This window comes from Mastigoproctus giganteus, chromosome 3 (assembly GCF_048544385.1).
Source record: "Mastigoproctus giganteus isolate SK-2022 chromosome 3, ASM4854438v1, whole genome shotgun sequence".
Classification (NCBI taxonomy): domain Eukaryota; kingdom Metazoa; phylum Arthropoda; class Arachnida; order Uropygi; family Thelyphonidae; genus Mastigoproctus; species Mastigoproctus giganteus.
In genome coordinates, this window is record NC_143577.1 from 119748960 (window position 1) to 120873379 (window position 1124420).

At 38.8% G+C, this 1124420-nt stretch overlaps 2 protein-coding genes and 1 non-coding gene across 3 annotated transcripts; 2 read left to right on the forward strand and 1 right to left on the reverse strand.

The window, feature by feature from the left end:
- Positions 1-16205: 16205 nt before the first annotated feature.
- On the reverse strand, positions 16206-546163 carry Ocrl (Oculocerebrorenal syndrome of Lowe). Its single transcript, XM_090369405.1, has 26 exons — positions 546067-546163; positions 535302-535467; positions 519658-519757; positions 506048-506127; positions 481623-481723; positions 441557-441580; positions 441185-441298; positions 432216-432368; positions 396045-396138; positions 384555-384701; positions 372633-372849; positions 367547-367663; positions 339607-339785; positions 339357-339468; positions 285356-285465; positions 274251-274386; positions 250894-251004; positions 233471-233539; positions 182749-182845; positions 146024-146148; positions 121239-121349; positions 114140-114247; positions 96646-96730; positions 54430-54557; positions 38103-38214; positions 16206-16597 (listed from the first exon to the last, which is right to left on the reverse strand). Exons 3-26 carry the CDS (start codon positions 519718-519720, stop codon positions 16449-16451), a joined length of 2742 nt encoding a protein of 913 aa, XP_090225531.1. The 5' UTR covers positions 519721-519757; positions 535302-535467; positions 546067-546163; the 3' UTR covers positions 16206-16448.
- Positions 435145-435308, forward strand: LOC150088250 (U1 spliceosomal RNA). The gene has a single exon (XR_016546836.1). It is a non-coding gene; the product is annotated as a U1 spliceosomal RNA (small nuclear RNA).
- Positions 546164-546312: 149 nt separating the features above from the next.
- On the forward strand, positions 546313-663707 carry BckdhB (Branched chain keto acid dehydrogenase E1 subunit beta). Its single transcript, XM_090370082.1, has 10 exons — positions 546313-546478; positions 551227-551304; positions 578697-578765; positions 596313-596387; positions 601898-602031; positions 626974-627129; positions 632473-632644; positions 641919-642064; positions 647843-647929; positions 663484-663707. The coding sequence occupies exons 1-10, from the start codon at positions 546313-546315 to the stop codon at positions 663622-663624; spliced, it is 1224 nt and encodes a 407-aa protein (XP_090226208.1). The 3' UTR covers positions 663625-663707.
- The last annotated feature ends 460713 nt before the right edge of the window (positions 663708-1124420 follow it).

Here is a 1124420-nt window from a genome sequence, read left to right on the forward strand (position 1 = left end):
TGGTTTATGTTACCCATCTATGGACACATTCAAAGTTTAGTGAGCCTCATCAAGCAGTTTCTCTTGACATTTCAAAGGCTTTTGATTGTGTTTAGCATAAATGTCTTCTAGATAAGCTTCCAGCTTATGGTTTGACAACTGTGTTTTGTAACTGGGTATCCAGTTTTCTCTCTGACGGCTAAGTGTAGTTGATGGGAGATGGCTCTCTGTCTTCTGCTTTCTCCATTAATGCTGGTGTTCCCCAAGGCTCTGTTCTTTCTCCCATTCTTTTCCTCTTGTATATTAAATGACCTTCTTCTACTGACCAAAAATTGTATCCATAGTTTTGCTGATGATAGCAGCACATTGCATTCCAGGCTGAGAAACCTTGCCTGCATGAACAGCTTCAAGTTCTTAAATAGCCACTACCAATTCTTTAAATGCTGATCGCTAGGTAATTCTCCAGTGGAGCAAAGATAACTTAGTTAATTTCAATCCCTCTAAAACTCAGTTCTGTCTTATATCTCACAAAAGGATTCTTCTGCTCTTAAGTTTATATTCAATGACACTCAGATTTCTAGACAAGATCACATATCTCTATTAGGGATTACCCTAACTTGTTCTCCTTCTTCTCTCTCTCTCTCACTCTCTCCCTCTAAGCACATCACAAATATTGCTTCCTCTGCATCTAAAAAACTGGGTTTTTTCTTTTGCTCCCAGCATTACTTTTCTTCCAATCAGCTGCTCACTCTGTCTCAGATATTCTGGGGACATGCCTTTTTTATAGATACTTCCATGGGGACTGTTCTTCTGAATTGACTTCTATAATTTCTGCTCTCTCTCTCTCTTCCAAAACAGTCCAGACACATGCCCCGCAACTAGTCAGCATCCTTTTAGTGTCCAGCTTCAAATTCACAGAACAGCAAACTTTACTTCTTCCTCAATTATTCTTTCCACTTCCATTTTCTGGAACAATCTCCATGTGCACTTCCTGAAAATTACAACCTACAGAAATTGAAGTCTAATGTCAACAAGTATCTTTTTTTAGCTTCTCAACCTTAAATCCATGTACAGTACAGTACACTACAGGTTCTAATACCTCTTGTGCTTGGAGTTTTCATAAAAAAATGCAAAGCTGGATTAATAGACAAGGAAAATTTTGGGATCCTCTTTTTCAACATTTTTAGACAGAACAATCCAGCGATTGAAAATCAGGTTTGAGTTGATCATAGAGTATAAGTTCAATTCCAATATGGATTTAGAAATTCTGTGTTAGATGGTGATCAGATCTCCATTTTCAGTTATTCTCACTGAATATTTCACAATCCATTTGTTAAAACAATTTGATGGAATCATTGGGAATTCTTTCCATGTTACTGAGAATTGTGTAATGCTAACAGTATCAATGGCCAGTGCTGAAGGATGTTTTTTCAAAGATAAAGAATCAAAACCCACCTGCATTTTATTATGACACAAGATCAGTTGAATGAAATGGCAACAAAATAACCCCAGAGGCTCACATCTGGTGAGTATGGGCTTGGCACACCCAGGGTCCTGAGCTGGATATCATCATTCTTCTCTTTCTTGGTGATTCCCTTCTACTTCTGACTCTTGTTTTCTCTCTCACTTGGGGTAATTCAGAAATTTTGGTATTTCAGAAATATGGTGCAGCATAAGCCTCAGGCTTCCTTGCACCATATGGCTAATAATAATAATAATAATAATTACACATGTCATTGACAAGAATTTACCCATGAATTAAATGAACCCAATATTTATAGCTGTCAAGGCCCAAAAAGTTCATTTTTGAAGCAGAAAATTTAAAGAATATGTAATAATTAATTTAACTTATATTAATTTAAAATTTAAAAAACTAATATTAAATTTAAATTAATAAATTATAGTTTTATTTCAAGACCTTATTAAAAAATGAACTCAATGTAATAAATAATAAAATTATCAAAAAGTTTATATCTTATTTTTGAATTGCAAATCCATTTCCAGCTTATGAATGGGATTGAGGCATGGGTGCAAAACCAAAGTTGATTTGGGACACTACATCCTTTGAGTCAGCACTGATTGCAAGCTTTACAACTCAGTTATTGACAGCCCTGAAATCTTTATTATTATCAGTTGGTAAATCCCCTTGCCAATCTAATAAATTTAACTAGCTTTGACTTCAACAGATTAAAGCACACTGTTCTTCATTTCCCATGTAACAGAGGCCATTAAATGAAAATGATAATCAATGTCAACTTTATTATTTCTTGATTACTGCAATTTCCTTTCAATCTGCATCATTAACTGTTTTGTCAATGAAGATATTTGGCTGCAGTAAACAAATAAATAACATTTTTATTAAACACAACATATGCAATCATTAAAAACATGAATTTAAAATTAGAGTGATCTTTCTCTCAATTCTGACAATGTAGTATATCACATACTTTAGGAGCAGCTTGAATAGGTAATGTGCACCAGCTTACATAAACATTTTGATATTCTCAGTAGTGCAAGTCTTAGAAATGCATATTAATACCCTTAGCAGTAAATTACATCACACTCAAAGAAGGGAGGTGAGTTTGAACATGAATAAATGAACATACTCCAATTAAAAAAAATATTTAAAAATATACATTTTCAATATAAAACAAAATGAATTGTTCCATAGGTGGGTTTAAAAGTGAACAATTTTGAATTATTTCTTGCCAGATAAAGATTTTTAAAAAGTAGTACCTTGGGTAAAACACATTCCCCACTGCAATGGGGGGTGGCTGCACCCATTGGAGGGTTAACTTTGATCCAACCATATTTAATAACAATAAAAAAATACTCATGAGGGTAACAAATGATACCTTTTCTAATAAAATGCAAACAGTGACCCAAATAATTTATCTTAAGTGACTCTTATTTTATGTGTTGCAAATTTAAAATTTTTTGCTTTTTGACATAATGTACTTTAAACTGCTTCTATACAATTTTTGTCCATTCATTATCTTGTTAACTCTTCTAGATTATCATTTAAATTATTACTTAACCCTTATTGTTGTTTATGATTGTATCAGGGCAGTTCTTAACAGTTCTTCAGTCAAGTATCATCTGATAGATGACACCAGCTTCACTTTCCTTTCTGTTACTTTTTTAAATTTGGTGATGAAAGCATATGTAGCTTTTTCTACCAATTTTCTCTAAATGACAACACAGTATTTTCTGTTTTCAATGTCATGTACTTCATTAAAAATTTCTGCTTCACAACCTTGTACCAATTGCCATTGATCTCAAGTAACAAGTTAACTGTTCATTTGGCATCTAACAGACACCATCTAAGTGGCTCTGACTGTCTTTTTTTGGAATTAGCTGGAATGTAAACGCACCTCTCATTCAATAACCACCCCACTCTTTAAAATTGGGTAGTACAACTTATGACTGGAGGATGAATTACAGGCACCAACAGCATTATCTAATTTGACTAAATGTAAATGTCATTTATATTTTTCTGAATACTGTTTTTTTTTTTTTTTAAATGGAGGAGGGGAAGGATATTAATTACTACTTACATAATTCATTACTTAAATTATGTAAGTAATAATTATTAAAGTACTGTTTTAATTAAAGAAGAAAGCTTTAAGTTGTTATTGATTTTTATAACAAAACAAAATCTAACAGATATTACATGTGTGAATCCCAATGAGTGAATTTTAAGATTTGTTGCGCACTTGCTTGAACTTTTTTGCCTTTAGCTAGCGGGTAGTTGGTTGGTGGAACAGACTTCCATCCCTTGTTGTGGAAGTTGATAGCCTAAATAAATTTAAGGCTCAGCTGGACAGGTATTTTGAATGAACGGAGGGGTGAAATGGGAGTGGTTTTTTTTTTTTTTTTTGGCTGATGCTGCATAAGCTTGCTTTCTTGCATCATATGCCTCTACTAATGCTAATGCTAATACTGTACTTGATACTGGCAACAAATGAATACTGATTGACTAATGATTACTCAGTGCCTTGAGTGTATAGAAATCAGCAGATACTTTTATCTGATATTTTCTTCTACAAAAATCTTTCTTAGCACAATGAAAGTGGATTTATTATCCACTTTCATTGTGCTAAGAAGTGGAAAGTAGAATGGATGTGGCAGTAGCGTAGCTACCCTTTTTCGGGCCCAGAGGCAAAGAACATGTTCAGGCCCCTACTTAATTAATGAAAATTGCAAAAACAGGAGACAGCCAAAGACGCCAGGCCCCTAAATGGCCCGGACCTGGAGGCAATTGCCTTGCCTGCTTACATGGTAGCTGCACCACTGGGATGTGGCAAGTTACATAAAGACCACTAACTGGTTGGAAATCTTTTCTCACTGCACTGAACTTCTGCTGCACATTCTTGAAGCAATCACCACTGGCCTCATCCAATAAGTAAATGCAATTTCCAACTAGTTATTCAGCTATTTTTCACATGACCCATTATTTTTTTTCCATGATCCAGTTCTTTAACTACCTGCTTTCACTGTGCCAGCATAGCTCTACAAGAAATTCAAATCAACTTCACTACTTTTTTTTTTCTGCATTTAGATGTATTCCAGTATTCTAAGCAGAGCTTTTTTTGGGACGGTATGCAATGGTATGGCATACCGGCACCTTTACTGACAGTGACGTGTGACATTTGGATGCACTTCAAAATTTGTAATATTCAGTAAATTTTTTTCACATGTTTACCTACTATTCAAATAAACTTAAAATTATTTAACTAAATTTGCATTTTTCACTGTCAATTGTTAAGATATTTTCTACATAAAACTGTATAACCATTTTTATAATTCTAAATTATTTAGTCGGACCTCTGTTTAATGATGCCCTTTTATAGTGAATTATTTTGAATTCCCTTGGAAGTTACATTTAAAATACTTTTCACTGAGTAAAGAAAATTTTCATATAGTGAACAGAGAATTAACTTGGTATGTACTGTTCGCATTTCTGGTCTTCAGGCAATTTGTGCTGCTGTGTGAATTAAGAGAGCTAAAGGGATTACCATTCTACAACTCAGTGGTACCTGGTAAAACCTATCAGACCACCTGTCCCACATACGGAGAAGTTGCACTGGTCAACAGTGAGCAGATCAAGGGGTATTCCCAATAGGCTCTGGTCCACCTTCTACTGGTGCCTCCGTAGCCAGGAGCAACAGTGCGTAGCACACGCTTCTTGATTAGACGGAGGTTCAAGCTCGTGACCACCAAATACGAAGGATGTGGAAAGGTCAGGGAATGACCACTGCATATACTCGGAGCAATATGGCCTTAGTTGCTAATGCTTCTAAAAACCAAAATAACAACACCTTCTACTGCAGTGGTGTCCAAACTTTTCCCGTACAGGGACCATATTAAAAAAAAAAAAAAATTCAAAGTTAGATTTCTTTATGCTGTTTTAGTTGACTTTCCAGGCGGGCCATAGGTTGGACACCGCTGTGAATCAACTGTAAGTGCCCTGTTTGAGAATTAGGAGAGTGTGATTTTCTTTTACCCCGAAAAATAATCATCCGTTCTTTCACGGAAGTGTGTTATCGACAATTTTCCATAAATTTTCCCTATCTCTGTTTACACGGTCACAGTACCTGAATATCCGAATGACACTGACATTTTGGACAGTTTCAAAAAAAAAAAAAAAAAAAGAGAAAAAATTCAAATTTAAGACCTAATGACATCGATGACGAGAGAAGGAAAACGAGGACAACGAAGGTATTAAACCGTCTAAACGTGAAATGATGGTTTTTGGTGAAAATGAAGTTAGAAAATTGTCAATTACAATTGGATTTCGGGAATACCTAATTGAAAAGATGGTTTCGGAAGAACTGAAGCATTTGATGGACGCTCTGAGTATGATACCAATTTCATCGAGTTAATGTGAATGAGGATTTTCACAAATGAATCTGATCGCCAGCCCAACAAGAGCTTCGTTGATGACAAAAACAGTTTCTTCACTACTGTTTCATAAAATTGTAGGCCGTCGCTGACCCGCTTCGATCCAGCAAATATGTCGATTCGTGGCTGCTTCGGACAACCGACACACAAAGAGGAAGAAAAGAAGTCGGCATAGGGTGTCGGATGAGAACTTAATAAAAATTTGAATATTCTACAAAAAAACTTTATTATGGAATTATTTTTAGAGTAGTCCTCCGTAGTCTAACGAAGGACCCTTATAATGTCACTCGGTTGTCTGTCTGTCTGTCCGTCCATTCATCACAGCATTGCATCTCTGGAACCACTCAACCTACTGACTCGAAATTTTGCATGGGTTTGTACATCATGTGGGCCAACATAACGCCATATTGATCGTTGCTGACAAAAATTTGTCTGAGAAATGAAGGGGTAAAATGTGGGGGGGGACAAAAATGTCAACAACCTAAAGCTTATTATACACTGTTAGAAAGAGCTCAACGAGTAGGTTTAAAACATAATTTTAAAATAATTTTAAAATTAAAAATGGCGGAACCAGACAGGAAAATGTGACCAATTTTCGTGTCCCCCCCTATTTCCGTCACTAATGGAGATAAAAATTTAAAAATCAGATTAGTTATGCATTATTTGATGCTTATCAAGGAAAAACTATTCTGAAATCTATCATTTACTTTTTTTGTTAAAAAAAAAAAAATTATTGCACTTCGATAGCATGCTTCGTTGTACTAAGTAATTCTCCTTTTCGTGACAAAAGGTTGCTAAATAGTTAGTTAATAAATGGCCTCTGAAGCCGAGTGGTCAAGAGTGGGAGTAGCATATGCTCCTTGAGTAGACTGGGGTTCAAGCCCCTGACTGCTAAATACGGTCGATCTGCCAACCAGCGTGGCGGATTATGGTCCACTTCCCTCAACATGAATTGTTCAGGAGGTTTCCATCCTACAGTGCTTTGATAACGGCTGCAGTTTTTTTTAGTTAATAAATGACCTTTATAGGTCATTTATAAATTTTGCAATGAGAAGTATTTTTTAAAAATTTCAGAAGCTAAGTCCCAGCAAGGAAGTACTCAGAGAACTAGTGTTGAGGCGACGGTGGTGGGTAGGCACCTGCGCGGAGCCTTGCACGGCCCTCACCTGTCAGTCGCTTCTCTCCCAAGAGTTTATCGCTTCTCAAGGAAGTCGGAGTCGCTTCTCCCACCCTTGTCATTCACAACAACGGGAAAGACTCAAATAGACAACGTTTTCGTTAGTTCCTCAGTTTCAGGTCAAGCCGGGATACCAGAAACTTTTTTCAGTTACCATAAAGCTCTCTATTTGAGATATTACACTAATGACCATTAGTGACTATGGACCCTTCATCCTGACTGCCCGGAACTCAGTAGTTGACCAATTTATTTACTTATTTTACTCACATTTTACTTATTTTTTATATACTTGAATAATAAATTTATGCTTAATAAACTGTTAATATACTAAATTTGTTGTTCTTAATCCAAATTACCACTAAAGTAACAATATCAGGAAAAAAAAAAAAAAAATTAGAGTACTTTTAATATACTTTTAATTTTCAGTTTTTCCTGATAGCAAACAATGAGTACCGGCACCTATTCTTTTACAAAAAAATCACTGATTCTAAGTAAAAGGCAGTATCTTTTCAAAGGAGAGGAAGTATTTTTGTAATTCAGTAAAGTTTTCTCTTTAGAAAATTTTTAAGAAATCATTTTGAGGAGAGGCTGTTGTTTGTTGTTTATTTGGTTTTTAGGAGCATTAGCAACTAAGGCCATATTACTTCGGGAATATGCGGTGGTCATTCCCTGACCTTTCTGCATCCTACGTATTTGGTGGTGATGGGCTCAATCTCCGGTCTAATCAAGAAGTGTGTGCTACGCACTGCTGCTCCTTCCCACCTGGCTACGGAGGCGCCTTGAGGAGAGGCAACTGATATGATCTGTGAATTTAATTAATAAAGATTGGTATCATGACAATTCGAAAATTGTAGATCTCTTAAAGTACCATTTATAATTGACACAATATAACAGCGTAGCTTAATTTAAATTATTATGATACTCACCTTTTTATAATCTGCATTGATGTTGGAATAAATTGGATGATAATTTTAAATTCAAGTTAGCATGAATAAGTTAGGATTTAAAAACAGAATTAAAATGTGCGCAAGGAAGTAGAAGTGCACGTCTTCATCCTTGGTTGTCAATGTTGAAATATGAAACGATTTTAGTTATACGGTTGGAGACAGAAGGCCAATAGCCATAACAAGTGGCTTTCGTTTTACAAATCTTCAGTTGGCAATGATAGAATGAGAGTAAACGCGTGTATTTAAGAAGACTAGGTTCCCGTGATGCTCTTGGATACACGTGGGAATCTCAGGTGCATGAGATTCCAGACCGGTGCTATGTTATAGGGTAGTTTGGAATTTAATACTTGAAGAGTGGAATGGTGGTGAAACCATTCTATAACTAGGGCTTCATATTGGAAAATTTTAAAACTGGATTTTAATTTGATAATAGGAATGGCTGAATCTACTAAGGGGGTGTGGTTGTGGGATTGAACATGTGTTGCTAATTCGGTATTGGACTGTCCTGTCCTAAAGCTATTGTAGGGTAGTAAGCACGTGTGTTTGATGTTTTGGTAGAACCATATTTTGTGGTGGTGCTACCAATGTAGCAAGCGTTACAGTTATCTTGACATTTTATTAAGTAGATGATATTATTCATGTCACTAATGTGGTAATTTTGTGTATCTTTATATGAGTTGAATAATGAACCTAGTTTATTGTAAGATGAGAATGTAAGGGTGATATCAGTACTTTTGAATAAACGGCGGAATTGGTTGGCAAAATTACTATGGTAAGGGAGGATAATACGTGGATTATTACTGGACATGCGTTTGGGTGGACTGTTGATATTATTTTGAACTGTGATAATAGTTTGTTTGATTAATTGAATAGGATATTTCCTAGATATGAATTTACTTGTAAGATATTGTAGTTCATTATTAAGGTCACATAATGTGTGGAACTATATTTTATAGTATTGTAAATTGGATTATAAAGGACTGCTTTTTTTGTGTTGAGGGGGTGATGTGATTCAAAGTGTAAGTATTTGCCCGTGTGAGTATTTTTTTAAATTTTTTTTTTTCTGAAAATTCTTGTTCCTAGTTTTGTATCACTTCTGTATATAGTGAGGTTTAGGAAATTAATTTGTCCCTTTTCTTCCAATTCCAGGGTATATTTTAATCTATTATGCATGGAATTAAATTTAATGAAAAGATCATTTATTGTGGATTTGTGCCCTATTAAGAGGATATCGTCAGCGTATCGTATTTTCTACGGAGGCTAGGTAAATTTCAGATAGGGGGGGCTGAGATTCCTAATCCCATAGGTAGGCTGTAGGTTTGCTGGTAAATTAATAAAATAAATTAAATTAAGCTACACTATTATATCGTGTAAAGATTGGTATCTAAGAGAATCAAAGTAAAAGGCTCATTCTTGGAATTATTTTCTAAAAAACTCAGGATTTCAAAGGGTAAATGAAAAGAAAACAAAATTACAAAATCTTAATACATGTGTAAAAACTACATCACTACATATGTATTAGGTATTCATAAGTGAAACTGTCAGAGAAGGATTTATGCTTTATGTTATCATATCTGTAATGACAGCAATTACTTAAATATAGAGCAAAATTTTTTTACTGGATTATCAGTTAACTCAGTGGTCAAAAAATAATTTTCCAGACTGCAGGTTAAAAAAAAAGTTTCAGTAGATTTTCTGGACTGGACAGAATTCCAGTAAGGCTCTTTAATCCAGCACTTAATAAGCATTTAGCATAGTGATTTTAATATGGATTTAATATCAAAAACCTCATAAGCGTCTTTTTAGGTAGCTCACCACTGTGCATTTAACATCATTCTGAGGTGAGTTAATTAAAAATAAGCTCTTGCTACTTTTAATACTAAATCAGTAAGACACAGTAATTAACAGCTATTAAGATAAAATTATAATTAGTATTTAATATATATTTTGATATGCATTTAATCTTGTACATAACTGTGTGCTGCATGTAACTCCAAGATACTTTAATAATTTGATGTGATGTTAACCATTTTAAAATGGATATCTATTGCTTATTCCTTTGTTACTTAGCACAACGATTCTGCATTGAAGTGCACCAAGAATGTTTGACTGTAATTCACATAGGTTATTAATGTTTGGCTGTAATTCAAATTGGCCAAATATACAAGGTGTTTCAAAATCACATGGAATAAAAGCATCTTCCATAGCTAAAAAAAAAAAAAAAAAAAAAGGTCTTTATTTCAAAGATATTAAATATTAATTATAAACTACTTACAAAACATTTTTAAGTTCAAATTTATGTCATAAAAAATATAACTGTAAAATGGGCTTTAAACTTTTTTTTTTTTTTTTTGATTTGGTAGTTGTTGGCGCATCGGCTTCTGTGGCCATATTGCACCTCCCAAGGTTTTTGCAGTACTTTGATCCAAGCCCGAGGCGGGAATCAAACCCGCGACCTTTGGGTTGCCGGGCAGGTACTTTACCCACTCGGCTAGCCCGGTCGGTGGGCTTTAAACGATACAAAACTCAGAAATTGCATGAATCATATTCTTTACTTAGTTATAGGTAAACGGTTTGACAGAATACATATTAATACTGTTACACTGTTTACTTACAACTGAGTAAATAGAACGACAGGCACAATATGGCCTTAGCAGCCCTTGTGCAATTTAACAACATACCAACAACAATAACAAATAGAATGACAGAATACATATTAACAGAATCAATGTGTCTGTAACTTTCAGGTTCCACATAACTAACTGCCTTTGTTCACAGAATAGCATTCGTTAATGATATTGTGATATTATGGAAGACACAACAAACCTGTTCATGTTGCTGAGATAATTGATGTGGTTTTAATTTATGGCAAGAATTCTACAGCTGATGTTTACATATACACTGAAAAATTTCCGACTCAACAAGTACCAAATCAGAAAACATTTGCTATCCACGGAGACACAACTCAGAGAAACAAGTACAGTACGCTGAAACCATTAAGTAAATGCTGATAGGGGAAAATTCAATGAACAGCATATGTTGAAAAGCCAACACTTCATGCTGTACTAGTTATCTCTTACCACAAGTACCAGAAGGCTGTTAGGTCAAGAGATGTTTCATCTACAAGCATACAGAGGACATTTATAACAGCAACTGTATAAATTTCATAGAATAACAAGTTTATTAGAAATTTTTATAACTGTATCCATTTCAGAGTAGGGCTGTACAAAGTACTAAATTTATTCATATTCTGTTGCCACAAGCTATGAAAAATGTAGAAACTTTATCAGTGGCTCATTCTGCAATGCATACATTTTGCAATGAATAACAACCTCAATTTCTCAGCAACATTCTAGTGATGGACAGTTCTTTGTATTTCATAAAAATTGGAATACTCAACTCTTTAAACACTCTTATCTGGCTGAAGAAAATCAATGTACAATTGTCAGTACTCATTATCAACATACCTTTTCCTTTAATGTTTGTGATCAATTTTACTGGTCCTTTATTTTCACAAGAAAGGCTTTCAGGAATAGTACATACCTACATTTTCTGCAGAAAATAGTACATACCTAAATTTTCTGCAGAAAATAGTACATACCTAAATTTTCTGCAGGAATAGTACATACCTAAATTTTCTGCAGCCCACTTTTCCCATGATGTGCAAGACTGGTCAGACCTCCCCCATACTATGGCCACCACAATCACCCAACTTCACACTCTTAGTGTGTGGGGATCAATGTGATATGCATGGTCTGGTATGGTTTACTTATGCATATTACACACAACATGGACTGAGCTGAGAAATCACATTTTGGAAGCTGCTGAAGCCATTAAGAATGGTTCTGAAACAATAAGACATGCCAGGGTATTGTGAATTTATCACACTTAATACTGCATTGAACAAGACAGGGAGTCACTTTGATAAGCTTCTTTAGATGATTAGCTTTTAGAGGTTTATTTCAGTTTCTTTTTATGTTTTGTAATTTATGATTAATATTTAATATCTTGGAACTAAAGACTTTTGAGACATATTAAGGAATTTATTTCCTTATTTTTAGATGTAGAATATGTTTTGCTTTGCCATTTATTCTGTGCAATTTTGATATGACGTTTTGTATATTATTCCAATAAAATGTACAATAAGTGGAGAAAAATCATTGGTATCCGGAATAGCTAACTGCAGGTAGTAGGAATTTGAGTAATTCTTTCTTTATGACTTTCTGATGAAAGAAACTACATAGCCCCAGGGTCCTGAGCTGGATATCATCATTCTTCTCTTCCTTGGTGATTCCCTTCTATTTCTGACTTTTGTTCTCTCTCTCTCTCTCTCTCTCTCTCTCTCTCTGGGTAACTCAGAAATTTTTTTTTTTTTTTTTTTTTTTTTTTGGCTGGTGCAGCAAAAGCCTCAAGCTTTCTTGCACCATATGGCTAATAATAATAATAATAATAATAATAATAATAATCAATATAAAAAATAAAAGAAAATTAAAAAGCAAAGGCTAAGTAAAAATTCACAATTACGAGGTGTTAAAACTTTTGAAGTAAAGAATGTCACTTTATAAAACTATTAAAAAATATGGCATTCATTTGTTACATGATAAAGCAAATTTCAACTGAGCTGGTATTGTATAAACTGATACTCTTAAATCTGATTCCATTTTAATGAGATTAATAACTGGGAAAGTATAGTAAAATGTACAGTATATAAAAAATAATCTAAGCATTCCATTTATATAGAATATTTACAGAATTTTAACTTATCGAATAGTTTGATGTGCTCACCAAGCACATCAAACTATTCGATAGTGAAAAATTTTGTGAAAAATTTTTCACTATTGAAAAAAGCAAATAGATTAAGTCAAGTGCTCTTCATAATAAAAATGCTATTAGAAAGAAACTGAGCAATGATAAAAAACTATCTTATACACTAAAACACATAATAATTTAAAATTAGGTAACTATTATATGCAAATGAAAAAAAGGAAACTAGCCTTTTTTTTACCTACTCAAATGACATTAGTAAAATAATAAGAGGAGTTTACCTCAATATAGTGCGTAGAACACTTCCTTATGATACCCTCCAGAAATTAAAACGGAAAAAACGAAAAAAAAATCGACAACTTACCGGTACATTAGAGTAAAATATAAATAATTAAATAAACAATTTAACACAATTCAAATCAATTTAAAATCAAATTAACATAATTAAAAGAATTAACGAAAATATTCAAAACGATTTTCCTTCCTGAAGCTGAATTTTCATTCCTGTGATCACGACATACGGTCGAAAAGCGTTGTCAGCTTCAGGAAGGAAAATAATATTTTCGTTAATTCTTTTAATTACGTTAATTTGATTTTAAATTGATTTGAATTGTGTTAAATCGTTTATTTAATTATTTATATTTTACTCTAATGTACCGGTAAGTTGTCGATTTTTTCATTTTTTCCCTTTTAATTTCTGGAGGGTATCATACGGAAGTGTTCTACGCACTATATTGAGGTAAACTCCTCTTATTATTTTACTAATATTATTATCAACGTAGAACATATTGAGTAGTACAGCTCTGATTCATACTATCTACTCAAATTACATAACAGATCCTATGAACCAGCAACTTTCACAGAGGGTGTTAAAGGAGAAACTGGATCTTAAAATATAAACAGAAACTGTTAAGTTAGGAACGCAGTACCTGATATACTAGGCAATTTGAAGAAATCTTGAGCAATATCTGATGATCACAAAGACTACAATGAAAGACCACTTCATCCTGTGTATATTTTTATTAAATATGAAATCTTATGAAATGTATTATAAAGAAGTGTACATAATTAACTGAGCACCAGATGATTTCTCTCTTTCAAAATCTCATTTACTTAGATTTGAAAAGAGACTACAAATTTATTGAATAATAAAAATATGACAACTGATTTATGTAGATAAAAGAGGTAGAGGATAATATTTATTTTTAGTTTGATTTTATATTTAATTTTATTTTTCTTAACAATGAACTGCATATCAGGAGATATGTAAATAATGGATGAAATTTCATGGCACATCCTATTAATAAATACAACAAACAAAATAACTTAAAAACAGTAAATTTTTAAATACCATTAATCTGGATTTATATTTTTAGTGGGGGGGGAAAAAGAGAGAGAGAGAGAGAGAGAGAGAGAGAGAGAGAGAGAGAGAGAGAGAGAGAGAAGAGAGAGAGAGAGAGAGAGAGAGAGAGAGAGAGAGAGAGAGAGAGAGAGAGAGGAGAGGAAGAGAGAGAGAGAGAGAGAGAAGAGAGAGAGAGAGAGAGAGATTCAAAATATGCATTCTACGTTAAAAATTAGCAAAAAAAACCCCTAACACCACAAAGAAAACAAATGTAGAGCAGCAAAGCAATAGCATGAAAATTAACAGTTCAGTTTGGAATACTTCCTACTAGACTCCAAATTTAAACACCTTCTGTGGCATCATTTCAAGAGGAAATTGATAATTATTAAGGTTTATTTTAATGTTTATTTGTAATTCTTATTGATATTTTTCATTCAAATTGCAGATTTTAAATCAATCTACATCTGATTATGTTTTGATTTTATTTTTAATGAGTTGTTCTCATTATCTGTTGTAATGGTATACTGCCACCCCGACATGACATGACAATTTTGAACAGGAAGAAACTTACCTCCTGTCTTAAAAAAATAAAAGGATGAGCTAGAAGTATATGAAAGATATAAATTTATGTAAAAGGTAGAGTTTCTCTTTCTCTTTTTATTATTCTTCCTGTGAGAAAAAAAAGAAGCAGTATTTTTTACACAATTTTAATTTTCTCACAAGTAGCATGTGGCAGCTCATCACTAACTGAAAGTTAGCGACAAACTACCATATCCCGAGCTACTCACAAATAAAGTACACTCCTCAAAGAGGAGTAAACTGCTATTTATTTAAAAAGAGTCACTTCTCAGATGACTATTTTATTGGCACATCACATAATCAAATAACAAAACACTGTTAGTTCAACATTGGCAAAATAGCTGATAACAGATGTAGCCTTATGGGATATGCCACACTCAAAATTCATTATTATAAAAATAAATCTGTTTATAAATAGGGTCAGGCAAGAGGTATTGATTTATATAGACTAGTGGAACTGTTCCACTCCTCTGACAACAGCACTCCCTTGCTTGGAATGTGGCTTATTTGAAAGAAACTTTTATACTACAATTGTGATAATTGTGAGACGAATTCTCAGAAAACTAAAAAAAAAAAGAAGCTTTTTTAAAATATATATATATAACCTTTTCAAGCTTGGATTAGTAAATGGAATGGAACAGTTCTACTATTTTACATAATTCCCTAAGCTTCTGGTCTTCAGGACAGTATAAATTTAAGTGAGTTGAATTAAAAACAGGATTAATACTATTTTTAAGCTATTCAGTTCTTCACATGGAATTTTCCATAAGCACATAATACATTAAATAAAATTATTAAGAATGTCCTGTTTTTAATTCACTGGAGCATAAAGCACATTAACATTTTATTAATTGAATGAGTTAATATTACTTAAGTGCATTTGTGATCCTAGGAAGTTTAAACTAGGAAACAAATTAAATCAGAACAAATTTCTAAAATATGAAAAACACACCTTTTATTCATGAAAAGAAGAATAAGGTACTTGAAAATATTTATAATGAATGCTGATGCATTAATACCTAACATCTTCACTCTTGCAGTGACTGATAAGTACTATTAGTTGTTTACTATACAAAGTATAAAAATTTGTGAATAAGTTATTAAAAACTTGTATTTTAAATATGAATTTCTGGAATGTAATGATACTTTCATGTTTATAATGAATATTTTGCTAAACATATGACAAGTTCACCCAACCTTACAATGTAACAAATTTCTTTTAGGACTAAGTATGAAAATTTTTTTCTATAACATTGATCACACAGATAAATTTAACTGTACAGACCATGCCCTTATTCTGAGGCATATAACAATTATGGAACATATTTTGTATTCCTCAAATCTATTCAACACATCCATTTGTGAATCAGAAAATTACAATACTGTTTTCTTTGTATACTTTAATCCTAAGGTGTTAATACCTACAGTTCTATCTCATAAAGCTGTTTAAAATATATAACAAATATTTATTTACTTTCATTTATATGTCATTTCAACATGACATAGTGGAGGGAGTTATATTCCATACATGGATATATATATGTATATATGTGCTAGCATTATGCACATTTAACTAATGTGTGTGAGAGGGTTTCAAACTTACATTTTATACTCCATTGCTATATTTCTCAGAGTCCTATACTGTTTCTACATCATTCATAATAATCACTGATCAAGAAAAGAATGTTATTTTTCTGTGAATTTTTCTAGTTTTTTTATATCACTGAATGTGTTGTCAATAAGTGATATAAAATTATTATTCGTAATATTCATTCATCAAGAAATGATAAATGAAAACTGCTTTTTTTCTCTCTGTTGCCTGATGATCAACACTTCGGTAGGAGGAATGAGATTCTGACAAAGTTGTATGTGATGCTCGCAATAATATACTTCCAAAGATGGTAGCTAAAATAAATAATTTTAAAAATTAATTTTAAAAATTTTTTTCACATGATCATGAATAACAAAAGGATAATGATTCACAGATAAGTAATACCAAAACCATATATGAAGAAAGACTAAATTGAAATTGAATGTTTAAAATAACAAGTTCCAATGATGCTATTTCATCACAAGAATTTTATGTTCAAAAGGCAGAGATAACTGATTCCTCAAAATGAGTTCTCTCTCATTCTTGGGTGTACATGCAAAATGTATGATTGTCTAGAACATGAATGGGGAAACTTTTCATTCATTGGAATGCTAAATGTTAATCCAAGGAGTCCCCATCAGGCCAAAAATTATATATATTATATATATTTCTTGTAATGCAGGTACAGGATTAATGCAAAACAAATTAGTTAATGCAGATGGTGCATTACATTTTGAGGCATGTTAGCAAATAGCAATAATTCATAATTTATAACAAAAAACATTAGTAAAGGGAACAATTTTTATGTATGAATCGAGAAAATTTCTGTATATCTGCCACATTGCCCATTCATGCCTCCTATAAGTGGCTAGCAACAAACATAATATCTAATATTTTAGCTACAATATAGGGTATATGTAAAATCTTTGTAATATGTTTTAAAAAAAAAAAAAATCCAATCTATATATATATATAAAATGCTTATGTATGCTGCCCAAATTTTCCAACTGCTAATTGTTGCCAGCATCTGTTCACGCAGATCATCTCGCATGACCACCCGGGCATTCTTTATTAATTTTTGTACTAATGTTTTTCGACTGAAGAAAGGCAACCTATGCCTGAAAGCTTTCAATGTATGTTTATTTTATCTATCTTCAATTTTAAGAGACAATATAATGCACCTACATCCAAAACGGAGGTTGCTGCAATATTTGTTGGAGAAGATGGGGAACCACCTGCAAATAGAGACATAAGCATATATCCCACAGGTAACTGTTGTATAATTATATCACCACTAAACAAGAATGGTGAAAGACTGAAGGATCTAGATTAACCTATTTACGCTATAATCAGAAAGATGGCGTATGTTATGCCGGATATATCTAGTTTTAATGAAAATTTCAGGTGGCATGACAAATCTTTTTAAAAGAGAGTCAAGTTATTACATGCAGATGGGCGGACAAAGAAATGGAAATTTTTAATTTATAGATTTTCGAAAAGCAAGTTGTTGGGCTTTAAAATAAATTCACCTAACTTTAATGAAATTTGGGATGGTTCAATAAATCTTGCTAAAAGAACTAAATCCAAAATTTTGTGACAATCCATCCACTAGGAGTCAAGTTATTACATGTGCATGGAGAGATATGGTGAAGGCAACAGACACTTTACAAATATATGCTAACATCACAGTTCAAGATATATTTTTTTTCTCAGTAAGCAGAATGAGTATCACTTTGTATGCTTACCTCACACCCTTGCACAGCTGGTCATCATACAAAATTAATTAATTGTTATTACATGATTATGATTAAAATTATAACCACATAATATAAGTAAAAATTTATAACCATTATCTATTGGTTATAAATATATTTTACAAATATGAAATTAGTACTTTTAAACCATTCTTGATTGTTTTAACAAATTTTATAAACTACAGAGTAAACATTTGGAAAATAATCCTTGAATCACATAATAAATAGCAATTATGCAAAAGTATTCAAATTGAAACTATCCCTCGAAGATCTGATGAATAAAAAATTTAACTATACTTTTTTTGAAAAGCAAGTCGTTGGGCTTTAAAATAAAATTAATGAAGATTATTGACCTATAACTATAATTATTGAAATTTTTAATAAAATACAGTACTAAGGAAAAATATACATAAGAATCTTTTCTTCTATCCATCTGATGAAATTTTCACTGGTTTCATTTTATTTTATTTTGTTAATGACAGTAGAAGGAATCACATTGGCCCACTTGATGTGAATGGTTTAACTGTTGACGATCCTGCTCAGGTTGCTGACAGGCTGAACACATATTTTGCATCTACATTCACACATGAGAAATTCTTTATGGAGGGGGATGCCAGAAGTTTAAACTATAACAAGGAGCTGAATGATTTTGTGACAACTGAGAAGAAACTGGAAGAAAAACTTCCGAAGTTAAACATAAAAAAAGGAACCTGAGGTGCATGGGCTCTATCCAATTAGATTAAGGGAGGAATCAAAGGCCATATGCAAACCTTTAGCCATAATTATGAGAGCAACTTTGGATTCAAGAGAGGTTCCTGTGTGCTGGAGATATGCAAATGTATCCTCAATTCACAAAGGGGAAACAAAGGGCAACATTAGTAATTACAGACCTGTTAGCTTAACTTCTGTTCCAGGAAAAATAATGGAATCACTGGTTAAAAAAGTAATGCATGACCATTTAGACAAGTACACAATTATGCTGAAGCCACAGCATGGATTTGTTAAAAGGGGGGGGGAGGGTTCTTGTCTGACAAATTTGATTAGATGCTATGATGCAGTGACAAAGGAACTGGATGTAAAAAATAATTTTGATACCACATACATGGATTTCAGGAAAGCTTTTGATACTGGTGCACATAAAAGATTGCTGTACAAACTGAAGCAATGTGGCATTAAGGGCAAGTTGCTGCTAGGGAATTGTTATCAATGGGCACTGCTCTTCATGGACTAGCATTAGTAGAGGCATATGATGCAAGAAAGCAAGCTTATATATATAGCATCAGCCAAAAAAAATATATATAAAATAAAATAAAACCCTTCCCATTTCACCCATCCATTCACTCCAAATGTTGGTCTAGTTCTACCTTGAACTTATTTAAGTTTCTGACCTCCACTACAGCAGATGGAATTTTGTTCCAACTACCAACCACCCGCTGGCTAAAGGCAAATTTCCACACATCTATTCTACACCTGTCTTTCCTCAATTTGAATTTATGTCCTATCAGGTGAGAAATCTGAGCAAGAGGAAGAAACCCATTAGCATTGAACTTGTGTAAGTGTGTGTAAGTGTAGTTGTTATTTGGAGCATTAGCAACTAAAGCCATATTGCTCCGGGGATATGCAGTGGTTATTCCCTGACCTTTCCGCATCCTCCGTATTTTGTGGGCACGGGCTCGAACCCCAGTCTAATCAAGAAGCGTGTGCTATGCACTGCTGCTCCTGCCCACCTGGCTACGGAGGCACCCTATTGAACTTGTTCAATCCACTCAAGGCCTTATACACTTCAATTAGATCACCTCGAAGGTGCCTAGTCTCTAGATGCTGCAATTTGCAGACCACAAGTCTTTCTTGGTAACATCAACTCTTTGTCCCACTCACCAATCTCGTTGCCCTTCTCTGTACCTGTTCCAGAAACTTTACATCTTTCCTAAAATGAGGCCACCAAACCTGTAAAGAGTACTCAAGGTGTGGCCGGACCACTGCCTTATACAAGGGGATAAGCACCCCCTTATCCCTGCTAGCAAAATTCCTGCATATCACTGACAGGACACTATGAGCTACTCTTGTAGTCTTTTTGCACTGCTCAGAAAACTTCATATCTGACTGAACAATTACCCCAGGTCCCTTTCATTCTCCACTACACCGAGTGTAGTACCACTCCAGTTGATATGTTACTCTGGGGTTACTGCTACTCATACTACCCATGCAGTACTTTACATTTGTCAATGTTAAACTTCAGTTGCCACTACTCAGCCCATCTGCTCAATTTTTCCAGATTCTGTTGCAGTAGTGTACTATCATTGCTGTCATTAACAACCCTGCCAACTTTCATATCGTCTGCAAAAATTAGACATTAACCGTGAAATAACACCTTCGTCAATATCATTGATAAATACCAAAAACAACAATGGGCCTAACACCAAACACTGGGGGACTCCACTAATAACATAGTCCATGAAGAGCAGTGTCCATTTATAACCACTCTCTGTCTCCTCCAATTTTATCATTTTATCCATTGTAGCAACTTGCCATTAATGCCATACTGCTCTAATTTGTACAGTAGTTTTCCAGGTACCACAGTATAAAAAGCTTTCCTAAAATCCAAGTATATGATATCAAAATTATTCTTTGTATACAGTTTCTTTGTGACCACATCATTGTATCCAATCAAATTTGTCAGACAAAACTTCCCCGTAACAAACCCATGCTGTGTCTGAACTATAACTGCAGACTTGTCTAAATGATCCTGCCTTGCTTCCTTAACCAGTGACTCCATCATTTTCCCTGGAACAGAAGTTAGACTAACAGGTCTGTAATTACCCATTACCCTTCAAACCCCCTTTGTGAATTGGGGACACATTTGCACATCTCTTATCCATAGGGACCTCTCCTGAGTCCAATGAAGCTCTCATAATTATGGCTAAGGGTTTGCTTACTTTCTTTGCTGCTTCCTTTAATATAACTGGATAGATTCCATCCACCCCAGAAGCCTTTCTTATGTTCAATTTCAACAAGTTCTCCTCCACTTTGCTCTCATTTATTACAAAATCACTTAACTCCTTGCCAGAGTTTGATAAGCTTCTGGCCTCCACTTCCCTACAGACCACCTCATTTTTTATTTTTTTTTGGTTTTTTTTTTTAGGAGCATTAGCAACTAAGGCCATATTGCTCCGGGAATATGCGGTGGTCATTCCCTGACCTTTCCGCATCCTCCGTATTTGGTGGTGACGGGCTCGAACCCCGGTCTAATCAAGAAGCATGTGCTACACACTGCTGCTCCTTCCCACCTGGCTACGGAGGAGCCCAGACCACCTCATGTGTGAATGTAGAGGCAAAATACTCATTCAGTTTGTCAGTTACCTGAGCATCAACAACTGAACTGCCAATGTAAAGTAGACCAATCTGATTCACCCCCTTTCTTCTAGAGTTTACATAAGTAAAGAAGTCTTTACTGTTTTTTTTTGCACTGTGCACCAGGATTTCTCGTAATCTGCCTTTACTTGCCTAATGTCATTTGTGACTTGATTACATAGTATCTTATATCTGCCATAGGCATCTGTGTCTCCTGATAATTTATATGTGATACTAATGGCCTCGCACAGATTGTTCATTTACCTACCATAATACCGGACAATCCAACCATACAGCCAACATGCTTGATCTTTATCTCACAAATAACCCTTCTAAGTGCACAGTTGAAGTGAGTGCTCCTTTAGGCACCTTAGATCACAACTTGGTTATTGTCTCTTCTCCAATGCTGCCTTTATCTCAAGGCTATTCCCAACCTCATTACAAGAATACAAAATGGGATGACCTGCGTGATTTATTTTATTCTTTTCATTGGTCGGATTACTTTCAAAACTTTGGATGTCAACATTTGCTCAGATCGTGTCAGTGATATATCCTCTTAGAACGGAATCCTTTACTCCACATTCCACTTTAAATTCTCATACTTTACATGAAACCAGCCAATTACGTTGCATATCGTAATTGGCTGGTTTCCAATTCTTCAGTTTCATTTTCTGCCTACACTAAAGCTCACAATAATTGTAAAGCAGTTATTAATCAGTCCAAACTAGATTTTGAACAGGCTAAGAGTAGAAAACTTGCTTCTTGCTCTAATGGTAGCCGAGCATTCTGGTTTCTTGTCAAAGCTATTGGCCGCAACTTTTGCCCATTGCCCATTTTTGCCCATTCTGCTCCCACCAAAGGTGGTAACAGAATGGGCAAAACCAGATGGTTCTGTTGGCACTTCAGCCAAGGATAAAGCTGACCTGCTAGCATTCCATTTTACTTCCAACTCATGTATTAATGATCTTGGTAAAACACCTCCCACCATTCCCAACACACTCCATTCAATGCCTCTTGTGGTTTTCTGTCAAAAGGATGTCAGAAGGATTTTCATGAATCTGATGGCATTTCTCCACTTGTTCTCAAAACCTGTGCTCCTGAACTTACTCCTGTTATTTGCTGCCTTTTTTCACTTTCTTATTCCAATGGTGTTTTTCCTTCTGCTTGGAAATTTGCTCATATCCAGCCAGTTCCTAAAAAGGGTGACAAATCCCTCCCATCCAATTATCGTCCCATTGCAATTACTTTTATTCTTTCTAAAGTAATGGAGAAATCAATTAACCGCCAACTCTTAAACTACCTAGAAACCTTCCATCTGATTAACGTTTGCCAGTATGGATTCCATCAGTGTCGATCCACTGGTGATATTCTGGCTTATATTACCCATTTATGGACAAATTCAAGGGAAAAATTTGGTGAAACACAAGCAGTTGCTCTTGACATCTCAAAGGCTATCAATCGTGTTTGGCATAAAGGTCTTCTAAATGAGCTTCCATCTTATGGTTTGCCAACTGTTTTTAGTAATTGGTTATCCAGTTTTCTCTCTGATCGCTCACTGAGGGTGATAGTAGATGGCTCTCTGTCTTCTAACTTCTCCATTAATGCTGGTTTCCCCCAAGGTTCAGTTCTTTCCCCCCCCCTTTTCCTCTTGTATATTAACGAACTTCTTACATTGACTGTAAATCCTATCCATAGTTTTGCTGATGATAGCACACTGCATTCCACTTTCCATTTTGAGAAAACTTACCCTGCTCAACAGCTTCAACTTCTCGAATATCCGCTACCAATTCCTTAAATGCCGATCTCCAGGTAATCCTCCAGTGGGGGAAAGACAACTTAGTTGATTTCAATTCTTCTAAAACTCAGTCTAGTCTTATATCTCACAAAAAGGATTCTTCTGCTCCTATGCTTATCTTTGGTGACATGCCGGTTTCTAGGCAAAATGATATATCTCTTTTGGGGATTACCCTGACTTCTAATCTCTCTTGGCACAAGCACATTACAAATATTGCTTCCTCTGCATCTAAAAAACTTGGTTTTCTCTTTCGCTCTCGGCATTACTTTTCTTCCAAACAGCCGTTCACTCTGTACAAATCACAAATCCGCCCTACCATGGATTATTGTTCCCACATCTGGGGTGGTGCCCCCAAAACCTCTCTCAGACTTCTTGATTCCATTCAGAAGAGGTCAATTAGGTTAATTAATGACTCATCTCTAACAGAGGCTCTCCACTCTCTGTCTCATAGACATACTCTTTCTGCTGCATCCCTTTTCTACAGATACTTCCATGGGCACTGTTCTTCTGAATTGGCTTCTATAATTCCCACTCTCCCTTTCAAAGCACTCCGAACACATGCCACCACCAACCAATATCCATTTTCTGTGCAACTTCAAACTCACAGAACCAACTTTTCATCTTCCTTGTTTATTCATTCGACTGCCGTTTTTCTGGAACAACCTTCCTTCATATGTATTTTCTGAAAATTAGTCTACAGAAAGTTCAAGTCAACAAATATCTTTTTTCGTCTTTTGAACTTCCAACCCAAGCATGGTACTAAGTACTATAGGTTCTAATACCTCTCGTGTTTTGGGTTTTCATAAAAATAAAAAAATAATAAAAAAATGTTGGGTCAACAAAGACTTCTTCTTAGGCAGATAGGTATGCAGACCACATTCTGAAAGAGGTCTTTGGATAGTTCGTGCACTTGGTTCAACACCAGCCATCTCAAAGTTCAGTTTTAGATCAGGAGCACTAGCATGGTGATTACATAGGCATAGCCATTTCAAATATCGATCTTGGGATGCCGTAGTAACTCTTTCACGACCTGATCCAGGTCTTCTCTTCACTTAACTGGTTTCATGCTTTAATTTCAGCATCCGAGATACTGTTGACGAGTGGTAGCCTATTTTATCAGCGATAGCATGCGTAGAAAACCCTTTCCTGGACAGAGTAACAGCTACACTTTTTTTTCTTGGTTTCAATTGAACATATATAGCCATGCTTAGACCTCTGCAAAACAGGATACTAATATACCCTTCCAATGGCGTATTTATAGAAATGGCTGATGCAATACCTTGCAATTATTGTCTGATGCAACAGAAGCGTTATCTGACACAATACCTTTGCTTTGTGACAAACAAAATTGCTGTAATCAAACAATATCTTATACGTTTCACTAGAACTGTTAATTTTTTTAAAGGTGATGCAGTTTTTTTGTCTGCCACTGTAGGTTTGTCATGTTTGTCATGAAAAATTTGACATGTGGTTAACAAATTTTCTTGTGCTCAATATAAATTAATTCTAAATATACAATCTTTTGTTAATGTTCCACACACACATATATATATATATATATATTTTTTTTTTTTTTAATAATTTCTCTTATTAGAAACATCTGATACCAGCATTCCCTGTTTGGCCTAAAACCTGACTGTTTTTCCCCATAAATTCAATAATACTTCTAACCTTTTTCTTTAAAAGATACTTGCATAGATTTTAACTGGTACACTAAGAAGATATTTTACTGAAACAGCCACATTCAGCTCCATTTCCTTTTTGCATGTTTTTGCAATTAATTCCATGCTCGAACTTTTGGAATTTGTCTTTCAGAAAAAAACCTAAGTATAATACAATGTTGTTGTTGTTATTTGGTTTTTAGGAGCATTAGCAACTAAGGCTATATTGCTCTGGGGATATGCGGTGGTCATTCCTTGACCTTTCCGCATCCTCCGTATTTGGTGGTCATGGGCTCGAACCCCGGTCTAATCAAGAAGTGTGTGCTACATACTGCTGCTCCTGCCCACCTGGCTATTGAGACACCCTAAAATACAATGTAACCTCCATGACTATTTTATTCCTAGCTCTACGTATTTCATATAAATCATTTGATCTAGGTCTATCCTTACAATACTTGATATTTTCCATGACCTTGGCTACTCAAAAACAGATAATATCCATAATTTGTCCCATTTAAATCTTTTTCTCTCCTTCAGTGATGTCTTCGGCAATCTGATTTAGGAATTCAAAGTATTTATTCTATAAATACTTTGAATATAAAATATAAGACTGTTCTGCTTTAACCTTGCCATATTTTTGATTGCCTTACAACAAGGGTGGCCAACTTAATTTGTAATGTGATCTACTTTTTTTTCTTCAAAATGTGCCACGATCTACCATCTCAAAAATTTAACTGCACAAGGTTAAAAAAGTTAATCAACACATATTGAAAATTGTTGTTTATAAATTTTAAAATTAAATACAATTCAGAATTCTTATTTTAAATTAACATATATTTAAATTTTTAATTTATGCGAAGTTTGTGTCTTCATGTCATCTGTCAAGCTTTCAAAATCAGGGATTTACAGTGATAAGGCCAACTGTAAAGAATCTTCTGTATGCAAGTCCATAAGAGCACAGTGATTCTTTGTCTTTGTTTGTTTCAAATACGAAAAGGCCAATTCACACAGATATATGAAACCAAAACAGGAATTTAAAAGTTCACTGCATTTTTTTTACATTTGGGTACTTTTCTCGGCAAACATATTTCCAAAACTCTTTTTCTGATGATCTGGTTTTTAGAAAGATATTGTTTCGCAATGTAATAATTTCATTTTCAAGTAATATTTTCTCCATGTGAAAAATCACAGCGATTTTTTCTGCAAGTTGTTTCGTATCTAAGTCGACATTAAATGGATAAGAAATATATTGAACAATGTCTTCAATTGTTTTAAAATCGCCGAATCTGGTTTCAAAATCGTCCACAACATTCTCAATTTCAGAAACCTATTTCTCACTATTAAATTCAAAAACAGCATATTTTTGCAAATGATCTTGCAATTTGCAAAATGGTCGAATTTTTTTTCTTTGAGATCCTTATCCATTGCCAAAAATTGATATTTATATGCAGAAATACTACTAATCATGTCACCCACATTTTTATTTTTTGCTTGAAATTCCAAATTCAGATCACTTAATTTACTGGTAAAATCTGCCAAAAAAGCTAGATCACACAACCACTCTGCTGATAATCATCTCCACTTTGATCAACAAATTTCTAAATCTCTGTAGAAACTTACTCCGACTCAGCCACCTCACATCTGTGTGTAATATCAAGTCTGGTTCTTTTTCATTGAGTTGCATTTTGAAAAATCTCCTTTGAAGAGATTGTCCTCTGATGGAATTCACGATTTTGAAAGCGATGTCCATAACACTTTTAGTATTTAATCTTTTGCTGGCTAACACTTGTTGGTGGATGATACAGTGGTAACTCAAAAAATCTGGGAATTTATCATCCTTTTGGCACAATGCGATGAATCTGTTAAGATGCCCCGTCATTGCTTTAGCTCCATCTGTTGTTACTGATACGAGCTTAAATTAAATAAGTAATAGTGGTACTTTAATTTAAATTTTTCAATAAAATGTTTGAATGAGTTAAAGATATCAAGACCACTAGTTCTGGCCATGTCGCCGTGATGAGAATTATTGTTTCTAGTACCTGTACTGTACTTAGCAGCAATAAAAGAAGTTTATATATTCTTTCTTTTAACGAAACTATACCCAGCAGTTCTTCTCTAGTGGCAGAATCATCAAAAACGAATAAAAACGATCAACTGAGCTGTATCACTGATGTCTGTAGATTCATCCAGTTGTAAAGAAAAGGACACACAATTAGCAATATGAGCATGCAATTGTTCGCTCAAATTTTTTTGATGTGTCACATCATAGTATTTCGAGACAATTGCAGATCTTGAAGGACACTTTTAATTTCATTTTTGTTCTTAAAATTTTCAAATAGAGAATCTGTTATTTCTAAAAACGCATCTTTGATGCATTTTTAGAAAATGACCATCAGAAAATGATTTGCATTGTTTTGCAAGAAGATGACTCACTTTAAATGATGCTACAGTTACTGCTTTAGATTGTAAATTAGGTGTCATGAAGAAATTTTGTTGCGTGAATAATCTGGATTTAAGTTCTTCTAATTTATTTTTTCTAAGGTCACTATTAGGCGGAAAATCCGATTGGCATTTACCATGGAGTGCACTGAAGTGCCTTTCTAAATTTCCTCTTTTGGGTATAGCCACGGAAGCATTGCAAATCAAACAGCAACATTTTTCTTTTACCATTACAAAAAAGTATTCTATTTCCTACTCTTGATGAAAATGATACGTTTTACTCTTTTTCGTAATATTCATTTTAAATCAAAAGGTATTAAATTAACATATAAGTACTGTCCAGTTATTAAATCAGCAAAAGTAATGCTTACCGATTAAAACACTTTAAGTTGCGCGAACTGGAAAAATATTCTGTCTGAACAGCTAACGTAGAATAATTGATGAAGAGGATTCTCAAATGAGGAAGTTGTTTCCAAAATAACCGGACAAACACCACCGTTTATTGCTCTGTTTAGTTATGTCGTTATAAAAATCAGTTTTGAATGCCTTTGTGATATTTCTCTAAAGCTATTTCTGGAGGTCACAACCATAAAACAATAAAAAACAATTTGCACTTTCCGGTTTATTGGGCTTTTCTGTTAGTGCAATCTAATTTATAAATGGGTGGTAAACTCAATCTTATTGCATTTGCAATAATACCGACAGCTGAGCTGGAATTCTGTGGGATTTTACGTTGTTATGGTGAAATGTGTTTCTCCTTCAATGAAAACTTCAATCATGCAAAAAAAAAAAACAAAAGTAAAATTTCAAAATCTACTCTTCATTCCTATTTTTAAAACTTCGTAAAAAAAAATAAATAAAATAACACGCAGGTAGTGAAACCCGCTGCGCAATATAAAATTTTGGTAGTATACCTGACCGTGCAAATCGAGGATGACTATATTTAAAATTCATCGTGATTGACCGAAATTAAAGCCGCGATCGACTCATTGGCCACCCCTGCCTTACAGTTTTTCTAAATGTTCTAAAATGTTTAGCTAAAAGTCAAAATATTTTTGGACTTTCCCAATACTGACGAGGCTAGCAGGGGCCAGACGTGTTCAAAGCCGCTAAGTGGATTTTTCTTATTTATTGATTTGAAATTATTGTTTTTCTAAAACTTTGATTTAAATTTAGTAGTATAGCATTATTTTGTGATTTTCTGATTAATTTGGTGTATTTATTCTTTACTCGGCCTTGCAATTGCATAAAAGTATCGGTAAGGGTATCCACGTGTTCCAAGTCGCAACTCCGCTGAACGAGAAGTTTTTTAGCCATATTTAGCCGCTTATTGAATATTTTTTACATCAAATTATTTTTTGTAAGTAGCTTATAGACCTAGTAAGGATCGTTGGTTTATTCTGAATTGAGACAGCGAGATTTGAAAGTTAATTAATACTTAAGTGTCCATAGATTACCGTTCGTAACTTCCCCCCTTTGTCCTTGTCATACGATCGTTATATATCGAACCTAGATAGCGTTAGTATAGTATAGGTTATAATATTTTCGGTGATCAGTAAAATCTATTAAACTTGTTGAACTTCGTTGCCATTTAAACTGTACTTTTAACTAAATACATATACCGACTTAGATTACAAATGTAACATAATTAATTAATACATAACTGATACGGAAGTTATATAAAGGGAACTCGGAGATAATTAATACTTGACACTAAAAAATATATATCCCGTTACAACTGTGTTGGGAGATAAGTTAGCGTTATAAACTGAAATTGAAATTTTATTTAAATTAAAAGAAATCATGACTCAGACCAGAGCAGCAAAACAAAAGGCTCAAGCTAATGGAAGTGCTGTGGCTCAGAGGAGAACTGAGGGGGGCAGTTGCCTTCTGAATCACAGCCTTCTAAAATGCACAGCTTGCATGATGTTTGTGGAGCATTCAGGTACGGGACATGATATTGCCATGGGGGATGTCTTTGTGTGTGCGCGATGCAAGGAGTGTATCGAATTCAGGCAACAACTCAGTGTTCTTATGGGCCTATATAAGAGCTTGAAGGACAGGGTGGATGCCCTCGAAGGAACTAAATTGAGGGGCCCATCAAGCTCTCAGCTGCCCATATCAACGCCAGAGCTTGCACTTGGTCGTTGCGCAACACAGCGGCAACCCCCAAGGCAGAATGCGCTGGTCCCAAAGGAACTAGTAGTTGTTGGTGACTCTATTGTCAGGGAAACGGGGAACTTGCTTTGTAAAAAGGATAGGTGGAACAGGACCAGGGTATGTCTGCCAGGGGCAAAGGTTGATGACGTTGTAGAGCAGATATCATCTTTTAAGGGCACAAAAGGTGATATAGTTGTACGTTGGCACTAATGATATCAAGAGAAGGAGACCGGCAGAATTGCTTAACAAGTACAGGTCACTGTTGAAAAAAGCCGTGAAATAGGGTTGAATTTGAAAGTGTCTGCAATTCTGCCCAGACACGATAGGAGGGAGTATATGATGAGAGCCTTGTCGATCAATTAGCATTAGCATTAGCATTAGCATTAGTAGAGGCATTTGATGCAAGAAAGCAAACTTATGCAGCATCAGCCAAAAAAAAAAAAAACCCACTTCCACTTCACCCCTCTGTTCGTCCAAAATACCTGTCCAGCTGAGCCTTAAACTTCTTTAGGCTATCAACCTCCACCACAAGGGATGGCAGCCTGTTCCACCAACCAACCACCCGCTGGCTAAAGGCAAATTTCCGCACGTCTATCCTACATCTGTCTTTCCTCAATTTGAATTTATGCCCTCTCAGGTGATTATTCTGAGCGAGCGGAAGAATCCCATCAGCATTGAGCATGCTCAAACCATTCAAGGCTTTATACACCTCTATCAGATCACCTCGCTGGTGCCTCGTCTCCAGACACTGTAATTTGCAAAACTTAAGCCTTTCTTCGTAAGAGAACCCCTTTATTCCATTCACTAATCTTGTTGCCCTTCTCTGTACTCGTTCCAGCAGTTCTATATCCTTCTTGAAATGAGGCCTCCAGACCTGTATACAGTACTCTAGGTGTGGCCTGACCATTGCCTTATACAATGGAATAATCACCTCCTTATCCCTGCTGGAAAAATTCCTGTATATCATTGACAATACTCCATGAGCTACTCTTGCAGCCCGTCTGCACTGCTCAGAGAACTTCATATCTGCCTGCACAATCACCCCCAAGTCCCTTTCATTCTCTACCACTGTCAGTGTAGTACCACAGAGTTGATACGTTGCTCTGGGGTTGCTGTTTCCCATGTGTAGTACTTTACATTTGTCAATGTTAAACTTCATTTGCCACTTCTCAGCCCATCTGCTCAACCTTTCCAGATCCTGTTGCAGCAGCATAGTGTCAGTAGTGTCCTTGACAACCCTGCCAACCTTTGTATCATCTGCAAACTTGGACATTAAGCTTGATATACCATCATCAATATCATTTATAAATACAGAAAACAATATGGACCCAACACTGAGCCCTGAGGGACTCCACTAATAACATTAGTCCACGATGAGCAGTGTCCATTGATTACCACTCTCTGTCTTCTCCCCCTCAACCACCCCTTTATCCATAGCAGCAATTTGCCTCCAATGTCACACTGCTCCAATTTGTGTAGCAGTCTTCCATGTGCAACAGTATCAAAAGCCTTTCTAAGATCCAAGTATATAATATCAAAGTTATTCCCTGCATCCAGTTCTTTTGTGACTGCATCATAGTATCCAATCAAGTTGGTCAGGCAAGACTTCCCCTTAACAAAACCATGCTGTGTCTGAGCTATAACTGAAGTCTTGTCTAAATGATCCTGCAGTGCTTCTTTAACCAGTGCCTCCATTAATTTTCCTGGAACAGAAGTTAAGCTCACAGGTCTATAGTTACTTGTGTCAGCCTTTGATCCTCCTTTGTGAATTGGGGTCACATTTGCACATTTCCAGTCTATGGGTACCTCCCCTGAGTCCAAGGAAGCTCTCATAATTATGGCTAAGGGTTTGCTTACTTCCTTTGCTGCCTCCTTTAATATAACTGGATAGATCCCATCCACCCCAGGTGCCTTTCTTGTGTTTATCTTCAACAGTTTCTCCTCCACTACTCCCAGTTATTTCAAGATTCTGTAGCTTACTGCTAGAGTTGAATACACCTCTGGCATTCCCCTTGCTGAATAACTCCTCATGTGTGAATGTCGATGCAAAATATTCATTTAGTTTGTTAGCTACCTGAGCAGGATCATCAACAGTTGACCCATCAATATCAAGTGGACCAATCTGATTCATCCCCTTCCTTCTAGAGTTTACATAAGTAAAGAACTCTTTGCTGTTTTTCTTTGCATCCCTTGCCAAGGATTTCTCGTAATCTGTCTTCGCCTGCCTAACCTCCTTTGTAACTTGGTTGCATATCAACTTGTATCTATCATAGGCTTCTGTGTCATGTGTTAATTTATAAGTATCCCATGCATTTTTCTTCTCTGCCATATGCCTCATTAGTTCATCTGACATCCATTTTGGCCTAAACCTTGAACAATATTTCTTAGTTGGTATGTAAAGCCTAGTAGCTTCCAAGATAAGTTCTTTGAATGCTTCCCATTTTGCATTTGCTGTTGGTAACATCATCAGTTGGTCCCACTGTATAGAATTTAAATACTGTCTCAGTCCATCGTAGTCACCTTTACGAAAGCAATAACCCTTCCCTTTACCCCTAATGGTAGTTACCTCTTTGAGTAAATCCCACTTCAGCACACTGTGATCACTGCCACCTAGTGGTTCATTTATCTGCAGATTCTTAATGCATGAAGAATCACTGCTGATAATCAAATCAAGAGTATTACTCCCTCTAGTTGCCTCCTGAACATGCTGATGTAGAAAACAATCATCCAATAAATCCACAAAAGCCCTGCTAGTGTGTGAGTAACCAGCCCCCAAATTCCAGTCAATATCTGGGAAATTAAAATCTCCCATTATAAGACTCTCTGATATACTGGCCCACTCTATTTCCCTGTACAGTTCCTTATTATACTCATCAGAGTCATTAGGCCTATAGCACACTCCTACTCTCAATTTTGATCTCCCAATGCTTATGTCACACCAAACTGACTCAACACTGCACTGTCCAGCAATGTCGACTGGCTTCACTTCCTTGGTTTTTATGTGTTTCTTAACTAATAGCATAACCCCTCCCCCCCTCCTATCCTGTCTATCCTTTCTGTAGACGTTGTACTCCCCAAATTGCAGTTCTGCATCCCTTATATCTGTGTGACACCACGTCTCTGATATCCCAACAATATCTCCCTTTGATGTTTTGAGCAATACCTCAAATTCATCAAATTTATTTACTAAACTCCTAGCATTGGTGTACACGCAAGTATACCTGCACCTGTTTCTATTCTTAGCTACCCTAACACAACCCATGTGTTTATTTGTACCACAATGGCTCCCAGCAGTCTCTGAAATACCATGCATCTTGTTTTTCAGGCTTCTGCTCATTCTAATAGAAGCAGTGCAAGAATCTCTTTCACCTCTGCCAGTGGCTACTGTCAATCTATTGGTCTTTGTCTCCCCCCAAGCTAGCAGTTTTCCGACCCACCTAACACTGCCTCGATAGCATCAGCAAATATTCTTGCACCCTTTCTATTTAAGTGTATCCCATCCCTGTAGAAGCAATCTCTCCTGTTAACAAGTACAGTCCAGGCTGAAAAAAATTCTACCCCTTGAGCCTTGCACAATCTTTCCAGGGCCGAATTGATCGACAAGGCTCTCATCATATACTCCCTCCTATCGTGTCTGGGCAGAATTGCAGACACTTTCAAATTCAGGATTGCAGAATTGCAGACACTTTCAATTCGGCCCTGGAAAGATGGTTATGCTATTAGTTAAGAAATACATAAAATTCAAGGAACTGAAGCCAGTGGACATCGCTGGACAGTGCAGTGTCGAGTCAGTTTGGTGTGACATAAGTATTGGGAGATCAAAATTGAGAGTAGGACTGTGCTATATGCCTAATGACTCTGATGAGTACAATAAGAAACTGTACAGGGAAATAGAGTGGGCCAGTAAATCAGAGAGTCTTACAATGGGAGATTTTAATTTCCCAGATATTGACTGGAATTTGGGGGCTGGTCACTCACACACTAGCAAGGCTTTTGTGGATTTATTAGATAATTGTTTTCTACATCAGCATGTTCGGGAGGCAACTAGAGGGAGGAATACTCTTGATTTGATTATCAGCAGTGATTCTTCATGCATTAAGAATCTGCAGATAAATGAACCACTAGGTGGCAGTGATCACAGTGTGCTGAAGTGGGATTTACTCAAAGAGGTAACTACCATTAGGGGTAAAGGGAAGGGTTATTGCTTTCGTAAAGGTGACTACGATGGACTGAGACAGTATTTAAATTCTATACAGTGGGACCAACTGATGATGTTACCAACAGCAAATGCAAAATGGGAAGCATTCAAAGAACTTATCTTGGAAGCTACTAGGCTTTACATACCAACTAAGAAATATTGTTCAAGGTTTAGGCCTAAATGGATGTCAGATGAACTGATGAGGCATATGGCAGAGAAGAAACATGCATGGGATACATACAAATTAACACATGACACAGAAGCCTATGATAGATACAAGTTGATCTGTAACCAAGTTACAAAGGAGGTTAGGCAGGCGAAGGCAGATTACGAGAAATTTTGGCAAGGGATGCAAAGAAAAACAGCAAACAGTTCTTTACTTATGTAAACTCTAGAAGGAAGGGCATGAATCAGATTGGTCCACTTGATATCGATGGGTCAACTGTTGATGATCCTGCTCAGATAGCTAACAAACTAAATGAATATTTTGCATCGACATTCACACATGAGGAGTTATTTAGTGAGGGGAAAGCCAGATGTGTATTCAACTCTAGCAGTAAGCTAGAGAATCTTGCAATAACTGAGAGTAAAGTGGAGGAGAAATTGTTGAAGATAAACACAAGAAAGGCACCCGGGGTGGATGGGGTCTATCCAGTTATATTAAAGGAGGCAGCAGAGGAAGTAAGCAAACCCTTAGCCATAATTATGAGAGCTTCCTTGGACTCAGGGGAGGTACCCACAGACTGGAGATGTGCAAATGTGACCCCAATTCACAAAGGAGGATCAAAGGCTGACACAAGTAATTACAGACCTGTGAGTTTAACTTCTGTTCCAGGAAAATTAATGGAGGCACTACTTAAAGAAGCACTGCAGGATCATTTAGACAAGACTTCAGTTATAGCTCGGACACAGCATGGTTTTGTTAAGGGGAAGTGTTGCCTGACCAATTTGATTGGATACTATGATGCAGTCACAAAGGAACTGGATGCAGGGAATAACTTTGATATTAGATATTTGGATCTTAGAAAGGCTTTTGATACTGTTGCACATGGAAGACTGCTGCACAAATTGGAGCAGTGTGACATTGGAGGCAAATTGCTGCTGTGGATAAAGGGGTGGCTGAGGGGGAGAAGACAGAGAGTGGTAATCAATGGACACTGCTCGTCGTGGACTAATGTTATTAGTGGAGTCCCTCAGGGCTCAGTGTTGGGTCCATTATTGTTTTCTGTATTCATAAATGATATTGATGATGGTATATCAAGCTTAATGTCCCAGTTTGCAGACGATACAAAGGTAGGCAGGGTTGTCAAGGACACTACTGACACTATGCTGCTGCAACAGGATCTGGAAAGGTTGAGCAGATGGGCTGAGAGGTGGCAAATGAAGTTTAACATTGACAAATGTAAAGTACTACACATGGGAAACAGCAACCCCAGAGCAACGTATCAACTCTGTGGTACTACACTGACAGTGGTAGAGAATGAAAGGGACCTGGGGTGGTTGTGCAGGCAGATATGAAGTTCTCTGAGCAGTGCAGATGGGCTGCAAGAGTAGCTCATGGTGTATTGTCAATGATATATAGGAATTTTTCTAGCAGGGATAAGGAGGTGATTATTCCCTTTGTATAAGGCAATGGTCAGGCCACACCTAGAGTACTGTATACAGGTCTGGAGGCCTCATTTCAAGAAGGATGTAGAGCTGCTGGAACGAGTACAGAGAAGGGCAACAAGATCAGTGAATGGAACAAAGGGGTGCTCTTACAAAGAAAGGCTTAAGTTTTGCAAATTACAGTGTCTGGAGACTAGGCACCAGCGAGGTGATCTGATAGAGGTGTATAAAGCCTTGAATGGTTTGAGCATGCTCAATGCTGATGGGATTCTTCCGCTCGCTCAGAATAATCACCTGAGAGGGCATAAATTCAAATTGAGGAAAGACAGATGTAGGATAGACATGCGGAAATTTGCCTTTAGCCAGCGGGTGGTTGGTTGGTGGAACAGACGTCCATCCCTTGTCGTGGAAGTTGATAGCCTAAATAAGTTTAAGGCTCAGCTGCACAGGTATTTTGAACAAACAGAGGGGTGAAGTAGTGGGTTTTTTTTTTTTTTTTTTGGCTGATGCTGCATAAGCTTGCTTTCTTGCATCAAATGCCTATGCTAATGCTAATACTTTTTTCCTTACCCAAAATTTTCCCAAGACTTTTTTTAATCTTTCAAAGATATCTTAGACAGATCTCTTACATATATATATATATTTTTTTTTATTATTATTTTTTTTTCCAGTGAAGATTTATTAATTTTGTTTACTAAAATTTCTTATACAGCATTTTTCTTTTTTCTAACTGTCTTTAACTCCTTGCATCTACCATGCATAGATACACTTTGAGGGACATTAGCAATTTTGAGAACAAAACAGAGCTATCTGGAAACTCCTTGATTAAATCTTTGAATGATACCAAAAGTAATCATTCGTTATCTGGTAAGCTACAGGGTTCCCTTAATTGATTAAGCGGATTCTTTTAATCAATTAAATCTAATGATGGAATAGGAGTAACAGAGATCACATTAACTTTTAATACTAGCATTCATAATAAGCTTCCTCTCAATAGAGGTGATGAGAAAGCTGTTGAGAATAAAAATTATTTTTCCTCTTTTGAAAAACTAGAGGGAATGTTAAAAACCAGACAAATAAAAACTGCACCAAACTTCAGAAAATTTATTTTAACAAGAATCGCTCCAGAAATGTAAGTCAAAGATAAAGAGAAACATTTTAAGACATATACACATCTAAATATTAAAAAGCTAAATTAATATCTAGATTTTCTGATGTATATTCAACTTTCTTATAAGTCTCAAGGATGATGATAAAAAAACCTTCTTAAACCCCCCTTTTTTTTTCCAGAAGGATCTGCAATTTATCTTCTTTCCTATGGTAATCACAGATTAAAGAATGTCAAGAAAAAAGAGATAACCATATCTTAACAATCAATAACAATATGCATTATGAATTGCCACAATGCATATTCAACTAGTTCTTATAACAAAGACACATTATCCTGTTACTACCAGAATGCCAGAAGTATTATAAGTAAACTTGTAGAGTCCAGATTACTGGACTTTGATATTTTCTTAATTACAGAGACATGGCTGTCTCTGTAATCAGAGACAAAATCAAAATAAATGATCCTGAGATTGTCCCTTCAGTACACTGCATACTGAGAAAAGACGGGTTAAACAAAAATGGTGGAGGAGTAGCTATAATATGAAAAGAAGCATGCTCAATAAACATAGTGCTCTCGACATAATAATAATAATGCTTACAAAAGAAAAGTTTGTCTAATGCTTATAGAAGAAAACCTTGCCTTAATGCTAATAGAAAATGATGTACAAACTTTTTTTTGCTATGAAAAAGTGAATTTAATTTTTTTAAAATTTAGTTAACAGGGTACCACTGTTTCTTCTTTTTTAAATTAGTTAGTTAGTTATTTGGTTTTTAGGAGCATTAGTAACTAAGGCCATATTACTCTGGGGATATGCAGTGGTCATGGGCTCGAACCCCGGTCTAATCAAGAAGTGTGTGCTACACACTGATGCTCCTGCCCACCTGGCTACGGAGGTGCCCTTCTTTTTTTAAATGGATGGCAGTATGTACTGTATGTGATTTTTTAAAATTTTTAATAAAAAAAAATTCAATATTTAAAAAGTTCTGTGTTTTTTATACACATTATTGTTAGAAGATAAAAAATACTACTTTAGAAAATGAAAAAGCAAAGTTAGAGCCATAAAACATAAAAATGAAACTAACTGTCACTTCCATTTTCCAGCTCAGAGAAACATTAAGAACACAGTTCAAAACTTACTATTATATACATATTAATTTTTTTAAACTTTGATAAAAGCTGACAAAAATTAATATGCATATAACAGTGAAATACAAATAAAGGATAAAGAAATAAACAGATTAATAATAATAATAATTGATGAAAGAAATCATGTTATGCCAGTAATAAATCAAGAAAAAAAAAAACAAATTTTGTATAACAATTAATTGGATAACAATATTCACATTTTCTTAAGCTTCAATGGCAATCATTCAGTGCACAACTGAATGTCTGATAAAATAAACAATTTTTCACTTACAATAAAACTTTTTCATATATTTAGGAAAAGCATAACAAAAAATAAAGATTTTTAATCATTAATTAAAATTAATGCACAACAGATACTTTCAAATGGCACCTGTCAGATCCTGTGCATCAACCGCCATGTTAAAAGAGAATGGGAAAGTTCTACTTTATGAAATGTTGACTAGGTCAAAAAAAAGCATCAACTATTTTATACTTTCTAAATAATAATGAACCATATTTAGCTGAATATGAATATATTATATATCTACAAATAATTAGTTAAGTATCAAAGGCAATCAAGATGATTAAAAAGGACAAAATGTTTTAAATTTCCTTACCAAGTATCTTTGCATCCATTTTGTTATATGAGGCATGGCTAAGCAATTCTCGAAGGAAAGCAATTATGTACAGAAAAACATTCTTATGAACTTTTGGAAGTTCACTAATGACCTAGTTGAATTAAAGAATTAATGGAAAATTTTTATAACTACATTCAAAATAACAATTTTTAAAAAAATAAGTACAGGATGGTTATAATTAAAGAATAAAACTATGGAAACCAGTTAGTTGATGGAAAATAGTTAACTGCACAAAACTGAAATATAGTAAGACCGGTCATCCCGTTCGACCTATAGTCTCTTCTAAAAACTTGGCATTCGCATCCTTGGCCACACATCTATATCACACAATAAAACCTTTTAGACAGGTACTGAAGTTCAGTATAAAAAACTACGACACTTTATTTACTAACCTAAAAAATTGTAAGATGGGGAATAGAGACAAGCTGTTTTCTTTGGATGTCTCCTCATTATATAGTAATTGTAATATAGAATTTGCACAAGATATGATTTGGAATTTTTTCAATGATAACACCATTGGTATTAACCATACCAAGATTCCGAAAAAAGAAATTTTTAACTCAGTCAAACTTTTAATTGAAGCAAATTACATTTCCTTTCAAAAAAAAAATTTATAAACAAATTTCTGGTTTACCAATGGGGCTTAGTTTTAGTTGCCAAATCGCTGAACTTTATTTAAACAAAATTGAACAGATACACTTAACACCATTTCTCCTTCGGATTACATATTATGGAAGGTACATAGATGATATTTTCATCATTACGGATGAAAACACTACAAATAACGTTTTACAAACTTTTAATAATATACATACAAGGTTAAAATTTACATTGGAAAATGAGGATGACCAGAGCTATTAATTTCTTAAATTTCAAGCTCACAAGAGAGGAAGAAAGAATACAATTTAAGATTTATCGTAAACCAACAAATACAGGAATGTTCCTCCACCAAAACAGTTACCATCCGTTTGCATATAAGAGAGCCATTATATTTAATCAGTTCATTAATGCCTACAAATATTTTACTACTTAGCCCACATTACGAACAGAAATTGAGGAACTGACAAGTAGATTTTTAAATAGGGGATACCCACTTATCAATCAATCGAATAAGATTACAGGCTAAAGATAGGATGAACAACACCAGACATAACAACAGAAGTGGGCGAGAAGTTTTGTTTGGCTCCAGTGAAATGAAGGGTGGAATCTGCAGAATTCCAGCTGCAAGACAACTATTCTTTTTTTTTTTCTGTTCTACTGTTTTAATTTGATTGGTCCTTCACAAGGGTCAATTAAATCAAAACAGTATTACATACAACCCAGAGGAGTGGCATCATTTCATAGAAATAAAAGGATGAAATCTGTGTAGTAGTGTTAATATACACATGGAAATATACACCCACTGATTCCTGTTGCACACTGTTCATATTAAACAAGATTATAGAAATATGAAGCATGTTAGAGAAAATCAAACAGTTTTAACAGCCATCACAGAGTAAATGGAATGTCTGTTGGGACTCCAAGATACTGATGGTTCCTTCTGGTTTTGCAAAGTGATTTCACTTATGTTTTCTTAATTTCTCTGTCTCTGGAACAGCAGAGCAGAAGAAAACAAGGAAAGAAACAGACCATTCATCTCCCAAGAGAAGAGAATATTTGCCAGAATTCAGTTGCAGCCTGGCACACAAAAGGTAAAAAACAATCCTTAGGTTCCAGGGAACAATCTTGCTTCCACCACTCCATATCAAGCTGGGGCTGGCTAAACAATTTGATTATAGCATTGGATCCTTAAGATGACACCTTCAAGCATATACAATTTATGTTTCCAAGATTGTCTGATACAAAAGTGAAAGGTGGTGTATATTTATTAATCCAAAAGTAAAGCAGATATTGAATTCATAAGGAATGGACAACAAAATGGCTGATGCTAAGTGAAATGCCAGGCAGCCACTTCACCTTGTAATGAATGGCTTTCTTGGTAACAAGCATGAAAATCGCAAAGAACTAGTTTGACAAGTTGTTGAAAATAATGGAAAAATGGGATGCAGAATACCAATCAAATTCCATGAAATGCATTCTCACCTGGATTTTTTGGACCAAATCCGTGTGATGTTAGTAAAAAGCATGGTGAGAGATTTCATGACAGATAAAAGAAGAGGTATCAAGGAAGATGGTATTAAACTATGACGAGCAACTATATCTGGTTCTTGGTTCAGGATGATGACACTGATACAAAAGAGACATTTAAATGTTCATTTTTAAGCAATTTTTTTTTTGTTTAAAAGGAGGGTTTCTAATTTTTAATTTGTGATTTTTTAGCTTGTTTTTTACTTGACGCAAAGGTTTCTATTCTGTAGAAAGCCAGGCACTGTTAACAAACATGATAGTGTTATTGAAGGAGACTACAAAAATGTGATGCACGTGTTAGAAAAGATCTGGCATAACCACAATAAATGGAATGTCTGTCAGGACTTCCAAGATACTTGGGCTCCTTCTGGGTTTGAAAAATGGTTTGATTAAGTTCTCTTGCTTTCTCTGCCTCTGGGACAGCAAAAATATCCAATTCTTCCACGAGTTTCCATGCGGAATTTTTTCTATATGGAAAATTTTATTACAGACAGGAAATTTAAAGATAATGTTTCCATTAATAAGGAATAAAGAAAAAAAAAACAAGGTAATTAACTTACACTATTGCAGTAAACGCGCATTTGTTTTCCGAAATAAAGTTGCTTGCCAAACAATGGAGATCATGACTATTACATGTGAACAGCAGAAGCGCATTTGTTTTCCGAAATAAAGTTGCTTGCCAAACAATGGAGATCATGACTGCTACATGTGAACAGCAGAAGTGCATTTGTTTTCCAAAATAAAGTTGCTTGCCAAACAATGGAGATGACTATTACATGTGAACAGCAGAGAGCTCATCATGAGAGCATCACTACATGTACCGAATTTAGTTCATAGAGAAGAAATAGGGGAAGGAATCTTTGACAGAGATAGCTTAGGTTAATAAAGTTAAAAAAAAAACATCACTAACAAAACTGATAGTCGGGCTTAAAGGATACTTGTTGAGAGACTGATAGGTTACACAGAAGATTATCATCAACATTGATAATTCCTCTGGGTTTCAATATTAATAAAAAATTTAAACTATAACATTGTTTAACAAAATTCAGAGGTACAAAGAAAGTTAATTTTAACAGACCTGATATAGCCATGTGTCAAGCCTACATGACTGCTAAATACAGTTAACAATTATATTCATTGTCAAAATGATTAATTGTAAATATGAGAGAGTACAAACAGAATACTTTTCAATCTTTTTTATTTTATTTTTTTTATTTTATTCATTTAGATGATTGAATGACCATTATACAGTTAAGTTGGTATGCTGATATTTCCAAATCATGATGGTGCAGCATAAAGAAATATAATTTTAAATTAGAAATCTCCAAGAAAGGCTTTTTAACATGTTCATCTAAGTTTGATGAGAAACCAGATTTCAGAATGGATTTCAAAGTCCTTTTTTTTGCCAAAGACACAGATTTGTTGTACCCAAATTAAAGGCTCAAATATTTAAATATAAAATATTTGACTGAAATATGTTAAGGGCTTTAGCCTCAGGCTGCGAGAGAGACAACATACAAGTTAGTGCAAATGCATCATATTAGTATGCAGCTAAACTCTGAATTAGCAAAAATATGCAAAAGTGGCATCGTTTAAGTTATATCTCATACTGTGAATACCTTCACAATGAGTTGCCATGATATTCGAAGTAGTGCAATATACTGCACTACTTCGTCGTGTTGGCACCTCCGTAGCCAGGTGGGAAGGAGCACCAGTGTGTAGCACATGCTTCTTGATTAGACCGGGGGTTCGAGCCCGTCACCACCAAATACGGAGGATGCGGAAAGGTCAAGGAATAACCACCGCACATCCCTGGAGCAATATGGCCTTAGTTGCTAATGCTCCTAAAAACCAAATAACAACAACAACAACAACTTCGTCGTGCAACATATTGCACAACGAAGCAACTCGTTGTGAAGGTATTCACAACGAGTTGCCATGATATTCAAAGTACTGCAATATCATGGCAACTCGTTGTGAAGGTATTCACAATATGAGATATAACTTAAACAGTGCCGCTTTTGCATATTTTTGCTAATTCAGAGTTTAGCTGCATACTAATATGATGCGTTTGCACTAACTTGTACGTTATATAAAATATTTATAAAAATAAATATTTATTTAATGTGCCTTGTGTCATTCATTAATCTATGCTAAGAAACAAGGAAAACACACAGACACTTGAGTATAATACTGATTCTTGATTGCTAGAAATTCCTAAGTTCAGCAGCTATCTACCTGTGGCATTATAAATTTAAAGTGTGGAACTTCAATGGGATATTGTGGGCTACTTTGACACAACTATGACACTTAGCTAAAGAGGAATACATTGCATATTTACTTTTCTTTCATTTCCATGAAACCCACTAAAGCAATTCAAAACTAAGATAATAATCAAATTCATAGAGAAACAGAAAAAAATCCATATAAACAGAAATTATTTTTTTTTTGAAAATGTATTATATTATGTAGCAAAGTGGTCAGGAGTGGGAATGCAGTAGCACACACTCCTTGAGTAGACAAGGGTTCAAGCGCCTGACTGCTAAATATGGTCATTCTGGCAACCTGCACTGGACCAGCGTGGCAGATTATGGTCCATTTCCCTCAACATGAATTGTTGAGGAGGCTTCCATCCTACAGTGGGTTAATAATGACTGCAGTTTAACTTTTTTTTTTACTATATGATGTAATTTAACTGACAGTTTTATGTTTATTAACTCAATATCAGATTGATGAAACCAGGCAACATTGATGAAACCACAGAATTTTATGATGAATTACAACAGATCATAGACCAAACTAACAAAAACGACTATCTCATACTAGCAGGAGATTTTAATGCAAGGGTTGGTGCTCAATAAGTAGACAAATGTATAGGATCAGAAGGCGAACCCATGGTCAACAATAATGGAAGATGCCAGATAGACTTCTGCATTTATAATAAACTTAAAATTACAAATACTTTTTTCAGACACAAGAATATCCATAAATTCACATGGGAAGCAAGAAACACAAAGTCTATAATAGATTATATTATCATTAATGAAAATTTAAATGACAAAATTAGAGACACTAGAGTATTCAGAGGCAGTGAAATTGACAGTGATCACTACCTAGTAGAAAGCACTTTCAAAATAAAAAGAAATTATCTTAATAAAAAGAAGAAAATACCAACAAAAACTACTAAGAAATTAAAAATACATTTGTTGGAAGATGAAAGCACTAAATTCCTGTATGAAAGTTGATTGAAAGATAAACTCAAATCAGATGAAAGTGATAATGATGAAGGTGAGGAAATCTGGTCAAACATGAAAATCTCAATTCTGGGAGCTGCTGAAGAAAGTCTTGGATATAAACCTATAAAAAATAAAAACGGGCTAAGAACTTAGAATGAAGAATTGAAACAAACAGTCAATGAGAAAAAAAAAGACCTACATATACACATAAAATATTAAAAGCTTAGAACAGAAGTCAGAAAACTAACCAGAAGAATCTGACGAGATAAACTGGGATAAATTTGTTAAATCTTTAGAATGTGATATCACAGGCCCACAGAGAAGAGGTTTTAAAATTTTTAAGAAATTACAACTAGACACAAATGATCAAATAAAAACCAACTCCATCTCACAAGCAGAATGGAAGCAACACTATTCCAAACTATGGTATAACCCAGGCACTAGGGAATTGGAAGATGAATCTGTGGTAACCAAAGATGAAGAAAATATAACAATGGAAGAACTAGAGTTAATATTACAAAAATCAAAAAACCGAAAAAGCCTGGGCACAGACAATTTGAATGTAGAACTATTTAAATATGGGGGCACCTTACTAAAATTATTTAATATCATATGGCATCATACAGCAAAAGATACCCAAAGATTGGGAAACAGGAATAGTAATCAATTTACACAAAAAAGGTTCCAGAAATAACCCTAACAACTACAGAGGGATAACATTGCTGTCAACTGCTGCAAAGCTATACTCTAATATACTAAAGAATAAACTTAATAAATACAGTGAAAAATTCTTAGAAGAAGAACAATGTGGGTTCAGAAATGGGAGAAGCAAAATAGATGCCATTTTCTCACTACAACAAATTTTGGAGAAAAGAAGAGAATTCAATCTACCAACATTTCTGCTCTTTATTGATTATGAAAAAGCATATGACAATGTAAACCGGGAAAAACTTTGGCAGATTCTACGTGAAGAAAATAACCCAACCTAACTCCAGAAAGCGATCTAAAGCCTATATAAAAACTCAAAAGTCTGTATAAAATATTCTAATGGCCAACTATCAGACCAATTAACACCAATAAAGGAGTGAAACTATCACCAAATTTATTTAATATCTACATCAATAAAATTCTTAAAGAATGGAAACAAACAATTAACAACAGAATACAGTTGAACAACAGGAATAAAATCCAAACTATATTATATGCTGATGGTCAAGTAATAATTGCAAAATCTGAAGATGAATTACAGATAGCAGCAAATGAACTTAATAAAATAGGTAAAAAGTATGAGATGAAAATCTCCACCTCAAAAACAACATAAATGGGATTATTGTGGAAAAAACATACAAAGAGTCAAAATTGTTATTGATGATAAAATAAGAGAACAAATATCTGACCTCAGCTATCTGGGAAATTTAATATCAAATGAAGGAAAAGGCATCCACACTAAACTACAAAAATATAATAAAATTAATGGAATGATTAAACACCACTTCAGAAAACAAATGACAACAAACAAAATTACAACTGCACAACATCACTTCAAAACCAGGCCTCTTCTACAGCTGTGAGACTTGGATCATAAATAAGAAAGATGCACACAAACTAGAAGCAGCACAAATGAGATTTCTAAGACCATTATTAGGCTTTACAAGACTAGACCACCAAAGAAATTTAGATATCCGCAAGAAATTAAGAGTAGCTAACATAGTAAATGACATAAAACGGTATCAGGAAAAATGGTTCAGCCACATAGAAAGAATGAACCCAGACCGGATCCCAAAATTAACCATTAACTACAAACCTACAGGCAAGAGAGATGTTGGTCAACCAAGACAATGATGGTGAGATCAAGAATGACCTCCAAGAGCTACAACAGAACAGGTCTTAAAAGACCTAAGCCGGACCAAGTTCATGATGAACTCAATATCATTATTCTCCAGTGCCATTCTAGTTCTTTATGAACTATTCCAGGGCAGGCAAAATAACTTACTTGTTTATCTTTTTCTAACAATAAAGCAAAAGCTAAAAACATCAAACTTTTTTCTGCTTCCAATTTTTCCTTGAAAAAAATCACCTATTTTTGGAAAAATAAAACAAACTATAACATTAGCATTAGAGGCACATGATGCAAGAAAGCAAGATTATAATACAGCATCAGTCACAAAAAAAAAAAAAACACCCTTCCCATTTCAATGAGCCATTTGTTCCAAATGTTTGTTTAGTTCTACCTTGAATTTATTTAAGCTATCAACTTCCAACACAACAGATGGAAGTTTGATCCAGCAATCAACCACCCGCTGGCTAAAGGAAAACTTCTGCACATCTATTCTAGAACTGCCTTTACTCGGTTTGAATCTACGCCCCCTCAGGTTTATAATCTGAGCAAGAGGAAGAATCCCATCGGCATTGAGCCTGCTCAATCCATCCAAGGCCTTATACACCTCAATCAGATTTCTTCGCAAGTACCTAGTCTCCAGAAGATGCAATTTGCAGAACTTAAGCCTTTCTACATAAGAGCCCTTTGTTCCCTTCACCAGTCTTGTTGTCTTTCTCTGTACTCGTTCTGGCAACTCTACATCCTTCCTAAAATGAGGCCTCCAGACCCATATACAGTACTCAAGGTGTGGCCTGACCACTGCCTTATACAAGGGGATAATCACCTCTTTATCCCTGCTAGAAAAATTCCTGTATATCATTGACAAGACACCATGAACTACTCTTGTATAAGGCACTGCTCAGAAAACTTCATATCTGACTGCACGATTACCCCTAGGTCTCTTTCATTCTACATACTCTGAGTGTAACACCACCCACATTTCTTTGGGGTTACTGCTACCCATATGCAGTACTTTGCATTTGTCAATGTTAAACTTCAGTTGCTACTTCTCAGCCCATCTGCCAAACTTTTCCAGATCCTGTTGCAACAGCATACTGTCATTACTGTTATTAGCAATCCTGTCAACCTTTGTATCATCTGCAAATTTGACATTAAGCTTGATAAACCTTCATCAATATTATTGATAAATATAGAAAACAACAATGGGCCCACACTGAACTCTGAGGGACACCACTAATAACATTAGTCCATGTAGAGCAGTATCCATTGATTACCACTTTCAGTCTTCTCCCACTCAACCATCCATTGTAGCAACTTGCTGTTAATGCCATACTGCTCAAATTTGTACAGTAGTCTTCCATGTGCAACAGCATCAAAAGCTTTCTTGAAATCCAAGTACAGCTAGGTCATGATTAGTGCGACTAATGAATTCCATGAAGTAGTTGCATTATTCGAATTTGCACTATTCAAAGTTATAATTATGTGTGAAATATGGTAATTGGTTCCCGCTCAACCGAAATAAGTAATGAAAAATTTTAAACATATGTTTTATATGTTTATTAATGAAATATTACAGTAACAGATAAAAAGAATATACTTATAAAATTTAAATTTATTATTAACAAAGTCATAGAGTACATACTGTAATTATAGAAAGCAAAAAAAAAAAAAATTTTTTTTTAAAATATCATTCCTAAAGCTTACACCGATGAAAACATCTTTATTGTCTTTTGAAATATTTTAGCAGCATAGACTGAACTGTTTTCAAAAGAGTGCTTTATCCACATCTCAGTGAATTTGCATGCTTTGATTGAGGTTACGGTCAGCATCCATAATTTTTGCTTCACGACTTCCACAGCTCAAAAGATATTTTCAAATTCCTTGAGAGTGAACTCCTTCACTTGAACATTATCTCGTTCTTTGGCATCATTGTCGGCTTCTTCAAATGCTCTTTGTTGATCTAAAAGTAGAAAATCACCATCAGTCAATTCTTCCGAGTGTGAATTGAGCAGTTCCCGAACGTTGTTATTTCCTAGTTCATCAAATCCAAGTTCTCTTCCAATATTTGTTATTTCTTCTATAACAGTTTTTCTTCGAAACCACTATGATTTTTAAATCGATCAAACCAACCAACACTTGCAATTCATGTTTCTTCTACTTCATTATTTTTTTTCTTTCACACTCTTAAACAAATTTAAAGCTTCTGTCTGAATGGCTGCTCTGCTAAGGGAAATGCATTTTTGATTGCAATCCTCAATGCATACAGTTAAAAGACACTCTATTTCTATCATAGTAATACTACTATTCCTTGTAGATGTTCCCAAACCACAAAAAGCTGATGCAACTTTACATTTTTCTTTTATTTCCCCTGTGTGTTTTATAATATTCCATACTGTATATTCAGGCATTCTGACATCACGTCCTATTTTAAAGTTACTATGACCGCATTCATGTCATTCAATCACATCAATTTTTTGCTCTTATCTAATAACAAGCCTCTTCTTTTTTTCGCTCGTAGTGTTTTCATCTGAAGAAATCTCCTTTTGTTCACTTTGTTAAGGGCACTTTTTAAAACAATTAAAATAAATCATGAAAACTAATGTATATTATGAGAGGCAGTAGCACGTGCACACAAGAAGATAAACAAGAGTCTAATTGTCTAATGCGAGACTAATCGAGGCTAATTGGCCAATGCGAGGCAAGTTGTGCTAGTCTCGCATTGACTGAATTGTGGTTTGCAATAAACGCAACCTGGTATCGCTATAAAATTCGCACTAAATCGAATATCACATTAATCGAGACCTAGCTGTATATGATAAAAAAAATTATGTTTTGCATCCAGTTCCTTTGTGACCACGTCATAGTATCCATTCAAATTGGACACACAAGACTTCCCCTTAACAAACCCATGCTGTGTCTGAATTATTACTGGTGTGTTGTCTAGATGATCCTGCAATGCTTCTTTAACCAGTGACTCCATTATTTTTCCTGGAACAGAAGTCAAACTAACAAGTCTGTCATTACTCGTGTCACCCTTTGTGAATTGGAGATACATTTGCACATCCCCAGTCCGTGGGGACATCCCCGAGTCCAAGGATGCTCTCATAATTATAGCTAAGGGTTTGCTTACTTCCTTTGCCACCTCCTTTAATATAACTAGATAGATCCCATCTACCCCAGGTGCCTTTCCTATGTTTAACTTCAACAATTTCTCTTCCACTTTGCTCTCAGTTATTACAAAATCATTTAACTCTCTGTTAGAGTTTGATAAACATCTGGCCCTTTCTTCCTTGAATAACTCAGCATGTGTGAATGTAGATGCAAAATACTCATTTAGTTCGGCAGCTATCTGAGAATGACCATCTATAGTCAAACCATCAACACGAAGTGGATCAATCTGATTTATCCCCTTCCTTTTAGAGTTGATATAAGCAAAGATGTCTCTGCTGTTTTTCTTTGCATCCTTTTTCAAAGAATTTTAATAATTTGCCTTTGCTTGCCTAACCTTCTTTGTGATGACTTGATTACAGACTAGCTTGTATCTACAATGTGCTTCTGTGTTGCCTGACAATTTATGTGCAACCCATGCATTTTTCTTTTCTGCCACGAGTCTCATTAGTTAATCTGACATCCATTTGGACCTAAACCTAGAGCAGTATTTCTTAGTTGCAACAAAAAGCCTAGTAGCTTACAAAATTACTTCCTTGAATGCTTCCCATTTAGAATTTGCTGTTGGTAACATCAGTTGGTCACAATGTAGTTGTCTTTACGAAAGTAGAAACCCTTCCCTTTACCCTGATGGTAGTTACATTAGCATTAGCATTAGTAGAGGCATTTGATGCAAGAAAGCAAGCTTATGCAGCATCAGCCAAAAAAAAATTAATAAATAAAAAATAACCACTTCCACTTCACCCCTCTGTTCATTCGAAATACCTGTCCAGCTGAGCATTAAACTTATTTAGGCTATCAACTTCCACGACAAGGGATGGAAGTCTGTTCCACCAACCAACCACCCTGGCTAAAGGCAAATTTCCTCACGTCTATCCTACATCCGTCTTTCCTCAATTTGAATTTATGCCCTCTCAGGTGATTATTCTGAGCAAGAGGAAGAATCCCATCAGCACTGAGCATGCTCAAACCATTCAAGGCTTTATACACCTCTATCAGATCACCTCGCTGGTGCCTAGTCTCCAGACACTGTAATTTGCAAAACTTAAGCCTTTCTTCGTAAGAGCACCCCTTTGTTCCATTCACTAATCTTGTTGCCCTTCTCTGTACTCGTTCCAGCATCTCTACATCCTTCTTGAAATGAGGCCTCCAGACCTGTATACAGTACTCTAGGTGTGGCCTGACCATTGCCTTATACAAGGGAATAATCACCTCCTTATCCCTGCTAGAAAAATTCCTATATATCATCGACAATACATCATGAGCTACTCTTGCAGCCCATCTGCACTGCTCAGAAAACTTCATATCTGCCTGCACAACCACCCCAGGTCCCTTTCATTCTCTACCACTGTCAGTGTAGTACCGCAGAGTTGATACGTTGCTCTGGGGTTGCTGTTTCCATATGTAGTACTTCACCTTTGTCAATCATTACATCTTTTAGTAAATACCACATCAGTACACTGTGATCACTGCCTCCTTTTTTTTTTTTTTTTGTTAGTTGTTGGCGCATCGGCTTCTGTGGCCATAATGCACTTCCCAAGGTTTTTGCACTACTGCCACCTAGAGGTTCGTTTATCTGTGAATTCTTAATGCATGAATAATCACTGCTGATAATCAGATCAAGAGTGTTACTCCCTCTTGCTGTCCCTCTAACATGCTGCTGTAGAAAACAATCATCCAATAAAACCACAAAAGCCTGCTAGCGTGCGAGTGACCAACCCACAAGTTCCAGTCAATATCTGAAAAGTTAAAATCCCCATTATAAGACACTCTGATTTACTGGCCCACTCTATTTCTCTGTATAACTGTTCACTGTACTCATTACAATCATTATGCCTATAACAAACTCATATCCCCATTTTTGCTTTCACAGTGCTTATGTCACACCAAACTGACTCAACATTTCACTGTCCATCTATGTCAACTGGATGCACTTCCTTAGATTTTATGCATTTCTTAACTAACACCATAACGCCTCCTCCCTTCATACCCTGTCTATCCTTTCTGTACACATTACTCCCCAAATTCCGGTTCTGCATTCCTTATATCTGTGTGACACCACGTCTCTGAAATCCCAACAATATCTGCCTTTGATGTTTTGACTAACACCTCAAATTCATCAAATTTATTTATTTTACTTCTAGCATTGGTGTACAATCAAGTATACATGTTATTACTCTTAGTTACTCTACCACAGCCCAAGTATTTACTTGTTTCATGACTCTTAGAAGTTCCTGAAAGGTCCTTAGCTGGATATCATCATTCTGCTCTTTCTTGGTGATTCCCTTCAGCTTTTGACTCTCTCTCTCTCTCTCTCTCTCTCTCTCTCTCTCTCTCTCTCTCTCTCTCTCTCACAGGGTTACTTGGGAACTTTTTTTTTTCCTTGGTGCAGCATAAGCCTCAGGCTTCCTTGCATCATATGAATGATAATAATAATAATAATCCCCAGCAACTTGATTTCTGAGCTGCTGCTCATTCAAATAGAAGCAGTGCAAGAATCATTTTCACCTGTCTGCGGCTACTGGTAATCTTTTAGTCTGTGAATTCCCCTAAGCTAGCAATTTTCCGACACACCTATAATTGCCTCGATAGCATCAACAAATATTCTCGAACCCTTTCTATTTAAATGGATCGCATCCCCGTAGAAGCAATCTCTCCTGTTAACAAGTACAGACCGCTCTGAAAAAATTCTACTCCATAAGCCTTGCACAATCTCTCCAAGGCTGAATTGATTGAAGGCTCTCATCATATACTCCCTGCTATCGTGTCTCGGCAGAATTGCAGACACTTTCAAATTTAACCCTAACTCACGACTTTTTTTTTTCAACACTGACCTGTACTAGTGAAGTAAATCTACAGATCTCTTACTCTTAAGATCATTAGTGCCAACGTGTACAACAATATCACCTTTTGTGCCCTAAAAAGATGATATCTGCTCTACAAATACCATCAACTTTTTTCCCTGGCAGACATACCCCGGTCCTATTCCACCTATCCTTTTTGCACAATATATTTCCCATTTCCCTGACAACTGAGTCACCAACAATAACTAGCTCCTGTGGGACCAGCACATTCTACCTTGAAGGTTGCTGCTGTGTTGCCTGGTGCATAAGAGTGAGCTCTGGCTTTGAGTTGGACAGCTGAGAGCTTGATGGGGGCCCCATTTTAATTGCTTCCAGGGTATCTACTTGACTCTTCAAGCTCTCATAGATGCCCATCAGAACGCTGAGTTGCCACCTAATTTCTTCACATTCTCTGCACCTAGCACACACAAAGACATCCTCCATGGATAGATCATGTCCTATTCAAGAGAGAGATCCGCAAACATGTTTCATTTTGCACATTATTTTACACTGTGATGCGTTGGAGAATCGCCGCCTCCTGTGAACCATAGCACTTTTGCTACTTTGCACACGTTGTTTTGCTGCTCTAGTCTGGGGAATAATTTCCATTTAAATACAATTTAATTAACAATAAAAATTTAAAAAGATTTATAAATTTAACTGATTGCCAATACTATACTACACTAACAGATTCTTACTACAGTGCTACGTATTACACTATCTAGTTTTACGTTATATCTTACACTATCTAGTTCAAGATATGTAATGCTTTTACATATCGATATTACACAATGTCGGCAAGTTTCGAATGGTACAAGTTTTATCGATACTAAGTAATAACCCACAAAATCTTCATCACAGTTCAAAATAAACTAAGTATTGTAACTAAGAGTATAAAGCTACCTCCAGAAAATAAAGTAATATGCCAATTAAGTTAATAAAATGGTAAAAATTTAAGAAAAACTTCACTATTAGCTGGAGCCATAAAAACTTCACCCACACCAAGCTAATCTTGTTCCCAGTCTCCAATTTATTTGTAACATAAAGTAGAAGGAGAAAAATGTTACTGCATATGTCATAATCTTTTACATAATTCCAATCCCAATGACATAAATCATCACTAATTAGATTATTAAACCATCCCTAATGTGCATAAGACAGTACACAACAGCATCATATCTGTATTAGGGATTACCCTGACTTCTAATCTCTCTTAGCACAAGCACATCACAAATACTGCTTGGTCAGCAACCAAAAAATTTGGTCTTGAACAGTCAGCATCCTTTTACTGTCCAACTTCAAACTCACAGAACCAACTTTTCTTCTTCCTTGTTTATTCCTTCAACTTCTGTTTTCTGGAACAACCTCCCTTCACAAGTATTTCTGGAAAATTACGATCAACAGAAATTCAAGTGTAATGTCAACAAATATCTTCTTTCATCTTTTCAACCTTCAACACACAACACTAAGTAGTATAGTTCCTATTACCTTTCATGTTTGGGATTTTCATTAAAAAAAAAAAAAAAAATCACCACAGGGCAAATAGTGTGTATTCATATTCTGCTTTGTTGTGACTTTCTTTGTACAATATTTAGTGGAATACACACTATTATGAACTATCCTAGGCTGTCGTCTGCATAATCTGGTCAAAGCCATAACAAACAACAAGCTTAGGCATTTGATATAATAGCCATTTTCCACTCAAAAGAAACCACCTGGCGTATCCATTAAACATATGATTCTTAAAAAAATTACAGAATTAGAATTTAGAATGTTAGATACATATATGGCGAAGGTAAAGAAAGTCAACACGAGAATGACGAGAAACGTCGGATAACTTACACGGAAAATTAGTTTCCCGATATGGCATCTAGCACTGCTCGCTCAGTAAACAGACGGTATGTGTTATCGGTCTGGAGCAAACTTGAGAATAATATATTGATTGACAAGTAGGCATGGCAAATGATGTGCTGATTGGTGCGTGAACACAACACATGATAACATCGAGTTGGTATCAATTTAGTAGCACTCAAAAGCACTAATGGTAGCTTTCCCTAATGAAAGCTTTCCATAATGGTGAAAAAAAGTCAAGTTACCTCCACTTGAATCCCATGGGAGTTGAATCCCTCCCGAAGTGGAGGGGGGTAACCTAACCTTTTTTCTTTAGAATCATGTGGACTTGCACATAAATTGTTTATTAACAAAATATTATTTTTTTATTACTGTACTTTTATTTTTAAAGACACTCGGTGCAGATACACATGTATCATAACGTCAATCAACACCTCAACAGCTATTCACTATATATATATATATATAATCTTTCTTTCTTTTCTTATATTATTTCCTAACCTAACGTTTAAGGTCAGGTTACAAAATATAACGAAAAATAAAGAAACCTTTTCCTTTTTTCATAACCAAACCTAAATCAACAGTATAGTAAAAACACTCATGAATTCCAAAAATCTGCTTTTAATAATGAGAAAAAAACATAATGAAGAACATAAAAATGAACAGAATGAAACTTTTATTAATTTAGTTTTCATCAAAAAATCAACCAACGTTTTATTTTCCTTACAAATTTCTTCCATCTTAAAAAGATTCATTGCTACCATTACCTGTTCACCGTTCATCACAAAACTATTATGCACTGTTCTTTACTCATAAATACCTGTTATAATGCCAACCAATGACTACACACTTGTCGTCTGTCGCGCCCACCACCAATTATTTCATCATTTGCCATGCCTACCTGTCAATCAATATAGCCTCGATTTCGGCTCCAGACCGATAACACCTACTGTCTGCTTACCGAGTGAGCAGTGCTAGAGTCCGGTGTCGGGAACATTTTCCGCGTAAGTCATCTAATGTTTCTCGTCGTTCTCGTGTTGGCTTTCTTTACCTCGGCCACATATATTTCTATGCTACAACTGGGGTGTAACTGAATTAATATTTCAACTATCAGAAAATATAATGGTATATTGTATACATATTATACAATGCATACAAGTTATAAAGAATCAAAGTAACAAAGATTTAAGTTAATTCAATGGATAATTTTACCACTGCAATAATGTAACCAACTTGCCTACCTGTTTGCTAATCATAAAATTATGAGAACAATCAACACATTTTTGATAACATGCATAGGGAATAACAGGTTCAACTAAAGCTTCTAAAAATATCAAAAATGCTTCTGCTACCGAATGTATGCTGCAATCTGTATATGCATTAAGGATTAACTAAATGGCATTTGATTTTAAAAGACTGCTTTATGAATTATCCAGAAAAAGTAATACAGCCATTCCCCGGCTAACATAATACTATACTTATGGAAATTCAACTTTACATAAGTTTTTGCTGGCCGATGCAAACTAATAAGATTATGGAAGCATATTTCGCATCCCGTGGGAATAAATGGAGCTATTGTGAAAATAGCTCCATATTTTTTTGCTCCAAAAAAAAAGCAGTTTTTTTTTTTTTTTTTTTTTGATAATTTGTACCAGACCTTGGAAGTTGAAATTTTCGCTATATAACTAAACTATTTATCTCTCTAAAAGGTAATTTTTATAATGGATATTGCCCTACATGTTCATCATTATCATATGTTCTGTTATAAGAATCAATTTTAAAAGCCTTTGTGATATTTTTCTAAAACCCATTTCTGGAGGTTACTACCATAAAACAATAAAAACAATTAGCAGTTTCCAGTTTATTGGGCTTTTCTGTTAGCACAATCTATTATAAACAGGTAGTAAACTCGATCTTATTGCATTTGCGATAATACTGATAACTGGAATTACGTGGGTTTTTACATTCGATATTATGGTGAAATGAGTTCCCCTTCACTGAACTCTTCATTCACATAAAAAACATAAAGAAATTTTCAAAATCTTCTCTTCATAACTATTTATTTATTATAATGGTGAAGGGAAAAGGACCAACAGAAAGTGCAAGTGCTGGCAGTGCTAGGAAACGAAACAAAATTGATTTAGAAATTATTATTATTAGCCATATGGTGCAAGGAAACCTGAGGCTTATGCTGCACCAGATAAAAAAAATTCCGGAGTTACCCTGAGAGAGAGAGAGAGAGAGAGAGAGAGAGAGAGAGAGAGAGAGAGAGAGAGAGAGAGAAAAAGAGAGAAGTATGAATTTGATAGTATGAACCAGAGCTGTAATGCTCAATACATTCTATGTTGATATTAATATTTGTAAAATAATAAGAGAAGTTTAACTCAATATAATAATACGTAGAACACTTCTGTACGATACTCTCCAGCAATTAAAATGAAAAAATCAAAAATCTTACATTACAGTAAAAATTAATTAAAAATCAATCTAACACAATTAATTTATTTAATTTTTAATTGCATTAGATTGACTTTTAATTGTGTTCAATTGATTTTTAATTATTTTTTACTGTAATGTAAGATTTTCAATTTTTTCAGTTTAATTGCTGGAGAGTATCATATGGAAGTGCTCGAAGTATTATATTGAGGTAAACTTCTCTTATTATTTCCCAAAACATTAAAGTATGCAGTGAAGTCACCAGTGCCGATTCTGCAGCTGCAGAGAAATTTTGTGATGTGTTGGGAAAAAACCCCTTCTAAACCTTCACAGTCCTCAACTTCCGCAGTGGCATACTTATCAGCTGGAGAGTTAATTCTGGCAATGAGGCTCGAAAGGTAAAACTTGCTGACATTATGCCTGTTGCCTCTCTCTTTTTGTAATTTTATACACTTTGTACTTTTTCCTGCGCATGAGATAAAATGATAATAATAAAATTAATAAATAATTCTATTTACACGTTTGTTGAACATTTCTTTTTTGCTTCAATCAAATTTGCGAGTGTTGCATAAGCATTTAGGGAAATTCCGACTTATGTAGAGTTCCGCAGAAAGCAACCCTTACGTAAATCGGAGAGTGGCTGTATTGTGGCATATTCTACATCCATTCATAATAATGAAATCATATGGTTATTCTAATTCTAAAACTCAAGTTCTCTCATGCTTTTAATCACAATTTAATTATGTAAAAGGAAGATAAAAAATTGTGAATGAAATTTATTAAAAAAGAGTTACCTATTATTCTACTTACAAAGAACACTTAAAATTTAATTGTTTAAATTGTTAATAACTGCATTGAAAGGAAAAAAATGAAAATTAAATATGTGTTATAGAAATGAAAGTTCATTCTTATTTTATGCATATAACACCATAATGAAATAATCATTATTTTATGGTTATCACAGGATAATGGTTGAAATAAATGAAATAAAAAGAATACCAATGAGATACTTATTTTGCATTGCATTAGCAGAGGCATATGATGCAAGAAAGCAAGCTTGTACAGCATCAGCCAAAAAAAAAAAAAAAAAATCCTATTTCACACATCCATTTGCTCTAGAAGTCTGTACAGTTCTTCCTTGAATTTATTTACGCTATCAACTTCCACAACAGCAGATAGAAATTTGTTCCAGCAATCAACTACCCACTGGTTAAAGGCAAATTTACACACATCTATTCTACAACTATCATTCCTCAATTTGAATTTATGTCCCCTCAGGTTTATAATCCGAGCAAGAGGAAGAATCTCATCAGCATTGAGAGCCTGGTCAAACCATTTAAGGCCTTAAACACCTCAATCAGATCACCTCGCAGGTGCCTAGCCTCAAGATGCTGCAATTTGCAGAACTTTAGCAATCCTCTTATCAAGAATGATAAGAGGATTGCTTCGTTCTCCTCACCAATCTTGTTGCCCTTCTCTGTACTCATTCTAGCAACTCTACATCCTTCCTAAAATGAGGACTCCACACCTGTATGCAGTATTGAAGGCACAGCCTGACCATTGCCTTATACAAAGGGATAATCACCTCCTTATCGCTACTAGCAAAATTTCTGTATATCATTGACAGATCCTATGGCCTGCTCTGGCAGCCTGTGTGCACTGTTCAGAAAACTTCATATCTGACTGCACAATTACCCCCAGGTCTTTTTCATTCTCTACTACCCCGAGTGTAGTATTGCACAGTTAGTACGTTTCTCTGGGATTACTTCTACCCATATGCAGTACTTTACATTTATCAATGTGAAACTTCAGTTGCCACTACTCAGCCCATCTGCCCAGCTTTTCTAGATCATGTTGCTATAGCATACTGTCATTAAATTACTAAAATCAGAATGAATTTAGTGATTCATAGACTAAAATCAGAATGAATATTTGAAAATCTTTTACAAAAGTGTACAAAACCTGCTCAGATGTCCTTGTTTCCCTTGAAGCTGACACTCTGTACTGGTGCAAAACTGTGTTTTGTGCCAGCCTTGCCTGAAGCTGACATTCTAGTTCATCCCAAAAGTGTTCAATGAGCCAAAGTTGGGGGCTCTAGGCAGGATAACGAAGCTTCTGAATGCTCTTTGAATGTTGAATCTTCAAACCAAATCACTATGGGCTATGCACCATGACCCACGACTTGGTGCACTGTCATGCTATAAAGCCCTCCCTATACTGCAGCCACAATGTAGTAAGAGCAAAATTGTCTCAAATGTCAATAAACAGACTGCAAAACCTGGCATATAGAGAGAGAGAGAGAGAGAGAGATAATCTTTATTACCCTTCACGGCCATAAAGCCAGGGGCTTACAGTTTCCCAAACTTCCGGGAAAATTGAACAATTATTTACAAAAAGGTAATTTTACAAAGAAAACATATAATACAAAGGAGAGAACTTCTTACGAGAGTTAAATCTGATTGAGCTGGCTTAACATCGAGATAAGAGCACCAGCTCAATCAGACAGGAACAGATGCAAGGTATACATCAGTCATTGCTGATTAGTCCTACTCGTCATAATTTTTTTCCGGTAAGTCCGGTCAGCAGCGAATTTGTTCAGGTCGGCGTCCAGTGCCTGGGTTTGCTTGAGCATCTGCTGAGGAAGGAACCTGTCTGAGAGATGGAGTCGTGCTGAATGCGAGTGGAGCTCGGGATTGGCCCTAAGGGCAGCAGGGGGGATCCTCCAGCCACAGGTATCCCAGAATGAAGGTGTTGCCATTATGCCTGTTATCATTTTGACTGTTGCTAGGAGGTGTTGGTCGTCAACTAAGGTGGGAAGCCGTGGAATTCCGAGAGAGTTGGCAAGCTGTGTGGTACGAATCAGAGCTGGAAGGTTGTGCTTCCTGTTGGCCCACTTTAGGAGCCAGAATTCTGTGGCAAAGAGTGGTTTCTTTATTGACGGTGCCGCTGACGCCCAAATTTCAGCAGCATAGAGTAAAGGTGGAAAGATAACTGTTCTTATGTACCTCACGGTTATCTTTTTATCTGTGATATGAAGGAGATGTTGTTTTGCTATCCACCGGAGTCTTGAAGCACGTGTGAGGAGCATATCCATGTGGGCGCTGAATCGAAGTTTTGGGTCGAATACAGCGCCCAGATCACGATGGCTGGACACTGGATTCTGTATACCTAGAGAATGTTATTTACCTGGTAAATAATCTTCTCCAGGTATCTTCCAGCACCCCAAATACAGCCATTAGTTAGTAAAACTGTGCATCTTGATTCGTAATCCATATCACAATTCTTGGACAGTTCAGGAAGCAATTACAATGGGTTGTGCATGGGGAAAGTCAACATTGTGCATTTCATGCCATGATGTTCAGCCTGTGCATTGCAGCTCTTCCATAAAATCCAATACTATACAATTCTTACATATCAGCCTTGAACTAATATCAGTTCTCGTTGTTTCCCTCAACTTCTGGTTGAGAGTATTCAATGAACACTAAGGAGATCTATATATCAAACTTAATACCACTTCCCCGAGTGGACCCCATCTCCTTCCATTAATTTCTGCAGCTTTCCCAAATGCTTCTGGGCTGTGGTAGCACCAGGACATTTCGATTATGTGATTGTGTCAGCCAACATCAATCTAGACTGTAGTAGGTTTTGAAATGGAACAAACATTGATTGATAATATAGTATCCTATGATGACTTCCTGTTAGAAGTGGCTAAGCTCAGCCCATTCACTATATTTCTTTCATCTGTTTACTTCTAGATGAATGCAGTTCTAGATGAATAAGTTGTTTTTATACTTATTCCTGAAAAGAGAATATAATTAATTTTTCCTAATTTTCAGTCTGAAACTTTGGGCAACACAGTATGGGTTTTATATAATTAAACAGTTCATTTAACTTTTATTTATGATCATTTTTTATATATAACATTACTGTTGCCACTACAGTACAGGTATACCTCGATTAACGAATAGGATGCGTTCCACGAAATTACTTCGTTAAGCGAAACTTCGTTTTCAGAGGTAAAAATACTATGGCCAGAATAGGGATACGTTCCTACGTAAAGAAAATGAAAATCTTTTTTTCGAACAAAGAAAAGTTTTATTAAATAAACAGTCAACTTACATACAAAGTGAAATCACATTTTAAAATATGAGGTTAAAGTTGATTGTTTATGCTTTTTTTCTCTTTCATTTAACAATTGCCTATACGGAGTTATTGCATTTAACACTGATCGCTTAACTATAACACTTCTTCCTAAATCGGGATCATTTTCACTAAAAAAATTTAAAACGTTTTCAATGTCATTTAAGCACCTTTTTAAATCTTTGGTTGTTAACACTTTTTCGGCAGGAACTTCTTTAACTTCGCCTTCATTATCTTTGTCTTCGTTGCTAACAAGGTTTTCTAAATCTTCCACTGAAAAACCATCATCTTCTGCATTCAATAAATTTCTAACATCCTCTTCATCGACATTTTCGAAACCTATTGATTGAGCCATCTGGATAACTTCATTTCTAATTTCTTGGATGTTATTTTCTTCTTCTAGTACAACTTCTGGCCATATTTTGCGCCAAACTCCATTTAAGCATTTCTTAGTGACTTCTTTCCAAGAACTATCAATGTTTTCAATTGCGTTTTTAATGGTGTAGTTTTTCCAAAAAGTTTTAACTGTCATTTCCACTTTATCCTCTAGTTCAGTTAAATTGCTTAAAGTTCGACGCAGATAATAAGCTTTAAATGATGCTATTACTCCCTGATCCAATGGTTGAATCAGGGAAGTTGTGTTTGCTGGAAGAAACACAACTTTGACAGGAATGCATGTGTCCAACGTGTTAAGATCAGTAGGATGTCCCGGAGCATTGTCTAACAACAAAAGAGCTTTTTCTTCAAAGTTGTTTTTTTGACAATACCGTTTTACTCCAGGACAAAAGTGGTTAACAAACCAATCAGTAAATAACTCCTTGGTAACCCACGCTTTTCTATTTGCTTTCCATATTACAGGTAAATTCATTTTTATGTTACCTTTTAACACCCTCGGATTTTCTGAATGGTAAACTAATAGCAATTTTAATTTATAATCACCAGAGGCATTTGATCCAAAGAGTAACGTTAAACGGTCTTTGGCTGCTTTAAACCCAGCAGCTGATTTTTCTTCAATAGAAATGAAGCTTTTTGTTGGTAGCCGTTTCCAGAACAAACCGCTTTCGTCAACATTGAACACCAAATTTGGTGGAAAATTTTCACGTTCAATTATTTCCTTTAGTTTTTCTGGAAACTTATTTGCAGCTTCAACATCTGCACTTGCAGCTTCTCCTGTTAATTTTACACTATGAATCCTGGCCCGTTTTTTTAAATTTCTCGAACCAACCACGAGAAGCCCCAAAGGTTTCCGTAATTTCTTCAGTTTGTTTAGATTTCAGGTGATTAAACAAAAATAATGCTTTTTCTTGAATCACCATTTGACTTAAAGGCATATGACGTTGTGACATATCATCTATCCACAAACTTAACATTTTCTCCATTTTTTCTAAAATTGGATTCCTTAAGCGAGTTAATTTTGCCGCTGTAACATCTGTACAATTCTGAGCAGACTGTTTTATTTTTTCTGATTGACTTAGTATGGTTGTTAAAGTTGATTGCGCTAATCCTAAAGAATGTCCACATCGGATTTTCTTTCACCGCTTTTAACACGTCGTACGATATTTAGTTTAGTTTCCAAAGAAATTGCTTTTCTTTTCTTTGATTCTGACATTTTAATTAACTAAAACAAATAAAATTTACAAAATCTACGTTATGTAATGCTATAAAGAACCTACGTCGATTATTGCAATGCGCCACACTGAAACAACGTCAATCATGTAAACAACAACTAAATTACGCGATTGACGCGCAAAACTGTTATAACAGACATGCCCGCAGCTCGAGAGCACTCGGGAATACGTAACGAGTCGCCGTCAGTCACCAATCGGATGATTGTCGGGCGTTGGCCTTAAATTGGAATATTTTTTTATGTTAAATGGGGCTTGAAATTGCGGACTTCGTTATATCGAGGCTTCGTTATCAGAGGTAACGTTAACCGAGGTATGCCTGTATTTTCATTTTCTTCTTAATCTAGCAGAGAAAATGCTTATTGGGTATTCTGATATAGTATAGTAATCATTACAAATAGGAAAAAAAGCAGGTTCTGAAATCTTGTGACTTGATATGGTTAAAAAGGCCTATGCGCTCCGGATTCATATTGGTAAAATAAAATTACGGCTTTCTCAGAGCGAATTGTAACAGGTTTAAAAATATATATATATACAAACATATAAACATACAAAGCTTTCGGTTCGTTAGACAACCTTCTTCAGTTGAAACTGAAGAAGGTTGTCTAACCAACCGAAAGCTTTGTATGTTTATATGTTTCTATATATTTTTTTTAAACCTGTTACAATTCGCTCTGAGAAAGCCATAATTTTATTTTACCTTGTGACTTGATGCCAAACCACTGTGTGAGTGGTTTGGCATCAAGTATAAAACAAACAAAAAAAAAAATCAAAATGGAAAAAAAAAAAAAAATATATATATATATATATATATATATATATATATATATATATATATATATACGTAAAAAAAAAAAAAGTTTTTATATGTGCAGCACATAACTTGATACATCACATCAAACCACTGTAAGATTGAAAAATGAAACGAATAGAGAAAAAAAAAAAAAAAAAAACATATATAAAAACAAAAAGTTGTATTTATGTTGTCATGTACCATGCATGGGTTGAAGGCCGATAATTCCCAAGAATACCTATTGGTATTAGACTTGAATTTCTGTTGATTGCAATTTTTGGGAAATATATATGAAGGAAGGGTGTTCCAGAAAACAAAAGTAGAAGGGATAAACGAGGAACAGCTTTTGGCACGTGTTCAGGCTGGTTTGGAAGAGAACCGAGGAAACATAGACTGCAATTCAAAAGAACAGTGCCCATGGAAGTATCTATAGAAAAGACATGTAGCAGAAACAGAATGTCTACGAGACAGAGTGGAGAGACTGTAAGAGATGGATGATTAATTAACCTGCCTATACTCTTTTGAACAAAGTTTTAAAAAGCTTGGGACAGATTTTGGGGACACCACCCTAGATGTGGAAATATCGTCACAATAGGACAAATTTGAGATTTGTACAGAATGAGTAGTAATTCAGAGGCAAAGTAATCCAAGAGAAAAAAAGAAAACTGAGTGTTTTTGATGAAGAAGAAGCAATATTTGTATTGTGTTTATGCCAAGAGTGATTACACATCAAGCTGGTATCCCCAGTAGAGATATGTGACCTTGTCTAGATGTTGTCGAAGTAAGAATAGGAGAAGCAGACCACTTTTTGCAATGTATATGGCAGGATGGAGTTTTAGATGGATTTAAATTATTAACTACATTTGCACTATCCCATCAGAGAATTATCTGGAGATCAGCAATTAAGATTGGTGGTGGATATTTGAGAAGTTGAGGCTGCACTGAGCAGGATATCTCAAACTGGAAGATGGAAAGCAGTGTGCATCATCAGCAAAAATATGGATAGGATTTTCACTCAATGGAAAAAGATCATTAATATCTATAAGAGGAAAAGAATAAGAAATGAAGGGACCATTACAGAACATGAGGATTGGTGGAGATGTTGCAAAAAAAAATTTCCATTCAATAAGATGAAAGCTTGTTTATAACAAGCTTTCAATAAGATGAAAGCTTGTTTATAACAAGCTTTCACTAAGATGAAAGCTTGTTTACCTTTATGCCAAATGTTATAAAATACCAGAGACATGCCAAGAGCAACTGCTTCAGTTTCACCAAATGTTTTAATTGAATTTGACAAGAGATGAGTAACATAAACTAATATATTACCAGAAGATCAACATTGATCTTCTGGTAATTGCCAGAATCCATACTGACAATCATTAATTAAATGGAAGGTTTTGAGACAGTTTAAGTTGGCAGTCGACTAATTTCTCCATTACTTTGGAAGAAGCAGAGATCAGAGCAGTGAGGAAATAATCATATAGGAGAGGTTTGTCACCCTTTTTTTAGAGACTGGCTGGATACAATAAAATTTCCAAGCAGAAGGAAAAACGTCAGTGGAATAAGAAAGTGTAAAAAGATGAACAGAACAGGAGCAAGCTCAAGAGCACAGGTTTTGAGAATGTGTGGAGAAATGCCAGTATGACTGGGAGCTTTCTTGGCTATAGGTCCTGATAGCAAGACTTGGTGGACAGAATTCTTATAACATTCTTAAATCAGAAGACAATGAGTATCATTAAACAGGGTGTATTGGAGGAAGCCAAAATCATTAATTCAACAGTTGGAAGATAACAGGATGCCAGTAAGCAGGCTTTGTCTTTAGCTGAGGGTACAAAAGAATGACTGACTTTTTTTTTTTTCCCCTTCTTTTGTTAGTTGTTGGCACATCAGCTTCTGTGGCCATAATGCACCTCCCACAGTTTTTGCATTTTACTGTGATCCAAGGGGGGGATTCAAACCTGCGACCTTATGCACTTTACCCACCTGGCTAGCCCAGTCGGCATGACTGATGTGTGGAGTATTGATGCACAGAAGTTGCTATGAATAGCTTTCAAAGAAACCAGAATGCTTGACTACTATTTGGACAAGCAAGTTTTCATTTAACCTGTTCAAAATTCAGTTGGACTGATTAATAACTGTTTTATAATTTTTGTAAACTTTAGTGTAAGCAGAAAATGAAGCAAGAGATTTAAATGAATTTCTTATTTTCCTAAAAATTAAAAAAAAGAAATGGGGGGAAAAATAATAAAAAATAACTGCTAGATTTCTATTGGTTTAATTTTAATGAAATTTGGAATGGCTTGACAAATATTTTTAAAATACTAAAATATACAACTTCATGATAATCCATCTACTGAAAGTTGAGTTGTTACATGCAGGTGGATGAACACAGTGAAGACAATAGGTGTGCGTGCAGGCACACAACGCGATTGCACCTAAAAACTGTCATATTAACTGTGTTTTCCAGTTAGTCTGCTGTTTTACTGTATGAAAAAAACTGAGTTTCTGGAATAGTACCTTGCTATACTTGCATGAAACCAACTAACTCAGTGATGGAGTGAAAAAATCCCATAAAAGTTGCCTGTGCTACCCACAAAGACCTTCCGAACTACAGTTGAGTTTTTACTTGTAGCAGTCTTTCAAGTGATTTTTATGGTTTTTGCAGAGTAAGTGCATGTAAAAATATGGCAAATGAGGCACTATTTTTGCAATTGTTTTTCCCAAGTTCGATAAATATTTATAAAGGGAGTACTGTAAGTAGCTAGAGAGCATTTTTTATTGTCATCTGTTATTATTTTTGAATAATAAACACAAAATTCACTATCCACTCTTGATATGTAGAAACCACCAATTTTTTTGTGATTGACAGCATGTCAAATTTGAAAATAGAAGTAACTAAAGTAAGTAACATATCAGTAAGAGAACAGACATGTTCATTTCCACAATCTAAGGTTATACAATTTAAAAAGACATTTATCTGTGGTTTATTCCATAATACTCCTTCCAGGAAGTAAATCACAGGTAAAGTTCTTTTTAAACTGTACTATATATATATATATATATATCTATACATTAAAAATGTTTTCCTCCTAGTTTTATTTATTCCATCCAGAGAGAAGAGGGCAGGGCAATTACATCAGTTATTCGAGCTAATGAGAGAAGAGGGTGGGGCAATTACATCACTACCAATGTGCAGGTAAATTATGTTGTTGTCTTCCATTGAAAGACTACTGCCTCCATAACATTCACCAACCTTGTGGATGTGCTTCACTGTCTAATCTTGACCACGCCTAGCATCATTTGATGTTCCATTGTAATGTGCGACATAAGCATTGGGAAAGGGAAAATGAGAGTAGGAGCGTGTAACAGGCCTAATGACTCTGATGAGTAGAATGAACAATCGTGCAGAGAAATAGAGTGGGCCAGTAAATCAGAATGTCTTGTAATGGAGGATTTTAACTTTCCAGATATTGACTGGAACTAGGGGTTTGGTCACTCGCACACTAGCAAGACTTTTGTGGATTTATTGGAGGATAGTTTTTATGGCAACAAGTTCGAGGGGCAACCAGAGGGGGTAATACTCTTGATCTGATTATCAGCAATGATTATTCATGCATTAAGAATTTACAGATAAAGGAACCACTAGGTGGCAGTGATCACAGTGTGCTCAAGTGGGATTTACTCAAAGAGGTAACTACCATCAAGGGTAAAGGAAAGGGTTTTTCCTTTTGTAAAGGTGACTACAGTGGTCGCAGACAGTTTTTAAATTCTATACAGCGGGATCAACTGATGATGTCACCAATGGTAAATTCTACATGGGAAGCCTTCGAGAATCTTGGAAGCTATTAGGCTTTTCGTACCAACTAAGAAATACCCTTCAAGATTTAGACCTAAATGGATGTCAGATGAATTAATGAGGCTCGTGGCAGAGAATAAAAATGCATGGGATGGATATAAATTATCAGGCGACGCAGAAGCCACAGATATAAGCTAGTCTCTAATGAAGTCACAAAGGAGGTTAGGCAGGAGAAGGCAAATTAAGAGAAACTCTTGGCAAAGGATGCAAATAAAAACAGCAAAGAGTTCTTTACTTATGTAAACTCTAGAAGGAAGGGGATGAATCAGATTGGTAAACTTGATGTTGGTGATTCGACTGTTGATAGTCCTGCTCAAAGAGCTGACAAACTGAGAGAGTATTTTGCATCTACATTCACACATGAGGAATCTGTAAGGAAGAGGAGGACAGAAGTTTACTAAACTCTAGCAGGGAGCTAAATAATTTTCCAATAATGGAGAGCAAAGTGGGGGTTGAAATTGTTGAAATTAAACATAAAAAGGGCACTTGGGGCAGATGGAATCTATCCAGTTATATTGAAGGAGGCAGCAAGGGAAGTAAGCAAAGCCTTAGCCATAATTATGAGAGCATCCTTAGATTCAGGGAAGGTCCCCATGGACTGGAGATGTGCAAATGTATCTTCAATTCACAAAGGGTGACACAAATATTTATAGACCTGCTAGTTTAACTTCTGTTCCGGAGGAAAATAATGGAGTCACTGGTTAAAGAAGGGATGCAGAATCACCTAGACAAGACTGCAGTAATAGTTCAGACGCAGCATGGGTTTGTTAAGGGGAAGTCTTGTCTGACAAATTTGATTGGATACTACAATGTGGTTACAAAGGAACTGGATTGAAAAAATAATTCTGATATCATATACTTGGAATTCAGGAAAGCTTTTGATACTGTTGCACATGGAAGACTACTGTACAAGTTGGAGTGGTATGGCATTAAGGGCAAGTTGCTGCAATGGATAAAGGGATGGATGGTTGAGTGGGAGAGGGCAGAGAGTGATAATAAAAAGTCACTGCTCTATGTGGACTAATGTTATTAGTGAAGTCCCCCAGTGTTTGGTGCTGGTTCCATTTTTGTTTTGTGTATTTATCAATGATATCAATGAAAGTATATCAAGCTTAATGTCCAAGTTTGCAGATGATACAAAGGTCGGCAGGGTTGTTAATGACAAAGTAAAGACAGTATGCTACTACAATAGAATCTAGAAAAGTTAGGCAGATGGGCTGAGAAGGGGCAATTGAAGTTTAACACTGACAAATGCAAAGTACTGTGGCGCATCCGTAGCCAGGTGGGAAGGAGCAGCAGTGCGTAGCACACGCTTCTCGATTATACCAGGGTTCGAGCCCGTCACCACCAAATACAGAGGATGCGGAAAGGTCAGGGAATGACCACCGCATATCCCGGAGCAATATGGCCTTAGTTGCTAATGCTCCTAAAAACCAAAAACAACAAAAAACAACAACAGCAAAGTACTGCATATGGGTAGCAGTAACCCCAGAGAAATGTACCAACTTTGAATGGTGCACTTGCGCAAGCTAGTGTAGTTACCTGATTTTAGTGCTCTTTGTTTTTAGGTACTTCTATTAAGCTTTTCTGTAAAGTTTAAGTGATAATTTAGTATGGTTGGATTAATCATTGTGAGCTGATCAAGAGGATACATCACTCAAATACTGAATTTACACAGGTAATATATTATTTGTATTTTAAAATGAAAATACGGAGTTCTATGAGCTGAGTGCATTAGTTACCAACAAGAACTTTCAGGATATATCACTGTTGAGATTTAACCTTCGTGCCTATTCCAATCTCTGATTATAATCATATCATAGAAACAACATGTCTTGCACAGTGGAAAGAGCTATGGCACACCCAAACCAATAATAAACTTTATCAGTTGAAACAGGATCCACAGCTTTGGTGCTCTAGTACCAAAACAGTACGAAGAGAAGTAGTAGTGCTTCCACGAGCATGGATAGGACATACATACCTGACTCACCTTCATTTACTTACAGGAAAGGAACCTCATCAACATCCACACTGTTCTTCACATTTAATAGTCAAACACATTCTCATTGACTGCCCTCACTATCATCAGGGCAGAACATCCATCCTCCTTTCCCTAACAAATCTTCGAGAACCAAAGGCACTAAAACATATTATTGGTGATGATGCAAACGTCAATGAATTTTTTTCTTTTTTGAAAAAAATTGGAATCTATCATAAATTTTAAAAGATCTCTCTAATAAAAAATTGCTATGAATAGGTAGCTATAGCCTCAGCAGCTCGTGCACCATTAAATCCCCATAATGCGCGCACACACATGCACACACACACTGTTGGGATTCACCATGTGTGGTGAATCCCAATGTGTGGTGATGAGCACTTGAAATAATCTTAAGACAATGCCGCAAGCAATAATGGTCAAACAATGTACCACCCCACAGTTGGCAAAATAATCCCTTAATCACACAGACCACTCTAAGCAATGGAAAGTTTAAAAGTGCACTAAAGTGGAAGAGGAATTTCAGAATTATACAGAATCACATACCAAGTCCACATTATGGATCACCACCCCCCGGGGGACTCACATCAGGGGAGTATGGGCTTGGCAAACCCAGGCTCCTGAGCTTGATCTTGGTGATTCCTTTCTACTTTTGTCTCTCTCTCTCTTTCTCTCTCTCTCTCTCTCTCTCAGGGTATCTCCGTAATTTTTTTTGGCTGGTGCAGCATAAGCCTCGGGCTTCCTTGCATCATGTGGCTAATAATAATAAGAAATCATGCTGGGTCAATTAAAATTTAAAATATTTGGAGATAATGAAGAAACGATTATTAAATGCATTAAATGCCTCGGGCTAATCTGCAATGCTTGTGCCAAAATAAAACTTACTAAACTGCCCAAAGCTAAAAGACGGCTTTCTATTTTAGCATTAGCATTAGTAGAGACATAGGATGCAAGAGAGAAAGCTCCTGCAGCATCAGCCAGGAAAAAAAAAAAAAAAAAAAAAAAAACACTCCCATTTCACCCGTCCATTCAATCCAAATACCTGTCCAGCTCAGCCTTAAATTTACTTAGGCTATCAACTTCCACAACAAGGGATAGAAGTTTGTTTCACCAATCAACTACCCACTGCCTAAAGGCAAACTTCCGCACATCTATCCTGACAAGACACCATGAGCTACTCTTGCAGACCGTCTGTACTGCTCAGAAAACTTCATATCTGCATGCTCAATTATCCCCCAGGTCCTTTTCATTCTCTACCACTGTCAGTGTAGTACCACAGAGTTGATACGTTACTCTGGGGTTACTGCTTCCCATATGTAGTACTTTACATTTGTCAATGTTAAACTACATTTGCCACCTCTCATCCCATTTGCTCAACTTTTTTAGATCCTGTTGCAGCAGCATACTGCCATTAGTGTCCTTAACAACCCTGCCAACCTTCATATTGCCTACAAACTTGCACATTAAGCCTGATATATACAATCATCAATATCATTTATAAATACAGAAAACAACAATGGACACAACACTGAACCCTGAGGAACTCCACTAATAACATTAGTCCAGGACGACCAGTGTCCATCAATTACCACTCTCTCCCACTCAACCATCCCTTTATCCATAGCAGCAATTTCCCTCCAATGCCACACTGCTCCGATATGTGCAGCAGTCTTCCATGTGCAACAGTATCAAAGGCTGTTCTAAGATCGAAATATATGATATCAAAGTTATTTCCTGTATCCAGTTCCTTTGTGACCACATCATAGTATCCAATCAAATTGGTCAGACAAGACTTCCCCTTAACAAAACCATGCTGTGTCAGAGCTATAACTGAAGTTTTGTCTAGATGATGCAGTGCTTCTTTAGCCAGTGCCTCCATTAATTTCACTGAAACAGAAGTTAAACTAACAGGTCTATAATTACTTGTGTCGCCCTTTAATCCTCCATTGTGAATTTGGGTCACATTTGCACATCTCCAGTCAATGGGTACCTACCCTGAGTCCAAGGAAGCTGTCATAATTATGGCTAAGGGTTTGTTTACTTCCTTTGCTGCCTCCTTTAATATAACTGGATAGATCCCATCCACCCCGGGTGCCTTTCTTATGTTTATCTTTAGCATTAGCATTAGCATTAGTAGAGGCATTTGATGCAAGAAAGCAAGCTTATGCAGCATCAGCCAAAAAAAAAAAAAACCCACTTCCACTTCACCCCTCTGTTCGTTCAAAATAGCTGTCCAGCTGAGCCTTAAATTTATTTAGGCTATCGACCTCCACTACAAGGGATGGAAGTCTGTTCCACCAACCAACCACCCGCTGGCTAAAGGCAAATTTCCGCACGTCTATCCTACATCTGTCTTTCCTCAATTTGAATTTATGCCCTCTTAGGTGATTCTTCTGAGCTAGAGGAAGAATCCCATCAGCATTGAGCATGCTCAAACCATTCAAGGCTTTATACACCTCTATCAGATCACCTCGCTGGTGCCTAGTCTCCAGACACTGTAATTTGCAAAACTTAAGCCTTTCTTCGTAAGAGCACCCCTTTGTTCCATTCACTAATCTTGTTGCCCTTCTCTGTACTCGTTCCAGCAGCTCTACATCCTTCTTGAAATGAGGCCTCCAGACCTGTATACAGTACTCTAGGTGTGGCCTGACCATTGCCTTATACAAGGGAATAATCACATCCTTATCCCTGCTGGAAAAATTCCTGTATATCATTGACAATACTCCATGAGCTACAATTGCGGCCCGTCTGCACTGCTCAGAGAACTTCATATCTGCCTGCACAACCACCCCCAAGTCCCTTTCATTCTCTACCACTGTCAGTGTAGTACCACAGAGTTGATACGTTGCTCTGGGGTTGCTGTTTCCCATGTGTAGCACTTTACATTTGTCAATGTTAAACTTCATTTGCCACCTCTCAGTCCATCTGCTCAACCTTTCCAGATTCTGTTGCAGTAGCATAGTGTCAGTAGTGTCCTTGACAACCCTGCCAACCTTTGTATCATCTGCAAACTTGGACATTAAGCTTGATATACCATCATCAATATCATTTATAAATACAGAAAACAATAATGGACCCAACACTGAGCCCTGAGGGACTCCACTAACAACATTAGTCCGCGATGAGCAGTGTCCATTGATTACCACTCTGTCTTCTCCCCCTCAACCACCCCTTTATCCATAGCAGAAATTTGCCTCCAATGTCACACTGCTCCAATTTGTGTAGCAGTCTTCCATGTGCAACAGTATCAAAAGCCTTTCTAAGGTCCAAGTATATAATATCAAAGCTATTCCCTGCATCCAGTTCTTTTGGGACTGCTTCATAGTATCCAATCAAATTGGTCAGGCAAGACTTCCCCTTAACAAAACCATGCTGTGTCCGAGCTATAACTGAAGTCTTGTCTAAATGATCCTGCAGTGCTTCTTTAACTAGTTCCTCCATTAATTTTCCTGGAACAGAAGTTAAGCTCACAGGTCTATAATTACTTGGGTCAGCCTTTGATCCTCCTTTATGAATCTTCAACAATTTCTCCTCCATTTTCCACTCAGTCATTACAAAATCATTAGCATTAGCATTAGTAGAGGCATTTGATGCAAGAAAGCAAGCTTATGCAGCATCAGCCAAAAAAAAAAAAAAAAAAAACCCCCACTTCCACTTCACCCCTCTGTTCGTTCAAAATACCTGTCCAGCTGAGCCTTAAACTTATTTAGGCTATCAACCTCCACCACAAGGGATGGAAGTCTGTTCCACCAACCAACCACCCGCTGGCTAAAGGCAAATTTCCGCACGTCTATCCTACATCTGTCTTTCCTCAATTTGAATTTATGCCCTCTCAGGTGATTTTTCTGAGCTAGAGGAAGAATCCCATTAGCATTGAGCATGCTTAAACCATTCAAGGCTTTATACACCTCTATCAGATCACCTCGCTGGTGCCTAGTCTCCAGACACTGTAATTTGCAAAACTTAAGCCTTTCTTCGTAAGAGCACCCCTTTGTTCCATTCACTAATCTTGTTGCCCTTCTCTGTACTCGTTCCAGCAGCTCTACATCCTTCTTGAAATGAGGCCTCCAGACCTGTATACAGTACTCTAGGTGTGGCCTGACCATCGCCTTATACAATGGAATAATAACCTCCTTATCCCTGCTGGAAAAATTCCTGTATATCATTGACAATACTCCATGAGCTACTCTTGCAGCCCGTCTGCACTGCTCAGAGAACTTCATATCTGCCTGCACAACCACCCCCAAGTCACTTTCATTCTCTACCACTGTCAGTGTAGTACCACAGAGTTGATACGTTGCTCTGGGGTTGCTGTTTCCCATGTGTAGTACTTTACATTTATCAATGTTAAACTTCATTTGCCACCTCTCAGCCCATCTGCTCAACCTTTCCAGATCCTGTTGCAGCAGCATAGTGTCAGTAGTGTCCTTGACAACCCTGCCAACCTTTGTATCGTCTGCAAACTTGGACATTAAGCCCGATATACCATCATCAATATCATTTATAAATACAGAAAACAATAATGAACCCAACACAGAGCCCTGAGGGACTCCACTAATAACATCAGTCCACGATGAGCAGTGTCCATTGATTACCACTCTCTGTCTTCTCCCCCTCAACCACCCCTTTATCCATAGCAGCAATTTGCCTCCAATGTCACACTGCTCCAATTTCTGTAGCAGTCTTCCATGTGCAACAGTATCAAAAGCCTTTCTAAGATCCAAGTATATAATATCAAAGTTATTCCCTGCATCCAGTTCTTTTGTGACTGCATCATAGTATCCAATCAAGTTGGTCAGGCAAGACTTCCCCTTAACAAAACCATGCTGTGTCTGAGCTATAACTGAAGTCTTGTCTAAATGATCCTGCAGTGCTTCTTTAACCAGTGCCTCCATTAATTTTCCTGGAACAGAAGTTAAGCTCACAGGTCTATAATTACTTGTGTCAGCCTTTGATCCTCCTTTGTGAATTGGGGTCACATTTGCACATTTCCAGTCTATGGGTACCTCCCCTGAGTCCAAGGAAGCTCTCATAATTATGGCTAAGGGTTTGCTTACTTCCTCTGCTGCCTCCTTTAATATAACTGGATAGATCCCATCCACCCCGGGTGCCTTTCTTGTGTTTATCTTCAACAGTTTCTCCTCCACTTTACTCCCAGTTATTTCAAGATTCTGTAGCTTACTGCTAGAGTTGAATACACCTCTAGCATTCCCCTCGCTGAATAACTCCTCATGTGTGAATGTCGATGCAAAATATTCATTTAGTTTGTTAGCTACCTGAGCAGGATCATCAACAGTTGACCCATCAATATCAAGTGGACCAATCTGATTCATCCCCTTCCTTCTAGAGTTTACATAAGTAAAGAACTCTTTGCTGTTTTTCTTTGCATCCCTTGCCAAGGATTTCTCGTAATCTGCCTTCGCCTGCCTAACCTCCTTTGTAACTTGGTTGCATATCAACTTGTATCTATCATAGGCTTCTGTGTCATGTGTTAATTTGTATGTATCCCATGCATTTTTCTTCTCTGCCATATGCCTCATTAGTTCATCTGACATCCATTTTGGCCTAAACCTTGAACAATATTTCTTAGTTGGTATGTAAAGCCTAGTAGCTTCCAAGATAAGTTCTTTGAATGCTTCCCATTTTGAATTTGCTGTTGGTAACATCATCAGTTGGTCCTACTGTATAGAATTTAAATACTGTCTCAGTCCATCGTAGTCGCCTTTACGGAAGCAATAACCCTTCCCTTTACCCCTAATGGTAGTTACCTCTTTGAGTAAATCCCACTTCAGCACACTGTGATCACTGCCACCTAGTGGTTCATTTATCTGCAGATTCTTAATGCATGAAGAATCACTGCTGATAATCAAATCAAGAGTATTACTCCCTCTAGTTGCCTCCCGAACATGCTGATGTAGAAAACAATCATCCAATAAATCCACAAAAGTCCTGCTAGTGTGTGAGTAACCAGCCCCCAAATTCCAGTCAATATCTGGGAAATTAAAATCTCCCATTATAAGACACTCTGATTTACTGGCCCACTCTATTTCCCTGTACAGTTCCGTATTATACTCATCAGAGTCATTAGGCCTATAGCACACTCCTACTCTCAATTTTGATCTCCCAATGTTTATGTCACACCAAACTGACTCCACACTGCACTGTCCAGCGATGTCGACTGGCTTCACTTCCTTGGTTTTTATGTGTTTCTTAACTAATAACATAACCCCTCCTCCCTTCCTATCCTGTCTATCCTTTCTGTAGACGTTGTACTCCCCAAATTGCAGTTCTGCATCCCTTATATCTGTGTGACACCACGTCTCTGATATCCCAACAATATCTGCCTTCGATGTTTTGAGCAATACCTCAAATTCATCAAATTTATTTACTAAACTCCTAGCATTGGTGTACACGCAAGTATACCTGCACCTGTTTCTATTCTTAGCTACCCTAACACAACCCATGTGTTTACTTGTACCGCAATGGCTCCCAGCAGTCTCTGAAATACCATGCATCTTGTTTTTCAGGCTTCTGCTCATTCTAATAGAAGCAGTGCAAGAATCTCTTTCACCTCTGCCAGTGGCTACTGTCAATCTATTGGTCTTTGTCTCCCCCCAAGCTAGCAGTTTTCCGACCCACCTAACACTGCCTCGATAGCATCAGCAAATATTCTTGCACCCTTTCTATTTAAGTGTATCCCATCCCTATAGAAGCAATCTCTCCTGTTAACAAGTACAGTCCAGGCTGAAAAAAATTCTACCCCTTGAGCCTTGCACAATCTTTCCAGGGCCGAATTGATCGACAAGGCTCTCAACTCTGCCAACCTTTGTATCATCTGTAAACTTGGACATTAAGCTTGATATACCATCATCAATATCATTTATAAATACAGAAAACAATAATGGACCCAACACTGAGCCCTGAGGGACTCCACTAACAACATTAGTCCGCGATGAGCAGTGTCCATTGATTACCACTCTCTGTCTTCTCCCCCTCAACCACCCCTTTATCCATAGCAGAAATTTGCCTCCAATGTCACACTGCTCCAATTTGTGTAGCAGTCTTCCATGTGCAACAGTATCAAAAGCCTTTCTAAGGTCCAAGTATATAATATCAAAGCTATTCCCTGCATCCAGTTCTTTTGTGACTGCATCATAGTATCCAATCAAATTGGTCAGGCAAGACTTCCCCTTAACAAAACCATGCTGTGTCCGAGCTATAACTGAAGTCTTGTCTAAATGATCCTGCAGTGCTTCTTTAACTAGTGCCTCCATTAATTTTCCTGGAACAGAAGTTAAGCTCATAGGTCTATAATTACTTGGGTCAGCCTTTGATCCTCCTTTGTGAATCTTCAACAATTTCTCCTCCATTTTCCACTCAGTCATTACAAAATCATCTAGCTCACTGCCAGAGTTTAATTCACCTCTGGCCCCCTCCCTCAATAACTCCTCATGTGTGAATGTATATTCAAAATACTCATTTAGTTTGTTAGCCACCTGAGCAGGATCATCAACAGTTGAACCATCGATATCAAGTGGACCAATCTGATTCATCCCTTTCCTTCTAGAGTTTACATAGGTAAAGAACTCTTTTTTGCTGTTTTTCTTTGCATCCTTTGCCAAAGGTTTCTCATAATCTACCTTTGCCTGCCTAATCTCCTTTGTGACTTGGTTACAGACCAGATTATATCTATCGTGGCCGACCGGGCTAGCCGAGTGGGTAAAGTACCTGCCCGGCAACCCAAAGGTCGCGGGTTCGATTCCCGCCTTGGGCTTGGATCAAAGTACTGCAAAAACCTTGGGAGGTGCAATATGGCCACAGAAGCCGATGCGCCAACAACTACCAAATCAAAAAAAAAATATATATATATCTATCGTAGGCTTCCATGTCATCCATTAATTTATATGTATCCCATGCATTTTTCTTCTCTGCCACATGTCTCATTAGTTCACGTGACATCCATTTAGGCCTAAACCTTGAACAATATTTCTTTGTTGGTATGTAAATCCTAGTAGCTTCCAAGCTCAATTCTTTGAATGCTTCCTATTTTGAATTTGCTGTTGGTAACATCATCATTAGTTGGTCCCACTGTATAGAATTTAAATACTGTCTCAGTCCATCGTAGTCGCCTTTACGAAAGCAATAACCCTTCCCTTTACCTCTAATGGTAGTTACCTCTTTGAGTAAATCCCACTTGAGCACACTGTGATCACTGCCACCTAGTGGTTCCTTTACCTGCAGATTCTTAATTCATGAAGAATCACTACTGATAATCAGATCAAGAGTATTACTCCCTCTAGTTGCCTCCCAATCATGCTGATGTAGAAAACAATTATCCAATGTTGTTGTTGTTGTTATTTGGTTTTTAGGAGCATTAGCAACTAAGGCCATATTTCTCCGGGGATATGCGGTGGTTATTACCTGACCTTTCCGCATCCTCCGTATTTGGTGGTCACGGGCTTGAACCCCGGTCTAATCAAGAAGCGTGTGTTATGCACTGCTGCTCCTGCCCACCTGGCTAAAGAGGTGCCGAATCATCCAATAAATCCACAAAAGTCTTGCTAGTGTGTGAGTGACCAACTCATAAATTCCAGTCAATATCCGGGAAATCAACATGCCCCATTATAAGACTCACCGATTTACTGGCCCACTCTATTTCTCTGTACAGTTTTTTTATTATACTCATCAGAGTCATTAGGCCTATAACACACTCCTACTCTCAATTTTGATCTCCAAGTGCTTATGTCACACCAAACTGACTCGACACTGCACTGTCCAGCGATGTCGACTGGCTGCACTTCCTTGGATTTTATGTGTTTCTTAACTAATAGCATAATCCCTCTTCCCTTCCGAACCTGTCTATCCTTCCTGTACACATTGTACTTCCCAAATTCCAGTTCTGCATTTCTTATATCTGTGACACTATGTCTCTGATATCCCAACAATATCTGCCTTTGATGTTTTGACCAACACCTCAAATTTATTTACCAAACTCCTCGCACTGGTGTACACGCAAGTATACATGCACCTGTTCCTATTCTTAGAGTGCAATATGGCCTAAGTAGCCATTGCACTTAAAACCCCATCAACAACAATGACAACAACCTATTCTTAGCTACCCTAATACAACCCATGTGTTTACTTGTACCGCAATGACTCCCATCAGTCTCTGAAATCCCCTGCATCTTGTTTTTCAGGCAGTTGATCATTCCAATAAAAGCAGTGCAAGAATCACTTTAACCTATGCCAGCGGCTACTGTAAATCTATTAGTCCTTGTAGTATCCAAGCTAGCAGTTTTCTGACCCACCTAACACTGCCTCATTATTTGTGATCAGTATAAAGAAAATACGAAACAAATAACTTCCTGTAACGTATCAGATGAAGCTCACATTCAAGAACCACAAAATAAACACCCTGAAAGTCTAACGGATATTGATGCTGATACCCTTTAGAGTGAGCACACATTAGAAATAGCTTCAAAAATAAATGAAGAAATTAATGAATTGCTGGATAATAATAATAATAATTTTACACAATTTCTTCTAAGCATTCAAAATTACTTAGACCTAGGGTTATATCTGGCCTCTGACAATCAGGAATCAGTACACATTCTCTGAATAAAAGCATGCAAACTGAAAGTTTAAGGAATGCGGGGAGTAGTCATACACTGCTAATAGCAAGTACGGAATTCCCGAACACAAGAGAAGCCCCTGAACAACTCTCAACAGCAATAGAAAATATTGCTTTGAATCTGAAGAATGTTCAAGAAAATCTAGCAGTTTTGATTGATGAAAATCAAATACTTAGAGCTCAAAATACAGAAATCTCTCAAGAGCTATTCACTCTCCAGCAATTCATCATGAATCTTCATTTATCAGGACATGCACTGAGACCTGAAAGTACTGCATATGGCAAGTACAAACAACGGAATAAATATCACGTTTCAGACGTGATCCCAACAGAAACCCAACAACTTGTCTCTGATGGCAGTGTCGCACTTGAACCAGAGATAATCCCAGTATCTACGTGTATCAAACATTTCTCAGTGATGATCTCATCGACAAGTGGACACATACAGCAAGCTGAAGAAAGTTTTGCCACCCTCGAGAATGAAAAAATCTCTAGGCATTCACATAAAGTTAAGGCAACATATGAAAAAATAACTGCTGCCACATCTAATGAGGTCTGAAAGCCTGTCTATAGGGCTGCCGCCACAGTGAGTAAACCTGCTTCTGATTGCCAGTCTCAAATGTCACACCAAAGATCAAAACAGAAAAACACCTTCAGAAAAACTAAAGCCACTACATCTCAAGCTTCCAGCCAAAATTCATCAAACACAGAACATAACTAATGCAGATAAATCACAGTTACTCAAATAAAAATACAATATCACAATTATTTCCACTAAAGACCGAATTTTTGTTTCTAGGCTTGGACCCGCCACTAAATCTGAAGATCTTATCAACTTAATTAAGGAAGAATATGGTTTCAGTGTGGACGTTCGTTCTCTGAAGACATGATGCCCCATCTACTCATCTTTTATAATAACATGCCTTCCATCGCAAACAGAAAAAGTGCTGAATCTAAGCTCCCGCTTATCAGGGGCTCTAGTAAAACACTTCATGGACAGACTGCCAAGGAAGTCCAAAATCTCTTCTCGAAATGCATAGCAATCAGTGGCCCTGCTATCTGCATATACAATGCTCTCCTCTCGTCACAGAATCCCCAGATCTCAGCTGTTTGGTGTTTACCTTCAGAATTGAAGGAGTATAATTAGTAACCTAAACCATTTTAGAGCAATCCAAGGCATATTTATGAAATTTGCTTGCTCACTGAAACCTGGCTCTGCATAGATTGATGACCAGGAGATTATAGATGGGCAATAAATAATCCATAGAAAAGACAGAGTGGCTATTATACATTCTAACCATATACTCTGTGAAATTGCATCAAATTTTGCAAATACTGAATCACTATATTGCCCGCTCCATTTTGGGAAGTTAAAAGTTTTATTAATATTAATTTATTTTGCAACTTGCAACTCCCTTAACTAATATTGACCTTCAGTACTTGCTGGAAAACTAGCTGGAATCTATCTTCCTGCTAATTCAATCTGTTAACATAGCAATGGTTTTGGGTGATTTTAACTGTCAACTGGCCAATTTAGGATCTTGTTCTTCAACACTGCAGACCAGGTCTCTCTTTAATGTACTTCACAGTTATGGTCTTGAACAAGTTTGCAATTTTCCAACCAGAGAAAATGCCTACCTTGACCTAATATTCTCCTTTACTCATGTAGAGGTTCGCAAAGACAATCCTATATTCCACTCGGATCATTTGCCAATCACTTTTTACATCACTGTGAGTTCTCATAACTTCCAATACAGCTCCCGTTCTCCACGATTCAATTTCAGAATGGCTGACTGGCCTCTGCTCAACCTAGATCTAAGCAATATGGACAAGCAGCTCTTTGATGCTGTTGATGGCATCAATGTGCTCGCCAATAACCTGATTAACTGTGTTGACTCAGTTATGTTTGACATTGTTCCTCAATCCCATCTGGTGCCTCCGTAGCCAGGTGGGCAGGAGTGGCAGTGCGTAGCACACGCTTCTTGATTAGACCGGGGTTCGAGCCCGTGACCACCAAATACGGAGGATGCGGAAAGGTCAGGGAATGACCACCGCATATCCCCGGAGCAATATGGCCTTAGTTGCTAATGCTCCTAAAAACCAAATAACAAACAAACAAACAATCCCATCTGATGGTACACTCTACCTACCCACACTGGTACAACAGTGAACTAATACATAAAATTAAATCCAAAGAATTCTACAGAAACGAGTGTAAGCAATCAGGTGACAGTCAATACTACAAAACATTCGGCCAACTCTGCAAAGAAGTGAAAACACTCATATTAAAATATTACAATAAGTATACAGAGTCAATTCAGGATAGTCTACTTACTCACAGAAATATTAAACCATTCTTAAATTTCATGAAGCACCAGTAGAAAGTTACAACTCCATAATGCATATGGAATTCTCTTATCAGAGGAATTCAGTATTGCTCAAGAGTTTGCCAAACATTTTTCTAGAATCCAAACAAATGATACATTGAGACCTGCCTCATTTCCTGACTTCACACCTGTTAAAGATGATATCCTCATCAACCTCTTTATCAGATGAAGACTTAAAGTCAACATTAAAAAGCATAAAAAATGACTATACTAGAGGTCCAGATGACATTTCTGGCTTATTTTGAAAAATGGCTGTCACTACCTTAAAACACCTCATACTTCTGATCTTTAACTTGTCTTTCAGACTGGGGAAGTATCCTAAGCATTTTAAGCAGGTTAATATAGTTCCAATTTTCAAAAACGGTGATAAAAATGATGTAACTGATTACAGACCCACATCTTTGCAAAACAGCCTGGCTAAACTCTTCGACACAGTAGTACACAAACATCTTTCGAATCCTTCAGGCCTTTCATTGATCAGAATCAACATGGTTTCTGCAGTGGCAAGTCAGTAGTCACAATTTGCTTCCTTTCTGGCAATACACGTCCAAAGTTCTTGATTACAACCTTCAAGTTGATGCAGTCTACAGAGATATATCTAAGGCATTTGATAAAGTGCTGCACGAACAGCTTCTGTAAAAACTTAAGCTATATGGTATCTGCTATGGAGCTATATTACGCATCATTCCTTGAGCGTTATCGTCAATCAAGTGAACTCGGACCACTGTATACCACTAAGTGGAGTACTTCAAGGCTTCCCCCCCCCCCAGGTCCTCTACTTTTCATTATTTTCACAAATGATCTTCCTTATTTCATCTGAACCTCCAATATTCAAGTTGCCTATGCAGATGATCTTAAGGTCTACTCAGCAGTGAAGGAAACTACTGATTCTCAAGAGCTTCAATGCACCCTCAATAAATTCTCTCTCTGTGGCTAGCTCTGATTGGCTTGTCTGCTAACTCCTTGAAGTGCAAAGAGATTTCCATATGCAGATCTCCATAACTAATAAGTATGGAGTACACTTGTGATCATCGAACGTTAGCAACTTTTGATGATCACAAAGAGAGTCCCCCAAGTTGCTAACTTGGTCAACTTTCGTGACCAAGTTAGCAACTTGGGGGACTCTCTTCTCCAACAATGCTTAATTTGATGCCCATGTCCTTAAAATCACCAGCAAAGCATTCAAAACACTGGGATTTATCAAATGGAACACTTACAAATTCAAAAACTACAGATATGCTGTTATCCTTTATAAAACTATTGTTCTGCCAATCCTTGAATTTGGCTCACCCATCTGGAACCCTCACACAAAGACTTTGATTAACAAAATTGAAGCAGTCCGAAAAATTTTTTGCAGATAACACCTTACGTTCTGCAATCCTCTATTTTATCACACAGAGTACTATGAATCGTTGTGCAATTACTTTCATCTGAGGCCTCTGTGCACTAGTAGAGTTATTGCCGACCAAAGTAATCACTGAAGCATCTGATATCCTTAGCAAAATCAACTTAAATGCTCCTTGTAGACGAGTCAGGAACCCTACACTGTTTCGCCTTGACTCTGCGACCACAGACTTTATGAAGTCTGTGGTCCCAGAGTCATTGATTCTGTTCAGTGGACTGAACAGAATCAGCAAATGACTCTCTCATTTACTTTTTTGACAACTCCCAATCACTGAAGAACTCCATCCACAAGTTTACCTCTTCTCCTGAACTACAAAATGACTAGTTCTCATCTAATTATTGTAGTTTATTATTATTATTTGTTTTTCTATTCTCCAATTAATTAATTAATTTATTATTTGTTTTACCAGTAACTTAATGCATACCTCTTCTGTACATATGATTTTAATGTCTGAATCTATATCAATGTTTATCTTATTGCTGGATTCCTTATTATTGTTATCAACTCTGTTCACTGTTCTGCTCTCACATACACTGTTAATGGTTACCTGTTGTGTATCTTGTTATTAATAAAAATAAAAACTTTGTGGTTCTAAACTGGGGAGGTGGAGAATGAAAAAGACATGGGAGTGCAGCCAGATAAGAAGTTCTCTGAGTAGCGCAGATGGGTTGCCAGAGCAGGTCATGGAGTTTTGTCAATGATATATAGGAATTTTGCTAGCAGAGAGAATGAAGTGATTATCCCTTTGTACACGGCAATAGTCAGGCCACACCTTGAGTACTGCATACAGGTCTGGAGGCCTCATTCTAGGAAGAATGTAGAGTTGCTAGAATGAGTACAGAGAAGGGCAAAAAGATTGGTGAGAGGAACAAAGGGGTGCTCTTACGAAGAAAGGCTTAAGTTCTGCAGGTTGCAGCACCTGCAAGTGATCTGGTTGAAGTGTATAAGGTCTTGAATGATTTGAGCAGGCTCAATGCTGACAGGATACTTCTGCTTGCTCTGATTAAGAACATGAGGGGGCATAGATTCAAACTGAGAAAAGACAGTTGTAGGAGAAATGTGTGGACGATTGCCTTCAGCCAGGGGGTGGCTGATTGTTGGAACAGACTTTCATCTATTGTTGCAGAAGTTGATAGCTTAAATAAATTTAAGGCTGAACTAGACAAATTCTTGGAGTGGCCAGATGGGTGAATGTTTTTTTTTTTTTTTTTTTGGCTGATGCTATATAAGCTTGCTTTCTTGCATTATATGCCTCAACTAATGTGAATGCTAATACTAAAAGTGCATGCCATGGTATAATTACATCAAAATATAGTATTGGAAAAAAAAAAAAAAAAAAGTCAAAGTATAATTAAAGCTATTAGTGGGGGGGGATATATAGACAGCCAGCATGTAATTTGAGATTGACATGACAGAGACCCTGAAAATAATTACATGAAACTAAAGCTAAAACAAAAATGAACAAAATAAATAAAACGAATAACAAAACTAAAACTAGAACAAAGCCCACTGTTGAGAGCAGACAAAGGCTAATGGTGGAAACGTATATAAATTTAATATTATACAGTTTATAGGACAAAGTATAGCATTTAGCTAATCAAAAGTGAAAATAGGTAGGTAATTAGGATAGCTATGGATATTCCTGCCCTTGTATTGCATCAATAGCCCAGAGTGTGGAAAAAATATAGTTTAAGGAAAGTGAAAAGTATTTGACTGAAGAATATAAAGTTCTGGCTCGGGTTATCCGGGAGCGTGATTCCCGTGTGTGCTAGTAACAGTCCTGGACATCCCATGGTCAGGTAAACATGGAGAACAATCTTGAAATTATGCATTCTTCAAATTCTTCTTCCAATAATTCAAACAAATGACAGCTGTGTTTATTGTGGCACCATCTTTTTTGGAAGCATGCATTGTTAATTTCATCACTGTTTAGCAGGCTGAAACACTCAGAATTAATAGTTTTGGCAAAAAATACTGGACCAATAATAGGCCTTTTTGAAACCCCAACCAAATGATAACTTTGTCTGAGTGTAAAGATACTAGAATTATGTGTGGATTTCCTGAACACCACAGGTATATGTTTTGTGTGTTGACATGGCTTCAGAGGTGAAACCAAGCTTTCATTGATAGAATGTCACATCCAAAATATCCTCTTCATTTTGAGCAATAAAATTAGTAAGCCACTCAGTGTAATTTAACCTCTTTTTAATAATGAAACTTTCAGTTCTTGTATGGCTGACACATTATAAGGAAACAACTTCAGTTCCTTCATAACAGCTTTCTAAGCCGAATTGCAGCTCTGTCTCCAGGACTATGATTTAGTATTAGTATTAGACATATAGTGCAATGAGGCCACAGGCCAAATTTTGCACTTCCCTCCTCATGTGTTTAACTATCCAGTTGATCTTCGAATTTCATTTCCTCAACTACTAGCAGAGGCAACAGGATTTTGACAACTCACTCACTAGGAGAAAATTTTCTACAATCTAATTTTAAAGACCCTCCCCTGCAATTTGAATTTATGGCCCCTAGTTCTGTAATTTTTTATAACAGTGAAAATTTTATCTTTATTCATTTTACTAATCCTTCTCAGAGCTTAATAAACCAAAATCAGGTCCCCTCTAAGGAGCCTGATTGCGAAACTTGGTAGCCCACATAATCAGTCTTTCCTCATCTGGTCTTCACTTTCATTTTGGTGATCTCAGCATACACGTTGCCCATCTTTGGAACCTTGAAAGAAGCTCAATATCTTTTATTTTAGATGAGGGCTCAATATTCGGAGTATTCTAAGTGTGTTGTCTTACATTTGTCTTATACCATGGGATTGTGACCTCTTTATCTCTACAGGACATTGTCAGTAGTTGGATCCCTAATTAATGAAAGTTGCAAAAACAGGAGACAGCCAAAGAAGCTGGGGCCCTAAAGGGCTAGGGCACGGAGGCAACTGCCTTGCCTGCCTACATGGTAGCTACACCACTGGCTATTGTCCAATAAACCATGGGGGGCTTCCTATTTACACCGTCCAGAGAACTTCATATCCACCTATATCATAACTCCCAGATCCCTTTCTTCCTCTACAGTTTTTAATAATTTAACCCCACCAAGTGTTTAAGTTATTTTTGGGTTGCTATTCCCCAAGTGAATTATTAGACATGTGTGTGATAAGTGAACTAATTGTAATAAGTGAACTAATTAGACATGTGACAGAGAAGAAAAATGCATGGCATACATAAAAATTAACATGTGACACAGAAGCCTATGATAGATATAAGCTGATCCATAACCAAGTTACAAAAGAGGTAAGGCAGGCGAAGGCAGATTATGAGAAATCTTTGGCAAAGGATGCAAAGAAAAACAGCAAAGAGTTCTTTACTTATGTAAACTCTAGAAGGAAGGGGATGAATCAGTTTGATCCACTTGATATCGATGGCTCAACTGTTGATGATCCTGCTCAGGTAGCTAACAAACTAAATGAGTATGTTGCATCTACATTCACACACGAGGAGTTATTCTTGGAGGGGAATGTCGGAGGTGTATTCAACTCTGGCAGTAAGCTAGATAATCTTGTAATAACTGAGAGTAAAGTGGGGGAGAAATTATTGAAGATAAACATAAGAAAGGCATCTGGGGTGGATGGAATCTATCCAGTTATAATAAAGGAGGCAGCAAAGGAAGTAAGCAAACCCTTAGCCATAATTATGAGAGCTTCTCTGGACTCAGGGGAGGTACCCATGGACTGGAGATGTGAAATTGTGACCCCAATCCACAAAGGAGGATCAAAGGGAGACAGGTAATTACAGACCTGTTAGTTTAACTTCTGTTCCAGAGAAATTAATGGAGGCATTAGTTAAAGAGGTTAAAGAAACATTGCAGGATCATCAAGACAAGACTTCAGTTATAGCTTGGACACAGCATGGGTTTGTTAAGGGGAAGTCGTTTGACTAATTTGATTGGATACTATGATGTAGTCACAAAGGAACTGGATGCAAAGAATATCTTTGATATCATATATTTGGATCTTAGAAAGGCCTTTGATACTGTTGCACATGGAAGACTGCTGCACAAATTGGAGCAGTGTGGCATTGGAGGCAAATTGCTGCTATGGATAAAGGGATGTTTAAGTGGGAGAAGACAGAGAGTGGTAATCAATGGACACTGCTCATCGTGGACTAATGTTATTAGTGGAGTCCCTCAGGGTTTAGTGTTGGGTCCATTATTGTTTTCTGTATTTATAAATGATATTGATGATGATAAATCAGGCTTAATGTCCAAGCCTGTGGACGATACGAAGGGTGTTAGGGTTGCTAATGACACTAATGACAGTACACTGCTGCAACAGGATCTAGAAAAGTTGAGCAGATGGGCTGAGAGGTGGCAAATGAAGTTTAACGTTGACAAATGTAAAGTACTACATATGGGAAGCAGTAATCCCAGAGTAACGTATCAACTCTGTGGTACTACACTGACAGTGGTAGAGAATGAAAAAAACCTGGGGGTAATTGTGCAGGCAGATATGAAGTTTTTTGAGCAGTGCAGACAGTCTGTAAGAGTAGCTCATGGTGTCTTGTCAATGATATACAGGAATTTTTCTAGCAGGGATAACGAGGTGATTATTCCCTTGTATAAGGCAATGGTCAGGCCACACCTTTAGCTGTATACAGGTCTGGTGGCCTCATTTTAAGAAAGATGTAGAGCTGTTGGAACGAGTACAGAGAAGGGCAACAAGATCAGTGAATGGAACAAAGGGTTGCTCTTACGAAGAAAGGCTTAAGGTTTGGAAATTACAGTGTCTGGAGACTAGGCACCTGCGAGGTGATCTGATTGAGGTGTATAAAGCCTAGAATAGTTTTAGCATGCTCAGTGCTAATGGGATTCTTCCTCTTGCTCAGAATAATCACCTGAGAGGGCATAAATTGAAATTGAGGAAAGACGGTTGTAGGATAGTTGTGTGGAAGTTTGCCTTTAGCCAGCGGATGGTTGATTGCTGGAACAAACTTCCATCTGTCATTATAGAAGTTGATAGCTTAAATAGATTCAAGGCAGAACTTGACAAACATTTGGAGCCAGGGGATGGGTGAAATAAGGGATTTTTTTTTTTTTTTGGCTGATTCTATATAAGCTTGCTTTCTTGCATCATGCACCCTTGCTAATGTTAATGCTAAAATGTAAGATCTTTCATTTTCTGCATTAAAACATACCTACCACATTTCTGACCATTCCTGAAACCTGTTCAAATTATCCTAAAGGACTGTTGCTTGGCATTATCACTGACAACTCTCCCAATCTTTATCATCATCATTATTCCAAGGGCCAAGCCTGTCGCCATAGAGATCTTTTTTCTCCACTCAACCCTCATTTGGGCTTTTTGTTTTGCAGTTCATTCTTGTGAATCAGAGCAGGTCATCAAGTGGTGTGATTCTTGGTAGTGCTCTGCTTTTTTTCCCCCTCAAGCTGTCTTAGTATGTCATTTGATCATTATGCCTCAAGAGATATCCTAGGAACTGCATCTTCCTCTTTATTATGATTTCTTGATTGTTCTTTGCTCCTCAGCTACTCTGAGAACCTCTTTATTCATCTTTTTGTCTCTCCAGTTGATTTTCATCAAGGCTCCCCAGAAAAACATCTCAAATGCTTCAATTCACTTCCAGTCTGTTGCTGTTATTGGCCACATTTCACATCCATACAGCAATATACTCCATACATATGTTTTCACAAACCTCTTCCTCTTTTCTTTGTTTATCCTGCTTACAATAAATGTTTTTTCACTATTGTAATTCTTCTTTTTATTTTATTACTACTAGCCATGTAGTGCAAGGAAGCCTGAGGCTTATGCTGCACCAGCTAAAAAAAATTTTGAGTTACCCTGAGTGTGTGTGTGTGTGAGAGAGAGAGAGAGAGAGAGAGAGAGAGAGAGAGAGAGAGAGAGAGAGAGGGGTGTGAGTCACTGGGGTTAGACTTGGTTATCGGGAGTGTTTCAGGAGTACACACTGCGATCACTGCTACCTAGTGGTTCTTTTATCTGCAAATTCTTGATGCATGAATAATCACTACTGATAATTCGGATCAAGAATATTTCTTTCTCTTTTTGCTCTCTTACATGCAGCTGTAGAAAACAGTCATCTAATAAATCAACAAAAGTCTTGCAAGTCTGAGAGTGACAACCCACAAGTTTCAGTCAGTATCTGTAAATTTAAAATCCTCTATTATAAGACATTTTGATTTACTGGCTCACTCTATTTTTTTATACAGATGATCACTGTACTTCTCAGAGTCATTAGGCCTATAACACACTCTTACTCTTGTTCTTGCTTTTTTGTTCTTGATCTCAATCTGCAAAATAAACTTTTATTAGTTACCTGCATAGACTTGAGCTGTGTGATACAAATTGGGGGTCACAAAATGGCTTATTGTTTGTTACAGCTTTAATGAGTTCATATTTCAACCAGTGTTTGAGCATGGGCTCTTATTTCATTATTCTGGATAAAGTACCACAGCTGGTAGTTCCCAGATTTTGGCTGGATATGATGAGCAATCAAGCAGCAAAGTCAACAAATAGGGAATGGCCTTTGTTACTGGCTCAGAGTGCGACTGCCATATCAAAAAAATAACAAAGCAGAATGGCAAGTAAAATTTGCAATAAAAATTTACCAACAATTACTAAAGGCAACCTTTAGGCATAGATACATAACACCAGTGGCTGGCTGTAGAATGTAAAGCACATAATAATAAAAAAAAAAAAAAAAAAAAAAAAACACAGCATAAACTTGATATTAATCATCAGTATTCATTTTTCTGGAAGTTTAAAACTGACAAAAAAAAAAGAAAACTCGGGGTAACTGTCAAGTCAGATATGAAGTTCTTTGAGCAATACAGATAGGTTGCTATGACAGCCCCTGGGGATTTGTCAATGATACAGGGGAATTTAGCCAGAGATAAGGCAGTAATTATTCAATTATATAAGGTAATGGTAAGTCCACATCTTGAGTACTCTGCATACAGGTCTTGAAGCCTCTTTTTAAGGAGGATGTGGATCTGTTGAAATGGGTGCAGAAAAGAACATGAAATTAGTGGGGAGAACAAAAAACATGGGTATGCTTACTAAGAAAGACTTCAGTTCTGAAAATTGCAGTGTAGCAAAACTAGGCACCTGCAAAGAGATTTGATTGAAGTGTTTATGGCTTTGCATGGACTTAGTAAGCTAAATGATGATGGTATTTACTTTCAGCCAGAGGATAGTTGATTGTTGAAACAAACTTCATCCAGGGCTGTGGAAGAGGGTAGTCTGAATAAATTTAAGAAGGAATTCGACAAATTATTAGATGATGTTTGGAAAGTTGATGTGGGAAGTGATTTTTTTCATCATCATCATTCTACTCTTCTGTTTGGCATGTGTTGAGTCCCTATTTAGATCTCGTCCTCCATTGTTGTCGATTTCTTGAATCTTGCATCATTTGTTGATAACTCTGAAAGCCTGTGTTTTCCTTTAAGCATTTGAACCAGCCTCTTTTGGGTCTTTCTGGTGGTCTCATCTCCAATTCTTCCTGTCAGTACTACATTAGGCAGCCTGTGTTATTTCATCTGGTTCACATGTCCAAACCACTGAAGTTGTTTTTTGTAGATCTGCTCTATTATTCTGTGTTCAAAATTTAGATCTCTCCTTACTTGTTCATTACTTTTATGTTCTCTCCAATTTGTTTTATTGATTTTCCTTAGACATCTCATTTCAAATGACATTATTTTTTGCCTTTCTTTCTTATTTATTCTCCAATTCTCTGATCCATAAGTTGCTGTGGGTATGATGACAGTTTCATATAGTTTAATTTTTAGACTATTTGATATTTTATTGCTCTTCCATATGTTTTTGAGTTTGTTCATGTTTGTCCATCCGATGTTCAGTCTGTGATTAATTTGGTCAATATTACTTAGGCTTCTAGATATTAAAGAGCCCAGGTATACAAATTTTTGTACTTGTTCTATTTGTTGATTTTGAATGTTTATTTTTATGTCTTCTATGTTTTTTCCTATTTGCATTACTTTGGTTTTATTTATATTAATATTAATCCCATAATTGTTGCTTGCTTTTTCGATGTTTGTTAATATTTCCTTTAATTGTTCTTTGGTTTCTGTTAAAATCACAATATCATCTACATATTTTATGTGGTTTATATTTTTTTCCATTTATTACTGTGCCTCTTTTTTCTTCAATTGATTTCATTAGTTCTTCTAGGTAGATATTAAATATATAGAAGATAAAGGGCATCCCTGCATGACTCCTTCCTCTATTTCAAATTTCTCTGTTTTAAGGTTGTTGAATTTTACTATTGCTCTTGTATTTTTGTAGAAATTATTTACAAACATGATGATTATTTCATGATCAAGTGGGATTTTATGTAGTTGCTTCATTAAATTTTCTCTGTTTACAGAATCAAATGCCTGCCTGAAATCGATGAAGCACAGATAAAGAGGTTTCTTCTTATTCCAATATTTTTCTGCAATGATGTTTAGTGTGAATATCTGGTGTATTGTTGATCTGCCTTTTCTAAATCCTGCTTGTTCTTCCCCTATTGTTTTAGGGGATATATTTTAAGTATCCTATTTTGTAAGATCCTTATAAATATTTTATATATATATGGTTTAAAGGGGTAATGGGTCTATAATTCAGACAATTTTCTTTATCTCCTTTTTTGTGTATAGGTACTATTATTCCACTTTTCCAGTCTTCTGATATATCACCTGTAAATAAAATTAGATTAAACAATTGTGTGAGGTGTTTTAACATTGCATCGCCTTTGAATTTCCATAGTTCTGCTTGGATACCATCATTTCTGGGTGCCTTGTCATTCTTCATTTGGCTAATTGCTTTCTGAACTTCTTCCTTTGTTATCTAAGGGGCTTTATCTCTTCTATTATCTAAGAGTGTTTTTTCTTTCCCCTTCGAACAGGGTTTGGTAATATTCTTTCCATATTTTTTTAATTTCTTGCGTGCCTGTTTTTATATTTCATTGTCAGTATTTTCGGGATGTATGTTTCAGGGAGTTCATTTATAATCGAGTAAGTTGTTTTAGAGTCACGACGTTTATTTGCCTCTTCACACTATTTTGCTTTGTCTTCCAACCATTTCCTTTTAGCAGCTTTACATAGGTTCTCTATTTTGTTTTTTAGGGCTTTATATTTTTCCCTTTTGTCTTTACTATTTTCTTTGTTTAGGAGGTTTTTCGTTTGTCTTTTTTCCGTCCATACATCTAAAATATCTGCTGTAATCCAAGGATTATTTGGTTTTGGTTTTGTTCCCAAAGTTTCTAGGGCTGCATCGTTAGTCAATTGTTTGGTTTTCTCCCATATATTTTCCACAGATAATGAATAGTTTATATCTTTAAATTTTTCTTGTAGTGTTTTCCAATAAATTTCCTTTTATTTTATCAATAAATTTCCAATATTTTATGTTTTCCAATAAATTTCCAATATTTTATGTTTTCCAATAAATTTCCAATATTTTATCTTCTTCAAATTGTGATATATTTAATGTTGCTCTATCGTTCTTTGGCTTCGTATTTTTAAATTTCCATTTAATTGTTGCTGCTAGCAGTTCATGGTTGGTGTCAAAATATGTACATCTAAGAGTTTAAACATTTTGAATAGATGATTTCCAGTTATTTATTAAAATGCAGTCGATACAGTTTTTTTGTATTTCCATCTGGTGATGTCTATGTATACTTATGTTGAGATCTGTGGTAGAACAGTGTGTTGGTGATGAGTAGTTTATTTTCTTTCCAGAAGTTCAAGAGTTCTTCTCCTCGCTCATTTCTATTTCCTATCCGGAACTTTCCTAATATGTCACTAAAATCTGTCGAAAAGCCTCCAACTTTTGCGTTAAAGTCTCCTATTATTATTAAAATATCTTTTTGGTTTGTATTATCTATGGTTTCTTGTAAGTCTGAATACAATGCAGCTGTCTCTGTATCATCATGTAGTTGTAGTAGTAGTAGTAGTAGTAGTAGTGGCATTTGATGCAAGAAAGCAAGTGTATGAGCTTATGCAGCATCAGCCAAAAAAAAAAAAAAAAAATCACACCATTCTCTCCAAATGCTTGTCCAGTTCCTCCTTAAATTTATTTAACCTATCAACTTCCACAACGACAGATGGAAGTTTGTTCCAGCAATTAACAACTTGCTGGCTAAAGGCAAATTTCCACACATCTATTCTACATCTGTCTTTTCTTAATTTGAATTTATGCCCCCTTAGGTTCGTAATCTGAACAAGTGGAAGGATCCCATCAGAATTCAGCGTGCTCAACCCATTCAAGGCCTTATACACCTCAATCAGCTCACCGTGCAGGTGCCTAGTCTTCAGCCACTGCAATTTGCAGAACTTAAGCCTCTCCTGGTAAGAGGATCCCTTCATTCCCCTCACCAATCTTGTTGCCCTTCTCTGTACACGCTCAGGCAAATCTACATCCTTCCTAAAACGAGGCCTCCAGACCAGTACGCAGTACTCAATGGTCAGCGACCATTGCCTTATACAGAGGGACAATCATCTCCTTTTCCCTGCTAGCAAACTTCCTATATATCATTGACAAAACCCCATGGCCTGCCCTGGCAGCCTGTCTGCATTACTCAGAAAACTTCATATCTGACTGTACAATTACTCCCAGGTCTTTTTCATTTTCTACCACCTTAAGTGTAGTACTACACAGTTGGTATGTTTCTCTGGGGTTACTTATTATTATTAATAGCCATATGGTGCAAAGAAGCCTGAGGCTTATGCTGCACCGGCATAAAAAAAAAAAAAAAAAAATTCCCTATTACCCTGAGAGAGAGAGAGAGAGAGAGAGAGAGAGAGAGAGAGAGAGAGAGAGAGAGAGAGAAGTAGAAAGAAATCACCAAGAAAGAGAAGAATGATGATATCCAGTTCAAGACCCTTGGTGTGCCAAGCCCATACTCCCCAGATGTGAGCCCCTTATGCAGTACTTTGCATTTGCCAAGGTTAAACTTCAGTTGCCACTTCTTAGCCCAACTGCCCAAATTATCTAGATTCTGTTGCAGTAGCACACTGCCATTACTTCATTAACAACCCTGCCAAACTTTGTATCATCTGCGAACTTCGACACTAAGCCTGATATACCTTCATCAATATCATTGATAAATACACAAAACGACAGAGGACCCAACACCGAACCCTGTGGGACTCCACTAATAACATTAGTCCACGAAGAGCAGCACCCATTAATTACCACCCTCTGTCTTCTCCCACTCAACCATCCTTTTATCCATTGTAGCAACTTACCCTTAATCCCATTCTGCTCCAATTTGTACAATAGTCCTCCATGTGCAACAGTGTCAAAAGCTTTCCTGAAATCCAAATATATGATATCAAAATTATTTTTTGCATCCAGTTCCTTTGTAACCACATCATAATATCCTATCAAATTTGTCAGACAAGACTTTCCCTTAACAAACTCACGCAGTGTCTGAATTATTGCTGCAGTCTTGTCTAGATGATTCAGTAATGCATCTTTAACCAGTGACTCCATTATTTTACCTGGAACAGAAGTTAAACTAACTGGTCTGTAATTACTCGTGTCACCCTTCGATCCCTCTTTGTGAACTGGTGATACATTTGAACACCTATGGTCCATGGGGGACCTCCCCTGAGTCCAAGGAAACTCTCACGATTATGTCTAAGGGTTTGCTTACTTCCTTTGCTGCCTCCTTTAATATAATTGGATAGATCCCATCCACCCCAGGTGCTTTTCTTATGTTTAACTTCAACAATTTCTCCTCCACTTTGGTCTCAGTTATTACAAAATCATTTAACTCTCTGTTAGAGTTTGATAAACATCTGGCCCTTTCTTCCTTGAATAACTCCTCATGTGTGAATGTAGATGCAAAATACTCAATTCAGTTTGTTTGCTATCTGAGCAGGATCATCAACAGTCGAACCATCGATATCAAGTGGATCAATCAGATTCATCCCCTTCCTTTTAGAGTTTATATAAGTAAAGAAATCCTTGCTGTTTTTCTTAGCAACTTTTTCCAAAGATTTCTCGTAATTTGCCTTTGCCTGCCTAACCTCCTTTGTGACCTGATTACAGACTAGCTTATATCTGCCATAGCTTCTGAGTCGCTTGATAATTTATATGCATCCCATGCATTTTCTTCTCTGTCACGAGTCTCATTAGTTCATTTGATAACCATTTAGGCCTAAACCTTGAACAATATTTCTTAATAGGTATGAAACTTTTAGTAGCATCCACGATTAATTCCTTGAATGCTTCCCACTTAAAATTTACTGTTGGTAACATCGTCAGTTGTTCCCACTGTACTCAATGTGAGGAGTCTGGGGCATATAACTAGATTATTTTTATAAAGATTCCTTTTTCTTTACCTTTTATTCTTAAAATTATCATTCTTGAGCTGTGTGGGTGAATTTCTATTATCGAATTTAATAATATTAAATTTTTTTGTTTCATATTGACATGTATAGTATCTTATGTAGGACGGCACCTGAACGAAAGTTCAACTCCGTCTTCGTACACTGTGATGGTTACAGAAAGCACTGTAACAGGCCAGAAATGTGTGTAACGTTATGTTCGTGCAGTGTGTGTGTTGTTGTGTTGTTTAGTTGTTTCTGGCCGTTTTGTCACCAGGCAGGCGATCACCTGGAAAGCCTGCCCAGTGTCCGTCTACACCACGGGGAGGTAGGCCACAACTGCGCAAGAACCATGGCCAACCTCAACAGTCATGTACTGAATGTCCAAAGAGGATTTGGAGCCATTCAAAAGAACCCCGCGCCAGCAAGCCGGCAACAGCGCGCGCGCGCGCGCACACACACACACACACACACTCCCAGGAGAAAGGACAGCAGAAGACGAAGAAATAAGGATGAGAATAGCATAAAGTAAAAAAAAAATAAAAATAAAATAAAATCTTTATCCATTTCTTGCCCACATCTGTATGCAGTGCTGCCCAAAGTGGTCCACAAAGAGAAAAGGTGTATTGTCAAACAGAAGTTGTAATGTCATTCAATCATGATCGGCAGGAACAAGTTCTAGATATAATTCTGAATTCTGTTAATCTGGAGTGGTGTCAGAAGTCTCTGGTAGATGACGGTATCACTGAGCAGAGGTTTAGTTGAAGAGAGTCTTGATAAAGGATGAGTCAGAGAAGTGCAGCATCTGTCAAAATCTTTGTGTGTTCTTGAAAGCCACAACAATTTTGTATATGACGTCATCAGGACGACGAGGCAGCGCACAGTTGTATTATGATTTATGATGCATTTTCAGTTTCATTTCTTGAATTAACATTGAGGTTGAGAGCCTTCCTGCGATTAAAAGCAGCATTGCAGAAGGTTTGAAGGGCCTGGAAATTGTTGACAGAAATGAGTATCTTCTCACCTCCGGGACACAAGTTTGGTACTGTTGCCTTAAGAGCCGATCTTAGATCATCGTAAATGGAGCATTCAAAAAGTACGTGAGGAGAGTCTTCCGGTAGCCCACATCGACAGGAGACTGTATTGGAAAGTCTGAATTGGTAGAGTTTTGCGTTAAGCGAACCATGCCCAGTTAGTATGTAGGAGGTAAACAGTGAGGGTGAAAACCATTTTCTGGTGGATGATGCAAGTAGTGCAGTTACGTCGGGAACGAAGTTTTTGGTGATAGCTCCTTTTTCGGTAGAATTCCATCTATTCTGCCAGGTATTCACTAACAAATTCCAGCATCTGGTTCGCTCAGTTTTGGGATCAGTCTGAGGGTTAACAATGATTCCCTGAAATTCCACGGAAATGCCTTTGCGGATGTAAAAGCAAAGCCCTCTAAACACAACATGCAAGTCAAGTGGTATGGTGCCTGCAAGAGTCTGTAAAGCTGGAGTTGATACTGTTCGGCAAACGTGAAGTAGGCTGAGGAGAAAGCAACGTTGAATAGTGGATAACTTGGTTTGTACTGTTTTGAGTGCAGTACGTCTAAACCAAAGGCTGGCAGCGTAGGTTGTAATTGGGATTATGGCAGCATTGTAAAATAGATGTAGGGTTTTAGTGTTCAGTCCCCAGTCATGTCTGGTAATTTGGAGCAGCATCGCGGTAAAACTCTTAACTTTGACAGACAGATGTTGAATATGCTCAGTAAAGGAAAAGCGGTCGTCGATGATGACTCCTAAAAATTTGGTGCTTCGGACAAGTGGAAGTGATTTCTTGTCAAGTTTTACAACTGGTGGTCTGCGATAGTCTAATTTGTGTTTAAAAATCATGATCTTCGATTTTGTTGGGGATAATTTTAATTTGTTCTTAGAGGACCAGGACGATAGTTCAAAGAGTACTTTATTGGCATAGAGTTCTAATTCAGATCTTGAGTTTCCATTCACTAAAATGATAATGTCATCTGCATACGCAAGTTGTCGCACATTTTGAAATTCAGGAGTCCTAAGCAGCCAATCATCGAGAACTAGGTTCCAAATCAAGGGACCTAAAATAGATCCTTGGGGGCAACCACGGGAGACAGATCTGTTAATCTTCGTGCTTTTAGTGATGACGGTGACGGTGCGATCAGCAAAATAGTTTCTGACAAGTTTATAAAGCTGAAGAGAGCAGTGATTGGAACGGAGTCTGCTGAGGGCACTTTCCCACCATAAATTATCAAAAGCGCCCTCAAAATCGATAAAGATTGCCATAACGTACTTGGAAGTGGAGCAGTCAATGAGGTGGTGGAGTTCTAATAAGGCGTCTTCGCATCCAAGCCCTTGCCTAAATCCGTATTGAAGAGAGGATGTGGAGCTTGTGGCTCCCTGCAGTGTGGTTATTTTATTGGCAATTAATCTCTCTAACACTTTTCCCAGGTGAGAGAGCAAGGCTATGGGGCGGTAGGATCTCGCATTATCTAGTGGCTTACCAGGTTTATGTAAAATCTTAAGAATGGCGTGTTTCCACGGTTTGGGAAACGTTCCAGGTTAATTTTATTTCTTTAGTTTTCTTTTTTTTTTTTTTTTTTTTTGGCTGATGCTGTATAAGCATGCTTCCTTACATCTCTTGCCAATATTAATATTAGCACTAAAAAAATAATAAAAACAAGAAACTAGACCAAAAAAATAAGCAAGAATTTTAAACACACATAAAATGATAATTGTCAAATGCCACTGCACTGCATTCTTACTTGTTTAAATTTAGGCATATATATTTATTTTTATCATAAAGGATACATTCAAGATCTGAACAACCACTATCTAATCTTTCTCTGATTTGCTGAACCTCAGAATGTAAGCCATGCTGTTCAAACAGATCTTCCTAATGAAACACAAATAAAGCATTATTGCATTTTAAAATATATGAAAGCACAAACAAGTTCATACATACATAGCCAAAGAGATATCTGAAAACACTTGAATTTCAAATTAAGGTTTTTTTTTTTTTTTTTCATAAAAATAGTCTAAGGATTGTTTTAAATTTTCAGAGCACAAAATGGCTTATTTTTGATGTTTTTAAAATAAACAATGCAAGTACTAACCAAGATAACCTTTCAAATTTCCCAATCTGAAAATTTTATATTCCTCCCCACCCAAAGGAACAGATTTAATATTTTTCTACCAACTAGCACTAAATTAAGATTTCCTCAATGTTTCCATATAAGAATTAGCATATTCTTCATTCTTATACAATAAACTCTCAATAACTCATGGTTGAAGGAAGAATAAATACATTTTGAGTTATTAAAAATTTGGCTCATTCAATTTAATATTAGCATTAGAAGAGACATTTGAGGCAAGAAAGCAAACATATATATATATATATTTTTTTTTTATGTAAACCCCAAACACGAGAGGTATTAGAATCTATACTACTTAGTACCGTTCTTGGGTTGGAGGTTGAGAAGACAAAAGAAGATATTTGTTGACGAACTTCTGTACACTGTAATTTTCAGGAAATACGTATGAAGGAAGGTTGTTCCAGAAAATGGCAGTTGAATGAATAAATGAGGAAGATGAAAAGTCGGTTCTGTGAGTTTGAAGATGGACAGTAAATGGATGTTGGCTGGTGGCTGCAAGTGTTTGGACTGTTTTGAAAGAGAGAGAGCAGGAATTATAGAAGCCAATTCAGAAGAACAGTGCCCATGGAAGTATATGGCTGCTGTTCAGTGTGCACGTGCCAATTAATGCTCTGTTAATTTCAGTATAAATTAGTGATTTTAACTTGTGCTACAGCTTCGATTTTCTGCATAACAAGGTTCTTAAGGCCGAAGAACAATATGGCGAGGTTTGTTTCTTGATATTATGGATACATTCGTGTGTGTAAACGCGTTAATTATTCAACGTCAGCGATAATGTGTCTGCTCAATACGGCCGTAACGGAGGAAGACGGTATGGCCACCGTACAGTGAGGACGTTTGTATCATCGCTCGTACATTTTGGATTAAATATGTGTCTTAAGTTTAGTTTAGTGTCCAAATTGAGTTCTCCCGTGAAGATAAACAACAGTGGATACCAATGGTGAGAAACTTTTAGCATTCTACTGAGTATTTAGTTAGATCTCAGCGTTATTTATCTGTTTCCTTTGTTGCCAGACCACACTGGTCATCATGTGGCTGACAGAAGGGAAATAGAGAGCTAGCCAATATAATGTGGCTGGCACGCTGATATCTGGCCCCTGACTGGGTTGGAAACCTTCCCCTTGTGTGACAATATATTGCCTGCAACAACAATTGCGAATGATTTACGAGAAAATTATGCTCAAAAATGTATATTAACGTATGCATCTGATTTCCCCCCCCCCACCTTCTTCCACGAACTGACCATGGATAAGTGTAAACTCTCGACCAGTGTGATCTGTGCCAAAACAGACTTCGGAATCGTGATTGGCACCTCTGCAAACCCCCAAAGAAAGTAGTCCCGTCTCTATACCTGCTTTTTTTTTTTTTTTTTAACTTTTGTTCTCCCCCCAACACACGTGACAGGAGGGAATCCCCAAAATTTTGCTGGTCCACTGAGAGCCGTCTAATCTAGCTACGGACTTGTAGTAGGCGACATTCAACTGCCGTTCACGAACCTCTTCACGTGAAACAACGAAATTCTGGATAATCCGAATCGGCCTGCTGATTCGGAACTCACTAGACGTGGAAGGAAAAGCTGACAAAACTAAAGAAATCATGCAGCAGAGTCAAAACAACAATCCCATCATCACTGAACAGAAAGAAGAAGTGGATGATCCCTGTTCTGGGGCCCCCCAGACAGGGAAAAGGAAAAACAGGAAGACAATGCCTAAGTTTGAGAGGGGGGATGCGCTCCCAGACTGAACCAAAGGAAACACAAGAAAACCCTACAAGTCAAAAGGAGGCCAGCGAAGATAAGCAACAAGAGCCACCCCTGGATCCCACCTTGCCAGAGGGCACAGTATACGAAAAATCACTGTTCCTTAAAACTGCCCTGGAAACCCTGTTCAAGGAACAAACCAACAGGGTAATCACTGGGGTTAGAGCACAAATAGCGAACCTATGAAACAAGTTGGACACACTCTTGATAGAGACATACGTCGAGAGCGAGAGAGTAAACGCAAGGCTCCAGGCATACTTTGACTGTGGGGCAAACCAAATGCCACAGCGTGCACCCACCTACACCCAAACGCTGAGGAACAACCTGGCACAACCACCAGTGCAACTACCAACAAAAGGGCCCCAGGCAAGGAGGAAGCCCTTACTCAAGACGCCGAACTTGGTGGTCCTTCGACCGACCAAAATGGACAGCACCCAAACAAGCGAAGAGCTCAAGACCATGGTGATGAGGGAACTAAAGGAGGACCTCAAAATCGCCAAAATCAAGTTGATAAGAAAGACCCGCAATGTCGGGCTCATAACAGAGACCGACTCAATGGAAGATGTCCAAGCAATAATCACAAATCCAAAAATTGCCACCCTTGGACTCTCAGCTGAACCGCCAAGGAGGAAGGGACCTTCCATCACAATATACGATGTGGACAAAGAAATATCACCCAGCCAACTGACCACGGAAATAATTACTAGAAACCTCAGAGATATTCCTCCAGAACTGCAGAACCAAAACCTAGTGCAACCCAGGTACTTGACAAACTCAAGAACAGGGACGAAAAAGAACTGGGTCGTTGAGCTGGCCCCAGCAACATGGCAGGTGTTGAAAAACCACACAAGGTTATATATTGAATGGAGTTCCCACCGGTTCAGGGAGCACGTAGCCGTTCCAAAATGTTTCAGGTGTTGCAAATTTGGACACACCACACATACGTGCAACCAGATGGCACCCACCTGTGGCCACTGCTCTGGAAAAGGCCACGAATTCAAAAATTGCCCCAACAAAGATCAGGACCCAACACGCAAACTGCAAGTCCTTAAAACTGGAACATTCCCACTCCATCAGGGACCCCAAGTGCCCAACATACTTAAAGGCCAAGAGTTCATGCCAAAACAGAATCGACTATGGAGAGGCACAATAAAAGATATAACACCTCCAAGATTACTATCATACAGAAAAACGCGCAAAGGGCCAGAACAACTTCGAATTAAAGCAGACGAGATTGGTGCAGATATCTTAATACTACAGGAGCCATATACCCATACAAAACGGGTGCGCGGCTACCCAATGACCTTTAAAATAGTCCAGACTGAGGAAGACACACCGTGGGCTGCAGTTGCAGTGCGCAATCCCAATTACACCATCACCAAGATCAGCCAAATATGCACGACTTGGGCTGCATGTGCCCACATTCTAACTCCATTGGGCCCCCTCTACGTGGTGGCGCTCTACTGCAGACCAGGGGAAGACATTTCCTTTGCCACCAGGTACCTGCAGATGCTACTAGACACACTTCCGAACCAGAGGATTATTGTTGGAGCGGATGTAAACTGCCGTTCTCCGGCCTGGCGTAGTCTGATCCCAAACAGATGAGGAGCTGGAAATGGGCAGCTCCTGGAAGACTACCTGACAAATTTATCGTTTGTGGTTCTAAACCAACCCCACCACCTTCCTACATTTTGTAACACTCTGTGGGAGGCCACAATTGATGTCACTGTGGCCACTGGAAACATTGTCAGATACATCACAGACTGGAAGGTCCAAGACTCTTGGACAACGTCCGACCACAGAGTGATAACCTATGAAATACGACGATCACTAGACAGGACATCAGTGCCCAAGCAGATGCTAAACCACTTCGCGGTTTGAAAAGCCAACTGGGATCTCTTTGGGGAGCTGCTTGCACCTGCTGTGGCCGAGCACCTCGCCAATATGAACCCGCAATCTGACTCGAATGACACCCAAATGAGAGTCACCAAGATCTAAACCAGCATTAGCGAAGCTGCAATGAAACGAAAAAATCCAACACCAGGTGCGGTTCCTTGGTGGACCGCAGATATCCAAAACCTAAGGCGCGAGGTGATTAAAAAAAGAAAACAGTTTCAGAGAGCGAGGAGCTCATGGCCGGCCGCAGAAATTGCAATTTTGAGGGAAAGCTATAAAGACGCAAGAAACAGGTACACAAACCTAATAACCAAAAGCAAGCATAAGGCCTGGAAGATGTTTGGGCACAACCGGAAACACTCAACCCTGGGGAGTGGTGTACAAGATAGCGACAAACAAGCTCCCCAGAGGGGAAGTCATCATGACAACAAGGACACCGCAGGGCACCCCGACTACCACATGGCACCAATCAATAAACAATATACTGGACACTATCTTCCCGGAACCAGCCATTCCGGCCTTACCAGAACAACTGCAAATCTGTGCTGAGAACAATGAATATACTACAAACTGATGTGAACCACCATTTACCCTGGAGGAACTCCGACAGGCTTCAACCCTCATATGAAACAATAAATGTCCTGGCCCAGAATTACTGGAGCCGGAAATTATTAAAAAGGTAACGGAAATTGCACCGGAACTACAGCTCAATCTGTATAACCGCTGCCTTGAATCTGGCACCTTCCCAACACAATGGAAGCAAGCGAATGTAAAACTAGTCTTGAAAAATCCGGCGAAGTCACCCGACTCGCCGAAATCGTATCGACCGATCGCACTGCTACCAGTTATAAGTAAACTATTTGAGAGATTACTATATACAAGAATTAGCCAACACTACCAAACAGCTGGACTTGACATGGCAACCCAATTTGGCTTTAAACCACAATCATCTACTGTGGAAGCCCTAAGAAATCTACTAAGCTCCGCAACCTCATGTGGCAGCAAATACTTTCTTGTCATATCAATCGATTTTGCTGGGGCATTCAACACCATTTGGTGGCCGAGCGTCCTGGCGAGACTACGGCGGGCCCACGTGCCAGAAAACCTCTACAAGACTATCAAATCATATCTTTCACAGAGGATAATAAGCGTCATCGCACCTTATGGAAAACTAGATCGACCTTTTCACATGGGCTGCCCCCAGGGCTCTGTTCTTGGCCCGCTCCTATGGAACATGATTCTTGATGAGTTCCTGGCCATGGACCTGGGCGAAGTCCACTCCCAGGCCTTCGCAGATGACTTAATCTTGATGGCCGCTGCAGACAGCAGGGCCCAACTGGAGTACAAGGCGAACCAGGCCCCGAGGATACTTCAGGAGTGGACACAGACTCATCTACTGAAGATATCACCGACCAAAACTTCCTCGATTTTGCTCAAAGGAACACTAGACCTACGCAGGCCACCACAAATCAAAGTGGAAAATAAGACTATCAAACTAGTGGACCAACTAAAACACCTCGACCTTATACTTGACTCTAAACTATCATTCCAGCACCATCTGACATACATCAGAGCAAAGATTAAGAAATACTCTGCACTTGTGGCCATAATCACAAGACGAGATTCGGGGCTCAACAAACACACCCTGTCACTGTATTATAAGACAACCTTCCTACCAGCAATAACCTACGCCTCTCCAGCCTGGTTTCAAAAAGCCGTAACCGCCGTAAATCGACGGACACTGGACGCCACTCAACGGACAGTACTGCTAACAATCACCTGTGCCTGCTGTACCACCAGCACTCACGCCCTACAGGTATTAACGGGGGCCCTTCATCTGGACTTAGAGGCTATTCGCTGCGGCATCACTCAGAGCATTGCAAAAGGACAACTTGGCTTTACAGTAAACACAGCTGCGAATAAGAAAGAAGAAAAAATCAGACTACAAAGGCACTTACAGCAGGTATGGCAGGATCGGTGGACTGCCACAACCAAAGGCGAAATTACAAAGAAATTTCTGCCCACCATAGACAGGGTGTACCCCAAGCCCCCACCCTGGTTTCAACCCGGTCTCTTCACAACCTATTTGCTGACAGGCCACGGAGCGTTCAAAGCGAAATTAGCATCTTTCAGAATCCTAGAGGACCCACGTTGCTCCTGTGGGGAGCCAGAAACCTGGACACACATAATGTATGAATGTACCAACTACGAAGACCTACGCTGCAGACTTATGACAGCAACCACATACTTCCCAAGACACGAGTCGCACCTACTAGATTCATGCGAACAGTACAAGGCACTAGCCAAATTCACGCAGGAGTTGTTCACCCGGTGCAAAACACGAATTGCTGTTCACAGGGAACCACAATAATAAGGAGAAACTTGTGCAAGAGCTGCTTACCCCTCCAGCACAAAACACAACTTCAATATAAGAAACTTCAATAAGGAGGGACCTCGCGGACTCTTAGCACAACGACCTATCTGATAGAGACGCGGAAATATGAATGACGAGTGTGAGGATACCCACTCATGCATCACCTGCAAAAAATGGATATACAGTACTACTACTAGACAGGTCGGGACTGTCCCAGGAATGACGAACTTTCACGGCTTGGACACTTCAACTACTGGGACTACACGCAGCTTTGCTGCCGACGCCACAAGGCGATCCTACACCTGTGCTTACTTGCACAGGGCTTTTACTCCAATTCCTGGGCGGGGGAGAGAGGAGATGGCTCTGCTGTTTTTCTCTCCCCCTTGCCCACCCCTCTTTTCCTCCTGGTGGAGCATGGGCATGCCCCACTGACCTCTGGGGCGGTCTTCCCTATTGACCCCATATTTCTGACTTTCCCCCCCGGTCTTCAGTCTCCTCCCCACTCTGACTAAATATCATAGCGTATGCCCCACACTACCAAAATTTTAATTGTTCAAATCAAGACACGCATGCCCTTTTGGCCTCTAATAATCTCTTAGCGTCTTACCCTGAAAATCGCCACGTGTTGCATTACAATTTTTTTTTTTTTTACATAGGTCCTAGCCACTGAAATCTCAGGAAACTAGGTGGCAGGGCCTGCCAGAGTAAAGCTCCATACTACTGTGTACCTGGTCTGCCTCCACGGGGCCAAGTGTGGGCAACGTTGGGCCTCAGTAGGGGTCCAGCGGCTAAATGGCCAGATGAACAACGATACATAACATTACACTTATACAAAATCCATACACTTTTAAATTTCTGGCCTTCCCAGTGAACTGGTACACCTACAATGAAAGCAACACAAAGATGGGGGAACCCCTGGTGCCGTTAGACATCAATACACTTTACACTTTACTTTACACTATCTGTAGAAGAGGCATGTAGCAGAAACAGTATGTCTATGAGACAGCGAGTGGAAAGACTCTGTTAGAGATGAATCATTAATTAACCTAACTGCCCTCTTCTGAATGGAATCAAGAAGCCTGAGAGAGGTTTTGGGGGCACCACCCCAGATGTGGGAACAATATACCATGGTAGGGCAGATTTGCAATTTATACAGAGTGAGCAGCTGTTTGGAAGAAAAGTAACGCCGAGAGCGAAAGAGAAAACAAAGTTTTTTAGATGCAGAGGAATCAATATTTGTAATGTGCTTGTGCCAAGAGAGATTATAAGTCAGGGTAATCCCCAAAAGAGATATATCATTTTGCCTTTTTAGAAATGCATTTTTAGAAATAAGATGCATTTTTAGAAATAAGATGCATTTTTAGAAATAACAGATTTTCTTTTTGAAAATTTTAAGAACAAAAAAGAAATTAAAAGTGCTCTTCAAGGTCTGCAATTATCTCGAAATACTGAGATGCATTGCATCGAAAAAATGAGTAAAAATGTGAGCGAACAATTGCGCGCTCATACTGCTAATTGTGTGTCCCTTTCTTTACAACGAGATGAATCTACAGACATCAGTGACACTGCTCAATTGCTCGTTTTTGTTTGTTTGGTTTTCGATGATTCTGCCACTAGAGAAGAACTGCTTGGTATGGTTTCGTTAAAAGAAAGAACTAGAGGTCTTGATATATTTAACGCATTCAAAAATTTAATTGGAAAAAATTAAGTTACCACTATTTAAGCTCGTATCAATAACAGATGGAGCTAAAGCAATGACGGGGCATCTTAACGGATTCATCACATTGTGCCAAAAGCATGATGAATTCCTAGATTTTTTGAGTTACCACTGTATCATCCACTAATAAGTGTTAGCCAGCAAAAGATTAAATACTAAAAGTGTTATGGACATAGCTTTCAAAATAGTGAATTCCATTAGAGGACAATCTCTTCAAAGGAGTCTTTTCAAAATGTAACTTGATGAAAATGAACCAGATCTGATATTACACACAGATGTGAGATGGCTGAGTCGGAGTAAGTTTCTACAGAGATTTTGAAATTTGCTGAATGAAATTAAAAAAATTTGTTGATCAAAGGGGAGATGATTATCAACAGCTAAAAGATACGGAGTGGTTGTGTGATCTGGCTTTTTTGGCAGATTTTATCAGCAAATTAAGTGATCTGAATTTGGAATTACAAGCAAAAAATAAAAATGTGGGTGACACGATTAGTAGTATTTTGGCATATAAATATCAATTTTTGGCAATAGCTAAGGATCTCAAAGAAAAAAAATTCGACCATTTTGCAAATTGCAAGATCATTTGCAAAAATATGCTGTTTTTGAATTTAATAGTGAGAAATAGGTTTCTGAAATTGAAAAAGTTGTGGATGATTCTGAAACCAGATTCAGTGATTTTAAAACAATTCAAGATATTTCTCTTTATATTTCTTATCCATTTAATGTCTACTTAGATACGAAAAAAAATTGAAGAAAAAAATCAGTCGCTGAGATTTTTCACATGGAGTAAATATTACTTGAAAATGAAATTATTACATTGCTAAACGATATCTTTCTAAAAGCCAGATCATCAGAAAAAGACTTTTGGAAATATGTTTGCCAAGAAAAGTACACAAATGTAAAAAAATGAAGTGAACTTTTAAATTCCTGTTGTGGTTCCACATATCTATGTGATCAGCCTTTTCTTATTTGAAACAAATATGAAAAATTGCTGTACTCTTACAGACTTGCATAAAGAAGATTCTTTACAGTTGGCCTTACCACGGTATATCCCCGATTTTGAAAGGAAATGAAGACACAAACTTCATATAAATAAAAAATTTAAATACGTATGAATTAGAAATAAGAATTCTGAATTTCATTTAATTTTAAAATTTATAAACAACATTTTTCAATATATGTTAATTGACTTTTTTTAACCATGTGCAATAAAATTTTTGAGATGGTAGATTGAGGCACATTTTGAAGAAAAAAAAGTAGATCGCATCACAAATTAAGTTGACCACCCCTGGTTTAGGTACTCTCCATTCACACTGACTCCTTTCTGTGACCAGTCTAATCACCTGAAAGCTTCCTTAAGGGCAGCAGTAAACAACTTCGGAGATATTGTGTCTCCTTGTCGAACTCCTTTCTCAATTTAAAATTTTTTACTGTCCTTGTCTAGTCAAATAAAGGAGGTACCATTCTGATATATTTTCTTCAAAATCATTGGTGTCACATAGACATAAGCAGTGCAGAATTAGAATTTGGAGAGTACAATGTGCACAGAAAGGATAGACAGGTCAGGACGGGAGAATGGGTTATGCTGATAGCTAAGAAACACATAAAATCTAAGGAAGTGCATCCAATTGATGTTGGTGGATAATGCAATGTTGAGTCTGTTTGGTGTGACATAAGTGCTGGGAAAGGTAAAATGAGAGTAGGTGTGTGTGTTATAGGCCTAATGAATTTGATGAGTATAATGAGCAATTGTGCAGAGAAATAAAGTGGGCCAGTAAATCAGAATGTATTGTAATGGGGGGATTTTAACTTTCCAGATACTTACTGGAACTTGTGGGATGATCACTCGCACACTAGCAAGACTTTTGTGGATTTATTGGATGACTGTTTTCTACAGCAACATGTTCGATAGGCAAACAGAGGGAGCAACCCTCTTGATCTGATAATCAGTAATGATTAATCATGCATTAAGAATTTGCTCATAAAGGAACCACTGGGTGACATGATCACAATGTACTGATGTGGAAATTACTTAAAGATGTAACTACCATCAAGGCTAAAGGGAAGGGCTTTTGCTTTCGTAAAGGTGACTACAGGGGTCTCAGACAGTTTTTAAATTCTGTCCAGTGGGATCAACTGATGATGTTACCAATGTTGAATTCTGAATGAGAAGCTGTCAGGCTTTTCATTCCAACTAAGAAATACTGTTCAAAGTTCAGGTGTAAATGGATGTCAGATGAATATTAATGAGGCTCGTGGCAGAGAGTAAAAATGTATGGGATGCATATAAAGTATCAGGTGACGCAGAAGTGGCAGATATAAACTAGTCTGTAATCAAGTCACAAAGGAGATTATGCAGATGATGGCAGTTCATGAGAAAACTTTGGCAAAGGATGCAAAGAAAAACAACAAAGAGTTCTTTACTTATGTAAACTCTACAAGGAAAGGGATGAATCAGATTGAACAACTTAACATAGACGGGTAGACTATTGATGATCATGCTCAGGTAGCTGATAAACTGAATAAGCATTTTGTATCTACATTCACACGAGGAGTTATTCAATGAGGGCAGTGCCAGACATTTATCAAACGCTAATAGAGAGCTAAGTAATTTTGTAATAACTGATAGTAAAGTGGAGGAGAAATTGTTGAAGATAAACATAAAAAAGGCACTTCGGGTGGACAGGATCTATCCAGTTATATTAAAGGATGCAGCAATGGAAGTAAGCAAACCCTTAGCCATAATTATGACCATTCTTAGAGTCGGAAAAGGTCACCATGGAATGGAGATGTGCAAATGTATACCCAATTCACAAAGGGGGCACAAAGGGTGACACAAAATAGGGGAGGTCCCCATGGACTGGAGGTGCACAAATGTAGAACCAATTCACAGAAGGGATTCAAAGTAACTATAGACGTGTTAGTTTAACTTGTATTCCAGGGAAAATAATGGAATCACTGGTTAAAGAAGCATTGCAGGATCATCTAGACAAGACTGCAGTAATAGTTAGGACACAGCATGGGTTTGTTAAAGGGAGGTCCAAGTCTGAACAATTTGATTGGATACTATTATGTGGTCACAAAAGAACTGAATGATTTTGATATCATATACTTGGAATTCAGAAAAGCTTTTGATACTGTTGTACATTAGCATTAGTAGAGGCATATGATGCAAGAAAGCAAGCTTATGCAGCATCAGGCAAAAAAAAAACCCACTTCCATTTCATCCCTCCATTTGTTCAAAATACCTGTCCAGCTGAGCCTTAAATTTATTTAGATCAACTTCCACAACAAGGGATGGAAGTCTGTTCCACCAACCAACTACCTGCTGGCTAAAGGCATATTTCCGCCCATCTATCCTACATCTGTCTTTCCTCAATCTGAATTTATGCCCTCTCAGATGATTATTCTGAGCAAGAGGAAGAATCCCATCGGCATTCAGCATGCTCAAACCATTCAAGGCTTTATACACCTCTATCAGATCACCTCGCTGGTACCTAGTCTACAGACACTGTTATTTGCAAAACCTTAGTCTTTCTTCGTAAGAGCAACCCTTTGTTCCATTCACTAATCTTCCCTTCTTTGTAATCGTTCCAGCAGCTCTACATCCTTCTTGAAATGAGGCCTCCAGACCTGTATACAGTACTCATGGTTTGGCCTGACCATTACCTTATACAAGGGAATAATCACCTCCTTATCCCTGCTAGAAAAATTCCTGTATATCATTGACAAGACACCGTGAGCTACTCTTGCAACCCGTCTGCACTGCTCAGAGAATTTCAAATCTGCCTGCACAATTACCACCAGGTCCTTTTGATTCTCTACAACTGTCAGGGTAGTAATCAACCCTTCCAGATCCTGTTGCAGCAGCATAGTGTCAGTAGAGTCCTTAAAAACCCTGCCAACCTTTGTATCATCTGCAATCTTGGACATTAAGCTTGATATACAATCATCAATATCATTTATAACTACAGAAAACAACAATGGACCCAACACTGAACCCTGAGGAACTCCACTAATAACATTAGTCCACGTTGAGCAGTGTCCATTGATTATCACTCTCTGTCTTCTCCACCTCAACCATCCCTTTATCCATAGCAGCAATTTGCCTCCAATGCCACACTGCTCCAATTTGTGCAGAAGTCTTCCATGTGCAATATCAAAAGCCTTTCTAAGATCCAAATCAATAATATCAAAATTATTCCCTGCATCCAGTTCTTTTGTGACTGCATCATAGTATCCCATCAAATTGGTCAGGGAAGACTTTCCCTTAACAAAACCATGCTGTGTCCGAGCTATAACTGAAGTCTTGTCTAGATGATCCTGCAGTGCTTCTTTAACCAGTGTCCCTATTAATTTTCCTGGAACAGAAGTTAAGCTCACAGGTCTATAATTACTTGTGTCAGCCTTTGATCCTCCTTTGTGAATTGGGGTCACATTTGCACATCTCCAGTGTATGGGTACCTCCCCTGAGTCCAAAAAGCTCTCATAATTATGGCTAAGGGTTTGCCTACTTCTTTTGCTGCCTCCTCTAATATAACTGGATAGATCCCATCCACCCCAAGTGCCTTTTTTATGTTTATCCTCAACAATTTCTCCTCCACTTTCCTTTCAGTTATTACAAAAACATCTAGCTCACTGCCAGAGTTTACTTCACCTCTGGCATTCCCCTTCCTGAATAACTCCTCATGTGTGAATGTCGATGCAAAATACTCATTTAGTTTGTTAGCCATCTGAGCCGGATCCTCAACTGTTGAACCATCAATATCTAGTGGACCAATCTGATTCATCCCTTTCCTTCTAGAGTTTACATAGGTAAAGAACTCTTTTCTGTTTTTTTTGCATCCTTTACCAAAGATTTCTCATAATCTGCCTTTGCATGCCTAATCTCATTTCTGACTTGGTTACAGACCAGCTTATATCTATCATATTTTGATGTCACCCATTAATTTATATGTATTCCATGCATTTTGCTTCTCTGCCATTGTCTTATTAGTTCATCGACATCGATTTAGGCCTAAACCTTGAACAATATTTCTTAGTTGGTATGTAAAGCCTAGTAGCTTCCAAGATAAGTTCATTGAATGCTTCCCATTTTGAATTTGCTGTTGGTAACATCATCAGTTGGTCCCACTGTAAAGAATTTAAATACTGTCAAAGACCATCGTAGTCACCATTATGAAAGAAAAAGCCCTTCCTTTACCCCTGATAGTAGTTACCTCTTTGAGTAAATCCCACTTCAGCACACTGTGATCACTACCACCTAGTGGTTCCTTTATCTGCAGATTCTTAATGCATGAAGAATCACTACTGATAATGAGATCAAGAGTATTACTCCCTCTAGTTGTCTACCGAATATGCCGATGTAGAAAACAATCATCCAATAAATCCACAAAAGCCTTGCTAGTGTGTGAGTGACCAACCCACAAATTCCAGTCAATATCTGGGAAATTAAAATCCTCCATTATACGACTCTCTGATTTACTGGCCCACTGTATTTCCCTGTACAGTTTCTTATTATACTCATCAGAGTCATTAGGCTGATAGCACACTCCTACTCTCAATTTCGATCTCCCAATGCTTATGAAACATCAAACTGACTCGACACTGCACTGTCCAACAATGTCAACTGGCTTCACTTCCTTGGATTTTATGTGTTTCTTAACTAATACCATAACCCCTCCTCCCTTCCTATCCTGTTTGTCCTTTCTGTACACATGGTACTCCCCAAATTCCAGTTCTGCATTCCTTATATCTATATGACACCAAGTCTCTGATATCCAAACAATATCTGCCTTTGATGTTTTGAGCAATACCTCAAATTCATCAAATTTATTTACCAAACTCCTAGCATTGGTGTACACGCAAGTATACATGCACCTGTTCCTATTCTTAGCTGACCTAAAACAACCCATGTGTTTACTTGTACCGCAATGACTCCCAGCAGTCTCTGAAATACCCTACATCTTGCTTTCCAGGCTGCTGCTCATTCCAATAGAAGCAGTGCAAGAATCACTTTCACCTCTGCCTGTGGCTACTGTTAATCCATTAGTCCTTGTATCCCACCAAGCTAGCAGTTTTCTGACCCACCTAACACTGCCTCAATAGCATCAGCAAATATTCTTGCACCCTTTCTATTTAAGTGTATCCCATCCCTGTAGAAGCAGTCTCTCCTGTTAATAAGTACAGACCAGGCTGAAAAAAATTCTACCCCTTGAGCCTTGCACAATCTTTCCAGGGCCGAATTGATCGAAAAGGCTCTCATCATATACTCCCTCCTATCGTGTCTGGGCAGAATTGCAGAAACTTTCAAATTCAATCCTAATTCACGGATTTTTTTCAACAGTGACCTGTACTTGTTAAGTAATTCTGCCGGTCTCCTACTCTTATTCTGAGCAAGAGGAAGAATCTCATCTGCACTGAGCAACCTCAACTATTCAAGGCTTTATACAGCTCAATCAGATCACCTCGCAGGTGCCTAGTTTTCAGACATAGTAATTTGCAAACTTAAGCCTTTCTTTGTAAAAGCAACCCTTTGTTCCATTCACTAATCTTCTTGTTACCCTTCTCTTACTCATTCCAACAGCTCTACATCCTTCTTTAAATGAGGCCTCTAGACCTGTATGCAGTACTCAAGGTGTGGCCTGACCATTGCCTTATACAAGCGGATAATCACCTCATCATATCTGCTAGAAAAAGTCCTGTATATCATTGACAAGACACCATGAGCTACTCTTCACTGCTCAGAATACTTAATATCTGCCTGCACAGTTACCCATAGGCCTTTTTCACTTTCTACTACTGTCAGTGTAGTACCATACAGTTGATACGTTACTCTCGGGTTACTACTTTTCATATGCTGTTCTTTACATTCGTCAATGTTAAACTTCAGTTGCCACCTCTCAACCCACCTGCTCCCCTTTTCTAGATCCTGTTGCAGCAGCAGCATACTGTCATTAGTGTCATTAAAAACTGTGCTGACCTTCGTATTTCTGCAAACCTGGACATTATGCCTGATATACCATCATCAATAACATTAATAAATGCAGAAAACAATAATGGACCCAACACTGAAATTACCACTCTTTGTCTTCTCTCACTCAACCATCCCTTTATCGATAACAGCAATTTTCCTCCAATGCCACACTGCTCGAATTTGTGCAGCAGTCTTGCATGTGCAACAGTACCAAAAGCCTTTCTAAGATCCAAATATATGATATCAAAATTATGATTTTCATCCAGTTCCTTTCTGACCACATCATAGTATCCAATCAAATGGTCAGATAAGTGTTACCCTTAATAAAACCATGCTGTGTCCGAGCTATAACTGAAGTCTTGTCTAGATGATCCTGCAATGCTTCATTAACCAGTGCCTCCATTAATTTCCCTGGAACAGAAGTTAAACTAACAGGTCTGTAATTACCTGTGTGTCCCTTTGATCCAACATTGTGAATTGGGGTCACATTTGCACATCTCCAGTCCATGAGTACCTCCCGTGAGTCCAAGGAAGCTCTCATAATTATGGCTAAGGGTTTGCTTACTTCCTTTGCTGCCTCCTTTAATATAACTGGATAGATTACATCCCCCCCCCCAGGTGCCTTTCTTATGTTTATCTTCAACAATTTCTCCTCCACTTTACTCTCAGTTATTAAAAGATTATCTAGTTTACTGCCAGAGTTTAATACACCTCTGGCATTCCCCTCCCTGAATAACTCATGTGTGAATGTAGATGCAAAATAATCATTCAGTTTATCAGCTACTTGAGTAGGATCATCAATAGTCGAACCATCTATGTTAAATGGACTAATCTGATTCATCCCCTTGTTTTTAGAGTTTACATAAGTAAAGAACTCTTTGCTGTTTTTCTTTGCATCCTTTGCCAAAGATTTCTCGGAATCTGCCTTCATCTGCTTAACCTTCTTTGTGACTTGATTACAGACTAGCTTATATCTGCCGTAGGCTTCTGTGTCACCTGATAATTTATATGCATACCATGCATTTTTTTTCCTGCCAAAAGCCTCATTAATTCATTCGACATCCATTTAGGCCTAAACCTTGAACAGTATTTCTTAGCTGGTTTGAAAAGCCTAGTAGCCTCTAAGTTCGCAGGAGCTGCAAAACTCTTGGTCAACGTTTTAATAACCTCAACAAAACTCAAAAATGCACAAAAATTTCAAGAATGGTACACAAGCAGTGGTTTTAATCTGTATCTGCAAGTAAGAGCGTGGAGCTATCTTTTGAAGTCTTGAAACCTGGCATTGTATTTTCATCTTTAGCAATGTATGTTCGATCCAGCATTTTTTTTCCATACAGAGCAGTCTCGTCGACATTAAAAATTTGCGGCCTTCTTCAATAGTTTTTTCCAACAGAACAGAAAATTTCTCTGCAGCTGCAGAATCAGCACTAGCGACTTCACCGCACACTTTAACCTTGTGGAAACCAGCACGATGCTTGAACCTATTATACCACCCGTTGCTTGCCACGAACTTGGGTTGTGTTCGCCATACTTATCTTTAATATCTTTATAAATGCTTGTTGCTTTTGCTCGAATGGTCATTAGACTCAGGGGCACTTGCTTCTGAATCTGATTTTCCATCCATATCATTTACAACTGTTCCATCTTTGATATAGCACCTGAATGCTGTTTTGTGGTCACTGTTTATCATAAGTGCATTGATTCTTTGATATGTTCTTTTATACGTGCACTGTCCTTAACAATAGTATTCGCTGTTGAAGCAGTGAGACCAAATTCCCTTGCAATAGATGACAAACTTTGTACTGCTTCGTATTTCTCAATCATTTTCATCTTCATTTCTAAATCAATTTTGTTCCATTTCCTAGCACTGCCATCACTTGCACTTTCCGTTGGTTGCTTTCCCTTCATCATTATATTATATAAATAGGAATGAAGAGAAGTTTCTGAAAATTTGTTTTTTACATGATTGAAGATTTCAGTGAAAGGACACATTTTACCATAAAATCCCACACAATTGCAGTTATCGGTATTATTATCACAACTGCAATAAGATCCAGTTTACTACCCATTTATAATTAGATGCACTAACAGAGGAGCCCAATAAACTGGAAAGTGCAAATTGTTTTTACAGTTTTATGGTTGTGACCTCCAGAATCCTTTACGTTTCCACGATTTTTTTAAGTTTACACTGGCAGGCAAAAACTTACGTAAAGTCGAATTTCCATAAGATGAGTATTATGTAAGTTGGGGAGTTCCTGTATGAGGTAGAGGTCATAATGCTTTGACAGGACAGTGTATATAACAATACTGCAGAGAATCCACAAATGAAAAAAAAAAAAAAAAATGAATACACATGTACATATTGCTGAATTGGTTAAACATTAATAATAACAAATTAAATAGAGAGTATAGTATAAGTAATGAATACCTGAGTAAGTCCAAATTTAAATAAGTGATTGACAAGAATCCAGACTTCCTTTGGTATTTCAAATAATGGTTGATTACAGATATCTGAAGGCTCAGTGGAATTCTTTTCCTAATAAACACAGGTAAAAATATCTTTTTAAGTAGAGGAAATTTAAGATGCTGAATAATAATTTCTCTCAACAGATAATTTAAAAAGGCATCCCACTGGATGTTCATTCATATGATAAAATGAAAGGAAGAAAACACTATTCTCAATTGTGAGTATGAATGACCAATTAATATGTTTATTAGTAACAGATTAAATCTGACTGACTGTTAAATTGTTAATTTTCAGTCCTGTAGTTATAAATTGTAACATAAAACCTCACAAAATCAACTGAATGACTGGAAAAAAATAAAAGAAAATTAATCATGTCATAAATACACCAATGAGCCAAAACAGCTTGTATCTGGTGAAGCATGGACGCTACAAGATTTCTAAAATGTCTTGTGGTATCTGGTACCAGCTAGTAACCAGCAGATCCTTTAACTCCTGTAAGGTCTGTGGTTGAGACACCGCAGATCGGAGTTGCTGTTCCAACACAAACCACAGATTCTCGATGAGATCGATGTCTGGGGAATTTGGAGGCCAGGGCAATACCCGGAAGTCTTCCTCATGTTCCATAACTACAGTGTAAATGGTCAATTGCTCATCTGCTTCCAACCTTTCTGCTGCTCATCCATGATGTTCTAGCTCTCCATGTGGTCTGATATCTTCTTAGTTATGCAGCTAGTCAGGGTCTTGTACACTGATGGGAGACAGGTGATTGGTCTGTACTTTGCTGAGTTGTGGTGTCTGTGCTTAACTTCATGTAGTTGATTCCTTGAGTCAGGGTTCTTTATTATTTGGGTGAACTGCTCTGCTCTGTGTGTGTGTGTGTGTGTGTGTGTGTGCGTGCGCGCACACGCAGTGGAGCTTTTTGTATTAGTAATTGTGGATGTTATCTAATCCTTGAGGTGGGACTACTTGATAGACTGTTGTACTTCTTTCTCCCATATCTCCCATCTCATGTTTGTTCTTGGTTTTCCTCCTTTCTAATTCTATCCAGGGTGCACAGTAGCTATCATTAACTTTGCTGCTCCACAGGTTGTCCCAAAACTCCTCGAGTGCCTTCTGGAAAAAAGTAGAAAGAAAATTAATCTTATGTTATAAATACATCAATGAACCAAAACAATGTGTAGTCCAATGCCTTCCTTCTAGTGTGCTTTTCCTATAGAAGGCACTCTGGTTTTCTTTAAATATCTTGTCTGTTTTCCTCTAGGCACTCTCTCTGTAATGGAGAGGTGTTTTGCTCAGCGCCAGGGGTTTCTTTTTGAGGGTGTCAAGTTATCCTTCGATCCTTTGATTATAAGTCTAGTGTTTGCTGTGAATGTTGTATTTCTTGAGGATGGCTTTCACTTTTCTCATTAGCTCTTATTTCTGTTACCCCATTGGTACTCTTTCAGTTGGCCTATCTTCAATCTTAGTTCATCTATCTTCTGCTGTAGCCTTCTTTTCCAGGCTCGGGTTCTCTGTCTTTGCATTTTGTGTTAGTTTGCATTCTGATGGTGTCTAGCGTTACCTTGTTGTTTTTGAGGTAATCTGGTATTATTTGCATACCGTGTTGGCCTATGTCTTACCACTCTGATGTTGGTCACTATGAGCTCTATCACTCAACTTCTATAAGGCTTTCTCCCACTCTTCTTATATTCTGGGTATTGCAACCTTGTCTGTTTCCTCTTTGGCTGCTCTGAGTTGTAGTACTTTTATTGCACCTCATCCTCCAATTCTGGTTACATTGTGTCCATTAGCATTAGTAGAGGCATACGATGCAAGAAAACAAGCTTATGCAGCATCATCCAAAAAAACCCCTCCCATTTCATCCCTCCATTCGTTTCAAATGCCTGTTCAGCTCAGCCTTAAATTTATTTAGGGTATTAGCTTTCACAACAAAAGATGGAAGCCTGTTCCACCAATCAACTACCCGATGGCTAAAGGCAAATTCCCGCACATCTATTCTACAACTATCTTTCGTCAATTTGAAACTGTGCCCCCTCACGTTCTTAATCTGAGCAAGACGAAGAATCCCATCAACATTCAGCTTGCTCAACCCATTCAAGGCTTTATACACCTCAATCAGATCACCTCACAGGCACCTCCTCTCCAGGCACTGCAATTTGCAGAACTTAAGCCTTTCTTGGTAAGAGCACCCCTTTGTTCCACTCACCAATCTTGTTGCTCTTCTTTGTACTTGTTCTAGCAACTCTACATCCTTCCTAAAATGAGGCCTGACCATTGCCTTGTATAACGTGATTATCAACTCCCTGTGCCTGCTAGCAAAATTCCCACATATCACTGACAAAACTCCATGATTTGCACTGGCAGCCCGTCTTCACTGCTCAGCAAACTTCATATTTGGCTGCACAATTACCCCAGGTCTTTTTCACTTTCCACTTCCCTAAGTGTAGTATCACACAGTTGGTATGTTTCTCTTCGGTTATTGCTACCCATATGCAGTACTTTCCATTTGTCAATGTTAAACTCCAGTTGCCACTTCTCCGCCCATTTTCCCAACTTATCTAGGTCCAGTTGGAGTAGCATACTGTCATTACTGTCATTAACAACACTGCCAACCTTTGTATCACTGCAAATTTGGACATTAAACCTGATATACCTTCATCAATATCATTGATAAATATAGAAAACAACAATGGGTCCAAAACTGAGCCCTGGGGAACTCCACTAATAATATTAGTCCACAAAGAGCAGTGTCCATTGATTACCACTCTCTGTCGTCTCCCACTCAACTGTCCTTTATCCATTGTAGCAACTTACCCTTAATTCCATACCTCTCCAATTTGTACAGCAGTCTTCCATGTGCAACAGTATCAAAAGCTTTCCTGAAATCCAAGTATATGATATCAAAATTATTTTTGGCATTCAGTTCCTTAGTGACCACATCATAGGAAGCAATCAAACTGGTCAGATAAGACCTCTCTTTGACAAACTCATGCTGTTGTTGTTGTTTTGTTATTTGGTTTTTAGGAGCATTAGCAACTAAGGCCATATTGCTCCGGGACATGCGGTGGTCATTCCCTTGACCTTTCCGCATCCTCCGTATTTGGTGGTGACGGGCTCGAACCCCGGTCTAATCGAGAAGCGTGTGCTACGCACTGCTGCTCCTTCCCACCTGCAAAAAACTCATGCTGTGTCTTAACTATTACTGCACTCTTGTCTAGATGATTCTGCAATGCTTCTTTAACCAGTGATTCCATTATTTTCCCCAGAACACAAGTTAAACTAACAGGTCTGTAGTTACTTGTGTCACCTTTTGAACCTCCTTTGTGAATTGGTGATACATTTCCACACCTCTAGTCTATGGGGACCTCCCCTGAGTCCAAGGAAGTGCTCATAATTATGGCTAAGGGTTTGCTTACTTCCTTTGCTGCCTCCTTTAATATAACTGGATAGATCCATCCACCCCAGGTGCCTTCCTTATGTTATCTTCAACAATTTCTCCTCCACTTCGCTCTCAGTTATTACAAAATCACTCAGCTCTCTGTTAGCATTTGATAAACTTCTGGCACCCTCATTGAATAACTCCTCATGTATGAATGTATATGCAAAATACTCATTCAGTTTATCAGCTACCTGAGCATGATCATCAAGAGTCAACCCATCTATGTTAAGTGGTCCAATCAGATTCATCACTTTCCTTTTAGAGGTTACATAAGTAAAGAACTCCTTGCTGTTTTTCTTTGCATCCTTTGCTAAAGATTTCTCAAAATCTGCCTTTGCCTGCCTAACCTCCTTTATGACTTGATTACCGATTAGTTTATACCTGCCATATGCTTCTGTGTCGCCTGTACTTTATATGCATCCCATACGTTCTTCTTCTCTGCCATTAATTCATCTAGCCTTTTTAATTCATCTGACATCGATTTAAGCCTAAACCTTGAACAGTATTTCTTAGTTGGAATGAAAAGCCTAGTAGCCTCCAAAATTAAGTCCCTGAAGGCTTCCCATTTAGAATTCACTGTTGGTAACATCATCAGTTGATCCCACTGTACAGAATTTAAAAACTGTCTGAGACTTCTGTAGTCACCTTTAAGAAAGCAAAACACCTTCCCTTTAGCCATGATGGTAGTTACATCTTTAAATAATTCCCACATCAATACATTGTGATCACTGTCGCCCAGTGGTTCCTTTATCTGCAGATTCTTAATGCATAAAGAATCACTACTGATAATTAGATCAAGAGTATTACTCCCTCTGGTTGCCTCTCGGACATGTTGCTGTAGAAAACAGTCATCCAATAAATCAACAAAAGTCTTGCTAGTGTGTGTGTGTGTGTGTGTGTGTGTGTGTGTGTGTGTGTGTGTGTGTGTGTGTGTGTGTGTGTGTGTGTGTGTGTGTGTGTGTGTGCGCGAGTGATCAACCTACAAATTCCAGTTATTATCTGGAAAGTTAAAATCTCCCATTAAAAGACATTCTGATTTACTGGCCCACTCTATTTCTCTGCACCACTGCTCATCAGATTCATTAGGCCTATAACACACAGTGCTTCCTTTCCCAGTGCTTATTTCACACCAAACAGACCAACACAATTGGTTGCATTTCCTTAGATTTTATTTGTTTCTTAACTAACAGCATAACCCTTCCTCCCTGGATTCCTATCCTGTCTATCCTTCCAATACACATTGTACTCCCCAAATTCCAACTGTGCACTGCCTATATCTGTGTGACACCATGTCTCTGATATCCCAACAATATCTGCCTACGATGTCGTCACTAGCACTTCAAGCTCATGAAATTTATTAACTATAATCCTAGCATTGGTGTACATGTAAGTATACATGCACCTGTTCCTGCTCCTAGCCATCCTAACACAGCCCATGTATTTACTTGTTCCACTATGACTCCCAGCAGTCCTGGAAATCTCCATTACCTTGCTTTCCAGTCTGCTGCCCGTTCTAATAGAAGCAATTCAAGAATCACTTTGCCTCTGCCTGCAGCCAGGCAGAGGCAAAGTGCTAACCTTTTAGTCTGTGTATCCCCCACCTATTATTAGTGGGGGGGATATGCAGAACATATTAGCATTAGTAAAGGCACACGATGCAAGAAAACAAGCTTATATAGCATCAGCCAAAAAAAAAAAAAAAAACCCTTATTTCACCCTTCCCCTCGCTCCAAATGTTTGTCAAGTTCTGCCTTGAATCTACTTAAGCTATCAACTTCTACAACAGATGAAAGTTTGTTCCAGCAATCAACCACCTGCTGGCTAAAGGAAAGCTTCCGCACATCTATCCTACAACCGTCTTTCCTCAATTTGAATTTATTGTTGTTGTTGTTATTTGGTTTTTAGGAGCATTAGCAACTAAGGCCATATTGCTCCAGGGATATGCAGTGGTCATTCCCTGACCTTTCCGCATACTTCGTATTTGGTGGTCACGGGTTCGAACCTGGGATCATCAAGAAGTGTGTGCTATGCATTGCTGCTCCTGCCCACCTGGCACCCAATTTGAATTTATGACCTCTCAGGCTATTATTCTGAGCAAGAGGAAGAATTCCATCAGCATTGAGCATGCTGAAACCATTCAAGCCTTTATACACCTCAATCAGATCACCTCGCAGGTGCCTAGTGTCCAGACACTGTAATTTGCAAAACTTAAGCCTTTCTTCGTAAGAGCAACCCTTTGTTCCATTCACTAATCTTGTTGCCCTTCTCTGTACTTGTTCCAACAGCTCTACAACCTTCTTAAAATGAGGCCTCTAGACTTGTATACAGTACTCAAGGTGTGGTATGACCATTGCCTTATACAATATTAGTTGTTCTTTGTAGTTGGTCACTGACATCCTGCTTGTTTTTAAGACTGCAGGTGCAACGAGGTTCTTCCTGATGATGGTCCATCTCTGGTCTGTTATTCACTGCTCAGTGACCTCAATAGTCAGGACCCATTCCAATCACTTGGTAATTTCATCCTCTACACTGCCATGTATGTCTCTAGCTTTGTTACTTTGTAGTATGCTTGCAAATTTTCATTTTGATGTTTCCCTTCATAGATTGGTTTCTTCCTTCATGAGTGGTCATTAGCACAGTTGCACAAGAAGCACTTCCAGTTGGTTGGGTTGGATGGTTTTATCCTTCAGTTGTGCTGGCCATATGGGGGACAGTACCACTCGCTCCACTACTGCCAAAGGGAGGATGTTTCTTACTTTTCAAACTTGCCACTCTGACTAATGCCTGAATTCGAGTGACTTGATCCTGCACTACATTCGATGCAGTATGTTCAATATTTCTACTTCTCACCTTCATGCAGCTTGGAGTTGGACCTGTTTAGCTTTGGCTTTTGCATTCAGTGGTGGGTGGTAGTTATGGGAGCAACATTAGATTGCACCACCCTCTGCCTGAGCTGTTGCTTTAACCTTGGGGGAGGTAAGTCCAATGAAGTGATTTTTGCAATTTTTTTTCTTCCCAGAGATTTGTTTTCTTTCTTTCTTTGTAGTGGAATTCAAAACTTGGTCCATGATATTGGTGGTCCAGCATTGTAACCATTATTATTTCCCAAGCTTAACATTCCTTTGAAATGACAATAAATTATTCAGAACACAACAGCAGAACTATTTCATTAACTTACGATACTGAGGAGGAGGAAATCCATGACTACCAACAGCTGGTCTTGAACCCCACCCACTCCACTCAGCCTTGCGCTCTTGCTAGTTTGGCTACCGGGACCCCAATCAATAGGTGATTTAATTACAACTGATTAAAATGCCTTTTTTTTTTTAAAGGATATTACTGGAGACTGTAGGGCAGAAAAGATTTAATTAAGGAATATTAGTTAGAGAATTACATTAGTTCTAATTTAGAACATTAGTTCTAATTAGAGAACATTAAAGCAACCTTGTCAATCATACTTCCAGGTTTTATCACCTTCAAGTTGTTTTATGTAGCCATTTTATAATATGATTTGTATATTTCATACCAGTGAATGAAATTGTTATTCTCTGCCAGAGAATAACACCTTTTGTAGCATCAAATATTTAAAAATGAAAGTAATAATTATTTTTTAGAACTTACCAGTTTAACAAGTTGGGAAAGAGGCACTTCTTTAAATGGTATAGGAATACATACAAGAGTTTCAAGAGAAGAACCAAATGAACTGGGTTGATAACCACCAGTCACTGTTATTTGCAGAGTATTAAGGAAGCATAAAATTTTACTGATTACATTAAAAACAAATAAATAAAATTACTGATAATAACTTGAGAATTATGGTTTACATATCTAAGTTGTTCTATAGTTGTATAAGTATCATAATATGTATCTATAGTAGTTCCCTTCTACAGTTCAATTCACCCAGCACTTTTTTACAATAGCACCCTGTATTTTTTGATACCCTTTTCCAGAATAGAACTATTTTCTCAATACGACCAGGGAGGAGTTACCCATTAGCAGGTGTTTGGATTTCTTGAGAAACTCCATAAAACAATAATAAATAATGCTCTTCAATTTGATTTTATAATCAACTGCAATTCACAGTATACTAGCCTTCAAATGGGTTTAATTTAAATTTACCTTTAACTGATTCTAAAATTAACAAGAAAATAGCCGAAGTTCTGCAATTCAATTTATGAAGGATAACTTTTCACAACTGTCTGTTTATTGCTTCAAAAGTTATTTTTCATGCCCATGATCAGTAATTTACATTACTAATTGTCTGTAGCTGTTTGTATTGGAAGTTTCCTGTGCACCTGGCTGTAAAACGCTATATATTTTTTTTTTTATGTAAACCCCAAACACGAGAGGTATTAGAACCTATAGTACTTGGTACCATGCTTGGGTTGGAGGTTGAGAAGACAAAACAAGATATTTGTTGACATTGGACTTGAACTTCTGTAGACTAATTTTCAGGAAATATGTATGAAGGAAGGTTGTTCCAAAAAACGGCAGTTGAATGAATAAACGAGGAGGATGAAAAGTTGGTTCTGCGAGTTTGAAGTTGGACAGTAAATGGATGTTGGCTGGTGGTGGGACGTGTTCGGACTGTTTTGAAAGAGAGAGAGACCGAGAATTATAGAAGCCAATTCAGATGAACAGTGCCCATGGAAGTATCTGTAGAAGAGGCATGCAGCAGAAACAAAACAGTACATCTATGAGACAGCGAGTGGAGAAACTCTGTTAGAGATGAATCATTAATTAACCTAACTACCCTCTTCTGAATGGAATCAAGAAGCCTGAAAGAGGTTTTGGGGGCACCACCCCAGATGTGGGAACAATATTCCATGGCAAGGCGGATTTGCGATTTATACAGAGTGAGCAGCTGTTTGGAAGAAAAGTAACGTTGAGAGCGAAAGAGAAAAACAATTTTTTTAGATACAAAGGAAGCAATATTTGTAATGTGCTTGTGCCAAGAGAGATTAGAAGTCAGGGTAATCCCCAAAAGAGATATATATCATTTTGATAGAGAAATATAACAAAAGAGATATATCAGAAATCGGAGTGTCACTAAAGATAAGTATAGGAGCAGAAGAATCCTTTTTGTGAGATATAAGACAAGACTGAGTTTTAGAAGGGTTGAAATCAACTAAGATGGCTTTGCCCCACTGGAGAATTACCTGAAGATCGGCATTTAAGGAATTGGTAGCAGATTTTCGAGAAGTTGAAGGTGATTAAACAGGGCAAGGTTTCTCAAAATGGAAAGTGGAATGCAATGTGCTATCATTGGCAAAACTATGGATAGGATTTCCAGTCAATGGAAGAAGGTCATTAATATACAAGAGGAAAAGAGTGGAGGAAAGAACTGACTCTTGGGGGACACCGACATTAGTGGAGAAGTTAGAAGACAGAGAGCCAGCTACCATCACCCTCAGTGAGCAATCAGAGAGGAAACTGGGTAACAAATTACTAAAAACAGTTGGCAACCCATAAGATGGAAGCTTGTTTAGAAGATCTTTATACCAAACATGATCGAAAGCCTTTGAGATGTCAAGAGCAAGTACTTGTTTTTCACCGAACCTTTCCATTTAATTAGTCCATAAATAGGTAACATAAGCCAAAACATCACTAGTGGATCGACACTGATGGAATCCATACGGGCGATCATTCATCAGATGTAAGGTTTCTAGGTAGATTAAGAGTTGGTGGTTAACTGATTTCTCCATTACTTTAGAAAGAGTAGAAGTAATTGCAATGGGACGATAATTGGATGGGAGGGATTTGTCACCCTTTTTAGGAACTGGCTGGATATGAGCAAATTTCCAAGAAGAAGAAAAAACACCTTTGGAATAAGAAAGTGAAAAAAGCGGCAAAGAATAGGAGTAAGTTCAGGAGCACAGATTTTGAGAACAAGTGGAGAAATACCATCGGGACCTGGAGCTTTCTTAGCATCAAGATTCGTCAAAATCCTTCTGACATCCTTTTGACGGAAGACCACCGGAGGCATTGAATGGAGCATGTTGGGAATGGTGGGAATTGTTTTACCAAGATTATTAATACATGAGTTGGAAGAAAAATGGGATGCTAGCAGGTCAACTTCATCCTTGGCTGAACCATCTGGTTTGGACAGAGGTGGGAGCAGAGATGGGCAAAAGTTGCGGCCAATAGCTTTGGCAAGGGACCAGAATTCTTGGCTACGATTAGGGGAAAAAGTAAGTTTTCTACTCTTAACCTGTTCAAACTCTAGTTTGGGCTGATTAATAACTGCTTTACAATTGTTGCGAGCTTTGGTGTAGGCAGAAAATGAAACTGAAAAATTAGAAACAAGCAATTACTATATGCAACATTATTCTCTTGAACAGCCTTAGCACATTTATTGGAAAACCAAGGTTTAGATAAAGGACGAGATTTTAAAGTGGAGTGTGGGATAAAGGATTCCGTTCCTGCAAGAATAATTTCACTGACACGATCTGAGCAAACATTGACATCAGAAGCTTTGAAAAGGTAATCCGACCAAGGAAAAGAAATCTCGCAGGTCATCCCATTTTGCATTCTTGTAGTGTCAAACAACACGAGGTTGGGAATAGCCAGGAGATAAAAGCTCCATTGGAGAAGAGACAATCACCAAGTTGTGATTTGAAGTGCCTAAAGGACTTCTCGCTTCGACCATGTACTTAGAAGGGTTGTTTGTGAGAAAAAGATCAAGTGTGTTGGCTGTATGATTAGGATTGTCCGGTATTCTTCTAGGTAACTGAACAATCTGTGCAAGATCATTAGTAATTGCAAAAGCCTCAGCATCTCGACCAGCTGGGTCAGTGTCACTAGAAAACGGAAGCCAGCTGGAGTTGTGAACATTAAAATCACCAAGGAAAATTACCTCACTGTTAGGAAAGTTGGACTGGAGAAAGTCAAGTTGCAAATAGAGGAAGCAAAGAGCTCCAAGTGATTAGTGGAGTTGGGAGAACGGTAGAGACAACAGATGAATTTTACACAATGAGGTAGAGAGATTTTAAGCCAGAGAAGATCAAAGAGAGGAGATTCCAAATTGCCAAGTCTCTGACAGGGAATATTAGAACAGACATATGCACAAGTACCACCTTTGAGGTGAAAGGAATCATACATTGAATAATTTGGGAATCTGAAATGAGCAGTAGTTGAATCAACTGATAACTGAGATTCTGTCAGAAAAAGTACATGGGGTTTGGCAGACTGCAAGTGGAAATGGACATCATTAAGATTAGAATTGAGACCACGTATATTTGTGAAATGAATTAGGAAGTGCTTGGAAGGTTTAGATCTTTTTGCAGATAAGCTTGATCTATTAGTTTGACAATTCTTGATGTATTCAATAGTAAGAAAATACCGGTGGGTCATGCTGTATGAAGTAATGAAATTTTTGAATATGGCATACACATGGTAAGAATATATCGAGATCTTTGACATAACGTGGCCTCGACAATGCTCCCCACGTACACACTACTCGGACTCCCTCCAGTCACTATCTGGCAGAGTAGAGGTAGCAAGATTATACCCTATCTGATCCGGAAGCCTCCTAGAGAGTTACCAATAGGTTCGGTCCGGTGTACTAACTAGTGGCCGGCCTGCGAACACCGTTTTAGAGCTGTACCGTGAAATGTAAGGGATATTGGATCTCACCACGACGTTCATCATAACCTCAAAAGTCATCAATCATACTGCATGATGGAAGAGATAGGGAAGGGTTGACCGGAACTTAGCTCTAGGGCCTAAACCTGGGTTCCACCACTTCAAGCCTCCAATAAGCAAAGTGGTGGTATTTCACGGGTTGATGAGAGTCATCTACCACCTAGTAACATAGAGGGTAACATAGAGGGTGGTAACATAGAGGGGCTGCATTCCTTCATGTGGTGTGGTTGACACACTTCGACCCCTGCTTACATTGGTTCACACCTAACAGTTCCACCATCATGAAGGTGCAAGCATAGGATTTGGATGTCACAGACTGTCCGGACTTCGGCGAAATTGAGTTTACTTGATTTGAGTGTCACCCGAATATCAGTTCCATCAGCGTTTTAGACTCCCAGGTAGCAAGTGCAGCTTGTCTGGCATATCTGAGAGAATGTCTGTGACAACCTCAAGGACCAATGGTCACATACATCATTCTTGCAAATTACAAAAAGTAATTTGCAAGAATGATGCATGTGACCATTGCATTTTACAGTTTGCCAAAATCAAATCTACTTTATGTATTGTTTTTGTGCATTTTGTGTCTGTGTGACTGATTTTAATTTACTACATAGGTATAATTTCAACTTCGATTTAAATAGTGGCAATAACACAAAGAAAGTAAAAATCTATCAGAAAAACTTGTCATTAAAAACTAAATTGGCCATTCTAAAAAGACTGGATTTCAGTAAGCTATTATTGTAAATAATGAAAGTACAATGCACATATAAGGTTCCATAATTTTAAAGTGTTTTCTTACATTTTCTTAAACACACATATTGTGTTTAAGAATATTTAATGGTTCTGCTACATTTAATATTGTCATAAAGTGATATGGTGTCAAAATCATTATTATTATTATTAGCTATATGGTGCAAGGAAGTCTGAGGCTTATGCTGCACCAGACAAAAAAAAAATACCCATATAACCCTGAGAGAGAGAGTTTGTTTGTTATTTGGTTTTTAGGAGCATTAGCAACTAAGGCCATATTTCTCCGTGAATATGCGGTGGTCATTCCTGGCCTTTCCGCGTCCTTCGTATTTGGTGGTGACGGGCTCGAACCCCGGTCTAATCTAGAAGCGTGTGCTACGCACTGCTGCTCCTTCCCACCTGGCTACGGAGGCGCCGAGAGAGAGAGAGAGAGAGAGAGAGAGAGAGAGAGAGAAGTAGAAGGGAATCACCAAGAAAGCAAGAAAGAGAAGAATGGTGAGCTCCTGGGATAATCAGCCCGAAACACTGGTCATTCCAACCAGTTAAAAATTATTTACATTATTTCCTAGAATCAATCTCCCCTCTTTAATGAGAATTCACTTACCATTCTGATTCCATGGCGCTAATTAAGAATGCTAAAATGCTGAGGGTTTAGTGGCACCAGGAGTCTTCTCCCAACTCTGTGTTCATGTCACTGTGAAGATATACAGACTCTGTAAAGGCCAGAGATGTAAAAGTGTTATGTGTGAGTTTGCACAGTGTAATATGATATGTTGGAGTGTTGTTCCTCTGGCTATTTAGCTGTGAAGCCCCCTAGTGGGACCCCCTGTTGCCTATCCATCACCCCATGGAGGCAGGCTAGGCAACAGAGGCAGGGACATATACTCTGGCAGGTACTGTCACCGAGTGACCAGAACTATCAGTAACAGGACCTAAAAAAAGTTAAGTTAGATTTCTGTGCCTGTTGTAAAGTTGTTGTGCAAAGGAGGTGAAGTGTTTGCAGTTGTCTTGATCCTGAATTAGAATTTGTTCCTAGCGTTTTTGGGAGATTTACGATTCTTGTGATTAATATTGATCTCAGGTCTTCATATTTTGTGCAGTCGTACACAATAGGCTACCAGGTTTTGTTGAGACCACAGTGGCAGAACGGGGTGTCAGTAATACCTAAGGATGTTAGTTTCTCTTGGATCAACCCATGCCCTGTGAGGACGTATGTTACATGCAGGCCTGAAGAAATCTAGCTCAGAGCTTTTTGGGAAGGCAAATGGGATAATTTCCTGGTAATTGTTCCTTTGGTGGATGTTTGCCATCTGTCTCTGCTGCAGGTGAGCTAGGAAGCATTTTTTCTTTGCTTTGTGTGGTTATTAGTTGTATTGGTAGAAAAGCCAATGGTGATAGTAGAGGCTCCTTTGAATAAGTGGTACAGAACACCACATCTGATAATATCTAGGTCAAGGGGGAGGACTCCAGCAAGGCCCCCGAGAGCAGGAGTGCTCACCATACAGAAGGCTCTGGTGACAGTGAATAGGATGGCCCTTTGAATGGTTGCCAGTTTCCGTTGGTTAGTTACAATGATTATACGATGGTAACAGACCCCTGCAGCATAAGAAATGGCTGGTAAGAAGACTGATTTATAAAACAAGGCCAGGGTGCGGCGGTTTAGGCCCCAGTCCCGGCAAGTAACTCTTGCGACAAGTGCTGTGTAATTTCTATTCATTGTCTGGATATATTGGAGGTACGGAAGTAAAGAAAGTCCGGAGTACAGAATGAATCCCAGGTGTTTCATTTGAGTCAGGAGTTTGATGGTGATTCCATTTATCTTGATTTCAGTGGTCTGGGTGGGCTAAGGTGTCCTTTTAGTAGGATGCTGCTGGTTTTGTTGGCCATGATCATCAGGTTATGGCAGGCAGCCCAGTCCAGAAGGTGCCAGAGTGCCAATTTGCTGATGCTTGAGCTCTTGAGTCTGCAGTCATGGACAGAATCAAGTTGTCAGTGTAAGCTTGGGATTTCAATGATCCAAGGTCCTGGTTGAGGAACTCGTCCAGGACCATGCTCCATAGCATCGGCCTGAGAACCGAGCCCTATGGAGAGCCCTATAGATTTCCTATCAACCCTGGAGTATGAGTCACCACAAACAGACCTTTCACTGAGGTAGCTTGGATGCAGGAGAAAAAGTTGTGGGGTATCTATGCTTCTCTAAGCCAGTTAAGCCTTAAGAATGCTAATTTGGTATTTGGTATATTGAGGGTCTATATACCAAATACTGTTCCTGGGATTTCTCCCATCTCCGTTTATGTTCTCTGTATCGGTCGAGCCAGAGTTTTAAAAGTGTGTGGGATATGTACTGTGTAGTATGTTGTGCCAGTTGTTCATCTGGCCTGTTAGCTGCCAGGCCCATAGTGGGGCCAACATTACCAATACCAGCCACAAGGACAGCAGCTGGGTGTTACCAGTGAGTGAATCAGTACTCTGGCAGGTCCTGCCACCTACTTTCCTGGGATTTCAGTGGCTAGGACCAAAATAAATAAAATAAAAATTATAAAAATAAATAATTGCGAGGATGTCTTATGAACCTGTACAACTGCCTGCAGAGTTATCTCACAGAGAGAAGAGGGATGATTCATGCATCTTACTCTAGAGTTGAAAGACAGAACTACAGAGAATGCTTGCAGACTCGGTGCTCGGTCTGCTCCTTTGGAACTATATATTGGATGAATTCCTCTCCATGGACCTTGGGGGCATTCAGGCACTGGCTTTTACAGATGACCTAACCCTGATCTTGGAAGCTGACTCAAGGGCTCAAATGGAACCCTATCTATCCTTCAGGAATGGACCAGAAAGCACCCCTTGCAAATCTCTCCAGCCAAGACTCAATCCATTCTCCTCAAAGGATACCCAACACCCACAAGGCTGCACAAATTAAAACTAACAACAAAACCATAAAACTGGTCTTGGAACTAAAGCACCTGGGAAATAAACATCAGTAAACTCAACAGAACTAAAGCACCTGGGAATCATTCTCAACAGTAAACTATCTTTTCTACTACATCCAAACAAAGATTAAGAAATATGCAGCAATGGTGGCAAGAATCGTCTGCTGGGACTGGGACCTAAAGAGGTGCACTCTCGCCCTGCTCTACAAAACATATGCCAGCTACATATGCCTCAGGTGTGGTTTAACAAGGTGACAAAAGTGGCAAATAGCAGGAAACTCAATACTATTCACCGAAGAGTTCTTCTTACCATGATCGGGGCTTGCAACACAGTCTCCACCCATGCCCTGAGGGTGATCACGGGGGCCTTGCCTCTTGACCTGGAGGTGATACGCACAGGCATGCTGTACCAGCTTGGACAAGGAAAGAGCACGACATACCGGGACCACATCAAGGACCCCCGCTGGAAATCGATCTGCAGAAAAGAAATGACTGCAAAACTACCTCCAATCTGCATGGCAACAACATTGGATGGAGTCCACAAAAGGGGAGATAACTTGCAAATTCATTCCAGACATACAAACAATGTATCCAAAATCACCTTCATGATTCTCCCAGGGACTCTATTACTTATTAACAGTACACAGTGCCATACTCAGCAAGCTAACAACACTGGGAATAGCCAACAATCCATTTTGCACATGTGGTTCACAGGAGACCTGGAACCGTCTGATGTATGACTGCCAAATCCATGAAGACCTCCAGGGTCTATTCATCACCGAGCCAAAGTTTATCCCTGAAGACATTTCCATTCCATTTTCCATTTATTTGTACACACAATTATTACATATATATACAATACTTACAAGGAGATATATATACAATTTTACATACATTAACATTTATATTTGACCTTCTGGCGCATTGCGTACACGTATCCCAGAATCAAGGGTAACTCCTAGGCAAAAGCCCATCTCCACCTAGTTCATCTATTTTGGTGTAGAACCTCTACAAAGCTAATCTAAAAACAAGTGTGAGGTATTATACCACCGCCAATACAAGGCGGCTGCTGTCCCTCTCTAGGCTCGGGTTTACGTTATCTGTTTGCACCGAATGCATAAGTCAGGCACCCACTGGATGCAGTGCAATACCAGTGGGTGCTGACAAGTGAATTACTAGTGGAGAACTTCCACAAATTATCCTCACTACCACTGAGAAACAGTAATTATTATATTAAACAGATATATACAACACTTGTTTTAAATATGCTCAGAGTCTCTGAATTCCTGAGAACCAGGAAAACAATATATAATTAAATTACATACAATGGACAATTAACAACACTGTCTAGTCCGTCTGCTAGAACTTTCAAACCTTCAGACAAGCACAATGAGATAGCTACTAAATGTTTCACAGAAACCAATCTTTACAATAACAACTGACATAAATCTTGTCAATAACAATTGACATAAATCAATGCAACATTAATTAACATAAATCAACACAATAACAATCCACATAAATCTTCTGTTTACACATAAACCTTTTGTCTTTTGTGAAGTCAATCCCAGGAGAAGCTGAGTCCTCAATATGAAAACTGTTCTTGAGAAGGTTTGCAGAGCAGTAAATTATGTACATTGTACGCTCTAGTTGAGAGTACAATGGACAGTTCAGAAGTACATGAATCCCCATTTCATATTCCCCACATGTGCAGTATGGATCAGGCTCCAGACCACGCTCAAATAACTTAGCCCGGAGGGACCCCATGCCGTGTTAGCAGATAAAAAAGTTGTCATAGAAGGTCTAAACCACGAAATAACTCCAGGGATTGTTGAGAATTCCACTTGTGCAATATACTTTCTTGTTACAAGCCCAAATTTGCTCTCGTCCCATCTTTTTTGAAAGACAACAGTAAATTCCTTCCAAAGCCTTTTCTTCTCCCTTTCAAAGTCGCTGGCTGGGTCAGTCGTAATTCCAAGCAATGTCTTAGACTTCCCTTTTTTAGGTAGTAAATCAAACCCCAGAAAGCAATATATAAATCTACAGGAATCATAACACCAAGTATTTGGAGTGCATTGTTTGAAACAGTTCTTGGAATATTATTGATTGCCTATTATATTACACATGATATAATAGGCAAAAATATGGTTTTATAGTAAAGGTTCAAGGTTTTTTTTGATAATCACCACTCTTTCCTGGAGACACTGAAAACCGAGGCTGTGAAAAACCGGATTTTATTCATGAGTTTTGACACATGAGGCAGAAAGCTGAGTTTATCATCTAAGGTGATACCCAAATACTTAGTTTGGGATACATATGGGATTTTGGTATTATTAGTCAGATTCTGGGCAGTCTATTGTGGCTAAAATGGTTCTTAAAAGTCATAAAACTGGTTTTACTGGGGAATATTTTCTGTTTGTTTACTGTAGCCCATACCATCAAATCATCCAAGATAGGCTGTATTTTCTCTTCAGTTATTCTCCTTGTGCTTCCATCAGCAACAGTTACCAAGTCATCCATATAGGCTATGTTACTGATACCACTGTGTTCCCTCATTAACCACTGATCCAGCACAGCATTCCAGAGTAGAGTTCCAACATTGATTCTTGGGGGCATCGCCTTGAAACCTGAGCCCAGTACATGTAAGCTGTTTTGCCACCACCTTAATATGTCTGTCGCTAAAGTACGATCACATAACACTAGAGATATACACATCACACTCTGCGGATCTCGAGCTCCTGAGGGCACTTTTCCACCTAAAGTGTCAAACGCATCCTGAAAGTCCACAAACGCAGCGAGTACGTATTTAACAGGTGAGTTGGACACATAGTTGGTCAGAAGATTTATAGCATGTTATCAGTTGACCGTCCTTTCTTGAAGCCGTATTGTGCTTCTGAACATAACTCATGATCTTCTAGCATTTTTTTGGATTCTTGGGGCTAACATTTGCTCAAACAATTTCATCAGGTTAGTTAAAACAAAATAGTTCTGTAGGCCCATGGATCTGATATTAATTTCTCAAGATTGTGCAGTATCTTTAGTAGAGCTATTTTCCATTGAAGTGGAAATATTCCTTCTAGTAAACACTTATTCATCAAATTTAAAAGAATATGTGGAAAAATTTCAAAAAATTTAACTATGACTGTATTCTCAATCAGGTCAATACCGAAGCGTTTCTTACCATTGAGCTTTGCCACTGCAGAGCCCAAATCCAGGAGTGTAAAGGGTTCAATGTCCGATGGTCCTTCATCCTTTTCATTATCATGGCGTATCTGCATATGTTCAGGTGAATCTAGATCCAATATATCTTTGGGGAATAGGTTAACTATGGAATCCACCGCAGACATCCAGTCTTGAGTCTCTTGACCATCTACTTTAACTGTGTTATAAACATCTCCACAAGCCATTTTTTCCCTTGATATCTGGTAAACCAAGCCCAATGGGTCTTTATTTCTGATATCTGTTATGAAATTTTTCCAACACCTTTCTTTTGAATTGGCCAATTGCCTTTTGAAAGTTTTTCCTTAGGGTACTGTAAGCTTCCATGTAAGTCTGAACATCCTCGGCAGAAAGGTGTCTATGTCACTGGAATTCTTTTCTAGCCTGTTGAACTTGCTTTTGCAGGTTACTTAAGTCTGAAGACCACCAAGGAACAGAAGTTCTTTTGGTCTGCTTCCTTTTGGCTGAGTATTCCATTGGTGGTCTGGACGAAATTTGTAAATTCCATTGCCGTCATAACGTTTAAACTGTCTACAACATCTGCAGAGAAAATGGTGAGAAGGTAATCTTTGGATTTATTTCATTTAATGGTAGTCATTGAGAAATGTCTAAGATCTTGTGGCTGTGTCTCATTATATTGCTGTTGAGGCTTCAAACCAAATACAATAGCATGGTGGTCGCTATTCACAAGGCTTGGAATAACATCCCAGTCAGTTAAAATTTCATCTATTTTAACCGTGGTAAGAGGACAACTATGTTTGATTCACCATTCTCATTAGAGAATGTGAACAGCATGTCAGGCAAGTTTTGCACATTTAAGTTGTAGGATACAATTAAATCCTCGGGAGCTAATCCACTAGGGTCGATAAAACAGGTGTGCGAGAAGTTGGATTTGGCATTTAGATCCACTGTTATTATAAGATTTTTAGAAGCGAAATTAGTACATATATTGTCCATATGATGGAGAGTCAATTGTAAGTCTTCAGTTGGCAGACAGTAAACAGACGCAATGTAAAAACTTATAAAAGGTGTAAAAATCATTAAACAAGTCACAGTGTCCGTGCACAGACCTGTAATGTTAGTAACAGCCAGATCATTATTTAAAACAACTATGGCACTTTCTGGAAGTTTGTCAAGCAAATGAATAATTCTTCCCGAGGTGGGAAAACCCATAACTTCGTGGGCCCTACCTGCAAAGAATGAAAGGGTTCCTGTATGCAAATAATATCAAAATTATTTTCAAATGCCATTATTCCAATCTCATCCATTGCCACTCTGCAGCACTGACCATTTATCTGAAGAACTTTTATCCCCTCATATATAATATTACCTAAAATTGGATCCTTATCAGCCAACTTTGTTGCTGAATTTGAACCATTATCACTCATATTTGGTTCTGCTGTCCGTAAGATGTTCTGCTTTTAAGTATTCTGGACACTTGGCATCCCTTACAGAATGATTGTAATCTCTACTACATTTCTTGCAGTTGATACATTTTGGAAAGTCTTCTTTATGGGAACAATCTCTGTAGACATGACCACCCTGTGCACAGTGTCCACAAGGAACTGTCTTATGTGAACAAAATTGTTCTGAGTGGCCATACCCCAAACAATGGAAACACTTGCTTACAATCGTACCTACCTACGGAACCTGTGTGATGTAAATCCTAGATAGATTCTATTGCTATCCAAAATATACCTCATCATACGAGGACTAAACCCAACCACCCAATTAACCATCTTTGCACCCAATCCAGAATTAAATCTGAAAGTTACCTCATCTTTAACTTCATCCTGCAAGAAACCATAGTCTTTTAAGTTTTTAATGAAGAGATCATCAAGTATTTCCTCCTTAGCATATTCACGAGGGACACCATATATTAACACTGTTGGATCAGATAACTAAGGTTTCTCCATTATAAGATCTATCTCTTTCAAAGCAGATGCAGAATAGATCCTATTAGCACCCACCGAATTTGTGGTCTTCACAACAATCCCCCTATTTCTAAGGAGAAAATTCCTTTAACTTTCATCTCCTTGTGGTCACGCTTAATGACTTGAGTCGCCTTTTGCTTTATATCCTGACACAAACTCAAGGAAGACTCCTCAGTAGGCCTAAAAATAATCAGATTCTGAGGATCAGGCACAACTCTATGAACTGATAAGGATCTATCTCGACTTGCACTGTCAGCCCTTTTGGATCTTGGTTTATTCTGGATGACAACAGGCTCAACTAACTTGAGATCTTATGACTACTTATGAAGTTCAATCTGGCAATCTAACATTTGTTTTACCTGAGAAGCACTCTCCTCCAGATTCCTGGCTCGTACCTTGAGGCACTCATTGTCCACAACCAAAACTGTGGTCACCGCCTCCACGTCAGCCCAGCGACCATAAATTCTATTAGACTCTGGTTTTGTTATTTCACTTGACTTTTTAGACATTATTTCTCCTAAAGCCCTTCTTATCTTAGCCCATGTCACATACACCTCCGAGGCATGTAATGATCCTCCGAGGTTCAAACCATCTATAAAAGAAATCCCTTGGTCTTCCCTACTACAAACATTAACTATTTTATCCCCTGTAGCACTTGGGGAATCAAGAACTCCATAACCCTCACCGTTCTCGGCTGTGCTAGCTTGAACTTCTTTAATGAGAGACTGGTGATTCTTATCTTCTTCGTCATTGAAAGTCTTATTTTTATCCAATTTTGTTTTATCAAGTTTAGTTTTGTCTTTTTCCCCTTTTATAACAGTTTTAGAGGTCTTTGATTTCCTTTTACCTTTATGCCTTACTGGTGTCTGAAAAGATTTTTGTTAGGAGATGCCTGTTTTGTTGCAAAATGAACAGAAGCAGACGATGAGTATGCTTCAAATTCCTGAGACCAAGTGATAACTCAATCTTCTTCTGACATTATGTTAATTAGACAAGCAATTTAGACAACAATAACCGATTGATTAAATTTCAACAGTTTAATAATATATGTCTATACAGACACTTTACTCCACTTGGGATGAAATCTTCATAAGAGTTGAAGAATTCAACAAGGTTGGTTTACGGGTCTCAGCCAGTAACGCAACAGGGGACACCACAAAATTATTTACAAAATGAGTAATTTCAAGGAGATTCTTTTCCTCCAAACTTCAAAATTAAGAGAGTTATCGCCACTTTAAGTTTCTTTAAAAGTAGCCCAAAACTAGCCCCATGTTAACCTATGGGACTTTTCTGAAATGTAAATGTGAAATCTAAGTAATAAAGACTGATATATGCACAGTATATAATGACATATATTTAATGGCTTCTCCCTAAAGAGAGCTACCCCAGAGCAAGTAAATTTCCAATGCAATAAGATAACACGTCTCCATTTTGCATAATGTTATCTCAAAGGGACAATGTGAAGTTCATGGGAATTTTCACAAGGGAAAATCTTATATGTTAAGCCTATGAGGCTATGGTCTATGTGTGTTGCTATTAGAGTTCGAAGACAAAATTTCCAAACATTGATATCTTGTGTGTCGCTTGAATACCTGCAATAAAATTTTATCCCATGACTCACCGAAGTTATCTTTATCCATGTCATATATTTTATAAATGTAACTACTCTTTAAACCATGCTTACACATAAAAAAAAAAAAAGAGCACAATTACAATTCCATAGGCACTTAACACAACCATCACTACACCAACTACTATCTCTAAAGACAGAGAGCACTACATCCTAGAGAATGACATCACCTACAACGCATTCTCCAAATATGCCCAGTCTCTTCACAAGAAGACTGACCTACCTGAATAGACAGAAACCCGCTACTATGAAAACTACAGTGCAACAAACACAAGCAACAATGGCTTGTTGCCTAGACGGAGGCATCTGACCACAGTAGGATAGGATGATGCTCTCACAAAAATCAGAGCAAACCATATTAAGACATACCCATCCCTGGATGTGATTCAAAATTGGAGGTGACTGATCACAGAAAACAACAAAGCCCGGAGTGAACTCCACTTCCCTGACAAGTCATCATGAAATGTGACTAACTGAATGACCAACAGACCCGGCCAATAAACTCCACTTCCTGGACAAGAGTGATGAAAACGCAACAAACACTGGAGCTGACTACCACTTGCAAGGACTTTACTTAAGACAGCACGAACGGGACCTGAGTCTCATGAATGGCAACTGCCTGATTGGACCTGTGCGGAGGGTAGACAGTCACCACCGGACTTGACGGTGCAGTTCTGCTGCAAAGCGCCTTATTGCCGATCTAAATCGAGCTCCCTGTCTTGATTTACTTTATACCCTCCTCCCAGGGTGGGGGGAGACTATTCTCCATCTCTTCCCCTCCCTGCCTCTGGTTGGGCCTGGACAGGCCCCACTGACCACTGGAGTCATCTTCTCTTGGTCACCTTCTTCTGTCTTTTCCCCCAGTCTTCAGTCTCCCTCTCCCACTCTACCTATACACCAGAGTACGCCCCACACATCAAAACTGAACCTCGCACAGCGACTTTTGGCTATCAAATTCTAGTGTTTTCCCCTTTTTTTTAATTTAATTTAATTTTTTTTTATTATTATTTTTTTTAAGGTCCTAGCCACTGAAATCTCAGGAAACTAGGTGGCAGGACCTGCCAAAGTAAATAATAATTTAACTACCTGGTCTACCTCCATGGGGCTGAGTGCGGACAATGTTGGGTCTCAGCAGGGATCCAACGGCTAAATAGCCAGAGGAACAATGATACACAACACTGTTGTTGTTATTCGGCTTTTATGCGGTGGTCTTTCCCTGACCTTTCCGCATCCTCCGTATTTGGTGGTCATGGGCTCGAACCCCGGTCTAATCAAGAAGTGTGCGCTATGCAGTGCCACTCCAGCCTACCTGGCTACGGAGGTGCCATACACAACACTATACTTACAAGATCCACACACTTTTAAATCTCTGGCCTTCCCAGTGAACTGGTACACCCACAATGAAAGCAATATGGAGATGGGAGGAAACCCCTGGTGCTGTTTGACACTAAACACACTTTACACTGTACCCCGCACCTCCGTAGCCAGGTGGGCAGGAGCAGCAGTGCGTAGCACACGCTTCTTGATTAGACCGGGGTTCGAGCCCGTGATCGTCAAATACGGAAGATGCGGAAAGGTCAGGGAATGACCACCACATATCCCCGGAGCAATATGGCCTTAGTTGCTAATGCTCCTAAAAACCAAATAAACAACAACACTCTACTCCCTAAAGGGTTTGGAGTGCTTTGTTTGCTTGCTTTTCCAGGTTTGCTCTTGAGTCTGCTGCTGTGGATAAAATCAAATCATCAGCAAATGCCTGTGCCTCCACATCGCCCAGGTCCTTGCAGAGAAAGTCATCTAAAACAATGTTCCACAGGAACAGTCCCAGGACCAATCCCTGGGGGCAGCTAATGCAGACAAGACAGGTGAGGCTAGCATAAGGTGTGAGGATCTGCACTTCCCTGTTCATGAGATAGGAATTTAGGCAGTCAAAGATTTTGAGGCAAAGAAACAGCAGAGCCTTGGCAGGATGCTCGACCACCATAGGGTATTGAACGCCACAGCAAAGTCCACTGCAATCACTACAAAATTCTTGCTAATAATAATTTACTAGTTAAGTAAATAATAACTTAACTACCTGGTCTGCCTCAATGGGGCTGAGTGCGGGCAATGTTGGGTCTCAGCAGGGGTCCAACAGCTAAATAGCCAGAGGAACAATGATACACAACACTGTTGTTGTTATTTAGTTTTTAGGAGCATTGGCAACTAAGGCTATATTGCTCCCGGGATATGCGGTGGTCATTGGCTCGAACCCCGGTCTAATCGAGAAGTGTGCGCTATGCACTGCCGCTCTTGCCCACGGAGGCATCATATACAACACTATACTTACAAGATCCACGCACTTTTAAATCTCGCCTTCCCAGTGAACTGGTACACCCACAATGAAAGCAATATGGAGATGGGAGTAAACCTCTGGTGCTGTTTGACACTAAACACACTTTACACTCTACCCCCTAAAGAGTTTGGAGTGCTTTGTTTGATTGCTTTTCCAGGTTTGCTCTTGAGTCTGCTGCTGTGGATAAGATGAAATCATCAGCAAATGCCTGTGCCTCCACATCGCCCAGGTCCTTGCAGAGAAAGTCATCTAAAACAATGTTCCACAGGAACAGTACCAGGACCAATCCCTGGGGGCAGCCCCTGCAGACAAGACAGGTGAGGCTAGCATAAGGCATGACGATCTGCACTTCCCTGTTAATGAGATAGGAATTTAGGCAGTCAAAGATTTTGAGGCAAAGAAACAGCAGAGCCTTGGCAGGATGCTCGGCCACCATAGGGTGTTGAACACCCCAGCAAAGTCCACTGCAATCACTAGAAAATACTTGCTGGTGCATTGTGTGGCTTTGTTGAGAAGATCCAGAATCGTATCTGTGTTTGAAGAACCCTGTTTACCCCGGGGGCTCACATATGGTGAGTATGGGCTTAGCATACCAGTGTCCTGAGCTGAATATCATCATTCTTCTTTGTCTTGGTGATTCCTTTTTATTCCTGACTCTCTCTCAGGGTAACGTAGGGTTTTTTTTTTTTTTTTTTTTTGGCTGGTGCAGCATAAGCTTCAGGCTTCCTTTCACCATATGGCTAATAATAATAATAAAGCCGTATTGTTTTGGAGTGCTGAGATTTGCTTCTGTGTAGTAGTGTTTGATTCTCTTGTGCAATAGCCTTTCGTAAATCTTGCTAACTATCGATAGCAGACCTATCAGTCTATATGATGTTGGTAACTCCAGTGGTTTTGTTAGGCTTTTTGGTATCAATTTTAGTATAGCTGTTTTCCACTGAGTTGGGAAGTGGCCGTGTGCCAAGCAGCAATTATAGAGTCGCAGAAGGAGTTGGGGAACATATTCTGCTGTCTTTTTAATCATTTCTGGTTCGATTAGATCTAAATCTGGACATCGCTTGTTTTTTGTTCTGCTCGTTGCCTCTTGTATCTCTTCCAGGGTGAATGGTGGTTCTCTTTGGGTGTTTGCATATTGCACATTTGTTTGGCATATTTCTGTCTGCTCCAATGTCATCTCTGTTGGCAGTTCCTGAATGATTGTTGCAAGAATATTTGTTACTGAGTCTTTCCATGTTGTGGTCATTGTGCCTTGTGGCATTTTGGTTGCCATTGTCACTGTTTAAAACATAAAGCAGTTGAACGATCCAGACAAACGAAAGAAAATGTGCGCAACAAAAAACTATATTCGAGGGCTAACTAAAAAAATATTCGAATCCAGTTTTAGAAGCTCGGTTTCAACAACTCAATATGAAAACCGGATTTAACCGGTTTATAAAACCAGTTTTTAAGTCCTAGTCACCACCAAATACGGAGAATGTGGAAAGGTCAGGGAATGACCACCGCATATCCCGGAGCAATATGGCTTTAGTTGCTAATGCTGCTAAAAACCAAATAACAAACAAAACAAACTTCTCTTTGCAGTGTTTTTGGGTTTTCCACCTCAGGAGCCAGATTAGACGTCTGTGCATTTCCATGTAGAGTTGCTCCTGGTTATGAAGATTCTCTTTAAATATGTCCCAGTTAGCTTTTTGAACGTTGAATCTACTCTGCATCTGCCTTATTATTGGTGTTCTTTGTAGGTTTCTTTTTATGGAGTATGTAATTTCCCTATGATCAGAGGTTGACCAATCACCCTGGACTGTCCAGTCTGATAATAGTTCTCTATATTTCTTGTTACCATACTGACATCTGTGGTTGCCTCCCAAAGTGTGTTGCAAAATGTTGGGAGACAGAAGGGTTGGTTAATAACAGTGAATATCGAGTTTGTTAGGAAGTCTTCCAGATTCTGTCCATTAGCCATTCCTCTGCGGTCAGGGGTGTGAGGCTATGCCACAGTGGTTATCTGCAGTTCACATCTGCCCCAAAAATTATCTTGTGTCTGGCTAAGACTGATTGTATGTTCTCTAAGTATGCTGTGGCAAAGTCAATTTCTATGGCAGGTCTATAGTTGTAAGGAATACAGTTATATCTGTATTCCTTACAATTATTGACGCCCAAGGTGTATCCTCTGTGCAGTGCACAATTTTGTAGGGTATGGAGTATCCTTTCACCTGTTTTTGGTGGGTGTATGGTTCCTGTACAATTATGAGGTCAGTGTTTTCCTCATCTGCCTTCTTTTTGATCTGCTCTACCACTGCTCGAGCACGTTGCGAATTAAGCTGTTGTATTTGGAATCCCAGTGTTAAAGGTTTGTTTAGGGAGCAAACCCTAAACAAACCTTCAACACCTAAACAAACCTTTAAACATAATCAATCCTGGATTGGTATAACCCCTTGGTTCTGATGTATGTTATACATTTCGGGTCTCTTAAGGAGTGCGTGCATGCTCTAACTTAAGGCTTTTATAGTTGGTGCAGGCAGGTTCGCTAGCTTTATTTGGGCAGTTTCTAAACTTGTGCCGTTTTTTGGAGCAGTGGCCGCAGGTCAGTTCCTTCTGGGAGCAGGTGTGTGTCATGCATACACCTGCTTACAGGTGAAAAACTTACAGCAGTGAAAGCACTTTGGAATGGCCATGTGCTTACTGTAGTGCAGACAGCTCCACTCAATGAAGATTCTTGATTGTGCATTGATCACTTTCCAGGCAACTGGGGCCAGCTCTACTGTCCAGTTGCTGTCAATTCCATTTCTTGCTTTTGTTTTAAATTTTAGTATTATAAGATTTTTGGCCTCTTAGTCTGGGATCTCATGTTTTAGATTCTTTTTGTAGATCTCTTGTACTAGCTGTTCAGCTGTCAACGTCAAACATGGCTATGGAAGGACCCTTTTTCTTCGGGATTTCTGCCCTTAACCCAAGCGTTGTTATTTTGGTATTTATTAAGATCTGTTTGGCTTCTTCATTACTTGCAATTTCTATTAATATCCTCGGGTGTCTGGTTTTTCTTATTGACTTAATCCTTGTGTTTTCAAAATTTCTCTTCATATTGTCTTTTATTACCTTTTGCTTAATTTGTTCACTGGCATTGTTTTCATCCTCCGTGGGACATAGGATTACTAGGTTTGGTGTTTGTAATAGCGTTTTCCTTTTTCTGAGTCTAGAATTGTCATATTTTCTACCTCTGGCAGTGTGTACCTCATTGGCATAGGATGGGGCATGCTGTTGCATTTGAATGCCTCCATCAATGTTGTATATTTCAAGAGCTGTAATAGCTTTCTGATGTTCTACATTGGTTTGCAGTAGAACTCTCGAGCTTTGTCCATTGTAGAACAATTTTAGCTCTAATCTCAGAGAAAATTCTACTGCTGTCTCTCATTATGGTTTCTAGTGCCACTCCGAGTACCAGCATTTGATCGAGTACTGTTCCCTGCAGGAGGGTGGGTGTCAAGGGGGACCCTTTCTCCCCTTGTTTTTGCTCTTCTGCTCCTTTGCTAGGTTCCTGGGCACCCTTGGCCTTGCTGGTGCTTCTTGTTTCTCGGTCTGATTTAGCTGATATAAGTTTTGGTTTTATTCTTTTGCCCATTGTCCTTTGTTTTGATTCTTCTGGGTTTTCTGCCCTCTCATTAATATCTATGCCTTGATCCGTGTCTTGGGTTGTCAGTAAGGTATCTGATTGGGTTTGATTGTTGTTGCTCATTATTTCTGTGTCTTCTGCTTCCATTTCATATATATTTCGGATTATCGAGTTATCTGATTTAGCGAGTGCGAGTAAATTTGGAGAAGTAAATTTGGTAAATTTGTAGGATGTGAAAATGCTCCTATAGAGACAGGAGTACTGAAATGGTGCAGTTTGGCCAAGCTGGGGTGATGCCGATCGCAGAAATTATAGTTTTTTAAGTGTGGGAGCAACAGAAGAAAAGTTGCAACTCGCCCATGTAATGACTATTGGTGGGGGGGGAGAACTCGAAGCCATTTACTTCACTATATTGTTTACAAGGTCAGAGAGTTGAGGGAGCACAATCCTATGCTGTAGTAGAACACGGGGGGGGGGGTGGACTAATCCTCAGTCTATAAGTGTGATTCAGGCGTGGTGACCGTATGTTGTCACTTGGTCACTCTCTCCAATTCTAAGACAATGGCACTTTTAATGGCAGACCCATTGTCATTAGCGTTGGATAAAGAACACAAAAAGAATCTCGCTTCTACCCAAAGAAAGTTCAAACAAAACTCACCAAAGTGTTTCAGTTCCTTAATGGCTTTGATCCAACACAAATCCAGAGTTTGGCACTAACTTTAAACTAGTAAACCAGGTCATAATTTAGGGAGTGTTACACACACGTGCATGCTGGAAAGCACGCTAATAAGTGTAAAGTGTAAAGTGTGTTTGGTGTCAAGCGGCACCAGGGGTTTCCCCCATCTCCGCATTGCTTGCATTGTGATGGGTGTGCCAGTTTATTGGAAATGCCAGAGATTCAAAAGTGTATGGATATTGTACATGTGTAGTGTCATGTACCGTTGTTCATCTGGTCATTTAGCCGCTGGACCCCTACTGAGGCCCAACGTTGCCCCACTTTAGCCCAGTGGAGGCAGACCAGGAAACACCGGTCGACTAAGATTTACTCTGGCAGGTCTGCCACCTAATTTCCTGAGATTTCAGTGGCTAGGACCTTAAAAAAAAAAATTAATTAATTAATTAATTAAAAAAAAAAAAAAAAAAAAATATACATATATATATACATAAATACATACATATATAATACACACAGGTGTATATATATATATACATATACATGCCACACACACAAACATATATACACATATACACACCCTCTATGCGCTTGCGTGGCAGGGAGGCGCTACGAATGAGAGGCCGAAAGTAGTGGGCGAAGGTGATTCTAGATTGTGTGGGGCACTGCGTGCAGGTAGAGTGGGGGAGTAGATTGAAGACTGGGGGGGAAAAGGCAGAGACATGGAGCCAATAGAGAAAACAGCTCCAGGTTTACAGTGGGGCAAGCCCATGCCCCACCAGAGAGTAAGAATGGGGGTGGCATGTGGGGGGGATACAGTGGAACCGTCACCTCCCCCACCCGCTGGGGTGGGGTTGAATAGTTGAGCCAGGCAAGGGAGCTGGCTCAGGTCGCCAATACGGCATGCATGCAGAGACTGCGATTTGTTCATGTGGCATTTGGTATAGACTAGTAGGATTGAGCCGCTTTTAGGATTTAACTCCTCTTCTCTGATGTCTGTGTGAGCCAAGTTTGGTCGCCTATTTGGAGGTCGCTCTTTGGAAATGGGACCCGTCCAGTTAAATCAGATTTTAGCATCCATAGGATAATGCGTAGAGGGCGGCTCACCGCTTTTGGTGTATACTCCGTCTGTAGGTCAAGATTGAGTATTCAAGAAGCAAATCCTGGTCCATTTGATGCTGGAGATGTAGGTTCAATAAGTCTGTCAATTCAGTGCAGTTAATGCAGCATTTGTTGAGTAGTCGCTCAAGGGACCCATGTCCTGTCCATGGATATTTGGAAGAGTAGGATTTATTGTCCATTAGGGTGGATTCTGTTGTTGTTTGGGAGAATGGATCTGTCAACCAGAATGCAAGTCCGGGTCGTATATTGTGCACGGAGGCTGTGCTTGCTCTTTTGTTTGGAGGTTGCCCTTGGGAGCCATGTCCCGTCGGTGAGTCAATTTGCAGAGTAAAGGAAGTGAGTATGGTTGAGGTGAGTTTCAGTTCTGCCATGATGTCCAGCGTTATCCACTGGGGTAGAATTGGGAGGTTCTCCCCCCATACTCCTCCTGTGACACGTGTTCCGTTTGGTTATAGTTGGTGATGAGTTGGGATATTTAATGGTCCTACCCCAGTAATCTGGTATGGATGGAATTATAAAAGTTTCCACTTGATCATGGAGCTTTCAGATTTGGAGTGCGTGGAGTACTACATTTGTCCTTGTTGTTCGTGATTTGGAGGCAGTGGAAGGGTTAGTCGTCTAGTGTATAGGCTCTGAGCAAATTCAGTTAAGGCTTTGTAGGTTGTCCCATCCTCCAGCAGGTGGTGCTCCTGGTCTTTAGGGTTGAAGCGCACTTGTGTGATCAGCTGGGCACGTAGATCATCATACAGTTCACACTCATGCATCTGGTGATCCCAGGTCGGGGGAGCCACAGGCACATGCAGGACTGTTTGCGATTCCAAGGAGATGAAGCTTGTGACGGATTGCTCCGTGTCCTGTAAGGAGGTAGGTGACATGCAGTCCGGGGCAAAACCATGTCGTAAATATAGGGTACACTTGCTCCAGATTTGGAAGGAACTTTCGCGTGACTTCTCCCTTATCAGAGTCTGTCCAGCGCTGTTGCCAGATTGATCGGAGGTAGATTTGAAGCTTGTTCTTCTCGGCTTTCCAATTGCTTGTCGGATCTGTTGTATGGTCCAGATATGTTGTAACCTTTCCCCGTCCAAGCTGCTGCAGCATGCCTGTTTGGGTAGCCTTGAGGTCGAGGGGCAGAGCCCCTGTAATCACTTGCAGTGCGTGGGTCGACACTGTTTTGCATGCACGGGTGAGGGTCAATAAGATCGGTCTATGTATAATTTCAAGCCGTCGGCGATTTACCACGGTTGAGGCCTTGTGGTACCATGCGCCAGAGGCATATGTGATTGCCGGGATGATTGCTGCTTTATAGAGGGTCGCCAGAGTACGCCTTTTCAGCCCCCAGTCTCGGCGTGTAACTCTGGCGAGCATGGCTGCATAATTTTTTATCTTATTCTGCACATACTTTAGGTGTGGAGTGAATGACCGGTTCCTATCCAGGATAACTCCCAAGTATTTCAGTTCAGTAACTAGCTTGATAGTTCTGTCTTGTATTCTAATCTGTGGTGGTCTGTTTGGGGTTAGGTAACCCTTCAGTAGGATGGATTGAGTTTTGGTGGGTGAGATTGTGAGACGGTGCCTTTCCGTCCATTCTCGGAGTTTGGTTAGCGCTGTGTTTGCAAGAGCCCAAATTTCCATTTGGGCTCTTGAGTCTGCGGCTAGCACCAGGGAAAGGTCATCGGCATACGGCAGTGCTTGTACGTCCCCTAGGTCGACGTACGCTAAGTGGGGAATGCCTGTATTTTTGCTTTTAATAAACTTTCAATGCACATTTTTATCTCATATACTGAAAATACTTAAAACAGATATAGCCACTATGAATTCTGTAAAGAAAAATTAAAAACATATATCACATTAGAGTTGTCTCAACAAGCGACGTGTACATTCTTAAATGATTCCAAAACGCATTTCTTTCTATTTCAATACAGAACAGCATTATGTGAGTTGATGGATTATCTTGTTAAAATTATTGAACACAATTTTGAGTCAGAACTCTTTAAATGTATTTATGTCTTACTGAAACTAAAGTCTCTTGCCGTAAACCTTAATTGACTTTGAATTATTTGGTGTTATTAGATCACAAGGCATAAAAAATTCACCTTAGCTAATGAACCTGAGGTTGACATAGAAAATACCTTTGAGTCGGAGAACTCATTGTTCACAGATGTCATTCAGAGATGTCTCATTTGTGTAACCTTCCCACAAATGGCAAGATACTGACATATTTTACTAGTGTGCTCTATTTGTTTTCAAATTGGAGACAACGTCTAGTATTTAATGAAAATACACATCACAGTTTCATTTCACAGAAATTAACTAACCAGTGAAATTAAACTAACCCAATTAGTACCTTGTTTATCTCAAATGTTACACTGTTCTCAGTACATGGTAATTTTCCATGAAAAAAGTTCAAAAGGGGGAGAGTAATTGAGATGGAAACATGATAACATTTATGAAAAATAACTGTGTCAGGACTTAGATTCATATTTAAACTTTAAATGAAAACTGTACATGCCGATAACACAAAGTCCAAAAATATATAAATAAATATATTTTTAAGGATATAAAAATATCTTTTCCTCCATCCAGATGTAAAACTAATATATCATATATAGTATCTAAGGCAGTATTTAGCTTAGATGCTGTTTTCTTATCGACATACACTTCTAATTCCACATCACACTTCTCACCTGTTAAAAGAAACAAGGTAATAATCATTCAAAGTAATTAATTTATATTAATATTACAATACAGGTAAACCTCGATATATGCGTTTTCAATCAATGCTAGTTTCAGTTAATACGGTCAGCAACATTTATACCATCCCTCTATACATATATGTCCCCTAAAATTTTGAATAGTGCAGCCGAATTTGGCGGGAAAAATAAAAAGTCATGGGTCACAAAAGCATTGTTTGAAGACTGGTTTAAGAGTTATTTTTGTCTAGCAGTTGAAAACTATTGCAAGCAAAATAATCTTACATTTCAAGCCTCTTAGCTCTTGACAATGCCCCTGGTCATCCTACTGCACTGAATGATCTGGTGAAAATGTAAAAGTAGTATTTTTACATCCGAACACTACGTCTTTGCTACAGCCAATGGACCAGGGCATAATTTCAACTTTCAAAGCCTATGAAGAACCTTTGCCCAAGTAGTGCCTATTATCTATGAAGAACCTTTGCCCAAGTAGTGCAAGCTATGATGGGGGAAGGCGCAATTTCATTAATTGAATTTTGGAAGAATTTTAACATTAGGCAAGCTATCAAAAATGTAAGTCATGGCAAGAATTTACGGCTAGTACAATAAGGGCTGTGTGGAAATATCTTCTGCCTTACTATGCAAATGACTTTTGTGGCTTCCAAAATTGAGTTGACGCTGTTATTGAAGAAATTAGTGTCATTGGAAAGCATCTCGGCATTGAAGATGTTGATTCCTCTAATGTCAGAGAAGGCCTAGATTTGCATTCACAGTCACTCACTGACACGGATCTTATAGAATTGGAGCAACAGTGTATGTACGACAAGAAAGAAGAAATTGCGACTGAAGGAGAGGAGTGTATCTCTAAGGAAATTTCATTAAAGGAACTCGAGCAGATGTTTCAAAATTTGGAAACTGTTAAACAACAAATTCAAACACACACAAATCCAAACGTGAAAAGAAGCACGCTAGTTTGTCGAACACTAGAAAATGGAATTAGCTGCTATCATAAATTTTATGAAGAGAAAAAGAAGGCTACAACTATTCAAACGACGCTTGAAATATATTTTTCTAGAAAGTAGCATATCCATTTTTCACTTATTTCTTTAATAAACATTTTTTAGCTTACTTGCTTTTCATTATTCTTTATATTTCTCTCTATATACATAGTTAAAATGTATTTTAAAGGCCTAAATTAAGTCTTCTGATGAATATTCTAAAACATCATGGATGTTGTTGTTATTTTGGTTTTTAGGAGCATTAGCAACTAAGGCCACATTGCTCCGGGATATGCGGTGGTCATTCCCCGACCTTTCCGCATCCTCCGTATTTGGTGGTGACGGGCTCGAACCCCGGTCTAATCAAGAAGCGTGTGCTATGCACTGCTGCTGCTTCCCACCTGGCTATGGAGGCGCCTTAAACGTCATGGATGAATTAGAATTTTTCCCATTGGTTTTTCAATTCAATATATGCGATTTTGAGATATACAGTACACTTGCACGATTAACCACATATACAGAGGTTTACCTGTATATTCATCATATTTAGTACTACATATGGTATACTAAGTACTATAGGTTCGTATACCATTCATGTTTAGTGTTTTCATAAAAAAATATATTCATATTTAGCAATTATCACGTAACCTGATTAACCTGAATTCTTTTCTGGTTTGCAAGAAAAGAAAATATGGAAGAAGCTACCAGTACTGCTTAGGTTCATGTAATTTATTCTGATTCATCTAACTAAAAAATGAAAAAAGTGTTAAAAATTATTAGTAGTAGTGACAAATGATGCAAGAAAGCAAGCTTATATAGCATCAGTTCTTCCTTGAATTTATTCAAACAATCCATTTCGACAATAACAGGTGGAAGCCTGCTCCAACAATCAACCACCTGCTGGTTGAAGGAAAACCTCCACACATCTATCCTGCAACCATCCTACCTCAATTTGAATTTATATCAGCTGAAGTGCATAATCTGAGTAAGAGGAGGAAGCCCATCAACACTGAGTTTTCTCAAACCATTGAAAGCCATAAACACCCCAATCAGATCACCTCATGAGTGCACAGTCTCCAGATGCTGAAATTTGCAGAACTGAAGCCTTTCTTGGTAAAAGAAACCCTACTTCTTTCCCCTCGCCAATCTCGTTGTTCCACCAGCTCTACATCCTTCCTAAAATGAGGCCTCTAGACCTGTATGCAGTACTGTAGATGTAGCCTGACCACTGCCTTATACAATGGAATATCACCTTCTTATCCCTGCTAGAAAAATTCTGTTTATCAGAGACAAAATCCAATAAGCTATTCTGGCAGCATGTCTGCACTACTCAAAAAAGTTAATACCTGACTGCAAAATAACCCCCCCCCCCACAGGTCTTTTTCATTTTCCACTACCCTGAGTGTAGTACCACACAGTTGATAAGTTACTCTTGGAATTACTGCAACCCATATGCAGTACCTTGCATTTGTCAATGTTAAACTTGAACTGCCATTTCTCAGCCCAATGATCCAATTTTTCCTAGACATTGCTCAAGTTTAAACAGCAGCCTTTTATGTACAACAGTATCAAAAGGCTTCTTGAAATCCAAGTATATGACATCAAAATTATTCTTTTGCATCCAGTTGTATGGTCCATCACAGTAACCTATCATATTGGTTAGACAAGACTGCCTCTTAAAGGCACAATTTGGCCTTAGTTGCCCTTGTGCCAATAAATTCCCATTAAAACCATTAAACCAACCTGTCACTTAATAAATCCATGCTGTGACTGCATATGACATCATTGCAGTATAATTGCATTCCTCTCCAGATGGTCCTGCAATACTTCTTTAACCAGCAACTCCATTATTTTCCTTGGAACAGATGCTAAAGTAACAGGTCTGTAATCATTCATGTCACCTTTTGATCCACATTTACAAATTGGGGATACATTCGCACATCTCCAGTCCATAGAGACCTTCTCTGCATCAAAGGATGTTCTCATAATTATGGCTAGGGGTTTGCTCAACTCCTTTGCTGCTTCCTTTAATATGTTTGGATAGATTCCATCTACCCCAGGTGCTTTTTTTTTATGTTCAGCTTCAACAATTTCCCTTCCACTTTCCTTTCCATTATCACAAAGTCATTTAGCTCCCCACTGGAGACTGATAAACTTCTGACATCATCTCCAGTAAAGAATTCCTCATGTGCAAAAATAGATGCAAAATATCTATTCAATTTGTCGGCAACCCGAGCAGGTTCATCAATAGTTAACCTATCAACTGGTCCAATGTGATTCAACCCCTTCCTTCTACCTTTAATACATGCATGGAAGTCATTGCTTTTTTTCTTTCATTCTTCACCAGAGATTTCTAATCTGTCTTAGCTTGCCTAACCTCCTTTGTGACTTGATTACAGACTAATTTATATCTACCATAGGTTTAGGTTTCTGTATCACCTGATAATTTATATATGTTCAATGCACTTTCCTTTTCTGCCATGTGTCTCAATAGTTCACCTGAGATCTATTTAGGTCTAAGCCCTGAATAGTATTTCTTCGATAGTATGAAAAGCAGCCTAGTAGTGCCTTTGATTACTTCCCCGAATGCTTGCCATTTAGAATTTGTAGTTAGTATCATCGTCAGTTGATCCCACTGCATAAAATTTAAAAACTGTCTAAGACACTGTAATCACCCTTATGAAAGCAAAAGACTATCCCTTCGCCCTTTTCAGTAGTTATGTCTTTAATTAAATTCCACATTAATACACTGTGATCACTGCCACCCAATGGCTCTTTTATCGGCAGATTCTTAATGGATTTAGAATCACTACTGATAACCAAATCAAGAGTATTGCTTCCTCTTGTTGCCTCTCTAACATGCTTCTCTGGAAAACAGTCATCCAAGAAATCCACAAATGTTTTGCCAGTGAGTGTGAGTGATCAATCCCCCATTATCAGACATTCTGATTTAATGGCCTACTCTATTTCTCTGTATAGCTGTTTGGTATACTCATCACAGTCATTAAGTCTATAACACATCCCTACCCTCATTTTTGTTTTCCCAGGTGCTATTATTATATTTTTATTGTTTTCCCAATATATCACACCAATCTGGTGTGATATACTCATAACCCTTCCACCCCTCCTATCCTGTCTGTGTACATTGTACTCCCCAAATTCAGCATCACTTAAGTGTGAATGACACCAGGTCTCCACTGTCCATATATTGTCTGCATTTGCTGACTTAATTGGTACTTCAAATACATCAAATTTATTTACAATGCTGATAGCATTAGTAGTAGTAATGGCACGTGATGCAAAAAAGCAAGCATATGAGTTTATGCAGCATCAGCCAAAAAAAAAAAAAAAAAAAAAAAATTACAAAACAATCCCCTCTAAATATTTGTCCAGTTCTTCTTTAAATTCATTTAACCTATCAACATCCACAATGACAGATGGTAGTTTGTTCCAGCAATTAACCACCCACTTGCTAAAGGCAAATTTCTGCACATTTATTCTACATCTGTCCTTCCTCAATTTAAATTTATGCCACCTTAGGTTCATAATCTGAATAAGTGGAAGAAACTCATAAGAATTCAGCATGCTCAACCCATTCAAGGCCTTATACACACCAATCAGGTCACCTCGCAGGTACCTAGTCTCCAGCTGCTGCAATTTGCAGAATTTAAGCCTCTCTTGGTAAGAGGATCCCTTCATTACGCTCACCAATCTTTTTGCCTTTCTCTGTACACATTCAAGCAAATCTACATCCTTCGAAAAATGAAGCCTCCAGACCTGCACGCAGTACTCAAGGCGTGGCCTGACCATTGCCTTATACAGAGGGACAATTACCTCCTTTTCCTTGCTAACAAAATTCCTGTATATCATTGACAGCACCCAATGACCTGCCCTGGCAGCCTGTCTGCATTGCTCAGAAAACTTCATCTGACTGCACAATTACTCCCAGGATTTTTTTTCATTTTCTACCTCCTTAAGTGTAATACCACACAGTTGGTACATTTCTCTGGGGTTACTTCTATCCATATGCAGTACTTTGCATTTTTCAATGTTAAACTTCAGTTGCCACTTCTCAGCCCATCTGCCTAAATTTTCTAGATCCTATTGCAGTATACTCATGACTCTCATCAACTGGTGAAATACCACCACTTTGCTTATTGGAGGCTTGAAGTGGTGTAATGCATGTTTAGTCTCTAGAGCTAAGTTCCCCTCAACCCTTCCCTATCTCTTCCATCATGCAGTATGATTGATGACGTTTGAGGTTATGATGAACGTCGTGGTGAGATCCAATATTCCTTATATTTCGAGGGTACAGCTCTAAAATGGTGTTCGCAGGCCAGCCGCTAGTTAGTACGCCGGACCGAACCTATTGGTAACTCTCTAGGAGGCTTCCGGATCAGCTAGTGTATAATCTTGCTACCTCTACTCTGCCAGATAGTGACTGGAGGGAGTCTGAGTAGTGTGTATGCGGGGAGCATTGTCGAGGCCATGTTATGTCAAGGATCTGGGTATATTCTTACCATGTGTACGCCATATCCAAAAATTTCATTACTTCATACGGCATGTCCCACCCACTTTTCCTTACTATTGAATACACCACGAATTGTCAAACTAATAGAGCAAGCTTATCTGCGAAAAGATCTAAACCTCCCAAGCACTTCCTAATTCATTTCACAAATATACGTGGTCGCAATTCTAATCTCAACGTTGTCCATTTCCACTTGCCGTCTGCCAAACCCCATGTACTTTTTTTGACAGAATTTCAGTTATCGGTTGATTCAACTACTGCTCATCTCAAATGCCCAAATTATTCGCTGTATGATTCCTTTCGCCTCAAAGGTGGTACTTGTGCATATGTCCGTTCTGATATTCCCTGTCAGAGACTTGGCAATTTGGAATCTCCTCTCTTTGATCTTCTCTGGCTTAAAATCTCTCTACCTCATTGTGTAAAAATTCATCTGTTGTCTCTACTGTTCTTCCAACTCCACTAATCACTTGGAGCTCTTTGACTTCCTCTCTTTGCAACTTGACTTTCTCCGGCCCAACTTTCCTAATGGTGAGGTAATTTTCCTTGGTGATTTTAATGTTCACAACTCCAGCTGGCTTCCGTTTTCTAGTCACACTGACCCAGCAGGTCGAGATGCTGAGGCTTTTGCAATTACTAATGACCTAGCACAGATTGTTCATTTACCTACAAGAATACTGAACAATCCTAATCATACAGCCAATACGCTTGCTCTTTATCTCACAAACAACCCTTCTAAGTACACGGTCGAAGTGAGAGGTCCTTTAAGCACAACTTGGTGATTGTCTCTTCTCCAATGGAACCTTTATCTCATGGCTATTCCCAACCTCGTGTTGTTTGGCATTACAAGAATACAAAATGGGATGACGTGCGAGACTTCTTTTCCTTGGTCAGATTACTGTTTCAAAAGTTCTGATGTCAACGTTTGCTCAGATCGTGTCAGTGAAATTATTCTTGCGGGAATGGAATCCTTTATCCCACACTCCACTTTAAAATCTCGTCCTTTATCTAAACCTTGGTTTTCCAATAAATGTGCTAAGGCTGTTCAAGAAAAGAATGTTGCATATCATAATTGGCTTGTTTCTAATTCTTCAGTTTCATTTTCTGCCTACACCAAAGTTCGCAACAATTGTAAAGCAGTTATTAATCAGTCCAAACTAAAGTTTGAACAGGCTAAAAGTAGAAAACTTGGTTCTTGCCTTAATGGTAGCTGAGCATTCTGGTCTCTTGCCAAAGCTATTGGCTGCAACTTTTGCCCATCTCTGCTCCCACCTCTGTCCAAACCAGATGGTTCCGTTGTCACTTCAGCCAAGGATAAAGCTGACCTGCTAGCATCCCATTTTTCTTCCAGCTCATGTATTAACAATCTTGGTAAAACACCTCCCACCATTCCCAACACACTCCATTCAATGCTTCCTGTGATCTTCCGTCAAAAGGATATCAGAAGGATTTTGATGAATCTTGATGCTAAGAAAGCTCCAGATCCTGATGGTATTTCTCCACTTGTTCTCAAAATCTGTGCTTCTGAGCTTATTCCTATTCTTTGCCGACTTTTTTCACTTTCTTATTCCAAAGGTGTTTTTCCTTCTGCTTGGAAATTTGCTCATATCCAGCCAGTTCCTAAAAAGGGTGACAAATCCCTCCCATCCAATTATCGTCCCATTGCAATTACTTCTACTCTTTCTCAAGTAATGGAGAAATCAATTAACCACCAACTCTTAAACTACCTAGAAACCTTCCGTCTGATCAATGATTGCCAATATGGATTCCGCCAGTGTTGATCCACTGGTGATATTCTGGCTTATGTTACCCATTTATGGACTAATTCAATGGAAAGGTTCGGTGAAACACAAGTAGTTGCTCTTGACATCTCAAAGGCTTTTGATCGTGTTTGGCATAAAGGTCTTCTAAACAAGCTTCCATCTTATGGTTTGCCAACTGTTTTTAGTAATTGGTTATCCAGTTTTCTCTCTGATCGCTCACTGAGGGTGATGGTAGATGGCTCTCTGTCTTCTATCTTCTCCACTAATGCCGGTGTGCCCCAAGGTTCAGTTCTTTCCTCCACTCTTTCATCTTGTATATTAATGACCTTCTTCCATTGACTGGAAATCCTATCCATAGTTTTGCCGATGATAGCACATTGCATTCCACTTTCCATTTTGAGAAATCTTGCCCTACTCGATCTGCTTCAATTTCTCGAATATCGGCCACCAATTCCTTAAATGCCAATCACCAGTGGGGCAAAGACAACTTAGTTGATTTCAACCCTTCTAAAACTCAGTCTTGTCTTACATCTCGCAAAAAGGATTCTTCTGCTCCTGTGCTTATCTTTAGTGACACTCCGATTTCTAGGCAAAATGATATATCACTTTTGGGGATTACCCTGACTTCTAATCTCTCTCTCTCTTGGCACAAGCACATTACAAATATTGCTTCCTCTGCATCTAAAAAACTTGGTTTTTCTCTTTCTCTCTCTCTCGGCATTACTTTTCTTCCAAACAGCTGCTCACTCTGTATAAATCGCAAATCCGCCCAGCCATGGAATATTGTTCCCATATCTGGGGTGGTGCCCCCAAAACCTCTCTCAGGCTTCTTGATTCCATTCAGAAGAGGGCAGTTAGGTTAATTAATGATTCATCTCTAACAGAGTCTCTCCACTCGCTGTCTCATAGACGTACTGTTTCTGCTGCATGCCTCTTCTACAGATACTTCCATGGGCACTGTTCTTCTGAATTGGCTTCTATAATTCCCGCTCTCTCTTTCAAAACAGTCTGAACACGTGCCGCCACCAGCAAACATCCATTTACTGTGCAACTTCAAACACACAGAATCAACTTTTCATCTTCCTCATTTATTCATTCAACTGCCGTTTTCTGCAACAACCTCCCTTCATACGTATTTCCTGAGAATTACAGTCTACAGAAGTTCAAGTCCAATGTCAACAAATATCTTCTTTCGTCTTCTCAACCTCCAACCCAAGCACGGTACTAAGTACTATAGGTTCTAATACCTCTCGTGTTTGGGGGTTCACATAAAAAAAAAAAAAAAGTAACACACTGCTATTACTGTCATTAACAACCCTGCCAACCTTTGTATCATCTGCAAACTGATACTAAGCCTGATATACCTTCATCAATATCATTGATAAATATACAAAACAACAATGGACCCAACACCGAACCCTTTGGGACTCCATTAATAACATTAGTCCAAGAAGGGCAGCACCCATTCATTACCACCCTCTGTTTCTCCCACTCAACCATCCTTTTATCCATTGTAGCAACTTACCCTTAATACCATTCTGCTCCAATTTGTACAGTAGTCTTCCATGCTCAACAGTGTCAAAAGCTTTCCTGAAATACAAGTTTATGATATCAAAATTATTTTTTGCATCCAGTTCCTTTGTAACCACATCATAATATCCTATCAAATTTGTCAGACAAGACTTTCCCTTAACAAACCCATGCTGTGTCTGAATTATTGCTTCAGTCTTGTCTAGACGATCCTGCAATGCATCTTTAACCAGTGACTCCATTATTTTACCCGGAACAGAAGTTAAACTATCTGGTCTGTAATTACTCGTGTCACCCTTCGATCCCCCTTTGTGAATTGGGGACACATTTGTACATCTCCAGTCCATGGGGACCTCTCCTAGGTCCAAGGATGCTCTCATAATTATGGCTAAGTGTTTGCTTACTTCCTTTGCTGCCTCCTTTAATATAACTGGATAGATCCCATCCACCCCAGGTGCTTTTCTTATGTTTAACTTCAACGATTTCTCCTTCACTTTGTTCTCAGTTATTACAAAATCATTAAGCAACCTGTTACAATTTGATAACCTTGTCGCATTTTCAAACTTTAATAACTCCTCATGTTTGAATGCAGATGCAAAATACTCATTCAGTTTGTTTGTTATCTGAGCAGGATCATCAACAGTCGAACCATCGATATGAAGTGGACCAATCAGATTTATCTCCTTCCTTTTAGAGTTTATATAAGTAAAGAAATCCTTGCTGTTTTTCTTAGCATCCTTCGCCAAAGATTTCTCGTAATCTGCCTTCGCCTGCCTAACCTCCTTTGTGACTTGATTACAGACTAGCTTATATATATCATAGGCTTCTGTGTTGCCTGATAATTTATATGCATCCCATGCATTTTTCTTCTCTGCCACGAGTCTCATTAGTTCATTTGACAACCATTCAGGCCAAAACCTTGAACACTATTTCTTAATAGGTATGAAATGTTTAGTAGTTTCCACTATTAATTCCTTGAATGCTTCCCACTTAGAATTTCCTTTTGCTAACATCATCAGTTGGTTCCACTGTACAGAATTTAATAACTGTCTGAGATATGCATATGTTCTTACTCTAGGTCACCCTTACACTGCCCAAGAATTCACGTGTTCATGATGACCCACAGCAGGGTCTGAAATCCACTACATCTTACTTTCCAGGTTGATTTTCCAACAGAAGTGCAAGAATCACCTTGGCCTCTACCTGCAGATCTAGTTAATCTATTAGTTGTCTGTGTATCCCCCAAGCTAGCAGTTTTTTGACCAGCTTATCACTGCCTCAATAGCATCAGCAAATATTTTTGCACCCCTCCTATTTAAATGTATCCCATCTCTGTAAAAACATTCTCTCCTGTTAACAAGCACAGCTCATTCTGGGAATAATTCTACCCCATGAACCTTGTACATTCTCTCCATGGCCGAATCAATTCACAAGGCTCTCAATCGAACATTTCAATTTCATTTAGTGTATATGCTGATATATTAATAAACTTTATTTGAACCACTTTTATACAAACAAGTACAGAGAGACAAATATACAAGTTCGTTACCAAAGTACAGCAAAGAACAGTGGAGTCACATTCCGCATAAATTCAAAATGAAACTAACATTTAATAATTAAATATGTAAGTATGCATATATACAAGTATCCAAACAAAAAAGAAATTTGATTATCCAATATTGTTGGTATATGAACCATTTCAGATAACTGGTATCTCCGATCGATGGATGTCTTGAGTTGTATAATAAGCAAAACAAATCTTTAAACAAGATAAAGCATAAATAAATGTTATTGAAAAAATCATGGAAATTTCTTTATTTACAAAAACAGCTTCATAAGAAGTATGATCATACAGGGCACAAATTTTATAGGATGATATGACTTAAAAATGCACTGCAGGTGTGCTACAAACACCAATTTCTTGCTGGTTCCCTTGACCTGGTCCTTGAGGCTGTCACAGACATTCTCTCAGATATGCCAGACAAGCTGTACTTGCTACCTGTGAGTCTAAAACGCTGATGGAACTGATATTCAGGTGACACTCAAGTCAAAGTGGACCCAATTTCGGCGAAGCCCGGACGGTCTATGACAGCCAAATCCTCTGCTTGCACCTTCACGATGGTGGGACTGTTAGTAATCCTGGGTATAACCTTCATGCACAAGTACATGGTGGGTGACCACCCAGGTGTGAACCAACGTAAGCAGGGGTCGAGGTGTAGCGCCCACACCACATGGAGGAACGCCGCCCCTCTATGTTACCAGGCAATACTAGGTGGTAGATGACTCTCATCAACCGGTGAAATACCACCACTTTGCTTATTGGAGGCTTGAAGTGGTGGAACCCATGTTTAGTCTCTAGAGCTAAGTTCCGGCCAACCCTTCCCTATCTCTTCCATCATGCAGTATGATTGATGATTTTTGAGGTTATGATGAATGTCGTGGCGAGATCCAATATTCCTTACATTTCGAGGGTACAGCTCTAAAACGGTGTTCGCAGGCCGGCCGCTAGTTAGTACACCGGACTGAACCTATTGGTAACTCTCTAGGAAGCTTCCGGATCAGCTAGTGTATAATCTTGCTACCTCTACTCTGCCAGATAGTGACTGGAGGGAGTCCGAGTAGTGTGTATGCGGGGAGCATTGTCGAGGCCACGTTATGTCAAGGATCTGGGTATATTCTTACCACATGTACGCCATATCCAAAAATTTCATTACTTCATACAGCATGTCCCACCCACTTTTTCTTACTATTGAATACACCATGAATTGTCAAAATAATAGAGCAAGCTTATCTGCGAAAAGATCTAAACCTCCCAAGGACTTCCTAATTAATTTCACAAATATACGTGGTCTCAATTCTAATCTCAACGATGTCCATTTCCACTTGCAGTCTTCCAAACCCCATGTACTTTTTCTGACTGAATCTCAGTTATCAGTTGATTCAACTACTGCTCATCTCAGATGTCCAAATTATTTGCTGTATGATTCCTTTCGCCTCAAAGGTGGTACTTGTGCATATGTCCGTTCTGATATTCCCTGTCAGAGACTTGGCAATTTGGAATCTCCTCTCTTTGATCTTCTCTGGCTTAAAATCTCTCTACCTCATTGTGTAAAATTCATCTGTTGTCTCTACCGTTCTCCCAACTCCACTAATCACTTGGAGCTCTTTGACTTCCTCTCTTTGCAACTTGACTTTCTCCAGTCCAACTTTCCTAACAGTGAGGTAATTTTCCTTGGTGATTTTAACGTTCACAACTCCAGCTGGCTTCCGTTTTCTAGTCACACCGACCCAGCAGGTCGAGATGCTGAGGCTTTTGCAATTACTAATGACCTAGCACAGATTGTTCATTTACCTACAAGAATACCGGACAATACTAATCATACAGCCAATACGCTTGATCTTTTTCTCACAAACAACCCTTCTAAGTACAAGGTTGAAGTGAGAGGTCCTTTAGGCACTTCAGATCACAACTTGGTGATTGCCTCTTCTCCAATGGAACCTTTATCTCATGGCTATTCCCAACCTCGTATTGTTTGGCATTACAAGAATGCAAAATTGGATGACCTGCGAGACTTCTTTTCTTCTTTTCCTTGGTCTGATTACTGTTTCAAAACTTCTGATGTCAACGTTTGCTCAGATCGTGTCAGTTAAATTATTCTTGCAGGAATGGAATCCTTTATCCCACACTCCACTTTAAAATCTCGTCCTTTATCTAAACCTTGGTTTTCCAATAAATGTGCTAAGGCTGTCCAAGAGAAGAACGTTGCATATCGTAATTGGCTTGTTTCTAATTCTTCAGTTTCATTTTCTGCCTACACCAAAGCTCGCAACAATTGTAAAGCAGTTATTAATCAGTCCAAACTAGAGTTTGAACAGGCTAAGAGTAGAAAACTTGCTTCTTGCCCTAATGGTAGCCGAGCATTCTGGTCTCTTGCCAAAGCTATTGGCCGCAACTTTTGCCCATCTCTGCTCCCACCTCTGTCCAAACCAGATGGTTCTGTTGTCACTTCAGTCAAGGATAAAGCTGACCTGCTAGCATCCCATTTTTCTTTGAGCTCATGTATTAATGATCTTGGTAAAACACCTCCCACCATTCCTAACACGCTCCATTCAATGCCTCCTGTGGTCTTCCGTCAAAAGGATATCAGAAGGATTTTGATGAATCTTGATGCTAAGAAAGCTCCAGGTCCTGATGGTATTTCTCCACTTGTTCTCAAAACCTGTGCTCCTGAACTTACTCCTATTCTTTGCCGCCTTTTTTCACTTTCTTATTCCAAAGGTGTTTTTCCTTCTGCTTGGAAATTTGCTCATATCCAGCCAGTTCCTAAAAAGGGTGACAAATCCCTCCCATCCAATTATCGTCCCATTGCAATTACTTCTACTCTTTCTAAAGTAATGGAGAAATCAATTAACCGCCAACTCTTAAACTACCTAGAAACTTTCCGTCTGATCAACGATCGCCAGTATGGATTCCGTCAGTGTCGATCCACTGGTGATATTCTGGCTTATTTACCCATTTATGGACTAATTCAATGGAAAGGTTCGGTGAAACACAAGTAGTTGCTCTTGACATCTCAAAGGCTTTTGATCGTGTTTGGCATAAAGGTCTTCTAAACAAGCTTCCATCTTATGGTTTGCCAACTGTTTTTAGTAATTGGTTATCCAGTTTTCTCTCTGATCGCTCACTGAGGGTGATGGTAGATGGCTCTCTGTCTTCTAACTTCTCCACTAATGCCGGTGTCCCCCAAGGTTCAGTTCTTTCCCCCACTCTTTTCCTCTTGTATATCAATGACCTTCTTCCATTGACTGGAAATCCTATCCATAGTTTTGCCGATGATAGCACATTGCATTCAACTTTCCATTTTGAGAAACCTTGTCCAGCTCAATCAGCTTTAAGTTCTCGAAAATCTGTTGCCAATTCCTTAAATGCCGATCTTCAGGTAATTCTCCAGTGGGGCAAAGACAACTTAGTTGATTTCAACCCTTCTAAAACTCAATCTTGTCTTATATCTCGCAAAAAGGATTCTTCTGCTCCTATGCTTATCTTTAGTGACACTCCGATTTCTAGGCAAAATGATATATCTCTTTTGGGGATTACCCTGACTTCTAATCTCTCTTGGCACAAGCACATTACAAATATTGCTTCCTCTGCATCTAAAAAACTTGGTTTTCTCTTTCGCTCTCGGCGTTACTTTTCTCCCAAACAGCTGCTCACTCTGTATAAATCGCAAATCCGCCCTGCCATGGAATATTGTTCCCACATCTGGGGTGGTGCCCCCAAAACCTCTCTCAGGCTTCTTGATTCCATTCAGAAGAGGGCAGTTCGGTTAATTAATGATTCATCTCTAACAGAGTCTCTCCACTCGCTGTCTCATAGACGCACTGTTTCTGCTGCATGCCTCTTCTACAGATACTTCCATGGGCACTGTTCTTCTGAATTGGCTTCTATAATTCCCGCTCTCTCTTTCAAAACATTCCGAACACGTGCCGCCACCAGCCAACATCCATTTACTGTCCAACTTCAAACCCACAGAACCAACTTTTCATCTTCCTCATTTATTCATTCAACTGCCGTTTTCTGGAACAACCTTCCTTCATACGTATTTCCTGAAAATTACAATCTACAGAAGTTCAAGTCCAATATCAACAAATATCTTCTTTCGTCTTCTCAACCTCCAACCCAAGCACGGTACTAAGTACTATAGGTTTAATACCTCTCGTGTTTGGGGTTCTCATAAAAAAAAAAAAAAAAAAAACCATATGTCACAGATTCTGTGTATTTGCAACATATAAAATCATTCATTTTGTGAGACTAATAGTTTGTTAAATAGGTGCTCAAGTTGTATTTCCTTGTCTGGATATTGTTTCACTGGCATAAGGTATGTAAGTCATATTGAATTATTTGGTGTGGTTCTTTGGCCACATGATAAGAGGTGCGACAAACTGTCTCTTAATTGTGGCAATGATGTGGTCGAGGTCTGTGAAAAATCTAGGGTGTTCAATCAGTAGAAGTATCTGCTTGACCTCTCTAAATTATTCTTTTCTCTGGCAAATCCACAGTGTCCTCAAGGTTAAACTTTTTCACTACAGCTGCTTTTATGCTAGGGGATGACTTCATCTGAAATGCAACAGGCTATCCACATTATCGGGTTTGTGGCAGACTATTGTAACATCAGTATGATGGACTGTGATAAAGTCTTACATCCAAGAACACAAGAAAGCCATTGTTTTAAATTTCTAGCTCAAATTTAGTATCTTAGTGTTAGTTGTTCATGGGTGAACAGATATTCTGACTTCCCCAAGCCTCCCAGATCAATACACTGTCTAATCTGAGTCTGACCCACAGCATGAAGGGGGGAGGGGAATCTCTAAAGTTCTTTAAAGTATGGGGGATGGTTTGGGTGGAACTATACTAGAAAAATGGAGACCAATATAATAAAATATTGGTCTTCATTATATAAACAATCCTTGTTTACCCTGATAATTTCTAACACTTAGAATAGGTCTAATGTGACAGGACAACTATGTTTGGAAATCTTGACAATGCTTAGTAATAAGATCTTTGGAGTTGCCGGGGTTGAGTTTGTTGAATAAAATCTTTGTTTTTGTTGAGACATGAGGTACTAGAGTTTGCTTCTGATAAGCTTCTCAAAGTCTTTGTCAATTTTTTCACACATAGCTTGGTTATTCAGAAATAAAAAGCCTCCTGTCCGAGAAAGACAGGAGGTGCATAATTTGAAGGTATTGGTGGATTTGAGCATCCACCATCATGTCCCTTAAGATGAGGTGAATCATTTGAGGGAATTGATGGATTTGATCAATTTTATATCTTTTTCCTATGTGTGGGTCAGTTTTCACTGCATTTGTTTGTTAGATTTACATTACTATATACTTTCAAATGCAGATACAACCTGAAGTGGGAGTAGCTCTAACCATCAGATCACAAATTTTCGAAGCAGTAATCTCTATCTGTGCTAGGAATTCTACCAAGAGAAAAGTAATTGGGGAGTAAAAATCAAGACTTTTTTTTTTCTTCAAGAAGTTGGTGTTCAACTTTGCACTCTACTGGACTTTGGAAAACAACACAGATCTGAGTTATTATTATTATTATTATTAGCTATATGGTACAAGGAAGCCTGAGGCTTATGCTGCACCAGCCAAAAAAAAAAAAAAAAAAAATGCCCAATTTATCCTGAGAGTGAGAGAGAGAGAGAGAGAGAGAGAGAAAGAAGTAAAAGGGAATCACCAAGAAAGGGAAGAATGATGATACCCAGTTCAGGATCCTGGGTTTGCCAAGCCCATACTCACCAGATGTGAGCCCTTGGGGTTTGAGTCAACACTTTGATATATATACTAAACTTTGATCAGAACTACAGAAGATAAAGGAAACAAGAACACAATAAATAGCTCCATGCTAAACATCTCCACAGCTCTGAAATAACTAATCATTATCATTGGACAAGAGGCACACAGCTTCAAACTTTAAGAACCCCATATACTCTCTGCAGATGGGTTTAAAAACCAGAAAGGGTATAAGGAATCTTTTTTTTTTTTTATACAACCCTACTTCACTTGGTAGTAACATCAGATATGTTTTATATTGATCGGTCCACAACAGAAATCATGGACCCATTAACATAACCAAGTTTATAAAAAATCAGATAACTAAGAAGATTTCACACAAAGTCAAAACCATTTTCTTCATATATTTGTTCCTGGTGGGAGTTAGCTCAATGCTGATAAGCCAGGCGTTCCCACACCAGAAAGAACAATACAGCAGTAGTTACTTAAAAAAAAAAAAAAAAAAAAACAGAACAGGAACTAACAGTCATTACAATCTTGTTTCAACAGGCTCCCAATATCCCTTCAAAATAGACAGACAGATGGGTCATCCCACAGCCACTCAAATTTTATCAGATTGACAACAAGAGGACGGACATTTCCTTTGCAGCCATGAGTGGCTTCAGATGTTTGTTCCCATCAATAAAAGGCTATGCCATAACAGCTGAAAATTTATAGTAAATATACAATTTTTATGGAATCTGCTTTACTTATTTTAACAATGGCTAACTTTGTTGAATTTCAATGTACAAACTGGGCAAAAGAGAATAAAAATAGTGTAAGTTGTATTAAAAAAATATATACCAATGCAGTGTTTCCTTAAAATAACTCAAGTGTTTTTTACCTGCATCAATGTCAAATAAATCATACCAGTAACTATGGATGCAATATTGTCTGCCTTATGAAGCCACAAGTAACAAAGAAACAGAGGTTAATGGCCAATTTGGATTTCTCATCAAATTCAGATTATTCCAACTCGTTTTCAAAGCCTAAGAATAAGGTACGTGATGAGGAACAGGAGATTTAGGGCTATCATTTAGCACATGGAAGTCATATTCCTCAAGTAAGTAATTAAATCCTCTAGATTTAAATGATTTTATCTTAACTGCAAATACACTGAGTTACTTGGAAACATTAGAAATATCCTGAACATTGAAAATTAAAAATTTTTTTTTCCCATATGCATAAGTTGAGAATTAATAGTCTTAAAGTAAACAAAGATGAGCATTTTCAATAAATGGATGAATTTCAGCTACAGGTTAGCTCTACAGATGCTGGTATTATAGAGATACAAAAGGCATGGTGTCACCATGATACAGGTGAATGAAGAGTTTCGTTTTGGAAAATCCAACATATATAGGAATGGCAGGGAGGATGGAAGGCATGATGTGTTTTTTATAAAAGTATGCCTGAATGTGATAAACTGGTACCATTATTCAAAACAATTTCAAGAGAGCATACAGTATGGTTTGTGACATTTTTAAAGGAAAGTTGAGAGTGGGGGTATGCATGATAGCAATGTGTATCATAAGAGTCTGAGGGTAGGCATGATAGAGATGCATATGATAAGAGTCTGTATATACCACTTTAGCATTAGCATTAGTACAGGCATTTGATGCAAGAAAGCAAGCTTATGCAGCATCAGCCAAAAAAAAAAAAAAAACACACTTCCACTTCACCCCTCTGTTCGTTCAAAATACCTGTCCAGCTGAGCCTTAAACTTATTTAGGCTATCAACCGCCACGACAAGGGTTGGAAGTCTGTTCCACCAACCAACCACCCGCTGGCTAAAGGCAAATTTCCGCACGTCTATCCTACATCTGTCTTTCCTCAATTTGAATTTATGCCTTCTCAGGTGATTATTCTGAGCTAGAGGAAGAATCCCATCAGCATTGAGCATGCTCAACCCATTCAAGGCTTTATACACCTCTATCAGATCACCTCGCTGGTGCCTAGTCTCCAGACACTGTAATTTGCAAAACTTAAGCCTTTCTTCGTAAGAGCACCCCTTTGTTCCATTCACTAATCTTGTTGCCCTTCTCTGTACTCATTCCAGCAGCTCTACATCCTTCTTGAAATGAGGCCTCCAGACCTGTATACAGTACTCTAGGTGTGGCCTGACCATTGCCTTATACAAGGGAATAATCACCTCCTTATCCCTGCTGGAAAAATTCCTGTATATCATTGACAATACTCCATGAGCTACTCTTGCAGCCCGTCTGCACTGTTCAGAGAACTTCATATCTGCCTGCACAACCACCCCCAAGTCCCTTTCATTCTTTACCACTGTCAGTGTAGTGCCACAGAGTTGATACGTTGCTCTGGGGTTGCTGTTTCCCATGTGTAGTACTTTACATTTGTCAATGTTAAACTTCATTTGCCACCTCTCAGCCCATCTGCTCAAACTTTCGAGATACTGTTGCAGCAGCATAGTGTCAGTAGTGTCCTTGACAACCCTGCCAACCTTTGTATCGTCTGCAAACTTGGACATTAAGCTTGATATACCATCATCAATATCATTTATAAATACAGAAAACAATAATGGAACCAACACTGAGCCCTGAGGGACTCCACTAATAACATTAGTCCACGATGAGCAGTGTCCATTGATTACCACTCTCTGTCTTCTCCCCCTCAACCACCCCATAACAGCAATTTGCCTTCAATGTCACACTGCTCCAATTTGTGTAGCAGTCTTCCATGTGCAACAGTATCAAAAGCCTTTCTAAGATCCAAGTATATAATATCAAAGCTATTCCCTGCATCATAGTATCCAATCAAATTGGTCAGGCAAGACTTCCCCCTTAACAAAACCATGCTGTGTCCGAGCTATAACTGAAGTCTTGTCTAAATGATCCTGCAGTGCTTCTTTAACCAGTGCCTCCATTAATTTTCCTGGACAGAAGTTAAGCTCACAGGTCTATAATTACTTGTGTCAGCCTTTGATCCTCCTTTGTGAATTGGGGTCACATTTGCACATTTCCAGTCTATGGGTACCTCCCCTGAGTCCAAGGAAGCTCTCATAATTATGGCTAAGGGTTTAGTTACTTCCTTTGCTGCCTCCTTTAATATAACTGGATAGATCCCATCCACCCCGGGTGCCTTTCTTGTGTTTATCTTCTACAATTTCTCCTCCACTTTACGCCCAGTTATTTCAAGGTTCTGTAGCTTACTGCTAGAGTTGAATACACCTCTGGCATTCCCCTCGCTGAATAACTCCTCATGTGTGAATGTCGATGCAAAATATTCATTTAGTTTGTTAGCTACCTCAGCAGGATCATCAACAGTTGACCCATCAATATCAAGTGGACCAATCTGATTCATCCCCTTCCTTCTACAGTTTACATAAGTAAAGAACTCTTTGCTGTTTTTCTTTGCATCCCTTGCCAAGGATTTCTCGTAATCTGCCTTCGCCTGCCTAACCTCCTTTGTAACTTGGTTGCATATCAACTTGTATCTATCATAGGCTCATGTGCTAATTTGTAAGTATCCCATGCATTTTTCTTCTCTGCCATATGCCTCATTAGTTCATCTGACATCCATTTTGGTATAAACCTTGAACAATAGTTCTTAGTTGGTATGTAAACCTAGTAGCTTCCAAGATAAGTTCTGTGAATGCTTCCCATTTTGAATTTGCTGTTGGTAACATCATCAGTTGGTCCCACTGTATAGAATTTAAATACTGTCTCAGTCCATCGTAGTCGCCTTTACGGAAGCAATAACCCTTCCCTTTACCCCTAATGGTAGTTACCTCTTTGAGTAAATCCCACTTCAGCACACTGTGATCACTGCCACCTAGTGGTTCATTTATCTGCAGATTCTTAATGCATGAAGAATCACTGCTGATAATCAAATCAAGAGTATTACTCCCTCTAGTTGCCTCCCGAACATGCTGATGTAGATCAGCATGTTCGGGAGTAGTTACCCACTTGATGGGTAACTAAATCAGAATGCCTTGTATGGACAATTTCAGCTTGCCACTCAGTGACCGGAAATTATGGACAGGCAGTTTGATGCAATGGATAGTGCAAGGGTCACCACCCATAGCCTGAATAATAATATGACAGCTAGAGTTTCTAAATTCCCAACATTTTTTAATCTTCGGGAACCGGGAAGAGAAAACTGTAGTTCCTGAGAATTTTGAAGAATTCCCAAAAATTTTATTTTATTGATTAAATATTTGCTACTTCTCTGTGATAACAATTTTTTCCATATACTAGTCATAAAACACTATAATAATGAACTGTACATTGTGGTGTATAAGTAAAAGACTAAAATTTAATGAGAATTGCATATTAAAAAATACAACTCATATTTTGATGAATGAAAAAGAAAATTTTATTACATTGGTATGGCATACAGATAGGCAACATTATTCTATACATTTATTTGAAAACACAAAGTTTGAGATTAATAGAGAAGAAACCTAAGTAAACACTTAATATTCAAACAAAACAAATAATAAAGAAAACTAATAATAGCGTTTAACATTTACAATTATTGTTCAAATGAAATTCTAAAAAACACAGTTCATTAATTGCTTGGTCAGAAAGCCTGGATATTTGCTTAGTTACAAATAAGCCTGAAGTAGAAAAATTTATTTCATTTCATATGAAGTAGGTCTCATTGTTAGCAGTGCACCTAATAAAATTTTTAGCATTAGAAGAGACATGTGATGAAAAAAAGCAATCTTAAACAGCATCTGCCAAAAAAAAAATCCATTTCATCTCCAAATTCATTCAAAAAGTCTGTCAGTTCTTCCACGAATTTATTTAAACTATCATCTTTTACAATGACAGATGGAAGGTTGTTCCTGCAATTAACCACCCACTGGCTAAAGGCAAATATCTGCACATCAATTCTACAACTCTCTTTCCTCGATTTGAATTTATGCCCACTCAGGTGCGTAATCTGAAAAAGAGGAAGAATAAGCACTGGTGCTTATTCTCCAGATGCTGCAATTAGCAGAACTTAAGCCTTTCTTTGTAAGAGAACCCCTTTGTCCTTTCACCAACATTAAAAAGGCACCTGGGATGGATGGGATCAATCCAGTTATATTAAAGCAGACAGCAAAGGAAGTAAGCAAACCTTTAGCCATAATTTTGAGAGCTTCCTCAGATGCAGGGGAGGTCCCCATGGACTGGAAGTGTGCAATGTATTCCCAATTCATAAAGTGGGGTTCAAAAGGTGACACAAGTAACTATAGACCTGTTAGTTTAACTTGTGTTCCAGGAAAAAAAAAATAATGGATTCACTGGTTAAAGAAGCATTGCAGGATCATCTAGACAAGACTACAGTAGTAGATAAGACACAGCATGGATTTGTTAAAGGGATGTCTGGTCTGACCAATTTGATTGGATGTGGTCAGAAAGGAACTGGATGCAAAAAATAATTTTGATATATACTTCGATTTCAGGAAAGCTTTTGATACTGTTGCACATGGAAAACAGCTGTACAAATTGGAGGGGTATGGCATTAAGGGCAAGTTGCTACAATGGATAAAGAGATGGTTGAATGGGAGACAACAGACAGTAGTAATAAATGGACACCGCTCTTCGTGGACTAATGTCACTAGTGGAATTCCCCAACATTCAGTGAGCGGCATATTGTTGTTTTTGTGGATTCATCAACGATATTTATGAGAGTATATCAGGCTTAATGTCAAAGTTTACAGTTGATAAAAAGGAATGACAGTAAAGACAGTATGCTTCTGTAAATGGATCTAGATAACTTGTACAAATGGGCAGAGGAGTGGCAACTGAAGTTTACATTGACAAATGCAAAATACTGCATATGGGTATCAATAATCCAAGAGAAACATACCAACTGTGTGGTACAACACTCAGGGAAGTAGAGAGTGAAAAAGATTTGGGGAGTAATTGTGCAGTCAGATATGAAGTTTGCTGAGCAGTGCAGACAGATGGCCAGGGTAGGTCATGGAGTATTGTCAATAATATATAGGAATTTTGCTAGCAGGGACAAGGAGGTGATTATCTCGTTGTACAAGGCAATGGTTAGGCCTTGTACAACCAGACCTGTACACTTTGAATATTGTGTACAGGTCTGGAGACCTCTTAGGTAGGATATAGAGTTGCTAGAAGGAGTAAAATGAGGGCAACAATAGGATGCTCTTACCAAGATTGGCTTAAGTTCTGCAAATTGCAGCAGCTAGCGACTAGGCAGATGCGAGCTGATCTGATTGAGGTGTATACCTTGAATGGATTGAGCAAGCTCAGTGCTGATGGAATTCTTCCTTCTGCTCAGATTAAAAACCTGAGGGGGTATATATTCAAGAAAAGGAAAGACAGTTGTAGAATAGATGTGCAGAAATTTGACTTTAGCCAGCGGATAGTTGATTGCTGGAACAGACTTCCATCTCTTGTTGTGGAAGTTGATAGCTTAAATAAATTTAAGGCTGAGCTGGACAAGCATTTGGAGTGAATAATGAGTGAAATGGGAGGATTTTTTTTGGCTGATGCAGCATAAGCTTGATTTCTTGCATTTTATGCCTCTGATAATGCTAATGGTATATTACTTTTATTTATTTTTTATGTTATGTTATTTTGTTTATTATTAATCTTTTGTAATCATCTCGCAGGTGCCTAGTCTCCGGATGCTGCAATTAGCAGAACTCAAGCCTTTCTTTGTAAGATTACCCCTTTCTCCCTTCAACAACATTAGAAAGGCACCTGGGGTGGATGAGATCTATCCAATTATATTAAAGTAGGCAGCATAGGAAGTAAGCAAACATTTAGCCATAATTATGAGAGAATTTCGTTAGATTCAGGGAAGATACCCAGAGGCCTCCGTAGCTGAGTGGTCAGGTGTGGGAGTGCAGTAGCACACGCTCTTTTAGTAGACCGGGGGTTTAAGCCCCTGACTGCTGAATACAGTCGATCTGCCTACCCGCACTGGACCAGCATGGCAGATTATGGTCCATTTCCCTCGGCATGAATTGTTGAGGAGGCTTCCATCCTGCAGTGGGTTGATAATTGCTGCACTTTACCTTTTTTTTTACCCATGGACTGGAGATGTGCAAATGTTACTTCATTTAACAAAGGGGATCAAAGGTTGCAGGAGTAATTACAGATCTATTACTTTAACTTCTTTCCGGAGAAAGTAATGGAGTCACTGGTTAAAGAAGCATTGCAGAATCATTTAGAGAAGACTGCAGTAATAATTCAGACACAGCATGGGTTTGTTAAGGGGAAGTCTTGTCTGACCAATTTCAATGGAAACTATGATGTGGTCACAGAGGAACTGGATGCAAAAAATAATTTTGATATCATATAATTGGATTTCACGAAAGCTTTTGATACTGTTGCACATGGAACACTACTGTACAAACTGGGGTAGTATGCCATTAAGGGAAGGTTGTAACAATGGATAAAGGGATGGTTGAGTGGGAGAAGACAGAGAATGGTAATTAATGGGCACTGCTCTTCGTGGGCTAATGTTATTAGTGGAGTCCCCCAAGGTTCAGTGTTCAGCCCATTGTTGTTTTGTATATTTATCAATGATATTCATGAAGGTATATCAGGCATAATGTAAAGTTTGCAGTTCTCATTACTGTCATCAACAACCCTGCCAATACAAAGGTTGGCAGGGTTGTTAATGACAGTAATGAGAATATGCTACTGCAGCAGGATCCAGAAAAATTGGGCAGATGGGCTGAGAAGTGGCAACTGAAGTTTAACATTAACAAATGCAAAGTACTGCATATGGGTAGCAGTAACCCAGAGAAATATACCAACTGTGTGGCACTACACTCAGGCTAGTGGAGAATGAAAAATACCTGGGGGTAATTGTGAAGTCAGTTAAATTTTCTGAGCAATGCAGGCGGGCTGCCAGAGCAGGTCATTGAGTGTGGTCAATAATATACAGGAACTTTAATTTGCAAAACTTAAGCCTTTCTTCATAAGAGCAACCCTTTGTTTCATTCACTAATCTTGTTGCCCTTCTCTGTACTTGTTCTAACAGCTCTACATCCTTCTTCAAATGAGGCCTCTAGACCTGTATACAGTACTCAAGGTGTGGCGTGGCCTGACCATTGCCTTAAACAAGGGGATAATCTCCTCCTTATCCCTACTAGAAAAAATTCCTGTATATCTTTGACAAGACACCATGAGCTACTCTTGCAGCCCATCTGCACTGCTCAGAGAACTTCATATCTGCCTGCACAATTACCCCCAAGTCCTTTTCATTCTCTACCACTGTCAGTGTAGTACCACAGAGTTGATACGTTGCTCTGGGGTTACTGCTTCCCATATGTAGTACTTTACATTTTTCAATGTTAAACTTCATTTGCCATCTCTCAGCCCATCTGCTCAACCTTTCCAGATCCTGTTGCAACAGCATAGCGTCAGTAGTGTCCTTAACAACCCTGCCAACTTTTGCATCGTCTGCAAACTTGGAAATTAAGCTTGATATACCATCATCAATATTATTTATAAATACAGAAAACAATAATGGACCCAACACTGAACCCTGAGGGACTCCACTAATAACATTAGTACACGATGAGCAGTGTCCATTGATTACCACTCTCTCTCTTCTCCCCCTCAACCACCCCTTTATCCATAGGAGCAATTTGCCTCCAATGCTACACTGCTCCAATTTGTGCAGCATTCTTTCATGTGCAACAGTATCAAAAGACTTTCTAAGATCCAAATATATGATATCAAAGTTATTCCCTGCATCCAGTTCCTTTGTGAACACATCATAGTATCCAATCAAATTCGTCAGACAAGAGTACCCCTTAACAAAGTCATGCTGTGTCCAAGCTATAACTGAAGTCTTGTCTAGATAAGTTATTATTGTTATTTGATTTTTTTTTTTAGGAGCATTAGCAACTAAGGCCATGTTGCTCCGGGATCATGCGGTGGTCATTCCCTGACCTTACCGCATCCTCCATATTTGGTGGTCACTGGCTCGAACCCAGGTCTAATCAAGAAGTGTGTGTGCTATGCACTGCTGCTCTTGCCCGCCTGGCTACGGAGGCACCTCTAGATAAGTCTTGTAAAGGCTTAAGTCCTGCAAATTGCAGCGACTGGAGACTAGGCACTTGCGAGGTGATTTGATTGAGGTGTATAGGGCTTTGAATGGGTTGAGCACACCGAATTCTGACGGGATTCTTCCGCTTGCTCAGATACCACACCTGAGGGAGCATAAATTCAAATTGAGGAAAGAGTGTTATAGAATAGATTGTGTGGAAATTTGCCTTTAGCCAGCAGGTAGTTAATTATTGGTACAAACTAGCATGCGTCCTTGTGGAAGTTGATAGTTTAAATAAATTCAAGGAGGAACTGGACAAAGTTTTAGAGGGAATGGATGTGTGAAATAGCTTTTTTTGTTTTTTGGCTGATGCTACTTTTGCTTTCTTGCATCACATGCATATGCATATACTCAGTGGTGAGCTGTGAATATTTTAACAATGGGCTCGCAGTTTTTCCAACTTTTTACCAGGTAAATTTGATCAGTCATGGAAGTGACGTCCGATTAGAGTGTGATTAGAGCATGTGACGCATTTTAATTTGCTTCACTTATTCACCGCACGTGACGTGCAATGTCTAACTAAATGTGTAAAACGTTCCTAGGTCTACATATAAAAAAAAAAAAAAAAAAAAAGACTTAAAAACCTGGTCTTCATACTTTGCCTTACAATGATAACTGGATACGACAGTGTCTGGAGTTCTAACTTCTTAGAAATTTTGAATAGTATGACATCACAATCATGCTTCCTGAAGTTACTACTGTAGTAAGTATGATTGCAACAATACAAATATTTGTCAACAATTTCTTTTTTTGCCTCGCATTTTCATTACATTCCATTGCTAAAAGATTGGTACATCAATCAGTGCTGTTTTACAGAGATATTTCGATATGTTGCACTCGCAAGTATACATCTCTTACTTTAGTTATCATAAATCCATTGTATCTTGTCTTCCAGAAATTATGAAAATCTGTGAATGATCAATAAAATATTTACAATAAAAAAGTTCTTTTATTTCGTAATTGATATACAGGGTGTCTCAAAAATACACGGCATAACTTCAGGAACGAGTTCCTTATATGTAGACAATAAAAATATTTTATATCAACATAGTTCCGGAAATGTTTGGTTTTCAAGTTTTGAAGGTCTGTCTATGACACTTAACTGTTCACATCACCTTATAGTAATTGTTCAAAATGTCCGCCTTCTGCCTGAATACAGGCCTAACATCGACGTCTCATGGACTCACAAAGACGATGCCAAATTCCTGGCATGTTTTGTATTGTCTCACAACCTGCCACAATTCGATTGCGGAGAGTTTCCACATCAGCTACCGGAGTTGAATACACCAATGACTTTAACTGGCCCCACAAGAAGAAATCTAGTGGGTTTAAATCAGTTGAGCATGGAGGCCAGGCAGTTAGTCCACTTCTACCTATCCACCGACCAGGAAACCTTCGATTCAGGTAATTGCGGGCTAGGTGGCTGAAACGTGTGGGAGCGCCATCGTGAATGAAGTGTGCTTATCACCTGCGGGAGATAAAACATTCCGGTTAATAACTTGGGAACCAAGCATTTCTGGAACTATGTTAATATAAAATATTTTTATTGTCTACATATGAGGAACTCATTCCTGAAGTTATGCCGTGTATTTTTGAGACACCCTGTATACAAATCAAAATGCCTAAAAGAAATGCGAAGGGTGTTTTGCATAAACCATCTACCGCACGGCATACGTGCAACTTTTTTTTTTATTCATCTTTTTTTTAACAACTGGGGAAATATAATGGATATATTTTTTTCATGATAAAATTTTAATATTGCAAATTAAAAATAACATGAAATATTTCCCATATCACAAATAACATGAAATATTTCCCATATCACAAATAACATAAAAACTATCACAAAACATTCCACAATATAAAAACAAATATGACATACAAAATAAACTTTCTAGAAAAAGTACACAAAAAAAATCACAGATTACGTGAAAAAAAATTATTTCACAAATATTCAAGAAAAATTTATTCTAAAAATTGCCATATACAATTTACTTCTTTATTAATTTTTGTTGTCGATCTTCTGCTTTGCTCAACAGCTGAGGGACGATTACAGAGGAATGATCTGACATAATGATCCGGATCAAATTGAAGCAATGGTTTTCCATTTAGATGTATGGTCATCATAATCTGCAATGTGCTTAATTGTCACAATATTATTCATTATGATGAAAGCTGAACTCAGCTTCAGCACTGCTAATTGCAATGGTTTCAAAGATATTTTCTGGCTTTCTTAATTGAAAAGGTAATTTCACTCGATTTTAAAGATAAACTGTCTTAGACAAAATCTCTAAAATCATTAATTTTTATTTAATATTTTATCAGAAAACTTAAAATTTCTTATTCGGTTTTCACTATCTTTCCACCGAGACAAAAGTTCTTTCACATTCCAGGATTTCAGGTAGCATATGTTTGAAATGTCTTTCAATGGTATCGTTATTTTCTTTATTTAATTTAAAATCATCCTGTTACATTAATAACTTATCCTTTAAGGATAAAATAATGCATTTAATAACTTGTCACGAGGTAATTTTTTTACTTTCGATTTTGATTCCTTCAAATTCTTTCCACTTCAACGTGCTCTCAATTTTAGCTTCATAATTTTTCAAATTAGCAATAGCATTGATAGTTCGAATAATTAATTTATATGCTTTTACCATTGTGATTCTGCAAAGCTTCTGAAAGGTAAGAGAGCTCCTGCAAGATGTCAATCATTAGTGCTAAATGGTTAAGATATTCCAAATTTAAAAGTCGATATAATAATCCGGAATATTTAACTTCTGATTCAAAATGTTTGCACAAAGCGGGATAATTCCTCCAACCCACAATTGCCGTCTGCAAGCTACATGCTGCTCATCGTGACCCAAACACATGACCGATCGTTACAGTTTCCACATCAAGTTCTTTAGCAATCATTCTAAATTCGCTCTAGTTTTTTGGAGATTGGCAATACAGTTTTTTTATTTAATTATTGCCTGTATGCCATTATATTTTAGAACATTTTCTACACAGTGAAAGGCTAGACAAAGTTTCAAAATCTGCCAACATTTCATCTTCGTTAAGTTTATATAATATCTTAGTTGCCTCACTCCCCCCTCCCTCTCTACATTGGCTACTCTCACTAGTTCTTTGAATACAATGAAAAATGTCGGAATCACACAGATATTCAGCCACAGACAGGGAAAATTTACTGGAAGGCATGGATCACTCACTTCTCTGAAAAACATATGCCTGTTTGTCGGAGTAAAGGGGAACCACAACACAGGTTGACCACAGGCTATAATCCGTGTCGAGAATTTTCTTAATCCTCTGACTGGCTATGGAAAGCATACTGACCAGTGCTACTTCTCTGTATGTGACTGCATAGGTTTTACAGATACCACTAACATTGTGAAACAGTAATCCCTTTCACCCTTAATTTGCACTTTCTAATTACCTAAATTGTCTAAACAATGCACACAAAGTTGTCTCTAGTAATACGTTCATTACATGGAAATTTTATTTGTTCAATGGAAACTATTTTAAATGTAATTACCAAGCGGATTCAAAAAATTTCGCTATAAAGAAGTTCATTAAACAGAGGTCCGACTGTAATTAAATCAAAAATGAAACAATTTTAAAATACATAACTGATCGATTGCGCCATTAAAATGCTGGGAATGGGGCCCAGCTTGCCCCACCATAGTTTCGGCTGTGGATACTCAATAATTGCATTCAGGATTTCATTTGTAAAATAAATGATCGTCTCAACAATGGGCTTACAAATTTAAAAAAAATAATAACAATGGGATCTCGCAAGCCCACTACAGCTTACCACTGCGTACACTACTACCGACTGGGCTAGCCGGGTGAGTAAAGTGCCTGCCTGGAAACCCAAAGGTCATGGGTTCAAATCCCGCCTCGGGCTTGAATCAGAGTAGTGCAAAAACCTTGGGAGGCGCATTATGGCCACAGAAGCTGATGTGCCAACAACTAACAAAAAAAAACAAAAAAACTTACCACTGCTACTACTATTACTACTAATTCTGTTTTTATATCCACTTCTAATTCCCTGGGTTCCAAATTTTCCATTCCTTTGTTCGTATTATTTTCTGTTTCAGACTCTTCTATTGAAATACACTTTTCTTTGAAATTTTGTTCCATTATCGATTTTTCAGTTTGCAAAATTTCATTTTTATTTGCCTTAGCAAAAAAAAAATATATTATGAACTTCATTTAACTTATTTGGATTGCTTAAATATCTAATAAGGGACAATCAGACTTTACCTCTACATTTAAAAAGCTGTTGTTTAATTTCCTTTAAAAGCGTATTACTTAAAATAGAACTTTGTTTTTCCAAATTATGAAAGAGGATCTAAAAATTCCTTCACTTGTTAGTAGATTTGCATTATGATTACTTTAATGCTTCAACTGTGAGTCGAGCAGGTTTTGAGCAGTTTAATATATCTTCGGCGATTTTTGGATAACCGTCGTTTGTTGTTTTGTTTGTTATTTAGTTTTTAGGAGCATTAGCAACTAAGGCCATATTGCTCCGGGATATGCGGTGGTCATTCCCTGACCTTTCCGCATCCTCCGTATTTGGTGGTGACGGGCTCGAACCCCAGTCTAATCAAGAAGCGTGTGCTACGCGCTGCTCCTTCCCACCTGGCTTGGATAACCGTCCTTCCACAGATAAGATAATTTTAGCTCTCTTATCTATGGAAGGATACTTTACTTAATGTAAAGCAATTTATTCACAGTTAACACTTAACTGTGACTTCATGCTGTGCATGCATTGACATACATAGAAGGGACAGGAATTATGACAGACTTAGATAATACACAATTATTTTACCCTGGAACTATTGCTGTTCTTGTGGCAAAAGTGTGGTATTTTTTGATTGGACAAGAATATAGAACACAAAAATAGATAAAGAAAATTAAATAGTTATTTGCAACTATATTTAAAAAAATATATTAATATTTTAAAATAAAATGTCACAGTTTGTATATTACAAAAACAAAAATATCTCAATTTCTCGGGAAATATTTTTGCTTTTCCTGGGAATCGAGAATTTTAAAGTTACGATTTTTTCCCCAAGAATTCTTGGGAAGAAACCCTAATGACAGTACAGCAATCATGAGAAGCAAGATCATAGTATACTGAATCGATCCATTATCAAAGAGATTTTAGCAGTCAAGGGTAAGAGCAAAAATTTTAATTTAAAAAAAAAGGGGATCACGATGAACTAAGACAGTTCTTCGACTCAATTAATTGGGCCAATACATACATAAAATGGGAATGCCGTTGGGTAACTGCCAACTAAATCATTTGTCTAATTGAAGCACTGATCATTGAAATCACAGGTGCATTCGTTTCATTAAGGAGGTAACACACATGAAAGATGCAAACATGATCTAACAACTTGAGCAGAACAGAAAAGGAATTGTGGCATAATTAGAGAATGATGAGCAGCTCAGATTCAAATAGTAGGTTGGGGGGGAGAGAGAGAGAGAGAGAGAGAGAGAGAGAGAGAGAGAGAGAGAGAGAGAGAGAGAGAGAGAGAGAGAGAGAGAGAGAGAGAGAGAGAGAGAGAGCTTCTTTTACTGTATACTTTCAGCAACTTGATGGTTACCCATTGTGGCCATAAAGCCAGGTGCTCACAGCCTCTGACACTAGAGGATTAATAACAAAATAATAAAAGTAATATAGCATCAGCATTAGTAGAGGCATACAATGCAAAAAATCAAACTTATGCTGCATCAGCGAAAAAAATCCCTTCCCATTTCTCTCATCTATTCACTCCAAATGCTTATCCAGCTCGACCTTAAATTTATTTAAGCTATCAACTTCCACAACAAGAGATGGAAGTCTGTTTCAGCAATCAACTACCCGCTTAAAGGCAAATTTCTGCACATTTAATCTACAACTGCAGAACATGATGGGGCATATATTGAATATATGCCCCATCATGTTCTTAATCTGAGCAGAAAAAAGAATTCCGTCAGCATTGAGCTTGCTCAACCCATTCAAGGCCATATACACCTCAATCAGATCACCTCGCATGTGCCTAGTCACTAGGCACTGCAATTTGCAGAAATTAAGCCAATCTTGGTAAGAGCACCCCTGTGTTCCCTTCATCAATCTTGTTGTCCTCATTGTACTAATTCTAGTAACTCTATAGCTTCCTAAAATGAGGTCTCCAAACCTGTACACCGTATTCGAGGTGTGGCCTAACCAATGCCTTGTACAACAGGATAATCACCTCCTTGTCCCTGCTAGCAAAATTCCTATATATTATTGACAAGACTCCATGACCTGCTCTGGCAGCCCGTCTGTGCTGCTCAGCAAACTTCATATCTGACTGCACAATTATCCCTAAATCTTTTTCACTCTCCACTTCCCTGAGTGTACATAACTCGATACGGAACTTATATAAACGGAACTCGTAGATAATACTCGATACTGAAAAATATATATAGCATTATAACTGTGTTGGGATACAAGTTTAGGGTTATAATTTTTATTGAAATTGAAATTTTATTGAAATTGAATCGAAATCATGACTCAGACCAGAGCAGCAAAGCAAAAAGGCTCAAGGTAATGGGAGTGCTGTGGCACAGGGGAGAACTGAGGGGGGCAGTTGCCCTCTGAATCACAACCTTTTAAAATGCACTGCTTGCATGATGTTTGTGGAGCAATTGGGTACGGAACATGATAGTGCCATGGGGGATGTCTTTGTGTGTGCGCGGGATGCAAGCAGTGTAACGAAATCAGGTGACAACTCAGCGTTGTTATGAGCCTATATGAGAGCTTGAAGGTCAGGGTGGATACCCTCGAAGGATCTACATTGAGGGGCCCATCAAGCTCTCAGCTGCCCACATCGCCAGAGCATGCACTTGGTCATCATGCAACACAGTGGCAACCCCCAAAGCAGAATGCGCTGGTCCCACAGAAACTAGTAGTTGTTGGTGACTCTATTGACAGGGAAACGGGGAACGTGCTTTGTAAAAAGGATAGGTGGAACAGGACCAGGGTGTCTGCCAGGGGCAAAGGATGATAACGTTGTAGAGCAGATATCATCTTTTAAGGGCACAAAAGGTGATATAGTTGTACATGTTGGCACTAATGATATTAAGAGTAGGAGACCGGCAGAATTACTTAAAAAGTACAGGTCACTGTTGAAAAAAACCGAAAATTAGGGTTGAATTTGAAATTGTCTGCAATTCTGCCCAGACACGATAGGAGGGAGTATATGATAAGAGGCTTGTCGATCAATTCGGCCCTGGAAAGATTGTGCAAGGCTCAGGGGGTAGAATTTTTTTCAGCCTGGTCTGTACTTGTTAACAGACCAGGCTGAAAAACTGCTTCTACAGGGATAAGATATACTTAAATAGAAAGGGTGCAAGAATATTTGCTGATGCTATCGAGGCAGTGTTAAGTGGGTCGGAAAACTGCTAGCTTGGGGGGGAATAGAAGGACTAATAGATTAACAGTAGCCACTGGCAGAGGTGAAAGTGATTCCTGCACTGCTTCTATTGGAATGAAAAGCAGCCTTGAAAACAAGATGCAGGATATTTCAGAGACTGCTGGGAGTAATTGCGGTAAAAGTAAACACATGGGTTGTGTTAGGGTAGCTAAGAATAGGAACAGGTGCATGTACATTTGCGTGTACACCAATGCTACGAGTTTGGTAAATAAATTTGATGAATTTGATGTATTGCTCAAAACATCAAAGGCAGATATTGTTGGGATATCAGAGACGTGGTGTCACACAGATATAAGGAATGCAGAACTGGAATTTGGGGAATACAATGTGTACAGAAAGGATAGACAAGATAAGATGGGAGGAGGGGTTATGGTATTAGTTAAGAAATACATAAAATCTAAGGAAGTGAAGCCAGTTGATATCGCTGGACAGTGCAGTGTTGAGTCAGTTTGGTGTGACATAAGCATTGGGAGATCAAAATTGAGAGTAGGAGTGTGCTATAGGCCTGATGAGAATAATAAGAAATTGTACAGCGAAATAGAGTGGGCCAGTAAATCAGAGAGTTTTATAAGGGGAATTTTAATTTCCCAGATACTGACTGGAATTTGTGGGTTCATCACTCACACACTAACAAGGCTTTTGTGGATTTATTGGATGATTGTTTTCTACATCAGCATGTTCAGGAGGCAACTAGAGCGAGCAATACTCTTGATTTGATTATCAGTAGTGATTCTTCATGCATTAAGAATCTGCTAATAAAGGAACCACTAGGTGGCAATAATCACAGTGTGCTGAAGTGGGATTTACTCAAAGAGGTAACTACCATCAGGGGTAAAGGGAAGGGTTTTTGCTTTCGTAAAGGAGACTACGATGGTCTGAGACAGTATTTAAATTCTATACAGTGGGACCAACTGATGATGTTACCAACAGCAAATTCAAAATGGGAAGCATTCAAAGAACTTATCTTGGAAGCTACTAGGCTTTACATACCAACTAAGAAATATTGTTCAAGGTTTAGGCCTAAATGGACGTCAGATGAACTAATGAGACATATGGCAGAGAAGAGAAATGCATGGGATACATAGAAGGAAGGGGATGAATCAGATTGGTCCACTTGATATTGATGGGTCAAGTGTTGATGATCCTGCTCAGGTAGTTAACAAACTAAATGAGCATTTTGCATCTACATTCACACATGAGGAGTTATTCAGGGAGGGGAATGCCAGAGGTGAAGTAAACTCTGGCAGTGAGCTAGATGATTTTATAATAACCGAGAGGAAAGTGGTGGAGAAATTGTGGAAGATGAAGATAAAAAAGGAACCCAGGATGGATGGGATCTATTCAGTTATATTAAAGGAGGCAGAAAAGGAAGTAAGAAAACCCTTAGCCATAATTATGAGAGCTTCTTCGGATTCAGTGGAGGTACCCAAGGACTGGAGATGTGCAAATGTGACCCCAAATCACAAAATCGAATCAAAGGGCGACACAAGTAATTATAGACCTGTTAGTTTAACTTCGGTTCCAGGAAAAATAATGGAGGCACTGGTTAAAGAAGCACTGCAGGATCATCTAGACAAGACTTCAGTTATAGCTCAGACACAGCATGGTTTTGTTAAGGGAAAGTCTTGCCTGACCAATTTGATTGAATACTATGATGTGGTCACAAAGGAACTGGATGCAGGGAATAACTTTGATAACATATATTTGGACCTTAGAAAGGCTATTGGTACTGTTGCACATCGAAGACTGCTGAACAAATTGGAGCAGTGTGGCATTGGATGTAAATTGCTATTATGGATAAAGAGGTGGTTGAGTGGCAGTAGACAGAGTGGTAATCAATGGACCCTGCTCATCGTGGACTAATGTTATTAGTGGAGTCCCTAAGGGTTCAGTGTTGGGTCCATTGTTGTTTTCTGTATTTATAAATGTTATTAATGATGATATATCAAACTTAATGTCCAGGTTTCCAGATGATACGATGGTTGGTAGGGTTGTTAAGGACACTAATGACAGTACACTGCTGCAACAGGATCTAGAAAAGTTGAGCAAATGGGCTGAGAGGTGGCAAATAAAGTTTAACATTGACATGTGTAAAGTACTACATATGGGAAGCAGTAACCCCTGAGTAATGTATCAACTCTGTGGTACTACACTGACAGCGGTAGAGAATGAAAATGACCTGTGGGTAATTGTGCAGGCAGATATGAAGTTTTCTGAGCAGTGCAGACAGTCTGCAAGAGTAGCTCATGGTGTCTTTTCAATAATATACAGCAATTTTTCTAGCAGGGATAAGGAGGTGATTATCCCCTTGTATAAGGCAATGGTCAGGCCACACCTTGAGTACTGTATACAGGTCTGGAGATCTCATTTTAAGAAGAATATAAAGTTGCTGGGACGAGTACAGAGAAAGGCAACAAGATTGGTGAATGGAACAAAGGGTTGCGAAGAAAGGCTTAAGTTTTGCAAATTATAGTGTCTGGAGACTAGACACCTGCGAGGTGGTCTGACAAACCTTGAAGGTTTGAGCATGCTGACAGCTGATGGGATTATTCCTCTTGCTCAGAATAATCAGCTGAGAGGGCATAAATTCAAATTGAGACAGTTGTTAAATAGATGTGGGGTAGTTTGCCTTTAGTCAGCAGGTGGTTGATTGATGGAACAAACTTCCATCTGTCGTTGTAGAAGTTGATAGATTAATAGATTCAAGGCAGAACAAGACAAACAATTTGAGCGAGTGGATGGGTGAAATGTGTTTTTTTTTTTTTTTTTTGGCTGATGCTATATAAGCTTGCTTTCTTGCATCATATGCCTTTTTTTTTTTTTTTTTTTTTGTTTGGTAGTTGTTTGCGCATCAGCTTCTGTGGCCATAATGCACCTCCCAAGGTTTTTGCAGTTCTTTGATCCAAGCCTGAGGCAGGATTCGAACCCGCGACCTTTAGGTTGGCAGGCAGGCACTTTACCCACGCGGCTAGCCCGGTCGGCATCATATGCCTTTGCTAATTCTAATGCTAATATGTGATAATATGATTGAAATATATATAGCATGTCCATGACACAAATTCCCATATCACCAGCCTTTATCCATTCTTCATAATTTTTTTCCATTCTATTTGACATATTGATTAAAAATGTAAGAGAGAATAATTCAATATGAAGAATAGCAATACCGAACTATCAACCTAATACAGTTACCCGAAATTTCCTAAGGTGCAGATGTAAAATTACACAAATGTAATTTAGTTTTTTTCTTTTCTGTTTAATTATGTAAATGATAAGCATGAAAAATGTGAAAATTTATAGGGATAACATTTATAATACATCTCTATACTTTAATTACCCCTGTGAGTAATTTAAGTTTTTCCATGTCATACACTACAAGTATTTATTAATAATCATTTTTTTAATCAATTAAAAAATGATCATTAATAAATACCAGTAGTGTATTACATGGAAATGTACCCCTCAACCATTTTTTCTACTCTAGTTATTATGTGAAAACCATGAAAATTGCATAACAATTTTTAAATTATGATAACATCATTATATATCATCTGTACAAATTAAAAAATCGTAGCTGAAAAACATGTATTAGCCTACTGCAAAGCCTGATGACTGTAAGAAAAGATTTCCAGTCCAAACACCAGATATATTCTAACCATTGATCACTTATATTCTATCTATATTAAATATATTCTAACTTTTGAATAGATAGTATATACAATTAAAATGCATCAGAGAGTATTATGTTCTAAGTTGGCTTTGCATTATTTATATACATTAAACAGAACCCAAATAAAAATATACAAGTGGGAGAATAAATACATAAGCACACATATATTAAACAGAAAAAAATTTTGTTGTTTAAATGCAAAAATAACTTACTCTTACTATTTTTAGTTTCATTATATGCTTACCTGGTTTTATAAAAGATGTGAATGGTTTTATATTAAGCCACTCTTTGCAATAACTAGTGTCATTCAGCTTCTTGATAAATTCAAATCTCACAGGAACCTTAAGGTATGCAAAAAATTACTATGGAGTTCAATAATTAAAAGTGCTATATATATATATATATGTATATATATATATATATATATATGGTGTTAGTGTAAATTACATTAGGTTCTAAATTGTTTTAGATTTACTCATGAAGTTAAAATGAAATAAAGTTTAATTTCCAATTAATATTAAACTTTAAATTTTAGTATACTGTATACTAATTTTTGTTGGCCAAACAAAGAACCAAATAAATATGAAACATGGAAGTGAACTTGCTATGTCCAAGGAAAATCAATGTGCTGCTTGTAGCAGCTAACAAAATAGACAAAATTGAAACCAAGAAAATATAAAAACTTGTATAAAAAAAGTAGAAAGTAGTGAACTCTGTGCTGGATATGGTAAAAATATGTGATAATATGATTGAAAATAGCAAAATATGTGATAATATGATTGAAAATAGCAAAATATGTAATACATTAAGGTCAAGCAAAATGAAATTAAGTGACAGAATAGTGATAGAATAAGTGTTGTAATAGAAAAGAGAGAAAGAAATTGAACTCTACAAATGCAAAATAATACTAGTTTATCAGGAATAGGCACCTCCATAGCCAGGTGGGTAGGAGCGGCAGTGTGTAGCACACTCTTCTTGATTAGACTGCGGTTCGAGCCTGTGACCACCAAATACGGAGGATGCGGAAATGTCAGGGAATGACCACCGCATATCCCCGGAGCAATATGGCCTTAGTTGCTAATGCTTCTAAAAACCAAATAACAACATAACACATCATGAACAGCAACCCCAATAATTTCAGAGAAATAAAAAGAATTCAGCAGTCAAAAGTAATAGCCAAGATACATAAATATATGCTCAGGTAAGATGGGGTCATATCTCATTCCTATATAAAGGACCCCAAAGTGAACATGCAAGTCCACAACAGGTGATCTTAAAGGTACAGAGTAAAATCTGGTTATAGTGGCATAACTGAAGGAATAAGATATTCTTGATAATTTAACAGTTAACCCTAGCATTTTATGCTTCTATTAATGAGGATATGTTTCGGTTCATAAGAAGGCTTATAATGGTGTTGTTCTGTTCTTAAAAAAGAAAAACATGACAGGGAAATAGCTACAAAGTCAACTGAAGGAAATTGCTGAATTAACAACCAACTTGCCAGAACTCAAGAGCCCCAGTGTACCAAGGGATGAAAGAACTCAAGAGCATGACAAACTATTAACATCATTGGAGAATCTGCCAAAACAAACTGGAATTACCAATCAGCTAACAGAATAATGCATGATGATTTCCTAAAATCAGCGATATGTAAAAATAGTTCATGCCCACTGTTTTCATAATGATGATGATTTATCTATGCTACCATGAGTGACAATGCATCATTTATGATCTCAGTTCTGTACAGTACACTTTAAATACTTTTGTACCTTGGGTCATCATAAAAAAATACAGTATCTGAGCCACACTATACAGTAGATTATTATTCACTATTCAAAATACATCACCAACAGACATTGAATGAATATTTTATGCATTATAAAATGTATATTTTGGTCAGTTCACTGGAAAGTTTGACATTATGGCAAAAGTATTCAATTTTGAAATTTTAGATGTTATAACAGAGTAAGATAGCATAACTTTTTATCTGATTTAATAGTGACTACCGCCAAGTTTTCATAATTTTGAAGATTGCCATAATCAAGTTTGGATGTACTGTACATCTGATCAACACATATATGAATGTAAAAATATGTAATTAAGAAAGTATTTTAAACAGAATCACTATAAATTTTTAAAAATGCATAGCATGAAAATAAGGAATATAATGGGAATTTACTATATATATAATATAATAAAATATAACATATATAAGGAATGCAGAACTGGAATTTGGGGAATACAATGTGTACAGAAAGGATAGACAAGATAGTATAAATATAATATTAGTATAAATAGTATAAATATAATATTTATATTAATTTTGAATAAAATTCACATACAATGCAATACAATACAACAATGTATCAGAGTCCAATGTGCCAGTCTTGTATAGTGAGAGCAATTTATACAGTGAGTACACCATGCTCTCTCGTTGCCACAATGAGAGATTATGGTGTTTGCATATATTTTATTCTTATTCAAGTTAGCTAGAAAACTTTGCTATGAGGTCAGAACTAAGTGTCTAGCATTTTGAAGAAATAAGGCAAAATTAAGTAAAGATTTTAGAATAGAAATTTTTAGCTAAATTCTAGGGTAACCTAACAACTAGACTACTGAAATAAATAGTACAGAAAGCTAAAATGATATAAATTAAGAATATAACTGTGAATTCAAAATTTCTGGAGCATAAATTCCCATTATGCTATTGATATCTACAAAAACTATAGATGAGTAAGTAGCATTAGCATTAGCATTAGTATTAGCATTAGTAGAGGCATTTGATGCAAGAAAGCAAGCTTATGCAGCATCAGCCAAAAAAAAAAAAAAAAACCCACTTCCACTTCACCCCTCTGTTTGTTCAAAATACCTGTCCAGCTGAGCCTTAAACTTATTTAGGCTATCAACCTCCACCACAAGGGATGGAAATCTGTTCCACCAACCAACCACCCGCTGGCTAAAGGCAAATTTCCGCACGTCTATCCTACATCTGTCTTTCCTCAATTTGAATTTATGCCCTCTCAGGTGATTTTTCTGAGCTAGAGGAAGAATCCCATTGGCATTGAGCATGTTCAAACCATTCAAAGCCTTATACACCTCTATCAGATCACCTCGCTGGTGCCTAGTCTCCAGACACTGTAATTTGCAAAACTTAAGCCTTTCTTCGTAAGAGCACCCAAGTATAAAAGAAACGGGTTTTATGTGGAGAAAGAAGCTTAAATAATTATGGTGGGAATGAACTGTTTAAGTAAATGCAAAAAACAGTTAAGTAAATGCAAAAAACAGTTGGGAATGCAAACTACTTGCTAAGTGCAAACAAAAAATAGTAGTATTTAATATGGATTTAGAAATTAACACTCATAAGTTGGATGGAGAGATTGTGCAAGGCTCATGGGGTAGAATTTTACTACGAATGGTCTATGCTTGTTAACAGGAAAGACTGCTTCCACAGGGATGGGATAAAATTAAAAAGAATGGGTGCAAGAATATTTGTTGATGCTACTGAGGCAGCGTTAGGTGGGTTGAAAAACTTCACTGCTTGTATTGGAATTAGCAGCAGCCCGGAAAGCAAGGTGCTGAGGATATCAAGAACTGCTGGCAGTCATCATGGAACGAGTAAATACATGGGCTGTGTTAGTGTAACTAAGAGTAAGAACAGGTGTATGTATACTTGCATGTACACCAATGCTAGGAGTATAGTAAATAAATTTGATAAATTTGAAGTGCTGGTCAAGACATTGAAGGTGGAAATTGTTTGAATATCAGAGATGTGGTGTCATAGATAAAAGGAATACACAAATGAAAATTGGGGAGTACAGTGGGTATAGAAAGGATAGAAAGGGAAGAGGGTAGGAGTGTGTTATAGGCCTAACGACTTTGATGAGTACATTGAACAACTGTACAGAGATATATAGAGTGGGCCAGCAAATCAGAATGTCTTATTATGGGGAATTTTAACTTCCCGGATATTGACTGGAACTTGTGGGTTGGTCACTCGCATACGAGCAAGATTTTCTGGATTTACTGGATGATTGTTTTCTACAGCAGCAGCAGCATGTTCAAGAGGTGACCAGAGGGAGTAATACTCTTGATCAGATTATCAGCAGTGATTATTCACGAATTAAGAATCTGCAGATAAAGGAACCACTAGATGGCAGTGATAAGAGTGTATTGATGTGGGATTACTCAAAGATGTAATTACCATCTGGGATAAAGGGAAGAGATTTTGCTTTCGTAAAGGTGTAATTAACTCTAGAAGGAAGAATTTGAATTGGATTAGTCCATTTGATATTGACTGTTCCACTTGAATATATTTTATTCAAGTTTATTCCACTGTTGATGATCCTGCTCAGGTAGCTGAAAAATTGAATACGGATTTTGCATCAATATTCACACATGAGAAATTCTCTAGGGAAGTGGATGCCAGAAGCTTATCAAACTCTAACAGAAGATAAATGATTTTGTAATAACTAAGAACAAAGTGGAGGAGAACTGTTGAAGTTTAAACATAAGGCTACTGGGGTGGACGGGATTTATCCAGTTATATTAAACGAGACAGCAAAGGAAGTAAGCAAACCCTTAGCTCTAATTATGGGAGCTTCCTTGGACTCAGGGGTGGTCCCCACAGACTGGAGATATGCAAATGTATCCCCAATTCACAAAGGAGAATCAAAGGGTGAAACGAGTAATTACAGACCTATTAGTTTAACTTCTGTTCTGTGGAAAATACTGGAGTCACTGGTTAAAAAAGCACTGAAGGTTCATGAAGACAAGACTGCAATTACAGTTCAGACACAGCATGTGTTTATTAAGGGGAAGCCTTGTCTGACCAATTTGATTGGATACTAAGATGTGATCAAAAAGGGAATGAATGCAAAAAAATAATTCTGATATGATATACTTGTCGGATGAACTAATTAGACACGTGACAGAGAAGAAAAATGCATGGGATACATATAAATTAACATGTAACACAGAAGCCTATGATAGATATAAGTTTGGTCTGTAACCAAGTTACAAAGGAGGTTAGGCAGGCGAAGACAGATTACGAGAAATCTTTGGCAAAGGATGCAAAGAAAAACAGCAAAGAATTTTTTACTTATGTAAACTCTAGAAGGAAGGGGATGAATCAGATTGGTCCACTTGATATCGATGGTTCAACTGTTGATGATCCTGCTGAGGTAGCTAACAAACTAAATGAATATTTTGCATCGACATTAACACATGAGGAGTACACACACACACACACACACACAATGGCGCCTCCGTAGCCAGGTGGGAAGGAGCAGCAGTGCGTAGGACACGCTTCTTGATTAGACCGGGGTTCGAGCCCGTCACCACCAAATACAGAGGATGCGGAAAGGTCAAGGAATGACCACCGCATTTCCCTGAGCAATATGGCCTTAGTTGCTAATGCTCCTAAAAACCAAAACAAAAACACACACACACACATTCACACATGAGGGAATGCCAGCAGTGTATTCAACTCTGGCAGTAAGCTAGATAATCTTGTAATAACTGAGAGTAAAGTGGAGTAGAAATTGTTGAAGATAAACACAAGAAAGGCACCTGGGGTGGATGGAATCTATCCAGTTATATTAAAGGAGGAAGCAAAGGAAGTAAGCAAACCCTAAGCCATAATTATGAGAGCTTCCCTGGACTCAAGATGTGCAAATGTGACCCCAATCCACAAAGGGGGATCAAAGGGAGACACAGGTAATTACAGACCTGTTAGTTTAACTTCTGTTCCAGCAAAATTAATGGAGATTAAACTGGTTAAAGAAGCATTGCAGGATCATCTACACAAGACTTCAGTTATAGCTCGGACATAGCATGGGTTTTTTAAAGTTAGTATCCAATAAGTTTGTTAGTATCCAATCAAATTAGTCTTGTCTGACTAATTTGATTGGATACTATGATGTAGTCATAAAGGAACTGGATGCAAAGAATAACTTTGATATCATATATTTGGATCTTAGAAAAGCCTTTGATACTGTTGCACATGGAAGACTGCTGCACAAATTGGAGCAGTGTGGCACTGGAGGCAAATTGCTGCTATGGATAAAGGGATGGTTGAGTGGGAGAAGACAGATAGTGGTAATCAATGGACACTGCTTATCGTGGACTAATGTTATTAGTGGAGTCCCTAAGGCGTTGGGTCCACTGTTGTTTTCTGTATTTATAAATGATATTCATGATAGTATATCAGGCCGAATGTCCAAGTTTGCAGATGATATGAAGGTTGGCAGGGTTGTTAAGGACACTAATGACAGTACGCTGCTGTCATTAGGTGTCTAGATCCTGTTGCATGGCTGCAACAGGATCTAGAAAAGTTGAGCAGATGGGCTGAGAGGTGGCAAATGAAGTTTAACATTGGGAAATGTAAAGTACTACATATGGGAAGCAGTAACCCCTGAGTAATGTATCAACTCTGTGGTACTACACTGACAGCGGTAGAGAACGAAAAGGACCTGGGGGTAATTGTGCAGGCAGATATGAAGTTTTCTGAGCAGTGCAGACAGTCTGCAAGAGTAGCTCATGGTGTCTTGTCAATAATATACAGCAATTTTTCTAGCAGGGATAAGGAGGGGATTATCCCCTTGTATAAGGCAATGGAGGTAAGCAAACCCTTAGCCATAATTATGAGAGCTTCCCTGTACTCAGGGGAGGTACCCATGGACTCAACATGTGCAAATGTGACCATTTTAAGAAGGATATAGAGCTGTTGTAACGAGTGCAGAGAAGGGCAACAAGATTAGTGAATGGAACAAAGGGTTGCTCTTACGAAGAAAGTCTTAAGTTTTGCAAATTACAGTGTCTGGAGACTAGGCACCTGCGAGGTGATCTGATTGAGGTGTATAAAGCCTTGAATGGTTTGAGTGTGACCAATGCTGATGGGATTCTTCCTCTTGCTCAGAATAATAGCCTGAGAGGGCATTAATTCAAATTGAGGAAAGTCGATTGTAGGATAGATGTGGGCGAGTTTGCCTTTAGTCAGCAGGTGGTTGATTGATGGAAGAAACTTCCATCTGTTGTTGTAGAAGTTGATAGCTTAAATAGATTCAAGGCAGAACTTAACAAACATTTGGAGCAAGTGGATGGGTGAAATAAGGGTTTTTTTTTTTTTTTTTTTGGCTGATGCTATATAAGCTTGCTTTCTTGCATCATGTGCCTTTGCTAATGCTACTTAGCTTTCAGGAAAGCTGTTAATACCATTGCACACGAATAACCGTTGACTGCTAGAGAAATAAAATATTGCATTAAGGGCAAACTGCTGCAATGGATAAAGGGATAGTTGAGTGGGCAAAGACAGAGAGTGGTAATCAATGGAGAATGCTCTTTGTGGACTAATGTTATCAGTGGAGTCCCTAGGGCTCTGTGTCGTGCCCACTGTTGTTTTCTGTATTTATAAATGATATTCATGATAGTATATCAGGCCGAATGTCCAAGTTTTCAGATGATATAAAGGTTGGCAGGGTTGTTAATGACAGTAATGACAGTATGCTACTGCAAAAGGATCTAGAAAAGTTGGGCAGGGTGAGAGGTGGCAACTGAAGTTTAACATTGACAAATGCAAAGTACTGCATCTGGGTAGCAGTAATCGTAGGGTTATGTACCAACTGTGTGATATTACACTCAGGGTAGTGGAGAAGGAAAAAGACTTGGGGCAATTATGCAGTCAGATAGGAAGTATTCTGAGCAGTGCAGAAAGCATGCTAGAGCAGCTCATGGGACCTGTGCCGTAGCCTAGTGGTCAGGCGCGCTGGTGCATAAGTACGCGTGCCTTGAGTGACCGGGGTTCAAGCCCGTGACTACTGAATACGGTGCTGTTTCTTGTATTCTGTCTATCTTGTGAACTCCTCTGACCGTTTGGTCGTCCCGGAGTATAAACAGAAAATTTACTATTTATTTATATACAGGAATTTCGCTAGCAGGGATAAGGAAGTGATTATGCCCTTGTATAAGGCAATGGTCAGGCCACACCTTGAATACTGTATACAGGTATGGAGGTCTTATTTTAGGATGTAGAGATACTGGAATGAGTACAGAGAATGGGAGCACCTCCGTAGCTAGGTGGGCAGGAGTGGCAGTGCGTGGCACACGCTTCTTGATTAGACCGGAGTTTGAGCCTGTGACCAGAAAATACGGAGGATGCGGAAAGGTCAGGGAATGACCACCGCATATCCCCGGAGCAATATGGCTTTAGTTGTTAATGCTCCTAAAAAACCAAATAACAACAACAACAGAGAATGGCAATGAGATTGGTGAGTGGAACAAAGGTTTTCTCTAACCAAGAAAGGCTTAAGTTCTTGAAATTGCAGTGTCTGGAGATTAAGCACCTGTGAGATGATCTGATTGAGGTGTATAAGGCCTTGAATGGCTTGAGCAAGCTCAATGCTGATGGAATTCTTCCTCTTGCTCAGATTATGCACCTGAGGGGGCATAAATTCAAACTGAGAAAAGAAAGTTGTAGATGTGCGGAAATTTGCCTTTAGCAAGTGGGTGGTTGACTGCTGGAACAAACTTCTTTCATTGTAGAAGTTGATAGTTTAAATAAATTCATGAAAGAATTGGACAAACAGCTAAGGTAAAGAAAGCCAACACGAGAAAGACGAGAAACATCAGATAACTTAAGTGGAAAATTAGTTTCCCGACACCGGATTCTTGCGCTACTCGCTCGGTAAACAGACGGTAGGTGTTATCATTCTGGAACTGAAATCGAGAAGGATATACTGATTGACAGGTAAGTGTGGCAAATGATGAAATGATTGGTGGTGGGCGCTACAGTGACAAGCTACTGTGTAGTCCAGTGGTTTTCAACCTTTTTTTTTAATAATGGCACCCCTAAGTAATTTATTTTATTTTGCGGCACCCCTACTCAATTTTCTCAATATATATAATATTAAAAAATATATATGTTATATGATATTTATTACAATAATATAATTATAAAAATTACATTTCATAATAAAAATTATATATATATATACACATTATTATTTTATTCTTTATATAGAGGTACTAAGTAAACAGCAATTATAGATCACCACAAAATTGAAAAGATTCTGTACACATTTTTATAATGAAATAAACATAATTAAAAAATAATAAGTTTATTATTATTTATTATTAAAAAATAATAAGTAACTTAAACTCAAATTACATGGCACCTCTGGAATGTTGTTGCGGCATCCCGGTTGAAAACTACTGGTGTAGTCATTGGTTGGCATTATAATGTGTATTTAAGAGTAAAGAATGGTGCATAATAGTTTTGTGATGAACAGTAAATAGGTAATAGTAGCGATGAATCCTTTGTTGTTGTTGTTGTTTTTTTGGTTTTTAGGAGCATTAGCAACTAAGGCCACATTGCTCCGGGGATATGCGGTGGTCATTCCCTGACCTTTCCGCATCCTCCATATATGGTGGGCACGGGCTCGAACCCCAGTCTAATCAAGAAGAATGTGCTACGCCCTGGTGCTCCTGCCCACCTGGCTACGGAGGAGCCAATGAATCCTTTAAAGATGGAAGAAATTTGTAAGGAAAATAAAACATTGGTTGATGAAAACTAAATTAAAAGTTTCATTCTGTTCATTTTTATGTTCTTCATTATGTTTTTATCTCATTATCAAAAGCAGATTTTTGGAGTTCATGAGTGTTTTTACTATATTGTCGATTTAGGTTTGATTACGAAAAAAGGAAAAGGTTTCTCTATTTTTCGTTATATTTCGTAACCTGACCTTAAATGGTAGGTTAGGAAATAATAGAAAAGGTTTCCTTAAATTTCGTGACCTAACCTTAAATATTAGGTTAGGAAAAAAAAGAAAGATTCTTTTTATATACAGTATATATAAATATATATATAGTAAATAGCTATTGAGGTGTTGATCGACGTTATGATGCGTGTGTACCTGCACGAATGTCTTAAAAAAAAAAGTACAGTAATAAAAAATTAATATTTTGTTAATAAACAGTTTCTGCGATAGTCCACCCATCATTCTAAGGAAAAAATGTTAGGTTACCCCCTCCACTTCGGGAGGGGGGGGTTCAAGCTCCCATGGGATTCAAGTGGAACTAACCTGACCTTTTTTCACGATTATGGAAAGCGGTGATTAGGGAAAGTTACCATTAGTGCTTCTGAGTTATAGGATCCTGTAACCTTTAGTATCCTATAACTCAGAAGCACTAATGGTCATGATGATGATGATAACCATTAGTGCTTCTGAGTTACAGGATACTAAACCAATGTTATCGTGTGTTGTGTTTTTGTTGTTGTGGTGGGGGTTTTCTGGCGCATAAGCTGCTTTGGCTATAATGCGCCTATTCCTTTATTGTAATGATATATGAGAATTTCTTGTCACGTCAGAAGAGGCAAAAATCAGAAATGACTAAAAACTCCAATTTTCTTCAGAAAGTTAAAAAATTCAGGAATATTTGCATTGTCACCAATGACATTCTCTAGAGTTATTGGTTTCCTAAGGTTAACCAAAGATAGCAGGGTTGTATTTCTGTCTTGTTTATAGTGTGGGCATTCGATGAGAATGTGTTTCACAGTAAAATTTAGAGAACAATGTGGACACTGTGGTGGATCATCTCCTGTGAGCAAATGAAGGTGAGTCAAATGTGTATGGACTATTCTTGATCTTGAAAGGAGTACTTCTTCTCGTCTTGATGAACGGACACTGGAACACCAAATTCTAGGATCCTGTTTAAATTGAAAAAGTTTGTTATTTGTTTGAGAGTGCCAGAGTGCTGTCCATTCTGTTAGGCATGCATCACGAATGATTTGTGGATAGTCTGATGCTGGAACAGGGATATTGGTTAAATCTAAGGTAGATGGATTTTTTGCCACTTTATCGGCCAGTTCATTACCAGAAATTCCAGAATGTGCTGGAATCCAGCAGAAGGTGATCATTTGGTGGCGCTCTTCAATCTGCAGTAATAATCTTCTAATTTTATTTAGAAAAGGGTGAACTTTATCTGTGGAGTTAGATAATGCCATAATTGAGTGAGGGAGTCAGTGTAAATAACAAATTTTAATGAGCAGTCAGAAGAGAGATTTTCTAAGGCTAGTTTAATTGCATATAATTCTGCTGAGAAGATACTGAATTCAAGCGGAAAGGATGCTGAAATAGTGGTATTTAGGAACACTGCTGCTGCTCCAACGTTTGAGTTAGATTTAGAGCCAGCTGTATAAATTGGAGAAAAGTCAAAATATCTGTGAGTGTGAATTGCATGAAGTTGTTTCACATCTGATGCTTGAAGAATATTTTTTCCCCACTGGCAAAGGTAAGTGTCACAGGTGGATAGAGGAGTACGAGTCCATGGTGGTTGAGCACGTTACTACTTCTTGTACAGAATGAATGTCAACATTCCAAACCTGCATCAGTTCAAGAAGGCGAAGACTAGCTGGTTTTACTATGCTAGGCTTAATTCTGTAGAGGTTTTCTAATGGTGGATTGAATAAGTATGACTGAATTGGATGCGAGGCACAACTTTGTATTTTAACAGCATACTTCAGTAGCAGTGTTTTCCTATGTAGAGTTAAAAGGGGCTCATGTGCTTCGATGTAGAAGCTATGTGCTGGTGATGTTCTGAAAGCCCCAAGTGCAGTCCTCAAGGCGCTGTGCTGAACTGGATCAAGCCAGTGAAAAGCACTTGCTTTGGCAGAATCATAGACAGGCGCACCATAATCGAGACGGGATCGGATTAATGCCCTGTATAACCGAAGTAAGGAGGTGCGATCTGCACCCCATGTTAGGGCGGATAAAGTTCTGAGTATATTTAACTTTTTTAAACAGGAAGTACGTACATTTTTAATATGGTCTAAGAAATTTAATTTGTTGTCAAGGATTAATCTAGAAATCTGATGTTAGTAGTGAATGGGATGGAGACGGAAATTTGAAGTTCAGGATCCAGATGGAGTTTGCGTTGTTTACAAAAATGGATAGCAACTGTTTTCTGTTGTGAGAGCCGATAGCCATTAAGGTTGGTCCATTGTTGTATTTTATTCAGTGATATCTGAAGCTGCCTTTCAATAGATCTCATGCTTTGGGAATGACAGGAAATGGAAAGGTCATCTGCGTAAAGATATGATTCAACTGTGTTTGGAAGCTGTTTAGTGAGGGAATCGATTCTAAGAGCAAAGAGAGTGGCACTCAGTACAGATCCCTGAGGAACACCTTCTTCCTGAATGAAAGTTGTAGAGAGGTCGTTTTGGTATTTTACTTGAAACGATCTAGTGTATAAAAAGTTCTGAACAAATATGGGAAGATTGCCCCCATAGACCGAGAGAATAAAGATCACTAAGTATGCCATGTCGCCAGGTGCTGTCAAAAGCCTTCTGTATATCTATAGAAACCAATACCAGATGCTCGTGTTTAACAAAAGCATTGCGAATGGCAAATTCAGCCTTGATTATGAGATCTAAGCATGATCTGTTTTGTCAAAAGCCATGCTGACTATTGCTCGTTAGATGTTGTGACTCTATGATCCAGACGAGTCTACTGTGGACAATTTTTTCAAGGATTTTGCTGAGGCAGCTGGACAGAGATATTGGTCTATAGTTATGGGGATTGGTTGGATCTTTTCCAGGCTTCAGGAACGCCAAAACAATAGAGTGATGCCAAGAAGCTGGATAAATTTTTTCTAAAAAAAATACGGTTGCAAAAGACCAGGAGGAGGTGCAAAGCTTTGTCATCAAGATGTTGCAGCATGACATAATAGATGCCATCTGGTCCCGCAGCACCATTACGAGCTGTTTTAATGGCATGCAATAGTTCAGAATATTGTAGAGGTTTGTTATATGGTGGAATGAGGGCAGTTTGGAAGTTAATAGAATACTGTTCTCGACTGTTTTTAATTCATTGGAAAGATGTAGTATAAGCTGATGTCGCTGAGATCTCAGCAAAAGTATTGCCCAAAGCATTAGCTATATCCGAGGAACTAGATAAATCTCGCCCATTCCAGGAGAGGACTGGAGAAGGTATGGTTGGAAACTTACCAGAAAGCTGTCTAATTTTTTTCCAAATTAATTTGCTGTCAATGTTTCTGTTAATTGTTGATGCAAAACGGGTCCAGGATTCTTTTTTGGCTTGCCTCTGTATGAAACGTGCTTTTGCCCTTTCTTTCTTATAATTTATCAGATTGGCTGTGATTGGATATTGCCGAAACAAATTCCACGCTTTATTTTTTGCCTTTTTCGCTTTGGTGCATTCCTCATTCCACCAATAATTATAGTGCTTACGGCCCGGTGGATTTGATAATGGTATTGTATCTTTAGCCACGTTTAAGAGATGCGACGTGATGTAATCTGTCACATCATCAATACGCTGGAGATGGATTTTTTCCTCATCGAAAGAGATTGATGACTGAAATTTTGCCCAGTTTGCTCTTGTAAATTTCCATTTCCTGCAGGGTTTAGTTAAAGGAGTCTGTGCTATCAATACCTTGCATATGATTGGGAAGTGATCATTGCCCATAGGATCGTTTATAACATACCACTCTATGGTCGGGACCAGTACTGGAAAACAAATGGAAAGATTTATTGCTGAGGTATGTCCAGTTGGGAGCTGAATGTGAGTGTGCATGCCAGTATTCAGTATGGCTAGGTTTAGTGCCTCTAAAAGGCTTTCAATGAGTCGACCTCGTCTATCTCATTTAGTGGGTGGTGACCATTAAAGTCCCCTAAAATACAGAAAGGTGGCAGTATCTGCATGATGAGGTCTTCAAGTTCTTTTAAACAGTATGTATGGTTTGGCTGCAAGTAGATTGACACAAGTGTTAATGAAATATGGAGCATTATACGAACAGCAACAGCTTCTATTTCAGTTTGAAGTGGGATATGCTTTGTTGGGATCTTTGAATTTATCAGGATTGCAACACCACCATGGGCAGCATTTGCTGTATTACGATCTCTTCGATAAAGGCAATGGTTCTTTATCGAAGGAGAAATTTGTGAAGTTAAATAAGTTTCTTGGAGACAAAGAGCAACCGGCGAATACCGATTAATCAGATCATGGATATCGTCTGTGTTGCAACGAAAGCCTCTGCAGTTCCATTGTAAAATACAAGGCATTATTTGTGTTTAACTGATGGAGCTGTATCTGACTGCTTTTTGAAGATGACTGGCTTATGACATTCTAATTTTGATTTATCTTTTTTGGAGAAAACTGGCCAACCAGTGTCCATTTCTTCTTCTTCAGCATGAATTTCTAAAATTGGATCTCCCTGTATAGATGTGCTATCTGTATCCATGGTTGTGTCCTGGGTATTTTTCATTGCATTTGAGTTTGTAATATTGGATGTAGTAGTACTCATTGGAGGAGGAGATGCTGCTGGTATTGTCAGAGGAGTATTGTTTGCCTGGTCTGAGACTTTGGGTTGTTGTTTACGTACACTTGGTTGTTTCTCAGAGAGGGCAGTTCTAGCCCAATCAGAAATTGATTTATTAGTGGAAATGGTGACATCTGTTTGAGTGGAGACTGTTTCATATTTTTTTACTGCATTGGCATAGGTTAAATTTTTGTTTATAGTAGGTGTGACTTGTTTTCTTGCTTCTTGGTAGCTGACTTTATTCTGTCAGCTTTGTCAAAGTCAGCCTTGTATTTTACTATTTTTTTCTCTGTTTTCCATTTTTCACAAGTTTTGGAATATGCAGGGTGGTCACCTTTGCAGTTAGCGCACGTCATTTTTGTAGCCGAACACTCACTTTGATTGTGTTCTGAGGACCCACAATTGGGGCAGACTGGAACTCCTCTGCATATAGTTTGCGAATGGCCATACTTTTGGCATTTGTGACATCGTAAAGGATTGGGAATATATGGGCGAATGCAGCATAGTAAATAACCTGCTTTTACAGAGGTGGGTAAGTCAGGGGTATTGAACGTGAGAATAATGTTTCTGGTAGGTGTAAGTTGATTGTCTTTTTTAGTCATTATGCGCTTTGCTTCAATGACATTTTGTCCCTGCAACTCTTGGGTTATTTCTTCCTCGCTGACGTTTAGAAGATCCCAACTGGATATCACGCCCTTAGATGAATTTAGGGTTGCGTGAGGAGATATTTTTACTGGGATACCAGCAAAATGATTAAGTTGTAAAAGTTTCTCTGAATGTCTGTGGTTATTAGTTTCCATTAATAGGTCTCCTGATTGCAGTCTCTTAACAGTCTTAGGAGATCCTACAATACCTTCCATATGTTTTTGAATCACAAAAGGAGACAGTTTATTCATAGGTTGACTAGAGAGGGAGTGGAAAATTAGAAACGATGGGCAGGGTTGCTCCATCCTGTCAGTTTTCAGTCTTTTGGTGTTATTATCTAAATCGAGATTTGTGTCATGGTCATTGTAATTTTCTGTCCTGGAGCTCGAAGGCTCTAATGGTGGATAAGTATTTTTATCCATGTTGGCTCCTTTTGGCCCTAGGGGTTTTTCTTTACCTCCCAGGTTACCGGCCCCGCCACAGGGAGGCAGGAGCAGTGCCACGAGGTGACCAAGCGGCTGTTAGTTGAGTTAGTACTAAAGGAAAAAGAAACAGAAAGGTGTCTTTCCTTTCTGGATCTTTGTCTACTACTTGTAGAACGAAAGAGCTACTGAAATATAAAATGAAATGAAGAAAACGCTATTCAGAAATAAACAGAATATGTATTGGCAAAAGCTCTTTAGATAGTTCACTTGTATAAACGCACTGAAATCACTTGGCCACGGAACGCTTGGCACCCAGGGCCATGTGTTGTGTTCGCACACCAATCAGCACGCTTACCTGTCAATCAATACATCGTTCTCGACTTTGCTACAGATCGATAACACTTACCGTCTGTTTATCGAGCGAGCAGCGCTAGAGTACCATATTGGGAAACTAATTTTCCGCGTAAGTTATCCGACGTTTCTCGTCGTTCTCATGTTGGCTTTCTTTACCTTCGCCGGACAAACTTTTGGAGTGAATGGGAAGGTGTTTTTATTTAATTTTTTTTTTGGTGATGCCGTATACGCTTGCTTTCTTGCATCACATTCCTCTAGTAATGCTAATCATCAGTGCTTTTTTTGTAAAAAACAAAAAGGTGCCAGTACTCATTCTTTGCTATCAGGAAAAATTTAAAATTAAAAGGATATGAAAAGTACTGTAAAACTTTTTTTGTCCTGATATTGTTACTTTAGTAGTAATGTTTTTAGAATAAGAACAAATTAAGTACATTAACACAGTTTATTAAGCATAAATTTATTATTCAAATAAATAATAAAAATAAATAAACTGTGAGTAAAATAAGTAAAAAATATTAACATAAGTAAAAATAATTTCATAATGTTTTTGTAGAATATTCCAAATTTTTATTAAGTTCTCATCTGACACCCTACACTAAGAGACAGCAACCTTTGAGTGAAGAGCCATTTTTTATGTAATTAAAAAAAGAGAGAGAATCTGAAGAGCCGCACCTCAGCTCAAGCTGGGAGGAGGGGTGAAGGCAAGAGATCTTTAAGAAATGGAATAGAGTGGGAAGGTGTTTATTAAAAAATATATATATTTTGAAATATTATTTGTTAATACTGAAAAAGCGTAACAAACATCCAATTAGGTACAAATTAATGTGACTTTTGCTGATGAACTTCTTGAACGAGTCTCTCAACATCATGTAAGTATGTTGTAATTAAACATGCTCGCAATGTTCAGACGACAGTTTCTTGATTTATTTTTAATATAGTTCACATTCAAAAATATTTGCTCACAGAAATACGTCGAACCAAAAACTGAGAGAAGTCCAAACGCTAATATTTTAAAATTTATATATGGGTCCGGTAAGCTACTTCACACATCAAACACAATTTGGTCTGCATTTCAAACTCATCTATCGCTGTCCATTTGTGTAGAATTGCAAGGGCAACCTTTTGCCTCTCCAAATCCTCAATTTCAGTTTTAAGGCATTTTAGTCTTGCATTCCACATGTCCTTGATTTTTAAGTCCTCTGACTCCATTTCAAATTGTGCTTCAAGTGAGCTGTAAAGTTAAAGAGCCGCATTTACACGTTAAAAGAGCTGCAGGTTGCCAACTTCTTTTCTTCCTCTTTGCGTGTCGGTTGTTGAATGACGTTTCTGAAGCAACCACAAATCGATATATTTTGCTGGATCGAAGCGGGTCAGTGGTGGGCCTACAATTTTAAGAAATAGTAGTGAAGAAACTGTTTTTATCATCAACGAAGCGCTGGTTGGACTGGCGATCAGATTCATTTGTGAAAATTCTCGTTCACATTCACTCGATGAAATTGGTATCATACTCAGAGCATTCATCAAATTCTTCAATTCTTCCAAATCCTTCTTATTAATTAGGTATCCCAAAAATCCACGAATTGCATCTCTTTCATTTAACTGTAACTTAATTGACAATTTTCTAACTTCACTTTCACCAAATGCCGAGGACACCTTCGTTGTCCTCGTTTTCCATCTCTTGTCATTAGTATTGTCACTAGTTCTTAAATTTGAATTTCTTTTCTTTTTTTTGAAACTGTCCAAAATGTCGGTATCATTCGGATATTCATGTACTGTGACCATGTAAACAGAGATAGGAAAAATTTACAGAAAAATGTGGATAATGTACTTCCGCAAAACAACAGATTATTTGTCGGGGTAAAAGAAAATCACTTTTCTAATTCTCAAATTGGACGCTTACAGATGATTCACAAAGGTGTCCAACTTACAGCCCACGATTAAAGTGAACTAAAACAGCATTTTACATTCTGTTAATTATCAAAAAAATTCTCATTAAATATTTTGTTCAGTAAATGTAATTGTGTATTGTACTTAATAAAATTTTCGAATATTTTCAGTTTTACTTTTACGTGCAACAAGATATGGAAAATGTAACACACTAAAGAAATCTAACTTTGAATTTTTTTGAATATGGTCCCTGTACAGGAAAAAGGTTGGATACCACTGCAGTAGAAGGTGGGCCAGAGCCCATTGGGAATACACCTTGATCTGCTCACTCTTGACTAGCATGACTCCTCCGTATGTGGGACAGGTGGTTGGATAGGTTTTTAGCCAGGTACCACTAAGTTGTAGAATGCTTTAGCTCTCTTAATTCGTGCAGCAGCACTAATTGCCTAAATTCCAGAAATGCAAACAGTGCGTACTGAGTTAATTCTCTCCTAATCCGTTCGCTACATGAAAATATTCTTCGCTCAACGGAAACTATTTTAAATGTAACTTCCAAGGGGAATTCAAAATAATTCACTATAAAAGGACTTTGCTAAACAGAGGTCCGACTGAGTTTAGCAAGTTATAAAATTATAAAAATGGTTATATACAGTTTTATACAGAAAATATCTTAACAATAGATAGTAAAAAATGCAAATTTAGTTAAATAGTTTTAAGCTTATTTGAATAGTAGGTAAACAGATGAAAAAAAAATTATGGAATATTACAAATTTCGAAGTTCACTGCATCCAAATGTCACACGTCAAAGTTAATAAAGGTTCCGGTATGCCGTACCATTGTGTAGCGTCCCAAAAAAAGCACTGCTAATCGTAGTGTTTGATTCTACTCTAATCACGAGGCATATTAAGAATATAAGGTAAAATGAGTAAAAAGAACATAAGCGAAATAGTTAACAGTATTATTTGTGGCTTTCACATAATGTAGGAAAAGGTCCCGAAACTATCCATAGGTTGGGGAATATTCGAATGTACATTAATTATAGTATATATTAATAATATTTATTATTAATAGTCTATATTAATAATAATTTCCCATATATCAACCAATTACCACATACAACTATCATTAAGGCCTGACATAGCCAAGTAGTCAGGAGCGTGAGTACAGTAGCACGAACTCTTTGAGTGGACCAGGGTTCCAGCCTGTGACTGCTAAATTCGATTAATATTAATATTTGTATTGATGATTTATTGTAAACTCCACTGACCCGATGTTCGTGCTGGAGTATAAACAAAAACATTACTACACTATGTGAGAAAAAAAATTGTTTCATATTTAACTCTTTCTTATATACAAGGCACAAACATAAAGCTTCCAGACTGGTCACATGGAGTGCTAATCTTTATTTATTTATTTATTTTTTTAGTTAGTTGTTGGTGCATCAACTTCTATGGCCATAATGCACCTCCCAAGATTTTTGCAATACTCTGATCCAAGCCCGAGGCGGGATTTGAACCTGCGACCTTTGGGTTGCCAGGTAGGTACTTTACCCACCCGGCCGTGCTAATCATAGGCAGTATTGCAGTGCACTGTTAGATACCGCTGAACTAGTTCATTGTGAGTTAATGTGTGGAAAGTTTTGTACCAATGGGGCATAGTGCTTTTGTGCACTTGGTGTTTAAGTCTATTCTGTGGAATGTACCTTGCAACTTTTGTAGCCGAGTAAAATGGTAGCCATTAAGGAGCAGCTAATTTGCATCAAATTCTCATAATTTTGGGAAAACTGCTTTGGAGATTTATGAAATGCTTAAACAGACATTTGGTGATGATGCTATTGGGTAAAACACAAAATTTTCATTGGTATTCACGTTTTAAATGCAGCCAAACTTTCATTGTATACTGTGATCACTGCCTCCTAGTTGTTCCTTTTTGAGGATTTTGAGCGCTCAGGTTGCCCATCATTAATAGACTGGTGAAAATATTGAAATCAGTGCATCAAGTCATCCATGTGAGGAGAGAAGGGGTACAATTAATGATATCTCAAACATTCTAGGCCTATCATATGGCACATGCCGACACATTTTAACTAAATATTTAAACATGAGGTGGACTTCTGAAAAATGTGTGCCCCATTTGCTGAGTGATGAAAAACAGAACTAGCTTTCTGTGTGCAGGGACCTCAAAGCACAGTCCAGAAAGACAGAAATGTTTCCTTTCCAAGGTTATAACAGATGACAGCTGGGTTTATGATTATGGCATAGAAACAAAGCAGTGGTCCTCCCAATGGAAAAGTCAATCGTTTGTTTGTTTGTTATTTGGTTTTTAGGAGCATTAGCAACTAAGGTCATATTGCTCCGGGATATGCGGTGGTCATTCCCTGCATGACCTTTCTGCATCCTCCGTATTTGGTGGTGACGGGCTCGAACCCCGGTCTAATCAAGAAGCGTGTGCTACGCACTGCTGCTCCTTCCCACCTGGCTACGGAGGCGCCTGAAAAGTCAATCATCTCAATGTCCAATAAAGGAGGTGGTGCTGCGGTTGTGCCGACCGGGCTAGCCGAGTGGGTAAAGTACCTGCCCGGCAACCCAAAGGTCGCGGGTTCGATTCCCGCCTCGGGCTTGGATCAAAGTACTGCAAAAACCTTGGGAGGTGCAATATGGCCACAGAAGCCGATGCGCCAACAACTACCAAATCAAATCAATCAAGCTGCGGTTGTAGAGTGGAACAGACATGAATGCACAGAGCTCCACCTAATAAGTAAACGGCAGGAAGATATCAGTAGTAACATTGTCGAATTTTGGATTGCTACAGGACTTTACAACAGATTTTTTTGATTTTAAGGTATCTACAGATGGCGGTAAGTGATTTGCTACAGGTTTGTTGTGATTTTAGCTTGTTTTTATGTGCTTCAGAGTGTTTTTGTGCAGCGGAATCACTATAGCATAGCGATCTCACTATTACAGTCAAGCACACAGGAATTCTGAGTATATTAGAAATAAAATTAGTCACATTAAGTATATATTGGCTGGTGAATTCATCTGTAACAATAGTTATATTGTTTTATTGAAATTCGAGTTAGATTTCTTTGTTCTGAGCTGTTTTTTCCTGCAACTGGAAAATTGTGATACTTGGGTTTAAAACATATAAATCAAAAAGAGAAACATTAAAATACTCCCCCCAATATAAGGAACAAATGAAAATGGAAAAAATAGTGAAGATAAAAGAAAAAATCCAGAAATAACGACATTAACACAGACAAACCCTAACTTAGAAACAAGAGTTCTAAGGGAAAGGAGTCGTAATAATGGAGATGAAACTAATAATGATGACTTAGATGCATGTTCTCCTGGGCCCCTGAGTATGAAAAGGGCCAAAAAAAGTGAAGAATAAAACTAAAAGTAAGCATAGTAAAGAGTAGGAGCATAATTAACAAACCGACAATAAAACAGAACAGGAAAAAAGGGGTTCCAAACAATAAATGAGATTAAACAAATAAAGAAGTTAAAATTGTACTTGGAAGCTGTTCTCTATAACCAGACAACTCAAATAACATCTGCAGATTGTAAATTGCTAGACTATCCTAAAACAAAGGGTCATAGAACTCAATACAGAGAATAGAGTATGTATTGGAGGATTGTTTTCAACAGCAACACGTTCGAGGGGCAACCAGAGGGAGTAATACTCTTGATCTGATTATCAGCAGTGATTATTCATGCATTAAGAATTTGCAGATAAAGGAACCATTGGTGACAGTGATCACAGTGTACTGATGAGGGGTTTACTTAAAGATGTAACTACCATCAAGAGTAAAGGGAAGGGTTTTTGTTTTCATAAAGGTGACTACAGTGGTCTCAGACAGTTTATAGTAAAGAGTTCTTATGTAATTTCTAGAAGGAAGGGATGAATCATATTGGTGCACTTAACACAGATGGTTCAACTATTGATGATCCAGCTCAAATAGCTGATAAACTGAATGAGTATTTTGCATCTACATTAACACACGAGGAGTTATTCAAGGAGGGGAATGTCAGAAGTTTATCAAACTCTAACAGGGAGCTAAGTGATTTATAATAACTGACAGCAAAGTCGAGGAGAAATTGTTTGAAGTTAAACATAAAAAAGGCACCCGGGGCAGATGGAATCTATCAAGTTATGTTGAAGGAGGCAGCAAGGGAAGTAAGCAAACCCTTAGACATAATTATGAGCATCCTTAGATGGAGACCTTGGGTGAGGTACACACGGACTGGAGATGTGCAAATGGATCCCCAATTCACAAAGGGGGTGCAAAGGGTGACACAAATAATTATGGACTTGTTAGTTTAACTTCTGTTCCAGGAAAAATAATGGAGTCACTGGTTAAATAGGTGATACAGGATCACCTAGACAAGACTGCAGTAATAGTTCAGACACAGCATGGGTTTGTTAAAGGGAAGTCTTGTCTGACCAATTTGATTGGATAGTACGATGTGGTCACAAAGGAACTGGATGCAAAAAATAATTTTGATTAATTAATCTTGGATTTCAGAAAAGCTTTTGATATCTTGCATATGGAAGACTGCTGTACAAATAGGAGTGGTATGACATTAAGGGCATTGTGACATTAAGTTGCTGTAACGGATAAAAGGATGGTTGAGTGGGAGACAGCAAACAGTGGTAATAAATGGATACTGCTCTACATGGAATATTGTTATTAGTGGTGTCCCCCAGGGTTCAGTGTTGGGCCCATTGTTGTCTTGTGTATATCAGGCTTAATGTCCACATTTCCACATGATACAAAGGTTGGCAGGGTTGTTAATGACAGTAAAGACAGTATACTACTACAATTGAATCTAGAAAAGTTAGGCAGATGGGCTGAGAAGTGGCAACTAAAGTTTAACATTGACAAATGTAAAGTACTACATATGGGTAGAGGTAACCCAAGAGAGAAATACCAACTGTGTGGTACTTCACTCAGGAAAGTGGGGAGTGAAAACGATTTTGGGGTAATTGAGCAGTCAGATATGAAGTTTGCTGAGCAGTGCAGACGGGCTGCCAACAGTTATGGAGTCTTGACAATAATATACAGAAATTTTGCTAGCAGGGACAAGGAGGTGATTATCCATTTGTATAAAGCAATGGTCAGACCACACCTTGAGTACTGCATACAGGTCTGGAGGCCTCATTTTAGAAAGGATGCAGAGTTGCTAGAATGAGTACAGAGAAGGGCAACAAGATTGGTGAGAGGAACAGAGTGCACGTACAAAGAGAGGCTTACGTTTTGCAGGTTGCAGGATCTAGGTACCTGCAAGGTGATCTGATCACGGTGTATAAGGCCTTGAATGGTTTCAGCATGCGCAATGCTGACGGGATATTTCCACTTGCTCAGATTAAGAACCTGAGGGGGGCTTAGATTCAAATTGAGGAAAGACAGTTGTAGAATAGATGTGCAGAAGTTTCCCTTTAGCCTGCAGATAGTTGATTGCTGGAACAGACTTCCATCTGTTGTTGTGGAAGTTGATAGTTTGTCTAGTTCAGCCTTAAATAAATTTAAGGACTGAACTAGACAAGCATTTGAAGTAACAGGATGGGTGAAATGGAAAGTTTTTTTTTTTTTTTTGGCTGATGCTGTATAAGCTTTTCTTGCATCACATGCCTCAACTGATGCTAAATCAAAAATAGAAAATGTAACTGAGAAGAGAATTAACTATAAGGAAAGGAACACTCTTAGCTATGCCCAAGTGGCAAGGGTAAGTGAAACAGGATATTCCCGACATAAGCAACCTAATAAAAAAACCAAGGAAGAACCTAGAACTAAAGCCACCAATATAATAATAATAAAAGCAAAGCAAAACCAGAATCAGACTATAAATCTAATAATGCAGTCTGGGAAGCTGTGGTGACCCAATTGAAGCCCACTTAAAAGAGATTAAAATAAACAGTATGAGAAAAGTGAGAGAATATGGTGTGCTATTGGAATTAGCAAAGAAGATTTTTAAAAAAGTACAAGTAAATCCTGAAATCCTCAAACTTGGTTTAAAACCTGAAAAACCAAAAGGGAAAAATCCACTTACTGTTATTTGATGTTGGGGGGGGGGGGGATACAAGGACTAATACTTGCGTGTACACCAATGCTAGGAGTTTGGTAAATAACTTTGATGAATTTCAGGTATTGTTCAAAACATCAAAGGCAGATATTGTTGGGATAACAGAAACGTGGTGTATATAAGGAATGCTGAACTGGAATTTGGGGAGTACAATGTGTACAGAAAGGATAGACAGGATAGGAAGGGAGGAGGGGTTATGCTATTAGTTAAGAAACACATAAAATCCAAGGAAGTGAAGCCAGTAGACATCGCTGGACAGTGGAGTGTCGAGTCAGTTTCGTGTGACATAAGCATTGGGAGATCAAAATTGAGAGTAGGAGTGTGCTATAGGCCTAATGACTCTGATGAGTATAATAAGATGTACAGGCAAATGGAGCGAGCCAGTAAATCAGAGAGTCTTATAATGGAGGATTTTAATTTCTCAGATACTGACTGGAATTTGTGGGTTGGTCATACAATAGCAAGGCTTTTGTGGATTTATTGGATGATTGTTTTCTACATCAGCATGTTCTGGAGGGAATTAGAGGGAGTAATACTCTTGACCTGATTATCAGTAGTGATTCTTCATGCATTAAGAATCTGCAAATAAGAATCTTCAGCACACTGTGGGCTGAAGTGGGATTTACTCAAAGAGGTAACTACCATCAGAGGTAAAGGGAAGGGTTTTTGCTTTCATAAAGGTGACTACGATGGTTGGTTGGTGGAACAGACTTCCATCCCTTGTCGTGGAGGTTGATAGCCTAAATAAGTTTAAGGCTCAGCTGGACAGGTATTTTGAACGAACAGAGGGGTGAAGTGGAAGTGGGGTTTTTTTTTTTTTTTTTTTTTTTGGCTGATGCTGCATAAGCTTGCTTTCTTGCATCAAATGCCTGTACTAATGCTAACAGTATTTAAATTCTATACAGTGGGACCAACTGATGATGTTACCAGCAGCAAATTCAAAATGGGAAGCATTCAAAGAACTTATCTTGGAAGCTACTAGCCTTTACATACCAACTAAGGAATATTGTTCAAGGTTTAGGCCTAAATGGATGTCAGATGAACTAATAAGACATATGGCAGAGAAGAAAAATGCATGGGATACATATAAATTAATGGGTGACATGGAAGTCTATAATAGATATAAGCTGGTCTGTAACCAAGTCACAAAGGAGATTAGGCAATCAAAGGCAGATTATGAGAAATCCTCGGCAAAGGATGCAAAGAAAAACAGAAAAGAGTTCTTTACCTATGTAAACTCTAGAAGGAAAGGGATGAATCAGATTGGTTCACTGGATATTGATGGTTCAACAGTTGAGGATCCTGCTCAGATGGCTAACAAACTAAACGAGTATTTTGCATCTACACTCACATATGAGGAGTTATTCAGGAAGAGGAATTCCAGAGGTGAAGTAAACTCCGGCAGTGAGCTAGATAATTTTGTAATAACTGAGAGGAAAGTGGAGGAAAAATTGTTGAGGATATACACAAAAAAGGCACCCGGGGTGGATGGGATCTATCCAGTTATATTAAAGGAGGCAGCAAAGGAAGTAAGCGAACCCTTAGCCATAATTATGAGAGCTTCTTTGGACTCAGGGGAGGTTCCCATAGACTGGAGATGTGCAAATGTGACCTCAATTCACAAAAGAGGATCAAAGGCTGACACAAGTAATTATAGACCTGTGAGTTTAACTTCTCTTCCAGGAAAAATAATGGAGGCACTGGTTAAAGAAACACTGCAGGATCATCTAGACAAGACTTCAGTTATAGCTCAGACACAGCATGGTTTTGTTAAGGGAAAATCTTGCCTGACCAATTTGACTGAATACTATGATGTAGTCACAAAGGAACTGGATGCAGGGAATAACTTTGATATCATATATTTGGATCTTAGAAAGGCTTTTGATACTGTTGCACATGGAAGACTGCTGAACAAATTGGAGCAGTGTGGCATTGGATGCAAATTGCTATTATGGATAAAGGGGTGGTTGAGTGGGAGAAGACAGAGAGCTGTAATCAATGGACACTGCTCATCGTTGACTAATGTTATTAGTGGAGTCCCTAAGGGTTCAGTGTTGGGTCCATTGTTGTTTTCTGTATTTATAAATGTTATTAATGATGATATATCAGGCTTAATGTCCAAGTTTGGAGACAATACAAAGGTTGGCAGGGTTGTTAAGGACACTACTGATGCTATGCTGCTGCAACAGGATCTGGAAAGTTTGAGCAGATGGGCTGCAAGAGTAGCTCATGGTGTCTTGTCAATGATACACAGGAATTTTTTTAGCAGGCATAAGGAGGTGATTATTTTCTTGTATAAGGCAATGGTCAGCCACACCTTGACTACTATATACAGGTCGGGAGGCCTCATTTCAAGAAGGATGTGAGCTGCTGGAATGAATACAGAGAAGGGCAACAAGATTAGTGAATCGAATAAAGGGTTGCTCTTACGAAGAAAGGCCTAAGTTTTTGTGTCTGGTGACTAGGCACCTGCGAGGTGATCTGATAGAGGTGTATAAAGCCTTGAATGGTTTCAGCATTCTCAATGCCGATAGGAGCCTTCCTCTTGCTCAGAATAATCACCTGAGAGGGCATAAATTCAAATTGAGGAAAGACAGATGTAGGATAGATGTGCGGAAATTTGCCTTTAGCCAGTGGGTAGTTGGTTGGTGGAAGAGACTTCCATCGCTTGTTGTGGAAGTTGATAGCCTAAATAAATTTCAGGCTCAGCTGGACAGGTATTTCGAATTAATGGGGGGGGAAGGGAGTGTTTTTTTTTTTTTACTAATGCTAATGCTAAAATGTTGCACAATTTATACCTGAGAAAGTATTAATGAGAACCATATATTCTAAAAATTTCCAAGAAATAATGACCATAGATGAGTTTGCTGACCAGTTTCAAATGAAAAGAGCTACAAAAAGCCAGAAAAATTGGCAGGTAAATGTCATAGTGGAGATTTCCCCCAAGGTCTAGAGGCACCAAGGACAAGAAAGCATCTATGCTGGCTGGACCAGCCATAGATTTAGTTAGCACTTCCCTATAACATGATGCTATAATTGCCATAAATATGGATGTGTCTGCCAGACTCTGCAGTCAGAATCTGTCTGTGGTCACTGTGTGGTGCCTGGGCATGACTACAAATCTCTTTAAATAAAATTCAGCAGTCAAAATGTGCTACCTGTAATGGCTGATTGACATTGTATAAGCCTTCTACCCTTCTTTCCTCAAGTTGAAGCAGTACAAATCTTCACTGGAACAATTTCTTGGAAAAATTCTGGAAAGCCTGAAAATCTTCCTCAGATTTAATTAACTGAACATCATCACTGTCAGTCAGGTGAGCAAGATTTGGACAAGCAAATAAAAATTAGTTTCTGAGATCCAAGTACTCATGACAATAATATAAAACATGACTCCATGTCTCCAGAGTTGTGCAGTGATACTGCGACCTTTCTGAAACACCCAGCTGATTCAGCTTTGCTAAAAATGAGCCATGACTGGTTAATAAAAACATAGTTTGTAGATTAGGCACAAAACATTTTTCTGATGGAACATCAACAACAGAGGGAAAGAACCTACGAGTTATTTCACCTTTATTTGAGTTAGCCCATCTATGATTCCAAAGAGTCATTAAGATAGCTAAGATTTGATTGGCCTCATTCTTAGGATCATTAGCCAAATCCAACTCAAGATCACGAATAATAAAAGGAGTTCCACTCCGAATGTTGAAAGTCATTACTCTGTAAATTGGAAAGAGGTCAATTGGCATTTTCCTTGTGACAATCTGTAGTGCATCAGTGGAGACAGTTCTATAAACTAGAGCCATCTTCAGAAGCATCATCCTCTGAAGGGAATGCAGTTTTTTTATATATTTTTTTAAAATTAACACAATCTATCCAAGCTGAGATATTATGAAACAATAGGAAGGAAAACACATTCATAAAGAACAGATAGTGCCCTACATCTAATACTCCAATCCTTCCTAGTAATTCTTGCTATCATGTTAACAAATTTTGCAATGTTTTCAGACAGAAAATTAATATGGGTGTTAAATCTAAGACTGTCAATGAAGACTCTAAGATATTTAATTTTCTTAACAGGTTTTAAACTTTCACAACCAATCGACATATGAGGTTCTCTACGAATACACATTTTGGTTTTTGACCTGGATATTGTTAATTTATGGAAGTCACACAAAGCATTCAGATCTTTTATTATTTCATTAGATCATTATTCAACTTGTAGCCATGAAGAGCCTTCAACTAATATTACCAGGTCATCTGCACATGCAATCATATGAACATTACTATATTCCTTTCTTAACTAATCCTCTAATACCAATTTCCAACTAGAATTAACTGTAAAAGATCTCTCCTGAAAATAATTCACTATGACACTATAAAGCTGATGTGAGCATTTTGCGAGGCGAAGCAACAATAACACACAATGTCACAAGAGATATTATTAAAAGCCCCTTTAAAATCAATGAAAATACCGAGAACATAGTTTGCATTTGAATCTCTAACCAATTTAACCAAAGATTTTAAAGCATCCTCTGTACCATGACCATGAATAAAGCCATATTGCTTATTTGAGAATCCTAAATTTTCTTGCATATACTGCAACAGTCGCTGTGAAAGCATGCGTTCACAGACCTTGCCCAAACCTAGAAGAAGTGCAATTGGATGATATGAAGAGGGATCAGTTTTAGGTTTTTCAGCTGACTTCAAAATGATCTTAAGTAGAGCATTCTTCCAAGGTGAGGGAAAAATTCCTTGAAGCAGGCATTTATTGAAAACAAGAAGATGCTCAGGAAGCAGTTTGAAGAAATGTTTAATAACTTCCCCTTCAATGAAGTCTATACCAGGACACCTGTTATTATGAATTTTGTTGTGTTTACAGCCGAATTAAGATCTTTATTTGAAAATGGTTCCTCTTGAATCTCACTAACAACCACAATCTAACCGATCAGTACTGTCAGAATGCTTCACCTCATCCATATGATGAAGAGATCCATTGACAAGGTGATCAAGCATAACATTAATAATGCCGAGCCAATCTACAGTTTCAGTCTCCACAACGCATGGAACTTATCATATCCCCAGGTAGTCTTAATTTGTGTAAACACACTTATAAACAATACTCCGTGGATCCTCATTACCAGCTTTTTGCACTAAGTTTTTCCATGCATCAAATTTCCTTTTACCTATTAAATGGGTATATTTTATTTTGATCAATTGATAGAACATAATTGCCATTATTGCCTCAACGAATGGTCTCCTATGCTATGCCGATGACCTCAAACTGCTGACTCAAATTAACCCTGGCGACAATCCCGTTCAGCTCAGCAACAGGATCAATTCCCAACTTAAGGATCTAGAATTGTACCTCGCAAACTTCAATCTAAAAATCAACCCACTGAAGTCTGCTCAGGTTATATTCTCCCTTAAATCCATGCCGACAGTACTCAACGTTTCACTCGCAGGGGTACGAATACCAAACGTACCCTCACATACAGACCTTGGCGTTCTGTTTGACCAAAAGATGTCCTTTGTCAACCAGACTGACAAAATCAGTACCAGATTTTCTCGTCTACGGTGGATCTCAAAGCAGCAGCTGCTACATGTCCGACATCCTGTCACTGTTAAAAGGTTCATCACCTCCACCGTCTACCCCGCCATTCTGTATGGTGCAGAAATATGGGCCTCTGCTGCACCTACAAACCTCAAGCGGGTGTACACCGCTGAACACTGGCTACTGAAATGGGCCAATAATAAGCTTCGGCTACCTCCTGCTACCACAACCACCATGATGGCACAAGCACTCGACATCCCGAGGTTGAAGTTCCTGATCGTGGAAAAGAGGCTGGTCTTCACAGCCAAACTCATCACAGGCCAGATATCATCTCCAAATATTTGGAACGCTTGCTCTTGGAGGATTCCACAGCCAAGCCTAAGGTCAGTACCAGCACTCGTGGCTCACCACAACAGGCTTGTACTCACTGACAGATTTCTTCCCAAGCAGATGCTCCCCGTACTCAACCGTGTGGACGCCGACATCGACAGCATAATAAGGAACAAGAAGGACAGACACAACTTTATCAAAGCCCTTGAACCTTGATATTTATTTATTTGTATTTCTTATGTATTTACTTCTGTATTTGTGTCTAGCTCTGTGTTTTCATGCTGTATTTGTATTTCTGTTGCATTTGTGATCGGTATTTTATAGCCTTTCGTATTTTTATGCCGTACTTATCTTATCTAGATGTGAACCCCTGGCGCTCGTTGCCGTGATGGGATATTGTGCTGTAACTCTACTTCACAATAAAGATTTATTTATTTATTTACAAGAGGAGGATTAGGATATAAAGAAGTCAAACTACTTAAACATTTAAAACAGAATACTATAGCAGTAGGAGTAGATCAAAAGGAAAGAGCTAGTGGAGGGACAGCAATATTAATAGATCGGAAATGGAAAACCAAAATACAGAGCTACATTTATAAATAATAGAATAATAACAGTAAGATTTAAATTACAGAGGTTATTTATGTATAATTGGAATTTATGCTCCAGAAGATGGAAAAGTGGAATAAACAGATAAATTTTATTTAGAGTCACAAAAAGAACTAGATAAGAAAGTAAAAAAGAACCATGTAGTTATTTTGGAGATTATAATGCTCGGGTAGGGAATAAGCCAATAAAAAATATTATGGGATGTTATGGAGAAAATAAAGTGAATGGAAATGGATATAAATTAAGTGATTTTGAAACATTTAATAATTTAAAGATAACAGATACATTTTTTAGAAAATGTGATATACATAAATATACATGGTCAGCAAGAGGTACACAATTAATAATAGACTACGTAATAGTAAATCAAAAATTAGCAAAACAATGTCGAGATACCAGGGTGTGTAGAGGATATGATATTAATTCAGATCACTTTTTTAGTGGCTTCAAAAATAGAGTTATGGGCTAAATGGAAGAAGAGAAAAGCTATTAAACAGGGGAAGGAGGAGTTGGGTTATAAAGTATATCTACTTCAAGAAGAAAGTATACAACATTTATATGAAAAAAGGATTAAAGATAAAATAAGTAAAACATCGGAGAGAGAACAAATAGAAGAAGAATGGAATAATATACGAAATATAATTCAAAGGATAGCAAAAGAGACACTAGGACAATTCAGGAAAATCTATAAGAGGGGGGTAAAGATATGGAATGAAGAAATAGCTAAAATAGTACAAGATAAATATCTTAAATATATACAAAACAGGACAAGTGGGAATGAAGAAATATATAAACAAGAACACAATAAAACTAAAGGTATATTATCTTATTTTAAAATATAAAAAAGGTAATATTACCTTATTACTAAATGTATATTACCTTTAGCCTTATTATAATAAGGCTAAAGCAGAGTCAGGGGATAGATTTATAAGCACAATAGAACATGATGTTCATGGAAGACAAAATTTGGCATATAAAATGATGAAACACTTGAATGCACAGAGAAAGACACTTCAAGAATAAATATAATAAAGGAAGAACAATGGAAAAAACATTATGAAGAATTGTGGAAAGATCCAAAATATTGTTGTTATTTGGTTTTTAGGAGCATTAGCAACTAAGGCCATATTGCTCCGGTGCAGTGGTCATTCCCTGACCTTTCCGCATGCTCCGTATTTGGTGATGACGGGCTCGAACACCGGTCTAATCAAGAAGCGTGTACTACGCACTGCTGCTCCTTCCCACCTGGCTACGGTGGCGCCTATCCAACATATCAAATAGAAGAGATACAGTTAGACCCAGTTAGTGATATAGATCTGATAATGAAGGAAAAATTGGCAAAGGCATTGAAAGCTACAAAAAAAATAAAGCAGTGGGAATGGATGGCATAAATGCAGAACTGATCAAGTATGGAGGAAGTTTTTTAAAAGACAGGATACTAAATTTATTTAATAAATGTTGGGAACAATATAAAATACCAGAAGAATGGAAGATAGCAAAAATTATTTCAATATTTAAAAAAGGAAATAGAAATGATACAAAGAATTATAGAACAGAAGGATTAACATACTAAATACAGTATATAAAATGTATAGCACTCTGTAGCTGAGTGGTCAGGAGTAGGAGTGCACGCTCCTTGAATAGACTGGGGTTCAAGCCCCTGACTGCTGAATACAGTTGATCTGCCAACCCGCACTGGACCAGCGTGGCAGATTATGGTCCATTTCCCTCAGCATGAATTGTTGAGGAGGCTTCCATCCTGCAGTGGGTTGATAATGGCTGCACTTTACTTTTTATAGCAAAATAATAAATAATAGAATTAAAATTATCTCTGATGAAATATTAATAGAAGAACAGGCAGGATTCAGAAAAGGAAGATCATGTACAGATAATATATTTGTATTAAAACAAATAATAGAAAAATGAAAAGAGTTTAATTTAGAAACACATTTAGCATTTATAGATTATGAAAAAGTATTTGATCGAGTAAACAGATGAAAACTATGGGACATATTGAGTAATAAAGGATACCCAAAGCATCTTACAAAAATAATACAGAGTTTATATCAAGGAATAAAAATAGTAATAGATACATGTAATAAATTAACAGAAGAAAGTATAATAAATCAAGGAGTTAGACAAGGATGTAGCTTGTCACCAACGCTGTTTAACATATATATCGAGGGTATGATATGTAAATGGAATGAAGAAATTAATACAGTTATATACTTAAATACAATAGCCCTTGAACGAATAAATCTAACAAACAAAAACAACAACTTAAACACAAAGAATAGGATTAATACACTGTTATTTGCAGATGATCAAGTAATTATTCAAGATAGTGAAGATAATTTACAAAGAGCAGTATTTAAATTAAACCAAATAACAGAAGAATATAAAGTTAAAATATCAACGATGAAAACTAGAACAATGGCTTTTAAAGGGTAAAATACGGTGAGAACAAAAATGGTTATAGACAATAAAATATTTGTACAAGTAAAACATTTTAAATATCTAGGATGTGATATAACATATGATGTCGAAGAAGATATGAATCAGAAATTGGCAAAATTTCAAAATATATGTGGAGCAATATAAAGAACTCTGGCTACGAAAACAAACACAATTGAAATTTTACAAAGTAATGGAAATACTTTGTAAAATATTTTTTTATGGTTCTGAAACATGGATACTGAAACAAAAAGACATTAATAGAATACAAGCTGCAGAAACAAAATTTTTAAGATATGTTAAAGGATGTACAAAATTAGATAAAATACCAAACGTAAATATCAGAAAAGAATTAAAGATTTACTCAATTAATGAAAAAATTATAGAATATAGACAAATATGGAAAGAACATGTAGAAAGAATGGAAGACAATAGATTCCCTAAATTAGCTTACACATATAGAGCAAAAGGAAAAAGAGACAGAGAAAGACCGAAGAAAAGATGGGCAGACCTCTTCGAGATCGGGACAGGCGGATCGCCTAATCCGTGAAGGAAGATAAGATAAGATCAATTGATATTCAATTTTCAACCTAGCAGTAGATTCTTTATTATTCTACCAATTTCTGATGTTGCAACTTCTTACGTGCCCTGTTGACCTCCCTCCGGAGCACATTTACTTTGCTTTAATTTCATTGACTCCCTCGAGGTATCAAATAACTTCTGTTGTAATAGTTGAACCAAATCAAACGCATTAATCCTATCCACATCAGCTAACGACATTTCACCAAAAATTGTCCTAACAAATCTGTCAAACTTATCCCAGTCAGCATGCTTAATTGCAAATCTTCGAAGTTGTAACAAATGAGGCTCAATAAATCTAGCACAGCCTAAGTTGAAAGTAATCGCTCTGTTAATCGCTCTGTTCCTGTTAATCCAATCTGATTTAACTTGCCAATTAGATATGAAATTGAAGGCCATACTATTGGCTAACGTTACATCTATGTTAGACTCACCATTAATAGTCCAAAACGTAGGTTCATTACCAAGCTTATTAATGATCTCAAGTTTAGATGAGGATATCAGCTCTTCCAATAATCTGCCTCTGGCATCCGTAAACGAGAATGCCATAAAAGATTTTTAGCATTTGAGTCCAGACAGATAATCATTTTTCTGCCTTTCAATCTGAATAATGTTTGTTCCAAATAGCTAAGAGAGCAATGAAGGTCCACATCAGGCTGACAGTACATAGATATAATGAAAAATTGTCCCCACTAGCTTCAATACCAACACAGACGGCATGCGATGTACATATGGAATCAATTTGGGTCACAACCAGATCAGAGCTGAAAACTAGTATAGCAGCTCTGATCTGGTTAGTTTGTCACACTTCTTTGAGACAATTCTAATAGAGTTGGGATATCCACTTAGCTGACCCTTATAAACATAGGGTTCCACAACAAAAACCATATCAATACTTTCACGTTCACAAACTAATCTTAGTTCATTTGCTACAGATCTTGCACGCTGTGCATTAACCTGGAACACCTTGAGTTGGCCATACATATTATTTCTATAGGTAAGAGTGCTGTTGCTCATTACCATAAAGCACAGAATACATTCTTTCCTTAGTAACTTTCAGTGCAAATATATATTCAGGACACTTCTTATCTCTAACCGAATGAGCAGGAGACCTATTTTTCGCACTACAAGTGGAACAACACTGAGATTTGTTTTTATTTTTACAGAATTTAAAATTATTATCCGTCACACCACAATGACTGCAAACTGGCCTATCACTTTTACATGTCTTAGAAGTGTGCCCGTACCTCTGACAATTATAACACATGGTAACCAAATGAAATTCCTTAAACATGTAGCACATCAATCCAATAAAGATTCGTGTTTGTTTATCAAGGAAGTTTTTAATTCTACAGGATATTTCCAAGATCCAGTTAAATCCGTTTTTGTTTTCATTAGAAAACGTATTTTCACCTCATCACTGACGTCATCTCTGCATAGACCCATATGTATTAGGTTTCTTTCATATAACTCATTAAGTAGATTCCTTGATTACATCATACAATATTATTTTTTAACTAGGTTTCTTAGGCTTGGTGATATTCAATCTCAATTTCTGTATGAGGTCATTTGTCCTAATATCCTCAAGCTCTTTGTTAGACTCAGTCTCGATCGCAATACCCTTGTCAGGTTGTCTTCGCATTCTCCTAATTCACCTTTTTAAACGAATGTTCCATGATTTTAGAGACCACCTTTTATACATCCATGCTAGACTTATGTATTCAGTTAGCGATCCCTCTAAACATCTATTTCTTTCTTTCAAGAGTTCATTATCTATTCCCAATTTCAAGGCCAAACTTTCCAGATAACCACATCTAGTCAATATTTGAGAGATAGCATCATTATTGATTCCATGTCCTTTAGCAAATAAAAATTCCTGTAACTTTCTTCTCATACATGTTATGAGGACATTGATTGGTTCATTATGGAAATCGTTAAGTGCTTGTTTCTGCTTATTTTGGTAATTCAGTCCATCTCTATCAAACAACTGTGAATCTATTAAATCTGATTCATAATCCAGTTCATTTTCCACTAAATCCTGTGACTGATATCCAGAAGTGTGTGAGGCATACTGATGTTTGTCAGTGCCAATGTTGACAAAATTACTAAAATTGTCAATATCCACAACTGTATTCATATATTTACTGTCAACGTTTAAGTCCATTTCTATATTCTTGTTGACTTGCCTCATTTCTTCATCATTATCCTTAAATAACTCTAATTCATTTAATACATTAGTCAGATTTTTCTTATGAAGGAGAAGCAATAAGCTTCTCTTCAAAACAGATTTACTCTTAACTGAAGGAGTGCCCACAGAACTCTCACTTTCGTCACGATAAACACGTCTACCATTTCTAGTCATAATATAATTTTCAGGGGTTCTGATTCTTGATGAAGCAGAGCTGTTGACATCCAAGTCACATTCCAGGGCCCTGCCAGAAACAGCCATAGCCCAATCAACATTAGAAAAAAGAATCCTGAAGGCATTTGGTGGAAACTATTGGGAAAAAAATGACCCTTGGGGTGTTGTCTACAGGATAGTGACCAACAAGCAGTCAAGAGGAGATGTTATAGAAACTACTGTCAAATCAGATGAAACCCCAACTTGTGTTCGGCAGAATCAGTTAATGTGCATGTATCTTAGACAGTAGGCGCCTCCGTAGCCAGGTGGGAAGGAGCAGCAGTGCGTAGCACATGCTTCTTGATTAGACCGGGGTTCGAGCCCGTCACCACCAAATACGGAGGATGTGGAAAGGTCAGGGAATGACCACTGCATATCACCGGAGCAATATGGCCTTAGTTGCTAATGCTCCTAAAAACCAAATAACAACATAACAACATCTTAGACAGTATTATCCAGATTGAGGCTGAGGACTACTCCCCTGCCAGATTGATATCATGAAAGAAAGTACTGATTATGACAATACCATGCTACAGAAGAACTAGAAATAGCATTAGCTAAAACTAAAAATATAATAAATGTCACTGTTTTGACCTCCTAGAGGTTGAAACCATTAAAAAAATTAGAAGAAATAGCACTAAACAAACTAATAGTCCTATATAATAACTGCATGACAACAGGTATATTCCCCAAAATTTGGAAAAAAAGATTTATTAAGACTGATTTTCAAAAACCCTGACCCCCCCCCCAACTGATTCTAAATCATATCAACCAATAACCTTACTCCCTGCATTAGGCAAAATATATGACAGATTAATATATACCAGATTATCTAAATACAACACAAAAGCAAGCTCGAACTCTAACATTTAGTATGGTTATAAGCAGGGCAACTCTACAGAGAATGCCACAAACCACCTACTGACAACAATTAAAAATGCAGAGGAGAAATATATGCTGGTAAATATATGAACAGATTAATATACACCAGATTATCTCAATATAACATGAAAGCAGGCTTGAATTCTATCAGTATGGTTATAAGCAGGACAATTCTACGGAGGATGCCACAAACCACCTACTGACAACAGTTAAAAATACAGAGGAGAAATATATGTTGGCAATTTCTATTGATATTGCTGGGGCATTTGATTCACTCTGGTAGCCTAGTGTGCTTAGGAGACTAGGTAAATGCAAGATAAATGCCCCACGAAACCACTTTATGGCCATAAACAGCTACCTTAAATAAAGAAGTGTCTCAGTAAGCACAAGTTCCTATGATTGACACAACTTGTGAATAAATGTTTCCAGCAGTGTTAAATCCTTGGTCCTTTCTTCTGGAACATTGTTCTCGATGAATTTTTGGCTTTGGATCTTGGCATGGTGGAAAGCCTAGCCTAAGCGGATGACGTAATTCTCCTTGTAAATGGTAACACATGAGTGGTTGCAGAGCAAAGATCAAATGCTGCCCTCCTACAGCTGCAGGAGTGAGCAGAAATGAACATGCTCAAAATATTGCCAGAAAAAACCAAACAAATAAATCTAAAAGGCAATCTAGACATAACAAGACCTCCATAAATTAAACTAAACAGAACTACTAACAAAATATTTGCAAAAACATTTGCAGATGATATCGAGGCATTGTTAGTGGGAGGGAAAACTGCTAGCTGGGGGAAGATTCACAGACTAACAGATTAACAGTAGCCAGAGGTAGAAGTAAAAGTGATTTTTGCATTGCTTCTATTGGAATGAGCAGCCTTGGAATAAGTCTTCAATTAACTTTGATTTAATAACAGATTTAAAGGGAATAATATTTTGATCCCGAAACAAAATGAGTGCAAAAAAGAAAGAGCTATTCCATCGAGTACAAGAAAGGAATCATGTAGGACTCCCGGGGTAAGAATCTTACAGCTTTCTGCAAAGAGAAGAAGTTGGATCTCCGAATGGTCCGAAAATGGCGATCAGAGTATGATCTCAGTCAACAGGTGGACAGGGGAAATGCTAAGAAGTATAAGTGTGGATCAGGTCGGCAACCATTATTTCCTGATTTGGAAGACATCACCTGTAAATGGATTGCTGACAGAACAGCAAAGGTTTTGGTTGTTCGCAGGGCTGATATTCAAGCATTTGCCCTTGCAATGGCACCACAGTTAGACATATCTCCAGAAGAATTCAAAGCATCACAACACTGGATGGATGGCTTCCTTCAGCGATATGAACTGTCTCTAAGAAGATCGACAACACTGTTAAAGCTGGAAGATACGGAAGTTATTAAACGTGCACTTGCATTCAAGTCTTTTGTTGATGGCATCGACTTTTCTAAATACCAACTCTCCAACATGATTGCTATGGATGAAACTGCATTGTTTATGGGTCAAGGATCTCAAATGACAATTGATCAGAGGGGTGCCTCGTTAATCTACATTACCTCCACTGGTTACGAAAGTGCACGTGTTATCTGTATTTTGGCAATTCATCTGGATGGAAAGAAAGCCCTGCCTCTAATCATCACTAAGGGCAAGAAAGATAAGATTGAACGTGTTTCAGGCATTTATGTTCTTGAAAACAAAAAAGCCTGGTGCACACAAGCAGCTATAAGGAAGTGGGTCGATTTAATGCTACCACTTGATTTTGGAGGTGGCCAACTTCCTTGCAGAAAGTAGAATAAATCAAATAATGATTCAGACTCTTGATATTGCAATAAACAAGCCATTCAAGGACCATTTGCGCATGGAAATCAGTGACTACATTGAAAATAGAATGGACAGAAATCAGCGTGGAAACTTTGTGAAGCCTAGCCTGCAAGAGGTCGTGACTTGAGGGAAGAATTCATGGGATAAAATCACTGACAGCTGTGTTGTCAATGCACTACGAGTGGGCTACATGGACAAGAAGTGCTCATTTAAGGAGAGCTCTATTGCTAGACATGAGAGATTAGGGCCAATGGTTCTACATGAAATGGAGTCGCAAGAAATTCAGGCTGGAATTCGGGGTTTGGAGCTTTATGACGATGTTCCAGAAGAAGATTCCAGACAAGACTGTACTTGAATAAATGTAAATTTTTGTACATGAATATATAAATAAATGTAGATTCTTGTACATGAATATGTGAATAAATGTAAATTGTTGTGCATGAAAAAATAAGACATCCCCTGAAAATAAACCATAATGCGACTTTTGGAGCAAAAATTAATATATGAACTGGTCTTATTTTCGGGGAAATACGGTAGTGTTTTTGTGATTGCTATATAAACAGGTAATCGTGAATATTGTGATTTATAATTTAAATAAAACAATAAAGGCCAAATTAATTTTAGACATGCCACAAAAGAAAAAAAGTGGACATCAATACCACGTAGAAAGACTGCATAAAGAGGAAATTAGAAAAAAAACATTCCGCTAGTTTACAAAACTGGCTTATAATAAACCACTCCAAACCTGAAAGTGACAAAGAAAATGAACATGATTCAAATGATGATGCCACTGAAATGGAAATCCAAGGAAAAGCTCAAACAGTTAAAGTTCTTTTAAAAGAATTAGAAAGTATGGAGAATCATAAACAACAGTTGGCAGAAGAAAATGATGGCAGCAATAATATTAACATGGAACATGTAAGTCTGAATTTTAATGATCCAACCACATGGAACTTAAATGCCCACAAAAACAGATCTTTTATGGTATAACAAGGTCCCGAACATATAGTCTTAAATACGTATCCTATCACTAATGGCAGATGTTTCAATAATTCATGGAAATACAAAAATGAAGGTATTGAAAAAAAAAGAGAGGAAAGGTTATTTTATTGTAAAAACAAAGATGCAATATATTGTTTTCTGTGCCTCTTATTTGTATCTGGCACAAATAATGTTCCATTTTGCAGTTCAGATGGTTTTAAGGATTGGAAACATCTAAATCTAAATGTTCTTTTTCATGAGAATTCATTACAACACATAAACAATTTCACAAAATGGAAATTATTAGAAAAGGGTCTTCAAAAAGGATCGACTAAATGACAACGCTGCAGAAACAGCAGTAAGAAGCGAAATTTCGAAATGGCGTCATATATTGAAATGTATATTGTTCTGTGCTGAAAATAATTTGGCATCTCGTGGACATGCTAGTAATATTGATACAGAAGAAAAAAATTGTGGCGTGTTTTTAAACTTGATAAAATTTGTCAGCCAATTTGATGTTGGTATGAAAAATGCTCTGGAATCACATATTAAACACCACACTAATTATTTATCTCCAGAAATTCAAAATGAATTTATTAATTGTTAGCAACAGAAGTACGAAGTGAAATAATTTAAAATAACTAAATGCAACAAGGCATAACATGCCTTGTTGCATTTAGACGGCACCATGTCAAAGCTTGTTTTCATGCCCAGATGGCACCATGTCAAAGCTTGTTTGTATATGTGGGGGATAATAACTCTACTATCCACTTGTCCCTATTAGACTTAGAAAAGCAAAAAGTAGAGGGAAAGTTATAGTAGGAGTGGAAGAAGAAAAGAAATGGCGTAGAAGAATGAAAGGGACAGTAACTCCTTCTACTCACACCACTCAAAAACTCCTCGAATAGGCAATGCTTCCCCAGTAGAGAAGACTGATGTTACCTATTCTCGGAAACTCCGTGAATACCAGGCTCCCCTGGTGACCGTTTCAAGGCTTGTTGGCCTTTCATCGTGGGTGGGCAGGTACCCTGGTATTGCAGACATGACAACCCAGGTATGAAGATAATTACACAATATGAGAGATGCCAAAAGGTTTGTATAGTAATATTTAAAATAACTAAATACAACAAGGCATAAGAGTAAGAGTTTTATATCTATATAATATAGGTGTGAATACACCATAGATAATTCTTAAGAAAAAACTACGATAGTAGTTTGGAAGGCATCATTTCCTCTGTATCTCATATTGTGCTCGATGATAGGCCAATAGCTTTGAAATGGTGCCTTTCACTTCCACGAAACAACAGATGACCACTTGTCGGGATAAAGGAAAACCACTCTCTTCTAAATCTCTAACAGGGTGCTTACAACAGAAGGTTGACCAGAGCCTATTGCCCGAATGTTTAATACACCTTGGTCTGCCCACTGGCTATGGATACACAGAAAGTAGTTGACCAGCTCGACTTCTCGGTATGTGGGACAGGTAGTCGGATAGGTTTTATGGATCCCACTGAGTTGCAGGTGGTAATCTCTTTATCTTTTAATTCGGGTGTAACAACAGCACTATTGATTGCTTGAAGGTCATGGATGCGAATGATGTGTACCCAGTTAAGTTTCGTAATGCAGTCGTTATATGGAAAATATTTGTTTCCATAAAACGAAGAAATAAAAAATTAGGTAAAGAATAAAATTCTATTTAGCGAATTCTAAAAAAATTCGGTAAAAAGAAAACATTTATCTCTAAATAGAAAAATTCACTATAAAGAAGTTTGTTAAACAGAGGTCCAGCTTAACTTATTATTTATTATGATTTTACCAATTATCGAAAAAAAGGCACGTAGCCACGAATTTGCCAGGGGCACCAAAAACCTAGCTACGCCTTTGCTGCCACATCTCATCAGTTCTTCTGATGAGATGTGGCAGACAAGAAACCTAATGGCCGAACAGCAGAAAGGATGCAAGGAGCAATTAATCATAGATGCCGCGAACATGGAGCAAGCCTACAAGAAGCGGTGCAATGTGTAAACAGCCTACATTGATTACCGCAAGGCCTTCGACTCGGTGCCTCATAGCTGGCTAATAGAGGCGCTGAACATCTACAAAGTCAATCTGATAGTGACAAACTTCCTAAGAGAAATGATGGAAAAATGGTCTACCACCATTAAGGCCGAAAACAATACAACCAGGCCATTCCCAATCAGGAGAGGAACCTTTCAGGGAGATGCCCTGAGCCCATTGTGGTTCTGACTAGCACTTAACCCCCTATCCACCATGCTCAACAGTAGTAAGTATGGATATAACCTCAAAGATGGAAGGAAGAACCTGTACACCCTTACCCACCTGATGTACATGAATGACATCGAGCTCCACGCGGGAACTGAGAAGCACCTCCAGCAGCTACTCCAGATCACCGAAGAATTCAGCAATGATATTAGGATAGAATTTGGTCTAGACAAATGCAAGACCCACGGATTGCACCAGGGAAAATTAGTCAACCGAAACTACCAGCTGCAGACTGGTAAAGAGATCGAAGCCACGGCAGAGGTAGAGGTCTACAAATACTTGGGGATGATGCAGGCCCAGCAGTTAATTAAGGCCTGCCTGACCGAAAAATACCATCAGAGACTCAGAAGCCTGCCGAAGAAAGCAAAGTTAAATGGAGGGAACACAGTTAAAGCCATAAATACCTATGCAGTCCCAGTGCTAACATACTCCTTTCGGTTCATAGACTGGACTAACACCGAGCTGGAGGATATCATGAGAAAGAAAAGGACAATAATGACCAAGAGCCACCAACACCGCCCAAAATCTGCCGTGGAGAGACTGACAACTGCCCGGGAAGAAGGAGCCTGATAGACCTCACTGAGCAACAGAAGACAGCGATAGTTAACCTGAAGGATTACTTCCAAAAACACACAGCAGCACTCCACCAGGCCATAAGGAAGATAGAAAAGCGGTATATCCCACCCAACCTAAGCGAGGAGTCCCCCCCTCCCAAACCAGAGGGTACAAACAAACAAAGCTAGAAAGATGGGCAGAGAAGACACTCCGTGGCAGACACTAAAATGATCTCCATCAAGATCACATAGATAAAACTGCTTATAATGCACGGTTCACGATCGAGACGCTCTTCCCCGAGACTGAGGATTCATGCTCGCCAACCAAGACTAGGTAATCAACACCAGAAATTATAGAAAATACATCATCAAGGAGCCTGGAGCGTCTGATGACATGTGTCGACGATGCCACCTGGCCTCAGAAACGATCCAACACATTACCGCGAGGTGCAAGGTGATCACCCAGACTGAGTACACTCATAGACACGACCAGGTAGCCATGATAATACATCAGAAGCTAGCAAGGAAATACCAGCTGATTGAAGAAAGTGTACCGTACTACAAGTACAAACCCCAGGCACTACTAGAGACCCCAACCCACAAGACATACTGGGACCGTGCCATAATAATGGATAAGACAATGCTGCACAACAGACCGGCCATAACCCTTGTGGACAAGAAGGAAAAGGCTACCTATCTGATCGACATAGCGGTACCCAACACTCGCAACCTGCAGAAAACCCATGGGAAAAAAATCAGGAAGTACACGGACCTAAGACAGGAGATCAAAAAGATGTGGCATATGCAACAAGTAACGACCATCCCGATCATCATGTAACCATAGGTATGGTGCCAAAGACCCTACATAACAGCCCAGCAGCAATAGGTCTCCCAGCAAACACCTACAAGGAACTCCAGAAAGTCGCAATTCTGAACACCTCTAGGATAGTCAGAGAGTTCCTCGACCAACAGTAACACCAGACAACAACCACCCTGTATACTTGGTAGCAATACCTGTCACGAGGTGGAACCCCCAATCAGGTAGAAATAATATAAGAGCAATAATAATAATAATTTTTCTTGTCTGCCACATCTCATCAGTTCATCTGACCAAACATTTTTTGTCTCAAATTATGAACAATATTAAAAAGCTTAATATTATTCTATTATTACCTCCCTGAATGCTTCCCATTTACAATTTGCAGTTGGTATCACCATCGGTTACTCCCAATGAAAAGACCACAGTAGTCACTTTTATGAAAGCAAACTCCCTTCCCTTTATCCACGACAGTAGTTTTAAATTTAAGTTGATCCCACTATGTTATTGATATATTATGATCTCTCTCGCCTAGTGCTTCCTTTATCTAATTTTCTTAATGCACGAGGAGTCACTGCTCATAATCATATCAAGAGTATTGCTTTCTCCCACTGCCTCTTTTCACTGGTATAATAAACAGCCAATTCAAATACCGTTTAATAAAAATAACAAGCAGTTATTCTCATTACACTGAGCACAACAGACAATGATGTTCATATATAAGTTTTAGGGGAATTTTGTTTTTAATTAACCTCAGGTTACTCAAAAAAAAAAAAAAAAAAAAAAAAAAAACAACCTTCATTTTTTTAATGTGTTGCTTATTTGTAGTAGAGATGTTAATACTCTTTTACGTGCAGACATTGCTAATAAATCTTATACAATTTACTGCATATTTACTTTTCATTAATTTTTGGGCAAACTGATATGTAAAACTAAGAATTAATGTTTAGAACCAACATACTCAAATTCATAGAGAAACACCAAGAAATGCAGATAAATAGAACTCTTTTGAAAATTTCTTAGTGTTATTCATTCCCAACCAAGTTATTGAGCATTATTTTCTTTATCTACATATGATTATAAATATATAGATAATTTTTTTATCTGCAGATGTGTAGTTTTTAGGGTCATTACTAGAAAAGATGGGAAGTTACTTTCAAGAAAAATTGATATTACTCCTAGGAAAGCTATAAAAACTATGAAATAATGTGGAAGAAACAAACAGTGAATTCACTGAAATTATCAACATACAATTTTCATTATTTTTTTTTATGAAACTCACATAGACAAAAGGTATTAGAAGCTATAGTACTTAGTAAAATGGGTGGTTTGAAGGGTGAGAAGATGAAAGAAGATACTTAATGACATTAGAACTGAATTTCTGTAGATTGTAATTTTCAGGAAATGTGTGAAAGGAGACTGTTCAAGAAACCAGAAGTTGAAATTACAGAAGCAAGTTCGTAAGAATAGTGCCCATGTAAGAAACAACAGAAAAGGATGTAGCAGAAACAGAACATTTATGAGACAGAAAGTAGAGAGATTCTGTAAGACATGGGTCAATAATTAACCTGACTGGCCCTTTTCAGATATGGAGGCACTGACCTGATGCAGCAACAATATTCCATGGTAGGGCAGATTTCAGATTTGTACAGAGTGGGTAGATGTACAGAAGAAAAGTAAAAGAGAAAACCCAGTTTTTAGATGCAGAGGAAGCAATATATACAATGCACTTATACCAAGAGAAATTAGAATTCAGGGTAATCCCTCCCTAATAGAGATATGTGATCTTATCCAGAAATTGAGATATAATAATGAATTGAGTTTTAGAAAGATTTAAATTAACTAAGTTATCTTTGCTCCATTGGAGAATTACTTGGAGATCAGCATTTAGAGAAATTGTAGTGGATATTCGAGAAGTTGCATTCCATTTTGAGAAACTTTGCCCTGCACAAACAGTTCCAACGTTTTGAATATACATCCAATTCTTTATCATCAGCAAAACTATGCATAGGATTTACAGTAAATGGAAGAAGATCATTAATATACAACACAAAAACAGGAGAAAGAACTGAAGCTTCAGGAAACACCAGCAATACTGGAGAAGTCAGAAGACAGAGAACCATCTACCATCACTTACAGCATCACCATCAGAGAAAATACTGGATATCCAATTGCAAAAAACAATTGGAAATCCATAAGATGGAAGCTTACGTAGAAGACCTTTATACCAAACATGATCAAAAGCCTAAGGAAGGTCACGGGCAACTGCACAAGTTTCATCAAACTTTTCCATTGAATTTGCCCAATAGATGGGCAACACAAGCCAATTTATCACCAGTGGATCCACACTGATGGAATCCATATTAGAGATCATTGATAAGATGGAAGATTGCTTAGAATGTAGCCGTTAATGGATTTCTGCATTAGTTTAGAATAGGGTGACCAGATTTATAAAACAGAAAAAAAAAAAACGGGACACTCATGGCGAGTTGACATGATTTGACTGTCATACTAGTTACAATGAACCTCTTGTACTCATTTCCTGTCAACTAGCCATAACTGTTCAGCTTGATTAAAATTAATATAAGTTACTTACATATTTATTGCTGTCTTAATCTCACATTAACATTGTTAAATTACACAAATCTTTATTGAGCAGATGGTCCAGGATATACACTATTAATATTTTTGTAATATATTTTGTAGATGACTGAATTTTTTCCAAAAGTTTTGGCTGTTTACAAGAAATGTCTTTAAAATGTGTTATTGTTATTAATATTGATTGTACAGTTTCGACGAACAACTGGTTCCTTTCATCAGTCCAAAATGCGTTCATTAAAGAAAACACCCTCTCTAATGATGCATTTGTGTGCTCGGTATTTCTAACACAAAACTCACAATGTGTATTATGTTCCCAAATCTAATGTCTTCACTTTTCATTGTCTGAATTGTCTCAGTCCACTTGTGCTATACATCACAACACATTTCTTTCACTGATCAAGCTTAGATTCACATATATTCTTCGCATGATTCACTTCATTGAATATTTCGTCTTCATCTATTACTTTTATTACTTTTATTTAGTTTATGTCAATTTTGGATATGTTTTGGACAAACCATTGAACAACACATCAAGATGGAGGAATATTAAACAAAACCCATTTAAAGTAACATAGTTCTGCAAAAGGCTTGGCCCAGTTTTCCCCATATTCCAGGAAAGTATCATAGAAATTGGTGACAGTCTCAGCAAATTCAACATCTCTGATGACACCATCCTCTATCAGTTGGATTTTGAGGTCCAGGACAGCAGATGTAAAAAAAAACGTTGCTCCTTTCTATTGAGCATTTGTTCTGACAGGACAATTGGTTCTTGTGCGACTTCACTGCCACAAATGTCCTCTCGTTCAATCTTTTTGATAGCGTTATTACACATTATAAGTTGGCTGTGAATGAATTTGAACCAGAGAAGGGACTGTTGATTATTAAAAAATCCCTCAAGAGTTTGGGGCTTTTCTCTTGTGATAGAAATATGACTTGAGACCATCAAACGTTTCGATTATTCTTTACACTGCAGGTAGCAAGAAAGCCATTGCATCTTCACACTTCCTAAAAGTTGCTTGTATTCCATTTCAACAAAAGTGCAGAAGGATTTCAATGCCTCAGGCCCATTCTCTTTTACTTTGTTAATGGCGCCTCCGTAGCCAGGTAGGCAGGACCAGCAGCACGTAGCACATGCTTCTTGATTAGACCAGGGTTCGAGCCCGTGACCACCAAATACGGAGGATGCAGAGAGGTCAGAGAATGACCACCGCATATCCCGGGAGAAATATAGCATTAGTTGCTAATGCTCCTAAAAATCAAAATAACAACAAACTTTGTTAATAACTGATTTCACATCAATTGGCGATAGATCAGCACTTGTTTACAAAGCATTATACATGATATGTGCAGCACAGCCTACTCCCAAGATGTTCATTTTCATGTTCTTGCTTAACTTATGAAAGACATTATTTTTGTCTTTTCTCACAATGCCTCCACAGTTGGTGTTGCAGTTGTCACCACAAAATGCTATCTTGTTGGTTAACTTATATTTCTCCAATACGGACAGAATGTTATCCACTAATATCTCAGACGATTTCTCCTACGAGATTTTGGAATTCCTTTCGTGGGTATAAAATACCTCACCAAAACCGGGACCACTTCAGGCTGGAGTGATTTGATGAATCTACCATAACAGATACACATTTTGCCTCATGTAAGTCACTCATCACTTCACGAAATATAAATGTAGCCAGTACATTCACAACTATACTTTCACATTTTGTTCTTGCACATGTGAAACGTTTCGAGAATAAGTTTTGTATGATGGTAAATGTGCAATCCACTGATCTAAACGAATCGTTATGCTTGATACTATGGAAAGCTAGCAATCCTTCTTGTGTAGCAAGACATTTCCGTTCACCATTTACATCTTGTTGTTTTGTCATGAAAGAGGTTGTTTATGGCTTGCACTTTTTGCTGCAACTGCTTCTTTGTACTTTTTTTTATCAGTGTGCTGTGTAATATCTGAACGACCACCAGGTCCAACAGAAAATTCAGCTGTACAAACAGTGCATAAAACTTTACCGTTAACATTATGACTTTTAGTTAGGAAAGGGCATTCTTGTTTTAATGTGTCCACGAAACTACACTTTCGCTTGGGCATCTCATGACCTATTGTCAACAAACTGAATTTATAATTAATTACTAGACCTTTCAAGTAATGTTACTGAGTTTACATCACCACCAACACATTAATTCTTTGAAAAAGACCAGAGAAAATACCAGAATTCATTTGCACATGTCTATCACAACGGCCATGCTACGAACAAAAGTTGACGGTCATATTCTCGACTGTCTTGTGAATTATAATTCCACTTGTGGAAACTGTGAAAGCCATCTGAATCATATCTTACTGGATTATAGTGCCCATCTATTGGAAATAGGGTAAGCCTCTTTACTAATTAGCAAAAAAATTGCATAGTTAGGTTAGAGTTTGCAAAAAAGAGAAAAAAATAAGAGAAATGAGAAGTGTTTTTTTAAAAAAATGGGACATTTGGTATCCCCCTTTACATTTTCTCGGGACAATAGGTTCAATGGCTGGAAAAGGGGACAATCCCATTAAAAATGGGATGTCTGGTCACCCTAGTTCAGCAAGTTTAGAGGTAAGTGCAATGGGATGATAACTGGATGATAGTGATTTCTCACCCTTTTTAAGAATTGGCTGGATGTGAACAAATTTATAAGCAGAAGGAAAAACACCAGTGAAATAAGAAAGGGTAAAAAGGTAAAAAAAAAACAGGAGTAAACTCAGGAACACAGGTTTTGAGAACAAGTGAAGAAATACCATCAGAACCTGTAAAATGGGCAAAAGTTGTAGGCAATAGTTTTGGCAAGAGACCAGAAAGCTCAACTACCATTTGAACAAGAAGCAAGTTTTCTACTATTAGCCTGTTCAAAATTTAGTTTGGACTGATTAATGACTGTTTTACAATTGTTGCAAGCTTTGGTGAATGCAGAAAATGAATGTGGAGATTTGGATCAATCCAATTGCAATGTGCAACATTTTCATCTTGAACTGCTATATTATATTTATTGGAAAACCAAGGTTTACATAGAGGACAAGATTTTAAAGTGGAGTGTGGAATAAAGGATTTCATCCCTACAAGAATAATTTCACTGACTTGATCTGTGCAAACATAGACATCAAAATACTTAAAACAGATCCAACCAAGGAAAATAAAAATAGTATTCTCACAGCTCTATTTTGTATTTTTGTAATGCCAAACAACATGAAGCTGAGAATGGTCACAAGAGAAAGGCTCCATTAAAGAAGAGACCATCAACAAGTTGTGACCTGAGGTGCCTATAGGAATACTCACCTCTAACATATACTCTGAATGGTTGTTTGTGAGAAAAAGATCATGATCAGCGTGAGGTCATTAGTAATTGCAAAGGTTGCAACATTTCGACCAGCTGGGCCCATGTGACTAGAAAATGGAAGTCAGCTGGAGTTGTGAACCCTAATCACAAAAGAACATTACTTCACTGTCAGGAAAGTTGGACTGGAGAAAGTTGAGTTTCAAAGAAAGGAAGTCAAAGAATTCTAAGTGATTAGCAGAAATAAGAGATCGAAAAAGGCAACAGATAAATATGACAGAACAGGACAGAGAGATTTTAAGTCAGAGAATATCAAAAAGAGGAGATTCCAAATTACTAAGTCTCTGACAGGGTATATCAGAGTGGATACATGCACAAGTACCAGCTTCTGAGATGCACAGTGTTTGAAGCAACTGATAACTGGGATCCTTTCAAAAAAAAGAAGTAGTGGGACTTGGCAGACTGTAAGTGAAAATGAACATTGTTAAGATTGGAACTGGGACCACATATATTTTTGAAATGAAAAAGGAATTATTTGAGAGGTTTAGATCTTTTCACAAATAGGTTTGTTCTATTAGTTTGACTATTCAAGATGTATTCAGTAGTAAAGAAAAGGTGGGGAGGGTCATGTTGTGTGAAGTAATGAAAATTTTGGTTATGGTATACAAACAACAAGAATATACCCAGCTCCATGGAATAACATGACCTCAACAATACCTCCCCCACATACACACTACTCGGACACCCTTTAGTTACTATCTGGCATAGTAGAGGCATCAAGATTATACACTAGCTGATCCAGATGCCTCCTAGAGAGTTACCAACAAGTTTGGTCTGTTGGACTATCTAGCAGCTGGCCTGTGAACACCGTCTCTTAGAGTAATAGCCTCAAAATATAAGGAAGATTGGATCTCACTACAATACCCATCATAACCTCAAACGACATCAATCATACTGCAAGATGAGAGAGAGATGATGGTTGCTAGTATTTTTTTCTAGAGACTAAACACGGGTTTCTATTCCACTACTTTATTCCAAGACTTAAGGCTCAAATGCTCCAAATGTCTGATTTTATCACATTCCATTAGGACACCACATAATTGAGGATGGCATAAAGTCAGCTGAAAAACATATTCAAGCAATACTGAACTCAGGACTTTCTAAGCCGACCGGGCTAGCCGAGTGGGTAAAGTACCTGCCCGGCAACCCAAAGGTCGCGGGTTCGATTCCCGCCTCGGGCTTGGATCAAAATACCGAAAAAACCTTGGGAGGTGCAATATGGCCACAGAAGCCGATGCGCCAACAACTACCAAATCAAAAAAAAAGGACTTTCTAAGAATATTAAAAAGGTGAAAAGCTTCTTAGAAAGCAAACATTTTACTTTTGATAAAAGTTTCCATTAAGTCAATAATATCAGAGCTTTATTTATATCTAATAATGTTTCATGGTACTAGAAACCTTAAATTTCTACAAAATACCAATTTTTTTTTTTCTTTTTAAAATTATGAAAAGTAGAACCTTTTCATCCTTTTTTTTTTTTTTCTATCAGGATTTTTTTTTTTTACTGACAAGTAAATGTAATGTTTGTAATCTTCAGAACAAACTATGCCTTACCATGAAATGCACATGAATTAAATTACTTTTAAAAAATGGCATCACCAAAAGGATAACCTGTCATTTATTTAAAAGGTAAGATACCACTATTACAACATTTTTCAGGTCTTATTGGTCCCTTAGAAGATAGTGCATATTTCAATTTCATGATAAAACAGTATTAACATAGTTATCTGATGTGAACTGTCATGCAACAGATGAAGTTAGAAATTATAAAACAGAATAAAATATTTTGGCCTTTTCAAAATTAAGATAATTATGTTCTCTGATAAAGGATTATCAAATCCAAAAATAGGCTGTCATTGCAGTGTGTCATATTTTAACTAAAGAGCAGATTTACACTTTGGCAATGCTATTTGTTGGAGAGCAGATAACACTACAACAACTCATGGTGAAGACAAATTTTGTTCAATTACCTATATGTAAAAATCAAAATAAAGTGATTATTAAGCTTACTTGTCCTGTATTTGCAATGGTAAGAACACGGGTCTTGGACTCTATAAATGCCACTTTACCAAATTGGACCTGTATAAAACAACAGCATAAATTTATGATTATCATTCATAAAATGTAATGCAGAAAATGTTTAATGTTAATCATTCAACATTTTAAGTTTAAAAGTTTAATTTATTGACAATGATCATACTGTTGAGGCTAATATCAGCTTGTATTGCTTTTTGAAAGGTGATAAGTGGAGCTTTATTTATTACTTAAAATTTAAGCCAGGGGCCTACATAACAGCTTGAAGAATAGGGTAGTTGCCCTAGAAGGATATAAAATGAGGGGCCCATGAAGCTCTCGGTTGCCAACACCAACGCCAGAACTTGCACTTGAACATCAAGCAAAACAGGTGCAATCTCCAAGGCAGAATGCACTGGTCCCACAGGAACTAGTTGTTGTTGGTGATTCTATTGTCAGGGAAACGGGGAATATATTGGGCAAAAAGGATAGGTGGAACAGGACCAAGATATGTCTGCCAGGGGCAAAGGTAGATGATGTTGTAAAGTAGATATCATCTTTTAAGGGCCGAAAGGTGATACTGTTGTACAGCTCAGCACTAATGAACAGGAGACTGGAGGAATTACTTAACAAGTACAGGTCAATGTTGAAAAAATGCCGTCAGCTAGGGATGAATTTGAAAGTGTCTGCAATTTTGCAAAGACACAATAGGAGGGAGTATATGATGACAACATTGTCAAACAATTCGGCACTGGAACGATTGTACAAGGCTCGTGGGGTAGAATTTTTCTCGGTCTGGCCTGTGCTTCTTAACATGAGAGAGTGCTTCTACAGGGATGGGATGCACTTAAATAGAAAGGGTGAAAGAATATTTGCTGATGCTATTGAGGCAGTATTAGGTGGGTCGGAAAACTGCTAGCTTGGGGGGGGGGAGGGATACACGGAATAATAGATTAACAGTAGCAGCTGGCAGAGATGAAAGTGATTCTTGCACTGCTTCTATTGGAATGAACAGGAGCCTGGAAAACAAGATGCAGGGTATTTCACAGACTGCTGGGAGTCATTGCGGTACAAGTAAACACATGGGTTGTGTTAGGCTAACTAAGAATAGGAACAGGTGCATGTATACTTGCATGATTTGATTATCAGTAGTGATTCTTCATGCATTAAGAATCTGCAGATAAATGAACCACTAGGTGGCAATGATCACTGTGCTGAACTGTGATTTACTCAAAGAGGTAACTACCATTAGGGGTACAGGGAAGGGTTATTGCTTTCGTAAAGGCGACTACGATGGACTGAGACAGTACTTAAATTCTATACAGTGGGACCAACTGATGGTGTTACCAACAGCAAATTCAAAATGGGAAGCATTCAAAGAACTTATCTTGGAAGCTACTAGGCTTTACATACCAACTAAGAAATATTGTTCTAGGTTTAGGCCTAAGTGGATGTCAGATGAACTAATGAGACATATGGCAGAGAAGAAAAATGCATGTGATACATACAAATTAACACATGACACAGAAGCCTATGATAGATACAAGTTGATCTGTAACCAAGTTACAAAGGAGGTCAGGCAGGCGAAGGCAGAGTACGAGAAACCTTTGGCAAGAGAAGCAAAGAAAAACAGCAAAGAGTTCTTTACTTATGGAAACTCTAGAAGGAAGGGGATGAATCAGATTGGTCCACTTGATATCGATGGGTCAACTGGTTGCTAACAAACTAAATGAATATTTTGCATCGATATTCACACATGAGGAGTTATTCAGCGAGGGAAATGCCAGAGGTGTATTCAACTCTGGCAGTAAGCTAGAGAATCTTGTAATAACTGAGAGTAAAGGGGAGGATAAATTGTTGAAGATAATGACAAGAAAGACACCTGCGGTGGATGGGATCTATCCAGTTATATTAAAGGAGGCAGAAAAGGAAGTAAGCAAACCCTTAGCCATAATTATGAGAGCTTCCTTGGACTCAGGGGTGGTACCCATGGACTGGAGATGTGCAAATGTGACCCCAATCCACAAAGGAGGATCAAAGGGAGACACAAGTAATTATAGACTTGTGAGTTTAACTTCTGTTCCCGGAAAATTAATGGAGGCACTGGTTAAAGAAGCATTGCAGGATCATCTAGACAAGACTTCAGTTATAGCTCGGACACAGCATGGTTTTGTTAAGGAGAAGTCTTGCCTGACCAATTTGATTGGATACTGTGATGCAGTCACAAAAGAACTGGATGCAGGGAATAACTTTGATATTATATACTTGGATCTTAGAAAGGCTTTTGATACTGTTGCACATGGAAGACTGCTGCACAAATTGGAGCAGTGTGGCATTGGAAGCAAATTGCTGCTGTGGATAAAGGTGTGGTTGAGGGGGAGAAGACAGAGTGGTAATCAATGGACACTGCTCATTGTGGACTAATGTTATTAGTGGAGTCCATCAGGATTCAGTATTGGGTCCATTATTGTTTTCTGTATTTATAAATGATATTGATGATTGTATATCAAGCTTAATGTCCACGTTTGCTGATGATATGAAGGTTGGCAGGGTTGTCAAGGACACTACTGACACTATGCTACTGCAACAGGATCTGGAAAGGTTGAGCAGATGGGCTTCGAGGTGGCAAATGAAGTTTAACATTGACAAATGTAAAGTACTACATATGGGAAACAGCAACCCCAGAGCAACGTATCAACTCTGTGGTACTACACTGACAGTGGTAGAGAATGAATGGGACCTGTTGGTGGTTGTGCAGGCAGATATGAAGTTTTCTGAGCAGTGCAGATGGGCTGCAAGAGTAGCTCATGGTGTATTGTCAATGATATATAGGAATTTTTCTATCAGGGATAAGGAGGTGATTATTCTCTTGTATAAGGCAATGGTCAGGCCACACCTAAAGTACTGTATACAGGTCTGGAGGCCTCATTTCAAGAAGGATGTAGAGCTGCTGGAACGAGTACAGAGAAGGGCAACAAGATTAGTGAATGGAACAATGGGGCGCTCTTACGAAGAAAGGCTTCAGTTTTGCAAATTACAGTGTCTGGAGACTAGGCACCAGCGAAGTGACCTAACAGAGGTGTATAAAGCCTTGAATGGTTTGAGCATGCTCAATGCTGATGGGATTCTTCCTCTTGCTCAGAATAATCACCTGAGAGTGCATAAATTCAAATTGAGGAAAGACAGATGTGGGATAGACGTGCTAATGCTAATCTATTCTACATCTCTTCTTTCTTAATTTGAATTTATGCCCACTTGGTTTCGTAATCTGAACAAGTGGAAGGATCCATCAGAATTCAGCGTGCTCAATCCATTCAAGGCCTTATATATCTCAATCAGATCACCTTGCAGGTGCCCAGTCTCCAGCCACTGCAATTTGCAGAAATTAACCTCGCTTGGTAAGAGGATCGCTTCATTCTCCTCACCAATCTTGTTGCCCTTCTCTGTACACATTCAAACAAATCTACATCCTTTCTAAAATGAGGCTTCCAGACCTGTATGCAGTACTCAAGGCGTGGCCTGACCACTGCCTTATACAGAGGGACAATCACCTCCTTTTCCCCGCTAGCAAAATTCCTATATATCGTTGACAAAACCCCATGACCTGCCCTGGCAGCCTGTCTGCATTGCTCAGAAAACTTCATATCTGACTGCACAATTACTCTCAGGTCTTTTTCATTTTCTATCACCTTAAGTGTAGTACCACACAGTTGGTACTTTTCTCTCAGGTTACTTCTACCCATATGCAGTACTTTGCATTTGTCAAGGTTAAACTTCAGTTGCCACTTCTTAACCCATCTGCCCAAATTATCTAGATCCTGTTACAGTAGCACACTGCCAATACTGTCATTAACAACCCTGCCAACCTTTGTATCATCTGCAAACCTCGACACTAAGCCTGATATACCTTCATCAACATCATTGATAAATATACAAAACAACAGTGCACCCAAAACCGAACCCTGTGGGACTCCACTAATAACAGTCCACGAAGAGCAGCACACATTAATTACCACCACTGTCTTCTCCCATTCAACCATGCTTTTATCAAAAGCCTTACCTTTTATAAGGGTAAGGCTTTATAAATTACAATGGCCTTACCCTTATAAAGGGTAAGGCCATATTGCAACTTACCCTTAATACCATTCTGCTCCAATTTGTACAATAGTCTTCCATGCGCAACGGTGTCAAAAGCTTTCCTGAAATCCAAATATATGATATCAAAAGTATTTTTTGCATCCAATTCCTTTGTAACCACATCATAATATCCTATCAAATTTGTCAGACAAGACTTTCCCATAACCAACCCATGCTGTGTCTGAATTATTGTTGCAGTCTTATCTAGATGATCCTGCAATGCATCTTTAACCAATGACTCCAATATTTTACCCGGAACAGAAGTTAAACTAACTGGTCTGTAATTACTCGTGTCACCCTTCTATCCCCCTTTATGAATTGGGGATACATTTGCATATCTCCAGTCCGCAGGTCTGAGTCTAAGGATGCTCTCATAATTATGGCTAAGGGTTTACTTAGTTGCTTTGCCACCTCCTTTAATATAACTGGATAGATCCCAACCACCCCAGGTGCCTTTCCTATGTTTAAGTTCAACAATTTCTCCTCCACTTTGTTCTCAGTTATTACAAAATCATTAAGCACCCTGTTACAATTTGATAACCTACTGCCATTTTCAAACCTCAATAACTCCTCATGTGTGAATGTAGATGCAAAATACTCATCTTAAGCAAACTTGTTCTTTGTTTGATTTTCTATCCAAACAGATGGCAGCCGTTCCATCTCTTCCAATTCTCTGTCTTGATCTAATGGATTTTATTACACTTTGAGTTGTTCCTGCTATGAAAGTCGTTTTTATTTTCTCTGCATTCTTTCTAATTCTGGGCGTTGCCTCATTTAGGCCTGTAGCATGTTTTTTTTTTTTTTTTTTTTTTTTTTTCAGGAGCATAAGCAACTAAGGCCATATTGCTCCGGGAATATATGGTGGTCATTCCCTGACCTTTCCGCATCCTCTGTATTTGGTGGTGACAGGCTCGAACCCCAGTCTAATCAAGAAGTGTGTGCTACGCACTGCTGCTCCTTCCCATCTGGCTACGGAGGCGCCCCTGTAGCCTGTGCAATATCATATGTTTTTTCATTTCACTCAAAGTGTTTCACAATTTCATATTTTTTCTCTAACAGAGGCAGACTGGCCATAAGCCTTACCGGAGAAATCTCAGTAAACCGGAGGCCAGAAGTGTGATTTTGGCCATAAACGCTAGCATGAGGCCACTACAAATTTTCCCGGGTAACAATTTTTGACCCAGTCCGCTTCTGTCTATCGATATTGCTTTTCTTTTTCTCTCTGAATCTGTATTATCTTTACCAGGATGCTTCCTTTTCATACCTTTTAAGTATTTTACTCATTTTTAGGGAATAAAGCACAATTACAAAATGAGGAGGCACGCTTGATACACATAAACAAAGCTGCACAACTGAATAAACAACACCGTAAAGGCGGAGACGCATTAACACCTCACTAGTTCACATTTTACTAAAGCACATTTCTGGAGATCACTACCATAAAACAATAAAAACAATTTCCAGTTGCGTTTCTGCTAGTGGAATCTGTTATAAACTGGTAGTAAACTTGATCTAATTGCATTTGTGATAATACCGATAGCTGGAATTGTGTGGGTTTTTACATTATTATGGTGAAATGTTCCCCCCTTCACTGATATAAAAAACAAAATACTTTTTCAGAATCTTCTCTTCATTGCTATCGTGTTGCATCTGGTTGGGGTGATTCTGCGTTCGACTGCCATTTCTCGTAAACACAAAGGCTAATACATGCATAAGCGAATTCGGTTCGTGTTATATACGATATCGTTCCCCTATTTATTAATTGTGTATGATCGAATTCGTGTAGTATAAACACTTGTTATACGAGGACTGACTGTATATTCTTTTTATCCTTTACTATTATATTTCATTAATAAACATAAAACCTTATGTTTAAAATTTTTCATTACCTATTTCTGTCGAGCGAGAACCAATTACATATTTTATACATAATTATAATTTTGAATAGTGCAAATTCGAATAATGTGACTACTTCGTGGGATTCATTAGTCACAATAATCACGACCTAACTGTAGTTTACTATGCATTTGCGCTTGCCACTGAAGAGTCGAACTTTACATATACTTTGTATATTCATTTTATAATCTGTGAACGATACTAGGGAATTCATTGGGGCTGAGCTGGATGGATGTTTGGCAGCATCATCCACAATTTAATTTCCTGGTATTCCAGTATGGCCTGGGATCCAGCAGAATACAACATTTTGCTGATGCTCTCTGAGAAGTAACAACTCTGTTCTGATGAGCTTTAATAATGAGTGAGTAGGTGGGGAATTATTTTGCATGGCTAATAAGGAACTTTGCCAGTCTGTGTATATTATGCTCTTTTAGCATTAGCATTAGTAGAGGCATTTGATGCAAGAAAGCAAGCTTATGCAGTATCAGCCAAAAAAAAAATAAATAAATAATAAAGTAAAATAAATAAATAAAAAATAACCACTTCCACTTCACCCCTCTGTTCATTCGAAATACCTGTCCAGCTGAGCCTTAAACTTATTTAGGCTATCAACTTCCACGACAAGGGATGGAAGTCTGTTCCACCTACCAACCACCCGCTGGCTAAAAGCAAATTTCTGCACATCTCTCCAATATCTGTCTTTCCTCAATTTGAACTTATGCCCTCTCAGGTGATTATTCTGAGCAAGAGGAAGAATCCCATCAGCATTGAGCATGCTCAAACCATTCAAGGCTTTGTACACCTCTATCAGATCACCTCGCTGGTGCCTAGTTTCCAGACACTGTAATTCGCAAAACTTAAGCCTTTCTTCGTAAGAGCACCCCTTTGTTCCATTCACTAATCTTGTTGCTCTTCTCTGTACTCGTTCCAGCAGCTCTACATCCTTCTTTAAATGAGGCCTCCAGGCCTGTATACAGTACTCTAGGTGTGGCCTGACCATTACCTTATACAAGGGAATAATCACCTCCTTATCCCTGCTAGAAAAATTCCTATATATCATTGACAATACACCATGAGCTACTCTTGCAGCCCGTTTGTACTGCTCAGAGAACTTCATATCTGCCTGCACAACAACCCCCAAGTCCTTTTCATTCTCTACCACTGTCAGTGTAGTACCACAGAGTTGATACGTTGCTCTGGGATTGCTGTTTCCCATATGTAGTACTTTACATTTGTCAATGTTAAACTTCATTTGCCACCTCTCAGCCCATCTGCTCAACCTTTCCAGATCCTGTTGCAGCAGCATAGTGTCAGTAGTGGCCTTGACAACCCTGCCAACCTTTGTATCGTCTGCAAACTTGGACATCAAGCTTGATATACCATCGTCAATATATCATTTATAAATACAGAAAACAATAATGGATCCAACACTGAACCCTGAGGGACTCCACTAATAACATTAGTTCACGATGAGCAGTGTCCATTGATTACCACTCTCTGTCTTCTCCCCCTTAACCACCCCTTTATCCATAGCACCAATTTGCCTCCAATGCCACACTGCTCCAATTTGTGCAGCAGTCTTCCATGTGCAACAGTATCAAAAGCCTTTCTAAGATCCAAGTATATAATATCAAAGTTATTCCCTGCATCCAGTTCTTTTGTGACTGCATCATAGTATCCAATCAGACTAGTCAGACAAGACTTCCCCTTAACAAAACCATGCTGTGTCCGAGCTATAACTGAAGTCTTGTCTAAATGATCCTGCAGTGCTTCTTTAACCAGTGCCTCCATTAATTTTCCTGGAACAGAAGTTAAGCTCACAGGTCTATAATTACTTGTGTCAGCCTTTGATCCTCCTTTGTGAATTGGGGTCACATTTGCACATTTCCAGTCTATGGGTACCTCCCCTGAGTCCAAGGAAGCTCTCATAATTATGGCTAAGAGTTTGCTTACTTCCTTTGCTGCCTCCTTTAATATAACTGGATAGATCCCATCCACCCCGGGTGCCTTTCTTGTGTTTATCTTCAACAGATTCTCCTCCACTTTACTCCCAGTTATTTCAAGATTCTGTAGCCTACTGCTAGAGTTGAATACACCTCTGGCATTCCCCTCGCTGAATAACTCCTCATGTGTGAATGTCGATGCAAAATATTCATTTAGTTTGTTAGCTACCTGAGCAGGGTCATCAACAGTTGACCCATCGATATCAAGTGGACCAATCTGATTCATCCCCTTCCTTCTAGAGTTTACATAAGTAAAGAACTCTTTGCTGTTTTTCTTCGCATCCCTTGCCAAGGATCTCTGCCTTCGCCTGCCTAACCTCCTTTGTAACTTGGTTACAAATCAACTTGTATCTATCATAGGCTTCTGTGTCACATGTTAATTTGTATGTATTCCATGCATTTTTCTTCCCTGCCATATGCCTCATTAGTTCATCTGACATCCATTTAGGCCTAAACCTTGAACAATATTTCTTAGTTGGTATGTAAAGCCTAGTAGCTCGCAAGATAAGTTCTTTGAATGCTTCCCATTTTGAATTTGCTGTTGGTAACATGATCAGTTGATCCCACTGTATAGAATTTAAATACTGTCTCAGTCCATCGTAGTCGCCTTTACGAAAGCAATACCCCTTCCCTTTACCCCTAATGGTAGTTACCTCTTTGAGTAACTCCCACTTCAGAACACTGTGATCACTGCCACCTAGTGGGGTTCATTTTTCTGCAGTTCTTAATGCATGAAGAATCACTACTGATAATCAAATCAAGAGTATTACTCCCTCTAATTGCCTCCCGAACATGCTGATGTAGAAAACAATCATCCAATAAATCCACAAAAGCCTTGCTAGTGTGTGAGTGACCAGCCCCCAAATTCCAGTCAATATCTGGGAAATTAAAATCCGCCATTATAAGACTCTCTGATTTACCGGCCCACTCTATTTCTCTGTACAGTTTCTTATTATACTCATCAGAGTCATTAGGCCTATAGCACACTCCTACTCTCAATTTTGATCTCCCAATGCTTATGTCACACGAAACTGACTCGACACTGCACTGTCCAGTGATGTCGACTGGCTTCACTTCCTTGGATTTTATGTGTTTCTTAACTAATAGCATAACTCCTCCTCCCTTCCTATCCTGTCTATCCTTTCTGTAGACATTGTACTCCCCAAATTCCAGTTCTGCATTCCTTATATCTGTGTGACACCACGTCTCTGAAATCCCAACAGTATCTGCCTTTGATGTTTTGAGCAATAACTCAAATTCATCAAATTTATTTACTAAACTCCTAGCATTGGTGTACACGCAGGTATACATGCACCTGCTCTTCCTCTTAGCCACCCTAACACAACCCATGTGTTTACTTGTACCCCCATGATTCCCAGCAGTCTCTGTAATATCCTGCATCTTATTTTCCAGGCTGCTGCTCATTCCAATAGAAGCAGTGCAAGAATCACTTTCACCTCTGCCAGTGGCTACTGTTAATCTATTAGTCCTTGTATCCCCCCAATCTAGCAGTTTTCCGACCCATCTAACACTGCCTCGATAGCATCAGTAAACATTCTTGCACCCTTTCTATTTAAGTCTATCCCATCCCTGTAGGAGCAGTCTCTCCTGTTAACAAGTACAGACCAGGCTGAAAAAAATTCTACCCCTTGAGCCCTGCACAATCTTTCCAAGGCCGAATTGATTGACAGGGCTCTCATCATATACTCCCTCCTATCGTGTCTGGGCAGAATTGCAGACACTTTCAAATTCAACCCTAATTCACGGCTTTTTTTCATCAGTGACCTGTACTTGTTAAGTAATTCCGCCGGTCTCCTACTCTTAATATCATTAGTGCCAACGTGTACAACTATATCACCTTTTGTGCCCTTAAAAGATGATATCCGCTCTACAACGTCATCAACCTTTGCCCCTGGCAGACATACCCTGGTCCTGTTCCACCTATCCTTTTTACAAAGCATGTTTCCCATTTCCCTGACAATAGAGTCACCAACAACTACTAGTTCCTTTGGGACCAGCGCATTCTGCCTTTTCGATTGACATAGGGAAAATAATTTCTAAAGCAAGTTTTATGACATATAATTCAGCCTTTTAACTACTAAACTCTGTTAGAAGAGATAGAGAAATGGTAGTATCAGGGAGTACTACTGCTGCACCCGATCCACTCTCAGACTTTGATTCATCTGTATATATTTTAGCAAAGTCAGGATAATGTTGAGTATGTGCAATGTGTAGCTGTTGGACGTTATAATGTCTGACAGAGAGTGTTTTCCCTGCTGGTGGAAATAGTTGTCACAAGATGGCATGATGATAGACCATGGAGGGTCAGGATTCATAGAATCTTTCAAGATTTTATTGAAGTGTATATTCCGATCTTCTGCTAGTTGCTTTGACAGTCTAGCAAGCCAGACTGTCTGTGGTTTATTTCTATTAAAGGTCATAAACTGCAGATCATAAAGAATTGACAAATTAGGATGGGTCACTTGGCTTTGGATCTTGGTTGCATAGTTCAACAGCAACATCTTTCTCCTGATATTTAGAGGAGGTTTGTGGGCTTCAAACATACAAACTTTGCACTGGAAATGTTCTGAACATACCTAGAGCTGTTCTAAGAGCTGAATGTTGAATAAGGTTGAGGCAAGATAAAGCACTCTCCCTAGAATCAAAGACAGGTGCGCTGTAGTCCAGGCGTGATCTGATTACGGATCTATATAAATGAAGCAGGCTGTAACGAACTGCTCCCCAGGTTGTGGCTGATAAGACTCTAAGTATGTTCAGTTTTTTTTCACAAGCAGTCCGGAGATGTTCAATGTGCTTTTAGAAGTTTAACTTACTGTCAAAAAATAATTCTAGTAGATGAATGCTATTAGCTATGGGAAGAGGATGGTTATTCAAATGGATCTCGGGTTCAGGATGCATATTCCGTCTGGTACAGAAATAAACGGTAGACGATTTCTGGTTGGATAGTCTATAACCATTTTGTATCACCCATGGCAGGATGCAATTCACTGATATTTGTAGTTGGCGTTCAATGTAATGCATGTTTTGAGAATGATAGGAATTGTGAGATCGTCGGCAAAAAGGTATGAATTTAGTTTTTGGAATGACTTCAATATTAAGAAATACTGATCAAGGAATTAATCACGGAAGCTACTAGGGTTTTCATACTGATTAAAAAATACTGTTCAAGGTTGAGGCCTAAATGGATGTCAGATGAAATAATGAGATTCGTGGCAGAGAATAAAAATGCATATAAATTATCAGGTGACACAAAAGCCTATGGTAGATATAAGCTAATCTGTAATCACAAAGAAGGTTAGACAAGCGAAGACAGATTACAAGTTTGCAGATAATACAAAGGTTGGCAGGATTGTTAATGAAAGTGTGCTACTGCAACAGGTTCTAGATAAGTTGAGCAGATGGGCTGAGGGTGGTTGTTGTTGTTATTTGGTTTTTAGGAGCATTAGCAACTAAGGCCATATTGCTCCGGGAATATGCAGTGGTCATTCCCTGACCTTTCCACATCCTCCGAATTTGGTGGTGACGGGCTTGAACCCTGGTCTAATCAAGAAGCGTGTACTACGCACTGCTGCTCCTTCCCACCTGGCTACAGAGGCGCCTGGCTGAGGATAGAAACTGAAGTTTAGCATTGACAAATGTAAAGTGCTGCATATAGGTAGAAGTAACCTCAAGGAAACATACCAACTGTGTAGTACTACATTTAGGGTGGTAGAAAATGAAAAAGATCTGGGAGTAATTGTGCAGTCATATATGAAGTTTTTTAAGCAATGCAGACAAGCTGCCAGAGCAGGGGTATTTGTCAATGATATAGAGGAATTTTGCTAGTAGGGAAAAGGAGGTGATTATCCCTTTGTATAAGGCAATGGTCAGGCCATGCCTTGAGTACTGCATAAAGGTCTGGAGGCCTCATTTTTGGAAGGATGTAGAGCTTGAGCAAGTACAGAGAAGGGCAATAAGATTGTTGAGGTGAACGAAGGGCTCCTCTTACCAAGAACCTTACCACAGCAGCAACCTCCAAGGCAGAATGCGCTGGTCCCACAGGAACTAGTAGTTGTTGGCGACTCTATTGTCAGGGAAACGGGGAACATGCTTTGTAAAAAAGGATAGGTGAAACAGGACCAGGGTGTGTCTGCCAGGGACAAAGGCTGATGACATTGTAGAGCGGATATCATCTTTTAAGGCCACAAAAGGTGATATTGGTGTACAAGTTGGCACTAATGATATCAAGAGTAGGAGACCGGCAGAATTACTTAACAAGTACAGGTCACTGTTGAAAAAAAGCCGTGAATTAGGGTTGAATTTGAAAGTGTCTGCAATTCTGACCAGACATGATAGGAGGGAGTATATGATGAGAGCCTTATCGATCAATTCGGCCCTGGAAAGATTGTGCAAGGCTCAAGGGATAGAATTTTTTTCAGCCTGGACTGCACTTGTTAACAGGAGAGACTGCTTCTACAGGGATGGGATACACTTAAATATAAAGGTTGAAGGATATTTGCTGATGCTATCGAGGCGGTGTTAGGTGGGTTGGAAAACTGCTAGCTTGGGGGGGATACAAGGACTAATAGATTAACAGTAGCCACTGGCAGAGGTGAAAGTGATCCTTGCATTGCTTCTATTGGAATGAGCAGAATCCTGAAAAACAAGATGTATTATATTTCAGGGACTGCTGGGAATCATTGGGGTACAAGTAAACACATGGGTTGTGTTAGGGTAGCTAAGAATAGAAACAGGTGCATGTATACTTGCGTGTACACCAATTCTAGGAGTTTGGTAAATAAATTTGATGAATTTCAGGTATTGCTCAAAGCATCAAAGGTGGATATTGTTGGGATATCAGAGATGTGGCGTCACACAGATATAACGAATGCAGAACTGGAATTTGGGGAGTACAATGTCTACAGAAAGGATAGACAGGATAGGAAGGGAGGAGGGTTATGCTATTAGTTAAGAAACACATAAAATCCAAGGAAGTGAATCTAGTCGACATCGCTGGACAGTGCAGTATCGAGTCAATTTGGTGTGACATAAGCACTGGGAGATCAAAATTGAGAGCAGGAGTGTGCTATAGGCCTAATGACTCTGATGAGTATAATACGAAACTGTACAGGGAAATAGAGTGGGCCAGTACATCTGAGAGTCTTATAATGGGGGATTTTAATTTCACAGATATTGACTGGAATTTGTGGGTTGGTCAAGCTTTTGTGGATTTATTGGATGATTGTTTTCTACATAAGCATGTTCGGGAGGTAGCTAGAGGGAGTAATACTCTTGATTTGATTATCAGTAGTGATTCTTCATGCATTAAGAATCTGCAGATAAAGGAACAACTAGGTGGCAGTGATGACAGTGTGGGATCACAGATAAAGGGAAGTGTTATTGCTTTCGTAAAGGCGACTACGATGGTCTGAGACAGTATTTAAATTCTATACAGTGGGACCAACTGAAGATGTTAGCAACAGCAAATTCAAAATGGGAAGCATTCAAAGAACTTCTCTTGGAAGCTATTAGGCTTTACATACCAACTAAGAAATACTGTTCAAGGTTTAGGCCTAAATGGATGTCAGATGAACTAATGAGACATATGACAGAGAAGAAAAATGCATGGGATACATATAAATTAACACATGACACAGAAGCCTATGATAGATACAAGTTGATCTGTAACCAAGTTACAAAGGAGGTTAGGCAGATTATGAGAAATCTTTGGCAAGGGATGCAAAGAAACACAGTGAAGAGTTCTTTACTTATATAAACTCTAGAAGGAAGAGGATAAATCAGATTGGTCAAATTGATATCAAATTTATGATGATCCTGAGCAGGATCATCAACTGTTGATGATCCTGCTCAGGTAGCTAACAAACTAAATGAATATTTTGCATCGACATTCACACATGAGGAGTTATTCAGCGAGGGGAATGCCAGAGGTGTATTCAACTCTGGCAGTAAGCTAGAGAATCTTGTAATAACTGAGAGTAAAGTGGAGGAGAAATTGTTAAAGATAAACACAAGAAAAGCACCTGGGGTGGATGGGATCAATCCAGTTATATTAAAGGAGGCAGCAAGGGAAGTAAGCAAATCCTTAGCCATAATTATGAGAGCTTCCTTGGACTCAGGGGAGGTACCCACATAATGGAGATGTGCAAATATGACCCCAATCCACAAAGGAGGATCAAAGGGAGACACAGGTAATTACAGACCTGATAGTTTAACTTCTGTTCTAGGAAAAATAATGGAGGCACTGGTTAAAGAAGCAATACAAGATCATCCAGACAAGACTTCAGTTACAGCTCCGACACAGCATGGGTTTGTTAAGGGGAAGTCTTGTCTGACTAATCTGATTGGATACTATGATGCAGTCACAAAAGAACTGGATGCAGGGATTAACTTTGATATTATATACTTGGATCTTAGAAAGGCTTTTGATACTGTTGCACATGGAAAACTGCTGCACAAATTGGAGCAGTGTGGCATTGGAGGCAAATTGGTGCTATGGATAAAGGGGTGGTTAAGGGGGAGAAGACAGAGAGTGGTAATCAATGGACACTGCTCATCGTGAACTAATGTTATTAGTGGAGTCCCTCAGGGTTCAGTGTTGGATCCATTATTGTTTTCTGTATTTATAAATGATATATTGACGATGGTATATCAAGCTTGATGTCCAAGTTTGCAGACGATACAAAGGTTGGCAGGGTTGTCAAGGCCACTACTGACACTATGCTGCTGCAACAGGATCTGGAAAGGTTGAGCAGATGGGCTGAGAGGTGGCAAATGAAGTTTAACATTGACAAATATAAAGTACTACATATGGGAAACAGCAATCCCAGAGCAACGTATCAACTCTGTGGTACTACACTGACAGTGGTAGAGAATGAAAAGGACTTGGGGGTTGTTGTGCAGGCAGATATGAAGTTCTCTGAGCAGTGCAGATGGGCTGCAAGAGTAGCTCATGGTGTCTTGTCACTGATATACAGGAATTTTTCTAGCAGGGATAAGGAGGTGATTATTCCTTGTATAAGGCAATGGTCAGGCCACACCTTGAGTACTGTATACAGGTCTGGAGGCCTCATTTCAAGAAGAATGTAGAGCTGCTGGAACGAGTACAAAGAAGGGAAGCAAGATTTGTGAATGGAACAAAGGGGTACTCTTACGAAGAAAGGCTTAAGTTTTGCAAATTACAGTGTCTGGAGACTAGGCACCAGCGAGGTGATCTGATAGAGGTGTATAAAGCCTTGAATGGTTTGAGCATGCTCAATGCTGATGGGATCCTTCCTCTTGCTCAGAATAATCACCTGAGAGGGCATAAATTCAAATTGAGGAAAGAGAGATGTAGGACAGACGTGCGTAAATTTGCCTTTAGCCAGCGGGTAGTTGGTTGGTGGAACAGACTTCCATCCCTTTTCCTGGAAGTTGATAACCTAAATAAATTTAAGGCTCAGCTGGACAGGTATTTCGAATGAACAGAGGGGTGAAGTGGAAGTGGTTTTTTTTTTTTTTTTTGGCTGATGCTGCATAAGCTTGCTTTCTTGCCTCATATGCCTTTACTAATGCTAATGCTAATGTTAAGAAAGACTTAAGTTCTGTAAATAGAAGCATCTATTTACAGAACTTAAGTAGCATCTGTTATTGTCGAAGTTAGCTTAAATAAATTGAGGTAGGTACAGGACAAATTTTTAGAGGGAATGGATGTGTGATTTTTTTTTTTTTTTTTTTTGGCTGATATGCTTGCATCACATGCCTCTACTACTACTATTGCATTTTTTTTAGTTTAAAATTTTAAGCGTAGGAATTATTTTTTTGGTTTCTCTGTAATACTTTACACACATGCAAAAAACTGAAAAATTCCACTTTCTTCACATTCTTTGGCTATAATAATTTTAGGAGCTACCTGAGGACCTGGCCGAACGTCTGGGATTACTTCGGCCAAAAAGGACCACTGTCATAAGTAATCATCTTGATTTTGATATTAATATTTTTGAAATTAAATAATTATTTCAAAAGCTAGAACCTGAATAAATAAACGTTTTATTTTACCCTAATCAATTAAAACAAACCAGAAGTTTAATATTAGAATTTGAGAAAACTATGCCTTAGAGAAGTACTACCACTCACTGGTTAACAGTGGATGTGTGATGTTTGAAGTGATCTGTACAGCTGTTTGCAATATATCAAACTATATAAGGCTCTGAAAGAAGCTCAATTTACCCATTTGGAACCAAATCTAGCATATTGCAGATTTTATATTAAAATTCAGCTATAAGACTTTATTTGTACAGCATACTTATAAACATTAGCTTACCTAACATTTTTGTCTGGGGATTTCTGTTTGGTTGTTCTATTAGACATCAAGAAAGATCCTGTCAAAGGTTTTGCCTCTTTAGAAACTGAGTCCAAGTTTTTTTCATTACATGGCCCTACTATCTAGGCTTGGTTGCCAGGAGCATTTCCATAGCTTTACCAGAAAGAGAAGTCTGAATTCGTTATTGTTTTTCTAACCTGGATGAAAATTCTCTCACACTCAGCATTACTATGAGGAATTAAAATACTAAGCATAAGGTGCAATAATTTGGTACAATTCAAGCTTCCTTGTCACTGTTTCTCCAACCAAGGACCACCGTATATCAATACAATTCTTTCTTCTGTTGTAAAAGGCTTGGTTAGGGTTCCACACTGAACCAATGCAGAAAAATATCTATTGCTTCATCTATTTCTTTATCTTCAAAGACACTTAATGTCACTAAAATGTGCTGAAAACTTGTCAATAAAAAATTTGGTGTTATAAGTAAAAATTTGGAAAAGAGTCTTAAATGCATCATTAATTGAATTGAAGTTAAATTACTCATTTTATCTTCAAAACATTTATTGTGCAGCCTGATAAGTGGAATAATTCCAAATACATTCCTTTTCCAGAGCTACAGATGGTAAATGCATCTGTAGCTCTGAAAACATGACAACAGAAAGGGCATATATGACTGATAAGCAACAAGGGCACATAATTGTATTACAATACATGGAACCAGTCTGCTTCTAAAATACTATCCTAAGAACAAATTAACTGTATTGATTTAAAATAAATAACTTTTTCTAGTTTATTTTACTTTTATCATTATTAAATTTACATATTTATCATCTTTTATTTGTCTATGGTTTCCACTGATTCAAGTTTTCCTACATAACCATTAAAGCATATACCATTTTAGTCATATTTCTTGAGTTCAGCTAAAGCAGCATCTCATTAATATTAAATTAATACCATGCCTAGTTCAAAAGATGTTTCTGCTAATAAAAATAATGAATCATAGTAAAGAATTAATGATATTATCCAATATGGTTAACAAATATGTTGCATAAAATTTCTCTCACCTCCATTTTGTCCACAGTGACTTGAGGTAAAAATTCATTCTCTAGTTTGTCCAGTTTTTTCATTACTTCTTCATATATTTTTCGATATCTAACAATATCAATTACTTTAACCTAAAAGAAATTAACACAAAAAAAAAATAAATAAATAAATTCACAACTGATTTACAATAAAAAAATTAATGATTTTTAATAATTCAACAGTACGTGCCATAAAAAAATTATATAGATTAAGTAAAGAATAATATCAAGAATTTCAAAAAAAAAAAAAAATCTATATATATATATATATATATATAGATTTATATATATATATATATATATATAGATCCATCTATATATATATATATATAGTCACATTATTATGGCCACCTACCTAGTATCCAGAATATGCACCTTTCACAACATGCACCGCAGCCAGCCGCCATGGGAGGAACTCAATAAGTCTGTGGAAGGTTGCTACAGGTATCTGTGACCATGCAGACTGCAGTGCACCACAGAGTTCCTGTAGGTTCCTTGGTGGAGGATCCATCTGTCTGATATGTCGATTGAGGTGGTCCCATAGATTTTCAATTGGGTTAAGATCCGAGGAATTCGGTGGCCAAGGGAGTAGCTTGAAGTCTTCATCATGCTCATGGACAATTCTGACAACATGGTGTGACGTCTTGCTGATAGATACCATCGCCCCCAGGGAACACAGTCAACATGTATGGGTGTACCTGATCGGCAACAATCAATAGGTAACAATTTGCGTTCAGGGTGCCTTCCAGAGGTATCAGTGGACCCAAGCCATGCCATGAAAACATTCCCCAGACCATAACACTATCCCCACCAGCCTGCCTTCTGCCAAATCGTGTCTGGGTGTCTGTTCTCGGAGGTTTCATGCCTAATACACCACCGTCCATCTATTTGGTAGAGCAGAAACCGTGACTCATCGGAAAAGGCCACCCGTTACCACTTGGCAGGGGCCCAGTGTCAGTATTGCTGTACAAACCGACAGTGTTGTTTGCGATGAATGGCCATCAGCACGGGTGCTGTCAACAAACGTCTGCTCCAGAGCCCAATGTGCAACAGGGTTCGCTGCACTGTTGTGTTGGAGATCTTTCTGGTGTCCCCACAGTTTATTTGGACAGCCAGTGGTTGTTTGGTTTTTAGGAGCATTAGCAACTAAGGCCATATTGTTCCGGGATATGCAGTGGTCATTCCCTGACCTTCCTGCATCCTCCGTATTTGGTGGTGACGGGCTCGAACCCTGGTCTAATCAAGAAGCGTGTGCTACGCACGCTCCTTCCCACCTGGCCACGGAGACGCCTGACAGCCAGTGGGCAACGGTAGTACGCCGATTGGTCCTGACCAACCGTTTCAGCTGATGTTCACCTCTGAGGTCAATGGCACATGGGATCCACAATTGGCATGTCAGGTAGTGAAAACTGTCCCACTGTCTTGATACACTTTCCCCAGTGCAGCACGTGAGCATTTCACAAAGTCAGCTGTTTTGGAAATGCTGGCACCCCCGGCCCATGATCATACCTTTTTCCAGGTCTGATAGGTCATGTGCTTTGCCCATGACAGAGGCTGTTACTGTGTTCATGGATGCCGAACATCAAGCCTTATATGCTTGTGGTGTGTGAACTTGACAAGTGCGCTGTATGATTCGCCAGGCGTGTGTGATGTCTGCATTGGGGGCTGGTCATAATATTGTGTCTGGACTCTGTATATATCCCCCCCCCTACAGATTCCACAAATTAAGATGTGTAGTTAGAGGTTGTGCAGTTTACTCTGAATTGTAATCATTACAGTAATTAAAACAAATAGAAAACAAAACACCCAATTTAATTTTTTATCTGGCCTAAGTAGATAATTACACAAAACAGAACATTTAGCCTGTTGTAGCAGGTGCTCCCTTCCCCCCACTGTGTTATATGCAGAGTAACTACTGAACCATTTTGATTACCTATTTTTTGTAAGAATTTTTCAATCTTCTTCCAAGTGTTCTAATATTTCAGCTAAAAAGATTACTACAGAAACAAAACTTGTTCAAGTTGAAAACCAAGGTCTAAAAAACTCCTGAATGGTTTGAGCAGGCTCAATGCTGATGGGATTCTTCCTCTTGCTCAGAATAATCACCTGAGAGGGCATAAATTCAAATTGAGGAAAGACAGTTGTAGGATAGATGTGTGGAAGTTTGCCTTTAGCCAGCGGGTGGTTGATTGCTAGAACCACCTTCCATCTGTCATTGTAGAAGTGGATAGCTTAAACAGATTCAAAGCAGAACTAGACAAACATTTGGAGTGAGTGGATGAGTAAAATGAGAAGGGTGTGTGTGTGGGTGTTTTTTTTTTTTTTTTTTGGCTGATGCTATATAAGCTTGCTTTCTTGCATCACGTGCCCTTGCTAATGCTAACATGCTGTATAAGCTTGTTTTCTTGTATCATATGCCTCAACTAATGCTAAAACTCATTTTGCTCAATATTAGGTGAGATTATAAGTCAAGGAAACAAACAATACCAAAATTTCAAAGAAAATATATTTATTTTTTTTAAAAACACAGGTGTCCTCAAATGGGGATGTTAGGCAGACAAGTGGTATTTTTCAAAGCAACCTTGTTTGTTCAATACACATTGTTTTCTGACAATTGTTAAGTGACCACCTAGCTTTCATATGACAAAGAGAACATTTTAATTGTCTATCAAAGTTTTCTGAGAGTGATGGTCTTCGCTAATTTTCACACACTTTTCACTTCTTATTGCTTCTTGTTGATGCAGCATCTTTCAAATAACTTCATATGATGTTACGACGAAAATCTAATTGATTCATTTTTATCTCTGGTGTCATTTGGTGCAGGCGAGATCCAATATTCCTTACATTTCGAGGGTACAGCTCTAAAACGGTTTTCGAAGGCCGGCCGCTAGTTAGCACACCGGACCGAACCTATTGGCAACTCTGTAGGAGGCTTCCGGATCAGCTAGTGTATAATCTTGCTACCTCTACTCTGCCAGATAGTGACTGGAGGGAGTCCGAGTAGTGTGTATGCGGGGAGCATTGTCGAGGCCACGTTATGTCAAGGATCTGGGTATATTCTTACCACATGTACGCCATATCCAAAAATTTCATTACTTCATACAGCATGTCCCACCCACTTTTTCTTACTATTGAATACACCATGAATTGTCAAACTAATAGAACAAGCTTATCTGCGAAAAGATCTAAACCTCCCAAGGACTTCCTAATTCATTTCATAAATATACGTGGTCTCAATTCCAATCTCACCGATGTCCATTTCCACTTGCAGTCTGCCAAACCCCATGTACTTTTTCTGACAGAATCTCAGTTATCGGTTGATTCAACTACTGCTCATCTCAGATGCCCAAATTATTCGCTGTATGATTCCTTTCGCCTCAAAGGTGGTACTTGTGCATATGTCCGTTCTGATATTCCCTGTCAGAGACTTGGCAATTTGGAATCTCCTCTCTTTGATCTTCTCTGGTTAAAATCTCTCTACCTCATTGTGTCAAATTCATCTGTTGTCTCTACCGTTCTCCCAACTCCACTAATCACTTGGAGCTCTTTGACTTCCTCTCGTTGCAACTTGACTTTCTCCAGTCCAACTTTCCTAACAGTGAGGTAATTTTCCTTGGTGATTTTAATGTTCACAACTCCAGCTGGCTTCCGTTTTCTAGTCACACCGACCCAGCAGGTCGAGATGCTGAGGCTTTTGCAATTACTAATGACCTAGCACAGATTGTTCATTTACCTACAAGAATACCGGACAATCCGAATCATACAGCCAATACGCTTGATCTTTTTCTCACAAACAACCCTTCTAAGTACACGGTCGAAGTGAGAGGTCCTTTAGGCACTTCAGATCACAACTTGGTGATTGTCTCTTCCCCAATGGAACTGTTATCTCATGGCTATTCCCAACCTCCTGTTGTTTGGCATTACAAGAATGCAAAATGGGATGACCTGCGAGACTTCTTTTCTTCTTTTTCTTGGTCGGATTGCTGTTTCAAAACTCCTGATGTCAACGTTTGCTCAGATCGTGTCAGCGAAATTATTCTTGCAGGAATGGAATCCTTTATCCCACACTCCACTTTAAAATCTCGTCCTTTATCTAAACCTTGGTTTTCCAATAAATGTGCTAAGGCTGTTCAAGAGAAGAATGTTGCATATCGTAATTGGCTTGTTTCTAATTCTTCAGTTTCATTTTCTGCCTACACCAAAGCTCGTAACAATTGTAAAGCAGTTATTAATCAGTCCAAACTAGAGTTTGAACAGGCTAAGAGTAGAAAACTTGCTTCTTGCCCTAATGGTAGCCGAGCATTCTGGTCTCTTGCCAAAGCTATTGGCCGCAACTTTTGCCCATCTCTGCTTCCACCTCTGTCCAAACCAGATGGTTCTGTTGTCACTTCAGCCAAGGATAAAGCTGACCTGCTAGCATCCCATTTTTCTTCCAGCTCATGTATTAATGAACTTGGTAAAACACCTCCACCATTCCCAACACGGTCCATTCAATGCCTCCTGTGGTCTTCCGTCAAAAGGATATCAGAAGGATTTTGATGAATCTTGATGCTAAGAAAGCTCCAGTTCCTGATGGTATTTCTCCACTTGTTCTCAAAATCTGTGCTCCCGAACTCACTCCTATTCTTTGCCGCCTTTTTTCACTTTCTTATTCCAAAGGTGTTTTTCCTTCTGCTTGGAAATTTGCTCATATCCAGCCAGTTCCTAAAAAGGGTGACAAATCCCTCCCATCCAATTATCGTCCCATTGCAATTACTTCTACGCTTTCTAAAGTAATGGAGAAATCAATTAACCGCCAACTCTTAAACTACCTAGAAACCTTCCGTCTGATCAATGATCGCCAGTATGGATTCCGTCAGTGTCGATCCACTGGTGATATTCTGGCTTATGTTACCCATTTATGGACTACTTCAATGGAAAGGTTCGGTGAAACACAAGTAGTTGCTCTTGACATCTCAAAGGCTTTCGATCGTGTTTGGCATAAAGGTCTTCTAAACAAGCTTCCATCTTATGGTTTGCCAACTGTTTTTAGTAATTGGTTATCCAGTTTTCTCTCTGATCGCTCACTGAGGGTGATGGTAGATGGCTCTCTGTCTTCTAACTTCTCCACTAATGCCGGTGTCCCCCAAGGTTCAGTTCTTTCCCCCACTCTTTTCCTCTTGTATATCAATGACCTTCTTCCATTGACTGGAAATCCTATCCATAGTTTTGCCGATGATAGCACATTGCATTTAACTTTCCATTTTGAGAAACCTTGCCCTGCTCAATCAGCTTCAACTTCTCAAAAATCTGCTACCAATTCCTTAAATGCCGATCTTCAGGTAATTCTCCAGTGGGGCAAAGACAACTTAGTTGATTTCAACCCTTCTAAAACTCAGTCTTGTCTTATATCTCGGAAAAAGGATTCTTCTGCTCCTATGGTTATCTTTAGTGACCCTCCAATTTCTAGGCAAAAGGATATATCTCTTTTGGGGGATTACCCTGACTTCTAATCTCTCTTGGCACAAGCACATTACAAATATTGCTTCCTCTGCATCTAAAAAACTTGGTTTTCTCTTTCGCTCTCGGCGTTACTTTTCTTCCAAACAGCTGCTCACTCTCTATAAATCGCAAATCCGCCCTGCCATGGAATATTGTTCCCACATTTGGGGTGGTGCCCCCAAAACCTCTCTCAGGCTTCTTGATTCCATTCAGAAGAGGGCAGTTAGGTTAATTAATGATTCATCTCTAACAGAGTCTATCCACTCGCTTTCTCATAGACGTGCTGTTTCTGCTGCATGCCTCTTCTACAGATATTTCCATGGGCACTGTTCTTCTGAATTGGCTTCTATAATTCCTGCTCTCTCTTTCAAAACAGTCCGAACACGTGCCGCCACCAGCCAACATCCATTTACTGTCCAACTTCAAACCCACAGAACCAACTTTTCATCTTCCTCATTTATTCATTCAACTGCTGTTTTCTGGAACAACCTTCCTTCATACGTATTTCCTGAAAATTACAATCTACAGAAGTTCAAGTGCAATGTCAACAAATATCTTCTTTCGTCTTCTCAACCTCCAACCCAAGCACGGTACTAAGTACTATAGGTTCTAATACCTCTCGTGTTTGGGGTTCACATAAAAAAAAAAAAAAAAAAAAGCTTCCACACATTAGTGATGGTCATATCTAACTTGTATGTAAACAGGACCCACCACCATTTCTTGCTTCTGATTGCTATCCTGTACAAAGATATACATTAGTCATGGGTATCTACGCTACCCATTCCACTACTTTACAATATAAATGATGCAAGTTGTTCTACAATGACCTTAGCTTTTGCAGTTTTTGACCAAAGTTGTACATACTATAATGGTTCAACAAAATCATAATTGGTAAAAATAGAACATATGTTGTTATCTTTCCATTTTATGCATAACATGCAGTTGATACATCAAACCTATATTTCATTTCTTTAAACGCCATAAAAGGACAGTGTTGAACTCGATTATCCGTCTTATTTTCTTCTTTTTCAAAAATACCATCATCGAGTACGTTGTAAAATAATTGTCGAAGAAAATTACGTGGTTTGACTGATCCAGCACATGTTCCAATAAATCCATTGAAGTCTGCTGACGAGGCTACTATTGACGGTCGTGTTCCAAGCCGCTAAGTGGATTTTTCTTATTTATTGATTTGAAATTATTGTTTTTCTAAAACTTTTGATTTAAATTTAGTAGTATAACATTATTTTGTGATTTTTTGATTAATTTGGTGTATTTATTCTTTACTCGGCCTTGTAAAAGTATCGGTAAGGGTTTCCATGTGTTCGTAACTACCGCTACCGTTATTAACTTTCCCGCCATTGTGATACCGTACTAGATATACCGTACTAGGTAGCGTTAGTTGAACTTCATTAGCAGTTAAATTGTAGGTTTAAATAAATACATATAACGACTTAGATTACAAACGTAATATAATTAATAACATAACATAATTAATTAATAAATTAATAGAATCATGACTCAGACCAGAGCAGCAAAGCAAAAGGCTCAAGCTAATGGAAGTGCTGTGGCTCAGAGCAGAACTGAGGGGAGCAGTTGTCCTCTGACTCACAGCCTTATAAAATGCACTGTTTGCTTGATGTTTGCAGAGCAATCGGGTACGGGACATGATACTGCCAAGGGGGATGTCTTTGTGTGTGCGCGATGCAAGGAGTGTATCGATATCAGGCAACAACTCGGCGTTCTTCTGGGCCTATATGAGAGCTTGAAGGACAGGGTGGATGCCCTCGAAGAAACTAAATTGAGGGGCCCATCAGGCTCTCAGCTGCCCACATCAACGCCAGAGCTTGCACTTGGGCATCGCGTGACACAGAGACAACCCCCAAGGCAGAATGCGCTGGTCCCGAAGGAACTAGTAGTTGTTGGTGACTCTATTGTCAGGGAAACGGGGAACATGCTTTGTAAAAAAGATAGGTGGAACAGGACCAGGGGCAAAGGTTGATGACGTTGTAGAGCGAATATCATCTTTTAAGGGCACAAAAGGTGATATAGTTGTACACGTTGGCACTAATAATATCAAGAGTAGGAGACCGGCAGAATTACTTAACAAGTACAGGTCACTGTTGAACAAAAGCCGAGAATTAGGGTTGAATTTGAAAGTGTCTGCAATTCTGCCCAGACACGATAGGAGGGAGTATATGATGAGAGCCTTGTCGATCAATTCGGCCCTGGAAAGATTGTGCAAGGCTCAAGGGGTAGAATTTTTTTCAGCCTGGACTGTACTTGGTAACAGGAGAGATTGCTTCTACAGGGATGGGATACACTTAAATAGAAAGGGTGCAAGAATATTTGCTGATGCTATCGAGGCAGTGTTAGGTGGGTCGGAAAACTGCTAGCTTGGGGGGAGACAAAGACCAATAGATTGACAGTAGCCACTGGCAGAGGTGAAAGAGATTCTTGCACTGCTTCTATTAGAATGAGCAGAAGCCTGAAAAACAAGATGCATGGTATTTCAGAGACTGCTGGGAGCCATTGCGGTACAAGTAAACACATGGGTTGTGTTAGGGTAGCTAAGAATAGAAACAGGTGCAGGTATACTTGCGTGTACACCAATGCTAGGAGTTTAGTAAATAAATTTGATGAATTTGAGGTATTGCTCAAAACATCGAAGGCAGATATTGTTGGGATATCAGAGACGTGGTGTCACACAGATATCAGGGATGCGGAACTGCAATTTGGGGAGTACAACGTCTACAGAAAGGATAGACAGGATAGGAAGGGGGGAGGTGTTATGCTATTAGTTAAGAAACACATAAAAACCAAGGAAGTGAAGCCAGTCGACATCGCTGGACAGTGCAGTGTGGAGTCAGTTTGGTGTGACATAAACATTGGGAGATCAAAATTGAGAGTAGGAGTGTGCTATAGGCCTAATGACTCTGATGAGTATAATAAGGAACTGTACAGGGAAATAGAGTGGGCCAGTAAATCAGAGTGTCTTATAATGGGAGATTTTAATTTCCCAGATATTGACTGGAATTTGGGGGCTGGATACTCACACACTAGCAGGGCTTTTGTTGATTTACTGGATGATTGTTTTCTACATCAGCATGTTCGGGAGGCAACTAGAGGGTGTAATACTCTTGATTTGATTATCAGCAGTGATTCTTCATGCATTAAGAATCTGCAGATAAATGAACCACTAGGTGGCAGTGATCACAGTGTGCTGAAGTAGGATTTACTCAAAGAGGTAACTACCATTAGGTGTAAAGGGAAGGGTTATTGCTTCCGTAAAGGCGACTACGATGGACTGAGACAGTATTTAAATTCTATACAGTGGGACCAACTGATGATGTTACCAACAGCAAATTCAAAATGGGAAGCATTCAAAGAACTTATCTTGGAAGCTACTAGGCTTTACATACCAACTAAGAAATATTGTTCAAGGTTTAGGCCAAAATGGATGTCAGATGAACTTTTTTTTTTTTGTTTGTTTGTTTGTTAGGAGCATTAGCAACTAAGGCCATATTGCTCCGGGATATGCGGTGGTCATTCCCTGACCTTTCCGCATCCTCCATATTTGGTGGTGACGGGCTCGAACCCCGGTCTAATCAAGAAGCGTGTGCTACGCACTGCTGCTCCTTCCCACCTGGCTACGGAGGCGCCTCAGATGAACTAATGAGGCATATGGCAGAGAAGAAAAATGCATGGGATACTTACAAATTAACACATGACACAGAAGCCTATGATAGATACAAGTTGATATGCAACCAAGTTACAAAGGAGGTTAGGCAGGCGAAGGCAGATTACGAGAAATCCTTGGCAAGGGATGCAAAGAAAAACAGCAAAGAGTTCTTTACTTATGTAAACTCTAGAAGGAAAGGGATGAATCAGATTGGTCCACTTGATATTGATGGGTCAAGTGTTGATGATCCTGCTCAGGTAGCTAACAAACTAAATGAATATTTTGCATCGACATTCACACATGAGGAGTTATTCAGCGAGGGGAATGCCAGAGGTGTATTCAACTCTAGCAGTAAGCTACAGAATCTTGAAATAACTGGGAGTAAAGTGGAGGAGAAACTGTTGAAGATAAACACAAGAAAGGCACCCGGGGTGGATGGGATCTATCCAGTTATATTAAAGGAGGCAGCAAAGGAAGTAAGCAAACTCTTAGCCATAATTATGAGAGCTTCCTTGGACTCAGGGGAGGTACCCATAGACTGGAAATGTGCAAATGTGACCCCAATTCACAAAGGAGGATCAAAGGCTGACACAAGTAATTATAGACCTGTGAGCTTAACTTCTGTTCCAGGAAAATTAATGGAGGCACTGGTTAAAGAAGCACTGCAGGATCATTTAGACAAGACTTCAGTTATAGCTCAGACACAGCATGGTTTTGTTAAGGGGAAGTCTTGCCTGACCAACTTGATTGGATACTATGATGCAGTCACAAAAGAACTGGATGCAGGGAATAACTTTGATATTATATACTTGGATCTTAGAAAGGCTTTTGATACTGTTGCACATGGAAGACTGCTACACAAATTGGAGCAGTGTGACATTGGAGGCAAATTGCTGCTATGGATAAAGGGGTGGTTGAGGGGGAGAAGACAGAGAGTGGTAATCAATGGACACTGCTCATCGTGGACTAATGTTATTAGTGGAGTCCCTCAGGGCTCAGTGTTGGGTCCATTATTGTTTTCTGTATTTATAAATGATATTGATGATGGTATATCGGGATTAATGTCCAAGTTTGCAGACGATACAAAGGTTGGCAGGGTTGTCAAGGACACTACTGACACTATGCTGCTGCAACAGGATCTGGAAAGGTTGAGCAGATGGGCTGAGAGGTGGCAAATGAAGTTTAACATTGACAAATGTAAAGTACTACACATCGGAAACAGCAACCCCAGAGCAACGTATCAACTCTGTGGTACAACACTGACAGTGGTAGAGAATGAAAGGGACTTGGGGGTGGTTGTGCAGGCAGATATGAAGTTCTCTGAGCAGTGCAGACGGGCTGCAAGAGTAGCTCATGGAGTATTGTCAATGATATACAGGAATTTTTCCAGCAGGGATAAGGAGGTGATTATTCCATTGTATAAGGCGATGGTCAGGCCACACCTAGAGTACTGTATACAGGTCTGGAGGCCTTATTTCAAGAAGGATGTAGAGCTGCTGGAACGAGTACAGAGAAGGGCAACAAGATTAGTGAATGGAACAAAGGGGTGCTCTTACGAAGAAAGGCTTAAGTTTTGCAAATTACAGTGTCTGGAGACTAGGCACCAGCGAGGTGATCTGATAGAGGTGTATAAAGCCTTGAATGGTTTAAGCATGCTCAATGCTGATGGGATTCTTCCTCTAGCTCAGAATAATCACCTGAGAGGGCATAAATTCAAATTGAGGAAAGACAGATGTAGGATAGACGTGCGGAAATTTGCCTTTAGCCAGCGGGTGGTTGGTTGGTGGAACAGACTTCCATCCCTTGTGGTGGAGGTTGATAGCCTAAATAAGTTTAAGGCTCAGCTGGACAGGTATTTTGAACGAACAGAGGGGTGAAGTGGAAGTGGTTTTTTTTTTTTTTTTTTGGCTGATGCTGCATAAGCTTGCTTTCTTGCATCAAATGCCTCTACTAATGCTAATGCTAATGCTAAAAAATCAATAATCAATCTTGCACCTACAGGTATACACTTCAAATTTTTGGTTTCTTTAGCTGATTTTCCACAATAGACGTCAAAAGTGTAACAATACCCAGAGCCATATTTACCATCCAAATTTTGTAACCAAACCACACTGGTTTCCCCTTGGTAAATTGTTTGGCTGGATTATGTCCAAAATACTTCACCATAGACAGATCCTTGTGAAAAAAAACCCACTTCAATCTTGATAAGTTCCAATTTCATTATTATTGGCCATATGTACAAATATGTTTATACTAGATATTTTTTTTTAGATATCGATCTCTTGACATGGCATTATAAATGCGTGAGTCACCCAAGTCCTCGTCCAGGGACCAATACATTCTTTCTTGAGGGTGGTTGTGATATCCTGTCAAAAGGAATACTGCAATAAAACTTCTCTCTTTGTTTCAATAGTAAATTCATGATTTTTTTTTTTTTTTTGTTGAGCATATATTACCGTTTGTTAGCATATATAGTCTATGATTTCATCACTAAAAAGTTTTTCAAATATTTTAAGTAATTTTTCACGGCATCTAACTCACTTGTAAAACAAAGTTCATTTGTTCCGAAAGGTGCATATACTGGCTGTCTCATCAGCCATTTTACTTTTTTGAAATTAAGATATACCGTTGAATCACTACCACTTTTATCTTCCGGAACATCATCTTCTTCCGGGGGTAAAATATCTCTTTTGTTGATATTTTCAAATGAAATTTCCATAGAACCAGGAAATGAAAATGAATTAAGGAATTTGGAAATTAATTAAGGTCCTGTAAAACGCCTTCATCGAACTCTTCAAAATCTGTCACTTGTCCAAATTTGGAAGTAACATGCAAATTTCAAAAACCTCATTATTATTAGATTCTTGATTTGCAACGTCTTCAATAGCTTCCTCAAGCCTGGTATATTTCTTCTTCGGTACCATTATCGCCCAGTTTATTATTCACTATAAACAAAAATAAAACTTATATTCAGTAATGCCTAACGTCCCCATTTGAGGATGGTAAAATATAAACAAAAAAATAACTAGAAATAATGTAATAAATGAAATTTTGTTCACACATACAGCATATATTGTGTCTCTAAATTTGATTGTAAAACAAAGACAATTAAAAAACACTCTGTATTAAAAAAAAAATTTGATGATAACTTCCGTGAGTCACTAGAAAAATGTGGTGCCTCCGTAGACAGGTGCGCAGGAGCAGCAGTGCATAGCACACGCTTCTTGATTAGACTGGGGTTCGAGCCCGTGACCACCAACTACGGAGGATGCGGAAAGGTCGGGGAATGACCACCGCATATCCCCGGAGCAATATGGCCTTAGTTGATAACGCTCCTAAAAACCAAATAACAACGACAATAACTAGAAAAATAAATTGGCCCTTTACACCGGTTACAAGATTGGTACTGAAGATATCTGGCACTGATGGCAGTATATGAATCATTTCCTGATATTTATAGATAAACAATGTACAGAAATTTTTCACAGAATTGCAACAGTTTCAAAATAACATTTTGAATTAGCGTTCCCATATGAGTACGCTAGGCGCTAATGGGTTAAGTAAGACAGCTAAGGAAATAGGCAAACTATTAGCCATAATTATGAGAGCATCTTTAGATTCAGGGGGAGTCCCTGCGAAAGCCTTTGTTACTGTCACACATAATAAACTGCTGTACAAATTGGAGCAGTGTGGCATTAAGCACAAGTTGCTGATATGGATAAAGGGATGGTTGAGTGGGAGAAGACAAAGGGTTGCTATTAATAGACACTGCTCATCATGAACTAATGCCGATACAGAAATATGGAAAATAGCAATGGGTCCAGCACCAAATCCTGGGGTTCAGTGCTGGGCCCACTGTTGTTTTCTGTATTTATTAATGATATTGATGAAAGTATATTAGGCTGTCACTTTCTAAGTTTGCAGATGACACAAAGGTTGGCAGGGTGGTTAATGACAGTATTATGGTATGTTACTGTAACAAAATCTTTAAAATTAGGCAGTTTGGCAGAGAAATGGCAATCGATGTTTAACATTGACAAATGCAAGTAGTGTATATGGGTAGCAGTAATTCCTGAATAACATACCGTGTGACAATACACTCAGAGTAGTGGAAAATGAAAAAGATCACAGGGAAATTGTGCAGTTAGATATGACGTTCTCCGAGCAGTGCACACAGGCAGCCAAGAAAGTACATCGGGTTTTTGTCTATAATATACAGAATTTTGCTATCAGGGATAAGGATGTGATTATTCCATTGTACAAGGCAGTGGTCAGGCCACATCTTGAATATTTTATACAGGTCTGGAGGCCTCATTTTAGGAAGGATGTAGAGCTACTGGAGCAGGTACAGAGAAGGGCAATGATATTGGTGAGGAGAATAACTAGGCACCTGTCGAATGATCTGACTGAGGTATTTAAGGCTTTAAATGGATTGAGCAAGTTCAATACCGATAGGATTCTTCCTATGTTCAGACTACATACACGAGGGTAGCATAAATTCAAACTGAAGAAGGATGGTTGCAGAATAGATGTGCAGAGGTTTGCCTTTAGCTAACAGGTGGTTGACTGCTTAAAAAATAAAATAAAATAAAATAAATAACCACCTTTACCATTTCACCTATCCATTCCTTCCACCAGTTTGTCTAGTTATTGCTTGAATTTATTCAGGCTATCCACTTCCACATCAGATGGAAGTTGTGGAAGTGGATAGCCTGAATAAATTCAAGCAATAACTAGACAAACTGGTGGAAGGAATGGATAGGTGAAATGGTAAAGGTGGTTATTTATTTTATTTTATTTTATTTTTTATGTTAAAACATCTATGACACCTACTACATTTTCGGACTTGGTAACGAAATTTCTTAAGGAAATGACGCAAATGACTTAACTTCCTACTCAGTCACTAACTTTGATTCAGTAGAGTAAGTAGCGGGCGTGAAAATAAAACATAAACGTTATATTCTTCAAACTAAAATACAAAAATGACAGAAATTATGCAAATTACATCTTCCTAAATGACACTAATGACGCTAACTCAGTCACTAATGTTGATTCAGTAGAGTAAGCAGCAGGTAGTAATATTATACAAAAATAAAAGCTTCAGAGCCACCGAAGAAGCTTCTCATGTCGACAAAAGAACAAGTTCAAAACACAGGGAACGAAAAAAAATGCAGAATTTAATGAAATCTGCTTCTCAAGATTTTGATCAACATCAGTCTTCTAAGTAGTGTAAATAAGTAGCAGGCATGAGCATAAAATGTTATATCGTTTATAACTTCAGTTTAGCTGTTAGATTTTAATAGCTATTCAATTAAACAGTTTAAAAATTTAAACGGTTCTGATTTAAGAACGCAGCAATAAAACAATCACTTCAACAAACAACAATCACTTCTTGCAGTAGTTTTTTGTTATGAAGTCATACTATTCTACAAACAGATTTCGCTAACTACTGAATTATAAAAATACCAAATCTAATTTCAGTTAACAACCTATAAGAGTATTTCGAAAATGGCTAAAACTCCAGCTAAACGAAATCGAGAAAATTATGCAAGAATAAAAGCTTTAGAAAACCACTGAAGAAGCCTCCCATGTTGAAAAAAGAACAAGTTAAAAAACAGAGAACGAAAAAAAAAAAAAAAAAAATGCAGAGTTTAATAAAATCTGCTTCTCAAAATTTTTATCAACATCAACCTTCTACGTCGACTTCTCATCAAGAAGCTGGACCATCAACATCACAAAATTATATTCAAGAACTTCGTGAAGATTTGATTTAAAATCAATTACCTGAGGATTTTCAATTGATTCCTGAATCAGCTGGACACAGTATAGTGCAACAACCTGCATTGAGTGCATCATCCAGAAAGAAAGAAAATAATATTTCAGCTCAATCACCTGTCATAGACCCTCCACAAGTTTCAACAGTAGTCAAGCATGAAATCATTTACAAGAACGTTGAACATGACCGTAACTCCTATAAAAGAATTTGAATGACAATTTCTGAAAAATACATTTGGAGCTGTTTGTGATAACTGTAATCGATTATGGTATGAAAATGATGTAAAATTGGGCACTCCAGGAATTTATCCGTTGCTTCTCTTGGAATTACCAACTGCAGATGTAATGACTATGAAAGCTCATAATACTCGTCGAGATCTCTCAAAAAATGATTCCATTTCAACATTTTCGAAGAGCAACGGTTTCGTTTATCGTGTTATTTCACCTCATCTGCCTTGATTGAATTTAGTGACCAGGTGGTTCATGAAATGAGCCACTTGGCCACTAAGACATGGTTTCGGCCAATACGGAATTTTAGGCCAAATTATAAATGTTTCTGCAAATGTCAATTCAGTGATCGATCGTTTGCCTCAGAGTCCAAATGATTATTGTGTTAATGTTCATATCGAACATAAGAAAACTCACAAATCGAGTTATTTAATGGCTTTGGTTCGTAAGCAAGATGTAAGAATTTGGTTACAGTATCTACTTATGACTCCTTTATATTGTCTGTACGATATGGAGAAGCTATACCTATTGAAGAAAGTTTAGTTACTCAACAACAAACTCTTTTGTTGAGTGATGGCAAAAATTTACGAATGGTTCCTGGTAAACAAAATGTTCCACAAAGTTTACTTTTTGACGAAGATGCCAAAGAATTGTCCTTTCTTAGCATTTACCATGGTCGCTATCGAGAGTTTACAGGTAATTTAAAAGTTACACTGTTTATAATGGCATCAAATGAACTTCGTCATTCAGATCAGAGCGGAGTGATGGCTTATCATTTTCTTTATATGGACATGGAAATAATGAGACTAAGAACTTGAGATTCGTTAACAGTTGCTTTTAAATATGTCCGAAAAAACACTAAGCTCACCAAAGAACCAATCCAATCTCGAGAATACGTCAATAACTGCACTGAAAAGATTTAGCGTTTTTGAAATCAATTCATAATTCAATTTATTACTGGACACAACGAAAAAGAGATCTGTTAGTGATGATCAGACAATTGGGTAAACCTAAGTTCTTCTTAACGTTAAGTTCAAATGAAATTGGATGGCTGAAATTGCTAAAAAATTTTATACAAATTAAAACATGACGGTTTGAATATCCCTGACAGGTAAGCAGAGGCTCTTTACATTATGGAAAAGGTGACATTAGTTAATGAAGTTGCCGTAACATGTGCGATTCATTTTAATAAACTTGTGGATTGTACTTTACTGCAGTCTAAGCATTTCAGTCCATTTCAACAATATTACATATTGTCAACTACTTTAAATGGATCAAATTTCAACATATGGCAGTCCACATGTTCACATTCTTTTGTAGCTTAATAATGCTCCTAAAGAACCTATGGGAAGCGGTACAAACACAACAATAGCTATGATAAATCAGCTTGTGTCTGTTTCTACTGCAAAAGCCTCTGGTAATATCAAACTCCAATCTCCACTCTTTGCAATCTCAAACTTAGCTATCAAACCCATTGTAAGTAAATTACCTATTGAACATGTATTTGAACCTCAAATTAATGAAACAGCTGGAAAAAAAAAGTAAATCCTTTAAAATGTAAAACATGTTTAGATTCTTTTCATTCTTAAAATCCTTTAATATCAACCAAGCCAAGGATGTTTTCACACAAAACAAAACATCTTTTGTGCATTCAGGGTACACACGGTGCTTTTTTTCTTTTTTTTTTTTTTTTTTTTTTTTTTGGCCGATGCTATATAAGCTTGCTTTCCTGCATCATTTGCCACTAATACTAAAAGTATGTATACCATGAGTCGTGTACATCTGTTAGTAAAGGTAAGGGGAAAATGGGAGAGAGTATTATCTGATTAAGAAAGAAACAGAAGGAGCAATAAGGGACTTCTTCTCTTCTCTGTGTACCATCTCCTAACAAAGGCCAGCGACCACCATGGCAAATGTTCTCTGTTCCTGGTACCTCTGAACAGCTGCTCGGTGTTCAGTCCTGTTCAATTCTTAATGTTATCAAGCCATGATGTAAGCCTTCCTTCCATCCTCCTCGCAATAATCAGCCGTGGAATTGCATATTTATTGTTCCTCACCAAGTGTCCAAGATATGCCGTTTTTCTTTTCTTTATGACCTTCAACAATTTCTGGGTTTTCTCAATTCTCTGCAGGACACTCTCATCGGTCACTCCTGCTGTCCATAGTATCTTTAGCATTCTTCTGTATGTCCACAGTTCAAATGCTTCTAGTTTTTTCAAGGTGTTAAGTTTTCAGTGTCCATGTCTCAGCCCCATACAACAAAACTGACCAAATGTAACATCTCATCATCCGGATTTTAAGCATTAGCAAAGGCACATGATGATGCAAGAAAGCAACCTTTTATATAGCCTTTTATATAAGTAAAAAAAAAAAAAAAAAAACACCCACACACACACCTACCCTTCTCATTTTACTCATCCACACACTCCAATTGTTTGTCTAGTTCTGCCTTGAATCTACTTAAGCTATCAACTTCTACAACAACAGATGGAAGTTTGTTCCATCAATCAACCACCTGCTGACTAAAGGCAAGCGTCTGCACATCTATCCTACAAATGTCTTTCCTCAATTTGAAATTATGCCCTCTCAGGTGATTATTCTGAGCAAGAGGAAGAATCCCATCAGCTTTGAGCATGCTCAAACCTTCAAGGCTTTATACACCTCAATCAGATCACCTCGCGGGTGTCTAGTCTCCAGACACTGAAATTTGAAAAACTTAAGCCTTTCTTCGTAAGAGCAACCCTTTGTTCCATTCACCAATCTTGTTACACTTCTCTGTACTCATTACAGCAAGTCTATATTCTTCTTAAAATGAGGCCTCCAGATCTGTATACAATACTCAAGGTGTGGACTGACCATTGCCTTATACAAGGGGATAATCACCTCCTTATCACTGCTGGAAAAATTCCTGTATATCATTGACAAGACACCATGAGCTACTCTTGCAGACCATCTGCACCACTCAGAAAACTTCATATCTGCCTGCACAATTACCCCCAAGTCCTTTTCATTCTCTACCACTGTCAGTGTAGTACCATACCACTGTCATAGAAGAGCAAAATTATAAAGCTTTTACATCTTTCACACAGAAAGTTTTCGAAATGCGCAGAGCAATGCAAAGAATGGCAATTCAGCCCCCCAGCAATTAAACAATAATCAATAGTAAAATTGCCCAAGTTTCCCACCACGCCCAGACGATGACTTAAAAACTGTTAGGATAGCAGTATTCTGCACCCTGACAGGAACCTGACATAACAAAACTCCCCATGACTACCATGCCATGTGTAGGAACCTGGGGCCCCAAACCAATGTAGGGGAGGGGGATGGGAATGCATGCAGAGAAAGTGAATGGGAATGAGCAGAAGAGCAAATGTAATTGGCCGAAAGAATACAAAGTTAAAAATAACTTACATTACTTTATATATACTGTACCAACAAACATTTACAAACCACATAAACACTATCACTGCATTCTCCCCTGGCCTGCAAAAAAAAAAACAAAAAAAAAAAAAAAACTTTGCAGCTAGGCCTGCACCACAACTGAAGAATAACAGTAAGTTGCGGTGCCCAGAGAGTGCAGTGCAGAAAGAAAGAGTCGAATAAATGAGATGAGAGCTAGAAGAATGAATAAAAGTGTAAGCGTGAGAGAAAAGAACACAAACCACAAATGCTAAGTTAAGTACACACTAACCCTAGTTTTAATTAGTATTTAAATTTACGCTACCCATCATTGCATCCCCTCTTGGTGTGTGAGAAAAAGATGAATGAGTTGAGAGAAATAATAAAAATAAAAAAAAATAAATAAAATAAAAATATATATATAAAAAAAAATAAAAAAATAAAATTGTAAAATAAGAAAAAAGTATTAAAAAAAAAAAATAAATAAGAAAAAAGTATAAAATTAAAAAAAAAAAAAAAATAAGAAAAAAATATAAAAAAATAAAATAAAATAAGAAAAAGTATAAAAAAAAATAAATAAATAAATAAAAATAAAAGAAAAAAAGAATGCAAGTAGAGTGAGAATGCACATTACAAATGAAGTAAATGTGCATGTTCCCCCCCCCTCACCTGGTAGGTTCCCCACTGCCAGCTAACATATCCCACCCCCAGAGCGGGATGGGCAGCTGGATCTTTATACCGGATTTGACACTCCTTGGACATGACACCGACGAAGACATTCTGCGGCTTTGCTGCCAACACGCCACTGGCGATCCGAACTGGGTACTCTAACCTGGTTCCCTTTAAAACCCCATTCCCAGGCAGGGAATGGAGGAGACGGATCTCTGTCTCCTCTCCTCCCTGCCTACCCCCCATATTTCGCCTGGTGGGCTCATCTCCACTGACCTCTTTGGGGATGCCTACTCTATCCATCCCTATTCTTCTATCTGTTTCCTCCCCAGTCTTCAATCTCCCCCTCCTCTCTCTCTCACTAAATCGACCAAGTATACCCCTTAACAATGCCGCCAAATTATAACCAACGTCTAAACTCTACCGGTTTTGTGCAAATCTCTAAGATATCTAACACTATCAGCTTTTATCTAGCGTTACATGTCTAAATTTAATAACATCAAAATTTTGCCCGACCTATTTGGCCTTTAACACATCTCTTTAGTGTTCAACCCTAACCAGCGATTTCCTAACAGCAATCCCATTAAGCATTAATGTCAAATGCATAAACTTTTTTTTTTTTTTTTTAATAGGCCCTAGCCACTGAAATCCCAGGAAACTAGGTGGCAGGACCTGCCAGAGCAAATTGTTGTGATACTGGATACACCCGGCTAGCCTCCACGTGGCAGGTAATGGGCAACGTCGGGCCCCACTAGGGGCCTGGCGGCCAATAAGCCGGATAAACAATGGGTACAACATATCACACTGCACAGACATGACCCACACACTTTCAAGTCTCTGGCTTGACAGTGTACTGTCCTCGATACAGCGAAACACACGCGGAGATGGGAGAAATCCCAGGTGCCGTCTGACACGAACATACCTTGTCAGTGTAGTACCACACAGTTGATACGTTACTCAGGGGTTACAGCTACCCATATGTAGTACTTTACGTTTGTCAATGTTAAACTTCAGTTTCCACCTCTCAGCTCATCTGCTCAACTTTTCTAGATCCTGTTGCAGCAGGGTACGGTCATTATTGTCATTAACAACCCTGCTGACCTTTGTATTATCTGCAAACTTGCAGATGACACAAAATCATCAATATCATTAATAAATACAGAAAACAACAATGGACCCAACATTGAGCCCTGGGGGAGGGAGACCACTAATAACATTAGTCCATGAAGAACAGTGTCCATTGATTATCACCCTCTGTCTTCTCCCACTCAACCATCCCTGTATCCATAGCAGCAATTTGCCTCCAATGCCACACTGCTCCGATTTGTGCAGCAGTCTTCCATGTGCAACAGTATCAAAAGCCTTTCTAAGATCGAAATATATGATATCGAAATTATTCTTTGCATCCAGTTCCTCTGTGATCACATCATAGTATCCAATCAAACTGGCCAGACAAGACTTCCCCTTAACAAACCCATGTTGTGTCCGAGTTTTAACTGAAGTCTTGTCTAGATGATCCTGCAGTGCTTCTTTAACCAGTTTCCATCAATTTCCCTGGAACGCAAGTTAAACTAACATGTCTGTAATTACTTGTATCACCTTTTGATCCTCCTTTGTGAATTGGGGTCACATTTGCACATCTCCAGTCCATGGGTAACTCCCCTGAGCCCAAGGAAGCTCTCATAATTGTAGCTAAGGGTTTGCCTGCTTCCTTTGCTGCCTCCTTTAATATAACTAGATAGATCCCATCCATCCCAGGTGCCTTTCTTATATTTATCTTCAACAATTTTTCGTCCACTTTGCTCTCAGTTATTACAAAATCATCTAGCTCATGGCTGGAATTTAATTCACCTCTGTGGCATTCCCCTCCCTGAATAATTCTGCCCCTAAGGTGGAGATACAGGTTTCCATTGCACAATGCTGGTCACATTTTAAGAAAATACTGCCTAGCCATTTCAATCCTTGCCTTTAATTTCCATATCTGGTTCATTATTGTCATTGATCCAATAGCCTAGATATTTGAATTTGTCATCTATCTCTGTTAACCTTCTGTTTAACATGAGGGGAGGGAGGTGTTGGCATTGTCCCATTAAGGACCATGACTTAGTTTTGTTGATATTAATCCCAAAACTGATTATTTCTTCACTCAATTGATTGAGGAGTATCTGTTAGTCCTGCATTTTAGTTGCACAATGTACAGTGTTATCTGTATAGTTAAGGTTGTTAATCACTCTACCATTGACAGATATTCCTTCATTTCTTCCATCTAATGCTCTCTTGGAGATGACATCCAAGTAAATGTTAAACAGGAGGTAGGGGGTGGGTACACATCCTTGCCTCACTCCACATTCAATGTTGATGTTTTCTGTTTTTCTGCCAGGTGTTTGATTATTCGGATGTCCTTTTCATCAAGGCCAGACTCCTCAAGGACCTTGATGAGCTTGGTGTATTGGACTTGATCAAAGGCCTTTTCAAAGTCAATAAAACAAATATGGCATTAATCTGTTATTCTCTGCACATTTGCATCATGACCTGGGCACAAAATAGTGCTTCTCTTGTACCCAGTCCTTCTCTAAATCCAAACTATGCATTGTCCATCAACTCCTCACAATAATTCAAAATCCAATTTTGAATTATTTTTAGGAACATTTTGAGGACCTGGCTCATCAGCTGATTACTCTGTAGTCTCCACAAGTCCTGGTGTTTAGTTTTTTGGAAAGAGTGATGAATGTTGATGTCAGCCAGTCCCGAGGTATGTTGCCTGTGTCGTAAATTGGGTTAAATAATTCAATAAGAATGTAGCTGTTTTTGTAGACAAGCAATTTGACTATTTCCGCTATGATTTCATCAGGTCCTTTGGCTTTTCCCTTCTTCGTTGATTTAATCAATGAAGGGTAAAGGGGAAAATAATTGTAAATAATGAGGGGTTAATGGTTAGATGAGAAAAATGGTAATTGTGGAGGAGGGGTTTGCATGTACTAGTGATTCAATTTTGGAACTGGTGCTGCAGCTTCCAACAACTAGCAGATTTTAAAATTTCCTGTATAAGATTTTATATGCAATCATTTGGCAGAGAGTCATGTCCTTTCCACTACTAATGCACAGCTATTGCTAACTGGGTAAAGTTTGTGTCTGAATAGCATTACGATAATCTTTTAAGTGGCCCTCCATACTGGAAAACAGCATCACTGATGTAGCTTACATACATTACAGCCTTTCAAGTATATGGTAAAAGACAACAGTCCTTTTCACTGATGCCATGGCTGGTTTTTACCCATTTTTGGTTGGGGGGGGGTGAGGTACAATTTGCAACTGTCTTCTAAATACCTGCATTCTACAAATGCTGTGGCTAAACATGGGGGAGAGGGTGGGGTATATATCCCATTTGTGTATTTTCAAACCAGAAATGCTACCACTACTCTAGGACTTGCTAAGAAAAACTCTTGAACACACAAATTTTAATCAAAAGAGAAAGATCAGATTAACTAATGATCCATCTCTTACAAAGTCACTGCACCCTGTGTTACACGATATACAGATTTTGCTATATGGGTTTTCTACAGATATGAATAATTCACACTACTCTGTACATAAAAAGAAAAATCAGGATTACAGGATACTGAACATTTGATTATTTCTCACATGAGCTTAGAGTAAGAATCAACTTTTGAATCTAATATTTTATTTCTAGAGATACTTCCATGATTTACTGATTCTAACTTAGCACTTGTAATTCAACATCAATTTCACAAACCAGTCTGAATGTCTGCATCATGTAGTCAACATCCACTCACAATTCAACTACAAACTCACTTGACCTTTCTATTCCTTCTTCTTCATCTAGTTAACATTTACACACAGTTTAAAATAAAGGCTTCTTTTCTTTTCCTTTTTTCCTTCTTATGCAAACTTCAACTTGCTAGCGCATTTAAAGCAGGATGAAAGTCCTGTTTGTGGATGTTAATCCTCCCATACATAAAAAAAAATTATCTAAGTAATTCTTTACTAAAATTACAGTAGAATCCTATAAGTAGCATTGAAAATTACTGCAATAAAACCAGATCAGTGATGTAAACAGAAAATAGCTAACACAAATTAAATTTACCCGTGAATCAAACAGTGAAGTAACAGGCTTGTGATCACTAATCATTAAGGATTGATGGCTACGATATGAGACTTGTTGTATATGCCTTCCTTTCCACAGAATACGATCACACCATGCTGGTGGCCTGCTTTTCTCACTGAAAACAATTGGCATTCATTGTTAATATCTACTGGAATGAGAAATAAAATGCATATATATTATAAAAACATATGATTAAATTAATTATACAGCTACAAAGTACTTTATAGTGGCATGAGTAATTACAGACCTATTAGCTTAACTTCTGTTCCAGGTAACCTAACGGAGTCACTGGTTAAAGAAGATTCCAGGACCACCTAAACAGGAATGCAGTTATACAGTCACAGCATGGGTTTGTCAAGGGGTGATTTGTCTGGCAATATGATGCAACAACAAAGGAACTGGATGTAAAAATTAATTCTGATATAATATACTTGGATTTCAGAAAATCTTTTTGATATTGTAGCACATAATAGACTGCTCTAAATTTTTTTTTTTTTTTTTTTTATGAGAATCCAAAACAAGAGAGGTATTAGAACCTATAGTACTTAGTACCATGCTTGGGTTGGAGGTTGAGAAGATGAAAGAAGATATTTGTTGATGTTAGACTTGAACTTCTGTGGACTGCAATTTTTGAGGAAATATGTATGAAGGAAGGTTGTTCCAGAAAACAGCAGTTGAATGAATAAACGAGGAAGATGAAAAGTTGGTTCTGTGAGTTTGAAGTTGGACAGTAAATGCGAATTGGCTGGTGGCGGCCCGTGTTTGGAGTGTTTTGAAAGAGAGAGCAGGAATTATAGAAGCCAATTCAGAAGAACAGTGCCCACTGAAGTATCTGTAGAAAAGGCATGCAACAGAAACAGTACGTCTATGAGACAGTGCGTGGAGAGAATCTATTAGAAATGAGTAATAAATTAACCTACCTGCCCTCTCTGAATGTAAACTAGAAGCTGAGAGGTTTTGGGAACACTGCCCCAGATGTGGGAACAATACTCCATAGTAGGGCATTTTTTGCGATTTGTACAGAGTGAACAGCTGTTGGAAAGAAAAGTAAAAGCGAGAGCGAAAGAGAAAACCAAGTTTCTTAGATGCAGAGGAAGCAATATTTGTAATGTGCTTGTGCCAAGAGAGATTAGAAGTGAGGTTAATCCCCAAAAGAGATTATCATCTTGCCTAGAAATCGGAGTGTCACCAAAGATGAGTACAGGAGCAGAAGAATCCTTTTTGCGAGATATAAGACAAGACTGAGTTTTAGAAGGAATGAAATCAACTAAGTTGTCTTTGCCCCACTGGAGAATTACATGGAGATTGGCATTTAAGGAACTGGTAGTAGATATTCAAGAAGTTGAAGCTGGTTGAGCAGGGCAAGATTTCTCGAATTGGAAAGTGGAATGCAATGTGCAATCATTGGCAAAATTAGGATAGGATTTCCAGTCAATGGAAGGAGATCATTAATAAACAAGAGGAAAAGAGTGGGGGAAAGAACTGAACCTTGGGAGACACGAGCATTAGTGGAGAAGTTAGAAGACAGAGAGCCATCTACCATCACCCTCAGAGAGCGATCAGAGAGAAAACTGGATAACCAATTATTAGCTTAACTTCTGTTCCAGGTAACATAATGAAGTCACTGGTTAAAGAAGGTTCCAGGACCACCTAGACAGGAATGCAGTTATACAGTCACAGCATGGGTTTGTCAAGGGGTGATTTGTCTGACCAATATGATGCAACAACAAAGGAACTGGATGCAAAAATTAATTTTGATATAATATACTTGGATTTCAGAAAATCTTTTTGATATTGTAGCCCATAATAAGACTGTTCTAAATTTTTTTTTTTTTTTTTTATAGATAACCAATTATTAGCTTAACTTCTGTTCTAGGTAACATAACGGAGTCACTGGTTAAAGATGGCCAAACACAATCGAAAGCCTCTGAGATGTCAAGAGCAAATGCTTGTGTTTCACCAAACTTTTCCACTTAATTTGTCCATAAATGGGTAACATAAGCCAGAATATCACCAGTGGATCGACACTGATGGAATCCATACAGGCAATCATTGATCAGACGGAAGATTTCAAGGTAGTTTAAGAGTTGGCAGTTAATTAATTTCTCCATTACTTCAGAAAGAGTAGAAGTAATTGCAATGGGACAATAATGGATGGGAGGGATATGTCACCCTTTTTTAGGGACCGGTTGGATATGAGCAAATTTCCAAGCAGAATGAAAACCACCCTTGGAACAAGAAAGTGAAAAAAGGTGGCAAAGAACAGAGTAAGTTCAGGAGCACAGGTTTTGAGAACAAGTGGAGGAATACCAAAATAACCTGGAGCTTTCTTAACATCAGATTCGTCAGAATCCTTCAGATATCCTTTTGACGGAAGACCACAGGAGGCATTGAATGGAGCATGTTAGGAATGGTGGGAAGTGTTTTACCAAGATCATTAATACATGAGTTGTAAGAAAAATGAAATGATAGCAGGTCAGCTTTATCCTCGGCTGAAATGACAACAGAATCATCTGGTTTTGACAGAGGTGCGAGCAGAGATGGGCAAAAGTTTCAGCCAATAAATTAAGCAAGAGATCAGAATGCTCAGCTACCATTAGAACAAGAAGCGAGTTTTCTGCTCTTAGCCTGTTCAAACTCTAGTTTGGACTGATTAATAACTGTTTACAATTGTTGCAAGCTTTGGTGTAGGCAGAAAATGAAACTGAAGAATTAGAAACAAGCCAATTACGATATGCAACATTCTTCTCTTGAACAGCCTTAGCACATTTATTGGAAAACCAAGGTTTAGATAAAGGATGAGATTTTAAAGTGGAGTGTGGAATACAGGATTCCATTCCTACAAGAATAATTTCACTGTCACAATCTGAGCAAACATTGACGTCAGAAGTTTTGGAACAGTAATCCGACAAAATAAAAGAAGAAAAGAAATCTTGCAGGTTTTACCATTTTGCATTCTTTTAATGCCAAATGACACGAGGTTGGGAATAGCCATGAGATAAAGGCTCCATTGAAGAGGAGACAATCACCAAGTTGTGATCTGAGGTGCTTAAAGGACCACTCACTCCGACCATGTACTTAGAAGTGTTGTTCGTGACATAAAGATCAAGCATGTTGGCTGTATGGTTAGGATTGTCCAGTATTCTGATAGGTAAATGAACAATCTGGGCGAGGTCATTAGTAACTGCAAAAACCTCAGCATCTCGACCACCTGGGGTCAGTGTGGCTAGAAAACAAAAGCCAGCTGAAGTTGTTTTTGGTATTTGGGTTTTAGAAGCATTAGCAACTAAGGCCATATTGCTCCAGGAGATATGCGATGGTCATTCCGACCTTTCCGCATCCTCCGTATTTGGTGGTCATGGGCTCAAACTCCGGTCTAATCAAGAAGCGTGTGCTACACACTGCTGCTTCTGCACGCCTGGCTACGGAGGCACCAGCTGGAGTTATGAACATTAAAATCACCAAGGAAAATTACCTCACTGTTAGGAGAGTTGGACTGGAGAAAGTCAAGTTGCAAAAAGAGAGAGAGAGAGAGAGGAAGTCAAAGAGCTCCAAGTGATTAGTGGAGTTGCGAGAATGGAAAAGACAACAGATGAATTTCACACAATGAGGTAGAGATATTTTAAGCCAGAGAAGATCAAAAAGAGGAGATTCCAAATTACCAAGTCTCCGACAGGGAATATCAGAATGGACATATGCACAAGTACCACCATTGAGGCAAAAGGAATCATACAGTGAATAATTTGGGCAACTGAGATGAGCAGTAGTTGAATCAACCACTAACTGAGATTCTGTCAGAAAAAGTACATGGGGTTTGGCTGACTGCAAGTGGAAATGATCATTGTTGAGATTAGAACTGAGACCATGTATATATTTGTGAAATGAACTAAGAAGTGTTTCGGAGGTTTAGATCTTTTCACAGATAATCTTACTCTATTAGTTGGACAATTCATGGTGTATTCAATAGTGAGAAAAAGTATGGGGTACATGCTGTATGAAGTAATGTAATTTTTGGATATTGTGTACACTTGGTAAGTCGTAGCCTGGTGGGAAGGAGCAGCAGTGCGTAGCACACGCTTCTTGATTAGACCGGGGTTCGAGCCCGTCACCACCAAATACGGAGGATGTGGAAAGGTCTAAGTGATGACCACCGCATATTCACGGAGCAATATGGCCTTAGTTGCTAATGCTCCTAAAAACCAAAAAAAAAAAAAAAAAAAAAAAACACTTGGTAAGAATATACCCAGATCCTTGACATTAACGTGACTTGGCAATGCCACCCCCCCCCCCAACGTACACACTACTTGGACTCCCTCCAGTCACTATCTGGCAGAGTAGAGGTAGCAAGATTATACACTAGCTGATCTGGAGGCCTACTAGAGGGTTACTAATAGGTTTGGTCTGGTGTACTACTGGCCAGCCTGCGAACACCATTTTATAGCCGTACCCTCGAAATTATAAGGAAGATTGGATCTCGCCATTATGTCCATCATAACCTCAAAAGTCATCAATCATACTGCATGATGGAAGAGATGGGGACCGGAACTTTTCTTTAGAGACTAAAAATGGGTTCACCACTTCAAGCCTCCAATAAGCAAAGTGGTGATATTGCACCGGTTGATGAGAGTCATCTATCACCTAGTATCGCCTGGTAATACAGAGGAGCAGCATTCCTCTAAGTGGTGTGGGCGCCACACCTCAACCCCTGTACACGTTGATTCACACCTGGGTGGTCACCTACAGTGTACTTGCGCACGGGGGGGGGGGTTATACCCAGTATTACTAACAGTCCCACCATTATGAAGCTGCAAGCAGAGGATTTGGCTGTGACAGACCGTCCTGACTTCACCGAAATTGGGTCCACTTGACTTGAGTGTCACCCGAATATCAGTTCCATCAGCGTTCTAGGTAGCAAGTAAAGCTTGTCTGGCATATCTCAGAAAATGTCTGTGGCAACCTCAAGAGCAGTGTGGACTAATGTTATCAGTGGAGTTGTATTTATTAATGATATTGATGAAGATTAAAAAAGAAAAAAGAGAAACTGCAGCCATGATCAATCCACTGCAGGATGGAGGCCTCCTCAACGATTCACACTGAGGGAATGGGCCATAATCTGCCACACTAGTTCAGTGTGGGTTGACAGATCTACTGTATTTAGATGTCAGGGCTTGAACCCCGGCCTACTACACTCCCACTCCTGACCACTTGGCTACGGAGGCCTTGATGAAGGTATATCAGGCTTAATGTCTAAGTTTGCAGATGATATGAAGGTTGGCAGAGTGGTTAATGACAGTATTGAAGATATGCTACTACAACGAGTTCTAAAAAAATTAGGCAGTTGGGCTAGGAAATGGCAACTGAGGTTGAATATTGACAAATGCAAAGTATTGCATATGGGTAGCAATAATCGTGGATTAACGTACCAACTGTGTGGTACATTAATCCCAGATTAATGTACCACATTGGTACATTAATCCTAAGGCCAAGGGGTAATAGTGTAGTCAGATATGAAGTTCTTTGAGCAGTGCAAACAGGCAGCCAAGGCAGCATGTAGGGTTTTGTCTAAGATATACAGCAAGTCCCCGACTTACGTAAACCAGAGTTATAAATAAGCAACCAATAACGACGAACACAGCACACACAAATTGCACAAGTGAGATACCAAGTGAGTAACAAGTTTATGAAGCTTAAAAAATAGGAATGAATAGAAGATTCTGAAACTTTTATTTATATTTTTTCTCTTTATATGACTGAAGATTTCAGTGAAAGGGGACACACATTCACCATAACAATGTAAAAAACCCACAGAATTCTAGCCATCAGTATTATTGAAAATGCAATAAGATCTGAGTTTACTACCCATTTATAACAGATTGCACTGACAGAAAAGCTCAATAAACCAGAAACTGCAAATTTTTTTTTATTGTTTTATGGTAGTGACCTCCATAAATATGCTTTAGAAAAATATCACAAAGGCATTCAAAAATTGATTCTTATAACCAAACACAGCAATAAAAAGTGTTAGAGTTGTTGGAGTGGGGTTTTTTAGGAGCATCAGCGACTAAGGCCATATTGCTCCATTTATAATGTCTGTAAATTGCACGTGTTTTGTAGTTCCTTTTTTGTTTCTTGGACGAAAAACCCGAGTTACCAGGATAATAAACAGTGAAAGTGTAGTGCCATTTTAATGGTTTGGATTGGTTTTTTGAAATTTGATTCTATAAGGTGGCTGATTCTAGTGATCATGTTAACCTGCTCCCAGGGGTGAGCTGTGAATATTTTAACAATGGGCTTGCAGTTTTTCGGACTTTCTACCGAGTAAATTTGATCGGTCATGGAAGTGACGCCATCCACGGCTTCCACTAGAGGTGCTTCCCACGCTCGCACTACCAGTTGTGTGATTAGAGCATGTGATGCATTTTTTGTGATCAGTATGATATCTCGAGTGAGGAGCTGATTTCGGGGGGGGGGTGTAGACAATGCGGCTTATTACTCCCTTAACCATGCGTATAAGGGAATGTGTAAAATGTTCCTAGGTCTATCTAAAAAAAACGATTATATAAACTATGTTGAAGTTAAAAAGATCACAAATGGGTGCACATACATCTACTTATACACTAATGCAAAGAACACTTGTATATGTATCTGAGTTACATTAGTTCCTAAGGATTCCCTCAAACTTGCCTTGGGTCTCTGCTTTCAGCATCTCTACAAAGCCAGTCATGTATGTTGTGTTGATTTGTGTGCTTAGTGACACGGTTTGTATAACCAGCCTGCAAAAGTCACCTGGAAATCTGCTGGCTGGCTCCTGTCCTTGCCATGTTCAGAATGTTCAGACCTTCTGAGCAATATTAAAACATGGACCTCTTACCTAAGACCTGGGGTCGCAGTGGGAAGCATACAATAAAGGAAAGGAGGTGGAGAAGAGAGGGAGGGTAAACTAATAAAAAAATGCATCAGGTGAAAAATTAAAGGAAGGACTTAGAAAAAGCATTTAATGCTATTAGTGGAGGTGGGGGGGATAGTGTTAATGGATAATATAAGGGATATCTCTTATCAGGGAAGGATTGCAGGGTAAGCACTAAAGCAGGCATTGTACTCCATGGGTGCTGTTTAACAGCATCACACGGCCTGTTTAACAGTCTGCAATGCAGATAGCAGTAGTGTAATACTGCTTGCTGTATGCCATTTGAATGACTAGGATTCTCAACTATACCACTTTTTTTTTTTTTTTGGTAGTTGTTGGTGCATCAGCTTCTGTGGCCATAATGCACCTCCCAAGGTTTTTGCAGTACTTTGATCCAAGCCCGAGGGGGGGGGGGATTCGAACCCGCGACCTTTGGGTTGCCAGGCAGGCACTTTACCCACCCGGCAAGCCCGGTCGGCAACTATACCACTGGGAATATCTTATGATAGTATTAGTAATGACCATATGGTGCAAGGAAGCCAAAGGCTTATGATGCAACAGCCAAAAAAAAAAAAAAAGTAAAATAATAATAATACAGTAGAGCATTAAAAATCTGAATGAGCCAACATTTATTTTTTGTGTTCGTGCCATAAAATAATTATAATAAGAGCTGATTATTGTGATCATGTTTGGAAATTGAATTTTGATGCTATTACATGACAATTCTAATAAGCGAAAATCAGAGGAACATTATCCACACACTATAAAAATGAAGATATAAAGCATAAATTTATACCTTTTTTTTCCCAATTAACAAAATTAAATGATATGTGAAAATCGGAAGAATATTATCTACAGGTTAGAAAAATAAAAATAAATGTGCGCTTATATATATACCTTAATTAATATCATCCAGTGCTAACTAAACAAAATTTCGTAATCTGTTATTCAACACACTTTGTAATCTGATATCTGTCTACAGACATTTTTTTGGGGGGGGGGGTGTTGTAAAATCTAAAACAGTAAAAAAAAAGAGAACGCTGCACACAGAAATTGCAACCAACACAACACGATGTGCACAAGTGAGAAACCAAGTAAAAAGATTCTGAACAGAGTTTTTACAGAATTTTATTTTACCATACTGTAGTTTTCTTCATCTTTTAAAAGGAAGCAGAAATTTTTAACAAATGAATCGAAGATTGAGATTTTAATTTTTCAAGGTTGAAAAGTCAATCATAACAGACATTAAAAACAACAAGGAAAAAATTTTAATGTTCACATTGAAACTTGATTCAAATGGTGCAAAAAAAAACCATGAGAATAGCTAATGACCCCCTTGAAGATGCTGTTTATTACAGAGCTCAATGTCTTATTTTTAGGAGCAGTCTCCATACTTGAACACAGTATTCCATGTGTGGTCTAACAATAGCCTTACACAGTGGGATTATGATGTTCTTATCTCTACTAGAAAATGTTCGAAAAAATCAATAGGACACCATGGGCCTTGTAACCAGTCTAAAATACTAGGAGAACCTCACGTCTGACCATAGCTCTCAAGTTCCTTTCCTTCACTACTGCCTTTAGTTTAACTCCACCAAGCGTATAAGTTATTTTTGGGTTGCTGTTCTCCAGGGGGGGGGGGAGAGAGAGAGAGAGAGAGAGAGAGAGAGAGAGAGAGAGAGAGAGAGAGAGAGAGAGAGAGAGAGAGAGAGAGAGAGAGAGAGAGAGAGAAGAATGATGATATCCAGAAATCACCAAGAAAGAGAAGAATGATGATATCCAGCTCAGGACCCTGGGTGTACCACAGGAAGAACTAACTTTACTTGCTGAGAAACTTGCATTTTGCTGAATTAAAGCATAGCTGCCACTTTTCTGACCATCCCTGAAATCTATCTAGGTCACTCTGAAGAAGTTCTGCTTGGTGGTGATCATTAACTACTCTACGAATCTTTACATCATCTGCAAATTTAGGCATTGTGCCATCTATCCCTTCATCGATGTCAATGTTCAAGAAAAGCAGCAAGTAACCGTGTGACCACAGCTTAGAAAAGGCATATGTTCTGCCAACCACAACCATAGTGGGGGAGATAGCCAGGTCTGGTCTGATATTATTATTTATTATTATTATTATTAGCTATATGGTGCAAGGAAGCCTGAGGCTTATGCTGCACCAGCCAAAAAAAAAAAAAAAAAAAAAAAAAATTTCTGAATTTTCTGATGAGAGAGAGAGAACAAGAGTCAGAAGTAGAAGGGGATCACCAAGAAAGAGAAGAATCATGATATCCAGCTCAGGACCTTGGGTGTGCCACAGAAAAAACTAACTTTACTTCATGGGAAACTTAGTTCACTTTAGTTGGGGTTTCCCCCCCCCCCCCCTAATTCAAGTGATAGCATGCATAGGAGAGGAGAGGGACTGATTATTTCTGCATAAAAAAGTTAATATATGTTAATAGTTCAGAGTATTTTGGTTAGTTAGTATGAAACTAGAATAACTTAAGGAGAAACATTGACTAACCTGGCTGATATTTTACTTCACTTGCCCATGCCAGCCCTGACAAATTAAGTTGCATCCAAGGCAAATCAAAAGAGCTGTGATGGAACTAACATGTAAGTAGGCACGACAGTGCCCAATGCACTATGGAAGCAAGAGGTGCACATGAGTATCAGTAAGAACATCATCCAAGTGCACATAAGCTGAGCGCAGATATTGTCAGTCATCCTAAAAGCAAATCCAGAAAGGTGACCATCAGGAGAGGAGGTGGAGAGTAGCACCACAGGACAAAATTCAAAATGGCTATGCATATATTCTTTGTTGGTAAATTCCTTCACTCCACATGGTGCAGAACCATTATGGAAGGAAGGGAATTGACTAGAGAAAAGAAGAGTTAAAACATGGGGGAATCAGTCATGACAAGGAACAGCAAGATCTTAAAAAAATAATAATAAAAAAAAATATTGGCAGTAAACTGTGTAAGTGGTTACTGCCAAAATGAGTAAAGATACAAGTTGCATCAGTTGGATGTTGTGGTGGCAGTGGCACCAGTATTATTTTCATTATTCTGACAAGCATTTGAAACACACACACTGAATATATATTTTTTTTTTCAATAAATTTTTCTTCCTGGTCAGTAGCAGCAAATATACCAGTTGAATTTTTAGTTGTTACATGTATACTGCATATGGGGAGAGGGGCAGGCGTACAGAACATGAGACCAAGTCTCAAGTTCCTTTCAGTGATGTCACTGATGCCTACATCAGTCAATTTTGCTTTGAAGGAAGCACAGCTTCTCAACAAGAATGTGACATAAGTACAATACTGGAACAACTTCCTGATACTGGGATTTACATTGGGAAAATTAGTTTTGAAAAATTACAAAAAAGTGAATGCAAAAATTTCACAATTTTTTATTCTTTTTTTTTTTTTAATTTATTTTGCAAAACTAGTAAAATTTTGCAAAAAATACATAATCTGTGTAATCCCAGCATTAATCTCCTTCTGACTTCATATTTTAATCTTAATTAGATTTTAAAAAAATTTAAGAATTACAGAATATTATAATAGAATAAAAAAAAAAAATTATTTATTTTTGAACGATATAATTAAATACCATTTTAAGAACCAATACCGCAACATAGGTAAAAAGGCCTACATGCTCTAGATTCATTATTCTATATTGTTTGTTATGTAGCACAGAGTGGAGCGGAAAGTAAAATAAAATGAAGTTGTAGTTAAAAAAAATTAAGAAAAGAAAGAAAGAAAAATAGATAATCAGTAAACCTAGTTTAATCATTAACATTAAACCTATTTTAAATACAACTCTTTATTTTATTTCACTTTCTGTTCTGCTCTGTGCTACATAATAGAGAATACAGCAAGTATTCTCAGATTTAGTAAAATTCTGTAAAGGTAATTAACAGAACTACTGTACATGAAATAATCAGATGTATGAATTTGTATTTGGAAGAATTCTAGAAACTACAAAATTCACGTAAATGAAATTTGCATTTGTTTCTGGGCCTTTGTTCAATTATCCCTCAATGAATGGTTGACTCTTGTAGTTGCACCAAATAAAACAATCACATGATTCTGCATATGAAAAATAGTGTTTAAAAAAAAAAAATCTATTTAAAACTATTGTCAACAGACTTTTAATTAACATACAGTTTAAAGGCTCACCTTGAATCCCAATTATTGGTCCCAGGGTCATACTTGTATGTTGGCAAGAAATTAACTGATCCCTCAGTAAACCCAACAAAGACTTTTTTTGCATTACGTTGCAAAGTTAGCTATAAAAGAAACAGAGATTTTTCATATCTAATGTAAAATCACCTTGACATTTTTCTTTACTGTGGAACAAGATTTATATAAATTAAATCAATTAAGAAGGGTTGGAACCACAGCAATGGGTGGATTTACTAATTTATTAACAGGTGAGGGAATCTATTTTCACTTGTATTCCTTGACTCTATTAGCAATACAAGCAAAGATTTGAAAATACAATTTATTTTCTTTGAAAATAAATTGCGAATTATATTAATTTTAAATAAACTTTATATAACTTTATTAATTTTTAATGTATTTCATGCAATGCAATGGAAATGAAAAACTGAAGAATAAAGTTGTTTTCTTTTCCCCCTAACTGAATAATTACAACAAACTATTTTATTAACTCTCCCACAAAATTAAGAAAAATTATAATTTTAATGCACTTATTTTTTGTGAAAATAAAAAAGATGGGAAAAATTGAGTGTGCTTCAAAAAAAAAAAAAAAAAAGAGAGAAACCCTACAATACTGAATTTAGTATGATAGCAAGACAGTGAAAAGTGCGAAATCTAAAAGATAGATTCTCCTTCCTAAATCTCTAAAGTTGGCAGCTGTGTATTTGGATGCAAAGCTTGAAAATACTACATGCACGCATTAGCATTAGTAGAGGCATATGATGCATGAAAGCAAGCTTATACAGCATCAGCAAAAAAAAAAAAAAAAAAAAAACCATACAATTCACTCCAAATGTTTGTCTAGTTCTGGCTTGAATTTATTTAAGCTATCAACTTCTACAATGACAGATGGCAGTTTGTTCCAGCAATCAACCACAGGCTGGCTAAAAGTAAATTTCTGTACATCTATTCTACAACTGTCTTTCCTCAATTTGAATTTATGTCTCTTCAAACTATCAATCTGGGCAAGAGGAAGAATCCCATCAACATTGAGGGTCCTCAAATCCTACAAGGCCATATACACCTCAATCAGATCACCTCACAGGTGCATAGTCTCCAGACACTGTAATTTGCAGAACTTGAGCCTTTCTTAAGAGTAACCCTTTGTTCCATTCACTAATCTTGTTACCCTTCTCTGTACTCGTTTCAGCAGCTCTACATCCTTCTTAAAATGAGGCCTCCAGACCTGTATACAGTACTCAAGGTGTGGCCTGACCACTGCATTATACAAGGGAATAATCACCTCCTTATCCCTGCTAATAAAATTCCTGTATATCATTGACAAGACACCACGAGCTACTCTTGCAGACCATCTGCACTGCTCAGAAAATTTCATACCTGACTGCAAAATTACCCCCAGGTTCTTTTCATTCTCTACCTCCCTGAGCGTAGTACAACACAGTTGATATGTTATTCTGGGGGTTACTTTTACCCATATGCAGTACTTTACAATTGTCAATGTTAAACTTCAGTTGCCACCTCTCAGCTCATCTGCTCAGCTTTTCTAGATCCTGTTGCAGTAACATACTATCATTAACACCCTGCCAACCTTCGTATTGTCTGCAAATTTAGACATCAAGCCCAATATACCTTCATCAATATCATTATTAAATATGGAAAACAACAATAGACCCAACACTAAACCCTGAGGGACTCCACTAATAACATTAGTCCAGGAAGAGCAGTGTCATTGATTACCACTCTCTGTCTTCTTCCGCTCAACCATCCTTTTATCCATTGTAGCAACTAGCCCGTAATGACATACTGCTCGAACTTGCACAATAGTCTTATAGGTGCTTGTTTGTTTGTTTTGTTATTTGGAGCATTAGCAACTAAGGCCACATTGCTCCGGGATATGCGGTGGTCATTCCCTGACCTTTCCGCATCCTCCGTGTTTGGTGGTGACGGGCTCGAACCCCGGTCTAATCAAGAAGCGTGTGCTACGCACTGCTACTCCTTCCCACCTGGCTACAGAGGCGCCTTCTTATAGGTGCAACAGTATCAAAAACTTTCCTAAAATCCAAGTATATGATATCAAAATTATATTTTGCATCCAGTTCCTTTGTGACCAAATCATAGTATCCAATCAAATTGATTAGACAAGGCTTCTCCTTAACAAATCTATGCTGTGTCTGAACTATAATTCATGTCTTGTCTAGATAATCCTGCAGTGCTTCTTTAACCAGTGCCTCCATTAATTTCCCCGGAACAGAAGTTAAACAAACAGGTTTGTTTTTATTTCCCTTTGTGAATTGGGGTCACATTTGCACATCTCCAGTCCATGGGTACCTCCCGAGTCCAGGGAAGCTCTCATAATTATGGCTAAGGGTTTGCTTACTTCCTTTGCCGCCTCCTTTAATATTACCGGATAGATTCCATCCACTCCGGGTGCTTTCTTATGTTTATCTTCAACAATTTCTCCTCCAATTTCCTCTCAGTTATTACAAAATCATCTAGCTCACTGCCAGAGTTTAGTTCACATCTGGCGTTCCCCTCCCTGAATAACTCATGTGTCAACGTAGATGAAAAATATTCATTTAGTTTGTTAGTTACATGAGCAGGATCATCAACAGTTGTACCATCAATATCAAGTGAACCAATCTGATTCATCCCCTTCCTTCTAAAGTTTACATAAATAAAGAACTCTTTGCTGTTTTTCTTTGCATCCTTTGCCAAAGATTTCTCGTAATCTGCCTTTGCCTGCCTAACCTCCTTTGTAACTTGGTTACAGACCAGCTTATATCTATCATAGGCATCTGTGTCACATGTTAATTTATATATTGACGTAAACTTCTCTTATTATTTTACAAATATGTATCCCATTTATTTTTTTCTTTGCCATGCATCTCATTAGTTCATCTAACATCCATTTAGGCATAAACATTGAACAATATTTCTTTGTGAGCATGAAAAGCTTAGTAGCTTTCAAGATTAATTCAGTGAATGCTGTTTCCCATTTAGAATTTGCTGTTGATAACATCATCAGTTGGTTCCACTGCATAGAATTTAAAAACTGTCGCAGACCACTGTAGTCACTTTTATGAAAGCAAAAACCCTTCTCTTTACCCCTAATGGTAGTTACCTCTTTGAGTAAATCCCACATCAGCCCACTCTGATCATTGCCACCTAGTGGTTCCCTTATCTGTATATTCTTAATATAACTATAATCTAAGGGCAATAAAGGCCCAATATATCCTATGTTTTAATCAAATTTAAAAATTACAAAAGTGTTACCAGTTGTTCGTCATACTCATCAGAGTCATTAAGTCTATAGCACACTCCTACTCTCAATTTTGCTTTCCTAGTGCTTATGTCACACCATATATATATATAAATAACTATGCACATACTAATAAATAACTATAACTAAGTTATGTTATAAATAATATCATCTTCAATTTCTTCACTACAAACTCCATGAGAGTATTTCAATAAATTGATCTGTGTCAACAAGATCTCGCAATAATTTAAATGACAAGAGCTGCTGTCTTCTCATCTAAAAAACTACCTGTCTAAATTTTATAAAAGCTTTATAATTTGTAATACTCTGAACAAGCAACTGAAACTCCCATTTGCTGGATTGTCCGATTTGGTTCATTAACTCATTTCTCACATCATCAGATAATATATGATGAAGTATAATATAATGGTTACTCAAAAAGCTTCTACTCGTTAAAAAAGAAACAAGCTTAATTGATTTGTGTTTTTTTTTTACCTCAATATTTAACCTGTTCAGTTCAATACACATCTACTTTGAAGGCAGAGAGGATAAACCTGAAAAAAATACAATATTCTGGTTTCTGAAAAAGTCATTTACAGCTTCTGAATTCGTAATCACTTAAAAATCAATGCACGTGCAAATGTTTCTTCAGATTTTTGAAAAGACTCACTGGAGGTCAGATCTAGACTGTAGAGCAGGTGATTATTTCTTGCAATTTGAGTAGTAATTGCTTAAAGTGACTAGTGTATTGAGGAGTGGGCATTGTTATGAAGCAAGACACCTCATATCAATTTTTCCCTCTTCTCTATTCCATCCTGATAGGTGGAACAGGACCAGGGTATGTCTGCCAGGGGCAAAGGTTGATGACGTTGTAGAGCGGATATCATCTTTTAAGGGCACAAAAGGTGATATAGTTGTACACGTTGGCACTAATGATATTAAGAGTAGGAGACCGGCGGAATAACTTAACAAGTACAGGTCACTGTTGAAAAAAGTCGTGAATTTGAAAGTGTCTGCAATTCTGCCCAGACACGATAGGAGGGAGTATATGATGACAGCCTTGTTGATCAATTTGGCCCTGGAGAGACTGTGCAAGGCTCAAGGGGTAGAATTTTTCTCTGGTCTGTGCTTGTTAACAGGAGACTGCTTCTACAGGGATGGGATACACTTAAATAGAAAGGGTAAAAGAATATTTGATGATGCTATCGAGGCAGTGTTAGGTGAATCGGAAAACTGCTAGATTGGGGCGATACATGGACTAATAGATTAACAGTAGCCACTGGCAGAGGTGAAAGTGATTCTTGCACTGCTTCTATTGGAATGAGCAGAAGCCTGAAAAACAAGATGCAGGATATTTCAGAGACTGCTGGGAGTCATTGCGGTACAAGTAAACACATAAGTTGTGTTAGAGTAGCTAAGATAGGAACAGGTGCATGTACACTTGTGTGTACACCAATGCTAGGAGTTTGGTAAATAAATTTGATGAATTTGTGGTGTTGGTCAAAACATCAAAGGCAGATATTGTTTGGATATGAGAGACGTGGTGTCACACAGATATAAGAATTGCAGAATGGAAATTTGGGGAGTACAATGTTTAAAGGAAGGACAGACAGGATAGAAAGGGAGGAGGGGTTATACTTTTAGTTAAGAAACATAAAACCCAAGGAGGTACAGCAAGTCGACATCGCTGGACAGTGCAGTGTCAAGTCACTTTGGTGTGACATAAGCACTGGGAAATCAAAATTGAAAGTAGGAGTATGTTATAGACCTAATGACTCTGATGAGTATAATAAAATACTGTACAGGGAAATAGAGTGGGCCAGTAAATCAGAGAGTCTTATAATGGGGGATTTTAATTTTCCGGACATTGATTGGAATTTGTGGGTTGGTCACTCATACACTAGTAAGGCTTTTGTGGATTTATTAGATGATTGTTTTCTACATCAGCATGTTTTGGGTTGTTTGGTTTTTAGGAGCATTAGCAAATTAAGGCCACATTGCTCCGGGGATATGCAGTGGTCATTCCCTAACCTTTCCGCATCCTCCGTATTTGGTGGTCATGGGCTTGAACCCCGGTCTTAATCAAGAAGCGTGTGCTACGCACTGCTGCTCCTGCCCACCTGGCTATGGAGGCAACCAGCATGTTTGGGAGGCAACTAGAAGGAGTAATACTCTTGATCTGATTATCAGTAGTAATTTTTCATACATTAAGAATCTGCAGATAAAGGAACCACTAGGTGGCACTGATCACAGTGTGCTTAAGAGAGATTTACTCAAAGAGGTAACTACCATCAAGGGTAAAGGGAAGGATTTTTGCTTTCGTAAAGGCGACTACGGAGGTCAGAGACAGTATTTAAATTCTATACAGTGGGACCAACTGATGATGTTACCAACAGTAAATTCAAAATGGGAAGCAATCAAAGAATTAATCTTGGAAGCTACAAGGCTTTACATAATGAGACATGACAGAGAACAAAAATACATGGGATACATATAAATTAATGGGTAACATTATTATTATTATTATTAGCAGCCATATGGTGCAAGGAAGCCTGAGGCCTATGCTGCACCAGCCTAAAAAAATTCCCAAGTCACCCTCAGAGGGAGAGAGAAGTAGAAAGGAATCACCAAGAAAGAGAAGAATGGTGATATCCAGCTCAGGACCCTGGTGTGCCAAGCCCATACTCACCAGATATGAGCTCCTGGGGTAAATGGAAGCCCATGATAGATATAAGCTGTTCTGTAAACAAGTCACAAAGGAGGCTAGGCAGGCAAAGGCAGATTATGAGAAATCTTTGGCAAAGGATGCAAAGAAAAACAGCAAAGAGTTCTTTACTTATGTAAACTATAGAAGGAAGAGGATGAATCAGATTGGTGCACTGGATATTGATAGTTCAACTGTTGATGATCTTGTCAGGTGGCTAACAAACTAAATGAGTATTTTGACTCTACATTCACACATGAGGAGTTATTCAGGGAGGTGAAGGCAAGAGGTGAACTAAACACTGGCAGTGATCTAGATGATTTTGTAATAACTGAGTGGAAAGTGGGGGGAAAAATTGTTGAAGATAAACATAAGAAAGGCACCTGGGGTAGATGAGATCTATCCAATTATATTAAAGGAGGCAGCAAAGCAAGTAAGCAAATCCATGTGTGGACAGGTTTTGCAGCTCCCGCAAACAAAAATTTTTTAATTATACTTAGCCGGTTTATTGACTTAATTATTAGATTAAATTATTTTCTATAAGTAGCTTATAGACCTAGTCAAGCTCCGTGGATTATTTTGAATTTAGATAGCGCAATTTGGAAAGTAAATAATACCTCGTGACCTTAGATTAACCGATCGTAACTTGCTGCCATTGCAATTAGATACAACGTGTGCTAGCGTACGGTTTAACGGAAAACTAGATATCGAGTACAGTAGTATTAATTAATCTTTAAAATTTATTAATCTTACTAAATTTCATTGTCAATTGAATTGTACTTTTTTAACTAAATAAATATAGCAACCTAGTTATTACAAACGTAACATCAAAAATTAATACATATAAGTTGACAGGGGATAAGAAAGTCATATAACGTAACTCGCAGATAATATTCGATACTGAAATACATATATATATACATATATATTAGTATATATATACTAATAGAGCAAGCTTATCTGCGAAAAGATCTAAACCTCCCAAGGACTTCCTAATTCATTTCACAAACATATGTGGTCTCAATTCTAATCTCAACGATGTCCATTTCCACTTGCAGTCTGCCAAACCTCATGTACTTTTTCTGACAGAATCTCAGTTATCGGTTGATTCAACTACTGCTCATCTCAGATGCCCAAATTATTCGCTGTATGATTCCTTTCACCACAAAGGTGGTACTTGTGCATATGTGAGTTCTGATATTCCCTGTCAGAGACTTGGCAATTTGGAATCTCCTCTCTTTGATCTTCTCTGGCTTAAAATCTCTCTACCTCATTGTGTCAAATTCATCTGTTGTCTCTACCGTTCTCCCAACTCAACTAATCACTTGGAGCTCTTTGACTTCCTCTCGTTGCAACTTGACTTTCTCCAGTCCAACTCTCCTAACAGTGAGGTAATTTTCCTTGGTGATTTTAATGTTCACAACCCCAGCTGGCTTCCGTTTTCTAGTCAAACCGACCCAGCAGGTCGAGATGCTGAGGCTTTTGCAATTACTAATGACCTAGCACAGATTGTTCATTTACCTACAAGAATACCGGACAATCCTAATCATACAGCCAATACACTTGATCTTTTTCTCACACACAACCCTTCTAAGTACACGGTCGAAGTGAGAGCTCCTTTAGGCACTTCAGATCACAACATGGTGATTGTCTCTTCTCCAATGGAACCTTTATCTCAAGGCTATTCCCAACCTCGTGTTGTTTGGCATTACAAGAATGCAAAATGGGATGACCTGCGAGACTTCTTTTCTTCTTTTCCTTGGTCGGATTACTGTTTCAAAAGTTCTGATGTCAAAGTTTGCTCAGATTGTGTCAGTGAAATTATTCTTGCAGGAATGGAATCCTTTATCCCACACTCCACTTTAAAATCTTGTCCTTTATCTAAACCTTGGTTTTCCAATAAATGTGCTAAGGCTGTCCAAGAGGAGAATGTTGCATATCGTAATTGGCTTGTTTCTAATTCTTCAGTTTAATTTTCTGCCTACGCCAAAGCTCGCAACAATTGTAAAGCAGTTATTAATCAGTCCAAACTAGAGTTTGAACTGGCTAAGAGTAGAAAACTTGCTTCTTGCCCTAATGGTAGCCGGGCATTCTGGCCTCTTGCCAAAGCTATTGGCCGCAACTTTTGCCCATCTCTGCTCCCACCTCTGTCCAAACCAGATGGTTCTGTTGTCACTTCAGCAAAGGATAAAGCTGACCAGCTAGCATCCCATTTTTCTTCCAGCTCAAGTATTAATGATCTTGATAAAACACCTCCCACCATTCCCAACACACTCCATTCAATGGCTCCTGTGGTCTTCCGTCAAAAGGATATCAGAAGGATTTTGATGAATCTCGATGCTAAGAAAGCTCCAGGTCCTGATTGTATTTCTCCACTTGTTCTCAAAACCTGTGCTCCTGAACTTACTCCTATTCTTTGCCGCCTTTTTTACTTTCTTATTCTAAAGGTGTTTTTCCTTCTGCTTGGAAATTTGCTCATATCCAGCCAGTTCCTAAAAAGGGTGACAAATCCCTCCCATCCAATTATTGTCCCATTGCAATTACTTCTACTCTTTCTAAAGTAATGGAGAAATCAATTAACCGCCAACTCTTAAACTACCTAGAAACCTTCCGTCTGATCAACGATCACCAGTATGGATTCCGTCAGTGTCGATCCACTGGTGATATTCTGGCTTATGTTAACCATTTATGGACTAATTCAATGGAAAGGTTCGGTGAAACACAAGTAGTTGCTCTTGACATCTCAAAGGCTTTTGATCGTGTTTGGCATAAAGGTCTTCTAAACAAGCTTCCATCTTATGGTTTGCCAACTGTTTTTAGTAATTGGTTATCCAGTTTTCTCTCTGATCGCTCACTGAGGGTGATGGTTGATGGCTCTCTGTCTTCTGACTTCTCCACTAATGCCGGTGTCCCCCAAGGTTCAGTTCTTTCCCCCACTCTTTTCCTCTTGTATATCAATGACCTTCTTCCATTGACTGGAAATCCTATCCATAGTTTTGCCGATGATAGCACATTGCATTCAACTTTCCATTTTGAGAAACCTTGTTCTGCTCAATCAGCTTCAAGTTCTCGAAAATCTGCTACCAATTCCTTAAATGCCGATCTTCAGGTAATTGTCCAGTGGGGCAAAGACAACTTAGTTGATTTCAATCCTTCTAAAACTCAGTCTTGTCTTATATCTCGCAAAAAGGATTCTTCTGCTCCTATGCTTATCTTTAGTGACACTCCAATTTCTAGGCAAAAGGATATATCTCTTTTGGGGATTACCCTGACTTCTAATCTCTCTTTGCACAAGCACATTACAAATATTGCTTCCTCTGCATCTAAAAAACTTGGTTTTCTCTTTCGCTCTCGGCGATACTTTTCTTCCAAACAGCTGCTCACTCTGTATAAATCGCAAATCCGCCCTGCCATGGAATATTGTTCCCACATCTGGGGTGGTGCCCCCAAAACCTCTCTCAGGCTTCTTGATTCCATTCAGAAGAGGGCAGTTAGGTTAATTAATGATTCATCTCTAACAGAGTCTCTCCACTCGCTGTCTCATAGACGCACTGTTTCTGCTGCATGCCTCTTCTACAGATACTTCCATGGGCACTGTTCTTCTGAATTAGCATTAGCATTAGCATTAGTAGAGGCATTTGATGCAAGAAAGCAAGCTTATGCAGCATCAGCCAAAAAAAAAAAAAAAAAAAAGTAACATAAATAAATAAAAATAACCACTTCCACTTCACCCCTCTGTTCGTTCGAAATACCTGTCCAGCTGAGCCTTAAACTTATTTAGGCTATCAACTTCCACGACAAGGGATGGAAGTCTGTTCCACCCACCAACCACCCGCTGGCTAAAGGCAAATTTCCGCACATCTATCCTACATCTTTCTTTCCTCAATTTGAATTTATGCCCTCTCAGGTGATTTTTCTGAGCTAGAGGAAGAATCCCATCAGCATTGAGCATGCTCAAACCATTCAAGGCTTTGTACACCTCTATCAGATCACCCCGCTGGTGCCTAGTTTCCAGACACTGTAATTTGCAAAACTTAAGCCTTTCTTCGTAAGAGAACCCCTTTGTCCCATTCACCAATCTAGTTGCCCTTCTCTGTACTCGTTCCAGCAGCTCTACATCCTTCCTGAAATGAGGCCTCCAGGCCTGTATACAGTACTCTAGGTGTGGCCTGACCATTGCCTTATACAAGGGAATAATCACCTCCTTATCCCTGCTAGAAAAATTCCTATATATCATTGACAATACACCATGAGCTACTCTTGCAGCTCGTCTGCACTGCTCAGAGAACTTCATATCTGCCTGCACCACCAACCCCAGGTCCCTTTCATTCTCTACCACTGTCAGTGTAGTACCACAGAGTTGATACGTTGCTCTGGGGTTGCTGTTTCCCATATGTAGTACTTTACATTTGTCAATGTTAAACTTCATTTGCCACCTCGAAGCCCATCTGCTCAACCTTTCCAAATCCTGTTGCAGCAGCATAGTGTCAGTAGTGTCCTTGACAACCCTGCCAACCTTCGTATCGTCTGCAAACTTGGACATTAAGCCTGATATACCATCATCAATATCATTTATAAATACAGAAAACAATAAAGGCCCCAATACTGAACCCTGAGGGACTCCACTAATAACATTAGTCCACGATGAGCAGTGTCCATTGATTACCACTCTCTGTCTTCTCCCCCTCAACCACCCCTTTATCCATAGCAGCAACTTGCCTCCAATGCCACACTGCTCCAATTTGTGCAGCAGTCTTCCATGTGCAACAGTATCAAAAGCCTTTCTAAGATCCAAGTATATAATATCAAAGTTATTCCCAGCATCCAGTTCTTTTGTGACTGCATCATAGTATCCAATCAAATTGGTCAGGCAAGACTTCCCCTTAACAAAACCATGCTGTGTCCTAGCTATAACTGAAGTCTTGTCTAGATGATCCTGCAGTGCTTCTTTCACCAGTGCCTCCATTAATTTTCCGGGAACAGAAGTTAAACTCACAGGTCTATAATTACTTGTGTCAGCCTTTGATCCCCCTTTGTGAATTGGGGTCACATTTGCACATCTCCAGTCAATGGGTACCTCCCCTGAGTCCAAGGAAGCTCTCATAATTATGGCTAAGGGTTTGCTTACCTCCTTTGCTGCCTCCTTTAATATAACTGGATAGATCCCATCCACCCCAGGTGCCTTTCTTGTGTTTATCTTCAACAATTTCTCCTCCACTTTGCTCTCAGTTATTACAAGATTCTCTAGCTTACTGCTAGAGTTGAATACACCTCTGGCATTCCCCTCGCTGAATAACTCCTCATGTGTGAATGTCGATGCAAAATATTCATTTAGTTTGTTAGCTACCCGAGCAGGGTCATCAACAGTTGACCCATCGATCTCAAGTGGACCAATCTGATTCATCCCCTTCCTTCTAGAGTTTACATAAGTAAAGAACTCTTTGCTGTTTTTCTTCGCATCCCTTGCCAAGGATCTCTCGTAATCTGCCTTCGCCTGCCTAACCTCCTTTGTAACTTGGTTACAGATCAACTTGTATCTATCATAGGCATCCGTGTCACGTGTTAATTTGTATGTATCCCATGCATTTTTCTTCTCTGCCATATGCCTCATTAGTTCATCTGACAACCATTTAGGCCTAAACCTTAGCTTCTATAATTAGCTTCTATAATTCCCGCTCTCTCTTTCAAAACAGTCCGAACACATGCCGCCACCAGCCAACATCCATTTACTGTCCAACTTCAAACCCACAGAACCAACTTTTCATCTTCCTCATTTATTCATTCAACTGCCGTTTTCTGGAACAACCTTCCTTCATACATATTTCCTGAAAATTACAATCTACAGAAGTTCAAGTCCAATGTCAACAAATATCTTCTTTCGTCTTCTCAATCTCCAACCCAAGCACGGTACTAAGTACTATAGGTTCTAATACCTCTCGTGTTTGGGGTTCACATAAAAAAAAAAAAAAATATATATATATAGTGTTATAACTGCATTGGGATATATATAGGTTTAGGGTTATATTTTGTATTGGAAATTTCTTGAACTTGAATAGAAATCATGACTCAGACCAGAGCAACAAAGTAAAAGGCTCAAACTAGTAGAAGTGCTGTGGCTCGGGGGAGAACTGAGGGGGGGGCTGTCCTCTGAATCACAGTCTATTGAAATGCCCTGCTTGTTTGATCAGGAGCAATCAGGAACGGGACATGATACTGCCAAGGGGAATGTCTTTGTGTATGCACGATGTAAGGAGTGTGAGGAAATCAGGTACCACCTCAGCATTGTTATGGGCTTATATGAGAGCTTGAAGGGCAGGGTGGATACCCTCGAAGGATTTAAATTGAGGGCCCATCAAGGTCTCAGCTGTCCACATCAGTGCCAGAGCTTGCACTTGAACATCACGCAATACAGCGACAGAAACCAAGGCAGAATGCGCTAGTTCCAAAGGAACTAGTTGTTGAGGTGACTCTATTGTCAGGGAAACGGGGAATATATTGTGCAAAAAGGATAGATGGAACAGGACCAGGGTATGTCTGCCAGGGCAAAGGTTGATGACGCAGGGCAGATATCATCCTTTAAGGACACAAAGGGTGATATTCTTGTACACGTTGGCACTAATGATATTAAGAGTAGGAGACCAGCAGAATTACTTAACAAGTACAGGTCACTGTTGAAAAGAACCGTACAAGACAATGCTGAAAAAAAGCCGTGAGTTAGGGTTGAATTTGAAAGTGTCTGCAATTCTGCCCAGCCACGATAGGAGGAAGTATATGATGAGAGTCTTGTTAATCAATTGGGCCCTGAAGAGATTGTGCAAGGCTCAAGGGATAGAATTTTTCTCAGCCTGGTCTGTGCTTGTTAACAGGAGAGACTGCTTCTACAGCGATGGGATACACTTAAATACAAAGGGTGCAAGGATATTTGCTGATGTTAATGAGGCAGAGTTAGGTTGGTTGGAAAACTGCTAGCTTGGGGCAATACATGGACTAATAGATTAACAGTAGCCGCTGGCAGAGGTAAAAGTGATCCTTGCACTACTACTATTGAAATGCAATTGAGGAGCAGCCTGGAAAGCAAGGCAATGGGAATTTCCAGGACTGCTGGGAGTTATAGTGGAACAAGTAAATACATGGGCTGTGTTAGAGTAACTAAGAGTAGAAACAGGTGCACATATACTTGCATATACACCAATGCTAGGAATATAGTTAATAAATTTGATGAGCTTGAAATGCTAGTGAAGACATCAATGTTGGGATATCAGAGACATGGTGTCACACAGCCATAAGCAGTGCAGAACTGGAATTTTGGGAGTACAATGTGTACAGAAAGGATAGACAGGACAGGACAGGACGGAAAGAGGGGTTATGCTGTTATTTAAGAAACACATAAAATCTAAGGAAGTGCATCCAATTGATGTAGTAAAATGAATGAGGACAAAATTTTCAAGATTATAAATGATGCTAGAACTAGGGGACATAAATTCAAGTTACGGGGGGGGAAATGTTTAGATTGGACTGCAGGAAGTTTTATTTTAGCCAGCGAGTTATAAATTACTGGAATAAGTTGCCTTCATGGGTGGTAGAAGCCGACAGTTTGGGGAAATTCAAAGGTCATCTGGATAGTACTTTCGGGTAAGGGAAGCGCATAGGATGATAGGTTTAATTTCCTTTTTATTTATTAATTATTATTATTTAGTTATTTATTTTATTTATTTATTTTTATCATTGTTTTGTTCGGATTTTTTTTTTTTTTTTTTTTTTTGGCTGGTGCAGCATAAGCCATAGGCTTTCTTGCACCATGCGGCCGTTACTAATACTAATGCTAGGAATATAGTTAATAAATTTGATGAGCTTGAAGTGCTAGTGAAGACATCAAAGGCAGATACTGTTGGGATATCAGAGACATGGTGTCACGCAGCCATAAGCAGTGCAGAACTGGAATTTGGGGAGTACAATGTGTACAGAAAGGATAGACAGGACAGGACAGGACGGAAGGAGGGGTTATGCTGTTATTTAAGAAACACATAAAATCTAAGGAAGTGCATCCAATTGATGTGGGTGGACAATGCAATGTTGAGTGGGTTTGGTGTGACATAAGCACTGGGAAAGGAAAAATGACAGTAGGTGTGTGTTATAGGCTTTATGAATCTGATGAGTATAATGAGCAATTATGCAGAGAAATAGACTGGACCAGTAAATTACAGTGTCTTATAATGGAGGATTTTAATTTCCCGGATATTGACTGGAATTTGAAGGTTGGTCACTCACACACTAGCAAGGCTTTTGTGGATTTATTGGATGATTCTTTTCTACAGCAGCATGTTCGGGTGGGAACTAGAGGGCGTAATACTCATGATCTGATTATTAGTAGTGATTCTTCATGCATCAAGAATCTGCAGAAAAAGGCACAAATAGGTGGCAGTGATCACAGTGTGCAGAAGTGGGATTTGCTCAAACAGGTAACTACCATCACGGGTAAAGGGAAGGGTTTTTATTTTCGTAAACATGACTATGGTGGTCTGAGACAGTATTTAAATTCTATACGGTGAAACCAATTGATGATGTTACCTACAGCAAATTTAAAATGGGAAGCATTCAAAGAATTAATCTAGGAAGCTACTAGGCTTTTCATACCAACAAAGAAATGTTGTTCAAGATTTAGGCTTAAATTGATGTCAGATGAATTAATTAGACATGTGACAGAGAAGAAAAATGCATGGGATATATATAAATTAACATGTGACACAGAAGCCTATGATAAATATAAGTGGATCTGTAACCAAGTTACAAAGGAGGTTAGGCAGGCGAAGGCAGATTATGAGAAATCTTTGGTAAAGGATGCAAAGAAAAACAGCAAAGAGTTCTTAACTTTTGTAAACTCTTGAAGGAAGGGGATGAATCAGATTGGTCCACTTCATATCGATGGTTCAACTGTTGATGATCCTGCTCAGGTAGCTAACAAACTAAATGAATATTTTGCATAGACATTTACACATGAGGTATTATTCAGGGAGGGGAATGCCAGAGCTTTCCTGGACTCAGGGGAGGTACCCGTGGACTGGAAATGTGCAAATGTGACCCCAATCCACAAAGGAGGATCAAAGGGAGGCACAGGTAATTACAGACCTGATAGTTTAACTTCTGTTCTAGGGAAATTAATGGAGGCACTGGTTAAAGAAGCAATGCAAGATCATCTAGACAAGACTTCAATTACAGCTCCGACACAGCATGGGTTTGTTAAGGAGAAGTCTATGATATGGTCACAGAGGAACTGGATGCGAAGAATAACTTTGATATCATATATTTCGATCACAGAAAAGTCTTTGATATGGTTGCACATGGAAGACTGCTGCACAAATTGGAACAGCGCAGCACTGGAGGCAAATTGCTCCTATAGATACAGGGATGGTTGAGTGCGAGAAGACAGAGTGGTAATCAATGGACACTGCTCTTCGTGGACTAATGTTATTAATGGACCTCAGGGTTCAGTGTTCGGTCCATTATTGTTTTCTGTATTTATAAATGATACTGATGATGGTATATCAAGCTTAATGTCCAAGTTTGCAGATGATACGAAGGTTGGCAGGGTTGGTAATGACACTAATGACAGTACACTGCTGCAACAGGATCTAGAAAAGTTGAGCAGATGGGCTGAGAGGTGGCAAATGAAGTTTAACATTGACAAATGTAAAGTACTACATATGGGAAGCAGTAATCCCAGAGTAACATATCAACACTGCGGTACTGCACTGACAGTGGTAGAGATTGAAAAGGTCCTGGGGGTAATTGTGCAGGCAGATATGAAGTTTTCTGAGCAGTGCAGACAGTCTGGAAGAGTAGCTCATGGTGTCTTGTCAATGATATACAGGAATTTTTCTAGCAGGGATAAGGAGGTGATTATCCCCTTGTATAAGGCAATGGTCAGGAAACACCTTGAGTGCTGTACACAGGTCTGGAGGCCTCATTTTAAGAAGCATGTAGAACTGTTGGAATGATACAGAGAAGAGCAATAAGATTAGTGAATGGAACAAAGGGTTGCTCTTATGAAGCAAGGCTTAAGTTTTGCAAATCCCACCTGCATTGAGCATGCTCAATGCAGGTGGGATTTTTCCTCTTGCTCGGAATAATCGCCTGAGAGGGTATAAATTCAAATTGAGGAAAGACGGTTGTAAAATAGATATGCACAAGTTTGCCTTTAGCCATTGGGTGGTTGATTGCTGGAACAAACGTACATCTGTCATTGTAGAAGTTTATAGCTTAAATAGATTCAAGGAAGAACTTGACAAATATTTGGAGTGAGTGGATGGGTGAAATAAGGGTTTTTTTTTTTTTTTTTGGATGATGCTATATAAGCTTGCTTTCTTGCATCATGTGCCTTTATTAATGCTAAAACCCTTAGCCATAATTATGAGAGCTTCCTTGGACTCAGGGAGGTACCCATAGACTTGAGATGTGCAAATGTGACTCCAATTCACAAAGGAGGATCAAAGGGCGACACAAGTAATTATAGACCTGTTAGTTTAACTTCTGTTCCAGGGAAATTAATGGAGGCACTGGTTAAAGAAGCAGTGCAGGATGATCTTGACAAGACTTCAGTTATAGCTCAGACACAGCATGGGTTTGTTAAGGGGAAGTCATGTCTGACAAATTTGATTGATTACTATGATGTGGTCTCAAAGCAACTGGATGCAGGGAATGACTTTGATATCATATATTTGGATCTTAGAAAGGTTTTTGATACTGTTGCACATGGAAGACTGCTGCACAAATTGGAGCAGCTCAGCACTGGAGGCAAATTGCTGCTATGGATACAAGGATGGTTGATTGGGAGAAGACAGAGTGGTAATGAATGGACACTGCGCTTCATGGACTAATGTTATTAGTAGAGTCCCCTAGGGTTCAGTGTTGGGTCCATTGTTTTCTATATTTATAAATGATATTTATGATGGTATATCAGGCATAATGACCAAGTTTGCAGATAATACGAAGGTCGGCAGGGTTGTTAATGACACTGACAGTATGCTGCTGCAAGGATCTAGAAAAGTTGAGCAGATGGGCTGAGAAATGGCAAAATGAAGTTTAACATTGACAAATGTAAAATACTACATATGGGAAGCAGTAATCCCAGAGTAACGTATCAACTCTGCAGTACTGCTCTGATAGTGGTAGAGAATGAAAAGGACATGGGGATAATTGTGCAGGCAGATATGAAGTTTTCTGAGCAGTGCAGACGGTCTGTAAGAGTAGCTCATGGTGTCTTGTCAATGATATACAGGAATTTTTCTAGCAGCGATAAGGAGGTGATTATCCTCTTGTATCAAACAATGGTCATACCACCTTGAGTACTGTATAGAAGTCTGGACGCCTCATTTTAAGAAGGATATAGAGCTGTTGGAACGAGTACAGAGAGAGAAAGGCAACAAGATAAGTGAATGGAACAATGGTTGCTGTTATGAAGAAAGGCTTAAGTTTTGCAAATTACAGTGTCTGGAGACTAGACACCTGCAAGGTGATCTGATTGAGGTGTATAAAGCCTTGAATGGTTTGAGCATGCTCAAAGCTGATGGGTTTCTTCCTCTTGTTCAGAATAATCACCTGAGAGGACATAAATTCAGGAAAGACAGTTGTAGGAGAGATGTGTTGAAGTTTGCCTTTAGCCAGCAGGTAGTTGATTGGTAGAATAGCCTTGCATCTTTGTTGTGGAAGTTGATAGGCTAAATAAATTTAAGGCTGAGCAGGAGAGTATTGGGAATGAACAGTGGGGTGAAATCGGAACGTGTTTTTTTTTGGCTGATGCTGTATAAGCTTGCTTTCTTGCATCGTATGTCTCTACTAATGCTAATTATGGTCCTCTTAAATTCTGCAGATCAGCAGCATCTGAAGTGATTGTTTTCTTATGTGATATGTAGTCTATTGAAACAATTTGTTCCATATCCCAAATTATAGTGGTCGTGTACTTTTCCAGCAGAGTTGAGCCCTGAATTTTTCAGCAGTAGTGACCCACTGTGTTACCATTGCATGAACTTCTGTTTCGTTTCTAGATCTCAGTGAAAAATTCACATTTCACTGACAGTTAAAAATCTTGAACGAAATCCTTGTGTATCATGCACACATATATTTTCCTCACAAATTTGATCCCAGCACTTTTTCTGAAAAGGTGTAAGCATTCTTGTGCCTAGAAAGAATTGACCTATTAAGTTCAGCAAATATGTAAAAATTGTTGGTCACCATGGATCTAGAGCTTGCCTGATATTCGGGTGGATGTACAGTTAGTTTGAACTCAGGAGATAGAAGAATTGGAAATGCTGGCATTCTTTGACGTTATTTCTTTGTTCACCTGTATACACGTGAAACGGGTATACAGGTGAATCAATCTATAGAATGAACCATTCTAAACCGTTTTAGAATGGTTCATGCCCAAGCCACTTCTGGTTCCAACGTACGGGACGTTAATACTAGTGACGGTCGTGTTCAAAGCCGCTAAGTGGATTTTTCTTATTTATTGATTTGAAATTATTGTTTTTCTAAAACTTTTGATTTAAATTTAGTAGTATAACATTATTTTGTGATTTTTTGATTAATTTGGTGTATTTATTCTTTACTCGGCCTTGTAAAAGTATCGGTAAGGGTTTCCACGTGTTCGTAACTACCGTTCGTAACTACCGCTACCGTTAGTAACTTTCCCGCCATTGTGATACCGTACTAGATATACCGTAGGTTATATACCGTTAGATGAACTTCGTTAGCAGTTAAATTGTACGTTTAAATAAATACATATAACGACTTAGATTACAAATGTAATATAATTAATAACATAATATAATTAATTAATAAATTAATAGAATCATGACTCAGACCAGAGCAGCAAAGCAAAAGGCTCAAGCTAATGGAAGTGCTGTGGCTCAGAGCAGAACTGAGGGGGGCAGTTGTCCTCTGACTCACAGCCTTATAAAATGCACTGTTTGCTTGATGTTTGCAGAGCAATCGGGTACGGGACATGATACTGCCAAGGGGGATGTCTTTGTGTGTGCGCGATGCAAGGAGTGTATCGATATCAGGCAACAACTCGGCGTTCTTGTGGGCCTATATGAGAGCTTGAAGGACAGGGTGGATGCCCTCGAAGAAACTAAATTGAGGGGCCCATCAAGCTCTCAGCTGCCCACATCAACGCCAGAGCTTGCACTTGGGCATCGCGTGACACAGAGACAACCCCTAAGGCAGAATGCGCTGGTCCCGAAGGAACTAGTAGTTGTTGGTGACTCTATTGTCAGGGAAACGGGGAACATGCTTTGTAAAAAAGATAGGTGGAACAGGACCAGGGGCAAAGGTTGATGACGTTGTAGAGCGAATATCATCTTTTAAGGGCACAAAAGGTGATATAGTTGTACATGTTGGCACTAATAATATTAAGAGTAGGAGACCGGCAGAATTACTTAACAAGTACAGGTCACTGTTGAACAAAAGCCGAGAATTAGGGTTGAATTTGAAAGTGTCTGCAATTCTGCCCAGACACGATAGGAGGGAATATATGATGAGAGCCTTGTCGATCAATTCGGCCCTGGAAAGATTGTGCAAGGCTCAAGGGGTAGAATTTTTTTCAGCCTGGACTGTACTTGTTAACAGGAGAGATTGCTTCTACAGGGATGGGATACACTTAAACAGAAAGGGTGCAAGATTATTTGCTGATGCTATCGAGGCAGTGTTAGGTGGGTCGGAAAACTGCTAGCTTGGGGGGAGACAAAGACCATTAGATTGACAGTAGCCACTGGCAGAGGTGAAAGAGATTCTTGCACTGCTTCTATTAGAATGAGCAGAAGCCTGAAAAACAAGATGCATGGTATTTCAGAGACTGCTGGGAGCCATTGCGGTACAAGTAAACACATGGGTTGTGTTAGGGTAGCTAAGAATAGAAACAGGTGCAGGTATACTTGCGTGTACACCAATGCTAGGAGTTTAGTAAATAAATTTGATGAATTTGAGGTATTGCTCAAAACATCGAAGGTAGATATTGTTGGGATATCAGAGACGTGGTGTCACACAGATATAAGGGATGCAGAACTGCAATTTGGGGAGTACAACGTCTACAGAAAGGATAGACAGGATAGGAAGGGGGAGGGGTTATGCTATTAGTTAAGAAACACATAAAAACCAAGGAAGTGAAGCCAGTCGACATCGCTGGACAGTGCAGTGTGGAGTCAGTTTGGTGTGACATAAACATTGGGAGATAAAAATTGAGAGTAGGAGTGTGCTATAGGCCTAATGACTCTGATGAGTATAATAAGGAACTGTACAGGGAAATAGAGTGGGCCAGTAAATCAGAGTGTCTTATAATGGGAGATTTTAATTTCCCAGATATTGACTGGAATTTGGGGGCTGGTTACTCACACACTAGCAGGGTTTTTGTGGATTTATTGGATGATTGTTTTCTACATCAGCATGTTCGGGAGGCAACTATGGTGGGACCAACTGATGATGTTACCAACAGCAAATTCAAAATGGGAAGCATTCAAAGAACTTATCTTGGAAGCTACTAGGCTTTACATACCAACTAAGAAATATTGTTCAAGGTTTAGGCCAAAATGGATGTCAGATGAACTAATGAGGCATATGGCAGAGAAGAAAAATTAACTTCACAACTGGGTCGTCATGTCTGCATTACCAGGGTACCTGCCCACCCACTGATGATCGGCCAATAGCCGTGAAACAGTGCTGTCTGGGTGGTGGTACTCAACTGAGAATAAGTAACAATAGTCTTCTCTATTAGTGAAGAGTTACTTATTCGAAGTAGTGCAATATCATGGCAACTCGTCATGAAGGCAGAGCACAATATGAGAAACAACAAACGATGCCTACAACAACTACTTTGTAGTTTATTAAGAGTTATCTATGGTGTATCTAAACACCGATATTATATAGATACAAATTAACACATGACACAGAACCCTATGATAGATACAAGTTGATATGCAACCAAGTTACAAAGGAGGTTAGGCAGGCGAAGGCAGATTACGAGAAATCCTTGGCAAGGGATGCAAAGAAAAACAGCAAAGAGTTCTTTACTTATGTAAACTCTAGAAGGAAGGGGATGAATCAGATTGGTCCATTTGATATTGATGGGTCAAGTGTTGATGATCCTGCTCAGGTAGCTAACAAACTAAATGAATATTTTGCATCGACATTCACACATGAGGAGTTATTCAGCGAGGGGAATGCCAGAGGTGTATTCAACTCTAGCAGTAAGCTACAGAATCTTGAAATAACTGGGCGTAAAGTGGAGGAGAAACTGTTGAAGATAAACACAAGAAAGGCACCCGGGGTGGATGGGATCTATCCAGTTATATTAAAGGAGGCAGCAAAGGAAGTAAGCAAACCCTTAGCCATAATTATGAGAGCTTCCTTGGACTCAGGGGAGGTACCCATAGACTGGAAATGTGCAAATGTGACCCCAATTCACAAAGGAGGATCAAAGGCTGACACAAGTAATTATAGACCTGTGAGCTTAACTTCTGTTCCAGGAAAATTAATGGAGGCACTGGTTAAAGAAGCACTGCAGGATCATTTAGACAAGACTTCAGTTATAGCTCGGACACAGCATGGTTTTGTTAAGGGGAAGTCTTGCCTGACCAACTTGATTGGATACTATGATGCAGTCACAAAAGAACTGGATGCAGGGAATAACTTTGATATTATATACTCGGATCTTAGAAAGGCTTTTGATACTGTTGCACATGGAAGACTGCTACACAAATTGGAGCAGTGTGACATTGGAGGCAAATTGCTGCTATGGATAAAGGGGTGGTTGAGGGGGAGAAGACAGAGAGTGGTAAACAATGGACACTGCTCATCGTGGACTGATGTTATTAGTGGAGTCCCTCAGGGCTCAGTGTTGGGTCCATTATTGTTTTCTGTATTTATAAATGATTTTGATGATGGTATATCGGGCTTAATGTCCAAGTTTGCAGACGATACAAAGGTTGGCAGGGTTGTCAAGGACACTACTGACACTATGCTGCTGCAACAGGATCTGGAAAGGTTGAGCAGATGGGCTGAGAGGTGGCAAATGAAGTTCAACATTGACAAATGTAAAGTACTACACATGGGAAACAGCAACCCCAGAGCAACGTATCAACTCTGTGGTACTACACTGACAGTGGTAGAGAATGAAAGGGACTTGGGGGTGGTTGTGCAGGCAGATATGAAGTTCTCTGAGCAGTGCAGACGGGCTGCAAGAGTAGCTCATGGAGTATTGTCAATGATATACAGGAATTTTTCCAGCAGGGATAAGGAGGTGATTATTCCATTGTATAAGGCGATGGTCAGGCCACACCTAGAGTACTGTATACAGGTCTGGAGGCCTCATTTCAAGAAGGATGTAGAGCTGCTGGAACGAGTACAGAGAAGGGCAACAAGATTAGTGAATGGAACAAAGGGGTGCTCTTACGAAGAAAGGCTTAAGTTTTGCAAATTATAGTGTCTGGAGACTAGGCACCAGCGAGGTGATCTGATAGAGGTGTATAAAGCCTTGAATGGTTTAAGCTTGCTCAATGCTGATGGGATTCTTCCTCTAGCTCAGAAAAATCACCTGAGAGGGCATAAATTCAAATTGAGGAAAGACAGATGTAGGATAGACGTGCGGAAATTTGCCTTTAGCCAGCGGGTGGTTGGTTGGTGGAACAGACTTCCATCCCTTGTGGTGGAGGTTGATAGCCTAAATAAGTTTAAGGCTCAGCTGGACAGGTATTTTGAACGAACAGAGGGGTAAAGTGGAAGTGGGTTTTTTTTTTTTTTTGGCTGATGCTGCATAAGCTTGCTTTCTTGCATCAAATGCCTCTACTAATGCTAATGCTAATGCTAACATTAAATACTGATTATGTGCTGTGAGGAGGCATCGTGGACTTGCTGGGAGGTATATACAGGGTGTTTCAGTTAAACGTTTCAGAACTTCTAAGAGTGGTAGGGTACATCCTGACAACTCGAAATCATATAGCAATGTGGGGTCGGAAATGCTTTCCTGAAGCGGTGTTGTACACAGAAGCACCATAAAAAGAAAAGAGACCGTAAGTGAGAAATCGTTTTAATAATACATGAAAAGAAGCAAAAGGTACATGGATTAAAGTAAGTGTTCGAAGTTTCTTCAACCTCGTATTGCTTTCGCACAGTGGTACCTTGGAAAATGTGCTACAAATCCCCTTTTTCCTGCTGAAGTGTTGTTTTCCGATGAGGGATCCTTCACAAGGGAAGGAATTTTCAACACGCATAACGACCATATCTGGGCGGTCGAGAACCCGCATGCAATACGACGTCGTGCAGCACAGATTCGATTTTCGGTCAATGTATGGGCCGGTATTATGGGAGATCACCTCATCGGACCTTACCTGTTACCGTGTCGTCTAACCGGACCTATCTACTTGATCTTTCTGCAGCAAGTATTGCCACAACTTTTGAGAGATGAACAGATTTCTGCATCGACGCAACAGACAATGTGGTTCCAACACGATGGAGCCCCTGCCTATTATAGTGGAGATGTTCGTAACTACCTGGATGTCACATTTGGTCAACAGTGGATCGGACGTGGTGGTCCCGTGCGTTGGCCTGCTCGGTCACCCGACCTATCATGTCTTGATTTTTATTTCTGGGGTCATATGAAATCGCTAGTTTATGACACCCCTGTTGACAATGCTGAGGAGCTGGTTGCAAGAATCGCAGTAGCTGCCGAAGAAATTCGAAATTCGCCTGGAGTATTCCAGAATGTTCGGATGTCCATGCGTCGGAGATGTGAGGCGTGCATTGTAGCCCGTGGAAGAAACTTCGAACACTTACTTTAATCCATGTACCTTTTGCTTCTTTTCATGTATTATTAAAACGATTTCTCACTTACGGTCTCTTTTCTTTTTATGGTGCTTCTGTGTACAACACCGCTTCAGGAAAGCATTTCCGACCCCACATTGCTATATGATTTCGAGTTGTCAGGATGTACCTTACCCCTCTTAGAAGTTCTGAAACGTTTAACGTTTCACACCCTGTATAATGTTTGGATAAACTGTAAACATTCAGCTGATGAAAGCAGCTGCTGCTGCCAAAAGCTATTGCTGTATAGCGGTTTTAGTGATTTTAATCTTTTTAGCGCTTTTAATTACACTTTTATTTTATTGTATTTTATTTTAACCTCAGTTTATATTTTATTTTACAGATTTATTTTATATTAAAGTTTTGTTTTATTTTGTCTGAGTCAGTGTTTGGTGCATTAGGACTTGATTATATGCCAGGATATATCAACCATAGGCTTCTGCGTCACCAGATGATTTATATGCATCCCATGCATTTTTCTTCTCTGCTACGAGTCCCATTAATTCATCTGAGATTTATTTAGTCCTAAATAGAACAGTATTTCTTAGGTGGGAGAAAAAGCTACCTTGAATGCTTCTGATTTAGAATTTGCTGTTGGTAATCAGTTGGTTCACTATATAAAGATTTAAAAACTGTCTTAGACCATTGTAGTCACCTTTAAAAAAGCAAAAACCCTTCCCCTTATGGTAGAGTTACATCTTTGAGTAAATCCCACATCACACACTTTGTTCACTGCCTCCTAGTGGTTACTTTATCTGCAGATTCTTAATAAAGGAAGAATCACTACTGATAATTGGATCAAGAGTATTACTCCCCCTGGTTGCCTTTTGAATATGCTGCTATAGAAAACAATCTACCAATAGATGCAAAAAAGTCTTGCTAGTGTGTGAGTGACCAACCCACAAGTTACAGTCAATATCTGGGAAGATAAAATCCCCCATTATAAGACAATCAGAATTACTGGCCTACTCTATTCCTCTGTACAGTTTTTCATTATACTCATCAGAGTCATTAGGCCTATAACACACAACTACTCTCATTTTCACTTTCCCAGTGCTTGTCACACCAAATTGATTCAACATCTATGTCAACTGGATGCACTTCTCTAGATTTTATGTGTTTCTTAACTAACAGCAAAACCACTCTTCCCATCCTACCCTGTCTTTCCTTCCTGTACACACTGCACTCCCAAAATTCCAATTCTACATTCCTTATATCAGTGTGGCACACCGTCTCTGATATTCCAATAATATCTGCCTTTGATGTTTTGACCAGCACCTCAAATTCATCACATTTATTTACTAAATTCCTAGAATTTGTGTACACACAAGTATACATGCACCTATGCTTATTCTTAGCTACCCTAACACAGCCCATGTATTTACTTGTTCTGCAATGACTCCCAGCAGTCTCTGAAATCCCCAGAAATTTGTTTTCCAGGCTACTGCTCATTCCAATAGAAGCAGTGCAAGAATCACTTTCACCTCTCCCAGGAGCCAACTGTTAACCTGTCTGTCCATGTATCCTACCATGCAAGCAGTTTTCCGACCAACTTAACACTACCTTGATAGCAACAGCAATATTCTTGCACCCTTTCTATTTAAGTGTATCCCATCCCTGTAGAAGCAGTCTCAACAAGCACAGTCCACGCTGAGAAGAATTCTACCCCATGAGCTTAACACAACCTCTCCAGGGCCAAACTGATTGACAAGGCTCTCATCATATACACCATCCTATTGTGTCTGGGCAGGATTGCAGACACTTTGAAATTCAACTCTAACTTGTGGTTTTTTTTCAACACTTAATGTCATTACTGCCAACATATACAAAAATATCACCTTTTGCACCCTTAAAAGATGATATCTGCTCTACAACATCATCAATTTTTGCCCCTGGCAGACACAGCCTGATCTTGTTCCACCTATCCTTTTTCCCCATATATATTATCTCCGTTCCCAACAAAAGAGCCACTGACAACAACTCGTTCCTGTGGGACCAGCACATTCTACCTTGGGGATTGCTGCTGTGCTGCCTAATGATCAAGAGCAAGCTCTGGCATTGAGGTGGGTAGCTGAGAGATTGATGGGTTTACATCCCCCAAGTGCAGAGTGTGAACAAAAGGCAGAATCCCATCAGCATTGAGAAAGCTCAAACCATTCAAGACCTTATACACCTCAATACGATCATCTCGCTGGTGCCTAGTCTCCAGATGCTGTAATTTGCAAAGCTTAAGCCTATCTTGCTAACTGCAAGATAGGCTTAAGTTCCACACACTAATCTCGTTGCCCTTCTCTGTACTCATTCTAGTAGCTCAACATCTTTCCCAAAATGAGGCCTCTAGACATGTATGCAGTACTCAAGGTGTGGCCTGATCACTGTCAGTCATAAATCTTGAAAGAAACACTGGTATATCATGCAAACATATATTTAACTCACAAATCAAATTTTATCCCTCCACTCTTTCTGAAAAGGTGTATGCATTCTTGTGCTTAGCAAGATCTGTTACATTTGGCAAGTACGTGAAAACTATTGGACACCATGGATCTACAGTAGTTGCCCAATGTTTGGGATAATCACCTCTCCTTGCTAGCAAAATTCCTATACAAGGTGTTTCAAAAGTGATGGTCAATAATTTAAAGATGAACTGTACAGACTACAATATGCAAAAAATCCTAGCAAACATGAGTCCTTAAGTGAAGCGTTTCCGAGATATTGCATGTTTCTAGTTGGGATCTACCACTGACTTGTTTGTGTAGGTTAGGTTATGCTAATTCTCTCCCTTTCCCCTCTCTCAATGCTCTGAGACATAGGAGGAAAACGAGTACTTGTCAAAGGACAGTCAACATGGAAAGAGGTTACAGCAACGAAGAGTATGCGGACATGCACTTCATGTATGGTAAAGCCAATGGCAGTGTACTTGAGGCTGCATGTTTGTACCAAGAAGCATTTCCCTGCCGAAAGCAGCCCAACAGGCACACATTCATCAGGGTACATCAATGCCTTAGAGAACATGAGCGCTTCACACATGAAGTATGAGCAGGTAGGCCCAGAAACATAACACCTGATGTTGAGGAAAGGGTATTAGAAAGAATAGAACAAAATCCAGGAATTTCGACAAGGAGGGTTGCTCTGCAAGGATGTGTACTGAGTCATAGCAGTGTAAGGCGAATTTTACATTGCCAATTACTGGGCCCCTACCATATCCAGCGTGTACAAGGTCTCAGCAATACAGACTACCCTCCCAGAGTGAACTTCTCCCAGTGGATGCAACAACAGTGTGTCCTGAACCCCCAATTTTTAAACAACATTTTGTTCACTGATGAAGCTGGGTTTACTCGTGATGGTATTTTTAATTTTCATAACTGTCATGTTTAGTCCAAAGAAAATCCTAATGCAATTCACGAGTCAAGACATCAGCAACGTTTCTCACTGAATGCTAGGCAGGACTATAGGAGACTGTCTAATTGGACCACACTTCCTTCCAAACAGGCTAATAGCAGAGCTGTACCTTCAGTTCCTGTAGAATGTTCTTCCGACCTCCTTGATGATGATAATGTTCCACTTCAGCAACGCCAGAACATGTGGTTTATGCATGATTGTGCACCAGCACATTTTGTTCAAGTTGTGACTCGGTATCTAACTAGAAGGTATGGTCAACGGTGAATAGGTAGAGGTGGGGCTGTAATGTTGCCTCCCAGATCACCAGACTTAAATCCTATGGATTTTTGTATCTTGGATCATGTAAAAAGCTTGGCCTGCACCTCTGATGTTAAGACAGTCAAGGAATTGCAGCATCGGGTTGAAGGAGCCTTTCAGCAAATCAGAAATGACCCAGGAATGCCTGAAAAGGATTTGCAACTCAATGCAGAGAAGACTACAAAGCTGCGTATGGATGCAAGGACAGCATTTTTAACACTTTTTGTAACATCCTGTAACATGAAACATCTGTAAAATCCTGTGGTGTTGAAACCAAAAATTAAAAATGTATTATCTTATGTTTAATAAAACCAACCTTAGCAAAGGATTCACAGCTTTTTGTTAAACTAGTGCTCCCATAGTCAGTGGCGGACCTTAACAGATAATGTTAAGATCCGATTATTATCTCGAAAACGTTTCATTTGCAGCCCAATGTTCACTGGGACTTTTTTGCTTATTTTAGTTTGCACTTTTCACCTTTAAATTACTGACCATTATTTTTGAAACACCCTGTGTATCACTGACAAGACCCCGTGAGCTACTCTTGCAGCCTGTCTGCACTGCTAAGAAAACTTCATATCTGACTACACAATTACTCCCATGTGGTTTTCATTCTCGACTACCCTGAGTGTAGTACCACACAGTTGGTATATTATTATGGGATTACTGCTACCCATATGCAGTACTTTGCGTTTATCAATGTTAAACTTCAGTTTCCGTCTCTCAGCCCATCTGTTCAAATTTTCTAGACACTGTTGCAGAAGTGTATGATCCTTACTGTCATTAACAACCTTACCAAACTTCGTATCATCTGCAAAACTTGGACATTAAGCCTAATATACCTTCATCAATATCATTGACAAACACAGAAAACAACATTCAGCCCAAAACAGACTGCTGGCAAACTCCAATAATAATATTAGTCCATGAAGAGCAGTGTCCATTGATTACTACTCTTTGTCTGCTCCCCCTCAATAATCCTTTTATCCATTGTAACAACTTGCCCTTAATGCCATACTGCTCCAACTTGTACAGTAGTTTTCCATGTGCAACAGTATCAAAAGATTTCCTAAAATCCCAGTTTATGATATCAAAATTATTTTTTGCATCAAGTTCCTTTGTGACCACATCATAGTATCCAGTCAAATTGGTCAGACAAGATTAGAAAACAGGACTTGAGCTGGTGCTGGTGGTCAGACAAGACGTCTCCTTAACAAACACATGCTGTGCCTGAACTATAACTGCACTCTTGTCTAGATGATCCTGCAATACTTCTTAAACCAGTGACTCCATTTTTTTCTCCAGAACAGAAGTTAAATTAACAGGTCTGTAATTATGCATGTCAACTTTCGATCGTACTTTGTGAATTGGGGATACATTTGCACCTCCCCAGTCCATGGGAACGTCCTCTGAATCCAAGGATGCCCTCATAATCATGGTTAAGGGCCTGTTTACTTTCTTTGCTGCCTCTTTTAATATAACTTGATAGATACCATTTGCCCCAGGTGCCTTCCTTATGTTTAATATCAGCAATTTCCTTAATTTAATCAAATTCCCTGTTAGAATTTGATAAGCTTCTGGTCTCCACTTCCATACAGAATTCCGGATGTGTGAATGTAGATGCAAAATATGCATTTAGTTTGCCAGTTACCTGAGCAGAATCTTCAACAATCGAACCATCGATATCGAGGGGACTAATCTGATTCATTCCCTTCCTTCTAGAACCTACATTAGTAAAGAAGACTTTACTGTTTTTCTTTGCATCATTTGGCAAAGATTTCTCATAATCTCCCTTTGCTTGCCTAATGTCCTTTGTGCCTTGATTACAGACTATCTTATATGTACAGTAGGTATCTGTGACTCCTGATTATTTACATACGGCCCATGCAATTTTCTTCTCTGCCATGAGTCTCATTAGTTCATCTGACATCCATTTAGGCCTAAACCTTGAATAGTATTTGTTAGTTGGTATGAAAAGCCTAGTAGGATCCAAGATTAATTCTTTGAATGCTTCCCATTTAGAAATTGCAGTTGATAACATCATCAGTTGGTCCCACTGTATAGAATATAAAAAAATCTCTGAGACCAATGCAGTCAACTTTGTAAAAGGAAAAAACCCTTCACTTTACCCCTGATGATAGTTACAGCTTTGAGTAAATCACACATCAGTAAACTGTGATCAATGCCACCTAGTAATTTCTTTATTTGCAGATTCTTAATGGATGCATAATCACTGCTAATAATCAGATCAAGTGTCTTACTCTCTCTCTCGTTGCCTCATGAACATGCTGCTGTAGCAAACAATTATCCAATAAATATACAAAAGTCTTGCTAGTGTGTAAATTGGGGATAAAATTCTTCAAACTCCCATAAAAGCAACACTAGTTCCAGTCTATATTTGGGAAGTTAAAATCCCCCATTATAAGACAATCTGATTTACTGGCCCAAATTATTTGTCTGTACAGTTGTTCATTATACTCATCAGAGTTATTTTGTCTATAACGCACTCCTACTCTCAATTTTTCTCTCCCAGTGCTTATGTCATACCACATCAGTTTGGTGTGACATAAGCACTGGGAGAGCAAAATAATGCGATGTCCAGCCATGTCAACTGGACACTTCCTTAGATTTTATGTGTTTCTTAACTAACTGCATCACCCCTCCTCCCCTTCTATCCTGTGTACCCTTTCTGCACACATTGTATTCCCCAAATTCCACTTCTGCATTCCTTATCTCAGAGTGACACCACATCTCTGATATCCCAACGTCAGCCTTTGATATCTTCACCAGCACTTCAAATTCGTAAAATTTATTTACTATACTCTTGGCATTGGTGTACAGGCTAGTATACATGCACCTGTTCTTACTCTTAGTTACCCTAACAAAATCCATATATTTACTTATTCCATGAGGACTCCTAGCAGTCCTTCACTTTCCAACCTGCTGCTCATTCCAATAGAAGCAGTACAAGAATCACTTTTACCTCTGCCCGTGGCTGCTGTTAATCTATTAGTCTGTGAATCCCCCCAAGCTAGCAGTTTTCCGACACACCTAACACTGTCTTGATAGTATCAGCAAATATTCTTGCACCCTTTCTATTTAAGTATATCCCATCCCTGTAGAAGCAGTCTCTCCTGTTAACAAGCACAGACCAGACTGAGAAAAATTCTACCCCATGAGCCTTGCACAATCTCTCCAGGGCCGAATCAATTGACAAGGCTATCATTATATACTCCCTCCTATCATTTCTGGGCAGAATTGCAGACAGTTTCAAATTTAACCCTAACTCACTCCTGTGTTTCAACATTGACATGTAGTTGTTAAGTAAGTCTGCAGATCTCCTTCTCTTAATGTCATTAGTCGCAACGTGTACAACAATATCACCCTTTGTGCTCTTAAAAGATGATATCTGCTCTACAACATCATCAACTTTTGCCCCTGGCAGACATACCCTGGTCCTATTCCACCTATTCTTTTTGCACAATATATTTCTTGAGTCACTGACAATAACTAGCTCCTGTGGGACCAGTGCATTCTGCCCTGAAAGTTGCCACTGTTTATTGCCCGATGCACAAGAGTGAACTCTGGCATTGATTTGGGCAGCTGAGAGTTTGCAATTCAATTCCTTCGACGGCATCTACCCTACTCTTCAAACTTTTATAGACAGGCCCTCAGTTAAAAGAAGACAATTATGCTAAAAAATAAACATAATTACAATACAGGCAGGCCTGTCTTATAATTATGTTTATTTTCCTATGCTTCATAATATTGTTTTACCTATAAAGATGATGTCATGGGTACTTCTGAAATAGAACGGTTTAGCAGTTTCCAGATAATTTAAAATGCTGGTTAGATTTCAGTAGTTATAATGGGATTTTGTGTTTATTTTTGTGATGTTTTGAGATTCAGCATTATTCTTAAAAGATTGAATATGATCACCATTTTTTTTGTTATGTGCTTTGGATTATGGCAAATATTTTGTTTTCAGGTGTAGCTCCTAATAATTGAAAATCCATCATTTTTCTCTTTGTCCTCTCTATATACAGCTATCTCTTTGTAATTATTGTTCTTTTCAATCAATGAAAGTGTCATCAATTTAACTGGCAAAAGTGTCAACATTTTTTCATCACACATTTTTTCATTACACTCATTTATAGTTAATACATTTTCTATAAAAGGGTAAAAGAGCAGACATCGATGTTTTCAATTATTTATTAATAACAGATGGGATACTTGAAAAATCTTTGCATTAATTAGTGCACAAATTAGGAATAGTCAGTTACTGTGCATCTTAACTCTGTTTCCAAATTACCATCCAAGAATCAGAGTTCTTACAGCTGTTGAAATGAGAATGAGAAATCATGAACTTGTTCCTACATCACTAGTTAGTGCTATTGCAAATCTGAAGTGTGGATGTTGGAAGCATTTATCAGAACTTACAAAACATAAACTTGTCACATATGAAAGAGGAAAGAGGTGTAAGTTCTAATGTTTTTTTAAATAATTATTGAGAAAAATGTTATACTTTAAATTTGAAGTCAGTATTACGTGGGTATGAGCATTTGAAAGGAAATAACGTTAAGCCAGTCAGATAAAAGTGATCCAGCACCTTATGTGTATAAATAGACATATCCAGAATAGCAATTATTTTCATCCTTTTTTTGTTAATCCTTCTGGCATGTCTGCCTAAGGGTATCGCACGTTGCATTACAGATGTTGTAATGATCATGTCAGAGAAGATGAGAGAGTCGTCTGAAACTGACTGCCATCCTACCAGGGCTATTTAATGTTCATCATATTGAAAAAGAAGAAGAAATTTTGCTGTTTCTAGCAGTGATATCACTGGGCCAAGGAGGAACATTGTGGGAGATGTTAGCAATTTTTGCATCTGTAGATGGTTTAGTTGGTCAGGTTAACTGTGTTAATTTTGCTAGAACAGCATGTTGGTGTTATGTTGATTTTGAGGACCTGTTGCCTGGACCTGTTGGTGTTAGGCAGAGCCTTAAAGAAGAACAGCTCTAAATAGCCTCCTCAGCCTGTGTCAGCCTTGTGTGTTGTCATATCATCCACAGTTCCAACACTGTCCACTTTTAACTGAATGATAGGCTGATTAAAGGGGTTTGCTTTACAGAATTGCACATCAATTTTGTAGCTGTAGATTTCTTAGAATAACATCTATTGCTCTGTCCTGTATTAAATGCCTTCACAAATTCCACATAATTCAATACATGGGATGTTTTATTTTTTCCTTTTTTTGGTGGAAGTTGTGCAGGAAGGTTCCCACCAAAACATGTAAACTCAACAGAGATTACAAAGCCATTGCACATACCTGGTAGCTGTAATCTACAATGGATAAAGGGATGGTTGAGTGGGAGACGGCAGAGAGTGGTAATACATGGACTAATGTTATTAGTGGAGTTCCCCCGGGGTCCGGTGCTGGGCCTACTGTTGTTTTGTGTATTTATCAATGATATCGATGAGGATATATCAGGCTTAATGTCCAAGTTTGCAGATGATACAAAGGAACAACAGGATCTAAAAAAGTTAGGCAGATGGGCTGAGAAGTGGCAACTGAAGTTTAACATTCACATACAGTACTTTGTATTTGTCAATGTTAAACTTCAGTGGCAACTGAAGTTTAACATTGACAAATGCAAAGTACTGTATGTGGTTAGCAGTAACCCAAGAGAGATATACCACACCGGGTGGGAAAGGCCCGGGTTCTAGTCCCGTTGATGACACAAGGAAGTTTAATGGGTAGTTTTTACTCTGTGGCTGAGTTAGTCAGTCTTAGGTGTAGATAGCAAGGTTTTTTTTAACCCTAGGGACTCACATCTCTGGATATCATCATTCTTCTCTTTCTTGGTGACAGTAAATTCCCTTCTACTTCTGACTCTTGTTTTCTCTCTCTCTCTCTCTTTCTCTTTCTCTCTCTCTCTCTCTCTCTCTCTCTCAGGGTAACTCAGAATTTTTTTTTTATTTTAGTATTAAATCAGCTCACACCAACCATAAGAATAAGTATTTACTGTAACTAAAATATTTATTTACATATTAAAATAAAATAAATATTTACAAAAAAAAAAAAAAAAAAACTGCTATTATATTAAATATACATGTAAAAACATTAAAACTGTGATAAAATCCTTGAGATAAAATACACTAAAATAAACCGGATTAAAAGCGATAAAAATCTCTGGAGCTTTCGGAAGCTTGCGCTCCCTTCCTCAGCAGTAACAAAACTTCCTGCAGCACGTCCATATATATAACAGGCTCACGGTACCTATACACGTGGTGCAGTCGGCGCATGGTCTGAACTGGAAGCGGAAATAGCTCGGGAACATGTTAAGCAAAACCGTTCATCCGTACTTAGGATAATAGTTTCAAACAGAGGATGCATACGCATACCTCTGTCCCTATTCATAATATTGTGGTCGGATGAACAGATTCGTAGGCTCTCGAGCCATTTACGGTTCCAGAACCCATGCGCTCGATCCATGATAACCGCATCCTCTGGGGAAATTTGATGCTGCTTCTCCCAAAAATGTTCGGCCACAGCAGACTTATTGTAATCAGCGGTTTTTATAGCATTTGCATGCTCCCCCAGACGATCCTTGAGCCGTCGTTTTGTCTCGCCCACATAACACTCCCCACAATACGGGCATTTTATCCTGTATACTACTCCACTACTCAGGTCCTTTGCTATTGGGTCTTTTACCTGAGACAACACTGTGTGCAACCTCCGCCCGGGAAGCTGCACACAGCGTGTTTTATAGCCCCGCAAAATTCTAGCGAGATGCTCAGTAACGCCCGGATAGTAAGGAATGTATGCGGTAGCGACAGGAACAAACGGTTCCTGACGGTTAGACTCTATTCCTCTACTAAATCTGTCTATGATCCTCTGGGGGTATCCTCATTTTCTAAGGTCTGCTGTGACCCGTCTAATTTCACATTCTTTGTCCTCAGAGGTGGTGCAGTGTGACCCTGCTCTATCTAGTAGAGCTTTCACTACACTATTCTTATGCTGCCCAGCTTGTGCTGAACTATAATGGGTGTACTGGCCTCTGCACATAGGTTTTTTAAACACAGAAGTTTTTAGCCTAGGGCCTACCCTAGAGACCAGTACATCCAAGAAAGGAAGGGTACCTCCTGTTTCCACCTCTGAGGTAAATTGTATAAACTGGGAGAAGCTATTAAGCCAATGGAGTGCATCATCCTCTCTCCCCTTCTGGACCACGGTAAAGGTATCATCAACATACCTTTTCCATTTCTTTATGGGAAACTGACATCCACTAAAAACCCTGTCCTCTAACTCCTCCATGGCCAGATTGGCCACGATGGCGCTAATAGGAGATCCCATGGCTGTACCGTGAACCTGTTTGTACATAACACCTTGGTACACCATAGTGGTGCTGGCCAGACAAAGTTCCACACCCGAACAAATATCCTCTACGTTTAAAGGCGATCTACTACCCAAAGAGACATCATTACTCAAAGATCTTCTAACACAATATATTCCATGTTTAATTGGAATGCATGTGAATAGTGACACCACATCAAAAGAAATCATGCTGTCGTTTTCATTTACAGTCAAATCTTTTACAAAATTCACAAATTCTTTACTGTCTTTTATGACATAGTTGGACTGGCCCACTATAGGCGAAATCAATTTAGCCAAATACCCTGACAAAGCATATGTGGGGCTTCCTATAAATGATACAATAGGTCTGAGTGGGACTTCTGTCTTATGAGTTTTTGGAAGTCCATAAAACCTTGGGAGTTGACTCGGGAGTTATGTGGGCGAGACAAAACGACGGCTCAAGGATCGTCTGGGGGAGCATGCAAATGCTATAAAAACCGCTGATTACAATAAGTCTGCTGTGGCCGAACATTTTTGGGAGAAGCAGCATCAAATTTCCCCAGAGGATGCGGTTATCATGGATCGAGCGCATGGGTTCTGGAACCGTAAATGGCTCGAGAGCCTACGAATCTGTTCATTCGACCACAATATTATGAATAGGGACAGAGGTATGCGTATGCATCCTCTGTTTGAAACTATTATCCTAAGTACGGATGAACGGTTTTGCTTAACACGTTCCCGAGCTATTTCCGCTTCCAGTTCAGACCATGCACCGACTGCACCACGTGTATAGGTACCGTGAGCCTGTTATATATATGGACGTGCTGCAGGAAGTTTTGTTACTGCTGAGGAAGGGAGCGCAAGCTTCCGAAAGCTCCAGAGATTTTTATCGTTTTTATCACTTTTAATCCGGTTTATTTTAGTGTATTTTATCTCAAGGATTTTATCACAGTTTTAATGTTTTTACATGTATATTTAATATAATAGCAGTTTTTTTTTTTTTTTTTGTAAATATTTATTTTATTTTAATATGTAAATAAATATTTTAGTTACAGTAAATACTTATTCTTATGGTTGGTGTGAGCTGATTTAATACTAAAATATGAATTTTCCCAACCTCAGAGGCCTTTTTCAGGATATTTTTTTTTTTGACTGGTTTAGCAAAAGCCTCAGGTTCCTTGCACCATATAGCTAATAATAATAATAATAATTTGTGATCTATATTTTGATTTTATAAGTCACTGTCAAAAAAGCTGATTCGCAGAGCCATGTGGATCCAAATATCGAAAACAGTTTTGAAATAATTAAATTTGTAACTGTGAACTTGTGTCTATTCAAATTCTCAAACCATATCTCCACAATCAAATCATCTTTTAACTAATGAGTGTTTTGAAGCATTATTATACCAGTCTCTAAAAGAGCCCTGTTGTAATCTAATTGACTTGCCAGTTATTGAGAGAGTTTTTAATCATGGATGTCGAAATTAAATGGATCAAGCATGAGTTGAAAAACAATTCTGTAATTTTCAAAATCATAAAATTGTTGACACAATTTCTGGAGTTATTTTTGAAACTATTCCACATAATGCTGTTGTAAAAATTAGTCTTTTCTACAAATTGTTGCACATTGTTGGAAAATTCATAGAAAATTCATTTAAATTTCATATACACAAAATTTCCAATTTTGATATAAATTATCATACATACTGTGCAATCACAAATTAGTTTGGTTTTCCCCCTGAAGTTTCAGGTTCAAATCATTCAAATGGGTGGTAATGGCAATGCGCCTTGCAGCAAAATATGCAAGTCACATTGCTATTCATCATGCTTCAACACTAAAACAGTTATGTATTTATTTTTCTTTTCTAACAATGAAGTCTCAGATTGGTGTTACAAAGCGCTGAATCATTGCAAGAATTTTCCACGACTTAACCAATGTACATTTGCAAAATATACTGCATTGTTAAATCCAGCATTATCCATTTCATCGAGTAATTCTAAAAATTGTCCATGGTTCAGAGTGCTACCTCAAATATAATTCACTATTTTGATATCAGTGTCCATCACAACTTTCAATGCACCATCCTCCGTCATTTGAGCACAAATATTGTCTTGATGTAAAATGCAGTGGAATGAGACCAAAGCATCACCATTAAAGCAATAGTCTTTTAAAACCCTGGTTCAGGAAGTGAATAAAACCACACTTATGCCCAATCAACACTGGTGCACAATCCATTACCAAAAATCAATTTCTTTGAATCTAATTTAAACTGTTTAGCAACATTACAAAATACTTCAAGCATATCGGTGCCACTCGTGCTGTCTTTAAGCCACGAACTTCTAGAAATTCACAAAGAACTTCTTTGTGAATTTCTAGGTTTACTGACAAACAAAATCCAAAAAACCAACTACACAGTCTTTGATATCAGGTGACTCACTGAAAGCTACCAAAAAACATAAGCAGTTTAGTAATTGGGCCTTGTAACTGGTAACTTTTGTAACTGGTCTTTTAGGTTGTCACATACATTCCTCAGATATGCAAGACAAGCTGTGCTTGCTACCTGGGAGTCTAAAACACTGATGGAATTGATATTTGGGTGACACTCAAGTCAAGTGGACCCAATTTCGGCAAAGTCCGGATGGTCTGTGACAGCCAAATCCACTGCTTGCACCTTCACGATGGTGAGACTGTTAGTAATTCTGGGTATAACCTCCATGCACAAGTACATAGTGAGTGACCACCCAGGTGTGAACCAACGTAAGCAGGGGTCGAGGTGTGGCGCCCACACCACATGGAGGAATGCCACCCCTCTATATTACCAGGCAGTACTAGGTGGTAGGTGACTCTCATCAACCGGTACAATACCACCACTTTGCTTATTGGAGGCTTGAAGTGGTGGAACCCATGTTTAGTCCCTAGAGCTAAGTTCCGGTCAACCCTTCCCTATCTCTTCCATCATGCAGTATGATTGATGACTTTTAAGGTTATGATGAACATCGTGGCGAGATCCAATATTCCTCACATTTCGAGGGTACAGCTCTAAAACGGTGTTCGCAGGCTGGCCGCTAGTTAGTACACCGGACCGAATCTATTGGTAACTCTCTAGGTGGCTTCCGAATCAGCTAGTGTATAATCTTGCTACCTCTACTCTGCCAGATAGTGACTGGAGGGAGTCCGAGTAGTGTGTATGCGGGGAGCATTATCGAGGCCACATTATGCCAAAGATCTGGGTATATTCTTACCATGTGTACGCCATATCCAAAAATTTCATTACTTCATACAGCATGTCCCACCCACTTTTTCTTACTATTGAATACACCATGAATTGCCAAACTAATAGAACAAGCTTATCTGCGAAAAGATTTAAACCTCCCAAGCACTTCCTAATTCATTTCACATATATACGTGGTCTCAATTCGAATCTCAACGATGTCCATTTCCACTTGCAGTCTGCCAAACCCCATGTACGTTTTCTGACAGAATCTCAGTTATCGGTTGATTCAACTACTGCTCATCTCAGATGCCCAAATTATTAGCTGTATGATTCCTTTAGCCTCGAAGGGGTACTTGGGAATATATGTCCGTTCTGATATTCCCTGTCAGAGACTTGGCAATTTGGAATCTCCTCTCTTTGATCTTCTCTGGCTTAAAATCTCTCTACCTCATTGTATCGAATTCATCTATTGTCTCTACCGTTCTCCCAACTCCACTAATCACTAGGAGCTCTATGACTTCCTGTTGTTGTTGTTATTTGGTTTTTAGGAGAATCAGCATGTAAGGCCATATTGTTCTGGGGATATGCAGTGTCGTTTCCTGACCTTTCCACATCCTCCGTATTTGGTGGTCATGGGCTCGAACCCCGGTCTAATCCAGAACCATGTGCTACGCACTACCGCTCCTGCCTACCTGGCTTCTGAGGCGCCTTTGACTTCTCTTTGCAACTTAACTTTCTCCAGTGCAACTTTCCTAACAGTGAGGTAATGTTAATGCTCACAACTCCAGCTGGCTTCCATTTTCTAGTCACAACGACCCAGCTGGTCGAGATGCTGAGGCATTTGCAATTACTAATGACCTTGCACAGATTGTTCATTTACCTACAAGAATACAGCCAATACGCTTGATCTTTTTCTCACAAACAACCCTTCTAAGTACACAGTCGAAGTGAGAGGTCCTTTAGGCACTTCAGATCACAACTTGGTGATTGTCTCTTCTCCAATGGAGCCTTTATCTCATGGCTATTCACAACCTCTTGCTGTTTGGCATTACAATAATGCAAAATGGGATCACTGTGATGACATTGTCATCCAGCCTGTTTTCTGCAAAATTAATATTAATAAGCTACTTAATTTATATTATATTATATTAATTTCTATTTTATTATATTATTTTATTTTAATACCTATCTTACGGGTCCATATGGACTTCTTTCGGTCCTAATTATACAGACAGATGACAACAGATACTGATGGCTCTGCCAGCCATGGGTTTTGTATTTTGTAGGGGTTTAGCCCTCAACAAAGTCCCTTGCAAAGTATCTTTTCCCATGGACGGCTAATTATGTATATTTTTTATTGATTTTAATATTTATGTTTAACCTTTGTTGCCTAGGGTCCGGTTTGTTCTTGGATTTCTTTGGGTATTTTAAAGTCCGGACGGTCTATGACAGCCAAATCCTCTGCTTGCACCTTCACGATGGTGGGACTGTTAGATGGAGGCCACGTTATGTCAAGGATCTAGGTATATTCTTACCACATGTACGCCATATCCAAAAATTTCATTACTTCATACAGCATGTCCCACCCACTTTTTCTTACTATTGAATACACCACGAATTGTCAAACTAATAGAGCAAGCTTATCTGCGAAAAGATCTAAACCTCCCAAAGACTTCCTAATTCATTTCACAAATATACGTGGTCTCAATTCCAATCTCAACGATGTCCATTTCCACTTGCAGTCTTCCAAACCACATGTACTTTTTCTGACTGAATCTCAGTTATCAGTTGATTCAACTACTGCTCATCTCAGATGTCCAAATTATTTGCTGTATGATTCCTGTCGCCTCAAAGGTGGTACTTGTGCATATGTCCATTCTGATATTCCCTGTCAGAGACTTGGCAATTTGGAATCTCCTCTCTTTGATCTTCTCTGGCTTAAAATCTCTCTACCTCATTGTGTCAAATTCATCTGTTGTCTCTACCGTTCTCCCAACTCCACTAATCACTTGGAGCTCTTTGACTTCCTCTCTTTGCAACTTGACTTTCTCCAGTCCAACTTTCCTAACAGTGAGGTAATTTTCCTTGGTGATTTTAACGTTCACAACTCCAGCTGGCTTCCGTTTTCTAGTTACACCGACCCAGCAGGTCGAGATGCTGAGGCTTTTGCAATTACTAATGACCTAACACAGATCGTTCATTTACCTACAAGAATACCGGACAATCCTAATCATACAGCCAATACGCTTGATCTTTTTCTCACAAACAACCCTTCTAAATACAAGGTCGAAGTGAGAGGTCCTTTAGGCACTTCAGATCACAACTTGGTGATTGTCTCTTCTCCAATGGAACCTTTATCTCATGGCTATTCCCAACCTTGTATTGTATGGCATTACAAGAATGCAAAATGGGATGACTTGCAAGACTTCTTTTCTTTGGTCTGTTTACTGTTTCAAAACTTCTGATGTCAACGTTTGCTCAGATCGTGTCAGTGAAATTATTCTTGCAGGAATGGAATCCTTTATCCCACACTCCACTTTAAAATCTCGTCCTTTATCTAAACCTTGGTTCTCCAACAAATGTGCTAAGGCTGTCCAAGAGAAGAATGTTGCATATCGTAACTGGCTTGTTTCTAATTCTTCAGTTTCATTTTCTGCCTACACCAAAGCTTGCAACATTTGTAAAGCAGTTATTAATCAGTCCAAACTAGAGTTTGAACAGGCTAAGAGTAGAAAACTTGCTTCTTGCCCTAATGGTAGCCGAGCATTCTGGTCTCTTGCCAAAGCTATTGGCCGAAACTTTTGCCCATCTCTGCTCCCACCTCTGTCCAAACCAGATGGTTCTGTTGTCACTTCAGCCAAGGATAAAGCTGACCTGCTAGCATCCCATTTTTCTTCCAGCTTATGTATTAATGATCTTGGTAAAACACCTCCCACCATTCCTAACACGCTCCATTCAATGCCTTCTGTGGTCTTCCGTCAAAAGGATATCAGAAGGATTTTGATGAATCTTGATGCTAAGAAAGCTCCAGGTCCTGATGGTATTTCTCCACTTGTTCTCAAAACCTGTGCTCCTGAACTTACTCCTATTCTTTGCCGCCTTTTTTCACTTTCTTATTCAAAAGGTGTTTTTCCTTCTGCTTGGAAATTTGCTCATATCCAGCCAGTTCCTAAAAAGGGTGACAAATCCCTCCCATCCAATTATCGTCCCATTGCAATTACTTCTACTCTTTCTAAAGTAATGGAGAAATCAATTAACCGCCAACTCTTAAACTACCTAGAAACCTTCCGTCTGATCAACGATCGCCAGTATGGATTCCGTCAGCGTTGATCCACTGGTGATATTCTGGCTTATGTTACCCATTTATGGACTAATTCAATGGAAAGGTTCGGTGAAACACAAGTAGTTGCTCTTGACATCTCAAAGGCTTTTGATCGTGTTTGGCATAAAGGTCTTCTAAACAAGCTTCCATCTTATGGTTTGCCAACTGTTTTTAGTAATTGGTTATCCAGTTTCCTCTCTGATCGCTCACTGAGGGTGATGGTAGATGGCTCTCTGTCTTCTAACTTCTCCACTAATTCCGGTGTCTCCCAAGGTTCAGTTCTTTCCCCCACTCTTTTCCTCTTGTATATCAATGACCTTCTTCCACTGACTGGAAATCCTATCCATAGTTTTGCCGATGATAGCACATTGCATTCAACTTTCCATTTTGAGAAACCTTGTCCTGCTCAATCAGCTTCAACTTGTCGAAAATCTGCTACCAATTCCTTAAATGCCGATCTTCAGGTAATTCTCTAGTGGGGCAAAGACAACTTAGTTGATTTCAACCCTTCTAAAACTCAGTCTTGTCTTATATCTCGCAAAAAGGATTCTTCTGCTCCTATGCTTATCTTTAGTGACACTCCGATTTCTAGGCAAAATGATATATCTCTTTTGGGGATTACCCTGACTTCTAACCTCTCTTGGCACAAGCACATTACAAATATTGCTTCCTCTGCATCTAAAAAACTTGGTTTTCTCTTTCGCTCTCGGCGTTACTTTTCTTCCAAACAGCTGCTCACTCTGTATAAATCACAAATCCGCCCTGCCATGGAATATTGTTCCCACATCTGGGGTGGTGCCCCCAAAACCTCTCTCAGGCTTCTTGATTCCATTCAGAAGAGGGCAGTTAGGTTAATTAATGATTCATCTCTAACAGAGTCTCTCCACTTGCTTTCTCATAGATGTACTGTTTCTGCTGCATGCCTCTTCTACAGATACTTCCATGGGCACTGTTCTTCTGAATTGGCTTCTATAATTCCCACTCTCTCTTTCAAAACAGTCCGAACACGTGCCGCCACCAGCCAACATCCATTTACTGTCCAGCTTCAAACCCACAGAACCAACTTTTCATCTTCCTCATTTATTCATTCAACTGCCGTTTTCTGGAACAACCTTCCTTCATACGTATTTCCTGAAAATTACAATCTACAGAAGTTCAAGTCCAATGTCAACAAATATCTTTCGTCTTTTCAACCTCCAACCCAAGCACGGTACTAAGTACTATAGGTTCTAATACCTCTCGTGTTTGGGGTTCTCATAAAAAAAAAAAAAAAAAATCCGTCTGTATATAACAATATTTTAGTTAATTATAATACCAACTAGATAAATTGGACAAAAGTATTAGGGGTGAAAACTATACTCATTAGCTCAAAGTACCAAGTTTAATAAACCCAGTTGGACTTCTTTGTTGTACCCTATAAATAAACACATATAATAAAATAAAATAAAAATAATAATAATATAGCTAATTATAGATATATGGTTACATCGAATGGAACGTTAACAAGGGCTAGCTCCACTCAATAAATCCCATTAATAATTAGCTGAAGCTATCTATTTCTGTTTGCCATTTGCCAGTTTTTCTATGTTCAAATATATTGAGAATTTACTGTGAATATATAATCAAATTGACTTAATTACTTTAACATACCATAAATTTAGCAAAAAACTGGCAGAATAACTGCTAGCCCTACAAATAGCAGTGAAAATTAATAATAATGGAAGTAAAAAATGAATAATATATATGAATAATATATATGAATGAATAATAATATTATTATTATTTATTATATGTGTTTATTTATAGGGTACAACAAAGAAGTCCAACTTGGGTTTATTAAACTTGACACTTTGAACTAATTAATATAGTTTTAACCCCTAATACTTTGGCCCAATTTATATATTTATATATATAAAAATAAATATACAGATTATGCATATTTATGAATGCTATAATAAGAGAATATGAGAAACAGAATAGGAAACAAAATTTATTATTTAACATCTAAATACTAACAGTCAGTTCACAAAAAAACCACATTACTGACAATAATCACAGTTTAATAATATGAAAATCACTGATTAAAATTGGCAAAAAAAAAAAAAATTATACAAATTATAATCAAACATGCAAGTACTGTATTGTAATAATCTTATTCTTCTTTGCATGTGTATCAATCACTTCATTTATTAATTTTTCTGATAACTCATTCCGGCCCTCTAAACGTATCATTATGCAATCTTTCAATATTACAGTACAGATGCATATCAGTGGCGGCTTGTGATTCTGATGTATGATGTTGCAGCTTCTTAAAGTTACATTAAATTGCCTTGGTTATAAGACATGTAGACATATATAGTAATAATAATAATAAGCAAGCTAAAAATACTACAAAACATTAACCGGACACTTACCATTAACGGAATTGGGTAATCTCAAAATTTTATTTAAAAATAAAATCCATTTTGCACTTTTTATTTGTTGAAAATAGATTAGTAACTTTTTAATTCAAGTTTGGTTCACTGTTCAAATTGGCACTGCTCGCTCCACAGTTCCTTTGACTCATTTTATCACCACTAAATTTACATATTGGGAACCTGCCAACTAAGCAATGACTCAACCACTCGGGCCTAAATGTGAACTGCATAGTGCACAGTTCCACCTACAGTTAAACTTCAAAGTTGAAAATGATCTCGTGTTTTTATTCATTTATTATTGAAATGATTATTGGAAATAGAGAATGAGTGTATACTGTATGCGGGGACCTGTTAATAAAAATATTCATTGCGTTGCATTGTTCTTCACAAAATTTCATATAACTCTGTTGACTGTATATATTTAAAAAGCTGGGGTTGCTGCAGTTCCTACGAGCCGGCCCCCTGATGCATATATAATAAAAAGGATATAAAATGTATTGTTTATAGGCTGTGACCAAACTGTCTTGTTTGTGGCATACAAACAAGACAGTTTAGCCAAAAGTAGACCCTTGTAGTGAAAAAACCAAATAAAGGGAATGTGAAAACCATAAAGTGAAACTGCTGATGATTGAGTTAATGGCTGCAGACTCCCCTGAAAGCCACGGGAGACTTTATAATTACAATTACAAAGCATCTGTCAGGAACAAATTCAGGTGAACCTATTCATGGCCTGCAATCTTGTTTGCGATATACAAACAAAGAATTAGTCATGAGTAGACCGTTTGTGTGAAACACTATCAAGAGATGGTTCGTGTGAAAATAAAGGGAACCTGAAAACCATAAAACGAAAATGCAGACCCTTTTAACAGTTACAATTTGTGCAGCCAGAAATATTGCCCATTTAATCATTTTGAAAATTTCATGTCTTGAATTTTAGTGATTTATTTTTGACATTTACCACCTAACAAGTACCACATTAGTTGATTTGATTTTTCGTGTTATGATTATTTCACATAAATTTATTGAATTCCTGTTTTATAAAATAAAAATAACTATTTTTTTCATGGGGTGGAGGGATTTTATTCCACAGGGGTTAACCCCCCCAGTCACCCCCCCTGGATTCAACACTGACTCAGATGATGTTAGAAATTGTTCAATTTTGACTTGAGGTGACTCAAATTTTAACTGACAGAAAACTTTCCTGTCAGTTAAAATTTGCCACTGGCAGGGTTGTTAATGATAGTAAAGACAGTATCCTATTACAACAGGATCTAGAAAAGTTAGGCACATGGGCTGAGAAGTGGCAACTGAATTTTAATATTGAAAAATGCAAAGTACTGCTTATGGGTAGCAGGAACCCAAGAGGTTGTGTGCACGCGCGTGTGTGTGAGTGCGTTATGGATGTTTAATGCCGTATAAGCTACACTGGCTAAAGTCCACCTCCTACTAGGGTTGTTATTGTTGTTGTTGTTATTTTGTTTTTAGGAGCATTAGCAACTAAGGCCATATTGCTCTGGGGATATGCGGTGGTCATTCCCTGACCTTTCCGCATCCTCCGTATTTGATGGTCACGGGCTCGAACCCCAGTCATCAAGAAGCGTGTGCTATGCACTGCTGCTCCTGCCCACCTGGTCCTACTAGGGAGGTGGAGAATGAAAAAGACCTGGGAGTAATTGTGTAGTTGGATATGAATTACTCTGAGCAGTGCAGATGGGCTGCCAGAGCAGATGGAGTTTTGTTAATGATATATAGAAATTTTGATAGCAGAGACAAAGAGATGATTATACACCGAAGAGTCAAAAGATTATGACCAGCGAGTCGTTATGCAAATCGAAGCAACTGCATGTGAACTACAGCGTATGCACAGGTCGGGACACAGTATAATTAACACCTGATACTGAACTCTGTTAATCAGTGTTACTCTTGTTCTTCAGATGGGAAAGGCAGCGGACTTAAGTGAGTTTCACAAAGGTCAAATTGCAATGGCCAGACGACTGGGTCAGAGCATATCAGAAACGACATGGCTGGTGGGATGCTCACGATCAGCTGTGGTTAGTACCTACCGAAAGTGGTCTGAGGAGGGGAAACACACGAACTGCCAGTGAAGTGTTGGATGACCATGGCGCATCGACGCTCAAGGTGAGCGAAGGCGCTCCCAGGCTTCGCTCACCTTGAAAATGGGGCGCGTAGCTGCAGGCCACTCCAAGTGCCCATGCTAACCACAGTTCACCGGTGACAGAGCGTACAATGGCCATGCGAGCATTGAAACTGGACCTTAAGTGTTTGAAAGAAGGTCGTCTGGTCCTATGCATCACGTTTCTTGTTACACCATGTGGACGGCCAGGTACGTGTGCGTCGTTTACCTGGGGAAGTGATGGCACCTGGATACACTGTGGGACGAAAACAAGCCAGCGGCGGCAGTTAATGCTTTGGGCGATGTTCTGCTGGGATACCATGGGTCCAGTCATCCATGTGCCGGGCATTCTGATGTCTACCACCTACCTAAACATCATTGCTGACCAAGTTGTTGTCTATTATTAGGTTTTTAGGAGCATTAGAAACTAAGGCCATATTGATCCAGGGATATGCTATGGTCATTCCCTGACCTTTCTGCATCCTCCATATTTGGTGGTCATGGGTTCAAACCACGGTCTAATCAAGAAGCATGTGTTAAGGACTGCTGCTCCTGCCCACCTGGCTACGTAGGTGCCGCTGACCAGGTAAACCCTTTCATGGCAATGGTCTTCCCATCTGGCAGTGCCGTCTTTCAGCAGGATAATGCACCATGCCACACTGCCCAGATTGTTTGAGACTGGTTCGCGGAACATAAGGAAGACTTCCAGGTATTTCTCTGGCCTCCAAATTCCCCAGACATCAATCATCTGTGGTTTGTGTTGGACAGCAACTCCGATCTGCGGCGTCTCAACCACAGACTTTAGATGTTGTTGTTGTTGTTTGGTTTTTAGGAGCATTAGCAACTAAGGCCATATTGCTCCAGTAATATGCGGTGGTCATTCCCTTGACCTTTCCGCATCCTCCGTATTTGGTGGTGACGGGCTCGAACCCTGGTCTAATCAAGAAGCGTGTGCTACACACTGCTGCTCCTTCCCACCTGGCTACGGAGGTGCCTACAGACCTTAGAAGAGTTAAAGGATCTGCTGGTTGTTGGACCAGATACCATAAGACACATTTGGAAATCTTGTAGCATCCATGCCTCACCAGGTACGAGCTGTTTTGGCTGCATGTGAAGGACCAACATCATATTAGGTAGGCAGTCATAATGTTTTGGCTCATGGGTATACCTTTGTATAAGGCAATGGACAGGCCACACCTTCAGTGCACTGCATACAGGTCTGGAGGCCTCATTTTAGGAAGGATGTAGAGTTGCTAGAATGAGTACAGAGAAGGGAAATAAGATTCGTGAGAGGAACAAAAGGGTTCTCTTACCAAGAGAGGCTTAAATTCTGCAAGCTGCAGCATCTGGAGTAGGCACCTGCGAGGTGATCTGATTAAGGTGTACAAGGCCTTGAATGGTTTGAGCAGGCTCAATGTTGATGGGATACTTCCGCTTGCTCAGATTAAGAACCGGGGAGCATAGATTGAAAGTGAGGAAAGATAGTTGTAGAATAGATTGTGCGGAAGTTTGCCTTTAGCCAGTGGGTAGTTGATTGCTGGAACAGAATTCCATCTGTTGTTCTGGAAGTTTATAGCTTAAATAAATTTAAAGCTCTACTAGACAAACATTTGGAGTGACCAGACGGGTGAAATGGGAAGAGTTTTTTTGGCTGATGCTCTATAAGCTTGCTTTCTTGCATCCTGTGCCTCAACTAATGCTAATATGTTGAAAGCCTTGCCAATCAATTCAACCCTAGAGAGACTGTGCAAGACTTGTAGACTAGAATATTTCTCATTGGGGTCTGTGCTTGTTAACTGGAGAGACTGTTTTTACAGGAATGGGCTTCACTTAAACAGAAGTGGTACAAAGAATATTTTCTAATGCTATCAGAGCAGTGTTAAATGGGTCAGAAAACTTCCAGCTTGTGGAGATACACAGACTAATACATTAACTAAAGCCACAGGCAGAGGTGCAAGTGATTCCTGAACTGATTCTATTGGAGTCAGTCTGATTCTGAGGCTTTCGAAATTACTAATGACCTCGAACAGACTGTTCATTTACCTAACAGAATACCAGACAATCCAAACCACACACACACACTGAACAAATTTGACCTTTTTCTTATGAACAACCCTTCAAATTAGTGAGTGGTTCTCTAAGCACCTCGTGTCACATCTTGGTGATTGTCTCTTCTGTAATGGATCTTTTCTCTCATGGCCATTCTCAGCCACATGTTTAGCATTACAAGAATGTGAAAAGGAATAATCTGTGAGATTTCTATTTTTAGCATTAGCATTAGTAGAGGCATTTGATGCAAGAAAGCAAGCTTATGCAGCATCAGCCAAAAAAAAAAAAAAAAAAAAACCCACTTCCACTTCACCCCTCTGTTCGTTCAAAATACCTGTCCAGCTGAGCCTTAAACTTATTTAGGCTATCAACCTCCACCACAAGGGATGGAAGTCTGTTCCCAACCGACCACCCGCTGGCTAAAGGCAAATTTCCGCACGTCTATCCTACATCTGTCTTTCCTCAATTGGAATTTATGCCCTCTCAGGTGATTTTTCTGAGCTAGAGGAAGAATCCCATCAGCATTGAGCATGCTTAAACCATTCAAGGCTTTATACACCTCTATCAGATCACCTCGCTGGTGCCTAGTCTCCAGACACTGTAATTTGCAAAACTTAAGCCTTTCTTCGCAAGAGCACCCCTTTGTTCCATTCACCAATCTTGTTGCCCTTCTCTGTACACGTTCCAGCAGCTCTACATCCTTCTTGAAATGAGTCCTCCAGACCTGTATACAGTACTCTAGGTGTGGCCTGACCATTGCCTTATACAATGGAATAATCACCTCCTTATCCCTGCTGGAAAAATTCCTGTATATCATTGACAATACTCCATGAGCTACTCTTGCAGCCCGTCTGCACTGCTCAGAGAACTTCATATCTGCCTGCACAACCACCCCCAAGTCCCTTTCATTCTCTACCACTGTCAGTGTAGTACCACAGAGTTGATACGTTGCTCTGGGGTTGCTGTTTCCCATGTGTAGTACTTTACATTTGTCAATGTTAAACTTCATTTGCCACCTCTCAGCCCATCTGCTCAACCTTTCCAGATCCTGTTGCAGCAGCATAGTGTCAGTAGTGTCCTTGACAACCCTGCCAACCTTTGTATCGTCGGCAAACTTGGACATTAAGCTTGATATACCATCACCAATATCATTTATAAATACAGAAAACAATAATGGACCCAACACTGATTCCTGAGGGACTCCACTAATAACATTAGTCCATAATGAGCAGTGTCCATTGATTACCACTCTCTGTCTTCTCCCCCTCAACCACCCCTTTATCCATAGCAGCAATTTGCCTCCAATGTCACACTGCTCCAATTTGTGTAGCAGTCTTCCATGTGCAACAGTATCAAAAGCCTTTCTAAGATCCAAGTATATAATATCAAAGTTATTCCCTGCATCCAGTTCTTTTGTGACTGCATCATAGTATCCAATCAAGTTGGTCAGGCAAGACTTCCCCTTAACAAAACCATGCTGTGTCTGAGCTATAACTGAAGTCTTGTCTAAATGATCCTGCAGTGCTTCTTTAACCAGTGCCTCCATTAATTTTCCTGGAACAGAAGTTAAGCTCACAGGTCTATAATTACTTGTGTCAGCCTTTGATCCTCCTTTGTGAATTGGGGTCACATTTGCACATTTCCAGTCTGTGGGTACCTCCCCTGAGTCCAAGGAAGTTCTCATAATTATGGCTAAGGGTTCGCTTACTTCCTTTGCTGCCTCCTTTAATATAACTGGATAGATCCCATCCACCCCGGGTGCCTTTCTTGCGTTTATCTTCAACAGTTTCTCCTCCACTTTACTCCCAGTTATTTCAAGATTCTGTAGCTTACTGCTAGAGTTGAATACACCTCTGGCATTCCCCTTGCTGAATAACTCCTCATGTGTGAATGTCGATGCAAAATATTCATTTAGTTTGTTAGCTACCTGAGCAGGATCATCAACAGTTGACCCATCAATATCAAGTGGACCAATCTGATTCATCCCCTTCCTTCTAGAGTTTACATAAGTAAAGAACTCTTTGCTGTTTTTCTTTGCATCCCTTGCCAAGGATTTCTCGTAATCTGCCTTCGCCTGCCTAACCTCCTTTGTAACTTGGTTGCATATCAACTTGTTTCTATCATAGGCTTCTGTGTCATGTGTTAATTTGTAAGTATCCCATGCATTTTTCTTCTCTGCCATGTGCCTCATTAGTTCATCTGACATCCATTTTGGCCTAAACCTTGAACAATATTTCTTAGTTGGTATGTAAAGCCTAGTAGCTTCCAAGATAAGTTCTTTGAATGCTTCCCATTTTGAATTTGCTGTTGGTAACATCATCAGTTGGTCCCACTGTATAGAACTTAAATACTGTCTCAGTCCATCGTAGTCACCTTTACGGAAGCAATAACCCTTCCCTTTACCCCTAATGGTAGTTACCTCTTTGAGTAAATCCCACTTCAGCACACTGTGATCACTGCCACCTAGTGGTTCATTTATCTGCAGATTCTTAATGCATGAAGAATCACTGCTGATAATCAAATCAAGAGTATTACTCCCTCTAGTTGCCTCCCGAACATGCTGATGTAGAAAACAATCATCCAATAAATCCACAAAAGCCCTGCTAGTGTGTGAGTAACCAGCCCCCAAATTCCAGTCAATATCTGGGAAATTAAAATCTCCCATTATAAGACTCTCTGATTTACTGGCCCACTCTATTTCCCTGTACAGTTCCTTATTATACTCATCAGAGTCATTAGGCCTATAGCACACTCCTACTCTCAATTTTGATCTCCCAATGCTTATGTCACACCAAACTGACTCAACACTGCACTGTCCGGCGATGTCGACTGGCTTCACTTCCTTGGTTTTTATGTGTTTCTTAACTAATAGCATAACCCCTCCCCCCTTCCTATCCTGTCTATCCTTTCTGTAGACGTTGTACTCCCCAAATTGCAGTTCTGCATCCCTTATATCTGTGTGACACCACGTCTCTGATATCCCAACAATATCTGCCTTTGATGTTTTGAGCAATACCTCAAATTCATCAAATTTATTTACTAAACTCCTAGCATTGGTGTACACGCAAGTATACCTGCACCTATTTCTATTCTTAGCTACCCTAACACAACCCATGTGTTTACTTGTACCGCAATGGCTCCCAGCAGTCTCTGAAATACCATGCATCTTGTTTTTCAGGCTTCTGCTCATTCTAATAGAAGCAGTGCAAGAATCTCTTTCACCTCTGCCAGTGGCTACTGTCAATCTATTGGTCTTTGTCTCCCCCCAAGCTAGCAGTTTTCCGACCCACCTAACACTGCCTCGATAGCATCAGCAAATATTCTTGCACCCTTTCTATTTAAGTGTATCCCATCCCTGTAGAAGCAATCTCTCCTGTTAACAAGTACAGTCCAGGCTGAAAAAAATTCTACCCCTATTTGTTTTCCTTGCTTTTATTACTGTTTTAAATCTCCTGATATCAATGTTTACTCAGATTGTGTAAGTAAAATTATTCTTGTAGGGATGGCATCCTTTATTCCACATTCCACCTTAAAATCTCTTTCTTTATCTAAACCTTGTTTTTCCAATAAATGCTAAGGATGCTTAAGATAAGGAGTATGCTTATCACAAATGGAACCTGGATATCCAAAACTCCACATTCATATTCTACCTACACTAAAGCTTGTGACAATTGTAAAGCAGTTATTAATCAATCCAGGCTAGTTTTTAAAAAGCAAAAGTTCAAAACTTGCTTTCTGTTCAAATGGTACTTGAACATTCTGGTTTCTTGCCAAAATTATTGGCCATAGCTTTTTTCACATCTATAATCCCAACTCTGATAAAGCAGTTATTAATCAATCCAAACAAGACTTTTAACAGTTAAGAGTTGAAAACTTTCTTCTTGCCCAAAGGTACTGAAACATTCTGGTTTCCATCTGATAAAACCTGATGGTTTCAATGCCTCCTCAGCTAAAGATAAAGCTAAGTTATTAGCATTCTACTTTTTTTTTTTTCTAACTCTTGTATTGACAATCTTGGTACACCACCTGCTACCAATCCCTGTACACTCCACTCAATGCCTCCTCTAGTCTTCCTTCAAAAGGATATTAGAAGAATTTTGAAACTTCTTGATGCCAAGGAAGCTACAGGTGGCACCTCCGTAGCCAGGCGGGAAGGAGCAACAGCGCATAGCATATGCTTCTTGATTAGACCGGGGTTTGAGCCCGTCACCACCAAATACGGAGGATGCGGAAAGGTCAGGGAATGACCACCGTATATGCCTGGAGCAATATGGCCTTAGTTGCTAATGCTCCTAAAAACCAAACAACAATAACAACAGTAACAACAATAACAACAGGTCCTGATGTTATTTTTCTATTTATTCTCAAAGCCTATACTACTCTTCTGTGTTGTGTTGCCTTTTTACAATTTGTTATTCAAGTGGTGTTTTTCCTTCTGTTTGGATTTTGCAGACTGTTTTTGGAACTGTTTTTTGCAACTGGATATCCAGTTTTTTCTCTGACTACAGCTATGGGTTTGGTAGATGGCCCTCTGCCTGGACAACCTCTCCACTAATGCTGGTGTTCAACAAAGTTTAGTTCTTTCTTCCACTCTTTTTCTCTTGAATATTAATGACCTCCTTCTACCGACTAGACATCTTATCCATAGTTTTGCTGATGACAGCACACTACATTTCATCTTCCAGTTTAAGAAACCTTGTCCTGCACAAACAGCTTCAACATATTGAATATTCACTACTAATCCATGCTGACCTTCAGGTAATTCTCCAACGGAGCAATGATAACTCAGTTTATTTGAATCCTTTTAAAACGCTATACCCTGCAAAAAAGTCTACTGCTTCTATGCTTACCTTCAATGATACTTGGATTTCTAGATAAGATCATTTATCTCTTAATAGGGATTACCCTGACTTCTAATCTCTCTCTCTCTCTCTCTCTCTCTCTCTCTCTCTCTCTCTCTCTCTCTCTGCATAAGCATATCACAATTTATTGCTTCCTATGCATCTAAAACATTCAGTTTTCTCTTTTGTTTTTGGCATTACTTTTCTTCTAAACAACTATTCACTCTGTGCAAATCTCAAATCTGCCCAACCATGGAATATTCTTCTCACGTCTGGAATGGTGTCACTAAAACCTCTAAATCTCTCTTAGGCTTCTTGGCTCCATTGAAAAGAGGGAAGTCAGGTTAATTAATGACTTATCTCTTACAAAGTCTCTTCGTTCTCTTTCTCATAGACTTCTGTTTCTGCTGCATGCCTTTTCTGTATACTTCCCTGGGCACTCTTCTTCTGAATTAGTTTCTAATAATTCCCCACCCTCTCTATCTCTTTCTCTCTCTCTCTTTTCCAAACAAGTCCAAACTGTGCCACAACCAGTCAGCATCCATTTACTCTCCAACTTCAAACTCACAGAATCAATTTTTCTTCTTCTTCATTTATCCCTTACTTCCATTTCCTGAAAATTACAATCTACAGAAATTCAAGACTAATGTCAACATGTATCTTCTGTCTTCTAAAGTGCACAAAACTAAGTACTATAATTCTGATACCTTTCATGTTTGGGATTTTTCTTAAAAAAAAAATCAAAAGGTCTATTGTGCAGTACTATATGTTACAGATATGATATGCAGGGTTGGCTTTAGGGTAAGGCTGAGTACACACTAGCCTAGGGGCACCAACCACCTAAACCTTGTCAAAAATTGGTAAAATTAAACATCTTAAAAAATTAAAATCTTTGCATTGGCAGGAGGGGGAAACAACATACATCAGTGTGGCCTGGAGGGCACATATACCCTTAAGCCAACCCTGATGACATGTCTCATATCTCAGCATATTTCTGCTGTTAAAGCAACAATTTATTGCAAATGGAGCACTGATCTTGTAAGCAAAATACTTAATTGAAAAGTGTGGATTATTAATTGAATTTGGTACCAGGGCCACAGCATATATAAAATCCTTTAAGAGTAAATAGTTTTTTTGAAGATGAAACTTACCACTTACCTGATCATGTTCTAAAACCACATGATGAAACTGCCCTTCAATGAGAGCTTTCACCTGCTCCGTGTCCAGGTCATTAATACGGTAATTCATATCACCAAACCAATAGACCTGTCTAAAATAAAATTTAAAAAAAATAATAAATAATAAAATTAAATTAAAAAATAAATTCACTTTTACTATTCAAAATACGCTAAAAAAAATGATGAATGATTGCATAAACATAAAAAATTTAAAATTCCTTGGTACTTACTCATGATCTTTGATAGATTTTGGAGGTTTGAAACTGCTGAAAGTCAAACGGGCACATATGTCATTGTAGTCTTGATTACGCCTCTCATATTCATCTACATGTGCTGCTAAATGACAGTTCACAAAACATATTGAAGTACTGTGAAAATCAAATCGTATAGCAACTCCCCCTTTATTCCCCTATAAAAAAAAGGGAAAAAAATAATAATTGTAATATTTGAACTCTCATTATAATTCTTGATATATATATATATATTTTTTTTTATGTAAACCCCAAACACATGAGGTGTTAGAACCTATAGTACTTAGTACCATGCTTGGGTTGGAGGTTGAGAAGACGAAAGAAGATATTTGTTGACATTGGACTTGAACTTCTGTAGACTGTAATTTTCAGGAAATACGTATGAAGGAAGGTTGTTCCAGAATGGTAGTTGATTGAATAAACGACGAAGATGAAAAGTTGGTTCTGTGAGTTTGAAGTTCAACAGTAAATGGATGTTGGCTGGTGGCGGCACGTGTTCGGACTGTTTTGAAAGAGAGAGCAGGAATTATAGAAGCTAATTCAGAAGAACAGTGCCCTCTTCTATCTGTAGAAGAGGCATGCAGCAGAAACAGTACGTCTATGAGACAGCGAGTGCAGAGACTCTGTTAGAGATGACTCATTAATTAACCTAACTGCCCTCTTCTGAATGGAATCAAGAAGCCTGAGAGAGGTTTTTGGGGCACCACCCTAGATATGAGAACAATATTCCATGGCAGGGAGGATTTGCGATTTATACAGAGTGAGCAGCTGTTTGGAAGAAAAGTAACGCCGAGAGCGAAAGAGAAAACCAAGTTTTTTAGATTCAGAGGAAGCAATATTTGTAATGTGCTTGTGCTAAGAGAGATTAGAAGTCAGGGTAACCTCCAAAAGAGATATATCATTTTGCCTAGAAATCAGAGTGTCACAAAAGATAAGCATAGGAGCAGAAGAATCCTTTTTGCGAGATATAAGACAAGACTGAGTTTAAGAAGGGTTGAAATCAACTAAGTTGTCTTTGCCCCACTGGAGAATTACCTGAAGATCGGCATTTAAGGAATTGGTAGCAGATTTTCGACAAGTTGAAGCTGATTGAGCAGGACATGCTTTCTCAAAATGGAAAGTGGAATGCAATGTGCTATCATCGGCAAAACTATGGATAGGATTTCCAGTCAATGGAAGAAGGTCATTAATATACAAGAGGAAAAGAGTGGGGGAAAGAACAACCTTGGGGGACACCGGCATTAGTGGAGAAGTTAGAAGACAGAGAGCCATCTACCATCACCCTCATTGAGCGATCAGAGAGAAAACTGGATAACCAATTACTAAAAACAGTTGGCAAACCATAAGATGGAAGCTTGTTTAGAAGACCTTTATGCCAAACACGATCAAAAGCCTTTGAGATGTCAAGAACAACTACTTGTGTTTCACTGAACCTTTCCATTGAATTAGTCCATAAATGGGTAACACAAGCCAGAATATCACCAGTGGATCGACACTGACAGAATCCATACTGCCGATCATCGATCAGATGGAAGGTTTCTAGGTGGTTTAAGAGTTGGCGGTTAATTGATTTCTCCATTACTTTAGAAAGAGTAGAAGTAATTGCAATGGGACGATAATTGGATGGGAGGGATTTGTCACCCTTTTTAGGAACTGGCTGGATATGAGCAAATTTCCAAGCAGAAGAAAAAACACCTTTGGAATAAGAAAGTGAAAAAAGGCGGCAAAGAATAGGAGTAAGTTCAGGAGCACAGGTTTTGAGAACAAGTGGAGAAATACCATCAGGACCTGGAGCTTTCTTACCATCAAGATTTGTCAAAATCCTTCTGACATCCTTTTGACGGAAGACCACAGGAGGCACTGAATGGAGCGTGTTGGGAATAGTGGAAGGTGTTTTACCAAGATCATTAATACATGAGTTGAAAGAAAAATGGGATGCTAGCAGGTCAGCTTTATCTTTGGCTGAAGTGACAACAGAACCATCTGGTTTGGACAGAGGTGGGAGCAGAGATGGGCAAAAGTTGCAGCCAATAGCTTTGGCAAGAGACCAGAATGCTCGGCTACCATTAGGGCAAGAAGCAAGTTTTCTACTCTTAGCCTGTTCAAACTCTAGTTTGGACTGGTTAATAACTGCTTTACAATTGTTGTGAGCTTTGGTGTAGGCAGAAAATGAAACTGAAGAATTAGAAACAAGCCAATTACGATATGCAACATTCTTCTCTTGAACAGCCTTAGCACATTTATTGGAAAACCAAGGTTTAGATAAAGGACGAGATTTTAAAGTGGAGTGTGGGATAAAGGATTCCATTCCTGCAAGAATAATTTCACTGACACGATCTGAGCAAACGTTGACATCAGAACTTTTGAAACAGTAATCTGACCAAGGTAAAGAAGACTCGCAGGTCATCCCATTTTGCATTATTGTAATGCCAAACAATACGAGGTTGGGAATAGCCATGAGATAAAGGCTCCATTGGAGAAGAGACAATCACGAAGTTGTGATCTGAGGTGCCTAAAGGACCTCTCACTTCGACCATGTACTTAGAAGGGTTGTTTGTGGGAAAAAGATCAAGTGTGTTGGCTGTATGGGTAGGATAAGGTCCGGTATTCTTATAAGTAAATGAACAATCTGTGCAAGGTCATTAATAATTGCAAAAGCCTTAGCATCTCGACCAGCTGGGTCAGTGTGACTTCAATGGAAGCCAGCTGGAGTTGTGAACATTCAAATCACCAAGGAAAATTACCTCACTGTTAGAAAAGTTGGACTGGAGAAAGTCAAGCTGCAAAGAGAGGAAGTCAAAGAGCTCCAAGTGATTAGTGGAGTTGGGAGAACAGTAGAGACAACAGATGAATTTGACACAATGAGGTAGAGAGATTTTAAGCCAGAGAAGATCGAAAAGAAGAGATTCCAAATTACCAAGTCTCTGACAGGGAATTCGGAACGGACATATGCACAAGTACCACCTTTGAGGTGAAAGGAATCATACTGATATGAGCAGTAGTTGAATCAACTGATAACTGAGATTCTGTCAGAAAAAGTAATGGGGTTTGGCAGAATATAATAATGTTGGCATTTGGTGAGAGAAGTTAGAAAATTGTCAATTAGGCATCAGTTAAATGAAATTTGCACATTTCGGGAATATCTAATCGAAAAGACGTTTTTCGGAAAAATTGAAGAACATTTGATGAATGCTCTGAGTACGATACCAATTTCATCAAGTGAATGTGAACGAGGATTTTCACAAATGAATCTGATCGTCAGTCCAACAAGAGCTTCGTTGGCACACATTTTACTTATTTTTTTTTATATATACTTAATTAATCTGTGTTATACTCAATTTGTTTTCCTTATTTCAAAAGCATTACTACTAAAGTAACAATATCCAGAAATAATTTTTTTGAGTACTGTACTTTTCTTCATGTTCTTTTAATTATCAATTTTTCCTGATAGCAAAGAATGAGTACTGTCAACTATTTTTTTACAAAAAAAGCAGTGGGTATTAGTAATATAGGTACAGTCATCCCCCAATTTGTGCAAGGGTTACATTCCAAGAAAACACTGCACTATATGACATCATTATGTCATATAGTTTATATGACATAATGATGGTTCTGTACCCGTACAAAAAAAAAAAAAAGTGAAAAAAAATTTAATTGAAAAAAAAAAAAAAAGTCTTCAACAAAACTTAGAAAATGTCCATGAAATTAATCTTAATCTTGCTAATTATTATTATTATTATTATTATTACTAGCCATGTAGTGCAAGGAAGCCTGAGGTTTATGCTGCACCAGCTAAAAAAAAAATTTCCAAGTTACCCTGAAAGAGAGAGAGAGAGAGAGAGAGTCAGAAATAGAAGGGAATCATCAAGAAAGAGAAGAATGATGATATCCAGTTCAGGACCCTGGGTACGCCAAGCCCATACTCACCAGATGTGAGCCCCTATACTTGCCTCTAGATTTTTAATCTAAATTCATTGCTTCTTCATTGCTGTTTTCCTGTGATAAATTTGTGACAGTATCCGGCACTTTTTGAAAAAAATTTGTTAAAACTGTTTGCTTAAGAAGAATGCTGTCCTTCTCTATAAATTTCTTCATAAGGAACTAAAGCTAATGTTTTGCTTGATTTCCAATGAACTAGTAAGGAGCTTTTTGATATTCCTTTAAAAGCACGAGGATTTTTCTGACGAGTTTACACTTAAAGTCATCCTCTGCACTGCCACATAACAAAAGGGTTAACCTATCTTTTGCAGCTTTGAAACCTCAGGTGGTTTTCTCTTCCTTTGAAATGAATGTTCGGCTTGGTATATGCTTCCAAAATAAGCCGGTCTCATCAGCATTAAACACATGACTTGCTAGATAGCCCTCAGTCGTAATAACATCCTTTAAAGTTTTCAGATACAAAGAAGCAGCTTCCGTATCTGCACTGGCTGTTTGCCTGTTAATTTTAGATTGTGGAGACTTTTTTTTTTGACATTTTTTAAACCAACCCTTACTTGTCTGAAAGATGCCTGCATTGGATGAGCAACTTCTTCTTGTAAGCAATTAAAAATTTGCAGAGCTTTGGCGGGAATAACATCTGAACTAAGAGTCATTCTCTTTTAATTAAGATCTATCCAGAAAGAAGTAATTTTTCAATTTTCACTATTAATGGATTTCTCACTTTTGTAGTGCTTTTGCAGCCAATGATGTGGAATAGATAACTGAACTTTTAATTTTCTCAGCATTTTCCCCTAATTCGTCGAATGTTAGATTCATTTATGCTGTATTTCTTGGCCAGTGTCACAACATTTTCGACATTTTCTTACTAGCTTAACGATTTTTAATTTTTCCTCTAAATTTAATTTTTTTTTTGTTGTAGCTTTCTTCATTTTAGGCACTAATTAAACACACACTTTATACAGACAAGTAATATTAAATCAGTAAAAGCAATTAAAGCTCGCCGATTAAAACACTTTAAGTTGCATGAACCAGAAAATGATTCTGTCTGAATAGCTAACATAGGATAACTGATGAAGGGGGTCCCAAATGAGGAAGTTGTCCAAGAACCACCGCCTTGAAGAGGGGATGAATGCAGATTCCTCTGTCTCTATTAATGGTATTGCTCTCAGAGGAGCAAATCCACAAGCTCTCGAGCCATTTGCTTCCCACAATCTATGTGCCCGGTCGATGATAACAGCTTCATCTGGGGAGATTTGATGGTGCTCCTACCAAAAATGCTCTGCCACAGCAGACTTTCCATAATCCACGGTCTTTATCGCGATGATATGCTCCCCCAGACGATCTTTAAACCAACATTTTGTTTCAACAACATAATATTCCCCACAATCTAGGCACCTTATCTCATACACGACCCCACTTGTACATTCTCTTGGTATGGGGTCCTTGACCTGTGACACAACTGTGTGCAACCTCTGTCCTAGCAGCTGCACACAGCATGTCTGGCAATCGCACAATACCCAAGCTATACACTCGGTTAGGCCTGGATAATAGGGATGTATGCGGTGGCAACTGGTGTAAATGGTTCTCTTCGTCTGTGCTCTGCTTCTGGGATATATTTTTCTATGATCCTCTTGGGGGTAGCTGCATTTTCTGATATCCGCTGTGATGCATTTAGTTTCTTCTTTTCTATTGTCGGAGGTGCTGCAATGGGACCCAGCCCTATCCAACAATGCCCTAATAACACTGTGCTTATGATGGTTGGTTTGTGCCGTATTGTAATGCGTATATTGGCACATGGGTTTCGTATATACACTGGTTTTCACCCTGGGGGGGTCCCTCCCTACGTACCAACACATAAACAGAGAGAAGCTATTAAGGAAACCAAGCACCTCATCCACTCTCCCCCTCCAAATAATTGTAAACGTATCGTTTCCATGTGCGCATGGGGAGAACCGACCCATCAAAAATCCTTCGAGCTCCTTCATAGCTAAATTTGCTATGACAGCACTAATAGTGAAACCCATTGCTACGCCATGAACCTGCTGGTACATTGTGGTTTGAAACACCATGGTGGTACTTGAGAGACATAGCTCCACCCCACTACAAACATCCTCCATGCTTAATGGAGTCCTATTGCTTAGGGTGTCATCCTTCTCCAATGCCTTATGTGCTCGTTGCACCCCATAGTCAATAGGAATGCACGTGAACAAGGATATCAGATTGAATGATACCATGGCCTTGCCCTCTTCTATAGCCTTTTATTTTATTTATTTCGTATGGCAAAAATGAGGATACATTTGTAACAAACGTCAAAAAATAAATAAATAAATTACAATAAGCCTAAAAACAATATTTACAGAAAAAAATTATAGTAACATTTGATGAATTAAAATGTAATGTCCAGTTTATTCAGCTAGTTAATAGCATCATCAGTAACACTATGTAGAACTTGGATGGAGCCATCAAATCTCCTCTTTGGGCACTCCGAGATGACATGCTGGATGGTCTGGGGCACGTTGTCACAGTCGCAGAATGGGTTTTCAGTTTTTCCCCACTTATGCAGCCAAAACTTGCATCTTCCGTGATTTTTTCGGATTCTGTTCAGGGATGTCCATTCTTTTCTTGGTAAGTTGAAACCTGGAACAGCTCTGCATGGATCACTGACTAAGCCCAGGTGGTCGGGATTTGAAGTAGTCCAGTCTTCGCGCCAGGTCTGATCAGCATTAAAATGTGACTTGATAAGTTTCTCGCCTAGCTTCCATGAGGGGTTCCTAGACTTCAATCTCTCCGGATTCTGGGGTTTGCAATCCTGATGTATGGGCAATTGAGGATTTCTTTGACATTTCTGCCATTCTTTCAGCAAGGCTATTTCTCTTCTTATATGAGGGGGAGATGTTAGCCATTTTAAAGGTGTCGATTTAATGGTGCCTGATATTGTCCTCATTGTGTCATTCAGTTGGGTATCAACTTTTACAGTGTGCACTATTAAGCCATACGGGGCAACAATATTCTGCAACTGAGTAGACTAGGGCAAGGGATGATGTTCGTAGCACCGTTGCGTTTGTTCCCCAGCCTGTTCCACTGAGTTTATGCAAGATGTTATTCCTAGTTTTTATCTTTGCTGCAATATTACAAAGGTGTTGTTTATACGTCAGTGTTCGGTCCATTATAATTCCCAGATATTTTGGGCAAGGGTTGTGTTTCAGTCGTTGACCTTTATATTCCACTTGTGGCATATAGTTAGCCCTATGATTATCCAGATGAAAACAGCTAACTTCGGTTTTATTTAAATTAGGTTTAAGTCGCCATGTGTGAAAATATTTATTCAGGTTATGAAGATCCTTTGTAAGTACAATTTCGGCTGCATTGAAGTCAGTAAGACTGGGCAGTCAGGGCTACGTCATCTGCGTACACGAATTTCCTAGAAGCAGTTGCTGGAAGATCTGCAGTATAGATATTAAATAATAATGGGGCTAGAACTGATCCTTGTGGTAAACCATCATAGCCTGATCCCTCATGAATCGCACAAAGTCTCCACTATCCCTGATGGTAAAATCGGAATGTCCAAAAATAGGAGAAATTAGCCTGGCTAAGAACCTGGACAAAGCATGTGTAAGACTGTCTATAAATTACATAATCGGCCTAAGCGGAACCCCCCCCACCTTACGAATCTTTGGAAGGCTGTAGAACGAACCATGCATCCTGTTGCATGCAATGTCCAATAAACATCTTTAAAAATCTTTTCAGCTTTCAACCAACCTTGTAGAGTCTTGTTTACCTGTCTTTCCAAACCCACCAATGGATTCCTATGAGTAACCCTGTATGTTGCTCTATCATTCAAAAGTTCCAAGGCTTTGCTACAATATTCTTCTTTGTCAAGGATCATCATTGACCTACCTTTATCTGTGGGCGAGACCACGATACTAACATCCTGTCTAAGCTCCTTAAGCGCTTTCCTCTGGCTAATGCCTCCTCCAGGTTAATGGAGGAGGCCACGGCCAAATGTAGTATTAGAAGTGGTAATGCGACCAGTAACTTTATATGCAATTTGAGAGGCAAACAATTAACTACGGAACAAGAGGGGTTGTTAAACTTAGGTACGAAGTTTGCAGTGATCCCTCCTAATCCACTAATTGCGGAAGTGGCTATGGACATCGAAAGAGCTGTGAGTAAGTTACCTGTGGTCATAGCCAATGAAATCCGTACAAGAACCTAAGCCATTTGAGTCAGGCTCGGGCAGCTCCCTCCTACCTCAGCATTAGTCAGAGGAAAGTGCTTAAGGAGCTTAGACAAGATGGTAGTATTGTGGGCAAGATTTGCTTTATCTGTGGGAAAGATCATGGTCTTGCCTGCAGATAAAGGTAGGTCAACGGTGATCCTTGACAAAGAAGAATATTGTAGAAAAGCCTTGGAACTTTTGTGTGACAGAGCGACATACAGGGTTACTTGTAGGAATCCATTGGTGGGTTTGGAACGGCAGGTTGTTGTTGTTATTTCGTTTTTATGAGAATTAGCAACTTAGGTCATATTGCTCAGGGGATATGCGGTGGTCATTCCCTGACCTTTCCACATCCTCTGTATTTGGTGGCTCACGGGCTCAAACCCTGGTCTAATCAAGAAGCACATGCTACGCACTGCTGCTCCTGCTCACCTGGCTACGGAGGCACCAAGGAACGGCAGGTAAACAAGACTCTATCAAGGTTGGTTGAAGACTGAAAAGATTTCTAATGGTGTTTATTGAACATTGCATGCAACAGGATGCCAATTACCAAGGTTCTACAGCCTTCCAAAGATTCGTGAGGTGGTTGTCCCGCTTAGGCCGATTGTGTCATTTATAGGCAGTCCATTGTCACATGCTTTGTCCAGGTTCTTAGACAGACTAATTCTTCCTATTGTTTGACATTCCTATTTTATCGTTGGGGATAGTGGAGACCATGCGATTCATAAGGGATCAGGCTATAGAAGAGGACGAGACCATGGTATCATTCAATGTGATATCCTTGTTCACGTGCATTCCTATTGACCATGGGGGTGCAATGTGCACGTATAGCATTGGAGAAGGATTACACCCTAAGCAATAGGACTCCATTAAGCATAGAGAACATTTGTAGTGGGGTTGAGCTATGTCTCTCAAGTACCACCATGGTGTTTAAAACCACAATGTACAAGCAGATTCATGGCACAGCAATGGGTTCTCCTATTAGTGCTGTCATAGCAAATTTAGCTATGGAGGAGCTCGAAGCCAGGATTTTTGATGAGTCAGTTCTCCTCATGCATGCATGCATGGAAACGATATACATCAACGATACATTTACAATTATTCGGAGGGGGAGAGAGGATGAGGCACTTGGTTTCCTCAATAGCTTCTCCCTGTTTATTCAGTTTACCTCAGAGGTAGAAGTAGAGGGTACCCTCCCTTCCCTTGATGTGTTGGTACATAAGGAGTGCCCTAGGGTGAAAACCAGTGTATATAGGAAACCCATGTGCTGGGGCCAATATACACATTACAATACGGCACAAACAAACCATCATAAGAACAGTGTTATTAGGGCATTATTGGATAGGGCTGGGTCCCATTGCAGCACCTCCGAGGATAGAAAAGAAGAAATTAAATGTGTCACAGCAGATCTCAGAAAATGCAGCTACCCCTAAAAGGATATATAAATATATCCGAGATAAATTTATCGGACATAGATAAATATATCCGAGAAGCGGAGCATGGACAAAGAGAACCGTTTACACCAGTTGCCACCACATACATTCCCTACTATCCGGGCCTAAATGAGCATATAGCTCAGGTATTGTGTGATTGCCAGATACACTGTGTGCAGCTGCTAGGGCGGAGGTTGCACACAGTTGTGTCACAGGTCAAGGACCCCCATACAAGTGGTGTTGTGTATGAGATAAGGTGCTCGGATTGTGGAGAATGTTATGTTGGTGAAACGAAACGTCAGTTTAAAGATCGTCTGGGGGAAGCATATGAATGCAATAAAGACTGCGGATTATGGGAAGTCTGCTGTGACAGAGCATTTTTGGGAGGAGCACCATCAAATCTCCCCAGATGAAGCTGTTATCGTCGATGGGGAACAGAATTTTGGACCGCAAATGGCTCGAGAGCTTGTGGACTTGCTCCTCTGAGAGCAATACCATTACTAGAGACAGGGAAATCTGCATTCATCCCCTCTTCGAGGTGGTGGTTCTTGGATGGAATGAGCAGTTCTGCCTGGCACACTGCCGAGCCATTTCTAGTTCCAGTGCACATGGGGAGAATACTGCCCATGCTCCTGTAGAAACACGTGCTGAGAACTGTGAGCCCGCTGATATTTAAGGATATGCTGTACGATAAACCTCACTGTTGAAAAAGGATGCAGATGCCTCTGAAAACTACAGTGTTTTAGTTCTTTTATCGGTTTTATTATCCTATGTTTTATCTACACTGTTTATTGTAATTCATTCATTGCAGTTTAAAATTTCGTATTTTATTGCACAGACAGTTACCTTTTTATCAGTTTTATCCAGTGGAATTATATCATTCAATTTATTTCGTTTATTTGCATCATTATTATTTTTATATAACACAATGCTATTCATTTATTTTATTTAATAACAGTTGGTGTAGGATTGTGCAGTTATTATGAGCCTGTTTAAAATGTAGTTTGGATTGATTAATGAACCTGGAGAAATTTGGATGCAAGCCAATTGTGATATGCAATATTCTTATCTTGAACAGCCATAGCACACTTATTGGAAAACCAAGGTTAAAATAAAGGATGATTTATATATCTATAAATAAAAGACTGTGTAAAAGTGGTAAGGAACAGTGTACATAGTGTTTGGGGATGGAGTGGAACCAGTGGTTTCCCACAACTGCACCATAAGTACTCTTGTGAAGTATACATTACTCTGTAAAAGCCAGACAAAAGTATTGTATGTGGTATGTGAGAAGTATTATGCTGGATTCTGTTGTTGTGGTCTGGCTTTTGGCTGCAAGATCCCTAATGGGACATGTTGCCTGTACACATTGCTAGGTGGTAAGCCAGGCTGCCCATTATTCTCTGGCAGGTCCTGCCACCTAATTGCCTGAGCCTTCAGTGACAGAACCTATATATAAAAAAAAAAAAAAAACACAGGTAGAGATTGGGGAATATTAAAGTCAAGAGAGGATGAAATAGCAAGAAATACTGAGACGTAGAGCAAGGCATCCTCAAAATTATTAGGTGGAGTTAACTCCACTAGGCGAATGAAGCAAGGTAATGGGAGTTAAAAGATACTAGACAAAAGAGCTTGGTATTGATCACCACTTGGTTCACATGTCATGGTCGAGAGGCAAGGTCCTTTTCAGTGGTTTAGTCATGTTCAAGTGGTCGAGAGGAAAAGTCCTTTTCTGTGGTTTAGTCATGTTTAAGTAACTGTCACAACTGAAGATGTGCAGGTCACAGTTGGGAGAACAAATCCCCTCAGCTGCTTAGTAATGTCCACGTATTTGTCACAAATGGAGGTTCTCAGTCTGTCTTGTTTAGAGGTTTTAGCCACATCAAGATATTTAATCACATCTAGATGTTTATCCAATTAGTTAGTCTCGATATCAGCAGTTGAATTCATATTATTCACTATTCAGTGATTGCTCTTTAGTATGCATGTTCTTAGGATGGATGTTAGATTGTTTCTTCATCTTGCAAAGAGCTCCTGAGAAAAATTTGCAAATGCCATATATTCCTGTATCTATCAACAGTCCAGTATGTTGGATTCCTGATTTCTGGGTAAGTTCATGATTTTGGTGATTAATATAGAACGAAGGTCCTCGTACTGGAAACAATCATACATAAGATGGTGCCAGCTTTCCAGCTGCCCACAAGCACAGGATGAATCTTCAATGATGCCCAGTGATGTTAGCTTGGCTTTAATGGATCCATGGCCAGTAAGTAGGTAAGTTGTGTAAAAACCGGGTGAGAACCATGGCAGAGGTCTAGGAAAGATAATGTTTACATTCGGCAAGAATTTCTGAGTGATTTCACCCTTTTTAGAGTTAATCCACCTGCTCTGCCACTCCTGCTGCAGGTGGTGAAGCAGGTGTTGCTTTTCTTTCTTACATCTATTAGTCGGTTTGGTTGTGTAGTTGAGGATGGCATGTGAAACTCCTTTTGAGAGCTAGTATAGCAATCCCCCCTTCTGACCACCTCTAAATCAAGGGGCAGAGCACCTGCCAGAATCTGGAAGGCATGGGTGCTAACCGTACAGCAGGCACAGATAGTAACAAGCAGAATGGACCACTGAATGGTATCTAGTATTTTCCTGTTAGAGGCCATACCAGCTTTTGTGAGCCAGACAAACCCGGTGAGAACCATGACAGAGGTCTGGGGAAAGATCATGTTTACATTCGGCAAGAATTTCTGGGTGATTTCATCTTTTTTAGAGTTTGTCCACCTGCTCTGCCACTCTTGCTGCAGGTGGTGAAGCAGGTGTTGCTTTTCTTCCTTACATCTATTAGTCAGGTTGGTTGTGTAGTTGAGGATGGTATGTGAGCTGGTATAGCAATCCCCCTTCTGACCACCTCTAAATCAAGGGGCAGAGCACTTGCCAGAATCTGTAAGGCATGGGTTTTTTTTTTTTTTTTTTGGTAGTTGTTGGCGCATAGGCTTTTGTGGCCATAATGCACCTCCCAAGGTTTTTGCAGTACTTTGATCCAAGCCCGAGGCGGGAATCGAACCTGCGACCTTTGGGTTGCCAGGCAGGCACTTTACCCACCTGGCTAGCCCGGTCGGCGTAAGGCATGGGTGCTGACCGTACAACAGCCACAGGTATAACAAGCAGAATGGACCACTGAATGGTACCTAGTATTTTCCTGTTGGAGGCCATAACAGCTTTTGAGAGCCAGATTCCTGAAGCATACGTGATGATAGGAATAAAAACAGCTTTACAGAATAATAAGAGATTTCTTCATTTAAGACCCCCTGTCTCGGCGTGAGACCCTGGAAAAAACGAGCAGCACAGTTTCGGATTTTGGTTCAGAGGTATTTCAGATATGACTGGAATGAGAGGTTAGTATCAAGCATTACTCCAAGGTACTTCATTTGCACTAACAATTTAATGGTCTTTCCATCTATTTTTATTCGGGGGTGGTCTTTCAGTATTTAGTTTGCCTTTCAAGAGTATAGAGTTAGTTTTGATTATAGATATTTGGAGATTATTCTCTTTTGACCAGTTCTGGAGAATGCAAAGGGCATGATTAGCAAGGATCTCAAGCCCGCGCCTGCAGCCACAGTGATGGTAAGATCCTCAGCATATGCTTGAGATTTGCCCGCTCCCAGATCAACGTTGAGGAAGTCATCCAAAACAATATTCCATAATAAAAGTCTCAGGACCGAACCCTGTGGGCAGCCAAGGAAAATGTTACTGGAGGCTTTGTGATATGGAGCATTAACTATGACGGTTCTGTTGGAGAGATATGACTGGATGGTCTCATAAAGATGTTTAGGGATGGAAGCTCTGCAGAGTCTGCCAAGGAAGTTTGGCCACTAAAGTGAGTTGAATGCCCAAGCGAAGTCGATGGTAATAATCAAGGAGTACTTCTTGTCTGTGTCAGCAGCTGCTAGAGAAGATTCTGTAAGGCATCAACTGCAGAGGAACCAGGCCTAAATCCATATTGCTTTGGTGAAGGAAAGTTGGCACTTTTGTAGTGCTGTAAAATTCCTTTGTGGAGTAATCTTTCAAATAGTTTACTAAGGAGTGGAAGAAGAGCGATTGGGCAGTAGGATTCTAGTTTTGTGGGGTTCTTAAGGATGACTATTTTCCGATCACTTGGGAAGATTCTAGCTTGCAAATAGCAGTTGAGGAGATTTAAAATGATCTCAGGGGTGTACTCAGTGGTCTTTTTGATTATTTCAGGCTCCAACAGGTCTGGTCCTGGTCACTTTCTATCCTTGATCAGAGCAGTTGCAGTGTGGAGCTCATCAATACTAAATGGGGCTCCAGGTTATACATATCATAGTGGCCATTCTCATGGCCAGTAGGAGCTGGCAGCCTTTGGAATGTCACATCCAGGATGTTTTCAATAGATTGTTCCCAGGAAGTAGTCATCGTGTCCTGTGGGGTCCTAGTAGAAGTAACAGTCTCTCCCCTAGGGAGATCAGTATTTGCTGTGGCAGATACCAGTGCCTCCCAGGATTGCTGCTTACACTTCCTTATTTTTGCTGTGTATATGTTCCTGGCTTCCCTGAAGCTGAAGCCTGAGGACCAACTTCAGGGGTGGATCAAGATTGTCGCGGCCACTGGAAGGCCTTTCGCCTTTAGTTTACCTCCCTGGTAAGTCATTGAAGGTCCTGGCACCACCAGGGAACGGCACCAGGAGCAGGGTTCTTCTTTCTTATTGCCTTGTCACATGCACTAGTAATTATCCTTATCATTTTACACTGGCTGTTGCTGTTGGTTTTGCTATATTGTAATCTGCCTTGTGGAGGTCGTCAGCGAGGTCTTGAAGAGCTCCCAATTGGCTTTGCTTATTGCATATCTGTTACGATTTTGCTTAGGAGATCTGACAAGGGTTCTGGATTGCAGGTATTTAATGACCCTGTGGTCTGAAGTGATCCACAAGTCCTGAACTGTCCATCCGGTAACACTGCCCGCAATACTTCTAGTGGCAAAGGTGATGTCAATGATCACCTCCTACATCGTGTTGCAGAAGGTTGGTAGAGTGTTCAGTTGATTTAACACTGTGAAGGGACAGTTTGACAGGAACACCTCAAGACACTGACCATTTCTTGTAACCTGTCTGTCTGGAGTGGTGCTATGCCATACTAGTAACCTGCAGTTGATATCAGAACTAACAATAATCTTCCCATTTTGGAAGAGTTTCCAAGACGTTCTCAAGGAACCTAGTGGCAAAGGTAACGTCCTCTCCTGGCCTGCAGTACAAAGATATAACACAGAAAGTTCCCATTGAGCTAATAATGTGGGATACACTGCCCAGGCTTTGCATAAGTGGGAGATTTTGAGTTTTAACAGTGATTTTGAGGTTTCCTACTGCAATTAGCATTAGCATTAGTAGAGGCATTTGATGCAAGAAAGCAAGCTTATGCAGCATCAGCCAGAAAAAAAATAAAGTAAAAAAAATAAATAAAAATAACCACTTCCACTTCGCCCCTCTGTTCGTTCGAAATACCTGTCCAGCTGAGCCTTAAACTTATTTAGGCTATCAACTTCCACGACAAGGGGTGGAAGTCTGTTCCACCTACCAACCACCCACTGGCTAAAGGCAAAATTCTGCACATCTATCCTACATCTGTCTTTCCTCAATTTGAACTTATGCCCTCTCAGGTGATTATTCTGAGAAAGAGGAAGAATCCCATCAGCATTGAGCATGCTTCAATTGCTTCTATCCTCCTCTGATTGAATTATTTTATAGGTTAGAGGTACTATCTGACCACTCTCATGTGAGTATATGGTTCTTGGAGGATTATTATACCTGAATTTTCTTCATCTGCTTTTATTTGGAATTGGTCGACCACTGCTCTTGCCCGCTGTCCATTAATTTGGAAGAATTTGGTCATTGAAGTATTATATCTTTTAGGGCGTGTTGCCATAGTCGAGCTTTGATTGGTGTTAACTCTTGGCCTTTAGGTACATAGGGCATTTGTTATCCCGGATGGAGTGTGCATGATCCATTTTTAGGGATCTAAAAATGGATCAAACTGTCAAGTTTGCACAGACAGGCTCCTGGATTTTGTGTGGGCATGACTTAAAATCATGCCCCTTTTCTGAGCAGTGATCACAGGTCGCAACAGCCTGGGAATAGATATGCGACACGTGGCCAAATTTACAACACTTGTAGCACTTGGGCACAGCCACATGCTCGTGGTTGTTGTTGTTGTTGTTGTTGTATTGGGGTTTTTTGGCACAAGGGCCTCTTGGGCCATATTGTGCCTGTTCATGATTTGTTTGTCACTTTGATCACAGTCTATCATACAGATTTATGTGCTTCAAATAATTAAACAGTTCCTCGAAATTTGCTTCATTGCCAAGAATATGAAATAAGGTTAATGGTTGCTTTAAGTTGGACAGGGAGCTAAAGCTTGATTTTCTGACTGTTGAAAGTTGGGGACATTTAATGAGGATGTGTTTTATTGTTAGCTGTGACTGACAAAAGAAACACTGAGGAGGATTCTCTCCCATAAGCAAAAACAGGTGAGTTGGATGCAAATGGCCGATGCGGAGCATTGCTAGAATCACTTCTTGTCGCCTGCTTCTCCTGGAACTTGATGTACACAGTTGTGGCTCTTTTTTTATCTGTAGTAGTTTATTATTGGTTTGAGTTTTCCAAACGAGAGACCACTGTTTCCTGCATGTTGTTTTAATGAAAGATTTGTGATCGGTGTAGGGAACTTTTATTTGTCTGGAAGATCCAGAGTCAGGATGCTTTGCAGCAGCATCCGCATGTTCATTGCATGAGATGCCAACATGACCAGGGATCCAGCAGAAGGTAACCTTCTGATTGACTGTTTTATAGTGAAGTAACTTAGATCGAATCTCTTTAAGAATGGGGTGAGAGGGAGAAAAAGTAGATTGAATGGCAGTGATTGTGCTTAAGGAGTCTGTATATATCAAGGATTCCTTGATATGGTACTTGTTTATATTATCTAGAGTCAGTTTTATTGCAAATAATTCTGCAGTATAGATACTGCATTCAGTGGAAAGAGACACAGCTACTGAGAAGTTGGAAGAAACTGCTGCAGCACCTACAGCTGTATCTGTTTTGGAGCCATCAATATAGATATGTACTTTTCCTGAGTTTTCCAAGGAATGCGATTTATGGAGCTGTAGAAAATTTGTATTAGCCAGGGATGTCTTCCCCCATCTTAAAAAGAAATTGTCACAGAGAGGTACGAATTCAGTCCAGGGAGGTTCAGGAGTACCAAGGTCTTGGAAGACATCCTGAAAATTAATGTTCCAACTGATCATGAGCTCTTGCAGTCGAAGCCCTGCAGGGCGATTCTCATTAGGTTTATTTTGATATAGCATGGTGTATTTAGGGTCGAACAAGTGCTGCCAGCTAGGATGTGATGGAATACTCTTAATCTTTAGTGCATAGTTACATAATAAGGATTTTCTCCTTAGGTGCAGTATGGTGTTCAGATGTAATAGGGAACTGTTCCTAGCGGAGTCATAGACAGGTGATCCATAATCTAAGTGTGATCTTATTAAAGCTCTATAGAGATGAAGAAGAGAGCTTCTGTCAGCACCCCAGGACATGGCGGTAACGGCTCTTAGGAGGTTCAGTTTTTTAGGACAGGTGGTTCGAAGGTAAGATACATGGGAAGCAAAATTAAGTTTATTATCTAAATGTAGCCCCAATAGACGAAAATTGTTAGTGACAGGTATCAGGCTGTTTTTTAAAAATATTTCTGGATCCGGGTGGAGTTTTCGTTTTTTACAAAAGTGAATTGCAGTGGATTTTTTTTCGGCAAAAGAATAACCATTCCGCAGTGCCCATATTTTATTTTAGCTATAGAAATTTGAAGTTGTCTTTCAATGATGTTCATAGTTTGGGATTGACAGGAGATAATGAGGTCATTGGCAAACATGTACGATTCTACTGTATTTGGTACTTCCCATGTCATGTTTGTAATTCTTACTGCAAATAATGTTGGACTTAGAATAGAACCCTGCGGTACACCCTCCTCTTATTCAAATGATTTGGATAAATTGTTCATATACCTTACCCAAAATGTTCTGTTGCATAGAAAATTTTGTATGAATTGAGGTAACTGACCTCTCAAGCCGAAAGAATGGAGTTCTTTTAGTACACCATATTGCCAGGTGGTATCGAAGGCTTTCTCAATATCGAGATTAATCATGACTAGATGTTCTCTCCTTATAAAGGCATTTCGGATGTTTGCCTCAGCTTTTATCATCACATCTAGCGTGGACCGGTTCTTTCGAAATCCATACTGGCTGCTGTTTAGTAAGCTGTTTGCTTCCAGGAACCACGTTAGCCACCTGTGAACCATTTTTTCAAGGACTTTTCCTAGACAACTAGTCAGTGAAATTGGCCTGTAGTTATGCGGAAAGGTACGATCCTTTCCTGGCTTTGGGAAGGCTAGAACAATTGAGTGACGCCAGGAGAGTGGGTAGGTATTTTCTAAGAAAATACGGTTGTAATATTTTAACAATGTTGTTTTTGCTCTGTTGTCAAGTTGCTTTAACATTATATAATAGACCCATCTGGACCAGCAGCACTATTGGGTGTTTTATTGAGTGCCCCTAGTAATTCTGCTAATGTGAATGGATGGTTGTATGGATGTGAAACTGCCGTAGAAAAATTAATCTTACGCTTTTCTGCTTTAATTGTTTAATTAAAGAATTTCTTTAATTCTTTGAAAGGTTGGGTTAAAGGTGGATATTGCTGATATGCTGGCAAATGATTCCGCTAAGGCATCTGCTATATCTGCTGGTGATGACAACTCCTTCCCTTCCCAATTTAGTTGGGGACTGGACATATTTGCCATTGAGCATTTGAATTTTCCTCCAAATGATTCTACTATCTGTGTCCTTATTTATACTTGAGGAGAAGCTGATCCAGGCTTCTTTCTTTGCATTTTTTCTTATTTTGCAGAACTTGGCTCTCAGTCTTTTGAAGTTAATTAGGTTACTAGTTGTGGGGAATTTACGAAATAAATTCCAAGATCTATTTTTTTCCCGTTTCGCATGCATACAATCTTGGTTCCACCAATAGGTACTGTGTTTCCGTTTCCCCGGTAAAGATTTTGGTATTGCAATGGTGGCAGCTAGTAATATTTGAGTAGTAATGTGTTCCGTGACATTTTCTATGGTCTCAGATTGTATTATTTTATCATCTAACTGAACATGAGAGGCATATTCACTCCAGTGTGCCCTACGGAATTTCCAAATGGAGCGACATGGGGAAGGGGAGTTTGCAGAGAACTGGCAGGTGATCACTGTTCAGTGGATTGTCAAGAACAGACCACTCCATAATAGTATATAAGGAGGGAGAACAGATCGACAGATCTATTGAACTCATGGATCCAGTCGAAAAATGAATGTAGGTTGGCTCGCCAGTATTTAAAATGGTGAGTTGATAAGTATCAAGAAAGGATTCTATTAGCTTACCCCCCTTGTCAATTGTTGGAGATCCCCACAGCGAGTGATGTGCATTGAAGTCTCCGAGCAAGCAGAACGGAGATGGTAGCTGGTCTATTAGATTTTCTAGGTCATCTGAAGTGAATAAGAAATTAGGAGGGATATATATTGACGCTATTGTAAGAGTGATGCCAATTACAATACGCACTGCCACTGCTTCAAAAGGGGTCTGAAGAGCAATATGTTTCGATGGAACGTTGTTTCTAACAAGAATTGCCACTCCTCCACGGGCTGGCGAGTCTATTCTCCTATCTCATCTGAAGATGGTGTAATTTTTAATGGTGGGACACACTCGTGCATTTAAGTAGGTTTCCTGTAGGGATATGCCTGCTAGATCATACCGGTTGATGAGGTCATATAAATCGTCTTTTGTATTGCGAAAGCCTCTACAATTCCATTGGAGGAATCTTTCCATTAAGTGGTTTTGTTGTTTATTTTTGTTTCTGGCTGCTTTTTTAGTTGAAAGTTGCTTGCCTCGATCCGATTTCGCTTTCTCTTTCTTTGGAAAGTAGGGACGTGTGACGTCCATCTCATCAGTCGCATGAAGTTCTAATATGCCATTATCTGTTTCACTGTGTTGGTCAACATCCATGCCCGTTGAAACTGGTGGGTTCAGTACTTTAGTTTCTGCCACTTTTGGTTTTGCTGTTTGAGGCACGTTCGGTTGGAATGGTAATTAGGGTGTTACTGGCTTGTTCAGTTTTTTGTTGAGAAGGACACTGTTTGGAAGCAGAGAGCAAAGAACGTGCTCAATCAGCGATGGATAGATTTGGAGGAACTGTAACATCTGTTTGAATACCTACTGACTGAAATTGTTTAGCAGCAGTGGCATATGTACGCTTTGGTTCTGTTTTGAGTATTTCTCTTCTTGCCTCTGAGTATGTGACTTTATTCTCGACTTTATATTTTTGGATTTTTTTCCCTTGTTTCCATAATTTGCATATTTTCGAAAAAGCCGGGTGATTACCTTTACAGTTTGGGCATTGAGAAGTAGCAGTGCATTCAGATTGATTATGATCCTTTGATCCACAATTTGGACATATTGCCATACCTCTACATGCAGTTTGGGAGTGTCCGTATTTTTGGCACTTATAGCACCTGATTGGATTCGGGATATAAGGACGCACACGGCAATGAAGATAGCCAGCTTTAACAGATGTTGGTAGGATAGGAGAACTAAAAGTGAGGATTATACTCCTTGTGGGAACAAGGATACCATCTTTCCGAGTCAGAATTCTCCTTGCTTGGATTACTTTTTGTTCTTGAAGTTCTTGGACTATTTCCTCTTCTCATACATTTAACAAGTCCCATTCTGCAATTACCCCCTTCGAGGAGTTTAGGGTGCCATGGGGAGTGACTTTTATTGATTGTCCACCAAAAGTAGTCAACTTTAATAATTTTGCAGAATTTTGAGATTTACTAGTCTCTACAAGAATATCCCCGGACTGAAGTCGCCTTACCGTTTTCAGTGAACCTGCAGCAGACCCAATACATTTTTGTATAAGGAATGGCGATAACTTACTCAGAGGCTGCTCTAAGAGAGTGTAGAATGAGGAATGATGGTATCTCCTCCTGAGGGGTTGTTCTCAGCCTCTTGGGTTGAGAGAAGTCATTATCATTGTCATTTATGTTGTCTCGTCTTGAGCTCAATGGCTCTAAAGGTGGATACACATTTTTATCCATCTTTGCTCCTTTCAGCCCTGGGAGAGTGGATTTCTTCTCCCAGGTTACCGGCCCCGCCATGGGGAGGCAGGAGCAGTGCCGCTAGAGTGACCAAGCGGTATAAAAGTTAGTACGTTAATTTAAGGAAAAAAGAAGAAAGGTGTTTTTCCTTTCTTAAACTTGCTTACGATTTGTAAGACTAAGTTGCGTAATAATAGAAAAGTAAGAAAACTTTTATAACTGAAAGAAAACTATATCTTTGAGAAAATGCTTTAGAAATCACTCAGGAAATTGCTCGATCACTATAACGCTTGGCACCCGGGGCCACATGCTCATGGAAGCGGTGGCTGCCCCAATTCACATAGATCCTTGTTTGTGAATGTAGTACTTGCCATGCAGTTGGTGCCAACTCGACAATCCAATTTGTGCTGCTGCCAGTTTTTGACTTTGTCGAGTACTTTGGGTAGACTAATTTTTGTTCGTTCTGGTCTGGGAGAGATCCTTGGAAATTATGCTGATATTTCATCTACAAGCTGGTCAGGGGTATAATCCTTATCCAAATCAAATAAAATTATTGAGGGGTGCCTTCTTTTTGGGGCTACAGACAGGTCCAGAGTGGGGATTTTTCGATTTGTCTTGATGTTGTCAGCTTCTTCCTTTGTCTCGGTTTCTATTACTACACCTACATTATCCATCTTGTGAATAGCTTTAATCCTTGTTGTTTTAAAGTCTTCTTGCAGGTTTGTCACGATTCATTTTTTTTATTTCCTAGCTTGATTGTTGAGCATATTCATTCAGCAAGCAAAGGACAATGAGGTGCAGCTGTTTGTTCACCTCTGCGATTACAAAGGTCTTATCAGTTTTTAAATTCTGTACAGTGGGATCAACTGATGATGTTACCAACAGTGAATTCTAAATGGGAAGCCTTCAGGGACTTAATTTTGGAGGCTACTAGGCTTTTTCATTCCAACTAAGAAATACTGTTCAAGGTTTAGTACTAAATGGATGTCAGATGAATTAATGAGCCTATGAATGAGGCTATAGATGAATTAGTGGCAGAGAAGAAGAATGTATGGGATGCATATAAAGTATCAGGCGATACAGAAGCCTATGGCAGACTAGTTTATACCTGCCATAGGCTTCTGTATGGCAGAAGCCTATGGCAGGTATAAACTAGTCTGTAATCAAGTCACAAAGGCGGTTAGACAGGCTAAGGCAGATTATGAGAATCTTTGGCAAAGGATGCAAAGAAAAACAGCAAGGAGTGCTTTACTTATGTAAACTCTAGAAGGAAAGGGATGAATCAGATTGGACCACTTAATATAGATGGGTTGACTATTGATGATCATACTCAGGTAGCTGATAAACTCAATGAGTATTTTGCATCTACATTCACACATGAGGAGTTAGTCAATGAGGGGAGTGCCAGAAGTTTATCAAATGCTAACATGGAGCTAAGTGATTTTGTAATAACTGAGAGCAAAGTGGAGGAGAATTGTTGAAGTTAAACATAAGGAAGGCACCTGGGGTGGACAGGATCTATCCAGTTATATTAAAGGAGGCAGCAAAAGAAAAGGAAGTAAGCAAGCCCTTAGCCATAATTATGAGAGCTTCCTTGGACTCAGGGGAGGTCCCCATGGACTGGAGGCTTGCAAATGTATCACCAATTCACAAATGGGGTTCACAAAAAGGTGACACAAGTAACTACAGATTTGTTAGTTTAACTTGTGTTCTGGGAAAAATAATGGAATCACTGGTTAAAGAAGCATTGCAGGATCATCTAGACAAGGCTGCAGTAATAGTTAAGACACAGCATGGGTTTGTCAGAGGAAGTCTTGTCTGACCAATTTGGTTGGATACTATGTTGTGGTCATAAAGGAACTGAATGCCAAAAATAATTTTGATATCATATACTTGGATTTTAGGGGAGCTTTTGATACTGTTGCACATGGAAGACTGCTGTACAAATCGGAGAGGTATGGGATCAAGGGTAAGCTGCTACAATGTATAAAGGGATGGTTGAGTGGGAGACAACAGAGAGTGGTAATCAATGGTCACTGCTCTTCGTGGACAAATGTTATTAGTGGAGTTCCCCAGGGTTCGGTGTTGGGCCCACTGTTGTTTTGTATATTTATCAATGATATTGATGAAGGTATATCAGGTTTAATGTCCAAGTTTGCAGATGATACAAAAGTTGGCAGAGTTGTTAACGACAGTAATGACAGTATGCTACTCCAACTGGATCTAGATAAGTTGGGAAATTGGGCTGAGAAGTGGCAACTGGAGTTTAACATTAACAAATGCAAAGAACTGAATATATATATAAAAAAAAAAAAAAAAAAAAGGTAAAGTGCAGCCATTATCAACCCACTGCAGGATGGAAGCCTCCTCAACGATTCATGCTGAGGGAAATGAACCATAATCTGCCATGCTGGTCCAGTGCGGGTTGGCAGATCGACCATATTCAGCAGTAAGGGGCTTGAACCCCGGTCTACTCAAAGAGCATGTGCTACTGCACTCCCGCTCCTGACACTCGACTATGGAAGCCACTGCATATGGGTAGCAATAATCCAAGAGAAATGTACCAACTTGGTGGAAATACACTCAGGGAAGTGGAAAGTGAAAAAGACCTGGGGGTAATTGTGCAGCCAAATATGAAGTTTGCTGAGCAGTGCAGATGGGGTGCCAGAGCAGGTCATGGAGTGTTGTCAATGATATATAGGAATTTTGCTAGCAGGGATAGGGAGGTGATAATCACGTTATACAGGGCAATGGTCAGGCCACACCTAGAGCACTGTGTACAGGTTTGGAGGCCTCATGTTAGGAAGGATGTAGAGTTGCTAGAATGAGTACAAAGAAGGGCAACAAGATTGGTGAGGGGAACAAAGGGGTGCTCTTACCAAGAAAGGCTTAAGTTCTGCAAATTGTAGTGCCTGGAGAGTAGGTACCTGCGAGGTGATCTGATTGAGGTGTATAAGGCCTCGAATGGGTTGAGCAGTTGTTGTTATTGTTATTTGGTTTTCAAGAGCATTAGCAACTAAGGCCATATTGGTCCGGGGATATGTGGTGGTCATTCCTTGACCTTTCCGCATCCTCCGTATTTGGTGGTCACAGGCTCAAACCCCAGTCTAATCAAGAAGCATGTGCTACACACTGCTGCTCCTCCCACCTGGCTATGGAGGCGCCTGGGTTGAGCAAGCTGAATGCTGATGGGATTCTTCGTCTTGCTCAGATTAAGAACCTGAGGGGGCACAGTTTCAAATCGAGGAAAGATAGTTGTAGAATAGATGTGTGGAAATTTGCCTTTAGCCAGCGGGTAGTTGATTGGTGGAACAGGCTTCCATCTTTTGTTGTGGAAGCTAATAGCCTAAATAAATTTAAGGCTGAGCTGAACAGGCATTTGGAACGAATGGAGGGATGAAATGGGAGGGATTTCTTTTTTTTTGGCTGATGCTGCATAAGCTTGCTTTCTTGCATCGTATGCCTCTACTAATGCTAATGCTAATTTTCTTCCTAGGCTGAGCTTCTTTGCTGGTCATCATACTCTGTTTAGTTATCCTCAGCATAGGAATGGGTGCACTGCAGCATTTGATTTTCCCATTCCTCATGAATGGCTTCCAATTTTGGCATCGCTTTTTCATTATCAACATAAGTTTTAAAGAGACTGTATTCCATCGTGCTCCGTATTTGCATTATATCTCCCCGAAGGGCAGTGGAAATGTGGTTACTAGATTCTGCCATCACCTGCTCCAGATCCGACCGCAGACCCTGGACTTGCGGCATTACAAAGCCCTCGGGAACTACTGTTTGATCCAGAATAGGTACTAGTTCAGGAAGCTGTGCAGCTTGGGTCATCATTTCATTACTTTGGGTTGTTAAATCGCTGGACTGTGGTGACACTTCATTTACATGGGCTGTCATGTCATATTTGTGGACATTAGGATTAAATTTCATGTTTTTGCTCCTAATTCTCTTTGAAGAAGACGACAAAATATTGGTTTCAGTGTCATTTCCTGTCTCAATTTTAACTGAAGAAATTTTATTTTCCTCAATCAAATCCATATCCCTCTGAACATTTCTCTTAATTCCTTATTCGAAACATCCTCATGAGTATTGATTTTAACTTTTCTCCTATTGCTTCTTCTTAAAACAGGAGCCCTACTGCACAATGAACACAGTGATCCAACTGAGCTTTCTTCACCACCACATCATTTCCGCCTTTGATGGCGTGTTTTGATGGGATATTCAGACAATCTATGTGGTGTCAAATAGCAGTGCCCTCATCATCCCTATCATTCTCGCTATCCAATTCTGCCAACATGACAGCATTACCCAAGAGAACCTCTTCTCATCCCATCATTTTCTCACTTGCACTTCAGAAGACAAAAGCCACAGAAAGATTCTCTGCTTACATCCTTTGACAATTTTCCTTGTGATATATTTTGATCCTGAAATTACAGTTTATGCAAAGAATTCCAATTCTTCCTCAATTTGTGTGTGAAATTTGCTGATTTAAAGGTCTCTCTACCAACATTAGACTCCTTTTTTAAAAAAAATTCGTAAAATCTGAAACATCCTTCAGTTCCACAGCACAATTTTCATCACATGTGAGACTACCCCTGTGTGAACCTGACTCCATTCAAGAAACTTTTTTTTTTTTTTTTTTTTTTATATAACAATGGCTGTATAGGCCTTTACTAATTAAAACTGAAAGTCTTTAAAAATCTATACCTTTTCTGATAAGATGATATTTTGTCCCAAAATTAGATACAACTACAGTAATCAATGTGACAAACCCCTCCACCTAATTAAAGTTCCCTGTATCCATAGCATGCAGAATTTAAAAGGAGCTCTTCAAACTTTCAAATACCAACTATGCTAAAGCATAGGCAGCTGGAATTGACAGTTAGAACAAAGACTGCTCTAACTGCCAAAACGACAGACTTATCGTAAATATTACCTTTCCTTAATTATAAATAGTCAAACCTGATGAACCTTATTACACTATATTCAAGTTTCAAAAAAGAATTTAAAATAAACACTTTAAAACCATATTTATAAACTATTTAGCAAGAGCACATATAGAAGCAATCATCACAGCTAATCGGCATTGTTGCAGTCGTGGCAAGGAACAAGTAAATCTACCACACACGCGCGCGCACGCCAATGTACAATGTGTACAATGAATTAGTACAATGTGTTGATATTGTCTTTGTTATACTGTTGTATAACAAGCAACTTCTGTTTCATTATCAAGAGCCAACCACCAAACATGCAAATATACAACGACATGAAGGCCTCTGTTTCTGACATAACTGTTATGAAAGTAAACAATAATTAGAATTTAGCAAGTAAGGAAGATTAGACACTAATGAAAGAAAATACTACTGAAAACAAGCATACAGTTTTCAATTGATCCAACAGAATGATCAAATAGAATAAATAAAAATTAACGAAAATAATAAAAAGAAGTCACTGCTTCCAAAGTTAAACACACATCTGAAAACATGGAGAAATTATTAGCACCCACATTAAGGAGAATGTAATGACCTCAGGTGGAAAAAATAAGAGGAATTAGTAAAATTTAGAAGGAAACAGAAATAAGTGTGTTTATTATTATTATTATTATTATTAGCTATATGGTGCAGCATAAGCCTGAGGCTTCTGCTGCACCAGCCAAAAAAAAAAAAATCCTGTGTTATCCTGAGAGAGAGAGAGAGAGTGAGTGATGATATCCAGCTCGGAACCCTGGCTGTGCCAAGCCCATACTCACCAGATGTGAGCCCCCAGTGTTTAATTAAACTCATGATAATTACAGCCCAGTACAGAAAATGAAATAAACAATGAACAAAGTAGCAAAATAAAGGATGCTAAACTTTGCTTCCAGAAACCTACCAGGAATGCATCCAGAAGTTGCAGAAGCACTGGAATTGGTGAATACAGTGTCGATTAGCTTACTTCAAAGAAGATTAAAATAGCTAGTAAGCATCATTATTTATAAAATATTAGTTCAGGCTCCAAAATTTTTGATCAAAGAATTCACTGAATTGTATTCACCAGTTGTCTTTCACCAAATTGTTACATACAACAAAATGTCATCCACCAAAGTGTCTCACACTAAACTGTCATGCACTGAGTTGTTGCATACATCAAACTGTCATGCACCAAATTGTTGCATATAGCAAACTGGCACACACTGAACTGCTGTACAAACTGTATTGCAGCAAAATGATGTGATTCCACTTCCAACACTCATTGTAACCATAAATACAGCACACTTACTACAACATAAGAATAACTACTTCCATTCTAACCTATACCCCACTACTTCTAACAGGTCCACAGGGCCTTTTTGCTTACCCTATATACCATGCATACATACAGGGTGAGTGAAATATACATACTATATTGTAATGATGAAAATAATGCTTGAATTAGTACAATGTGTACTAATTCAAGACTTAAGCAAGTCTTTGACTTGCTTAAGTAGCACTGCAAAGGGTAAGTTTATTATGTTGCTTTTGTGTTTACTCAAAAATACTATTGCAAATGTTTATAAATATTGCATATTACTTTACAAATTATATTATTAGCATTAAAATGTATCATAATTAATGCTTCAATAAATTTTAAATCAAAATATCAAATTTTTAGTTTTATAAGTTATTTGCAACATCAAGTTCCATCTGTAACATCAGCAACCTTTGACCAGGACCAATATATGCAAGACCTGGTGGCCAATGGCCAATTCCCACCCCACCTTATCATCAACAAGATGGGACTTGAATTAACGGTATTTGAAGGCAAAGTGGCCTTAGAAACATCAGTAATACCCTCCCACTTAACATGTCAGCCTTACTTAATTTTAACTTATTTTTACCTCATTCAACTTTAACTTGCTTAAAACTTGTAAAAATCTGATAATAATACTTTTACTATTTTTAATTTATTCATTATTTTAAAAGTAATCAGGCTTAGCTTCATAAGTGAACAATACTCCAAAAAACTATATCTCAAACTAGAAATGATAAATTCGCACTGTTGACAAGTCTTGTTATAATACATTACTAATGATTTACAATCACAAAAACAACAGAATAATCAACTTAATAACTTTAATAATATCTCATGCTTTGATAAATGACTTCTGATAAAGGTTACTCACCAATTTTCCCATAATTCCTGTCCCAACTGTTTCTGCAGAAACATCTTGTATGTCATTTGCATGCTGTTTCTGAACAAATACTACTAGCATCATGCCAATTAATCTAACAAGTTTTACCTATTGGAAAGTAAATTCGGTATAAATCAAAATACAATGTAAATTATAAATTTTTAAAACTGTAATTTAGAGATTATTTATAAGCATTTTAGATATGAATGTCTTTTCTTGCTACAAATAAACACTGTGTAGTTTGACCTTACTCGGCATTCTTAAATGGTGTAATAAAAATAGACACTGTGGGTAATTCTTGCCAATAAACAATGTAAATATTGCATATTATTTTATAAATTATATTATTAGTGTTAAAATGTATCATAATTAATGCTTCAATAAATTTGAAACCAAAATATCAAATTTTTAGTTTATAAGTTATTATCTCTAGCTGATTTTGAAGTGCAATATGACTGTATAACAATGTTAAATATAACATCTAGGTTTAAATCTTTAAACTGTTAGCTACCATATAAAATTCTGTGATTTCAACAAATGCATAGGGAACATACCAGGTATATTTCCCACTGAATATTCTAACCACACTACCAAACTAAGAATTATATACACTTGCTAATGCTTTTTTTTTTTTTTCTTGTTAGTTGTTGGCGCATCAGCTTCTATGGCCATAATGCACGTCCCAAAGTTTTTGCATTTTACTGTGATCCAAGCCCAAGGTGGGAATCGAACCCGCGACCTTTGGGTTGCCAAGCATGCACTTTACCTACCTGGCTAGCACGGTCAGCGATAATACTTAAATGATATTCAATTAATAAGTGAGAACATAAATGTACAAGCAAACGCATGCACATGCACGTGCATACACAATGTATATGGTTACATCAGAATGCTTATAGGTTTTAAGTTAAACCTGAATGGAGTTTAAAATAAGATTAGATTAAAATAAGATTTTAAAAGATTAGCTCCCCCCCTCCCCACAACTTGACAGCATTACTTATTTTTAAGTTATTTTTTATGTCATTCAAGACATTTTATCTTCAAAATATGATTCATAATGGTTATTCAGTCTAAAAAACTGCTTTCAATTTTCAAGCATTGAATTCAGAAAAGATGGATTGGGCAATTGAGGTATTATTTTTGTGTGATCAAATACTGCAGAAATACAATGTAATGAAAATGAAAATGTAAAAAAAAAAAAAAAAAAAATTTTATCATGTTAATAACAGCAATAGTTATTTATTTAACAAAAACTACTGTTAGCTAACTCGTCAATTTTACTTGCTCAATGGAGTGATTTGTATACCCAATACATATGCTTACAGTTACTATAAGCTACAGTTACTAAAAGAAAAAACATTTTTTTTTTTTATAAAATCAAGTCTAGTGCAGAATGATATTTACTAAAAAAACATGCCCATGTGTTAACAGTGATGACAAATTTTCAGTACACATTCATGCTGGGAATCTGGAAGCTTCCCAAAATTTTAAAGTTATAGCATAGCAGAATTAGTGAATATTTTAAAGTTTTACTTGAGAAATAATTATAGAAACAATGCAATCCAAAAATAATTATATTTATACCTGAAATAAGTACATAATACATAAAAAAAAACCTTGCATACTTAGATGATTTTTGCATATTAAAATAATATGTAATATATTATATAAATAAACAAATAAATAAATAAAAATAAAATAAATAAATTACATATAAAAATTAAATAAACTGTTCAAAATAGTATATAATAGGTTAACATACCTACTAATTGCATTTTGGTTAAATATAATGTATGTATTATTAACAATTCAGAGAAAAAATTGCTTAAGGATGCATTCTGATAAGTTTCACAAGTTATGAGATGGGAGACAAATCCAAATTTTCATCAAGAAAAACTGTATGTATCACCAACCAAATGTTATTTTTATTAAATGGCCTATAAACACCATATAATAGTCATTTATATGGGACAACTATACAGGACTCCTTTGGCCTATAACACAGGCTATACAAGAGTGATCTGGCCTATAATACACTCCTATTCTCATTTTTGTTCCCTAGTGCATATGTCAAAGCAATGAAAGCACAATAAGCCACAAAGTACAGAGTTGTTGCCAGCATGATAAAGGGAAAAAAATATAATAATAATAATAAAAAAATTTTAAAATGCACGCAACTGTTTCTTGGCATAAAAAACATGAACGAAAGAATTGCAACGGATTGTTTTTGAAAAACGAAAAGATCGTACTTCCTTTCTTCAATGTGTACTGCATCTACTAACACAAAATCGAGGAAATTCATCCATTGGAAACCACACTGGAAACGGGAAAAACTGGTGCAAAACTGATAACACTGAAATGAAATGCACTTTTGATAAAAAAAAAAAAGGTTTGCTTTATTGTAATTGTTTTTTTTCTAGCAAAATTTCAAGAAAATATTTCTATTGATAGTTGCATTATACAAACTTTTAAAATTGGTGTCTTCACATAAGCATTCGTAAAATCAAACAACACTAATCCTTTATCGCACGAAAAGTACTCCATTCCAGTGTGGGTAGTGGAAAATGTTTTCTGCTTCAAAAGGATGGAAAGTAATACCTGAGGGGATGCAGATTCAAATTGAGGAAAGACAGTTGTAGAATAGATGTGCCGAAATTTGCCTTTATCCAGCAGGTAATTGATGTGGCGGAACAGACTTCCATCTTTTGTTGGGGTGAAATGGGTGGTTTTTTTTTTTTTTTTTTTGGCTGATGATGCATAAGCTTGCTTTCTTGCATTGTATGCCTCTACTAATGCTAATGCTAAGTACTAATCAATATTCCCTCTGGAAATAATGTTGGGTAGTGGAAAGACAGAAACATAGGTGTTTTATTCTGAGAAGTCCTGTGCGATAAAATCAAACAGGAAGTTACCCTTCATGTTACCGAAAATAATTCAAATACAAATACCTTAATCTCCGAATAAGAACAGCGGGTAGAAATAAAATAATTTTACAAACAAAGAAAACAACATTTCAGAAATATTTCAATTAGTGGGAGCTGGCCTGTCGGTACAGCACATAAAGCATAAATGTAAACATCGGAATTCATTTCTGCATCATATCAAATTTTGCATTTTTTTCCACTAATTAACAATAGAAGTTCATCAAAACTCTGTATTAGCATTCTGTAAAATAAAAAAATATATATATAAAAATTTTCGGAAGACTTCCTGTGTGTTTCAAACATAATATAAAACTTTTTTTTTTTTAACTAATTTGAATTTGCAGGATGAATCCACCATCATTGGTTTCTCTTTTTTTTTTTTTTTTTTTTTTGGTAGTTGTTGGCGCATCGGCTTCTGTGGCCATAGTGCACCTCCCAAGGTTTTTGCAGTACTTTGATCCAAGCCCGAGGCGGGATTCGAACCCGCGACCTTTGGGTTGCCAGGTAGGCACTTTACCCACCTGGCTAGCCCGGTCGGCCATTGGTTTCTCTTTCTACTCACAATCAACACTACATAAATATGCAATACATCCAACTTGAACAACATCCATCTTGAAACTGAGAATAGAAAAAGTGATTCGGTGGTGACATCCAATGAAATGTTAGAAGTGCCCCGTCTAGTTTGAAACTATCTGATGTTAGGAGCACTACGTGTAGTTTGCTGTTTTGGAGGCGTTCATGATGCCAGCTTAAGCATGTGCTTCAAGTGCTCATTTAGTATAACCCTAAGGTTTATGCAGCAACAGCCAAAAAAAAAAAAAAAAAGTAAAATAACAATAAAAATAAAATTAAATAAAATAAATAATTAATAATAATAAAATAAAAGGAAATAGACAACCTGTGCAACCTATGCACTTGTAGGGAAATGCACATCCAGCTGACCTTGAATTTCCCCAAACTCTCGGCCTCAACAACCCATACGTAGATAACTTATTACAGTAATTTATAATTTTCTGGCTAAAATAAATCTCTCTGCAATCCAGTCTAAATATCTCCCCCTTAACTTGAATTTATGGACCCTATTCTAGAATCTTTTATAATTGTGAAAATTTCAACCTCATTCATTTTACTTTTGCCTCTCAGAGCCTTAAACACTTCAATTAAGTCTCCTCTAAGGTGCCTAGTTTCCAAGCTGAGCAACCCACATATTCACAGTCTTTCCTCATATGGACGCCCTTTTGCCAATCTCACCAGATGAGTTACCTATCTTTGGACCATTTCAAGAAACCCAATGTCATTTTTTAGGTGTGGTCTATCAATAGCCTTACACAGTGGGATAATGACATTCTTATCTCTACTAGCAAATGTTTGATAAATCATCAATAGGACACCATGGGCCTTACTTGCAACCTGTCTACAATGGCAGGAGACCTTCATGTCTGACCATAACTCCCAAGTCCCTTTCTTCCACTACCAATTTTAGTTCAACTCTACCGAGTGTATAAGTTATTCTGGGGTTGCTGTTCCCCAGGTGTAAGGACCTTGCAATTTGCTGAATTAAAGCATAGCTGCCACTTTTCTGATCATCCCTGAAGTCTATCTAGGATATGAAGAAGCTCTGCTTGGAGGTGATCATTAACTACTCTACCGATCTTTACATCATCTTTAGACATCATGCCCTATATCCCTTCATCGACGTCATAGAAAATCAAAGAGAAGGGATAGTTGTAGGTCAGATATGTAGAAATGTGTATCCAGTCAGAGAGTAATTGGTTGCTGTAAAAAACTTCCATTTGGAATTGTGGAAGTTGAGAGTTTAAATAAATTTAAGGAAGGATTAGGAAAATTATTGGAGGATATGGGTATGATGTGAATTTGGGGGAGGGGTATTGCTATGGAAAGTTGCTTTCTGCATCATTTACCTCTACTAATACTAATACTGTGTTACTTATGATAGTTGAAATATTATTGGTAGCCAAAATATCTACAAGGTAAAGACAATGCTCCATAATACTTATTTTATTTCATAGGCAATATAAATTTTGTTATAAAATATTCTAAGTCTTATAATTCTTCATTACTTATGTCAATATTACAGACACTTTTAAATGCTATTAAACAAATATAACCATGTAATTACACAGCATACATACTTTAATAAATTTGGCTTTTGAATGAAGGCCATTACAAACAGCAGATAACCATTCTTCTTCACGTGGTGTATCATTAAAAAGAAAAGCTTCTTTACTAAGATCTAGCTCTTGAAATCCAACTGCATAGATGTCCGGTGGTTCTGGATCTGAAGCTAGCCATTCACTGACTGAAATTGGTGGAATCTGGCCATTGACATTCCAAGTGCCTATAAATATTCTACGTAGAAAGCAAATTACAAAATCAATTACAAGCAGAAAGCAAATTACAAAATCAAGCAAAAAAACTAAACACAACAAAACTATTATCTAAAAGACACTTTTATATGGCAACATTCCTTAGTAAATTTCTCATCATTTCAAAATGCACATGTCAATATACAGGAATATATAAATCAGCTTCCTAAAACTTACCTTGCATTTTATTTTAACAATTGTCAATGTTAAATCTCAATCACTTCTCAGAAAAGTCATTTTATATATAAAAAATTTATTATTTTTTTTTAAAATTAAATAAATATATATATATATATATATATATATATATAACCATACAAATAAATTAGAATGAGAGTTAAAAATAAAAAATAAAATAATGCCAGCAGTATGGCAAGACAAGAGCGAAAATAGTAGAAATTAAACTTAAGAATCAAAACAAACAGGGAGGGAAGAGAGGGGTAACAAGAGTAAAATTATTGCAGCAGAAAATCTCTAAGATAATTTAGAACATCTAATTATAAGAATAATAAATAATAATTCATTCAATTTTGAAAGCCAATTAAAACAGAAATTTAATGGCACCCCCTCTGACGGGCACCAGGTCCAAATTTATGTGAAATATCACCAACAGAAATCTAGACCACTACAGTAAAATAAAACAAAATAAACCAAAAATAGACTGATCATTATGCCTCATCTCAACAGAGGACCACAAAGCCAATAATGTTCAGGGAATCGCTGCATTTTGATCACTAGACAAATCGCTGCAAAGGCAAATCGATCAAAAGATCAGTCTTTTGCTCTCTGAATGGTTTATTTTTATTTTACTGTAGTGGTGTAGTGGCTGTAATCATCGTAATTGCAAAAATAAGTAATTTCACATTGCAAATTTCATATTTTCTTTACAGGTACTTTCTTGCGATTTTACTATCGATTCAACAGATGTATTTCCATACATCTAATAGTTCTTTAGACTACACTTAATCCATACCAATAGGCTCTATATATATATATATATCTTTTATTTTATGTACACGTTGTAGTAGTAGGTAACTGTATAGCTGTTTAGCTGATGGGAGGTGAAATTAGGAAAGTAATTAGGATAGAAATGCACTCCTGCCCTCATATTGCACTAATAGCCCGGATTGTGAAAAATATTTAGTTGTGGGAAGTAAATAGCATATGATTGAAAAATATAAAGCTGGTGCTCGGGTTATCCGGGAACACTATCACCCATCCGTGTTAGCATGCCCTGGACATATTTATGTTTTTTACTCATTTATGTCTATATACTATATTTTAGTATATAGACATAAATACTATATTTATATACCTCCCAAATATAGTATTTACATAAATACTATATTTGGGAGGTATAGTATTTATATACATAAATACTATACCTCCCAAATACTATATTTTGATGTAATTCTAATTTGCCATGGCATGTATAGTTTATGTTAGAAACAGAGGACACTATTTTCGCATCAGCATTAGCAGAGGCATATGATGCAAGAAAGCAGTTTATATAGAAGAAAAAAAAACCTTCCCATTTCATCCATCCATTCGCTCCAAACGTTTTTCCACTTCTTCCTTGAATTTATTTAAACTGTCAACTTCGACAATGACAGATGGAAGTTTGTTCTAGCAATCTACTACCCACTGGCTAAAAATTGTTATATGATTTACTTAAATACTGCATAAGATCAACATACAACCATAACATACCGGTTGAAGCATACCACATGTGGTTATTTACAATGCTTAATATCATATCTAGCAAATATAATCAATTGAAATTCATACAGGATAATCTATATAATACCAAATTAATAAATAGGCAGCTCAAAGATATACATGAACATTTTGTAATTACAGTGAAACTTCTCCTAATGGACACCTCTCGCTAACGGACATTTTCAAATTCCCCAACTCACCTCCATTGGTTTTAACGTGTTTGCAGCTTCTGTCTAGCGGACATTCTCTGTAACGGATGCGGACAGGCAATCTGCACTGTTTCGTTTAGATTAGCACTTAATTTGATCTCCCCATAACGGACAGCGGGCAAGCTCACGGCCCTTTTTCTAGGAACTTTTCTTCCACGTATTGCCTCAATCGTGTGTTTATTTTCTATTTCCGATTCTCTGAATTTTATCAAGGTTTACGTCGCGGTTCTAAACCCTTTTTCAAGAATTTTAAGGCACGTGTAAAACTTCTGATGAATTCGGTGTGTGCGGGGGGGAATATGGTCGGCCTTTCGTCTTTTCAGTTTCAGTTTTGTTCAGTGTCGTGTGAAGTGCACAATGCCTTCTCTTAAACATTTAACTTTAAAAGATAAAGTCGAACTCATTAATGCGTATGATCGGCAAAAAAATTGTGTTCGCACTCTCGCTGCAAAATTCAAAATCGGGAAGACGCAGGTAAGCGACATCCTAAAGAAAAAAAATGAACTGCTCAAACAATTTTGGCAACACGGAAATGATCAGGTTCAAAAATCATTCCCGAAAACTGTTGGACTTCAAATTGACAATGTTACGTATGAGTGGTTTTGTCGCGAACGTGCTAAAAAAATTCTCATTAATGGGCCTATTATTAGGGAAAAGGCTTTGAAGGTTGCGAAATCTATGGGAGTAAATGAGTTCAAAGCTTATGTGGGATGGCTAGACAAGTTCAAAACTCGGCATAAAATTTCTTGGAAAACCGTAAGTGGTGAAGGTGGATCTGTTGATACTGGGGTTGTAACAGAGTGGACCATTAAATTGGAAGATTTATGTCATGATTTTGAAGCTAAGGATATTTACAACTTGACGAAACAGGGTTGTTTTTTAAAGCTCTTCCTGAAAAAACAATGGGTCTAAAAAACGAAAAGTGCCAGGGCGGAAAAATTTCTAACGAACGCTTGACTGTACTCATCATCATCAGCCATTTTCAATCCACTGCAGGATGAAGGCCTCTCCAGCAACTTTCCAGTTCCTTCTGTTTTGGCCATCCATTTACTACCCACAAACTCATGAATTTCATCTATCCATCTCCGCCTTTGTCTTCCAGGTTTTCTTCTAGATCCTCTTGGATACCATTCTGTTATTTTCTTAGTCCATTTGTCATCATGTCTTCGAGCTATGTGTCCTGCTCGAGACCATTTTAGTTCTTTAGTTTTGATAAGAATGTCCTTTACTTGACTGTACTATTGTGTACAAATATGCTGGGAGACTTTGAACAACCTCTTGTTATAGGAAAACCACAAAATCCTCGTTGTTTCAAGGGCATAAAGTTGAATCTTTTGAATGTTGACTGGAAGTCTAATAAAAAAGCGTGGATGACACGAGATATCATGAGCGAATGGATATGTCACTTTAACCAAAACATGATTCGTCAAAACAGAAAAATTATTCTTTTCATGGATAATGCTGCATCTCACCCACACATTGAATTGTCCAACATTCAAATCATTTTTCTGCCACCAAACACATCTGCAGAGTGTCAGCCCTTTGGATCAAGGGATAACAAAAAATGTTAAACTTCACTACAGAAAACGTGTTTTAAGACATCTCATTGCAAACATGAACGATGTAACATGTGCAAGTGACCTTGCAAAAAAAATCAGCATCCTAGATGCGATTCAATGGATTTCCTCTTCAGTAAACGCAATTAGAAAACAAACTGTCGTGAACTGTTTTGTAAAGTCTGGCTTCTCAAACGCAAAAATTGAAGTTGTGAACAGCAAAGTGGAGCACCAAGAAGAACAAGAACTTCATCTATTGATAATGTACGATACTTCAGCTACAAGTGACCCTTGCTACAAAGATATAGACTCGAACCTCACTACAGAAGATGGTGCTCTAGATATCAACGACATTATCATCGATATTTTTTTAAGAAGTTCCTCATGAGGATGAAGAAATGGAAAGAGGTCATTCTGTCGAAGAACATATTAACGACGAACCACCGATGAAAATAGAAGCGCACATACAAATCAATCGTTTAAAAATGTTTTTTGCCGCTGAAGAAGATACTGAAGGACTTTCGATGGTTTCTTCACTCCAAACAAATGTTGAAAACAAAATTATCAGCCGGAAGAAGGTGCAGAAGAAAATAAGTGATTACTGTATGTATTTTTCATAAGATAAAGTCATAATATGCATAGCACAATTGTATGTATATTATTTACAAAAATATTGTGCAAAATCTGTATATATTTTAATTTAATTTTATATTAAACGTTTAACGATTTTTCTTTCTTTCTTTTTTTTTTTCTCCCTCAGACTTCTTGTTAGCGGACACTTCTCTCTATCGGACACATTTTCGTTCCCCATGGCTGTCCGTTAAAGGGAAGTTTCACTGTACTCCCGTTGACAAAGCTGCTTGCAATTATGCAATCATATGTAAATCATATTATATAGAAATTTTAAAAAAAGAACTACAGTCTAGCCATACATATAAACAGATAACATCTTCCTCTAATATAATAATCAAAAAATTAATTGCACTGCATAAAAAATTAAAGTTAAAGTATAATAACCTAAGGAGAAGACTAATGTTACTTATTCTCAGATGGATTATTCAAATACAAACAATTGACTTTAACAGTCTATTTACGAGCATTAATCTTGATAACCTAAAAGTTGTCCTCCAGAAACTATATTTAGAAAATAAAAATGCTATAAAGGTTGATTTAACCTATTGGGATTCTCTAATAAAATTATGCATCTTTAATAATTATGTATATGATGTATATAATTATGTATATGTATATGATCATCATTATACCTACAAGTGACTGGCACCCCTATGGGAAGTCCAGCATCAAGCATAATCGTAACATTAGAATAAGTAACATTAGTCTTCTCCTTAGGTGAAGCGTTACTTATTCGAAGTAGTGCAATATCATGGCAACTCGTTGTGAAGGTATTCACAATATGAGATATAACTTAAAACGATGCCGTTTTATTAATAATCTGATTTATTCAGATACAGCTATGTATTCCTGATGCATTTGCACTATATTTATACATAGTCTAGACTCCTTCATAGCTTGAGGCTTATGCCCTAAACGCTTGAGTATAATAACCTAAAATATCCATTTATATATGGCATACCCAAATTTCATAAAACACCGATTGCTTTTAGATTCATAACATCATGTAGTGATAGTTATGCTAAATTTCCCGGAAAAACGTTAGAAAAGTTACTTAAAATTATATTAAATAACTTAAATAAAACTATTATAATAAATAATAACTTACCTATTATAAATGCTCTAAAAAATAACAATATTTATCAAATACAAACAATTGACTTTAACAGTCTATTTACGAGCATTAATCTTGATAACCTAAAAGTTGTCCTCCAGAAACTATATTTAGAAAATAAAAATGCTATAAAGGTTGATTTAACCTATTGGGATTCTCTAATAAAATTATGCATCTTTAATAATTATGTATATGATGTATATAATTATGTATATGTATATGATCATCATTATACCTATAAGTGACTGGCACCCCTATGGGAAGTCCAGCATCAAGCATAATCGTAAACCTTTATCTACATTATACAGAAAGAGAATTCCAAGATAACCTACTTATATATAGATATGTAGATGATATATGTGTGTTTTTAATTGTCCACATTTTGTCCAGGATAACAGTAAATTATATCCAGTAGAACTTGTATTGGAAAAAACTAATAGTTCCGATACTATAGCAAATTATCTGTATCTTCATATAGAAATATTCCATAATAATAATATAGACGTAAACATATATAATAAAAGAGATGCATTTAATTTTAACGTAGTCAGCCTTACAAACTGGAGATCTAATATATCAAAATCAGTGCATGCTAATATAATTTTATCGCAATGTCTAAGGATTGCTTATATCTGCAATAGTAATAAAAATTGTTCAGCGGGCTTAACAGCGTTGTACGGCAGGTTGATCAATAATAATTTCCCTATCGCTTACCTGAAATATCATTTCAGGAAAGCGATAAACATAATTAATTTCAAAAATTTGTTCTGAACCTATTGTTTTAATATAATTTTCAATATAATCATTATATTTAGTGCCATGTAAATAGGATACACTTTGCATTTTTGGTGTCTTACGGCGTAGAAAACTTGTACCCACCGGCTTGCAAATTACAGTGTATCATTTTTTTTTTTTTTTTTTTTTTTTTAATATATAGTTAAATTCATTTCAATTTACTTAAGTTCATGCTGAGATAACATGCAAATTCAGCTCAGGGTCCTACTATAGGAATGGGTTTGCGATCCCGGGCATACCCGAGCCACAACTTATATCTTGTAATGTCTTTAAACTGTCCTACACTCTTTATTTTTATTTCTCCGAAATTATTAGGACAATCTGAGGACGTAGGAGAAACTATTTCTTATCTATACCACTATTCAGGTTCTATTATTCCTACTCCTTTAGTTTTTCTTCTTACTATCTGCATGTTTCTCTATGCGTTAATGTAATTATTTATTTTTATTGTATCCATCACTAGATACGGTCAATATGTAGTATGTATTATATATTTAATCTTATTTTAATCATTAAATTACGTTCTCTGTCGGGGCAACGTTGTTTAATATATGCTTACATTTACATTTTACTTATATTTCTCACCTTTGATTCTAATATTTCCAAATTTTCTTAACTTTTATTATCATCTTTCGATTTATTTATATTCGATTTACATTCGGCCTATACTGGTTTATATTTGGTTTAGATTTAAATTACTTAGCATATATTGATCATCACAGAAACAGAGAACCTCTTGTCGTTTTTTGTCTTCATTCTGGGTGGTTGAAGTCATCTAGATTGTCGGTAAAAAGCGATAATAATTTTTTTTTTTTTTTTTTTTGCGTTTTCTTAGGTCCCTGATGGTATTATTATTGGATTGATTTGCTTATTCTAATGGTTCTTTATATTATCCTTAATATTATATATATATATAAGCCCGTCACCACCAAATATGGAGAATGTGGAAAGGTCAGGGAATGACCACCGTATATCCCGGAGCAATATGGCCTTAGTTGCTAATGCTCCTAAAAACCAAATAACAAACAAAACAAACAATATATATATATTATTTGTTTTTCCTACCCTTCTTTTCTTTTCTTTCTTCTTTCACACTTATTACTTACTTCTCTTACCTCTACTACTTTTATTTACTTACTTCTCTTATCTCGACTACTTTTATTTTACTTATGTATTATACCATTATGGTTGTTAGTCCATTTCTGACTATCAATTACCTTTGTCCATAATAAATTTCAATTTTCTTTTTTTATACTTCTTTTAATTTTTAAAAAATATATATATATATATACACACATATGCTTTTTATGATTTTTTTCCACATGCAGGATTTATTCTTATTACTTTTTTTTTCTTAGTTAACTGAATAATCAGATAAAACAGAGGTGCCCATTCAAACAACTGTAACTTGATACTCTATATTAGCATTAGCATGTTAGCAATCAGATCTCCCCACAGGGAGATCTGATTTTGGTGTTAAAGGTCTAAAGGTATTGAGTAAGCTAAATGCTGATCATTCTTCCTTTTTCTCATGAAGGGGCATAAACTGAAGTTTTTTTTTTTTTTTTTTTTTGGTAGTTGTTGGCGCATAGACTTCTGTGGCCATAATGCATCTCCCAAGGTTTTTTTTGCAGTACTTTGATCCAAGCCCGAGGTGGGAATCGAACCCGCGACCTTTGGGTTGCCAGGCAGGCACTTTACCCACCCAGCTAGCCCGGTCGGCATAAACTGAAGTTGAAAAGGATGTTTGCAGGATAGATGTGCAAAAGTTTTCCTTTAGAAAGTGAGTGATTAATTGTTGGAACAGGCCCCCATTCATTATTGTGGAAGTGAGTGGTTTGAATAAATTCAAGGAAGAGCCAGACAAAGCCTTGGAGGGTATGGATGGGTGAAGCGTGTTTTTTTTTTTTTTTTTTGCTGATGCTATATAGTATCGACAAAGAAGAAAAAAAAAAAAAGAAAAAAAAACTTGCTTCGCTCAGCACCACTTCTTGAATACCGCATAAGAGTTTGGAACCTTTGTTTTAGGAAGGACATAGATCTGCTGGAAAGAGTGTAGAAAACAACAGGATTGGGAAGTAGCACAAAAGGATTCTCATTGAGAACAACTTAAGTTCTACAAATTGCAATGTCTGGAAGCCAAACACAGAGATTCAATTGAGGTATTTAAGGTTTTAAAATAGTTTAATATACAAAATGCTAATAAATATTTATTCTTTCTAAGAAGATAACACACACAACAAACATACATTTAAATCAAGAAAAGATGGTTGCAGGACAGATATGCAGAAAATTTCCTTCAGTTAGAGAGCAACTGACTGTTGAAATAAACTTCTCCTTAGTGTTGTAAAGGTAGGAAGTTTAAATAAATTTTGAAGTTTTGACAAATTATTTCACCTAGGATTGCTGTTTGTTCATTATTTTCCTTGTGGTATGTTATTCTTGTTCAAGTTTGATGCTAGTTTCCAGAATATAATGCAGTTCTGCAGTATCAAAAATATATGCATTAGGTATAAATATAGACGGTTTTCATCAATAATCATTCTTAATTTTATCTTTTGGTAAAATCTGTCTCAATCTTTTTTCATTACCCCTCATTCATATAAGTCAAGATTAGTAGGTTTATCATATATAATTACACATATTTTGCACATATTTACATTAGTAAATATGTGCAAAGTGGCTAATGCCATCAGCATGTCCATTCTCCACATATAACTCAGCTCTTTGTGGATGGATTTCCATAAAATTTTACAGCTGGATCTTTTAGAATGATTTTTTGAGCCTTCCAAATTTCATTAAAATCAGACCGATAGAAACCCAGAAATTATTGTTTTTTTTTTTTTTTTTTTTTTTCATATATATTACATATGCTATCACAGATGAAGCACTGGATGTCTGTTACCATGCACTGACTGGAGAATGGTCAATAAGGTCTGAAAGATGTGCAGAAATGACATGTTCTCAGTTCATCATAAAATCAGTTTTTTGCTTTTCTTTTTTATTATAAATCGTGAATTATTACTCTTTGTTAGTATGCCTGAAATGTAACACAGTGCATAGATTAACTAAATTTTTAATAGACAGCAAAATGTCTAGACGGCACACAATTTTAAAAAATTTAAGAAATTATCATGTTGACATTTACACACATAAACCTACATGCAACTATTGCAATAAGTCAACTATACTGAATCTGATATCTTAAGTGTTATTTCAATGACTACAAAATATGTCCAACATTAAATAATTATATTTATCTAAAGAGGAAGAAGCCCACATATCTTCTTGAATATTGTGTCTTGAAAACGAAAAAAGAAAAAAATTACCACTCATCATAATAATTTAACGAGTTCCAAAGCCTGCAAAAGAGATGGCCTGATTTATGTTTGGAAGCACAAATCATATAGGAAAAAAATTTAAAGAATATCCATTTGCTTTATGTTTATGTTAGAATTTAGGGCTATGATACAAAAAGAAAATAATAAATCTATTTTGCCTAATTGTATAGGCATGAACTGGGTGTGCAGTCATGCCATATTTTTTATACTCAATTTACAGTGGTTCCTATATTTACAAATGATTAAACACTGCATGGAACAGGAGCAGGGTATGTTTGCCTGGGGCAAAAGTTGATGACGTTACATTGCAGATATCATCTTTAAAATTTATAATTTTTAAAAAAATTATAAATTATGCATATAATTTATTAGCCATGAAAAGCAGTCCAATTTATTATTTTTTGGAAAAGACAATAAAAGTAAATATGCTTCTACAGATTCTGAAAGTGTAATTGAGAAAATTAATGTTCATAGTAAAGTTATTTCATCTAATAATTCTACAAATACAAAAGTTTATAATGGCGATATTATAAATGATCAACGTGTTAGTTATGAAGTGGAATAGCAATTTCTCGATTGTTCGAATGAGAAATAAGCAAATTTTTAAAAAACCCAGTACAAATTGCTATGCATCAAAAATGGAAAATTAGGTTGTTCTGTTTGTGCTAAATATAAAACTTGGGTGTTGAATATGAAAAACATTGTCATGGTTGGTTCAAAACAATGGATGGAAATTAATGTAGAGCCAAAAGGAAAAAGTAGATACAGTTACAAAAAGTACAAAAGGAGATACAGTTACAAAAAGTACAAAAGGAGATACAGTTGTAATACTCAATAAAACTGATTATATAAATAAGTTAGATTCAATTATATCAGATACTTCCACTTATCTTGAAGTAGACCCAGCACTATTTACCAATTTGGTGAATCAGTACAATAAAATTTTAACCACATATTGAAAAAATGAATACGTTACTATGTCACAATTAAAGGAATTGAAGGCCAGAACATACAACATTCCTGCACTTTTCGGTCAGGTAAACTTGAATAAGACTGGATTTAATATTCGGCCCATTGTTTCTCACAGAAACTCGGCATTTTCATCCTTAGCCACACATACATATATACAGGGTGATTCACTACCAGTGCGACAAACTTGCAGGAGGTGTAGGGGGCACAAAGACGAATCGGAATCACATAGCATTGCAGGGTCCGAAATGCCTTCGTCATGCAGTAGAGGACGTTGAACGGGAGGTCACGTGAACAGCGATTGCGCTGGAAGTCAGCATTTGCGAACCGTTTCTGTTGAAGAAACCAAGCAGCAAAAGTATTCCGGAGTGGATAATCCGCAGGCTCCAATGGTTGGACGCATTGCAGATGGTATGACCTCATTTGGTTTGTTGACAGTATCCTCCATACAGTGGATTGGGAAATACCCAATCGTTGGTCTATCGCCCAAGTACTCGTACTCGGATTGCTTTCTGCAAGACGTAGGACATTCTCCTCATTGTCTGGCGTCCTCGCCGTTTGCTCTCGATTCATGGTACCTCTCGTGAAACAACCAGTCTCACATAACCTTCTGTGCACACATGCGAAAATCGTATGATGAGGAGCACGCCTGTGCGTGAAATGTTCCTGGTACAAGCACAGAGTGGCGCGCCCGTTACAGTCCGCAGCTCCATACGCGAGGTGCGTGTCGGCCAGTTCAATGTTTGAATATTCGTCCATCCTACTGCCTCGGAAAATACATAAACAAATGTATATATATTTCATCCAATGAGAATCGTCCTTCATTATATATGAATGTAAATGTTGAATACACATTACATATTCTTTGGGATATGTTAAATAATAATTCTATACCAATTAATTATATGAAGCTTACTATTAAAGAAATTTTTCACTTAATTAAACTCTTAGTTGAAGCCCACTGTTGTTTTAGTATCTTCTTTCAAATGTGTTACTAAAGTGAATGAGTTTTTTTCTTGTTAAAAACCACTATGAATTCAGAAAAAAATAAATTTAGCTGTTAAGTTGATAATGATTTCTAGAACTTGTGTTCACAAGAACCAGCAAACAGTTAAGGCTATGTACATTGCTGTGGTGGATTATTAGTTATAAAAGAAATCTGAGCTAAACAGGCTTGTTGAACTGTTAACAATAAATTATACTAAATTAAATAAAAGAATATCCATTTAGTAAGAACAAGGGGAACTCATATTCTCAGTAACTGTGAGACAAACCCAAAAATCAACTTAGGTTTCAGCCCAAGTGTAAAACTGGCTCTCTCATATTATTCATATCATAACATTCAGAGATACCTGAAAGTCTTTAAATCTGTATAATCATCTTCACGCATAGTCATCTGCAATTTAACAACGCTTTCTCGAGCTGCTAGTGGTGTTGCACCCATAGCAATGCTGTCACGAGGCAAATTTCCAAAGTCCGGAGATGGCAACCCGTCACTTCTAATCATATGAAAAAAAAAAATAATAAAGTTTTTAAATTATATAAAGGTGTAAGTAATATTAAATATATAAATATTAAAATATAAATGCAAATATTAAAAATATCTAAAAATATAAATATTCAAATATAAATATTCAAAAATATAAAATTCAGCAGGGCTGTCATATAAAGAAAACCACTGAACCAAGTCCTATAACATTAGAGGCAAGATTAACTGCAAAATATTGTTGTCACATAGAAATTGCTCAAATGAGAAACATTGTTCCATTAAATACTTTTAAATTCAACTAAGTTGTGGTTGTTATTGACATTTCTTTTGTTTCAAAAAATTGCTCAGCTATATGATCCCCACTAGGCCATGACATGTCAGGCCAAAAGCCAGATAGGCCACACAGCAAAAAAAGTTGGGAAACACTGAACTATATGTATTATCATTAGCAAAGAGTACTGGATAACTGATCATCATCAGCCATTTTCAATCCACTGCAGGATGAAGGCCTCTCCAGCAACTTTCCAGTTCCTTCTGTTTTGAGCACTGGCCATCCATTTACTACCCAAAAACTCATGAATTTCATCTATCCATCTCCGCCTTTGTCTTCCAGGTTTTCTTCTAGCTCCTCTTGGGTACCATTCTGTTATTTTCTTAGTCCATCTGTCATGTCTTCGAGCTATGTGTCCTGCTCGAGACCATTTTAGTTCTTTAGTTTTGATAAGAATGTCCTTGACTTGAGTTTGATGCCTAATCCATGTGTTTCTCTTCTTATCTAACAGTCTGATTCCCAATATAATTCATTCCATTCTTCGCTGTGTAGTTCTCAGCTTCTCTTCCATTCTTTTGGTGAGTGCCCAAGTTTCACTTCCATAAGTCATGGTGGGGAATATACATTGATTCATTATTTTACGTTTCAGACAAACTGGGATATTGTTCTTCAGTATGTGACTATATTTCCTGAATGCTATCCATCCAAAATTTATTCTTCTCTTGACTTCCAGCCATTTATCATTATTACAGCTAATAACTTGTCCCAGATAAGTATATGACTCCACCTTTTCAATTACTGCTCGTTCAATCATTATTTCCCTTTCCGTGGCATACTTGTTCATCATTACTTTTGTTTTAGCCATATTCATCTTTAGTCCAAAATCCTTACTAACTGTGCATAAATGATTAAGATTTTCCTCTAATTCTTGGGGATCGTGGCTTATGACCACAATGTCATCTGCAAATCGTAAATGGTTTAGGTACTCTCCGTTCACACTGACTCCTTTCTGCGACCAGTCTAATCTTCTGAAAGCTTCCTCAAGGGCAGCAGTAAACAGCTTCGGAGATATTGTGTCTCCTTGTCGAACTCCTTTCTCGATTTTAAATTTCCTACTGTCTTTGTCTAGTCTAATAAAGGAGGTAGCACTCTCATATATTTTCTTCAAAATCATAATATATGGGGTATCTATGCCTTGTCTTTCCAGTGCCCGAAACATTCCGTTATGCTGTATGGAGTCAAATGCCAGGCATAATGGTGTTTTATATTCATTTGCTTTCTCCATTAGCTGTGATATTACGTGAAGGTGATCCATAGTTGAGAATCCTGTCCTAAAGCCAGCTTGCTCTTTCGGTTGATTCTCATCAAGTATTCTTTCTAATCTGTTAGTAATGACCCTTGTGAACAACTTGTAGATGTGGGATAACAAGCTAATTGGTCTATAATTTCCAATTTCTGATTTATCTCCTTTCTTATGCAGCAAAACTATGATTGCATTATTCCACTGCTTAGGCATCACACCTTTTTTAATGCACTTTGTGAAGAGCCTTGCCAGTTTTTGTGTTATGTCTCTTCCTCCCAATTTTAACACCTCTACAGTAACTTCATCTTCCCCCGGGGCTTTCCGATTCTTCATTTTCTTCAATGCATGTTGTACCTCATCAGGGAGAATATCGGGTATGTCGTATGTGTTGCTACTTTGCAATCCATCTTCCCCACTGCTGGTATCATTCCCTCGCTCCTTGTATAATTCTCTATAGTAGTCTTCTGCTATTTGAATTATGCCTTCTCTGCTGTTTATATGTACACCATCGCTATTCTTCAGTTTCAGTATAATTTGTCTTTCTGTATTACTGCTCATGGCTGCTGATTTAAATCCTTTGTTTTCCCTTAATGCTTGTTCTACTTTTCTTGTGTTAAATCTTCTTATGTCCTCTCTGAGTCTCTTTCTAATGGCTTTGCATAACTCAGTATACTCAATTTTCTCCCTGTCAGTGTTTTTCTTGCTCTTCATTTGTCGTCTTCGGTTCATCATGACAAGTGTTTCTTGACTAATTTTTTCTTCTTTGGATTTCTGTTTCCCTATAGGTTTCTTGGGCTTTATCACTTTCAGAAAGTTGTAATATTCCTCGTCGATATCTTGGTCCTGAGCAGCCTGCAGAAGCTCAAACTTGTTCTTAAGTTCCAGTACATACTGCTTTTTCTCCTCCTCTGTTATCTCAAAGACCTTTGTATTATTTACTCGAGTCAGTTTTTTCTGCTAGATGGATAACTGATAGACATAATTAATTAAATAAATGATGTATATGTAGATAAATTGATATTAGAGATTGTCAAAAATATATACCAGATAATATACAAAATGCAGATTGTTGCATACATGCAATTTGGATAATTTTTCAGAAGTCAACCACCAAGGCTGAAAGGAAAAACAGTGATAAGGGATTATTTTTGTTTCTGTGATAATCAATATGCCATATGGCATTACCAATATATTAATCAGACCTAAAGATTATGTACCACTACAAAGTTTTAATAACATAATTTTTTTAATATATTATAAAATGTATGTATAGTGGACACTGGTTATCACTGATCCAATAGAGAGAGAGAGCTTTTTGCTTCCAAAGCTAAAAATCAGAAGCTATGAGTTGACTTATCATGTTTGAGCTAAAAACCCTGTGTGAACATCACTATACATAAACAAAATGAATTGAAAGAGAGAGTTGATCTAGTTTAAACAACCTCCAGACATAAAATGCATATTACTGGAGCAAATATAGCCCAATATGTAGTAGTAGAGGCATGTGATGCAAGAAAGCAAGCTTATGTAGTAGTAGAGGCATGTGATGCAAGAAAGCAAGCTTATGTAGCATCAGCCAAAATAAAAAAAAAAAGTAACATATTTCACACATCCATTCCCTCTAAAAGTTTGTCCAGTTCCTCCTTGAAGCTGTCAACTTCCACGAAGACAGATGGAAGTTTGTTCCAGCAATTAACCACCCACTGGCTAGACAAATTTCTGCACATCTATTCTACAACTGTCTTTCCTCAATTTGAATTTATGCCCCCTAAGGTTCGTAATCTGAGCAAGTGGAAGAATCCCATCAGAATTCAGCATGCTCAACCCATTCAAAGCCTTATACACCACAATCAGATCACCTCGCAGGTGCCTAGTCTCCAGCTGTTGCAATTTGCAGAACTTAAGCCTTTCTTGGTAAGAGGACCCCCCTTGTTCCCCACACCAATATTGTAGCTCTTCTCTGTACTCGCTCAAGCAAATCTATATCCTTTCTAAAATAAAATGAGGCCTCCAGACCTATATGCAGTACTCAAGTTACGGCCTGACCATTGCCTTATACAAAGGAATAATCACCTCCTTTTCCCTACTAGCAAAATTCCTGTATATCATTTGATAACACCCTTTGATCTGCTCTGGCAGCCTGTCTGCACTGCTCAGAAAACTTCATATCTAACTACACAATTACTCCCAGGTCTTTTTCATTTTCTACGACTCTAAGTGTAGTACCATACAGTTGGTACGTTTATCTGGGGTTACTTTTACCCATATGCAGTACTTTGCATTTGTCAATGTTAAACTTCAGTTTCCACTTCTCAGCCCATCTGCCCAACTTTCACAGATCCTGATCATGGGAAATATTAAGTTCAGGCATTATGAAACTTAGTGATAGCAATGTGGTGAAAATGGCTGATTGAAACAGGAAGGAAAGAAAGAACCTGAACCCCAAAGATCTAAGAGTAAAGATACAGTGGTATGTTTCAAGATAGTTTCTCCTCCAGCCTCAATAAATCTAATAATTTTGGAGAAATAAAAATGAAGGGTATAATGAAATTGCTTTCCCTTTAGATTTCAAATAAGTAATGCTTCTCAATTAGAGAAGTCTGCTATTACTTATTTCAATTGACTACTACTATTACTACTACTACCATCACCTCCACCACCACCCAGATGGCACCATTTTAAAGCTATTTGGCTTCTCATCAGTGGTGGCAGGTAAGAGAAGTTTATTTACCCAGAAGTATTTATTTACATCTTATGTGAGATGCCAAAAGATGTACTTATAGACTAATAAAATTTCAGAACAAAAAGCTTCAAACTATGTAAAATTCAAACTATAACACTATTTAGTGCAATTGCATCATTTTACAGCTGAATTTTAAGAAAAACCAAAGTTAATATGTTATGCATCATTATTGTAACACCTCATATTGTGAAATCCATCATGTCACCTTCCCCGTATACTTCAAATAAGTTACACTTCTCCATTATGGTATTAGTGCATACATGCCCAGGGGGCTCACATCTGGTGAGTATGGGCTTGGCAAACCTAGGGTCCCGAGCTAGATATCATCATTCTTCTCTTTCTTGCTTTCTCGGTGATTCCCTTCTACTTCTGACTCTCTCTCATGGTAACACGGTGGTTTTTTTTTTTTTTTTTTGTTGGCTGGCGCAGCATAAGCCTCAGGCTTCCTTGCACCATATGGCTGCTAATAATAATAATAATAATAATAATATTGTTATGGCAATGGCACTAACTCATAAATCTGTATAATAAATTTATTAACTATCACCATACTATCTATACCTATATAATACATTATATATTATATAGGAAGGGCAACAAGATTGGTGAGAGGAATGAAGGGATCCTCTTACCAAGAGAGGCTTAAATTCTGCAAATTGCAGCAGCTGGAGACTAGGCACCTGTGAGGTGATCTGATTGTGGTGTATAAGGCTTCGAATGGGTTGAGCATGCTGAATTAAAATCTATTAATCTTGATAAACTTTATTGTCAATTAAATTGTACTTTTAACTCTATATATATAACGACTTAATCTAACAAATAATTAATACATAACTATAGTGGTACACGTGATACGGAAGTTGTATAAAGGGAACTCGTAGAAAACACTAGATACCGAAAAAAATATATATATAACATAACTGTTTTGGGATATAACTTAAGGATTTAATTTTTGTTTTGAATTTTATTGAATTAAATCGGAATCATGACTCTGACCAGAGCAGCAAAGCAAAAGGCTCAAGCTAATGGGAGTGCTGTGGTTCAGGGGAGAACTGAGGGGGGCAGTTGCCCTCTGAATCACAGTCTATTAAAATGCACTGTTTGCTTGATGTTTGCGGAGCAGTCGGGTACGGGATATGATACTGCCAAGGGGGTTGTCTTTGTGTGTGCACGATGTAAGGAGTGCAAGGAAATCAGGCGACAACTCAGCGTTGTTATGGGCCTTTATGAGAGCTTGAAGGACAGGGTGGATGCCCTCGAAGGAAATAAATTGAGGGGCCCATCAAGCTCTCAGCTGCCCACATCAACGCCAGAGCTTGCACTTGGTCATCAGGCAACACAGAAGCAGCCCCCTAGGCAGAATGCGCTGGTTCCACAGGAACTAGTAGTTGTTGGTGACTCTATTGTCAGGGAAACGGGGAACATCCTTTGTAAAAAGGATAGGTGGAATAGGACCAGGGTATGTCTGCCAGGGGCAAAGGTTGATGACGTTGTAGAGCGGATATCATCTTTTAAGGGCACAAAAGGTGATATAGTTGTACACGTTGGCACTAATGATATTAAGAGTAGGAGACCGGCGGAATTACTTAGCAAGTACAGGTCACTGTTGAAAAAAAGCCGTGAATTAGGGTTGAACTTGAAAGTGTCTGCAATTCTGCCCAGACACGATAGGAGGGAGTATATGATGAGAGCCTTGTCGATCAATTCGGCCCTGGAGGGATTGTGCAAGGCTCAAGGGGTAGAATTTTTTTCAGCCTGGACTGTACTTGTTAACAGGAGAGATTGCTTCTACAGGGATGGGATACACTTAAATAGAAAGGGTGCAAGAATTTTTGCTGATGCTGTCGAGGCAGTGTTAGGTGGGTCGGAAAACTGCTAGTTGGGGGGGATACAAGGACTAATAGATTAACAGTAGCCAGTGGCAGAGGTGGAAGTGATTCTTGCACTGCTTCTATTGAAATGAGCAGAAGTCTGAAAAACAAAATGCAGGATATTTCAGAGACTGCTGGTAGTCATTGCGCTACAGGTAAACACATGGGTTGTGTTAGGGTAGCTAAGAATAGAAAGAGGTGCATGTATACCTGCGTGTACACCAATGCTAGGAGTTTGGTAAATAAATTTGATGAATTTGAGGTATTGCTCAAAACATCAAAGGCAGATATTGTTGGGATATCAGAGACGTGGTGTCACACAGATATAAGTAATGCGGAACTGGAATTTGGGGAATACAATGTGTATAGAAAGGATAGACAGGACAGGAGGGGAGGAGGGGTTATGCTATTAATTAAGAAACACATAAAGTCCAAGGAAGTGAAGCCAGTCGACATCGATGGACAGGGCAGCGTCGAGTCAGTTTGGTGTGACATAAGCATAGGGAAATCAAAATTGAGAGTAGGAGTGTGCTATAGGCCTAATGACTCTGATGAGTATAATAAGATTTTGTACAGGGAAATAGAGTGGGCCAGTAAATCAGAGAGTCTTATAATGGGGGACTTTAATTTCCCAGATATTGACTGGAATTTGTGGGTTGGTCACTCGCACACTAGCAAGGCTTTTGTGGATTTATTGGATGATTGTTTTCTACATCAGCATGTTCGTGAGGCAACAAGAGGGAGCAATACTCTTGATCTGATTATCAGTAGTGATTCTTCATGCATTAAGAACCTGCAGATAAATGAACCACTAGGTGGCAGTGATCACAGTGTGTTGAAGTGGGATTTACTCAAGGAGGTAACTACCATCAGAGGTAAAGGGAAGGGTTTTTGTTTTCGTAAAGGCGACTATGATGGTCTGAGACAGTATTTAAATTCTATACAGTGGGACCAACTGATGATGTTACCAACAGCAAACTCAAAATGGGAAGCATTCAAGGAACTAATCTTCGAGGCTACCAGGCTTTACATACCAACTAAGAAATATTGTTCAAGGTTTAGGCCTAAATGGTTGTCAGATGAACTAATGAGACATGTGGCAGAGAAGAAAAATGCATGGGATACATACAAATTAATGGGTGACATGGAAGCCTATGATAGATATAAGTTGGTCTGTAACCAAGTCACAAAGGAGATTAGGCAGGCAAAGGCAGACTATGAAATATCCTTGGCAAAGGATGCAAAGAAAAACAGAAAAGAGTTCTTTACATACTTGAACTCGAAAAGGAAAGGGATGAATCAGATTGGTCCACTGGATATTGATGGTTCAACAGTTGAGGATCCTGCTCAGGTGGCTAACAATCTAAACGAATATTTTGCAACTACATTCACGCATGAGGAGTTATTCAGGAAGGAGAATGATGTAGGTAAAGTAAACATTGTCAGTGAGCTGGATGATTTTGTAATAACTGAGAGGAAAGTGGAGGAGAGATTGTTGAGGATAAACATAAAAAAGGCACCTGGGGTGGATGGGATCTATCCAGTTATATTAAAGGAGGCAGCAAAGGAAGTATGCAAACCCCTAGCCATAATTATGAGAGCTTCTTTGGACTCAGGGGAGGTACCCATAGACTGGAGATGTGCAAATGTAACCCCAATTCACAAAGGAGGATCAAAGGCTGACACAAGTAATTATAGACCTGTTAGTTTAACTTCTGTTCCAGGTAAATTAATGGAGGCACTGGTTAAAGAAGCACTGCAGGATCATCTAGACAAGAATTCAGTTATAGCTCAGACGCAGCATGGTTTTGTTAAGGGCAGGTCTTGCCTGACCAATTTGATTGGATACTATGATGTAGTCACAAAAGAACTGGATGCAGGGAATAACTTTGATATTATATATTTGGATCTTAGAAAGGCTTTTGATACTGTTGCACATGGAAGACTGCTGCACAAATTGGAGCAGTGTGGCATTGGAGGCAAATTGCTGCTATGGATAAGGGGATGGTTGAGTGGCAGAAGACAGAGAGTGGTAATCAATGGACACTGCTCAACGTGGACTAATGTTATTAGTGGAGTTCCTCAAGGTTCAGTGTTGGGTCCGTTGTTGTTTTCGGTGTTTATGAATGATATTGATGATGGGATATCAAGTTTAATGTCCAAGTTTGCAGATGATACAAAGGTTGGCAGGGTCGTTAAGGACAATACTGACGCTATGCTGCTGCAACAGGATCTGGAAAGGTTGAACAGATGGGCTGAGAGGTGGCAAATGAGGTTTAACATCGACAAATGTAAAGTGCTGCATATGGGAAACAGTAACCCCAGAGCAACGTATCAACTCTGCGGTACTACACTGACAGTGGTGGAGAATGAAAAGGACCTGGGGGTAATTGTGCAGGCAGATATGAAGTTCTCTGAGCAGTGCAGACGAGCTGCAAGAGTAGCTCATGGTGTCTTGTCAATGATATACAGGAATTTTTCTAGCAGGGATAAGGAGGTGATTATTCCCTTGTATAAGGCAATGGTAAGGCCACATCTTGAGTACTGTATACAGGTCTGGAGGCCTCATTTCAAGAAGGATGTAGAGCTGCTTGAACGGGTACAGAGAAGGGCAACAAGATTAGTAAATGGAACAAAGGGTTGCTCTTACGAAGAAAGGCTTAAGTTTTGCAAATTACAGAGTCCGGAGACTAGGCACCGGCGAGGTGATCTGATAGAGGTGTATAAGGCTTTGAATGGTTTGAGCATGCTCAATGCCAATGGGATTCTTCATCTTTCTCAGAATAATCACCTCAGAGGGCATAAATTCAAATTGAGGAAGGACGGATGTCGGATAGATGTGCGGAAATTTGCCTTTGGCCAGCGGGTGGTTGGTTGGTGGAACCGACTTCCATCACTTGTTGTTGAAGTTGATAGCCTAAACAAATTTAAAGCTCAACTGGACAGGTATTTCGAACGAACGGAGGGGTGAAATGGGAGCGGTTTTTTTTTTTTTTTTTTTTGGCTAATGCTGAATAAGCTTGCTTTCTTGCATCATATGCCTCTGCTAATGCTAATGCTAATTCTGATGGGATTCTTCCACTTACTCCGATTACGAACCTTAGGGGGCATATCAAATTGAGGAAAGGCAGTTGTAGAATAGATGTGTGGAAATTTGTCTTTAGCCAGCGGGTGGTTAATTGCTGGAACAAACTTCCATCTGTCTTCGTGGAAGTTGACAGCTTAAATAAATTCAAGGAGGAACTGGACAAACTTTTAGAGGGAATGGTTACGTGAATTTTTTTTTTTTTTTTTTTGTCTTATGCTGCATAAGCTCATATGCTTGCTTTCTTGCATGACATGCCTCTATTACTATTATTATTCCTATTTGCAACACCCAGGAACTGCCATCAGACTGGTAGAGTGTGAACCTTGACTTGTCTGTCCACAGGACTGTTTTCCACTGCTCTACAGTCCAGAATTTGCGCTCCTTACACCATGCTAATCGGCGTCTAGCATTTGTTGAGGTGATCAATGGTTTGTGAACGGCTTCACAACCATTGTAACCCATATCATGGAGTATCCTTCATATTGTACTAGTGTTGACATTAGTCCCAATACTCTCATAGAGGATTTGTGTCACTTGAGATAATGGCAAATTACAATTTGTGCGCACAGTTCATCACAGAATTCTCTTGTCCTGTTCTGTTCTGTTAGTTTTTGGGGTTTACCAAGCCGATTTTTGGCAGATTCAGTCCCATTCCTCTTCCATTTGCATATGATGTCACTAACCATTGACCTAGGGATCTCCAGAGTGACTGCGATGAATGCTTGCTTATATAGCATCCTACATCATTCCACATTGGAAGTCAGTTAATTCTGTTGAACATGTCATCTTGCATGCCCACTTTTTAAATTTTTTGTTTGAAGCCCAGTGTGCATATTTATAGCAGGTTCTGTGACGTGTTGCATGCATAGGACCTGTTTCCCCATCCATGTAGGGGTTTCTGGATATTAAAGCAGTGTATGTATATATAGGGTGTCTCAATTGTTGTTGTTGTCTTTTTTTGGTTTTTAGGAGCATTAGCAACTAAGGCTATATTGCTCCGGGATATGCGGTGGTCATTCCCTGACCTTTCCACATCCTCCGTATTTGGTGGTGACAGGCTCGAACCCCGGTCTAATCAAGAAGCGTGTGCTACGCACTGTTGCTCCTTCCCACCTGGCTACGGAGGCGCCCAGGTGTCTCAATTAAAATTCACCAAGATCTCTCTTGTTTATTTTTATATTTAAGCCATTTGTTGTCTGAACTTTTTTTGTCATATCTGAGTTGAAATTTTTCAATTTAATATTAAAATTGGGCTAAGTATTAGGATTTATATTTTACGATTTCTAAATTTAAATTTTGCCTTATCAACTTTTTTTTTTTTCCCCTGAATGGGAAAGTTGTTCCCCACCATCAGAAAAAAGCGCAACATATACTTTTGCATTTCTTTCTATGCAATGCACATGGTCATTATACTTATTTGTTTGTTAACGTCTGATTACATCATATTTCCCACCATAAGACACAGCATGTACATACAGTATACAAGGAAAAAGCATTACCTTTTTCTTATTTTACAGTATAAGGAAAATTTTGCATGTATATCTTCTTGAATTTTACATAATTTGTTAGCATCTTACTGGAAGAGATTGTTAATCAGTTTTGCACTACAGAAGTACTATGAGAAATGACTGCACGCAACCAAATACAGTGACATTACTCCATGTTTATATTTTGCAAAGCTGGCTAATACAGCATTCTTGAAAGCCAATCTGTTAATAAAAATAAGCAAAAATTCCACCAAATTTAATGTAGATTTATTATTACTTTTTTTTTTTTTTTTTTTTTTTAAAGAAAAGATGGAGAAAAACAAGATTTTGCAATGAGAAAGAGAAATGTTTTGTCACCAAAAATTTTATGACAATGACTGCTGCCAGGTTAAAAATGTAACAAGAAAAAGTATACACTAAGCATTAACATGAATTAATTGGAATACTTATGTCAGATTAAGTACATGACAATTTCATTTCAATTTGTTTGTATAATATGCATTCCACTAAAGTTTGTTATCAGATCTGAACTGTAAAATTATACAACTGCTAACAGTCACAACATACTAAGGTTGAAAAATTGAACACACCTTGACAAATCTGAATTACTATGAGCATTCAGCATAGTAGATTTTTCTGGTTCAGCAACATGAGGATCACAAAGACCATCTTCTAAACTATGCCCTTAAAAAAAATATAGATTATACACAATGGCAGTGGCAACTTATAGACTAGTTCATTCATATATCCCTCCCAGTATTCAAAAGAATCCCTTTTGCTAGATATATGCTAGATAGACCTGACTTATTGCTAGATAAGAATAAAATTAATACCTTGCATATGCGCCATATTTTAAAGGAATTTTCAACTTATAATTGTGGTACTAACTTTTAACATTCAGTAACAAACATCCTAAAATATCTCAGAATAAATCGAACTTTTCAAGAATATTTTATTATCAAATTAAAAACATGATTATTTATTACAGATTAATAAAATAAAATGAATAGTAATTTAAAAAATTATAATAGCAACGCCTCTGGATATAATTCCTGAATTTTAGTTTAGTTTAATTATTAGCAACACCCTTTCTTGCTAATAATTTAATTTTGTTGTTTATCAAGAAGTTATAAAATTATTTTATAAATCTTTGTAAACATATTTTCAGTGCAGACTCTTGATTGGAGTTTTGATTCTACCTTTCATGTCTTATCTTCAATCCAATACCATTTCTTGAAGTTTCTTTAAAAATTCAACAAAACGTTGACTACTGGTAAACACTAAGTTTTGGGTAACTATAATCTAGCTTTATCAAATGATTAGTCCCATATCTGCTAATCTTTCATTGCAAGCACTAAACAAATTTCATAGGTAGTGCAGTGGATATTGTGGCTGCTTTTTTTTGCATTGAACTGAAATGGTTTTAGATGGGTTCAGTTTTTCATTATTGACAAAAGTTGAAGGATACCTCCCATTATGGATGACAGGAACCATTATTAGGTATTTTCACTCTGTGGCTAAGGACTCATGGCTGCTAATAAAACTTATTATTTTTTTTTTTTTGAGTTGTCTGTTGTGCAAATGGACTATGCACTCTGCAGTGCAAATGGACTATCAGAATAGCACATGTTTATTGTATAAAAAAATTTTGCTAGTCTTAGAAACAATCAGGTTATTATTGCATTATATAATGCAGTCATTAGGCTACATTTAAAGTACAGCAGAAGTATTCAACCTTTGTTTTATCATGCCCTTGAAGCATTTCTGAAAGGCTGCATTCCTTCTAATAAAGGGAACATAATTTTTGTTATTTGGTGATATCTATCTCTCAAAATACTTGTTTAAAAGAGGTAAAATTCTGAAATATTACTATATTAGGCATGCACTAAAAATAACCAATGTTTGATTGCATAGTCTGAGTTAGTGCCACCAAGTACAGAATGACTTATTTAATTAATTAATAAATTTATACATGCAGAGGTGAAATGCTAAAGCTATACTATGATAATATAAATGTATGCATAATCTTAGTTGTGGCCCATGACCCAACAAAGCAGTGAGCTAAGTGACAGAGAAATTTTAGGCTACAGGTTACACATGCAAGACAACATAAAAATATTATGCTGGCTTGAATAACGTATGCAGAGATGCAATGCTGAAGCTGCACAATAAGGATATAAATGTACACATACCTTTAGTTGGGACCCACATTCCAGTAAAGCAGTGAACTAATTGATAAGTAAATTTTAGGCCAAAGTAGAGAATTAACTTGTACCAGTTTATAGAAACTGTTTCTGAAATCTTTTCTACAGTAGAGGAGCAAAAGACAAAACTCCGAATTATCAAATGTCTAATGCACATGTTGCTTTACGTCAATTTCAGGTGGCTACTTCTAGGAATGGAGGACTTTCATAAAATACTAGGCATGTTTTTCCATAAAAAATCTCCTAGTTTAAAGTTGTTCAAGCAGTTGACTATTTGTCTTGACTTTGTATTACAATTTCTTACCAACTGGAATAGGATAAGGAATGGCTCAAGAACATCCTGGATGAAACACATTTCACTCTGTTAAGTAGTGTAAACAAATAAAATTGTCATTTGGTCAGATCAACAACTTTCCACTCCACTGGACCATTAGTATTTATTCATATATCATCACAACAGTGCAACACTACAGGTTATTATCTATCCAGGTCCTACTCACTCTGCCAGAGTGAAGAGCACTATTAAAGAATACTTTGTGCAAATTGATGCTCCAGCACATATTGATCAACAAGTCAAGGACCTTAATGAGCAGGCAGGGCTAAATTCCTGTCACTTTCTGTGAATGCGGCCTCCATTTCATACAGGCAATTTCACTGTCTTTACTGTCCACAAGCACAAAGATGGTTATTATTATTAATATCAACCATATGGTGCAAGGAAGCCTGAGGCTTATGCTGCACCGGCCAAAAAAAAAATCCAAGTTATCCTGAGAGAGAGAGAGAGAGAGAGAGAGAGAGAGAGAGAGAAGAAGAAGAAAGAAATCATCAAGAATGATGATATCTAGCTCAGGACCTTAGGTGTGCCAAGCCCATACTCACCAGATGTGAGCCCCTGGACTGAAAGCATGCCTGTGTGGTAAGGTGTTTGAAAGTGATATGGAACTCATTTCTGACATCTTCCAGGATGATAATGAACCATGGCATCAGGCCCCCATTCTGCAGACTGGTTCGAGGAATAGAGTGAACATATCACCCTGGTTGAATGATAATTAATTCACACAATAAAATGACCTGAGAACAGTCAATAACCCAATCCAATTGAAAATTGTTGGAACAAAATGGATGTTTCAGTAATGCAAAAGAAACCAAAAACACTTAGAGATCTGCAGGAGACATTAACCCGTGTTTGGTACTATGAGATTTCCCGGGAATACATTCAGAATCCTATCCAGTCGATACCACAACAACATGCAGTAATCATCAAAGCCAGTGAGCCAAACAAAATATTTTTATGCATTTTGTTGTGTTTTTTTGGTTATACAGCTGCTGTCATCCTGCCCAATGCCATACCTACAAAGTAATGAAAAAAAAAATCACTGCTTTCATAGAATTTTTATTATTATATGAACCATATGTAACATGCTGTTATTTTGGAGGAAAAAAAATTATTTCATTGTATATTTCCCATAAAGCATTAAAGTAAATTTTTCTGCAATTAAAAGGGTTTAGGGCTGAAAGCCTAAAGAAATTTACTAGATGAACAAGTTTGTGCAAAGCATCAATTCATTTCATAGTAAATTTCCCACAGACTGAGGCCTTCAGTTCTAAACCCATTTTTTGGCCTTTAATAACACTATCTGACATCTCTCTTATTGGGAATTAGCATTACCATTAGTAGGGCATATGATGCAAGAAAGCAAGCTTATATATCAGCAGACAAAAAAAAAAAAAAAAAAAAAAACACCCTTCCCATTTCACCCATCCATTCACTCCAAATGTTTGTCTAGTTCTGCCTTGAACTTATTTAAGTTGCTGACCTCCACTACAACAGATGGAAGTTTGTTCCAACTATCAACCACCTGCTGGCTAGAGGCAAATTTCTGTACATCTATTCTACAATTGTCTTTCCTCAAAGAGTCCAAGGAAGCTTTCATAATTATGGCTAAGGGTTTGCTTACTTCCTTTGCTGGGTCCTTTCTTATGTTTAACCTTCCTTATGTTTAACTTCAACAATTTCTCCTCCACTTTGATCTCAGTTATTACAAAATCACTTAGCTCCCTGTCAGAGTTTGATAAACTTCTGGTATTCCCCTCTTTGAATAACTCTTCATGTGTGAATGCAGATGCAAAATACTCATTCAGTTTATCAGCTACCTGAGCATGTTCATCAATAATCAAACCGTCTATGTTAAGTGGACCAATCTGATTCATCCCTTTCCTTTTAGAGTTTACATAAGTAAAGAACTCTTTGCTGTTTTTCTTTGCATCCTTTGTCAAAGATTTCTCGTAACCTGCCTTCACCTGCCTAACCTCCTTGTGACTTGATTACACAGTGGCTTATATCTGCCATAGGCTTCCGTGTCGTGTGATAATTTTTATGCATACCCATGAATTTTTCTTCTCTGCCACAAGCCACATTAATTCATCTGATATCTATTTAGACTTAAACCTTGGACAGTACTTCTTAGTTGGTATTAAAAGTCTAGTACCCTCTAAGATTAAGAGTTAAACTTCATAACTGGGTTGTCACTCATTGTGTCACTGATGTATCACATTGTATACTTACCCGCCCACTGATAAGAAGTCAACAAGCTTTAAAGCAGTACCATCTGGGTGGTGGTAACTGCCAAGAATAAGTAGCATTAGTCTTCTCTACTGGGGAAGTGTTGCTTATTCAAGGTAGTGCAATAACAGGCAATTGATTGTGAAGGTGTTCACAACATGAAATATAACAAAAACAATGTGATACCTACTTTGGTGATTTACTATGAATTTAAAATGATGCTTTGCATTAACTTGTTTGTCTAGTTTTATATGTGTATTGTTATTACTTATTTATGTTCTTTCAGCTATTTCTAAAAGACTGGCTACAGTGTAAGGACAAACAACCTAAAAAAGGAGGCACTGCAATTTTTTTGAGCGCTACTGTAACCTGCCACTGTGTTTCTATAATGAAGCACCTCTGCAAAGCCAGTCACATACACTGATCAACAAACTTACTGGATCACCACATAATCTATTGAAGAATCTACCATATCAATATTCAGTACCCACTGTGACCACATGAAAACACACATTCATGTAATGATGTGCAGGTGCAAATTACGAAGTTCTTCAACAAATACAAGCTGAGAATCTGCAGACTGATGCATGCAACCATTTTGTTAAATATCTGACTATAGTAAAGGTGAAGTATGTGAAAATGTCATCACATATAAATTTTCCTGAATCTACCACCTGAACAGTCACTGGAAACTAGGGGCAGGACAGTCACAATACCAAGTTGAGGCATGGCTTGGTGTGTCACAAAGTGTTCTTAACAGGTTACCAAACTGGATCCAAGAAATTCAGACTGTTTACAATTGTTCATGTCAGAGCAACAGAACAAAACACTGTCAGGGCCATTGTGCTCGCTCTCTCTCTCAATCATCACAGACATGAATTTTATGATGTTATTGCTGGGATTTTAGGTGCATTAGCAACTTGGACCATACTGCATCACTGTAAATTATAACCATACCACATGAACAGTTATCGGAGACTAAAAGCCCATGAACACTGTCTGTTCACAGGCCAATTAGCAAATTGTACAGGATGAAAAATCCAGAATAACTCACAGGGGAAACTTCTACCCCATTTGTCTTAGATTAGCCACTACAACCACTCTTGATGCTAATGCATCACTGCATTGACATCAAGGGCTTGAATTTAATAAGTGCTGTAAGAAGAGTAGAGGTGGCAGTTGAAGATATTTATTTTCTCAGTTACACATATGAAATAGGAGAAGGAATATACAGACTAAGAGATTAATAGCAGCCACAGGCAGGAGTGTAAGTAATTCTTGCATTTCTTCTTGGAGCATGCAGCAGCCTGGAAAGCAAGGTGTTGGGGATTACGAACATGGAACAAACAAATACATGTCTGTGTTAAGGTTAATAACAGTAAAAAATCTTTCTATTTTAGATGATTTAGGAGAAGTCCAGTTGGACTGCTTCCTAAAATTAACTCATCCACACCTCATTGGTAAGCCCTGTTACATCACTTTGATATCAACGAAAGTGTAGAGTGGTTCCTCTTCAAGATGCGAGGTCAGCCTTTGAAGAAGAAAAGGCCAAACTCTCCAGCACTTTATTAAATATGACAACAAGACAAAATAAATGACCTTCAGTCCCGAGTAGCTTTCACTCTCCCTCTTACAGCACCAAGAGGATCAGAGTGAAAGTAGAGGGTGCAAAGAATCTCTGGGTATGACCAGACTGCCATGCATGGAAACTGAACTTGGCCTGTTACAATGTAAGATCGATCATCAGTGAAAATGGGATATTAGAGCTGGAAAAGGAATTAGAAGATGTGAATTGTAATATCAGCAATTTGGCTGAAAGAAAAAGAAATGAATCACTTACAAATTTATTGTGGAAATCTGCTGTACACCAATGTTTGTTTGTTGTTTGGTTTTTAGGAGCATTAGCAACTAAGGCCATATTGCTCTGGGATATGCGGTGGTCATTCCCTGACCTTTCCGCATCCTCCGTATTTGGTGGTGACGGGTCTAATCAAGAAGTGTGTGCTACGCACTGCTGCTCCTTCCCACCTGGTTACGGAGGCACCTGTACACCAATGGAAACAGTGAAAAGAGTGAAGGTGAAGTTGGCTTTCTGGTCGATAAAGATATTAAAAACAACATTTTGGAATTAAAAAGTATATCACCAAGGGTGTCAAGACTGCTACTCAGAATTTCTAAGAGGTACAAACTAAAGGTCATAATGATATATGCACCAACATCGAGCCATGATGATGAAAAGGTGGAAGAAATGTACATCGAAATTGAGAGATTTATAGATGAACAGAAAACTCACTACACCATCATTATGGGGGACTTCAATGCTTAGGTTGGAAAGAGACAAAACAGCACAGAAATGGAAACTATAGGAAATTTTGAAATTAATGAAAGAAATGATGACTTGTGCAATTTACAGAATCTCAAGGAATGTCAGTAATACAAATATTTTTCAAGAAAAGGGTGAACAGAAAATGGACATGAAAGAGCCCAAATGGATTAACAACTAATGAAATTGACTTCATCCTCAATAACAGAAGATATATTGTGAACAATGTTACTGTCCTGAATAAGGTAAATGTTGGATGTCATCCCACAGATTGGTAAGATGCACACTTGTATAGATGTATGAAAAGAAAGAAAAAAAAAACTGACTTGAGTAAATAATACAAAGGTCGCTGAGATAACAGAAGATGAGAAAAAGCAGTATGTATTGGAACTTAGGAACAAGTTTGAGCTAACGCAGACCTTTCAGGACCAAGATATCGACGAGAATACAACTTGATACAAAGTGATAAAGCCCAAGTAATCTACAGGTAAAAAGAAATCCACAGAAGAAAAAATTAAACACTTGTCATGATGAACCGAAGAAGAAAAATGAAGAGAAAGATAAACACTGACACAGACAAAATTGAGTATATTGAGTTGTGCAAAGTCATTAGAAAGAAACTCAGAGAGGACATAAGAAGATTTAGCATTAGCTTTGTTTTGATTGTTTGCTTAAGAGTTTTATGGCACATTAGCATCTGTGGCTATAATTGGCCAAGTAAAGTTACCATTATTATTATTATCATTAGCCATATGACGAAAGGAAACTTGAGGCTTATGCTCCACCAGCCAAAAAAATTTTGAGTACCCTGAGAGAGAGAGAGAAGTAGGAGGGAACCACCAAAAAAGAGAAGAATGATGATATACAGCTCAGGACCCTGGGTGTGCCAAGACCATACTCAAAAATGTGAGCCCCTGGGGTTCAATGATGCAAGAAAGCAAGCTTCTGTAGCATTAGCAAAAACATTCCCATTTCACCCATCCATTCAATCCAAATGTTTATCTAGTTCTGCTTTGAACTTATTTAAGTTGTTGACCTCCAGTACAACGAATGAAAGTTTGTTCCAACAATCAACCACCTGCTGGCTAAAGGCAAATTTCCACACATCTATTGTACAACTGTCATTCCTCAATTTGAATTTATGTCTCCTCACATGATTAATCTGAGCAAGAGGAATAATCCAATCAGCATTGAGCTTTCTCAAAACATTTAAGGTCTTATACACCTCAATCAGATCACCTCGCAGGTGCCTAGTCTCCAGATGCTGCAATTTGCTCAACTTAAGCCTTTCTTAGTAACAGCAAAACTTTGTTCCATTCACCAATCTCTTTGCCCTTCTCTGTACTTGTTCCAGGAGCTCTACAGAAGAGATCCTTCCTAAAATGAGGCATTAGCATTAGTAGAGGCATGTGATGCAAGAAAGCAAACTTATGCAGCATCAGCCAAAAAAAACTTCCACTTCATCCCTCCGTTCATTCGAAATGTCCAGCTGAGCCTTAAATTTATTTAGGCTATCAACTTCCACAACAAGAGATGGAAGTCTGTTCCATCAACCAACTACCTGCTGGCTAAAGGCAAATTTCCACACATCATCTATCCTGCATCTGTCTTTCCTCAATTTGAATTTATGCCCTCTCAGGTGATTATTCTGAGCAACTAGTCTCCAGACACTGTAATTTGCAAAACTTAAGCCTTTCTTCATAAGAGCAACCCTTTGTTCCACTCACTAATCTTGTGGCCCTTCTCTGTACTCGTTCCAGCAGCTCTACATCCTTCTCGAAATGTGGCCTCCAGACCTGTAGACAGTACTCAAGGTGTGGCCTAACCATTGCCTTATACAAGGGAATAATCACCACCTTATCCCTGCTAGAAAAATTCCTCTATATCATTGACAAGATACCATGAGCTACTCTTGCAACCTGTCTGTACTGCCGGCACAATTAGCCCCAGGTCCTTTTCATTCTCTCCCACTGTCAGTGTAGTACCACAGTGTTGATACATTGCTCTGGGGTTGCTGTTTCCCATAGTACTTTACATTTGTCAATGTTAAACTTCATTTGCCACCTCTCAACCTTTCCAGATCCTGTTGCAGCAGCATAGCATCAGTAGTGTCCTTAACAACCCTGCCAACCTTTGTATAGTCTGCAAACTTGGACATTAAGCTTGATATACTATCATCAATATTATTTATAAATACAGAAAACAATAATGGACCCAACACTGAACCCTGAGGGACACCACTAATAACATTAGTCCACGATGAGCAGTGTCCATTGATTACCACTCTATGTCTTCTCCCCCTCCAGACCTGTAGCAGTCTGGAGGGGGAGACTACACCTCACCATTGCCTTATACAAGGGGACATTCAACTCCTTTTCCCTGCTGGGAAAATTCCTGCATATTATTGACAAGACACCATGAGCTACTCTTGCAGCCTGTCTCCACTGCTCAAAAACATCATGCCTGACTGCACAATTGCACCCCGGTCTTTTTTAATTCTCCGCTGCCCTTAGTTGGTATGTTACTTTCGGGTTACTGCTAACCCTATGCAGTACTTTACATTTGTCAATGTTAAACTTCAGTTGCCGCCTCCCAGCCCATCTGCTCAACTTTTCTAGATGCTGTTGCAGTAGTGTGCATTAACAACCCTGCCAATCTTCGTATCATCTGTAAACTTGGACATTAACCCTGATATACCTTGCACACTATCATTGATAAATATAGAAAATAACAATGGACCCAACACCAAACACTGGGGAATTCCACTAATAACATTAGCCATGAAGAGAAGTCCATTTAACACAAGAAATGTAGAACAACCATTCTACATTTATTCAGCAGCCATGAGCAGTAATACAGAAAGACAAGTGATACTGAATCTAAAGAACAGTGATGGTGTACTTATAAATAGAAGAGAAGGCATAATTCAAATAGCAGAAGAATATTATAAAGTTATAATATTATATAGTAGGGGTGAGGAAATGATGCCAGCAGTGGGGAAGTTGGATCACAAATTAGCAACACATACGTCATACCTGATATCCTTCCTGATACGGTAGAACGTGCACCGAAGAAAATGAAGAAGCAAAAAGACCCAGGTGAAGATGACGTTAATGTAGAGTTATTAAAATTGGGAGGAAGAGACATGACACAGAAACTGGCAAGACTCTTCACAAAGTGCATTAAAAAAGGCGTGATGCCTAAAGAATGGAATAATGAAATCATAATTTTGCTGCATAAGAAAGGAGATAAATCAGTAATTTTAAATTATACATCAATCAGCTTGTTGTCCCATATCTATAAGTTGTTCACAAGGATCATTACTAACAGATTAGAAAGAATACATGATGAGAATCAAATGAAAGAGCTAGTTGGCTTTAGGTTGATTCTCAACTATAGATCACCTTCACATTATAACGCAGCTAATAGAGAAAGCAAATGAATATAAAATGCCATTAGGGCTGGCATTTGTGGATTATGAAAAGGCATTTTGCTGCATTCAACATAAGGCAATGTTTTGGGCACTGGAAATACTAGCCATAGACATCCATTATGATCAATATACATTATGATTTTGAAGAAAATATAAGAGAATGCTACTGCCTCTATTAAACTAGACAAAAATAGTAGAAAATTTCAAATTGAGAAAGGAGCTCAATAAGGAGATGCAATATCTCCAAGTTGTTTACTGCTGTCCTTCAAGAAGCTTTCAGAAGATTGCACTGGTTGCAGAAAGGAGTCAAGGTGGACAGAGAGTACCTAACCCATTTACAATTTTCAGATGACATGGTGATCAAAAGCCATGATCCTAAAAAATTAGAGGAAATCTTAATCAGTTATACAGAGTTAGAAAGGATTTTGGACTACAGTTGAATATGGCTAAAACAAAGTATGCCACAGAGAGCGATATAATCATAGAAGAAGCAGAAATTGAAAACGTGAATTCATATACTTATCTTGTACAAGTCATTAGTTGTAATAATGATAAATGGCTGTAAGGCAAGAGAAGAATAAATTTCGGATGGATAGCATTCAGGAAATATAATCACATACCGAGGGGCAATATCCCAATTTGTGTAACACGTAAAATAATGAACCAATGTATATTCCCCCTCATGATTTTTTTTTTTTTATGAAAACCCAAAAACACGAGAGGTATTAGAACCTATAGTACTAGTACCATGCTTGGGTTGGAGGTTGAGAAGACAAAAGAAAATATTTGTTAACTTAAGACTTGAACTTCTGTAGACTGTAATTTTCAGGAAATACATATGAAGGAAGGTTGTTCCAGAAAACGGCCGCTGAATGAATAAATGAGGAAGATGAAAAGTTGGTTCTGTGAGTTTGAATTTGGACAGTAAATGGACGTTGGCAGGTGGCGGCATGTGTTCAGACTGTTTTGAAGGAGAGAGCAGAAATTACAGAAGCCAATTCAGAAGAACAGTGCCCATGGAAGTATCTGTAGAAAAGGCATGCAGCAGAAACAGTATGTCTATGAGAAAGAGAGTGGAGAGACACTGTTAGAGAGGAGTCATTAATTAACCTAACTGCCCTCTTCTAAATGGAATCTAGAAGCCTAAGAGAGGTTTTAGGGGCACCACTCCAGATGTGGGAACAATATTCCATAGTATGGAAGATTTGCGTTTTATACAGAGTTAACAGATGTCTGGACGAAGAATAACGCCGAGAGCGAAAGAGAAAACCAAGTTTTCTTAGTTTTTGAAAGAGAAAACCAAGAGGAAGCAATATTTGTAATCTGCTTGTGTCAAGAGAGATTAGAAGTCAGGGTAAACCCCAAAAGAGATATATCATTTTGCCTAGAAATCGGAGTGTCACCAAAGATAAGCATAGGAGCAGAAGAATCCTTTTTGCAAGGTATAAGACAAGACTGAGTTTTAGAAGGACTGAAATCAACTAAGTTGTCTTTTCCCCACTGGAGAATTACCTGGAGATCGGTATTTAAGGAATTGGTAGCGGATATTCAAGAAGTTGAAGCTGATTCAACTGGGCAAGGTTTTTCAACATGGAAAGTGGAATGCAATGTGCTATCATTGGCAAAGCTATGGACAGGATTTCCAGTCAATGGGAGAAGGTCATTAATATACAAGAGGAAAAGAGTGGGAGAAAGAACTGAACATTGGGGGACATCAGTATTAGTGGAGAAGTTAGAAGACAGAGAGCCATCTACCATCAACCTCAGTGATCGATCAGAGAGAAAGCTGAATAACAATTACAAAAAATTGGTCCTTGAGGGTGTCACAGACATTCTCTCAGATTTGCCAGACAAGCTGCACTTGCTACCTGGGAGTCTGAAACGCTGACGGAACTGATATTCGGGTGACACTCAAGTCAAGTGGACCCAATTTCGGCGAAGTCCGGACAGTCCGTGACAGCCAAATCCATTGCTTGCACCATCATGATGGTGGGACTGTTAGTAATCCAGGATATAACCTCCATGCACAAGTAAATGGTGAGTGACCACCCGGGTGTGAACCAACGTAAGCAGGGGTTGAGGTGTGGCACCCACACCACATGAAGGAATGCCGCCCCTCTATGTTACCAGGCAGTACTAGGTGGTAGATGACTCTCATCAACCGGTGCAATACCAGTACTTTGCTTATTGGAGACTTGAAGTGGTGGAACCCATGTTTAGTCTCTAGAGCTAACTTCCGGTCAACCATTCCCTATCTCTTCCATCATGCAGTATGACTGATGACTTTTTAGGTTATGATGAACATTGTAGCGAGATCCAATATTCCTTACATTTCGAGGGTACAGATCTAAAACGGTGTTCGCAAGCCAGCCGGTAGTTGGTACACCGGACCGAACCTATTGGTAACTCTCTAGGAGGCTTCCAGATCAGCTAGTGTATAATCTTGTTACCTCTACTCTGCCAGGTAGTGACTAGAGGGAGTCCGAGTAGTGTGTATGCAGGGAGCATTGTCTAGGCCATGTTATGTCAAGGATCTGGGTATATTTTTACCCTATGTACGCCATATCCAAAAATTCCATTACTTCATACAGCATGTCCCACACACTTTTTCTTACTATTGAATACCCCATGAATTGGCAAACTAATACAGCAAGCTTATCTGCGAAAAGATCTAAACCTCTCAAGCACTTCCTAATTCATTTCACAAATATACATGGTCTCAATTCTAATCTCAACGATGTCCATTTCCACTTGCAGTCTGCCAAACCCCATGTACTTTTTCTGACAGAATCTCGGTTGATTCAATTACTGCTCATCTCAGATGCCCAAATTATTCGCTATATGATTGCTTTCGCCTCAAAGGTGTACTTGTGCATATGTCCGTTCTGATATTCATTGTCAGAGACTTGGCAATTTGGAATCTTCTCTCTTTGATCTTCTCTGGCATAGCATTAGCATTAGTAGAGGCATTTGATGCAAGAAAGCAAGCTTATGCAGCATCAGACTGAAAATAAAAAAAAAACCCACTTCCACTTCACCCCTCTGTTCATCCAAAATACCTGTCCTGCTCAGCCTTAAACTTATTTAGGCTATCAACTTCCACGACAAGGGATGGAAGTCTGTTCCACCAACCAACCACCCGCTGGCTAAAGGCAATTTTCCGCACGTCTATCCTACATCTGTCTTTCCTCAATTTGAATTTATGCCCTCTCAGGGGATTATTCTGAGCAAGAGAAAGAATCCCATTAGCACTGAGCATGCTCAAACCATTCAAGGCTTTATACACCTCTATCAGGTCACCTCGCTGGTGTCTAGTCTAGAGACACTGTAATTTACAAAACTTAAGCCTTTCTTCGTAAGAGCACCACTTTGTTCCATTCACTAATCTTGTTGCCCTTCTCTGTACTCGTTCCAGCAGCTCTACATCCTCCTTGAAATGAGGGCTCCAGACTTGTATACAGTACTCTAGGTGTGGCCTGACCATTGCCTTATACAAGGGAATAATCACCTCCATATTCCTTCTAGAAAAATTCCTATATATCATTGACAATACACGATGAGCTACTCTTGCAGCCCATCTGTACTGCTCAGAGAACTTCATATCTGCCTGCACAACCACCCCCAGGTCCCTTTCATTCTCTACCACTGTCAGTGTAGTACCACAGAGTTGACGGCGCCTCCGTAGCCAGGTGGGAAGGAGCAGCAGTGCGTAGCATGCGCTTCTTGATCAGACCGGGGTTCGAGCCCGTCACCACCAAATAGGGAGGATGTGGAAAGGTCAGGGAATGACCACTGCATATCCCGGAGCAATATGGCCTTAGTTGCTAATGCTCCTAAAAACCAAATAACAACAACAACGACAGAGTTGATATGTTGCTCTGGGGTTGCTGTTTCCCATATGTAGTACTTTACATTTGTCAATGTTAAACTTCATTTGCCACCTCTCAGCCCATCTGCTCAACCTTTCCACATCCTGTTGCAGCAGCAGCAGCATAGTGTCAGTGGTGTCCTTGACAACCCTGCCACCTTCGTATCATCTCCAAACTTGGACATTAAGCTTGACATACCATATCAATATCATTTATAAATACAGAAAACAATAATGGACCCAATACTGAACCCTGAGGGACTCCACTGATAACATTAGTCCACGATGAGCAGTGTCCATTGATTACCACTCTCTGTCTTCTCTCACTCAACCACCCCTTTACCTTGCAGCAATTTGCCTCCCATGCCGCATTGCTCCACTTTGTGCAGCAGTCTTCCATGTGCAACAGTATCAAAATCCTTTCTAAGATCCAAGTATATAATATCAAAGTTCCCTGCATTCCCTGCATCCAGTTCTTTTGTGAATGTATCATAGTATCCAATCAAATTGGTCAGGCAAGACTTCCCCTTAACAAAACCATGCTGTGTCCGAGCTATAACTGAAGTCTTGTCTAGATGATCCCATTAAAGAAGCGCTGCAGAGCGCTTCTTTAACCAGTGCCTCCATTAATTTTACTGGAACAGAAGTTAAATTCACAGGTCTATAATTACTTGTTTCAGCCTTTGATCCTCCTTTGTGAATTGGGGTCACATTTGCACATCTCCATTCTATGGGTACCTCCCCTGAGTCCTAGGAAGCTCTCATAATTATGGCTAAGGGTTTGCTTACTTCCTTTGCTGCCTCCTTTAATATAACTGGATAGATCCCATCCACCCCAGGTGCCTTTCTTGTTTTATCTTCAACAATTTCTCCTCCACTTTGCTCTCAGTTATTACAAAATCATTAAGCACCCTGATACGATTTGATACCCTTCTGCCATTTTCAAACCTTAATAACTCCTCATGGGAGAATGTCGATGTACAATATTCATTTAATTTGTTAGCTAAGTGAGCAGGATCATCAACAACAGTGGACCCATTGATATCAAGTGTACCAATCTGATTCATCGCCTTCTTCTAGAGTTTACATAAGTAAAGAACTCTTTGCATTTTTTCTTTGCATTCCTTGCCAAAGATATCTCCAGACCTGTATACAGTACTCTAGGTGTGGCCTGACCATTGCCTTATACAAGGGAATAATCATCTCCTTATTCCTTCCAGAAAAATTCCTATATATCATTGACAATACACAATGAGCTGCCTGCCTTCGTAATCTGCCTTCGCCTGCCTGACCGCCTTTGTAACTTGGTTATAGATCAACTTGTATCTATCATAGGCTTCTGTATTATGTGTTAATTTGTATGTATCCCATGCATTTTTTTTCTCTGCCATATGTCTCATTAGTTCATCTGACAGCCATTTAGGCCTAAACCTTGAACAATATTTCTTAGTTGATAAGTAAAGCCTAGTAGTTTCCAAGATAAGTTCTTTGAATGCTTCCCATTTTGAATTTCCTGTTGGTAACATCATCAGTTGGTCACACTGTATAGAATTTAAATACTGACTCAGTCCATCGTAGTCGCCTTTACGAAAGCAATAACCCTACCCTTTACCCCTAATGGTAGTTACCTCTTTGAGTAAATCCCAGTTCAGCACACTGTGATCACTGCCACCTAGTGGTTCATTTATCTGCAGATTCTTAATGCATGAAGAATCACTACTGATAATCAAATCAAGAGTATTACTCCCTCTAGTTGCCTCCCGAACATGCTGATGTAGAAAACAATCATCCAATAAATCCACAAAAGTCTTGCTAGTGTGTGAGTGACCAGCCCCCAAATTCCAGTCAATATCTGGGAAATTAAAATCCCCCATTATAAGACTCTCTGATTTACTGGCCCACTCTATTTCCCTGTACAGTTTCTTATTATACTCATCAGAGTCTTTAGGCCTATAGCACACTCCTACTCTCAATTTTGATCTCCCAATGCTTATGTCACACCAAACTGACTCGACACTGCACTGTCCAGCGATGTCGACTGGCTTCACTTCCTTGGATTTTATGTTTCTTAACTAATAGCAAAACCCCACCTCCCTTCCTATCCTGTCTATTCTTTCTGTAGAAGTTTTACTCCCCAAATTCCAGTTCTGCATTCCTTATATCTGTGTGACACCACGTCTCCGATATCCCAAAAATATCTGCCTTTGATGTTTTGAGCAATGCCTCAAATTCAAAAAATGTATTTACTAACTCCTAGCATTGGTGTACACGCAAGTATACATGCACCTGTTTCTATTCTTAGTTACCCTAACACAATCCATGTGTTCACTTGTACCGCAATGACTCCCAGCAGTCTCTGAAATATCCTGCATCTTGTTTTTCAGGCTTCTGTTCATTCCAATAGAAGCAGTGCAAGAATCTCTTCACCAGTGGCTACTGTTAATCTATTAGTCTTTGTCTCCCCACAAGCTAGCAGTTTTCCGACCCACCTAACACTGCCTCGATAGCATCAGCAAGCAAATATTCTTGCACCCTTTCTATTTAAGTGTATCCCGTCCCTGTAGAAGTAGACTCTCCTGTTAGCAAGTACAGTCCAGGCTGAAAAAAAGTCTACCCCTTGAAAAAAAGTCTACCCCTTGAGCCAACTTTTCAACTTCCTCGTTTATTCATTCAACTGCCGTTTTCTGGAACAATCTTCCTTCATACATATTTCCTGAAAATTACAGTCTACAGAAGTTCAAGTCCAATGTCAACAAATATCTTCTTTCGTCTTCTCAACCTCCAACCCAAGCACGATACTAAGTACTATAAGTTCTGATACCCCTCGTGTTTGGGGTTTACATAAAAAAAAAAAAAAAAAAAACAGTTGGCAAACCATAAGATGGAAGCTTGTTTAGAAGACCTTTATGCAAAACACAATCGAAAGCCTTTGAGATGTCAAGAGCAACTACTTGTGTTTCACCGAACCTTTCCATTGAATTAGTCCATAAATGGGTAACATAAGCCAGAATATCACCAGTGGATCTTCACTGACAGAATCCATACTGGTGATCGCTGATCAGACGGAAGGTTTCTAGGTAGTTTAAGAGTTGACGGTTAATTGATTTCTCCATTACTTTAGAAAGAGTAGAAGTAATTGCAATGGGATGTTAACTGGATGGGAGGGTCTTGTCACCCTTTTTAGGAACTGGCTGGATATGAGCAAATTTCCAAGCAGAAGGAAAAACATCTTTTGGGAAAAAAAAGTGAAAAAAGGTGGCAAAGAACAGGAGTAAGTTCAGGAGCAGAGGTTTTGAAAACAAGTGGAGAAATACCATCAGGACCTAGAGCTTTCTTAGCATCAAGATTCGTTAAAATCCTTGTGACATAAGACCACAGCAGGCATTGAATGGAGCGTGTTGGGAATGGTGGGAGGTGTTTTACCAAGATCATTAATACATGAGTTGGAGGAGAAATGAGATGCTAGCAGGTCAGCTTTATCCTTGGCTGAAGTTCCAACAGAACCATCTGGTTTTGACAGAGGTGGGAGCAGAGATGGGCAAAAGTTGCATCCAATAGCTTTGGCAAGAGGATTCTATTTCTGCAAGAATAATTTCACTGACACGATGTGAGCAAACGTTGACATCAGAAGTTTTGAAACAATAATCTGACCAAGGAAAAGAAGAAAAGAAATCTTGCAGGTCATCCCATTTTAGCATTCTTGTAATGCCAAACAATATGAGGTTCGGAATAGCCATGAGATAAACGCTCGTTTGGAGAAGAGACAATCACCAAGTTGTGATCTGAGGTGCCTAAAGGACCACTCACTTTGACCGTATACTTAGAAGGGTTGTTTGTGAGAAAAAGATCAAACGTGTTGGCTGTATGGTTAGGATTGTCCGGTATTCTTGTAGGTAAATGAACAATCTGTGCTAAGTCATTATAAATTCCAAAAGACTTAGCATCTCGACCAGCTGGGTCGGTGTGACTACAAAATGGAAGCCAGCTGGAGTTGTGAACTTTAAAATCAAGGAAAACTTATAGAAGTAAAACTTAAAAAACTTAGCCACTCACCAAAAGAATGGAAGAGAAGCTGAAAACTATACAACAAAGAATGGAATGAATTATATTTGGAATCAAACCATTGAATAAAAAGAAAAACATATGGACTAGGCAGAAAACTCAAGTAAAGGACATTCTTATCAAAACTAAAAAACTGAAATGGACTCAGGCAGGACACATAGCAAGAAGATATAATGACAGATGGTCTAAGAAAATAACAGGATGGTACCCAAGAAGAGCTAAAAGAAAACATGGAAGACAACAACAGATGTCAACATATGAAATTAGAGTTTGTAGGCAGGCAGCATATGGATGACCACTGAATAAAACAGAAGGAACTGGAAATTGCTGGAGAGTCCTTCATCCTGCAGTGGATTAGAAATGGATGATGATAATGGTGAATTAACTGCAACCACTCGAAATGTTTTGGAGAAAAATGTCACTCAGACAAAAGAATTGTAGAATTTGAATATAGAGCATACAATAAGTAGAAAGGACGGACAAGCCAGCATGAAAGAAGGGAGGGAGTGAAATAAGGAGGGAAGGATTTATGCTCTTAGTTAAAAATCACATAAAATCTAAGGCAGTACATTGAGATCATATGGGTGAGCAGTGCAATGATGAGTAAGATTGGTATTTTTTTTTTTTTAATGAAAACCGCAAACACAAGAGGTATTAGAAACTATAGTACTTAGTACCGTGCTTGGGTTGAGAAGACAAAAGAAGATATTTGTTGACATTACACTTGAACTTCTGTAGACTGCAATTTTCTGGAGCAATATGGCCTTAGTTGCTAATGCTCCTAAAAACCTAATAACAAAACAACAAAACAAACTAATTTTCAGGAAATACATATGAAGGAAGGTTGTTCCAGAAAATGGCACTTGAATGAATAAACTAGGAAGATGAAAAGTTGATTCTGTGAATTTGAAGTTGAACATTAAATGGATGTTGGCTGGTGGTGGCATGTGTTTGCACTGTTTTGAAAGAGAGAGCGGGAATTATAGAAGCCAATTCAGAAGAACAGTGCCAATGGAAGTATCTGTAGAAAAGGCAGAAACAGAATATCTATGAGACAGCGAGTGGAGAGATAATGTTAGGGAGGAGTCATTAATTAATCTAACAGCCCTCTTCTCAATGGAATCTAGAAGCATGAGAGAGGTTTTCGTGGCACCGCCCCAGATGTGCTGTTTGGAAGAAAAGTGAAGCCTAGAGCGAAAGAGAAAACCAAGTTTTTTAGATGCAGAGGAAGCAATATTTGTAATGTGCTTGTGCCAGAAGAGATTAGAAGTCAGGGTAATCCCCAAAAGAGATATATCATTTTGTCTAGAAATCGGAATTTCACCAAAGATAAGCACAGGATCAGAAGAATCCTTTTTGCAAGATATAAGACAAGACTGAGTTTTAGGAGGACTGAAATCAACTATTGTCTTTGCTCCACTGGAGATTGGCATTTAAGGAATTGGTAGCAGATATTCAAGAATTAAAGCTGATTGAGCAGGGCAAGGTTTCTCAAAATGGAAAGTGGAATGCAATGTGCTATCATCGGCAAAACTATGGACACGATTTCCAGTCAATGGAAGAAGACCATACAAGAGGAAAAGACTGGGGGGGGGGGGAATAACTGAACTTTGGGGAACACCAGCATTAGTAAAGAAGTTAGAAGACAGAGACCCATCTACCATCACCCTCAGTGAGCAATCAGAGAGAAAACTGTATAACCATTTACTAAAAACAGTTGGCAAACCATAAAATGGAAGCTTGTTTAGAAGACCTTCATGCCAAACACGATCGAAAGCATTTGAGGTATCCAGAGCAACTGCTTGTGTTTCACCGAAATTTTCCATTGAATTTGTCCATAAATGGGTAACATAAGCCAGAATATCACTGGTGGAACAACACTGACGGAATTCATACTAGCGATCGTTGATCAGACGGAAGGTTTCTAGGTAGTTTAAGAGTTGGCAGTTAATTAATTTCGACATTCCTTTAAAAAGAGAAGAAGTAATTGCAATGGGACGATAATTGGATGGGAGGGATTTGTCACCATTTTTAGAAAATGGCTGGATATGAGCAAATTTCCAAGCAGAAGGAAAAACACTGTTAGAATAAGAAAGTGAAAAAAGGTGGCAAAGAACAGTAACAAAGGTTTTGAGAACAAGTGGAGAAATACCATCAGGACCTGGGGTTTCTTAGCATCACGATTCATCTAAATCCTTCTGACATCCTTTTGATGCAAGACCACAGGATTCATTGAATGGAGCGTGTTGGTATATTGGGAGGTGTTTCACCAAGATCATTAATACATGAGTTGGAAGAAAAATGGGATGCTAGCAGGTCAGTTTTATCCTTGGCTGAAGTGACAACAGAACCATCTGGTTTTGACAGAGGTGGGAGCAGAGATGGGCAAAAGTTGCGGCCAATAACTTTGGCAGGAGACCAAAATGCTCGGCTACCATTAGGGAAAGAAGCAAGTTTTCTACTCTTAGCCTGTTCAAAATCTAATTTGGACCGATTAATAACTGCTTTACAATTGTTGCGAGCTTTGGTGTAGGCAGAAAATGAAACTGAAGGATTGGAAACAAGCCAATTACGATATGCAACATTCTTCTCTTAAACAGCCTCAGCACATTTATTAGAAAACCAAGGTTTAGATAAAGGACAAGATTTTAAAGTGCAGTGTGGGATAAAGGATTCCGTTCCTACAAGAATAATATCACTGACACAATCTGAGCAAACGTTGACTTCAGAAGTTTTGAAACAGTAATCTAACCAAGGAAAAGAAATCTCGCAGGTCATCCCATTTTGCATTCTTGTAATGCCAAACAATATGAGGTTGGGAATAGCCATGCAATAAAGGCTCCATTGGAGAAGAGACAATCACCAAGTTGTGATTTGAGGTGACTAAAGGACCACTCACTTCAACTGTGTACTTAGAAGGGTTGTTTGTGAGAAAAAGATCAAGCATGTTGGCTGTATGGTTAGGATTGTCCGATATATTTGTAGGTAAATGAACAATCTGTGCAAGGTCATTAGTAATTGCAAAAGCCTCAGCATCTCGACCACCTGGGTCGGCGTGACTAGAAAACGGAAGCCAGCTGGAGTTGTGAACATTAAAATCACCAAGGAAAATTACCTCACTGTTAGGAAAGTTGGACTCAAGAAAGTTTTTTTTATTTTCAGGCTGATGCTGCATAAGCTTGCTTTCTTGCATCAAATGCCTCCACTAATGCTAATGCTAAGCCAGAGAAGATCAAAGAGAGAAGATTCCAAATTGCCAAGTCTCTGACAGGGAATATCAGAAAGGACATATGCACAAGTACACCTTTGAGGCGAAAGCAATCATATAGCGAATAATTTGGGCATCTGAGATGAGCAGTAATTGAATCAACCGATAACTGAGATTCTGTCAGAAAAAGTACATGGGGTTTGGCAGACTGTAAGTGGAAATGGACACGTTGAGATTAGAACTGAGACCATGTATATTTGTGAAATGAACTAGGAAGTATTTGGGAGGTTTAGATCTTTTCGCATATACGCTTACTCTATTAATTTGACAATTCATGGTGTATTCAACAGTAAGAAAAATTGGTGTGGAACATGCTGTAAGAAGTAATTAAATTTTTGGATAGGGCATACACATGGTAAGAACATACCCAGATCCTTGACATAACGTGGCCTCGACAATGCCCTCCACATGCACACTACTCAGACTCCCTCCTGTCACTATCTGGCAGAGTATAGGTAGCAAGATTATACACTAGCTAATCTGGAAGCCTCCTAAAGAGTTACCAATAGAGTCAGTCTGGTGTACTAACTAGCGGCCGGCCTGCAAACACTGTTTTACAGTGTGACATAAGCACTAGGAAAGCAAAAATGAGAGTAGGAGTGTTTTTAATGCCTTATGACTATGATGAGTACAATGAATAACTGTACTGAGAAACAGAGTGGGCCAGTAAATTAGAATGTCTTATAATATGGGATTTTAACTTTCCAGATATTGATTGGATCTTGTGGACTGGTCACACACGCAGCAACAAGTCCTTTGCTCATGGGGCTTTGCAGATTTATTGGATGACTGTTTCATACAGCATCATTTTAGAGAGGCATTAAAAGAATCAGTACTTTAGATCCAATTTTCAGCAGTGACTCTTCATTACATTAAGAATCTCACTAAGTTGGCAGTGCTTACTTTGTACTGACATAGGATTTTGCTTTCATAAAAGTGACTATAGTGATCTCACACAGATTTTATATCCTATGCAGTGGGACCAGCTGATGATGTTACCAACATCAAATTCTAAATAGGAAGCATTCAGGTAAGTAATCATAGAAGCTACTAAACTTTTCACACCAACTAAGAAATACTGTTGAAGGCTTCGACCTAAATGAATGTCAGAAGAACTGATGTGATTTGTACAGAAAAGAAAAATACATGGGATGCATCTAGAGCATTAGTTGATACAGATGCCTACAGTACATATATTTGTAATGTGCTTGTGTGAAGAGAGATTAGAAGTCAGGGTAATCCCCAAAAGAGATATATAATTTTTCCTAGAAATCTGAGTGTCACTAGTTTCCCTAGAAATCGGGTGTACAATCAAAAGGAACTAACATAGTGAGGGACATTACGTGGTTGTTTTCCATGAAGATTAATTACTATATTTAATGACCACTCTTATACCATGTGAAATTAATAATATAGTTTATTAAGCTTATAGCCCAAACCATGATCCCCATCATCAGACGATATAGTCTAATGATGAGTATTGGTAAGCCAGAAACGTCACCTTAAATGTATAGTGGTTTGGTACTATAAGTTTAATAAACTATATTATTAATGTAACATGGTATAAGTGTGATTATTAAATATAGTAATTAGTCTTCATGATAACCAGGAAGTTAAGCAAACTAAGGCAGAGAAGTCACTAGCAAAGAATACAAAGAAAAGCAGCAAAGCCGTCTTTGCTGCTGTCAAACTGTTTGTTTGTTTGTTTGTTATTTGGTTTTTAGGAGCATTAGCAACTAAGGCCATATTGCTCCGGGATATGCGGTGGTCATTCCCTGACCTTTCGACATCCTCCATATTTGGTGGTGACGGGCTCGAACCCCGGTCTAATCAAGAAGAATATGCTACGCACTGCTGCTCCTTCCCACCTGGCTACGGAGGCGCCTGCTGTCAAACTGAACAGAGATTTTGCACCTATTATAAGACATCAAGAAATTTCAGGATGGCAATGCCAGAAATGTATCAAATTCCAACAGTGAGATAAATGACTTTTTGTTAACTAGAAAGAAAGTGGAAGAGAAATTGTTGAAGCAAAACACAATTCAGGCACATGGGGTGGATGGGATCTCTCCAATTACTTTAAAGAAGTTAGCAAAGGAAGTATACAAACCTTTAGCCATAATTATGAGAGCATCCTTGGATTTAGAGTTCTCTGTGGGCTTAAGATGTGCAACTGTATCCCCAATTCACAAAAAAAGGTAGATCAAAGAGTGATCATAGACCTGTTAACCTTGACTTCTGTTCCAGGGAAAATAAAGGTGTCACTTGTTAAAGACATAATGCAGGACTATTAGGAGAGAAACAGCATGTATCTGTTAAAGGCTTATCTTCTCTGACCAATCTGATTCGATACTACTTCTGTTCCAAGGAAACTAATGGTGTCACTTGTTAAAGACATAATGCAGGACTATTAGAAGGGAAATGCTGTGACTGCAGTCACAGCATTTCCCTCAAGGATCTGTGAAAAGGCCGATCTTCTCTGACCAATCTGTTTGGATACTATGAAGCAGTAAGAAAGAAACTGGTTGCAAAAAATTATTTTGACATCATATACTTCTATTTCAGAAAAGCTTTTGATACTGTTCTACATAAAAATTTCTGTACAAATTGGAGCAGTGTGTGGCATTAGGAGTAAGATACGGCAATGGATAAATGGATAGTTGAGTGGGAGAAGACAAAGAGTGATTATCAATGGGCACTGCTCTTGTTGGACTTCTGTTATTAGTGGAGTTCCCCATGGTTTGGTGCTGGGCCCATTGTTGTTATCAATACCATATCAGGCAAATGTTAATGTATGCATTTGTTAAATGTAACACTGCATATCATTTACATTTGCAGAGCAGTTAATAACAATAAATAGTTTATGCTACAGCAATGTGATCAAGAAAAATTAAGCAGATGGGCTGAAAAATGGCAAATGAAGTTGAACATTGACAAATGCAGTGTACTGCATATGGGTAGCAGTAATCCCTTGAAGCTCATGAGGCTTTGTCAATGATATACATGAATTCTGAAAGTATTCATGTATATGAAAGCAGTGATAAGGAAATGATTACAACATTGTATAAGACAATGGTTATGCCACACCTTGAGTACACATTTAGGTCTGGAAACCTCATTTTAGGAAGGATGTGGATCTCTCAGATCCACATCCTTCCAAAAATGCAGAGAAAGGCAACAAGATTAGTAAAGGGAGTAAAGGGAACAAAAGGTTATTCTTTACCAAGAAAGGCTTTATTTCTACAAACTGCAGCATCTGGAAAGACACCTGCAAAGAAATCTGATTGGAATGTTTAAGAGTTTGAATGGACTGAGTAACTAAATGATGATGGCATCCTTCCTCCTGCTCAGAAAACAGATATCACAGGACATGCATTTAAACTAAAGATTGATGACCAATGCTTTCAGGACAGATACACAGAAATTTGCCTTCAGCTATTGGGTAGTTGATTGTTGCAAGAAACTTTGACCCTGCATTGTGGAACTGGGTAGTATGAACTAAACAAATTATCAGAAGGGATGAACAGGTGGATGTAGGAAGTGTTGTTTGGTTTCCTCCCCCCCCCCCTTTGGCTTATGCTGTAAAATCTTGCTTTATTGCATCAACTGCCAGTACTAATAGTAATATACTCAGTGCTAAGATATTACACCCAAGTTTTTATATATACTCACTTATTTAAAATGATTGTTCAAGTTCAGCACTACAAGTAAACATAACAAATGTTAAATGTACTTTAAGAAAAGTGAATTCACTGGCACATTTAAAGGAGTCTACATTAAAGATATCAGTTGACTTCATGCTTGTTAAAGCTTAATAAAAAATAATTCTAATGATATTATTCATTCAGAAAGTTAATATTATTTGTTGTAGACAAGATTTGGATTAGTATTTAAGTTAGACAAGTCAATAACAGAAATGTGTTTAAGGTATTTGTCAGCATTATCAAGTTGTAAGAACGATTTGACAGAGTTTTTTTTTTTTTCTTTTTGATGTTAAAAATGTTTTTACCGGCGTTATTTAGAAAAAAGCATTGCATTACCTAGAAATCATCACGAAACTCAATGCACATGCGTTGTACTTGTTGCATGCAGTGACGCAACAAGTACAACTGAGCAGTGACACGCTACGTTATACTGTTATATGAGCATAATTATTAATACACAAGTGACTGTGCCAAAATCTACATCTCAGCATTTGAAGGAATATCATGAAAGAAAGGGAAAATTCATAAAATGTCAGAGACTGAAACTGCAGGACTTCCATAGATTCTACCATTATTGAAAGGTTGTTGTTGTTATTTGGTTTTTAGGAGCATTAGCAACTAAGGCCATACTTCTCCGGCGATATGTGGTGGTCATTCCCTGACCTTTACGCATCCTCCGTATTTGGTGGTCACGGGCTCGAACCCCAGTCTAATCAAGAAGTGTGTGCTACGCACTGCTGCTCCTGCCCACCTGGCTACGGAGGCACCTCCCCTTATTGAAAGGGAAACCATACATGATTACTACAAATGGTGCAATTGGTACTTTAGTATATTTTGAATTTGAGGACGACGAAACAATTAAACAAGTATGGATGAAATTTCCTGAGTCAAAAATAGGACATAACTTTCAATCTCGTTATAAACAATATGTGAAAGTTAAACATTTACCTAGTCAATCCATACCTATTATAAAATGATCAACTGCGATTCCATTCAAGAACAATAGGAAATGAACATGTAGATGTACGCAATTTCCTTTAGTATCTGCTTGTGCTTTAACTATACATAAATCTCAAGGAGGGGCCTTCAACAAAGTTGTATATAATTATGAGAAAGATCATCAACAGCAACTTGTATACGTTGCTGTTGATGATCTCGAGTGACCCTCTCATTTCAAGGTTTATATATTACAAATCCCCACGATGATTTCACATTTCACCACAGAAAAGCTACTAGTAATATAGAACTTTGTGCTGAACTAGATCACTTGAAAAATAATAAGCAACCGTCTCTACAGGATGAACTGCAAGATTTCATACAAAGTGGTATATCTATATCATCAATGAAAATGCAAAGTTTACGGGCGATGTTCAAGATATCAAAACGAACACAATCTTACAGCAATCCAAAATATTGATATTAAGTGAAATGTGGTTGGATAATGATGAACATATATTACTTAAACCATTCCAATGTGTGACTCAATTTATAAGGTCGGATGTTCGTAGTGGTGGTGTTGCGATATATCAACGAGAAGGTTCAACTATCATCAGTACACCACATATTTTTCCATAACATAATGGCAGCAATGTGACAGCAGTATCAGATGAAATTAGACATTCGTGGATCTTTATGCAAATTCAATAGTGAATATATTTTCATCGTTGCCATAAACATCACTCCAGGGATGTTGTTAGATATAATTCAAAAATTCATAAACAAGAATTTGATGCCGTATTCCATTGAAGGTGCAAAATTATTGGAAGAGTCACTGGATCGTATACCTATAGTTCTCGTTGGTGATTTCAATCTAGAATTAAATTCTGAGGCTGGAAAGAAGTTTTGTAAAATTATGAAAGGTGTCTTCAATTTAGATATTAAGTCAAATACTTTAGTAAATACTACACATAACGGAAGACAATCAATGGAGTATTCACTCGGGAATTAAAATCATTTGAGTGTCAAAATTATATATCTTATTTCAGTTACCATAGACCAATAACTTTAGTGTTATTATAATATATTTTATACGGATTATTTCATTGTACACTAGCACAAGGAAAAATTCCATTCATTGTACTGAAATTACTTTTCAATAAAAATAATGCAGCAATACTTTTTTTTTATTTATTTTACTGTACCAGTTTCATAATGAGTTCCTGCAGTAAAGACATTTTTAACATCTGCCACTGTGACATTATCAGTGACACTATCAGTCTCAGAGTAGAGCGACAGCAACTCATTATGCACCTGGTACATAATTTTTTTTTTTAATTTGAGTTTCAAGTTAATGAGTTTGTTTATATATTATACAACACAGAAAAGTATTGTATTTTTACAACAATAATTCAGCACGAGACTAACAGAATCTGATGGGGAGAGTAGTATTATTCCTGCCAACTTTTTCATGATCTTGATACAACTAAGTTCAAAGCATAGGGAACTGTTATAAGGAAATATGTCATAGAGGTCATATTAACAAGCGCCCTTACTGACAGAACGTCATATTATATTTGGAGTTATCCAATTCACTGATTTTTTTATGCTGCTTTTATCATACACAGCAAGAAGTCATGTTTGCAAACTTTTGCTGTTTTCTTATTTACCTTTCATCTTATCTGGGAGTGAGGTAGATTTACTACAGTAGTAAATCACATCCATCTTAGCCACATGATTTAGCTCACAAATTGTTGGTAGTGGGGGTCACATTTAATAAAATTTTAGTGGTAATGAGGTCAGAAGTAACTGACATAAATTACTAGATAATACTTGGTATGAACAGCACCAAACTTGGATCACTTCCAATATTCAATTATACTGTATGCATGTATAGCATATAAAAAATATACAAATGTTGAAAGAATTTTATTCTCGTTTATTTACCCTTCAAAAGATCATATGTTAAGGTGTTGCTAAAGTTGAGCAAAGTTCAAAAGATGAAGTTTTCATTTTTTAAATCAAATTCTGGATATCAGAAATTCTAGTTCATACGATCAAAATTCATAAATCTAGAATTTAATAAATCAAATAATTATATGAGGATGTGATTTAGCATTAGCATTAGCAGTGGCAAATTATGCAAGAAAGTAAGTTTATACAGCATCAGACAGAAAAAAAAAAAAAAAAAAACCCCAACACTTTCCATTTCACCTATTCATTCTTTCCAATAATTTGTCTAGTTCTTCCTTGAATTTATTTAAGCTATCAACTTGAACAGCAACAGATGAAAGTTTGTTCCTGCAATCAACCACCCGCTGAATAAAGCAGACTTACGCAAATCTATTTTGCAACCCTCCTTCCTCAATTTAAATCTGTGCCACCTCATGTGTAGTCTGAGTAAGAAGAAGAATCACATGAGCATTGAGTTTGTTCAATTCATTCCACTCTCATACAACTCTGGTTAAACTGGTTAAAGAAGCACTATGAGATCAACCAGACAAGCCTGCAGTTATACTTTAGACACAGCATGGGTTTCTTAAGGGAAAAGCTTGTCTGACCAATTTCACTGGATACTACGATGAGATCACAAAGGAACTGGATGCAAAAAATAATTTTCATATGATATACCTCGATTTTAGGAAAGCTTTTAATACTGTTGCACATGGAAGACTACTACAAGTTGGAGCAGTATGGCATTAAGGGTAAGATGCTGCTATGGACAAAGGGAAGGTTGAGTGAGAGAAGACAGAGAGTGGTAATCAATTGACACTGCTCTTCGTGGACTAATGTTATTAGTGGAGTGTCCCCCTAGGGATCTGTGTTGGACCCATGGTTGTTTTCTGTATTTATCAATGATATAGATTAAGTTATATCAGGCATAATGTCCAAGTTTGCAGATGATACGAGGGTTACTAGGGTTGTTAATGACAGTAAGGACAGTATGCTACTACAACAGAATCTGGAAAAGTTGAGCAGATAATCTTGGGCTGAGAGGTGGCAACTGAAGTTTAACATTGACAAATGCAAAGTGATGCAAATAGGTAGCAGTAACCCCAGAGTAATGTACCAACTGTGTAGTACTATACTCAGGGCAGCGGAGAATTAAAAAAGACTTGGGGTAATTGTGCAGTCAGATATGAAGTTTTCTGAGCAGTACAGGCAGGCTGCAAGAGTACCTCATGGGGTCTTGTCAATGATATATAGGAATTTGGCTAACAGGGATAAGGGGGTGATTATCCCCTTGTATAAGGCAATGGTCAAGCCACACCTTGAGTACTGCAAACAGGTTTGGAGGCCTCATTTTAGAAAAGATGTAGGAACTGATGTAACAAGAACAGATAAGGGAAACGAGATTAGTGAGTGGAACAAAGAGTTGCTGTTACAAAGAAAGGCTTAAGTTCTGGAAATTGCAATGTCTGGAGACTAGGCACCTGCATGGTGATCTGATTGAAGTGTATAAGGCCTTGAATGGTTTGAGCAAGCTCAATAGTGATGGGATTTTTCTTCTTGCTCATGTCACACAAATTCAAATTGAGCAAAGACAGTTGTAGAATAGATGTGCGAAAATTTGCCTTTATCAAGCAGGTGGTTGATTGCTAGATCAAACATTCATCTGTCGTTTTGGAAGTTGAGAGTTAAATAAATTCAAAGCTGAAGTAGACAAACTTTTGGAGACAATGTATGGGAGAAACAGGAATTTTTTTTTTTTTTTTTGGCTGATGCTATATAAGCTTGCTTTCTTGCATCATATGCCTCTACTAATGATAATGCTAACTCAATCAGATCACCTCACAGATGATCTGATTATTCCCGATTATCCCTGTGCAATTTGCAGAACTGAAGTCCTTTTTGGAAATAGCACGAATCTGTTCCCCTCTTGTTGCCCTTCTCTACAGAAGCATGTACAGAAGGGCCATATCATTCTTTATTTTAAGAACGATGTATAGCGCTTCTATTCAGAAGCTCTACATCAATATTTTTTTGTTTTTATTATTTTCTGTATTTATCAATGATATTGATAAATACAGTATATCAGGCTTAACATCCAAGTTTCCAGATGATACAAAGGTTGGCAGGGTTGTTAATGACAGTAAAGACAGTATGCTACTGCAACAGGATCAAGAAAATTTACGCAGATGGGCTGAGAAGTGGCAACTAAAGTTTAACATTGACAAATGCAGAGTACTGCATATGGGTAGCAGTAACCCAAGAGAAATGTACCAACTGTGTGGTACTACTGAGGGAGGTGGAGAATGAAAAAGACCTCGAGGTAATTGTGCAATCAGATATGAAGTTTTTTGAGCAGTGCAGATGGTCTGCAAGAGTAGCTTGTGGTGTCTTGTCAATGATATATAGAAATTTTGCTAGCAGAAACAGGAGATGATTATCCCCTTGTATAAGGCAATGGTCAGGTGACACCTTGAGTACTGAGGACAGATCTCGAGGTCTCATTTTAGAAAGGATGTAGAGTTGCTAGAACGAGTACAGAGAAGGGTGTACAAAACGAGTACAAAAAGATTGGTGAGAGGAAAAATAGGGGTGCTCTTGCCAAGAAAGGCTTAAGAACTGCAAGTTGCAGCATCTGGAGACTAGGCACCTGTGAGGTGATCTGATTGAGGTGTCTTACGCCTTGAATGGTTTGAGCAGGCTCAATGCTGATGGGATACTTCTGCTTGCTCATATTAAGAAACTGAGGGGCATAGATTCAAATTGAGGAAAGACAGCTGTAGAATTAAAAACTTCCACAGCTGTGGAAGTTTTTAATGACTTTAGCCAGTGGGTAGTTGATTGCTGGAATAGACTTCCATTTGATGTCGAATTTAAGGCTGAACTAGATAAACATTTGGAGGGACCGGAAGGGTGAAATGGGAAGGATTTTTTTTTTTTTTGGCTGATGATATTTTTTTTTTTTTTATGAAAACCCGAAACAGAAAGGTATCAAAACCTATAGTACTTAGTACCGTGCATGGGTTGAAGGAGAAGTATGGGGGGAGGGGGGGATGCCGGAAACTTTGCTCTAGAGACTAAACATGGGTTTCACCACTTCAAGCCTCCAATAAGCAATATATATGATATATAGCTTGCTTTCTTGCATCATATGCCTCAATTAATGCTAACGCTAATATTAAAATAAGGCCACTAGAGCAGTATACAGTATTCAAGATGCAGCCTGACCATTGACTTATACAATGAGATAATTGCCTCCTTATCCCTGCAACCAAAATTCTTGTATATCAATGGCAAAACTCCATGAGCTGTCCTGGTAGCCTGTATGCACTGTTCCAAAACCTTAATATCGAACTGAACAATTACCCCCAAGGTCATTTTCATTTTCCACTATCCTGGGTGTAATAACACAGTTGGTACATTACTCTGGGGTTACTGCTACCCATATGCAGTAGTTTGCATTTGTTAATATTAACTTCAATTGTTATTTCTCAGCCCATCTGTTTAATGTTGCTATGTCCTATTACAGAAGCATACCCTCATTCCTGTCATTAACCACTCTGCCAATATTTGTAAAATCTACAAACTTGAACATTAAGCCTAATATTCCTTCATCAATATCATTGATAAACATATAAAACAACAATGGGCCCAACATCAAACTATGGGAGACTTCAGTAATCACATTACTCCAAAAAGAGCAGTGTCCGCTAATTACCACTCTGTTTTCTGCCACCCAACTATCCCTTTATCCATGTCAACAAATTGCCCTTAAAGCCACACAGTTCCAATTTGTACAGCAGTATTTTATGTGAAACAATATCAAAAGTTTTCCTGATATCCAAGTATATGATAACGACTTAATTTTTGCATCAAGTTTCTTTATGACCAAATCACAGTATCCAATGAAATCGACCAGAATATTTCCCATCCTGTTTCTGATGTTTACAAGTGCTGACTTGTTTAGATGATCCTGCATTACTTCTTTCATGAGTGACCATCATTCTTCCCAGAACAAAAGTTAAACTAACAAGTTTGTAATTACTCGTGTCACTCACTGCTTCTACTTTGTGAATTGGGGATAGATTTGCACATATCCCATCTGCAGGGTCCTCTCCTGAACTCATGAATGCTCTCATAATTAAGGCTAATTTTTGCTTACTTCCTTCACTGCTTATAATTGAATAGATCCCATCCACCTCAGGTGCCTTTCTCATGTTTAACTTCAATAATTTCTCTTCCACTTTCCTACCAGTTATTACAAAATCATTTAGCTCTCTGTTAGAGTTGGATAAACTCCTGGCATCCATTTCCTAAAGAAACCCTCATGTATGAATGTACATGCAAAATATTCATTGAGTTTGTCAGCAACCTGAGCAGGATTGTCAACAGTCGAACCATCGATATCAAGTGGATCAATTTGATTTATCCACTTCCTTCTAGTGTTCACATAAATAAAGAAGTCTTTGCTGTTTTCCTTTGCCAAAGGTTTTTCATAATCTGCCTTTGCTTGCCTAACCTCCTTTGTGACTTTATTACAAACTAGTTTATATCTACCACAGGTTTCTGTGTCACATGATAATTTAAATGCATACATACATGAATTTTTTCTCTGCCATTAGCCTCATTAGTTCATCTGACATTCATTTAGGTCTATACTTTTAAGAGTATTTCTTAGTTGGTATAAAAACCCTAATATGATAATTTATATGCATACATACATGAATTTTTTCTCTGCCATGAGCCTCATTATTAGTTCATCTGACATTCATTTAGGTCTATACTTTTAAGAATATTTCTTAGTTGGTATAAAAAGCCTAATAGCTTCTAATATTAATTCTTTGAATGCTTCCAAATAGAATATTCTGATGATAACATCATCAGTTTGTCCCACTGTATAGAATTTAAAAACTGTGTGAGCCCATTGTAGTTCTTCACAAAAGCAAAAACCCTCACCTTTACCCTTGATGGTAGTTACATCTTTAAGTAAATCCAAAATCAAAACACTGTGTTCACTGCCACCTAGTGGTTCTTTTGTCTGCAGATTCTTAATGCATGAATAATCACTGCTGTTAATCAGATCAAGAGTATTACTTCCTCTTGTTGGCTCTCTGACATGCTGCTGTAGAGAAGCAGTCATCCCATAAATCCACAAAAGTTTTGCTAGCATGTGAGTGACCAACTCACAAGTTCCCGACAATATCTAGAAAGTTAAAATCCCCCATTACAAGACATTCTGATTTACTGACCCCACTCTATTTCTCTGTACAGCTGTTTGACATACTCATCAGAGTCATTAGGCCTATAACACACACCTTCTCTCATGTTTGCTTTCCCAGTGCTAATGTCACACCAAACTGACTCAACAATGCACTGACTAACCATATCATTTGGATGTACAGCCATAGACTTTACGTGCTTCTTAATTAAGAGCATAACACTTCCCCCCCTCCCTCCTATCCTGTAGGTCCTTTCTGTATACACTGTACTCCTCATTATCAAATTCTGCATTCCTTATATCTGAGCCACACCACATCTCTGATATCCCAACAATGTCTGCATTTGATGTCTTGACCAGCACTTTGAATTCATCAAATTTATTTGCTATGCTCCTAGCACTAATGTACATGCAAGTATACCTGTTCTTACTCTTAGTTACCCTAACACAGCCCATGTGTTTATTTGTTCCATGATGACTCCCAGCAGCTCTTGAAGTGCCCAGCAACTTGCTTTCTAGGCTCCTGCTCGTTACAATAGAAGCAGTGCAAGAACCTCTGCCTGTGGCTCCTGTTAATCTTTTAGTCTGTGAATCACCCCAAGCTTGCAGTTTACCGACCCACCTAACACTGCCACCGATAGCATCAGCAAATATTCTTGCACCCTTTCTATTTAAGTGTATCACATCCCTAAAGAAGCAGTCTCTCTCTCTCTCTCTCTCTCTCTCTCTTAGGTGCCTCCGTAGCCAGGTGGGAAGGAGCAGCAGTGCGTAGCACACGCTTCTTGATTAGACCGGGGTTCGAGCCCATCACCACTAAATACAGAGGATGCGGAAAGGTCAGGGAATGACCACCACATATCTTGGAGCAATATGGCCTTAGTTGATAATGCTCCTAAAAATCCAAATAACAAACAAACAAACTCTCTCTCTCTCCTGTTAACAAGCATAGATGACCCTGAGAAAAATTCTACTCCATGAGTCTTGCATAATCTCTCCATGACCAAATTGATTGACAAGGCTCTCATCATATACTCCATCCTATTGTGTCTGGGAAGAATTGCAGACACTTCCAAATTTAACCCTAATTCCTAACTTTTTTTTTTAACATTGCTTGTTCTTGCTAAGTAAGTGTGCAGACGTCCTACTCTTAATGTCATTGGTGTCAACATGTACAACAATATCACCTTTTATGCCCTTAAGAAAGATGATATTTGCTCTATAATGTCATCAGTTTTGTCCCTGAAAAACATACTCTGGTCATATTCCACCTATTCTTTTTGCACAATATATTTCCCATTTCCCTATCAACAACTAACTCCTGTGGGACCAGCACATTCTCCCCTCAGGATTGCTGCTATGTTGCCTGATGATCCAGTGCAAGCTGTGGCATTGATGTGAGTAGCTGAGAGCTCATTGTGCTGCCCAATTTAAATCCTTTGAAGGCATCCACCCTTTTCTTCAAACTGTCATAAAAGTCCACAACAATGCTGAGTTGCACTTGATGATCAGTTTAGAAGATTAAGAATTGCTGTCTTAATTAATTAATGAATTAATGATTTGCTGTTATTTGGTTTTTTAGGAGCATTAGCAACTAAGACCATATTGCTCTGGGGATATGCGGTGGCCATTCCCTGACCTTTCCGCATCTTCCGTATTTGATGGTGACGGGCTCGAACCCCGGTCTAATCAAGAAGCGTGTGCTACGCACTGCTGCTCCTTCCCACCAGGCTACGGAGGCGGCTTAATGATTTGCTTCAGAGTATAAGATGTAGGCTGATTTTCTGTGAAGAATCTAATTAGTCATTATAGACAACATTCTTCGATTCAGGGAAAGTCCCCATGGACTAGAGATGCATGAATGTATTCCCAATTCACAAAGGGCAATCAAAGGGTACCATAAGTAATTACAGTCCTGTTAGTATAACTTCTGTTCCAAGGGGAAAATAAAGGAGTCACTGGTTAAAGAAGTAATGCAAGACCATCTAGACAGGAGTGCCGTTATACTTCAGTCATAGCATGGATCTGTTAAGGACATAAAAGACTGCTGTGCAAATTACAGCAGTGTGGCATTAAAGGCAAGAGACAGTGGTTATCAATGGACACTGCTGTTCATGGACTAATGTTTTTTGTTTGTTATTTAGTTTTTAGGGGCATTAGCAACTAAGGCGATATTGCTCCAGGGATATGCGGTGGTCATTCCCTGATCTTTCTGCATCCTCCGTATTTGGTGGGCACGAGCTCGAATCCCAGTCTAATCAAGAAGCGTGTGCTACGCACTGCTGCTCCTGCCCATCTAGCTACGGAGGCACCAATGTTATTTGTGGAGTCTCTCAGGGTTCAGTGTTGGGCCCACTGTTGTTTTCTGTATTTATTAGTGATACTGATGAAGGTGTGTCAGGCTTAATGTCTAAGCTTGCAGATGATACAAAAGTTGGCAGGGTGATTAATGACAATAACAAAGATATGCTACAGCAGAAAGATTTACAAAAATTAGGTAGGTGAGCTGAGAAATGACAACTGAAGCTTAACATTGTCAAATGCAAAGTGCTGCCTATGGATAGTAGTAATCTGAGCAACGTATGAACTGTGTAATACTATGCTCTGGTTAGTGGAAAATGAAAAAGATCTGGTGGTAATTGTGTAGTCAGATATGAAGTTCTCTGAGCAGTGCAGTCAGGTTGCCTGAACAGCTCATGGAGTTTTGTTAATGATATGAAGGAATTTTTTCAGCAGGAACAAGGTGGTGATTTGATTGAGAGGGCAAAAGGCTTTGAATGGATTGCATAAGATCAATGCTGATGGAATTCTTCCTCTTACTCAGATTATACAGACACACATGAAGGGGCATAAATTCAAATGAAGGAAGGGTAATTGCAGAACAGATATGCAGAAGTTTGCCTTTAGCCAATGGGTGGGTGGTTGATTGCTGGAACAAACTTCCATATGTTGTTATGGAAGTGGACTGCTTGAATAAATTCAAGGAAGAACTAGACAAACTATAGGAAGAGATGTATAAGTGAAATGAAAAGGTTTATTTTTTAAATTTTTTGGCTGATGCTGCATAAGCTTGTTTCTTGCATCTTTTTGTACACAGAAAAATGATGCATTTTTCACTTCTATAACAGTTACATATCCTTCATAGATTGAAGCATTTTAGCTATGGACTTACATAGACTAATTAACAGCCAATTTATTTTATCTCTGAATTATCATAATGAAGAGGGAAGCATACCTGACTTCAGAGACTGAGAATCCACACTTGGGATAGGTTGTAGATCATTTTCAAATACATCTAAAAACTGTGTGCACAAGCCACAATTATCTATTGTTATATATCTCTGTATCCATCTAAATTCAAGCGGTGGTCCAATTCTCAAAGAATAAGCTAGAAAATTAAATTTAAAAAATGAATTTATTTATTTTAAACAAATATAAATATTTAAGCAATTTAATTCAGTTTATTCTAAAATAAAAATATTTAAGCAATTTAATTCAGTTTATTCTGGAATAAAAAAACAATTAGCACACACACGAAAATCATGACCACAGTAGTTAATAGTCTAAAAAAACCAATATATGCATAAAATAATACACGCTTCTATGCACTTGTGCAGATTACATGTTATAAAAGATAATCAATTAATACAATAAATTAATATTTTTAATCTGATTTAAAAACCATGATTTCATTTTACAATGGATAAAATATATATATGCTGCACTGTAATGGTCAAAATATACAGGGTGAGTCGTGAAAAAGTAGCCTTCCACTCCATGCTTGGAAGAACCAGCAGCCAATCAACATGCGATTAGCCACCTGCTCAAACAAATCTCCCCCTCAGATTAGTAGAATGCGTCACCCTCAAGGTCAATCTTGTTGGAAGACAGTGTTTTGCTGGATATAATCCTGTTTGTGTCTCATGTACGATTGTGTGTGTAAGAGTTTTCTGCATTGTGCCTTATTCAGTTCCAGAAAGAGTTGTGCAATTGTTGAGGCATATGTGCGTACGAGTTCATTTAATGAAATGTTTGCAGAACAGTTTCCCCATTGCAGGGATACCAGCAAAACGCTGTATACGGCAACTGATGAAGAAGTAGTGCGAAAGAGGAAGTGTCCTCAATGTGAAAAAGAATAGAGCCCCATCTATTCATACACCAACTGTAGTGCACGATATTTGTGAGAGAATGAAATTAAGCCCCAGGAAGAGTATCTGGAAATTAGCCCAGAAAGTCAGTATAAGTCAGACAACATGTGCTGCACTCTCTAAATTTGAAGCAGTTTCGTATAATGTGCGTGCAAGAATTAAAAGAGACAGATAAAGTGAAACGTGTAAATTATTGCAGGTGACTCCTCAACAGCGTCGTTGATGGGATGTTCGATCAAACTCAATATTTTATGTCAGATGAAGCCTGATTTCATTTATCCGGATGCATAAATTCTCAAAACACAAGGTACTGGGCAACTGAAAATCCACACCAACTCCACGAACCACGAAGAACTGCTTCATGACGAAAAAATTAGAATATAGTGTGCCATATTCCAATTTTTCATAAGGCAGATCATAGGGCCCATCTTCTTTGAGACAACTGTTAACACAGACGTGTACCTTGCAATATTTGAAAGCTTCTACGCACAATTAACCCCTGAAGAGCAGGAGTAGTACACATTTCAACAAGATGGGGCCACTTGCCATACATCGCTGGCCCGAATTCATGAAGCCTTTCCAGACAGAAGAACTGTCAGCAAAGATTTATGGCCCCCATGTTCTGTCAGCAAAGATTTATGACCAACCAACTTCTGCACCATCTTTGGGGCTACCTTAAGGGGAAAGTTTATGAGACGAACCCACACATTCTTCAGGAATTACAGGAAAAAGGAAAACATTTGTACTGATATCGCAGGCATCGATGGTACAATGTTGCAGAGAGTTTGCCAAAACATGCTGACACAGGCTCAGCACTGTCTTGCAGCCGAAGGACGTCATTTTCAAAATCTCCTTTAATGGTAGGTAATGTACTATACATTTACCCACTTGTGCATGCATCGTATTGTAGTTTCATTGATGGGGCTACTTTTCTGGCGCCTCCGTAGCCAGGTGGGCAGGAGCAGCAGTGCGTAGCATACGCTTCTTGATTAGACCGGAGTTCAAGCCCGTGAGCCACCAAATACGGAGGATGCGGAAAGGTCAGGGAATGACCACCGCATATCCTCGGAGCAATATGGCCTTAGTTGCTAATGCTCCTAAAAAAAAAACCAAATAACAAATAAATAACAGCTACTTTTTCGTGACTCACCCTGTACATACAATGGTCATTAACATGCTGCACTTCAAGGAAAATACAATACTTTTTCAAGCACATATAAATTATGCAGCTTCACTAAATATTTCTACGTTCAAAAACATGGCTGAAGTAGGTAATTATTTTTAAATGTGTTTTAAATCTGGCTTTCTGTTATATAACTCAACAATTTAAAATAAATTTAAACCAAGATAGATTTGATTAGCAGTGACCCCAAGTATTTTTATTGCACTAACAGGATCTTATATTGGCATATTTTTATTCCAATTATAAGCCTTGATATCAGTATATTATTTTCTGCCCACCTTTACAACCAACCAACTTCTGCACAATCTTTTAATGCAGATTGGCCTTATCAGCCAGAACAAGGCAGATTAATATTAATAATATAATAGAAGTGGAAATTAAAATTAATAATAATAAATTAAATTAATTGTTTAAAAACAGCTCACCTCTTTATTCTGCATATTTAAATTTTCATGTGATAAATCTATATATTAATACGGAAGCCGTTTTCTGGACACGGCCATTGTGAACGATAGGCCTAACCGATCAGGCTGAAAGTGGTCTCAAATTGAAGATATTTCTTCCTAGGTGTGCAGAAAAATGGGAAAATATAAAAATTCTGAATAGTTTTATTTTACGGAAAGGGCCAGAAACTCTCCATAAAATATGATAATTTTGCAATAATTAATCATTCTCTTTTAAAGATCGGATTGCAACTATAATTTAAATATTAAAAACATTGCACTAGTGGTGAATAGAAAGAAAAAAAAATAAATGCCCTATATTATATGCAGACACCATTTTCGTTAGCCACATAGCAGCAATAGTCGTGCTCACTAGGGTGAGTGAGTAGCATACTTACCTGGTGCTGAGAAGGCCATCATCAGTAAGGCAGCTCCTTAAGGGAGAGGCTTTCCCATTGCACTACGGGTTAGCTGACTCCTTCCACTTTCCCAAACTGGGATAGATGGTGCATGGAATTTTTGTTAGTAATGGGTTGCGTTTGTGCTCTCCCTTTTTAAATAATCAAAAATTAGGCTGCTGTTGGGGAGGTGCCGTGCAAGGGGAGAAGACAGAAAACAGACAAACGTCTAAGAACCTTAGGGTCTACAGGCACTGGGGGTCTTCCACAATGCAGCATTTACGTCATTTGGTGTTTTACAGACTCTGTAAAGGCCAGATGTGAAAAATGGACAATTATCTATATATCAATACAGAAGCCGTTTTCTTCAGACTGCCATTGTGAATAATAGGCCTAACTAATCGGGCTGAAAGTGGTCTCAAATTGAAAACATAATTGAAGAAAACATACACTGATTTACATACTCACGACAAAACATGGACTACATTTCTTTAAGTCAGCTAGAGAAAAACTCTGCTACCAACTGCAAAATGGGTACAGCTAGTAGTTAGATTAAAAGAAAGAAGACTAATAAAATAAGTTATGTTGTTGTTGTTATTTGGCTTTTAGGAGCATTAGCAACTAAGGCCATATTGCTCCGGGGATATGCGGTGGTCATTAATAAAATAAGTTAACACCATTAAATGCTACCTCTTTGAAGTGCACTTCATTAAGTGTGTCAAAACTTGCCAACTGTTAGCAAATCATAACACCAAATATGGTGACTTTTGAATAAACATAGAGTAAAAAAGAGAACTAAGAAGTATAAAGTAAATTGTCTTAGTGTATAATGTGTGCATTGAAGGTAGGAGTTAAACAGGAAAAATTTTTACAAATGGAGAGTTTGTTTCTAATTGTCAGTAGAGAGTTTAACTTTCTCGAGATAAGATTTGCCTAATATTTAAAATCCCTATGTTACATGTGTGCATTACATAATATGGCAATTGACAATATGGCAAAAAGATTAGTTCTCGTCTTGCCATTACATTTATTAAGAGTCACTGTATGCAGTTTTATGTGTTGTTGCCAGCCTGCAAGTTTCAACAGATTCAATGAAGTACACTTCAAGGATGCAGCATTTTAATTTATTAGCCTTCTTTCTTTTAATTTAGCCATTTACTGCATGAAAATTTAAATATGCATAATAAAAAATAATAAGTTGGTTCTGAAAATGTTTCTAAACAATTACTATTGACATTTGACAACTAGAAGCACTTGAGCTATAATTTTTCACATTAATAATGAATTAATTAATGTGTGCAGCATAGTACAAAAAAAAATCTCTGAGATACCATTAGGAATTACATAAGCAGTATGTCAAAGCTATTTGTTTCATTTATATCAGTATCAGTTCATTGACTATAATAAGAATACAGAGCAGTTAATGATAATAATCAAGGTAACCTACTATATATTATAGAATAAAACAGTTTAATTCCACATCATCTGGTTCAGATTACCCATAGACTAGGCACCAATTTTTGAACTCTGCTAAGTAGACATTTTATTACATAAAATTACTGCTTTTTTGTTATATTTTTGTTTAAAACTAGTTGTGCAGTTGTTATTTGTGTTAATTTTATAAAATAGGGGAAATATTTCCTTACTTAGCCTCTGAAATTGCTGAAAAACAAGTATCAGATTAAGAGGAAATTCTGCCGCTATTGTTGGTATTAATCATATCGAGATTTCATATTCCTTTTTATATTGGTACTTCATATTCTCTCTGTAATTTCAAAGGAGTTGCAATGACTATTGGAAGTGTTCTTAATAAAGCTAATTTATAATATTATGAACATAATTATATAGTGCAATATATATAAAGTAAACTTGGTAGAAAAATATGTAATGTTGCTAATAACCTATGAATAGAGTAGCATTATAATTCCATTGAGGTATCTCTCAGTTTAGTGTAGTATTCTCAAATTAAATAGAATCTAAATGGAAATCATGCCTCAGACTACAGCAGCAAAGTAAAGAGCTCAAAATACAGGGAGTATTGTGGATATGAGGAGAGCTGTAGCGGGAGACAGTTAGCCTGTAGGAGAACTGAACAGTTCTCCAATGAATCACAACCCTACAAAATGTGCTATTTGTTTGATGTTTGCAGATCTGTCTGGAATAGAACATGATATGTCTTAGTGTATTCAGTGTAAAGATATTAAGCACAAACTCAGCATCCTGACACCCTTAAAGGAATTAAAATGGAGCCCTTCAAGCTCTCTGCTGCCACCTCAACATTAGACTTTACAATTGCACATCAGACAAAACAGAGAAAATTCAAAGGCAGAATGCAATAACTTACATGAGAAAGTTATTGAGCAGTCAGATTAGAAGTTCTCTGAGTAGTGTAGACAGACTGCCAGAACAGCTCATGGTGTTTTGCAATTATATACATGGATTTTGATAGCAGGGATAAGGAGGTGATTATCCCCTTGTATAAGGCAATGGTCAGGCCACATCTTGAGTACCGAATACAAGTCTGGAGGACTCATTGTAGGAAGGATGTAGAACTGCTGGAACTAGTACAGATAAAGGGCAATGATACAGGTGACTGGAACAAATGGGTGCTCTTACCAAGAAAGGTTCTGCAAATTGCAGCATCTGAAGACTAGGCACCTGAGAGGGGATCTGAATGAGGTGAATAAGGCTTTGAATGGTTTAAGCAAGCTCAATGCTGATGAGATTCTTCCTCTTGCTCAGATTATGCACTTGAGGGGGCATAAATTCAAATTGAGAAAAGACGGTTGCAGAATAGATATATGGAAATTTGCCTTTAGTCACTAAGTGGTTTACTGCTGGAACAAATCTGTCATTATGGAAGTTGATAATTTAAATAAATCCAGGGAAGAACTAGACAAACTTTTGGAGGGAATGGATAGATGAAATGGGAAATGTTTTTTTTAATTTTATTTTTATTTGTTTGGCTGATGCCATATAAGCTTGCTTTCTTGCATCATACACCACTACTAATGATAATACTAACATTGTCAGTGGCTCTAATGTTAGGAAAACAGGATAGGTGAAATAGGACCAAGGTATGTCTTCCAGAGGCAAAAACTGATGATGTTGTAGAGCAGATATCTTCTTTTAAGAGCCTGAAAGGTAATGCTGTACACATTGCCAGTAATGATGTTAAGGCCGAGGGTTGAGAGAATTTAGTTAACAAGAATAGCACGATGTTGAGAAAAGTTGCAACATTGATTAAATTTAAAAGTTTCTTCAATTCTGCCCAGACATAATAGGAAGGTGTACATGATGCAAGTCTTGTTAATAAATTCACCCTTGGAGTGACTCTGTGAGGATCATGGGGTAGAATTCTACTCAGTGTCGTCTGTGCTTGTTAACAAAAGAGACTTTTTTTAAATTAATGGAATACGTATAAAAGAAAGGTGTGCAAGAAAATTTGCTGATGCTATCAAGGTAGGCGCCTCCATAGCCAGGCAGGCAGGAGCAGCAGTGCGTAGCACACGCTTCTTGATTAGACCGGGGTTCGAGTCCGTGACCACCAAATACGGAGGATGCGGAAAGGTCAGGGAATGACCACCGCATATCCCCGGAGCAATATGGCCTTTGTTGCTAATGCTCCTAAAAACCAAATAACAAACAAACAACAACAAACAGCTATCAAGATAGTGTCGGGTGGATCGGGAAACTGCTAGCTTAGGGGGGGGGGAATAAACAAACTAATAGATTATCAATAGCCACAAGCAGAGGCATAGGTGGCTACTTTTTGCACTGCTTCTACTACAACATGCAGCTGCCTAGAAAGCAAGATGTCAGGAATTTCAAGGCCTGCCAGATGTTCTTATGGAAAAAGCAAATATGTGGGCTGCATTCAACTAACTAAGAATAAAAACAGGGCAAGTATACATGCCGATTAATATACATGTGCTCCTGCCCACATGTATACTAATATTACAAGCCTATGGGCAGCAGTAATCCCAGATTAATTTACCAACTGTGTGGTAACTTAGGATTTTATAAAATAAAAAAGACCTGGGGGGGGGTAATTATGCAGTTAGATATGAAAATCTCTGAGCAATGCAGAGAGGCTGCCAGTAAAGCACATGACGTTTTGTTGATGACAAGGATGTGATTATTCCATTGTACAAGGCGATGGTCAGGCCACATCTTGAATACTGCATACAGATCTGGAAGCCTCATTTTAGAAAGGATGTAGAGCTGTTGGAGTAGGTACAGAGAAGGGCAACAAGATTGGTGAGGGGAACAAAGGGTGCCCTTACCAAGAAAGCTTTAGTTCTGTAAATTACACCATCTGGAGACTAGGCACCTGTGATGTGATCTCACTGAGGTGTTTAAAGTTTTCAATGGATTGAGGAAGCTCAGTGCTGATAGGATTCTTCCTCCTGCTCATAGGCAAAGAAGGGGGCATAAATTCAAACTGAGGATGTTTGCTTGCATAATAGATTTACAGACATTTCCCTTTAGCCAATGGGTGGTTGATTGCTAGAAAAAACATCTATCTGATGTTGGAGAAGTGGATAGCTTGAATAAAGGAAGAACTAGACAAACTAATGGAAGGGATGGATAGATGAAATGGTTTTTTTTTTTTTTTTTTTTAGCTGATGCTATATAATCTTGCTTTCTTGCACCATTTGCTACAATTAATACTAATAAACTACCCACTGGCTGAAGGCACATTCTGCACATCTGTCCTGTAAAGATTCTTTCTCAATTGAAATTTAGGTCCCCTTATGTGTGTATCTGAGCAAGAGGAAAGATGCTATCTGCATTTCACTTACTCAATCCATTCAAAGCCTTAAACAACCAAATCAGATCTCCTCACAGGTTCCTAGTCTCCAGATGTTGCAATTTGCAGAAATGAAACCTTTCTTGGTAAGAGTACCCTTTTGTTCTCCTCAGTAATCTTTTGTTGCCCTTGTCTGCTCCCATCCTATCAGAAGAAGATCCTTCCTACAATGAAGTTTCCAGACCTGTATGAAGTACTCAAGATGTCACCCTAACCATTTCCTTACAAAATTGGATAATCACCTCCTTGTTCCAGCTGGAAAAATTCTTGCTTATCATTGACAAAACTTGCATGAAGATGTAATGATGTTAAAACCGAGGGTTGAGAGAATTTAGTTAACAAGAATAGCACAATGTTGAGAAAAGTTGCAACATTGATCAAATTGATTAACCTCATTGTCCTAGCAGCTGATCTCCACTGCTCAGAGAACCTCATATCTGACTGCACAATTACTCACAGGTCTTTTTTTTTTTTTTTTTTTTCATTTCATGCTACCCTTGGTCTTATACCACATATTTGGTAAAGTGTGTTTAGGGACTAACGGTACCAGGGGTTTCCCTCATTTCTGCGTAGTATACATTGTTGTGTGTTACAGTACGCTGTAAAGGCTAGAGATTTAAACATGTATGGATATTGTGGGGTGTAGTGTTGTGTACCATTGTTCATCTGGTCATTTATCCACTGGACCCCTGATGAGGCCAAATGTTGCCCACACTCGGCCCAGTGGTGGCAGACCAGGTACACCAGTATTTTAAATTAGTACTCTGGCAGGTCCTGCCACCTAATTTCCTGAGATTTCAGTGGCTAGGACCTATGAAGAAAAAAAAAAAAAAAAAAAAATTGCAATTTTCGGGGTTAGGACATTAATGAGGTTAGGAGTCCAAAAGAGTGATGCACGGCTAAGCAGTTAAATTTTAAATTTAAATTTTGATTGTGTGGGGCATACGTTGTGGTGTTTAGAAGGAGTGGGGGAGTTCGAAGAGGATGGATCACAATCATTGGCCTAAAAATCACCACCCAAACACCTTCTTTGCCACAGATCAACTGTAAAGAATCCCTCTCTCTCACTTCAGAATCTCAATTTTGCCTCACCAGCATCACTCAAGTTTAACATCAGTTGACTCAAGTTTAACTCAAGTTTAAAATAAAACCATATGCAATAAATATAAAGTAAACATGCCATTTTTATAAGCACAAAATCAAAAATTTTGCTACTTACCTTCTGAAGCTTTTGATACTAGAGTTACAAAAGCAGTAGATTTTGGATTAAATGGTAGTTCAAATAGAAGCTTAAGTTTCTTGTATGACACTTTAACATACACATCTGCTCCAGCTAAAAAAAAAAAATTACACGGCAGCTCAAAACTTGATTTAATAAGCCAACATAATAAACTGTTTTGCAAGTGTTATAGTTATAAAATTTGTAGAGAAAAATGAATAGATATTTCTTAGCAAAAACAATAAGTGCAATAAGATGATCCATGCAGTGTTATCAAGTAGTTGTAGTAACTTCACAACATGCACACAAAGCAAAACATTGCCTTCCACCATAAAATATACTAAGACCCTCAGTTGTTAAGCACTCACTTACCTAAAAGATCTATTCCTGATGTATCTGAAAGAAAATGTTAGTAGATTGAACACACTGTTTTATTTTTAATGAGGAAAACAAGATTATTATAATGTTTAAAAAGCAAAACATTAGTAAAATTATTACCATTTCAGTGTTAAGGCAGGATTAATTTCATGCAAGGGAGTTCTCAAAAGTAATACTTAGCTACAGAATGCTGCATTATACAACAATAAAAGTCATTTCTAATTACAAAAGAGCCATGTTTCTATATGCTTAAATAAAATAAAAAAAATTTGAATTTAATTTTTTTAAAGGATTTGGGGAAATGTTTTCCTAAATTAATTATTTTTCAGTGAAGAAAATGCATCAGAAATAACACCTACAGAAAATAAAATAATATTTCTTCCATCTTAATGAAGAAATCTAAATGCAGTGTAAACATGTAGTAAGTGAATATGTTAACTTATAATATATTAATCTTTGTGTTTATTAACAGAGGGAGGGGGCTATATTTAATGAGATGGGATACACTTGAATGTTACCATTTGATGGTGCTATCATGGCAATATTAAGTGGTTTGATAAACTGATAGTTAGGGAGTACAAACCAAACTAGGTGTAATGATAAGCATAAGTAGAAAAGTAGAAATGATTCTTGCAATCACTTCTACTGGGACATGCAGTGGACTAGAAAGGGGTGGACTGCAAGACCAACTGACAGTTCACATGAGCCCATCAATTATTTGAAATTATGCACTGCTAGCTGAAGAAATTTATGCTACCTCAGCTTTTTTGTGTTAACTCATCATTTTTTAATGGCAACTTGTGCACCATGTAGTCAAATGGGGCTTGTTTTAGACTCTCCACAACCTTGATAATAGAAATGCTTAAACCAGAATCAACCTTCTAGTTTAGTCCATGGTAACCAATTTCCAAAACTGAAATGGAAGATTTGAAAAATGTTGGTAAAATAAATTTACACATTACATTCTTCAACGTATCTAAGAGTAAATACATCAGTATTTGGATATGAAGTATGCTGGATTGAAGAGCTGTGTTTCGATTTTCAAATGTTGACATAACATTAAAAGAAAGAAGAAAATTAGGCGAAGGTAAAGAAAGCCAACATGAGAACGACAAGAAACGTCGGATAATTACGCGGAAAATTAGTTTCCCAATACGGCACTCTAGTGCTTCTCGCTCGGTAAACAGACGGTAGGTGTTATCGGTCTGGAGCAAAGTTGAGAACGATATATTGATTGACAGGTAGGCGTGGCAAATGATGCGCTGATTGGTATGCGAACACAACACACGATAACATCGGGTTAGTATCATTTTAGTAGCACTAATGGTAACTTGCCCTAATGAACGCTTTCCATAATGGTGAAAAAAGGTCAGGTTACCTCCACTTCAATCCCTCCCGAAGTGGAGGAGGTAACATAACCTTTTTTCTTTAAAAATACAGTCATAAAAAATAAATTTTTATTTTTATTTTCTTGTTCAATAATATGCCCTAATGGTGAAAAAAGGTCAGGTTACTTCCACTTGAATCCCATGGGAGCTTGAACCCCTCCCTAAATGGAGGGGGTAACCTAACTTTTTTCTTTAGAATCATGTGGACTAGCGCATAAATTGTTTATTAACAAAATATTATTTTTTTATTACTGTACTTTTATTTTTAAAGACACTCATGCGGATACACACATATCATAGCGTCAATCAACACCTCAACAGCTATTCATTATATATATAGAATCTTTCTTTATTTTCTTCCCTAACGTTTAAGGTGAGGTCACTAAATATAAGGAAACTGTTTCTATTATTTCCTAACCTACCACTTAAGGTCAGGTTATGAAATATAATGAAAAATAAAGAAACCGTTTCCTTTTTTCATAACCAAACCTAGTAAAAACACTCATGAACTCCAAAAATCTGCTTTTAATAATGAGAAAAAAACATAGTGAAGAACATAAAAATGAACAGAACGAAACTTTTATTAATTTAGTTTTCATCAAAAAATCAAGCAACGTTTTATTTTTCTTACAAATTTCTTCCATCTTTAAAAGATTCACCGCTACTGTTTACCGTTCATTACAAAACAATTATGCACCGTTCTTTGCTCATAAATACACATTATAATGCCAACCAATGACTACACAGTAGCTTGTCCTCTGTCGTGCCCACCACCAATCATTTCATCATTTGCCACACCTACCTGTCAATCAATATAACCTTATCGATTTCGGCTCCAGACCGATAACACCTACCGTCTTTTACCGAGCGAGCAGCACTAGAGTCCGGTGTCGGGAAACTAATTTTCCGTGTAAGTTTTCCGATGTTTCTCGTCGTTCTCGTGTTGGCTTTCTTTACCTTAGCCGAAAATTGTTTTACTCAACCCAGAAAAGAGAAACAAACAGGCTTTCTGCATAAGTGAATATAACTTGTCTAGAAATATCAGCTTGTTTGATTTGTCCCACTCCGGGTGGTATAGACCTCAGTTTGTACCTCATCAATAACACAAGCAATTTTAATGAGCTTTTTTTCACAATATGGCCGAGTTAGTTCTTGGGTGACAGTAACATGGTTTCTTCTCTGGAAGACTTTGGCTATTCTCCAAACAAACATGCAAATTGACCACACAATACACGCTATTTACATACATAATATATATGGTGGAAGATGAGCTAAGTCCCCAGAAACTTGCTGGGGATTTCAAGAACTGCTGGGACTCACCATGGAACAAGTAAATACATGGGCTGTGTTAGGGTAACTAGGAGTAAGAACAGGTTCATGTATACTTGCACGTACACCAATGCTAGGAATATAGTATATAAATTTAATGGATTTAAAGTTCTTGTCAACATATCAAAGGCATTGGGATATTGTTGGGATATCAGAGATGTGGTATCACACAGATATAAGGAATGCAGAATTGGAATTTGGGGAGTACAATGAGTACAGAAAAGAGAGACAGAATAGAAAGGGAAGAGGTATTATGTTGTTAGTTAAAAAACATAAAAGGTAAGGAAGTGCATCTAGCTGACATGGGTAGACAGAGCAATGTTGAATCAGTTTGGTGTGACATAAGCACTGGGAAAGCAAAATTGAGAGTAGGAGTGCATTATAAGCCTAATGACTCTGATGAGTACAATGAACAACTATACAGAGAAATAGAGCAGACCAGTAAATCAGAATGTGTTATAATGGGAGATTTTAACTTCCCAGATATTGACTGGAATGTCTGCGTTGGTCACTTGCACACTAGCAAGGCTTTTGTGGATATATTGTTTGTTTATATGATTGTTTACTACAGCAGCATGTTCAAGAGACAACCAGTTGGGGTAATACTCTTGATCTGATTATCAGCAGTGATTATTCAGGCATTAAGAATCTACAGATAGAGGAACAACTTGGTGGCAGTGATCACACTGTATTGATGTGGGATTTAATTAAAGGTATAGCAATCATCAGGGGTAAAGGGAAGGGTTTTTGCTTTTGTAAAGGTGACTACAGTGGCCTAAGACAGTTTGTAAATTCTACACAGGGGAACCAAATGATGATGTTACCAACAGCAAATTCTAAATGGAAAGCATTCAAGAAGTTAATCTTGGAAGCTGCTATGCTTTTCATACTAACTAAGAAATACTGTTCAAGGTTTAGAACTAAATGAATGTCAGATGAACTAATGAGACTCGTGGCAGAGTAAAAAAAGCATGGGATGCATATTAATTATCAGATGACACAGAAGCCTATGATAGATATAAGCTAGTCTATAATAACAGCACTAAGAAAAGTTAGGCAACTGAAGGCAGATTACGATAAATCTTTGGCAAAAAATGCAAAGAAAAAAGCAAAGACTTATGTAAACTCTAGAAATAGAGGGATCAATCAGATTGGTCCACTTGATATTGGTGGTTCAACTATTGATAATCCTGCTCAAGTAGCCTACAAACTGAATGAATATTTTGCATCTACATTCACACATGAGGAGTTCTGTGTGGAAGTGGAGGACAGAAGTTTATCAAACTCTAACAGGGAGCTAAATGATTTTGAAATAACTGAGAGCAAAGCGGAGGAGAAACTGTTGAAGTTAAACAGAAGAAAGGCACTTGGGATGGATGGGAACTATGCAGTTATGTTAAAGGAGGTAGCGTAGCCATAACTATAAGAGCATCCATGGTTTCAGGGGAGGTTGCCACAGATTGCAAAAGTGCAAATGTATCCTCAATTCACAAAGGAGGGTTCAAAGGGTGTCACAAGTAATTACAGACCTATCAGTTTAACTTCTGTTCTGGGGAAAATAATGGAGTCACTGGTTAAAGAAGCACTGGTAGGATTATCTAGAAAAGACTGCAGTTATAGTTCAGACACAGCATGGTTTGTTAAGGGAAAGTCTTGTATGACCAATTGTTTTCTATGACGTGGTCCCAAAGGAACTGGATGCAAAAAATAATTCTGATATCATATACTTGGATTTCAGGAAAGCTTTTCATACTGTTGCACGTGGAAAACTGCTGTACAAATTGGATCAGTATGGATCAGTAAGGGCAAGTTGCTTCTATGGATAAAGGGATAGTTAAGTGGGAGAGTGGTAATCAAAGGACACTGCTGTAAATGGACTAATGTTATTAAAGGAGTTTCCCAGGGTTTGGTGTTGGGCCCATTGTTGTTTTCTATATTTATCAATGATATTGGTGAACGTATATATCAGGCTTAATGTTGAAATTTGCAGATGATATGAAGATCGGCAGGGTTGTTAATGACAGTAATGTGTGTGTGTGTGTGTGTGTGTGTGTGTGTGTGTGTGTGTGTGTGTGTGTGTGTGTGTGTGTGTGTGTGTGTGTGTGTTATGTGGTTTAAAAGTGCACAAGCTGCTGTGGCTATAATGCATCTAATGACAGTACAGTACTGTAACAGTTTCTAGAAAAGTTTTGCAGATGAACTGAGAGGTGGCAGCTGAAGTTTAACATTGACAAATGCAAAATACTGCATATGGTTAGCTGTAACCCCAGATTAATGTATCAACTGTGCAGTACTACACTCAGGGTAGTGGAGAACGGAAAAGATCTGGGGGTAATTGTGCAATCATATGAAGTTTTCTGAGCAGTGTAGGCAGGCTGCTAGAGCAGCTGAGAGGGGTTGTCAATGATATACAGGAATTTTGCTATCAGGGATAAGGAGGTGATTATCTCCTTGTATAAGGTGATAGTAAGGTCACGCCTTGTGTACTGCATACAAGTCTGGAGTAGGGTTTCTTCCTGAGAATTCCCAGGAAAAATTCACAACTTTAAAAATACCAATTTGCGAGTAAAGCAAAAACATTTTCCCAAAAAAACTGAGATTTTTTTTTCATGTTTGTTTTTGCAATATATAGACTGCCACGTAGTTTATTTCAAAATGCTTAATTTTTATTTAAATATAGTTGCACATAACCATTTCAATTTCTTTATCTAATTTTACAATCTATATTCTCATCCAATCAGAAAAATACCGTGCTTTCATCAGAACGGCACTAGAGTTTCTGGATAAATTAATTGTGTATTCCCTGAGTTTGTCATAATTCACTCCCCTCTCTTACAGTGTATGCGCAGTGTAAGACACAGTCTTACAAATACTTATTTCTCTGAATAAGAATAGTGGGCAGAAATAAAACTATTTACTAACAAGGAAAACAACAATTCAGAAATATTTCAGTTAGAGGGAGTGGGCCTGTCGGAACAATAGAAAAAAAGCAAAGTAGTAATGGAGAAAGACAGTAGATTTAAAGGATGCTCAGGGAGATAGTCAACATTAATTTAATCCCTCTATCATATCACCAATTGAGGACTCACTTAGTCATTTTTGGGAAGGGCTTTGCTTGGTGTAGTTCTAAAGCATAATCAGTAGTGGGTCTAACAGTAGAAGATGAAAGGTTTCCATGATAAGTGAAAACAAATCTGTGTGTTAGTAATGTATAAGAAAAATTGTTAAACTGTTTAAACATTCTCTGGTAAGAAATACTATTTTACAAAAAGAAATAATAAAAAGAGAAAAAAAAAATAGAGTTTCAAGTCATTTTAGACTGCAAAACACGTTGGAATACATTAGAAATTGAGAGATTTTTAAGGATTTTAACACCGATAAAAATTGCTTTACATGAATTAAAGCTCTCTTATCTATGGAAGGACAGATATCCAAAAATCACCAAAGATACATTAAACTACTTAAAACCTGTGCAACTTGCAGTAGAAGCATTAAGTAACAATAATACAAATCTATTAACAAGTGAAGGAATTCTTAGATTTCTCTTTCATAATTTGGAAAAAGAAAATTCTATTTTATGTAATAAGCTTTTAAAGGAGATTAAACAGCAGCTTTTTAAATGTAGAGATAAAGTCGTAGTGTCCCTTATTAGATATTTAACCAATCCAAATAGTTTAAATGAGGTTAATAATGAATTTTTTTGCTACGGCAAATAAAAACGAAATTATGCATTCTGCGAAATCAATAATGGGATGAATTGTCAAAGAATGGCATACTTCAACAGAAGAGTCTGAAACAGAAATAATAGGAGCAAAGAAAAAAATATCAGAACCCAGAGAATTAGAAGTGGATCTAAAAACAGAGTTAATGAGAGATATATATATTCATTTCAATGGCAAAAGCAGAGCCAATTCAATCAAATAAAGTATTTTCATCGTTAAGAAGTGAGATGAATTTATTTGAAGCAACATGTACACTGATACCAAATCTAAAAATTTTATTACATGCACTGCTAACAATTATACCTACTTCAACCCAAAATGAAAGAAATTTTTCTACTTCAGGCTTATTTATAACTAAGTAAAGATCCAGGCTTTCTGACCAAGAAATTAATGCACTGTGTTCTTTAAAATTTCATTTTAACAATAATTGTAAATGTTAAATGTTAATATTAGTTATCCTCATTATTTATTTTGTTTTAGTATTAGTGTTTACTTAGGATTTCTTTTATGTTAATCTCACACTTAGTGTTTTCGAATAAATGTATAGAATAATGTTGCTTATCTGTATGCTGTACCAATATAATAAAATTTTCTCTTTACATTCATTGAACTACGAGTTGTATTTTTTAATATCTAATTCTCCTTAAATTTTAGTTTTTTTACTTATACATCACAATGAATAGTTCATTATTATAGTGTCTTATGACTATAGAATAGGATAAAATTTCTTATCAGAGAGATATTTAATCAATATTTAATCAGAGAGTCTTATAATAGGGGATTTTAATTTCTCAGCTATTGACTGGAATTTGTGGGTTGGTCACTCACACACTAGCCAGGCTTTTGTGGATTTATTGGATGATTGTTTTCTACATCAGGATGTTCGTGAGGCAACAAGAGGGAGCAATACTCTTGATCTGATTATCAGTAGTGATTCTTAATGCATTAAGAATCTGCAGATAAATGAACCACTACGTGGCAGTGATCACAGTGTGTTGAAGTGGGATTTATTCAAGGAGGTAACTACTATCAGAGGTAAAGGGAAGGGTTTTTGTTTTTGTAAAGGCGACTATGATAGTCTGAGACAGTATTTAAATTCTATACAGTGGGACCAACTGATGATGTTACCAACAGCAAACTCAAAATGGGAAGCATTCAAGGAACTAATCTTGGAAGCTACCAGGCTTTACATAGCAACTAAGAAATATTGTTCAAGGTTTAGGCCTAAATGGTTGTCAGATGAACTAATGAGACATGTGGCAGAGAAGAAAAATGCATGGAATACATACAAATTAATGGGCGACATGGAAGCCTATGATAGATATAAGTTGGTCTGTAACCAAGTCACAAAGGAGATTAGGCAGGCAAAGGCAGACTATGAAAAATCTTTGGCAAAGGATGCAAAGAAAAACAGAAAAGAGTTCTTTACCTATTTAAACTTAAGAAGGAAAGGGATGAATCAGATTGGTCCACTGGATATTGATGGTTCAACAGTTGAGGATCCTGCTCAGGTGGCTAACAATCTAAACAAGTATTTTGCATCTACATTCACGCATGAGGAATTATTCAGGAAGAAGAATGACGTAGGTAAAGTAGACATTGGCAGTGAGCTAGATGATTTTGTAATAACTGAGAGGAAAGTGGAGGAGAGATTGTTGAGGATAAACATAAAAAAGGCACCTGGGGTGGATGGGATCTATCCAGTTATATTAAAGGAGGCAGCAAAGGAAGTAAGCAAACCCCTAGCCATAATTATGAGAGCTTCTTCGGACTTAGGGGAGGTACCCATAGACTGGAGATGTGCAAATGTAACCCCAATTCACAAAGGAAGAGCAAAGGCTGACACAAGTAATTATAGACCTGTTAGTTTAACTTCTGTTCCAGGAAAATTAATGGAGGCACTGGTTAAAGAAGCACTGCAGGATCATCTAGACAAGTATTCAGTTATAGCTCAGACGCAGCATGGTTTTGTTAAGGGCAGGTCTTGCCTGACCAATTTGATTGGATACAATGATGTAGTCACAAAAGAACTGGATGCAGGGAATAACTTTGATATTATATATTTGGATCTTAGAAAGGCTTTTGATACTGTTGCACATGGAAGACTGCTGCACAAATTGGAGCAGTGTGGCATTGGAGGCAAATTGCTGCTATGGATAAGGGGATGGTTGAGTGGCAGAAGACAGAGACTGGTAATCAATGCACACTGCTCAACGTGGACTAATGTTATTAGTGGAGTTCCTCAGGGTTCAGTGTTGAGTCCGTTGTTGTTTTCGGTGTTTATGAATGATATTGATGATGGTATATCAAGTTTAATGTCAAGTTTGCAGATGATACAAAGGTTGGCAGGGTTGTTAAGGACACTACTGACGCTATGCTGCTGCAACAGGATCCGGAAAGGTTGAACAGATGGGCTGAGAGGTGGCAAATGAAGTTTAACATTGACAAATGTAAAGTACTTCATATGGGAAACAGTAACCCCAGAGCAACGTATCAACTCTGCGGTACTACACTGATAGTGGTGGAGAATAAAAAGGACCTGGGGGTAATTGTGCAGGCAGATATGAAGTTCTCTGAGCAGTGCAGACGAGCTGCAAGAGTAGCTCATGGTGTCTTGTCAATGATATACAGGAATTTTTCTAGCAGGGATAAGGAGGTGATTATTCCCTTGTATAAGGCAATGGTTAGGCCACATCTTTAGTACTGTATACCGGTCTGAAAGCCTCATTTCAAGAAGGATGTAGAGCTGCTGGAACGGGTACAGAGAAGGGCAACAAGATTAGTGAATGGAACAAAGGGTTGCTCTTACGAAGAAAGAGCTTAAGTTTTGCAAATTACAGAGTCTGGAGACTAGGCACCGGCGAGGTGATCTGATAGAGGTGTATAAGGCTTTGAATGGTTTGAACATGCTCAATGCCAATGGGATTCTTCCTCTTGCTCAGAATAATCACCTCAGAGGGCATAAATTCAAATTGAGGAAGGGCGGATGTCGGATAGATGTGCGGAAATTTGCCTTTGGCCAGCGGGTGGTTGGTTGGTGGAACCGACTTCCATCATTTGTTGTTGAAGTTGATAGCCTAAACAAATTTAAGGCTCAACTGGACAGATATTTCGGACGAACGGAGGGGTGAAATGGGAGTGGTGTGTTTTTTTTTTTTTTTTTGGCTGATGCTGAATAAGCTTGCTTTCTTGCATCATATGCCTCTACTAATGCTAATGCTAATGCTAATATAAAATATTTAATCAATAAAATAAAATTTTCAGAATTCTCAAGAATTCTCGGAAACTGCAATTACCCATTCCCGAAGATTAAAAAATGTCAGGAATTTAGAAACCGTGGTCTGGAAGCCTCATTTTAGGAAGGATGTAAAGCTGCTGGAATTAGTACAGAGAAAGGCAATGAGATTGGTGAGGGGAATAAAGGGTTGCTCTTACCAAGAAAGGCTTCAGTTCTGCAAATTGCTGCATCTAGAGACTAGACACCTACAAGATGATCTGAGTGAGGTGTATAAAGCACCGAATGGTTTGAGCAAGCTCAATGCTGATAGGATTCTTCCTCTTGCTCAGATTATGCACTTGATCGGGGGCATAAATTCAAATTGAGATATAATCTGGCTATGGAGAAATTAGAGAATAGGGTTTTTGTGAGATTGGAGTTCCCTATGCATAAGTGGAAATCATATGTTGATGACATTCACTATTGTAAAGAAGGGGAGAGAGGAAGATGTGGTCTCGTTTCTCAATGGTTTCTCTCCCCTTTATAAAATTCACCTCGGAGGTAGAAATAGATGGCACCCTCCCATTTCTGTACATAATGGTATATAGGGAAGGTCCCAGACTTAGAACCAAGGTTTATAGGAAACCAATGTGTAGGGGCCAGTATATACATTATAAGACAGCACAGACTGCCCAACATAAAAATAGTGTGGCCAGAGCACTTTTGGGTAGGGTGAGGACACATTACAGCACCTCTGAGGAGGGGGAAAAGGAAATTAGAGGAAATTAGGCAAATTACAACGGATCTTATGAGGTGCGGTTTCCCCCAGAGGGTCATTGATAAATACAATAGAGAGGAAAAGCCCAATCGGGTAGTTCCGCCTGTACCGCTTACCACAGTGTATGTTCCCTACTATCCGGGACTGTCAGATCGCATTGCAAGGATGCTCCGCGACTTTCAGACATGCTGTGTGCAGCTCCGGGGCCGGAGGTTGCACACAGTAGTGTCACAGGTCAAAGACCCCATTACTAGGGATTCTAGTAGTGGGGTCGTATATGAGATCACATACCTGGATTGTGAGCAATATTACATGGGGGGAAACAGGATGGCATCTCAAGGACCGTCTGGGGGGAACATTCAAAAGTGATATGTACCGCAGAGCTCAATAAATCCACCACTGCCGAGCACTATTGGGGAAAAATAACACCAGATCTCCTCCGACAATGCTGTCATCCTTGACTGGGCGCATAGATTCTGGGAAGGCAAGTGGCTGTCCCAGAATCTATGAGCAAGTGGCTCGAAAGTCTGTGGATTGGATCCTCTGGCAACAATAGCATCACGATAGGAGGGAGTATATGATGAGAGCCCTGTCAATCAATTCGGCCCTGGAAAGATTGTGCAGGGCTCAAGGGGTAGAATTTTTTTCAGCCTGGTCTGTACTTGTTAACAGGAGAGACTGCTTCTACAGGGATGGGATACACTTAAATAGAAAGGGTGCAAGAATGTTTACTGATGCTATCGAGGCAATGTTAGGTGGGTCGGAAAACTGCTAGATTGGGGGGATACAAGGACTAATAGATTAACAGTAGCCACTGGCAGAGGTGAAAGTGATTCTTGCACTGCTTCTATTGGAATGAGCCGCAGCCTGGAAAATAAGATGCAGGATATTTCAGAGACTGCTGGGAATCATTGGGGTACAAGTAAACACATGGGTTGTGTTAGGGTAGCTAAGAAAAAGAACAGGTGCATGTATACTTGTGTGTACACCAATGCTAGGAGTTTAGTAAATAAATTTGATGAATTTGAGGTATTGCTCAAAACATCAAAGGCAGATATTGTGGGGATTTCAGAGACGTGGTGTCACACAGATATAAGAAATGCAGAACTAGAATTTGGGGAGTACAATGTCTACAGAAAGGATAGACAGGATAGGAAGGGAGGAGGGGTTATGCTATTAGTTAAAAAACACATAAAATCCAAGGAAGTGAAGCCAGTCGACATCGCTGGACAGTGCAGTGTCGAGTCAGTTTGGTGTGACATAAGCATTGGGAGATCAAAATTGAGAGTAGGAGTGTGCTATAGGCCTAATGACTCTGATGAGTATAATAAGAAACTGTTCGGAGAAATAGAGTGGGCCAGTAAATCAGACAGTCTTATAATGGGGGATTTTAATTTCCCAGATATTGACTGGAATTTGGGGGCTGGTCACTCACACAGTAGCAAGGCTTTTGTGGATTTATTGGATGATTGTTTTCTACATCAGCATGTTCGGGAGGCAACTAGAGGGAGTAATACTCTTGATTTGATTATCAGTAGTGATTCTTCATGCATTAAGAATCTGCAGATAAATGAACCACTTGGTGGCAGTGATCACAGTGTGCTGAAGTGGGAGTTACTCAAAGAGGTAACTACCATTAGGGGTAAAGGGAAGGGGTATTGCTTTCGTAAAGGCGACTACAATGGACTGAGACAGTATTTAAATTCTATACAGTGGGATCAACTGATGATATTGCCAACAGCAAATTCAAAATGGGAAGCATTCAAAGAACTTATCGTGGAAGCTACTAGGCTTTACATACCAACTAAGAAATATTGTTCAAGGTTTAGGCCTAAATGGTTGTCAGATGAACTAATGAGGCATATGGCAGAGAAGAAAAATGCATGGGATACATACAAATTAACACCTGACACGGACGCCTATGATAGATACAAGTTGATCTGTAACCAAGTTACAAAGGAGGTTAGGCAGGCGAAGGCAGATTACGAGAGATCCTTGGCAAGGGATGCGAAGAAAAACAGCAAAGAGTTCTTTACTTATGTAAACTCTAGAAGGAAGGGGATGAATCAGATTGGTCCACTTGAGATCGATGGGTCAACTGTTGATGACCCTGCTCGGGTAGCTAACAAACTAAATGAATATTTTGCATCGACATTCACACATGAGGAGTTATTCAGCGAGGGGAATGCCAGAGGTGTATTCAACTCTAGCAGTAAGCTAGAGAATCTTGTAATAACTGAGAGCAAAGTGGAGGAGAAATTGTTGAAGATAAACACAAGAAAGGCACCCGGGGTGGATGGGATCTATCCAGTTATATTAAAGGAGGCAGCAAAGGAGGTAAGCAAACCCTTAGCCATAATTATGAGAGCTTCCTTGGACTCAGGGGAGGTACCCATTGACTGGAGATGTGCAAATGTGACCCCAATTCACAAAGGGGGATCAAAGGCTGACACAAGTAATTATAGACCTGTGAGTTTAACTTCTGTTCCCGGAAAATTAATGGAGGCACTGGTGAAAGAAGCACTGCAGGATCATCTAGACAAGACTTCAGTTATAGCTAGGACACAGCATGGTTTTGTTAAGGGGAAGTCTTGCCTGACCAATTTGATTGGATACTATGATGCAGTCACAAAAGAACTGGATGCAGGGAATAACTTTGATATTATATACTTGGATTTTAGAAAGGCTTTTGATACTGTTGCACATGGAAGACTGCTGCACAAATTGGAGCAGTGTGGCATTGGAGGCAAGTTGCTGCTATGGATAAAGGGGTGGTTGAGGGGGAGAAGACAGAGAGTGGTAATCAATGGACACTGCTCATCGTGGACTAATGTTATTAGTGGAGTCCCTCAGGGTTCAGTATTGGGGCCTTTATTGTTTTCTGTATTTATAAATGATATTGATGATGGTATATCAGGCTTAATGTCCAAGTTTGCAGATGATACGAAGGTTGGCAGGGTTGTCAAGGACACTACTGACACTATGCTGCTGCAACAGGATTTGGAAAGGTTTAGCAGATTGGCTTCGAGGTGGCAAATGAAGTTTAACATTGACAAATGTAAAGTACTACATATGGGAAACAGCAACCCCAGAGCAACGTATCAACTCTGTGGTACTACACTGACAGTGGTAGAGAATGAAAGGGACCTGGGGGTGGTGGTGCAGACAGATATGAAGTTCTCTGAGCAGTGCAGACGAGCTGCAAGAGTAGCTCATGGTGTATTGTCAATGATATATAGGAATTTTTCTAGCAGGGATAAGGAGGTGATTATTCCCTTGTATAAGGCAATGGTCAGGCCACACCTAGAGTACTGTATACAGGCCTGGAGGCCTCATTTCAGGAAGGATGTAGAGCTGCTGGAACGAGTACAGAGAAGGGCAACTAGATTGGTGAATGGGACAAAGGGGTTCTCTTACGAAGAAAGGCTTAAGTTTTGCAAATTACAGTGTCTGGAAACTAGGCACCAGCGGGGTGATCTGATAGAGGTGTACAAAGCCTTGAATGGTTTGAGCATGCTCAATGCTGATGGGATTCTTCCTCTAGCTCAGAAAAATCACCTGAGAGGGCATAAATTCAAATTGAGGAAAGACAGATGTAGGATAGATGTGCGGAAATTTGCCTTTAGCCAGCGGGTGGTTGGTGGGTGGAACAGACTTCCATCCCTTGTCGTGGAAGTTGATAGCCTAAATAAGTTTAAGGCTCAGCTGGACAGGTATTTCGAACGAACAGAGGGGTGAAGTGGAAGTGGTTATTTTTATTTATTTATGTTACTTTTTTTTTTTTTTTTTTTTTGGCTGATGCTGCATAAGCTTGCTTTCTTGCATCAAATGCCTCTACTAATGCTAATGCTAACAGAGACAGGGGAGTTAGGCTTCACCCCCATTTCTTTTTGAGGCGGTGGTTTTTGCCAGAGATAAACGTTTTAGTTTTCCACGTCCCCAAACCACTTCCGGTTCTGGTACAAGTGAAAGGAATACCGAGTATGCGCCTGGTCATCCACGTGTGCCGTGAACCTGGTATTTAAGGATGTGTCGCTTAAATTTCATTATTGCTGAGGAAGGAAGCAGACACCTCCGAAAGCTTCAATAGTGTTTTTATCGCTTTTAAATTTATATTTTAATGCATTTTAACTTATTTAATTATTTTATTTTATTTTATTTTTGTTATAATCTAGTTTTTTGTAAATAATAAAATTTTTCTAAATATTATTTTACAGTCTTTTGTACCATTTTATTTTATTTTATTTTACTATTAAATCAGATTTAAACGGTTGGTGTATCTGTTTAAATTTGTGGAATACAAGCCTTTATACACCTCAATCAGATCACCTCGCAGGTGCCTAGTCTCCAAGCACTGTAATCTGAAAAACTTCAGCCTTTTTCCATAAGAGTAACCCTTTGTTGCATTCACTAATCTTGTTGCCCTTCTCTGTACTGGTTACAACAGCTCTACATCCTTCTTAAAATAGGGCCTCCAGACCTGTATACAGAACTCAAGGTGTGGCCTGACCATCACCTTATATAAGGGGATAATCACCTCCATATCCCTGCTAGAAAAAATCCTGTATCATTGACAAAATACGATGAGCTACTCTTGCAGACCATCTGCACTGCTCAGAAAACTTCATATCTGCCTGCACAATTACCCCCAGGTCCTTTTCATTCTCTACCACTGTCAGAGTAGTACCACAGAATTGATACATTACTCTGAGGTTACTGCTTTCCATATGTAGTACTTTACATTTGTCAATGTTAAACTTCATTTGTCACCTCTCAGCCCATCTGCTCAACTTTTCTAGATCCTATTGCAGCAGCTTACTGTCATTAGTGTCATTTTTTTTTTTTATTTTGGCTGATGCTGCATATGCTCATACACTTGCTTTGTTGCATCACATGCCACTACTACTACTATTAACAATTCTGCCAACATTCATATCTTCTACAAACTTGGACAATAAGCCTGATATACCATCATCAATATCATTTATAAATACAGAAAACAACAATGGACCCAACACTGAACCCTGAGGAACTCCACTAATAACATTAGTCCATGAAGAGCAGTGTCCATTGATTACCACTCTCTGTCTTCTCCACTCAACCATCCCTTTATGCATAGCAGCAATTTGCCTCCAATGCCGCACTGCTCCGATTTGTGCAGCAGTCCTCCATGTGCAACAGTATCAAAAGCCTTTCTAAGATTCAAATATATGATATCAAAGTTATTCCCTGCATTCTGTTGATTTCTGACCACATCATAGTATCCAATCAAATTGGTCAGACAAGACTTGCCCTTAACAAAAACATGCCATGTCCGAGCTATAACTGAAGTCATGTCTAGATGAACCTGCAGTGTTTCTTTAACCAGTGCCTCCATTAATTTCTCTGTAACAGAAGTTAAACTAACAGGTCTATAATTACTTGTGTCGCCCTCTGATCCTCCATGGTCAACTGGGGTCATATTTGAACATCTCCAGTCCATGGTTACCTACCCTGAGTACAAAGAATCTCTCATAATTATTGCTAAGGGCCTCCTTTGCTAGGCTCCTCCATAGCAGTGCATAGCACACACTTCTCGATTAGACCGGGGTTTGAGCCCATGACCACCAAATACGGAGGATGCGGAAAGGTCAGGGAATGACCACCGCATATCGCTGGAGCAACATGGCCCTAGTTGTTAATGCTCCCTAAAATAAAAATAACAACAACTTTCTTTGCTGCCTCCTTTAATAGAACTGGATAGATCCCATCCACCCCAGGTGCCTTTCTTATGTTTATCTTCAACCATTTCGCCTCCAATTTCCTCTCAGTTATTACAAAATCATCTAGCTCACTGCCAGAGTTTAGTTCACATCTGGCTTTCCCCTCCTTGAATAACTCCTCATGTGTGAATGTAGATGCAAAATACTTATTTAGTTTGTTACCCACCTGAACCATCGATATCCAGTGGACCAATCTAATTCATCCCCTTCCTTCTATAGTTTACACAGGTAAAGAACTCTTTGCTGTTTTCCTTTATATCCTTTGCCAAAGATTTCTCATAATCTGCCCTTGCCTGCCTAACCTCCTTTGTGACTTGGTTACAGACCAGCTTATATTTATCATAGGCTTCCATGTCATCCATTAATTTATATGTATCCCATGCATTTTTCTTCTCTGCCACATGTCTCATTAGTTCATCTGACATCCATTTAGGCCTAAACCTTGAACAATATTTCTTAGTTGGTATGTAAATACTAGTAGCTTCCAAGATTAATTCTTTGAATGATTCCCATTTTGAATTTGCTGTTGGTAACATCATCAGTTGATGAAAAAGACCATTCACCACTTGTGTTTGTTACAGGCATTGTGAGAAATATTTTCAGATTTGTTTCGACATTCGGAAATGTTGATCTAAATCCATCATTAATAATATTAGCATTAGCATTAACATTAGTAGAGGCATACAATGCAAGTATGCCTCTATGTATAGAATTTAAATACTGTCTCAGACCACCGTAGTCACCTTTACGAAAGCAAAAACCCTTCCCTTTACCCCTGATGGTAGTTATCTCTTTGAGTAAATCCCACTTCAGCACACTGTGATCACTACCACCTAGTGGTTCCTTTCTCTGCAGATTCTTAATGCATGAAGAATCACTACTGATAATCAGATCAAGAGTATTACTCCCTCTAGTTGCCTCCTGAACATGCTGATGTAGAAAACAATCATCCAATAAATCAACAAAAGCTTTGCTAGTGTGTGAGTGACCAACCCACAAATTACAGTCAATATGGACAGGTATTTTGATCGAACAGAAGGGTGAAGTGGAAGTGGATTTTTTTTTTTTTTTTTGGATGATGCTGCATAAGTTTGCTTTCTTGCATCAAATGCCTCTACTAATGCTAATGCTAATATCAGGGAAGTTAAAATCCCTCATTATAAAACTTTGATTTACTGGCCCACTCTATTTCCCTGTACAGTTTTTTAATTATACTTACCAGAGTCATTAGGCCTATAGCACACTCCTACTCTCAATCTTGATTTCGCAGTGCTATGTCACAACAAACTGACTTAACACTGCACTGTCCAGCAATGTCGACTGGCTGTACCTCCTTAGATTTTATGTGTTTCTTAATTAATAGCATAATCCTGCAGCCCCCAAGGCAGAATGCAGAATGCAAAGGAACTAGTAGTTGTTGATGACTCTATTGTCAGGGAAACAGAAAACATGCTTTGTAAAAAGGATAGGTGGAACAGGACCACGGTATGTCTGCCAGGGGCAAAGGTTGATGACATTGTAGAGCGGATATCATCTTTTAAGGGCACAAAAGGTGATATAGTTGTACACGTTGGCACTAATGATATTAAGAGTAGGAGACCGGCGGAATTACTTAACAAGTACAGGTCACTGTTGAAAAAAAGCCGTGAATTAGGGTTGAATTTGAAAGTGTCTGCAATACTGCCCAGGCACGATAGGAGGGCGTATATGATGAGAGCCCTGTCGATCAATTCAGCCCTAGAAAGATTGTGCAAGGCTCAAGGGGTAGAATTTTTTTCAGCGTGGTCTGTACTTGTTAACAGGAGAGACTGCTTCTACAGGGATGGGATACACTTAAATAGAAAGAGTGCAAGAATGTTTGCTGATGCTATCGAGGCAGTGTTATGTGGGTCGGAAAACTGCTAGATTGGGAGGATACAAGGACTAATAGATTAACAGTAGCCACTGGCAGAGGTGAAAGTGATTCTTGCACTGCTTCTATTGGAATGAGCAGCAGCTTGGAAAATAAGATGCAGGATATTTCAGAGACTGCTGGGAGTCATTGGGGTACAAGTAAACACATGGGTTCTGTTAGGGCAGCTAAAAAAAAACAACAGGTGCATGTGTACACCAGTGCTAGGAGTTTGATAAATAAAGTTGATGAATTTGAGGTATTGCTCAAAGCATCAAAGGCGGATATTGTTGGGATGTGGAGACGTGGAGTCAGACAGATATAAGTAATGAAGAACTGAAATTTGGGGAGTACAACGTCTACAGAAAGGATAGACAGGATAGGAAGGGAGGAAGGGTTATGCTATTAGTTAAGAAACACATAAAATCCAAGGAAGTGAAGCCAGTCGACATCACTGGACAGTGCAGTGTCGAGTCAGTTTGGTGTGACATAAGCATTGGGGGATCAAAATTGAGAGTAGGAGTGTGCTGTAGGCCTAATGACTCTGATGAGTATAATAAGAAACTGTACAGGGAAATAGAGTGGGCCGCCAGTAAATCAGAGAGTCTTATAATCGGGAATTTTAATTTCCCAGATATTGACTGGAATTTGTGGGTTGGTCACTCACACACTAGCAAAGCTTTTGTGGATTTATTGGATGATTGTTTTCTAAATCAGCATGTTCGGGAGGCAACTAGAGGGAGCAATACTCTTGATTTGATTATCAGTAGTGATTCTTCATGCATTAAAAATCTGCAGATACAGGAACCACTAGGTGGCAGTGATCACAGTGTGCTGAAGTGGGATTTACTCAAGAAGGTAACTACCATTAGGGGTAAAGGGAAGGGTTATTGCTTTCGTAAAATATTTCTTACCAACTAAGAAATATTGTTCAAGGTTCAGGCCAAAATGGATGTCAGATGAACTAATGAGGCATATGACAGAGAATAAAAATGCATGGGATACATATAAATTAACATGTGACAGAAGCCTATGATAGATATAAGTTGATCTGTAACCAAGTTACAAAGGAGGTTAGACAGGCAAAGGCAGATTACGAGAAATCTTTGGCAAGGGATGCAAAGAAAAACAGCAAGGAGTTCTTTACTTATGTAAACTCTAGAAGGAAGGGGATGAATCAGATTGGTCCACTTGATATCGATGGTTCAACTGTTCATGATGCTGCTCAGGTAGCTAACAAACTAAATCAATATTTTGCATCTACATTCACACATGAGGAGTTATTCAGGAAGGGGAATACCATAGATGAAGTAAACACTGGCAGTGAGCTAGATGATCTTGTAATAATTGAGAGTAAAGTGGAGGAGAAATTGTGGAAGATAAACATAAGAAAGGCACCTGGGGTGGATGGGATCTATCCAGTTATATTAAAGGAGGCAGCAAAGGAAGTAAGCAATCCGTTAGACCTAATTATGAGAGCTTCCTTGGATTCAGGAGAGGTACCCACAGACTGGAGATGTGCAAATGTAACCCAAATTCACAAAGGAGAATCAAAGGCTGACACAAGTAATTATAGACCTGTGAGTTTAACTTCTGTTCCAGGAAAATTAATGGAAGCACAAGTTAAAGAAGCACTGCAGGATCATCTTGACAAGAATTCAGTTATAGCTCAGACACAGCATGGTTTTGTTAAGGGAAGGTCTTGCCTGACCAATCTGATTGGATACTATGATGAAGTCACAAAAGAATTGGATGCAGGGAATAACTTTAATATTATATATTTGGATCTTAGAAAGGCTTTTGATACTGTTGCACATGGAAGACTGCTGCACAAATTGGAGCAGTGTGGCATTGGTGACAAATTGTTGCTATGGATAAAGGGTTGGTTGAGTGGCAGAAGACAGAGAGTGGAAATTAATGGACACAGCTCATCGTGGACTAACGTTAACTCTCAGGTTTCAGTGTTGGGTCCATTCTTGTTTTCTGTATTTATAAATAATATTGATGATGGTATATCAAGCTTAATGTCCAAGTTTGCAGATGATACAAAGGTTGGCAGGGTTGTTAAGGACGTTACTGACACTATGCTGCTGCTGCAACAGGATCTGGAAAGGTTGAGCAGATGGGCTTCGAGGTGGCAAATGAAGTTTAACATTGACAAATGTTAAGTACTACATATGGGAAACAGCAACCCCACAGCAACGTATCAACTCAGTGGTACTACACTGACAGTGGTGGAGAATGAAAAGGACCTCGGGGTAATTGTGCAGGCAGATGTGAAGTTCTCTGAGCAGTGCAGACGGGCTGCAAGAGTAACTCATGGTGTCTTATCAATGATATACAGGAATTTTTCTAGCAGGGATAGGGAGGTGATAATGGTCAGGCTGCCCTTTGAGTACTGTATACAGGTCTGGAGGCCTCATTTCAAGAAGGATGTAGAGCTGCTAGAATGAGTACAGAGAAGGGCAACAAGGTTAGTGAATGGAACAAAGGGTTACTCTTATGAAGAAAGGCTGAGTTTTGCAAATTACAGTGTCTGGAGACTAGGCTCCGGCGAGGTGATCTGATAGAGGTGTACAAAGCCTTGAATGGTTTGACATGGTCAATGCTGAGGGGTACTGCCTCTTGCTCAGAATAATCACCTGAGAGGGCATAAATTCAAATTGAGGAAAGACAGATGTAGGATAGATGTGCGGAAATTTGCCTTTAGCCAGCGGGTAGTTGGTTGGTAGAACAGACTTCCATCCCTTGTTGTGGAAGTTGATAGCCTAAATAAATTTAAGGCTCAGCTGGACAGGTATTTTGAACGAATGGAGGGGTGAAGTGGAAGTGGATTTTTTTTTTGGCTGATGCTGTATAAGCTTGCTTTCTTGCATCATATGCCTCTAGTAATGCTAATGCTAATCCCTTCTCTCTTCCTATCCTGTCTATCTTTCCTGTAGGCATTACACTCCTCAAAATTCAGTTCTGCATTCCTTATATCTGTGTGACACGACGTATCTGATATCCCCACAATATCTCTTTGGTGTTTTTACCAACACCTCAAATTCATCAAATTTATTTACCAAACTCCTAGCTTCAAATTTATTTATGAAACTCCTAGCACACAAGTATACATGCAGTTGTTCCTATTCTTAGTTACCCTAACACAACCCATGCGTTTATTTGTACCGCAATGACTCCCAGCAGTCTCTGAAATACCCTGCATCTTGTTTTACAGGCTGCTGCTCATTCCAATAGAAGCAGTTCAAGAATCACTTTCACCTGTGCCAGCGGCTACTGTTAATCTATTAATCTGTGTATCCCCTCCCTAATCTTGCAGTTTTCCAACTCACCTAACACTGCCTCGATAGCATGCAAATATTCTTGCACCCTTTCTATTTAAGTGTATCCAATTCCTGTAGAAGCAGTTTCTCCTGTTAACAAACACAGACCGGGCTGAGAAAAAGTCTACCCCTTGAGCCTTGCACAATCTCTCCAAGGCCGAATTGATCGATAAGACTCTCATTATATACTTCCTCCTATCGTGTCTGGGCAGAATTGATTGCAGACACTTTTAAATTCAATCCTAATTCACAGCTGTTTTTCAACAGTGACCTGTACTTGCTAAGTAATTCTGCTGGTCCCCTACTCTTAATATCATTAGTGCCAACGTGTACAATATCACCTTTTGGCCCTTAAAAGATGATATCTGCTCTACAACATCATCAACCTTTGCCCCTGGCAGACATACCCTGGTCCTGTTCCACCTTTCCTTTTTACACAATATGTTTCCCGTTTCCCTGACAATAGAATCACGGAGAACTACTAGTTCTGGGGGACCAGAACATTCTGCCTTGTGGGTTTCCGATGTGTTGTGTGATGTTCAAGTGCAAGCTCTGTCGTACATATTGTACATATACTCAATATTTGAAAAATTTTCTTCTTTGGCACTGTTGCTGCTATTATGATTTAAAAAAAAAAAAAAAGCTTTTTTAAATATTAATATATCATTGTTTTAATTACTGCTTCATGTAATTCGTTGCTTATTGACAATTTCAGATTTTTAATAACATAGCTTAAGAGGAATATAAATGATAATGATATTGATTCAATATAAAAAATTAACACTTGAATCAATTCATTTAAGAGCCAGAAAACAAAAAGCTTTCAATAAAGGAAACGTATGTCACAGTCACAATAGATAACGAAACATTACACATATATGATATTTAAATTTTCTGTTACAACAGAATCAAAATTTATTAAACTACAACACCCATTTCAGAGAGACAGATACATACTTATATTTACTTAAATGTGTGCATTCCTGTGTATCACACTTTAACTTTGCACATCAACAATTAAACTAATGTTATAGTTTTCAGGTTCAGCTTATATATATTCTCAAATCCATGGGTGGTCCAATTGAAATAGTTTCTGTAGAACAAATAAAATTTCTATATAACGAAAGGATTTCAAGAGACCTGGGTATGCATTGTTCGCACCTCTGGGCTTTGGGCAATAGAGCTGCTGTAGGCAGCATGAATTAAGAGCTAAAAGGTTTCACATTCCCCAATTTAGTGGTGTTCGTAACACATTTACAACTGCCTCTTCCACATACTGTACCAAGAAGTTGCGCTGTTCAACTGCTTTCTTGTGTTCATAGCCAGTGGAAAGATTAAGGCATAATCCTGGCGTGGATAATACACCATGGTCAACCTGTTCTGCTGTTTGTTTGTTTTTTTGTTATTGGCACATTAGCAACTAAGGCGCCAAACTCAGGTGATATTTAAATTTTCATTGACCTAATTACTTAGGTTACCATGTCAGTATATAAAATAACAAAGGTATAAAATGTAGAAAAAATAAATCAATAAAGAAATAATAATAACATGTAAATATTAAATACAAGTAAAAACCTTTATTGATTTAAAATAACTAAAAATAGCAGACACATTGTCATTGTCAGATAAAATCTGACTGAGTGTATACGGCTCAGCCAGATGATTAAAAGCGGTAAAACGGATATTGCTAAAATCTGGACAGTCAATTAAAAGGTGTTAATTGATAAAATTGTGCCACAAGACTCACACATAGGAGGGTCATCAGCCTTCAGCAAAAAAGAATGTCTCAAATGACTATGTCCTATGCGGGTCCAGGCAAGAACAACTTCCTCCTTACGATTCCTGCGCAGACTAGACTGCCACGGTTCAATTACAAGCTTTATTTGATATAATTTATTCGCAGTCGAATCCTACCAGTGGGAATGTATCTTTTGGAGTATTACTTGCCTGTAGTCTGTATAGGGAACTGACAGGCAGCGGTTATTATTGGGAATTGCTGATTTGGCTGCGGCGTCAGCCAAATCATTTCCCCTAATCCCAATATGGCTGGGAATCCAGCAGAAGCGGATATCATATTCACTTCCACGGAGGAAGTGAATCTTCTGCTGAATACTAGACAGAACTGGATGAGGATTATATCTCACAGATATTAAAGCCTGTAACATGCTGAGAGAGTCGGAATATAGAATGAACCGTTGGTATTGGCATTCACTAATGTGATCCAAGGCTAACTCTATAGCGTGCAGCTCTGCAGTAAATATGCTGCATTCAGAGGGAATCTGCTCCGATATAGAGCTGTCTATAAAGACAGCAGCAGATCCCACATATGAGTCCAACTTCGAACCGTCTGTGTAGACTGGCATGAAGTCGGAATATTCAGTTCGGTGTGCTGAATGAAGCTGCAGGTAGACAGATGATGGAGTGTCCGACTTTCCCCAATTTCTAAGAGATAAGTCACATGCCTGGACATAAGGATGCCAGCGTGGAAAGGGTTGGTTTGGTGTTTGGGCAACCTTGTCTACCTTGATATTAAGTTCTTTGAGTAGCTCTTGGAGACAAATACCAAAAGGACGATTGGCAGTCTTACGGGTATTGTATAAATTTTCCCATCATGGCTCAAAAACGAATGGCCACGTAGGATGGTCTGGCAGGGATTTCAGTTTTAAAGCGTACTTTAAAGACAACTGCTTACGTCAAAGCGATAACGGTGGTTCGTTTGCTTCGACGAATAATCTCTGGACAGGAGATGTGCGATATGCTCCAGTAGCAATACGTTGGGCCTGATGATGGACGGGGTCCAGCACATCGCAGGACACTGTCTCTGGCTGAGGAATATACCTGGGACCCATACTCTACTTTGGATCGCACAAGTGCAAGGTAAAGCCGAAGAAGGATATATCGGTCTGCTCCCCTAGATGTAGAGGAGAGCGAGCGGAGAATATTAAGCCCAGTTTTTTATCGAATATGAGTCCCAAGAATTTTACTTTCGCTGCTACTGGAATAGCATATTGTCCGAGCCTTAATTCGGGTTCAGGATGAAGATTAAACTTACGACAAAAGTGTACGCAAACAGTCTTCTCCGGCGAGAACCTGAAGCCATTAGCAAGTGCCCAGGAATTCAGACTATCAATGGCTTTCTGCAGTTGTCTTTCAATAAACCTCATGCTGCACGACTGACAAAAAATGCTAAAGTCATCAACATGGAGGGCACTGTTTACAGTTGGAGGAAGTGGTTCTGTGATTGAATTTATTTTGATGGCGAAAAGAGTGACACTTAATACTGATCCTTGTGGTACACCCTCCTCTTGGCTGAAGGAGTGAGAGAGTGAGGATCCCACACGAACTTGGAAAGATCGATTGGCTAAAAAGTTTTGAATAAAAAAGGGGAGACGCCTTCTAAGTCCTGGGCTATGTAAATCTTTTAAAATGCTAAATCTCCAAGTTGTGTCATACGCTTTCTCCATGTCAAAGAACACTGATACCAAGTGTTCGCGTTTTAGGAAAGCATCCCGGATGGATGTTTCCAGTCTAATAAGATGGTCCAAAGTGGACCGATTCCTTCGGAAGTCGCACTGGATGTTGGAGAGAAGGTCATTTGATTCTAAGTACCATATTAAACGGGAATTAACCATTCTCTCCAGGATTTTGCACAGACAGCTAGTCAGAGCAATAGGACGATAATTGGTAGTGACTTTAGGATCCTTTCCTGGCTTAGCAAAGGCAAGAACGATAGCCTTGCGCCAAGAATCCGGAAACTGCCCTTCAATAAAGATTCTGTTATATAGAGATAATCCATAGATTTTGGTGAAAGTTGCTTAATCATTTCATGATGGATGCCATCTGGCCAACAGCACTTGCTTTGGAAAGAGTGAGGGCTCTTTTCAGTTCCTGAATAGTGAAATCCCCGTTGTAGGGATAAATGCTCTTAGATTTAAAGTTAAGTGCCTGTTTTTCGATTTTATATTTCAGGACCAGGAACTCTGGGGAATACGAAGATGTTGCAGAGATATTGGAGAATATTTCCCCAAGACAATTGGCTATTGCAGTTGGATCTGCAATAGCGCATCCATTATAATCTAGGATTGAAGAAGGGTGGGATGTATATTTTCCCTTCATTTTCTGGATTTTATCCCAGACTACCTTAGAGTTGGTAGACTGGTTAATAGATGATGTAAAACGGATCCACGATTCCTTTTGACTCTGATGACGGATGTAGCGTGCTTTGGCTCGTGCACGTTTGAAGGCTATAAGGTTGTTCATGGTAGGATATCGGCGGAATATCCCCCCACGCTTTGTTTTGAGCCTTTTTTGCTGCTGTGCATTGTGAATTCCACCAAGGTTTGGGAAATGGTGGAAACCGGGCAGATGTTTTTGGGACAGCATTCGCAGCTGCTTGGACAATGATTTCTGTAATGTACTTTACTGCATCATTGATAGGCTCCCGACTGTCGGTACTGAGGTCAAAATTTGCCTGATGTTGGAAGGCATTCCAGTCACCCTGATCAAACTTCCACCGTGGTAACCTGAAGGGAAGACATGGTCTGCCACTGTGTAACGAGGTTATCACAGGGAAGTGATCACTTTCGTATGGATTCTCCTCCACTTCCCAAGTGAGTGAAGGGAGTAGAGTAGGGGAGCAGATAGAGAGATCAATGGCAGAAAAAGTATGGGTAGGTATGTGGAAGAAGGTGTTTGTTCCAGTATTTAGAAGGGAGAGGTCATTGTCATTGAGCATACGCTCTATAACTCGTCCCCTTCCGTTGATGTTAGCACTACCCCACAGGGTCTTATGTCCATTAAATCCCCAAAAAGTAAGAAAGGGGGAGGCAACTGCGTTACAAGATCATCAAGGTCTTCCTGTGAGATGTCAGTCCCAGGTGGCAAATAAATAGAGCAGACCATTAATAAAAATCCCACTGTAAGTCGAATTGCAACAGCTTCTATGCTAGTTGTAATTAGCAAGGGCTGAACTGGGGTCTGGTTTCCCACAAGGATAGCCACTCCTCCATGAGCAGAGCCATCCGCAATTCTATCCTTTCGAAAAATTGTGATGTTGTGCATGGTGGGATCGTCATTTGCCTTTAGATATGTCTCCTGCAAGCAAAAGCAAACTGGCTCGTGCTTTTGCAGGAGGGCCTTGATGTCATCAATATTTCGCCGGAATCCACGACAATTCCATTGTAGGAATTTAGCCATTATTTTGGCTTGGTGGGTCCATCAGGCGGCTTCCGAGGTGCTGAGGGCTTACTTTTATCAGTCTTGGGTTTATCTTTTTTGGGGAAGAATGGATGCTGTCCCGTGTCCATTTCTTCCTCCGCAAAGAGTTCCAAGACTGAATCTTCGGGTACCTCCTTCTGCTCGACATCCATGTTTACTTGGGTAGTAGGGGAGACTTCCCCTTTCTTATTCTTTTCTTTCGTAATTACCTTTGTTGCTTGTGGAGCATTAGGAGGTACCGATATAGGAGTGGCAGCTGATTGGTCCTTCTGTGCAGGTTTTTGAGAACTTAAGAGATAATGCGCGATGGGAGTGAAAGACACCTTTGGAGGAATGGTCATGCCCGTCTGAGTTCCGACAGAATATCTCCCTGCTACCTTTTGGGCATATGTAGGTCTGTCGATATTCAGAGGTTTCACCGATTTCCTTGCCTCCTGGTATGATATGTTTAGCTCTGCCTTCAGCCGTTGAATTTCTTTTTCTTCTTTTCACCTCTGGCATGCTCGTGAGTAGGCCGGGTGTTCGCCTTCACAGTTAATACAGGTGGGTTTTGCGGCTGAACATGCTGTTGTTTCGTGGTCCTTTGCACCGCATCAAGCGCATGCAAGGACTCCACGGCAGGCCATTTGAGAATGTCCATACTTTTGGCATTTAAAACACCGTAAAGGGTTCGGAACATATGGACGCACTGAACAATTGATGTATCCAGCTTTAATCTCATCAGGAGGTTTAGGAGAGTTAAAAGTCAGGATAACGCTCCTGGTTTTAACAATTTTTCCATCCCTTCGCGCAGTAATTCTCTTGACGGCAATATCTCCCTGTGGTTTTAATTCGGAGCAGATTTCCTCCTCGGTTACATCGAGAAGGTCCCACTCTGAAATGACACCTCTCGATGAATTGAGTGTTCTGTGTGGTGTCACTGTTATAGGTATTCCTCTGATTGATGTTACTCAGAGGAGATGTTCAGATTGCCTGTCATTTTTAGTTTCAATTAAAAGGTCTCCAGAACAAAGCCTCTTAACTGATTTGGGTGAACCTGCTAACCCATTTTGAATAAAAAAAGGCTACATTTTACCAATCGGTGTTTCATTGGTAGAATGCATGATTAAGAACCTTGGGACAGGCCCTAATGGTAATTCGGTTCGCTGCCTCTTTTTAGTAATAATGCTATCTGCCTCTCTCTAAATTTTCAGATAGGGACCGGGTTGGGGCCCCTGAAGGAGTAAGTTTATCAGGATTCATATAGTTTTTAAGTTGTTCAGTGCCCGGGCTCCCCACCCACCACGGACCCCAAAGGGACGCCTACCACCCGGCATGCAATAAATGCACTTGGGAGTGGAAGCCAGGGCTACCCAGACACTATACCCGCACCGCCAGCCTGAATCCTGTCCCTCGGACCATGAGGGTAGGGGCGTGGCATTGACACGGTTGACCCTCGCAGGCGAGTCTACTAGCCGATTGATCCTAGCCGGGTCTTCCGGGACCACCCATCTTGTCGAAGCAGGGGCCAAAGTGGTGTATTGAAGCTGGGTCCCCTCAACCACCAGGATCCCCCTTTCTGAATTTCCACGGGTCGCAGCGCACGGCAAACATGCCAGATTCCATTGATGTAAGCCTGGAAGCTGGGCTGTGGGCGTTGGATCCCAGTGATGCTAGTCTGGAAGTCCAGCAGCGTCACTGGGAGGTCCCCTCACCGCGTACAGGTGCCCACGTCGAGGGGGTTCTGCTGTTACACCCTATTAGAGAATTAGGAGAGAGTGATTTTCTTTTATCTGGAAATTAATCTGTTCTTTCACAGAAATGAGTCATTCAAACTTTCAGTATATTTCACCTGTCTGTTTACATGGTAGGTACAAGTGAGCCGTAGTTTAGATAGGTGCAATATGGCCTAAGTAGCCCTTGTGCCAGAAACTCCCACAACAACAACTAGTTTAGATCAGGGTGTTAAAAAATGAAATTGCTTTAAAAATTTGAGATAACAGAGGCCTCGTGAGGCTCAACGCTACTGCCCATGCACCTGTTTATAAGTATGGCCCTGCATGAGGGAAACAAGTAGGTTGTTTATTTTCTTTTTTATTTATATTATTAATTTTTGCTGTTTAATTTTATTTTTTTTGGCAGTGCAAGGAAAAGTCAATTGTTACCTTGCACTGTAAGATAAATACTAAGCACAAATCTCATGAATATCCCCTTTGTTGTAGATTTTTTATGAATGAACAAATACATTTTTCTGGTACACACTGATATTAATGACACTAAGCACAGACAAACTTGGTCTTTACTCCAAAGGTAGGAAGTAATTTGGAGAAAAATTCACAAGTTAGGGCTGAATTTGAAATTTACCTGGAAATTTGCCAAACATGATAGTAGGGAATTCACAAGTCAGCCTTGAAAAGATTATGCAAGGCACAAGGCATATAAACTTTTTTTGCAGCAAGGCCAGTGTTTACTAATGCAAAGGGCAAATTTTATAGAAAAGGAGTCACTTAAATATATATCTGCAAAGTGAATAGGGGTGCATTCTTGCACACCCATTTCACTGATGCCACTGAAGCAACATTAGGTGGTTTGGAAAGCTGCTAGTTTGGGAGAAACAAACAATGGCAGCCAGAACTAGAGTTCTGGCTGCCATTGTTTTACTTCATTGTGGATTGTTTTACTGCTTCTATTTGGATATGCAGCGAAGTGAGAAGCAATGGTAATTAAAACCCATGCTATGGAGATCTATATGGGACTTCTAATTATATGAGCTGTTTTAGGTCACTAAAAACACGAACAGGCACACATTTAAAAATATTTCTTGACTAAATGTCTAAGGGTATGAAAGAGTTAGTTTATGCATAGTTACTGCATGTACACCATTTCTAATACCCAGGTAGTATGAATGCATATTTTAATTATATCTCATATTGTGACAAAACGAGTGGCCAAGGTATTGCACTGCTTTGAATAAGTAACTGTTCAACAGTGGAGAAGACTAATGTTACTTATTCTCTGCAAATACCACCACACAGACAGCACTATTTCGAAGCTTTAGCATTAGGCATTAGTAGAGGCATATAATGCAAGAAAGCAAGCTTATGCAGCATCAGCCAAAAAAAACTAAAAAACTGCTCTCATTTCAGCCCACCATTCGTTCCCAATACCTGTCCAGCTAAATTTATTTAGGCTATCAACTTCCACAACAAAAGATGGCAGTCTATTCCACCAATCAACTACCCGCTGGCTAAAGGCAAACTTCCACACATTTATCCTACAACTGTCTTTCCTCAATTTGAATTTATGACCTCTCAGGTGATTATTCTTAGCAAGAGAAAGAATCCCATCAGCATTGAGCATGCTCAAACCATTCAAGGCTTTATACACATCAATCAGATCACCTCGCAGGTGGGCGCCTCCGTAGCCAGGTGGGCGGGAGCAGCAGTGTGTCGCACACGCTTCTTGATTAGACCGGGGTTCGAGCCCGTGCCCACCAAATATGGAGGATGCGGAAAAGTCAGGGAATGACCACCATATATCCTTGGAGCAATATGACCTTAGTTGCTAATGCTCCTAAAAACCAAATAACAAACAAACAAACAACAACCTCACAGGCGCCTAGTCTCCAGACACTGTAATCTGCAAAACTTAAGCCTTTCTTCATAAGAGCAACCCTTCGTTCTATTCACTAATCTTGATGCCCTTCTCTGTACTCGTTCGAACAGCTCTACATCCTTCTTAAAATGAGGCCTCCAGACCTGTATACAGTACTCAAGGTGTGGTCTGACCATTGCCTTATACAAGGGGATAATCACCTCCTTATTCCTGCTAGAAAAATTCCTGTATAACATTCACAAGACACAATGAGCTACTCTTGCAGACCATCTGCACTGCTCAGAAAACTTCATATCTGCCTGCACAGTTAACCCCAGGTCCTTTTCATTCTCTACCACTGTCAGTGTAGTACCACACAGTTGATATGTTACTCTGGGGTTACTGCTTCCCATATGCAGTACTTTTCATTTGTCAATGTTAAACTTCAGTTGCCACCTCTCAGCCCACCTGAGAGAACAATAATATGATGAGATTTCAAGCATTGAGTCAAGATAAATAATCAAATGCATGATGACTAAAATAATAGAATATTAAAAATATGGTACCAGTATGATACTGGGGATGAAATTTGAATATGCAGAGTACAATGTACACAGAATGGACAGACATAACAGGAGGAAGGGAAGGTTATGTTTTTGTTGAAGAAGTACATGGAGTCTGGTGAATTACAATTATATAAAAACTCTGATGTTGTTGTTATTTGGTTTTTAGGAGCATTAGCAACTAAGGCCAAATTGCTCTGGGGATATGCAATGGACATTCCCTGACCTTTCCGCATCCTCCGTATTTGGTGGTCACGGGTTCTCGAATCCCAGTCTAATCAAGAAGCGCATGCTACGCACTGCTGCTCCTGTCACCTGGCTAAGGAGGCGCTATAAACACTGAGAAAACAGAACAGAGAGTAAGAGTATGTTATGTTTCAAATGCCTGTAATGAGTAGAATGAATAACTATAATGACAAAAGAGTATGCTAGGAACTAAGAATTTCTTAATCGATATTTTAACTTTTTGGATATTGATTGGAACTCATGGAATGGAACTCTTGGCAACTCACTCAGTAACAGAACATGTGTCAGAAAAAGATGAATGAGCGAGTAAAAAAAAAAAAAAAATGTAAATATATATATATAAAACGGGGAAAAAAAATATATATATAAGAAAAAAGTATAAAATTAGAATGCCAGTAGAGTGAGAATGCAGATTATAAATGAAGTAAATGCATGTCTCTCCCACCCCTTTGCCTGGTGGGTTCCCCACTGCCAGGTAACACGTCCCACCCCTAGAGTGGGATGGGCAGTTTGACCTTCCTACCAGATTTGACACTACATGGACATGACAACCATCACTGACGAAGGCATACTGTGGCTTTGTTGTCAGCACGCCATTTGGCAATCTGAACTGGGTACTTTAATCCGGTTCCCTTTAAAACCCAATCCCAGGACAGGGGAGGGAGGAGACAGATCTCTGTCTCCTCCCTCCCCTGTCTCCCCCATACTTTGCCTGGTGGGGCTTGTCTCCACTGATCTCTTTGGGAATGCCTACTCTATCGTTCTCATTCTTCTACCTGTTTAGCCCCCAGTCTTCAGTCTCCCCCTTCTCTCACTAAACTGACTGAGTACACTTCTAACAATGCTGCCAAATTCTAATCAACGTCTAAATTCGACTGCTTTCTTGTAAATCTTTTTTGGCCATCTAGTGTTTGCCTCCCCCCCCCCACCTTTTTTTTAGACCTTGCCACTGAAATTCTTGAAAATTAGGTGGTGGAGCCTGCCATAGTACTTAAATAATCTACTGGGTGCCTGACCTGCCTCCACGTGGCAAAGTGTGGGCAATGGTGGGCCCCAACAGCTAAATGGTCAGAGAAACAACAGAACATAACGCTACACAACAGACTACTCCCCCACACACTTTTTAAATATCCTAAATCTTCTGAAATAGAAAGATGTTGGATCCATCAGTGTTTTTGTTTGCAAGTGACACAGAGTTCTGTGTCACTTACAAAGAATACAATGCGGAGATGGGGGAAACCCCTGGTGCCGTCAGACAACTAACACACTTTACACTTTAAAAAAGTAACAGAACATTTTTTGTGTCTGCTAGACTGACTGCTTTCTATACAAAAATGTTGAAGAAGAAACAAAAGGAAGCAATATCCTTGATCTAGTTATTAGCAATGATTCATTGTGTATTAAGAATCTCCAGGGGCTCACATCTGGTGAGTATGGGCTTGGCACGCCCAGGGTCCTGAGCTGGATATCATCATTCTTCTCTTTCTTGGTGATTTCCTTCTATTTCTGACTATCTCTCTCTGTCAGGGGTAACTCAGAAATTTTTTTTTTGGCTGGTGCAGCAAAAGCTTCAGGCTTCCTTGCACAATACAGTTAATTATAACAACAATTACAACAACCACAAGGTGGCCACCATCATGGCATAATGTGTAATTTAATCAGAGAAATAACTACTGTCAAGGTTAAAGGAATGGATTATTTTCATAATTGATTGATTGATTTGGGTTTTATTGGCGCACTAGCAACTAAGGCTATAATGCGCCAAGACCACTTATTATTTTCATAAAGATGAGTATAATAGGCTCAGCCATTTTTTAACTATTTTTTATCCTTTTTTTTTTAACATCTATTAATGGGACTAACTGATGTTAAAAAGTGTAAATGCCAAATGGGAAGGCAACCATAGAGCCTACTAAGCTTTGAATGCCAACTAAGAAATACTATGGCGCCTCCGTAGCCAGGTGGGAAGGAGCAGCAGTGCGTAGCACACGCTTCTTAATTAGACCGGGGTTCGAGCCCGTCACCACCAAATACGGAGGATGCGGAAAGGTCAGGGAATGACCACCGCATATCATGGGGTGATATGGCCTTAGTTGCTAATGCTCCTGAAAACCAAATAACAACAACAAGAAATACTATTAAAGGTTTAGACTAAAATGGATGTCAGATCAACTGATGGTTTTAGTGGAAAAGAAGAAAAATGCAAGGGAAAGTAATGGAATAAATAATTAATGAAATATAAGGGGGCATAGAGGGGGAACAGGCATTTTCTGTGTTATCAGACAGTGATAACACTGATGGATCCAACATCTTTCTATTTCAGAAAATTTAGGAGATGTCCGGTTGACCTGCCTCCTTAAATTCCACTCATGCACACCTTCTCGATGGTAAGCCCTGTTACATCACTTAGGTGGCAACAAATGTGTAGAGTGGTTCTCACCAAGATGCCTGGTCAGCGTGAAGAGGAAAAGACCAAACCTTCCAGCACATTACAGCACGACGAAACAAATGGCTCTCAGTCCCCAGCAGCTTTCACTCACCCTCTTACAGCAGCAAGAGGATCAAAGTGGAAGCAGAGGGTGCTAAGAATCTCTGGGTACGACCAGGCTGCCGTGCACGGAAACTGAACTTGGCCTATTACAATGTAAGATTGCTCATCGGTGAAGATAAGATATTAGGAAATTATTAAAAAATGAATTACTTATAAGTTTATCAAGTGGAAATATGCAGTATACCAATGCAGTGTTCTACCTAGGACCAACTGAATGGGCGCACCACCCAGTGAATTTAACTGACCGCCCAGCTAAATTTAAAGTGATTCTTGCAGTACCGTATAGTACTGCTCACTGATTTCGATAAATATTAATTAGAGCATACTAAGCGATCGAGTTCAATGCGACAGGAGCATGTAATAAATTATTCTGCAATTAATTTTTGCTCTGTATCGATTAGGTCACGTTTGTAAATAACAGAAAATTTTATAACATTGTGAAGTATTACACTTCCCACCCGGCTGGGAAAACTTTCTGGGGGAGAACGCTGCCAATGAAACAGTGAAAAGAGCGAAGGTGGAGTTGCTTTTCCAGTCCATAAAGATACAAAAGACGAATTCAAAAGTACATCACCAAGGGTGTCCAGACTACTTCTCAGGATTACTAAGAGGTACAAACTTCATCTTTTTTTTTTTTTTTTTTTGGTAGTTGTTGGCGCATAGGCTTCTGTGGCCATAATGCACTTCACAAGGTTTTTGCAGTACTTTGATCCAAGCCCGAGGCGGGATTCGAACCCGCGACCTTTGGGTTGCCAGGCAGGCACTTTACCCACCCAGCTAGCCCGGTCGGCACAAACTTCATCATCAAGCCATGATGATGAAGAGGCTGAAGAAATGCACATCGAAATTGAGCTTTCTAGATGAGCAGAAAACCCACTACACTATCATTATAGGGAACTTCAATGCTAAGGTTTGAAAAAGACAAAACAGCAGAAAGGAGAACTATAGGAAATTTTGGAATTAGTGAAAGAGGCAAAAGACTTGTGGAATTTGCAGAATCTCGAGGAATGTCTGTAATGAACACTTTTTTCAAGAAAAGGGTGAACAGAAAGTGAACATGGAAGAGCCCAATTCGATTAACAACCAATGAAATTGACTTCATTCTCACTCACAGAACATATATCGTGAATGATGTTACTGTCATGAACAAGGTAAATGTTGGAAGTGATCACAAAATGGTAAGATGCACACTTGATATAGATATAAGAAAAGAAAGAAAAAAATTGACTTGAGTAAATAATACGAAAGTCTTTCAGATAACAGAAGAGAAGAAAAAGCAGTACGTACTGCAGACTGTTCAGGACCAAGATATTGACAAGGAATATTACAACTTTCTGAAAGCAATAAAGCCCAAGAAACTTATAGGTAAAAAGAAATTGTCCCTGAGGTTGTCACAGACAATCTCTCAGATATGCCAGACAAGCTGTACTTGCTATCTGGGAGTCTAAAACGCTGATGGAACTGATATTCGGGTGACACTCAAGTCAAGTGGACCCAATTTCGGTGAAGCCCGGACAGTCTGCGGCAGCCAAATCCTCTGCTTGCACCTTCACGATGGTGGGACTGTTAGTTATCCTGGGTATAACCTCCATGCACAATCACAGGGTGGGTGACCAGCCAGGTGTGAACTAATGTAAGCAGGGGTCAAGGTCTGGTGCCCACACAACATGGAGCAATGTCGCCCCTCTGTGTTATCAGGCAGTACTAGGTGGTAGATGACTCATATCAACCGGTGCAATACCACCACTTTGCTTATTGGAGGCTTGAAGTGGTGGAACCCATGTTTAGTCTCCAGAGCTAAGTTCTGGTCAACTCTTCCCCATCTCTTTCATCATGCAGTATGATTGATGACTTTTGAGGTTATGATGAACATCGTGGCGAGATCCAATCTACCTTACATTTCGAGGGTACAGATCTAAAACGGTGTTCGCAGGCCTGCCGCTAGTTAGTACACCGGACCGATCCTATTGGTAACTCTCTAGGAGGCTTCCAGATCAGCTAGTGTATAATATTGCTACCTCTACTCTGCCAGATAGTGACAGGGAGAGTTCGAGTAGTGTGTATGCGGGGAGCATTGTCGAGGCCACGTTATGTCAAGGATCTGGGTATATTCTTACCATGTGTACACCGTATCCAAAAATTTCATTACTTCATACAGCATGTCCCACCCACTTTTTCTTACCATTGAATACACTATGAATTTTCAAACTAATAGAGTAAGCTTATCTGCGAAAAGATCAAACCTCCCAAACACTTCCTAATTCATTTCACAAATATACGTGGTCTCAATTCTAATCTCAACAATGTCCATTTCCACTTGCAGTCTGCCAAACCCCATGTACTTTTTCTGACAGAATCTCAGTTATCAGTTGCTTGAACTACTGCTCATCTCAGTTGCCTAAATTATTCGCTGTATGATTCCTTTCGCCTCAAAGGTGGTACTTGTGCATATGACCGTACCGATGTTCCCAGTCACAGACTTGGTAATTTTGTATCTCCTCTTTTTGATCTCCTCTGGCTTAAAATCTCTCTACCTCATTGTGTCGAATTCATCTGTTACCTCTACCGTTCACCAAATTCCACTAAACACTTGGAGTACTTTGACTTCCTGTCTTTGCAACTTGACTTTCTCCAGTCCAACTTTGTTAATAGTGAGGTAATTCTCCTTGGTGATTTTAATGTTCGCAACTCCAGCTGGCTTCCGTTTTCTAGTCAAACGGACCCAGCTGGTCGAGATGCCGAGGCTTTTGCAGTTACTAATGATCTTGCATAGATTGTTCATTTACCTACAAGGATACTGGACAATCCTAACCATACAGTCAACACGCTTGATCTTTTTCTCACAAACAACCCTTCTAAGTACACGGTTGAAGTGAGAGGTCCTTTAGGCACCTCAGATCACAACTTGGTGATTGTCTCTTCTCCAATGGAGCCTTTATCTCATGGCTATTCCCAAACCTCATATTGTTTGGCATTACAAGAATGCAAAATGGGATGACCTCTGAGATTTCTTTTCTTACTTTCCTTGGTTGGATTACTGTTTCAAAACTTCTGATGTTGCTCAGATCGTGTCAGTGAAATTATTCTTGCAGGAATAGAATCCTTTATCCCACACTCCACTTTAAAATCTCAACCTTTATCTAAACTTTGGTTTTCCAATAAATTTGCTAAGGCTGTTCATGAGAAAAACGTTGCACACCGTAATTGGCTTGTTTCTAATTCTTCAATTTCATTTTCTGCCTACACCAAAGCTCGCAACAACTGTAAAGCAGTTATTAATGAGTACAAACTAGAGTTTGAACAGGCTAAGAATAGAAAACTTGCTTCTTGCCCTAATGCTGCCGAGCATTCTGGTCTCTTGCTCATCTCTGCTCCCACCTCGGTCCAAACCAGATGGTTCTGTTGTCACTTCAGCCAAGGATAAAGCTGACCTGCTAGTATCCCATTTTTCTTCCAACTCACGTATTAATGATCTTGGTAAAACACCTCCCAGCATGGTAAAACACCTCCCACATGCTCCATTCAATGTCTCCTGTGGTCTTCTGTCAAAAGGATGTCAGAAGGATTTTGACGTATCTTGATGCTAAGAAAGCTCCAGGTCCTGATGATATTTCTCCAATTGTTCTCAAAACCTGTGCTCCTGAACTTACTCCTGTTCATTGCCCCCTCTTTTCACTTTATTATTCCAAAGGTGTTTTTCCTTCTGCTTGGAAATTGCTCATATCCAGCCAGTTCCTAAAAAGGGTGACAAATCCCTCCCATCAAATTATCGTCCCATTGCAATTACTTCTACTCTTTTTAAAGTAACGAAGATATCAATTAACCGCCAACTCTTAAACTAGCTAAAAACCTTCCGAATGATCAACGATCACCAGTATGGATTCCGTCAGTGTCGATCCACTAGTGATATTCTGGCTTATGTTACCAATTTATGGACTAATTCAATGGAAAAGTTTGGTGAAACACAAGCAGTTGCTCTTGACATCTCAAAGGTTTTCGATCGTGTTTGGCATAAAGGTCTACTAAACAAGCTTCCATCTTATGGTTTGCCAACTGTTTTTTGTAATTGATTATCCAGTTTTCTCTCTGATTGCTCATTGAGACTGGGTAGATGGCTCTCTGTCTTCTAACTTCTCCACTAATGCCAGTGTCCCCCAAGGTTCAGTTCTTTTCCCCACTCTTTTCCTCTTGTATATTAATGACCTTCTTCCATTGACTAGAAATCCTATCCATAGTTTCGCCAATGATAGCACATTGTATTCCACTTTCCATTTTAAGAAACCTTGTTCTGTTCAATCAGCTTCAACTTCTCGAAAATCTGCTACCAATTCCTTAAATGGTGATCACCAGGTAATTCTCAAGTGGGGCAAAGACAACTTAGTTGATTTCAATCCTTCTAAAACTCAGTCTTGTCTTATATCTCGCAAAAAGGATTCTTCTGCTCCTATGCTTATCTTTGGTGACACTCCGATTTCTAGGGAAAATGATATATCTCTTTTGGGGATTACCCTGACTTCTAATCTCTCTTGGCACAAGCACATTACAAATATTGCTTCCTCTGCATCTAAAAAACAGGGTTTTCTCTTTTGCTCTCAGTGTTACTTTTCTTCGAAACAGCTGTTCACTCTGTATAAATCGCAAATCCGCCCTTCCATGGAATATTGTTCCCACATCTGGGGTGGTGCCCCCAAAACCTCTCTCAGGCTTCTTGATTCCATTCAGAAGACGGCAGATAGGTTAATTAATGATTCATCTCTAACAGAGTCTCTCCACTCGCTGTCTGATAGATGTACTGTTTCTGCTGCATGCCTCTTCTACAGATACTTCCATGGACACTGTTCTTCTGAATTGGCTTCTATGATTCCCACTCTCTCCTTCAAAACAGTCCGAACATGTGCAGCCACCAGCCAACATCCATTTAATGTCCAACTTCAAACTCACAGAACCAACTTTTCATCTTCCTCGTTTATTCATTCAACTGCCGTTTTCTGGAACAACCTTCCTTTGTATATATTTCCTGAAATTACAATCTACAGAAATTCAAGTTTAATGTCAACAAATATCTCCTTTCGTCTTCTCAACCTCCAACCCAAGCGCGGTACTAAGTACTATAGGTTCCAATACCTCTCATGTTTGGGGTTTACATAAAAAAAAAAAAAAAAAAAAGATCCAAAGTAAAAAAATTAGTCAAGGAACACTTGTCATGATGAACAGAAGATGACAAATGAATGTCACAAGTGATTTTTTTGAAAATGTCACAAATAATTTGAAGAAAAAAATAATTGTGACATCATACACTTGTATTTCAGTAAAGTTCTTTTACTGTTTCACGTGAATGACTCTATAAACTGGGGCGATATAGCTTTACTAAGATAAAGGGAAGGTTAAGTTGTAAAAGACAAAAAGCAGACAGTAGTTATAAATGGCCAACGCTCTTCATGAACTTTGTAATGAGTGGGGTCCACAGAGGTTTGCCTTGGAACCTTTACAGTTTTTAATATTTATTAATGATACTGAAGTAGGAATTTCATGTGGACAGAGTGATTAATAACAATAACTGGCATATTCTACTTCAACAAGCCCTGGACAAATCAGGAATTGAAACTGTAAAATGAGAATTGAGGTTTAACAGTGATAAATTCAAAGCACTAGCCAGCTATGATCCAGTGGTTAGTATTCATGGCCATCAGTAAGGAGGTTATGGATACAGGCCCATACACCACCACAAAAAGTGCACAGCCTGTTAATTTGGCACCAAAAATCTGGCTACCCTTAATAATTAATTCAATATGTATGCAGTTACAACAAATATATAAACTCTTCTGGCCTTAGCTATGTCAAGTATTTATTTATTTATTTAATATATTTGTATATCTGTAATCCAGAATAAACATACTATTTGGGTAGCACCAAACTGAAGATAGTTGATCAGAAAAAAGATGTAGGGGTAACTACAGTCCAACTTAAGTTCTCTAAGCAGTGTAGAGAGGCTGCCAGAATAGCTCATGGAGTTCCGTCAATGATATACAGAAACTTTGCTTACAGAGATTAAGAATACTGAGTACAGGTTTGGAAACTTCATTTTAAATCTGTTAGAAAGGCTGCAGAGAACAACAACAAGATTAACTGGAAAGAAAAAAGAATACTCTTACCAAAAAAGACTGGGGTGCTATATATTGTCAATTTATTTAGATGCAAACAAGGCATCTAAATAAATTTTGGTTTGAAAAATTATCAAAAGAAGCCAGCAATTAAGTGTGTGTGTGTGTGTGTGTGTGTGTGTGTGTGTGCGCGCGCGCACACACATGCATGCGAGAGCTTTTTGGACTGTGTTGTAAAGTTTGCTACCTTGCATCTTTTTATTAATATTAATATTAAAGTTACTTATCTTTGATTCAAACTATTCATCTAAATAAATATTGCAACGAAATGAAATAAAAATACTATTTATCTGTAATTTAATTTATTGCCAATAAATAAAAATATGAATAACTCACCAATTTCGCACTTAAAGTCATCATTAATGGGAAATGCTTTCTCAACAGAAAGGTCAGAACTGCTTGTTACACTTGGTTTGGAAGAAACAAATATAAAAAACCTAAAAGAATAAACCAAGTTGTTAATAATATAAAATCCATTATGTTACCAAATTTTAAACTCTAATGTTTAATAGTAATGTTAATGACATTGACAAATCGATAGAAGGCATGATGTCAAAATTTGCAGATGATGTAACGATTGACAGAGTCGTTAATGATCACTACCAAGCAGCGCTCCTTAAGGATGACTTCAACTGACTTCAGAGATGGTTAGAGAAGTGGCAGTTATGGTTTAATGCTGCTAAATGCAAGGTCTTACACGTTACGGAATAGCAACGCAAAAATAAATTACATACTTGGTGGGGTTGAATTAAAAAACAAATGAGGAAAGGAAAAGGGATCTGGGAGTTACAATATGGGCAGATATGAAGTTTGCTAACGTGTAAACAGGCAGTCAGGAAAGCCCATGGTGTCCTATCGATGATTTATCAAACGTTATCTTGTAGAGATAGGGAGGTCATAATCCCACTGTATAAAGCAATTGTAAGACCACATTTGGAACAGTGTGTTCAAGTATGGAGATATCATCAGAAAAAATACACTGAGCTTCTTGAAAGGGTCCAAAGATGAGCAATTCGAATGGTGAGATCAGCAGGACTACCGTATGAGGAAAGGCTCTAATTATGTGGGCTACAAAGCTTGTCAAACAGGCACCTTAGAGGTGACCTGATTGAAGTTTATAAGGCTCTTAATTGGGGATTAGTAAAATGAATGAAAGCAGAATTTTCACTGTTATAGAGAATTCCACAAATCTGGGTCATAAATTCAAATTATAGAGGAAGAGGTTTAGATTAGATTGTAAGAAGTTTTCTTTTAGCCAGAGAGGCACTGATTGCTGGAACAGGTTACCTTCACAGGTAGTTAAGGCTGACAGTTCGAATAAATTCAAAGGTCAACTGGATAGTTAACTATGTGAGGAGGGAAGCAAATAATTTTTGTTTTCTTATCTACTCTTTTTTTTTTCTGGTCAGTGCAGCAAAAGCCAATGGCTTCGTTGCACTGTATGGTTATTACTATTGTTATGGTATCACTTGTGAAAGGATACACATATATATGTGGGTGTGTCTATATATATATATATGTACAGAGTGTCTCAAAAATACACGGCATAACTTCAGGAATGAGTTCCTCGTATGTAGACAATAAAAATATTTTATATCAACATAGTTCCAGAAATGCTAGGTTCCCGAGTTATTAACCGGAATGTACGCCTGCCCTGTGAGTTTGTTTGGAAGTACATGGGGCCCAAATAACTTATCACCAAAAACACCCGCCCAGATGTTGAGGCTGAACTGCTGTTGGTGATGTGATAGAAGAATTGCATGTGGGTTTTCCTCAGCCCATACATGGTGATTGTGAAAGTTTTGGATTCTGTCTCGTGTGAACTGTGCTTCATCTGTGAATATTATTAAGGCAGGAAAGTGAGGAGCTGTACCACACTGCTGCAAGAACCACTGGCAGAACATTACTCGCGCAGGGTAATCTGCTGGTGACAAGGCCTGTACCAGTTGCAGATGGTAAGGATATGGTTGGTGTTCTCGCAACACTCTCCAAATAGTCGAACGTTGAACAGCCAGTTGCATTGCTATTCTGCGTGTGCTGATTCCATGAAGATTCCATGTTCACAAAGGTGGCAATGGATACCTTCAAATGTTTTCTTGTCTGGACATCTTCGTTCTGGGAACCTTTCGTGGTACAAACAACGAGCCTCCAGAGCATTGCTGTCCACCAAACCATACATAAAGTGCATATCCGCTTGCTCCTGATTTAAGTTCATGGTCGGAATGGAAAACCAACAGATTCTGTCAGTACCATGTGATGAAGGAAATCACCTGTGGAAGATAAGACATTCCGGTTAATAACTCGGGAACCAAGCATTTCCGGAACTATGTTGATATAAAATATTTTTATTGTTTACATACGAGGAACTCATTCCTGATGTTATACCATGTATTTTTGAGATACTGTGTGTGTATATATATATATATATATATATATATATATAGAGAGAGAGAGAGAGAAGAGACTTAAAAGAAGAAAAAAAAAAAAGATGTTAAGAGGAAAGTAATAATTATTATACAGTTGTAATTTAACTGAATTACTACGTTTAGAGAATGTAAATATATAAAATTTTATTAAGTGTTCTAATCTTAGGTATAATCTTCATAATTGATGAACAAGGAGATAATTACATTTACTTTTCACTTCTATTAATGACAGATAAAAAAAAAAAAAATTATTTAATTTAAGAAAAAAAAATCGAACACGCCTGAAATATAACTCACACGTGTACATTAAATAACTTCTTTTTTTTTTGTAAAGCTAATTCTGAATAAGTCGGACTTTATTGCATCAATTTGCTTTTATTAATACTAGTACTAAAAGGTTTCCTTGCATTTAATTGATTTGGTCAAGCAGGACTTCACTCATGAATCTATGCTGTGATCCCCTTTAAGATTCTATTCTTATCAAGACAGCCCTGTACTATTTGCTCAAACACAGCTTTCTAATCCTTCCCAGCGGAAACAGAAATCAAACTCACTAGTCTATAATTGCGCATCCCCTTCTACAGCATCCCCCATATGATCTGGGGGTGATGTTAGCACTTCCCTAATCCAAGCATATCACAGTGGAATCTAGTGATGTTCTCATTTAATATTCCTACAACAGATAATTAAGATAAAGTTTTAAAATAACACAGAATGAATTACACAAAAGTTTCATTTTCTTATGCTTCCTATAAAGAGAGTGGTAAACAGAACAAGCAACTGCATGTCTGAACAAGGCATGCTTTCTATAAAGTGACTGGCAAACAGATTGGCTGACCTTGAGTTTGTGTAGTGAGATGATCAGTAAAGAAAAATACAGTTAATAATTGTATTTAGGGTCAAAATGATTAATTGTAAACTCCTATGACCGAGTTGTGTCCGGTGCTGTAGCAAGGAGGTTGCAACGTGTGCACCATACACACATAGGTAGTATGAAATACAAAGGGGGCATTACACCTTCATCATACGAATAGTGATAATTTATTTGGTTTCAGTATGCTTACGTCACGTTAAGGTGACTGCACAACCAATTATATGTATTGTGCAAATATAATTTGCAGCAAGAATTCACTGAAAATGAATCCTTGTTGCAAAGTGCTTAATACAGCTGAAAAAAGTTGCGAACCAAACGAACAGTTCTATAATTTTTGAATGCATGGGAATGGCTAACATTTCTTAGTACTGAATTTTTGAAGTGATTGAATTCATTTGGGATTGATTTATTGGTGCGGTGCCAACACATTTTGGCACATTTGCACACTTGCTAAAAGCTACAGCTAGATTACAGATCAGATACAGATGTGTGGGTCAAACATTAAAATACTTGGTAATGTCTACCAAATTAAGTAGATATTTGGTACATGTTAAATGACTTGAATGATGAATTTGATTGGATGTTTAGAGGGGTAGGAAGGGCAGACAAATGTATTTTTTGTAAATTTAAAAATAAATGAAATTCATTTTAGAAATGAGTAAAAAGAGAGAGAGGAAATCATCAATATTACCAGAGTAAATGTTGTCTTATTTTTATTTTAGATGATTTATCGAAATTATATTGTTCTTGTTGCTTCCTCTCTATTGCAATGGCTATCAAAGCTTTATTATAACAGTGTGTATTCTCTAATTTTTGAATTATAAAAGCTATTTTATTAATCATTTTCTTATCACCACTATTACCTAGCACATAAAAAAAAAAAAAAATTCAAATGAAAGTTGTTAAGATTTAGGAATTAATAAGAAATCCCTAAATAGATGTCAACTGGACAAATTAAAAAAGAGCTGTCAAGTTTTCAAAATAGACAATTTACAGCTACATGTCCCCCCCCCAAAGTCGATGGACTTTGGGGGGGGGCAATTTGAATTAATGCGACTTTGAATATCAAACTTCTGATACCTTTCCAAATAACATGATTTCTTTATGAATTATTTTAATTCTTCCTTCCATGGAGGTCACTTTTTTAATTTAAAATTAATAAAAAAATCATTTTTAATCTGGTGTCTCAGAAAAGGTCATTAACTTTAGTAACAATATGCACAGAAAATGAAATATGCAATGATGTTAACCCGAACACGATTATTTGATCATTTTCATTAGGTGAAGTCAGAAAAGTGATCAGTATCTGACTGTATGTATATATACATATACATACAGTCAGACCTCTATATAACAAAATCGATCGTTCCCTATTGAAAAAATTTGTTATACAGAAATATAACAAAAAATACTGTAAATTCAGAACCAAATGGGAATGAATAAATTTTCTAACATTTTAAAACAAATAATTTATTAATACATGCACATTAAGAAATAACTACTTGCATTATGCGCACAATGTATTAGTACATTTTTAAGAATTATATCGTAAAATATTTGGTTATTTTTTGTTGTACACTAGATTTTACTGTATATCATCCATAAAAGTGTTTGCATTTGGTTTTGTATATTTATGAGAAAATATTTACTCAAATATATTTTCTGTTACATTTTCTTTGCACTGAAGGCCTCAATGCAAAGTTTCAAATGCTGCCAACATTTCTTGTTTGTATGGTTTAATATTGCCCTCATTTTTATCCAACTAATAGTCAATATTGTCACTAGTTCTTTAAATATGCTCCAAAATGTTGGAATCATTCAGATATTCAGCTACTATAACATCATTATCAACTCCTAAAAATTCGTCAAGAACAATTTCTCCACTGATCAAACCTCGCTTGGAACTCTTCCCAAGATTGCTCAATACCTTGTAGTAGTTCATCCCACTCATCATTGTTAATTAGTATTTTAGCAAAACCTGCTTTTTGTGAAACAATTCGTAATCATTGTTTCCATCACATCTTGACTCCACACTTTTGCCAACGCTGATATGCACATCAGCACATCTATAACAGAATCTATAGGGTGGTTGGTTTCTAGTCTCAGTATAATTTTTCTCAGTATGCACCTTTGGTAGTGCATTTTCAAATCCTTGGCCCATTGGCTGCAATTTAGACGAGGTATTTGGAGGGAAGAAACAAGCTTCACACTTGTAAGTTTTGAAATTACCGAGTAAAGGTGGGCAGGGCAGTAGTCGACAATCAACGAGATTTTTCTGTTTTCTTTCTCTAACTTTCTATTAAAATTTAAAATCCACTGCTCAAAAATTTCACTTCAAGATTGTTTGTTGTAGTTGTAGTCCAACTCTAATGACTTTACTCCTTTGAAACATTGGGATTGTTTACTTTTGCCTATTACCAAAAGCTTGAGTTTTTCATTACCAGCCATATTTGCATCAACCAAGACTAATTCTTTCCTTACTATTTTTACCACTTAAACATTTATATCTTAAAAAGTCGGTGTCTTGTTTGGCAAACATTTAAAAAATAGACGTGTATATAAAGTGCTTAGCATCATAATACACAGCCATTTCTGAATAAACAGAAAATTTTTAAGGTGGCATCGTTTTAGGTTATATCTCATATTGTGAATGCCTTCACAAAGAGTTGCCATGATATTGCACTACTTCGAATAAGTAACGCTTCACCTAAGGAGAAGACTAGTGTTACTTATTCTCAGATAGGTACCACCACCCAGACAGCACTGTTTCAGGGCTATTTGGCCCTTCGTCAGTGAGTGGGTAGGTACCCAAGTGATGCAATGATGGCAAAAACAGTTATGAAGTATAACTCCACAATATGAGAGATGCCTGATGGTGTATGATGTATTTAGACTAAGGCGCATTTAGGGCTAGAGCCTCAAGCTGCGAACAAATTTAGACTATGTATATAAAGTCATTAGCATCATAATACACAGCCATTTCTGAATAAACAGAAAATTTTTAAGGTGGCATCGTTTTAGGTTATATCTCATATTGTGAATGCCTTCACAACGAGTTGCCATGATATTGCACTACTTCGAATAAGTAACGCTTCACCTAAGGAGAAGACTAGTGTTACTTATTCTCAGATAGGTACCACCACCCAGACAGCACTGTTTCAGGGCTATTTGGCCCTTCGTCAGTGAGTGGGTAGGTACCCAAGTGATGCAATGATGGCAAAAACAGTTATGAAGTATAACTCCACAATATGAGAGATGCCTGATGGTGTATGATGTATTTAGACTAAGGCGCATTTAGGGCTAGAGCCTCAAGCTGCGAACAAATTTAGACTATGTATATAAAGTGCTTAGCATCATAATACACAGCCATTTCTGAATAAACAGAAAATTTTTAAGGTGGCATCGTTTTAGGTTATATCTCATATTGTGAATGCCTTCACAACGAGTTGCCATGATATTGCACTACTTCGAATAAGTAACGCTTCACCTAAGGAGAAGACTAGTGTTACTTATTCTCAGATAGGTACCACCACCCAGACAGCACTGTTTCAGGGCTATTTGGCCCTTCGTCAGTGAGTGGGTAGGTACCCAAGTGATGCAATGATGGCAAAAACAGTTATGAAGTATAAATCCACAATATGAGAGATGCCTGATGGTGTATGATGTATTTAGACTAAGGCGCATTTAGGGCTAGAGCCTCAAGCTGCGAACAAATTTAGACTATGTATATAAAGTGCTTAGCATCATAATACACATACCTAAATACATCATACACCATCAGGCATCTCTCATATTGTGGAGTTATACTTCATAACTGTTTTTGCCATCATTGCATCACTTGGGTACCTACCCACTCACTGACGAAGGGCCAAATAGCCCTGAAACAGTGCTGTCTGGGTGGTGGTACCTATCTGAGAATAAGTAACACTAGTCTTCTCCTTAGGTGAAGCGTTACTTATTCGAAGTAGTGCAATATCATGGCAACTCGTTGTGAAGGCATTCACAATATGAGATATAACCTAAAACGATGCCACCTTAAAAATTTTCTGTTTATTCAGAAATGGCTGTGTATTATGATGCTAAGCACTTTATATACATAGTCTAAATTTGTTCGCAGCTTGAGGCTCTAGCCCTAAATGCGCCTTAGTCTAAATACATCATACACCATCAGGCATCTCTCATATTGTGGAGTTATACTTCATAACTGTTTTTGCCATCATTGCATCACTTGGGTACCTACCCACTCACTGACGAAGGGCCAAATAGCCCTGAAACAGTGCTGTCTGGGTGGTGGTACCTATCTGAGAATAAGTAACACTAGTCTTCTCCTTAGGTGAAGCGTTACTTATTCGAAGTAGTGCAATATCATGGCAACTCGTTGTGAAGGCATTCACAATATGAGATATAACCTAAAACGATGCCACCTTAAAAATTTTCTGTTTATTCAGAAATGGCTGTGTATTATGATGCTAAGCACTTTATATACATAGTCTAAATTTGTTCGCAGCTTGAGGCTCTAGCCCTAAATGCGCCTTTGTCAAAATAGACGTGTTTAATGTCGAATGTCTTTGGGCTGGTAATCCTACATAATGTCTTTCTAACCTATTTCTTTCCATGAAACATCATTACATTAACTGGAGAAAACACTTAGGTAACTTAAGAACAGAAGAAGGTGATCAAAAACATTCTTCAGAATGGACTAAAGAGCAATTGAAGTCCCTCAGGGAAAAATAACTGGGCCTCTTGTTTTAATCTTCCTTCACGACACTAATGAGAGAGAGAGAGAGAGAGAGAGAGAGAGAGAGAGAGAGAGAGAGAGAGAGAGAGAGAGAGAGAGAGAAAAGAGAGTACAGGGGAAAATGTTAACTGTGCTGATAATTTGAAGGCACAAATCAGGATCAGGATCACACTATTTTATTCAAAATGACTTGGATTAGTTGCGGATATGGTCTGAAAAATAATTATATAGTCTTCTAATACTTCTAATAGTCTAATATAGTCTAATAACACTGATTACTCCTCTCCATTATATTGTTTTTTTCATTCTTCTCATTATTTTTATTTTCATTCCATTAGTGAATTTAGAAAATTTAATGCAATTTTCAAGTCTGAGTGATGAAATACAGTATTAGAATTGGCAAATGATGCAAGAAAGCAAGCTTACACACCATCAACTAAAAAAAAAAAAACTTCCTACACACCTGTCTATCCCTCCTCTCTACTAATTTGTATAATTCTTCCTTAAATTTGTTCAAACTACCCTCTTCCACACACCAGATGAAAGTTCCCACATCTATCCTGCAACCATCCTTCCTGGATTTAAATTTGTTCTCTTATATGTGTTGTCGGCACAAGAGTAAGTGGTAGTAGTAGTGGCATGTGATGCAGCTACTACTACTACAATGCAGGCAGCCTGTCTGCACTGCTCAGAAAACTTCATATCTGACTGCACAATTACTCCCAGGTCTTTTTCATTTTCTACCACCTTAAGTGTAGTACCACACAGTTGGTAAGTTTCTCTGGGGTTACTTCTAACCAAATGCAGTACTTTGCATTTGTCAACGTTAAATTTTCTACCCAAATTTTCTAAATCCTGTTGCAGTAGCACACTGCCATTAACAACTCTGCCAACCTTTGTATTATCTGCAAACTTTGACACTAAGCCGGATATACCTTCATCAATATCATTGATAAATATACAAAACAACAGTGGACCCAACACCGAATCCTGTGGGACTCCACTAATAACATATCAAGTGGACCAATCAGATTCATCCCCCTTCCTTTTAGAGTTTATATAAGTAAAGAAATACTTGATGTTTTTCTTAGCATCTTTTGCCAAAGATTTCTCGTAATTTGCCTTTGCCTGACTAACCTTTTTTGTGACTTGATTACAGACTAGCTCATATCTGCCATAGGCTTCTGTGTCACCTGATAATTTATATGCATCCCATGTATTTTTATTCTCTGCCACGAGTCTCATTAGTTCATTTGACAACCATTTAGGCCTAATACTTGAACAATATTTCTTAATAGGTATGAAACTTTTAGTAGCTTCCACACGATTAATTCCTTGAATGCTTCCCACTTAGAATTTGCTGTTGGTAACATCATCAGTTGATCCCACTGTACAGAATTTAAAAACTGTCTGAGACCACTGTAGTCACCTTTATGGAAGCAAAAACTATCTCCTTTACCTCAGATTGTAATTATATCTTTAAGTATATCCCACATCAGTAGACTATGATCACTGCCACCTAGTGGTTCCTTTATCTGCAAATTCTTAATGCACAAATGATCACTGCTGATTACCAGATCAAGAGTATTACCCTCTCTGGTTGCCTCTGGAACATGCTGCTGCAGAAAACAATCATTCAATAAATCCACAAAAGTTTTACTAATGTGCAAGTGACCAACCATCAACACTTAGCTTACTCAATCCATTAAAAGCATTAAACACCATAATCAACTCTCCTCACATATGCCTAGTTTTCAGGCACTTCAACACACTGCAACTTGCAGAAATATTGCTTTCTTGATAAGAGTACACTTCTATCCTCCTTTCTAATCGCATTGCTCTTCTCTGCACCCATTCCAACAGATCCATATCCTTCCTAAAATGGGGCTTCCAGAATGGCCTAACAACTGCCTTATATAGTGGAATAAATACTTCTTATCCCTGCTGGCAAAAGTTTCCTATACATCATACACAAAACTCCATGAGCTGCCCATCTGCACTTCTCAGAGAACCTCATATCTGTTGTTGTTGTTGTTGATTTAGATTTTATTGGCGCATTAGCATCTAAGGCTATAATGCGCCAAGACCAAGTAATATATAAAAATTTATTCTCTCAGTGACCTAAGTAGTTAGGCCACCACGTCCAGATATATAATAAAAGAAATAACAATTACGTAAAAATTTTAAATACGAGTAAAAACCTTTATTGATTTAAAAAAGCTAAAAACAGCAGACACATTGTCATTGTCAGATAAAATCTGACTGAGTGTATACGGCTCAGTCAGTTGGTTAAAAGCGATAAAACGGATATTGCTATAATCTGGACAGTCAATTAAAAGGTGTGTAATCGTTAAAATTGTGCCACAGGACACACACATAGGAGGGTCATCAGCCCTCAGCAAAAACGAATGAGTTAAATGACTGTGTCCTATGCGAGTCCGGGCAAGAACAACTTCCTCCTTACGATTCCTGCGCAGACTAGACTGCCACGGTTCAATTACAGGCTTTATACGATATAATTTATTCGCAGTCTGTCTATTCCACGAATCCTGCCATTGGGAGTATATCTTTTGGTGTATTATTTGCCTGTAGTCTGTATAGGGAACTGACAGGCAGCGGTTATTACTGGGAATTGCTGATTTGGCTGCGGCGTCAGCCAAATCATTTCCCCTAATCCCAATGTGGCTGGGAATCCAGCAGAAGCAGATATCATATTCACGTCCAAGGAGGAAGTGAATCTTCTGCTGAATACTAGACAGAACTGGATGAGGAATCTCACAGATATTAACGCCTGTAACACGCTGAGAGAATCGGAATATAAAATGAACCGTTGGTATTGGCATTCACTAATGTGATCCAAGGCTAACTCTATAGCATGCAGCTCTGCAGTAAATATACTGCATTCAGAGGGAATCTGCTCCGATGTAGTGCTGTCTGTAAAGACAGCAGCAGATTCGACATATAATTCCGACTTTGAACCGTCTGTGTAAACTGGCGCGAAGTCAGAATGTTCAGCTTGGTGTGCTGAATAAAGCTGCAGGTAGACAGACGGAGTGTCCGACTTTCCCCAATTTCTAAGGGACAAGTCACATGTTGGAACATGAGCATGCCAGGGTGGAAGGGGTTGCTTTGGTGTTTGGCCAACCTTGTCTACCTTAATATTAAGTTCTTTGAGTAGCTCTTGGAGACAAATACCAAAAGGACGATTGGCAGTCTTACGGGTGTTGTACAAATTTTCCCATCGTGGCTCAAAAACAAATGGCCACGTAGGATGGTCTGGCAGGGATTTCAGTCTTAAGGCGTACTTTAGAGACAACTGCTTACGTCGAAGTGATAACGGTGGTTCATTTGCTTAGACATATAAGCTCTGGACAGGAGATGTTCGAAATGCTCCAATAGCGATACGGAGAGCCTGATGATGGACAGGATCCAGCCATCGAAGTACACTATCTCTGGCCGAATTGTATACCAGGGACCCGTAATCTTGTCTGGATCGTACAAGTGCACGATAGATGCGTAGTAGGGAGCATCGATCCGCACCCCAAGATGTTGAGGAAAGAGAACGCAGAATATTCAGCCCTCTTGTACACTTTGTGCGGAGTTGACGGATGTGATCCAGAAAGGTCAGCTTTTTATCGAATATGAGTCCCAAGAATTTTGTGTCCGCTGCTACTGGAATTGCATTTTGTCCGAGCTTTAATTCAGGTTCAGGATGAAGATTACGCTTACGACAAAAGTGTATGCAAACGGTCTTCTCTGGCGAGAACCTGAAGCCATTAGCAAGAGGCCAGGAGTTGAGGCGATCAATAGCTTTTTGCAGTAGTCTTTCAATAACCCTCATGTTGCATGACTGACAAAATATGCTAAAGTCATCAACATAGAGGGCACTGTTTACAGTTGGAGGAAGTTGTTCTGTGATGGAATTTACTTTGATGGCAAAAAGCGTGACACTTAATACTGATCCTTGTGGTACTCCCTCCTCTTGGCTGAAGAAACGAGAGAGTGAGGATCCCACACGAACTTGGAAAGATCGATTGGCTAAAAAGTTTTTAATAAAAATGGGGAGTTGAGCCCTAAGACCAAGGCTATGCAGATCTTTTAAGATGCCAAATCTCCATGTCAAAGAACACCCACACCAAGTGTTCGCGTTTTAGGAAAGCATCCCGGATGGATGTTTCCAGTCTAATAAGATGGTCTAAAGTGGACCGGTTCCTTCGGATGCTGCACTGGATGTTGGAGAGCAGGTCATTTGATTCAAGATACCATATTAAACGAGAATTAACCATTCTCTCCAGGATTTTGCACAGACAGCTAGTCAGAGCAATAGGACGATAATTGGTAGGGACTTTTGGATTATTTCCTGGCTTAGGAAACACAAGAATGATTGCCTTTCACCAGGAGTCCGAAAACTGCCCTTCAATAAAGATTCTGTTGTACAGAAGGAGCAGACCATCCATAGATTTTGGTGAAAGATGTTTAATCATTTCATAATGGACGCCATCTGGTCCAACAGCACTTGCTTTGGAAAGAGTGAGGGCTCTTTTCAGTTCCTGAATAGTGAAATCCCCGTTGTAGGGATAAATGCAATTAGATTTAAAGTTAAGTGCCCGTTTTTCGATTTTATATTTCAGGACCAGGAACTCTGGGGAATACGAAGAGGTTGCAGAGATGTTAGAGAATGTTTCCCCAGGAGAATTGGCTATTGCAGTTGGATCTGCAATAGTGCATCCATTATAATCTAGGATTGAAGAAGCGTGGGATGTATATTTTCCCTTCATTTTCCGGATTTTATCCCAGACTACCTTAGAGTTGGTAGACTGGTTAATAGATGATGTAAAACGGATCCACGATTCCTTTTGACTCTGATGACGGATGTAGCGTGCTTTGGCTCGTGCACGTTTGAAGGCTATAAGGTTGTTCATGGTAGGATATCGGAGAAATATCCCCCACGCTTTGTTTTGAGCCTTTTTTGCTGCTGTGCATTGTGAATTCCACCAAGGTTTGGGAAATGGTGGAAACCTTGCAGATGTTTTTGGAACAGCGTTTGCAGCTGCTTGGACGATGATTTCTGTGATGTACTTTACTGCATCATTGATCGGCTCCCGACTGACTGTACTGAGGTCAAAATTTGCCTGATGTTGGAAGGCATTCCAGTCACCCTGATCAAACTTCCACCGTGGTAACCTAAAAGGAAGACATGGTCTCCCACTGTGTGACAAGGTTATCACGGGGAAGTGATCACTTCTGTATGGATTCTCCTCCACTTCCCAAGTGAGTGAAGGGAGTAGAGTAGGGGAGCAGATAGAGAGATCAATGGCAGAAAAAGTACGGGTAGGCATGTGGAAGGTGTTTGTTCCAGTATTTAGAAGGGAAAGGTCATTGTCATTGAGCATACGCTCTATGACTCGTCCCCTTCCGCTGATGTTAGCACTACCCCACAGGGTGTTATGTCCATTCATATCCCCGAGAAGTAAGTAAGGGGGAGGCAACTGCGTTACAAGATCATCAAGGTCTTCCTGGGGGATGTCAGTCCCAGGTGGCAAATAAAGAGAGCAAACTGTTAATATAAATCCCACCGAAAGGTGAATTGCAACAGCTTCCATGCTAGTTGTAATTAGCAAGGGCTGAACTGGGGTCTGATTGCCGACGAGGATAGCCACTCCTCCATGAGCAGAGCCATCCACAATTCTATCCTTTCGAAAAATTGTGATGTTGTGCATGGTGGGATCGTCATTTGCCTTTAGATATGTCTCATGCAAGCAAAAGCAAACTGGCTAGTGCTTTTGCAGGAGGGCCTTGATGTCATCAATATTTCGCCGGAATCCACGGCAATTCCATTGTAGGAATTTAGCCATTATTTTGGCTTGGTGGGTCCACCAGGCGGCTTCCGAGGTGCTGAGAGCTTACTTTTATCAGCCTTGGATTTATCTTTTTTGGGGAAGAATGGACGCTGTCCTGTGTCCATTTCTTCCTCCGCAAAGAGTTCCAAGACTGAATCTTCGGGTACCTCCTTCTGCTCGACATCCATCTTTTCTTGGGTACTAGGGGGGGACTTCCCCTTTCTTATTCTTTTTCTTTCATAATTACCTTTGTTACTTGTGGAGCATTAGGAGGTACCGATATAGGAGTGGCAGCTGATTGGTCATTCTGTGCAGGTTTTTGAGAACTTAAGAGATAATGCGCGATGGGAGTGAAAGACTCCTTTGGAGGAATGGCCATGTCTGTTTGAGTTCCGACGGAACATCTCCTGGCTACCTTCTGGGCGTAGGTAGGTCTGTTGATATTCAGGGGTTTCACCGATTTCCTTGCCTCCTGGTATGATATGTTTAGCTCTGCCTTCAGCCGATGAATCTCTTTTTCTGCTTTCTACCTCTGACATGCTCGTGAGTAGGCCGGGTGTTCTCCCTCACAGTTAATACAGGTGGGTTTTGCGGCTGAACATGCTGTTGTTTCGTGGTCCTTTGCACCGCATCAAGCGCATGCAAGGACTCCACGGCAGGCCATTTGAGAATGTCCATACTTCTGGCATTTAAAACACCGTAAAGGGTTCGGAACGTATGGACGTACTGAACAATTGATGTATCCAGCTTTAATCTCGTCAGGAGGTTTAGGAGAGTTAAAAGTCAGGATAACGCTCCTGGTTTTAACAATTTTTCCATCCCTTCGCGCAGTAATTCTCTTGACGGCAATAACTCCCTGTGGTTTTAATTCGGAGCAGATTTCCTCCTCGGTTACATCGAGAAGGTCCCACTCCGAAATGACACCTCTCGATGAATTGAGTGTTCTGTGTGGTGTCACTGTTATAGGTATTCCTCCGATTGATGTTACTCAGAGGAGATGTTCAGATTGCCTGTCATTTTTAGTTTCAATTAAAAGGTCTCCAGAACGAAGCCTCTTAACCAATTTGGGTGAACCTGCTAACCCATCTAACCCTTTTTGAATAAAAAAGGGCGACATTTTACCAATCGGTGTTTCATTGGTAGAATGCATGATTAAGAACCTTGGGACAGGCCCTGATGGTAATTTGGTTCGCTGCCTCTTTTTAGCAATAATGCTATCTGCCTCTCTGTCTAAATTTTCAGATAGGGACCAGGTTGGGGCCCCTGAAGGAGTAAGTTTATCAGGATTCATATAGTTTTTAAGTTGTTCAGTGCCCGGGCTCCCCACCCACCACGGAGCCCAAAGGGACACCTACCACACGGCATGCAATAAATGCACTCGGGAGTGGAAGCCAGGGCTACCCAGACACTATACCCGCACCGCCAGCCTGAATCCTGTCCTTCGGACCATGAGGGTAGGGGCGTGGCATTGACACGGTTGACCCTCGCAGGCGAGCCTACTAGCCGATTGATCCTAGCCGGGTCTTCCAGGACCACCCGTCTTGTCGAAGCAGGGGCCAAAGTGGTGTATTGAAGCTGGGCCCCTCAACCACAAGGATCCCCCCTTTCCGAATTTCCATGGGTCGCAGCGCACGGCAAACACGCCGGATTCCATTGATGTAAGCCTGGAAGCTGGGCTGTGGGCATTGGATCCCAGTGATGCTAGTCTGGAAGTCCAGCAGCGTCACTGGGAGGTCCCCTCACCACGTACAGGTGCCCACGTCGAGGGGAACTTCATATCTGACTACACAATTGCCCCATGGGTATTCTGTCATTCTCTACTACGTCGACAGTGTGGTACCACACTTTGTGTCATTCTGGAATTATTACAACCCATATGCAGTACAGGGGGTCCTCGTTATCCAAGAATAATTAACTCCAGAAAATTCTACTTAAAATGGAACCAAATTTTCATAACGAGCAGCATTATGTACTTGTGCATAGCAAAAAATGGACTGAAGGAACTGAAAAATGAGACAATTATTTTATTAGACATTTTTTATTATAATATGTTGCACAATGTAAGGTTAATGTTTAACCTTAACCTTACATAACCTTATTTTAAGGTTTAAGGTTAAGGTAAGGTTTATTGAAGTTACACTACTTTTCAGTTTTATGAATGCATAGTTTGGTTTTTTTTGCCGTATTTTTTCAGATAAAATTGTGTCGTAGCATTTAGTTATGCCTTTAACTTCACACTTAACTTTTGCTGCATGATCATGAAGAGGGTCATTCTCACAAAAATATTCATGTGCTAGATCACTTTTCTCAAGGACGTCCTTTAATTCTTTAATTTTCAAAGCCTCGTAACAGCGGGGACCAAGTAGTAAATACTTGGATACTGGGGATCTCCCCCCCATACCCTGTATTTGTCGATATTAAACTTGAATTGCCACTTCTAACAGCCTGTCTGCCTAATTTTTATAGATCTTGTTGCAGTAGCATACTTACAGTCATTAACCAAACTTTCCATGCCAACCTTTGCATCATCTGCAAACTTAAGTTTTTAGAGAATTAATTTATTAATGATATTGATGATGCTTAATATGCCTCCATCAGTATTATTAATAAATACTGAAAATAACAGTGGGCCCAGCAGTGAACCCTGTGGAGTGTGCCCAATGATAATCAAAATTTATCTTCTCTCACACAACCATTCCTTTATTCACAACAGTAATTTGTCCCTATGCTACACTGCACTGATTTGTATAGCAGTCTTTTATGTGGAATAATATTAAAAGCTTTTCTGAAATCTAAGTATCTGATGTCAAAATTATTTTTTTTCATCCAGTTCCTTCATTATTGCATTATAGTATCTAATGAGATTGTTCAGACAAGATCACCCTTTAATCTATATCAATAATATAATGGTACATTAAGGGATATTAAACCTTAATAAACATTTACTGTTATTTAAATGTAAGTTCAAATTAAAGAATAATTAAAAGGTGAAAAGCAAAGTATCAATAATATTAACCAAATGTTGGATGATAAGATGAAGAACAATAATTTTTTTAAATATTAACCCCCCCCCCCAATATTGCTAATATGGCATCTATCAGATGCTACTTTTTTATATTTTCTGTTTTTTTTTTTTATTTGAAATAAAGAAAGTCCTCTGCACCTTTTCCCACCAATAATCTCTGAATATTTTCTTTTTATTTTGATATACTATGAATTACAAGAAATTATTTTTTTGTCTGGCTTTCAACAGATGCCAGACAGGCAATAACATCTATGTTTCTTGTACTCAATACCAGCAAATGCTATCTTATCTTTCCAAAGGGCTTTGTTTTCAGCAGCTTCACAGAAACTAAACACAGACACTCAGAAAAACAGAAATGCTCATCTGCTACCTGGCAGACACATGAGCATTTGCATTTCAATTCAGGGAACAGTGACTAGAAAATTCTAAGAAATATGATAAAAACAATCTTTATTATTATTAATGTTTTCTCTCTTTTATTTTGATTCAATACCTTGTAACTGAGTTTAGCAAATCGTAAATAATAGAATACTGTATTGTCTTCAGTCTCTACTATCTTGAGAGTGTGGTACCACACAGTTAGCATGTTATTCTGAGATTACTAAACCCATACGCAGTACCTTGCATTTATCAATTTATTTTTGTTTGATATTTTGTAAATGTGTTTAGAAAATTACAATTAATAGAATATTGTTTTCAATTCTGTAAAAAAAGCTAAAAATTAAATTTTTTTTTTATAATTAAAACAAAAATGGTGTCTGACAGATGCCACATAAGCATATTTGTTCCATTCAGGGAGGAAGTAGTGGTGATCAACAAATCAATAAAGAATTATTCGGTGACACAGAGCTAATTTAGAATTCTAACAAGCTAATTATTAAATTCTTTTTTTTTTTTTTTTATTTGCTTTGCTTTAAATATTATTCAGTGTAGTTTAGTAAACCACAAAAAAAACAAAAACAAAAAAAAAAAAAAAAAATATATATATATATATATATATATATATATATATATATATATATATACAGTTGTGCCCCCGTATCCGCTGATTTGGTATCCACTGATTCAGTTAACCACAGAAAAAAAACAAAAAAACTTAACATGTACTACTCGCATGTCCAATATGATGCTTCCCTTTATTTTTAACAATGTCACGTATGGTTTGATCACCAACATTATAATGGTTTTTTAGACATTTAATTAACAGATTTAATTAGGAGTTTTCAAACTTTTGAATAATTTCACGTCTTTGTTTAATTTGAAGGCACAATTCTTGCGTTTGTCCATCATTTTCACGATTTCTAAACAAAAAAATAAAATAATAAAATTCCGACATCCCTGACATAAATAATGAAACAAAATTTGTCCTTTTGGGTTCGACGGAACACAGCAATCGATGCGACGCACTAAATCAAACTAAACATTTGTGTCTTTTTTTTTGTTTCGAGTGGTAAGTATGAAGACAGTGAGGGTTGCAAGATAATAGGTACACTAATCTCCCAATGACGACTTATAACGTCGGTTCTTGTCGCTAATTTATGACTTGCAAAATATCTGTTTATACCTATTCTAGTTATTATTTGAATTTTATGATTTCTAGTTGATTTTTTTAATTTTTTTTTATTTGGAGTCTTGAAGTGTCCCGGTTAATCCAATCCCAGTAAGTCAAGAGTCTGCTGTACTTTATTATTACCGCATTTAATGTTGGTAATGTCTTACTGTATGCTTAATTTATCAATTAAACTTTATTATACGCATGTATGTACAAGAAAATCACGTTATATATGGGGTCAGCAGGTGTTCGCTTATATCCGCAGTTTCAGCCATCCACGGTAGGTCTTGGAACGTATCCCCTGCGGATATGGGGGGTCTTATTGTATACATATACACAGTGTGCCAATTAAATAACGAGACTGATGCAACTATAAAAAAAAAGAATAACACTAGAGGCAAAGTAGAGCTATATATTTTCGAAGTAATCACCTCCGATGTGACTCCTCTTCTGGTACCGCTTTCATCTGGTTGGTCACTGCAGCCTGGATGTCCTCTATCATACCGTATCGCATTCCTTTCATGGTTGTTTTGATTCTGGGGAACAAAAAGTAATCTGCAGGAGCCAAATCCGGTAAATATGGGGGTGTTTGATGACTGGAATTGATTTTTTTGCCAAAAATTGCTTTATGTTGACAGCAGAATTGTGCGGATGCTTTGTCGTGCAACAACAACCAATTTTTAGAGTTCAACATTTCTTGTCTCACCTGACGAATTCAATCCTACAACCTCTTAAACACTCCCTCATAGAACGTTTTTGTGACTGTTGTCCCTTGAAGCACAAATTCTCAATGGAAAATGCCTTTGATATTGAAGAAGACGACAATGAACATGGTTTTCACTCACAATTTTTCTAACCACACTTTTTCTGATGGGGAGAGGAGGGCGAATGTCATTCTGAAATGTGACATTTTGTCTCGGGATCATATCGAGATACCCAACTCTCATCAGCAGTAACAATTCTACTCAAAAATGTTGGGTCATTGTCAACACATCATCAAATCGATGCAGCGCTCGACTCTCTTTTCTTGTTACTCAAAACTCAACGAATGCAGTACAAAACAGGAACAATTTTTTCTCTTACCCAAAACTTCTTTTAGAATTTCTAGTACAGATTCCTTATTACTACTGATCATCTCAGCAAGCAACCTCGTTGAAATTAATCTGTCTTCAGTCACAATTTTTCTACCCTTTGCGACAATCTCCGGTGTTCGAACAGAGATCGGTCGGCCAGTTTGGGGATCGTCCTCCTCTACCAACTCACGTCCTTTACGAAAACGAGAAATCATTCAAACACTTGGTCGAGACAAACATTCATCAGCATAAACTTTTTTTAAATCGTCAAAAGTTTCCATAGTTTTCCCAATTTACAATAAAATTTGATAACTGCTCTTTGCTCCATTTTCAATTTTCTGATGACATGCACAAAACTACTGTTACTCTTTCTGTCATAAATCATGAACTACCGACCGACAAGTTTCAACTTGCACTTGTTGGAAAGAGCACACTCTAGTGGATCTAATCATGGCCTCTTATTAATACCACAGAGTATAAGATGCAGAGGGTCCACTTGCTGAATTATTCCCAGCACCACCAGTTTTGGACCTATAAACTAACACGGCCATCAAAATCCATAGAGTACTAATGCACATGCCCATTGCTAATAAAGTTGTTACTCTCTTTGAAAAGATTAATATTCGTTGAGCGTAGCGAGTTCATTTTTCTTTGCATTTTGGTTACTATTATTTGTGTATTAACATTAGTGTAATGTAGTGTATTATTATTATTATTAGCATAGCAAGTTAATTTTTCCTTGCATTTTGGCTACTATTATTATAATTATTTGTGTATTATTATTAGCATAGCGAGTTAATTTTTCATTGCATTTTGGTTACTATTATTATAATTATTTGTGTATTATTATTATCATTCTTTTTTTTTTGTATTTGTCTGCTGACATTATGAACAAGAAGAAGTGCTTCTCAGGTAATAAATCTGGAGTTTGATTACACGAATTCAAATTTCCGAAGGAACATTTAAGGTAATTTACCATAATTGATAGAACCAGGAAATATTTAACGAAATGTTAAAAAAAAAAAAAAAAAAAAGGTACTGAATAGCTAATTATTAACTAATTCCAAACTTATTATATTAATTAATATGAATAAGAGGTAAGCAGCAGCCATTATCAATCCACTGTAGGATGGAAGCCTCCTCAAACAATTCATGTTGAGGGAAATGGACCATAATCTGCCACGCTGGTCCAGTGCGCGTTGGCAGATCGACTGTATTTAGCAGTCAGGGGCTTGAACCCCAGTATACTCAAAGAATATGTGCTACTGCGCACTCCCACTCCTGACCACTCGGTTACAGAGGCCATGGCCATTAATATGAATAGTGTATTGATATTAATCGAAATAATAGTTTATCAAATAATCAAATAATTTAAATATATAGATGTAGAGACATGCTTGAGTTGGGGAGTTTACTCTTCCCTGCTAAAATGTGCAGTTCTATATATATGCCATTCCTGCTCATATTAATCTTTTTTTTTTTTTTAATTATCATCCTTGGTTTTGACTTGATTATGCATAATTATTATATAGTATGAATCAGAGCTGTAATACTCAATATGTTCTACGTTGATAATAATATTAGAAAATTAATAAGAGGAGTTTACCTCAATATAGTACGTAGAACACTTCCGTATGATACCCTCCAGAAATTAAAACGGAAAAAACGAAAAAATCGACAACTTACCGGTACATTAAAGTAAAATATAAATAATTAAATAATCAATTTAACACAATTCAAAATCAATTTAAAACAATTAAAATTCAAATTAACGCAATTAAAAGAATCTAACGAAAATATTCAAAACGATTTTTTCAAAATGATTCAAAACGAAGGAAGGAAAATCGTTTAGAATATTTTCGTTAGATTCTTTTAATTGTGTTAATTTGAATTTTAATTGTTTTAAATTGATTTTGAATTGTGTTAAATTGATTATTTAATTATTTATATTTTACTTTAATGTACCGGTAAGTTGTTGATTTTTTCGTTTTTTCCATTTTAATTTCTGGAGGGTATCATACGGAAGTGTTCTACGTACTATATTGAGGTAAACTCCTCTTATTAATTTACTAGTATAATTATTATAGAATAATGCTAGACTGTGTGGATCTCATTTTTATGATTGGTGTTTTAACAAGCACTGAAAGAGAAAACCTTATCAAATTTGCTCAGCCGAATACTGAGTTTCTCATTCAACTTACTGTGAGGCTTTCGGTCCATGTTTTTCACCCATGCCTGCCACTGAAACAACTATGCTGGGTGATACTGTGCATGAAGTACCTGGGTGAAATGCAGAGAATGAGCCAACACCCAAAATACAAAAAAAAAAAAAAAAACAATGATGAGATCAGTTACATCCAGGCTTAAAAAGAAAGTTATGGAATTTCAGCAAAATAAAAATTTATTGCTCAACAGGATTGAGGATAGCCTTACTGCAGCACAATATGCATTCCTTTTACCCCAAATTCTGTCATCTGCATGCAGCTCGAAAGGTAGAAGGTGGACAGCCATAGACAAGGCTTTTGCTCTTAATGTTTACTTTCAAAGCCCAAGTACTTATAAGTTATTGAGATGGAAGCTCAATTTACAAAGCAGAAAAACTCTGAAGCATTTAAAGTTGAACATTGATAAGCCAGGATTTTGCCCTGTTTTGCTGAATTGTTTTAAGGAAGCAAATAACAGCTAATGCAGGAAAAAGACAATCTGTGCATACAATGAATAAACAAAGTGCATTATCTAATTGTGAAGATGATGCTGCTGCTGTTCTTCTTCTTCTTGGCCTCTCAAACCATACTAATACTTTGCTTGAATTGGTTCACAACGGTACTATTAAGCCAGTAAGTGTCACTGACAAAGTGAAAGAGTTAGAATCAACCAGGTATAGTGAGGATATGGATATTTATGATGAAAATGTACTGGCATATGTCTCAGGTTACCTAGCCAGAAATATTTTAAAGAGCAACAATTGTGAAATATGTAAAGATTTACTATTAGGCCCAAAAGATCTTGATATTGATAAATTGGTTTTTTTTTTTGGTTTTTAGGAGCATTAGTAACTAAGGCCATATTGCTCTGGGGATATGCGGTGGTCATTCCCTGACCTTTCAGCATCCTCAGTATTTGGTGGTCACAGGCTCAAACCTCGGTCTAATCAAGAAGCATGTGCTACGCACTGCTGCTCCTGCCCACCTCGCTACGGAGGCGCCACAAACTGTTGTTGTATTTTAAAGATTTTAATGTGAGTGAGTATGGATTGAAATGGCCATCAAAGGAATTTTTGAATATAATGATATGTGTATCAAATATCTTCTTTTCTGAAGTTGATTTGGAATTTCATAACGAAAATTTTGTAAAATATTTTGTGATAAAACATGTTTTATTGACCTTGAGTGAATTGGGAACCACAAGCATAAAGATGACATGCAAAAAGTGCTTATTCAGTTTTCTTCAAAATTATATTAAAGCAAAAAGTGAAAAATGTGAACTTGGCTTACCTGTCTAGTCAAGCATTAAAATCCCTTCAAAAAAACTTTAAATATGTTAAACACATATAACTGGGAAATGTTAAACATGTGCTGTGAAAGCTAGAGGGGAAAATTGTTTCGTGATTTTTTTTATTAGAGATCAGTTGTATCAAAGCAATATTAACTGATTAACTGACCATTCTGAACTACATAAAACATACAACTCCATAATTTGGATGGAATTCTATTGTCTGGTAAACTCCAAATGAAGTGTCTTCTTCTGGTTGTCAGAGACATTCTAAAGTAATCTTCAGAATGTCTCTGAAAGCCAGAGAGCTGAAGATTATTGTAAATATGAAAAATACCTGTTTCCTTTTTATAAAAAAAAAATAGTTCAGAATTGGAATCATAGTTTAAAAAAAAAGGTTCTGATATTTCTTGAAGATGACAGCTCCCGCTTGTTTTAGCCTAGTAAACTGTCCACAAGAAAGTCTTAAGTATGTTTCAGAGTCTTTATCTGTGTCAGTATCTTTCTTACAACTCCAGTATTAAAATTATCTGAATTTTGATGCTGGAGGTTGTAAGAAAGATACTGATATTTGTATTTGCAAAGGAAGCAAAGCTTATCTCTCAGTAACAATATGTCATAGAATCTTTACAGTTTACGAAATCAAGGATTGCATTGAAGAATGTGACACAGTGCTTTATTATTATTAATTTATTTATTTATGTTGCTTGTACTGGGCATATAAGTCTTTAGTCATCCTTTAAATTTATGACTTAAATCAATATGCCTTTTTTCATGTGATGATATTACTATTTCAATTTACAGAAGACTAGATATATATTCAAATCTGTCATCATGTAATGAGAAACTTCATAAATTAAAGGAATTTAAATTATAAAGTGTGAAGTTTGTCCTTTTTTTGTAAAGCTAACTCAAATAAATAGCGATCTAAATGAAAGAATGCTAAATTCCTTTTGTTAAAGAAAATAACTAACTCAGCAATAAAACAGTCAAAATTTAGTCACAGATAATTGTCTTCCAAATTTTTCATTAATTCCAGATTCTTTGTATTTTTGTGTAGTATACAAAAAAAAAAAAAAAATTATTAGTGGCTATGGTTAGCAGCTAAATGATGCAGTGCTCATTTCATCAGATGCCATGCCAAAAGTAAATAAATAATTAAAGGAAAAGAATTAAATTAAAAATGTGAAAACATAAGTAAATTAATTACCATATGTATACTTGGGAAATGAATTTAAATTATAAGGGAGAAGAGGGGGGAAGAAAATGGTAGGGGAAAAAACAGAGGGGTTTGAACTGAGGAAGGAGAAAACTACTTCATCTAACATTACCACACGGCTATCATAATCATTAATTTAACTTGCCAGTATCTTTACTTATTTTTATATTATGTTATTCTTCCATCTTTTATAGTGTCTTTTTTTTTATTGGAACAATAATATAATTAATTGTGAATATTTCATACTAATAATCGGTGAATCGATATATTGTCCATCACAATTACAAAAGTGTAGAAAATTCTCCACAAACTATTCACAATGTTCCAGCCTGTTTCTTAGGTCCGAAACTGGTGGCTCCACTTTCTACACATTTTATCATGTAACCAGAATTAATATCATCACTAAACGCAGAACGCACGCAGTCTTGTTATTTAATTGGCACACTGTGTATATATAATGTTAATTAAATTTGAAATCTAATCTAAATAATGTGACACTGACAAAACAAGCTGATTTCTTACCCGTGCTCTCCACAATGCTCAACAAGAACAAGTATTCTTGTAGTTTTTACCCAATCTTGTACTAAACCGGCTTCAATATACTAATTTTCCATTAAGGAAAAATATCAAATAATAAATATGCCTAAAACCATTATTGAAATTTGTAAATAAATCAAATCTCCATTAGAAATCTTTACCACTAATACATAAACAGGTAAAAAACATTGCAATACCACCAATCAAAGTCACAAGGACAAGAATTAACAGTGCAAGTGAGAGAAAATATGTAAAAGGGAATTAATATAAATGTTAACGTAAATATATTACAGTAATATTAAAATGACTATGAGAACATGTATTGTTTGTTATTATTTGGTTTTTAGGAGCATTAGCAACTACGGCCATACTGCTCCGGGATATGCGGTGGTCATTCCCTGACCTTTCAGCATCCTCCGTATTTGGTGGTGACGGGCTCAAACTCCAGTCTAATCAAGAAGCGTGTGCTACGCACTGCTGCTCCTTCTCACCTGGCTACGGAGGCGCCTAGAACATGTATTGCAAGCTAACTAAATTAACAAGTAGTTACATATTGATGAAAACAAGAATTGCATTATATTGTATTTTGGAACAAGTGCAAAATACAAACTTCAACCAGTTCTAATACATCTTGAAAACGATTGCTTGTTTCAATCATATAATCATTGAGAAATTTCTACATCCAGTTGTCTAGGAAAAATGATATTCATGATCTTCTTCAACTTGAGATAGATTTGAAGTAGCTGATGATTACTGCCACAATCTACACCAGAAAGTGACTTTGCTGTGATAACACCGGAACACCATCTTTGCTGAATAAGATGTAATCAATTTGATTCCTTGTTTTATGATCAGGAGATTTCCATGAGTAGAGTCTCTCAGGTATTGCTGAAAGCTGGTGTTACATATGACAAGACTGTTCGCATGAAGATAGTGCAGGTTAGTGAGTATTTGTGTTGGTCTGTTGTTCATTCGGCCTCTTAGCCTAGTGGCCTGTGAAGCACCACTGACCATTAGTTACCATTCTTCACTGCGGGGAGGCAGACCTGTTCAGTCTCTGGCGGGGCAAACCCTGGTGTTGACTAAAAAAGGAAAGGAGATAATATGAGTATGGGGCAAAAGAGAGAGAGGAGAAAGAGTTGGGAAGCAGCTGAGATGCGCACCTAAGTCTTCTTCGTTATTTATTCATTCAAGTTCCATTTTCAACAGCCTTCCTTAATACGTATTTCCTGAAAATTACAAAATGTAAAAGTTAGTATTAGTATTAGTAATGGCCACATGGGCCTCCGTAGCTGAGTGGTCAGGAGCGGGAGTGCAGTAGCACATGCTCTTTGAGTAGACTGGGGGTTCAATCCCCTGACTGCTGAATACGGTCGATCTGCCAACCCGCAATGGACCAGCGTGGCAGATTATGGTCCGTTTCCCTCAGCATGAATTGTTGAGGAGGCTTACATCCTGCAGTGGGTTGATAATGGCTGCACTTTACTTTTACATAGTGCAAGAAAGCCTATGGCTTATGCTGCACCAGCCAAAAAAAAAAAAAATAATAATAATAATAATAATAGAAAAGGAAATTAAACCTATTATCCTATGCGCTTCCCTCACCCGAAGGTACTAACCAGATGACCTTTGAATTTCCCCAAACCATCAGCCTCTACCACCCACGTAGGCAACTTATTCCAGTAATTTATAACTCGCTGGCTAAAATAAAACTTCCTGCAGTCCAATCTAAACATTTCCCCCCATAACTTGAATTTATGTCCCCTAGTTGTAGCATCATTTATAATCTTGAAATTTTCGTTCTCATTCATTTTATTGATGCCTCTCAGAGCCTTAAGCACCTCAATCAAATCTCCTCTAAGGTGTCTAGTTTCCAAACTCTGCAACCCACATATTCAAAGTCTTTCTTCATAAGGACGCCCTTTTGCCAATCTCACCAGGCGAGTTACTCGTCTTTGCACCCTTTCAAGAAGCTCAATGTCTTTCTTTAGGTGCGGTCTCCATACTTGAACACAGTATTCCAAGTGTGGTCTAACAAAAGCCACGTGAAAATAGGGATGTGATAATCCCATTATCACGTCCCTATCTCTACTTGCAAAAGTTCAACAGATCATCAATAGGACACCATGGGCCTTTCTTGCAGCCTGTTTAAAATGTCAGAGAATTTCATGTCTGACCGTATCATAACACCCAAGTCCCTTTCCTCCAGTACTGTGTTTAGTTGAACTCCACCAAGTGAATTAAGTTATTTTGGGATTACTGTTTCCAGGAGTAATACCTTACACTTTGTTGGATAGCTGTTGCATAGCTGCCATTTCTCTGACCATTCCTGAAGTCTATCTAGATCTCTCTGAAGAAGCTTAGCTTGACAGTGATCATTAACTACTCTATCAATCTTAACATCATCTGCAAATTTAGACATCACGCCCTCTATCCCCTCACCGATGTCGTTTATGAAAATTAAAAACAACAGTGGTCCTAATACTGATCCTTGGGGAACCCCACTTATTACATCAACCTAATCTGAGGAATAGCCATTTATCACAACCCTCTGCCTCCTGCCCTGAAGCCATCCTGCTATCCATATAAAGATTTTCCCAGTGATTCCAACCTGTTCCAGCTTATAAAGCAATCGCTCATGTGGGACTGAGTCAAAAGCTTTGCTGAAATCTAAATAAACAATGTGAAAATTATTCCCTAAATCCAGCTCTTGAATGACCCTTTCAAAATAGTGAACCAGATTTTTTAAACATGATTTTCCCTTTACAAAACCATGCTGAGTATCCTTGAGAATTTCAATTCTATCCAAATGATCCTGAATTCCATCCTTGATCATTGCCTCTGATTTTCCCTACCACTGAAGTCAGACCGACAGGTCGATAATTTCCCACTTCACCCTTAGAGCCACCCTTATGTATAGGAGATACATTGGCACTTTTCCAATCCAACGGAATCTCCCCAGAGTCTAGTGATGTTCGCATAATTAGCCTCAATGGTTCAATGCACTCACTTGCCACCTCCCTTAAGATTATAGGTATATTCCATCACCTCCAGGAGCCTTACTGGCCTGTAAGCTCAAAATTTTTTCGTTAAATAATCTTGCAAAATTTCAATATCATTAATTACATATTTTTCAACATTGCTCCCACAATTTCCCATTGCCACAAAAGGTTTTTCATTTGTAAATATCGATGCAAAATAACTGTTGAGTTCATCTGCAACGGCAGCTGGTGTATGTAATACTATCCCCCTTCCCTTACGTAACGGTCCGATCTGGTTTGTCCTGCTCTTCTTGGCATTTATATATGTGAAGAATTCCTTATTCCCCCTCTTTGCTCTGTTTGCTAGTGATTTCTCATAAACTGCCTTTGCCTGTCGAACCTTTTCTGTGGTTCTATCACAGATCATCTTGTAACTGTTATAGGCTTCAGTACTTTTTATTGCTCTGTAACCTTTCCATGCCACCTTTGTCTGCTCAAGTAATGTGGCAACTTCACTATTCATCCAACTTGGAACCCTCCTCGTGGCGTATTTTTTTAATGGTAAATACACATTCAAGGCATCTGTGATTAATGTTTTAAAAGCATTAGCATTAGCATTAGTAGAAGCATTTGATGCAAGAAAGCAAGCTTATGCAGCATCAGCCAAAAAAAAAAAAAAAAAAAAAAAACCCACTCCCACTTCACCCCTCTGTTCGTTCAAAATACCTGTCCAGCTGAGCTTTAAACTTATTTAGGCTATCAACTTCCACGACAAGGGATGGAAGTCTGTTCCACCAACCAACCACTCGCTGGCTAAAGACAAATTTCCGCACGTCTATCCTACATCTGTCTTTCCTCAATTTGAATTTATGCCCTCTCAGGTGATTATTCTAAGCGAGAGGAAGAATCCCATCAGCATTCAGCATGCTCAAACCATTCAATGCTTTATACACCTCTATCAGATCACCTCGCTGGTGCCTAGTCTCCAGACACTGTAATTTGCAAATCTTAAGCCTTTCTTCGTAAGAGCAACCCTTTGTTCCATTCACTAATCTTGTTGCCCTTCTCTGTACTCGTTCCAGCAGCTCTACATCCTTCTTGAAATGAGGCCTCCAGGCCTGTATACAGTACTCTAGGTGTGGCCTGACCATTGCCTTATACAAGGGAATAATCACCTCCTTATCCCTGCTAGAAAAATTCCTATATATCATTGACAATACACCATGAGCTACTCTTGCAGCCCGTCTGCACTGCTCAGAGAACTTCATATCTGCCTGCACAACCACCCCCAGGTCCCTTTCATTCTCTACCACTGTCAGTGCAATACCACAGAGTTGATACGTTGCTCTGGGGTTGCTGTTTCCCATGTGTAGTACTTTACATTTGTCAATGTTAAACTTCATTTGCCACCTCTCAGCCCATCTGCTCAACCTTTCCAGATCCTGTTGCAGCAGCATAGTGTCAGTAGTGTCCTTGACAACCCTGCCTACCTTTGTATCGTCTGCAAACTTCGACATTAAGCTTGATATACATACCATCATCAATATCATTTATGAATACAGAAAACAATAATGGACCCAACACTGAGCCCTGAGGGACTCCACTAATAACATTAGTCCACGACGAGCAGTGTCCATTGATTACCACTCTCTGTCTTCTCCCCCTTAGCCACCCCTTTACCCACAGCAGCAATTTGCCTCCAATGTTACACTGCTCCAATTTGTGCAGCAGTCTTCCATGTGCAACAGTATCAAAAGCCTTTCTAAGATCCAAGTATATAATATCAAAGTTATTCCCTGCATCCAGTTCCTTTGTGACTGCATCATAGTATCCAATCAAATTGGTCAGGCAAGACTTCCCCTTAACAAAACCATGCTGTGTCTGAGCTATAACTGAAGTCTTGTCTAAATGATCCTGCAGTGCTTCTTTAACTAGTGCCTCCATTAATTTTCCTGGAACAGAAGTTAAACTCACAGGTCTATAATTGCTTGTGTCAGCTTTTGATCCTCCTTTGTGAATTGGGGTCACATTTCCACATCTCCAGTCTATGGGTACCTCCCCTGAGTCCAAAGAAGCTCTCATAATTATGTCTAAGGGTTTGCTTACTTCCTTTGCTGCCTCCTTTAATATAACTGGATAGATCCCATCCACCCCAGGTGCCTTTCTTGTGTTTATCTTCAACAATTTCTCCTCCACTTTACTCTCAGTTATTACAAGATTCTCTAGCTTACTGCTAGAGTTGAAGACACCTCTGGCTTTCCCCTCGCTAAATAACTCCTCATGTGTGAATGTCGATGCAAAATATTCATTTAGTTTGTTAGCTACCTGAGCAGGATCATCAACAGTTGACCCATCGATATCAAGTGGACCAATCTGATTCATCCCCTTCCTTCTAGAGTTTACATAAGTAAAGAACTCTTTGCTGTTTTTCTTTGCATCCCTTGCCAAAGATTTCTCGTAATCTGCCTTCGCCTGCCTAACCTCCTTTGTAACTTGGTTACAGATCAACTTGTATCTATCATAGGCTTCGTGTCATGTGTTAATTTGTATGTATCCCATGCATGTTTCTTCTCTGCCATATGCCTCATCAGTTCATCTGACATCCATTTAAGCCTAAACCTTGAACAATATTTCTTAGTTGGTACGTAAAGTCTAGTAGCTTCCAAGATAAGTTCTTTGAATGCTTCCCATTTTGCATTTACTGTTGGTAACATCATCAGTTGGTCCCACTGTATAGAATTTAAATACTGTCTCAGTCCACCGTAGTCACCTTTACGAAAGCAAAAACCCTTCCCTTTACCCCTGATGGTAGTTACCTCTTTGATTAAATCCCACTTCAGCACACTGTGATCACTGCCACCTAGTGGTTCCTTTATCTGCAGATTCTTAATGCATGAAGAATCACTACTGATAATCAAATCAAGAGTATTACTCCCTCTAGTTGCCTCCCGAACATGCTGATGTAGAAAAAAATCATCGAATAAATCCACAAAAGCCTTGCTAATGTGTGAGTGACCAACCCACAAATTCCAGTCAATATCTGGGAAATTAAATTCTCCCATTATAAGACTCTCTGATGTACTGGCCGACTCTATTTCCCTGTACAATTTCTTATTATCTCATCAGAGTCATTAGGCCTATAGCACACTCCTACTCTCAATTTTGATCTCCCAATGCTTATGTCACACCAAACTGACTCGACACTGCACTCTCCAGCGATGTCGACTGGCTTCACTTCCTTGTATTTTATGTGTTTCTTAACTAATAGCATAACCCCTCCTCCCTTCCTATCCTGTCTATTCTTTCTGTAGATGTTGTACTCCCCAAATTCCAGTTCTGCATTCCTTATATCTGTGTGACACCACGTCTCTGATATCCCAACAATATCCGTCTTTGATGCTTTGAGCAATACCTCAAATTCATCAAATTTATTTACCAAACTCCTAGCATTGGTGTACACGCAAGTATACATGCACCTGTGTCTATTCTTAGCTACCCTAACACAACCTATGTGTTTACTTGTACCGCAATGACTCCCAGCAGACTCTGAAATATCCTGCATCTTGTTTTTCAGGCTTCTGCTCATTCCAATAGAAGCCGTGCAAGAATCACTTTCGCCTCTGCCAGTGGCTACTGTTAATCTATTAGTCCTTGTATCCCCCCAATCTAGCAGTTTTCCGACCCACCTAACACTGCCTCGATAGCATCAGCAAATATTCTTGCACCCTTTCTATTTAAGTGTATTCCATCCCTATAGAAGCAGTCTCTCCTGTTAACAAGTACAGTCCAGGCTAAAAAAATTCTACCCCTTGAGCCTTGCACAATCTTTCCAGGGCCGAACTGATCAACAAGGCTCTCATCATATACTCCCTCCTATTGTGTCTGGGCAGAATTGCAGACACTTTCAAATTCAACCCTAATTCACGGCTTTTTTTCAACAGTGACCTGTACTTGTTAATAATTCTGCCGGTCTCCTACTCTTGATATCATTAGTGCCAACGTGTACAACTATATCACCTTTTGTGCCCTTAAAAGATGATATCCGTTCTACAACGTCATCAACCTTTGCCCCTAGTCCTGCTCCACCTATCCTTTTTACAAAGCATGTTCCACATTTCCCTGACAACAGAGCCACCAACAACTACTAGTTCCTGTGGGACCAGCGCATTCTGCCTTGGGTGTTGCCGCTGTGTTGCGTGATGAACAAGTGCAAGCTCTGGTGTTTATGTGGGCAGCTGAGAGCTTGATGGGCCTGTCAATTTAGTTCCTTCGAGGGCATCCACCCTGTCCTTCAAGCTCTCATATAGGCAATGATTCTGGAGATCATACTACCATATGATTCTGGAGATCATGGCTGCATAGTTTCTTACTATATTAGTGAAGTATGTGAGATGAAGGTAGAATGATAGCTTGCTATCAAATACTATCCCTAGGTATTTTAGTTATTCTACCAGTTTAATTGTGGTATTATTGACTTTGATTTGAGGTCTCCTGTATTTAATATACTTTTGAGCAATAAGGATGTTATCTTCTCTGAAGAGACTGTGAGTTGGTGGGTTTCTGACCATTTCTGAAGATTCTGTAATGCTTGATTTGCCTGAAGTTCTAGATTTGTTCTGGAATTTGCTTTGACTACCATGACTAAATCGTCGGCAAAGGCTATTGTTTCAATTTGTACAGAAAGGACAGACAGGATAGGAAGGGACAAGAGATTATGCTGTTAGTTAAGAAACACATCAAATCTAAGGTGGCACATCCAGTTGACAAGAAAGGCCAGTGCAATGTTCAGTCAGTAAGGCAGAATATAAGAAATCTTTGGTCAATGATGCAAAGAAAAACAGCAAAGACTTCTTTACTTACGTAAACTCTAGAAGGAAGGGGATGAATCAGATTAGCCCACTGTTGATGATTCTGCTCAGGTGGCTGATAAAATTGAATGAGAATTTTGCATCTACATTCACAAATGAGGAATTCTCTAGAGAAATGAAGGCCAGAAGTTTTGTTGAAGTTAACATAAGAAGGGCACCTGGGGTAGGTGGGATCTATCCAATTATATTAAGGGAGGTAGCAAAGGAAGTAAGCATACAATTAGCATTAATTATGAAAACATCGTTGGATTCAGGGTAGGTCACCACAGAGTGAAGAAGTGTGGCTATATCTCTAATTCACGAAGGGGATCAAATGATGATACCTCTAATTACAGGACTGTTAGTTTAGCTTCTGTTCCAGATAAATTAATGCAGTCACTTGTTAAACAAGTATTACAGAATCATTTAGACAAGACTCCAGTCACAGTTCAGACACAACATGAGTTTGTTAAAAGGAAATCTTGTCCGATCAATTTTATTGGATACTATGATGTGGTCACAAAGGAACTAGATGCAAAAAATAATTTTAATATCATGTACCTAGGTTACAGAAAGTTTTTGATTCTGTTGCACATAAAAGACTGCTGTACAAACTGGAGCAGTGTGAAACTGATATACAGAAATTTTGCTAGCAGTGATAAAGAGATGATTATGTTCTTGTTTATACTCCGGCATGACCCCCAGTTCAGTGGAGTTTACAATAAATCAATCAATACAAATGTTAATCATATTTAGCAGTCACAGGCTTGAACCCTGGTCCACTCAAAGAGCATGTGCTACTGCACTTATGCAACTGACTACTCAGCTACGTCAGGCCTATCTCTTTGTATAAGGCATTGGTAAGGAAACACCTTGAGTACTACATACAGGTCTGGAGACCTCATTTTAGCAAGGATGTAGAGCTGCTGGGATGAGCACTGAAAATGGTAACGAGATTGGTGAGTGGAACAAAGGGGGTGTTCTGTTCTTACCAAGAAAATCTCAGTTCTGCAAATTGTAGCATCTGGAGACTAGGCACCTGTGAGGTGATCTGAATGAGGTATTTAAGGGTTTGAATGGTTGAAAAAGCTCAATGTTGATGGGATTATTCGTATTGCTCAGATTACAAATAAATTCAAACTGAGAAAAGGCAGTTGCAGAATAGATGTATGGAAATTTGCTATAGTATGTGAGTCGTTGGTTGCTGGAAAAAAACTTCCATCTGTCATTGCAGATGATGACAGCTTAACTAAATTCAGGGAATAAAAACTATCAAAATTTTGGACAAAATCAACAGGTGAAATTGGAATTTTTTTTTTTGGCCGATGCTGAATAAGCTTGCTCTTTTGCATCACATGCCACTACTAATTCTAATGCTAAAATGCTAATTAAGCCTGATATGCCTTCATCAATATGATTGATAAATACAGAAAACAATGAGTCCAACACCGAATTCTGGGGAACTTCAGTAATAACATTAGTCCAGGGAGAGTAATGCCCATTGATTACCACTCTCTGCCTTCTCCCACTCAGCCATCTCTTTATTCAAAGCAGCAGCTTGACTGTAATGTCACACTGCTCCAATTTGTGTAGAAGTCTTTTAAGTGTGACAGATTCAAAAGCTTTCCTGAAATTGAAGTATATGATATCAAAATTATTTTTGCATCCTGTTCATTTGTGACATATCGTGGTAACCAATCTAATTGGGAAAACAAGATTTCTCCTTAACAAACCCATACCGTGTTTGAAGTATAATTGCAGCCTTGTCTAAATAATCCTGCATTACTTCTTTTACCATTGACTCCATTATTTTTCCCTAGAACACGTTAAGCTAACAGGTGTAATTACTCGTGTCACTCTTTGATCCCCCTCTGTGAATTGGAGATACATTCACACATCTCCAGTCCGTGGGGACCACCCACCCCTAAACCCACAGATACTCTCATCATTATGGTTAAAGGTTTGCTTACTTCCTTTGCTGCTTCCGTTAATATAACTGGATAGATTATCGCATCCACCCCAGGTGCCTTTCTTATGTTAAACTTCAACAATTTCTCTTCCACTTTCCTCTCAGTTATTACAAAATCATTTAGCTCCCTGTTAGAGCTTGATAAACTTCTGGTATCCCCTTTCCTGAAGAATTCCTCATGTGTGAATGTAGAAGAAATATGCTGATTCAGTTTCTCAGCAACCTCAGCAGGATCATCAACAGTTAAACCATCAATATCGAGTGGATCAATCTGATTTAACCCCTTCCTTCTAGTGTTTACATAACTAAAGAAGTCTCTGCTCTTTTTCTTTACATTCTTCGCCAAAGATTTCTCATAATCTGTCAATGCTAGGCTTCTGTGTCGATGGGTAATTTATATGCATCCAATGCACTTTTCTCCTCTGCCATGAGTTTCATCTGACGTCCATTTAGGCCTATAACTTGAAGGCTATTTCTTAGTTGGTATGAAAAATCTAGCAGCTGCTATAATTAATTTCTTGAACACTTCTCATTTAGAATTTTCTGAGGGAAAATCATCAGTTGGTCCCACTGTATAGAATTTAAAAGCTGTCTGTGACCACTGTAGTAGTCACCTTTATGAAAGCAAAACCTACCCTTTACCCTTGATGGTAGTTACATCTTTAAGTAAATGCCAAATCAATACTATGTCATCAATGCCATCAAGTGGTTCTTTTATCTGAAGATTCCTAATGCATGAATAATCACTGCTGATAATCAGATCACGAGTATAACTCCCTCTCATTGCCTCTCTAATCTGCTGCTGTAGAAAACATTAGCATGTTAGAGAGGCTGCTGCTGTAAAAAGCATCCTTATATCTGAGTCATGTCACATCTCTTAAATTTCAACAATGCATTTAATTTTTTGACAAGCACTTGAAATTCATCAAATTTATTTACTATACTCCTAGCATTGGTGTAAATGCAACTGTTGCTGCTCTTGTTTACCATAGCAAAGCCCGTGTATTTACTAGTTTCATATGACTCCTAGCAGTTCTTGAAATCTCCAGCACCGTATTTTCAAGGCAACTGCTCATTCCAATAAAAGCAGTGCAAAAATCGCTTTCACCTCTGCCTGCTACTATTCTTCATCTATTTGTCTGTGTATCCCCTAAGCTAGCAGTTTTCTGACCCACCTAACACTGCCTCAATAAAATTAGCAAATATTCTTGCACCCTTTCTATTTATTTGTTTCCCATCCCTGTAAAAGCAGTTTCTCCTGTTAGCTAAAACAGACCATGCTGACAAAAATTCTATCCCATGAGCCTTGCACTACCTCTCCAGAGCCGAATTCATTGACAAGGCTCTCATCATATGCTCCCTCCTATTGTGTCTGGGCAGAATTGCAGACACTTTCTAATTTGACCCTACCCAAAGTCTTCTTTTTTAACATTGCCCTGTACTTGTTAAGTAAGTCTGCAGATCTCCTACTCTTAATGTCATTAGTGCCAACAGATACAACAATTCACCTTTTGTTTCCTTAAAAGATATCTGCTCTATGTCATCAACTTTTGTCCCTGGCAGATACTGGACCTATTCTACCCATCCTTTTTTGCACAATATATTTCCCATTTCTCTAACAGTAGAGATACCAACAACAACTAGCTACTGTAATACCAGCACATTGTGGTTGCCACAATGTGCTGGTATAACAGTAGCCTTGGTGGTTGCCGCTGTATTGCCTAATGATCGAGTGCTAGTTCTGACATCGATGCATGTAACTGAGAGCTCGATAGGCACCCGATTGAATTCCTTCTAAAGCATGGCATCCTATCCACCCTGTTCTTCATGCTATCATAAAGGCCCATAACAATGCTGAGTTGGTGCCTAATTTGCATGATTTATGCTTCTGATGAGGCCAGTGGTCTTGCTCTCTTGGCCACTACATTCAATAAACATTAAGTCATTAGACTTTTTTTTTGTCGAGAGCATGGCTTACTGAACACTACTGCTAGCATCAAATTTTGAAGACAGGAATTATCAAAACTGAGATTGATCAGTGTGTTACATGCAACTAGAACATGCACGTAGTGTATTTTTAACATATCCAAAATTTTATAAGTTTCTTTAAACAATTTCCTTTTTTTTTTTTTTTTTTTAACTTCAGCTGCTATTTTATACATTTAATAGTTACAAAGCTAACTTTTTCAGACAACTTTTATTTTTTCTATATAACCTCAATTTTAATCTCATAATTATCATATTTTCTCAAATAATCCACACCCTTTAAAAATATGTGCAGCACATTCTTTAAGACATGAAAAAAAAAAAATAAATAAATCATGTGAATTTATTTTCTACCAGGGGCACAATTTCCATTTTTTCCTACATCTTGAATTATTTTAAGTTTTTCACTCAACAGTGAAAGATCGTAACTATATGCCTTTAGCATTCGTGTTTAGCAGAATGTATACACATCTTACAGATTATATTCAACAGTAAAGAGTAGCAAACTTATAAATAATCTTGAACTGTATGAGAACTGTCTGTTTGTTTGTTATTTGGTTTTTAGGAGCATTAGCAACTAAGGCCATATTGCTCCAAGGATATGCGATGGTCATTCCCTGACCTTTCCACATCCTCCATATTTGGTGGTCATGGGCTCGAACCACGATCTAATCAAGAAGCATGTGCTACGCACTACTGCTCCTGCCTACCTGGCTAGGAGACACCATGAGAACTGGGCTAGACAATTTCTGTTGTGGAGTAAGGGAAGGTGACAAATCAACATATCCCCTCTACCTTTCATTTCCATTGTGTAGTAAAAAACACTGGTGTTGTTATCTAGCTGTTTCAGTTCCATCAAAAATCATACAATCCTAATATCTGAATCAATCACATGCATGCTAGGAAACAAGGATGTTCACTTCGAAAAGAGAAAATCAAACTTTTTTTTACAGAGCACAACATTCCAAATCATGTTTTAAATAAATGCCCATAATGAACAAAATAATCTTTTCTTTTTTTTTGGGGGGGCTATAGCCCAAAATAAAGTCCAACTGAATAAAACTGTTGAAATTAATAAAAATGCAGCATTTTTATTCATTCATCTGGTCATAGGAAAAATTTCAAGCTTTGGATTAAATTCACAAATAAGTTATGCATGCAAATTTTGAGGTCTGTTTTTTCAGAAAAAATTCTAGAAAATAGTATTTAGACTAGTGCTTTCCTGTTTTTCTTTTGGCAAAGAATCCTTTTGTAAATCTTCTGCAGAGCCCTAAAATCTTTAAAAACTAATACTTAACAATAAATGAATGATAGTAATACATGGTACAAATGAAATGTAAAAAAAATGAATGGCACATTTGCAGACCCTCTGAGATCCCCTTGTGGAACTCATGATTCTGTGGAACAGACTTGACACTTCTGGATCTTGTATATTTGTTAATTCGTATTAAAATATTGTACGTATCTTAAAAGCCCTCGTCATAGACTTCTTCCTATGTTTTTTGTCCCTTTTTCAATAAAAAACAAAAATGCATAACAGAGTAGAAAACTATCTTTCCAAAAATCCCATAGAAGATATGATTTGGACTATATCACAGCACAATTATTCAAACTGTATGTTGTACACTGACCACAGGTTTGCTGAACTTCCAATTGGCTATTTTCAAAAACTGGTATAACAACAGAAGTAGGAAAAACTTTACTGCTTCTTAACATAAATAAACTTTCTGTTAGTTGATTTTATTACAAAAATTAACTTTTTATATGAAAATTGAAAAATCTCTTTTAGTATTCTAACATACAAAAGGATACTGTAATACATTTGTCTCCAGGAGAAAGAAAGGACTGAATAGCCACTACAACTTGTTGCTCCATTCTGACTGATAATAGTGAAGTTTCAATCTAATGCTTTCTTTGAAAATGGAAATTAAAATTGAAATTAGACATGAACTTCAAACAAGTAACATAATCAATAATTCAGCACTTTATTTAGGAATTCATAACATCATCAGTAATTTTATGACGAAAGTAGCATCACAAATTAAGGGAACCCCTTGGGTTCCCTTAGTCATAAAATTTATCATAGTTCTTTTTTTAATTCTGCTTTGAGTATAAAATTTTAAAAAAAAATTAAATTATATTAAACTCTTCCGTGAGTTAAAATGTTTCTCATTTATTATAATTGGCACAATTATCAATTATAATATTAATTAAATGGCACCATGTCATAAATGAAAGAAGGCAACATAAACTTTACTTTGCCAACTTACAAAGGTCAGTAAAAATAAGCTTTAAATTAATTTGCTTAGAAATTTTGTGATATTAATTAACACCAACATTATAAATTAATTAATTAAATTATACAAATGATGTACAGGGGATCCTCATTATCCAAGGATAATTGGTTCCAGAAAATTACACTTAAAACAGGGACCAAATGTTTGTAATGTTTATTATTTAAATAAATAAAACTAGGTATAATCTATATATATATATTTTTTTTTTATGAAAACCCCAAACACGAAAGGTATCAAAACCTATAGTACTTAGTACCATGCATGGGCTGAAGGAGAAGTATGGGGAGAGGGGGGGATGCCGGAAACTTTGCTCTAGAGACTAAACATGGGTTTCACCACTTCAAGCCTCCATATTTTAAGAGTTTAAGATTCTATATCTATATATCGGTGTAGATACACCAAAGACACTCTTAAAGAAAAACTAAGATTGTAGAGTGAAAGGCATCACTGATGAGCACTGTATCTCATAGTGCTCATCCTTCACAGTGAGTTGCCCACATATTGCACTACCTCGAATAAGTAACGCTTCACTAATAGAGAACACTGTTTTTACTTATTCTTGGTGGGCACCCAGACAGCAAGCTTCAAAGCTAGCTGGCTTTTCATTGGTGGGTGGGCAGGCACCCTGGTATTGCAAGTGAAGCGTTACTTATTCGAGATAGTGCAATACATGGGCAACTCATTGTGAAGGTTATTGTTATTGTTATTTGGTTTTTTTTAGGAGCATTAGCAACTAAGGCCATATTGCTCCAAGGATATGCGGTGGTCATTCCCTGACCTTTCCACATTCTCCGTATTTGGTGGGCACGAGCTCGAACCCCGGTCTAATCAAGAAGCGTGTGCTATGCACTGCTGCTCCTGCCCACCTGGCTAGGAGGCGCCGCATTGTGAAGGATGAGTCACAATATGAATAGTAATATTTATTATGCACTTGTACATAGTAAAAATGGATGAAGGAACTGAAAAATGAGAAAATTATTTTATTAGACATTTTTTATTATAATATGTTGCACAACGTAAGGTTAAGTAAAGTTTATTGGAAGTTAAACTATTTTTCAGTTGTACGAATAAAGAATGAATCCAGAGTTGTTCATGTTTTTTTTTTTGCCAGATTTTTTCAGATAAAATTGTGTTGTGGCATTTGGTTATGTCTTTAACTTGGAGCTTAACATTTGTTGCACGATCATGAAGAAGATCATTCTTACAAAAAATATTCAAGTGCTTGGTCAATTTTCTCACGGAAAAAAACTTTAATTCTTTAATTTTCAAATCTTTGTAACTGCGGGGACTCGGATAATGAATACTCGGATGCTGGGGACCTCCTGTATATGCCGAGATGGCACTTTGGCAAAGCCAACAAATCATCCTCACACCAAAATATGTTGCAGTCATTAATACAAAGTGCTTCCTGAACTGCACGGTACTCTGAAAAATTGCATGTCATGACACTGTGTCACATACCCACAGAATTGTACAATTCTCTCCAACTACCAGACATGCCTTTCCATAAACTGAAGCTGATTACTGATGTTCCAATCACATTTCATAGGAATCTAGACCCACCAGCACTCTGCACTAGAACACGAGTGGCTATCAATAAGTCATATCACGTCACAGGAGCTATGATTACCATACAGCAGCTCAGAATATATTCATTCATTACACTGCTTGTTTGTTTGTTTGTTTGTTATTTGGTTTTTAGGAGCATTAGCAACTAAGGCCATATTGCTCTGAATATATGCGGTGGTCATTCCCTGACCACCGCGTATTTGGTGGTGACGGGCTCGAACCCCCAGTCTAATCAAGAAGCGTGTGCTACACACTGCTGCTGCTACTTCCCACCTGGCTGTGGAGGCACCCCCCCATACACTGCATCATCTTTCTCTGATTTGGCATTTCAATTTAAATGGCTCCAGTTCTCTGTAATTTTTGCTGTATCAACATGAGAAAAACACAATATTGACAAATTCAGAGTACTCTCTCTCGTACCTTAGAAAGATTCAGAGTTTCTTCCCTCAATCTGCAAAAACCATGTTTTTCTCATGGTGAGCTCTGCATCAAATTCATAGAGGGAGTCATACCTGTGATCCGGAACTGTTTGAAGATAAAATAAGGTAATTACTATAAGCCTGTATACAATTCAATTTTGTCCACTGCAACCTATTATTAAACAAATAAAATAAAAAATGCATGCTCAAAAGTAAATATATCTATACACAAGATTATCATTTAGAAAGCATCTTTTATTTCTAAGAATTACATATCACAAATATAGCTTATTGTTAATTTCCATATTTCATGTGAATTTTTTTTTTTTTTTGCTTTTATTTTTAATTTTTCATCTTTATATAAAAATTTAACTTTAATGCAATTTAAAATGTGCAAATACAGACTATGCTAAAGTTAAATATAATTATTAATTCTAGTGTGTGTGTGTGTGTGTGTGTGTGTGTGTGTGTGTGTGTGTGTGTGTGTGTGTGTGTGTGTGTGTGTGTTTGTCAAAAAACTGGGGAATGTAGTAGTAGTAGTAGTAGTAGTAGTGGCATGTAATGCAAGAAAGCAAGTGTATGAGCTTATGCAGCATCAGCCAAAAAAAAAAAAAAAATCGTACCATTCCCTCAAAATGCCTGTCCAGTTCCTCCTTAAATTTATTTAACCTATCAACTTCCACAACGACAGATGGAAGTTTTTCCAGCAATTAACCACCCGCTGGCTGAAGGCAAATTTCTTTACATCTGTCTTTTCTTAATTTGAATTTATGCTCCCTTAGGTTCGTAATCTGAACAAGTGGAAGGATCCCATCATAATTCAGTGTGCTCAATCCATTCAAGTCCTTATACATCTCAATCAGATCACCGCGCAGGTGCCTAGTCTCCAGCTGCTGCAATTTGCAGAACTTAAGCCTCTCTTGGTAAGATGACCCCCTTCATTCCTCTCACCAATCTTGTTGCCCTTCTCTGTACACGCTCCAGCAAATCTACATCCTTCCTAAAATGAGGCCTCCAGACCTGTACGCAGTACTCAAGGCGTGGCCTGACCATTGCCTTATACAGAGAGACAATCAACTCCTTTTCACTGCTAGCAAAATTCATATATATCACTGACAAAACCCCATGACCTGCCCTAACAGCCTGTCTACATTGCTCAAAAAACTTCATATCTGACTGTACAATTACACCCAGGTCTTTTTCATTTTCTATCACCTGAAGTGTAGTACCACACAGTTGGTACGTTTCTCTGGGGTTACTTCTACCCATATGCAGTACTTTGCATTTGTCAAGGTTAAATTTCAGTTGCCACTTCTTAGCCCATCTACCCAAATTATCTAGATCCTGTTGCAGTAGCACACTGCCAATACTGTCATTAACAACCCTGCCAACCTTTGTATCATCTGCAAACTTCAACACTAAGCCTGGTATACCTTCATTAATACCACTGATAAATATACAAAACAACAGAGGACCCAACACCGAACCCTGTGGGCCTCCACTAATAACATTAGTCCACAAGGAGCAACACCCATTAATTACCACCCTCTGTCTTCTCCCACTCAACCATCCTTTTATCCATTGTAGCAACTTACCCTTAATACCATTCTGCTCCAATGTGTACAATATGTCTTCCATGTGCAACAGTATCAAAAGCTTTCCTGAAATCCAAACATATGATATCAAAATTATTTTTTGCATCCAGTTCCTTTGTAACCAACATCATAATATCCTATAAAATTTGTCAGACAAGACTTTCCCTTAACAAATCCATGCTGTGTCTGAATTATTGCTGCAGTCTTGTCTAGATGATCCTGCAATGCATCTTTAACTAGTGACTCCATTATTTTACCCAGAACAGAAGTTAAACTAACTGGTCTGTAATTACTCGTGTCACCCTTTTATCCTCCTTTGTGAATTGGGGATATATTTACACATCTCCAGTCCGTGGGGACCTCCTCTGAGTCCAAGGATGCTCTCATAATTATGGCTAAGGGTTAGCTTAGTTGCTTTGCCACCTCCTTTAATATAACTGGATAGATCCCATCCACGCCAGGTGCCTTTCTTGTGTTTAACTTCAACAATTTCTCCTCCACTTTGCTCTCAGTTATTACAAAATCATTAAGCACCCTGCTACAATTTGATAACCTTCTGCCATTTTCAAACATTAATAACTCTCATGTGCGAATATAGATGCAAAATACTCATTCAGTTTGTTTGCTATCTGAGCAGGATCATCAACAGTCGAACCATCGATATCAAGTGGACCAATCAGATTCATTCCCTTCCTTTTAGAGTTTATATAAGTAAAGAAATCCTTGCTGTTTTTCTTAGCATCTTTTGCCAAAGATTTCTCGTAATCTACCTTTGCCTGCCCTGATTACAGACTAGGTTATATCTGCCATAGGCTTCTGAGTCGCTTGATAATTTATATGCATCCCATGCATTTTTCTTCTCTGTCACGAGCCTCATTAGTTCATTTGATAACCATTTAGGCCTAAACTTTGAACAATATTTCTTAATAGGTATGAAACTTTTAGTAGCATCCACGATTAATTCCTTGAATGCTTCCCACTTAGAATTTACTGTTGGTAACATCGTCAGTTGATCCCACTGTACAGAATTTAAAAACCATCTGAGACCACTGTACTCACCTCTACGGAAGCAAAAACCCTTTCCTTTACCCCTTCCAAAGATGCTTCCAAACTGCTCTCATATTGCTGGCTGTCACTTCTCCTGCTGCATGAATGTTTTCAATGGCCAGTTGTATGTTATATTTTTTCTAAAATTCCGGTACAGAAATTGCATTGTTTCCTGTTGTAGCTTCAAGTGCCTGTGCAAATATTCTGTGAAGATTGGGTTGCAATAACGAAGTCGTATTCACCGGTAAAAAATACAACTTTCACATTTTCATTTAAGGAACCAAGTGCAGAAGATGTCCAGGTGCATTATCTAAAAGCAACAGAACTTTAAAAGTAAGCTTATTTTTCTTGCAATAGGCTTCAACTGGTGAACAGAAATAAGACATAAACCAGTCTTCAAATAGGGCTTTGGTCATCCATGCTTTTTTATTTGAATGCAAAATGACTGGTAGAGTTTGATGGCTGTATCCTTTTAAAGCCCTAAGATTTTGTGTACAATACACAAGCACAGGCTTCAATTTAAAATAGTCTTCAGCATTACCTCTAATAAAAACGTTAGTCGATCTTTTTAGACTTTATACCCAGGTTGTGATGCTTCATTTGCAACCAAATAACTTTTAGTTGGCATCCATTTCCAAAATAGGCCCGATATTTTCAAAAATATTCTACATTAAATATTTGCCGATCATCGTATTCACCATCCTGAATTATTTTTTGCAATTCTGCAGGAAATTTGGCTGCAGCATCTTCATCAGCACTAGCAGCTTCGCCTGTTACTTTTACATTATGCAGTCCTGCTCGATTCTTGAAACATACAAACCACCCTGAACTAGCAACAAACGTTTCAGTCTCCCCCTTGATATTCTGTTTCTTTGAGCTTAGCAAAAATGTTAATAGCTTTGCTCTGAATGTTGTCCTTAGATAATGAATTTTTTTTTTTTTATTGCAATTTTCTATCCAAATTGATAAAAGACTTTCCATTTCAATCATTATTGGAGTTCTGTTTCTAGTATTTTGTAAAACAAAAGAAGTTGATGAAACTTTACCTTTCTCTTTATATTCGTCCTTACAGCTCAAGTTAGTTCGTACAGTAGACTCGTATCCTAGATCTCTTACAATTTTCACATGGTTTGCACCACTTTCATGTTTTTTAATAACTTCAAGTTTTTCTGCTAACGTAATAACTTTTCATTTTTTTTTATTGCAGTCATGTTGTTTTTCACTCGTTCTTTTATCCACAATTAACAGAGATAGAAAATTAGAATTTTTAAATACACTTCCACTTGACTTTATTAGTGGGAGACAAACAAGTAACACATCTGCTTCTGATGGAACACACTGAGGTTGGCAGCGGGCAAACACTTGTTTATTGGCCATCAGATGCTTAGCATGCGATTCAAATCCTTTTCAACTATCACATAAAAAAGATCGCGTTAACTGGAAATTTGCATCATGTAAAGTAAAAAGTAGTATAATTTTTCAAATAGCTTTACTGGAAAACGTATTAACTGAACTTGATTTACGTGAGGGCTGGCTGTACTTGGATTTCAGGAAAGCTTTTGATACTGTTGCACATGGAACAGTACTGTACAAGTTGGAGCAGTATGGCATTAAAGGCAAGTTTCTGCTATGGATAAAGGGATGGTTGAGTGGGATAAGACAGAGAGTAGTAATCAAAGGACACTGCTCTTCATGGATTAATGTTATTAGTTGTGTCTCCTAGGGGTCTGTGTCGGGCCTATTGTTGTTTTCTGAATTTATCAATGATATTGACGAATATATCAGGCTTAATGTCCCAGTTTGCAGACGATACAAAGGTTGGCAGGTTTGTTAATGACACTAATCACAGTACGCTACTGCAACAGGATCTAGAAAAGTTTAGCAGATGGGCTGAGAGGTGGCAACTGAACTTTAACATTGACAAATGTAAAGTAGGTAGCAGTAATCTCAGAGTAATTGTGTGGTATGACACTCAGGAGGGTAGAGAATGATAAAGAACTGGGGGTAATTGTGCAGTCAGATATGAAGTTTTTTGAGCAGTGCAGACAGTGTGCAAGAGTAGTTCATGGTGTCATGTCAATGATATACAGGAATTTTTCTGGAAGGGATAAGGTGATTATTGCCTTGTATAAGGCAATGGTCAGGCCGCACCTTGAGTACTATATACAGGTCTGGAGGCCTCATTACAGAAAGGATGTAGAGTTGCTCGAATGAGTACAGAAAAGGGCAACAAGATTGGTGAATGGAACAAAGGGTTGCTCTTACAAAGAAAGACTTAAGTTCTACAAACTGCAGTGTCTGGAGACTGGGCACCTGTGAGATGATCTGATTGAGGTGTATTAGGCCTTGAATGGTAGGAGCAAGCTGAATGCTGATGAGATTCTTCCTCTTGCCCAGATTAGTCACCTCAGGGGACATAAATTCAAACTGAGGAAAGACAATTGTAAAATATATGTACAGAAAATGTCTTTAGCCAGTGAGTGGTTAATTGCTGGAACAAACTTCCATCTGCCATTGTCGAAGTTGACAGCTTAAATAAATTCAAGGCCGAACTAGACAAATGTTTGGAGTTAATGGATGGGTGAAATGGGAAGGTTTTTTTTTTTTTTTTTGGCTGATAAGCTTTCTTTCTTGCATCATATGCTTCTACTAATGCTAATGCTATTACAGCAGACCTGTATATCCATCCTGAAGTGGGAATTTCAAATCTGTATACAATACTCAAAATGTGTGTGCTAACCAAGGATTAAATGGAATAATTATCTCTTTGTTCCAGCTTATCTACAATGTTGAGAGAAATTCACATCAGATTATACGATTATTCCTAAGTATTTTTCATTGTCAATTGCCTTAAGTCACTAACTAATCTCGGATTGCTATTAAGCAAATCCAGAACCATAAAGTTTCAAATATTTTCCTTTAACTGATTAAAATAGTTATTTAGGTCTTCTTGAAGTGGCATACCCTAGTTTCTCTCATTTCACCACCTGTGGTGAAAACTTTACATCATCAAAAAGTTTGACATAAAACCTGTTATACCTTCAACAAATATCTCAAACAATTGATCAAGTACAGTCAGTTCTGCTATAACACAGTACATGTGTTCCTAAAAATCTCCACATTATGGGAAAAATAGGGATGAGGCAGGGCACTCAAAAAAAAAGTTCAGTCTGGTAAGTAAAACACTAAAAAAAAGTTAGAAACCCAATAAAATTGCTAACACAGGTTTAAACATCTTAAATTTTTAATAAATAAATAAATATTACAATAAGTATGGCACTTTACCTTGACAAGATATGAAGTTTGCTTGATTGATATTTCTGTTCACTGACATTTTCTTTTTTTTTTTTTTTGAATTGTAAAATTTAAAACAGTAAAAAAGATAAGCAATTAATAACGATGAACACGGGATGCACAAATTGCACAAGTGAGACAAGTTTACAAACTTCAAAAATAGGAACGAAAAGATGATTGAAACTTCATGGAAGGGGAAACACATTTCACAATAATAACATAAAAACCCACAGAATTCCAGCTATCGGTATTATCGCAAATGCAGCAAGCTCGAGTTTACTACACATTTATAGTTAGACTGCACTAACTGAAAAGCCCAATACACCAGGAATTGGGTACCTCCGTAGCCAGGTGGGCACATGAAGAATAGATGTGTGGAAATTTGCCTTTAGCCAGAGGGTGGTTAATTGCTGGAACAAACTTCCATCTGTCGTTGTGGAAGTTGATAGGTTAAATAAATTTAAGGAGGAACTGGACAGGATTTGGTGGGAATGGCTTGATTTTTTTTTTTTTTTTTGGCTGATGCTGCATAAGCTCATACACTTGCTTTCTTGCATCACATGCCACTACTACTACTACATACATTACATTGTCTTGCACGTTGTTGACTCTGAGTCAGACAGATGTTATTGCTTATAGCGCTTCATTTGCATACTTCCTTATACGTATACATCCTCATAAGTTAACATATTTGATATAATTATGGGTTCTTAAATAGTATGAATCAGAGCTGTACTACTCAATATGTTCTACGTTGATAATAATATTAATAAAATAATAAGAGGAGTTTACCTCAATATAGTGTGTAGAACCCTTCCGTATGATACCCTCCAGAAATTAAAACGGAAAAAACGAAAAAATCGACAACTTACCGGTATATTAGAGTAAAATATAAATAATTAAATAATCAATTTAACACCGTTTTGAATATTTTCGTTAGATTCTTTTAATTGCGTTAATTTGATTTTTAACTGTTTTTAAATTGATTTGTATTGTGTTAAATTGATTATTTAATTATTTATATTTTACTCTAATGTACCGGTAAGTTGTCGATTTTTTCGTTTTTTCTGTTTCAATTTCTGGAGGGTATCATACGGAAGGGTTCTACGCACTATATTGAGGTAAACTCCTCTTATTATTTTACTAAAATTATGGGTTCTAAAGAATTGAAAAGTGTAATAAATATAAAACGCATTACTTTAACTATCATTAACAAGCTCAAAGTAGAGTTTTATTATTATTATTATTAGCCATATGGTGCAAGGAAGCCTGAGGCTTATGCTGCACCAGCCAAAAAAAATTTCTTGAAAATGGTGTTCCTAGAAAAAAAAATTACTGAAGAATTTGGTATTGGCCAACAGACTGTGCGATATTAAAAAACAAAATGAATCTATAAAGGCATTTGCATTAAAATTTGATGTGGGAAGTGATAAAAGCAGTGTATCAATTAGACAGACATTAAAAAAACCAAAAGAAGTGTTGCTGAAAAAATCTGATTTAAGTAGTATTCACAGCAATGATTAAGTTCCGTTGATGTGCGATGCCAGCACCACCTGATGAATGTATAAAAAGACAATACATTTATCCATCGATAAATGTATTGTCTTTTATAGTTTTTAATAAAGGCTCTACAGTGATATTTTTGTTATGTATTTTAATCAGCACTACCTATATTTTATTTATTAAATTTTCCATTTATTTGTGTTCTAAGTTTTTATTCTTTTAAGGCTATCTTTTGCTTCACTAATCTGGATTATGCGATATCCGGATTATGCGATATCCGGATTATCCGGATGGCCTCTCCCCCGAATTAATCCAGATAGTGAGGGTTTATGTATGTGAAATGCACGTATTCTCAAAAATTCAATAAAAATTTTTCACAAAGTTTCTGAGAGTTTTATAAGTTATCACAAATGGGTAAATCTAAGTTTTTCCTAATGAAAATGTCGATGTATATTATTATTATTATTATAAATTATAATATACACTGAAAGGACAGAATTCATGGGATATGATACTTGGTTCCTGAGCAATGCAACTTTTTTACTTTACTAGAAGGAAGGTTATTTGGTTATTTGGTTTTTTTTAGGAACATTAGCAACTAAGGCCATATTGCTCCGGGAATATGCGGTGGTCATTTCCTGACCTTTCCGCATCCTCCGTATTTGGTAGAAGGAAGGTAACGAATCAGATTGGTCCACTTGATGGCTATGGTTTGACTGTTGATGATCTGCTCAGCTTGATGACAAAATAAATAAGTATTTTGCATCTATATTCACACAAATTCTTTACAGAAGGGAATGTCAGAAGTTTATAAAACTCTAATGGGGGCTAAATGATTTTGTAATAACTGAGAGGAAAGTAGAGAAGAAATTGTTGAAGTTAAACATAAGAAAGGCACCCAGAGTGGATGATACCTATCAATATATATTAAGGGGGGGGAGGCAGTGTAGGAAGTAAGGAAATTCCTAGCCATAATTATGAGGGCATCCTTGGTTTCAGGGGAGATCCTCATGGACTGGAGATGAATGTATCCCCAATTCACAAAGGGGGGAATCAAAGGATGATATGAGTAATTTCAGACCTTTTAGTTTAACTTGTGTTCCATCACTCCTTAAAGAAGCAATGCAGGATCATCTAGATGAGGCTGCAGTTATACTTCAAACACAGCATGGATTTGTTAAGGGGAAATCTTTTTTGACCAATTTGATTGGATACCATATTTGGTCAGAAAGGAACTGTATGCAAATAATAATTTTGATATCACATACTTTGATTTCAGCATATAAGAGATTGCTGTACAAATTGGCGCAGTGTGCATTAAGGGCATGTTGCTGCTATGGATAAAGGTATGATTGAATGGGAGAAGACAGAGAGTGGTAATCAATGGACATGGCTCTTTGTGGCATAAAATTATTTGTGGAGTCCCCCAGGGTTCACCAATGGGCCCATTGTTGTTTTCTGTATTTATCAATGATATTGATGAAGGCATATCAGGCTTAATTTTGAAGTGTACAGATGATACAAAGGTTTGTAGGGTGGTTAATGACATTAATGACACTGCAAGAGGATCTAGAAAAGGAAGGTTGGTTTAGCAATGGCAATTGAAGTTTAACATTGATAAATGCAAAGTACTGCATATGGATAGTGGAAAATGAGGAAGACCTCGGATAATTGTGTAGTCATATGTGAAGTTCTCTGAGCAGTGCAGACAGGCTCCCAGGACAGCTCCTGCTTATCATGTCAATGATAAATAGGAATTTTGCTAGCAGGAATAAGGAGGTGATTATCCCATTGTATAAGACAATGGTCAGGCCACATCTTGCATACAGTATGGAGGCCTCATTTTAGGAAGGGTGTGGAGCTATTGGAACGAGTACAGATTACAGAGAAAGGCAATGAGATTGGTAAGGGAAACAAAGTGGTACTCTTACCAAGAAAATCTTTAGTTCTTCAAATTGCAGAGTATGAAGACTGGGCACTTGCAAGGTGGTGTAATTGAGGGTTTGGATGGATTGGCTGCTCAGTGCTGATGGGATTCTTCCTTTTGCTCAGACCACACACGAGGCACACATTAAAATTGAGGAAAAGGACGGTTGTAGAACACATTTCCGGAAGTTTGTCTTTATTCAGCGGTTGGTTTATTGCTATGAAGATTTTTTTTTGGCTGATGTTGCACAAGTTTGCTTTCTTGCATCATTTTCCTCTGCTAATGCTAATGCAGACCTTGGTTTTCCAATAAATGTGCTTAGTTTGTTCAAGATAAGAATATATCATATTGCAATTGTATCCAAACCTCCAGGTTCGTTTTTTGTTTACTCTAAAGTTTGTAACAATTGTTAAATAGTTATTAATCAATCCAAAGTTGATTTTTAACAGAACAAAATTTACCCAATTTATCAAGCCTTTTGCATAAATTAGAACAAAGAAAGTGCCATTGGCAGAAAGGTACTATGATGGATAAATGGGTGGTTGAGTAATAGGAGGCAAAGGATGGTTATAAATGGCCGTTGCTCTGACTATCTGAAGCCCTCGAGTGATGTTCCGCAGGGTTTAGTACAGTCAGTTCTGGTATCACGTGCATTTTCGCACCGCAAATTTGCTCCAAAACAAACTGATATATTAGGGAACGATGCGAGTATAATGCAATTTTCACACTGGCTCATGTGTGTTATTTCATCTACAAGTAACACCAGATGAACACAAAAAGTGGCACCAAGCTGAACATAGCGACCTGCCTAGCAATACAAACAAGTTTACGAAGCTTAAGAAATGTCAGACATCAAATGTGTGACAGCTATATTTCCCATTTAGTGTAGTTGTATTAGTCGGACACACACACTATTGTCATTCGCTGTATTCACAAGGTAACACGTGATATTGTAGCCCCACTCATGTTTTAAGGAGCTCACATTTTTCTGTTCAAACAGAAATTTCGTGAGGCATGATAGTGTGAGCAGAGGAGCACATGTCTGGAGGTCACTGGCATAAAACAATAAGAACAATTTGCAATTCCTGGTGGTTTGTTATGGTTTTTTTTTTTTTTTCAGGAGCATTAGCAACTAAGGCCATATTGCTCTGGGGATGTGCGGTGGTCATTCCCTGACCTTTCCGCACCCTCAGTATTTGGTTGTCACAGGCTCGAACCCAAGATTTTATGTTTTTCTTAATTAACAGCATAACACCTCCTCCCTTCCTATCCTTTCTGTACACATTGTACTCCCCAAATTCCAGTTCTGCATTCCTTATATCTGTGTGACACCACGTCTCTGCGTTCCCAACAATATCTGTCTTTGATGTCTTGACCAACACTTCAAATTTATTTACTATACTTCTAACATTGGTATACATGCAAGTATACCAATGCTAGAAGTACCTATGTTCCATCTCTCATTGCACACAGTCTCTTTAGCATTAGCATTAGTAGAGGCATTTGATGCAAGAAAGCAAGCTTATGCAGCATCAGCCAAAAAAATAAATAAATAAATAAATAAATAAAAAATAACCACTTCCACTTCAAACCTCTGTTCGTTCGAAATACCTGTCCAGCTGAGCCTTAAACTTATTTAGGCTATCGACTTCCACGACAAGGGATGGAAGTTTATTCCACCAACCAACCACCCGCTGGCTAAAGGCAAATTTCCTCACGTCTATCCTACATCTGTCTTTTCTCAATTTGAATTTATGCCCTCTCAGGTGATTATTCTGAGCAAGAGGAAGAATCCCATCAGCATTGAGCATGCTCAAACCATTCAAGGCTTTATACACCTCTATCAGATCACCTCGCCGGTGCCTAGTCTCCAGACACTGTAATTTGCAAAACTTAAGCCTTTCTTCGTAAGAGCACCCCTTTGTTCCATTCACTAATCTTGTTGCCCTTCTCTGTACTCATTCCAGCATCTCTACATCCTTCTTGAAATGAGGCCTCTAGACCTGTATACAGTACTCTAGGTGTGGTCTAACCATTGCCTTATACAATGGAATAATCACCTCCGTATCCCTGCTAGAAAAATTCCTATATATCATCGACAATACACCATGAGCTACTCTTGCAGCCCGTCTGCATTGCTCAGAAAACTTCATATCTGCTTGCACAACCACCCCCAGGTCCCTTTCATTCTCTAGCACTGTCAGTGTTAGATACGTTGATACGTTGCTCTGGGGTTGCTGTTTCCCATATGTAGTACTTTACATTTGTCAATGTTAAACTTCATTTGCCACCTCGAAGCCCATCTGCTCAACCTTTCCAGATCCTGTTGCAGTAGCATAGTGTTAGTAGTGTCCTTGACAACCCTGCCAACCTGTCTATCCTTTCTGTAGACATTGTACTCCCCAAATTCCAGTTCTGCATTCCTTATATCTGTGTGACACCACGTCTCTGATATCCCAACAATATCCGTCTTTGATGCTTTGAGCAATACCTCAAATTCATCAAATTTATTTATTAAACTCCTAGCATTGGTGTACACGCAAGTATACATGCACCTGTTCTTTTTCTTAGCTACCCTAACACAACCTATGGTTTATTTATACCCCAATAATTCCCAGCAGTCTCTGAACTATCCTGCATCTTATTTTCCAGGCTGCGGCTCATTCCAATAGAAGCAGTGGAAGAATCACTTTCACCTCTGCCAGTGGCTACTGTTAATCTATTAGTCCTTTTATCCCCCAATCTAGCAGTTTTCCGACCCACCTAACACTGCCTCGATAGCATCACCAAACATTCTTGCACCCTTTCTATTTAAGTGTATCCCATCCCTGTAGAAGCAGTCTCTCTCTCTCTCTCTCTCTCTCTCTCTCTCTCTCTCTCTCTCTCTCTCTCTCTCTCCTGTTAACATGTAAACAGGAGTCTCAGTGACATCTGCCTTCTTAATCCCATGTGTCTTTCAAAGTACTCAACTGTAAACAGAATTTTTCCTATTTCTACTGGATTATCCGATATACGGATTAACTGTAACCGGATTAGCAAGGGTTTACTGATGTAATCAATCGTTACTATAACCTATTATAAGCTGTTGGCATGTTTTTGGCTTTTGATCCTGTACAGCATTTTGAGGCTTTGGTGTTTTGGGGTAGTCAGTATTTTGAACTGTCAGCCTTTTTATACTGCTGGCATATATTAATTACTGACAATTTAATATGCTTCTGTCATATTGAATTTTTGGTATTTTAAAGTGTCAGTGTTTTGAACTACTAGCATTTCAAATATTGGATTTTGATACACTTGGTATTTTTACTGTCAGCATATTGAATTCTGGCATTTTGATTGTCAGTAATGTGAACTAAACCCATTATAGATACTTTTTTCTGACCATATGCTATGCACTGACTGCTTGTTTCCTCAGCTATAAGCAATTGCTGTTATGCTTCAACAAGGTTGTCTTTAAGGTTTGCAGGAATGGGCAGAAAATCATTGTACAGAACTAGCAATTAATATTTGAAGAAACCTTTTTTTTTTAATTAAATAAAATAAAAATATATGCTATAACAAACACATGGCACTGGTACATAATACATTCTTATATGGAAGAAATGTCATAATAAATTATTTGCAATGTGCTGTAAATGATTTGTAACCATACTTAAGTAATACTGCTGAAAAAAAAAAAAAAATGCAAATATTAACCAGAGAAAGTGTTTAATAAAATTACAAATATTAACAAGAGGAAGCTTTTAATACAGCCAAATGAGAAATCATGAGTTGTATAAAAAAAAAAAATTACAAATGTAGTTACCTTGCTGTGGTTGGTACATACTGTATGCCACAGTTCAGCATTCATGGAGGTAAGCAGTCTACATATAGTAAAGCAATAACCTGTGTCTCTAAAAAATGTGGTAGTGGAACTAAAATGCTATGAAGGCCAATATCGTTGATATCAATATCAGCTGACCAAAACAGTTCTAGAAACCAGAAAAAAATTATGTTCATGAGTTTTACTGTGCATTGTGATATGCCTAAAAAGTAAATGATATAAACAAAACAAAACTCATAAAAACAGAATTCAAAATTCTCAAATCCTCAAAAAATTTTAAACAATTTGAATACTTTTCATTTATTAAAAAAAAAAAAAAAAAAAATGGGGCATTGCTGCATTGGCTACTGTTAATTATATACAACCACAGGAACTCAGAAATAGTACAGGGCAATGTAAAAGACACTTGAAATCCATAGTATATTTTCAGCTTTATTTCAATTATTATTAAAAATACAATTACAAAAGAGGGTACAATAGTTTTGTTTTTATTATACACTTCATATTAGCATTAGTTAAGGCATATGATGCAAGAAAGCAAGCTTAGAGAGGGTCAGTCAAAAAAAAAAAAAAAACTTCCCATTTCACCCATCCTGTCACTCCAAATGTTTGTCTAGTTCAGCCTTAAATTTCCTCAAATTGAATCTATGTCCCCTCAAGTTCTTAATCTGAGCAAGTGGAAGTATTCCATCAGCAATGAGCCTGCTCAAACCATTCAAAGCCTTGTACTTGAATTACATCATCTTCATCATCATGAACTTGGTCCGGCTTAGGTCTTTTAAGACCTGCTCCGTTGTAGCTCTTGGAGGTGTTCTTGATCTCACCATCATTGTCTTGGTCGACCAACATCTCTCTTGCCTGTAGGTTTGTAGTTTAAGGCTAATTTTGGGATCCATTTTCTATGTGGTTGATCCATTTTTCCTGATACCATTTTATGTCATTTACTACGTTATCTACTTTTAATTTCTCATAGATATCTAAATTTCTTTGGTGTTCTAGTCTCGTAAAGCCTAATAATGGTCTTAAAAATCTCATTTGGGCTGCTTCTAGTTTGTGTGCATCTTTCTTATTTATGACCCAAGTCTCACAGCTGTAGAAGAGGGCTGGTTTAGAAGTGATGTTGAGCAGTCAAAATTTTGTTTCGGTTGTCATTTGTTTTCCGAAGTGGCGTTTAATCGTTCCATTCATTTTATTATATTTTTGTAGTTTAGTGTGGATGTCTTTCCCTTCATTTTATATTAAATTTCCCAAATAGGTGAAGTCAAATATTTGTTCTATTATTTTATCATCAATAACAATTTTGACTCTTTGTATGTTTTTTCCGCATAATCCCATTGATTTTGTTTTTAGAGTGGAGATTTTCATCTCGCACTTTTTACCTATTTTATTAAGTTCATTTTCTGCTACCTGTAGCTCATCTTCGGATTCCGCAATCATAACTTGACCACCAGCATATAATATAGTTTGGATTTTATTCCTGTTGTTCAACTGTATTCCATTGTTAACTGTTTGTTTCCATTCTTTAAGAATTTTATTGATGTAGATATTAAATAAATTTGGTAATAGTACACAGCCTTGTTTGACTCCTTTATTGGTGTTAATTGGGTCTGATAGCTGGCCATTAGAATATTTTATACAGACTTTTGAGTTTTTATATAGGCTTTGGATTGCTTTCCAGAGCTGGGTTGGGATATTTTCTTCATGTAGAATCACCAAAGTTTTTCCCGGTTTATAATGTCATATGCTTTTTAGCATTAGTAGAGGCATATGATGCAAGAAACCAAGCTTATGCAGCATCAGCCATAAAAAAAAATTAAAGAAAAACACGCTCCCATTTCACCCCTCCGTTCATTCAAAGTACCTGTCCAGCTCAGCCTTAAATTTATTTAGGCTATAAACTTCCACAACAAAGAATGGAAGTCTGTTCCGCCAACCAACCACCCACTGGCTAAAGGCAAACTTCCGCACATCTCTCCTACATCTGTCTTTCCCCAATTTGAATTTATGCCCTCTCAAATGATTATTCTGAGCAAAAGGAAGAATTTCATCAGCATTGAGCATGCTAAAACCATTCAAGGCTTTATACACCTCTATCAGATCACCTCGCAGGTGCCTAGTCTCCAGACACTGTAATTTACAAAATTTAAGCCTTTCTTCGTAAGAGTAACCCTTTGTTCCATTCCCTAATCTTGTTGCGCTTCTCTGTACTCTTTCCAACAGCTCTACAACCTTCTTAAAATGAGGCCTCCAGACTTGTATACAGTACTCAAGGTGTGGCCTGACCATTGCCTTATATAAGGGGATAATCACCTCCTTATCCCTGATATAAAAATTCCTCTGTATCATTGACAACACACTATGAGCTACTGTTGCAGACCATCTGCACTGCTCAGAAAACTTCATATCTGCCTGCACAATTACCACCAGGTCCTTTTCGTTCTCTACCACTGTCAGTGTAGTACCACAGAGTTGATACGTCACTCTGGGGTTGCTGCTTCCCATATGTAGTACTTTACATTTGTCAATTTTAAACTTCATTTGCGACCTCTCAGCCCATCTGCTCAACTTTTCTAGATCCTGTTGCAGTAGCGTACTGTCATTAGTGTCCTTAACAAACCTGCCAACCTTCATATCATCTGCAAACTTGGACATTAAGCATGATATACCATCATCAATATCATTTATAAATACAGAAAACAACAATGGACCCAATACTCAACCCTGAGGGACTCCACTAATAACATTAGTCCACGATGAGCAGTTTCCATTAATTACCACTCTCTTTCTTCTCCCACTGAACCATCCCTTTATCCATAACAGCAATTTTCCTCCAATGCCACACTGCTCCAATTTGTGCAGCAGCCTTCCATGTGCAACAGTATAAAAAGCCTTTCTAAGATCCAAATATATGATATCAAAGTTATTCCCTGCATCCAGTTGCTTTGTGACCATATCATAGTATCCAATCAAACTGACCATGCAAGACTTTCCTTTAACAAAACCATGCTGTGTCCAAGCTATAACTGAAGTCTTGTCTAGATGATCCTGCAGTGCTTCTTTAACTAGTACCTCCATTAATTTTCCTGGAACAGAAGTTAAACTAACAGGTCTATAATTACTTGTGCTGCCCTTTGATCCTCTTTTGTGAATTGGGGTCACATTTGCACATCTCCAGTCCATGGGTACTTCCCTTGAGTCCAAAGAAGCTCCCATAATTATGGCTAAGGGTTTGCTTACTTCCTTTGCTGCCTCCTTTAATATAACTGGATAGATCCCGTCCACCCGGGGTGCCTTTTTTATGTTTATCTTCAACAATTTCTCCTCCACTTTCCTCTCAGTTATTACAAAATCATCCAGCTCACTGCCAGAGTTTAAGTCACCTCTGGCATTCCCCTCCCTGAACAACTCCTCATGGGTCAATGTAGATGCAAAATACTCATTTAGTTTGTTAGCCACCTGAGCAGGATCATGAACAGTTGAACCATCAATATCCAGTGGACCAATCTGATTCATCCCTTTCCTTCTAGATTTTACATAGGTAAAGAACTGTTTGTTTTTCTTTGCATCCTTTGCCAAGGATTTCTCATAATCTTCCTTTGCCTGTCTGCAGATGATACAAAGGTTGGCAGAGTTGTTAAGGTTGCTACTGACGCTATGCTGCTGCAACAGGATCTGGAAAGGTTGAGCAGATGGGCTAAGAGGTGGCAAATGAAGTTTAACATTGACAAATGTAAAGTACTACATATGGGAAACAGCAACCCCGGAGCAACGTATCAACTCTGTGGTACTACACTGACAGTGGTAGAGAATGAAAAGGGCTTGGGGGTAATTGTGCAGGCAGATATGAAGTTCTCTGAGCAGTGCAGACGGGCTGCATGAGTAGCTCATGGTGTCATCAATGATATACAGGAATTTTTCTAGCAGGGATAGGGAGGTGATTATTCCCTTGTATAAGGCATTGGTCAGGCCGCACCTTGAGTACTGTATACAGGTCTGGAGGCCTCATTTCAAGAAGGATGTAGAGCTGCTGGAACGAGTACAGAGAAGAGCAACAAGGTTAGTGAACGGAACGAAGGGTTGCTCTTACGAAGAAAGGCTTAAATTTTGCAAATTACAGTGTCTGGAGACTAGGTACCGGTGAGGTGGTCTTATAGAGGTGTACAAAGCCTTGAATGGTTTGAGCATGCTGAATGCTGATGGGATACTGCCTCTTGCTCAGAATAATCACCTGAGAGGGCATAAATTCAAATTGAGGAAAGACATATGTAGGATAGATGTGCGGAAATTTGCCTTTAGCCAGCGTGTAGTTGGTTGGTGGAACAGACTTCCATCCCTTGTTGTGGAAGTTGACAGCCTAAATAAATTTAAGGCTCAGCTGGACAGGTATTTCAAACGAGCGGAGGGGTGAAGTGGAAGGGTTTTTTTTGGCTGATGCTGCATAAGCTTGCTTTCTTGCATCATATGCCTCTACTAATGCTAATCTCCTTTGTGACTTGGTTACTGACCAGCTTATATCTATCATGGGCTTCGATGTCACCCATTAATTTATATGTATCCCATGCATTTTTCTTCTCTGCCACATGTCTCATTAGTTCATCTGACATCCATTTAGGCCTAAACCTTGAACAATATTTCTTAGTTGGTATGTAAAGTTTAGTAGCTTCCAAGATTAATTCTTTGAATGCTTCCCATTTTGAATTTGCTGTTGGTAACATCATCAGTTGGTCCCACCGTATAGAATTTAAATACTGTCTCAGACCACCGTAGTCACCTTTACGAAAGCAAAAACCCTTCCCTTTACCCCTGATGGTAGTTACCTCTTTGAGTAAATCCCACTTCAGCACACTGTGATCACTGCCACCTAGTGGTTCCTTTATCTGCAGATTCTTAATGCATGAAGAACCACTACTGATAATCAGATCAAGAGTCTAGTTGCCTCCCGAACATGCTGATGTAGAAAACGATCATCCAATAAATCCATAAAAGCCTTGCTAGTGTACGAGTGACCATCCCACAAATTCCAGTCAATATCTGCGAAATTAGAATCTCCCATTATAAGACTCTTTGATTTACTGGCCCACTCTATTTCCCTGTACAGTTCCTTATTAGGTTAACTCATCAGATTCACTAGGCCTATAAACACACTCCTACTCTCAATTTTGATCTCCCCATGCTTATGTCACACCAAACTGACTCGACACTGCACTGTCCAGCAATGTCAAGTGGCTTCACTTCCTTGGATTTTATGTGTTTCTTAACTAATAGTATAACCCCTCCACCCTTCCTATCTTGTCTCTCCTTCCCGTTCACATTGTACTCCCCAAATTCCAGTTCTGCATTCCTCATATCTGTGTGACACCACATCTCTGATATCCCAACAATATCTGCCTTTGATGTTCTGAGCAATACCTCAAATTAATTTTCCAAACTCCTAGCATTGGTGTACACGCAAGTATACATGCACCTGTTCCTATTCTTAGCTACCCTAACACAACTGATGTGTTTACTTGCACCTCAATGACTCCCAGCAGTCTCTGAAATACCCCGCATCTTGTTTTTTGTTGTTTTCCAGGTTGCTGCTAATTCCAATAGAAGCAGTGCAATAATTACTTTAACCTCTGCCAGTGGCTACTGCTAATCTATTAGTCCTTGTATCCCCCCAAGCTAGCAGTTTTCCGATCCACCTAACACTGCCTCGATAGCATCAGCAAATATTCTTGCACCCTTTCTATTTAAGAGCATCCCATCCCTGTAGAAGCAGTCTCTCCTGTTAACAAGTACAGTCCAGGCTGAAAAAAATTCTACCCCTTGAGCCTTGCACAATCTTTCCAGGGCCGAATTGATCGACAAGGCTCTCATCATATACTCCCTCCTGTCGTGTCTGGGCAGAATTGCAGGCACTTTCAAATTCAACCCTAATTCTCGGCTTTTGTTCAACAGTGACCTGTACTTGTTAAGTAATTCTGCCAGTCTCCTACTCTTAATATCATTAGTGCCAATGTGTACAACAATATCACCTTTTTGCCCTTAAAAGATGATATCTGCTCTATAACGTCAACCTTTGCCCATGGCAGACATACCCTGGTCCTGTTCCACCTATCCTTTTTTACATAGCATGTTCCCCGTTTCCCTGACAATAGAGTCACCAACAACTGCTAGTTCCTGTGGGACCAGTGCATTCTGCCTTGGGTTGCCACTGTGTTGCGTGATGATCAAATTTAGATCCTTTGAGGGCATCCACCCTGTCCTTCAAGCTCTCATATAGGTCCATAACAACGCTGACTTGTCACCTCTTTTCCTCACACTAAATTTTCATAATTCGTCACACTAATTTTTCATAATCAATAAACAGCAGAAACGTTGGTAGATTGAATTCTCTTCTTTTCTCCAAAATTTGTTGTAGTGAGAAAATGGTAACTATTGTGCTTCTCACTTTTCTGAACCCACATTGTTCTTCTTCTAAGAATTGTTCACCGTATTTATTGAGTTTATTCTTTAGTATATTAGAGTATAGCTTTGCAGCAGTGTTATCCCTTTGTAGTTTTTAGGGTTATTTCTGGAGCCTTTTTTGTGTAAATTGATTACTATTCCTGTTTCCCAATCTTTGGGTATCTGCTGCTTATGCCATACGATGTTAAATAATTTTAGTAGTGCGTTTTTAAGTAAGGTGTCCCCATATTTAAATAGTTCTACATTCAAATTGTCTATGCCCAGGCTTTTTCGGTTTTTTGATTTTTGTAATATTAACTCTAGTTATATTTGTTATATTGTTATATTTTCTTCATCTTTGGTTACAACAGATTCATCTTCCAATTCCCTAGTGCCTGGGTTATACCACAGTTTGGAATAGTGTTGCTTCCATTCTGCTTGGGAGATGGAGTTGGTTTTTATTTGATCATTTGTGTCTAGGAATTTCTTAAAAATTTTAAAACCTCTTCTCTGTGGGCCCGTGATATCACGTTCTAAAGATTTACAAATTTATCGCAGTCACCTCGTCGGATTCTTCTAGTTAGTTTTCTGACTTCTGCTCTAAGCTTTTTATATTTTATGTGTAGATGTAGGTCTTTAGTTAGGAGGAACAGTTTAGAGGTTTTTTTTTTCTCATTGATTGTTTGTTTCAATTCTTCATTCGAAGTTCTTAGGCAGTTTTTACTTTTTATATGTTTATATCCAAGACTTTCTTCAGCAGCTCCCAGAATTGATTTTTTCATGTTTGACCAGATTTCCTCAACATTATCACTCTCATCTGATTTGAGTTTATCTTTCAAAGAACTTTCATACAGGAATTTAGTGCTTTCATCTTCCAACAAATGTATTTTTAATTTCTTAGTAGTTTTTGTTGGTGTTTTCTTCTTTTTATTTTGAAAGTGCTTTCTACTATGTAGTGATCACTGTCAATTTCACTTCCTCTGAATACTCTAGTATCTCTAATTTTGTCATTTAAATTTTCATTAATAATAATATAATCTATTATAGACTTTGTGTTTCTTGCTTCCCATGTGAATTTATGGATATTCTTGTGTCTGAAAAAAGTATTTGTAATTTTAAGTTTATTAAAAATGCTGAAGTCTATCACGCATCTTCCATTATTGTTGACTACGGGTTCGCCTTCTGATCCTATTCATTTGTCTACTGATTGAGCACCAACCCTTGCATTAAAATCTCCTGCTAGTATGAGATACTCGTTTTTGTTAGTTTGGTCTATGATCTGTTGTAATTCGTCATAAAATTCTGCGGTTTCATCAATGTTGCTTTCTATCGGTGCGTAGATGCCAATGATTGTTATTGTATAAGATAGAATTTTAATTTCAATATTCTGGGTGATACCCAAGAGTAGTCTAATATTTTGTTTTCCCATTCTTTCTTTATTATAACAGCATAATACCACATTTCACTTGGTACGCTGGAGTATATCATTATGAAGTTACCTATTTCTTTGGATCCTTTGTTCTTCTTTTTTGTTTTGGTAATGACTGCTACATCAATATTTCCATTTTCTAGTTCCATGGTCAATTCATCTAATTTGTGATTTATTCCCCTAATGTTCCAAGTTGCTACTTTAAGTTCCTTAATCGTAGTCCTATATCCATTGCCTGGGTCGTTACCCTTGAGATCTGTCCAGTTTTTTCCCTTGAGCTTGAATTACTACTTGGATTAGTATTAGTACTTGAATTACTATAAACATAATTATAATACAGATTGCATTATATTTTGAAAGTGTTTGCCTCCTCAAATGTAAACATGCTTTTTTGCCATTTTCTCACTCTTATCACTCTTTTCTTTGATATGACTTGACATAGTGTTGAACATTTTAAGTTGAAATTTATGATTTTAATACAGACTTCTAATTACTGCAATAAGTATAGATCTGTATTAAAATCAGAAATTTCAACTTAAAATGTTCAACACTATGTCAAGTCATATCAAAGAAAAGAGTGAAAAAAATGGCAAAAAACATGTGTTTACATTTGAAGAGGCAAACACTTTCAAAATGTATTGCAATCTGTATTATAATTATGTTTATAGTAATTCAAGTACAAAGCCTTGAATGGTTTGAGCAGGCCCAATGCTGATGGGATACTTCCACTTGCTCAGATTAAGAACTTGAAGGGGCATAGATTCAATTTGAGGAAATTTAAGGCTGAACTAGACAAACATTTGGAGTGACAGGATGGGTGAAATGGGAAGGTTTTTTTTACAGACTTAATTATTGCAATAAGTGTAGATCTTTAATGTATAGCACTCCTTTTAAATAGTCAAAAAGATAAAAATCTGGGGAACATGAATGTCCAATTATGAACATGTGTTAAGTCTGGAAAAATGGCCTGCTGCTGCTGCCTACATTGTAAACAAAACACATTGCCATTATAGTAAGAGGCTTCTTCATTAAATCATGCAGTAAAGTCCTATAGCACATCTCTCGTGGTTTCCCAATAAACAGACATTCATAAGCTCATACACTTGCAACAAGTTCTTTCACATTACAAGAGCATGTTTCAACCACCTAAAACAAAGAATCTATTACCACTGTACATTAATACTTAAATACTTCAAAAAAAAAATGTGGAAGAAATAAAGCTTTCAGATCACTGTATGCTTTACATTTATGAGCAATTACTATTATCGGGTAGTGATAGTGATTTTTAAACCTAAGTGTCAAAAAATAAAGGAAAGAAACATTTGACAATTTTAGCATGTCATAGGGAAAAAAAAAAAAAAACTAACTAAAATTAATAAGTAAAACTCTTTAATGAAAGTAACAGTATTGCAAGTTTCTAATGAGAACACTGTTACTGCATAATTTTGTGCACAATTATATTTATAGTTTTCAGCACTAGATGTGGGTGATATATAATAAAATAAATTTGTCTTCAAATAAAAAATATTTTTCTATAGTATAACCAGTAGCATACCTAGGGGGGTGCAGAGGGGAAAATGCTTCCCCTGCAAGGTATTTTCTTTAAATGGCACCTATGGAAGGGTGCACAATTTCTTGACAGGGAAATAGACCATATTATAAACAGACAGTAAAAGTGCCTATTTTGCCATCTTTACTCCCCCCTCAAGAAAAAACATGGGTACTACACTGGGTATAACCTATTCATGGGTGGCCACATATCAATATTTTTCCTGTGTCTCATTGATTTGTATTGCTGTTAGGTTCAGCACACCCATTGCAAATACTGTTCCTATATGCAGGGGAAAACTAGCCCAAGTGACTAAGCAGCAATCACCACTAAGACCTAAAGCATTTGTTGTTACAGTTGTCAAAAAGAAGATACGGCCAAAACTGTTGTGAGCTTCGAGGGCCAACTGCAACCAGTTCACCCCTGCCTATATGTTGAGTTAGATAAGAATTGTCTTCCAACATTTTACTGAGTATTATTTGACAAAAGTTTCTAATTTTTTTTATAATATGCTAACTTCTGAGACACAATGAGGTTGCTTGGATCCAATAATACAGATACATTAAATGGATAAAATGGCATTTCTTACACTCATTCATTTGGGGATTTTTTCAATATGATAACACAACGGTCTACAAAAGCCTTTCAAGTATCTAGCCACAACTGAGATCAACCCTGATGCATTTTATACTTTTCTTGCCAGGGTTACATAGGAGCTTCCATTATCATCCTGTCTGTACTAATTAGTTCTCCACAGAATTTTGTCTTGCTAACAGCTGTACAAAAAAATTTGAATAGTGCAGGTTACCAAAAATACTATTAATCAAAAATGTAATTCTTAAAAGTCGTGCACTTTATGAGCTGCTGGATACTACTACAAAAATAAACCAGAGGTTCGTGGAAAAACTGTAACTTTCCCCGATATCTCTGACTGCAATGGATATATTGTATTTTGGATCTGTTAGTTTTACAAATTTCAAAAATTTAAAACTTTTTTTTTTTTTAATTCGCCATTTATATGTGATTGAATAGTACTGACCAATTAACATAGCATCGGGGCACTTCACTGCGTTATGTCTCTATGGGAGGAGGCTCACAACCAATTGTGCGTTTCTATGACTACAGAAACGATCCTTCGAAAACACTAAAAGGGGTTATGAAAGAGGCAATACCCTCCCTCTCTCGCAACTTTATCATAAAAATAAAATCAACATTAATGGCAAAATTTTCAACTGCAAAACAATTAAAAAAAACCCCCGTAAAATTAAGGATCATTTCTAATTACATCTGACTAGATAGTTACTTATTTTATAAACATGAAATGTCGTATTCAAACTTACTTCACTATTGTTCTATGTATATCTTTACGGTGGATCCAACTCGTAGGAGGAAAACATTATCACTTTAGATGAGTGGCTTAATACTTTAGATATACGCTACAAGTAACGCGAGTTTATCTGTTAATTAAAATTTTTCTATACAATGTTTGTAAACTTATGATTTCAACTATGAGTGACTATTTGCTTATTTAATATCTAATATTTAAACAAATGCGGAATTACTGCTGTTGATAGTAAACTGTTAACATGGCGGCAATGACTGCGAAATGCTGGCAGCACGTGTTGCAAAATATTTCATTCGTACGTACTTCAGTCTGTCAACGGTTATTAATTCCCAATAAAAATGAAATTTATCTTCAAAGGCCAAGCGCACATTTTGCGTTTGTTCCAGATACGGTTCCCGCCTCCGAAGGTGAGAACACAATACACAGTCAAGCAAGTTAACATTATTTTCTTTCTCTGTTATTTCATGCGTGATCCATCAGGCGAAACTTTTCACGTTGTTAATGTTGTTTTTCTTTTTATCCATCGGACTTTTCTTATTATGTACCTTTAAAATAACGGTCTGGAATATATTCGTTAATTTTTATAAAAAAAAAATTAAAGAATATACTCACAACAGGTGGGTATGGGCTTGGCACACCCAGGGTCCTGCGCTGGATATCATCTTTTTTTTTTTTTTTTTTTTGGTGATTCCCTCTTACTTCTTTCTCTCTCTCAGGGTACTCAAATTTTCTTTGGCTGGTGCAGCATAAGCCTCAGGCTTCCTTGCACCATATGGCTAATAATAATAATACTCCAGACCCATTATTTCACAATCTTAGTAATCTACATGCTATACACATTGTCAATGAGTCAAATACTGTATGGCAGTATTTCTCAACCTTTTCGCTGTTGGGCACACTTCAATCACTTATACTCATATATATTATACATATAATATATATTTATAACACTATATTATTATTATTATATATATATATTCATAAACTCTAAGTTATTTCTGTTGGGTATATTTAATAATACGCTTATTATTTGTTTTAAATGCTTTCAATGTTCTTTACTAAACATACATGAATTGCACGAAATTTAAAAAGAAAATATGTAAAAAATTAACATATTTAAATATAAAAACAAACAAATATACAATTATAACATTTTAATCAGTGAGATGGTTGGGTTTGATGGAAGCACACAGTTTTTTAATAGGAGGATTTATTGTGGATAGGGTACTCTCAGCTCTTCTACCGACTTTAGTCTCTCAGGATGGGAAGTAATGCCCAATTTTTGTCTTTAACAGCTCTATTGTTTCGCTTATTATATTAATTATTTTAGTATAATTCATTTAAACTCAACTTTTCTTTAAAGGTGAACAACTTGTCAATAAAAGTGAGTAAATTTTCCTATGGGCCTTGCATCATCATCATCATCATCAGCCATTTTCAATCCACTGCAGGATGAAGGCCTCTCCAGCAACTTTCCAGTTCCTTCTGTTTTGAGCACTGGCCATCCATTTACTACTCAAAAACTCATGAATTTCATCTATCCATCTCCGCCTTTGTCTTCCAGGTTTTCTTCTAGCTCCTCTTGGGTACCATTCTGTTATTTTCTTAGTCCATCTGTCATCATGTCTTCGAGCTATGTGTCCTGCCCAAGACCATTTTAGTTCTTTAGTTTTGATAAGAATGTCCTTTACTTGAGTTTGCTGCCTAATCCATGTGTTTCTCTTCTTATCTAACATTCTAATTCCCAATATAATTCGTTCCATTCTTCGCTGTGTAGTTCTTAGCTTCTCTTCCATTCTTTTGGTGAGTGCCCAAGTTTCACTTCCATAAGTCATGGTGGGGAGTATACATTGATTCATTATTTTACGTTTCAGACAAACTGGGATATTGCTCTTCAGTATGTGACTATATTTCCTGAATGCTATCCATCCAAAATTTATTCTTCTCTTGACTTCCAGCCATTTATCATTCATTTTACACATTAAGCTGTGTGAATAAATCTGCTAGAAAAGCTAATTTACAGCACCGATTTCATCACTTAAATATCATGAAATTCTGATTGCTCCAGTGAAAAAAAAATATGAGCTTTTCCTCACGCAACTCATCCATATGCATAAGTACATTTCCTTTTGATAGTCATTGAACCTCAGTATGCATCATACTTCAGTTCCTCACATAATTTCCGAAAATTACATATTTTTTGTGGTCTAGTTTTGATATAATTGACCATTTTAACCGTTTGATCAAGTACAAGTTTTAAATCAGGTACGACTGTCTCTGCTACTAGAACTTGTCTGTGTCTAAAACAGTGTTGTAATAATATTTGAATTGTGTCATTTTACTAAGTTTACAAATCTTTTTAGTGCTCCTGTTATCCCAGGAGCACAGTCGCTACAAATGCCAACACACTTCTTCCATAAAATACCAAACTTTTGTTAATAATTATTCATTACTTTGAAAATATCTTGGCTGGTTATTCTTTCATTGAGTTCGTCACAACAACAAAAACATAATAATTGTGTTGTTTTCGATAAACCTGAAAAATGCTATTAATTGGGCTTTCCTGCTAATATCTGTTTGCTTGCAATGCAAACAGTCACCCAAAATTATTAATATTTCGAACAACTTCTTCTTCTTCAATATCATCAGACATTTCTTTTTGCTATCTGTTTGGCTACAAAATAGCTGGTTTCTTGTGCCTTAACAATGAACTAAATGAAAAAAAAATAATTTTGATATCATATACTTGGATTTCAGAAGGCTTTTGATACTGTTGTATAAACTGGAACAATGTGGCACTAAAGGCAAGTTACTGCTATGGGTAAAGGGATGGTTAAGTGGAAGAAGACAGAGAGTCTTCTTCCACTTAACCATCAATGGGCGCTGCTCTTTATGGAATAATGTTATCAGTGGAGTCCCCAGGGTTTAGTGCTGGGCCTATTGTTTTCAATATTTACTAATGATATTGATGAATGTATATCAGGCCTAATGTCAAAGTTTGCAGATGATACAAAGGTTGGCAAGGTGGTTAACAACAATAATCAGGGTAAGCTGCTGGAACAAAATCTAGGAATATTGCAGTGATGGGTTGAGAAATGCCTGGTGGAGTTTAACACTGACAAATGCAGAATACTGCAATTACAGCAGTAATTCCAGAGCAACAGTATGGTACTACACTCAGGGTTGTGGAAAATGAAAAATATCTGGGGGTGATTGTGACCATTGGAGATATGCTGCCAGGACAGCTCGTGGAGTTTTGTCAATGATATACAGGAACTTTGCTAGCAGGGATAAGGAGGTGATTATCCCTTTGTACAAGGCAATGGTTTGGGTACATTTTAAACATTGTATACAGCTCTGGAGGCCTCGCTTTAGGATGGATGTAGATCTGCTGGAACAGCTGCAGAGGAGGGCAACCAGATTGGTGAAGGGAACAAAAGGCTGCTCTTACCTAGAAAGGTTTCAGTTCTGCAAATTGTGGCATGTAGAGACTAGGCACACGTGGGGTGATCTGTTTGAGGTGTTTAAGGCCCTGAATTGATTGTGTAAGCTGAATGTAAATGGCATTCTTTCTCTTTCTGAGACTACATACATAAGGGGCATAAATTTAAGTTGAGCAAGGATGGTTGCTGGATATATGTGTGGAAGTTTGCCTTCAGCCAGTGGGTGGTTGACTGATAGAACAGGCTTCGGGGGCTCACATCTTGTGAGTATGGGCTTGGCACACCCAGGGTCCTGAGCTGGATATCATCATTCTTCTCTTTCTTGGTGATTCCCTTCTACTTTTGACTCTCTCTCTCTCTCTCTCTCTCTCTCTCTCTCTCAGGGTTACTCGGGAACTTTTTTTTTTTCCTGGTGCAGCATAAGCCTCAGGCTTCCTTGCATCATATGGATATTAATAATAATAATCTGTTGTTGTGAATGTGGATGGTTTGAATAAATTCAAGAACTAGACAATTTTTTGGAGAGTATGGATGGGGGTTGAAGTGTGTAGTGTTTTTTTTTTTTTTTTTGGCTGATGGTATATAAGCTTGCTTTCTTGCATCATTTGCTAAGTAAAATTTTACTACTAAGTAAAATTTATACATCCATACCATATTGATGTCAGTATGAATAAACAAATACTCATTATTATACAACAAGAAATGACCACTACTGTTGTACAGGCCCTTCACAGCCAGAAGATCTGGGTTAAAATAAAAACCCAAAATATATCTGCTGAAACCTGGGAGCCAACCAGGATCCTTTAGATTTTCAGTCTAATGCTCTCCCAATTGACTATTTTTATATTTAATGATTATCATTACCATTATAAAATTTTTAACTAACTTTTATCCACTACAGAACCTTCCCATCGATGTACATTATTCCTGTATATGCAAAGAGAACATCATACGATAATCATGAGAATATCACTTCAGACAATATCATAAGCCTTAATGAAATCTGAATATACCATATTAGAATTATTTTTCATCTCCAGATTTTTTGTGACAATGTTCCAATAGCTTATGAGATTAGTTAAATATGATTTCACTGTAACAAATCTATGCTGTGTTTCTTGTATAATTCTGTTTCTGTCCAGATGATCCTGAAGCACATCCTTAATCACAGATTCATCAATTTGAGCATTTTTTTCAGATATTTCCTGAGTATTGCACTGAAAAAAAAATACAAAAAGAATGAAAAGAGCACTTGCATATTGTGATGTACCTTTTGTATAATATTAGTTGTTGCTCATGATTAGAAGAAAGAAAGCAATGAGAGACATCACTGAGGATGTGATTATCAAGGAATTTCTCATTCATATAGTACAAATTTGATTCACATCAAAAAACAACCAAATTTTCCCCGTGATCATGTATAATTTTACTCCTTTGGAAAATTTGGATTTTTGGAAAATGCTGTAATAATTGTCCCAGAGCTACTTACATGCTTATGTCTTTGAAATCACAAAAAGAGGCAACTGTTGATAAATAAGTTAGTCACTTAAGCATTGCATGAATATGATAATAACCAGCAGTAAATATATTCCCTAAGTTACTTAATAGATACAAAACTGTTCTTTCAGATGTAGCTTTATTTTGCTGTTACATGACTTTTCATTCCCATTTTTTTTTTTTCTGTTTTTTTTTTTTTTTTTTTGTCACATCAGGTGAGACAGCTAGGATGAATCTCTTTCAGGCTATTACAAATGCTTTGGATATAGCTCTTGGAAGTGACCCTACTGCAGGTATGGTAATCTGCATTTTTTTATCTTTTTGCTATTAAAAGCAAATTTATGAGAAATATTAAATTCTTCCATTATTTCCTTTATAAAAATAGTGCTACTTTTTTCACACCTTAAGAGATACTTTATTTGTTGTCTTTAGCATTATGATGCAAGAAAGCATCAGGAATAGCAAACATAATTTGTGATGAAATATACTTTTTTTCTTCAAAATGTGCTGCAATCTATCATCTCAAAAATTTCATTGCACATGGTCAAAAAAGTTAATCAATACATATTGAAAAAGGTTGTTTATAAATTTAAAAATTAAATAAAATTCAGAATTCTTATTTTAAATTCATATGTATTAAAATTTTTAATTTATGTGGTTTGCTTTGTTGTGGAAGTTGACAGCCTAAATAAATTTAAGGCTGAGCTGGACAGGCATTTGGAATGAATGGAGGAGTGAAATGGGAGGGTTTTTTTTTTTTTTGCTGATGCTGCATAAGCTTGCTTTCTTGCATCCTATGCCAATGGTAATGAGCAGTTGTGCAGAAAAATAGTGGACCAGTAAATCAGAATGTCTTATAATGGGGAATTTTAAATTTCCAGATATTGACTGGAACTTGTGGGTTGGTCACTCGCACACTAGTAAGACTTTTGTGGATTCGTTGGATGACTGTTTTCTATAGCAACATGTTCAAGAGGATGCCAGAAAGAGTAATACTCTTGATCTGATTATCAGCAGTGATTCTTCATGGATTAGGAATCTGCAAATAAAGGAAGCACTAGGTTGCAGTGATCATAGTGTACTGATGTGGGATTTACTTAAAGATGTAACTACCATCAGGGGGAAGGGTTTTTGCTTTCGTAAAGGTGACTACAGTGTTTTCAGAGAGTTTTTAAATTCTATACAGTGGGATGAACTGATGATGTTATCAATGGTGAAATCTAAAAATGCAGGGGCTTAATCTTGGCGGGTATTAGCATTAGCATTAGCATTAGTAGAGGCATTTGATGCAAGAAAGCAAGCTTATGCAGCATCAGCCAAAAAAAAAAAAAAAAAAAAAGTAACATAAATAAATAAAAATAACCACTTCCACTTCACCCCTCTGTTCGTTCGAAATACCTGTCCAGCTGAGCCTTAAACTTATTTAGGCTATCAACTTCCACGACAAGGGATGGAAGTCTGTTCCACCCACCAACCACCCGCTGGCTAAAGGCAAATTTCCGCACATCTATCCTACATCTGTCTTTCCTCAATTTGAATTTATGCCCTCTCAGGTGATTTTTCTGAGCTAGAGGAAGAATCCCATCAGCATTGAGCATGCTCAAACCATTCAAGGCTTTGTACACCTCTATCAGATCACCCCGCTGGTGCCTAGTTTCCAGACACTGTAATTTGCAAAACTTAAGCCTTTCTTCTAGGGTACAAAAGCCTAGGGTACTAGGCTTTTCATACCATTAAGAAATACTATTCAAGATTTAGGCCTAAATGGATATCAGATAATTTAATGCGGCTCAGGGCAGAAAAGAAAAATGCATGGCATGCATATAAATTATCAGGCCACACAGAAGCCGACATTATAGCAGCGACACACATTACAGACTAGCTTATATAGCACATATAAGCTAGTCTGTAATCAAGTCACAAAGGAAGTTAGGCTGGTAAAATCAGATTACGAGAAACCTTTGGCAAAGGATGCTATGAAAAACAGCAAAGAGTTCTTTGCTTATGTAAATTCTAGAAGGAAAGGGATGAATCAAATTGGTCCACTTAACATAGATGGTTTGGCTATTCATGATCATTCTCAGGTAGCTGATAAACTACATCCGCACATGTGAAATTATTCAAGAGGGAATGCCCGAAGTCTATCAAACTCTTAACAGGGAGCAAAGTAGTTTTGTAATAACTGAGAGCAAAGTGGAGGAGAAATTGTTGAAGTTAAACATAAGGAAGGCACCTGTGGTGGATGGCATCTATCCAGTTATATTAAAGGAGGCAGCAAATGAAGTAAGAAAGCCCTTAGCCATAATTATGAAAGTTTCCTTGGAACAGGGGAGGTCCCCATGTACTGGAGATGTGCAAATGTGTCCCCAATTCACAAAGGGAGATCAAAAGATGACACGAGTAATTACAAACATGTTAGTTTAACTTCTGTTCCAGGGAAAATAATAGAGTCACTGGCTAAGGAAGTGATGCAGGATCATCTAGAGAAGACTGCAGTTATAGTTCAGACAGCATGGGTTTGTTAATGGGAAGTCTTGTCTGACAAATTTGATTTGATACTATGATGTAATCACAAAGCAATTGGATGCAAAGAGTAATTTTAATATCATATACTTGGATTTCAGGAAAGCTTTTGATACTGTTGCTACAATGGATAAAAAGGATGGTTGAGTGGGAGAAGACAGAGAGTGATAATCAATGGACACTGCTCTTCATGGACTGATGTTATTAGTGGAGTCCCCCAGAGTTCAGTGTTGGGCCCATTGTTGTTCTCTGTTTTTATCAATGATAACGATGTAGGTGTATCAGGGTTAACGTCTAAGATTTCAGACGATACAAAGGTTAGCAGGGTTGTTAATGACAGTAATGATCGTACGCTACTGCAACAAGAGCTGGAAAAGTTGAGAAGATGGTCTGAGAGGTGGCAACTGAAGTTTAACATTGACAAATGAAAAGTATTGCATGTGGGTAGCAGTAACCCCAGAATAACATATCAACTGTGCGGTACTACACTCAGGGTAATGGAGAATGAAAAGGACCTGGGAGTAATTGTGCAGTCAGGTATGAAGTTTCCTGAGCATTGCAAAAAGGCTGCAAGAGTAACTCATGGTATCTTGTCAATGATATACATAAATTTTGCCATCAGGATAAGGAGGTGATTGTCCCCTTGTATAAGGCAATGGTCAAGCCACACCTTGAGTACTGTATTCAGGTCTGGAGGCTTCATTTTAGGAAAGATGTAGTAGAGTTTCTGGAACAAGTACAGAAAGGGCAACAAGATTGGTGAGGGGACCATAGGGTTGGTGTTAACGAGAAAAGAACTCAAGTTCTGCAATTTGCAGAACTTGAGTTCTGCAAATTGCAGCTTCTGGAGTGTAGGCACTTGCAAGGTGATCTAATTGAGGTGTATAAGTTCTTGTATGGATTGAGCAAGGTCAGTGCTAATGGGATTTTTGCTCTTGCTGAGATTACTCACTTGAAGGGGCATAAATTCAAATTGAGGAAAGACAATTGTAGAATAGATATGTGTAAATTTGCCTTTAGTCAGTGGGTGATTGATAGTTGGAACAAACTTCCATTTGTTGTAGAAGAGATCAGCAACTTAAATAAGTTCAAGGCAGAACTAGACAAACATTTGGAGTGAATGGATGGGTGAAATGGGAAGGGTGGTTTTTTTTCTTTTTAGCTGATGCTATATAACCATGGTGTCTTGCATCACATGCCCTGATAATGCTAATTACACATATGATATTTTCCAAAGCTGCTTTTAACATTTTGTGGTTCTCTGTTGAAGGTTTCTATAATTTGAAGCAAAAATTTGATGCCGTTTCACTTTTCATTAAAATCACGTATGATGCTCTTCATCATACGATTTTCGCACATGTGCACAGAAGATTACGTGAGACTGGTTGTTTCACGAGAGGTACCATGAATCAAGAGCGAATGACAAGGACGCCAGACAATGAGGAGAATGTCCTACGTCTTGCAGAAGGCAATCTGAGTACGAGTACTCGAGCGATAGGCCAACGATTGGTATTTCCCAATTCACTGTATGGAGGATACTGGCAACAAACGAAATGAGTTCATACCATCTGCAACGTGTCCAATCATTGGAGCCTGCGGATTATCCATTCCGGAGGACTTTTGCTACTTGGTTTCTTCAACAGAAACGGTTCGCAAATGGTGACTTCCAGCGGGATCGATGTTCACTCGACCTCCCATTCAACGTCCTCTACCGCATGACGAAGGCATTTCGGACCCTGCAATGCTATGTGATTCCGATTCGTCTTTGTGCCCCCTACACCTCCTGCAAGTTTGTCGCACTGGTAGTGAATCACCCTGTATAAATAAATATATATATGATATGTACATAGCCGAGTGGGTAAAGTACCTGCCCGGCAACCCAAAGGTCGCAGGTTCGATTCCCGCCTCGGGCTTGGATCAAAGTACTGCAAAAACCTTGGGAGGTGCAATATGGCCACAGAAGCTGATGCGCCAACAACTACTAAATCAAAAAAAAAAAAAAAAAAAAAAAAAAAAAGATATGTACATAAGCGTAAATTTATTTTTATTTCGCTAACCTGTGGGAAATATTCTTCCGATTTTAATGTATCATTTAATTTTGATAATTGGAGGAAGTAAAGTGTAAATTTGTGCTCTATATCTTTACTTTTATAGCCAGTAGATAATATTTCTCCTATTTCGCTTATTAGAATAGCCATTTAATACAATTAAAATTCAGTTCACAAACGTGTTCACAATGACCCACACTTACTATATATCATATACAATAGTGAATGGTATTTTATTTTGGAGAGTCCATCATAGATTAAATTAAATTACGTATCGTATTTAGATTAATTTAGTTTTGAATAAATTCTGTACTCTAAATTATTATTCATTGTATGTTTTTTCAGCCTCATTTAACTCGGTTACAAATCGTAAAATGCTGTACATGATGAAGTTTGTTGGTATAATCTCAGTGCGTTGTACTGTATTTTTTATCTACAAGATCGAAGTTGGAAAGCACCTCCGTAGCCAGGTGGGCAAGAGCAGCAGTGCATAGCACACGCTTCTTGATTAGACCGGGGTTCGAGCCCGTGACCACCAAATATGGAGGATGCGGAAAGGTCAGGGAATGACCACCGCATATCCCCGGAGCAATATGGCCTTAGTTGCTAATGCCCCTAAAAACCAAACGACAACAACAACCGAAGTTGGACTTACATACAAAACTGAAAATGGACTTACGTACATTTATCACTCATATATATATATATATATATATGTATATATATATATGAGTGATAAATGAGGAGATAGTAGTAGTAGTAGTAGTAGTGGCATGTGATGCAAGAAAGCAAGTGTATGAGCTTATGCAGCATCAGCCAAAAAAAAAAAAAGATAATTAAAAGAGATAATTAATATAATGGTAATATTTCAAACAGTGAATTGCTCTTACCTTACATTTATTACTACCACAAAAATGACAACTTTAACAATTCTACACTAGATACCTCATATTGGAAAAATGATGTTTCATTCGTTTTAATTGTATCCTTTTATCAACTTCCACCCCACACCAAGATCATCTGTATCTCCAATAAAATTTGTTTTCAAGCAGTTCTACACACTATTGTGTTTTCTTTCTAGCTGTTATTTGGAATTTTACAAATGTATGTTACAAAACTAAACGTGCCAGCTAGTTGTTAAAAAATAGATGTAAAAAAATGCAACTAATAATCAATTACTGTTTCATAATGGTAAGAACAGCTGATAATATAAGATTGTATTTCACATGCGTGGTGATTGATTTTTGAGTGTCTGCAAAGAAGAATGCTTAGGTGTTGAGATCTTTTCGACTCAGAACGAGGAGTGATTGTGGGGTTAAGATGTGCAGGTGCCAGTATCTTGACAACAGCCAATATAGTTAAGTGCTTCCATTATATGGTGTCACAAGTCTGTTTGGTTCAAGTGCTGTTTTCAGCCAGTCACTTTCTGTGACTGGTTGAAGACAGCAGTTGAACAACCAGCCAAAGATCACATGTGGGATAGCCACATGTGGTTGACACCCAAGGTAAGCATCATATATCTTTTCTTGTAACAGCAGTGATCCAGATATTCATCCAGCACAACATAGGAATAGCAAGACTAATATCCACATGGACTATACGCTTATAGTCCATGTGGCCTATAAAAGAGATTAGCTTTTATAGGCTATGGCAGTTGATGACCACCAGGGATACCCATGCTCATTGCAAAACACAAGAAACTGCTCTTTGCCTGCGGAAATATTTCACCTGGTTTGATGAATTCCATTTCCAACTCTGTTATGCTGATGGGTGTATGTGCATTTGGAAAATGCAACATGAGACCATAGCAGCTGGATGTGCTGTTGTTGTTTGGCAGGCTGGAGACAGTGTTGTTAATGGAGACTGTTTTCATGGCATGCCCTGGGTCCTCTGATCATCATTAATCAACAGCTCAGTGGGAACACCTACCTTTCTGTTGTCGCTGACCAAATACACCTCGTCATGATGACATTGTACCTAGAAAACTCTAGCATCTATGAACAAGACAATGAAGCTTCATCAGTATCATTAATAAATACAGAGAACAACGAGCTCAGCACTGAACTCTAGAGGACTCCACGAAGAGCACTGTCCATTAGTAACCACTCTCTCTTCTCTCACTCAACCATCCCTTTATCCATAGCAGTAACTTACCCTTATTGCCACACTGTTCCAATCCACTGCAGACTTTTATGTGCAACACTATCAAAAGTTTTCTTTCCTAAAATCCAAGTAAATGATATCAAAATTATTTTTTTGCATCCAGTTCCTTTGTTGCTGTATGATAGTATCCAGTCAAATTGGTCAGAGAAGATTGTCCCTTAAGAAATCCATGCTGTGACTGCAGTATAACTGCACCCCTGTCTGGTTGCATTATTTTTTTAACCAGTCACTCCATTATTTTCCTTGGATTAGAAGTTAAGCTAACAGGTCTGTAATTACTCATGTAGGGTATGTTTGGGACCTACTGGAGAAGGACATTTGATGCTGTGACCACCCACCTGACAATTGTGTGGGCATTACTAGATATATTGTGCAATTCATGGGTTGCACTATCACACAATATCCTGCAATGCATTGTGGAGTCCATGCCAATATATACATACTGTATTACTTACAAAAGATGGCCCCCTCAAGGTATTGGTGTGTATTGCTAATGCAAAGCCACCTTAGTGTATATAGATGTTTTATTATGAGATTCTTAAATTTATTTCTACAACATTATACTTTGTAGTGGAAATGTTGTTAAAATTTAACTTTGATAACATTACAATTTAAATGCTACGACATTAACATTGTAAATATTTAAGTATAGGGAGCCCTTGGCTTACGCCAGGGTTGGGTCCTTGGAGATGCAGCCCCGGGTGCCAAACATTCCGTGGCCATGTGGTTTCTACAAAGAGCATTTGAGCGAACAGATTCTATTTTTTTGTTTCAAATTTGATTTCAATCAAATCAAGAAAATGATTTTCCATTGTTTTCTTGACTTGATTTGTATATCAGAGTAGCACTTTTGCTCTACAAGAAGTAGGCAGAGGCCCAGAAAGGGAAACCGCCTTTCTGTTTCTTTTTTCTATAAATACTAATTTACTAACTCAGCCGCTTGGTCGCCCCGTGACACTTATGCTGCCTTCCCATGGCAGAGCTGGTAACCTGGGTGGTAAAGATAAACCCCCTGGGCCAAAAGGAGCCATCATGGATTCTAACAATTTGCCACCCTTTAGAGCCTTCAAGCTCAAGACAAGAATCCTGTCATGATAGCAATACTAATCACTCAAAAAGGCTTCAAACAGAAGCACAGTGTCCAGACATTCTAATTTTCTGGTGATATCCTCTCTGTCCACCCAGCCTGTGGACAAGCTGTTGCCATTTATGATTCAACGACATCTGTAATCTATTGCAGGATCACCAAAAATGGTGAAGCGACTCCAATCAGGAGATCTGCTGATTGAAACAGCCATCTTCAAACATTCTGAGTGGCTATTTAAGACAACGACATTTGGTGGGTTGCCGGTATCTGTTACCCCCCACAATACCTTAAATTCATCGAAAGACATCATCACAGAATGGGACTTAATTGCAGTGTCTGAGGAGGAATTAGTTCATGAACTTAGCCATCAAAAGGTAATCAGTGCTAAAAGAATAATGACAAAAAATGATGGAAATCTCATTCCAACTTGTTCCATAATTTTAACTTTTAGCACTCCTGATTTGCCATCCTCAGTAAAAGATGGATATTTAAATTGCCGAATTCGCCCATACCATACATCCCGAATCCTCTTCACTGTTTTAAATACCAGGAATATATCCACACACAGCAGGCATGCAGGGGTGATGCTATCTGTCCTATTTGTGATTCAAAAGATCATACATAAGCAGATTGTTCAGCTGCAGTTCCCATTTGCCCCAGCTGCAAAGACAGTCACTCTGCCTTTTCTAAATCATGTGAAAGACAGGTAGGAAAATCCAAAAATTCAAAGTAGAACATAAAAGTCACATATTCTGAGGCAAGCAGACAAATAATGTTGACCACACCTAGTCCTTCTTATGCCTCTTGCACAGGAAGTTTTCATACAACTGCAATTCAAACAGATGTGTCAATGCCGCCAATATCTCGCTAGCTAATTGGGTTAAAGCAACATTATCAACCACTGGAAAAGATAATTCTAAAATGAAAACCAGCAATGTCAACAATACTCCAGTTAGTATCCCAGCTGATACTCCGATGGTCTCGAATGATACAGAAAAATTGAAACCTACTAACGATTGTAGAAAACTGAACCACCCACCAACACTATGGAAGTGGATATACACCCAAATTATCTATATAATATCAGTGTAAATACACCATAGTTTACCCATAAATTTAACTACATAAGTAGTGTAATGGCATTGTTTGATTTTTATCTCATATTGTGGCTGCCTTCACAATGAGATACCAGGTATTGCACTACTTTGAATAAATAACGCTTTTCTAGTAGAGAAGACTACTGTTATTTATTCTCAGTGGGCACCACCACCACTCAGACGTGTTTTAGGACTTGTTGACTCACTCATCGGTGGGCGGGCAGGTTCCCTGATAATGTAGACAGGCCATCACGGTTGCGAAGTTAGTTCGTTCCACAATATGAGAGATGCCAAATGGTGAAGACTAAATGCACAAGGCATAATATGTTATGGGTGAAATTAACTATATAATATCGGTGTAAATACACCATAGTTTACCCCACCAATGAATGAGCAAACAAGCTCTGAAATGCGTCTGGGTGGTGGTGCCCACAGAGAATAAATAACAGTAGTCTCCTCTACTAGAGAAGTGTTATTTATTCCTGGTATCTCGTTGTGAAGGTAGCCACAATATGAGATAAAAATCAAACAATGCCGTTACACTACTTATGTAGTTAAATTTATGGGTAAACTATGGTGTATTTACACCAATATTATATACAATAAAACCCCTGTGGATTGCTGAAACCGCGGATATAAGCGAACACCTGCCGACCCCATATATAACATGATTTTCTTGTACATACATACGTATAATCAGTGCTTTTTTTGTAAAAAAATAGGTGCCGGTACTCATTCTTTGCTATCAGGAAAAATTGAAAATTAAAAGAATATGAAAAGTACTCTAAAAAATTTTTTTTTTCCTGATATTGTTACTTTCGTAGTAATGTTTTTGGAATAAGAACGACAAATTTAGTATATTAACACAGTTTATTAAGTATAAATTAATTATTCAAGTATATATAGAAAAATAAGTAAAATGTGAATAAAATAAGTAAACAAATCGGTCAACTACTGAGTGCCGGGCACTCAGGATGACACGAATGATCGTTAGTGTAGTATCTCAAATAGAGAGCTTTATGGTAACTGAAAAAAGTTTCTAATACCCCGGCTTGGCCTAAAACTTAGAAAATAACGAAAACGTCTATTTGAGTCTTTCCAGTTGTTGTGAATGCCAAGGGTGGAAGAAGCGACTCTGACTTCTTCCTGGAGAAGCAATTAAAGTCTCGGGAGAGAAGCGACTGGCAGGTGAGTGTGCAGGACTCCGCGCAGGCATCTCTCCACCACCATCGCCTCAACCCTGGCTCTCTGAGTATCTCCCCTTGCCGGGACAACTCCAGCTTTGAAAATTGTTAAAAATACTTCTGGTTGCAAAATCTATAAATGACCTTTATAGAATTATTAACTAACTATTTATCAACCTTTTTTGTCACCAAAGGGAGAGTTACTTAGTAAAAAGAAGCACACTATCGAAGTGCAATAAAAGATTGGTTTTTTAATTTTAATGCAAAAATAAATGATAGATTTCGATCGGAATAGTTTTCCCGTGATAAGCATCGAATAATGCAGCTAAATTTTTAGCTCCGTTAGTGACGGAAATAGAGAGGGGGGACACGAAAATTACTCACATTTTCCTGTCTGGCGCCGCCATTTTTAATTTAAAAAAATAGTTTAAACATACTCGTTGAGCTCTTTCCAACAGTGTAGCTCTAGGTTGTCGACGACATTTTTATCCCCCTCCATTTCTCAGACAAAGTTTTGTCAACAGTGATCAATATGGCGTTATGTTGGCTCACTTGATGTGCAAACCCATGCAAAATTTCTAGTCAATAGGTTGAGTGGTTCTAGAGATACAATGCTGTGACGGACGGACGGACAGACAGGCAGACAACCAAGTGATATTTTAAGGGCCCTTCGTTAGACTATGGCCAGTAACAATAAATAACATAAGTAAAATTAATTTCATAAAGTTTTTGTAGAATATTCCAAATTTTTATTAAGTTTTCATCGGGCACCCTATGCTGACTTCTTTTCTTCCTCTTTGTGTATCGGTTGCTGAATGAAGTTTCCAAAGCAGCCACGAATGGACATATTTTGCTGGATCGAAGCGGGTCAACGGTGGGCATACAATTTTAAGAAACAGTAATGAAGAAACTGTTTTTGTCATCAATGAAGCTTTAGTTGAGCTGACAATCAGATTCATTTGTGAAAATCCTCATTCACATTCACTCGATGAAATTGGTATCGTACTCAAAGCGTCCATCAAATTCTTCCGAAACCATCTTTTCAATTAGGTACCCCCGAAATCCACGAATTGCATTTAACTGTAACCTAATTGACAATTTTCTAACTTCATTTTCACCAAATGCCGACAATTCATGCGAGAGACGAAAAACGAGGACAACAAAGGTTGTCCTCGTTTTTCGTCTCTTGTCATCAGTATTTCATCATCATCATCAGCCATTTTCAATCCACTGCAGGATGAAGGCCTCTCCAGCAACTTTCCAGTTCCTTCTGTTTTGAGCACTGGCCATCCATTTACTACCCAAAAACTCATGAATTTCATCTATCCATCTCTGCCTTTGTCTTCCAGGTTTTCTTCTAGCTCCTCTTGGGTACCATTCTGTTATTTTCTTAGTCCGTCTGTCATCATGTCTTCGAGCTATGTGTCCTGCCCAAGACCATTTTAGTTCTTTAGTTTTGATAAGAATGTCCTTTACTTGAGTTTGCTGCCTAATCCATGTGTTTCTCTTCTTATCTAACAGTCTGATTCCCAATATAATTCGTTCCATTCTTCGCTGTGTAGTTCTCAGCTTCTCTTCCATTCTTTTGGTGAGTGCCCAAGTTTCACTTCCATAAGTCATGGTGGGGAGTATACATTGGTTCATTATTTTACGTTTCAGACAAACTGAGATATTGCTCTTCAGTATGTGACTATATTTCCTGAATGCTATCCATCCAAAATTTATTCTTCTCTTGACTTCCAGCCATTTATCATTATTACAGCTAATAACTTGTCCCAGATAAGTATATGACTCCACCTTTTCAATTACTGCTCGTTCAATCATTATTTCCCTTTCCATGGCATACTTGTTCATCATTACTTTTGTTTTAGCCATATTCATCTTTAGTCCAAAATCCTTACTAGCTGTGCATAACTGATTAAGATTTTCCTCTAATTCTTTGGGATCGTGGCTTATGACCACAATGTCATCTGCAAATCGTAAATGGTTTAGGTACTCTCCGCTCACATTGACTCCTTTCTGCGACCAGTCTAATCTTCTGAAAGCTTCCTCACGGGCAGCAGTAAACAGCTTCGGAGATATTGTGTCTCCTTGTCGAACTCCTTTCTCGATTTTAAATTTCCTACTGTCTTTGTCTAGTCTAATAAAGGAGGTAGCACTCTCATATATTTTCTTCAAAATCATAATATATGGGGTATCTATGCCTTGTCTTTCCAGTGCCCAAAACATTGCCTTATGCTGTATGGGGTCAAATGCCTTTTTATAATCCACAAATGCCAGGTATAATGGTGTTTTATATTCATTTGCTTTCTCCATTAGCTGTGATATTACGTGATGGTGATCCATAGTTGAGAATCCTGTCCTAAAGCCAGCTTGCTCTTTCGGTTGATTCTCACCAAGTATTCTTTCTAATCTGTTAGTAATGACCCTTGTGAACAACTCGTAGATGTGGGATAACAAGCTAATTGGTCTATGATTTCCAATTTCTGATTTATCTCCTTTCTTATGCAGCAAAACTATGATTGCATTATTCCACTGCTTAGGCGTCACACCTTTTCTAATATACTTTGTGAAGAGGCTTGCTAGTTTTTGTGTTATGTCTCTTCCTCCCAATTTTAACAACTCTACAGTAACTTCATCTTCGCCCGGGGCTTTCTGATTCTTCATTTTCTTCAATGCATGTTCTACCTCATCAGGAAGAATATCGGGTATGTCGTATGTGTTGCTACTTTGTGATCCATCTTCCCCACTGCTGCCATCATTCCCTCGCTCCTTGTATAATTCTCTATGGTAGTCTTCTGCTATTTGAATTATGCCTTCTCTGCTGTTTATAAGTACACCATCGCTATTCTTCAGTTTCAGTATCATTTGTCTTTCTGTATTACTGCTCATGGCCGCTGATTTAAATCCTTTGTTTTCCCTTAATGCTTGTTCTACTTTTCTTGTGTTAAATCTTCTTATGTCCTCTATGAGTCTCTTTCTAATGGCATAACTCAGTATACTCAATTTTCTCCCTGTCAGTGTTTTTCTTGCTCTTCATTTGTCGTCTTCGGTTCATCATGACAAGTGTTTCTTGACTAATTTTTTCTTCTTTGGATTTCTTTTTCCCTATAGGTTTCTTGGGCTCTATTACTTTCAGAAAGTCGTAATATTCCTCATCGATATCTTGGTCCTGAGCAGTCTGCAGAAGCTCAAACTTGTTCTTAAGTTCCAGTACATACTGCTTTTTCTCCTCCTCTGTTATCTTATAGACCTTTGTATTATTTACTCGAGTCAGTTTTTTTGCTTTCCTACATCTATATCAAGTGTACATCTTACCATTCTGTGATCACTTCCAACATTTACCTTATTCAGGACGGTAACATCATTCACAATATATCTTCTGTTAGTGAGGATTAATCGATTTCATTAGTTGTTAATCCATTTGGACTCTTCCATGTCCACTTTCTGTTCACTGTTGTGAATCAGTATTGTCACTAGTTGTTAAATTTGAATTTTTTTTTTTTTTTTTTTTTTGAAACTCGAAAACTCGGCGTCATCCGAATATTCGGGTACTGTGACTGTGTAAACAGAGATAGGGAAAATTTACAGAAAAATGTTGACAGCGCACTTCCGCGAAACGACAGATGATTATTTGTCGGGGAAAAAGAAAATCACTCTCTCCTAATTCTCGAACGGGGCGCTTACAGTTGATTCACAAAGGTGTCCAACCTACGGCCCGCCCGGAAAGTGAACTAAAACAGCATTTTAAATTTTGTTAATTATCAAAAAAAAATCTCATTAAATGTTTTGTTCAGTAAATGTAATTGTGCATTGTAGTTCATAAAATTTTTGAATATTTTCAATTTTACATGCAACAAGATATGGAAAATGTAACACACTAAAGAAATCTAACTTTGAATTTTTTTGAATATGGCCCCTGTATGGGAAATGTTTGGACACCACTGCAGTAGAAGGTGAACCAGAGCCCATTGGGAATACACCTTGATCTGCTCATTGCAGACCAGCGCGACTTCTCCATATGGGGGACGGGTGGTTGGATAGTTTTTACCAGGTACCACTAAGTTGTAGAATGGTAATCGCTTCAGCTCACTTAATTCGCGCAGCAGCACTAATTGCCTAAATTGCCTGAAGGCCAGAAATGCGAACAAGGCGTACCGAGTTCATCCTCTCCTAATCCGTTCGCTATATGAAAATTTTCTCGCTCAACGGAAACTATTTTAAATGTAACTTCCAAGGAGAATTCAAAATAATTAAACAGAGGTCCGATTGAGTAATTTAGAATTATAAAAACGGTTATACAGTTTTATATAGAAAATATCTTAACAATAGACAGTGAAAAATGTAAATTTAGTTAAATAATTTTAAGCTTATTTGAATAGTAGATAAACATGTGAAAAAAATTTACAGAATATTACAAATTTCAAAGTGCACTGCATCCAAATGTCACACGTCACTGTTAATAAAGGTGCCGGTACACCATACTGTTGCGTACCGTCACAAAAAAAGCACTGCGTATAATAAAGTTTAATTGATAAATTAAACACACGATAAGACATTATCAACATTAAATATGGTAATAATAAATTACAGCAGACTCGATTTAGAATAAGACATTACTAACATTAAATATGGTAATAATAGAGTACAGCAGACTCAATTTACCAGGATTGGATTAACTGGGGCACTTCAAGACTCCAAATTAAAAATAAGAAAAAATCAACCAGAAATCATAAAATTCAAATAATAACTAGAACACATATTTTGCAAGTCGTAAACGAGCGACAAGAAATGGCATTATAAGTCATCATTGGTGCGAGATTAGTGTACCTATTATCTTGCAACCCCCACTGTCTTCACACCTACCACTCAAAACAAAAAAAAAAGGTGACCAGATGTTTAATTTGTTTTGGTGCATCGCGTTTTTGTTGTGTTCCGTTGTACCGCAAAAGGACAAATTTAGTTTCGTTATTTATGTCAGGGATGTCTGATTTTTTTTTTTTTTTTATAGTAAAGTTTTTTTTTTTTTTTTTTTTTTTTGTTTATAAAATTGCAAAAATGATGGTTAAAACCCAAGAGTTGTGCTTTCAAATTAAACAAAAACTTGAATTTATTCAAAAGTTTGAAAACGGTGCATCCTTTAAATCTCTAAAGAACCATTATAATGTTGGTGACCAAACCATACGCAACATTGTAAAAAAATAAAGGGAAGCATTGTATTGGACACGCGAGTAGTAAGTGTTAAGTTTTTTCTTTTTTTTTCCCGTGGTTAACCGCAGGTAACTGAATCAGCGAATAAGGGGGCACAACTGTAATTATTTTCACCCATAACATATTATGCCTTGTGCATTTAGTCTTCAAAATATTATCATTATCTTCACCATTTGGCATCTATCATATTGTGGAATTAGCTTCACAACCATGATGGCATGTCTGCATTATCAGTGTAACTGCCTGCCCACCGATGATTGAGTGGACAAGCTCCGAAATGCGTCTGGGTCGTGGTGCCCACTGAGAATAAATAACAGTAGTCTCCTCTACTAGAGAAGCGTTATTTATTCAAAGTAGTGCAATACCTGGTATCTCGTTGTGAAGGTAGCCGCAATATGAGATAAAAATCAAACAATACCATTACACTACTTATGTAGTTAAATTTATGGGTAAACTATGGTATATTTACACCGATAATATATAGTTAATTTCACCCATAACATATTATGCCTTGTGCATTTAGTCTTCAAAACACCCAAATTATGAAGAACTTATTATAGAACTCCATGCCAACACTATGGATACTGTACACCACTTATTCCCAAAAAAAGACAGAAAAAAAAAAAAAGCCCTGCATACAAAAAACAATCAGATGAATCATCCTCAGCCAAACCAAAATAATGCCTAACATCATACAGTGGAACTGTAGAGGACTAACCAGCCATTCTGATGACTTAAGTGATTTAATCTCTCAATTCGATCCCATGGGTATCTTCAACCATGCCTACAGGAAACATTCTGTCACCCCAAGTTTCGCCGAAATTCTCAAATTATATGACATACAGATGAGATAGGAGCCCAAAGTCTCCTGCCTGTGGAGGAGTAGCCATTCTTGTAAATTCTAACATACCATCCAGACTGATCCAATTAAGAACCACCCTAGAAACTGTTGCAGCTCTGATTGTAGTTGGTATTTCGGTTACCATTGTTTCCATTTATATTCCAACATCTTTACCACTTCCCCATTCAGAACTTGACAACCTCATTACACAACTCACATTTGTCTTTTCAGTTACTTTAATCGACATTATCCACTGTGGTGATCAGCTACAATGGACAGAAGAGGCAAGTTGATTGAGTAATTTATGGATAATAATTATCTGAATTTATTAAACTCTGGATCTCCTACCTACAGGATCTACTTCTGAAATTGACTTGCCAATTTGCTCACCATCCATCTTGCCAGCCATGACATGGTCTGTATTAACCGATCCTTTTAACAGTGATCACTTTCCAATTATTTGTTCGGTGCCTCTATAGCCACGTGGGCAGGAGCAGCAGTGCGTTGCACACGCTTCTTAATTAGACCGGAGTTTGAGCCCGTGCCCACCAAATACGGAGGATGTGGAAAGGTCAGGCAATGACCGCTGCATATCCCCGGAGCAATATGGCCTTAGTTGCTAATGCTCCTAAAAACCAAATAACAAACAAAATTATTTGCTCCTTACAAACAGGGGTAACTCCAAATCCTGATCAAATCCCAATCCACTTGGAAGTTTAAAAACGCAAACTGGGATGCCTATTTTGCTCAAATACTTCTAGACAGACTTTATGTTCAAAAATAACCTATTCATGATGTAAATACTTACATCACCAATCAGATTCTGATTTTTTCTTTTTTTTTTTTTTTTTTTTTATGTGAACCCCAAACACTTAGTACCACTATAGTACTTATGGTACTAAGTACTATAGGTTATTAGAACCTATAGTACTTAGTACCATGCTTGGGTTGGAGGTTGAGAAGACAAAAGAAGATATTTGTTGACATTGGACTTGAACTTCTGTAGACTGTAATTTTACAGAAATACATATCAAGGAAGGTTGTTCCAGAAAACGCCAGTTGAATGATTAAACGAGGAAGATGAAAAGTTGGTTCTGTGAGTTTGAAGTTGGGCAGTAAATGGATGTTGGCTGGTGGCTGCACGTGTTTGGATTGTTTTGAAAGAGAGAGCGAGCGGGAATTATAGAAGCCAATTGAGAAGAACAGTGTCCATGGAAACATCTGTAGAAGAGGCAAGCAGCACCACCCCAGATGTGGGAACAATATTCCATGGTTGGGCGGATTTGCGATTTATATAGAGTGAGAAGCTGTTTGGAAAAAAAGTAACACCAAAAGCGAAAGAGAAAACCAAGTTTTTTAGATACAAAGGAAGCAATATTTGTTATGTGCTTGTGCCAAGAGAGATTATAAGTCAGGGTAATCCCCAAAAGAGATATATCATTTTGCCTAGAAATCGGAATGTCACCAACGATAAGCATAGGAGCAGAAGAATCCTTTTTGCGAGATATAAGACAAGACTGAGTTTTAGAAGGGTTGAAATCAACTAAGTTGTCTGTGCCACACTGGAGAATTATGTGAAGATCGGCATTTAAGAAATTGATAGCAGATTTTCGAGAAGTTGAAGCTGAAGTTGATTGAGCAGGGCAAGGTTTCTCAAAATGGAAAGTGGAATGCAATGTGCTATCATCGGCAAAACTATGGATAGGATTTCCAGTCAATGGAAGAAGGTCATTAATATACAAGAGGAAAAGAGTGGGGGAAAGAACTGAACCTTAGGGGGGGTCACCGGCATTAGTGGAGAAGTTAGAAGACAAAGAGCCATCTACCATCACTCTCAGTGAGCGATCAGAGAGAAAACTGGATAACCAATTACAAAAAAAAGTTGGTAAACCATAAGATGGAAGCTTGTTTAGAAGACCTTTATGCCAAACACGATCGAAATCCTGAGATGTCAAGAGCAACTACTTGTGTTTCACCGAATCTTTCCATTGAATTAGTCCATAAATGGGTAACATTAGCCAGAATATCACCAGTGGATCGACACTGACGGAATCCATACTGGCGATCGTTGATCAGACAGAAGGTCTCTAGGTAGTTTAAGAGTTGACGGTTAATTAATTTCTCCATTACTTTAGAAAGAGAAGAAGTAATTGCAATGGGACGATAATTTGATGGGAGGGATTTGTTACCCTTTTTAAGAACTGGCTGGATATGAGCAATTTCCAAGCAGAAGGAAAAACACCTTTGGAATAATAAAGTGAAAAGAGGCGGCAGTGAACAGGACTAACTTCAGGAGCACAGGTTTTGAGAACAATTGGAAAAATATCATCAGGACCTGGAGCTTTCTTAGCATCAAGATTCGTCAAAATCCTTCTGACATCCTTTTGACGGAAGACCACAGAAGGCATTGAATAGAGCATGTTGGGAATGGTGGGAGGTGTTTTACCAAGATCATTAATACATGAGTTGGAAGAAAAATGGGGTGCTAGCAGGTCAGCTTTATCCTTGGCTTAAGTGACAACAGAACCATCTGGGTTTGGACAGAGGTGGGAGCAGTGATGGGCAAAAGTTGTGGACAATAGCTTTGGCAGGAGACCAGAATGCTCGGCTACCATTACGGCAAGAAGCAAGTTTTCTACTCTTAGCCTGTTCAAACTCTAGTTTGGCTGATTAATAACTGCTTTTCAATTGTTGCGAGCTTTGGTGTAGATAGAAAATGAAACTGAAGAATTAGAAACAAGCCAATTATGATATGCAACATTCTTCTCTTGAACAGCCTTAGCACATTTATTGGAAAACCAAGGTTTAGATAAAGGACGAGATTTTAAAGTGGAGTGTGGGATAAAGGATTCCATTCCTGCTAGAATAATTTCACTGACACGATCTGAGCAAACATTGACATCAGAAGTTTTGAAACAGTAATCCGACTAAGGAAAAGAAGAAAAGAAGTCTCGCAGGTCATCCCATTTTACATTCTTGTAATGCCAAACAACACGAGGTTGCGAATAGCCATGAGATAAAGGCTCCATTGGAGAAGAGACAATCACGAAGTTGTGATCTGAAGTGCCTAAAGGAACTCTCACTTCGACCATATACTTAGAAGCTTTGTTTGTGAGAAAAAGATAAAGCGTATGGGCTGTATGATTAGGATTGTCCAGTATTCTTGTAGGTAAATGAACAATCTGTGCAAGGTCATTAGTAATTGCAAACGCCTCAGCATCTCGACCAGCTGGGTCGGTGTGACTAGAAAACGGAAACCAGCTGGAGTTGTGAGCATTAAAATCACCAAGGTAAATTAAATCACTGTTGGGAAAGTTGGACTGGAGAAAGTCAGTTTGCAAAGAGAAGAAATCAAAGAGCTCCAAGTGATTAGTGGAGTTTGGGCAACAGAGACAACAGATGAATTCCACACAATGAGGTAGAGAGATTTTAAGCCAGAGAAGATCAAAGAGAGGAGATTCCAAATTGCCATGTCTCTGACAGAGAATATCAGAATGGACATATGCACAAGTACCACCTTCGAGGCGAAAGAAATCATACAGCAAATAATTTGGGCATCTGAAATGAGCAGTAGTTGAATCAACCAATAACAGGTTCTGTTAGAAAAAGTACATGGGTTTGGCAGACTGCAAGTGGAAATCAACATCGTTGAAATTAGAATTGAGACCACGTATATTTGTGAAATGAATTAGGAAGTGTTTGGGAGGTTAGATCTTTTTGCAGATAAGCTTGCTCAATTAGTTTGACAATTCATGATGTATTCAATAGTAAGAAAAAGTGGGTGGGACATGCTGTATGAAGTAACGAAATTTTTGCCGTACACGTGGTAAGAATATACCCAGATCCTTGCCATAACGTGGCCTCGACAATGCTCCTCGCGTACACACTACTCGGACTCCTTCCAGTCACTATTTGGCAGAGTAGAGGTAGCAAGATTATACACTAGCTGATCTGGAAGCCTCTTAGAGAGTTACCAATAGGTTCGGTCCAGTGTACTAACTAGCGGCCAGCCTGCGAACACCGTTTTAGAGCTGTACCCTGGAAATGTAAGGAATATTGGATCTCGCCACGATGTTTATCATAACCTCAAAAGTCATCAATCATACTGCATGATGGAAGAGATGGGGAAGTGTTGACCGGAACTTAGCTCTAGAGACTAAACATGGGTTCCGCCACTTCAAGCCTCCAATAAGCAAAGTGGTGGTATTGCACCGGTTGATGAGAGTCATCTACCACCCAGTACCGCCTGGTAATATACAGGGGTGGCATTCCTCCATGGTGTGAGTGCCACACCTCGACCCCTGCTTACGTTGGTTCACACCTGGGTGGTCACCCACCATGTACTAGTGCATGGTTATACCCAGGATTACTAACAGTCCCACCATAGTGAAGGTGCAAGCGGAGAATTTGGCTGTCACAGACCGTCCAGACTTTGCCGAAATTGGGTTCCACTTGACTTGAATGTCACCCGAATATCAGTTCCATCATCCTTTTAGACTCCCAGGTAGCAAGTACAGCTTGTCTGGCATATCTGAGAGAATGTCTGTGACAACCTCAAGGATTGCCGCTAATACCTACATTTCAAAATCCAAGACATGTCGCAATCACCGAAATCACTGGTGGAATACAAATTGCTTCATTGACAAACAGGAAAAAAGCCGAGCTTGGAATAATTTCTGTGAGAATCCCACCACTACTAACCTCATTGCTTATAAAAGGCTTAAAGCAAAAGCAAGGCAAATTAGACAGAAAGCGAAAGGAGACTCGTGGATTGCTTTTGCCTCAACCATCACAAAAGACACCAACACACGTCTCATGTGGAAAAGAAAGCAGGCAGTAAATGGGAAATTCGCTTGTCTGCCATCTGCAATACCTCATTGGAAAGGAGAGATCTATCTGCAGCTGAAGAAGTTGCCAATGCACTTGCAGAATTATTTGCTACAATGCATCCACATTTCAAAACATCAAAGCTGGTGCAGAATGATATAAAAGCAACCTTTTTCACGCACCGCTCATTCACATACAACCAACCCTTTACATTAATAGAACTTAAAGAATTTTTAAACAGATCTTCAAATAGTGCCACAGTCCCAGATGGAGTTATGCTGAAGCATTTACTTGAAGAGGATTTGAGTACCATCTTTTATAATTAGATATTCTCTGAAAATGCATGTGACGTCATTCTTTCATTATTGCCTTACTAAAACCAGGAAAAGATCATTCCTGTGTTAAAAATTACAGGCCAATATCTCTTACGAGCTGCATGGGAGAAATTTTCGAAAGGATGGTTCATCTAGGCTCACAATTGTGTGAGCCTAGACAATCTGAAATTGTCTAGGCTCACACAATTTCAGATCATCAGTATAGCTTTTGAAAGAATAGATCAACGCTGGACATGCTTATCAAAGCCAAATCTCTCATATCCACAGTGCCTTTGTCATGAAACAGCATCTAGTCATGGGATTATTATGGACCTTTACCATATGGTGCTTAGGGGCCATTTGCTGAAAATAATTCAAATTTTTCTGTAATTGCATTCTTTTCAGGTCCAATATAAAAACGTACTCTCTCTACATCTCACATGCAGACCATCCCTGAAGTACTCCTCCAGAAGGAGTACCGCAGGGATCGATACTTAGGCTAACACTATTTTCAATCTGAGTTAGCAGCATAACACAAGATAGCCCAAAAACTGTTGAAACTTACATGTACACAAATGATCTTACCATTTCCTGTCAGTCTCAAAGTATGAATACCATCGAACGGCAGCTCCAACTTGGATTTACCAAAATCCAATCCTGGACTTCACGGAATGTCTACTGACTATCAGAAAAGAAATGCACTGTCACTCACTTTTGCAAGAAACGAGCTCTCCATCCCAGTCATGAACTACATATAAACATTATTCCAATCCCGCTTGTTAGTACTGTTAAATTTCTTGGACTGATTTTAGGCAGCAAGATGAACTTCCAAGCTCACATCTCTGATTTAAGAAATGTATGTCTAAAGCATCTGAATATACTGCGATCAGTCTCTGCTATGTCATGGGGCACTGTCGGTATACTCTACTGCATCTGTATAAAACTTTAATTTGTTCACGGCTAGATTATTGTTGTCTGGGCTATGACTCTGCCAGGACCATACACAACATCTAAATGTTATCCAACACAGTGCTCTCAGGACTGTGTTGGGCGCTTTTAGGACTTCTCCAATCCAACGTCTTTATATCAAAGCACATGATCCTCCATTACATCTTCATAGAAAATCATTACTGCTCCACTATGCTGCTAAAATCCAGTCTTCCATCGCACTCCAGTTGGGAGTATCTTTATAATACCTCCTGGGATTTGTTCTATGAGAGCAAGCCAAATGAAAATAGACCTGCTTCACTCTGGATTAAAGACCTTTCTCAGAGTTGGAATATCAATTTAAGCGATATTTTTCAGGACACAACTGCACCTGTTCCACCTTGGACATATGTTTCTGCCTCTCGTGATATACATTTTCAGCAGTGGGGGAAGAATACTGTATCTCCCTTTAATATCAGACAGTTGAACTTAGCTCACACTACTCTGAATTCCCATGCCTCTAAAATCTATACTGACAGATCCGAAACTGCCAGTATGGTTGGTGCTGCTGCAGTTTATCCTTCTCTTACAGTTACAGCCTCACTTCAATTAGCCTGCAGCTTCTTCGTAGCTGAATTATATGCCATTAAATTAGTAATTAGTAAAATTATTGAACTTTCTATCTCACCTGCCATACTGACTCCCTCAGTGCTGTTTCTGCCATAAGGAAGAATTTCTCATCCTACATTGAAATACAGGATCCAGTCACATTATTATGACCATCTACCTAGTATACAGAATTTGCAAATTTCGCGCATGTAGTAGTAGTAGCAGTGGCATTTGATGCAAGAAAGCAAGTGTATGAGCTTATGCAGCATCAGCCAAAAAAAAAAAAAAAAAAAATCACACCATTCCCTCAAAATGCCTGTCCAGTTCCTCCTTAAATTTATTCAACCTATCAACTTCCACAACGACAGATGGAAGTTTGTTCCAGCAATTAACCACCCGCTGGCTAAAGGCAAATTTCCGCACATCTAATCTACATCTGTCTTTTCTTAATTTGAATTTATGCCCCCTTAGGTTCGTAATCTGAACAAGTGGAAGGATCCCATCAGAATTCAGCATGCTCAACCCATTCAAGGCCTTACATATCTCAATCAGATCACCGTGCAGGGCCTAGTCTCCAGCCACTGCAATTTGCAGAACTTAAGCCTCTCTTGGTAAGAGGATCCCTTCATTCCCCTCACCAATCTTGTTGCCCTTCTCTGTACACACTCAAATAAATCTACATCCTTCCTAAAATGAGACCTCCAGACCTGTACGCAGTACTCAAGGCGTGGCCCGATCATTGCTTTATACAGAGGGATAATCACCTCCTTTTCCCTGCTAGCAAAATTCCTATATATCATTGACAAAACCCCATGACCTGCCCTGGCAGCCTGTCTGCATTGCTCAGAAAACTTCATATCTGACTGCACAATTACTCCCAGGTCTTTTTCATTTTCTACCACCTTAAGTGTAGTACCACACAGTTGGTACGTTTCTCTGGGGTTACTTCTACCCATATGCAGTACTTTGCATTTGTCAAGGTTAAACTTCAGTTGCCACTTCTTAGCCCATCTGCCCAAATTATCTAGATCCTGTTGCAGTAGCACACTGCCATTACTGTCATTAACAACCCTGCCAACCTTTGTATCATCTGCAAACTTCGACATTAAGCCTGATATACCTTCATCAATATCATTGATAAATATACAAAACAACAGTGGACCTAACACCGAACCCTGTGGGACTCCACTCATAACATTAGTCCAAGAAGAGCAGCACCCATTGATTACCACCCTCTGTCTTCTCCCACTTAACCATCCTTTTATCCATTGTAGCAACTTACCCTTAATACCATTCTGTTCCAATTTGTACAATAGTCTTCCATGCGCAACAGTGTCAAAAGCTTTCCTGAAATCCAAATATATGATATCAAAATTATTTTTTGCATCCGGTTCCTTTGTAACCACATAATAATATCCTATCAAATTTGTCAGACAAGACTTTCCCTTAACAAACCCATGCTGTGTCTGAATTATTGCTGCAGTCTTGTCTAGATGATCCTGCAGTGCATCTTTAATCAGTGACTCCATTATTTTACCCGGAACAGAAGTTAAACTAACTGGTCTGTAATTACTCGTTTCACCCTTTGATCCCCCTTTGTGAATTGGGGATACATTTGCACATCTCCAGTCCGCGGGAACCTCCCCTGAGTCCAAGGACGCTCTCATACCGCAGCCAGCTGCCGTGGAAGGGACTCAGTAAGTCTGCAGAAGGTTGCTGTGACCATTCAGAGTGCAGTGCACCCCGGAGTTCCTGTAGTTTCCTTGGTGGAGGATCCATCCATCTGATGTGTCAATCAAGGTGGTCCCATAGATTTTCAATTGGGTTAAGATCCGGGCAAATTCGGTGGCCAAGGGAGTAGCTTGAAGTCTTTGTTGTGCTCCTCAAACCACTCATGGACAATTCTGGCGACACGGCATGGTGCATTGTCTTGCTGATAGATACCATCGTCCCCAGGGAACATGGCCAACATGTACGTGTGTACTTGATCGGCGACGATTCATAGATAGCCATTTGCATTCAGGGTGCCCTCCAGAGGTATCAGCGGACCCATGCCATGCCATGAAAACATTCCTCAGACCATAATGCCATCCCCACCAGCCTGCCTTCTGCCAACAGTCATGTCCGGGTGTCTGTTCTCAGAGGTTTCACACCTAATATGCCACTGTCCATCCACTCGGTGGAGCAGAAACCGTGACTCGTCAGAGGCCACCCATTGCCATTCCCCCGGTGTCCAGTGTCGGTATTGCTGTGCAAACCGATGGCATTATTTGCGATGAACGACTGTCAGCATGGGTGCTGTCACCAAGCATCTGCTCCGGAGCCCAATGCGCAGAGCGTAGTGTCAAACGACACCAGGGGTTTCCACCATCTCCATGTAGTATACATTGTGGGTGTGAAACAGAACACTGTCAATGCCAGAGGTTTAAAGGTGTATGGATCTTGTATATGTGTAGTGTTGTGTATCCTTGTTCCTCTGGTCATTTAGCTGCTGGGCACCTAATGTGGCCCAATGTGCAATGCCCAAAGCCCAGTGCACAACAGGGTTCGCTGCACCGTTGTGTTGGAGACCTTTCTGGTGACTCCACGTTTCATTTGGACAGACAGTTGAGCAACAGTAGCATGCCATCAGTCCTGACCAACCGTTTCAGCTGACGTTCACCTCTGGGATCAATGGCGCATGGTTGTTTTTTTCAGTGGAGGGGGAGATAAGTAGCTCCCTACAAACAGTAGAATGCGATTGCCCACCCTCCATTCTTCAAATAGCTTTCATCTTTTCTTCTAATGTTGTAGATTTACATGTATTTTAGCCACATTTTCACTGACAGTTGTACTTCCACTCTTACAATAAGACATGGTTCCACTTTTATATTTTATTTTAAAGAACAAATTATAAAAAAAATTCTAAGGAACGATAATAAACTAAAGTACAGAGTAAACCAGATAATGTAGTGCAGATAATTATAAATGCAGTATTGAGCTTCACAAACTGAGTTTTAAAATAAATAAATTCACTGTTAAGTAAAGATTCACTACCATGCAGCATTGCATAGAGAATAAGCATATTTATACAAATATATTCCCAGCTGCAGTGTTGTGATTAATATATGCCCAGTAGCACCGTGCAGTGACTTTTTTTTTTTTTTTTGGTGGCAGCAACACGGAATAGAATTTTTTCCAGAATTTTTTGAGAAAAGTAAGGAAATTACTAGATTTCAAACCTGAGGACATGCAAATCAGCATAAAGCAAACCATCATAAATCAAGGGCCCACTGTACATTGTTGTTAAATAGTATTGTTAGTATTTCATTTTAATTTGACTTGTGATAAGAAACATGAGGTTCGTGCAGCTTTATTTTTGACCTTTTCCATAATCCTTGCCTCTTTGTGCAAGGTGAATTTAGAGCATAAACTTTTGCAGGGATAACTTACGGTACTCTTCAAGAAAAGTTTTTTCCAAAATTCTCTATTAAAATTTCAAGAAATACGAGGGGTTTCCAAAAAGTAAGGTAACACATTTTTGCTCTCGATGATGTTTAATAATACAAAGTTGAAATTACACACCAAGAAATAAGTGAGCATGCACTACTTCTCCACAGTCTCCAGTTTTGTTGATGCACTTGTCACAATGATGGATCAGTTTATCAATACCAATACTGAAGAAGTCTATGCCCACATGCAGTAATCAACAACTTCCTCATCCATGGTGAAATACTTTCCTGAAAGGTGTTTTTTCAGAGGGCCTAACAAATGGAAGTCTGAAAGTTCTTAGTCTGGGCTGTAGGGGGAATATGACAAAGTTTCCCAATGGCTACAGCACAACCACTCACAAGTGGTGTGTAGTTGTGTTGTCACGTAACAAAGTTATGCTGCTTGTCAGGCGTCCTGGTTATTTGCATTGAATGTTGACTTTCAGTTTTTTCAACATTTTACAGTAAAACTGTGCATTGATTGTCCTCCCTTCAGCAAGAAATCCACCAACAGAACACTGTGGCCATGACTTTTCAGAAACTGGAAACAGTTTTGAATTTTTTGCGCACAGGAGATTGTGGATGTTTCCAGGTAATGAAGTCTTGTTTGCTCTCCGACTATACGAGCGAGAAAATCCTCTCTTTCTTCACTGTATCGCAACAGGTTCTCCAGACACATCCCCATGCGTTTTGCTTTGTCCTTCTCTGACAATTATCGGGGCACCCAGCGGCAGCAAACCTTTTGAAAGCCAAGGACATCGTGAATAGTCAACTTATGTTCACTATTTATGCAATTTCACGCAGTTTCACCCCCCCTGTTTTCAAGAACAATGCCCTTAATGTGCGAAATGTCTTCTGCCTTGCACCATGAAGGCCTGCCTGCCCGCCCAATGTCAATCTTCAGTGTCAACACAGCCCGCTTTAAATTCATTGCACCAAAACTCACCTGCTTCTTTGTCATCACCTTTTTGCCATACACAGCAACCAGTTCACGGTGAATGTCACTTGGTGAAGACTCTTTTGCTTGCAAAAAAGCAAATAACTTCACGTACACCTGTTCACGACCAAAATGGTGGCACGGTAGCCACCATTTTGCAACTAATCTGCTATGAGGCGACAGTACTACAACACTGCACTGGCAGTCTTTTTGAACATTATTAACAGGTCTATCTGTCCACTGCGTTTCATCTCATTCCCTTTCACCATTATTAAGAAAAAAAATGTGTTACCTTACTTTTAGGAAACCCTTCGTATATATTGAATAAACTAAAAATGACAGGCGCCTGCTTAAGAATTAAATATTAAAATTTTTTTTCTGTTTTTATAGTGTCATTTTGCAGTTTTAAAATCCAAATAAGTTGTATGTATGTTTTTTTAATTGCAGTTGTATTTGGTGAAGATGTTGCATTTGGTGGTGTATTTCGTTGTACTGTAGGACTTCAGGATAAATATGGTGAGCAGAAAAATTCTTTTTCAAAAATAATTATTATCTATACAGAATATCTGAGAAAGATGTACATACACACACACACACTTTCATCAGAAATATTTTATCACATATTTATAGTTAAAATTTTTTCAACTTTAATGTATATTTTGCTGATAAAAGATGGTGTTAATTGTAAAAAAAAGGGAAGTGATACCCATGATTCTGAGTGTAAAAATATGGCAGCTGGACTTCTGAAATTCCAAAATTATTGGAAATCAAAGAATGAGTGTGAAATTAAAAAAGTGTGGAGACCCGAATTTTGTCACAAAACTACCATCAATGAACAATTTCAAGAATCGGTGATGAATTTGAAATATAGTATGGGACCCCCCTATCTGGAAACCTGAAAAATGGACGGACCTTAATAATTCCGTGTTTGACAACTCCCTCCTTTTTTTTTTTTTTTTTTTTTTTTTTTTCAATCCAATTACAGTAAGTCCCCGACATACTTAAGAGATACATTCCAGGACTCCTTACGTAAGTCAAGTTTTACGTAAGTCAAGTTTTACCTAACTCAGGAATGACTAATAAAATGTTGCTACTATATCTGTGATGTGCCAAAATTACAAAAACCACATGATATTCTCAGAAGAATGAAGAAAAATAGTTATGTTTTTATTAGTTCAATTAAAAACTTTATCTGGGGACAGCGGTGAAGTAGCTAGAGTGGCACATAAGAAAAGAAAACATAAAAGGAAGAAAGAACGCATATTATTTTACTGTAAAAACTGATATGTATTTCGTAACCTTGGTTATTATTGTTGACTTCATTGGTGCCAACCCTTCAACGCTTCTCGTATTCTTTTCTTTGTCCTTTATTATTGTGTTCACTGTTGACCCTGACAAATCTAAATTCCATGCGATACTTATTAATGTTTGACCATTTTCATACATCCTTATTATTTTAATTTTCTGATCCAAATCGATTGCTTTCCTTTTCTTGGTATATTTACTAGTACCACTGTCACTTATTCTCTTAGTCGGCACCATGGTGATGGTCAAAATGAAATTTTCTGTAAAGAACTTCACTGGGTTAAGGCGAAAACACTATTATCACCTCATGCAAGTCCACATTTTACTAAAGCACATTTCTGGAGGTCAATAGAATAAAACAATAAAAACAATTTGCAGCTTTCGGTTTATTGGGCTTTTCTGCTAGTGCAATTCATTATAAATAGATAGTAAACTCAATCTTATTGCATTTCATAATACCGATAATGGAATTCTATAGGTTGGTTTTTACGTTATTATGGTGAAATGTGTGCCCCCTTCATATGAAAGAAACATAAATATATTTTCAAAATCTTCTCTTCGTTCCTATTTTTTAAGCTTGGTATTCTATATCTCACATGTGCAATTTGTTTCGTGCTGTGTTCGTCGTTATTGATTGCTTAGGTGAAGGTAAACAAAGCCAACATGAGAACGACGAGAAACATTGGATAACTTACACAGAAAATTTGTTTCCTGATACGGCACTCTAGCACTGCTCGCTCAGTAAACAGACGGTAGGTGTTATCAGTCTGGAGCAATGTTGAGAACAATATATTGATTGACAGGTAGGTGTGGCAAACAATGTGCCGATTGGTGTGCAAACACAACACATGATAACATCGGTTTAGTAGCACTCAGAAGCACTAATGGTAACTTGCCCTAATCGCACATGCCCTAATGAACACTTGAATCCCGTGGGAGCTTGAACCCCTCCCGAAGTGGAGGGGGTAACCTAACCTTTTTTCTTTAGAATCACAGTCATATTTATAAATATATTCATAAAAAAATAAATTTTTTTGTGTCTGTATTTTTTTTTTCTTGTTCAATAATATGCCCTAATGGTGAAAAAAGGTCAGGTTACCTCCACTTGATTCCATGGGAGCTTGAACCTCTCCCGAAATGGAGGGGGTAACCTAACCTTCTTTCTTTAGAAGCAGGGGTGGACTAGCGCATAAATTGTTTATTAACAAAATATTAATTTTTATTACTGTACTTTTATTTTTAAAGACACTCTTGCAGATACACATGTATCATAACGTCAGTCAACACCTCAGTAGTTATTCTCGATATATATAATATATATATAATCGATAATTAATATATAAAAAATAAAAATGAAATTAATACATACGCCAGTAGCATAGCAAAACTGTAGAGCAAAAAATTGACATAAAAATTAAATCAACAGGGAGGGGAAAAGTAAAGGTAACAAGACTGAATCTGTAGCCAGAAGTCTCCAAATAATTTAGAAGTTCAATTAAACCCAATTAATAATAAATCCATTTTAAATTTAAAATATAAAGCCAATTATATAATAATTTAGCAGCCACCCCTCTTGTAAGGTACCAGTTCTGAGAGATGTTAAATATTATCAAAATATATATATATATATATATATAAAATCTTTCTTTCTTTTCCTATTATTTCCTAACCTAATGTTTAAGGTTAGGTCACGGAATATAAGGAAACCTTTTCGATTATTTCCTAACCTACCATTTAAGGTCAAGTTACGAAATATAACAAAAAATAAAGAAACCTTTCCTTTTTTCATAATCAAACCTAAATCAGCAATATAGTAAAAACACTCATGAACTCCAAAAATCTGCTTTTAATAATGAGAAAAAAACATAATGAAGAACATAAAAATAAACAGAACTAAACTTTTATTAATTTAGTTTTAATCAAAAAATCAGCCAACATTTTATTTTCCTTACAAATTTCTTCCACCTTTAAAAGATTCGTCACTACTATTACCTGTTTACCGTTCATCACAAAACTATTATGCACCATCCTTTACTCATAAATACATGTTATAATGCCAACCAATGACTACACAGTAGCTTGTCATCTGTTGCACCCACCACCAATCATTTCATCATTTGCCACTCCTACCTGTCAATCAATATATCATTCACAATTTCAGCTCCAGACCGATAACACCTACCATCTGTTTACCGAGCGAGCAGCGCTAAAAGCAGGTGTCGGGAAACTAATTTTCCGCGTAATTTATTCAGGATTTCTCATCGTTCTCATGTTGGCTTTCTTTTCCTTAGCCATTGCTTATTATCATTATCATTTTTTTTTTTTTTTTTTTTTTTTACTGTTTTAAATTTTACAATCCTATAAAAAAAAAATTTGAGTGAAAAAAATTTACGTATGTATGTATGTCCGAATTTATGTAACTCAGGCTTATGCAAGAGTTACATAAATACAATCATATGATTGTATTTATGTAACTAAATATTTATTACATAAATATAATCATATACAGTTACAAGACTTACTGTATATGATTCTGCTCTGGCAGTTATTCTGCCCACTTGTCAATCAGAACATACAGCTCAGATACAAATACAGATCAATCATTTTTTGATGAAATTTTAATGGCTACTATGCTTATTTGATCAATTACATTACTTTTTTATATACTGAAGAAGTAACTACATTCAGTAAACACGTAAATTACCGAATTTTATCTACCATCCTGATTATGCTCGCACCTCATCTGCGGCCTTCACTCTGCGACTTACAGTAGCATAGTAATAGAGATTATGGGGGAAGTTACTTCCATCATAAATGTCTTGCACACATGTTATGGCTGTGTTTCGCAGCAAATTTTTTCAATCCACTGCATTTCAATAACGTCAAAGTGATGTATTAAATTTTTTTCATCAGCATAAGAGGAAGCTGCCAACTTCTGTTCCTCTATGCAGTATATCATCCTTTTGGGCTATTTAAAACAAATTTCCCAACCAGTATGTGACCTTTTAATTAATTTCAATTAGAAAAGTTTACACAGAAAAGTCAACTGCACTTTCCCGTGACTGACAGTGCATTGTCATGGTGATGAATTTTGACCAAAAATTCAAGTAGATACCGAACTATTAAAAAATAATAATAATAAATAAATAAATAAAATAAACAAAATAAAAGGGAGAGTGAAAAGCAAGCAAAAAACAAAGAAAAATACAAATTTATGGGATAATCCATGTATTTTTATTCCTTAATGAATAGTTAAAAATTATTTTTCAATTTTTTTTCTGGTGATAACCAGAAAATGTGAGAGACAAATTTTATGAAAAATAACATCCCCATTAAATATAGTGCCACCCTGATATATTCCAAAACATTATGCAACAGTTTTGATATAATGTCAGTGCAATCATATCCCAGAAGTGGAATATAAAAAAAAAAAAAAAAAACACAGTTTATGGCAAACACAAATTTTACAATTGAAACTGACAACACCAAACTCCATACCTCATGGAGAGGGAACCAGTTAATGCAGTGGTTTCCAAATGCAGTCCATTGAGCTACTGCCTTTGATGATTTCTTCAGCAAACCCGTGGTGATAGCCAGCAGTCTGTTACCAAAAATTACAAAGATTGTATATCTGTATATACAAATTATGCTGATACCTTGTGACATAATGTTGGCATTCAGTAATGAATACTAGAAACTAACAAGAACTAAAAAGTGACAACTGTCATATGCGTAATTGGATTGTCAACTAACGGGCCAAATATATAAATTTCATAGGAAAGTTTTCCCTGCAACTGAAAAGGCCAAGGTAACTCTTACCCATTTTATTCTAACATTAACCTTTGTTACTTTATAGTATCAGATGCAGATTGAAGAGGGAGATATGTTTCATTTATGTTCACTATTTAAAATAACTACAGCATAGCTAAGTAAGAATATCGCCCTTCATAAGAGACTCTAGCATTGTAGTCATTGCTTATCCCCAGCCAATAAATATAAAGATGAGTTCAGGAAATATGTGCTCGTATAGTAGAACAAGCACTGTCAACATCTATGGTTGTCACATAACAAATTGCTGTGACACCATTGTCCATTAATATCCACTCTCTGTCTTCTCTCACTCAACCATCCCTTTATCCATAGCAATAGCTGCCTTTAATGCCACACTGTTCCAATCCACTGCAGTCTTTTATGTGCAACAGTATCAAATGCTTTTCCTAAATCCAAGTATATGATATCAATATTATTTTTTGCATCCAGTTCCTTTGTTGCTGCATCATAGTATCCAATCAAATTGGTCAGACAAGACTGCACCTTAAATCCATCCTGTGACTGCAGTATAATTGCATTCCTGTCTAGATGGTCCTGCATTGCTTATTTAACCAGATTCTATTATTTTCCCTGGATGGCATTAAGCTAACAGCAGTAGTGATGCATTCTTATGTGCTGCCAGTAAGGAAAATAAAATTTGTCACTATAAATGTCGAATACTGATAAGCATTAACCAATCAGAAAACAATATCAAAAAAAAAATTCTGCGCCCTCATGGACTGTTGCCCATAAGCGACACTTACCTCACCTACCCACTTGCAGCGGCCCTGGCTAACAGGTCTGTAATTACCCAAGTAACAGTTCTGTACTTACTCATGTCACCCATTGATTCCCATTCATTCCAAGATCACTGGTATTATGGGGATACGTTCCAACATCATTAGTCCATAGGAACCTCACCTGAATTCAAAGATGGTCTCATATTTTATGGTTGACCATTTGCTTATTTTTTTTTTGCTGCCTCCCTTAATATAATTGGATAGATCCCCTCCACCTGAGGTGCCTTAGCATTAGCATTAGTAGAGGCATATGATGCAGGAAAGCAAGCTTATTCAGCATCAGCCAAAAAAAAAAAAAAAAACACCACTCCCATTTCACCCCTCCGTTCGTTCGAAATACCTGTCCAGTTGAGCTTTAAATTTGTTTAGGCTATCAACTTCAACAACAAGTGATGGAAGTCGGTTCCACCAACCAACCACCAAAGGCCAAAGGCAAATTTCCGCACATCTATCCGACATCCGTCCTTCCTCAATTTGAATTTATGCCCTCTGAGGTGATTATTCTGAGCAAGATGAAGAATCCCATTGGCATTGAGCATGCTCAAACCATTCAAAGCCTTATACACCTCTATCAGATCACCTCGCCGGTGCCTAGTCTCCAGACTCTGTAATTTGCAAAACTTAAGCCTTTCTTCGTAAGAGCAACCCTTTGTTCCATTCACTAATCTTGTTGCCCTTCTCTGTACCCGTTCCAGCAGGCCGACCGGGCTAGCCGAGTGGGTAAAGTACCTACCCGGCAACCCAAAGGTCGCGGGTTCGATTCCCGCCTCGGGCTTGGATCAAAGTACTGCAAAAACCTTGGGAGGTGCAATATGGCCACAGAAGCCGATGCGCCAACAACTACCAAATCAAAAAAAAAAAAAAAAAACCGTTCCAGCAGCTCTACATCCTTCTTGAAATGAGGCCTCCAGACCTGTATACAGTACTCAAGATGTGGCCTAACCATTGCCTTATACAAGGGAATAATCACCTCCTTATCCCTGTTATAAAAATTCCTGTATATCATTGACAAGACACCATGAGCTACTCTTGCAGCTTGTCTGCACTGCTCAGAGAACTTCATATCTGCCTGCACAATTACCCCCAGGTCCTTTTCATTCTCCACCACTGTCAATGTAGTACTGCAGAGTTGATACGTTGCTCTGGGGTTATGTTTCCCATATGTAGTACTTTACATTTGTCAATGTTAAACTTCATTTGCCACCTCTCAGCCCATCTGTTCAACCTTTCCAGATCCTGTTGCAGCAGCATAGCATCAGTAGTGTCCTTAACAACCCTGCCAACCTTTGTATCATCTGCAAACTTGGACATTAAACTTGATATCCCATCATCAATATCATTCATAAACACCGAAAACAACAACGGACCCAACACTGAACCCTGAGGAACTCCACTAATAACATTAGTCCACGTTGAGCAGTGTCCATTGATTACCACTCTCTGTCTTCTGCCACTCAACCATCCCCTTATCCATAGCAGCAATTTGCCTCCAATGCCACACTGCTCCAATTTGTGCAGCAGTCTTCCATGTGCAACAGTATCAAAAGCGTTTCTAAGATCCAAATATATAATATCAAAGTTATTCCCTGCATCCAGTTCTTTTGTGACTACATCATAGTATCCAATCAAATTGGTCAGACAAGACCAGCCCTTAACAAAACCATGCTGCGTCTGAGCTATAACTGAATTCTTGTCTAGATGGTCCTGCAGTGCCTTTTTTATGTTTAGTTTCAATAATTTCCCTTCCACTTTACTTTCAGTTATCACTAAATGTTTTTGCTCCCTGTTAGAACATGATGAACTTCTGGCATCCCCTTCCCTAAAGAATTCTTCTTATGTGAGTATAGATACAAAATACCTATTCAGTTTGTCACAAACTTGAGCAGAATAATCAACAGTTACACCACTGGTATCAAGTGGACCAATATGGGGCCCCTTCCTTCTACTTTTACATAAGAAAAGAAGTCTCTGCTGTTTTCTTTGCATACTTTACCAATGGCTTTCATAATCTGCCTTCGCTTGCCTAACCACCTCTGTGACTTTATTGCTGACTAGTTTATATCTTTTCTACTATAGGCTTCTGTATCATCTGATAATTTATACACATCCATGCATTTCTTCTCTGCTACAAGTCTCATTAGTTCATCTGACATTCATTTAGGTCTAAACATTGAGCAGTGTGTCTTAGCCAGTATGAAAATCCTTAGTAGCTGATATGATTACTTCCCTGAAGGCTTCCTGTTTTGAATTTTCTGTTAGTAAAATCATCAGTTGGTCACAATCATTAAATTTAAAGACTGTCTGAGATCTCTGTAGTCATCTTTAAGAAAACAAAAGCTCTTCCCTTTACTTTCAACAGTAATTACATCCTAAAGTAAATCCCATAATCAGTATACTATGATCACTGCCACACAGTGGTCTTTTACCTGCATAATCTTAATGAATGAAGAATCCCTACTGATAATCAGGTCAGTAATATTGCTTCTTCTTCTTCTTGTTTCTCTAAAATGCTTCATTAGAAAGCAGTATCCAATAAATGTGTTCAAGACACTCTTGAACACATTTGATCATGAACCAGTTCCACTGAAAGAAGTCGAAAAAGCCATCAGAGAACTGGTGTGGAAAGTCACCTGGAAGTGATGAAATCCCAGCAGAATTGATTAAAGCTATAGATTTGAAGGGCACCGAGTTTTTTTCATAAAATGATCGTAAAAATTTGGGAAACGGGATGGCGGCCATGAGATTGGAAGAAATCAATTTTCATTCCCTTACCAAAAAAAGATATGAAAATTTGCTCAAATTACAGGACTATTAGCCTAATTTCTCATGCTAGCAAGATTATTCTTAAAATCATATTAAACAGGATCTCAAGAAAACTTAAAGAAGAAATTCCAGAAGAACAAGCAGGTTTCACTGATTATTGAAAAATGCAAAGAATTCAATGTTCCATCGTTTTGTGTTTTATAGACTATACAAAAGCATTTTATTGTGTTCAACATGAGAAACTATGGGAAATTATGACTAATATGGGTTTCCCAATCCACATAATTCAGCTGATTAATCTACTATACCAGGAACAGGAAGGAACTGTGAGAACCAACATGGGAAATTCAGACTTCTTCACAATAGGTAACAGTGTCAGACAGGGCTGTATTTTGTCACCTCATCTTTTTAATCTTTATGCTGAAGATATCATGTGTGAAGCTTTGGAAGATTTAAAGACTGGCATCAAAATTTGAGGATTGAAGATAAACAACCTTCGTTATGCAGATGATACTGTGCTAATTTGCAATTCTAAGGATCATCTTAAAGAAACTCTGAGGAGAGTATGTGAAGCAAGTAAGAAAAAAGGATTGTTTCTGAATGTTTGTAAAACTAAAATTATGGTGATAATCTCGGTTCCATTAACATGAAGGTTAATAGGCAAGATAATGAAGAAGTTGATGAATTTGATTACTTAGGGTAAAGAATAAATAAAAATAGTGACTGCTCAAACGATGTAAAGGGAAGACAGGCAATTGCTAAAATATTGGTCACTGATCTGACAAAATTATGGAGAGATCAAGATCTGCCCCTAAAGATGAAATTGAGAATCATTGATTCGTTAATTTTTCTAGTTGCCACTTATGGATGTTTAAATGGCTGAATCTGAAAAGAGTTGACAGGAAGAAAATTGAGGCATTTGAATTGTGGTGTTACAAGAGAATACTGTGTATTCTTATTTGGATCAAAGAACAAATGTATGGGTATTGAATAAAATTGGCAGGCCTAAAATTCTTCTTCATAGCATCAACAAAAGAAAACTCAAGTTTTTTGGTCATATAGTAAGAAGGGAAAACTATCTGTTAAAGAATATAATGGAAGGGAAAATAGAGGGGTAGAGGTGCAGAGGAAGACCTGCAGCTGGGTAGAAGGATGGGATCGGTGAACTTCTGGGCATGAGACTTTGCAATGCCACTCATAGAGCACATGATCGATGCAGTTGGAGGAATTTGTTGGTGGCCAGAACAGCTCCTCAGAGGGCCAGGAAGATGAAGATTCAATAAGTCTACAAATGTCTTATTAGTGTGTGAATGACCAGCCCACAAGTTACAGTCATTTTCAGGAAAGTTAAAATACCCCATTACAAGATAGTATGCTTTTATGTCCCAGTCTATTTCTCTATATAAGTGTTTATTCTACTCATCACAGTCATTGGGTATATAACACGCTTCTACTCTCATTTTTGTTTTCTCAGTGTGTACGTCACACCTACCTGACTAAACATTGCACAAGCCACCTATGTCAACTGGATGCATTGTCTTAGATTTGATATGCTTCTTAATGAAGAACATGTCCTTTCTCCCATCCTATGCCAGCCACTCTATGACAGTAGTGTAACTACATTCCTATCTAGATGATTCTGCATTACTTCTTTAACCAGTGAACCCATTATTTTCCCTGCATCAAAAGTCAAGCTAACAGGTCTGTAATTACTCATGTCACTGTTTGATCCCTTTTTTAAACTGGGGATACATTTTCACATCTCCAGTCTTCATGGACCTCCACTAAATCCAAAGATGCTCTCATAATTATGGCTAAGTTTGCTTATCCCCTATGCTACCGCTTTGATAAAACTGAATAGATCCTATCCACATCGGATGCCTTTTTAATATGTAGCTTCAACAATTTCTCTTCCATCTACCTCTCGGTTATTGACAAACTTCTGGAATCGCAATTCCTAAAAAACATCATATGTAAATGTTACTGCAATATATCTGTTCAGTTTTCTCAGCAACCTGAGCAGAATCATCAACAGTTAAACCATTCATATCTTTTGGACCAATGCTTCATCCTCTTCCTTCTATTGTTTACATAAGTAAAGAAGTCTTTGCATTCTTTACCAGAGACATCTTCATCACCTGATAAATTATATGCATCCCATGCATTTTTCTTCTCTGCCACAAGTCTCATTAGTTCATCTTAGCCCTGAACAGTATTTCTTAGTTAGTATAAAAAGACTCATAGATTCTATGATTCCATCCCTGTGAATGCTTGCCATTTAGAATTTGCTGTTGGTAACTTCATCAGTTGATCCCACTGCATAGAATTTAAAAGCTGTTTAAGACCATTGTAGTCATCTTTATGAAATCAAAAGTCTTTCCCTTGATAATAGTTGACATCTTTAAGTAAATCCTAAATCAATACATCATAATCACTGCTGCGTAGTGAGACTTTTATCTGCAGTTTCCTAATGCATGAATAATTGCTGCTGATGATCATATCAAGAGTATTGGTTCCTCTTGTTGCCTCTTTAACAAGGTGTTGTAGAAACCAGTCATACAGTAAATCCATAAAAGTCTTCCTAGAGTGTGAGTGACCATCCCACAAGTTCCAGCCAATATCTGGAAAGTTAAAATTTCCCATTATAAGACATTATTTTTATATTTAGATTTACTGGCCTGCTTTGTTTCTCTGTATTTATTATCCTCTGTTATATCCATCACAGTCATTAGGCTTATAACAAATTCTTATTTCCATTTTCATTTTTCTAGTGCTTATATGACATAAAACTGATTGAACATTGTGCTGTCTACCCATATCTACTACTAGATGCACTGCGTTAGATTTAATATGCTTCATAACTAAGAGCTGAACCCCTCCCCATTCTGTCTATCCTTTTTGTATATATTATACTCTCCTTATTCAAATTCCTCATCTGTTATGTGTGAGTGACACCATGTGTCTGATATCTCTACAATGTCTGCATTTGATGACTTAACTGATACACAGAAATCATAAAATTTTTTACTATGCTTCTAGTGTTAGATACATACAAATATACATGCACCTGTTCTTACTCTTAACTGTAACACAGCCCATGTATTTGCATGTGTCATGAGTGCTCCCTAGTACAGGCCTTGAAATATGCAACACCTTGCTTTCCAGTCTGCTTCATGTTTCAGTAGAAGCAGTGGAAAAGAATTGCTTACACCTCTGCTTGCATCTGTTGTTAATCTGTTGCTCTCTGTATACCACCAAGCTAGCAGTTTTCCAACCCAACTAACACTGCCTCGATATAATCAAATATTCTTGCACTCTTTCTATTTAAGTATATTCCATTCCTGTAAAAACAGTCTCTCCTGTTAACAAGCACACACCACACTGAAAAAAATTCTACCCCATCAGCCTTGCAGAATCTCTCCAGGCCGGTATTGATTGACAGCGCTCTTGTCATGTACTGCCTCCTATCATGTTGGACAGAATCGCAGACAGTTTCAAATTTAACCCTAACTCACAACTTTTTTTTCAACATTGACTTGTACTTGCTAAGTAAGTCTGCAGATCTCCTACTCTTAATATTATTAATGCCTACAGTACAACAATATTGACTTTTGTGCACTTAAAAGATATTCATCCTACAGTGTCATCAGCTTTTGCTCTCTGGCAGACATACCCTTATCCTATTTCACTTATCCTCTTTTGCACAATATATATTCCATTTCCATGACAACAAAATCACCAACAATAACTATCCAGGTATGACCAGTGCATGCTGCTTTGGGGTTTGCTTCTGTGTTGCCTTATGCATGAGTGTTAGCTCTAGCATTGGTGTAAGCAGCTGAGATCTTGATGGACACCCAATTTTAATTCCTTTAAGGGGATCCATCCTGTTCTTCAAACTCTCATAAATGCCCATCAGAACTCTGAGTTTGCACTTAATTTTTTTACACTCTTTGCAGGGAACATACACAAAGACATCCATCCCTTTGGCTGATCACATCCTGTTCCAGATAGTTCCAAAAACATTGAACAAGTAGCACATTTTATAAGGCTGTGATTCATGGGAGAACTGCTCCCCCCCCCTTCAGTTCTCTCCTGAGCCACAGCACTCCTGTTACTTTGAGCACTTTACTTTCCTGGTGTAGTCTGAGGAATGATTTACATTTTGTTTCATGAAAATAAAAAAAAGGAAATTTATCTTTTGCTTTTAATGGTGTATACAAGAGATAAATAGAGAATTAACATAGAGAATTTACACATTTTCTGGCAATAATATGATATGTTAAATTAATTAATTAATTTAACTACAGTAAACCCCCCGCTATTCGCGGTATCTGTTTTCGCATATTCGCGATTGCCGATTTAATATAAAATGAAACCTAAAAAAATGTGAATTTTAAAGCGCCATGAATATTTTCCGCCATAAAAAACATGGGCGTGGCTAAAATTATCTTTCCCGGTCAAAACAGCGCTCAGTGGGTGAGGGGTGACAAAATCGCGAGCGTGAATGTTTCTCGCTAATCCTTGTTCAGTATGTGTTATGTGTTTGTCATGGAAGGTTTCGTCGTTTGCTTTTAATTTATATGTTTATAAATTGAATAAATTTATCAATTTATAAATTGATATGCTTACAAAAATGATAAATCTACCGTTTTGCAGTGTAAAACAGACTTTTTCGAGTGTGTTAACGGAAGAAAGTGACTTTATTGTAGACAAGTTGTTTCTAACCCCTACAAAAATATGGCTACGAATAAAAAGAGAAATGTGAAAATATCAAAGAAGGTGATGACATTAGCGAATAAAATTGAGTTGTTAGACAATTTCTAATGGTGAAAGAGTCTCCTCAGTGGCAAAACATTATAAAATCAATAAGTCAACGGTACGATCAATCAAGAAATCGGAAGAAAAAATCCGCCGTAGTGTCTGTGAAAACGCGCTAATTGCTTAAAACATTTGCTCTGTAACTCGTGATGTTAAATTATAAAAAATGGAAAAAGCTTTAAATCTGTGGATAGAAGACCGAACTCAAAATAAAATTCCGTTAAGTTCACTCATCATTCGCGAAAAGGCCAAACTCCTTTATCAACACTTTAGCGAAACTGGTGATAGCACTGGCGGTATGTTTTTTTTTTGCTAGCAAGCAAAGGCGCTGGTTTGAAAGATTTATTTGAAATTTCTAATAAATATTACATTTAATATTAAATTGTTTCTTATTTTCATTTCGATGCCGTATGCTTGCATTTCACTATGTACTGTCTATGTACATAGTCATATTATGAAGGTACATATAATACATATATAGACAAAATTTTAGACTAGTTTTTCTTATATATTTCATACTTTGGAACAGAACCCTTTTATTACTATGGGAGCCATAACTCAGTATTCGCGTTTTCGGTATTCGCGACATTTCTCAGGAACGTAACCCCCGTGAATAGCGGGGGTTTAACTGTACTTTAGTAGGTGGCTACGTTAAAATGATGCTTTTGCACTAACCTATATTTTATGATATGTGCTTATTTTTTCCCACTTTTGACATTGTTGAAGTACAACTTATTGTGTGATTGGCAGAGCTGGCATTACTTCATTTTTGTCTATCAGATATATCTGTTGGTTAAGGAAGCTTGAGTTTTTTGTGAGAGGTTTTGAGTGTTGCAAAATTAAAATTCAAGAATTTCTGCACCTCTGATTTTTGGTTTATCATTGGATTTGGCTTAGTTATTTATGTTTAACAGTATCATCTCTAACATAAGCATAAACTCAAGCCTTGATAACTAAATATCATCTTCTCTCTCTCATACACACATATGTGCACACATGCATCAGAAAGACCAGAACATCTCTAAGACAAAAACTGAATGCAGAAATGCATAGAAATTCAACTACAGCATAGCAGTGTCAAATATATAATATTGAAAATTAATTCAATTAAATACTAAATTATAATATACACTGTTTATTAAAATATAGCTTCAATGAGATGAATTATAACATTGATCAAAAATTAAATGCTCGTGTTTATACTCTGGCATGTCACCAATTCAGCGGAGTTCATAATAAATTATGAACACAGTTGTTGATCATAAGTAATTATGGGCTTGAACCATGGTCTACTTGAAGAGCATGTGCTACTGCACTCTTGCTCCTGACCCCTCGGCTACATATGAGCCTCCTTTACATTACAGTACTTACCAAAAAAGATTTAAATATATCTGATTAAATGACTTCCCAACTTTATTAAAAATTTGTTATTTCAAATGTTTTATGCTTACTTCACCTTATTTTTTCCTGTTTCCTTAGCAGTCTGAGTAGGTGGTTGAATTACATATTTTCCAGCAAAAAATGGAAATTATAAAATCCATTTGCCCCATTATCAGTTTATTTGATAAATAGATATCTGAGGGCATATATCTACACCAACGAGCCAAAAAATTATGACCACCTACCTAATATGATGTTGGTCCTCCACGTGCAGCCAAAACAGTTTGTACCCGGCAAGGTATGGATGTTACAAGATTTCTAAATGTCTTGTGGCATCTGGTACCAACACGTAATCAGCAGATCCTTTAACTCCTATGAGGTCTGTGGTTGAGATGCCACAGATTGGAGTTGCCGTTCCAAAACAAACCACAGATGCTCGATGGGATTAATGTCTGGGGAATTTGGAGACCAGGGCAATACCTGGAAGTCTTCCTTATGTTCAGCAAACCAGTCTCGAACAATCCAGGCAGTGTGGCATGGCACATTATCCTGCTGAAAGACAGCAGAGGGGAAGACTGTTGCCATGAAAGGGTGTACCTGGTCAGCAATGATGTTTAGGTTCGTGGTAGACATCAGAGTGCCTGGCACATAGATGACTGGACCCAGGATATCCCAGCAGAACATCTCCCAAAGCATGACACTGCCGCCACTGTCCTGTTTTTGTCCCACTGTGCATCCAGGCTCCATCACTTCCCCAGCTAAACAACGCACACGTACCCGGCTGTCCACATGGTGTAACAGGAAACATGATTCATCGGGCCAGACAACCTTCTTCCAATCACTCAAGGTCCAGTTTCAATGCTTGCATGCCCATTGTAGGCACTGTGCCGGTGAACCATGGTTAGCATGGGCACTCAGAGCGCCCTGCAGCTATACAGCCCCATTTTCAGCAGGGTTCAATGTACTGTGCGTTGTGACACATTACTCCTGTCACCAGCATTCCAATTATTGGTGAGTTGTACCATGGTCGCCCTTCTGTTGCCAGGTAGGAAGGGGCAGCAGTGCGTAGCACACGCTTCTTGATTAGACCTGGGTTCGAGCCCGTCACCATCAAATACAGAGGATGCAGAAAGTTCAGGGAATGACCACCACATATCCCGGAGCAATATGGCCTTAGTTGCTAATGCTCCTAAAAACCAAATAACAACAACAACAACCTTCTGTTGCCCCACGTACCATCTGGGAGAGCCTTTGCTCACCTCTAGCATCGATGAGCCCTAGTCATCCAACACCTCACTGGTGGTTCATGGGTTTTCCCTCCTCAGACCACTTTTGATAGGTACTAACTATGGCTGACCATTAGCACCCTACCAGCCGTGCCGTTTCAGATATGTCTGACCATTACAATTTGGCCTTTGTCAAACTCACTTAAGTCTGCTGCTGTTTTGGACCAGCAGTGGACGAGATCCTATCCCAACACTGACCAACTATTGGATAGGATACTGTCACGGACCTGACGAAGCCACAGCTTTGCTGCATACACGCTATGCTGGCGATCTGAGCCAGCTCTCTTGTTCAGCCCTTTCTTCTCTCACCCCGGGGGGGTGGAGGTGACGGCTTTTCTGTCTCCTCCCCTCCTCGCTGACCCCACTCTTCCCTCTGGTAGGGTATGGGCATGCCCCACTGATTCCATCTGGGGTTGTCTTCCCTATTGACCTCATTCTTCTGTCTTTATCCCCCCGATCTTCATTCTCCCTACCCAACTCTATCTGTATGCAAGCGAATGCCCCACACACCAAAAATAACCGTATCTAAATTATGCTGTTCGTCCACCATTTTGGCTTTTCCAATTCTAGTGCAATATCCCCATACAATAGGTCCTAGGCACCGAAATCTCAGGAAACTAGGTGGCAGGACCTGCCAGAGTGAAAATTTAAACTAGTGGTTACCTGGTCTGCCTCCACGGGGCGAAGTGTGGGCAATGTTGGGCCTCAGCTGGGGTCCAGCGGCTAAATGGCCAGAGGAACAACGGTACATAACATAACACACTCACATGATCCATGCACTTTTAAATCTCTGGCCTTCCCAGTGAACTGGTATACTCATAATGAAAGCAACACGGAGATGGGGGAAACCCCTGGTGCTGTTAGGCACTTTGCTGTTATGTTATTTGTTGTTGTTATTTGGTTTTTAGGAGCATTAGCAACTAAGGCCATATTGCTCCTGGGATATGCGGTGGTCATTCCCCTGACCTTTCCGCATCCTCCGTATTAGGTGAATATTGGCTCGAACCCCGGTCTAATCAAGAAGTGTGTGCTATGCACTACTGCTCCTGTCCACCTGGCTACGGGGGCGCCAAGTCCGCTGCCTTTCATATCTGAAGAACAAGAGTAACACTGATTAATGGAGCTCAGTATCAGGTGTTTTTTGTACAATATCCCTACCCGCGCACGTACCATAGTTCACCTGCAGTTGCTTTGATTTGCATAACGACTCACTGGTCATAATGTTTTGGCTCATCGGTATGTCTTTAATTGATAGAATGTTACATGTATTATATTTATTAGAGTAAGATAATTGTTTGTATATATGGTGTTGTTTGTAACAAAAGTTACATGTAAACCTTTTTGTATTGTATCTTACAAGTTAATATGACCTAAGCTGAATGAGGACCAAATCTGACACTTTATTCCAATAACAAAATAATGATAGCTACTTGAGTCAGAAATTTCATGTCAATAAATTCTTTGAAATTCTTTTTATCAACATACTCATAAGTGTCTTGGATGTTTTTTTTTAACTGTGATTCTCTAAATTAATATCCAGATAGTTTATTTTCAATTATCTGTTAATATATTCATTATTTGTATAATAAGTGTTATTTTCGATATTGCCTTTTTATGATATAATCTTTATATGAAATGATTTTGCATTTATCGTAATTCATTTTTAAATTGTTACCATTTAGTTGGTTATTTTGTTTCTAGATAATTCTGATTTGTAGCAGCTGGAAAAAATATTGATAGCTTAATAGTTTAATTTCAACTGCAATTGTAATACATTTTCTTCTTCACACTAAATGACATTACATTTTGTATTTGAAAGTAAATGAATATTTTTTTCCAATATTTTTACTCTTATACATTGACATGTGATCCTGCAGCATACTGATTAACCATTTCAGAGCTAAACATTATAGTAGGCATGTTCCATTCAGAAGTATTCAGAGATTGTTGCAGCAGCTCTCAAGGATTCACAGGTGATTTGCATGTAATCCACACTGGTTCGGTGTTGATCCCTTACTGTTTTTAGTAGGCATATCATTTAATGTGTAAATTTGCTAATTATTTGGGAGGGGTAGTTAAAGAGAGTAATCAAAATACTCCAGCAATACCTGGATAAGTTAAGAAGATGGGTTGAAAAACGGCAGTTGAGGTTAACAGTAAGGTTAAAGGTTGGCAAGGCGGTTAATAACAGAAATTAAGGCATACTACTGCAGCAAGTTGACTTAGATAAATTAGGCAGTTGGTCTGAGAAATAGCAATTGAGATTTAACATTGGTACATGCAAGATACTGCAAATGGGCAGCAGTAACTCAGAATAACATACCAGTCGTTGTTTGGTTTTTAGAAGCATTAGCAACTAAGGCCATATTGCTCTGGGGATATGCGGTGGTAATTCCCTGACCTTTCCACATCCTCCATATTTGGTGTCTCATGGGCTTGAACCCCCGGTCTAATCAAGAAGCGTGTGCTGCGCACTGCTGCTCCTGCCCACCTGGCTACGGAGGCGTCAACATACCAGTTAGGAGGTGCCATACTCAAAGTGATGGAGAACAAAAGAGACCTTGGGGTAATTGTTCAGTCCAACATGAAGTTCTTTGAGCAATGCAGACAGACTGCTAGACTAGCTCATGGGATTCTGTCAGTGATATACTGGAACTTTGCCAGTAGGGACAAGGAGGTGATCATCCCATATATAACACAATAGTTAAGTTACATCTTGAGTACTGCATACAGTTTTGGATGTCTCATTTTAAGAAAGATGCAGAACAGGTGCAGAAAACAGTGAGTAGTCAAGAACACAAAAGGATACTCTTACCACAAAAGACTTCAGTTCTGCAAGTTGCACAGCTTGACAACTAGGCACTTGCAAGGAGACATGATGGAAGGTGTTTAATACTCTCAATGGATTGAATAAACCTAATGGTAGTATTCTAACTCATTCTCAGACAGCACACTCAAGGGGACATAGATGTAAATTGAAAAGAATGGCCGCAGGATAGATGTGCAAAAATTTACTGTCAGCCAGCGAGTAATTGGTATTTGAAGCAAACTACTGTCTGACATTGTGGAAGTGGGTAGCTGAAATAAATGTAAGGAAGGATTAGACATATTAAATAAATTAATAAATTATCTTTATTGTTGCAATTATTAGAAATTATTATGGAAGGGAATGGAAGTCAGAATTCTGTAAATTTTATTATTTATTGTTTTTTTTTTTTTTTTTTGGCTTTATAAATTTTCTTCCTCATTTGTCAGTTCTAATTTGTCATTCTAATAATAATAGTAATAGCATTTATAAATGGAGGGTAAACTTCATTTTAATAGTAATAACCCTAGAATAACTTGCCATTTAAATGGTACCAAACTCAAGGTAGTGGAGGATGAAAAGATCTAGGAGTAATTGTACAGAGTGGAATGAAGTTCTCTGAGTCGTGCAGATAGGTTGCAGGATAGCACCCTAGGTTCTGTCTTTGTTATCCAAAATTTTTTCCTGCAGGAACAAAGGTGATTACTCATTCTATAAGGTAATGGTTAGGTGCATTTTGATTATTGCATACAGGTGTGGAAACCTCATTTTAGGAAGAATGTAGATCTGTTTGGAACAGGTGCACAGAAGAGCAACACAGTTAGTCAGGGATGTGAAAGGTATTCTTACCAAGAAAGATGAATTCTGTAATTTTGGTGTCTGGGAACTAGGCATCTGCAAGAAGACCTGATTAAAGTGTTTAAGACTTTGAATGGGTCAAATAAACAAATGCTGATGGTGTCTTTACTTTACGCTTTCTCAGACAACACAAGAGGAGATAACTTTAATTGGAAAAGGCTGATTATGGGGTAGATGTGCAGAAATTTTCTTTCAGCCAGAGAGTAATTAGTTGTTAAAATAAACATGTACCTGGTGTCGTAGAAGCAGATAGTGTGAATAAATTTTAAGAAGGCCTGGACCAATTAGAAGGGTAAGCAAATGATTTTATTATTATTTTTTTTTTCTATATGGCTGATGCTGTATAAGCTTGCTTCCTTGCATCATATAACCTATTAACACTAGTCTTCACTGTCATTAATAGTTGGTGAGCTCTCTGAATCCAGAACATTGCTGAATAAATTCTTGAAGAAAACCACTGTTGCCATCCAAAACAGTACCTATTCTCTGTTAAATCACATGACAGTTTCAGAAATATTCACAGAGTAAATGTATTTGTTACACTCAGAATGAAAAGGAAACTGTAGTCGTGAATGTCCATAGTTTCTTGTTCATTCTGAGTAAAGCATCCAGTTGAACTTACATAATTAAAACTTTAGTGTAGAAGGTAATGCAAAATCAAAATAGTGTTGTGCCACAATTAGGAAACATATAAAGGTGCATATGATCTAATCACAACCTTTCTACTTCTCTCTCTCTCTCTCTCTCTCTCTCTCTCTCTCTCTCTCTCTCTCGATTTTATTTTTGTTTGTGGCTGGTGTAGCTTCAGGCTTCCTTGCACCAAGAATTCATCTCTCATATTCTGTAGTAAATCAGAATGACAAAAAATAAAAACGGTCTGCCACCATTCTGATTATAGATCTTATGATACCACATGTGTTTCTTGGAAAGAGGTGTAATAATTTCATTAAAATTTTGTGAAATATTCTCAGTGAGAAAAATTTATTGATCAAAAGGGGAAGTTGTATTAATAATGGCACATGATGCAAGGAATATTGTTTATACAGCATTATTTGGTGGGGGAGGGATTTGCCACATCACCTCTCCACCCCCTCTAATAATTTGTCTGATTCTTCCTAAAATTTATTTCAACTACCCACTTCCACAACACCAAATGAAAGTTTGTTCCAATAATCAACTACCCTCTGGCTTAAGGCAAATATCTACACATCTTTCTTGCAATCATCCTTCCTCGATTTAAATGACTGTCCCCTTCTGTGTATGTTGTGTGAGCAAGAGTAAGGATGCCATCAGCATTAAGCGTACTCAATCCATTCAAAGCCATAAATACCTTAATCAGATATTCTTGCAGAAGCGTGGTTCCCCCTTGTTCCAACATATCTTCAATCCATAGGGTCCCTGAATCTAGGAATGTCATTAAACAATTAACACAGCATCTAAAACACATGTATATTTTTTCTCTTCCACTAGTATAGTAGAAATTGATAGCAAGGCAAGTAAGTGTGACCCCATTATTTCAAATTGAGTAAAGTTATGAAGGAGTGATCAGGTATCCATGCAAATAATGACAAACAGCAAGCCAGTGTGCAATTCTATGTCCTTCTGAACAAAACACCAACAGAAACATTAGAACTTTTGCATAATGCATATGGGGAATCTCCTGTTCTCATCTCCATTGTATTTAGAAGGCATAAGTGGCTCAAAGGCAGAAGAAACACTATTGAACATAACCCTGTCCCAGGACATCCATGAACATCAGTGACCATTGTGACTATTGGTACAGCATCCCCTATCATCCTTGAAGATAGACAAATTACTGCGAGTCAGAAAACTTGCAGAGACCTTGGGTATTAGTTATGGGAGTGCAAAAGCATTTTAAAAGAACATTTAGAAGTTATGTGTTTGTTCAAATTGGATCCCTTGACACTTTACCCCTGAACAAAGGCAGGTTAGAGCTGATATCTGTATTCACTTTAAAATCACCTATCAACATCAGAAAAATAATTTCTTTAAAAAAATAACTTTCTTTCTTTGTACTCCAGCATCACCACTATGTCAGATCAGTTTACAGCCAATCATTTTGACAATGAATACAATTGTTAACCATATTTTACAGCCACATGGGCTTAGACCATTTTCTCAGATGTTTGTGCTACTGACCTCCCACAGCAGGAGCAGCAGTACGTAGCACACGCTTCTTGATTAGACCAGGGTTCGAGCCCGTGACTACCAATTACGGAGAATGCAGAAAGGTCAGGGAATGACCACCACATATCCCCAGAGCAATATGGCCTTAGTTGCTAATGCTCCTAAAAACCAAATAACAAACATAACAAACAAACTGACCTCCCACACTTGACACTTGGCTACATTGGGCCTCAAACAATAACCACATAGAGGAGTCCTCATTTCACCACTATAGTCATGAATCAGAACATCTAAATTGGTACAGTTTATGAATTCCTCTGGCAAGCATGATCATCACCTTTATCGATATGAAAGACATTATTTGAAATCATATTGCAAAAAACATTGGGCTGTGGTATGTCTGGACATTTGAAAGACCTTATTTGAAAATATCTGGATCACCATACACATGAATTGTTGAGAAAACACTAAATTGAACATCAAAGTAGATGCTCAATTTTGTGGACCTGTCCGATCTTGGACTTTGTGGCTGTTTTCTAAGCTCTAAGCTCTGGTTTATAAGCTCAAGGGTTAACTAAATGGTTGCCATTTTCCATCAGCCACTGTACTAATAAACATCACTCAAAATATCTTAAATCTCGTCTCAAATGTTGGCTTTCTTGAATTATTTATAAAAATGGAATGAGAGAGATAGGATAAGTGTTTTGAATATGATGGGGGTTAGTAAAAAGAAATAACTGTCAGAAGTTCAATATTTTAATTTAATTTGTCCCAATATATTTTGATTACTTTGTATATCTAAAGCAGGTAATTAAAAAAAAGGTTCCTCAAGGTTACTCATTTGGCTTTCCTCCAGTGTGTAAAAAGTGACCTTGAGACACCTTCTCTCTCTCTCTCTCTCTCTCTCTCTCTCTCTCTCTCTCTCTCTCTCTCTCTCTCTCTCTCTCTCTCTCTCTCTGTTATAGCTTGGTCTCTTGAACAGTTTCATACTTGCATCGTGTTTTGTTATTCCTGTGCAGTTCAGTATATTATTTAGAAAAATCATGCAGCATGGGAATTTATGTTACCCCCATTGCATCAAATGCCCTAAATTTGGAGACAGTATAATCTCAAATCTAAAATTAGGTCTGAATGATTTCAAATCTGAGTGAGTCGTTACATTTTGTACACATTTAGTTTAGTAGCAGTGATAGTCCTATTTATGGACTTTTTTCAATCCACTTGGTTTGATGTATTTAATATAATAGTCATCATTAGTTAACATCTTGATTTTTTGTTTAATGATACCAGTAGTATTTCCCTAAAACAAATTTAAGATATTTTTGTGTGAATTAATTTTTGAGTTTATATTAGATTGCAGCAACAAAACTATTAATATATTTCCTTGTCATGCGTAAATAGCCCTTTGGCTACAACAACCCTTTCCACATAACTAGTTTATAAAAAATATAAAAAAGTATATAGAAAAGATCAAGCTTACATTTTACCTGAAAAGGCTATTAATCTGTAAACTAGGTAATCTGCAAAGAGAATTAAATACTTTAATGGTAACATATCAATAAAATTTTTGGGTTGCATAAAATAGTAACTTTTCATTGTGTATATTTAGTAATTTTTGGTGTTCAAAAATATACACTTGCAAATCAAATGACTATTGCTGCCTCTCACTAGGAAAGGATCGTGTGTTCAATACCCCACTTTGTGAGCAAGGAATAGCAGGTTTTGGAATAGGGTTAGCTTCTGTGGGTGCAACTGCTATAGCAGAAATGCAGTTTGCTGATTATATATATCCAGCATTTGATCAAGTAAGTTTAGTCAACCATTCCTTAATTTATTCTTTTACACTTTTTGAGAAATTATTCTGTTTAGTAACTGATTTTGTTTTTATCAGCATCACTGTGGACTCCTTATTTTAGTATGTTTTGAAGTTCCAATTAATGTCTCCATTAACATTATTTTAGTGTTAAGTAATTATTGATTTCAAAATTTCACATAGATATCGCTGGTCTGCATTTTAAGAAAAGTTGTCTGATGTTTTACTGCTGATAAGAAAAGTGAACATTTATAAATAGAAATTTTGAAAATTACTTTGAAATTGCTCTATCACATCAAAATTTTTTACAAATAAAAAAAATATATGTGTTGGTGGAAGTGCCTCTGGCTCATTTTGTATTTTTACAGGTTTCACAAAATTATTTTTATATAAAATACATAAAAACAAAAATATCAAAGGCTATGTCCTCCTATCAAGCATAGATGGCTACAAACTTTTAGCATCAGCAATTGTCGACCATCACACTGACATTACCCCCCCCCTCTTGGTATACCTTTTTTTCCATTTATTTTATATCCTAAAGTAATCTTTCTCTCTGCTCTTCCCCTTGGTATACCTTTTTTTTCATTTATTTTATATCCTAAAGTAATCTTTCTCTCTGCTCTTCACTTAAAATTACCCAAATTTTCTGTAAAGTAGCTGAGATGAGAGTGTGACAAGTGTGCCTTAACATTCATATTGCAACTTAGTTTTCTGAACTTCTCACAATCATCTCATAGTCTGAGTGTTTATTGTTTCCCAAAAAATTGTGTACTATATTTTTAAAGCCAGTCCAAGTGTATCTTTCAGTTTGGTTCATGAAATCTTTAAATAGTCTAGCAGCAGCTTTCAGATTTGAGACCTAACAAAAATTCATCCTTTAATTTTTTGTATGTAAGCAATGGGAGGTTAGTGCAAACATGCTTGAAACAATTTCATTCTTTATTCAAGGCTGGGATGAACTTGCCATTAAACCTAGTTTTATATGAAGAGGTAATAGTACTTTGTTTCAGTTTATTAGTGGCTCATCTCTAATGTTATTTAAACCTAGTGCCAGAGACTGTATGTCAAGGCATTATTATGTCTTGATGGCCACACTTTCCTTTCCCAATGTTCTCTGCTTGCTCAACTACTCCACTTTGCACAGAAAACAAGGCATTATTATGTAACCAAATTGTGATGACTGGGCTAAGTAGCAGACCAACTAGCCAATCATGATAATTGTACTTAATTTTTTTTACAAAAATAAGCTTAACATTTTTGTAGTTTTCTTTTAAGTGTGTTGAATGGGCTACAGTAGTGGCTGCATACCCATTTCCATTATGAAGGAGAATTCCTTTGAGGGAACCAATTCCTTTCATGATGGCTATACCACTAAAAGACTGTTCCTTGGGGCCAGCAGATCCTTGGATTTCAGGCTTGACCCTTAAAGCTATTCAGACCCTTTGTGTAGACTTAAATCTCTCACAAGATCATTAAGTTCACTTTATGTAAACAGCCATGATCCGGGTTTGTGAATTTCTGTATCACATAGTTCACATCATCCTCCAGATCTCAAATGTCAGATTTGGAATTTAATGGCATATATTCAAGAACAACTGGTAGAGGTAGTACCAGTAGTTCAGGTCCATGGGGTACTGGCCTTACAACTGAAGTAACATTGTTGGGATACACAATGCCCTGCTTTTTCTTTGCATTATAACTTGCTGCATTTACAGAACAAAAATAGTAGTCATTAATATGATCCTGAAGTTCCCCGTGTACCATGGTAAAAGCAAATATCATGGCTTTCTTTTTACCACATTTCCATAATTGCAAGCCATAATTAATGTGTGGCACACTTTATGAGGTTGAGCCAACTTTTATCTTGGTCACTTAATAAAGTGTTTGCAATATGTATATTTTTTTAAAAATGATATTATATCCTGTACTTTATTTTTTGCCACGACATAGTTGCTGAAAATGTATCAAAATATGTTTGGTTTCTCACACCCAGAAGTTGCCATTTTCAAAGTCAGATTATGAAAATCATTATAAGTAGATACTACTTAACATGACTACACCAGAAAACAACTGAATGCAGAAGAGAAACACTTCTCTGGTTTATATAGCTACCTGATGTGCAGATTTTGACATGTTTGTATACATCTGGGCACATCTATTACTGTCAGTTACAAAGGATGTAGTATGCATATTTCGTATACAAGGAATATGTACTGTTTGTAAAAAAAAAGTCATTTGTGATGGATAAAAATGGTTTAGATTTTTAAATTACCCAGAAATACTATAAATTTTGGAAACACTGAAATCTCTGCCGACCAGTATACTTGGTGCCATCATTAATAACTAGTAAAGTCCAACAGGTACACTTAGACTACAATATGCACTGTACAAATTTTGTGAAATCTTTAATATAAAGTATGAATTCCCTATGGGCTTTAATCGTATTACTAAATCTCTGAGAGATTTCTACAAATTTTTGGTATATGGCAATTGTAATCTTGCTCAGTTCCTCCCATAAGCTGTAGCTGGACTTGTATATCTTGTTTTAGCTCTAAATTGTTGTTCAAAAACATATCAAAGGTATTTGGTGGAATTCAGATCTGTACTGGAAATCACAGATTCACATTATTCTTCTGAAACAAACCATTGTTGACAAAGCATACTTTGTGAGAGAAAGCATTATCTTGCCAATACAAAAACAATCTCTCTCCAGAGAATCGTCAAAATGTGTATAAGGCATAATTGTTCAAAATGCCATCGTAATGAACAGCTGCATTGGTGGGTTTGTCAGTTGACAACAAGTGAACCAAACCATGCCATACCATACCATGTGTTACCACCATTACTGAACTTTATTGTTGTAATATTATCGAACAAAACCATTCTTTCGACATGTGCCATAACTATATGTGTCCATTTGGTACCCAGGCTGTGTAGTATGATTAATCTATCCGCATGTCTCTGCTATAATGTTCAATTCTTCCATATCCTCCACAAGGATATACAGTTACATGTATTGCTGGGAAAAATCTTTGGCTTACAAGCAGGTGCACAACTATGATAACATAGTAGTACTAGTAGTAATGGAGGCATGTGATGCAAAAAAGCAAGCATATGAGCTTATGTAGCATCAGCCAAAAAAAAAAAAACCCCATTTCACACATCCATTTCCTCTAAAGGTTTCTCCAGTTCCTCCTTGAATTGGCCGCCTCCATAGCCAGGTGGGCAGTAGCAGCAGTGCATAGCACATGCTTCTTGATTACACCGGGGTTTGAGCCCGTGACGACCAAATACGGAGGATGCGGAAAGGTCAGGGAATGACCACCGCATATCCCCGGAGCAATATGGCCTTAGTAGCTAATGCTCCTAAAAACCAAATAAACAAACAAACCTCCTTGAATTTATTTAAGTTCAATGACAGAAGGAAGTTTCTTCCACTAATTAACCACCCGCTGCTAAAGGCAAATTTCCATACATCTCATCTACAACTGCCTTTCCTCAATTTGAATTTATGCCCCCTCAGGTTCGTAATCTAGGCAAGCAGAAGACTCCCACCAGAATTCAGTGTGCTCAACCCATTCAAGGCCTTATACACCTCAATCAGGCCACCTCGTAGGTGCCTAGTCTCCAGACTCTGCAGTTTTCAGAACTTAAGTCTTTCTTGGTAAGAGGACCCCCTTCGTTCCCCTCACCAATCTCGTTGCCCTTCTCTATACACTTTCAAACAACTCTATATCCTTTCTAAAATGAGGCCTCCGGACGTGTACGCAGTACTCAAGGCATGGCCTGACCATTGCCTTATACAAAGGGATAATCACCTCCTTTTCCCTACTAGCAAAATTCCTGTATATCATTGACGATACCCCATGACCTGCTCTGGCAGCCTGTCTGCATTGCTCAAAAAACTTCATATATGACTGCACAATTACTCCCAGATCTTTTTCATTTTCTACCACCCTAAGTGTAGTGCCACACAGTTGATACGTTTCTCTGGGGTTACTTCTACCCATATGGAGTACTTTGCATTTGTCAGTATTAAACTTCAGTTGCCACTTCTCCACCCATCTGCCCAAATTTTCTAGATCCTGTTGCAGCAACACACTGCCATTACTGTCATTAACAACCGTGCCAACCTTTGTATCATCTGCAAACTTCGACATTAAGCCTGATATACCTTCATCAATATCATTGATAAATATACAAAACAACAGTGGGCCCAACACCGAACCCTGGGAAACTCCACCAATAACATTAGTTCACAAAGAGCAGCATCCGTTGTTTACCACTCTCTATCTTCTCCCACTCAACCACCCTTTTATCTATTGTAGCAACTTACCCCTAATACCATACTGCTCCAATTTGTATAGTAGTCTTCCATGCGCAACAGTGTTAAAAGCTTTCCTGAACTCCAAATACGGTCAGTCCTCGTATAGCACGATAGTTGTGTTCCTAGAAACCCTCATGCAATATAAACAACAGGCCCTATGGGAAAAATGGGGTTAGGTGCCGACCACCCAAGATTGAACACACATTGGTAACCAAAACATTACCAACCACAATAAATTATCGTAATAAAATACAAAAAGTATTTTATTACGTAATAAAATATTGCTAATGCTTTTGCTTCTATCGTAAGCAAACTTGTTTTTTGTTTGATTTTCTATCGAAACAGATGACAGCCGTTCCATCTCTTCCAATTCCTTATGTCTTAATCTAATGGATTTTAATTACACTTTGAGTTGTTCCTGCTATGAAAGTTGTTTTTATTTTATCTGCATTCTTTGTAATCTCGGCGTTGCCTCATTTAGGGCTGTAGCACATGCAATATCACATGGTCTTTCATTTCGCTCAAAGCATTTCACAATTTCATATTTTTTCTCTATCAACAGAGGTGGATTGGCCATAAGCCTTACCAGGGGAAACCCCAGTGGCCCGGAGGCTGGTGTGATTTTGGCCATAAACGCTAGTATGAGGCCACTACAAATTTTCCCTGGTAAGAATTTTTGATCCAGTCCACCTCTGTTTATCGATATTGCTTTTCTTTTTCTCTCTGAATCTGTAGTGTCTTCACCAGGACGCTTCCTTTTCACACCTTTTAAGTATTTTACTCATTTTTAGGGAATAAAGCACAATTCCAAAATGAGGAAGCCCGTTTGATACACATAAACAAAGCTGCACGCGTGTAGCAACTGAATAAACAACACCGTAAAGGCAGAGGCACATTATGAACACCTCACTGGCTCACATTTTACTAAAGCACATTTCTGGGGGTTACTACCATAAACCAATAAAAACAATTTCCAGTTGCGTTCCTGCTAGTGGAATCTGTTATAAACTGGTAGTAAACTCAATCTAATTGCATTTGCGATAATACCGATAGCTAGAATTGTGTGGGTTTTTACGTTATTATGGTGAAATGTTTTCCCCTTCACTGATATAAAAAAACAAATACATTTTCAGAATCTTCTCTTCATTCCTATCGTGTTGCATTCAGTTGGGGTGATTCCGCATTCAACTGCCATTTCTTGTAAACGCAAAGGCGAATCGTGCATAAGCGAATTCAGTTTGTGTTATATACGATATCGTTCCCCTATTTATAAATCTTGTATGGTCGAATTCGTGTAGTGTAAACACGTTTTATACGAGGACTGACTGTATGTAATATCAAGGTTATTTTTTGCATCCAGTTCCTTTGTCACTGCATTATAGTATCCAGTCAAATTTGTCAAACAAGACTTTCCCTTAACAAACCCATGCTGTGTCTGAATTATTACTGCAGTCTTTTCTAGATGATCTTGAAATGCAACTTTAACCAGTGACTCCATTATTTTCCCCAGAACAGAAGTTAAACTAACTGGTCTGTAATTACTCATGTCAACCTTAGATCCCTCTTTGTGAATTGGGGACAAATTTGCACATCTCCTGTACATGAGGACTTCCCCTGAGTCCAAGGTTGCTCTCATAATTACGGCTAAGTGTTTGCTTACTTTGCTGCCTCCTCGTAATCTGTCTTCGCTTGCCTAACCTCCTTTGTGACTTGATTATGGACTAGCTTATATCTTCCACAGGCTTCTGTGTCACCTGATAATTTATATGAATTCCATGCATTTTTCTTCTCTACCACAAGTCTCATTAGTTCATCTGACATCCATTTAGGCCTAATCTTTGAACAATATTTCTTAATTGGTATGAAAGGCCTTGTAGTTTCCACAATTAGTTCCTTGAATGCTTTCCACTTAGAATTTGCTGTGCTGTTATCATCAGTTTATCCCACTGTACAGAATTTAAAAACTGTCTGAGACCACTGTAGTCACCTTTACGGAAGAAAAATCCCTTCCCTTTACCCCTGATGGTAATTATACCTTTAAGTAAATCCTACATCAGTACACTGTGATCACTGCCACCTAGTGGTTCCTTTATCTGCAAATTCTTTATACACAAATAATCACCTGTTCTATAAAAGCTTTTTTTTAATAGTTGTCTGTCCTGTACTTATCCCAGTTCTGTTAACTATCGTTGGAGTTAGCTCATTAAAATGAGTGCATTTTCATTTTCTTCTCACTATCCATTTCAACTATTGACATGCTCACTTTGGTCTACCAGTTTCAAGACGGTGTTATTATTACTGATAATGTTTTTTTTTTTTTTTTTTTTTTTTTTTATGTGAACCCCAAACACGAGAGGTATTAGAACCTATAGTACTTAGTACCGTGCTTGGATTGGAGGTTGAGAAGCCGAAAGAAGATATTTGTTGACATTGGACTTGAACTTCTGTAGATTGTAATTTTCAGGAAATACATATGAAGGAAGGTTGTTCCAGAAAACGGCAGTTGAATGAATAAGTGAGGAAGATGAAAAGTTGGTTCTGTGGGTTTGAAGTTGGACAGTAAATGGATGTTGACTGGTGGCGGCATGAGTTCGGACTGTTTTGAAAGAGAGAGCGGGAATTATAGAAGCCAATTCAGAAGAACAGTGACCATGGAAGTATCTGTAGAAGAGGCATGCAGCAGAAACAGTACGTCTATGAGAAAGCGAGTGGAGAGACTCTGTTAGAGATGAATCATTAATTAACCTAACTGCCCTCTTCTGAATGGAATCAAGAAGCCTGAGAGAGGTTTTGGGGGCACCACCCCAGATGTGGGAACAATATTCCATGGCAGGGTGGATTTGCGATTTATACAGAGTGAGCAGCTGTTTGGAAGAAAAGTAACGCTGAGAGCGAAAGAGAAAACCAAGTTTTTTAGATGCAGAGGAAGCAATATTTGTAATGTGCTTGTGCCAAGAGAGATTAGAAGTCAGGGTGATCCCCAAAAGAGATATATCATTTTGCCTAGAAATCGGAGTGTCACTAAAGATAAGCATAGGAGCAGAAGAATCCTTTTTGCGAGATATAAGACAAGACCGAGGTTTAGAAGGGTTGAAATCAACTAAGTTGTCTTTGCCCCACTTGAGAATTACCTGGTGATCACCATTTAAGGAATTGGTAGCAGGTTTTTGAGAATTTGAAGCTGATTGAGCAGGACAAGGTTTCTCAAAATGGAAAGTGGAATGCAATGTGCTATCATCGGCAAAACTATGGATAGGATTTCCAGTTAATAGAAGAAGGTCATTAATATACAAGAGGAAAAGAGTGGGGGAAAGAACTGAACCTTGGGGGACACCGGCATTAGTGGAGAAGTTAGAAGACAGAGAGCCATCTACCATCACCCTGAGTGAGCGATCAGAGAGAAAACTGGATAACCAATTACTAAAAACAGTTGGCAAATCATAAGTTGGAAGCTTGTTTAGAAGACCTTTATGTCAAACACGATCAAAAGCCTTTGAGATGTCAAGAGCAACTACTTGTGTTTCACCGAACCTTTCCATTGAATTAGTCCATAAATGGGTAACATAAGCCAGAATATCACCAGTGGATCAACACTGACAGAATCCATACTGGCGATCGTTGATCAGACGGAAGGTTTCTAGGTAGTTTAAGAGTTGGCGGTTAATTGATTTCTCCATTACTTTAGAAAGAGTAGAAGTTATTTGGTTTTGGTTTTTTTTTAGGAGCATTAGCAACTAAGGCCATATTGCTCGGGGATATGCGGTGGTCATTCCCTGACCTTTCCGCATCCTCTGTATTTGGTGGTGACGGGCTCGAACCCTGGTTTAATCAAGAAGTATGTGCTACGCACTGCTGCTCCTTCCCACCTGGCTACGGAGGCGCCAAGAGTAGAAGTAATTGCAATGGGATGATAATTGGATGGGAGGGATTTGTCACCCTTTTTAGGAACTGGCTGGATATGAGCAAATTTCCAAGCAGAAGGAAAAACACCTTTGGAATAAGAAAGTGAAAAAAAAGCGGAAAAGAATAGGAGTAAGTTCAGGAGCACAGGTTTTAAGAACAAGTGGAGAAATACCATCAGGGCCTGGAGCTTTCTTAACATCAAGATTCATCAAAATCCTTCTGATATCCTTTTGACGAAAGACCACAGGAGGCATTGAATGGAGCGTGTTGGGAATGGTGGGAGGTGTTTTACCAAGATCAGTAATACATGAGCTGGAAGAAAAATTGGGTGCTAGCAGGTCAGTTTTATCCTTGGCTGAAGTGACAACAGAACCATCTGGTTTGGACAGAGGTGGGAGCAGAGATGGACAAAAGTTGCGGCCAATAGCTTTGGCAAGAGACCAGAATGGTCGGCTACCATTAGGGCGAGAAGCAAGTTTTCTACTCTTAGCCTGATCAAACTTTAGTTTGGACTGATTAATAACTGCTTTACAATTGTTGCGAGCTTTGGCATAGGCAGAAAATGACACTGAAGAATTAGAAACAAGCCAATTACGATATGCAACATTCTTCTCTTGAACAGCTTTAGCACATTTATTGGAAAACCAAGGTTTAGGTAAAGGACGAGATTTTAAAGTGGAGTGTGGGATAAAGGATTCCATTCCTGCTAGAATAATTTCACTGACACGATCTGAGCAAACGTTGACATCAGAAGTTTTGAAACAGTAATCCAACCAAGGAAAAGAAGAAAAGAAGTCTCGCAGGTCATCCCATTTTGCATTCTTGTAATGCCAAACAACACGAGGTTGCGAATAGCCATGAGATAAAGGTTCCATTGGAGAAGAGACAATCACGAAGTTGTGATCTGAAGTGCCTAAAGGAGCTCTCACTTCGACTGTGTACTTAGAAGCTTTGTTTGTGAGAAAAAGATAAAGCGTATTGGCTGTATGATTAGGATTGTCCAGTATTCTTGTAGGTAAATGAACAATCTGTGCAAGGTCATTAGTAATTGCAAAAGCCTCAGCATCTCGACCTGCTGGGTCGGTGTGACTAGAAAATGGAAACCAGCTGGAGTTGTGAACATTAAAATCACCAAGGAAAATTACCTCACTGTTAGGAAAGTTGGACTGGAGAAAGTCAATTTGCAAAGAGAGGAAGTCAAAGAGCTCCAAGTGATTAGTGGAGTTGGGAGAATGGTAGAGACAACAGATGGATTTGACACAATGAGGGCGCCTCCATAGCCAGGTGGAAAGGAGCAGCAGTGCATAGCACACGCTTCTTGATTAGACTGGGGTTCGAGCCCGTCACCACCAAATATGGAGGATGCGGAAAGGTCATTCAGGGAATGACCACCGCATATCCCGGAGCAATATGGCCTTAGTTGCTAATGCTCCTAAAAACCAAATAACAACAACAACAACGACACAATGAGGTAGAGAGATTTTAAGCCAGAGAAGATCAAAGAGAGGAGATTCCAAATTGCCAAGTCTCTGACAGGGAATATCCGAACGGACATATGCACAAGTACCACCTTTGAGGCGAAAGGAATCATACAGCGAATAATTTGGGCAACTGAGATGAGCAGTATTTGAATCAACCGATAACTGAGATTCTGTCAGAAAAAGTACATGGGGTTTGGCAGACTGCAAGTGGAAATGGACATCGTTGAGATTAAAATTGAGACCACGTATATTTGTGAAATGAATTAGGAAGTGCTTGGGAGGTTTAGATCTTTTCGCAGATAAGCTTGCTCTATTAGTTTGACAATTCATGGTGTGTTCAATGGTAAGAAAAAGTGGTTGGGACATGCTGTATGAAGTAATGAAATTTTTGGATATGGTGTACACATGGTAAGAATATACCCAGATCCTTGACATAATGTGGCCTCGACAATGCTCCCCTCATACACACTACTCGGACTCCCCCCAGTCACTATCTGGCAGAGTAGAGGTAGCAATATTATACACTAGCTGATCTGGAAGCCTCCTAGAGAGTTACCAATAGGATCGGTCCAGTGTACTAACTAGCAGCCGGCCTGCGAACATCATTTTAGAGCTGTACCCTCGAAATGTAAGGAATATTGGATCTCGCAACAACGTTCATCATAACCTCAAAAGTCATCAATCATATTGCATGATGGGAGAGATAGGGAAGGGTTGACTGAACTTAGCTCTAGAGACTAAACGTGGGTTCCACCACTTCAAGCCTCCAATACGCATAGTGATGGTATTTCACCGGTTGATGAGAGTCGTCTACCACCTAGTACTGCCTGGTAACATAGAGGGTCGCCGTTCCTCCATGTGGTGTGGGTGCCACACCTCGACCCCTGCTTACGTTGATTCACACCTGGTTGGTCACCCACCTTGTATTTGTGCATGGAGGTTATACCCAGGATTACTAACAGTCCCACCATCGTGAAGGTACAAGCAATTAAAAAGTTAATATAGCTTCATATTATGAGTTTTACAATACATTTTCAGTTAAAATTATTGAAGCATATATCTGATTTTTCAATTATGCTTGCAATTTATTTTGAATGTTATTTCTATTTTTACATTTTTTTGAATTAATGATATTAACAGTATTTTTAATAGTTATTATTTTTATGAAGTTATTATGAATGCCAAATGGTGGAAGATATCAGAGGACGTTCACAAAAATCTGATGGAGAGTGTTCCAGACTCTAAAGGCTAACGGTTTCCTCACGCATTATTAGTTTTTCATCTAAGTGATGATTATTTGTAGATGTACAAATGTCTAGATATTAACAGGGCAGTGTGCGTACATTCAATGTGATGCAATAAAAATAATAATAATTTACCCTTTACATTAATTTTGCTGTCTTTCCCATGCAGTCAGCTCCAAGTATCAAAAAAAGGATTCTACTGAAAAACTGATATTTACAAATTATTTTTACTTGGGTTTAATGTAACAGAGCAAAATTTATGACTAGACAAGATAGACAATTATCAAGGGTTGATAATTTTGTAAGAATAACACCTACCGGCAGAGGATTCTTTCAATTGATTGCATTTTCTTTTGAAATTCAGCACATGGAATCAGTTTCTTTGGAACCTAATACATGCTACAGTCATTATACTGTTTCTAAATAAAAATGTACTGAAATTAGTGTTTAGAACAGGGATAGCAAATCGATGGCATGCATATGAAAGTATAGGGCATATAACTACACATTTATGTGTGGCTACTTTCTTTTGAAATTCGGCACATGGAATCAGTTTCTTTGGGACATAATACATGCTATGGGCATTATACTGTTTCTAAATAAAAAATGAACTGAAATTAGTGTTTAGAACAGGGATAGCCAGCAAACCAGTGGCAAGCATATGAGAGTATAGGGCATATAACCACACATAAATGGTTTATATTATATATAAAAAAAAAAAAGCGTGTGTGTGTACCCTGTATGCATGAAAAATGTCTTTGACAAAATGTGAAACGGAAATGACACAAATTACGTCACTTCCTAAATGACGCTAATGCAGTCACTAACGTTCATTTGGTAGAGTACTACTTACTATACCGAATTTGTCATGAAATGTGAAACGGAAATGATGCAAATTACATTACTTTATGCCCGCTACTTACTCTATTGAATTAACATTAGTGACGGCATTAGCATTATTTAAGAAGTGACATCATTTTCATCTGAGGTTTTCAGTTACCAATTGTTTTGCTTCAGTCCGAAAATGTAGTAGGTGCCACCAAAGATATTTTCGCTGCACTAGCATCATTTAGGAAGTGACATCATTTGCATCATTTCCATCTGACAACTTCGTTACCAGTTGGTTTTGCTTCATTCCAAAAATGTAATAGGTGCCGCCAAAGATGTTTTCACGTCAAAAAAAAAAGACCACAGCTGGCAGTGAAGTTCTTCTTCTTCTTCTTCTTCTTTGGTCCTTAGCTGGCAGCTGGGGGAGGCGGTTGGCCACGCAACCAGTATGCTGCTGTAGGTGCCGCAGGGTTTCGGACTTGCTCTGTGATGTTCTTCCATACCTTACGATCCATGGCTTCAGTCCTGGCCTGGTTAAGGTCGAGACGTCGGCTCTTCAAGTCATCTTCCACTTGCTTGGCCCACGTTTTCCTAGGCGCGGTCCGTTGGATGCTCCATTGGGTGGGTCGTTGTCTCCAAAGGAGTGTGGATGGTATTCTGTTCGTGCCCATTCTACATACGTGGCCAAACCATCTGAGCCTTTGCTTCTGGATTTGGTCGGCAATGGTTGGTTGCTGTTGGCATCTGGCGCGGATGGTATCATTAGTGATGCGGTCGCAAAGAGAGATGCCCAAGATCTGCCGCAGGCATCGCATTTGGAATACCTCAAGTTTGTTCAAATCTAACTTGAGACAAATCCATGTTTCCGATCCGTAAAGAAGAATGGGCAGGATCAAAGTCCGGAAGAGTCGGATTTTAGTCTTTGTGGAAATGTTGGTCCTCTTCCACAGACACCATTTGAGCGAGGCGAACGCAGTGGCCACCTGTCCAATTCTGCTGTGGATTTCCATGGTGGATGCAACTTTCTTCTCCTGTACCAGCGACCCAAGGTATTTAAAGTCCTGCACTTGCTCGATCTGGACGCCTTCGAGATAGATGGTGGCTTGCGACCCATCTGTTGTCAGGGCCTTTGTCTTACCAGCATTGATCTTCAAACCGTATGGCCGGGCAATGCGGGCAATGTCGTAGAGGATGTCCGTGGCTTCAGCGTCGTTACCGGCAAGGATAGCACTATCATCAGCAAACATCAGGTCAGTCACATAGTGATCCTTGTCATATTGTATGCCCTGTCTGTTTCTGAATGCTTGCCTCATAATGGCGTCGACCACGATGTTGAAAAGCAACGGGGAGGCTACATCCCCTTGGCGGACTCCAGTTTGGATGGTAAATTCCTCAGGTAAATCGCTCGCATCGTCACTGCTGACCGCTCGCAACGTTACTGCTTCCCTCGCTGAGCAACGTCACTGCTTCAACGCTAGCATCGTTACTGCTAACCCCGCTTGCAACGTTACTGCTATCGCTAGCAACGTACTGCTCTCTTATTCTTCTGATCGCTTGGCCACTAGTTGGCACCGCTCCTGCCTCCACGTGGCGGGGTCGGAAACCTGGGAGAAGGAAGCTCCTCTCCCGGGGCGAAAAGGAGCAACAATGGATTGCGATGAATATCCACCACTAGAGCCAACAGGCTCTCAACATATTGACACCCGTAGAAGGGAACATGATCCAAGTCTCTCAAAAAGAATGAGAACAGATTCTAGCAAACCAGAACCACCAGCTTTTCTGATAATGCATTCACTGTCGAATCAACCAGTAAGCAAATTGTCTCCCTTTGTCATTGAAAGATGTCTTGAAAACTCAGCAGGAACACCAAAAATGGTAAAAAGACTCCAGTCAGGAGATCTATTAATTGAAACCACGCAGGCAAGACACTCTGAACTGTTATTGAAACTTTCAACTATAAGCGGAATCCCAATTAAAGTCACCCCGCATAATACACTGAACTCCTCTAAAGGAGTTATAAGTGAGTGGGATTTACTAAACGTCACCGAAGAGGAAATAGTTACAGAATTACAAGAACAAAAAGTAACACAAGCAAGGCGAATAATGATCAGGAAGGACGATAAACTACTTCCAACACGAAATATCATATTGACCTTTAGTACACCAAATTTACCAAACTCAGTGAAAGCAGGCTACCTCCACTGCCGAGTCCGAGCATACATTCCAAATCCCTTAAGGTGTTTCAAATGCCAAAAATTTGGTCATTCTCAAACAACATGCAGAGGTGAAATTACATGTCCTAATTGTGGTTCGAAAAATCATTCTCAAACAGATTGTACTGCAAAATCTCCAGAGTGCCCAAACTGTAAGAATGATCACCCAGCTTATTCAAAATCATGTGATCTGTGGAAAATGGAAAAAAAGATACAGAAGTTTAAGATTGAAAACAAAGTATCATATCAAGAAGCAAGAAGACAAGTCAAGGTAACAATGCCAAAACGCAGCTATGCTACTGCTACCCAAAACTGTCAAGCTGTTGCTATCCAAACAGAAGTGTCAATCCCTCCTAACACATCCATTGCAGAATGGGCACGATCTGTACTTTTGACAAATCAGCCCGCTAACAAACCTGTTTCAATCGACGAAATAAACAATACTCCACTCTCAGTTCCATCTAAAATTACGTCAATTGATAAATTACAAAGGAAACCACAAAGGCAACGCGCCACTGAATTGCAACAACTTAATTCAAGCAGCATGGACAGCGAAGCTGTAAATGCACAAGAGGAAACAATCCTTGATCTTCATGCGGAAGATGACATGGAAACTGGATGTTCATCTACTGGTACCGATGAGGTAGAAGGGAGTACAGAATACGGACGCCCTTTTTTTCCAAGAAAGGATAAGATAAAACATGATCGTCAAAAGCAAACTGCTCCATCTTACAAGAAACAGACAGAATCATCTTCCCTCTCTAAAACCAAATAATGATGTACATCGTACAATGGAATTGCAGAGGTTTACGCAGTAATACCGATGATATATATGATTTGATCTCGCAATATAATCCGGTAGCCATTTGCTTGCAAGAGACTTACTTAAATCCTAAGGTAACTTATTCAATTAAACATTTTACAGTCTATAGAAAAGATAGAATTAGTTCAAGCCATGCACATGGTGGAGTTGCAATTTTAGTGAATTGTAAATTTCCAGCAAGAAAGATTCCTCTTCAGACCCACTTAGAAGCCGTTGCAGTTCGTGTAGCAATGGGAAAAACTATAACTCTCGTCTCGTTGTACCTTCCACCTAACAATATTTACACGTTTCAAGAATTAGAAGATCTTATAAAACAAATACCATCTCCTTTTTGTCTTCTTGGTGACCTAAATGCACATCATCCGCTATGGGGATCTGCTCACATGGATAATAGAGGGCACTTGCTAGAAAAGCTCATAGACCAAGAGAACCTAACTTTGCTAAACACTGGTCAAAACACCTACACTAATCTCTCCACGGGATGTATGTCGGCAATTGATTTGTCTATTTGTTCCCCTGAGTTACTTCCTATTATAGATTGGACGGTTTTAAATGATCTGCACAACAGTGATCACTTCCCAATAATATGTAGAATCCAAACAACGCAGACACCTTGCCCTGATCATCGGGTATTATGGAAATTTTCTAAAGCAGATTGGGAAAAGTTTTCTGTCTCCATCTCCTTTGATAGCCAATTGATACAACTAGGGTCCATTGATGATGTCACCGAGCACATTACCAAACAAATAATAGCAGCAGCTTCCAAAGCAATACCAATGTTTTCTGCTTCCAAACACAGAAATCTTAGACACTGGTGGAATGATGCTTGTACCATAGCGAAAAAGGAAAAAAATAAAGCCTGGAATCTGTTCCGTAAGTATCCAACCACCCACAACCTAATTCAGTTTAAAAGGCTTAAGGCAAAAGCACGACAAACAAGAAGACAAGCCAAAAAAGAATCGTGGATACAGTTTGCGTCTTCTATCACAAAAGACACCAGCAGTAAAATTATTTGGAAAAAAATTCAACAACTAAATGGAAAATTTTTACCGGTTTCTGCTCCAATTTTAACCAAGAACGGACAAGAAATATCTTCACCACAAGAAATAGCCAACGCGCTTGCAGAGACTTTCTCCGAAACTTCCGCCACTACTGCTTATGATACTTCCTTTCTACAAACTAAAGCCATAGCAGAAAAATATAAGATAAATTTCCAAACAACCCAGTTTCTAGCCTACAATGAACCTTTCCGTCTTTGTGAACTCCAAACAGCAATAAACAGATCACCAAATAGCGCTGCCGGAGCTGATGGAATCTATTATGTAATGCTAAAACATCTAAACAATATATCTCTGAATCTGCTAATAACATTCTTTAATCGCATCTTCCTTGAAGGTGTATATCCCTCTGTCTGGCATCACGCTGTTATTCTAGCCTTTCCCAAACCAGGAAAAGATCAAACACTCACACAAAATTATCGACCAATCTCCCTCACCAGTTGTCTAGGTAAAACTCTAGAAAAGATGATACACAGGCGACTTACCTGGGTTCTTGAAACTGAAAAGCTACTAAACAACAACCAATTTGGTTTCCGACAAAACAGGTCCACTTTAGATCTCATGGTGAAAGCAGAGACTAACATTCGTAATGCTTATGTGAAAAACGAGCACCTTGTAATGGTAAGTTTGGACATTGAAAAGGCTTTTGACACAACCTGGAGGTATGGCATATTGCGAGAACTTTATTCCCTAGGATTGCGGGGACATTTACCGAAATTTATTCAAAACTTTCTGCAAAACAGAACATTTCAGGTTCGTTATCAAACAGTACTTTCTCGTATTTATACCCAAGAAGAAGGTGTCCCACAAGGGTCAATACTTAGCGCTACTCTGTTTTCACTCAAGCTGAACTCTATAACCCACAACATTCCCAATACTGTCGATTTATACATGTACGCTGATGATCTCACTCTATCTTGCAGTTCAAAAAATATTCATACTATTGAAAGACAGCTGCAACTCTCCATAAATAAGCTAGAAACATGGACACAGAAGAATGGATATCGTATGTCAGAACAAAAAACTGTTGCAATTCACTTCTGCAAAAAACGTAAGCTGCATCCGGAACCGGAGCTTCGGCTAAAGAACCACCTGATACCACTCACCAGTAACCTTCGATTCCTAGGTTTAATGTTGGACACCAAACTTAACTTTGTTTCTCACATAACATATCTCCGAACTGTATGTTTAAAGAAATTAAATATTCTTCGGTCCATTTCTGCCATGAAATGGGGTGCCGACAGATACTCTCTGCTACATCTGTATCGTGCTCTTATCAGGTCACGATTAGATTATGGAGCTGTTGTCTATGACTCTGCTAGGAAAAGTGCACTAAGCAGACTGAACACCATCCAACATAGTGCCCTTCGTACTTCGCTAGGAGCCTTTAGAACATCCCCTGTCCAGAGTCTGTATGTAGAGGCGTACGAACCTCCACTTCACCTTAGAAGGAAAATGCTACTCCTTAATTATGGAGCCAAAATTCAAAGCCTTCCAGCCCATCCTGTTCGACCATTGCTTCTCAACCCTGATTGGATCACGTTCTACAACAGCAAAGTTACAGAAAATAGACCCACTGGTATTCGATTAAAAGAATTGATACATGCCTGGGACATAAACTTTGACAATATGCTTCAAGAGAATGATGTACCTAATCCACCCTGGTCTGTAACTCTCCCTCACTGTGATAAATATTTTCAGCAATGGGGAAAGAAATCCCTGCCAGATGAAAGTATTAAACAGCTCCATAAAGGACATGCCCTCAATAATGCTCAACGCTGTATAATATATACAGATGGTTCGAAAACAGACTCTTCTGTTGGTGCTGCAGCTGTCTTTCCCTCTTTTACAATTTCTATATCACTACCAGTTGAGTGTAGCAGTTACACTGCAGAATTATACGCAATAAAATTAGCCCTAGAAAATATAAACACTTCCTATAATACTAGCAGTATAATATACACAGACTCCAGGAGTGCAGTGTCTGCTTTCGACAATAATCTTTCAATATCGCATCCCATCATAAAACAAATTTTTTCCTGCTTAAACCACCTACGAAGTAAGAATCATAAAGTGTTATTTTGCTGGATTCCAGGGCACTCTGGTATCACAGGTAATGAGAGAGCAGATCAGGCAGCCAAACAACCAATCAGTGCAATACCATCACATTACCAAGTACCATACATAGATTATTTGAAGCGCATTAAAAAAATCTATACAATCCACTGGTCTGAAATCTGGAGGTCACAAACGAACAACAAATTGCTCGAAATCAAAGAGGAACCAGCACTATGGAAATCTAGCTTAAGGAAAAACAGACAAGAAGAGGTTGTGCTAGCAAGATTACGCATAGGGCATACGCATCCAACCCATGTATATCTACTCAAGCAGGATGTCCCACCTCAATGCACTCATTGTACTTTACCACTTACCGTGAAACATATACTCTTAGATTGTAAGCAGTATTCCTACTTCCGAAGGAATAGTTTTCTTTCACTCTCACAACTGAAAGAGCCTCTATCACTTGCTCATATTATTGGAAACAATGCGAATTTAGATGAACTATTTACTTTTCTTAAGCAGATACAAATATATGATTTTCTATGATTAAAAACTGGAATGAAGTTTTATATAAAAACATGTTATAGGAACTGGCACATTTTGGCCCTAGTTGCCCTTGTGCCCAAAAATACCAATACCAATACCAATACCTCAGGTAAATCGTTCTGGATGCGCACCTGGCTGGTTAAACCGTTGTATGCAGTTTGGAGGAGTGTGATGACTTTTCGAGGTACATGTTCAACCTCTAGTAGTTTCCATAAGGCAGGCCGGTGGACACAGTCGAAAGCAGACTTAAAGTCAATGAAAACAATGACGGTTCGCTGTCCACACCGGATCCTCTCCTCCATCAGCTGACGAATGGCAAAGATTTGATCACAGCATCCTCGCCCGGGTCTAAATCCTGCCTGTTCTTCTCGACTGGTTTGCTCGCGATGTTTTTGCAGTCTTGACTGGATGATCTTCATAAAGACCTTTCCGATGATGGAAAGGAGGCTGATGCCACGGTAGTTCTTGCAGTCCCGGTTATCACCTTTCTTGTGGATCGGTACAATAATGGCTTTCCTCCATGTTAACGGAATTTGTTCAGTGCACCAGATGGTTTTGAGGAGTGAGTGTAGTCGGCGAAGCAGTACATCTCCCCCGGCTTTGATCGCTTCTGTGGTGACTTGGTCCAGTCCTGGTGCCCTGCCATTCTTCAGGGATTGTATGGCTGCTTTCACTTCTTCTACTGTAGGCTCAACATCGACCATGGAGACCTCAGGGGGGTCGATCGAGAGTGCTGTTGTTGGCAGTCCCTGAGGTGGGTCGTGATTATACAAAGCTTTGAAGAATTCACTCCACCGTTGCAGCCGTTCGGATGGTGATCGCACGAAGGTCCCATCAGCATTCTTGATGTTGTCACTAGTCAATTTGGTCTTTCCACTCAGACATCTGAGGGTGCGGTAGAGAGTGCGGTACTCGTGTTTGGATGCCGCCACTTCAAGATCGTCTGCCACTTGGTTCCAGTATGCTTCTCTTTCTGCTGTCATTCTTTGTCGGACTTCTCGGTTTGTGGCAGTGAAGTTAGTAGCATTAGTAGAGGCATTTGATGCAAGAAAGCAAGCTTATGCAGCATCAGCCAAAAAAAAAAAAAAGAAAAACAAAAAACCAACTTCCACTTCACCCCTCTGTTCATTCAAAATACCTGTCCAGCTGAGCCTTAAACTTATTTAGGCTATCAACCTCCACCACAAGGGATGGAAGTCTGTTCCACCAACCAACCACCCGCTGGCTAAAGGCAGATTTCCGCAAGTCTATCCAACATCTGTCTTTCCTCAATTTGAATTTATGCCCTCTCAGGTGATTTTCTGAGCTAGAGGAAGAATCCCATCAGCATTGAGCATGCTTAAACCATTCAAGGCTTTATATACCTCTATCAGATCACCTCGCTGGTGCCTAGTCTCCAGACACTGTAATTTGCAAAACTTAAGCCTTTCTTCGTAAGAGCACCCCTTTGTTCCATTCACTAATCTTGTTGCCCTTCTCTGTACTCGTTCCAGCAGCTCTACATCCTTCTTGAAATGAGGCCTCCAGACCTGTATACAGTACTCTAGGTGTGGCCTGACCATTGCCTTATACAATGGAATAATCACCTCCTTATCCCTGCTAGAAAAATTCCTGTATATCATTGACAATACTCCATGAGCTACTCTTGCAGCCCGTCTGCAATGCTCAGAGAACTTCATATCTGCCTGCACAACCACCCCCATGTCCCTTTCATTCTCTACCACTGTCAGTGTAGTACCACAGAGTTGATACGTTGCTCTGGGTTTGCTGTTTCCCATGTGTAGTACTTTACATTTGTCAATGTTAAACTTCATTTGCCACCTCTCAGCCCATCTGCTCAACCTTTCCAGATCCTGTTGCAGCAGCATAGTGTCAGTAGTGTCCTTGACAACCCTGCCAACCTTTGTATCATCTGCAAACTTGGACATTAAGCATGATATACCATCATCAATATCATTTATAAATACAGAAAACAACAATGGACCCAATACTCAACCCTGAGGGACTCCACTAATAACATTAGTCCACGATGAGCAGTTTCCATTAATTACCACTCTCTTTCTTCTCCCACTGAACCATCCCTTTATCCATAACAGCAATTTTCCTCCAATGCCACACTGCTCCAATTTGTGCAGCAGCCTTCCATGTGCAACAGTATAAAAAGCCTTTCTAAGATCCAAATATATGATATCAAAGTTATTCCCTGCATCCAGTTGCTTTGTGACCATATCATAGTATCCAATCAAACTGACCATGCAAGACTTTCCTTTAACAAAACCATGCTGTGTCCAAGCTATAACTGAAGTCTTGTCTAGATGATCCTGCAGTGCTTCTTTAACTAGTACCTCCATTAATTTTCCTGGAACAGAAGTTAAACTAACAGGTCTATAATTACTTGTGCTGCCCTTTGATCCTCCTTTGTGAATTGGGGTCACATTTGCACATTTCCAGTCTATGGGTACCTTCCCTGAGTCCAAGGAAGCTCTCATAATTATGGCTAAGGGTTTGCTTACTTCCTTTGCTGCCTCCTTTAATATAACTGGATAGATCCCATCCACCCCGGGTGCCTTTCTTGTGTTTATCTTCAACAGTTTCTCCTCCACTTTACTCCCAGTTATTTCAAGATTCTGTAGCTTACTGCTAGAGTTGAATACACCTCTGGCATTCCCCTTGCTGAATAACTCCTCATGTGTGAATGTCGATGCAAAATATTCATTTAGTTTGTTAGCTACCTGAGCAGGATCATCAACAGTTGACCCATCAATATCAAGTGGACCAATCTGATTCATCCCCTTCCTTCTAGAGTTTACATAAGTAAAGAACTCTTTGCTGTTTTTCTTTGCATCCCTTGCCAAGGATTTCTCGTAATCTGCCTTCGCCTGCCTAACCTCCTTTGTAACTTGGTTGCATATCAACTTGTATCTATCATAGGCTTCTGTGTCATGTGTTAATTTGTAAGTATCCCATGCATTTTTCTTCTCTGCCATATGCCTCATTAGTTCATCTGACATCCATTTTGGCCTAAACCTTGAACAATATTTCTTAGTTGGTATGTAAAGCCTAGTAGCTTCCAAGATAAGTTCTTTGAATGCTTCCCATTTTGAATTTGCTGTTGGTAACATCATCAGTTGGTCCCACTGTATAGAATTTAAATACTGTCTCAGTCCATCGTAGTCGCCTTTACGGAAGCAATAACCCTTCCCTTTACCCCTAATGGTAGTTACCTCTTTGAGTAAATCCCACTTCAGCACACTGTGATCACTGCCACCTAGTGGTTCATTTATCTGCAGATTCTTAATGCATGAAGAATCACTGCTGATAATCAAATCAAGAGTATTACTCCCTCTAGTTGCCTCCCGAACATGCTGATGTAGAAAACAATCATCCAATAAATCCACAAAAGCCCTGCTAGTGTGTGAGTAACCAGCCCCCAAATTCCAGTCAATATCTGGGAAATTAAAATTTCCCATTATAAGACTCTCTGATTTGCTGGCCCACTCTATTTCCCTGTACAGTTCCTTATTATACTCATCAGAGTCATTAGGCCTATAGCACACTCCTACTCTCAATTTTGATCTCCCAATGCTTATGTCCCACCAAACTGACTCAACACTGCACTGTCCGGCGATGTCGACTGGCTTCACTTCCTTGGTTTTTATGTGTTTCTTAACTAATAGCATAACCCCTCCCCCCCTTCCTATCCTGTCTATCCTTTCTGTAGACGTTGTACTCCCCAAATTGCAGTTCTGCATCCCTTATATCTGTGTGACACCACGTCTCTGATATCCCAACAATATCTGCCTTTGATGTTTTGACCAATACCTCAAATTCATCAAATTTATTTACTAAACTCCTAGCATTGGTGTACACGCAAGTATACCTGTACCTGTTTCTATTCTTAGCTACCCTAACACAACCCATGTGTTTACTTGTACCGCAATGGTTCCCAGCAGTCTCTGAAATACCATGCATCTTGTTTTTCAGGCTTCTGCTCATTCTAATAGAAGCAGTGCAAGAATCTCTTTCACCTCTGCCAGTGGCTACTGTCAATCTATTGGTCTTTGTCTCCCCCCAAGCTAGCAGTTTTCCGACCCACCTAACACTGCCTCGACAGCATCAGCAAATATTCTTGCACCCTTTCTATTTAAGTGTATCCCATCCCTGTAGAAGCAATCTCTCCTGTTAACAAGTACAGTCCAGGCTGAAAAAAATTCTACCCCTTGAGCCTTGCACAATCTTTCCAGGGCCGAATTGATCGACAAGGCTCTCATCATATACTCCCTCCTGTCGTGTCTGGGCAGAATTGCAGACACTTTCAAATTCAACCCTAATTCTTGGCTTTTGTTCAACAGTGACCTGTACTTGTTAAGTAATTCTGCCGGTCTCCTACTCTTAATATTATTAGTGCCAACGTGTACAACTATATCACCTTTTGTGCTCTTAAAAGATGATATTCGCTCTACAACGTCATCAACCTTTGCCCCTGGCAGACATACCCTGGTCCTGTTCCACCTATCTTTTTTACAAAGCATGTTCCCCGTTTCCCTGACGATAGAGTCACCAACAACTACTAGTTCCTTCGGGACCAGCTACTAGTTCCTTCGGGAAGTTCATAAATGTAATTGCATGCAGAATTATACAGCAACAAATTTTATATTATTGCTTGCTAATTCTCATTCTAGAAACTACTACTTCTTGAGACTATTTATTAATTTTTGCATCCCCCCTCCCTTATTTTTTTCCTGTGGCACATGAAAATTATGTTTTTGTTTAAGCTTATTTTTGGCATGCAAAAACAGTAAAGGTTTGCCACCACTGAGTTAGTGGTGGCAAACCATTTAATCATTTAATTGAAAATTTTTGCCCATGTTCTGTCTGTTGATACCCTGAGGTCTACATATAGATATCAAAATTGCATAAGCATTAAATGTAAAATGTCTGAATGGAGCATTATTTAGATCAAAACAATGATTCTGGCCACAAAGATGAAGGTAGAAACATTGGTTTTCTACCTTCATCCTTATGTATATTTTCTTATGCATACTGCTTTAGATCATGGCACACTTACCTGGCAGTTTATTGATCAGATATCAGCCTACTTCTCTTAGCTGTAATTTACTTTAGAAGCGAATTATTTAAATATGGAGTATGTCTTGCCAAGGCCTCTCTGACAAAGAAATTGATAAATTGTTAGAACTTCCTGATTTACAATTTGATATTCCTTTTCAATTAGTGATAACAATAAATTGTTTTGATCTAAAAAAATATCATCAGAAAGTTTTAACAATTTATTAATTTCTTATTAGAAAGGCTTTTGCGAAATGTGCTCCATATTTAAATAATTCACTTCTAAAATGTGAAAAAAAAATGTGATTAGCTAGAGGGATAGAGATCTTTCTAAAGTAGGGGCACATCTAACTGGATGCAATTATCCTTCCCATGTTCTTGATTGTTGAGAGTTGGTGATCATGATCTTACTGTCCATTTAAGTCAACCCTGCATGTGATAGCAAAGTTACTTCTGTTGCATCATCCCTCATTATCCTGGAGTCTCTTGAGTGCCTTGCTACGGCTGTATGTGCATATCACATTCGATGTGTATAATATCATATTCGATTACTTGTATCAGCAACTCCCTGGGTTGCTGATATAAGACTAAGTCTCAGAGCATAAGGGGACTATTTGATTGATCTGCTGTTACCAAACTCTATTGGAGTGAGTGACACACCCTGATCTCTTCCATAATTTGGATTTGGGTCCCATTATGAATCACAACAGTGGGACCTACATCCACAATTACTGTGTCTGCCATTTTGCAATGCAAAGTGCTGGCATGTTCCCCATTATTGTTATTCTCTGAAATCTTTATCTGATTAATCTTTTTTCAAACTGTATTGTGCCTAGTCATTCCTTCACAAATCTACACATTACATGAAGCTCTGTTGTTTATTTTACTGGTGCCCCTTTATCAAGTTGATAAAGGGACTCTCCTCCTTGAAAACTGCTTGTTGTTTTAGTGCTTTTAATCATTCTTATTAGTTTTATTTTTCATGTTTTTAAAAGAAATATATATAAATGGATAGCCTGTAAACTCCTCTGACCTCGGTCCCATTGAAAATCAGTGGGCTATCTGTAAGGACAGGCTCAAAAAAAGTACACCGAATAACAAAAAAGAAGGTGATTTGTGCTGTGATAAAGGTGAGGTTCCATGATCTAAAAATAAACAAATCTTGCAAAAACTGATTGAAAACAAAAGGAAACAGTTTGGTATCATGCCTGAAACAGTAAAGATGATTATAAAGACCAAAGGAGGTCATATTGAATGTTAAAAAGTGTTATTTCTTTGGTTTTTATACTTGAATTATGAAATAAATTTATCTATTTTTGAAAACTATTTCTCTATTCACATTAATTTGCACAATACTTTAATATTGTATTGGTTTCACAGGTAGTCAATGAAGCAGCTAAGTATCGATACCGGTCAGGTAATGATTTTGATTGTGGATCATTGACAATCCGAGCTCCTTGTGGAGCCGTAGGACACGGAGCTTTGTATCATTCACAAAGTCCTGAAGCGTTCTTTGCACATGTTCCAGGAGTGAAGGTATAGACTGTTTACAAGGTATATTTTTATGTATGTATGTGTATGATACTTATTATATATTATTATTTCATTAGAGTAAGCAAAATGAAATATTTATACAGTTAAATCTCTCAAATATGGCAGCCGTGGAGACCTTACCCTTGGTTTATATCTTCACATTTTGCTGGATTTCAGGTAGTCATGTATATCATCATTCTTCTCTTTCTTGGTGATTCCCTTCTACTTCTGACTCTTGTTCTCTCTCTCACTCTCTAAGCTGGATTTTTTATACACTACACTGGATTAAACTTGCACCTTTTTGTCTTCCTGAGGCAGCTATTTTCAGTGGCTGTTCCCCTTTTTAGCATCCAGCAGTAGTCTGCCATGATATTGGCATTTAATCCCTCTTGGTACCTTTTTTCCATTTCTTTTATATCCTGATGGAATCTTTCCTGCTGCTCTTTTCTTAAACTACCTAAATTTTCTGAGAAATATAAGGGTTATCCAAAATGTGATGTACACTGTGCATGTGTACCTCACTTAATATGTCTGCATGACTGACATTTATCAGGCTAATAATTTGAAGTTTAACCTTAACATTAGTAAGCTGGAAACAGAGTTTGTGCATTGAATTTTTGTTAGCAGCTTTTAAAAATGGATGATGATATTGCTTCAGATCGAATTACAGTTTCATTTCAGGGATCTTTTATCAAAATTGAAACTTTAGATGATTGAACACCAAGAAAATTTATGAATTGTGGGAAGTGTGTGATGAGTCAGCAGTAGATCATAGCACAATTTCACTTGGTCTCAAAGGCTTCATCAAGGTCAGACCAGTGTTGAAGGCAAGCAACACTCAGGGAGACAAAGAATATATAAGAAAAACATATCAGCTATCATTATTACCATCATTTTTGAGGAAGAATCACATACAACATACAAAGAAATATCAAACAAACAAAAAAAAAACCAAAATCATCTGTTCACGTCACAAAATTTTAACTGTGTTGTTACAAAAACAAAAGGTCACTGGCAAGTGGGTCCCACATTTGCTGTCAGCTGAACAATGAGCAAAGTGTATTGACAAAGCATACTTTGTCAATGCACTTTGCTTATTTTTGACATTACAAAGCAATTACACACACATTTCTGACAAAAGGCAATGAGTTTTTAAAATGTATTGTTGCTATTGATGAGACATGAACATGTGATTTTGAACCTGAACCGAAGTCACAACCAGCTCATTGGAAGCATCCATTTCACTACACTCCTCTAAATGTCGCCAGTAACAATCAAAGCTGAAGCAATGGTCAGGATGAAAGGATGAAAGAGGTGCCCAGCCATATTTAAATTAGAGGCCCCTTTCCTGGCTATATTTAAATTTGAGGCCCCTTTAATATATCTATATATATATAATAAAAGAATACTAGTATTAAGAAGCTAAGTAATCATAGAGGGAAGATAATGTTGATTATGGATCAGGGACACTGCATTTGCAAAATGTACCCTACAGCCACCGGAGCAATATGGCCTTAGTTGCTAATGCTCCTAAAAACCAAACAATAACAATATAACCTACAGCCATAATGTGTATAATATACAGGTAGTTCTCGACTTTACGAGTTATTTCGATCCTAGCGCACGCTCGTAAAGCGGGAATTTATTTCCCATAGACATAAGGTTAAAAATTGGGGTTACGTTCTAAACAATGAAATTAGTTAGCTAATTAGTTTATGTTTAAAAAAGATTGATTTATCAAAAGAAATGAAAACGTAGCCTGTAAAATCAAGCAAATTATAATAATGGAGAAATTATTTACGACTTACAAATGTTAAAGAATGTTTATTCTTCATCATCATCGACTAAATGCACACTCATTGGTTTGTTTCACAAGGAGGAGTCTTCTTCAGAAATGTTTCAAGAGGCGTTTGTTTCCAAGATAATCTTCTCTTTTAATTATAAATTTCACGATTGCATGCATAAGCATTTTTTGACAGCACACACAAATTGCAACTAACATGATTCGCATGGAGAAACAAGTTTATGAAGCTTAAAAAAAAAAAGGAATGAAGAGAAGATTCTGAAAATTTATTTATGTTTTTTATACAATTTAAGATTTCAGTAAAGGGGATTCACATTTCACCATAATAACATAAAAATCACACAATTCCAGCTATCGGTATTTTCGCAAATGCAAGAAGATTTGCATTTGCGAAATGCAAGAAATGCAAGAATATTTTAACAAATGCAAGAATATTGTTTTATGGTCATGACGACCATAAAACAATAAAAACAATTTGCACTTTCCGGTTTATTGCTCCAGAAATGCTCTTTAGAAAAATATCACAAGGGCATTTAAAATTGATTCTTATAACGGAACATATGATAACGATGAAAGTGTAGTGCATTTTGATGATTTGAATTGGTAACTAATACAATTTACAAACCATGCTCACGACCTTTTATATGGCCTTAAGGTCACGCTCATGACCTTAAAAATTATATTTTAGAGAGATAAATAGTTTAGCTATGCAGCAAAAATTTCAACTTCCGAGATCTTGAAATGAATTACAAAAAAATGTGTTATTCGGTTCACATTTCAATATTTTAACGATGCTATGGTATCTCTGGAACTGATTAATATTGTAAAGCGGGGGTGCACTGTATTGTATAGCTACGTACGTGGTTTGGATGCGGTATTTATGAATGTTTAACATTCATTTTTTGCAATTAATGTTCATATTTTCGATTTTGTTGATACTTGATGGGGGGGGACTCATAAACCTGGGAACTTGTAAAGCGAGAACTGCCTGTATATAGTAAAGTGTGAAGAAGATTTTTGTTTAATCTTATTGAATCTACGGTATACACAAGAAGTGAATTCGACAAAAAGGATATGAAATGTAGCGATATATGTTAGGATGAAGTGACCAATTAAGATATATGAAAAAGGGGACCGATAGTTGGCAAAACTTAAACTCAAAAATGTTTATTGTTCTTTGACTTGAAAAATAAAGTAACAATAAAAACACTTTTAACTTATTTATTGTACAATAAAAATATATAAGAATAAAATTTAAACACTTAACAAGTTAAGTTTAAATTTTTGCCAACTATCGGTCCCCTTTTTCATATATCTTACTTGGTCACTTCATCCTAACATATATCGCTACATTTCTTATCCTTTTCATCAAATTCACTTCTCGTGTATACCGTAGATTCAATAGGATTAAACAAAAATCTTCTTCACACTTTCTACATACTATATATATATATATATATATATATATAATAAAAGAATAATAAACAATAAACATTTTTGATATAGCATATACATATGTGCTATATCAAAAATGTTTATTGTTCTTTGACTTGAAAAATAAAGTAACAATAAAAACACTTTTAATAGAAACTTTTAACTTATTTATTGTACAATAAAAAGGTATAAGAATAAAATTTAAACACTTAACAAGTTAAGTTTAAGTGTACTTTTATATTACACATTTTTATTATTATTATTAGAAAGTTTTATCACTACTTTAGAAAATATTTACACTGAAAGTGAGGTCCCTCTTCGGGTGAGGCCCCCGGCCATGGTCGGTTTGGCCGTAGTATTAACAAGGCCCTGCAAATGGTCATTATGGCCAAGGATTACGAGAGCATGATTGCCACTGGCATTGGCAATCCAGAAAGTTTGGTGGGGGGGGGGGGGGTTCTCAGGTCAGTTTTGATAGTCTGGCCTGTCTAGGTGCTGTGTTGTACAGGGTGCAATGCTGGTACAGTAAATTATGGTTTTTCATATCAGGAGAATCACAGTTGGCAACCATGTGTCGTTGATGATAACTGTGATTCCCCTGATATGAAAAACCATAATTTACTGTACCAGCATTGCACCCTGTACAGCACAGCACCTAGACAGGCCAGACTATCAAAACTGACCTGAGAACCCCCTCCCCCACCAAAATTTCTGGATCTGCCAATGCCAGTGGCAATAATGCTCTCGTAATCCTAGGCCATAATGACCATTTGCAGGGTCTTGTTAATACTACGGCCAAACCGACCATGGCCGGGGGCCTCACCCGAAGAGGGACCTCACTTTCAGTGTAAATATTTTCTAAAGTAGTGATAAAAATTTCTAATAATAATAGAAACTTTTAACTTATTTTCTTTTGTTTTCTATCTGGTACAAGGGTACCTTAAGATACGATGTTGTTTCTAATTGGAAATTTGTGGGGCAAGAAAGCTTATAAAGCATCAGCCAAAAAAAAACTTACTACATTACCTGTCCATCCTCCCCCCCAATAGTTTCCTAGTTCTTCCTTGAATGTATTCAAATTCTCCACTTCAGATAGAAATGGGTAGTTTTAATACAACAAGTGGAAGTTTGTTCCAAAAATTAACCACCTCTTAGCTGGAGGCAAACTTCTGGAGATCTACCCACTATGGCAACCATCCATCCTCAGTTTGACTTTGTGCCCCACCTTGTATGTGTAGTCTGAGCAAGCAGAAGAATGTCATCAGCAATGAGCTTGCTCAATCCATTCAAAGCCTTAAACACCTCAATCAGATCACCCAAGTTCCTAGTCTCCAAGTGCAGAGACAGCAGTCATTGCTGTCTACTATTTCTCATAATTTACCTTGCCAGCCTTAATGTAAACAGAGTCATTGTTCAAAATGTAATGTGCAGCACACCTCAGAGCTCACTGTGCAAATATGACTGTAAAAACATGTAAGGCAAAAAAAAGATCTGATAGCAGATAAAACCTAGTTTTTTGTTGTGTTTTTTTTTTTTTTTTTTTTTTTTTTTTTTTGGTCTCTCTCATTGACCGCTCAAGGGTCAATACTCTCTTATGATGTCTTCTTGCATTTTTTATACTTTCCTGGACATCCTGATCACTGAAAGGAATCCTGCATGTAATCAAGGGACCAGTATAGATCCCGGAACATGATGCTCTTTATACAGGTAAATATTGTGGAGTAACAGTGCTTTTTAATTGTAATTATATCTTAATGGAATTAACCCACAAAGGTAACAACTCATTTAAAGCCATGATCAGGGAAACCCAGTTTCTCTCAGCAGTCTACACTTAATTAAAATGTACTGGAGTCTGCAGAAAATAAAGAAGCATTATTTTTTATATAATCACACCTTCGAATAAAATTACACGAAACATTGATTATTTAAATATTGATGAGTTACAGTGAACAATTAATTGCTCCAGTAATGTGGAAAACAAACTGCCAAAGAAATTAATAGCATCACATATTCTGATTTTGCTTGTTAAATTATTAACAGTTCTGAAATTTTGAAACGAACTGTTTTTAGTTAATTTGAGCTTTTCTTGCTTTGTTGTTTTTTTTCAGGTGGTTATACCTCGTGGTCCCATTCAAGCAAAAGGCCTATTGTTAAGTTGCATTCGAGATAAAAATCCTTGCATCTTCTTTGAGCCAAAAATTCTCTATCGATTAGCAGTTGAGCAAGTTCCACTGAAGGATTATACACTTCCTTTGTCAAAAGCTGAGGTTCTCATCGAAGGTAATTACTATTATTATAAAAGTGTGAAATTTTGAAATATTTTTGACCTAAAAACAATTCTAGGTATCACTTTCATCTGCTTTATTTTCCACTTGCATTCACCTATTTCTTCTAGATATTTGTCCACTCCATTTTAAGGTGCATTTGCATATGAATAAAAAAGCTGTTATCTTCACCTTGTCTGTTCATCTACCCATCAGTCCACAAGTAACAAGTTGACTCTAAATGGACAGATTTTTGTATTCATAAATATTTGTTGATCCATCCCAAATTTCAGTAAAATTGGACAAGTGAGAATTTGCCATTAGACATTGCTCAAGAAAAAAAAGTTGGATTGACGCCACATTTTAAATTTGTTTCCTTGAGGTGCTTTTAAGGCCAATTTTAATTCTATCCTTCTCCCCACACATGCATATATAGTATGTATAAAGTAGAACCTCATAAATCTGAGCATTCTTGGGACCCAACACATGACAGATTTTTTGAAAATTCTTGATTTTTGAAGGTTATGCACCTAGCCTCAGTATTTGGGAATATTTCTTCATTAGATAATAATCTACCTGTGATCTCCATTAAACCAAATTGTTAGTCCATACTGGTGGATTACCACTGGAGTTACCCATACTCTAGTGGGTTACTTACTTGACTAACAAATGAAGACCACTGGTTTGGAATATGGGTGATATGAAGTTTTTATGGCAGTTGTGAAGTTTTCTGAGCAGTGCAGATGATCTGCAAGAGTGGCTCATGGTGTCTTGTCAATGATATACAGGAATTTTTCTAGCAGGGATAAGGAGGTGTACAAGGCAATGGTCAGGCCACACCTTGAGTACTGTATACAGGTCTGGAGGCCTCATTTTAGGAAGGATGTAGAGCTTCTGGAGCAAGTGCAGATAAGGGTAACAAGATTAGTGAATCGAACAAAGGGTTGCTCTTATGAAGAAAGGTGTCTGGAGACTACGCACCTGCGAGATGATCTTATTGAGGTGTATAAAGCCTTGAATGGTTGGAGCATGCCCAATGCTGATGGGATTGCTCAGAATAATCGCCTGAGAGGGCATAAATTCAAATTGAGGAAAGACAGTTGTAGGATAGATGTGCAGAGATTTGCCTTTTGCCAGCGTGGTTGATTGCTGGAACAAACTTTCATCTGTTGATAGCCTAAATAGATTCAAGGCAGAACTAGACAAACATTTGGAGCAAGTGGATGGGTGAAATTAGATTTTTTTTTTTTTTTTTGACTGATGCTATATAAGCTTGCTTTCTTGCATCATGTGCCTCTACTAATGCTAATATGTTTTGGTATAATGATATGGGTGTTAGAGTTGTCCAATTTTTTTTTTTTAAATATGAAGTAGAAATAGTGAAAATGGTTTCATAAATCTAATTGCCTTAAAAACTAAATGCTTACTACTGTACTGTGAATTAGTGTTGCATGTCTTGCAAAATGAATAATTTTATACATTGAAAATATGTGGTAATGATGACATAGAGTCTAGAAAATGTGTTAAACAGAAAGAAATTGGTATTTGAAATTATTAATGGAACATAATGCATAAATCCAGTACCTGTGATTATTTCTTAAGTCTGACTAGCCTGTTTCCCCTCTGTCCTTGTAGTTTGACCACTCTCAAGGAAATAATCGAAAGTTCTGGGTTTTTAACGTTCTGCTATATAAATTAAAGTGTCTTGGATTTTACTCAAGTAGGAAAAGTTAGATCAGAACTAAAAGTTCAATGTTTTGTTGGTCCCTTGGGAGTTTTAAATCCCACTTCCTATATCTTAGCCTCCCCACCCCCACAGAAACATTGCAGTAAATTTGGAAGAGCAACTCTGATTCTTTTCAAAACCTCAAGGCTTTTTTGTATTATAAGCCTTGCACCAAATTTCTTGTTGATAGGTAAACCTATGACCCTATGCAAAAAAAAAAAAATCCTGCTACACAAGTCCCATCTTATAGTGGGCTTGTGTAGCAGGGTTTGGTTAGGTTCAAAGTATAGCAGTTTTTCCATTTCTTGGATATAGTATAGAAGCTTTTAATCCTTGAAGTACATTATTTATTAATGAATGCACTTGAAATTTAACACAATGCATACATTTTCTAAATTTTTAAATTTAGATAAACTTCCAATACTCACAAGATTAGCTTGTAGTTTATTCCACATTCATTACCCTCTCTCTAGCTGAAAGCAAATTTTTGCATACTGTTCAGCAGTTCTCCTTACACAGTTTAAATTTCTATCCCCTTGTGAAATTTATATCACCTTAGAAAGAGTAAAGATACCCTTAGCATTTAGTTATTCAGCATTTTAAAGCTTTAGATACAGATGAAACCTGTTATAACACGACACTCAGGATCCAAAAAATCACATCACGATATAAGCAGGATCGCATTAGAAAATTCTAGCCATTTTTCAGCATTCAAACTTCATACATACTATCAATTTTGATCGTCTCTTTTTTTTTTTTTTTTTTTTGTGTGTGATAATTGCAATACTATGCCTAAGAAAAATCACGCAAAGAATAATAATTGTAAAATAATAAGAGGAGTTTACCTCAATATAGTACATAGAACACTCCCATATGATACACTCCAGAAATTAAAACGAAAAAATCGACAACTTACATTAGGATAAAATATAAATAATAAAATAATTAAAAACCAATTTAACACAATTCAAATCAATTTAACACAATTAAAAAGAATCTAACGAAAATATTCAAAGCGATTTTCCTTCCTAAAGCTGACAACTCTTTTCGACCGTATGTTGTGATCACAGGAATGAAAATAATGATCACAGGGAAATAATCGAATTTTCATTCCTGTGACCACGACATACGGTCGAAAAGTGTTGTCAGCTTCAGGAAGGAAAATCTTTTTCAATATTTTCATTAGATTCTTTTTAATTGCATTAAATTGATTTTTAATTGTTTTAAATTGTGTTAAATTGGTTTTAATTATTTTATTATTTATATTTTATTCTAATGTAAGTTGTCGATTTTTTCATTTTAATTTCTGGAGTGTATCATACGGGAGTGTTCTACGTACTATATTGAGGTAAACTCCTCTTATTATTTTACAAATATTAATATCAACGTAGATCGTATTGAGTATTACAGCTCTGATTCATACTATCTAAAGAATAATAATGGAAATAATATACAATTGTATTGTTTCAATCTTTGATTGATGCACTGTAGAATAAAGTATTTTAAAAAACCAATATTCTCATGTTGTTAAATATACATAAACATGATAAACACACACACCTTTTGTCATAAAAACAAATCAATACTCATAAAATCTGCTTTTCCATATGGTTGTATTGACTGTTACATTCGTGTTTTGAAATTAATAAACGGTCGAAAATTCAGGAGACAAGGGAAAACATAATGCACTCCATGTTCTTTCAACTAAGTAGACATTAGATGTGCAGAAATTTGCCTTTTGCCAGCATGTGGTTGATTGCTGGAACAAACTTTCATCTGTTGATATCCTCAATAGATTCAATCCAGAACTAGACAAACATTTCGAGCAAGTGGATGGGCGAAATTAGATTTGTTTTTTTATCCAAACGAACTTTTGCACATTTTAGTTGTTACTTGCAAGTCATTCATTTTTTTAAAAAAACGATCAAGGGTTGACTGTTTCATTAGAACTCTTTTGTTTCTTTTTAACAATTTCACTAAGGCATTTTAACTGTAAAATCGAAATGGAATCTACCTTTTCTGCTTCAAGAAATTTAAGTCCAGTTTGCAAACAAGCAAGTTCCTCCACAATCTTAGGTGGTGGAGGCACTCGCTGGTTGCATCTTGATTATGACTTTTGCCAGTAACGTTTTCGATTATTTCTGAGTCAGTCATGTGCTCATATGTAGGACAGTTGTTGTCCCCATCTACCCAACATTCTATTGTGGCCCCTCTTTCTCTATCGATGAACTGTGCCAGTACTTGCTCAGCAATGGCCGCGTCATCTTCTCTCAGGCCTTCATTAGTGTACCTTTCCAAGAACTGGTCAGCAGCAGTGACATCTTCCTCTTTAAAGCCCTCAAAGTCATTCTCTACATCACTGTTACTGGCTACATGAGAGTTATCTGGGGGCGCCTCCGTAGCCAGGTGGGAAGGAGCAGCAGTGCATAGCACACGCTTCTTGATTAGACCGAGGTTTGAGCCCATCACCACCAAATACGGAGGATGCGGAAAGGTCAGGGAAGGACCACCGCATATCCCGGAGCAATATGGCCTTAGTTGCTAATGCTCCTAAAAACCAAATAACAAACAAACAGAGTTATCCGGGATCAGACTTGCACCCAATATGTTTCTCCAGCATTTTGATATACACCTTTTTGTCACCTTTTGATATACACCTTTTCCCATGCTTCACAACCAATGTAAAAAACTTCCTTTAAGTTCAGCTTCTTTAAAAATGAGGTAACAGAATTCTCACTAGTGATTATTTGCTGTTTCAGAGTCTTGCGGAAGTTCATTTTAAACATTGATATAATCCCTTGATCTAGAGGCTGTATCTTTGATGTGGTGCTTTTCGGTAAGTAGCTCACTCAGATTTTATCATCTCTGCTTATTAGGTTATCAGCAGGAAGATGGATAGGGCAGTTATTCAGCAGCAAGAGAGCTTTGGTATCCAGCCCTTGTTGCCATAAGTATTTACGTACATCAGGTTCAAATTGCTTATGAAGCCAGTTTTCAAAAATACTGGAAGTCATCCATACATTTTTGCTAAAGTCATAGGCAGATGGCATAGAGACCATGTTCACATGATGGAAGCACTGTGGCAATTTAAACTTTCCTATGCAAAGTGGCTTCAATTTGTGATTTTCTGTTTAGTTTACACAGAAAAGTACAGTCACTCTGCTTTTCATTTGCGTGAAGCCTTATGTTCTTTGAGCGTCGTTCTTACAAACCAAAGTGAAACTGGTTAACATTTTATAACAAAGTCCGGTCTCATCACAGTTATATACCTGTTCTGCAGTATAGCCACCATCTTCAATTATTTTCTGAAGATGAGTAGGGTAAGAACATGCAGCTTCATCATCAGCTGAAATATCACACCTGATATAGTCATTTTGGTTATTTCATGCTGCTTTTTAAAATGTGTTAGCTATCCATTACTTGGAGTGAATGCAATTCCATGAAGATCATTGTGGAATTTTTTAGCTTGAGTTTGCAGGTGCGGTCCAGATAGAGGGATGCCTTCAAATTGTTCTTGAACAAACCACAGCTTTTTCCAATTGTTTGTCTTGAGGCTGCAAGCATTTTCGTTGCAGTCCATTACTTGTTTCCATAGACTTGGCTGCATCACAAAGTTTCTCCTCTTCTTTCTTCCCTCTATGCACTGTAGTTTCATTCACTCTAAAGTCTTTAGCCACTTGAGTTTGCTGGACTTGATTCTGTCCAGAGCGGCAATTTTTTCTTCTATAGTAAACTTCTTCCATCTTTTTGAAGTTTCAGACATTTCTCCAAATTTATACTGTGTTTTAAAAATACAACTTACAATTTGAGAAACAAGAAAAATTGACAGCGATTGAACTTGTAGGAGGGGCGTTTTCCACATGAAAAGCCTATTTATTTCCCTCTTATTTTCATATCTCTGCCTAACTAATTTGTACGGGCCCAATCAATGTGGTGTTTCTTAAACTTTTTCTTCTCATACATTACTAACACCACCTTTGTTTCCCTTTTCATCTCCTACCGTTAGACCCCCTGCTGACTATACTACTTTTGAACTATGCCGAGCCACCTTTCCAGAAATGCCTAAATGCCGTGTCTTAAGTGGCAGTATAATAGAGGGATTAAATTGATGTCAGCTTCCTCCCTATAAATCCACGGTCTTTCTACTTTACTACTTTGCTTTGTCTATTTTTCCGACAGGTCCACTCCCACTAACTGAAATATTTCTGAAATGTTTTCTTTGTTTGTAAAATTGTTTTATTTTTACATACCATTCTTGTCCAGAGTTTTACAAGACTTTGTGTGTTACAAATCATTTATTATTGTTCTTATGGAAATGAAAGGATAATCCATATCGCAAATTCGGATTAAACTGAAAATATCGCCACATATTCATAAGGAATCCAAAATGTTGATCTTCGGTGACTAAACACACGTTTCAACTGACAATAAATGGGAGCCATGCTTGCATTGTGTTATAAACGGAATTGCATTCTAACGAATCACGTTTTAACAGGTTTCAGCTGTATCTCAGTCTGGTCACCATACTTATGCTTGTTGAATGAATACTACAAAAAAGGACTCAAGTTTCTCACTATTTGAGAATATCCCTTTATGTCTCTAAACTAATCTTGTTGTTTTTCATTTACTTTTTTTTTTTATCCCTCAAATTTGATTAACAGACAGCTTTAGTTCCTGGCTGATTCTAGGATTTTTAGTATCTCTCTCCATTTCAAATTTTGTCAAAAGTTTAAAATTATAATATCACAAATATATTTTATTCATAAAACATGGCGCCTCCGTAGCCAGGTGGGAAGGAGCAACAGTGCGTAGCACACGCTTCTTGATTAGACCGGGGTTCGAGCCCGTCACCACTAAATACAGAGGATGCGGAAAGGTCAGGGAATGACCACCGCACATCCCCGGAGCAATATGGCCTTAGTTGCTAATGCTCCTAAAAACCAAATAACAACAACAAAAACAACATAAAACATACACTCACAGTTACAAATACTTAAAATAATACACTCACAGATACAAATACATAAATACAAATACTTAAAATAATATTGATATTTACTTTAAATAAATAATACCTCTAGATCAAAATTTGTATTTAAAAAAAAAAAAAAAAAAAAAAACTGAAAAATTGGGACCCAATATGTGTGTGTACACATATTGGGTCCCACATACCAAGATTGTTACTTTGAAAACCACTACTTGTAAGCCTACCGGGCTAGTCGGGTGGGTAAAGTGCCTGCCTAGCAACCCAAAGGTTGCGGGTTCTAATCCCGCCTCTAGCTTGGATCAAAGTACTGCAAAAACCTTGAGAGGTGCATTATGGCCACAGAAGCCGATGCGCAAACAACTACCAAATAAAATTTTAAAAAAACTACTTGTAAACTGAAAGATTTGCTGTACCAATGTTGATCATATGATAATAGTGCCCTTTGAAGGTACTGTTGATGGGAAAGCATTAATATAAAATAGATTAGATTTGTGGATCTACTAACAGTTCCATAAATATTCTTGCCATTATAAATTGTTCATAAAATTTATCAAAAAAGCATCTCTTTGGTTAGAAACTTCTTTTTTTTTTTTTATGATCGGTAAAATTTAGGCTACAATTTTCGAATACATATATCTGTCATACACCGATGAAACAAAACATTATGTCCAGTGAGTCATTATGCAAATCGAAGCAACTGCAGGTGAACTATGGCACGTGCATGGGTCAGGACACAGAATAAAAAACGCATGATACTGAGCTCCGTTAATCAGTGTTACTCTTGTTCTTCAGATGGGAAAGGCAGCGGACTTAAGCAAGTTTGACAAAGGCCAAATTGTAATGGCCAGATGACTGGGTCAAAGCATATCTTAAATGGCATGGCTGGTGGGGTGCTCATGGTCAGCCATGGCTACCAAAAGAGGTCCAAGGAGGGGAAACCCACAAACCACCAGCGACCACGTCTCATCGATGCTTGAGGTGAGCAAGGGTTCTCCTGGATGCTACATTGCAACAGAAGGGCAACTGTGCTACAACTCACTTGTAATTGGAATGCTGGTGACGGGAGTAACGTGTCAGAACACAGTACATCGAACCCTGCTGAAAATGGGGCTCCGAGTGCCCATGCTAACCATGGTTCACCGGCGACAGCGCCTACAATGGGCAAACGAGCATCGAAACTGAACCTTAGATGATTGGAAGAAGATCGTCTGGTCCAATGAATCACGTTGCTTGTTGCACCACATGGACAGACAGGTGCATATGCATCGTTTACCAGGGGAAGTGATGCCACCTGGAATGAAAACAAGCCGGTGGTTGTAGTGTCATGCTTTCGGTGATGTTCTGCTGGGGTGCCCTGTGTCCAGTCATCCATGTGCGAGGCACTGACATCTACCACCTACCTAAACATCGTTGCTGACCAGGTACACCCTTTCATGTCAACGGACTTCCCCTTTGGCAGTGCCGTCTTTCACAAGGATAATACGCCATGCCACACCGCCCAGATTGCTCAAGACTGGTTCATGGAACATGAGGAAGACTTCCAGGTATTACCCTGGCCTCCAAATTCCCCAGACATCATTCCCATCAATCATCTGTGGTTTGTGTTGGAACAGCAACTCTGATCTGTGGTGTCTCAACCACGGACCTTACAGGAGTTAAAGGATCTACTGGTTACTTGTTGGTACCAGACACCACAAGACACATTTAGAAATCTTGTAGCATCCATTCCTCACTGGGTACAAGCTTTTTTTGCTGCACGTGGAGAACCAACATCATAATGTTTTGGCCCATCAGTATATGTTACCTATAAAGATCTACTACTGATTGATAACACAAATTCAAAATGTATAAATCATTGTTTATCTGTGCATATTTATTCCAATATCTTTTTGAACTGCAAAGAGTTTAGGAGGAATTTCAAAACATTGTGAAAATGACAACTTAACATGAATAAAATCTGGATAAAATACCTCTTTGCAGATATGAACTACTGATTGATGTATACTAAAAATCAGATGTACAATCACTATCCAGTTGACTTTGAAATGCTTTATTGCTAAATGAATGTTGCACTAATCATGGAGTAGCCTAAAGAAGGTACGGGTTGAAGACTACAAACCCTACTGGTTCATTATGAGACAGAAAATACAAAAACAAGTACATAAATATACACTGGTGTTCAAAGAAAGTGCATCACCTAGGAATTTCACATTTCTAACTCTTTTTCGCAATTTTTTGTTATTTAGTTTTTTTTAGGCGCATTAAGGAGCATTTTTAGGAGTCACTAAGGCCATATTTCTCTGGGGATATGCGGTGGTCATTCCCTGACCTTTCCACATCCTCCATATTTCGTGGTCACGCGCTCGAACCCCTGTCTAATCAAGAAGCGTGTGCTATGCACTGCTGCTCCTACCCATCTGGCTATGGAGGCACCTTTTTTTTTTTTTTTTTTCCTGCAATGGTATGTTACATTAATGACTAGCATTACAAATAGAAATATATTCATTTCATCTTGAGTACTTTATTAGTTTTGAACAATGTCAGTAATTGTTTTTTTTTTATTTTTATATGCTGCAGGAGATAATGTAACCCTAGTTGGATGGGGAACACAAGTCCATGTGCTGCGAGATGTCTGTCAACTAGCTCAGGACAAACTAAATGTATCGTGCGAGCTAATTGATCTAGCTACTATACTACCATGGGACAAAGAAACTATAATTACTGTAAGTTGTCACCTCTCTTTCAGACTAAACTATTTTAATTCACAAACACTCTAGAACAGGGCTTCTTAAACTTTTTTCATTCACGACTCCATTTATGATTGCGAGTTTCTTGGCGACCCCATATAAATATAAAAGAAAGATAAATTAATATTTTTTGATGATTTATTTATTAGGTAACAATATACATATACATATGAAAATATATAGTTTTAGAATTCGTTTTGAAACATACAAAAATCTAAAATTAAAAATTGCACAAATGTAAAATTGTATTTATTATAGTTACAAAAATTATATGCCCTATTTTTCATCAAAATTGCATTTTTTGCAATAACATAAATAAAAGGGGATTCTGACCGTCTTAGTTCGCTCGAATATATTCGAACGCAGTCGTTGAGTGGTAAGTATTAAATTAAAATTAAAGTAAAACATTTAATGAGATGGATGTGCCTGTTTTTTATTGCATAACAAATTAAATCTTGGTGGAATGTTTGACACTGCTGGACGTAAGACCTCTTCAACATTTTTTATCGCTAAACGATACTGGGATTTAATATGTGTTAAAGCTGAGAAAGTAACTTCACATAAATATGCGGTGTTGAATGGCAGAAGTACATTTAACGCCATATCAGCGATTGTGGGAAATTCAGTTCTAGTTCCGATCCAGAATTCAGTCAAGGACTTTTTTTGAAATTGTAGTTTTAAGTTTGAGTCACTCAAAAGCTCAGCAAATTCCTCTTGAGCTTTAAGTGGCAGGTGATCAATCTCACTTAAGCCAATCCAAAACGGCTTTTGAATCCAAACTATTTTTTGGAAATCAATATTTAATATAAAATATGTACGGAACTGTGTTTCTAGCGCTTTTAAGTGATCTACAATAATTTTTGCAATAAAAGTTTTACAATGAATTTTCTCGATTATAAAATTGTCGACACTGGAAAACATTTCGAACGAATTTTTTTCTACCCTACTTTTCCAAATGTTGATCTTTTGATAAAACTTTCAATTTTATCATTCGAAGTAAATATATCGCAATTTTTTCCTTGGAGAGACAAGTTGAGATCGTTTAATTTCGCAAAAATATCTGACAAATAACACAGCTTGGATAGCCATAAGTCATTTTGAAAAAAAGCAGCAAGTTCACATTTTCGTTCGGTTAAAAATATTTCGATCTCGTCCTTTAATAGCAATAATCTTCTTAAACTTGGACCTCTTGACAACCATCTTACTTCTGCATGTAATAATAAAGTTGTGTAGTTGGAATCCGTATCCTTACAGAGATTTGAAAATAAGCGGCTGTTAAGGGCATGGCTCTTAATAAAATTTATAATCTTAACAGCATCCTGAAGCACATCGTTCAATTCTGGTGCTAATTTTTTTGCTGCAAGGGCCTCTCGGTGAATAAGGCAGTGAGTAAAAGTTATATGATCATAATGAGCAGCTTGAAAAAATGATTTAAAACCAAAATTTTTGCCGGTCATCGATCTTGCACCATCTGTGCATATTCCACAGCAATTTTTCCATTCTAAACCTTCAGTTTTTAAAAATTCGTCAACTTTACAATATATGTCTTTCCCTGTAGTATGGTCTTCCATAGAACGACAAAATAACAATTCTTCCTCCACGCTTTCTTTATATACGTACCTGACATATACTAACAACTGAGCCAATTTAGTAATATCAGTTGTTTCGTCCAACTGAATTGAAAATTTTGGGCTTTCTTTAATTCTTGTAATAAGTTGCACTAATTGGTCCTTGTTAATATCAGAAATTCTATTCGAGACAGTGTCGTTCGACAAAGGAATTTTTCGAATATCATCGCCATATTTACTTCCATGTAGTGTTTCTACCATTTTAATAGCAGCAGGTAATACAAGATCTTCTCCAATGGTGAACGGCTTTTTATTTTTAGCAATACAGTATGAAACTTCATATGACGCTAGTAAACATTTTTCACTAACGGTTATAAATTTTTCAAAGGATTTTTTTTCTTTATTTAAAGATTTATACAGTCTTTCAAAATATTTTTTTGGTTTATTAACATATGAAACATGCATTGATTCAAGATGTCTTTTTAATTTTGATGGTTTCATACTCTCCGGAGCCAATAATTCATTGCAGATCAAACAAAGAGGTTGTTCATTACCCTTACAATTTTGAAATGTAAAGCCAAATTGAAGAAAAGACTCATCATATTTTCTTTTTCGCACATAAGATGCCTGTTTTTCAATATTTTGTCCTGCCTGAGAAGAGTTTGTAGCATTATTATCTGCGTCATTGCTATTCTTATTTTAAATTCAGCCATTTATCCATGGCCAAAAATTATTTTGATCCTAAAACACAATAAATATATAAAAATAACATATTGCATATAATAATTGATTTATTAATTACCGAATAAATAAAAAAAAACTAAAATCTCGTTACGGCGGAACACTGACAATTGACTACACTAGAAGAGCGTCAATACTACACTAGTTCACATTACAATCAGTGTTATTGAATCATAGTCTCGCTGCACGTGTGCGCGCGCATTCCTCCCTTTGTTTGTGTGCAGGTGTGTGAGTGTGACTCTGCACAAATACACATCTAGATGTTATAAAATCGTGTATTTAAATATTTGACATTAAAATCTCTCGCGACCCCAGAATTTTGCTACGCAACCCCAAATGGGGTCGCGACCCATAGTTTAAGAAGACCTGCTCTAGAACATTCTTCGTGTTTTGAAGACACTGCTAGGTGCACATTTCAACTGAACACAATCTCACATCAGATCTACATATGAAATCACATAAAAAATTATAATGAGTATATCTTGTGAGAGATTTGGCTGTGCATCTGATATCATTTTCAGAGGATACAAAGAATGTTTCATCACCATCTTTAAAATATGACAAGTGAAATTTTAGTAAAAAATATCATATGCAACATATGTAAGTAGCTACTTTGTTGCTTGCCTACTCAGATACCAAGTGGAAAGCACATTTCTTTTTATGCTGTTTGTGTAAGAAGCACTTTCACATCACATATGTATAGATATTATAATACTAATGTCTAGTATCAGAAGTGGCAAATGATGCAAGAAAGCAGACATATAGAGCATCAGAATCTCTGATGCTCTATATGTCTTCTTTCTCTATATGTTCTTCCTTGAATTTATTCAAAACTACCCATTTCCACAACAACAGATGAAAGTTTTGTTCCAACAATCAACTACCCACAGATTGAAGGCACACTTGTTTAAGGCATTGAATGGATTGAGCTTGCTCAATCCATTCAATGCCTTAAACACCTCAGCCAGATCTCCTCACAAGTGCTTAGTCTCCAGGCACTGAAACATGCAGAACTGAAACCTTTCTTGGTAAGTACACCATTTTGTTGTTTCCCTCACCAATCTCATTCCCCTTTTCTGCACCCATTCTGACAGATCTATATCCTTCTTAAAATTAGGTCTCCAGATCTGTATACACTATTCAAGATGCATCTTAACCATGGCCTTATGAAAGAGATAATTGTCTCCTTTTCCCTGCTAGCAAAGTTCCTATATATCATTGACAAAACCCCCATGTGCTGTCCTGGCAGCCTGTCTGCACTGCTCAGAGGATTTCATATATCTAACTGCACATTGATCCCCAAATTATTTTCATTTTCCACTATGCTGAACGTCACCACACATTTGGTATGTTAATTCACTGGTTAAAGAAGTGATGCAGGATCACCTAGACAAGACTGCAGTAATAGTTCAGATGCAGCATGGGTTTGTTAAGGGGAAGCCTTGCCTGACCAGTTTCATTGGATACTAAAATGTGGTCATGAAGGAACTGGATGCAAAAAATAATTTTGATATCTTGTACGTGGATTTCAGGAAAGCTTTTGATACTGTTGCACATGGAAGACTGCTGTACAAATTGGAGAAGTATGGCATTAAGGGAAGTTGCTGCAATGGATAAAGGGATAGTTGAGTGGGATATGGCAGAGAGTGGTAATAAATGGACACTGCTCTACGTGGACTAATGTTATTAGTGGAGTCCCCCAGGGTTTGCTGGGGGACTCCATTGTTGGTGCTGGCCCATTGTTGTTTTGTGTACATATTAATAATATCGATGAAAGTATATCATGCTGAATGTCCAAGTTTGCAGATGATTAAAGGGTTGACAGGGTTGTTAATGATAGTAAAGACGGTATGCTACTGCAACAGGATCTAGAAAAGTTAGAAAAGTCAAGTGTGAGGTTTGCTGAGTGGTGCAGATGGGCTGCCAGGGCAGGACATGGAGTCTTGTCAGTGATATATAGGAATTTTGCTAGCAGGGACGGGGAGGTGATTGTCCCGTTGTACAGGGCAATGGTAAGGCCACACCTAGAGTACTGTGTACAGGTCTGGAGGCCTCATTTTAGGAAGCATGTGGAGTTGTTGGAATGAGTGCAAGGAGGGACAACAGGATTGGTGAGGGAAACAAAGAGGTGCTCTTACCAAGAAAGGCTTAAGTTCTGCAAATTGCAGTGCCTGGAGAATAGACGCCTGCGAAGTGATCTGATTGAAGTGTATAAGGCCTTGAATGGGTTGAGCAAGCTGGATGCTGATGGGATTCTTCCTCTTGCTCATATTGAGCCTTAGGGAGCATAGATTCAAATTGAGAAAAGACAGTTGTAGAATGGATGTGCAGAAGTTTGCCTTTAGCCAGCAGGTGGAACAGACTTCCATCTTTTGTTGTGGAAGTTGATAGCCTAAATAAATTTAAGGCTAAGCTGGACAGGCATTTGGAATGAATGGAGGGGTGAAATGGGAAGTTTGTTTTTTGGCTGATACTGAATAAGCTTGCTTTCTTGCATCGTATGCCTCTACTAATGCTAATGCAAAGTACTGTATACGGGTAGCAGTAACCCAAGATAAATGTACCAACTGTGTGGTAGTAACTCAGGGAGGTGGAGAATGAAAAAGACCTGGGGTAATTGTGCAGTTGGATATGAAGTTCTCTGACAGTTGGACGGGATGCCAGAGCAGGGACAAAGAGGTAGTTATACCTTTGTATAAGGCAATGGTCAGACCACACCTTGAGTATACTGCGTACAGGTCTGGAGGCCTCATTTTAGGAAGGATGTAGAGTTGCTAGAATGAATACAGAGAAGGGCAACAAGCTTGGTGAGAGGAACCAAGGGGGGGGGGGTCTCTTACCAGGAGAGGCTTAAATTCTGAAAGTTGCAGCATCTGGAGACTAGGCACCTGTGAGGTGGTCTGATTGAGATGTACAAGGCCTTGAATGGTTTGAGCAGGCTCAATGCTGATGGGATACTTCCGCTTTCTCAGATTAAGAACCTGAGGAGGCATAGATACAAATTGAGGAAAGACAGTTATAGAATAGATGTGCAGAGTTTGCCTTTAGTCAGCAGGTAGCTGATTGCTGCAACAGATTTCCATCCATTGTTATGGAAGTTGATAGCTTAAATAAATTTAAGTCTGAACTAGACAAACATTTGAAGTGACGAGATGGGTGAAATGGGAAGGGTTTTTTTTTTTTTTTTTTTGTTTGTTTGTTTGTTTTGGCTGATGCTCTGTAAGCTTGCTTTCTTGCATCATATGCCTCATCTAATGCTAATGCTAACTTACACAGTCTCTCTCTCTCTCTCTCTCTCTCTCTCTTTCCCCCCCCCAAAAGTTCGTAAATATTGTTTTCTTCCTTAGTTTTTTAAGCTGAACTGTAGTAATTTCCTGAGAACTTAAAAGAAATTATGTAATGCTTTAATTTCTATCATTCTCTACTCTTGTATTATTTCATGCAGTCTGTAAAGAAAACTGGACGGCTTCTGATTGCTCATGAAGCACCATTAACTGGAGGATTTGGTGCAGAAATTGCTGCCACAATTCAGGTAGGGCAAAACAGAGTTGCAATTACTATACAGTCGAACTTGGTTATAATGAGCATCAAGAGACTGACAAAATTTCCTTGTTATAACCATTACTCACTATGTCACTGCTGAGTTAAATCTACCTCCTATTTTTTTTTATTTGAATTCTCAATAACTTGATATAGAGAAAAAAAAAATAATATTAGTATATACCTACATATTATTTCTATTAATATGCTTCTATAAATTGCAACATACATAATATTAAACACAATTTCCTGTTTTGTCGGCATTGTAGATAGTTTTGTCATTGAAATCGTTCCTGATTTTTGCCCAAACACAGTCAAACCATTCATTTGCCATTATTGGATCTGCAGATCGAGATTATCCACTAATTTTTGTATAAACAATGTTATTTCAGTTTTTAAATTGGGTAATGCGACCATACAAATTACAAGCAGGACACCAGTGCACTATTGTATAGTCCCATCCCCGAAGGACAAGATTAGGTCATAAACTGGTCCGTAATCCAATGAGGGTGTTCATAAAAGCCAAGTCACCACTTTCATTTTTGTCTGTTCCAAGAATTGGGTTTTTTCAACTACCCGAGCAATTAAGAATGTTTGCATTTGTTTGCATAGTTACCAAACTTTGCACGGTGTATCCATGTAGTACACTCGTATGGGAATTGTATGCAATTGTATGGGAATATGCTTAAATTAAAATCATTATGGCTGTTTGCTCATTACAGCCATGATCTCATTATTTCCATGCCTGTTATGACCAAGTTTGACTGTATATATATATATATATTTTTTTTTTTTTTTTTTTGGGTGGGTCTAAATATTTAAAAATATAAAACCTGCATAGCTACTTATATCACAGTTATATCTTGTGCACCTTCTGTCTCTGACCATGGCCGTTTTTCTACTAGTGCTAAAAAGATGGAAATTGTGCTAAAAAGGGTGTCAAAAAGATGGAAAATTAGAGGTTTCTAGTAAAGAAACCTTTCGTTGGCGATGGAAGGGATAAGATTATAGCAGTGATTTACTGTCTGTGTTAGAATGGCTATATTGTTCAAGGAAACAATCTTTTTCAGCATCTGTAGAAACAAAAACAAAGAAATGCTCCAATTCCTCATACTTCTCCAATTGTCAAAAAATGACTGTCTAATTGTGCTTTAACATCACCAGCCTTGGCAAAAATCAAAACTGATTGCAGGTTTCAGAATATGTAGAAATGTGCAAGACCATAAGAAGGCACATAAAAGAAGAAATGCACAAGTTCAACATTGATCTCATGAGAAGAACACTAAAAGAAAATCATGGGCTGAAATAGCAAATAGTTAAATAGTTACACATGAGGACCAAATGTTTGCTTTGAAGCTTGAGGATGGCACAACAACAAATACAAAAATGAGTGGAAGAATTTTATTCAAATCTTTATAACGATAAAGGACAACAACTAGAACCAATACTAGATGTAGAAGCAGGAATTTTAGTATTTTATTTTATTTTATTTTATTTTATTTTATTAATAGCAAGATACACAACAGGTAACCATTAACAGTGTATCTGAGATCAGATCAATAAACATAATAAACAATAATATGACGTCCAACAGGACGATAAACATTGATATAGATTCAAACAATAAAAGCATATGTACAAAAGAGGATTGTATTAAGTTCAGTTACCGGTAAAACAAGTAATAATTAATCCGTTAGAGAATAGAAAAATAATATAACAAATAAAAAGCTACAATAATTAGATGTGAGCTAGTCACTTTGCAGTTTAAGAGAAGAGGCAAACTTGTGGATGGAGTTCATCAGTGATTGGGAGTTGTCAAAGAAGTCAATGAGAGAGTCATTTGCTGATCTGCTGATTCTGTTCAGTGGACTGAACTTCATAAAGTCCGTGTTGGCAGAATCAAGGCGAAACGGTGTAAGGTTCCTGACTTGTCTACAAGGAGCATTGAAGTTGATTTTTACTCAGGATATCAGATGCTTCATAAATTCCAGTGATTACTTTGGCTAGAAGGGCGATGTCAGCAGTAACTCTTCTGGTGCACAGAGGCCTCAGATTTTATAGCATCTTCTACTCAGTAGAAGTAGAAGATGCTATAAAATCATTGAAAAATGGCAAAGCTGGAGGCCAGCCAGTGTGTGTAAAGCTCTAGCCAAACTCTTCAAAATGCCTTCTGCTTAACAAAGTACTAGTAGCATGGAAAAACATAGAAGCCATCCTACTACACAAGACAGGCGACAAGGCAGATTTAAAAATCTACCAACCAGTAAGCCTATTGCTAGTTGTCTACAAGGTTTCACAAAGATACTTTCAAGAAAAATAGGCACCGTGCTTGATGTGGCACAACCCAAAGAGTAAGCAGGTTTCAGAAGTGGCTTTAGTATGGATCACATCCAAACAGTGCAGCAAGTTATAGAGTGCTGTACAATGAGTACAACCTTCCATTATGTATAGCCTTCATCAACTATGAAAAAATATTCGACTCAGTCACAAAACAAGCAATAATCAACCAAGGTGCAGACAGAGCTTACATCAGTATTCTCCAATCAATATATGAAAAGATGACTGCATCAGTATGGGCCAACAATGATAAAGTTCAGATCAACACAGAAAAAGATGCCCAAAAAGGAGACACAATCTCCCCAAAACTATTTTCTGCCTGTTTAGGAGAAATTTTTTGCAAGCTAAATTGGGATAATAAAGGACTCAAGATAAATGAAGATTACCTAAATCACTTACGATTTGCAGATGATATCAGTCTCCTTTGCCAATGATCTGGAAGAATTACAGCAAAACATTGAAGAACTGCAGCATGAAAGAAAGAAGTTTGGTTTAAAGATGAATATCAAGAAAATACAGGTTATGTTCAGCAAATTTACCAGACCAAAGAAAATCATGGCTGTTGGACAAGAACTGGACAAGAAATTTCAACAGATGGAAACATCATCATGGAAATTGAGTGGCACCTAAAATTGGGATGACAAGCATTTGGAAAGCTTACTATAGTCTTCAAGACAAACTTGTGTGGACATTGGAACGTGGATTGAATGGCAAAGCTTTACAAAGACTGAGGGTCGCATAGAGAAGTATGGAACAATAACCAAAAGAACAGAGAAGTATGGAATTTTGAACATAACCAAAAGAGACCGAAAACCTTGTGCATGAATTCACCAACAAACCAAGGTCTGTGACATCATTGAAAGATCAAAGTGCTTAAAATGGGAATCGGCAGGTCACATAACAAGAACTAACAATAGATGGACCAAACAAATTTTGGAATGTATACCGCTTGACTCTAAATACCCAAGAAAAAGACCAAAGTTGAGCTGGATCGATGAAATTGTGAAATCTGCTGGTGTACAATGACAACAGAAAGCATAGAGTTGCAATTGCTGAGGCCTTCATCCTGCAGCAGATCAACAGTGACTGAAGATGATGATGACTTCCTTGTAAGGTTTGTAGATTAACTGGGGGGGGGACAGATTGCATTTCTATTTATAGCTTCTTTTTTTTTTTTTTTATCTGTACATTTGCCAACATTTGCTTCTGCCTTACAGATGCTGCAGTGGCATATAGGGGAAACCCTGGAGACCACCTTAATTACAAACAACACTTTGACCTTTCATACAAACAATCTTTCCTAGTTGGGAGTGTCTACAGTCTTATGTGAAGAGTGAAAGTTATTCTCGCACCTTAGGGAAGGGTGTCTGCAAGTTAGATGGTAAGTGTTAACTGTTAGTTCTTATCCAATGTGGGGCAGCTATGGTTTAGTGGAGGTAGCAGTCAGATGATTAGTCTCTGAGTGAATGGGGGAAGGGGTGCAAAGCCAAGGGTCAGTCTGCACTAGAGGCAAAAACAACAGTCTGAAAGGGAAATGGTGAACCCTTTTGCCAACTAGCTAGCTTGGGGGGAACCCTGTCCAGGCCACACATGGTGGGGCCTTTTATTGTAATTTCTGTGGCCATGATGGGCCGCTAGAAGACTGGTATATTACAGATTTTGGAGCTGTGTTGAGCGAATTAAGTCAGAAAGTGAAAAATTAAATCTAAAGGTGGCCCAGAGGGAGATGGGTGGCAAGGTGTCAGTTGTGCTGTTTGTAGTGTCTTGGGGGATTTCTTGGAAATCAGCATTCACATGCTCACTAGTCAAGGACATTGTTGGGGGACTAGGTTTCTGTGATGGGAGGAGTACCAGAGAAGTGTTTGTTAAGAACTGTGGAGTATGGTGCATAACAGGTGTTGTGGCATGTGTTTGGTGTCTACAAGAGCAGTGTTCTCACCAGGACCTATCAAATGGGTGCACCGCCTGGTGAATTTAACTGACCACCCGGCTAAAATTTAAGCGATTCTCATGGTACTGTATGGTACTGCTCACTGATCTCGATCAATATTGATTTGAACATACTATGTGATCAAGGTAAGTGCAACAGGAGCGTGTAATGTTAAATTATGCAATTAATTTTTGCTCTGGATCGCTTAAGTCACATTTATATAAATAACAGAAAATTTTATAATATTGCAAAGTATTATACTTCCCCACCCAGCTACTTCATAGTGCCACCTGTCTGGCAAAATTTTCTGGGGAGAACACTGAAGAGCAAATATTTAGGTTTGTGTCATAACTAAGAAGGTGGCACAGGGCACCAAAAATGTGCTCATGTCTAATTGTTAGTGGCTAGGTAAATATTAGTACTTTCAGTTAATATTTTGGTGCAAGTGTACTAATTTATGAGCAGAATGACTAGGTACGGTGAGTGTGCTGTAGTGGAGAACAGAATCACTGCAGTTGATTGATACCATACAGTAGATGCAGTTGCTTCCTATTTACCTCTGAGTGTCTAATGTCAGTAGATGGAGGGGAGTGTATCAGTGTAGCACTGTGTAGGGATATATATGTTCCTCTTATTGTCTGTATGTTCCTTGTATGTCTAATCAGCACTTTTCCTCTTCTTAGCCCTCTACCAGGCATGGTGGAAAATTGCTACCAAAACAACCCCAGTTGAAAATAAAAATATCTCTTAGAAGTGATGTAAATGTGAATTTTAGTTTTCCTTCATTATTGATTTGACTTTTGATCTGTATCACTAATTGTTTTGTTATTGAAAAAGTTTTACTATAAAAAAATAAAAGAAAATTGTTTTTTTTTTTTTTTTTTGGCTTTATTAAGCCTCTTCTTGCATATACAGCAGACTCTCGATTAACCGGGACACTTCAAGACTCCAAATTAAAAAAAATAAATAAATAATCGACCAGAAATCAAAAAATTCAAGTAATAACTAGAATAGGTATAAACAGATATTTTTCAAGTCGTAAATAAGCAACAAGCAGCATTATAAGTCATCATTGGGAGATTAGTGTACCTATTATCTTGCAATCCCCGCTGTCTTCACATCCGTTGCTCAAAAAAAAAAAAGAGACAAATGTTTAGTTTGTTTTAGTGCGTCTCGTCGATTGTTGTGTTCTGTTGCAGCGCAAAAGGACAAATTTTGTTTTGTTATTTATGTCAGGGATGTCGGAATTTTTTTATAGTTTTTTTTTTTTTTTTTTTTTAAGAAGTTGCGAAAATGATGGGTAAATGCAAAAGAGTTGCATTTTCAGTTAAACAAAAACTTGAAATTATTCAAAAGTTTGAAAACGGTGCATCTATTATTTCTCTAAAGAATCATTATAATGATTTATCAAAATGGCCAAACATTAATAAGGATTGCGCGGAATTCAGATTAGTCAATAATAATACAGTAGCAATACGTTATTAGTCATTCCCGAGTTACGTAAAACTCGACGAAGTAAGAAGTCCTGGAACGTATCTCTTACGTATGTCGGGGACTTTTGTATTTTTGGATTAACCAGGAAATTGATTATCCAGGATTTGTTTTTTACCATCATCCCAGAAAATCGAGATTCTACTGTAATTATCAAGAATTCTGAAATGTGAATTTAAGATTAATGACTCAAAGCACAGTGCCTCCACATTTGGTCATAGCATTTTGTAGTGCTTCAGATGTGTTTATGTTTATTGCTGTTATACAACAGCTGAAATTCTTTCTTCTTCTTTTAAGTTTTTGCTACTAACAGAAATAATGCAAAATTAGATAATGCAAAAATGCAGGCATTAAAAAACATGTCTAAAAGCATATGTGTAAAGCACATTAGAGGATGGGGACAAAATTAATTAAAAATATATGTTTCAATATATAAAAGAATAGATTTTCACAGTTTTATGAAAATCTGTTTTTCACAAAAGAAAACGTGTCTAAGAATGCTATTAAACAAAATTGTGCTGTCTTCAAAGCAAAACCCCTCGACGTGGACACCTGTATGTGGTGAGGGGACCTCCCAGTGACGCTGCTGGACTTCCAGACTAGCATCACTGGGATCCAACGCCCACAGCCCAGGTTCCAGGCTTACATCAATGGAATCCGGCGTGTTTGCCGTGCGCTGTGACCCGTGGATATTCGGAAAGGGGGATCCTGGTGGTTGAGGGGCCCAGCTTCAATACACCACTTTGGTCCCTGCTTCGACAAGACGGGTGGTCCTGGAAGGCCCGGCTAGGATCAATCGGCTAGTAGGCTCGCCTGCGAGGGTCAACCTTGTCAATGCCATGCCCCTACACTCATGGTCCGAGGGACAGGATTCAGGCTGGCGGCGTTGCGGGTATAGTGTCTGGGTAGCCCTGGCGTCCCACTCCCGAGCGCATTTATTGCATGCCGGGTGGTGGGCGTCCCTTTGGGCTCCGTGGTGGGTGGGGAGCCCGGGCACTGAACCACTTCAAAACTTCATGAATCCTGATAAATATATTTCTTCAGGGGCCCCAACCCGGTCCCTATCTGAAAACAGAGACGGAGAGACAGATAGCATTATTGCTACAAAGAGGCAGCTAACCGAACTACCATCAGGGCCTGTCCCAAGGTTCTTAATTATGCACTCCACGAATGAAACACCGATTGGTAAAATGTCACCCTTTTTTATACATAAAGGGTTGGATGGGTTAGCAGGTTCACCCAAGTCAGTTAAGAGGCTCCGTTCTGGGGACCTCTTGATTGAAACAAAAAATGACAGGCAGTCTGAACATCTACTCCGAGTAACATCAATCGGAGGAATCCCTATAACAGTGACACCACACAGAACACTCATTTCGGAGTGGGACCTTCTCGACGTAACCGAGGAGGAAATCTGCTCTGAATTAAAACCACAGGGCGTTACTGCCGTCAAGAGAATTACTGCGCGAAGGGATGGAAAAATTGTTAAAACCAGGAGTATTATCCTGACTTTTAACTCTCCTAAACCTCCTGACGAGATTAAAGCTGGATACATCAACTGTTCAGTGCGTCCATACGTTCCGAACCCGAGCCTTTACGGTGTTTTAAATGCCAGAAGTATGGACATTCTCAAATGGCCTGCCGTGGAGTCCTTGCATGCGCCCGATGCGGTGCAAAGGACCACGAAACAACAGCATGTTCAGCCGCAAAACCCACCTGTATTAACTGTGAGGGAGAACACCCCGCCTACTCACGAGCATGCCAGAGGTGGAAAGAAGAAAAAGAGATTCAACGGCTGAAGGCAGAGCTAAATATATCATACCAGGAGGCAAGGAAATCGGTCAAACCCCTGGATATCAACAAACCTACCTACGCCCAGAAGGTAGCAGGGAGGTGTTCCGTCGGAACTCAGACGGACATGACCATTCCTCCAAAGGAGTCTTTCACTCCCATCGCGCGTTATCTCTTAAGTTCTCAAAAACCTGCACAGAAGGACCAATCAGCTGCCACTCCTATATCGGTACCTCCTAATGCTCCACAAGTAACAAAGATAATTATGAAAGAAAAGAATAAGAAAGGGGAAGTCTCCCCTAGTACCCAAGAAAAAATGGATGTCGAGCAGAAGGAGATACCCGAAGATTCAGTCTTGGAACTCTTTGCAGAGGAAGAAATGGACACAGGACAGCGTCCATTCTTCCCCAAAAAAGATAAATCCAAGACTGATAAAAGTAAGCCCTCAGCACCTCGGAAGCCGCCTGATGGACCCACCAAGCCAAAATAATGGCTAAATTCCTACAATGGAATTGTCGTGGATTCCGGCGAAATATTGATGACATCAAGGCCCTCCTGAGAAAGCACGAGCCAGTTTGCTTTTGCTTGCAGGAGACATATCTAAAGGCAAATGACGATCCCACCATGCACAACATCGCAATTTTTCGAAAGGGCAGAATTACTGATGGCTCTGCCCATGGGGGAGTGGCTATCCTTGTGGATAACCAGACCCCAGTGCAGCCCTTGCTAATTACAACTAGCATAGAAGCTGTTGCAATTCGCCTCACGGTGGGATTTTTATTATCCGTCTGCTCTATCTATTTGCCACCTGGGACTGACATCTCCCAGGAAGACCTTGATGATCTTCTAACGCAGTTGCCTTCCCCTTTCTTACTTCTCTGGGATTTTAATGGACATAACACCCTGTGGGGTAGTGCTAACATCAACGGAAGGGGACGAGTCATAGAGCGTATGAGTCATAGAGCGTACCTTCTTCCACGTGCCTACCCGTACTTTTTCTGCCATTGATCTCTCTATCTGCTCCCCTTCTCTACTCCCTTCACTCACTTGGGAAGTGGAGGAGAATCCATTCGGAAGTGATCACCTCCCTGTGATAACCTTGTTACACAGCGGGAACCCATGTCTTCCCTTCAGGTTACCACAGTGGAAGATTGATCAGGCTGACTGGACTGCCTTCCAACATCAGGCAAATTTTGATCTTAGCACAGTCAGTCAAGAGCCTATCAGTGATGCAGTTAAGTACATCACAGAAAATATTGTCCAAGCAGCTGCGAATGCTGTTCCAAAAACATCTGCCCGGTTTCCACCTTGTCCCAAACCTTGGTGGAATTCACAATGCACAGCAGCAAAAAAGGCTCAAAACAAAGCGTGGGGGATATTCCGCCGATATCCTACCACGACCAACCTTATAGCCTTTAAACGTGCACGAGCCAAAGCATGATATATCCGCCATCAGAGTCAAAAGGAATCGTGGATCCGTTTTACATCATCTATTAACCAGTCTACCAACTCTAAGGTAGCCTGGGATAAAATCCGGAAAATGAAGGAAAAATATACATCCCACCCTTCTTCAATCCTAGATTATAATGGATGCGCTATTGCAGATCCAACTGCAATAGCCAATTCTCTTGGGGAAACATTCTCCAACATCTCTGCAACATCTTCATATTCCCCAGAGTTCCTGGTCCTGAAATATAAAATCGAAAAATAGGCACTTAACTTTAAATCTCAGAGCATTTATCCCTGCAACGGGGATTCCACTATTCAGGAACTGAAAAGAGCCCTCGCTCTTTCCAAAGCAAGTGCCGTTGGACCAGATGGCAACCATTATGAAATGGTTAAACATCTTTCACCAAAATCTATGGATTGTCTGCTTCTTCTGTATAACAGAATCTTTAATGAAGGGCAGTTTCTGGACTCCTGGCGAAAGGCAATCGTTCTTGCCTTTCCTAAGCCACGAAAGGATCCAAAAGTCACCACCAATTATCGTCCTATTGCTCTGACTAGCTGTCTGCAAAATCCTGAAGAGAATGGTTAATTCTCGTTTAATATGGTATCTTGAATCAAATGACCTTCTCTCCAACATCCAGTGCGGCTTCCGAAGGAACCGGTCCACTTTGGACCATCTTATTAGATTGGAAGCATCCATCCGGGATGTTTCCTAAAACGCGAACACTTGGTGTCGGTGTTCTTTGACATGGAAAAAGCGTATGACACAACTTGGAGATTTGGCATTTTAAAAGATTTACATAGCCTAGGCCTTAGAGGGCATCTCCCCTTTTTTATTCAAAACTTTTTAGCCAATCGATCGTTCCAAGTTCGTGTGGGGTCCTCACTCTCTCGCTCCTTTAGCCAAGAGGAGGGAGTACCACAAGGGTCAGTATTAAGTGTCACACTTTTTGCCATCAAAATAAATTCCATTACAGAAAAACTTCCTCCAACTGTAAACAGTGCCCTCTATGTTGATGACTTTAGCATTTTTTTGTCAGTCGTGCAACATGAGGGTTATTGAAAGACAACTGCAGAAAGCCATTGATAGTCTGAATTCCTGGGCACTTGCTAATGGCTTCAGGTTCTCGCCTGAGAAGACCGTTTGCGTACATTTTTGTCGCAAGCGTAATCTTCATCCTGAACCTGAATTAAGGCTCTGACAAAATGCTATTCCAGTAGCAGCGAACACAAAATTCTTGGGACTCATATTCGATAAAAAACTGACCTTTTTGGATCATATTCGTCAACTCCGCACAAAGTGCACACGTGAGCTTAATATTCTCCGCTCGCTCTCCTCTACATCTTGGGGAGCAGACCGATGTATCCTTCTTCGGCTTTACCGTGCACTTGTGCGATCCAAACTAGACTATGGGTCCCAGGTATATTCCTCAGCCAGAGACAGTGTCCTGCGATGGCTGGACCCCGTCCATCATCAGGCCCTACGTATTGCTACTGGAGCATATCGCACATCTCCTGTCCAGAGCTTATACGTCGAAGCAAACGAACCACCGTTATCGCTTCGACGTAAGCAGTTGTCTTTAAAGTACGCTTTAAAACTGAAATCCCTGCCAGACCATCCTACGTGGCCATTCGTTTTTGAGCCACGATGGGAAAATTTATACAATACCCGTAAGACTGCCAATCGTCCTTTTGTATTCATCTCAAAGAGCTACTCAAAGAACTTAATATCAAGGTAGACAAGGTTGCCCAAACACCAAAGCAACCCTTTCCACCCTGGCATGCTCATGTCCCTTCATGTGACTTATCCCAAATACGGAGGATGCGGAAAGGTCAGGGACTGACCACCGCATATCCCGGAGCAATATGGCCTTAGTTGCTAATGCTCCTAAAAACCAAACAACAACAACAATGTGACTTATCTCTTAGAAATTGGGGAAAGTCGGACACTCCATCATCTGTCTACCTGCAGCTTCATTCAGCACACCGAACTCAATATTCCGGCTTCGCACCAGTCTACACAGACGGTTCGAAGTAGGAATCATACGTGGGATCTGCTGCTGTCTTTACAGACACCACTACATCGGAGCAGATTCCCTCTGAATGCAACATATTTACTGCAGAGCTGCACGCTATAGAGTTAGCCTTGGATCGCATCAGTGAATGCCAGTACCAACGGTTCATTATATATATTGACTCTCTCAGTGTGTTACAGGCTTTAATATCTGTGAGGTATAATCCTCATCCGGTTCTGTCTAGCATTCAGCAGAAGATTCACTTCCTCCGAGAACGTGAATATGATACCCGCTTCTGCTGGATTCCCAGCCACATTGGGATTAGGGGAAATGATTTGGCTGACGCCACAGCCAAATCAGCAATTCCCAATAATAATCACTGCCTGTCAGTCCCCTATACAGACTACAGGCAAACAATACAGCAGAAGATACACTCCCAATGGCAGGATTTGTGGAATAGACAGACTGGGAATAAACTATATCGTATAAAGCCTGTAATTGAACCGTGGCAGTCTAGTCTTCGCAGGAATCGTAAGGAGGAAATTGTTCTTGCCCGGACCCGCATAGGACATAGTCATTTGACACATTCATTTTTGCTGAGGGCTGATGACCCTTCTATGTGTGAGTCCTGTGGCACAGTTTTATCCATGAGACACATTTTAATTGATTGTCCAGATTTTAGCAATATCCGTTTTATCGCTTTTAATCATCTGACTGAGCCGTATACACTCAGTCAGATTTTATCCGACAATGACAATGTGTCTGCTGTTTTTAGCTTTTTAAAATTAATAAATATTTTTGCTCGTATATAAAATTTGCATTTTTTTTTTTTTATAAATGACATGGTCTTGGCGCGTTATAGCCTTAGTAGCTAATGCGCCAATAAAACCAACCAACCAACCAACAATCAAAGCAAAACACAGTGCAAAATAAATGTGCTGCTGGCAATGTATTTATGTGTTAAACACAAGAGGAGGTTGACAAAAATCCAATATACAACTTCTTCAAACATACTTTTTTTATTTCCTTGAATGAAGCTTTGCATGCATCTTCCTCGTGAAGAACAGTCCAAAAATAATGTACATTCTGTAGGGAAGTGGAGGTCAGAAGCTTATCAAACTCTACCAGGGAGTTAGATGATTTTGTAATAACAGAGAGCAAAGTAGAGGAGAAATTTTTAAAGTTAAACATAAAAAAGGCACCTAGGGTGGATGTAATCTATCCACTTATATTAAAGGAGACAGCAAACCCTTAACCATAATTATGAAACCTTCCTTGGAATCAGGGGAGATCCCCATGGAATGAAGATATGGAAATGTCCCCAATTCACAACGGTGAATCAAAGATTGACACAAGTAATTACAGACCTGTTAGTTTAACTTCTGTTCCCGGGAAAAATAATGGAGTCAATAGTTAAAGAAACCCTGTAGGATCATCTAGACAAGACTGCAGTTATAGTTCAGATACAGCATGGGTTTGTTAAGGGGAAGTCTTGTCTGACCAATTTGATTGGATACAACAATGTGGTCACAAAGGAACTGGATGCAAAAAACTATTTTGATATCATATACTTGGATTTCAGGAAAGCTTTTGATACTGTTCCACATGGAAGACTACTGTACAAGTTGGAGCAGTATGGCATTAAGGGCAAGTTGCTGCTATGGATAAAGGGGATTGTTGAGTGGGAGAAGACAGAGAGTGGTAATCAAGGAACACTGCTCTTCATGGACTAATATCCCCCAGGGGTCTGCATTGGGCCCATTATTGTTTTCTGTATTTATTAATGATATTTATGAAGGTATATCAGGGTTAATGTCCAAGTTTTCAGATGGTACGAAGGTTAGTACGGTTGTTAATGACAGTAAGGATGATATACTACTGCAGCAGGATCTGGAAAAGTTTAGCAGATGGGCTGAGAGGATGGCACCTGAAATTTAACATTGACAAATGCAAAGTGCTGCATATGGGTAGCAGTAACCCCAGAGTAGCATACCAACAGTGTGGTACTACACTCAGGGTAATGGAGAATGAAAAAGACCTTGGGGGTAATTGTGCAGTCAGATATGAAGTTTTCTGAGCATGCCGACAGGCTGCAAGAGTAGCTCATGGGGGTCTTGTCAGTAATATATAGGAATTTTGCTAGCAGGGATAAGGAGGTGATTATCCCCTTGTATAAGGCAATGGCCAGGCCACGCCTTGAGTACTGAATATAGATCTGAAGGCCTCTTTTAGGAAAGATGTAGAGCTGCTAGAACGAGTATAGAGAAGGGCAGTGAGATTAGTAAGTGGAATAAAGGCTTGCTGTTACCAAGAAAGGCTTAAATTCTTCAAATTGCAGCTTTTGGAGACTAGGCACCTGCAAGGTGATCTGATTGAGGTTTATAAGGCCTTGAATGGTTTGAGCAAGCTCAGTGCTGATGAGATTCTTCCTCTTGCTCAGATTCCACACCTGTGGGGGCATAAATTCAAATTGAGGAGAGTCAGTTGTACTATAGATGTGCGGAAAGTTGCCTTTAGCCATTGAATGGTTGATTGCCGGAACAAACTTCCATCTGTTGTTGTTAATGTTGACAGCTTAAATAAATTCAAGGCTGAACTAGACAAACTTTTGGAGTGAATGGATGGGTGAAACGAGAAAGGTTTGGTTTTTTTGTTGGGCTGATGCTAAATAAGCTTGCTTTCTTGCGTCCTATGCTTCTACTAATGCTAATAATGAAAATAATTTGAGGATGTGGGCATTGCATGTTTCAGGATACGCACAAATAAAGAGGACTCATTGCAGATATAATGGAACCTGAAATTTGTATTGATGGAGATAAGGAACCTACTGTGGTTTAGCAAGGAGTTTCGTTTTGAAGGATGCTCATGAAGGATTACAACTTGTCCATTTTTTTTCTTTTCAAGTGCAGCCTTACTACAAAAGTGAATTTAATGCTATCATGCACCTTCATAATTCTCTTTCAAAATATGCTCTGCCACTGAAACAGATTTCATTTTGAAGGACTATTTTAAAATCTGAAACAAAAACATGGATTTTAGTAAGGGAATGGGAAAAAAAATTATTGTTACGTCAAAAGGATTTTATATCAATAGTTCATAAAATCAGCAAAAGACCAAAGAAAAGTGTGAACATTTAATGCAATCCCACTAATGCAATATAGTATAATTTAATTCAGAATATGTACTATAGTATTCAAAATGAAAATGAAGAGTCTACATTTTATATTAATTGTAAGGTGTAGTAAGATTAAATTTTAAATTAGGTATGCACAGTAATTACTGTATACATGAGTACATATGTATAGTATCTATGTGTATGTCTAATTTACAATTTTTTTCTCTGGCCACCGAATTCCTGATTGGCTTAGATGGTAGATAGGGATAATTCTCATCACTGATTGACTGTGCTGTTTCTTCACATCATATCTGGTATTTATAGTTTCCCATTTTTGAAAATTTTTTATAGTGTTTTGATATTTTTGGCCTTCTGGTTTCAAAACTGTCATTATTGTGAATCGTCGCAAAAGAAACCATTGTAAACTGAGTGCTACCTGTATTATGTAAAACCATTTCAAAGGCACAATATAGCCACAGTAACGTTTTTACCTATAAACCAACCAATTTATTTTATATAATAATTCAGATATCAAACAGTATATAAATTACTGTACCAGTAAAATCGAAAATTGTTTCATACAAAAATAGTTTTGTATGAAAATATTTTATATAATAATTCAGACATCAAACACACAAACAGTATATAAATTACTGTACCAGTAAAATCAGCAATTGTGTTTCACACAAAAAAAGTTGCAATAGTGGTGGCATGCATCTTATCTGTCAGTATATTCATGAACTCTGCATGAAGAACATTTCACTTCCAGAACTACCCAAATGACAGATAAAATTTGGAAGATAGATAAAGCAACAATTGCTAATCTCAAATAGGCAATTAATGTGCAATGTATATTTTAATGAGGAACATGTCAGATCCCCTTGCCCCTCTTCCCACCACCACAACCATTGCTACGTTAAGAACAGCTAATTTGGTGGAAGGAGTTGGTAGGAAATGAATTTGAGAATGGTACTTATATCAGTGGCTCTGTTGATGATGTTATGTGTCCTGGATAAATGTATATTTGAAAATAGGATTACCCAGAAAATCATTTCAGAGATTTATCACTTCATCAATAAGTACTTCACTGATGGTGCCTGATTAACACTACTCAAGGAATAGTAATTTCTGAAATTGCCTGTCATTTTATTTATAATAAATGCCTCTTTGGCATTTATTACAAATAAAATTTTACAATTTTTTTTTTCAAAATTATAAAATTTTAAAATTTTTATTACGAATAAAACTTATCCCTTAGGGAAGAAATGTTCTTGATTTGTAGTGAATTTCGTAGCACACTAAGTTTGCTTTTTTGGCTGCATAGAGAAGTGAGGATTGTGAAATTTCATGTACTTTAATGGTTAGTGATAAATTTGTTAATAAAATATAAAATATTGGCTGCCTTTTTTTTCTGTTATCAGAATGAATGTTTCCTTCATCTTGAAGCTCCTGTTCAAAGAGTGACTGGATATGATACCCCTTTTCCACACATTTTTGAGCCATTTTATATTCCTTCAAAGTGGCGTTGCTTAGAAGCTGTAAAGAAAATGATGAATTACTGAAAATTATGTCCTATTACTACGAAATGTACATACAGTATAGTTTTTATTATATACACTTATCTGAATTAAAAATTAATGATTTTTGTTGTTTGATTTCATTATTTTATATTTAATATATTGAAAAATTATGTTCTACTAGGAATGAAATAATTATTTCAAAGTATTATTTTATATTATGTCTTTAAGGTTCATTACCATAATTTTACCAGAATATATTAAATATAAAGTAAAGATATGGTTAATGGACACATACGAATTACATATTATGTATTATTACACATTAATGCATAATACTTATTATTGCTGCATAACTTGTGAATAGAATAGTATTATTAGTGCATTTAGGTATCTTTTAATTTAGTATATTATTCCAAAATTAAATTTAATTTAAATGTAAATCATGCCTCGAACTACAGCAGCAGGGTGAAGTACTTGAAGTAGAGGGAGTGCTGCGGTTCGGGAGGAAACTAATGGGTCAGTTCTTGTGTGAATCATCCCGTCAGAATGTAATGCCTATATATCAATCATGGTTTTACAAAATTTAAATTATGAGAAGTCTTTGGCAACAGATGCAAAGAAAACCAGCAAAGATTTCTTTACTTATATAAACACTAGAAGGAAGGGGATGTATCACATTAGCCCACTGAATATTAGTGATTTAACTGTTGATGATTCTGCTCAAGTTGGTTGATTTTTATTGGCGCATTAGCAACTAAGGCTATAATGCGCCAAAATCCTGCTCAGGTTGCTGACAAACTTTATAAATATTTTGCATCTACTTGCTCAATGTTTGTGGACTGTCTAGAACAGGACATGATACAGCCAAAGTGTGTGTGTGTGTGTGTGTGTGTGTGTGTGTGTGTGTGTGTGTGTGTGTGTGTGTGTGTGTGTGCGCGCGCGCACGCGCAGAGTGAGGAAATTAATGCAAATTCAGCATTCTGATGGACGTTTATGAGAGCTTGAAAAACAGAGCTGATGCCTTCGAAAGAATTAAAATTGGGGCCCATCAAGCTCTCAGCTGCACACCCTCAATGCCAGAGCTTACTCATGCATCAAAAAACACAGTGGCAATCCAAAGGTAGAATACACTAGTCCCACAGGTAGTAGTTATTGTCAGTGACTCTATTGTCAGAGAAACAGGAAATATATTGTTCAAAGGAGGACAAGTAGAATGGGATCTGGGTATGTCTGCTGGGACAAACGTTGATGACATTGTAGGGCAGATATCATCTTTTAAGGGCACAAAAGGTGATATTGTTGTATACATTGGCACTAATGATATTAAGAGTAGGAAATATAGGACTGACTTAACAAATCAAGGGCAATATTGAGAAAAGGTTAAGAGTTAGGATTAAATTTGAAATAGTCTGCATTTCTGCACAAACATAATAGGAAGAAATATATGATGAGAGCCTTGTCAATCAATTCAGCCCTTGAGAGACAGTGCAAGGGTCATGGGGCAAAATTTTTCCCAGCGTAGTCTGTGGTTGTCAACAGGATAGACAATTTTTTACAGGAATAGGATACACTTAAATAGAATAGTGTGCAAGAATACTAATTCTTGTATGCATTGAAGTAGTGTTAAGTGCATCAGAAAACTGCTAGCTTGAATGAATACATTGACTAAAATATTAACTACAGGCAGAGGTGTAAATGATTCTTACACTGTTTCTGTTGGAACATACAAGAGTATGGACCAAAGTGTCAGGGATTTCATGACCTGCTGATGGAACAAGCAAATACATAGCCTGTGTTAGGGTAATTAAGAGTAAATATAGGTGCATATATACCTGCATGTGCAGGTATATATGCACATGCAGGTGCTCCTAATATGTGCATATTAGGAGCATACTAATTAAATTTGATGAATTAAAAGCATTGGTTTAGTCAACAAATGTGGTTATTGCAGGGATATTGGGGACGTGATGTCACTCAAACATAACAGATGCAGACTTTAAATATGGAAGTAAATATGTACAGATAGGAGAGGAGGGGAGGTGTATACTTTCAGTTAAAAATCATATAAAATCTAAAACAGTGAATCCAGTTTACATGGATGGTCATTGCAATGTTGACTCAGTTTGGTGTGACATCTGTACTGGGAAAATAAAAATGAGAGTAGAAATGTGTTATAGGCCTAATGACAGTGAAGAACAAAACTAACTACTATACAGAAAAATAGAGTAGGCCTGTAAATCAGAATATCTTATAATCGGGTGTTTTTACTTTCCTGGAACATCTGGGTTGGCCACTCGCACACTATCTCACTTTTGTGGATTTATTAGATGCTTGTTTTCTACAGCAGCATGTTAGAATTGCAACAAGAGATAGCACTACCCTTGATCTGATTATCACTAGTGATTCTTCATTCATTAAGAATCTGCAGATAAAAGGATCAATAGGTTGCAGTGATCACAGTGTATTGATGTTGGATTTACTGAAAGATTTAACTACCATCAAGGGCAAAGGGATTTTTGCTTTTGTAAAGGTGACTACAGTTTTAAATTTTAAAATGGTGGGACTAACTAATGATGTTACCAACAACAAATTCTAAGTGTGAAGTATTTGGAGAAGTAATTGTAGAAGCTACAAAGCTTTTTATATCAGTTACTGTTCAATGATTTGACCTAAATGGATAAATGAACTGATGAGACTCATGGCAGAAAAGAAAAAATGCATGGGATTATTATAAATTATTGGGTGATACAGAAGCTTATACTATATATAAACTAGTGTGCAACCAAGTCATAAATTTAAGTTAGGCAAGCCAAGGGAGATTATGAGAAGTCTTTGGCAAGGGATACAAAGAAAAACAGCAAAGACTACTTTACTTACATAAATAGTAGAAGGAAGGGGATGAATCACATTAGTCCACTAGGGATGAATCACATATTCCATTAAGCTCAGTGCTGATAGCATTCTTTGTCTTGCTCAGAGTACACACATGAGGGGTCAAATTCAAATTGAGGCAGGACAGGTGGTAGAAATTTGCCTTCAGCCAGTGGTAGTTGATTGTTCAAACAGAGTTCCATCTGTTGTGAAGTGAGTAGTTTGAATAAATTCAAGGAAGAACTAAACAAAGAATTGGAGGGGATGAAATTTGTCTGATGCTACATAAGGTTGTTTTCTTGCATTATTTGCCGCTATTAATGCAACTACTAATAACATTAGTTTTATTTAATATACAGGGTGTCTCAAAAATACACAGCATAACTTCAGGAATGAGTTCCTCATATCTAGACAATAAAAATATTTTATATCAACATAGTTCCCGAAATGCTTGGTTCCCGAATTATTATTAACCAGAATGTACGCCTACCCTGTGAGTTTGTTTGGAAGTACATGGGGCCCAAATAACTTATCACCAAAAACACCTGCCCAGATGTTGAGGCTGAACCGCTGTTGGTGATGTGAAGGAAGAATTGCATGTGGGTTTTCCTCAGCCCATACATGCTGATTGTGAAAGTTTTGGATTCCGTCTCGTGTGAATTGTGCTTCATCTGTGAATATCACTAAGGCAGGAAAGTGAGGAGTTGTACCACACTGCTGCAAGAACCACTGGCAGAACATTACTCGCACAGGGTAATCTGCTGGTGACAAGGCCTGTACCCATTGCAGATGGTAAGGATACAGTTGGTGTTCTCGCAACACTCTCCAAATAGTCGAACATTGAACAGCCAGTTGCATTGCTATTCTGCGTGTGCTGATTCCAGGAGTGGCATGCACAACATCCAAAATTTCCTCCTCTACTTCAGGAGTCGTAGATCTTGATCGTCCTCTGTCAGCAGCACGAGGTTTCAAAGTCCCATGTTCACAAAGGCGGCGATGGATACCTTCAAACGTTTTCCTGTCTAGACATCTTCATTCTGGGAACCTTTCGTGGTACAAACGACGAGCCTCCAGAGCATTGCCATCCACCAAACAGTACATAAAGTGCATATCCACTTGCTCCTGATTTGAGTACACGGTGGGAATAGAAAACCACCAGATTCTGTCAGTACCTTGTGATGAAGGAAATCACCTGCAGGAGATAAGACATTCCGGTTAATAACTAGGGAACCAAGCATTTCCAGAACTATGTTGATATAAAATATTTTTACTATCTACATGTGAGGAACTCATTCCTGAAGTTATGCCGTGTATTTTTGAGACACCTTGTATATATATTTCAGTGTCACATTTTTAAGAGTTTCAATATTTTTAGCCTGAATCTGTAGTGAAAAGGGGGTGGGGGAAGGATATGATACCACTTTAATGAGGTGGCTTTAGTTAGCTAGGCACAGAGAACTATGAAAAAGCTGTATAATATTCGGGTTCCAGTAATGTTTGAGAACTTGAAGCAAGATTATGCATATTTCCTTCATGGTTGCAATACATTGTGGGAAATGAGAAGTTACTTTAGACCTGAGGTGGGCAATCCTATAACTATTCATCACAATGAATTGGCTATGAAGGTGGTGAATTTGAGTATTGCCATTTTTGGCTTCAACAATAAATGTAACAAACCTTTTTTCCTGATGGCATGTGCTGCTTGCAACTTGATGTTGCATGTTTTCTTCTCTTTCCAATGTGCGATTTTCACATTTTTCCCTGCTTCAGTCATTCAAAAATAACTTATAATCGTTACAATTTTTACAGTAAATTATTTACTATATATAATAATAACTAGGGGCTTCGCCCTCTGCTTGCTTTTCTCGCCGACCCCCACACATGCTTTTCTATGTAAAATTTAGAGGTATGACAGAGTAAGTTGAATCTTTTCTACGCAAAAGACACATCTGTCGAAACACACTGATCGATATCTAATCATGAAATGACCTATGTAATTATTTACCTGTGCATTTGTAGCAACGTAATTGTCCCACCCACTTGTACCATGTGACCACATCCCTCTTCTCCTATTGGCTAACCGACCACGCGACATTCTCAAGGTTGAATAAATATCACTATGAAATTATTTACCTGCGTTTACATAAGTCACTTAGGAAAAGGCCTTTTGCTTCGGGTTCCATAATGCATGAGGAATATTGTTGCATCCAAAAGAGCAGGACTAAAATATTTACAAACTATACAAATATTTGCAAAATACCAAACTATTTACGAATATACAAAATATTGGGACAATGGTCCCCATATTAATATACAAAAAACGTTACAATGGAACATAAAATGATAGCAGATGTGCATGATCATGTATTAGACAGTGAAGCACATGCACAAGGTTGTTGAATGTTATTGAGGCAGTTATCTTACAATGCATCCCACGTACGCATTCTACATTGTCAACAGCAAGTGTCTGTTCTGCCCAGTAACCCATTTGTGTTTCTTCCATTTAATATTCATTAACCTCATGCATGTGCTTCACTGTCTGATTTGATGTTCTACTGTAACATTTTTTGTATATTAATGTCAGATGAAGGGACCCATTATCCCGATATAGTAGAGGTATGGTCATAAATAGTTCAGTATTTTGTAAATATTTGTATAGTTTTGTTATTATTTGTATAATAACATTATACTAACATAATCAGGAAATGGTCGTTGTACAGTAGTTATGAACCTGTACATTTGTAATGATGTAATTGCCCTCCCCCTTCTTCCATTGGCTCGAATAAGTGACGTAATTGTCCCGTCCTCTTCTCCCATTGGCTTAAATAAATATCACTAGGAGGAAAACTTTTTAATGTATAGAGAGATAATGACACTATAATACCATTTGAAATTATTAACAAAATAGGTTTTATTAAACTCATAGAATACAAGCTCAATTTCTGTGCTAAATTGCTTCCATGTGACATTTCAAGATTCTTACTCAACCGTATCATCAAACAAATGCAATGGGGAAAAACAGAAGATTTTTGATTATGCACTTTGTGGACTGTGAGGTCGAACATGTGAAACTGTTATACTCAAAAAAAATTTTCAAGCACCTGAGTTTTTGTTACATTGGATGATGCACCTGCAATAATTGGAGGTAAATTGGGGTTTCTCTTTTGAAACGGAATTTGAATGAGAATGGCATGAAAACCACATAGCCCTCCATCCATTGCATTTGCATCAGGAGAATTTGTACACCAAATCCCCAAATCAACATGTTGAAAAGTTTGATAGATTTTATGGTTGTGAAACTTGGAAGTTCCGTCATCCATTGATGGCTTGTTGATGATTGTGACTTTGAAGATCTTATTAGAACGACTGAACAGGGAGAAAACTACTGGAACAAATTACCTCTTTGATTCCTCAGGTCTGTGCAGGTATCACAGTGTATCGTTACCGTCCTCCCCACACTGGGTGAAAAGGTCCGGGTTTGTTTTATGGGCTTTTTTTTCAGTGTGGCTGAGTTAGTCGGTCTCAGGCGTAAATAGCAGGGGTTTTCATCCGGCAAAGCAGTCAAATAGATCAGAGAACGCATGTAACCTCCATGGCTTCACTTCAAAAAAAAAATAAATATGAAAATCTATTTTTCATTTCACCTTTCAGCCTGGCATTGCATCCAATTGGATGTAACCTCTACCCTAAATTGGATAGTGAAGATCCAATGCATCCAATTAGATGTAACCTCCATGGCTTCACTTCAAAATAAAATAAATATGAAAATCTCTTTTTCATTTCACCTTTTAAAGAACACAAATGATCTGAATGATTCTGGATATAAAGTGCTTAGCATCATAGCCCTAAATGCGCCTTAGTCTGAATGATTCTTAAGATCATTCTCGGTGAGAGATTCATTGATTTCGGCTGACTCTTGCATGCCATGAAATTGTTTTCTCATTAAATTGCTTTCAAATTTCCAGTTTTTCAGTGAAAGCCTTTAATACACCTTTGCAGTCTATCACCATAATTAATTTCCCTTGAAGTTGCAGTGATACTTCATTAAGTTTTCGAAAAATCCAAGCCATATAATAGATGTTTTTGTGTTTGCTAAATCTGTGTCTCCTTCGCTTTCTAAAAAGCTAATTATCGTATCAAAAAAGTTTACAAAAAAAAAAAAAAAAAAACCTTACACAGTTTCCTTTAGAAAGCCATCTGACTTCTATATGTTAAAGAAGCCCCACATATTGTTCTTCATTATCAACACAATTTTCTGAAAAGGCAATCATTTACTGTGACTTTATGATGGTTTAAATAACTGTTCTGAGAGATTGATAAAGAACTGGACTAATAGTTTTTGCAGCCAGATGATGTCGGTGCATAATGCAGCGTATTGCAAGAACTTTGGAACATACTTGCTTCAGGTGGGCTGTAAAGCCTTTGTCTTCCAACCATGGAATTAGCACCATCAGTGGCACAGGATACCACATTTTCCAATGGTACTTGTTTTTCAACCAACCATGTTTTTATGGCAGCAAAAATGGATGCTCCAGTACATCATCATCATCATATTTACACTCATTGAAGCGTTCCCTGAGCAAAGGCTCAACAACGCAAATTAACTATTTACATCGACCTATTTGGCCTTCCAAGCCGCAAGGACTCGCCTTACTGCCAGGAAGTTTACCATCCCTAGCCCCGTGGAGGCAGGTCGCTACTACCCTTATTTGCACCATTTTTAACATCACTCTAAGTGAGTAGAATTCTGATTGCTTTGATCAAAACCACAATCAAAATCTATATGATATAATTTAAATCAAAAGTTTATATTTCAATTTTGAGTTCAAAAGCACCATACATAATATACAATTCAGCAACGACAAGCAGTTGCAATATAAAACTAACATCCGCAACATGTGGGAATATTTGAACCTAATAGTTCAAGTAGTGCCCTGATCACTACGTATGATATTTACATCCTTAAGATACATTATGAAAACTTTATATATACTTTCATTTTCAAAGAGCCTCTGCATCTCATGAGGAGTGGATACACCTAGCTGGCCGAGCAGCCTCTGCCTTGGCACGTCATATAATTGACATTGAAAAATTACATGCTGACTATCCTCAATCTGCCCGCAACGACAGCGATCACTGTCCGCAAGGGCCAGTTGATGAAGCCGCAACGGAAGTCTGTGTCCAGTAACAACCATAGCCTGGAAAACTCCAAGTTTAGGCCACTTGCGTATCTGTTCTAAGCGTGAGATGTCAGGCATCATCTCATACGTCACTCTGCCCTTAGAGGACATTGTCGAGCGCTCCTGCCATAGGCAGTGAACCTCTAGCGAAATTCTTTTACTTTCAACCTTCAAGTCGGGTCTGCCGTATACTCTTCCCACATCGGGGATGCTCCAGTACAGTCAGTTTCTATAGATTTTACAAACAACATCTCTTCTTGAAATTTACAATCATCATCGAAGCAGAGCCTTATTGTCAGTAACTGGATTCATCAATCTGAATAGAAAATTTCCTCTTTTTTAGTTTGTCAATTAGCTGCTCTTCACTGTTAATCGACATCTCGTCGATTATTCTTCGAATTGAATCGTTCAATGGCAATGGAAATACTGAAAGGATTTTGATGTGTCACTGTCTTAATCACAGTTTGTACTGCAGGTCGAATAACACTCGGCAACTAAATGAGCACTGCCAGTTTTTGCAATGTTTTCTGCAATTTTATAAGATGCAATCATTCCATCGTCATTTGTTTGTGTGTTCTTAAATAATGAAGAAACAGTATTACGTTGCTCAAAATTTTGTTTTAAATTTTTAAAATATTCAATATGTTTATCAACTTTATCAGGATGTTTCCTTTTTAAGTGATCCAAAATTCTTGATGGTTTCATAGTCTCATTTAAAAAGCACTATTACACATAAGACACATAGGCTATTTTGAGTCAAATGGGCTTCCAATAAAATCATAAGCTAGATATTCGTCCAGATACTGTCGCCCCTTGCTTTTCAGCACTTGACTTGATTGTTGATGGGTTGACTAACTACAAAGAAAAATAATAAAATATAAACTATTTTTATTTAACTCTCACAGCCCATGTCACTTACAAAAGTACTGTGGATCAAAAATAAAAACAACATCCACAAGGAAACAATAAATCAATTGTTCGCTTAGAAAGCAGAAACAACATTATTATTATTATATTAGGGTTACCCGTAACTGATTACATAAACCAGTGTTTGTGTCTTTAAATTGCGTGTGCTCTCTGGTTGATTTTGCTGGATGATCATGGAGGGCATTTAATGCCTATGAAAAGCAAAGGTTGAATTAAATCACACCACTCTTCCTTTTATCAAAATTTCTCACTCACTCCTAATATAATATAACTCTATGTTAAAAATCAGTTGTCTCAGGAGAAAAGAAAACCCAGTGAGAGAAATTAAATATTAAGGAATAAGATGTCGTCAGGTGGTTGAACTTTAGAGGGCCACAAACCATTGTAATATTCATGATTTTTTCGCCCCCCAAAGACCAATTTTCGATATCGTTGAGAATCCCTGGTGTAGATGTACAGTCAGATATGAAATTCTCTGAGCAGGGCAGATAGGCTGCCAGAACAGCTCATGGTTTTTTTTTTTTGTTAGTGATGTACAGAAAGTTTGCTAGCAGGGATAAGAAGGTGACTATCCTTTTGTACAAAGCCATGGTTAGGCTGCATCTTGAAATATACAGCTCTGCTGCAATGGGTTCAGAGGGAAAAAACCAGATTGGTGAAGGAAACAGCAAGGTGCTCGTACCTAGAAAGGTTTCATTTCTGAAAATTTCAACTTCTGGAGACCTGTGAGGTGATCTGATTGAGGTGTTTAAGGATTAAATAAGCTGAGTGTCAATGGCATTCTTCCTCTTGCTGAGGCTACACACGAGGGGGCATAAATTTAAGTCGAGGAAAGATGGTTGCAGGATAGATGTGCGGAAGTTTGCCTTCAGCTAGCAGGTGGTTGATTATTGGAACAAGCTTACATCGGTTGTTGTGAAAGTGGCTTGTTTGAATAAATTCAAGGAAGAACTGACAAATTCTTGGAGGGTATGGATGGAGCAAAGTGTGTATGTTTTTTTTTTTTTTTTTAACACTATATAAGCTTGCTTGCTTTTTTGCATCATTTGCTACTGCTACACTCCCAAACTTCAAATTCTTGCTGGCAGTCCCCTTGATTTCTTCGTAGTATACAGAGGGCTTATTATTTCCAGCAAGGTCGTTTTTATGAATGTTATTGCATATTAATTGACCTTGAGGCATATACTAAAGCAGAGAAATCTTGTTTCCAAATTTTAATCTCTTGTTGGCAAGATTTTTGTTGGTCCTCATCCAAAGGTAGAACTGCTTATAAGCATTTCCATCTGTCTCTGTTTTCAGCAAGGCTCCTTTTCAGTGGTTCACTCACTTCATGCATTCTTTCTTGCCTTTGCTCAATCAATACTAAGCTATTTTATTTCAACCTTTCCATAGCACAGTTTTGTTTTTGTGCCGCTCTGAGGACGTTATACAGGGTGTTTCAGTTAAACGTTTCAGAACTTCTAAGAGGGGTAGGGTACATCCTGACAACTCGAAATCATATAGCAATGTGGGGTCGGAAATGCTTTCCTGAAGCGGTGTTGTACACAGAAGCACCATAAAAATAAAAGAGACCGTAAGTGAGAAATCGTTTTAATAATACATGAAAAGAAGCAAAAGGTACATGGATTAAAGTAAGTGTTCGAAGTTTCTTCAACCTCGTATTGCTTTCGCACAGTGGTACCTTGGAAAATGTGCTACAAATCCCCTTTTTCCTGCTGAAGTGTTGTTTTCCGATGAGGCATCCTTCACAAGGGAAGGAATTTTCAACATGCATAACGACCATATCTGGGCGGTCGAGAACCTGCATGCAATATGACGTCGTGCAGCACAGATTCGATTTTCGGTCAATGTATGGGCCGGTATTATGGGAGATCACCTCATCGGACCTTACCTGTTACCGTGTCGTCTAACCGGACCTATCTACTTGATCTTTCTGCAGCACGTATTGCCACAACTTTTGAGAGATGAACAGATTTCTGCATCGACGCAACAGACAATGTGGTTCCAACACGATGGAGCCCCTGCCCATTATAGCGGAGATGTTCGTAACTACCTAGATGTCACATTTGGTCAACAGTGGATAGGACGTGGTGGTCCCGTGCGTTGGCCTGCTCGGTCACCCGACCTATCATGTCCTGATTTTTATTTCTGGGGTCATATGAAATCGCTAGTTTATGACACCCCTGTTGACAATGCTGAGGAGCTGGTTGCAAGAATCGCAGTAGCTGCCGAAGAAATTCGCCTGGAGTATTCCAGAATGTTCGGATGTCCATGCGTCGGAGATGTGAGGCGTGCATTGTAGCCCGTGGAAGAAACTTCGAACACTTACTTTAATCCATGTACCTTTTGCTTCTTTTCATGTATTATTAAAACGATTTCTCACTTACGGTCTCTTTTCTTTATGGTGCTTCTGTGTACAACACCGCTTCAGGAAAGCATTTCCGATCCCACATTGCTATATGATTTCGAGTTGTCAGGATGTACCCTACCCCTCTTAGAAGTTCTGAAACGTTTAACTGAAACACCCTGTATAAGTAAAGAAGTCTTACATAAGTAGGTCTGACGTAGCCGACTGGTCAGCAGCGCGAGTGCGTTAGCACACGTTCTTTGAGTGGACCGGGGTTCGAACCCGTCACTGCTAAATACGATTAACAATCTGTATTGATTGATTTATTGTAAACTCTACTGACCTGGTGGTTGTGCCGGAGTATAAACAAGAACATTTTTTCTTCTTTTTTTTTTAAAGAAGAATATTGTTGTAAACGTTGGCACTCAATACATTAAGAGTAGGAGAACGGCTAAATTACTTAACAAGTACAGATCAATGTTAAAAAAAAGGTGCTAGTTAGTGCTGAATTTGAAAGTGTCTGCAATTCTGCCCAGACACAATAGGAGGGAGTATATGAAGAGAGCCTTGTCAATAAATTCGGCACTGGAGAAATTGTGGAGGGCTCGTGGGGTAGAATTTTTTTCAGCTGATGTGCTTGTTAACAGGAGAGACTGCCACTACATGGATGGGATACATTTAAATAGAAAGGGTGCAATAATATTTGCTGATGCTACCAAGACAGTGTTAGGTTGGTCGGAAAACTTAACTTGGTGTGATACACGATAGGTTAAGAGTAGCCGCTGGCAGAGGTAAAAGTGATTCTTGCACTGCTTCTATTAGAATGATCAGCAGCCTGGAAAACAAGTTGCTGGGGATGCCAAATACTGCTGGGAGTCATCGCGGAACAAGTAAATACATGGGCTGCGTTAGGGTAGCTAAGAATAAGAACAGGTGCATGTATACACCAATGTTAGGTGTATACGTGTACACCAATGCTAGGAATTTAGTAAATACGTTTGGTGGATTTGAAATGCTGGTCAAGACATCAAAGGCAAATACTGTTGTAATATCAGAGGCGTGGGGTCACACAAATAAAATGAATGCAGAATTGAAATTTGAGGGGTGCAATATGTACAGGAAGGATAGATAGGATAGGAGGGGAGCAGGATGGATTATGCTGTTAGTTAAGAAACAAATAAAATCTGGGGAAATGCATCCAGTTGACATGGGTGGACAGTGCAATGTTGAGTTAATTTAGGTGTGACAAGAACTGGGAAAGCGAAATTGAAAGTAGGAGTGTGTTATAGGCCTAGTGACTATGTACAACTGTACAGAGAAATAGAGTGGACCAGTAAATCAGACTATCTTATAATGGGGGATTTTCACTTCCCAGATATTGACTGAGACTTCTAGGTAGATTACTTGCACACTAGCAAGGCTTTTTTTGGATTTATTGGATGATTGTTTTATACAGCAGGGTGATTCCCTGTCAAGTGGCCTATTTTTGAAGATGGTCCCTGCTCGACCATCTTCAATCTTGTTGAAACTTGGTGTAGATGTTTGAGGCAGCGCTTGCGGCACCAGCACCATTTTGTGGAGGTCACTTGTGTTACTCGGAGCAAATCACAAAAAAATTTCAAATTTTTAAGTGTTACTGTTGCACAACATTGAGAGGTAGTGCTGTGAAACTTGGTATACCTAGTTAACTTTTGGCAGACAATGCAAAACTTTTGGTGTCCAGGTTCAAAAACCTTCACATTTTTTACAATGCGGTCTAAAGCTGCCACAAAAAATTAGTCGTGACAAATTTAAGCAAGAATTTTGAAAGTCATAACTTTAAAATAAAAACATTTGGTACCTTCTACTTTGGGCATTCCATTTAACATTTGCATGAATTCAGTCTAACTAAATATGAGCTCTTATATTTGTTTGCTGGCTGAGATATTTTCCTTCAAAGATAGACTCAAATTTTGACCTATTTTTAGGGGCAATTATCTTAATGTGGGACCTTCAATTCTCTCCTTTTTGCCACCATTGGAAAGAGCAGGTTTTAAGGAACAAGAATAATGTTTTTAAGTTTTGTGTCTTTGCACTAAAGGCCTAAAAATGGCCTTAAACATTTTATATTTTCCACATAATATTTGCTATTATAATTTTTGCATAATATTTGCGGAATATTCCACATAATAATATAAGGTTAAAATACTTTGTACTCAACAATTCAATAAAATCTTCTGTTGGTTGTTAATTGCTGTGTCCAGTGTATCTCTGTCAGTGTGTATCCATTGCTTGAATTCAATAATATCTTCTGGTTAATTTTTTTCAAAAATATTCTCTAGAAACGTTTTTAATTCATCTATTCCTGGACATTTTTCACACCGATGAAGCATACAATCTTTTGACTCCAAATCACAGACTTTTTTTACCAATGAGAACCTTGTAATCACATTCAACAGGAATTGCTGCTAGTATTAACTCGACATTTTGATGGATTGTGCATACACATTCAGAATGTGTTCCTGGTTCACCAACTGTGACACACCACTTGGGTCGAAGTTCACAAAATTTAGAAAATCCAATGTCAGATCCATTTCTATCTCGATAAGTTATAAATATTTCCTTCAAGTTACTGAGTAGTAGTTGCTTTTGCATTTGCATTTTTATTGCATCTGAATTTCGAATGGAAACGAAATATTTCTTTCCAGGTCATATCCGACTAAATTCATTATCTTAAAAAATTTCCATCACCTTTTGCTTTACTCACTCAGAAAGCTTAAGAAAAGCTCAGAAAGCTTAAGTGTTACTGTTGCACAACGGTGAGAGATAGTGCTCTGAAACTTGGTATACCTAGTTATCTTTTGGCAGAGAATGCCAAACGTTTAGTGTCCAGACTCAAAAACCTTCACATTTTTTTACAATGCGGTGTAAAACTGGCACCAAAAATTTGTCGCGACAAATTTAAGCAAGACTTTTGAAAGGCATAACTTTGAAATAAAAACCTTTGGTACCTTCTTCTTTGGATATTCCACTTACCAACTGCAGGAATTCAGCTTGCTCTTATACTTGTTTTCTGGCTGAGATATTTTCCTTCAAAGATTGGCTCAAAATTTGAAAGTAAAATTTGACCTATCTTAAGGGGCAAATATCTTAATGTGTGACACCTTCAATTCTCTCGTTTTTGCCACCACTGGAAAGAGGCAGAGTTTCATCTATAAGGATCATGGTTTATCTGTTTTGTGTCTTTGCACTTAAGGCCCTTAAAACTTTGAAAACGTTTTGTGATTTATTCCGCATAATAGAAGTGACCTCCCCAAAAAAGTGCTGTTGCCTCAAGCATACTGTATTTTGAACTGGAATTTTACACAGCTTCATTTGAAACCTGATTAAACATCCACACCAAGTTTCAACAAAATTGAAGAGGTCGAGCAGAGACCTCTAGGTCAATTGATATGGAATGACCCAGCAGCATGTTCGAGAGTCAATCAGAGGGAATAATACTCTTGATCTGATTATCAGTAGTGATTCTTCACGCATTAAGAATCTGCAGATCTGCAGATAAATTAACCGCTTGGTGACAGTGATCACAGAGTGCTGATGTGGGATTTAATCAAAGATGTAACTACCGTCAAGGGAAAAGGGAAGGGTTTTTGCCTTTTTAAAGGTGACTACGATGGTCTGGACAGTTTTTAAAGTCTATACAGTGGAAGCAACTGTTGATATTATGTTACCAACCGCAAATTCTAAATAGGAAGCATTCAAGGAAGTTATCTTGTAAGCTACTAAGCTTTTTGTTCCCATTAAGAAATACTGTTCATGGTTAGGCCTAAATGGATGGCAGTTGAAATAACGAGACGCGTGCAGAGAAGAAAAATGCGGGAGATGCCTATGAATTATCAGGTTACACAGAAGCCTGTGGTAGATATAGGCTGTAGATAATCAAGTCATAAAGAAGGTTAGAGAGACGAAGGCATATTACGAGAAATCTTTGGCAAAGGATGCAAAGAAAAACAGCAAAGAGTTCTTTACTTATGTAAATTCCAGGAGGGGGATGAATCAGTTTGGTCCACTTAACATAGATGGTTTAACTACGGTTCGATTGTTCGTTTGGTGGTTCGATTGTTGATGATTCTGTTCAAGTAGCTCACAAACTGAACGAGTATTTTGCATCTAGATTCACACATGAGGAGTTATTCCGTGATGGGAATGCCAGAAGTTTATCAAACTTTGGCAGGGAGCTAAATGATTTTATTATAACTGAGAGAAAATTAGAGGAGAAATTGGTGAAGTTCAACATAAGAAAGGCACCTCAGGTGGATGGGATCTATCCAGTTACACTGGTGTTCGAAGAAATTTCACATTTTTAACCGGTTTTCGCGTTGGTATGTTACATTAATGACTAGCATCACAAATAGAAATAGAAACAAACGATATTAATAATAGTTAAGGCAAAGCTAAGTAATATTTGACAAGTGATCTCAAAATATACCAAAATGAACATTTGCAACCTTTATCAACAGTTTTTGTAAACACGACAATTATGCTGAAATGTTATTAGAAGCCTTCAATTTGCTTCAGTTTATCATTTTAAATGGAAAACAAATTGAAAAGAAAGTTCACCAGGTGCAAACTAATATTTAGTTGAACCGCCAGTGGCCCTGATGACAGCAGCTCACCGTCGAGGCATTGACAAGATCAATTTTTGAAGATAATCAACTGATAGTTTGTGGTTCCAAACACGAATTATGAAGTTCACAAAGGTTCTTTGGTTTCTTTCTGGCAACTGCAGATTCCACACGGTGACAACAGTTCTCTATGGGATTCAGGTCTGGGCTGTTTCCTGGCCAGCTATGAGTTGTAACGGACTGTTCTTCCAACCATTTTTTCACCTGTAACAAATGTAAACACATTACTGTCGAACCTCTAATGAAGAAATGAAGCTAAAGTAACTACAGAAGTGCCTATTTACACTTTTTGCCTGATGACAAGGAGCAGAGTCGTCCTGAAAGATGCAGTTACTTGGCATGTTGAAAAGGTCTCTAAATGGTTGGCAGCAATTTTCTTTCAAATATAGCCAGATATCCATTGGCATTTACGGAACCTTTTATAAACTGCACGTGACCTACTCAGCGATACGAAATAAAGCCCCATATCATTTGGGCGAATCGTTTGTCTCCCATCAGAGTCATGCAGGTTGAATTTATTCTCATCCGAAAAAATAACTGACTTCCACTTCTCGAGGGTCCATTTGACATGCTCCTTACACCTAATTAATCGTGCATTTTTAATTTTTGTGTGAGGAGGGGTTCCTAAAACGGACTTGATGACAGCAACAAGTCCGTTTTTGAGGAGGCGTCCTGTGACTGTTACTGCACTTGCTACCACTCCTCTATGTTCTTCCCATTCTCTTTTCAGTTCAGACGAAGAAGCTTTGCGGTTTTTAAGGCATAAGCGCTTCAAAACGCGGTCGTGTTTTGGTGTAGAGACTTTTTTCCTATCAGTAGAACCAGTATTCTTGAGTTTGGAAAGAAATCTACTCACTGTTCACTGATTACAAGACACTCTATAAGCATTATGACGGGTAGAACATCCTTCCTCACGTAAAGCAACAATAACACTCTCTTCGTGGCGTCAACTGCACGTAACTCGCCATCCCGATACAAGCAAGGAATGACTGCAACTCTTGCAGGGCGTGCTGAAAGTAACATAACTGAAAGTAACAGCTAATGCAATATTGCGTCATTACCTACGCGTGTCAATCTTATCTGATGCAATCTGTATGAAATATTACCATATACTTACGTTATTCGGAGACAATTACAATTTTATGGGGTGGGGCGCTTTCTTTGAACACGTGTACATTAAAGGAGGCAGCAAAGGACGTAAGCAAACCCTTAGCCATAATTATGAGAGCTTCCTTTCACTCAGGGAAGGACCCCATCGACTAGAGGTGTGCAATCCTGAACCCAATTCACAAATAAGGATCAAAGGGTGACAAAAGTAAATACAGACATGTAAGTTTAATTTCTGTTCCGGGGAAATTAATGGAGGAACTGGTTAAAGAAGCACTGCAGGATCATGTAGACAAAACTGCAGTTATAGGTAAGACTCACCATGGGTTTGTTAATAAAAATCTTGTCTGAACAATTTTATTGGTTACTACAAAGAGGTCACAAAGGAACTGGATGCAAAAAATAATTTTCATATCATATTTTTTCTGGAGCGCTTTTGGATTTCTTTTGGATTTTTTTTTGGATTTCTTTTGGATTTTTTTTTGGATTTCTTTTAGATTTTTGGATTTCTGGAACGCATGGAAAACTGTGCACGTTCGAACAGTATGGCATTATGGGCAAGTTGCTGCTCTGGATAAAGAGATGGTTGAGTGGGAGAAGACAGAGTGATAATCAATGGACACTGCTCTTCGTGGACTACTGTTATTAAGCTCTGCAAATTGCAGTGTCTGTAGCATAGACGCCCGCGAGGTGAGCTGACTGAAGTCCCAAAACATTATGATCACCTACATACGACGTTGGTCCTCCATGTGCAGCCAAAACAGCTCGTACCCGGCGAGGCATGGACTCTACAAGATTCCTAAATGTGTCTTGTTGTATCTGGTACTAACACGTAACCAGCAGCTCCTCTAATTCCTGTAAGGTCCGTGGTTGAGTCGTCGCAGATCGGAGTTGCTGTTCCAACACAAACCACAGATGCACGATGGGATTGATGTCTGTGGAATTTAGAGGCCAGGGCAATACCTTGAAGGTTTCCTCATGTTCCGCGAACCAGTCTCGAACAATCCGGGAGGTGTGGCACGGTGTATTATCCTGCTGAAAGACGGAACCGCCAGAGGGGAAGACCGTTGCAATGAAAGGGTGTACCTGGTCAGCAATAATGTTTATGTAAGGTATATTCATGGGGCACCAGGGGTATCTCCCATCTTCGCTGATGTTTAGCTACAAAGTACAAAGTAAAAAGTGTGTTGAGGGTCAAATGGCACCAGGGATTTCTCCCATCTCTGCGAGTATTCACTGTATCGAGGGGCAGTACTCTGTCAGTCCAGAGATTTAAAAGTGTGTGGATAATGTGTTGTGTATTATGTTGTGCCCATTGTTCTTCTGGCCGTCGTACTCCTAATGGGGCCTAATCTTGTCCGTACTATGCCAAGGAGGCTGCTGGCCAGGTGTACCCTGTAATTTATTGTACTCTGCCAGGTCCCACCACCCAATTTATGGGGTTTCAGTGGCTGGGTTTTCAGCGGCTAGGTCCTAAAAAAAAATCATAATCACGGTGGTATTAAAATGATCGTGGGGTTTTACGGTAACATAACAAGTTCTACAGACCTAATGCGTTGGGCAATAGTTTTGGTGTTAATTTAAATTTGGATGTTGGGGACTTTCGTGGTGTATAGTCAAGAGAAGGGTAGGGATACTGAACCCTGGGGGAAAGAAGGAGAGTAAGGAGCCGATAGGGTCGATGGCCATCAGGGTGCCCGGCACATGGATGACTGGACCCAGGGTATCCCAACAGAACGTCGCCCAAAGCATGACACCGCCGTCAACGGCTTAGTTTCGTCTCACAGTGCATCCAGGTAAACGACGCACACATATACGGCCGTCCACACAGTGCAACAGGAAACGTGATTAATCGAACCTGACGACCTTCTTCCAATCACTCAAGGTCCAGTTTCAATGCTCGCGTGCCCATTGTAGTCGCTGTTGCCAATGAACTGTGGTTAGCATGGGCACTCTGAGCGGCCTGCGGCTATGCAGCCCCATTTTCAGCACGGTTCGATGTACTATGTGTTGTGACACATTACTCCTGTCACCAGCATTCCAATTACCGGCGCGAATTGCGCCACAGTCTTCCTTCTGTTGCCGCGTATCATCCGGGAGAGCCTTCGCCCACCTCGAGCATCGATGAGTCTTGGTCGTTAGCATTAGCAGTAGCAAAGCAAGTGATTCAAAAATGCAAGCTTATATAGCATCAGCCAACAAAAAAAAAAAAAAAAAAAAAAAACCCTTATAGAAGAAGAAGAACTCTTTATTATATACAGAAGGCACAATGCTGTATACAACTCCCTTCACGGCTTCAAGCCAGGGGTTTACATAAAAGAAATTATACAACATAATAAACACTCCTAACCCAAGCACGGTACTAAGTACTATAGGTTCTAATGCCTCTCGTGTTTGGGGTTTACATAAAAAAAAAAAAAAAAAAACACACGAAGAAAAAATTTAAGACTCCGGATATGTTTGAACACTGGGGAGATGGATCCATGGCAGTGATGAATAGGCTCCGGGAACAGGTTCTAACGTCCTCTGACGTGGTCCTGGAAAGGAAGTTGACTGCGAATTTGTAGAGATCGCCGTCCAAGGACTGTATGTCTTGCAGCATTTGCAAGGGTAGGAACCGATCAGTTAGCTTTAACCGGTTTGGAATGGCCTGTGGGATTGGATTAGCCCTAAGGCTTGGGACCGGGATTCTCCATCCGCAGTTATCCCAGAAATCTGGTACTGAAATAATGCCGACCATCATTTTGATGGCAAAGACGCGTCTTCTCTCGTGAATGATGGCAGGAAGACGTCTGATGTTGAGAGCTGCCGCCATCTGGGTGGTCCTTGGTGCAGGGCGAAGCCGAAATTTCCATAAGGACCACTTCAGTAGCCAGAATTCCCCCGCGAAAATCCGTCTAAGATGGGTCGTAGCAGTTGAAGTCCAGACTTCGGCGCCATAGAGTATGACCTGATAGACACATGTCTTAATATATCTGCACCCAACAGCCTGGTCATGGACATGCATGAGTTGTTGTTTAATCATCCTCCGGAGTCGACAGAACTTTATTTGTAAGTGGTCTATGTGCGGTAGAAAGTAGAGCTTTTGATCTAAAATAATTCCCAGATCAGTATGTTGTTGGACAGCAGAAATCGCGGATCCTCTTAAAATGGGTTGCACTATTGTTGGGCTCAGTTTGAGAGAGAAAGTCAACTGTTTTGACTTCTCGGGATTGATGTGAAGTCCGAAATCGGAGAGGAAGGCCTCAAAGTTTTGGATTTTCTGAAGGATTAAGGCATTGATGTATTCAGCACTGTCTCCAGGGCTGATGGGAGTGAACAGTTTTATGTCATCGGCAAAGGTGATGATATCAGTTCGGCTCGTCACGAATGGCACGAGAACAGCTAATAACAAGATTCCGGACAGGATCCCGCCTTGCGGGACTCCAGCTGTAATAGTTCTGGTGTAACGCAGATTACCATCGCGAACAATAATGGTCCTGTTCTCAAGTATTGTCGGAATAAACCAGAGCACGTCTCCACCAATGAGGTAATACTCACGTAGTAGCCTTGCCAACGCATAACCAATTTTCCTTGGTGATTTTAATGTTCACAACTCCACCTGGCTTCCGTTTTCTAGTCACACCGACCCAGCTGGTCGAGATGCTGAGGCTTTTGCAATTACTAATGACCTTGCACAGATTGTTCATTTACCTACAAGATTACCGGACAATCCTAATCATACGGCCAACACGCTTGATCTTTTTCTCACAAACAACCCTTCTAAGTACACGGTCGAAGTGAATGGTCCTTTATGCACGTCAGACAACTTGGTGATTGTCTCTTCTCCAATGGAGCCTTTATCTCATGGCTATTCCCAACCTCGTGTTGTTTGGCATTACAAGAATGCAAAACGGGATGACCTGCGATATTTCTTTTCTTCTTTTCCTTGGTCGGATTACTGTTTCAAAACTTCTGATGTCAACGTTTGTTCAGATCGTGTCAGTGAAATTATTCTTGCAGGAATGGAATCCTTTATCCCACACTCCACTTTAAAATCTCGTCCTAAACCTTGGTTTTCCAATATATGTGCTAAGGCTGTTCAAGAAAAGAATGTTGCATATAGTAATTGGCTTGTTTCTAATTCTTCAGTTTCATTTTCTGCGTACACCAAAGCTCGCAACAATTGAAAAGCAGTTATTAATCTGTCCAAACTAGAGTTTGAACAGGCTAAGAGTAGAAAACTTGCTTCTTGCCATAATGGTAGCCGAGCATTCTGGTCTCTGGTACGGGCAACGTGGAGTTCCATTAGGGGGTCTGCGGCCAAAAACCAGACCATAACAACAGACCCCAATGTAATACTTCTCATATACACAACACAATACTTTCGTCTGGCTTTTACAGAGTAATGTATACTTCACAAGAGTACTTATGGCGCAGTTGAGGGAAACCACCGGTGGCCCCTCTCCACAAACACTATGTACATTGTTTCTCGCTGGCACTCAAAAAACAATCGACGCATGTGGGAACGAGAATCTTATATTAGCCGTTCCCGACTTTGCCCTTTCACCAGCGTCAGAGACCAGTCATTTTCATTCCTACACAAGGCGTGTTGCTAATTGCAAGCCGATTCATTGTACATATTCATTAAATTTTCTGCTCTTCAAAGATTAACTTTTCACGCTTTTAACAGCTTCAAATGTTTGGATCATTATTATCCAAAACTTGGTGGGGGCATGTTTAACTGACAAGGTTGCCACCCATCCACTATCTGCTCTGTAAGTTTTAAAGTATTCGATTGATTCTGAAATCAGGGCGACAGCTTGTGATCTATTCAAATTGACTTCTTAGAAGGCTTTGCTGATAATGTTTATTTGGCCAAAGTGTCGTGCCAAGCAGTTGATTAGGCAGCAGTGATGCTAGATGCGTTACTTTGTACTCCTTGCGTAGTTATAGTAGGTACTCTATTTATTGGCTTAAATAACAGGTTTCTAAATTTGTGTTCTTATGTAAAATGAATGAATTAAATTACAGTAAGTTTTATTAATAAGTGGCTATTTTCGAATATGGCTAGAGAGAGAGAGAGAGAGAGAGAGAGAGAGAGAGAGAGAGAGAGAGAGAGAGAGAGAAACTGGAAACATGCCTTACTTCGCTTTCAATTTAGAAACACCAAAATATAATAATGAGATCCTGAAATAAATATGAATTAGAGCACCAGCATATTCTCTGCAACTGTTTTCGGGCCCGCCATTAGAAAGTATAAATAACAACAAGGACACAAAGAAGAAAACAAGTGTCCTTCAAGTAGAAAAAAAGTTGTTCAGGATAACATGAAAGCATCCTTCGCAACTGAATTCTAACCACCCAGTTTTTATGTAGCAGGTGTCTAATGCCGACTTCCTTAAAGCTTGTCGCCCTAGATTCCTTCACATGGTTCAAAACGGTCGTGCATAGTGATGCCCATTAAAGTATCAAGAAAATTGTAGCAAATGCCAGTAGAGCTCTAAACTGCACTTGCTTATAAGAAAAAGTAGGTGAAACGGATGCTACTAATGAAAGAATTTGAATGTGCTTTTGAAGGAAAAATTCGATCTTACAAATGCGTTCTATTTCAAGCACGAGGAGAAATTTTATCATTGTGTAAATGGGAAAATAAATGCCAGTAATGTGGTTGCTGTATAAAATTCCTTTGCCTTTATACGAAGAGAACCCAGGGTCCTGAGCTGGATATCATCATTCTTCTCTTTCTTGGTGATTCTCTCGCTAAATTTTTTTTTTTTTTTTTTTTTTTGGCTGGTGCAGCATGTCTCAGGCTTCCTTGCACCATATAGCTGCTAATAATTATCACTTAAGCTAGAAATAAAAACGAATTTCATAGGATAAAAATTATTTATTTTATATGCATGATGTTATTTTATTTATTTATTTCATATGATGTGATCAATACACGAAGGAACCAATTTTTTTTCTTGATTCCTTCGTGTATCGTGGCCGGGATATCCAACCAACCGGTTGGTTCGGCACTATCGTGATATCCAGCCCGAGGCGGAAATCGAACCCGTGACCTTTGGGTTGCCAGGCAAGCACTTTACCTACCCGGCTAGCCCGGTCGGCCATGATGTTATTAATAGCGTGGTACAGTCAGTGCCTATAGACTGTAATGGAAGAAAATAACACACATCTCAGATTTTTATTCCCATGAAAATGAATTTGTCGAGTTTGTGATAAATGTGTTGGCTACTTGATGTTTCCTGAATGATGTACAATAGGTCCAGGGTGATTTTAATCATCTTGTGCGTGATACCTGCTCTCAGTAGAGGTTTGGCGTTCCCAGACCTAAGAACAAAATTCTTCGTTATTTTGCATCTCTGCTACTACGCATTATGGGTGATGTATTAGTTAGTATTTGAGGGTTTAGTGTCAAAAATGTTAACAACAAAATCATTTTGTAGTTGATGTTTTTGTAATTAACCAAAAAAAAAGAAAAGTCGTTTGACATTTTCTTGGTGTACCGGAAATATACTTACTGTATCTCTCTAGTACTTTACAATTTAGCTTAAGCTAAATTGTAAAGTACTAGAGAGATACAGTTCCATGACATGATATGCATGTCATGTCATGTCATGGAACTGTATGACATGATATGCATTTTTATTTGTATAAAGTAAAATTGAAGTTATCGCAAAAAGAAATTGAACCCTCTTATTGTAATGGCGAAATGATGCAGACTCTTTCTGCATCAGCCCTCGTGAGTAACAATGTTGGTAGCATCACCGTCCTCCCAACACGGGGTCGAAAAGATCCGAATTCGAGTCTCGTCGATGACATGAGGAATTTTTATGGGCTTTTTCGCAACGTGGCGGAATTAGTTTGTCTCAGGCAAAGGTGGCATAGTTTTTTCTCCCCCAGAAATTCTGATTTTTCATCCAGCAAATAGAAAACGACCTAAGAATACACTCAATTTACAGGCAGTATACACGGAGCAATATGATCTTAGTCGCTGATGCTCCTAAAACACTACTACTGCAACCACTATCTGCATCACTCATATTTATGAAGTTGTTTGTCACTCTTATGAAGTTATGATTGACATGAGAGAGAGAGAGAGAGAGAGAGAGAGAGAGAGAGAGAGAGAGAGAGAGAGAGAGAGAGAGAGAGAAATCCGTGTCCCGTCTGTTTCTAAGGCACAGCCTTGAAATGGGTTTACGGTGGCTAAGATAGTGGACTGTACCCAGATCTTGCAACGCTTTTCGAGACATTCCATATAATGCGCGAGGATAAATCAAATCAAACCAACTACAAAGTTATATAAAGGCAATAAACAGCCTTTCCAATAAATCTACAAGTGGTCCCGACGGATTTCCCCTCTTTAATCTCACAATATGCAGTTTCTGTGCGATTAATCTGTTGCATCACATCTTCAACCGTATCCTCGAGACTGGTATCGCACCGATAATTTGGAATGTCTACCATGCTTTACCAGTTCCAAAAACTAATAAACCAAAGATCCCAGAAGCTACAGTTCAGCCTCTATTTCCTGTGGACTACTAAAAGTGTTTGAAAAAATGATACAGTCCATCTTAGTCGATCACTGCTTCAATGGGCGTCCACAGCATCTTCATACTGTTATTCCTAGGAGGTCTACTCGAACCGCTGATGTATTCTACATCAGCGGTTCATTAAATTTTTCCATTTTTAAACAAGGGCATAGGGGAGTGAAATATCGCCGGTTCCCGCAAGATTGTCTGAGTAACATATTCACTATACAGGAACTCCCCGACTTACGTAATTCTCGACTTACGGAAATTCGACTTTACGTAAGTTTTTGCTGGCCGGTGAAAACTTTAAAAAAAATTGGGAAACGTATTTTACATCCCGTAAGAATAAATGGAGATATCGTGAAAATATCGTAATGTGAACCCAATAACACATTGGTTTTTTTTTTTTTTTTTTTGTAATTCGTTCCAAGTCCTTGGAAGTTGAAAATTTCGCTATACTACTAAGCTATTTATCTCTGTAAATGGTCATATTTATAAGGAAATTGCACTACACTTTCATCGTTATCATATTTTCCCGTTAAAGAATCAATTTTGAACGCCTTTGTGATATTTTTCTAAGGCACGTTTCTGGAGATCACGACCATAAAACAATAAAAACAATTTGCATTTTTGGGTTCATTGGACTTTTCTGTTAGTGCACCGTTTTATAAAAAAACTTTTACTACCCTTTTATAATTGCTATTGCAATTATAAACGGGTAGTAAACTCGATCTTCTTGCATTTGCAATAATACCGATAACTGGAATTGTGTGGGTTTTTACGTTATTAATATGTGAAATGTGTTCCCCTTCACTGAAATCTTCAATCATATAAAAAAAAAATAAATATATTTTCAGAATCTTCTCTTCATTCCTATTTACTTATTACAATGGTGAAGGGAAAGAGACCAACGGAAAGTGCAAGTGCTGGCAGTGCTAGGAAACAAAACCAAATTGATTTAGAAATGAAGATGAAAATGAAGTACGAAGCAGGACAAAGTTTGTCATCTATTGCAAGGGAATTAGGTCTCGCTGCTTCAACAGTGAATACTATTTTAAAGGACAGTGCGCATATAAAAGAACATGTCAAAGGATCAACGCGTTTAAGATCAACAGTGATCACAAAACAGCGTTCAGGTGCTATATCGAAGATGGAACAGCTGTTAATAATATGGATGGAAAATCAGATTCAAAAGAGAATGCCCCTGAGTCTAATGACCATTCAAACAAAAGTAACAAGTATTTATGAAGATATTAAGGTTAAGTACGGTGAACCCCAACTCAAGTTCGTGGCAAGCAACGGGTGGTTTAATAGGTTCAAGCATCACTCTAGTTTCCACAACGTTAAAGTATGCGGTGAAGTCGCTAGTGCCGATTCTGCATCTGTAGAGAAATTTTGTGATGTGTTGGAAAAAGTTATTGATGAGGGCAGCTATTCAACGCAGAAAATTTTTAAGATTGACGAGATTGCTCTGTATTGGAAAAAAAATGTCGGATCGAACATACAAAGATGAAAATACAATGCCAAGTTTCAAGGCGTCAAAAGATAGGGCCATGCTCTTGCTTGGAGCTAATGCATCGTGAGATTAAATATTAAAACCACTGCTTGTGTACCATTCTGGAAATCATCGTGCATTTAAAGGCATCAGAGGATAACAATATCTCTCTTTGAGGATTGGTTTAAATGCTGCTTCATTCCCGAGGTTGAAAAATATTGTAAAGACAACGACGTTCCTTTCAAGATTTTGCTTCTATTAGATAATGCTCCTGGATATCCTTCGCATCTAGATGATTTCGATTCGAACGTGAGAGTCATATTTCTACCGCCAAACACGACTTCACTCATCCAACCATTGGATCAGGGTGTTATTTCGAATTTAAAAGCATACCATTTGCGCACAACGTTTTCTCAGGCATTGTCTGCAGTAGACGATGAGAAAAATTTTACGTTAAGAGACTTGGAAATCTTACGATATTTACCATGCCAACATTTATAAGGCCTGGGCGGAAATTACTAAAAGTTGTTTAAATGGCGCATGGAAGAAAATATGCCCACAGCACATAAAAGGCTTCGAAGGATTTGAAAAAGACAAAGCATATGAAGAGGTTACAGATAAGATTGTAAATGTTGCAGAGCTACTTCAGTTGGAGGTTGATGCCAAAGACGTAGAGGAGTTAATACAGGAACAATAGAAGGAATTATCTAACGAAGAGCATATTGACTTTCAGGCAGCGATAGTGAAAGAAGAAAATGCTGATAAAGCTCAAGATGAACCAAATGAGGACCAGAGAGATGGCAATGGCATTTCGTGAAATTGCATCGGAAATGGAGAAGGTTGAGAAGATGGATCCTGACAGCGAACGATTCTTAAAAGTTAACAGAGGGGTAAATTATATGCTTGCTTGCTACAAAGAAATCTACGATGAAAAGAAAAAAGCCACCGTCCAGTCATCCATTAATACGTTCTTTCGTAAGGTTGAGCGGCCGACCCCTTTTAAATCTACACACCCTCATCCTCCACTTATCAGCTGAAGACGTCGATTCTGGCAACGATACTCGAGAGGTGAAACTTACTGACGTTATGCCTGTCTCCTCTCTTTTTTTTGTAATTTTATAATTTTGAAATTTTTTAAATTGCACGCTTTTGTAATTTTTCCTGCGTATGAGATAAAAAATTGAATAAATACAATAAATAATTCTATTTACATGTTCGTCGAACATTTATTTTTTGATTCAATCAATTCAGCGAGCAGAGTTGCGAGTGCTGCACAAGCATGGGGAAATTCCGACTTACGTAAAATCCGACTTACGGGACTTTCCGCGGAACGCAACCCTTACGTAAGTCGGGGAGTTCCTGTATTCGGAAAGTAGTAAATATGTAATACAGACAACCTGTTATATGTGCTTCCTATGACCATTTTCAAAAATCGGAAAAAGTGAATAAAAAAGGAACTGTGATTGCTTCTATTTTCGCGTTATTACCAACAGCGCCTTGTTTAAAAATCGGAAAACTGATAACCGGACTGTGCGCGAAGGCAAGCATTATAATTTCCTACCTCATTTGCTTTCCCGAATTATAAACCAGTGGTCTCCAAACCTTTTTGGTTGCGCACCCTTATTTTGCTTAAAAGGACTAGCGCGCAGCCCGGAATAAAAAAATAAATATATGTTTAATAAATTTTTTTATTTATAAATCATTTACATGGAAGGCATTATATCTAAAATAACATTTACATAATCATTTGTGTGATTGATTGTTTGATCTACATTTGTTAATTAAGTTAAACAAGGATGGAAGAGATACTCCGAGCCCGAAGCGAGCACGTGGCTGCTTCGCTTGGGACAGTGGCGAAACCGACAGCATGATCAAATAAAGCCGCGCGATCAAACAAAGCCGCATATTGAAGTATTAAAAAACATTTATTTATTTATAATTTTATTTTCTATTACGTTTCGAAAAATTAAAGTTTTCATAATTAATTAACAAGACTTCAGTTCTGCAAATTGCAGCGTCTGGAGACCAAGCAGCTGCGAGGCGATCTGATCGGGGTGTTTAAAGTTTTGAATGGTTTGAGCAAGTTCAATGCTGATGGGATTCTTCCTTTTGCTCAGATTTCGCACTTTGGGGGAGCATAAATTCAAACTGAGGAAAGATGATTGCAGAATAGATGTGCGGAAATTGCCTTTAGCTAGCGGGTGTTGATTGCTGGAACACACTTCCATCTGTCGTTGTGGAAGTTGATAGCTTACATAAATTCAAGGAAGAGCTAGGCAGAGATTTGGATGGAATGGACAGATGAAATGGGAAGTGGGTTTTTTATTTTATTTTATTTTTATTATTTTTATTTATTTATTATTATTTATTTTTTTTTTGGCTGATGAGCTTGCTTTCCTGCATCATAATGCTAATGCTATTTGAAAAACTAATAGATGCTATTTTTGATCTTGATGCTCAGTAATATGAATCATATCGCCCAACTTTTGATAGGCCTTGATAATTAATACAATAAAAATTAATAACGCCAATTCGCAGCTCAGTGGTCAGGCCACAAAATCTTGGTTCAAACCTGCAGGAGCGCTAAATATGGTGGTGCTGTTCCTTGTATTCTCTCTATCTTGTGAATCTTCTATGTGGTTGTCCCGGAGAATAAATAGAAATCTTATTTTATATTTTCATTTATAAACGGTGAACAAAAGCAAATTTAAACTAACTTAATTTAGCATAAGTCTCCGAATTCTGGAACCATTTACAGCTCAAGAATTCGGAGACTCCTGAATTAGACTATCTCCAAGACACAAGGTTCAAGAGTTCGTGCTACTTATGACGGTGGGAATAAATTCACTTGCAATATATTTTATAAAGTTGGCTAAATCTAAAAACCTTGCTGTATCTTTGGTGCATGCGGATTAAAAAAATTCTTAATAAACGTTTGATGTTGGTGCTACTTTAAGCTTTTCTTTTGGATAGTAAATACAATTCATAAAGTTTCACATCATCTCCGCCGCTGATGAGGAATTCATGTTTCGTTTTAAATAAGATATTCTCCATTTATTAATGTTGTTAATGATTTTCGTATCTCGTAAACTCTCAGAATAGTTGAGGGCATCAGCGCTCCTAGTAGGAAACTTTGTGCCGACCACATAAGAAAATCAGGTCAAAAAAAACAACTTGTTTGTGTACGTGTTCATTTTGAAGCTGCTTCTGTTCACCACTCTGAGCTGTAAACAGTAAGAACGGCAAGAATTAAATTACATGGTTACTGAATTCAAGCAGATGATGATGTCGCAACAGAAATTCTAATACGCGTTTAGATATACGGGTAATGTTCCTAGCAACTAATTGATAGCTAACAACAGTGAACACATTTGATTATTATATGATAGACACACGTTCGTGACAGTAATATTTGACTCACAGCGAATAAAGTTACTTGATTCGTTTCTCATGAATAGCTGAAAACATACAATAAGCAAACCAGCTCTTAATAATATATGGTTCATAATTTGCTCCTGTATTTTCTATCCCCAAACATATAATTTTCATTATTGAGCCACGAAACGAGTCTTGTTTCTCATTTAGTCCAGAGTAGGTACTTTTTTTTTTGTCATCCTGAAGTCGTTATTCGGATATTTAATCGGCAACTTAACTTTATGCTAGAGGAAGAATTTAAAAAAAAAAAGTGCACTTCAATATAATACCTGTTTAACTTGCTCTAGAAGTAATAGCTGGTCATTCAGAAAATAATCTGGTCACTCAGAAAATAAATCACTGTGCAATGAAAAAAACAAACAAACATTTCCTGCTGTTGCTTTCCTCACTACAAATTCCCCCATCCTTGAAGAAACAAAAGACAAAAAAAAGGAAACTTATTAATCTTTATTTAAGAATTTCTCATAAAATATCCCTATGTTAAATTAATATTTATACTACATCACTATTAAAACAACTGGTAGAAAAAAGCTTCCTTTATGTGTGTGTTCCTTCAGTTGGAGATCAAATAAATCAAAATAGCAAACAGAAACTTAAAAGTGTATTAATTATACTCATTTCTACTTCACCATTTATACAGAATCACACACACACACACACACACACACACACATAACAACATTAAAGCACTTTACTCGTATAAATGGGAAGGTAAGAAGGACAAAAAAAAAAAAAAAAAAAAAAAGAAGAGCGCGATTTAATGGAAGAAATGCAACTAAATTTGGCAAATATATTTTTAGAAGAATGTGAAATAAAATTGCACAAAAAAACATAAGCTCCAAAAATTGCCACCAGAGGAAAATTTCTGATATGAATGATTAACATGTTGCGCGACCTCTGGTCGTTGCGCACTGCAATTGAATAAGCCGGTCGGTACGATAATGTTATTCTTTGACCTTTTCGCATAACAGCATTAGATGTAACTCATGACAGGTAACTTGACTACTATCAAGCTCATAAGAACTTCCTGTTTTGAGTGGCGATATTAGACTTAAAAAAAAAAAATCTGAAGCCATTAAAGCCTACATCGACAAAACAATCAAGATCGGGAAGGCACCGTTTAAGGCAAGGCATGATGAAGTCCCTAAACAACTTCATCCAATCGAATGGCTAGACAACATCACAAGATTTAAGCCAAAGTCAGCGTCAGACCTTAAGAGCATTCACAACAGTTGTCAGCGAGATGTCCTTGCTTCCATCATCATCACAAAAAGAGAGCTTATCCAGCTCATCAATGATATCCCACCAACGTCTTGCACTGGATATGATGGGGTCCCACAATTCATTCTTAAGAGCTGTAAGATGAAATATCTTACAAATCAAAGAAAGAGAAATATATACATTTTAACAATGACGGGGTTGCCATTCCCCAAACTTGAAGATTAATTCTAAGCGAAGCTTCTGGTACAGTATTACACATTACAAATTACAAATATTGTTTAAGATAGTGGGTCTCACGCTAATGGAATTAAATTAAGTGGAGGCTATATTTAACGTAAGAGCAAATATAACGTGAAAATTACACATTAGAAAGAGATATAGGATCAGCGCCCACTACCCGAAAGAGAAAGCGAAGACAGCGAGACGGAACAGTGGGGGAGGGTCAATTGATAGCATGGCAAGGGATGGATTGCTCCAGAGATTACAATAGGGGTACCAGCGGGGAGAGGTCCTTGTTTAACATTAACAGAGCGGGGGGTGGTCATTTTGTAACAAGCCGAGACAAATCAAGTAAATGGACACAGATTTTTTTTCTGGATGGTTCTGGAAAGATTCTGAGCTTCTGGATGTACAAAGAAGGTTCCAGAAATTTCTGGAAACCGGAAGTCCTCTGTACACCGGAAGGAGCTCGACCTTCCTGTCATGGGTGGAGGCAAGGTGACGTGCACTAGGCAAATGAGAATGCAGATGATGATGGGGAGATAGAAATGATTGGTTGAGAAAAGGAGGGTCGGTACGAAATTTCGGGGGAATAAAAAGGGAAGAGCGCGAGAGAAAGGGGGTGATGAAAGTTTTTTTTCAGAGAGGTAGGCTCGGGAAACAGTCCCCGGAAGTGATCCACCTGTAGAACCAGTTATGGTGAGTTGACTAAGTTCTGATAGTTTAAGTAAAGTATAGATAGGTTATAGTAAGGGGAACTTTCTCGAGATGGAACATAGAAGTCCGAAAGCATCCACCGAGAGATATATTTAGAAGGCGGACGGTGAGAGATAATGCTTACAGAAGAACACCGGACCGTCCTACAGCCTACAGAGAGAAATAAAGTAAAGGAGAGAAACTCCTACTGAATGATATGGCACAGTGAAGAAAGATATGACACCAGGAATGATCGGCGAAGCGAATAGTATCCCTGGCAGATGTTAGCAGTTCCGAAGCTGAAGAAGAGCGATCTCAGGCTGATGGTGGACCCCGATGCAGAGCAGAAAGTCAAAGACAAATGCTTGTATTAGCTGAGGAATTCAGCCCACCAGAAGTAAGTGCTTGACGGCATATGTACCATTAGATAATACAAGAGGACTGTAACTAAAGATAGATAATGGTTAAAGGGAATTCTTTTGGGATGCATGTAATTAATTCAATACTTATTCTATAGATAAGTGCAGAAATATCATAAGGATTAATTAATAAGAGGGTAGTTCATAGTTACGTTTCATCTGCCTAACTTTAATGAATGTAGAATAAAAACCTTTTGGAAGGGTTAATCAATAGAGCTGTCAGAGTTGTATGTTAACACGAATAACGTCCCAGAAGTAGAGGAGTGGCGCTGCTAGCCGCAGATAACCGAGATTTATTTATCTATTTATTTTCCTTGAAAATCCTAAGGTGAACAGAACTATTACAATTTAAATAGTAGCTTTATTAATGTTAAGGTGAGAGTGGTCTAGAGAAACTTATCAGTTGGATAGTTAGCCTAAGAAGAAGAGAATTGTATTAGCGAAGGATTAAAGGAAAGATATGTGTAATAACTGTAGAAATAAATGTGATTGTTTTAATGAACTTTAATTGAAATATATATATATATATATATAAACGCAAGAGAGTGATACTGGCCCAACGGAAAGAAGAAGATGATGTATAGGAGAGCCTAATGACCAGGATCGTAATCCATGCCATGTACTAATATCAAGTGAATAATGTGTAATGATTTGCTAGATTTTTTTATTTGTAAATATGTACAATAAACTAATTGTATTTAACTTAATGCAAATGGTGTTTGGTCATTTCTGAACACACAGCAAAATCCAAAGGAGGAGTGCACTAATATAGAAACACCCTCAGAACCGGAATTATTCTGTGAGATACACACAAGGCAGATGCAAAGTGGGGTATAGTAAATATATAAATAATAATAAATAATATAGTAAATAAAGAGACAAAGAAAACATATATAAACCACCCCACCCCCCACAGAGCGTTAGTGTTTTCATCATTGATGCACTCCTAGGTATCTTTAATGGAATCCTCACAACGCAAAGTTTTCCAACAGCCTGGAATCAATATATTGTTCAACCAATGCCCAAAACACAAGGAGCGACATCAATTTCACATTTCAGGCCAATAATGAATGTCTCATGTCTCCTCAAAGTCATGGAGAAGTGTCTTCTTCCCATTCTAACGAACCAGGTTCTGCCATGTGAATCACCATTCACTATGCCTTGAAACGCAGGTCCACCATTACCAACCTACTTCAAACCACCAACACCAATCTGGGGGCTCTACAAGATAGGGCTGAAATGACAATTGTTTATCTGAATATCCAGTCTGCATTCGACAGCATAGACATCCAGCCCCTCCTGCAACTTTGTGAGGACGGATACCAGATAAAAGGCAATATACTGGAATTCTTGAAGTCCCTGCTTATGACCAGGGTCCTTCACTTGACTGTGAATAAAAAATCTTTCGCAAGGAACGTTTATGTAGGTGTTCCCCAGGGCGGAGTTCTTTCAGGGCTCCTCTTTACGGCTGCCATCCACCCATTCCTGTGCTAGCAAACAGAATTTATCAGTTATGCAGACGACTTGAAGCTCCCATATTGGATCAACGGGACCTCCCGACCTGATTCTGTTTCAGAAACCATTATCAACAGCCTTAAGAATCTGATTACATACTTGGCACAGTTTTTTTCTCAAGATAAATCCAAACAAATCTGTACAAATGGGTTTTCACTCAAATCAAACCCGACGCAACTAAACCTGGAAATTCACAGAACCCCATCCCTCCAGTAACCAAGCACAAAGATCTCGGCGTTATATTCGACCCTAAACTCAGTTTCAAACACCATGTTGCACACATTCACAACAAGATCTGCAGATCAAGATGGCTTGCCAAACAACACCTCCTTCATGTCATAGAGCCTGAGTACACGCTCCAATACATATACATTTTCCAACAGTTTGGAGAATGCTTTCTTCAAACTGTTGGAAAATGCAACATTTTCCAACAAATGTTTCTGCAGCCAGTCGTCACCTACGGTTCAGAAATCTGGACGTCGGAAACGAAACCGACGCTAAAAACCATTGCAATCGATGAGTACTGGCTTCTTCGGTGGGTCCTCTTCAAGCATAATCTGCCACCACTCACACATACTTCAGATATCACCCAACTTCTAAATTACAGAAAAGTCTCCAAACGATATTCACCCTCCGCTTGCTCGTGTCAATTAAATTGATAGCGGGTGAAGTCAATACGTCAAGTTTTTAGCAGATGTGCAATTGGAAGATCCCCCCGAAACCCTTAAGAGCCCTCCCCTCTCTGCAGTCTGTGGCGTGGAGGCTCAGGGTAGGGGATATATTCCTACTCATGGAGATGCTCCACAACGTCCAGGAGATGGATGTGGACTACAAAAAGTTCACAGAGAACAAATCGTACAGAAGACGCATCATCAAGGAACAGCTTTCATCTTCAGCCGAGTGACTGCCATCGTCTTTTCATCACTTTTCATGTGTTTTCATTTCCCATGTTAATATCAATTTTAAATGTAAAATATGTAATTATACGTTTTATGTTCTAATATATATTTTATGTAATTCTTCCTGTATTAGTTATTTCATGTTAAATCCCTAGCATTGTCGCTGTTGTGGATATTATTGCATCAGGCAATCATGTAACCATTCACTGTCTGCAATAAAGATATTAATAGCGATCTTGCAATAATACCACCGCGATTATCATTTTTTTTTTTTTTTTTTTTTAGGGCTCAGCCGCTGAAATCCCAGGAAATTAGGTGGCGGGACCTGCCAGAGTACAATAAATTACAAGGTATACCTGACCAGCCTCCTCATTGGCATAGTCCGGACAATGTCGGGTCCCATCACGGGCCCGACGGCCAATAGACCAGAAGAACAATGGGCACAACATACTAAACAATACATGATCCACACATTTTTAAAAAATCTATGGTCTTGACAGAGTACAGCCACTCGATACAGTGAACACTCGCAGGGATGGGAGAAATTCCTCGTGCCGTTTGACCCTCAACACACTTTGTACTTTGTACCTAAACATCAGTGGAGATGGGGGAAACCTCTGGTGTCACATGGCATCAATATACCTTACCTTACCTTTACTAAACATCATTGCTGACCAGGTACACCCTTTCATGGCAACGGTCTTCCCCTCTGGCGGTGCCGTCTTTCAGCAGGATAATGCACCATGCCACACCGCCCGGATTGTTCGAGACTGGTTCGCGGAACATGAGGAAGACTTCCAGGTATTGATCTCCTCCAAATTCTCCAGACGTGAATCCCATCGAGCATCTGTGGTTTGTGTTGGAACAGCAACTCCGATCTGCGGCGTCTCAACCACGGATCTTATAGGAGTTAAAGGATCTGCTGGTTACGTGTTGGTACCAGATACCACAAGACACATTTAGAAATCTTGTAGTGTCCATGCCTCGCCGGGTACAAGCTGTTTTGGCTGCACGTGGTGGACCAACATCATATTAGGTAGGTGGTCATAATGTTTTGGCTCATCGGTGTATATCGGAACGATGTGTCCCTTCATAAGCTGACATTAATATACAAAAAACTTTACAATGGAAATCAAATGATGATGGGGGTGGTCATGAATTAGACAGTGAACCATGTGCATGAGCTTGGTGAACAATATAGAACAGTTGTCTTGCAATGCAACGATCGTTGGCATGCATCCCACGTACACGCTCTTCATTGCTAACAGCAAATGGCTGATTCTACCCAGTAACCCATTTGTGTGCCTTCCATTCAACGAAAGTTGACGTATGATTGTAAATACAGTGCCCTACCATTAATATCCAGACACCCCTCCATGAATTGGGAAACAGGTCCTATGCATGCAACACGTCACAGAACCTGCTATAAATATGCACGCTGGGCTTCGAACAAACAATTGAAAAAGTGAGCATGCAAGATGATACGTTCAACAAATTGCCTCATCAGTTCAACAGAATTGATCACCTCAACAAATGCTACACGCCGATTAACATGGTGTAAGGAGCGCGAATCCTTAACTGTAGAGCAGTGGAAAACAGGCCTATAGATAGACGAGTTGAGGTTCGCACTCTACCAGTCTGATGGTCGTTCCTAGGTGTGGCGAATGCCAGGGGAACAGTTCCTTCCTGATTATATCCTCCCAACAATGAACTTTGGTGGACACCGTGTTATGTATGGTATGGGGTTCCTTTCATGGTTTGATTTGTGCCCATTAGTCGTTATCGACAAAACCATGAATGCTGTACAATATTAGGACAGCCTGGACAATTATGGACTTCCAACATTATGGCAATACTTCGGGGAAGCCCCATGCCTGTATCAGCAAGCCCCAACATGCCATGCCATACTGCTTGGATGTTGGCGTGTCAATAAGGTCCAGCACAGAGAACTTATCTGGACCTTATTGAGCAACTTTGGGATGTATTGGATTGTAGGCTACGTGCACGTCGAGATCGCCCAAAGAACACGGTTGAGAATATGTCGCGAAGATTGTAGGCCGTCAAAAAAGCAAAAATGGTTTTTCTGCACAAAGTATTAAATGACACAATAAAAGCTCTTTTTTCAGCCTAAAGGCAGGTGTCCAGATATTAATGGTATGGCAGTGTAGTTTAGTATTTTGTAAATATTTTAGTTTTTTGTAAATATTTGTATACTTTTGTATAATGTTATTATTTGTATAACTAGATGAACCCGGCGTAACATACGCCGCTTACTGATTAATGGCGTAAATTGTATAATCTGGATCATTCAGTCTTCACCATTCTTCTTTAGCAGTGATATTATGCTACAGCAATATATATGTCACCTGTGGGATATATATTCATGTGTCTCGATTTGCAGGTGATTCCCCGTCTCCTCGAACAAATATTGCATCAATCAAGTTTTGGATGTAGGTGCATTATATCGTCTCTAAACCATCTCGTCCCATTGTTGCATCAAATCAAGGCCATATACCCTTGATTTGATTGTTTTTCAAGCCGTTTTGTTGTTGTTGTTGTTGTTGTTTCAGCAGAATCGAAAATATTAAGTTGTCTCCATATCCTGGCTTATTTGCCTCGTTTGGATATAGCGGTGAGACCAAATGGTAAAGCTGGCCGTGTATTCTAAAACAGTATGCACCATTTCCAGGCGGTGATTTTAATCTTTGCGCCCATTGATGCGAACACCATTGCTGAGTTGTTCTCTGTAGTTATTTGATTCATGTGTATCCCCTGTAAGCAGCTCTCCTGATAGAGTAGATGTCTCAGACAGTGGGTCAAGTGAAAAATTTCCATCATGACAGCATTTAGTGCATTTATTCGATGTGGTTAACTCATGTTCCCAATATCTTGCTTTGCAATACTCACAATTGTTACACATATTTCCTATGTCATGCTCTTCCACGTTAATTACAGCTTGATTATTCGCATCCGCTATTTCTATTTGATTAGTCCTACGGCATTTCGGCCGTCTTCTTATTTCAAATCTTGCTTCTTTTCTTCAGTTTTTTCTCTCCGTCTTTGTAGTTGTAGAGTCTCGTTTCAATCTCTTAGTCTATTAGATCTCTCCTCTAATGTTTCATTAGCATTTCTTCTACATTTTCTCAAAGTTCTTACACACTGTTCAACCATCATTTTTACACTTGTTAAACTTAGAACGGTTTATTAAAATTGAAGACGCTACCGTTGAACAACGCGGTTCGTTTATTTTAATTACCTGTACTTAGAAGTTATTTCAATAGTTTGAGTACAGGTAAAAGTAGTGCCTCTTAAGCTTTAGCTTAAGAGGTGCTGCTCACTTCTTCCTCTCTTCGTTCACGTGGAAAATATGAGCATTTAATTTTAGTTTAATGATTATCTTTCTCTTGTTAATATTTTCCTTTTCTGTAAAGCAAAGCTAATTGAGAGCTGTGGAACAGTTCAGTGATTCTCTCTTTCTTGCTATCTGCAACTTCGGAGAAGGGTTGTCATACGCTAGACGCAAGAACATACAGGAACAAAGTATAAAGTAAAGTTTAAAGTGTTTTCATGTCTAATGGCACTAGGGATTTCCCCCATCTCCATGTAGTATGCTTTGTTGTATGGAACAGAACGCTGTTTGGGCCAGAGATTTAAAAGTATGTGGATATTGTATATGTGTATTGTTATGTATCGTTGTTCTTCTGGCTATATAGCCGTTGGGCCCTTAATTGGGACCCAACGTTGCCTACACTTGGCCCAGTGGAGACAGACCATGTACCCAGCAGTTTGAAGTTTTACTCTGGCAGGCCCTGCCACCTAATTTCCTGAAATTTCAGTGGCTAGGACCTAAAAACACAATGGGTAAGCGCTTGAGTTTTAAAAGGACGCAAGAGATCATTTTAAAGTTTTGATAGTTTGTGTAGGGCGTACACTGGAGGTTAGGCAGAGTTGGGGGAGAATGAAGGCTGGGAGGAAAAGGCAGAAGTATGGTACTAGAGTATCAGTGAGGCAGGCCCATACCTCACCAGTTTTGCTTAAGAGCAAAGAGTGGGGTGGCAGGGAGGGGAGGGGACAACAGACAGTCTCCCCCCGCCCAGGAAGAGAAAATATAGGGGCTCCTAACAAGAAAGCGAGGTACAGATCGCCAATGGCGCCAGCATAGCTGGAAGTTTTCACGGTCAGCGTTAGAGTCCATATCCGTTGTCAGAGGTCCGCTGTGAGTCATTCATGAGAAAAGCCCCGTCCTGTGAGGTTGTATTGATGATGGTGGGCTTAGTCCACTGGAGGTCCAATTTGCATAACTCGCTGGGTTATACGCGGGTCCAACCAGGGAGTGGGAAGTCCAATTTGCGAATTTCCTTTGTGTGTTTTTTCTTCTTCTTCTAGTTCGGGGTGTGTTTAGTTGGTACCGTGAATGGCAATCAACGTTCTTCTCCTGGAGGATAAGTCCTGGGCGAACCGTGAGAGCGCTCAGTAGTCGTCCTCCCTTTCGAGTAAGTGCGACTCTTGATTCAGCGGCGAGTATCTTGTTCTTGTTATTAGGAGGCATCGCAGGTCCTCATAATGTTCACATCGGTGCATCTGATGGTTTCATGTCGCCTCCCCGCAGATGCATAGTGGGCTGTCAACCAAGCCAGAGGCTGCCAATTTGGCGTTGTATGGGCCATGTCCTGTGATTAGAAAGGTCATATTCAGCCCTAGATTAAACCAGGGAGGATGCCGGGGGTACACCTTGTCAGTATCTGCTAGGAATTTCCTTGCTACTTTTTTCGTCGAATGCGCCCATCTGTTCTGCCATGTCCGCTGCATGTATTAGATTAGGTTGGCTTTCTCTGTCTTCTGATTGTTTGTGGATCTATGGTGTATCCAGCAAAGGTGATGGGGACTCCTTTTGCAAGGTGGTATAGCACGGCTGTCTTGATTACTTCTAGGTTCAGTAGGAGGGCTCCAGCAAGGACCTGCAGAGCGTGTGTACTGACCGCACTGCAGGCTCGGGTGATAACAAGGAGTATAATTCTTTGAATGGTATCCATGGTTCTTCTGTTTACAGCAGTTATGGATTTGTGGTACCATATAGGTGAGACATATGTGATTACAGGGATGAAGATGTTTTTGTAATATAGTGACAGGGTACGTTTTTTAAGTCCTCAGTCCCTCCTGGTGACTATGGATGTCCTGGGTTCTAGTGATTTTTGAGAAATTCTGGTTTTGACCATCTAATCAACAAACAGAATCTTGTGGAGCCTCGCTATCATGCTATTTTTGTTGTTTTTCGTTTTTCAAAAGAAAAGTTCATTACTTACTAATCTTGTTATTCGTTAGAGAACATTCTGTGCCACCGAAGATGAGGTTGATGGTGTATCCAGCAAAGACGTCTATGGTGTATCCAACAAAGGTTACACTGGAAATGCTATTTTCAGACACTGGAAATGCTATTTCGTACATGCTTGAACAAAAGAAAGTTGATTTTTTTCTTATTTCTTCAGGATAAATAACTGGCTACTACCATACGAGGGATGAATACAATCTGGAGCAAGTCGGAGTACCGGCCCTGAATCTTCCAAACCGCACAACATAGGACAGTTGATGTTGTAGGGTTTTAGGTGCATTAGCAGGTGCATTGACCATATTGCTCTATATATATGATGTTTGTAAATTTCGTGTGATCTGTAGTCCGTTTGCTGGACGAAAAAGCCCAGTTTCCTGGAGAATAACCATGCTATCCTCGCCTAAGACCAACTAACTCAGCAACGTTGTGAAAAAGGTCCATAAAAAATTCCTCGTGTCATTGATGGGAGTCGAATTCGGGTCTTTTCTGCAAGTGGGGGAGACGGCTACCAACTGCGCTACCCATGAGCGCAACATACGATGCTCTTTGTCTAGTTTAAAGTAATGTACCGTAATGCGTTATATGTGTGCCGGTAATGTTGTTTTTTAATAGTGACTGATAGTGTCATTTATATAGTAATAGCGGTGTTCTTTGAAATTACAGTATAGTGAAATTCAGACAGTGAAATAATTTAAAACAACCGACCCCTGGTATAACTGTACGTGAAGGGGACAATTACGACATAATTATTATGTTGCAATTAAAGATTCTATTCCATTCCATTTTGTTCCATTTCTGATTTACGATGCTTACGACTTCCCGGAAAATCGTGTTCCGGTTTATGTGTTCATATCTAACCCATGGAAACAAGGCTCATCCCCCCCATCCCCACCTTTTAATGTGATATTTGTTCTTTTAGCTTTTTTAGGGTCCGTAGTCTAACGAAGGGCCCTTATAATGTCACTCTGTTGTCTGTCTGTCTGTCCGTCCGTCCGTCTGTCACAGCATTGTATCTCTGGAACCACTCGACCTGTTGACTTGAAATTTTGCATGGGTTTATGCATCATGTGGGCCAACATATTGATTGTTGGCCCACATGATGGCATATTGATTGTTGTTGACAAAAATTTGTCTGAGAAGGGGTGGGGAGGAAACAAATGTTGTCGACAACCTATAGCTTATTATACACCGTTGGAAAGAGCTCAACGAGTAGGTTTAAAATATTTTTAAAATTAAAAATGGCAGCAAATTTAAAAATCACATTAGCTATGCGTTATTCGATGCTTATCAATGGAAAACTATTCCGATTGAAATCTATCGTTTACTTTTTGTTTTAAAATTAAAAAATAATAATTTTTTATTGCACTTCGATAGCGCGCTTCTTTGTATTAAGTAACTCTCCTTTTGGTGACAAAAAGGTTGCTAAATAGTTAGTTAATAATTCTATAAAGGTCATTTATAAATTTTGCAACGATAAGTATTTTTTTAACAATTTTCAAAGCTGAAGTTGTCCCGGCAAGGAGGTAATCAGAGAATAAGTGTTGAGGCGGCGGTGGTGGTGGGGAGGCGCCTGCGCGGAGTCTTGCACGGCCCTCACCTGCTAGTCGCTTCTCTCCAGAACTTCAATCGCTTCTCCAGGAAGAAGTCAGAGTCGTTTCTCCTACCCTTGTCATTCGCAACAACTGCAAAAACTCAAATACACACCGTTTTCGTTAGTTCCTCAGTTTTAGACCAAGCCGGGGTACCATAAAGCTTGAAATACTACAATAACTACCATTCGTGACTTACGGACCCTTCCTTCTGAGCGTGCGGCATTCAGTAGTTGACTAATTTATTAGTTTGTGAGGCGACCTGTGTTATTTATGAGTAATTCAAACACGTGATCTGCGTTTAAGGTCTATTTCTTACTCTGTTATTCGGCTGCCCCTCATTGCATATTTCGAACTCTTCAGTTCTCAGACTTGCTCGCAATAGATAATTAAAACTGTTATTATTTTGGGGGCAAATATTTCATTTTAACTTTCGTATGGCACATTCCATCTTCATTTCTGTTAAGCCAGGCGGTTTTGTTTCTATTTGAGTAAATAAATGCCATCAAAACACGAAACTGGCAATTAGTGGAAAACCTCTTTATACCACCAATACAACTATCTTGTGATAATGAACTTTAGCTATATTCGTATTTCAAAGAACTTTTTAAGAGCATTTAATAAGGTTGGAAAATACTCCCGAGTTAAGTTTATGTTATATAACCTGTTAACGTTCTTATGGTGGTGAAGTACAAGGACTTTGTATACGGAAAGGATAATGCGTGGGATCGAAGTTCTTAAGCTTCATTTTCGCGAGCAACTATCATACATTCATTGTCACATTCGATCTGATGCCTGCAGCCTACATGCTTTAGTTCCATATTTATGTAATGACAAAATGAAAAAAGAAATGGTATGTCGGTGGGGGGTTAGAAATTACATTTAACACCGTTGCTCTTTCTTTTAGGCACTGATGAACTATAGTGGAAAACAGTGATATTAGCTCATCATCAAAAGAGCATCCTTAAAATGTGCTTTGAAATATGAGTACAGCTAAAGTTCTTATTACGAGTACGGCTTTCACGGCCATTGTTAATGTATCATCGGTTTAATAACGTTAAGCACGAGCACGATGTCTTTTTAATCCCAGTTACAGATTACTATAAGGTAAGGATACAAATGCTGAAGAAAAAAATAAATTTATAAAACATATGGACTTATAATAATAATATCAGGATGGAATTTAGTCTAGACAAATGCAAGATCCACGGATTGCATCGCGGGAAATTAGTGGCCGAAACCAACAGCTACAGACTGGTAATGAGATCGACGCTATGACAAGGTGATGCAGACTCAGCAATTAGGGTACAAGGAGATCAAGGCTTTCCTCACTGAAAAAACCACCAGAGACTCAGAAGCTCGCTCAAGGAAAAGCTGAATGGAGAGAAAGTCAAAGCTATAAACACCTGTGCAATCTTAGTGCTTTTTCATCATTCATATATTTATACACACAATTCTATATACATTCTCAAGATTTATATACATCCATTTATATACAAGATACAAGATTTATATACAATTTATATACATTCTCATATATATATATCCATTCGCGACATGTACAAAGTACAAAGTACAAAGTATGTTGAGGGTCAAACGGCACCAGGAATTTCTCCCATCTCCGCGAGTGTTCGCTGTATCGAGGGACAATACTCTGTCAAGACCAGAGATTTAAAAGTGTGTGGATCATGTGTTGTGTAGTATGTTGTGCCCATTGTCCTTCTGGCCTATTGGCCGTCGAGCCCCTGATGAGACTCGACGTTGTCCGTACTATGCCAACGAGGAGGCTGGCCAGGTGTACCTTGAAATTTATTATACTCTGGCAGGTCCCGCCGCCTAATTTCCTGAGATTTCAGCGGCTGGGTCCTATAGAGAAAAAAAAAAAAAAAAAAGATAGATAATCGCGGTGGTATAATTGCAAAATCGCTATTAAGTTAGTATGTGGGGTTTGTTCCCCGAAATTACCATGGGATTGTACGCTAAAATGACAAGTTCTAGAGGCCTAATGGGGCGGGCAATAATTTTGGTGCTAATTTAAATTTGGATGCGTGGGGCTTTCGCGGTGTATAGTCAAAGAGAAGGGTAGGGAGACTGAAGGCTGGGGGAAGAAAGAGAAGTAAGGGGCCGATAGGGTAGATGGCCCCTGCAGTCAGTGGGGCATGCCCATGCCCCACCAGAGGGAAAGGGGGATGGCAGGAGGAGGAGAAGACAGCGAGCCATCTCCCCCCCCCCCTGCCAAGGAATAGGGGTGAAAGCAGGCTGGTCAAGGTTGCCAGCCCAGATCGCCATATGGCTAGGTGGCAGCAATGTGCTGCAATCATTTCTCTGAGTCCTTGCATGGTAGTATCTGGGAAGGTTTCCGTGGTTGTGTAGACAGTCTGCTGGCCTGCACGGCATGGTTAAATATGACAATAGACAAAGACATTGTCTTTGTCTATTGTCATATTTAATGACAATAGACAAAGACAATGTGACCGAGAGCCGCCACCACTACCCAAAGTCAGCTGTGGGGATACTGACTTTGGGTGGTGTTGGCAGCGTTGGGTGGGCTTACCTCGGAAAGAAGGAGGATGTGGCCTGATAGACCTCATCGAGCAACAGACCACAGCGAGAGCTAACCTGGAGGATTACTGCCAGAAAAACACTGTAGCGCTATAACAGGCCATAAGGAAGATAGACAAGTGGCATACCTAAGCGAGGAGTCCCCCTCCTGACCAGACAGCACAAACGAAACTAGAAAGATGAGCAAAGAAAACGCTCCATGGCAGACACTACAGTGAGGACCACATAGATAAAATGACTTCCAATGCATGGCTCACAAGCGGGACGCTCTTCCCCTAGATTGAAGGATTCAATTTAGCCATTCAAGACCAGATGATCAACACCAGGAACTATCGAAAATACATCACAAAGGAGCCCGGAGTGTCAGGTAGCACATGTCGACGATGCCACTTGGCCTCAGAAACGATCCAACACATCACAGGGGGAGATGCAAGGTGATCACCCAGACAGCGAACACTCGTAGATATGACCGAGAGTAGCCAGGATAATACATCAGACACTCTAGCGAGAAAATACCAAAAAAAAAAAAAAAACCTATTATATTTAGGCCACCCGAATAATTAAATTCATCTGCCGTGCTATGTCTTATGTCTGTTAATTACGTGTGTTCTGTGGTCGATTTGTCTGTTTGCTGGACGAAAAAACCCTAGTTTCTGGAGGGGGAGGGAACCTTGCTATCTACGCCTTAGACCGACTAAATCAGCCACGGAGAGAGCGAGAAAATATCAGTTGATCACAGAAAGTGTACCGTATTACAAGTACGAACCCCAGACCATACCAGAAAATCCAACCCATAAGCTGTACTGCGACCGTGCCATAATAACGGAGAAGACAATCCAGCACAACGGACCCTTGTTGACAAGAAGAAAAAGGGTTTCGATCTGATTGGCATAGCGGTGCCCAACACTAGCAACCTCTAGAAAACCCACGAGGGAAAGATCAGGAAATACATGAACCTAAGACAGGAGATCAAAGAGATGTGGCATATAAAACAAGTAACGACCATCCCGATCATCGTGTCAGCCACCGGTATGGTTCCAAAGACCCTACATAACAGTCTAGCAATAGGTCTTCCAGATAACACATACAAGGAACTCCAGAAAGTCGCAATTCTGAACACCTGCAGGATAGTCAGAGAGTTCCTCGACTAACAGTTACACAAGACATAACAATGATCCTTTGCACTTGGTACCAGTACTCGTGATGGAGTGGAACTGCCATCAGGGAGAAGTAATAATAATAGAAGGGCAAGACCATCCAGCCCCACCAACTGGAAGTGCTTCCTGCGCAACTGCGCTAGTGACCACGCAGGAAGTAAGAAGACGCTAACGCATGAAGTGGAGCATCGAAATGAATACGTACATCATGCGATCATACTACGAAATAACCATCTTAACGATACACATCTTAATGTGTATCAGAGATGTTTTTCCGCGGGAAGTAATTTCGATACAGTATTTCATGTATCATCACTTAAAAGGTCGGTAGGTATAAGAATTTAACAATGCTTCAATCGATCAGACGAAATCTTGTGATGCTTAATACGCCCCGCTGTCTATGCATAAGAATCCGTTTTATGTTTTCAGAATTATATTTTCATGTTTCAGAACCACAGTTTTTTTTTTTTTTTTTTTTTTAATGGTGATTAGACCACTGTTGTTCTCATTGTCCACAGTTATAAGTAGTTTTGACTTCTGACCCGCAAAAGTGGAAGCTAGATGCAAGTTAAGGTTAAGATGTGTCATAATTTTCTTCCACCAAACACCAGTGACTCGTTTCTCGTTCCCATAGCTCTGAAGCACAAAATCCTAATAGGATATATATGCCAGTTTTAATCAGCAACGGTTTTAAATCTTAAGAGACCCGTACCTGGAAAAACATACTAAAAAATTTTCATTACAATTTCAGGTTTATATTTAAACTTCTTATTACAGCGAAAATTGCATGTTTACATTTGTTTCGCACGTTTTAACCGTAAAGTTTCTTATATTTAATGCTTTAAAGTTATACAGTATTAATAATGCTCGTTATAGTTAGCTTTTCGGTATTGGCGACTTGTAATAAGTGTACTGTACTATAAGTGATAATCGTGTCGTGTTACAACATATGAATATTTTTTGAAGTAACGATGGCTTTAAAAGTGCTGCAATAATATATTTTTTGGTTTTTCCATGAAAATTCACTTAATGGATTTCACTGTACTAATATGTGTTTTACAGAAATTTAATTTTCCTGCAAGGCGTTCATAAGAGATGTTTAAAAATGAAAATTTCTTTTCTTTTGGTGTCAGTAACAGGTGAGATCTTTAAATAGACATTTAAATCTCACCATTTAATGACTCTTCGACATTTAGGTACATTAAGGGGCTTTGGGCCCCCTCCTGGGAACCATAGTTTATCACCGTCCTCCCCCACACCAGTCCCCCTGGTGTGGGGGATTTCGAACTCAGGTTCAACAGACCTGAGTTCGAAATCCGCTAATGTGGCGAGGAATTTTTATGGAATTTTTTTCATAACGTTTGCTGGACGAAAAACCCGGAAACTGTGGTTTTTTTCGTCCAGCAAACAGCAAATCGACCACAGAACACATGCAATTTACAGATATAATTTATGGCGCAATATTGGCTACTGATGTGCATAAAACCCTACAGCAGCTAACTAAGTGGATTTAAATATGGAGTGGTTTAGTTTCTCCCATGCGACCATTTGCGTTACAAGGAGAGTAGGATCTAAAGAGGGTTAGCGAAGCCACTGTGCCACCACGTTTTCTTTGAAATGAGATGCCACCTCATGAGGATGTACCACAGGGCAAGTAGTTTTCACACTGTTGAGAAATACTGAAAACAAATTTATTTGAATGCCATTATTTTCCATATAATGTAGTCTGCAAAATTGAACTACGTTGCCACAAGTAAAAACGAGTAACAACCCTTTCAGATTTTTTTCTCATTTTAATTTTTTGTTTAAAAAATATTTGGATAAAAATCTACTATGGTTTCTTGCTCACTGTATAATCTTTCTGGCAAAGCAACATTTGGCCACTTGAAAAGAGTTAGACGTCCGTACAAGTTGACTTGAATTTTATTTTTCTCACGACTCCCACCTCTCCTTTCTGAGTAAGTGACATATGATACATGGATGAAGCAATTAGTTTTACTGCTGCTCAAGGAACAGATGGTAACAACGTGACAAACATAATTTAGCACAGGCAAAACAGGTGGCTTAGAGAACAAGATAATCTTAGGAAGAAGATGCAACTTTTTCTCGTTTTCTGGACAGAGATAGTGGTGATGATGACGAATTCAACTTTAAATATTTTTTTTGTAAAAGAAAAGAGGCCTGTGGCACTGGGTTCCATGACTTGGAAATAAATTCAGTTCGACCCGTAAATGCATTAGCCAATTGTATTTAATGACAATAGATAAGTTTAATTAACGACATTATCTTTCTGGATAACGCATCCCATCATCGGCTGTAGAAATAGTACATGCATACATGAAAATATAAATATAACATAAAAACGTTAGGAACAGAATGCGCAGTGCTTCAGTTGAGGGAAAGAGCGCGCACGTTGACGCACGAATGCTGAATCACTTATAACGTATAATTAGGTGAACTACGTATAATTAGGTGATTGTTGTTGGTATACAGGGTGCGTATATGGGCTTGACTGCCAGCATTTGTCATGTTTTACCACTATAGACTCCAAAATTGGGTGCTGTCGTATACCTCTATTGCGGTTTAAAACGTTGTGACAGCTAGATATGTGTAGTGACTCTAACCACAGACGGTGATAGTAATGACGCGATTGGTCAACCACCTCGCTGTCGCGACTGGGATTGAGGGTCGTGTTGCGTCGACCAAAAATGCTCTGCGACTGCAGAGTGTGTAGAGCCACCCAGGTGAATGACCCTATCATGTTCTGTGAGACGGTTCTGGAGTCGCTTAGTGCTTTCTCCCACATATATTGTACCGCTACGTAAAAGAAAGGGGGGGGGAATACGGGTGTTTTCATCTTCGAGACAAGAGATCGGAATTCTCTACCGGGAAGTTGCAGGCACTTTATATGGTACCCGCCCTAAGATCTTAGAAATGCGATCTGAAGAGCACGGGTAATATGGCATATAAGCTTTTTTGTTTGTTTGTTTGTTTGGTAGTTATTGGCGCATCGGCTTCGGTGGCCATAATGCACCTCCAAGGTTTTTGCAGTACTTTGATCCAAGCCCGAGGCGGGATTCGAACCCGCGACCTTTGGGTTGTCAGGCAGGCGCTTTACCCACCCGGCTAGCCCGGTCGGCTGGGATATAAGCAGTAGATACCTTGGTGCTATGGAGTGTGGGTCTCGGACGTGCGGCAAGCTCTCGTGCCTGTAGAGCGCATCTGTCCAAGACATGGGTAAGGTAGCCACAGTAGGTGAGATCGGCTCTTATCTTAGAAACTTCGGTGCATCTGGCTTCCATGGAGCTGGAATGGCTCCAAGCTCTAGAGAGTAGTGCGCTCGTGCCGTATAGGTAACAGGGGACATGCGCTGACCTGTAGTTTGTAAATTGACCACAGCACGTGGTCTTCTGGTATACCGAGGTTTCCAGATGTGAGCCCACGTGCCTCACTAAGACATCAAGGAAAGAAAGGGTCTTGTTCGACTCTAATTCTAATGTGAAGTGGATGAAGGGGGGATAGGGAGTTGAGGGTGTTATGGTAGCTGTGCTTCTGACCTCGGAGGGAGGGATGAGGGTGAAGATGTCATCCACATACCAGCAACAGATAGTGACCGATACTGGCGGGTTCAGGAATTTGCGTTCCTCCAACTCCTCCATCGCGATGTTGGCAACGACGGAGCTGTCAGGGGTTCTGCCATAGACGTTCCGTGTATTTGTCTGTAGAGAGAGAGTCACTAAACGTGACGAAACTACCGGAGAAGCACAAATCAAGGGCGGTGTAGATAGAGATGTTCTCTCCGGTAAGCGGGTCTCGTTCCGCAAAAGTTGCCTGGCACATACGACGTCCTGCTGGACAGGTATGGAAGTAAATAAAGAGACGACGTCAAAGGATGCCATGATCTTGTCTTCAGGAAGAGTGAGCTGCTTGACGAGACGTAGGAATTTCTCACTGTTCGAGACGATTTGACTGGTATTTCTTACAAAGAGTGTTAGCAAACGGGTGACGTGTTTGACAGTTCGTATGTTGGAGAATTGCAACAAGAGACATTGGGTCTAAGAGGGACGCCTGGCTTGTGCAATTTTGGTAGGCCATAGAATTGTGGTTGCTAGCAACCCGTGGCATGCAACTGCCAATATGTGGAGTTGGAAATATTCCTGGACTTTGCACCGGTTGATGAGAGTCATCTACCACCTAGTACTGCCTGGTAACATAGAGGGCTCCATTCCTCCATGTGGTGTGGGCGCCACACCTCGACCCCTGCTTACGTTGGTTCACACCTGGGTGGTCACCCACCATGTACTTGTGTATGGAGGTTATACCCAGGATTACTAACAGTCCCACCATCGTGAAGGTGAAAGCAGAGGATTTGGCTGTCACAGACCGTCCGGACTTCGCCGAAATTGGGTCCACTTGACTTGAATGTCACTCGAATATCAGTTCCATCAGCGTTTTAGACTCCCAAGCAGCAAGTACATCTTGTCTGGCATATCTGAGAGAATATATGTGACAACCTCAAGGACTTGAACTATTCATTGACTAACTTTGGCTGTAATCGTCCCAAGATTGTGATGGGAGAGTTCTGTTCTGCACCGGTTCATAGATGTTAGGATCGAGCAGAAGGAAGAGACCCTTATTTAGATATTCGGAACGATCCATCACAACCATACGGTGTCCCTTGTCGGCTGGTAGAACGACGATGGCACTGTCGTTCGTGATAGAATTAAGGGCTGCATGTTGGCGACTATTGAGGTTAGGGTTAGCAGGGGGTACACGTTGAAGAATAGAAGTTGTCTTTAAGCGAATGTCGTTAGCAGTCTCTTCAGGGAGGTGGGCTAAGGTTGCCTTTACCCCCATTGCGATTTCAGTGATAGGTTCTAACGCCTAGAACCTAATTCACAATCCTAATTCACACACTTTGTTCCCAGGCTATCCGCGTACCTGATACTTACCGCTCACACCAGCAACGTGAGTTCATTGGCCTACTCAGAGAGGTTCATTCTTCCAGAACCCGCACGGATTCCCCAGCAGACAATGCTAACTTTGTCTTAAACCTCAGCAGCAAGCAATTATCTGCCGACCAGGTCGAACTTCTCACTTTCGGTATGAAGTTTGCCGTTCTACCGGCTAGACCACCCATCACGCAAATCGCTATGAGGGTAGAGGCATCCTTGGCCCACCTCCCTGAAGAGTAATTTTTTTCACAGCGCCCCTAGGCCAAAAGAAATACCTATCAGTTCCGTTTATTAAGTAGATAGGTCCAATCAACTTAATAAGTAATGTGTAATGTTGAAACTGTAAATACCTCGAGCTAGTAGTTCGCACGGTGTCCGACAGATGACGAGTATCGCTGTGTTTCCCTCGAAAATTCAAAATATCCCGAGGCACCCCTGTGAGTTTGCTGCGGCACCCTGGGGCCCCGCGGTGCACAGTTTGGGAACCGCTGTGCTATGCTGATCCCAAAAAACTGACAGCATCATCTTGCCAGCAGTTGGTTGAACCTTTGCCTTTTTTTGGGGGGGGGGGATGATTCTGCACGATTCCATTGTTTTTACGTTTGTTTAGTTTCGGGATCATAGTGATGGATATAAGTTTCATCCATGGTGACTATCCTTGAAAAATACTTCTTGCTTTTCCTGGCACACCGACAACATTTTGGTAAGAAGTCTTGGAACCCATCTAGCAGGCGCTTTAGTCATATACAACTGTTGATGGGTGGGGTTCTCCAAAGAACCTACACTAATTTGGAGCGCTGCAGCTAGTACGGCGGTCTTCCAGGATTAATGCCTCAATATTTGTAACACTCTCTTCTGTTACATCAGTTGCTGGGCCTCCTGGGATTTCTTCGTCATGCACTAGGGTCCTTCCATATTTGAATTGAATATAGCAAAGTGCAACAAAACTGTAACCGTGGGCAGTCTTCTCCATAAACAGTGACAATTTCTTCGTGGATTGTTTTTGGTGTTTTCCCCTTGCAGAAAGAGGAACCAAATCACTGATCTGTATTCTACTTTGTCTACTGTGACACTTTACTTCATTTACCGCAACGAAGAAAAAAAAAATGAATTGTCAGATCGAAATCAAAATTTGTGTGGTTGGTATAGATTTTTCAAGGTATCAAACAAAAAAAATCATCTTTCTATCACAACTATTTCTGGGTAAATACAAATATTTTTGAACCCCCCCCCCCCACATCGTACAATAGTATTCTTTCTTTCATTTTATTTACAATTACAATTATTTTTTTATCTAAATTTAATTATTTTACTTTTTTTTACTTCAATTATTTTACTTAAATTACTTAATATTGTTGTTATTTATTTAGTGTGATTCATGGCGTCTGCCTTGAATATAAAAGTGGACCCTATATGGAACAGGTTGGGAAACACTTCCCTAGCTGACCTGCAAAAGTCGTTTTAGAGCAGAAATGTAAGGAATATTGAATCTCGTCATGATGCCCATCATAACCTCAAAATGTTCGTATTATATTATGGAAGAGATGGAGTGCTCTGGAGACTGACCATGAATTTTGCACTTCAAGTATTGCCTGGTGATACTTTCAAGTCACCAGGCAATACTAGATGATACATGACTAAAGTGACCAGATCCTTAGTATTCCAATGCGGGACATCTGGGGGGGGGGGGGAATTTACAACCCCCTAGAAACAATATGCACATATATTTTTAAAATTAATTTTTTTTATTTATAAAAAAATATTCACATACAAAATATAAATTAAATACAAATACTTCTTTGAACTAAACTTATAAAATAAAATATGACACTTCTTAAAAAAAAAGAACCAGCTTAAAAAGCTGGTTCTATTACAAATATATATATATAGTATATATATATATATATTTTTTTTTTTTTTTATTTAGTATAATTTATATATTCAGTATAATTTTTTTGTGAAAAAATACGGAGTAAAGTTATCATTAAATAATATAATTAGATATATTATTCGCTGAGTGAATTTTTCTTAATAATTTTTCATTATTTGCTATTTCTTCATAAAATTCTTCACAAGAATTAGCAAAATTGCACTTAACTCGTAGTACTGTTTTCAACCTTTCTACGGTCAGCTGTGCTTTGTTGACGTTCACAGCTTATTTACTACCGAAAAAAATCTCTCCATTGTACCATTGGTTCCCGGCAAACATAACGCAAATGATTTGCATTATGTTTGCCATTAAGTATGGAGGGTGCATGTCCAATCCAGGACATTTTGCAATGCGGGGCAAATAGTCCTGGAATGGACATGAAACGACTGAAATCTGGGACTGTCCCGCATAATCCTGGACGTCTGGTCACTTTATACGTAACACTCATCATCCATTTAGTATTCAAGTCTCCGATGGTAGTGTTGCACTGTCGCTGGAGTCATGCTCTTGTTACTGAGGCTGATATTAATATTCCTTTAGATAAACCGTGGTGCAGAAGATGGTGCAGTCAGCGAAGCAAGTAGAACAGCAATGATGAACAGGTGGCATGCATAGCAAAGTATTTGTACCGTAAAAGAGACGGCATAAACTATTGTTTTCTTCTTGCTTTTTCTTATAATCTTCTGCTTTGCGAAAGTCAGGACTTAATAGCTATGATATTGTAAATGGAAATGGAAAAGGAAAATCTTGTATATATTGTGTATATTCACTGAATTTATAAAAATTCCGGATACTATTTTTTTGTGAAAAAATACGGAGTAAAGTTATCAGAGAACTATATTGGAAAAATTATGTTACTACGTGATCAGGAGAAGGGATCAAAAAGATGAGTGTCCGTAAAAAATCTGGAGCGTTGGCAGCTATTTAATATCAATAAATATGATTTGTTAACATTAATAAGGTCTTTTAAAAATATCTCGTGAAAAGCATTCTATTTTTGACACGTTAGACTGAAAAGCTAATGTATATAGCCAAATTTTTAAGTAACGAATTTTAACAAAGGAATGATATGAAGAAATTACAACCTAACCTCCTCCTGCTAGTGATTCATATTAATATGAATCAGTTATAAATTCTGTCAGTGCTTCAATATTGTACATCAATGTTGTGCTTCACTGTTATTTGAAACCTAACAGTTTTGATAATCAAAAACCATTTACATTATAAATTTGTTTTGTTTTATAAAATTTCAGATGAAAGTAGCCTAATTCATTTCACAATAGTGAAATTATAGTCATCTTATAATACCGTAATAAATCTTATTAAAATTGAACAGCAAGTGCTTAAAAAATTTTAGTTAGTTTTCACAATAAATGAAACTTTATATATATATATATATATATATTTTTTTTTTTTTTTACCACCATTTCTCAAAGTTGGGGTGTTTTAAGGAAAAAAGAACGAATGAAGAACGGTGTCAACCGCAAACGAGCAGCAGTAAGACCAGCACTTTCATATACAAGTCGGTGTTTGTAGAAGCGATGACGAATCGTTTGATTCTCTGCAGTGATTGGTTTCTTAAAACACACTCAGCCAAGGCCGTATTGTAGTTAGCATTTAATCAGGAATTAGATATTGTTGCCAAACAGGTTTTCCAGAAATGATAAAATATTTGTCATTACGCTGGTTCTATTTCGACACGATGACAATTTGATGCCTCTGAAATGTCCAGCCAAAACTATTAGTAGCGTGCTGCCTGCAATTTTGATTTTAATGATATGACGGTAGTTGCGTTGCATCAATTCTAGAACCGTGGACTGTTGGAAGTCTGTGATGTCATTACTCTATAAGTAAACTCCCATTCCATTAAATACATTTTAACTAAAATTGCACAGTGACAAAAATATTTTCAGGTCCCGGCCGACTCATAAATAATGCTTTTTTTTAAATTTCTTTTGAGCAAAATATTATAATGAAAATTCAGTGCAACGGATTGTACCGAATTTTCAAAATCCACCTATGCCTTAGTTGTATTGGTTTACGCATGTAAAAATTGTGATTTATCGTCATATTGTAAGGTTATGGGAAATTCAGCTGAAGCAAAAAAAAAAAAAAAACGTTTTAAAGAATGCGATAAAGCAATTCGGTATTACACTACCTCTTAACGTGATTCGATTTGTGAGATAACTTTTACCAATTACTTTTTGTTTTTTCAAACGGAAATAAAAAAAAATGCTCATATGATCATATCGGTGAAGAAAATAGTTCACTCTTTTGTCAAAAAAAAAACAAAACAAAAACTTATTATTATTATTATAAATATAATAAAAACTATATTAAAAAATATATACAGGGTGTCTCAAAAATATTGGTACAAACGTTTAGGGGAGGTAGGTAACATCTAAAGGAATGTGAATCGCATAGGAACCCATAACCAGAAACGTCACCGTAAGTCGGTAGACGGCGCTGTTCATCAGTTCGCGAGAGGGAAAATTTCTGGTTTACTCATTCAAGCAGTAACCGCCGCACGAAGAGTATGTAACGATATACGAACTGTGAGCTGGCAGACATGCACCTAGTGTATGGATTAGCAGAGGGCAATGGACGAGCCGCTCAACGAATTTATGGAGAACGCTTCCCAGACAGACATGTACCAGACCACCGTTTGTTTGCGCGTGCGCATCAAAATTTGTGCGATTATTGGTCATTTAGAGGTAACAGGAGTAGTGCGGGCAGACCACGTTCGACGCGAACGTGGAAGAAAGTGTGTTGAATGCCGTCCAGAATAATCCTACTACCAGCACACGTGCCGTTGCCTCTGCCTTAGGAGTGTCTCGTTGCAGTGTACAGCGTGTCTGGCACGACGATTCCTTACACCCCTTTCATCTCCAAAGGGTTCAGTTACTGCTCCTCCAAGATCATCCCGCACGTTTGGCTTTTGCGCAGTGGTTTCTCCAAGAAAGTGTTCAAGACTTGAATTTTCCAGCCTATGTTTTGTTCACGGATGAGGCTTATTTCACTCTGGAAGGCTTATTCAGTCACCACAATGCTGCACAACATCGCTTCGCAATAAATGTGTGGGCAGGTATGGTCGGTGACTGCTTAGTCGGCCCATACCTGTTACCATCCCGCATGGACTCCGCTAAATATCGGATCTTTCTTGAACAAGTTCTACCACTAGGGTTAATTGACGATGTTCCAGCAAATGTGAGACGCAACATTTGGTTTCAACATGACGTGGCGCCTGCCCATTATGGAAGGTGTGTTTGTGACCATTTGAACAGGCGTTTTGGGCGTCGATGGATTAGCCGTGGTGGACCCGTTGCCTGGCCCCCACGCTCACCTAATTTATCGAGCCTTGATTTCTTTCTGTGGGGGGGGGTCCTCAAATCTATCGTGTATGAATCGCCTTTGGAGACGGAAATGGATCTCGTCTGCACTGCTGCTACTGTCAAAGAAACTCCAGGTGTATTCGATCGTGTCTGCCAATCCATGCTGCGTCGGTGTCACGCATGCATCGCGTCTCATGGTGGAACCTTCGAGCATCTGTTGTAGCATCATGAAATGCATCCATTTCGTACTCCATTGTTAATATTATGTCAAATAAATGTTTGCCACTAATTACTGTCTTGTGTCATTTCTGCTTCTTGTGCCTCTGCTACTACTTTCCCGTGACGTTTCCAGTTATGGGTTCCTATGCGATTCACATTCCTTTAGATGTTACCTACCTCCCCTAAACGTTTGTACCAATATTTTTGAGACACCCTGTATATATTAAAAATAATTTTTTTTAAGATAAAAATTATTATTGTTATTATTAATTTATTTCTCCGTTGACTAAACACCCCTGGATAGCCATTGGCTAGAAGGTGTGGGTTATATTCAAAAGTGGGAAGCAGACCACATGAGCACGAGGTTACATAGTCCATGGGGCCTTCACCTTCAAGGTTGAATACAAAATTTAAACAAACATGAGAAAAATTGATTTTCAAATTAGTATATTTCAAATTTGACATCGAGGATTGACATTCAGAAATATCGGCAGATATAGTTCATAAGGGTGTCAAAATTAAATGCAGATTTCAGTTGAGATGATGTCCTTTAATTATGAACAAGGCGATACGATTCGACAAAGACCTGCAACCTGTAGGCGTTATCGATACGCAGCTTTTCCGGTTCAATACTTTGTTTAAAGAGCTCTACTGTGTTTGCTATAAAAAAGCGACAAAGGCTGTTCAGTTATTTTAAGTTACTTTGGAGAGGAGGTCTGGTATCAGCATTCTCGATGAGAGTGAAACAAGCCATCAATACTGGGAGCGTCTAATCTTCCTATTAGCAGTTGGGCTAATGTGAGTATGTTTCTTCCCTCTAGTATTCAAGTCCAGTTTCATCTACTGTTTATTGTCCTTTCCAAGTAGTTTACGAGGCGCCTCCGTAGCCAGGTGGGAAGGAGCAGCAGTGCATAGCACACGCTTCTTGATTAGACCGGGGTTCGAACCCGTCACCACCAAATACGGAGGATGCGGAAAGGTCAGGGAATGACCACCGCATATTCCCGGAGCAATATGGCCTTAGTTGTTAATGCTCCTAAAAAAAAAAAAAAAACAACAAACAAGTAGTCTACGCGAGTAGCACAGTGGTATCGTCACCATCCTCCGCACACCAAGTGAAAATGACCCGGGTTCGAATCCCGTCGATGACGCGAGAAACTTTAATGGGCTTTTTTCACTCCGTGGCTAAGTTAGTTGGTCTCAGGCGTAGATAGCAAGGTTCCCCCCCCCCCCCAAAAAAAAAACTGGAGTTTCTTCCTCCAACAAAACGGGCAAATCGACAAGAGAACACACGCAATTTACAGACACAAATACAGGTTTATGTAAGAAATTACGGGTAACCTTAATATAATAATTTGAATTTAATTTGTCCTTTCCAAGTATTAGTATTTCCAAGTTGGAAAGCAGGATGGCTCTAGAGATAGTAAATGGGTGATTCGAGATCCTGTTCAGCCATCTCAAGAGCCAATATTCAATTCTGAGAAAAGTTTTCAGCGTGCTCGGTGGGGCAAAGGACCAAATGTGCGCAGCATACAGTGGGATGGGAAGCATACATTTCTGGATATACTTTTTAACAAGGTTTGGGTTTCTGATGCCAGATAACTCTTGTTTGGCAGCCCATAGCGCCACATATGTTTTTGCTTTGATGTAATCAAAGTGCTCAGAGAACGTTAGTCCCTCATCCTGATTTAGGCCAAGGTCAACGTGCGATTTAACTTTTGGTACTTTGTATCCTCTTACCAGTATAGAGATATTGTTTTCTTTTTGATGTGCAAAAACATCTTTGGCGGCACCTAATAAATTTCGGACGGTAGTAAAATCAATTTGTCACTATTTTGCGGAAATTACATTATTTCCGTTCCATAACAAAGAAAAACATATCATAGCGTAAGCAGACGATGTTTCTGTTATTATCAGCGGAAGATCAAGAGCAGTACTTGAATTCAATGCCAAATCTGTTCTACAGGATTTGACAAATTGGCCAAAGTGAACAAGTTAAATATTAATCCACTTAAAACTAAAATGCTTCTGCTAAAAGGTTAATTAGATCGCAACAGACCTCCACAAATAAAAATTAATAATCTTCGACTTCCTTTAATAACAGAAATGACATACTTGGGATTAATATTGAATGAAAAATTAAATTTCAGCGCCCACCTTTCTCACCTGGCGACTAAAGTTAGGAATTTCTCCAGCACTCTAATACATATTACTCGACAGGACTGGGGCCTTTCGAGGAAAACTCGTCTTTATTACCCAGCAGCATTCATCCCTATTGTAATCTTTAGCGCCGGAGCCTGGTTTCACAGGTTACAGAATAAAACATTTCAAAATAAATTAATTTCTATACAAAGGAGCATGCTACCAGCCTTGGTGTGTGCCTGCCGTACAGTATCATCAGCTTCTATTCAAGTTCTTGCGGGATCTATTCCACTAGATCTTCACGTGGTTTACAGAGGGTTGTGTTACAGACTGAAAAAAGCAATTCCAACGAACTTCTTTGATATTAGAATCAACTTGAATAACCATAACATCAAGGGTGAGAAGAAAAACATCTGGAACGAACTTGTTAACATATGGCAGACACGATGGGACACGTGGCCGACCAGGCAGGTTACTAGAAAGTTTTTCCCAGAGCTTACTTACCTAATGGATAAAGAAAGAAGAAAATGGTTCTCCATATCGATGCAGACGTCTTATCTGATCACTGGACACGGATCGTTAAACGATAAACTGTACACCTTCGGACTTCATCATACTAACCTCTGCTCTTGTGGACAACGTGTGTTATTTGGCTGTGACATTTATGAGCACTTGAGAATTCCTTTAAAAAATGGTGTTAGAGATTTTTGTGCTGGACTGGAACATCACCATTTCGAAAACAAAGAAGTTTACTGTACCTTCCAGAACTTTGCTTCTCTTGTTTTTGAAAGACACCGATCTATTGGGCAAACACCAACTGCTTCCATCTGATTGTTTTTTTTTTTAACTTGGGTACTATTTGTGTGATATGCTGAGTGTAAATATGCACTGATGTAACCATACTAGCTTAGTTTCAGTCTAGTATTATGGTTAATGCTGAGGTTACTATATTGAGATTACCATATGTTCTGTTTACTGATGTAACCACATTTGTTTTGACCATATCTTCTTGCTCTGTTTGGGTCACAAAGAGGTTTTTGACCTTCTGCTTCTTTTTTTTTTTTTTTTTTCTTCTTTTTCTCCTGCGTACGGGATATCTGTCTTATTCTGAGTACCTACAGGCCTGGTTTTTGAGACCTCCCTCCACGCAGACAGGATGAGATGCTATGAAGGCTTTTTAGTTTTGCCTCTTCAACATTATAAATTCAGCATTTTCTGTATGAAAGCCACCGATTTAAATGTGTGTGGGGGGAGGTTCCTAGAACCTCCCCCCACACTACACTTAGAACAATGTTGTTGATAAGTTCTTGCGGTAACATCGTCCATTCCTCTGTCAGCGCTATCTTCAGCTGGTGAACATTTTCTATTTGGTGTGGACGTGCCGCTAGGCGTCTCCCCAGAGCGTCCAATATGTGTTCGATGAGATTTAGATCGCCGGAACGAGCAGACCAATCCATACTAACAATGTCCTCACTTTCCAAAAGCACATCAACAGCTGCAGTGCGATGGGATGTGGCGTTATCATCCATAAACACGAACTCAGGGCCAATGGCACCTCGGAACAGACGCACATGGGGAAGGATTACCTCAGTACAGTAGCGTGCACTGGTTACAGTACCGCCTTCCAGTATCTGGAGTTATGTACGTCCATTCAAGATAACGCCTCCTCAGACGAGAACACTTTGATCGCCATATCGATCCCTTTCAGTGATGTTTGCGGGGTGATACCGTGTGTCAACCTCTCGCCATATTAGCTGACGTCCAGAATCACTGCTGAGACTGAATCTACTCTCATCAGTAAAGATTTTGATTCGGTAGCGGGCGTGAGCATAAATTACATCGTTCATGATTTCGGTTCTAGCTGTTCGAAATTTAGTAGGTGTCGTCAAAGATGTTTACACATAAAATATCTTTCGTGTGTACAGGGTACACACGCGATTTTTTTTTTTTCCTATGTATTTATCAGCTGGGGATTTGCTTGGGTTTAATTGCAGTCCTTATACAGTCTAGGTAAATCTCCAGTTCATTTATCGTGTTATTAGCATGTTGATTTGTTCGCTTAACTTGTTGAGCTTTAGATATGACCAAGAATTTCAGGTCAGCAGCATAAGTAATAAAATTGTCTTTATGGAATGCAAAATGAGTTCGAGAGTTGCAGCAAAAAATGTTGAGAAGAGAACTCCTCCCTGAGCTACTCCCCGCGAAGTGGTGTAATAAGCAGTCAACTCATGAGAGATTATAAGGCGTCTTTTCTTCAGAATGTCACATAAAATCTTCAGGAGACTGCCTTGTATTTTGAAGTACTGTAGTAAGTTAGTCAGAGCCGTAATGGAGATGTTGTTAAAGGCATCGGGTACAAGTAAGAAGATAATATCGAGCTGTTCCTTATTGTTAAGAGCTTTCTGCATCCGGAAAAGAAGACTCAAGGAGATTTATAACAGTTGATCTTCCACAGAAAACATAGTGCAGATAGACGATGATGTCCAAAATAGTGTTGGGTGAGGGCTGAGAAGAATAGTCTTCTCAAAAATCTTTAGGAGGTTGCAACTTATGGCAATGGGTGTGTAGTCTTTGGCTTTTTTTGTTTCTTTATTTTGGGAATGAGCCTGAATATGTAGCTCTTCCATAAACTTGGGAGAGTACCTTTTTGTATGATTTCATTGAAGGTGTGATGTAAGGGCCTCAATAATGTAAGGGCTGTCGATTTTTTCCATGAAAAGAGGGAAGTTATGAGGACCAACAGTTGCTTTATTAGGAAGTTCATTTGTGGCTTTCGTGAGGCTTTCTTTGGTAATTGTTAGCGGAGTCTTAATAAGTTTTAGCTTAGAATAAATAATCAAATCTACTTAGAACAAACTGAATCCATACATTTTCGATTGCACTAAAGTTGAATTTTCGTATTAATGCGCTAAAAAAAAATACATATCAATTAACAAATTTCGATGTATTTATACATTAATACATGCCTAGGTAACGATACGTTATATTTAAAGTACCGTATTAGATATTGTGGTCAAAGAGGTTTGCCAGAAATAAAATATGTTATCGCGCCGATTCTATTTCGACAACATGACGATTTGATGCCTGAAAGTGGATTATTAAAATTTCATTGATGATACAATATAAATATTGATGTATCGAATAAAGGAAGTATTTCTTATAAATACAATATTCTTTCAAAACGGTGATCTCCGGGCATGTATTTTTACTTTTGTATTTCTTATTTTTCCTTTTCCTCTATTATTTATTTTAAACACAAAATTCTATTTCTCTAAAGTGAAGCTGAATTTATAAATATATATATATTTAAAGTGAAAAAAATGGGGGAGATAGAGAATGATAACTAAAATGATAACTAAAATTTATATAATAAGAGATAAATAATTACAAAATTGTAAAATACTGTAATTTCAAAAGGCAAAATAGGGATATTGCCACACAACTTATAAAAGTGGCCTCTCGTCAGGTGTTAACGGCTAGGTCAAGCTAAATAGCAACACGTCTTCATTTCTGATGTAAACAAGCCAAAGGGAAAAAAGCATAAATGTAAATAAAATAAGAATCAAAATTTTTATTACCGAAATAAATGAAAATAAAATTTTGTGAAAAAAATTAACAAAATTTACAAGGATTAAAAGGGGGGGGGGGTTTGAAATTGAGTTGTGAACTCTACAGTTAACACTATGAAGATAAAAAATTAAAAACTGGAATCGACAACAGGAATTTCTGGAAACATAACTTAGTCTAATCCAAGTAAAGGTAAAGAGATTTGAAAACATAGTAAAAAATAAGTAGCCTTGGAAAAAATAACTTATGTTATAGAGACACTTGAGGAAAAGGTGCCACCTTTTCTTCACGTAGTGCCAATGAGACTACTACGCAGAAAATCCATTCGAATTCATCATTTCCGAAATGTTTCTTCAGCCATAGGACTTTTGATAGTATTTTGTGTTAGAACTTTTTTGATAATACTTGGTGTATCGGATGCAGAATGCTAGTGAAGAAAACATGTAGATTAAAATATTATGTGCTGCTATTAATAGAAATTAACGTAATTTTTTCGAGGAAGGCACGAATCATTTGTTTAAAAGCGTCACGTTTAATAATCAGGTTTTCCAACTTTTTTATATACAAAGCTCAGTACTAGTTTTTATTTTCCTTTTTAACTAAAGTAGAATTCCTTCGTGAAACTTGCTAATTCCTTGTGTTGCATCACTTCCCCCCCCCATGACGCGTGCTTTACTGTTACTGACACGTGAATATATGATCATGCAAAACGTGAACGCTCAATTGGTGCTACATGCGATATCGTGGAAATCGTGGTGGGTTTTTGTGTTTGCCAGCTATATCTCTTTTATTGGCTTTTTTTTTTTTTTTTTTTTTTTTTTTTAAACAGTTGCGGGCCAGTGGCGAAGCTACTATACAGCAAGAACTGACACCGCATTGGAGGTGTGTGGGATGGGGGGGTTCCGTTTGTGAATCTTGCGGGTGAGGTAAGAATTCGTCATTTCGTTACTGTTGCAGAATCACCCAGGAATTATTCGGAATGCTTTATTCAAATGCCTAAGCTATTATTTAATTCGAAATTAAGTAATTTCTTCTTTGTTTCCAGCCTTTAAACCAGGGTTTGTCTAGGATATCTTTTATGTGCCTTGTTGGATATTTTCCTGGTGCATCTTTGTTTAGATATTACAGCATAATTTCATAATAATCCACGATATTAATTCAAAATGCACTTTGATTTGTTAGTAATTAATGTAAATTCAGCATAATTAATTAAAGTGCTCAAGTTGATAGAAGTTAACACTCTTTTGCTGACTCTTCTGGTGGCTGTAGATTTTGGAGATTGATCTCAGTTGACTTAAATCTAAGCAACCACATGTTCATGGGCTCCAGTCTATCTTTGGATTTGGCTAGATTGGATATTAGGTCATGTAGCTTAGAGATATATTCCTCGTCTTGTAGAAGGATATTGCGGAATGTCCAGTAAAGGTAAAGTGCAGCCATTATCAACCCACTGCAGGATGGAAGCCTCCTCAACAATTCATGCTGAGGGAAATGGACCATAATCTGCCACGCTGGTCCAGTGCGGGTTGGCAGATCGACCGTATTCAGCAGTCAGGGGCTTGAACCCCGGTCAACTCAAAAAGCGTGTGCTACTACTGCACCCCCGCTCCTGACCACTTGGCTACCGAGGCACGCACCTCCACTTTTGGAATAGTGAGCATAGTGTTAGGGAGCGCCACCGTTGGTTTCCCACATCTGCGCCATATGTTATGCTGTGAAGAAATATAGTATTACTGTAAATGCCAGAAAGTGTTGTGTTGTATATGACATATTGCGTTAGGTTCTGCTGTGTGTCCTGGCATTTGGCCGTAGGGTCCCTGCTGGTACTCCACGTTGCCCGCACACACCACTAGGGTAGCCAGGCTGCCCATTATTCTCTGACTTGACTCCGCCAGGGTCGCCAGAGCTTCCTGACGGAGACAAAAAAAAAAAAAAAAAAGATAGAATCGGGGAAGCACAGAGTGTACGCAAGAAAGGAGGTATGGCTATAAATATGGAGGATGTAGGCGAAGGCATCCTCCAGGTTATCAGTGGAGTAATTAGCGCCATCAGGTGAAAGAGGAACCCGGGGAGGAGGAGGATAAATAAGACACAGCAAGAGAGCTGCATGTAAGTTGCCACGGAAGAATCAGGTGGCCCACAGGCCAGTTGATCCTATCCAGGATAATACCGGTTGGCCAGTTAGGTAAGGATCAGATGTTTGGGATGTTCCTATTTTGCGTTGGCAGTAGAGTGCTCCGTCTTGTGAAGAGGGCTTGTGCAAACTTGGTAAACTCATAGTAGTAATTTTGGAATAATTAGATGAGAGGGAAAGTTGCAATTTGACAAAGGAGTGGTCTGAGATATAAGATGGGATGTGTGTGATGCTTCTGACCAGAAAGGCGGTGTGTTTTGGAATGTAGTATCTATCCAGTCGGGCTTGATAAGGAAGTCTTCCGGATGCTGTATTGGCTGATCTCCGGATGTAGGACTTTTCTTCTGGGTGCTGGTGTCTAAATGCTTCGACCAGCTCGTTGTTGTCGACCAAGGCCTGCAGGTTGTTGATTAGCGTTGTGCGGTGCTCAGCGCATCATGCTCTGTCCATTTCTGAGTCAAGGGTGCAGTTTAAATCACCAACAAGGATGATGTGTTCCTGATCTGTTGTAGAGAGATGGACCCTTAGGGGCCCTGAGGCTAAGTAGCCAGAGACAGAACAACAGAACATAGCACTACTCTGTCACAAACCGGACACCACACTTTTTCTGGCTTTTACAGAGATTCTGTAATTCTTTACAAAGTACCATGGTGCAGATGTGGGAAACCACCGGTGGTGCCTTCCACAAAACACTATGCCACTATGTAGAAAACTGTATAAAAATTGTATAAAAATTGTAATTTGAATGGCGAGCGTGTCCTGCTGCGGCATGTAGATGTTAAAAATATGCAAATTTTCCTTTTGGGGTGTATCGAGGAAGGCGTAAATTGCTTAGCCATCGATCTCTGCAATCACATTTAGCTTGCAGGCGGACTTATGATGTAGCCCTATACTCACTCTTGCTCCGTGATGTTGCCGGGTTGGAGAATGGTGGAAAACATATGGTCAATTTGCCCATTTCAAAGATGGCCTTGTGTCTACTTTAATATTTATTATTATTATTATTATTATTATTATTATTATTATTATTATAAAATAGCAAGTGTTTGCTTTCACCCCTTATACACAGCCGACCGGCTAGAAGAGTGTACAAAAAGCAAAAATTGCAATTATATACAATATTTACACAAGTGCGTATATTTACAATATTGTTTACAAATTCACTCATTGTCAAGATTATAGTTTAAGTAAGCTGTGCGCTTCTGAGATGCTCTTCACTCTGTACTGCTTGCTTTCGGAATATTTCACAGGGTCTATTGTCAATGAAAAGAAAAGGTTCTCTGCGTCGTTTGAGAAGAATTTGTTTCTTGCAAGAAGAGTAGGTCATCATGATATCGTTGGACTTGGTCCAGGGCTAGCTTATTGCTCAATGCAGAGGCGCATCCTCGTGCATTAAATGACAACACGCAGAGCGTCATCGTTATTACAGGTATAAAGAAGGGGGTGGGGTTTTGCAAGTTTTGAGAGCTGTTAGCACCCTAATTGGGAGAGAGAGAGAGAGAGAGAGAGAGAGCTATGACAGGAAATGTGAAAGGGAACAATAACAAGTAGGCTGGCCCTATTTAACCTCAATTAATTTAATATTTAATATACTAAAGCCACTATCCTTTCATTGAAGTTACTGGATTTTTTTTTTTTTTTTGTATCTGGCAAAAAATCCGTATTTTCCAATCACTTATACTTTTCCTATAGCCGGAAAGTGAATACCGGTTCAGCTTTGAACTTTACCAGACTCTCCACATAAGTGACCTTGGCAGGCGATTTATTCCGGTGATCCATAATAGAATGCTCGAAGGTAATTTTTATGACATCTAGCCTTCTTTCACTCTCTGACAGTTTATATTTGTGTACCTTACTACTTCTCTCCTATCAGTGGGAATGTATTTCCCTCATTCATTGTACTGATCCCCCACTTCAGGGGCTTATGCACCTGATTCAAGTTTCCCGAGATGGCTAGTTTTCAACTTTACAGTGTAAACCCCTGAATGTAATTTTAAGTTCAATTTTTTTTAATATAAAAAGCAATGAAATACAGAGAAAATATAAACAAATTTCTACTACTGTGGTTTAGAAGAGGTGATCATGACTCATAACGTGTAACTCAAGGAATCTCTGAACGATCATCAATATATCATTAGTATTAGTATTAGTAATGACCACATGGTGCAAGGAAGCCTATGGCTTTTGCTGCACCAGGCAAAAAAATAAATAAATAAAATAAATAAATAATTAAAAATATAATAATAATAAATAAATAAAATAAATAATAATAATAATAAGAAGAAAATTTAAAAAATAATAATAATTAATTAATAAGAGAAAGGGAAATGAACAACCGAGGCGTTTCCCTCCCGTAGGTAATACTTTACCTACGGGAGGAAAGCTTTCGTCGCGCTCAGGCTGCTTTTGATAAGAAGCATGAGCCCACCACCCCTTCTATCTTCCCTATCCTTCCTACATACATTATACATACTGTACTGAAACTCATCATCCCCTATCTCCAGGTGGCACCACGTTTCTGTAAGCCCTATTATGTCAACGTTGCTTGTCTAACCAGCAGTTCGAATTCACTCATTTTATTAACGACACTTCTGACATTATTATATAAACCAACTCTTTCATCTTGTGAATATGATCTGTTGCGGTTACAAACAAGAACTGTTGAGGTATGTGCATGCGTTACTTTGACCGATATTATCAGATAAACGCGATATTATCATCATTATGTAGGTATCCTGACTACCCCGCTTTAAAGTTTTTTTTTTGTTGTTGTCGTTGTTTTCCAAGCTAAAAAAATTGTTTCCATTTTCATTATGCTCAATTATTTTAATTTTTAAGAAATTTTGATATTATTATTCGCTGACCTCTTGGCGTGTAAATTCTAAGTGCATTGCAAAGTTACAGATAACTTCAAGTGGTTATTTTATACGTGTACCAAGGCAACTAATGCTATGAGGAGTCAGCATATTGTGTGTAAAATTTGCGTATATTCTGTAGTCAGGTTGCTTGTTTTGTGGGAAAATAACTGAGTTTACGGGGGGGGGGAACTATGCAGCTCTCACGGGAGAATGGCTAAATTGGCCACGTGAAAAAGCCTGTAAATCCTCCTTTCGATGAATTCGAATCTACACCTATTCCACACAGTGTGCAAAAAGCGATCGTAACTACTGCGATAACGGAGAGTTCATTAAGTCTGTATATGGTGATTTGTGATGACAGTGTGGTCATTAATATGGAAATGGCAAGATGTTAAGTTTCTTGGATGTTAGCAGTTTTTTTTTTTTGTTTTTTGTTTTTTTTTAATTTTTAAGGAAACAACATCAAATATTGATAGTACTGTATTTATGCTTCCTTCGAGCGTTATTAAATTACTGAAATTGCGAAAGTAACGAAAACCTCTTTTATACTCTATTTTAGCATTGTTTTCTTTCAGCGTGGAGCGCTTTTCAGATGCCGAAGAAAAGTCACCCTGAAAAATGTGCTACCCACAAATGACGACATGCGACCTCGTTTATTGAAACCCTGGTGATATATATTCTGAAGGACGGCTATTAGAAGAGGCCTTTACTTTAAATGGCTTCCACGTGGTGTCAGACCGTGTGGATATGTAGGCTCCACTTCTTACTCGTGTTATGTTTTATTACAAATATTGATACCCTTGTTATACATTCGCGATTCAATTATATATATTCATATACGTGTGGGTGTGATTAAAGGTTGCTGGTATCCATTATATAAACTATTTCCTGCTCTATTCATGATACATTCCTTCACACTCTGTCCTTGAAGGAAGTACTGAAGAACAGGTGTCACTACCGAACGATTCAGATGACGTTTACACTTGCTGAATGTCATTATGTTGTCAAATATAAGATATACAAGCTATTCTATCAACCACTAGTAGATGTAAGCTCAAGAGGAGTAATTTCATATAGTTCTACTATCTTAAGAGCTACATTAAAACTCCAGCAGGATACCGGCGTCTGGCGACTACTACCATGTCGCTTAAATTTTTGGTCTTTCCATTTTTGCACTGAATTTTTATTTAAATATGTCCATGTAGATGGAAAACATTACCTAGTGCCATTTCAGTAATACATAGTACTTAATATAATATTTTATTAATACACTCGTGCTTCTCAATGGGGAATCCTTACAGTGTGATTTGTACCAACTTTTATTTTTCATAAGATTACATTGTGGGCTTCTTTAGGCTATCCTTTCAAAGCCTTAAAGTAGTTATATCTGCTCACATATTGATCCTAAGGACCCCATCTTTGGTGGGCGTGGACCAAGGAACATCCCTTAATTTTTAAGAATTTTCCAGCTCCCTCTGGTGGGTTGGAAATGTGATCTGAAAAACACATTTTGGTGAATTTAAAATACCTCTTCAATTTTTCATTCAGCTGGAAATTAATATATACACTGCTGTTCAAAGAAAGTACATCACCTAAGAATGTCACATTTCTAACCCTTTTTCGCGATAGTACGTTACATTAATGATTAGCATTACAAATAGAAATATAAACAAAAGTATTTATTAATAGTGAAGGCAAAGCTAAGTAATATTTGGCAGGTGCTCTCAAAATATTCCAAAATGAGCATTTGCAACATTTATACAACAATTTTGGTAAACACGACAATTATGGCTGAAATGTTATCAGAAACCCTCAATTTGCTTCAGTTTACGTTTTAAATGGAAAATAAAATGAAAAGTAAGTTCACCAGGTGCAAACTAATATTTATTTGAACTGCCTCTGGCCCTGATGAGAGCAGCACACCGTCGAGGCATTGACAAGATCAATTTTTGAAGATAATCAACTGATAGTTCGTGGTTCCAAATACGAATTATGAAGTTCGCGAAGGGTCTTTGGTTTCTTTCTTTCTTATCGATAGAGAACTGTCGATGCCAACAGTTCGCTATAGGATTCAAGTCCGGGCTGTTTCCTGGACAGCTAAGAATTGTAATGGACCGTTCTTCCAACCATTTTTTTACCTGCAACAAATTTAAACACATTACTGTCGAACCTCTAATGCAGAAATGAAGCTAAAGTAACTACAGAAGTGCCTAAATGCATCCCCATATCATTTGTCTGGTAGGGAATTTCACTGTAGACACCGTACAGTCGGGATGGTATTCTTCACCACGTCTACGGCGATTCGTCATTTTCTTCACCACGTCTATGGCGAATCGTTTGTCTCCCATCAGAGTCATGCAGTTTGAATTTCTTCTCATCCGAGAAAATAACTGACTTCCACTGCTCGGGAGTCCATTTGACATGCTCCCAACGGCAAATTAATCGGACTTTTTTCATTTTTTGTGTGAGGAGGGGCTTCTTCTTAAGACGACAGGCTACAAGTCCGTTTTTGAAGAGGCGTTTTCTGACTGTTACTGCACTTGCTACCACTTCTGTATGTTCTTCCCATTCTCTTTTTAGCTCAGACGAAGAAGCTTTACGGTTTTAAGGTATAAGCGCTTCAAAACGCGGTCCTGTTTTGTCGTAGAGACTCGTTTGCGTCCGGTTCCTTTTTCCCCTATCAGCAGAACCAGTATTCTTGGGTTTAGAAATAAATCTATTCATTGTCGACTCATTACAATACACTCTATAAACAGTATGACGGGAAGAACATCCTTCCTCACGTAAACTCACAATTGCACTCTTTCTTCGTGGCGTCAACTGCACTTAACTCGCCATCCTGACACAAGCAACGAGGGACTGCAACTCTTGCAGAGCATGCTTATATAACTGAAAGTAACAGCTGATGCAATAATACGTCATCGCCTACGCGTGTCAATCTTATCTGATGCAGTCTGTAAGAAACATTGCCATATACTTAAGTTATTCGGACCGCAATTACAATTTTAAGGGACGATGCACTTTCTTTGAACACCAGTGTACATGCATATTTTGAATTAGTGATTATCTTTCGGGATATTTTGAAGAAGATGAGATTTATCCAGCTATAAGATTATTTATTTATGACTCTTGCTTTTGTTTTTCTTAACAAAAAAAAAAAAATATATATTCTTAAACATGGATACGAAATTGGAAAAAACTTTAATTAGAGATTCTGACGCAGAAAATTCGTCTTCCGAATCAGAGTTGGTGGATTCAGTGTGGAGAAAGAAATCTCCAGACAACACAAAACTGTCTAGGGGTAAAAAAAAACCTCTAAAACATCCAGGTCTTTGTTCTTCGGGCGGACAAAGATAAAGACAGGGATAGGGATAAAAATAAAAATCCTCCAGTGTGGGTGGCAGAGTCTACCTCATCAATGGGAACGGATGTCATTGTTATTACTTCTACGGTTAATGCGGATAATCAAAATAGTTCTAGTGAGAATGATGTGGTTCAGGATTCGTCCTTTACAGAGGATTTGGGCCTTGGAGGATCCCTTGAAGCTTCTGCTCTGCACGCAACGGTAACCAAAATTCGAAAGGCTTTGGGAAAGTTTATGTCAGCTGATTCAAGCAAAGTAACGATGTTGCCCTCAAATCGCATCCATAGTTTGCGGGAAAATTTGGAGGCAGTCACAACAGCTTTATTGATTGACAATGAGCGATTAAAAGCTATATCAGCGGAACTAGAAATTCGAGCAAATCATTTTGATCAGAAAATGGAGAAGCGGGCAGCTCCTCACAGATCATTTGCTCATGTAGTTAGGTAGAATTTGGTTTCTAAGAATTCTGATGGTGATACTATTGTTCCGGAGGCTACTGTGCGACGCGAATGGGTGTTGCAGCTGCAGATAAGGTTGGGCCTGTGTCCTCGGGGTATTTCGGACCCTGAGAACATTGTTACACTTGGACCAACAGAGAATTCTGCTTTGGCTTCTAGCCAAGATATCAGGAATGCGGTGGCATATGCAATTAAGAAGGATTATAAGAATACGAAGATTAAAATATTCGTCTCCTGAGAAATAAAGGGGTTTTATTAGAAACCACAAACTCAGAAGATGCAACTAGGATAGGGAATGTTTCAGCTTTAAAGGAGGTTGGTCTATCCATCGAGAGGCCTACGATGTCAGATCCAACAGTTCTTGTATACTAAGTGCCCAAGGAGTTTACAGAGGACGAAATCCTGGAGGATTTATAAAAATAAATCCTACAAAAATTTTAAAGATTAGAAAACATTCAGATTTAATTCTAGATCTGGAACAAAAGTGACTAATTGGGTCTTGGTTTCAGCCCTCGCTTATGTAAATGCTTGTTTCATAATGAAAGAATTTTCCTTGGATTCGGTTACCATATGTTTCGTAAATTCAGTGTGGCGAACAAGTATTTTAGATGTCTGGGTTTTAGTCATGCATAGTCATGTTCACACAAGACTGTTTCTTGTGGTCACTGTGCAAATGGAGGTCATGTTTTCGGTGAGTGCTCTCACAAGGAGGACCCTCCACAATGTATTAATTGTAAGAGAAGAAACAGAGATTGTAATCACTCCGTAAGGGACATTAAGTATTCTGAATACATGAGAGCAGTGGAATTAGGAAACATGCGCATCAATCATGGATAATAGCTCCTTCTCTGATTTTACCTCTGAAGCATTGCAAGGACATAGAGATTTTAAAATTTTGCAAATAAATGGTCACCGCGCTGTCGGGCAGTTGCTGATGAAATAAGAGTGATTGCCTTGGAGCATTGTTTAAATATTGTTTGTATCCAGGAGCCATTTTATTCTTCACAGGTGGGAGAGGCAGCTCATAAGATTATGGGTTTTCCTTCTTCTGCTAGAATAGTAGCAGCTGTGGATGTTCTTCCAAAATCTGCTATAGTGATTTTTAATCAAGACCTTGTGGTGACGTCAATCACGGGTTTGTGCTCGGCGTGTGTGGCCACAATTCTTGTGTCTTCACAAGTTTCTTCTTTCTACCTGTTATCATTGTATTGCCCTCCATCTGAAGATATTCAGATAGCTCTTCATAAATTGTAAAAATATTTGTTTAAGATATGCATCCATAATCTCTTTGTGACTGCTGATTTTAACTCAAAATCACATTTTTGGCACAGTGGATATACTGATGTGAGAGGAAACCAATTTGAAGACTTCATATTATCTCATAATCTTGTTGTTCAAAACCTTCCAAATAAGCCGTTCACCTTTTCAACTGCGAATGGTGAGTCTAATATTGACGTTACTGTGATATCTCTTCGTATGTGCAATTCTATTTTGAATTGGGAAGTCAATCCTGGCTTAGTAAAAAGTGATCACCGTGCAATTTCTTTTTATCTATGTTTCGAATGAGATGAAAAGGGCTTGGCTATGAGTAATCTGTCTAGATTTTGTATGGACCGTGTAAACTGGAACAATTTTTAAAATTATTTGACTACAGTTTTCAATAGTGATAATAGCGAGATACCTGCGAGAGTTTAAATGCTATGAATATGTAAATTATGTACAATATCAGCTTATGAATATGTAAATTATGTACAGTATCATATTTTACAGGTTTATATGCACTCCTCCAGGAAGAAAACGACTAAGAAATTGTCGGTCCCGTGGTGGACTCCACCTTTATCTGCTCTTAGATCTCAGGTACGCCAGGCTAGGAAAGTATATAAAAGAAATAGCCACCTCTCTAGTGTTGATGTGGAATCATTTAAAAATGCCTATAAAGAGAGAAGAAAGTCTTTTTATAAGGCTATTGCTGAGAGCAAGAGAATTTGTTAGCAAAATTTGGTTAAGGAGGTTGGTAACACGGACCCCTGGGGTCTCGTGTATAAAATTTCTCGTAATAAATTGTTTTGTGGAGAAATATACACCAATGAGCCAAAACATTATGACGCAAGTCATTATGCAAATCGAAGCAACTGCAAGTGAACTACGGCGCGTGCCCGTGTCGGGACACGGTATAAAAAACACCTGATACTGAGCTCCGTTAATGTTACTCTTGTTCTTCACATAGGAAAGGCAGCGGACTTAAGCGAGTTTGAAAAAGGCCAAATTGTAATGGCCAGAAGACTGGGTCAGAGCATATCCGAAACGGCAGGGCTGGTGGGATGCTCACGGTCAGCCGTGGTTAGTACCTACGGGTTTTTCTCCCCAGTAAGTGGGGCTTTTTCGTCCAGCAAAACAGGCAAATCAACCATAGAACATACGCAATTTACAGACACAAATACGGGTTAATGTATTTAATTACGGGCAACCCTAAAATAATATATTTTTTTTTTTTTTTTGTGCGGTAGCGCAGTGGTATCGTCACCGTCCTCCTCCACACCGGGTGGAAAAGGCCCGGTTTCTAATCCCGTCGATGACGCGAGGAACTTTAATGTGCTTTTTTCGCTCCCTTGCTGAGTTAGTCGGTCTCAGGTGTACATAGCAAGGTTTTTCCCCCAGAAACTGAGGTTTTTCTTCCAGCAAAATAGGCAAATCGGCCATAGAGCACACGCAATTAACAGACATAAGACACACTGCACGGCAGATGAATTTAATTATTCGAATAATCTAAAAATAATAGTAATAGTTGCACCATGTGGACCGCCGGGTACGTGTGCATCGTTTACCTGGGGAAGTAGTGGCGCCTGGATGCACCGTGGGACGAAAACAAGCCAGTGGCGGCGGTGTCATGATTTGGGCGATGTTCTGCTGAGATACCCTTGGTCCATCCATTCATCCATTGCCGGGCACTCTGATGTTTTCCACATACGTAAACATCATGGATCATAGCCAGCAATCAGTTTATCAAACTGCTGAAATAAATACAGCAGTGTATGAGGGAACACAGTCGCAGGTTGCCTCCTCTATGAGATCATATGCTGACGCTGCCCGTGGAGCAACTTCGGTGAAGGAAAAATCAGTAGGATCGAGTGAAAATGTCATAATATTACGAGCTTCTGAAAACAGTAATCTGAAAACTAGTGTCGACGTAAAAAATTTAGTATCTAATACTTTAAAGTCAGAGTTCAAGAATGTAAAAATAAAATCCTTGAGATTAGCGCGTAACAAAGGCGTAGTGCTAGAAACTGCTTCCAAGTCTGACCTAGTTAGCATATCTACTTCAGACTCCCTGTCTTCTGCGGGCATATCTACAGGGGTTCTCAAGAAAGACAATCCAGCAGTCGTGATATACGACATACCTAAGGATTTAAGTAAAGAAGACATCGTTGAGGAATTACACAATAAAAATCTTAATGACAATAGATTATCACTAGAAGAAGTCAAAAAGGAAACTACTTTCAGATTTACAACAAGATCGAGATCTTCATTGAATGTTCACTGGGTAATCAGTTTTACCCCTCGACTTTATATATGTATCTCAACTATGAACAGGATTTTCTTGGCCGTAGCTCGCATAGACATGGGCCATTTACTATTGTTACCAAGTGTTTTTTATGCTTGGGATACGGACATACGGCTCAGTACTGTACCCACACATTTCCATCTTGTGGGCATTGTGCCCAGAGTGGCCATGTCTACGCAGAATGCCCGAATAAAGAGGAATCCCCTTGCTGTATAAATTGTAAAAGGCGCAAAAGAAACTTCCAGCATTCTATTAAAGATCCCAACTGCTGCGAATATAAAAGAGCTTTAGAACTGGCACGACAAAGGATTTCTAAAGAGTGAGTCGGAAGCTGCGAATACAGTGCAAATTGATTCTGAGGTGGATAGAGTTCTTGGTTCTTCAGGAATTAAAATCATGCAGATAAACGGCCACCGTTCTAGGCTGGTGGCTGATGAAATTAGGAAATCAATGGAGGAGAACTTGATTGATATAGTATCCGTACAAGAACCGTATTGGGACAGGGTTCAATCGGAACCAAGCTTTAAGATACTGGGATATCCTCTGAGTGCAAGAGTTGTGCAGCCTGTACAAGAAGAGCCCAAATCAGGAATCGTGGTAACCAATAACGATTTAGATGTTGTGGTGATACAGTTGTGTAATCAATGTGCCACATGCGTGATGATTGCAACAAAAACATTGCAATTTTATCTTATTTCATTATATTGTCCTCCATCAATGGATTTTAATAGCTCCTTGGATTACCTAGAACATGCACTATTTATGTTGAAGCCTAATCACGTAATAATCACTACTGATGCAAATGATAAATAAAGTCTATGGCATAGTTCTACAACAGATGGGAGAGGTCGTCTGCTTGAATAATTTATATTTAATCACAATTTATATGTGATGAATATATCCAATCAGCCGGCCACATTCTCTGGACTTATCGGGCAGTCCAACATTGATGTAACTATAGTAACTTCTGGCCTACGACACTACATCTATGATTGGCGAGTCATCTCTGACTGGACATCTAGTGACCATAGAATTATCTCCTTTATTGTAAAAACTGTTACAACTTTAGTTAGTCAACATCGAGTACCTAGGTTTGTTCGGTTCTCACTGAAAACGTCAACGTCAAAATATTCGGCTGACTCTCTTGCTGTATTTATACAGGATTCAATTATAAGAGCAGCGTACAAGGCTGGTAAGAAGAAAGTTGCTACATCGAAATCCTGTCTTTGGTGGACTTCAGAGTTAACAGTACTAAGGCGAGCAGTAAACAGGGCTAGAAGACAGTATCAACGCCACAGACATTGGTCCCCCTCCGAGGTTGCAAGGCTGCACGATGAGTATTTGTCGTTAAAAAACAACTACAGTAGGAAGATAGCTGATCAGAAACGGACGACATGGACACATTTTGTGAAAGAATCGGGAAATTCTAACCCGTGGGGTTTACTATATAAACTGTCACGTGACAAATTCAGGTATGGGGAAGTGTTTAATACTGTAACCACGGATATCAGTGAGTCTATTGGTTGGAAGGACTCCGTTGAGATAATTTTAAGTAAGTTATTTCCAACTGACGATCCCCAGGAAGATACTCAGTATCAAACTGGTATACGTAGAGATAATCGGCTCTACGTAGCTAGAGAAAATACTGCGGAGTCTACGATAGAAGAACGTACAAGAGTTTTGAAGAAGCTTAATCTCACAAAATGTCCTGGAATTGATCTAGTCGAGAATATATTTATAACGAGGTTCTATAAGTCATTAACTAATATCCTTTTATTAATGTATAACAAATGTCTAACAGAAGGGCTGTTTCCAACGCAGTGGAAGATTGCATTATTGAAGTTAGTTAGAAAACATAGGAAGCCACTAACTTAATCTAAATCATATTGCCCTATCGCTCTTTTGGCAAACCTTGGTAAAATCCTTGAAAGGTTAATGGCATTACGGTTAACCGACCTGCTAGTGCAACAGGATATGATATCGCCTCAGCAATATGGGTTCACTCCTGGGAAATCCTGTGAAGATTGTCTAGTGGCATTTCGAACGCATATTGAGAATTCTACATCCAAATATGAATTAGCAATGTACGTGGATTTCGAAGGGGAATTTGATATTGTTTGGTGGGAGGCAGCGATGGCTCAGTTAAGAAACGCTGATTGTTCCAAGGAATTATATATGCTTTTCAACAGTTATTTTTCAAATAGATATGTGCTAGTGAAGTCCAAGCACTTTGAGCTACGAAAACAGGTTGTGAGAGGATGTCCTCAAGGCTCCGTCTTGGGACCCCTTATTTGGAACCTAGTTTTACAGAATTGGTTGGTTCGCACATTCCCTAATTGTAAGGCGCTGGCATTTGCAGACGATCTGACAATTATAATTGCAGGACGATCTCGCTCACTCTTAGAACAGAGAGCTAGTAGTGTGCTGACAGACTTAAGTTCTTGGGTTCAAAGCTTTAAGCTTGCTATTAGTCCTTACAAAACTAAAATGATGTTATTTAAAACAGCTTTAGATATAAATCGACCTCCTCAGATCAAGTTGAATGGTGTACAGATACCTATGATCCTCGATACCAAATACCTGGGAATTATTGTGGACAGTAAGTTATCATTTCACCAGCACTTGTTATATTTAAGCAATAAAATCAGGAAATTTTCTGGTGCTATCATTAGAATTTCAAAGTCTGACTGGGGCCTATCACACAAAACACTGTTTCTGTATTACAAGGCAGTATTCCTTCCTATAACTACGTACGCTGCAGGAGGCTGGTTCCATAGAGTTAAAATAGCTACGTTTCGGTAGCTATACTAAATTGCATACAACGCATCATGCTTCTTGGTATGGTAAGAGTGTGCAGAACGGTGTCCACTGCCGCGCTGCAGGTGTTGGCCGGAGCTTGGATCTACATTTGTTGTATCGGGGTTTTTGCTACCGTATTAAGAGGGAACTTCCTACAGAACTTTTTGGTATAGAGATAAATATTCGCTCTGACTGTAGAGGCGAAAAGAAAAGATGTATGAATGAAATAATCAATTTATGGCAGACAAGATGGGATACCATAACTACTGGAAGAGTGACCGACTTGTTTATCCAGAACGTGACTTTTCTGAATGATAAAAAGGTTCACAATTGGTTTACACCCAGTTACAGTCGTCATTTTTGTTAACAGGACACGGGTCAATGAATAAGAAATTATATGCATTAGGACTAAGTAACACGGACCTTTGTTTTTGCGGGGCCAGGGAAGGCTGGCGGCACATACTATATGATTGTCGAATATATGACAATGCCAGGACAGCGATACGTGAAATTCTTGAGAGTATAGCTCCAGGAGAAGAAGCTATATTTTTAAGAGACTCTAGTAAGTTTCAGATGCTCCAGGTATTTGCTAAAGAAGTATTTGAACTAAGGAAAAGTATGATTCCAGTAATACGAGGTTGATCAAATCCATCTGGCTGGAGGCACCGAAGTGTTTTTATGCTGCCGTTCTTACTGGCTGCACAACTAGAAGACTAAACTTTTCATGATCTCTCTCTCTCTCCCCCCCCCTTGGTTTTTCCCTTTTCACTTTTTGATATATACAGGGTGTTTCAGTTAAACGTTTCAGAACTTCTAAGAGAGGTAGGGTACATCCTGACAACTCGAAATCATATAGCAATGTGCGGTCGGAAATGCTTTCCTGAAGCGGTGTTGTACACAGAAGCGCCATAAAGAAAAGAGACCGCAAGTGAGAAATCGTTTTAATAATACATGAAAAGAAGCAAAAGGTACATGGATTAAAGTAAGTGTTCGAAGTTTCTTCCACGGGCTACAATGCACGCCTCACATCTCCGACGCATGGACATCCGAACATTCTGGAATACTCCAGGCGAATTTCGAATTTCTTCGGCAGCTGCTGCGATTCTTGCAACCAGCTCCTCAGCATTGTCAACAGGGGTGTCATAAACTAGCCATTTCATATGACCCCAGAAATAAAAATCAAGACATGATAGGTCGGGTGACCGAGCAGTCCAACGCACGGGACCACCACGTCCGATCCACTGTTGACCAAATGTGACATCCAGGTAGTTACGAACATCTCCGCTATAATGGGCAGGGGCTCCATCGTGTTGGAACCACATTGTCTGTTGCGTCGATGCAGAAATCTGTTCATCTCTCAAAAGTTGTGGCAATACTTGCTGCAGAAAGATCAAGTAGATAGGTCCGGTTAGACGACACGGTAACAGGTAAGGTCCGATGAGGTGATCTCGCAGGCCAACTCACGGGACGTGGTGGTCCCGTGCGTTGGCCTGCTCGGTCACGCGACCTATCATGTCTTGATTTTTATTTCTCACTTACGGTCTCTTTTCTTTATGGTGCTTCTGTGTACAACACCGCTTCAGGAAAGCATTTCCGACCGCACATTGCTATATGATTTCGAGTTGTCAGGATGTACCCTACCCCTCTTAGAAGTTCTGAAACGTTTAACTGAAACACCCTGTATACGTATGCATGTTTGCGTATATATGCTAAAAACCAATATATATATATTTTTTTCTATTTATTTATTTCCTTTTTTTCCCTTTTTTTTATTATTATTATTTTTTTGTTATCTTAGTTAATTATTTTTATTCATTTCTTTCTCTTCCTTTCGGGTTTTTTATTTTTTTTATATTTTATTATTATTTTTTTATTTTATTATTTTTTTTTCTCCTCTGGAGTGGGCCCCAGAGAAGAAAAAAAAATTATTTTTCATTTTATTTATTTATTTATTTATTTATATTTTTTAAAATTTTATTTATTTATTTATTTTATTTTATTTTTTTTTTTTTTGTCTCATACTCTGAGACCATAGGTGTCCCATCTACTGGAACTGGCCCACCTTCCCGTGGTGTGGACGAGTACCCAGAATCATCTGTCCAGGTGACTGATGCTTCTGGGTAGCCAAGCGGTCAGCACATAACAACAGAACACACACATAATACACACAAACTGACGTCACGCACATCTGGCCCATTTATAGTGATACCGTTCTTCACAGAGATACTAGGTGGAGTTAAACTGATGTTCTAGGAGCCTCCCCTTACATGTCCACATGTCCATACGTAAACATCATTGTTGACCAGGTACTCCCTTTCATGGCAACGGTCTTCCCCTCTGGCGGTGCCGTCTTTCAGCAGTATAATGCGCCATGCCACATCGCACGGATTGTTCAAGATTGGTTCGCGGAACATGAGGAAGACTTCCAGGTATTGTTCTGGCCTCCAAATTCCCCAGACATCAATCCCATCGAACATTTGTGGTTTGTGTTGGAACAGCAACTCCGATCTGTGGCGTCTCAACCACGAACCCTAGAGGAGTTAAAGGATCTGCTGGTTATGTGTTGGTACCAGATACCATACACATTTAGAAATCTTGTCGCGTCCATGCCTCGCCGGTTACGATCTGTTTTGTCCGCACGTGGGGGACAACATCATATTAATTAGGTGGTCATACTGTTTTGGCTCATCGGTGTACAACACTCTATTGAACAATAATGATGAGACATCGCTTTGGTTTTCTACTGTGGAAACGATTTTTAGAAGCTTATTTCCTCAAGATGATTCACCTGAGCAAGCGGAGATACACTGGATTAACCCTGAGTTTACAGGAGCAGGTGACGCTGATGCTGAACTGTTCAGTTTGGTAGAGTTGGGTGCAGCTGTAGCTAAATTAAGTTAAGAAATGTCCGGGATTGGACTTAATTAAAATCAAGTAATCATTACGTTTTATGATTATTTTCCTCAAATTATGCTAAATTTATTTAATAAATGTTTCATTGAGGATACTTTCCAAGACCATTGAAGCTAGCACTGACAAAAATATTGCATAAGCCTCGTAAGCCTAAGACTGATCCGAGAGCATACAGACCAATTTCTCTGTTGGTGAACATGGGTTAGGTTTATGAAAGTTTACTTGCTCCCAGAATTTTAGGGATGTTGGAGGATGAGCATCTGTATTCTGTTGATTAGCATGGATTTAAGAAGGGGCACTCTACAGAGGACGCCATAACATCTCTTTTAAACTACATCAAGGATTCTTCTAATAAATATGTTCATGTGGTCTTTATAGACTTTGAAGGAGTATTTGATTCGGTATGGTGGGAAAGTGCCCTTCGATCTCTTGTGCTTGTACAGTGTAATAGTTACATATTTAATACTGTTAAGGTCATATTTTCAGGACAGATTTATTACTGTGCGTGCACGTCATCTGTCATGTAGTGCTCGTGTTTCGAGAGGCTGTCCTCAAGGTTCGATTTTGGGACCTCTCTTTTGGAATGCAGTTTTGGATCAATGACTTGTTAAGGAGGGTACAGAGTTTGTTAAGATAGCCAACGCTGATGACCTTGTGATTCGAGTTTCTGGGGGCTCCAGACTTATATTGGAAGGAAAAATACAGTCAGTTTTAGATAATTTAATGCAGTGGGCCGAATTGAACAAATTGAAGATCTCTGCAAGTAAGATCTGTTTTATGGTTTTTAAGAAACAATTTGAGAACGGCAGACCTCCAAGAGTTCTTTTAGGTGGAGTTCAGATTCCTTATGTGGCTAGAACTGAGTATTTGCGATTAATCATAGATGAGAATCTCCTTTTTGCCACATGTTTCACTTTGCTCGGATTTGTGGGGATTGAATAAGAGGGTGTTGTCATTGTATTATAAGAATATTTTTCTCCAGATAGTCGTATATGCGGCTGTTGTTTGGTTTTCTGGGGTAACTAAAACTAGGATTCGATCGAAACTTTTATCACTTCAGCGTTCTATGTTATGAATTTTACTGAAGGTGCCTAGAACAGCGTCTACAAATTCCCTACAGGGAATTGCTAGTACCATGCCATTGGATTTATTTATTGTCTACAGAGATTTTTTGTACAAATTGAAAAAGGGTGTCGTTAACGTTTTTGCACATCACGATCGATTTAGAGAATAATATTGAAGAAATAAAACAACGAATATGGATAAATTAATGGATCTATAGCAGACCAGATGGGAAAGTGGTGATGTTGGAGTTGTCAGGAAGAAATATATTCCCCAAGTGAACTATGCATTGTCAAAATCCGTGGCATCTTGGTTTGCGCCTTCTATTGTATACTTCCTTTTTGTTAACAGGACGTGGCTCACTTAGGGCCAAATTAATTATATGAAAGGGGATTGGAGATAGATCCGTTCTGTAGATGTGGCAAACAGGAGACTTGGATACATGTAATTTTTTTATGTCGGGAGTATGAAGACCAAAGACAGACTTTGATGGCACATATTCCTGGCTTATCGTGTGATACAGTACATTTACTTAATGCAAAACGTGACTGCTTTAATTCATTTCAGGAGTTTTCAGCTGCTGTTTTTGCAAGAAGAACTGTTCTTAGATCCTTTCTTTGAGGGGCAAACCTGGTGACTGGATTGACTTCATGGAGTTTCTTGTTGAACCCGATTCCTTGTGTCGATTCTGTGATTTTGGTGAACATTAAAATCTTCAACTACTGTATTGGATCTCACTCTGGCTAGCGGCTGGGGTGTTGGACCTAATTCATGGTGTTTGGTCTGGGCTCTGGTTAGTTGTCTTTTGTGCTAAGATCATGAATACTTCCTTCTGGATTCTGAGGTGCTGGACCTGATTCACTGCATCGGGTCTAGTGCTCTAATGGTTCTATTTTTCCATGGCGGAAAGTTTGACATTTGCTGGACAGTATCTGTATTGGGTTTTGAGGTTCCAGTGCTTGTGGAACAGCAAATAAGGAGATATTCAGTTGAAATGTGATTTTCGAAGTTTGTAGTTGTGCCATCCAGATTATTGATTATTATTTTTTTTTCCTGTTGGCTTCCTGGTATGGGCAACCCAGGGAGCGGGATTGTTGGGACCCACTGGTATCGCACTACCTCCGTGGGTGCGGGATTTCATGCGCGATTTACGCTACAGTAAAACCATACCCAGGTAATTCAACATACTTTTCCATATAAGTTACCCTAATTAAAGAACACACACACACACACACACACACACACACACACACACACACACACACACACACACACACACACACGAGTGTTTATGAATGATACGTACAGAGCATCTAATTATATGTAAATATATACTGTATATAAGTCATGTATGTACTTAGATGTACATAATCTTGAGACTGTTGTATATTTTGCGTAATTAATAAATTAATGAATTGAAATGAAATGCTTTATATCGAAATAGCATTAGCATTAGCATTAGCATTAGTAGAGGCATATGATGCAAGAAAGCAAGCTTATTCAGCATCAGCCAAAAAAAAAAAAAAAAAAAAACCCACTCCCATTTCACCCCTCCGTTCGTTCGAAATACCTGTCCAGTTGAGCTTTAAATTTGTTTAGGCTATCAACTTCAACAACAAGTGATGGAAGTCGGTTCCACCAACCAACCACCCGCTGGCCAAAGGCAAATTTCTGCACATCTATCCGACATCCGTCCTTCCTCAATTTGTATTTATGCCCTCTGAGGTGATTATTCTGAGCAAGATGAAGAATCCCATTGGCATTGAGCATGCTCAAACCATTCAAAGCCTTATACACCTCTATCAGATCACCTCGCCGGTGCCTAGTCTCCAGACTCTGCAATTTGCAAAACTTAAGCCTTTCTTCGTAAGAGCAACCCTTTGTTCCATTTACTAATCTTGTTGCCCTTCTCTGTACCCGTTCCAGCAGCTCTACATCCTTCTTGAAATGAGGCCTCCAGACCTGTATACAGTACTGAAGATGTGGCCTAACCATTGCCTTATACAAGGGAATAATCACCTCCTTATCCCTGCTAGAAAAAATCCTGTATATCATTGACAAGACACCATGAGCTACTCTTGCAGCTCGTCTGCACTGCTCAGAGAACTTCATATCTGTCTGCACAATTACCCCCAGGTCCTTTTCATTCTCCACCACTGTCAGTGTAGTACCGCAGAGTTGATACGTTGCTCTGGGGTTACTGTTTCCCATATGTAGTACTTTACATTTGTCAATGTTAAACTTCATTTGCCACCTCTCAGCCCATCTGTTCAACCTTTCCAGATCCTGTTGCAGCAGCATAGCGTCAGTAGTGTCCTTAACGACCCTGCCAACCTTTGTATCATCTGCAAACTTGGACATTAAACTTGATATCCCATCATCAATATCATTCATAAACACCGAAAACAACAACGGACCCAACACTGAACCTTGAGGAACTCTACTAATAACATTAGTCCACGTTGAGCAGTGTCCATTGATTACCACTCTCTGTCTTCTGCCACTCAACCATCCCCTTATCCATAGCAGCAATTTGCCTCCAATGCCACACTGCTCCAATTTGTGCAGCAGTCTTCCATGTGCAACAGTATCGAAAGCCTTTCTAAGATCCAAATATATAATATCAAAGTTATTCCCTGCATCCAGTTCTTTTGTGACTACATCATAGTATCCAATCAAATTGGTCAGGCAAGACCTGCCCTTAACAAAACCATGCTGCGTCTGAGCTATAACGGAATTCTTGTCTAGATGATCCTGCAGTGCTTCTTTAACCAGTGCCTCCATTAATTTACCTGGAACAGAAGTTAAACTAACAGGTCTATAATTACTTGTGTCAGCCTTTGATCCTCCTTTGTGAATTGGGGTTACATTTGCACATCTCCAGTCTATGGGTACCTCCCCTGAGTCCAAAGAAGCTCTCATAATTATGGCTAGGGGTTTGCATACTTCCTTTGCTGCCTCCTTTAATATAACTGGATAGATCCCATCCACCCCAGGTGCCTTTTTTATGTTTATCCTCAACAATCTCTCCTCCACTTTCCTCTCAGTTATTACAAAATCATCCAGCTCATTGCCAATGTTTACTTTACCTACATCATTCTCCTTCCTGAATAACTCCTCATGCGTGAATGTAGATGCAAAATACTCGTTTATATTGTTAGCCACCTGAGCAGGATCCTCAACTGTTGAACCATCAATATCCAGTGGACCAATCTGATTCATCCCTTTCCTTCTCAAGTTCAAGTATGTAAAGAACTTTTTTCTGTTTTTCTTTGCATCCTTTGCCAGGATTTTTCGTAGTCTGCCTTTGCCTGCCTAATCTCCTTTGTGACTTGGTTACAGACCAACTTATATCTATCATAGGCTTCCATGTCACCCATTAATTTGTATGTATCCCATGCATTTTTCTTCTCTGCCACATGTCTCATTAGTTCATCTGACAACCATTTAGGTCTAAACCTTGAACAATATTTCTTAGTTGGTATGTAAAGCCTGGTAGCCTCCAAGATTAGTTCCTTGAATGCTTCCCATTTTGAGTTTGCTGTTGGTAACATCATCAGTTGGTCCCACTGTACAGAATTTAAATACTGTCTCAGACCATCATAGTCTCCTTTACGAAAACAAAAACCCTTCCCTTTACCTCTGATGGTAGTTACCTCCTTGAGTAAATCCCACTTCAACACACTGTGATCACTGCCACCTAGTGGTTCATTTATCTGCAGGTTCTTAATGCATGAAGAATCACTACTGATAATCAGATCAAGAGTATTGCTCCCTCTTGTTGCCTCACGAACATGCTGATGTAGAAAACAATCATCCAATAAATCCACAAAAGCCTTGCTAGTGTGCGAGTGACCAACCCACAAATTCCAGTCAATAGAATAGAATATCCAGTCAATAAAATAGAATAACTTGTTGTAAGATATGTAAATTTAATTGTATTTCTAGGATTTAGAGTTAAAATTCTAGTATCTTGCACAAATGTGAATATTTATTTTGCTAGCGCCGGGCAGTGGCTGCTCCCTGGTGGCGAGGTTGCCTGACACAAGCGATACACCATACACTAATACATAAAGCTCTGCAGAGTTTCTGGACCAACAGAAACGTACAAGGTGGAGGTGTGCTTAGCCCTAGGCGCCACCTACGACACCGGTAAAACACACAAATGCACCACTTACGTTCTTATACTTGTTCCCTAATGAAGAAACGAATGTCTTCGAGAAGTTGTCTTTATTGTGCTAATTTATTTTTACTGTATATAAATCTTGTATATATATTTTGAGAATGTACATAAAATTGTGTGTGTAAATAAAAATGGAAAAATGCTTTATATGGCATGGTACGAACGCATGATGCTGAACGAGCACTCCATTTAAATTTGTAGATGATACAAAGGTTGGCAGGGTTGTTAATGACAGTAACGGAAGCGTGCTACTGCAACAGGATCTAGAAAATTTGGGCAGATGGGCTGAGAAGTGGCAACTGAAGTTTAACATTGATAAATACAAAGTACTGCATATGAGTAGAAGTAACCCCCCAGAGAAACGTACCAACTGTGAGGTACTACACTTAGGGTGGTAGAAAATGAAAAAGACCTGGGAGTAATTGTGCAGTCAGATATGGAGTTTTCTGAGCAATGTAGACAGGCTACAAGAGCAGGTCATGGGGTTTTCATTGACAATTTCTTTTGTCAATGATATACAGGAATTTTGCTAGCAGAGAAAAGGAGGTGATTGTCCCTTTGTATAAGGCAATGGTCAGGCCACGCCTTGAGTGCTGCGTACAGGTCTGGAGGCTTCATTTTAGGAAGGATGTGGATATGTTTGAGCGTGTACAGAGAAGGGCAACAGGATTGGTGAGGGGAAGAAAGAGGTTCTCCTACCAAGAAAGACAAGTTCTGCAAATTGCAGCGGCTGGAGACTAGGCACCTGCGAGGTGATCTGATCGAGGTGTATAAGGCCTTGAATGGGTTGTGCACGCTTTTGATGGTATTATTTCTGATGGTATTATTCCGCTTGCTCAGATTACGAACCTGGGGGGACATAAATTCCCATTGAGGAAAGACAGTTGTAGAACATATGTGCGGAAATTTGCCTTTAGCCTGCGGGTGGTTAATTGCTGGAACAAACTTCCATCTGTCGTTGTGGAAGTTGATAGCTTAAATAAATTCAAAGAGGAACTGGACAAACATATAGAGGGAATGGTTGTATGATTTTTTTTTTTTTTTTTTTTTGCCAATGCATAAGCTCGTACACTTGCTTTCTTGCATCACATGCCTCTATTACTATTACTAATACTATTTCATGAACCTCGTTTTGATTAATATTAAATAGTGCATGAAGAATGAACGAAGATTGTTGCATGAAGAATGAACGAGGAGATTTTTATTTTTACTCTCTTGAGCAATAATTTTCTTCTGTCTCTCCCCTCCCCTCCATTATTTTCTAATAAGCAATCAAGACGGGGTATTGTTTTCTTCACGGCTGTCTAATTTGCAATGATATGTTCACAATTTCTCATGGATTGCGGTCTTCAAATCTGACAAAACTGGTTTTCCGATATCCAGACACCGTTAGAAGACAAGATTGCCCGACCTAACTCAAGCAGATTTTTGGATACCAGATAATTCACTCTTCCATAAAGGTTTTGTAGTAGCTGTTTGACATTATTTTCATTATGGGGCGTAGCAACATCCTCCATTAAAAATGTGCTTTCTGTGGATTAATTTTCGTCTGCAGTTAGTTAAGATATATGCCTCTAACTGGGCATGTTTCAATTTCGCCTCGGTTTTTAATAGTTTTAAAGAAGGGACCAATAATGAGGGTTTTCTCTAGCACGAATTCTACAATTTGTTTGCGTTATAGATCCATCAAGGTGAAAGTGTGCTTCATCCGTCCGGGGGATGCTAAATAACTATTCTGGATCCTGTGCAACCTTGTCAACCATCCACTTGTCGAAATCACAATGCATATGTTTGATTTTATGGAGAATCCGGTGAAGGCAATACGTACCTTTAAGGCAATACGTACTCCAGGGAATACCAGTCACACGATATGCACGAAACAAGTATTGCCTGTCCTTCATGGAACAAGCAATACGGGAAAAACGAGACTTATAAATAAATCACATAATAATAAGGAAAGTCATCCAGGACTTGCAAATATTTTTGTTACAGTGAATTTTTCGTTAAAACTGTATTGATTTTAATGGGATTTAACTGTATTCCATGTCAGGTTCGTCTGTTTGGATGGCGCTCGCGGGTAGCTAGTACTGTAGTTGTAATCGTTGTCGTTCCCCTCCATGGGGGCTTGGGTTTGAATTCCGTCGCTGACATCAGAAACTTTTATGAGATTTTATATACCGTGGCTTAAATTGGTCTCAGGAAAGATAACGTGTTTCTCTCTCTCACTGTCTCTATTTTTTTTTTTATTATTATTATTATTATTATGTCCGGCGAACAGGCAGCTGGACCAGAAATCACGTGTAATTTACAGACATAATGTATTGAAAGGTGTATGAGCATCTGTTCAGTGAGCGCCTAACGTGAAAATTCTTGTCTATTTGTTTGTTATCACTCCACACAGTGTGAGAAAATAGGGAGGCTATCCACGCGCCATTAAGGAGTACTATTATAAAGAAATGCGACATAATTCAATTTTACTGATTTTTTATGTCATTCGCTGTAATGTGAATGACATAAAAAATGGAAACCTTTTATTGCAGAACCGCACGCTACCAGTATATTAGAGTAGAAGTAATTAGGCGTCTTTTGCCTGAGGTTACTCATAAATCACGTCATGTAATTCGCAATATTCCCCGTGTAACTAATTGATTTACCCTTTCTTTTCGCTAATGATGGGAATTAGGATTGTCTACAGATAATTAAGATGCATGCTTCAATGTAATTTATGTCAATAAATTGCTTCATCCCTGTACTTTCTTTGTATGGCATTGTGGGAGAAGTCGGTTAATTGCTTCTGCCACATCCATTTAGAACAGAGAATGCGTAAGTATAAACGAACTACTTTTTGCCTCTGAAAATAAAACAAACGATACCTCACTTCCGCATTTGTCCTCATACAAGAAAATCAAAACAATTATAAACCCTTCAAAGAATTAAAATTGTATACATCACAAGCATAAAATAACTTACCATGAGGATTTCCCCCCCCGGCCGCAAAACTCCTGACCTCCTCTTTTTCATACCCAGTTACTTTTCCATGGAACAGCTGTCTTGGCCCGTAATTTTCCATGCTTAAGATTGCTGTCACAAAACACTAAATTTAAGCCTCAGTGAGTTTGTATGCATCTGTATATAGGGAAGAGCTGAGCTTGTTATGTAAGCTGGCCATTCCACAAACGTCACATTATGTGTTTTTTCCAAGAAATTATGATTATAATCGCTGATTATAAAGACAAAAACTGTACCTATAATAGATATTAAAAATTAATGTCCGGTACATTAATTTCCATTAATGTTAATGAATTTCACAAGTTCAATATAATTAGACAAAACTGCTATAAAAAAAAAATAAGCTTTTCGTGCTCTGTTCCTTCGAAATTGAGAGCTGTGCTAAAAGTGTAAGTCTTAAGAAACGAAGATTGAATGATTTTAATGAGTAAAGTCTTCTTAATTGAGCTTGATGATCTGTAGGGCCATCTCCTGGTTCTTTAACACTTTAAGTAGACAAGGAACAATGCTATTCGCATTCGCCCTCAGCAAGTCTTGGAGATGGCGGAAACTTCACGTCGAATGTTTTACTTTTTTATCCCTGTACAGCGGCGCCTCCGTAGCCAGGTGGGCAGGAGCAGCAGTGCGTAGCACACGCTTCTTGATTAGACCGGGGTTCGAGCCCGTGACCACCAAATACGGAGGATGCGGAAAGGTCAGGGAATGACCACCGCATATCCCCGAAGCAATATGGCCTTGGTTGCTAATGTCCTAAAATCCAAATAACAACAACATCCCTGTACAGTCACCCTTTCAGATACCCCCCCATAGTCAGAAATCTGTAGGAGTCAAGTACAGAAAACGTGGATGCCAAGCATTGGGGTGATTCCTACCGATTACACTGGTCTGATTCTGATGAATTCCTACTGATAGCGCTGCGTAGATTCTGATGTTTCCAAAATTCACGGTGTTTCTGGGTGAGCATATAGTTGACATAGTGTATTTGTTAGGCAGTTCCTGTGGTTTCCTACAAATCCCCTATAAATACTCTGTGATGATGCGCAACTTTTCAAAGCCATTTGGTGTGGGTAGTGTGTCGTTCGACTGGTCTCTTAGTTACCGGGATGTACGATCACCAGGACAGGACCTCACAGCATCCGTCCACGGCACAGGGAACCGGACGGGGAGGCAGCAGTGAAGAAGGCACCTCCAATGCGAAAACAGAGGAGAGAAAAATGCTTAGTGCAAGGAGATGTCCCTAGAGAAGGGCGTGGGATGGGGAAGAAAAGACAAAATGCAAAAGCGTGGGTAGAAGTTCTGCCTGCTGCGAGGAGTCATCTGGAGAGTTAGGTATCGGTTGGATTTGACTATGGAAGAGTTGATTCACTGTTGCAGGAGACTTTTCTGGTGTTTCTGGGTGTACTTTAGTGTTAATTCTAAAAATCTAAACCGTTTTTTTTACCCTCACTAGAGTTATACAGTACTGTATATATATTATATTTTAAATAAATATATATTATATATCACCCGAGCGGAGCTTCGGCTGATATAAAAATTAACTTAGAGATCGTGGAGTTCAAAGCAACGCATGTGTAGTGATGCAGTTAACAGGCTTCTGCCTCGTGCGAACTGACTTCAGAATGCAAGGAGATTGTAGAGAATGTCGAGACACCGTTATCATCAAATTAGCGACTTCGACAGAGGGCGAATTATCATCTTTCGTGAGGCTGGATGGTCGCTTCGTCATGTAGCAGAGCTTTTGGCTGTGACAGTACCAAGAGCACAAATATATATATATATATTTGTGCTCTTGGTAAATATATATATAAATAAATATAAATAAATAAATATATATATATATATATATATATATATATATTTATTTATTTATTTATTTTATTTTATTTTTTCATTTTTATTAGCAAGCGGCCCCTAGCCAGAAACTGACATCTCCGCTATATACATAAATATTATATGCAGATAATATACACATTCATATGAGATACAGATAATACAGACATCCATATGATATACAGATAATATACACATTCGTATGATATACAGAAATATAAATTGCGGTACAAGAAATCACAGGGCAAGCACATGGCACAATGAGCCATATGACATCATTAACTACCAGGTCAATTACACTGTTGATTCCAGCCTCTTTAACTGTTACACAGAATTCATGTCAATAGTCTATAAACCTTCTACTGTTCTTTCCTCAAATTCAAGCAGCACTAATCTTCTCTGGAATAATTTGGAAAAATTTTTAAAAGTCTGGAAATCTTCCTCAGTCTTAATTAATTGAGCCTCATTGCCCTCAGTCAGGTGAGCAAGATTGTGACTAGCAAATAAACATTCATTTCTCTGATCCAAGTACTCAGGACAATGATATAAACCATGACACCATGACACCATGTCTCCAGGGCCATGCAGTGACACTGTGACCTTTCCGAAACACCTAGCTGATTCAACTTTGCTAAAAATGAGCCATGACTGGTTAATAAAAACATAGTTTGTAGATTAGGCACAAACCATTTTTCTGGCGGAACATCAACAACAGAGGAAAAGAACCTACAAGTTATTTCACCTTTATTTGAGTTAGCCCATCTATGATTCCAAAGAGTCATTAAGATATCTAAGATTTGCTTGGCCTCATTCTTAGGATCATTAGCCAAATCTAACTCAAGATCACGAATAATAAAAGGAGTTCCACGCCGAATGTTGAAAGTCATTACTCTGTAAATCAGAAAGAGGTCAATTAGCATTTTCCTTGTGACAATCTGTAGCGCATCAGTGGAGACAGTTCTACAAACTATAGCCATCTTCAGGAGCATCATCCTCTGAATAGAATACAGTTTTCTTTTATATTTTTAAGCTTAATAGAATAGAATCTTTAATTCAGCATGATATACATACAATTAGTCCCGTCACGGCATGGTGATGCCAGGGGTTTACAATACATATTTACAAATTGGAAAAACATATATGTTGCATTAGATTATTGGAAGGCAACAAAACACAGTTTTACATTTTCAGTTAGACGAGGATTCCCTTCCTGTATTTTTTATTGTTGACCACTTCTTTGAGGTCCCCGTCGATGGCTTGCAGTGAGGGCAGCGTTTGCTTTGGCAGGAATCTGCCGGTTAGTACTAGCCGGTTATGATTTGCTAGCAGCTGTAGTAGTAGTAGTAGTAGTAGTAGTAGTAGTAGTGGCATGTGATGCAAGAAAGCAAGTGTACTTATGCAGCATTAGCCAAAAAAATCACACCATTCCCTCCAAATGCCTGTCCAGTTCCTCCTTAAATTTATTTAACGTATCAGCTTTCACAACGACAGATGGAAGTTTGTTCCAGCAATTAACCACCCGCTGGCTAAAGGCAAATTTCCGCATATCTATTCTACATCTGTCTTTTCTTAATTTGAATTTATGCCCCCTTAGGTATGCCCCCTCAATCAGATCACCGCGCAGGTGCCTAGTCTCCAGCCACTGCAATTTGCAGAATTTAAGCCTCTCTTGGTAAGAGGATCCCTTCATTCCCCTCACCAATCTTGTTGCCCTTCTCTGTACACGCTTAAGCAAATCTACATCCTTCCTAAAATGAGGTCTCCTACAAAATGAGTACTTAAGGCGTGTCCTGACAATTGCCTTATACAGAGGGACAATCACCTCCTTTTCCCTGCTAGCAAAATTCCTATATATCATTGACAAAACCCCACGACCTGCCCTGGCAGCCTGTCTGCATTGCTCAGAAAATTTCATATCTGACTGCACAATTACTCCCAGGTCTTTTTCATTTTCTACCACCTTAAGTGTAGTACCACACAGTTGGTACGTTTCTCTGGGGTTACTTCTACCCATATGCAGTATTTTGCATTTGTCAATGTTAAACTTCAGTTGCCACTTCTTAGCCCATCTGCCCAAATTTTCTAGATCCTGTTGCATTAGCACACTACCATTACTGTCATTAACAACCCTGCCAACCTTCTTATCATCTGCAAACTTCGACACTAAGCCTGATATACCTTCATCAATATCATTGATAAATATGCAAAACAACAGTGGACCCAACACCGAACCCTGTGGAATTCCACTAATAACATCAGTTCATGAAGAGCAGCACCCTTTAATTACCACCCTCTGTCTTCTCCCACTCAACCATACTTTTATCCATTGTAGCAACTTACCATTAATACCATTCTGCTCCAATAGTCTTCCATGCGCAACAGTGTCAAAAGCTTTCCTGAAATCCAAATATATGATATCAAAATTAGTTTTTGCTTCCAGTTCCTTTGTAACCACATCATAAAATCCTATCAAATTTATCAGACAAGACTTTCACTTAACAAACCCATGCTGTGTCTGAATTATTGCTGCAGTCTTGTCTAGATGATCCTGCAATGTATCTTTAACCAGTGACTCCATTATTTTAACAACAGAAGTTAAACTAACTGGTCTGTAATTACTCGTGTCACCCTTCGATCCCCCTTTGTGAATTGGGGATATATTTGCACATCTCCAGTCCGTGGGAACCTCCCCTGAGTCCAAGGATGCTCTCGTAATTATGGCTAAGGTTCCTTTATGGCTAAGGTTCCGTAATTATGGCTTAGTTCCTTTGCCGCCTCCTTTAATATAACTCCATAGATCCCATCCACCCCCGATGCCTTTCTTATGTTTAACTTCAACAATTTCTCCTCCACTTTGCTCTTAGTTATTACAAAATCATTAAGCACCCTGCTACAATTTGAAAATCCTTCTGCCATTTTCAAACCTTAAGAACTCCTCGTGTGTGAATGTAGATGCAAAATACTCATTCAGTTTGTTTGCTATCTGAGCAGGATCATCAACAGTCGAACCATCGGTATCAAGTTGACCAATCAGATTCATCCCCTTCCTTTTAGAGTTTATATAAGTAAAAAAATCCTTGCTGTTTTTCTTAGCATCCTTTGCCAAAGATTTCTGGTAATCTGCCTTCGCCTGCCTAACCTCCTTTGTGACCTGATTACAGACTAGCTTATATCTGCCATAGGCTTCTGAGTCGCTTGATAATTTATATGCATCCCATGCATTTTTCTTCTCTGTCACGATCTCATTAGTTCATTTGATAACCATTTAGGCCTAAACCTTGAACAACGTTTCTTAATAGGTATGAAACTTTTAGTAGCTTCCACGATTAATTCCTTGAATGCCTCCCACTTAGAATTTACTGTTAGTAATATTGTCAGTTGATCCCACTGTACAGAATTTAAAAACTGGCTGAGACCACTGCACTCACCTTTAGGGAAGCAAAAACACTTTCCTTTACCCCTGATGGTAATTAAATCTTTAAGTAAATCCCACATCAGCACACTGATCACTGTCACCTAGTGTTCCTTTATCTGAAAATTCTTAATACTCGAATGATCACTGCTGATAGCCAGATCAGGAGTATTACCCTCTCTGGTTGCCTCTCGAACATGCTGCTGCTGCAGAAAACAATCATCCAATAAATCCACAAAATCTTACTGGTGTGTGAGTGACCAACCCCCAAGTTCCAGTCAATATCTGGGAAGTTGAAATCCCCCATTATAAGATATTCTGATTTACTAGCCCACTCTATTTCTATGTACAATTGTTCACTGTGCCTATAACACACTCCTACTCTTATTTTTGCTTTCGCAGTGCTTATGTCAAATCAAACTGACTCAACAGTGCACTGTTCATCTGTATCACTGGGTGCACTTCTTTTGATTTTATGTTTTTCTTAATTAACAGCATAACACCTCCTCCCTTCCTATCTTGTCTATCCTTTCTGTGCACATTGTACTCCTCAAATTCCAATTCTGCATTCCTAATATCAGTGTGACGCCACGTCTCTGATATCCCAACAATATCCGCCTTTGATGTCTTGACCAACACATCAAATTCTTCAAATTTATTTACTATACTTCTAGCATTGGTATACATGGAAGCATACATGCACCTATTCTTATTCCTAGTTGCCATGACACATCCCATATACTCACCTGTTTCACGATGACTGTCATCAGTCCCTGAAACCCCCAACACCCCTCGCTCCAGGTCGCTTCTTATTCTAATAGAAGTTGTGCAAGAATCACCTTCATCTCTGCCTGCGGCTACTTTTAACCTTTTAGTCTGTGAATCTCCCCAAGCTAGCAGTTTTCCGACCCACCTAACACTGCCTCGATAGCATCAGCAAATATTCTTGCACCCTTTCTATTTAAGTGTATTCCGTCCCTGTAGAAGCAGTCTCTTCTGTTAACAAGCACAGACCACGCTGAAAAAATTCTACATTCCCTCCAGGGCCGAATTGATTGACACGGCTCATCATGTACTCCCTCCTATCTTGTCTGGGCAGAATTGCAAACACTTTCAAATTTAACCCTAACTCGCGACTTTTTTTGCAATATTGACCTGTACTTGTTAAGTAAACCTGCAGATCTCCTACTCTTAATGTCATTGGTGCCAACGTGTACAACAATATCACCTTTTTTGCCCTTAAAATATGATATATGTGCTGAAGACCGGAGATAAGGGGGAGGAATGCGCCAAGTGCAGTGATCCCAGAAGTTCGTCTCTGTAATTTTACTGGTGGCCATTTTGATGGTGAACAGCAGATCTGATCCTACATCTTTCTCCGATGTAGGATCGGAACCTGCGTAGTTGAAGGGCATCTGCTAACTGCGTTGATCTGAGAGCTGGGGGAAGGTGGAGTTTGGTGTTAGCCCATTTTAGAAGCCAGAATTCGGCAGAGAATATCATTTTAATGTTAGATTCGGCAGCCGAGGCCTATATCTCTGAAGCATACAGTATTGTCGGGTAAAGGATTGATACGATGTATCTTTTTACCAGTTGTGGGTCGGTGGTGTGGAGCAGCTGTTGTTTGGCGACCCAGCGTAGTGAATTCAGCTTCGACTGTATGAGGTTTTACATGATCGTTGAAAGATAGTTTGGAGTCGAAAACGACCCCCAGATCGAATCCCGTCGATGACGCGAGGAACTTTAATGGGCTTTTTTTTTTTTTCACTCCGTGGCCGAGTTATTCGGGCTCAGGCGTAGATAGCAAGGTTTTCCCTTCCCCCAGAAACTGGGTTTTTTTTTCGTCCAGCAAAACAGGCAAATCGACCAGAGAACACACGCAATTTACAGATAAAATACATATATGGGTATATATTAGAAATAACGGGTGGCCCTAATATAATACTGTAATTTGATTTGATTTGTTCGGCAAACGTGAAATAAACTAAGGAGAAAACAACGTTGAATAGTAGATAGCTTAGTTTGTATAGTTTTAAGTGCATTCTAAACCAAAGACTGGCAGCATAGGTTGTAATTGGGATTATGGCAGCATATTGGCAATAGTGGCTTCTGAAAGGTGAGAGTGCTCGTCGAATGTGTAGTGGAACACGACAGATTGCGGGAGGATCGTCTTATCCGTCGCCAGTTTTGCTACAGCCATGCTAGCTACCATCCAACGAGCTGTGACATCAGCTGGCTGTCACCCCATCGCCTGTCGAACCACTGCAAACCGACTGGCAGAACGGAGCGCCGTGCATACCGGCCATTTTGTCGATTACCCCTGACCGCTGCCCGCCGTCAACAGCGTCTTGAATGGTGCCGCGCACCGGCTACTGAGATACAAAATCGCGACAAATGGTCATCGATGAATCCCGCTTATCCTTGATGTCCGATGGTCGCTGCATATACGAGTGGCAACGACAGGTTGAACATAATGCTCCTAGAGCCATTGTTGAACTTCATACTACACTCCCTGCTGATATTATGGTGAGGGAAGCGATCAGTTCAGTCCTCGTTGGTGTTCGTCAACGCCAGTCTGACTACTTGCTGCTATGTTGCCGATATTCTGTAACCCGTCACTTTCCCTTTTTCGTTGAACCTGAAAGCCGCAAGCTGCTGCTAGACTTTGTATTTGAAGAATCCGGGAAGGAGACGCTTGGGTTGCCTTAAAAGTGTAATCCGCATTTTTTTGGGAAATAATACACAACCAGATTATGAGACAATCGTGAATGACATGCTGGAAAAGTTCATAAAACTAGGCTGCAATATGTGTCAAGATGTACTTCTTGGACTCTCATCTCAACTATTTCCCAGAATATTTAGGTAGTTTAAGTGCAGAGCGGGGAGAAATTCCATCGGGATATAAAAGAAATGGAAAAAAGATACCGAGGGGATGGAATGTCATCATGACGGTCGACTTACTGTTGATTACTATAAAGCTACCAGAGGAATCAAAAAAAAAAAAAAAAAAAAAAAAAGCACGAGTTTAAAAGGCACCCAGTCTAGTATAAGAAAGCCAGTTCGTGGCCACGGTGCTTGACCTGCGGACCTTTGATATTTCTATTTTATCGGTATATTTGTATAAAAATAACCTATTTTAAAAATCTGTAAAAATATAAAATAAACCAGAATACATCCTAAACGATTCATGTTGAGGGAAATGGACAATAATCTTCCACGCTGGTCCAGTGCAACCATATTTAGGACTTTTACCCCCGTCTATTCAAACAGAGTGTGTTACTGTACTCCCGCTCCTGACCACTCGGCTACGGACTTGCTTTATTTTTACTTTTTTACCTCCACCAAATATTATCAGGGTTTTTTTGTTTTTTTTTTTTTAATTCTGACGTGATATAGCAAATTTCAAGTACCTTACGAAATTTCCATTAAAGTGTTGTTCGGATTTCTCATCAGCAGTAAAACATTTTCGCCGGATAAAATAACATCGGCCTGCATTTTAAGAAATACAGACCGATGTTATTTTATCAGGGCGAAATGTATCATGCAGTTGGATAGGAATTGCTCGAGTGACACAATCTGCATGCGCGCCATTATGCATGCAGATCGTGTTATGAAGCCATTAGTACTCTAGTAATTGTAAATCTCGTGGTATAATCTTCTTTTCTAAAAAGGTTTCGTAGTGTTGTCCTGTAATTAGCAGTTGAGGTTGACTTCCTTGAAACTAATGTTGTTGATTTGACTCCTAAATGCAACAATTATGAACGTTCACCTCCCCATTCAACGAAATATGTGCTTCATCAGTCCAGAACACCATTGCCAGCCAAGGCGGTTCCATTTCCTGCCCGCCTAATAATATTAGGCGGCCAGGATTTGATGCACCCGTGTTGTTATTTTCTAGGATATCGGTGTAAACACGATGGACCTCCCTGACGTGCTCCTCTGGTGATTCGAGTTCACAAACGTCCGATTTCTGCTGCATGCTTTTTTGTAGATATTTCGAGTGGCACTGTTCTGAATTAGTATCTTTTGCAGTTCCAACTCGTTGTTCCAAACCAATTAGGATACGTGCCTAAACTAATTTTATGTCCACTCACTTTTAAACTCCAACCTTAACGAACTGAGTTCTATCCCCCCCCCACATTTCAATTATTCCTTCTTCTTCTATTCCAAACAACCTTCCCGCACATGAATATTAATTTTCCGAAAATGAAACACACTCCCGAAGAGATGTGCAACGGTCCGACTTGACTGGTTCATCCCTAATGTACATATTACTTTTCTTCTGAGGGAACATGTGTTCTTCAAAAAGCAACTTCAGGCCTTTGGGCTTATAAATGATGCCCATTGTGAATGCGGATTACTGGAGAACTAGCACTACGTAATGCACTCGTGTAACATCTACCTGGAACAACGTAACCACCTCTTACTGGATCTAAATTTAACAACACTCAGTCCGGAAAACAAACTGTTAGAATCAAAAGAAGCGTTTACAGCTTTTACAAGGTGTGCCTCTGAAGCCTTTCAGATCCGCTGTTATTATGAAAACCCAAAACATGAGAGGTATTAGAACCTATAGGATTTAGTACTGTGCTTGGGTTGGAGGTTGAGAAGACGAAAGAAGATATTTGTTGACATTAGGCTTGAACTTCTGTAGACTGATTTTCAGGAAATACGTATGAAAGAAGGTTGTTCCAGAAAATGGCAGTTGGATGAATAAACCAGGAAGATGAAAAGTTGGTTCTGTGAGTTTCAAGTTGGACAGTAAATGGATGTTGGCTGGTGGTGGCACGTGTTCGGACTGTTTTGAAAGAGAGAACGAGAATTATATAAGCCAATTCAGAAGAACAGTGCCCAAAGAAGTATCTGTAGAAGAGGCATGCAGCAGAAACAGTACGTCTATGAGACAGCGTGTGGAGAGACTCTGTTAGAGCTGAATCTTTAATTAACGTAACTGCCCTCTTCTGAATGGAATCTAGAAGCCTGAGAGAGGTTTTGGGGGAACCACCCCAGATGTGGGAACAATATTCCATGGTAGGGCGGATTTGCGATTTGTACAGAGTGAACAGCTGTTTAGAAGAAAAGTAACACCGAGAGCGAAAGAGAAAACCAAGTTTTTTTAGATGCAGAGGAAGCAACATTTGTAATGTGCTTCTGCCAAGAGAGATTAGAAGTCAGGGTAATTCCCAAAAGAGATATATCGTCTTGTCTAGAAATCGAAGTGTCACCAAAGATAAGCATAGGAGCACAAGAATCCTTTTTGCGAGATATAAGACAAGACCGAGTTTTAGAAGGGTTGAAATCAACTAAGTTGTCTTTGCCCCACTGGAGAATTACCCGGACATCGGCATTTATGGAATTGTAGCGGATATTCGAGAAGTTGAAGCTGATTGAGCAGGGAATGGTTTCTAAAAATGGAAAGTGGAATGCAATGTGCTATCATTGGTAAAACTACGGATAGAATTTCCAATCAATGGAAAAAGGTCATTAATATACAAGAGGAAAAGAGTGGGGGAAAGAACTGAACCTTCGGGGACACCAGGATTAGTGGAGAAGTTAGAAGACAGATCCATCAACCATCACCTCAGTGAGCGGTCAGAGAGTAAACTGGATAACCAATTACAAAAAACAGTTGGCAAACCATAAGATGGAAGCTTGTTTAGAAGAACTTTATGCCAAACACGATCAAAAGCTTTTGAGAGGTCAAGAGCAACTGGTTGTGTTTCACCGAACTTTTCCACTGAATTTTTCCATAAATCGATAACATAAGTCAGAAGGTTTCTACGTAGTTTAAGAGTTGGCAGTTAATTGATTTCTCCATTACTTTAGAAAGAGTAGAAGTAATTGCAATGGGACGATAATTGGATGGGAGGGATTTGTCACCCTTTTTAGGAACTAGCTGGATATGAGCAAATTTCCAAGCAGAAGGAAAAACACCTTTGGAATAAGACAGTGAAAAAAGGCGGCAAAGAATAGGAGTAAGTTCGGGAGCACAGGTTTTGAGAACAAGTGGAGAAATACCTTCAGGATCTGGAGATTTCTTAGCATCAAGATTCATCAAAATCCTTCTAACATCCTTTTGACGGAAGACCACATTAGATCAAATATTGGCGTAAAGTTCAATGGATTAACATTTGAAAAGATCTGGTTAATTTTACTGAAATTCAGAGGGTGGTAGTCGTTCATGGATATCCATGGTAACTTTAGGGATAGGTAATTCTTCGTTTAATTAAAATTTTGGGCGAGGAGAATACAAAATAGATCCTTGATAATAGTAATATCTTTAACTTCTTTAATTTGGCAAGACAAAGTAATAAATATATCACACCAATGGAATTACCAATCAATCCGATTTCAACCGACCTCTTAAATTCAGTTCAACTTACCAAATATCAACTGATTGATGCAATAAACAGTTTAGCACCTACGGCCGCATCCGGCGCAGACGGGATTCCTCAGTTTATGTTGAAATGCCTGAGTACATTTATTGTTGATCCCATTCTGTCATTATTCAACAAAATCCTTCATCAAAAATTCTTTCCTCCTATGTGGCATGTCTATCTAGTAAGACCGCTGCCAAAATTACGCTCTGCTTCTCAGCCCAGTCACTTCCGTCCTATTTCTTCTGCATCAAGCCTACTAAAGCTATTTGAGAAATCTCTTCTGAAAACGTTAACCACACAAATAATGCCACATCAGCCACCGCAGATCCACTATGCCACCCGGTCAAGATCCACCGCTACAAATCTAGTCAGTACCACTACCAAGATCCTCGAAGCATTTGAGCACGGTTCGGAAATCACCGTTACTTATATCGACGTCCAGGCAGCATTTGATTCCGTATCCGTTCACGCGTTGGTAAGGCTATACGTGAGTATTACTTCATTGGCGGAGACGTGCTCTGGTTCATTCAGTCAATGCTTGAGAATAGGACGATTATTGTTCGCGATGCCAATCGACGCTACACCAGAAATATTACAACTGGAGTCCCACAAGGTGGGGTCCTCTCTGGTATTTTGTTCTCAGCCGTTCTTCTGCCTTTCGTGACGGGCCGAACTGATATTATCACCTTCGCCGATGATATAAAGCTGTTCACCTGTTATCAACCCCGGAGACACTGCTGACTACACAAATGTCGTAATCGAACATAAAATCCAGAACCTCGAGGCCTTCCTCTCCGGTTTCGGCCTTCACATCAATCCTGAGAAGTCGAAACAGCTCACTTTCTCGCTCAAACGGAACCCAACGATGGTGCAACCCAATATAAGAGGATCCGCGATTTCTGCTGTGCAGCAACACACCGACCTGGGCGTTATTTTTGACCAGAAGCTCTCCTTTATACCACACATAGACCACCTGCAAAAAAAATTCTGTCGACTCCGGTGGATGCTTAAGCAACAACTTATGCATGTCCATGACCAGGCCGTTGGGTGCAGGTATATTAAGACGTGTGTCTATCCGGTCATTCTTTATGGAGCAGAAGTCTGGACCTCAACTGCCGCAACGCATCTAAGACGGATTTTTGCGGGCGAATTTTGGCTATTGAAGTGGGCCATATGGAAATTCCGACTTCCCCCTGCACGAAGGACCACCCAGATGGCAGCATCTCTAAACATCAGACGTCTTCCTGCCATTATCCATGAGAGAAGACTCGTCTTTTCTGTAAAAATGATGGTTGGCATTATTTCGCACCCAGACTTCTGGGCCAACTGCGGTTGGAGGATCCCGGTCCCAAGCCTTCGGGCCAATCCAGTCCTCCAGGCCACCCCAAACCGGTTAAAGTTATCCGATCGCTTCATACCCGTGCAAATGCTGCAGCTACGTATACTCCTTGGATGGCGACCTCTACAAGTTCGCATTGGATAAAAAATATAGGCAGAACTTACTCCATCGACTTCCTTCTCAGGACCATGTCACAGGGCATTAGAACCTGCTCCCAAGGACCTGTCCATGACTCCCATGGATCCCTCACTACATTGCTCCAACTTTCTGCGCCTGCTCAGATGACTCCAACACTGTAAGAGGACTGCTCCCTGGAGGATAAATTAGCATGATAACATGCTGTTGTGTGTATATACGTTCATATGTGAATTTTCCATTTGCTTTCATTTCATTACACTTGTATAATTAGGAATAAGATTATTTTTTCTCCTATCTCATCCTTGTTTATTGCAGTGTATTAGCCTTTGTAACCTTTATGTTATACTTTTACCTTGTATTAACCTTTACTGTAAACCCCTGGCTTGTAGCCGTGAAGGGTATTGTGTACGGCATATGCATTTTGTACGCAATAAAGATTTCTTCTTCTAGTTCTCCTTTTATGACCTTATCCAAAATCACGGCACTCAAAACGGTGAGCGAAATGTGTCTAGGGTTGTGCAAAGCGTGTTAAACCAGCGCCACCTTGATAATGTTCTTACGGTGGCGCTGGTTAAACTAATTGAAACAACCTTATTGTTTTCCGCTGCGGATCTCCGGCCGAGTTTTATCCTGCATTACGCAACCTCTGTGGTTTCACGCTGCGGGCTGACATGCTGCCTGGAGGTCCGCAGACAATTAAACATCAACACAAGCTACACAATGATAACACAACACAAATTTCTGGCCTTTTACAGAGTTCTGTATTCATCACCATCCAGCTAACCATTCAGTCCAGCTAACCAGGGAATATCCTTCTGATAGTCGACGTCTTCCATAGTCAAATTCAACCGATACCCCAACTTTCCAGATGACTCCTCGCAGCAAGCAGAACTGCTATTCATGCTTTTGTCTTTCTTTCCCCATCCCACGCTCTTCTCTAGAGACATCCCCTTGCACCAAGCGTTTTCCTCTCCTGTGTTTCCGCCTTGGAGTGGCCTTCTGCACTGCCGGCTCTATATGCCTTCTCTGCCGTCATCTTTCCTGTAAAATGCTCCTTTCTGCTGACTCCCTTCACTCTCTATTGCAAGAGTGTAGGCATACCAAGAGGCGTTTTCTACTGTCCCTGGTCAGGCTCCCCGTGCCGTGGACAGATTCTGGGAGATTCTTTCCTAGTAATCGTGCCTTCCGGTAACTGAGACCAGTCGAACAACGCAAACAACACACTACTCATGTAACCCACACTACCCACACCGACTGGCTTTGCAAGTTGATCATCATCACAGAGTATTTAAAGCGGATTTGTGGGAAACCACGGGAACCGCCTAACAATTACACTATTTATTCATCACAGGCGGAGTTAAACTGACGTTCAGTTGCCGTCCTACATAAGATACTATACATGGCGGGTCAGCGGACACAACACAACTGGTTGCAATAAACCCGCGCACGGCCCTATTTGTTTTTGAAATACACGAGACGGACTACAGGCGAGCGGTTGACTCGCTTCATTCTCCTCCAGTACTCTTGGCGTATAGTCTTTTTATTTTTTATTTTTGGTCTTTTTAAAACTGATTAATATGTTCGTCATTAAAAACTTTATTAGTGAAGTTGAGATAATAGGGATGTGAAGGCAGTTTTGTGGAAAGAAATTTCGCAAGCCATGTACAAATTTGTATGAAAACTGGGATGATTAATCCACAGAAGAAAGAAAAGTGCTTGTTGTCAGCCTGATCGACAAGATAGGATGAACCCACGAACGGTGGTTTATTTTTAATTTATTAATTACACAAACGCAGAGTGCAGATAGACCGTGCAAGAGTGTGTGTCTATTTCTGATGTTCAGACAAGACTGATCAGATTACTAGAAATCGCTCGTGTGATTTACCGGTTGTGCTACCCGCCGAGGGAAAGACGCTCGTCAAAAAGATCCCTAAGGCAGCGTTGTGTACAGCTGACGGGCTTTGAAAGGGGTCAGATCATTTTGTTTTCCATCGAACACTGAGCTAATAAATGTAACTCAGGTTATCTTAAATCATTTCTCAAACAGTCTGAAGTATTTAGAAATTGGGTTGAGTGATCGGGACACTTGAAATTAATTAGATGAAGGTTACGCCGAAAACGAAGTATTCGGAATTTGACAGATAACAGTCAATAAAACAACGTTTTGCATTTTTAATTTAATTTACCTCAGCCTGTTTTGTTTTTTTTTTTTTTTTTTTCCTTTTTCGTCCTCTCGTCGTTAATCGATGCCATTTTTGTTTAAAAGGTACAACAAACGCTTTTCACGATAATGTTCAAAGAAATATTTTGCTGGAAAGAATACAGATAGACCTCAGAGGTACACAGAAGATAAAGACAGAAGTGAAGGTGGTAGTATAGTGGTTTCACCACTTGTGACTTGTGTGAAGAAGTCTGAGTTCGATAGCCCTATATGAGTAGAGAATTTCTAAAGGTCTCTGCAATCGAGGCTGTAATGAGACGATCTCAGAAGGAGGAAGTAGGGCACCTCTAAATAGGTTATTCCCGGGTTTTCTGCCCTCACAACTTATAAATTGACCAATGAACACACATTTGTGTAGACATAATATACAACGGCGCAGCTTTGTCTAATTTGCTGATGCGCCTAAAACCCAACAAAAGTGAGGGTAAGAGAATCAACTAAAAAAAAAAAAAAAGAGAGAGAGAGAGAAAAGAGTAGCAGTCCATATTCTCTTGAAGAATCGAAATAATTATGCTCATCATTCAAATTGTCCCATCTAGAAAGCATCGGCAGATTCAGTCATTTGCGTACAAATTATGTCCTTCCCATTATAACGCATATCAATGATCAACGCAGTAGAGCATTCAGTAACGTATCTGTTACAGCCCTGATGTGGGAATCTGAAAGGTGCTATAAAACTTGTGTAAATGTTAGCAGAAAAACAAAACGGTGAGGGAATGATCGTCTAGGATTGTGCAATGCCTTTAACACGCGTAAGATAACATTATGTACAGCTGACGGACTTTGAAAGGGGTCGGATCATTCGGGTGTGAGAAGCTGGATGGTCAACACGGCATTGCTGGATGTTGTTATCGTCTGTACTAGGCAAATACTTGTGCTGTTCGTCTAAATTTCTCCTTACAGTGTCGGGTACTTTTCTTACCAGATTGTACATCCCTTGTGTTCTTCAGTTCTGGGCTGCCAAAATGTGCGGATGGACCGCAGTTCTTATCTTTGTGAACGTGAACCGGATGAACTTTGGATATTGTTGCATGCTTTTAAATGGCCGCAACTCATTTTCTGCACGATAGGTGTAAATTGTATCGTAATATTGTATGTAATATACGGCGGGGATGCCATAATTTGGCAGGGAACGTCTGGTACGGTACACTGCCAAAACAATACTTTTTTTTTTCTTTTTTCATGAAAAAACGTATTTTTGTGCCATTTCACATCAGAAAATTTATGGGCCTTTCTTTTTTAAACAAGCGAACCAACGGAATCGTTAATCTAAAAAGGCTGAATTACTGGCTCATGGTTTAAATTCATGAACCTGTTTTGATTTTATCTTCCAGCAAGACAGTGCACCTTCTCACTTATATTCTCTATTAGACCTATGAGAATATCTCAATAAGACACCACCTCAGGGATGGATGGGATAACATAATGAAGAAGATGACATCCGATACTTCTTTTTTGTCCGACTATACAAATGATGTCACTTTTGTGCCGCTATTGCTCAGACTTCCTGTACTGAAAAACGCAAGATCATAGAGGCAGGGACATTACTTACCGCAAATATATGGGATGAAATAGACTATCGAATCGTATCATGTGACTTGCAGAGATAATATCGAGAGGTTATATAGAATCCATAAGCAACTCAGAGATTCACCGTTCATTTGCAGGCGCCTCCGTGGCCAGGAGGGCAGGAGCAGCAATGCATAACACACGCTTGTTGATTGGACCGGGGTTCGAGCCAGTCACCACCAAATACGGAGGATGCGAAAAGGTCAGGGAATGACCACTGCATATCCCCGGAGCAATATGGCCTTAGTTCCTAATGCTCCTAAACAAACGTTCATTTGTGTATGTCTTAACAATAATAAATACTAATATTTATTTGTAGAATTTTTGGAAATTACTTGTATTTACTTCTTTTTTAATGTTCCCATACGTTTCATTTCTTTTTAAACTGAATTATGATTTTTATTCCTTCCCCTCCTTCGCTATTATTTAGATGCACTATTAGTTGCATTACACTTCCAACCAGAATGCATTATAACGTATGCAGAGGTGTACAAGAACAAGCCCTTATCTGAGTGGCTTGTAAAGAGTGGAAAGAGGAAGCCGAGCGTAGTTTCTCTACACGATGTTACCACGCTAATGCTTGATTATTGCAATAACCTTGAAAATTGCCTCGGGCATCTGTACTTTTTTGCTGAATTTATTTTAGTCAGAGGGTCTTCTAAACTGCAAAACTGATTCAACTAAAGTCAAGGACTGTCTCTAGAATAATCCTTCCATTGACCTCTTTACATACCAACTAATGTGCGAACTGGTTACTCTCACTACCGTAGTCTACACGCAGTGACATCTGGGTATTCGGGGAAGGCGGGGGGATTTATCAAATGGAAAAGTGCCAGATAGTAGCGGAAGGACAGAAAGACGAAGAGTTTGGTTCGGCCGAATGATGGTTGGAATCCATCAATTTGTGGCAGGAACATGATTCATTTGCCGAAGCTGGTAGTGAGACGCTAATAGTCTAACTATAGTTTCAAATGTGGTTTTTAAATCCGCACTAAACGTTTCTTGTTTTGGGTGGCCCCTAGACGTAAGTCCAACTCCACCTTGAGGTATTCTGTGATTGGAAACAGTACAACTGTCTACGTAGCCTCCGTAGCCGAGTGGTCAAGAGCGGGAGTGCAGTAGCACACGCTCCTTGAGTAGACGTGGGTTCAAGCCCCTGACTGCTAAACACGGTCGATCTGCCAACCCGCACGGGACCAGCGTGGCAGATTTTGGTCCATTTCCCTCAACGTGAATTGTTGAGGAGGCTTCCATCCTGCAGTGGGTTGATAATGGCTGCAGTTTACCTTTACCTTTTACAACTGTCTACTGGCCTATCTCACTTCATCACCAAGGATCGAGAGCCACCTGGGCAGTGGATTCCTCGCGCTCGTCACTAGGCACGAGGAGCCGGGCCTGGTTCTATGTAATGCATTCACACACCGGGTGACCGGGACAGGTACAAATCACCAACACGTATTAAATGATCTAAATTAGATATGAGGCGCATATTAGAGTTTGGTTCGGATATGATTTTGACATGATATGAACATATTGTAAAGATATGATTTGGTTCCCAAAATCATATCTTTACAATATGTTCATCTCACCAGATTTTGGCCAGATTGATCTGTATCAATCGTGTAACAGGCTCCATTACAAATCAAGTATACCACAAGCACAACTTAACTGAAGTTTACTAAAATTAAACTTATTTAAAAAAATAATAATAAATAAACTTTATACAATTTTTTTTTGAATTTACACAAATTGACCGAATAATATTATTGTTTACAAATATATCAAAAATTAAGCTTCAAGTATATTTAATAAAACAAATATACATCATTAAGAATAAACAATTTCAATATACTCTTTCAAGTCCTATTTTCAGTGTTATTTATTAAAACAGTTCTTCTCCTGAAGACCGGATTAGAGAAAGTCTGTAAAGTTCGGAGCATCTTGGTACCAAAATGTGCACATTGTCTTCATTGATTGACTAAGTCCGTTGATATAGTTCCAGTCTTGATATACCAGACTAAGAAGATCGTAATCTCTGTTTTCGACTCATATTTTAAGTTTATTATTTTTGGTCCAAAATTGTAGGTCCTCCAAAACTTCCTTTTGTTTATTTACTAATGTAAGCCTTGACTTTCCCGGAATACAGAGCACAAGGTCATCAGCATAAACTATTTTTTTTGCAGTTAGGATTTTCTTTGATGAGCCATTGATCTAGCACCCAGTTGCAGAGGAGTGGCCCAAGAACAGATCCCTGTGGGAATCCTCTGGAAATGAATTTAGTAGTGTACCAAATTTTGCAATTTTATCTTTTATACGACCTGAAATATGATCTTATTATTTAATACAGAAGTTTGTCACAATTTTCTAGCCTTAAATACTCGAGGACGCTTTCTCTTTTTTTTTTTTTTTTTTTTTAGGAGCATTAGCTCCGGGATATGCGGTGATCATTACCTGACCCTTCCGCATCCTCCATATTTGGTGGTGACGGGCTCGAACCCCGGTCTAATCAAGAAGCGTGTGCTACGCACTGCTGCTCCTTCCCACCTGGCTACGGAGGCGACTGACGCTTTCTCACCAAAGCAAGTCGAACGCACCCTTGAAGTCTATGAAGATGACCATCATATACATACTTTGTTTTTAGATTCTTGAGTAGTAATGGGACAGTATGAAACGATTATCAGTCAGTACATGCTTTTGAATTGACCACGGTCAAGTTGGCGGCTGGAAAAAAATTTATATATTTTGCTGCCTGGTGCCATTTTGTTGGTTTGTTTTTATTTTCTCTCGGCAAATGACGTTAGTGGTGTTTTCAGAATTTAATTTTTATTTTTGTCTGGTCTCGATCCTGGCTTGTTGGTGGTGGTGTCCCAGTGCTTTTTCCTGTCGGCTGATGGGTCCCCCGTTAGTGTGGTCTTTGGATGTATTGGTTGTGACATCAAAAGCAGGACTTTGAATTTTTGTGAATATTTTGAAAGTTCATTTTTTGAGTGTATTGTGAGTCTTAATTAGGAAGCTGCATTCTGGGTCTTAATTAGGAAGATGTATTCTGGATAACTTATTTTTGGAATGGCAGCGTTGCATTCTGGGATGGGAGGGTCCAGTAGGACTTTGAATATTTTTAAACGTTATGTCGCAGTGCATACTTAATTAGGAAGATGTATTCACTAATGTGGTATTGGACCACCCTTTGCTTTTAAAACAGCTTCTATTCTATATAGAATAGATTCAAATAAATGTCGAACTGTCTTAAGAAGAACAGTTGACCATTCATGGAAGAACATTTCAAACTCCTTGAGTGATGAAGGTGGAGACAATCTGCTTCTCACTCTATTCTCCAAATATACCTATAGTAGCCCAGTAACATTTGTCTGGTGATTGTGCAGGCTATGGGAGAGTCTGAGCCTCAGTTTCATGCTCCTGAAACCAAGATTCCATACATCTGGCTGGGTGTATTGGAACATTATCTTGAAACATGGCATCATTTGTGAGAAACAATGTTTGCACCATGTGATGAACCAGATCATTCAGAATATCAAGGTAATTAGCGGCAGTAATTCGCCCTTTCAGATTGATGATAGGACCACTACACTATGACCTTAGCCAAAAGACCGAGAAGCAATTATAGGACCATTCGTCAGACTCTTACCAATTGGCCTCCTAGGCTGAAACCCATATGCCAATTTGTTCCAATGTTGTCCTCTCAACTCTAACCTTTAACTGGTTATGTAAAGCCGCATCCGATGCTGACGGAATTCCTCAGTTTATGCTGAAATGCCTCAGTGCATTTATTGTTGATCCTATCCTGTCGTTATTTAACAAGATCCTTAATCAACAATTTTTCCCTTCCATTTGGCATGTCTATCTAGTAAGACCGCTGCCGAAAATACGCTCTGCTTCTCAGCTCAGTCACTTCCATCCAATTTCCTCTGCATCAAGCCTATTAAAGCTCTTTGAGAAATCTCTTCTGAGAACATTAACCATCCAAATGATGCCACAACAGCTACCACAGATCCACTATGCTACCCGGTCAAAATCCACCGCAACAAATCTAGTCACCACCACTACCAAGATCCTTGAGGCATTTGAGCACCGTTCGGAAATCATCGTTACCTATATCGACGTTCAGGCAGCATTTGATTCCGCATCCGTTTACGCGTTGGCAAAGCTACTACGTGAGTATTACCTCATTGGTGAAAACGTGATCTGGTTTATTCAGACAATCTTTGAGAATATGACCATTATTGTTCGCGATGGCAATCTGCGCTACACCAGGACTATTAAAGCTGGAGTCCCACAAAGTGGGGTCCTGTCCGGAATCTTGTTCTCAGATGTTCTCGTGACGGGCTGAACTGATATCATCACCTTTACCCGAAATCACCACCATGATTCTTCCCAGGACTTCATACAACATACTTAATAACACGGCATGGCCCCTTCAACGCAAAGCTCACGGGCTTCAGGCTCACAGAAAACCCACATTGCACTTGAGGAGAGATAGAAAACTGGAACCATCTTATGTTTGACTGTCCCATCTACTAGGACCTAAGATGTATTCTGATTACGAAAATGAGATAAAAAAATCTTCCAAGAGGCCAAGACTTTCTCCTTCTTGAAACGGAAGAAGATTATAAAGCTTTGTCACGATTCGCCCAGGACGTCTTCGCGAGAAGGACACAAATTTCCATACATTGAGGAAATACCACCTGACTATGACAACCCAAAGACAAAATATATCACTAACCAGGACTTCTCCTCCTTGAAAAGGAAGAAGATTATAACCGAAAACTTGATGACAGACTGCAAGCGCAACCTTAACATCCTGAACTGCAAGGACTGGACTTGTTCCAGGAATTACCCACAACCCTACCAAACTGTTATTTTTAGGCCATCCGAATAATTAAATTCATATGCCGTGCTGTGTCTTATATCTTTTAATTGCGTGTGTTCTATGGTCGATTTGTTTGTTTTGCTGAACGAAAAACCCCAGTTTCTGGGGAAAAAACCTTGCTATCTACTCCTGAAACTGACTAACTTAGCCACAGAGTGAAAAAAGCCCATTAAAGTTCCTCGCGTCATCGACGGGATTCGAACGCGGACATTTTCCACCCAGTGTGGGGAAGACGGTGACGATACCACTGTGCTACCCGCGCAGACTCCCACAACCCTACCAGTTGACGTCTCTCTAGAAGAACTACCACGGTCTTGATTCTATAAGACTTGACCTCACTCAGCTCTGCTGCCAACGCAATAGGCGATCCCTTACCTGTGCTTTCTTTCCACTTCCCCAGGGGGGGGGAGATGGTTTCACTGTCTTCTCCCCTCCTCGACCTCCTTTTCCTCCTTGTGGGACATGGGGCTGCCCCACTGACCACATCATCATCATCATCACTAACCTACACTACTTCCAACTCATCAATTGCTAATACAGCAGACTCTCGATTAACCGGGATCGGATTAACCGGGACACTTCAAGACTTCAAGACTTAAAAAAAAAATCAACCAGAAATCAAAAATTCAAGTAATAATTGGAATAGGTATAAACAGATATTTTGCAAGTCGTAAATAAGCGACAAGTGGAATTAAAAGTCGTTATGGGAAGATGTGTACCTATTATCTTGCAATTCCCGCTGTCTTCACACCCCACGCTCAAAAAAAAAAAAAAAAAAAAGAGATCAAATGTTTAGTTTGTTTTAGTTCGTCGCGTCGATTGCTGCGTTCCGTTGCAGCGCAAAAGGACAAATTTTGTTTCATCAGGGATGTCAATTTGTTTAATAGTAATTTTTTTTTTTTTCGTTTAGAAATCGCGAAAATGGTGGGTAAACGCAAAAGAGTTGTGTTTTTCAGTTAAACAAAAACTTGAAAAAATTCAAAAGTTTGAAAACGGTGCATCTGTTAAATCTCTATAGAATCATTATAATGTAATGTTGGTGACCAAACGTAACATCGTAAAAAATAAAGGGAGGCTATTAGACTTAAAATCGACATCGCAAAAAATAAAGGGAAGCGCCGTATTAGACACGCGAGTAGTACGTGGTAAGTTTTTTATCTGTCGCCATATTTTTTACGTAGGTTGCTGAACATTTTTCGATACAGTAAGTCCTCGACTTACGCAACTACGGATTTACGTAAAAAATTTTTCACTAAATTTTTGGGGTTTTTTTAGGATTGTAAATTTAAAACAAACAAAAACAATAAATAAATAAAATAAGCAATCGATAACGACTATCACGGCACGCACAAATACGGAGTAACAAAAAAATAGGAAAAATAACAAAAAAAAAAGGAAAGAGGCGATGATTCTTACAATTTATTTATGGGTTTTTTTTTTTTTTTATATATGATTGAAGATTTCAGTGAAGGGGACACACACTTCACCATAATAACGTAAAAGTCCACACAATTCCAGCTATCGGTATTATCGCAAATGCAATAAGATCGAGTTTACTACCCGTTTATAATGAACTGCATAAACAGAAAAGTCCAGTAACCCGGATGGTGCAAATTGTGTAATGACAGTGACCTCCAGAAATGTGCTTTAGTAAAATGTGAGTTCGCGTGATATGATAATGGTGTGTTTTCCCCCTTAACCCTGTGAAGTTCTTTTCAGAAAATTTCATTTTGACCGTTATCATGGTGCCGACTAAGAGAATAAGTAACAGCTCTACTAGCAAATCTACCAACTAAAGGAAAGCCATCGATTTGGATCAGAAAATTAAACTAATTAAGGATGTATGAAAATGGCCAAACATTAACAAGAATCGCGCGAAATTCAGATTTATCAATAATAATATAGTAGCAATATGTTATTAGTCGGGAACTTTTGTATTTTTGGATTAATCGGGAAATCAATTATCCGAGATTTGTGTTTTACCATCCATCCCGGAAAATCGAGAGTCTACTGGATAAATAAAAACTCATCAGTGCAAAAGTACCTCTGATATAAATAGCTCAAAATATAAATAAAATAACTCAAATATAAATTTAAAAAAATAGCTCAAATATAAAAAAAAATTAAATAAAAATAGCTTAAAATATAAATAGCAACTCATCAGTGCAAATTAAACTCTTAAAACTCTATTTACATATGTACATATTTACCCTATATACCATTGATTTCTCAATCTTATATTTCTTATTTCATTAATCCCTTAGCATAATCCAAAAAGCTTCATGCCAAAGCCTATTCTTAAATAAGTCACTTCGGGTGTATGAGGCAGAACCAATCCTAGAGAAAAATATTCTCTCTGTTCTGTGTACTTTGTACAATTTTCCAACATAATAATAATAATTTATTTATCCCTATTTTATTTTACACTTTTTTGGGAGATAACAGCAAAAGGGAGGGAGAACACATAAGCCATTGGCTTTTTTTTGGGGGGGGGATGTTCCCTTAAAAAATGATGAATATACAAATATACAATTGAATAATGTACAGTCTGAAATTGTACAGGTAATGTTCAATAGGAAATACATAAATAAATTGGAGTGTTTTGTACATTTCTTTACAGAAGACTTCGAAAAGCATCACTACTTATAACATCACTGTGAACATTTTTACAATTAAATGGGGAGAGAAAAGAAAAATGATGAGATACATGCACAGAAATTTACAAACTATTTGCCAACTGCTTCCTTTAACATTTGTACATTATTTCCATACTGGTGTTTTTAAAATCCAGGAGTTGAGTGAAAGGTAATTTGAAAACATATGATACGTATCTTCAATATGTCCACATACACACCTCGGATCATTTTCTATTCCCAGCTCCATCAACCTTTTCCTCACTGACCACAGGGGTCGCCTCCTCTGTCGACCCCTTACTTTCTGTTTCCTCCCCTCCAGCCTTCAGTCTACCCTCTACTCTGTTCACTTTCACAGCCTCCACACAGTCTAAATTTATAACTTTCAAATTCCATTGTACAAGTATTCCTCTCGGCCTCTAACCCCTTTTAGCGCTCAATCCTACCGTGTTTTTTTTTTTTTTTTTAAGGTCCTAGCCACTGAAATCTCGGGAAACTAGGTGGCAGGACATGCTAGAGTATTTACTAAAAATACCGATGTACCTCAAAATATAAATAAAATAACTCAAATATAAATTTTAAAAAATAGCTCAAATATAATTTTGCCTCCACACGGCCAAGTGTGTGCCCAACAGTTAAATGAACAACGGTACATGACACTGCACTTAACAAAATATCCACACATTTAAATTTCTGGCCTCTACAGTGTTCTGTATCACACGACAATGTATGCTACGCGGTGATGGGGGAAACCCTTGGTGACGTCAGATCCTAAACACACTTTGCACTTATTCCGTTAGGTTCTCCACTTTTTCCATTGCATGGGCTTCCTGCTGACGAACTGAAAGGCACTATTGGTTCGTGTGTGTGTGTGTTTTTTTTTTTTTTTTGAATAGTTTTTCATAAATATTCAAGTTGCTACTTGAATATTTATGGAAACCAAGCACTGTCTAGGAGCATCTACAAAAAAAAAAAACTAAACTAAATTAACGGAAAAGCATTGTCTATCGCTTGTACTTCCCCATCGCCAAAAGATAACTCTCTGATTCCGCTTTGAAGTGTGCTAAATTCCCTGCGTCGATTACTGCGATGGAAAATTCATTCCAGCGATACAACGGATCTCGTGAAGATTACTTTAAAGTAAACTTCACGAGATCCGGCCAGTCTTGTTTATATTGCTTACTTGGCTTCCTATGAAATCCCCGTAAGCGTTGACTCCTTGGTAGCAGACCTTTAGAGACAAACTGAGACTGATAAGAGTTTTGTCTTTTACGTTAAATGCGTAATTTTGGTGTCTGTCTCTTCTTTCTTGTTTGCAAATTCATCAGTTTTCGTCTGAAGAGGCAATTTTGTTTTGTTTTTTTCTTTTTCATCCCAAAATTGACCTGCATCGTGGATAATGGCGCACACTTTAAATAAACAACAATGGAGCGGCGCTTTCTATTTAAACGTGGTGTCGGCGACGCCTTCTAAAGTCCAGTTTTAGAGGAAGTAGAGGGTAAAGGCATTAAAACTAGACACGTACTTCAACCGCCGCGTAGGACGGCGTAAGTTGGCATAAAACGACCGCTAATATTCTATCGATTTCTTGGCAGGAAGCGTTTTGCCCAAAAAAAAAAAAAATGTTCTCTATTTTATTTTTTCTAAATTTTCCCACCACACCGTTCCATCTGTAAGCAGAAAATCAAAATCATTTTGCGTTGGGTATTAAATTGGTGTTTTATTAACTGAGATTGTATCGTTACTACTACTTCTCCACCACTCTACGTTTTCCAAATTGGCAGTTTTGCCTTCCTTTACTCTCTCTCTCTGAAATGTGTGATCTCTATATCCACATTTCCTCTCCTATTACATTTTTCATTCGTAGCGCGATTTTTTTTTTTTTTTTTTTTGTGCATATATTGTGCGCAGCCCGTGATAAAAAAAAATATAAAAAAAAAGTTGGAAAGGTGTGTGACTTTTGCGGATTATGAAATCACTTTCAAATACACAGTTTCAGAACTGATTTGATATTTTCAACCTATTTTATTTAATCGCGCGTACATTCTGAACTTTTCAGCTCCACATTGTTTTCTCAACTCTAATTAAGGTTATTACTTTCCGTTGTCCTCGGTTTTCACTTCCATTTAATCTATTCCGAGCTGCTTTCAAACTGCTTATTTTATGCTCTTATAGTTACTTTTTTTTCTTTCTTTTCTTTTTTTGTAGATTCGTTCGAAATACTCACGCGCCAAGTACCGTGCCAAACGGGTAGTCGCTTTTGTGTTTCATCCGAGAAATCATTCTCCAGTGACCTCGTTCGTCCTCGCCTTAGGCGATTGGGCCAGCCACCGATCACAGAGACTGGTTTCCTCAGTAATCGGTCCGGTTTGTACAGACCCTGACATCATTTGTCACTTCACCGGACACTTGCCACGTTCTGCGCTAACGTAACTTTACACGAAGAATTTCGTTATTCACGAGTGCAGTAGTAATACCCACCAGATGGCGCTTCTTCCTCATTGGTACGATACCTGAAATTAAACGCATGAACTCACATACGCTGTATCCATTTCTCACAAACCGAGGTTTGTGAGAAAATGGATACGGCGTGTACTTATGCACCCGCGCGCCTGACCACTAGGCTACGTCACATCTCACACAAGATTACTACTCTTACTGCAACTATCCACATATTCTAAAGATGCGGATAGTTGCAGGATCAAGAAATCAGCAACAGCGGCCCACGTCCCTGATTGCTGCGGTTCGTAGGAATTCCACATCGCAGGAGTTTTCTTCCTCCTGTGAACCGGTCGGAATCCTTTGTTTCTCCATCTGTCGTTGTAGAAGTTGATAGCTGAAATAGATTCAAGGCAGAAGTTGACAAACATTTGGAGTGAGTGGACGGGAAAAAAAAAAAGGGGGGTTTTTTTTTTGATTTTTGGCTGATGCTTTCTTGCATCATGTGCCATTGCTAATGTTAATAAAGTAAGGAAAAATTCCCCAGTACAGCCAAGTTAGAGGGATTTAGATAAATAAAATGATAATAATAACATATTGTGGCGGGGGGGGTATTTTAATGTTATTTATATATTTATAAATAAATTTTCTGTTTATACTCAGGGACGACCAAACGGTCAGAGGAGTTTACAAGATACGCACAATATAAGAAACAGCACCGTATTCAGCAGTCACAGGCTTGAACCGCGGTCACTCAAGGCACGTGTATTTATGCACCCGCGCCCCTGACCACTAGGCTACGGCATATCTCACACAAGATTACTATCCTTATTTATATTTATTTAGATTTTTCTTATGCGCCCTCACACCTATCAAGGCCCCCACCTTTTACCACCTGACTACTATACTCTGTATATATCACGGAAGATTCTCAAGATCTTGAGGGTAATTTCTTTTGTTTCCCTTTAATCAATTTCCAGGATTCTCTCGCCAAATTGTGGGAGAGCAAACACTTAACAAGGCAAGCAAGTCGTGTGTTATTTAGAATAAAAGGACTCAAAGTGAAAACAAAACATGAAATTTATTACATACACCTTACAACATAATATACAATTGAATTATAAAGTATAAAGTCCTAATATATAAAGTCGACTCAGAGATACCTTGCATATAATATTCTAATTACAGTTTCCATTTACTAGTTATTCTGATTTGACAATTATATAAAAAAAAAACACCTGATTCATTCTACTTTCCTTATTCCCCAACTAACTCGAAACACTTGTACATTCACTATACCTATTATACCTATTTCACTTACTCCTGTATACAATACTGTTTCATATATTAATAATTAAATATGCTACATTCATCATTCAGATCGGTGTTCTCACCACTCTGTTACAATATACTTTTAGAGCAATTTTCAGTATTCTAAAGTCCCTACTTGTTATTAATCACTCAGATAAACCAACAAATCTTCAATTAAAACACTATATTCAGAGTTGCTCATATAACTCAATTATCTATCATTAAAACATATTCAGAATCCATCTTTATAAACTTTACTACCTTTATAACACATTACAGCTATTTGTACAGCAATTTCATCTATTACTCATTCCTTCGTTTCCCTTGGATTATACATTAACCCTTTTTAACATAATAAACTCTGTTAGTATACTTACCTCAGAGATAATTTATCTTTCACTTTACTTTCTAGTGCTACCCCCTTTTCATTAATTACTATACTATTTCACTAACAGTCCTTGTTAACTTAGTGTACTTAATATATCGCTCACCTACTTCTATCTTTTTCTTTTCTTTTCCAGGTACGTTTCAAGCTTCCATCTTTCCAGGCTCTCCAGGCTATCTGCTTTCTCCTGAATCTGCTTCAGATAATTTTCCTGAACTCTTGGCTGCATGGGTCTGGCGTCCTTTCTCCTGCTTTGAATACACAACTCCTCCTTTACTGTCTTTTTTACTGTCGCTTAAACTGTCTTTCATAACCTTTTTGCTTATCATCCTTAGTCTTCCCGTTACTTTCCTACTCTTAACTATTTTCTCCCTTACTGTCTAGGGTCATTTTTGCACTCCCTACATTTCTGCACTGCCCGACTTACTTTTCTCACTCTCCGTTTCCACGATCACCCCTTTAGCCATACTCCCTCTTACTCTTGCCACTTCTGTTCCTCCTCACACTGACGACCCCAACTTTTTCTCCACCGTTTGAAACTCCTTCCCCAGGACTCTCTATCAATCCCAGGAATTCGCCTAATCGTTCCCTCTTTTCTATTCGTTAAAAAAACTTACCATAACTATTTTCGCCCTGTGCAAACCAAGCCATTTTCTTGTTTAGTTCTCAGGGTAGCACAATCCTTTCATGTCTGCCGTCCATCGTCTCCCAGGATAGCCATTTTCGTCTTTTCCCATTTGCGGAAATGTTGACAACTTACCAAAAAGCCGCCACAGTGACCTGGCCTTTTTCAACCCAAACGCTAGCCCATCGGGACTAATGTCCAGATGCCACATAGATCAGACGTTTCTTAATGGCCTGCATTTCACCGACCCATTGTTCTTTTTCCAGTAACCCCTTTTCAACTTGTTCACTAATGACCCCTCCTTCCCTAGTATGGGGTGACTGTTTGTTTATTGCCAGTTCACCCCTTTTTCCCACGGATCTACATTTATGTTACTTTCTCTTCCATTTGACTGCTATTCAGTTTGCACATCTGTAATCGCTTATTCATTCAACTGCCCTTTTCTTGAACAACCTTCCTTTATACATATTTCCTGAAAATTAGTCTACAGATTTTCAAGTCTAATGTCAACAAATATCTTCTCTTGTCTTTTCAACTTCCAACCCAAGCACGTCCTAAGTCAGGGGTGGGCAACTTTTTTCGTCAGCGGGCCGAATGAAATTTTCGTATCATGATGCGGGCCGAATGAAATTTTCGCATCATGATGCGGGCCGGAATAGATTGAACGATTTAATTAAAAAAATCAGAACCTAAAAAATGTTATATTACTTGAATTAGCAAATTATTAATGTATTTTTTAAAAAAATATATGAATGTCCAATTATCATTGAAAATGCGGCATTCGGCATCAATTTTTCTTTTTTTTTTAATTGGCTCATTTTATGGGCTATAAATTATATTAAATTAAAAATTGTAATAATTAGAAAAGGCATAAAACATAAAATATCTCGCACCAATATTATTTTTTTCAATAAGAAGTCAAACCCAAAGGAACTTCGTTCGATCGATGCTACAATAATAATTAGGAAATAACTCTTTGACGCTGCGTAGAATCACTTGGTTACTGTTGTACTGGCCGCGATTCCCGATTGAACCGAATTAAGCCGAACGTTTACGGCGAGTGTAGTCAGGTATGGATTTTCTATATTTATGCATTTACCGAGGGGGCCGGATTCAACATCGTCGCGGGCCGGCTGTTGCCCACCCCTGTCCTAAGTACTATAGGTTCTAATAGAACAGATTTTCCATCATAATGTCCAACTGGGAGCTCTTCGAGGATTTGCTGGTTGGCTCTGCGAGGGTGCTGGAGCAGAAACTGGACCAGCAAGCAGACGTGGACAGCACCAGCATGATAACAAGTGTTTGTGAAGAATCCGTGAAACGGAATCGACCTTCACCCGGTGCTGTGCGATGGTGGATCCCGGAACTCCAGTAAATAAGAGAAGAAAGCAATTCCCAAGAGCCCGACGAACGTGCCTGGCTGCAGCGGTGGAGCTACTCCGCCAACGCTACCAGGAGGGATGCAATGAGTACACATACATGATCCAAACTGCCAAAAGATCTTGAGAACGTTTTGTAACCACTACCGGGAACACTGACCGCTGGGGAGTGGTGTACAACGTCATCACAAATAAACTCCCCAGAGGGGAAGTTACAACCTTGACATGGACCCCAGCTGGAAATCTGACAACCACGTGGGTTGAATCTATTTCCAATATATTGGACAGAATACCGCAAGATTCAATGCTCAACCAATCATAACAGAACAACGGACCTCTGATGTGAAAACAAGGAATATAACACCCAGCAGCTGGAATCCCGTTTCCCGCTCAATGAGCTTCAAGTTGCTGCAGCACAAATCAGGAACAAAGTGTCCTTGCCCAGATTTACTTGAGCCATAGATAGTAAAGAACGTCGTCGAACACACACACATCGAATCTCCTGCTTATGCTCTTCAATTGCTGCCTGCAAGAGGGCAAATTCCCAGAAGCGTGGAAAACAGCTAACCTCAAGCTAATATTGAAGAATCAGACCAAGCGGCCAGAACTTTCAGAATTATACTGCTCCATAGCTTTGCTTTCAGCCCTCAGTAAATTCTATGAGCGGCTATTTCACAAGAGAATTTCAAATCACTACTGTTCAGTTAACCTGAACTGAAAACAGTATGGCTTTAAGGAAGTACTATCCTCCATAGACGCTCTACGAAACCTCCTGGACACCGTAGAAGAGTGTCGGCAGAAGTGCTTAGTTATTACCGTGCATTTTGCCGGGGTGTTTGACTCACTTTGGTGGCCGAACTTCCTCGGCAGTCTCCGGAAATCTGGAGTTCCAATAAATCTGTACAACAGTATCCGAACATACCTCACAGACAGAAAGATTCACGTTACTGCTGCCTACCAGAAACTGACCAGGTACATTCACAGTATGCCCACAGGGATGTGCCTTAGGTCCACTACTATGGTACATCGTCTTCGATGAATTTCTCTCCGCTGATCTGGGCGAGGTTTGGTCCCAGGCTTAAGCAGATGACTTGATACCCACTGTGACTGCTGACTCCAGAGCGGGCCTCGAGATCCTGGCAAATTGTGTGTTACAGCTGTTTCAGGAATGGACACAAATGCACCAGCTAAAAATTTCACCAAACAAAACCAGCTCCATCCGCCTAAGAGGAAGACGACATAAACCGGCCACCACAGATCAAAATAGATGGAGTCGCCATCAAACTAGGAAACCAGCTCAGATACCTGAGTATCATCCTGGATAACTGCCTTAACTTCCAATTGCACCTCAAACACCTGAAAGAAAATATAAGAAAGTACACCGCCTTGGTTGCCAGGGGCTCTTGTCGCGACTAGGAATGAACCGGCGCAACCTGTCACTGTATTATAAAGCGACTTTTATACCTGCCATCACTTACGTTTCTGCAATATGGTATACTAAAGCTATGACAGCAGTGAAGGGAAGAATCCTGGATACAATACAACGGTCCATGCTGATTTCCTTCTTCTGCGCCTGCCGTATAACGAGTAAGCATGGTCTAAGTCTAGGTGGGCCCTCCCGTTGGACCTAGAAGTGGTGCGTACAGGACTCATGTCTCACCTAGCTAAAGGCAATCCAGTTTCTTTTATTGGATTCACACTGTACCCCACTAACAACAGAAAATCGGAGAAGGCCTACTGGCCCACCTGCAGCAGGAGCGACAGGGAAGATGGAGTGCCTCCAATAAGGGAGAAATAACTCCCAAATTCATTCCGCATATAGACAGGGTGTACTCCAGAATCCCCCTTCTTGTCTGTTCCCTGAACAGAATGCTACTATGCTTCTAACAGGTCATAGAGCAATAAACTCCAAACTGACAGCACTGGGATTCACTGACGATCCCGCCTGCACCTGCTGGGAACTGGAGGATGGGCACCACCTTATGTTCGATTGCCCTCATTATGAAGATCTTAGTAGCCACTTCATTACAAGGCTTGGATATCTCCCGCGTAAACAGGAACACCACATACTGGATACCGAAGAAGAGTACAGGGTATTTAGCAACTATACGCAGAACCTCTTTGCAAAAAGAAGAGTGCTCTTTGCTACGCATGACAACCCCAATAGGAGACAAGAAAATCCCGGAGAAAACAACCACCAAGTAAGACAAAACTCTGATTCGGCTGAATAAGACCGATGATAAGACACCAGGATCGAAACTGGCAATGTCTGAGTTACAGGCACTGAAGTGATACACAGAACGGATACCAGACTTGCATGCACCAAACTGATGCTTGAAATGGACACACCCAAATTATGGAAACCAATGATAGGATTACTATCTGTAACTGACAAATGCAACTGAGCTGGAACGCGTCCTGAAGTGGACATTACACCCAAAATGGACTAAGGCTGGCAGAGCCAGAGTATAGGCACTAAATTTATTATTATTATTATTATTAATGGTGGTTTTGCGGATTCCAGGGTTCCTCCCCCCCCATTCTCCGCTTTGTCGTCCTTTGGTGAGTTAAGCGCCATTGCCGGGCGTTTGTGTGTAGTGTTGGAATATGTGAAGGTGTGATGTTTTTTTTTTTTTTTGTTGTTGTGTTGAGTGGTCGGCGTCAGACGATTTAACAACCACGGGGCAACAAACACGAGTTTGATTGCCCCCTGTCCCACATTTCTTACTGCGCAGAGGCAGGCCAGATCTTTTAGCTCCTTCTGGGCGTCCCCAGAACTGAACTGATACCAAAAATGGACAACCACTCCTATCATGGAAACCTCATGACGGGATTACCACCCAAGATTGACAGACAGAACGGAGCTGAACCGCCAGCCGATTTTAACATCAAACTTTACACTTCGCCCAAACAATTTGAGTTAAGAAATACTAATAATAAAGAACAGGCGAACTGAAATCTGTGGATTTAAATGCACGACAAAATTAAATCCTATAACATGACTCTTACTGCTTTGACCATCAGCAGTTCTGCTGCCAACACGCCATATGGTGATCTGAGCCGGGCGCACCCGTCTGGCTCACTTTGATCCCCTTCCCCTTGGAGGGGGAAAATCCCGGTTTTCTCCTCCCCTCCCTCGTCCCCTCTTCTCCTGGTGGGCTGTCTCCGATGACCTTCTCGGAGTCGTCTTCCCCATTGGCCCCATATTTCTACCTGTTCCCCATATTTCTACCACAGCTTTTACAGTCCCCTACTCAAGCCCAAGCTGCCACACGTGTCTAACATAATTTCGACTTAACTTTAACTTAACGTCTAACTCAACCTTTATCATAACTAAACTTAAACTTAGTCTAAATTCTAACGTCCTAACTTTATTTGGCTGGTTGTTTTTTTTTTTTTTTTTAAATATATATATATATATATATATATAATCTTTATTGTATACAAACGTGGTATATACAATAGACCCTTCACACCAGTAATGTCAGGGGTTTTACATTGGCTGGTGGACAATAGCCTTGGGGAGACGGGGCCCACATCCAAGTTCGGGCTCATCCCCCAGAGCCAACAATAAAATAGAATCAATGTCAGATTATTTACAGGATATTATGCTTTTGACAGTATTTACAATGAATTAATAATGATATTCATATTTACATTTATATTATATTTATATTACTATTTATATTCATAAAGATATTCTTGATTTTATTTACAACACTGCCATAAAGACATAGTGCTTTGAACATTATTTACAATATATTGGGCATTATTGTGCTGCCCTTATTAATGTGCACTTTGCCTGGCCAAGATCAGGCTCTTAAGGATCTGTCTTCGGTACCTCCGATACTTCGCAAACCTACAGAGGTCGCCATCAATTGATTGGATTGTAGGGAACATCTCCCTGGGGAGAAACCGGTCAATGAGCACTGTTCTGTTATAGTGAGCTGTGAGCGTGGGAGCTGACCTTAGTCCGGATAGAGGGATCCTCCAGCCACACAGTTCCCAGATGCTTTGCTCCGAGACCATTCCGGTTGTCATCATGGCGTTTTTCAAATACAAGATCTGGAAGTCGGGCAAAATTAAGTGACATCGCCATCGCAGTTGTTCTTTGCTGCGGGTGGACGACGATATTTTTGCGTGATCCAACGGAGCCAGTATTCGGCGGAGTACACGGGCTTGATGTTGGTAGGAGCCGCGGACCCCCAAATTTCCGAAGCATACAATACGACGGAGTATACTGAGGTGTATATGTACCGACGAGTCACATACAGATTTCTAACGTGGAGCAGTTGTTGTTTTGTGGTCCAGTGCATTTGACAGAATTTTTCTATGAGCTTGTCAATGTGGGGGTTGAAGCTCAGTTTATAGTCGAAGACGACTCCCAAGTCTGTATGCATCTTGTCCACTGGGAAGGGAATGCCGTCTAGAGAAGCTTGGATTTCAGTAGGTTGGCTCTTCAGAGAAAAGACAATTTGAGCTGATTTGGCAGGGTTAATCAGGAGGCCAAATTGATGGAGATATGATTCTATGTCTTGTAACTTTTCACTGATCTTTTTATTGATGTTTGAGAGATGTTTGCCTGGGTTAATCTGTGTGTATATCTTAATATCATCGGCATAGCAGAGTATGTCTTCTCTCTGTTGCACAAACTGAAGAATAACTGAAGTTAATAATGCTCCGGAGAGGACTCCGCCTTGGGAAACTCCCGCAGTGATCTTTCTCCAGATTGTGTGTTGATCCGCTTTAAGAAGAATCGTTCTGTCAGAGAGCAGGGCTGTAATAAACCACAACATGTCACCTTTTATGTAGAAGTAGTTTCCTAGGAGGTGAACAAGTGAGGGGTTACTGATGGAGTCGAAGACTGCTTCCAGGCCGATGTAGGTGACGGCAAGCTCTGCTTTAGCTTCTAGTGCACTGAGAATGGTGTTGGTTATGGTGTTAAATTGGTAACTGTGGATCTTCCTGGAATGGCATAGCGAATCTGTGGGGGTTTGTGAGGCATGATTTGATTGGTGATTGTGGAAAGTAATGGCTTCTCCATAAGCTTCAAGAGGCTGAAAGAAAGAGAGATGGCCTGAACTGTTTAATGAGGGTTGCAAATTGGCATTTAGGGTGTGGCCTCACAGCATATCTGTTCCAGAGAGGGAGAAAGTAGTGCTGCGTTAAGACACGGTTAAAAATTGATAGTAGAGGATCGATGATAAACGAGCTAAGACATTTAATCATGAATTGTGGCACAAGATCGGGGCCTGCAGTTGCACTGGGTGGCAATCCATTTATAGCAGTTATAAGCTGCTTCCTGGCGATGCGAACGGTGGCGAGCATATCAGTAGGGACGTTGTTGATGGGTAAGTTGCCTAGGTGCATCGGTGCCACAGTGTTTGAGAACGTGAAATGTAGTCCATCCACAGTTCAAGGTCCAGTGTTTTAGGAATTCCTGTGTGCTGAGAGTCATAAAACGATTTGCCTTTTCTTAGGGTTGCATTTAAATGCTTTTTAATTGCAAATGATTTCTGGCGGTTGAAAACTGCCCGGGCTCTGGACAGGCAATACGATCTTGTATAGCGCCTGATTTTTTCCATCTCTTATGCAGGTTTTGTTTTTCTTGAAAGCTGTTGTTCAATGCTGGTGTCTGCCAAGCTCTCGAACGGGGAGTGATGCAGACAATCTTTGTAGCTCCATAACTTGCAATGGTTCGAATCCATCTGGTCCTGAAGTCCACAGATAGCTCGAGATCACAATTATTGAGAGCCTCCCAAGGTATCGAGGATGCAGCTTCGAGACATCGTGGTGTATCAATGAATTTGGGTATTGTGATGTCTTTTTTCTTTTTAGGGCCTTGGATATCAAAGTTAGGTGCGGCTAAGTGCAGGAGTATGGCAATGGGTTCGTGATCAGATTGAAATAGGTTGTGAGGACCGTCTTCGAGGTCTCATGGTGCTGAAGAGAATATCAGATCGAAGAGATTAGATCCTCTCGTGGGGTGACAATTAAGTAGATTGATACCCAATGAATCCATACTGCTAATGAGTTTCCTACTAAGATGTGGGAAAGTAGGTGGAAGATTGAAATCTTCACAAATAATGTGCTTAGCAGGGGCGTGGAGGTGATTTACCAGCCAGTGGATCACATCTTCAATGATGTCACTGTTTGGGCCTGGTGGAATGTATACTGTTGCTATGTCTATCAGGATGGCATTGAGCTTGAGGGATACCATAACAGCTTCAAATGCAAGGGATTGGGTTACCACAGAATGTGCCAATGAGAAGATAGTGGTATTATAGAATATTGCGACCCCCCCCCCCAAGCCACTGAAATTTTCGGAAACTGGGTGGTAAGGCTTGCCAGAGTACTCTTCTACTGTGAAAGTGTGGGAAACGGGGTCCCGCTAGGGGCCCAACGGCTAAAAGGTCAGAGGAACAACATAACATGACATTACAGTACACAACAACACACTTATTGAAAATCTCTGGCCTTCACAGAGTTCTGTGAAGGCCAGAGATTCACAAACAGAGCACACAATGCGGAGATGGGAGAAACCCCTGGGGCCGTTAGACACTAAACACTTCCTCATTCTCTAGAGTCCTTTAGCATTTCCTGTATCTCCACCTTCCTCGCAGATGGCCCTACTGCTCCAAGAAACTCTTTTTTTCTTACATAACTATCTTTTCCCAACTTTCCCACACCTCTCTCTCTCTCTCTCTCTCTCTCTTCTCCGAACTTCATCAGAACCTCTTTTTCACTCCTCTCCTCTTTTGACCAATCATTTTTACTTAAAAAAGCATTCATCTTCTCTCTCATTCGCTCCTTTCCCTTTCTTTGTTCAGGCTGTACCCTGTGTGGTTGAGTCTCTTTCCCATGGGGACGGCAGTTTGTTGGTTTTTCGATAAATACTGCCATCCGCGATGTCTCCCTCGGCGGCCCTCACTTAGTTTATTTCCCTTTACTTTTTCAGTTTCACATTTCAGCAGAAGTATCCTTCCTACGATTTCATGGATCACGTTAGGGTCGGTCTCCTTATTTTTATTCACAACCCATACTGCAATGCGATTCCGTAGTTTTGAGCCGGTTCATCCTCACATAACATAGCCGTCCCCCTCACGGTCATTCTTTATTTATTCTGTTTATGTTCCGCACCATTCCTGCTTTCACTGGACCAACTTCTCATCACGATGCTTTAACTACGCCCCACTTCAATAACAACCGCCGGAATCTTTGACAAACAACATATTTACTCTAGCCACTATTTCATATCTTTAACACCTCAAAAGAAAAATAAAATAAAATAATAATAACAAAATAAATTTGTAGGATATCAATCAACTTTAGACTTGTACAAGCCTTGTCTCTCGCGCAACGAACCGTTTTCGACCACACGATCGTGGTTCGCTAGATGTTACGTGGTTATTGGACAAATCTCGATACAATCCGAGACACACTTATACGTGAAACCCCGCAAGGTTGCAGCTTACGCATACTCATACCGGCTCCATACGGTATGGGTTCAAAGTCAAAATCACTTAAATCTTTCGTTTTGCATATTCTCACACTGAACTGCACAGATACACGAGCGCTCCATTTCACAGAAAGGATAGGTGTACCTAATAAAGAAACCACTCGGCGTATTATTAATTAATTAGCACTTTTCGCTTCTGTTAATCATAGAAAATAAAAAGATTCAATTAATATAAAAACAATTGAATGCGCCTGAAATGTAACGTACTGCATTCATTACCAACCTTTTTTAAGTGCGTTCGCATATGTGTATATGCATATGCGCCTATCGTCTTTCTCTATGTCTGTTCACCCGGCCGGCCCCATCAACTCGCTCTCAGACGGATTTTCATGAATTTTTACATTTGGGCTTTTTAAAAATATTTGTCGAGCATTTAAAATTTCATTAAAATCGGACCAATAGAAATCCAACAGTAATTTCTTTTTTTCCATACAATTTGTATGGAAAACGGAAATTCATAAACAATCTGTGCATGCTTAGCGTATATACGTGTATATACATACATGAGAGCAAGAGAGAGAGAGAGAGAGAGAGAGAGAGAGAGAGAGAGAAAGTAAAAAAAGAAAGAACATATGGTATGAAAGTATAAATATTATACAGTTGTAATTAAATTGAACGGCTAAGTTCAAAGAAAGTAAAACAATAGAGTTTTCTTTTATTAAAATTCTATAAGTTATAATCTTAGTAGTTAATTGATAAGGAGATAACTATATTTACTTTTCACTTCTATTAATCACTGAAAATGGGGAAAAAATCATTTAATTTAAGTGAAAAATTGAAAGCGCCTGGAATGTAGCGCACTGCGTGCATTAAATTGAGTGAAAAGCAATTCTGATTCCTTCAGTAACTCGGATTTCTTTTTTCTGTTTTTTTTTTTTTTTTTTTTTTCAAACTTCATTCCTGCGGAAAGTTTGAGATTCCCTCTCTTCGTTCACCCTCTTTAGGCTAAAAAAATTAAGAACTTCTTTATTAGCGCCGGTATTAAGAGAACATTTGTGTTATGTACATCCATTCTGCTATGGCATTCTGTAAATTATGCGTAATACAGATGGTATCATTTTATTGCAATAAAGATTATTTATATACATGAAAAAGTACCTCAGTCTGGAATACTGGTTGCTCAGATGGATGAACAGGGTGGTAGGTCACCCTTTTACTATCTCCAGATCCATCCTCCAAGCTAATGTAGAGACTTCTTATCGCGACAAGAAAGAAATGCACTCACTCCAGCACGACTTATCACAGACCAAATTGAGGTTCCATCTGTATCTCAGTTAATCTCTGGCCCAAAGAAGACAAGAGGTGAACACCGCGACTCCTGTCAATCTCTGCGGTTTACACTTACAAACATTGATTCCCTTAGGGGCATGTTTTCAGCCAACTGCCTTCAAATCTACAATAAACTGGGCATCAACCCTGATAAGTTCTGTGAGGACAAGCTCTACAGAAAGGAATACCTCAAGTACTGTTACCAACTATTGAACCTGTGACGATAACCTACACCTGGTCTTTTTGCGTGATGCATTTTTTTCTTTTACTTCTGAAGTTTATTGCGATTTACATGCTGAGGTTCCTCGCACCTCAGCATGTAAATCTCACACCCTCCTGGCACACTGCCGTCCCGTTGTGACCCACAGTTTTTTGTGGTTAATAAACGGATAATAATAATAATAATTGTTTTTCATTATTAGAAAGAAGACTATGAAAAGAAGAGTTTATTACTCAATAAATATGGTTGCATATTGTATCTTCCTGACTATGTGACAAAAATGTGTTTTCTAATTTCACAATCCCCCCCACCCCACTTTCGGATAAGCTCACTAGAACTTGATAGCTACAGTCTCTGATAGATTCACAGTTCATTTAAAAATAATGAGTGCCGTTATTTTTAAATTCGACGAATCTATACAATTGCTTATATCTCTGATTATATCTGCGAGAACAGCATATAATTTGATTGAATTTCGGAAGCGTAATCACAGGTGGCAGCACACATCTTGTGTATCTTTTTGTGAATTTCAAACTCATTTTCTTGCGGAAGTTAGACAGGAATACACGTAACATTTCAAGACACACCGGTTACCAAGTGCGTCCATCATGTGAAAGTTGATTCAATTTTGTTATTTATTTATTTGTGACTGGCTATGTAACTGATAAAGCGCATTAGCTTCAGGCTTAGAATGTCGGATGTTGTGGTTAAAAACGCCCAAGAACAACTGCGGTGGAGTCTCTTGATCTCTAAGGGACTGTGGCCACCAAGGTCACCAGATCTTATATCTCCCGACTTTTTCCTGCTGGGATATCTTAAAGAGCTGCCATTTGTGAACAGTTCACAGTTCTTCAACTGAACGAACGAACTGTTCGCTCAGTTGAAGAATTAGAGTAGCGGTTTTCAACCGGGGTGCCGCAACAACATTCCAGGGGTGCCACGTAATTTGGGTTTAAGTTACTTAAACTTATTTTTTAAATATATATATTTATTTCGTTATAAAAAGGGGCATCCTTATTATTGTTCCATAAACCATAATGACAGTATTTACATATGTCAACTGATCATTCTATTTACAATTCCAAAATAAAAAAAAAAAATACAAAACCTCACATTATAAAAGATAACAGTTTCATTACATACAATATTACGTTACGGTTAACCTTTAATGCTCCCTTGTCGAGTGGGACTCGGCATAGCCCAAACACATGCCTCGGGAATTATGTATCGAAATAAGCTCGACGGTATCATGCAACGTAATTTTTCAATAAAATAAATTACTTAAGGGTGCCATTATTAAAAAAAAAATAAAAAGGGTCGAAAGCCACTGAATTAGAGAATTTTCCGAGAAAACTGCCAGCATTCTGAAGGATATTCTTCACCGCGTGGCCGAAAACTTCGTTGGGTTCAAGCGTGTTTAGCACAGAATGGCTTTGCAGCATCTCTTTTTAACGCATTGTGAACTTATTCCACGGGTCTACTCTCCACCAAATTACTTGTTGTTTCCGAAAGTGTAATCACGCAATTATACGGATTTGGTGATTCTGAAAACATCCTGTATAATTTTCACGGTGCAAGGTGTTCTTCGCTTGTCTTCTATTAAAACAGAACTACTTTAGAATTATTAATTCTAAAAAAAAAAGACAGTATGCTTACATTCTCCTGACGTGAAAGTGTCGTGGTACATTCCATCAACTCACTGCATGGCTGCATTTCGGCGGGGGTGGTATAAAAAAGTGGTTAAACGTGTCTTCCTTCCTGACACTAGAAAGTGGGTCAGCTATGACCACCAACACCTTTTCAGGGAGATGAAGGCGTGAGGGGGGGGATTCAAGAACTGCGAACATAACAGTACATAGTTATTCTTAGTTAGATAGACGAGGTAACGGTGAAGTCTATTGTGTTCCATAACAGCTGACGCCTATACGGAACAGTGCATTTCAATAAAGTGTACTTGTTCTTATTGGCCACTCAAGGACATAACTTAGCTCCTTCTATGTTACAAGTAACCAGGAAAAAAAAATATAAATAAGAAATTAATAATTTAATATTTTGCTTTACTCCTGTATCACCACATGGTCAGAAGAGTTCACAAGATAGAGAGAATACGAGAAACAGCGTTGTCTTTAGCAGTCACGTGCTTGAACCCCGGTCACTCAAGTATAATCTTAAAGCTGTTTGTCTTCTGGAACGGCTTTTAAGTCCCTTTCTTCTTATTTTCAACGCTGTGTTTAATCCAGGCTTATGCTGCTTGAGAAAAACCCCATATCTTGTTTACGTAATTAATGAAATTGAAATGCTTTAATATTTGAAGCAAAAAAATATACGATTCTTGTACAGTTTTCTGCATTCGACGTAGAACGCAAAAACATCGAAGGACGATATCTCCCCGATTAAAATTAGCTTACCTAACCCGACTTAACATATTCCTAAGAACTGAGAAACATTTTATTTCTATAGTGCAATTTCATTCTGATCTCGTTCAAAATTGTACACAACCGGCTGTTCGGTCAACATGTACCACGCTCCAAAACACAGACAAAAAAAAAAAAAAAGTAAATAAAATGACAGTACTATTTTATGTTTCACTAAGGCCTTACTGAAGTGGCGTGATCTACTGAGACAGCCACACCTGTGATAGGGATCTTGTTATCTAAGTGATACCCTATTCCATAAGGACAAGTCACAGCCTCGGGGAGGTCAAGATACTAGTTGCACAGCAGTAGGTAGCTGCTGTAGAAAGCGAGATGACTGGAAGAGAAAATATTAAAGAAAAAAAAGAAAGAAACACTTCTTATTGATGCCAAACGCACAATATCTGAACAGTGTGCATAATATTTACAAAGCAATCTCGAAATTTATTCAATAAAGTTAAATCGCTTCTTGGAATTCTTTCAAATATTCTAAAATGTTGTCATCCATGGAGAAGAGCAAAAGGGATTGAAACTCCTTGAAAAGAAGATGCAGGAGAATTTAAGAAGTGTTACATAAAAAAAGGTAGCACTTCTTAAATGCTTGCAACACGACCCAGTTTTACGTTTTTGATATAAAAGCAATATAACATGTTCATTGTTTAAACAAACATCGAATCTTCCGTTTTATGTAGAATCGTACCCCCTGAAATACTTCGCTCCTTTTGTTAATTATTGCAACCTTCTTTCTCCATGACAGCGGCCCCCAAACTAGTGAGATCTACGGACCCCCTTCAAAAATAAAAAAAAGGTTGAGGACCCATACATATATATTTAAGGGTATATATACGTGCGGGTATATATATGTGCGTGTGTATATAAACACATATTACTTTAACCCTTCTGAACGTTTCGCGGACCCTCTGGAACTGGTGTACGAACTCCGAAGGGTTCGAGAACCCCAGTTTAGGAAAAGCTGCTCTATGACATTAAGAGAGGGAAAAAAAATGAAGAAAGAGACAGGAGTTCTATACAGGCAGTTCTCAGCATCGATTCTACTTACGTCGTTCCTCCCTTCGAGTGTGTCACTGCATCTACATTCGCACATGAGGAATGAGTGAGGGAAGGGGATGCCAGAAGTTTATGAAATTCCTATGGGGAGCTAAATGACTGTGATAACTGAAAGGAAAGGAAATTATTTTCCTTAAATAAAAACAACTTATCGTGTTCTACTGAAATTACACTTGTAATGTTTCTTTTCAGTCTCTTTCCTTATCGTAACTTCGTGGTCAGTGTAATAAAACATTACCACTCCGGATGCCCGGAGAATGCGTCGCACAAAGGTTTATTTTTTCATTGCGTTTTGCAACTTCTCCACCCAGTCTGCTATCCGGGAGACGGTGCTGAGAAAGTGGGTCATTATAAGATACGGCACAAGTACCTGTTAGCGTAAGTGCCTCCATAATAACACATATAACATTGCTTTTACAGTGTTCACCTGCAGCAAGGCATGTAGGTAGTGACTCGACCCTTCCTATCATTTCAAGTTCTTACTGCCGCTACCAGATCAAGCCTGGTGACCGGGACTTGGACTAAGCGTCCTTGACTCTCTTAAATGGCGTCCTTGTTCATAGCTGTTTTGCCGTTCCTCGAAACCAGTTTCGATTTACTGCTGCTAGAGAGCTTTAGTCCACAGGTCTTGAGCCATGTTTCTACTTGGGTCAGGTGTCTTAAAGCAGGACACTGATGGAACAACAAATAGTTTTCCTCTTATCCCCTCCGCTTGCACGTGCACTCAACTAAACAACAGGTAATATTACCTCTGTGCAGTAAGATCCTGTGTGCATGCTTGGCATGTCTATCTGGGAAGAAACGTAACACCCAACGAACCAACTGAAGTCTTTTTTCTGCAGCGAAAATGCCTCGTTGTTCGGGAAGTGCCGTGTGTCTATTGGGAAAGGAGTTTGGCACGAGAGATAGATATGCATATACTGTACTTATCTCCTCATCCATTTTTCTTTTATTTTGTTTTATTGCCAGATGCCTGGATGCTTTTCATTTAGTTCTTATTTCCGTTGCAGTCTACTTCCTTTCTCTGCTGTATTACACGGTGTTTATCTATTGATATCGGTCTTTCTTTAACATTCTTTTTTCTCTCTCTCTCTCTGTATATGTTCTGGTTTTTTTACGATTATTTCCAGCATATTCTTTGTAAAACATATACACATAAGCATTCACACGTGGAATTCCACAAAGCCTCAAAATTGCTCAAATAGAAGACGAACTCTTTATTTCTTGCTCACGTTTCTTTGTAAACTGGCTCTCATCACCTCGATTATATACATATGTATATAATCGAGGTGATGAGAATAAAAATGTGAGGCGAAAATGGCTGTAAGAAGTATGGTCTTACAAAGTACAGCATTTACTTTTGAAAATTATCAAAGCAAGAGGGTAGGTTTTTTCTCATCAGTTGCTTTGTCAACCAGTCTGATAATGGATTTCTACCTTTCTTTCTTTATTATCGATATGTTTATAGCAAATCTTCATCAGCTAATGGATTGTCTGTAACTAGTATGTTTAGGCATTTGAAACTGGTTCACCTCTCCAAGATTAGGTCATTTAGGAATGTCTCACATCATTTATTGAACTGATGACCTCAAGATGCATAAAAAAAAGAGTTTTTTTTTTATTTTTCAAATAATAATGCTTTTAAATAATTTCTATTCGAAACTGGTTTGTAGTCTATTTACGGAAATTTCCGCAAATTCACGGAAATTTCGTTTGGGGGGGGGGGGGGAAGTATTTTGTAAAAATAGTGGTTCCGTTTTTTTTTTTTTTTTTTTTTCTAATCAATAAGAGAAGGATAACTGATTAGTCTCACTGCTCTGTTTTGGATAGAGTCAAATAGTTTTTAAAAGGTTTTAGGAAGTACTTCACCAAGTGCGAAGTAGGGCGGATTTACTATTAATAGAGAATTAAAACAGAAACGACACACAAAAAATATATAATAAATAAAATAATAAAATAAAATAAAGAAGAGAAATAAAACCACATGAGACGAAATAGGCCGACTGGTTATTTAGTTGAGATATGCTTATCTTATATTCTGGCATATAAGCGGACTTTTGAAGAACTGAAAAATTCGTCTAAAATTTTTAAGATCAACTAGTAAGCAGAGTATAACATCCCAAATTTGAATTAAAGAACTTTCTAAAGTGAATCGTGCCTCTTAGCTCAAATGGTGTCTTCATATTAACATTGATTTTACTCTGATTTCCTTTCACTGCATATGTTGATGTAATTTGTTAATTAAAATTCAGTTATTGAGTTTTTACTCAATACTTGTATTTTAATCAGTTTACTCAATAATTACATTTTAAAAGTTTTTAAATAAGTCGCAAAATTTAAAAATTTGCTACCTTTGTTTCGTCACGCGGTTTATACTCAATGAGCTCTGAATTGCCATTTCTCAGAAATTCAATAATTAACTGGCGTGGTTGATTCCAGATGGCCTTGATTAAACTTGACCTTAGTACCGTACATCTTGCTTTTCCCTTCCTTCGGAATCATGTAAAATGCTTTAGTGAATTCCAAGCATATAATATCAGAAATATTTCTTGCATCCTCCTTAGTGACCACATAATACGTAGTAATATATACTTCTCGACAATATTAACTGAACACGTAGAAAACGTGGTGTGATGCTTGCGATGAAGCGGGGCAAAATTTGGTACGGTGGGTACCATAGAATAACGATGAAATGAGGAGACAGCGAGAAACTTCGGACATGTATAAGTGACATTTATAGGGACTGTATAAGGATAACCAAAAAAGTCACATTACAGAGTCGACACAAGATGCTCAAAAATATGCATAGCTGGTTAGATCTCCTTTAATAATACATAAACTGAAATCCTCAAGAAGTGAAATTTTTCCTCGGCCTGCAGACAAAATTAAGTGCTTTCTTTCTTTCTTTCTTTCTTTCATGCATTTATATATTATCATTTTTTTTTTACTAATTTATTTTTATTTTTATTTTTTAGCAGCACCACTTTCCTTCTTTTATGTATTTATTTATTATTATAATTTCTTGGGGGTTTTTTAATTTTTTTTATTAGTAGCATCACTTTATTTATGCACTTATATATTATCATAATTTTTTATATATATTATCATATTTTTATATATATATATTTTTTTTATTTTATTATTTTATATATTTTATTTTTTTATTTCTTTTTTTTTTATTTATTTATTATTTATTTATTTATTTTTATAAATGTTTTATTTTAATAATTTCGGTTAAAAATCCAGCACCATGGGTGATCGTTTTTTTTTTTTTTTTTTTTTCTCTCTGGAATGGGCCCCCAGAGGATCCTGGCCTACCTTCTGACAACATTAGGTGGATCAGAGTCTCTCTTGAGACAGTACGTGCTTTACATGGACTGGCCCACCTTTCCGTGGTGTGGACGAGTACCCAGAATCATCTGCCCAGGTGACTGACTGATGCTTCTGGGTAGCCAAGCGGCCAGAACAGAACAACAGAACACACGCATAATACACACAAATCGACGTCACACACATCTGGCCCAATTGTAGTGATACTGTTCTTCACAGAGATACGAGGCGGAGTTGAACAAACGTTCTAGGACGTTTACATATACACATGTCCACATGTCCACATGCTCAAAAATATGGTCACACGACATTAGTGTTAGTGTGACGTACGATCCCCTCCACTGGCTAAACAGGCCTGACAGCGGTGAACCATGCTCGATATAAGAGTGTCTATAAGATTCTGTGGCAACAAATTCCATTCTTCCACCAGCGCACCTGAGGAATTGGCTGTCGGCGTGCAATGCAAAGGGCATCCCACACATGTTCGATCGGATTGGTGATCGTGCAGGCCACGGCGGTAGTTGGATATCTTCAGTTTCAAGATATTCCTCCACCACTTAACTTCTATGTGTAGTGGCCTTGTCGTGCATGAAAAGAAAATCTGGGCCACCGCACTCCTAAAAAGTCGCACATACGATCTGTCTCCGGTTGTTGTTGTTGTTATTTGGTTTTTAGGAGAATTAGCAACTAAGGCCATATTGTTCCGGGGACATGCGGTGGTCGTTCTCTGACCTTTCCGCATCTTCCGTATTGGTGGTCACGGGCTCGAACCCTGGTCTAATCAATAAGCGTGTGCTACGCACTGCTGCTCCTGCCCACCTGGCTACGGAGGCGCCACTGTCTCCGGTATCTCTGCACAGTTACGTTGCACCTATCAAAAATATGAAGAGGGGTGCGCCCGTTGATCATTATTCCGCTCCACAGGAGAACAATACCTCTACCGTTAGTGTCCCTTTCTCCGCATTCCTCGTTGTCTCCTTTTAAAATTACAGCACCATAATCGATTAAATTCCTCGTTGTCTGCAGATAAAACAACGTCTAGAATCTGTTTGTAGGCTGAAGCAGGACTCACAGAACAGAACTGTGCCCCATTTGTCAGGGCTCCTAGTCACACGTTAATGGTATCAGTTTCGACGAGCTCTGCGGTGGTTTGGGGTTAATGGGATTTACGGTATTTTTGTTTTTCGAGGCGGTCTCTAGGTTGAGTGACGAGCCTGGCAACTTCGTAGCTAGAGGGCAGTGAACACCAGGCTCGCTGCCCCCTGACTCCCATCCCATGCCACCTGGAGGTGTGCCAGGGACCACCAACAGGCATTTATTGGGATAACAAGAAAACTTGTTAGCCAAATAAATAAGGAAAATTGAAAAAGGAAGGAACATAGCGTGAAAACAAGGGGTAAGGGAATGGATTGGAAAGAGAAGAAAAGCAAGGGGATGAAAGAATTAGTCATCCCCAGAAGAGGAGGAAAGCAAGAGTTAGCATTAGCATTAGTTGAGGCATACGATGCAAGAAAGCAAGCTTATACAGCATCAGCCAAAAAAAAACTTCCCGTTTCACCCATCCAGTCGCTCCAAATGTTTGTCTAGTTCAGACAACAGATGGAAGTCTGTTCCACTAATCAACTACCCGCTGGCTAAAGACAAACTTCTGCACATCTATTCTACAACTGTCTTTCCTCAATTGGAATCTATACCCCTCTCAGGTTCTTAATTTGAGCAAGCGGAAGTATCCCATCAGCATTGAGCTTGCTCAACCCATTCAAGGCATTATACACCTCAATCAGATCACATCACAGGTGTCTAGTCTCCAGATGCTGCAACTTGCAGAACTTAAGCCTCTCTTGGTAATAGCACCCCCTTTGTTCCCCTCACCAATCTTGTTGCCCTTCTTTGTATTCGTTCTAGCAACTCTACATCGTTCCTAAAATTGGGCCTCCAGACTTGTGCGCAGTACTCAAGGTGTGGCCTGACTGCCTTATACAAGGGGATAATCACCTCCTTGTCTCTGCTAACAAAATTCCTGTATATCATTGACAAAACTCCGTGATCTGTTCTGGTAGCCTGACTGCACTGGTCAGAGAACTTCATATCTGACTGCACAAATACACCAGGTTTTTTTCATTCTCCACCTCCCTGTGCGTAGTACCACACAGTTAGTACGTTTCTGTGGGGTTACTGCTACCCATATGCAGTACTTTGCATTTGTCAACATTAAAATTCAGTTGCCACTTCTCAGCCCATCTTCCTAATTTTTTTGGATCCTATTGCAGTAGCATATGTCTTTAACAACTCTGCCAACCTTTATATCATCTGCAAACTTGGACGTTAAACCTGATATACCTTCATCGATATCATTGATAAACACACAAAACAATAATATGCCCAGCACCGAATCCTGGGGGACTCCACTAATAACATTAATCCACGTAGAGCAGTGTCCATTTATTACCACTCTCTCCCGTCTCCCACTCAACCTTCCCTTTATCCATTGCAGCAACTTGCCTTTAATGCCATACCTCTCCAATTTGTACAGAAGTCTTCCAAATGCAACAGTATCAAAAGCTTTCCTGAAATCCAAGTATATGATATCAAAATTATTTTTTGCATCCAGTTCCTTTGTGACCACATCGTAGTATCCAATCAGATTGGTCAGACAAGACTTCCCCTTGACAAACCAATGCTGTGTCCGAACTATTACTGCAGTCTTGTCTAGGTGATCCTGCATCGCTTCTTTAACCAGTGACACCATTATTTTCCTCTGAACAGAAGTTACTGGCCCACTGTTTCTCTGCACAATTGTTCGTTGTACTCATCAGAGTCATTACGCGTATAACACGCTCCTACTCTCATTTTCCCTTTTCCAGTGTTTTCCAGTGTTTAGGTCACACCAAACTGAGTTAACATTGCACTGTCCACCCATGTCAACTGGATGCACTTCCTTAGATTTTATGTGTTTCTTATCTAACAGCATAAACCTTCCTCCCTTCCTACCCTGTCTATCCTTTCTGTTTAAAGAGTAAAGAATATAAGACACTAATGGATAAAGCTGGCGCATTACGCAGTTGCAGATTCTGGACTAAATTCGGTAAGGCCACACGACCAGATCATAAGTAAAACTTTTTTTTTTTTTTTCTTTGTTAACGCATCGGCTTCTTTTGCCATCAAGCACCTCCGAAAGTTTTTGCACTACTCTGATCCAAGCCTGATGCAGGATTCGAACCAGCGACCCTTGGGTTGCCTTATGTACGATTGCACCCATTATGAGGACCTCAGGTGCAGACTGATCACTGCAATACACTACCTCCCCAAGAACTTGGAATCACATCTATTGGACTCGCTGGAGGAATACGGGGAGCTAAAGGAATATGCCCAAAAACTATTTGGTAGGCGTAAAACTCTGATAGCCACCTACAGAAGAAGAAGATAAAAATAAAAAATAATAAATTAAAATAAATAAATAAATAAAAAGAGACACAGAACACGCTTGGAGAGGACTCAAGGAGAACCTCCCTCAGGAACCTGCTCACTACTAATCATCTAAAACCAGCGATCGCAAGAATAATCCCATGAAGATGCGGATCTTCCCATGATGAAGAGAACCACAGCCATTGATAACAGACTAACAACGGACCTGACCAGTGTTCATAGCTGAGGACAAATCTGGATACTAAAGGCTACCGATGACATAGAAGACCGACGAAGATAGAGAAACTCCAAGTTGCTGCCTTGACGGAGCCATATTGGCTCAAGGCTCTGCACTCTCTTGTGCAGTGCAATTATTTTACTCCCACACCCGGCAGGGGAGGGAGGTGACGGCTTGCTGTCTCCTCTCTTCCCTGCCACACCATTCCTTCCCTCTGGTGGGGCATGGGCATGCCTCACTGAATAATTGGGGGTCACCTACCCTATCGACCCTCTTCTTCCTATTTCACTCCCCAGCCTTCACTCTCCCCTCCCAGCACTTTCTCTTGCACAGTGTATAGCCCTACACGTCCAAATTTAAAAAACACCAAAAAAAATTTCGGCCAACCTTTTAGGCACTTCAGAAACAGGCCTTCAGCGTCAAACCCCAAATTAGCGCTTTAATGTAAGTGAACTAAAATCAACCGCGGTCGTTCCAATTTTATTTTAGGTCCTAACCACTAAAATCCCAGGAAAGTAAGTGGCAGGACCTGCCAGAGTACAATTGACTCAATGGTAACACCCGGCTAGCCTCCACGTGGCGAGGTATAGGCAACGTCGGGTCCCATTAGCCTGGTGGCCAATAAGCCGGATAAACAATGGGCAAAACATATAACACTACTCATGACCCACACACTTCTAAATCTCTGGCTTTGACAGGGTACTGTCACCGATACATAGAACATTCGCGGAGATGGGAGAAATCCCAGGAGCCGCTAGACCCCGAATATACCTCATACCTCATACCTTGGGTTGCCAGGCAAGCACTTTACTCACCCGACTAGCCCCGTCGGCAAAAGTAAAACTAAAATACATTTACAAAGCCAACAATTTAACACTTCTCTAAACTAGAAAAGAATAGACAAATCTCCATTTATAGCAATAAGTAAATACCAAATTAGGTTTTCAAAACTACAATCATTTTTGGAGATTAATTTAATTTAATTTAACCTTTTCAGGAAGGGTGCTTTCGCTCCTGAACTTGTGCGAAGAAATAATCATATGACCCAAGCGATCAGTTAGAATACTCTTAATAAGACAGTAACGAAAACTAACATTCTACAACGAAGAGGCGCCTCCCTAGCCAGGTGGGAAGGAGCAGCAGTGCGTAGTAGACGCTTCTTGATTAGCCTGGGGTTCGAGCCCATCACCACCAAATACGGAGGATGCGGGAAGGTCAGGAAATGACCACCGCATATCCCGGAGCAATATGGCCTTAGTTGCTAATGCTCCTAAAAAAAAAAAAAAACCAAATAACAATCTACAACGAAGTAATAATGATGAATAAATATGATCTTTATTGTAAGGTTCATAGGTACACGCAGATACCCTATCTTTAAAAAACCCTTCACGGCATTAAGCCAGGGGTTAACAAGCAGCGGGCAGAGATATCATTTGAGTCAAAGCTTAAATACGAGTAAAGTAAAGGACAATTGTGCGCTAATAACATCAAGTAGGTTATATTAACTTTAAAAAAAAAAAATAAATAATAAAATAATAATAATAATACATAAAATTACAAAAAAAAAATAATAATAAATAAATTAGAATAACAGAAGATAGTTTTCTTCAGTCGGGTTGTCCGTAAGACTGTTGTCGAGCTAGAACGATCACAGATCAGTTGATGGCTGTGAAAACAACGTGCGGATCTAAGATGAGACGTCTATACTTCTTGCCCTCTACGATTTTACACATGTCGCCATCCAGGCGTTGAACTAGATGGAGCTTCTGATAAGGGAGCAAACGATCTTCAAGATGCAGCAAAGTGCAAAGTGTGTTAGTTGTCTGACGGCACCGGGGGTTTCCCTCATCTCCGCGTTGTGTACTCTGTTTGTGTAGCACAGAACTCTGTGCAGGCCAGAGATTTAAAAAGTGCGTGGGGAGTGGACAGATATGTAGTGTTGTGTACCGTTGTTCTTCTGACCCATTAGCCGTTGGGCCCCTGTTGGGATCCACCGTTACCACACTTGCCCCCGAAAGGTAGGTCAGGTATCCAGTAGATTTTTTTGTATTCTGGCAGGCCCTGCCACCATGTTTCCGAAGATTTCAGTGGCAAGGGCCTATGTGAAAAAAAAAATGGAGGGTGGGGTTAAGCTAGAATATAAAAGGCCGGTAAGCGCGGTTTAAATTTGGACGTTATTAATTGATAAGTTGTGTGAAGTGTACGCTGCAAGTTAGACAGAGTAGGGGGGACTGAAGTCGGGGGGGAATTGTTGTTGTTGTTATTTGGTTTTTAGGAGCATTAGCAACTAAGGCCATATTGCTCCGAGGATATGCGGTGGTCATTCCCTGACCTTTCCGCATCCTCCGTATTTGGTTGTCACGGACTCGAACCCCGGTCTAATCAAGAAGCGTGTGCTATGCACTGCTTCTCCTGTCCACCTGGCTACGGAGGCGCCTTTGGGGGGAAAGACAGAGGTATGGGAACGGTAGAGAAGGCGACCCCAGAAAGTCAGTGAGGCTGGCCCATGCCTCACCAGCCGGAAGAAGGGGGCGCGGGAGATGAGACAGGAAGCTGTCTCCTCTCCTCCAATTGAATTTCAGTTCAATTGAGCTTCGATGAGGTTGGCGGTTGATGCTACTGAGATAGGTGCCCATAATTTGTCTCAGGTTTGACCCATAATTGGTCTTGGTGGTTTAAAAGCTCCTTAATGTTCTTGGTATAAGAAAAATATATATACTAAGGCAATCGCCACCAGGGAAAAAAGGAATCTTGGTCCAGTTTTGTGCGGTTAACTGAAACCCATGGGGACTACTTTATAAAATTGCACGGGATAAAATCTTTAAATCAGAGGTCTTTGGAACTATACAGATGGATCAGATCGAGACTACCAACTGGACTGAATCAGTAAACGCAATAATAAATAATCTTTTCCCCGATGACAACCTCTTAGATGATCTCCCTGCACACAAAACCATTCGTAAAGAGAATGCCGCGTAGGCAACCTCAACACAAGCTGAACCATTTACAAGTCAAGAACTTAGTACTGCCCTTAAAAAGGTAAATGTCAAAAAATGCCCTGGATTGGATCTGATTGAGTATGCCTTTGTAATTAGATACCACAAGTTAAAGCCTGAACATCTGCTCTTACTATACACCAATCGAGGTTCCCTCAACCTTGGAAGGTAGCGCTGCTAGGCCTCATTGCCAAGCCTAACAAAACAACAACTGATCCTAGATCCATCAGGCCTATTGCCTTGTTGACAAACCTGGTGAAAACTTTGGAGCGACTTATGGCCCTCCGTATCACCAATCTATTTCTTTCTAATAATCTGATCTCTCCAGCTCAATATGGCTTTACCCAGGGCAGGTCATGTGAAGATGCCCTCACTGACCTGATCCTGCACTGGAAACATCACAATCAAAGTATGAATTAGCCCTTTTCATCGACTTCGAGGGGGGCCCTTGACAAAATTTGGTGGGAAAGTGCCTTAGAACGCCTTCAAGCAGCTGAATGTCCACATAACATCTACTGGCTCTTCAGGAGTTATTTTTCTGAATGATCTATACTAGTAAAATCAAAACACCTCGGTTTTGGGGTCCTGTTTTGGGTCCCTGGTTCGGAATATGGTATTGCAAAGCTGGCTTAACAACACCTTTGAAAAAACCGAAATTATCGCATTCGCTGACAATCTTACTATCGTTGTCATTGGACACTCCAGAGCAGCACAGAGGTTTCTCAATAACCTCACCTCCTGGACAGTGCTTAACAAACTTCAGATAAATCCTACCAAATCCAAAATGATGGTTTTTAAAAATCAGGTTTGATCTCCGAAGAAAATCAGCAAAATCAAAAGAATCCATATGCCTTTTTTTTTTTTTTTTGACCAAACCAAAGTCCTTGGAGTGGTAATTGACCACCGGCTATCATTCCTCCCACATCTCCAGCATCTCAGTACAAAGACCAAGAAGTTCACAGCCTCCATTGTAAGAATATCCAGGTGAGAGAGAGAGAGAGAGAGTGGGGACTATCAAGGCGTACCTTGATGCTCTACTACAAGTCCGTTTTTCTCCCAATTGTCTCGTTCGCAGCTGGGGCTTGGTTTCATCGGGTTCCTATCGTCAAAATGAGAGAGAAACTCAATTGTATTCAGAGAGGAATGCTTTTGGCAACCCATCGGATCTGCCGTACAGTCTCCCCATCTGCAATCCAAGTAATGGCAAGTAAAAAACCATAATTGTGTTAATCACTTCAAGATATATCTCTATTCATTATAGATTTTCTTCTGTTAAACAGCTTATCTGCATATTCAGTTAAAACCATAGAATTATCCTTATTCTCTAAGAACTGAGTGCAATTCTTAAAAGTACCTCAAGGCTCACTTTTGGAGCCTATCCTATTTGTTCTTTGCATTAGTGAATTTCTCTCCCTTCTTCCTTCCATCTTCCCACCTCGTAGCGTATGCCGATGACATTTATATTCTGATCACTGATAAAAACTTTAACCAGCTTCAACTCAAAATCTCTGCCTTGCTCTCTGTAATGCACAGTTGGCTTCAAAAGAATCAGCTTATACTAAATCCAGAAAAATCCAAATATATGGTGTTTAAGACTAGAAACAAACCATTAAATATTGATTTCGAGATAACATACAAAGGAAACAACTCGAAAGGGTGAATGATCCCAATTTTCTAAAAATCTGTCTGGATGATAAGCTGAGCTGTGATAAACAAATTATCACCTTACGAAAGAAGACTTCGTCACTAGCAGGAATACTCGCCCGAGCCTCTGCCTGGGTGCCTCCTTCCCTTCCCTTCTCAGATTAGTATTCCTTTCCTTAACCTGTCAAAAAAACCTTGCTAGAATCAATCCCATTGTCAATCTATGTATTTGTTCAATATTGGGCCTTCCCTGGAATGCTTCGGTGACTTCCAGATATAAGGAAGCAAGACTCTTAAGCATCTACCAACTGCTGCAGAAAGCTGAGGTGGTCTTTGTCTACAATGCTTTGAAAATACCAAACTTTCATCTTCTCTTCAGATCTAATTTATAATAATAGAAGAATAAATATGATATAATTTAAGAAATGAAGGGAACCTGAAGGTTTCGCTTTTTAAAAAAGCCATAGGTCACAAAATATAAAATACAGAGGCCCAAAAACCTGGAATAATTTTCCTGAAAATATCAAAAATGCTATTTCACTAAACCGTTTCAATAAGCTCCTAACTGAACAAATCACAGGTATGTCTGATCTAAACCACCTTCCGCTCAACTCCTGAACTTTGCATTCCCCAATGCATTTCCTCTATGTTTAATAACAGAGGAAATGCATACCAGTTTGGAAATTATGTAAACAAGTTTAAGGAACACTCTAGGAAATTATACTAGTGTGCAAAATTTAAGGACCAGTCAGGTTTTCACCTGTAGCTTCTCATAGGATATGGGAAAAGCATACCAAAGGAACTTCGTGAGGAAAAGAAATGATGAAGGAAACAACACCAACACAACAACGAAACAAAACGCTACAGAGGAACTTTATTTAAAAATGGCAACATAGCACTGGCTGCCATGATACAGATGCATCACTGCCAAAGATGAAACAAAGGGAAGAGGTAGTCCGCAGTAGGAGATATGGCCACCCCCTAATGTTGATGCAGGCTTTGCACCGCCTGTCCATACTTAGAACGATGTCGATGATAAGTTCATGCGGTACCATCGTCCAGTCCTCTGTCAGCGCCATCTTTAGCTGGTGAACATTTTCTGGTGGGTGTGGACGTGTCGCTAGGTGTCTCCCCAAAGCGTCCTATATGTGTTCGATGGGATTTAGATCGACGAAAACGGGCAGGCCAATCCAAATGAACAATGTCCTCACTTTGCAAAAGCATATCAACAGCTGCAGTGCGATGGGGTGTGGCGTTATCATCCATAAACACGAACTCAAGGCTAATGGCACCTCGGAACAGACGCACATGGGGAAGGATTACCTCAGTACAGTAGCGTGCACCGGTTACAGTACCGCCTTCCAGTATCTGGAGTTGTGTGACGTCCATCAAAGATAACGCCTCCCCAGACGAGAATACCTCGACCGCTATATCGATCCCTTTCAGTGATGTTTGCCGGGTGATACTGTGTGACAACCTCTCGCCAGATTAGCTGACGTCCAGAATCGCTGTCGAGACTGAATCTACTCTCATCAGTAAAGAATACCTTAAGTAAAATTTTTGTGGTTGCAACATTTAGAAATAGTGTTGGTCCTTAAGTTTTGCAGACCAGTGTATTTTATCATATTTTCTTTGATACTTTTTATTAATAGTGTTCACAATGTAATTATAAGTACTGTTGGTTTTTGAAGGAGCAGAGTTATGGGGCTCGGACATATTTAAACTGGACATATTTAGAAATGTCCGATTTATTTATTATTTATATGTTGAATAACACCTGTACAATTTCAGATCTGTTTTATTGTTATTCATATCTTTTTTTTTTTTTCAAAGAGAATATCCCCTAAAAAGCCTCTAGCTTATGTGTTCTCCCTCCCGTCTTGCTGTTATCTCCCAACAAGTGTAACACAAAATAGGGATAAATAAATTATCAATTTATTCGAATCAAACATCCCAGTTAGAATTTGTAGCTCACGCCTAATATCCAAATATATGTTACAGTCGAATAACAGATGCCCCTTAGTCTCTGGAGCACCACAATGACCAAACCAAATGAGAATAACTTGCTGTTAAGGTTCCCGTGTCCTGTTAACAGAAATGTAATATTAAGACGATGATTAAACCAGTTCATCTGCTTATTATATTCCGAGACATGAGGAATGAATTTATTTGTAATTCTACCTAACTCTGATTCACTGCAGTCTTGTTGACAATCCCTTAAAAATTCACACCGAGGCATTGCAATATAATCTTTTTCCGGTAAATCGAGATTCAGAAGGTAATTCCTCACACCAGCTGGTAGATTTTTCCTATGATGATGCTGCAGGTATTGAAAAATAACCCTGCAGGCCCTAGACACAGCCAAAAGAAAAAAGTGCTGCGCCTACCTTTTGTAGGCGCAGCACTTTTTTTAACTGAACATTGATTAAATTTTTTAACATTGTTTCTAACTGAACATTGATTAAATTTTTTAACATTGTTTCTAACTGAACATTGATTAAATTTTTTAATCAATGTTCTCCAGGCTCCCCAGGCTCCAGCAGCATAGCAAGTTATTGGTAAAAATAAATAAGGATAATACAATTTGAGAAGAGAGGGCTTAAGGCCCCAGACATTTTTGGTTATTCTCATAATTTTACCTGTCAACACCTTGATCTTATGTAATACATATTTAATACGTATTTAGCATGATTAACAAAATTTCCGTAGCCTAGTGGTCAGGCACGAGGGTGCATAAGTACACGTGTCTTGAGTGACTGGGGTTCAAACCCGTGTCTGCTGAATACGGTACTGTTTCTTGTAAACTCTACTGACCGTTTGGTCGCCCCGGAGTATAAACAGAAAACAAATTTATTTAAAGCGGTCATCCATCATAATTCCCAAATATTTATAAGTACAAGTAATTGTAATTCACCATTATAATATTGGAGATCGATTTAAATTTAAGTAGCCTTTTAACAACATATGATTACTTTTAGGGATTGAAATTTTTAATTTGTGTTAAACACCAACAATTTAAGTCATCCATCGTTTTCTAATTCTGGCCTTGATTTTCCAAAAATTAACATAACAACGTCATCGGCATAAGTAATTTTTAAAAACTTAGCCTGGTCCACAGAGACCCACCATCAACGATCACGTTCCAGATATTAGACTTCAGGGATCCAGTATCGGATCCCTGAGGGCAGCCCCTAGTGATAGGTCTAGTCACAGAATAATAACCTGGTAACAGAAACAAATCTATAACTTGAAATAAGCCGGTAAATGGGAACAGAGACCCCAGCCTCCCAGGACATTCTGCCACCAAACGGTTTCAAAGGTCCCTTTGAAGTCCACGAAGAGGCCGAGGACATATTTAGACTGTGAAGAAGAAACAGAATCCATGATTTTTTGATTGCATCTCTTGTGGACATTCCTTTTGTAAATCCAAATTGCGCTTTTGCATTTAACTGCTTAGCCCAGGGACGGTGAACCTTTTTAACGGTGCGTGCCGAAATTGGCTAAATCTTTTAAAAAAAATCCCTCGCATGCCACTCGGAATTTTGCAAAGTACAGTAGAACGTCGATTATCCGTCCTATACTTTCAATGTCATCTGGAGAAGTGTATTTACGTAATTTAGTATCAAAAGTGTTCTAGTCTGCCTCCTTAGTTTTATAACGAGGAAAATCAAAAGAACATCTGTAGGACCGCGAGTCACAATTTGGTAGTAGGGTCAAAAGTTATGGCATTATGGTTACTATAAACCCAAGAAGTGTGGACCATCCAGTTATTAACACATTGCCCAAACGTTGAGTTTGAAATTGTAATATCGATAAACGACTGACCCTGTGATGAAACAAAAGTGGGTGGATGACCAGGAGAGGTCCACAATGTTAGATTGTTAGTTCTAAGATTGTTAATTCTTCTAATGTTTATCCCTTTGGATCCGTCTCAGGACTATTCCAAAGAGTGCATGGTTAGCGTCCATCATAATAAGCACTCTTTCACCAGACAGTTTGATTAAGAGGTTTTCATTATAGTTGAGAAAAGGTTCTAGAGCCTGATGGGTTGGCCACACTATGCATACATGAAAACCAAGTAGATCTGTCCAAATGGACCACCCAAACAGGCACAAACAGAATGAGTAGTGCAGAGACTATCAATCCTTTGGGCATAATTTGGGTAAATCATGCCCAAAAGTAGCCCAATTGGATACTTCTAAGCAATATTAAGAAAACACAGAAATATCGATACTAAACCACTTTAAGCGCAAACTAGGCCCCAACCAAGGCCATTTTTACAATAATAACTATTATATTGAATATACATACTAAAAATGATACTTTGTGAATTGTTGCGTATGTTCTGTTTCTACCAAGCAATATGGCGACCGCAACGATGTTTAACCGCCTAGTTTAATCTATTAGCAGCCATGACAATTTATAGTAACACAGTAATCTAAATATCAGTACAGTGTATATGTACACGCCAATATATCTCCTGTCCAACAGAAAAAAAGCCAGATGAGTGATGTCACTGTCCAAAGATGGCAGCCTACAGTAGCGATGTCCCGCCAATTTTTCCTTCCACTACACCATTGCTGTCTGAATGGAGGAAGAAGGCAAAATGTCTGAATATTCACGTCTTTGTATGTTGAAAGACAAGAGCTTAAAAATTGAAATAAATTCCAAGCCAGCACAAAGAAGTAGTCAAAAATGTCCCTTGACGAGGTGCAGCTGCCCATCTATCCAGAAATGAAACTATTTTCCTTCCCAAATAGGTACTTGGGGCGGACACATGTAGAATTAATTATACCAAAGCTGACAGTTGGGGAGACATAGGAAAAGCCATAGCCGCCATAACTGAAAAATACAGAGAATTCCAAACAAAAGCCAGTTTTAGAAATCCATTTACATCAAGAGCCACACTTAACTTGAAACTAAGCCATTTTACTCACAAACACTTCACAAATAAGATGATAACTTTCTTTTAACTGGGGTGGCCAAGAGCAGACAAAATAAACCGAATATCGGTGAGTCAACTTTTCAAGTTAAAGCACTGAACTTGGGAGCTCCGCTCGGAATTAAGGGGATACAAACCGCTGGCTTCCTTGCGTAAAGTCCGTTTGAATTGAGCCTTCTTAATGCTTGTTCTACTTTTCTTGTGTTAAATCTTCTTATGTCCTCTCTGAGTCTCTTTCTAATGGCTTTGCATAACTGAGTACTGTATACTCAATTTTGTTCTTGTCAGTATTTATCTTGCTCTTCGTTTGCCGTCTTCGGTTCATACATTTTTGACATTTTTGTTAGCATGAGGAATTGGCACACCTCGTGCTAACAAAAATGGAAAGTTTCCCTTCCCTAAAAGATGTAGCTTCGTAAATTGAGCAACTACTACTCGCGCTTCCTATTCAACCGTTGATAAGAATTACTAGTAAGGTTTATTAAAACGACTTCCTGCGTGGAGCCGCTGATTGTCACAACTTTTAGGCATTAGGGAAGTTTATTGGATCGACAATGAACAACATTTTCCCTGATTTCCTCAAATTGATCAACATTATGTCAGTGACGTAATACCTTGACCTTGTAACCTCTGCAATCTCGTAATTCGCTACGGTCGGGTGTTCGTGGTACTTCCTTCAGTTTCTGTTCTGTTTATACAGTAACTAAGGCTCTTTTTTCGATTACAGTTAGCGGACTGCGGCGCCAACAGGAGTGCAAAATCTCAGCATTTCTCGTTCCGGCTGTACGGCTTCGTTGAAATGGTGACAAGAAACCCACTTTCGAGTTTCTTTGCTCATTGTTTCCGTCTGAGTGGCGTGAAAAACACCAGAAATTCTTCCGGTACGGAAATTGGGTCTGTGAATTACTGGAGGCTTTCATTTACTACTCGCAGATCCTGAGGGAATGTAGAGAGGAAGAGAGAAAGGATATTTCTTTCGAAAGTGGGAAACTTGTCCGTTGTCCAGGCTCACTTCTATATCGCTCTCCAGGGTAAAAAAATTAAGATCTTTAATTCTAAAGGTAACGTAATGCTACGTTTTAAAAGCTATCAAATAACTGTTGGATAAATTGAATCTCACTGAAGCAATTTGAAAGAAAGAAATTGGGAAATTACACAACATTATATTTTAACTGTTTAGGACTGGAATATGAAGATTGACACCAAGTGTGAAATGATAAAGCATGAAGTGAAGGGGGGATGGTCAGCGAAAAAATTACGTAATGTGGAGAGGAGGGAAGTGGATTCTGACGTATGCCACTTAAAATGTTTTTTCCCACAAATAAATACAGTACAGTAATGTAATTTGGAGTATTCGAGCTCTCACGAAAAACAGAAGCTCAACTTTCTCTTCAATTCCATCAGGGCTGATTACAAGAGGACTGATGCCTTCCCGGGACGTTTGTGGATCTAGCTTAGCGTTTTTTCAGCGCGTTAAATATACGTAAAGCGCCCCCGAGAGTTTTCATCACGTCCATCTTGGACCAAAGACGGCACATAAGCAGTGCTATAGTCGAAAAAGTAGCAGAAGATATACCTATGAATGTTACGAAAAGGAGTATTAATCGAATTCCAGAGAGTATACGACGTATACACGACATATTTACTTACATTTATATACGGACGCGAATCGGGTTAAAAATAATAAACCTCTTAAGTATCTCCTAAGAATCAAATTCTAATAAATTTATTATTATTATTTTTTTTAATTTTGGGTAAATATTTTAATAATATTTGTTTTTTAAAGTCTTTCAAAAACCAGAAGATATACGCTATTCACCTAAAAAAAAATCCGGCGAGTATACGGCGTATACCTGCCTGTTACCCTCCACCACAGTTCTGCGTACAAGTGATGTGCTTCAACTTGGCAGCAAATGATGATTTTGTTCCTACTCCCTAGAGCATTGCAAATGCAGACTCATAAACTGCATGTTTTTATAACTTCTCATTCTTTTCGTGCTGTTCAATTTTTTTCGTGATCGATGACTTACTATTGACTATTGCTTATGTAAAGAGGGCGCTGACTCTCTTTAAAAGTTACAGCTGTGAATTACAGGCTCCGAAAAAGCGATAAGTGTTTTCCTTTTTATTTACCTAATTGTTATTTTATATTGTACTTTATACGTAGTCTTATAGTTATTGTTACGCTGGTTATTTTTATTTTTAATTTAGATAAAGAGTTTTTGTAGATTACTACTTAATATACGTAAAACCGTTATTTCGTTCGAATCTTACAGCCATTCTTTTTGTATAGAGTAGTAGGGAATTTAAATTATTATTATTATTATTATTATTAGCCTTATGGTGCAAGGAAGCCTGAGGCTTATGCTGCACCAGGCAAAAAAAAAAAAATCTAAATTACCCTGAGAGAGAGAAGTAGAAGGGAATCACCAAGAAAGAGAAGAATGATGATATCCAGCTCAGGACCCTGGGTGTGCGAGCCCCTGAAGGTATATATTCCTGACCAGGAGTAATAGGACCAGTGAGACAATAACTGAGAATGAAATTCAATGTAATTAAGGAAAAAGAAAATAACTGAGTAGAATCCTCCTTGACAGAACCGCAAAGACAAATTTCAGAGTTGGAAAGATGGAAAAAGGCAAGTTTAAAATTTAAGGAATTATGTCCTATTAAAAGAAAGACAGAAAACATGCTGAGAGAAAACCATTTATGAGTGTTTTTATAAACAAATGCAACTTCTGGAATAAATAATTTTGTAATTAAATGTTTTTGGTAATCAGATGAGCAAAGTTTCAAAGATCGTGAAGAATTTGTAAAATTTTTTGTTGTTTTTTTTTGTTTAGGACTGGAGAACAAGTGAATTCTGCTGGAAGGTCTTTACGAATAAAATAAGAAAGTCCATGGTAAATTAATTAAGTCTATAGTTAGTGAACCAGAAAGAACTTGAAGGGCAGAATTTATTATAACAGTGAAATTTTCACCTTTATTCATTTTATTCCCCTCACACAGCCTTATAAACCTCAATCAGGTCCATTCTAAGCAGTGCCGGATTAACACATAAGCTAAACAAGCTACAGCTTAGGACCTCATATTACAAGGGACCTCGCTCCACCTTAAAAATTCTTTTTTAATATTGTCACAGTGAACTTGTGAAGGGCCTCATACATGTTATAGCTCAAGGTCACAACAAGTTTAAATCTAGCTCGGCGCTGCTCTGCTTCTAATGTGCTTATTTGCCAAGCCCACATAATCAAAGTCTTTCTTCGTATGCCAATCTCACCTTTGCCAATCTCGTATGCCAATCTTACCTTTGCCAATCTCACCCTATGAGTTGCCTGTCTTTGGACTCTTTCAAGAAGCTCAATATCCTTTTACAGATGAGGTCTCCATACTTGTCTCTACGGGCTAGTGTTTGTTTATGATCTCCCTGTTTCTACAGGCTATTGTTCGATTATGACATCCAAATCTCTACAAGCTACTTTACTAAATTACTTTACTTCAATAAATCATCAATAGCACACATGAGCTTTCTTGGTCACCCGTTTACACTGCTCAGAGAACTTCATATCACCCTTATAATTCCCAGATCCCTTTCTTCCTCTACTGATTTTAATTCAACCTCACCAAGTGTATAAGTTATTTTGGAGTTGTTATTCTCTGAAAGACCAAGTATTTTGTTGCATTAAAACATAGCTGCAACTTTTTCTGGCCATTCTTGAAGCATGTTTAAGTTATCCTGAAGAAGTGCTGATTATTAATTACTCTCCCCATTTTTTTACCATCTACAAATTATTAAATCACACCTCATCAATTAGTCAATGTCATTTATGAAAATCAGTGGTCCAAGAACCGATCCTCGGGGGACCTCACTTCTGATGTTACACCAATCTGAAGAATATCCATTAATCACAAGCCACTGCCCTTCTACCCTACAGCCATCTTAAAATCTTGCCAGTAATGCCAACATGTTACAGCTTATACAGTAATCCTTCATGAGGGACTGAGTCGAATGCCTTGCTAAAATCCACTATGTCGAAATTGTTCCCTGCATCCAGGTCATCAGTAACTGTGTCAGAATAGATTTCCCGGTTAGTTAAACATGATTTTCCCTTAACAAAACCATGTGTGTGTCCTTCAGGATGCCATTTCTGTCTAAATGTTCCCAAATTACACTCTCAACCTAATCATTGTCTCCAATATTTTGCCTACCACTGAAGTCAGACTAACCAGTTTGTGGTTACCAACTTCACTCTTTGAACTGCCTTTATGTATTGATGATACACTGGTACTTCATCCAAAGGAATCTCTCCCAAGTCCAATGATGCCTTCATAATATAATCTCAATGGTTCAATGCACTCTCTAGCTGCCTCCCTAAAAATTACTGGGTATATGCCATCAACTCCAGGAGCCATATCTGCCTTTAGGCTTGAAAGATTTTCTAATAAAGTCATCTGTAATTTCAAAATCACTAATTTCATATTCTGAGCTTCACTCACATAGCCTGTCTTCATGTCAGTAAAAATCTATGTGAAGCAGCTATTGAATTCATCAGTAACATCAGCCAGGAATTATCTAAGACTTTCCCACACCCATTACACAAGGGTTCAATCTGATTTGTTTTCTTCTTCTTTTTATTCACATACATGAAAAATTCCTTTCCCCCATTCTTTGCTCTCTCTCTTAGTTAGTGCTTTCTCATACTCAGCATTGGCCACCCTAACCTTTTCTGTGGTACTATTAGAGATCACCTTGTAGCTGTTGTAGGCTTCAGTACTTTTCATCACTCTAATTTTCCCATGCTGTCTTTTTCTGTGCTGTTAGACTGACTAGCTTTGCATTCATCCATCTTGGCATCCTCCTCGTGCTATATTTCCTTAATAGTATATATGCATTTGTGGCTTCTTGCTTTAAAGATATTCCATAAGTCTATATATTTGCCCTCCCTCTGCAATTTTCTCATTTGATTGCTGCCATGTAGCATCTCAAACTGTCAGTTCCCTTTCCTGAAATTAAAACTCATGCCTTTACTGCGACATCTTTCTTCGTTTTCCAACTAATGACTGCATAATCACTACCTGATATTGGTTCTTTGACTGAAAGCCCCGTGATGTCATCTGATTAGTGAGTAATAATGAGGTCTATAATATTCCTACCCAGGGCAAGACCAAGATATTTTTTCGAACTGGGCAGAAAGATTTTTTTTTTTGGTGCCCCTTTACTAAGGATATACAGGGTGGCCACAATTAAAGTATCCCCATTCAGAGCCCTCCGCAGCTCCAAGCAACAAATTTTTAATTGTGGTAACAAGGCAGCTCTAACGTATAATTATATAGCTTAATACGCATCACTGCATTTAGGGTTCTATTAGATAGTGTAGTACTGACAATTAATTAATTAAATTTATTGATCTTATTAATTTAAAATATCATGACCCAGACTAGAGCAGCAAAGTAACGGGCACAAAGTGGCAGGAGTGTTATGACTCGGGGGAGAACTGAGGGTGAAATTCTCCAGCACATCACAGCCTAAAAAAATGTGCAACCTGTGAAATGATTGCCGAACTCACTAGAATAGAACATGATCTAGCCAAGGAGGATGTCTTTGTGTGTGCGAGGTGCAGAGAGTGTCTAGAAATTAGGCATCAACTCAGCGTTCTACTGGGCGTCTATGAGAGCTTGAGGTGTAGGGTAGATGCCCTAGAAGAAATTATTATGAGGGACCCGTCAAGCTCTCAGCTGCCCAACTCAATGCCAGAGCTCACTCCTTGCCATCAGGCAACACAGCGACAATGATCAAGGCAGAATGCGCTGGTCCCACAGGAGTTAGTTATTGTTGGTGACTCTATTGTCAGGGAGACGGAGAATATATTGTGTAAAAAGGATAGATGGAATAGAACCAGGTTATGTCTGCCAGGAACAAAGGTTAATGACATTGTAAAGCATATGTTATCTTTTAAGGGCACAAAAGGTGATATTGTTGTACACGTTGGACCAATGACATTAAGAGTAGGAGATTTGCAGATTTACTTAACAAGTTTTTTTTTTTTTTTTTTTTATGTGAACCCCAAACACGAGAGGTATTAGAACCTATAGGACTTAGTACTGTGCTTGGGTTGGAGGTTGAGAAGACGAAAGAAGATATTTGTTGACATTGGACTTGAACTTCTGTAGATTGTAATTTTCAGGAAATACGTATGAAGGAAGGTTGTTCCAGAAAACGGCAGTTGAATGAATAAATAAGGAAGATGAAAAGTTGGTTCTGTGGGTTTGAAGTTCGACAGTAAATGGATGTTGGCTGGTGGCGGCACTTGTACGGACTGTTTTGAAAGAGAAAGCGAGAATTATAGAAGCCAATTCAGAAGAACAGTGCCCATGGAAGTATCTGTAGAAGAGGTATGCAGCAGAAACAGTACGTCTATGAGAAAGTGAGTGGAGAGACTCTGTTAGAGATGAATCATTAATTAACCTAACTGTCCTCTTCTAAATGGAATCAAGAAGCCTGAGAGAGGTTTTGGGGGTACCCCCAGATGTGGGAACAATATTCCATGGCAGGGCGTATTTGCGATTTACACAGAGTGAGCAGCTGTTTGGAAGAAAAGTAACGCCGAGAGCGAAAGAGAAAACCAAGTTTTTTAGATGCAGTGATGCATATAAAAATATTTGTAATGTGCTTGTACCAAGAGAGATTAGAAGTCAGAGTAATCTGCAAAAGAGATATATCATTTTGCCTAGAAATTGGAGTGTCACTAAAGATAAGCATAGGAGCAGAAGGATCCTTTTTGCGAGATATAAGACAAGACTGAGTTTTAGAAGGGTTGAAATCAACTAAGTTGTCTTTGCCCCACTGGAGAATTACCTGAAGATCGGCATTTAAGGAATTGGTAGCAGATTTTCGAGAAGTTGAAGCTGATTGAGCAGGACAAGGTTTCTCAAAATGGAACAAGTGGAGAAATGCCATCAGGACCTGGAGCTTTCTTAGCATCAAAATTCATCAAAATCCTTCTGATATCCCTTTGACGGAAGATCACAGGCGGCATTGAATGGGGCGTATTGGGAATGGTGGGAGGTGTTTTTCCAAGATCATTAATACATAAGCTGGAAGTAAAATGGGATGCTAGCAGGTCAGCTTTATCCTTGGCTGAAGTGACAATAGAATTATTTGGTTTGGACAGAGGTGGGAGCAGAGATGGGCAAAAGTTGCGGCCAATAGCTTAGGCAAGAAACCAGAATGCTCGGCTACCATTAGGGCAAGAAGCAAGTTTTCTACTCTTAGCCTGTTCAAACTCTAGTTTGGACTGATTAATAACTGCTTTACAATTGTTGCGAGCTTTGGTGTAGGCAGAAAATGAAACTGAAGAATTAGAAACAAGCCAATTACGATATGCAACATTCTTCTCTTGAACAGCCTTAGCACATTTATTGGAAAACCAAGGTTTAGAGGAATGGAATCCTTTATCCCACACTCCACTTTAAAATCTCGTCCTTTTTCTAAACTTTATCTAACTTAGGATTGTCCGGTATTCTTGTAGGTAAATGAACAATCTGTGCTAGGTCATTAGTAATTTCAAAAGCCTCAGCATCTCGACCTGCTCGGTCGGTGTGACTAGAAAACGGAAGCCAGGTGGAGTTTTGAACATTAAAATCACCAAGGAAAATTACGTCACTGTTAGGAAAGTTGAACTGGAGAAAGTCAAGTTGCAAAGAGAGGAAGTCAAAGAGCTCCAAGTGATTAGTGGAGTTGGGAGACCGTTAGAGACAACAGATGAATTTGACACAATGAGGTAGAGAGATTTTAAGCCAGAGAAGATCAAAGAGAGTCGATTCCAAATTGCCAAGTCTCTGACAGGAATATCAGAACGGACATATGCACAAATACCACCTTTGAGGGGAAAGGAATCATACAGCGAATAATTTGGGCATCTCAGATGAGCAGTAATTGAATCAACCGATAATAGATTCTGTCAGAAAAAGTACATGGGGTTTGGCAGACTGCAAGTGGAAATGGACATCGTTGAGATTAGAATTGAGACCACGTATATTTGTGAAATGAATTAGGAAGTGCTTGGGAAGTTTAGATCTTTTCTCAGATAAGTTTGCTCTATTAGTTTGACAATTCATGGTGTATTAAATAGTAAGAAAGAGTGGGTGGGACATGCTGTATGAAGAAATGAAATTTTTGGATATGGCGTACACGTGTTAAGAATATACCCAGATCCTTGACATAACGTGGCCTCGACAATGCTCCCACGCATACACACTACTCGGACTCCCTCCAGTCACTATTTCGCAGAGTAGAGGTAGCAAGATTATACACTAGCTGATCCGGAAGCCTCCTAGAGAGTTACCAATAGGTTAAGTCCGGTGTACTAACTAGCGGTCGGCCTGCGAACACCGTTTTAGAGCTGTACCCTCGAAATGTAAGGAATAACGGATCTCGCCACGACATTCATCATAACCTCAAAAGTCATCAATCATACTGCATGATGGAAGAGATAGGGAAGGGTTGGCCGGAACTTAGCTCTAGAGACTAAACATGGGTTCCACCCCTTCAAGCCTCCAATAAGCAAAGTGGTGGTATTTCACCGGTTGATGAGAGTCATCTACCACCTAGTACTGCCTAGTAACATAGAGGGGCGGCGTTCCTCCATGTGAGTGGGCGCCACACCCTGACCCTTGCTTACGTTGGTTCACACCTGGGTGGTCACCCACCATGTACTTGTGCATGGAGGTTATACCCAGGATTACTAACAGTCCCACCATCGTGAAGTTGCAAGTAGAGGATTTGGCTGTCACAGACAGTCCGGACTTCGCCGAAATTGGGTTCACTTTGACTTGAGTGTCACCCGAATATCAGTTCCATCAGCGTTTTAGATTCCCAGGTAGCAAGTACAGCTTGTCATGCATATCTGTGAGAATGTATGTGACAATCTCAAGGACCAAGTACAGGTCAATGTTGCAAAAAAGTCGTGAATTAGGGTTAAATTTGAAAGTGTCTGCAATTCTGCTCAGACACGATAGGAGGGAGTACATGATGAGAGCCTTGTCAATCAATTCCGCCCTGGAGGGCTCAAGGAATAGAATTTTTTTCAGCGTGTTCTGTGCTTCTTAGCAGGAGAGACTGCTTCTACAGGGATGGGATACACTTAAATAGAAAGTGTGCAAGAATATTTGCTGATGCTATCGAGGCAGTGTTAGGTGAGTCGGAAAACTGCTAGCTTGGGGGGAGGGATTCACAGACTAAAAGGTTAAAAGTAGCCGCAGGCAGAGGTGAAGGTGATTCTTGCACAACTTCTATTAGAATAAGTAGCGACCTGGAGCGAGGGGTGCTGGGGTTTTTCAGGGACTGATGGCAATCATCGGGAAACAGGTGGGTTAGGATGGGTTAGGATAACTAATGATAACTAACTTAGGATAACTTGTATAAACAATACATTGTTTATTCAAGTTCACTTGTATAAACAATGGATTGTAAGATTCCTCTGGCTGTCTGTGTAAATAATGTATACTAATGTATGCAATTTATGTTAATAAAGAGTAATATTATTATTATCACTTACCCTCTCAAATACTTATGTGACTAACTCGCTCTTCCCCACCCCGGTACACCCTACTGTCGCGAGGAGAAGTGTGCACTCTTACTTGATGTAAATAGATTAAATAATGTCCATCTATCCATCTGATTGTAATAACTTGACTCCTATTCGATGGATTTTCATTTTACATTTGGTTCCTTTAGAAAGATTTGTCGAGCCATCACAAATTTCATTAAAATCAAACTAATAGAAATCCTGCAGTTATATTTTTTTGTCCATTATTCCGTCTGTAGAAACGGAAGGATGGACAAAGAAATTGGCCTCTTAATGAATGTATATATTTTCATTAAATTTTATATTTAGTTCTGGTAAAAAGGTTTCGCAAGCTATTTCAAATTTCATTAAAATTGAACTAGTACAATCCGACAGTTATTTCTTTGTCCGCACGTCCTCCAGTATGTAATAACTCGACACCCAGTGGATGGATTTTCATGAGTTTTTATTTTGGTCCTTTTAGGACTATTTGTCAGACTTCTGAAATTCATTAAAATCGGACCCAGGGAATTCTGGCATTTATTATTTCATTTTTTATTTTTTATAGATATCACATATGCTATTCATATACCGTATATTGTAGCTGAACTGGATATTATGATTGTTGCTGTGTGCTGATAGGAGGAGTGAAAGGGCAATATGGCGGATGCACAGAATAATGAAATGTTCTTGGTTCTCGCATAAAAGCCTTACTTATTTGATATTAAATCATGAATTATTACTGCATGTATTTGCTAAAGCCTAAAATGTAACGCATACATTAAATTACTTGGTTTTTTTTCCCTCTTTTCTCTCCTTATGCGATACTATCTTTTCTTTCCTTATGCAAGATATGTTACTGAATCGACAACTCCAACTGATGAGGAACTAATAAGAGACCCAGAATCAGCCACATCAAGCCTTGGACGTCTCACTCAAGAAGTAAACTTATTTAACACCTCAAGTAACCATCTCACAGGCCCACCAGGTCCACGATTTTCGCAAATTTATCACTGAAGTTTTAGACACATATAAAGTACAGTTAACTCGACAGAACAATTTGGATCGGGCTGTAGATAGTAATACCGTACACCGCATCCAATCTAATCATGATATACTAATAGAAGAGATGCACTCGCTTCGCGAGCAGAACCAACAGATACTGACAGAAATTTACCACCTAAAATCACTGCTAGTAAACATTGAAACCGACTTAGTTTTGGAATCTCAGTGCCGTCAGAATTCTCCTAAATCTGTTGAATGCCTCAGGAGTCAACATAACGAAACCACATCTCAAGTTTATTTTGATATAACAGAACTGAACCAGGATCTTAATGTGAAAATCCCCAAGTAGGGTCCTTTTCAACCAGCAGGACGCAGCAACTCACCTGACGCCATTAGGATAGAAATGCCAGTCCCCTCTTACCATTTTTCTTAGGATATCCAACCACTGAGTACTAGAGAATCAATTCTCCAAACACACACCCCAGTGAATCACACCTCATTGTCAACCGAACTCCCAAGGCAGCAGCATTTCCCGGTGGAGGCATCCGGTGAATTGGCACAAGAGAACACTCTAGCAACTATCATCCGTCAAAGTACAAAATCACGAAGCTTCCAGAGCCAGCCTTCAGATAACCCCCAGAATAACAACCGGGGTGACCCTTCAAGCCCTCGCACCAAACAGACATATGCTAAGGTGGTAAAGATGCACCCAGAAAACTGGTGGTAAAGATGCACCCAGTTTAACTACTAACCGTTAAAAGTAGTTAAACCTCCGGTTTAACTACTTTTAACGGTTAGTAGTTAAACCTCCCTCTCCTCTTGTCAGGCAGTTAAACCCACAATCAGATGATGTGGTTCAATCAATTGACCCAGACATCAATGTTCCTCACGCAAATAACTATTTACCAGACACCTGATCATCGATACCTCGAAGAGACCAACACTCACAACGCCTGTCTTCCATTTATAATATCACTGCTGTCCCAACTCGCGGGAAAATTTTCGTCTCAAGATTGAGCCCAGCTACAACGAGCGAAAACATCAAGATGATGTTGGAGTTCGCAGCACAGGTAGAAGTGAAACCCGTCATGGACATGTGTGGACATGTGTTTATGTAAGGGGCAGCTCCTAGAACGTTAGTTCAACTCCGCCTCGTATCTCTGTAAAGAATAGTATCACTACAAATGGGCCAGATATGTGTGTGACGTCGGTTTGTGTGTATTATGTGTGTGTTCTGTTGTTATATTCTGGCCACTTGGCTACCCAGAAGCATCAATCACCCGGACAGATGATTCTGGGTACTCGTCCACACCACGGGAAGGTGGGTCAGTTCCAGTAGATGGGACACCTACGGTCTCAGAGTATGAGACAAAAAAAAAATCCTTCTCTTCTGCCCACTCCAGAGGGAAAAAAAAAGAAAGAAAAAAGAAACCGAAAGGAAGAGAATAAATAAAAATAAATAAATATATATACTAAGTATATATATATATATATTGGTTTTTAGCATATATACGCAAACATACATACATACATACATACATATATATATATATATATACCAAAAAGTGAAAAGGGAAAAACTAGGGGGGGGGAAGAGAGAGAGATCAAGAAAAGAGTAGATCTTCCAGTTGTGCAGCCAGTAAGAACGGCAGCATAAAAACACTTCGGTGCCTCCAGCCAGATGGATTTGATCAACCTCGTATCACTGGAATCATACTTTTCCTTAGTTCAAATACTTCTTTAGCAAATACCTGGAGCATCTGAAACTTACTAGAGTCTCTTAAAAATATATTTTTATTTTTATTTTTATTTATTAACACACAACTGTATATACATTCTCAAGATATCTTAATCAATTTACATACAATATTAATCAATTTATATACAATATTTATATACAGATTTATATACATGCTCTTATATATACTGTAGTCTTTCTGTACATTGATTGTGTGTGTCCTGATATGAAGGGTGGCTCCTAGACACAAGCCCATCTCCACCTTTTACTCCTGAGAAAGCTCAAAACGTCTGCAAAACAGGCCTGAAAAAAAGAGCATTATGTCAGGCCCTTTCGCCACCAGGGATTAACTAACAGCTGGATCCACCATTCTCTATGTGTGCTGTAATGCACAAATCCTGCACCTACCGGAAGTAGTGCTATACTGGTAGGTGCCAACAATCCCGCCCCCAAGGCTGCCCAAACTTGGAGGCCAGCGAAAAAAAAATAAAAAAATAAAAAAATAAAAATTTTCCAACTAAGAACAATGTACACTTGTTGAACAAAAGCAACATTATACGATTATTTACATGTAAATAGCAAATACATACACTTACATTAACTTAACACTTAGAAACATTAACATTAACATTATCTCCACTTTAGAGTCCATCCACAAATGCAAGCCTGCAATTGGGTGTCCAGGAGCAGAAGATCATCTCGCTGTAGACAAGAAACATCCTATAAAGATGACATTACACGAAGTGTTCTGCCGTCAAATGTGCAGCACTTCCCTTAATTGGTATCCTGCAATAAATTTCTTAGCTCCTGTCTTCTTTTAAAAACTTTGGCCGAGAATTCCTGAAGCAAAGCAAAGATGTCCCACCTCTGAACCAAGAGAGGTAAATTATTCTCCGTGAGGTTTGGCAACCTATTTAGTAATTCCTGCCTATCTGAAGTATACAGTCCGCATTCAAGGATGACATGTCTCCAAGATTCCACCTCACCGCACGAACAGTAGGGGTCAGGTTCTAATCCTCTTTCAAATAGTTTGGCCCTTAAGCCATGTCCAGTGATTAAGTAACTCGTGGTCATGGTGGGAGCAAACCAAGACGACACCCTCCTGTCCATTGCAAAGCTTACGGCTGGAATGAAGCCTCTTGTAATGGTTCCATACTCACTCAAATCCCAACGTTGCTGCCAGCAATTCACAAGCTCGCCCCAAATTCTACGTTTTTCCTCCTTTATGTTGTTATTTGGATTAGAGGTGATATTCAATATTTGTAACGCCCTTCCCTTCTTTAAGTTATATACAATACCTCGGAAAATAATGTGTAAATCAAAGGGGATGGTACCTGCAATAACCTGTAAGGCATTTGTCGACACTGTCCTTGGAGCGCGTATAACTGTAAGCAACATTGTACGTTGCAGGGACAGAAGCTTGGCTTTAGTTGTAACCTTGGTAGCAGCCGCAAACCAAATACCAGCACCATAATCTACAATGGGAAGAAATATCGTCTTGTAGTACAATACCAGAGTTTTTTTGGATAAACCCCATTCCTTGCGGGAAATTCTAACAACTGCAGCTACGAACGTTTTGATTTTTTCATTGATTTTAGTGACATGTACATTAAACCTGAGACGATAATCTAAAGTTAAACCCAAATACTTGGTATTCTGTACATATGGAATTTGAGTACCATATAGGGTTACCATTGGCGGCCTTCCATAATCGAAGCGGTGTTTAAACACCATGAAATTGGTCTTGATGACAGAAATCTTTAGTTTATTCAAACCCGCCCATGCCACTAAATTATTCAAAACTGACTGAATTTTTTGTTCGAGAATTTGTCTTGATCCTGCCTGCACCGCCACCACCAAGTCATCTGCATATGCAACTTTGATGAACTCATCGCTATCCTTCGTGAGCCACTGGTCTAGCACTGCATTCCAAAAGAGAGGTCCCAAGACTGAACCCTGAGGGCATCCTCTTGAAACGGTAGTCGTGTATGATAAATGCTTTGCATATACAGTACTCTAATTTGTCGATCCTTAAAGTAAGATCTGAGGACTCTAAACAGGTAGTCATCACACTTTACCAGTTGCAGTGACCTGAGAGCACTCTCCCACCAAAGGGAATCGAAAGCGCCCTCAAAGTCAATAAAAACAGCAAGAACATATTTGCTGTTTGCCTCCTGAATGTAAGTCAGCAGGGTTGAGATTGCGTCCTCAGTGGAACGTCCTTTTTTGAATCCAAACTGGCAATTAGAGGAGAGTTTATGTTCTGTAAATAATTTAAAAATCCTTGGGGCAATCATCCTTTCAAATAATTTGCCAAGATTTGCCAATAAAGAGATTGGCCTGTATGCTCTGGGGTTTGTTTTTGGCTTTCCCGGTTTATGCAAGATTTTTAAGAGCGCAAGCTTCCATTCGAGAGGGAAAAGCCCTTCTAGCAGGCATTTATTAAATAAGTTTAATAAAATCTCAGGGAAGAATTCATAAAATTTTTCAATTACTTGATTCTCAATGAGGTCAATGCCAGGACATTTTTTATGGTTCAATTTAGCTACTGCAGTACCTAGCTCAAGCATATTAAAAATGGCAGTTTCGGTTGTCCCCTTATATTCACGATTAATGCGTCTAATTTCCGCTTGATCAGGGCTGTCCATAAACGGCAAATCTTCCGGAAATAGGCTACTCACTATCCCTTCGACTGTAGATTCCCAGTCGGAAGTTTCTTGATTCTCTCTAATTATCGTGTTGTAAATTTCACCACACAAAACCTTAAAAAAAAAAAAAAAAAAAAAAAATATAGCTTCTCCTGGAGCTATACTCTCAAGAATTTCACGTATCGCTGTCCTGGCATTGTCATATATTCGACAATCATATAGTATGTGCCGCCAGCCTTCCCTGGCCCCGCAAAAACAAAGGTCCGTGTTACTTAGTCCTAATGCATATAATTTCTCATTCATCGACCCGTGCCCTGTTAACAAAAATGACGACTGTAAACTAATTGCGAACTTTTTTATCATTGAGAAAAGTCACGTTCGGGATAAACAAGTTGGTCACTCTTCCAGTAGTTATGGTATCCCATCTTGTTTGCCATAAATTGATTATTTCATTCATACATCTTTTATTTTCGCCTCTACAGTCAGAGCGAATATTTATCTCTATACCAAAAAGTTCTGTAGGAATTTCCCTCTTAATACGGTAGCAAAAACCACGATACAACAAATGTAGATCCAAGGGTAACGCTCCGGCCAACACCTGCAGCGCGGCAGTGGACACCGTTCTGCACACTCTTACAATACCAAGAAGCATGATGCGTTGTATGGAATTTAGTTTAGCTCGAAATTTAGCTATTTTAACTCTATGGAACCAGGCTCCTGCAGCGTACGTAGTTATAGGAAGGAATACTGCTTTGTAATACAGAAACAGTGTTTTATGTGATAGCCCCAGTCAGACTTTGAAATTCTAATGATAGCACCAGAAAATTTCCTGATTTTATTCCTTAAATATAATAAGTGCTGGTGAAATGATAACTTACTGTCCACAATAATTCCCAGGTATTTGGTATCAAGGAACATAGGTAACTGTACACCATTCAACTTGATCTGAGGAGGTCGATTTATACCTAAAGCTGTTTTAAATAACATCATTTAAGTTTTGTAAGGACTAATAGCAAGCTTAAAGCTTTGAGCCCAAGAACTTATGTCAGTCAGCACACTACTAGCTCTCTGTTCTAAGAGTGAGCGAGATCGTCCTGCAATTATAATTGTCAGATCATCTGCAAATGCCAGCACCTTACAATTAAGGAAACTAGGTTCCAAATAAGGGGTCCCAAGACGGAGCCTTGAGGACACCCTCTCACAACCTGTTTTCGTAGCTAAAAGTGCTTGGACTTCACTAGCACATATCTATTCGAAAAATAACTGTTGAAAAGCATATATAATTCCTTGGAGCAATCAGCGTTTCTTAACTGAGCCATCGCTGCCTCCCACCAAACAATATCAAATGCCCCTTCGAAATCCACGTACATTGCTAATTCATATTTGGATGTAAAATTCTCAATATGCGTTCGAAATGCCACTAGACAATCTTCACAGGATTTCCCAGGAGTGAACCCATATTGCTGAGGCGATATCATATCCTGTTGCACTAGCAGGTCGGTTAACCGTAATGCCATTAACCTTTCAAGGATTTTACCAAGGTTTGCCAAAAGAGTGATAGGGCGATATGATTTAGGTTCAGTTAGTAGCTTCCTAGGTTTTCTAACTAACTTCAATAATGCAATCTTCCACTGCGTTGGAAACAGCCCTTCTGTTAGACATTTGTTAAACATTAATAAAAGGATATTAGGTAATGACTTATAGAACCTCGTTATAAATATATTCTCGACTAGATCAATTCCAGGACATTTTGTGAGATTAAGCTTCTTCAAAACTCTTGTAAGTTCTTCCATCGTAAACTCCGCAGTATTTTCTCTAGCTACATAGAGCCGATTATCTTTACGTATGCCAGGTTGATACTCAGTATCTTCCTGAGGATCGTCAGTTGGAAATAACTTACTTAAAATTATCTCAACGGAGTCCTTCCAACCAATAGTCTCACTGGTATCCGTGGTTACAGTATTAAACACTTTCCCATACCTGAATTTGTCATATGGCAGTTTATATAGTAAACCCCACGGGTTAGAATGTGAAACCCGTCAAAACAAGACTCCCAAGTTATACCTCATTTGTCATTTTCTGTCCTCCGGATAAACAAAGCATAATTCTAGATCCCAAAATCTGGCCGCTAGGAACCCTGGTTAAACTATTCATTGACAGGGTTCATAGAGAAAATTTCTCCACCGACGAAATCAACCATTGGACATAGCAACCAACAGATCAGGAACATATGAACCCGAAATGCCTTCAGCTCAGTTGCTTCATCCAAAACGTCAGAAGTCTCACCAACAAACTAAACACACTTCAATCCCTGCTCCTCATGGAAGAATATGAAATTATATGTATCATTTTGATTATTATTATTTTTTTTTTATCTTTATTCTTTATTTTATGTAAATTCTCAATGTAGCTTAACTCTGTATCTCTCTGTTCGTTCACTTGTATAAACAATGGATTGTAAGGTTCCTCTGGCTTTCTGTGTAAAGAATGTATACTAATGTATGCAATTTATGTTAATAAAGAGTAATATTATTATTATCACTTACCCTCTCAAATACTTATGTGACTAACTCGCTCTCCCCCACCCCGGTACACCCTACTGTCGCGAGGAGAAGTGTGCACTCTTACTTAATGTAAATAGATTAAATAATGTCCATCTATCCATCTGATTGTAATAACTTGACTCCTATTCGATGGATTTTCATTTTACATTTGGTTCCTTTAGAAAGATTTGTCGAGCCATCACAAATTTCATTAAAATCAAACTAATAGAAATCCTGCAGTTATATTTTTTGTCCATTATTCCGTCTGTAGAGACGGAAGGATAGACAAAGAAATTGGCCTCTTAATGAATGTATATATTTTCATTAAATTTTATATTTAGTTCTGGTAAAAAGGTTTCGCAAGCTATTTCAAATTTCATTAAAATTGAACTAGTACAATCCGACAGTTATTTCGTTGTCCGCACGTCTCCAGTATGTAATATCTAGGTAATTGCTCTAATAAAGAGCAATCACCTAGATACACTCACGCAGCCAACAAGGTATAGATCTCCAGAGACGTCAGAAGAGGAGGTGGAGTCGCACTGGTGTTCAGAGAACATTTTCAACCCATAAAACTAAAACCAGCCAAACATCTAACTTTAAATCTCTTTCCACAGTGTTATCGTTCAATGATACCCAGATTCAAGTCTGTGTAATATATTTTCCCCCAGATCATACTGAAGATTCAAGAGTTGGAGCTGCACAACTGGATAGCCACAAACTTAGAAACAAACCTCAAAACCATAGTGACCGGTGACTTCAATATGCCTACACCACGCCATGAAGAAGCCAGTAAAGAATTGGACGCCATATTTGTTTCCCTGGGCCTCGTGCAAATTATTACGAGCCCAACCAGGGATAAAAGCACACTCGACCTCGTATTCCATAATCTTGACAGCATCTCTATGATCACCTCTTCTTTTAAATTCTACTCTGACCACAATCGTATCTCATGTGAAATCGCCTTACAAAAAAATCACAATCATCACTTGCCCAGAAAAGAAAACCAACCTGAGAGAGAACTTACCTTTTCTATAAAATTCCTGAAACCAGAAATCATCCTCAGATGTCTCAGAGAAGTCAACTGGACACACCTGTTTACTCTCCCTCCTGACGTAGCCCTAAGCCACCTAGCCGAAGAGCTTTATGGAATAGCCAAAGAGGGAGCTGCAAAAGAAATACGCATCACCTCCAGAACCTCTGTATGGTTTAACCAAACAATCAAGCAAACTTTCCTCCAGAAGCAGAAGGCTTACAGACGGAGAAAATTAGCTGACGCCAAAAACTTCAGCGCCTATAAAAAGGCAAGGGCTCTCTTCTTAAGGCAAAAACGACTTGTCTGCAACCAGTTTGCCCTGGATAAGCTGAAAAGATCTAAAGCCTCCAGAAACAGAGCCATAAGCAAATCACTATGAAGGAAGAAATATTTAAAGAATGGACTGAGCTCACTTTTCAACAGACCGACCAGTCACATGCTCCACCCTCTGTTACACTTTTTGGCCCTCGCTGCAAATGTCCAATATCACTAATAACCATAACCCGAAACCATCTCATGGAGATCGTCAAAAAACTTCCACTGAAAGCTGTTGTGGGTCCCGACCGGTTTCCTCTGTTTCTAATCAAAATGTGCAATACATATATTATAGACCCCCCCCCCCTAGTCCATATTTTCAATAAAATATTAGAAAGTGAAGAGATTCCAAATATCTGGAACACATACTTTGCTTCGGCCAGTCCCTAAAAGCAGAAACCCCAAGCGGCCTCAAGATTTCAGGCCTATTGCCATCGGCTGTGGGTTCCTAAAGATATTTGAAAAAGCAATCCAGCCCACCATTTCAGACCACTGTTTCAATCACAGGCCTCCGTACCTCCACACTGTGATTAAGGGGAGATCTACTAACAGCAACCTCCTAGACACCCTTTCCAGAATCCAGAAAACCCTCAACAACAGGACACAGCTTGATGTTATTTTCTTTGACATAAAAGCGGCCTATGACAAAATAGACATAATAGCTGTAATCACCATTCTCCAGCAGTACTTTAACATTACTGGAAGGACTCTCAGTATCATTAAATCAATCCTGGAGCATAGACATCTCATCATCTCACACCACAGATTTCGGACAACTTGCATTACTAATAGAGGTGTCCCACAAGTAGGAGTCCTATCACCAACCCTATTTGCCGCAGCGCTGGAGCCCTTCCTGGCATCCCAAGTTTGGGATGACTTCCAATCATACGCTGATGACCTGAAACTTTATATCACATCTTCTGACCAAACTCAGGTTCTTAGCACTACCTTGCAGGCAAGTAAAACCATACATAACCTCCAACAATATTTGGCTACCATCGGACTACAGATTAATCAAGCAAAGACAGCTCAAATGTCCTTCATCTGAAAGGAGTAACGCAATGACATTAATCTTACCATCAATGGATCGCCCATTGATGGTAAAGATCTCGGATTAGTATGGGATGAGGGGCTGACATTTCAGGCTCACCTCCTGAACACAAGGCGCCTCCGTAGCCAGGTGGGCAGGAGCAGCAGTGCTTCTTGATTAGACCGGGGTTCGAGCCCGTGACCACCAAATACGGAGGATGTGGAAGGGTCAGTGAATTACCACCGCATATCCCCGGAGCAATATGGCCTTAATTGCTAATGTTTCTAAAAACCAAATAACAAACAATCCTGAACACAAAAACCAAAATGTATTCCGCTATGTGGGCGATCCGCCAGGAATTAACGGGAATTCATGACGCCGACCTGGTAAAGAAATATGTTGTCCGATGTGTCTATCCCATACCTCTCTATGCATCAACCATTTGGTCCTCTGCTCCCACAACGCACTTCAACAAGTTCCTCAGCCTGGAATACTGGCTCCTGAAATGGCTTAATTGGCTGACTGGCAACCAATACACCATTTCTAGGGCTCAGTTCTACATAAATCTGGAAGTCATCCCATGGAAACAACAGATTGTGGCAGCAAACCTTCTTACACTTGCCAAACTAATCACAAGACGACTCGATGCCCCTGACATTACTGATCTAATAAAAACTCCCCGCATTGCCGGAACGAATCAAATGGACCCAAGGCTTTCACTCACAATCAGTTTGAACAACCTGAAAGGATTGAGACGCATGTTCCCAGGAAACACGGTAGATTTGATGAACAATCTAGCCATCGACCTGGATAGATTCTGCGAGCAGCATACATACAGACGTCAGAAGCTAAAGGACACATATACAAACGTACACTTATGAGACACCACGAAGGAAACTGCCACCACAATGCATCCCGTTAAAGATAAGTGAAAAGGAAAATAAAGTGAAGCCATCACTAGTCCTCTCTCTCTTAGAATCTACTACTCCAAAGACGCCTGCTGTGAGCACTAGGACAGTCAAGATTGGAGAGGTACCACGTGCAACAACCGGTGAAGGACTGCCTCATTTCTCTATATTTTGTACATTTCTCTCATGGTTTTATAATTTGTAGCACTTTTGAGAAAATAATATCCTATAATTCTTTCAATTATGTAAAATAATAAACACTGTAAGTTTTGTACCTTTCGGGTTAAGCATACATGTGCCCCATGTAACCGCCAGACACATGTCCCTGTCTTAACCTCTGTATGTAAATATCACCCCCCCCCTAGCTTCCTGCTGTCCAGGGGGCGGCTCTTCGGCAGAGCAATAAACAGATTTAATAAAATAAAAATAATATTAGGTTATCAAGAAGACGTCAGAAATTAAAGCGTAAATCACCATCAGGAGGAAAAATTGTGCTGTCAGCGAATACCTCACTGCAGCAACCCCCCCCCCCTCCATTCCACTGCAGTAACACAGTAGCCCATATTGACCATTCCCTACCCCATATAGGGCACTCTGAACCTATGATTTTCATTCATTCAAACACCCAACGCATTGTCCACCTCCCATACTAAAACTACACCTGATGGGCCTTACCATCACAAATACTTCTGCTATACACTGTTATCCCTGCGTTCATTTCCAACAAAAACTTCAAGTACAGGCCCCCCCCTCCCTCTCCCTGGCGATGTCAGAGTTTTCCCCAGCCAGAGACCTTAAATCCTACTTCCTGTCTCACCTTCTCGTGGCAGTGGATGGGCTACGTGGGGGGGTGGGTCTTGGTTTTCCAGGTGCCTCACTGCCAAGAAAACCAAAGAAGATAAACCCTGGAAGATAAACAACATAACACAACACGACACAGACCACACATTAGCACACAATCACTATCTGGCTTTCACAGAGTTTGTATTGCGTCACAAAAGCACATAATGCGGAGTTGGGGGGTTTCCCCCTGGTGCCTCTTGACCTATAATACTTAAACCCCACTGCAGCCGCACGTAAATACGAAATGAATGGTGTTAGATTCTGCAGATAAGGATACTTGAGGACACACTCACTTTACCATGCGGACTGCTTTGACTGGGTAGCTGTACTTTCAGAATGGAAGCAAAGCACATCGAGTGGCGGATCCAATAAGGTGCGATTTCCCCTTACCTCAGAGCCTGAATAAATTGGAAAAAATACCTTGTGTATATTACGATATTAATTCAATTAATGTAAATATCATCATTATATAATCTCCTCCGTGGATTCGACCCTTGCGACAGCAGCAGTTTGGACAGTACAGCCTTCCAGTCAAAGCAGCCCATAAGTAGCAAGTACAGTGAGTGTACCCCCACGTAACTCATCTGCAGATTCTAACACCTTTGGGAAATATAAGTGTCCAAGGAGAAACTGTCTCTCTTGTCTACCTTTCAGTTTTGAATTCTTTTAGCAACTTGCCACCTTCTGCTTAACGAAAAAAAAAAAAAAAAAAATATATATATATATATATATATATACATTTTTTTGTATATATATACATTGTGCTGCCACTTTATTAGGTACACCCTGCTATGCACACAAATGGTTTGTCCCACAACGTTGCAAGTCACATGACCACAGTTGTGGATATTAATGCAGCAGAACAACCTTTCTAGTATCAGTTAAGCATATAAACCGTAGCAAGAATGGGGAAAAGGAGTGATCTGAAGGACTTCGAACGTGGCATGGTAGTAGGTGCAAGACGAGCTAGATAATGCATCTCTGAAACGGCAATTCTCCTGAACTTTTCACGCACCACAATTTCAAGGGTGTATCGAGAATGGTGCAACGAACAGAAAACATCCTCTCAGCGGCACTCCTGTGGAAGAAAATCGGAGAGGTCAGAGGAGGATGGCTAGAATTGTGCAAGCAAACAGACGGGCCACAATGTCGCACGTCACATTAGAATACAACCTAGGTGCGCAGAACAAAATATCGCAACGGATCACTACTCGCACTTTGTCGCCAATAGGCTACATCGCGTGCCTCTGTTATCAATGAAGAACAAGAGAGTACGCCTCCTGTGGGCACAGCAACACCAGCACTGGACTATCGAGGATTGGAAAACAGTTGCTTGGTCTGACCAGTCGAAGTTCCTGTTGCATCATGTTGATGGAAGGCTCAGAATTTGGCAAAAGCAACATGAATCCATGGACCCGTTATGTCTGACGACTACTGTGCAAGGTGGTGGTGACAGTGTTATGGTGTGGGAAATGTTTTCTTGGCACACGTTGGGTCCATTAATACCCATAGATTCACGTCTGAATGCCACATCGTTGCTGACCAAGTGCATCCGTTCATGTTGACAGTTTATCCTCAGTCAGATGGTTACGTCCAGCAGGATAACACGCCGTTGCACAAAGCCCGAATCACTATGGAATGGTTCCAGGAACATGACAATGACTTTTCTTTGCTGCAGTGGCCCACTTGGTCCGTGGATCTCAAGATCTATTGAACATCTTTGGGTTGAGCTGGAAAGGGTTGTTCGCTGCAGGCCTGCACCTCCGTCGAATCGCAAGGAACTGCGTGACACACTCATGTCTGCATGATATTCCATTCCTGCACAACGTTTTCAGCAACTTGTTCAATCCATGCCTAGACGAATTCAGCTGTTTTGAAGGCTAAAGGAGGTTCGACACGCTACTAGGTAGGTGTACCTAATAAATTGGCAGCACAATATATATATATATATATATATATATAAATCAAAAATAAAATAAAAATAATTTGCAAAACAAATCAAGGAGATAGTGCTTTGAATGGTAGGAAAAGGAAAGAGGGGAATTAATAATACCAACCACCTACTATTAAGAATAAAGAAGGCTGAAAAGAATACAAAATCGATCAAATTAGTCTTATTAAGTTTTATTTATTTTACAAATTCAAAGATTTGAAAAATGTGTTTCAAAATTAAAGAGAAAAATTATTTAGACAGGTTGAACAAACCTTGTCTTGTTTGCTTTGGCTAAGTTGCATTCCCCTGTTTCCCTTCAAGGTTTACAATTAGCATGCCATTACAGATCAACCTGATGAGGTAAAAGAAAAGCTAATTACAGTATTTTAAAACACAAGGAATATGCTTTTCATATACGTATAACACATATGTACATATAATATATTTTATTAATTTAGGACAGTTATGTTATCTGTTCCTGTGTTGTGTTTAACAAAGATGCTTTGACTTCACTGCTCGTGACAGTTCTACAATGAGTAATGAAGGAACTTTTGTCAACCGTATAAGTCAAAATTTTTGTAATTTTCTTAGAATTCTGAGGTTTTTGAAAATGTTTCGTAATTTTTTATTATTGATTTGTTATTTAATTTGTATAGACACATTACTGTTTTAAAAGTTATGGAGTTGATCTGAAAATTTAGGTTTTCCACAGAGAAAAAAGGTTTAAAAGCACTATATTAAATTATTCACTTTTGCAAATTAATGGCCTGGCCCTTGGCCCTGGAGTAAATCTAATATTTACAGCCTGATGTGGCAATTTGCATCCAAAAGCTTATACTGTATTAATAATAATACAGCGTGCGGCTGTCTACAGGTCAGGTCTAGGTCACAAGGACGAAAACTGGGCTCCACTGAAACGTGAAGGAGAGTTGCGGCACATTACATCACGTTAAAGACACAGTTATTATTATCAACGATTATGGGTGTTTCAAGGATTCCTTGTCGGAAATAACATTTCCGATTGCATCATAAGAATTGGCATGCTAATATAGGTTAACTAATAAGTAACAAATTTGCTTGCTGGAAGGGATTTAGAATGCTAACCTTACGTTCTGCTCAGCTGTGCCCGGAGAATTGCCATGGTTCAGAGGTGTAGACACATTTTCTTCTTGCGAGACCGTGGCAGGAAATTCCACACACAGAAATTGTGCCACACACCTTTTTAAGTAATACTCCTTGCTCTAATACTTAAAGTTCTTTTTTCTAATATTTCACTTAATACAGTTTCTTTCTGAGCTCTCAGAAAGAAAAAAAAATATTTTATTTTTCTGATGAAAAATTCAGAAAGAAAAGTTGATTACAGAAAAAAAAAAAAACATTAATACAGTTGTAGAAAATCTAACAATTGAAGTGCATTGGAGATAGATTTTCCTTCATTTCTGAATAAAATTGCAATATTCAACATTCTTTACACATCGCAAGTGAACTAATGGTCTTTTATCAGACAAAGCACAAATATTAATTTAGGTGAGAATAATTTGATTAATTTAATAATAATTAAGTGTAATTAATTTGATAAAAACAACTGTAGGGCAGCAAGAGGCCCTGGAAATAAGAGAGATACCTCCCGTATTTAATTCAGTGACACCTTAATGTATTTAAGAGATTTTAAAGTGATCATACATTTTCCTCGTACAATATGAAGTAACTTCTGATATTACGCACTTTCTTCACTGAGGCTTGTCATAGACCTTCTTCAAGGTTTGATAAGCTAGAGCTTGATATCTGGGCGTCTGAAACAGTGATGAAATTAATTCCAGTCTGTCTCTCTCGGCCATTCTCAGCCTCAAGTTTTTTTGGCATTCCATAATGAGAAATGGGATGAATTGTTTGATTTAATTCCTTGGTTAGATTACTCTTTTAAATCCTCTGATGTTATTGTTTACTCAGATCTTGTCAGTGTAATTATTCCTGTAGGATAAAATCCGTTATTCTTCATTCTACTCAAAAATCTCGTTTCTTCTTTAAATCTTGTCCCCCCCCCCCCAATAATTGTGCTAAGGCCATTCAAGATAAAAATGTAGCATATCGCAATTGGCTTGTGTCTAAATCTCCAGGTTCAATTTCTGCCACACTAAAGTCTATAACAGTTATACTAATCAGTCCAAACTCGATTTTGAACAAGCTAAGGCAGGGCTCGGCAACCTTTTCTGAGTGAAGAGCTATTTTTGATCTAATTGAAAAAAAAGAAACAATCCCTATAGCCGCATCTCAGCTCAAGCTGGTAGGAGGGGGCGGTGAGGGAGTTTTAAGAAATGGAATAGAATGGGAATAGTGTGTTATTAAAAAATATATATTTTTTGAAATATTATTTATTAATACTGAAAAAGCGTAACAAACATCTAATTAGGTACGAATTAATGTGACTTTTGCTGCTGACCTTCTTGAACGAGTTTCTCAACGTCAGCGAGTATGCCGTAATTTTCATCTTGGTGAGACCTGCTGAGAGACTCTCATTATTCTGACGGTTTCTTGATTTATTTTTAATATAGTCAATGTTCAAAAATATTTTCCGCAGAAATTCGTCGAACCAAAAACTGAGAAGTCCAAAAGCAATATTTTCAATTTTATATACGTGTCCGGTAAAGCTCCACACGTCGAACGCAATTTGGTCTTGCTTTTTTTCAACTCGTCTATCGCCGTCCATTTGTGTAGAATTTCAAGGGCAGCTTTTTGCCTCTCCAAATCCTTAATTTCAGTTTTAAGGCATTTTAGTCCTGCACTCCACATGTCCTTAATTTAAGTTCTCTTTCAAATTGTGCTTCATGTGAGCTAAAAGTTAGAGCCGCAATTATATGCTCAAAGAGCCGCAGGTTGCCAACCCCCTGGCTAAGGGTTGGAAACTTGCTTCTTGTCCAAATGTTTACTAAGAGAGCATTCTGGTCTTTTGTCAAAGCTGTTGGCAGCAGCTTCTGTCCATCAGTATTCCCACAACCGCATGGTTCTGTTCTGTTACGATATAAATACATAAATTTTTATTTGTCCTACCAAATATAAATACACCGATGGATTGGTAAATGACAAATACCCTTCACGGCAGAAAATGCCAGAGGATTAACATAAAATGAAATATAAAAGAGTAGCTAAAATATAAAATGAATAGCTCATCACTACATTTCTGTTTAGAGTCCTGTCAGTTGTAGTACAAAATGTTCAGCTTGACATCACATCCACTGAAACGTCCTATGTGAGATATACAATTTTTGTGAACAACATAATTGTTCACATAGACATACACAACAGTTGGGCAACAGTAACCTGAGCGAACCACACCGCGGTTTGTCTCCTATAGTTCGGATCGTATGCAAGCCTTTCAAGGTCGATTCCCATCTGGGATAAGCTGTGAGGTGACTACAATGCTCTGGCTCGTATAAACCTATCGGCCATCTTCAGTCTGTTTGCTTTCATCCTCAGGGATTCCGTGCCTCTTAAGGTAGATGGCGGGATGTGCCACTCACATAGCAGCCAGAATTCACTCGCATATATTCTCCTAATGTGGGTAGGGGTGGCGGACGCCCACAATTCAGCACTATACAATATAGGCGAATATACTGTGATTCTTATGTATCGTGCAGTTGTAGTTTGTTCTGATGCCAACGAGTATCTTCTGTTAATACTCAACTAAAGATAAAGCCGAGAACATTCATTTTTTATTCTGTTAGATCGACGATTTTGGTAAACCACCTTTTGTCATATGCACTACCGCAACTCTACGTTTCCTGTGGCCTTCCGAAAGAAGGATGTTATAATAATTCTTACCAAACAATGCTAAGAAAGCTCTTGTGCATGGGAACAATCAGTAGAGGTATCCTGATGGCATCTCTACTGGTTGTTCTAAAAATCTGTGCTTCTGAGCTTATTCCTCTTCTGTGTTTACACTTTCTTGTTCCACTGGTGTTTACCCTTCTGCTTGGAAATTTGCTCATATCCAGCCAGTTACAAAAAAGAGGATGACGGATCCCTCCTTTCCATTTATCGCCCCATTGCTCTCAATTGTACTCTGACTAAGATTAACTTGTGTGTGGCGCCTCCGTAGCCAGGTGGGAAGGAACAGCAGTGCGTAGCATACGCTTCTTGATTAGACCGGGGTTCGAGCCCGTCACCACCAAATACGGAGGATGCGGAAAGGTCAGGGAATGACCACTGCATATTCCCGGAGCAATATGGCCTTAGTTGCTAATGCTCCTAAAAACCAAATAACAAACAAACAAACTTGTGTGCTTCCGACCAGGCTAGCCGGGTGGGTAAAGTGCCTACCTGGCAACCCAAAGGTTGCGGGTTCGATTCCCGCCTCGGGCTTGGATCAAAGTACTGAAAAAACCTTGGGAGGTGCATTATGGCCACAGAAGCCTATGCGCCAACAACTACCAAAAAAAAAAAAAAACTTGTGATAATGGGATCAATATGAATATTCTGTTTTATTTGAAATTATTATTGTTATTTTATTAATGTTTGTGTAATGCAGAAAAAGTTAGCTTCCTTGCGTCATTCGGCTTTACTAAACTAATACGAACACAGCCATGTTGCGAAAAAAATGCCCATAAAAATTCGTCGTATCATTGACGAGATTCGAACCGGGGCATATTCATTTTGAAACCCTATAATCCTCGGGAGAGCAGATTTCTAGATACGATCATATTTCTTGGCTTTTAGCTCTAGTAAACTTGATTTCTAATTTTTCTTGGCAGAAGTATACCATAAATTAAAAACCTGGGCAGATGTTTTTGCTCTTAGCGTTCTCTTTCTTCTAAGCAGGTGCTAACTCTACTTGTCACATTTCCATCCTACCTTCAACTGTTGTAACTATCTGGGTTGGCCCTGCAAAAGTTCAGTAAACCTCCTCAACCCTATTCAAAAGATCAATCAGGTTAATTAATGGCCGGTCTCTTATAAACTCTCTTCAATTGCTATCCCCAGCGCGGATAGCAAGGTCCCGGGAAACTCCGGTTTTCCCTCCATTTGCACGGGCAAATCGACTAGCGGGACGTATGCAGTTTATGGGCAAAATACACATGGGCAGATCGTTTAGTTTCTCATTGTCATACCTTCTCTACAGATATTTCCATTGGCTTTGTTCTTTTGAATTAGCATCCACCTCTTACATGGCGTCTCCGTAGCCAGGTGCAGCAGTGCTTAGCAGACGCTTCTTGATTACACCGGGATTCAAGCCCGTGGCCACCAAATACGGAGGATGCGGAAAGGTTGGGGAATGACCACCGCATATCGCCGGAGCAATATGGCCTTAGTTGCTAATGCTCCTAAAAACCAAATAACAAACAAACCTCTTTCATCTAGTTAGTCCTAAGCAACATCTGTTCACAGTTCAACTTTAAATTCACCGTACTAACTTTTCTTCTTTTTCATTTATCCTTCTACTTTTCTTCTTCGGAATAACATTCCTTCTTATATTTTCTTAAACGTGTAGTCTATAAAAAAAAAAATTCAAGTCCATCGTCAATTAATATCTTTTGCCTTCTCAATTCCCAATTCATACGGAGTAACACTAGGGTACTTAGGGAACACGTAAAGAAGTATCTCCGCTCCTCTTCCTCTGACCTTCAGGAGTGCGCATACTCCTCGCTGAAATGTAACAATTCGGAAGTGTTGAATGCTACCCTACCAAAAGTGTGTATTCGAGTACTCCTCCCAGTGCGGTGAACCGTGCGAACGAAATGTATTCAGTGCAGGAACAGGTTTCATAGTCTGTTTAATTGTGTGCAGTAGCAGAATTGGTTTATTCGTCAGATGCAATATCAGTAGCCACACGTGTGAACCTAGAAAAGTCAACCGTACCGATATTATGAACAGACAGGAGAACGAGGGTAGTGTAGGTGTGTGCAAACAACCAGATGAAAAGAAACTGATGGATATAAATTGCCGACCTGAGTAAAGTGGTCAAAGCGAATCGAATCTTGAAAACACTGCGTTGGAACCTTTGTTCATCGTAGTGTTCGCAATGTGTCCATAGTTCGTAGGGAACTGCGCATCATGTATTTTCATGGTAGAGGTACTGCTCACAAGCCCTCTTCACACAAACGAATTCTAGATATCGTTTGTTGTGCCTGTCTTATCGTAGTTGGCCCATAAAACAACGCAAGTCCAATGGAGGGATGAATCGCTTCAGTCTTCAGATCAGACGGTAGACTGTGGATGTGGAGAATGCATAAAGTACGCACCTCATCTACTTCAATGTGCTGTGCCCGTAATTAAGTAGGCAAGGTCATGGTGTAGGACCCTGCTTGTAGTTGGATTCTTTGGATGTAATTCAAAAAAAAAAAAAAAAAAAAGACATGAATGCCGAGTTGTGTGACATGTTGGGCAATTCCGCGGTACCACACACTATGGAACTCCCCCCCCCCATTCTCCTTCTCCAGCACGATAATGTTACATCCCAAATTCACGCAGGCCGAACAGTTGTTATAATACCCAGCAAAACTGACCGTTGAATGCACACGTAGTGTATTGAACGGTCGGTTGCGTAGTGTATACACGTAATGCACTGACCCTTTTTAACTTTAGTTACTTCGATGCATAGACAAATAACCCCATCCAATGCAGCATGCAGTGTACAAACCTCGTGTCAGGAAAATGAAGTTAAGCAACTACCCTGCCGGACAGAGTCCAGTCCTGAATCCAAGCGAATATATTTGGAATGAACTGATACGCTGGGTCAGGATGCAGCTGAACTGTTATGATTTCTTAGAAATAGCACAGATTCTTCCTGCCTACTAATCGAAAGTGTTTCACTACGAATTGATACTGTCAGTGGGGCCGGAGATAGGACTATATCTTATTAATTTGTTCATTAAAACTCGCGTTTGTCCACTCGCGATGGAGTGTGCGCATACTTTTGGCAGGTAATGGAGAACGATACTAACCTAGTTTCTCCCCTCATCACATTGCTGGCGAAAGCTTTTTATTTTCTACTCCTTTTAGTAGAAATGAAGCATATTCTTAGACTTTCTAAACGTCACTGCAAAATAGAATCGAAGCCCTATTATTTTTTTTTTTTTATTTTTTTTTTTTTTTCAGTAAAACGCCTTTGGAAACTTGACTTAAACTGATCCTGACCAAGTGTGGACATTGTGTATGTGTGTGTAGGCAATTCGTTAGAGAAAACCTCTAACGAATTGTGTCCGCCGAAGGTATGGTAATGGTCTAGAGTTCTGTCATGAGTTGATTTTATCATGTGTCTCTCTTTTCAAGTGCTAAGTTGGTTGGTCTCAGGCATTTGTAATCCAGAAGTTGAGAGGGGGGGTGAAAACTACAATGTCTTCCACCCAGAAAACAATGTGGCGTTCAGAATAACATTCAGTTCAAAGATACATTAAATAGATTCATCACGGCCTAAGCTGCCTTTGTGCTCTTACCACCACCACCGTCATTCGTGATAATTTTTACGCTTGGACGAGTGCGGTTTTGCGAGTTGCCTGCGCTGTTATGAAATTCCTCAGCGGCTGTGAACGGTAGCGAAAGACTTGAAAAAGTGAACTCGGCGTCGTACAAAGCTAAGAATTCATCGCAAGCTCTTGATCTGAATAATAAAAATATCGAGATAATTTTGATTCTTCATTGTCTTCTACATAGTAGAGACCTACTGAAGTATTGTTTATACTGGAAGCCCTAAGGCTTTCCAGTAAAAATTACATCAAATAAAATTTAATTTGTTTAACAGTTCTTTAATACAAGAAAATTAATATATAGCTACCAACCGTAGATATATATAATATATTCCGTAGTAAACACTCCTGGTTTACTACGGAATTTTTTTTTTTTTTTTTTTTTTTATTCGATATGACCCATTCTCCGTCATAACAGAGTTCATGACATAGTCTTCGTAATTCAATTTTTTACAAAAAAAAAAAAGAAAAATTCCCACACCTACATTTAAAATCGAAATTTTTTAAAAATTACCAGAAATTTTCGAATTCCTTATTTTCGTTAACGCATACAGTCGTAACGAATACCTAACAATAGCTTGCTCTGATTGCTATAAAAAAAAAAAAGAAGCAAATATTTATTCTGCAGGTTTCCCATTTCTAATACAACGCATACGATACGCCCCATGGATAGATTGTTTCCATAAATTTAGGAATTTATAAAAAGAAAAACTTAAAGTTTATTAAAAACGCGTATCATTTAAGGTTTATTTTCAAATTGAATAATTGTATGGGATGGCAACTACTTCAACTTGCATTACTGATCGCCTTGAATACTAGCCAAAACGCAGCCCTCTCCTGTCAATCGATAAGTAAAGGCCTCCTCCTTTGCCAATCATAATTAGTATTAGCATTAGTAGAGGCATATCATGCAAGAAAGCCACTTATGCAGCATCAGCCAAAAAAATAAAAAAAAAACTTCCACTTCACCCTTCCGTTCGTTCGAAATACCTGTCCAGCTGAGCCTTAAATTTATTTAGGCTATCAACTTCCACAACAAAGGATGGAAGTCTGTTCCACCAACCAACTACCCGCTGCCTAAAGGCAAATTTCCGCACATCTATCCTACATCTGTCTTTCCTCAATCTGAATTTATGCCCTCTCAGGTGATTCTGAGCAAGAGGCAGAATCTCATCAGCATTGAGCATGCTCAAACCATTCAAGGCTTTACACACCTCTATCAGATCACCTCGCCGGTGCCTAGTCTCCAGACACTGTAATTTGCAAAACTTAAGCCTTTCTTTGAAAGAGCAACCTTTTGTTCCATTCACTAATCTTGTTGCCCTTCTCTGTACTTGTTCCAGCAGCTCTACATCCTTCTTGAAATGAGGCCTCCAGATCTGTATATAATACTCAAGGTGTGGCTTGACCATTGCCTTATACAAGGGAATAATCACCTCCTTATCCCTGCTAGAAAAATTCCTGTATATCATTGACAAGACACCATGAGCTACTCTTGCAACCCGTCTGCACTGCTCAGAAAACTTCATATCTGCCTGCACAATTACCCCCAGGTCCTTTTCATTCTCTACCACTGTTAGTGTAGTACCACAGAGTTGATACGTTGCTCTGGGGTTGCTGTTTCCCATATGTAGTACTTTACATTTTGTCAATGTTAAACTTCATTTGCCACCTCTAAGTCCATCTGCTCAACCTTTCCAGATCCTGTTGTAGCAGCATAGCGTCAGTAGTGTCCTTAACAACCCTGCCAACCTTTGTATCGTCTGCAAACTTGGACATTAAGCTTGAATATATCATCATCAATATTATTTATAAATACAGAAAACAATAATGGACCCAACACTGAACCCTGAGGGACTCCACTAATAACATTAGTCCACAATGAGTAGTGTCTGTGGTGGTGGCATTTTAATATATATTTATTATTTTTTTGTCTATATTATTACTCTAGTATTTATTATTATAAATCCCCACTTTGCATCTGACTTGTTATCTCACAGAAGAATTCCGGTTCTGTGGGAGTTCCTATATTAGTGCACTCCTCCTTTGGATTTTTTGCTGTGTGTTCAGAAATGACCAAACACTATTTGCATTAAGTTAGATACAATTAGTTTATTATACATAATTACAAATAAAAGATCAAGCAATTCCTTACACATTATTCACTTCATATATAGGTACATTGGCATGGATTACGTTCCTGGTCATTAGGCTCTCCTATCATCATCTTCTTAATATTCGGCAACTAACACATTCCTACAATCAGTTTCACCTAACTCTTTCTTAAATACAATTGACATTTTTTTTATTTATTAATCATACTTATCTAGCACAATCCTACATTCTTCTTCATGGTTAACACAATTCTTCTTCTGGAATTTAATGTCCACTTTACACATTATTCTATTCTATTCTATTCTCACCCTAACACTTTAAAGTTACATGTTAATGAAATATACATGGGATTATTTATTTCTTCACTCCCTCAGGTAAACTCCAGCATTTAGCGACTAATTTCTCTACATCAGTGACATTATATAAGTAACATACAACTGTACCTGCTCTATAGGCTAACCCGTCCAAAATTATTACTTTTCCTCCATTAATTGATCAGTAAATAGACCACAACTGTAAACCATCCTTCATTAAACTATTTCTATGATATTTCCTTACTTATCTATACAACATGCATTGAATTAACTGTATGCTTCCCTAAATTTCACTTAATATTTATCTATATTCCCTGCAGTCCTTTGCAATTACATAGAGGTAAATTCGTTGCTTAACCACTTACTTCTGGGGATTTGAATCCTACCGCTAATACAATGTTTGGCCTGTGACTTTCCGCTCTGCATCGGGGTCCACCATTGGTTTGGGAACGTTCATCTGGAATGCTAAACTTTGCCAGGGACACTTTTCGCTTTGCCGATCATCCTGGTGTCGTATCCTTCTTTGCTGTGCCGAATCATTCAGTAGGGGGTCGCTTCCCATCACTTTATTTCTACAGGACGGTACGGTGTTCTTCTGTTAGCATTATCTCGCTGTCCTTTCAAATATATTTCTCGGTGGACGCTTTTGGACTTCAATGTTCCATCTTGAGAAAGTTCCCCTTTCCGTAACTTATCTACACTTTGTTAAAGCTATCAGAATTTAGTGAACTCACCATAACTGGTTCTACTGGTGGATCGCTTCCGGGGACTGTTTCCTGAGCCTATCTCTCCAAAAAAAAAACCTTTTATCACCTCCGAAAAAACTTTATCACCTCTTCTAAAATATACCTCTCCAAAAAAACTTCATCACACTTGAAGAAAACTTTATCACATATCGGAAAACTTTCTCATCTCCGAAAAACTTTATCACATATCATTTTGCGCGCGCTCTTCCCCTTTTATTTCCCAAAATTTTGTAACGCCCCTCCTTTCCTCGACCAATCATTTCTATCTGACCATCATCGTCTCCATTCTCATTTGCCTATGACCCATGACACGATGGTCGAGTTCCTTCCGGTGTAGAAAGAACTTCCGTTTCTAGAGAATTCTCGAATATTCTGGAAATGACCAGAAATTTCGGAGCTCAGAATCCATCCGGAAAACATCTGCGTCGATTTTCTTGATTCGTCTCGCCTTATTATAAAATGACCACACCTGCTCTGTTTGCAGTAAACAAAAACGCTTACACCTGTTACCCCTATTGTAATCTCTGGAGCACTCCGTCCCTTTTGCCATGCCATCAATTAACCCCCCACTGTTCCGTCTCGTTCTTCACTTGCTGCTTCAGGTAGTGGGTGCTGATCGTATATCTGTTTCTAATGTTTATCTTCAAGGTATATTTGCTTGTACATTAAATTTAACCTTCTCTTGAATTAATTCCATTAGCGCGAGACCCATTATCTTAAACAATATTTGTGACTTTAAGTGTTTTCTTGTAAGGTCTATAATATCACTCAATCTAGCGTTCTATCATAAATTATATAGACATTTAATTTAATTTGTAAGACTTTGTGTCTTACATGTCCATTGATTACCACTCTGTCTTCTCCCCCTCAACCATCCCTTTATCCATAGCAGCAATTTGCCTCACTGCTCTAATTTGTGCAGCAGTCTTCCATGTGCAACAATATCAAAAGATCATTTCTAAGATACAAGTATATAATATCAAATTATAATTATAAACAACCACTGAGAGAACATGTACAGACAGCGTGTCAAGAACGTAAAACAAATTGATGGATTATGAATTGATTGGTAGAACACCACAACATTCTCAGTTTTTTTTTTTTTTTTTTTTAATTACGAGCGTGGGGGGGAAAGCGTTAATGAATTTCTACCAACTTTGTGCCATTGAAATGATTTGTGTGCTCATACAATCCAGTGAAGTGTAAATGCACGTTATATTTAATAAACTAAGAGCAGAGACTGTATGAGTTTATGAACAAATTTGGTAAACTGCGGACTTAAGTGTGGAGCCAGATGTTTTTCTATTCCGAATTCCTTAAACCAGCCTGATTTCTTAAAGCAGTTGAAAGTCTGATGGCTTAAATATTACACAGAATTCGTTGATAGTAATTTTAACATTAAACAAAATTCATAGATTTGCCAACTGAGTTTTACGCAGCGTTAAGATTAATATTATTGAAATATAATTGTATTTGAAAAACAATTTCGTCATCCAATAGCTCTATTCGGGGAACAGATTTTCTCTACCAAATAGAAATAAATCGATTTTGAAAAATTAAAATGAAATAAAAAAAAAAGCGAGAAGTCTTAGTACTTCTCAGTACCACTGGAGAAGAAGAAATAAATATTTTGCAGCATTATTTTTAAATTTATGTACAGTCTTTGATTGAGGAACTGACAAGTGCAAAAGGAAGCTCGAAATATAACAAATTATTTGAAATCATGCATTCTTTAACATTTCTTCAAAATAGGCTGAGTGTGAGAATATTCAGCCAGGTGGAGAGAAAGAGAAACTGAGCGAGTTCAAATCTCGTTTTTGAAGCTACGGAAATGTTCTTAACGTCTCAGTCTGAACGTCAATGCCATTGTCGTAAACAAAACTTCGACTCAAGTTTTCTGATAGAGGGCAAATTCTACAACAGTACTTTCTTTTTGAAACAATTAATCATTTCGCGCTTAACTATCTAAATTGAAAAATCTTTTGTAAGCTAATGTTTGGAAATATGTTTACTTTGGCTGTATTTTAATAATATTCGTTGTATTTTAATATGAAATGTGTATACTGTCAGTGAAATTTAATTTCTAGTGTGTATGTACATTAAAAAAAAAAAAAAACCTTAAACCCTCATAACCGAAAAAAAATTTTTTTCTCCCTTCTGTGTTTTATTATTGTCTTGTGTTTTTTTTTTTTAACGCATCAGTGACTAGGACCGTATTGCGCCACTGTATATTTTGTCTGTAAAAATGTGTATTCGAGGGCCGATTTGCATGTTTGCAGGCTGAAAAACCTGGAATAGCTCACAGAAAAACCATACTCCTCCGAATGAGACGGTTAACTACAGCCTCGATTGAAGAGGGCTTTAGAAATTCGTTCAGTCTTCGAGGAATCGAATCCAGACCTCTCCATAAGAGTGAAAAGTGGGATCACCCCTATACTAGTTCAAAATTCGTACGTAGCACGAAGTTAATACAAAATTCGCACGTAGTTCAAAATTCGACACTATTAACAGTTCAATACGCAAGGCGGTTGATTCTTAAAGGGAGGTAAGTAGCGGAAACACGATGTTATAAAGGTTACATTGATTAACATTTACAGCGTTGTAACTCTTTGTTTTTTTAATTACAATTTTTAACGTATGCGGCAACATGCTAATTGTTCTATGCCTGTTGTTAAGAATATCGTTATAACCGTAAAGTTGTGGAACCATCAGACTGTCTACTAGATTTATTAAGTTATATCTCGGTTAGAAAAATGCAATTAAATGGTCCAGTAACATTAAGGGTCAGCAAGTCTGTGCCATGTACTGCAAATATTTTGTAAATATGTACTCGATTTACAAAATTAACGCAGAAGTTAAAGCTGAGGATACTGAACGATCGCATTTCATCACGTTGTTTGGGTGGTGTTGCTTTTGTATTACTGAAGATAAAGTTTCATTAGACAATAGGAAGTTAGTATTTTGCCCTCTAACTCGTTCCAGTAAACAACTCAATACTTGACCTCATCAATCACGAGAGAGAGCTTCGGATCTCGTTTAACTTGAAATGATATTTTAAATTGCAGTTTTTATTTTGAGTTTTATTACAGCTATGAAGAATCGACACTGTCTTTATCCCATAGCACCTGGTTTTCATGAAGAAAAAAAAAAAAAAGGATATTTAAGGAAACTAATTCTTTCCTTTTTTGGAACCCAGTTTAATAGAACGCTGCTCTTTCAGATATGCAAAGAATCGAATTGCTCAGAATTTAAAAATAAAAGCGAGCGATATATGCGAAATACATCTTTGCCCAAGTCGAGCCCAAATCGAAATGTGTTTTCATTTTCCTCTTCCTTGCTCTCTCACATTCTGTGAATTTGAAAGTTTCCCTTTTATCTTTGTGATCTCTGTAATGACAGAAAAGCTCCCTTTACATTACAATAAATGCTGCCACCATCTGTGAAAAATAAAAAGAAAACAAGCGATACAATAAATCTATCATCCCTATCGTGCTGAAACTTGCTGTGATGTCCTGGTAATTCATATTTAACGATTATTTCCTTCCTATCTCTCTAATGACGACCTCTTTTCCTTAGATCTGGCGTAACGCGTGCCGCTCCCATTTTGTTTTGTTTTGTTCATTTCTGGAGAGAACGTAGCACCGCTGATTGCGAGAGGTGAAATCGCTGCACGGCCTTCAGATACCTTCCTGCGAGCAGGTTGAAACGGGTTCCTCATCTATCACAACCGATTGGCTTTTGCCTCGAAGGGCGTTTAGAAACTGAAAAACCATACAGCAGAAAAGAGTCCATATACCTGCATTAACCACACACACATATACATATCTGTGCTAAATTTAGCGTTCTCAAATAACACGAGGAAAGTAGGAGTGGTGGGAAAACATTTACATGCACGAGGAAATTATCGATGGAGGCTTCGCTGAAACGTTGTCTCACTTAAACCTGGTTGTCACGTCGCTTGAAACATGCATTGAGTCCCCAGGTAACGTCTCTGCTCCTTCAAAATTACTTTATTTTTATCAATCCTCAGGTATATCAAATGCAAAATATTTTCTGGAGATCCTAGGAATAATAAAAATTTATGAATAAGTTTTAATATAATTAAACACTAATTTAATTTTTTCTGTGGTAAACAAGATTTTTAGACATTAAATCGAGGTTAATATTACACGAGTATGCTTTGCTGTATATTATTTAATTTTAAAATTATTGTACATTTAAAATATGCATTTAAAGATAGTAAAAAGAAAACAACAAACGAGAAAACAAACATACGTATGTTTGTTTAAGATATGGAATGCTTAATAAAAAAAAAAAAACAAAAGAAAAATTTCAAACATCAACAAACACTTTCTCACCCATATTATTAATTACAACATGAGTAATGCCTCTTGAGCGAAATAATTTTTTTCATAATTGATTTGTCATCATGAAGTTGTATATTCCTAGTTTAAAAAAAAATCATAATGGTCACCTCAGAACGAACTCATCTGCCCTTGTGTAACATGTCCATAAATTGCATGTGTTCTGGCATTTAGTCCAGATGGCACAGGCCGATTTGCCTGTTTTACTGGACGAGAAACCAGAGTGTGTTTTTTTTTTTTTTTTTTTTTGTGGCTGGAGCGTGCTTTCCACTCCTGAGGCTGGTTAACTTAGCCACAGAGAAATCTTTGCTGTCCGGATTCATGAAGAATCGAAAGTATACCATCAAGATATCAAGTAATTTCGTAGGTGACCGCGCATTTTAAAGGTGGTGCTAGTGACATTTGTGGCTAACCGAGGAGCGGTAGAGCAAAGTCTGTGTATTGAAGAAACCACTATTTGGATGAAATTGTTCAAAAAAGCAGGAGAGTAACCGCTTATGCAATGATGTAAGCATGGATATGTTCAAAGAGAAGTGTATTAAGTGGTTATCCAAGATGTTAAAAAGATAAATGAAAGTCCCCAGATAGAGATCTGCCAAGACCTGTTGCAGGGGTGCAATAACTTTCAAGGATAGTTTTGTAAAAGCCTGATAACTGGTTATAAGACCTGGATTTTTCATTTTGACCCTTATTCTAAACGCAAGTCTATGGAATGGAAGACGAAAATCCTCGAATTGCCAGATCTTTTAAAAAAAATTATGGCCACAGAGTTTTGGGACAGAGAAGGCACAATTTTGCTTGGTTTTTTTTTAGAGAAAGGTTCGGCTAAAAGGACACTGAATCACATTACATTATGAAAATACCAAGCAAAACGCGCGCGCGCATGCACTCACACATCGAGTATTCATATGACTCATGAAGCGTGCCGGCCTACAATGGAGGCTATTTTGCTTCTTCCTACATGGATTTAGCTTAGATTATTTTTTCCCCTATTTGGACATATGAAGTATCTTCGTAGGAAACTTTTTGAGTGGCTTCAACAGCAGACCCAATCGTTTACCACAAAGCATATGTGAGTTGGAAAGAATGATGGCTAAAATGTATTGATAAACAAGATGGAAAAACTATACACGCTTCTCAGTATTTGTTTATAAGTTTGAACTTTATATCTGTTTTTCTTGCGCTTTTTTTGTCAAATTAAGTCATAAAAGACGAAAATATTACTTATGGGGCCGATCCCTTGTACAATATAACAGCAAAAACTGAAAAAACTTAAATGAAAGTATTTTCAAAAATAATTATGCCTGTGGTCTTTCAGTTGAATCATATTCCATGGTACAATTTTCTTTTTCTTGAACTAGGAGTTATTGATCTTACAGATGCGTTTCGCTCCCCCCCAATACAATTCTAACTTATGGCTCATTTTTTGCTTCTTTTTGATTGTTTACAGGCTTTTCGATGCAAGTTGTCTTATCTTTGTTTCTTATAGTGAGAAGAGTACTTCTTTTTTTGAAAGTTGTTTTTTTTTTTTTTCTCTGATCGCGATCAAACAAGAAAACCATTCTCTGGGGGGGGGGACAAAACAAATCTGTCTGTAATGTCATTAATTAATTAAATTTACAAATATTCCTGAATCTCCATGATTGTTATTAACTATTCCTGTGAACTGGCAGCTATAATTCCGCCTCTAATTCTGAATCAGCAAATTTTTCCTCTTCTGCTAATAGAAATTCCTTTTCATAGTGAAAAAGTTTCTTCTGGTCTCCCAGCCTTTAACGTATCCCACCAACGCTGCTGGAGTACCGCTGGATTTAACAGCATTTCGTTGTTTGGGGTCATTATGAAAATAATAATATAATGGTAGAGTTTTGTTTTACAAGGGTATAACATGTATGCGCGCGCGCACACACACACACGCACCCATCTGCGTACATAAAATGTAAATATGAAGAGGAAGAGCCGTAATAGTCAAAAACGGAATGAGCATGACCTGATTTCTAGTTTTTTGATGCAAGACGTGACTTGGGGCAATAAACGCTAAACATGCTGTGCGATATACGCTAATTTCGCATATCCCCGGGTAAAGAGAAATTGGCCGATAAGACCAAGACGTATTAAAAGAGAAGCGAACAGGAACGTGAGATGATAATTACAGTAACCTCTTAGAAAGGAAGAGATGGTAGAATTTGATATGAAAGAATTAGTATGCTAAAGCGCTTTATAGTTTTGAAATGGTTTTAATTCTCTGTTAAAAAAAAATAAATAAATAACGCACCATTAATTAGAAGTTTTCTTGGAATACAATTTAGAGGAAGCCTGATCTATTACTGAATTATCCAAACAGAACACAATTGTTATTGTCGTATTCTCAATGTAGCCAGCCTCACCAGTCCATTGAACCGTTCCTCTATTATATCGAGTTGGTGCTGATTAAAGTTGTTGGTTGTCTAATCGTTATCATGATGGACGCTAATGCCCATTCGCCACTCTGATTCAAAAGGGGGACTTCTTGAAGAATTGATTCAATCTAAGAACCTTACCTTGTGGAATAGTTTGGTTCATATGCCCACTTTTGTTTCCTCGTTCGATCAATCATTTCTGGATATTACTTCGTTCACTCAACGTTTCGACAGGATATTTTCGATTGGAGGGTTCATTCTTCATGGTGTTCTAGTGATCACATTTGAAATTAAACTACATTCTAGATTCTGTTCTTTTAGGTGCTCTTTCGACTTCTCACGTTTTAAAACAAAGGATACGGATTGGAATGCCTTTGACTCTAAAGTCCATGAACTTATTTCTCCAGAAATTACCGAACAAATACGATCTCTTCTGCTTCCAGTCAGAAACTTGAACTTAAAACGATATTACATAATATTTGCGAAGCAACGTTTAAGAAGAAAAACCGATCACTAAATTATGTCCATTGGTGGACATAAAATTTAACTGTTTTGAGAAATGACTTGAAGGCTGCACGAAGAAATTTTCAAAGGCCTAAGAGAGCCAATAGATCCAGAGATGAAATTGACAGATTAAATGAAATTTATTAATCAAAAAGAAAAACTATACTTTAATTCAATTTATTGGGATTCTTGGGCTAGGTTCGTGCAATCGAACAGTCTCCAGACACTGTAATTTTCAAAACTTAAGCTCTTTCTTCGTATCGTAAGAGCAACCCTTTGTTCCATTCACTAATCCTGTCGCCCTTCTCTGTACTCGTTCCAACAGCTCTACATCCTTCCTAAAATGAGACATGCAGACCTGTATACAGCACTCAAGGTGTGGCCTGACCATGGCCTTATACAAGAGGATAATCATCTCCTTATCCCTGCTAGAAATTCCTGCATATCATTGACAAGACACCATGAGCTACCCTTGCATACCGTCTGCACTGCTCAGAAAACTTCATATCTGCCTGCACAATTATTCCCCGATCCTTTTCGTTCTCTACCACTGCCAGTGTATTACCACAGAGTTGATACGTTACTCCGGGGTTACTGTTTCCCATATGTAGTACTTTGCATTTGTCAATGTTAAACTTCATTTGCCACCTTTCAGCCGATCTGCTCAACTTTTCTAGATCCTGTTGGGCAGCGTACTGTCATTAGTGCCCTTAACAACCCTGCCAACCTTCGTATCGTCTTCAAACTTGGACATTAAGCTTGATATACCATCATCAATATCATTTATAAATACAGAAAACAACAATGGACCCAACATTGAACCCTGAGGGACTTCACTAATAACATTAGTCCACGATGAGCAGTGTCCATTGATTACCACTCTCTGTCTTCTCCCACTCACCATCCCTTTATTCATAACAGCAATTTGCCTCCAATGCCACACTGCTCCAATTTGTTCAGCAGTCTTCCATGTGCAACAGTATCAAAAGCCTTTCTAAGATCCAAATATATGATATCAAAGTTATTCCCTGCATCGAGTTCCTTTGTGACCACATAGTATCCAATCAAATTGGTCAGGCAAGACTTTCTCTTAACAAAACCATGCTGTGTTCAAGCTATAACTGAAGTCTTATCTAGATGATCCTGCAGTGTTTCTTGAACCAGTGCCTCCATTAATTTTCCTGGAACAGAAGTTAAACTAACAGGTCTATAATTACTTGTGTCGCCCTTTTATCCTCCTTTGAATTTAGGTCACATTTGTACATCTCCAGTCCGTGGGGACTTCCCCTGAGTCCAAAGAAGCTGTCATAATTATGGCTAAGGGTTTGCTTACTTCCTTTGCTGCTTCCTTTAATATAATTGAAGAGATTCTATCCATCCCTGGTGCCTTTTTTATGTATATCTTCAATTTCTCCTCCACTTTGCTCTCAGTTATTACAAAATCATCCAGCTCGCTGCCAGAGTTCAACTCACCTCTGGTATTCTCCTCCCTGAATAACTCCTCATGTGTGAATGTAGATGCAAAATATTAATTTAGTTTGCTAGCCACCTGAGCAGGATCATTAACAGTTGAACCATCAATATCCAGTGGACCAATTTGATTCATCCCTTTCCTTCTAGAGTTTACATAGGTAAAGAACTCTTTGCTGTTTTTCTATGCATCCTTTGACAAAGATTTCTTATCTGCCTTTGCCTGCCTAATCTCCTTTGTGACTTGGTTACAGACCAGCTTATATCTATCATAGGCTTCCATGTCACCCATTAATTTATGTGTATCCCATGCATTTTTCTTCTCTGCCACATGTCTCATTAGTTCATCTGACATCCATTTAGGCCTAAACCTTGAACAATATTTCTTAGTTGGTATGTAAAGCCTAGTAACTTCCAAGATTAATTGTTTGAATGCTTCCCATTTTGAATTTGCTGTTGGTAACATCATCAGTATTTAAATTCTATAAACAGTATTTATAGAATTTAAATACTGTTTCAGACCACCGTAGTCGCCTTTACGAAAGCAAAAACCCTTCCCTTTACCCCTGATGGTAGTTACCTCTTTGAGTAAATCCCGCTTCAGCACACTTTGATCACTGCCACCTAGTGGTTCCTTTATCTGCAGATTCTTAATGCATGAAGAATCACTGCTGATAATCAAATCAAGAGTATTACTCACTCTAGTTGCCTCCCGAACATGCGATGTAGAAAACAATCATCCAATAAATCCACAAAAGCCTTGCTAGTGTGTGAGTGACCAGCCCCCAAATTCCAGTCAATATCTGGGAAATTAAAATCTCCCATTATAAGACTCTCTGATTTACTGGCCCACTTTATTTCCCTGTACAGTTTCTTATTGTACTCATCAGAGTCATTAGGCCTATAACACACTCCTACTCTTAATTTTGATTTCCCAGTGCTTATGTCACACCAAACTGACTCACTACACTGTCCAATGTCGACTGGCTGTACCTCTTTGAATTTATGTGTTTATTAACTGATAGCATAACCCCTCTTCCCTTTCTATCCTTCCTGTACACATTGTACTCCCCAAATTCCAGTTCTGCATTCCTTATTTCTGTGTGAAACCACGTCTCTGACATCCCAACAATATCTGCCTTGATGTTTTGAGCAATACCTCAAATTCTTCAAATTTATGCAGGATATTTCAGAGACTCCCAGCAGTCTCTGAAATATCCTGCATCTAGTTTTCCAGGCTTCTTCTCATTCCAATAGGTTCGGTGCAAAAATCACTTTGATCTCTGCCAGTGGCTACTGTTAATCTATTAGTCCTTGTATCCCCCCCAAGCTAGCAGTTTTCCAACCCATTTAACACTGCCTCGACAGCATCAGCAAATATTCTTGCACCCTTTATATATAAGTGTATCCCATCCCTGTAGAAGCAGTCTCTCCTGTTAACAAGTACAGACCACGCTGAAAAAAACTCTACCCCTTGAGCCTTGCACAATCTTTCCAGGGCCGAATTGATCGACAAGGCTCTCATCATATAGTCTCTCCTATCGTGTCTGGGCGAGGTCGGGGGAAGAGGACCGGGTGTACCCTGCCCCATGGCTGCAAAGTCGCCAGGTTCCGTCCCTCAACACTCAATATAACAACACACATACTTACATACCCTTGCCGGGCTTGGCTTTGCCGTTCAGATGCTACTGCGGCTTGTAGGGGAGACTTGGGAGACCATAATCAAAACAAACGCACCTTGACCCTTGTCATTTAGAAAATTTTTTTTCTTTAAAAAGACCACGAAACAGGTTACTGTCAAGGATTGATGAGTTGACTTGTCGAACTCTGATGTATCGCATTGCTGTAATTATCCTGTTTTTGTAATAAAGAGGAATCTTTAAAACCTGAAATTTAAATTATTTTTAATGAAGTGAAGTAACTGTTTTTTTTTTTTTTTATTTATTTTATTTTTTTTTCACCATGTCTGTCCGCGGACGGACATGGTAAAGACACCCTAGTGGACGGGTTTTCAATAAATTTTATATTTAACTAGTTCGAAAAGATTTGTCGATCCATCCTAAATTTCATTAAAATTTCTTAAATAGAATTCTGGAAATTATTATTTCTGTTTTTCCCTCTCCGTACATATCACATAGTTTTATATAACTACTGTCTTACTATTAATATCGCCGCCTCCGTAGCCAGGTCGGAAGGAGCAGCAGTGCGTAGCACACGCTTCTTGATTAGACCGGGGTTCGAGCCCGTCACCACCAAATACGGAGGATGCGGAAAGGTCAGGGAATGACCACCGCATATCCCGGAGCAATATGGCCTTAGTTGCTAATGCTCCTAAAAACCAAATAACTAACTAACTATTAATATCCGAATACCTACATATCTACAAATGACCTTTATTTACAGAAAAACAATATGTTCTGAAACCGTTATGATGTCTCTATGAAATGCTATCCACCAGTTTCTTTGTAAATGTCATCCGATAATTTTCGACATTCGACCTTCAAAGCGATAACCAGTTCAACTCAACTCTCTTTTTCCGTCAGTCTCTTCCAACACGCATCCGACGATCCAATTCACTCCAAAGGTTCTCTGTAGGATTGAGATCAGCGCTATGGGCTGGCCCAGTCCAACTTTCCGACGCTCATGTTCTCAACCCAGTCCGTCACAATATGTCCTCTATCTAGACATACTGGATAATAATGCGTTACCTACGTTGAGGTAATAATATACAGTAAACGCATGTGCCGCCGTAGCCTAGTGGACAGGCGTGAGGGTGCATAAGTACACGTGCCTTGAGTGGCCGGGGTTCAAGCCCGTGACTGCTGAATGCGGTGCTGTTTCTTGTATTCTCTATCTTGTGAACTCCTGTGACCGTTTGGTCGTCCCGGAGTATAAACAGAATATTTATTTATTTATTTATTTATTTATTTTAATGCATTCATCGTTTTGTCCAAAACAACCAATGTTCCAAGGCAAATGATTAAAAACAGCACCAGACCATCACGCTGCCTCTGTCAAACTTCAGTGTCGGGACGATAGAGTCTGGCATCCAGCATTCTTCGGACATCCGCTGCACCCAGTCACAGCCATCAGTCTGGTAAACCATGCACCGCTACTCATCACTTCAAAGCACAATTTTGCATTGGTTTACGGTCCAAGAAAATGATAGACATTACCCCAAGCTAGACAGCGTCTGGCATTAGTTAATGGTTAGTAGTTGTGGACGGCTGTACGAGTGTGGTAGCTCATCAAGAAGCATCCTCTGCCTTGTACTGATGCTAACATGTGTCCCGATTCTCACAGCTAGTCTGTGTACTGCGACAACATCGACCCGCATTCGGAGCAGGGTTCTCCTTTCATGTTCGGAAGTTTTTTTTGTGTTGTTTCGTGACAGTTTAAGCACAAGTCCGCTTCCTTTCGTAGATTACATTACCAGTCGTCGACCTAGGGATCATGAAGAACGTTGAAATGTCAAGAACGGTGTTCATGTGGCATCCTGTTATCATTCCACATTGCAAGTCTGTTTACTCCGTCAGTCGTGTTTACTGTCTCCTCGGAGGTCTACGAGCATGTTCATAGTTACATGTGACGTCTGGTGCTTGGGCAGGATATACTGTATAAGCAACTGAACTCCCTGATTGCGGATTCGACCTCGTCACGGGTATTACTACCAAGTACACAGAGTGGTGGTTGTTATGTTACTGTTGGTCGAGAATCTCTAACTATCCTACAGGTGTTCAGGATTGCGACTTTCTGGAGTTCCTTGTAGACGTTCGCTGGGAGATCTATTGCTGTTATGTAGGTTCTTTGGCACCATACCTATGGTTGACACGATGATCGGGATGGTCGTTACTTGTTGCATATGCCACATCTCTTTGATCTCCTGTCTTAGGTTCTTGTACTTCCTGATTTTTTTCCCCATGGGTTTTCTGCAAGTTGCCAGTGTTGGGTACCACTGTGTCAATCAGATAGGTAGCCTTTTCCTTCTTGTCCACAAAAGTTATGACCGGTCTGTTATCCGTAGGGCTTACAATACCGAGATCTCGAATACCGGAATCCCGGTCATTTTTTTCCGGTATTTAAATACCGGTATTGATACTAAAAATACCGGTTTTTTGGTACTAATTTAAAAAAAAATAATTCTTTATAATTTAATCACATAGGTTATAAAATCACTTTTCTGTGATTATGACGTCGTTATCTCTACTAGAAAATGTTTGATAAATCATCGATAGGACACCATACAGCATTGCAACCAGAACACAATTCTCGGACAACTTCATGTCTGGCCGTATCGTAACTCTCAAGTCTCTTTCCTCCCCTACTGACTTTAGTTCAACTCCACCAAGTCTATAAGTTATTTTGAGGTTGCTGTTCCCCAGGTAGAAGCATTTTCCATTTTGCTGAATTATAGCATAGCTGCCACTTTTCTGATTATCCCGGAAGTCTATCTAGGTCACTCTGAAGAAGCTCTGCTTGGCGGTGATCATTAACTAGTCTACTGATCTTTACATCATCTACAAGTTTAGACGTCATGCCCTCCATCCCCCTCATAGATGTCATTTAAGATAATCAAAAATAACAGTGGTCCCAATACTGATCCTTGGGGAACCCCACTACTTACATTAACCCAATCTGAGGAATAACCATTTATCGCAACCCTCTGTCTGGTGCCCTCAAGCCATCGTGCTATCCATCTAAGGATTTTCCCTACGATTCCAGCCTGCTCCAACTAATAAAGTAACCATTCATGTGGGACTGGATCAAATGCTTTTGCTGAAATCCAAATAAACAATGTCGAAATTATTCCCTAAATCCAGCTCACGAGTGACCTGTCAGAATGGCTAACCAGATTTGTTAAACATTATTTTCCCTTTACAAAACCATGTTGTGTATCCTACAGAATTCCATTTCCATCTAAATGATTCTGAATTCCACCCTTGATCATTGCCTCCCTACTACTGAAGTTAGACTGGCCGGTCGGTAATTTCCCGTTATACTCTTAGAACCGCCATTATGTTCCAATTTACATCAATCCAACGGAATCTCTCCTGTCCAGTGATGCTCCCATAACTAGACTTAAGGGTTCAATGCACTCACTTGGCGTCTTCTTTAAGATTATAGGGTATATGCCATCAACCACAGGAGCCTTACTCACCTGTAGGCTCGAAAGTTCTCATTAAATAATCATTTGAAATTTCAACATCATTAATTACATTTTTTTTCAACTTCACTTTCATAACATCTCATTGACACAAATGGTTTTTTAATTTAACTATCGATGCAAAGTAACTGTTGCGTTCATCTGTAACTTCAGCTGTGGTATCTAATACTGTCCCACTCCCATTACATAAGTGTGCAATCTGATTTGTCCTTCTGTTCTTTGCATTTATATATGTGAAGAATTCCTTAACTGCACTCTTTACTCTCTTCTTTATTCCTTATCCCCACTCTTTGCTCTCTCCCAGACTCAGTAAATATACTACAGTGAAAATTCTACTTCGCTTAATAAAACGTCTTTCTCCTTCAGAAAATGATGGACATAATTCAACCGTGGAAGACCAAAATGGAATAGAACATCAGTGTTCCGCAAATTCTTTCCAAAATAAGAAATTGCCTGACTCTAATGCAATTTTAAAAGATGAACTCGAGTCAGAAATTAATGAGACTTTTTTTTTTTTTAACTATTTTTGCTAAAAAAGTTCAAAGCCTAAAAAATATGGATTGAGATCGTATACGATTATCTCAGTACAATAGTACCAGAATAGAATCCGAAAGGGCGTTTTCTGCCGCTAATCAAATACTGTATGTACCAAAATTAGATCCATTTTAAACTATCATAATACGTATTGATTTTTTATGTTTCTTAAGAGCTCCCTTTATTCGGACAGTTAAGTGTGGATAACTAAACTTTGCAGTAACAATATGTTTTTTTTTTTTTTTTTTTTTTGTTTTTAGAATAACTGTATTTTGATGAGATATATATAAATTTTTTTTTTTTTTTTTTTTCAGAATATTTATTATTGCAATAAAAGTTTATTTAAAACATGAATTCAAGTAATTACAGTACTTGTTTTTTTTTCCTTACTTTATTGCACCTAATTGTCATCAAAATTTATTGAGAAAAACGTTATTAATACCGGTTTCATAAATTAAAAATCCCGAAATATCGGTATTAAGATTTTGACCTGTATTGTAAGCCCTAGTTGTACGGGATTGTCTTATCCGTTATTATGGTTCGGTCCCAGTACAGTTTGTGGGTTGAGGTCTCTAGTACTGCCTGGGTTTCGTACTGGTAGTAAGGCATACTTTCTTCGATCAACTGGTATTTCCTCGCTAGCTTCTGATGTATTATCCTGGCTACCTGGTCGTGTCTATGAGTGTACCTTGCAACCCGCGGTGATGTGTGGGATCGTTCTGAGGCCAAGTGGCATCGTCGTCATGTGTCACTGGACACTGCGGGGCCCCTTGGCGAAGTATTTTCTATAGTTTCCTGTTGATTACTTGGTCTTGGTTGGCGAGCATGAATCCTTCAGTCTTGAGGAAGAGCGTACGGCTCGTGAGCCATGCATTGGAAGCAATTTTATCTATGTGATCTTGATGGAGATCATTGTAGTGTCTGCCAGAGTGTCTTCTCTACCCATCTTTCTATCTTCGTTTGTGCCTCCTGGCTGGGAGGGGACTCCTCGCTAAGGTTGAGTGGGGTATACCGCTTGTCTATCTTTCTTATGGCCTGGAGGAGTGCTGCTGTGTGTTTCTGGAAGTAATCCTTGAGGTTAGCAATCGCTGTTTTTTGTTGCTCGATTAGGTCTATCAGGCTCCTTCCTCTTTCTTTCCGAGCAATTGTCAGTCTCTCCACGGCTGACTTTGGGTGGCGTAGGCGGCTCTTGATCATCATTCCTTGACTTTCTCATGACATCGTCCAGCTCAGTGTTAGTCCAGTCTATGACCCCGAAGGAGTATGCTAGCACTGGGATTGTATAGGCGTTTGTGGCTCTGTGTTTTCTCCGTTCAGCTTTCGGCGCCTCCGTAGCCAGGTAGGAAGGAGCAGCAGTGCATAGCACACACTTCTTGATTAGACTGGGGCTCGAGCCCGTCACCACCAAATACGGAGGATGAGGAAAGGCCAGGGAATGACCACCGCATTTCCCGGAGCAATATGGCCTTAGTTGTTAATGCTCCTAAAAACCAAATAACAACAATAACCGTTCAGCTTTGCTTTCAGCAGGCTTCTGCCGATCAAGCAACGCAAAACCAGAATTAAAATATATACAAAATTTACATTAATAAAATAGAGTAAGGAGCAAATTTTTGTAGATTGTAGTTCTTCATTACCTGAAGAAACGAAACAGAGGACTACCAAGTAAGTAATGAGTACGAGGAACAGGCGGCGAGAAATTAATTTTATAACGAGTATTCAAACAGGGTATAGCGAAAGGTATTTGTTCAAGAAGAGATGGAGAATGGATAACAGAGTTTATGATACTGTAGACAAAAACAGACCCATGGAGTTGTCTCTAGAGTGAAGAGGAATGATTCTAAAGCGACCACAAAGAGTTCCATAATTTCGACAGTGAAAGGCAATGTGATTTCGATAGCTTAAGAATTTAATGAATTTAATTTGAATTCTCTCAAGTCTGTGAGAAAGATGTTCCTGTTGTGGGGACCAAATAATCAGATATGTGATTCCTTGAGTAAGAAACTTCGGGACTGTCTATAGGTGTTTTATCATTCGGGTGAACTGCTCTGCAAAGGTGCTTGTGTGTGCAAGTGAGCTTCTTGTACCAGTAGCTGTGACGTTTTCTATTCCTGGAATTCGGCAGTTGTGAGAGCCCTTGATCGTCTGTTTTACTTCTTCCCGAATCTCACTCTCTCATCTCTTGTACGTCCTTGGTTTTCTTGCATTCTAGTTCTATCCAGGGGGCTCGGCTGTTAGGTCTTACTTCCCTGCTCCAGATGTTGCCTCAGAGTTCCTCTGAGGCAACATATGGAGCAGGGTGGTTAGGGTGTAGCAGGTTAGGGTGGTCCTTTCCCGTCTTCTCCGAAATTCCTGTAGAAGGCTCTTTGGTCTTCATCGGAGATTCGGTTGTTTATTTTCCTCTGGGAGCTCTTTTTGTATCGGCGTAGTCTGTTGCTGATTGCGAGGAGGTTCTGTTTCAGTGTGTCCAAGTACTCTCCTGTTCTCTGATTTTTTTTGTCTCATGTTTTCTGTGGACGCTCTCTCTTGAGGATGCTCTTCACTTTTCCAATCAATTTCTTACTCATATCACCCCGTTGATAATGGGTCAATTGGCCTATCTTGACTCTTAATTCATCTCTCTTCTGCTGAAGTGTTCTTTCCAAAACTTGTTCCAAGCTGTTCTTTGATACAAAGCTCTCATATTTTTTTCCGAGCTGTTCTCCACACAGTTGTGTGGATGACCTCCAGTGTTGCACCATTGTTGTCGAGGTAATGTGGTATTTCCCGAATGAGGTGGTCTGTGACTCTCCGCAAGATTCTATTGGGCCTCTGCTTCGGTATCACGTGGGTCTTTGTGGGGTCCATTCCTTCGAATTCTGCTAGGACCTTCTTCCACTCATTCTCTATTCTGGATATCATGACCGCATCTCTTTCCACTTCAGCTGCTGCTGCTGTGGGTTGGTTTGTATTTCTTCTTGCTCTTCCTTTTCTGGTTCAGTGGTGATATGTTCTTCCTCCTCTGATTCCGTATTGACCATATTCTTTATCCTTTGTAGTTGATCGCCTCACGTCCTATTTGATTTTTTCCAAGATTGCAGGAGATATCAGGTTCTTCGTGACGATGGATTGGAAATGTGCAAATGTGACTCCAATTCACAAAGGATCAAAGGGCGACACAATTAATTACAAACCTGTTAATTTAACTTCTGTTTCAGGGAAATTCATGAAGGCACAGGTTAAAGAAGCACTGCAGGATCATCTACACAAGGCTCCAGTTAGAGCTCCGACACAGGATGGGTTTGTTAAGGGGAAGCCTTGTCTGACCAATTTGATAGGATACTATGTGATCACAAAGGAACTGGATGCAAAGGATAATTTTCAGATCGGATATTTTATTTGGATCTTAGAAAGGCTTTTGATACTATTGCACATGGAAGATTGCTGCACAAATTGAAGAAGTGTGGCATTGCTGATATGGATAATGGGATGATTGAATGGGAGAAGACAGAGAGTGGTAATCAATGGACACTGCTCTTCGTGGACTAATGAATATGGGAAAAGCATACCAAAGGAACCTCGTGAGGTGCAGAAATGATGAAGGAAACAACGGAAACAAAACGGCATGGAGGGACTTGGCAACATTTCCCTCCATGTCCCAACAAGTCCTTCCTTTCAAAAATGGCAACATGGCACTGGCTGCCATGATAATGATGCATCACTGCCAAAGATGGAACAAAGGGAAGAAGTGGTCCTCAGTAGGAGATATGGCCACCCCTAATGTCGATGCAGGCTTTGCATCACCTGTCCATACTTAGAACAATGTTGTTGATAAGTTATTGCGGTAACATTGTCCATTCTTCTATCAGCGCCATCGTCGGCTGGTGAACATTTTCTGATGGATGTGGACATGCCACTAGGCGTCTTTCCAGAGCCTTCCATATGTGTTCGATGGGATTTAGATCGCCCGAAAACGGGCAGGCCAATCCATACGAACAATGTCCTCACTTTCCAAAAGCATATCAACAGCTGCAGTGCGATGGGGTGTGGCGTTATCATCCATAAACACGAATTCGGGGCAATGGCATCTCGGAACAGACCCACATGGGTTAGAATTACCCCAGTACAGCAGCGTTCACCGATTACAGTACCGTCTTCCAGTATCTGGAGTTGTGTTCGTCCATCCAAGATAGCGCCTCCCCAAACGAGAACACCTGGATCGCCATATCGATCTCTTTCAGTGATGTTTGAGGGGTGAAACCGTGTGCCAACCTCTCGCCAGATTAGCTGACGTTCAGAATCGCTGCTGAGACTGAATCTACTCTCATCAGTAAAGCGTACCTTAAGTAAACATTTTGTTGTTGTAACCTATAGAAATAGTTTGGTCCTTAAGTTTTGCACACCAGTGTATGTTTGTAAATTGCGTGTGTTTTGTGATCGATTTGCTGGACGAAAAACCCCGAGTTTCGGCTACTCACTTGAGACCGACGAACTTAGCGACATTGTGTTGTGGAAAAGATTTATCTTTCTTCGCTTCATTTCCGGGATTTGAATGCGAGCCTTTTCCACCGGCTTGGGAAGGACGGCGATTGTAACAATTATGCTTCCCCAGAGTATATGCTTCCCCATGTTTGAGGATAGTGTGTCAAGAAGTTTCTTTGTGGCCGGCAGTAGTGAGGATGAATCATCCTTCTCACCGAAGATAACGATTCTGTGATTATGACGATTGCGCAATGCTATGAACGTCTGGTCGTCCCGGAGTATAAACAGAAAATTTATTTTTTATTTATTCAACTGTTATACTAGTATCGATGAGTATAACTAATCAGTATAAAGTTAACTAATTTAGATTGTGTACATTCAGTACTGAAATTATCCACTTCTCTCCAGTTATACTGAACAAGTAAAAGCCAGTTATATAGAAGTAAAAGTAGTAATACTTTTGTCCCTGGAAAAATGTGAAATTTTTTCTGTTTGCGTCTCGGTCAGGGGTCCTCAAAATACGGCTCGCGTGCTTATTCGGCTTACGAGAGGTTTAATGCGAACCGCGGATATTTTCAAGGATGAAAAACATGAAATCAAAAAATCGCTCAAGATTAACAGACACTTGGAAGATGTTTCTCAAAACGCAAATATCGAATATATTATCACAACAAGTAAACAGGAAATAATTCATAGTCGTAAAAAAATAACATTCTCATGAATAGGTGCAAGTGGTAGTATTGCATCATCATATATAATAGACACATATTATACACGATTAGGAGAAACTTAACATAATATATATAATAGATACATAATATACAGAGATTAATAGATAAATATACAATGAGATTAAGAAAAACATGAATAATTTTGTGTTGTAATAGCAGTAATAATTATTATTATTGAAATTTTTTCATGTTGTTTATGGTGTGTACAGTTGACTATCTAATAAAAATAGATATACTGTAATTGGTATTTTTGTTTTGGTATAATTTGTTTGCTTGTAATTGGTATTTTAGGGATGTATTTATACATTTTTTAGATCGTTGTTAGACGTTGCAATGTTTATGCCGACTACCGAATACTTAATGTTATTTGTGTAATTATTGCCTTGAAATTTTACAGGCAAACACGCATACAGGGCACAGTACTGCACTTGTTTGTCTAAGTTTCAGTTTCCTTGTATTGCACTGCCAAGTTTAGGGTCTTACAGTTGATGCATGAGCAGCGGATCCATTTCTGAAAAAAGTGAGAGCTTTAAAGTCATTGAATTACTCATCTGTTCATCATATGTTTTCTGCTGGATAGGCAGGAAAAACAACCCTAACAGAACAAGAAAAAGATTTAAGTGGGACGAAACTGTATAAAGTGGGTGGTGCTAGAGCCTACGCGTTCTCTTAACAGGCATCTGAAGTTGATGATAGAGTGTGTGGGTTAAAAAAAAAAAGAAAGGAAAGCCATTTGCCTCCTTTCTTTTTTCTGTTTTAGCCCTTTCAAGCATGTTTGACTGCGAGATTGAATGAAGTCAACCACATTCATTTATTCAAACTCAGTTGTTCCGGGCGTGTCTGTTTCGTAATTCTTCTTGACAGTTATCTGTGTTGTGTATATTGTTAAGGTGCCGCTCTGTCACAGCAGAACGACACCTTTCACAGCTTTTCTTTGCTGGCAGTATCTTCTGTGGATGATATTCTGCAGATGAAACCAATGGCAACGAAAAATAATAAATTAACCACGTTTATAATATATATATATATATATATATATATTTTTTTTTTTTTTTTCTAATGCAGAACTGGTTTCGATTACTTATGGATGACGAAGCTCTCATTTCAGAAGTCTACGCATTGCTGTTCGCAGCGCAAAACTTACTGAAGGTATAATGGTTTTATGGAGGGATCTACTTAAATTGCTCATAGAGACCCCAACCGCCGGATTTTTTTTTATTATTTCCAATGAAGATCTTAAGAGGTTCTACCCTTTGTTTTTTTTTTTTTTGTTTTTTTTTTCATATATATAGATTTTGTACCCAACTGTCACGCAAATGAAATCGTTTCATTCGTGGAAGTCGCATAAATTCATTTATCATTTTAGATATAAATACACTTGCTCGATTAAGGCCAGTTACTTTAAAATTTTAAATATATATGCGAGACCGACTGAATTTTTCCGACTGGAATCTAATCAGGAAACTGTACCAATCTGCCTTGTGACTAAGTCGGTACATGAATTCGTAATTTGGATGGCATTTTAATAAAATGGCATTTTTTTTTTTTTTTTTTTTTTTAAAGTTAGCCCATAAGAAAGTTTACTATGGTCAGAATGCGGAGTTTGTTATGTTCGACAGAGAGATAAGTGACTTGTCAACGAAAACAGAAATAAGCCTCATAGAGAAAAAGTTCAAGCTGTTTACATAAATGGGGGCGAGAAGGGCAATAGGCGTGTATGATTCCATTGCTGTTGCATCAGATAATTTAGAGATTAATTTTAAGAGAGAACACTTCCAAATTGGAGGAAATAGGCCTTATTTCAAACAATATATATAATGTTGCTTACAGTCGGACGAAGTGTGTATGGAACTCTAATGAAATTAGTTCAATAAGATCGAAATCAAGGCAGTTGAAGCTATTCATTTTAGCTATAATAAGGTTAACTTCAGTTTGAGTGCAGGGACGAATAACTGCCATGGAAGAGTACGTACAGTTGTTGTTGTTATTTGGTTTTGTGGAGCATTAGCAACCAAGGCCATATTGCTCCGGGGATATGCGGTGGTCATTTCCTGTCCTTTCCGCATCCTCCGTATTTGGTGGTCACGGGCTCTAACCCCAGTCTAATCAAGAAGCGTGTGCTACGCATTGCTGCTCCTGCCCACCTGGCTACGGAGGCGCCACGTACAGTTGTGAATACGAATTTGGCAATGCTCATGAAGGTCATTATCTGTAGCCAAGAGAACATCTAATCTGGAGTAGCGGTGTCATGCCAGGTACTGGTTTCAGAGGAGCCAGTAGTTATTGAGCTATAGACAGTGGGTAAATGGACCTTATTCCGGGTTAGTCGATAAACAAATTCCCCAGGGATCCTGATTACCCGAGGTGTTAACAATTTCCTGCCATGGTTTTAACACAGCAGTATCTTTCAAATAACCGCCATATCGTTGAGGTACTTCTAGAATCAGGAGCATTGGTGAAAAAGCCAGATAATTTTGGATTTATTCCATTGCATAAAGCAGCATACCTTGGCAATGTAATGTTATTCGTCTTGAATATACAACTATTCGAGGTTGGCTCTGGATCTTTATTAGCCTAATTCGGAAGTCATCGTATAGTGTGCATTCATACATAACATGGTCTCAAATTTCCTGCTTGCCGCAATCACAGAGTGGGCTTTGTCGGATTCTGAGCTTTGGAGGGACCGTGACCCCTCAGAAGGAGGGTCATTTGAAGGCCCGGTGAAAACCGATGAGAAGACTTTGGGTAGGTAGAGGCAATCGCTGGTATAATCTTTTTAGTGAACCCTTTGGGTGGTATTCCAGGTTTCTTGCCAGATGTTCTGAATGTTGTCTGCAATACGCTTTCTCTCCTTCTTAGGGTCATTATTCATATCCAACTTTATACCCAGCATTTCTGTAGGGATACCTTTCTTTAACCGTCGGAACAGACCACTCTTTCAAACCTCCAAGTAAAGGGGCTGGCAGCCAGCCAGGACTTGTAAGGCTGCCATGCTCACGGCTCAGCAGGTTCTGGTTATTGTTATCCTTGCTCTGTGGATAGATTCAAGTTTCTGTTTATTGTGGTATAAGGTATCCCTGGAACACCACATAGCAGCACCATAACATACAATTGACAAGATGGCCTTATATATGAATACCAACGCCCTTCTTTGAGGCCCCATCCGACCGGCTGATTCTTGATGTCATTGCGGTGTGTTTACGAATTTTTGTGCAGACTGAAGCAAGGTGAGGAAAGAAGGTTAGTTTCGTGTCCAGGGTTATACTTAAGTACTTTAGGTCTAAGTATAGCTTGATGGAAATTCCTGCTTTGATGACTGGAAGTCTGGTTATTTGCGAAGTACCTTTTAAATAGAATTGATTTTGTTTTTACATGAGAAATTTTAAGCATATGAGTGGAGGCCCAATCATGGAGTTTCCTGATAGCCTGGTTCTTTTGAAGTTTCTATTTGGGCTCTGAAATTAGCATGAATGATTCCAGGTCGTCCGCAGAAGCGAGGGATTTTGCGCATTCGAGGTCCATCCCAAGAAACTCGTCCAAAACAATGGACCAAAAAATAGCCCAAGGACTGAGCCTCGAAGTAAATCCCGAGCCGAGTGACCATTCTAGTGACTTGGTGATACATGGTCGTAATCAAGATCCTTTCGGTGGTTGAGGTAGGAGCATATACATCCGTCATATTTTGAGGTTCACTAGAGTGTCTAAACCTTCTTAGAATAATAGGCCATAACACTTATCTGTGGTGAGGCTAAGTTGGAGTCTGAATAGAGTTTTTCCAGCTCGATGTTAAGCAACCTTTCTAGAAGGTTTGCCATGGACAAGGAGCAAAGCTTTAGGTCTATAAGAATGTGCATTGCAGGACTCTTTAGAATCAGTTTGAGGTTGGCCTCTTTCCAAATGGTTGGAAATTGACCAGGAATTTGTTGTACGTGGTCAGAAGAGTCTGCTGGGAATTTTTATTTATTTTTTTTATGACGTTGAGCTCTTAAGATATCATTTCCGGTGTTCTGTTTTATTTTATTTATTTTTGTTTGTTTATAGCTCCTTAGCTGGAAGGGCTCCTCAACGTTATCAGTAGCGTATATCTCATTTCTGGCGATGATGTAATCTTGTTTGCTGGTTAAGGCCTCGTCATTAACAGGGAAGAGGAAGTCCAACATATTGGCGATGGAGTCCTCCCATGTAAGAGTCATCGAACAGTAGGTTTAGTTGTCGAACAAAGGACTTCTCCCCTGGGGAGCTTATTGGTCCACCACTCCCCAGGGATCATTGTTACCGGTTGAAGCTACTAAATCACGCCACGAGACTATTAGACTTAGTAATACTATCTGTATATCTGTTTCCTAGCGCTCTGCGTACTCTCTAGCTGCCTCAACCTCAGGCTGGTAGAGTAGCACGTGCCCTCTGGAACTGTGGTGTTTAAAGCTCTTTATTCCTTGGAACCAATAAATAACACAACTGGCCCCTCACTCCTCCAAGGTCCAATTTTGCTATCTGACTGCTCTAGCGTTCTAATTAACCTCTCAGATTTCCAGGTAAGGAGGGCATTTTATTCCCCCTTTTTATTTCTATGGATTAAAAAAATCAAAGAATAAATTTATTAGGATAGCAGGGTGTATGTCTCTATAGAATAATGAGGCTTGAAGGTAAATTTAAATCATGAAATTTATTGCTTATTTACAATATTACATTACAATTTACAATATGGGTCAACATTAATTTCAACAACAGATTATCAGTGACATATATATATATCCCGTCTATTGCTCCTTCATCTTACTAACTTCTCTCAATTACATTAGTTATTCGTACCAAGATTAAATTTCTTTACCACAAAATATTTCTTCATTAACACTACCAGTATTAGTTAATCTCATAATCCACATTTCAACTCTATTGATAAGATTACACACTGTACTACTCTTAAGCAACACATTTCACACTTGATTACATTAATCACTTTCTTTTATGTATTAGAGTCATCCGCAGTAATCGTTATTTATGTCTGTAAGCCTCTTTTGCATACAGCTCTGCCACTCATAATATTCCTCTCTCTCTTTAGCACTATAAATTATTACTCCTTACATTAAAGCGATTGACCCTTGAATTTACCATTCTTATATTCAACCTTCTCTCTTGCACACTTCATTCACCCTTTATTAAGGAACTTGTACTCTATTCCCCTTTTTTTTTTTATTAGTTTGACACAATTTATTACCACTTGACCCACCTTTCATATAACATTTAAGATCTACTATTAGCCACTGTAATCCTTATTAACTCTATACTTAGCCCCACTAACCAATCCTACACCCTGGCAACACACTTATGTTAAGATAAATTAGGTTTGTAACTTACTGCTTCGTCTCCTTTTCTTGAGGATTTTCCGTCACTAGTTCATCCCTGCAAGGTCCTCCTTCCCTTTCCTTCTGCTTCTTTCACATGGGCTCTCCGCGTCCTTTAGTCACGTCGACAGTCTGGATCCGGCATACGCGTTCTATAGCCCCTCCGTCTTCTGCGTGGCCTTAACTGTCTATTATCTTCTTTCCATTTGAACTATTTCCACAGCTTTGTAAGAGTTCCCCACTTTTATCGTCGCTTTCAGTTCTCCTTCCTAACTGAGAACAACCTCACAGCGCAATGTTCAAGGCTTCGCGTTCACCATTTGAGGATTCCTCGGCATTCCCAAATTCTTCCTTCCTAGAGGATAGCGCTACTCCACCCAAGAGAAGGAAAATCTCCCATCTCTTGCATGACATCTTTCTTCCGTGCCTTCTCCTCTCACTTATTTCATTTCATCTCTCTCTCCCACTTTCTTTTCACTTCTCTCCACTACTTTCTTTCCTCTACTTCCTCTGTACCATCTCCCTTAAATCTCGTCTTTCTCTTTTTGGCCAATCGTTGTTAATTCAGTGTTTTTTTCCTCTCTGCCATTTGCTCATTCCTTTCCTTTGGCTAGGCCATATTCTTCGAGGATGGGCCTCTTTCCCACCGATGTTTGCTGTTTCCCTTTTCGGTAATATGGCCATCTGGGACCTCTCTCAGCGGCCCCCGCTAATTTATTTTCCCTTTTCTATTTCAATTTTCCGCCGAATACTTCTCCTGCCATTCTACAGATCACATAGGGTCGGTCCTTTATTCACTCCTACAACCTATACTGAAACACGATTCCTTGGTTTGCGCCGGTTCCCCTCTCCCTTTCATAGCGTCACACTCCCTCATTATTTATTGTGTTTAGGTTTCACACCTTCTTCCCCATGTGGTCTGCTTCTTATCACGAGACCTTTACTAGGTTTTTCCTCCGAAATCCTCGACTACTGCATATTTCCTTCCCCACTATTTTTATATCTTAACATAAAAGTTTAAACTCTATATCTCAATCAAAAGCCCAAAATTTTATAGTTGTAAGATTCTTATCTTACAGAATGTCTTGCGTGCTCGATGAAACTCTCACCATTGGGTGTCTAAAGAAACATTCTGCCGAGGGACTGCAGCGAAAAGGTTTACGTCGAGGTATTGCTGCCACACAGGCTTGAAGTGTCTTTGTGTTTCTACACTCATAATCTTCAAGTGTTCGTTGTCGCGTTTGGGGTGGTGGTGGGGGGGGAGGGTACGCTTGAAGCTTGGTTTTCAGTTCTTGATTAAACCGGTACCAATCAGCATTTTTGGTACAGTTCCTTACCACATCTTTAGGTGCGGGAGGAATATTATCGACAGAGCGACTAAGAGAGAAGCTAATCGCTCTGTGGTTGGAAGTCGTTCAAGGCTCATTTACCCACCATTTGGAAAATTTGCGTGTGATTGCAGGTGTAGCAATTTGATAAATGTGGGAAGATTTCCCAGCTAGTTCAGGATTGTAAGATGGAGGAAATGATGAAATTCCTCAGTTCTTATCCATTTCAAGAGACTATGCGGTCTGACGTTCAAGTGTGCCACAGAGGAGAGCGCCAGTTTACATCCAAGACAATTAAAAGTTTTACTCCCTGGAAGCACATCAAGAGTCCTTTGAATGAGGTCAGTGGAGCTGGAAATATACTCCCCAGGCCTGCTATGTACAGAGAGAGGGAACATGGAAAGACCCAAGAGCTGATGAAATCTGCGCATAAGCATTGTTGGGGGTGCTCAACAGTGATATTTTGGTTACAGTAACCTATGTGTTTTTAACTACAATTGCAGCCAAAGTCTTACCAGTGGAGGTGCAAATAATTCTATAGCAGTTTGGGTAACCAATAATGTTGCCCATACGGAAGTAATGCGCTAGAAGTAAGACAACGTCGGTCTCTTCTTGTGCCTTTAGCTTAATCTGGTCGGCAACAGTTCTCGCTCTTTGCACATTTATTTCCATGAATTTTAACTCTTGTGTGCTAGTGAGATTTGATCCTCTGTTCATACTTTTTTTTTTTTTTTTTTTATGAAAACCCTAACCAGGAGAGGTATTAGAATCTATAGTACTTAGTACCGCGCATGGGTTTAGGTTGAGAAGACGAAAGAAGATATTTGTTGACATTAGATGGGAACTTCTGCAGATTGTAATTATCAGGAAATACGTATGAGGGAAGGTTGTTCCAGAAAACGTAAGTTGAATGAATAAACGAAGAAGAAGAAGAAGAACACTTGGTTCTGTGAGTTTTAAGTTGGACAGTAAAAGGATCTTGAGTGGTAACGGCACGTGTTCGAATTGCTTTGAAAGAGAGAACAGGATTTATAGAAGTCAATGCAGAATAATAATGCCCATGGAAGTATCTATACAAAAGGCATGCGGCAGAAACGCTGTCTATGAGACAGCGAGTGGAGAGACTCGGTTAGAGATGAGTCATTAATTAATATAACTGCCCTCTCCTGAATGGGATCTAGAAGCCTGAGAGAGGTTTTGGGGGCACCACCCCAGATGTAGGAACAATATTCCATGGTAGGGCGGATTTGCGATTTGTACAGAGTGAACAGCTGTTTGGAAGAAAAGTAACGCCGAGGGCGAAAGAGAAAACCATGTTTTGTAGATGTAGAGGAAGCAATATTTGTAATGTGCTTATTCCAAGAGAGAGTAGAAGTCAGGGTGCTCCCCACTAGAAAAATATGATCATGCTTAGAAATCAGGACATCATCGAAGATAAGCATAGGAGCAGAAGAATCCTTTTTTGTGAGATATCAGGTAGGACTAAGTTTTAAAAGAATTGAAATCAACTACGTTATCTTTGCTCCACTGGAGAATTACCTGGAGATCAGCATTTAAGGAATTGGTAGTGGATATTCGAGAAATTAAAGCTGTTTGTGCAGAGCAAGGAAGTAGCACCTTGCATCCACCTCTCAGCACTGGAAGGCTCAACGCAATGTGCTGTCATCAGAAAAACTATGGATAGGATTTCCAGTCAATGGAAGAAGGTCATTATTATACAAGAGGAAAAGAGTGGGGGAAGGAACTGAACCTTGGGGAACACCGGCATTAATGGATAAATTAGAAGACAGAGAGCCATCTACCATCACCCTCAGCTACCGGTCAGAGAGAAAATTGGATAACCAATTGCAAAAGACAGTTGGAAAACCATAAGATGGAAGACTGCTTAGAAGACCTTTATGCCAAACACGATCGAAAGCTTTTGTAATGTTAAGAACAGCTGCTCGAGTTTCACCAAACTTTTTTTCCATTTGAATTTGTCCATAGATGGGTAACATAAGCTAGAATATTACCAGTGCACACCGATGGAATCCATACTGGCGATCGTTCATCAGATGGAAAGTTTCTAGATAGTTTAAGAGTTGGGGGTTAATTTATTTCTCCATTACTTTTGAAAGAGAAGAAGTAATTGCAATGGGACGATAATTGGATGGGAGGGACTTGTCACCCTTTTTTAGGAACTGGCTGGATATGAGCAAATTTCCAAGCAGAAGGAAAAACACCTTTGGAATAAGAAAGTGAAAAAAGGCGGCACAGAACAGGCATAATTTCAGGAGCACAGGTTTTGAGAACAAGTGGAGAAATACCATCAGGCCCCTGGGGCTTTCTTAGAATTAAGATTGTTCAAAATCCTTCTGACATCCTTTCACGGAAGATTACAAGAGGTATTGAATGGAGCTTACTGAGAATGGTGGGCGTGGTTTAAAAAGATCATTAATACACGAGTTGGAAGAAAAACAGGATGCTAGCCGATCAGCTTTATTCTTGGCTGAAGCAGCAATAGAACCAACTGGTTTTGATAGAGATGGGCAAAAGTTGTGGCCAATAGTTTTGGCAAGAGACCAGAATGCTCGGCTACCATTTGGATAAGAAGCAAATTTTCTATTCTTAGCCTGTTTGAAATCTAGTTTGGACTGATTAATAACTGCTTTACAATTGTTGCGAGCTTTCGTATAGACAGAAAATAGAACTGAAGATTTGGAAACAAGCCAATTATCATATGCACTATTTATGTCTTGAACAGCCTTAGCACATTTATTGGAAAACCGCGGTTTAGATAAAGGTACGAGATTTTAAGTTTGAGTGTGGAATAAAGTATTCCATCCCTACATTAATAATTTCGCTAACATGATTTGTGCAAACGTTGGTATCGGAAGTTATGAAACAGTAATCCGACCAAGGAAAAAAATAAAAGAAATCTCGGAGATCATCCAATTGTGCATTTTTTTTTAATGCAAAGAAGGCACTGGAAATTTAATCTAATCGGTTAGAACTCTTTGACTTCCTCTCTTTGAAACTTTATTTCCTCCAGTCCAACTTTCCTGAAAGTGAGGTAATTTTCCTTGGTTATTTTAATGTTCACAACTCCATAATTGATTCTGGATTGGTACATACGCCTTGCTTTTAGCAAGATGGCACAATCTGGGTCTCTAATGGAGTGCTAGTACGGAATCTTTGACTTCTACAGTTAGTGCATGTCGGTTCTGGTCTTTATAACATCCCGCTAGTGATGGGCACTAATGCTTTGGCTCCTAAACGATAACTCCGTATTGTATGTTGTAGCGCCTGCTCCGAAAGTGAAAAGCTATTTTCACCACACAGACTCCCGGATCACTATGAGTGAGCTAAGTAATGTGAACAGTCTTGTTTTCTCCTGTTCACTGATGATTTGCTCTTGTATATTTAAACTAAAATCATGGAGCTAAACTCATGAAAGTACATCGAGAAATATGGCCTTAGTCACTGATGCTCTTAAAACCTCTACAACAGCAACAACAACAACAACAATGTTCATATCCTTTATACCAGGGGGGGGGATTCTAAAAAGATTTGTATTCATCCAGAAGTATTTGTGATAGAAAGGTGATTATTTTATTGTATTATTTTATTTATTTATTTATTTTTTATTTATTTATTTTTTATTTTTTGATACCGTGAAATCTCTACAGCACCCACACAAATTTTGGCTTTGATCTGACAATTCTGTTTTTTTCTTTGCAGTGCTGAATGAAATGAAGTGTCACAATGGATGAAGTGGAATACAGAGCAGTGATTCGGTTCCTCTTTTTGCAAGGGAAAACATCGAAAACAATCCACGAAGAAATGGTCGCCTTTCATGGAGAAGACTGTCTAGTGTTTGTTGCACATTGGTACAAATAATATGGTAGAATCCCAACGTATGATGAACAAATCCCAGGATGCCCAGCAAATGTTGGAACAGAAGGGTGTTGCAAAACTTGAGGCATTAATCCTGTAAGATCGTCGTATTAGCGTAAAATAACTAGCTGCAGAGCTCCGAATTAGTGTTGGGTCTATGAAGAACATCATCCATCAGCACTTGCATATGAGTAAAGTGTCTGCTAGATGGGTTCCCAGACTTCTGACCCCTTACCAGAAAAAGGAAAGGACACGATATGCACACGAAATGTTGTTGATGTGCCAGTAAAGCAAGAGGCATTTTTTTTCGCAACTGGTCACCATGGATGAAACTTGGATTCATCACTGTGATCCCGGAACTAAACAAATGTCAAAAAAAGGGAGTCATGCAGCATCACTCCCCCCCCTCCCCCCAAAAAAAGAAGGCAAAGGTGCCGTCAAGTGTCGGCAGGGTGATGCTACCATTTTTTTTTTGGGATCAACATGGAGTAACACTAACAAATTACCTTCAGAAAGCAGCACTGTGATGAAGTATTATTCCAACTTCCACATAAAGCTACGTACTACTATAAAAGAAAGACGGGGAAAGCTGTCAAAAGGTGTGCACCTGCTCAACGATAATTCTCCTATGCGTTTCTCGCATGTTGCGGTTGGGGGGGGGGGTGTTCACGAATGTCGGTTTGAAATATTGCCGCATTCTGCTTATTCCCAGACCTTGCACCCTTGGATTTCTTCCTCTTGCTATCCTGAAATCCTTTCTTCGTGTAAAACACTTTTCTGCTAATGATGAGATGATTTCTGCTGCCGAATCGTGGTTTGAAGGAGAGTCAGAGGACTTGTATAAAACTGTCGTGCGGAAGCGCATTGAGTGGTGGCAGAAATGTTTCATTTTGTCTGATGACTATGTTGAAAAAATGTAATACACTGTGTTTGTTTCTACATTCTATCACAACTACTATGGATGAATACAAATTTTTACCCCCCATCCTCGTACTTATCGTTTATTTCTTTTTTTGTCGAATTCAATCACTTTTTACAATTTAATATTGTACTTTCACTTTCTCCCCACCTGGCACAGTATGACCCTATCCGGATGTGGACCCCTGCCATAGAGGTTGTCTTCTTTTTATGTCATGTTAACCTGCGGCCTTATGGCGGCGAAGTGCTCTATTGTTGTTGCAATAAAGGTTTTCTTGTGGCGTTGATAACTTTTGCGGGATGATGATGATGACCATTGATAGCGGGGCACGTCATTTTCTATTGGGGATGATAGAAGGCAAAGGTCTGCTCCTGTTGAGATATTGTATATAGGGCAGTGGAAATGAGCGGCTAATGCATGATCATCACGCAGGTTGTCGGACTCAAAGGTGGAGGGGGGGGGTTCGTAATAATAACTTTACAGCAACAAAAGAGCGCATTTTTAAATTTATACTCAGGTGCATGCAACCCAAGAAATGATTATGCACACCCGCATCTGATTACAATGAAGGATTATTTCATTTATTTATATAATTATAAATTATATTATGCCGATGCGATCTGCTATAAAGCAATATTATTTACGCAACCACGCACAGATGTAAACGCACAAACTTCAAAACAAGACGTGTTTTGTTTTGTCCTGCCATTGGCAAGTATGCGATTATATGATAGTAACTTTATGAATATAGTTTAGTTTTAATATTAAAAATATTATCTGTAATAACAGTTAAAAGTGGTAACTTTTGAAACCAAAAATCAAAAACGCAAGTTGAAACTACCACTGCCTTTTTATGCCACAACTGCTCCTGTAAAGTTGTTAGCATTCATACATTCTTAAATTGGTACTTTTACCAGGGAGAACATTTTCTTCAGTTGAAGCATCGTGTGGTTTGGTACAGGGAGGAATTGGGACACTTCTAAGGACTTTCTTCGGGCATAGATATATTTGGATCTGCTTCCGATTTGCAGTTCAATTTGCTCCCCGTAGAACACACAGATTCTTAAGAACTGGGACAGTCTGCGGACCTACCTCCAGCGTAAAGTACACCCAGCTACTCTCCAAGTATACCTAATGGAACAAAATAAAATTTGTTTATTTACAACATGGAGAAATTGTATCATCAGTTTCTGCTTTATACATAAAGGCAATAATCTTTTAATCTATTACGGGGAATGTATCCCTACATTTTCTGTACACTGGCCTTTTAACAATCTGACCCACGCTACTCTCTTTCTTGATTAGGGTTTTTCGGAGCAGAGATAGTTATATAATGCTTGTAGGTTAAGTGTTCACAAAACCCTAATGCTGTAAATGCAGCACTTGGTGTACGTGTCGGTTGCTGTGTCATTAGAGCACGTGGGAGTGCTCTTTGCTTACATACACTTTGGTTTGTCTTTCTGAAACATTTTCCTTCTGGGTGCCCTAAATTTCAGTTATGTCCACGTATTTAGGCGCAGTAAAGGGGTATAATAATTGTTATTATTCTGATGCATTTGCTTGCATAATTGTTGTACTCCTGGGCTGTTTGAATAACGATTTAGGAATATAAAATTTATGCAACAAGTAATGTGCAACACTGCACATACCGCGACTATTATAAAATTGCCGCTGTTCAAGTAACACTAAATTTCTCCTGCTGTCTAAAAACAATCTAGTTTATGAGTATTAAATAAGGAAGTACGAGACTGGATCACCGTAGACTTATTATTATTAACGTCATTTTATTTCCACATGTAGTACATTTATTATATTAATTCTTTTAATCGTACGCTGATCATCAAAGAACAGCGTTCTGATAGACGATATTTCCTAGATTTGATTAATGATATTGACAATAGAAAAGAGGCTTCTGGACAATATCCCCTTCTTGTAATACTGCTACAGAAACAGGTCTCCTGTACGTCTCGTTTCCAATCTTCAGTAGAATTGCTACAGTTTGTTAGAACAGTACAATAAATAAACAAACAAACGTTTTAAAGCAGTGATGAGAATCTTAAGAAGGTGGAGCAATGCTTTGTCTCTGATATCGTGAGTAGCTTCTTTTAGTCCAGAAAGCTGATCACCATTTAAGTTTTGCCGACAAAAGCCTCAAGTAGTACAGTTGCGGACATCAGCAATTTGGTAACTTAGTAGAGACTGCATTGTGTATCTATTCAGTCGATGCTTTGTGCAGTCCACAATGAGTCGGACGACGTATGAATTTCAGTACGCTGGGAAACGTATTGGGGTATCTGATCAGTCGTTATCCCAATGAACAAAGGCTAATAAAATATATATTATTTGATTATTCGGATGAGTTCGTTAGAGATTTTTTTTTTTTTTTTTGGCATTTCAGTGGCGTTGTCAAACAGATAGGTGTACCGAAGCCAGGGAGGAGAGTTAAAGACAGCTGGGCTAGGGTACTCAGCTCATGCAGCTGTCTGTCCTTTGTTCAGTTCTTTTGTCAGTCATCATAGTTACCCGGTGGATCATTGCTGGTGTTACTTATTATTGTCGCTACTGGTCATGATGTGGTTGGTGCGTGTTCAGGTCACGTCTAGTGGCGTTGTCGTGCATGAAAAGAAAACCTTGGCCAACTTCACCCCTAAGAAGCTCGAGGATCTGTTCTGGGTTCGAGGATTTGTTCTGGGTACCGCTGCGTAGTCACGGTACCCCTAACAAACTCCTGAAGAGGAGTGCGGCCGCTGATCATTATTCCGCCCACACGAGAACACTACCTCCACCGTAAGTGGCCCTATCTCTGATGTTGAAGGGATGGTACAGCATTCCTCATTGTCTTCAGATGAAATAGCGTCTATAACCTGTTTTTAAGCTAAACGGGACTCAAGAGAACAGGACTGTACCCCATTTGTCAGGGCTCCAAGTCACATGTTCATGGCACCAGTTTCGACGAGCTCTGCGGTAGTTTTAGGTTAATGGGATACAAACCACTGGCTTCCCTGAGTATTCGAGTCCACTTCAATTGAGCTTTCGTAACACAGTCCAGTTGAAAATGTTTTCAGCTGTGGCTGCAGCAACCTCAAGAGATAGTTGATGACAGGACATCGTAGGGTTCAATCTTGCTGTAAGAACTTTTAGCAGTCTGTTCTGGTTGACAGCCCTCGGGGGACCTTGGCCAACTATTATTATTATTCTCTTCTTGTAATGGTTCCTGTCTCCTGAAACTGGTTCCATAGTGCCTAGCCGACCCTGCGGGACACATTAAGCCAACGTGCCACCTTCACCTGCGACTGTCCGGCTTCAAGTCGTCCAACAACCCACCATCTCAAAGTATCTAAACGGCGATGACTTGTCAACCTGAGTATTCGAGATATGGCTATCCCACTGAACAAGCAAAAAAATGGGAATGAAGTGATGTGGTCGCAACCCGTGTTTTTATTGAATAATTCGAATAACGTGCTGCTCAGTAAGATGGTACATCGATTTCTATTGGATACTCGTAATTTGTATGCCTGGATGCCTATTATATCAAATATTCTCCGTCGGTGACACTGTTTACAATAAAATATTCATGGAAAATATTTTGTTCTGTTAATTTTTCCGAGCAGTGTATTTGCAATTAACAGACAGTATACTGATCCTTTCCTTCGTCTTTTGTGCAGAAAAAAACGAACAAACAACAGCAATTTTTATATAGCAAAATGTAATTTGCTGTTAATATATATAGGTAGGTATAGGTATGTTAAGGATGAGAGGGCTCCGAGGATTTCTCCTATCTCCGCGTATGTTCTATGTATCGAGTGACAGTACTCTGTTCATCATCATCATCATCAGCCATTTTCAATCCACTGCAGGATGAAGGCCTCTCCAGCAACTTTCCAGTTCCTTCTGTTTTGAGCACTGGACATCCATTTACTACCCACAAACACATGAATTTCATCTATCCATCTCCGCCTTTGTCTTCCAGGTTTTCTTCTAGCTCCTCTTGGATACCATTCTGTTATTTTCTTAGTCCATCTGTCATCATGTCTTCGAGCATGTGTCCTGCCCAAGACCATTTTAGTTCTTTAGTTTTGATAAGAATGTCCTTTACTTGAGTTTGTTGCCTAATCCATGTGTTTCTCTTCTTATCTAACAGTCTGATTCCCAATATGATTCGTTCCATTCTTCGCTGTGTAGTTCTCAGCTTCTCTTCCATTCTTTTGGTGAGTGCCCAAGTTTCACTTCCATAAGTCATGGTGGGGAGTATACATTGGTTCATTATTTTACGTTTAAGACAAACTGGGATATTGCTCTTCAGTATGTGACTATATTTCCTGAATGCTATCCATCCAAAATTTATTCTTCTCTTGACTTCCAGCCATTTATCATTATTACAGCTAATAACTTGTCCCAGATAAGTATATGACTCCACCTTTTCAATTACTGCTCCTTCAATCATTATTTCCCTTTCTGTGGCATACTTGTTCATCATTACTTTTGTTTTAGCCATATTCATCTTTAGTCCAAAATCCTTACTAGCTGTGCATAACTGATTAAGATTTTCCTCTAATTCTTTGGGATCGTGGCTTATGACCACAATGTCAACTGCAAATCGTAAATGGTTTAGGTACTCTCCGTTCACATTGACTCCTTTCTGCGACCAGTCTAATCTTCTGAAAGCTTCCTCAAGGGCAGCAGTAAACAGCTTCGGAGATATTGTGTCTCCTTGTCGAACTCCTTTCTCGATTTTAAATTTGCTACTGTCTTTGTCTAGTCTAATAAAGGAGGTAGCACTCTCATATATTTTCTTCAAAATCATAATATATGGGGTATCAATGCCTTGTCTTTCCAGTGCCCAAAACATTGCCTTATGTTGTATGGAGTCAAATGCTTTTTCATAATCCACAAATGCCAGGCATAATGGTGTTTTATATTCATTTGCTTTCTCCATTAGCTGTGATATTACATGAAGGTGATCCATAGTTGAGAATCCTGTCCTAAAGCCAGCTTGCTCTTTCGGTTGATTCTCATCAAGTATTCTTTCTAATCTGTTAGTAATAACCCTTGTGAACAACTTGTAGATGTGGGATAACATGCTAATTGGTCTATAATTTCCAATTTCTGATTTATCTCCTTTCTTATGCAGCAAAACTATGATTGCATTATTCCACTGCTTAGGCGTCACACCTTTTCTAATGCACTTTGTGAAGAGCCTTGCCAGTTTTTGTGTTATGTCTCTTCCTCCCAATTTTAACAACTCTACAGTAACTTCATCTTCCCCCGGGGCTTTCCGATTCTTCATTTTCTTCAATGCATGTTCTACCTCATCAGGAAGAATATCGGGTATGTCGTATGTGTTGCTACTTTGCAATCCATCTTCCCCACTGCTGGCATCATTCCTCTGCTCCTTGTATAATTCTCTATAGTAGTCTTCTGCTATTTGAATTTTGCCTTCTCTGCTGTTTATAAGTACACCATCGCTATTCTTCAGTTTCAGTATCATTTGTCTTTCTGTATTACTGCTCATGGCTGCTGATTTAAATCCTTTGTTTTCCCTTAATGCTTGTTCTACTTTTCTTGTGTTAAATCTTCTTATGTCCTCTCTGAGTCTCTTTCTAATGGCTTTGCATAACTCAGTATACTCAATTTTCTCCCTGTCAGTGTTTTTCTTGCTCTTCATTTGTCGTCTTTGGTTCATCATGACAAGTGTTTCTTGACTAATTTTTTCTTCTTTGGATTTCTTTTTCCCTATAGGTTTCTTGGGCTTTATCACTTTCAAAAAGTTGTAATATTCCTCGTCGATATCTTGGTCCTCAGCAGTCTGCAGAAGCTCATACTTGTTCTTAAGTTCCAGTACATACTGCTTTTTCTCCTCTTCGGTTATCTCAAAGACCTTTGTATTATTTACTCGAGTCAGTTTTTTCCTTTCCTTTCCTACATCTATATCAAGTGTACATCTTACCATTCTGTGATCACTTCCAACATTTAACTTATTCAGGACGGTAACATCATTCACAATATATCTTCTGTTAGTGAGGATGAAGTCGATTACATTAGTAGTTAATCCATTTGGACTCTTCCATTTCCACTTTCTGTTCATCCTTTTCTTGAAAAAAGTGTTCATTACTGTCTATGCCAGAGGTTTAAAAATAGTGTATGGGTCATGTGGTATGTAGTTGGTTGTGGCCATTGTTGTTGTTATTATTATTATAATTATTATTATTATTATTATCATCAGTTTATTCAACAAACACCCCTGTACAGAATTATCTAGGAGGGTGGCTCATACATACATCCAACTAAACTTATTAGAGTGTAACATAGAATAAAATATCAGCAAATACATAAGATAAATAAATATAGAGGAAAATTTCAGAAATCATACATTTATAGAAAAATGACATCGTCATTTACACTATCAATTGATTCTGATTACCATTCCTTTTTGTTCAGAGAACGATTTATAGTGACTTTTGGAGACACTATAAATCGTTCATTTAAGATTTATGAGTTCGAGGGTACTTGGAAGTCTTTTTTGAATTACGTTCTTCATCATATATCTAGTTTCGTATACAGATCCGCTGCAACGTGCTTTCTGTAAGTTTTCTCATGGTAGTACCTGTCCCTATTTTGAAGTCTCTTATGTATTGGCAGGAAACATCCGCCTTAATCCATCCGTGTTACTGAGAGCCTTCGGAGACCATGAGGGTTCTGGAAGCGAGCTCCAGGGTGGGGGCCTTACTACAAGATTTTAAATTTGAGGGGCATTTAAACTCTGTCAGAAGTTGTACCAGAGTGCAGATGTCACGTATTGTGATCATCTGAATCCACGGAGCTGTGTTCAAGTTTGCATACAGTATGGATTTCGAAATTGTGAAGGGCTTCCCAGCAATTTTTTTCTACCACCGGAGCAACCAGTATTCCTGGCTGAGAAATTTCCTAATATTAGTATTTGGAGCAGAGGACCAAATTGTCGAAGCATATAGGGTTTCAGGAACAATACATCTTTGGATATATTGGGTCACTAGTTGTTGGTTTCGAATCCCAGTTATTTCCTTTCTTACAGCCCACATGGCCTATTGGCCGCCATGCCCCTAGTGGGACCCGGCGTTACCATACCTAGCGACGGGGACGCTGGCCGGGTGTACCAAGAGACTAATTATACTCTGGCAGGTCCTGCCACTTACTTTCCTGAGATTTTGGTGCCCAAGCAATAATGGTTGGAGCGATCGCGGTTGATTTCGGTAAAATTGCATTTAGAAAGCGCTGTGTGCGGTTTTACGCTGAAAGAACTATTTCTAGAGAGCCTAAACGGTCGGGCAAAATTTGATGTGATTCAAATTTGGACATGTGGGGAGTCGCTGTACAAGAGAAAGTGTTGGGAGGGTGAAGACTGGGGGGGATGAAATAGGAAGAAGAGGGGTCCGATAGGAAGGTGACCGCCTCATTTTCAGTGGGGGCATGCCCATGCCCCACCAGAGCGAGTTAATATATACAGTATAATGGAATGGCCTGCTTATTTTAGCGCCGAGGCATCAGTTATGGTCTCTTAATTGCTTGTACTCTGTGGTTGATTTTCGTTTATTACTGAATGAAAAAAAGCATAGTTTCCTGAAACAAAAATCTATACCACGGTAGTCGGCTGGTCTGGGGCGAGAGCGCATAAATACACGCACTTTCAGTCACCGTGATTGCAGCTCGCGTGCTGTTAAATACGGTGCTGTTCTGAAGTACATGTAGGAAATTTATTTAATTTGTCTTTGTGCCGAGACAGTTTAATTAGCCCACGGTGTGTGTAGGGGAGGGGGGGACACGAATAAAAGTTCTTTCCGTTAGCATAGGAATCGAACCGAATCGAATGCAGCGTGGAAGAACAATGGTCGTAGCTGTTGTGTTACCATGAGTTCTTATCCTGCTCTCCACTACTTGCAGTAATTGACTGTATAAGCCGTTGCGTGGACTAGTAATTATTAGTATGTGCCACCATTATCAAGATTTGTTGTAATTTTCAGCTGCGAAAATAATCTATTTAATAAAAATAATTAGAGGGATAAGGCGAGTTGCCACCAGCCTGAATCACAGACGGTAGTCCAGCTGCGACTGCTTCAGACGTCTGCTGGAGAACTGGGCCGGTCGATGCCCTTTCTTACTCTGATGCTAGCTATATCAGCTGTTACGATTCCGTCCTCACCCTCGTTCCTTCCTTCTTCCGCCACGTTGCGGTTTCGTTTCTCTCTGTGAGTGTCATCCAGCGTGCGAGTCTCGACATGAGAGAAATAGAGATTCGCTGCTTACATCGCCATCTTATATTGTTAATTGTAGGCATCTATGTTTATAGGCCTTTGCTGCGAAAAATAAAATAAATAATAAATAAATATAAACTCGTATATGAGGTTGTCCTGCTGATCGTTAAGTGACCAGTAGTAGCGAACTAGTAGGTCGTGATTTGATGCATCGCCGTTGTAAGAGTTTTTTTATGTCTTAATGAAATTAAATATTGCATCAGGTTATGCTGCACTTCTGCTGTGAATGGCTCGTTCATTATAAACAGATCAGTGTAATGTAGAGTGGCCAGACGTATTGGTTTCCAGGATGGATTTCTCTCGCTTCGATTTTCGAAAATATTAAACGTAATGATTTCCTTGTACTTTTTATCATCTACCTTTTATATGAATTAATTATCAGGTTAAAATTTACCAAATGCGACCTTCGTATAAAGGTGAATTCGCATTTAAGTGCGCAAGTTTACGAAGAGCTGATTCCAAGATGAGTAGCCTGATACCATCTGTAAATGATTTCAGGCTGCTCACTACCGTCCCCCGCTGAGCATGCCTATAATAATCGTGTGCATGAGCTATTAACCAAAAGACAGATTATCTCACAGAATATCTTAAGCCGTTAGAGCTCCGTTTGAATCCAAGCAGAACCGAAGTAATGGTTTTTTTTTTTCCTCTTAAATCCACGCCAGTAACAATCCATCCAGTAATACAGGAGTCCACTCCCCACTGGTCAGCTAATCAGCAAACACATACAAAAATTGTGGCTCACATTTGATCCCAAAGTTAGTTTCATGATCACATAAACATGCTAACAAAGAGAATGACAAAAATCAGAGGTGTGTAAAGCGGAATCTCCTCCTGAATAAAAGAGGGGTAACAATTGCAAAAATAGTATTCCAGAACATTTGCAATGCTCATGAGTATGTGTTATTAATTATACTTCACGATAAGAGTGTAAAATAATTATTTTATGTTATCATTAGTTTTTGTATATGTTTATAAGATTCTGACCTGGACTGTGATGGGTCCACCATCAGGTGGACCCATCACAGTCAATGTTAGATAGGTATGTAATATAAGATTGTTTATAAAATATACGTTATATTACAAAATAACAAGAATCCCATCGCGGTGTCTATTTCTTGTTTAACGCTGGCGCTGATAGGAGAGAGGGCTGAGGAGATCAGTATTTGAATATGGTAGCTTAATATATTACTTGGGGATAAACTTATGGGCTTTGATTTTGAATGATTGCCGTCAGTACGCTGCATCATTGATGAACTTATTAAGGTCCATAGCATTACAACATTCCAGAATTTACAATGTGTAAGCACATTGTAATGACCAGTTCTGAAAGATCAAGACGACTCTGGGATGAATACATCTGTCGGTTGGCCGTCGAGCAATCTGGGGGAATTTCTCTTGGAGAAGTATACGTGTTTCAAAATAATGGTTTTGATCTGTGTTCACAGTCATTTTAATTCAGTTGTTCTCAACCTTTTTTGAGCTCAACGCCTTCGGGAGAAGGCGTTGAGCTCAAAAATAATAATGAGTATTTTGATAGTGTTGTGTACGATTATTTTGACAATGTATTCATGAATTTCTAAGGTTTTTCTAACGAAATAAAACATCCATAACTATATTCATCTAAGAAGTATTTCGATATTCTATTTAATGAAAAGGTTCATCAAAAAACTGAAGATATTCACTTCTGGATTTCCATATGTTTATATCATAACTACATGTAAATATTTCTGTACTCATTATGAAATAAATGAAATTAATTATTCTTCCTAATGTCGCTTCATTAGGAAATGCAAGATAGTTAATTCTATACGGGCGAAAAATACAAGGAAGAATATATATAAAGTAACACAGTTTGTCTTCCTATTAGAGGCTAATGACGTAAGAACGCATTCTTTCACGTTCAAGTCTGAATGTTGGCTTGAAACGTTCCCTAGTGCAGTTTGATAACCAGCCAAGTATGGAATTAATGTGCTATTGTTACCTACCTTGCCAGTCATAGGGAACATTGCTCAGTTCTTGTTTGCATTTAGAATTTCGCCTTTTGTCTATGGGATGTTAAAGTAAACCATATTCCCACGTTTCTTGTTGCATTATGATTAGTCCGTGTTCGTTGCTTATTTTCTACTCTTCCTAGACGTATTACGTAGTAGTGATTCGAAAGTAATTGTAATACATCACTTGCCTCTTTGGGGGCAACAAATCTCAAATAATGAACGTTGTTACTTACTTTAATTTGTTATGACCCATTTTTGACAGTAATCTTTATTTAGCCTTTATTCTCTCTAATACGCAAATTTTGCCTTTTGTCATTTTAAGACGCACTCACTTGACATTCTATCCGCCTCTTCCTCTTTTCTGTCTCTAATTGAGAAAATACGAGTTTTTATTTAGCTGTAAATAAAGAAAGAATAATATACCAGTATAATGTGCACGGGTGGGGGGAAACAGAAAGAAAATGAGCTTATTGACATGAATGAGTAGTACTAACGCACAGCCTCTCCATTTTTTTTTTTTTTTTGGCTAGGACATTCAGATGCGATTTCTAACAAACCGAGTCCGAAAGTTTGTCTCGGTAAAGATTTAATTAAATCAATAACTGACATTAGACGAATCATAGTGACAAACAAATCATGAACAGGCACAATATGGCCCAAGAAGCCCTTGTGCCAAAAAACCCAAATACAACAACGACATTATACGAAAAACAGTCGTCTCAACGTCACTCGCGTGTCTTTCCACTCCTTACTGTGTATTAGCCATATACTGCAGGAAAACCCCAGGCCTGTGGAAGGAAGCCTGTGGCTTCCTTGCACTATATGGCTAATACGCTGTGGAAGAGAAGGCGTGGTGAGTGATGCTGAGTCCCTCCCCTGTTGTTTTTCCTCCAGGCTGTAATCAATTATGGAATTGAAAGAGGTTGTTTATGCATGGGTATGGCACTTCCATCATTTCTACTACCCAGGTAGTATGAATGCATCGTTTATTCATATCTCATATTGTGCATATGGAATTAATTTATGTTTGTATTTTTCATAAAGCGTAGGATACGTTGACGGATGCCTCGGCGTTTCAGCGAGGTATCCCGTTTTCGCAATACAGACGAAATGGGACACCAAATAGCCCAACAGTCCCATTTTATTTTTAAATTGCATGAAAATTTTTACGCAATTCGTAAGTGCATTTTTTTTATTTTATTTTAATTTCAGTTTGATTACCAAGTTGGCCTAGTTGAATGTATCCAGTAGGCAATAATTGGACGCTATTGGGACTAAAAGTATTCAAAGCAAACAATCACAATGAAATAATGTTTAGTGATTTCCCCATTCCCAGTAGATACGACGAATTAGTAACATACAATCGTAACGTAAGTCAAAGCACAAAGTAATTTGCCACAGACTCCCTTTATAAAATCAGTCGAACTTAACATACAACTTAAATATCGCCATTCAATCGGTGACATTGGGAACTCCATATATGAAGCGGAATTGACGATGTTCCAAAGAAAATTGCACTTTCCTTGGGATTTTCCTAACCGTCAATTTTTTTTTGGCCTACTTGATTTCCTTACGCCTACATTGCCTTGTTCTTCCACCCCACATCGCTATGGCTGACTCTGCGCGTTACTAAAAATTGTCGCTGTTGCATAATGGTGCTACAGCCACAATTACCTAATATCCCATCCGATATTGCTAATATCGACTCCGATTCTGATATTGCATCCGATGATTCTCTTTGAAACTCCCTAAGCCTTTGTCCTGATTGAACCTGATCTCAGCAAATGCCTGCACACCTTTAAACCTGCTTCTGCTCTGCATACATCTGTATGGCCCGATCATTACACTGCACTAATAATTTGAAAGAGAGAGGGAGTCTGATTACTTTCAGCAGAGTAGTGTACAACCTTACCTAAACACACTTTTTCCAGATGTAAAATCCAAATAATTCACTTCTCTGTTCATCCACAAAACACCTTTTCCTTTCTGTGGCATCAACATCCTATTCTGTAATCCGATGCTGTACTCAAAGGCTTGTCACCTCATATACAAGTTGCAGTCTCTTCCCTAGCTTTGCCGAAGGAATCCCCTCTCTTTCTCTTTATATATATATATATAATGCGCTGGTCTTCCATCTCGCGATGGTGGGGTCTTGGCAGAGTTGCGGTGCACAAGCTCCGCATAACACCAACTACAATGTCCTAAGCACCAATGCTAGACGTTGTCTGCATTGGTGCTTAGGACATTGCACTTAGACCATGGGACATAGTATTAACGGTGCGGCACCAGTGGTTGCTTACAACCCCTCTACAATCTCTTGTGTTGAGATACAGTTCCCTGTAAATGCAAGAAAGTGCGTGATGTGTTGTTAATACCATGCAATGTTGGGTTCTGTTTTTGTTCTGACATCTTTGCCTAGGGGGCCCGTGGAGTACCACAGACCCCTAATTTCTGTCCATGGCACGGGGAGCCGGGACTGGGAGTTCGGAATCATTACTGTGGCTAGGTCGTCCCTGTGGTCGCCTGAGCTTCCCAGAGAGGGCGCACACAAAATATGAAAATAAAATAAAATCAATAAAATCAATATATATATATATATATATATATATATATATATATATATAAATTTTGAAAAAGTTGGCTAAATTTTACCACGCAACTGATTGAGGTAGCCATAGGCAGTTGAGTGCGCAAAGTGCTCCACCTTGCTACAGTCAATCTCGATAGCTTGGATTGATTGCCACTCAGTCTACATAGATGTTCTTGAGCTGATTCGGAGGTTGTCATCAACTCCGCTTAAGCTCTCTATGTGAATATTTTGCAAACTTTGCTAAGCCATTCAGTGTGTGTGTGTGTGTGGCGATAAGGGGGTTGTATTGTTCTGTTTTTGTGACTGGCTACTCAGCTACCAAGACAGCCTCTCCTCCTATTCTGGGGCCAGGGCCAACTACTACTATAGCTGGTGTGCTACTCAGAACTTGCCTTAGCGAGCATCTGGGCAGTCCGTGGAAGGTAAAGGTAATATGCCTACCTGGTCCGCCAGCCTATTTGATCATTACTACTAAAATATATATAAATAAATAATGATAAATTATGCAGCTAAGCCATGTACATGGCATGTGGTACTTTTTTCTGGTGGAAGCTTGGTGAGGGGGTCATGGGGGAGTGAGAAGGAGTAACAGCTCCATAAAAATTATCTATGGAAGTATTAAACTAGGGAGGAAGTGGTGAAAGAATTAAATGAAAGCAACATAGACTCAGGAGAAAGAATTTGCAAGTTCTGCTCCATGCCAGATAATAGGATCTGAAAATAGTCAATTTAAGGCGTGGAGGGTGGCCAAAAATTTAATGGAAATAGAAGGGTTGTATAGGGAGATAAAATATGAACTATTGTGAATTAGGAAATGGAAGTACTTTAAAAAGCTGGAAGAGGGGTTGCATGACGAACCTGTTTATAACTTTTATAGCCTAGAAATTGGTAGGGGAAGTTATTTAAACATTTCATAGGTTGAACATGGGGAGGAAGGGAAAGCCTGCATAATTTTGCCTATGGGGTATAAATTAAGGAAAAAGGGGTAAAGTAGGGAGAAACATCCCATGGTATTTCGTGAGTGCCAAGTCTTTTCATGAACCTTTTCGAAGGTATCGAGTGTGAAACAATACGGTAGTTCCGTTACACCTTGGAGAAAGGTGTAACGGCTAATTGCTACATCTTGGTAGAAATTAGTTGAATACGTGTCATGCTGTCATCAATATCGGTGGCAGTACTAAAGTCTGTTGAAGGAATGCTTATAATGCGCATTAGAAGTATCCTTTTTTTTTTTTTTGTATCCTTATACTTTCGTAATATTGCAAATTACCACGATGGACTTTTTTGCATGTTGGCCGGAAAAATGGTAATACCTCAGGGATGGGGGCGAGCACGGTACTACTTCAGTCAGAGAGTAGGGTATTCCCTTCTTAGTAGGCAGTTGATCTCAGTAGCATTTTAATAATTCCTTCATTCTCCGACGGGATTCGAGCCCAAACTAATCCCCATGAATAACAAGTGGTGAAACTGTTATTCTGTCATGGATTATCTACAATTCATTGCGTACACGTATATGTCCGGTCATAACCTTGAACGATGAAAGGCTTGCTCTACAGTACTTCTAATGATAATACATTTATCGTTTACAATTTCATGAGCATAAGTACTGAGTACCAGAAACTAAAGTTTTTTTTTTTTTTTTTTCTTATTTTATTTTTCTAAAATTTACAATTTAATTGAATGTTATTCTGGGATGATGTAGTTTCTATTTCGGGTTGAAGTTATTGATTTGACTTCGAGTTAATATTTAAAATTAATGTACAAACTCCTTTTTGTAAAATCTACAAAAACGTTGTTGGGGCATTTGGAGCATTCTTATCTTGGCGCTTTCCCACACAGTGAAATGCGCTACTACTCAAACGCAGTAGCGCCTTTCACCATGTCCGTCTTCCCGCATGCAGTAATTCAACTTCCAACGAACGTATTTGCATGCAATTTTATATTTGGATCTTCTAGAAAGATTTGTCAAGTCATCGCAAATTTAATTAAAAATTGGACAAATATAAATTGGGCAATTATTATTTTTTTTCCTTCATCGATATCACATACGCTATCCACATACCGTAATTATAGCCAAAAGCGCTGGAGGGCTCTGATTGGGGGAATGAAAAGACAATATGGCGCTGATTACAAATGTTCTTGGTTCGCACGTATAAAGTGGTTGCGTTTTGACTAACTCCTTTTTTATTTTCAGTTTGTTAAATATATACAGCTTGAATTAGTACTATTTGTTCATTTTATTAAATCACAGGAGACCCGTGAAATACTCGTTACATTTCAATTTTTATTCATTAAAAATCCACGAGGGAACAAACAAAGTGGTACAAAAAGTTGAGTAAATAATAAAATATGTTTATACGTTTTGAGGTATGTAAAACAGTTTTTATTTTATTTTAATTTAATTTTATTTTATTTTCTCGTTTATTTAAAGAAATAAAAATCGAAGGCGCCTGAACCGTAACTTAGTCAGTGCATTAAGTACATTACCTAACTTGTTTTATGTATAAAAAGTAAAGTGCAGCCATTACCAACCCACTGCAGGATGGAAGCCTCCTCAACAATTCATGCTGAGGGAAATGGACCATAATCTGCCATGCTGGTCCAGTGCGTGGCTGGCAGATCGACCGTATTCAGGGGCTTGAACCCCGGTCTACTCAAGGAGCGTGTGCTACTGCACTCCCGCTCCTGACCACTCGGCTACGGATACTTAAATTCTGGATGTTCTAAACGTGAATTAGGATTTGGCCATTAATGTGACAATACAGGAATTAAAAAAAGTGAGTGTTTTAGCCGAGTAGTCCGAGATGACTACATTGCCCTTCTTCTTTTTTTCTTTCTTTTTTTTTTTTTTTGTTATGGAATTACGTAATTCGACCACCCGGCTTGAGGAACATACACGCGCACGATGACCTCTTGGCTGTGGTCGCAAAGTGTAGGAAGTTACAACGTAAAGTTTGTTTGTGTTAACCCGCATATTTGGTACCGTTTGAATGGAGCCAAACAGCTCCCTTCAGAACAGTGTGCTGGCTATCAGGTGCCACCAAATCGATAAATATAAGATTTTGATGTTTCCTTCATAGAAAAGTTAGAACCTTTTTGTATTGGGGATGAATAAACAACTTTTATCAAATTACTGATTTCAAATCAGTGTATTTGTTAATGGAAGGAGGAATTCGTCATAGAATTGAAGAATGTTCCTTGCCCACATCCCCGTCCTTTCTTTTGACAGTTCATTTTATTGGTGAAATAGATTCGTAATCCCTTGTAATAGCCACGACTCGAGGATTTATCCTGTTGTAGAGGGCGCTCAGTGTTACGTAAGTCTGTTTTCATATGGCTGCAGATCACTCGATTCCAGGTCACACAGCGAAACATTTTCTGACGTTTGAAGCCTTGTATTACGAAGAAAGACGGCGGAGGGGAAAGCAGCAATTATCCTGCAGAATATGGTTTCCCTAACATTTTTCCGAATGACTCCGGGGAATTTGCCAGCTTCGCGAGGGACGGTCGCGAAATAAGTAGAAAAGTAAACATTCCAAGTCTGAAAAGTGCGTGAAATATCATTTAGAGCGTGACTATTAATGAATGTGTTCGAGCTGGAGAGACTGAACCCACGTTACATTTGGCCGTCATTCAAACATGCTTGTCTATCTATCGCGCAAGACAGTTGACAAATGGCTGGCTAGCTGTTTAGTATCGTGTGTTTTATTGTTAAGGCGCGTGGATACACTCAACTTAATCCGCATTTAACTCGTACAAGCTTAATCTAGCGGCACAGAATTCTTCTTTATTTGGGTATTTTTGTGTACGGTAAAGGCTCGTTTATTGAAGACATTTGCAGACTGTGGATATGCTTCGTATAAGATTATAAATAAATAAATTTCTTTTTATACAAGTATATGGTAACAATAGCCAGAAGAGTTCAGCTTAGTTGAATCTTTTTTATTGCAGCTCACGTAGAAGCGCAATCTGGTCTGCGAAATTCATATGGCATTTATTCAGTAATGAAGAATTTTATTGATAATGATTTATATCGTAATTTTTTCACCTTGAAGCCATTTTCTAGAACTGGCTTCCTCAACCTTTTTTGAAAAAATAGAATCACCTGAACTACGTGGGTGAGAAAAATGCGTTCTAGAAGTTGCATTATTTACAAATATAGAAGATAAATATAATTAACAAAAAAAAAAAGTCATCCATTGATACACGTTATATTTTATTTAATCACTCATTTTTCGGTGTCAAAATTTATAAATGTAATTTACAAAATGTACTTATCCATTATTACGTATTACATTTTACTTTTATCATAAATGCGATACTTTTGCTTGATCAAAAATTGTGACTCGTACAGTATTATCTGTGGCCCATCGGGGGTCACGACCCAAAAGTTGGGAAATGCTTTTAGCAATTATTGGGGGCGCAGATCTGTAAATAAAGATCTAAAAACATTGAGTAATCCGATATAATCTTGTAGAAATGGATTTCTACGAGATCCTTTGACGTTTCCAATGTGTATAAATTGCAGGAAAATTATGTCTTGTATATCACCAATAATGATTCAGTGAATCATTATTGGTTCACGGGAATATCTCACTTGTTATCCAACTTTAAATGATTCATTCTGTGACGTATTGCTAAATACGCTCTTAATTCATCAGAAACTTGACACTTCAGAATTATTAACGATATCCTAGACCTGATTCCCATCCTTTTGCCATTACAACTACACTTGGAGTTAAAAGACGCGGTACACCTAAAGGACTCTGAACTAAGTGGAGTTTTTCTTGATCTAGCGGCATATTTGAAGAAGGTCGCAGCACATGATGGGACGACTGTCCTAGACGACCATTTCTATCATAACAGATATCCACATTAATAATGATGGTATCATTCAGAACTCTTTAAAATGATAGTGAATGCTCCGAACTATCTTGTTATAACAGTAGTGAAATGTTTAGTGAATTAATGAAGGATTATTATAATATAATCCTTAAGGAGCTCGTACCATCAGACGGTAGTTCTGATATCGAAATGTCTCAAAAAATTCTATTGATAGTTTTTAAAAAGAAAACTAGATTATTATACAATATCTTTCAGGAAATCACTTTACTGTGCATTCTTCTGTTTTTTATCAGTAAGAAATATTAAAAATATATATATTTAATTTTTCTAATATTTTCGCATGAATTTCTCTGTTATTGTTATTGGTAATGTTCCTTTTTCAGAATTGAATTGTGGCTATTCTAGCTGAAACGGAACTGCATTTTCTTTTTTTTTTTTTTTTTTTTTTTGCTTTTGAGAGGTAGGGGAGTTTAGCCTACAGTAGATGGCAAAAAATGACTCGTTACATTTGAAATGGAATTTCAAATTACATATATATATATATATAATATATATATATATATATCATAATCACACATCAGTTAAAATCATTACTAGCTGATATCAATCCCTTCCTTTCTAGGTATATTTCATCCTGCATCATTTAAATACCATCAGTAAGAAATATCAATTTCATCCCTTTCTACATATGCTTAATACTGCATCATCTAAATACATTAATAAGAAACATCAATTTCACCCTATTCCTTCCTACATATATTTAATACCGCGTCAATTAAATACCATTAACAAGAAGTATCAATTCCATTCTATTCCTTTCTACATATGTTTAATCCTAGTATATTAAAACCAAAATAACAAATATCGATCCTTTACTATTCCCTTCCAAAATATCATATATATATATATATATATATATATATATATAAATTTCCCCTTTTGTTAATGTCTTTCCTTCCTGATTCTTCTCTAAACTATCTTTACAGTTAGGTATTTCTAGTACATATCTCACAGTATTTTGTTTTTAAAGTCCTGCTAATCAAATTTCGGGGTTCCTACAGTTCTTTGTGTGTGTGAAGGTACTACTACAATATAGCCACTTACTTGTAGAACTCTGCGGGGCGTCACCTTTCGTCTTTCCGGTTAGGTACTGCTTATCTTCACTGTCTGGGGCGGCGTCTTACTATCTTCGAAGAATTTGGCACGGGTAGTAGGGCTGCCAGGTAGATTTCGGCTTCATTTATTCAGCCCGCTTGATGCACTTCTTCTGTTCCAGAATGGCTACTCATGTCAGTCGGTGTTCCGATTCCATCCGGTTCAGCATTTTGCCTTCCAAGATTTCAGGAATCTTGATCTTTAACGGCAGATTTGATTTACCCTTTTCTTGTGAGAGACTCGTTTTGTCTTTCACTATTTCTTCCCAACTCCTAGACTTTCCAAAGAGCTAACATTGACTATGTTCCACTTTCTCCTCGTCCACTTACTTGTCACAGGCACTTGCTATCGACACTTCCTTTCCCCTTCATTTTTTCTTACTACTCGATTCCCACTACACTACACTACGCTACAGTACTACACTGTCCTGTACCTTTGTACACTTCTTTACACATCTGGACTGCCCGACTTACTTTCTTAAAATCATCCCTCTCCCTCTCTATCCACTTCTTCACTCAAGGAAAAAACTCCTTCTCAACTTTGTGTCTTTGACTAACTCATCTTCAGAAACACCGACTAAAACCTCAACTCTGTCTCTTAAACCATTTTCACTCACACCGCCAAAATCTCAACTTTGTGTTCCTTTTCTATCCTTTCACTGCCTGTTTCCTTCATCTTATTCCCGATTTCGCCACGCCTATTCTCAGTGACTCCATCCAATCCTATATCTACTTTCCGATTTTTTTTCATTCCATTTTTTGGAAAACTCTTATTCCGCCCCAGTAGCACGTGATCAATACCCCCCTTTTTACAACCTGCTGGATCTGCTGCCATCCGGTGTGCCATTTGATGTTTGCCGAACATCCAGAAAACAACTCTTCTCCTCTCATATAACGGCTTTGTCCCCGTAGCTTTCCAAAACCACAAAAAATGACATTAGTGACCACAGCATCTATCTTTGGAAACTTGTGTGCTCTTTAAGAACCCACTTCCTGTTGGCGACTGTTTGAAGTAAACTGTCCCTACTATTTCGACCCTGCATAAGCCTTAATTTGCCTGTTGTTGTTTGGACCCATGCTGCTTTACAATAGTTTCCCTGCTTATAACGGAAGTAGATGGCTAATGACTCCTGCTTTTATTACTTACTACTCATTAAATTTATATTCCATGCTGAAAAATTGTTATTATTGAACTCAGACGATATTACTTTTGTATTCACTAGCAACAAGAATTAATATTTCTTAATTAATAAAACCAACTTATTTTTATTCTGTAAGATTTTGAATCTTACAAATGTAAACTTCGGGGGTACATGTAGTATATATGTATATTTTTTTTATTATTATTTAATATTTACAACATATGTATATGTTACAAACAAATCGGTATATTTATGTATGTTATAATAAGAGAATTTGATAAAACAAACGGAAATATTTATTATTTAACATCTAATACTAATAGTCGGTTCACAAAAACCGCATATTAATCATTACAGCTTAATAATAGGAAAATCACATACTGTGTTAAACTTCGCAAAAAATTCATACAAATTATAATCAAGCTTGTAAGTATGCATGCTCGTATTATAATAATCATACTCTTCTTTTGTTTTTTTTTTTTTTTTTTTTCTTTGCATATGCATAAATAACTCATTCGGGGCTTCTACGCTTATCTTCATGCAGTCCTGCAATGTTTCTTGGCCCATTCGGTTTCTTAATTTTGTCATCAGTCTATTCATTGTGCTGAAAGAACGTTCAACGCTAGCAGTTGAAACAGGAATACAGCATAGCTTGATACATAATGTCTTTAGCTCAACATATCCAATGTTTGATTCCAAAATTGAATGTATCAGATTGTTGCTGAATTGTGTTTTTTTTTTTTTTTTTTTTTTTTGTCACATTTAAACGAACGAATGTCATTCCACAAAGGATCAGATTCAAGTTTAGACTAGACGAGATTAACTTCTTTGTCATCTTCTGTTAGTTCGCAGAAAGATTTCGGACCATTCCAACTTTGCAGTAACGTTGATGATCGAAATTCTGGCTTAGTGCTGTGAAGGATATTATAATGTCTGGGTATCTGCGTGTATCTTTGCACCTTACAAATAAAGATCATATTATTATTGCTTTGTCGTTAAAACGATCCTTCATTTGACTGACCATGATATCAACAATATTTTGCCGTTTTGTAACTTGTACTTGTGTTTTGTAACTAAAATTTCAATTAAAATTAAACAAATTTGGCGAAAATTTCAACGTCCAAGGTCTTTGGAACGGATATTAAAATAAAAATTACTATTTTTCGCCCCCGGGGGTATTTTATTCCACCGTGAGTGAAACTCATCCCCGGTCACCCCCCCCCCCCTCCTAGTACCCACTTAGAAAATTATGACACCCACCAGCTGAGTGTCATTCATGGCATTTCCTGTTCTATCGTTATGACTTGAGGAAAGAGATATATGTCATCGAACTTGCCTCACACAGAAACAAGTTTCCCTTCGTCGGGAATGTATGGTGATGTTAGAAAGTCTACTAAGGTGATTATGCTAATGCCGAGAGTTTTTGAGTAGGCTAGCACGTGATAGTGAGTTGATGTCCTTCGTAGACCAGATTCGGAAAATGGGTGATTGTGCATAATGTTTACTCAGGTAAAATTCTTTACGGCGCAAATAGAGTACACCAATGTTCTCGGTTTTAACCACTTCACCGAGTATTTTGAGTTATCTCCGGATCGCATTTATGAAAATAAATATTAATAATAACTGAAATATGAGAAACCTGAATATGTTACTAAATTTTGCATATTCTTTAAATGCACTCGTGATAGAGATGCCAGATCCGAAATGCTAATGGACTGTACATAAACACAATTGAAATAATGGTTGATATTGTAATAGAGTGCACATAGCAATAGTATGCAGTTCGAAATCTGAGGAAGCCTATTCGCAAGATTGTGATTAATCTTATTGCTATGACACAGTTATTGGTCACATTACGTTATTGACGATGAATGAATTCGTTAATTTTGTGACGCAGTGGTACAGGCGCAATTTTGCATTGGACATTAAGCATCACAGAAGAGAGGCACTGCAGAAAATGAAAATTCTCTTTTCAAATATTGCATATTCTTAGCTTTCATTGCTTCGTGCAGATAGTTTAAGCAAAGCCCGAACTAGTTGCATGAGAATGCAATAGCACACGCATTTGAGTAGACCCTGTTTCAAGCTGCGTGACTGCTAAATACGATTTACGATTATATTCGTTGTCGAAATGGTTAATTGTAAAACTCCGCTGACACGCAATGGCAACTTCCCTCCCTCCTCCCCCCACAGCAGAGAGTGTTTAGAGAGAAATAACCCCTTCGACTCACGTACAGAATTTCCTTAAAAATGCAGACTAACCAGTGTAAGTTTCTTTTTGTGGTGAAGTATGCGAAGCTCTTCAGATATGAATTCTAGTAATCACCAGATTACTGGATACCAGATTTACGAACTTCCGATCTATCATATGACTTTGGCACTGTATTCAATCTGAAAACGCTAATCGCCATCATACAAATTTTGGTCAACTCAGCAATACCACAAAATATTATTATTATTTGTTTTTTAATTAGTGTTGCTACTACGATATATTAATTTATTGTTGGTCGAGCAGAGAGTAGAAATATTTTTCCTAATATTTCCATGATTTATTACAACCCAGCTCTTTCAGAAAATAATAATAACATGTAATAATAAATTTTTTAAAAAATGTGTGCCACATGCACACAATTTGGACATCCAACTTCCTGTGATTTTTTTTTTTTTTTTTTTTTTTCTTTTGTAAAAAAAAAAAATAAACATTTGCACTGAAAAGACTTGGATTTCAGCGAATTAAGAAATTCAAAGAAAATTGCAAGACTTGCTGAAGGAGGTCACAATACGGAGTTTTGGAAATGCTTCCCATGACGGCAGTATTAGCAATGACCACATGGTGCAAGGAAGCCTATGGCTTATGCTGCACCAGCCAAAAAAAAAAAAAAAAAAAAAAAAATTGTGGGACTTGCTACATCAAGTCTGAAAGGAACCAGCCATCTTATTATTCTGTAAAGTATATACAGAATAATAAGATGCCTGGCGATGATGAGACCGCACTTGGAATATACGTACTGTACTCAGGTCTGATGGCCGCACCTAAGAAAGACAGAACTTCTAGACTAGTGAGACACTTAATTAGTGTTCCTACTACGAAAGGGATCAGTAATATGAATGAGTGTGGTACAGTCTCGCTGGTGGAAGGAGTTACAAATCCAAGAAGGCGCAGTTATCAAATCTTCGGGAGTGACAGAAGAAAGGATTTCACAAAGTTTACCTTCGGACAGGTGTTGTTCATCCGAATAAATCACCATTGAAGGTGGCCAGCTTGGTGAAGTTCAAGAAGGAACTAGTGTGTGCTTTTTGGTAATACAAAAAGTATGAATGGTTGGGAATTTTTTAAGCAGAAAATGTCCACTTCCTTTGCGTCATTTGGCCATTCCAATACGTTTGATCATATATCCTCCACAGTAGTGTGAAAGTAACTCTCCATTAAAGTAATTTTAGATGAAAAGATACACCTCGAAAAGTGGTACTGTACTTTAACATCTGTTTATTTATTGGCCGATTCTTTCGTTTTATTTCTTTGTTAACAATTACGCTGAACTTGACATCGTTGACAATATAATCGCAGCCAATTAGAATACCGAAGCGCGGAATAAAAATTAGGAAAAATTAGGAGTAAAAGTACTCAGCTGTTGGTGATTGGCTTTCCATTTATGAGAAAAGCGGGAGGAGAGGGTAGAGACCATATTTCATTTTCGATAGTGCGTGCAGACGTTGAATGAAAAATAAGTAGAAATTAAAACAGGATTAGGGACGACTGGATGGCGTATTCATATTGATTGTACAGAGTAAACTGAGACATGCCCTCTTCAAGGAAAGAAAGGTATAAACGAAAACAGAAGACGATTATAAGGAACAGACAAGAGAAGAGAAACTAGGACTAGATCATGAAAAACAAGTCTTTCTGGAGAAAGTAGATCGGATAAAAGCGAAGGATAAGTTGTGTCAAAAAGGAAGGAAAAGTTAAACTACTTCCGTCTCGAAACACTCGAAAAGCAAATAAAAGCGTGCTCTCTCTATGTCTACATTCTGACATGTGCCGTCAGCGAATGGGAGGGTCCAAGATGGGTCTGGTTCTGCTATCGTCTCACTGCTTTATTTGGGTCAGTAGGCCAAACGTTTCCTTCGGCATGACAAGAACTAGAAAGTTGTCGAGCAACTCTAGCATTAACCTTAATATAAGTGCAGTGCCGAATTAACACTAAATTGATCATTGTTACATCATTAGGTAATTGGAAAGTTGAACAAAGAGTAACAGTTTGAGAAAGTTAATCACTTCTGAAGAGATGGCGCACTATTCTTTCTGACTTCATACTAAGTCCAAGTTCATAAAGGTTTTGATTTTAGTGGAGAAAATTAGGTTAATTTTCAAAGCTGTGTAATTCTCAGTCTACGTATGAATTATGATGCCTTCCTTTCACAACCCTTGGCAAACAGAATTACAGGTTTATTAATATAACTGTTCTTAAAAATAATGTTTCTCAAAAATCTTGTATTCCTAACGAAAAAATATTACATCAAAAGAAAGCCCATTTCTGCCTTACCCTGTTAGGCCATCTCTTAAAGTTTTGAAACTTCACCTGCACGGCATTATTGACAATGGGAGAGGAATGGAAAGCTGTGCGTTTCAGTATCTTCAATCCAGTGTTTAGTTTGCCAGTCTCATTCAAAGGTACTAGAATTCCTTATCCAGAAACCGGGTAGATTTTTCTTCTCAATCCTTGAAATTGCAGTATTAAGAATGTGTGCTTGTGTGTCTTTGCGTACTGAATCAGGAGTTGTACAGGGAATGTTTCCCTCTCCAACATTTAATATTTTTCAAGAAATTAACTATTTCTATTTTTTTTTTTTTTTTTTTTTTTTTTTTTAAGAAATTTAATATTTTTCAAGAAAAGAATTGTAACTCGTGAAGAGAACCTTTTGTAGTTAGCTGAAACTGCAGTTCCTCCTCCTTGGGGCGGCCTGTTTTTTGGGTGTATTTTCATAATTTGTTGGCGTTAGCAGATTTTGGAGAAGAGTTATATCGATTTATTCTCTATTAAAGGATTTACATCTGCCGAACTAGTAAAGCGATTATTAAAATATACACTTAGTGGACGGAAATCAGGGATACCTACCTCGTAACTGGTAGTAAGGGCAGTCACACAGCGAGGCATTGAGTCCACTAGTTCACGAAAGCGTTTCATAGGTATTTCCATCCATGCTTGCTGCACCGCTGTCCATAATTCCGTCGCATTCCTGGATGGAGGATCCAAAGCTCGAACAGACCTTTCCACAGGGTTCATGTCCGGTGAACGGGGTTCCATGGTGGTAAAATCTGCGGAATGCTCTTCGAAACATGTTCTAGTCACCACAGCTCTGTGGGGAGGCGCACTGTCCTGCTGGAAGAGTCCATTGCCTTGTGAGTGCACGATGACCAATGAAGGGATGCAGATGGCCTGAAAAGATGGACACGTTACCTGGACCGTTTAGAGATGCGTCTAGATGTACCAGACCATTACCGACCGTCTACCTGCCTGAACAATTGCTTGTTGACATGACGGGTGCATAGCTTCGTGCGGTTTCCACCAGATACACACCCTCCCATCCGCTCGAAATTACTAGAAACGGAACTCATTGGACCAGGAGACCAGTCTCCAATCATTCACGGTCCAGTGCCGATGTTCTTTCTTCCAACTGAGGCGTAGAGTCTTGTGTCGTGGTGTTAGCAATGGGACTCTGGTGGGTCGGCGGCTCATAACGGCTCCCATAACCTATTGCGGCTAATGATCGCTTGATGGTCCTGGTGGAGACATTTCTGACACCTCCCTCGTTGAAGTCGACGGTCATTTGTGCCGCTGTCGCTCTCCAGTTGGCCCCGGGTGCCAAGCGATTGACTGAGCGATTTCTCTTTGTGCTTTCACTGCGACTTTTTGATAGGTGAATTCTGCGTTCTCTTTTACGTTCCTCTCGTTGAGAAATCCTTTTATTTAGTAGTTCTTTTATCAAAAGTACTGGTAGAGAGCAAGGAAGGAAAGTAACCTTTCTTTATTTTTCATATTTAATAGACTAACTCCTACTAATTTCGCTTGGTCACTCCAGGCACTGCTCCTGCCTCCCCGTGGCGGGGCCGGTAACCTTGTCAGAAAAGTTCATCTGCCAGGGGCTAAAAGGAGCCAAGATGGAACAAAATGTTTCCTTCTTTAGAACCGACAAGCAGTCGGCTAGACACAGAACATGAACATGACTCTTCACAAACAAAGAGGTTAAAAACCATTTCCTCGAGTTTCCTGCATTTTTAATAATGCATTCATTATCAGAACAGCCTCTTAGTAAGCTATCCCCCTTTCTAATCCAAAAACACTTGGAAAGTATTGCAGGGTCTCCCAAGACGGTTAAGAGATAGCAATCAGGGGACTTACTAATAGAAACTGTCAACTGCAGGCATTCTGAAAAACTCTTGAAAATGACAAACTTTGCTAAAATTCCAGTAAAGGTAACTCCCCATGCAACCCTAAATATATCTAAGGGTGTTATATCTAGTTGGGACCTTTTGAATGTGACAGAAGAAGAAACTAAAGAAGAGCTAAATGAACAAAATGTAATTGCTGTCAAAAGAATTGACTAAAAGGGACAATATACTCACACCCACCAGAAATATCATTCTCACTTTTAGCAGTCCAAATCTACCCTCATCAGTAAAAGCAGGATATCTAAATTGTCGTATTCTTCCTTATATTCCTAATCCGTTGAGATGCTATAAATGCCAAAAGTATGGCCATTCTCAGACGGCATGCAGAGGGAACCCAGCTTGTCCCAACTGTGGATCTTCTGATCACAGTCAAAATGACTGTTCGGCAAAAGAAATGACTTGTCCTAATTGCAAGGGTAACCATCCTGCTTACTCTAAAACATGTGAGAAGTGGAAAATGGAGAAAAAAATTGTAAAATATAAAGTTGAAAACAAAGTTAGTTAAGGAAACAAGAAAATTAATTGCATCCAGTATACCTAACCGTACATATGCCAGTATTGCAAAACTATATCAAACAATAGCCACGCAAACTGATGTTACTGTTCCATCCAACATATCAATCTCCGACTGGGCTCGAGCTGTCCTTTCTCAGCAGCAGTCCAATATTCTGAAGCACTCAGACCAAGCAAGTAATACGCCTCTTACGATTCCAGCAAAATCTCCTCATACGCCAGTGATTGCTACTACTCCAAATAATGCTAGTTCAACTTCAAAACAGATTATTCAGGACACATCGATGGATCAAGAGTACTCATCCAAACAGGAAGATTCGATTCTTGAAATATTTGCAGAATAAGAAGAAGAAGATAGGGACATAGGTCGCCCCACCTTTCCAAAAAGAAATAAACCAAAGCCAGAACGCCACAAGACAGCCGGGTCAGGTACAGCTTCTTCTAAACTCAAATGCCTTATATTTTACAGTGGAATTGTAGAGGCTTTCGAGGCAACATCGACGACATTCAGTACTTAATTAGACGCTACTCTCCAGTGGGTTTCTGTCTGCAGGAAAACTATTTAACTCCTCAAATTTCTGTTTCTATAAAAAACTACAGATCTATCGAAGAGATCGGAATACATCCGCCACCACCACGAGCAGAATCGGAATACATCCGATTCTGCTCGTGGTGGTGTAGCTATTTTGATTAACTCAAAGATCCCTTCTAGCCAAATCAATTCTTCAAACCCAAATTGAAGCCGTTGCTGTGCGTCTGATTACTCAGATTGCGTTTACGCTAGTCTCAATCTGTCTCCCACCAAGCAATACCTACTCTTATAAAGATATCGAAGAACTTCTAGTACAGCTACCCTCCCCAATCTGCTTGCTAGGGAATTTCAATGGCCACTACCCTTCATGGGGATCCTCTAAATTAGATACAGGGCCGACTGATTGAAACTCTACTAGATAAACAGAACCTTACCATTCTTAATAGTGGTACACACACCCACATACAATTACCTACTGGACAGACTTCTTCAATCGACCTCTCCATTTGTTCTCCGATACTGTTTCCAGTCATTCAGTGGTCCGCTATGGATGTTCCAATGGGAAATGACCAATGGGATGTAACCTGCTCACTACACAATCACCATTAGACCAACCCTGCAGAAAATGGAAATTTTCTAAAGCCAAATGGGCCAAATTTCAATCAGCAATAATTCTGCACAAAGAAACTATTCAGCTACAACCTATAGATAAAGTAACTGATTATATCACATCCCGAGTTTTAGTTGCAGCAAAATACTCAATTCCATTATCAAACCCCCCAACCCGACGGCACTTCAACTATTGGTGGAACGAAGAGTGCAAGAAAGCAAAGAAGGAAAAAAATAAAGCATTCAATTTATTCCGTCGATTTCCAACTACAGCTAATTTAATTACGTTCTAAACTAAAAGGAAAGAAGGACAGGGCAGATGTGAATAGATCCAAGCACCTGTACTACTTGATTAACGGGCTCGAACAGCAATATCATCAATCAGGATGTTAATCGCCCCAAAACTTGCAAAACCCTTACCTTTATTCCTGCAGATAATGCTGACTCTTAGCATGCTATCACTTAATGCGAGAGGATGCGCCTCTGTATTGCGCAATAAGCTGATCCTTCACCAGGTCCAACGACATCATACCTACCTACTCTTCCTACAAGAAACAAATATTAAATCAGACAAAGGCCATCCTTGAAATGGACAGATTGGTCATATGTATTCCATCATTCTCCAACACAACATCATGGAGCAGGAGTGAGCGTCCGCCTTCATCAAAAATCCGCCTGCAAGCTCAATGTGATAGCAGAGATCGCTGTCTACGCAATTTACGCCCTCTTGAATACATCCCAGAAGGAAACCCTGCACCTTTTTTAACATCTACATGCCACAGCAGGACAGACTTGCTATTCAAATAACCAACTTCATACAAAGCCACCTCTCTACTATAGATCAAGAACACATCATTCTTGCTGGCGATTTCAACTGCACTCTTGATCCAGAAATGGACAGAGCACGATGCACTGAGCACCGCACAGCATTAATCAACAACCTGCAGGCCTTGATAAACAACAATGAACTGGTCGACGTATTTAGACACCAGCACCCAGAAGAAAAGTCCTACACCTGGAGATCAGCAAATACAGCATCCGAAAGACTACCTTACCAAACCCGACTGGACAGATACTACATCCCAAAACACACCATCCCCCTGGTCAGAAGCATCACACATTTGCCATCTTATATCTCAGATCACTCCTTTATCAAATTACAGCACTCCTTCTCACCCAATCACTACAAAAGTGGAGGTGCTTATTGGATGTTCAACAATAGCCTTCTTCAAGACAAAGAATACATCTCTAAGCTGCAAGACCTGATATCCAACCTTGCCCAATCCAAAGACAGATAGGAGCCCATGAACACATGGTGGCCTAGATTTAAAAGCAAACTGAAATCATTCTCGCAAACCTACAGCCATCAGAAAAGTCAACAAAAGTGTAATAACCTCTATCAACTTGAGCAAAGGCTGAAAAATTTCCCATCTGATAGTCAGACCTATCAGTCAACACTACAAGCCATACAAACCCACTTAGAACACTCTGCAAAAGGCGCCATGCTCAGATCGAGATACACCCACATAAATCTATCTGATGCCCCCACCAAATACTTCTCATTAGAAAGCAGACATCAGAAATCAACCACCATCACTGCCATCCAGCTGCAAAACGGAAACATTACTGAAGACCCAGAGGAAATCTTCTCTGAAGTAACAAGATTCTATAGAGAAATTTACAGTTCTCAAGAAATCTCTACAAAGGCAACAGAGGAAATCCTGTCAGGACTTAAAAATATCTCCCATACGGCCCAGTGCAGTATGGAGAAACAAATCACCCTACAAGAACTTACAGCAGCATGCAAAGCCCTTTCCAAAAATAAATCACCAGGTCTGGACGGACTGACTTCTGAATTCTTCCAAACGTTTTGGGATCAACTCGGAGTGCTACTCTTTCGAATGCTTGAAGAAGCTCAGTCCTATGGACTACCAGCTTCGGTCACCACCTCTGTCACTCGATTGATTCCCAAGAAAGGGGATCGCACCAACTTACAAAACTGGCGCCCGATTTCCTTAATGAATACGGACTGTAAAATCATTTCCAAAGCCATCGCCAATAGATTAAAAGCCACTCTCCCTGATATCATAGAACACCAACAAGTTTTTCGCTAGCGGGCTGCCGTTGTGAACAGACGTGTGTTTCATCGCTCCGCGAAATTTCAGTTTAAAAAATGAGTTTTACTTCCGTCAGTGCCATGAAATGTATCCTCACTTGAAGACAAACTGGACTGGACTCCACTGGTGAGAAACTTTTGCCTATATATTGGGAATTTGGTCAGGTTGAAGCGTTATTTATCTGTATCCTTTGTTGCCAGACCGCATGGTCACCATGTCGCTGACAACAGGGCTATAGAGAGGCTGCCGATATAACACGGCGGCCGCGTTTCCACCTGACACCTTGACTGGGGAGGTGCCCCAACTAGTGCAAACTGAGCAGTTGTGCTCTATCAATCTGTGCCTTTACCGAAAAATATCACCAAAGAAATATGACTTTAATGTGTTCCCCCCCCACCATAAACTCTCCATGGAGAGAGAGAGAGGCTATCTTCGCACCTGTGCTTCTACCAGGAATTTGAATGCCATGAACGTCTTCGCCGCTACTAGATATCCCGCTGGGAAAATAATCCCGTCCTTTTAGGAGCATTTCTATATCCGGCGTTTCCCCCCCCCCACCATAAACTCTCCACGGAGAGAGAGAGAGAGGCTATCTTTGCACCTGTGCTTCTACCAGAAACCTGAATGCCATGAACGTCTTCGCCGCTACTAGATATCCCGCTGGGAAAGTAGTCCCGTCCTTTTAGAATTTATATATCCGACGTTCCCCCCCCCCCGCTCCAAGTGCTGTGGGGAGACCCAAAACTTCCACAGTCCACTGTGTGCCTTCAAATACACCCACGAACTTGTGGTTGGCATCAATCGCCATCATTTTTAACAAACTATCTAACCCCAACATTGTGAACCCGATTAACCGAACAGTCCCGGTAATCCGGAATCTACGGATATGGAGGGGAAAGACAAGCACAAACACTCCCTGACAGAGACACAAAATGATGATCCCATCATTATTGATCAACTGGAGGATATAGAGGACACCCGACCTGGGACCCCCCCAACCAAGCGGAAAACCCGCAAGCGATTGGTTCCCGAACCGGAACGCGAAACACGATCTCGGGTTGAAACAAAGGAACAGCCAGAAGCCAATGCATCGCAAAAAGAAAGAAATGATGAAAAACAACAAGAACTATGTCTGGATCATACCATACCAGAAGGCTCCGTATACGAGAAAACTCTCTTTCTGAAAACGGCCCTCGAAACCATTTTTAAGGAGAATCCCAGTAGGATATCGTCTGGCCTGAGATCACAGATTGTCACCATCTTTCACAAGATGGAGACAATCCTGCATGACACACATGTTGAAAACGAGAGAGCCATCACACGGCTACACGCCTACATCGAATGCGGGGCAAGACAAATGCCACAGCGCGCCCCGACATATTCAGAAGCGCTGAGGACCCCAACGGAAACGCAACAGACAACAACGCACCAGACAATAACAACGCACCAGAAGAGGAAGACGCTCCTACCAACACCAAACCTGGTGATACTTAGACCGAAACAAACAGGAAAAATTCCCACAAGCGAAGACCTCAAAGCAAAAGTAATAAATAACATGAAGGAGGACCTGAAGCTAACACGAATAAAAGGGATGAGAAAGATGAGAGACGTAGGACTGGTAAGACAGAGACGAGGCAAGAAATCCAGAGCATCATTGAAAACCCCAAGATTGAAGCCCTTGGATTAACGGCCCAGCCGCCTAAAAGGAAGGGACCAAATATATTAATTTATGACGTTAGCCCAGAAATTACAGCCACCCAGATAGCTGAAGAACTTTACCACAGAAACCTCCAACGCGAGATCCCGGACAAGCAGCCGCAAGAAGTGATAACACCAAAGTTCCACATAGAGGCGAGAGGAGGCTTAAAAAACAGCTGGAGTGTGGAACTAATCCCGGAAGCGTGGCAAATCCTAAAGGACCGGACAAGGGTTTACATAGAATGGGGAAGCTATCGTTTTCGTGAGCGGGTGGCAGTACCGAAATGCTTTAGATGCTGTAAGTTCGGCCACTCCAGCCACGTCTGTTCCCAGACAGTCCCAACATGCGGACATTGCACTGAAAAGGGCCACGAATATAAAGAATGCCCACACAAAGACAAGGAAGCCACATGCGCAAATTGCAAAACAATGAAACTCGAATACACACACTCAATCAGGGATCCTAACTGCCCAATCTATATAAAAGCCAAGAGCACCTACCAAAACAGAATCGATTATGGGTACAAAAATTAAGAAATATAACACAACCATGATCAAAATAATGCAAACAAATGCCCAGCGAGCAAAAGCGGTGGCTGACCAGATTCGGGTCAAGGCCGATGAAGAGAACATAGACGTTATTATATTACAGGAGCCGTATGTCCATGCAAGGCGGGTGGCGGGCTACCCATTACAGTATAAAGTGATCCACACAGAAGAAGACACCCCGTGGGCGGCGGTATTGGTCAGAAACAAGAATATTACCGCAACAAGAATAACGCAACTATGCACGGCTTGGGCAGCCTGTGCCCAACTCATCACAGCACTGGGGTCCCTCTACGTGGTGGCTCTATACAGTAGACCGGGACAAGACATCGAGATCGCCATCAACTACCTACGCTACCTACAGAACATCCTGCCAAACGAAAGAATCATAATAGGCGCGGATGTAAACTGCCGCTCCCCGCTATGGTATAGCGCTACAGATGATAGAAAAGGGACAGCAAACGGACAGCAGCTTGAGAATTACCTGACAGGATCACAGTTAGCGGTCCTAAACCAGCCACACCAGTTACCGACATTCTGTAACACCCTATGGGAGGCCACAATCGACATATCCTTAGCCACTAGGAACCTGGCGAACCACGTGGCCGACTGGAGGGTGGAGGAAGCCTGGACCACCTCGGATCACCGAGTTATAACTTGCACAATAACAAGAACAATGACAAAAGCAACAACGATCAACCAACGATGCCATAGATATGCAGTTGCCAAAGCGGACTGGCCGCTATTCAAAGAACTACTGACCACAGCGATCAACAGTAACCCACTAACCCTGAACCCATTGAACAGCCCGGACGACCTGCAGAAAGTTACTACGGAACTGATGACAACTATCAGTAACCAAGCAATAAGAAAGAAACACCCCCAACTGGGGGCAGTACCCTGGTGGACTCGAGAAATTGCCATGCTCCGGCGGCAAACGATAAAAGCAAGGAAGGACTTTCAGAAGGCCCGCAGATCATGGCCTGCAAACGAAGTCGAAGTCCTGAGACAACAATATAGGGAGATAAGAAACCGCTATACTGATGCCATTAAGAAGAGCAAAAGACACTCTTGGGAGCTCTTAGTATCCACAGAAGGAAACACTAACCCCTGGGGACTAGTCTACAAGGTAACCACCAACAAAATGCCCAGAGGGGAGGTGAATGCCACCACCAGGACCCGGCAGGGAAATCTTACCACGACCTGGGAGCAGTCGATGGACAATATACTGGACACAATCTACCAGAAACCAGCGATGCCGATACTACCAGCACAGAGCGAAATATGCGAGAGCAATGCCAGTTACACCAATCAGGCAATGGAGCCCCCCTTTACCAATGACGAGCTCAGCGTGGCAGCTAGTCGAGTAAGAAGCAAGAAATGCCCAGGTCTCGACATGATTGAGCCTGAAATCTTAAAGAAAACTGTTGAATACGCACCGTACCTATTGCTCACCCTATACAACAGATGCCTGGAAGCCGGCCACTTTCCAAAGGCATGGAAAACGGCCAACTTAAAACTAATTCCAAAAAAACCCCAAAAAAACCCAGAAAGCCCAGATGCATATCGACCCATCGCACTGCTCTCGGTGGTAAGTAAAGTATTCGAAAGACTACTTCACAGAAGAATAATTGCTCACTATGGAAAAGCTGGACTCCATGCCGCGAATCAGTATGGCTTCAAGCCAGGGACCTCGACAGTGGACGCACTGGGAAACCTACTCAGGACGGTACAAGAATGTAGAAACAAGTACCTGCTTCTCATCTCGGTTGACTTTGCTGGGGCGTTTGACTCACTTTGGTGGCCAAGCGTCCTGGCGAGGTTGAGGGAGGCACGGGTGCCAACAAACCTATTCAAGGTCATGGAAAACTATTTATCACATAGAAAAGTGGAGATCAATGTAGAATACCATAAGATCACAAGAGAAGTACACAGAGGCTGTCCGCAGGGGTCGGTGCTGGGACCACTCCTGTGGAATATGGTGTTAGATGAGTTCTTAGTGATGGATCTGGGACCCGTCAGGACACAAGCATTCGCTGATGACCTGATATTGACCGTGGGAGCGGATTCCCGGGCCCAGTTGGAAACCCAAGCAAACCAAGCACTGCAGCAACTCCAGCAATGGGCCGCAAAACACCAGCTAACAATTTCACCCATAAAGACCTCTTCAATCCTGCTTAAAGGAACCCTGCAATTGCGACGACCACCGCAAATAAAAATTGACAATGTCACCATTAAGTTTGTAAACCAACTTAAGTACCTAGGCGTGGTACTGGACAACAACCTCTCGTTCCAGCTGCACCTAAAGTACATAAGAAAAAAAATCAGGAGCTATTCTGCACTGGTAGCCAGAGTTACTAGGAAAGATTGGGGACTCAAAAAAAAAGAGCCCTGACGCTATATTACAGGACAACGTTTCTCCCAGCAATTACTTACGCCTCAGCAATTTGGTTCCCAAAAACTGCACTGGCAGTGAATAGAAGAATTCTGGACATGATCCAAAGGACCATACTCTTAACTACGACGCGTGCGTGTAGTACAGTGAGTACTCCAGCACTACAGGTACTCGCTGGAGCGCTTCCTTTGGACCTGGAGGTTGTTCGCACAGGTCTGCTATACTTGCTATCCAGGGGAGTGGCGGCCACACATCTGGACTACACAACTGACCCAACGAACAACCTAAAAACGGAAAAAACTAGATTACAGAACCACCTGCTAAAATTATGGCAGAGAAGATGGACGGAGACCACCAAGGGTGAGATAACCAGAAGATATCTGCCTGACCTCCAGAAAATCTACCCAAAACAGCCGACCTGGTACTTCCCAGGGTACCATTTGACATCTCTAATAACAGGACACGGACCCTACAATGAGAAGCTGCACGGATTCGGACTCACAGAGCACCCAAACTGTACGTGCGGGGAGACAGAAAGCTGGAATCACATAGTGTACGAGTGCCCACAATATGAAGACCTCAGAGGGGTACTTATAACAAAAATAAGATACCTACCAAAAGGATTGGAATCCCATTTCATAGATACTGAGGATGAATATAGAGCATTATCCCAGTTCGCACAAGACCTCTTCATCAGGAGAAGGACATTAATCACCATCTACAATGACTGACATCAAGTACTACTATTGAGACACCAGCCAGCACAATGTAAAGGCTGCAACTAAAGATGAGTGACACAAGCACAAGGACGGAGCTTGCCCCATGAGTAAAGGAACTTGAAACAATAGCTGCCAATAGCCATATGGCGATCTGAAGAGGGCACTCTAGCCCCCTTCACCTTTAAACCTACTTCCTTGGGGGGAGGGGGGACATTTTCGTCCTCCTCTCCTCTCCACCCTATATCTTCTACTCTGGTGGGACATGGGCATGTCCCACTGAAAACTGGGGCTACCTACTCTATTGGCCCCATATTTCTGTCTTTCTCCCCCCAGCCTTCTGCCTCCCCCCCTCTCTATCTATACGCTAGCGAAAGCCCTACCCAAAAACTTAACATATCTAAATTACCTTACGCCCATAACTTGGCCTAGCAAAACTAAGCGATTCTACCCCTACGTCGACGCGTTTCTGTCTTTCTTTTTTTATTTTTTTTATTTATTTATTTATTTTTATTTATTTTTTTTTAAGGTCCTAGCCGCCGAAATCTCAGGAAATTAAGTGGCAGGACCTGCCAGAGTGAAACAGACTACTGGGTTCCTGGTCTGCCTCCACGGGGCGTAAGTGGGGCAACGTTGGGCCTCAATAGGGGCCCAGCGGCTAAATGACCAGATGAACAACGGTACAAGGCATCACACATATACAAAGTCCATACACTTTTAAATCTCTGGCTTTTCCAGTCAACTGGTTCACCCACAATGTAAACTACGCGGAGATGGGGGGAACCCCTTGTGCCGTTTGACCCTAAACACACTTACACTTACACTTACACTAGAACACCAACAAACATACTCTGTACCTGGAAGATCGATTCACGACAATCTACATCTGATCAGAGACCTCCTCTCCACTGCCAACAGCCAAAGAGAATTCCTAGCACTAATTAGCCTTGACCAGAAAAAGGCATTCGACAGCGTTGAACACAGCTACCTATTTCAAACCTTGAAAGCCTTTGGATATGGACTTTACATCATCAGAACAATCCATATGCTATATAAGGAAGCCAAATTCTGTCTGGAACTCAACAACCAGCTCACCTGCCACTTTCTGTATTCCAGAGGGATAAAACAAGGCTGCCCACTCTCTGGACAACTCTACGCAATTGCCATAGAACCATTCCTTAATAAAATTGCCACCAGTATACAATCCCGACGAACGCTGCTACCAGAATCCCACCTAAATATAACCTACTCAGAATACGCTGATGACGTCATAATTGTAATACGCCATGAGAACGAATTTGAAGTCATTCAAAAGGCTCATGATCTATATGCTCAAGCATCAGGCGCCAAACTCAACCACTGTAAGACCAGCGGCCTGTGGGCTGGCAACTGGAAAACTAGAACTGACTCGCACGTCCAAGGCATATGGTCCAGCGAGGGACAGAAATACCTAGGTGTGTACCTCGGCAATACCCTCCTTTTCTCTCAGAAGAACTGGCCCGAATTGCTAAGTTGTTTCAACAAAGTACTCGGGAAATGGAGGAGCGTCTGCACCACATCTTCGCTGAGAGGGAGAGTTCTTGTGGTCAATCATATGGCGGCAAGTGTTCTCTGGCGCACACATTCAAAATTCTCACTCCACCTGTTGACTTCCTCCACCAAATCCAGGCATCTGTCCGAAGCTTCCTTTGGAACAAAACCAACTGGATGTTCTTCTCCAAACTTAGCCAGCCACTTACTCACGGGGGTCAAGGGTTGGTCTCTCTTGACGACAAAATCACAGCATTCCGGATCACCTTTCTTCTTAAGACGCTGCAAACAAAATACCCACATTCCGACAATACGGATAAACTACTAGCAACAGCCACTAGAAGACTTTCTCTTTCAACAATATTGAGAATGGATATGGTACCAGCACCACTCAAACTACCGCCATTTTATAAAGACGCACTATACCGCTGGAAAAAGCTAAACCTTCACCATAATCTTGAGAGAACATCCCTTCCCGGAATACTTTCAGAACCTCTCTTCTACAATAAAAGAATAATAGACCCTACAAATGATGATATTCTTTTCTTCCCTATGTGGAACTGGGCAGGAATAAGAACCATAGGCGACCTCCTGACACCAAGCCTTGAATGGAAAGGATCAGAAGATTTGCCCATTAAAACCATAAATGCAAAGCAGCAACACATACATCTAAAATCAGCGATCACACAAGCTCTTCCAGACATCACTACAACTAAAGGGATTGAAAATGTCACTGGATCCTCGCCTACACCAACCTTTGTCATCACAACACCAGAAGATACGGTACCTTTTGTCTCCTGCACCCTTCAAAAAAGTCTATCAGCTAATCATGTCACGACATACAACCATGATTTTCCCGTTATCCACCTGCCAAACTGTCCCTACACTCCTCGCCACAAGCCACCAGCAAACTTTCAGTGGAACCTTCCGTACAGGACGAAATGTTCCAAATCGGATGCAGACATCCAGTGGAGACTGTGGCACAACATCCTTCCCAACCCAGTCAAGCTACAAATCTTCGGGTTACGCTCCTCAAACTACTGCCTCTTCTGCGCCACCCCAGGTACCCTGGAACACATATACCTGGCATGCCCTGTGAACAAGGAACTCGTCAAATACGCTTTGGATGCTGCAAAGCTTGCCTGCAACCACGCCCACACTCCAGAGGACTACTGGTACGTACTTCACTCTGAGGAGACAGCACACACCACCTGCAACTTCCTATTCATTGCGGCCAAGGCCGTCATCTACAACTTCTACTTGAAGCACAGAAGAAGCAGTGACGACGTGCCCCCTGTCGACACATCGGCGCAACATCTGAAGTGGAGCCTACGGAGGAAGTTGCAGAGCAGATTTCTACTCTAATTCCACAGCAAAAAACCAGAAACTGTAGATCATCTTAACAGCGAATGGAACAGTGGCGGTCACCTCTTCACCATCACTGAACAGTCCATCACCTTCAACGTGTGATACTTAATATGAGAATGATCCAACCCCAAGAAACTGTTTTTCTTATTTCCTGAAATTAAAATATTGAAACTTTTGTACTTCATTCTAAAAAGTTTTTTTTATCTTTCCTTTTTTTGCTTTGTACATAGAATGTAAATAGTTGTTGTTAAAAATGTATCTACTGTTCACGTTTTAATAATAAAAAAATAAATAAATAAATAAATAATTGCTGTTTGCTTTTAACTGCTTTCTCTGCTAAGAGCAACAAAAATATGTATTATTCTGCTATAGCAACATTGGTACATAGTTATTATTGATTCATTGCTACACGGCTAGACAATACGTGAGCTGAAGTTATGGAAAAGTCAGGATATTTAGATTAAGTTAGGCTTTCTTTTCTAGTTTCCTCTCCAGAGGATGTTGTAATCAGAATCACGTTATCTAAAGATAGTCGTGAGTGTAACGTGTCAGTCAGTTCGCATTTTTTCAATCTTAAATTAACTTTCAGCAAAAAATGTTTCATAAAAGTAAGCAAATTCTAAAATGAAAAATGTTCTCTATAAGTTAAGACTTAAAGACGTAGGCAACTGTCTGTAAATAGCATTAGAAATGTAAAAAGTGAGTTCGGGGAAAATATATGTTTAAAAAAAAAAAAGAGTCAGGCCTTTCAGTTCGACTATTTCAGTTATATTTTTCCCCTACCTGTTAATCAGTTTTAGAGAAATCAGGTTATCCAGTGGATCAAGTAATCATTTTATATATATATAAAAAAAAACAAGAATTCGTGCCGATACTAACCGTCATCACTTCACGCAAAGATTTATCTTCGCGTCAAGTTATGATGGGAGAAACTTGCCTTAATGAAAATGCCTTTATTTTATACTTGAAGCATTTCTACAACAATTTTTATCCTAAGGAATAGCAGTGAATAACATCAGTATATCGTTTTTGTCAGAGCATGTATTCTGATAAATGTTTTGGATGCACTGGGATCAGGGCATTAAACAGTTGTATCTCTGAAATCAGGCCATTATATCATGCCTGATGAAAAGTTTGCCCTATTTGAGGCCATTGAAACACAAGTTGTAAAGTCTAAGAACATTTGAAAATGTTGAATTAACACAAAGTGTACGGTCTAATTACATTTAAAGATGTTACCATTACAACCAACTGCGATGAATGTAGCCAGTGTTGCCCCAGCTAAAGCACCCATACTAAACAAAAATGCAGCAAAGAGCGGACAATACCCTGAAATAGTATTAGACCCAAAGAGAGAAGGTGAAGAAGAAGAAAAAAAAAAAAACTTTCGAATGTGGAAAATGTGTGTAATTATTTGTAGGATTGTTTATGGGGTTTTTTGGGGTTTTTTTTTTTTTTTTTTTTTGTTCTTATTTTATGAAAACCCCGAACACGAAAGGTATTAGAACATGTAGTATCGTGCATGGGTTGAAGATTAAGAAGATGAACGAAGATATTTATTGACATTAGACTGTAATTTTCAGGAAATACGTGTGAAGGGAGTTTGTTCCAGAAAACTGACGTTGAAGGAATAAATGAGGAAGAAGAAACATTGGGTCTGTGAGTGCGAAGTAAGACAGTAAAAAGATGCTGACTGGCTGCTGCACGTGTTCTTATTAATTTGGAACAGAAGAGAGGCTAATTCAGAAGAACAGTGCCCATGAATAAATCTGGAAAAGGCATGCGGCAGAAACGGAACATTTATAAAAGAGTGGAGAGACTTTTTTTTTTTTTTTTTTTTTTTTTAAGAGATGGATCATTAATTAAACTAACTGTTCTCTTTTGAATGGAGTCTAGAAGACTGAGAGAGATTATGGGGACACCGCCCCAGATGTAGGAACAATATTCCATGGCATGGCAGATTTGAGATTTCTACAGTGATTAGTTATTTAAAAGAAAAGTAACGCCAAGAACGAAAGACCACTGTTTCGGATGCAGAAGAAGCAATAGTGGTGAGGTGATTATGCCAAGAGAAATGAGAAGTCGGGGTAATCCCTAATAGAAATATATTGTCTAGAAATCGGAGTTTCGTCGATGATTAGCATAGGAGAAGAAGAATCTTTTTTTGCGAGATATAAGACAGAGCTGAGTTTTAGAAAGATTGAAATTAACTAAGTTTTCCTTGCCTCACTGGAGAATTATTTGGAGATCAGCATTTAAGGGATTGGTAGTGGATATTAGAGGTCGAAACTGTTTGTGCAAGGAAAGGTTTCGCAAACTGCAAGGTGAAATGCAATGTGCTATCAAAAACAAAACTGTGGATAGGATTCCAGTCAATGGAAGAAAATCATTAATATAAAAGTGGAAAAGGGTGGCGGAAAAACCTGAACTTTAGGATGCACCAGCATTAGTGGAGAAGTTAGAAGACAGATAGCAGTCTACCATAGCGCACAGTAAGCGGTTAGACAGAAAACTGGATACCCAATTGCAAAAACAGTTCTCATTTATATTTATACTGACGGAATCCATACTGGAGATTATTGATCAGACGGAAAGTTTCTAGATAGTTTACATTTGATGGCTAATAGATTTCTCCATTACTTTAGAAAAGGTAGAAGTATATTAGGATGATAATTGGGTGGGAGCGATTTGTCACTGTTTTTAGAATCTGTCTGGACATAAGAAAATTTTCAAACAGAAGGAAAACACCAGTGGAAGAGGAAAATGTAAAAAGGCAACACACAACAGGTCTTAAAACAGGCGTTTTCTTGACATGAAGACTGTTCAAAATCCTTCTGGCATCATTTTGACGGAAGACCACAGGAAGTATTCAATGGAATATACTGGGAATGGTAGGGTATGGTTTACCAAGATCATCGATACAAGGGTTAGAAGGAATGTAGGATGCTAGCAGGTCGGCTTTAACTTTAGCTGAGGTGAAAATGGAACCACTGGATTTTAACAGAGCTGAGAGTAGAGATGGACAAAAGTTGCGCCCAATAGCTTTGGCAAGAGTTCAAAATGCTCGACTATCATTTGGACAAGAAGCAAGATTTCTACTCTTAGCCTGTTCAAATCTTGTTGGGACTGATTAATAACTGCTTTACAGTTGTTGCGAGTTTGGAATAGGCAGAAAATGAACCTGAAGATTCGGATACAAGCGAAATGCGATATGCAACATTTTTATCATGAACGCCTTAGCTCATTTATTGGAAAACCAAGGTTGAAATATAGAACGAGATTTTAAGTTGGAGTGTGCAATGAAGGTTATCACCCCTACAAGAATAATTTCACTGACTGACACGATCTGAGCAAACACTGACATCAAAAGCCTTGAAACAGCAATCCAATCAAGGGAAAAAGGAATAGAAAGTTGGCAGATCAACCCAATTTGCCTTCTTGTTATGCCAAAAACATGAGATTCAGAATGGTCTCAATAGAATGGTTCCATTGGAGAAGAGATCATCACTGTTATAAGGTGACTAGAGAACCCTTCCTTACCTCGACCATGTACGTCAAAGGGTTGTTCGTAAGAAAATGATCAAGAGTGTTGACTCTGTAGTAATGATTGTCTGGTATTTGATGATTAGTAATTGCAGAAGATTCAGCATATCGACCACCTGGGTACGTATGACTAGGAAACGATCACAGCTGGAGTTTTGAACGGTAAATTCACAAGAAAAATTAAATTACCTCACAATTAAGAATGTTAGATTGGAGAAAGTGAAGTTTCAAAGAATTTCAAGTGATGTACCTTTGATTGAAATCAATGTACCTTTAGTTGAAAATATTTCCATGAGACATCTTTTCAATCAAAGATACTTTGAAAAAATTCATGTAATGGCTGAAGGTTTAATAAAATAAATACGCGTGTGTAGGCAGAAATATTCATTATTTGTAGATGCATTATTAAAAAAAACTAAAAACGTTTTATGAAGTAAGTTCATTTAAAACAAATTATTTAATTTGATTTAGCAGTTTTTTCCTTTTTCACATTTGAGTTTTCTCAGATTGTTTGTTTTGTGTCTGAAAACAAAGTTCTTCCAAGCACTGTTATGCCAAATGAATAATTCTGAGGTGACTTCTTTTTTTTTTTTTTTGTTATTAGAACATTTATTTTATTGTTAGAAATCTATTAGAACTTTTAAATAAGCAAGTCTCTTTTGTAGACATTTCATCTGAAAGCCGATGTTCCTTCCTCTTTCACGCCACCGAATTTCTTCCTTAGTGTTTTTGTGATGCACTTTCATACAGATTGAATTTCAGGTAAAGAATGCAATTTTCATGATAGAGATAAGAATCTTGCCGTGTTTCTTAATATCACGTAGATTTAAATATGTGGACCACTTTGCGTTATAATCCAATCCTCCCACATCAGGTGGGAAAGGCCTGAGTTCTAATCCCGTCAGTGACGATGAATTTTTATGGGCATTTTCCACCACTCTCTTACAGAATGATTTTTTTTTTTTTTTTTTTTTTTTATTTATTATTATTATTTTTTATTTTTATTTATTTTTTTTTTTGTGGGGAGGTGGTTTTCGTCCACCCGCCACCCCACTCTTCTCTCTGGTGAGGCGTTGGGCATGCCACACTGTCATCAGGGGCCATCTTCTCTATTGGCCCCTTTCTTCTGTTTCCTACCCTCCAGTCTTTTTGCCTTCCTCCCTTACTTTTCTCTTGCACAACGTTTTTTTTTTTTTTTTTTTTTTTTTTAGTTTATATATATATATATATTTGTGTGTGGGTGTGTGTGTGTATATATATTTTTATATACACACACACTCATGCCCCCACAGGTCTAAATCTAAAAACATCAAAATTACTGCCCGACCTATTTGGCCCTAGAACAAGTTATCAGCGAACAACCCTACGCTCTGTTAAAATTACAACCGTTGCTCAAGAAACAGCGATCATCTCATTCTTAAATCTGGTCCTAGCCACTGAAATCCCAGGAAAGTAGGTGGCAGGACCCGCCAGAGTACTCTAGCTACAGTGGTACACCCGGTCAGTCTCCCCGTGGCATGGTGTGGTAACGTCGGGTCCCACTAGGGGCTCGGCGGCTAATAGACCGGAGGAACAAAGGGCACAACACAATATACAGCACATGACCCCCACACACTTCAAATCTCTGGCCCCGATACAATGTACACCCGCGGAGATGGGAGAAATCCCAGGAGCCGTTAGACACTAACATACCTTATACCTTATACCTTATACCACGTGGTTGAGTTCGTTGGTCTCAGGAGAGGGTTGATTGTTTTTTTTCTCCCGGAAACTTGGGATTTTCGTCAACTAACGAAAATTTCGCATTTACAGACACAATATACTCACGCCTCAACCTTAGTTGCTTTGACGTTTAATTTAAATTTTTTCAATTTCGTTTTATTTAATAACTTAACCGTATTTTCTGGCGGTAGCTCTGATGATCCCCACTCCTTCTTGGGTTGGTACACTGATACTGTTTTTTTTTTTTTTTTAGATTTTTTTTTTTTCTTTGCTTATTTTCTTGGTCCTATTTCCTTTTTGGATGGCACTGACGAGGCATACAAACCTTTAATGGGGGAAGGAGTTCCCATTTCCTCTCTGAGTGCACTGGCAAGGCTTGATATGTACGAGGGCAGTCACTGATGCCCAGTAAGTGTGTTCTTACAGTTGCAGTCCGCCTCCTCATAGATAAGAATCAAGAAGATGCCGCCTTGTGTAGTAACGCAGCGTATCTACAGAACTCCTGTTTGGCTCAGCACTAAGTGTTTCATCACACAGTGAAATAATTGCAAATTAATATTATAATTGCTCAATAATTATGCTTTCTGAATTTGTTCACTTACGAAATGCTCCCAAGCGCTATGCTCTACCAGTGGTGAAATTTGTGAATTTGCATTTTACAGATTTTTAAATTTTCAATGTGATGAAAATAAATTTAAATTTATTTTTTTTTTTTCTTATTTTATTTTGTAGAGATTTCTTTTTGTTCAGGCATTGTACAACTTCATTCATTTGGACGTATGTTCTAAATTTAATCTTAATTCTGATAAATGCAGATGTCATTGCGTTTTATGTAGTTGTTTTATGTAGTTTATATTTTCCCCACTTATTAAAATAGACTTTTTTTAAATATTGTTTCTTCTTTCATTTAGATGCTGAAAAGCTGGGTTTCGGTAGAAAATTTTATTTTATTTTTTTATCCGTGCACCATTCCTTTTAGTTGATTTAAATCTCTTGATTTGGATCATTTTGGCTTAAAATGATTTTGGTATTTTGTTATGATTACAGTTTGTTTACTGCTTTGTGATGAAGAATATCTATAGCTTTTCTCCTTTGTGTTGAATCAAACCGCACCACATTACAGTCAAGTAATAATCGTATATTCCCAAGTTTTCTCTGTTAACACAGATTTGGTAATTTGCTCCTCTGTTGCTCCAAATCTGGACCTTTTACACCTTTCTTGATTTTATCTGGGTCACAGTTTTATGCTATTCTTTTTTTTTTTTTTTCTTTTCTATTTGACTTTTCCGTCCTAATACAGTAGTTCTTTGCTAAAACTGTATCTGAATATCAGAAAACTAGAGTGGATTTTTGTAGGGAATGGATGGCTGTGGTCTTCTGGACAAATCACAGAACACGTTTAGTAGGAGTTACAATATATATGACAGAAGGGAAAGTTGTATCATAGGTTAAATGCAAATTGTTCATGAAATCCAACTATATTTTATTATCCAACTTCACGGTTCTTACCATTTTCCCTTAATTTAGTAGCATTCGATGTTCTGAGCTGCAGTCCTTCAACCAGAATGAAAAACAACACGAGGCCTAAAATACTGACTTAATTATCACTCCTTTCAACAACTAAATAATACTTTGGTATCTGGGGCATAATTCTGCTTATTACTTACTTCACGTGCACCACCTCTTCCGTAACCAATACTGCAACGTTTTTCACTTTCAAGGCAACTATGCAAGGACGTCTTGTTGCAGGTCTCCCCTATAATCTGTTCTAATAAACAACTTCAAGTGGCGTGGGCTTGTGTGTTTATGAATGTATAATAAGCGAGCAGGTGAGAATGTTTTAAATCAACCATGATGACTTAACCCTTCCTAACTATTAATGTTTTAGCTTTGTGCCATTGGCTTTATGGAAGAATAACAAGGCATAGCATACCTACAAAAGGTTATTGGCTGTATTTTCAGATTCATTGAAGGCAACGTGTATTTAATTCACATGAAGATATTGAAGAAGCATCCGAGAAGCACTATATCTTTAAAGTATACAGGGTGCACAATAAATTGTGCATGAAAATCTAACAAGCCGAACGCTTGAGGAAAAATAAGACGAAAATACTCTGGGAAATTTTTGGATTAAGGGGGTCATTTCCAAGATATAGGTCGCGAAAGTTTTATGACGTCACTTCCCGTTGTTGGCTGAACCTCTCTCTGTAGGCCAGTACAGTGTTTAATCGGAATTAAAATCAGTCCTACCGTATAACCTTTATTCAATCGAAATTTTTAATCAATTGTACTTTCCTCCAAGCATTTATTAAATAACTGTCTAGCATTCATTTAAAAAAATAAAATTATTTTATTAGGGCCACCCGTAATTTCTTACATCTACCCATGTATTTATTTGTCTGTAAATTGCGTGTGTTCTCTGGTCGATTTGCCTGTTTGCTGGACGAAAAAAAACCCAATTTATGGGGGGAAAAAACCTTGCTATCTACGCCTGAGACTGACAAACTCTGAGTGAAAAAAGCCCATTAAAGTTCCTCGTGTCATCCACGAGATTCGAACCCGGGCCTTTTCCACCTGGTGTGGGGAAGACGGTGATGATACCACTGTGCTACTCGCGCAGACTCTAGCATTCATTTGTTGATATTAGGAGGTTCCTCATGGCATCAACAGCAGAGGAACCAGGTTATATACAACTACGTTACAAAATATACATCTATGTTACGATTATAAAATACATGAAATACATAATATCTGGAATATAGAAATATTTGAGTTATTAATTGCTCGCAAAGGCTTTTACTACTGTAAACTGGTAAGAACATCCGTGACAATTGAAGCATACCTTCTGCTTAAACACACAGAAGTGGGAGTTTCACCATATTTACATAAACACAAATATTTAAAGCCAAACAACGTACAGCATATGAAACAACAGTAATGACCGCGATACAGCAAAATAAAAATTTGAAAGTTCAATTTTCCAGCAGTCGTCTTCTTCTGTGCTGATTAGAGTTGTGTAGGTAATACAATCTTGACACCTATTTCTTGATGAGGTCGGGTTTCCTAAAGCCCAGTGGCTCGTGCCTGGCCGAACAAGGTGCTGAAACTGTATCCTTACATCTGTATTTGCAAGTTTCTGAGAACTTCCTTTCTGTAGGATTTGCAATTGCAGAGCTTTTCAGAATTGATGTTGAGTTTGTTAAATAGCTAGATGGTGTTTGCTGGAAAGAATCTTCCGAGGCTATCCAACTGCGTAAATGCCGCTTTCAGTTGTGGTTCCTTATCTGCAACTCGTCTTGGTTTTTCGCCGGGTATTATTATCCACTCTCGGGCTTTCGGTGCATCCAGTTGTCCCGTTAAACGCTGAGCGAGGGTCATTATGTTTCTTGACGTGATTATTTGTCTCCAGGGTGTGACCTCTAAATTGGAGTATAGTATAGCTCTTGAGATGGTAAAAGGCTTAGCTGAAATTCTGTTCAGCCATCTTAAGAGCCAGTATTCTAGTTCTAGAAAGACTGCATTTGATACTGCATTCGGCTGAAGACCAGATTTGTGCCGCGTATAGGGGAATAGGAGTAACACATCTGTTGATGTATTGCTTCATCAGACCGGGGTCTTTAATACCGGTGAGCGTCTGCCTGGTTGCCCAAAGCGCCGCGTATGTTTTCTTAAGGATGTATGCGAAGTGCGGGCGGAAGGTCAGGACTTCGTCCCACTTGAGACCAAGATCAACGTGTGACTGTGCCTTTTGGACGAGGATGCCGTTCACAAATATTTCCATTTTGTTTGGCTTTATTTTATTTGTGCCGTCTTTTTTTCATTCAACTGCAGCCCGATACAATCTAGATACTCTTGAAGTTCTTTTATTTTAGTATTAGGCACTTGGTTGTGGTAGTCAGCTGATTTCTGATCTCCTGAGGTAATAAAAAATTTAATATCATCGGCGTATGTGATGAAGTGCTTCTTGTTCTGGGCTAAGAAGGGTTTGAGGGCTATGGCAAAAAGTGTGGCGGACAAGACTCCGCCTTGCGGGACACCCTTATCAACCTCATACCTTGCGCACATGTTTTCGTTTGTCACCGCAATTTGTCTGCTCCGAAGAGTGCTCTTTAATAAATGAAGGGCATTTCCTGTAATGTGAAAGTAGTCCCGCAGAATGACTATGAGAGCTGGGATGGATATGTTATCATACGCGGCTGCCACATCTAAAAAGACTACGTCTACCTGCTGCTTGCTGGATCCTTAGCAGTGTCCCCATGAGGTTGGTGATGGTCGATCTCTGTGGAAGTACTGAGTGAAAGTATTCTGGCCTGTGCTTAAAGCAATGCTCGATAATGGTGTGCAGGATTGTTTTTTCAAAGATTTTTTTGCAAAGAGCATCCGATAGCGATTGGTCTGAAGTCTTTTACAGATTTTGGGTTTTTTATTTTGGGGATAGGTTTTACAAAATAGCTTTTCCACAGCTTCGGGAAGTTCGCTTCCATCAAAATTCTCTGGAATATGTGTAGTAGTACATCGATGATGTAACAGCTACAGATTTTGATCATAAATAGTGGGAAATTATCTGGCCCAGTCGTTGCTTTATTTGGGAGGCTGTTGATTGCACTTTTTAAGTTGTCTCTGCTAATTTGGGACTCCAATTCAGTCCAAGATTACTAGCAGTTTGGTATCACCCCAGTCTAGGTCCAGACTTCAGCGCGGAAACAGCGTTATATCGGTGCACTTCCCTATTTCCCCGTTGTGAGCTGCATGGTGACCATACAGTCTCACAGAAACAAAGGAAACAGAGAATAACACTGAAATCTGGTAAATATCCCAGAAGAATCACAATGTTTCTTACCACAGTGTTCCACTAGTCGAGATCTTACTGTGTGCACAAAAACTCGACTGAAATCTGCAAAAAATACATTTTCGAAGCAAAATTTAAGGAGCGTTAAAAAACGTGTCCTGACTGCATCGCGGCCATATTGGCTCTCGCTTTGTATTATAGAGAGAATGATCTCTTATTGAGGCCCATGTACTGTTAGTGCATAGTGTTAGGGTCAGGCGCCACCTGTGGTTTCCCACATCTGCGCCATATATACACTGTGAAGAAATACAGTACTACTGTAAATGCCAGAAAAGTGTTGTGTGTTGAATGCGCAGTATTGTATTGTGTTGGGTTCTGTTTATGTCCTGGCCAAACGCACACCCGCACACACACCACTCAGAATCGCCTGGGTAGCCAGGTGATTCTTAGCCAGAGAATTATGGGCCAGGTGGCCCATAATTCTCTGGCTAGTCTCCATCATGGTCGTCTCAGCTTCCTGAGGAGAGACTAATATAAAAAAATAATAATAAATAAATAAATTAATAATAATAATAAAATAGTAATAAAAATAAGAAGAAAAAATAAATAAATAATAAAATTAAATTTAAAAAAAAACGATTATATAGAGTGAGGTAGTACAGGGTGTACGGAAGAAGAGGAGGAATGAAAGTAAAAGTAAGGGGATATAGGCGAAGGCATCCCCAAGCAGTCAATGAACACTCAGTTCCATAAGGCGAAGGAATGGGGTCGAAAGTGACTGTATAATGGAGCACAGATAGGATTGCCATTTGGCGCCTCTGTCAAGTCCGGATGGAGTCTAATCCAGGGATGTGAGTCAATCCAATGGTAGCTATCAAACTCCAATCGTTGGATAGTTGTCCGTTTGATGGTGTGACGGTCAAGTTCAGGACTGTCTAGTCTGAATGGAAGTACATCAATGTCTCAAACCATCTGTTGTCTTCCTTGGGACCGTTGTGGTGCCGGTACAGGTACTGTAGTTAAGGATTTCCTTCGGCTGAAGAGCTCTTGTGTGAAACGCGTAAAAGTTGTATATTCCTCCCTACTGTCAAGCAGGCGTTTCTTGATCGTTGGGTATGTAGGTCAAGGACGTGATGAAGGTGCAGCGGAGATCCTCATACAGGGGGGCAGTCGTACATAAGGTGAGACCAACTCTCAGTCCCACGACAGGTGCAAGTGGGATCATCGATGATTCCCAGGACCGTCAGTTTGCCTTTTAATGATCCGTGGCCAGTTAACAGGTATGTAGCATAAAGGTCAGGTGAAAACCAGGGGGGAAGCCTGGAGAACACCCTGTTAATGTAAGGAAAGAACTTTCTAGTGATTTCACTTTAATAATAAGATTCTTTATTAACATAAATTTTATACACTAGTGATTCCTTACACAGAAAGCCAGAGGAATCTTACAATTAGTTGTTTATACAAGTGATTTTGATTTATAAAAAAAAAAAATAAATAAATAAATAAATAAAATAATAATAAGTAAATAATAATTAACAGATCAAAGCAAAGATAATAGTCAAAATGTAAAAATGAATGAAGTAGTAATTACAGCGAAAAAGGACTACAAGTTGAGCAGAACATGAAATTACATCGGCTAACTAAGATCGGCACTTACATAAATGTCCTTTACAAACAGCAAGATAGGACAAGATGCCATCGCGATATGCCTTGTCTACAGACCACAGGTCGATGTTGAGCGAGTTGAGAGTGTCCAGAGTCACATTTGGGAAGTGTCTTTTGAAATTCTGTAACCGCTGGAGCCTTGAGCATAAGGAGGGGGTACTACGGAGATGTCTGCCTGGCAAACGCCAACCAACCGTGTTCCAGATGTTGAGGTGATCATGCTTAGCTGAGCACAGATGAAGGAATGACTTTATTTTTAGCACATGGGCTCTGTGGATTATGGGCATATATTGCAGGTTGCAGCAGAGAGTAGATTTAGATGTTGTAGATCTGCTGCGACCACAAGTTGCCCCACTTCAGCACCCAGAATTCGAGGCCCCATAGTTTCCTGAGGCTGGTGGGTGGTGCCGCCGACCAAACTTCCACGGCATAGGAGAGTACACTACAGAAGTAAGTTGCAAGGTACTTCTTGATTATTTTCTTATTGTGCGTTTTGCACAGATCAATTTTCATTCCCCAGAACGCTCTCAGGGCTTTGGAATACTGAGCTTGGATTTGTTTTTTATAGGTGAGATTGGCATCAAGGATTACTCCTAGGAAATTGACACTATGTGTAGGAGTCAGGACATTTCCTGCCGATACCGGAAGTAGAGAAGATGCAGTATCAGTAGAAATCCTCCGACTTGGCGTAAAGATGAGATAGTTTGACTTCTCTGGATTGACTGACAGGCCAAAAAATTTGGCCTGTCAGTCAATCCAGAGAAAAAATCCAGAGAGAAAAAAAGCCAGTCAAAAAATTTAGCATACTTATAGAATGTATTTAGGTAGCTGTTTATGGATTCAGAGGCGGTTTGTCTTTCTTGTGAAGGACCAACATGGCGTTTGCATGGCAAGTAGCAAACAATATCATCAGCATACGATAGGAACGCTGGAATTTGATCCATTAGTGGAACGAATATTGCTGCAAATAACAAGGCTGAGAGACAACTACCTTGTGGGATCCCTACTTCGACGCTTTTAGTGACTTCAATGCCATCGCCCTTGAAGTGAAGCATTCTCCTAGATAGCAAATTATTGAGGATCTCGAGCATATTTCCGGATATCCCGTAGAATCTCTCAAGTAAGGCAAGAAGGGGTGTTATTTGAACTGAGTCGAAAGCAGATTTCATGTCGAGAAAAATGGTGTGAAGATCTTCGTTGTCATTCCAGGCCTGAAGTATTTTCTGTGATAATGACTGTAGGCAGGTTACCCTAGATCTATTAGGCATGGCATAATGGGTGTGTTCTGGCCTATGCGCAAAGATTGCGAGTGCTACATCATTATAGATGCACTTCTCGAGGCATTTCAGGAAGGGAGAGGCAATTGATATTGGTCTGAAGTCAGCCGACCAATTTGAGGCTTTTTCGGAACTGCCACGACTCTGTATGATAACCAGCTTGAAGGCACCTGTGCAAATTTGAGTACTTTGTTGTAGAGTTGAGTGAGCTCTTTGCTGATGAAATGAGAAGCAATTTTTAGACTAAACAGAGGTATTGCGTCAATTCCTATGGTGGACTTGTCAGGTAGTGAATTTATTATTTTTATTAGTTGTTCTTCGGAAATTTCTGTATTACTAGAAGGTGAAGAAATGTTAAACGCTTCGTTCCAAGGATATGCTTCGGACACACGATGATCTCGCTTAAAACGCAGCACATGCTCACACCATTCCTGGACATCTAAAGACAGAGGGGTGCAAGTATGACTTGTGGACTACACACGTTTTCCCCTGGATAGACGGCGGTTCATGAAATTGTCAATAGAAAATTGTTTCCTCTTCTGGAAATCCATCCTTGCTTTGGAAAATCTGGCGTATGACTCTTGTGAAGGCGACTTCTTGTAAGAGGCATGGGCTGCCTGTTTTTCCCTAAAGGCCTTAGTCAGGAGGTCATTCCACCATGGCTTTGAGTGGGGACTAAGGATGCAAGTTTTGGACATTGCAGATCTTGCAATGAATTCCATCCATCTCGAAAGCCAATAGGCAGCCTCATGTATGTTAAGCTCAGCCAGTATGTTCCATGGGTAAAGTTGGAAAAGGGTAGTAACTTTTCCAATGTTGATGTATTTTGGATTGTATACTCTCCTGACAGTGTTCGTAGTTTGTACTTGTGTACGTTCATCCTTAGGTGCCTGCAGAGATATCATCGCAGCAATCGGAACATGATCGTACGGGAGGAAGTTCTCAATTATGGTCAGGGTTTCCTCTACTAAACAGTTTGAGAAGATGCGCTGCAGGGTGGCATCGCCGTGTGAGGGAGGAACATGAATATTTGTTGGAAGTAGATCATCTCGCTTGCCACGACAGCTGCAGATGCGTGAAGAGACGCTTCTCTGCTGTTCTGTCATTTGTGGGGTCTGTTGTGAAGTCGAGGATGGTCTTGGAATTTGCTTTGGAGAGGTGGAAGAGTAGTCCACAGTGGACCACGTCCAGTGGCATGGTGCCTGCCAGGATTTGCAGAGCATGGGTACTGACAGTGCAGCAAGCATGGGTAGTGGCGAGCAGGATGTTCCTTTGCAGAGAGTCGCGGATTCTTCTACCAGTAACAGTGATGGGTTTCGGGTACGAGATGCCTGCTGCGACATTATAAATGGACTAAATACCGCTTTATAGAATAAGGACAGAGTGTGCCTATTGAGTCCCCAGTCCCGTCTGGATACCCTGGCGACAAGGGTGGTGTAATTGCTTATCTTTCTTCTTAGGTATTTAAGATCTGGCTGGAAATTTAGTTTGCTGTCAAGGATAACTCCTAGATACTTAAGTTGAGTGGAGAATTTTATGGTCCTGTTGTCAATTTTTATTTGTGGCTGTCTGGCTTCATTGAGACTTCCTTTGAGAAAAATAGAATCTGATTTGGTGGCAGAGATGGTGAGGTTGTGGTGTTTAGCCCAGTCCTGTAGCCCAGGACTGGGCTTAGCCCAGGCCAAAGTCTCCAGTCGTGCCCTAAAATCGCCGGTAACTGTGATAATAAGATCATCTGCATAGGCCTGAGAGGTGACTTCTCCCAGATCCATGTCAAGGACAAGATTCCACAAGAATGGGCCCAGAACCGAGTGCTGTGAGCATCCTCTGTAGACCTGTCTGGTTATTTTCATATATGGAGCATTGACAGTGATTGACCTGTTGAAAAGGTAGCTTTTGATTGAGTTATAAAAGTTTACTGAAGCTTTGATTGGCGCAGTCTGCCCAGGATGCTCGGCCACCAAAGTGAGTCGAACGCCCCAGGAAAGTCGACAGTGATGGCCAGAAAGTATTTCTTTCGGGTAGTTCCTACTGCTTCAAGGAGATTGTGGAGTGCCTCGTTTTGAACCCAAATGTTGGTGAGAAGCCATGTTTGCATTGTTGTAGTGTTAAAGTAGCCTTTCATAGAGTTTAACTAAGTACCGACAGGAAAGCGATGGGACGGTGGGAGTTCAGGTGGTTTCGACGGGTTCTTCAGGATTAATTTTACGTTGGCCGACTTCCAATCAGTTGGATAGTAACCATCACGTAGACAGGTATTGAGTTTTTTTTTTTTTTTTTTTTATGAAAACCCCAAACACGAAAGGTATCAAAACCTATAGTACTTAGTACCGTGCATGGGTTGAAGAAGTATGGGGGCAGGGGGGGATGCCGGAAACTTTGCTCTAGAGACCACTTCACCACTTCAAGCCTCCAATAAGCAAAGTGGTGGTATTTCACTGGTTGATGAAAGTCATCTACCACCTACGAATAGATGAAGTACTAACTCGGGGGCACACGACACTGTTTTCTTTATAATCTCCCACTCCAGCAGGTCCAGTCCTGGGCATTTCCTGTCTTTGATTACGGATGCAGCAATTTTTAGTTCTCCTATGTCAAAGGGAGATTCCTGCTCTTCAGTGTGATAAGTCCCATTTTCTGCACAGAGGGATTTTTGTTCCTTAGTGATTGGGTTTGTTACTGGTTGTAGGATGGCGTCCAAAATGTTTGTTATGGATTGCTGCCAGGTGGTTGCTTCCGTACCTTGTAATGACTTGGTTGCAGTGTTGACCTCTCCCCTGGGTAGTTTGTTTATGGCGATCTTATAATAGAAGATTTGAATACTGATACAATAAATAAATTTTCTGTTTATACTCCGGGACGACCACGTGGTCAGAGGAGTTCACAAGATACAGAGAATGCAAGAAACAGCACCATATTTAGCAGTCATGGGCTTGAACCCCGGTCACTCAAGGCACATGTATTTATGCACTTATGAAAGCAAATAACAAAACATATAAATGTTTTGCTGTTCGCTTTTATGTACTATGGAAGGGATGGCCAACGAGTTGATCGCGGATTTAATTTTGGTCGATCACGACGAATTTTAAATATACAGTCATCCCTCGATTTGTGTACCTTGTGCAATGTAATTTTTGAGATGGTAGATCGCGGCACATTTTGAAGGGAAAAAGTAGATCGCATCACAAATTAAGTAGGCCACTCCTGTACTATGACAGGGACAGAAAAACGTCAGAGGTTTACGGAGTCAAGCGTTTGAAGATGAGGATAAATTTCAAGTGGCACAAGCTCATTGTAACTCAAAAAGCCACGACGGCTACTCTCACAGATTTATTAAGAAATGGCTTACTTGAGTGCTGCTGCGAGTGGGTTCACCGATGGCGCACATGTGTATAGACTTTGAAGAAGATTGTTTCGAAATGGGGAGAGTGGTAGACCTCGGGGTCGCAAATTAAAATAAAGGTAGGTCCGTTCATTCCGCGACTTAAATTATCAATGCGTATAAGGAAATAAAGATGGGAGTTTTTTCTACTATCCCCCTTCCTCCCCTTTGATATGTTCTTTTTTGTGGAAATTACAAGGTCTCATCAGAAATAATTATCCAAACACATGGTCCGCCGTTAATTTAACAATACAGTGGACAGTAAAATGCTTCCTTACTTCGCAAATTTCTCTCTGCGTGTTTGTTCCTCACCGCCCAGCGATGGCACCTCACTTGCCCTTGGTTGCTTGAAGAAAACGGTAATTTTTTCTAAATTCTAAACGAATGAGCCTGAGCAAATTCCAATTAGTTTTAGCAACAAAAGTAACTCACGCCTCACTTAGTTATCCGTGCTAGTAGGTAGATTGGTTAAAAGGTCAAACCGGGTGTGTATGTGTTCTTGTGACCCAGGGGTGGACACGCTTACACCCGCTTAGTCGTGTGTAATTATTGTGTCCTTAAAGGAAGCCATATGGAAAGCGACTCTGCACTTGTTTGTTATCTTTTATCTGTATCAGATAGCTCATACAGTGCTCTCTGTTAAAATGATTAGTACAACGCTAAAATGCAGCTCTCTCCAGGGTCACGTGATGCAGTATCGTCATGGCTTATCTATAATGGATTTGACAGTGTGTTGGAATGCGCGATGTCCGTGCTACATTATTGTTAAAGAACTTTCCTTCCTTAGAACAACATCCAATTGATTCGAACCACAGTCGGAATCCTTTTATGAAGATAAGTATTCTGTATAAGACAAAGAAGCAACGGTGCACGACTGATGATAAAAGGAAATCTAAGCAAGGTAGCCATACAGAAGGGTAAAATTAAGAATCTGACACTTATATTGGACGGTACAAAACTAAATGATGAATTAAAAAGAAAAAAAAAAGATTATTTATAGTAGCGCAAGAGTAATGTATGGCAATTTGCCTTGTCGTGCTGTGTCTGCAAATTGGACTTATATTGGTTACATGGTTTGTTCCAGTGGACGAAAAACAACGGTTTCTACTGCAAAATCCCTCAAGTCAGCTAAATCAATACCTGGCGAAAGAGACCCGCGAAATTTCTCTGTCAAGAAATGGTGCCTCCGTAGCCAGGTGAGCAGGAGCAGCAGTGCGCAGCACGCTTTTTGATTAGACCGGAGTTCGAGCCAGTGACCACCAAATGTGGAGGATGCGGAAAGGTCGGAGAATGACCACCGCATATCCCGGAGCAATATGGCCTTAGTTGCTAATGCTCCTAAAAACCAAATAACAAACAAACAAACTGTCACAAAATCTAGACTACTACAAGAAAGCACGACTCAATACACCAGAAGAGATGTTCTTCTCCCCTTCCCAGGGGAGAAGAACATCTCTTCATCATAGAAGAGCAAAATTATAAAGCTTTTACATCTTTCACACAGAAAGTTTTCGAAATGCGCAGAGCAATGCAAAGAATGGCAATTCTTTGGTCTATAATGATCAATTAAATACTAATCAATAGTAAAATTGCCCAAGTTTCCCACCACGCCCAGATGATGACTTAAAAACTGTTAGGATAGCATTATTCTGCACCCTGACAGAAACCTGCCATAACAAAACTCCCCATGACTACCATGCCATGTGTAGGAACCTGGGGCCCCAAACCAATGTAGGGGAGGGGGATGGGAATGCATGCAGAGAAAGTGAATGGGAATGAGCAGAAGAGCAAATGTAATTGGCCGAAAGAATACAAAGTTAAAAATAACTTACATTACTTTATATATACTGTACCAACAAACATTTACAAACCACATAAACACTATCACTGTATTCTCCCCTGGCCTGCAAAAAAAAAAAAAAAAAACCTTGCAGCTAGGCCTGCACCACAACTGAAGAATAACAGTAAGTTGCGGTGCCCAGAGAGTGCAGTGCAGAAAGAAAGAGTCGAATAAATGAGATGAGAGCTAGAAGAATGAATAAAAGTGTAAGCGTGAGAGAAAAGAACACAAACCACAAATGCTAAGTTAAGTACACACTAACCCTAGTTTTAATTAGTATTTAAATTTACGCTACCCATCATTGCATCCCCTCCTGGTGTGTGAGAAAAAGATGAATGAGTTGAGTGAAATAAAAAAATAATAATAATAAAAAAATAAAATAAAAAAATATATATATATAAAAAAATTATAAAATAAGAAAAAATTATAAAAAAAAAAGAATGCAAGTAGAGTGAGAATGCACATTACGAATGAAGTAAATGTGTGTCTCCCCCCCCTCACCTGGTAGGTTCCCCACTGCCAGCTAACATATCCCACCCCCAGAGCGGGATAGGCAGCTGGACCTTCATACCGGATTCGACACTCCTTGGACATGACACCGACGAAGACATTCTGCGGCTTTGCTGCCAACACGCCATTGGCGATCCGAACTGGGTACTCTAACCTGGTTCCCTTTAAAATCCCATCCCCAGGCAGGGAATGGAGGAGACGGATCTCTGTCTCCTCTCCTCCCTGCCTACCCCCCATATTTGGCCTGGTGGGGCTCGTCTCCACTGACCTCTTTGGGGATGCCTACTCTATCCGTCCCTATTCTTCTATCTGTTTCCTTTCCAGTCTTCAATCCCCCCCCCTCTCTCACTAAATCGACCGAGTACACCCCTTAACAATGCCGCCAAATTATAACCCTTTAACGTCTAAATTCTACCGGTTTTGTGCAAATCTCTAAGATATCTAACACTATCAGCTTTTATCTAGCGTTACATGTCTAAATTTAATAACATCAAAATTTTGCCCGACCTATTTGGCCTTTAACATATCTCTTTAGTGTTCAACCCTAACCAGCGATTTCCTAACAGCAATCCCATTAAGCATTAATGTCAAATGCATAAACTTTTTTTTTTAATAGGCCCTAGCCACTGAAATCCCAGGAAACTAGGTGGCAGGACCTGCCAGAGCAAATTGTTGTGATACTGGATACACCCGGCTAGCCTCCACGTGGTAGGGTATGGGCAACGTCGGGCCCCACTAGGGGCCTGGCGGCCAATAAGCCGGATAAACAATGGGCACAACATATCACACTGCACAGACACGACCCACACACTTTCAAGTCTCTGGCTTGACAGTGTACTGTCCTCGATACAGCGAAACACACGCGGAGATGGGAGAAATCCCAGGTGCCGTCTGACACGAACATACCATATACGCCAGTAGATATGAGAAGAGGATGAAGCAGACTTGACATGCAAAATTCAGGCGGAAAGGAAGTATTATAAGAAGTGAGGAGGAACAACATAATAAGAAAGAAATTAGCTTAAAAGAAAAGTAATGGAAGACGAAGAAGAATCAATGAGAGCAGAAAATAGAGGAGGAAAGTAAAATCGAGAACGCTGTCTAAATGGTAATGCGTTAAGGTAATCTGCACATTTTGATACAACTTTGATGTGTGAAACCAAGAAATGAGAAATCAAGCAATTTTTCAGACTAATTTAAAAGTGTTACCATTTAGACAGCGTTCTCGATTTTACTTATGGTCTTTGTAGCTAGCACATGCGCTGAGACCTCCGTTCTTCCACTTCGTGTGGAAAAGGCCGGGATTTGATTCTATCTCCTGCCAGAGGAACAAATTCTGTCGGAAGGAAACGACCTTTTAATGGTCTTTTTGCACACTTGGCTGTGAGTTAGGTGGTGTCGGATCAGGATCAGTTTGTTTTTACTAGCCGAAACTAGGGTGTTTCACCTTCGAAATAGTCAACCAACCTGAAAATGCGCGATCATAAGACATATTCGGGCAAAATAAAGCCAGAGAAGGTGTTTTTATATTATTGTATATAACTGAACCCAACAGACAGTTATCCATATATTCAGTTCTGCTTTCTGTAATGTGGAATTTTTAAAATGCTGTTGAAAAGACTACGGATACGCATTCGTTTATATATAATTTGTTAGTTGTGCAACGTTTAGCAGTGAATTCCGACCAAAAGGATGTAAAAATGAACACCACTTTAAAACAATCAGCTCTTTGTGCGTGTAGGACTTATTCTTACAATCTATAGCCGCGAGCTCCATCCGTGACTGACAGTCATAGTCTGTTTCAGCCTTTATTTATTTTACTAACTGCTATACTAATGGGAGGTGTCGAGGGGGTGGGGTGGAGAAAGCCCTGCAGTTATTCACGGAAACATAGGACTAGAGGGGAAGGGGAAAGTGAAAATGAACCAGTTTTTGACCCATTTACCGCAGCATTCCGTCGAAATTATGGAAGTCGGCAGAGCGCGTGAAGCGTGTCGTGCGACACTCCCTCGTGCCTACGAGAGCATGTCATCAGCATTTAAGTCGACCCTATTTAAATTGTTTGCACTGCCCGCGCGAGTGTGTGTGTGATGAGCCATTTTGGTGCGCACTAGAGATGGACATGGCTCATTCGTCACTTTCTTAAGAAGTATTTAGTTTGGAAGGTGGGTAAACGATTTTGACTGCAATCCCAGTGGGCGGGTGTTAGTATATATTTGGAAATAAACACCTGCGACTGCGTTTTAGGAAGTTAGATAAACAGGTCAGTTACTGTACATCTGCTGACTTTCTTATTTGTGGATTTCCTCTTAAAACAGGCCACCATTCCTCAGAGGTACTCATTGGAAAGGACATAATCGTCACACATCTGTCAAGTACAGTGTGTGTTCATGTGCGCTCGTGCATGAAACATGTGCCACTCTCGTGCTCAAGATGTACTAGACAGTGACACTTGTAAGTGTCTTCGATTGACACGAAAAAAAAAAACCAAAAAAAATATATTTTACGAAGAAAGACCGAGAAGAGCTGCTTTTTTTATGCATTTTGTGTGAGAGAAATACACTAATTCGATTAGCAAAGCTGAAGCACGTTCAGTGACAAGCAGTTGTATTGCATGGCTGAATACCTTTTCATAAACAGTTTTTGGTTAGCAGTTGTAAAATATACGAATAAAAGAGAAAGTGAGTTAAACTAGAATCATTATGTAAATGTTTATAAAAAGAAGAGAAATAAATGCGCTAAATTAAAAAAATAATAATAATAAACATAATAGAAGCCAGTGTTTTGTTGTTTGTAATCTATGAACAAAGAAATCAAAACGTGAAGATTTAATAACCCACCTCTTTATTTTTATGATGTTAAGATGTTTATAGATCGTGGCTCAGAATATTGAAAACATTGATTAGTCTATACCAGCGGTTCCCAACCTTTCTTGACTCGCGAACCACTGTCAACGCTATATACAGTGAAACTTCCCTTTAACGGACAGCCATGGGGAACGAAAATGTGTCCGCTAACAAGAAGTCTGAGGGAGGAAAAAAAAAAAAGAAAGAAAGAAAAATCGTTAAACGTTTAATGTAAAAGTAAATTAAATTATATACAGATTTTGCACAATATTTTTGTAAATAATATACATACAATTGTGCTATGCATATTATGACTTTATCTTAAGAAAAATGCATACAGTAATCACTTATTTTCTTCTGCACCTTCTTCCGGCTGATAATTTTGTTTTCAACATTTGTTTGGAGTGAAGAAACCATCGAAAGTCCTTCAGTATCTTCTTCAGCGGCGAAAAACATTTTTAAACGATTGATTTGTATGAGCGCTTCTTCTATTTTCATCGGTGGTTCGTCGTTAATATGTTCTTCGACAGAATGACCTCCTTCCATTTCTTCATCCTCATGAGGAACTTCTTGAAAAATATCGATGATAATGTCGTTGATATCTAGACTCTAGAGCATTGCGTTTACATCTAATTGCGTTTACTGAAGACGAAATCCATTGAATCTCATCTAGGATGCTGATTTTCTTTGCAAGGTCACTCGCACATGTTACATCGTTCATGTTTGCAATGAGATGTCTTAAAACACGTTTTCTGTAGTGAAATTTAAATTTTTTTATTATCCCTTGATCCAAGGGCTGACACTCTGCAGATGTGTTTGGTGGCAGAAAAATGATATGAATGTTGGACAATTCAATGTGCGGGTAAGATCCAGCATTATCCAAGAAAAGAATAATTTTTCTGTTTTGACGAATTGTGGGGGTTGGAGTTCTGTTGTTTAACTAATATTAATTTTCTTATTAGTTTATTTTTATTTGAAGCTTTATTTGAGGTTTATTTTAATCAATTCTTCAATGAACTCTACTATGCCCCCCTTTTTTCACAACTCCCACGTAGCACCTGACTTATTAAATCCCAGAAGATTCTAGATTCGGGGGGGTTTCAGTAATGTTAATTTCCTCACCTGGACACTAGGCTCTGTGTTCAAAATGACTGACACGAATCATATATATATATATATATATATATATATATATATATATATATATATATATAAAATTGGTTTATTACATATATACAAACATAGATTATTTAACAAATCATTACACATTATTCACTTTACATTAATACTACGATTCTGGCCATTAAGGTCTTCCATACATCATAATTTTCTTGCCTCTCTACTACTAACACTCTCCTACAATCAGTTTAACTTAACTCTTTCTTAAATACAATTGACATTTTTTTGTTTATTATTCATACTTATTTAGCACAATCCTACATTCTTCTTCATGGTTATTACAATTCTTCTTCTGGAATTTAATGTCCACTTCACAAATTATTCTAGGCTAGTCTCACCCTAACACAACCAATTTACCGTTATTGAAATGTACATCGGTTTATATATTTCTTGATTCTCTCAAGTAAATTTCACCATTAGGCGACTAATTGCGCCTCTTCTCTACTTCATTAACATTGTATAAATTTACATACAACTCTATCTGCTCTACCCGTCCAAAATTATTATTTTTCCCCTCCATTAATTAGTCTGTAATTATACCATAACTGTAAGCAATCCTACGTTAAATTAGTTCAAAATATTTCCTTAATCAACTACAGAACATGCACTGAGTTTACTGAAAGTGCTCTCACAATCTCATTTAAAATTTCCTAATCTTCCTACAATCCTTTGTAAATATATATATATATATATATATATATATATATATATATATATAGGTACATAAACTGTTTGAAACTTACTTCTGGGATTTGAATCCTCCCGCTAACAAAATGTTTCTCCTGTGTCTTTCTGCTCTGCATTGGGGTTCACCATCAGTCTGAGATTTCTCTCCTTCAGCTTCGGAACTGTAAACATCTTCCAGGGATACTATCCACTCCGCCGATCCTTCCTGGTATCATACTTTCCTACGCTGTGCCCGATCATTCAATAGGAGTCGCTTCCTTTTACTCTATTTCTCTGTGTAGACTGCAGGGCTGCCCAGTGTACTTTCGTAAGCATCATCTCTCGCCTTCCTCCTAAATATATTTCTAGGTGGGCGTTTTAGGACTTCTATTTTCCATCTCGAGAAGGTTCCCTATCTATACTTTACTTAACTATCAGAGTTTAGCCAACTCACCATACTTTACTTAACTATCAGAGTTTAGCCGACTCACCAAAATTGGTCCTACTGGTGAATTACTTCTAGGGGTTGTTTCTCGAGCCTACCTCTCAAAAGAAAACTTTCATCACTCCTCCGAAACAAACTTTCATCACTTCTCCGAAAGAACTTTCCTCACCTCCAGAAAAAAAACTTTCCTCTTTTCTCCTCCCCTATTCGCGCGCTCTTCCCTTTTTATTTCTCAAAATTTCGTAACGCCTTCCTTTCCTCAACCAATCATTTCTATCATCTCCATTCTCACTTGCCTATTTCACGTGACGTGCAATAGGAGAAAGGTGACCAGAAATTCCAGCAGCTCAGAATCTCTCCCTAACCATCCAGAAAACATCTGTGTCCACTTACTTGACCTACCTCGCCCCAAAAATTGACCAAGCCTTCTCTGTTAACGGTAAACCAGGACCGCTCCCCGCTGACCCCTACTGTAACCTCTAGAGCACTCCGTCCCTTGCAACTCCATCCACTGACCACCCACTGTCCCATCTAGCTATCTTCGCTTGCTCTTAGGGAGTGGACGCCGATCATATTTCTCCCTCTAATGCCCCTACATTAAGTACAAACTCTACTTAATTCAATTCCATTAACGTGAGACCCACTATCTTAAATTTTATGACTTTAAGTGTTCTCTTGAAAGGTGTACAATATCACCCTACCTAGCGTTCTTTCTTTAATTATTTTTATATTTAATTTAACTTGTAAGACTTTGTGTCTTACAGAATCATGTTTTGGTTAAAGTGACTTATCCATTCGCTCATGATATCTCGTGTCATCCACGCTTTTTTATTAGACTTCCAGTCAACATCCAAAAGATTCAACTTTATGCCCTTGAAACAACAAGGATTTTGTGAGTTTCCTATAACAAGACGTTGTTCAAAGTCTCCCAGTATATTTGTACACAATAGTACTGTACAGTCAAGCGTTCGTTAGAAATTTTTCCGCCCTGGCACTTTTCGTTTTTTAGCCTCATTGTGTTTTCAGGAAGAGCTTTAAAAAAACAACCCTGTTTCGTCACAGTTGTAAATATCTTTAGCTTCAAAATCACGACATAAATCTTCCAATTTGACGGTCCACTCTGTTACAACCCCAGTATCAACAGATCCACCTTCACCACTTACGGTTTTCCAAGAAATTTTATGCCGAGTTTTGAACTTGTCTAGCCATCCCACAGAACCTTTGAACTCATTTACTCCCATAGATTTCGCAACCTCCAAAGCCTTTTCCCTAATAATAGGCCCATTAATGGGAATTTTTTTAGCACGTGCGCGACAAATTTGAAGTCAAACAGTTTTCGGGAATGATTTTTGAACCTGATCATTTCCGCGTTGCCAAAATTGTTTGAGCAGTTCATTTTTTTTTTTTTTTTTCTTTAGGATGTCGCTTACCTGCGTCTTCCCGATTTTGAATTTTGCAGCGAGATTGCGAACATTATTTTTTTGCCGATCATACGCATTAATGAGTTCGACTTTATCTTTTAAAGTTAAATGTTTACGAGAAGACATTGTGCACTTCACACGACACTGAACAAAATTGAAACTGAAAAGACGAAAGGCCGACCATATTCCCGCCCTCCCTGCATACACCGAATTCATCAGAAGTTTTACACGTGCCTTAAAATTCTTGAAAAAGGGTTTAGAACCGCGACGTAAACCTTGATAAAATTCAGAGAATCGGAAATAGAAAACACACGATTTAGGCAATACGAGGAAGAAACGTTCCTAGAAAAAGGGCCGTGAGCTCTCCCGCAGTCCGTTATGGGGAGATCAAATTAATCTATGGGGAGAATGTCCGCTAGAAAGAAGCTGCAAACACGTTTAAACCAATGGAGGTGAGTTGGGGAATTTGAAAATGTCCGTTGTAGAGAGATGTCCGTTAACGAGAGGTGTCCGTTAGGAGAAGTTTCACTGTGAGTGTGTGTGTGTGTGTGTGTGTATATATATATATATATATATATATATATTATGTTTTTTTTTTTTTTTTTTTATCGCGAACCACTAAGCCTAACTTCTCTGAAGTTAACATTATTAGCTATATGGTGCAAGGAAGCCTGAGGCTTATGCTGCACAAGGTCAAAAAAAAAAAAAAAAAAAAAATCCTGAGAGAGAGAACCAAGAAAGAGAAGAATGATGATATCCAGCTCAGGACCCTGGGTGTGCCACGCCCACACACTCACCAGATGTGAGTCCCTGTGGTTGTGTGTGTGTGGGGGGGGGGGGTCTTTCTCTTATTTTTTGGGTAATTTTAATTTTATCTTATATTCTTTGGTGGTGATTGGTCAATTAATAAATCACTTTAGCTTTCAGACCCACCTGTCTTACCTTTGTATTACTCAATTATCTCCCCCAATTCACCTTCTTCCACATTAGCACCTGACTGGTGTACCGCACAGAAGATTACAGATTCTGGAGGAATAGTAGTTCGTGTATGTCTCCTCTGGACTGGCTGAGTATTCAGAATGACTCATACTACACTTGGTAAACATATTCAATATTGTTTATTCACAGTATATACATTAGAAGAATATAGCATACATCATTAATTGGGTATAATGTTAACTACTAGCATTGTATGTGTGTGAAGATGTAAAGACAATCACAACTCATATTTCATCGTGTCCTTCGACCTTTTCTCCTTCTGGTTCAGGTTTACATCTCACAACATTCTCTTGCCTTCTAACAATTAAACTTCCCAACTGGGATTACAGCAGTGAGCATAAATTCTTTCTTTAATTATCCCTTCCAAAATTTACATGTGCATAGAACACTCTTTTAGTCTCAACATAAACATACCAGTCACGAGTACATATACAAAGGGTACTAGGAAAGTTTTGCAATACAGCTTTGTTTATTTAATTTTTTCAAATTAATTTCCTCTACATTCAATACACCTCTCCATCCTCCGAAACCAATCTTTAAACCAGTTCTGCCAAGTTTCACTAGGGAGTAAAGCACACTCGTTGTCCCAAGCCCGTAGAAGGTCCTCATCACTGGAAAACCGCCTCCCTTTTAGCTTCATTTTCACATGCGGGAACAGTGCAAAGTCGCAGGGAGCAAGGTCTGAACTGTAGGGAGGGTGCTCGAGAAGTTTCAGTCCTGTCGTGGTCAAATATTCGGTGCAGGCTTTGGCGCGGTGAGCTGGAGCATTATCGTGATGGAGGTACCAGGTGTCCATTCTTGACTTTGGCCGCAGGTTCTTCATAGATCCAATGACTTTAGGCAGGCATTGTTCAGTATACCACTTAGCTGTGACTGTCTTCTGCGTGTCCAAAACGACACGTTCCACAATTCCACTCGATTTGAAAAATACAGCTATCATTTTCTTCTTTACAGATCGGGATTTTCTGACAATTACGGGTGTGTCGTCATCATCAAAGACCCAAACTTTGTTTTGAGCCTTGGTCGGCAGATCGTAATAGTACAGCCAAGTCTCGTCACCTGTCACGATGTTGTTCACATACCGAGATTGTCCCTTATCAAACTTTTTTAACATCTCCCGGCACCAAGTCACACGTCGTGTCATCTGCTCTTCAGTCAGTTGATGCGGCACCCAGAGAGAACAAAGTTTCTTCACGTGCAAATGATCTTGCAGAATCGAACGAATTGCTGGTGCATTTAGGCCCAAAGTATCCTCTATCTGTTGGTAGGTCACTCGCCTGTTTTCGTCAAGCATTTTCCTCACAGCAGTAACGTTTTCCTACGTTCGTGGCCTTCCCGGCCTCTCAGAATCCTCCAGAGTGAAATTTCCTCTTTGGAATTCTCTATACCACCTGAATATCGTTGTACGATGTGGACAATCATCATCTAGTGCAAGAGTCATTTCTTCTAAGCACTGGTCTATGGTTAAACCACGCACGAAATTATACCGCAAAACTGTCCTTATCCCATTTCGTGACCACGATGCCATCGCAAGCACTTGACACTCTCACTACTAATGAATAACTGAGCCCATCGACTTGGCGCGGCGGCTACTATGCACGTATGAACATGTCTCATATGAGCATGCAGCAGCAAGCAGCTTCCTGTGATTCATTGTTGCGTCATATTGCAAAACTTTCCTAGTACCCTTTGTATCTATGTCTACCTTGCTTATTAAACTTATCTTTATGATGAGTTCAATTTATTTTTACGACTTTTTCATTCCCTTTATACAAAAACAATATCAAATCATCTATCAACTAATTAAAACATTCCCTAGAGTCCTTTCCTCCTAATCTAGCTTAAAGCTATTATCTAGTACTTACATAACAGCTTAAGGGGATCACTCTTTACACAACCCTTTTCTCAGCTCAGGGGCGGCCATCATCACCGGCATAGGACATCGTCAGGCTCCTACTGGAATTAGTCATCGGCTAGGGTACTGCTGCTCATCTACAGGAATTCGCCTTCCTTCAGGAACTCACTCATCTCTCCATACGGCACTGCGTTTCCTAGTCGGGGTATTAATGAGTTGCTCCGGCCCGATTTGGGCGTCTGATCAGCTCGACGATACTGGGGTGCATAATAGAATTATCAAGTCTCTCCTTACTGCTTTATCAAGCAGCCAGACTATACAGGGTCCTCATCAGTCTCTTCCTCTCCCTACCTCTATTTCTCCAGGGGTATCTCTTCCTTATCTCTCTATACCGAGACTTTTCGATCCTTTTCACTCAGCTCCAGCCTATATGTTTCCATCTTTCATTGGGTACCTCCTTCCCACTTCCACGTTGCGGCTGACCTCTCCCAGGACTTGCCTAATGAATTGGCTTTGCGACAAACTGCTTCAATTCCCACTACCACATTCCAGCGATTTGCCCAACTCTCCTGTATTCAAGAACTCCCACCTTCTTCAAAACTTTCCCACAACTCTCCCAGAAAAAAACTCCAAAACTTTCCCTTCCTTGTGTTGCATCTCCTTTTTGTTCTCTGTCATACCTTCTATTCTGGTCCAATCATAGTTCGTTCTTCATCATCCGATTCATCCCCATACGCTCTCACCCACTTCTTCTGTTTTCTTGGCCCTTCCTTTCCTGAGGGAACTTCCGGCTTCTCGAAATTTCTAGAAGCTTCGATGAACTTCCGGACGCCTAGAAATTTCTAGATATCTCTATGTGATCATTCCGATGCACTTACCCCTTTTAGTCCATTCTGTTTTTTCTCTACCGCTCCTTGAAATTATTAAGTGCTCAAAGAGTTGGTCTGTTTCATCCAGCAGATAGCCATTTCCACACAATGTATGCCACATCAAGGGTCCCCTCCACCCTCTTAGTCTTTAAAATTCTTCCTCTCCACAAAGGGGAATTGGCTCCCTTGTTCTTTTCTTTCAAAGAGCTGCCCACTTTCTGTTTGTCATGACTTGAGCTGCCCTTTACGGTGCTCCCATTGTACTTTAGTGCTCCGTCCAGTTCCCCCCCGTTGTTACGATAATCCTCCCCCTCCTTAACTGTATGGTACAGGGCGAGCGCAATCTAAGCTTAAAATCGTCCTACGTAAATAGTATTATTTAATATATATTTTTTTTCTTGTTACGTTATAAATTTTATTTCCCTAGGATGAGTGTAAGAAATGGGTTCTTACAGTTGTCGTATAATATTACTGAATTTTTATTATACAGTATTTCCAATACTACGTTTTTATAAACGACATTGCATAATAATAAAAATTATTATTAAGTATTATAAAGAAGAAATCTTTACTGTACAATAAAGATACAATACATGCCCACCAGGGGCTTGACAAGGTTATGGAGTAATATAAAAACATGTATGACAAAAAAAAAAAAAAAAAAAAAAAATGGTGTTATTTGGTTTTTAGGAGCATTAGCAACTAAGGCCATATTGCTCCGGGATATGCGGTGGTCATTCCCTGACCTTTCCGCAAACTCCGTATTTGATGGTGACGGGCTCGAACCCCGGTCTAATCAAGAAACGGGTGCTACGCACTGCTGCTTCTTCCCACCTGGCTACGGAGGCGCCATGAATGACAAATAGATGAGAATTAAAACCATGACATTAAATTAAATTTTTAAAAAAATTAAATGGCTTTAAATTAAATTTAAAATTATTATTATAAAAAAAATTATATTTTAATTAAATTAAAACATATTTTTTATACTTTGTAAAGCAGTTATATTAATCAATCCAAACTCATTTCGAACAGGCTAAGAGTAGAAAACTTGTTTCTTGCCGTAATGGTAGCCGAGCATTCTGGTCTTTTGCCAAAACTATTGGCCGCAATTTTTGCCCATCTCTGTTCCCATCTCTTCAAAACTAGATGGTTCTGTTGCCACATCAGCCAAAGATAAAACTGACCTGCTAGCATCCTATTTTTCTTGAAACTCATGTATTGATGATCTTGGTAAAAAAAACTCCCCTCAAACTGCTTCCGGTACACTCCATTCAGTGCCTCCTGTGGTCTTCTGTGAAAAGGATTTTGATGAATCTGATGTAAGAAAGCTCCAGGTACTGATGATATTTCTACACTTGTTCTCAAAACCTGTGCCCCCGAACTTACTCCTGTTTTGTGTTGGCTTTTTCACTTTTTATTTCAAAGGTGTTTTTCCGTCTGCTTGGAAATTTGCTCATATACAGCCAGTTCTTAAAAAGGGTGACAAATCCCTCCCATCGAATAATCATCCCATTGCACTTACAATTACTCTTTCTAAAGTAATGTTAAGATCAATTAATCGCCAACTCTTAAACTATCTGGAAACCTTTCATCTGATCAACGATCGCTAGTATGGATTCCGTCAATGTTATTCCACTGGTGATAATCTGGCTTATGTTACCCATCTATGGACAAATTCAATGGAAAAGTTTGAAACTCAAGCCATTGCTCTTGACATTTCAAATGCTTTCGATCGTGTTAGGCATGAGTCTTCTAAATAAGCTTCCATCCTATAATTTGCCAACTATTTTTGTAATTGGATATCCAGTTCTCTCTGACTACTTACTGCGGGTGATGGTAGACGGCTCTCTGTCTTCTAACTTCTGCACTAATGCAGGTGTTCCCCAAGGTTCAGTTCTTTCCCCCACTCTTTTCCTCTTGTATATTAATCACCCTCTTTCATTGACTGGAAATCCTATCCGAAAACTTTCCTGGTGGTAGCACATTACGTTCCCTTTCCAGTTTGAGAAAGCTTGCCCTGCTACCTCGAAGTCAACTATTGTTGCCATAGAGTACTGGTAATCTGTTGTTGTAGCTGTAGAGACATGTGGACATGTGTATATGTAAAGGGCGGCACCTAGAACATTCGTTCAACTCCGCCTCGTATCTCTGTGAAGAACTGTATCACTACAGATGGGCCAGATGTGTGTGACGTCGGTTTGTGTGTATTATGTGTGTGTTCTGTTGTTCTGTTCTGGCCGCTTGGCTACCCAGAAGCATCAGTCACCTGGACAGATGATTCTGGGTACTCGTCCACACCACGGGAAGGTGGGCCAGTTCCAGTATATCACGTAACGTCTCGAAAGAGACTCTGACTCACCTGGTGTTGCCAGCAGGTGGGCCAGGATCCTCTGGGGGCCCATTCCAGAGGGACTTCAGCAAAAAAAAAAAAAAAAAAAACATTCACCCGTGGTGCAGGTTTTGATAAAAAAAAAAAAATAATAATAATAAAAGAAAATAAATAATAAATAAAAAAAGAATATATAATAAATAAATTAAATAAAATAAAGAAAAAAAAATATAGATATTAAAAAGGAAGAAAAATAAAAAAAAAAAAAAGGGAAAAGAAAAGAAAAGTGGGAAATTGAAGAAAAAAAAAAGAGATGAGGAAAGGAAAAATTATAAATAAAAAATAAAAATAAAATAGAATAATGATCTGCCTCAAAAGGTCAATAGGTTGATCTTTGATAGGAGCTTGAGGTTATGTTGCTACAGCATTAGTTGGAAGCATATCTTTCCTTCTGGCAAAGACAGCAGCTGCAAAAGCCTGGAGTGCAGACAAGTGATGTGGGGTCAGAACAAGTTGGTCAACTCGATTTATGCTGAAGGATGGAACTTCACTTCGCAGCTCATTCCTAATGTCTTCATAGCAGGCACATTCGTGGAGAAGATGTTGCCAGTTTTCTTTTGCTCCACAGAAACAGAGGTCAGTGTTTAACAGGCCTAGCTGGTGGAGTTTTTCGTTAAGGGATCCATGCCCAGTAATGAGATAGGATGTTTCCAGACTAATTGTGAACCATGAGCTAACCTTCTTCGACATCACAAAGGAGACATCCAGTAGGAAATTTCTGGTTACAGTGCCAACAGTTGAATTGTCCCACCTTGTTTGCCAGACATTTATTAGCTCTTTAAAGCATCGAGCTTTTTCCCTTTTATTATCATCGTTCAGCGATAGGTCTATATCCATGATGGAGGTAGGTATTCCTTTTTTGAGCCTGAAGCATAATCCTCTAAATATTACGTATAGGTCTAAAGGCAGAGTCCCAGCAATAACCTGGATTGCCGCAGTGGACACCGTTCGGCAGATTCGATGTGTTGCTAGTAGCATAGCCCTCTGGATTGAGTTGAGTTTTTGCTTCATTTTAACGATTACCACTCTGTGGAACCAAGCTCCGGCCGCGAATGAGACTATGGGAAGGAATACCACTTTATAGTAAAGTAGCAGGGTCCTCCTAGACAGGCCCCACTCATTTCTTGAAATTCTAATGATGGCGGCTGTAAACTTCCTGGTTTTTTCACGAAGGTGTTGTAGATGAGGTAGGAATGAAAGCCTGTGGTCTATGATCACGCCCAAGACCCTGGCCTGGACGACCAGGGGTAGCTGGATACCATTAATTTTGACCTGGGGGGGCCTTCTTATGTCAAGTTTGGTTTTGAAAATCATCATCTTTGTTTTGGTGGGATTAATCTGAAGTTTGTTGGTTGCCACCCAGGAGGTGAGACTGTCAAGGACTTTCTGCGCTCTCAGTTCAAGGACCGATCTTGCATGACCTGAGATGATGATAGTCAAATCATCGGCAAATGCAATGACTTTAGTATGTTCAAATGATTTGTGTAACCAGTTTTGAAGCACCATATTCCAGACCAGGGGTCCCAGTACTGACCCCTGTGGACACCCCCGGTAAACAGGCCTATGGATCTGTTGGTATTTAGATTTTACGATGATCGATCGCTCTGAAAAGTAGTTTCGGATTAGCCAATAGAGATTGTGAGGGCATTCTGCCGATCTCAGACGTTCCAGGGCGCTTTCCCACCACACGTTGTCGAAGGCCCCCTCAAAATCAATGAACAAAGCCATTTCGTATTTGTAATTAGACATCTCCAGATGCAGGACCAGGTCTGAGAGGGCCTCCTCACAGGACCTACCTGAAGTAAATCCATATTGCGCAGGCGAGATCAGATTCCTAGAAAGAAACAGATTTGTAATGCGCAGAGCTATTAACCGTTCTAGGATTTTTCCCATGTTGGCCAGAAGTGCTATGGGTCTGAAGGATCGCGGCTCTGTAATTGGTTTATTGGGCTTGGCGATGAGACGGAGTAGTGCAGTCTTCCAGATTTGTGGGAAACAAGAGTGAGAGAGACATTTGTTGTATAACAGTAGCAGGAGCTCAGGTTTAATTTTATGTAGTGTGATGATAAAAGCATATTCCACCATGTCCAGTCCTGGGCATTTTTTGATGTTAATCTTCTTAAGAACTGCTTCAAGTTCCAGTTTTGTGAATGGGTCAGTTTGCACTGACGTTTGGTATTTTTCATTCTCACTTCTGATTGTACTGTGTTCTGGAAGGTCGTCCAGGGGGTTATCATCAGGAAAGAGTTTGTTGAGAATTGCGTTAATTGAGTCAGCCCAGTTACAGGATTCCTGCTGACCAGATTTGATTGTTCCAAAGACGTCAGTTGCGAGAGTCTTGTCTCGTGCTAACTTGTATAGTAATCCCCATGGATTCGTTTTACCTGATTCATTTACAAAGTTGGACCAGGTCTCTTTCTTTCTTTTTGCTATTTCCCTGGTATATGTATTTTTCTTATTTATGTAGTCTGTATAGAGCCGGGTGACATCAGGAGCTGGCCAGTCTCTGTGGGTCTGATATTGTTTTCGTGCCCTGTGGACATCTCTCCTTAGACTGGTCAGTTCTGCTGTCCACCAAGCACAGGGTCTGGTGCAAACTTTCTTCTTACTTGCCGACCTGTAAGATGCCTTGGTTATGGCGATTTGGATGGTTTCTGCCAGTTCTTCAGGCGAAAGCGCTGTGAGATGGGAGGAATCTGATTCTGAAAAGTCCTGTTTAATGGATTCTTCAAATGTTGTCCACTGCTGTAGAGATCAGGTGATGAAGTGCGTCTACTGTAGTCGATTGCTTTTAATGGTTCCTTACTTGAATCTGAATTGGGTCGTTGAAGTTAGGTTCGCGGCTATGTAATGGCTGTCGAGTCTATAAAGGAGCAGTCTCTCCATCAATATAGCTAGCAATGGGAGTAGCGCTATAGGACGGTACGTGTTTCCGGTTGCTTGTCTGGGCTTTTCATGATTAATTTAAGATGAGCATTCTTCCAGTTTGCAGGAAACTCATCCCTACAAGCATGTACTGAATTCGTGCCCAACACGGGCACGAATTCGATGGCGCATTTTGTTGACGACCGTTGTTTACACATATGCGACGTGTGTCCAGACTTAGGCATTTGGAGCACTTTGCGACTGGAACGCGTTCTTTAAACCTATCAATCCCAGCCCAAAAATAATTTAATATAATAAATTATTTTAAATTATGTTATATCATTTTCGCAATCGTTTTCTCATTCGTTTTATTATTGGACAAAATGTCTTCTTTCGCTCGTGGATATTTATTGTGGTTTGATGTATTTTGGGATCTGGTTGGAGCTCCTAAACTTTCGATTCCGGGTGCGTTCGATCATCAATGTTTCTTCGGGTGTGGAGAATTGATTTAAGTTAGTTTTTATATTCACAGGAATTTTGGAGAGTGTTAGCATCGAAACGTTCTACAGTCAATATAAAGGCAATTCCTCTTATTCTATTGTTAACGTATTACAAGTACATTTGTAATTAAGTGTACATAGCTTTACAGAACTATTTCCTTTCCCATTTCCCTTTCATAATTCGTATTCAAACGGTTTCTTCCTGATTAGTCTTCGTAAACTGTTAACAAGTATATTAAATTGTGACATCTGCGAGTTTGTGATCAAACTAAAAATATTATACGATTCAATTTTAAAAATCTTGGCAGACTATTACAAGAACAGTCGTCAGGCATCATTGACATGCTTGTAAATAGAATGAACTTCTTATTGGACAACCAAACAGCATGTGAAAACAGCTCTTGCATGTGAAACAAACTACAACTGCACACGACATATAAGAACCACAGTGTTTCCGGCCATATTGTATGGCAGCGTTTCACAAACTAGGGTCCGCAGACCAGTTCCAAGGGGACCATATATATGTAATACAATTAATCCAAAAATTAAATAATTAAATTGAGAGATAGAAATTAATAAAAATATATATTAAAAATAAATAAGAAATAAAAAAAGAAAAAAATAGTAGGAAAGCTAACATCAGTGGCAGCAGAAAAGCACAATCCACTACATGTTGCTTATAATAAGCTAAATTAAAATAGGATATTTGCCAGTAACATGGCAAAAATGGTTTGCCATGCTACTGGCAAATATCCTATCTTAATTTAGCTTATATATATATATATATATATATATATATATATATATAATATATATAACAGTTGAAGCAAAATAAGCAGAAAAAAGGAAAATAACAAAAGTTATAATATGTCTAATGCTCCAAAACGCGCAGTGCAGCAGTAGAAGAAGCAAAAGGATATAAATAATGTGTGGTTTGTAGAATAAAGTGTCTGTGAAAATGGAAATGAAAAGTCCACAAGGTGCCCGAACTAAGAGAAGTTTAAGGGACAGTAGAAAGTGAAAGTGAAGTAGTGGTTAAACAGGTGAAAGAATTTGAAAAACCTAGTGCAAAATGAACTGCGACTGACGGGGGAAAAAAAAAAAAAAAAAAAAGAAATATATAAGTAAATAAACAAATAAATAACACTATATTCAGATATGGGAGGACAATTTTAGCAAGAGATCGATTCAGGGGATAGCAAATATGCAAAATCCTAATATAGTGGATGAAATTATGATACATGGTCAGGAAATTCATCAGGGGACTACTAATGACCATGTATGAGGCACTGCGTTTCCAAACTTGTCTGTAGTATTAGAAAAAGTGGGAAAATATGCGGCCTTTTATCGTAATACTAGTAGACAAGGTAGTCACTAGGCAATGTAAAAAATGTAAATTAATATAAATACAAATAAAATAAAATATACAAAAGTGTAATGTGGAATATAATACAAATGTATGTGAAGCGCATGAAAAAGTATAGACAAGCAAATGGTATAGGGAATGGTAAATTCTAGGGGAGGGGGAAGGGGAGAAATATATATAACATATGCATATGTTATATATAGGGGTCCGCAAACTTTAATTTTTGAAGGGGTCCGTACATCTGAGTAGTTTGGGAACCACATTAAGAGAATATGTGCGACTGAATTCTGGCTGCTAAAGTGGACCAACAATAAACACCATCTTCCCCATCAGTTAAGGACCAAGCAGCTTGCTGAACAGCTTAAACTACAGTATTTATCAGACATCATTAGCATTAGTAGAGGCATTTGATGCAAGAAAGCAAGCTTATGCAGCATTAGCCAAAAAAAAAATAAATAAAAAATAACCACTTCCACTTCATCCCTCTGTTCGTTCGAAATACCAGTACAGCTGAGCCTTAAACTTATTTAGGCTATCAACTTCCACCACAAGGGATGGAAGTCTGTTCCACTAACCAACTACCCGCTGGCTAAAGGCAAATTTCCGCACGTCTATCCTACATCTGTCTTTCCTCAATTTGAATTTATGCCCTCTCAGGTGATTATTCTGAGCAAGAGGAAGAATCCCATCAGCATTGAGCATGCTCAAACCATTCAAGGCTTTATACACCTCTATCAGATCACCTCGCTGGTGCCTAGTCTCCGGACACTGTAATTTGCAAAACGTAAGCCTTTCTTCATAAGAGCCTTTCTGTCAACAACAACTATTGTGTGTAATTATTTGGATCTCGCATGGGTTGTTGCAGAAGATGTGATGTTAAGCTGAACTTTTTACTGAAAGCTGAAATGTAGTGATGAGACTTTCATTCTATATTTTAGCTATTCTGTTATATTTAATTTTATTTTAATCCTCTGGAATTTTCTGCCGTGAAGGGAATTTGTCTCATACCAATGTCTACTACAATGTCTACTATAAAAAGATTCTTTCTAATGAATTGCAATTGTTTATATTCACTGAGCATTTTCAATCTAATTTGTATTTAACATACGATAGTGTACAGTTAATTTTCTGTTACTAAAATGCAACCTTGAGTTATACTGGATGTTATTTGTTTTGCTATACGCCCCAAATTGGTTTCCATCTGTTGTGTATAATTCAGGTAAAATAGAATAGCGCCCCACGAAATTAAAGCACTAGGAGTCATTAAAAACAAGAGTAGTTCAGTTTATTTAGTTATTAGCAGTATTTGTAGTTTATGCTTCGAGAAAAGTATTTGAGGGCTTGGGAAGGGGTATATTGGACGAGATTAAGTCCCGTGCAACTTTTCCCTCTCGTCATCTGCTCGTTTGAACTCCATGAAAGGTACAGCGATAATCACACGTCTCTATTTTGCATCCTTTTCTGATGAACACTGGACGAAAGTGAAGTCGCATCCCCTTTCCCTTCCCTTTTTGCCCTTACTAACCAACAGTTTTGATTAAGGGATTAGTTTTAGACGAAGCTACAGTATATGACGTAATGGCACTTGCTTTTCATATTTTCTCTGCCACTTCATTTTCTGTCTATTTATCTTCCTGAGAGGAGAGAAAGGTTAAACATATTATCTGTATGAATTATATATCTTACTGTCATAGCTGCCGACGGAGGGGCCGCAGTCTCCCCGGGCTCCGATAAGTGTGGGCGAAGGCAGCGTTTCGCTTCCCCCCTCAATGCTGGTTCTTTTTTGAAAGTTGTTGTATCTATGTTGCTCATTAACAACCATAATGTTGTTTATATTATGCAGTGAATTATGCCAGTGTGTTGCTTGATCTATCAATTGCGAAATGAGAAACTGAGTTCAGTATTTGCCTGCACTGTCTCCTAAGTGGGTGGCGAAAATACTGTTTTAGCACTGCTTTTTTATTTTTTTTTCATACTTCTTCTATTTCTAAACATGTAATAGATTTTCAAAAATGTTCAATTTATATGTATTTCATGGTTGTTTCTCTTTGAATTTCTTTCTTTCACATCTGAGCAAATCACTTATGCATAGTATCAACGATTTCTCCAGAAATGAAAGAAAAGTAAACATAGATTAATTAGTACTCTGTCAAATTTATTAAGCATGTTTACATTCTGTACGGAATAGAGTATTAACCTTTGCTATAAGTAAAGAACAACGAAAAAAAAAAATCACAAATTAAAAAGTAAAAACTCAACTCTGGTTAACAAAATAATAATAATCACCATCATCGTTATTATTAATACATCTGAAGCTAGCAGGGAAATACCAGTTGGTCGAAGAAAGTGTACCATACTACAAGTACGAACCCGAGGCAGTACTAGAGACCCCAACCCACAAGCTGTACTGGGACCGCGCCATAATAATGGACAACACAGTCCCGCACAACAGACCGAACTTAACCCTTGTCGACAAGAAGGAAAAGGTTATCTATCTGATTCACATAGCGGTGCCCAACACTGGCAACCTTCAAAAAACCCAAGAGGGAAAAATCAGGAAGTACATGAACCTAAGACTGGAGATCAAAGAGATGTGGCACATGCAACAAGTAGCTACCAGTATGGTGCCATAGGCTCTACATAACAGCCTAGAAGCAATGAAGAGAACACCTACAAGGAATTCCAAAAATTCGCAACACCTGTAGGACAGTAAAAGTTCCTCGACCAACAGACACCAGACACAACCACCCTGTATACTTGGTAGCAATACCCGTCACGGGTGGACCCCCCCCCCAATCAGGGAGAAATAATATAAGAGCAACAACAACAACAATAAGAAAATAATAAATAAATCTTTTTAAAAATGTACGTCTTTCTTTTTGGTCAGTGTGATCATTTCAAACCAAGAACTAGATGTGATCGTCCATAACAGCCTCATCCCACTTTCCTTGATACCTCCTCTCCGTTGGCTGTATGTTCTGGTTAAGTGTGTTCCCCACGCGCTTTACTGACATACTCCCGATTTGGCGTGAAAAAAATATAGGTCAGGATGCGAGTAATGGAGCTGATTACTATTTCCGTAATTTTTAACTATTTCTTTGAAATAGTCACTTTAAGTGTTACCAACAAACGGAACGAATACCAATCATTTTGCGTACTAGTTCTTGTGAAGATATCTGCTTAATTATTTAATTTATAGGTCCACTCAACTTGTGGACCAGTAAACATGCCACCTTTCACTTTTGCATCAGACAATTTTGGAAACATCGGGTGCATACGCGTGAAGGTGTGTTACCTTCAGGATCCAATGCTTTAACTGATTGTTTGACCACTCTTAGCCTTCGTGGGTAGCACAGATGGTAGGATCGCCGTCCTCCCCACATCGGGTGGAAAAGACCTGCGTTCGAGTCCCGTTTATGACGTCAAGAATTTTTATGAGCGTTTTTCACAACGTGGCTGAGTTAGTCTGTCTCAGGCGAGGGGTGCATGGTTTCTACTGTCAGAAACGCGGGTTTTCATCCAGCAAACCTAAAATTGACCTCAGGGTACACGCACTTTACAGACAATATAACGGAGCAATATGGCTTTAGTCTCTGATGCGCCTAAAACTCTACTGCTACTACGACCACTCGTAGCTTGATGTGGAGTGGGGTAAGCAAGACTACATCTGATATTTCCTTATGCTGTGTTTATGAAATACACTTGTGATCGACTTCGATATTTAGTGCACGCGAACCAACTACGGTCCTGCAGTTGCCGTTAACATGAATCGCATATTCCGAGCGGTTTATAAAACTCGATAATAATCGACCAATGAAAAAAAATAAATAAATAAAAATCTCGAAGGCCATAATGTACGTTATGCCACTTTTGCCTCGCCTGTAACCTATCAAATGAGCAGCATGATTAAATAATTCGCTGTGTAAGGTTGTGTCCTACGTAGCTAATCTATCACGGCGACCTCGCACCACCTAGTTCAGGCCTATCGTGGAGGTCAACGGCGCGACAAATAAGGAATAAAAAACTGGTATTCAAAAGGTCGTGATAAAAAAAAAAAAAAATACGCGAAGTGGTTGCATTCTAGATTAAGTATGTTTCAGTAACAAAATTATTTAATAGCTATTGAAAGAAACGTTCGACTGAAGCTGCAATTTTTGAGAAGAATAAAATTTCCTCTTTGAACAGACCAATAATTTTAATCTTGTAATATACCGGTTATTATTAAAATAACAGATAATAATCCATTGTTTTTGATTTGTTAGACACGCCACCAACAGTCATGTAAGACAGCTCTTACATATGCTCTGCTTGATAAAAAAGTGCCATACTGTTTAAATGTTACTGTACAGGTGATATTAAACTATAGTGAAGAGAAACTGTACAGGTGGTTGATGTCATGTGTTAACTGCCCTTTTCTTTTCGATTCCATATACGTTTCATCGAAATTAGCATTAGCATTAGTATAGGCATATGAGGCAAGAAAGCAAGCTTATGCAGCATCAGCCAAAAAAAAACACCACTTCCATTTTACCCCTCCGTTCGTTCGAAATACCTGTCCAGCTGAGCCTTAAATTTATTTAGGCTATCAACTTCCACAACAAGGGATGGAAGTCTGTTCCACCAACCAACTACCCGCTGGCTAAAGGCAAATTTCCGCACATCTATTGTACATCTGTCTTTCCTCAATTTAAATTTATACCCTCTCAGATGATTATTCTGAGCAAGAGGCAGAATCCCATCAGCATTGAGTATACTCAAACCATTCAAGGCTTTATACACCTCTATCAGATCACCTCGCCGGTGCCTAGTCTCCAGACACTATAATTTGCAAAACTTAAGCCTTTCTTCGTAAGAGCAACCCTTTGTTCCATTCACTAATCTTGTTGCCCTTCTCTGTACCCGTTGCAGCAGCTCTACATCCTTCTTGAAATGAGGCCTCCAGACCTGTATATAATACTCAAGGTGTGGCTTGACCATTGCCTTATACAAGGGAATAATCACCTCCTTATCCCTGCTAGAAAAATTCCTGTATATCATTGACAAGACACCATGAGCTACTCTTGCAACCCGTCTGCACTGCTCAGAAAACTTCATATCTGCCTGCACAATTACCCCCAGGTCTTTTTCATTCTCTACCACTGTTAGTGTAGTACCACAGAGTTGATACGTTGCTCTGGGGTTGCTGTTTCCCATATGTAGTACTTTACATTTGTTAATGTTAAACTTCATTTGCCACCTCTCAGCCCATCTGCTCAACCTTTCCAGATCCTGTTGTAGCAGCATAGCATCAGTAGTGTCCTTAACAACCCTGCCAACCTTTGTATCGTCTGCAAACTTGGACATTAAGCTTGATATACATACCATCATCAATATCATTTATAAATACAGAAAACAATAATGGACCCAACACTGAACCCTGAGGGACTCCACTAATAACATTAATCCACGATGAGAAGTGTCCATTGATTACCACGCTCTGTCTTCTCCCCCTCAACCACCCCTTTATCCATAGCAGCAATTTGCCTCCAATGCCACACTGCTCCAATTTGTGCAGCAGTCTTCTATGTGCAACAGTATCAAAAGCCTTTCTAAGATCCAAATATATAATGTCAAAGTTATTCCCTACATCCAGTTCTTTTGTGACTGCATCATAGTATCTAATCAAATTGGTCAGGCAAGACTTTCCCTTAACAAAACCATGCTGTGTTCGAGCTATAACTGAAGTATTGTTTAGATGATCCTGCAGTGCTTCTTTAACCAGTGCCTCCATTAATTTTCCTGGAACAGAAGTTAAACTCACAGGTCTATAATTACTTGTGTCAGCCTTTGATCCTCCTTTGTGAATTGGGGTGACATTTGTACATCTCCAGTCCATGGGTACCTCCCCTGAGTCCAAGGAAGCTCTCATAATTATGGCTAAGGATTTGAGAAGAAAAAATTTCCTCTTTGAACAGACCAATAATCTTAATCTTTTAATTTACCGGTTATTATTAAAATAATAGATAATAATCCATTGTTTTGATTTGTTAGACACGTCACCAACAGTCATGTAAGACAGCTCTTACATGACTGTTGGTGATATTGTTGTTTGTTGTGACTTTGTTGGTTATTATTCGTGATACCGACGCCACTCAATGTATCGCTGGGGCATTCAACTCACTTTGGTGGCCGAGCGTCCTTGGGAGGCTTCTCAGAGCTTCCATCCCTAAAAATCTTTGAGACCATCAAATCATATCTCTCCAACAGAGCCGTCTTAGTGAATGCTCTATATCACAAAATCTCCAGAAACGTCTTCCACGGCTACCCGCAGGGTTCGGTCCTGGGACCTTTATTATGGAATATTGTTTTCGATAACTTTCTCAACATTGATCAGGTAGGGGTAAAATCTCAGGCATATGCTAATGATCTTATAGTCACTGTGGTCGTAGACTCCAGGGCCGGTCTTGGGACCCTTGCTAATCGTTCCCTTTGCATTCTCAAAAACTGGGCAAAAGTGAATAACCTTCACATATCTCCAACCTAAACTAACTCTATACTCTTGACAGGCAAACTAAATACTGGAAGACCACCCCAAATAAAAATAGATAGAAAGCCATTGAATTGTCAACGCAAATGAAGTACCTTGGAGTAATGCTTGATACCAACCTCTCATTCGAGCCACATCTGAAATACCTCCAGACCACAATCCGGAACTCTGTTGCTCTTGTTGCCAGGACTGGGGCCTTAAACAACGAATCCTCTCATTATTCTATAAGGCTGTTTTTATACCGATCGTCACGTATGCCTCTGGAAAATGGTTCACCAAAGCAGTTATAGCCTCCAACAGGAAAATACTAGATACTATTCAGCGGTCCATTCTGCTTGTTATTACCTGCGCCTGCTGTACGGTCAGCACCCATGCTCTCCAGGTTCTGGTAGTGCTCTGCCCTTGCTTTGGAAGTGGCAAGAAGGGGATTGCTGTACCAGCTCTCAAGAGGAGTTTCACATACTATCCTCAACTACACAACCAACCCGGCTAATGGAAGAGAAGCAATGCCTACTTAACTACCTGCAGCAAGAGTGGTAGAGTAGGTGGTCTAAATCTACAAAGGGTGAAATCGCTCGGAAATTCTTGCCGAATGTAAACATGGTCTTCCCCAGACCTCCCCCATGGTTCTCATCGGGTTTGTACACAACTTACCTACTTACTGGCCATGGATCCATTAAAGCCAAGCTAACATCACTGGGCATCATTGAAGGTCCATCTTGTGCTTGTGGGGACTGGAAAGCTGACACTATCTCATGTATGATTGTCCCCTGTACGAGGAATTTCGTTCTATAATGTACTTCGTTAAATCATGTACTTACCCAGAAATCAGGGATTCCACCTGCTGGACAATATATACAGTAGTACACGGCATTTGCAAATTTTTCCCAGGAGCTCTTTGCAAGACGAAGAAACAATCCTATCAACCATCCTAGGAACATACATGCCGATGGGCAATCACTAAATAATGAATAATATACACCCAAGTGCAGATATGGAGACCTACCAATTGTGACAAACATCTGGATGCGAGTAAATACCTTGTTGTGACTAAAACCCCTAAACAAGACATATACTGAGAATCTTCAATTGTGACAAATACCTGGAATGACTAAACCACTGAGGGGACTTAGTCTCCCAACCGTGACCTGCACAACTTGAATTGTGACAGTTACTTGGACGTGACTAAACCACAGATAAGGACCTTGCCGCTCGACCGTGACAAATAACTGGATATGACTAAACCACAGAAACTTTATCTCCCATCCGTGACCTGCACATCTTCAATTGCGACAGTTACTTGGACGTGGTTCAACCACAGGAAAAGGACCTTGCCTCTCGACCATGACAAATATCTAGACATGATTAAGCCCCTAAGGGACTTGGTCTCCCAACTATGACCTGTACATCTTCAATTGTGACATCTTCTATTGTCTTCAATTTTGACTTTTACTTGAACATGAGCAAACCACAGAAACCACTTTGCCTTTTTGATCATGATTTGTGTGCCAAGTGGCGATCAATACCAGACTCTCTTGACTAGTATCTTTTGACTTCTTCCACTCGCCTACTGGAGTTTACTCTACCGAATAATTTAGAGGACGCCTTCCTCTACGCCATAATATTTCTTACTATTTCCCCCACTTGACTTTCATATTCCCCAATCTCTATCTGTTTTGTCTTTTTTTTGTTGTTGTTTTTTTTATATGTATTTTATATATATACAGGTCCTGTCACTGAATGCTCAGTCAATTAGGTGGCAGGACCTGCCAGAGAATAATAGGCAGCCTGCCTTACCTCCTAGCGGTGTACGGGCAACGTGAGGACTCATTAGTGGTCCGGTGGCCAAAAGCCAGACGGCCACAACAGAACCCAACATAATACTTGTCATATACAACACACAATACTTTTGTCTGGCTTTTACAGAGTAATGTATACTTCACAAAAGTACGTGTGGCGCAGTTGTAGGAAACCACCGGTGGCACCCGTCCCAAAACACTATGTATGTGGTAGTTGCCAACCAGGTAATTGATGCTTAAATTGGAATAGATGTTAAGCCTTTTTCTGTATACTGAGTTGACTTGAAGTTAGGGATTTTTTCTACCAGCTTCTGTTATAATAATCCATTGTTTTTGACATTGCTTTTTTCTTAAAGTGCTGCTGAAACTAGGTGGATTTATGCACAGGTGTACGAGGCGCTAGCCGTCCTTCCACCGAAAAACATCTGTTCTCCTTGGGAAGATTTCTGTGGTGGCGCCCAAAACACTGTACTATGTATTTGGTAGTTGCCAACCATGTAATTGATGCTTAAATTGGAATAGACGTTAATGAAATCCTTAATCCGTCCCTGGCTGAAACATAAAACGATATGTCATCATTCCAAATGAAACACAGATCTATACATAATCTGACTTTTTCTCCTTCCAGACCCTTGATAACAGCTTCATTTATAATCTTTTTGTTGTGTGTGTGTGAGAGAGAGAGAGATTAAAGGTATTCCTCAAAATTTTGTACATGTATTTGCATGACCGTGCCTTTATTGAGAGATGAGATCTGTTTAGCCCTCAGAATTAATATTCGATTCAGGATATTCGGTTTTTAACAGTTTCTTTTGGTCTACCATAAAGTTTTACTTAAAAATTTAGGTTAAGCGGAAAGGAATGTCTCAAGGGTTGCAGCCAAAAGGGTGGTCGAAAATACTGATGTAGGACACTGCTGCTAACGAGGTTCCCAATCGTGAGCCATAGCCCACTGGGGGCACCACAGCACTTTTTCCAGGTGGGCCACAGAAACTGCCCAATCCTTGTCTTTTTTTTTTTTTTTTCCCTTTACAGGCAGACATGTTTATGTCTGCCTCTTTCATGTTTATCACTTTCCAAGACACTATTTCTAGGTAAGTTATCTTGTTCGTATATTTCATGGTAACAACTGCTATAATGAAGAACGTATATATGTTTATAATACATATATATGTGGTATAATATGGTGAAAATATGCATAAACGGGGAGTCACTCAAGATGCATCGATTCATTGCATGCTGATTTAAAAAAAAAAAAAAAAAAAAAATGTAGGACCATGCTACTCAAACTATTCCTCGATTTGAAATCCGATCTAACAGCTATGATCATATATTTCTTAGTCTTGTTTTGTTTTTTTGGTTTTTTTTTTTTTGACATTTTTTTTTTTATTTGCTGTTTCCTAGGTATTTGAAAGTTTTACTCCAGAAACCCTTCTGAAAAGACAAAACGAGAATATGATGAGCAATAAATAACGTTTGGTTCACATCCTTCCATGATCGTGGAGAATTAAAGAGACAATGCGTCCTGCGCCAGAAAGTTCTCGAAAATCACTCTCTGCGCACATCGAAGTTGAAGCTCGATTTAGAGAAGATGCATCCACAACATCAACATATGAATGTGGACTACTTCAAGCGAATGGAGGAGAACGTGAAGCACGAGCGCTTGGATCAAAGTGGCGCATTATTTCAGCATGACAAACGTATTACGAAGGCTTCTTATGCCGTCAGCTTCATCATTGCGCAATAGAGGAAACCTCACACAGTCGGAGAGACTCTGATCAAGCCATGTGCTCTGAAGGTGGCTCGTATTCTGCTTGGAGAAGAAGCTGAAAAAAAGTTCAATAAAATTTCTTTATCGAATAATACGGAGGACTGTTGACTTGTCTAGCGACATAAAAGAACAGGGGATTGCTGAAATCAAAGACGCTGCATTTGGACTGTTCTCAATTCAGTTGGATGAATCCACAGATGTTTCATCCTGTTCCCAGCTTCCTTATCTTCGTTGGGTATGTGAAGGGTGATTCCACCATGGAAGAATTCTTATTCTGCCGTTCTCTCAAAAGAAAAACCAGAACTGTGGATGTGATGGAAATAGTATCAGAGTTCTTTGACCATGAGGGACTGAACTGGTACAATTGTAAGGTGTAGATCTTACAAATTAGAATAGAAATATTTGTTTTGCTAAAATAAATCCAGGAAGGGCGACGGAAAGTGAGAATTAGCATTAATGCCCGAGTATTAAGTTAAAGATAATGAGTATTAAGATTGGATATTTAGTTTTAATGCAAATAAGAATAAAGTTTGGAAAAACACTGGATTTAGGAATGAACAATTTTAGACGTGTGAATTAAAATAACTGGTAAACAAGTAATTTAAATAATACTAGAGAAGGGGTTGCAAACAAGCGTGAAAGGGTTGCTGAGGGCAAGAACAATAGCACCGTGAAATGGGATTACGAAGCGTTTCTTTTGATCTAAGCCGTCGTTAGAAAGCAGACAGGAAATTAGTGGACGTCCAGTGTTCGCGTCAAAAGAAAACGGCGTCAGGGTGACTTAATTGCCACTGAATTTTGGATAAGTTGGAAATATTTAGCAGAGGTCTGAACACGAAAATGAGTGTTTTGGAGGTCATCCGGCAAACATGAAAAGGTCATACTGCTGTGTGGAAAAAAAAATAAGAAATTTCTAGAGAAGGGTTGGTTTGTACGCTAGGGAGACAGCTGGGGTGAGTTGTTTTAGCAAATAGGAATGAAACAAATTAAACGGTATGGAGATTGGTTGGAGTCCTTGCGGGAGGCGTTCCAAACTTGAGGGAAAGAGTAAAGTTCAGGGGGAGTAATTTGAGCAAGTGTCCATTCTGTATCTGACTTCTCTGTGGTCGAAAGGGTCGTGGGTTTGCGGGTTGAAGTGGGAGTAGATTTTTTGGGGGTTAGATTTCACATCTCGTGGTAGCAAGAAGAAAAGAAAAAGAAAAAAAACGTGAGAGAAATGGGTAGTGAGGCGTAGAGGACGCGAGTAACTGCTGACTGAAAGTGATAATGGTTTTTTGGATGTATGGAAGAGTGGGAACATGTGCGTTGAAAGTTGTGCAGATAAGTGAGCCAAGAAGAGAAAGAAAGCCTACACTTGTGTCTAGGGTCTGGCCCGTTGAGAATGGCCAGTTGTGCAGATATGTGAGCCAAGAAAAGAATGAAAGTTTATCAGCCACTAAGGAAAGCAGAGTGCCCAAGAAATGGAAGGAAGCCTGAACGCAAGAAAATTGGAAGTAGCGGCCATTTCGGAACGTAAGTCTGGTCCTGTTTTTTTTTATCGAATCCTGAACTCAAGGACTCATAATATAGCTCTGTAAGGAATTGAGTGATAGTCCTTTTAAAAAGGGAACATTCATATGTATTAGGCAAGTTAGTTACTAAGGTTGAGATAATTTGTTATGAATGTTATTGATTTGAAATAATGTAAGGGTGGTAAAGGGGTAATAAAAAGAAAGTAATCGTATAAAGGAATTAGTAAAGAAATTATATTTATAGGGGTAGTACTGTAAGGATATACAAGTGGACGGATCCCATCAGAATTCAGCGTGCTCAACCCATTCAAGGCCTTATGCACCTCAATCAGATCAAGGCACAGGTGCCCAGTCTCCAGCCACTGCAATTTGCAGAACTTAAGCCTCTCTTGGTAAGAGGATCCCTTCATTCCCCTCGCCAATCTTGTTGCCCTTCTCTGTACACGCTCAAGGTGATGATCGTTAGAGGTGTCTTTCTTAGTAATTTTCAGATGGGTTCTTCTTTTTCTGCGAATCGGTAAAGGAAGTCAGTTATTCTCTTCCTGTTTTCTTCGATTACTAATTGGTTGGGCGCGGGAGGTTGTCAAATTGTCTTCTTGGTCCCATTTACTAAAGACCTCGGCAGTCATGAGACATTTCCCTGTTCGGGTTTTGAAAAGTACAGCTGCGTAATGTGCTTGTCTCTTTATAAAGTGAGAACTCTCCTTTTTGTACTGAAGGTGGTCATTAAAATATGCTGTCTTCAGCCACTTTCTATAAAGTCTTTGCTTTTTATGAAAGGTATATTTTATCTTTGGATTAAAACATTTTTTGGATTTCCCAGTTATGCTTATGACCCTCGATGCTCCATTGGCAATTTTTGTGAGCTTTATGGCCAGTAGTTGGAGAGCTTTATGTTGCGGGCTTATCTCCCCCATCCCGCTGTTTTAAAATCGGAAAACGAGTTCCCAATTTAAAAACAGCGGAAAGTGAGGGTAAAACACCCTAGGCATATCAACATAGGAGGACAGTGAGCGGGGAAAGCAGTGAGTAGCACTTGCCAATCATTGCTTTGTTCCTGTGTCTGTGCATGTAGCACAGTGGTATCGTCACCGTTCTTCCCACACCGGGTGGAAAAGGATCGGGTTCGAATCCCGTCGATGACGCCAGGAACTTTAATGGGTTTTTTCCATGCCGTGGCCGAGTTAGTCGGTCTCAGGCGTAGACAGCAAGATTTTTACCTTCAGAAACTTTGGTTTTTTCGTCCAGTAAAACAGGCAAATCGACCAGAGAACACACGCAATTAACAGACATTATGTACGGGTATACGTAAGAAATTACAGGTGGCCCTAATATAATAATTTGATTTTTTTTTTGCTTTGTTCCTGTCCCTTTGTCGAAATATGTACCCAAGATCTGGAGTTTTACCATATTAAGTATGTAATATCTATACATAAATATTGTTATCTAATTCACATTTATTGTTACTTAAGGTCATTTCAGTTTCAGGTTTCTTTTTTTATATGTATCTTGGCCCCCTGTCTGATATGTATATTGTCTTCCTGACCTCCCCTCCTCCTACTTCATTGCAGTGGGTTGAGTTGTGCATCCTGATCCACTGCCTCTCCACCATGGATGTTTGTGTTTTTTGTTAAACTTCGACATATTTGTTTCTGTCAAAGGTATTGTTGTTTGTTTACATATTTTCATATCTAAACAAAGATTTATTTGATTAAATTCAATTTTAAAAAAAACACGTATGTACCCTGTACGCACGACAGATGTTTTATTTTATGCGAAAACATCCTTGGCTTGGACGAAGTTAAAGTGGTTTAGTATGAAGAGAATCCGAACACATTTAAACCATTTATTTCTTTTCGACAGTGTCATGATTTTGATGTTGCAATACATGTTCAATAGGTAATTTACTTATGATGGATTTGTGATAGCTAAAATACACTTGAGATTGTAAAGAATGTCTTTGAAACAGAGCATCATTAATAGTTCCACGATTAGTAGTCGATACAGATCTAGAAGTATTTAACATTAGTCCAAATTTATTTTCTAAGAAATCAGTCAAAGGTTTCGACTGAATATCTGCAAAATTTAAAATTGAAATCTCCACTTAGTATCATTGGTATTCGGTTGCATTTCTTTTGAGAAAATTGTTGTAGCAATGCAGATCCTTCAATCGTGTAAGGAAGTGAAACGAAATGGATGAATTCACTGATGCGTTCAATCTTTTGGTTAGGTGAAATGTAAATGACTACCGACAATATCGTTTGACCATCAGGAAGAAGGCATTGAGCTGCACAAATGTCTCCAACAGGTCTAACACCCACGGATTTGCCAACAGTTTGTCGATAAATCATTTCCACGTGAGAAGTAACAACATGAGTACGATTTTTTCTCTTAGGATAAACTGTTACACCACCAGCTTGTTGATCTTTTCGTTTGAATTGAACGACACAATCGAAGTTAGGTATGCTTACTTCTTTGTTATTTAGCCACGTTTCACAAAGTATAAGTAAATCGGATTGTTGGGTGACAGCATCAGTGAGATCATCACTGTGAGCACGTAAACTTTGACAATTTAACGTTAGAATAGAAAGATCTTGTCGTTTACTGATGAACTCGTATAAAGTATCTTGCATGGTAAATAGAAGACTTACTCGACAACCTGGTCATTTCAGCTTGAAGTGCAAGAGTGGATGTCCATGATAAAATTTCTTTTCTTCATTTGCAGCAATAATGTAAAGATCATTGATATCGGTAACTCGAGATAATGCAACATAAACTAGATGTTGTTCGTGACATTTCTCGTATTCATAAACTACGGAATCGAAAGTACTTCTCTGATATTTATGGACGATAATAGCACAAGCCGGTATTAGTGGAAAACGATTTCGTTTAGACGAGATCGTTCTGTTGTTATTCAACTAATGACTCGTACTTGCGATTGGTATGGCTTCTAAATCGATTTCTCTAGCTATAGTAAACCGACGAGCCGTCGTTCTAGCAGGTCCCTCAAAGTCGAAGCTGGTTGTTGCAGTATACTCTGTCCAGCCGGTTCAGGAATCAATTAAAAATCCTCAGGTAATTCATTTTTACTCAGATCTTCTGGATCGAAATCTTCTTCAGGATGATGTTGTTGAATATAATTTCGTGATGTCGATGGTCCAGCTTCTTGATGAGAAGTCGATGTAGATTGATGCTGATCAAAATCTTGAGAAGCAGATTTTATTAAACTCTGCATTTTTTTTTCGTTCTCTATGTTTTTGAACTCGTTATTGTTTGTTGAAGTAATTGTTTTATTGTTGCTTTCTTGAATCAAAGCCTAAATCTTAAACAATGAAATGGTCTTGTGTGAAAGAATATTCTTTAATAAAATCTGCAGATTTATTAAAGTCTGCATTTTTTTTTCGTTCTCCCTGTTTTTGAACTGGTTCCTTTTCGACACGAGAGGCTTCTTCGGTGACTTCGAAGCTTTTATGCTTGCATAATATTACTACCGGCTGCTTACTCTACCAAATCAACGTTAGTGATTGAGTTATCGGCGTTTAGGAAGTGACGTCATTTCTCTGTCATAGTATGAACTTTACTGAATCAACTACTTACCCTACCGGATCAACGTTAGTGACTGAGTTAGCATCGTTGGCGCCATTTAGGAAGTGACGTAATTTGAGTATTTTAAAATTTAAACAGCCACCTAATAGGACGTGACGTAATTTGCGTCATTTAAAATCTAAACGGTCAGATTTCTTCGTTACCAATCAATTGCGTCATTTCCGTTACAAGAAAATTTCGTTACCAATCGATTTTACTCTAGCGCCGCCATAGATGTTTTCACATCAAAAGTTCTTCCAAATACTAGTCGTCGGCCTTGCCATTTACTGTACATTTATTTTGTACGATGTTCTGAAATGGAGTTGGGTATAAACGATGTATCTACTAACAACAATTAGTCTCCATCTTTCTTTGCCATTTTCTTTTAGTGGCTTCAAGTTGATCTTCGGAGCTAGCATAAAATAAGTATTATTCGCAGTCAGTAAAGGACGGCGAATGCATAATGTAGTTATTTCGCGTGCGGAAAGTTGGAATCAGTATTTTGTTAGTGGCAACATTGAGGCCACAGTTTAACACACTTCATGTATGAAAGCACGTTTGATCCCTTCCATTTGGTTGCTCTGTTAACCCTCTATAACAACAAAAAGTGAGTCATTGGGGAAGTTCATAGGTGGAGTCCCGGTCATTCGACAACAATACTGTGGACAACAGTTTACTTCCTTCTTTTCCGCTATACCCTGCTTTAGACCTGTTGCGGCAGGCAACTTAGAGAACAAGTTGCTTTTTTCTCACGGCTAACAAATAGATCAAGGTCGTCCACGTGCCGCTAACAAATCCCACTTTTTTTCTTTTTTTCGAGTTTCGAATATTCTGGCAGTTTCGCGGCCTTGGCGAAGCGAAGGACGCCAAGGTTTTTGTCTACGATACCAGTTAACATTAAACGTTCACCTGTATGTGACACTACGGGCACGTGAAAACCTCAGCGACATTGTGCCATGCCATCAGGCGGCTGTTTATTTCTGTTTCCTACAAAGGTAAACGCACTGCACAAGTGCTTAAGTAAATACAGTACAGTACACGAATAAAGCGCTGTAGCGAACCGACAGAAAGGCTCATTGTGAGCCTTTGACTTGCTGCATTCCTTTTGTCAAGAACACCCATCAGGAGATGAACGCATACAGGGGAAACTATACAACCCGGAACTGGACGGGGGATTTCATTGCAATATCAAAATGTTTTAAGTTTTCGAAGTCCGTCTCTATATTTTGCGAGATGCTAATATCAAATATACAAAGTTTAACCTTTTTTTTCGATGTATAGTTATAGTAAACAGTTATGTACAATTGTGATAAGCTATTAGAGACATTCATTCTTATGTTATTCGTTTTACTTATTCCTACTGCTGTAAGCGTGATTAATAACAGATGTTAATGGTAATTTAGTTCACTAAACGTTTATAGCGAATGTCAGAAAAGGAACTTCTGAGACTGAGAGGTGCCGGTTTTTAAAATTTTCCGGATTTTAGAGAAGTGTACTTAGTGGTTGAGGAATTTTGTAAACGAGCATTTCAGTGAATATTGTGCTCATTGAATTCAATATTCAGTGAGCACAAAAACTGAATTATTTACATCTGAAAGCAACAGAGAGAGAGCGGTCGAATAAAAAATTTGCTTATCCTTGAGGAAAATTAGGCACATATAATCTTCACCAATTTAATCTTTATCAATTTAACTTTTGATTTTATTATTGTCCTTTGGAAAAATTGAGTCAATTTCTTATACATAATAACAAAAAAAAAAAAAAAAAAAGAAATGCTATTTTCTTTCTAACGCCATTCTAACTATAGCAGAAATAAAAAAGCAGGTGGCTCATTGATCAATCAACATTTTCCCCCTTCCATCGTGTAAGTATATAGTGAGAAGCCAAGTGACCATGAACCGTCCGTTGTTTCTTTTTTTTTTTTTTTTTTTAATGATTCAGTTATCTGCCTGATAAAAAAAAACAATTGGTTGTCTGGAATTAAATCTGTTGTTTGTGTGCCTCAGTAAATCCCCATTTATGGAAGAGATTAGGCATAGATTTAATGAAACGTGCATTTTTCCAGATATATCACATCGGGAATTTTTATCTTTCTTTGCGATCGGCTCCTCTTAATTAACGACATATTCGTTAGCAGCTTATACAAGTGCTGCGCGACCGACCAGCCACAAATCTGTGATTTCCAATGGCAGATCGCGCGCTAAGTTGGGAAGTTTGCCGAATAAAAGACCCCATTAAAAGAAGAAAATGACTAGATCGTGGATATAAAGTAAAAAGCAGCCATTACAATCCACTGCAGGATGGAAGCCTCCTCAACGATTCATGCTGAGGGAAATGGACCATAATCTGCCACGCTGGTCCAGTGCGGGTTGGCAGATCGACCGTATTCAGCAGTCAGGGGCTTGAACGCCGGTCTACTCAAAGAGTGCGTGCTACTGCACTCCCAACCCTGCCCACTCGGCTACGGAACTTAGCTTAATTTTTCAGCACTCACAAAAATTAAGCTAAGCTATATCCACGATATAGTCAATACATCACAGCACATAAGGATTCCTTAAAATATCATCAGTCAAGAAGAAAATGAATGGTATAATTTGAGTTATATCTTTGAATTTGAAAAAAAAGGTATAATTATAGTTAAGCTATATGCCCTCAGTAATTAGTACTGTTACGGGGGAGGCTATCTCTAAGTGTTAATTAATAATGTAGTTTCCGTAATAAGAAACAAGTTTCTTATTACGGAACCAGAAGTTTCCCCCAACTTCGCGTTGTGTGTCACAGTGCACTGTCAAGGCCAGATATTTTAAAAAGTGTATGGGGAGTAGTAAACGTGTAGTGTTGTGTACCGTTGTTCTTCTGACCTTTTAACTGTTGGAACCCACCGTTACCACACTTTACCACGGGAAGGCTAGTAAGGCACCCGGTAGATTTATTAGTACTCTCTCAGGCCCTGTCACATAATTTCTGGAGATTTCAGTGGCAAGGGCCTTTTATATATATATATATATATATATATATATATATAAAAGAGAAAGAAAAAAAGGGGGGTGGGGAGACGCTGGAATTTGATAAGGCTGAAAGAGGTTTAACAAAAACGGTTCAAATTTGGACGATGCTAAATTTTGTCATTGTATATGGCAGTGTTTCTCAGCCTTTGTGCCGTGGCACCTTAGTGTATCACGAATAGGCTTCAGGTGTGTGGCACAAAAGACAAATAAAAAAAATTAATAAATCCAAGTTTTATAATAAAAATTAATTAAAATAAAAAAATCATTTATTTAAGCTGCACCGATCCCAGCCCCTTCCTGGGTCATGTTTTGATTTCTAGTACTATATCTATTCACCTTTAATCTTTTATTCACCTTTTGATTCCTAGTAGTATATTTGTTCACCTTTATTCAGCCATCCTTATCATTTGAGAAACTCTCCCAGGCACCCTGCTGTTGTATAAATACAACTTGTAAGCAGCACAGTAAGAAATTTCCTTTGTGTTTTAAAAATACTTTTTGTGTTTTTATACCTCTAAAACGTCATATCCAGTTAATTCGTATAGAACACGTATTTTCAATTAACTGTATTAGTACATTCTAGAAGTAACTTTTAATTTTTTTTTTTTTTTAAATTATTAGCGATGGATAAATTTTTAGTGAAAGGAAATCAGGAGAGACAAATGGATAACAACGAGCTTGGAAAAAATGACAAAAACAGAAACGAGCAACCATCAACATCAGAAAAGAATATGTTTTAGTAAATATGATGATTATTTGGCGATAGGATTTTCGTATACTGGTACCCAAGATTGTCTTCTACCTTTACGTGTGGAATGTGGTTTAAAATTGTCGAATGAATCAATGGTGCCCAGTAAATTGTAGCGTCATTTTTCTACGAAACACGAGAATTTATCGTCCAAAACTATGGAATATTTCTTGCATCATATGCCTCTACTAATGCTAATGTTCACAACTCCAGCTGGCTTCCGTTTTCTAGTCACACCGACCTTGTAAGATGTAATCTCTTACAAATATATTATTTTATAGAAAAGTGAGATTTATTTAAAGTAAAACTTATAATATGGCAATATGGGGGAGCGAAACCTTACAAGTCAAGAATATTACTAAGATCACTCGCAAGGGATTAAATTAGACAACATCTATACAAGGGGAGCGGTAGGCTGAAAAGCTATTAGCAACCTAGGTACACTTCGACTCCCAGCTCACACAGACAAACCAGAACAATAGAAACTAGTAGCAACTACTATTAGTAGAAGGTGTTAACTCTGGTAAACAATGGCGCGGTGGACCATGTGCTGTCGGGACATTTCTTTAATCGGTGACATCTGGAGAAGAGACAGGGTAGTAAATACGGAACAAATGCTGGGAATTAGATTTAAGACTGGCGTCTGGCAAGTTTTATAGATCGTGGGAAATTAGTCTGCTAAAGTATAACTATAAGCGACTGACTTCAAAGGTACAGACAGCCTGAGAAATTTTACAAATTTCTTAAAATAAGAAGTTAGATGAGCAATAAACAGAAAGCTTGGGAAAAGATAACATGGGCGAATTAGGACAGAGTGGAAGTTGATAAAATGAGAAAGATTGGTTAAGACTCAGAACAAGGGCGGTACGTAGTTGAGATGAAAAAAAGCGAGTGAACAGGGAGAGAGAGAGACAGAACCCAAAGTGGTGCTAGGGAAATTGAAATGAGTTAGGGGAGACACAGTTGAAGTTTTATTTTTTGTGTTAGAAAATGTGAAAAGAGACAGAATGAGTTAGGGGGAGACAAAGTTTAGATTCTCGTCGGCGTTTGGGAAAATGAGTTAGGACGGACAGTTGAGTTTTTGTCGTGTTAGAAAATGTGAGTACGAGACAGCACCCAAAGTTGAGATTCATGTGGGTGTTTATGGAAATGGGTTAGTGGGATTCTAAGTTGAGTTTTTTGTTGGTGCTAGGGAAAATGAAATAGTCAGCGGACACAGCAGTCGAGATTTTCGTCAAAAGATAAGTAAAATGAGTTAGTAACATGGACAGTTGAGGGTTCTGTTGTGGTAGGAAATGTGTGCCAAAGTTTACAGTTCAGTGTTTGGTCATGGTGGGAAAAGAGAAGGGTAGCGCCCGGGGAAGTTTTCTTCTTGAAAGAGTTCTTAATAGGTGAAGCGTAAAAACGAGGGTAGCACCCTATGAGTTTTTCCTTGTGATAAGTTTTAATAAAGTGGAGTGGAGGAGTTAGTGTGAGATGCCCTATGAGTTTTCCTTGTGATAGATTTTAATAAGGTACAGAGAAAGGGAGCGAAATCCGCAGAATTAATAGCTCGAGAGAAGGAGCGAAAATGCGGAATTTAGGAGCTCGATGAGAAGGAAGGAAGCAGCGAATGGATGGTAGCCCGAATAAGGTGGAGAAAGAACGCTAGTCCCAGTGCAGCAGAGTTCCAAAAAAAATTATCTGTAGAAAATTCAGGTGTAGCAGATGAAGGAGATCCTCAGAGAGCCAAATGGAAAGCTTGGAACCTCCCCGGAAAGGAAAGAAAAAAGATAAAAGTAGGTGAGATATTATTAAGTACTGTAAGTTAACAAGGACTGTTAGTGAAACAGTATAGTGATTAATTTAAAAAAAGTTATTGTAAAATGCAAGAAAAACGAAGGATGAGTAATAGATTAAATTGTTGTTCAAATGATTATAATATGTTAGAAGGGTAGTAAGGACTATATGAGAATCTTTGAATGTTTTAAGGACAGATAATTGAATCCTATGAGAATCTTTGATTATGTTTTAAGGATAGATAATTGAATATAGTGTTTGTATTAATGAAAAATTGTTGGTTCATCTGAAAGACTAATAACAAATAGAGACTTTAGGAAAGTTATGATTGGTCTTCAGTGTATTGTAACAGAATGGTGAGAACACAGAGTATAATGATGAAAGTAGCATATTGATTGTTAATATAAGAATAATATCCTTGATTGCAAGGTATCCTTGATTTAACTTTGTATGCATATTACATGTTTTTTTATTCAATTGTATATTATGTTGTATATATATATGTAAATAAACTTTGTTGTTTATTAATTTGTGAGTGTGTTATTCCTGAACACTCAGCCTTTCCAAAGGGAATTATACATAATTGAGAAGTTCCCACGAATCTAGAATTCTCCTGTGAAGCAAAGTCAGATGTGTACGTGGGGGTGTAAGGAATAGAGGTCTATATAGTTATAAGGGAACAGAATAAAAAATATATATATATTTAATAAAGAATTATTATTATACATATTCAAAATAAAATTTAAAGAAGAGTAAAGATATGTATATAGATTAAAGACTTTCACTCCACTCCCCACAACCCATCTGGTCGTGGTGCTGAGGCTTTTGCAATTACTACTGACCTTGCACAAGATTGTTCATTTACCTACCAGAACACCGGACAATCCTAACCATACAGCCAACACGTTTGACCTTTTTTCTCACAAACAACCCTTCTAAGTACACGGTTGAAGTGAGTGGTCCTTTAGGCACCTCAGGTCACAACTTGGTGACTGTCTCTTCTCCAATGGAGCCTTTATCTCATGGCTATTCCCAAATTCGTGTTGTTTGGCATTACAGGAATGCAAAATGAGATTACCTGCGAGATTACTTTTCTTCTTTTCCTTGGTCGAATTACAGTTTCAAAACTTCTGATGTCAATGTTTGCTCAGATCGTGCGGGTGAAATTTATTCTTGTAGGAATGGACTCCTTAATCCCACGCTCCACCTTTAAAATCTCGTCCTTCATGGTTTTCCAATAAATGTGCCATGGCTGTTCAAGAGAAGAATGTTGCATATCGTAATTGGCTTATGGAATTCCAATTCTTCAGTTTCATTTTCTGCCTACATGAAAGCGTGCAACAATTGTAAAGGAGGTATTAATCAGTCCAAACTAGATTTTGAACAGGCTAAGAGTAGAAAACTTGTTTGATGCCTTAATGGTATCCGAGCATTCTGGTGTCTTGCCAAAGCTACTGGCCACAACTTTTGCCCATCCCCCACCTCTGTTAAAACCAGATGGTTCTGTTGTCACTTCAGCCAAGGATAAAGCAGTTACCAAGCTAGCATCCCCCTTTTCTTCCAACTCATTTATTAATGATCTTGGTAAAACACCTCCCACCATTCCCAACACCCTCCATTCAATGCCTCCTGTGGTCTACCGTCAAAAGAATGTCAGAAGGATTTTGACGAATCTTAATGCTAAGTAAGTTCCAGGTCCTGATGGTATTTCTCCACTTGTTCTCAAAACCTGTGCTCCTGAACTTACTCCTGTTCTTTGCCGCCTTTTTTTACTTTCTTTTTCCAAAGGTGTTTTTCCTTCTGCTAGGAAATTTGCTCATATCCAGGCAGTTCCAAAAAAGGGTGACAAATCCCTCCCATCCAACTATCATCCCATTGCAATGGTACTTTTACTCTTTAAAGTAATGGAGAAATCAATTAACTGCCAACTCTAAAACTACCTAGAAACTTTAGTTTGGTCATCACTGTGGTTTTTAAGTTTTCGCTGGTCTGTCGACTATCTTCGTCTGTTGGTCTGAGTACCACCAAGTTGGGTACCTTCAGTAAGGGTTGTTTCCTTGGTTGGTCTCTTTTGGGTTCCCTGTCCTGTTTTGGGAGGTTCTCAGCGCGTTACCGTGTGAGTGGGCTCGCTGTGGCATTTGTTTGCCACACTCATCCATGTTAACAGTGGCTCGCTCATGTTCTGTGTGAGTATTCATCAGGATCGTCTCCAGCTTCTCAGATTGTTACGATTAACCGCGTAATCCAGTTGAAATCCTATTGTTGGATTTTGCCAAAAGTGTCTCTAGCTGAGTTCTTAAAGTCAGCATTTGTGTCAGAACAGGTCCCTCAGGGAGCGAGGGTCCAATGCTGGTGAAGAGTCCGCTTGTTTTGTGGTTCGTTCCAACACGTCTGCATGGCTATTTGTTTCCTCTTTTCTAATCATTCGGCTGAGAGGTGTACAGTATTGCTTGTTTCTCTATCGCTCCAGATACTATGATTTTCTCGTATTTTGGAGTTGGGGGAACTTTTATGCTCCTCCACAAATCCCGGATCCTCCTCAGTAGAGTGTTCTGTCACTGTCTTGTTAGATATATCAGCTGGTTGTTGGCCAGTTTTGGCTAAGATTTCGATTTCGTTATCGCATATGTTGGATTCGAATTATCAGGACAATATTTATAATCGAATCGGCAGGGTTGTCTTTGCAAAAAAGAGTCTAAAGGGTCGACGTTTGGCGTTATCCGCAACGTCTTGGAGCCGTTCTAAAGGTCAGCGAAGTTTTGGGCTGACTAGTGGTCACGTGGGATTCGATGTTAGCCCAATCAAAAAAATTGTCATCACCGTTAACTTCTCCTAAGGTTTTCCGGATCGCGAAACACAGTGGTGATCTTCTTTTCCCCCTAAGATGAACGGGGAGGGAGATACCCATCAGCCATGAAAAGTCTATAGAAGTGGTGGGGAATCATTGTGAAACAGTTATTCGCAGTAAAATCACAGAAGGTTGGAGCAATATACCTGCTCTAGTCTTACACACAGGGGATGCCCTCCCAGTCAAAAGTCAGATTTGAACGTGGCAGTCTGCAAGTTATTTGGCTGCACTCTTCAGCTCCCTGTCAATGGCGGCATAGTGACCTGGCGCATTGACAAAGGAAAAGAATAAATAGCGTAAAGATATGAAGAAAGTACGCAAAAAAACATTAAACGTTTATCACTCTCGGATTCCTTGGATGAAGATCTTCCATTGAGAACACAGTATAATTTTAACTAACTGTTAAAACAAGCAAAAAATACGGAGCTGCAAAACGCGTCTGTACTAAACGGTGGCCATACTGGCGATCCCATTGACAATGTGAAGTGTATCGATGTCTAACGGCACCAGGGGTTTGTTGGTGTACTGGGAAGGCCAGATAATGTAATGGTCTTAATTCTCATAGCAGAACAAACTTGACTTTGTAACGAGTTTGCCTTCATACTGCACTAAATGCCGACCGGGCTAGCCAGGTGGGTAAAATGCCTACCTGGCAACCCAAAGGTCGCGGGTTCGAATCCCGCCTCGGGCTTGGATCAAAGTACTGCAAAAACCTTGGGAGGTGCATTATGGCCACAGAAGCTGATGCGCCAACAACAAACAAACAAACAAACTGCACTAAATTCAAACAGATTGCATTGTGGGGGGATGTAAATGTTATTTATTTTACCCTCTTTGTTATTTTTGTATTATATTTATTTTCCCCCTAATTCTCCCCCTTACACTAACACCTGACTTGTTAATCTCTCAGAAGATTCTAGATTTCGGGGGGGGGGGGTTTCCAGTGGTTATATTCCTCACCCGGACTCTAGGCTCTGTGTTCAAAATGACTGACACAACTCATATGGATTATATACAATTTGTTTATTAAGATTATTTACATGAAATAAATTGGTGAATAATTAAGTACATATAACAGTTGATAATATTATCTTCACCGTACAAATATAAAATGTTTGGCTAGGTTAAGCTATACTCTTTTACATTGTCCTTCACTACATCACATGGATAATAATACTTCCATAATTTACTTAATACAAATATTCTCTTGTAAATCACCCTTATATTCTAATAGGTCAGACTTATCTTCCACTCTTCCTTTATACAAGGCTATTCCTCTGTTAGCAACATTTATGATAAATCTCTCTTATTTAGATTTTTATCTTAATACATTCGCATTCATACTTTAAATCAATATTCATCTCATTGCCTAAGTTTATGCTAACAACTTTACTTCTGACTTGTCATTCTACCACATTTTAGACATCATATATATTTATATAACATTCTCTATATAATCTCCCTTAATTACTCCTCTCCAAAACTGCTATCTTACTTCCCGTTAATCAGGTATTTTACTACCTCTATGAAACCCCTTCCCTTATCATAATTACTCATTTTTATGTACATGTCTCTTATTATATATAAATCTGTTACAATTTGCTCTTTCTGTATTTGTTATCCTCTCTCTAGAGTTTTTTTAAAATACATGGGAATACTAATCAGACACTTACTGCTAATAATGGACATGATCCCTCCGCTGGGGCTTTCCGTTCTTTATTGGGGCTGCTGTTCTCGTCTGAATAGGGCATCATCTACATCTTCTAGGAATTTATCATATGGTCCTTGATACTGCTACTCGGTTTCGGTCTGCAACTTTACCTTCACGGCTCTCTTTATCTGCACACTGGCCAATGTCATTGCCTCCTGATGACGGACTAGGCTTTATTTTTCCTTAGACTTCACTTATTTGCCCAAGGCTCTATTTCTCCTTTTGGCGCACTTGTCCGCATACTGCTCCACTGTCGCTTCCATCACTAGCCTTATAAAACAACTACTTAACCGTTCACTCCTATTCTTAAAACTTATCTAACCTTTCACAACTGACTACTCCATCTTAAAACTTTGCCAAACTTTCTTAACTCTAACAGACAGATCTAAACTTTATCAGAACCTACTCTTCAGGAACCATCCTCATAACAAACACTGGAACAACCTCTCGGGAACCTTCGCTCGCAGGAAACTTTCGGGAACACACCCTATCAGGGAAACTTTCGGGAACCCCTATTCCTCGCTTCACATCCCCTTTTGTATCTCCACTACCTCTCATTTCTAACCAATCATTCGCTACTTTTGCCCCTCTCATCTCCTATCTCATTCGCTCATTTCATTCCTATTGTCCTTTGTTTTGTTGCCTGAACTTCGGACATCCAGAATTTTCGCGATCCTTCTAGAAGGATGGCCGGAAGTTCCGGGTATTCTTGTGACCTCACATGCCCTTAATCCCCCATGAAATTTTTACGTACTTACTCCCATTTTTGAATATCCTCCACTATCGTGTGCTGTCTCTTTCCCCAAATGGGTTTCGTAGCGGTCTATTGTTTGATTAAGGGTGGGGTTCTGCCTTCGCTCAGAATACTTTCACTATGAATTTTTTTCAGATCAGTGAATGCATTGTTCCGCGGGTTCGAAACCGTTTCCCACCCGTTGCTATTTCAATCAAAGACTTACTAAAAGATTTTTGGCCGAACAAGAGATATAATTAAGGCTGGGAGTGTCTGAACTACAATTTTCAGTCTATTGTTTTCTAAAACCCCGGTATTTTTGCTGAAGGCTGACTGTTTAAAAATACAAATAATTTCCAATACTTAACAAAGCCACTATTAATAATATTTGTAAGGATGGGTCCTTACAGCATCGCCAAATGGTTGATTGGTCATTTGTTTAAGAGATGAGATTGTTATGACAGCTAAAACTAACCAGTCCCTCCTATTTTGAGGGACCAGTCACATCATTTAAAGAAATGGACAGATAAACTTTTGGCGAGGCCATCTGTTTAAAAATAGTGCGATACTTACAAAATAAAGTTTCTTTTCTGTGAGAATTAACAGCAATGTATTATCTATTCAGTTTAAATAACCTGATGGCTGCAAAAACAAATTAAAGGAAAAGATACTCCTGCATATATCTTATAAAGAGAGAAACAAATAAATAAATTTTCTATTTATGCTCACGGAGGACCGCATGATCAGAGGAGTTTACAAGCTAGAACGGTGGCCTCTAAATGTCATCTCTTTTTGCAAGAATGTTTAAATACCATTTAGATTATTGATACGAGAGCCAGACTCTTCCTTAATATTTCCGAAAAGCAAAATGTTGATTATTTTTATTTATTATTTTTTAAATGTTCCGGATTGTAAAGAATACTGGATCGTAAAGCGCCTGATTTTATATAATTTGCTGTAATTACCTGTACACAATATTCACGGTCTATCAGCCGACCGGGCTAGCCGGGTGGGTAAAGTGCCTGCCTGGCAACCCAAAGGTCGCGGGTTCGATTCCCGCCTCGGGCTTGGATCAAAGTACTGCAAAAACTTTGGGAGGTGCATTATGGCCACAGAAGCCTATGCGCCAACAACTACAAAAAAAAAAAAAAAAAATCACGGTCTATCAGAGTTGCATTTAGAATATCCACTGTGTTCGCGGGATACTGTGGTCCCCATGGCTTCCACTCGAGATAGAGTAGAGGATTTCAAGAGAAATTGTGTGGAATTTGTCTGATTCTTTATTAAGCGATCGGATAATCCAGTAGCCCACATTAGAAAATGTTACAGAATATTGTTAATGTTAATGTAACAAAGAATTGTTAAAGCATATGGGATGGAGTGAAAGTTGGTGGCAGGGCACTCGTGTTGAGACAAAAATTTCCCCCCACTCTGGACACCAGTCGTAGGTGAGGAATTAAGTTTAGATACTTACCGTAAACAGGTAGATGAGAACTGTAAGTAGAGTGAAGATATGGCTGCATCTAAACCCCTGTTTTTAAATTTTCTTTATTAGTTCATCTTGATTTGGTAAGCGCATGATTTTTAGTTTTATTCGCGTAGCATTCTTTGGTAAAAATGATCAAATGATTGCCTTACCTCTGTAACTAACCATTCTTCTTCATTTCATGTCTTGACATTTTTTCTTTTGATCCGTCACTCGCTATTTGCATTGAGGTATTCGCCGATTTGAGAACGCAGAAGCGTTGAGTTTCAGAGAGAGAGAAAGAGAGAGAGAGAGAATCTTTATTACTGTGAATTATTTCAGTGTGACTTTCCATATTGGATCGACTGGGACAGTCCGCCCCTGCCTATATCGAACAGAAAGTCAGTATTCCGCAAAATTTTATTTGTTTTTTATATATTTCAGATTTTTCAGCAGTATGTTTCTACTACCGCTGTGGTCCTTGATGTGTCGACGGCCCGAAGGCTACAAAGCTGCGACATCCCTTCCCCAGTTGCTTTGGTAACAAGACTCGTCCTGTATTATGCTACCTCCTTACATTTTGCAGTTGGATTACGATATAAACCTGAACTTGATTCAGAACCCTACGGCTCTTGTGGGGTGAGAAAGGACATCCAGAATTGTGACCTTCTGAAGCACATAATTTTATTATTACGACTGACCTCATTTATGTTTTCTTATACAGTACTATCAGGAATTGTGGGTAATTTTGGTATTTTTAGATTTGTGACCGCCGTTGATTGTTTGTAATAAATTTTGTTTGATGTGGAGTCAATCTATTCTTTTTTCTTATCCAGTTTTATTGCTTTTTTTATGACGTAAGCTTGTTTCGACTCCAGTTTTACGTCCAGTATTCTCCAAGGGAATGCACACTGCAAGTGGGTTCTGCAGTGTTCCCTTCTATGTGGCTTTTGAGTTTATCCTTTAATCCGCTGTTGTTCTCGCAGATATTCAGTGTATATCCAGTATACATCTGTACTGCATTATTGACAAGCCATAGCTATACGAAAATCGGAAGTGTACTGTACCGAGTTTTCATATTAACTATAAGCGAATAGGAAATAGTTTTCCTGAGCATTTCAGTTCTCCTTGCCCTAACTAGGCTGTAACCTCAGCCTTTCTGCAGAATCTGATTATCAAAGTCTGATTATCCTTACTCTCCCAGAAGGTTGACACGTCACCTTGAAAACTTGTTGCTCGTATATCCATCTGCTCCACAGTTCTGAAGATGGAAATGGTCAGAAGCTGTCCTATAATGTGTCCCCCCTGCGCGGTCGAAGGGAGCTCATCAGAGTTACAAAACTGTATGGAAGATAACAAAAACAAAAAAAAAAATATTTTTTTTTAAAGAATGATTCACATGGCCTGCGTTAACACTGGTATATACAAATTCATCTGTGTTGTAGTTTTTTCAACCTCAAATCATTCAGTACCAGTGTTTTAGTTTAGCTGTTCCTGCCATCTATGAGTCATTGCAGGCATTACAAAATTAGTATTCATCATTAAAACCTTCACGACTACCGCATCTATAACTTTAATTACGTAATCTAATTTAGAATTTTGTGAAGTTCCAAATGCTGCCTCGGTTCATCATACGCGTCGATAATACATGTAACCACTCTGCCTTCTGCAGGTGTTATTCTCATGAGCGTTCCGTTCAGTAATTTTTTTTTTTTCCATTTCCAACCCTGCAACCAATGCTACCTTACAGTTTATATATATACAGGGTGTTTCAGTTAAACGTTTCAGAACTTCTAAGAGGGGTAGGGTACATCGTGACAACTCGAAATCATATAGCAATGTGGGGTCGGAAATGCTTTCCTGAAGCGGTGTTGTACACAGAAGCACCATAAAAAGAAAAGAGACCGTAAGTGAGAAATCGTTTTAATAATACATGAAAAGAAGCAAAAGGTACATGGATTAAAGTAAGTGTTCGAAGTTTCTTCCACGGGCTACAATGCACGCCTCACATCTCCGACGCATGGACATCCGAACATTCTGGAATACTCCAGGCGAATTTCGAATTTCTTGAACAAGAACGCCAAGTTAGTAGGATGGATGATTACACGAACGCAGAGTTAGCCGATATGCATTTGGCGTACGGGGCTGCAAATTGTAGTGGGCCAGCCGCACAGCGTTTGTACGCGGAACGATATCCGACGAGGCGTATTCCCAGTCATAATTTCTTTGCAAGACTGCACCAGAGGTTAGCTGAGAGAGGTTCATTTGAAAGAGCTGACAGGGACAGGGTAAGAACAGCACGGACTCCAGCCGTCGAACAGAATGTGCTGCAGCATGTACAGGGGAATCCAAGAACGAGTACACGAAGTCTAGCAGTCGGGGTTTCCCATTGCAGCGTCTGGAGGATTCTCCGAGAACAAGACATGCATCCGTTTCACGTGCAGCATGTCCAGACACAGCAACCGGAGGATTATGCACCTCGTATTGCTTTCGCACAGTGGTACCTTGGAAAATGTGCTACAAATCCCCTTTTTCCTGCTGAAGTGTTGTTTTCCGATGAGGCATCCTTCACAAGGGAAGGAATTTTCAACACGCATAACGACCATATCTGGGCGGTCGAGAACCCGCATGCAATACGACGTCGTGCAGCACAGATTCGATTTTCGGTCAATGAATGGGCCGGTATTATGGGAGATCACCTCATCGGACCTTACCTGTTACCGTGTCGTCTAACCGGACCTATCTACTTGATCTTTCTGCAGCAAGTATTGCCACAACTTTTGAGAGATGAACAGATTTCTGCATCGACGCAACAGACAATGTGGTTCCAACACGATGGAGCCCCTGCCCATTATAGCGGAGATGTTCGTAACTACCTGGATGTCACATTTGGTCAACAGTGGATCGGACGTGGTGGTCCCGTGCGTTGGCCTGCTCGGTCACCCGACCTATCATGTCTTGATTTTTATTTCTGGGGTCATATGAAATCGCTAGTTTATGACACCCCTGTTGACAATGCTGAGGAGCTGGTTGCAAGAATCGCAGTAGCTGCCTAAGAAATTCGAAATTCGCCTGGAGTATTCCAGAATGTTCGGATGTCCATGCGTCGGAGATGTGAGGCGTGCATTGTAGCTCGTGGAAGAAACTTCGAACACTTACTTTAATCCATGTACCTTTTGCTTCTTTTCATGTATTATTAAAACGATTTCTCACTTACGGTCTCTTTTCTTTATGGTGCTTCTGTGTACAACACCGCTTCAGGAAAGCATTTCCGACCCCACATTGCTATATGATTTCGAGTTGTCAGGATGTACCCTACCCCTCTTAGAAGTTCTGAAACGTTTAACTGAAACACCCTGTATATATCCTGTAATTCTGTAAGAATCATAATGTTCAGTATGATTTGCAGAGCCGACCGGGCTAGCCGAGTGGGTAAAGTACCTGCCTGGCAACCCAAAGGTCGCGGGTTCGATTCTCGCCTCGGGCTTGGATCAAAGTACTGCAAAAACCTTGGGAGGTGCAATATGGCCACAGAAGCCGATGCGCCAACAACTACCAAAAATCAATCAATCAATCAATGATTTGCAGTTTTGGATGCGTAAACATCTTTGGCGGCGCCTATTAAATTTGGTACAGTAAAATCAATTTGTCACTATTTTCTGACGCGGAAATGACGTCATTTCCGTTTCATAAAGAAAATCGGAGTCGGGGGGGGATCGCGCAAAGGATCATGAGAGGTTACCTGGATGTGCTCAGCTGGCATAAACCAGCTGGTGGCGGGAAAACGTTTATGATTCGGGCATACCACTTAGGTGACTTTGGGCTAACCCTTGTCATCCGTGGCAGAAACCTTTTGGTAACCAGAGAAATGGATATCTTGAGGGCAGTGATCTTGGATATGCTCAGAGGTGGCATAAACCAGCCCTGAGCACATCCAAGATCATTACATTACGTGCGCTTCAGCCTTACCAGTTGAATGAAGTGCATGTAATATAGACGTTTCAGTACCCGTCTGTATTACTGAAGCGGTTGTATATTTCGATCAAGAGGCCAATCATTAACGTTTTTTCTTCAACCAGGTGGGCCCGTCAAGAATATTTGAACCGGTTCGCGATTGGGAGATAACAGATTCCAAATTACATGTAGGAGTAGAATCTTTTGCTTGTCATTGGTCATTCTCATTAAGTTTCAGAAGTCCTCGTTGGTCATCAAGTTTTCGCGTTTATTTGCAATTGCGCTGAGTCGGTTGAGCGTGGCGAGCTTTAGATCCTCATTCATCTCCCTTTTTTGGATGATTCTAAAAGTTTCGAAAGGGGTCTTCTCGCAGTCGCGTTACAAGGCTATGCACGTTATTACCGCATGCTTCGTCGGGGTCAATGTGGTCGTTGTCTTGATACATCGCCTTACATATTTCAATCGTTTTACCAATATCCAAATTCGATTCATACAATTTGCGATCTAGTATTGGCTCTTCATTGTCGTCGTAGATCTTGGCATATTTATCTCTGTTTCCTCATTGCTAAATGGAATGTGCAGCGTTACCATCTCGCGCTTGTACTCGTTGAGATCCTGAGAAAAGTCAGTTTCGATAACGTATTATGCATGGATACTGCCGTTTCTTGTGGATCTCGTAGCGCTACATGAGTAATTTGAGACAAAGCATGACAGAGTAACAGGATCGAACATGATAGTATGATTGTAACAATATAAATACTTGTATTGTTGCAATCATACTATTCAACAAATGCTACAATCAAATGGGTAATTAGGCTATTGACCTAACCTCTTCCAAAGGTTGATTCGGTACAGTAAGCAGCGGGCGTGTGTATCCGATTTATCACTAACATTGATTCGGTAGAGTAAGTAGCGGGCGTGAGCATAAATTACATCGTTTATGGTTTCGATTCTAGCTGTTCGAAATTAAGTAGGTGTCGTCAAAGATGTTTACACATAAAACATCTTTCGTGTGTACATGGTACACACGCGATATTTTATTGTATACGATTGATTCAAATAATGGCAAAAACACATTAGTTAAAAAGTTAGATATTATTAATAAATAAATAATTTTTTCTATGATTAGTATAAGCTAAAAGTAAATAACTAATTATCCCGTTACTAGTTAATCACTAATTGATTAACTAGTAACGGGATATTGTTAGTTAATCACTAATTGATTAACTAACAATATCCTGTATAAAACAACTGTATATGTTTTCATTTCACCACATACACCGTACAATAATATTCACTCAATGTTCTGTAATACATACTTTATTTCCTCTTGGATTTTTAATAAAAAATTGAAATCATTTACATGGAAAGCATTATATCTAAAATCACATTTATAAAATCATTTGTTTGATTATTTGCTTGATCTACATTTGTTCAGTAAGTTAAACAAGGATGGAAGATATACTTCGAGCCCGAAGCGAGCACGTGGCTGCTTCGTTTCGGACATGGGCGAAACCGACGGAATGATCAAACAAAGCCGCTTATTGAAGTATTAAAAAAACATTTACTGGTATTTATAATTTTTATTTTCAATTACGTTTCGAAAAACGAAAGTTTCCATAATTAATTAATATTGATTTATTGCGGATTATCTCGCGCATCCAACTTTGTAGACCACTGGTCTAAGTCGTTGATGCGTCTAAAACCCGACAACAACAGTGAGGGTGGAGGTACAACGAATCAGCACAGCGAATGCAGAACATGAAAACAAGTCGGATTATCAGTTACGAGTTTTTAAATTTCGGCGTCTCTATGATATCCTTCTTGGCTCTTTGACGATCGTACAAAGTTGGCATCAACTTTTTGAACTCTGGTTTAGGATGTACCTCGCTATGATATACAGTATAGTCAATGATTATTATATTGCCACTGAAAGGAGATGGGAATCTCTCACTTGGGGGTGAGAAAGAGAGAGAGAGAGATTGCCATCTCTTTTCCAATTATTAGCTATTCTCCCACCTCATGAAACATCCAAGTTTCGTGGGTGGGTGGAGGCTCGGAATGTCAGTACAGTACGAATTCCGGAAGGTTTGGTAGCCATGAATCCTTTTTTTTTTTCTTTTTTTTTTTTTTTTTTTTGGTAGTTGTTGGCGCATCGGCTTCTGTGGCCATAATGCACCGCCCAAGGTTTTTGCAGTACTTTGATCCAAGCCCGAGGCGGGATTCAAACCCGCGACCTTTGGGTTGCCAGGCAGGCACTTTACCCACCCGGCTAGCCCGGTCGGCTCCATCATGAATACTACCGTGAATACTAAAAGCGGAGAGACTTATGTAACTACTGTCTATCTCAGCACCCCAATATTATTATAATTTTGAATATTTTATATTAATTTTCAGTATACCCTTCAAAATTCAGTATACCCTCCAACCCAAGCACGGTACTAAGTACTATAGGTTCTAATACCTCTCGTGTTTGGCGTTTACATAAAAAAAAAAAAAAAAAAAAAAAAATATATATATATATATATATAATTTTTCTTGATAAAAGTTCAAAATATCCGGAGTTCACAATATGTTCGGATTAACGTGGTTTAGTTAGGCATCGAATATGAGTTTTCGGATTGCACAGCGAGAAAGAGACATATCGGATGGGGCCATTGTGTCTTTTATAACGTTCCCAAAGTGTGGGGTGCGCTTGGTTTTTTCTGGGGAGTGCTGTTTTGTTTAAATTTTATTACATTAACTTGGCCAATTTTATTTGTCTTTGAAATTAAATGTATTGAAGTACGTAAGTATTAATTTAAAAAAGCGTGTGTAGTAAGCATTAAATTTTACGTTAAATCTGTTTATTTGCACTTCTTCCTGAAAGTAGACGGGAAATTAATGAATATTTAAGGGGCAGTGCAAAGTATGACATTTGGAGAGCTTCTGGTTAAACAACATAGTTAAGGTACGCAGTGTGTTAGAATTTTGTGGGCGTTATAGTTTTATTTCTTAAATTATATGAGTAGTAATCACATAAATAATTTTTTTTGTTTATGTGGTTACTACTCGTAGAAGTGAAAAGTAAATAGCTATTTATCTTGTAATTAATTAATAATTGAGTAACTGAAAAAATATAAAATTTATTTTTCACTTCACTGCACATACCTTCCAAAGTAACATTCACTCCACGTTATGTAATACTGTACTTGATAATCAACAGCGCATGAAATGCAACACGTATTTTAGGCTCTGCTCTTTAATAAATTAAACAATCGGAGAAAATTGTCAATGCTTTCGTACTCTAATTTTACTTATTTCTTCCTGGATTTTAATAACAGTTGAAATACTGTATAATAACACCTATTGAATATTTCTACTGTGATAATGTAATAAGTAAATAGTAATAATTCATAGTTTATATATTTGGTAAACTGTTACCAAAAAGACGACTCGCTCAAACCGCAACGACATTTACGCGCGAAACGAGCGCCGCGAGAAAAAAATTTTTTTTTTTTGTTGTTTTTCCTGCGGATCTGCTTTGTTGCTCGTTCATTTCTCCATCAATGCACGGCAACAAACGTAATATCCAGTACTTCAGCTGCAGTATACAGTAAATTTAGGATGGCTCGTCAAATATAAAATTTCGTGAAAATCTATAATCTGGAAGTCGAGATGTTACACGCGGACGGACAACATGGCGATTTATGCATATATGCCAACGCGCCTATTAAACAGGAAAAGAAAATCCCCTCAGTAGAAATCCCGCTGCCTTCTTCGGTGTGAGGGCAGTGAGCTTTCTTTTGGCTAAGCCAAAGTTATGTATTTCCATTGCACTCGGATAAAATTCCTTCCGGAGAGTATTAATGCGGTGAAATCTTTTCGGTACCATTATGTTTATTTGTTTTCTGGGGAGGTTAAGGTTAATCGGATTATCGCAGTCTGTTATAGGAGGTTAGCTATCTAGAACGGCTATTTCCAATTTATATACATGTGTGTGTGTGTGTGTGTGTGTATACAGGGTGTTTCAGTTAAACGTTTCAGAACTTCTAAGAGGGGTAGGGTACATCCTGACAACTCGAAATCACATAGCAATGTGGGGTCGGAAATGCTTTCCTGAAGCGGTGTTGTACACAGAAGCACCATAAAGAAAAGAGACCGTAAGTGAGAAATCGTTTTAATAATACATGAAAAGAAGCAAAAGGTACATGGGTTAAAGTAAGTGTTCGAAGTTTCTTCCACGGGCTACAATGCACGCCTCACATCTCCGACGCATGGACATCCGAACATTCTGGAATACTCCAGGCGAATTTCGAATTTCTTGAACAAGAACGCCAAGTTAGTAGGATGGATGATTACACGAACGCAGAGTTAGCCGATATGCATTTGGCGTACAGGGCTGCAAATTGTAGGGGGCCAGCCGCACAGCGTTTGTACGCGGAACGATATCCGGCGAGGTGTATTCCCAGTCATAATTTCTTTGCAAGACTGCACCAGAGGTTAGCTGAGAGAGGTTCATTTGAAAGAGCTGACAGGGACAGGGTAAGAACAGCACGGACTCCAGCCGTCGAACAGAATGTGCTGCAGCATGTACAGGGGAATCCAAGAACGAGTACACGAAGTCTAGCAAACGCAGTCGGGGTTTCCCATTGCAGCGTCTGGAGGATTCTCCGAGAACAAGACATGCATCCGTTTCACGTGCAGCGTGTCCAGACACAGCAACCGGAGGATTATGCACCTCGTATTGCTTTCGCACAGTGGTACCTTGGAAAATGTGCTACAAATCCCCTTTTTCCTGCTGAAGTGTTGTTTTCCGATGAGGCATCCTTCACAAGGGAAGGAATTTTCAACACGCATAACGACCATATCTGGGCGGTCGAGAACCCGCATGCAATACGACGTCGTGCAGCACAGATTCGATTTTCGGTCAATGTATGGGCCGGTATTATGGGAGATCACCTCATCGGACCTTACCTGTTACCGTGTCGTCTAACCGGACCTATCCACTTGATCTTTCTGCAGCAAGTATTGCCACAACTTTTGAGAGATGAACAGATTTCTGCATCGACGCAACAGACAATGTGGTTCCAACACGATGGAGCCCCTGCCCATTATAGCGGAGATGTTCGTAACTACCTGGATGTCACATTTGGTCAACAGTGGATCGGACGTGGTGGTCCCGTGCGTTGGCCTGCTCGGTCACCCGACCTATCATGTCTTGATTTTTATTTCTGGGGTCATATGAAATCGCTAGTTTATGACACCCCTGTTGACAATGCTGAGGAGCTGGTTGCAAGAATCGCAGTAGCTGCCGAAGAAATTCGAAATTTGCCTGGAGTATTCCAGAATGTTCGGATGTCCATGCGTCGGAGATGTGAGGCGTGCATTGTAGCCCGTGGAAGAAACTTCGAACACTTACTTTAATCCATGTACCTTTTGCTTCTTTTCATGTATTATTAAAACGATTTCTCACTTACGGTCTCTTTTCTTTATGGTGCTTCTGTGTACAACACCGCTTCAGGAAAGCATTTCCGACCCCACATTGCTATATGATTTCGAGTTGTCAGGATGTACCCTACCCCTCTTAGAAGTTCTGAAACGTTTACTGAAACACCCTGTATATATATATATATATATTTTTTTTTTTTTTTCTGATTTCTTAATCCTTATTATTATAGCGAATTTCACTGTATAGTTCAGTGCAGTTATCTCAGACCGTAGGGAACTGATATCCATTTCATTTTTTTTTTTTTTTTTTTTTTGTATTTAAAAATTCTCTGAAAATAATCACCTTTCCCCTCTTCTCCTCCCATTTCAGATAGACTACTTTTATTAAAGTTTGTTCGGATTAGCGTAACAGTATAATTATCTTACGACAAATTTCAGTACCTGCGCACAATTTACTGATGTGTTTAAAAATCATAGAACGTTTCTTCTTTTTAGTTTATAAGTTCTATCATGTTGTCTTTCGTGTTTTTGTCCCTTTATATATAAATGAAAACGAATATCGGGATGAATGCATTGCTCTTTGTCTGAATTGTAAGTTGCCTGATCAAGGCAACTCGTAGCTGCTTGCTTAACCAAGACATTTTGCAAAACCACATGTATAATTTTTTTTTTTTTTTTTTTTGATTTGGTAGTTGTTGGCGCATCGGCTTCTGTGGCCATATTGCACCTCCCAAGGTTTTTGCAGTACTTTGATCCAAGCCCGAGGCGAGAATCGAACCCGCGACCTTTGGGTTGCCGGGCAGGTACTTTACCCACTCGGCTACATGTATAATAAAAAAACTTGAAGATGCAGATTTTTATTTTTTCGTTTGAGTCTTTTTCTTTTTCACTAATTGATTGACTAATAATCCATAAAAGTAATTATTGTTATCAGTTCACTGCATACTAACGTGCAGTTACCTCACGTTCAGTGCATGAATATGCCTGGTATATCCACTCCAAGTTGGGATTTATATTTTACTGATTTCCTCCCGTTTGTTTTGTTTGCTACGAGTTTTATGGCGCATCAGCAGCATTCTCCTGTATTTTTAATGCAAATGGAAATAATATAATTATATAATATCGGTGTAGATACACCATAGTTTACCCATAAATTTGAACTATGTATGTAGTGTAAAAGGCATCGTTTTAAATTGGATCTCATATTGTGGGTGCCTTCACAACGAGATGACTGGTATTGCACTACTTCGAATGAATAACGCTTCTCTAGTAGAGAAGACTATACTGTTTTTATTTCATTTGCTAGTTGGCTTCATCATGAGTGAGTGGGCAGGTACCCTGGTAATGCAATGAGATAAAATTAAAACGATGCCTTTACACTATATACGTAGTTCAAATTTATGGGTAAACTATGGTGTATCTACACCGATATTATATAGTTAATTACCTAAACCCATAAGCCCGCTCACTGATGATGAAACCAACTAGCTTTACCTTGGGCGCCTACCCACCCACCCACAGAAGGGCCAAATAGCCCAGAAATGGCACCAGGGGAGAACCTGATGATGTCGGGAGTTTCCAAGAATAGGTAATAACGCTTCCCCACTGGGGAAGCGTTGCCTGTTTGAGTGGTGTGAGTTGGAGTTACTGTCCCTTTCATTCTTCTACACCGTTTATTTTCCTCTTCCACTCCTACTATTACTTTCCCTCTACTTTTTTGCTTTTCTAAGTCTAATAGGGACAAGTGGATAGTCTAGTTATTATCCCACATATATACAAACTAGCTTTACTTGCCCACCCACCGATGATGAAACCAACTAGCTTTACCTACCCACCCACCGATGATAATGCCAACTAGCTTCGAAACGGTGCCGTCAGGGGATACTTTATGCTGCCCAGAGTTTCCAAAAATAGGTAACAACAACAGTCTTCCCCACTGGGGCAGCGTTGCTTATTCGAGGAGTTTGAGTGGTGTGAGTTGAAGGAGTTAGTCCCTTTCATTCTTCTACACCGTTTCTTTTCTTCTTCCTCTCCTACTATACCTTTCCCTCTACTTTTTTGCTTTTCTAAGTCAAATAGGGACAAGTGGATAGTAGAGTTATTATCCCACATATATACAACTAGCTTCAAAACGATTGTCTGGGTGGTGGTAACCGCTGAGAATAAATAACAGTAATCTTCTCTACTAGAGAAGCGTTATTTATTTGAAGTAGTGCAATACCTGCTATCTCGTTGTGAAGGCACCCACAATATGAGATACTATTACAATGATGTCTTTTACACCACATGCGTAGTTTAAATTTATGGGTTAACTATAGTGTATCTACACCTAAACCCATAAGAAATTATACCTTGCGCATTTCGTCTTCATTAGAAGACGAAATGCGCAAGGTATAATTTCTTATTTTATATTATTATATTAATAATATAAAATAAACTCATTATTATATTTAGTAAACTGACCAAAAACATTTATTTTCTGCTTTCCATTTATTCCTCCAATCAGCGTAAGGCAACAAACAATATAGGATATATATGGATGGTCTATGTGATATGCATGCAAAAATAAATAACCAAAATTGATGGATATGCCAGTTCTTCTACTTCTGAAAATATAATATTAAACTCCTCTGACCGTGTGGTCGTCCCGGAGTATAAAAAGAAAAATTATTTATTAATTTTACTATCTTACGCTAGAGGTCTACGCGGTCCCGGACCTAGCCCTCGGGCCGGGTAACACGAACGATGATCGGGCTCGGGACGGGTATAAATCGTAATGACTTGTTATTTCAAACATTTTGGACTTTTTCGATATTTCTAACATATTTTATGTATTTAATAATTCCAAAACGATATCGATATTCACCTCTACCAGCCACCGTCTCTTCACACGCCTTTATTGCAAATTGTTATGCAGAAATAAAAAAATTCAACACCGTCCTACCTAAATTGGTTCGACGGTCTTGCACTGATAATCGGGCTGCACTAAAATTTCTTTCGGCGCTTACACTGGTGAATGGTCATTTCCATGAAAGAGTACAAATTTCGGTGAATTTGGCGAAGTGCTCATTATTGGTCAATTAAAAATGTCAATTTTTCGATATTTCTAACATATTTTATGTATTTTTTCTAATAAACCTTTAAATATGGTAAATTGAAATTTTATTACATTTTCTTTTTTTTATGAATATTAATAATTATTTTGATAATAAGAAGAAATCTTTATTGTATACAAAATGCATATGCCGTACACAATACCCTTCACGGCTAGAAGCCAGGGGTTTACAGTAAAGGTTAACACAAGGTAAAAGTCTAATATAAAGGTTACAAAGGCTAATGCACTGCAATAAACAAGGAACGTAAATACACAACAGCATGTTATCATGCTAATTTATCCTCCAGGGAGCAGTCCTCTTACAGTGTTGGAGTCATCTGAGCAGGCGCAGAAAGTTGGAGCAATGTAGTGAGGGATCCATGGGAATGATGGACAGGTCCTTGGGAGCAGGTTCTAATGCCCTGTGACATGGTCCTGAGAAGGAAGTCGATGGAGTAAGTTCTGCCTGTATTTTTTATCCACTGCGAACTTGTAGAGGTCGCCATCCAAGGAGTATACGTACTGCAGCATTTGCACGGGTATGAAGCGATCGGATAACTTTAACCGGTTTGGGGTGGCCTGGAGGACTGGATTGGCCCGAAGGCTTGGGACCGGGATCCTCCAACCGCAGTTGGCCCAGAAGTCTGGGTGCGAAATAATGCCAACCATCATTTTTACAGAAAAGACGAGCCTTCTCTCATGGATAATGGCAGGAAGACGTCTGATGTTTAGAGATGCTGCCATCTGGGTGGTCCTTCGTGCAGAGGGAAGTCGGAATTTCCATATGGCCCACTTCAATAGCCAAAATTCGCCCGCAAAAATCCGTCTTAGATGCGTTGCGGCAGTTGAGGTCCAGACTTCTGCTCCATAAAGAATGACCGGAAATGCTTATTGTTATATAATTATTAATACTGAATTTACAATCTGAAAGTTTTGATTTATTATTATTATTATTATTATTATTATTATTATTTGATTTATTATTCAAAGTAATGCTAGCGATTTTATTTATATAAAAAGTTATAATCAGGGTGGGATAAAAATCGGTTCAGAGCGGGTGGAAATGAATTCGAAAAACAAATTCTGTCTCGGGTCGGACCGTCTAGACTTTGTGGTTAAAAATATAAAATGTAGGACCGTGCAGACCTCTAGCTCACGCACACATAATATGGCCCTTATGACACACACACTGTTCTACCTGTTCTGCCTAAGTTGTCATACCACTTTGATTGGCTTTACACTAGTCATATTTGAAATAATTCTGCTGTTACTTCTTGGTATTCAATATTCGCATGAAACGTTTCTCATCACTGGGGGTCATGTGCGCTTACAACTATTACATTACGAAAACGAGTCACGTTAATTTTAAGGGAATAAAGGTCTGGGCATAAAGGGATTTTGTCAGTTTCCGGGAAACCAAAAAAAAAAAAAAAAAAAAAAAAGAAAAAAAAAGTGTTTTTGCAGGATGTCTTGGTTGAATAAATCCAATTTGACAATAAATGCTGAAATAACATTTTTGCAGTCAGTGAATGTCACTTGCTTGCTTTATAGTCGTAAGTTAACCTCAATTGATTTTTTAAAATCATTTTGTTTTCACTATGATAAAATAACAACGCGCTATCGTATAATTGAGGGCATTGTTCTCAAAGTTTGTAGACCAGACAAATACCAGAACAATTAATGAGAGAGTTCTCTCTGGTCACGGCTATAATCATCCCATTCATTCTTGGGGGGACGTAATATGATCTCTAAGTGCTCACTCGCATCGAAGTGCAGTTCTTTCTGGCTGGCAACTTCCAGCCGGATTAATTGACCTTGCCTTTCACTCCGAAATGTAAGGAATCACAAGTGATACTTTACCAGTACAACTTCTTTTGGTATCTAAAGTACGTATACCATAGTTAAATACTCAACGGGCAAGATCGGTTGCCGATGAGGTTCGCCGTTTAGTAGATGAATCGCCGATAATTCACCAATGAAACTGCGGGACTGAGTCTGTGACAAAATTAATTGCGTGCCTCTTTAATATACTCAGACTGCTTTAGAACCTTACTGGTAGTTGTTATAAACATTTTTCTTTTTTATCATCCTTTGTATAAGCAACTGGTACCTCAACCTCTAAAGCCCATAAGCTCCCTGACTGCATACCTAGATCAGAAGGCCCCAGTTTCTGGGGTTTACTTTCTTTATTTCCCAGCCAAGCTAGTGTCAGTGTAGTGTCTTTGGGCTGTGTGTGTTTCTCTTGAGTAATGGGACTCTTTAGATATGGTAATCATAAAGGCAGAGATTTAATTTTCACTTCTAAATTTTACATATATTACAATATTTAACTGAAATATATACAAATTTAAATTACAACTCTCTTTATACCTTCTGTACGTATACATAGCTGTTCTGGAATAAAATTTATGGCTCCGATAGTCCATACTTCATCAGTCTCTCTACACATATAATTGATACTTAATTTACCTACTTATATATATATATATATATTTTTTTTTATTATTATTTTTATTTTTTTTTTTGTATTAACATTTCTAAGTATGGGTAGTTTTCGCCCGATTCCATGTCTGGCTATACAGCTAGTGGGAGGTGAAATTGGGTAAGTACTTATGATAGCAATAGACATTCCTGCCCTCGTATTGCACTAATAGCTCAGAGTGTTGAAAAGATTTAAGGGGAAGGATAGCAAATAGAATATGATTGTAGAAAATACAGTTGGTGCTTAGGGAATCCGGGTTTGCAACTTACCGTGCGTATTAGTAACGGCCCTGGATTAGGTAGCTATTTACTATTTGGAAAGAGTTATCTTTGTCTCTTTGTGCATCCCAAAAAAAAAAAAAATTTATGTCTACTTTTAATTTTGAAATGACCATCAACTATTAACAATAATAGCCTTAAGAGCTCAATTTTTTGCAATTTTAAATATTAACAACCAATTTTACGTTCTGAATAGTATTTACCACACTAGTCTCACTAGCATTAAGAACTCAATTTTTATTCAAATCTAAAATTTAAAGATATTCACTATATAACCAAAGTTCTGATTAGTTTTATAATAATAGACTTACTAGCTTTAATACAATTTACTGTCAAACTAACGTTCTGAATAGTTTTATATTCCTAGATTTACTAGCTTTAAGAATTCATTTTTTTTATTAAATTAATTTTACAATATTAACCATCAAATTTGCTTTCTGAATAGTCTTACTAGCCTTAAGGATTCAATTTTTATATATGTTAAATTTAAAGTTTAAAATATTAACCATCATACTTGCTAAATAGTTTTACAATTAAATAGGCTCACTAGCCTTAATAACTGAATTTTAAATTTGAAACTAACGATCCCTTTTTACGTCTACAAAAGTTTTACATAAAAATTAGAAATTGTAGGTAACTGGCAGATATTCGTTAAACGGTATATCTTCAGGCTGCCATACCGTTTCACTATTACAGTACATGTACTGAAATAGTACATATATGCTGCCATTAACGTTTCCATAGTTTCCTGTCCATTTTTTTTTTTTATATATATTCTATTTAAATATTAGTGTTAGGGCCAAAATTTTACAAACGTGGATTAATTTTATGTACAGGAAACTGTGGCATCTACGTTAGGTTACCTATACTTTAATGTTATTGACGATAGCTGCCGTTAAATTTAGGACAAAGGCCAATTATCAAAGTTATCTTCCTGCAAGGACTTATCCATCCGCCCTGAGGCAGCACGAACCACAAAATGAGAATGATTGCTAGAGTTTGCCGCCCTAGTCAAGGGTATCGATGGCGATCTCTCACGGTCCAAGATCTATCAATGTGGTAACAGTTCTCTACAATAATGTTCGCAAAATAGCAGAACCAAGCAAAAAAAAAAAAAAAAAAAAAAATTTAATTAAACTAGTTACAAAAAAGTAATAAGCCACATGAAGCTGCCCTACTGGAGGGCGTTCTCTTTTACACATTAGAGGGATTGTACAGTCCATGTAAGGCGCCTCTGTAGCCAGGTGGGAAGGGGCAGCAGTGCGTAGCACACGCTTCTGTATTAGACCGGGGTTCGAGCCCGTCACCACCAAATACGGAGGATGCAGAAAGGTCAGGGAATGACCACCGCATTTCCCGGAGCAATATGGCCTTAGTTGCTAATGCTCCAAATAACTAACTAACTAACAGTCCATGTAAGCAGAGATTAACTTTATTTACAATAATATATACACCATATACAAAATGGTTCTGTCAGAGTTTGCTATTCTACCCATATTGACATTAAAATGACATATTGTGTTACTTTATTTAAGGTTTTGGTAGAGATTCAGTAACGGGTAGAGCCGCCAAAAATGGCGGCGAGGAGAGGAGGGGGAAGCAGTGATTGTCTGGTTTGACTCCGCTCACTCACTGCGTTCCCCCTCCTCTCCTCGCCCGGCGGATATCAAGTGACACGCGGCTAGCACGTGGCACAGCAACAAATGTGGCGTCTGAAAACAATGGATTAATCCAATAAATTTAAAAATTCAAGTTACAAAAATTAACGTTTTTCGGGGATCACAAAATGTCACGGACATTTGAATAAGTCGGATGGAGCTGAAAAGAAGAAAAAAAAGGGGGTTGGGGGAAGGTAATTTCAAAGGAAATTTCGCGAAAGAAAAGGAACGGCAAAAAAAAAGACAAAATGGTAATTTTTTAAGGAAATTTCACGATATAAACGGAACAGCAAATCGAAAAAAAAAAAAAAAAAAAACAGAACGAATGGCAAATGGCAATTTTTTAAAAAGAAAGTAACAAAAATGCACGTTATTCGGCGATCGTAATATATCACGAGACATCGCAAAAGCGGAGCTGAAATGAAGAATAGGAAAAACGGCAATTTTTTTAAAAAAACAATAAGAAAAATTCACACGACATGCAAGGCGCCTCCGTAGCCAGGTGGGAAGGAGCAGCAGTGCGTAGCACACGCTTCTTGATTAGACCGCGGTTCGAGCCCGTCACCACCAAATACGGAGGATGCGGAAAGGTCAGGGAATGACCACCGCATATGCCGGAGCAATATGGCCTTAGTTGTTAATGCTCCAAATAACAAATAAACACGACATACAACCACTGATTCTTCTCGCCCGTAAATTACTAGACTGTTTCGCGAGCATTAACAACGAGAGTTGCTGATACGAGTGAACACAAATGCTTTTTTTGTTTAAATTTTTGTGGGGGCTGCCTTCCCTAACCTCCGCTTCCCCCCCCCCCCCAAAAAAAAAAATCGGAGCTGAAATGAAGAAAAAGAAAAGGCGGTACGGCAATTTTTTTAAAAAATTACGCACCAAGTGCAACCCCTGATTCTTCTCTCCTGTACATTACTAGACGAGGGATAGGGGATCCCGATCCCTTGCTTTTCTGCCCGAACATTAAAAAACAAGCAATTAACATTATTTGTAACAAAAATTAACACCACGTGCAACGCCTGATGACCGGACGATTTCACGAGCAATAACACTGAAAACTGCTGATACCGGTCAACAGAAATGCTAAAAGGACAGAAATCACTCACCTTATCAATTGAATTATGTTTTCTAAACGATCCACCATTTTTGCACTAATATTTTGCAGGAATAAATCATCCAGTTGAAGAGACACCCGCATTTAACCAAGGCAAAGCAATACGTAAATCACAAGCAACCGAATAATTGCTGCCGAATAAATTCTGCCGTGTTCTAAAACCGTTTGTAATCTTAGTAACCGACTAAGATTATATCAGGAGCAAACAATCAATCCAATTATATTTTCTAAACAACCCAACATTTTCGAACTAATATTTCACAGGAAAAAATCACCCAATACAACAAACACCCGTCTTAACCAAGGGAAAGAAACCAAAAAGTAAGTCACTAGCAATCGAATACGCAAATAGGAGGATTTTTTTTTTTTTCTGGGTGCTCTTCCCCAGATCCCCGTTTCTGTGGGGGCTCCTGCCCCCCACACTCCCGATATACGTATTATTCAGCTTTTTCCAAACAACTTTTTTTTGTTTTTAATTACGCATCCATAAAATTAAATAATCGGTTAATGAAATATTAACACCACGTGACATTTCTGACAGCGAAGTTCATAACCTCACACGGGTGACACGCACCGCGTCAATCACGCCCGTATCGCCGAGATCGGTAAGCAGTCGGGACGCTGTACCCTTAACTGAATCTGGACCCTATATATATATATATACTGAGGCTATATATATATATATATATATATATATAGCCTCAGTGATTTTCAATACAAACGTATGGTTCTGGAAACACAGATCCTCTCAAGTCTCTACACACTGGTATGCTATCAAAAATAAAATAAAAAATAAATTTTCTGTTTATACTCCGGGACGACCAAACAGTCAGAGGAGTTAACAAGATAGACAGAATACAAGAAACAGCACCGTATTCAGCAGTCACGGGCTTGAACAACGGTCACTCAAGGCACGTGTGTACTTATGCACCCGCGCGCCTGACCACTAGGATACATGTACGTATATATGGCCCTAATTTCCTTACAAATACAAGATATTGGTTTTGGTAACACATTCCTTTTCAGTCTCTATATATTTATGAATGATACCTAACATACCGATACATATCCATATATACTTAAATCTGCTATACTAGTGGTGACATAACATACTCACTGCATCTAAAATTCTCTTGTTGAGATTCAGAATTACAAACTTTCGTTTTATCAATGCCTTTAACTCATAGAGAGCTTACACATTCTTTATTATTTCTCTCTACTACTAGTTAACCAGGTCACTTCCTTGTTTTTATTCTATTAGTTATATTTAACGTATTATTTCGGCCGGTACAAATTCCAGGTGCGGATGGGTTCCTTAGTCTTTCTCATATTTTAATCTTTCTATAATCAACAACAAACAAAAAAAAAAAGGATTTGCATTCGCTGTCTTTACTATACTTTCCTTCCGTTACCTTGATAAGGTTCTCTCCTTGAGGACTCCTATGACCTGCTGTCTTCTTTGTGGTTGCTGCGTAATACTGGTTTGGCCTTTCCCTTCTTCGAATTACCGCTCCTTGCATAAGAAAATTCGCTCGAGCTTTTCATTGACTCATTCTATTTCTTATTTCGTCCTTTCCTCTTTGTTGCCTTCCTTACTCAGCTTCTCGTTACTGCATTCACCGTTCACACTCCTTTCCCAAAATTAATCCCATTTTACATAGCTTCATTTCTAACTTTCCTGCACTTTCCCTCTGACCTCCGCCAGGACACACTCTCTGCTTCCCGCAAAAAACTCACGTCTTCTTGCTTTATTTTCGCGCCCTTTTCATTGTTCCCTTCAACTTTACTCTCTGACCAATTACCTTCCTCCTACTAATTCGGTTGCTGGCCTTCTACCTTTCTAGACCCCTTTCTCATTGGACGTCCTTACATTTGTAGATGAGGACAGTATAAAGTTCTCTAGTTTCTAGAACATTCTTGCCAGCAGTCCTACTTCCCTTAGTCATGCCTATTGAACCGGCCATTCATGGAATTCATACAGGTGCACTCAAACAACGACATTTATTCTACTCCTTCTAAACCCCTATTCCTGGCTCCTTCCTGAACATCCATAACTGCTCTTCCAATTCTGTAATGGTTTCATTGTCCCCGGACACTTTGTTTCTGTATCACTTTCATTCAGGTCATTTTTCCCCGAAGAATAGTGACCATTCTATCCACGTATGCCGTCTACCCCCTCTGCAGTTCGGCGTCTATTGTTTTCTTCCTCCCTCTTTAGCCACTCTTTCAACGATGAATTCGTCCCTATATTAACTCGTCCCGCTAATCTGCTACCAAAGGGTCAATCTTTCTTCCCCAAGGATGGTCTTAATTCCTTATTCCATTTCAATCAATACTTTAACAAACATTATCATCATATACTTAATAAAAACATTCCGTAAGATACGTGCCTTACACTTCTTACCATCCCTCTAAAAGAATTTATATATGAACCGGCCAAAACCCTACCCTCTATTAATTTTACTTGGTCTTTATATACTCCATACACTTATTCAACCGAGCTCCGTAGCCGAGTGGGCAGGAGCGGGAGTGCAGTAGCACACGTTCTTTGAGTAGACCGGGGTTCAAGCCCCTGACTGCGGTCGATCTGCCAACCCGCACTGGGCCAGGGTGGCAGATTATGGTCCATTTCCCTCAGCATGAATTGTTGAGGAGGCTTCCACCCTGCAGTGGGTTGATAATGGCTGCACTTTACTTTTTACACTTATTCATATCTTACAAAACAATCGATGAATTATACAATGAATGGTGAAAACGTTGACTACTTCCCCCCCTTTTTTTTTATAATTAGAGTAGAATCTGGTGTGTGTGTTCTTTAACGCCCATAAAAGGCCCAATTGTGTGCGATATTGCCTACTTTGAAGTAGGTAATATTTGCATATATCTGAACAGGTTACTGAGTTATGAATAACTTGGTCGATAAAACGAAATAAAAAATGTGCGTGCGCACGTATATACCTATGTTAGATCGGAGCACTTCGGAGCAAGAGTAAAAAAAAATAATAATAATAATAAACCCTCTAACATTAGTGACCCCCAAAAACTAATTGATATGCTCATGTATATTATGTCCATAAATTGCGTGTGCTCACCGGTCGATTTTCCTCTTTTGCTGGACGAAAAACTCAAGTTTTTTGGGCATGCTACCTTTGCCTCATACCAACTAACTCACCCACGTTGTAAAAAAGTCCATAAAAATTCTTAGCTTCATCGACGGGATTAGAACTCAGGTCTTTCCCAACAGGTTTGGGCAGGAGAGCGATTTTACCAATTTTGCTATCCACGAGGACAATTATAAACGATTTAGAGAAATAATACCATGCAGAGAAATTTAGAGCATTTACAATTAGAGAAAGAATACAGTGGTATTCTTTGTGGACCGATAAAGGTAAACAACTCGAAAAAATTAACACAATACGCAGAAAACGTGGTGTTTCTGGTGAAGCTCGCATAGAAGCGGGACAAAATTTGGTATGGTGGTGTAACATAGAACAGCAGTGAAATGAGGAGACAGCGGGAACCTACGGACAGGTATAAGGGACATTTATATGGGTTGTATAAGAATTACCAAAAAAAAAAAAGTCACCTTACAGAAGTCGATACAAGACGTGCGAAAATATGGGCGCATGACATCAGTACAGCGTGTGATCCACTCAAACTGCTAAACAGACCTGACAGCAGGGAACCAAGCTCGATATAAGCAGTCCTGGATATCTTCAGTTTCAAGATATTTCTCCACCGCTCTATGTGCAGTGGCGTTCTCGTGCGTGCAAAGAAAATCTGGGCCAACCGCACCCCTAAAAAGTCGCACATAAATCTGTTCTCGGTACATCTTCGCAATTTTTTTTTTATTTATTTATTTATTTTTTTATTATGAAATCCCCAAACGCGAGAGGTATTAATTTAGAACCTATAGTACTTAGTATCGTGAATGGGCTGAAGGTTGAGAAGATGAAAGACTTGAATTTCGGTAGATTGTAACTTTCAAGAACTACATAGTATGGAAAGTTGTTCCAGAAAACGAATGAGTATATGAGGAAGAAGAAAAGTTGGTTCCGTGAGTTTGAAGTTGGACAATAAAAGAATTTTGACCGATTGCGGCACGTGTTCGACCCATGAAAGTATCTACAGAAAATGTATGCAGCAGAAACAGAACCTCTATGAGACAGACAGTGGACAGACTCTGTTAGAGACGAATAATTAATTAACCTAATTGTCCTCTTTTTAATGGAACCTAGAAACCTGATTTTGAAGACACCGCCCCTGATGTGAGAACAATATTTCATGATAGAGCGGATTTCCGATTTTTAAGAGTTTGGAAGAAAAGTAACGCCAAGAACGAAAGCGAAATCCCAGTTTTTTAGATGCAGGGGAAGTAATATTGGCAATGTGCTTATGCCAAGAGAGATTAGAAGTCAGAGTAATCCCCAATAGAGATATATGATCTTACCTAGAAATCGGAATTTCATAGAAGATAAGCATAGGAGCAGAGGAACCCTTTTTGAATCCAGGGCCGTTTTAAGGAATAAGGATTTCTCATAAACTGAGGCCTCTTGGCAGCGTGGGATCCGAGGATGGATCTTGCTGCTTTTCTTCATTTAAGTTCTTTTGGGATGGAGAATTTCTTGTGTTTCCTTTGTCTCAGTCTGGGAGCGCACCTCTCGCTCCGACTTGGGAACCGTCATCTTTCGATTTTTTTCGTTTTGTGCGGGGGGCTTCCGGATCGGGCGTACTGAGTCTTCCTGCTGGTGTGTTATGATTTGTATGTCATCGTTGTGGTTTGGCGCGGGATGTCCTTAGATTTATCTGGTCTCCCCAACATTTCAGTGCAATTCGAATAATCGACATCGCAGTCGAGTTATCGGCTAGTACCTCAAAAATGGACAGGTGGCTAGTAATGAGCCTTTAAAGTTTTGGGCTGTCAGTTTGGGGGCAACCAAGTTGAAAATCCTCCCAGAAGGGCGGGGCTAATTTCTCTGGGGGTATTTCGAGGTGCTGAAGACGTTGGCAACAGTTATATTTGCGTGAGACAAGCAGTTGCCAAGTTTCACCCCAATCATGCAAAGTCTATGGTGAGGAGGGGGAAGCTTGAAATCCATGGTAAATCACTGTAGTAACGCAGTTTTCACACAGAAATTGGGGCACAGTCAGCTGCCTTATAGGGACTCCAGGGGGCCACCATCCCCAGTCAAATGCTAGATATTAACGTGGCCACCGCGTTATATCGGCCCACTCTATATCCCTGTTGTCAGCTACATGGTGACCAGTGCAGTCTGGCAAACAAAGAATACAGATAATAACGCTAATATCTAGCTAATGACCCAATAAAGAACTAAAAGTTTCTCACCAAGGCATTCGTCTGATGAAAATCCTCTTGTGCGAACACACTGTAGAAAATAAACTGTAATTTAAACATATTTTTTACACATAGATCACGGAGCGATATTGGCGACCAAATTGGCGGCCATATTGGCGACAAAACCTGTATGGTAGTGATCATTTCCTCGTGTTATCCATCATTTCTAATGGGAGACAGTGCCAGCAGTCGAGGATACCATGTTGGAAGATCGATCACGCAGACTGGAATGCCTTTAGACATCTGGCTGGCAACGTTCATGAGAGAGTAATGCACATCACAGAAAGTATCCTCCAGGCAGCGGCAGTTGCACTCCCAAGAACATCGTCCCCGTTTCCACGTTTTCCAAAGCTATGGTGCAATGGAGAATGCACAGCAGCTAGAGCGGCTCAAAACAAAGCATGGAGAATATTTCGTTGTTACCCCACCACAGATAATTTAATAGCCTTTAAACGAGCACGTTATGTAAGACGTCAGAGTCAGAAGGAATCCTGGATGCACTCTTCGCATCTTCCATTAAACAGGCTTCATCACCTAAGCTTGTTTGGGATAAAGTCTGGAAAATGAAGGATCCTGGAGCATAATGGATCCTGGAGCATAATGGATCCTGGAGCATAATGGATGTGCAGTTGCAAACATAACTGCAATTGCAAACATCTAGGGGAGATATTTGCTAAAGTGTCTGCCAAAACTTCTTATCCCCTGAGTTTCTGGCCCTTAAACAAAATGCTGAAAATCAACATTTGAAGTTGTCACCAAATAACTGTGAAGAATACAATCGACCCTTTACAAAATGGGAAATAAAAGCGGCATTAATACTATCCCAGGCGAGTGCCGTTGGGCCAAACGAGATCCATTATGAGATGATTGAAGATCTTTCATCTGAATCCATGGATCAAGTTTCCCTCTTTGTACAACAGTCTATTTTCACGATGAATTTCCGGACTACTGGCATAAGCCAATCGTGCTTACCTTTCCGAAGCCAGGAAAGGATCCAAAATTTCCGAATAATTACCGTCCGATTGCTCTGACAAGCTGCATGTGCAAAAGCCTGGAAAGATGGCGAATGCCCGTCTTATATGGTATTTAGAAGCAAATGGCCTCCTTTCCAAAGTGCAAAGTCGTTTCCGAAGAAACAGTTCAACATTCGACCATCTTATAAGACGAAGCATCTATCCGAGATGCGTTCCTCAAACGAGAGCACCTGCTCATGCCAACAACTTTGCATGAGCAGGTCACAAAAAAAAAAAACCTATTATTATATTTAGGCCACCCGAATAATTAAATTCATCTGCCATGCTGTCTCTTATATCCGTTAATTGCGTGTGTTCTACGATCGATTTGCCTGTTTGCTGGACGAAAACCCCCAATTTCTGGGGAAAAACCTTGCTGTCTACGCCTGAGACCGACTAACTCAGCCACGGAGTGAAAAAAGCCCATTAAAGTTCCTCGCGTCATCGACGGGTTCGAACCCGGGCCTTTTCCACCCGGTGTGGGGAGGACGGTGACGATACCACTGTGCTACACGCGCAGACTTTATCGTATTTAGCAGTCACGGGCTCGAACACCGGTCCACTCAAAGAGTGCGTGCTACCGCACTCGCGCTCCTAACCACTCGGCTATGTCAGACCTATCATTAGCAGGTCAGAAACAATCAATATCAGATAAAGCCAGTTATCGAACACTGGCAGTCTAGTTTGCTCAGGGACCGTAGAGGAAGTTGTTCTAGCTCGCCTCCGCATAGGACATAGTCATCTTACGCATGCATTCTTGCTGAGGGTAGATGACTCTCCTATGTGTTATTATTGTGACACCTTTTTAAGTATTCGTCATATTTTATCTCAATGTCCACGATATTGACAGGAACGTTTTATATATTTTAATGTTTTTACTCATCTGACTGAGCCTTATACACTCGGTGTCAGGTTTTATCTGACAACGACAATGTGTCAGCTGTTTTTAGGTTTTTAAAATAAATAAACCTTTTCTATTGTACAATGGCGGACAAAAAAAACTGCATCACCTTAAAAAAAGTAACATTTGTGTGAAACGTATAAGATATTTGATTACAATCATTTTGTTTGTTGCAAAGCAAAGGTATTGTGTCAGATAACGCTTCTATTGCATCAGGCAGTAATTACAAGGTATTGCATCAGCCGTTTTTATAAATACGGCGTTAGAAGGCTATACACGCTCATTACGGAGGTGTAAGCATGGCTCCATGTGTTCAGTTGACACCAAGAAAAAAAAAGTGTAGCTGTTGCTCTGTCTCAGGAAGGGCTTTCTACGCGTGCAAGCGCTGATGAAATAGGCTGCCATCAGTCAACAGTATCCCGGGTGCCGAAAGTAAAGTGTGAAACTGGCAATGTGAAGAGGATCAGGGCGTAAGAGAGTGACTAAACCTTCGTAATTTCCATGCTAGTGCTCCTGATCTAAAACTGGACTTTGCGATGGCCACTGGTGTTGAAACAAGTGCACGAACTATCCAAAGACGGGTTTCGGAATGTGGTTTGCATGCCTATCGGCCCAAGAAGAAGCTTTTGTTGACCCAACAAATCAGGAAGAAGCGAAATGGTCCGTTGCAGCCTCACTTAGATCCCTAACAACCACGTGTAGCGATTTCACTAGATATTATTGGGCCGCTACCTGTCACACCGCGGGAAATACTGTAAATATATTTTATCGGTGATTGATATGTTTACCATGTATCCCATAGGTTTTCCCTTGAAAGTAGAGTCAGATAAATCCATTGCAGAAGTGTTTTCAAAAGAGGTTGTGTGTCGCTGAAGTCATTCCATCCTCGGATAGGGGAACAAATTTCCAATCGGAATTAATGATACAGCTACGTGATATGTTGAAGGTTAAAAAACTGAGTACAGTGCCCTACAGTCACGAATCTAACTGCTTTTGCGAATGATTCAGTAGGATATTAAAGGGGATTTTGGCACACCTAGTAGAAAATACAGGGACAAATTATGACGAGCATTTGTCCTATGCACTTTTCTCAATTAGGACGAGCGTACATAAAAGTGTAAAGGATAAATCCACCTGTTTTCTAATAGGGATCGATCCGAAGTTTCCTTCGGACCTTAAACTAAACACTGATAAAGCTGAGTATCCTGTCATACAATCGTTTAAATAAGACTTAGCAGGAGGGGATTGCCCTCCTGCTAGCCTTTCTGTAGAGAGAGAGAGAGAGAGAGAGAGAGAGAGAGAGAGAGAGAGAGAGAGAGGCTCAACATGAACAGAGAGTATAAAGCGTTCCTAGTTGAAGACTGGGTGCTGCTCCAAAACACAACGAAAAAGAAGGATAAATGGAACAGACATTCCCTGGGCCCATTCAGAATCTTGAAAAGGTTATCCCCAGTCAACTATGAAGATAAAACTAGTTAGGCACACATTCACTGAAACGGTAGAACACGAAGATCGAATGAGGCCATATCATATAAGAAAAGGGGAAGTTTTGCAGGACATGTCTCTTAGGGGAAATGCGGGCAAATTAGTTGAGGAGGGTGAATATAAAAACAGTCCTCACCAAACCGGGTGCAAAACGTCTGGGTTCGGATCGCGTCAATGACTCAAGGGAACTTTTATGGGTTATTTTTTTTCACAGAGTGGCTGAGTTAGTCGGTCTCAGGTGTTTTTCTCAGGAGAGGACTTTTCATCCTGCACATTTGAACACAGAATGCACGTTATTTGCTGGAAAAATATAATGAGACCTCATAGCCATAGTTGGTTGCTTTGGTGCGCGCGCGCACACACACACACACACACACACACACACACACACACACACACACACGTGCCTTATTACACTTATATGAAAAGGTCCAATTATTTGTGTATTAGAACAATCTTGATACATCTGAGACACAATCGTTTGTAAGCACTCCAGCTCAGTTGCAGTTTCTTGAGATACTCATACCAGTGTGTCTGATGCTAACTATCATACTACGTTTAAAGTTATTTAAATCTTTCGCCATGTCTATTGCCTTAGTGAATTTCACTAATACTGTATAATTGCCTATCTGCTTTATATCGCATATTACGAATACCTAATAAAGATACCTAATAATCCTTTATACCTAATAAAGAAGTAACAGCATCGACTGGAACCTAATAAAGTAGCCACTTAGTGTAAATGACACAGATATAGCATTGTATTTGCAGCTAAAGTTTTGCATGTTTCCTTCTCTTTACATTATTTATCCACTATATAATATCGGTGTAAATACACCGTAGTTTACCAATAATTTTAACTACATACGTTGGGTTTTATCTCATATTGTGGCTGGTATCTCGTCGTGAAGGTAGCCACAATATGAGATAAATTCAAACGATGCCTTAACACTACGTATGTAATTAAACTTATGAGTAAACAAACTATGGTGTATTTACGCCGATATTATATAGTTAATTTCAACTCATAACATATTATGCCTTGTGCATTTAGTCTTCTAAATATTATTTATCCACGTACAAAAGCATTATCAAGGAGGTCGTTCCACGATGATATTTAAAAGTTTCCATGTTAGTCTTGCATGCGCGTGCTCACTTAAAGTTTATTGCGGACTCAGACGAAAAAAAATCAAATTCTGGAAAAAAAATTTACTCTGAAGTCACTTGGACACATGAACTGTTGACAGTCCCACTTCCACCCTTTCCGTTAGCCAATGGTCGTAGTAAAGATGGATATGAATTCGAAATAAGTCTTCCTGATTCCAGTAGCATTTTTGATTTTACATCTCTCTTGAATGCAAAAAGAAACTTCGTTAATATCTTCCTTTAGAAAGTATTTTTTCTGTATCCTCACTGAACACGTGATGTTCACTTTACAACGCCTTAACCTCTCTTGTTTACAAATAAAGATGAATGCATAGGTGAGGAGTTTCCAAATTAACCGATGAGACCTAGATATTTCAAGAATGGAGAGCAAGCATGAGAATTGCACTGTAATAGCGGACGTGCTCAACTAGTGCACCAGATATGTCAAATACGTAATTATCCACAAGACCTTAATCTCATCCAGAATGCACTTATATGACCTAATTATGCACGGTTCGTTTTCTTAGCCCATTGTTTTCATCTCATTTGTTGATCATAAAAAAGATTCACCCTTTCAAATTATTTCATTGTAAGTTTTGTTCGTTCTCCTTTTCCTTCTGAAATATCACTTTCTCCCTTATCATTTCCGCTTGGGTTACATTTCATCAAGCCGAACGAAACGCCTGACCTCTACGTATAGGCAAAGGAACCTGCACTTGAAATGAGGGGTATGCTTGGGAGGACGAACATGGGGCATAGAAAAAGGCAGCGAACAAAAATTTCCTGACTTTACTGGTAAGAAATGGAGTTCATATTACTGAAACCGACTCTTATGGCTTGATTAATTTGTAACGCTGTGTTCGGCTCTTACTTTCTAGTTTCACTATACTGCCCACCAACTTCCGACATTACACTTCATCTTGCCTACCTCGATCAAGTTATTTCTTTGATAGATACTGCCAAACTCATTATAATGTCAGACGTTAATGCCAAATCCAGTCTATGGCACTCCGACCATACTGATAACAAGGGTTCACTCATAGAAGATTTTCTCCTTTCACATGAGCTGACGGTTCTAAATAAACCCGGCTCACCCTATACCTTCAGCTCTCTAAATGGCGAATCAAATATAGACATCACTGCTACTTCTTACACCGTTTCTTCAAACATTAATGACTGGACAGCAAATACTAACATTTTCTCAAGTGACCATCGTGCGGTCACCTTCTCCTTGACTTGCTCTGCACAATCATATAATCCTCCACTACAGGACCTTAGAAGATTTTCTTTGCGATGCATCATGTGGAACTGGTTTAATGACACAATGAACACCGATTTCCCAATTGAAACCATAAACTTCATCTATCATTTTACAGCTTCTGAATTAGCTTCCTATGTTAATGATGCTCACAGCCATGCCTGTTATAAAGCAGCCAAAAAGAAAATTCAGTCTTCCCATCCCACTCCATGGTGGAACCGAGAACTTACTCTGCTTCGTCAGCAAGTGCATCGGGCTAGGCGTATTTACCAACGACATCGCAGGAGCTGGCCACCTCCCGACGTCTAAAGTCTTAAAACAGAATATCAGGTTCTCAAAAGACAATACGTGAAAACAATCACCACCTGTAAAATAAAATTTTGGCAGAACTTGGTTACTTCCACTGGCAATCGGGACCCATGAGGCTTTGTTTATCGCCTTACCAGGAAGAAATCCTATTCCCCTACTGTTTATTGTGGGTACCCGCAAACGGTACCGAAACTCTCACCTGGAAGGACACCATCAACGCTATCTTGGACAATCTTCTTCCTTCTGATCGCCCAGAGGATGACTTGACTACTGATCAACAAATAAGACAGCTCAATAACTCCTACACTACTACTTCTGAATCTCAGCCATTTACGCAGCTGGAGGTGGGCACAGCTGTTCTAAAAATTAACAACTCTGGTTGTCCAGGCCTCGACCTCCATGAGGGCCTCTTTATCAAACAATTCCACAAGATACGCACAACGGTTCTTCCGACTCTATTCAATAAATGTCTGAATGAAAGCACTTTCCCTGTTATCTGGAAGACAGCTCTTCTTAAACTAATTCCTAAATCTTCAAACACCCAAAGTGGCAAGTCCTTCCGTCCTATTGCTCTGTTATCGCATTTGGCCAAAACACTTGAAAGGTTAAAGAAAGAGAGAGGTAATCTTTATTACCCTTCACGGCCATAAAGCCAGGGGCTTACAGTTTCCCAAACTTCCGGGAAAATTGAACAATTATTTACAAAAAGGTAATTTTACAAAGAAAACATATTATAATACAAAGGAGAGAACTCCTTACGAGAGTTAAATCTGATTGAGCTGGCTTAACATCGAGATAAGAGCACCAGCTCAATCAGACAGGAACAGATGCATGGTATACTTCAGTCATTGCTGATTAGTCCTACTCGTCATAATTTTTTTTCCGGTAAGTCCGGTCAGCAGCGAATTTGTTCAGGTCGGCGTCCAGTGCCTGGGTTTGCTTGAGCATCTGCTGAGGAAGGAACCTGTCCGAGAGATGGAGTCGTGCTGTATGCGAGTAGAGCTCGGGATTGGCCCTAAGGGCAGCAGGGGGGACCCTCCAGCCACAGGTATCCCAGAATGAAGGTGTTGCCATTATGCCTGTTATCATCTTGACTGTTGCTAGGAGGCGTTGGTCGTCGACTAAGGTGGGAAGCCGTGGAATTCCGAGAGAGTTGGCAAGCTGCGTAGTACGAATCAGAGCTGGAAGGTTGTGCTTCCTGTTGGCCCACTTTAGGAGCCAGAATTCTGTGGCAAAGAGTGGTTTCTTTATTGACGGTGCCGCTGACGCCCAAATTTCAGCAGAATAGAGTAAAGGTGGAAAGATAACTGTTCTTATGTACCTCATGGTTATCTTTTTATCTCTGATATGAAGGAGATGCTGTTTTGCTATCCACCGGAGTCTTCAAGCACGTGTGAGGAGCATGTCTATGTGGGCGTTGAATCGAAGTTTGGAGTCGAATACAACGCCCAGATCACGATGGCTGGACACAATTGGGATGAGGGTGTTGCCGACCGAAGGCTGGAGAGAAGAAGGAGTTTGCTTCAATGAATACACCATGAATTCGGACTTAGCAGGATTGATCTTGAGCCCAAACTGGCAGAGGTAAGATGTGACTGTGATGAGAGTGTTGTTAATTTCCACTTTTACCAGATCTAGGTCTTGATGGTAGTGAGTATCTTGATATCGTCCGCATAGCTTAGTAGACATCGAGAATGTGCAACCAGTGGGAAGATAATAGATGAAAACAGAAGGCTCGAAAGGACCCCTCCTTGTGGGACTCCTGCGGTGACGGATCTAGTAAGGGTGCGATCTCCTTTATGAAGCTTTATAACTCTGTTATTCAGAAGAGAGGAGAGAAAGCATAATATGTTCCCTGTGATCTGGAAGTGGCATTCCAGGAGAGTGAGAAGTTGGTTTACTTGGACGGCATCAAATGCACCCTCAATGTCTAAGTAAGTCACAGCTAGTTCCTGCCTATTCTCCAATGCTGACAAGATAGTATTCGTGGTGGCTAGCAGATTGGTGATCGTTGATCTGTTTGGAAGGGAGTAGTGAATTTGGGCTGGATTACTGGGCAAGATCTGCTTAGTGATGATGGGGGGTAAGGCCTTCTCCAAGAGCTTCAGCAGGCTGGAGGAGTTGGAGATGGGTCGGAAGTGTTTAGGTTTCGATGGCGACTGAACTTTGGCTAAAGGTTTGATGAGATAGTTTTTCCACTGCTGTAGGAAAATTTTGTTCGAGAGTAACTGGTCGAAGATAATTAAAAGTGGCTGAATAATATACGGACTTAGGCATTTGAGCATGAATTGGGGAACTCCATCATCACCGGTGGTTGACGAGGCAGGTAGAGAATTGATGGCTACGATCAGCTGTTGTTTTGTAATCTGAATGTTGTTCAACACTTCTTGCTGGATGGGCTCTGTTAGTAGAGCTAGATCTGAGTTTGGCATAGGATTACGGTTAAATCTTGTGACAAAATCGAGCCACAATTCATTATCAAGTTGTAAAGGAAAATGAGGAAAAATCACTTTCTTGTATGGAATTTTTCCTTTAGCCAGCTCACGGTTAACGTATAATTTGATTGCCTCAGATTTCAGGCGATTAAATTGAGCCCGTGCCCTTGAATAAACGATACGATCATTGACATTTTGAGACTGTTTCCATGTGCGATGGAGCTGTTGCTTCAGCTGGAAACTCATTTTGAGTTCAGAATTCCACCAAAGTCTTGTATATGGACTGATTGTGATCTTTTTAGAGGCAGCATATTTGGCAACCGCGTTGATCCAGTTTGTGAGAATGTTCACAGCTAGTTCTGGGTCACAAGTCTCTAAGGCTACCCAGGGAATGAGAGAAGCGGTTCTGATGCACTTATCTACGTCAAGTAAGTTGGGGCTAGTGATGTCAACCTTTGCTGTTGTCCTTCTGGCTTCTAATTTGGGGGCTGGCAGATATGCAGTCACAAGTATCGGGACATGATCAGAGTCAAATGACGTTTCTGTAATGTAATCAAGGGTGCAAGGTTGATTTCTATAAGACTCACTTCTCTTTTCACTAATATCTCTCTTGTATCAGACGATCAATACGGTTTCCGAACTGGTCGAGGAACTGAAGAAGCAGTCGTTGAATTTCTTTCTCGAGTTAACTTTGCAAACTCTAAATACGTTCTTGCTATTTTTGTTGATTTTTCTGAGGCGTTTGATCTATTATGGTAGTCTAGTTTGTTTGCTCGCTTACGTGGTGCCGATTGTCCTCTTCCTCTCTATAACCTTTTAAGAAGTTATTTTGAAAATCGTACAGTTTCTGTTATTTCTGGATCTAACTCCGTCTCCCGCTCTTTCACTAGGGGCTGCCCCCAGGGCTCTGTTCTTGGACCACTCGTCTGGAACATCGTTCTTGACGAATGGCTCCTTAAAACTATTCCTTATATTTCCAAATTGGTATGCAGACGATCTCACCCTACTGATCCAGGGCAATTCCTGTGCCTCTCTTGAAAGTACTGCCAACTTAGTCATGTCAGATCTCTCTCAATGGTCCACTATAAATAAATTATCCATATCCTCCACGAAAACTAAAATGATGCTAGTTAAGGGTTCTCTTAATATTTCACGGCCACCTGTTGTAAAACTTCAAAACAAATCACTTTCCATGGTGTCTTCTCTAAAATTTCTTGGTCTGTATGATTAAAGAGGCCTGTGCGCTCTGGATTCATTATTATTATTAAATTACAGTTGCTCAGAGCGAAACGGATACAAAAATATATTGTGACAAGTTTAATAATAGGAAATATACATATATTAGACTAGATACATACAAATAAAAGCTTTCGGTTGTTTAGTCAATCTTCAGAAGATTGACTTGTGGGGGGGGGGGATTTAGGGTTATTTTATTTTTGTGAAAATCCTATTTTGCTCAAAGGGGCCTACAATTATATTATATTATGTTATATATTTTTTTTATATTATATCCCCTTATTTTAACCCCTCCCACTTTAACACCTGACTTGATTGATTTCAGAAAATTCCCAGACTCACGGGGACCCCAAATATTTTAAGGTATTCTTCCACTGGACTGGCTGAGTTTAGAGATGACAGACACACACACAAGAATGTAGAATATACCAATTTTTTTTTTTTTTATTGTCATATCATATATAAGAAAATTACAATAACCTTTAACAGAATACCGTATTTAGTTTGACACTTGTTATTTTACTAATTTTTAAATGTGTATATATCTTGTAATTTACAGTCAACCTTGTTATCAAAAGAACTACTAAATCCTAATACTTATATATATCTACATATATATATATCACTGTGTCTCTTCATGTTGCTCTACAAAGATTTCAGTAGGTCCGGCCATTTATTACCTCTCACAACGCACAATCTGTCTCTTTGCTCCTTAACAGTCCATGTAAGTCCATAAACCACCATCAGCCAATGAACAGACAAAATTATAATTTCACAAATGCTCGTTTCCCAACTTATTAGGAAATACATATATATTCATTCAAGAATCCTTCCTTGCAAACATGTCAACAGTCAACAATACCCAACCAATTTACTTAGTTACCTTTCCTTTCAATTAATCCACTATTTCATAATTAGGGCTAGATGCTCATTTAATTGTTTACCTGTTTAATCATTTTCTACCCCAAATAAGTCATACTCACAGCAATTTAACATTCACAATAATTCAAGGACAAAATTTTTACTTCCTACTACAGGTTAACTTACTCTTAAATTGCATTACTCTGATCTCTATACTAAATTGAATTATCACTCCTTAAGTATTACACTCGTTCAAATATATATATATATAGTTAGTACTTTGACATTCTCTCTTAAAATTTTTAGCGTCCTCCTAGAGTCCTTTTCATTATTAACTTAGTTCCTCTTTTTACAAATTATATTCTCAGTACTTATTCTAGCACTTACGCAATGGTCTGGTATTCCTCCCTGCTCGGTCTCTCTTCCTATCAGCTCGGGGTGAGGACTGGAAAGCGAAAGGTTGCTCATCCGGGGAACACAGTAATCTATCCTGGGTTTCTCTACCGGGTACTGCACGGCTGAAGATAATACCGGATCTTATCTCCTTTCTTCCTCCATCTGCGTTGCGTCCGAGGACTGGGATACCTTCCGGGTCGACTAGTCACTCAACTGCTCAATCGAGAAGTTTGCCTCTAAGGCGTTTCACCATTCTTCCTCCATAGATTGCATTAACTTCTTCAAGGGAACGATACTTCCGACTCTAGACTTTCACAAAATAATTTCTTATAATAAATTCTCCCACTACAGCTTCCATCTCCCCAGGACTGCTTCCACCGCCCAACTTAGATCACGACTCCTCTTCTCACTCTCTTCACCACAAGAACTCTTCTCCGAATAATGAACCCAGTATCAATTTTTTCTTTCCTTCTCTCCTTTCTCTCAAAATTCCCACCGCTTTCTTCCTGGCCAATCGTTGACTTCCACATCCTTTCCTTCGTGATCCTATTCGTCTCCCTTCCTTACCGTGGGCGTGTTTTCCTTTTCCTAGTGTGACCGAACTTCCGATAATCTGGAAATTACTGGTAATTTCTAGAAATTAAACGTAAGTTCCGGTCAGCTAAGAGAGTTTCAGGCTTTCTTTGTGACCTCACCCCCATTACTACGTCGCCCACACCTGCTAGAGGTCGAACCGTGAAATTTATTAATAGGGCCACTTCCGCACTCAGAGCCCTTTCTATAGTGTATATGCTCCTGTCTTAAGTGGGATTTGTTTCGGTCCATTATGATTACTTTTACTGACTCGCTTAAGGAATTCTTTACAACCGAGATTTAACTAACTGGGTGTGTTTGGACTAACCTTCGAATTTCAGTGTTTCTTAACAAATGATACTTGACTGAAACTAACTATATACGCCACAATTAATTCTTCCAATATTTAACAAACTTTATAATTTATTGTAAGACTGGGTCCTTACAGACTAAACAACCGAAAGCTTTTTTTTTTTTTTAAGCTAGCCCCTCTGGGGGCAGGATTCGCTGGTCTCTAGTTTATTAGAGACGGGATTTTTATCTGCTTGTACCCAGATTTGCGCTTCCTGGGTACGGGAACTGCTAGCATCCACTGCTATTACACTTCCTCTAGAAGATGCAGGATTCTTTGTGGTGTCCACCACCGTACGTGATTATAGGAGATTGCTGCACCCAAAAGACTTGCACTTCTTCCTATGGGTGCTGGAAATATTACATTTAGTTTAGTACGTGTATAGTTGGTCCCGCCTCCTCGTGGCGTGGACGGGCACTGGGAAGCAGCATTCCTGGTAGCAAAGCAGGCAGAAACAACTAATCAACAACTCACAACTACTCAATCATAGCACTATACTCATTTCTGGCCTTCGTAGAGTTTTCTATATCACCACAGAGAACCAAGGTGGAGATGAACTAACGTTTAGGGGCCGCTTTACGTAAGACACAACACATGTGTTTATAACATAGTGTGCGCGCACAGTGGTATCATCGCCGTCTGCCCCACCGGGTGGAAAAGGCCCGGCTTCGAATCCCTTCGATGACGCGTGGAACTTTAATGGGCTTTCTTCACTCCGTGGCTGAGTTAGTTGGTCTCAGGCGTATATAGCAAGGTTTCCCCCCCCCAGAAACTGGGGTATTTTCGTCCAGCAAAACAGGAAAATCGACCAGAGAATACACATGGGTATACGGAATCAATTACGGGTAACCCTAATATAATAATTAAATTTTTGTGTTTATAACATGAACGTGGAACAATTTCTGTTTGTTTGAGAATTATAGGGTGGACAACAACAGTAACCTTCAGTAACCAAATAATTCACAATCCTAAAATATTTCTTAAGAGATGGAACGCAATTCACAGAGCCTTGCTTTTGTACACATATTGGTAATGCGTGTACAAAACTTACTGAAAGTTCGATCCTGAACTGTGAAGTTTATCGACGTTTTATCTCGGCGACAGCTGCAGTGGATATTGTGGAAAAGACAACTACGAGTTTTGGACTGTTGAAAGTTTGGAACTGCGTAAGCAGCCTCATAGTGGATACTTGTGACACCATACAAATGAAGCTACTTTTCACTTGATACTGTTCAAATAAACGGAAAATGGACCTTCATTTTCTGGTGGACAATGTTCGTGAATTAATATTGAAATTACACAGACCCCTTCATATTGAAGATCACACAAGGAAACATAGACTTCAACATTGGAAAATATATTAAAACCATTCTAGTGCCAGAAGAGGACTACAAGAACTCTGTAGTTGCAATCTCATCGTAGTTTCTATTGACTTGATTATCTAATGGTTATGGTAACCAGAAGTTTATGTCAGGATAGAGATATCAACAATGATAACATAGGATTATCTATACCAGAAACAGAAGGTTTACGTCAAGGAGATTGTAGCTGCAATCTCATTGTGATGGTGAGCTGCTTTAAAAATACTAGTAGACAAACTTGCCATGTTAAAAAAATGTAGAGGTGGTCTCCTTGCGTCTGCCTGGCACATTATATCCTTTAATTTAATTTAAAACTTAGTCGATTGTATTTAATTTAATTATATATTGTTTTCTTGTTCTAAGAAACTCTAAGCTTAGCACATATAATAATTGCTTCTCAGTGGTACTGAGTTTAATTATGTAGGTTTCTCCACTGGTACAAAATTTTTATTTATTTTTTGCTTGCTCCCAATTCTGGGAGCAAGCAAAAAATAAATAAAAACTGGGAGCGGGATTGCTGGCATCCACCGGTATTACACTACCTCCGGTGGGTGCGAGACTTGTGCATTTCGGCACAAACAGAGACGACAGTAGACCTGGGTCCGGCTCATCGTGTTGGGGACGGGTGCCAGGATGCGGCTGCATTGGCTCTCAGTGGCGAAGTGGCATGCCAGAAAAAATTTTCCGGCCAGTTTCGTAGAGGATCTACGCCATCAAATATGAACTAGGTGGAGATGGGCATTTGCCTAGGAGCCACTCTTGATATCAGGACACACGCACACAATGCACCAGGATGTTACATGTAACATGACATTATATACATGCACAGTGAGACTGTAAATGTATGTAGAATTGTATATAAATCTCTGTAAGTTTTGTATACAAATGAATATTTATAAAAATTGTGTGTATAAATAAATAGAAAAAATGGAATATGTTTATAACAGTTTGCGCGGTAGCACAGTGGTATCGTCACCGTTTTCCCCACACCGGGTAGAAAAGGCCAAGATTCGAATCCCGTCGATAACGCGCAAAGCTTTAATGGTTTTTTTTGGTTTTTTTTTTTTTTTTTGTTCACTCCGTGGCTGAGTTATTCGGTCTCAGGCGTAGATAGCAAGGTTTATCGCCCAGAAACTGGAATTTTTTCATCCAGCAAAATAGGCAAATCGACCAGAGACCCACGCAATTTACAGACAAAATACATATATGAGTATATGTAAGAAATTACGGGTAACCCTAATACAGTATAATAATTTGGTTTTATGTGTTTATATTCATTGGTTATTAGACAAAAAAAAACTATTACATTTAGGCCACCCGAATAATTAAATTCATCTGCCGTGCTGTGTCTTATGACTGTTAATTGGGGGTGTTCTATGGTCGATTTGTGTGTTTGCTGGACGAAAAACCCCAGTTTCTAGAGAAAACTTTGGCTGTCTACGCCTGAGACCGACTAACTCAGCCACGGAGTGAAAAAAGCCCATTAAAGTTCCTCGCGTCATTGACAGGATTCGAACCCGGGTTTATTCCAGCCGGTGTGGGGAGGACGGTGTCGATACCACTGTGCTACTCTCGCAGACATTGGTTATCAGACAAACAAATCTGAACTGTAGCTTTCTAATTCGGGGAAAACCGTAATACACTAGTGAAGTTTGGAAAAAATGTTTTTGTCCATCACGCAGTGGCTCCAAATGCTACTCTCATGGCATTTTCCTCTTTGTGCATCCGATTAGCAATGTTGACTACAGGAAAATGTTGCTAATTGCTTCGAAATAAAAATGTTTCAGTTGTTGAATATCTAGGTTTACAAATTCACTTACATGTAGAAGTGTTTTCTTGTATATACATACAAGGAACCTTAATACAATACCTCATTACCTTAATACTATATTAATAAACTTGATCGAAGCGCCTCCGTAGCCAGGTGGGAAGGAGCAGCAGTGCGTAGCACACGCTTCTTGATTAGACCGGGGTTCGAGCCCGTCACCACCAAATACGGAAGATGCGGAACGGTCAGGGAATGACCACCGCATATCCCGGAGCAATATGGCATTAGTTGCTAATACTCCTAAAAACCAAAAAACAACAAACAACTTGATCGAAATGGTTATGAAAGTTATTTCCCGAACAACTGGTTTCGGGATATAACCTTCATAATATCCCACACCGCTCGACGGTATTTTTACCTAGTCGCGGTGTCGCGTTTTACAACGTGGCTGAGTTAGTTGGTCTCAGGCGAGGGTAGCATAGTTTTTCTTCCGGAAACTCGAGTTTTTCATCCAGCAACAGAAAATTGACCACAAAACACGCAATTTATAGTCACCATAGTATACATGGAGCAATGTGGCCTTAGTGGCTGATAGTCCTAAAACCGTACAACAACCCAAGCCTGACTGGTATTCGTGAGGTAGGAGCCAGACTAAGAGATCTAGGAGAAGGAAAATCCGATTCAAACCAGGGAAAGTCTGAATCTTTAGCCCAGTACAACAACATACCTAGGCGAAGGTGCTCTAATCAGTGGTCGGCAACCAGTTGTCCGTGGACCACCGATGGTCCGTGAGAGAATTTTGGTGGTCCGCAGAGTAATCTGAATATATTTGCAATTTTCGTGTTTATTAAAATGTTTCATTATATTCTGATTATACTTTTTTGCTATTTCGCCTTATTACGTTGCATGTTTATAAAAGGACCAGTGGAATATCTGGTATTAGCGATGCTTTTATTGTAAAAAAATATAGAAATCTATTTCTTATCGATGGCCTAGCCTGGGCACGGCGCGATTCGTAGTTCTTAGGTAAGTGACAAGTGATATTTTTATTTTAATTGTGCACAGTGTGATATTTAATGGCATCAAAGAACTTGAGTTTGATAACTATCTGATTTCTTGTTTGGTTTTAGATTCGAATAAAATAACCCCAATGAGTGAGAAAAAACAAGCAAGCATTTTGCGCTTCTTAGGTAATACATCGCGTTGTCATGAGTTGATTAATGGATCAGAGCCTCCGCAGCCACCGCAAGGCATCATCAGGAAGGACATTAGAACTGGAGGCGGAGAGAACAAAAAGTTCAAAGTTTCAAGAAAATATGATGCGGACAACTTGAAGTTTGGATTTATTCAAGAACCTGGAAGTGAACTGGATCCACGGCCGCTTTGTATTACGTTCTGAGCGTTTATCCAATGATGCCATGAAACCTTCGAAACTCGGCAGGCACTTGCAGTCGAAACACCCAGATTTAGCTAACAAGCCAGATGAATACTTCCAAAGGATGCGCGAAAATTTGCAAAAGCAAAAAAGTTCATTAGCAACGATGATTGTTGAAGATAAGTCCTTAGTAAAATCGCGAGATGTAAAAAGCCGTATACAATTGGAAAATAATTAATTAAGCCTTGCTTGTTACAAGCCTGTGAAGAGGTTTTGGGCAAACAGACTGTCCAGAAACTGAAAGGAATTCCTATGTCCGCTAACACTGTGAAGCGCAGAATTGAAGACATGGCAGAAGATATTGAAAATCAAGTGATTGCACTTGTGAAAAATTCTACGTTTTATTCAATTCAACTTGACGAATCAACAGACATAACTAACAAGGCAATTCTTTGTTTTGTGAGGTTCGATTGCCAAGGAGAATTAAAGGAAGAACTCCTCTGTTCGCTAATCTTGTCCGGTAGAACAACAGGCTCTGAAATTTTCAATGCACTTAATGGTTATTTCCTGAAACACAGTATTGAATGGAAGAAATGTGTTGGGATATGAAAAGATGGTACCGCAAGCATGACTCGACATCGTTCAGGAGTTGTTGCAATAGTGAAAGACGTTGGACACCCAGACATCTTGTTTACTTATTGTATTATACATCGTGAGCAACTTGTAGCGAAAAGATTATCTTCATAACTGCACGAAGTATTTTCCGATGTAATTAAAATTGTAAACGAAATTCGCCACAAAGCGCCCAATTCTCGAATATTTGAGGCACTTTGTGAAGAAATGGGCTCTCAGCATACTTATGTTCTTCTTCACGCTGAGGTGAGATGGCTGTCGAGGGGCAAAGTACTAACCCGATTGTTCGACCTGCGCCACGAAGTCAATTTATTCTTCCAGCAGCAAAATAATTCGAGGTTCCATGATCTCTTGTCCTACAATGATTGGCTAGCCAAGCTTGTATACCTGGCAGATATTTTTTTCTGTTGAACGAGCTGAACACGTCCTTGCAAGGACAGCTTACGGATGTGTTCACACTGCGAGGCAAAATGGATGCATTTCAAAGGAAAATATTGCTGTGGCAAACGCGGTTGGCTGAAGAAGATCTGCAAATGTTCCCAAATTTTGATGATTATATGAAACAGGAGGAGGATGTCAACCGACAGGTAATAACTCTTGTTCGATTGCGCTTTTCTGGACTTTCTGGCATCATTTCTGGACTTTCTTCACGACTGCATGAATTGACTGATGAGTCGTGCAAGTGTATAGGTTGCGAGGCACTCGCGATGGCTGTGCTACGACTGGTTGGAAGGGACGTGGAATGCTCATTCGGTGGAATTTTTACTTTTTCATTTGGCGTGTCAGTTGAGGACTGCGTTGCAGGTATATTATTGCCTTTTGCATGGGAATGCTATATTTTCTGTGTAGCGATCAATTTCTGCAGCTTTTCCACAGCACTCTGAGTCAGGAATAGAATGACTTATGCTGCGTTTCACATCTTCACGAATTTTGCTAGAGAAGAGGTCGTAAAAGATACGTTCTCTTCTCTAGCAAAATTCGTATCGTTTGATACCTTCTACTTATCGTAGAATGTATCAAACTCCGATCGTACACGTTTTAGTAGAGCAGTCTTGAAGTTACTCAACATTGGCGACAGGAACTCATCGGTTATATGAGATTGGCTGAAATGAACAGGAGGGTTTTATTTTGCAACCCTACTGAATACTGCCCATTCGTTTCCGCTGTGACCTCCGCATCAGGGTATATGCTGACACTCCTTGCCGTCCAACTCGATGCGTCGGCCACGGGTGTGTGGGTTCATTTCAGTCTGTGAGGCAGTGCTGATGTGAGAGGTAGAATTGAGATCGTGCTGTGTTCCGATGGTGCGCTTAGTCGTGTAGATCTTTAGCATTACTGGTTTCACTGGGAGGATCCTCAGAGTCATTTAGGCCGAGGCACGGAATGGCACTTTCAGTATCAGTGGGCGATGTAGCTGGCTGTGTGCCTTCAGGTTTCTGAGTTCGATTCGCGTCTTGAGACGTCGAACCGGGTTTCTCTGGTGAGATTTCGGCAGTGAGCACAAACGTAACGCTTTTTAGCTGACTTTGACATTTTAAAGATTTATGACCGTCCAGAGCAGTTTCCACACAAGGAGCGGCCGCAGTCACTATTGCATATTAGTATATGTTTGACCTTCTTCAGGCAGGCCTGACAAGTATGTATACAATCTTCCACCTGCATATTTCTTATTTCACTGCTACTATTTGAAAGTAGCAAATTTTAACGTTGATCCGAATGCTTTTACAGTGACTTCTACATAATTCTTTTAGAGCAGACACAAAGAAAGAAGGCCACTATTGTTTGCGAGCTTTCAATTTCGTATGGAGTTAACAGCGTCAGTTCCGTCCGGCCACTGCTCAAGGCGTTGAGACGCGGACAGGTGTTCTTCCCTCAGTAGAGACAATGCTACGATCGCTTTAGGCTAGGATTACTGAAGATAAGTGCAGTTATCAGAAGCTATGCAGGATATGCGAGTGCGAATAGCCATAAAGAGCATTCAAACATAAAAATATCTATTTACCTGAACAACTATTATCCATGATATGGCTGTATTTAGACGCGTGTTGGCACAAGGATTCCGACAGTATCAAATGGACATCTGTCGTTGAAAAGAACATTATTTTTAACTTACATTCAGCAGAGCACAAAACGGTGCGACAGTTCACCTTCGCAAATGAGTGTGGACGAAATTTTCACGATTATAAACGACTCTAGAAATAGGTGCCATAATTTCAAGTTACGGGGGGGGGAGAGATGTTTAGACTGGATTGCAGGAAGTTTTATTTTAGCCAGCGAATTATAAACTACTGGAATAAGTTACCTACACTGGTGGTTTGGGCTGACAGTTCGGGGAAATTCAAAGGTCAGCTGGACCTACGGGAGGAGGGAAACGCATTGGTTGTCTATTTCCTTTTCTCTTATTAATTATTATTATTTTTTAAATTTTCTTCTTATTATTATTATTATTTTATTTAATTATTTATTATTATAATATATTTTTTGGCTGGTGCACCATAAGTCATAGGCTACCTTGCACCATGTGGCCATTGCTAATACTATATACGTGATAGCCAATAATATATATACGGTATTTACTGACAGTATTTCATTCTAATTCATTTTATTATCAAAAGCACTGCAGTTACAGAATTCGAGTAAAGTCTGTGATATCAACCCTTCAGTTCGTGAATTGAATTTCTGGTGTCAAAAATGCTTGTTTTCAATATCGATTTTTCGTAAAATGGGAGATTCTTCGTAAAATGGGAGATTACTGCATATTGCTTAACAGTAGATATTGGGAATCTGTATATATGAGTATTTACATCTGGAATGCAAATACAGTACTCATATATATGCGAAGGAGTTTACAGCGACTGGAGAGAATGTCGGATATTTGTCACAAATAAATTTGCACACATTTGTTCGTGGCAGCTGCCATTCCCGCCTTCCATTGAATGTTTGTTCCTGTGGTCACAGGTTTGAGACAAAGAACGTTCGAGCCCTAGCGACCTGACGAACTCTGGTGTTTCATAGATCAAATATGGAGCAATTCAATTCACTTACGCGAGAATTTTATGTCAAAGCACGCAGTGAAACCTGCATTGATACACACGTAAGTGGACAATCCCCTCTTCCTTGATGATGGTGTTTTCTGGGAGGGGAATGCTAACTGGATGGTCAGACAACAGCTAATTGTCATCCGTAAGTCACGCCGTAGTGACCTTACAACCCATAAATAAGCTACGAAATCAGGTCACATGGGTAGTCACGCGCACTTGATAACGTATTTCACATACCTTCTAGTCTGAGTCATCTCTCTAACGGATACGCATTGTATTCATTTCCATGCTAAACCATGTTGTTGATATCAACGTTAACCACTGTTCGAGCCAGAAAGAAAAGTTTCGTTATTTTTTATTATTTTTTTTTAATTCTCTATCACATAGTGAGTGCAAATTCCCTAGTTAAACATGACAATTTGCCTTGTCCTATAGTTGTTAGAACTGAAACTCAGTCGATTTAATCAATAGAACATTGAAACATCGTTGAAGAAACTCGCTCTTGCATGCCAAAAATTTCATGAATAACATATCTAACACGCACCCTGGACATGTCTAGAGTCTGCTCAGCTATCCGTTTAGTAGAAATTCGTCTGTCGGACAGTATCATGGTGCGAATGGCTCCAACATTTTCGGGCGCTGTTATTCCTGTCCACATTGCAAACTCAGTGTCAAAATAAAAAAAAATCAATTTTACAACCCAGCTGTTGGTGTGTGTGTGTGTGTGTGTGTATATATATATATATATATATATATATATATATATATATATATATATATATATATATATATATATATTATGTGCGATAAAAGTTAGGCAAAAGTAATAAAAATAAATAAATATGGCTATGTAGCTATCATTAGAGGCAGCAAATGCACATCCTCCACATGATGCCTAATTATATCTGACAATTAAAATAAATATGATATTTAAAATAAAAACATCAGCCAGTAGTACGGCAATAATACAGAGCGAAACAAAACGCAAAATAATAAAATAAACAAACAGGGAAGGGAAAATAGCGATAATAGGACAAAAAGGTAGTCGATAATCCCCTATATAATTTAGTCAATTAAATCATTAAACCCAATTAATAAAAAATTTGTAAATTTAAAATAATGCCAATTATAAATAATTTAGCGGTACCCCCCTAGAAGGTACCAGTTCCAAAAAACGTGAAATATCACCAAAAAAGGGTTAAAGAAACTACCAAAAAACTAAAATATCAAAATAATAGACTGACCATCATGCCCCATATCGACAGAGGACCACGAGGCCAATAATGGTCATGGAATCGCTGCATTTCAATCGTCATACAAATCATCGCAAAGGCAAAAATATCGAAGAACCAAACCACCCTTCCATTCTCCGATAGATAAACCAATGCAGAGGATTTGCATGGCGGTGGTCCTTATGCAGCGAAAAATAAACTATAGAACAGACGCACTCTTGATCAGAGCCACACCACTGACATAATGCAAGCTTAACCAGCTTATATAATAGAAAGGAAAAGAATAGATAGATGGAAAAGAATAGATAAACCTCTGCATTGGTTTATCTATCGGAGAATGGAAGGGTGGTTTGGTTCTTCGATATTTTTGCCTTTGCGATGATTTGTATGACGATTGAAATGCAGCGATTCCATGACCATTATTGGCCTCGTGGTCCTCTGTCGATATGGGGCATGATGGTCAGTCTATTATTTTGATATTTTAGTTTTTTGGTAGTTTCTTTAACCCTTTTTTGGTGATATTTCACGTTTTTTGGAACTGGTACCTTCTAGGGGGGTACCGCTAAATTATTTATAATTGGCATTATTTTAAATTTACAAATTTTTTATTAATTGGGTTTAATGATTTAATTGACTAAATTATATAGGGGATTATCGACTACCTTTTTGTCCTATTATCGCTATTTTCCCTTCCCTGTTTGTTTATTTTATTATTTTGCGTTTTGTTTCGCTCTGTATTATTGCCGTACTACTGGCTGATGTTTTTATTTTAAATATCATATTTATTTTAATTGTCAGATATATATATATATATACACACACACACACACACAAATACAAAAAGTTAGTATAAAAGGATGTGAGAATTGCACAAAGTGCCAGGGACTAGAAGGGTAAGGATAGTAGAAAAAAAATAAGTAATGTAGATATGAAAGAGGCTGAAGAATGTTAATATAATGAGTTAAGCAAATCATGGGCTGAATTTGCAAAGCCAATAACCATAAAGAGCATTCAAACATGAAAATAATATTAAAATATCTATTTACCTGAACAACTATTATCCATGATATGGCTGTATTTAGACGCGTGTCGGCACAAGGATTTCGATAGTATCAAATGGACATCTGTCGTTGAAAAGAACATAATTTTTAACTTACATTCAGCAGAGCAGGTGAAGGAACTGTAAAGTAAAATTATTAATACAAATGATTAAACAAAATAAAGTAAAATAAAATTTTAAAAAAATGGTAAAGTTGTCATTTAGTAATAAGTCGAATAGAGGGAAGGCAAAAATGCACAGTCTAATGTCAGCAGAAGTAAATACGTATTGATACATGGTTAGGTAATTCATCAGGGGACTACACCCAACCATGTATCAGGAACTGCGTTTCTATACTTGTCCATAACAGTAGAACAAATGTGAAATAAAGCCAAAAAAAAAAAGCAAAAAGAAAAGAAAAGGTTTTCATATTATGGTAAAAATAAAGATAAGGTTACAAATATATATATACATATAATTAAGTGTTTTTAGATTGGGAAAGAAGTATTTTGATATATAAGTAGAATTTTGAGTGAATTCGAAAAAAAATGTCGGAATTATGTGAAGATAAGAAGATTTAGAATAATTTATGGTTGGAATTTAAAATAAAGGGATTATTTTGGATGGGGAAGAAATAAAGACGAAATTAAATAAAGATGAAAATAGCGTTTGAATGAGGTTAGGTGGAACGTTCGTATCATCCTCGTATTGCACTAATAGCTCTACGAACGGAAAGAAAGGTATAATAAGAAAGTGGAAATGTAAAAAGTATAGAAAAAGTTATTAAAACTTACTGAGGTTGCTGGGGTTGTAAAGCCCAACCTTTTAGTTCTGGCATTGCAGGAGTTAGTATAAAAAGGAGATGAATACCAAATACTTCTACTGCAGGGAAAAAGCAGGCGAAAATATGTATGTCGAATCAGGCCTAGAAACGAAACCGAAAGTATAACAAGAAAGGGACGATACCTGGACATTTCAAGTAGTACGTAGCGAAAAGAAGACGGCGGTAAAATAAAGCGCACATATTTCGTAGAAAAGCTGGATGTATCTAAAGCAAGAGACTTGGCTATTGGATAAAGCCACTATAGCAGCATAACGGACTTGATAGAGAGCTGTGAAGTAGTGGAAATATATATGAAAATAGTGACTATTTTCTAATTTTGAAAAAAGTAAGAGCGTAGAGATACATAAGAGTACCGTTAGAAAGGAGCAATTATATCTATAACGTAGAAATTTGTTTTGAATAAAAGGAATTGAACATAGCCATAATAAAATGAATAGAAAGTAGATCAAGTGATGTGGCTACTACATACTTGGAAAAGGATATTGTATAATCGTAGTATATAAATCGAAATTAGAGGGGTGAAATTTACACAATTTTTTTTTTTTATAATATCCAGGAAATGAGTAATTATATATGTAAGCAACAAAAAGCACAATGTATAAAGTTTAAAAGAAGGCAAGATGAATATGGTCATCGATGAAATAGATAAGTATAAAATTGACATTTTAGGAGCAACCGAAGTAATGTGGACAAGAAAAGGTCATTTCAAAACTGGAAATGGGTTTTTGGTTGTTTTTTTTCTGGAAGTGACCAAGTAAAAGAATATGGTGTCGCTGTCATTTTGAATAAGGAATGTTCAAGATCTCTTTTTGGATACAATCCTATAATAATAGAATGATGACAGTTAGACTTCAGAGTCAGCCAGTAAATCTCAGAGTTTTAGTTGCATATGCACCGACATCAACATCCACAGACGAAGGTATGGACGTTCATTATGAAAATCTCCAGTCAGCTCATGATCTGGTCCCAAAAAAGGATGTTTTGATACTCATGGGTGATTTTAATGCAAAAGTAGGCAAGACAGTTTCTTCTAGTCCGGAATGTGGTAGATTTGGTCTTGGCACTGGAAATGAGCGGGGAGGAAAGTTTTTAATTGAATTTTGTCATCTGACACCTCCTTTCAGCAGCACCCGAGAAGACTCTACACATGGAAATCTCCTGATCCTAAAACAAGGAATCAGATTGATTATATCCTTATGCAGTAAAGGTGGCGTTCCAGTGTAATCACAGCAAAATCACTTCCTGGAGCAGATTGTGGCAGTGATCATCAGCTACTCCACATCGTTCTCAAGCTGAAGCTGAGAAAGATCATGAATAAGGTTTTCCCTAGACGGTTGGATGTAGAAAATATTCCAAACGATTATATGCTTGAAACAGGCAATCGTTTTCAAGCTCTATTAGAACTAGACGACTATATGCTGCCTGAGGAAATGTGGGAAAATACAAAAAGTATTATTAAGGATTCAGGAAATAGACACATTAGAGAAAGGTCAAAGATCAGGAAGCCTTGGATTACAGAAGCCACTTTTAAACTTATTGAACAGAGAAGAACTGCAAAAGCCCAGGGTGTACAAGGAAATGAAGAGCATCAGGAACTAAGCAAAGACATCAAACGCCGTTTAAGCCAGGACAAACAGGATTATATCAATCGAAAGTGTAACGAAATCGAATATCACAACAAACGAAACAGCACTAAAAAGATGTAAGATGTAATTAAGTCCTTAAGACAAAAGTTCCGACCAAAACTTAATGTAATTAAGGACTCCAAAGGGGAAATTTTAACAGAGGAGAACACAATCAAAGGAAGGTGAAAAGAATACTGTGAGCAGCACTTCCGAGCACCTGTTGGCACTAATGATCTGCCCCCCCCCCTCCCTTTCAAGAGTGTGATCTTGAACCAGTTGCACTGAAGGAAGAAGTCGAAAAAGCCATCAGTGAACTAACGTGTGGCAAGTCAGCTGGAATTGATGGAATCCCAGCGGAATTGATTAAAGCTACAGGTGTGAAGGGCACCGAGTTTTTTCATAAAATGATTGTAAAAATTTGGGAAACGGGACGGCGGCCATCAGATTGGAGGAAATCAATTTTCATCCCCTTACCAAAAAAAAAAAAAAGGAGATCTGAAAATTTGCTCAAATTACAGGACTATTAGCCTAATTTCTCACGCTAGCAAGATTCTTCTTAAAATCATATTGAACAGAATCTCAAGAAAACTTGAAGAAGAAATGCCAGAAGAGCAAGCAGGCTTCAGAAGGGGTAGAGGAACCAGATATCAGATCTTAAGCCTACGACTGATTATTGAAAAATGCAAAGGATTCAATGTTCCAGTCGTTTTGTGTTTTATACATTATATGCAAAAGCATTTTATTGTGTTCAACATGAGAAACGATGGGAAACGATGACTAATATGGGTTTCCCAATCCACATAATTCAGCTGATTAAGCTACTGTACCAGGAACAGGAAGGAACTGTGAGAACGAACATGGGAAACTCGGACTTTTTCACAATAGGTAACGGTGTCAGGAAGGGCTGTATTTTGTCACCTCACCTTTTTAATCTTTATGCGGAAGATATCATGCGTGAAGCTTTGGAAGATTTAGAGACTGGCATCAAAATTAGAAGATAAACAACCTTCGTTATGCAGATGATACTGTGCTAATTTGTAATTCTAAGGATCATCTTAAAGAAACTCTGAGGAGAGTATGTGAAGCAAAGAAGAAAAAAGGATTGTTTTTGAATGTGTGTAAAACTTGCTTGTGTCAGGATGGCGAGTTACGTGCAGTTGACGACACGAAGAAAGAGCGCTATTGTTGCTTTACGTGAGGAAGGATGTGCTTCCCGTCATATTGCTTATAGTGTCTTGTAATCAGTCGACAGTGAGCAGATTTCTTTCCAAACTCAAGAATACTGGTTCTGCTGATAGGAAAAAAGGAACTGGACGGAAACGAGTCCCTACGCCAAACCAGGACCACGTTTTGAAGCGATTTTACCTTAAAAACCGTAAAGCTTCTTCGTCTGAGTTAAAAAGAGAATGGGTAGTAGCAAGTGCAGTTACAGTCTGAAGACACCCCTTCAAAAATGGACTTGTAGCCCATCGTCCTAAGAAGACCCTCCTCACACAAAAAATGAAAAAGGCCCAATTAATTTGGTGTAAGGAGCATGTCAAATGGACCCCCGAGCAGTAGAAGTCAGTTATATTTTCGGATGAGAAGAAATTCAACCTGTATGGCTCTTGTGGGGGGGGGGAGATTTTTTTTTTTGTTGTATTACTATTGATTTGTTTACTCAATTATATGAGATAATTAATAATAAAAAGAGAAGTGCCCTGAAACCTCTGATATCCACTTACGCTACCTGACTGCAGTATCTAAATCAGAATTTTCCCGGTCCAGAGGGCGTTGTGTTTTCCCTCGGGCCTGATAGAACCTAATTATGTCGGCAAGCCAGTGTCTGAATCTATGAATAATTACAAACAATTATAATACCTTTTGAAATAACTTTAATACACATGTCATAATATATACAAGTACACTATAATACATATTATAATTTCACAAGTATAATATCTACAATTTCTTCTCAAAGTTGAAGACAGTTCAAACACTATACCAGCAGATTCTAATCTGGTTATAACATTGGGTTTACCCTCTATTGGTGAACAACATAGGCATACTTTAACAATTCCACTATTTATTCTTGCCCTATAACAGGTTAGGGCTACCTTACCTAATATGCATATAATTCCTTCTAACACTATGGGAATCTTCTACTCTTGAAGCCATTCCAATTCAGTTTAATACAAAACCCACTTAACCTATTTCTAAATACCCTTAAGATATTGGTTAGATGTGTGTAACGAGCCGTGATCTACACTAATTTCTACCTTTGGTACGAAATACATTCTATAAGTGTCAGGTTTCTTAATTTACGTAAAATTTCCCTACTGTAAAGCATTAACTGTCTCTACTCCCCTTAACGTTTGTCGCAACTTTACCTTATCTTTTTAATTAACACAAATTCATTGGGTTATGCTCAGATGCCTCACATAACCACCATCTCCTTTTGTGTAAACCTGGCTTTAATCGTTTCTCTTAGCATCTCATTCACTTAAAACACTCAATCTATTACTCAGGGATACAAGAGCCTTAATATATGCATATATATAATCATAGAAGTACCTTAGTTCTAGTACATTCACTATGCTGTCTTACAATTTCCATTTTCGCTGCCACACTCCTTTTTTCTATACTGTCCAATTTCAGGCCCATACATACATATATATATATATATATATATATATATATATCGTGGAATTTACTTTGTGGCTTATGTAGCATGAAAGTAACAGTCCGCTTACTTTATTTCTATCTTGCTCTTGCCTTGTCCTAAGTTGGTGTTTCCATTGGGTATTCACTTCTGCTGCTTCCACCTTTCCGACGGACCTCTGGTGATTGGCGATTATTTCATCTAAGAGATGGCCTTTATTTCAGTTTAGTAGGCTATACTGCTGGCGGATTGTGGCAAATAAGGGCCGGCTCCTCACTTCTCCCATAGATTATACCTCTCCACAGGGACATCACTTTACTTGGAGATTCTTTTTCACTGTAAGGCACATCATTATCTTAGCTTTACACTCACTATCATTATTTTCTTTTACTTCTCTCGCATCACCACCTTGTTTCGACCCATACTCAGACTACCTTTGTCAAACTTCGTGTTGTTCTAAGTGACAATGCCACTTAGAACACTTAAATTTATACTAACATTTTCGTTAGTGATAAATTAAACTTTCTTTAATTACACTTTCACTCGCCGACACTCAAATACACCAGATCATGTAAGATCTACTCTTACACTCTGATGGAAGACAAATTATTCGCCGTAGATGTGGTGAAGAATATCATCCAGACAGTATGGTGTCTATAGTGAAAATGATATGGGGGTGAATTTCGTATCGCGGAGTAGGTCACCTACGGAGTAGGCTATATTGGAAAGCAAATTGCTGCTAACCATTAGAGACCATTTCATCTTGCCAAGAAACTGCATCTTTCAGAACGACTCTACTCCTTGTCATCGGGCGAAAAGTGTAAGTAGGCACTTCAGTAGTTATTTTACCTTCATTTCTGCATCAGAGGTTCAACAGTAATGTGTTTACATTTGTTACGGGTGTAAAAATGATTGGAAGAACGGTCCATTACAACTCTTAGCTGGCCAGGAAACAGCCCGGCCGGCCCTGAATCTTATAGAATCTGCAGTTGCCAGAAAGAAACCAAAGACCCTTCGTGAACTTCATAATTCGTGTTTGGAACCTCGAACTATCAGCCGATTATCTTCAGTAATTGATCTTGTGAATGCCTCGACGGTGTGCTGCTGTCATCAGGGCCAGAGGTGGTTCAACTAAATGTTAGTTGCACCTGGTGAACTTTCTTTTCGATTTGTTTTCCATTTAAAATGATAAACTGAAGCAAACTGAGGGCTTCTAATAACATTTAAGCCATAATTGTCGTGTTTACCAAAACTGTTGTATAAAGGTTGCAAATGCTTATTTTGGAATATTTTGAGAGCACCTGTCCAATATTACTTAGCTTTGCCTTAACTATTAATAAATATCTTGTTTATATTTCTATTTGTGACGCTACTCATTAATGTAACATACCATCGCGAAAAAGGGTTGGAAATGTGAAATTCCTAGGTGATGCACTTTCTTTAAACACCAGTGTATACACTTGTGTGCAAAATTTAAGGACCAGTCAGGTTTTCACCTGTAGTTTCTCATAGGAGTGGCATGGATATGGGAAAAAGCATACCAAAGGAACCTCGTGAGGTACAAAAATGATGAAGGAAACAACACCGACACAACAACGGAAACAAAACAGTACAGAAGGACTTTATTCAAAAATGGCAACAAAGCACTGGCTGACGTGATACAGATGCATCACTGCCAAAGATGGAACAAAGGGAAGAGGTAGACCTCAGTAGGAGATGTGCCCCCCCCCCCAATGTCGATGCAGGCTTTGCACCGCCTGTCCATACTTAGAACAGTATTGTTGATAAGTTCTTGCGGTAACATCGTCCATTCCTCTGTCAGCGCCATCTTCAGCTGGTGAACATTTTCTAGTGGGTGTGGACGTGCCGCTAGGCGTCTCCCCAGAGCTTCTCAATTGTGTTCGATGGGATTTAGATCGCCGGAACGGGCAGACCAATCCATACGAACAATGTCCTCACTTTGCAAAAGCTTATCAACAGCTGCAGTGCGATGGGGTGTGGCGTTATCATCCATAAACACGAACTCGGGGCCAATGGCACTTCGGAACAGACGCACATGGGGATGAATTAAGTCAGTACAGTAGCACCGGTTACAGTACCGCCTTCCAGTATCTGGAATTGTGTACGTCTATCCAAGGTGTATAGTGCGTTTAAGGTGTAACGGCACCAGGGGTTTCCCACACCTTCGCGTAGTTAACATTGTTTTGTGATACTGTACAGGCCAGAGATTTAAAAGTGTATGGATATTGTGGTGCGTAGTGTCGTTCTTCTGGCTATTTGGCTGCTGGGACCCTGGTAGGTCCCAATGCTGCACACACTAAGCCCCGTGGAGGCAGACCAGGTACACCGGTAATTTGTTTTACCCTGCCACATAATTTCCTAAGAGATTTCAGTGGCTAGGGCCTAAAAAAAAAAAAAAAAAAATTGGGGAGATAACGCTAGAATTGGAAAAGCCTTGTGAATCCGGTTTAATCCTGTCAAATTTAAATTTGGAAGTGTGGAACTTGCCCTAGTGTACAGTGTGGGGATGGAGGAAAATTTTTTGCTTCTTTTTTTTTGTGATTTTATTTAATATTAATATTAAATATTCTTGTTTTGTTTGTTCCCTAATAGATATATAGACCCCTTGTCTTTATCCCCACTTACACATCTGACTTTGGATTCACAGGAGAATTTCAGGTTCAAGAGAACTTCTCAATTATGTATAATTACCTTCGGAAAGGCTGAGTGTTCAAGAATAACAAACTCACTAATTAATAAATAACATAGTTTATTTACATATAATATATACAACATGGTAAAGTGATCAAAACTCAGGCACATACTAATATTATTCAAATTTGCCTAAGTAACATCAGATATATATGCAATTAAGTACATTGGGTTTTCACTAGAAGGGTTATTTCTTTCTACCCAACATGATTAATATCCTTACAGAAAACTGCTATAGTTTCTTCTTTCTTCACACATGAACAATAAATACTTAAGAGGTTTAATTAACGCGAAGATATTTTGGATGAGTTTAAATTTAGATGTGTGGGGCTTCGCTAGCGTGAAGATAGAGAGGGGGGAACTGAAGACTGGGGTGGAGAAAGACAGAAGTATGGGGCCAATAGGGAAGACAGCCCCAAGTTTCAGTGTAGCATGCCCATGCCCATCAGAGTAGAAATGAGGGTGGGGGACGAGAGAATCGTCTCCCCGGGGGAGTAGGGTATAAAGGTGAAGGGGCTAGGGTGTCCTCTTCAGGCTGTCGTAAGGCTTTGGGAGCTAGGCTGCAGTTTGTTGTATCTATTCTTGTCCACTTGATTCAGGCTGGGACACTCATGGGGCAAAAAAGCATAGCAATCCCTGTCCTTTTTTTTTTTTTTGGTTGATTCTCTTTTCTTCTTCTTTTCTTTATTCCTTTCTTTTCCGTTCATTTTCTTTTCTTCCACAGTTTTCTTTTCCAGGAGTTGTCTCTGTCTTATGCGATTTGTTTATGTTACTGTACTATCAGTCTCGATGTATGGCAGTCCATCCAAGGTAGCGCCTCCCCAGAGGAGAACAATGCGACCGCCATCGATCCCTTTCAGTGATGTTTGCGGGGTGATACCGTGTGCCAACCTTTCGCCAGATTAGCTGACGTCCAGAAAAATCGCTGCTGAGACAATCTACTCTCATCAGTAAAGAGTACCTTAAGTAAAGATTTTGTGGTTGTAACCTTTAGAAATAGTGTTGGTCCTTAAGTTTTGCATAGCAACGTATAGTGTTATAACCATACACATATATGGTTGGATGAAAAACATGCAACCACACATGGCGCCTCCGTAGCCAGGTGGGCAGGAGCAGTAGTGCGTAGCACCCGCTTCTTGATTAGACCGGAGTTCGAGCCCGTGACCACCAAATACGGAGGATGCGGAAAGGTCAGGGAATGACCACCGCATATCCCCGGAGCAATATGGCCTTAGTTGCTGATGCTCCTAAAAACCAAACAACAACAAATAACAGAAACCACACATGCATGTGCTGGAAAACATACATGGAAGTAAAACACAATTTTACTCGGTCACTAATTTGAAGACAAAAAAGCATACCAAACACGTATACACCTACCCAAACTCACCCATATACGTACTTACATGCACTCATATACGTACACAAATAGATTCACTTACATATTAATACACATATTCACTTACATTCATACATAGAAATAGGATAATAAATAAATACGAATAAAAGCATAAAATATAGTAATATGTTATTAAAAGTGCATGTAGAAATTTTTATAGAGAGCACAATGTAGTATTAATAAAATAAAAAGGTATAAATGTTAAGGAGTATGATTATAAGAATGACAGGTAACAGTACATTAATAATACATTGAAAATAAAATGAATTTAATAACCTGTAGCTGGGTGGGAAACGTATTAGCATTAGTAGAGGCACATTATCCAAGAAAGCAAGCTTATACAGCAACAGCCAAAAAATTTCACCCATCTCGTCACTCCAAATGTTTGTCTTGTTCTGCCTTGAATCTATTTAAGCTATCAACTTCCACTATAACAGATGGAAGTTTCTTCCAGCAATCAACTACCCGCTGGCTAAAGGCAAACTTCCGCACATGTATTCTACAACTCTTTCCTCAATTTGAATCTATTCCCCGTCAGGTCTGTACTCTGAGCAAGAGGAAGAATTCCATCAGCATTGAGCTTGCTCAATCCATTCAAGGCCTTATAAACCTCAATCAGATCGCCTCGCAGGTGCCTAGTCTCCAGAAGCTGCAATTTACAGAACTTAAGCCTTTCTTCATAAGATCACCCCTTTGTTCCCTTCACCAGTCTTGTTGTACTTCTCTGTACTCGTTCTAGCCACTTTACGTCCTTCCTAAAATGAGGCTTCCAGACATGTACGCAGTATTGAAGGTATGGCCTGACCATTGCCTTATATAAATAAGGGTATAATCACCTCCTTATCCCTGCTAGCAAAATTCCTGTATATCACTGACAATACCCCATGACCTAATCTGGTAGCCTATCTGCACTGTCAGAAACTTCATATGTGACTGCACAATTACCCCCAGGTCCCTTTCATTCTCCACAGTGTAACACTACATAGTTAGTACATTTCTCTGAGGTTACCTCTGCTACCCATATTTTAGTAGGCCAGACATATTTGAGTTCAAGTCGTAATCGGGGGGGGGGGGTCTCACTTTAAGTAGTTGTAGCATGGTTTCTTCTCCTAGAGTCAAAAACTTTTTTTTGAGCAAACTCGGAGAAGGCTATGTAATGCATGTCATCAGAGATGAGCAATTGCTCGTCTTCGCGGTTTATATGTCCTATTTTGCTGATTAATACCAGGGTGCTGGTTTGGAGGAGACCAAGGTTAACTGTGGCATGAACCTTCTAGTGCCTTCCCCTTATTCCTTTGGATAACAGCGGCGATATGGATTTCCGTTCTTACTGCAAAGAAAAACGTTTTCAGTACGGTTACCCTTTACATTTGCCATTAGCAAGTCGGCAAGGTCAGACTTTTGATATTTTGGGTATAGTGCTTGCCAGTGAAAGCTTCTTTGTGCATGGGCAGCTGGTGATACAACAGTATCAAAATTTTTGTGGATACAAAAATTTTACAGTAGTAAAGAACGATGAGTTGAAAGTTCTGTGAACAGTTTTGTTATTACTAATTGTACGTTACATTTAACAAATGTGTTTGTGCCTTTTTTTTTTTTAAGTTTCATAGCTACGATTGCATGTGTAATGATGTACGTGCAAAATTGCCTGTTAAGTAAGATGTAATCTTACTTAACTGCTTCCCGAACGTCTCTAGCTGCCTGAAAGTGAATCTATAGATCAGTCACTTTGTTCTGATTCCACTGTGAATATGGTGTCATTTGCTAGCACGTGTTCCTGTCATTTCTACGGGTGACAGGCTGGTTGGCTTAGATATTCCCAAACAGTCCTGAGAGAAACTTCAGTAAATAAAATTATGCCATTCAAGTGATCAAACTGATTACTTGACTTGCTTATCATAACAAAGTGTTCAGTGAGTCATCATCGGGAAAGATGTTTGCCGATAGACCCGACAATTTGCTTACATAGCAGTCTGTGTTTTCCAGTAAAAATTAATGAACGGGGGAATTCTGAAAGAGCAGTAGTCGGATGACACCAGTCTCTTTAGTCCTAACTTGATTAAGCAAACTACTTGTTTAATCAAATAGTATTTGGTATTTTCTTGTACCACAATAAAGATTATAGTGTTTTCTATTTATATATTGCTTCAACTTAATAAAATGGACACGGCTATCCAGACGACTGAGTCGTTTGGTTGTACATCAGCAATGTGTGTGATGTCTTTGAGCAATGTAAGATTTCGATTTTTCTAATCTTTCTGGTAACGCAACCTTACATCCAATTGTTTGCGTCTTTCGAGGCAACCTGATTTCTCTTTTGACGTAGAGAACAATAGAAGCACTGAGCGCTTGACATGGCCTCATGTTGCTAGTGACAAGTCATTCCCGGTATTTCAATTGCACATATTAATCCCGAAAGTGATTTTTATGACGGTCCAAGCAGGCAGTGCGTTTCTTTCCTCAATTTAGTGATGGGATAGCAGTGACAGAAACATGTAAGCAGTGTAATATCCAGCAGGTTCTCAAGTGATTAGAGATATAATTCTTTTCCTAACTGAAAGCTCAGTGTAGCAGATTTTTGTTGTCATGAAAATAACAGATTATTCATCTTGGATTTTTTTTTCTTTTTTTTTCTGGAAGAAAAGGAATCGCATCAAATAGTTCTTTACAACCCTTCAAGTTCAGGCTGCCGATGTACACATCAATACATAAAAGGAGGAAGACCTCCACTTAACCGTATTGTAACCCCCCTCCTCCACACACACTAGAAGCATTTAATAGACCAATTACAACTGCCAAAAAGCTTTATGCGGGTATTTATCGTTACAGATGAGGAAGTAACAGAAAAGGGGAATAAAATTTATGACAAAAAACTACCGTCAATTCAGTAATGCTTTTTAATTAATTTTTATTTTATTAATTATCCCATTTTTTCCGATAAAATTAAATTTCGTACCAGGTACATAATGTGTTGTGGGGGGGGTTTAATGTTGTGTATATATATATATTATTTATATTTATATTATTTTAATTTATTCCCCTATTTAAACAACTCCCCTTTATAATATCTCCCCACTTGCGCATCTGACTTTACTTCTCAGAAAATTCTAAGTTCATAGGGGAGAAACTCTTATATATGTTTAATTCCCATTGGTTAGGCTTGTGTCCAGTACAACAATTACACACACACAAATGTTATACAAAAAAACAAGTTTATTATGCATTATTTACAGTTAAATCATAACAAATCTCATTAAGAATAAAATTTCACTGTTTCAACACCAAGGTACTTACAACATATTCAGTCTCTTCCTATCTAACAGGCTCCTTTACAGACTTGACTTTTTTTTTTTATCTCACCTTTCTCATTATGCATACACAGGTTAAATAGTTACTCTTTATATGCTCACCTTATTTCTGCTCCTATTACAACACAATCAAATCATACCTCATAGGTGTCATTAACATTTTTTAATCATTAAAGTTAAACATATCATTGATCATATTACTTTTATGTATCATCATAACTACCAATTTATTCTTTAATTCCCTATTCCTCTTTCTTATATATTTCTTTAACCATTATCAGTTACAGAACTTGATTACCAAAATACAATATTACATTCAAACACACCTTTAAGGGTTGGCAATATACATAAATTTTATCTCCACACATTTAGTATTTCTATTTTTACTACAATTCCTTCCGTTAACTTTCTCATCTACATTACTATCCTCCTTATTCCAAATTACTGCCTAAACCAACCATAATTGCCTTAGAGTAGAATTTACTCCTATTTGGTTCACCCATCTAATCTTATCTTTATCATTAAATTCCCCAATTATCGCACTACAGTCCTTTCTCTAGCAGTTAACTTACAGTATTTTCAAAAATAACTTTCTCTTATCATTGAATTCCCCAAATATCGCTCTACAGTCCTTTCTCTAGCTTTTAACTTACAGTATTCTCAAATTAACTTTCACTTACTTAATTTCGGTGATCAGGTGTCTTCATAAGGGCCTTCTATCCTATCCTTATCCAGAGCTGTTATCTTCTGCTATCCAGGGCAACATCTTACAGCTTCCAGGGCATCATCATATGGCATCACAACTGCTACTCCGCTTTCAGGATATTATCGCCTTCTTCGGTGGACTGGATGGTCTAAGGGAATCTTTTTCTCTCATTCTCACTGTTTGCAGAACTTCCTTTTACTACCCCTTTCCAGTTCATCTCCTAATTTCTCACTCACTACATTACTGATAACCCCACTTCGACTTTTTTCGTCGGCTATTTCTTCATCATCTTTCAAGCAACTCCTCCCGACTCACCCTTTCACTAGCACCGCTCAAAAAATTCTCCTCTCCCCTTCTCTTCCTTTTCCACTCTCTCCACTTGTGTCCATATCCATCCACAATTTTCTCCAGGAGTTTTCTACGCCTCCCCAGTGTTTTCTTCCAATCACTCTTTCTTTTTCATTTTTTCTTTCTTTTCATTTGTTGGAAGGCCTAATTCAGCCTGCCCCGTAGCACTAGCACGTGATTCCCAATATCCCTCTCTTTTATTATTTTCAACTTGTTAACATGTGTTCTTTGATGTCGGCCGAATATTCCAAAACAACTCTTCCTGTCCCATAACAGCTTGTCTCTATTGCACTCAAAAAAAACCACAAATTGTGACACTGGCTACTATAGCGTCTATTTTTAGAAACTAGTGTGTGTTGTACAGAATACGTTTCCGGTGTGTGACCACTCATACACCTTAAGTTGTTTTTGTAGCGCCGGACCCTCTGGTGGGTTTGTCATAGTATCCTCCATCTGTTCCCTGGTTTAACGGAAGTAAAGCTAATGGCGCTGTTTTCGTTCCCGCTACTCTTTTAATTTTTATACCTCTTACCAGAATAATTCTTATTTCTGAAACTGCATATATTACCCTTTTATCCTATTAACGGCAAGAATCAAAGAAAACTAACTTTCAAAGTCTTAATAAAAAAATATTTTATTTTTTGTAAGATTTTCAAATCTTACAGTGTCCTGCCGCTAGCATATTTAATGTGTTTTATATTTAAGCGTCATCGGCAAGCGTTAAAAACGTTTTAATTTCAGATATTAATAAAATTCACGGATAATAATATAACAATGCTTTTATTTTGTTAATAATAATTACATATCGGTTACTGAAAGTATTGGTCTGTGATCACTAAAGTAGGATATATAATTTGTACATTGCAGAGTTCCCGACTAAATACACCATCTATCGTTGTTCCATTACGTGTAGAAAGATCTGATGACATGTCCAAGTTGAAGAATGTTTTCATAAATGTGCACAACTCTTTTTCAGCCTCAGAGTTTAATTGTAAATAAAAAAAAATTACATTCAATCTGAAAGCACCAGGTGACTTGAAACCAGATGCGTTTTCGAATTAACGCATTTCCTTGTTTCGGAAAGTTTTTTTGTATCTTAAAACCTTAATATTTCTGTTTCTAAATTCCTTAGCTTTCCAACGATATGCAAATATACTTCCACATTATCCCATTTATTACGTGAGAAAATTTCCTTGATCACATGTTCATATTTTCCACTATCCTGGAAAAAATACTGCAATTTCAGAGGTTTGAAAGTTTTTCCTCTAGTATAGAGCTAAGACGAAGCTCCGTGCAAAATTTCATTATATTTGGTCCAGCAGAAGATAAATTAAACTGGAATAAATTTTCGTAACGCTTTCCGCATGACGGTTTTTCGTTACAAAATTTTTGGAATAACGCCAGCAAAGAAGTTTTTAACGTCAATAGGTGACTTCGGCTCTGAGAAACTGATGTAAGCACGAACTAAGAATTGGCTACAGCTATTTATAAATGGTATCTTGATTTAAGGTAAGTCCTCTGCCGCCGGTTATGAACTAAAATGTGATTATATGTCGTATGAAGAAGTAGGTTTTGGATCTTGCTGTGAAATTTCAGTCTTGCTCTCTTCAGTGATTATTTTCTCACAACTGTACTTTGACTTGATGTTGTCTTCAACGTTCCCGTCTGCATCTCATGAAATTTTATAATTGGCTCTGTTTGAAAGATATGCAGAGCCACCCAAAATTTTGTTAAAATAAGACAAATAAAAATTTGGCTGTTATTATTTCTTTCTTTTATTATGCATAGTTTACCCACACTATATTTTGTACAATCAAAATATTATGATCCCCCCCCCCATGTTTCAGCAATTAGCTCTCCCCGCCTAGTGACACTCGTTTCGCAGTGATAACTGGTAAACGTGATATTGTTAGTTTGTGACATGCAAGTCCAAACGAAATACTCGATCGACGGGGGTAAGGGAACTGATCTGACGGACTTCGAAAAAGGGATTTGACGGGTGATAGTATTACGGAAACTGCGAATTTTGTAAGCGGGCTGTTCACAGTGTGCTGTTGTTAAAGTGTTCCAACAGTGGACGGATATAATGTATAGTGTTGATTTTCGAGCGGCACCGGGTGTTTCCCCAAATCCTCATTTGTACCCTGTGTGTCGCAGTAGAATGTAAAGGCCAAAGACAGTTTTGGTTTGCATGGTGTAGTGTTGGTCTGTTGTTCCTCTGGCCATTTAGCTGCAGGGGCTCCAGTGGTACCCCACATTTCTTGTCCATTGGACGGGCAGTGGACAGAACTGCAGTCGCTGGGCCAATGGTGGGCACCCAATCCTCATCGATTGCCCAGATGAACGTAGGGTTCCCGCCTTGTGCGAAGCGATAAACGGAAAACAGTGGAATAGCTGACCATGGATTTTAACCAGAGGACGACTAGCAGTGTTTCCAAGACCACAATCCAACGAACCCTCCTTTGTATGGGGTTTCCAAGATCATTGCACTACTGCGTGTATTAGGTAAGATCTATGAAAGGTTGTTGGTATTACGAATAAATACACATTATGAAAGCAAGGTATGAGATCAGAAAATCATATGGGTTTTGTAAGGTCTGGTCAACTGAGAATATTGTGTGTGGGTTTCCCCACAGAGTTCGTTTGTTTGTCGAGAAGTATTCTTGCGTGTCGTTTATAGAATTTAAAGGTGATTTTGATTATATGTGGTGGGAAAGTGCATTCATTTGGCTGAGAAATATGAGCTGCCATGTAAATTTCTACCAAATTTGAGGGAGTGTTAAAGATAGGAAAATGATAGTATGAAGTTTCTATTAGCAAGTAGATAAAGATGTGAGCAGGAGATATCCTCAAAGGCTGTGTATTTGGGCCATTTTGCTGGAATACCTTACTAGATGATTTGTTGTGGAAGTCTGTTTTATGATGGCATATGCTCATGACTTGCTAATAGTAGTGAAGATTCTAGAAAGGAATTAGAAGATAAAGCATGAAATTGCATTAAACAAGTACAAGAAAATGGATGGCCTTGCATAAATTATTTCACCTAGCAAGCCAAAGGCATGATGTTACAGGGAAGGCTGAGAGTATTTCTAAATTCTTAGAAACTACAGCGTATCATTTTTATGATGTGCTAAAGGGTAGCTCGCTCTCCTTATACTGCTCCGATCGCTCGAGTGGTGAGTAGTGTAAAGGTCAAAACTTTCCTGAGATGGCGCTGCAGTGTGTACGTGCTTCTCTCCTTCTGTCATGTATCTGAAGAGTGTGTAGGTAATTTTTTTTGTTGGTTTCCATTTTCGTTCAGAATTTATTTTTCGGACGTATAAATTAGTTTAGCAGAATCCTTTTTAACTGATATAGTATTACAACGACATTGCTTTCAGTGTTCTACCTCAGGTGAGTTTTGACCCTCCTCGATCTTTATTAAGTGACAGGATTTTAAGTTCTTTGTTACATCAGTGTTTACCAGTGCTTAATTTTCTCGATGTCGATTGTTTCTGAAGTTAAGAGTTTGCGAAAATGAAAGATATTAAAATCATGTAAATTGTGGCATGTACAAACTTATTACTACCGTATATGCTCTGTCAGTAAGGAAACCTTTTGCCTCCTCTGAGCAATGTGAAATATGCCAAGAAGCGAAATCAACCCTCACGCAAAGCTTTTCGTTGTAAGACATATAGAAATCACAATCTAATCTCTCCATCCCCCCCCCCCACCTCGACGGAGAATATTGCTGTAAACCCTGAAAATACACCCCCTTGTTCTTTGGAGGAGCTCTCAGATACAGACAACTAATAATATTATTCCTAATCAAAAATCCTTACAGTTAGATGATAAAACGACGATAAATTAATTAATTTCATGTCCTGATGGATTTTATTCTAATTGAATTCAAGGATTTTAGGGCGCACAGTGAATAACGAAGAAAAACGTTATATTTTTCACAACTGCAATCACAATTGGAAAAATTATCGGAAGAAGCAAAATACCACCGCAGCACCCTTCATAAGGTAATTAATAACCAGCATGCAACGAAGCTAGAATTGTCGAACACCACATCACAAATTAGGGATTCCAATAATACAAACTACGCTTTATTAAAAGTATTAATGCAAACAAACTCAGTACTAAGTAATACATTAAGTTATAGAAGGACTCGACGAACAATAAAAAATGATCTGATCTGTCCTGTTTTATCAATACTGTACCTCAGTGTCATTTAGACAGTCGTATAATCTCGAATGAAGCTATCCCGAATGGCCTAGACGAAAAGAATGAAGGGCGAAAGTAAAAATAAACATAGTCATGAATATACAGGGTGTCTCAAAAATATTGGTAAAAACGTTTAGGGGAGGTAGGTAACATCTAAAGGAATGTGAATCGCATAGGAACCCATAACTGGAAACGTCACGGGAAAGTAGTAGCAGAGGCACAAGAAGCAGAAATGACACAAGACAGTAATTAGTGGCAAACATTTATTTGACATAATATTAACAATGGAGTACGAAATGGATGCATTTCATGATGTTAGAACAGATGCTCGAAGATTCCGACATGAGCGATGCATGCGTGACACCGACGCAGCATGGATTGGCGGACACAGTCGAACACACCTGGAGTTTCTTTGACACTAGTAGCAGCGCAGACGAGTCTCGCCAAGAGATCCATTTCCGTCTCCACAGGCGATTCATACACGATAGATTTGAGGGCCCCCACAGAAATAAATCAAGACTCGATAAATCAGGTGAGCGTGGGGGCCAGGCAACGGGTCCACCACGGCCAATCCATCGACGCCCAAAACGCCTCTTCAAATGGTCACGAACACGCCTTCCATAATGGCCAGGCGCCCCGTCATGTTGAAACCAAATGTTGCATCTCACATTTGCTGGAACATCGTCAAGTAACTCTGGTAGAACTTGTTCAAGAAAGATCCGATATTTAGCGGAGTTCACGCGGGATGGTAACAGGTATGGGCCGACTAAGCAGTCACCGACCATACCTGCCCACACATTTATTGTGAAGCGATGTTGTGCAGCATGGGGGCGCACACCGTGCGGGCCCTCTGCTAATCCATACACTAGGTGCATATCTGCCAGTTCGTATAGCGATGCCTGCTCTTCGTGCGGCGACTACTGCTTGAATGAGTAAACCAGAAATTCTCCCTCTCGCGAACTGATGAACAGCGCCGTGTACCCACTTACGGTGACGTTTCCGGTTATGGGTTCCTATGCGATTCACATTCCTTTAGATGTTACCTACCTCCCCTAAACGTTTGTACCAATATTTTTGAGACATCCTGTATATATATGCAATTTATTAGTATAATAATTCATTAGTATAATAATTCTTACCATAAAAATCTTCCTGTTGGTGATCTCTAATGCCATTGTTAATTAAACATTACGCGATTGCTTTTACGTGTTTGTGAAATTTTACTAGAATGCTATCTGTTGTGTCCTTAATTTCATCCGCCCGAGTATCATCAACCAACAAGTAATTAATAGGTACATAATATATAAATTCTGTACTGTGCAAAAGCCAACTGTATATGCTCACGTGCAGGTTGCGGTGAGGTGAGAATTGTGTCCTTTTTGTGGTGTGGGGGAGTGCATAGAAAGCGGTTCACAAAGGATATGTGCTAACTTATTGACACGGGGTTTGTTGAACCTTGCAGAGGAATATTTTAAATAATTGCTGCAATAAAGGAGCAGAGCTTCTGTTAAAGATTTATTGCAGTGTTTCTGAGAAGAGAGAACTAGGGAGCCTTCTAAAACCTTCGCAGAAATACTCACTTCCCCCCCCCCAAAAAAAAAACGCGCCATGAAAAGTTTCTTATCTGTTCTAATTTCCCTTGTCGAGTAATACCCAAAACTTATTTTAATATATATAGATTATGTGGGTGACACCCTTGGAAGTAGCATTCTCTATGAAATCGTAATAGGTCTTTAAAAGCTTCCCAGGGCCCATCGAAATGAATGCTGAAATTTTGTTGTCGATCCGACTCTTCTTTCTAGAGTAATTCTCGGACATCGAATACTAATAATACATAAGTCTATATGGGGGAGAAGGGGGACCGCTGCTTATATGTCCAGAAATATATGATCTTTTTGACATATATTTCTGGACAGAAAATCTTTAGGACATTCAATTTGTCAAATCTTTTCATATTTGCTTTTCATAATTGTTCCCTGCAACGTTGGAAAGCTGTGTTATGGAGTGCCGAATTTCCAACGTTCCAGGGAACAATTATGAAAAGCAACCATGAAACGATTTGAATTTTTAAATATTGTATTAAATATTGTTACATATTGTATCAATAAAATATTCTCTGAAACATGCTGGCGTTCAGTTACTTTTGAGTGTTATGTATTTGCTCAGATTGTGGCAAACTTCCACGAATTCCGCTGAGTATTGTAAGAAATATCCTCTACAGCTAGAGATTGTGAAAGGTTTTTCTGAAGGTCGTAACTAGATGCCGTAACCCAGCCTTCAATATTCAGGCAACTTCTAAGGTTTGATGATGGCGGCAATCACATGAATGTGGTGGCGTTCAGCATAACTGGAGATACACATCCCATTCGAAAAAGCAACTTGCGTATTTTGGTAAGTTGCTTTTCCGCTCTCCAGGTCCGAAAAGTATTATTTCTCACTTCGCAGTTGCATATTACTGGGGGCAAAGTGATATATTCGTCTCCCTGACAACACCGAAGTTATGGTGGTTTTGAATTTAGTTCGGATTTTTCTTTTCTTTTTATAAATGAAGATTTGAACCGATGTTAGGGTAGATTTGGGTAAATTAAACTCCAGGCCGAGTGTCTGTTTCAACAAGGCGGAGGTTTTTCTGTGGCAGCTTCAGAGGTAGATAGAATATAATCGCTGTCTTGCGAAAGGGTGAACATATTCAAGTCATAAACATATGAAATGAAGCCTAGGTGTATTGCCATGAAAGGAACCATAGTAACGAAAAGGGTATAACAGAGAGAGTCCCTCGCGCACACCTATATTTATAAATAAAATAAATTTTCTGTTTATACTCGGGGATGACCAAACGGTCAGAGGAGTTCGCAAGATAGACAGAATACAAGAAACAGCACCGAATTCAGCAGTCACGGGCGTGAACCCTGGTCATTCAAGGCACGTCTACTTGAATGTTGACGTGCACGTGTACCCGCGCTCCTGACCACTCGGCTATGGCGGCCGATCGGAATTATATTATGTACAGTATTATGATTACAGATAGTTTAGGGCTAAAGCCTCAGCTTATGTAGGAAGGTGACTAGCGTACAAAAGTTAGTGCAATTGCATCATTAAGTATATCTCATATTGCGAATACCTTCGCAACGAGTTACCATGATATTGCACTACCTCGAATATGGTTTGATTGATTGATTGATTTGGTAGTTGTTGGCGCATCTGCTTCTGTGGCCATATTGCACCTCCCAAGGTTTTTGCAGTACTTTGATCCAAGCCCGAGGCGGGAATCGAACCCGCGACCTTTGGGTTGCCGGGCAGGCACTTTTTACCCACTCGGCTAGCCCGGTCGGCACCTCGAATATAAGTAACACTTCACCATAGGAGAAGACTATTGTTACTTATTCTCAGCGGATACCATCACCCAGACGGCACCGTTTCGGAGTTATTGGCTTCTCATCAGTGGGTAGGCAAGTACCCTGGGGTACTTTATTATGCTAATTTATAACTACTTAAGTGGTTAGCTACGATGCAATTGCACCAACTTGAACGCTAGTACAGTATTATGTTGCTTTTTACTGGTTAGAGAGCATCAGCATATTAGGCCGTATTTCACTTATGTATTATATCGAATTTGTCAATGTCACTCTAATTTGACGTTAAGATAGCGGCTTCCGAAGCAAGATGAGACTCCAATAACTCTGAAGTGGTTTTTTAAACAAGAGAGAGGTTGAAATTCTGTTACATCTCTTTGCATCTTATTGTATTGAACTCTGTTCTAAAATGCTTCCAATATATTTTTAAGAGGTGAACTGTTGAAAAAAATGAGTGCAAGTAATCGTGGTCAACGGCCAAAAGCAGTTGGTATACAATTATTGATTTTAGCTGGGGCTTGTTTGGTAACTGTAAGACCGATGTAACGCTACAGTTTAAAAACACATTTGAATTATGTGAAAGATTTGCCAATTCAGTATATTTATCGTAATTTTTGACATATCTTGAGTCGCAAAAAAGGCCTCAGACTATCGTGAAGCGAAGTTTATGTAATTCTGAATTTAGAAAAAAATGGGAAGTCAAAACTCACAGCTTGAATGTACAGTTCCTTGAATAAATGAAGGGATTACTGTTAATTTAGTGAAAAATAAATTCTTTCGGGACCTTGTTCTTTCTGTAAATAGAAAGCCTTCTGTGCACCGTATTCAGTGTGCAGATATATTTCCGCACCTGTAACAGGAAGCGCTTGGGTGGTGCTAACATAAATGAACTACCAACGTCTTTGCAGAAAAACAGATAGCAAAACTTCCATTTCTTTTCCGTCCTAAGCTTATCCTCCGGAAATCCGGGCATTACACTTACTCTATCGCAAGTTCGTCCAGCTACTGTTTCACTTGGATAAAATGAAAGAATGAGGAAACCACTACACTCCTGAAACTTTGCAAAATATTGTTAATAATATTTTGCAAAGATAATAACTACCTTATTATATATTATATTTTTTAGTATATAACAGAGCTATGATGCTCAATACGTTCTACGTTGATATCAATATTTGTAGAAGAATAAGTGAAATTTACCTCAATACGATTCATAGAACAATTCCGTATGATACTCTCCAGAAATTAAAACGAATAAAAGATTAATGCAAAACAATTACAGTAAAAATTGATTAAAAATTCAAAAAACAATTTTAAATTAATTTTAAAAAAGTTTAACGTAAATTTTGAAGAACGATTTTCCTTTCTGAAGCAGACAGTGCTTTTCGACCGCATGTCGTGATCGCAGGAATAGAAATTACGGTGTATGTGAGCTTGAATCTTAAATAGAGAGATTGTTTGTTTGTCCTCGCGCATGCGCGTGAATGGTCGCGATTATTTGGCTTCGCGCATGCGCGCAAAAATACCACGAATCGGAGATTAGATATGGACGGCGAACATTAATAGAATTCTCATGTAATTTAATTTCGATGATTTCTGCAATTAATGAGTCTCCTATAATTACGTTGGATACTAAGTATTTTAGCCTCGTTAAATAAAAATGTATGGTTTTCGTTAATGGCATTGGAAAGTTAATTCTGACGCTGCTGAACGAGAAGCACGCACCCAGGATGCATGCTGTTTTACTGAAATATTCAGCGGGAATGACGTAGATCCTTGGTAAGACGAATCGCAATCGTTGCAAGAAATATTTATTTGTGTTGTGAAAGAGGAAAGGACTAAGCGACTGTTCAGTATAGCGTGAAATTTCCATATTGGTATGGCCACAATATTAAATTTGGTATCAGACTGAACCATAACACCAAAGGCTTTTTCATCTTGAACCACCTTTAGCTCTTTTCCCCCTATATATGTGATTAAAGAATTTCTCGACTTTAATTGCTTATTAATCTTACATTTAGCAGCATTAGATTTTAGTTTGCTGTTTTCAAACCATATATGCAACCAATCCAAGTCTTTTTGAAGCAGTATGACCTAGCTCCGATTGTTAACCACTTTTTCCATCTTCAAATCATCAGAAAACTTTGCCAGCCTACCATTATACCCCTGCCAATATCAATTATGAAAATTAGAAATAGGACGGGATCCAACAACTGATCCCTGACGGACCTCACGTTACGCTGGTTCACCTTGAAGACTAACCATTTATGACAACTGTCTCTCTTATCTTTTAACCAGCTTAAGATCTATCAGTAATTACAACTCCTTTCAGTTTATATAGCAGCCTTCCATGACAGACAGTGTCAAACGATTTACTAAATTCTAGATATATAATGACAAAATTGTTACGTGCATCCAACTGTTTAATGACTACATCCTACTAATTTACCAGATTTGTTAGGCATAAATGGGTTCCCCTTAACGAACCCATTCTGGGATCTATTTAAGATACCATTCTTGTCGAGATCGTGCTGTATCGAATCCTTACACATATTTTATGTTTTTCCCTGCCGCAGAAGACAAATTCACTGGTTCTTGGAGATCATTTTTACATATTTTATCACTTATTTTACAGAAGTCTAATTCCTAATATTCCCAAGTGTTTCGAGCTTTCTTTCGACTGTAAACATCAATGAGAAGTATCTGTTCAACTCGTCTGCCATTCTGTGGAGCTTCAATGGACACCAGTTAATAATATGTAATAAATATGTTAATAAGTAACAAAGCCACTGATGGGATAATGCGGGCGAGAGCTGATTATGAGAAGAAAGCATTAGCAAAAGTCAGCAAAGAACGGGGATAAGGAATTGTCATACGAGAAAGAAGAGAATAACTCCAGTAGGTTCCTTAAATGACCCATGCTTGTTTCTTTTGCTCACCTGTCATTCAATTTGGCATTACTTTTTGGAGTTTGATCACTAGTATGAATAGGACTAGGATTTCGTGGAAAAATCTTTGAACATATCCAATAGCTTGTGGGAAATATTGAAAGGATATTCTTTGTACATATATTATGAGATCCAGAATCCGTATTGATTGGGATGGTTGTATAGCATGATGCTCAGCTTTGTCACTACAGTTTGCATCCACGAAGGTGGTTTCATATGGTCTATTGTTAGATTTGGAGCCATATATTGGCGGTTTGTTTGTATATGGTCCTAGCGTGGGTGTGATTGTTCGTTAGGTAACGACTCGCGATGTGCCCCTTACTGATCACTTTTGTTGTCGGGTGGACTACTGTTTGTGGCTGAAACTTCTTGTTTTACCTGGCAGATTAGCCTAAAAATGGATAATTATTTTTATTTTTGGACGGTCGTATGTAAACAACCCCAAGTTTTAGTCATTTTTTCAGTTCTTGACTTGACGACATCAGCTCGTATATTTTCAGGTCCAATAACTACATGTTGTTCTTCTTTGATTTTGGGTAGCATCATCAGGTTGAATAATTGGGTTACTTTCAGCTGGTTTAGGCTGATCATATATTTGCGTATTCTTCCTTGATATATATCGGATGGCTCAATTTATATTGGCTGGTTTTTGTTTTTAAAAACCGGGGAGGGGTGGGGTTAAATTAACGGAAACAAAAGATAAACATTTGAGAAGAATCTAACTAATTGTCGTATGTAAGCAACCCCAAGGTTGACACCATAATCTGCCACGCTGGTTCAACGATGGTAGATAGACAGTCTTTAGTAGTCAGGGGCTTGAATGCCAGTCTACTCAAAGGGCGTATTGTCATTGCACTCTCGCTCCTAACCACTTGACTACGGAGGCCAGTTTGCATTTAGGATTTTGGATTTATTAGTCAAACTTAAGCTGAATGGTGGATATTATTCATTGGTGGAACCAGGGGATAGGGTTAACGGAAATGTGCTTCCTCCTCGCCCTACCCGCAAATACAGTATAGTGCTTATTTGTTTATAAACTTTTTTAAAATTATTATTATCTTTATTTCCTTTATGAATATAGCATCTCTCTTTTTAACTATAAAGCACGTTGCAGTATTTAAGAAGTTCTTAATGATTATTTAACGTTAGCTTTGCGAACTGTCAAGCTTACGCTGCAGGAGTACTGAAAATTTAGTTTTAACCAAAATGTTTAAAATCCATTCGAGAAAAATGAGCGGCAGTTATTTGTTTATTTTTTTAGTCTGATCATTTGTTAATCACTGATTTCTTGCATTGATCATATTTATTATGAAAGCTCGCTTTAAAGTGCGGTAGTCACATCGCTAATGCTGCATTTAATTCTCCATCTGTGGTAGGCGGAGGAAAGGCTGCTACCACATAATCGCCAGGAAACTCTTACAATTTTTCTGCCATTCCCAGTGTGAGACAAGCGATGGATAACTTAACTTCCCTGTTGTACATTGTATAAGCATATCGCAACAGTTGTCTTGTTAACGCGTCTCTTATAGAAGCACAGTCAGGGGCTCTGACATCGAATATAACACGAGATATAATTTTAGGTAATCTGAATCTCACATTGAGGACGTTAATTTGCGATTCTTAAACATAACGTCCTTGACTCAGCGCTAAGTGTTACCTTATGTAAAAACGTCTTCGTTACAGAACGACACTGAACGTTTCGGCTTAGCGAGACCCGAGCACTAGGGCTTTCAATACCGATATCTCGGTCATTTTTTCCCCCCGGTATTGATAAAAAAATACAAGTTTTTTGGTACTAATTTAAAAAAATAATTCTTTATGATTAAATCACATAAAGGTTATAAAATCGTCTTTATGCGATTTTATAACCACCAACCAAAAATGATAAATATTTACAAAAGTATACTGCAGCAGAATTTGCAAATAAATTGGCATGCAATTAGAATCCAAGACTCATTGGAAAACAGTTTACTTTCCATGCTTGAAAGCGTTTTTGAGTTGAGATATTGTGTGCAGAAAGCTTTAATTTATTTAGATTCAAGTATTTATTTGTGTGAGGACGAATTTAATTTATCTGCAGCTATATCTATATTAATGTCTATAAAGTTAGCTGTAGATGCGCTATGCATCAAATCTATGACGAAACTCTTGGCAATCAAAATTCTGAAATAGCTAGACAATGAGATACAACGTTTGTTGTTGTTTGTTTATTTATTTGGTTTTTAGGAGCATTAGCAACTAAGGCCATATTGCTCCGGGGATATGCGGTGGTCATTCCCTGACCTTTCCGCTTCCTCCGTATTTGGTGGTGACGGGCTCGAACCCCGGTCTAATCAAGACAAGAAGCGTGTGCTACGCACTGCTGCTCCTTCCCACCTGGCTACGGAGGCGCCTTAGATACAACGTTGAAACTCCGTATTTCACAAAAGTGTAAAATTTATCACAGGTTCTTCAGTACTGTATTTGCAAAGCGGGACACTATACGATAGCAAATTATTTGGTATTAGTATTAGTAATGGCTATATGGTGCAAGGAAGCCTAAGGCTTTTACTGCAACAGGGAAAAAAAGAGTAAAATAATAAAATAAAAGCAAATAAATGCCTTTATTTTAATTAAACCTATGCATTTCCCTACTTCCATCCAGCTGACTTGTGAATTTGCCCAACCACCCATGGTAACTTATTTGAGTAATTTCTAACTCGCTTGCTAAAATAAACTTCCTGCAATCCAGTTTAAACTTCTCCCCATTCCCCGGAACTTGAATTTATGGCCCCTAGTTCTATAATCATTTTTAACGGTGAAAATTTCCTCCTCATTCACTTTACTTTTGTCGGTCTTAAGGCTCTGACCGTCAAAAGCATCTCAATCAAGTCTCCTCTAAGACAACTAGTTTTCAAGCTGTGCAACCCACATATTCGAAGTCTTTCTTCATAAGGATGCCCTTTTGCCGATCTAATCAGGTGAGTTACCAATCTTTGTACTCTTTCAAGAAGCTTGATATCTTTTTTAGGTGCGGTCTCCATACTTAAACACAGTATTCCAAGTGTGGTCTAACAATAGCCTTATACTGTAATATCCTTATCTCTACTAGCAAATATTCGATAAATCATCGATATGACACCATACAACCTTGCAACCTCTCCACAATTCTTGGAGAACTTCATGTCCGAACGTATTGTAACTCCTAAGTCCATTTCTTCCAATGCCGGCTTTAGTTCGACTCCACCAAGTGTATAAGTTATTTTGGGATTGCTGTTCCCCAGATGTATTTTGTACTTTGCATTTTGCTGAATTCAAGCATAGCTGCCACTTTTCTGACCATCCCGGAAGTCTATCAAGGTCACTCTGAAGTAGCTCTGCTTGGAGGTGATAATTTTTATTCTACCGATCAGATCTGATCGAGATCAGATAGAGATCAGAATTACTCTACCGATCTTTACAATCTGCAAGTTTAGCCATCACGCCCTCTATCTCTTTGTAGATGTCAAAAAAAAAAAAAAAAGTCGAAATTATTTCCTAAATCCAATCCTTGAGTGACCCTGTCAAAATAGCTAACCAGATTTGTTAAACATGATTTTCCCTTTATAAACCACGCTGAGTGTCCTTCAGAATTACACTTCTATCTAAATATCCCGAATTCCACCCTTGATCATTCCTCCATGATTTTCTCTACTACTGAAGATAGACTGACCGGCCGGTAATTTCACTCTTAGAACCGCCCATATGTATTTGAAGGTACATTGACCCTTTTCTAATCCAACGGAATCACTCCAGAGTCCAGTGATGCTCCCATTATTAGCCTTAATGGTTCAATGCCCTATAAGTGTTGGGACCACCGTTGCTCAATTACAATATCAGTGTTCAGCAAACCTTTTCAAAATAAGAAATTGCCTGACTCCAATGAGCTTTTAAAAGATAAACTTGAGTCGGCAATTAATGAAATACTTTTAACTATTTATACTAAAAAAGTTCAAAGCCTAGAAAATATTGACTGAGATCGTCTACGACTATCTCAGTACAATCACCATCCAATATATAATCCGAAAGGATGTTTTCTACCGCTAATCAAATATATGTATCAAAATTAGATCCGGTTAAATCAATAACATTATATGCTTATGTTTCTTAAAACATGAATTCAAGTAATTACGGTACTTGTTTTTTGCTTACTTTATTGCACCTAATTGTCATCAAAATTTATTGAGAAAAATGTTTGTTTTTGGATTACCGGTATCATAAATTAAAAATATCGAAATACCGGTATTAAGATCTTGACCGGTATTGTAAGCCCTACCGAGAACTTATTCATGCTCCTTTATCGCGCTTATAGAAAGTTTCACTGCCGCCGCCTTTAATGAATTCTCTTTTGTGTGTAGCGAGGCCATCCCAGTCATTTGCCCGTTTACATAACAAGCTTTCTTCACAATAAAAGAAGTTGGGCTGAGTTTCGTTCATGGTGTGTATCCACAAACATCGATTCTTGCTTTATAAAGGTCGAATGAGATTTAATTCGAGAGTATGCTGGCAGGCAGCATTCTGTGTACTGTACAATCATATCACTCATTTAGAAACACCCCCGCACCCAACACAGTGGTTGCTCGCGCTGTCTTTCATTTCTGAAAAGGCGTGTGTTCGAGTTTCGTCTATATGGGATGAAGTTTTATTACTATTTAATTAACAAAGGTCAAAATATGCGAAGAAGCCTGGCTTATTTTTTTGCTGCATTAGCAAAAAGGAAAAAAAGAAGGGGGCGGGGGTAGAAGAAGAAGGAAAAAATAAACCAGTCGAGATAGCCAGAGACCCTGGATATTTCATTCGCGGGCGCGGGTTGTTGGTTTCTCCTCTGGGATACTCGAGTTTCCCATTGAGTAATACTGTACTGTACTGCAAACAGACAAAAGAATACACGCAGTTTACAGACCCGATGCACTGACGTCTCGTGGCCTTTGTTGCCTAGTTACAAAAGAAAACCACAACAACAGCTTTAAGAAACAAATTTTAATTTTCTTGTAATCGACTCTTGATTTTTTAAGGAGTCCTTATGTGCTGTAATGTAATAACTAAATCGTATGTATAGCTTAGCTTAATTTTCAGCACTCACCTCATAGTAATCCGCTTAGCTGGTGGAGAGTTTTACCACATACATAGTGGTTATAGTTTTTCCCATAATCCCTGTAAGTTATTAGAATCCTATAACCACTATGTATGTGGTAAAACTCTCCACCAGCTAAGCGGATTACTATGAGGTGAGTGCTGAAAATTAAGCTAAGCTAACATACGGTTTAGTTTTCTTGTAATCTTATTTGTTTGGAATGTTTGAATTCTACGTCGAATTTATTTTTTTTATTATTGTTATTTGTTTTGTTTTTTTGCTTTGTTTTCATAGGTTGCTTTTAATTGTACCAAATATTTTTTTAAAATGTTCACAAGTGTTACGAGGAATGCGCCGACATTTTCCGCAGACAGGCTTTTCTAAGGTCTAAAAGTCGTAATCATCATATCTTAACGTAGAGTTACTCGTATTTATTTGATAATAAATCTTGTTGGTAATTTCGAAAAAGTACCGATAGAATTTCTAATTATCACGTGGGAGCCCTTCACCCCCCCCCCCTGCCACGGTAACTAAATGAATAACATTCACGACGTATGACTTTAGGCGTTCTCCTTCCCCATTTCTCTCTCAGTTTGCTTGAACTGCAAATACTTTCTTTCTCTTCAACTGCACTAACAGTGGAGTTGTTGATCAGCCTGCATTATCCATTTTATGAGAATTCACAATAATAACCCAAATAAAATATTAGGATTACGTCATATCAATTTTGATTATTCGATTCAAGTCTGGTTACCTTCGTCACGATTGCCTTCGAGTGCACGAGTAAAGAAATGATTCCACAGGTTTCATAAGAAAATGATGCCAACATCTAGTTCTCAGTTAAGTAGGTTTATCTTGGACCCATCTTCAGTAGATATTTAGTGGCTACATATGTATCCATGTCATGATAATACCGTGCTAATTGTATTCACTCTGTGCCATCTCGTGTACTGACATAACACACCTGACCTCATCAGTCCGTCGCACTTTAATTCGACCGCAGTGACGGAATACCAGGGCACGAGGTGCACGCGAATGTATGCCATATTTCACTGCGATCACGTACAGCGTGCATTCACGTTATTACACATTCTGGAAGTAACTACGGGGTTGTTTATGTCATTTGGAAGTAATCCTCTAATCCGGCTCTCGCTGCTGTGCAAATAACTCTCTTAATTAATCTCATATAAATCAAACCCATCTTGCGATGGTCTTGATTTACCTATATGATGCCGGTCTTGATTTATATAAGATTGATTAAGACAGTTATTTGCGCACACTATTTATTTTGCTATCAAATAAATTTTCAACGTTTGTATATTTGGGGGGGGGGAAGGCATGGTCAACGTACTCGATGTAAATCCAAATAAATACAAATTAGTCTTTTTCACGAGACCAAGAATTTACATAACTTGTCATTTTGAACCTTCATTTCTCCCAACAGGCTAGATATTTGTTGCACGAATTTATACCCTTCCAGAACTGTAGTTTTAAGAAGTACATCTTCCACGTCATTGCGTAATCTTAAAAACCAATCGGATTCATAAACTGCTTTATTGATTACAGTTATACAGCTCTTATATGTAAAGCATTCGTTCTTGTATGGATCACCGAACTGACACCGTACAGGAAAGTTGCTCTAATCACGTGAAGCCATCTAGCGGAATTTCATCAGTGAGAGTGCAAATCGATGCGTGTATGAAGATCGGCTTGTAAGGCTCACGTGAACAGCAAAATTTGATAAATAGAATCCTGAGGAGAGATGTGATTGAGGTTTATAAGGCACTGAACGTGTTGAGTAAAATGAATGAGAAAGGTCTGTTCTCGCTCGTAGGTCACAAGAGCCGGAAGCACAAATATAAAATTTCAAGAAATAACAGAAGACTGTATCTCATGACGTTCATTTATAGGTAGAGGATTTTAGAACTGTGGAAGTTTCTTGCTAACGTGGCAGTCAGTGAATCTGGCTGAGGTCGAATTGGATGGTTAATTTTTGGTAATGGGAATAGTATGCATACTATTGTTGTTATTATTTATTTATTATTATTATTTTTTTCTGTTGTAGAGGGGAGAGAGAGAGAGAGAGAGTCTGTTCTGGAACAGTTATTATGCAGTAAATTCTAGCCACGTAATGAGGTGAAAATACTGCTTTTACCTTTCTTGTTAGATTTATATACAAATAATGCCAACTTCTCAAAACAGCTGATATGGATGAACTTCATGCTGTGATATTGGACAGTCCGTTTATAATTAAACTCCGTGAAAATTAAAAACTTTTTTAAATTTATTTACGTGATTAAGTTTTATCTATATCTTATATTAATTATAACAGATAAACAAGTACTGTATTACCAGTGTATTGAAGGAACACAGAATCCAAAAAAGCACTGAGATGTTAAATTGACAACTCGTTGCTGACTTAAAACAATCGTGCATGCGGACTACAACCCATAAGAAAATCTCCGTTAGATAAACAGTTTAATGTTTTCACTAATGAACAATCTTCGAATACTTCTTCATTTTTTCCACGCTCAAAAAGGTAAAATTTGCTATAGCCAGTTTCAATTATAAACGCAGTACGAAAGGTTCTCAGGAAAGTTTCAAGCTATCCTAAGGAGATCCGGATATGATACATTGGACTATTATCTTCTTCACGTTCCTTCAGTCAGTAATTTTCGTTCCATAAATAAAAGTTGATGTTGATAGTTCAGCGTCCGTATTCGGAGTATATCACACTTCACCTTCGTCGAAAGTAACGCCAATTGTTTCAGGTTGCAGACCACAAGGCCCTCGTGAGTAGCACAGTTCGTGGGATCGACGTCCTCCACACACTGGGTGGAAAAGACCAGAGTTCAAATCCCGTCGATGACGGGAGGAATTTTTATGCGTCTTTTTCACAGTGTGGCCGAATTAGTCAATTTCAGGCGAAGTAGCATGATTTTTTTTCTCCCGGAAACTCGGGTTTTTCGTCCATCAAAACAGAAACTCGACCACAGAACACCCTCAATAAACAAGCAACATACACGGAGAAATATGGCCTTAGTCGCCGAAGGTCCTAAAAACACAACAACAACAGCAGACCACAGTAAGCGTATAACCTCGTTGCCTCTGCCCTGCCAGAGAGTGAATGGAAGGAATATGAGTAGTGTGTATATGTAGTGGCATTGTCCAGGCCACGTTATCAAGGAGTTGGATATATTCTTGCCTTGTGTACAGCATATTCAAAAGTTTCATTACTTCTTACAACTCGTCTTCACCACCTTTTCGTACTATTGAATACACCGTGAACAATAAAATGATAGAACAAACTTATCTGCGAAAAGATCTAAACCTCCCAGACAGTTTCTCGTTCATTTCACAGATATACGTGATCTCAGTGATGTCCATTTTCACTTACAGTCTGCCAAGCCCCACTTACTTTTTCGAACAGAATCCCAATTACCGGTTGATTCAACACCGCTCATCCTCACATAATTATTCGCTATACGATTCCTTTTACTTCAAATGTAGTGCTTGTGCATATGTCCGCTCTGATATTCCCTGCTAGAGACTAGTTAGAGAACACGCTAAAAACCAATGAATCTGATGAGTACTGGCTTCTTCGATGGGTCCTCTTCAAGCTTAAATGCCACACCTCACATACTTCAGATATTCTAAAATACAGAATAAACTTCTAAAATTCAGAAAAGTCTCCGAACAGATATTCATCCATCATTTGCTCGCGTCGATTAAAATGATAGGAGGTGCAATTGGCGGATCCCCCCCGAAACCCTTACGAGCACTCCCCTTTCTGCAGTCTATGGTGTGGAGGCTGAGGATAGGGGTCAGATTCCTGCCCATGGAGGTGCTCCACAACGTCCAGGAGATGAATGTGGACTACAAAAAGTTCATAGAGGATAAATCGTACAGAAGACGCATCATCAGGGAACAGCTTTCGTCTTCAACCGAGTGACTGCCATCGTCTTTTCATCGCGCAGTGTGTAGCGTGAAGAGAAAAAAAAAAAAAAGTGAATATATAATTTTTATATGTAATATATGTAATTATACGTTTTATGTTTTAATATATGTTTTATGTAATTTTTCCTGTATTAGTTAATTTTATGTTAAACCCCTAGCATTGTCGCTGTTATGGGTATTATTGCATCAGGCATCCATGTAACTATTCACTGTCGGCAATAAAGATTTTATATAATTTGGAATCATCTCCTCTTTTCGATCTTTTCTGGCTTAAAATGTCTCTGTCCCAGTTGTCAAAGTTGTCAAAATTCATCTATTGCCTCTATCGCTTCCCCCAACTCCACTAATCACTTGGAACTCTTTAACTTCCTTTCTTTGAAACTCGACTTTCTTTAGACCAAATTTCCTAACAGTGAGGTAAATTTTTTTGTTGATTTTAATGTTCATAACTCCAGATGTCTTCCGTTTTCTAGTCAGTTGGAGGAGATGCTGAGTCTTTTGCAATTACTAGTGACCTCGCAAAGACCTACCAGAACTCTTCACTGCATAGCGGAACTCTCCCAGAACTGGACCCCGAACTGAACCCAGAACTACAACAGCAGCAACAACCCCCCCCTTTCGGCGCGAAGTAGTGGTGTAATATACGGATTAGACTGTTGTGCTGACTACTTCCCTGAGCGCCTTTTAAATTTATCCCTTTTTTTTTTTCTGCGTAGTCTTCTACTTCCCATATTAAACGCTCAAAGGACTCCGCTATTTAGTCTATTGTTCCGAAGCTTTTAATTTTAACCTACTTCGGCAACTGACCATACCGTTGTTTAACACATTCCTTAAGGGCCCTTCCGCCAGGCCTACTCCCAATAACGGAAATATTTCCGTAGTGATGTTTTTTTTTATTCCTTAAGTGCTTTACTTCCACACCATATTCTTACTAAGAGTAATATATTTGTAAGACTTTGTCTTACAGTGCAGAATAATAATAATAAGATTCTTTATTAACTTAAATTGTATACAATACTGATTCCTTACACAAGACACCCACAGGAACCTTACAATACGTTGTTTATACAAGTGATTTTTTTATTAGAAAAAAAAATAATAAAAAATAACAGTAAAATAAAAGAGAAAATTTTAAAAAATAAATTAATAAAATAAAATAATAATAATAAATCAATAAAAAAATAATAATCAAAATGTAATAATGTAATAGTAATTAAAACGAAAAAGGACTACAAGTTGAGCATAAAATGAAATGGCATCGGTTAACTAGGACCGGCACTTACATAATTGTGCTTTACAAACAGAAAGATAGGCCAAGAATGTCATCCCGATATGTCTTGTCAATAGACCACAGGTCGATGTCGATGTTGAGCGAGTTGAGAGCACATTTGAGAAATGTCTCTTGAAATTCTGTATCCTCTGGAGCCTTGAGCCAAGGAAAGGGTACTGGCAAACGCCAACAACCTTGTTCCAGATGTTGATGTGATCATGCTTAGATGAGCACAGACGAAAGAATGCCTTTATTTTTAGCACATGGGCTCTGTGGACTGTGGACGTTATTGCAGGTTGGAGTAGAGTGCAGATTTAAATGCCGTGTAGATCTGGTACTACCACAAGTTAGCCCACTGCAGCACCCAGAATTCGAAACCCCATAGCTTCCTGAGGCTGGTGGGTGGTGCGGCTGGTGCCGCAGACCAAACTTCCACGGCATAGGCGAGCACACTACAGAAGTAAGTTGCAAGGTATTTCCTGATTATTTGCTTATTGTGCATTTTGCACAGATCTATTTTCATTCCCCAGAAGGCTCTCAGGGCTTTGGAATACTGAGCTTGGATTTGTCGTTTATAGGTGAGGTTGGCATCAAGGATTACTCCTAGGAATTTGACACTGTCTATGGGAGTCAGAACATTTCCTGTCAATTCCAGAAGTAGAGAAGATGCAGAATCAGCAGAAGTAATCCGAATTGGAGTAAAGTTGAGAGAGTTTGACTTCTCTGGATTAACTGACAGGCTAAAAAATTTGGCATACTACAGAATGTATTTAGGTAGCTGTTTACAGATTTAGATAAGTTTGCCTTTCTTGTGAATCACCAACACGGCGTTTGCATGGCAAGTAGCATACAATATCATCAGCATAAGATAAGAACACTGGAATTTGATCCATTAATGAAACGAATATTGCTACAAATAGCAAGGCTAAGAGAGAACCACCTTGTGCAGTCCCTACCTCCACGCTTTTACAGACCGTAATGCAATTGCCTGTGAAGTGAAGCATTCTCCTAAATAGCAAATTATTGAGGATCTCGAGCATATTTCCGGATATCCCGTAGAATCTCTCAAGCAAGGCAAGAAGGGGTGTTATTTGGACTGAGTCGAAGTTAGATTTCATGTCCAGAAAAATGGTGTGAGATCTTCGTTGTCATTCCAGGCGTGAAGTATTTTCTGTGATAAGGACTGTAGGCAGGTTACAGTAGATCTATTCGGCATGCCATAATGGGTATGTTCGGGCCTATGCGCCAAGATTGCGAGTGCTACACCATTATAGATGCACTTCTCGACGCATTTCAGGAAGGGAGAGGGCGATTGATATTGGCCTGAAGTCAGCCGGTGTTTTCGCACGAGGCTTCATCGGAACTGCTACGACTCTGTACGACAACCAGCTTGAAGGCACATGTGCATATTTGAGTACTTTGTTATAGAGTTGAGTGAGTTCTCTGCTGAGAAATAAGAAGCAATTTTTAGACTAAAAAGAGGTATTGCGTCAATTCCTATGGTGGACTTGTCAGGTAGAGAATTTATTATTTTTATTAGTTGTTCTTCTGAAATTTCAGTATTACTAGTAGGTGATGAAACGTTAAGCGCTTCGTTCCAAGGATATGCTTCGGACACACAGTGATCTCGCTTAAAACGCAACACATGCTCACACCACTCCTGGACATCTAAGGACAGAGGCGTGCACGTATGACTTGCAGACCACACACGTTTTTCCCTGGATAGCCTACATGAAACCGTAGGATGGCCGTTCATGAAACCGTCAATAGCTGATTGTTTACTCTTCTGGAAATACATCCTGCTTTGGAAAATTTGGCGTATGAGTCTTGTGAAGGCGACGTCTGGTGGGAGGCATGCATGGGGTACTTGTTTTTCCCTAAAGGCCTTAGTCAAGAGGTCATTCCACCATAGCTTTGAGTGGGGACTACGGCATGTTTTGGACATTGCAGACCTTGCAATGAATTCCATCCATCTTGAAAGCCAGAGGCAGCCTCATTGATGTTAAGCTCTGCCAATATGTTCCATGGATAAAGTTGGAAAAGGGTAGCAACTTTTACAATGTTGATGTATTTTGGATTGTATACTCTCCTAACAGTGTTTGTAGTTTGTACTTGCGTACGTTCATCCTTAGGTGCTTACAGTAATACCATGGCAGCGATCGGATCGTCATCAGACGGGAGAAAGTTCTCAGTTATGGTCAGTGTTTCCTTTACTGAACAGTTTGAGAAGATACGCTGCAAGGTGACATCGCCATGTAGGGAGGAACATGAAAAAGACCAATGCCCCTTTCCAATATGTTCAATGACAGTGTATCTAGGAGCTTCTTTATGGCTGGTAGTGGAAGGTTAAAGTCTCCGAGGATGATTTATTGTGGATGACAACCATGCTATCAGATTAAGGACACAATCCTCAAAAAACGGTGGAGCAAAATAAACGGCACACACAGAGACCGACAAACCAGCAATTCGGTTGATTCGAAGAACTGCTTCTATGTCATCTCCTGGATAGGTGGATGCCTTATTTAGGAGAAGTGAACTCCTTTGACAGATTGCTATGCCGCCACCTCTTCTGCCAATTCTATTAGAAGCCAGCATGTGATAGCCAAGATTTGAGGTGCAGGTAGCAATTTCCATTTCATCTCTGAGCCAGATTTCAATCAGAATGATGAAATCGTTCTATGCGCAGGAAAGCAAATCAAGTAGGCCATCTAGTTTTGTTTTTGACACTCCTGATGTTTTTGTAGGAAGCATTGGATAGGGTTGTAGGAAACAGAGGGTTGTAATATGATCAAATTACTCTCCGAACAGTATCTGCTTTTCATATAATGATCTGAAATCTCGTCTCGATGTGTCCTGTTGGTGGATATTCTAACTGGAATGCGACCAGGCTGATGTTCGATCGTGATTTACATGCTAGACATACACGAATTGCACCCACTCCCAGATATAATTTGCGAGACTCCGCTAGAGAGAACAGGCGGCTATTCTGGCATAGTTATGCATTGTGGTAGAATGAGATTCGGGATATTGTTGGTAATTGGGCCCATCAATCCGAATCCTGAAGGAGGAACAGAGGGATGCTTGGTATTGAGTTTTAAAGGCTTACCGGGTATGCCTAGTTACTTCAATAGTGCCTCTATTTGTTCAACTTTTGTCAATAGATACAGCCTGCTAATGAAAATATTCGAGTGAGTATTGCTGGTCGCTTGGCGATTTCGCATTTTAAGGCCAGTATTAACTACTCTCATGCCAATCATTGTGGAGTTTCTGTTTCTGGAATGCCGTTAACGAAGGGATGCTTGCATCGATGCCTGTCTGGGCATCTGGCATTGCTGGGCTTCATTCGTGTCTACAATCTCGGAGTCCCATTTTGCAGATTTTAACATGGAGCTAAGGCTCTGTCTTTAGGGAGCGCAACTATTTCAGCTTCTGGTCGTAGCGGTGACTCAGGTGAGGGAGATGACCGTTCCTGTGGGACAAGACGGGGGGAGCCCGGTGTTTAGCGGCAAGAGACCTTGTAGTAGGCGCAAGGACTTTCGTTGGTAGTCTTCAAGCTGGCTCAGACGTTCCCTTAGAGAGCTATTTTCTGAATGCAGTTTTCTTAGAATGCCTTCAATGGTTTCAAGTTTCTGGGTGTTACATTGTGCTTCCGTTTGAATACAATTATCAGTAACCCCAGGCAAAAGCTTGCTATTCGTAACCTGTTCACTGAGAGTGGAATTGTTATGTATGGTGACGCCATTAACATCATTCAGCACTCCAGAAGGAGAGACTGTGGGGGAGGGAGGCAAGTGCGCCAAAGAAGCAGCCAATATATCAGCTATATCTGAGCAGTCCCTTTTTTGCTTGCGGCAGTGCGCATCTCCATTTTGATTTCCTTAGTTGTGCAGTTCGTTTTAAATCTTTAATGCCGCTCAAAAAATTGCAAAAAACACAAAGCTGTTTGTGTGTGAGTAACAATATAAAAAATAAATAAAAATATAATGTAATAATTATAATAACCACAGAAAACACGAGACCAAAAATCACAGAATAGGAGAATACTTCACAATGAAGCAGAACCACCTCGCACTCTGCAAGATACTACGCCAATAAAAAGAGAAATCCAAAAAGAATATAAACCACTGAATTTTCGATGGGGACCAAAGAGCCTTCTACAGATGTCTCGGAGAAGACGGGAAAGATGGAAACGGATCACCTGAGCAGAAGACGATTGAGGAGTCCTGGGACAGCATATGGAGCAGTGAAGTAAGACATAATAGCCGAGTCCCCCCCCCCCGCATAGAAATAAAATGGAAGAAAACCAAGGACGTACAAGAGATGAGAGAATGGGAGATTCGGGAGGACGAAGTAAAACAGTCGATCAGGAATTCCCACAACTGGTGAACCCCAGGAACAGATAACGTCAGGAAAGCTAGAACATAATGGGCAAACGATAGAAAGAATGCAAGCGGATGAGCAAAGGATGCAAGGAGCAATTAACCATAGATGCCGCAGTTGTAGAGCAAGCATGAAGCATCGCAACCTCTATACTGCCTACATCGATTACCGCAAGGCCTTCGACTCCGTGCCTCATAACTGGCTAATAGAGGCGCTAAAGATCTACAACGTCAATCCGACAGGGACCAACTTTCTAGGAGCAAAGATGGCGAAATGGAGTACTACCATTAAGGTTGATAACATCAAAACCAGACCAATATTCATCAGGAGAGGAATCTGTCGAGGAGATGCCCTGCACGCACTGTGGTTCTGTTTAGCACTCAACCCGCTTATCCACCATGTTCAACAGCAGCAAGTATGTATATAACCTGAAAGAAAGAAGAAAAAACCTATACACCCTCGCTCCCCATTTGTACATGGATAATATCAAGCTCTACGCAGCAACGGGAAAGCAAATGCAGCAACTACTCAGGAACACCGAAGAATTCAGCAATGATATTAAGATGGAATTTGATCTAGACAAATACAAGACCCACGGATTACTCCAGGAAAAATTAGTCAGCCGACAGTACCAGTTGCACACTGGTAAAGAGATCGGTGCACCTCCGTAGCCAGGTGGGCAGGAGCAGCAGTGCGTAGCACACGCTTCTTGATTAGACCGGGGGTTCGAGCCCGTGAACACTAAATACGGAGGATGCGGAAAGGTCAGGGAATGACCACTGCATATCCCCGAAGCAATATGGCTTAGTTGCTAATGCTCCTAAAAAAAAAAAAAAAAGCCGTGACAGGAAGGAGATGATGCAGGCTCAGCAGTTACAGCACAGAGAAATCAAAGCCTGCCTGATTTAAAAATACTATCAGAGACTCAAGCCTGCTGAAAGCAAAGCTGAATGGAGGGAACACAGTTAAAGCTATAAACACCTATGCAGTCCCAATGCATGGATCATAGATTGAACTAACACTGAGCTGGAGAATATCATGAGAAAGACAAGGACAATGATGACCAAGAGCTGCCAGCACCGCCAGAAGTCAGCTGTGGAGAGGCTGCAATAGCTCGGAAAGAGGGAGGAAGGGGCCTGATAGACCTCATCGAGCAACAGAAAACAGAGACAGCTAACCTGAAGGATTCCTTCCGAAAAAAGCACAACAGCACTATAGCTGGTCATAAGGAAGATAAACAAGCGGCATACCCCACTCAACCTAAGTGAGAAGTCCTGTCCCGCACAGATGGCACAAACGAAGCTAGAAAGATGAGCAAAGAAGACACTCCATGGGAGACACTACAATGACCTCCATTAAGATCACATAGATAAATTGCCTTGCAGTGCATGGTGCACGAGCGGGACGCCCTTCCCGAGACTGAAAGATTCATGCTTGCCATACAAAACCAGGTAATCAACACCAGAAACTATAGAAAATATATTGACAAAGAGCCCGGAGTGTCAGATTACACATGTCGATGTCACCTTGTCTCAGAAACGATCCAACACGTCACCGCTGGATGCAGGGTGATCACCCAGACTGAGTACACTCATAGACACGACCAAGTTGCCAGGATAATAGATCAGAAGCTAGTAAGAAACCAGTTGATCAAATATAGTGTATCGTTTTACAAGTACAAATCTCAGGCAGTACTAGAGACCCCAACCCACAAGCTGTACTAGGATCGCGCCATAATAACGGACAAGACAATCCCGGACAACAGACAAGATATAACCGTTATCGACAAGATGAAAAATGCTACCTATCTCATTGACATACTGGTGCGCAACCCTGACAACCTCCAGAAACGTATGAGTTAAAAATCAGGAAGAACCCTAAGATAGGAGATCAAGGAGATGTGGCATGTGCAACAAGTAACGACTATCCCGATCATCGTGTCAACAACTGGCATGGTGCAATGACCCTACGTAACTGCCTAGCAGAAATATGTCTTCCAGAGAACACCTACAAGGAACACCAGAAAGTGGCAATCCTGAACACCTGTAGGGCATCGCATAGAGTGTAGAGTCTGTTTAGTGTCATATGGCACCAAGGTTGTTGTTGTTGTTATTTGGTTTTTAGGAGCATTAGCAACTAAGGCCATATTGCTCCGGTGCGATGGTCATTCCCTGACCTTTCCGCATGCTCCGTATTTGGTAGTGACGGGCTCGAAGCCCGGTCTAATCAAGAAGCGTGTGCTACGCACTGCTGCTCCTTCCCACCTGGCTACGGAGGCGCCTGGCACCGAGGGTTTTCCCCCATCTCCGCATAGTATACATTGTGGGTGTGAAACAACACTGTCTGTCAATGCCAGAGGTTTAAAGATGTATGGATTTTGTATTTGTGTTGTGTCGTGTAGCGTTGTTCCTCTGGTCATTTATCCACTGGGTCCCTGATTAGACCCAACGTTGCCTCACTCCGCCCCCTGGAGGCAGACCAGTTATACCAACATTTAGTTATTTACTCTGGCAGGTCCTGCCACTTAATTTCCTGAGATTTCAGTGGCTAGGACCTTATAAAAAAAAAAAAAAAAACTGCTATAGATAGGGGTCAACCAAAAGGAGTACTAGTTATGCAATTTGATGTTATTAAGTTTATGGGTGTAGGGCTGAAGCAATTTAGAGCAGATTCGAACACTAGTTGTAAGTTAGAGGAGGAGCGGTAGACTGGAGGGAAAAGACATAGATACGGGGTCCATAGAGAAGGTGACCCCCAAGTGAGTGGAGCGGGTCCATGCTTCACCAGATGGAAAAGAGGGGCTGCGAGGGGAGGAAGAGACCAGGGGTCACCTCCGCCATCCTGCCCAGGGAGTTGAGGAAAAGGACCACGCAAGGGAGCATGGCTAGGAAGGCCTAATGGCAGCAGCTAAGCTGTGCTGGTGGTTCTGTCACTCCTGGGACGAACCGACGAAGGAGTTTTGTTTTTCTTTTTTTTTTTGTTCTGAGAAATGTGTCATTTCCAGGAGGTTTCTTATTTTGATCTTCAGCGGGTGGTTCTTGAGCGCCAAACCCATCTAGCAGTGAAGATGACTGCACAAAATCAGCAAAGGTGGCATAGTGCTGCTCGTCCATTATAAACAGGTGCTCACAGTGCTGGAGATTATCTTGGAATTTAGTGACAAATCTTAGCCGGAACGCGTCATATTCATGGAAGTCGTACATTACGTGATCCCACATTTCTGCTGCACAAATTGGAGCAGTGTGGCATTGGAGACAAATTGCTACTATGGATAAAGTGGTGGTTGAGGGGGAGTAGACAGGGAGTGGTAATCAATGGACACTGCTCATCGTGCACTAATGTTATCAGTGGAGTCCCTCAGGGTTCAGTGTTGGGTCCATTATTGTTTTCTGTATTTATAAATAATATTGATGATGGTATATCAAGCTTAATGTCCAAGTTTGCAGATGATAGAAAAGTTGGCAGGGTTGTTAAGGACACTACTGACGCTATGCTGCTGCAACAGGATCTGGAAAGGTCGAGCAGATGGGCTGAGAGGGGGCAAATGAAGTTTAACATTGAGTACTGCATATGGGAAACAGCAACCCCAGAGCAACGTATCAACTCTGTGGTACTATATTGACAGTGGTAGAGAATGAAAAGGACCTGGGGGTAATTGTGCAGGCAGATATGAAGTTCTCTGAGCAGTGCAGACGGGCTGCAAGAGTAGCTCATGGTGTCTTATCAATGATATACAGGAATTTTTCTAGCAGGGATAAGGAGGTGATTATTCCCTTGTATAAGGCAATGGTCAGGCCACACCTTGAGTACTGTATACAGGTCTGGAGGCCTCATTTCAAGACGGATGTAGAGCTGCTGGAACGACTACAGAGAAGGGCAACAAGATTAGTGAATGGAACAAAGGGTTGCTCCTACAAAGAAAGGCTTAAGTTTTCCAAATTACAGTGTCTGGAGACTAGGCACCGGTGAGGTGATCTGATAGAGGTGTATAAAGCCTCGAATGGTTTGAGCATGCTCAATGCTGATGGGATTCTGCCTCTTGCTCAGAATAATCATCTGAGAGGGCATAAATTCAAATTGTGGAAAGACAGATGTAGGATAGATGTCTGGAAATTTGCCTTTAGCCAGCGGGTAGTTGGTTGGTGGAACAGACTTCCATCCCTTGTTGTGGAAGTTGATAGTCTAAATAAATTTAAGGCTCAGCTGGACAGGTATTTCGAACAAACGGAGGGGTGAAGTGGAAGTTTTTTTTTTTCTGGCTGATGCTGCATAAGCTTGCTTTCTTGTATCATATGTCTCTTCTAATGCTAATGCTAATTTCTTCAGCCCTGCACTGACAGACTGGATCATCTTCTATGCTTAGGGATGTTAACTTCCCTTTAAAGGGTACTTGGCTTGTCAATAGAAATGTTGTATGGAGGCCTGGTAAGCACCAGGGAATGGACGTTTTGGTTATTATTCCTTTATTGGTGGTGTCTCATGTGTCTTGCCAGATCCTGTACATACTTTACTTGATTTTATTCCTTTGCTGTTTTGGGTTGGTGTCAAAGTTAAGAGTGATGCCTGTTGTTTCGGTGGGAATACTCCTTTTCAACCGTTGATACAATCCTCTTTTTATTACCTCTAGGTGTAGGGGTATACATGCAGCTAGCACCTGAAGAGTTGGGGTGCTAACGATAGGGCACACCCTAGTTACAGCAAGGAGCAAAGAACGCAGATGGAGTCCAGTTCACGGCAATTTCTGTCGAAGGAGGCCCTAGTACATCTTGTATATTTGTCGGTCATCCGATAGTTTAAAGGCCTTTAATGCATTGGGACAAATATGGCATTATAAATGAATGCCAGAGCCCGGCGCTTAAGTCCCCAGTCTGCTCGGCTTATACGGATGATCATGGCCGAGTATTTTTTTTATTTTCTCTGACAAGTGGGGATGGAAATTAAGCTTCATATCTAAGACGATTCCTAAATACTTGATTTCTGGGTATAATCTTATGGAGGTGTTGTCAATTTTGATAACCAGTGGTCTTCGTAGTTGAAGTGTTCCCTTGAGCAATATAGATTTTGTTTTCTCTCTCGAGATCTTTAGTCGGTGAATGGCCCGCCCAATCCTGGAGTTTAGTTAGTGCGCAATTTGCACAATCCTCTAGATCAGCTCTTGAGTCACCATGCACCACCAAAACCAAATCGTTAAGAAACGCAAGGGGTTGAGTCAGCCTCAAGTCCATCCCAAGGAGCTCGTCTAGGACGATGGACCAAAAGAAAGGTACCAGGACCGAGCAGTGGGGCAGCCTCGGGAGACCTGGCTAGTGACAGATTTGTACCCGGTACTAACATGGATGGTGCGGTGTCTCAGGTACTCTTTGACACAGCTGTAAAGGTTGAGTGGCGCTTTGGCTTGATGGAGTCTTCTGAGAATACTTGGCCACCACAGCTGATCAAATGTCCCAGCAAAGTCAACTGTGACGGCTAGCGCATACTTGGCTTGAGTGCTTGAAGCAGTAGATATTAATTTATGAAGAGCATCTTCAGTGCTGCAACCAGCTTTGAACCCATACTGAAGTGGAGAAACGAGGTTTTCTTTAGAGTAACATTTTGACAATCTGTTGAGTTGAAGCCTTTGCCGAGGACAGGCAAGAGAGCAATTGGTCTGTAAGATTTTAGCTCTTCAGGTGATTTTTCTGGGTTCTTCAAGATCAGTTTGAGGCATGCCTCCTTCCAGATAGCAGGAAAGTGGTCCTCCATTAGGCGTCTGTTGAAAGTGGCGAGCAGGGCGTTAGGGAAATAGGTTGCAAAATTCTTGTTAACATCCACCCCGAGGAGGTCATTGCCAGGAGTTTTATTTTCTTTAGTTCGTCATTTGTAAAAGGTTCTTCAGTATTTTCTGTTGTGTAAAAATCGTTAGCGGTAACAATCTGTAGGGCATATAGCCTACACATGTAGCTTTTTTCGTTTAAATTAATGAAAGCATCAGAATTTACATGTAACGTATAAAATGTGCTAATGCTCTTAAAAATTCTGGTATAAGGCGAAGGTATCACCTTCATCATATTCCTTTCATAACATTTTAAGTTTATGTTGCATTACGTAATAAATAACTCGCTTCTGTTTTTTACACTGCAGACAGTACACTGCAGTAATGAAAACGTTTCTAACCAAAATTATGAATTATGTACAGCTGTTGAAAATGACAAAGGAGCTACAGTGAAATTGCCATCCATAAACATCTTCAGATTCACATAAATAAGAAAGATTGTCGTCAGTTGCAAAAATTACAATTCGTTCTTTTGAGTGAGGCCCATTGTCACAAAGGAGAAATCGACAAAAGAGGGGAGCACAGTGGAACACCAATAATCAAGAAAAACCAAATCGTCCAAACTATGAGGAAAACCTCTTCGACCGTTGATTACGAATTGTCGTCCCCTTTGCAATCTCTTCAACTAGCATATGAGCTTTTATGGAATTTGGAAGCTGTGATACTGCGTCTGCATAAATTTCTAAACGGTTACATCCACTACTAGGGGCTTTCACTTTCATATTAGCAACACATTTCAAGACTTTCACTTCTTCATGGTCAGCAGGATGGTTATGTTCACAAGTAAGAACAGGATCCAGTTTAACGTTGAAGTTTTCAAGCCTCCTCTACACTTAAGGGATCCATATTTCGAGCAAAGCCAACGAATGTGTGTTTTGCAAATCTTAGTAACAACATAAGAAAATCCGTTAAACATAGTTTATCTTTCACTTTGTTCGACTTAATAATTTCCATATTAAATGGGATAAAATTAAAAAGGTTGGAGTAACACAAAATAAAAGTCCTCTTTCGGTTGTAAACATTATTACAAAAGTACCTTGGAATGTCATGTGCTCAGCTGTGCTTAATCCTCTGATGGCTATGAAAAGCATATTGACTAGCGGGAATTCTCGGTATGTGACTGATAGGTTTTACAGACCCCACTAACATTGTGGAACGGTAATCCCTTTCACCCTTAATTCGCGCTTTCTAATTACCTAAATTGCCTAGAGGCCAGTGGTAAGAACAATATGTACAAAGTTGTCTCTGGTAATCCGTTCATTGTATGGAAATTTTCTTCTTTCAATGGAAACTATTTTAAATGTAATTACCAAGGGGAAATTCAAAAAAATTCGTTAAACAGAAGTCCGACTATAATTAAATCAAAAATGAAGTAATTTTAAAACACATAACTATAACTGGTCGGTTGCGCCATTAAAATGCTGGGGATGGGGCCCCACTCGACCCTCCGTGGTTCCGGCTCTGGATACTCAATAATTGCATTCAGGATTACATTTGTAAAATTAATGATCGTCTCAAAAATGGCCAAAGGAGGAAAATAGACCAACAGTATTACAATTAACAAATTTAATGGACGAACAAAAGTCGTTCACTTCAATTTGTACAACTCATAACAATTTCTTACAAGTTAGATTTTTAGTGTTGAGAAGTAGTTTTTTGTTGTTATTAAATGTAATTAAAATTTTTTGTTTTGTATTTTGACAGAATAAATCCTTATTCAAAATTAAACTTGCAGTATTTCAACTCCCCTTAAACATACAACTAATTTTTCCTTAGCTCTGACTGAATTTCGAAATTGCGTATTTTGTCCTTGAATGTCATCCTTAATCGGATTATATAGGAAATTAGATTCTTCTTTATTCATCTGTAAATACGACTTAAAACCATTTTCATCTTCTTCTAAGCCCTGCAGTAAATGATCGAATTTGCCTTTTTTCCGTTCTCTTCCAGTTTATGTCGTGTAAAAAAAGTCAAAAAAGCAAAATGTGTCTTACAACAGACCTAAGATAGGAGGTGAAAGATATATGACATATGGAACAAGTAACGACCATCCCGATCACCTTGTCAACAACCAGCATGGTACCAAATAGTCTATACAGGACCCTAGTATCAATAGGCATCCCACAGAACACTTATAAGGAATTCCAGAAATTCCTAATCCAGAACACCTGTCAGAGAGTTCCTCGATCAAGATTAACACCCAGACAAACAACTACCCTGTGCACTTGGTACCAGTACCCGTCACGGGGTGGATATTCCCCCCCCCCTCCGATCAGGGAGAAATAATAATAGCGTAAAAATAGTAATTTCTCTGTTATAACGCTAGATTTTGTCTCGATGAACCATGCCACACACTGAATCTTTTGCCGGGACCATTTTGACTTACACTACTCTCGTGTAAAAGCGCCACCTATAATATGGTAATAATAATAATAATTTTTTGAGTTGTATCGATGTAAATTGTTTTCTATTTTAACTTGTTTTTCTTTTCGCAAGAAATTTATGAATTTGTCCAGGTCTTCTTTAGGACACCTTGTATATTTGTCGGTCATCCGATAGTTTAAAGGTCTTTAATGCATTGACTGCGTCCACACTGTATGTTTAAAGTTCTTATGCTGTTTTTCTGTTCACACGAAATGTTACTGCCCACTCTTTTAAGTTCCTAGTTCAATGATAGAGACTGTAATGACGTGCACATTTACGCACAGAGAGAGAGAGAGAGAGAGAGAGACTGATAGTTTCATTTCATGTTTGTCTCGTTGCCAGTAAAGATTATTTCTTTGCAAGAAATATTGTATCCCATATGCAGACATTGGAGTCAGTTAAATACATTCTAGGTCACATTTGAATGGTGCCTCATGAGAGTGATGCGTTAATATCAGCTGTTCCACACCCACGCCAGTTCCATGTGTGAAAGTTTAAAGAAACCGGATCGGCGGAGGACTTGGCACTCGCGATGTCAAGGTCACATTATGCCCTGTGACGAAATCTGTAGGAAGCAACGGTTTTATGTGATGATCGCCGAGAATAATGTCAATGAACCAGCACATGGAAGTTTCAAATTCGCTACTATTTCCGCCCGCATTCTTTTTCGCTTCTCGTTTCCCCACTCTTCTTGCAAAAAATCCCATAAACTAGGAAGGTGAAGCGTGTTACAATGTCCAAAATATTGTATTACTTTACTTTGATGACTACAGGCTAAGCTTTCACGCTGACTATAATGTTACACATTAGAGTGACATTGTGCAGTAGGTTTATTGTGTCTAGAGAGCTGCATAAAATAATGCTGTGGTCAATATCTGGATTCCGTCCTGTTCTTTAACACCGTTTGTAACGGGGGGACCCTTTTAAAAGGAAAGATTTCCGACAATTCAAATATGCCATCCAGAAAAATTTCGAATTAGAAAAATCCATGGCGACTTCAGTTAGAGCAGGGATTCTCAACGGGGGCGATATCGCCCCCAAGGGGACGAAAATTGTTTTTTCGGGACGAAAAATCATTGGCACCCTCATTTCCCTCTAGTGGGGCAAGGGCATGCCCCACTGATATACCTGGGGTCGCCTTCCCTATTGACCCCATACTTCTGTCTTTTCCCCCCAGCCTTCCGTCTCTCCCCCCTACTCTACCTATATCGCCAGCGAAAAGCGAATGCCCCACACAACGTAAAAAATTTTAAATGCCAAACTCGACACACTTGTAACCTCTTTCGGCCTAATTAAATTCAAGCGTTTATCTCTCCCCCCCCCTTTTTTTTTTTATATATATAGGTCCTAGCCACTGAAATCTCAGGAAATTAGGTGGCAGGACCTGCCAGAGTACTTATCTAAAAATACTGGTGTACCTGGTCTGCCTCCACGGGGCCAAGTGTGGACAACGTTGGGCCTCAGCAGGGGTCCAGCGGCTAAATGGCCAGATGAACAACAGAACACAACACTACACATGTACAATATCCATACACTTTTAAATCTCTGGCCTTCCCAGTGAACTGGTACACCCACAATGAAAGCAACGCGGAGATGGGGGAAACCCCTGGTGCCGTTAGACACTAAATACACTTTTGGCAATAGCATGATTTGCGGCCCTCCAAAGTGCAACCTTACCCAATGACATCTTATCACTTAATGTTTAATTTCTCTCATTGGATTTTTTCTCCTGAGACAACTGATTTTTAACATATAGATGATTATGTCAGGAGTGAGCGAGAAATTTTGATAAAAGGAAGATAGTGGGCGTGATTTAATTCAACCACCTTTACTTTTCATAGGCATTAAATGCTTAAGTGTTTTCGGAGGTAATGTCTCCGAAATCCTTGTCATTTGTGCTTTTCGGACAGCTGCGACCATAGCGGCAACATGGTGGGCGTGATTTATTTATTTATTCTTTTGTTTCATTGGTCAACATATGAGGCATGAATGGGATGGGATGAGAAAATGTTTCAGTATATTGTTTCTATTTTCTAAGCGACAATTAGTATTGATTTATTGTTTCCTTTTGGAAGTTGTTTGTTTTTTATCCAAATTGCTCTTGTGAGTGACATGGGCTATAAGAGTTAAATAAGAGTTTATATTTTATCATTTAATTCTTTATAGTTATTCAACCCATCATCAATCATGTCAAGTGCTGAAAAGAAAAAGTGTCAACAGTATCTGGATGAATATCTAGCTTATGGTTTTATTGGAAGCCCAATCAACTCAAGACAGCCTATGTGTCTTATGAGTAATAGTTCTTTTTCAAATGAGGCTATGAAACCATCAAGTCTTTTAGATCACTTAAAAAGGAATCATCCTGATAAAGTTGGTAAACATATCGAATATTTTAAAATTTTAAAACAAAATGTAAACCTAAAGGAAGTATGTCCCGAAGTTCTTGCAATACGCTGCATTGTGCACCGACATCATCTGGTTGCAAAAAATATTAGTTCTTTATCGATTTCTCACTATAGTTATTAAAACCATCAATAAAATGAAGTCACAGCAAATATGATCGCCTTTTCAGAAAATTTTGTTTTGATAATGAAGACGGTATGTGAGGCTTCTTTTACATACAGAAGTCAGATGGCTTTCTAAAAGAAACCGTATAACAAGACTTGTAAACCTTTTTGATACGATAATTAGTTGTTTTAGAAAGCGAAGGAGACACATATTTAGCAAAGGAGATCAGCAAACAAAAACAGCATATACTATATGGCTTGGATTTTCGAAACCTTAATGAAGTATCACTTGAACTTAAAGGGAAATTAATTACGGTGATAAACTGCGAACGCCTATTAAAGGCCTTCACTGAAAAACTGGAAATATTTGAAAGCAATTTAATGAGAAAACAATTTCATGGTATGCAAAAGTTAGCTGATATCAATGAATCTCTCACCGAGAATGATCTGAACAATTATTCAGATCATTTGTGTTTCAAAAGGTGAAATGAAAAACAGATTTATTTTCTTTTGAAGTGAAGCCATGGATGTTGTATCCAATTGGATGCGCTGCCGGGAAACGAAGAATGCAAATATAAAGTTGTGGGGATCAAAAACAACTAAACTTCTTAATCCAAAAATGTGGTCTGAAATGGCGAAATGCTTCTTTGTTTTCCACCGTTTTATATTATATGGTTGAAAGTGGTTTTAGTTCAGTAAATAAAATATTAACAAAGGGCAGAAACAGAATTGATATGTTCAAGAAGAGACATTAGAATTAAACTTACTAACATCATACCAAACATTGAACCTTTTTGCTAAGAAGCATCAGGCTCAGGGATCCCATTGAATAAAAAGTAAGTATGAAGTATTTTCTTGTTTAAAATTTCATTGGGGCGAAATTTAGGAAAAATTGTCTAAAAAAGGCCTTTAGGGTTGATAATTAAAAAATGTTGAGAATCACTGAGTTAGAGTGATGAGAATTCATTTTGCGAAGTTCTTAACCTTTTCCAGTTATTGCTGGAAAGAGAACAAACCCAAGAAACATGACAACTACTAGTAATAGTGACTTAGAATAGTATGTCAATTTACGTTGTATCATTTTAATGTTGATGGGCAGTTAGAGAATATCATCGCACTTCCTTCTCTCAATCAGTTCCCTGTCGTTGACAAAAACGTGTTTTATCCCTTATATTCTCTGGTCTGGTGATTGAGTCAGGACCAGAGGGTACAACGTAGCCGAATTTTCAAGCGCCTCGGTGCAGTAATGCACACGGATTTGAGCGGACCGTGGTTCATGGTGATGACTGCATGGATTTTCACGGAACTGCAGCCCACAAAGAGTTGATTTCATGAAAATTCATGTCGTGCAGACTTCTGATTATCTTGGAACACTTTAGCTGCTTGCAGCTCCGAACCGAGGTGAATTTTTGTGGTTCTTTTATTTATTTGTGATATAATTTTTTTCGTTATATAGTTTTTATCGCACTGATCACGTATCTGGGGTTATTACTCAATTCAAGCAAGATTTCAGAAGATATACCTGTTGCTAGCAGTAATTTGTTGCGCCAAACCTCAGACTCGTAGGTAAATGTGACCATACGTGTGTGCGCGAGCCAAATCAACTAAAGGCGATAATATATTGTGTTTATAAATTGGGTTAGTTCTGTGGTCGATTTGTGTACTTGTTAAACGAAGAAAATCTGTGTTTCCGGAGAAAATACCATGCGACTCGCCTGAGATGACTAACTCAGCCACATTCTTAAAATGCCCACAAAAATCGCCTCGCGTCATTGACGGGATTCGAACTATAGCATTTTCAATCCGGTATGGGGAGGATGATGTGATTATATTCACTGTTCTATCCGCGAGGGCACTCGTAGTATGCATTTATTTGTGTAATTCTAAAGAGTATATTTAACTGATTATAAACAGTATTGTAGCTATTTTGTAGATCCGTAGTTGATTTATTTATTTCGAATGGATTTCTAGTCAGGATCCTTGGATTTGACTTGCTAATAACACCCGGCCTAGAGACTGACTAAATCAAGATACCGAGGAGGAAATCCACGACTACAGACAGCTGGTCTCGAACCTCACACACCCTACTCACTACAGCCTTGTACTCTGGCTGACGTGGCTACCGGGGCCCCAGTTTAATAGTACTTTATTAATATAGAAACTGTTAAATCAGGCTAATCAGTGTTTACATTATGATAATTAGTAGCGGAGTTTCCGACTGCAATTGAAAACTTCGGAACTTTTGTAATGAGATTTTGGAACATTCTGTGCAAAATTGTAAAGTAGGATATCACGATGTGAGACACTTCATTAAGACTTAAGAGTATATAAATATTATTATAAGTGTTACAAGTAGTGTGTTACTGATCATGTTGTAATAAGTTTGTGATTTCAGTCGAATTTTATTGTTTTAATTAGAAACAGCAAGTGTAACATGTTTCGGAATTGCCGTTAGTGATTCATCTAAGAATTACAGTTGTTCTCTTACATGAACTGTCGCTGGCTGACGGCGATACATCCCTGTGCTCAAGGTGTAGGGTACGCGACGATCTTTATTCAAAACTTGGCTTACTAATGGGTAAGACTGGTAGCAAGTGGTTGCCTTGGAGAGTCTGCGCGGTAGCACAATGGTATCGTCACCGTCCTCCCCACAGCGGGTGGAAAGGGTTCGGGTTCGAATCCCGTCGATGACGCGAGGAACTTTAATGGGCTTTTTTCACTCCGTGGCTGAGTTAGTCAGTCTCAGGCGTAGATAGCAAGGTTTTTTCCCCCAGAAACTGGGGTTTTTCGTCCAGCAAAACAGACAAATCGACTACAGAACAGACATATGACACAGCACGGCAGATGAATTTAATTATTCGGGTGACCTGAAAATAACAGTTTTTTTGGTTGCCTTGGAGAGTGACAAATGGTCGGCAGTTACTAAGGTGTCTGGTACTAAGATATTCAATTGCTAGGTAAATTGAAAATGTAGTCTAATCGAGAAAGAAGAAAAAACAGGGTGTGTCTACTAAAATTGATGATGATGTTACTAACTAGTTTTCAGCTCTTGAGGGAACTAAAGGGAACATGGTTATATATGTGGAAACTAATAACTCAAAACGAAAATGAGCTGACGACTTAGACTAGGAACATAAGGTCATACCGTAAAAATGTCGGAGACAGGTCACAATATTATTCTGTCTGCAATTCTGTCCACACATTCTGGGACGAACTATATCATGAACGCCTTGTGGATTAATTCGAGACTTGAGGTACTCTGCCAGGCTTGTGAAGGTTGGGGTGGAGTATTGGTGGCATTCACTTGAGCAAGAAAGATCTTAGCTGAGCAGTAGAAGAGATTTTGAAGAGTTCACGGAAATTGGTGATTAGGGTAAGACTGGTGAAAAATTAAGGGTATCGAGCAAAATTACGCTTGTGCCCTTATATAGTTCTTCCTAATTCCATATCAACAAAATGAATTTGATACAACAGTCTCCGTTAGTTATATGCTACTGAGAAAGAATTGGGTAAATTACTGTAACTGATGTGTTGTTCTTGGGTTTTAGATGCCTCAACAACTTGGCCGTACAGTGGCGGACAAAAAAGTGCATCACTTGTGAATTTTGCAAATAATGTGTTTTGCGCTGAATTGTGGGTTGTAGAAAAATGTAAAATAATTCAACACTAGAATAAAATCAGATGTGATGTACACATTGTATATATGTATGTTTTGCACTGGTTTTGCTGAATATTTCACGACTATCTTTTATTTGCTACTATTTCTATAAGCGTGGCACCGTCAAAACAATACTCGGATGGCCAGTCGCATTGCTGATAAGAATGAGTTACATTTAATTTTAAAAACATAATTCTCGTTTATTAATGAAATTCGTTAATTGTCTTAGATGAATCTGTATTCTAAATTTCAGTTCCCTTTCAAGATCGGGCCCAAATGCCGCTGCACTGGAATAATTACGTCACCGAACAAAATCATTGGTTTTTCTGGAGATTGTCTTTCAGTTAACTCTTCGTACACTGAAAACCCATGCTACGACGAAGACTCGTCGTAGCATGGACGCAGTTTTCGAAAGCTTATCCCAAGGATGCTGATCTTTGTTGACCCGTTTGCTTTCCAAAACTTCCTGCAAATCTCTACTGCAAAGAGTTCGTATCGCTTCATTCCGCAAGTGTTCTGCTGAGTGGGGAGGCCACTGCATTATCCTGTATGGAAAACCCATTCACACATGGATACACTGCAGAAATGAACGGCATCCCGTATACACACCTACTCGGACTCCCACAAGTCACTATCTGGCAGAGTAGAGGTAGCAAGATTATACACTAGCTGATCCGGAAGCCTCCTAGAAAGTTACCAATAGGTTCAGTCCGGTATACTAACTATCGGCCCGCCTGCGAACACCGTTTTAGAGCTGTACCTTCGAAATGTAAGGAAGTTTGGATTTCGCCATGATGTCCATCATAACCTCAAAAGACACAAGTCATACTGCATGATGGAAGAGATGGGGAAGGGTTGACCGGAACTTAGTTCTGGAGACTAAACATGGGTTCCACCACTTCAAGCCTCCAATAAGCAAAGTGGTCGTTTTGCACCGGTTGTTGAGAGTCATCTACCACCTAGTATTGCCTGGTAACACAAAGGGGCGGCATTCGTTCATGCGGTGTGGACGCCACACCTCGACCTCTGCTTAGTTGGTTCACACCTGGGTGGTCATCCACCATGTGCTTGCGCATGGGGGTTATACCCAGGATTACTAACAGTCCTACCATCGTGAAGGTGCAAGCAAAGGATTTGGCTGTCACAGACCGAACCGGACTTCGCCGAAATTGGATCCACTTCACTTGAGTGTTAGCTGAATATCAGTTTAATCAGCGTTTTAGACTCCCAGGTAGCAAGTACAACTTGCCTGGCCTATCTGAGAAAATGACTGCGACAACCTCAAGGACCAAATGGTAGATTAATGATGTTATAAAACAGAAATCTGTTATTTTTTTTTCTTTTTAGCTCAAGTGCCAGAACTGGTATTGGGATTCTGGGGACTTGTTTGGTTCTTAGCTTATTTCTCCTTCTCATAGGCTTCGTGATCTGCACCGTGGCAGGAATGTTTAGTTTATGCTTTTTACAGGAAACAGGATAAACTAAACTGTGGTAAATTGTGGTGATTTGATTAAATTAGTTGTCCACTGTACACGTTCCTCTTTGGTCTGCAAGTTTTACCCCATGAATGAATGAATAACTGAATTAGCTCGCAATGAATAACTGATGTAACTGGAAACTATGATGTTTTACCTTGTATACAATTGTTTTCAACTTCATCATGTTAGATACAGTATAGATAGATAGGTATTATTTGGTTGACTTAACAAAAACAAAATACCAGCATCGGTATTTTGTAAAATATCCATTGAATTGTCGGTATGTAGTTTCTCGTGCTGCAGAATCAGAATTGTGTTCGAATTCATTCTTATCTTTTTAACTGCTGTCTGTTATGTCAGTTACTGCTTAACTTTAACTGAAGTTTGTGTGTGTTGTTCATAAAGAAATAGCATGACTTTAAGCTGATGTTTGGCCGCTGTTCATAAAGCATTGGCTGAACATGGATGCTTGTATTGTAAACTTGCTGATCTCAGTGACTGAAAACAGGATGGTGGTTAATCACATTTGGCTTTAATCAAATTAACTAGTGTCCATAAATTTCACAGAGAAAAAAACACGTATTGGAAATGCATATTATTTAATAGTCACAAGGTGTGGCTATTAAATAAAAAGATTTTTGCAATAAAATAAATATGAAATATTTCGTACCTTACAAGTTATCCCCTTAAAAATAATCGCCTTGGGCTTGCACACACCGTTCCATACGTTTCTTCAAAGTACAGGAACATATCTGTAGGTCACCTTCCTTAAGCTCTTTAGCACTTTACTTTTTTTTTTTTTGAATGTCTCCAATAGACTGAAAATGGGTACAGTTTTGAGTTTAGGGAAAAGAAAAATTCACAAGGGGCTAGGTCTGGTGAGTATGGTCATGTTCATACACAAGGATTTGTTTTTCGGCAAAAACTGCGAACCTACAGTGCGTTGTGTGCTAGAATATTGTCCTGATGAAACATCTGACCATCCTTCCAATTCAGGTCTCTTCATTTGAACTTTTTTTCACGCAGCCTTTGTCAGAACTACAATTTGATATGTTTGAATATCGAAGAAAACAAGCATGGTTTTAATTTTCACATTCTTGAGTTTTTTTGATCTAGGGGATTGTTTTTGTCTTCCATTGCGTTGACTGTCTTTTAGATTCTGAGTGGTACTGGAACAGCCAGCTTTCATTGTAAGTAATTACAGTATTCAGAAAGTCTGGATCTTCAATTTTTTTTAAACATCGCCGATACACACTTTTCTCATATCTAATTTTTCAGTTGAAATTTGTCTACTATTTCTTTGTCCATATTGAGTTCTGGTGCTGCAATCATTCTAATGCTTAAACGATCTTTCACTTCTAATCAGTGGCCTTACTCGGTGTACATTTGATGCATCACTGAACATGCCATCAGTTTTCACGGATACCGGTTGTTCATTTCATCCACATTCTCTCTTCCTTCTAAAAATCATTTAGGCCATTCAGACACACGAGCTCTTGGTGGTATCCTCTTTAAACATTCTTTGAGCAGCATGGTGCGCAGGTATATCAAGAACTTGAAATTTGGTGAAATAATTGAGCACTTGAACCTGCATAGAGTGTAATCTTCATTAAATTTCTTAAATAATTACAGATTATTCTCAGATGTTTCGGTACTTCCCGTAGCACTTCTTTAGTGACTATAAAGACACTGAAGTTCTGCTGAACCCGTAAATTGTGGTGACTTGATTTACATACAGTTGTTAATTTTCAATTATATTTTATTATCCATTTAATTTGATTAACAAACAGTTATTAGCAAAGATCAGGTAAAGGATAAATTTAACAGTTTAAAATAATTTTAATTTAATTTTAAATTAGTTGTTAATTTAGTTAATAACATAAAAAATTAATTTGATTAGCTTTGAATAAACCGATAACTGTGAATACTTACATTCTTGTAATACTCTTCTCGTGATACCATCAGCATTACATATTGAGATAGTGATTTACATCCATTATATTTATATAAATGCTTTGTACTCTCAAATTAAGAAAGTTAAAATTAAAACTCCGGTTAAGTTTCCTGGGAGCAATTTTAGGTTACGTTGTCGCCGAGCTTGAGGTATTTTGAACGAGAATAAGGATTAGATATCTGTTTGGCAGCTAGACTTTGTGAGCGCCTTACTTCTGTGGGTGGGTTCGAGATTACATTAAACGGGGGATTTCTTTTTTCGTGATATACTTATTGTGGTTTTTATTTTGTCTTTTATCTGCTTTAATACTCTGTTTCTGAAAATATGCATGTGGTGATTGTCTATTTGCATGGCTTTGTTTCAGTTAATATTGTTTGTTATGCCGATAATGAAGGATTCTTTGTATAGTCTGCGTGTTTTGTACCTGTCAGTGGTTAGGACTGAGGTACTTGAAATCCTATTGGTGATCCTCGCACCAGGCGTGGAAACCCGGATCCAATTTTGATTTTTTTGGCAATGGGCTATGTTGTTTTTATGTTTTTAATTCTTTTCTGCCTTTACATATACACCTCTCTCTCTCTCTCTCTCTCTCTCTCTCTCTCTCTCTCTCTCTCTCTCTCTCTCTCTCTCTCTCTCTCTCTCTCTCTTTCCCCTTCTACTGAGCAGGCGAAAACAACAGTATTACGGTACTTGCTGGATACATTTTCTTCACAAATACACGTTGGGATTGTCGTAGCGTGGCTGGGAGTGTCTACACATAGGAAATTAAATTAAGAAACTTGTGTACTGAAATATCGGTAATTCTGGGAACAGCTATGCTTCCGGTTATGAGCTTGGCTAGTGGCTGGATGTTCTGAGCCCGCAATCTGTCGTCTACAAGGCAACACGTCTAGATTAAAGTAAAGCACAATTGTAGAAGTGTCATTCTGTTTGCAAATTACCTAGAGAAAATTTAATGACTGTGGTTCCAAACTTTAGTATTAGCATTAGCAGAGGCATATGATGCAAGAAAGCAAGCTTATGCAGTATCAGCCAAAATAAAAATAAAAAAAAAAATACGCTCCCATTTCACCCCTCCGTCGTTCCAAGTACCTGTCCAGCTGAGCCTTAAATTTATTTAGGCTATCAACTTCCACAACAAAGGACGGGAGTCTGTTCCACCCACCAACCACTCGCTGGCTAAAGACAAACTTCCACACATCTATCCTACATCTGTCTTTCCTCAATTTGAATTTATGCCCTCTCAAATGATTATTCTGAGCAAGAGGCAGAATCCCATCAGCATTGAGCACGCTCAAACCATTCAAGGCTTTATACACATCAATCAGATCACCTCGCAGGTGCCTAGTCTCCAGACACTGTAATTTGCAAAATTTAAGCCTTTCTTCGTAAGAGCAACCTTTGTTCCATTCACTAATCTTGTTGCCCTTCTCTGTACTCAATCAAACAGCTCTACATCCTTCTTAAAATGAGGCCTCCAGACCTGTATACACTACTCTAGGTGTGGCCTGACCATTTCCTTATATAAGAGGATAATTACCTCCTTATCCCTTCTAGAAAAATTCCTGTATATCATTGACAAGGCACTATGAGGTACTCTTGCAACCCGTCTGCACTGCTCAGAAAACATCATATCTGCCTGCACAATTACCCCCAAGTCATTTTCGTTCTCTACCACTGTCAGTGCAGTACCATAGAGTTGATACGTCACTCTGGGGTTGCTGCTTCCCATATGTAGTACTTTACATTTGTCAATGTTAAACTTTATTTGCCACCTCTCAGCCCATCTGCTCAACCTTTCCAGATCCTGTTGCAGCAGCATAATGTCAGTAGTGTCCTTGACAACCCTGCCAACCTTTGTATCGTCGGCAAACTTGGACATTAAGCTTGATATGCCATCATCAATATCATTTATAAATACAGAAAACAACAATGGACCCAATACTGAACCCTAAGGAACTCCACTAATAACATTAATCCACGATGAGCAGTGTCCATTGATTACCACTCTCTGTCTTCTCCCACTCAACGATCCCTTTATCCATAGCAGCAATTTGTCCCCAATGCCACACTGCTCCAATTTGTGCAGCAGTCTTCTATGTGCAACAGTATCAGGAGCCTTTCTAAGATCCAAATATATGACATCAAAGTTATTCCTGCATCCAGTTCCTTTTGTGACCACATCATAGTATCCAATCAAATTGTTCAGGCAAGATTTCCCTCAACAAAACCATGCTGTGTCCGAGCTATAACTGAAGTCTTGTCTAGATGATCCTGCAGTGTTTCTTTAACCAGTGCCTCCATTAATTTTCCTGGAACAGAATTTAAACTAACAGTTCTATAATTACTTGTGTTGCCCTTTGATATCCTCCTTTATGAATTGAGGTCACATTTGCACATCTCCAGTCCATGGGTAACTCCCCTGAGTCCAAAGAAGCTGTCATAATTATGGCTAAGGGTTTGCTTACTTCCTTTGCTGCCTCCTTTAATATAACTGGATAGATCCCATCCACCCCGGGTGCCTCTTTTATGTTTATCTTCAACAATTTCTCCTCCACTTGCCTCTCAGTTATTACAAAATCATCCAGCTCACTGCCAGAGTTTAACTCACTTCTGGCATTCCCCTCCCTGAATAACTCCTCGTGGGTGAATGTAGATGCAAAATACTCATTTAGTTTGTTAGCCACCTGAGCAGGATCATCAAGTTGAACCATCAGTATCCAGTGGACCAATCTGATTCATCCCTTTCCTTCTACAGTTTACATAGGTAAAGAATTCTTTGTTGTTTTTCTTTGCATCCTTTGCCAAGGATTTCTCATAATCTGCCTTTGCCTGCCTAATCTCTTTTGTGACTTGGTTACAGACCAGCTTATATCTATCATCGGCTTCCATGTCACCCATTAATTTATATGTATCCCATGCATTTTTCTTCTCGGCCACATGTCTCATTTAGTTCGTCTTGAACAATATTTCTTTGTTGTTATGAAAAGCCTAGTAGCTTCTAAGATAATTTCTTTGAATGCTTCCCATTTTGAATTTGCTGTTGGTAACATCATCAGTTGGTCCCACCCTATAGAATTTAAATACTGTCTCAGACTACCGTAGTCGCCTTTACGAAAGCAAAAACCCTTCCCTTTACCCCTGATGGTAGTTACCTCTGAGTAAATCCCACTTTAGCACACTGTGATCACTGACACCTAGCGGTTCCTTTATCTGCAGATTCTTAATGCATGAAGAATCACTACCGATAATCAGATCAAGAGTATTACTCCTTCTAGTTGCCTCCCGAACACGCTGATGTAGAAAACAATCATCTAATAAATCCACAAAAGCCTTGCTAGTGTTTGAGTGACCAACCCACAAATCCCCCATTATAAAACTCTCTGATTTACTGGCCCACTCTATTTCCCTGTACAGTTCCTTATTATACTTATCATAGTCATTAGGCCTATAAGACACTCCTACTCTCAATTTTGATCTCCCAATGCTTATGCCACACAAAACTGACTCGACACTGCACTGTTCAGCGACGTCGACTGGCTTCACTTCCTTGGATTTTATGTTTCTTAACTAATAGCATAACCCTGCTCCCTTCCTATCCTGTCTATCCTTTCTGTAGACGTTGTACTCCCCAAATTCCAGTTCTGCCTTCCTTGTTTCTGTGTGACACCACGTCTCTGATATCCCAACAATATCTGCCTTTGATGTTTTGAGCAATACCTCAAATTCATCAAATTTATTTACCAAACTCCTAGCATTGGTGTACACGCTAGAATACATGCACCTGTTCCTATTCTTAGCTACCCTAACACAACCCATGTGTTTACTTTTACCGCAATGACTCCCAGCAGTCTCCGAAATATCCTGCATCTTATTTTCCAGGCTGCGGCTCATTCCAATAGAAGCAGTGCAAGAATCACTTTCACCTCTGCCAGTGGCTACTGTTACTCTATTGGTCCTTGTATTCCCCCTAAACTAGCAGTTTTCCGACCTACCTAACACCGCTTCGATAGCATCAGCAAATATTCTTGCATCCTTTCTATTTAAGTGTATCCCATCCCTGTAAAAGCAATCTCTCCTGTTAATAACTTATTGGAGAACAATGTAAATATTCTAGTCGAAGACCATGATATTACTGCATTGCAAACCTACTCAAGAACTGTTTTTGCAATGAGTACTGAGCTAAGGACTTCAGTTTCTCCTGGAAATTGATTTCACAACAAGGATCAAATAGAAGAAATTGGCTATTTTTGGCCTATAAATCATTATAACTTCTACAAGCTATATCTTCACTTCTAATAGGATTTATTTACCTAAAAAGGCTGTTACAGAAACAAAACAAAATTCTTAATAAATCTTTACGGCGCCCTCTAACGTTTAGCTTCTGAATTACTCGAATGTCCAAAAAATCAATCAATTTTCTAAAAATCATCTAAAAATCTTAGAAAAAATGGATTTTTCTAAAAAAAATCCATTTTTTATCCAGCTGTAAACAATTGAACGTGCAATAATTTCGGTTTGTTTGAGCATTATGGGGTGGACAACAATACATTGCTTCAGTAACCAAATAATTCACAATCCTAAAATATTTCTTAAGAGATGGAACGCAATTCACAGAGCCTTGCTTTTGTACACATATTGATAATGCGTGTACAAAACTTACTGAAATATTGATCCCGAACTATGAAGTTTATGAATGTTTTATCTCGTTGTGGCTATTAGCTGCAGTGGATATTGCGGACAAGACAACTACGAGTTTTGAACTGTGTAAGCAGCCTCATAGTGGATACTTGTGACACCATACAAATGAAGTTGTTTTTCACTTGATACTGTTTAGATAAACCGATAAGAATAAGTTTGGACCTTCATTTTGTGGTGGACGATGTTCATGAAATAGCACTGAAATTACACAGACCCCTTCACATTCAAGATCACACAAGGAAACACAGACTTCAACATTGGAAAATATATTAAAATCATTCTAGTGCCAGAAGAGGACTACAAGAACTCTGTAGTTGCAATCTCATCGTAGTTTCTATTGACTGGATTATCTAATTGTTATGATAACCAGAAGTTTATGTTAGGATGAAACAAGATATACAGATATCAACAATGATAGCATAGAATTATCTATGCCAGAAACAGAAGATTTACGTGAAGGAGGAGTAGCTGCAATCTCATTGTGATTGTCAGCTACTTTGAAAACTCTAGTGGACAAACTTGCCATGTGTTTATGGTTGTTAAAAGACGTAGAGGTGGTCTCCTTGCGGCTGCCTGCCACATTATATCATTTGAGTATTTGTGTATTTAAACTTAGTTGATTGTATTTAATTTAATGACATATTGTTTTTTGGTTCTCAGAAACTCTAAGCTTTGTACATATAATAATTGCTTCTCGGCGGTACTGAGTTTAATTATGAAAGTTTCTCCACTGGTACAAATTTTTTATTTAATTTTTGGTTGCTCCCAGGTCTGGGCAACCTGGGGACGGGATTGCTGGCACCCACCGGTATTGCACTACCTCCGGTGGGTGCGACACCTGTGCATTTCGCAACGAACAGTGATAGTAGACCCGGTCCCGGCTACTTGTGCCTGGGGGTGGGCGCCAGGCAGCGGCTGCCCTTGTATTGGCTGATCCCTGGTGGCGAAGTGGCCTGACACTAACACCACACACACACAGTAATACTTTTTCGGGCCAGTTTCATAGAGGTTCTGTGCCATCCCGGATGAACTAGGTGGAGATGGGCTTTTGCCTAGGAGCTACCCTCGATACCAAGACACCCGCACATGATGCGCCAGGAGGTCACATGTCACTATGCCCATTATTGTGTACTTATGGCACTAGTAGTGCCAGTTATTGTGGTTAACTATTTAAGCAGACAATACTCTAAAGTCAAAACCAAGGAATTTTCAAATACTTCATTCCTCTCCCTACTTCCGTTATCTGGAGAACGCCTTCTTCCCACGTCTTCTTTTTCCTCCTTCCTACTTTAATTTTCCTCTCTTTAGCTATCTCCCTCGCTTTCTTCCTTTTTTTTTAACTTGGTCTCTGTCAGGAAGCTCAGGCGACCCTGGCAGAGGCCAGCCAAAGTGTTATGGGCAGCCTGGCTCATCGCCCAGTGGTGGTGGCGGGCAACACGGGGTCTCACTAGGGGCCCTGCGGCAAAGAAGCCAGATCCATAACAACATAACGCTGCTCTGATACAAACCAGATATTACCCTTTTTTTTACCGACGTGGAAATGCCGATCATTAACAATTCCACTGCCAATTGAAAGTCACCCCTTCTACTGACTATTTTTTTTTTTTTTTTCTAACCTCCGTTCTGCATTGTTTCCGGGTCCTGCCCTGGAACAACTAGGAGCAGCTTTGGCTCACCTTTTCTTCTTTCTCACTCTGTGCAGGATAGATAACCACTCTCCCATTTGTTTTTTTTTTCTTCATTCTCTCTCTGCTGGCACCCGATTTACATCGTTCTTTTCACTGTAGCCAGGGTGTGGGATTAAAATTATTTATTTATTCTTTAATTATTTTTATTTTTAATTTATTTTTATTTTATTATTATTATTTTTATTTATTATTTTTTTATTTTTTATTTTTCCTCAAACCTGCGTTCTGCACTGTTTCCGGGTCCTGCCCTGCAACTAGGAGCAGCTTTGGCTCACCTTTTCTTCTCTCTCCCTCTGTGCAGGATAGATAACCACTCTCACATTTATTATTATTTTTTTTTTTTCTCTTACTCTCTCTCTGCTGGCACCCCGACTTACATCTTCCTCTTCACTGTGGGATTAAAATTATTTAATTATTCTGTAATTATTATTTATTTATTATTTTTGTTTTTTTCATTTACTTAGCTTTTTTTTTTTTTTTTTTTTCTACTCGTGCTCTGTTCTGACAACTGGGATGTGGACTATCATTGGTGCCAGACAGCTCTCCCTTTTTTTTTTTTTTTCATCACAGGGAATTTATTTTATTTTATTTTTCTTATTTTATTTAATTATTTATTTTATTATTTTTTTATTTATTTATTATTTATTTATTTATTTATTTATTTAATATATTTTCTTTTTCACCACGGGGAATTATTATAATTATTTATTTGTTTATTATTATTATTTTATTTTATTTATTTATTTATTATTTTTTTTTGTCTTTTTTGCACCACGGGAAATACATTTTGTTTCTGTTTTTAGTTTATTTAATTTTTATTTTATTTTTTATTTATTTATTTTTTATTATTTTTTCCCCTCTCTGGAGTGGGCCCCCAGAGAAATCTGGCCCACCTTTTGGCAACATCAGGTGGTTCAGAGTCTCGTATCGAGACAGTACGTGCTCCATTGGGACTGGCCCACCTTCCCGTGGTGTGGACGAATACCCAGAATCATCTATCCAGGTGACTGATGCTTCTGGGTAGCCAAGAGGCCAGAACAGAACAACAGAACACACACACACACAATACACACAAACCGACGTCACACACATCTGGCCCATTTGTAGTGATACTGTTCTTCACAGAGATACGAGGCGGAGTTGAACTCACGTTCTAGGAGCCGCCCTTTACAAAAACACATGTCCATGTCCATTACCCTTTTTTTGGCTTCTACAGAGATTCTGTACCTCTTCACAAAGTACTAAGGCGCAGATGTGGGAAACCACTGGTGGCTCCTTCCACAAAACACTATGCCGTTATTGTGTACTTGTGGTGTAGTAGTAGTGCCGGTTATTTTGGTTAGCCATTTAAGCAGCCAATACTTTTAAACCAAGGAATTGTCAAATACTGTATTGGAAGCTGAAGACTGTAGTAGTAGTAGTAGCACATGATGCAAGAAAGCAAGTGTAGGAGCTTATGCAGCATCAGCCAAAAAAAAAAAAAATCACACCATACCCTCCAAATGCCTGTCCAGTTCCTCCTTAAATTTATTTAACCTATCAACTTCCACAACGACAGATGGAAGTTTGTTCCAGCAATTAACCACCCGCTGGCTAAAGGCAAATTTCCGCACATCTATTCTACATCTGTCCTTTCTTAATTTGAACTTATGTCCCCGTAGGTTCGTATTTTGAACAAGTGGGAGGATCCCATCAGAATTCAGCGTGCTCAACCCATTCAAGGCCTTATAGACCTCAATCAGATCACCGCGCAGGTGCCTAGTCTCCAGCCACTGCAATTTGCAGAACTTAAGCCTCTCTTGGTAAGAGGATCCCTTCATTCCCCTCACCAATCGTGTTGCTCTTCTCTGTACACGCTCAAGCAAATCTACATCCTTCCTAAAATGAGGCCTCCAGACCTGTACGCAGTACTCAAGGCGTGGCCTGACCATTGCCTTATACAGAGGGACAATCACCTCCTTTTCCCTGCTAGCAAAATTCCTATATATCATTGACAAAACCCCATGACCTGCCCTAGCAGCCTGTCTGCATTGCTCAGAAAACTTCATATCTGACTGCACAATTACTCCCAGGTCTTTTTCATTTTCTACCACCTTAAGTGTAGTACCACACAGTTGGTACGTTTCTCTGGGGTTACTTCTACCCATATGCAGTACTTTGCATTTGTCAAGGTTGAACTTCAGTTGCCACTTCTTAGCCCATCTGCCCAAATTATCTAGATCCTGTTGCAGTAGCACACTGCCATTACTGTCATTAACAACCCTGCCAACCTTTGTGTCATCTGCAAACTTCGACATTAAGCCTGATATACCTTCATCAATATCATTGATAAATACACAAAACAACAGTGGACCCAACACCGAACCCTGTGGGACTCCACTAATAACATTAGTCCACGAAGAGCAGCACCCATTGATTACCACCCTCTGTCTTCTCCCACTTAACCATCCTTTTATCCATTGTAGCAACTTACCCTTAATACCATTCTGCTCCAATTTGTACAGTAGTCTTCCATGCGCAACAGTGTCAAAAGCTTTCCTGAAATCCAAGTATATGATATCAAAATTATTTTTTGCATCCAGTTCCTTTGTGACCACATCATAATAACCAATCAAATTTGTCAGACAAGACTTTCCCTTAACAAAACCATGCTGTGTTTGAATTATTGCTGCAGTCTTGTCTAGATGATCCTGCAATGCATCTTTAACCAGTGACTCCATTATTTTACCCGGAACAGAAGTTAAACTAACTGGTCTGTAATTACTCGTGTCACCTTTCGATCCACCTTTGTGAATTGGGGACACATTTGCACATCTCCAGTCCGTGGGAACCTCCCCTGAGTCCAAGGATGCTCTCATAATTATGGCTAAGGGTTTGCTTAGTTGCTTTGCCGTCTCTTTTAAAATAACTGGATAGATCCCATCCACCCCAGGTGCCTTTCTTATGTTTAACTTCAACAATTTCTCCTCCACTTTGCTCTCAGTTATTACAAAATCATTAAGCACACTGCTACAATTTGATAACCTTCTTCCATTTTCAAACGGTAATAATTCCTCACGTGTGAATGTAGATGCAAAATACTCATTCAGTTTGTTTGCTATCTGAGCAGGATCATCAACAGTCGAACCATCGATGTCAAGTGGACCAATCATATTTATCCCCTTCCTTTTAGAGTTTATATAAGTAAAGAAATCCTTGCTGTTTTTCTTAGCATCCTTTGCCAAAGATTTCTCGTAATCCGCCTTCGCCTGCCGAACCTCCTTTGTGACCTGATTACAGACTAGCTTATATCTGCCACAGGCTTCTGCGTCACCTGATAATTTATATGCATCCCATGCATTTTTCTTCTCTGTCACGAGTCTCATTAGTTCATTTGATAACCATTTAGGCCTAAACCTTGAACGATATTTCTTAATCGGTATATAAAGTCTAGTAGCTTCCACGATTAATTCCTTGAATGCTTCCCACTTAGAATTTACTGTTGGTAACATCGTCAGTTGATCCCACTGTACAGAATTTAAAAACTGTCTGAGACCACTGTACTCCCCTTTAGGGAAGCAAAAACCCTTTCCTTTACCCCTGACGGTAGTTACCTCTTTGAGTAAATCCCACTTCAGCACACTGTGATCACTGCCACCTAGTAGTTCCTTTATCTGCAAATTCTTAATACACGAATGATCACTGCTGATAACCAGATCAAGAGTGTTACTTTCTCTGGTTGCCTCTCGAACATGCTGCTGCAGAAAACAATCATCCAATAAATCCACAAAAGTCTGACTGGTGTGTGAGTGACCAACCCACAAGTTCCAGTCAATATCTGGGAAGTTAAAATCCCCCATTATAAGACATTCAGATTTACTGGCCCACTCTATTTCTCTGTACAATTGTTCATTGTACTCATTCAAGTCATTAGGCCTATAACACACTCCTACCCTTATTTTTCCTTTCGCAGTGCTTATCTCGCACCAAACTGACTCAACAGAGCACTGTTCATCTATATTAACTGGGTGCACTTCCTTTGATTTTATGTTTTTCTTAATTAACAGCATAACACCCCCTCCCTTTCTGTCCTGTCTATCCTTTCTGTACACATTGTACTCCCCAAATTCCAGTTCTGCATTCCTTATATCTTTGTGACACCACGTCTCTGCTATCCCAACAATATCCGCCTTTGACGTCTTGACCAACACTTCAAATTCATCAAATTTATTTACTATACTTCTAGCATTGGTATACATGCAAGCATACAGGCTCCTATGCCTATTCCTTGTTACCCTAACACATCCCATATACCCAACTATTCCATGATGACTGCCATCCGTCCCTGAAACCCCCAACACCCCTCGCTCCAGGTCGCTTCTTATTCTAATAGAAGTTGTGCAAGAATCACCTTCACCTCTGCCTGCGGTTACTGTTAAACTATTAGTCTTTGTATCCCCCCAAACTAGCAGTTTTCCGACCCACCTAACACTGCCTCGATAGCATCAGCAAATATTCTTGCACCCTTTCTATTTAAGTGTATCCCATCCCTGTAGAAGCAATCTCTCCTGTTAACAAGTACAGTCTAGGCTGAAAAAAATTCTACCCCTTGAGCCTTGCACAATCTTTCCAGGGCCGAATTGATCGACAAGGCTCTCATCATATACTCCCTCCTATCGTGTCTGGGCAGAATTGCAGACACTTTCAAATTCAACCCTATTTCACGGCTTTTTTTCAACAGTGACCTGTACTTGTTGAGTAATTCCGCCGGTCTCCTACTCTTAATATCATTAGTGCCAACGTGTACAACTATATCACCTTTTGTGCCCTTGAAAGATGATATCCGCTCTACAACGTCATCAACCTTTGCCACTGGCAGACATACCCTGGTCCTGTTCCACCTATCCTTTTTACAAAGGATGTTCCCCGTTTCCCTGACAATAGAGTCACCAACAACAACTAGTTCCTGTGGGACCAGCGCATTCTGCCTTAGGGGTTGCCGCTGTGTTGCGTGATGACCAAGTGCAAGCTCTGGCGTTGATGTGGGCAGCTGAGAGCCTGATGGGCCCCTCAATTTAGATCTTTCGAGGGCATCCACCCTGTCTCTCAAACTCCCATATAGGCCCATAACAACGCTGAGTTGTCGCCTGATTTCCTTACACTCCTTGCATCGCGCACACACAAAGACATCCCCCATGGCAATATCATGTTCCGTTCCAGAGAGTTCGGCAAACATTTCACAAGTTGCACATTTCTTTAGGCTGTGATGCGTTGGAGAATTGCCCCCCTCAGTTCTCCCCCGAGTCACAGCACTCCTGCCACTTTGTGCCCGTTGCTTTGCTGCTCTAGTTTGGGGCATGGTAGTATAAATTAATAAAATCAATAAATTAAATGTCAGTAGTGTTTGAATAGAAACTATTAAATAGAAACAGTGAAGCGTATTACTATATAATTATGCGTTAGAGCTACCTCTGTATGGTCTTCAGCGTAATGATATCATATGAGGATCATGAATTACTGCGAGTTATTGTCATAACATCCATATTGCTGCATTGGTGATCCTGAGATACTTATGAATGAATCCCTCGTCTCACGCTAGGCCTAAGTATTTAATCCATGACGACCTCCCCTAATAGCTCACCTACAATTTTGATTTAAATTTTGACCTTCTGTTCGTAAATATCATTTGAGTTGACTTAGAGTGAATAAGTTCTAGACTGATTGACACTAGATATCTTTATAGTTGTTTTGCTGATTACCAAGTTGATTCATGACAGACGTTTCATTAGGGTCAGATGATTTTATGTAGAGCAGTATTTTTAAATCGGGGAGTCCGCAAACCCATAAGGGTCTGTAATTCGTGTCTAAAGGTCGGTGTTAATGTTACAATTAAAAAGAAATATCCTTTATAAGAAAATCCAGTTATTATATTTGAAGGTGCAGTTGCAAGCGAAGTGATCGTTTAATGATACCTGGTAAATCGATTTCAGATTCAAACTGAAATCGGTTTCCGCATTCTGAATGGGCATTAAAATTGAATATTCTTTATTGAGTCTGGAAGCTTTTTGTGCCATTCTTATCAACACATTGTCTGGTACAGGGTTTTCTCATATTTGTGTGAGAAATATACGTCCCCCCCCCCTTTAGAATCCAAAGAATTCCATTCAGAATCAAAAGAATTTAGAATTCCATTGAAACCCAGGTTGAATTTGTTAAAAAAATAAATAAATAAATAAAAAATATAAAATAATCAAGGAATAAAATTGCCTTGGTTACTTTTTGTAATTTTTTTTTTTTTTTTTTTTTTGTGTTGCGATAAAGGAATTTTAATAATTGTATTTTTGTATCTACAGTGCACAATAATTAGCCATATGGTGGATGAGAAAACTCCCTGTAATCCAGTCTAAACCTCTCCCTCCCCCTCGTCACTTGAATGTATGGCCATTACTTCTGGAATTATTTATAACAGAAAATTCCCCCCATTCATTTTACTTTCACCTCTCAGAGCATTATACGCTTCACTCAAATCATCCCTTCTGAGGTGATTAGTTTCCAAGCTCTGTAGCCCACATATTCGAAGTCTTTATCCGTAATTCGTATGGACGCCCTTTAGCGGTTTCACCAGGCGCATTGCCCGAATTTAGATCCTTTCAAGAAGCTCGATGTCATTTCTTTTTAGGTACGGTCTCCCTACTTGAACTCAGTATTCCAAGGTGTTGTTACAATTGCCTTATTTCTCAAGTGTAATACTTGCATTTTGCTGCAGTAAACATAATTGCCACTGCTCTGATTATCACAGATCAAAGTCGTACATTGAAGAGTATCTGTACCGATCTTGATATCACTGCAAATTTTAACAACACGCTCTTCGTCCCTTCGTCGATGGAAGTTAGAATAATCAAAACAGCAGAGGTCCCAATCTTTGGAGAACCCACACTTCTTTACATTAGCCCAATCTAAAAAATAACCATTATTCATAACCCTCTTCCTCCTGCTCTGCAGCTATCCTGTGATCCATTTAAGGATTTTCCTTGTGATCCCAACAGGTTTCAGCTTATACAGTAACCTCCATGAGGAATGGGTCAAACGTTTTTCTGAAATCCATGTAAACGAAATTATAAAAACGAAAGTAACAGAAATTATTTCCTGCTGTTGTAGGGTTTTTAGTAAAGAGAAAATCATCTCTACTTGATTTTTACCTTTGCAATACCGTGCTGCACTTCTTTAAGGATTCAATTTCTATGTAAATGATCCTGTATTGCACTCTTGATCATTTCATACATGATTTTCCTACCACTGAAGTCAGTCTGACCGGTCGGTAGTTACTCACCTCACTCTTAGAACTGCCTTATGCATTGGTGATACATTGGCACTTTTGCAATCCAAGGGAATCTCCTCAGAGTCTAGTGATGCATTCATAATTAACCGCAATGAGAATAACCATTCTCATTAACACATGAGAATAACCATTTCATGTGTTTTGTAATGAAATCGTCTTCATTAATATCAGCAGTCGTATTACGAAAAGTAACTGCACTGGGTAGGGGGAGTGGGAACCGAGAACGTATTTGAAGTCAGATTGCAAAACTGGCATAGAAAAGTGTCTACATCTTTTATAGGCAAAAATTTAATTTTGTTGACCAGTGTTATTGACTCATTATCCTTATGCCGAATCGTAGTAAAGATGACTAGTGGTAACGGTAGGATGATAGTGAGGATGTGCTATAGGTCAAAGAATTCTGGAGAGTATGATAAAAAATCTCTTTAGGCAACTTGAGTGGTTAGCAAGGGCGACTTTACTTTCACTCTTGTACGTTGAAAATTGTGTATGTGCCGTACACATGACGGGACAGTTCCTGGAACCAAAAAGATGATTGTTATTTATTTCAACACGTTAGAGAAAGCAAAGAATGTTGATCAGTGCTTAACTTGTTTTCACCAAAGATCCAAGCAGTATCAAAAATATGGCAGTTCAGCAACTATAGCGGGGAGAGGTGGACATGTGTATAGGTAAGGGCGACACCTAGAACGTTTGTTCAACTCCGCCTCGTGTCTCTGTGAAGAACAGTATCACTACAAATGGGCAGTGTTGCCATTTTAGCGGTTTTCCCGCTAGATTTAGCGGAATTGCTTCAGGTTTAGCGGATAAAAATATGAAATAGCGGATAGCGGATTTTTTAGCGGGAAGAGTATAAATGTTTAGCATTTTATGTATTTTGGCAATGTAACATTTATATTAAGAAATATTAAATTAATTGTTCAATTAATTATTTAATTAACAATAAAAATAATTCATAATTGAAATAGTAGGGATATCATATTTCATAGTTTTTTTTTTTATAAAGCGAAGAATCGGTTTTATATTATTCTGGATTTCCCTGAGGAGAACCCCAACAATTTTACGTAGTTACGCTCGCGGTCAAACGACCTGATCATTGGGTCATGGCTTTAAATTGTTGAATCAAATCTAAAAATGTGGAAAAAATTCTAATGACGCCTTTTTTTGAAACAGCGAAGGAATGGCATTGGATAATTTTTCTTCGTCGTATTTGTTTGGCTTCCAAGAAATGCGATCCGAATTACCGACATCTCTTTCAACGTTTCTAATAACCACAGAGCAATAAGTAATAAGAGTAATAAGTAATAATTATTTCTAATAACCACAGTGTAATAATATCTTAGTATAGTTAGTCCTCGTATAACACGATAGTTGTATTCCTAGAAACCCTCGTGCAATGCAAAATCGTGCGTTTAGTAAATCCACCAGCCGACAAAATCAATTCAAATATTTATACAGTGCCATAAACGATGGTGCAGATCCGAAAAAGATAGTGCATTCGTGTCAAACAAGGTGGTTATCCATTGAAGTTGCTATAACAAGAATTTTAGAACAGTATATTGAATTAAAAGCCCATTTTGAAATAACTCGTTTGACTGACAAATGTTATACTGCAGAACTTCTTTATTCAATGTTCAAAGATGAAAGTAATTTAGCGTATCTTTTATTTTAAAACCTATCTTATCTGAAGTACAAAGAGTAAACAAATCTTTTGAATCAAATACTGCCGATCCTACATTATTACTACATGATTTAAACATGCTATTGTCGATGATTGCCAATAAAATGTTTTTACCAAATACACATATTGAAAGGATAGAAGAGGACATTAATAATTATTTAGACCCTAAGCCATATTTAGGTTACCAATTTGAAAGAAAAATAAATGAATTAATAATGAATAAACTTATCACAACAACAACAGATGAAATGGCAATAACAGAGAGAGATGCCGTAATTTCTTGATTGATTTGTATCCACAATTAAAACAACGCCTTCCGGGCAACATAAAAGAATTAAAAAAAATGTCTCAGTTAACAATATATTAAAGCAACAAAACGAACCACTGATAAATTTATTACAAAATTTAAAATTATCTGAAGTAGAAATTGAAAAAATTGAGCAACAGTATATAAACATTACTCTCGTTAAATGGGAAAACATCTACAATACAATGAAGTTTTGGTCAGAAGTTTCGAAATATCGAGATGCAAGCGGTAAAAATCCATTTAAAGAAATTAGCGAATTTGCATTGGGTATTTTAATTTTGCCATTATCCAATGCAGATGTGGAAAGAATATTCAGCAACTTAAATCTAGTAAAAAACAAAACACGCAACAGAATGAGTGTTGGCACGGTTAATGCAATCTTATTAGTACGATACGGGCTCAAAAGAGTTGAAAAGTGTTGTAAAAATTATGTTTTACCTGAAGAAGTGCTTCGCAAAATAGGTACACAAGAAGCATATGATGAGGAGGTATTGAATTTCGAAATTAATTTAGATTTTTAGATATTGATTTTATATTAAAAACAGAAAAATAAATAACTATTTATATATACTATTTGTTTGTTTGTTTTATTCACTACAAAGTACAAACAAATGAAAATTTAAAAAATTTGGCGGGTCAAGTGCTAAAAATAGCGGATTTTGAGTATGCGGCTAGCGGGAAATATTATTAAGAGTTGGCAACACTGCAAATGGGCCAGATATGGTGTGTGTTCTGTTGTTATGTTCTGGCCGCTTGGCTACCCAGAAGCATCAGTCACCTGGACAGATGATTCTGGGTACTCGTCCACACCACGGGAAGGTGGGCCAGTCCCTGCAAAACACGTACTGTCTCAAGAGAGACTCTGACCCACCTAGTGTTGCCAGAAGGTGGGACAGATTCCTCTGGGGGCCCCTTCCAGAGGGAGGAGATAAAAAAAGAAGAGCAAAAAAAAAAAAAAATAATAATAAATAAATAAAAAATAAAATAATAAAATAAAAAAAAAAACCACCCGTGGTGCAGTTAGGAGAAAAAAATTAAAATAAAAAATTAAAATAAAATAAATAAATAAAATAAAAATAAATAAAAACAAATAATAAAAATAAAATAAATGAAAAATAATTAATTAATTAGTAAAATATATATATATATTAAATAATAATCAAAAATATATTAAATAATAATGATAAAAATAATAAAAAAATATAGAAATAAGAAAAAACAATGAAATAAATTGGCTGCACTAGAGTGGGAACTCAAGGCAGAGCGCGTGGAAGATAAATAAATAAAAATAATGAAATAAATAAATAAATTGGCTGCGCTAGAGTGGGAACTCAGGGCAGAGCGCGTGAAGAACATATTAAATAAATAAGAAAAATAATAATTGAATAAAGGAAAAGAAAAGAAAAAAATATAATAAAATAAAATAAATAAATGAACGAAATGAAAATAAATGAATAAATAAACTGGCTGCACTAGCGTGGGAACTCCAGAGTGCTTGGAAAAAAAAAAAAAAAAGGAGAAGAAATGGTGACATGCGAATATAGAACCATTAAGTCACTGAAGAGGTATTGTTAGGTGCAGTTACAACTATGTAGCTCTGCTTCCTGCGCTCAAAGACTTGGAATGCATAGGATTGGAATGCCTTTAGATTGTCAGGTGTTTGTAGTAGAAGCTCTGGTTGCTGTTCTGAGATACCTGCAGCAGGGTCGTTCTTAAGTCATCGTATAACCTGCATTCGAAAAGAAGATGTTTCCAATTCTCTGACCTGCCGCAGAAACAGCGATCTGTTGGCAGCAAACCCAGTAGATGTAACTTTTCGTTGAGGGACCCGTGTCCGGTAATCAAGTAGGAGGATTCCAAGGTAAGGGAAAGCCAGGTCTTTACCGTTTTCAAGGTTGTGAAAGTGACATCAGGGAGGAATTTTCTGGTAACGGAGCCTGTGTGTGAGGTGTTCCATCTAGACTGCCAAATGTTGACGAGTTCGTTATAACAGCGAGCTCTTTCTGCTTTGGGGTCAGCATTGAGATTTAGTTCTAGGCCCTGTATCTTCGTTGGTATTTTCTTTTTAATTCTGAAGTTAAGCCCTCTGAAGATTACAAATAGATCAAGCGGCAGAGTTCCAGCTATCACCTGGATAGCAGCTGTTGACACTGTTCGGCATAATCTGTGCGTGGCCAGGAGGATAGCACGTTGAATGGAGTTGACCTTGATTTTCATGTGTACTCTTTGAACCCGGTGAAACCACGCTCCTGATGTATAGGTCACAATGGGGATGAAACCGGCATTATAATACAGAGAGAGTGTTTTGTTGGAGAGTCCCCAGTTGCTCTTAGAGATCCTCATGATTGCAGCTGAAAATCTTTTCGTTTTGACCCCTAGGTATTGTAGATGTGGAAGGAAGCTCAGCTTATGGTCAATGATCATAAGGACCCCTAGGACTTTAGCCTGTGTCACAATAGGAAGCTGTTTTCCGGAGATCTTGATTTGTGGTGGGCGGTGTAGGTCAAGCTTTCATTTAAAAAGCATCATTTTTGTTTTGCTGGTACTGATTTGAAGCTTCTTGAGAAACTGTCCAGGAGTAGAGATCTGCTAGGACAAGATTTGCTTTGTTTTCAAGGTCGGAGCGTGATTTCCCAGAAAAAACCATAGTCAGGTCGTCTGCAGACGCCACAATTTTGCATCCTTCAAAAGATTTAGAAAGCCAGCTGTGCAGGACCATGTTCCACACAAAGGGCCCCAAGACAGAACCTTGTGGGCACCCCCGAGAAGTTGGTCTAGTTATCTGCAGAAGAATGGATTTAACCACGATAGTGCGCTCTGTGAAATAGTTCTGGAAGAGCTTGTAGAGATGGGAGGTACAGTTAACTAGGCGGAGGCATGCCAATGCACTGTCCCACCAGACAGTGTCGAAGGCACTTTCAAAATCCACCAAGATGGCCAGTTCAAATTTAGATGTGGAGTTTTCAATATGGAAGACGAGGCGGGGAGAGGTCATAATGTTAATTATAAAACGGGAAACGCAGTGGTGTAATCACTGGCTTCTCCCTGTTGGGTTCGAAATGCCCGGTTCGAATTCCGCTAATGACGAGAGGAATTTTTATAAGCTTTTTTTCACAACATGGCTGAATCAGTCGGTCTCAGGGTGGGGGGCTTTGCATGGTTTTTTTGTTCTCCCGAAACTCGGGTTTTTCTTCCAGTGAACAGGCAAATCAACCACAGTGTACGTGTTAAGCTCCAAAACAACTTAGGCTATGATGTGACAGGATATTGTGTCCATAAATTACGTGTATTCTGTGGTTGATTTGCTTGTGTACTGGACATGGAAACTCCAGTTTCCGGGAGAGCCATGCTATCCTCCCCTAAGACCGACTAACTAAGCTATGTTGTGAAAAAATCCGAATCGACCGCAGAATACAATCAGTTTATAGCAATATGTACTGCTCTGTTAACTGCACTTACAACAGCTGAATATGAAAAATCGCTTGCTAAGAATGGAGGAAAGGAGTCTTACTCGTATATGGATATGTGGACATGTTTATATGTAAAGGGCCGCTCCTAGAACGCCAGTTCAACTCCGCCTCGTATCTCTGTGAAGAACAGTAGCACTATAAAAGGGCCAGAAATGTGATTGGTGTAGGTTTGTTTGTGTTCTGTTGTTATGTTCTGGTCTCTTGGCTACCCAGAAGCATCAGCCACCTGGACAGATGATTCTGGGTACTCGTCCACACCACGGGAAGGTGGGTCAGTCCATGTAAAGCACGTACTGTCTCAAAAGAGACTCTGACCCAGCTGGTGTTGCCAGAAGGTAAGCCAAGATCCTCTGGGAGTCCAATCCAGAGGGAGGAAAGAAAAAAAAAATAAAAACCACCCATGGTGCTGGATATCGAAAAGAAATGAATAAAAATGAAATAATAAATGAAGTAGAAAAAATAAAATAAAATATGTATAATAAAAATAAGATAAAATTAATAAATTAAATAAATAAATAAAAATAAAAAGAAAGAAGGTAGTGGCGCTGCCAAAATAAAATAAAAAAAATAAATAAATAAAAGACAGCAGTGGTGCGGCTAAAAAAAAAAAATAAATAAATAAAAATTTAAAGAAATATAAGAAAGCAGTGGTGCTGCTTAAAAAAAAAAAAAAATGCCGGTAAAGCTGATAAAAAAAAAAAAAAAACAACTGGTATATGGAAAGCAATCAGAAATCCAGTTGAAATGACAGTCGAGTGAACAGATATTTTGAGCCGCCATTCTGCCAAGGGAGAATAGTGGGCCGAGAACCGTTGTAAAAAATAACATAATGATATTAGAGAAGCGCCAATCTAAAAAGCTACCGAGGCTGAGACGGAGCATATGCGCAGAAACTCGCAATGGGACCAGATCTCTGCGACGCAGTCCAATATTTCATAAACATCTGGGAGACCTTGGGCTGGAAAATCCCAGGCAGAGCTCTTATAAGTCTTCCAGTGTTCTGCTGAAACGTGTAGAAGCTCTCGGCCTTCAAGAGGCACTTTTCTAACATTATCATAAGTGCAATGAATTCGTCCGATATTGACTTTGATTTGTGATCTAAGGACTCAGCCTACAGAGACAATAAGCGGAGACTCTTGTTCAAGTGCCATAGTGTGCATAGTATTAGGGTCAGGCGCCCCCTGTGGTTTCCCACATCTGCGCCATATGTACACTGTGAAGAAATACAGAACGACTGTAAATGCCAGAAAAGTGTTGTGTTGAATACGTAGTTTTGTGTTGGGTTCTGTTGGGTGTTCTGGCATTTTGCCGCAGGGCCCCTGATGGAACCCCACGTTGCCCGCACACACCGCTAGGAGGTAGCCAGGCTGCCCATTATTCTCTGGCTAGTCTCTGCAGAGTCGCCTAAGCTTCCTGACAGAGACCAATGTAAAAAAAAAAGAAAAAAAAAAAGAGTTAGAGCGGGTGGGCTTTAGAGTCAAGAAAAGTGGGGGCACAGGTAGAAATATAGGGGATGAAGAAGAAGGCATCCCCCAGGTACAATGGAATACATCCATCAGGCGACAGTAAGGGATGGAAGTGGGACAAAAGTTGCCGTGCAAGAGAGCACAAGCGTGATCGCCATTTGGCAGAATCTTCTTGCTCTTATTATTCAGATCCGGTCCTGATGTCAATTTCAGTGGTGATGTCATCCGGTGATCTGTGTCTAAGTCAGTAGGGATATAAATAGGAATGCAGCTGTGGTTGTCCTATACTGGATCTTCTTAGATTTGGTGGTGGTATAGTCTCATTTGCTTGTAGGCCTCTGCATTGATTCCGAAAATATAGCTGGTTGTCTTCTCTTGGTTTTGACGATGTTCAAGTGCCAAAAGTGTATTTAGTGTCTAACGGCACCAGAGGCTTCCCCCATCTCCGCGTTGCTTTCATTGTGGTTGTACCAGTTCACTGGGAATGCCAGAGATTTAAAAGTGCATGGATATTGTACATGTGTAGTGTTGTGTTCTGTTGTTCATCTGGCCGTTTAGCCGCTGTACCCCTACTGAGGCCCAACGTTGCCCACACTCAGCCCCGTGGAGGCAGACCAGGTACACCAGTATTTTTAGATAAGTACTCTGGCAGGTCCTGCCACCTAATTTCCTGAGATTTCAGTGGCTAGGACCTATAAAAAAAAAGGGGGGGGGGAATAAACGCTTGAATTTAATTAGGCCGAAAGAGGTTGCAAGTGTGTCGAATTTGGCATTTAAAATTTTTACGTTGTGTGGGGCATTCGCTTTTCGCTGGCGATATAGGTAGAGTAGGGGGAGAGACGGAAGGCTGGGGGGAAAAGACAGAAGTATGGGGTCAATGGGGAAGGCGACACCAGGTATATCAGTGGGGCATGCCCTTGCCGCACCAGAGGGAAATGAGGGGGTGGTGGGGTGGGGAGGGGTCAGGAAGTCCTTCCCCTGACCCCACCAGGGATAGGGAGAGAAAGTGGGCTGGGCAAGGGAGCCCTGCCCAGTTCGCCATAGCGGCAATTTGCAGTGCCCTCCAGCAAGTGCAGTTTGTTGATGACTCGTTGGTGGGGTTTGGTCCTTTTCTAGGTGTGTGGTTTCATCCTGGGAGCGACGACATCCTGGCTGGAGCCACTCCCATTGGTTCCTAGGTCGATGCTGTTTCATTTATTCTGCTGCATATTACGCCGTTTGTCCTTAGTATTTTACTATCCTTTCCTCTGTGTTGATGTTTTATCAGTTTGCCTTTATTTATTATTTGTGGTCATCTATTCGTTGTGGATGGCTATTTCTGTTCGTCGTCTATTGAAGACGTCAAGTGAAAACCGGCTGAGGGCTTTGTATTCATCTTCTGAATCCAGTAGATGGTACTCTTGATTTTTCGGCAAGTATTGAATCTCAGTTATAAGTCTACTTCTGTGTTCTTTGTAGCATTCACAGTCGTGCATAATATGCTGCCGGGTTTCAGGTTCTCCACAGGTGCATGTGGACTCTTCTATTATACCGAGTGCGTTCAGTTTTGCTTTAAATGGGCCGTGGCCCGTCAGGAGGAAGGTTGTATTTAGCCCAGGATAGAACCACGAGGGGGCTTTTGGGTACATTTTTGCGACTATCGGTATGAAGCTTCTTGTAACTTGACCCTTTGGCGACATCTCCCATCTGTGCTGCCAAATGTTCAACATGTGAGCCACTATTCGTTGTTTCTCTGCCATCCAGCTGTTGGTTGGGTCCAAGGTAAAGTCATAGATGGAGGCAGGTATATCCTTAGACAGTAAATACATGAGTCCACATCTAGTCACCTCGAGGTCCAGTGGAAGAGCTCCTGCCAGGACCTGCAGAGCGTGGGTGCTCACCGTTTTGCATGCCCTAGTTATAGTTAGAAGTATGTTTCTTTGGATAGTGTCCAGCAGTCTTCTGTTGACCGCAGTTCCGGCCTTCCTGAACCAGATTGGTGATCCATAGGTGATCGCTGGGATGAATATTATTTTATAATACAGGAACAGGGTCTTCCTGTTGAGTCCCCAGTCCCTGCGAGATACTCTTGCTACAAGTGCTGCATAGTTCCTTAGTTTCTCTCTCAAGTAGGTGAGGTGAGGTGTAAAGGACAGGTTTCCATCCAGGATAATACCTAGATACTTTATTTACTTTGCTAGTTTAATAGTGGATCCCGCTATCTTTATTTGCGGTGGTCGTCTGATGTTTAGAGAGCCTTTTAGTAATACTGAGTTTGTCTTGGTTGGTGAAATCATTAACATATGTGTTTTTGCCCAATTCTGTAAGGTTTGTAGTGCTTGGTTTGCCTGTGTTTCAAGTCCCGTTCTGGAGTCCCCTTCCATCATTAAAATGAGATCATCAGCAAAGGCCTGACTGGCCACATTTCCCAGGTCCAGAGCCAAGAAGTCATCAAAAACCATGTTCCACATTAGTGGCCCCAGGAGAGATCCCTGTGGGCAGCCCCTTCGGACGCTTTTAACAACTCTTCGGAAAGTTGTGACGACCTCAATTTTCCTATCCGACAGATATGCCCGGACACTGTTATACAAGTTTTCCGGGATTGCTGCTTTCCGGAATCTGCCAAGGACACTGGGCCACCAGACAATGTCGAAGGCCCCAGCAAAATCCACTGCTATTACCAGAAAATACTTCTTGTAACTTTGGGTTGCCTTGGTTATGAGGTTTTGGACTGCTTCAATGGTCGAGAAGCCCGGTTTGAATCCATATTGCCTGGGTAATTCCAGGTTGGCGGTTTTGTAATGGTTCATGATCCTTTTGTGGAGCAGCCTTTCATAGAGTGTGCTTAGGGTAGAGAGTAGGGCTATGTGGCGATATGAGGCTGGTTGGTCCGGAGGTTTTGTTGGGTTTTTTAAGATAAGTTTTAGGTGTGCAGTCTTCCAACTTGTCGGGAAGTTCCCAGTTTCCAGGCATCGGTTGAGGAGATTAAGTATCAGGTTCGGTATATATTCCATGGCTTTTTTGATCATCTCTGGTTCTATGAGATCCGGGCCGGGACATTTCCTGTTGCGCATTTGCAAGGCCGCACCCTGTAATTCATCGACTGTGAAGGGCGGTTCTATTTCTTGGGTTCTATACGTTTGGTTTGCCTGGCATATTACCTTTTGTTGTTCATTAAGGATATCTGGTGGTTCATGGATGATAGCACTAAGGATATTGGTAATCGATTCCTCCCACGTTTTGGTCAGGCTTCCATTGGGCATCCTCGTTACAGTGGATGCTTCTCCCCTGGGGAGCTTGTTTGTGGTGATTTTATACACTACGCCCCAGGGGTTCTCGTTCCCTGTCTTCCAGACCAGGTTTTCCCAAGAGGCTCGCTTGTTCTTTTTAATTTTTTCTGTATAGGTGTTTCGCACCTCTTTGTATTGTTGCCTTAGTACTGCTACCTCTCTTGTTGGCCATGTTCTCCGTGCTCTTTGGAATTCTTTCCGTTTTGTCTGGACCTGTTTTCTCAATCTTTGCAATTCTGGAATCCACCAGAGCATGTCCCCGACTGAGGGGGTTTTCCTCTTCATCGTTGTCTCTGCTGCTTCAGTTATGATACTGGTGATTTTCTCTTGGAGTGTATCTGGGTTTTTAATCTCACTGTCCACCGCATGTCTGTTCAGTTCCTCCAGCGTTTTTTGCGCCTTGCTGGTCAGTTGTACTCTGAAGAGTTCCCAGTCTGCCTTTTGGATTGCGAATCTGTTTGCCAATTGTCTGTTTGTAGTTATTTTTGTCACTGATCTTCTGATTTGGTAGGTTATTGTACGGTGATCCGATGTGGTCCAGGCATTTTGCACTGTCCAATCGGTCACACGGGCTTCAATATTCCTCGTGGTCAGAGTGATATCAATCGTGGCTTCCCACAAGGTATTGCAGAATGTTGGCAGGTTAAAGGGTTGGTTTTTGACTGTGAGGTTTTGAATTTTCCAGGAATTCGTCCAGTCTTTGTCCATTTCTGGTTCCGCGGCGGTCCGGTGTGGCACTGTGCCAAACAGGGGAGCGGCAGTTTACATCTGCTCCTACAAGTATTCTTTGTCCTGCTAGGGTTGTCTGGACGGATTGGAGATATGTGATAGCAAAGTCGATTTCCACACCAGGTCTGCAGTACAATGAAATTGCGTTGAAGCTCCCAATTGAGCTGATTATACGAGCACAGGCAGCCCAGGGCGTACAGAGCTGTGGTAATTTTGTTGCCGCTATTTCCGGATTCCTCACTACTACTGCTGCCCATGGGGTATCCTCGTCACTCTAGATAATTTTATAACTCATTGGGAATCCCCTGACCTGCTTTGTGTGTGTGTATAGGGCTCCTGGATAAGGATGATGTCGGCATTTTCTTCATCGGCTTTGTGGCGCACCTGGTCAACCACTTGCCCTGGCACGCTGCCCATTGATCTGGTGTATCTTCAGAACTCCGTAGTTATATTTCTTATGGTGTGTCCCCATAATCAATTCGTTGTTGGAATACACTCTTTACATTTTGGTACGTTGGGCATTTTGCATCCCGTATGGAGTGTGTGTGGTCCAGCCTCAAGAATTTGCAATTGACGCATATGGGATCTTTTTCCTTGTTTGGGCAGTTTTTAAATTCATGCCCTTTCTCTGAGCAGTGGCCGCACGTAGCTTCTTTCTGGTTGCAGGTATGGGAGGTGTGGCCATACTTGCAGCACCTATAGCACTTTATTACTGCCACATGCTCCCTATACTTATGACTGCTCCACTCCACATAGATGGTACTCTGTGTTCGTAGGATTCGCCAAGCCTCAGGGGCAAGTTCTATGACCCAATTACAGTTGCCACTGTTATTTACTCTGGTTTTGTATTTTGGGGAAACCATCACTTTCCCATCCCGGTCTGGGAGTGCACTTTTTAGATTCTTCCTGTAGATCTCTTCCGCCAGAAGTTCAGGGGTCAAATCGTGGTCCATGTTGAAGATAACCACTGAGGGCCTTTTTCTCTTCGGGGCCTCCGCTGGTGAGGCCCAGTGTAGGGATCTTGGGGTTTGTTATAATTCCTTCTGCTTCTTCCTTACTCTCTGTTTCTATTACTATCCCTGGATTTCTGGTCTTTCTTATGGCTTTTATTCTGGTTGCTCCGAATTCTTCTCTGAGGTTTTGGATTATTTTTTTCTTGATTTCCTCACTTGTACTGGTTTCTTCCCCTGTTGGTCTTAAAATGACTATATTGGGCGTTGGCAGAAGTGTTTTCTTTTTAGCTTCTGTGGCCTTGCCCATTCTCACTGTTTCTGTGGGTGTGTTCCTCAGCGCTTGAGCATATGATGGGGCGCGCTGTGGCATTTGATTGCCGCCATCTACACGTAGGGCTTCCAGGGTTGCCATTGTTCTCTGGTAATTTGTATGTGTGTTCATTAGTATGGTCTCCAGCTTATTCCACTGCAGGATTATTTCTGCACGGATGGATGAAGAGATCCTACTACTATTCTCCTTCATTATATTTTCGAGGGCCATACGCAGTAGGAGTGTCTGCTCTGGCACAGTTCCCTGTGGGAGTGTCGGGTCTAGGATGGTTCCCTCTGGCATTTTATGCTGTTCTTCAAGTCCTCCCACCTGATCGTTTGGTTGCTTGGCCTCACTTGTACTCCGGGTTTCCCGATCAAATTTCGGTAACGTCGATTTTGTATTTTTCCTCTTCGTGACCGATTTTGGATCCTTGGTCTACTCTGTTCTTTCGGTTGAGTTTGGTTGTGTCCCCTGTATTGGTGGCGTGACCTCAATTGTGCTTGGAGCACCAAGCTCTGTCTCTTCCATTCCCCTACGATTTGGGATTTGCGGGGCTCTCTGGTTTAGCGGGATGCAAGCTATACGGTGTAAAGTCCTCCACAACAGCTGCAGGATGCATGCGATGAAGCACAAGTTCGTGCGTTAATGTGGGGCAAGAAACAGGAGGAGTTTAAAGTCAGTCGCGGAAAATTTGAATAAGTGGGGGGGAGGGAATACAGAAAACATGATAGAATCAGTTGTAGCACAGTAGACGCTCCGAGGAAGACAATACAGATCTTCTTTTTGCCGTCGGTCAGCAAGGGAGAAAGGTCAGTGAGAGAAAACGTGGTGAGAATTTCATGGTCAGCAGAGCTGCCGGAATGTTCAAGCGCACTTAAGTCACAAGCAAATCTATCCACTGTCAGCACACAAGGGGGAAACCCACCCCCAGTCAAGGTCGCCTAGATACTTTCGTGGCGGCCAAGATAGAGTGACCGCACTCTCCAATGCTATATCTATGGCGGCGTGGTGACCCGGCCCACAGACAATAGCGCCGGATAAATAACGAAAATATCCCAGCGGAGAACCCAAAAATCAAAAATAAACTAACTTCCACGATAGTCCACACGACGAGGAATCCGTTGGTATATGTGTTAAAACAAAACTCATTGTTAACATTAATTTTTAAAAGCAAAAATCTGGAGCAGTAAACATGTGCGACTAACCAAGTAGGCAGACAACAGCGCCCTCTGTTCAAGTGCCAGTAACATACTCTTAAATGTCACATTTAATCCCAGGTATTCATTGAAAGCATTATGATGATGCTATTAGTAGTCATGGATTAGTTCGCAAGGTGTAAACTTTAATTGAATTCACTGTGCTGCCACTTTATTAGGTACAGTCCTGCTGTGCACACAAATGTTGCAAGCCACGTGACCACAGTTATGGATATAAATACAGAAGAACCTTTCTAACATCAGCTAAGCGCACAAACAGTAGCAAGAATGGGGAAAAGGAGTGATCTAACGGACTTCGAATGCCGCATGTAGTAGGTGCAAGACAATGCATCTCTGAAACGGCAGTTCTCCTGAACTTTTCACCCACCACAGTTTCAAGGGTGTATCGAGAATGGTGAAACGAACAGAAAACATCCTCTCAGCGGCACTCCTGTTGAAGAAAATCGCTTGCTGATGAGAGAGGTCAGAGGAGGATGGCTAGAATTGTGCAAGCAAACAGACGGGCCACAATGTCGCACATGACGTCAGAATACAACCTTGGTGCGCAGAACAAAATATCGCAACGGACCACTAGTCGCACTTTGTCACGAATGGGTTACAACAGCCGACGACCACATCGCCTACCTTTGTTATCAATGAAGAACAAGAGAGCACACCTCCTGTGGGCACAGCAACACCAGAACTTGACTATCGAGGATTGGAAAACAGTTGCTTGGTCTGACCAGTCGAAGTTTCTGGTGCATCATGTTGATGGAATGCTCAGAATTTGGCGAAAACAACATGAGTGCATCCGTTCATGTTGACAGTTTATCCACAGTCAGATGGTTACTTCCAGCAGAGGATAACGCGCCGGTGCACAAAGCTCGAATCACTATGGAATGGTTCGAGGAACATGACAATGACTTTTCTTTACTGCAGTGGCCCGCTCAGTCCGCGAATCTCGATCCAATTGAACATCTTTGGGATGAACTGGAAAGGGCTATTCGCTGCAGGCCTACACCTCCATCGAATCTCAAGGAACTGTGTGACACACTCATGTCTGCATGGTACTTCACTCTTGCAAAACGTTTTCAGCATCTTGTTCAATCCATGCCTAGACGAATTCAGGCTGTTTTGAAGACTAAAGGAGGCTCAAACACTACTAGGTAGGTGTACCTAATTAAGTGGCAGCACAGTGTATATTGTTATGTTTAAGGCAACAGGATAAATTGATTGCATGTACCCATATATGTTATTTCATGTCACCAGTAATGTGAACTTCTGGTGTCTGTAACGGGAATAATGACCTGCAACATGAATAAAGAATTTTATTATTATCTACCTGATCCACATAAACATAATGACTTTACTCTATGAGTTTCTGGAAAGGATAAACGCCGGTGACAGCTGGGCAAAGGACATCTTGTGGGCTGATGAGGTTCATTTCCAGTTAAATGACAATGTGAATACCCAAAATTGTCGGGTGGGGTTCATCATAACTAGGTCTTGTCAACGAAGTGCCTATCCCATTGCCCACGTTCTACTGTTTGGTGTGGGTGTTACGAACAAATTTCGTAAGTGGGCCATTTTTCTTTAGGGAGGGTGCGAGCTCAGTTATACTGTGTTGTACTGTGACAACCGTGTTACTGTGATCTTCTTGGTCATCGTGTGATTCTTGTTCTTCGGGAGGGTGGGTACGGAGAGAGAGTTTACACTTATGTATTTCTGTTTTTATGACAGCTGGTTAAAAGAGCTTATCCTCCGAGCAATTTTCACTTTATTACAGGGTTCCTTCGATGCTTGCCTCATCATTATCTGCCACTTCTGAATCGTTTGGACATCTTGCGCTCCGGAACTTAATCCTCATGACATTCGGTTATGGGAACATGTGACGGACAAGGTATATTATCTTAATTTAATCATCTAATTAAAGATAATTTAATTATCTTTAATTTATCTAACCGCTGGTAGATTTGAAGGAAAACATCACAAGCTATGTTGTTAACATTCTACTGACTTGCTTCGGGCAATAATTGCCCATGACATACTGCCCTTGCAGCATACAGTGCACACAAATGGTCACCTATTTAATATATATATATATATTTTTTTAATTATATTCTCTAGTTGGATAATGCCTTTTCCGAATTTCGTCTTCCTACTATCTATAGCCAGTTGAAGAGATGCAACTAAATTGTAACCTGCTCTAATTTATAGAATAATCCTGTGAGGAACTGTAGCCAAAGCCCATGCAATTGGATTTTAGTAGGGCTTTGGCTACAGTTCCTCACAGGATTATTCTATAAACTAGAGCAGGTGGGAGGATAAGGGCAGATCTATTAGTGGATTACGAGCTGCTTGGAGAGTGGCTATAAATGGGAATTTTCTGTGTACTAGAGTAGCAAGTGCGGGCCTCCCTCATTAATCAGTGCTCGAACATCTCTTGTTTCTCATCTTCCTAAACTCACAGGAAGATATTACCAAGTGAAACTGAAAGAAAAACGAACCCAGTTATACCCAATACTCTCTGGAGTGCTACAGGGGTCTTGGGGCCAGTATTGTATACCCTGTACACCGCTGATCTCCCAGTTAACGATAACACCCTAGTAGCAACATTTTCTGATGACACAGCAGAACTTGTATCCGATGAAAATCCAATAATTGCAACACAAAGGCTACAAGAACAGCTTGACCAGACACAAGCTTGAAAAAAAAAAAAAAAAAAAAAAATGGCGCATGAAAACCAATGAGACGAATCTACTCGTGTTACATTCACAATGAGACAGGAAACATTGCCCACCAGTGAAATTAAATGGCCACGCCATACTGCAAGCAGACGATCCTAAGTACCTTGGCATCCATCTAGACAAGCGCTTAAATTGGAGCAAGCACATTTGGACAGAGAGGAAACAACTTGGGCTAAAGGTTAGCAAGTTGTATTGGCTACTTGGAAGGATTCCAAGTTAACATTGGCAAACAAACTACTTATATACAAAGTCATACTAAAACCTGTGTTGACCTATGGCATCCAGCTTTGGGGTACCACCAGCACCTCAAACATAGAAATACCATAACGCTTTCAATCAAAGATGCTGAGAACGATTACCAACTCGCCCTGATATGTCACCAATAAAATGATACATAGAGACCTGAACATGCCAACGGTAAAAGAAGAAAAACGCAATTACAGTGAGAAATACCAACAACGACTAGAAGTGCATGCAAATTACCTGGCGATAAACCTGTTGGATAAAAGTGAAGTTCCAGAAGACTAAAACGCCAACATCTGCTGGATTTAGTGTAGTGCTTAATGTTTTAATTAAACTAATCTATTCTATGTGAATGCAGTCGTCAGTGATTAAGTAAACTCAATAATAGAAGGGTCGTCACTGGACGCCTCCTTCATTCAAGACAATCCTATTGACATTTGTCATATATCAGATTTACTTAATGTTCGTTATCTCGAACAAATTGTAAATGAGCATTATAAAAAAAAAAAAAAAAAAAAACGTCCCAAATGATATTGATGAGGGAATACAGGGGAAGCTGTCAAAATTCGCTGACAACTTAAATGTTGGGAGGGCAGTTAGATCAGAACCAGCCTATGCTGCTTCAAAAGGATTTGGACCCAAGCCAAATATGAGCTGAAAAAATGGCACCTAAAGTTTAATGCTATTAAGTAATCCAACTGGCGAGTAGAAATCCAGGAATGACTTACAGGTGGGGAGAGCAATTTAAGAATGTTCAGGATAAGAAAGATTGAGGGATTCCGAGCCAGAAGGACGCTGAAGTGTCAACATGCGGTGTAAGGTGGCAAGAACAGCATAAGGACTATATATTATTTATCTGGATAATATCGGTCGTTATTCCTCTCTGTAAAACTCTGCTGCGACCTCACTTTCAACATCGTTCCCAGGTCTGGATCCCCGCCCCCAAAGGAGATATAGAACATTCTGAATAATGTGCAAAGAAGGGGACTATATTGGTAAAGAGCGCTAAGCATTATCCCTTTGAGAAAAAGATCAACTTGTTTGAGAGCTTAGGAATTAGACGTCTTTGGGAAATGTATGAGACAGAGGTTCACAAACTTTTGTAGCTAAAAACTTTTTTTGCTAAAATATTTCATAAAATTCACTCCTCCCTTTCCAGAACAAGTGAAAATAAACAGATTTCACATAAAATTTAGCGGGGTAGACATACTTTTATGAATTAATATATACAAGTATTTGTTGATGTATACTTCTATACAATCCAAGAAACCAGTATTCCCCCCAATCCCTGGGAAGCGCGCCCCATAGTTCGGGATCCTTGAGTAAAATGAAAGAGGTAGGATATTCTTGCTGTTCAGTGAGACAAGTATCATCAGAGGGACAATATCTTAGGGAGCAATATCATGAAATTTGTCGTCCTTGCGTATAGCGCAGCTGATGTAATCGCCGTCCTCCCTACACCGCATGGAAAAAGACACGATTTCGGATCCCATGAACGAGAGAAGGAATTTTATGGTCTTTTTTTTTTTCGCAAAATAGCTGAGTTAAGTCGGTCTCAGCAGAGAGTTGCATGTATATTTTCCCCTATCCCGGAAAACAGGGGTTTTTCGCCCAGGAAACAGGCGAATCGCCCACAGATCAACTGATAAGATCGTGTACTAACGTTTCTTAGCCTTACTTGTTTTGGCGCTTAACACATTACATGAAATTTAATGTCTGCAAGCGTGCTCAAAGCCGAAAGTTTGGCAAAATCCAAGGAGGAACCTGGACAGGTACTTATTGGCAGTGTGAATACGAGAGGTTTATTATATTTGATTTGATAATTGAAATCCCATAATGTGTCTTCCAATTTCATTCTTTAGTTTAATAAAGTCGAAGAATTAAAAATGCAGCCAAAAAACAAGAAATCACAACTACGTAAATTTCCATTCGAATTACCTAATTTATTTGAAAGAGTGTGCGTGTGTGTTTTCCGAAAATTCTCTCCTCTCTCTAACCAAATAAAAGACAGAAATAAATAAATTAATTAATTCCTTGTTGCTTCACAAACAGGATGAAGAGACTGATAAACACCAGTCTCTGGTTTTTACCAGTCAGGTGTCTCTTACGAAACACCTATACGAGTTTTGGGCCATTTAAATTTTTACGAAGTATGCATTAAAAAGCAATAAAAAAAGAACTATTTCTGTGCACACACATATTGAGGAAACATGCGCATGATATTGTCTCGTGCAAGAGTGGAATTTGCTATTGAAGCGATCATACTTGAATCTAACTTGTTTCCAGGCGTGCTAAACTGCGGCCCAAGTGACGTTTGTTGTGCACCCTACTCCTTATATTGTAAATTTGTTGAAAATAAGCCAGAATAACGACATAATATTTAATATATTTCTCTCAGTAATGCCATTGGTGTGCTGTGTCCATTACGGCAGCCCGCGAGCACTTCTGGTAGTCAGATGGTGTGACGTAACTTAGAATACAGTAGAACGCAGGTTGATTTAACTTAGAATACAACTCAAGAGTCATTGTTCGCGTTAGAACGCACTTTAGGGATCGTTCAGACGAGCGAGTTTCCCTTGTCGCATCTGCCACGGAAAGTTGTTGAATTACAACGCAGTTAGAAGGAACTACGCGGAGCGTGTGAAATGCGGCGGGTAGCACCACCGGTAAATTACACGAGCGGTTTCTGGTAATCTGATCAGTCTTATCTGAACATCAGAAATGGATACAACCCAGTTGTACCGTCTATTTGCACCCTGCATATATTTAATTAATAAATCAAAACGTTACCACGGTTTATCCTGTCTGGTCGACCAGGCTGACAACCAATGTGTTTGTTCACTTGAAAGACTGGCGATCACAGAAAACACCCTGGTAGATTCTTTTTTGTATTACCGCATGCCAATGAAGAATTTTCAAGATTACTGTGTTCATTCGACTTCGTATCGTACAGAGCTAGACGTTTTTCAACTTGTAATAAATTTTAATCATTTTTTTTTTAATACAAATAAAAAGACGTAACCCCAAGGAGCAATGGAAAAAAACTGAAGTGAGTCAACCACTCGCTTGTAGTCCGCCTCTTGTAACTTGAAAACAAATAGGTGCATGCGCGGGTTCAAAGCGCCCAGTTGCGTTGTGTCCGCGGATCTGGCAGACAGCGCGTCAGCCCGCAGCGTTTTGTTCACCTTGATTCAACTACTGCGTTAACACAGAAGTTCAGTGCCACTAGATAAAACGCGGCGAGCGATCTGCCACGGGAAACATGCTCGTCTAAAAGATTCCTTAACCTACCTATTGGCTTCGGGTGCATAGAAAGTAGGTTGTTTACAAGTATGCTTACCAGCACGAATTCTTGACAACGTTCGCTCTATTTCAAACATCTGCGTTGAACATTCTCGTGCAATCCTAACTGTGTAACGTTGTTGTTTGGGTTTTAGGAGCACTAGCAACTAAGGCCATATTGTTCCGGGGATATTGTTCCGGTGGTCATTCCCTGACCTTTCCGCATTTGGTGGTCACGGGCTCGAACCCCGGTCTAATCAAGAAGCGTGTGCTACGCACTGCTGCTCCTGCCCACGGAGGCGCCAACTGTGTAACGTAAACACAGTCTAGTTATAGGGTTTAAAAGGACGCGCAACGGCCATTATATTTTGAAACGGAAGCTGTACTGCCATACATTGGTTGGCTGTTCACCCACCAGCGAGCTTTGAAACATGCTAGGTTGGTGACAGTGACAGAGTTTGGCTTCTTCTGTAATCGACAGCTATTTCTGGCCTCATATCCACCTTTTCTTTTCCTGTCCTTAGAAACTATTTGCATCATCTACCAGATGTTTTTTGAGATTTGGGGTTTGTTGTCTCAAAATTCCAGCAGCTCTCCTATTATGACTCAGATTTTGAAGCGTATAGCAGATTCATCAGTTCACATGATCCTATATAATTTAAAAATATATTTAGGTAGAAGTGTGGATAATGATGTTTTTTCTGTAAGCTGAACATAAGCTCAACTCGCAGTAGGCGGCATCGGTCCTCAGTGGGTGCAGAATGAACTTCATGATCGCATATCAAGCGCAGTAAAGAGTATGAATTTTATTTGATTTTAGACCTCCGTTGGCAGCCTAGTCGGCGTGATAAATCGTCTATCACTCGTTTGGAGGGTCTGGTTTCTATTTCCGTCGATGACTGGAGGAATTTCTAACGTCTTCTTCATTGGAACCTGCAGTTAGCCGATATCAGGCAGAGGATGTAGAATTTCCCCATGAGCTATTTCGGGTTTTTCAACCCAATAATATGTAGATTGGCCCATGAGCATACACTTCCGGACTGAGGGCCGTTAAAACCAGTACTTTTATTTTATGTGTTTTTTATTTTTTTTTATTTCGGCTTCTGAGTTTAAATATCCATCTGCAATCCTTCAGCTGCTATTCTTCAAACCTTGCTGTTATTGTTCAAATCCTTTTAAAGCAGCATAGCCTGCTTCAATAGCATGGTTTCAATCGTAAACTACACTGAAATTTTAATTGGTCAAACCTTTGCTAGTTGCCGTGCCATCGTCATATATTCTTCCCCTCATCAATATGATTTAGGAATATAAGCAAGAGAGGTCTGAGCACTGATCCTGAGGAATCCCTACTGGCTATTCCAGTCCAGTCCACTCTGAGGATATTCATTTATGACTATGGTGTCTCCCATCCTCCAACCGACACTAATCCATCGATAGATTTTCCTCTCATCCCGACCTGCTTTGAATTGTACAATTCTTCGTCAGGCACAGTGTCAAATTCCATATTAGAATCTAGATAAACAATATTAATTTGATTATTGCATCCAACTGCTTTGTAACCTCATCATAGCAATTTACTAGATATGTTAGATAGGGTCATCCTTACACAAAACCATACCGATACCCATTTACGATGCCGTTCTTGTCGAAATGTTCTTGCATTGCATTTTAAAGATGAATTCCATAATTCTGCTGATGTCAGAAATCAAACCCATTAGTCTATAATATCCCATCACTTCTTTAGCTTTTCCCTTATGGATTGAGGAGACGATGGTAGTTTTCTATATTAGGGATATAATCTCCGAATTTAATGATGTTCTCATTAACGTTACTAATCGTTGGATGCACTCAATTTCTTTAAGTTAATATTTAGTGTGTGTGCGGCACGCAGAGAATTCATTTGATTGCTAGTATAGAAATCAGATGAATTCTCAGTTCTGGATAAAGATTTTAAAATCTGAAAAATTCCGGCATGAGTTCGTCCTGAATTATCTCGAATTGCAGACCCTCTACTGATCATTATTAGGCATAATAATAATTCGTAATTTAAATACATATTTAACACCGTTAAACATAATCTTGACCACAGCTAGGCTGGTTACAACAGCTTGTACAACCACTAAAGCTACAATGAGCAACTGAAGAACAATTTTTGGGCCGTTTACCACGAGTTGTAAAGTGGGTACCGTTCCTATCCCGAGTTTATGAAGTGGGAAACTTACTGTAGTAACAGAGCCACCTCGATTGCGCATCGATAAGCGCATATAGTATATTCTGGCATATAACCTTGTATGTGTAACTATTTTGGATATCTATGGTTTCATCTCAGGTTTTTAATTTCGTGAAACTTTTAGAATTTAATTTAATTTCACATTTTTTAAAGAATGCAATGAGTTGAAATGTATTGTTACAAAATATTGTGTGTGTGTGTAAACATTGAATCTTCCTTTTTTTTCAGCAGTAAATGAAGTAGATTCCTTAGTTGACTTTATTAGTCTTTCTTTCTCCCTCCCTCAGTCTTCAGTGCTACGACATCGTTTGTTTCCTGCTTTTCAATTACGCACAACATACGAATCTGCCAGTAACCAAACACTCGTGCAATACCTGGCAAATATCACTTCTAATATCCAAAGAATCGACGCACTGACGAAAGTAGCTGATGTGCCAGGTGACTCCCGAATATCTCAAACTTTTTCTTTTTATTGATCGGTGCTTGGCAAAGCAATATATTTTGTTGTGTGTGTAAATTAGCTTGTCCATAGCTAACATTAATGAGTAGAGCTTATTCGTTTATCAGACTGTTATGCCTACACTCTTACAAGTCCAAATATTCGAAGCTTTCTTTTGTCTGCTTTTTTCCAAACGTGCTTTAAAATACAACACAAGATTAAACATTCGTTACTCTCCGATTTAGAGCATTTTTCCCACCAGTTTGCCTTTCATAACAAAAGGATTGTTAACGTTATTGTTCGATGCTTACATTTTTGCCGTAAATAAGGGTATGATACCTAGCGCTAGGAAATTGAACCATTGAGTTGAGCCTGTACTAATACTCCCACCCCCTCCACAGTATGACAAAAAAAAAAGTTATTGAATAAGAGCTGCGATTTTAGAAGAATTAAAATGTCATCTTACACGATGATCTTTTCGAATAGAAAAGTCTTGAAATGTAGAGATCATTACAGTTCGAAGCATAGCGCTTTCCAGTCACAGGTGTCCGGGCCTTCACATTGGAAATGTGAAGGCCCGGACACCCCCGCTTTAGATGAAAACCAACCCTTCCCTCTATATAAAATACATCCCTCCCTTATTTTCACTTCCAAAATCTTCCATATCGCCCACATTGTACCCACAGCAAAATACTGCCTTATGCAAATCATATAATTCGTTGTTTCTCGACGCGTGCTTGAATATAGTTTGCTAACACTTCACTAAGACCTTGTAATTTAAATACATTGGGGAGAATATGAGACTTTTTTTTTCCCAACAAAAACGTATGTATTGCATGAAGTCACTTTATGTATTATTTTTTATAATCACTATCAGTTTATTGATCCTATAGGATTCACCCCTGGACAGCCACAGGCTAGGATGGTGATAGCTACATACTTCGGTGCGAGTTACCACATGCACAAGAGGTTACATTACATGTGAGTCCCACCTGATAAATATAAGACATGAGTCTTATTTACAATTTATAAAATGTTATCTAGAGTAACAGTTTATATGCATAGTATCTTTAAATTTACTATTCAGAGACAATCACTTTAAATTGAAGTAAGTCTTGGGTAACAGAAACCTATTGAACTAGCATGCAAGCGCGTAACGGTGATCATCAATTTGGAGGTACTGTTCACAGTTGGGAGAGGAGAAAAGAGTCCCCATAAACATGTCTTTGGTAAGCGACAACTTCACAAAGCATTTGCGAAGATGTCGAAGAAGGCGTCAACCTTGATTGTATTTGTTGGAAAGCATTGCCCGAGACTGTCAAGCATCTTTAGTGAGGGAGGAGTGGAGAGGTAGTCCCGGACCACTAGAGAGCCTCGTGTTGGGCTACGTGCGTGAAATTATGTTGTCGATCTTTGGTGCATCTAGCTTCCCGATGAGAAGTTGAGCAAGAGTCAGCAAGTTCCTTGTCATAACAAACAGGCTCCAAAGCTTGATGTTGAGGTTTGAGTACAACATGGCTCGTGAAATAGTGAAGAGGTTCTCAGCGACTCTATCGAGCCATCTCAAAGACCAATATTGAACCCCGAAAACGGCTTTAAGATGACAATTACGATCAAGAGGACCAAATCTGCGAAGCGTATAGGAGATGAGGTCGGCGCATTTCAGGAGTCTTAGCGGCACTGTTGAGGTTACCGCATTCAGTCGTTAGAATGGCAAGTCAGAAGGCAAAACTAAATGATGATGATGATGATAATAGAAAAACCAAATTGGAACCGCTCTTGGTGAAAGGCTGGACAATGGTTGAAAGAAGAGATGCCATCTTTAAGGAATTTTTATTCAAGAACTTTAATCAGGCATTTGGATTCATGACTCGCATTGCCATGCAAACAGAGAAGTGCATCATCATCCTGAATGGTTTAATGTCTATAACAAAGTTAATATCACCCTTATTTCTCATGATGTCAGTGGCCTTTCTGAAAGGGACATTCGTCTTGCAAATTTTATTGAGAAAGCTTCAGGGCTGGAGCAAAAATCATAATTATATTCTGGTATTTCTGGCGACATCCCATTTGTACTACTGATATTTGGTATATATTGGAGTAGCTGTAAGAACTGTAATGTTTTTTAATGTATTTTGTATCATTCTATGTAAAATCTTACTTTCATATGAAGTGACATCCAGAATAAGGGATAAATTCTAATGTTTTTAATTTTCATATGCAGTAGTTAGTGCTACTCAGATTATGGGTCATATTCTTCTGTGGAAAGGGGACAGGTAAAAAGTCTTTCTACTGTAGATAATTATCCATTCTTATGGAAATTAGTGTTAAAAACTGTTTTATAAGTGCGGATACGCTAAGTCTATTTAGCATTTAACACCATCAATGATTTTTAGTAACTTTTTGTAAGCTTCCTTTACTAAGGCGCTGAGTGGTGTTAGGCATTCTCAAGTGGAGATAAATGATTTTCTGCCACAAAGCATTTTTTTTTCTTTTTTAAACCTGTAAAATAAACTGTTTAGATTGCGCAAGTGCACACTAGTAATCAACCAAAATTACTAACGTTCATGATTATTTAGGGTTTGAAACTAATAAGATGTGTGCTAAGGGATAATAATATTATTATATGTTATTAATACAGCGTAATCATATTACATTAAGCTTATACCCAGCTAGCTGTATAAGATCAAAGGATGTATGCAACATATTTCTGAGAGAGGCAGTAATTGACCAAGAGAACCAACATATACTTGATGGTAACAGTTTTTGCTAAAGTGAGATGGAATCTATTAAAACAGCGAGATTTGGTTCATTAAATAAGATTGCATCTGATAAAGCTATAGTATTAAAAAATTTTTTCCAACAGTTGTTGAAAAATTGCCAATATAATGTATTTAGTTGTGAGCGCCGGGTTTCGGATTCCTACTAGCTCCTGCCTGGTAGCTCGCAGAGTGGGATACGTTCTGGCTTTCATGTGGGTGAAGTGGAGTACAAAAGTTAGACCCTCATCGCACATTAGCCCAAGATCCAAATGAGAGGTCACGTTCGAAACTGGAACACCCCTTACCGTAATTGGGATGCTAGTTTTGATTTACCTGTTAGAGATCGTAAGCTGGGCTGATTTGCTTGAGTTAAGATGCAGCCCAGTGCAATCAATATAGTTCTCCAGTCACCGCAATGTCCTACTGGCTTGTTGAAATATTAGTTCTGCCTTTCGATGCCTGCCGGAATTGATATAAAAAAAAAATTAAGTCGTCCGCATATATCGTAAAGTTGTCGTTATTAGCTGAAAAATGGTTCCAGAGCAGCAGCGAAGAGGGTGGAAGAGAATACGCCACCTTGATGTTTATCAGTAATTTTTATCTCATTCAGCATGCAGCTGAGTATTTGTAGTAGGTTTCCTCCAATATTAAAATACTTCTCCAAGATGATTATGAGCGTTGGTATAGAGATATCATATGCAGCAGAAATGTCAAGAAAGATGAAGTCTAGGTGCTCTTTGCTATTTAATTACATTGTAAACGTAGGAGAGTATCCAGGAGGTTGGTTGTTGTTGATCTGCTCGGCTGAATGCAGATGTTGAGGTCTATGCGGAAACAGAAGGTGATTTAGGGTTGAAAGGATGATCTTTAAAAAAAAAAAAAAAAAAATGTAGGGTACAACTGATTGCAACTGGCCTTTAGCCTTTCATTTCTTTAGGGTTCTTAACTTTAGGTAGCGGTTGAACAAAATAGTTGCACCATGCTTGTGGAAGTATTCCACTTTCAGAATTTCTTGATGTTATATATACAGGGTGTTTCAGTTAAACGTTTCAGAACTTCTAAGAGGGGTAGGGTACATCCTGACAACTCGAAATCACATAGCAATGTGGGGTCGGAAATGCTTTCCTGAAGCGGTGTTGTACACAGAAGCACCATAAAGAAAAGAGACCGTAAGTGAGAAATCGTTTTAACAATACATGAAAAGAAGCAAAAGGCACATGGATTAAAGTAAGTGTTCGAAGTTTCTTCCACGGGCTACAATGCACGCCTCACATCTCCGACGCATGGACATCCGAACATTCTGGAATACTCCAGGCGAATTTCGAATTTCTTCGGCAGCTACTGCGATTCTTGCAACCAGCTCCTCAGCATTGTCAACAGGGGTGTCATAAACTAGCGATTTCATATGACCCCAGAAATAAAAATCAAGACATGATAGGTCGGGTGACCGAGCAGGCCAACGCACGGGACCACCACGTCCGATCCACTGTTGACCAAATGTGACATCCAGGTAGTTACGAACATCTCCGCTATAATGGGCAGGGGCTCCATCGTGTTGGAACCACATTGTCTGTTGCGTCGATGCAGAAATCTGTTCATCTCTCAAAAGTTGTGGCAATACTTGCTGCAGAAAGATCAAGTAGATAGGTCCGGTTAGACGACACGGTAACAGGTAAGGTCCGATGAGGTGATCTCCCATAATACCGGCCCATTCATTGACCGAAAATCGAATCTGTGCTGCACGACGTCGCACGACGTCGCACGACGACTTCTGTGTACAATACCGCTTCAGGAAAGCATTTCCGACCCCACATTGCTATATGATTTCGAGTTGTCAGGATGTACCCTACCCCTCTTAGAAGTTCTGAAACGTTTAACTGAAACACCCTGTATATATATATATATATATATATATATATATATATATATATATGCTCTATAAGGTATAAAATTTATAGTTGTATTGTAGTTGCAGATATGTGGCATTAATGCTATTGTAATAATTTAATTAAACATTATACGCATATTAACAAAATTAGGGCAAGATTCTATTTAATTTTTGGGTTTGTGTTTATAGAGTAGTTTATATTTTGGTGGCAGGCATTAAAGCCTAACGGTACTGCCTAGCAGTTGCCGGTTCGCCTAAAGATCTATGTTTCAATTTTAAAATAAAAATATGTTAAAAATGAATATAAAAGTTTAAAGGAAATGGAAGGATTAATTAAAGCTAAAGGGTTATAAAAAGGAATAAATAAAGAGATAGTGAAGATGTGGAGGGGGAAGGAAAAATTAGTAAAAAATTAGATTCATCCACTTGGTCATCTTTCCGCTACTTCCTCGGGGACTTTGAGTGGACAGATAGCCATATTAAATAAATGTCTCGTGCATACCCGTTTCTGTAGTTCCAATAACAGTTTTACTAAAAATATCATCCATTCATTCGAAAGAAGTTTTGGGTATCCTAAATATATTAAATGAGACTGAAAATTAAATTAAATTTTATTTTAGATTAGTATTTTCAGCAAACTGGGATTGATACCTAAAGCCCAACGAGTATGCATCAGTATGAAGTGCATATTTATTATCATTATGGATGGTGGTCAGTATAAGAAAGGCAGAGTGTCGATCGAATTGCCGAATTTATAGGTTGCTGGGGTGCCATCTGGTCTATTTGCCGGACTGGCGGTGATTATAATTAATTAAATTCTATAAATCTATGCGGTCGTAACTTTGGGTTAGGTAGGCTAAATGGTAATTTGTGGGTATTAACCGGTAATATAGATAGTAACTAATAAATTGGTAAACGTTCAAGAAAAGTATTTTTGTGGTTATTGGCATTAAAGTAAATACTTATAGGAATAAAATGAAGTTATAATACAGTTAGGAAAGGCATTACGTGGTTGTTTTCCATTAAGATTATTACTAAATATAATACCACTGTTATGGTGCACGGTCTGATGATGGATATCGGTAAGATACCTGAAACGTTACCTTAATATATAGTAGTTTAGGTGAAAGCTTAATAAACTATATTATTAATTTCACGTATTATATTTAGTAATAATACATTTTACTACATCTTTAAACTAAATTATAAAACTATATTAATGCTAATTAATAATGTAATTAATAATAAGTTATTAAATCATATACAGTATGTAGGGTGATTGAAGGTATAAAAACAGGCCGGATTAATCGAGACAGGGCAGTCAGAGAATTATTATTTTTCTCTAATGTGTTGTTTTTGGGCTAAATTTGGACATTCGGGTTAAATGCGGTCAGTCAACGAGCTTTGTGTGAGCGCAATAAACTCGGGGGACTAATGGCGGCCACAGAGTGGCTCTGTAATCCTATTAGGATTAATGTCAGGGTGATGTTGGCTTAAAATAACTCGAATAGCTGCTTTCATTGGAATTCGATGAATTTAACTGGAATTTTATCCTTAATTAAATTGGCTTTTAACTTTATTAGTGTTCCCTGCATATTACGGATGCGTATTATTCTATTGGTTTGATTTATAATAACATTACCATGTATCTGTTGTGTGTGTGTGTGTGTGTGTGTATATATATATGTATATATATATATCTGTTGTGTGTGTGTGTGTGTATATATATCTGTTGTGTGTGTGTGTGTGTGTGTGTGTGTGTATATATATATATATATATATATATACACACACACACACACAACAGATACATGGTAATGTTATTATAAATAACATGGTAATTTATATAATTATAAATTACCATGTTATTATAAATCAAACCAATAGAATAATACGCATCCGTAATATGCAGGGAACACTAATAAAGTTAAAAGCCAATTTAATTAACGATAAAATTCCAATGAAAGCAGCTATTCCAGTTACTTTAAGCCAACATCACCCGGACATTAATCCTAATAGGATTACAGAGCCACTCTGTGGCCGCCATTAGTCCCCCGAGTTTACTGCGCTCACACAAAGCTATATATATATATATATTTAAGTACATCTATTACGAAAGGACCATTTATCTTTTAATGATAAAACTGAAATTTATCAGGCCCTGTACTGGCCTTGCTTGGTAGCTGTCATGGCATTTTTAAGGTCCTCTCTGTCAGATGGATCCAGGGTTGTCATATCACGATGCTTTTCTTTTCTAATGGCGTCTACAACTCCAGGATTCTGTTTTCATCTGAATTAAGTTGGCTTGGCATGAGGGCATGAGAGGGGTGTTGAAAGTGGCAGCAGCCCAGTCATTCAAGGCATTGTAGTAAAGGAGGTCTAAAGCCTCGGTCCCCATTGCAGTTGGAATATTAAATTGCCTACAGTTAATAGCTCCAAGCGTCAAGTTCACACTTAGCTTCTCTGTGTTTTGGAAGTGGCTTATTAAAATCCCCAGCAATTACTTTGTCTGCATTTGGATTTAAATTCGCAGCCAGCCAACTAAAAAGTTCACCTCTGGATCCTTTGTGTGATCTGGAGGTAGGTAAACTGTACAGACAGCGGTGAAACTAGAAAAAGTGGGTCCCCAATGCAAAGTTCAGTGTGGGCTTCCTGAAAATATTTGTTTTGGTTAACAGATTGAGGCGTCGCGCAGTTCTGTTCTGTCGTGCGTAATGTTTAATTCAAAGTAATTCAGACTTAGGTACGCAGCTAGTTTCCGCCAGTCATATTTGTTTTGTTCTGTGCATTGTTTGTGCAGAAACAAGGCACAAAATGATGATTCCCCCCCCCGTCACAAATGGTGCCCCTCCTGTCATTTTTTTCTGGACCGCCACTGTGTACAGACCCTGTATTTTGTTTGATTGTATAGTGAATTTGAAGGTTATATGAATTTAACTTTTACAATAACTTTTTTTCTCAGATCACTTGTATTTGCTGATATGGAATTGACTTAAATATCGTTCCTGGTTATTTTCAAGCAACATTGCAAATGTTGATTTGCACCAAATATTTATTGGTTGATTACACATATCGTGTATATGCAAATAAACGTGCAAATTTGCTATT

Excerpts from the sequence above, each read along its gene's own strand:
- BckdhB (XM_090370082.1), top strand. The coding sequence starts at position 546,313 with ATGGCGGCAATGACTGCGAAATGCTGGCAGCACGTGTTGCAAAATATT. Across the intron at positions 596,388-601,897 it reads CAGCTCTCAAGGATTCACAG|GAAAGGATCGTGTGTTCAAT; the intron begins GTGATTTGCATG and ends GCCTCTCACTAG. Across the intron at positions 627,130-632,472 it reads CACATGTTCCAGGAGTGAAG|GTGGTTATACCTCGTGGTCC; the intron begins GTATAGACTGTT and ends GTTTTTTTTCAG.
- Ocrl (XM_090369405.1), bottom strand. The coding sequence starts at position 519,720 with ATGGAGCAACAAGTTGTAGTGGCTATTCAGTCCTTTCTTTCTCCTGGA. Across the intron at positions 506,128-519,657 it reads CTGGAGACAAATGTATTACA|TATATTGAAGCCGGTTTAGT; the intron begins GTATCCTTTTGT and ends ATGGAAAATTAG. Across the intron at positions 38,215-54,429 it reads ATTTTATGATTAGCAAACAG|GTCATTAGTGAACTTCCAAA; the intron begins GTAGGCAAGTTG and ends TAATTCAACTAG.